This window comes from Carettochelys insculpta, chromosome 23 (assembly GCF_033958435.1).
Source record: "Carettochelys insculpta isolate YL-2023 chromosome 23, ASM3395843v1, whole genome shotgun sequence".
Taxonomy (NCBI): Eukaryota; Metazoa; Chordata; order Testudines; family Carettochelyidae; genus Carettochelys; species Carettochelys insculpta.
In genome coordinates, this window is record NC_134159.1 from 79573 (window position 1) to 1219973 (window position 1140401).

Here is a 1140401-nt window from a genome sequence, read left to right on the forward strand (position 1 = left end):
GAACATAAGTGCACTTTGTGACTGGCAGAGATGGAAAAAGTAGCCCAAAAGTACACACACATCTTTATTGTATTCAAGTACCCAGAAGGAAAAGCAGCTACACTTTTACTCATGTAACTTTCTGGGTACCTTTTCCACCTCTGGTAACTGTTGTGGTGTGCTTTATAGTGGAGGACCCCTAGTAGCCCGAATAAAAAGTTCCAAAGGGTCTGGCATCAGAGGGCGGCAAGGAGCACCCTTTGCAGGGCTTACTCGAGGGAAAAATGAGAGGTGGACTAATCCCATTCTGCTTGTAGATGTCACCTAAAGAAACAGATAACTTTAGAGAAGAAACAAGCAGGAAAGCCAAGGCTGGAATCTAATTTCACTTTATTGTTGCGAACTTCATATTTACCACTTATCAATATTTCTACATTAGCTGTTTTAGAGCTTAACTGGTTTTTTTGGTTTTTTTTTGTTTTTTTTTAAGAAAAGAGCAAAGAAGTGAAAACTCAGGTTCTTAATCTTTTAAAAAACATTTCAAAGTTGGAATTAACAAGATATTTTGGTGTTAGGTAACGGAGGTGGTGCAGAATCACTCAAATCACAACAATCCTGCTAACTGAAAAACAAACAAACAGATTGACCATTCTGAGAACCCTTTGATGTGAGATGCATCAGAACATTTTGCTTTCATTCTGAGACTGGACTTACTTTCAAGGAGAACTTGCTGGTTTGAAGCACACAAACAGCACATCTCCTTAGCAAAACCACTACAACAGCCACGCAGAGGGAAGCACCTTCAGAATTCAGTGCGAGCAATGTCTGTATTTTGCTTCCCCATAGAAGCATTAGGAATCTTGTGTTAGTTACCATGCAGGAAATCTAAGGAAAAAAACTACTGCAGTTTTGCCTCTTCACTTCAGCATTACATTTTCCTGCTATCTAGAGATATAAAAATCTTCTTTGAACCAATTTTAAAAGCAAAAAACCCCAAAATGAACACTAAAATGTACAGATAATACATTCTAGAAAAGCACTAAAATTATTGCAAAAACTAAACATGACTTGTTCTGGGGGAAGGGAAGGCACAGGTTATCTAGATATAACTCAGGTTGGTTTGACTTAATGAGAAGCATTTAAGCATCAGAACTAAAATACAAATGTATGCTGAGAATTCATGAAACAAGGATTGTGGGTTTGACGATGGGACTTCCCGACACATTGGAAAAAGTTTACTTTTTTGCCCGGAGAGACTTCCTCATGGTGGATTTGCCCTTGGCAGGGGATTTCACTTCCTTCCTCCTACTTGCTGCTGGTTTCTTGGAAGAGCTGCTGCCAGAAGACCTCTTGATAGCTGGGGCAGCTGGCTTGGCTTTCTTGGCAGGGGTTTTCACTTTGGGAGGGGGCTTTGCTTTCCCCCGGCGGACTGCAGGGGCCTTTCTTGGCTTAAGTTTGGACTCTCTCAGTTTCCCTGTGGGAGGCCTGCTACGGGATTTTGAGGGAGGTCTCTTCTGCATCCTGTCAAGAAAGGACAAGAGAATTTTAGTACCCAGGCACTGTAGCTGATCTAGAGACTAATGGTAATTGATACAAAACAGGGAAGATTTCAGCCTCCTTCCTCTTTAACATGGAGGACCTAAAATGCAATGATCCATCTCAATTTAAGTAGCCAGATCCCAAGAGCAAAAAAATCTTTTATGCAAAATCAGCGTGTAAGACTCAACTGCCTCCATGGTGATCTAAGTTTGTATTTTTGCCCGCATATAGTCATATGAATGCTGCTACATATGCAGGAGACTAAATCATGCATACCACAATTCCAAGAGCTGGATTTGTTACTGTTACAGCCAATCACTGAAAATATATATTTATTTAGAAAAAGAACAGTTTTGTCTTTCAGAACAGTAAAAAAACAGTCAAGACAGTAAAATAAAAAGCACCTGTATTTATCAAGTTTGTCATTAAACATTCCCAGCTTTTCAAAAGGGAGACCACCACCTCTCAAAGTACAGAAGAAATGGAGAAACTAAATGGAAAATGAAACTTATTATTACAAATGACAGAGTAAGAAAAGGTCCCTTTTACTGCTCAGCTTTTGTGAAATGGAGGAAATTACTATCACTGGATTCTTGACAGGTGCACACAGATCACCTGTTCAGCACCTGCCATGGAAGTCCTGCTCCAAACAGTACCAAAAGCCTCCAGTCACCAAAAATCACCTATCCCACAAGCCACCCTGCAAATGCCTGCATCATCCCCTGCCATTCTAAGTCCTGGACCCACCCCTCAAGCAGTAATGGCTATCTGTGGATAATTATCTACAGCCAGAGGCTGAACATTATAGATTTTGACTTCTGTCCCACAAAGGTGAAATGCTAGCACAGCAAGGCACGGCACCACTAGAGTCTTCTATAGTAAAATCAGATCCACGGGTGCATCTGGACAGCTGAGCATTTCTCTCTGGCCCACCCAGCTGATTAGCAGAGCATGCATATTTACAACCAGCAACACTGTCTGTCGCCTCCAGTCCAGCTCTTCTGCCCAAGGCCTTTGCCCCTTTCGGTGGGGTACAGAGCTGGCCTGCGAGCAGCACCAAAATTTGTGGAGTGGCTCCTCTGTGGAAAATTATTGCACACTGCTGTTCTACAGTACATACTAAGTACTAAAGGCAACCAACCATTCTCAGCACTAGCTTTAGTCTAAAAGAATTACACCACAACCATGACGAAGGGCAACAAGTTGCTGAAACTCTGGTTAATGATGAACTCAGTTCCTTCATGGACAATCCCACGGTCAAGTTGCTCCTGCGCTATGACAATCTGCTGGAGCCTGTGGCTGCAGAGCCATGATTCCCATGCAGACTGTAACAGAATTACTATTTACTTAAACCCTTGTACTTCGAGTGGAGCATAGGTCATCTACAAGTCTCCTCCACTTCATTCTGTCTTGGGACAAAACTTCCAGATGATTCCTGGAGTACCCCAGTAATCCTTCAATCTCAGTAGGTCTTCTCCACGTTGCCTGAGGTCTCCCTCTTTTGTGTTTTCCTTGGTGGTTCCATGATGGACTATGCTGGATGATGGGTTTCTGAGTGTGTGGCCTAGCCATCCCCACTTTCCCTTCTTCATTTCAATGTCAAGTGGTTCTTGTCCTGCTCTATTCCACAACTCCTCATTTGTGAGGAATTGCCATTTGATGTGAAGGATGTGCCTCAAGCATCTGTTTGAATATCTGTAGCTAGAATGCTACATCTCACATCCATACAAGAGCACACGCTTCACGTTGGTACTGAACATCAGCAGTTTCTTATTCACAGATATTATCTGTGAATGCCATATGGCATGGAGATTCTTGAATGTAGCTGTTTTCCCTGTCCTGGCACTGATATCCTTATGTGTTCCTCCGTCTGTCCACACAATACTCCCCAGGCAGGTGAACTGCTCCACATCTTCCAGGTCATCCCCTCCCAGTGTGATGGCTGTGTTGTTGGACTGGTTGATCCTCATTGTCTTGGTCTTTCCCTTGTTAATGCTCAGTCCAGTCATTGTGGCAGTTTTGTCTAGTGTGGTGACCTTTTCTTCCATGCTTTCCTGTCTGTGAAAGGAGGGCAACATCAGAAAAATCAATGTTCTCTAGTTATTTGAAAAGCGTCCACCGAATGCCTCGTTGATGGCCATCTGCTGTCCTGTTCATAATCCAGTCCATTGTGATCAAGAACAGGAAAGGTGGTAATGGGCACCCTTGTCGCACTCCTGAGGATTTTGTCAAGCCACCATGTGAACAACTTGGCATGCTGAGGATTCTTACATTGGACAGATCAAGTTAATGATTTTGGATGGCATGCTACGGTGTTGCAGCAGTTTCCACAAAGTGTGTCTATTAACATTGTCAAAAGCTTTTTCAAAGTCAATGATGGCTATGTACAGTGGGAATTCCACTCGAACAGCTGCTTCACTGTTCTATTATCACTCGGAGGAGTTCCTATTTGGTCAGTGCAAGCTCTCACTTCGGAAGCTGGCCTGTTCTTCCCTGATCTCTGTCAATTTCTATCTTCATTTTTCTCCAAGAGAATTCAATTGAACATTTTTCCTGGAATAGACAGCAACCTGATGCCTCTCCAGTTCTTGCATTCCTTCAGGTTGCCTTTCTTTGGGAGCTTGATAAAGTAGCCATGTTGCCAGTCTCACGGCAGTTTTTCAGTTTTCCAGATAGATTATACATCGTGTTGACTGACGTCTCACTACCTGCCTTGATTGCTTCTGCGGGGATGTTGACTGGACCAGGTGCTTTTCAGATGGGCAATGGCTTTTCTGGTTTCTTCTTTTGTAGGTCTGTTGCTCTTAATTTGCAGGAGGTAACTCTGGAGGGTTCCATGTGGGCAGGCCGGTTCAGTGGCTCTTCAAAGTGTTCCTTCCATCTACTGAGCTTCTCACTTGGGTTTGTTAGCGCTCCTTACCCTGTACTGGCTGATCCACTGAACATAGTGACTCAGCTGGCTTCAGTGTGATGTTATAGAGCTCTTTCAAGGTTTCTCCACCCTACAGCTTGTTTGGCTTGCTGTGCAACGTTTTCCATGAAGTTCTTCTTCTCCCATTTTACAGATTTTTTTAAATTCTTTGGTGGCAGCTCGTTCCTCCATGCTGCACCAGCGGTACCTGGAAGGAGGGGTGCGGCAAGCTGAGGGTTTTGGGGACCAGGCTGGGTGTTGGGAGCAGGGGGAGCTGCGGAGTGTGGATAGAGGCGCCTGACTGCATGACTGTGGGTGCCCTGCCACACAGCGGGAGCCGCTTTGCAGCACGTGGCCACCATGCCACACAGCCAGAGCTGCTTCCCAGCGTGCGGCTGCCACACCACGTGGCAGGAGCCGCTTTTCCATGTGCGGCTGGGCATACCAGTGGTTCTTCCAGGCTGCACCAGCGGTAAGTCCTTAATTTACCTGGGGTAGCGTTAGGGGACCAGGCTCAGCCAGGAGGCACAGGGGAGTTGGTGGAGGGAGCAGGCCAGGAGGCTATGGGAAAGGTGGTGTTGGGAGTGGGTCAGGCGGCATGGGGAGCTCAGGGACAGGAAAGCAGGCAGTGGTAGGGAAGATCAAGCCAGCTCGATCCTCCTTACCATTTGCCATGTGTTATTTCTTCCTGCTCACATGGTCCTCAGAGCCCCTCTCGGGGCACCAGCAGCAGCGTCAGCAGCCCATGGGTGGGAAGCGCAGACCCCCAAGCGTGACAGCAGGTGAACGGACTGAACGGCTTCTGCCCCATCATTCTACATGAGATGAGGGTCTGAGATACTTGGGTCCCTGGATTATTTTGATTAATCCAAATGGCGTATGCACCATGATTTGGTCACCGGTGTCCAAGGGAGCCTGACTCCTTACATCACCCCACAGAAGACAACCCTGTCAGAAAATTGCCCACTGCCTTGTGGGTAGGTTTGGGAGATCCAAGGCTATAAGAGTAAACCCAGACGGAGACCCTGAGACAGTTATCAGGGAGGATTCGTCAAATCTGCTTTCTAGCATCTCCTTGCAGTCACCTCAGTTCCAAGCATACTGACTTCTGTCTTCACTTTGGATTTAACTAGAGTGACCAAGATGCAGATAGTGCTGCTTAGGCAATGCAATTGTTCCAAACGCTAGCCCAGGCAGTGCCGCGTGTAACGGTGCCAAATGGAGAAGACACTCCATTCTTGCTCATAGCATGGAAACAATAAGGGAAGTGGCAATTACAGGTTATAAACCCTCCTCAACTGGCAAAGAGGATGAAGCCATGGGTCACTTTTGTCAGTGGGAGGAGTCACCACACTCCAGTAGTCAGATACCACCTGCCTCAAGCCAGGCAGCCCCTGGTCAATAAGGTGCTGACCCACCACATCTGCCTTCCTCACTGGGTGTATGGGAATAGACCAAAAATCAAGAAGTAGATCCAAATCATGTACCCCCCCAAAATACAAAAACAATAAATCAACTTGCCTCTGGCTCGGTGGCTGGAATGCGTGGACCAAGTTTCCAAGACTTGAATCTGCCCATGACCTTATGAACACTGACTCAATACGTAAAACAGCAGTCATAGATCAATAGCTACACAATGGAATGTCAACATCACTGCTCTCCAGGAAACCAGGCTGGCAGATGCTGGGTCAATGAAAGAAACCAACTACACTTTCTTCTGGAAGGGCTTGAATTTCAGAGGAACACCACCCTCTATGGAGTTGGATTTGCCGTTTGGAACAATCAATACTGACTTGATAGCTGAATCAGAACGTATTTTATTCTTGAAGCTCGGCACCAAGTCAGAATATGTGCACCCACAAAGGACCAATTTTATTATAAATCTTCAGAAATTTATCAGTTCCCTTCCAACTGACAAACAACTTTACATTCTTGGTGACTTTAATGCAAGAGTTGGACATGATCATCAGTCCTGGCCCCATCTGCTGCAGTCATCACGATATTGGATAAATGAAAGAAAATGGTCAAAGGCTTCTCAAATTCAGCTCTCAGAATCAGCTCTGCATCACTAACACTTTAACTTGAAAGAATGTCACAAGGATTCACGGAGCCACCACAGATCATCACTGGCATCAACTTGACCTTGTACTGGTATCCAGGAAACATCTCAATGCCATCAAAATTACATGCACATAGCACAGCGCTGATTGTGACACCGATCAGTCCTCTATCATCGGCAGAGTGAAAATTGTCCCAAATAAACTCTGCGACAAAGGAACGCACTAAGCCACAAATCAGTACCCTCAGTAGCAGAGATGCACTGAAATGCTCCGTCTTCGCAGATGATCTCACTCGCAAAATGGAACACAAACCTGACCAACAAACTGTTGATGAAATGTGGTCCATGCTGAGAGATGCAATATACAGATGTGCCAAACCTGCTTTTGGAACACACAAATTCTCTAACGAAGACTGGATCAATGAAAATGTTGACTTTTTTGGCCTCTTCTTGAGGAAAAGCACAAGGCAAATCTGAATAACAAAGAACCCATTTCAAAGCACACGAGATCAACTTCACCATGCAAGACCTGTTCTTCAGAGGGAATCCAGGTAGCGTGTGAAAAAGTATTGGGCCGACCTATATTTTAATATTCAAAAGACATCTGATTTGGGCGACCTGAAAACCACGTATGATGGACTGAAGAAAGCATTCGGACCAAATGTTACCCAAGTTGTCCCACTGAAGCATTTAAAAGGTGATCACAGACAAAAAGCTGCAGATGTCCAGATGGGTGGAACACTACTCAAGTCTTTATTCCCATGAGCATATAATATGACCTGAACTTCACAACCTCATCCCACCTCTTCCAGAAGTGTCAGAACTAGATGCAGAGCCTACCGAGGAGGAACTTTCTCAAGCTCTTCATGATCTCTCCAATGGAAAAGCAACAGAAAACAACAAAATTCCACCTGAAGTCCTGAAGGCAAACAAGGCTGTGCTCTTCCCCTTCCTCTATGATTTACTCCTAAAATGTTGGAGAGCAGGTGAAGTTACACATCTCTCTATAAAAACAAAGGTGACAAGGGTGACAGCAACAACTACAGATGCATCTCATTGCTCAGCTTCGCAGTCAAAGCATTTGCCCATGTCATGCTCAAACGCCTGCAAAACCTCACAGATTGAGTCTATCCAGAAACACGATCTGGCTTCAGGGCTGGCAGGTCAACAATGGACATGACTTTCTCACTTTGATAACTACAAGAAAAATGCAGAGAACAAGGAAAACGATCCAGGGTAAAATTGCTTAAATCCAGGCCACTTACAGGCTAGGCTGTGATTTCCTTCTGTCTAAGGCAAATTAAAGCAGCCACAAAAGTATCTTTGCCAGCCCCACTTGCCAGCCAGAAGCCAGACAAGCAAACCCATAGATTTCCCAGCTCTTTCCAAACACCCAGTCCATCAGCCCCGCACCCAGGTGAGAGGTTCTTAAAACCTATTTTACCAACACCACACAGATTCCCAAAAGGAGACAGCCACAGTCCCAGGTCAATATATATTTGGAACCTACCCAAAACAGTATGCTGTACCAATCCTTTAGAATCTAAAATCTAAAGGTTTATTAACAAAGAAACAAACAAAGAAAAGGGTAAGAGAAAAAATGCTAAACTGATACATTTTGTACATCAATTACATCAATCAAATGCAGGCCAGCAATGTTATATGCTGATTCATGAAAGTCTCTGAAAATGCACCCCAGAAGGGGTAGGATTCCAGGTTACACAGTCTTAGTTACTGGAGCACTGGATCCTTTCATTCTGGAACTCTGAATTCTGGAACCAAGATGGTCACTGCCAGGGCCATCTTACAGTTTAAGTGGAGGGGAAAAAGCCCTTTTTTCTTTCCATAGCCCCTTGATGGTCAGGGTCACCTGACCCAGGTAGGCTGCTGTGGCACTCTGCCATTGGATACACTCCAGGCGACAGTCCCAAATTCCTGAGATGTGTATTGGACCTCTGGGAATCTGTTCCTTTGTTTAGCCCATCACCCAGGCTGAGAAGGAGAGCATGCCTCCCACTGTGTACTCCTGGCTCTAAAACATTTCTAATGCAGCTATAGAGCTGTACCTGTAACTTCACATACAAACATGGCACAGACATCTAACAAACAGATTCAGTGCATTACCAGCTTTCATTAGACACCTCACTTTGCACAAAAATTGGTGCCACTATGTACAACATTGAAAGAAACGGCTTCCATATTCAATTTAAAAATTCATTAATGTCACAGAGAGATGTAGCTGTCAGTAGCAGACCAGGAGGGATGGCAATGTGAACTTGCAAGCCCATCTATTTTCAGCTCTATACCTTTTCTTTGGAGGTGGTTCTTCCTCCTCAGATTCCTCCTCCTCCTCAGATTCCTCTTCTGCCTCCTCAGACTCCTCATCCTCAGATTCTTCAGACTCCTCCTCATGCTGCTTCTCTGGGAACAGCACACCTGGGCTGTAAGAGTAATTTTATTAGCTCACTTCAAAAGCGAAGAAGTTCAGTGCTGAATGACTGCAAGGGAGTTACTGATTGACCCTGCGTTGCCATGGTTAGTTGTTCATTTTGCTTTAGTAAAACCTTGATAGTTTGAGCTTCCACACACTGTGGACTTACAAAAGAAGCTGGCTTCCAGATGTGCTAACAAATATTATAGAAATCAAGGATGTGCTGCAACAGAAGTACTTAAGATTTTCAGAAAGCCTTTAACAAGGTCTCTCACCAAATGGATTGCTAACTGGTTGAAAGATAGGAAATGAAGGATAGGAATAAATGGTTATTTTTCAGAATGGAAAGAAGTAAACAGTGGTGTCCCTCAGGCATTTGTACTGGGACCAGCCCTATTCAACATATTCAGAAATGATCTGCAAAAAAGGGGTAGATGGTAAACTGGCAAAATTTGCAGATAATACAAAACCACTCAAGCTAGTGAAGTCTCAAGCAGACTGTGAACACCTTAAAAGATCTCCCAAAACCAACTGACAGCGTAACAAAATGGCTCATGAAAGTCAATGTTGATACATGCAAAGTAATGCACATTGGAAAACATAATCCCTGCTATACATATAAAAGAGCTCTTGGATTAATTGTGGATAGATTTTTGAAAACATCCACTCAATGGGCAGTGGCAGTCAAAAAAGCGAGCAGTGTTGGCAACAATTACAAAAGGGATAGAAAAAACAAATAAATCAATCCTTGGTACACAAACATCTTGAATACTAAGTGGAGATGTGGTCACCCCATCTCAAAAGATATTAGAACTGGAAAAGGTTCAGAACAGAGCAACAAAAATTACTAGGGGTATGGAGCACCTTTGGCGTACAAGAGATCAGTAAGACTGGGGGTCTTTTCAGCTTGAAAAAGAAACAGGTAAAGGAGGATATGAGAGGCCTATGAAACCATGTCAGGCATGGAAAAAACAGAATAACTAATACCGCCTTATCTTTCTGATAACAGAAGTACTAAGATATCAGCAAACGAAATGAACAGACAGCAGGTTTTGAACAAACAAAAGGAAGTATATTTTCCCCACTCAATGTAGAGTCAAACAGTGGAACTCCTACTTAGAGGACGTTGTGAGGGCGAAGATTGTGGCTGTGTTCAAAAAAGAACTAGATAAATTCATGGACGATAGGTCTCACAATGGCTATGGCACAGATGATATCCCCACTCTATGATGGCTAGAAACTGGAAACGGGTGATGGGATGAAATCAGCTGATGATCTATTCATTCCCTCTGGGTCACTTAGCATTTGCCACCATCAGAAGAGATGATGCCAGACTAGAGGAACCTTTGATCTGACCCAGTATGGCTCTTACGTTTTTGAGAGGCCAAGTTTGAGCAAGTCAGACTGGCTGCAAATTAATTGTGCCACAGCCCCAGCGCTCCCTCAGCAGCCCTGCCTCAAGCTCTCTTTTAAATTACTCCACCCCATTGCAGACATAGCAGGGGTTTGACAGTTTAAGTCCAGGTTCTCACTAATCCTAGGTAGCTGTGCTGATGCCATCATAGCCTTGAATATTAATGGAATGATTCATCCCTGTGTACACAGCCTTTGGGAGGGTCACTGCCACAATACTCCTGAGAAGAGGCTGTCAAAAATTTTACCACCTTTGTGTTCCACTAAAGGCTGCAAAAGGAAGAAATTAAATATAGTGAGAGTTGGGACTTGTCCTCTCCCCTCCTTAAAGGGAAGAGGATAGCTCTAATCATTCCACTCCCCTCCTCCCCCATTTGTTATTACAGATAGTGGTATATAGCTGGACCCAAGGTATTTTTCCTTGTAATCGTTCCAGTGTTAAGAAGCAAGTAAATTCTATGAGGCCATGCAGATTTGCTTCATCTAGGAAGTACTTTAATATGATGAGCTCTAAAGAATGCCTAAGAATACTGGGCCCAATATTTTCCCTAAAGCCATGGTAATGTTTATTCACAGATTTGTGATAATCAGGATCTACAATGATATCGGTTATACAATGGTGAACTCGAGGTTGTTAAACCTTATAAAAAAATCTTGCAAGGTAATTAAATCAGTCCTCTGAACATCAACATGCTAAACAACACGACTAGGCTAAGATTTGTGAAATGTTCTACATGACCATCTGTCAACAAAGGGCTCTCTACCTGGGGTAATAAGGGAAGCAGAGTTGGAAGGTGCCACTGAAACCTTTCCCAGAGATCTGCTCCATCCAGCCGTTCTTCTCACATTTCTGCAGGGTTCTTTTCAGCAGATGCACTGCAGGAAACAAAGTAAGATGTATCAGTACCTTTAACCAGACACTAGCCTCGACATCATCTGTTTCATAAAAGTCCCATTCCCCTTTCTAATGCAGTCTGCTAGATGGGTCCTACAAAAAAAAAAGAGATGCTTTAGAAGAGGCTTAACTACATGTGTATTATATGTGGAATATACAGGACAATCCTAATAATCTTTAATATTTAGATTCTTCAAATGCTGTGCCTGCAGAGTTAACACGTGTTACTTTAAATCTTACCAAAATGAGATTAAATTCTCCAGGCTTCTTGGTGGAAATATGACCGGAGCTCACTTATAAATATTTTGATAGAAAAATCCATTTTGCGTGCTTTGACCTTTTAGCTCTGTTCTGATCTAATCTTCTTTGAAATATGTTTGCTTGAGTTTGAATACTTCATTTCCCATCCTTCCCTCTTTTCTCTTCCTCAGCTTATTAGCTATCACCTGGCACTCTCTCAGCTTCACCTTGTTACACTGAATTTCCTCGTACCTTGTGCGCCTTGAGGGAGCCCACTGCACATATAAAGCGAACTTGCCTGTCTGGCAGATGGAAGACATGCATAGCTGGTACAACAGTTTGTTACACAAGTTTTCAGTTTCAAATTAGGATGGAACATTTACATAAGTTAATTTCCCTCTGAACTATTGAGGAAGGAGGGAAGAACCTATTATCCACTGTGATATCTGGTGGCAATGTGATCATATAGACCACTGTTCTAGATTTCAACTAATCTTGTACAAAGTTGCCAAGTGAGGTGTCTATGAAGAGCTTATGATTTGCTGCTTATAGAATCATAGAATCCTATGGCTGGAAGAAACCTTAGGTCATCTAGTCCAGCCACACCCCTAAAACAGGATCAACCCTTACTAAATTATCCCAGTTAGGACTTTGCCAAGCTGGGATTTCAAAACCTCTAGGGATGGAGATTCCACCTTAGTAGTGGACATCCTTCGATCCCAAGGGATTATGGGTTTGTGCCCCAGATGGACTGATTCGAGCAGCGTCTTCTGTGGCTGTGCAATCCAATCCCGGAGTGGTGGTCCTTTCCGCACTGTGAACAGCAGTAGGCAGACGTCGCTGTGGTATCACAGGCACGGATCTTCCTGAGGGCTCTCATGTCTTCCGCTTCCTTCACCAAAGTAGTTTCATACATAAGAGCTTCCTTCACTCCCTGTTTCCAGACATGCCTGTCTGAGGTGAGCAAATGCCAGGTGTTCACACTGATAGAGAGCGCACCGAGATCACGCTTGCACGTGTCCTTGTAGCTCAATTTAGGTCGCCCTTTCAGCCTTTTTCCAGACGCCAGTTCGCCAAAGAGGCGGCCCTTTGGTATTCAGCCTTCCGTCATGCGTGAGACATGGCCCAGCCAGAGCAAACGCCTCTTTTTGAGAAGGGCGAACATGGAGGTGGAGCCTGCCCTCTCAAGCGCTGCGCTACTGGGGACCTTGTCCTGCCATGAGATACCAAGTATGCACCTAAGGCAGCACATGTGGAATGTGTTGAGCCGCTGCTCTTGTTTTGAGCGCAGAGTCCATGTTTCACTGGCAGACAGCAATGTGCTCAAAACAGGCTGTGTAGACCTGCACCTTGGTGTGTACAGGGAGCTTATCGTTAGCCCATACTCTCTTCGTCAGCCTGGAGAACGTTGTGGAGGCTTTTCCAATGCGCTTGTTGATCTCGCTATCAAGTGACAAGTTGTCCGAGATTGTCGCGCCTAGGTACACGAACTCATGGACGACTTCCAGTTCGTAGTCTAGCACATTGATAGATGGCTCGTTACCCACGTTTTGGCCCATCACCTGGGTCTTCCTTAAGCTGATTGTGAGGCCAAATTCCATACACACACCCGCAAAGCGAGTTATGAGTGACTGCAGATCCTGCTGAGTGAGAGCAGCAATAGCTGCATCGTCAGCAAAAAGAAACTCCCTTAGACTCTTCGTAAGCACCCTGGTCTTCGCTCTAAGCCTTGACAGTTTGAAGAGGTTGCCGTCCGTTATTGTGTGGAGAGAGGTGCCCTCTGTAGCAGTTCCGAAGGCATATTTGAGCCAAACTGCAAAGAATATGCCGAACAGTGCTGGAGCCAGCACACACCCCACTTCACTCTGCTGAGAATCTCAAAGGGTTCGGATGTGGATCCGTCGTATATGACGGTCCCCTTCATGGAAGGCCCTAATAATGCTGAGCAGAGCTGGGGGACAGCCGATCTTAGCCAGAATCACGAACAGACCTTTTCTGCTGACGAGGTCAAATGCCTTGGTCAAGTCGACGAAGGCAATATGCAGAGGTTTGTTCTGCTCCCTGCACTTTTCTTGTAGTTGCCTAACAGAGAAAACCATGTCTATGGTGGACCGTTCAACTCTGAACCCACACTGAGACCCAGGGTAGACTCTCTCCGCAAGAGCATTGAGCCTCGTCAGAACACATGCAAATAGCTTCCCCACGGTACTGAGAAGGGAAATGCCGCGATAGTAGTTACAATCGCTTTTGTCACCCTTGCTCTTGTAGACAGTAATAATGTTAGCATCCCTCATATCTTGCGGTACACTGCCTTCTCTCCAGCATTGGCAAAGCATTCCATGCAGCTCTGAAACTAGGGTACCATTGGCGCATTTGAGGATTTCTGAGGGAATACCATCTTTCCCTGGGGCTTTTCCAGAAGACAGTGCTTTTAGCGCGTCCTTGAGTTCCTCCAAGATGGGCTCAGCGTCAACTTCAGTCATAGTGGGCAGAGGCTCGATGGCATTCAGGGCTCTCTGTAACTAGTCTCTCTGGCATACAACTGTGAGTAGTGTTCCACCCAGCGTTCCATCTGCTAGGTTCTGTCCTTCAAGACCTTGCCTGTGGCCAACTTAAGTGGGGCAGTCTCTCTTTGTGATGGACCGATGGCCTGCTTGATCCCATCGTACATTCCTCGCATGGTTACCAGTGTCCAGGGCCTGCTCAAATCTTGGAGCAGAGTTGGAGCCAGTAATCGTTGGCACACCGCCGAGCAACCTGCTGCACTTGACTCCGAGCAGACCGGAGCGCCTGCAGGTTCACCTCACTGGGAGAGGACCCGTATGCAGCCAGTGCCTGTCTCTTCTTCTCAATCGGGGCGTCAGCACTTCAGTGTGGGCTTCAAACCAATCAGCAGACTTGACTGTCTTCTTCCCAAAGGTAGATATTGCAGTATTATAGTGTCCCGTAGTTGTTCCCATCTCTTGCTGATATCAGTGTCGTCTGGGCGGGGCAAGGCCTCTTCAAGTGCTTGGACAAACTCGCATACTTTTGAAGGGTCACGAGTCTTGCCAGTGTCAATGCGCGTCCTCCCTTCCTTTTTGGAGCGAAAGAATCTTCGCAGCTGGATGTGCACCTTACTACACACAAGCAAATGGTCAGTGTCACAGTCTGCGCTGTGGTAGCTGTGTGTGTCACCCTGACATTACCTAAATGGCTGCATTTGGTGAGGACGAGGTCAAGCTGGTGCCAATGTTTCGATCTTGGGTGTCACCACGAAACTTTGTGCTGGGGTTTGATGTTGAAGGTATTGGTTATGCAGAGGTCATGTTGGGAGCAGAGTTCAAGGAAGCGCTGTCTGTTTTCACTCATCTTCCCTGTTCCAAAAACTGTCCCAGACAGAATGGCCAGCTGTGGTGGTCGCTGCCAACTCTGGCGTTGAAGTCGCCAAGGATGAATAGCGGCTCATGAGAAGGTACCTCATTGATGGCAATGCTAAGTTCATCATAGAACTTGTCCTTAGCTTCCTGGGCAGAAGTTAACGTAGGTGCATAGACGCTGAAGATGTTGACCATGCCCACTGGTGTTTGAAGCTGGATTTTCAGCACTCTCTCAGTTCCCACATTTGGTGGTATGACTGAGCCAACTAGGCTGTTTCTGATTGCAAAGGAGATTCCACCACTTCTCTATAAAAACACTCCAGTGCTTCACCACTCTCCTGGTGAAATCCTTTTTCTTAACGTCCTACCTACACCTCTCTGTAATTTCAGACCATTACTCTGTTCTGCCATCCATCACTACTGAGAACAGCCTCGCTCCATCCTCTTCTTCGGGCAATTTGATAGCCGCCTTCAACTTCCTAACTCTTCTCTTCTGCAAACTAAATAATAAGCCCAAATCCCTCAGCCTCTCCTCACAGATCATGTACCCCTAATCATTTTTGTTCCCCTCCACTGGACCTGGTCCAATGCATCCACATGCTTTCTATACTGGGGGGGGGGGGGGGGGAACCAGAATTGGAAGCAATACTCCAGATGTGGCCTCACCAGTGCTGAATACAGGGCAATAACTTCTCAAGATCTGCTGGGAATGCTTCTCCTAATGCACCCCAGTATGCCATTAGCCTTCTTGACTAAAAGGGCACATTCTTGACTCACATCCACTGTAGTCCCCATGTCCTTTTCTGCTGCACTGCTACTTAGCCAGTCCATCCACCATCTGTAACAATGCTTGGGAATCTCTCATCCCAAGTGTAGGACTCTGTACTTGTCTTTGTTGAACCTCATCAGATTTCTTGTGGCCCAATCCTTCAATTTATCTAGGTCACTCTGGACCCTGCCCTTACCCTCCAATCTATCTACCCTTCCTCCTAGCTTAGTGTAATCTGCAAATTTGCGGAGGGTGCAAGCCATACCCTCATCCAGGTCAGTAATAAGATGATTTAATAATATCGACCCTAGAACTGATCCTTGGAGCACTCTACTTGAAACTGACCACCAACCAGACAGAGCCATCGATCACTTCCATTTGGGCCCAGCCAGCTTTCTGTCCATCTTACAGCCCACGTATGCAATCCGTACTTCCTTAACTTATGGGCAAGAATGTTGCGGGAGACTGTATCAAAAGCTTTGCTTAAAATTAAGGTATATCACACATCCACTGACTTCCCCATGTCCACAGAGCCGGTTACCTCATTGAAGCTAATCAGATTGATCAGGCATGACTTGCCCTTGGAGACTCCAAGTTGACTATTCTTGATCACTTTTCCCTCTTCCAAGTGCTTCCAAATGGATTCCTTGAGGATCTCCTCCATGAATTTTCCAGGGACTGAGGTATAGTTCCCTGGATTGTCCTCCTTTCCTTTTTTTTAAAAAGATGGACACTACATTTGCCTTTTTCCAATCATCTGGAACCTCTCCTCTTCTCAAGCTTTCAAAGATAATAGCCAAAGATTCTGCAATGACACCTACCAATTCACTCAGTACCCTTGAACGCATTAAATCTGGACCCAGGGATGTGTGCGTGTCTAGATTTTCTAATTAGCTCCTCACCTGTTCTTTACCCACTGAGGGCTCCCCACCTCCTTCTCATACTGTATTGCCTAGTGCTGTAGCCTGGGAGCTGACCCCGTCCATAAAGACCACAAAAAAAAAAAGCACTGAGTGCTTCAGCCTTTCCCATACCACCTGTCACCTGGTTCTCTCCCTCATCCAGGAACAGCCCCACACCACCGATCACCCTCTTATTCTTAACACGCCTCTTGAAACCCTTCTTGTTGCCTTTCACTTTCCTTGCTAGCTGCATTTCAAATGTGCTTAGGCCTTCCTGATTACTCCCCAGCCTTCTCCAGCCACATATTTATACTCTTTAGTCATCATCCAGGTTTCCATGTCTTACATGCATCCCTTTTGAGTTTAAGCTCATCAAGGATCTCTCATAAGCGAAGATGGTTGCCTACCATATTTACTCTTCTTAGTGTGCATTGGGGTGGTTTGTTCCTATGCCTTCAAAAAGACTTATTTTAAATACTGCCAGTTCTTCTGATCTCCTTTCCCCTTCATATTAGCTTCCAAGGGGATCCTGCCCACCAGTTCTCTCAGGGAATCAAAGTCTGCTCTTCTGAAATAAAGGGTCTGTATTTTACTGCTCACCTTTCTTCCTAGTGTCAGAATCCTGAAATCTATCATTTCATGATCACTGCACCCCAGGTTGCCACCAACTTCTCTTTTGCCCACTAGTTCTTCCCTGTTTGCGAGCAGGAGGTCAAGCTGCATACGGCCTCTTGTCTGTTTGTTCAGCACTTATACCAGATGGTTATCCCCAACATTCTCCAAAAACTTCCTGGATTGTTTGTGCTGTATTGGTCGCCCAGCAAATGTCTAGGTGATTAAAGTCTTCCCAAGAGAACCAGGGCCTGTGATTTGGAAGCTTCTCAGTTGTCTGAAGAAATCCTTGTGTACCTCATCTACTTGATCTGGTGGTCTACAGACACCAACCACATCATCACTTCTGTTGCTTCTGCCTCTAATCTTAACCCAAAGACTCTCAACTGGCTTTTCTCCCTCCATATACTGGAGCTCTGAACAATCATACTGCTCTCTCGCATACATCACAAATTCCTCCTCCAGTTACACGAGTCATGCCACAAAGTCTCTGTTATTCCAATCACCTCATACTTCTTTGACTGGGCCAGGGCCTCTAATTCTTCCTGTTTGTTTCCCAGGCTTCTTGCATTTGTGTACAAACATCTTAGATAATTAGCTGGTAGGCCTATTTTCTCCTTTTGAGCCAGAGGTCCTCTTTATTGTTCCTTTCTCCTTTCCCACTCTCCTCAGGGCTTGTGTCACCATCACCCTGACAAACCTAGTTTAAAGCTCTCCTCACTAGGTTTGCAAGCCTGCCCACAAACACACACTTTCCTTCATTGGGTGGATCCCATCACTTCCTCCCAATCCTTGTTCCTGAAACAGACTCTCGTGGTTGAAGAAACCAAAGCCCTCTCTCCAGCACCACCTGTGCAACCATGCGTTTACTTCCATGATTTGATGATCTCTAACTGGACCCCTTCCTTCAACAAGGAAGATGGATGAGAACACAACTTGCACTCCAAATTCCTTGATCTTCCAGAGTTACATAATATGCAGTGGACTGCTCAAGGTTGTCCCTTGCTGTGTCATTAGATCCTAGCTGAAGTAGGAAGGGGTAATCCACAGGTTTAATGATTTTTGGAAGTCTCTGTCACATCCTAGATTCTAGCACCTGGTAAGCAGCAAACTTCACTAGACTCCAGGTCTGGACAGCAAATGGATGGCTCCATACCTCTCAGGAGGAAGTCCCCGACCACCACCACCCATCTTCTTCTCTTGGGGGTGGTGGTTGTAGAACTCCCATTCCTACGACTAGGCATCCAATGCCTTCCGCTCAGAGGGGTCTTCTTCGGATCCCTTCCCTGAGAGGTCTCTGCCACAGCATTTTCCACCATATCACCCATGCAGAGATCCTGAAAGCGGTTGCTTACCTCCACCAGAATTGGAGATATCTGAATGGTCTTTCTTCTTCTGGAGAATACATACTGCCATTTTTCTTCCTTGTTCTGTACTGCTCTCACTGGTTGCTCAGCCTGCTGTGCCTGCAGGAATAAATGCTGCCTTCTGTCAAGGAAGTCTTTACCTTCTCTGATGGACCAGAGGGTTGATATTGGTGCCTCAAGTCCTCTAATCTCTATTTCCAAGATGGTGACCAGCTTGCACTTGGTACATACAAATCCCCTCCATCTTCTGCGAGGAAGACAAACATAGCACATGCTGTGCAGGTTACAACAGCTGACTTGTAAGTAGACTTCTCACTATCCATTTTTCTCTTCCTTCAGAGAATTCCCTCAGATGATATTAGTGCTGCCTTGAAGGGCAGAAAAGAAACATAAAACTTAAGACCAAATAATATGGTGCTCCCCACAAGTCAAACTCCCAGGCAAACTCCCCCGTTTGCAGCTCCCAGATGGTCACTAGCCTCAGGATCGTGAATCCTCTCTCCTTCGTTCCCTTCTACGCCCAATGGATCACAGTGGGAGGGGCTCTCACACACACACACACACCCCTCAATCAGTAACTGAAATTCAGAAATTCGAATTCACATAGTCAGCCGAGCAAACAAATTCAAATTCAAACAGCCTAGGAAACAAAACATATTAAGTTACTCTCACCTGGTTCAGTGGGGTTTCACTTTCTCTCCAAGCCAAACTCCCTGTTAGCAGCCCCCTAGTTGCAGCTCCCAGTTGGTCACTAGCCTCTGGCTTGTGAAGCCTTCTCTCCTTTGTTCCCTCCTACGCCCTATGATTCGTGTGCATGCACAATATTTGTCTTTGAAGTTACTAGCTTTGGCTGTGTACTTTATTTCAAATGGTTGATGCTGAGAAGCACTAACAGGAGGCTTGGCCAATGTATTGTGAAGAGAGTATTCAAGTTGAATGGATGCACTTGATGGACAATGGACCTTGAGAGGTGCCCATCCACATTTGATGAGCTTCCTAGGAACGTTCTGGCTAGCATGGGGGCAATGGCTTCTACCGGTAAAGAACTAAGTCATGCAAGGATGTGTGACTTGCCTGTGTAACTAATCTCCATCTTGTTGCTGCAATCTTCCACAAGAATAATGGGCTCCTTTCAACAGGGCAGAAGATATAAAAGGCCCTGGAAAGCCCTCCATTTTGTCTTCAATCCTGAGGATCTTTACTACAAACTGAAGCTCTAAACTGTAGGTTCCCAAACTGTGTGCGCGCACGAGGAAAGAGCCTGCACTGGCATTACCTCCTGCAAAAACGTAGTTAGCGCCAGCTTCCTGTGGCGACTGTGTGTGTGGTGACGACCACAGCTGCACATCAGAGCTGGCGTCTCAAGAAGGCCACGCACTGCTTCTCCTCCTCTCCCAACAGCTGGCATGTCACCTGCTGCCTTGGGGGGGGGGGCGCAGGCAGGAGAGTAGGAGTCCCAGGTCTGCACCAGTTCCAACTGCTGATGCAGCAGACCCACATGAGTACACATTTCCCATCCCTCCCATGAATAAAGACAATGCAGAAACGTTTGTGGACATGAAAAATAAAGCCTGTTCAATAAACCCCATATCAGGGCAAACTGCCCATCTGGCCACAGCATCATAACACCTCCACATCCCCACACACACACCTCAATCCTGAGCCTATCATACATCGGAACCCTGTCATGAGACACTCTCACATCTCCAGTCTTTGCCACAACACTACTGCACAATCCACACACTGCAAATCGGTGCCCTGAGCCCATCATACTCCCAAACCACCCTGCCCTCAGCCCCTCATACATGCCAACCTGAACTACTGCAGGAAAATTATTTGTATAGATTAATATTTTATATTATATATGGCCACAATTAATAAAAGTACAATGAAGACTACATTAAGTATGGCTTCAGTGTCATGGAATAAAATGAGATCAATCATCCTCAATACATAGTACACCACACAGTTCTCAGCAACGATGCCTGAGAGACCTAGTCATCTTGAGCAACACTTGAACTACTGTGCTTTAACAGACAAGCCAACAGAGATTTTGCTGCTAAAACTTCAAAATTTGAAATGCATGAAGTTAGACACTACTGGTGCTTTTCATCAAGCATCGGCAAAAGTAGTAGAAGCATCTTATGAACTGTCATTGCTCATCGCTAAAGCCAAGAAAGTGCACACAACTGGAGAAATTCTTGTGAAGCCTCGCTCATTGAAAGATGCTGATATTATGCTTGGGGTCAAAAGCAAGAAAAAACTATAAAAACTTTTGCTTTCCAACAATTCCGTGAAATGCTGCATCAATGACCTGGTGAAAGATCTTAAACTTCAAGTTGTGGAAGCAGTGTTAGAGGCTTCTCTTTTTTCGCAATTCAGTGCAACGATACCACTGATGTACCACAACGCTGTCAGAACAGCAAAGAGTCTTGTGGCACCTTATAGACTAACATATTCTGGAGCAAAAGCTTTCGTGGGCAAAGACCCGCTTCATCAGATGCGTGAGTGGGGGTGGTGCTTTCAGAGGGGTATTTAAAAGGTGGGTTCCCAGTAAAGGGAGAGGGCCAGAGCTGACAAGGTCTATCCAGCAAGGTGGAAATGGCCCAGTATCAACAGTACTCATCAAGAGAGGAAAGAACAAGTCAGATCAGACAGGGGGATGTGAGCCATTGTCAGCGCCTAATGGGGAGCTATCAACACCCAGAGCACAGAAACTGTCTTTGTAAGCTGCGAGCAACCCCCGACTCTGTTTAATCCATGGTTAATGGAGTCAAATTTGGAAATAAATTGCAGCTCAGAGATTTTTTTTCCACTACAAATCACAAACCAGTGACTAGAGCTGGAACCAGCCCCTGTAACAGTCCTCGCTGCCAACTCTGCTCTCATATCTACACCAGTGACATCAATCACAGGACTTATCAACTATGCCATCAGGGGCTCCTTTACCTGCACATCTACTAATATAATATACACCATGCACCAGCAATGCCCCACTGCAATTTACATTGGCCAGACTGGACAGTCTCTCCATAAAAGAATAAATGGACATAAATCAGACATCGGGAATGGTAATGTACAGAAGCCTGTGGGAGAACATTTCAATCTCCCTGGACACTCAGTGGCACATTTAAGGGTGGCAGTTCTGAAACAAAAAATTTCAGAAATCAAATGGAAAGAGAAATCTGAGCTGCAATTTATTTGCAAATTTGTTTCCATTAACCATGGATTAAACAGATTGGGAGTGGCTTGCAACTTACAAAGACAGTTTCTCTGCTCTGGGTGTTGACAGCTCCCCATCAGACACTGACAATGGCTCACATCCCCATCTGAGCTGACTTGTTTTTAACTCTTCTGATAAGTACTGTTGATACTGGGCCATTTCCACCTTGCTGGATAGACCTTGTCAGCTCCAACCCTACCCCTTTACTGGGAACCCACTCTTTAAATACTCCTCTGAAACACCCCCGCCTCCACTCATGCATCTGATGAAGCGGGTCTTTGCCCATGAAAGCTTATGCTCCAAAATATCTGTTAGTCTATAAGGTGCCACAAGACTTTGTTGTTCTCAAAGCTACAGACTAACACAGCTATCTCTCTGATACTTGTCACAATGCTGTCAGTGTCTTGTCTATGTTTGACTAATTAACAATGGAACTGTGAAACTGTTGTTTAAGGAACTGATGACCACATCAAAGGCTTCTGATGTTATGAAAACAATTTCTGACTTTTTTTTGAAGAAAATAAACCTTCATGGGGAAAACTGGTTGGTGTATGCACTGATAGTGCTCCACTGATGCTTGGTTTGTGCTCTAGATCTGACATTGTTGGCCAAATTCAACGAGTCACATAGGTTATCTTGGAAGGGTTTTAGCAGCCAATGCTTTTCTGTGTATGATTGCAGTGAATTATGGTTTACGGCTGGATTTTTTTCTTTCAAAGTTGTAAAATTTGTGAAAAGTGCATTGACTTTTTGCTGCTCTTTGTGCAGATTTGGGAGAGGATCATAAAATTCTTGTTTCACACAGAAGGTATGATGGCTTTCCAAAAGGAAACACGCTTTCAAGATCACTCAAACTTAACAGAAAAAAGAACAGTTATATCGTGTTTACAGACCAAATGTTTCAGTTTCCACTGGCATACCTCTGGGACTTTTCTGAATCTTTGAACAAGCTCAATTTGAAGCTGCAAGGAAACTGCTGCAAACATGAAAGCATTTACAGAAAAAAATCCAGCTTTAGAAATGTTGAACACAAGCTCAAAAACTTAAATTTTCATGTTTTCCGACATTTTCATCACTCACTCAAAATGAAGGTTTCCAAGAACTCTGTAAAGAGGATGTGAAGAAAAAAGTTGTGTTTCATCTGGACTGCCTTGCTGACAAATCCATCCACTGTTTTCCAAACAGCTTTTCTGGTAATCCCATTCATACATTAGTATGCAATCCATTCAACGCTGATGTCGATTCATTGTCAGAAGTATTACAAGAACAAGCACTCGGAAAAAAAATGATTCAAGTGCAAAAGAATTCCAAAAACCTCAAGATTGGAGGAATTTTGGATAAAGTATTTCCCAATGTACTCAAAAGTTGGAGAAGCAGCAGTATGTATTATTCTTCTGTTTTCATTAATGCACCTCTGTGAAAAAAGCTTTAGTCACATTAAAAATAAAAAAGAAACTGACCACATCTTGAAAACTATTTGTGTTGTGCACTATCATCTTTCAAACCTAGGATTTCCCAACTTGCAAAGAAAATGCAGAATCATCCTTCACATTAAATTCATTTTGTTTCTGCTATTTCTGATGTTAAATTACATTTTTATTAAATTTTTGGTCCAAGAAAAAGTATGTGCTTATTTTTAAATAAAAATTTTCATATTTATTTTAAATTATGAATTGAACTTTATTAAAAGGGGGTGTTGGATGATGGTAAAAAAAAGAGATGGGGGATGTGAGGGTTTCTCAAACATCAAAAGTGAGCATGATGCCAAGAAGTTTAGGAACCACTTCTCCAAACAAAGGCCTGAATGAAGTACATCCCCTGTATGGATGGGTCAAAGACTTCAATTAAGACAGCATTTATTCCACTACTGACACAAGCCTTATTGAGGCCTAACTGTATTGGTACGATACCCTTCCAGCAACACGGAGTGGTGGAGCACTCCAGAAAGCACGTGAACAGGTTCAGTGGCATGAGTAGAACACGAGGTTACAGTCCCAAGGGGGCATCTCTGACCAAACCAGTCATGAAAATTTAGTCTCATTCTGAATTCTAGCTCTACGCAAACAGCACTTAGTTTCCTAGTCTAGATGGCAGAGTGATGACACTGATCCCTTCCCTCAGATAACTCTTCCAAACCATTCTCCACTGTAGTACCTGTGCAGACAGGCAGAAAACTGTTTCTTACCTCTATCTGCATTGGGGGGGTATATATGAGGTTTCTTATTTCAAAAGGTCTCACACTGAATTTTCTTCCCCACTTTGAACCCTTGCCCTGATTCTTCAGCATGCCTGCAGTACCAAATGCTGACTTCATTCCAAAAAGTAGTTTCTCTCATGCAACACAGGATAGTGACTTAGGCTGCTTGTTTCTTTAACCTTTTCTTCCAATATGGAGGCCAGCTTGCTTTTCCTACAAAATCACTTCTGTCCTCTGGGAAAAAGAAACATGGCACATCCTTTGCAGGTCACATCTGATCACTCACTATCCATACTGTCTGTCTTATCAGAGCCTCTTCAGATGTTGAATTTAACACTCACAAAAACCTGAAAGGCAAAAAATTCTTTGGAAACTCCCCCCAGGCGAACTCTGTCATTAGTTTTCTGCTCACTTTTTCACAATTGACTGATCTCATTCTTGTCTTATTGCCAATGACTTAGTGCCCATGCTCATTGGTTCTGTGGGCTTTTCAATGGTAGTCACCAATGTTCCCCTCTAATCCTCTCCATCCATGTGAGCATTTTTCCCATCCATGTGTGGGAAAAAAATTTGTGCGCACCACCAGGGGAAAAAAAACAAACAAACAAACCTACTGGGGTTGGGGGGAACACTCTGCTAATCTCTCCTGAGTGGCTGCAAAGCTGCACAACTTACAGGAAACACTGCTGGTCACTGAGGACTTCCATGAGCTATGGGTACTGATCCAAAAAAATATTCTCTATACCATTGGAACTCAGACTGTGCGGCAGAGCATTTGCAGCTATCTTGGGAGTCACTGTGAATACTTCCTGATCTCTAGTTTGATGATTTCAGAGAGTGGTCAGGGACTTGTTTTTCTCTATACTACAGAAAAGTCTCTATACTTCTAATGTTGAGGGCTCCAGGGAAGGCTCATGACTGCCACGTAACTTGAGGTGCAGGTCCAGAGAGAGTAGGAGAGCCAACTTCATGAAGATTATCTTCTGAGCCCACTGTCCTTATGCAACTGGGGCCTGAGTTGCTAGAAGAAACTGAGTATTTGTTGAATATGGCCTTCCCCAAGGCAGCAAAAGCAGTGGAAGTGCTTTGTCTGCAACAGGGATTACCTCTTTACAAGAGAAGCACTTTTTAATGCCTCGTAAACAACGCAAACTCTATTGGGGTGGGGGGATTCACAGTGAAGAAAAGCAGGAAAAAAAATAGAGCAGCGTCTCCTGCCCCCATCAGAACAGATAAAAATGATTGAAATACTAGAACCAGGAGGCTAGCTAATTAGAGATACACAGATCAAAAGCAATGGTCCTAACAAACTGCAAAGAGTTCCATCTCTACCTGAGGTGCTTGAGAAGGCAATCAGATGGGTTATCCCATGCATGCTGACTAGCCTCACAGCATAGTACAAGTGAAGACAAGGCCCGAACAAGGCCAATGAACACTGCCACTGAAATTCTGTGATCTACAGTGGAGCACCCAGAGGACACGACTGAGAAAGAACATGACCATCATGATTTCTGAACAACACACAGTAGCATTGGTGAACTCACTTTTGCCCTATCACTAGGCCCCCCCTTATGGACCAGAGGGCCCTGAACCAAAGATTTAGTTATGCTGATGCAGTATGTCAAACTGGTAAATGGGGAGAAAAAGATTGGCTATGCTGTTTCTAGCCCTATCTTCTGTAAGCATTGTAGGGAGGCACCAGAGATAGAAAAGATACCCCAAAACTCACTTGACTCAAAGTGCAGCTGCTTTCACTTCTAGGTACTTGAGTACAATAAAAACGTGACGTGCACTTTTATGTAAGTAGTTTTCCAGAGGGACACCAGTGACTTGCACTTCAGTACACCTACAAATCTGTACTTTTACTCAAGTAACTTCCTGGGAACTTTTAGAAAGCACCAAGTATCACAAAACTTTTGAAACATAGAACCAAAAAGTGGTAACATACTAATTTGTCTAGAGACTTGCTCTTGGGTCTGATACTAGGGGAACACTATAGGGAATTGATATTTGCCTCACGACTACCAGCACTCTGCAGCAGTGCTCAAATCAACATTACACACTGTAGTTCCTCTGCTAGAAAGGTGGGGGTGGAAAAAAATGTACCCAAGTCCCTAAGGCAGTGGCAGGCAACCTGTGTGCTGCATGCAGTCCACTAGGATACCACCTGAGGCCCACATGCTTCTGTCCCCCTGCCTTTACACATCTTTTATGCTCTGGAGCACAGGAACCTCGCAGTTCCTACTCTTTTGCCTCCCTCCCAGCACATTCGGAGTGTCACGAATCCTCCAATTTGCATCTATCCTGGCTCCTTCCCCTCCATTCCCAAAGCTCAAATATCACGAACTGCTGACTATGCCCCATTCCAATACAAGTAACACAATCCCTGCCTCAAGCATTGTTTGTTCCACCTGCATGGAAGAAGGAATGGAAGATGAGAGAACATAGTGTCTAGCAAATGTATTCCCACAAGACCACATGGCCTCCATGCAAATGCCCTTAAGGGGCATTTTCTTGAGAAAGGTGGTGGTAGAGGACACAGCCTAGGTGGAGTGGGTGGTGGAAGTTCCCAGTAGCTCCCTATGATGAATCACAAAGAGGTTACTCACTTGTGTAGTAATGATGGTTCTTCGAGATGTGTCCCCGTGCGTGCTTCACATTACGTGTCAAACTCACTCCGACACCGCATATCAGAGACTTCCAGCTATATCTTGTCAGGTCACGCATACGCTGATGCGCGTCAGCCCTTCACGTGCTTTCAGTCATGTGCGCAATCTGGTCCACGCCATTTCCTCAACCAACCGCCCCAGATGCTCCTGAAATACACAAAGCAGAGCTCCGAAGTGGGGAGGAACAGGTGGGTAGTGGAGCACCCATGGGGCCACAGCTTGAAGAATCATCGTTACTTACACAAGTGAGTAACCTCTCACTTCTTCGAATGGTTCCCGTGGGTGCTCCACATTAGGTGACTACCCACTAGTGACCCCAAAAATAGAGGTGGGTACCGGATTTATGTGCAGCTTGCCCTTGAAAGGACTGCTGTCGATAGACGCATAGCCTCATCCAACACCCAGTGAATCGCATGGCGTCTGGCAAAGGTGTTGTAGGATGACCACGTCGCCGCTCTGCAGATGTCCTCTAATGTGACTCCTTTAAAGAAAGCTGTCGAGGTTGCCATTGCTCTAGTGGAGTGAGCCCTGGCGGAATTAGCAGAGGGGTCTTACAGAGCTCGTAGCACATTTTTATGCAGGATACGATGTTATTTGAAATTCTTTGTGATGAAAGGCTTTCCCCTTTGATCTGGGTGCAAGAGACACCAGGAGCCTATATATGTCTTCTGGACGGGTTTAGTTCTGTCTACATAAAAGGCTAGCACCCTCCTCACATCGAGTGCATGCAGCCGTACTTCCCTACTCGAGGCATGCAGTCTCGGATAGAATGATGGCAGAACTATTGGCTCATTAATGTGGAACTCTGAGGAGATCTTTGGAAGGAACACCGGGTGTAATTGCAAAACCACTGCTTCCTTCAAGAAAGTTGTATAGGGCAGCATTGCCATTATCGCTGCCAGCTTGCTCACCCTGCGGGCTGATGTAATTGCAAGAATGCAAGTTGCTTTTATGGTAAGTAGTCAGAGGGATACAGTGGCCAATGGTTCAAAGGGTGATCTAGACAGTGTGTCAAGGACCAAGTCTAAGCTCCATGAAGGTAATGATGGTTTCCATGGGGGGCATAGGTTTGTGAGTCCCTTTAGAAGCTGTGTGGTAATGGGATGGGCAAATACAGTTGACCCATCCTCCGTATGTCAGAATGCTGCTATAGCTGCAAGGTGGAACTTTAATGATAAGGTGAGACTGCCTTGTTTCAGGTCTAGTAAGTACTCTAGGATTGTGGGAATGGAGACCTCCAAGGGAGTTAATTGCTTGGAGAGACGCCAAGATGTAAAACATTTCCACTTGTATGCATAAAGCCTTTCTGGTAGACTCCCATCAACTGCATTCCAGGACCTCTTTTACTCCTTCTGAGCATGTTCGCTCTCAGGCACTGAGCCATGGATTAGCCATGCTTTGAGGTGGAGCATTTGAGGATGAGGGTGTGTTATGGACTCCTGATTCTGTGAGAGAAGGTCTGGTATCATCGGGAGGGGGAGTGGTGGGCAGCATGACATGCATAGCAACAGAGGAAACCAGTGCTGTCGATCCCACGTTGGGTCTACAAGTACTAGGCGTGCCTTCTCCCTCCTTGCTTTTTCCAGGACCCTGTGAATGAGCCCTGTGGGAGGGAATGCATACAGCAAGGGGCCCTTCCATGAGAGCATGACAGTGTCCCCCAGTGAGCCTTGTCCAATGCCCGTTCTGGAGCAGTATTGAGGGCATTTCCTGTTGGTGTAGGTGGCAAACAAATCAATCTGGGGAAACCCCCATCTGTCAAATATGCTGTAGAGTAGATTGGAGCGGATCTGCCACTCGTGCATGAGAACAAAATGCCTGCTCAGCTGATCCGCCCTCACCTTGTGGACACCAGATAGGTACAAGTCTTTTGGGTTATGTTGTTTGCAATGCACCGATTGCATAGTCAGACAGCCTCTGCACATAATGCACAGGATCTAGCTCCGCCTTGGCGATTGATATACAACATTGTGGAGGTGTTGTTGGTATTGACTCCGACTACCTTGTCCCACAGGTATTTGCGGAAGTGCCTGCACGCATTGAACACCGCCAAGTTCCAGTACATTTATGTGCACTGCCATCTCTGTGGGGGAACAATGCCCCTGCATTAGTTTGTTGCCCATGCGTACCCCACCCCCTTCCTACGTGGGACACATCTGTTGAGAGAAAAATCGGTGATCTGCGGTTGTTAGAAGGGCACCCCTGATAGCAAGTTCTTGAGGTCTGCCCACCATGCCAGACACTTTTGCACCTCCATCGCGGGCAATACCTTTTTGTGAATGGCATGAATCGTTGGCCTGTACACGGTTGCCAACCAGTGCTGAAGGCCTTGAATATGTAGTCTGGCATTCTGCACCACGAACGTGGTGGCAGCCATGTGTCCCAGTAGCTGTAAGCAAGTTAGGTCTGGCACTGTGGGGCTGCACATCAGCACCCGCACCAAGGATCTGATGGCGCAAAAACGTGCATTGGGCAGATATACCGTTGACGTAATAGAGTCTAGGCATGCCCCTATGAATTCCATCTTTTGCATGGGTTCCGTCATCGATTTTTGAAAGTTGATGACTAGGCCCAGTGAGAGGAAGGTCTTTGTAGTGATCTCTATCATGTACAGGACATCTGCCTATGAGACACCCTTCAGAAGGCAGTCGACCAGATACGGAAAAATGAATACGTCCTGCCAATGCAGGTAAGCTGACACTACCACAAGCATCTTGGTAAAGACCCTGAGCGCTGAAGAGTCTCCGAAGGGAAGGACTATCGGAAGTGTTCCATGCCCACTTTGAAGCGAAGAAAGCACCTGTGTGCCGGATGGATCGTTATGTGGAAATACGCATCTTGTAGGTCAAGGGCTGCAAACCAATCCCTATCGTCCAGTGCCATGGCTATGGAGGCAACTGTAGTAATCTTGAAGAGCTGTTTGCGCAGATAGCCATCGAGAGCCCGTAGGTCCAGGATTGGCCTCCAGCCTGTTTTCTTCTCTGTGAGAAAATATCAGGAGTTGAAACCTTTCCCTTGGAATTCATTTGGGACTCTCTCCACGGCCCCTATAGATATGAGGTGGTCTACCTCCTGCTTGAACATGGTCTCGTGCGAGGGGTCCCTGGGGAGGGACTGGGTAGGGGGTCTTAGTGGGGGCATGGATCGTTATGGGATGGTATATCCCTTAGTGACAATTTCCAATACCCACTTGTCCGCCGTGATGCTTTCCCATTGCCAACAGAATGGTCCGAGTCACTGGTGGAACATGTGCTGTGAGTGGCAATGAGGGATTTTCATGGTGTGGCAGTCCTCGACATAACCGTCAAACTTGCTGTCTTGGAGTTTGCACCGTCAATGTATGTCCTTGTTGGGGACGACACCTAGATGGCCTCTGCTGTTGCTGGCACCCTTGATTGTAACCCTGCTGGTATTGCGAGAGCTGGGGTCGGTAGGTGTAATGCCTTTGTTGTGGGTAGAATCTCTTCCTGCTATAGGGAGGACTGCACATCCCCAGCGTTCTGAGCATGGTTTGAGTCCTTGATAGAATGCAGGACTGAGTCAGTGGAGCCAGCAAATAGCTCTTCCTTGTTGAATGGAAGATGTACAATTTTCGTTTGCAGGTCCTTGGGAATGCCAGATGTTCGGAGCCACAACTCTCTATGCATCACCACTGCTGTGGAGCATGCTGCTGTGTCTGACATCTAGGGCAATCTAGACACCTGCGCGTGAGGCTGCATAGCCTTCCTGGACTATTGTCTTCAAGACCAGTTTATCATCATCTGGGAGGAAGTCCATGAGAGAGGCAAGTCTGGTATAATTGTCAAAGTTATGGTTTGAAAGGTGGGCGGTGCAGTTGGCCATGAGCAGCAGTAGGGTGGTGGAGTATACCTTCCTTCCGAATAAGTCGGATTTCTTTGCATCCTTGTGGGACCCCGCAGATTTGTATTGTGGCATCTTTTATCTGTGCTGAGAAGATTCCACTACCAGGGAGTTTGGCTGGGGGGTGGTTGAACAGAAACTCCATACTCCTGGATGGTACAAAATATTTGTCTGCCCGCTTAGTAGGTGGAATGGAGGCTGGGGTCTGCCATATATTTGTGGCAGCTTCCATAATGGCTTCATCTAGTGGGATGGCTATTTTGGATGATGCGGGGGGTCTCAGGTTCTTGAGGAATTTATGGTGTTTCTCTTGCACCTCTGTGATCTGTACGTCTTGAGTGTGTGCCACCCTCTTAAAGAGCTCTTAGAATTGCTTGAGATCATCTGGGGAAGATATATCCCCAGGAACAACCGCCTCGTCGGGGAGGACAAGGAGGCATTGCTGCGATAAACCTCCTCCTGCTCCTCGGACATCTCCTATGTCCGCTCCCTTGAGAATTCTAGGAGAAGGTCTAACGACTCTGGACTCATCCCTATTGGAGAGGCATGTGCTCTTTTTGAAGGGAGTGCGGAGAGGTGGCCACGCAACAAAGGTTGAGGCGGTGATCTGTCTCTCGACCTTGAGCCCCAGTGCTGATGATGTTCACTAAGATATGAGTGACTGTAGTAGCAGGGGCAGTGTCCTGGTGATGGAGAGCTAGACCGTGATTGGCGTCTGTATGTATAACGCCGAGAGGAGTGTGATCTCCTTGATGATGTAGAGATCGGTGGGGATGCTTTACAGAAGCACTCGTGGTTCTGTTAAGGCAACCGGTGAAGGATGTCTGAGCCAGGGAGACAGCGGCTGTAGAAATGGAGATAAGGTCTCAGGAAGGCTGGTGGTGTTGCTGGCCATTCCGGGATACCCATCTCAGGAGGAGAGCTGGGCAAAAGTGGCATCCTGAGAATGTCTGATAGACTATGATTCCAGGTCTTAGATCTTGCCTTGCCAAGTCCGTGTGGCTGTGCGGTTGGTGCCGCTGCCTCCAGTGCCTGGGACCTCCGTGCAGGCATTGGTGCTGTCGGTTCCGCAACCGCGGCTCTCTGCAGCACTGTCAAGCCCCGTGCCGGGGTCTCCAGTTCCAGTGCTCTCAGTGCCGAAGCCTCTGGTGCCTGCAGGGTTCTCAGTGACGACTGTTTACTGGTCGGAGCCCTAGGCACTGTTTTATATTGTGCGGCCTTCTCGCTGCTTTGGACAGCCAGCGCTTCACGACCCTGTGCCTCACTCATCCTGCTCACAGATATCACTGGCAAGGATCAAGTAGGAGATACCTTCCTTTTCTTATGCGTGGAGGTGGTCAAAGAGGTTGCCTTCCTCTTATGTGGCCCTGAAGGCCCTTCCCTTTGGGGCATCTCTGACAGCTCAGGCTGGAGGGCCTTGTCAAACAAGATAATTTTTAGCCTCATCTCCCTGCCCTCTCTCACTCTGGCTGTTAGTTTAGAGCAATGAGGACATTTTTCAGGGACATGGACCTCTCCCAAGCAGCGAATGCATTTGCTATGTCCATCGGAGGCAGGCATAGCTTCGTGGCACGATTCACATTTCTTAAACCCCGGCAAAGACATATCTTCTCAAAGTACTTAAGTACTTCTAATGTTAAACAAGGCACTTAACAGCTATTAATAGCTACTCAAAACAGATAAAGGTTCACAGTCTCAGATAGCGGACCTCCAGAGGTGGCTGCCCCTTCCTCTCCTCTTTTCTTTTCTCTTCAGCTATATACACGAGAACTTTAACAGTCTTATAGAACGAGAAAAACTAATAACTATATTATAAAACGAGTTTATCTGACTTAGATTGGAGCCAAAGTGGATTCCGTCTGCAGCCGTTGGCAGTTGAGAGGAACTGGCATGGACCAGATCGTGCACGTGACTGGAAGCACGCGAAGGGCCGATGCACATCAGTGCATGTGTGACCCAACAAGATACAGCTGGAAATCTCCCATCTGCGGCCCTAGGACAAGCCTGACACAATGTGGAGCCCCCACGGGGACCACTCAAAGAACAACAGGTGTGAATACAGGCAGAGATTCACTTTGAGAGTCATTGAGAGGAAACAGGCAAGCCCTTAGGTGCACTGTGCAAAAGACAGGAAGATCCTTGGAGATTTGTGCCAAGGATTCGTATGGCCAACACCTGGTGAATGTCCAGGGTATGCCACGCTGATTGTGTAGGGCTGGAGCATGGCTTTGGGAAATACAGTGGTAGATGGATAGGTTCATTGATGTGGAATGCAGAATGAACCTTAGGAAGAAACCTGGGGTGAGGTCAAAAGTTGACTCTATCCTTGGTAAAGACAACATAGGGAGGTTTGGTCATAAGTGTGGCAAGCTCCCCGATCCTCCTAGCCGATGTGATGGCCTTTAGGAATTTTTATAGACAGGTGAAACCAGGAACGCTGTTGCCAAGGGTTCAAAAGGTGGTTTCATAAGGCAACTAAGTACGTGGTTAAAATCCCCAACGGGAACCAGAGAACAAAGCTGATGGGAAGGTGTTTTGGAGACCCGCCAAAAAACATTTAGTAATGGTATGGGCAAGGAATGAGAATATTTCCTTTGCTTGGTGGAACACCGCCAGCACTGTGGTGTGCAGTGGAACAGTGCTATGGCTTAAGTCTGACTCACACAGGTGCAGTAAATAGTCCAGCAGGACAGGAATGGGTGCAGTATGAGGAGATATGGAATGATTAATATCCATCCAGTGAGCAAACTAGTGCCATCTGTAGAGGCAGGACTTGTGTGTCAACTCCCTTCTACTGTTCACAACAGTTTACTTTAAACATCTTCTCCGCCCACCCCTCAGTGCTCCCTCAGAGCATACGGTTTCTGCATTTTGAAGCCATGAAAGAGACACACGAAGGTGTAACTTGAGGGGTTGGGATGGAGACTGTGGGCAAAATCCTGAAACTGAAGGTTGTGACGGGGAGGAAAAGGATAAGGAGCCACTACTGACATCCAAAAGTAGTAAGGGTACCGAGTCTGTCTGGGCCACATAGGAACTAAGAGAATGAATTGGGCCCAGTTTTGCCTGACCTTGATCAGCAGTTTATGAATCGATGGAATGTATAAAGGAGGGGTGCGTCCCATTTGAGACAAAAGCGTCCCTGCGGGAGTGAGTGTCTCCCAAGTCCCACTCTGCAATGGTACTGATGGCACTTCCTGTTGAGCGGGGTTCAGAACAGATCTATGTAAACCTGGCCCCAGAGGTGAAATACATGGTTGAAGACAGCTGCATCCATTTCCCGTTTGCGATGGTTGCTGAGTGAGTGACTGAGGGCATCCACTGTCACATTCAATACGCCAGGGAGATGTGGCATCGAGGGTGACCAGGTGCCAAATACACCATGCCCACAGCTTTATGGCTTTTGTGTCTAGGAATGGGGACCAGACGCCCCCTTGGGGGATGTAATACATGCACGTGGTGTTGTCAGTAAGGATGCTGACTGACCTGTGCACCAGGAACAGTTGAAAGTACTTGCATACCTAATAAACTGCCCAGAGCTCCAAAAAGTTGATGGGGAGCATCTGTTTGTTAAACGACGATTTGCCCTGCATCATGTGGGGACCCTGATGGGCCACACAGCACAGAGGAAAAAGGGTCCATAGTAAGGGTAATGGATGGTGGCGGCTGGTGAAAGAGCATGTTGGCAAGAACGTTGCCCAGGCATGTCCACCACTGAGGCAAGGTAAGGGCACATGGCGGAACAGCTAGTCTTAGAAAGAGGGCTCCTGGCCGGGATATAGTAGGAGGCCAGCCATGACTGGAGGCAGTGCTTACGGAGTGAAGCCAGACTGATGACATGGGTGGCAGCAGCTATGTGTCCTAGCAGTGTGCAGCAAGTGTGCACCGTGATCAGGGGTGACATGTATGCCACCTGAATTAAAGTCACACAAGGTCCAAAACCGCTGAACAGGCAGTGTGGCTTTGGTGGTGATGGTGTTTATGTGCACTCCCATGAACTCCAGAGACTGTGTGAAGCATGAACTTCTCGCAGTTTATGTGCAAGCTGAGACTGAGTAAGAGTTCCACAGTGACATGCACCACATGTTGGGCATCAGTGAATGACAGGCCTTTCAGAAGTCAGTAATCTAGGCAGGGGAAAATAACGACCCGCCTCCTTTGCCGCAAAATGTGCAGCCACGATTGCCAAAGTCTTGGAAAACACCTTGGAAGGAGCCAGTACTGGTAACAGTAGGCTTCTGGCATGAATGGGAGAAACCATCTGTGTGCCAGATGGATGGTGATATGAGAACAAGCATCTTGTAGGTCAAAAGCTGAGAGCCAGCCATCTTGTCCAAGACCAGAAGAATGATAGCAAGAGTCACTACCCCGAAGCGTTGATAGAGGATGTATTTGTTGAGCCTCTTTAGGCCCAGGATTGGTCTCCATCCTGTGTTTTTCTTCTGAGTGAAAAAGATGGAGTAAAATGCCCTTCCCCAAAACTCCATAGAGACTGGTTCGATGGCCCCCAAGAGGGGGGTGTGTGGGTAGGTGAAAGGGATGGAATGCCCCTGGGTCACCAGTTCCAGGACCCACTTATCTGTGGTAGTGGCCTGCCAACAACGGAGAAAGGGGCGGAGGCACTAATGAAAAAGTGTTGGTTTGTGAACTGTGTATTGGCCAGAACAAAAAATGATCTTCCAAACTCTCAACCACACTATCAAAATTGTTCTGTGGGTGCAGCATAGAAGATCATTGGTGATGGTGTCTACCAGATCGTCATCGCTGTGGTCTGTGTTTCTGGCATGGTTCCAAGTGCGGCTGCTGCTGTTGATGAAAGTACTCTTGTGGTTGGCGGTAGGAAGAAAAGTGTGCCTGCTTAATTGGAGTGTTATACATGCCAAGCATATGTAGTGTGGTTCAGGAATCCTTCATGGAGTCAGGGATGTCATCCGTTCTTTCAACGAAGATGTTGCCTGTCGAAGGAGAAGGTCCTCTATGGGAACCACAGAAGATTGAAGCCAAGACACTCCATGACTACAGCAGATGCCGTAACCCGGGCAGCCATGTCTGCGATGTCCATTGCAGACTGTACCACCACGCTGGCAATAGTATGACCTCTCAAAATGATGCTGACAAGGGCCTGGCATTGGTGTTCTTGGAGCTTGGAAGAGTAATTCTGATGGTCGTAATCAGCCTACCTGGCTGTATAATTGGCCAGCCGCAGCAGCAGCGTGCAGCAAGTATACCTTATGACCCATTATGTCCCATTTCTTACTGGCTTTGTCCTGGAGGGTAGAGCAGAAAGATCTGGTTTTGTTGTGGATCGCATCTATTACCAGCGAGTTAGGGTGCAGGTGTGTGAATAAAAACCCCGCATCCTTAGAAGACAAAGTACTTTTTGTCCATCCTATTTGTGGGAGAAATGAAAGCTTGTGTGCCATATGACACTGGCAGGGTCCAAGATGGCTTCATCCATTGTGAATGCCACTCTGGATGAGAAGGGGATTGCCATGTATAAAGGAGCTGGTATTGTTTGACAGGCAACTCCTGCAAATCCTTATCCCGGGCCACCCTCCAAAAAGGGTCCTGAGAGGCCCTGGCATCATTCATGGGAGAGGGATATACTGAAAGCACCACATCATCAGGTGAGGACAAGGAAGGGTGTAGTGGGGGAGTCCTGTCCCCCTTCCAAAAGAGAGTCCTTGGTGCCTGAACACTGAGACGGACAGTATGGTGCCAAGGTTGATGGCTGTGGTGACAGAGGACAGTCTCCCAACACCCTGGACAATGATGACTAGGTGCAAGAAGGGAGAGACCGCAGTTGCCAAGAGGACCGCTCTGGTGGCAGAGGTGGGAACAGTGGAATGCACTGGGCTCAAATGCTGGGAGAAGACTCTTGGACAATCAGAGCCACCTATTTCTGAGGTGAGGGGGGTCTAGTGTCCAATACATGTGATCACTGAGACAGGCATGGAGAGGTAGGTGGTACTGGGGTTGGTGGGAGTAGGAGGGAACAGTGCTGAGGGCCGGGTAGCATTGGACCCAGCTCTGAAGTCATCTTCCCCAGTGAGTCAGTCTGTCTCTCTCCTTCTGGGCCCAGTGCAGTGCCAGTGTGGAAGGATTCAAGGGGACATCAATGCAGTGCCACTTAGGTGCTCCGATTGACTCTAGGTAGGAGTGCGGCAGTGTCAAAGTCTGCGGTTGGTGCAGGCAGTACGGTGACCTGAAATGGAGCCGTGGGTGGGGCCGTAGTGAGAGAAGACCGTCCGTGCCCTGAAGTTGGGGCCATCAGGGCTGGAGAACCCCAGTGTCTGCAGCTTGGCTCTAAAAGCACCCTTGCTGGTGGTACTGATGAGGACAGTGCCAGTGAGGCTGCTGAATATTTCTTCATTGGCTTGGCATGGCCTGAGACAACAATGCTTGAGGCCAGGAGAGCACAGAGGGTGGATGTGGGGGGAGGGGTGGTACTAGCTGAGGCAGAGAGACTCTTAGAATCCATACCCTTTAGGTTTTGTCACCGAATCTTTAGCTGGCAGTTGCCTGGGGGCCACTGGCTGGAGAGAGACTTTTCACAGAAATAGGTTTCAAGTCTATTGCTTCGATCCTTCCAAGCCTGCACAGTTAAGCTGAAGCAGTGTGTACGAGACCGAGTCTGGTGACTGTCACCTAAGCACTCGATACAGAATGCATAGACATAAGAGACCGGTGCAGCTTCCCTGCAAGTCTCGTACTGCTTAAGCCCAGGGACACATGCTGAAAGCACACGTGAAAAAGTGCAACATTGGCATCACCACTTGGGAGAACCTTGCCAAAGACCATCCCTAGTGGAGAATGGTAATCTGTGAGGGGGTGGTGCAACGTAAGAGGTCCCAGTGCAGTGCAGATGAGGCGAGGTGGAGAAGAGGAGCACCAAAAACTGCCCTGCACCCCTCCAACAGTTACTAATCCCTACCCCTTCTATGATAAGACCTGGGGCTCCAGAATTGGGCTGATCAGCCATCAACAGACTCACAAATAGGAGGGTGACATGAAGATGTCCTACTTGTTATCAAGTGACTGCCAAGAAAAGCCCAGGGAGCCCAGCAGTGGTGATGCAGCAACAAAAAATTTTAAACGAACTATATATTTTTTTTTTTGGTAGAACAAACGGAACTGGAAGTAGTAACTTGGAGAAAGGGAAACTACAGAAAACCATTAACTAACTATCAAACACTTGTGCTCAGTAAAGAAGGAACTGAGGAGCCCACATCACGTGTGTGCCCGATAGCATAAGGCAGCACTACTGCGCACGTGCAGGAAGCCAGTTTTAGAAGAATCTCCAAGCACCGGCGCAAGGATGCACTGCCACCAAGAGTGGAGTACCCATAGGGACGCCACTCGAAGAAGTGGGGTTAGCACAAAAAAACCCAAACTTGTCATGGCTGTGTACGGGTGCTTGATAGGATAAAACTATGCAGCACCTCTGGGTAGGAAGTAAATTAGGAACAGTATTTTTCTTTTTGGGCCACAGTTTCCTAGAATTTTTCCAGAAGCAACAAAAGGTCAATTCAATTGGTTTAAGACATTAAAAATATAATATCTAGATTGCTTTAGTAGACTATTCTTCCCTAAAAAATGGGCTTCAGAGCAGGACACAAAAAACATTACGGTTCAGAGATGGAGCAGGGTGCTGCTATAAACCTTGATTAGGACTGAATGGAAATGATACATTAAAATCCTGGGAATCTCTGTCGTGTGCTTCTTTCACAAAAGGATAGCACAGTGCAGCTACCTGTACCCTAGTAGTTCAAACAATATTTTTTTAACAATGTATAGAATTCTGTGGCTTCCAGAACTCCCCATCTCACTCTATGAAACCAACTACTGTGTAGATTTGGAGTCATACCCTGGAAGTTGGAATTGGTCCCCGGGTGGTTCTCCAGGACATACTTCTTCAGAGCTGTGGTGGAGCAAGTCTTCGGTTCATTCATGGCAGCAATAGCAGACAGGATGGCATCTTCCATCAGACTCCCACCAAGTAGGGGCTTCTCACCTGACTTCTTCAGCTATTTTCCAAGGAGGAAGAGAAAAGCGATCAAGACAAAATTCTCCCAAACCAGCTCAGGACAAGCTTCCTCTGCACCAGATGAGTCGGGGCTCCTGCATTAGCACAGATGTGTTACATTAAAATGCTGCACAGGGAAGATATCCCTCCCACCCTTACGACCACCACCAGTCTTTTAGTCAATTAGCCTGAAATGCTGTTTATTGGCATCATTGTCCCATGGCCATGACACAGAATAGATATATTTTAATGTACTTTGTCCTGTCCTCAATGCAGGGGACTAAATTAGATGTCCTCTCGAGGTCCCTTCCGGTCTTATGATTTATGTTGACCTGAAGAAACTGACTCCACAAATTCAAAGGCTATGAACTTCCTCCATTCCACAGACAAGATAGCCATTGTCATTGCCATGGGTGGGACAGACACACGCTCCTCTCCATCCTCAATAAAGCATGTATGGTTACACTGACCATGTTAACAAAAAAACAAAAAGCAAAAAAACTTACCCCACCATCCTGCCCCATCACTCTAGTGAGTCAGAGCTGAAGCAGCATGTGGAGCGCTACCGACAATAAAACAGGCTATAAATCTCAGCGATATTAGCTAGGTGTTCCACTTCAGAAATGCAGGCCAACCTAAGAATCCTAATATTCACATACAGCTAGTCTCAGATTGAGTATTACCTGATATGTTCGCAGACAGAAGGTTGAAACACAAAAAGATCAGAGGAAGAAAGACTCGGAGTACATTTGGTATAGAAAACCATAGAAGTGAAGAAAGACTAACTCTGGCCTCTGACCTGGAATGTTCCGGAAGCGCCTTTGCCTGTTATCTGCTCTAACTGTCCTCTTTCTACTGCCCTCTGCAGTGCATTCTTCAACAGCTGAGGTCTGAAAAGATGGACAATACAGCTTTAAGGTGGAGGTGGCATGAAATTATCAAGTAACACGAGAAAAGGAGCAAGATCAATTCAGGTTTCAGTTTAAAAATTTGACTCAATTATAAATCAAGTTTCCAGACAGAACAAGGTGGCTGACCATCAGCCAATAGACTGATGGGAGATTTGAACACAAGGCTCTTTACATTCTCCAGCTGGTATAATTGACGTAGGTGAACTAGCTGGGAGCCTGTTGGCTCTTTAAAGCCTAAAAAAGGAGTAAGATGCCAAGAGAAAACTGGAAGTATTCCTAAACCCAAAAACTTGTAACCGTTACTTGAAATGTATTGCTCATGTCCATTCCAAAAGGCATGCACACACTATGTGCGCAACTGTCAGAAGATTTTTCCCTTAGCAGAACTAATTAGGGTGGCAGTGATGCCTCCTGGAGTGGTTCCTTCATATGTAGGACACTGCTACCTCTTCAGATACTTCTTGCTAAAATGTTCCAATTGAGGCAAGATAAGCAGGATTTGGAATGAACATGACCAACAAATCTCTAACAATAGTTACGAGAACAAAAAAGCAGTCAAGTAGAACTTCAAAAGACCAATAAAATAATTTATTAGGTGAGCTTTTGTGGGACAGACAGACTTTTTCAGACCATAGCTATACCCAAACAGACTCAATATTTAAGGCACAGAGAACCAAAAACAGTAATCATGGAGGACAAATCAGAAAAAAAAATGACCAAGGTGTGAAGGACAGAACACATGTGGGTGGGGGAGGGGCACCATATGTGGAAAAATGTAGACAAGTAAAATCATAAATGAATCAACATGTTCCATAGAATCTCTATGGATACTAATTCCATGCTGTAAAATGAATATAGCAGTAGGGATAACATCAGCCACCTGACTAGGACAATGACAGTGACTATGAAATGCGAAGGGAGGTTAGAGAGGCTAAGAAAATAATTAGGGATTTCAATTATCCCGATATTGGCTGAGTACAGACCAACTCAGGATGAGATACACAGATAAAATTTCTTGATACCTTAAACAACTGTTTATTGGAGTAGCTGGTACAGGAACACACAAAGGGAGAGGCAATTCTCAATTTAGTTCTGAGTGGAGTGCAGGATCTGGTCCAAGAGACAACTGTGACAGGACTGCTAGGAAACAGTGACCATAATGTCAAAACATTTAACATTCCTGTGGTGGGAAGAACACCTCAGGAGTCCAACACTGCGGCATTTAATTTCAGAAACTATGCAAAAAAGAAGTTAGTTAAACAGAAACTAAAAAGGCACAGTGACTAAAAGTAAAATCCCTGCAAGCTGCATGGAAACTTTTAAAGGACACCATAATAGAGGCCCAACTTAAATGTATACTCCAAATTAAGAAATACAGTAAGCAACTCAAAAAAGAGGCACTGTGGCTTAATAACCACATAAGAGAAGCAGCAAGAGATAAACAAGCATCTTTTAAAAGTGGAAGTTAAAACCTAGTGAGAAAAATAGAAAGGAGCATGAACACTTCCAAAATTGTGTGTAAAAATGTAATAATAAAAGCCAAAAAACGGAGTTTGAAGAACATCTAGCCAAAAACTCAAAAAAGTTACATGTTTTTAGGTACCTCAGAAACAGGAAACCACCTAAACAATCAGAAGTGGCTCTCGATGATAGAGATACAAAAGGAGCACTCAAAAATGATAAAAGTCAGTAAAGAGAAACTAAATGAATTGTTTGCCTCAGTCTTCATGGCTGAGGATGTTAGAGAAATTCTTAAACCTGAGCCATCCTTTGTAAGTGACAAATCTGAGGAACTGTCCAAGACTGAGGTGTCATTAGAAGAGGTTTTTAAACTAAATGATAAACTTAACATGAACTGAAATGTGAAACTGTCAAACTATTAACTGTGGTTTGTAACCTATCCTTTAAATCAGCTTCTATACCCGACAAATAGAAGATAGCTAATATAATGACAATATTTTAAAAGGGCTCTAGAGGCGATCCCGGTAATTACAAACCAGTAAGTCTAACCGGGCAAATTAGTTGAAATAGTAAAGAATAAAATTGCCAGACACATAGAACATAATTGGTTGGGCAAAAGTCAACACGGTTTCTGTAAAGGGAAATCATGTCTTACTAATCTATTAGCATTCTCTAAAGGGGTCAACAAACATGTGTACAAGGAGGATCCAGTACATATAGTGCAGTTAGATTTCCAGAAAGCCTTTGACAAGGTCCCTCCCCAAAGACTCTTTTGTGAAGTTGTCATGGGATAAGGAGGGGATCTGTTCATGGATTGAGAACCTAGTTGAAAGACAGGAAACAAAAGGGTAGGAGTAAAGGGTAAATTTTCAGAAGAGAGAGGGGTACCCCAAGGGTCAGTCCTAGGACTAATCCTATTCAACTTATTCATAAACGATCTGGAGAAAGGGGTAAACTGTGAGGTGGCAAAATTTGCACACAATACTAAACAGCTCAAGATAGTTAAGACCAAAGCAGACTGTGAAGAACTTCAAAAAGATCTCACAAAGCTAAGTGATTAGGCAACAAAATGGCAAATGAAATTTAATGTGGATAAATGTAAAGTAATGCACATTGGGGAAAAAACCCAACTATACTAGTAACAGATGTACAGTTTTCCAACTATACATACAATATGATGGGGGCTAATTTAGCTACAACTAATCAGGAAAGATCTCGCAGTCGTCATGGATAGTTCTCTGAAAACATCGACAGTCTTCAGCAGCAGTCAAAAAAGTACATAGGATGTCAGGAATCATTAAAAAGGAGAGAATAAGATGGAGAACATCTTATTGCTCTTATATAAGACCATGGTATGTCATCTTCTTGACTCCTGCATACAGATGTGGTCCCCTCATCTCAAAAGAGATATTGGCATTAGAAAAGGTTCAGAAAAGGGCAACAAAAAACGATTAGGTGTTTGGAACTGGTCCCATATAAAGAGAGATTAAACAGACTAGGACTTTTCAGCTTAGAAAAGAGAAGACAAAAGGTGGATATGATATAGGTATATAAAACCATTAATGATGTGGAGAAAGTGAATAATGAAAAATGATTTACTCTCTCACAATATAAGATCTATGGGACTCCAAATTAAATTAATGGGCAGCAGGTTTAAAACAAATAAAAGGAAGTTTTTTCACACAGTGCACAGTCAACCTACGGAACTCCTGGTAAGAAGAACCTGTGAAGACAAGGACCATAACAACGTTTAAAAAAGAGAGCTTGATAAATTCATGGAGGTTTGGTCTATTAACGGCTATTAGCCGGGACAGGCAAGGAATGGTGTTCCTAGCCTCTATCTGCCAGAAGCTGGAGATGGATGGCAGGAGAGAGATTTCTTGATCATTACCTATTTGGTTCACTCCCCCTGGGGCAACTGGCATTGGCCACTCTCAGCAGACAAGATACTGGGCTGGATGGACCTTTGGTCTGACTCAGTATGGCCATTCTTATATTCTTAAGAGACGAGGCGGTCTTGCATTTTCTCCACCACTGCAACCAAGAGTTGCGTTGACTTAAGGAATGGTAGAATGCAAGCGTGTACCTGATGTCCAGGGAGTGGAGTGCCCTCTCCCTATCACTGACATTTTGGGAAGAAAACCAGCAAAATGAACTCCTGGTTTGTACGGAAATGTGAGACCACCTTAGGCAAAAATGCTGGAAAAAGGTGCAGTTGTATCCTACCCTGATTAAAAAAAAAAAGTATATGGTAGCACAGAACCTGCATCTTCACATCAAGAGAGATCTGGGGGCAGGCCCTGGCTGACACTGTAGCTCTTGAGCAGAAGGGGACTGGGCTGGGAGTGTGAAGAGACTCTGTGCAGCATGAAGTAACTCCATTTGATGCCTGTGGACACAGCGGTATGGACAATGGAGCCCATAATGTTCTGAAAGGTCTTTATCGGCGTAAAGCCTCTCTGGAAAGGCCATTCTGGAAGATGCCCACCTCCTCCCTTGGCGTCTGCATGGTGGAAGGCAGGGGCTGGGATGCCGCAGACCTGGTTCCTGCAGACTACTTGAGCCTGGTGGTTGCCCCACAGCACCAAAAAGGGTCATTGGATGGTCACCTGCCACCACGACATCCAGGATGGCATTTGTTCATGGGACATGACAAGCAGCATACTGCTGGGAGCAGTGCCAGGAACAGAAACAGTACCAACAGCATTTAGAAGCTGACAACTTTTTGCCCAAGTCCGATGGATAGTTGAAACCAGAGGGCACTCATGACCAGTACTACAGCAATGGGGATTAGTGCTACATCATAATGGGCTTGTTCTAGGGCTAAACTACTGGCACCACTAAACAGTACCACAAAGGTTGCCATCGACTGCATTGCCAGAGATTAGGATGCTAAGATTCGCTCTTATAGCAGCACCAGTGTCTGCATCAGCATCCTTGCCTGCTGCGCTAGGGACGGGGAATTAAAGGTGACTAGATCCCCATTAGCCTCGAAGATATCAGATGTGGAAGAGAGTGCTAATTTTTCTTCCAGCTCTTCTCGTCCAGATGAGTACACCAGCACCAGACTCAAGGAGCCCCATGGTGGGGCTGGAGTCAAATGATGCTGTGATTTGATGTCCTGGCTTTGGCTGTGCTGACTTCAGGTGCACCCCACTAGAGCCCCTTCATGGAAATTTGGCAGGGGACTCCATTAGTTTCCTTTTTCTTGTGTGGCATCAGGGAATGGAAAAAAGTTACTCACCTTCATGCAAAAATGATGGTTCTTTGAGCTGTGTCCCATGGCTTGCCCTGGCACCGCAGATCTTCATAGCTGTTCACAGCTGGAACACGCAAGCATGTGTGTGATGTTTCACACCCTTTCTATCACGTGCATGTCTGGACTCAGCCAGTTCCTCAAAACAGCTTCAAATCTGAAGCAGAGAAACACCTAGAAGAATCCGAAACAGGGAGGAAGGGTGGGTAACGGAGCACCCACGGGGACACATCTCGAAGAATCATTGTTGCTGCACAAAGGTGAGTAACTTCTTTTTCTTCTTCAAGGGTCTCCATGGGTGCTCCACCTTAGGAGGCGAAATAGCAGTACTTCCCATCCAAACAAACAAAAAGGCTGGTACTGAATTCAAGTCTTGTCCAGGACAGATAGCACTGCTGTGGACAAAGAGAATATCCTCAGTTATCTGTATGTAGACAGTGTAGTGCCTGACAAACGTGTCGTAGGATGCTCAAGTCGCCACCCTGCAGATGTCGCAAAGGGGTCCTCCTCTGAAGAACACTGTTGATGCCGGCATTGCTGTGGTCAAGTGTGCCCTTGGTTGGCACAGTGAGGACATGCCCCACAGGGAGTAGCAAGTTGTGATGCAGGATGTGATAAGGTTAGATAGTCTCTGCAATGATATTGCCTCACCTTTAGAGCGACAGATTATAGACACCATCAACCTCTTGGTCCTCCAAAAGGTTTTGGTTCTGGCAATGTAGCAGGCTAAAGCCCTTTTAACATCCAATGAGTGCAGTGGCACCTCACATGCTGAGGCACATGGTTTAGGATAAAATGCAGATGGTACTACTGGCCCATTAATGTGGAATTCTGAGGCAGCCCTGGGGGTGAATCGGGGATGTAATCTGAGTATCACTCTATCCTTGCTGAAAATCGTACATGGCGGGATCACACAAAGGCAGAGAGCTTGCTCACCCTTTGGGTGGATGTAAATCAGCAGGAAAAAACACAGTCTAACATTAACAATCATAGCAGGGCTGTGGCCATAGGCTCGAATGGGACTCTCGCCAGTATCTCTAGAACAAAATCCAAACTCCAAGAGTGTGCAACAGGCCACCTCTGGGGGCACAGATTACCTAGCCCTTTAAGGAAACATGCTGTAATTGGGTGAGCAAAGACTGATGTGCCATCAACCACGTGCCTGAACGCTGATATGCCAGCCAGGTGCACTTTCAAAGATACCAATGTTAGACCTTGTTGTTTTAGGTCCGGAATAGAATGGATCTGTGCCTCACTTGAAGACAGTTGCCTGAAGGAGCACCAGATCATGAATTTTTTCCACTTGGAAAGGTAAGTCTTGCATGTATTTTGTCATCTGCTCTGCACGAGGACCTTTTACTTGATCCGAGCAGAGGTCCTTGGCACAGGTGAACCAGCAACGAGCCAGGCTGTGAGGCGAAAAGTGAGAGGCTGCGGGTGCATACACCACCCCCTGATTCTGAGTAAACAAATCTATGGGAAAAGGCAGGAGTTGCTGCATGTGCCACAACATCCTGCGCAGGACAGGGAACCAGTGCTGGCATGCCCATGCAGGTGCTATCAGTATGAGCTTGGCTCTCTCCCTGTTGACTTTCTCTAATGCTCTGGGAATTAGCATAGTTGGGGGAAATGGGTAGAGCAGCAGACCCCTCCAATTGATTAAGAATGCGCTGCCCAGGGAGTTCGACCCCAGACCCACTCTAGAGCAGTATTGTTTGCTTTGGGGATTCACACTGGTAGCAAACAAGTCTATGACCGGGAAACCTCATCACTAGAGCATAGGGAGAAGACTGTCATGGCGGATCTCCCATTCGTGGTCTGGCATGATGCATCTGCTCAAGGCATCCGCTTCTGTATTGCTGATGTCTGTTAAGTATGAAGCTACCAGCGTTATGTCATTGCGAACGCACCAGTTCCAAAGGCAGATCGCCTCTGCGTGGAGAGACTGGAAGCATGTTCCTCCTTGGTGATTGATGTAGTACATTGTAGCCATATTGTCTAAGTATTTTGACAGGCATGCCACAAATGCATGGCAGAAAGTGTCTGCAAGTGTTGCACACTGCTCTGAGCTCCAACAGGTTTACATGGACAGATGCCTCTGTAGCGGACCACCAGCCCTGTACCAACTGGCCATGGAGTGTGAGCTCTCCTTCCCAGCAGGGAAGCATCTGTCATTATCGGTGTAGTCGACGAAATGGGACACCTGAGAGTAGGTTGTCTGGCATCGTCCACCACCACAAAGATTAGAGGACATTGTTTGGCACTGTGAACCACTTGTGAAGATTTTAATTTATGGGTCTGTATACGGTTGAAATCCAATGCTGGATGCACTGACACCACAGGCATGCATTTTGAACATAAGTAGTGGCAGCCACATGTCCCATAAATTGCAAGCAAGTTATGATCTGCACACCTTCGGGCTCGTGGAGACACGTGGACAATGTTTTGAATAGCACAACAACATTGGAGTGGAAGGTATGCTTGAGCTGTGCCAGAGTCTAGTCTCGCACTGATAAATTGTGTTTTGTGTAGGCTCCAGAGTCAATTTCTGGTTGTTTATGTTGAGGCCCAATGAGAAAAAGGTGGGTTTTGTAACCTGTATCATAGTGGCAACATCCGTCTGAGATGTCCTTTTGATAAGACAATTGTCTAGATACAGGAAGATAACATCTATCAATCGAAGGTGCGTCGCAACCACTGTGAACCTCCTGGAGAATACCCTGGAAGCCGTGGGCAAGGCCAAAAGGTAGGACCCAGTATTGCAAATGTTCCTCACCCATCACAAACTATAGAAATCATCTGCGAGCGGGATGGATGGCTATATGAAAGTAGGCATCTTGTAGGTCAAGAGCCGCAAACCAATCCCCATGATTTAGTGCAGGAATTGTGGACATCAACGTCACCATCTTGAAACACTCTGTTTTTGGAGGTGACAGTTTAAATTTCAAAGATCCAATATGGGCCTCCACACCCCCCATCCCCTGACTTCTTTTGTGTGAGGAAGTATTTGGACTAGAAACCTCTCCCTCTGAATTCATCTGGTACTGGTTCCACCACCCCTATGGCAAGGAGGTGATTCCCTCTTGTTGAAACGTAATCTCATGAGGGGGGTCCCTGAAGAGGGATGACGGAACCTGAAGATACTAGTTCCAACACCCCTCTGTCCATTGTTACTCAGGACTACTGATCGAGGTATGGTCACGGGCAGTGAAGGAGGAAGGAGAAGCAGATGCGATTATCACCTTGATGGGAATGCAGCTCTTGATGACATTGTCAAACTTGCAGTCCGGCATGTTGTTGCTGTTGGCCATGAAGCTGGTTGTTCCTGCACTTCAATGGTCTCTTGAGGTGGCCTGGATTGATTGCATTGCCTTTGAAACAGTTGGGTGTATCTTTTGATACGTGTCTAACCATCTGTGTCTAAATGGCAGGGTATACAAACCCAGAGTTTTCAGGGTAGTATGGGAGTCTTTGCTTGAGTATAGCACCATATCCATAGATTCAGCAAAAAGCTTTTGCTGGTCAAAGGGCAAGTCCTCCACTTTGCTTTGAAACTGTTTGCGGACGCCCACTGTCTGGAGCCAAGATAACCTTGTCATAACTATAGCCATGGCTATAGATCAAGCTGCTGTATCAGCCATGTCATGGGCAATTTGGATGCTGGTCCTCGAAGTGGCATAGCCTTCCAGGATGATGGCTTTTTTTTAGCAATGGCTTCTTTGCATCTGATAAGCACTCCATCAAGGAGGTTTACTTGGAGTAGTTATTAAAATTGTGGTTGGACAAATGCACAGCATAGCTGGCCATCAGTAGCAGTAGCATGGAGGAATAAATCTTCCAACCAAAAGGGTCAAGGCGCTTCGAGTTCTTGTCAGTGGACTTATACTGCAGTGCTTTGGCTCTCTGCTGAGACGACTCCACCACTGAGTTTGGCTAGGGGTGGGTGAACAAGTACTCCACACGCAAAGAAGGGACAAAATATTTCTTTTCTGCCCTTTTAGTGGTAGCAGGAATGGAGGCTGGCATCTGCCAGATGATGTCAGCTGCTTCCACAATAGCATCACTCAAAAGGGATGGCAATCTTTGAGGAAACTAAGGGTCTCAAGTTCTTTAAACAGCCCTTATTTCCTTTCTTGGATTTCTGCCAGTTTAACACATTGTGTACTGGCCACTCTGCAGAACAGGTCCTGGAAATCCCTAAGAAGTTTCAGGGGACATGTATCGCCAGGGATGACAGTCTCATCTAGTGACAATGGACAGACATCAGTTGGAGAAAAGAGGGCTCAGGAGGTGCCTCAGTGCAGAAAAGCAAGCCTCTTCTTCCCCTGACTGAGGGGGAGGAGATGATGGGTGAGGCTCTGATGGTGGAGGAGCTACTGGAGACAGGCTGAGACACCAGAATGCCACAGAGTATCTTTCTGGTGATTCTTGTTGCTCATGCATGTCCCGTTCTTGATAATGTCTTAGTCTCGGGATCCATCACAGCAAGGATGGTGATGCTACGTTGCAGGCAACTAGCATCTGTAGAGTGAATGGCACCTATAACCGTGCTTGTGTGAGGAATAAGATTGTGAATGCCTGGATGGAGGTGGCGAGATGGAGGAGCAGCTACACAGGCACCGCTGTGATTTGATCTTGTACAAAGGAGACCACAGCTTTAAAAATGGTGAAGGCGACCCTGATTTTGGTAAAATGATGGGACACAGGAACAGTGATGGAATCGAATACAGTCCTGTAGATAGCTGTGAAGTAATGGCAGTGAGAACGAGCGATGTGCTGAAGCCTCAGGAACGTGCCGCCTGTGCTTTCATTTAGCCTTAGCTTTGGTATGCTTGGAGTCTTTGTCTGCTGATTTATTTGGTTCCATAGTAGACTGCAGGACAGACAGTGCCGGTACAGTCAGTGCCTATGATTCACGGCCAGGTGCTGCCACAGATGGTGTCGCAGAAGTCGGTGGTGGCACTGGTGCCGCATGAGCTGGTGCTGGAGTCAACGATGCCACTGGACATAGGGTGCCGTTGGTGCCAAACACCATGGTACAGACTGTCGGTGCTGCCTTCGAATGGTCCGGAACTGATCTACCACCCAGTTCCGTTTTGTACCCTGGTGCCGTTGGCTGAATCATTTTCTTGGTCTTGGCCTTTTTAGACGTGCCAGAGACTGCTTCAGCAGCACACTCAGCCTCACTCGTCATTCCTCTGTGTAAACTAGGCAACAATTGAGTCGGGGAGACTCTTGGATGCTTATGCACAGAAGCTTCAAATGAAAGCCAGCACAAGTGCAGAGTGCTATCTTGGGAAGGCTCAGCGCTTTTGAGAACAAAGCTGGAGGGCCTGATCGAACAGGACCATGCGCAGCCATATTTCCCTGTCCCTTCGAGCCCCTGCGATAAGTTTTGAACAACACGGGCACTTTTGTGGAATGTGCCCTTGTACCAAACACTGAATACATTTAGAATGGCCGTCCAAGGCAGGCATTGCCTCACAATAAGTGTTTCATTTCTTAAAAACAGCTGTGCTGGGCATGGTTATAACAGTTTCTCTAACTTATAAATTAAGCTCACTTAAATAAGAATAAAGAGTCCGTTTGGCTCCACAGGAGCTGCCAACAAGACTTAACTGTTAGTGGCTGTTAACTTAGACAACTTTAAACTGGAATACGTCAACTTTAAACTTCAACTCTAACTTTAACTATTAACTATAAGAGTCTCTATTTCAGGTAAACAAACCAGGAGGGAAGGGGAAGAAAAAAGAACGGTCAAGGCCGAGGAGAAGGCAGAAGCTCCCTCTGCAGATGCTGGTGGTTGAGAGAACTGGCCGAGTCCGGACCATGCTTGTGATGAAGGTAGTCCGTCGTGTCTGACAATGACGTCTTGAGCTTGCAGAGGCTCATTGGTTGTGGACGTACATGTGGCCGAGAAGTCCACGCTTTGAACGGCATGGGCATTCACAGTGGGGGCAAGGGAGTTGTCCTGGCTCTCTTGGTGTGACTGCTGCTGCTGCTGCCGCCTTCCTCTCACAAGCATCAATGAGGCGTATGCATCACTGCTCTTCAAAGTTGTCATACGCCAGCCTGTTCGGTCTTTTGTATACTGCTCTAGCTGATCTGCTTTTAAACCAGCATGAGCAATGCTTGCCTTCAGGCAGTCTCTCTCTCTCTTGTGAGGCCTACCTTGATTCCTTTTGCCCAGGGAGAGTTCACCATAGAGGAGCTGCTTAGGGATTCTTGACTCTTCCATTCATATGATGTGCCCTGTCCAGCGAAGCCGGGCTTTCAGAATCACGGCTTCAATGCGCTTAGTTCCTGCTCTGTCCAGGACTTCCAGGTTTGTAACTCTGTCTTGACATCGAATGTGCAGTATTGACCTCAGGCTGCGTGTGTGGAAGCACTCCAGCAGTTTTATATATTTTCTGTACAAGGTCCAGATTTCATAGCCATACAGGACACTGGTCAGGACTACACCCTTGTACACTTTCAGTTTAGTGGACTGTTGAATCAGCACAATATCCAACACTTGCGCTCTCATAAGTCCTAGTGCCCAGCTGGCCTGGCAGATTCTGGCATTGATTTCTTTGTCAAGGGAACCATCACTGGCTATCACACTGCCAAGATACTTGAACTCCTCTACTGTTTTTAACTCTGTTCCTTCCATAAAGATTGAAGCAGGGAGAACAGCAGATTCTGGAGCAGGTCAAAACAGTACCTCAGTCTTTCCTAGGCTGATGGTCAAACCAAAGGGAGCTCCCAGCTAACAGGGGGCAGCAGCTAACAGGGAAGGGAGTTTGCCTCTGGGCAAAGCGTCCTAGAGGAGCTTGGGTGAGTGTAGGATTTGGGGGGCTGTGTGGTGAGCTGGTGGGTTATGTCTGTCTGCAGCTTGATCAGCTGCCTGGGTGCCTGAGCTTGTGCTGTGCAGAGAAGAGCAGTTTGCAAGGTGTGAATTGGGGGAGTTCCCTGCCCGGTGAGCCTTCAAGGGCTGATTAGACTGGAAGCAAGGCTTTCAGCCGGGCCTGACCAGCTAGCAGCTCTCTCTATAAGAAGGGAGCTCCCAGCGAACAAGGTGAACAGCGAACAGGGGGCAGCAGCTAACAGGGAAGGGAGTTTGCCGAGGGAGGAGCCCCGTGTTGTCCTTTTCAGGTATGGTGTTCCACCTGTGCCCTGCAAGGAAGCACTACCAGGAAAAGGAGTGTCTGAAGAGAAGAGCTTGAGGAGCGATGGGGAAAGGTGGACCAGGGGGCACTGAGAGCAGCTGGGGGGAGAGGGGCCAGTGCAGTGAGGAGGGCAGACATGGGAGCAGATGGGGGTAGTGGGTTGGGGAGGGTCCTATGGTGATGGTAGCTGGGGGAAGGGGCGGCGAAAGGTGGGGAGGAGGGTCCTGGGGATATGAGGTCATTGCTCTGCAGGGAGCTATGGTGACTCGTGGTGACAGAGAGGTATGAAGTAGGGGGATCCTTAACCACATTCTCCACACCCCACTGCCTTATGGGTTATCCTGGGAAGGAGAAAAGGCTAAGGGAGTAAACCCGACAGAAAATCTGGAGTGGAGTCCGAAGACGGTTCAATGTCAACTTCTGGCACTGTCCCGGCAACTCCTGCAGCTGAGCTGGTACCAGACGTGGAGGTTACCCTCTCCTTTGGACTATATCAGTAAAGCCGAGAGGGGGACACTGGTGTCCGCGCAGCCCAGTGTCTCCATAAGTGCCCAGGCTTGCGCCCAGAGAGGTACTCCGGTATCGCTGAACAGCGTTGCATCAACATGGGAGGCAACAGATACCGGTTATAAGCTCTTGCTCGACTGGCATACAGAATGAGCGCCAGGGGTTGCCTTCGATGGTGGGAAAGATCCTCGCATCTCACTGGACAGTCACCGCCCGCCTCAAGCTGGGCAGCCCCCAGCCAATACGGTACTGTCCCGCCACAGTTCACCTGCCTCGCTGGGCGCGTGAGGCTTAAGGTTCCTGAACCTGACAAGCGACTGAAATTTTGGACACCAGGCAAACCAATAAGAAAAACCAACAAGAAATGAGAAACAACAATTTAAGCTTGCTTGCTGGAACATGCGGACCATGCTGACCGGCTTGACTGAAGATCTTCAGGACATCAGTGACACCCGAAAGACCGCTGTCATCAATGAGGAACTGAAGAGGCTCCGAGCTGATATCGCTGCACTGCGAGAGACACGACTAGCAGATTCGGGATCTCTAAAGGAAAAGGACTACGCCTTTTTCTGGCAGGGTAAAGCCCAAGAAGAACCCAGAGAGCATGGTGTTGGCTTTGCTGTCAAACACCCTTCTACAAATGGTGGATTTAGTCATGGGCGGATCAGAAAGACTTCTTCGGATCATGCTTCAAACTTGCGCCGGTCCTGTCCACCTGATCAGCACTTATGCTCCAACCCTGTATGCCACACCAGAAGTAAAAGACAAGTTCTATGACGTGCTTAGTGCTGCTGTAACGCAAATACCTGCTCGTGAACAACTGTACATCTTGGGTGACTTCAATGCAAGAGTTGGAGCTGATTGGGCTTCATGGCCTTCCTGCTTAGGACACTTCGGTGTGGGAAAAATGAATGACAATGGACAGCATCTCCTTGAACTGTGCATGTACCACAATCTCTGCATCACAAACACGTTCTTCTGAACGAAGCCCCAGCACAGAGTGTCATGGAGACACCCACGCTCGAAGCACTGGCATCAACTAGACGTGGTCATCACTAGGCGTAATAACCTCAAAAATGTCCTTTTGACATGCAGCTATCATAGTGCTGACTGTGATACAGATCACTCGCTAGTTTGCTCCAAGCTAAAGCTGAGACCGAAGAAGCTGTACCATTCTAAACCTGCTGGAAGGTCCCGCACTGACGCCAGAAAGGCAGCAAACTCGGAGAAAGCTGAAAAGTTCAGAGACCCTCCAAGAAAATCTGTGCAGCGGCCCTGGGGGCGCCGATGCGACATCCAAATGGCAACATCTGAGGGATACAGTTTACAACACGGCCTTGTCAGTGTTTGGAAGAAGAGCTAGAAACACGAACGATGGTTCGAAGCTAACTCCGATGAGATGATTCCAGTCATTCAAAAGAAGCACGCTGCACTCCTGGAGTACAAACGCTCACCAACCCAGAGAACCCAGCAAGCGCTTAGAGAGGCCAGAAGAACAGTACAGCAGACAGCCAGGCGCTGTGCCAACCACCACTGGCTCCAGCTATGCAGCAACATCCAGACCTGTACCGACTTTGGTAATCTCAGAAGAGTGTACGAGGGTATGAGGAAGGCATTAGGACCCACCCAGAACAAGATGGCACCTCTGAAATCCAAACCTGGTGAAGTCATCGCTGACAAAGCCAAATAGATGGAGCGCTGGGTTGAGCACTACTCCGAGCTGTACTCACGCGATAACGTTGCGGTTGACGCAGCCCTCGATGCCATCGAGCTCCTACCAGTAATGGACGAACTGGATCAAGAACCAACTGTGGATGAACTGAAGAGAGCCATCGACAGCAGGAAAGGCCCCTAGTCAGGATGGTATACCACCAGAGGTAATCAAATGTGCTGCCGACACACTCCTGGAACCCCTACATGAGCTACTGTGCCTGTGCTGGAACGAGGGTTAGGTTCCACAGGATATGTGCGACGCTAACATTGTAATGTTGTATAAGAACAAAGGAGACAGAAGCAACTGCAACAACTACCATGGAATCTCCCTCCTAAGCGTCACTGGTAAACTGTTCACTCGCATCATCCTTGGCAGACTCCAGAAGATTGCTGAGAGGGTGTACCCCGAATCGCAGTGTGGATTCCACGCAGAGAGGTCTACCGTCGACATGGTCTTCTCTCTAAGGCAGCTGCAGGAGGAGTGCAGGGAGCAGACGAAGTCACTCTACATAGCCTTCATCAACCTGACCAAGGCCTTTGACTTGGTCAGGAGGGAAGGTCTGTTCAAACTGCTCCACAAGATAGGCTGTCCTCCACGGTTACTCAAGATGATCCAGTCTTTCCACGAAGACATGAGAGAAACCATCCAATATGACGGCGCATTATCGGATGCTTTCAGAATCAGGAGAGGCGTCAAACAAGGATGCGTGCTTGCTCCGACATTGTTCGGGATCTTCTTCGCTCTCCTCCTGAAGCATGCCTTTGGATCTTCAACAGAGGGCATCTTGCTGCACACAAGATCTGATGGGAAACTGTTTAACCTTGCAAGGCTGAAAGCTAAGTCTAAGGTGCGAGAAGTCCTCATCAGAGACATGCTGTTCGCAGACAATGCTGCTGTAGTGTCTCACACAGAAGACCAGCTTCAAAAACTGCTGGATCACTTCTCCAAAGCGTGCAAGGACTTTGGGCTTACCATCAGCCTAAAGAAGACCAACATACTCGGTCAGGATGTTGCTGAATCCCCATCAATCAGCATTGACAACTATACGTTAGAGGTCATCCACGAGTCCGTTTACCTCAGGTCCACCATCACTGACACCCTGTCGTTGGACACTGAGCTAAATAGGAGGATCGGAAAAGCGGCCACAACTTTGTCCAGACTCAGCAACAGTGTGGAACAACAAGCTGTACACTCACACCAAAATGCAAGTCTACAGAGCCTGCATCCTCAGCACCCTCCTTTATGGCAGCGAGACTTGGACCCTGTATGCTCGCCAGGAAAAGAGGCTGAACGTCTTCCACTTGCGCTGCCTCAGGCACATCCTTGGAATATCATGGAAGGACAGAGTGACCAACACCGCCGTCCTCGAGCAAGCTGGAATCCCAACCATGCACACCCTCCTCACGCAGCGTCGGCTCCGCTGGCTTGGCCACGTCCACAGGATGAATGATGGAAGGATTCCAAAAGACATCCTGTGCGGTGAGCTAGCCTCTGGCAAAAGACCTCCCGGACGCCCCCAGTTGCGCTACAAAGATGTCTGCAAGAGAGACCTCAGAGAGGTAGACATCAAGCTGGACAACTGGGAAGAACTAGCAGACAACTGCAGCAGATGGAGGCAGGGGTTACACAAGGGCCTTCAGAAGGGCGAGATGAAGATCAGACAGCTAGCAGAGGAGAAGCGAGTGCACAGAAAGCACACTAAGGACTTGCCAGACACCCACTACATCTGCAAGAGATGCAGCAAGGACTGTCACTCTCGTGTGGGTCTTCATAGTCATAACAGACGCTGTAAATGAAGTCCTCAATTGAAACTTTAAAGGGTGTGATCCATAGTCTATGCAGACTGAAGGATGCCTACTACTACTACTGGTCTAACCAAAGAAATGAGTGGCATCAGCAAACTTGCTGATGATCAGCTGGAGATCAGATTCCTTGTGTGCCATAAGTGCACAGTCATTAGCAAAAAGAGCTTCAAGGATGAGCATCTCAAGCGTCTTGGTTTTAGCATTCAGACAACAAAGGTTGAAAAGTGACCCATCAAGTCTGTATTTTATGTAGACTCTATGGTCCAGGTCCTTAGCTGTGTGGCTGCAGATGCATGTGAAAAAGAGGGTGAACACCACTGGGGCCAACACGCACACTTGCTTCACACCATTGGATATCTCAAATGGATCTGAGGACTCGTCATTTGAAAGAACAAAGCCAGTCATGTCATCGTGAAACAGGTGTATGAGGTTAACAAATCTTCTCCGGCAGCCAAGTTTTGACAGGATAATCCACAGGGCCTCTCTGACAGTGTCAAACGCATTGGTAAGGTCTATAAAGACAGCATACAGATCCAAGTTCAGCTCTATGCACTTTTTCTGGACCTGACAAACAGCAAAAATCACGTCAATGATGCTGTGGCCTGGGCGAAAACCACACTGTCTCTGGTAGGTTCTCCTCCGAGATGCTGGTGATCAGACGGTTGAGGATGACTCCAGCCAAGATCTTCCCAGCAGTACAAAGAAGGGAGATGCCCCGATAATTTCCACAGTCAGCTTTGTTGCCCTTGTTCTTGAAGAGCGAGATGATTGTTGCATCCTTAAAGTCACTGGGCATGGCTTCTTCCCAGATGCTGATCAAGATGTTGTAAAAGTCTTCAAGTGACACTGGTCCTGCCGCTTTGAAAATTTCAGCACGGATACCGTCCATCCCAGGGGCTTTGCCAGAGGTGGTCTGGCTGATTGCCTTTTTGACCTCATCCATTGTAGGGGGCAGGTCAAGAGACTGTCTATTGTGGGTTTGAGGGATCTAGTCTAGGGCCACAGGGTCGACAATGGAGGGTCCGTTGTGAAGGTTACTGAAGTGCTCTCTCCACCTATTGCTGATGCTGTTCTTCTCTCTCAGAAGAGTCATGCCATCTGCAGACAGGACAGGCTTTGAAGGTCCATATACAGCTTTGATAGCACTGAAGAACACCTTGAAGTCCAATACTATGCTGACACCAAGAACTCCATCAGCTTTACTCTCCCACCACTTATCTTGCATTTTGTGAAGTGCTGTTTGCGCCTGGCTCTGAAGGTGTTTAAAACAATCACACTTGGAGATTGAGGACTGATCGTTTTGCCATAGCAGATTGTTTTTTCCACTCAGATCTTCCTGATGGCCTCAATATTTTCATTAAGCCAGTCTTGGTGAACTCTTTTTCAGTCCCAGTGTTGACTTGGCTGACTGTCACCAGGGTTTTGAACTGGTCCCACTTTTGTGTTGGGTCTCCAGTCAGAGGTCCCTGGGACACCAGCACTACGTCAAGGCAGGCTGCGAATTCCTCATGATAACCAGTATGTTGCAGCTTCGCGATGTTGAAGGAGGATCTGACAACCTTGAGCTTTTCGCAGTTCAGTGGTGTGATGTGCAGCATAAGGACTCATCTGACGAGTCTGATCAGTCCAGCACTCAACTCCCTGCATGACCCTGGTGATCTTAACATCTCTAATGTCCCACCTGCGACTGATGACAGAGTCAATCAGGTTCCACTGTTTTGATCTCAGGTGCATCCGTGTGGTCTTGTATTTATCAGCTTGCCTGAGGAGAGTGCTGGTAATCGTCAGTTTGTTTTCTGCACACAAGCTCAGCAGGAGGCGGCCATTGGCATTCATGTTACCAACACCATGATGCCCCAGCACCCCTTTCTGGGTCCTACAGTCCTTGCTGATCCTGGAGTTGAAGTCACCCAACAGGAGAAGCTTGTCACTAGGAGTAGTTGCTTTCACAAGATGGTCAAGGTCCTCATAGAAACTTTCCTTTGTTTTGTCGCTGCTAGTCAGAGTGGGGGCATAAATGCTGATGACTAACGTTGCGAGAGGTGTTGAGGGGGAAGCAGAGCTTGATCAGATGCTCACTGATGCAAGTTGGAATGTCAGGAAGCTGGTGCAGAAGTAATGTCTTGATAGCAAGTCCCACTCCGTGGACTCTGTCTTTATTTTCTGGCCTGCCTTTCCTCCTTTTGGTTCGCAGATGGATCCTTCCTCTGCCAGTCTGGTCTTGCTCAGGGCGGCTATGTCAATGTTATAACATGCCAGTTCTCTTTGCTACGAGGGCCGTTCTTCTCTCAGGCTTCATAGGGTTAGGGTGCAAAGATCGGAGCTTGCGCATGCGCGGTGTCTCCAATCTGCGGTGCCAGGGAAAGCCTGACATTTAAGGTGGAGCACCCATAGGGCACCCGAAGAACAGCACTACATGCCTGAATCCACCCCGTGTGGCAGGGAGTGGTGCTGGTGCCCCCTTGCAGCACTCTTTCCTCTCTGCTATGGGGTCCTGCACTGAGTCCAGTGCACTGGTCACCAATGCTGCCAGTGACTCCAGCAGCAATTAGGGGGCAAAGTGCTGCCTCCATTACTAGCAGATGCTTTAGGCAATGGTTGCATTTGTTGTACTAGGTGTGAAACTCTTGTAAATAGTAAGTGAGAGAGACGTGCTAGTCTATATACTATCAAAACAAACAAGCACTTGTCAGACAGACCAGAAACTACAAGATCTTTATCAAATATTCATAAACCTGACTTACCCACCAGGAGAAACAAACAAATTGACAGGGCCAGACGAATACCCAGAGACCAGCTACTCCCAGATAGGCCCAAAAAAGACAAGAACAGAACACCATTGGTCATCACCTACAGCCCCCAACTCAGACCACTGCAATGAATTATTAAAAACCTACGACCTATACTTAATCAGGATGGCACGCTCCAGAAGGCCCTAGGTGACAGGCCTGTTCTCTCCTACAGACAACCTCCCAACCTTATGAGGATCCTCATCAAAAGCCATAATCTATACCCCAGGAATACCAGTCCTGGAACCTTTCCCTGCAACAAAGCCCGCTGACAGCTTTGTCCACATATCTTTTCTGGAAATACCATCACTGGACCTAACCAGGTTATTCACAGAATCACAGGCACATTCTCATGTTCCTCAACTATCATATATGCCATCAATGCCCAGATGCTTTGTACATTGGACAGATTTCAAATTCCCTTAGACAGAGTTAATGGGCACAAAACAGACATAAAAACACTCCAGATCCACAAACCGGTTAGTCAACATTTTAATGGAGTGGGCCATTCTGTTAATGACTGAAGAGTGTGTGTGTTACTGAAGAAAAATTTTCACACCACTCGTGAAAGGGAGACAGCCGAGCTGTCTTTTATATTCGAATTCAGCACATTAACACGTGGTTTGAACCAGGATGGGAATTTTGAGTCGCTATAGGAGCTTGTTTGCATACTTGGCTTAATTTAATTCTTGATCTCCCCCTCCTTCTACCCATCTACTCTCTAATTTGCTCACCTTGATCATTTTTTTTCTGATTTGTCCTCCTTGATTACTGTTTTTGGTTCTCTGTGCCTTAAATATCGAGTCTGTTCTGGATATGGTCTGAAGAAGTGGGTCTGTCCCACGAAAGCTCATCTAATAAATTATTTTTTAGTCTTTAAAGTACTACTTGAGTGCTTTTTTGTCTTGTAAATAAGGCACTTCTCAGTTTGACTACCAGACACTTGAGGCATGAAGAGTGCTGATCCTCTTTGAGCACAAGCTTCCCATAGCTCTCATAGGACTTAAACCCCTGAGACTTCAACATGTCCTGGTCAAGGGAACTGAAAGCAGTGGAAGACCAGGGGAAGAACACTCCCACCTCCCAAAATCTAACTGAATCTAAACAGAACATAAAATATGTACAGCTATGGCAACTATGAATAGCACGCACAGCACTTTCAGAGCAATTGCAAATAGAAGCTCCCATGGCAATCACCAGCAGCAAGAAGGAACTGAGGGATCAATGGATCGGCAATGTCCTATATACAGTAAAGTACTGGGGGGGAGCAGAGTTAGTCTGTATCTTCAACAACAACAAGAAGTCCTGTGACACCTTATCAACTAACATATTTTGGAGAATACAGTACAGTAAATTGTTTTATATTGGAAGCACTGGGACTGGGAAGTTGCCGGATATTCAAATATTCTGGATAATAGAGGGGTATATCTAGCAATGCATAACACTAAAGAAAAACAAGAGTAGATATTAAGAAAAAAAATGTATGCAGAATACTTTATCAATAGTAGCATGGTGCACTGTAAACTTATCCTGTATTTTGCCCACTCATGCATCTGATGAAGTGGGTCTTTGCCCACGAAAGCTTATGCTCCAAAACATCTGTAAGTCTAAGATGCCACAGGATGACTTCTTGTTTTTGAAGATACAGACTAACTCTGCTACCTCTCCAATACTGTATTTGCATTTACTTCCACTGTACTTAAGGAAAACATAACTAAAATTTATTTATTGTTAAAATGCCAGTTATTTGAGAGTTGTGGATAATAAAATGCCAGAGACGAAAGTTTACTGTACTGCAACATGAAGGTGCCACTGCAAGGGGCTCCACAAGCAACCAGACAGGTGTTGCTAAAAGTTGTGCACGTGGTGTGTGTACACACCTATTGGAATGTACAAGAGCAATCACTCAAAGAAGGACTGAAGTGATTCCATTTATATTACTGCTGAACATGTAATATAAACAATGCTGCCTCATGGATCAGAAATTTCGAATGTGGCACACAAAATAAAAATTCACAGTAAAAACCATTTAATTTTTGGCTTGTAGGAGGGTATTACAAACAGAGCTAAAAATGCCATCTGTCTGCAGCTTACTAAAGTAACAATCTCCTTAATGAAAAAGAAGGCAAGCCAATGGAAATGGTATTTAAAGATACTAGTTATGAATTTGTAACAGCAACGAAGGGTCCTGTGGCACCTTACAGACTAACAGAAAAGTTCTGAGCATGAGCCTTCGTGAGCACAGACTCACTTCATCTGATGATCACGAAAGAAAAGTTTTGAGCATGAGCTTTCGTGATCATCAGATGAAGTGAGTCTGTGCTCACGAAGGCTCATGCTCAGAACTTTTCTGTTAGTCTGTAAGGTGCCACAGGACCCTTCGTTGCTGTTACAGATCCAGACTAACACGGCTACCCCTCCGATACTTGAGTTATGAATTTGTACCACCTGCACCTACCTTACGTCCACTTTGAGTTTGGGGTAATATTGTGACACGTATTTTTTAATCAGGCTGTATGAAGCTTCCTTAGGTTCACAAAGCCGAGTAAAGGCCAATGGAAGGATGTCTTCTAGTTTGACTTGATGTTCTGGAGTACATGTAGAGATACTTCTCTGAAATATATTTTGAAAAATATATCTAAAGTTAAAAAACAGGGACTAGGGCACCACGTATTCTCAAATTGCTACATGCAACTGGACTTCTGCAAGAAAGGTAGTTTTTATGGGTATTTGCTATTGGTGTGCATGTGGCACCCCAGACTGGAAATTCTTCAACAGCTACATTCATTGATCCACACTTACACTCTGTGCCTCCTCACTCCTCCATTCATGCCTTCCAACTGATTGCATATGGGGTAGCACAATTCATCTGCATCTCTTGTTCCTGATACGTTGTGAATCCTGTGAAGTGGGTTAAGAATACCAACAGGGTCCACACCTCTCAAATAACTCCTGTTACTGGCAAGCAGTTAAGCTTCCTTTCTTCAAGTGCTGATCCCCTGCAGGGATTCACAGAGGTTGACTAGCAAGTGGTGCTAATTGAGGAAGATGATTCAAGGAAGGATGCTGTGCCACAGAGCGGAAGACCACTGAGCCATTCCAAGCATCCCCAGCTGACCTGGGGCAAGCATGTATGGTGCAGATGTGCACAGAAATCCAAGGAGCTGCTCTGAATATCTCTAAGGATTCCATGTTCGGAAGCTACTGATTCTGACTGGGTTCTCTGCAAGTGGGCCTTGAGAGTTTGAGATGAAGAGGCTTTCATAAAATCTTAAAGAGTGAGGCATGAGAAAAATCTACTTAAAATGTCTTTAGGAAGGGAGCTTTTGCCTTATTTTTTCCCCCACAATATTAACAGTCTTGGAGACTTCAAAAGGGAGTTACATGAAGGTAGAAGGCTAGACCTCTGTGCCTGTCAAGAGAGGAGAGCCCCCCGCTCTCTCATGCTGTGCGGTGTCTATGGGCAAAATGCCAGAAGGTAAACAGTGAAGTTTATGATGAAACTCAGAAGGTATTTTAGGTATTAATTTTGGATGTAGTTGCAAAAACAAAACCCACAAACCTTACTAACTTTTCATAATTGTTGTTCTTTGAGATCTGTTGCTCATATCCATTCCATTATAGGCATGTGCTTGCCACATGCACTAGTACCAGAAGTTTTTCCCCTCAGGGATATCTGTAAAAGATGAGCTCTGGAGACATCTGGAGTGATGTGTGTATGCAGGGGCATCAGAGGTTCTGCTGACCCTGCTCCCTTCAGTTCCTTTTGCTGCAAATCCAACACAGGGGAAGGAGGGTAGGTCATACTTCGGACATGACCGTCACATCTCAAAGAACAGTTACAAAAAGCTACCTCCATCCCACCCCCACAGGTTTGCTCAAGTTTATTTCACCATGTACGACTTTGTGGACATGTCAATCGCAACACAGCTCCATCAAAAGTAATGTCATCTAGAGCATGCAGGGTGATGGCACAACGTTTTATGAATGTGTATACTGAAAAGTATGTTGCACATCTCCTGGATAGACATATGCATGAGGAAAGGCAGCTGATGCCTGGGCCCTTGTGGAATGAGCCATCACCATGGCTGGAGGTAAACCTTTTCTCATCTTGTAGCACATATGGATGAAGATGGTGATCTAGGCTGAAATCCCCTAAGAAAAACCACTGGGAGGCCCTTCATCCTGTCAGCCACCACAATGAAGAGTTAAGTAGATATACAGCTTGGTGTGCTCCAGGAAGAAAGCCAGAGCACAGCCGACATCTTGTTTGGCAAACAAGTTTCCTCACTGGAGGTGTGAGGCTTTGACCAGACAACTAGGAGAAGGATATCCTGATTGACAAAGAACGGAGACACTATGTTTGGCAGGAAGCTGGGATGGCGTAACAGTTGGACCTGGTCTTTCTAGAACACAGTGTACAGGCACTTTGAGATGAGGGCTTTAATCTCAGAGATACCTCAGCAAGCTAATAGCTACGAGAAATGCAACCTCCATGACAGGCATGAAAAGGAGACGCTAACTATCGTATAAAGCCTCTGCTCAGTCCAGTACAATGCAGATGTAAGTTCTGTATCTTTTAGTCATTGCTGGTTTTAAGCCCTGTAACTTTCTGCAAGCTTTGTAATAGGATAGTAGCTTTGTTTTGTAGATGCAGTTTTGTTCTATACGGCTGTGTTTTGTTGTAGCTGCTGGGTCTATATTGACTATTACAAGTTGGTAAGAAGTATCACAGAGGTAGCCGTGATAGTTTGTATCTTCAAGAACAACAAGAAGTCCTGTGGCACCTTACAGACTAACATATTTTGGAGCATAAGCTTTCGTGGGCAAAGACCCGCTTTATAGATACCATAAGCCTAAGAAATTCTGACTTTTCCTTTGTAGGGAATATTTCTCTCTCTGACGTGAGCTTTCCTATGTGAGAGTGAGGAAAGCATGAATGTGGTTGTGTGCGCAATGAACTCAGTCCCTAAAGGCAGCCTGTCTAGACAACCGCCTACCAGCAGAACCTTGATGGCCAGAGTATTATAACAGGAGCTGAGTCCTACAAAAAAATCCATCCAAGAGAGAGAAGGAGGCTCTATCAAAAGGAGGTCAAAGTTTCATCTGCTGTTAGCTGATGACTCATGGTCATACTGAGTCCTGGGGCAATGAGAAAGGACAATTGCCACTGGACTGAAATATATAAAAGATGTGTTCTAAACTATGGGAAGTCCCACCCCATCCCCTTTCTCTCCTTCTTGACATCACATCTCTGCAGGAGATGGTCTTGGATGGCCAGGGAGGGCAGGGGGTTGGAGACAGAAGGCAGCCATGGGCCCTGCCCTGTCTCTTGAGGATGGATGGTACTGACCGCTCTTAATTACAACATTGACAAGAAAGAGCAAGCTGACAAAAGAGTCGTACCATCAGCTTGCAGCCCTGTATTTATGACTACAGCCAGACTCGCTGAGTCCACTATGCCTTGGCTTCTTTCCTTGTCCTGCTGCAATTCTTCATCTGCATGATTTTGTCTGTGCAAGAGTGAGTGCATGTGGGTGTGTGCTCGAAAGCCAGTTTCCCCCTTTTCCTTTAATCCAATAGTGGCATTTAATAAAATACATTAGCGTAATCCTGCGATAGTCTCTAGGGTAAATTAGGGTAACAGTAGCCAGAGGTTTGACGGGTGAGCTAGTGAGTCCGGACAGGACAAAGGCCGAGATCCCATATGGAAACCATGTCCTAAAAAAATGAGGAGAAAGCGTCAAGGCTTTTCAGGAACCTGAAAGACATCTCATACGAGAACAATGATCTACACTGAACATGAGGGTGGAAGACTGGTATGGCCACTAAGTAGATCTTGATCAATGAAACAATTAAGGCCTTGGTGCTTTAAGTGAAGCAGGTAATCTAAGATGGATTGTAAAGATGACTGGATCTGAGAGATATTCTGCTGCAGTGCTGAGCAGAAGTAATTCACTTTGTCAGGTATATCATCCTGGTAGAGGGCTCTCTCCTTTCCAAGAGGACCTGCCACAACTGACTAAAGCAGGTTGCCCCTCAGGATTCAGCCACTCATGTGGTAGAGGAAGGCAGGTTCCTGAGAAAGTAGATCTAGGGCAGTTGGGAAGGGACCGTGAGGCTACAATGACTAGGTTGCAACCATGAATATGCAGAACCATTTGTGCCACTGCCAGTCCATGGTGATAACGATTTGTGTCTTGTACCATGACAACTCCCAAAACAAGGTCAGATGCATCTGAAATCAGGGACACTATAAACCACAGATTCACAAACAGCACACTCTCTAGTATCAGAGTTGGGATGGATCACAAATGCGGAGATGATTACCCAAGGAAGGGCTGTGAAGTTCGTTTAGGTGATTCTGGTCAGGGAGTAGGCTAGTGCCAACTGCCCCAGGAACTGGAATCTCCAATGTTGGATAACGTCAGTGTATGACACCATGTGCTCCCATAGCCTGAGACAATTTTGGGCTATGGTGACTGGGCGGGCAGTGCCCTGGATGATCAAATTTGACAGTGCCCTAAACCTGCCTTCTGGCAGGAACACTATGGCTCTGAAACAATCAAGGATCACTCCACTGAACTGTCACGTGCACAGTACCAATGCTAGTTTTTGTTCATTTAGCAACAGGCCCAGTGCTTGACAGGTGGCTTACAGCACTGAGAGACTGGAGTGGCCCTTGATAAGCCAGTCACGAAGATACAGATAGATCTGGATATCCTGTGAGTGCAGGTAGCTGGCGACTTGAATCACAGAATACTAGAAGTGGAAGGCACCCTGAAACGTCATCGAGTCCTGTCCTCTGAACTCACGGTAGGACCAAGCACCATCTAAATTATCCCTCACAGTTGTTTATATAATCTGCTCTTAAATCTCTCAAATGATGGAGATTCCACAATGTTTCTAGACAATCTATTTCAGTACTTAACCACCCACACACAAAGTTTTTCCTAATGTCCAACCAAAACCTTCTTTGCTGCAATTTAAGCACATTACTTCCTGTCCTACACTCAAGAAGTTAAGGAGAAAAATTTCTCCCACCTTCTTGTAAGAGCCTTTTAGGTACTTAGAAACCGAGAGGGGACAGAACAGCTTTTTTTTTCCCCCAAATTAAACCTAATTCTTTCAATCATGCCTTAATGGTCACACCTGTAATTTTTTTTTTTTTTTGCTCTTCTCCAATTTCTCCACATCTTTGACATGTGGTGCCCAGAACTTCACACGATACTCCAGCTAAGGCCTAATCAGCACAAAATAGAGCATAAGAATCACTTGTGGCTTGCCTACAACACTCCTGGCTTGGTGCTTAAACAACCCCCATGAATTAAAGCAAAGCACAGGAATTTTCCCTGGGTCAGATTCTTGGTTACAGGAGAGAACAAAAGGAACAAATAACCAGCTCAGATGTTGTTTCTGAACACCCAAACAATGAAAACAATCAACCTTACTCAACTATCTAAACGTTTCCCCTACTCTCACTTTCTGATGAGCCCAGGGAATCTGTTCTGGAAGACCTCATTCCTTCCCTCTGTCCCTGGAGAAATCCCCTTCTGCTTTCTGTTTCCAGTTTCTAAGAAAAGAGATGACGACTTGCTGTGATTTAGTTTCAGGTTTGAATTTTTCCTCTACCTCCTATTAGCTATTTGCCACTTCCCCACAACCCCTTCTCTCAGAGGCAGGTTAGTTTAACTCTTTCCTAGCTCTCCAGGTAAGTTTAGGCTTTCATTTGCAGCTCCCATTCATAACACTTCCCACCCCTACAGCTGCCCTAATGATAGCTGTTGTTACACACATGCGTGCCTGACAATAGCCAGTGTATGATTCCTCCTGGATGGCACCGCACGTTCCACTCCCAAGCCACTGGCTATACTGGGACACATGAAGCTGTTATAGAATAGGACATTCTAACATCCTACTCCATGAAGGCAAGGCCACAATCCTCCCTGTGGACCCCTCTGGCAGAGGGCAGACCGATCAATATGGCAAGCACACACCTACAACGGAACAGATATGAGCAACCACTCAAAACCAGAAGTTACATCATGAAATTATTTAGAAGATGGTTTAAAAAACAAACAAAAAGGAAGTACTTCTTCCCTCCCCCGTGCCCATGTACAGCCAGCCTATGGAACTCCCTGCCAGTGGACATTCTGAAAGCCAAAACTAACTGGGCTAAAAAAAAATTGAAAAAGCAGGACCACCTATGACTATTGGATATCCCAAAACCTCTGATGGCCAGAAGCTGGGACTGTATGGTAGGAAATGGATTCCTTGATAAATGCCCTGTTCTATCCATTCCTTCTGAATCCTCCAGCACTGGTCACTTTTGGAAGATAGGAAACTGGGCTAAACCCACTATGGACATTCTTTTGTTCTTAGCATGCTGCACCATTTGAACCAAAGGTACCACAAGAGCCTAGTCTGACCTATAAGGAACAGGAGTAGATGGGGAGTACATGACTGCACTGGAGCTTCCAAATTATAGTTGCTGCAAGCTACTGGCAGATGTTGGCCGGACAAAGTCAGGATGTCTTAGAGCAGGACTGAATCTGAGAATGACTGACGGTTCCAGATCTGTGTAGACAGCTAGGTCCTAGAGGAGCCCATACTGAGATATCATGGGCTTGGCCTATAATGTCCATGTCATCTTAGAAGTGGAGGATTTGTGCAATGTCAGTACCATTAGTGCAGAAGGAAACTAATCCCTTTTGTTTCTATATAGTGCATAAGTCGTTACTGCCCTTCAGTGCAAGGTTTCAGTATCCTGGAAGCTCCCAGTACCACTAAGGTAATCTCCCTATTGCTTCAGGTACACCTGTTCCGGGACATAAGAGTCTTGCAGAAAGAAGAGGCAAGGGAGATCCATTTTTAGAGAATTCATGGGGAGATCTATTCCTCTCATGTGGTTGTTGGCATTTGACTTCATCATGCTTCTGCTTCAGTCATTATGCCTTCGAGGACTTCCATTTGTTGGGATGAGAAACAGGAGGGATCCTACCTGGAGATTCTGAATATGTAGTTGGGGAATAAGAGAGAACCCAGGGTTTGAGCAGAGCCCGAATTAATGAGATTGCCTAGTATACAATAAGTGGGGCAAATGGCACCCTTTGAAGGGCCTGGAACTCTGGGCATAAGAGTGACCCAAAATGGTGGGGGAGCTGGAGAAACCTCCCAAAATCCCCACCTAACTTATTTTAGAACTAAAATTTTAGCCCCCTGTTTAAAACTTTGAACAATTTACAATATTTATAAGTTTGATTTGATGAAGAAGAGCACTGAAGAGCAGCACTGGATGGAGGAGATCCAGACCATGAATTGTATAAAAAGAACTGGAGAGGCTGTTGATGTCCTCAGCTGGGAGCACTAATAGATCCATAGCGCAGCTGTGGACCAGTGAACAATAGTATTGAAGAATTTTCAGTATTGGGTTCATACAGAACACGTGCACCGACCGTAAATACCTATAAGGATCAACACTTGAAGAACCTGGCTACATATTTCATAAAAAAGACACAGTAAGGCAGCTTTTCGAACTTAAAGGGGCAGTGTCTCTACCAGCCTCAAATTCTGAGACCGTGGAACACCAAATGATATTTTTTATGCAGAATACCTATGAAAATTGTCTTTAAAAACCTGTTGTCAGACAAAAACAAGCCAACCAACCAGCCCACAACATATACAACAAAACCAAAATGAAGTACTTTAATCAGATATCATAGAAAAAGTAGTAACGCTGCATTTGCTTTTAACAGAAAATATATACCATAAGTGTTACTACTGGCTACGCTCATGGCACACCTGTATGGTGTTGATAGAACACCAGCATTCCATGGAACATAGTTTAAAGAAACACTGCTTTACATGACATCTAGCCAATTTGACTGGAATTTTCGAAGTAGCCTAACAGAGTTGGGCACTTCCAATCCCACCTTTAAACAATGGAGTTAATATACCTTACCTGAATGACTGACCACCTACAGTTTTAGTTATATCTTCCTTTTTAAAATATCTCTTCTCCCATTCCCTATTGTTGTGTGAAAGTTTGTGAATCTGTCTTTACACAGCTATCAAAGTCACAAAGCAAAACTGAAAAGGCAATGTTCCCCCAAGAATTTTGCATCAGTTCTATTAATCTGTAAAGACAGCAGTGTGATTTTTAAGTCAATGTTCCTTTTACTCTAGCTATCATATCCGTTTTCCTATCAATTCCACAGTAGGAGAAGGTGGATGATTAGAAAGGGGCACTCTTTCAGGGACACAAAAATATCCTTGTGAAGAATCAGGAAAGAAAATAATTAAACATTTATAACAATTTAGTGGGGGCTTGATACAACACAGTAGACTAGTGAAGAGTTATTCAAGCTTTCATCTGGGTTGGGGAATCCCCAGCCCACAGTTTGCCTAAATCCAGCCCCTGAGGCTCAGGGCTCCCTCTCCAGGATCTGGCCTACTGAAAGGTGAGGGGGTGTAGAACCCCGAGCTTCATGGGCCAAAGTCTGGCAAGGTGGGGACAGATCTGGCCCACGGGCTCTGGCCAGGGAGGCATGGCTGGGCAGGAAGTGGCTCCAGGCTGCCTGTGCTACAACCACTCCCCTCTCCATCAGCTGGGAAGCAGGGGCATGGAGGGGCTTTTCCTCCAGCCGCTCAGATTGGCTGCAGTTCCAGTCCAATCAGAGCAAGGGAGGCTGGTGCCTGGGGGCATTTGTTAGGCAAAGGGCACAGAACCACCTGCATTCCTGGGGTGCTGCAAAGGTAAGCACCATCTCCGCTCCCTAAATTGCCTAGACCCCACAACTCTAGACAGCTCCTGCACCCCCTCCCGCCCACATCTCCATCCTCATCTCCCTCCTAAACAGGCTACCTCACTCCTGCCCTGCTCCTGCACCCTCCCTCTGACACCCCACCCCAGCCTCCTCCTGCACCCCACTCCTGCCCAGACCCCCCACCCCAAATCCTGCACCTTCTATCCTGCCTAGATCCTCTGCAGGAACACTGGTCCTGGCCCTCCCGCCCAAAGCCCACACTCAGAACTGTCCTGCTCCCTTTCCCCACCACACTCCTGCATCCCCCACCACGTATTCCTTCCCAGTCAGACCGCCCCACCAAGCCCACTCATGTACCACACTCCATCACAGATTGCCCATCCCTGCACCCTCCTTCCTTCTTAGATCCCACATCTGAAGCCTGATTCTAAGCAGCTCCCTCCCATGCTAACCCCCTCATTTATGGCCCTATCCAAAGGTCTAGGGGACCCCCAAAATGTACAAAAAAGGATCCCCACACCTCCCCCACATGAGGAAACCAAATAGGGATGAAGAACACTCATTTGCTTCATCTCTTTGCAAGGGCATAAAGCATCACATTAGCCTGGATCAGCTGCAGTAGTGATTAATGCAGCAACATATTACCCACTCCATTTTTTAAATAAACACTCAACAGTAGGTTTCCTTCAAACTTAAGTACCGATACATATCGCCTTCATTATCCTTTTGAGGCCTGTTGGTAGCCAGGAAGTAAAATCCAATATGCTCAGTACTAAGTGAAATACTCCCTTTAAAACCTCAAGACACAGAGTATCAAACAATACTTGATAGGAACCACATTCTGAAATCTCTTCTGACCTTTCAATAGCCACCCACGCTCATCCTGAGAAGCAGGCTTCACACAAACCAGGCCTCAGGAAACCTAAGTTGCACCAGACTGCCATCACAACAAATGAAAAGCCTGCAGACAAACACTGTTCAAAACATCTTCCAAGACCCATAGGTACTACCTGTGCCTACCACAACACTAGGTACCTCATCCAGCACATATGAAGCCCCTACAAGAACTAGGTGAAGTGAGACATTTGGTACATTCTTGAATGAACTTGCAGAAAAAGCCACTATCTGTGGGCAGGCATTGTTTTAGCATCTTTGACTTTTCAGTTCTCATCCTTGAAGGAAACCTTCAAAACACCTTCAAAAGAAGAACCTGGAGACATACATTCATAAATCTCTTAATGTCTAGCAATCATGGATTCAAAACACTGGTTACTTGGCTTCATAACAAGGTATAGCAGCTCCCCACCCCACCCCCGGTCCTACCTCCAGTTCAGAAGTTACTCAGACACTTGGACTTAGTCACCAGTGCAGTTTATGTACACAGTGCAAAACCACCACTTCTCACAGTACATCAGTGGGGGGGATCCAGCCTTAGGGGCTTCTCTTTTTTGCATTCAGCAGGAGACAACTTCCTTCTCCTTCCATGCTTTGATTCAAACCTACCCCCGCCCTTTGGCTTTCCTTCCTCTGAGCCTGTACATAGCCCCAGGCTAATCATGGTTAACATCCCCTCTCTCTGCCAAACAGGCTCAGGTTCCAGTAGACCAGCATTTCCCAATTTTATTTGGCCATGGATTTTTTTTTTTTTTTTTTTTACACTCATGAGTTTTGCAGAACCATGCCCAGGCTCCCTCTCTCAAACCCATCCCCATGCTTTACCTGCCTCAGCCTCCAAATCCACCCCTTATCTCCAAGCTTTAACCCCCCAATCCCACAAACCTACCTCTCTCCATCCCCAGGATTAATCCCCTTCAGACCCAAACTGGCCCCCAGGACTAACCCCTCTATGGCACTGGCTGGGGGCCTACACTGGGCAGCCACATTTGTCCAGCATAAGGAAGGCTGACGTGGAGGTGTGCTGATGGGAGCGAGCCAAGCAACGCTCACTGAAGGGGTGTGGCCACTGGGGTAGCAGGGCAACTGAGGGGCTCTCTGAGGCTCCGTGCCCTGTCACTGCTGAAATAATGGAACTAAATTCAGTTGGTTTAATAGCCAGATCCCTCCCATCCCTCTACTGGCCATTAAGCCAATTAAATTTAATTCTACTGTTTCAGTGGCAGCAGGGAGCTGCAGAAGAGCCAGCTTCTGTAACAGAGTTTTCTTGCAGAACCCTTATTTTCACTTTGGGGAACCCTGGGGTTCTGTAGCGCTCCATCTGGAACACAATACTAGAGACAAGTTCAATTCACCTTACTAATTGAAACTAGAGTGACAGAGGGCTGGCTCAGTCATTCCAAGTCAACACTGTCAGAGACTTATTACAATCATGTGTAACCTACTAACCCCCTTTTCCTAGGGCTGCAGAGGTACTGTTTCCAAATTCATTTACAACTGTTCCCTGCAACATAGTAACCCTTTACCATTGTTAACACTTTGTATTTTGTTGACACACCAACAGACTTTTTCAGGAGCTGAAGAAGAGTTCCACGAAGCCTAAAAGCTTACCCCTTACACCACAAATGCTGGTCCAGTAAGACATATTGTGCCGCCTATCTTGTCTCATTAAGAACTAGACAGACCAACTACATGATTTCTTACCACTAACTTTTTCCTATAATAAAATGTTTTACTAGTTATATTTGGGAAAAAAGAGGGGAAGAAGTAAGTTGTCTGTTTTTGGGACACTGCATTTTGTATAAGGTTTTCAGCTACATTTTGCTGGGCACCTCAGAGGCCTTTGAAACAATACTTATTAAAAGTGATACATCTTACCCTTCTGTCTCTGGATTTCACAACAGCTTTCCCTGAATTAGAGACCACCACAAAACTCCCCGAGGCTCCCTTTCCTTTCACCTGTTAAAGGATAAATTTCCATTTTAGTGCCCAGTAAGCAATAAAATAACTTTCAATAACGGCCAGATGAGAAAGACAGCAGTATACTGTGCCAAAAATTTAGACTATTGTCTACATTGCAGACTTTACAGTAGCATAGGACAGTTCTCCCGCCAACAAAATAAAACCACTCCCAATGAGGAGCAGGAGCTTTGCTGACAGGAGAATGTCTCCCAGTTACACTGGTGCTTTTGCTTGTTAAAACTTTGGTTAGTCAGAAGAGTGATTTTTTGACATCCCTGACTGACAAATAACTTTTACCAACAAAAGTGCAGTGTAGACAGTCTTAGCTTGGAAGACATCCTGGCAGTAGACTGTGCCTTAGCCACAGAACACAGCACACTGAGACTCAGAGACAATGTTCGTTTAAAATGACAGGGACTGACCTACTTGTAAAGTTAAGGAGATAGCTGGCAACAAAAGGCAATACCACCACCACCATAATCTGTTTGCCTCTAGCAGATGATCCTGTAATGTTGGAAATCTGATGCTGCCAGAATAAAACATACTTTTAAATGAGAGATGAGCATGCAAAGGTGAGGTAGCTAAACTTACTGGGAAGACACAAGCTGTTGAATTGCCATAAGCCACAGTTTAACATCAAAATAAAAACTGTACCTTGTACAGAGATTTACAAAGCATGCGTTTCTTATGCTGACATCCTATCAATGATCAAAGTTGAGACAAAGATATTGTACGCTTCATGAGAGAGATCATCATCTACTAAATGACATGACCACTGAGCATCTCATTACTGGGTTAATACAGTGTTTTCACCTACATTTCCAACCCTGCTCAAAGGGACTCTTACCTGTCTGATGACTCCCCTCTCCAGCTCCCTTTTCAGTGCTTGCTTTAGAAGATAGCCTCTCCGCTCAAGCTCCAGAGAAGGGTACTTATGAATAATATATTTACGTATAGCAACCACTGATGCACCACTCTTTTGAAAGCACGCCTGAAACAGACATTTAACAAATCACACACAACAGAACTGCATGTATGATAGCACAGTGGCCCTAGGTGTCAGGGCTTGCCATGGCACCACAATGGTTTCAGATGCCCAGAATAGCAGTAACAATCTCACATCCTTCTACACTTCAGATAGACTAAACAGTAGACAACAGGTCATTAGCATGGTAAACGGGTGGCCAGCCAACCTGACCTGACCTGGCCTGGCCTGTGCTGGGAAACAGCAACTGCTGTTGTCACAGAACTATTCACTCCTTACAGAAAAGCACCAACTGCACAACTATTAACACGTTCCATCCTTGTCAGGCTAGGATAATAATGGGTTACTGAAATAGTCAAATTTCCACTAATAATTTTTCATCACAAATTTTGAGAATGGAACTAGCAGGATAAAACAGGAACTAAAATTACAAGTTCATATTTTCAAGTTGCTTCTTTTAGAGACTCATGTTTAGGATGCCAAGTGTTACTTTAAATCTGCTTGTTAAGTATAAGATCTCTTGTGAGGATAACAATAATATAATTCTGCTGGGTTTATAGCCCAGTTATCATCCTAAACAGACTACTTAAAAAAACCCCAAGCCTATTTTAAAATGAACTGGTCATTCCAAGGGTTTAAAATTGATTAAACTGGGCATAAAGTCATTTTGCCCATCTAGCTAGATTTACGAAGACTGTCTAAACAGACAGTCATGCAATACTGAATTATTACAACCCATACAGAGCAGTGTTATGAGCGTTAGAATCTACGCCATTACCAGAGGTGGAAAAAGTACCCAAAAAGTACACCACACATGCACCCCTTTACTGTACTGACGTATCCAGAAGTGAAAGCAGCTCACTTTTACCCAAAAAGTTACCAGAGTACTTCTTCTACCTCTGGCCAGTACTTTATTCTTCTAAATTACAGCCAGCAATCAAAGGTTTAGGGCAACCTACATTGTAGTGCATTTTTTTTCCTCTTCCTCCAATGTATTAAGATAGGAAATTGTTACACACCATTGTTAACTATTGTACTTTGAGATGCGTAACTCATATCTACATCAGTTGGATTGATCGCTTTCCCAGATAATTGGACCAACAACTAGCAGCCACGTGTGCTATGTTCACAAACGAGAACTGTAAGCACACCCCAACCAGGGTTGACTATATTTATTAGAATAAGGTTCCGACGAAACCACATTAGCACATGACCAGTTTTGTGCTTACTGGAACTCAGACACGGGTACGCTGTTATCTATGGCATAATTCGAACCGAGGATGCCTTCGTCATAGTCAAGGATGATACCATATCTCCACTTGGGGCATGCTTACAGTTCACTCATTTGTGAGCATAGCAATCAATCCAATTGATCTATATATAATCCTTTCCCACAACCGATGCTGTGAACCTGTGGGGACATGGTATCATCCTTGACTATGACGAAGGCATCCTGGGTTTGAATCACGCTACAGGCAACAGTTTACGCACATGTGATGGAGTTCCAAAAAGAATGAAAGCAGTCACGTGTTAACAGTTTCATCAGAACCTTATTCTAACTCATATCTATTTGAGTTAGGTGTGAGCACTTGTGCTCAGCAGTTGGAAAGTTTTCCTAGTTGGGTCAGCTGAGAAGACCCCTAGAGTAGTGCCTATGTGAAGCCTATATATGACCTAGCTGACCTTGCACCTCTCAGTTCCTTCTTACCACCCACTTAGACAATGGGGCAATTCAAACAGATATGAGCAATGTATCTTGAAGAACAACACAGTTACACTGGTGAGTAACCATTTTTGATTCAAGTGCTTGCTCATATCTACTCAACTTTGGTGATTCCCAAGTTAACTCACAAGGATGGGTCACACTTAAATGTGTGGCTGACTCCAGGACAGCAGCCCCAAAGGCTGTGTCTCATCTAGATTTCTGCATAATAGGACCACGTAGCAGCATAACATATTTCCTGGAGAAGACCTGAGCTCGTGTAGGAATGTGCCAACACAGGCAGCAGGGAAAACTTTCAGGAGGTCATAACAAGTCCATATACAGGACGTGATCCAGGAAGAGATGTGCTGCAACAAAACCAGAAGTCCATTTATGCACTCAGCAATAGCCATAAAGAACCATGTGGTCTTATGGAAGGGCTTGCTCCAGTATAGAAGGCGAGTGCCCATCTCACATTGAGTGAGTGCAGCTGCTGCTCCCGCTGGGAGCTACGAGGTTTAGGATAGAAAACAGGCAGGAAAATGTCCTAACAGGGAAGCCAGAGACCACTTTTGGCACGAAAGCCAGGTGAGGGAGGAGTCAGACTGTGTCCTTTTTGAAAGCCACGTACAAAAGCTTGGACCTGAGGGCCTGGAGCTCAAAAGACTGACACCAGGAAGGCCACTTTCCACGAGAGGTAGAGAAGGAAACACATGGCCAAAAGTTTGAAGGAGGGGCCCATAAACGCCCAGAGCACCAGGTTAAGATTTCAGGCCAGTCCTTGAGAAAGCGCTCCACCATGGGGCACGCAAAAAACAAATTGCTCACCTTCTCCCAGATGCAAAGCTGAGATGCCCTCCATTTGGACCTTGAGAGAAGCAGCAGCAGCAAGACCTTGCTGCTTCAGGGAAACAAGGTAGTCCAGCACCTGTGGGACAGAGGCAGACGCAGATCTGAGGTTGTGTTGATGACACCACCAGAAGGGTGTCCACTTCGCCAAGTATGAGTACAAGTTGGTGGTTTGCAACTGCTTAGAAAGACCTGCGGCTCTTGCTCCGAGCATGCCTGCTCAACAGGGTTAAACCATGAAGCTGCCAAGCTATGAGGTAAAGGGTGGTGGAGTCAACCATGATTCTGCATGATGAGGCCCAGAAACAGGGGAAATCATATAGCAGAACCACCAAGTGCTCCATCAGCATGGAGTACCAGTACTAATGAGCCCAAGCTGGGGTCTATCAGGATAACATCTGTCTGATCCCTGCAAACCTAGAGGAGCACCTTATGCACAACCACAAATGGGGAGGGGGAAGAAACAAAAAGCAGCCCAGAGTTCCACAGTATGAGGAACACATCTGCTAAGGAGCTGAGGCCTAGGAAGGAGCAGAACTGAGGACACCTGCAGTTGGTCCAGGATGCAAAGAGGTCCAGTCAGGGAAAGCCCCATTTTCATAAGACCGAGTGGAAGATATCCACGTAATCATTGACTGAGGGAATCTTCCCAATGGTTCTGGACCCCTGCGAGATAGTCCACTCTAGCCACTTGAGGTCGCCCACAGGAGCAGAGCCTCTGAACAGAGCATGGATCAGTGATGAGTGATGCAGAACATGTCCAAGGTGTTGTCTGCCAGAATCTCTACACAATAGCTGCAGAGATGAGGTAGGAAGGTCAGACAAGCAAGGTGAATGGCCTGAAGCTTATGCGCATTGATGCGGAGAGAACTCCTGCACTGACCATGTTACTTAAGTAGTAAGAAGCCCTAGATGGGCCCCCAGCCCAAAGCGAATGCGTTTGTTATCAGGGACACAGTAGGTTGTGGTGGGAATACTGAGGCTTCCACCACCTGAAGGCCAAGCACCCACCAGGCTGAAAAGGTCTGGACTGGGGCCGAGACTTAAACAGCTTTCGCTGCATAGCTAGTGTTTACATGACCAAGGACCTCATGGTGCTCTTGGAGTCCTTGAGATTATGGAGGTGGGAGCTGGTTTGTTCCAGAAACAGCCCCACGCTGTCATCGGAGGGAGGGATGGAGGCCAAAGTTTGCCATATGGTGGATGTGGAGGACAGGACAGTTTTGTTAAATGAAAGGGCCACAAGTGATGGTCCCTCTAAGGTGTGGATGTCTACTGTGGGGTCATCCAGCTAAGCAACCTCTTCATTACTAAGGTTGAGGCTGGTAGTTGCCTGACAAAGGTGGTCCTGGAGTGCTCGAAGTCCATGGATGGACAATTCAAAAGAGGAAGCTGCCACTGCGGAACAGAGATGGAGGAATGGAAGGATGAGGGTCCAAAGTGGGATAGTTGACCACAGCCTCAGGGGCCAAAGAGACAGACTGAGGCTGAAACTAAAGAAGAGGCATGGTGCCCTATGGCTGGTGGTATGCTCCACACATCCAGAATTGCCACTGAGAAGTGCCCAACTTCCTGTGCAAGCAGAAGTCCACCAGGATGGAGTTGTCAGACACAAATGAGGCCCCCCAAAAGGAGGCAGGCAAGGCCAAGTGAAAAGGCCATGGCAGGGCCAACCTGGCTGGAAATATTGGTATAGAGTTGTCGGGATCAAGCTGAGAGCATGAGAGCCAACAAGACTGACACCAAGATGAGAAGCCATGCTGAGAGCTAAACCAGTGTTGACAGCCAGAATGGTGCCAAGGTGAAACAAGAGCTGGACTGGTGATGTGACAGTGACTGGTGCCAAGACAAAGCATGGCATCAAAGGCTGGGCTAGCGCCAAGATGGGAATTGATACAAAGATGAAGTGTGGTGCTGAGAGCTTGGCTGGAACCAAGACAGGGACTTGCATTGAGATGAATACCTGTGCTGGGAACAGGAACAGCAACTGGACTGGAAGTGTCAATGAGGTAGACTCCAACACACTGGAGAAAATGGATGCCAAGAACCCAATTTGTGGGCAACTGCTGCTGAAATGCGAGTGGTGCTGGGCTCGTCCGAGCCTGTCGCTGGACAGTTCTGAGGCAAATGGATTCCAGAGCCCAAAGTGGAATAATGTTGAGAAGGACACTGGGCCTGAAGAGAGAGAGTGCCGAGCATCGCTGTGCTGGGCACAGTGTGTCGAAGAGTCAGAATCTGAGCTGTCTACCATGGAGACCCTTGAACAGAGCAGCTGTGCATAGAGTGGGACAGTACAATGTCACAAGTGGGACTGGTGCCATGAGTCAGACTGACAGTGTTGTGACCACCCATGTTGGAACTTGGATCCATGCCAGGACTTCAAGCGGCCACGCACTTGTGCCTGAACTGGCACAGCCATGGGAGTAGGTTTGTCCCTGGAGATGCATCAAAGCACAGAGGCCTCAGCGTGTGCCAGTGATTGCATCGTTTTGATACAGTTCCTGTACTACCTAGTATCTATTAGGAGTAGATGAAGGACCAACCAGTTCGGCGAGTCCAAGAGAACCAGGCTTGGTGTGCGAGATGCTGAGGCATCAGGGTCATGGGGTCTAGGGACATCATGTGAGGCCTACGTCAAAGGCGTTGGGGTTGACTGAGCCGATGCTGATGACTTAGGCATCTTGGAGGTGTACGCTAGAGTGAAAGCCATGCCATGTCCTTTTTCAGCACCAGGCCTGGAGTAGGAGGATGATGCGCTGCACACTGTAGAACTGGATGTGGAGCCTTGCTACAGAGGCTGAAGTACTGCTGAGAAGCCGCAAGCCATGTTCCTTATGAGTCAGGGTCTTAAAACCCCTGCAGATATAGCACTTACCTTTCTGATGAGCTTTCCTTTGAGAGAGCAGATAAAGGAAAAGGAAAACCCTTCCCTACCTGCTGATTCTCCAACACTAACTAGAAAAAACAATGGTTATGCTAAAGAACTATTAACAATTTACACGAAAAAAAGAGCTAGGAAGCCCTGGCATAGCAACAAGTCCTCAGCCACAGTTCCAACAGCCCCCACTAGTGAGAAGCAAGAAGGAGTTGAGGGACAGGGTAGGTCAGCTGGGTCATACCCAGGGCTCCCCACGGGCACCACTCCAGGGGGCTCCACAGCCAACCTGAAGGGTAGCAGGTAGGGTAAAACTGTCCACCAATTGTGCATACAGCCTATGCATACCAAACTCTAAAAGATATGAGCAGGAACTCAAAGAACTACTGAGCCAGGGCATTATCACCATGCCTCTTCAACAATAAATCTGACCAAGTTAGTTTACTGAAAATTGAGCTTGTGGATTTATGGGACAGCTCAAAGTCTATCACCACTACCTGTGAAGAGTTGGAACAAAGAACCCACCCCTCCCTTCCCGCAACACCTGACCACAAGGAATTTGTCACAAAAGTCCAAGAGTACACAATGTATTGAAACTAATACCATGACTACACTATAAAACAATATTTTCTTTTAAAAGTGCAGTATTATTCATAGGGGGCTGACCTCAACACAAAGGCACAGCATTACAGAGAGCTTTCTTGACTGCATACTATGATTTTTCCCCCTCTACCAGCATCCCAGGAATATGGGTATAATAATTCTCTTGCCTCATCTAGGTATTTACAACACAGTCCTTGTAATATAGTAACAGAGAGGGAGCTGTGCTCGTCTATATACTATCAAAACAAAAAACCAGTCAAGTAGCACTTTAAAGATTAACAAAATAATTTATTAGGTGAGCTTTCGCAGGACAGACCCACTTTTTCAGACCATAGCCATAACTTGGACTCACTGAGCTGGTTGGTCCTTCATCTACTCCCAGTAGATACTAGGAGGTGCAGGAACTGTATCAAAATGACACAGATATGGCTATGGTCTGAAGAAGTGGGTCTGTCCCACAAAAGCTCACCTAGTAAATTATTTGGTTAGTCTTTAAAGTGCTACTTGACTGCTTTTTTGTTTTCCTTGCAACATGTGAGCACCTACTTCTCCACGCCTTAATACAAGCTAGATACCATTTTGCTTATCCACACTCAGAATTAAGTCCCAAGACAAGAAATTGGGGTGTAACTGTGAATCCTCAGATTCACAGCATATTTTATATCTGATATACAAACAAAAGGGAACAAAGACGTCCACTTGCCTTGATGGCCTCAGTTAAGATAGCATCCATCTTTGGGCGTGAAGAGGCAGCCATCTGTGTTTGCTTCTGTGCTCTAGCTAGTTGGCTAGCAGAAAGGGTTGCCCATGAGGGAATGGTCTTTTTCACTTTCTTCTCCTTGTCTTTAGGCTGACCCTTCTCACTTCGGGAGGGAGGGGGGGGAAAAACCCACAGTGACAGTAAGACAAGAGATATTGCAACAATACGGCTTATGGAGAAAAGAGGAAAAACTGAAAAAATAATATTGCAAGAGATTGTCTTGAAAAGGAAAGTACAGGACTTTTTACTAAATTCATATACTTTGAAACAGCCTGTAGCAGTTCAGTACCAGTGACACTGTGCCTCATTCTCCATAATTATAAGATTCTGGCATAATTATGATACATTTAATGCAAGACAGCTGAGTAAGCTGTCATCAAAAAGATTAGTTTGCTGCATATGATTATCCTCTGCATGCATGCATCATTTTTGTAGCTGAGATTACAAAAAACTATGTTTATCCATACTTCACACCTAGTTACATGTAGCTAACACACTAGACAAGACTCTTTCAGTCTAGGGCATGGTTTCCCAAACTGAGGGGCATGATGATAAAGAAGAGAGGAGGGGAATGTGACGGTTTCCCCAAAAATCAAAAGGGTGGCATGATGCCAGAGTTTGGAAACCTCTGGTCTAGGGAATGTCTACACTACACAGCTTTTAGTGACAAGGCCATATTAACAGCCTTATTGGTAAACGTAAGCTTACATGAATCCTGTTTGTTGGCACAATACTTCCACCCCCCAATGAAAGGGTTTTGCTTTGTCCACAAAGAAGCATTCACACTTTCACTTTGTTGTTTGGCGGGGGGGGGGGGGGGGGGGGTGTGTGTGGGTGTGGGTGTTAAGCACACAAAGATAACCCTAGACAGCAGGTGGGGAAGGGCCCATTAAATGGGCCATTAGGAAAAACAGGTGTGAGGAAAAGTGCTTCTACCCCACTTGGTGAGGCTGCCTGAAAATGCTACAGGTAGTCTACAACTAATAGCTGCTATGACTCTATAAGGACAATGTGACCAGACCACATCTCTGACCTCCATCAAGGGATGCCAGTACTTTTTCTACAAACCCCATCTAGGAACCAAGTTTTGAAATAAAGGGTTCCCACCACACACTAAAGCTAAATAAGGGAAAAATTGACATTATCTGTTATTCTTCAGTCCCAACACAAGACTCCAGGAACCAGCAAATAAAAACGGAGCTGAGGGAAGTGTCTGACCCAGGCTAATGAGATTTTTTTTTTTTTGTCAGCATACGAAAAATCTGAAAACTCCAAGCAGTAAAGCTAATGCAGCTTGTGCTTGAAGAATCTGCAACCTGCTTGTAACATTTCTCAAAGTGCGTATCTGATAATTCATACTAAATAAGCTGGATATAGAAATCTTAGTTTGCATTTTTTCTTTATTTACTAGGTAGTTTCCTTTGATTTGTCTGCCATCACTTAAAACTATATTTTGTGATTAATATACTTGGTTCTGTTTTAATCTAAACCAATCAACTTTGAGTGGAGGACCTGGGAAAAATGTCTATTTGGTTATCACAAATGCGCACTTATTCCCTTCACACTGAGGGTGACCCAGACTGTTACAACTCCTACTGGCTGTGTTTGAACCAGGTAGTACAGTCCTCATATGTGGTCTGAAGCTGGTGGTGAGAGAGTGTGGGGGCAGGTGAGAAACTGCAGCTGGGTGTGTCCCTATCTGTGCAAATGCTTGTGAAAGTAAAGGCTGGAAGGCTTTGCAGCTAGTCACAGCAGTAGTGTAAAACAGAGCCCCAGGTGACTGGTAAGATAGCTCTGTAGTACCTTGATTCCAGGGGCACCCCAGGGGGAGTCAGTCACACAAAGTATAAATCCAAAAGACCTCCAGTGATTAATTCATTTATTGCATAACTAACATACGTGTTCAAGACCAACAAGGGTAGAATGAACTGGAGATCTGGCTGAAGGGACAGGATACACACAGTATATCACACAACTCTCCTTTGGAGAGCATGGAGTTCCAAAACAGAATGGAGACCCCACATCTAGGTCACATCTACCCTACAAACTTTTTTGGCCAGAGCTATGCCAGTCAGGGTTGTGATATGTGACCAACACAGCTGTACCATCAGAAGTACATAGTTGTATTGGCAAACTTGTATTTCTGCTAGTGACGCTTGGTTAGCTTTTGGGAATGGAAGGCAAGAGAAGAGACATGATAGTTCACTAAGTATGTGAGCAAAATTAAAAGTTTTATTATAATAAACTGTGTCCACACAGAAAATTTTGTCACTACAGTACTATGCCTACACTGTTGTGGAGCTCCTAGTATAAACCTAGCCCCCCTTAGTCGGAAAATAATGCGGAAAGCACTGCATGCCAGATAGCATACTAACATGCCATATGAACAATTAAACTTAAAGACTCTACCTTATAAGGGAAGAAACAAAACAAAACAAAAAACTGCCGCCATAAAAGCTTACAGGAATATGACCTTATAGTATATCTAAACACATTAGCTTATCAGGCTAACAAAACTGATTTTGAACTGCAACAAGGATTGATTGCAGTTCATTGGAAAGTGGCACAACAGGAAGAGTAATTTTCAAACAAAAACAGTAGCAGGTGGACGGGGTTAGGGAGAAGCAGTATCATTCTGAAGCAATGTCAAGCTTTTCCTCTTTGGAAACAGCATCAAGTGCAACAAAAACATCAACGCTATTCCTAGGATATGAAGTAACAAAACAAGGTGCTAACAGCTAACACTGCAGCCCACTACACAGAATCCCTGTGGCTTGATCAGGAAACACTGGTTGCCCAAATATTACTCCTACTTGCACCTGTGGTATTTGCCCATAGTCCACCTAGCTTTGGCATCTTCTCAAGAAAGAGTGCCTTTTGGGAACACAAGCAAGCATTCTGGATCCTGAGAGCACACACATCTGTGTCTACACAACAGCCTAACCTTAAAATGCACTACACAAGTTGTGTAACTTTTTTTCGAGACATTTTGAAATAGCACACCCATTATCTCACAAACTGCTTTGAGATAATGGGTGTGGTTTTTTAGACAGAGGCAGCTATTTCAGGATACCATCCCAAAATAGTGCCTGCCGTATAGATATAGCTACAAGTTCCCAACCGCTACAGTACCTACCTTTTCCATAACTAGCAGTAGATTATCTGGGTACAGACAGGAGTTTGTGCGTATACACATCCCATAAATAGGAATATGTTGAACTGCCTCAAAGAATTGTTCAGTTGTGGTCAGCTGTCAAGCAACATAAGTATATCCCTCTTCCTGCACTAATGGAAACCCAAAAAGATGAAGAGTATGTTCAATATACACAGACTAGTAAACTGATTTGCAGAAAACACGTTTTTCAGAAAAACAAATGGTTTGCAGGGGCACCAAAAATTCACGCAAATAATTTCCCATGGAGAAAAGTTATCTGCTACCGAATAAAGCCCCAGAATTTGTTCCACTCCACAATAAAACTCAATTGTGTATAAATTTTCTTCAAAATCAGCAGCTGCATTTTGGCTTCCATCCTTACTTTCCAAAATATTTAGTTGTCATCTTTTTCTCACTAACATCTTTTAGAAGAATTATGACAATTTTCCTTCACTTCCCCTACAATCCCACCCCAATTCCAGACATGCAAAGGAGTCTTACTCCTTTTTGGTTTCTTCAGAAGACTTTGCTTCCTCCTTCTCCTCATTCTCTGGTTCTTTTGGCTGCTCTGTCTCACTGGATGTAGCAGGTGGAGTTTCATTCTCTTGTTCCTCTCCAGTAGATGCAGATTCTTCAGAGCTGACTTCTGGGTCTAATGGGAGATTTGGAAACACAAAATCTGTACCCAAAACAAAATCCTATGCTTTAAAAAGGCACAGGGAGATCTTATAAACACCTCCAAAAAGAAGCAGTTTCCCGAGATAATCCCTTTCTGAAAGCCTCAAATCATCTGTTTAAACTTTAAATAATTTGTACAGGCTGAACCTCTCTTATCCAGTACTCTCATCTGGAAATATCTGTAGTCCGGCATGATTTTAGTTAGCCAGATACACTGGAGCAACCCTAAATAAATAGGTATATTTTAATAGAACCTTTGCATTACCCTATATCTTTTAATAGGGACTTTGTATCACTTTGTATCTAACTCCATATTGCACCTAATACTCCATTTTGAGGTATATGCTCTTCTGTATTAGCCTGTAAACCTTGTGCTGTCTGTGTGTGAGAATGGGAAGCCGTTTCTACACAGGCCACTTTCTTCAAAAGTGGCATGGTAATACATGGCCCAAAATATGCTAATGAGGCATGGATGCAAATTCCCCGGGCCTCATTAGCATACGGTCACATCATCTGGAGTCCAGAAGACCCTTCTTCCAGACTCCACAATGCAGTGTAGAAGCACGGCCCCCGGGAGCTTCCAGAAAGAAGTCCTTCTTCCAGAGGCCCCCTCTTCCTGAAAATTTTTGGGACGAAGGGGCCTCCGGAAGGACTTCCTTCTGGAAGACTCCCCGGGGGCCACGCTTCTAAACAGCATTTTGGAGTCCAGAAAAACGGTCTTCCAGACTCCAAATGACGTGATCATATGCTAATGAGGCATGGGGAATGTGGCCTGTGTAGAAACGGCCGGAGTGTGTGAGATCCACCTGGAAGTGTGAATGTGGATGCTTAGAGTTACCCTCTGGAGCTTGCCTGTCTGGATAACAGACTTGGAGGCTGAAGAACAATGAGAACTGGACTCTAGTCCCATCTGTAGGGGATGAGTCACACAGAAACCTGGGGCCCTGGGAAAGGATCAATGCCATCTGCCATTAACTGGGTGACACATCGTGCCTGGGGTAGTGGGACAGAACCAGAACTGTGAACTAAAAGCTATAAAAAAAGATGTGTGCACCACTAAAGAATTGGGTTCCTCTTCTTGTCTTGTCAATATTGGAGCACTGATCCAGATCAACAGAACCTGGCTGCGCACACACCTCTAATCCATGTGGCCAATGGATTAGAGCGAGCAAACTTTGGTAACTATAAGCATAAGATGGATGGGGGGGGGGTGTCTAAGTAAACTATGTATATTATATATGCATATAATATAATGGTACTGTATTCTCAAATGCAGTGTTCTTGCTTTATCCTTCTAAAAAGATCCTGTGTGCTTCTTATAAGCATAACAATAAACGTACCATGGATGTGGCCACATTTCCCATGGTCCCATAAACTGTTTACGGCCACATTTCAGTGTTCTGCTACCTAGTGCTGATTTACTCCAACATGTCTTCCAAGAGCCCAGTAAGCAGTGGAAGTGTTGGTAATGCTGCTAAACACTGACCACCTGTAGTTTGGCACCAGTCAGGTCCCAAGGGTGCCAGATTAGAAAGGTTCAACCTGCATTAATTTTAAATATCTTAAGTGACTGCTAATCACAATATGCATGCCAGCATAAACTTCAAAACAGACATTAAAAAACAAAAAAAACCTCAAAACTGAATTAACTCATTTTCTCATGTGTACATTTCCATTCCCGTTACATTCCCTTCAGTCTCCTCTTCCTAAACCACAGAAATTACGAATCGCTGTGGTCGCTCAAGTGACCTGCCACAGAAGAAACCATTAGCATTTCTGTACCGTGCTAACACCAGATAAAGTTAGGGCGGATAAAAAAATATTTTTATTTAAATCAATTTGATTGAAAAAAGTTGCAATTAACTCTCTTCATAACCCCAGTAAACTTGTACTTAGGCTGCTTCTACACTCACCCTGTCCTGTCGCAGGGGGCATGATGAGGCAATTCAAAGCACGCTAACGAGGTGCTAACATGCGTATTCAGAACTAGGTAGGATTAAGTGAATGTCGTAGGAGGAGCATTTATTTCGAAGCTGCCCACATCTACACTGTCAGTCTGCAATTTGAAGTCAAAGCTTTGAAATTCGCATGGCCACCATTATGCTAATGAGGCACTGAATATGCATGTTAGCACCTCATTAGCCTGCTTCGACTTGCCTCATTACCACGTCCCCCCAGTGAGAGAGGGCAACTGCAGAAGCAGCCTTAGTCTCAAAAATGAATTAATGGCTCGTCTACTTAGCCTAACTGCCCGTTCTTTTTTCTTGCAAGTTCTGCGCTGTAACATGGGTAACGACAGACACTGGCTAGATAGGATTGCTGTTCTGTGCTTACATGATGGAGGAGCTGGGCCAAGCAAGGCAAAGGAGATAGTTAAAGACACAGAAACAATATACAGGAAAGGAGAGAAGCAGAGTAGAAAGGAATACTGGAGTGAACTGCAAAGAAAAGTGAAGATGTTATTTGGCACATACACAGCTCCCTATATTTCCCCAAAAGTTTTCCCACAGAAAAACCTATCATGATTTATTGGCACATGAGAGGCCCTATCTGGAAATATTTTTGAAGAGATTCCTTCCCTGGTAAGAAAACAAATCATGTGAAAGCTGTGCAAGAGGGTCATGCAGCGCTTTGTTGCAAGAATGAAACATCAAAAGAAAAACTGCTCATTTGGAGTAAGTAGCTAAAGATGTAAATATGTTTGAAGGACAGTGTGGATCAGGTGTAACAAATAATTCACTTTGCAATGCATCATTCTTCAACCCTCTCTATGCCTTTTAGTATAAAGATGATTTAATGAATAACCCCTAAGCTATTTTCTACGGTGAATGTTGCTACAAAAAGTTTAGCTTAGCTAATCCTGCAACTCAGGAGACAGCTGCAAATCCAAGTGTGAAGCATTTGAGATTTAATTTAATAAACTAAGTGCTATTGTGTGTGTGTGAGAGATATACTGCTGCTACATCTGCAACCTGACAGTTATCTAAAAATTTAGACAAAGTATGCCTTGCTAGAGGCTGTAAAATGCTGTACTGAATTGTAAATGAACATGTTATAGGGTAGGTCTACACAGCACCCTTATTTGAAAAACTATTCCAGAACATCTATTCCAAAATAGATTTTGAACAACACTGCCACACAAAAATGCATTTCAAAATAAGCGCTCAACTATTTCAAAATACACGCTGTTCCTTGTGAAATGAGTTTTACCAATTTTGTAATAAGCCAATGGCTATTTCGAATTTCAAAATACCATTTGTGTCTTGTAGACACGTGACAGTTATTTTGAAATAATTGTGTGGTGTACACTTTGTTTAAGAAATGTGGAGAAGTATCAGTGGAAAACTTCGGTTTAAAATAAAAAGTTTGCTTTGATTTAAATCAATCTACCATGGATGAAATAGGAAGGTTTTAGCCTCAATTTAGGTAATCCTTAGCATTCTTTTACACCTTTTAATACTGAAGACAGGACCTTGTCAATTAAAAATGTGACATTTTAAATATATAAAAAGAAAACTTTTGGAAAAACTGAAGAAATATAAATGTCTCTATGAGTTTTTTGTTTTCCAGAATACTTTTGAACACAGATAATTTTTAAAATATCAGCATTCATCTACTCTGTACTAAATACTGAAGCGCTTAAAAAAGTTCACATGACCTAACATGTTCAGTCACGCATGGTTCCAGATCAGGCCTTAGACTTCACAGAAGTGTTGGCAACTGGCCTTCTCCAACACACTTTTTCCACCCCTATGTGAGAAATCAACATTCCAAGAAAATGAACCCAAATGGCCTTTTAGGTTAGACAGTTCAAATAAAACTCCAAATTACACTTCCAGGTAAAAATTCATTATTTTAACTGTCCATTTGTTTGTTACCTGTTTAGTTGAAAAAGTATCTCTCTAGTTACTCTATGCACTGTGGAAAGCCACCTTCCATCTAACTTTAAGAAACATGCTTAAGGAGTCAGATTAACTTCCTGCAGCTCACTTTTTTTTTTAATTGTACATTTAAAATAGATTCTAAAGCTGCAGTAATAATTATGCTCCAATTTCCTTTTTCCTATAAGAAAGAGGATAAAAGGAATCAGTGGGAATAACTGAATATGACAGCTAAGAATCGTATTTCCAAGAAATTCAGCATAGGTGATAAAAGGTTGAACTGCATAGCCAATCAACACAACAGGGAGAAAAAGGCAGAGAAACACAGTTAAGTCATTCAGCACACTGTTCATCAGTTCCCGCTCTCAATCTCAAATTAACATCCTTCCAGCAAATCAAAGCCACCTTCATCCTGAACTACCAACAGGCAATCATAGCGGACCATAAGGAGTCCTGCTGCTCCTTAAAGGCTAACGTTTATGTGGGCTTAAGCTTTTGTGGTTTGGAACCCACTTCATTAGATGCATGAAGTGGAAGAAGGTTCCGCTTCATGCATCTGAAGAAGTGGGTTCCAAACCACAAAAGCTTAAGGTGCCACAGGAATAACTGTTTTTGCTGAAACAGACTAACACAGTTACACCTCTCTAACAAACAATGCTCACCGTCTACATGTTAATGCAATGCAGCAAAGCCACAACTGTGTTTGTGTTTCTCTCCCTCTCTCTATCTATATCTATGAATAAAAAAATAAAAACTAGGGGGAGGGATATCTTAGTGGTTTGAGCATTGTCTGCTAAACCCAGCATTGAAAGTTCAATCCTGAGGGGGCCATTTAGGGATCTGGGGCAAATAGGGGAAGAAAAAAAACGGGGGGGGGGGGAGGAGAGAAGGTGGTTGGTCCTGCCAAGAGGGGAGGGGACTGGACTCAACAACCTCTCAAGGTCCCTTCCAGCTCTGAGATGCGTATTCTCCATATTATATATTTAAAAAAGACCTTAATGATAAGGCAAGCATATTTTGTACTGATGCCTTTAAGAGATATGATTTCAGATTGCTAATAATGGCTGCAAGATAATTTTTTCTAAACTACCAAGGGGGAAGGGAGGGGAAAGAAACATGCATTTGTGAATGGGAGTTCTCTTAATGACTGTTCTGAAATTAGAATTAATGCCTTTGTAGGTGTTACACAACTAAAGGCTGTGTTGGTGTACACACTGGTACCTCAGTACACAATTATTTCATTTTACCTGGCTTCACCTCCTCACCTTCAGCAGGTTTGCTTTTGGGAGGAGTTTCTCGAGCAGAAGAATTCACAGCACGACGGATCGGCATGGTGTTGTCGTCAACCTTCTTTAAAGAAAAGAATTAAAAAATAAAGGCGAGCAAGTATGAGAAAAAGCCTGAAATGGGCCTAAAGCAGAGTATTAGAAGCCACAGGAACAAGTGTATGGATAAATTTTCCAGTCAGATCTGATTAAATCAGCTTCTTAAACTCTCAATTAAAGCACAAAAGGAGACAAAAATAGTTTCACATATTTGGAATAAAAAAAAGTGAGACTTTTCATTTCAATTCAGAGTTAAAGAAAACATCTGAGGATTCTGGCAAACTGGATATATCAGGAAAGTCAGGGGAGGAAAGGACGCATGCTTAGATGGTTTTAATTAGATTCACAGTCAAGTTTCCTACAAGCAAGAGTAAAAAGTAATCCTCAACAGGGCTGGAGGTCAAGGACTGATCCAAGGACAAACTTAGAGAATGGGTCAGCCCCTACCTCACTTAAGTTCGCTGTGTTGATCAGCTGAACTCTCGTTAACAGTGGAAGAGCTTTATAATGCACAGGTTCAGCTTCAAACAGATCAGTCACCATCTAAGTTAATTTCTAGCCCCAACTACAGGTAACACTGTGGAGCCCTGGGTTGTAAAGACTCCAAAAAAGATACGTTACTATTTATAACAAAATTTCACATTCACTAAACAGATGCCACAACATTGACACACAAACTACCATACACAGCTTGAACCTTCTAGGACAGGGGTCTACACCCAAAATAGCAAGAGCAGCCATTTTTTTCAAATTTGGTTACAAGATAAAGAGCTGCCATGCATGTGAATACAAGGAAGTCCTTAATAAGCAACATCAAACCATACTTTTTGTAACTCCTATTTTAAGAAATGAGGACGTGAAAAATACTGCACCCAAGGATACGCTCTTAAGCGGGAAGGTGCAATGCTTGCATCTACCCTCCATGCTGAGAAGGAACTAAGCAACAAGTTCCCCGGAGGTGGCACTAAAAGTCACACCTGCTCTCCCAGCCAGAGCTGAAGCACCAGCTCTGCCTGGTGCCCCAGGAACTGAAACTGCTGCTGGTTCGAAGCAGCCCAAGTTCCTGCACTCCAGAGAGCAGCCATGTGTGGACATAGCAGCTTGTCTGTGCAAGACCTAGTGCCAGCTCCCTAACTGCCCATCAGGCGGCAGCAGCATTCCCTGCCTCCTGCCTGCCTTGTACGCTACCAGTAGAATGGGGAGCCTGCCTGAGGTAAGTTCTGCAACTGGGCCTTGCCTAGGGGGTGCTTGTCACCCTTGGCAGAGGCAAGCAGGCAGGCAGAGGGGATAATTCCCCTCCACCCCTCAACACCCGTTCCACCTTCCCCTCCCATCTCAGCCCCCGGATCTGCTGACCTGCAGCAGGTGGAGAGAGGATGTAGAACTGCCCCCTCCCGTCGAGCCCCCGGCCCACCGCAGGGCCAGGCCACTCCAGCCCAGGGCCCAAATGGAGTTCTTCCTGCCACCATGCTGGCCATTACACCAACTGAATTTAGTTCTATCATCATTATTTCAGTAGTGGTAGGGCAGCGAACCACAGTCAGCTGTGGCAGCATCTGGAGCCACAGGTTGCCGACCTCTGGGTTAGGATGACAGCATGACGGATAGAGATATTCTAATCCGGTATTTCTCAGCCACGGGTATGTGTACTGTTGTGGGTACACTGAGCTCTTCTGAAGTTACATCAACTTATCTAGATATCTGCCTAGGTTTACAACAGGCTACTTAACACACTAGTAAAACAGAGGTAGCTGTGTTAGTCTGTATTCTAACAAAACAAAACAGCAGTCATGTAACACTTTAAAGGCTAACAAAATTATTTATTTGCTGTTGAGCTTTCACGGGACAGACCCCCTTCTCTGTCCCACAACAGCTCATCACCTGATAAAATAGTTAGTTTTTGAAATGCCACATGACTGATGTTTTACTAGTAAAATCAGTAAAATGATTTATTTGTACTGCTTTATATGCCTTACACTGAAGTTTTAAGTACAATATCTCTATTCCAATTCATTTACTTGATGAGAAGATGGCAGAAAGCAAGTTTTCAGTAGTTTTCTGTAATACTTTTGCAAGTAATTTTTAAGTGAGGTGCAACTTGGTGGTATGCAAAACAAATCTGACTCCTGCAAAGGGTACAGTAATCTGGAAAGGTTGATGTTACCTGTTTCAAGACTTTAGATTACCTTAGGACCGTGTCTCTCAACCAGTGGCACGCAAGAGAAATCTGTGGGTACTTTTCTTAAAAGGGGTACTATTTTTTTCTTTTTTTAAATAAAGTTGAGAAACGCTGTTATCAAAAAGCATGAGGCATATAACAAAGTCACAGCAAAAGCAGCATTTCCATCAAAATTCAAGCAGGTATTAACCCAACTGTTTATTTGTACTTAGAATCTTTAATCAAAAAGTATTTTATAGATCACAGACAGAAGCCTTCATACAATTCTGAAATGCAACTCTGCTGCACAGAAGATTAGGATTAGAAAAGAACAAGTATACTGTTTTCAAATAAAAGTGTAGATGTATTTAGTTACTCTACCTCAGGGATTCCCAACCTATGGGTCAGGACCCAAACATGGGTTACCACTAAATTTTCTAATATGGCTCTTTAAGGATCCATTTGCACCTCCCTCTGCTGCTGCCCTCACTCCTCTGGCTCTCAGTCCCTGCCCTATCGTGCTGAAATGGAACTCAATTTAACTGGGTCTAATGGCCAGCAGGAGGGATCCAGCTGTTAAACCAATTAAACAGTCCCATTTCAGTGTGGCAGGGCAGGGAACTGCCTGCGCAACAGGTAGGAGGAGGGAGTAGGAGGGCTGGAGGGAGCCATGTGGAAGAGGTGGCAGTGGCCCAGAGATGGAGGAGCAGCAGCAGCATGAGGAGCTCAGGTGAGGTAGGTGGGGTGGGGGGAAAGCGAGAGGCTGAAAGGTGTATAAGTCTGGGGTGTGGAGGAGGTGCATTTTTCCCCCATGGAGAACTTCCCCACCCCACCATTTTGAATTGCTTTGGGTCATAAAGTCCTCCTGAACTGTCAAGTGGGCTCCTGTTTTGAAAAGGGTGGGAACCGCTGCCCTAACTGAATTTGGCCAAGCTATATAAACATTTTTCACTAAGTTATCAGGGGATCTTTTAATGGTCAGGATTGTCTAGAAAAGCTGCACTGATAACGATGGGAACATCTTCTGTGTATTTCTAACTGCAAGAATAATTTGAGATTACTAATACAGCAATGTTGGTTGGACAAGAAATAGATCATCATTCAAAATAACTGTAAGGTAATGTTCGTTAATCTGTTCACTACCAGCAAAGCCTCAGATCCCTTTTAGACATACCAGTATTATTGAATACCACAGATATTTAAAAGAGTGAGTTTCTAAAAACTGCTTTGGAATTATGTATTTCACACAGAAAGCCCTTAATGAATACCACCTATCTATAAGAAATGAAACATGGCTCAGACCAGTGGCCTGTGCAGTTTAATATCCTCTCTCAGAGCAGTCAGGCTGCATTCACATTGCTTTTAATAATTTGATTTTAGTTCATAATTTATTAATGATGGGTTTTATCAATTTGATTTTGAACATCCTCACCTTTGCTCATGCTCCTCACATAATAGACTTACTGCTGCCACGCAAGTTGCCAAAAATTGAATGTTGCCCCACAAAGTGGCTATGGGTCTCTGATGACATCTTCCCGCATTTCGTTTCCCTCATTCCCCTGCTTTGTCAACCAAAAGTCCCTTTTTCCAGGCAGCAGCTGGCTTGCTTGTATAAGAGATGTGCTTTTTATAAATCAAGGAAAGGGGAGGGTTAGTAAAGTGCCTAGGAAATGTTAGAAAGAAGATTTTGGGTTTCCCAACCAGGATGCAAAAGCATTGGACCTTTGGAGGCGTGGATCTGGATTTAGACCTCTGGGCAAAGAAGATCCTCAGATCAATAATTTTGTCTCAAAAGACTTAAGAGTCTGTCCAGGATCCCTCGTGGACTGGGCAAAAAGCACAGACCTTCCTAGACCTGTGGGGCGCAGAGGATCTACTCCAAGACCCCATGGTGAAGCACCATAACGCCCAAGCCTACGGCAGATGGCCACCACCCTGGCAGAACAAAGCCATCCCCCCACTGCACCATGAAGGAAGTCCACACAAAGGTGAAGGAGCTCCATCAGGACTACATCCGGGCCCAGTATGCTTCCCGACACTCTGGGGCACAACCCAACTCCTGCTCCTATTACCAGTGGGCCCAGGCTTGGATCTATGTTTAGATCTGGCAAAGACGACCCTCAGAACAAGAATTTCTTTAGGTAGACACAGGCCCCACTCTGAAAATACAGTGGATCATTGAATCAGTTATGGCTGCTTTGGTTGCTCGCCAACACTCTGGGGCAGGACCACCTGGCCCGTTGTCCAGGCTTGGATATAGATTTAGACCTGGCAAAGCAGACTCTCAAAACAAGAATTTTCATCCTTGCAATCACAGCAAACCCTGGAAATGCATGTCTATGTAGCAGACATGAGCAGAACACTGAAAACACAATTTATGGCTAGGTTGGTTGATGGAAGCCTTACTTGGAGAACTGTGGTAGTTGTAAAGCTACTAGATTGCTGCAAATTGTGTCCGCTGAAGGAGTCTTCCCACCCAATAGCTAAAAGACCCCTGACTACAGCCAGCCCCCAAAATTGTGACTGCTGAGGAAGACTTCGCCTAGGCAGATAAGACCCCTGAATAGCAGCCAGCCCCCCCTCAATATCCAAGCCACCAAGGGAGACTTCCCGCAGCCAGCTACAGGACCCTCACCACGTGCAAGCTGCCTGGAACCTTGTGCAGCACCCCCTTTAATTGGTTCAGGGTCAAGCCACATGATGCAGCTGGGCACAGGAAAGTTCCAGACTGCATAGCACCTCCAGGGAGAGGGAAGGGAGGGGATTTGCAGAGCAGGACAAAAATGTAACTAGCTGAAAAGAAGTTTCTCATCCCTGTCATGCAAAGGCAACCCTCACCCACAGCCAAGCTGCCACATGGCACAGGGAGGGGCGGGGGGCAGCGGCTTATGCCAGGCAGCACAGAAAAGGAAAAAAAAAAGAGACAGCAGAGGCAGACACAGAACCACAGACCCCCCACAGCCATGCTAATAGCAAAGAAAGGAGATTTTTCAGCCCCCACGACCATACAGCCACAAGCTTCCAGGTGCTAAATTGAACTAGTATTCCTTTTGCTAATTCCTCCACACCTGAGAGCAGTGAAGATGGAAGAGGCCAGAGCTAACAACTGTGGGACATTATGGGGCACATACAGGGCAGCTCTGGAGGTTAATAAATTCGATTTAAAGACATTGCGCTTCCCCACTAGCTTTCATTCAGAATTTTAGATTCAAACTGAACATTACGCCCATCAGGTTACTACGATATCAATAGTATGTCGATTTTAGTGCACCATAAATTCAGCTAATGGAATTTACAGTGAAGACAGGCTAAAATTGTGCTACATGGCTAAAAACTGATGTTATCTTATAGTGTAGACACAGCCTTAGTTCCAGATGGTTCAGTGAAACATGCAACCCATAGTGAAGTTGTGGAAAAGTTTACCTATGGAGAAGTTCCTGACTAACTTATGTCAATTAGTTATCTGTTTATGTTGAGTGCACCAGGCATCCTCTGTGTTTTATAATATATAAACATGTATTTTAGGTCTATGGATAACATTCTCAACTATAACACTTTCAGAATTCTAAGTTACATAGATTATTTATGCATTGTATGAAAGATTCTCTTATATACTGAAAATCAAAATGCTTAAGATGTCTTTGCCATCTGCTCGTTTATAAAATGTAAAAAATTTACTTCTCTATTCCATTTATTTTAGGTATTATGTCCTTTTATTCCATTCCTTTAACATAATACATTTCCAAATCTTTTCTTTCCATATCTCAGCTCTTCCATTACTAAAACATTTCCACCTCTGCTAGAAGACAAAGGAGGGAATGAAGGTATGAAGAGACTGTTTTTACACAAACCCACATAGTGAGAAGCTCACACAAAAACTAACAGTACATTGAAAATGTAGCAAACATTATCTGATTAGTCCTTAACATCCTCTGTCTTATTGAGCAAGCATGTCAAATGTGCAGCCTATGGGTCACATGCAGCCAGATTGAATTTTTTTGCTGCCTGCAACTACATGTTGATAAAGTATGTAAGTGTGGCACACACAACTGCCCTAGAAATGCGGCAGGGGAGAGAGAAGTGAGTGGCTGGGGGCAGTTGCAGCTCCTCCTCCTCCCTCGCTCCCATTGGTGCAAGCAGCAGTGGGCTGAGTCACTGCCCAAGAGTTGCAGGCAGCCAGCCCTAGAGCCAGGTACTTTTCTGAAAAGCAGCAGCATCAGCCCCAGTCCAGGGCAGGAGTAGCACAGGGACCTGACCCTCTTCAGCCCCAGCACCTACAACCTCTTGGCACTGCTCATCGGCACCATCAGCATTCTAGCCTTGTGCCACAACCTGTTGGTGCTGTACACTCATTTCTAGTGCCTGTACACACCTATCCACCTCTTCTTGCTCAGCATAAGCCTCAGCCACCTCCTGGTATCACGCTGTGGCAGGACCCTCACCTTTCATCTTCTGCCTCCACCACTGCTGGGCCTGGGGCATGCCCGGCTATCTTTTTACTCCTGCCAAGGAGATGGGGTCAGGGCACAGGGGCCTGCCCCTCTCTCCATCAGGGACCCCAAGTCCAGCCAAGGGGCTCAAGGGCAGGTCCTGGGATGGCTGTGGCAAGGTTCCCAAGTCGGGGGGGTGGCGGGGCGCACCTGCCCAGTGTCCACAGTCTCCTGGCTGGACACACTCATCGCCTCCAAGGAGGTGGTTTGGGCCCCTTGTGAAAAGGTACCTGCCTCCGATCTCCATGAGTCTCACGCACGCACGTGGCTCTGGCGGAACAATTTCACATTGGCCCACATCAGCTCCATGGTGCAGGCGGGGAGGCTGCAGTCTGCCAGGGTTCCTGCGAGGCAGGCATAGCCCAGGGTGTTGCAGCACTCTGCAGTGGGGTCCAGCAGGACTGGCTCATTCCCCCTCAGAGTGACAGCAGGTCCTGGAGCACAGGGTTGGACCATGAAGGGGGCCTGCTTCCTGGTGCCCCTCTCCAGCATCCTGCGAAGGGTCAGGGGGTGTCTTGGGCAGTCTGGGACTTTTTTGTGTGTCCTGGAGTGGCTGCCAGCCTGCAGACATGCCTCCAGCTACCTGCACAGGGTTTTTGCAACTCCCTGTGTCTTTAAAAGTGGCCAGAGGCACAGATCAGAGAGATGCGACTATAGTGGGGAGGGTGCTTCCCGGCTCCAGCTGACCAGCACCTTGGAGGACCCCTCTGTTGACAAAAAGGGGCCCCAGAGCATTTACATGGCTATTTTCTTGACAGAACACTGTTTAGAGAGGCATTATACCTGAATGAGGAGCAGTATAATGCTGCTGGCAGATGTGCCAGGTTTTATCAGAAAACTGCTTACAAAGCACATTTTGAATGTAGATGCTCCACATCTTTTTCCAAAAGCCCAGTTTTGCCGGAAAAAGCCTTTTGTGTAGACATAGCTATACTGTTTATGTATATAATACAGAACAAGTTTCCTCGGAACCTCACCCACTTTAGATCAATTATTGTGGGGAAATTGGATTCTTTTCATGTTATTTTACTTAAAACGCTATTTTCAGGAACATAGCTATAATGTTAAGTGAGGAATTACTATAATGGAATTACGATGTCACTAAATTGCGAAACCTTTAACTTGACACTTGAAAGGAGATTTAAAATTTCTAATATTATGCAACAGAAAGATATTTACAAGTGATAAATGACTGTTTAAATTCATATTAACAGGTAGAGTTTTTTAATATTAAAAACATGGCTTGTCAGCACACACACACCACCCCCCTCACTTTTTTACGTCAAGAAACATTTCGGCTGTGGCCACACTAGTCCCACCTTTTGGAGGGTCTATGGTAATTTGGCACTTTGGAATATGCTAATGAGACACTTCCAGGAATATGTAGCACCTCATTAGCATAATGGCAGCCAAGCTTGCATCCAAACTGCTGGTTTCAAAATGCATGCCATCCCTGCAGCCGGGGGCCTTTTGAAAGGCTCCTGGCTGCACGGGTGGTGTGATTTGAAACCAGCAGTTTCGAAGCACATGCAGCTGCCATTATGCTAATGAGGCACTGCATATTCCTGACAGCACCTCATTAGCATATTCCAAAGTGCCACATTAGCATGGCCATAGCCTTATAGTCTCTCTAAAGGTTATAAAAGAACATCTCAGGTCACCTGTAAATAGACAAAGACATGAGTAAGAAACCCAACCATCATAGTTTTAATCTCACAGGAAAACATGGAGAGAAAAAAAAAAACTGAAAAGACTGAACCAACTCCTTTTGTATATATCATGAAAAAAATTCTAATTGTGCATTCTCCTGAGTTGGCCTCAGATTATGCACCTTAAGAATAATTACAGAACACTGTAAAAGCCAGAGCATATGCTTCCAGTGTACTCTCACTGGGCTCTCCCCATGGAAAGAAAACTTTTTTCCTACCACATGGTATATAGGGAGAGGGGTTAAGCCTGGGGTGGGTTAGGGCTGCATAGAGGCAAGGAGTGGAGTTGAGCCAGAGCCATGAATGGGGCAGGCAGTTGAAACAGGGTGGGGGGTGTTGACCTCGACTTGTGTGGGTGGTGAGGTGGGCCAGGGCAGGGGGTTTGAGCTAGAGCTGCATGTGAGGGGTAGTGAGGCAGAGTGGGGTGTGAGCCAGAGCTGGGCAGTTGAACTGGGGCCTGGGGGAAATGAGATTTTGAGTTGGGTTTAACTTGCATTAATGCGAGTTAAGTGCAACTTGAACTAGCCCATTTTGAGGGTTTACGGCAGTGCACTTGCAGCACCTGTGCAACACTACACTAGTCCTACACAACTACATATCCATGACTTACTGGGATCTGCCATTTAACCCATTAATAGCCGTGGATATCTTGTAGCAGCCATCCTTCTGAAGGAAAGGAACTGGAGGGATCTCCCTTTGCAGTTCATTAGTGAGTGTAGGTAAGTTGCACAGGTGCTGCAAATGCAATACAGTAAACCCTTGAAATGGGCAGGTTCAAGTTGTGCTTCACTCACATTAATGCGAGTTAAATGCAACTCAAAGTCTTGCTCTCCCTGACCCTGGTTCAACCCCCACTCTGCCTCTCTACCCCTCACATGCAGCTCCAGCTCAAAACCCCCACCCATGGCCCAGCTCACCCACCCACATATGACTCCAGCTCAACCCCCTCTACCCTCGTTCAACTGCCTGCCTGCCCCCCACCCCATGCACAGCTCTGGCTCAACTCCACTCCCTGCCCCCATGCAGCCCTAACCCACTCCAGGCTTAACCCCTCTACCCCTTTCCATGGTTTCAGCCCACTGCCAATCTTAACACTCCCCAACTACCCCCACAGACCCAAGACTTACCTTTCAAAAGGATCTCCAGGTGCTCCTGCTACTCTCCCAGCTGCAGAACATCAGTTGTATCAGGGAAAAAGCCCCTCCCCACCACAGCCTTAAGCAAAATTCAGGTTACACAAGGATGCATAGGAACACAACCCTTGTGTAAGTTGAGGCACCACTGTACTCATTCCCAAAGCCAGTCACAGCTCTCTATACACAGAGCATTTATGCAACTTGGGGAGCAAGAGGTTAAATTTAAGATTTTAGTGAATAATGGTATAACTATGGCACTGTCCAACTGCTAATAAAGCATCAACAGTTAAAAGTCTTTTTCCAAACAATAAAGGCTTACTAAAGTTTCGCTTTTTTTTTTTTTGGTTAGAGGGGGGAAAAATGAAGAAAAAACATTTTTACTAGAAATATACACTACATGCCCTTAGAGTTACAAATTGGGTACTTTAAGAAGTCTACTATGAGTGACAACTTAGAGGCTTGTTAACCTGAAATAATTTTAGCAGCGAAATTAGATGAATAAATACACAGATAAATACACAAACTTGCATGTAAATTGCAGATACAGGTGAGCTGCATTCAAAGAGCAAAGGTAACAACCATCCACTAGCATCAAATATCTAAATAGCTCCTCCCTTGTCAGGAAGCAGGTCTCCACAATTTATAGGTAGCTGCTTCACTGGTGACAAGTAACACAAAGGCTATGTCTACACTAGACACAGAAGTAGACTGCAGATATTTTAATTACACAATTTTAGCTTTGCCAACTGCATATCTACACTCGGCTAATGTCTGTCTTAACAGGGGAAAGTCCATAAGAGAGTTTCTCCCTTTGACCTTCATTACTCCATGCCTCTAGTTAAGAGCACAGCAGTTGACTTAAACCTGTGTGATCTTGATTTCTCACACACATGAAATCAAATCGTGGAAGATCAACCTGGAGTGGGTTAATCTTCTATGGTAGTGTAGATCAGTCCACAGAAAACTTGTCCTGCGTAGAGTTAACTGTGAGATAGCTTGGTACAGCTGTGGAGAAGGTCAAGAACACTGATTCTCAGCTGATGCAAACTAGCTTTGCTCTGCTGATTTAAATGGCTCAATGCCAATTTGCACCAGCTGAGAAAAAGTGTTCACTCTCTCCTCTCTCTTCTACAAGAACATACACAAGTTTTCAACCACAAACAGTCCAGATAGAGTGGACAGGCAATTAATCCAGAATGCTTCCACTTTGGAACAGTCCAATTTTTTTCTGGGTGTATTATTTACTGCCTCTACTATATTTTATGTAAGAAGAGAGAAGATAAAAGCTTAGATATTGAAACCTCTAAGAAGCATTTTTCAATGAGATGGAGAACACACAGGAATAGTCTTTGCATTCTAGGACTTGAGCTCACTGTTTCAAACAATCTCTGAAAACACTTCTAACAGGGTGGAAGGCTTTTCTTTTGGAAACAATGCACAGATGCTCGTACAGATTTGGGTGACTACTCAACAAATCATCTGAATAGTGGCAATTGAGACAGCTACCATCTAATTTTAAAATTCCCAGGAAAAGACAGTGGCAAAAATTACTTCTCAAGTCCTCAGAAGTCCTATTTAGAATATGACGGAGACCAATATTTTTGGCAATTGTGTTGCTGCAAGCAATTATACTTTCAGAGAGTCCATAATGATCTACAGGATGTTAAAGAATGAGTGCGGTAATGTGATAATCAAGTAACTACCAGAATGTACATAGGTTACTTAGTTAATCGCCCCCCAACACATTTAACCCCATTTGTCCCCACAGTGGGGATCCAGCTCCTTCCCCCTCCCCAACAAGCTGACCCCAGGGGCAAGCAGGGATAGAGGCTGAGCCAGCCACTCTCTATTTACCTGCCCCACACCCCACAAGGCTGCAGATAAGCAGGTGCATATTGGTTAGTCAGGTAACCAGATACTGTATTATATTTACCAAAATTAGCTGGGGATACATCAGCAATATTGGATATCATCAGCCTCAGAGAAAGTGAATGATGTAATGCTCTTGGACCAAACTCTACTGGTGAAAGAGACAAGCTTTCAAGCTTAGAGAGCATTCTTCTACAGGTGTGGGAAAGATATTCAGAGCAGCATTCTGCTTAAGGGTTTCCCAGATCTGAAAAAAAATGTTTTCTGTCCCCAGAAAACTCACCACTTAGAAGTTATATTATTAATCTTTAAAGTGCTACAGGACTGTTTTTGTTTTGTGAAGATACAGACTAACACAACTAACTCTCCGAGACAGTCAACACCTTTGCAATTGCAGGACAGAAAAAGGCTAGTAGATTAGGAGCTATAAATCAAATAAGTAGTCCTCGAGCACCTTACAGACTAACCAATATATTGGAGCATCAGCTTTCATGGGCAAAGAGCTACTTTGTCTTTGCCACGAAAGTTAATGCTCCAATACATCAGTTAGTCTATAAAGTACCACGGGACTTTGTTGTTTTTGCAGCTAGACTAACACAGCTACCCCTCCGATACATACCACCAGTCTCTTGTGAGCACATGAGCGCAGTGTCGAGCATCAACAGCACTACAGCCAAGCAGGTAATACTGTAACACTTCCTATTGAAAGGCGCAGGCTTTTATGCCTCCCACGACATTAAACGCGACCAAGGGGGCAGCCGGGGCACAAAGCCAGTGTTGGTGGCGTTCAGATGAAACTCCGCTCCGAACTTCGCGTCACTTCACGCCGCTGCTTCTGTGCTCCGCTCTGGATGCGACGACCAGGGTGAGACCGGTGACTCTCGGTCAGGAAGTTTACCCACGGGGCGCGTCATGCCCAGAGTACAAAGCTGCTTTTTCCAGCCCGGCCCAGCCTGGGGACCAGGTGAAGTCACTGCGCACAGCCCGAGCAGCGGACACCAGCGGCCCTCCGCGCCGACCGCGTCCAGGCCGCACCACGGCTCTGCCCGCCACTGAACAGCGCGTTACTCGGTGCGGCCTCTGACGACCCGGCAGAGCCCGGGACGGAGCAGAGCCCGGGACGGAGCAGAGCCCGCCCGCGCCTTTCCGCCCACACCGCTCGGCCGCAGGCTGCGGAGGGCCTGTCACCCCGGGACGGCAGCACGCTACTACCCGCCACTGGCGGGACAGGCCCCGACGCGGCTCAGCGCTCGGCCCGCGTCCTCAGCCGGGACAGAGCATGAAGGTGCCCCCGGCCGGGCCGGGCCGCCCGCCCCGAACATAGAGCCAACGGCGCGCAGAGCCGCTACCCGCCCCCCCGCTGCACAGAGCCTGTGAGAGGCCGTCCGGCCCCTCCCGCAGCGGCCCCGCTCGAGCCGCGGCCCCGCAGGGAAGGCGGAAGCTACTCACCGGTGAGCTCCCCACAAACAAAGCAGCCCCTCTAATGGCGGCCGCGACGGAACCGAGACAGGCAGGGTAAGGGGGTGGGCGCAACCGCGCTCCAACCAATCGCAAGCTCTCAGCGTCTTTCGAACGCCAGCCGGGGCCTTCCGTCCCGAGAGCGCCGAGGTGACGGCCAATGAGCGCAGGCGCACGGAAGGCCGGCGGGATTCAACCAATCAGTGCGCGCTGTGCTTCTCCCTCTACTTCCAGCAAACAAAACCGGAGCGGGCGCGCGCAGTAGGGGCGGGAGCGCGCAGCTCAGGGCGTGGTTGTGGGCGTGGCATCCCCCGTACTTACCGGGAGCCGCCCATCTCCTCCTCCCCCACCTCCCCCGCCATGGGCCCAGCGCCCTCCGGGGTCTGGTGTCTCCCTTCCCGTCTCCTTCCCTCTGTCCCCGCCCCGCCCCGCCCGGCGCGGAGCGGCTGCGTTTCTGCACACGAGCCCCGCACCAATCTACTGCGTGGTCTGCCCAGTCTCTGCGGGGTCTGCCTCGCCTGCTCCCACGCTCGACTGTGCCAAATATCAGGGTCTTGCTTTTGTTCGTCGGTCATTGCTTCAAATGAAATTTATTTATTTATTTATTACATTTATTTATTTAGGTGCATTGTTTTAAATTAAGTTTAACAAAACAATGCAGCCCGAATAGCTGTAACTTGCATTGTATAACCTTCCGTGGGTACTCTTCTGGCTGTATCTCCCTATATAATTCCTCATTGGTGGTCTTCTGCATCCACCCTATTCTCAGGATCTTTCTATAACAACAACTCTTGAACGCCAATATCCTTCTCTTTGAATCTTTTGTTATCTCCCATGTCTCACATCTGTACAACATGCTACTGAATACACACATTTTCAAGATGCTCTATTTCATTCCTAAGCTAATAAATTTGCTTTTCCAGACCTGATCCACTGCCTTCAAACTTGCTCTTGCTTTCACTGTTCAAGTTGCTATTTCCTCCTCACAGTCTAGATCGTACATTATGCTGCTTCATATGTGAACATATACATGAAGGTCCCTACATTCTATACTTCAATCCCTTCTACGCTGATCTTCCTTCCTAGTTCCTTTTCTCCAAATACCATTGTCTTTGTTTTATTGATGCTCATAAGCAGTCCGCACCACTTCCCTTCCTTGTTTAGCATCTGCACTGTTCTTGCTAGTGTCTCTTCATCTTCCTCAATGATAGCTAGCAGCAGCAGCAGCAGCAGCAGCGCCCAGTGGTGTCTGATGCCTCTCTCACTATTTCCTTCCATCTTTCCCTATCCAGTGTATAGTGGCTTAGTTTCTGTAGACTAGTTCTGCACCAATCTACCGCATCATCTACCCATTCTCTGTGGGGTCTGCCTCGCCTATTCGAACCATCCATTATGCCGAATACTAGGGTCTTGGTTTTTCATTTGTTGTTCATTCTGCAAATATGTCCAAATAGTTGTAGCTTCCACTTTATAACCTTCTGCAGCAGGCTCTCTTTCGGCTATATCTTCCTATGTAATTCCTCATTGGTGACCTTCTGCATCCACACCATTCTCAGAATCGTTCTATAACAACTCCTCTCGAATGCCAATATTCTTCTTTTTCAATCTTTCGTTATCACCCATGTCTCACATCCGTACAACATGCTACTGAATACACACGTTTTCAAGATGCCCAGCTTTGTTCTTAAGCTAATTGCTTTGCTTGTCCAGATTTTATCCATCGCCTTCAAATTCACTCTTGCTTTCACTATTCTAGTCGCTATTTACTTCTTACAGTCTAGACCATACGTTATGTTGCTCCCCAGATATGTGAACTTCTCTACATTTTCTAGTTCAATACCATCAACACTGATCTTCCTTCCTATTTCCTTATCTCCAAATACCATTGTTTTTGTTTTATCGATGTTCATAATCAGTCAGTACTGCTTCCCTTCTTCGTTTAACACCGCACCATTTTCACTAGCTTCTCCTCATCTTCCTCAATGATAACTATATCATCCGCGAACCTCAAGTTGTTAATTCTTTTCCCGTGCACAGATAAGCCTTCTACCTCTTCCCTGATCTTGTCCATTGCTCTGTCTATGTGGTGTGATGAAAATACTCAACGATATTGGATCTCCTTGTCTCATACCTCTACTTCTTTTAAACCAACTGCCCAACTTCCCTCATGTTCTCACCACTACCTCGGCATTATCACTGATATCTTTCAACAATCGTATCAGTCTGCTATCCATTCCATATGACTCCAACACCGCCCAAGTCACTTTCTGATCTATACTGTCAAATGCCTTTTGAAAATTGACGAAGCAAGTGTACACATTTTTGTTCTTTCGTCGAGCTTTCTCCGCTATCAGTCTTAGTGCCAATATCTGCTGTATGGTACTTCTATCTTTTCTGAACTCTGCTTGCTCATCTGCTATATGTTCTTCTATCTGCGATCTTAATCTCTCAGTCAGTATCATCATCAGCACCTTACCTAGATGACTCATTAGGGCAATCGCTGTGTATTTCTTGCACTCCAATGTACTTCCTTTCTTGGGTATTGTCACTAGCACAGATCTTGTCCGTTCCTTAGGTGCCTTCCCTTCTTTCCATGCTATATTACATAGTCGGTGTATTTCCTGAATCATGCTTTCTCCACCATATTTGATCATCTCTCCCGTGATCTTATCATTTCCAGGGCTCTTGTTGTTCTTTAGTCATTTCACTGCTTTTTCTACTTCCTCCTTCGAAATATCGGTCTCACTCTCGATGCTCAAGGGAGATACCTCTCTCAATTCTTCAATCAGTCTCTCTGAGACACTCAGCTCCAACTGTGCTTTGTATAGATCAGTGCACTATCTCATCCATCGCTGCACAATCTTCTCCCTATTCATGAGCACTTCTTGGTTCTCGTCTTTGATCACCATCTGCTTTGGTTGCCATTTTCTATTAATATTCCTAATTGTCTTATGCACCTCCCTGGTCTTACATTCGCCATAATACCTCTTGATAGCTTCACATTGCTCCTCTAACCATTTTTCCTTATCCTGTCTGGCTGCTTTTCTTACCTCATTGCATTTCATCCTATATTGCTGTTCTGCCATCTCAGAAACATCTCTTCTGATCTTCAGCGCTCTTTTCTCTTGAGCCAACTTCAGTGTCTTCTGGGTAATCCACTTCTTATTGATCTTTTCTTCTTCTGGAACATTCTGCTCAATTGCCTCATCTATAGTGATGACTATCCCTGTGACTCTCTTATCTAGCTCTTTCTCTGTGGCGATATTCTTAATCTTCTCTTCGAGTGCTGTTCTGTATGCATTCCCTGTTTCTTCCTCACATAGCCTCTCCATATCTCTTCTTTTCTTACACTGTGTCTTACATTGTCTTTTGAGTTTGATCTTGATGTTTGAGATCACTAGAATGTGGTCTGAGTCTATATCCACTCCTTGGAAAGTTCGGCACTGCTGTACTGATGTTATCTATCTTCTTCTTATCAAAATCATATCTATCATGTTCTTGGACTTCCCGTCATTCGATCGCCACATCCACTTCCTACAGTCCTTTTGTTGGAATTTCATGTTGCAGATCACCATCTCATGCTCTGTAGCAAACTCTAACAGTTTCTCACCTCAAAACAAAAAGCAGTCAAGTAGCACTTTAAAGACTAGCAAAAGAGTTTATTAGGTGAGCTTTCGTGCGACAGACCCACTTCTTCAGGCCAGAGCCAGACCAGAACAGACTCAATATTTAAGGCACAGAGAACCAAAAACAGTAAGCAAGGAGGACAAATCAGAAAAAGATGATCAAGGTGAGCAAATCAGAGAGTGGAGGGGTCGGGGGGAAGGTCAAGACAAAATGGTTAGAGGAGCAGTGTAAAGATATAGAGCTGTATTATGGCGAGTGTGAGACCTGGGAGGTGTATAAAATGGTTAGGAATATTAATAGAAAGTGGCAGCCGAAGCAGAGGGTGATCAAAGATGAGAACGACAGGGTGCTCATGAACAAGGAGAAGGTTGTGCAGTGATGGCAGAGGTATTGCACCAATCTGTACAAAGCACAGTTGGACCTGAGTGTCTCCGAGAGATTGATTGAAGAACTGAAAGACATATCACCTCTGAGCATTGACGGTAAGACCAATATTTTGATGAAGGAAGTAGAAGATCACAGGAGAGATGATCAAATATGGCAGAGAAAGATTCAGGAAATACACTGACTATGTAATATAGCATGGAAAGAACGGAAGGCACCTAAGGAATGAACATGATCTGTGCTAGTGAAAATACATAAGAACGTAAACATGTTGGAGTGCAAGAACTATACAATGATTGCCCTAACAAGTCATCTAGGCAAGATGCTAACAATACTGTGTGGCAGACTGCTGCCTGGGGCTATAGAATCCTGCAAGAAGGCAGGTATACTGACTCCTATTTGGAACCAGGGAGTGGGCAGGTGCAGTCCACCCACTCCTAAAAGGCCCCTCTCAGAATGAGGGGGGACCCACTAAAAAAGCCATGGACCCAACCAGATATGGGGGACAAGTAAAGAAAAAAAACAAGGATGGGAGTGGGGGTCAAAGGTTTAAAACAAGGGAACTGGAGGGGAACACCGAGCAGAGAACCCTGGACAGCGCCCACTCCTCCTCGAAGGCGTCAAGGGAGCCAGTGGACGCCGCCCAGAGGAACTCTACCCGGATTCGTGAGTGGAGGGCAGAGTGGAAATAGGCCCCACAGTCACAGGCCTCCCCTCCAGCCAGCCTCCTCTCCCTGGTGTTATAGATGGCTACTTTAGCCATAGTCAGGAGGAGGCTGATGAGGAGATCCTGCGATTTGGTGGGGCCATGGATGGGGTATGCCAGGATCAGAAGTTGCGGGGAGAAGTGCGGCCAGAAACACAGAAGGAGGTTCTGGAGGAGCCGGAAGAGGGGCTTCAACCTGACGCACTCGACCTAGATGTACACCAGGGTCTCCCTCACACTGCAAAAAGAACACGTGTCCGGGAAGGGGGTGAACTGCACCAGGTACACGCCTGTGCTCACCGCCCCATGGAGGATCCTCCAACCGATGTCCCCGGCGGGCCACAGGACCAAGGTGGAATAAAGGCTGGCCCAACGGGGCTCCCCGCCCTCCCATGGCGGTAGGAGGTCCCGCCACTTGTGATCTGGCCGGGACTCAGGGGTGGGGAAATGCAGTGTGTGAAGCACGACCGTGTATAGATGACGTCCAGGTGCGGTTTGGAAGGGGACCAGCTGCAAAGCATGCAGCCTGCTGGGATGATGAGGGGGAAGTGGGTGGGCGGGCTCACAAAGCTGGGAGGCCCACAGAGAGCTCCGGAGGGCCAGGAGTGAGAGAGGGGCAGGGCGCACCCTCTCACAGGACCCGGCTGAGGTAGACATGAGCAGCAGGCGGCAAGGTGGCCTTCACCTCCTCGAGCACGTGCCGGGGAGAGCATAGGGTGGAGAACCCCATGCGCTCGGCAAGCACCGGGGCCTCCATCCAGTCTGCCCAGTCACAGTCCAGGAGGTCTCCGACCCTGGTGATTCCACCAAGGACCAACCTCCGGCACACCGCAGGAGACTCTGCCGCCTGCGAGGAAGGCTTCCCCCACCGTGGCCCCTAAAGACCTGGAGACTGAGAGCAGCCACCAGGTGCGGAAGAGGTCCTGGTAGAAGGCCATCAGCTCCGAGAGGTCTTGCGGATGACCTCTCAAGTACAAATAAAGGTGCTGCTGGTCATATCGGAGACCTCAGAAGCGACAGAGGAAAGCGTGCACTAGCGAGCTCCATGCCAGACTATCTGCACTGTTGCTGTTGAGGAGTCCCTGCAGGACCCGGAAGAAGACATGGACCTGAGTGCGTAGGCAGGTCAGGCCCTGCCCTCCCTCCTCTAGGGGGAGATGGAGAACCCCTGCAGGGACCCAGTGCAGTCCTGGCCAGAACAACTCCAGAACTAGCTTCTGGAGGTTGGCCACGAATGCAGGGGGTGAGGCCACTGTGTTGAGACGGTGCCAGAGCATGGACAGGACCAATCTGTTTAGCACCAGTGCCATCCCGTACAGGGAGAGACACTGGAGCAGTCCCATCCACCTCCGCAACCACTCAGCCACACTGCCTTCTAAGCCCTGCCAGTTTGCCGGTGGGGGGTGGGGGTGGTGGATGCGTGGCAGATAGAAAGACATCGAGATAGGGCAGCAGACCTGCACTCCACCCAATGGCCTGAAACGCAGGTGGGAGGGGGCCTGCCTGCCATCCAGCTGCAACCACCGGGCCAGAGCTCTTGACCCAGTTGACCTGGGCAGAGGAGGCTGCCAAGTAGACAGCTTGGCAAGCCTCCAGCTGCGCTAGGTTGGCTGGGTCCTGGACCACAAGAAGTACGTTGTTGGTGTATGCCGACAGGACCGGCCAGAGCTCTGGCTCATGAAGCACCAACCCCATCAACCTTCTATGAAGGAGATGGAGGAAGGTCTCGATGGCCAGAGTATAGCGCTGGCCTGACAGCGGGCAGCCTTGATGCACTCCTCGTCCGAAGTTGACCGGAGCAGTCAGGGTCCAGTTGAACTTGACCAAACACTCTGAGGCAGCGTACAGCACCCGGAGAAACCTGACAAAGTGGGGCCCAAAGCCAAAGGCCTGCAGAGTGCCCAGGAGATACCCATGGTCCACCCTGTCGAACGCCTTCTCCTGATCCAAGGACAGAAGAGTGAAGGATAGACCATCCCTACACCCAAGCTCCAAGAGATCCTGGACCAAATAGAGGTCATCAAAGATGGTGCAGCCCGGGATGGTGTAGGTCTGGTCGGGGTGGACCACGTCCTTCAGCACGGACCCCAAGCGAAGGGAGATGGCTTTGGTGACAATCTTGTAGTCCGTGCTGAGGAGTGAGATGGGACACCAGTTCCTGAGGTCGTGGAGGTGCCCCTTTTTGGGCAGCAAGGTGAGCACAGCTCGCCTGCAGGATAAAGGGAGGACCCCGCATTATAAGGACTCAGCCCAGACGCTGACCAGGTCTGGGCCAAGGACGTTCCAAAACATGCGGTAGAACTCCACGGTCAGCCCATCCATGCCTGGGGATTTGTTGGTGGGCATGAGACAGAGGGATTCCGAGAGCTCAGCTAGAGTAAGAGGGAGCTCCAGCCGGTCCCGGTCACCCACACTAACCAAAGGGAGTTAGTCCCAGAGCACTCTGCAGGCATCAGCATCGGTTGGATCTGGGGAGAAAAGGGTGGCGTAGATGGCACAGGCTTTCTCACGCATCTGCACCGGATCTGTAAGAGGGGTGCCATCCTCTGCAAGCAGGCAGAGGATTTGTTTCTTGGCAACCCTCTTTTTCTCCAGGGCATAGAAGAAGTGGGAGCCACGATCCATATCCCGAAGGAGCTGGATACGCAACTTCACAAAGGCCCTTTGCGCCTGAAAGTCATCGAGGGCCTGGAGTTTGTCCCACTTCTCCCGGTACATGCTGCACAGGGATGGATCCACAGGACTGGCGCCTAGATGCCTCTCCAGCTCAAGAACCTCCCACTCCAGCTGCCCTATCAAGACATCCCACTGCCAGCTGGCCCCCCGGGTATAGTCGCTGCAGAAGAGCCTCACGCGCACCTTTCCTAGGTCCCACCACTGCTGTGCTGAGGGAAAGGCGCGCCATTGCCCATGCCAGGCCAGCCAGAACTCCCAGAAGGACACCACAAAGTCCACGTCGCCCAGCAGGCTGTTGTTAAAGTGCCAGTAGGCCAACGCCCACTTCCCCGGTGAAAGGGTAAGCCTTCACGACCACCAAATTGTGGTCTGAGAAGGGGACCGGCTGCACGCTGGAGGAGTGGGCCCGTGAAAGATAGTGACGAGAAATATAGATGCAGTCCAACCAGGAGTGTACGGATTTTTCACCCACCACCCAGACGTAGGTGAAGACGGTGTCCTCATCCTGGTGGTGGCTGTGCCAGACGTCCACCAGGAAGTTATGGTTGATAAGCTCCCTGAGGACATCCGCAGTGGCCTGGCTCTGCTCTGTCCCTGTATGGTCCCGCTCCTCGAGGGTACGATTGAAATCCCCGCCAAGGACCAGGCATTCGCGAGAATTGATGGAGTCCAGGAAGGCCACCGCTTGCCAGAAGGAGGATGTTCTCTCCGGGACGGATGTCGGGGCGTAGACATTGATGAGATGGAGGGGGAGCCCCTTCACCCAGACCTGGAGATACAGCAGGTGGCCCAGCACGACCTCGATGCTCTCCAGCACCTCAGGCTGCAGGTCTGGGGAGAACAGGGTCACTACCCCGGCCCAATGGGCTGAGAGATGACTGAAGTTGACCCTGTCTCCCTACTCCAGCCATCAGCATATGTCTCCTGAAGGAAGGTGACTGAGTACGCCCCCGCTCGGAGAAAGGAGAGCACCCGGCACCTGCAGAGTCCTGACCCACAGCCCCTGGTGTTCAAAGTGGCAAAGAGGATCGGCAGCATGTGAAAAGCTGAGGAGGATCCTCACTGGAGGGAGCACTGACGGTCCCCATGGGGCCGCACAGCAAGCCGTGGCCGACGCCAAAGGTGATGAAGGCGTCATGGAAACTGTGGGCCCGTTGGTACGCCATGGCATCCCTCCTCCTGGTTCCCTTGCCCTCTTTTAGGAGGGCCCTCATGGTCTTCAGGATGAGATGGAAGTTCCCCAGTGCTGGAGGGCAAGGGGTTCGTTGTTCTTGGAGCCATGGGTGTCCTCCGAGAACTGGCACATCTCATCCTCCAGTGCGTGGGGCTTCGCGGCCTCAGGGTTCTGAGCACCCATCGACCGCATGTTCTTGTGGGACCTGCGGCCAACAGGGAAAGTCGGGTTGGGGCTGGAGCTTCGCCACAGGAAGAGGCAGGGCAGCAGAGGGACAGCAGCCCTGGAAGTGCTGAGAGAGGGCCAAAAAAGGGGGCGTCCTGAGGAATGGCAGCCTCAGGAGTGGTTAAGAAGAGGCGGGGGTCAGGGAGGGGAGTGGGAAGAAAAGGGATGGGAGCAGGGGTAATGAAGGTATTGGGGAAGGGAGAGGGTTGGGAGGAGGAGGGGGAGAGGGTGGAGGAGGAGGAGGATCAGGAGGGGGAAGGGGTGCAGGTTCCAGGGCAGGACATTCACCAGAGGAGGGAATGGGGGCAGGGACGGAGCAAGGGATGGGAGTGGAAGGGGGGGCCAAGGTGGGGTGGGAGCATGGACAAAGGGGGTGTCAGGAGGGGGGGCTTTTTCAGAAGGTGGAAGGGGAGGGTGGATTAAAAGGTGAGGTATCAGCATGGTTGGTTGCTGGCTCTGATGGGACAAGGAGGTGGACACCAAAATTGTCGACATCAAGGGAAATGGGGGACAGGGAGAGGTCGACCCCACCTGGCGCGTCTGGGGGCTCATTGGCCACAGCCAGTAGACCAGTCCTGTCCGGGCTGACAGTCGCAACCCGTGGCTTCCGGCGGCAGAAAGGGGTGACAGTTGACGGGTCGGTGATGGTTGAGGGGGAAGGGGATGAGGAGAGCGACTGGCCTACAGGCTTTCAGTAGGCCGTCCACATCCGAGGCGGCCAGGGTGAGACCTAAGGCCTCAACCTCCTGTGAGAGAAGGGCGAGGCCGAAGCCGGCCTCCATCGGGCGCTCCCCGATGGAGGCCTGGGCAGTGGCTGGAGTAGAGTCAGAAGAGGGCGCGGGCTTGGGGTCGACCACTTTCGCCTCACTGGGCTTGGTCTCCAGGGCAGGAGGAACAACATCCCCTGCTGCCACCATGGCGGCCTCGACTGCCCCCGGCTGATGGTCAGTAGCCAGGAGTTCAGCAGGGAGATCAGGGCTGACGGCCCTCTTGAGAGCTTTGTGCGGCACATCCACCCTGTCCTCCGACAGAGTGGAGGGCCGAGCATGCGCACGCCTCTTTCTTTGCATCCTCCTCACTAGCACCCAGTCCTCTGAAGAGGCGGGCTGGGCAGTGGAGGAGGAAGGGCCAGGAGACGAGCGCAGCGAGGAGAGCGGGAAGGAGAAAGAGGGCGGGACAGCGAGGGAAGGGAGCAACCCGCACTGGGGTGGGCCCTGTCCTAGTCCTGCCGCTGTCCTTGCCTCTCTCTCCTCTGCAGGCCCAGCTTGAATGCCCACTCGGGCGCTGGCACCTGCTTCTTCTTGCTCCCGCTCCTGCGCTTGGGCGTCCTTTGATGCCCGAGCGGCGGTGGCGTGTTCCAGAGCGAGAGGTGAGGCAGTCCGATGGCCCACCACTGTTGGGGCGTCGCCGGTCGTACGGCCGGCACCACCCCTAGGTTAGCAGGGGTTCCGGGCTCCTCTTCATGCCAGGCCAGGAGGCAATCCCTCTGGATGTGCCCTGCCGCCCGGCACATGAAGCACCAGGCCTCCCCCAAGGTGTAATACAGCTGGTACTGGGCCCCTTGGTGAGGCACCAGTATAGTCCTCCCCTGGGCGACCCCACCCTGTGTCGCCGCCGGTGGCAGCTTGAGCTGCGCCTGCCGACAGAATGAGAGTATGTGACATAGGGTGGGGACTCAGGACTGACAAAGGCCATCCCAGGGAGGTGAGGAAAGGCAGCAGGGAGGAGTTGGAGAGGAAGGGAGGGACAGAAGAAAAGACCACTTCTCCACCGCTTCCTGGGTGGCAGCCTCCGACTCCAGGAAGAAGACAATCTTCCCAAATGTTCAGGAGGCCGCCACCATGGCCGCGGGCCCCACCACCTGTACCCACGCCTTCACGTGGGGCAAGGCAGACACCATGAGGCAACAGACACCGTGCCTCCTGGTGAGAGTGGGGAAGGGGCCGCTGCCGTTGGGGATGGTATTCCCTGCGGAGACAGAAGGAGCAGGGTGTGAGGCAGCCGCCGCCTGGGTGTACGACCTGGGGGCTTGGGGGGATCAGGACCCCCAGGATCGGTGGAGGGAACAGTGGGGCGGGAAGGAGGGGGAGCTGCAGCAGGTGCATCAGCAGCTGCGGTGGAGGTCCTGACCATGGGAGATTTGGCCTTCTGGGTGGGGCTCTTGCCCTTTTTGGTCCCCTGGTCCTTCCTGCCCTTTTGGGGGGGTGGATTCAGGGCGGGGTCGCTGGAGCAGGATGCCACGGCGGGGGCAGCAGGAGCTCCGGAGCCCACGCCCACGCCCTCGACTGCCGCAGGAGCAGAATTCCCGGCAGCCTCGGATGGGTGGGCCACCGTTACACAGGTGGGAGGGGTAACAGTGAAGGGAGGAGGGTGGGGGGCATCACCATATGACCCCCCCCCAGTTGACACAGAGGCCACAGTGAAGCATGCAAGGGCAAGGGAATTAATGGAGGATGGGGTCCTTTAAGAAAAGGTGGGGGAGGGGAGGGAGGAGAGGAGAGGAGAGGGGAGGACGTGGCTACCCCTACCCCACCAGCCAGGCTGAGGACCTGGTCAGGCGGGGGTGGGGCGGGAGGAGAGGGGGGAAAGGCAGGGGGAAGGGAATGCAAGAGAGGCCACAACTCCCAGCACAAGGTGGTAAATGGCTCCTGCTACTGCACTGGGATGTGGGGGGGATTCAGTGTGCATATGTGTGGGGAGGTGAGTGAGAGGAAAGGGGAGGGGGCTCAGGTGCCTAACAAAACACAAAAGGGGGGTTGCAGACACAAAAGGAGTGGAAAGAACGGGGTGGCAGAGCCAACCAGAAGGAGGGGGAAGACGGGACATAAAGGGAAGGGTGTGAACACAGGTACCTGAGGGGTGGGCCCACAGCAGATGCTGCAGAGCCTCATGAAGCAGGGGGAGGAGGAAGGGGCAGAGGGTGATGGGGGGGGCCCCGGTGGAAAGGGCCCCAGTGGCAGCTGGGTGTCAGGGGAGGGCAGTAATGGAGGCGGTAGTGGCAGGGTGGGGCCCCTAACATACCCCATAACATACATACCCTAACACCCCACCCCAACTATGCAGCCACCCCTCTGGAGCTCTGGTGGAGAGGGGCTCCACCCAAACCCACTCGCCCCACAAACAAACCACTCCACAGCAAGCTGTGGAGGGAAGCCCAGCCGCCACCTAAGACAGCCCCTCACCTCCTTCGAAGCAGTGAGGATGCAGCAGGCACCAGATCGAAAAGTGGGCCCAAGTAAGGGGCAAGCAGCCTCTCCCCTAGAGGGGAGGGTCCCTCTCCTGCCAAGAGGCGGGGCAGCAGGAGTTCCCCCACACACCACCCACCCAGCAGTTTCAGAACTAGCTGGAAGGGGTGGAGTGGGGGGGCGGGGAAGGAAGCAGCCTACCCAGGACATGGAAGGGGAAGAAGCTGGCCCAAAAAGAGGCCACAAGCAGCCCCGAGGGAGGCCAAAAGCAGCAGCCAAGGCTATCCACCTCCCAGTACCCCACCTCTCAATCACAGGGATCCAAATGGGCTCTCTGTGGCAGCTCCCGCAGGCTGTGGGAACAGGCTGCAGGAAACCCCTAGAAGGCAGGTATACTGGCATGTCCTAATGGGAGACCATAGAGTGGGCGGGCACAGCCCACCCACAACTAAAAGTCCCCGCTCAAAAAGAAGGGGGACCACTAAAAAAACATGGTCCGAAATGAATTCGGGGGACAACTAAAAAGAAAAACAGGGACTGGAGTGGGGGTCAAAGGTTCAAAACAAGAGAGCTGGAGGGGGACACTGAGCAGAGAACTCCGGACAGTGCCAACCGCTCCCTAAAGGCTTCAAGGGAGTCAGTGGACGTCGCCCAGAGGAACTCTACCCAGATTCGTGAGTGGAGGGCAGAGTGGAAATAGGCCCAACAGTCGCAGGTCTCCCCATCAGCCAGCCTCCTCGCCCTGGTGTTATAGATGGCTACTTTAGCTATCTCCAGGAGGAGGCTGACAAGGAGATCCCACGACTTGGTGGGGCCAAGGGTGGGGTGTGCCAGGATCAAGAGGTGTGGGGAGAAGTGCAGCCAGGACCTCAGCATGAGGTTCTGGAGGAGCCGGAAGAGGGGTTGCAACCTGACACACTCGACACAGATGTGCGCCAGGGTCTCCCTTACACTGCAGAAGGAGCCAGTGTCTGGGGCGGGGTGAACCGCGCCAGGTACACACCCATGCTCACCGCCCCATGGAGGAGCCTCCATCCAATGTCCCCGGCAGATGTAGGACCAAGGTGGAATAGAGGCTGGCACACCAGGGCTCCCCACCCTCTGATGGTGGCAGAAGGCCCCACCACTTGTGATTGGGCCGAGACGTGAGGGTGGGGAAATGGAGCTTGTGAAGCACGAGTGTGTACAGATAATGCCTAGGCACTAGGTACAGCTAATGCCTAGGTTCAGAAAGGGACTGGCTGCAAGGCTGGAATGGTGAAGGCGGGGGCAGGGAAACTCACGGGGCCCGTGGCCCACAGAGAGATTCAGAGGGCCAGGAGAAGGGGGGGGTTGGGGTTCATCCTCTCACAGGATCTGGCCGAGGTAAACATGAGCGGCGGGTGGCAAGGCGGCCTTTACCTCCCTGAGTACGCATCAGGGAGTGTGTAGGGTGGAGATTCCCATGCGCCGGGCGAGCACCGTGGCCTCCTCCCAGTCTGCCCGGTCGTAGTCCAGGAGGTCTCTGACCCTGGTGATTCTGCCCAGGACCAACCTCCAGCGCACTGTGGGGGACCCCGCTGCTGCACACGAAGATAAGGGTTGTGTAGCAGGGGCTCTGGGAGGAGGTCTTCCCCCACGGTGGCCCCCAAGGTCCTGGAGGCTGAGAGCAGCCGCCGGGGCAGAGGAGGTCCTGGTAGAAGGCCAACAGCTCCAAGAAGTCTCACGGATGACCTCTCAAAGATAAATAAAGGAGCTGCCGGATGTATTGGAGCCCTCGGAAGCGACAGAGGAAAGCGTGCGCCAGCAAGCTCCACGCTGGACCATCTGCACTGTTGTTCTTAAGAACATAAGAACATAAAAATGGCCATACTGGGTCAGACCAAAGGTCCATCCAGCCCAGCATCCCATCTGCCGACGGTGGCCAATGCCAGGTGCGCCAGAGAAGGAGAACAGAAGACAATGATCAAGTGATTTATCTCCTGCCATCCATCTCCTGCCCTTGTACTGAAGGCCAGGGCACCATACTTTATCCCTGGCTAATAGCCATTTATGGACCTAACCTGCAAAAATTTATCAAGCTCTTTTTTAAACCCTAATAGAGTCCTGGCCTTCACAGCCTCCTCGGGCAAGGAGTTCCACAGGTTGACTGTGCGCTGTGTGAAGAAAAATTTCCTTTTATTAGTTTTGAACCTACTACCCATCAATTTCATTTGGTGTCCCCTAGTTCTTGTATTATGGGAAAAGGTAAATAATTTTTCTATATTCACTTTCTCCACACCATTCATGATTTTATATACCTCTATCGTATCGCCCCTCAATCACCTCTTTTCCAAACTGAAAAGTCCCAGTCTCTCTAGCCTCTCCCCATATGGGACCCGTTCCAAACCCCTAATCATCTTAGTCGCCCTTTTCTGAACCTTTTCTAATGCCAATATATCTTTTTTGAGGTGAGGAGACCACATCTGCAGTCAGTACTCAAGATGTGGGCGTACCATAGTTTTACATAGGGGAAGTATGATATCTTTTGTCTTATTATCGATCCCTTTTTTAATAATTCCTAACATCCTATTTGCCTTACTAACTGCCGCTGCACACTGCGTGGATGTCTTCAGAGAACTATCCACTATAACTCCAAGATCCCTTTCCTGATCTGTCGTAGCTAAATTTGACCCCATCATGTAGTACGTGTAATTTGGGTTATTTTTTCCAACATGCATTACCTTACACTTACCCACATTAAATTTCATTTGCCATTTTGCTGCCCAATCACTCAGTTTGCTGAGATCTTTTTGTAGTTCTTCACAATCTGTTTTGGTTTTGACTGTCCTGAACAACTTGGTGTCATCTGCAAACTTTGCCACCTCACTGCTTACCTCATTTTCTAGATCATTGATGAACAAGTTGAACAGGATCGGTCCCAGGACTGACCCCTGGGGAACACCACTAGTTACCCTCCTCCATTGTGAAAATTTACCATTTATTCCCAACCTTTGTTTTCTGTCTTTTAACCAGTTCCCGATCCATGAAAGGATCTTTCCTCCTATCCCATGACCACCTAATTTACATAAAAGCCTTTGGTGTGGGACCGTGTCAAAGGCTTTCTGGAAATCTAGGTATATTATGTCCACTGGGTGCCCCTTGTCCACATGTTTATTAACCCCTTCAAAGAATTCTAATAGATTAGTTAGACACGACTTCCCTCTGCAGAAACCATGCTGACTTTTGCCCAACAATTCGTGCTCTTCTACGTGCCTTGCAATTTTATTCTTTACTAGTGTTTCTACTAATTTGCCTGGTACTGATGTTAAACTTATCGGTCTATAATTTCTAGGGTCTCCTCTAGAGCCTTTTTTAAATATTGGTGTTATATTGGCCGTCTTCCAGTCATTTGGTACCAAAGTGGATTTAAAGGATAGGTTACAAACCACTGTTAATAACTCCGCAATTTCACATTTGAGTTCTTTCAGAACCCTTGGGTGAATGCCGTCTGGTCCTGGAGACTTGTTACTATTCAGCTTATCAATTAACTCCAGAACCTCCTCTAATGTCACTTCAATTTGAGTGAGTTCCTCAGATTTGTCACCTAAAAAGGCTGGCTCAGATTTAGGAACCTCTGTAACATCCTCAGCCGTGAAGACTGAAGCAAAGAAATCATTTAATCGCTCCGCAATGGCACTGTCTTCGTTGATCGCTCCCTTTATATCTTTATTGTCCAAGGGCCCCACTGCTTTTTTAGTGGGCTTCCTGCTTCTAATGTATTTAAAAAACATTTTACTATCGTTTTTTGAATTTTTGGCTAGCTGTTCCTCAAAATCTTTTTTGGCTTTTCTTACTACATTATGGCTACGTCTATACGTGAAGCCAACATAGAAATAGCTTATTTCGATGTAGCAACATCGAAATAGGCTATTTCGATGAATAACGTCTACCCGTCCTCCAGGGCTGGCAACGTCGATGTTCATCTTCGACGTTGCGTGGCACCACATCGAAATAGGCGCTGCGAGGGTACGTCTACACGCCAAAGTAGCACACATCGAAATAAGGGTGCCAGGCACAGCTGCAGACAGGGTCACAGGGCGGACTCAACAGCAAGCCGCTCCCTTAAAGGGCCCCTCCCAGACACAGTTGCACTAAACAACACAAGATACACAGAGCCGACTACTGGTTGCAGACCCTGTGCCTGCAGCATGGATCCCCAGCTGCCGCAGCAGCAGCCAGAAGCCCTGGGCTAAGGGCTGCTGCCCACGGTGACCATAGAGCTCCACACGGGCTGGAGAGACAGCGTCTCTCAACCCCCCAGCTGATGGCTGCCATGGAGGACCCCACAATTTCGACGTTGCGGGACGCGGATCGTCTACACGGGCCCTACTTCAACGTTGAACGTCGAAGTAGGGCGCTATTCCGATCCCCTCATGGGGTTAGCGACTTCGACGTCTCGCCGCCTAACGTCGAAGTTAACTTCGAAATAGCACCCGACGCGTGTAGCCGCGACGGGCGCTATTTCGAAGTTAGTGCCCCTACTTCGAAGTAGCGTGCACGTGTAGACACAGCTTATATGTGCTATTATGTGCCAACAATGCCCTTCCACTAAGCACATTGGACAGACTGGGCAAAACCTTCACCAAAGAATAAATGGACACAGAGCAGGCTTGAAACTCAATACACACAGGCTGGTCAGTGAACACTTCAGTGGAGTGGACCATTCTGTTTGCTTCTCTGTCCTGCATCACAGAGAATTTCACAACAGATTAGAGCGTGAGACTTCTGAATTAGAGTACATAGTCAAATTTGACCCACTAACATATGGTACAAACAGAGACATCAACTACCTCATGCATTACAAAGACTGCTTCCCTTTCTTTGAATCTTGTAATTATCTCAAACAGGACCATTAACATCCCCTCACCTCTCACTCCCTTCTTTCTATCCTATTTGAGCTGACAGTTTTTAATTGCAATTTTTTTCTTTTTGGTCCTCTGTACTTACAAGTGTCAGTTTGTAGTAGAAATGAAATTGAGCTGAAGAAGTGGGTCTGTCCCACGAAAGCTCATCAATGAGAGAATCATTTTGTTAGTCTTTAAAGCGCTACATTTCTGCTGGTTTGTTTTCTTTTGAAAGAAGAATGCAAGTGTACACACAGTCTTTATGTGAATTGTATCTTAATTTTGACTTTCACTTTCCAGATGCCATGCCCGGTGGTGGAGCGCAGACCAGGAAGAGAAAGAGGTGAAAGCAGGATGTCATCCTGCAGCACACGGCATGGAATGAAGCAGAACACATTAAGCTGACAAAGGACAGTGCTCACTAGTGTCGTGGTCAGCTCAGTGGCATCAGAGTCAAGCTGAGTTTCAGCAGCGAATACTTGACTGCCGCTAGCGGCTCAAGCAATAAAGCAAAGTGAGGCTGCAGCAAAGCTTGTATTGACAGTTGTGGTGCAAAATGAGGTCCTGTGCTCTCTGCCGCAGCTGCAGAGGGATTCCCAACACAGCGCTGCTGCCTGTTGTCCCCTGAAAAGAGGTTGCTCACCCCTCCCCATCATCATCGTCCCCAAATGTGGAGAGGTAGGACAAAGAGAGCCTTCCTCTCCAGCCCCAAAGACCATTGCAAAAACTATCTAAGCACACTTGAGAAGGCTTCTTTCCCCCGCCACTGAAATGTCTCCTGCCCTGAAAATAAAATAATTCATGTGAGCTTGGGGAGATTTTTGCGGCATACAGGAGTGTTGAGGAACACAAATTATGGTGGGGGGGGGGTTGTGGGAGGGCTGAAGGCACAGCCGCCCACCAATACACCCAGGACTTCAGTAGACTCGCAAAACAGGGAACCAGGGCAGGTTGGGGGAGGGCTGAAGGCACAGCTGCCTGCCACATGCATTTATATACTGCAGATTAACCCCCTCCCACCAAGTAAAAGCATTTATTCATTAAGATACAGTATGAGTTATTGGAATTATGTCAGAGAAATATGTCAGTATCATGTGTGTTACAGCTCATTCATGAACCTATGTTTTAAAGCGTCTCTTTTTGCTGCTGCCGCTCCATGGTTGCTGGTGGATGGTTCTGTATGCAGCTGTGAGTAAACCCTGTAAATGGCCTCTGTTTCGAAATTCCAGCTTGATGGGAAAGTCTCCCAGCTGGTTTTACCTATGTTATGCAAAATAACACAGACTTTAATGGGGGTGGCGGGCATTAGTTTCAGGATGGTCCACACTCGTCAATAAGCATCTGAACCACACTTTTAAAAGGCCAAAGGAGCATTCAACCACCATTCTGCACCTGAGTCTCTGAATGAAGTTTTCCTTGCTGGGGTTCAGGGCCTCTGTATAGGGATTCATAAGGCAAGGGAGCAGAGGGTAAACAAGGTTGAAAAACATAACAATAAGCATCTCCATGTCACCAATCACGATTTTCCAAAAAAGGGACAAAAGTCCCATCCAGGAGCTTTCTGTACAGGCCAGAATTCTGGAAGATGTGGGTGTCATGGACCATTCCTACCATCCAAAGGTGATGTCAAGTAAAACAACCTTTTGATCTACCAACCCCTAAAACTCCATGAAGACACAAAAGCAGTCAAGTAGCACTTTAAAGACCAACAAAATAATTTATTAGGTGAGCTTTCATGGGACAGACCCACTTCTTCAGACCATAGCCATACCAGAACAGACTCGATCTCTAAGGCAAAGAGAATCAAAAACAGTAATCAAGGCAGACAAATCAAGAAAAAATTATCAAGTGAGCAAATTAGAGGGGTAGAAGCTGGGGGGGGAGGTGTCAAGAATTAGGCTGCCTCCCTTTCAAGAGTGGTACGAAAAAAATTTTTCAGTAACACACAAACTCTTAAGTCTGCTAATTATGGGGTCTTAAGTCTGCTAATTATGACATAAGAAGAAAAATTGAAAGGGAGACAGCTGAGCTGTCTTTTATAGTCAAATTTGGCACATTAATACGTGGTTTGAACGGGTATGGGAATTTTCTGAGTCACTATAGGAGCTTATTTCCATACTTGGCTTAAGCTAATTCTTGACCTTTCCTCCCTCCTTTCTACCCCTCTACTCTCTGATTTGCTCACCTTGATCATTTTTTTCTAATTTGTCCTCCTTGATTACTGTTTTTGGTTCTCTGTGCCTTAAATATTGAGTCTGTTCTGGTCTGGCTCTGGTCTGAAGAAGTGGGTCTGTCCCACGAAAGCTCACCTAATAAATTATTTTGTAAGTCTTTTAAGTGCTACTTGACTGCTTTTTTGTTTTGATAGTGTATAGACTAGCACAGCTCCGTCTCTGTTACTGTTCAACACCATGAAGATGCACATGCCGTCTATTGCCTCACCGCACTTAGGAAACCTTCCATGGGCAGCAAAGCCATCCACTATTGCCTGCACATCTCCTAAGATCATGGTTTTCATGAGGAGCTGCCAATAGATTGCATGGGCCACCTGCATCACCATGGACCCAACTATCTATCTGCCCTCCCTGAAGTGATTTGCCCCTGACTGGCAACTGTCGGTGGCTGCAAACTTCCACAGTGTGATTGCCACTCTCTTCTGAACCACTAAAGCTGGCCTCAGTCTCCTGTTGCTGTGCTTCAGTGCAGGGCCAGCACATTACAAAGGCTGCCTCTATGCTTACCAAAAACTTCGAAATGGCCATGCTCATGGCCAGATCAAAGAATACTACTGCTTGAGGGATCTGCCTCATTAGTATGTCTGTCCGTGGCACTTCAAAATTGCTGCGTTTCTCTCTCACACGGCTCATCCAGATGGAGGTCCTTTTTGAAAGGACCCCCACCAACATCGAAATCCCCTTAGTCCTATGACAGGGATAGGATGTAAGCATTGGCATGGTCTTTACCTGCTTGATGATGCACATTGAATGTGTATAGCTGCAGTGCCAAATACTAGCGCATAATCCTGGCATTGTTGTCCTTCAGCCGGTACAGCCACTGTAGCAGGATATGGTTGGTCACCAGAGTGAAGGGAACCCAAAAGATAGTATCTCAGGGCATCACAGGCCCATTTTACTGTGAAAGCCTCTTTTTTCCATCACAGCATAGTGCCGCTTCTGTGGAAGAGCTTTCGGGTGATGTAGACCACTGGGTGCTCTTCTCCCTCTACCTCCTGGGATAGAACGGCCCCCAGGCCCATCCCAAATACATCCTTTTGAAGGATGAACTGATGGGCAAAGTCAGGGCTATAGAGCACCGGTTCCCAGGCAGACAAAATTTTAAGGCCTGGAATGTCTTCTTCGCGGCCAGAGTCCATACCACCTTTTGAGTCTGATTTTTGATTAACAGCACCAATAGAGGGGTGGCAATTGAAGCAAATTGGGGAATAAAGCACCAGTAATAGCCCACGAGTCCCAGGAACTCTGCCGTTTGGTTGTGGGCAGAGGGCAGGTGGCCAGGGCCTGCATTTGTCTACAAGGGACTTTACCTGTCTCCCTCCAATGGCGTAGGCAGTTATGTCTTTTCTTGCTACCCAGTGTGGTTTCTTCAGGTTCATTGTTAAGCCAGCAGCCCTCAGAGACCTGAGGACTGCGGCAACCCGGTTCAGGTGTTCCTCCAAGTGGCGGCTGTACACCGTGATGTCGTCGAGGTAAGTGGCTCCCATAGTCACAGTGGGGCTGCAAGAGATGGTCCATAACTCGCTGGAAGGTTGCTGGGGCACTATGGAGGCGGAAGGGCAGCCGGGTAACTTGGTATAGTCCTGGGGGTGTGGCGGGGGTGTTGGCAGATTTAAGGGTGACAGTTCTGAAAGAAGGAAATTTCAAAAATCAATTGGAGAGAGAAATCTCTGAGTTGCCATGCATTTGCAAATTTGACTCCAAAGACGGGTCTTACAAAACCACCTTCTCTGTCCTGGGTTTTAATATCTCCCCGTTAGACACTGACGAAGGCTCACATCCCCCTATGTGATCTGACTTGTTTTTTCTTCTTTTTTTCTATTGATACTGGGTCATTTCCACCGTGCTGAATAAACTTTGTCAGATCTGGCCCTCCCTTTTACTAGGAACCTACTCTTAAAATATCCGTCTGAACCCTCCCACCCCCATGTATCTGATGAAGCGGGTCTTTGCCCATGAAAGTTTATGCTCCAAAATATTTGCTAGTATATAAGGTGCCACAAGACTTCTTGTTGTTCTCGAAGCTACAGACTAACACGGCGACCTCTCTGATTCTCTTCACCATGCAAGGCACTACGTTTAGCCGCAATGAGTGGAAATCCATCAACCTCATGAAAAAACTTGCACAGATACAGACAGACATCATCTTCCTCTCCAAATGCAAATAGAATGACATTGTACCAAAAGGACTGAAGGTGAAAAACCCACTGAAATCATTATACTAAACAGATTACAGTGAGAGATTGTGCCACACACTCGCTAAGAAACTGGGAAAATCACCTAATCAGCATCCTGTACAATAAGGCATCCTTCAGTCTGCGCAGACTATGGATTGCGCCCTTTGTAACTTCATTTAAGATCGTCATTTGCAGCGTTGACTGTGACTGTGGAGGCCTACACGAGAGTGACAGTCCTTGCTACATCTGCTGCATATGTAGTGGGTGTCTGGCAGGTCCTTGCTGTCCTTTCTACAGGCTCGCTTCTCCTCTGCCAGCTGCCTGATCTGCATCTTGCCCTTCTGAAGGCCCTTTTGTAGTTCTTGCTTCCAGCTACTGCGGTTGTCCGCCAGCTTTTCCCAACTATCTGCGTCGATGTCTACCTCCTTGAGGTCCCTCTTACAGACGTCTTTGTACCGCAAGTGGGGGCATCCGGGAGGTCTTTTGCCAGAGGCTAGCTCGCCGTACAGGATGTCTTTTGGGATCCTTCCATCATTCATCTTGTGGACGTGGCCAAGCCAGTGGAGCCGCCACTGCCTGAGGAGGGTGTGCATGGTTGGGATTCCAGCTTGCTCAAGGACAGTGTTGTTGGGCACTCTGTCCTTTCATGGTATCCCAAGAATGAGCCTGAGGCAGTGCAAGTGGAAGACATTCAGCCTCTTTTCCTGGCGGGCGTACAAGGTCCAAGACTTGCTGCCGAAGAGGAGGTTGCTAAGGATGCAGGCTCTGTAGACTTGCATTTTGGTGTGAGTGTAGAGCTTGTTGTTGTTCCACACTCTCTTGCTACGTCTGAACAGAGTTGTGACTGCTTTTCCAAGCCTCCTGTTTAGCTCAGTCTCCAGTGACAGGGTGTCAGTGATGGTGGACCCGAGGTAAGTAAACTTGTGGACAACCTCTAGCGTGTAATTGTCAATGCTGATTGATGGAAGTTCAGCAACATCCTGACCAAGTACATTTGTCTTCTCTAGGCTGATGGTAAGCCCGAAGTCCTGGCATGCTTTGGAGAACTGATCCAGCAGTTTTTGAAGTTGGCCTTCTGTGTGTGTCACTACAGCAGTGTCGTCTGCAAACAGCATGTCTCTAATGAGCACTTCCCGCACCTTAGACTTAGCCTTCAGCCTTGCAAGATTAAAAGTTTCCCATCAGCTCTTGGCTACGTCTACACGTGTACGCTACATCAAAATAGCTAAGCAGGAAGGCAGGGGGCGGGGACCTTTAAGGGGCCACTGCACACGGCGACCATCGAGCTCAGGGGCTGCAGAGAGCGTCTCTCAACCCCTCAGCTGATGGCCGCCATGGCAGACCCCGCTATTTCGATGTTGCGGGACGCGCATTGGCTACACGTGCCCTACTTCGACGTTCAATGTCAAAGTAGGGCGCTATTCTCATCTCCTCATGGGAATAGCGACTTCGACGTCTCGCCGCCTTACGTCGATGTCAACTTCGAAATAGCGCCCACCACGAGTAGTCGTGGCTGGCGCTATTTCGAAGTTGGCACGGCTACTTCGAAGTAGCCGGCACGTGTAGACGCGGCTCTTGTGTGCAAAAAGATGCCCTCTGTTAAGGATCCAAAGGCGTGCTTCAGGAGGAGTGCAAAGAAGATCCCGAACAATGTTGGAGTGAGGACGCATCCTTGTTTGACGCCACTGCTGATGCTGAAGGCATCCGATGATGTGCCGTCATATTGGATGGTTCCTCTCGTGTCTTCGTGGAAAGACTGGATCATCTTGAGTAGCCATGGTGGACAGACTATCTTGTGGAGCAATTTAAACAGTCCATCCCTAGGGTTTTAGGGTTTAAAAAAGAGCTCGATAAATTTTTGCAGGTTAGGTCCATAAATGGCTATTAGCCACGGGTAAAGTATGGTGCCCTAGCCTTCAGTACAAGGGCAGGAGATGGATGGCAGGAGATAAATCACTTGATCATTGTCTTCTGTTCTCCTTCTCTGGGGCACCTGGCATTGGCCACTGTCGGCAGATGGGATACTGGGCTGGATGGACCTTTGGTCTGACCCAGTATGGCCATTCTTATGTTCTTATGTTCTACTGACCAAGTTGAAAGCCTTGGTCAGGTCGATGAAGGCGACATAGAGTGGCTTCCTCTGCTCCCTGCATTTCTCCTGCAGCTGCCTCAGGGAGAAGATCATGTCAATGGTAGATCTCTCGGCACGGAATCCGCACTGGGATTCAGGATACACCCTCTCAGCGAGGTTCTGGAGTCTGCAGAGGATGACACGAGTGAACAATTTACCAATGATACTTAGGAGGGAGATTCCACGGTAATTGTTGCAGTTGCTTCTGTCTCCTTTGTTCTTATACAATGTTATAATGTTAGCGTCCTGCATATCCTGTGGAACCTCACCCTCTCTCCAGCACAGGCACAGCAGCTCATGTAAGGGTTCCAGGAGTGTGTCCAAGGCACACTTGATTACCTCTGGTGGTATACCATCCTGGCCTGGGGCCTTTCCTACTGCAGTGCTGTCAATAGCGTTCTTCAATTCGACCACAGTTGGCTCCTGGTCCAGCTCGTCCATGACTGACAGGAGCTTGACATATTGAAGGCTGTATCAACCACAGTGTTCTTGCATGAGTACAGCTCGGAGTAGTGCTCGACCCATCGCTCCATCTCTTTGGCTTTGTCAGTGATGACTTCACCAGATTTGGATTTCAGAGGTGCCGTCTTGTTCAGGATGGGTCCCATTGCTTTCTTTATGCCCTCGTACATTCCCCTGAGATTACCAGAGTCAGCACAGTTCTGGATACTGCTGCAATAAACAGGGCAACATGAAACGAGAGCTCTCAAATCTGGAGACCCCCATAAATGAACAGTCTTCCACGCAAACCTTCACATGGCTGGACTTTACTAGAAAAAGTCAGGAGATTTACAACACACATTTCTCTTTTCTATAGTGGAAAAAGGACTGTTAACTATCTAAATCCAACTTTCTAAATGGGGCTACAATAGTGGTACGTCTAACTCAGCCAGTAATATTGTCAATCTAGCCAACTACACACTCAGCCCGGCAGAAGAGTCTGCCCTTTCTTGAGGACTCTCTTTCTGCCCCACCCCCCCCACAATCTTGATACAGTTTTGTGGTGAGCTGGAAGCCTTTTTTCACCATCTACAACTCAAGGAATACTTTCAACATGACACTGACCCACAGGTACCCTCCCACCTATACAGCACAAGGAAAAAGAATTCCTCATGGTCGAAATGATAAACTGGACCTATATATAGAATGCTTCCTCCGGCGTGCATATGGAGAAATTGTGGAAAAGTGGCATTGCTTACCCCATAAACTCAGCCGGGCAGAACGCAATGCCAACAACAGAATCAGAAACAATTCTGACATTTTCAGCTAAGAAGCCGACAAGGGAAGCTATGTTGTTATCATGAAAAGGACAGATACCAAAAGGAGGCTGCCAAGCAACTCTCCAATACCACATTCTACAGGCTTTCTGTCCTAGCAGCCCACTGACGAATACACAAAGAAAGTACAGCATCTGCTTAAGACTGTCCCTAGAAAAACACAGGAATAGATTTATGCAAACACACCCCTTGAACTCAAACCAGGTTTATTCTACCAGCTCCCCAAGATCCATAAACCTGGAAATACCGGACACCCCATCATCTCATGCATTGGCAACCTCACCACAGCATTATCTGGATATGTGGACTCTCTACTTAGACCCTATGCTACAATCACCCCCAGCTTTCTTCGAGATACCACCAACTTTTTTGGGAAACTACAATCCATTGGTGACCTTCCTGAAAACAACCTCCTGATCACCTTTGATGTGGAGGCCCTTTACACCAATATCCCACAAAAAAATAGACTCCAAGCTGTTAAGAACATTATCCCTGATGAGACTGAGGCACAAATGGCGGCAGAGCTTTGTGACTTTGTCTTCACTCACAACTATTTCAGATTTGGGGACAAATTATACCCTCAAATCACTAGCACTGCTATTGGCATCCAGATGGCCCCACAGTATGCCAACATTTTTATGGCTGACCTGGAACAACGCTTTCTCAGTTCTCTTCCCCTAGCTCCCCCTCTCTACCTGTGCTACATTGATGACATTTTCGTCAGCTGGACCCATGGGAAGGATGCTCTTGAAGAGTTCCACCGTGATTTCAACAGTTTCCACCCCACCGTCAACCTTAGCCGGGATCAGTCCACGCAAGAGATTCACTTCCTGGACACTAGTGTGCGGGCTCATAAATACCACCCAATACCAAAAACGCACGGACCACTATGCTCATCTACACACCTCCAGCTTCCATCCAGGGCATACTACATGATCTATTGTTTACAGCCAGGCACTAAGGTACAACCGTATTTGCTCTGGTCCATCAGACAGAGACAAACATCTACAAGACCTTTACCAAGCATTCCTCAAACTACAATACCCACCTAAGGAAGTTAGGCAACAGATTGATGGAGCTAGATGGGTACTGAGAAGCAACCTGCTACAAGGCATTCCTCGTAAGCACAACAAGAAAACACCACTGACCATCACATACAGCCCACACCTAGGGCTTCTCCAAAGCATCATCAGTGATCTGCAACCCATCCTTAACAATGGTCTTTCACTCTCACAGACCTTGGGAGGCAGGCCTGTCCTTGCCTACAGACAGCCTGCCAACCTCGAACAAATCCTCACCAGCCCCTACAAATCACAAATCAGTGACTCTAGGCCTGGAACCAGCCCCTGCAACAGTCCTCGCTGCTGACTCTGCTCTCATATCTACACCAGTGACATCATCACAGGATCTAACATCAACTATACCATCGGGGCTCCTTTACTTGCACATCTACTAATATAATATATATGCCATCATGTGCCAGCAATGGCCCACTGCAATTTACATTGCCCAAACTGGACAGTCTCTCCATAAAAGAATAAATGGACATAAAATCAGACATCAGGAGCGGTAATGTACAGAAGCCGGTGGGTGATCACGTCCATCTCCCTGGACACTCAGTGGCAGATTTAAGGGTGACAGTTCTGAAACAAAGAAATTTCAAAAATTAAATGGAGAGAGAAATCTCTGAGCTGCAATTTATTTGCAAATTTGTCTCCATTAACCATCTGATGAAGCGGGTCTCTGCCCGCGCAAGCTTTTGCTCAAAAATGTCTGTTAGTCTATAAGGTGCCACAAGTCTTCTTGTTCTCAGTGTGGTCTTAGTAATAACTTTGCTCTTACAGAAGGTTGTCAGTGGTGGATAGTTAGTCAGAGCTGTTATCTCGCTTACTCTTCAAGCTGATATTACTACTAATAAAAGCAGTATTTTCATTGTGAACATGAGCAGAGACCATGTGACCACTCAGTCAACTGGTGGTGCCATGCGTGTGTGAAGGACCAGTTCCACGTCCCAAACTAGGGCTATAGCTCTGCGAGGACACCTTTTCAGAACCTGTTTAGAACTGGATGAGTGAACACCAAGAAGCCGTCTACAGATAGATGGAAGGCTGAGAGCATTGAAAGATGAATCCCTAGTGAGGACAGTGATAGAAGAGCCTCTTTTAGGTAAAGGATGTAGTCCAGGACCATGTGCAGTGGTACTTTTGAGAGGTTTATGCCCCTTTCAGACTACCAAGATGAGAAACGCTTCCACTTGGAAAGACAGTGTTTTTGCATTATGTTTTCTCTGCACTGTGAAAGCACATTCCTCACTTATTGGCAGCAGTTATTTGCATGTTCTGGGATACAGAGAGAAACTAGCCTGTCGGATGGAGCGTGTGAGCCCTGGGATGAATCATGGAGAGATTCTGGGAGAGCAGATCCAGACCGCTGGAAAGCAGGTAAGGAGGATGATGAGCTAGGTTACAGCGGAAAGGAAGCCCAGTCTGCCTGGGCCACACTGGAGCAATGAGGATGCTTTGTGCTCTGTCACTCAGGATTTTCCTGTGATCAGAGAAATAGGTGGAAAGGCATACAGGAGGTGAGCACTCCAGAAGAAGAGAAAGGCATCCCCTAGAGATCTGTGCCCCTTGCCTGATGTCAGGTAGTACTGGCTGCATTTTGAATTCTCCTGTGTTGCAAAGAGGTCTCTAGCTGACTGGTCCCATATCTAGACGTGGTGGAGCTCCCACTTGTGGTCCAAAGCCAAGTGATGACAGCACATCTGTGAGTGTGTTGCTCATGCTTGGCAGGTATGATGGTGTGAGAATGATGGATACACACATGCCAAAGCTTTATTGTCTCTGCACACAAGGACTGTGATTGGGTACCTCCCTGCTGGTTGATATAGAACATTGTTGTGGTTTTGTTTGTGAATATCCGGACCGTCTTGTTTTGGCTGAGAGGCATTGAAATCAGTGTGAAACTTGAGGAGGTTGGTGTGTAAGCTTTGCTTGTCTAGGCCATCAGCCTTGGCTGTGATGTTTTTGGCAATGTGCTACCCAGACCAGAAGCGAAGCTTATGTTGTAACAAATTACAGGTTGGTTAGCTGCAGTGAAATGCGACCCCCGACCGCCCCCGCAAACCCCACGAGAGTGTTCTTTTCTTGGATCCACCAGCATAAGGATTTGGTTACTGTCCAAACAAAAAGCAGTCAAGTAGCACTTTAAAGACACGCAAAATAGTTTATTAGGTGAGCTTTCGTGGGACAGACCCACTTCTTCAGACCATAGCCAGACCAGAACAGACTCAATATTTAAGGCACAGAGACCCAAAAACAGCAACTGTCCAAGGTACTGATACTTGTCTGTGAACCTGGCATCTGCTGGGAGTGTACAGCAACCAATACTGCAGGCAGCAAAAATTTAGTCAAGCGTTGGCAACAGCGTGAGTGGTGGCAGTGAAGGGGCCAAGGAGGCACACACACTTCAGAATGGGAAGTGTGGCGCTGATGCACCCCTCTGATATCAAACCCTTTATAGCTTCACAGAGCTAAGGAAGGAAATGAGCTTGAGTGGTTGTGGATTTGAGCTCCTATGAATTCAAGGCATTTAGTGGGTTACAAGATCAGCTTAGTAGTGTTTGTTAGCAAGGTGAATAGTGACATGAAAATAAGTGTTTTGGAGGCTGAGGGCTGCGGACCAGTCCCCCTCATCCAGTGCAGGAGTTATGGCAGACAGTGTGGCCATCTCACATCGCTGTTTGTGAATGTATTTGTTCATCTGCCATTGGTCTAGGCTGGGACACGGTTCCTCTTCTTCTTTTCTGTTAGAAAGTAGGTCAGGAAACCCCCTACCTTAGTGCTGTGGAATTTCTTCTATGGCTCTGATTTGCAAGAGATACAGGACTTCGAGCCATAGTAAGTTCTCACGAGAGGGGTCCCTAAACAGGGACAGGTAAGAGGGAGGGATGGAGAATAGAGGGCTAGTGTAGCCCTGGGCAATGATATCTGTCTATGGTTATCGAAGTCCACTGATGATAAATGGGACATCGGCAGTAGTGAAATATATGACAGTCCTGCACTAGAGAGTGTGGGAGGTTCAACAAGTCCTCAACCAAAACTTTAATCCTGCTGTTTGGAGGTCAGTGGAAATGCAGAACAGTTATTTGAAGTGTTGCATTTCTGATTTCCGTGTTTGTTAACATTGTACTGATAAGAGCTACATCTACACTGGGATGCTACATCAAAATAGCTTATTTCGATGTAGAGAAATCAAAATAAGCTATTTTGATGAATAGCGTCTACACATCCTCCAGGGCTGGTGCCGTCGACGTTCAACGTTGACGTTGGGCAGCACCACACTGAAATAGTCGCTGCAGGGGAGTGTCTACACACCAAAGCAGCCCACATCGAAATAAGGGTGCCAGGAACAACTGCAGACAGGGTCACAGGGCGGACTAGCACTTCCTGGGCAACAGCAAGTCGCTCCCTTAAAGGGCCCCTCCCAGACACACTCAGCCTGCACAGCACGTGGTGTGCAGAGCCACAAGCCCACACACCCCGTGGAAGCACCATGGACCCCCAGCAGCAGCAGCAGCCAGAAGCCCTGGGCTAAGGGCTGCTGCACACGGCAACCACAGAGCCCTGCAGGGGCTGGGCAGAGCGTCTCTCAACCCCACAGCTGATGGCCGCCATGGAGGACCCCACTATTTTGATGTTGTGGGACGCGGATCGTCTACACGTGCCCTACTTCGACATTCAGCATCGAAGTAGGGCACCATTCCCATCTCCTGTTGGGGATAGCGACTTTGATGTCTCGCCGCCTTATGTCGATTTCAACTTCGAAATAGCGCTCGGCGCGTGTAGACGCGGTGGGCGCTATTTCGAAGTTGGCACAGCTACTTCGAAGTAGCCGGCTTGTGTAGACACGGCTAAGGTGTGTTAAAATGCCTCATAAGTGATTAGTCCTTCTATCTTTGGGCTGGGGTGTATCTTCTCTTTTGGAAAGCGGCAGAGTACAACCCCCAAGTTATTGGTACAGTGTAAGGTTTCATCTGTATTGTCCATAAATAATTTCATTTTATTGAATGGTAAGTCTTCACCCTTTGCTTGGAGCTCTTTTGGAACACTTGCTGCCTAACGCCATGACGATCTCTACATGGCAATTGCTGTGGCCATGGCGCTAGTGGCTGTATCAACCAAATCTAATGCCATTCTAAACAATAGCTTTCAGGATGTGGTTGCTTTTTCTAAGGCAAATGAAGCATTAATTCAGAGGGCTTGCACTAACAGTCAAAATCGTGATTGGCTAAGAACGCTGTGTAGTCGGCTATATGCAGTTGGAGGGTAGAAGGTGAATAAACCTTAATGAATAACTCTAGGCACTTATGTTCTTTATCAGCAAAGGTGTTTTTTTATATTGAAGACTTTGCTCTATGATTAGCAGTACATATTATTAAAGACTAAGTCTGCGAATTTTGAAATAAAATGTCCACGCCCTTTGCTGGAACAAAGTATTCGCTCTCCGCCCTTTTGTTGGTGGATGTAACTGTGGCAGGTTTTTTCCCAGACTTTCTCTGCTGCCTCCAGTATAGCCTCGTCCCATGATAGGGCTACATTTGCAGTTGTAGGGGTTTGTAGATTCTTTAAAAGCTTTGTTGTTTTTGTGGTATTTCTGCTTATCTTGACTGATTCTCACTCTCCTAAACAGCTCTTGGAACTGTATCATGTCAGCATGAAAAGAGAAGTTACTCACCTGTGTAGTAACGATGGTTCTTCGAGATGTGTCCCCGTGGGTGCTCCACAGTAGGTGTCGGGCTCGCCCTGGCACCGCAAATCAGAAATTTTCAGCAGTCTCGGTCGGGTCGCGTGTGCGCCGATACACGCCGGTGCTTCGTGTGCCTTCGGTCACATGCGCAATCCGGCCCCCTCCAGTTCCTTGACCAACCACCCCGGATGCTTCTGAAAAACAGGAAAACAGAGCTCTGAAGAGGGGAGGACGGGTGGGGGGGTAGTGGAGCACCCAGGGGGACGTATCTTGAAGAACCATCATTACTACACAGGTAAGTAACTTCTCTTTCTTCTTCGAGTGGTCCCCGTGGGTGCTCCACAGTAGGTGACTACCCAGCAGTGACCCCAATTAAGGAGGTGGGTGTCCGCTTATGTGCAGCTTGCCCTTCATAGGACTGCTGTTGATAGGCGTGTATCCTCATAGAACACCTGGTGCATGGCATAATGCTTGGCAAAGGTGTCGTAAGATGACCAAGTCGCCGCTCTGCAGATGTCTTTTAACGCGATGCCTTTGAAGAAGGCCATCGAAGTTGCCATCGCTCTGGTGGAGTGAGCCCTGGGAGGAACTAGCAGAGAGGTCTTACTCAACTCATAACACAGTCTTATGCAGGATACAATGTGATTTGAAATTGTGAAGATAGGCCTTCCCCTTTTGACCCGGGTGCGAGAGACACCAGGAGTCTGTCTGTTTTCCGGAAGGGCTTAGTTCAGTCTATGTAAAAGGCCAACGCCCTTCTTACGTCTAGCAGGTGCAGCCGCGCCTCTTTGCTAGAGTTGTGCGGCTTAGGATAAAATGAGGGTAATACTATTGGTTCGTTAATGTGGAACTCTGAGGAAACCTTTGGAAGGAAAGCCGGGTGTAATCGTAAGCTCACCGCTTCTTTTGAGAATACTGTGCAGGGTGGCGTTGCCATTATTGCTGCGAGTTCGCTCACCCTGTGGGCTGATGTGATGGCGAGAAGGAAGGTTGTTTTCAGGGTAAGTAGCCAGAAGGGTACTGTGGCCAATGGCTCAAAGGGTGGTGCCGACAGCGTGTGGTGGACCAAGTCCAAACTCCATGATGGCGATAGTGGTTTCCGAGGGGGGTACAGGTTTACCAGCCCCTTTAGGAATCGTGTGACCATAGGATGGGCAAATATGGTTGGCCCTTCCTCTTTATGTTGAAACACTGATATAGCTGCAAGATGGACCTTTAGAGAGGATAGGGAGAGGCCGTATTGTGTTAGCTCCAGCAGGTATTCTAGAATTGCAGCTATAGGGACGCCCTGACGAGCCAACTGCTTGGAAGAGCACCAGGAGATGAATTGTTTCCACTTTTGCACGTAAGTCCTTCGACTGGACTCCAAGACGTGTTTCACTCCCTCCGAACATGTGCTGTCTAAGGCACTGAGCCATGGATTAGCCACACCTGTAGGCGGAGTCTTTGAGGGTGTGGGTGCACTATGGACCCCTAAGCCTGCGTGAGAAGGTCCAGCACTACTGGTTGGGGGGCGGGGTGGGTGGCATGACATGCGCAGAAGTAGAGGAAACCATTGCTGTCAGTCCCAGGTTGGGACTATCAGTATTATGCATGCTCTCTCTCTTTTGGCTTTCTCTAGAACGTTGTGAATGAGTGACGTGGGAGGGAACGCATAAAGTAGAGGGCCCTTCCATGGCACCATGAAGGCGTTCCCCCCCCAAGGATCCCTGTCCTATGCCCGCTCTGGAGCAGTACTGAGGGCATTGTTTGTTGTTGTAAGTGGCAAACAGATCGATTTGGGGACCCCCCCCGCTTTGTGAAAAACTTGTTGGAGCAGATCGGCATGGATCTGCCACTTGTGTATGAGCGCAAATCGCCTGCTTAGCTGGTCCACCTTCATGTTGTGGACACCAGGTAGGCATGAGGCTTTCAGCGTTATATTGTTGACAATGCACCAGTTCCACAACCGGAATGCCTCCGTGCATAGCGCACGGGATCTGGCCCCTCCTTGCCGGTTGATATAAAACATGGTGGTGGTGTTGTCGGTATTTATCCCAACTACTTTGCCGTGCAGGTAGCTCTGAAAGCGTCTGCATGCGTTGAACACTGCTCTGAGTTCTAGTATGTTTATGTACAATGTCTTTTCCACAGGGGACCACAGCCCCTGAGTTACTTTGTTGCCGATGTGCGCTCCCCATCCTATGTGGAATGCGTCTGTCATAAGAAAAATAGCGATTTGTGGTTGGTGGAAGGGCACCCCTACTAGTAAGTTCTTGGGATCTGCCCACCATGCCAGTGACCTGCGCACCTCTGCTGTGGGCGATACTGCCCTGTGGATGGTATGGACTATTGGTTTGTAAACGCTTGCCAGCCAATGCTGCAGGCCCCGCATATGCATCCTGGCATTCTGTACCACGAATGTGGTGGTTGCCATGTGCCCCAACAGTTGTAGACATGTTAGGATTGGCACTGTGGGGCTGTATGTCATCACTTGTACCCGGGATCTGATGGTGCGGAAATAGGCCTTGGGCAGGTATACTCTTGATGTAGTAGAGTCTATGCGTGCCCCTATGAACTCTATATTCTGTGTAGGCTCGGTCTTTGATTTCAAGAGGTTGATAACTAGGCCCAACGAGGCGAATGTGTTTGTAGTGACATGTATCATGCATAGGACCTCTGCCTTTGAGGCCCCTTTCAGTAGGCAGTTGTCCAGGTATGGAAAAATGAACACACCCTGTCTGTGTAGGTAAGCTGATACTACCGCCAGTGTTTTGGTGAACACTCTGGGTGCTGAAGAGAGACCAAATGGAAGAACTCTGTCTTGGAAGTGCTCCCTGCCTACTGTGAAGCAGAGGAAACGTCTGTGCGCCAGGTGAATAGTTATATGAAAATATGTGTCCTGCAAGTCGAGGGCTGCAAACCAGTCTCCATCGTCCAATGCCGTAAGTATGGAGGCAATTGTAATCATCCTGAAACGCTGTTTGCGCAGATGCCGGTTGAGGGCCCATAGGTCCAGGATTGGCCTCCAGCCTCCTGTCTTCTTCTCTGTTAGGAAGTACCGTGAGTAGAACCCTTTCCCTTGGAATTGTTCCAGGACTCTCTCCACCACCCCTATGAACATGAGATGGTCTACCTCCTGTTTTAACCTTGTCTCGTGGGAGGGGTCCTTGAAGAAGGGCTGGGTGGGCGGATTCGGTGGAGGTAGTGATTGGAAGGGGATCGTGTATCCCGTGGCTATAATCTCCAGTACCCATTTGTCTGTGGCGATGTTTTGCCATTGGGAGTAGAACGGTTTGAGCCGATGATGGAACATGTGCTGAGCCTGGCATTGAGGGATGGTGTTGATATTGCAGTCCTCTACATACCCGTCAAACTTGCTGTCTCAAGGTTTGCCCTGAGGGTGTGTGACCCTGCTGGGGGCGTCGTCTGGGGGCCCTATACTGTTGCTGCTGGTGGTGGCGTCCCTGGTCATAGCCCCGTTGATATTGTGTACACTGAGGTTGATAAGTGTAGTGCCTTTGCTGGGGGTAAAACTTCTTCCTCCTGTACAGAGGGGTATATATGCCCAGGGTACTAAGTGTGGTTTTCAAGTCCTTGCTGGAGCATAGGACTGAGTCAGTTGAATCTGCAAATACCTTCTGTTTATCAAATGGAAGGTCTGCAATTTTTGTTTGCAGATCTCTGGGAATGCCGGACGTCTGGAGCCACGATTCCCTACGCATTACCACTGCTGTGGCTGTGGCACATGCTGCCGTGTATGCCATGTCCAGGGCAATCTGGACTCCTGTTTGTGAGGCCGTGTAGCCCTCTTGGACCATCGCTTTCAGCACCGGTTTCTTATCCTCTGGAAGGAAATCCATGAGGGAAGTAAGTCTGGAATAATTGTCGAAGTTGTGGTTCGACAGCGGTGCTGCACAGTTTGCCATTCTAAATAGTAAGGTAGAGGAGGAATAAACCTTCCTACCGAACGTGTCTAATTTCCTCGCGTCTTTTTCTGACCCTCCTGATTTATATTGGGGTGTCTTGGATCTCTGCTGTGATGATTCCACTACCAGGGAATTTGGTTGGGGGCAGCTAAACAGGAATTCCATGTCCTTGTCTGGAACAAACTATTTCTTATCCGCCCTCTTATTTGTGGGAGGGGTAGTGGCTGGAGTCTGCCATATGTTGGTGGCTGATTCCATAATCGCTTCATCTAGTGGGATAGTGATCTTAGATGAAGCCTGGGGGGGTCTTAAATTTTTCAGGAGTTTATGATGTTTCTCCTGCACCTCCGCTATGTGAATGTCCTGTGTTTGTGCTACTCTCTTGAATAGTTCTTGGAATTGCCTAAGGTTGTCCAGGGGGGAAATATCCCCGGGGACAACCCCCTCATCTGGGAAGGACGAAGAGGCGTTGCTAGGATATACCTCCCCTAATTCCTCTGATTCCTGGATTTGTCCAAATGCTTGCCCTTTTGAGGATTCAGAGGGGAGGTCCAGGGCCTATGGACCAACGTCCGCCTGGGGAGGCTGTGTTCTTCTCACGGAGTGAGACTGTGTGAAAGGGTGTTGGCGAGGTGTGGGTGGGGATCTACCCTGGGACCTGGACCCCCTGTGCTGGTGTTCAGTATGGTAGGGACGGCCATAACAGCAGGGGCAAGGGCCCGGTGATGGGGATCTGGACCACGATCAGAAAACATACAGATGGGGGCTAGATGAGCGTGACCTCCGTGATGACGCTGAGAGTGGTGGAGATGCTCTGTGAAGGTATTCGTAGGGGTCCCTGCTGGAGATTGGTGAAGGTTGTCTGAGCCAGGGGGATGGTGGTTGAAGGAACAGGGATGGAGGCCTGAAGGAGGCCATTGGAGTTGCTGCCTGATGTATTTCTGGGGGGCGGGGGGGGTGGGCTAGGTGATAATGGCAACGCAGTGGCCTCCAGGGATGGGCTGTGGTGCCGGGTTTTAGCTTTTACTTTTCCCTGTTCCTGCGAAGCAGGCGCTGCCCCCTCCCATGCCGGGGACCTCGGTGCCATTGTGGGTGCTGCGCACGGTGCCCCTGTGCACAGCGCCGCACGGGTAGTTTCCTCCAGCACTGTTGGGTCCCGTGCCAGGTACCCCTGCTCTAGTGCCATCAGTGCCGCAGGGCTCGGTGCCGTGGGAGTCAGTGCTGCCGATTCCAGCGCCTGAGGCGCCCCCGGTGCTATCTGCTTAATGGTCGGAGGCCCCGGCGCAGCTGTGTGCGCTACAGCTATCCTGCTTTGAGCAGCCCGTGGGTTAGAGTCCTGTGCTCCGCTCGGCCTGCTCGCAGGTGTTACCGGCAAGGATCGAGCTGGAGAAAGCTTCCTTTTCTTTTGTACAGAGGAGGTTAGGGAAGCCTCCTTCCTCTTGTGCAACCCTGACGGCTCCTCTTTGTGGGGCTTCTCCAATGGTTCAGGTTGGAGGGCCTCATCAAATAAAATCACTTTCAGCCTTATCTCCCTGTCTTTTCTTGCTCTGGCCATGAGCTTGGAGCAGTGAGGGCACTTTTGTGGAACGTGGGTCTCCCCGAGGCAACGAATGCACTTGCTATGCCCATCTGAGGCAGGCATGGCCTCGCGGCATGACGCACATTTCTTAAACCCCGGCGAGGACATCTCGGCCCAGGCGTTTAGTCTTTGAATGTTAATGGGGCACTTAACAGCTAATCAGTCCTGGAAAAAAAGAAAACATTCACGGCTTTTAGGATAGCAGACCGCTTAAGGCGGCCGCCTCTGTTCTTCTCTCTCCCCTCTCTTTTTTTTTTTTTTAAACTATATCTACATTTAACAGAACAACTTTAACAATGCTAACTAAACTATCAAACTAATAACTATTAACAAAATTAAAGCATAGCTTTTATCTTTCTCAGGCATTGGAGCTGGAGTGGAATCCATCTGCAGCCGTTGGCGGCTGAGAAGGAACTGGCAGGGACCAGATCGCGCACATTACCGAAGGCGCGCGAAGGACCGGTGTGCATTGGCACATGCGCGACCCGACGGAGACTGCTAAAAATTTCCTATCTGCGGCACCGGGGCGAGCCCGACACCTACTGTGGAGCACCACGGGGACCACTCGAAGAAGAAGGACTGGTGACTGGGCAAGAGAGAGCTTCTATGTTGGAGGTTGCCGACTCAGTTGCAAGTCCAGGGGAAGTCGTGAGTCAGTATAATGTGGCAGGTGCAATTCCACTTATTTACCATAGTGTGGAGGAACTGACAAAATAGGAGCAGGCCAGTGCTAACCCACAGCAGAATGTGTTTGTGACTGACATCTTGTATGGCAGTTGTAGGATGATTGATGAGATCAGGACCTGGAATAGCAAGGTTCATGAGGCTGCTAATGATGGTTATGGTCATAATGGTAATGTACTGTCTGGGTGATATGAAGCGATGAGAAGGCGTTTCTACAGTTGACAGCATGAGGCGGTTCTGGCAATTGACTACTGTTCTGGGTGACCTGCCTGTGTAGCCTGTAGAATAATAGGAAGAAGGAGACAAAATATGTCATGAGTTACAGTGTAGATAGGTACAAGCAGTGTCCCGGTGGTTGTAGGGTAGACTGGGTGTGTGTTGGGGTGCGGGGGGTATAATGACCCTGTGGCCATCTGCTTAAGGACCTAGGGTTATGGTTCCCCAAGGAAATTGATTTTGCCCAGGTGCGCAGTGTTGCTAGGAAAGTTTGGCTGTCATCTTCTGGTGCCCAGGAAGACTGCCACGCCCACATGGTCCCCGGCACTGGTAAGGGCTGTATCTCTTCAGGTGCCAGCTGCATGCTTGGCACCATTGTCTCTGTATCCTAGGTGAAAGCACTAATGGCCACACTGCTGTTTTTTGCTTGTGCTGGTGCCAAGGGCACTGTAGCCGCTTTAAGTGATGACAGCTTTTGAACTTGAAATGGGCTTGGGCCATTGGGTAGCCCCATGTGCCCAGTTTATCTGTGGTGCTTAGCCTGCGCAGGGAGTCTACTGGGGTGGGGGGGAGGTTTAGATTGAGCCTGTGACGCAGCGAAGACATGGGAGCATTGCTTACAGAAGGGATGCTGCTGCCTGGCATTGAAAGTGGCTCGGGCAGTAGCTGGAGCATTTTGTGAAATAAGAACATTTTCAGCCTCAGATCTCTGGCTTTCCTTTCTCTGGCAGTGATAGACATGCAGAGAGAGCATTTTGAGAGGAGATTTGAATTGGACCTGGGCCTTCAAGCACTTTTTACAGCCAGCAGTGAGAGAGAGGATTAAATTCGAGGAATGGTTTGTGTCTGCTGTGAGGTCTCTGGTTCTTCTTTCTTCCCTCACTATTTTTTTTGAAAGCGGCAGAAATGTAGCATTTTAACAAAATGATTTAACAGTGATGAGCTTTCGTGGGACAGACCCAATTCTTCAGACCAATTTCATTTCCAATACAGTGTGACATTTATAGCTCTAGAGGACCAAAATATATTGCAATAAAAACTGAAAAAATCAAATAGGATTGAAGGTGGGGGGGTGTTAATCGCCCTGTCTGAGATAATTACAAGCATCAAAAGAAGGGAGGCAGGCCTTGTAATGTGTGAGGTAGTTGAAGTCTCTGTTCATACCATGTGTTAATGTGTCAAATTTGAATATGTCCTCTAACTCACAAATCACTCACTCTAATTTGTTCTTAAAGTCTCTATGTTCCAGGACACAGATTCTCAGGTCTTTAACAGACTGGTCCATTCCATTGAAGTGTTCACTGACCAGCTTATGTGCACTGAGTTTCTTGATGTCTGCTCTGTGTTTATTCTTTGGCAAAGGTTTTGCCCAATTTGTCCAATGTCCATAGTATCAGGGCATTGTTGGCACATAGATATAGATATAGATATAGATATAGATATAAGGTTGCTGGAAGTGCACAAAAATGTGCGTTTGATCTTGTAACTAACATGGTTTCCTCCAGTGATGGTATCCCCAGAATAAATATGTGGACAAAGTTGCCAGTGGGGTTTTTTGCAAAGAAAAGTTCCAGGATTCATTTTACTGTGGTACAGTATTGGTGAGATGCTTTCTCAGGTTAGGAGGTTCTCTTTCGGAAAGGCCAGGCCTGTCACCTAGAGCCTTCTGCAGGGTAGCATCCTGATCCAGAATAGGTTGTAGATTTTTAGTATGCATTGCAGAGGTTCGAGTTGTGGGCTATAAACTCAAATGAACATGTTACAAAGTAGAACTGTTTAGAGAATGAATAATTAACACTATATATATTAGACCCAACACCTAAGTCCTATAGTCTAGCTATAGGTCTGAGGCAGGAGGAGTGCGCCATACACCGACTGCAGCCAAGGTTGGCAATAAAGGAACTGCGGAAAGAGCAGGGCTGACGCACTATCCCTAGTGGTGCATCCTGGGTTAGTGCATGCACAGCCCCACTCAATACTGCTCAGCAAAAGTCTGTGCTGGGTGCGCTCAATGCCTACTGTGGAGAGCCCATGGGCACAGCATACAAAGAACTGCTCCTTACTGGGATCCAGGCTGTCTGTATATGGCTTCATGAGTCATGGCATCATGGGGTTGACTGGGTTGTTCCCCCCCCCCCGCACTCCTGGAGAAGAAACTTCCATATTGGTGCTTTCTTAAGAGCCCTTCGCTCTTAAAGAGGAATGCAGCTTGTGCTCCACCAATGCCTGCAACACCATGGAGCAGTAACCCTTTTGGTTTATGTACCCTTTGGCAAGGTGATCTGCTGCCAGGATAGAGCTATGTATGCTGTTTAGTGCCCTATCACATCTAGGGAACTCCATTGCAGCAAATCCATCCAGTATCTCCCGCACTTTTCTCAGAGTCACTATTCTTCCTAGTAGAACGGTATTGATTCCCCTGCTGAGTTGGATCATTGCCGCCCCCTACGGTAGGTTTACCTTCTCCAAATTGATTCCCCACTAAACCATAGCAGTTTGGTGTTGCAAGCTTCCACAGAGCTATTACTACCTAGTTCTCCGCTGTCAGAGCAGGTTTCATTATGGTGTTTCTGTGTTTCAGGGTATGGGACAGTAATTCACAAACTTCCATGAAAGTGGCCTATGCCTATAAAAGTTTTGCAGCCAACGGTCACCCTCCCTACCTGCATAACTATGTGGGCCAGAATGGGCCTTCTACTGCATTCGGGGGGATCCACTACTGCCCACATGTGCCAGTTGATACATTCACCTTTCTAATTTCGGCCCGAATTTTGTGTTGTTTATTTTCCTCCTTTGGATTTTGATCTATTTTTCACTTTTATACAAAGAGAAGTTACTCACCGTAGTAACGGTGGTTCTTCGAGATGTGTCCCCGTGGGTGCTCCACCATGGGTGCTCCACCATAGGTGACGGCTTGGCCGGCGCCGCAGATCGGATCTTCCAAGCAGTCTCTGCCGGACCGCGCATGCGCTGGCACGCGCCGGCACGCGCCGCTCCCTGGCGCGCTCCTGGCCATGTGCGCGATCCGGTCCCCGCCAGTTCCTCGACCAACCGCCTCGGTTGCCCCTGCAAAACACTAACAGAGATCCGAAGCGGGGAGGATGGGCGGGAAGTGGAGCACCCACGGGGACACATCTCGAAGAACCACCGTTACTACGGTGAGTAACTTCTCTTTCTTCTTCGAGTGTCCCCGTGGGTGCTCCACCATAGGTGACTACCCAGCAGTAACCCAGATAGGTGGTGGGTAATCGGATTATGTGCAGCTGGTCCCCGAGAGGACCGCTGCAGAGAGACGGGTATCCTCTTGGAATACCCTGTGAAGGGCGTAATGTTTGGCGAACGTGTCGTAGGATGACCAGGTCGCCGCTCTGCAAATGTCTTTCAATGCAACGCCCTTGAAAAAGGCTGTTGATGCTGCCACCGCCCTGGTGGAATGAGCCCTGGGAGTGGCCGACAAAGGAGTCTTTCTGAGCTCGTAGCACATTTTTATGCAGGATACAATGTGCTTTGAGATTCTCTGCGATGAGAGACCTTCTCCTTTAGATTTGGGAGCGAGGGAGACCAGGAGTCTATCCGTTTTTCGGAAGGACTTGGTCCTGTCTACGTAGAAGGCTAGTGCCCTCCTCACATCCAGGAGGTGTAGGCGCGCCTCTTCGCTGGAGTTATGAGGCTTTGGATAGAACGAGGGTAGAACAATAGGTTCATTGATGTGAAACTCGGAAGAAACTTTGGGAACAAAGGCTGGATGCAGCCGTATGGTTACCGCCTCCTTGGAAAAGACAGTACAGGGTGGCGTTGCCATGACTGCCGCAAGCTCGCTCACCCGACGGGCTGACGTAATTGCAAGAAGAAAGGTCATCTTTACTGTAAGGAGGCGAAGGGGAACCGTGGCCAAGGGCTCGAACGGTGGTCCCATGAGTGTGGTAAGCACCAGGTCCAAGCTCCACGAAGGTGGAATCGGTTTCCGAGGGGGGTATAGGTTTACCAACCCTTTGAGGAACCTGGTAACCATAGGGTGGGCGAACACCGTGTGCCCTCCCTCCTCATGTCTGAACGCCGAGATGGCGGCCAGGTGGACCTTTAACGAGGATAGCGAGAGTCCTGCTCTCTTGAGGTCCAGTAAATACTCTAGAATTGTAGGTATAGGCACCGAAAGGGGGGCCAGCTGCTTGGTAGAACACCAAGCCATGAAGCGAGTCCATTTTTGTTTGTAGGTTTTCCTAGTGGAAGTCCTCCTGCTACTTTCTAGGACTTGCTGTACTTCCACTGTGCATGTGCTCTCTAGGGAGCTGAGCCATGGATTAGCCACGCTTGCAGTCGCAGGCTTTGGGGGTGCGGATGCACTATGGACCCCTGGGCTTGCGTGAGCAGGTCCGGCGCCACCGGAAGAGGCATCGGTGGGCGGTCCGACAGGCGCAGGAGTAGGGGGAACCATGGTTGGCGATCCCATGTTGGGACTATCAGGATCATCCGAGCCTTGTCTCTCCTGGCTTTTTGCAGAACCTTGTGGATCAGCACTGCGGGGGGAAACGCGTAAAGCAGGGGGCCTCCCCACGGGATCGCGAACGCGTCCCCCAGGGACCCCCGGCCCAGCCCTGCTCTGGAGGAGAATCGTGGGCACTGTTTGTTGTGCTGAGTGGCAAACAGATCTATTTGGGGAAACCCCCATGCGTGGAAAATAGGCCGTAGTAGATCGGGACGGATCTGCCACTCGTGGGTGAGCGCAAAACGTCTGCTCAACTGGTCTGCCTTCACGTTGTGCGTGCCCGGCAAGTAGGAGGCTCTCAGGATTATATCGTGGGCGATGCACCAGTTCCATAGGCGGATTGCTTCCGCGCATAAGGTACGGGATCGAGCTCCTCCTTGCCTGTTTATGTAAAACATGGTGGAGGTATTGTCTGTACTGATCCCGACGACTTTGCCTTGTATACGGTCTCGAAAGTGTTTGCAGGCGTTGAACACTGCTCTGAGCTCTAAAACATTGATGTGCAGAGACTGTTCCGTGGGTGACCACAGTCCTTGAGCCACCTCTTCGCCCATGTGCGCTCCCCACCCTATGAGGGAGGCATCCGTAGTGAGGAAAACCGATATTTGCGGCTGATGGAAGGGTACCCCTGTTAGCAAGTTCCCGGGGTTTACCCACCATTGCAGGGATTCGCGCACCCCAGGTGGGGGCGACACCACCCTGTGAACGGTGTGTACTGCCGGCTTGTATACACTTGCCAGCCAATGTTGCATGCCGCGCATGTGCAACCTGGCGTTCTGTACCACAAACGTAGCCGCTGCCATGTGGCCCAGCAGCTGCAAGCACGTCAAGACCGGCACCGTAGGGCTGAAGGTGATGACCTGCACGAGGGAACCGATGGCTCGAAAGCGAGCCTCTGGAAGGTATACTCTCGCCGAGACTGAGTTTATGCGAGCCCCTATGAACTCTATGTCCTGTGAGGGGTCTATCTTTGATTTTGCCATATTGATAACCAGGCCAAGTGCGGAGAACGTGTTTGCTGTGACGCGTATCATGCGGAGAACCTCCCTTTTCGAGGTCCCTTTGAGCAGGCAGTCGTCCAGATACGGGAAAATAAACACCCCCTGTCTGTGCAGGTAGGCTGACACCACTGCCAAGGTCTTGGTGAAGACTCTGGGGGCCGAGGAAAGGCCAAACGGTAGGACCTTGTATTGGAAGTGTTCGTTGCCCACCATGAACCGGAGAAAACGTCGGTGAGCCGGATGAATGGTTATGTGGAAGTACGCGTCTTGTAGATCGAGGGCTGCGAACCAGTCTCCATCGTCCAGTGCTGTAAGGATGGAGGCAATAGTGATCATCCGAAAACGTTGCTTGCGCAGATACCTGTTGAGGCCACGAAGGTCTAAGATGGGCCTCCAGCCTCCTGTCTTTTTCTCCGTCAGGAAATACCGAGAGTAGAACCCTCTCCCTTGCAGTTGCTCCGGCACCTTTTCCACCGCCCCTATGAACTCTAGGTGGGCCACCTCCTGCCTGAGCCTGGCTACATGGGAGGCCTCCTGGGGGTGGGGCTTGGGCGGGGGTCGCGGTGGCGGGAGCGACTGGAAGGGGATGGCGTACCCCGTGGCTATGATCTCCAGCACCCATTTGTCTGTGGTGATCCTTTGCCACTGGTCGTAGAATGGTCGGAGGCGATGGTGAAAAAGTCGTTTCGGATGATCTTGTGCAATGGTGGTGATGCGCAGCCCTGGATTTGTATGTCAAACTTGTGGCCTTTGGCCCCGCCCCGAGGACGTACGGCCCTGTTGTGAGCGTCGCCTGGGGGTTCTGTACTGCTGGTGCTGCTGATGCCGCCCTTGCTCGTAACCCCTGTGATACTGGGGGCGCTGTTGCTGGTATTGGTACCGCCTTTGCTGTGGGTAGTACCTTTTCTTTGAGTATGGAGGGGTGTAAATCCCCAGGGTCCTGAGTGTGGCTCTTGAGTCTTTACTGGAATGAAGGACCGAGTCAGTTGATTCAGCAAACAGCTTCTGCAAGTCGAAGGGAAGGTCGATTATCTTCGCCTGCAGATCTCTCGGTATGCCCGAGGTCTGGAGCCAGGACTCCCGTCGCATCACCACTGCAGTTGCTGTGGAACGTGCTGCCGTGTCCGCAACGTCCAAAGCAATCTGAACTTCCATCCTCGCAGCCGCGTAGCCCTCTTGCACTATGGCCTTGAGGACCGGCTTTTTGTCCTCTGGAAGCGAGTCCATGAGGGAAGTTAACCTGGCATAGTTGTCGAAATTATGGTTCGCCAAGTGCGCTGCATAATTTGCCATTCGCAAGGTTAAAGTGGAGGAGGAGTAGACCTTTCTGCCGAACAGCTCTAGCTTCTTGGCATCTTTGTCCATTCCCCCTGTTTTAAATTGAGATGTTTTTAATCTTTGCTGCGAGGACTCCACCACCAAGGAGTTTGGCTGGGGGTGGCTAAACAAGAACTCCATGCCCTTCGCCGGCACGAAGTATTTCTTATCCGCTCTCTTTTGGACAGGCGGAATAGTTGCAGGGGTCTGCCATATGGTAGTGGCGGACTCCAAGATCGCTTCATCAAGCGGGATTGCTACTCTGGAGGAGGCCGGGGAGCTCAAATTTTTAAGGAGCTTATGATGTTTCTCTTGCACTTGTGCTGTCTGGATGCCTTGCGTGAAAGCTACCCTCTTAAACAGCTCCTGAAACTGTTTGAGATCGTCCTTGGGATGGACGTCCCCTAAGGCCGTGGCCTCATCCGGGGAGGAAAACGAGGAACCGCTGGGGTACATTTCTTTGGACCCTTCCGGTTCTTGATGGTGATGGTGCGCCCTCTCGCTGGAGGTTTGCGAGGGAAAATTTCGTGGGTCCACGGCCAGTCCCCCCTGGGATGCTTGAGTCTCCGTCCCCGATCGCGATTGCCCTCGGGGGTACGAGGTAATATGTGGGGATCTCTCCCTGGTAGATTGCCGATGGTGTCCATGCCCCGCGTGGTAGGGACGACCATGGCAGTATAGGCACTGTTCCTGGGAAGGTGACCTTGACCATTCCCTTTGCACGTACCCTGTGTGTCTGGGAGAGGGGGATTGTCGAGACACTGGAGAGAGCGATTTTGCATAATAGTCCAGCGATTCAAATCCCAGGAAGGGCGAGGGTGGTGCCAGCCATGGGGAGGCTGATTGCAGGAAAGGAGAAGGGGGCTCCGGGTAGGCTAGGGGGGGCCCCTGCCTTCTGGTTGGAGTCTGCAACATGAGCGGAGGGCTGTGAGAGAAGAGCTCCACAGCCCTGTCTGGAGAGGGGCTGCAATGCCTCCTCTTGTGTGCAGCCTTCCCCCTCCCTTGAGGAGGTAACTCCGCCCCCTGATGGGCGGGGGATCCCGGCCCCGTCGGCACCGTGCTAGGCACGCTCGAGGGCGGTGCCACACGTGCGGAGTCCTTGTGCGCCTGCAGGCTACGTGCCTGCGCGCTCTGCACCGCCGGTTCCCCGGGGATCGGTGCCGCTGCCTGCGGTGCCGCTGGTACCGGCGCTTGCTTAGCCGCCGCCCTGCCTGCGGTGCGGGGCGGCTGGCTGATCATCGGAGGCTGAGCCGCTTCCACGTGGCTCTCCGTGCCGCCGCCGATCAGCTGTTGCTGCGGCTGGGGGCTGCTCGCTCCTCCCGTCCCGCTCACTGTTGCTGCCGGCAGGGATCGGGTTGGAGAAACTTTCCTCCGTTTTTGCGCTGATGGAGTGAGGGAGGCAGCTTTCCTTCTAAGGGCCCCGGAGGGTCCCTCCTGCTGCGGCCGCTCCGGCACGTCTGGCTGGAGGGCCTTGTCAAGAAGCAGCAGTTTAATTCTCATCTCCCTGTCTCTCCGTGCTCTGGTCGTTAACTTTGCACAGAAGGCGCATTTTTGTGCCACATGGGACTCCCCCAGGCACCTTATGCATAGACTGTGCCCATCGGACACTGGCATCGCCTCTCGGCAGGACTCACATTTTTTAAAGCCTGAGGAGGACATTGTTGGTGAGTCTTTGAGTTTGTTTGTGGGTACTTAGCACTTCTTTGTGCTGTTTCCCCGTCCGATGGCCTGCCTCCGCAGGAGGGCTGATGGCCCTAGCTCCCGGCCTCCGGCGCTGGTTACTGGGACTGGCTTGAGCTGTCCCTCCGTAGCTTGTTTGTTGTTTGTTTTTTTTTTTTTTTTTTTTTTTACAAAATAACAACCGGTTACTTATGGTAGCCTAAGAACTGAAAAACTTTAAAGAGAAAAACAAATAAAGTCGTTGAATACGCTATGTGGCTTTAGCCTAGTCGGATTCCGTCTGCAGCCGACGGCGGTTGAGAGGAACTGGCGGGGACCGGATCGCGCACATGGCCAGGAGCGCGCCAGGGAGCGGCGCGTGCCGGCGCATGCGCGGTCCGGCAGAGACTGCTTGGAAGATCCGATCTGCGGCGCCGGCCAAGCCGTCACCTATGGTGGAGCACCCATGGTGGAGCACCCACGGGGACACTCGAAGAAGAATTCCTTTTTACTTTTTAGATCTCCTGGTTAAGCCCAGTAGGTCTCTTGCCACTCTTCTTTCCTGTGCATGGTTTGCATTTGCACCCTTAATATCCCTTTGAAAACGTGCCGTCTTCCACTCTTTTTTCCTCATAATCTTGCTTCCATGGAACCTTAGCTACCAGTTCTGAGTTCACTGACATTTGCCTTCCTGAAGTCCATTGTATTTATTGCTCTTCTCCCTCCTACCACTCCTTAGACTCGTCAACCGTCATTTCATGATCACCTCCACCCAAGCTCTCTGTCACTTTCAAATGCTTAAGCAGTTCTTCCCCATTTTTTTAAATCAAACCTAAAACAGCTTCTCTCCTGGTAGCTTTCTCCATCTTCCAAAATAAAACACTGTATCTAATGCATTCCAAGAACTTGTTAGACTAATCTGTGCTCTACTGTGTTCGTCTTCCAACAGATGTCTGAATAGTTGAAGTCCCCCTTCACCACGAAGTTCTGTGCTTTGAATGACTGTTAGTTGCTTAAAAAAGCTGTATCCACCACTTCTTCCTAGTTGGTGGTCTTTATTAGACCCCTGCCATGACATCACCCCCTACGCTTTACCTTTTGACTTTATCCAGAGACTTTCAATAAGTTTGTCTCCTATGTCCAGCTCAACCGCTGTCCATGTATACACATTTTTAATGTGTAAGGCAACACATCCTCCCTTTTTCCCCGACCAAACTGTACCGTTCTATATCAATATTCTCTTCATTTGCATTATCTCTGCGATAGCAATGTCACACTTTATTTCCCATAATTATTATGTATGTATATAGACAACTTAGATACTGATTTGATTTTACACCCCACTCCCACATTGCCTTGGCCCTCCCTTATCTCTGCTGTTACAGCCCATGCTCCTGCCAATTTCTGACCTATCTCCCAGGTCTCCATGGTTTTTACTCCCCTGTGGTATTTGGCCATCTGCCATTGCTGAACCTAGTTTAAAGCCCTCCTCACTACATTAGCAAATCTGCATCCAAATACTTTCTTACCCTTCCTAGATAGGTGAATCGCATCTCTGCCCAGCAGTCCTTCTTGGAACAGCACCTCATGGCCAAAGAAGCCAAAGCCCTCCTGGCGGCCCATGTCTAGCGCCAGTCACCTCCAGGATGCACCTATCTCTGAAGAGAACTCCTCAAGAGCAAGGGTGCCTCAGAGCACTTATTTCAGCTACAGAATGCATTGGTGCAGCTGCGCCACTGTGTGCAGCCACAGTCTGAGGCTCAGACATCTTGAGTTCTATGCCAGTCTTTAGAGTCAAAGGTGCGCTCTGCGTGGCCACAGACTCACATTCCATTGCGCTCTTCTGGTCCTTCTCTCAGGCCTTGTTCTCACCTAGACAGTCCCAGTCTCATCTGCTGGCCCCATTTACCCCTCTGAACCCCACACCAAACCCCGTTGTTGCAGTGGTGTCTCCTCTGCATGCGTCAAGCACCTTTTTCCTCCATGTTGGCTGGGCACTGAAACAAGAGGGCAGAGCACCCTTGCTCTGAACTCCAATGCCCAATGCTACAGCAGCTTACAGCAGCTGGGAGCAACAATTGCCGGAAAAGTCCTCATCAGCCCCTCTAGTGTTGAATTGCAGCGCACGCGCGCGCGCGCACACACACACGAATTTAACCCTCAAGTTGTAACATGCTTTTACTTCAATTGTTTGGAGGCTGATAACTTGGCCAAATTTAGGCCATTTTTATAGGAACAGCAACCTGTTATGCCCCTGCCAAATTTCCAGCCTTTGTTTCAAAGCATGGGGGTATTGGAGCTTCTTAATTGTACAAAGTATTTTAACTTGGGCAAAACATCATTTCCTAAACTCACTTTAATAAACGGTTTAACTATTTCTGATGAAAATTTCTAAAATAAGTCAGCCTGTGGCAGATCCCTGACAGAGAAAAGTTCAATCTGGTTAACTGAAAAAAAGTGTCCAATTGTGGGAAAATGGGAAATGCAGAGGGCAACTGTATGCATAAGGGGCACTGCCACTCTGCCCGTCAGAGTACCTCTGAGTCGGCTACTTTTTAGGTACTGCAGGACTTGTGCACAAAGCTGTAGTCTTCCAGAACCAGGAGTAGCTGTATATTAATAGCTATGATAGTGCTTTACACTGAGCAATAACTTACCGTCATATTTACTGGAATGTGGAATAAAGAAGGGATGTACTTCTGATTTGGTTATAGATAAGGCCCAAGCAAATTCACAGCTCATGGTGGTCAATTGAACAGTGATGATTTAAAATAGGAAATTTAATGATTTCAGCAATTTAAATCTGAAATTTCATGGTTTTGTGTGTGTGAGAGAGAGCGAGCAAGAGAGGTCATTGTATGGGCAATTGTGGTACCCTTACTTCTGTGCTGCTGCTCGCAACACTCTCTTCAGCACAGGACCCCCAGCGCTGAAAGCAGATGCTACCAGCAGCAGCACAAGGATGTTATTGTATGGCATTTCCGTCCTCTGTGCTGCTGCCTGTGGAGCTGGGCCCTCAGTAAACATCCCACTCTCCAGTTACCCAGCTGTTAAAGCAGCAAATAAGTATGGTACCACACTGCCACCCCTCACTCTTAACAACCTTGTGACACCCCTGCAACTTGTCTTTTGAGAGAGAACTCCTCAGGTTGAGAAATGCTGGGCTCCCCCATGAACTCCATTTAGTACAGGGTAAATGCACACTGATTTCATGATCTATGACTCATTTTTGATAGCTGTGAAGTTGTTAGGCCCCCTACTTTTAAGACAGCTTAAAAATGCTCAGCTCTCATGCAAGGAACTTTAGGCCTCCCTCCTACACAGGACAGGCGTAATCTTGGCTGCAAAACACCACCCAGCTGTCTCATGCAGAATTAGGTGCAGCCAACACCCACCCCCCGCCCCGGCTCACCAAAACACAAATTTTAGCATTGCTATTCTTCGAGGATTCCAAAGCGTTTCACAAACTGGTGGTTAAACCCTCATGGATACACATTAGCTCACAGAAAAGCATAGTAGCGCATGTAACGGGGGGGGGGGGGGGCGCAGAACCCCGGGTCCCCTGTCTGGATTTGGCCTCTGAGGCTCCCCAGTATCAAGCCTACTGCAGGGCAGGGCATGTGGAGCCTCAAGAGCTGCAATAAAGCAAGCTGATACCAGATCCAGCCCACAGCGTCTGCCCTGGCGGGGGGCAGGAAGCAGTTCCAGGCTCTGCACACGCCTGCCCCTTCCCCAGTGGAGAGAATGACAGCAGCATAGCACTACCTGGACAGCACCCCCCACTGGCCACTCTGATTGGCTGGAATTCTAGCCAATGAGAGCAGCTGGGGGAGGGGGTGCCTGGGAGTGGTGGGGGAGCTGTGCCACGTAAGCACACTCTCATTGCCCAGACCCTGCATGTCCAGTCCATTCCTGCAGCCTCCCTCCTAGCCAGACCTCCCCAGCCCTCTCCTGCACGCCCCTCTCCCGAGACCTTCTACCCTCAGAGTGCTCCTGCACCCACCCTGCTGCCCAGACCCCACGCCACAAGCCTACTTCCTGGCAGCTCCTGCCCACGCTGAACCCCTCATTTTGCCCCCACCCTCAAAGCTTACCCCCCCCCCACCCTCAGGGCCTGGGGCTGGTGTATGAGGGGAACATGGCTATCAAATGACTATTCTGTGAGTCAGCAGCCCCTCCAACCCAAAAACAGTTCTCCATCCCTGATGTAACCAAATAGCATGCAGAGTGCATCACTGGTAATGGGAGGAGGCAATTTTATCAATGACGCCGGAGGAAAATGTTCTTATGACAAGAGACATGGGGTCTTTAATGTGCACACAGGGCAGAAACTACAGTCCTAAGATCATATCCACAATGCTCCCAATACAGTGCATAGAACTTACTTTATTTACCTCTGAAAAGATAACGTACGCTTTCCAGCATATGAAGCTGTGCTTCCAGGAATTCAGATACACCCACAAAGATGCTTGGACCTCAATGACATCCCCTTCACGTATGTATAATAGTGCCAAGAGGGCAAGTTGCCTATTCCCCAAAAACATTTAACTTGAAAGTATCAAATCTCGACAGGGGATGTGGGGAGTTATTTCTTCTTTCCCGTTTACTCTCATCCCCATTTACTTTGCTTATGTTCCCACTCACTGATGAATGTTTTTACATTTACTTCATTCAAATGATTCAAATGTCCCACACAAAATAACCTGTCAGTAACAGATTCTATTTCAGCAGAAGCACCTGCTTGTTCACATGTGCTAGAATTTCTAGCCCTTAGGTCAAAAAACTAGCCTTGTAAACCCAGGTTTGTGAGGTCAATTCTTGAGGGGACCTTTCAAGATTCTGGGGCAGGTTAGATTTAAAAAAAACAAAACCAAAACCAGTCAGGGATGGTAATATGTCCTGCGGGGAGTGCAGAGGATGGGACTCGATGACCTGTCAAGGTCCCTTCTAGTTCTACGAGTTATTTACATCTCCATGTATGCATGAATACATTGCTTTAAAGGCACTTTGCAGCTTGGATTGGATTTCAGAAACTCATGCTATTTCATTTAAGCAGGCTGCTAGGATGGTCATCTTTCTAGCACAACTTGCAAGGCACAAATTTAGTGTATAGTAAAAAGTCTCCTTAGAATTATGGCAGACATGCAGATGCATAATCTATCTCATGCCTAGTATGTGTCTACACTACAGGTACTATACTGACATAGTTATGGAGATATAATGGAAAGAGTTTTTTGATCATTGTACAAACACATCTCCAGACAGCACCATGTTCTTTTGTCAATGCACCTGCATATAAAAAGTGAGATAGACTGGCACACCCAACTGATGTAGCTATATCTAAACACACAAACTTGATTGGTTTTATTAAAACCAGTGAAAACCCCTTTGTACATATTCTTATTTTGGCTTAAGAGTGTCTTATTCCCAATGAACACTGCCTATAAAACATTTTGCATTGGACCATCACATTGATACAACTCTGCCCAGAAAAGCCCTGACTTTTTCACCAATTTGTAGAAACAGCTCTTTGGCCAGGATGGCTAAAAGGGTGTAGGGGAGAGGGGTGCATAAGATGTGAAGAATCAGGAGCTGTGTGGGTACATATAAGTGGATACATTAAGGATTTTTGTTATAACACCACACCAAGAAAAAAAAAAGACTTTTATTGTTACTAAAAATGGTCTAATCTTTTAGGGCATAAATTATGCAACTTTGATTTCATAGTGTAGTCCAAATGTTAATAGAGCGCCTGACCTCCTGGACACTTCTCCTTTTGTCCACAACTAGACACTTTCTCCTCTTCCACTAGCACTCAATTATCATTCCTGTGCATGTGCAGGAAGTATTTATATTTAAAAGAAGAGGAAAATATTTAATGAACTTGTAGACTTGAAAAGTGGTTTAGCAGCAGTAGAGAAAGAGATAGCACCATGCGAGTGGCCAGAACTCCACAAACCAGCAAGTACTCCATAGGTTGCTCATGGTCCATGGACCACAGTTCCCAAATTATCATTTTAGGGCTCCACAAGCTTTGCAGATTGTATTATGGTGGATGCATCTTCATATTGAGAGCCAGCAGGTCATCTTTGGTTGTTTGAGAGAGATACTTTGGTCAGAAGCCACCTAATTTTGTGGAGTGAACTTTGCATGGTATCAGCCCTGTGAAAAAGGTCATGTTTGAGTTATCTTTGGGCACAGAGGTAGTATGCACTCCAATTTGTGCCAGAGAAGCCAGTGACCAGGCTGTACTCAGACTTCATACACAAGTAGGGATTGGGCAGAGCACTGTGTCACTTGCAACATTTGTATCAATTCTTTTGGTTAAAGCTGCATTTTTTTTTTTAATTTACTGTTGGGTGTTTTGGGTTCCGTAAGTATAACAAGAAAACTGACAGATGCAAACATTGAGGTGGTGGCTGGGTGACAATGATTGTAAAAGCCATTGAAAAGAGAGGTTGGTTATCTGGTTCCAAGGTTGCAACCTGTCGATAGCGCTACCACCATAACGATGCGGTGTTCTGACGTCATGACACACTATAGTCAAATAAATCCAAAACTAAGCAGAAGTCAGTTTTTTATTGCCCAATAGCTCATCTCCCAGCCTAGCAGAGAAGTATTTGAAACAGGATGAATCTAGTTTGTATAATGACACAGCTAGCTGCTCAAACAGGTCTTTCCAGCAGCAATGTCACATTTCTCCTCTTTTCTGGTGCAGACATACATACATACACACACGCTATGGGTGCGTCTACACTAGAAACTAACTTCAAAGTTAACTTCAAAATTAGGGGCTATTTCGAAGTAGCCTGCAGAGTGTCTACACACATTTTCCCTTACTTTGAAATTAACTTTGAAGTAAGGGAGTCCAACTTCTAAGTCCTTCCTCCATTCCCAGAAGTGCCCTACTCCAAAGTCTAACTTCCAAGTAGGGTGTATGTAGCTGCTCAACTTTGAAGTCTGTTACATCCCAGTTGTACTTTGATGTAAGCAACTTGGAAGTTATTTTTATAGAGTAGATATGGCCTATATGAATATAAATGTGGATCCACAATCTGCACACTAAAAAGGAAGACAGCACCACACAGAGATGGTGGTGCATTCAGCATCTGCCTAAAGAGAAATCTCTATTTTCTTTTCAACTTGCAATGTTTGCCTTTATTTTTCTTCTTTATATTTTCAAAATGAAAATAGTATCAAGTCATTTTCTTTCTTTTTTAAATATTTTTCTATGTATTTACAAGCCTTTAATTCATGTTAAAGGTTTTGAAAGTATCAATAGTACTTTTTCCCCCAGGGTAGCACTTCCTTTTGATTGAATTTTTCTTGGAGCACAGTGGACCAGGGCATTTTTCCCAAATGCATTTTCTTTCTGTTCCATGGTAATGTATGTTTTGATTACTATTTTCTTTTTCATCTCTGAAGTAAGCTGAGAGGCAGGCAGAAAAATCTGATGACAATTTGATAAAAAAAAATTTCTCTCTCATGTAACTTACCCCAAAACCCTTAAAAAATTATTTACCATGCTCTGAAACAAAACTGAGGTGCAGATGAAGGGGAGGGAAATTTATTTTCTCTGCCTTTTTCTATTATACAATTTGTTTACAGAAACTGCAAATTTAAAAATTACACTGGCATTTGCAGTCCTTAAAATAATAAATTATTTTCACTTTTTTTTTGCTAAACAGATCTGTTTTTAAAGTATGAGTCCTTGTTTAAAAAGAAAAGGAAAATGATTAAAACAGAAAATATTTTCTATAAATAATACATGTATTTTGGTGTAGTGCTCCCACCCTCAGGTTTGAAGTTAACTCTTCTTTTTCCCAAGCACCTTTTTCCTCCATGATCACTTTTATGTTTATCTATTTTTTTCTTCTCCCACTTGTGCATATGCGGGGGAAGGAGGGAATTATGCGCGAGAATTGGCCTTGCTGCACTGTGATTGGCAAAGACGTGAAACTTTTTAAAAAAATACTTAAATTGTTTCTTTTTTTGTTTTCTGTATTCTAAGTTTTAATTATCCTCTGATTCCTCTTCAGCCTCCCGTAGCCAAGTGAAAAATGCTGTGACTGATTTCAGTGCTACTCCCTTCCCATTTTGCTCTGCTGGGTCCTTGCTGCTTTCCCATTTGTAGAAGGCATCTTCTGATATTACCTCCTCATCATACAGGCAATCAAAAAACATCCGCAACAGATCTGCAAGAAGGAAAACATGTTTAGTAGTGTACAGAAGTTGGAAGACAAGGAAATACAGAAATATTTAGTGATGCCTGTTTAAAATCTGAATAAAAGTAAACTTTGTTACAGTGAAAAGTGGAGTAGGGGGAACTGCTGTTAATAGTGGTTGCATGCCAATTATGTAGACAATGAAGGTTAAAATATACACATGCTAAAGTCACTGAGTCACTATAGGGGCTTGTCTGCATACTTGGCTCAATCTAATTCTTGACCTTCCCCCCCACCCCTCCACCCTCTGATTTGCTCACCTTGATTATCTTTTTCTGATTTGTCCTCTTTGCTTACTGTTTTTGGTTCTCTGTGCCTTAAATATTGAGTCTGTTCTGGTCTGGCTATGGTCTGAAGAAGTGGGTCTGTCCCACGAAAGCTCACCTAATAAACTATTTTGCTAGTCTTTAAAGTGCTACTTGACTGCTTTTTGTTATGCTAAAGTCAAGTTTCCTCTAATGCCGAAGAACATGCTGTCATATGCTCAATGGAGGGCCAGAATGGCAGCAGCGTGTCCATGGTATACCAGTGAATGGCCATGGAACAGAATCTACAATGGCCATTTTGAGCTACTCAGTTTCACTGATCTATAAATTATTACAGCATCTATGTTACCAATATGGCAATTTTCAACATTATTCTGGGAAAACCTTGCAGAATTAAGTTTACAAACTCTTGGAGTCCATTGCATTAAATGGAAAGGAAAGGTATGATTGTGGGCTAGAATTGTATGTAATCTCTCCTGGGAGGAAAAGTGACGTAAACCCGCCACACACAAATGGGCTTTCGGGATCAAAAATGTCAAGTGACATGGTTGAGGGAATTCCCCAAACTATTTATGCAACAAGTCAGCCTTTTGAAGTTACGCCTTGAGCAGATCATTGCCTGCTGTTCCCGGAATCTCAAGATCAAAGGCCCAAGCTGTGTAACAGAGAGATTGGCCTGTTCGTAGGTGTTCTAGTTCTGAGCTAAGGCTCTTTGTTATGAGCTCGTGACCAAAGAAAAACCACATGGTGGGGTCTGAAGGAATGACTTCCACCAGAGTCCTGGTTGGAGCTGAGGTGTGTTTGAGTCTTATCATGCTTAATTTCAGGCTTATTATCATGCACGTAGGTTCTTTTATTGCTTTTAATAAGTTTCATTCTTTAGTCTTAAGACTTGCTTAAAAATGGCTGAGTGGTAACTTACTTTGCTGGGCTGTTTAGGCAGCCTGGTTTCCTAGGGACATCACAGTGTAGACAGGTAACTTTACAGCCTGGAAAAATCTCAAGAGGGAGAAATCTGGGGGAACCTCTATATTTCCTGGAAGATCCGTATGCTGGTGGTTAATCTTCCAGGATTCGATTTAGTATACCTAATGGGATCTTAATAAATCAAACAATCAGGGGACTGCCATCAACCCAGACACTGCTTATAGGAGCGAAGAGTAAGCATAATGACGGGAGAGTTTCTCCCATCCACCTCCCACTGTGGGGATGGTGGCAAAAATTGATTTAAGAAACATCAACTTCAGCTACACAATTTTTGTAGCTAGAGTTGCGTGTCTTAAATCCAATTTTTTCTCCAAGTGTAGACCTGGCCTTAGTGTCTACCATAGAGATGTGATGGTTGAAGACTCAAAAGCCTAGAGCAGATGCCCTCAAAAACTCATAGTAGGCTTTTGTACATGCAGTTGCCCTGAAATTTAAGTAGAATGATTTCTACTCAGTGCAGAAGAGGGTTTTTTTTTTCCTTTTTTCTCTCTCTACATTGTGGGCATTTTTTCTTGGCTGTTTAAGGTAGTAGCCAGTGAATGAGCTGTGAAGAAGTGTGGGGAATCACAGAACACTAGAACTGGAAAGGACCTCAAGAGGTCATCGAGTCCAGTCCCCTGCCCTCATGGCAGGACCAAGCACCCTCCAGACCATCCAACAGATGTACATCTAATTTGCTCTTAAGTATCTCCTGTGCTGGAGATACCACAACCTCCCTAGACAATTTATTCCAGAGCTTAATGACCCTGACAGTAGGAAGTTTTTCCTAATGTCCAACGTAAACCTCCCTTCCTGTAATTTAAGCCCATTGCTCCATGTCCTATCCCCAGAGGCCAAGGACAACAATTTTTCTCCTTCCTCCTTGTAAGTGGGGGAGTCGGGGGTGGGGAGCGGGACAGACAGCCATGGTGGCATGGATTCTCTGCAACTTCCCCCACTTAGGAGAGCTGGGGAGAAACTGCACCTGGTTCCAGGCTGCTGCTTGGTTCCCAGCTCTTCTCCACTTGTGGGACCTGGGAAACTGACGAGCACATGGCTGCTGCCTAGTTCCCACTCCCCAGCACTCTGGGAGCCAGGAAACTAACCAAACCTCGCACTGCCGCTGCACCTCATGGGCTGGTCAGTTTTCCGGCTCCTGCAAGCCCAGGGAAATGCAACCGCCACGTAACTTGGGGGTCTATTGTGTACCACATCCACTGCTTCTCTCTTACCCACAAGACTTGTTATCCTATCAAAGCAAACTATCAGATTGGTCTGGCATGATCTGTTCTTCACAAATCCATGCTGGCTGTTACTTACCACCTTATTTTCTTCTAGATGTTTGCAGGTGAGTTCCTTAATTACTTGCACCATTATCTTTCCCAGCACAGAAGTTAAACTTACTGGTCTGTAATTTCCTAGGTTGATCTTATGTCCCTTTGTAAGAGTAGTAGTCTAAAGCTATGAACTGTATAATTCAGTTATATAATAGTAGTTTGTCCTCAGCCCCCTGGCACCCAACTAACTAGTCTGTTCCACCATCAGGAAGAGCACAATATACCAGACTATCTCAGACTCAACTCTAATCCTCTACCTGGGTCTTTCCCTTCTATGCCATATAGTCATTTTTGAAATCCCAAACATGTAAAAAGCACCCCCCCCACCACTTACTAGGAGGCTGATCAAGTTTTACTATAGATGCTTGTAGTGCATAAAGTGCTTGTAGTTCCTTCTCTGTATCTGAGTCTAGGTACTTGAGTAAGATCGGCACTCTCTGCTTGATAACAGCAGTGTCCACACGGAAACTAGAAGAATCCACTGGAGGGAAAAAGAATCAGGGTTACTTTTGGTGGATCTGAGCCAGGGGCAGGTATTTCATCTTATTGATTTAATAAAAAAGAAGAAAAGTCAAGGTCAGGTTAGTTAGAAATGGAAAGAGGACTAAAACAGAAGGTACACAAAAAGCAGTCACTCCCCTCAGTGCAATAACTATCATGCTTCAAGATGTGTGTCCCCGTGAGCTCCACTGTAGGTGCTGGGCTTGTCCTGGCGCTGCAGATTGTAGACTCTTCCAGCTGCATCTAGCCAGTCTGCATGGGCACTGCCGCTGCACCTCTGTTTGCACTCTTCAGATCACGTGTGCAGACTGGCTCAAGCCCGTTCCTTACAACCGCCCCAGAATCTGAAAACCAGGCAGACAAGGCAGACTCTGAAGCAGGGAGGTGGGTGGGTAGTGGAGCACCTGGGGGACATACATCGCAAAGAACGGTAGTTACTCCACAGAGGTGAGTAACTTAGCTTTCTTCTTTGAGTGATGTCCCCAGGGTTGCTCAACTGTAGGTGACTGAGAAGCAGTTCCCAACCGATGAGGAGGAGGGTGAAGGAGTCACCATGTAATTGACGTGGAGAGGACTGCTGAGGCCAGTGAAGTGTCTGCTGCCCATCGGTTCTGGATCACATAATGCCTCATGAAAGTGTCATGGGATGATCATGCAGCCGCTCTGCAGATGTCTCCGAGGGGAACTCCCTGCAGGAAGGTCTTAGAAGCTGTCACTGCTCTCGTGGAATGAGCTCATGGCTGAGTCGGAAGAGGCACTCCAATGGAAGTGTAATACTGGACGACGCACACTGTGATGATACATATTAGGTGTTGGGATGAGAGGGATTCACCCTTGGAGCATTCTGCTAGGGAAATTAGCAGTGGGTCTATTTTCTGTAAAGATTTGTTTCGGTCTATGTGAAAGGCAAGTGCTCTGCGCACGTCCAAAGAATGCAGCGCCGTTGCCTGCGGCAATGCATGTGGCTTGGGGTAAAACACAGGTAGGACTATTTGTGTGTTAACATAGAAGGCTGAACAAACTTTTGGAATGAAACCTGGATGACGTCTGAGGGTTACTATGTCCTTAGTAAAAATAGTGTATGGAGGTCCTGCCATCTCGCTAACTCTACGTGTGGATGTAATAGCAAAGAGGAATGCCATCTTCATGGTAAGAAACCTGAGGGAAATAGTAGCCAGTGGTTCAAAAGGCGGCTTCATTAATGCCCAGAGCACTAAATCCAGACTCCAAGGAGGAGTTGGTTTACATAGGGGATACATATTTGTGAGCCCCTTAAGAAATCTTTTGGTGATCAGGTAGGTGAATACCTAGAACCCTTTGACGTGTCCTCTAAATGCCATAATGGCTGCCAGACGCACTCGCAGGGAGGTTAACGCCAGTCACGAATCTTTTAGATGCACTATATAGTCTAGAGAACACCAGGAAGTCTTGTGGCACCTTATAGACACACACATATTTTGGAGCATAAGCTTTCGTGGGCAAAGACCCACTTCATCAGATGCATGAGTGGGGGTGGTGGTTTCAGAGGGGTATTTAAAGAGTGGGGTCCCAGTAAGAGGGAGGGCCAGAACGGACAAGGTCTATTCAGCAAGATGGAAATCGCCCAGTATCAACAGTCCTTATCAAAGGAGGAAAAAACAAGTTAGATCAGATGGGGATGTGAGCCATTGTCAACGTCTAATGGGGAGATATTAACACCCAGAGCAGAGAAACTGTCTTTGTAAGATGCGAGCCACTCCCAGTCTCTGTTTAATCCATGGTTAATGGAGTCAAATTTGCAAATAAATTGCAGCTCAGAGATTTCTCTCTCCATTTGATTTTTGAAATTTTTTTGTTTCAGAACTGTCACCCTTAAATCTGCCACTGAGTGTCCAGGGAGATTGAAATGTTCTCCCACAGGCTTCCGTACATTACCGTTCCTGATGTCTGCTTTGTGTCCATTTATTCTTTTATGGAGAGACTGTCCAGTTTGGCCAATGTAAACTGCAGTGGGGCATTGCTGGCATACGATGGCATATATTATATTAGTAGATGTGCAGGTAAAGCAGCCCCTGATGGCATAGTTGATGTTAGGTCCTGTGATGATGTTACTGGTGTAGATACGAGAGCAGAGTTGGCAGCGAGGACTGTTGCAGGGGCTGGTTCCAGGTACCTTTTACTGAGACCCCACTCTTTAAATACCCCTCTGAAACCACCACCCCCACTCATGCATCTGATGGAGCAGGTCTTTGCCCATGAAAGCTCATGCTCCAAAATATCTGTTAGTCTATAAGGTGCCACAAGACTTTTTGTTGTTCTCAAAGCTACAGACTAACACGGCTCCCTCTCTGACACTTGTCACCATGCAAAGCACTACATCTAGCCGCAATGAGTGGAAATCCATCAACCTCATGAAAAAACTTGTGCAGATACAGACAGACATCATCTTCCTCTCCAAATGCAAACAGAATGACATAGTACCAAAAGGACTGAAGGTGAAAAACCCACTGAAATCAACATAGGACACAGATTACAGTGAGAGATTGTGCCACACACTCCCTAAGAAACTGAGGAACCACCTGATCAGCATCTTGTACAACAAACAGGGCAACATCAAGAGAGAGCTCTCAAATCTGGAGACCCTCATAAATGAACAACCTTCCATGCACATGCAACCTCCACATGGCTGGACTTTACTAGAACCAGACAGAAAATTTACAACACACATTTCTCTTTTCTACAGAAGAAAAAGGACTGTAAACTATCTAAACTACTTTCCACATGGGGCTACAATAGTGGTACCCCTAACTCACCCAGCAATACTGTCAATCTATTCAACTACACACTCAGCCTGGCAGAAGAATCTGCCCTCTCTCGAGGGCTCTCTCTAGCTACGTCTACATGTGAAGCCTACATCGAAGTACCTTATTTCGATGTAGCGACATCGAAATAGGCTATTTCGATGAATAATGTCTACACGTCCTCCAGGGCTGGCAACGTTGACGTTCAGCTTCGACATTGGGCAGCACCACATCGAAATAGGCGCTGCGAGGGAACGTCTACACGCCAAAGTAGCACACATCGAAATAAGGGTGCCGGGAACAGCTGCAGACAGGGTCACAGGGCGGACTCAACAGCAAGCTGCTCCCTTAAAGGGCCCCTCCCAGACACAGTTGCACTAAACAACACAAGATCCACAGAGCCGACAACTGGTTGCAGACCCTGTGCCTGCAGCATGGATCCCCAGCTGCAGCAGCAGCAGCCAGAAGCCCTGGGCTAAGGGCTGCTGCACACGGTGACCATAGAGCCCCGCAGGGGCTGGAGAGAGAGCGTCTCTCAACCCCTCAGCTGATGGCCGCCATGGCGGACCCCGCTATTTCAATGTTGCAGGATGTGGATCGTCTACATGTGCCCTACTTCGACGTTCAACTTCGAAGTAGGACGCTATTCCCATCCCCTCATGGGGTTAGCGACTTCAACGTCTCGCCGCCTAACGTCGATTTCAACTTTGAAATAGCGCCCAACACGTGTAGCCGTGACGGGCGCTATTTCGAAGTTGGCGCCGCTACTTCAAAGTAGCGTGCATGTGTAGACGCGGCCTTTCTGCCCCACCACTCCTACAAACTTGATACAGTTCTGTGGTGATCTGGAAGCCTTCTTTCGCCGTCTACGACTCAAGGAATACTTCCAAGATGACACAGAACAGTGCACTGACCCACAGGTACCCTCTCACCTACAGCACAAGAAAAATAATTCCTCATGAACTCCCCGATGGTCCAAGTGACAAACTGGACCTATACATAGAATGCTTTCGCCAGCGTGCACAGGCAGAAATTGTGGAAAAGTGGCATTGCTGACCCCATAACCTCAGCTGTGCAGAATGCAACCCCAGCTACAGCCTCAGAAACAACTCTGACATTGCCATCCAAGAGGCTGACAAGGAGGCGCTGTTGTCATCATGAATAGGACAGACTACCAAAAGGAGGCTGCCAGGCAACTCTCCAATACCACATTCTACAGGCTTCTGTCCGAGGATCCCACTGAGGAATGCACAAAAAAACTACAGCATCTGCTCAAGACCGTCACTGAGTTATGGGCCAGAGTACTGCTTTGCTGATGTGGCGTTGTCTCTAGCTTACTAACTAATAGTGTAATGGGAAGTAAATGTGCAAACTGAAGATCACACTGTCACTCTGGAGATGTCCTAGATGGGAACCTGAGCCAGGAATGCTCTAGATGAAGCTTGTGCTCTTGTGGAGTGCACAGTTAATGGAGGAGCAGGAACCATGGCCACATCATAGCAAGTTCTGATGCAAGCCATAATCTAAGAGGAAGACTTTGGGAGGAGACAGGAAGGCCTTTCACCTGTCAGTAATGGCAATGAACAGCTTGAAAAGTGGCACTAAAAACACGTGAGAGAACTCTCGTAGGAAAGGCAGAAATGGATAGTGACAAGTCAGCTGTTGTGAACTACACAGCATGTGCTATGTTTGTTTTTCTCCCAGAAGATAAAAGTGATTTTGTCTATACCAAGTGCAAGCTGGTTGCCATTTTGGAAGAAAAGATTAGAGGACCTGAGGCGCTATTATCAACCTTGTGGTCCATCAGAGAAAGTGAAGACTTCCTCGACAGAAGGCAGCATTTATTCCAGCAGAGGCACATCAGGCTGAGCAACCTGTGTGGGCACTATGAAACAAGGAAGAAAACTGGAAGTCTGTAACCTCCAGGACAAGAAAGCCAATTTAGGTATCTCCAACTCGAGTGGAGATAAGCAACCACTTTCAAGCTCTCTGCACCAGTACTATGGTGGAGAGTGCTGGGGCAGAGACCTCTCAGGGAAGGAATAAAACCACCCCACTGACTGGAATGCATTGGATGCATGGTCCTAGGGATGGGGGTTCTACAACCACCATACCTAAGAGAAGAAGATGGGAGGTGGGGGTCAGGGACTCCCTCCTTAGAGGGATGGAGTCATCCATCTGCCATCCAGACCTGGAATCTTTGGAAGTTTGCTGCTTACCAGTTGCTTGAATCCAGGATGTAACAGAGAGTCTTCCAAAAACCATCAAACCTGTGGATTATTACCTCTTCCTACTTTTCCATGTAGGAATCAATGACACAGCAAAGAACAACTCTGAGCAGATCACCACAGATTATGTAACTCTGGGAAGACAGATCAAGGAATATGGAGTACAAGTGGTGTTCTTGTCCATCCTCTCTGTTGAAGGAAGGGGCCTAGGTAGGGATTGTCAAATCATGGAAGCAAATGCATGGTTGTGCAGGTGGTGTCATAGAGAAGGCTTTGGTTTCTTCATCCATAGTATTCTGTTTTGGGAACAAGGATTTCTAGGACAAGATGGGATCCACGTAACAAAAAGAGGGAAGAACATTTTTGCGGGCAGGCTTGCAAACCTAGTCAGGAGGGCTTTAAACTAGGTTTGTCGGAGGGAATGGTGACGCTAGCCCTGAGGTAAGTGGGGAAGGAGGAGGTTGCAACAAAGGAGGAGCCCTGATTCAAAAGGAGAAAGTAGGCCAAACAACTAATTATCTAAGGTGTTTGTATACAAATGCAAGAAGCCTGGGAAACAGGAAGAATTAGAAGCCCTGGAACAGCCAAAGGTATATGAGGTGACTGGAACAACGGAGACTTGGTGGGGTGACTTGCATAACTGGAGCACTATCACAGAAGGATATAAACTGTTCAGGAAGGACAGACAGGGGAGTAAAGGAAGAAGAGTGGCACTGTATATATAACAGAACAGTATGATTGCACAGAGCTCTAGTATTTGGAGGGAGAAAAGCCAGCTGAGAGTCTTTGAGTTAAGCTTAGAGGCAGAAGCAAAAGAGGTGATGTTGTGGTTGGTGTTTGCTATAGACCACCAGATCAGGTAGATGAGGTGGACAAGCACTCCTTTAGACAACTAAGAGGAGCTTCCAAATCACAGGCCCTGATTCTCATGGGAGACTTTAATCACCCTGACATTTGTTGGGAGACCAATAGAGCAGCACACAGACAATCCAGGAAGTTTTTGGAGAATGTTGGTAATAACTTCTTGGTACAAGTGCAGAAGGAACAGACCAGGGGCCATGCACAGCTTGACCTGCTGCTCACATACAGAGAAGAGCTAGTAGGAAAAATAGAAACTAGGCATCTTGGTGGTTGAGGGCTGCAAACCAGTTGTCACTGTCTAACGCAGGAATTATAGAAGTGAGGGTGACCATCCTGAACCGCTGTTTTTGAAGGTAATGATTTGAAGGTCTAGTATTGGTCTCCATCCACTGGCTTTCTTCGGGGTAAGGAAGTATCAAAAATAAAACCCCTTTCCTCTGAACTTGTCTGGTACCCATTCCACAGCTCCGATGGAGAGTAGGTGATCAACTTTTGTCTTCAATACAAGCTTGTGAGAGGGGTCCCTGAAGAGTGACAGGGCAGGTGGGGTGGTTGGTGGGATGAAGGTCATGGGTATTACGTATCCTAATGAGATTATCTCCAAAACCCATCTGTCCGATGTGATCACAGACCATTGGTTGTAATATGGTCTTAGATGGTAGTGGAAGATGGGTGACAGGAGTCGGTGTTGCGAGACAATGGTGGCGACAAGGCAGTCTTCGACCAAGGAGTCAAACCTGATGCCTGGCTGACTGTGCAGGCTGATTGCATATATGGGGTTGCTGCCTACAGTGAGTCTGGCTGAAACCCTGTTGTTGATATGGCAGTGTATAGAAGGGGTAGTCATATTTTCTTTGGTATGGATTATATCTCGTGTGATGGTAAGGAGAGGTCTACATGCCCAATGTTTGAAGAGTAGTACAGGAGTCCTTGCTGGAGTGTAGGACATCATCCACAGTCACAGCAAAAAGCTTTTCCTTGTGAAGGGGTAAATCTTCAACCTTGCTTTGCAGCTCTTTTGGAACCCCCGATGTCTGCAACCAGGAGGCCCATCTCATGATGACTGTCATTGCTGTTACACATGCTGCAGTATCAGTGACATCCAAAGCTATTTGGACAGTGGTCCTGGAGGCAGTGTAGCCTTCTTGCATGATGGCTTTGAGGATGGGCGTTTTAGAGTCCAGCAGGTAGTCCATAAATGCTGTTAACTTAGTAAAATTGTCAAAATTATTTGACAAGTGTGCCGCATAATTCACCACCCTGAGCAGAAGGGTGGAAGATGACTAAATCTTTCTTCCAAACGAGTCCAGTCTTGTTCAGTCTTTGTCATTAACAGTTGTTTTGTATTGGGGTGCTTTGGATCTGTGTTGCACTGCCTCGACAACCAGGGAATTGGGCTGGGGGTAAGTAAAAAGGAACTCCATTCCCTTTGAGGGGACAAAGTATTTCTTGTCTTCCCTGTTATTGGTAGCCAGGACTAAAGCTGGTGTCTGCCATATCTCATCTGCAGCCTCAGTAATTGCTTTGTCTAAGGGAATGGTGATCTTGGAAGAGTGGGCAGGTCTGAGGTTCTTAAGAAGGGTGTTGTTTTTCTCGCATCGCTGTGACTTGAATGTCCTGGCTAGCTGCCACTCTTTTAAACAGCTCCTGGAACTGTTTGAGATCATCCGGGGGAGAAACATCTCCTGAGATCATGGCTTCATAAGGTGAGGAGGCAGATAAATCCACAGAGGAGGCCTCCGGTGGGATGTCTTCAGGCTCCAACACATGACCCTCCTCTGGTTCAGAGTGATGTGTCTGAGGAGACGATGGCTGGGGTTCTGAGACAGGTGCTGGGGGAACAGGTGAGTGTCTTGGAGATCAGTAAGCACCTGGGGACAGTTCACAAGATCTGCTGGGACTATACCAGTATGAATGATGATGGGAACTATGGGAGTAACAATGTGCATAATAGAAGTGGTGCCTGTCCAGAGAGGAGCAGCTAGAAAGTAAACCGTGCCTGCAACTATGGCGATGTGGGAAACACACTGGGGCATAGGGCGTTTCAGTGGTAGGTGGAGGAAAGATGGAAACATAATGAAAGTGGCAGAAAATGCATATGGGCTGGTCCAGGAAGGGAGAAGGTGGTCTTAAAAATGGCATTGGAGCAGGAATGATCTCTGGTAGGTGGCAATGTTGGAGACCAAGGCTACGGAGATGATGGCAATGGCTCTGGAGAAAGTAGTGGTGCAGAGTCCTGGATAGGACTCTGGTGCCGAACAGATTTTGATGTTGCCTTCCTTAGTGCCAGGGGAGAAACGGTTGCTATTCGTGCTGAAGTGTACGGTGTAGATACGTTAGTTGGTGCCAGGAAATCACCTGTTGGTGCCAATGAGCTTGGTGCCATGGGTTTGGCTGTCAGCGCTGAGGATTTTGTTGTCAGTGCTGCAGTTGCAGTCTTGGGTGTCAGCACTGAGGGTTTTTTGGCTGGTGCTGCCAGTGCCTGGGTGACCATCAGTTCTGACCAAGATTTCAACGTTGGTACCGGGCTCGATGATTTTTTAGTTTTGGGCTGTTTAACCAACAATGAGGCAGTGCCAGTGGTGTCGTTGTCATCAGTATTACTCATCCTGCTCTTAGGTTGCTGCTATGCTACCATGGTCCTGTAGGAGGGGCCATGGTAATGAGGCAACTCAAAGCATGCTAATGAGGCACTGACATGCATATTCAGCACCTCATAAATAAACCGTAAATAAACAGCTGCGTAAATAAACTTCAGTTTTCAGGTTGACAGTGAAGATGGGGGCAGCTTCGAACTAAGCGTCCCACTTTGACATTCCCTTACTCTGTTCTAGTTCTGCACATGCCAGTGCCTCATTAGCTTGCTTTGAATGGCCTCATTACCATGGCTCCTCTGATGAGACCATGGTAGCGGAGGAGCGGTCTTAGAAAAAGAAGGCAAGGATCAAGTAGGTGAAGCTCTAATTTTTTTCTGCGGTGCTGAGGAGCTGAAGATTCCTCTTGAATACAATCATCTGGAGCCGCATCTCTTTGTCTCTGCAGGTCTAGAAGTCAGTTTGGAACAGTGAGAACATTTCTAGTGGATATGCCCCTCAGCCAAACACCAAACACACATGGAATGGCCATCTGAGGCCAGCTTAGCCTTGTGGCAGGAGTCACATTTTTTTAAACCAGGTAATCCCGACATGGTCTTTTTTTTTTTTAAACAGCAACTCTAAGAGCTACTAACAACTAAGTAACTAATGACAACTAACTAATGAACAACTGGAAGAAAAGGTATTTTAACAGGTGGTCTGAGGAGGTAACATTCACTCTATCTGCAGTTGTGAGACGTTGAGAGGAACCGGTTTGAGCCAGACTGCGCATGTGATCAAAAGACTGCAAATGGAGTGAGATGCTGGCCACGCATGAGCTGTCTGGCTGACTACTGCTGAGCAAATCTCTGATTTGCGGTGTCTGGGCAAGCCTGATACCCACAGTGGAGGAACCACAGGGACCACTCAAAGAAGAACTTGAACAATGTCATCAATGCTGCCTCAGGAGAATGCTAAATATCTCTTGGGAGGACAGGCACACGAACACTAGTGTCCTCGAAGAGCCAAACATGACCAGCATTGAAGCCATTATCATTCATCAACAACTTTGTTGGACTGGTCATGTGGTTCTGATGTCTGATTAGTGCCTCCCACAACAGATTCTGTTTCCAAGTTGGAGGAAGGACAGAGAAGTGCTGGGGGGCCAGCAGAAGCGATATAAGGACACGCTGAAAGCACACATGAAAAAGTGCAGCATTGGTGTCAACACTTGGGAGAACTTTGCCCAAGACTGTCCCCCATGGAGAATAGTAATCTGTGAAGGGGCAGTGCAGTTTGAGAGGTGCTACTGCAGTGCAGACGAGGAGAGGCAGAGAAGAATAAAAGAGTGTCTAAAACTGTCCCACACCCCTTGAACAGTTACCAACACCTGCCCGTTCTGTGATAAGATCTGCGGCTCCAGAATCAGGCTGGTCAGCCACCCACAGGCTATGTCTACACGTGCCCCAAACTTCGAAATGGCCATGCAAATGGCCATTTCGAAGTTTACTAATGAAGCGCTGAAATGCATATTCAGCGCTTCATTAGCATGCGGGCGGCAGCAGCGCTTCGAAATTGACGTGCCTTGCCGCCGCACGTCGCGTCCAGACGGGGCTCCTTTTCGAAAGGGCCCCGCCTATTTCGAAGTCCCCTTATTCCCATGAGCTCATGGGAATAAGGGGACTTCGAAATAGGCGGGGCCCTTTCGAAAAGGAGCCCCGTCTGGACGCGCCGCGCGGCGGCAAGGCACGTCAATTTCGAAGCGCTGCTGCCGCCCGCATGCTAATGAAGCGCTGAATATGCATTTCAGCGCTTCATTAGTAAACTTCGAAATGGCCATTTGCATGGCCATTTCGAAGTTTGGGGCACATGTAGACACGGCCACAGACTCACAAATAGGAGAGTGACATGAAGGCATCCTACCTGTTATTGATTGATTGCCAAGAAAAAGAGGAGGGATGCAAAAGCCAACTATCATTCTGTGTCAAGAGGTTAAGAGCAGTTTGGAAGGGCTCAAAGGTGTATAGCGCTATGCTCATGAGTGTGGTCATGCTAGAGTGATCATGATTACTCAAGCCTTCTCTCGTCTTATCTGATCTAATACCTGACTGATGGAAGACTGTGCCAGCCGTGTTCATATGGCACAACCAGTCGTGTCAGAATAGAAGTCCCTGCTGAGACAATCTGGATGTTGTGACAGATGACAAAATCCCAGAGAAGGAATGCTTCCTGGCATAGGGTCAACGAACATACCTTCTCCCTGAGTGCTGATGTAGAACAAGGAAGCTGTGTCATCCATGAGGACTCTCATCATTTTGACCAACACATATGGCAGGAAGACCTTCCAGACCAGATGAACCACTCTGACTTCTTTAACATTTATGTGCAGCTGCACCTCCACTGGCAGCCATATTTCTGGGTCTACAGACTGCTGAGGTGCACTCTCCTAGCCAAGATCTGAGGTGTCCAAACTTAGCTCAAAAGAGGGAGTCGGGGCATCAAACAGGACTCTCTCCAGAATGTTGTCTGGTCAAGCACTGGGGACACCTCTCCTATGAGGTTTGCTAAGGCTCAGAATCTATCCTGGGGCTGGACCTTGCACAGGTCAAGTCAAGCATCACGCCAATCAGTTCTATCTTCTGGTAGGTAAGGTCCCATGGGAAGCAAAGCTGAGGGGAAAAACAGCTGAGGAGAGTTGGCAGTTTTTCAAAGGGACATTATTAAGGGCCCAAAAGCAAGCTATCCCGCTGTGTAGGAAAGATAGAAAATATGGAAAAAGACCACCGTGGCTTAACCAGGAGATCTTGCACAATCTCAAAATAAAAAAGGAATTGTACAAAAAATGGAAACAAGGAAAAATTACAAAGGGTGAATATAGGCAAACAACACAAGAATGCAGGAGAAAGATTAGAAAGGCTAAGACACAAAATGAGCTCAAACTAGCTACAGGCATAAAGGGAAACAAGAAGGCTTTTTATAAATATATTAGAAACAAGAGGAAGACCAGGGACAGGGTAGGGCCATTGCTCAGTGAGGAGGGAGAAACAGTAACAGGGAACTTGGAAATGGCAGAGATGCTGATCACTTTACTGGAGCAGGCACGGGCCTGCAAGGGGACTGGTATTATTCTCCCTGTACTGGTCCTGCCTATGATGAGGATGGCTCGCTAAGCGGAGACCCCTGCCTTTGGAAGGGCCTGAGCAAAAGGGGGGCCTCTGTGAGGCTCTGAGGCAGCACAAATCCGCCAGGAAGCACAGGGACCCACAGAGGCTGACAAGGGACTTTGTCACAATATATTAGAAAAAAGAGGAAGACCAGGGACAGGGTAGGCCCATCGCTCAGTGAGGAGGGAGAAACAGTAACAGGGAACTTGGAAATGGCAGAGATGCTCAATGACTTCTTTGTTTCGGTCTTCACTGAGAAGTCTGATGAAGGAATGCCCAACAGAGTGAATGCTAAGTGGGAAAGGGGTAGGGTTAGAAGTTGAAATAAAAAAAGAACAAGTTAAAAATCAGTTAGGAAAATTAGATGTCTGCAAGTCACCAGGGCCTGATGAAATGCATCCTAGAATACTCAAGGAGCTGATAGAGGAAGTATCTGAGCCTTTAGCTATCATCTTTGGAAAATTACGGGAGACAGGTGAGATTCCAGAAGACTGGGAAAGGGCAAATCTAGTGCCCATCTTTAAAAAGGGGAATAAGAATAATGCGGGAAACTACAGGCCAGTCAGCTTAACTTCAGTGCCAGGAAAGATAATGGAGCAGGTAATTAAATAAATCATCTGCAAGCACTTGGAAGGTGGTAAGGTGATAGGAATCACCCAGCATGGGTTTGTAAAGAATAAATCTTGTCAAACTAATCTGATCGCTTTCTTTGATAGGATAATGAGCCTTGTGGATAGGGGAGAAGAGGTAGATGTGGTCTACCTAGACTTTAGTAAAGCATCTGATATGGTCTCTCATGATATTCTTATAAAAAAACTAGGCAAATACAATTTAGATGAGGCTTCGATAAGGTGGGTGCATAACTGGCTGGATAACCGTACCCAGAGAGTAGTTCTTAATGGTCCTCAATCCTGCTGGAAAAGTATAAAAAGTGGGGTTCCGCAGGGGTCTGTGTTAGGATCGGTTCTGTTCAATGTCTTCATCAATGATTTAGATATTGGCATAGAAGTACGCTTATTAAGTTTGCAGATGATACCAAGTTGGGAGGGGTTGTGACCACTTTGGAGGATAGGGTCATAATTCAAAATGATCTGGATAAATTGGAGAAATGGTCTGAGGTAAACAGGATGAAGTTTAATAACGACAAATGCAAAGTGCTCCACTTAGGAAGGAACAATCAGTTTCACACATACAGAATGGGGAGAGACGGTCTAGGAATGACTACAGCAGAAAGGGATCTAGGGGTTATAGTGGACCACAAGTGAGTCAACAGTGTGATGCTGTTGCAAAAAAAGCAAACATGATTCTGGGATGCATTAACAGGTGTGTTGTAAACAAGACACGAGAAGTCATTCTTCCACTCTACTCTGCGCTGGTTAGGCCTCAGCTGGAGTATTGTGTCCAGTTCTGGGCACCGCACTTCAAAAAAGATGTGGAGAAACTAGAGAGGGTCCAGAAAAGAGCGACAAGAATGATTAAAGGTCTAGAGAATGTGACCTATGAAAAAAGGTTGAAAGAATTGGGCTTGTTTAGTTTGGAAAAGAGAAGATTGAGGGGAGACATGATAGTGGTTTTCAGGTATCTAAAAGGGAGTCAAAAGGAGAAAGGAGAAAACTTGTTCTTCTTGGCCTCTGAGGATAGAACAAGAGGCAACGAGCTTAATCTGCAGCAAGGGAGGTTTAGGTTGGACATTAGGAAAAAGTTCCTAACTGTCAGGGTGGTCAAACAGTGGAATAAATTGCCAAGGGAGGTTGTGGAATCTGCATTGCTGGAGATATTTAAGAACAGGTTAGATAGACATCTATCAGGGATGGTTTAGATAGTACTTGGTCCTGCCATTGGGGCAGGGGGCTGGACTTGATGGCTTCTCAAGGTCCCTTCTAGTCCTAGGGTTCTATGATTGGTACTAAGGTGAATTTTTTGTCATTGACTAGTAGCCTTTAGGACCAGCAGGTTTTCAGGATTGCTACGCTGTCTAAGACACGGAGCTGCCCTTTACCAACCAGACATCGCGGTAAGGATAAATCTGTCTAGCCTGGTGCGTGACGTAGGCTGCCACTACCACCCATACACTTGGTGAATATCCTTGACGCTGTGACCAGGCCAAAGTGGAGGATTGTAAACTGGTAGTGGGTGGATCCCACCATAAAGCAAAAGAAATGTCCGTCACCCGGGAAGACTGCCATGTGGAAGTATGTGTCCTTCAGGTCAAAGATGGCATATCAGTGTCCTCGTGTGACAGCTCACAGCCTGCACCATGCAAGAGCCTCATAGAAGGCAGATACATTGGGAACTGGGTCAATGCCTTCTTGTTCCCCACCTAGGCTGGCAGAGAGTGCAGCCCAGAAGCCAGGGCCAGCAGCTGGGGCTCTTTAAGGATCAGCTTGCAGCAAAGGGCCAATCAGACACCTGCTGCCAGTGAAGGTCTTCTGGCTCACCGTAAAAGGCTTCCCCCAAGGCAGAAGGGGGAAGGAGTGGAGAAGTGCGTGAGAAAGAGAGGCCAGGGGTTTGAGATTCAGATGAGAAAAATGGCTCAGCCAGGTACAGGAGGAGGGTACTAGAGGGAAGTGGTGGGAGAAGTGGCACAGGGAAAGGCCGCTGTGTTAGGGCAGAGTTAAAGGCCAATCAGCTGCTTCTCACCTAGGGTTCCAGGGCCAGAGCCCAGAATAATGGGGGAGGCCTAGGCTCCCACCACCTTTCCCTTGGAGAGCCACCCTCATGGAAGGACAGGGTATCCGAGCCTGCTGAAGTGGGCTTGCTTTCCCCCCACTTGGGCCTTGCCTGTGATGAGAATGGCTCAGTAAGTGGAAACCCTTGTCTCTGGAAAGACCCAAGGCAGCAAAAGGGCCACTGTGAGCCTCTGAGGCATACTAAAATCCACCAAAAAGTGCAGAACCCCTAGGGGGCTGACAAGGGACTTTTCTCACCCAGATCCAGAACAAAAATCATTGAAGCTAGGGAGACAATGCAAAACTTGAGCTTCTACAGGTTTATGTCAAGGCCTCTCAGGTCCAAGATGGGAAGCAGAACTCTACTGAGCCTTTGGGATTAGGAAATATCTGGAACAGAAACCCCTGTTCTGATACTGGGGCAGAACTTCTATTGTCCCCAACAGAAAGAGCTCCTGAATGCCTGTATGAGAAGGTTCTCAAGAGAAAGGTCCCTGAAGAGGGATGGGTCTCGGGTATAAATGAATCAGAGAGTATAACCCTGGAAGATAATGCTCAGGACCCATCATCCAAAGTTATGGAAGTCCAGCCTGAGTGGAGCACTCACTGGTACACCCATCTTGAAGAACCATCACTACTGCACAAGGTGAGTAACAACTTCTCTTTGAGTAGAGTCCCTGTAGGTGCTGCACTCTTGGCACCTATAAAGCAGTAATTGCTCTATGGAGGTGGGTTTGGAGCCAGCAGCTGAAGGGATTTCTAACAAAGGAAGGTTTCAGCCTGTTGGCCCTGTCCTGACGAGCCTGTGCAGTGAGGCTGGAGCAATGGGCGCACTTTTGGGTTTGGTGTGCTTCCCCTAAGCACCTAATGCAGGACGAATGTCCGTTGGAGGCAGGCTCAGTGTCCCTGCAGGAGTTGCAACCATTGAATCCGGGGGAACTTGGCATGGCAAGGTGTGACACAGCTAACCAGTAACAAGAAGGTTTTTTTGTTTGTTTTGTTTTTGGAATGTAGGGTTAGAACTTAGAGAACTATGGGGGAAAACTCCTGACTCTAACTGAAACTTTCTATTCTATCTGTACCAGAGGCAAGAGAAGAGGAGCTCCATCTGCTGCCAAGGACGACAGAGAAGGAACCGAGTGGTCTGCATGTTGCACGTGCCAATAGCACAAGGAGGCATGTGCAGCATGGGAAACTACAGCTAAGGAAGAATATCCGATCAATAGCACGAGGACACACCAACATCCAGAGTGGAGCACACACCTGGACACAGCTCAAAGAAGAAAGATGGTTGCCAACATGTGAGAGAATGGATCCATCTGGATATCTGGTATGTTGACCTCAGGGAAGGCTATCCTTAGGATTTATGGGGCCTTTCACAGTGCTTCCTTGTCCAAAAGTACAATTATCAGTTTTAGAAACTCTGGACCACATTTTTAGCAAGGTCTCTATCCAGCCTTCTTGTATGCACAAACACTTGAACAATCAAACATCTATTCAAAAAGAGAGGTAGATTTTTATTTTTTGAGATTTTGAGATAATTACAAAGGACATTTTTCTTTCAAATCACAGAGGAATAGAACACATCATCACAAATAAAAAATCAAAATTTATCAAACCCTGATAAAAGTCCACAAAAATGTACATCACTTATCAGATTTTAGCTAACATATACTCAAAAGACTGTTAGTCTGAATTTAAAAACTTACATTGAGATTACAGCAAACAAAAACAAGACATGATTTATATTCATACAGAAAATATGTATCAAGTAACCCCAAAATATTAATGATAAAATCCTGCAGCAAACAGTAGGTGGCATAAAAAAGTTACACTCAGAAAAGTAAAGAACTCTCCCTTGATGTTGTCATTTCTGAAATCCATGCAACAGTGAGATAAAATTCAATTACACCCATGTGAAGAGTGAATCCTTGAAAGAATGATTTTTAAAGGGTTGAAACCTCAGAGGCAGTTCAATAGACTCCTATAAAATAGCAGGTGTTTTGTTACCTCATTCTTGTAATTCCTATTATTTTATAAGAAAATAACGGTAGTATTTATTTCACATACATTTACTTTTCTCTAGTATCAAATTTTGAAAGTGAAATGCTGCACTATCCAAGTTCCATGGATACTGGGGAACTCTGCAAAGATTTTAAGTCCAATTTTGTATTTAGTGTACCAGAAAAAGAACAGAATCTGTTCAAAATGCCCCCACCCTGTACTTTCTCAATTAATTATCTATCTACAGATTAAAATTGGGGATTAAGTTCTGCTCTCTAACATGTCTAATACGCACCCACAATTAAAAGTAGCAACAGGTGTTCCATGAATGCTTCCTTCGTCGTCTTAGATGCCAGCAGTAAAATTACAGAAACTGAAGGGGACATATCAAATGCTTTCATTGTCTATCAATACTTCGTTATGGATACATGGCTCCAGCCCATTTGTGGGAATCAGTGATGATACAGCACCCATATGTGCAATACAACACGAGTGGAAACATGAGCCATCAGTCAGAACAGCAACTAATGGATTTTCATCTATATTGGAAAATCAACAATCGTGCACAATTCAACAGAAGTGAAAGTCCCTGTTCAAGAGGGACCTGGGTGCTCTAAGTAAAGAGTTGAGGGACAATGATAGACCTATGTATGGGGAGGGGCAACTGGCACACTGCTCTGGCACTATAACTAGGTCTTGACAGTGGCACCAATATTTCACTTTCTTCAGCACTAAAACTTTACAATTTGGGAGAAAAAATATCTTGATGCACGTCTTTATCAGAGACTAGCCGGCCTCAACAGAAAAATAAATTACTTTCATATTTGTACAGAATTATCTTTAAATTTACTCACCTATAATGGCTGCTTTACAAACTGCCGTCATTAAAGCTCTAAGGAATGTAGGTGAACTCATTTGACTTTCATCTAGATTAGCCTGAAATCAAGAATATATAGCTCTGTTAAAAGCACTCTAATGTACAAAAGAAACTTGCCAAAATGCACTGCTAAATGTAGTACTATGAGTTGCAGCAGCAGAAATCCAGTTCAGACTTTCTGTAAAAATTCATCTTCCCCATTAAACTTCTCAAAAATAGCTCAGCTGTATTAAGGTCTGCCAATATATGCTACAATCAACGCTACATCTAACTACACATCTGTATTGCTCATTGAGATAGAGACACATTCTAAAACAATACTAGTGATTTATACAGCATTTTACATTTCCAAAGTTAGGTACTATTTTAAATTAATCATTCTTCACAATACCCCTTCTGTGAGAGTCGTTCTTTGAGTTCTGTTGCTCATGTCCATTCAGTGTAGATGTGCTTGCCCCAACCATCACTACGTGAAACGTTCCTGCTCTGTGGTATCTGTGGGATCAACTCTGGTTCACCATAGAGTTGCACCCTCATAGCATCAGATACAGGGCCCTGTCACTCCCACAGTTTCTCCCTGTTTGCTGTCTATCTCCTGTGGGGGGAGGTGGAGGTAGAGTGAGGGTGGGCATTTGGAATGGACACAAGCAACACATCTCAAAGAACAAAACAAAAAGGCAGCCCAGTACCACTTTAAAGCTGATGGTCTGAGGAAGTGGGTCTGTCCCACAAAAGCTCACCACCTAATAATTATTTTGTTAGTCTTTAAAGTGGTACTGGACTGCCTTTTCGTTTTGACAGTATATAGACTAGCACGGCTGTCTCTCTGTTACATCTCAAAGAACAGTTACAGTAGTTTAGTATTTTTTAATTCTTCTCATGCTCGCTCACAGTCTTTCCAGTTTTTTCTTTTTCAAATCCTTGATCGTGTCCTTTCCAATATAGGTGACTGAAGCAGGTGTGGAGTGAGAGTTGGCAAGCAGATTATACCACCGCTCTGCCAGATGCATTAGTGTCTCTCGTCTACTGCATGATGGCAAAGTGTGATGCAAAACTGTGGCTTGAAGACCATGTTGCCTTCTACAGATGTCCTGGTTTGAGAATTGAGGAAGGAAAACATCTGAAGATGCTTGCGCCCTTGTGGAGCATGCGGTCAGGGCCGGAGCAAGGATCTTTGCTAACTCATAACAAATATAGATATAGTAAGTGATCCATGACGAAATTCTCTGGGCTGGGACTGGAAGACCTTTCATCCTGGCTGCCATCACAACAGAGATGTGTAATTTTCCAAACGATACAGTCCTTTTTATGTAGCAAGCAAGTGCATGTCTGACATGTAATGAGTGAAATCTTTGGTCCTGGCTATTGGCATGTGTTTTTGGGTGGAAAACAGGATGGAATATCCAGGTTAATATGGAATTGTAAAACCATTTTCAGAAGAAATGTTAGGTGAGGGTGTAGCTGGACCTTGCCCTTGAATACTTGCATGTCTGAAAATTGTGGGGACTGGGGTACTTACAATTTTTTTTTTTGAAAAAGGGGTACTTCATTAAAAAAAGGTTGAGAAACACTGGAGCAGAACTCAGTTTAATTGATTTAATGGTTGGCAGGAGGTCTCTGGCCATTAAAGCAATTAAATCAAGTCCTATTCTTTCAATGCGGCAGGGAGCTGCCCCTGCTGCAATGTTCGGGGAGTGGTTTGGGGCAGTGGGAATTTTAAGGCTGTGGGGAGTTTGGGGCTACAGGGGGCAGTTTGAGGCTGTGAGAGGTTTAAGCCTGGGGAGGTGGGGGGAGTGGTTTGGGGCTATTTTATGTTCAGCCCCTGGATTATGTAAAAAATTGTCATGTGTCCCCCCATGGAAAAAAGGTTCATCACCCCTATTGTAGGCCATGAGATGAAGGGACATGAGGTTTTGATAATCTAGATGGCCTGGGAGATCCTGATCTGGAAATGGAAGCAAGCTAATTGGTTTTCCCATTGAGATGTCCAGAAGGCTGGTAAATCATTGTTTATGTGGTTAGGCCAGTGTTATTAGGATGAGAAACTCCTGTTATAATTTGTTGCAAATAAATCTACCTGGGGGTCTCCCCACCACTGCAGAATGTCCTTCATGATGTTTGGGTGAATGGACCACTTGTGCCTGAAGAAGGATCAGATAAGACAATCCTCTAAAATGTTCTGTGCCCCTGGAATATAGGCTTCAAAGGTAGACTTAGTGGGGTTAAATAGAATTCCCATACGCAAAGGACTTCCTTGCATAAGTGGGAGGAGCCACTTGTTTGTTTATATAGAACATCACTGTTGTGTTATCTGTAAATGCTGAAATGGATTTACATGCAAGGTGGGGCTTGAGTATTTGGCAGGCAAGGTGTACCACTCTGAGTTTCCTTGTGTTGTTATGTAGCAAGAGCTCTACCTTGGACCACCAGGCTTGGGTTGAGTACCCCAAGTCAGCACAGCTGTCTGTGACTAGAGAAATTGACACATGCAGTCTCAAGAATGGGACACCAACAAATACGGCCTTCAGGTCCAACCACCAATGGAGAATGGTGATTAACAAAGGGGTAATTTTAACAACCATGTCCAAGCAATTCCACTACTCCTGGTACATACCCCTAGCCAATTCTGGTGAGGTTTCAGTCATAATCTCATACGCTACACCTCTTAAATGCACGAGGCTATGTGCCCCATGACATTTAGGCAGCTTCTTGCTGTGATGGTGGGATGTTTTCTGAGGCTATTACCATTCCTAGGGCTTGTAGCTTGGTTGAGTCGAGAACCACTACTATAAATTTCATTCTTTGAATGGAGAAGACTGTCAATTTCTGAATGTTTATCAATAGGCCTTTCTTCTTGAAGGTTGACAGCATTAACCATAAACTTGCCTCCACCTGGGTTTTGCTTCAATCTTTGATCAGCCAGTCATTGTTAAAACGAGAAGTCCTGTGGCACCTTCCAGATTAACAAATATTTTGGAGCATAAGCTTTTGTGGGCAAAGACCCACACTGTCAGATGCAAGGCAGTGGAGATTCCAGAGATCTAAGTATACAGGCTCATGAAGAGGGAGTCCCAGTGATTGTTGTGAGACGTACTTCATGAATATATGAAGCACTGATTACAGGCTGAATGGAGCACAACAAAGTGGTAGTGTACCAATTTCACAATGAATTGAAAGAAAATTTGTGTGCGTCCCTGAAAGACTCAAATGTGAAAATAAGTGTCCTTTAAGTCAAGAGCAGTCCACCAGTCCACCTGCTGCATCCCGAAAAATGATAATGGGAGACCAGGCAGACCTTCAGATTCTTCATAAATCTACTGACTTTTCACAGGACCAAAATGGATCTGAGACTATCAATGACTTTGAGGATTAGGAACTAGCAGGAGTAGAACTCTGCCCCTCAGCTCCAGAGGAACCGCCTCTACTGCTTCCACCTCCAGGAGCATTCATAATTCTTGGGCTAGAAGTTGCTTGTTAGAAGGGTCCCTGAAGAGGGATGGGGAGTGAGAAGGAATGGAACAACAGAGCTGAAGGGCGTATTTCAATGTTATTGTGTGTAACACCACTGAGTCGAAGACAATGTGAGTCCTGACCTAATAGCAGTTGGATAACTGGTCCATAAAAATTGGGAAAGATGGATCTAGACAGTGTCCTGGTATGCCATCTTAAGCGTGACCTCAAAAGGCCTGCTTAGACATTGATGATTGTCTGGTGGGGCCAGGCATAAGGACAGATGAGGATTGGAGGAAGCCCTCCTCTTATAGCTTCTGTGCCACTTCTTACTATAGTCCTGCCTCAACTGAGATTGGTAGAAATGTGGCAAGAGTTGGGGCTTAAAATGCTTCTCAGGCTGAGCCAGTATGTATTGCCAAAGGGATTTTAGGATGGCCCTAGAATCCTTCAGCCTATGTCATTTATAGTCTTCTCAGAAAAAGTATGACAAATCCCCAAAAGGGGAAGTCCTGCACCATTTGCTGCACCTACCAGGGAGGTGCCTGAGAATTGCAGCCATGAGCTCTTCCTCATAACCACAGCCAAAGCCACTGTTCATGCTAAAGTGTCCACTGCGTGGTCCAAAGCCAAATGAAGTGATGCTTCTGACACTGCTCTCTCTGCCTTGACCAACACTGAGAATTTAGCTCTGAATTCCTGTGGCAATGGCTTACTGTTTTTAGATATGGAATCCCAAGAATTAAAGTAATAAAAACTAAGGAACATCTGTTGGTGGCAATCTAGAGATGGAGACTGCCCATGGAGTAGACCTTCCTGCTCAAAAAATCTAACTTTTGGGATCCTTTGCCTTTGGCCCTTGCTAAAACTCTTTCTCCCATTTGTTTACTGCTGCAACCACTAGTGAACTCAGAGAAGGCTGGATATTTAAGAATTCAAATCCCTTTGCTGCAGGTTGCAGAGACACTGGAGTCTGGCACAGAGCTTTTATAGGGTTCAACATGGTACTGTTAAGGGGCAAAGCCACTTGTGTTGGTCTAGATGGTGCCAGGATAGGGCATGGGAAGACTCCGAAATATCCTGTTTGGATCGCCAAGTTCTGAGTTACTCTCTCAACAAGCTTCTGGTGTGCTTCACAGAAGCCTGGGGTGGAGTTGGAGACTACAGATGTTCCTGTGTAGTAGACTTGTCATTGTGCCTCTCCCTCTGGGTCAGAGGGAATCTGCATCATCTGACTAAGTCACTGGGTTCCCCACTTTCTATCTGGGGAATCAGCAAATTCATGGTCAGGTCCCAAATATTCTAGTGCATGACACAGATAGAATCATAGAACACTAGAACTGGAAGGGACCTTGAGAGGTCATCGAATCCAGTTCCCTGCCCTCTTGCAGGACCAGGTACCATCTAGATGTCTATCTAAGTTGCTCTTAAATATATCCAGTGATGGACATTCCATAACCTCCCTAGAAAATTTATTCCAGTGTTTAACCACCCTGACAGGAAGTTTTTCCTCATGTCCAACCTAAACCTACCTTGCTGCAGTTCAAGCCCATTGCTTCTTGTTGTGACCTAAGAGGCTAAGAGGAACAATTTTTCTCCCTCCTCCTTGTAACACTCTTTTAGGTACTTGTAAACTGTTATTATGTCCCCACTGTCTTCTCTTTTCTAAACTAAACAAGCCCAATTCTTTCAGTCATTCCTCATAGCTCATGTTCTCTAGACCTTTAATCATTCTTGTTGCTCTTCTCTGAACCTTCTCCAATTTCTCCACATTTCTCTTGAAATGTGGTGCCCAAAACTGTACACAATACTCCACATGAGGCCTCATCAGCACAGACCAAAGCGGAAGAATGACTTCTCGTGTCTTGCTCCCCACACTCCTCTTAACGCATCCCAGAATCATGTTTGCTTTTTTTGCAACAGCATCACACTGTTGACTCATATTTAGCTTGTGATCCACTATGACCACTAGATACCTTTCTGCAGTACTCCTTCTTAGACAGTCGCCTCCCATTCTGTATGTGCGAAACTGAGTATTAGTTCTGAAGTGAAGCACTTTGCATTTGTCCTTATCAAACTTCCTATTTACCTCAAACCATTTCACGTGTTTGTCCAGATTGTTTTGAATTACGGCCCTATCCTCCAAGGCTGGTGCCACCTCTCCCAGCGTGGTATCATCTGCAAATTTACTAAGCATACTCACTACGCCAATATCTAAATCACTGAGGAAGAAAGATCACAAAACTGAGGAAGAAAGATAAAGAAATATGGAGTACAAGTGGTATTCTCGTCCATCCTTCCTGTTGAAGGAAGGGGCCCAGGTAGGGATTGTCAAATCATGGAAGTAAATGTGTGGCTGTGCAGGTAGTGACAGACAGAGGGCTTTGGCTTCTTCGACCTTGGGATTCTGTTTTGGGAACAAGGATTGCTAGGACAAGATGGGATCCACCTAACGAAGAGAGGAAGAGCATCCTTGCAGGCAGGCTTGCAAACCTAGTGAGGAGGGATTTAAACTAGGTTCGCTGGGGGATGGTGACACAAGCCCTAAGGTAAGTGGGGAAGGAGGTTACAACAAAAAAGGAGCCTTGATTCAAAATGAGAAAGTGGGCCAAGCACCACCTCTCTAGGTAATGCATTCCAGTGCTTCACCACTCCCTGCTGAAATAGTTTTTCCTAATATCCAACCTCAACCTCTCCCACTGGAACCTGAGACCAATGTCTGCCATCTGCCACTACCGAGAACAGCCTCTCTCCAACCTCTTTAGAACCCCCTTCAGGAAGTTGAAGGCTGCTATCAAATCGCACCTCACTCTTCTCTTCTGCAAACTAAACAAGCCTAGATCCCTCAGCCTCTCATAGGTCATGTGCTCCAGCCCCATAATCATTTTCATGTTTTATAGTCAACCTGAGTGGACTGATATCTCCTCCCAAGACTTATGTAGTTGTACGTTTTTTTGTAGGTACTTCTGTAACTTTTGTTTTTTTAGATAGGTTAGTTAACTCAGCATACTCTCTGGAGTGCAACAAGGGTGCCTTCCAGAAGATTGCCTTTCGAAAGTGAGCATCTACACACAAAAGACGGATCAAGGTCACAAACTGCTCTTTCAAAAGATTAGTCCAGCCTTTTGAGAGTGTCCACACAGCCCAGGGCACTCTTTCAAAAGGATGGGCCAAGAAACACCGTGGATGGGGTCCCACGCCTGACCCAACCTCCCGCTCACTTACCAGCCCCCATGTCCCAGCAACTCCACCTGCAGCCCCGACCTTGGTGCCCTGCTCCTGCCTGACCTCCCCACAGCCTCACAGCTGGAACATGAGGCTAGTGGTCAGTGCTTGCCAAGGCGAGCTTGCCTCCCCTTCGTGGCCCCTGCTGAGACTGAGCCTGTTGGACCCCTCCCATGCCCCTACCTCCCTGTGGTCCTGTCCACCTCCCAGCCCTAATGGTGACCCCAGACCCAGGGTGGTAGAGACTCTCATGTCCATCGTGGCTCCCGGCCCACCACCCCTGTGGAGATGTAAGTCCCCCTCCACCCCCTACCCCAGGACCCCCCTCCAAGTTACACTGCCCCCACCCTATTCCCCCTTGTAAATAGTTTATTATTCAGTTTAAACAGTTTGAAATAGTTTTATTTTGCTTTAGTAAATTGTTTACTTTTTACCACCCCATGTCCATTGTGTATGGTATGGGAGCAGTGTGTGTGTGTGCATGCGCGGGAGGGGGTCATGGTGGGGGAATGGTGAAGGGGTGTGTGGGGGGGCGCATAGTGGGGTAGCGGTGTGGGGAAGTGCAGTAGGGGGTCATGGTGGGGGAGCAGTGGGGGATGGGTGTGTGGAAGGGTTGTGGTGGAGGATGCCTGGGGAAGGGTCAGCGAGGTCCCCAATCGAACGCCTCCTGGACACCCTCCCTAACTTGCACCCTGTCCCATAGTGCCTGCTGGCAGGGGGCAGCAGCTGGTCTCAGCAGCCCATCCCTATACAAATGGCTTGTGCTTGCTCTGCATGGTATTGTGGAAAGCGCAGCATAACCCCACCACAGTGGACACACTGGGGAGGCCCATTTCCTGCTGCATAAGAAGGAAGTGAAACCGCCCCTTCAGGTGCCTGAAGGCCCAATCCACTGTGTTCCAGGTCTGATTCAGGCAGGCATTAAAAAGGTCCTGGCTTGGGTCTGTGTGTCCTGTATAGGGCCGCATGAGCCACGAGTGCAGGGGATAGGTGGCACCCACAATGCAGGGGAGCATGATCGTGTCCCCTACTGGGAGCTCCTGAGGCGCCATGTAGGTCCCCCCTTGCACGCTGCTTCCAAGCCAGGACTTCCTAAATACCTGGGCATCATGGGCCCGTCCCGTCCAGACCATACAGACAGCCGTGGACCACCCTTTGGCATCTACGAGGGCCTGGAGCACCACTGCTGTTGAGGTAAGTGCCCAGGCTGTGGTCCAGGGCCTGGATGGCCATGTGGGTCCCATCCAACGTGCCAAAGAAACTGGGCAAGCCCAGCTCTGAGATCTCCAATGCAGATGACCTGGTAAAGAAGGAGGGTGTTTATTACTATGACAACCTGCATGGAGTGGAGGGTGAACAAGCCCGTGAGTGTGTGGCTGGGTGCTCCATGCCCCGTCTCTGTCCCCCATAACCCCTCCAGGGCCCCCCACCCCTGTTCCCCGAGGGCCCCATTGTCCAGGAACTCTTTCCCTCCTCCCCGTGCTGGGTGTGTGACCTGAGAGTGGCTTACCTCCAGAAGGATGGCCCTGATGGTGGCCTTGCCCACCCCAAACTGGTGGCTGATTGACCAGTGGCCAGCTTCCAGATTATGATGGTGACCCACTTCTCCAGGGGGCAGGCTGGCTGCATCCGGGTGTCCTGATGATGGAGGGCTGGGGCAAGCCAGTGACATAGCTCCAGAAACATCCACTTTGTCATGTGGAAGTTCCAGACCCAGCAGTCAGTGTCCTAGTCCTCTAGCACAAAGGTGGTCCCACCACTCAGTACTGGTGGGATAGCCCCACAGCTGCCGGATCACCCCGGGAAGGGGTGCGGACGTTGCCACATGCAGGCAGCCTCCAGGATGGTGCCTATGTGGCTGGCCCTCCAGAGCTACTGGAGGATAGTGATAAGCAAAATGGCCAGCAGGCTGACCACAGCCTTAAGGAACTCCCCACTGGGGAGCTGCTGGGGAATCCACAGGGGGTTTCTCAGCGGCTCCGCTATATGCTCAAGGTCTGCAGTGCTGTGTGTCGCAAAGCAGCCCTCAGCATGTACAGGGCAAGGGTGGTGGGAGGGTGGCCTTTAAAGGAGCGGCTGGCTGTAGCCCCTGGCAGGGCTTGTCAGCTGAGGGACCCTGTCTGTGGCATTTCCTGACCCATTCTTTCGAAAGAGTGCCCTGGCCTATATAGACTCTCTTTCAAAAGGCTGGACTGATCTTTCGAAAGAGCAGCTAATGACCTTGATCTGCCTTTTGTGAGTAGCCATACACTTTCAAAAGGCCATCTTTTGGAAGGTAGTTTTCAAAAGGTCACCTTTCGGAATTGCACTGTAGTGTAGAGGTAGCCTGACTGTTTGGCAGGTTTCCTGCTTCTGATTTGTTGTTGTTGATTTGTGTGTCCTAAGCTAGCTGCTCTTCAAGTTCTTTCTTCAGCTGGTTTCTCATACTTTTTACACTTAACTGCCTTTCTGGTTTCCTCACTGCGATCTTACTTCCAATTTGTAAAGGACGATATTTTTCCTCTAGCCACCTGTCTTACTTGACTATTTAGTCATGGTAGAATATTTTTTAGGCGAGGGAGGTAATACCTCAAGTCTGAACCTCTGTTTTGGTGTCTTTTAAACACACTTCTTACAATTTGTAGGCATTGCACTTTGTGACTGTTCCCTTTAATTTTTCTTTAACTAGTTTCCTAATTTTTGTGTAGTTACCCTCTGATGTTAAAAACTGCTGGGGTGCTTTTCTGTGGCACATGTCTCCCTGGAAAGATGGTAAATCTGTATTATGATTATGATTGCTTTTACCAAGCTATTCAGCTATCTTTACCTATATTCCGCTTCACTTTGGACTAAATCAAGAATTGCCTCGCTCCTTCTTGAAAGTGGGGAGGTGCTGCCTTATATACTAAAAATGTACACGCTTGGACTGAGGTGGAGATGGACGTAGGAGATGGATGTGTTGAGAATCTCTGGGTTAGACTAAGAGGGGTAAAAAAACAAGAGTGATGTCCTGCTAGGAGTCTACTACAGGCTGCCTACCCAGGTGGAAGAGGTGGATGAGGGTTTTTTTTAAACAACTAACAAAGTCATGCAGGGCCCCGGATTTGGTGGTGATGGGGGACTTCAACAACTCAGATATATGTTGGGAAACTAATACAGGAGGGCAGAGACTATCCAGTAAGTTCTTGGATTGTATTGGAGACAATTTTTTATTCCAAAAGGTTGAAAAAGCTACCGGGTGAAACTGTTCTAGATTTGATTTTAACTAATAGGGAGGAATTGGTAGAGAACTTGAAAGTGGAAGGCAGCTTGGGTGAAAGCGATCATGAAAATATTGGGTTCACAATTCTGAGGAAGGGTAGAAGGGAAAACAGCAAAACAGAGATAATGGATTTCAGGAGGTCAGATTTTGGTAAACTGAGAGAGCTGGTAGGTAGGGTCCCATGGGAAGCAAAACTGAGGGGAAAAACAACTGAGGAGAGTTGGCAGTTTTTCAAAGGAACATTATTAAGTGCCCAAAAGCAAGCTATCCCACTGTGTAGGAAAGATAGAAAATATGGAAAAAGACCACCTTGGCTTAACCAGGAGATCTTGCATGATCTCAAAATAAAAAAGGAATCATATAAAAAATAGAAACAAGGACAAATTACAAAGGATGAATACAGGCAAACAACACAAGAATGCAGGAGTCAGATTAGAAGGCCTAAGGCACAAAATGAGCTCAAACTAGCTACAGGCATAAAGGGAAACAAGAAGGCTTTTTATAAATTATGTGGCAGACCGCTGCCTGGTAGCTGCAGGAGCCTTCTATAAGGAACGTATGCCAGCTCCTATTGGAGGTCCAGGAGTGGCAGAAGAGGGGGAAGGGGAGGGCCTGGAGGGGGGAAGGTTGCATGTTTTAGGATGGGACATTGATTGGAGAGGGGAGCAGGGGTGGGGGTGGAGGGGGGGACCAGGGTGGGAGTAGGGGCTGGGATGGGAGCAGAGGGGATCTTGGGAGGGGAACTTCCACGGGCGGTGGAAGAGGAGTTGGGGTTAGGGGCAAGGTGCCCACGCGCTCGGCGGCAGGCACCGACGGGGTGGCGGGAATGGTGGTCGGGTCTTCGGGTCCGAGAGGGGAGGGAGGGCATAATGGGAACACCAGTTCTCCTGGGGCGTCCGGGGGCTGGCTGACCCCCGCCGGAAGGGCATCCCCTATGGGCGGGGGGAGGGGCTGCATCCCACGACGTCCCGGAGCAGGGAAGGGTGGCAGTTAAAGTGGGGCTAGTGGATGGGGAGAGGGGGAGTGAGGGAGGTGGGGAGTAGACGGACAGCCTGCAGGCCTCCAATAGGAAGCTGTCCACGACCAGGGCTGCCAGGGTGAGACCCAGGGCCTCAAACTCCTGCGAGAGGAGGGCGAGGCTGAGGCTTACCTCCTCCGGACGCTCCGCAGGGGCAAGTTGGGCAGCAGCCGGAGGGGTGTCGGAGGAGGGCGAGGGAGCGACGGAGGCAGTCTCTGTTTTTTGAGGCTCCGGCTCCGGGGCAGAAGGGGTGGTGTCCTTTGTGGCCGCCGTGGTGACCCCGGCCACCCCCGGCAGGTGGTCAGTGGCCAGGGGTTTGGCGGATGGACTGGGGCTGGCGGCTTTTTTTGGTGCCTTGCGGGGCACGCGTACCCCGTCCTCCGACAGGGTGGGTTGCCAGTTGCGCACACTCCTTTTTTTCTTTTTCTCGCTACTAGCACCCAGTCCTCCGAGGAGGGGGGCTGGGCAGCAGAGGAGGAAGGGCCAAGGGGCTGAGGCAGCAAGGAGGGAGGGAGGAAAGGAGGGGCCGGGACAGCAGGGGGAAGGGACGGCCCGCCCTGGGGTGGGCCCTGCCCAGGTCCTGCCGCCAACCCTGCCTCCCTCTCCTCCGCAGACCCAGCTCTTGTGGCTGCTCGGGCGCCGGCACCCAGTTCTTCTTACCCGGCACCACCAGTTCGGGTGCCCTCCGACGCCCAAGCAGCGATGGATCCATCCAGGATGAGAGGAGGAGGGGCGGTCCCAGGGCCTGTCACGGTCGGAGCGCCGCCGGTCTCATGGCTGGCGCCCCCCGGGTCGGAGGAGGTCCCGGGCTCCTCTTTGCGCCGGGCCAGGGGGCAATCCCTCTGGACGTGCCCCGCTGCCCGGCGCACGAAGCACCGGGCCTCCCCCAGGGTGTAAAAGACCCAGTACTGGGCCCCTTGGTAGGGCACCAGTATAGCCCCCTCCTGGGCCACCCCGCCGTGTGCTGCTGCTGGCGACAGTTGTACTCGAGCTTGCCAGCGGAAGGAAAGCACATGCCTGAGGGTGGGGTCCTTGCAGCCTAGGGGGAGGGGGCTCAGGACCGACAGAGGCTGGCCCAGGGTGGCAAGGAAAGGCAGAAGGGCGGCGTTGGGAAGGAAGGGCGGGACGGAGGAGAACACCATCCGCAAGCCCAGATCTTCCAGCAGCTCCAGGGGCACGTGCACGCCCCCAACCGCCAGGCCCCTCTCCACCGCCTCCTGGGCGGCGGCCTCCGAAGCCAGGAAGAAGACGATCTTCCCGAACATCCGGGAGGCCGCCACCACGGCCGCGGGCCCCACCACTCATGCCAACGCCCGCACGTAGGTTTCCATGTGGGGTGAGGCAGCCACCAGGAGGCAGCGGACTCCGTGCCTCCTGGTGAGCGTGGGGAAGGGGCCACAACCGTTGGGGGTGGTAGTCCTAACGGAGGCAGAAGGAGCAGGGTCCAAGGCGGCGGCAGCCGCCGCCTGGGTGTACAACCTGGGGACCGAAGAATCGGAGCCCCCAGGCGCGGTGGTGGGAACAGGGGGGCAGGGAGAAGGGGGAGCTGCGCCAGATGTTGCAGCAGCTGGGGCAAGAGCCCCAGCCACGGGAGGTTTGGCATTCTGGGCGGGGCTCTTGCCTTTCTTTTTCCCCTGGCCCTTGCAACCCTTTTGGGGGGTCGGGTTCAGGGCGGGGTCACTGGAGGACGCCGCGACGGGGGTGGTAGGAGCCCTGGAGCCTACGCCCGCGCCCTCGGCCGACGAGACGGCAGGGACCCCGGCAGCCCTGGACGAGGACACTGCCATTTCAGAGGTGGAAGGGGTGCCAGTGGAGGGAAGAGGGAGGGGGGCATCGCCAGATGGCCCCCTGGTGGTTGTAGAGGCCATGGTGAGGGGTGCAAGGGCGAGGGAATTTATTGGGGTGGGGCACTTTAAGAAAGAGCGGGGGAGGGGAGGAGGAGAGGAGAAGGGAGGGAGGAAGTGGCTGCCTACCCCTCCCCCACCGGCCAAGCTGAGGACCTGGTCAGGTGGGGGTGGGGCAGGAGGAGAGGGGGATGGAAGGGAGGTGCAAGGGGGCCACAACTCCCAGCACAGGGTGGTAAGCGGCTCCTGCTACTGCACTGGGATGTGTGTTGGGGGGGATTCAATATTTGTAAGTGTGGGGAGGTGAGGGAGTGGAAGGGGAGGGGATCAGGCACCTAACAGAAGAAGGGGGGGGAGCGTGGGCACAAGGAAGCGGGGGCAAGGTGGAAGGGTGGCAAAGCCAACCAAAAGCTGGGGGGCTGGGGGAAGAGTGTGCCCATGGGTGCCTGAGGGTGGGCCACACAACAGCTGCTGCTGCAGGGCCCCACAAGAGCAGGGCAGGGGAGGAGAAAGGGGCAGATGGTTTGGGTGGGGCCCAGATGGGGAAGGCTCTGGCAGCAGCTGGGTGTGTGGGTAGGAGAGGTGGGGAAGGAGGCAGTGGCTGCGGGGGGGGGGGCAGGGACCACACCCTTACACCCCACCCCCAACTATGCAGCCACCCCTGTGGAGCCCGGTGGAGAGGGGCCCCACCCAAACTCACCCCTCTCCCAAGCCACTCCCCAGCAAGCTGTGGAGGGAAGCCCAGCCACCGCCCAAGAAAGCCCCTGACCTCCTCTGAAGCAGTGGTGATGCAGCAGCCAGCAGGTGTAGAAAGGTGGGCCCAAAGTGGGGGCCAGCAGTCTCCTCCCTAAAGGGTGGAAAGGAGGGGGAGGCCCCCCTGCCAAGGGGCAGGGGGCAAGAGTCCTCCCCTCACTCCACCCACCCAGCAGCTCAGGAGGGAACTGCCTGGAAAGGGTGGAGGAGTGGGGGTAGAAAGACGCAGCTGGCCCAAGAAGGGGAATGCGGGTGCTTGAAACAGCCAAGGGCTGTCTGCCCCACTGCACCGTACCTCCCTACGGTGGGGGGTTTCCCCAAGGGGGGGGCACAGTAGCAGCCTTGCAGGAGGCCTACCAAGAGATGCTGGCTCCTATTGGAGGTCCATGGAGTGGGCGGGCACAGCCCGCCCACGACTAAAAGGCCCCTCTTAAAGGGAGAGGGAGCCCATTAAAAGACATGGCCCCAAAAAAGTACGGGGGACAACTAAGGAGAAAACAGGGACGGGAGTGGAGCTCAAAGGTTTAGAATGAGGGAATCAGAAGGGGACACCGAGCAGAGAACCCCGGACAGCGCCCACTGCCCCTCGAAGTTGTCGAGAGAGCCAGTGGACACCGCCCAAAGGAACTCTGCCCGGATTCGTGAGTGGAGAGCGCAGCGGAAATAGGCCCCACAGTCACAGGCTTCCCCCCCCGCCAGCCTCCTCTCCCGGGTGTTTTAAATGGCCACCTTGGCTGTGGCCAGGAGGAGGCTGACGAGGAGGTCCCGCGACTTAGTGGGGCCACGGATAGGGTGTGTCAAGATAAGAAGGTGCGGGGAAAAGTGCAGCCAGAATTTCAATAGAAGATTCTGGAGGAGCCAGAAGAGGGGCTGCAGCCTGGCACACTTAACGTAAATGTGTGCCAGGGTCTCCCTCATGCTGCAAGAGAAGCAGGTGTCGGGGAGGGGGGTGAACCGTGCCAGGTACACGCCCGTGCTCACCGCCCCATGGAGGATTCTCCAGCCAATGTCCCCGGCGGGCCACGGGACCAAGGTATAATAAATGCTGGCCCACTGGGGCTCCCCACCCTCTGAAGGTGATAGAAGGTCCCGCCACTTGTGGTCTGACCATCATCTGATGAAGTGAGTCTGTGCGGAGCGAAAGCTCATGCTCAAAACTTTTCTGTTAGTCTATAAGGTGCCACAGGACCCTTCATTGCTGTTACAGATCCAGACTAACACGGCTACCCCTCCGATACAGGAAAGATAATGGAGCAGGTAATTAAAGAAATCATCTGCAAGCACTTGGAAGGTGGTAAGGTGATAGGGAAGAGCCAGCATGGATTTTTAAAGAACAAATCATGTCAAACCAATCTGATCGCTTTCTTTGATAGGATAACGAGCCTTGTGGATAGGGGAGAAGCAGTAGATGGGGTATACCTAGACATTAGTAAAGCATTTGATATGGTCTCGCATGATATTCTTATAAAAAAACTAGGCAAATACAATTTAGATGAGGCTACCATAAGGTGGGTGCATAACTAGCTGGATAACCATACTCAGAGAGTAGTTCTTAATGGTTCCCAATCCTGCTGGAAAAGTATAACAAGTGGGGTTCCGCAGGAGTCTGTGTTAGGACTGGTTCTGTTCAATGTCTTCATCAATGATTTAGATATTGGCATAGAAAGTACACTTATTACGTTTGCAGATGATACCAAGCTGGGAGGGGTTGCAACTGCTTTGGGGGATAGGGTCAAGATTCAAAATGATCTGGATATATTGAAGAAATGGTCTGAGGTAAACAGGATGAAGTTTAATAAGGACAGATGCAAAGTGCTCCTCTTGGGAAGGAACAATCAGTTTCACACATACAGAATGGGGAGAGACTGTCTAGGAACGACTACAGCAGAAAGGGATCTAGGGGTTATAGTGGACCACAAGCTAAATATGAGTCAACAGTGTGATCTGTTGCAAAAAAAGCAAACATGATTCTGGGATGCATTAACAGGTGTGTTGCGAACAAGACACGAGAAGTCATTCTTCCGCTCTACTCTGCGCTGGTTAGGCCTCACCTGGAGTATTGTGTCCAGTTCTGGGCACCGCACTTCAAGAAAGATGTGGAGAAATTAGAGAGGGTCCAGAAAAGAGCGACAAGAATGATTAAAGGTCTAGAGAATGTGACCTATGAAGAAAGGCTGAAAGAATTGGGCTTGTTTAGTCTGGAAAAGAGAAGATTGAGGGGAGACATGATAGTGGATTTCAGGTATCTAAAAGGGTGTCATAAGGAGGAGGGAGAAAACTTGTTCTTCTTGGCCTCTGACGATAGAACAAGAGGCAATGGACTTAAACTGCAGCAAGGGAGGTTTAGGTTGGAAAAAGTTCCTAACTGTCAGGGTGGTCAAACAGTGGAATAAATTGCCAAGGGAGGTTGTGGAATCTGCATCGCTGGAGATATTTAAGAACAGGTTAGATAGATGTTTATCAGGGATGGTTTAGACAGTACTTGGTCCTGCCATTGGGGAAGGGGGCTGGACTTGATGGCCTCTCGAGGTCCTTTCCAGTCCTAGTGTTCTCTGCTTCTCTGCTTCTGCATTCCAGCACAAGCTGCTGCAAGAAGTTATTTATGGTGTCTAGAAAATTTATTTCCATATTCCTTCCCAAGGTGACATATACCTAGTCAATATGATGATAGCTGAACACCCGCCCCCCATTAGTATTGTGCTTTATGCCTTTGTAGCCTCTCTAATCTTCTTGAGCATTTTACCATCACCATCCATTTCAAGTGATTGTAGTACATTCCTACTGGCATGCTCTTACTATCCAAACTTATGTATCTGATGAAGCGGGTCTTTGCCCACAAAAGCTGATGCTCCAAAATATCTGTTAGTCTATAAGGTGCCACAGGACTTCTTGTTGTTTTATCCAAACTTAACAATTCTATAGAACAGACTGATTCATTTAAGATTTTTACTATTGTTGACTCTCTTTTTTTCACATATTGTGCCACTTCCCACCAACACAAACTTCTGTGTCATTTCTCTATATTTTTACCCTGGTATTACTATGACTCACTGATTCCACCAAGTTTCCGTGATGCATATTATATCAATAGGATAAATCTGGATTTAGTATCATTTCAGACACAGAGGTTGAAATCTTGTTTAAAGGATATGCTCAGATAGAAAAGAGACTGTGGGTGAGTGGAGACTTTTATACACTTGATTTGAAAATGCTGGAACAGAGTGGGTGGGACCCACAAACACATCCCCAGTTGGTAAATGTTTCAAAAGAGTTCCATTCTTTCATGAGATACCAAACCATCTCCTAATGGGGCACAGATAACGTCAGGAAGGACCAACCAATTTCACTCAATACTTGGGAAAGAGACTGTTTCACAAAATTATACATTTAAACAGGCCATTGTCAAATAATTAACCTTCAAAATAAAGATGCATATAAATTTAAGAGAATTTTACAGAAGTTAACATTTTCTTCCTGCAAATATATATTGCTCTCCTGTGCTTAGAATAGAGATAAAATTGAAATGGCCATTTTCTACTGTAAGTGTACTGAATCTAACTGTTCCAAAACCTCTGGTGGGAAAGAACTTAAGATGTCCAGGCATAGGATGGATGCTTTTTGGGAGTTTAAAAATAATTTGATCTGAAGAATGCACAGTGATCAACAGAATAAATTTTGTGTCCCTTGTCCAGAGATGAACTGGTGGTGGTTACGAACACTTCTGCTTGGTTCCATGAAGTCTGGAAGTTGTGCAGCAGCAGAAGTGCTATTGTGTAACAGTGACTAAATCTTATGACTAGCACTTTGCTATATACCTGAAGAGCCAATATCAGACTGGGGTGGGCAGTGCAGGGACGTAAAACAAAGAGGTGGCAGGAGATACAGGCGATAGTTTATAAAGATGGTTAATGCACTGTACATAGACACGGTGAAAACAGACTTTATACCTCTACCCAATCGAAGATTTGTTCATCATTCGCCTTATCCTCAATAATGAGTTTTTCCAGCTGTTTGTTCAGCTCATCAGCAGAAAGTTCCTCCTCTGAAAGTGCATCTGAGGGACTGGAACAATCAGATACTGTGAAGTCCAACTTCTGAAACATGAAAAGTTATGGGGAATGATTAACTACGCTTTTCTACACTGAATCATAGGAAGGCAAAAGAACAAGCATCACTTTATTATTCTCTTTTATCATTATAAGACATGTAGATATGTCCCCCCTTTCATTTCAAAGAATCATGGGACAATTTACAAATAAGACACTGACCTACAAACTATTCTGAGGGATCACTTCAACAAGCAAGGAAATGCAGGCAACTTTGAAGAAAAAAGTGGCACAGCGTAACTCTACACGACACCTTCACCCATGAAGTTGCCTAAAACTACAGCAAGTCAGAATGCAATTACAAGTTGAATGTCTCTGGTCCAGGACTATATGGTCCAGCAACATCCATGGCCTGACAGAACAAGTTCTGCTGGATCAGAGACCTGGTGGCTGGCAGTGGGGGGCCAGCTGGGAGCAGAGCTGCATGGGTGGCCAGAAGACCTGCTGGGAGCATGGCCAGGGCTGTGAGCAGAGCCAATCTGGTGTCTGGGGAGCTGGTGACCTTACCTGGGGCCCAGAGGGGAGCTGGTCCAGCAACAAGAGAGCTGGGAGCAGAGATGGTTTAGCGGCCAGGAGCCTGTCTGGGAGTTTGGGAGCAAAGCCAGTCTCACATCTGGGGGGCCAGCAGCCAGGAGTGGAATTGTGCTGTGAGGCTAGTGGGAGGGTGGTGAGAACTGGCTTGCCCTGGCTTGGCAAACTCCCTCATTTGGAACTGGCTGGGTCCCGAGTGTGCCAGACCAAGGAAGTCCAATGTGTACCAGATTTGAAATTTGGTCAGGAAGCTAAGACTACTAAATTATTCTTGCAAAATGAGACATAAGATCTATAATAATCACTAGCTCTCAGTCCCTGGTTTTATATTGCAATTCCCATAGCACAGTACTCACTGTTCAGAACTGATTCAAAGGAAAAGTGACATTATTTAATCACAGAATCACAAGGCTGGAGGGCACCTCAGCAGGTCATCTAGTCCAGCCCCCTACTTCAAGAAGGATCAACCCCCACTAAGTCATCCCAGCCAGGACCTTGTCAAGCCAGGACTTAAAAACCTCAAGGGATGAAGAATCCACCAAGTCTCTAGGCAACGCATTCCAATGCTTCACCACCCTCCTGGGGAAGTAGTTTTCCCTATTATCTAACCTACACTTCTCCGTCTTCAACTTCAGACCATTACTCCTTTTTCTGCCATCTGACATCACTGAGAACAGTTTCTCACCCTCCTTTCTAGATCTCCCTTTCAAGAAGTTGAAGGCTGCCATTAAATCACCATATGTCTTCTCTTCCACAAACTAAACAAGCCCAAATCCCTCAGCCTATGCTCATAGGTCTTGTGCTCCAGCCCCTTAATCATTTTTGTTGCCCTCCACTGAACCTGCTCCAGCAAATCCACATCCTGGGGGCCCAAAACTAGACATAATATTCCAGATGTGGCCTCACCAGTGCTGAATAGAGAGGAACCACCACTTCTCTAGATCTGCTCAAAATGCTCCTCCTAATGCACCCCAGTATGCCGTTAGCCTTCTTGGCTACAAGGGCATGCTGTTTACTCATATCCAGCCTTTCATCAACCATAATCCCTAAGGTCCCTTTCTGTTGTACTGCTGCTGAGCCAGCTGGTCCCCAGCCTATAACAATGCTTGGGATTCTTCTGCCCCAGGTACAGGACTCTACATTTCTTCTTGTTGAATCACATCAGATTTCTTTGGGCCCAGTCCCACAATTTATCCAGGTCACTCTGGATTCTCCCTCCAGCGTATCTACCTCTCTCCCTAGTTTTGTGTCATCTGCAAACTTGCTGAGGGTGCAATCCAGTCCCTCATCCAGGTCATTAATAAAGATGTTGAACAACACTGGCCCCAGAACCGAGCCTTGCGGCACTCCACTGGAAACTGACTACCATCCAGATATCGAGCCACTGACCACTACCCGTTGAGCCCAACTGTCAAGCCAGCTTTCTATCCATCTTATAGTCCAAGGATCCAATCCATATTTCCTTAACTTATGGACAAGAATGTTGTGGGAGACTGTACCAAAAGCTTTGCTGAAGTCAAGATATATCACATCCATTGACAGAGCCTGTTAACTCGTCATAGAAGTTAATCAGATTGATCAGGCAGGACTTGCCCCTGGTGAATCCATGTTGGCTACCTTTGATCACTTTCCCCTCTTCCAAGTGCTCCAAAATGGATGCCTTGAGGATGCCCTCCATTATCTTCCTAGGGATTGCAGTAAGACTGACCAGTCTATAGTTCCCTGGATTGTCCTTCTTTCCTTTTTTAAAGATGGGCACTACGTTTGCCTTCTTCCAGTCATCCGGTATCTCCCCTGATCTCCAAGAGTCTTCAAGGATAATGGCCAAAGGTTCAGCAATGACATCTGTTAATTCCCTCAATACCCTCGGGTGCATTAAAGCCAGACCCATGGATTTGTGTACATCTCGTTTTTCTAGATAGCTCAGAACTTGTTCCTTCCCCGCAGATGGTTGCCCTCCACCTTCCCATACTGCACTGTCTAGGACTGCCATGTGGAAGTTGACTTTGTCTGTGAAGACTGAGGCAAAAAAAGCATTGAGTACTTCAGCTTTTCCTGCATCATCTGTCATTAGGTTACCTCTGTCATCCAGTAACTGCCCCACACCTTCTCCGATGACTCATTTATTGTTAACGTGCCTGTAGAAACCCTTCTTGTTACTCTTCGCATCCCTTGCCAGCTGCAGTTCCAATTGTGCTTTTGCTTTCTTGATTACTCCCTGGCATTCTCCAGCTGTATGTTTATACTCCTCCTTAGTCAACTGTCCATATTTCCATTTCTTGTATGCATCCTTTCTGAGTTTAAGCTGACTAAGGATTTCCCTGTTAAGTCAAGCTGGTTGTCTACCATGTTTGCACTTCTTACTATGCAGTGGGATGATTTGTTCCTGTGCCTTCAGTAAGACTTCTTTAAAATACTGCCAGTTCTCTTGAACTCTTTTCCCCTTCATCTTCGTTTCCCAAGGGATCCTGCTCATCAGTTCCCTCAGGGAGTTGAAGTCTGCTCTTTTGAAATCAAGTGCCTGTATGTTACTGCTCACCTGTCTTCCTTTTGCCCGGATCCTGAAATCTACGATCGCATGGTTGCTGCAGCCCAGGTTTCCAACAACTTCTGTTTCTCCTACTAGTTCTTTCCTGATTGTGAGCAGCAGGTAAAGTTGTGCACGTCCCCTGGTCGGTTCCTTCAGCGCTTGTCCCAGGAAGTTATCCCCTACATTCTGCAAAAAACTTCCTGGACTGTCTGTGCGCTGCTGTATTGGTCTCCCAACAAATGTCCGGATGATTAAAGTCTCCCATGAGAACCAGGGCCTGTGATTTGGAAGCTTCACTTAGCTGTCTGAAGAAAGCCCCATCTCTCTCATCTCCCTAATCTGGTGGTCTATAGCAGACACCAACTACAACATCACCTCTCAAGTATCAGAGAGGGAGCCATGTTAGTCTGTAGCTTCGAGAACAACAAAAAGTCTTGTGGCACCTTATAGACTAACAGAAATTTTGGAGCATCAGCTTTCATGGGCAAAGACCCACTTCATCAGATACATGAGAGTCTTTGCCCACAAAAACCTATGCTCCAAAATTTCTGTTAGTCTATAAGGTGCCACAAGACTTTTTGTTTAACATCACCTCTGTTACTTCTGCCTCTAAGCTTAACCCAAAGCCACTCAACTGGATTTTCTCGCTGCTTATACTGGAGCTCTGAGCTATCATACTGCTCCCTCACATAGAGTGCAACTCCTCCTTTTCTCCCGTTTGTTCTTCCTAAACAGTTTATAATCTTCCATCACTCACATTGCTTTCAAGCATTTCTTTGGTATCTTTCACCAAATGTGCTGACTAAATCCAGGCCTTTTTACCAGGAGGGGGGTGTTTTAAGGGGGCAGTTGCCCCAGGTTATGGAAATTCAAAGTGGCCTGGGACTCCTGGCCCTTTAAATCCCTGTTGCCATGCCGCACACTCCACATGGCTCCAGAGGTGCTGAAACAATTTGTATACTGCGGGTGCTGAGAGCCACTAAGCCACCCTGTAACTCCTGCATATAATGGAAACTGTTTAAATAAAGCCAGAAGTGCAGCAGAATCTCTCATACCCTTAGTTCCAGCACCTCCACATGCCTCCGAGGGCTGGGAGGAAGGAACACTCAGAGCGGCGAGCTGAGCAATGAAGAGGGCTGGATACCCCAGTTCTGCCCCTTCTGCCGAAGCCTCGCACCTTCTGGGGGTATGCAGCCGGCCTTTTTCCAAACCTTGCCCAGAGAACTTCGAAAGCTGACAGAACCTAATCTCAATGACTGGAGTACCTCATCTTCATGTTCCATTTTGACAGTATTTAGGAACTGAACTGAAATGAACAACTAGGACTCAAAGCAAAAATGAAAAAAAATGAATAAAATACACACCAATGGGCCAAATATATCTTACAGAATACATCCGGGCTGGTCTCCAGCCAAAACTTGCTTTCAACTCACCTGTTCAATGAGAAAGGTATGTACATCCTCCCCTTCAGGTAAGTAGTCCTTCCAACTGAGGCCAGCCTCCCTCCATAAGGCTTCTACTTTCTTATGGCTCTAAAAAACAAAGCAATTTGTTCATTCTTTAAATCTGAAGAGAAAAGCACACAAGCTTAAACAGGGGGGAAAGGTGCTGCTGCATGAAGAGAAAACCACAATCATTTAGCCATCGAAAATATGCCTAGTCATAACGCAAACACTTCTGGAAAGGGTATTATATATCACTTCTCCAGCACATGCTCTCTTTTACAGATAAATGTTTTATCTTGTAAGATGCTCAGATGTCACAATGATGTGTAATAAATATGGCTGGCTTGATGTGATATATGGGATTTGTAACAACATGATCAAAGATCTTCTACAATACAGAACTGGGTCTCAAAAGACCTGGGTATTACTTCTAGCTCTGCCACTGACTTGCTGTGTCATAGCAAAAATTACTGCTCTTTCTGTCCATCTAAATGAATAAAGTTAGAGCATATTAATGTTAGAAAAATCATGTTTACATGGATATCTTCTCTACAGAGATCAGTCCTCCAAGTCGTGTGTGACATCAAGGTCATAGATTAAATCCTACAATTCACTGTAAATCTATGGAAAATTATATTTACAACATATATAGTACAACCTTCTGCATTTAACAGTCCAATAGACTTCATATCCAACTATTCAGAATTTCCCAGAACAGAAATATATATTGTAAACAATACTGTAGGTAATGATTATAATAAGCTCTTCTTTAGTGCCTTCCACCCAAGACTCTCACAATACTTTGCAAATATCAATTACCTAGAAGTTTACAAGGCATTGCCCAGGTCCTTAACTCAAATTATTTTTTCCCTTTTGAAAAATAAAATGAAAATGCACATGCTTCATTTAAATCATTGGTCTGGGGTGGAGCTGAGGATGAGGAATTCAGTATGCGGGCTGGCCCGGAGAGAGAGAACTACACCAGTCCTCTCATCACAGCAGCTTGGGGTCAGGTGACAAGCTCTTCTTCATGGCTGCTGCAGCTCCAATGGGCACAGAAGGGGAAGGGATGTATGTCCCCTGGATGGGACAGGTCCAGATTCATCTGCTCCCTGTGCTCCCCAGCCAGAGTAAGGAATGTAGCAAACAACACTTTCCCATGGCACCCCGAGGAAGAGGGCTAGCCAGCAGTATTCTTATATGAATCACGGGGTGAGCTTCAGGCCCCCTCCCCATCTTCCCTAAAGGGTGCCAGCGTGGTGAGAGGCTTGGACCTGGGGCAGCCCTGGAGCGGGATGTAGGAAACATGCCCCCTGCCAGCCCCTTTCACCTAGCCAGTGACTTTCTCCAGCCAGCCCCTTTCACCTAGTTGGTGATTCTGTCTCTCTTCTTTACTTGAGCAGGGGCTCATATTCCTGTTCCTCCACCAATGTAATATATGCCATCATACACAGAATCACAGGCCTGGAAGGGACCTCAAGAGCTCATCAACTCCAGTCCCCTGCTTCAAGCAGGATCAACCCCAACAAAGTCATCCCAACCACGACTATGTCAAGACAGGACTTAAAAACCTCTAGGGATGGAGATTCCACCACCTCTCTAGGCAACACATTCCAGTGCTTCACCACCCTCCTGGTGAAGTAGTTTTTCCTGATATCCAACCTACTCCTCTCCTTCTGTAACTTCAGACTTTGTTCTACCATCTGTCACCACTGAGAACAGTTTTTCTCCATCCTCTTTAGAGCTCCCCTTCACGAAGTTGAAGGCTGCTATCAAATCATCCTTCAGTCTTCTCTTCTGCAAACTAAATAAGCCCAAATCCCTCAGCCTCTCCTCACAGATCATGTGCTCCAGCCCTTTAACCATTTTTGTTGCCCTTCATCGAACCTGCTCCAGCACATACACATCCTTTCTATACTGGGGGGCCCAAAACTGGACATACATATACCTATCTCATAGAGCTGGAAGGGACCTTAAGAGGTCATTGAGTCCAGTCCCCTGAGCTCACAGCAGGACCTATTACCATCCCTGACAGATTTTTTTTTAATCTACTTGCCCCAGACCCCTAAATAGCCCCCTCAAGGGCTGAGCTCACAACCCTGAGTTTAGCAGGCCAATGCTCTAACCAGAGAGCAACCTCTACCACGTGCCAGCAATGCCTCTCTGCTATGTAGACTGGACAAACTGGACAATCAGTTCACCAAAGAATTACTAATCCTGGAATTTTACCCTCCAACAAAACCTGTTGCCAACTCTGTACACATACTTACTCTGGAGACACCATCACTGGACCTAAGCATGTCAGTTATACGATCAGGGGCCCACATCTCTGTACCTCTACCAATGTAATATATGCCATCATTTGCCAGCAATGCCCCTCCACCATGTATATTGGACAGACCGGACAATCACTTTGCCAAAGAATTAATGAACACAAATCAGACATTAGGAATTTGAAACCACATAAACTGGTCACTGAGCATTTCAATGGAGCAGGCCATAGCATTCAAGACCTGAAAACCTGCATTCTGAAAGAGACTTTAACTTCACACTACAAAGGGAGACATATGAATTGGAGGTCATTCTCAAGTTTAATATGTCACACCTAGGTCTCAACAAAGATATAAATTACCTTATACATTACCAGGACAGTTTCCCCATCTTTGATATTGGTAGTGATCTCAGGCAAACCACTTACATTTATAGATACTTGTTGTAAGTAATTTTCTTCCCTCTCTTCCCCTCCTTCGCTCCCCACTTCTGTCCTCTGTAGCTGATTTGTGAGTTTTCATTTAATTTTTCCTATCTTTCTGTTAAATTCTCATCATTCAGTTTACTTTTATCAGAATTTTCCACATCTGAAGAAGCTCATCCCCCTAGTCTATGACCAATCCCAACTAAATTATCCCAGCCAGGGCCTTCTCAAGCCAGGACTTAAAAATCTCCAGGGATGGAGCTTCCACCACCTTTCTAAGTAACTCAATTCTTGTTCGTCACCACACCCTTAGTGAAACAGTTTTTCCTAATATTCAACCTAGACCTCCCCCAATGCAACTTGACACCATTTCTCCTCATTTTGTCATCTATCACCATTGAGAACAGCCTCTCTCCACCCTCTTTGGACCCTTGCCCTGCTTTCAGGTAGTTGACGGCTGCTTTCAAATCCCCACCACTCTTCTCTTCTGTAGACTAAATAAACCCAAATCCCTCAGCCTCTCCTCATAAGTCATATGCTTCAATTTCCTAATAATTTTTGTTGTCCTCCGCCAGACTCTCTCCAGTGCTCTCACATCGTTTCTGTAATGGCGAGCCCAGAATTGGATGCACTACTCCAGATGTGGCCTCACCCGTGCCGAATAAAGGGGAATAATCACTTCCACAGATCTGCCGGCAGTGCTCCTACTAATGCACCCTGATATGCCATTAGCCTTCTTGACTACAAGTGCACACTGTTTACCCATATCCAGCTTCTTATCCACTGTAATTCCCAGGTCCTTTTCTGACACACTGTTGCTTAGCCAGTTGGCCCTGAGCCTGTAAGAGTGCTTTGGATTTTTTTGCCCCAAGTGCAGGACTCTGTACTTGTCCTTGTTGAACCTCATCAAATTTCCTTTGGCTCAATCCTCCAATTTTTTCTAGGTCACTCTGGACCCTATCCGTACCCTCCCTTCGCTTAGTGTCATCCACAAACTTGCTGAGGGTGTAATCCATCCCCTCCACCAAGATAATTCACAAAGATGTTGAACAAAACCAGCCCCAGAACTGGCCCTGGGGGCATTCCACTTGGTACCAACAATCAAGCCGTTGATCACTACCCGCTGAGCTCCATGATCTTGCCATCTTTCTGTCCACCTTACAGTCCATTTATCCAATCCATATTACTTTAACTGGCTGGCAAGAATACTGTGGGAGACCATAACAAAAGCTTTGCTAAAGTGAAGGTACATCACATCTACCACCTTCCCAATATCCCTGGAGCCAGGTATCTTGTCAGAGAAGGCAGACAGGTGGATCAGGCATGACTAGCCCGTGATGAATCCACATTGACTATTCCTGATCACTTTCCTCTCTTCCCAGTGCTTCAAAATTAATTCCTTGAGGATCCCCTCCGTGATTTTTCCAGAGACTGAGGTATGGCTGACAGGTCTGTAGTTCCCTGGATTCTCCTTCTTCCCTTTTAAAAGATGGGTAACACATTTGCCTTTTTCCAATCATCCCAGATTGTGATGAGTTTTCAAAGATAAATGGTCAGCTTTCAAATATTATGATTTTACAAGAAGTAAAATCCAGACGTATCTCATTTTCCTGGGAAAAACATCCTCTTAGCATAACTTAAGGCAAGTTAAGAGTAAGTTGTATACCAAATTTGATAGTCCTAGTTCTTACTGTTTAGGAGGACTACTTGAACAGACAGATGGGACAGACGAACAAACTGTCTCAAATATATAGTCGATTAAGCCTCACAACACATTTGGTATGGTATTATCCTCATTTTACTGCTGGATTTTTTAGGATGTCTAAAATATAGACTTCAAGATGAACGTGGCCCGATTAACACAGGCAGATTACAGAAGTGAGTGGGAGCTTCTTGTCCTCAGTATCTTTGAGACTCAAGCCTCAGTTTTAGGTAACTAAATATGGAGTTAGATACCTGACTTTAAAAACTCAGCTTTGAAAATTTTGGCACACATGACTTATCTAAGATCGTGACAGAAATGTGGCAAAGCAAGAAATAGAACCCAGATCTTCTGACTAGGCTTGTGCTTTAACCAAGAGATCATGGCTCTTTCTCCTGTTCTTCTCTCATATGATATAGAGAAAATGACAATCCACAGTCCATACGAGCAGCAAACTACCAATTTTAAAAATATGAAATACTAGGTTCTAACTACATTAAGGATATGTAGCATGGAAAAGCTTCTGGAACAAATGACCTCATTTGAAAGCATGCTTTGAAAAGGTAGTGAGAGATTTCATGGGGTTGAGCTTCTAAGACTATACAAAATGAGTAATTTGTCCTGACCATAGAAATAAAGTTTTAAATAAATGATAAGCTTATATACTGAAACTACCAAGGTGTGTGGACAGCCAACTGAGAAAATGCATAAAAGAGCTTTAGAAGTTACATGTTGAATATGTTGAATATGTATCACTCCTTGTAAAGACAGGTGAAAAGACAGTTACTTGTTCGTAAGTGGTCCTTCTTGCCTGAAACTCTGACAGTGTGGAAGGAGGGTGGGAGGTGGACTAGACAGGAACAACACATCTAGAAGAACCCCAGTTCTGAACAGGTTACTTTCTTTTCTTCTGCCAGTTGTTGCTCATATCCATTCCATAACAGGTGACTACAAGCAGTATTCTTGGCAAACGGGAGGAGCTGAAGGCTATATCAACTTTAGCACAGCTCTACTGAACCTACCACTGTCTCTGGACTGCCAGGTGATGGCAGAATGGGACATAAAAATGTGGACTGAAGACTGTATTGTGGCCTTGCAGGTTTCATGGATTGGCACATGTTCCACAAAGACAACACTGAGGCTTGGGCTCTAACTGACTGAGCTTGAACAATGTACAGTGGGCGTGCAGGGGACGCTCCTGAGCTTGCAACAGGTCTGGATAGATGATGGGATCACTTGGAAAGCGGCTGAGCAGACATTGCCAGGCCCTTCCTTCTTTCTGTGATGGCCATAAAGAACAGCATCGATTTGTGCAAAGCCTTAGTGATGTTCACCTGCTTTTCTGCTATCCTACAAGGCTTAAGGCAGAAGACGGGAAGGAGTATGTCGTGATTAACATGAAAGGCAGAGAGGACTTTTGATAAAAAGGCTGGGTGTGGCTGCATATGTTTTTGTACAACACTATGTATGGGGATTCCGAGGTCACAGTTCGGATTCCTGAAACTCATCTTGTTGAAGTTGCTGCTATCAGGAATGCCACCTTCCTGGACAGATGGGACTTGGAGCCGAAACCAAGGAACTCAAAGGGAGGTCCAGTGAGCTGGGATAGGACTAGGTCAGGCATATCTAATAGTTGGTCTGCAGGCCAGAATCCAGCCCGCAGAGCATTTTTATCTGCAGGGCCAGATTCCATGGGGATGGCTGCTGCAGCGCTCTAGTGGCTGGGGTGCAGAGCTGCCACCGGCACCAGGGACAGAGCCCAGTCTGGGGCGTGGGGCCAGTGATGGCGCCCCAGCAGCCAGAGCAAGGAGCCACCACTGGCCCTGGGGAGCAGAACTCTGCCTGGGGTGAGGAGCTGGCAGCAGACCACTGGTGGCCAGAGCACAGAGCTGGTAGCAGGGAGTTTTGAGGCTGCAAGCAGGGTAAGCCTGGGGGTGGGCAGGGGACAGTTTGGGGCAATGGGGGCGGTATAAGGCTGGGGCAGCTGGGGCTGAGGAGGGTTTAAGGCTGGGGGATGGAGGCAGTTTGGGGCTTTGGGGTGTTGTATGCTGGGGGCGGTTTGGGGCTGTGGGCGGTGGTCTAAGGCTGGAGGTGGCATAGGGCTGTGGGGTGGTTTGGAGCTATTTTGTGTTTGGTCCCCTGGAACATGTAAAAAATTGCCATGTGGCCCTGGATGAAAAAAGGCTGGACATCCCTGGAGAAGGTTGAGGTACTGTTGTAGGATGGTGTTCTGAAACTGGGGATAGAGCCTCTCAAGGCCATGCAGGAATCTCATAGTCATGTCATGGCAGAAGACCATCTGCCATGTATTGGCATGTGAAAAGTGGAGATGGCAGCAAGGTAATCTTGGTTCCTAAGTTGCAATAAGTAGTCGAGGATGGCCTGAACTGGGGCAAGGCCTGTCAAGATATCGTGCTCTGATGCCCAAAAGAACCACCTTGTCCATTCCACATGATATGTTAGGTATGTAGACTGCCTCCTGCTGCCAAGAAGGACCTGCTGGACCTCCTCCAAGTAGGTATGCTCTTCCTCATTTAACAATGGAGCATCCATCCTGAAAGTTGGAGGGATGCAAGATTGGGATGCATAAGCCAACATTTATTCTTTAACAGTAGGACCAGGCAATTTGGGAAGAGCTTAGATGGGTAGAGCACCATGCTCATGAGCATGCTGAACCAATTCTAGTGGGTCCATACCACAGTGAACAGAATCACTTGAGTCTTGTATTGTTTGATCCAATACAAGATCTGACTGCTGAGAAGAATAAGCGGGAATGAGTACAGCAGGTTTTAGGACCATGGCAGGAGAAAGGATTCAATGGAAGCTCCTTCCCAGCCCCCTTCAGCCCCTGCAAGCAAAACTTCTGGTATTTTTTTTTTGTTTTGCTCAGTGATGAATAGTACTTCTAGGAGATAGCAGGCCTCCACACAGATGTCATGAATGATGCAGCTGTCCTAGAGGTGTAGCATAGAGCCAAACAGCACGCTTCTACCTGCCTGCTGATGAAGATGATGAAGGTTGTGTTATCCATGAGGACCCTTGCCACTCTGCCTGACATATGCAGCAGGAAGAACTTGTGGATCAAACAAACCACCTTGAATTATTTAACATTTATGTGGCACCACACCTCCTCTGGGGTGTGCATTTTCTGGGGCCAGATTGCCAAGCTGAGCTCCCTAGCCAAGATCTGATGTGTCCAACCTTAGCTCAAAAGAGGAAGTGGGGGCACTGAATACAACTGCCTCCAGAAGGTTGTCTGGAAGCGTCCACCACTGCAGGATATTAAGTAGTTGCAGGGGAATCATGACCACTTTGTCCAATTGGTGCCAAGACTGGGAGTAAGCCAAGGACAGCCACTGCTGGAGCTGTGTATGTACATGCTGTGATGTGGGCTGGCAGATGGAAGCAGACTCTGGCCATAGTCCGGGGAAATTTGGACACCCCTCCTCTGCGGTTCATCAGGGCCTGGAATCTGTCTAGGGGCAGGAAAGCCCTTACACAAGTCAAGTCAAGCACTGGCCCGATGAATTCTATCTTCTGAACTAGTACTAACATGGACTATTTTCTTATTCACTAAGGGTGCATCTACACTAGGAACTAATGTTGAAGTTAATTTCAAAGTTATGAATGACATTGAAGTAGTCAGCAGAAAGTCTACACACATTTTCCCTCACTTCAAAGTCAACTTTGAAGTAGAGAGCCCAACTTTGAAGTCCTTACTCCATTCTGGGAATGGAGTAGTGCCCTACTTTGAAGTTTAAATTCAAAGTAGGGTGTGTGTAGACGCTCAGCTTCAAAGTTGACTGCTCCATGAACCCCATGATCTTAAGCATAATGTGGTAGTCCTGAAATCCATGTTACGTTGAATCTGTCTGTTCAGCAAAAAAGCATGTCAATCGAACAAGAGGTCCTGGAGAGACTGCTGCACTTTGAAGAACAGACAGGAGAAGAGAAAACAGGATGCCAGGTGCATAGTAATGGCAGATACCATCGTGCAAGTAGCCAAGCCTGCTGCATCAGAAGCAACTTGCAAGGCTGCTGTGGATAGCACTATTCCCACTTCAAGGAGGCCTTGAACTCCTTTCTAGAACCCTCTGGGAATGTTTCTTCAAACCTAGTCATTGCCTGCCACAGGTTGAAGTTGTAGCAGCCAAAGAGGGCTTGGTGATTAGCCACCAGCAACTGTAAACTGACAGAGGAATAAACCCTTTGACCAAAAGAGTCCAGCCCTCTTGGAGTTTTCGTCCTTGGGTGCTGTTCCCAGTTTCCATTGCCTCTCCTTTTGGTTGACCACCTCTGCCATCAGGGAGTTTGGAACAGGGTGGGAGTAGAGGTAGTTGTGGTCTTTGGCCAGGACAAAATACTTCCTCCCAGCCCTTTTGAAGATGGGCAGGAGGGAGGACGGGTTCTGCCACAAAGCTGTGGTGGTCTTTTGGACCCTGTCATGTGCGGGCAAGATCATCCAGGCTGGTGCCGGGGAGCTCAACACATCAAAGACCATGTGCATGGGCTCCATGAGGGCCTTTGCCTGGAGCCCTGGGGGCTTGCAGCAGCATCTCATGCAACAGCTGAAGTCGATGCTGGTGCTGCCAAAACTGTCTCCTCTTCTTAAGTGGCGAACTGTTGGCTTGCCAGGGTGCATTAGCTCAGTGCTGGGTCTTTCTTAGGAGCCTGCACTGGGCAAGAAAGTGGAGCCAACTTGTGGTTGAAGGCCACTCTATGATCCCTGAAATCAGGTGTTCTGGCTGGGTGTGTTGAGTGAACCCTCCACAGGTTCCAAGAAAACCAGGGCATCAGCCATTGCCCTTGTGGGCATCCCTGATGAGGCAGCATCTCAGAAGGAGGCAGTTCCACTGGTGCTGGAACTTGGCCCAGAAGCAGGGACTTCTACTTGAGGTCAGACTTCCAGGCATCTCCCTTGGTATCCTAGAACCTGCAACCTCCACATGTCTGGTGTATGGCAAGAGGTGCAGGCTCAAGAGGATGGCTTGAGAGCGGCCACTGGGAATGCAATGCCCACACTGGGCCCAACATGAGCTTGCCCTTGGACTGTAACACTGCCTATGCTGCTGCAGCCAGCACCAACAACGTTGGGATATCCTGGTACTGCCTGAAAGGCCCCATGGTGCAGGTGACTCCTCCATGTACTGGAAACCTTCATTGCTACTTGGTGTCACCAGAGTGGGACAGGAAAGGCTTGGCCAGTCTACCTGAGCTGGTCCCTGCATCCCTGAGGGGCCAACATGCTGCCTACCATGAGCAGAAAATGGAAAAGAGGAACAGAGCCACCGTAACAGAGGCACCAATGGAGTGCCCCACAGTGAGTTCACAGTGTTGAAGGCTGCATCCAACCTGATCTCCAGTTCCGAGGAAGCAGAGACTCTACAAGAAGCATCTTGAGGCAAATGTCTTTTTTTTTTTTGACTCCAAAGCTTGAATGACTTGCAAATGTGGCACTTGTCACTAATGTGCTCTTCATCCAAGCACCACAGGCTGCTGTTACATGGTCATTAACCAGCATAGGAGCTTGCACTCTAAACATGGCTTAAAACCTGGAGACCATGTCAACTAACTAGGCTAACGCCAACCACTAACACTAATGAGAAGATGACCTACACGAAGATAACTGCCTTCGCAGTAAGAAATAAAGCAATCCAGATAACAGTAGTTCTGGCAGCAAGAGGGAACTGAGGGTGACAAGAGCAGCACCCCTTACACTACACCATGGAGGCACCACTTCAAGAGTCACTCGGGCTGCTCTGCTACTGGCAGTACTGAGGGGAAAACTTCAGGCAGTGGTGTACGTGAAGAACACACAAACCTACTGTGGAATGGACTTGAGCAAACACGAAGAATCTCAAGAGACTGCAGGTTTAATTTGGATAAACACCCAGAAGTCTGAATGGCCATCTGAAGCTTATTCAAACTCCCAGAACCTCTCAGGTCCAGAAGCATATGCTCGTCTCTGAGATTGCCAGCAGTTCTTGTTTCTGATCAACCCAGAAACACCTTGAGCATGATTCCCTTTTGGCACGCCAGCTTCTGGATGAAGCCAGGTGCAGAGGTACCGCAAAAGGGAAAAGTGATAAGAAAATTATAACCCAACTTTTTGGAACTTTATGAGGCTTGGTTTGAAATTTGCAGGGAGGAAAGGTAAGCTTCTTATATTATTTGCACAGGTCCACCTATCTCTAAATGCTGGGAATATTGTTTTTATGAATGATCATTTACTCTCTGCACCCAAAGCAATTTATAAGTCATGCATACTTACCATTTGTTTGCATAGGAGGTGCAGTATTTCAGAAAGCAAGACCCCAGCTCTTCCCACAGGAAGTAAAGGTTTGCTAAATTCTCTGGAATAGAACAGAACGGAACTTTTATCATAATCTTTTATTGTCTCAGCAAATTACACTGTTGTGAAAAGCGGATCTTGATTCAGAGCAAGAGGGAAGTGGAGATCAAGCTGATACAAAACACTACACAGATTTAACTTCTGCTTTGCATATGGGACCTCATCTTGCTCCCACTGAAGTTAGTATTAAAGCTCTGATCAACTTCACTAATGCAGAACTGGGCCCATACTAGTGCAAAACTTAGGAAGATTGGTCTTAAACACCAGCCACAGCAGAAACAGTTAAAACACCTCTAATACCATAAATTTATATGGGGCAAATCTACTCACTTTTGGGATGAGGATTTGGCCTACAGGATGTTATAGATTGGGTCTAGATTTTAAAGGTATCCATATCTTTGATTTCAATGGAAGTTAGATGCCTAAGAACCTTTAAAAACCTATCTGTAAGCTCTCTGGAGCAGAGAATTGTCACTTTTAGAGATTAGTACAGTGCTACAATAACAGGGCCCAAACCTGGTTGGCCAACTGCAATAGACATGTAATTAAAAGTGATAATGATAAAAATACAGTATTGGACTAATTTTGGAAAATGGTTTCCATTTTTGCAAATGTAGTTTTGTGCTCCTGGTTAATAGCTATCAGATACATATCTACATGGTACTTAATTCTAGGTAAGATTATCATAGAAAAAATTGTTTTCTTCAGAAAACGAACACAGACTGCACATCCCCTGGCAGATCAGGGTCTGAATGTTTCCCTAAGTGATTCTGGGCCTACAACTTTACCTTGTTTTAAATTAGCTAGAAAAAAAACCTGGGGCTGAAAAGGATTGGTAGATAATATTAAAACAAAAAGTAAAAAACAGACTACACTACAGCAAGCTCCCATGCCACCAGTGCTTCTATGTCAATGTAGATTTGATTTCTGTAACATCGCTCACCAGGTCTCTCACAGATTTTACAGGCTACTTTCCTCAGATCCCACTGAGGAATACACTAAGCAACTACACCATCTGCTCAGGACACTCCCTACACAAGCACAAGAACAGATTTATACCAACACACCTCTAGAGCCCCATCTGGGGCTATTCTACCTACTACCCAAGATCCACAAACCTGGAAATCCCGGACGTCCCATCATCTCGGGCATTGGCACTCTCATTGAAGGACTGTCTGGTTATGTGGACTCTCTCCTCAGACCCTATGCCACCAGCACTCCCAGCTATCTCCGAGACACCACTGACTTCCTGAGAAAACTGAAATACATTGATGACCTACCAGAAAACACTATCCTAGCCACCATGGATGTAGAGGCTCTCTGTACCAACATCCCACACAAAGATGGAATAAATGGTGTCCAGAACAGTATCCCTGATGATGCTACAGCACATCTGATGGCTGAGCTCTGTAACTTTATCCTCACACACAACTATTTCAGATTTGGCAATGATATATACCTTCAAATCAGCAGCACAGCTATGGGTACCCACACGGCCCCTCAATATGCCAATATTTTCATGGCTGACCTGGAACAGCGCTTCCTTAGCTCTCGTCCACTAACACCCCATCTCTGCTTATGCTACATTGATGACATCTTCATCATCTGGACCCATGGGAAGGAGACTCTGGCGGAATTCCACCGGGACTTCAACAACTTTCACCCCAACATCAACCTCAGCCTGGAACAGTCCACACAGGAGATCCACTTCCTGGATACCACGGTGCTAATACATGATGGCCACATCAATAGCACCCTGTACCGTAAACCCACTGACCGCTACGCCTACCTTCATGTCTCCAGCTTCCATCCCAGACACACCACACGATCCATTGTCTACAGCCAAGCACTAAGATATAACCGCATTTGCTCCAACCCCTCCGACAGAGACAAACACCTACAGGATCTCTACCAAGCATTCTTGAAACTGCAATACCCACCTGAGGAAGTGAAAAAACAGATCAACAGAGCCAGACGTGTGCCACGAAGCCTCTTACTACAGGACAAGCCCAAGAGAGAAACCAGCAGAACACCACTAGCCATCACCTACAGTCCTCACCTAAAACCTCTACAGCGCATCATCAGGGATTTACAACCCATCCTGGACAATGACGCCTCCCCACTTTCACAGGCCTTGGGAGGCAGACCAGTCCTTGCTCACAGACAACCTGCCAACCTGAAGCAAATCCTAACCAGCAACTATACACAGCACCACAGTCACTCTAACTCAGGGACCCATCCATGCAACAAACCTCGTTGCCAGCTCTGACCACATATCTACACCAGCAACACCATTACAGGACCTAACCAGATCAGCCACACCATCGTGGGTTCATTCAGCTGCACATCTACCAATATAATTTATGCCATCATGTGCCAGCAATGCCCCTCTGCTATATACATTGGACAAACTGGACAGTCTCTACGTAAAAGAATAAACGCACACAAATCAGATATCAGAAATGGCAATATACAAAAACCCATAGGAGAGCACTTCAATCTCCCAGGCCACACAGTAGTAGACTTAAAAGTAGATATCCTACAGCAAAAAAATTTCAGGACCAGACTCCAAAGAGAAATTGCTGAGCTACAATTCATCTGCAAATTCGACGCCCTCAGCTCAGGCTTAAACAAAGACTGTGAATGGCTGGCTAAATACAAAAGCAGCTTCCCCTCCCTTGGTGTTCACACCTCTAGATCAACTGCTGGTAGTAAGCCTCACCCTTCCTGACTGAGCTACCCTTGTTATCCCCAGCCTTGCTCTGGCTTATTCATACCTGGTCCTGCAGATTTCCATGACCAGAATCTGATGAATTGAGTCTGTGCTCACGAGAGCGCATACTCAAAAATTTTCTGTTAGTCTATAAGGTGCCACAGGACCCTTCGTTGCTGTTACAGGTCTCTCACTGACTCTCATATTATGCCTGTCCAGACAACTGACAGAAGCAATGTTGCCTGGATGTTCCAACATAATCATGATAGTTTAGGCATGACAGTCACTGAACAAATAAAGCACTGCTTACGTTATAAGTTCTCTCAAAGAGATTCCTCCTCCTTTCAACATGGGGGCCACCAATTCAGCTAGATACAACCAAATATGTGGTATATCAATGGCCATATCATCTGCTAGCTCCAAGGTGTCTGAAAACCTTTGAAAGAAAGGAGAAACTCCAAATATTAAATCCAATTCCAAACAATGATTTTTTTCTGCCAAATACATCCACCCTGTAGTAAATACTTTTGATTCATATTTAAAAAGCCCAGTGGCACGTCATCCAATCTTCTCCATATTGTTTTGCTGTATATTTACCTCTTGGAAATGCTGAAGCACAGAAGTATTTGCAAAAGGATATTCCCTCCACATAACTGGAGTGTCACAGAAGGTGGTAGTCAAAACACACAGGAAAACAATTTTTAAAACTCCCATTACCCATTAATGAGGAGCTCATTAAGAGTGATGAAATCTATAAGAATAAAAAGTGTTTTCTTCTTTAAATACAAAACCTCTACCAGAATCTTACATGTGGGAGGACATAGAAAATATAAGATTTTCAATGTAACAATGTTTAAGTCCGGTGTGATCCATTAAGTGTCTATAACATAACACAAGAAATTAGACATAAACTGGAAAGTAGCCCCCCTGTCGCTTTCGGGATTAGGAAATAATGGGAATAAAATCCCTGATCCCGGAGTTCCTGGGGAACTTCCTCTATAGCCCCCTTTTGTAGGAGGGCCCCTACCTCCTGCCTGAGAACTGTCTTGTGAGAGGGGTCCCTGAAGAGGGACAGGGAAGTGGGGTGGGAAGGGGGTAAGAAGAAAATTGGATAGCACATCCCTTTTCTACCATACGGAGGACCCACTGGTCCGACGTTATGCTGCACCTTGCATGCTAGAATGGGGGTAGGCAGGATGACAATAAATACTGAGCTGGAACTGTGGGGGTGGCCGGTGTGTTGCTCCCGACTGCCCCATCAAAACTGGTGTTTAGACCCCAGTGGGGGTTTCTGGTGGCTCTGGTCCTGTGTGTGGAGACCCTGATGTCTCTTATTATGGTAACCCCTTCTCCTGTTCCCATCCCATACTTGTTGTGGGAACTGTCTGAACTGGGGCCTCAGGGTAAAATGTCTTCTCTGGATCACTGATGTATATAGACCCAGTGAGCATAGCGTGGTCCGTGAGTCCTTCATACTATGAAACCTCTTGTCAGTTTTTTTCCAAAAATAGGGAGGGACCCTCAAAAGGGACGTCCTGAATGGACTGTGCACCTCCTGTGAGAGTCGTGAGACCTGAAGCCATGCCCCCACTTCTCATTGCTATACCCGAGGCCATGACCCTGGTGACTGCATCAGCTGCATCTAGGGCAGCCTGTAGTGCTGCTCTGTATATCAATCTCTGCTCCTCCACCAGGGCCCTGAATTCTGACTTGGTGTCTGGCAAGAGCAGTTCAGCGAAGTGGTCCATGGAGCTGGTCATATTGTCACATACCTGCTAACCATGGCTTGCTGGTTAGCAATTCTCAGATGGAGGCCACCTGAAAAATAAACTTTCCTAGCATACAGGTCTAATCTTTTGGCCTGTTTGTTTTTCGGGGAGGGCCCCTGGACCCCCTGCCTCTCCCTGTTGTTCACAGCATCCATGACAAGGGAGTCAGGGGGAGTCAGGGTGAACAGATGTTCATTTTCCTGGGTTGGGACAAAATACCGGCACTCATTTTTCCTAGCCATGGGCAAGGCTGAGGCCAGGGTCTGCTACACTGTCTTCGCTTTAAAGGCAATTGTCTTTATAATGGGCAGTGCCACCCTGGATGGTCTAGATGTTGAAAGGATATTTGTAACAGGGTCTATTTTGTCCCTGACCTCTTCCGCCTGCACCTCCAGACTCTGGGCCACCCTCCTCAACAGCTGCTGGTATGCTCCTCTATCCTCCAGTATTGGGAGTGCAGAGGATCCAGTTAGTGTCACATCTGGGGAGGACGAGGACGAGGGCATGGCCCTCCAAGCCCACCAGTGTGGGGGGGGGTGTGTGTTCTGGCACTTGCATTTGAGTCTGCGGCACCGTGGTTTGCGTGCCGTGCTCGGTGCCTGGAGTGAAGGGCCCCCTAGTGGTCTCTGGTACGGTGCCATGAAGACAGGGCCACTCTGCACCTGGGACAGCACCAGTTCTGTCAGTGCCGGAGCCCACTGCACCACAGTCCCCGGTGCCTGCAGGGGCGGTGACCATGCTTGGGTCACCTCTGACTGCACTGGTGTCGATGCCAACAATTCCACTTGCTCTCTCGGGAGGGCCCCCAAAGCAGCAGTTGGTGCCGATCATGGCACCTGAAGAGTGCCAGGAGCCCTGAACAGCAGTCCTGCATCCTGCCCCTGTGCCTCGTGGATCGCCCACGGGGTCCAGAAGGGCCATTGTGGGGCACCTTGTGGGGGGCCTTTGCCATGCCCCCTCTAAGGGGCATCAGGAGCGGTGTCAATGCCCACTGCATCGAGATGACCTCATACTCCCACTCCGAGCTAAGCTGGAGTAAAACAAGTCTGACTCTGACACGGACCCTGATACTGGTGACCATGGTGGTGCTGAGGGTCCCATAGCTCCCGCTGGTTCTTGCGTGCTCTGCACCGTCTGTGTGGCACCGAGGGAGGTGACTGTTTGCTGGGGTCTCACCGGCATCAGGAACCGTACTGGGGTCCCTAGAGCCTGACCAGGTGCCTGGAACTGGGGTGATGAAGGCTCCTGGTGCAGCATCTGTAGCGGCATCGTAATTTGCAGGAGGCCTTGCGCGGTGCTAAAGGCCTCTGGTGTCGAGGGCAGCCTGGGCGAGCGCGGGCTCCCGCCTTGTGCTGGAGTCGATGCCCGCACTTCATGACCCCAGTTGTGGTGCAACTTGGCAGACTCCCCCGAAGCTTGCCTTCACCTCCTTCTTTCTTGGGATCGACCCTGGTCCCGTCTTTTTGCGAGGCACCTAGGACTGGCTCTTATGGTGCCGGAAGGCACTAGGCGCCGAGTCCTGCTCTCAATGCCGGGAACTTTCTGACGGCACTGACGGTGCTGGAGCACTCTGCACCACGGCGCTCTGAGTTCCTGCCTGGGAAATGTCTGGGTGCAAGGCTGATTCCATTAGTAGAACCTTCAGCCCTTGAGCTCTATCATTTAAAGTCCTAGGCTTGAAGGCCTTGCAAATAGAGCAGTGCTCCCGGAGGTGCGCCTCACCGAGGCAACTGAAACACACCTTATGCGGGTCACTCTTGGGCATTCGTTTGCCACATTTTGAACAGTTTTTAAACCCTGGGGAGCCAGGCATCCCCTGGTGCCGAGGCACTGAGGGTGGTTAAAGACCCACCTTGGCTTACTAGGTGCTAAGAAGAGCTATTTACCTATGAAAGATAACTATCTAAACTATTTACAACTAATTAAAACAATAAAGGCTACCAGCGAACACTCAACAATGAGGGAACTCCAGCAACCCACAGCGTGGCAAGAAGGAACTGAGTGGGGGTGCGGGGTGGACGGTGCAGATATGGGCGGCCATACGGGCACCACTCCAGGGGGCACTGCACTGACCTAGGCTACTGGCTAGGTCAAAAAGCTTCCGACAACTGGGCATGCTCTCGGCGCATACCCAAATTGGAATGCACATGAGCAATCACTCAAAGAAGAACCGTAATTTACAGTGTCACAGGTGTTTGGATCCCATGATATTAGAGAGCCAGGATAGGTGAGGTAATATTTTTACTTGACCAACATCTGTTGGTGAAAGAGACAAGCTTTTAAGATGTACAGAGTTCTTCTTCTGGTCCAAAGACCAAACTCAGTGGCTAGGTCTACACTAGGGGAAAACTTAGAAATGGCCATGCTAATGGCCAAATCAGAGAATACTAATGAGGCGCTGAAATGAATATTTGAAAGTGCCGTGTTTTGCTCAAGTGCAGCTTATCTACATGGCGGTCCTTTTCTAAAGGACTCTGCAAATGTCAAAATCCTCTTATTCCTATCAGCGTAGACGTAGCCAGTGTGAATAATCTTCAATCTGTAAATTGCTGCATTTACACACACAATTTAAACACTTGAGTATGTATTTCCTTCCCCAGTTCACATGGAACAACAGGTTTTAATTATGTATTATAAAGCCTATTATATTAGCTTTGTGTTTTGGTGACACCAATTGTTTCCAAAGTGAATGTTCATCTTGTCCAACAACAGGCCGAATGGAAAAGTGCAGTTTCCACACATTGTACTTGTGAGACCAAATGTTTCTACTTTATCTGGCATCCACTAGTCATAGACGCAAAAAGATCTTTCAAGTCAATTGATAAACCCAGGTTATGCGAAGCTTTTGCATGCGGTATTAGATTTTTTTCCATGTCAAAACTGAACGTCAGTGATGGGCTTGCTGATGCTATCATCACTTAACTGTGTGATATGGCAACCTTGTTAACAAAAGCACCATGAATTGGCTACAAATACTGAAATTTAATACATGAAAACATAATTACTTTTGTTATAATTAGAGCATACTTTCTTAGTTATTCCTGGTTTAATCGTTACATTACGAGCCCTGGGGTGGACTGGCTACCTTAGGGGACTATTATTGAGACACATGGTTCATTTTACTTTCATGTAACAGGTTCAGATCTAGTTTAAGTCAATGTGGTCTGGATGTCATTACCATCTGACAATCTGACCACCTGTTCAATGACCAATGAGATAATCTACCTTCAACTCCTCAAGGACAGAAACATAACTGAATCTGGCTCCATACTACCCTTTTTGTAAGTTGGTCCCTATAAATCAGTGCTGAGTCACTCACAGTACGTACTGCATGAATGAAGCCTGTTTTGTCATTGCAAGAACTACCTCCATTCTGTGGCTAGATGGAAGACTTTAGTTTAAAAAGCTGCAAATATGGCACCTTTCACGAGCATTAATTTTATTTTAATATTGATTTAACACACTCCTTACCCCAACTGGCAAATATAAATCCTCTTTCACAAAGGATACTTGTAAGCTACTACGGCTCTCACAGGAAGCTGGGAAGGAGGTACCCCTCAACACAAGGAGTATGTTTTTTTCAAATTAAAACAAAAAGAAGCTAGAAATCAAATTGAAGTCTTTGTGTGGCAGAATACCAACCCCTTAAAGAAGTCTTCTTTGCTTAGCTTTTCCGATTGCACCAACTGATACAGTAACTGGCCCATGTGATCCCTGGTGATCTGACTCCTTTCAAGAGTAGACTCTACTCCTACATGCACAAAAATGGGCAGCAGACTTTGTGCATTCAACTCTTCCACGCATTGCATTGCTTCCTGTTCAAACAACACAAAAGATCATTTATTTGAATTCTGGGAAATTTTAAGATATGCGAGGCAGGAGAAAGTTCTTCACTAAAAGAAAGTGCATGACACAGTTCTTCTGGCTGTAGACATTCTATTGACACACTTTTGTCATGCAGGGAAATAAAAGGTGAAGGTGAATAATTAACGTTGCCTCAAGACATCCCTGAGGATGAGAACGCTGTATAAGTTAAAAAAAACATAAAGCATTAAATTTTTACACAGATCAAAATGACCACAGTTAAAGTTAACAGAATTTATAAATACTCATGCTTTTGGCAATATGCTGATAATTGACAGGTGCTATGGGCATAGTACTCCATTACTGTCCCACAGAAAGTTTCTCACTTCTTCCTCTAAAACACTGTTCCAGGTCAAAAAAAAACAAAACAAAAAACCCCAACAACAACAACAAAAAACCAAGCAGTCCAGTGGGACCTTAGAGGCTAGCAAATTTATCACATCATGAGCTTTCTACTTCTTCAGATGAAAAATGGAGAGGAAAAGCAGAATCCATGGTTATTCTGCCTGGTACAGAAGGAGGCAGTGGAGTGGGGAAGAGGGAAGCAGAGGGAAGGTGGAGGTTGAGGCAGTTTTGAGGTCACCTGTCACTTTTAAATCCTTTTTTGAATATTCAGGGAGACTGAAGTGTTCCCCTACCAATTTAATCTCTTTAACACTTTAATCAGGTTTTCAATCATGTTTAAATACCTTAATCTCCCTGGATATTCAACAACGACTTTAAAAGTAGCCATTCTTCTACAAATGAATTTTACTACAAGTTTATAATTTCTCCAGCTTTGATTCCAGGAATGAGAAACGTTCTACTTAACTTGCTTGTCCTGCAGGTACCCTTTTTGTAAGTTGTCCCTAGAAATTAATGTTGAGTCACTCGCAGTGCATACAGCATGAGTGAAACCTGTTTTGTCATTGCAAGAACTGCCTCCCTTTTGTGGGGAGATGGTCCTGCTTGTAACAGGTAACCCACCCCTCCCTCCCCACCCCCACTATATAAACCCTGGATTCTATTTTTCCTTTCATTTTTTCATATGAAGAAGTGGATTTTATCCATGAAAACTCATTACCTAAAACATTTGTTCATCTCCAAGGTGCCACAGGACTGCTTGTTATTTGTGAAGCTGCACACTTACATGGCTACCCCTCTGAGGCTATGCTCCAGGTCATTGAAAGGTTATGGAGTAGATGGAATTCTGGTCCGAACTCATGTCACAACTTCTATGTTATAAAAAGATGCCACTTAATGAAACAAAAATTATATAGAACTATACATATGGCTCAAAATAAAGATGACCAATTTCAAGGAGGCACACTTTAACAACTCAGGGAGCTGGTAGATAAGGTTCCATGGGAAACAAGACTAAGAGGAAAAACAATTGAAGACAATTGGCAGTTTTTCAAAGAAATGGATTCATTTGGGATTTTGATCCCTCCTAGGGGATAACTTCCCAGGTACTGTGCCCTAGACCTGCACCTGTCCAGAGCTGTGCTTAATCAGTGCCTGTGTTACTCTGCAGAGGGGTCAGAATTCCAACTTTGTGCCTTGCCTGCGAGACCAAAGGATCTGGCTCAGCAGGACAGGATGGTGGGAAGCACCAGAGTGCAAGAATGTAAGTGTCAGTGGCCTGATCAGCACACCAAGGAACATCCCAAGGGGTCCTCTGTGACTGCACCCTGTCACAGACACGATAACAGCTTTCAAATATTTAAAAAGGCTCTTACAAGAAGGGAGATAAATTATTCTCCTTAATTCCTGATGACAGAATAAGAAGCAATGGGATTAAATTGTAGCAAGGGAGGTTTAGGTTGGACATCAGATAATATTTTCTAACTGTCAGGGTAGTGAAGCACTGGGATAAATTGGCAAGGGAAGCTGCGGAACCTCCATTATGGGAGATTTTTAAGAGCAGATTAGAGAAACAGCTGTCAGGAATGGTCTAGATCACAGGTTGGCAACCGATGGCTCCGAGCACTGCCACCACTGGCTCCGCGTGTGGCTCTGGAGGCTGATGCTGCTTAAAAAGAATGTTTTTGTTTGTTTGTTTAAATGGCAGCAGCCTCTGGAGCCACTGAGCAGTCAGCTGCAGCAGTGTGGAAGACGACAGGGCAGGAAGCCCTGGAAGAGGAAGTCAGCAGGACAGGTAGCCATTCCACGTTGGGGGAAATCAGCCTGCAGGAGAGCTGGGGGAAGGGGCGGCCAAGCCTGCCCTGTGGGAGCTGTGTGCAGAAGGAGGCGGCAGCGGGAGGGGAGAGCAGCAGAGGAAAAGTGGAGGCTGAGGCAGGTAAATCCTGGGGCTAAAGGCCTTAAACCTTAGGTGGGTGGCAGAATTTGGGCTGAAGGGGTTAAACCTGGGGTTGGGATGGTGATTTGGGGCTGAGAGGGGTTAAACTGGCAGTGGGGGGTGGTTTGTGTGATGGGGAATAAAGCTTGGGAATAAGGGGGCAGATTTGGGTGTTGATCCTGGTAAAGCCTGGACATGGGGGTAACAAATTTCTAACTGATACGAATAATTGTGTGTGTGCTGTTCTTAACATAAGGGTGACAAAAATTCAGTTTGACGTTATTTATTAAGGACTGTCTCATAGTCACACGCATTGTGGCTCTGGAAGTATTGATTTTATAAGTGAATTTGAAAAAATGGGTCTTCTCACTATTTTGGTTACACACCCCTGCTCCAGAGAGTATGTGGTCCTGCTATGAGTGCAGGGGACTAAATTTGATAATATCTCCAGATTCCTTACATTTCTAGTGTTCTGTGATTGATATTAGGGAAATGAAAGATACCCACATTTTACAAAACACACAAATACAACACTATGAAGAATGGTCAGAGAGAAATACAGTAATACCATACTTCTAATAACTGCACTATCAGCAGCCAAGAACATCTTCAACTGAATGTTTAAGTCACACACAGTAGACCTCAGTGGTCCCTTTATGACTCAAAACATTTAAATGCCTTTCATCTGGGATCATATTCTCTGTAGTCAGAAAGCCCCGGATGACTGTCTGGACTTTCTAGGTGGCTATTTTCCACAGGCCATAGGGTCTAAGGCACTCCTATGTTTCATATTGAAGCCTTAGTTTTAAATCAGGTGTATGCTATCGCCTGACAGAAAGCTGGCATTCTCAGGCAAAAAATCTTCAACAACAGAATGTGATGAGATGAGCTGGAATTTATATGCAAATTTGATACCAGGAACCAAGTACTGAATAGACACCTGGAATGGTACTCATAGTACAACTCCCATTCAAGTTTTTCCCACTTCTCATCTCTGTTAGAGAGGAATCATCACCACTCTAATTTATTTAGCACTGATGTCCCAGTGTCTGTATCCTTTCCATTTCATAGAAATCTAGAGCTGGAAGGGAACCTCAGGAAGTCATCGAGTCCAACCCCCTGCTTCAAGAAGAATCATCCCCAACTAAGCCATCCCAGCCAGGACCTTGTCTAGCCAGGACTTAAAAACCTCTAGGAATTGAGATTCCATCCCACTCTAGGCAACGCATTCCAGTGCTTCACCACTCTCCTGGTGAAGTAGTGTTTCCTAATATCCAACCTACTCCTCTCCTTCTGAAACTTTCATTTCTCCTTGTTCTGCTGTCTATCACTCCTGAGAAGTTTCTCTCCATGCTCTTTAGAACACCCCTTCAAGAAGTTGAAGGCTGCTATTAAATAACCCCTCAGTCTTCTCTTCTGCAAACTAAACAAGCCCAAATCCCTCAGCCTCTCCTCTTAGGTCATGTGCTCCAGCCCCTTAATCGTTTTTGTTGCCCTCCACTGAACCTGCTCCAGCACATCCCCATCCTTTCTATACTAGGGGGCCCAAAACCGGACACAATGTTCCAGATGTGGCCTCATCAGAGCCAAACAGAGGTGAACAACACCTTCTCTAGATCTCCTCCAAATGCTCCTCCTGATGCACCCCAATATGCTGTTAGCCTTCTTGGCTACTAGGACACACAGGCCGTGTCTGCACGTACCCCAAACTTCGAAATGGCCACGCAAATGGCCATTTTGAACTTTACTAATGAAGCGCTGAAATGCATATTCTGCGCTTCATTAGCATGCGGGCTGCCGCGGCACTTCGAAATTGACGCGCCTTGCCACCGCGCGGTGTGTCCAGACGGGGCTCCTTTTCAAAAGGACCCCACCTACTTCGAAGTCCCTCCATGAGTTCATGGGAATAAGGGGACTTCGAAGTAGGCGGGGTCCTTTCGAAAAGGAGCCCTGTCTGGACGCGCCGCGCAGCGGCAAGGCGCGTCAATTTCGAAGTGCCGCAGCAGCCCACATGCTAATGAAGCGCTGAATATGCATTTCAGCGCTTCATTAGTAAACTTCAAAATGGCCATTTGCATGGCCATTTCGAAGTTTGGGGCACGTGTAGACATAGCCACAGTTGACTCAAATCCAGCCTGTCATCCACTATAATCCCTAGGTCCCTTTCCACTGTACTGCTGCTTAGCCAATTGGTCCCCAGACTATGACAATGTTTGGGCTTCTTCCATCTCAAGTGCAGGACTCTACACTTCTCCTTGTTGAACCGCATCAGATTTCTTTTGGCCCAATCCTCCAGTTTATCCAGGTCCCTCTGGATCCTAGCTCTACACTCCAACTTCTCTATGTCTCCCCCTAGCTTGGTGTCATCTGCAAACTTGCTGAGGGTGCAGTCCAATCCCTCATCCAGGTCATTTTTGAAGGTGTCGAATAACACCAGTGCCAGAAACGAGCCTTGGGGCACTCCACTTGAAACCAAATGACATTAAGATATTGAGACGTTGACCACTACCCATTGGGCCTGACCGTTGAGCCAACTTTCTATTCCTCTTGTAGTCCATGTGTCCAATCCATAGTTCCTTAATTTATGGACAAAAATGTTGTGGGAGACTGTTATCAAAAGCTTCGCTGAGGTCAAGGTATATCACATCCACTGACATGCCCTTGTCCACAAAGCCTGTTACCTCATTATAGAAGCTAATCAATTGGTCAGGCATGACCTGCCTTTGGTGAATCCATGTTGACTACTTTTGATCACTTTCCCCCCTTCCAAGTGCTCCAGAATGGATTCCTTGATGATCCCATCCATTTTTCCCAGGGACTGAGGTAAGGCTGACCGATCTATACCTACCTGGATTGTCCTTCTTTTGGCCACAGCATTTGTTTTCTTCCAATTGTCCAGAATCGATCCTGATTTCCAAAAGTCTTCAAAGATAATGGCCAAAGGCTCAGCAATGATGTCTGGCGATTCCCTCAGTACTCTTGGGTGCATTAAATCTAGACCCATGGATTTGCGTACATCTAGTTTTTCTAAGTAGCTCTTAACTCGCTCCTTCTCCACCGAGGGCTTCCCTCCACCTTCCCATACTGTATTGTGCAGCACCATGGTACGGGATCTGTCCTTGCCTGTGAAGACTGAGGCAAAAAAACATTGAGTACTTCTTCAGCTTTTCCCACACCATCTGTCACTAGGTTACCTCTTCCATTCAGTAAAGGCTCCACACCTTCCCTGACAACTCTCTTATTCTTAACATGCCTGTAGAAACCCGTCTTGTTACCCTTCACATCCCTTGCCAGCTGGAGTTCCAACTGTGCTTTCGCTTTCCTGATTACTGCCTGGCAATCTTGAGCCATATATTTATACTCTGCCTTAGTTAACTGTCCACTTCTTCAGTTCTTATATGCATTCTTTTTTAATTTTAATCTGACCAAAGATGTCCCTGTTAAACCAGCTGGTTGCCTACCATATTTGCGTTTCTTACTAGGCAGGGGGATGGTTTGTTCCTGTGCCTCCAGTATGACTTCTTTAAAATACCGCCAGTTCTCTTCAACTCGTTTCCCCTTCATCTTTGTTTCCCAAGGGATCCTGCCCATCAGTTCTCTCAGGGAGCTGAAGTCCAATTTTTTGAAATCAGGTGCCTGTACTTACTGCTCACCTTTCTTGCTTTTCTCAGGATCCTGAAATCTACCATCTTGCGATTGCTGCAGCCCAGGATGCCACCCACTACTATTTCTCCTACTAGCACTTCCCTGTTTGTGAGCAGCAGATCAAGTTGTGCACGGCCCCGATCAGTTCCATCAGCACTTGAAGTTATCCCCTACATTCTCCAAAAACTTCCTGCATTGTCTGTGTGCTGCTGTATTGTTCACCCAACAAATGTTTGGATAATTGAAGTCTCCCATGAGAACTGAGGCCTGTGATTTGGAAGCTTTTCTTAGCTTTCTGAAGAAATCCTCATCTACCTCATTTCCCTGATCTGGCGGTCTATAGCAGATACCAACCACAACATCACCTCTGTTGCTCCTGCTTCTAAGCTTAACCCAAAGACACTCAACTAGCTTTTCTCCCTCTTTATACTGGAGCTCTGAGCAATCATACTGCTTCCTCACATAGAACACAACTCCTCCTCCTTTTCTCCCGTCTGTCCTTCCTGAACAGTTTATACCTTTCCATGACTGTGCTCCAGTTATGTGAATTATCCCACTAAGTTTCCATTATTTCAAACACCTCATAATTCTCTGACTGTGCCAGGGCCTCTAATTCTTCCTGTTTTTTTCCCAGGCTTCTTGCCTTTGTGTAAAAGCAACTTAAAGAAGTGGCTGATTGTCCCCCTTTCTCCTCTTCACCCAGGAATCCTACTTTGTTGTTCCCTACTTCTTCCTCACTTACCTCAGGGCTTGTGTCACCATCCCCTGATGGATCTAGTTTAAAGCCCTCCTCACTAGGTTTGCAAGCCTGCCCATGAAAATGCTCTTTTCTCTCTTTGTTAGATGCATTCCATCTCCGGCTAGCAATCCTTGTTCACGAAACAGAATCCCAGGGTCGAAGAAACTAAATCCTTCTCAGTGACATCACCTATGCAATCACACACTTACCTCAGTGATTCAACGATCCCTACCTGGACCCCTTCCTTCCACAGGAAGGATGGTTGAGAACACCACTTGTGCTCCATATTCCTTGAGCTTTCTTCCCAGGGTTACACAATCCACAGTGATCTTGTCAAGGTCACTCTTGGCTGTATCATTAATTCCTACATGGAGAAGTAGGCAGGGATAATCGTCTGCAGGTTTGATGCTTTTGGGAAGAGAGACTGTAATATACTGGATTCTAGCTCCCACTAAGGAGCAAATCTGCTGGGATTCTAGATCTGGACGGCAGATGGATGACTCCATCCCTCTTAGGAGGGAGTCCCCGACCACCACCACCCGTCTTCTTCTTTTAGGGGTGGTGGTCATAGAACTCCCATCCCTAGGACTGCATATCCCATGCCTTTCCATCCGTGGGGTCTCCTGATCCATTCCCTGTTAGGTATCTGCCTCAGCTATCTCCAATGTATCACCTGTGCAGAGAGGCTGAAAGTGGTTGCTCAACTCCACTGGAATTGGAGAGACATGAATTGGTTTTCTTCTCCTGGAGGTAACACGCTTCCAGTTCTCTTCCTTGTTTTGAACAGCCGGCTGTTCCTGCATTACGAAACGATGTTTTCTATCCAGAAAGTCTTAACCTTCTCTGATGGACCTGAGGGTTGATATTTGCACCTCAAGTCCTGTAGCCTTCTCTTCCAAAATGGCAACCAGCTTGCACCTGGAACATACAAAATTCTTTCTATTGTCCAGGAGGAAGACAAACATGGCACGTACCATGCAGGACACAACAGCAGAGCTCTCAGTAGACATGTCACCATCCATTTTTCTCCTTTCTTCAGAGAGTTTCTGTTTTAGTTTTTTTTCTCCTCAGAAACTGACAAAGTGAGTTATATCTCACCAAAGCTTATGCCCTAATACCCTAATAGATTTGTTAGTCTTTAAAGTGCAATGTACAGTGAAGAATAACTGACACTGTCAGCTACCCAGCATCTGCCCCACTGTGGGCCACATGGCTGGGGACAGTAGAGCAGAGGTGGCTACTGGCTGCCTGGGTGGGGCTGGCTACTGTAGGGCCAGCCACTGGCTGCTGCAGGGTCAGCTGCATTTGTTTAATGACACAATTTTGTTTGACACAAAACTAGGGGGAGAGGTAGATTTGTTGGAGGGTAGAGAGAGAATCCAGAGGGACCTGGATAAATTGGAGGACTGGGCCAAAAGAAATCTGATGCGGTTCAATAAGGAAAAGTGTAGAGTCCTGCACGTGGGACGGAAGAATCCCAAGCATTGTTACAGGCCGGGGACCGACTGGCTCAGCAGGAGTATGATGGTAAGGGACCCTAGGGGTTATGGTGGATGAAAGGCTGGATATGAGTAAACAGTGTGCCCTTGTAGCCAAGAAGGCTAACACCATACTAGGGTGCATTAGGAGGAGCATTTCAAGCAGATCTAGAGAAGTAGTTATTCCTCTTTATTCGGCACTGGTGAGGCCACATCTGGAATATTGTGTCCAGTTTTGTGCCCCCCAGTATAAAAAGGATGTGGATTTGCTGGAGCAGTTAAGTGAAGGGCAACAAAAATGATTAAGGGACTGGAGCACAAGACCTATGAGGATAGGCTGAGGTATTTGGGCTTGTTTAGTTTACAGAAGAGAAGACTTAGAGGTGATTTAATAGCTGCCTTCAACTTCCTGAAGGGGAGCTCTAAAAAGGAGGGTGAGAAACTGTTCTCAGTGGTGTCAGATGTCAGAACAAGGAGTAATGGTCTGAAGTTACAGAGGGAGAGGTGTAGGTTAGATATTAGGAAAAACTACTTCACCAGGCGGGTGGTGAAGCATTGGAATGCATTGCCTAGAGAGGTGGTGGATTCTCCATCCCTCGAGGTTTTTAAGTCCTGGCTGGACAAGGTCCTGGCTGGGATGACTTAGTGGAGGTTGATCATGCTTGAAGCAGGGGGCTGGACTAGAGGACCTCCTGAGGTCCCTTCCAGCCCTGTGATTCTGTGATTCTGCTGGGGTTGGCTACCCCACTGATGCTGGCTGCCAAAGGGCTACCATAGCCTGCTTGACTATTTGGAAAATTTGATTATCCAGCAACCCCTGTTCCTCAGGGTTGGTGAACAGTTAAGCTTTTACTGTACTCATTGTTTTTTGACCCCTCCAGGGTAATCATGTCACTAAGGGTTTTTTAGGATTCACTGCTGACTTCATGGCCACATTTCTAGCTGTTATTGAGACAAAGCTAAATGATAGCTTTAATCTGATTGCAAAGGAAGTACCATGGTTAAACACCTGAAGAGCCAGGCTTTTTCTACTGAAATGTACCATATCAGAACTCTGCTAAGATTGTAGGCACACAACAATGGTTGGAGTGCATACTACATTTCAAGAATGCTAGAGCTAAAAATCATAAAACAAAACCCATAATAGTCAACCTAAAATGTCTAACCCTTAAAAAATGCAGTTATGATTGCAATTCTCAAGCACCCAAGCTACATTTAACTCAGTCTCTGTAGAAATAACATCAGGAAAATCAGAAAGCACACTTCTATATCCACCCAAACAGTTTCATTGTATCATTGACCACAGAAACTAAATTACATGTACCTTAAGCAAGCAATCCTTATATGACATATACAAGATTATCAAATATTCCCTGGTGGCAATATTAAATCAAATATTATAAACTCTAAAAATCAGACTTTAATAAGCCAAATATTTGTCCTCAGAGCTAGCTCTTGGACAAGATGAGTCTCGTACAGTAGAATTTACTTCTCATGCTTGTTTTCCACACAAAGTTTTAGAATAATTTTGGAATTGTGTTTAATGACTCTATTTGAAGAATGTCAGTTTAGGATCCCCTCATCCTAGTCACTTGAAACTTTGTGGAAATATCAGAGAGGTAGCCGAGTTAGTCTGTATCTTCAAAACTAACAAGAAGTCCTGTGGCACCTTATAGACTAACAGATATTGTGGACATAAGCTGTCCTGGGCAAAGACCAGTTTCATCAGATGCATGAATCAGGAGGGGGTGGTTCAGAGGAAGATTTAAAGAGAGAGTCTCAGTCAAGGAGAGGGCCAGAGTTGACAAGGGCTATTCATTCAGGGTGGATGTGGCCCATTATCAGCAGTTAATGTGGAGTTGTGAACATCAAGAGAGAAGAAATCAAGTCAGTTCAGTCAGGGGGGATGCAGCCCATTGTCTGTAGCTAAGGTGGAGATGTGAACATCAAGAGTGGAGAAACTGCTTTTGGGTTTCCGCTATAGGGTGGTATTTATGTGACCCTCAGTGTCCATGGACCACTTACCTACATGCCTCCAGCTTACATCCACGGCACACTACATGATCCATTGTATACAGGCAGGCACTAAGGTACAATTGCATGTACTCCAATCCCTCAGACAGAGACAAACGTCTACAAGACCTTTACCAAGCTTTCCTGAAACTACAATACCCACCTAAGGAAGTGAAGAAACAGACTGACAGAGCCAGGTGTGTACCCAGTAGCCACCTGCTACAAGACAGGCCCAACAAGGAAAATAACAGAACACCACCGGCCATCACATACAGCCCCCAGCTAAAACCTCTATACTGCATCATCAGTGATCTGCAACCCATCCTAGACAACGATTCTTCACTCTCACAGACCTTGGGAGGCAGGCCAGTCCTCGCCTACAGACAGCCTGCCAACCTTAAACAAATTCTCACCAGCAACTATAGACCACAACACACTAACTCTAAACCTGGAACCAACCCCTGCAACAAACCTTGCTGCCAACTCTGTTCACATATCTATACCAGCGATATCATCACAGGACCTAACATCAACACACCATCAGGGGCTCTTTCACCTGCACATCTACTAATATGATGTATGCCATCATGTGCCAGCAATGCCCCACTGCAATTTGCATTGGCCAAACTGGACAGTCTCTATGTAAAAGAATAAATGGACATAAATCAGACATCAGGTACATTAACATACAAAAACCTGTAGGAGAATACTTTAATCTGCCTGGACACTGTAACAGATAAAAAGTAGCAGTCCTACAACCAAAAAAAATAAAAAAAAAAAAAAACCTGCAAAAAGAAATTTCAGAGCTGCAATTCATTTGCAAATTTGACACCATCAACCAAGGACTGAACAGAGACTGGGAGTGGCTGGCCCGTCACAAAAGCAGTTTCTCCGCTCTTGACATTCACACCTCCACATCAGCTACTGATAATGGGCCACATCCACCCTGACTGAATAGACGTTGTCAACTCTGGCCCTCCTTTTGACTAAGACTCCCTCTTTAAATCCTCCTCTGAACCCCCACCCCCATGCATCTGACGAAGCAGGTCTTTGCCTGCAAAAACTTATGCTCCAAAATATCTGTTAGTTTATAAGGTGCCACAGGACTTCGTGCTGTTTTTGTAGAAATATTTCACCTTGGACTACAGATCTAGCCTATCAATTTTGAGAACAACATACTTGTGACTTTTAAAGGAGATGCCAAAGTCAAGTTTACAATGAAAACTTAGTTTAACTATGGAGTGCTAATCTTTGCTTAACAATTCTTAACATTTACTAAAAGTACTCTGGAGTACTTTGTTCAATATGTACTATTTCATCTGCTTTAGGATCAGAACAATTGGTTCTTTATAGGCAAATTAATTTTTTTCTTTAGTTTCTCTAGCTTTTGGAATGCTGTAATGACATACTATTATAACAAGTGCTGCTCAGTGGTCATGACAGATGTATCTAAAACCTTCTACTTCCAATACCCAAAAGGAATTATATAAATTTTCTTTTTGTCTTTAACAATGGAAGAAGCAGAACAAAGAGCTGCGCTAATGTTGTGCACTGATCCCTTCTATCCAATTTTCAATAAACCCCTGTTTATGTTAAACATTTAAGAACAGAGTATTTAAAAGAAACTGTCCCTGGAAGGGAAAAAAATGCTCAAGGTCCCAGTGTTCCACAGCTTTCTGGAAGACGAGGTTTCATTCCATTTACCTTATAATCGTTAATGTGCAAGAACTCATCAATGATGGATTTGCACTTTCTCTCCATTTCCTCTTCTGACAGTGAAAATCTGTCTTGTACTGGAGCTGATGGAGTTTCTGGCTTGGCTGGTAATAAGTAGAGAAAACAGACACTGGATAAAGAAGTAATATTCCATGCCTCAAAAAAATTATTTAAAAATTACCCTCAGCTCCCTCAGCCATTCCTGTTGGCAGAACAGAACTTGTGAGAGGCCCTCTTTGCTGTGATGATTGCAAGAAGGTTGATTTTGGAAGCATGATAGTGTGGGGTAAAATAAAGAGTTTAGATTCTGTTTTCTGTCAGTTTCTCATGAGTAAATCTGATCATCAGATCATCATTATTTAGCTTGACATTCAACTGGTGAACCATCTATGTGTGAAAAGCACCATTCTCAATTAGCATAATACTTGACAATAACACAGCATTTTACACCTTCAAAGCACTTTAAAACATTAAATAATTATTTTTTTTAGCTGTGGCAGCAGTTCTCACTGAATACCACAAATTCTCAGGGCACTGCCTGTGAATGCCAGAAACCAAAGACAATCTCCCTAATTCCAAAACCCACAGTAGAAAGTGAACTCCCAGTCAATCCTCTGGGTATGAACTTGCCTCTACTCAAATGCACTTTAGAAAAAAGCCTCAATATACGCAGGGGCTCACACTGTGCTGTGCAAGTTATGACTGTTGGCTTTATCCCCATGGAAACTTTTCTTAAATTTCCCTAGTATTGTGTTACTAATGGTTCAGCATCAACAAAGGGAGCAGCAGTGGTCCTCAAGCACAGACAAGGTGTCAACTGCCACCAAAGTTTCAATTATTGCAGCAATATTCCCTGTGATTTTTCCATCTGTGGACAGAATAAATTTTGTTATGTGCACCAAGGCATTCTGTATGTGCACCACCAATAGAAACACACGCTGCCAGTTGTGGGGCCTCTGCTAATCAGCTGGGAAGCACCTAAATCTCTTCTGGGTAGCCATCCTAGTGCCCAGCTTACAGGGAACATTCTGGCATAATGACTTGCTCTGAGCAAGGTTAGGTGGCACAGTGAAAAAAATTGCACCTCATCTACACTAGATTTCCCACCACTGAGAAATATTAAAACAGCGTAGACAGCCTAAAGAGACAACCAATACTGGGGCTTCAATGCCATAACTATAACATGACTAACAAAGGGTTCAGTAATGCTGGATGCTGAAAGTATACACAGCCGCTTGAAGTCAGGGGGACATGATAGTGCTAAGCTCCTCTCAAAAAGCAGACGCTCATAAGGTAGATAAAGTCTGAGAGTGAAAGGCATTCTACTGAAAATGCTGAACCTCAGAATTTTGTCCTGGGACTATTAACCGAAGCACCGTTGCTAGTCTCTGTGGTTGAGGAGGTATAAACGAAGTGGTGACTGGGCAACCAGAACCAAGCTTCATTTTTATTCCCAAGGGGTCCACCATATGGGCACCTCCCAAAAATTAACACAATCACAAATCTAACATCGCCACACCCTGGTGCTAGAAGTACCCAACAATCAATTAAAAGTCTAGGAAACAGATGACACTTACACTGTGCTCAAGCCTTACCAGGCTATAGGCTCCAGATGCATGAGGTCAGTACTTGGAATGGAGGGCTATATCAGGAATCAACAGCAAAAGCAACAGGATATGGGTGGAAAAGGTGATTACACAGATAATTTGGTCCCAATTACTTTTGCTGACATATAAAATTGTTTCATAAAACTTTTCACAACAGCTGTGTTTTGACATGTGTTGCTCATGTCCATTTCATGTTAGGGGTGCCTGTATGACGTGCACCACCGTTGGACATTTTCACTCAGTGAGGTCCACTAGGCTGGTGCTAGCTTATGTATTTGCTTGTGAGAAAGGTCCCTGACAAGGGATGGGGAAGGCAGAGAAGTACTCTGGACCCAACTGTCCAATGACCATCCTGAAGGGTAACAGATGGCACAAAACCAAAACTAGAGAGGTGAATATGAAATGGTGACTGGTACAGCACCTTCAGGCATACCTTCAAGAGGCTTTCTTGGGCCTGTCAGAGTATCTTCGAGATCCTGACTGAAGTAGACAGGAATAGTTGGTGACATTTATAACCTCTCACATTTCTTTTGTAGGGCTCCTGTCTTGCAAGGAGCCCACAAGAACTGGGTCCTTAAGTGGTTCCTAGAAGCTGAGAAATGCAGGCTTAAGGAGAGGATGCTGACCCTGAAGTCTTTCAGGCTGTGCTGTCTTGTGTCTGTCTGCACTAAGAACAGGGAGACGTAATAGAAGAGGTGGTCCTGGATGGCCAGTTGGACATTGTGAGGAAAAGCAACGAGGGGTCCTGTGGCACCTTATAGACTAACAGAAATGTATGAGCATAAGCTTTCATGGGTAAAGACCCACTTCGTCAAATGCAGGTAGTGGAAATTTGCAGAGGCAGGTATAAATACATATATATTATACCTGCCTCTTCAAATTTCCACTACCTGTATCTGACTTAGTGGGTCTTTGCCCACGAAAGCTTATGCTCATACATTTCTGTTAAGTCTATAAGGTGCCACAGGACCCCTCGTTGCTTTTGCAGATCCAGACTAACACGGCTACCCCTCTGATTGTAAGGAAAGCGAAGGATCGGAGCTGAGAACAATAACTCACAGTGACAGCAGAGGCCATAGTCCTGGCTGCCAAGCTGGTAGTGTCCAGAGGTCACTAGCTACATTCTTATCTTCCTCCAACCAAGAGGGTGGTGAACTCATGCTTTTACTCTTGGGACACAGAGATTTTGATTTTAGTCTGGGATATCCACAGACTAAAATTGTATCTCCCCACCAAAGCTTGCTGGTTGGAAAGACATAGTTGAAGTCTACCTGCCTAGAAAACCTTTCTTCCAAAAAGGTCTAGTCTCTTATCAGCTTTTTCTTTTGCAGTAGCATTCAACTGACCTGCCTGTCCTGATTGTTTGCCGTAGATATCATCACGGACCCTGGAGAGAATGGGGACAACTACATGTATTTCAGCTCTCATGCTGGCACATAATACTCTTTTGCGTTCTGAGATTGGGGGCACAGAAGGAGTTTGCCACAGGGCCAGGTTTGCAGAAAGTTCTGAAATCACCCTGTGGAAGAAGGCTACTGGGCTCCATGAAGGCCTTATGCAGAGAGGAGAAGGAGGAGGCTTGCATCAGAGGAGGGTCTCTTTCCTCTTCCTCAGCTATATCCACTGGAGACATTTCATGGACGTTGCAACTGGAGTTGTGGCCTGGTGCCGAGAAAGAGGAGCAGTAGACAGTGTCTCAGAGACCATCAAGTAGGAGTGAGGGAGAACCTAGTAATGGAAATCTCCTAACGTTCTAGCAGGGCCACTTCATTGGCCAGTGATGCATTAGCCAGGTGCTGGCCAGGGGATGGCAATGCTTGGCACGACTGGTAGAGTTTTGCTGGTACATAAGGATATCCTTAGGATTCTGAAGAGAAATCTTCTTTTGGCAGCCAAGGTGGAGTGCTATCTCTTTATGCCTCCACGGATTAGTGATGCTGAGGAGATCGGGATGCTGGGATCAGGGAAGGCCCAGTGCTGTAAAGGTGCCCCACACTCCTTGTTCTGGAGCTGACAGGTGGCCCACTGGGTTGGCAGGACTGGCAGAAAAAGCAGGTCCCTAGCCATCTGGAAACAATGACACCATCAGACTGCTGGCATGAAGGTGGCTTCCTGGTGTCAGCAGTTCCCTGTACAGGACTCAATGCCTCAGATAGAATAGATGGTGCCAACATGGGCCCAGAGGCAGAAGAGTGTCCTGGTATCAGTCTCACTTTTGTTGCCTCCCCCTCGATTATCTTTTTTCTGCACCAGGGAGTGCCCTGTCAGTACGCTGCTTCTTGTACTTCTTCCTTGGCACCAGAAGATTAGCGTATGGTGCCAAGAAGAGCTCAGCGCCAAGGCAGCACTTTGCACCATCAACCAAATTTGGAGTGCAGAATCAGAGCAGCCTAATTCTCAGACTGGTCTGACAAAAACTTTCGTAAGGACAGTCTTCAGCCTGGTGTCTCTACCGTTTTATGGTGCTTCTGAATTTTCAACAGATCTGGAACTTGTCCCTCATGTTTTCCTCAAGCCCTTCTAGCAGCTGGATTGTGGGTCATTTATAAACACAACTTTATCAAAGGAGGCAAAAGGCTTGAAGCCTGGGGACCTGTTTCAACAACTCCCTACACTATCAACACTTGTACAGACTATATTCACAAAGGAATGAAACTATGATAACTATGAGCCAACAAGTCCAAGAAACTTTGGGAAGGAGCCTTGCTGCAACAAGAAGGGTTGTTCCAACCAATGTCATGGGCAGTAAGAAGGAACTCAGAAACCCTTGGGACAGTTGTGCCCCTTATACTGGCATGTAAACATGTGGCTCCAGATGGTGCTAGAGTCAGCCCAATGGACATCACCAAGGGAAAAATCTCCAGCAATGGTGCAGGTACATACCTAACACAGAATGGACATGAGCAAGCATTAGAAGAAGAAACTATTTTTACTTACATAAAACCAAATGGCTGTTGCTGAGCATATAAGACATTAAGAAGAGAAAAATGTAAATCAGCTGAGTTACAAACTTTTGGAAAAGGGGGTTCACCTACAAAAGCTCTACTGTGAGTCACTGTGACACAGAGAGACCTTTCAATTCCCCGTTAAACATTTCTGCTCATTCCACAGGATTCCACTGTATTACTGAATACTAAGAGTGCTCACCCAGCACTCATAGAGGAGTCTCTCACCATTTTCCTTTGCTTTGTTCCTGTCTGTCTCTGTGCTGGTTCTCTCCATATCCATGCCACCTGTTAGCTGTTTCACTGTCTCTAGCATTTCTCGCCGCTGTTCCTCCTGTGCCTGATTGTCCAGTAGCAGCTCTTTACTGCTGCTACCCCGCAGGAAGGTGTTTGGACGTGTGACTGAAGATGGGAGCAGTTTGTCATTCTTCTCCCTGCCGGTGCTCCCACGACTACAAAGTGGAAAACATTCACATATACTCTTAACTGCTAAAAATTAACATTGGTCACATTTCATAACATTACAAAAGGTGCTGTGTAGCTGGTTCTTAAACAGTCTAATGGTAGAGGGAAAAAGTGAAAGAAATTTAATATTTAATTAGAGTTGTTTTTAATGCAGTTCAACTGTACCCACTGTAGTCAACCTACAGCCTGGGAATCACCTGATCTTTAAAACTGTAGTGTGGCCTTCAGATGCTTGATCCAAGTGATGAATGCATGCATATGTGCACATAGGGAAAGAAGGGGAATGTACCTGAAATAAAATACCCTAAGTATACACCTCACCTCTATAAGCTCAAAATGCAGTTAACTTTACCTTTAAGAAATAGCACCATTTCACCATGAAACTGTCTGACTGGTAGATTTTTTGCCTATACATATGTTAAAGTATAATTTCAAAAAGCAAAATGGTAACCCTGGGATTGCTCATGGATCAATCCTAGGAATTATATTGACATTTCAATTATTTTTTTCTGGAAAAAGGCAAAATGATACTGATGTGAAAAAATTCCAAATGAGACAAAATTATTTAGGACAGTCAAGATTAGAGGAGACAACGGGTAATTGTAGAGGGACTTAGGTGAATGGATAGCCTGGTGCCAGTTAATAAAGAGCTCATGATAACTTAATAAACGATTAATACAGGCACATTATAGATATGAATAGTATGTTTTATAGCTAGTTATAAGCATAATGGTAGAAAATGTAATACAAAAGCAACCTACAGACCTACTGTACCATACAAGCTTCTGCAAAAAGCTAAATATTTGTAAAAATCTATCTTAATTTATTAACTCAAACTATTTATAAATGCACCCTAAAATTAAGTGTGACCTTTAACAAATGATACAAACAGATGGGTTCTAAATTAATTTTAACCACTCAGGGAAGCAGAACTGGGCATCTGTGTGCTACGGGACTAAAATTAGTTAAAATATTAGGATGTACAAATATTGGAATGACAGATATTACTGGCTGATTGAACCTTACCTAGTTAGGGCCCTGCGAGACTCTAACTCTGATGTTACAGAAGAAGACATGGATGACACTGGGGGCTGCAGTGCAGAGAATCTGTTCAAACTAGTGGCACTTGGTCGTAAGGACTCTGCAAGAGATTGCAAAAGAAGATGTAGGAAACAGCGACAACATTGGATTATCAAGGACACAGTGCCACAAAATCATTTACACAATCTTCCATTTTTCCAGAGTGATAGCATGGAAACTAGAGGAAAATGGCTGGGTTGAGTCCATTTTATTTTTGCTTATTATTATGGCATCCGGGGCTCTTTCATATCTTTCTAACCTTCTGACTTCTAACGCATGCTTGATTCTCCTTCTCGGCTGGACTATCACAATTCTTTTATTTACTGCACATGTTGGTGTGCATGGATCTATTGAGATCCCCAGCACGCATCCTTCATTCCACCCTATTAGCATGCCTAGGTGGAAACTCTGGAAAAATCAGAGAACTGCTAAGAGTTTTGGAGGTTACTCTTGGCTGGAGTTCAGAGGCAGACCAAAAGGCTATCCCACAAGAATACTTTAAAAAAAAAAAAAAGTGAGATTGAAGGTGTTACTTTTAGAGGGGAGAGAAATTAAGATGATGATGCTGAACAGAAACCAGAACAGGGCATCCGTAAGAAACCTGGTTCTACACTTTATCCTTTCCATTCTGTGTTTACTGCTTTGCAGTTGCATGGACAGAAGACTGCAGGACAAGGAAATTTAATTACATTATAATAACAGGTGTTCTCTGAGATGTGTAGTACCTTTGGGTAAAAACAACAGGAAGTCCTGTGGCACCTTATATACTAATGGATTTATTAGAGCATAAGCTTTTGTGGGCAAAGACCCACTTCAGCAGATACATGAAGTGGAAGTTCCAGAGGTTAACAGTTAACTTTGGCCTTCCTTTTAATTAGTACTCCCCTCTTTTCATGTGCCTGTATATTTATACTTGCCTCTGGAACTTCCACTCCATTAATCTGATGAAGTAGGTCTTTGCCCATGAAAGATTATGCTCCAATAAATCAGTTAGTTTTTCAGGTGCCTGTTGTTTTTGTGGATACCGGCTAACACGGCTACCCCTCTGATACTTGTCTCTTTGGGTAGTTACTATGGGTATGCATGTGTTCCATGCATCTGAGATAGGAAATTCTTTAATAGTAATGTCCATTGATCTGCAACTGAACACTATGCCTCCTCATGGTGTGAACCAAAGGCTTAAGTGGAGACACAAATTACAAATCCTTTCAGTTCCTACTCTATCACAAATTGTGTAAAGAGCCAAAGCATACAGAAGGAAGGATGGATCACAAATACCTAAGGAGATCAGACACATCAAAGAAATCCAGCGCTGGGACCTATGGTTATTCACTGTGAGTGATTCTAAACTGTGCATCCTAAGGAGGAGGTGGGTTTTACCTATAAAAGCTTATGACGTAGTAAATTTGTCACTAAGGTGCCACAGGACAGCTTGTTATTTAGGGGGAAGGTGCAAGAAGATACTTGCATCACAGTCTCAAGGAATGTTGAATCAAAGGATGCAATATCTGCAAGGCCTGAGTCAGAGCATAGTGCCTAGTCAATGTATGGATCAAACTCCAAGTACCAGCATGGCAGATTTCAGAAAGCAGGATACCTGGTAGTGATGCTACTGAGGTAGCATTTGCCCCAGTTGAGTAGCTCCAAGGAGTTCTGCACACTCGTAGCAAAGGAGGATTCAGCCAAAGATCGGCCTCAGGAGTCTTTTAGAACTATCGCATTGCCCTTCATTCTCTTGGTGAAGGAAACTAACAGCTGGGGAGGTCTTCAAAATGGCTACATCCAATCCAGCCAGAAAGCCAGAGCCCTTCAAACACGTAGAACTTATTATCTCCCATAGTTTCCAATGTTGTGATGTTTGAGGTAAAATATAGGTTAATTAATGTTTAATTTGGATAGAAGTTTGTCAAGATTTTAAGAACAAACTCAGGGTGTAGTGAGAAATATGCCTTGTCTTTATCAAAGACATTTTAAGTCATGTCTGCCATGAGGGCATCAAGCTCATCTATATTCTGAGCAGAAGTAATCACCATTAAAAAGGCCACTTTCATCAATAAATGATGGAAGGAACTAGAAGCCAAAAGCTCACAGGGAGGTAATTTAAATGATACTAATACTAAATTTAGATCCGAAGAAGGTATAGATTGATATACAGGAAGTAAAGTTTTAATACTCTGAACTAATCAGACTTGTCATGGAGTGAACAAGCAATGAGAAGATCTCTACAGAAAAAAGAAGTGCACTGATATCCACCAGATGCACTCTCAGTGCACTGCTTGGAAGTCAGGGTGGCTTTAGAGAGAGGAGGTAGTCAAGGATACAAGGAAGTTCTGATTTCCCTGGTGAAAGATGGTATTTCTGGCATCACAGGGGAAAATGCTCCCACTTAGCAGTGTAACACTTACATGTAGAAGATTTTCTACTATTACACAAAATACATTGCAGACTCTTTTGAGCACATTCTTTCTGGTCTGTTTTCCTACCAGGCTGTGAGATGGATTGGTTGGTGATGTCCTACTATGAAAGAGCAGTGTAGGAAACAATTGAAGGTGAATACGTCTGTAGGTGGTCATTTGTAGGGCCCTTGCATTTGCAGGATCACTGCAATAAACCTAAACAGATGGGGCCATAATGTACCATGGTGCTATTAAAATTACCATAAATCTGTATTTTCTGGAGAACACAAGGTCTGAATGGAATGGGAGGGAAGGCATAATTTAATAGTTCTAGCTATGGTAATAGGAAGGCGACCTGTCTAGGGTCCAAAACGGCTGTTGCCAAGGAATAATCTTGGCATTTCTTGTTTCCTTGTGTGTCAAAAAGGACATAGGATAGATAACCCACTGTTCTGAATTTTGTCAGACCAATGGAAAAATGGAGCTCCCACTAAGGGTTATATCTGAATGTCTGCTAAGCCTATGTGCCAGGGAATCTGCGACTCCTGGAAGATATACGGTGGAGAAAGTGATGCTGTGCTGAGTGCATCAGCTTCACAGCTCTACCACTTCTCTAGGTAAGGGTGTAGACCTTGTTCCACCTTGATTGTTTCTATAATAAACAGTAATAAATGCTGTCTGACCTCATCTGTATTCAAGTAAAATGGATGATTGGTAGATAGGGCCTGCACGCCTCACAAACAAACGTAGCCATAGTAGGTGCATACGAAGTGTGGATTCTTGACCAACCAGATATAGTCCAAGTCAGGAGACATGCAACACAAATGTGGGAGGAAAGTGAGTGAAAGGGATCTCTGCACATGTTGTTTCTCTTTTGCCCACCAGGTGAGATGTTTGAACTGAAACTAGAAGGGAGAATGTCTTTTCAAAGGCACCCTTATTTAAATCATAGGCTGATTTTAACCAAGTCTTTAAACTTTGCAGATGCCATAGGGTGAATGGGATCACATAATGCACATCACCAGTTCCCCTCAAAGACAGAAACCTGTCAAGTAAACAGTATATGCTGGCCATGACTATTGCATTAAGTGACTCCAGCTCAAACTCACAGTGAAGTGAGGCGTACAGTATCCATGTCCAGGGTACAAAGTCTCACTTGAATGTAAAGGTAAGGAATGTAGCTGCTCTCATCTTCATAGATTTATCAGCAGACATCTTGGCTCTCTTGTGCTTCATGATGAGGTCCATGAGTTATTGGTCATGCCAGAACTCTCAAGAATCCTTGGTGGGAGGGAGGAAAACATCTCCATTAACCAGCAAAAGTAGATGTCATGAGGTTCACTGACCAGGAAGATGTGGGGGCAAGTGAGGCAAGGTTTGAAACCAGAGTTAGAGAGAGATGGGGTGGGGAACAAAGCTCCTCAAAAACTATACTAATTAAACTAGACAGACTGTGAGCAGTCTGGGATGAACAGAAGGGGTGATGAGTCAATTTCACTACTCACTTCCATGGTTCAAAGCCTGAGGAGATGTATTGCACAAGCAAGGAGCAAAAGACTGGTCTGGGAGAATGGAGCTCATGTGCACCTACAGAGAATACCCATAAGCATCAGTAACTCAACTTTTATCAAAATTATTTCAGTTTGGATTAACATGGAAGAGGAGTTACTTACCTATAACTGGAAAATCTTCAAGATGTGGTGCTTATCTGTATTCCATTGCAGGTAACATGCATGCACCATGTGCCTGGAGCTACAGAATTTGCATGCACCCTTTCTCTGCCTCATAGCTTTGTCTGAGACAATAAAAAGTGGGGCAGACTGACCGTGCCCTTAGTTCCTTCTGCACTGCAAATCAAACAGATCCAGAGAGGAAGGCGGGTGAGACTGGAACACATACAGGGACCACACATCTTAAAAAACATCCAGTTACAGGTAAGTAATCTCCTCTTCTTTGAGTGATGGTCCTTATTTTATTCCACTGAGGGTAATTAACAAGGGCACTAATCCACGGCACAATGAGCTGCAAAAATATGTACTGAGAGGCACACAGCCTTTCCAGGTATGTCACAAAGGCTACATCTACACGTGCATGCTACATCGAAATAGCTTATTTCGATGTAGTGACATCCGTCTACACGTCCTCCAGGGCTGGCAACGTCGACGTTCAACTTCGACGCTGGGTAGCACCACATCGAAATAGGCGCTGTGAGGGAACGTCTACACGCCAAAGTAGCACACATCGAAATAAGGGTGCCAGGAACAGCTGCAGACAGGGTCACAGGGCGGACTCAACAGCAAGCCGCTCCCTTAAAGGGCCCCTCCCAGACACACTTGCACTAAACAACACAAGATCCACAGAGCCGACAACTGGTTGCAGACCCTGTGCATGCAGCATGGATCCCCAGCTGCAGCAGCAGCAGCCAGAAGCCCTGGGCTAAGGGCTGCTGCACACGGTGACCACAGAGCCCCGCAGGGGCTGGAGAGAGAGCGTCTCTCAACCCCTCAGCTGATGGCCACCATGGCGGACCCCGCTATTTCGATGTTGCGGGACGCGGATTGTCTACACGTGCCCTACTTCAACGTTCAACTTCGAAGTAGGGCGCTATTCCCATCCCCTCATGGGGTTAGCGACTTCGACGTCTCGCCGCCTAACGTCGATTTCAACTTCGAAATAGCGCCCAACACGTGTAGCTGTGACGGGCGCTATTTCGAAGTTGGCACCGCTACTTCGAAGTAGCTTGCACGTGTAGACACGGCCAAAGTGATATAGTGTGAAGTGCAATTGTAGTTTATATTGCACTGTTGTAGAATGGGCTCACACCCCAAAGGATAGTGACAGTCTCAATAACTGATAGAAAATAATTCACCCTGAAATCCATTTAAAAATCCTCGGCATAGAAATCACCTGCTTCTTAATCCTTCCAGCCAAACAGTGTAGGGGACTTCCTGAATAGTCAAGGCTCTGTAAACATCAAGTGTTGAGGAGGGAGGCTTCAGGTAGAGACATACAGGTTTGCTGAGGTGCAAGAAAGACAGGACCTTTGGCATGAACTTGGGATGCATGTACAGACACACTCAGCTTGCCTACCCTTTTCAGGGAAGTAACAGTTACCAGGAGCGTGACTTTCATGGATATCAGAGACAGGGAACATGATGCCAAACTTCTGAAGGGTGAATTTGTTGATGTTGAGAGGACAATGCTGAGGTCCGATGGAAGAGAGGGCAATAAGGTGAAGAGATGAATAGGTCCAAAGTAGGCCTTTCCAAAACCTACTCTTCAGTGGATGTGCAAATACCAAATGGCCATCCACAGGGAGGTGGGAATGGAAAGCACTAATTGTTACTATGTGTCCTTTGATGGAACTAAAACTGAGCCCTAACACCTTTAGGGCTAGAATGCAGTTCAAAAGAATGGGCCAGGAAGTGAAACTTTTCCAATAAGCCCAACAGGAATGCCTTGTGGACTCTTTCCTGCTACTCAAAAGGATGTCTTATACTGCTGAGAACAGTCCCATCTAATGAAAAGGTGAATCTTATAATTGACCACAGAGGTGAAGAGTCTGGACTGGGATGCCTGATCTCACCTCTTCGTTGTGTGTACAGTGCCAGGAACATTGGCAGTAGAAGTGGGGGAATACATGAATATGTGGAGAAACGGGAAATCAGAACTTGCAAGGCCAAAATGGCGATCAAAATAAATGGGGGCCTGATGTTGTGGAGGACATACGGCATGAGCAGTATGGGGTAAAGGTGTAATAGCTCTGGTCTGACCTGCAAATGACAAGGCCGCCACCTTTGGAATGAGTGCCAAGGCCCCCTTTGGAGCAGTACTTGATGCATTTGCCGTTGACATGGGAAGCAGAGATGACCCTAGATGAAGACCGCCACTGGGAGAAAATGCCACTGACTATGACATCATACAATACTTTTGGCTGATCATCCATTTCCTGCTCAGAAAGTCTGCAATCATGTTCTGAGCTGCCCAAACACAGACAGCTGACGACAGGATATTGTGGGCAATGCACCAGTTCCTCAGACAAACTGCTTTTGCATAAAGCACACACCGCTTTGTTTGTTGATGTAATAAATGGTGGTGTAGTCTAACATGACAAGAACATGATGGGAGTGAATGGAGAAATGAAACTCATGGCACACCCTCCGTGCCACCAGAAGCTCCAGAAAACTGTTATGTATTCTGGATTCCCAAGCAGCCCAAGCCCCCATCAGTTGAGTGATGTGTTTATGACAATCACAGTCCTTGTGAAGGAATGGTGTTGTGCTGCAAATCAGACATGTGTCTGTCCAGAAGTGGAGGGAGAGGAGTACATCAGGGGAGCCTGTAACTGGAAGGTCCATGGTAAGCAGGAAGGGAGAAGAGACCTTCTGGAACCACAGGTGCAGGCAACAAAGTTGAAGATGAGTGAAGACTAACATACATGCAAACGACCATATGGCCAAGTAGGGAAAGGCAATTCTCGACTACAACTGAAGTACTAAGGACCATCTTAGCAAACAACTCTCATAGAGTCTGGAAGGTAGACAGGCTTGTGTTGAGAATGCATTGATGTGGACGACTATAAAGTCTAGTGACTGTGAGATCCAAAGTTGACTTTTTGACATTATGCTCACCTCCAGGGAGGAGTCTAATCAGAATTGAGGCTTGAGTCCTCCTTTTGGAACACGCTGGTAGCAGCCAATCATTGAGGTATGGGAATATAAGGATCCTCTGATGTCAGAGGTGGACCACGGCTACAGAAGAAATGTTGATGAAGACTCATGGAGCAGCGGTGAATCCGATCTGCAATATACTATGTTGATGACCTAATGTAAATCTTCTCAATCACCTTCTGTGGGTTGGACGGATGTCTAAATGAAAATGTGTCCCACATCTGAAGAATCTTAAAGCATGTGCCTTTTTCCAGTGATGGTATTATTGTTGCTAATATGACCATACCAAATCTGGGCTTTCGAAAGAACCAACTGAGACAACACAGGTCCAAGAATGGTCACCATCCACCCTTCTTCTTGCATACAAGGAAATATGTGAAATAGAACGCTTAACCTTGGTAAGTTGTTGGAATGGGTTCTACTGCTTTCCTTTGAAGAATATAATCCACGTGTAAGGCAAGGACATTGTCATCAGAGTTGTCCCTCCGTTGGAGTTGAGGCATGAGTGAAATAGAATCATGAAGGTGATCATACAACCATGTTGAATAAAACCTAGGATCCACTCATCTGTTGTTATTGCACTCCAAGATGGTAAAAAAGCATGCCAGATATCCCCCTAAGGGGGTGGGCAAGGTGTGTTGTATAAAACCTCTGCTTAGTCCATTACAAATACTGGCCAAATAGCAAGAGGTGGAAAGTAACTAAGTACAAATAAAAACAAAAAAGCAGTCCAGTAGCACTTTAAAGACTAACAAAATAATTTATTAGGTGATGAACTTTTGTGGGACAGACTCACTTCTTCAGACCATAGCCATAACCAGAACAGACTCAATATTTAAGGCACAGAGAACCAAAAACAGTAATCAAGGTTGATAAATCAGAAAAATATTATCCAGGTGAGCAATAAGAGAGAGGAGGGGCAGAAGGCAGTGGAGGGTGTGGGGGGAGAAGAGTCAAGAATTAGATAAAGCAAATTATGTAAAAGAGCCTCTAGAATGAGTTAGAAAATTCCCATCCTGGTTCAAACCACATGTTAATATATTCAGGATACTACAACTACAACAACAGCTCAACTATCAATATTATTAACCTTTCCAGCTACCAAATCAGCCCAGCAGAAGTCTCTCTCTTATCCTGGGGTCTTTCCTTCTGCCTGCCCCACTTGATCCACAAACTTAATACGATTCTGTGGTGACCTTGAAGCCTTCTTTCGCCACCTCCGTCTGAAGGAATTCTTCCAACACACCTATGAACAACAGTCTGACTCTCTCGACGTCCCCACCAACACCAAAAGAAGAAGAACTCTATGTGGACTCCCCCGACAGTCGTAGTGAAAGTCTGGATTTCTACGTACAATGCTTCTGCAACCATGCTCAGACTGACATTATACACAAACAATACCAAATGAGACACAATCTCAACTATGCTGAATGCTATGCTGTCCAGAATCTCAAAAATAACCCAGACATTATAATCAAACCAGCTGACAAACGGGGTGCTGTTGTCATCATGAATAAGTCAGACTATGAACAGGAGGCAGCCAGACAACTCTCCAACACCACATTTTACAGACCTCTCTCCTCTGATCCCACTTTGGAATTCCAAAAGAAATTACAACAACTACTTAAGCAACTCCCTGCTGCTACTCGGAACCTTATTCATTCAGATACACCATCTGAGCCCCAACTTGGATTACTCTATTTACTTTCCAAAATCCACAAACCTGGTAACCCCAGACGCCCCATCATTTCGGGTATTGGCACCTTTACCACCGGACTATCTAGTTATGTGGACTCCCTCCTCAAACCCTATCCCACCAACACTCTCAGCTATCTCCGAAGTACCACTGACTTCCTGAGGAAATTACAAAACATCAGAAAAATTCCTGACAACACCATCCTTGCCACAATGGATGTGGAGGCTCTGTACATTAATTTTCCACACAAAGATGGATTACAAGCGATCAGGAATACCATCCCTGATGTCATTGCAGCCAATCTGGTTTCTGACCTCTGTAACTTTGTTCTCACCCACAATTATTTCCAATCTGGGGACAAGATATACCTCCAGATTAGTGGAACTCCTATGGGCATCTGTATGGCCCCACAATATGCTAATATATTTATGGCTGACCTGGAACAACGATCCCTCACCTCTCGTCCCCTACTACCCCTCCTCTACTTACAATACATTGATGACATCTTTATGATATGGACCCATGGTATAGAGACTCTAGAAGAATTCCACTGAGACTTTAACAATTTGCACCCCACCATCAACTTATGGCTCTACTACTCCATGCGAGAGATACATTTCCTGGACACTACAGTACAAATCAAGGATGGCCTGACTGGCACTACACTCTACTGGAAACCCACTGATCACTATACTTACCTACATGCTTCTAGCTTCCATCCTGCACACACAACTAGATCCATTGTTTACAGTCAAGCCCTTAGGTACAATAGCATTTGCTCTGATCCTACTGACAGAGACCAAAAACTACAAGATTGTTACCAAATATTCATAAACTTGAATTACCCACCAGAAGAAATAAAAAAAAACAAATCAACAGGACCAGAGGAATACCCAAAGACCAGCTACTCCAAGATAGGCCCAAAAAGCCAAGAACAGAACACCACTGGTCATTACCTAAAGCCCCCAACTCAAACCACTGCAACGCCATTACTAAAGATCTACAACCTATCCTTAATCAGGATGCCACACTCCAGAAGGCCCGAGGTGACAGGCCTGTTCTCTCCTACAGACAACCTCCCAACCTTATGAGGAGTCTCACCAACAACCACAGTCTATACCACAGGAACACCAGTCCTGGAACTTTTCCTTGTGACAAGGCCCATTGCCAACTTTGTCCACACACCTATTCTGGAGATACCATCACTGGACCTAACCAGGTTATTTACAGAATCACGGGCACATTCTCATGTCCCTCAACTACCATCATATATGTCATCATGTGCCAACATGCTTCGTATATTGGAAATACTTCAAACTCTCTTAGACAAAGAATTAATGGGCATAAAACAGACATAAAAACACTCCTGATTCACAAACCTGTCAGCCAGCACTTTAATGGAGTGGGCCATTCTGTTAATGAGCTGAAAGACTGTGTTTTACTGAAGAGGAATTTTCACAAGAGTTTGGAAGGAGAGGCTGCTGAACTCTCTTTTATATTCAAATTCGACACAATAACACGTGTTTTGAACTGGAATGGGAACTTTCTAGCTCATTATAGGGGCTCTTTTACATACTTTGCTTTATCTAATTCTTGCCCCCCTCTTCTGCCCCTCTGCTCTCTGATTTGCTCACCTGGATAATATTTTTTCTGATTTGTCAACCTTGATTACTATTTTTGGTTCTCTGGGCCTTAAATATTGAGTCTGTTGTGGTATGGCTATGATCTGAAGAAGTGGGTCTGTCCCATGAAAGCTCATCACCTAATAAATTATTTTGTTAGTATTTAAAGTGCTACTGGACTGCTTTTTTGTTTTGATAGTACATAGACTAGCATGGCTATCTCTCTGTTACTATTCATAAGTACAAATACTTCATTATGCTACCCAAGTACATTTTTCATGATTTGCATTTTACTCAAGTAATTTATTTTCCATGAAACTTGCATTTTTACTCAAGTATTTTGTACTCACCCTTTCTAACAGTGCTTAGTTACTCACTACTTTCATCACCCCACTAACAGCTGTGCAAGCCAGTATTCCAATTTGCTACTGTATGTGCAATTATCCAGTGACAATTTTTTTTAAATAACCAACAAGCACAATGATCCTGACAAAGAAAAACCCTTTAACAGCCTTTTAATAGCTGCATTAACACCTTTTCATTCAAAACCAATATCTATGCAGGAACTACCAGCCCTAGACCTGAGTGACCAGGGCTGTTGCCCAGGGCTATGTGCTGGGGGGTGTACATGAACACTCACATGTGACTTTGCCTGCGGCCAGCCAGATAGGTAGGAGGGGAAATCCAGCATCTCAGCCAAGGGCAGGCAGGACAGAAGCATTTACTCTGTTTCAGGTAATTCCTTTGGTCTGGAGGGAGCAGCAGCAAGGTGGGTGCCAGGGCAGGGACTCCCTAGGACATAGGGCCCCCGCAGAAGTCCTGTGGTGAGAAGGTGGGGCAAGCTGTGCTACAAGAGGCTGGGAGTCAAGGTAAGCAACTGAATTGGGGTGGGGATTGAAGAAGTGTGTGTGTGTTCTCTCTGTTCTGGCTGGCTGGGGTTTGGAGCAGGGAGGGGAGTATTAGTGTGTGTGTAGCTTCCCTGTGTACTGGCTGGCTGGGATTTTGAGCAGTCCTGCTACCTGGGTGTGTTTTAGTGTGGAGGAGGTCTGGGTCCACCTCCACCCCCTTTTCCTCCTAAGTGTCCCATAGGGGAACTGAGAAGAAAGGCTGGGCTACAAGTTGGGGAGTGGGGTATGACACTTGAGTTGTTAAGGTGGGAATCTATAAATTGTGCCCATAACCTAGCAGCAGCTGGTCCTGTCTTCCTGCTTCCCTAGCTGGCTTAGAAGTTTTACTCACTTTTTGCGGGGGTGAGGGTGGAGAGGGGCTTCTGCTTCCTCATAATGAGGCAGGAGGGTGGGCACAGAGGAGATAACTTACTGTAATCAGCTCTCCCAGGGGTCCCCTAGGGAAATGAGTCACAGTGGGTGATGTCTGGCTGAAACACATTAACTTTCATTCCATTCTTGATGATCTAGCCACACCCTCAGGTTTTGCTTATGCTCTCACTACAAATTGTACTTATCAGTATGCTGAAATCTCTTAGGTCAGGGGGCCTTGTTAAAGCCCTCTGACCTGAGAAATATTTGAGCACATTGCTGTTCTCGCAATAAGAAATAAGAATAAGGAACTTTTCTTTGTTCCTGTCTTAACCTGCAAATGTTCTTCATGCTCTGGAAGTCACTCGGGTTCCTAGTGAGAGAATCTGAAGATAAGGTTTAATGGTTGTCACCTGCAGTTTCAATGAGGCATTTAAACTCAGAGGAACCCAGGAGGAACATGACTCTACTCCATCTCCCCATTCCTTCTGCAATGTTTCACCCTTGCTACTTTGGATTATAAAAAGGCTTTGCCGAATGCATGTTTTTATTTTTTATAACTTTGTGTAATATTTTTAAGCTTTCTGCCTTTTATAATTTCTGTAATTTGATTCATGTATTTAATTTGGTCATGGTTTAACTTTGTAAATGAAGGCTATGACTACACTTAAATTCCAGAGTTGTAATAAAAACAAAGTCCTGGACAGAGCAGAAACCATGAGCATCAAAGCCATGATTCTGAAAGCCCAGCTTCAGTGGACAGGGCACGTCAAACAAATGGAGGAGTCAAGAAGCCCTAAGCAACTCCCCTACGGTGAACTCTCCCAGGGCAAAAGGAGTCAAGGTGGGCCTCGCAAGAGGTATATAGACTGTGTGAAGGCCAACATTGCTCATGCTGGTTTAAAACCAGATCAGCTAGAGCAGCAAGCAAAAGACCGAACAGGCTATCGTGCTCTCGTATGACGCGCGTATGACAACCCTGAAGAGCGGCGACTTGTATGTCTCACTGATGCTCGTGAGAGGAGGAAAGCAACAGCAGCAGCTGCACCAACAGAGCCAGGACAATTCCCCTGCCCACACTGTGAACGTCCATGCCCTTCAAAGCTTGGACTCCTCAGCCACATGCGAGTCCACAACTGATGAGCCTGCGCAAGCTCAAGACGTCATCATCGGACATGACGGACCACCTTCATACACTATGTGTGTATATAGTACACACACACACACACACGTATATATGTATATAAAGTAAACCCTCGATTTAACAGACTGATAGGGAGAAAGGGATGTTGGTTAATGCTGAAAGTCCATTAAATCTGAATGGTTATACTGCATGATGATGCACCGACCTTCCCAGCCTCTCCACACTCATGTCCTCTGCTCACCACCTTCCCTTCACCCCTCCTGCCCCATTCTTCCCCTCACACTTCCATCTCCCTCTCCTTATTACCAGGAGAGGAACAGAGTGCCAGCCTGGCTCCTTCAGCCCTCAGTGCTTCAGCTCCTCCAGCTCCTGGCTTCAAGCTGCCCACCCGAAGGTAGAGCATGACTGACCCCAGCTTGCCAGCAGGCAGAACACTCCAATACCACGGCGGGTGCTCAGCACCGTTGCAGGCGGTGGTGGCCAGGCGCCGACATGCTCCACGCACACAAAGCTGGGGGAAGAGAACTCCTGCGCCACACTGCAGCCACCCCCGCCAGCTCCTCTGGCCTCGGTGGCCCCAGCTGCTGTGGTGGCCCTTCCAGACTCAGCAGCTCCAAATGCTCCGACAGCTCCTCCAGCCCCAGTGGTGGCTCTAGTGAGTCTCCGGCACTTATTTGGGGGAGGGTGAAAGAGGCTATTTCCAAAGTCCATTATAGTGGGGTCTGTTACATCAAGGATACACTGTACATATGCACACTCTGTGTGTGTGTGTGTGTGTGTGTGTAAACAGATAATGCCATTTTGTTACCGAAGAAAAAGAAAGATGTCAGTATTCAGCCAGGTGCCCACCCCCTCCCCACCAGCCAATCTCATGGTACTGATTTTATATATCTATAAATATATATAATCACACACAGAGGAAACCCTCAAAATATGCGATTTTGAATTGCACTTAACCCCACGTGGCTCTGGCTCAGCCCCACATCCCCCCCAGTTCAAACCCCCCATGCACAGCTCCAGTTCAACCTGCCCTGGTTCAAACCCCTCTGCAGCCCAGTTCATCACCTGGGCATGGCTCTGGCTCACCACCCCTACGTGCGGCCCTAGTTCAACCCCCCCATCTTCTCAGTTCAACTGCGCCCCCCACGTGCACGACTCTGGCTCAATTCCATCCCCCCACCTCACTGCAGCCCTAACCTACCCCAAGCTTAACCTCCCTGTTCTGCTCCAAAGGCCCCAGCCCACCACCAGGCTTAACCCTCCCCAGCTGCCTCCCCCACTCCAGGACTTACCTTGCAAAAGGAGCTCCAGGTGCTCCTGTTGCTTCCCCAGCTGCAGAACGTGTGTTCCACAGGGAAAAAAAGCCACCCCCAACTTATGTGAAATTCGAGTTACACGAGGGTGTGTGGGAACACAAGCCTTGCATAAATTGAGGCACTAGTGTATATATGTGAAAAAGAATGGAACCCTACGATAACTTGGGTGGTTAACCATAGATTTCCATGTGATGGCTCCTTTTTACTTCTGCACACTTCAATACAATTAAGATGCCAAGTAAGTTTCCAGAAGTACTTTTACCCAAGTAGGTTTCCAGAAGGATACGTTGACTTTTACTTAATTACATTTTTTCAAAGCAGCCGTACATTTACTCAAGTAACTTTCTGGGGTACTTTTTCCACCACTGCTAAATAGTTAAACTCTCAGAGCGATCACAGAACAGTCGCTTGAGCGGAATTCCCCCCATTCATAACCTTCATAGACTTTGAAAAACCATCTGACAGTGTTGATAGAGACACCTTGTGGAAACCGCTGAAAGACTGTGGCATTCCATCCAAAATCATTAACCTGAGCCATGCAACATATGAAACTTCAACTTGCCAAGTTGTTCACAAAGGTGTCTTGACAAAATCCTTCAACATACTCTCAGGCGTGTGACAAGGGTGCCATTGTCACCTTTCCTGTTTTTGATCACAACAGACTGGATAATGAACAGGATAACAGATGGCCATCAACAAGGCATTCAGTGGACACTTTTCAAAGAGCTAGTGGACATTGATTTTGCTGATGATGTTGCCCTCCTTTCATACGGACATGAAAGCATGCAAGAAAAGGTCACAACACTAGACAAAATTGTCTCAATGACTGGACTGAACATTAACAGGGGACAGACCAAGACAATGAGGATCATCCAATCCAACACCACCACCATCACACTGGGAGGGGATGACCTGGAAGATGTTGAGCAGTTCACCTACTTGGGGAGTATTATATGAAGACACAGAAGAACACATAAGGATATTAATGCCAAGGACAGGGAAAGCAACGGCTGCATTCAAGACTCTCCATCCCATATGGAGTTCAAAAATAATATCTGTGAAGATAAAACTGCAGATCATCAACACAAATGTGAAGAGTGTACTCTTGTATGGATGCAAGATCTGGTGTACTAAAGAGTCCCCAAATCACAAACTACAGACATTCATAAATAAGTGCCAGAGGTACATCCTTCACATCAAATGGCAAGACTTTGTCACAAATGAGGAGCTCTGGAACAGAGCAGGACAAGAACCACTTGATGTTCAAATTAAGAGAAGGAAGTGGGATGGCTAAGCCACACTCTCAGAAAACCATCATCAACCACAGTCTGTCAAGCTCTCAAATGGATCCTGAAAGGAACACAGAAAAGAGGAAGACCTCGGACAATGTGGAGGTGGTCTACTGAGACTGAAGTGCAACAACTGGGGTACTCCTGGAGTCACCTAGATGTTTTGTCCCAAGACAGAGTGAAATGGAGGAGATTTGTACATAATCTATGCTCCGCTCGGAGTACAAGGGTTTAAGCAGTAACAAAGAGGAAGCCGTGCTAGTCTATACAGTATCAAAACAAAAAGCAGTCAAGTAGCACTTTAAAGACTAGCAAAATGGTTTATAAAGGTGAGCTTTCATGGGACAGATCCACTTCTTCAGGCCAGAGCCAGCCCAGAACAGACTCAATATTTAAGGCACAGAGAACCAAAAACAGTAAGCAAGGAGGACAAATCAGAAAAAGACAATCAAGGTGAGCAAATCAGAGAGTGGAGGGGTGGGGGGGGAAGGTCAAGAAGGTCAAGGTCAAGAACCTTCCCCCCCACCCCTCCACTCTCTGATTTGCTCACCTTGATTGTCTTTTTCTGATTTGTCCTCCTTGCTTACTGTTTTTGGTTCTCTGTGCCTTAAATATTGAGTCTGTTCTGGTCTGGCTATGGTCTGAAGAAGTGGGTCTGTCCCACGAAAGCTCACCTAATAAACCATTTTGCTAGTCTTTAAAGTGCTACTTGACTGCTTTTTGTTTTGAAGGGTTTAAGTAGTAAGTAATAATAGTCCAGTACAATGCAGATATAAGTTCTGTCACTTTCAGTCATCATTGGTTTCAAATCCTGTAACTTTCTGCAAGTTTTGTTTTGTAGCAGCTGCTAGGTCTACATTAAGTATTGTAAAGTAGTAAGAAATTGTCCAGTGATACTGTATGTCTAAGTAATCCTGGTCGTTCCTTTGTAAAAGAAATTTCTTTCTCTGAAATGAGCTTTCCTTTGTGTGAGTGAGGAAAGCATGAACTGTTGTGTGTGTGCAATGGAATGAGCCCCCAAAGCCAGCCTGCCTGGACAACCAGCTCCCAGCAGCATCTTAATGGCCAGAGAATAAAAGCTTAACCCTGCAAGGAAGAGAAAGAAGCCCCATTAAGAGAAGCTCAAAGTCCCACCTGCTGTTAGCCAATGACTCATGGCCATGAAGTCCTGGGCCAATGGTGATGAATCACTGTCATACAGCATCTGTGGCAGTGGGACAGGAAAAGAACTATTGGACTGAAACATATGAGAAGATGAGTGCAAAGCTATAGGTGTTCTTCTTGCCATCACCACTCTGTAGGAGTTAGTGTCAGCTGGCTGGGAAAGCTCAGGGTGTCTTGCCCTCTACCCAGGACGGATGGTATTGACTGCTTCTGAGTACTACAAAAGAAAGCAAGCTGACAAGTGGGTCATACAATCAGCTTGCCACCGTGGATTCATGGCTGCAAATACACTTGAACTGCTATTCCTTGACTTCCTCTGCTATACTTATGCAACTCTTCACTTGTGTGAGTTTGCCTGTGTAAGCATATGAGTGTGTATGTGCAACTGATGCAGGAGGGTATAAGTTTGTGTGGGTGTGTGGTTGAAAGCTACTTCATTTTTTTTTCCAATAGTGGCATACAATAAAACACAAATGAGTGTATTCCTGAAGTTGTTTTTAGTGTGAATTAAGGTAACAAGGTGTACAGTGGGAGGTAGGGTATTCACAGCTCTTTAGATGCACTCAAATACCACGTTTGAGAAGACTGAGCATGAGTTGATGAAGGCTGTGATGAGGCACTTGGAGGATGGGGGTGCTGGATCTTCTTTTGCTTGTGAGGAGGCTTATGGGGTGCAGAAGGAGGAATTTAAGAGTTCTAAATTATTTGTTAGCAGTTGAACTTGCACTTGGGTGCTGGTGTGTAAACACCCAACAATTGCAGAATGGCTCTGAAATCCTTAAGGGAGTAGAAGGAATCATTGCTCTTCTGACTGAAGAGATGACACCATCAAAGAAGAGGTTTTCTATGGTATTCTGTATTTTCCATGGGAAATCAGATGAATGTAACTTCAATTCCCTCCTCATAACAATTCCCAGAGCCATTATGTGTGAAGAGGTGTCCACCCATGTCCCCGATATCCTGGAGTATGGCTCTCACAACCAGTTTATCCTCTTGTGTAGCTTGGAAGCAGGCAAAACCCTGAAGCTTGTCTACAAAAGCTGCCAACATGCTCTAACTCATATTTAGCAAACAGTGCCAGGTAATTGGAAATGCAGAATTGAAGGATGGCTGAAGAGAAAGCTTTGCAACCTAGAGAGTTCAGATGCTTAGCATCTGTGTAGGGAGCTGGGGGCGGGGGAGGTGGTGTGTGGAAGTGGGGTGTTGTCTGGCCTGCTCCATCTATCACTGCATCTAAAATGAGGGAATTGGGGAAGGACAGTGAAAGAACAGAAACTCACACCCATTCTCTGATACAGAGTAACTCTTCTCCCCACTTGGATGGAGATGCACAAAAGGCAAGAGCGTGCTAGACAATCTAAGCATACTAAAGAATGGCATAACTGACTGACAGAGCCACGCTGGTCAGTATTGAGGTATGCAAGATGTCAAGAAGCTTTGATTTCTAATCCCATCAATGGAATGTGGCGGGCCGCCTCAGTTACCCTTCACAAAAGATTCTGAAACTGGTGGTAACCATCTGGAGGTGAGAATGACACAAAAGACTCATCGTCAACAGATGCCCCTGTAAAGGACTTACTCTTATTATGCTGATCTAAGCAGCTCATCCTCCTCCAAATACTTACTTGAAGATGCCCAAAGATGAGAGAGAACAATTCCCTTACTGAATGAAAAGGTTCCAAAGGTAGATACTTAGGTCAGGACATCCAGTAGAGCCAAAGAGACAGCTCCAGCTGATGGTGCTAAGGGCCCCAAGGTGCAGGGTGCCCATGGTTCCATTCTTGGGGAAATGGAGTGTATTGCCACTGAGTTGGAGGAGCCTGCATGTATCTACTAAGGTAGTGGAGGGGCAATTCCTGCACTCCATACAAATCCTCTGATGCAGAGACTTCAGATCCTGGTTTTGAATGATGCTAACATTGCAACCATATCCTGGAGGCAAGCCCAGAACAGGAGAATGTACTTTTAAGGGGTGCCAACTTGGATGCTCAACATCATTTAATGGATGGCAAAAAAAGGTCGCCTACCTTTCACAACTGTTTTTCTTTGATGTATTACTTATATACATTCTCAGTTATGTATGTGCGGCCATGCTGCAAAGTCCGAACCCACACAACATATAGAGTTCATAGGGGCACACATAAACTCTATCACAGCAAGGGTGTACCTACCCGACGCCCACTTCCGCGCAATCAGTTCGCTGGTGCAAGTCATTACATACAGCCCCACGGTGCCGATCTTACCGTGCCTACAGCTGCTGGGCCATATGGCGGCAGCGACGTTTGTGGTACAGAACGCCAGGTTGCACATGTCAAGCCCAAAGCATTGGCTGGCGAGCGTTTACAAACCAGCATCCCACACTGTCCACAGGGTGGTGTCGCCCACAACAGAGGTGCGCAGATCCCTGGTGTGGTGGGAAAACCCCGAGAATCTGCTAGTGAGGGTGCCTTTTCACCAACCACAAATTTCTATTTTTCTTACTACCGACGCCTCCCACATGGGATGGGGAGCGCACATCTGTAGAGCGGCGACCTGGTCATCCTATGACACCTTTGCCAAGCATTATGCCCTGCCTTGGGTATTCTGAGAGGATACCCATCTGTCGACAGCAGTCCGCTCGGGGGCAAGCTGCACATAAACCAATTACCCACCTCCTTACTTGGGTTACTGCTGGGTAGTCACCTATTGTGGAGCACCCACAGGGACCACTCGAAGAAGAAAGAGAAGTTACTCACCTGTAGTAACGATGGTTCTTCGAGATGCGTCCCCGTGGGTGCTCCACCACCCGCCCATCCTCCCTGCTTCGGATCTCTGTCTAGTGTTTTTCAGGAGCATCCGAGGCGGTTGGTCAAGGAACTGGCGGGGACCGGATCGTGCACGCAGCCGGGTGTGCACAGGGGGGCGGCGCGCGCCGGCGCATGCGTGATCCAGGAGAAACTGCTGGAAGATTTCCGATCTGCGGCGCTGGGCAAGCCCGACACCTATTGTGGAGCACCCACGGGGACCACTCGAAGAAGAACAAAGTGGCACCTTCAAAAGGAAGGATCTGCATGGCCTGTTGCATCTCTTGGGACAGTTTCAAAGATTCCAGCAAGGATCTCCAACATAGTCTGGAGTGTTTTCTCTTGCTCCAGGGTAGCTACAAACCCCTACTGGAGTTTGTAAGGCAAGGAATTCTTAAATTTTCCCAAGTGTTCCTGATGTTGAAGTGGTACCTTCCTAACAATGCTTGCTGATTAGAGATCCACAAAGGCAGAAGATAGTATTTGCTAAAGGACTTTCACACTGTGAGCACTCCTTCGTGCATGGGAAGTGTCACTCTTGATGGCACAGTGTAGACACATTCTACACCAACAGATAGTTTGAGGGTTAATAGAATCTGATAGAATCATAGGAAACGAGGGTTCAAAGAGCCCTCCGGAGGTCATCTAGTCCAACCCCCTTTTCAAAGCAGGGTCAATCCCAACTAAAATATTCCAGTCAGGGCTTTCTTCAGGCAGGTCCTCTGCTTCTACACCCCCCATGTGTACTTTGCCCTTAGGACAAGGGGCCTTTCACAGCTTTGTCTCCTGTAATCAGGATGGCACTAGAGGGCCATTAAGTGTTCTGTCAATTGAAAGGCCTTCAGCTTCTATGGCTATAGAGGCTGTGCCTTTCAGTCCCAGTGCAGACAGGTGGCTCAGCACGCATGACATGTCCATCACAACTTTCCCAGACTTCTTCTGGGATGGAAATTGGGCATGCTCGGGCTGTTTGCCACTAGTGTGGGTATTGATGACTGGCATGCATTTGTGGCAAACTATGCACAGCTTGAAAACAGAAGACTGGGACATGCACTGCCCCAGAGGTAAATCCTTGAGGGAACCCTTAGGTGAACTAAATTAATGTGCTAACTACTTAAAATACTATAGCAATTATGTACACAGAAAAAACAACAAAACACTATAAACACTTTGCAAGATGCAAAGAGGCAATCCAGTGACCCTCACAGGAAGTCAAAAGGAATTGAGAGGGGGCAGGCCTGGTGGCACCTAATATATCAATGCATGAGAGTATGGTTTCAAGGAATACCAGACCAGGCCCTACAGATTCAGATGAGGCAAAAATTTCCACCAGCTGTGCATGTAGGTGCTTGCATACCTAGCAGAGAATCAAGGAAGTGGCGGATCCAGCAGTCTGTGTGACTTCTTGTGCTTGAGCACCTTGGAATGAGCTTGGCAGAAAACTTACACAATATTATGTGCATGCTTCCATGCATCGTGAGCAAGCACTGGTATGGAGTACAAAACACTGGAACTGGTCATATGGACTTGCATCTCCATTGTAGGAGGAGCACTCCTGGATTTCTCAGGTGGACCTACTGAGGTGTACAGCCTAGGTTTTACTATGGCCACAAGGTGTCCTCTGTGAGGTAGTCATTTTGCGTACAACTTGTGAAGACAAGGCAAACATAGCATCAGGATGAAATGTGGATTTCTCTCAAGTAGCAAATGCAACATTGGTGCTCCTTCCTGTCGAAGAACAAGCATGGGCAGGATGAGCAGATCTTGAACCCTAGCATCTTAAGCATAAATTTGTAGCCAGGCGTTCACGTAGATGCAGTGGTGGTAGGCTGTGTGTGTGGTAAATGTGGCACCCCAAAGTCCTTAAAATCTTAAAAAAACACTAAAACTAAAAAATTTAACTATGTACAATACTAATTTTTGAAAGGGTATTTCGGCCCATTAATACGTGGTTTGAACCAGGATGGAAATTTTCTGAGTCACTATAGGGGCTCGTTTGCATATTTGGCTTAATCTAAGTCTTGAACCCACCCCCACCCCTGTACTCTCTAATTTGCTCACCTTGATCATTTTTATCTGATTTGTCCTCCTTGCTTACTGTTTTTGGTTCTCTGTGCCTTAAATATTGAGTCTGTTCTGGGCTGGCTCTGGTCTGAAGAAGTGGGTCTGTCCCATGAAAGGTCACCTAATAAATTATTTGGTTAGTCTTTAAAGTGCTGCTTGACGGCTTTTTTGATTTGATGATTTTTGAAAGTGTATCATAGAGATGAGGAGAGTAGACGCTCAGACCCAGACCATGCAGCAGTAAGAAGAAATTGAGGGGACAGTGTGCTTACCCTTTATCACCTTGAATTAAACCATGAGGCAGAACAAGGGCACATCTGTGGGCCAATGGACACTACTACTTTCAAATTCTCCGGCTCCAGATGCATGGGTATAGACCTCAATGGACTATAACAGGGACAATCACTCATAAAAGAAACCGGAAATCCTGTTTAACATTTGTACTGAATCTGTATAATTTTAAGAATGTCCTCTCCTAGGTGCTGGCAGAATTAAGTACAAAGGTATTCTCTTTTAGGCTTATCCACGCTACTTTTTTTTTCCCTCTAGCATTTATGTTTTACCTGAACTGTTATTCAGATACTGCAATTTCTATTAAATGTGCAAAAAAGTTTACCACAGAGTTAAGATTTCCCAGTGGTACCTTGCTCTTTCAAGAATGTGGAGAGTGTCAAAAATTAAACCTCCGAAAACCGGGAACTACAAAGATAAAGTTCACACTACCCCACAGACTAACCTGGAGCTGTTAATCATCACTGAAAATAGCTCATTAACGCTTGTGGCTTATGTAGGAGCTTATGCAGGAATAGTGCAAGGACAGCATGAGTCAGTAGGGATGTTTCTCGAACAAGAGGCAGACCTGAGTATGCATGTTTAAGGGGAATTTTTCGGGGCCAATACTAAAGCATCTTATTCCACCCTCTTTTCCTGTCTACTTGTAATTGTGGAGGTGTATTATTATGACAGGTAATAAGGCTTTGAGGACTACCTGCACCTGTTGGAGGTCAGAAGGTACAGAGGAGTGTACCTACATAGTCCTTATCCTGAATATGGGTGGATAGGATGGGTTTCTACAGATGATTAGAAGGAAAGGAGGCTCAGGGACATGTGAAGTGGCCCAAAAAGATATTCTCAGGTTATGCATCTGTGCCATACTCCAAACCCTTTCTCAACTCCCCACCCATCTTAGCGCTCTATGCCTATGCCATGCACTGTACATATTAATTCCAAGCTCCCCATCCAGTCTCAAAAATTAAGGGGATCATTTTGAAGAAGGAGAGACATAAGCCAGGTGTATACTAGGCCAAAAAGTCAATTTACGAAACACAATGATAATTGTGTAGCTGGAATTGACCTATCGCAGATCAATTTTTTTGGCCCTTTACACAGTAGGAGGTTGAGGGAAGAAACTCTCTCATCAACCTTCTTTATTCCTTGTGATAATGAGCAGTACCAGGGCCAACTATAGAAACCTCATGGTTCAATTTAGTGTGTCACCACTAGGCATGCCAAATCGAACCCCGGAGCACCCTAAATGAGTCACTCTTCCAGTAAGTATAAACGTACCCTTAGGGAGACAGATCTGGTGAAGTTTGGGTGCAGAGATCAAGCCCCACTCTATATTTTCTACTGCACAGCTCTGATCTTCCTTTTTCCTCCTCAGATTTTTCTGCACTGTTCCAAATTTCCCTATATTCCTTGAGGCATCAGGGTAAGAGTAAGTTTGATATTCCCATTCTAACCACTGCAGGCAGCCTGAGGACAGAGCAGAGCTCTGAGTTCCTTTCACTCTTCAGGGAACAGTGCAAGGAAGAGCAGCCTGGTGAAAAAGCCACAGAGATGAATTGCGAGAGATGGGTGGAAAGCTGAGATGGCTCTAATTCACTTTCCCTAACTACATCACAAGCAGGGAATGTGCCTAACTTTCCTTCCTTAAGGTTCTGCTCTGTTTGTACTTTTGATCCCGCTTGTCATGGAATACTTTTTTAGAAACCCAATTCTTTGTTCTAGGCCTAGTCATCAAACTTGGTCTTCAAAAACACAGCATCTGAAAATCTCTTACACTAAAAAGTCCTTGTCTAGGAGTATGTTGGTCCCTTGATAGCTGTGCCACAGCATAGCCCCAAGGGGGAAAACCCTCCCAAGCTGTCACTCTCTGCACTGCTCTAACATTCCCCACATTTCCCTTTAGTGCTCTGACCTTTCATATTCCTTAGCTTTGTATTAAAAATTGGAAGAATCTGAAAACACAATCAACAATTCATTTTAAGCGAGTATGTAATTTGATCCAGGATATGCTTGCACTGAAATGTAAGCCCAGGACTTTAATTCAAGCACAAGCCTGACCCACTTTTTGTTCACACAAAAACTGTGCTAACCCAGGATCCCAGGGATGGAGGGTCCAAGTCTGAGTCCAACCAGGACCAGGTCTGCAATATTTTTTAGTTCTGGCTTGACAAAGTCCTGTCTGGGATGATTTAGTTCAGGTTGGTCTTGCTTTGGGCAGGGCACTGGACTCAAGGACATCCTAAGCTCTTTTCCAGCCCTAGGATTCTGTGATTCTATTGATTTGCAGTGTAGACACACTCCCAGTGGACTCATGCTCTGGGAATAGGTCAAAATTATCCCACAATCCCTTAGGACAACTTTGTCCTCTGGACAGAGTTTGGTGGACAAATTTTTTCACACTAGACCATTAACAAAATGCCAGAATGTCCACATTTTGGGAGGGTGGTGGGAAGTTTGAAATACAGGTTATTGGACTGGCACCCACAACATACAGTGTCGATGCTGGAGTCCCATGTTGAGATCCAGGATCCAGCAATTCCTATCCTGGCTTTATATAGAAATGTAGGTGCTAAAGTCATAAGTTTACAAATCCACAGTCTGTTAAGTTGAGTTCTACTAACCCTGCAGACTACATTCCTGTGGTTTTGACTCCTCAACTTGCTGTTATTTGAGCTCACTCAGTCACTCTACTTAGGAAACAGCTGACGAGCATTATCACATCTTCCTAACTGCTTATTAGTCTTTCATCTTTCCCCAGTTTAATTAGTGGTAGTTACCATGATAACACCTATAAAGTAAAATCAAAGCCCTCTTCTCTATAGAGCAATTTTAAACCAGAAATTTTGATCTCAGAGCAAACTTTCCATAAGGAGCACCTGTACAATACAAGTAACACACACAACACACATTCTCTGAAATTGCCAGGGTGCACACTCACTGCATATTACTGTAGCTTAGGTTTAATGATGCCAGCATGTCACTTTGAGCCATCTTGCTTTTGTGACAACAGATTATCTGCAAATGGTCTATCTACAACAGAGTCCTAGTCTTGCTGCATGCACTCATTTCACTTTCCTTGGTGTGTCAGTTTAACTTGGGCTAACCTGGAGTTCTAAACTTTACTCTTAATATTTTTTTTCCAATGTTGCCTACCTAAAGCGACACTGACTGTCATACACAATCACAGATAAATTCCGAGCAGGTGATAATGGTTTGGAGAGGATCAGAACCATAGTCTAAGCTGCAGCTTTGTGATAAAAGCATGAGAAATACCAGGCAATCATTTGAACCATTTTTTGGTGTGAAGTGGCTATATTTCAGGAACCCTTTGTACAATTACTCCAACTCTGAACCATTAAACCCCTGTAAGACACAACAGATTTCAAATTCAAATCTGTGTGTTGATTTTAGAAAACTTAAAATACTTGTTTTTATACAGTATAGAATGCTCACTCTTACATATATATCAAACCACCAATCTGCTATAATTTACTATAATTTTACTCCAGATTGCTTGTGCTATGGACTCTTCAGGATGTTTTAAATTTGTATTAGAGAGATTTATTTTGGGAACTGGTGCATATAGTCAGTGTAGAAGAAAACAATCACTAATAATAAAGACGTCTCTAAACAGTAACTGACTTGAAAAAACTGTTAGTTTATTAAGGGTTTTGAATTTGCTGAAGACTTTAATTTGCTCTTTTGCTCCCTTAAAAAGAAAAAAACCACAAGACTTTTTCTTCAAGTCTTGAAAACAATTCAAATTAAAGTCTTTAAACAGACAAGGAAGAGACTTATGTTCCAGGTATCATGTTAGGAACCACATTGCCCATGCTGACATATTTTGCTCTTCTTATGTATTAGGACTATCCTCTCATGAAAAAGAAGTTAAGTGTGAAAACCAGCCTTCAAATAGCTCACGCTCTTACTACGTATTACTACTGCATTACTGTTGTATCACATTTTGCTGTAAAATTTGATCATCCACTACATACATTTTACAGCAATAGACATTATCTATGCTTAAATTCTGAATTCATTACTTTTAGATGGCCATAGCATATGTATCTTTTACTTGACATTAAGCATTTTTTCAAAATTACTACAGTGATGGATCAACAAAGAGCTACACTACAAGAATAAACATCCAGGACAGCATATAAACAGAGCTAAAACTTACCAATCTCACTGGCCTTTGCTCCACCACTGCTGCCCTTCCCCCAGCTGCCCAACTGGGCTTTGGGCACAAGCTGAATCTTCTCATCTATTGTGGACTGCAACACACATCAACACAGATGATCAAGTTCTCACAAACAGGAAAATTATGCTCCTTACCTGTAAATGGATCTTTTTAGTTAAGCCCACTTACTAATTCTGGTACAGCTCGTAAGACTGTTGTTAACAGAGAGACACACTTCTGGTACATTTTTAGAGACCAATCTCAACCTCCAGAAGGTAGAGGGGGGGTCTAAGCACACCCCAAAAGCAACTCCCTATTCCACAAAGAGTAGGTGTAAAACATCTGTGAACTTTGTATCAATAAGATAAAAAACCCACAACAGTACTTTTAAGAAGAGACTGGTGCACTAAGATTGTGAAAGAAGACCAGCTTGTGTTTCATTAATAAATGGTTTTCACTTGCTACAGTAAACTCTTTCATATCTGGCAGCCCTGAGACCAAGAGGTTGCTGGATATTCAAATATTCTGGATAACAGAGAGGTACATCCAGCAGTGCATAACACTGAAGAAAAACAAAATTATATATTAAGAAACAAACAAAAGTGTATGCAGCGTACTTTACAACAATAGTAGTATTGTACACCGTAAACTTATACACTGTTTGCTGTATTTATTTGTATTTACTTTCATTATACTGTACTTACAGAAAATATAACTAAAATTTACTTATGGTTAAAACACCAATTATTTGAGAGTTCTGGGTGATGGATGCCAGATATGAAACAGTTTACTCGAAATAGTATGCCAGTCCTGGCACCGATGAGAATTTGCAACAGCAAGGATAAGAAAAGAGAAAGGCATGGAAAGAAAAGGCTTACAGGACCTGGAAGGTAAAAGCAGTGTCTTACAAGAACAGTTTTATATTGATCAGAAAACAAACATATTGGCTCCTGTTGCCACCTTGCAGATCTCCTTGGAACAGTCTCTGTTTCCTTCAGACTATGAAACTGCCATGGAGATAGTTGCACTAACCACAGCAGGAGAACTTCTCTCATCTGAGTTGTAAGCTTGAATATAAGCAGAGTAAGTCCACCTCACTGCACAGGGCTTTGGAGGCCTGTTCTATGATCGCCACAAAGAACAAATGCCACTTAAAAACAAACAAACAAACAACTGAAATTAAAGTCTCTACACAAACAAGATTTCATTTTTTCATGGTCCTAATTAATAGGCCTCTGAATATACAGGCAATAAGGTGGCACTGACTAGGGCAAAATAAAATAAAGAAATCATGTTAATAATGTGAAGGACCAAGTACTCTTTCTTTGGATAGAAATCCCAAAGATGTGTGCAGGACCATTTGGTCTAGAAAAAACTCTAGCAATGCACAGGGCTCTAGGAAAGGACACTACACTTACCCTGTGCTCAGATCATTTTGACAAGAAATCCCACTTTGGTGGTAAGAATAACAAACACAGTTATACAGAAACAACAAGGAGTCCTGTAGCACCTTATAGACTAACAGATATTTTGGATCATTAGCTTTCGTGAGCAAAGACCTGCTTCGTCAGATGCATGGGGTGGGGGTTCCAGAGGAGGATTTAAAGAGGGGGGTTCTCAGTAAAGGGGAGGGCCAGAGCTGACAAGGTCTGTTCAGTCAGGGTGGAAATGGTCCATTATTGGCAGTTAATGTGGAGTAGTGAACATCAAGAAAGGAGAAAACAAGTCAGTTCATCTGGGGGATGTGGCCCATTGTCAGATGCCAATGTGAAGGTGTGAACATCAAGAGCAGAGAAACTGCTTTTGTAATGGACCAACCCCTCCAGTCTCCTTGGTTGATGGAGTCAAATTTGGAAATGAATTGCAGCTCAGAAATTTCTCTTTCCATTTTATTATTGAATTTTTTTTATTGTAGGACTGCTACTTTTAAATCTGTTACTGAGTGTCCAGGGAGATGGAAGTGTTCTCCTACAGGTTTTTGTATGTTACTGTTTCTGATGTTTGATTTCTGACCATTTATTCTTTTATGTAGAGAAGACCACCCCACTGGCTGGAAGGCATGTGATGCATAGTCCTGGGGATGGCAGTTCTACGACCATCACCACCAAGAGAAGAAGACGAGTTGTGGTAGTCAGGGGTTTCCTCCTAAGAGGGATGGAGTCATCCATATGCCACCCAGACCTGGAATCATGCGAAGATGGCTGCTTACCAGGAGTTAGAATCCAGGATATGACAGAGAGACTTGCAAAAATCATCAAACCTGTGGATTATTATCCCTTCCTACCTCTCCATGAAGGAACCAATGACACAGCAAAGAATGACCTTGAGCAGATCACTGCAGATTATGTAACTCTGGGAAGGAAGATCGAAGAATATGGAGCACAAGTGGTGTTTTCATCCATTGCCCCTGTTGAAGAAAGGGGTCCAGGTAGAAATCATCAGATCATGGAAGTAAATGTGTGGTTGCATGGATGGTGTTAGAGAGAGGGATTTGTTTTTTTTGACCATTGGCTTCTGTTTTGAGAACAAGGATTAGTAGGAAGTGATGGGGTCCACCTAACAAAGACAGAAAAGAGCATCTTTGTGGGCAGGCTTGCAAACCATTAAAAGTAGGTTCATCAGGGGATGGTGACACAAGCCCTGAGGTAAGTGGGGAAAGAAGAAGGTACAACAAGGTGGACTCCTCATTTGAAAGGAGAAAATAGGCCTATCAGCTTATTATCTAAGGTGTTTGTACACAAATGCAAGAAGACTGGGAAACAAACAGGAGGAATTAGAGGCTTTCTGATTGGAATAAGAGAGACTTGGTGGGATGACTAACGTAACTGGAGCACTGTCATGGAAGGGTATGAAACTGTTCAGGAAGGACAGGAAGGGAAGGAAAGAAAGAGGAAGAGTTGTGATTTATGTGACAGACCAATCTGATTTCTCAGAGCTTCAGTATATGGAGGTAGAAAAGACAGTTCAGTGACTTCGAGTGAATCTCAGAAGAGGAAGCAACAGAGTTGATGTTGTGTTTGGTGTCTGTTATAGGCCACCAGATCAGGTAGATGAGATAGACGAGGATTTCTTCAGATAACTAAGAGAAGCTTCCAAATCACAGGCCCTGGTTCTCTTGGGAGACTTTAACCACCCAGACATTTGTTGGGAGACCAATACAGCAGCACACAGATAATCCAGAAAGTTTATGGAGAACGTTGGGGATAACTTTCCAGTCCAAGTGCTGAAGGAACTGACCAGGGGCCATACACAGCTTGACCTGCTCCTCACAAACAGGGAAGAAACAGTAGGAGAAACGGAAGTGGGTGGCAACGTGGGCTGCGGCAACCTGGGAGGCAGCGACCATGTGATGGTATATTTCAGGATTCTGAGAAAAGGAAGAAAGGTGAGCAGTAAAATACAGACTTCGACTCCCTGAGAGAAGTGATGGGCAGGATCCCCAGGGAAGCTCATAGTAAGGGGAAAGTAGTTCAAGAGAACTGGCAGTATTTTAAAGAGGTCTTCCTGAAGCCACAGGAACAAACCATCCTGATGCACAGGAAGATAAGCAAATATGGTAGGCCACCAGCTTGGCTTACAAGGGAAATCCTTGGCAAACAAACTGAAAAAGGATCCATGTAAGAAGTGAAAAATTGGACAGATGACTAAGGAGGAGTATAAATATATGGCTGGAGAATGATGGGGGGGAGACGGGGGGAATTCAGGAAAGTGAAAGCACAATTGGAACTGCAGCTAGTAAGGAATCTGAAGGGCAACAAGAAGGGTTTCAACAGGCATGTTAACAATAAGAGGGTTACCTGGGAGAGTGTGGGGCTGTTACTGGACGAAGGAGGTAACCTGGTGACAGATGATGTGGGAAAGGCTGAAGTACTCAATACTTTTTGTGCCTTGGACTTCACAGACAGGGTCAGCTCCACGACTACGGCACTAAGCAATGCAGTATAGAAAGGAGATGGGCAGCCCTTGGTGGGAAAAGAATGGGTAAAGAGCTATTTAGAAAAGTTAGACGCACACAAATCCAAAGGTCCAGATTTGTTTCATCCAAGGGTACTGAGGTAATTGGTGGATGTCATTACAGGGCCTTTGGCTGTCATCTTTGAAAACACATGAAGATCAGCAGAGGTCCAGGCTGACTGGAAAAAGGTAAATGTAGCGCCCATCTTTAAAAAAGGAAAGAAGGACAATCCAGGGAACTATAGACAGGTCAGCCTTACCTCAGTCCCCAGAAAAATCATGGAGGGGATCCTCAAGGAATCCATTTTTGAGCACTTGGAAGAGGGGAAAGTGCTCAAGAGTACTCAACATGGGTTCACCAAGGGCAAGTTGTGCCTGACCAATCTGATTTGCTTCTATGATGAGGTCACTGGCTTTGTGGACATTGGGAAGTCAATGGATGTGATACACCTTGACTTTAGCGAAGCTTTTGATACAGTCTCTCACAACATTGTTACCCATCAGTTAAGGAAGTATGGATTGGATACATGGACTGTAAGATGGATAGAAAAATGGCTTGATGGAGCCCAATGGCTAGTGGTCAATGGCTCAGTGTCTGGTTGGTGATCCGTATCAAATGGAGTGCCCCAAGGATCGGTTCTAGGGCCAGTGCTTCTCAATATATTTATTTATGACCTTGATGAAGGGATGGATTGCATCCTCAGCAAATTTGGAAGATGATACTAAACTAGGGGGACAGGGAGGTACATTGGAGGGTAGGGACAGGTTCCAGAGTGACCTAAATAAATTGGAGGATTGGACAAAGAGGAAATTTGATAGAGTTCAACAAGAAGAAGTGCAGAGTCCTGTGCTTGGGATCGAAGAATCCCAAGCACTGTTACAGGCTGGGGACTGACTGGCTAAGTAGTAGTGCAGCAGAAAAGGACCTGGGGATTACAGTGGACAAGAGGCTGGATATGGGTCAAATGTGTGTCCTTGTAGCAAAGAAGGTTAACAGCGTATTGGGGTGCATTAGGAGAAGCATTTCCATCAGATCTAGAGAAGTTATTTATTCCCCTCTACTCGGCACTTGTGAGGCCACATCTGGAGTATTGTGTCCAGTTCCGGGACCCATAGTATAGAAAGGATGTGGATGCATTGGAGAAGGTTCAGTGGAGGACAACAAACATGATTAGGGGGCTGGAGTACATGACTATAAGGAGAGCTGAGAGATTTGCACTACTTAGTTTGCAGAAGAGAAGACTGAGGAGTGATTTGATAGCAGCCTTCAACTTCCTGAAAAGGGGCTCTAAAGAGGATGGAGAGAAACTGTTCTCAATGGTGACAGACGACAGAACAAGGAGTAATGGTCTGAAGTTAAAGGGAGAGGTGCAGCTTGGATGTTAGGAAAAAGAATTTCACTAGGGCTACGTCTACACGTGCACCCAACTTCGAAATAGCTTATTTCGATGTTGCGACATCGAAATAGGCTATTTCGATGAATAACGTCTACACGTCCTCCAGGGCTGGCAACGTCGATGTTCAACTTCGACGTTGCTCAGCCCAACATCGAAATAGGCACAGCGAGGGAACGTCTACACGCCAAAGTAGCACACATCGAAATAAGGGAGCCAGGCACAGCTGCAGACAGGGTCACGGGGAGGACTCAACAGCAAGTCGCTCCCTTAAAGGGCCCCTCCCAGACACACTTTCATTAAACAGTGCAAGATACACAGAGCCAACAACTAGTTGCAGACCCTGTATATGCAGCACGGACCCCCAGCTGCAGCAGCAGCAGCCAGAAGCCCTGGGCTAAGGGCTGCTGCCCACGGTGACCACAGAGCCCCGCAAGGGCTGGAGAGAGAGTATCTCTCAACCCCCCAGCTGATGGCCGCCATGGAGGACCCCGCTATTTCGATGTTGCGGGACGCGGATCGTCTACACGTCCCTACTTCGATGTTGAACGTCGAAGTAGGGCGCTATTCCCATCCGCTCATGGGGTTAGCGACTTCGACGTCTCGCCGCCTAACGTCGATTTCAACTTCGAAATAGCGCCCAACACGTGTAGACGTGACGGGCGCTATTTCGAAGTTACTGCCGCTACTTCGAAGTAGCGTGCACGTGTAGACGCAGCTTAGGTGGGTGGTGAAGCACTGGAATGTGTTACTGACAGAGGTGGTGGAATCTCCATCTCTAGGGGTTTTTAAGGCCTGGCTTGACAAGTCATGACTGGCATGATTTAGTTGGGGTTGATCCTGCTTTAGGCAGGGGGCTGGACTAGATGACCTCCTGAGGTCCCTTCCAGCCCTAAAATTCTGTGAGTGTCTGACTCATGTTTAGAGTAATGATAATGATGGTCTGAGTAATAATGTGATGAATGGGCTGCACTTGGGGACAAATGTTGGCGCTTCTGGCAAAATATCTATTAGCTGTAGAAGAGCACTGTGATGTGAGGGCTTTTGGAAACTGATTAACTGTTTTGGGTGAGTGGTCTCTGTAATCTGCAGAGTAATGCGGGTCACGATAATATCTCGGTGCCTTGTAATAATGAAGACAGCCATTCACAGTATCCCTGTGGTGGTAGGGTGGTCTTGGGGCTGGATGTTGCATAGTGCCCCCATGGTGATCTAGTTAAAGAACGAGGGTTACGGTTCTGAGGGAACTCTGTTCCTTTTAGCCCTGCCTTTCCGCAGTGCCGCTGGTGGGAGCTGGTGCTGCACTGTGGTTTTATGTTGCTCCCCCGATGCTGGGAGAGACAGCAGCACCACATGTTCCTCCAGCACCGGCTGTGTTTCAGCCTGTGTCAGTTACACACTCAGCACAGCAGCCACTGTTTGGTCTGCCAGCATCCGTGATGGACGCATAGCCATTTCAGGCATTGCCAGTGCCACAGGGACTGAAGCTGCTTTTACTGAGGTGCTGTTTTTAAGCTTAGAGGCAGAGACAGGCTTGGGTGTTGAATGCCTGAACTGCCCCTCCCACGTTCACTCTGGAAAGGGAACATAATGGGGAAGGCTGACCTTCTTCCTAAGTCCCCTGTGAGGAGGAGACAGTGTCCCTGATAGAAGGGACGTCGTCCAGTTTAGAAAGTGGGTCTGTCAGTGGCTCAAGAGCTTTATCAATAAGGAGCATTTTCAGCTGAAGCTCCCTATCCTTTCTAGCCCACATCGTTAAGCTCTTACAACAACAAATGCACTCCGAATGCTCAGCTGAATCAGGCAGCAGATCACAGCAGTTACAACATTTTTTAAAACCCAGCTTTACTGACATGTCTACTTTCTTCTACTTTACTTCTCTTTCTTCTTCTTCTTCTTCTTTTTTTTTTTTTTTTTTTTTTTTACAGGTCACGTCAGTGAACTATGTACAGTGAAGATTGAAACTAATGAGAAGAAGGAAGTGCCTTCTTTCTCGTTTTCTTTTGTTTGTTTTTTGTATGTAACTCAACTAATTATGTTATAAAGAACTACGAATATAGGAACAAGGATAACTATAAGCTGTGTATTCTCTGTCTACAAGTCTGTGGAAGGGAGAAAGACGAGCTCCTTCTGTAGCCAAAGGCAGCTATGAAGGAACTGAGGAGAGAGCAGGGCTGCATGTACAATCCCTAGTGGCACAAACGGCATACACTGGGACCACACATGCACAGTCCCACTCACTGCAGCTAGGAAAGTCTCTGTGCTGTCGTGCTACCATGGAGCATCCATGGGGAAAGCGCTCAAAGAACTCTTGGCATTTCAATCTTCCCTGCCCAGTCAGCTCTTTAAACACTGCCAACTAAGAGAGGATAAAGGGGAACACCTGACATATTAAGAGGAAAAGGGTGTTCCTCTAGTTCCCTCTGACCCTTTTTCCTGTGTATGTGTGAGAGGGGAGTCCCAAAAACTGAATAAGAATCACAAAAATATAGAAGGTTCATCACGAAGGGCCTCTCACTGATTTCCAGGGCCTCTCACTGGAACATTCAGAAGTGTACAGGAAATGGTGGTCAGAAAAAATGTCTGGACAAGACACAGAAAAATACAAGAGTCAATTTTAAGGAAGTTGTAGAATAGAAGGAGCCTGCTATCAAGCCTGGGGACTCTGTGTACTGTGAGTATGGTGGGGCAGCTCTGCTTTCAGAGGTGAGACTGGGGCAGGCAAGACCTGGGCCATGGGGCAGATCCACTGTGCCAAGCCTTTTAATCTAGCACACAGCCTGCCCCAGCTGTGGAGAGCTTTGGGTGCTTCCCATCACCACCAAAATCTCTCAGCTCCCATTCAGCTGTTTCAAGCAATGCCCTACTCAGCAAAATCTCTCTGCTGTGGCCAATAGGATTCATAGAATCATAGGGCTGGAAGGGACCTCAAGAGGTCATCTAGTCCAGCCCCCTGCCTAAAGCAGGTTCAACCCCAACTAAATCATCCCAGCCAGGACCTTGTCAAGCCAGGCCTTAGATGGAGATGAGATTCCACCACCTCCGTCAGTAACACATTCCAGTGCTTCATCACCCACCTGGTGAAATTCTTTTTCCTAACATCCAAGCTGCACCTCTCCCTTTAACTTCAGACCATTACTCCTTGTTCTGCCGTCTGTCACCATTGAGAACAGTTTCTCTCCATCCTCTTTAGAGCCCCATTTCAGGAAGTTGAAGGCTGCTATTAAATCACCTCTAAGTCTTCTCTTCTGTAAACTAAACAAGCCTAAATCCCTCAGCCTATCCCCATAGGTCTTGTGCTCCAGACCCTCAATCTTTTTTGTTGCCCTCCACTGAACCTGCTTCAGTACATCCGCATCCTTTTTATACTGGGGGGGCCAAAACTGGACACAATATTCCAGATGTGGCCTCACCAGTGCCGAATAGAGGGGAACAACTACTTCTCTCGATCTGATTGAAATGCTCCTTCTAATGCACCCTAGTATGGTGTCAGCCTTCTTGGCTACAAAGGCACACTGTTCACTCATATCCAGAAAATCCATGAAATTGTGCTGCACAGAAGCCTAACTGAGAGTGCTGCTTGCCAGTAGCTTCTTGGGTAAGTGCCTCCTGGCCAGAGCCTGCCTCTGGCACTGCACCCTAACTACCTCCCAGACCCTGCACCAAGTCCTACAACCTTCATCCAAGTCAGAATTCTCTCCTGCATCCATACCCCCTCCTAGACCCTGCACCCCAATACCCTGCCACAGATCACAACCCAAACTCCCCCTTAGACCCCACACACCCTATCCTGCACCCTAGTCCTATAACCCAAGCTCCTTTCTGCCCCCAACTTCAACCCCAGATTCTGCACTCCCTCCATAGCATAGAAAAGTGTGGCCTTGGAGTGCCCCCCAATCAAAAATTATTGCCCACCCTTGAGCTAGACACTGAATGTCAAGAATCTTCTTGAGAACTGTCTCCATGAAACCTACATACAGGCTTTCCAAGTCATGCGAGAGCCCTTGTGGAACAGCGGCTTGATGTACTATATTTCCGGTGAAAGACAGTACCTAATTCACATTCTCTTTTCAAAAATATTTTTATTCAAAAAAGGATAATTATGAATCTTAAAAAAGTGTGCTTATGTTGTCTTTCCTTAATTAAAATCATTTTTGAGTATTCAGAACCAATGACATTTGCGCAATGTTTTATTACTTTCAGCTTAGACCTGCCTCTCCAAAGATTTTATGAATTAAGACATCCTAAAAAATTGGAGTAAGACAAGGTTATGCACTGGCACTTCCTTGTACCTATGAACACCAAACCATCTCCTGCATATACTTAAATAAAAACTTCCCAAACTAATATCGTAGTAGCTCTGGCATCCTTAAGTGACTCTGCCCATTGATACTTACCTTGGTGATTTTAAGGAATTTGGTGGGGTCAAGCACACGACTGTTCTTTGCCCCCTGAACTGTGTTCCATCCACCTTCATCTACCCTTTGGACACCTACAAAAACAAAGTCAACCAAAACCACCTTAAAATTGTTGCTCATGATCCAAACATATTGAAGGGCAATTTATACAGACTTCAGACCTAAAACTTGCACAACTCTGCAGTGTAACTGTTAAGTGTGAATTTTGGAGCTGTAGTCTAGCTTATATATTACAAGGGCATGGAATAGTCAAAGACTACTGTATCAACTTTATAAGTAGTATGCATGCATATCTTTCTGAGCTATGGTTTGTATTCTAGCTCAACAGGGAAGCTACAGAGGATTCCTGAAGGAACTAAAATCACTGGGGGATAATTAATGAAAATTCCTAGGCAGGCAGCAGACTGGAAAGGGATCATCCCTCAGCGGGGAATGGCATATGCTAGTTTGATCTGAATATGGGTGGTTACCAAACAAAGAACTAAGCACTGTATGAAGAGTTTACCCTGACATGCGAGCGAGACACTCACACTCCTAGAATGAGCATAATGCTATGACCAAGAGGGATAGACCTGTGAGAAAGATTTGAAGAACTTTGTTCCTATCCAGATTTCCATGTGGAAGATGAGTGACTGCCTGGTAAACTAACACCTGCATGTAGGCTGTTCACTGTTATCTTTGTAATGCTTTTGTCCTGAGTAATACTTCCTTGATGAAGGCTGTCTGGTCACTAGTTAAGCTTGTCACCTCCCTGAAAGAAAGCAGAGCCACAGCTGCTGTACTAAACTCAAATCAACTGAAAATAATGGCAAACTGCATGAAGGATTGCAGCGCAAATTCTTGGTGTAGAGGGGGAATCACAGACCTCTGCCATTAACAAGTTGAAAGAAGAACTCCTAAGCGGAATGACCTTAAGGAAGCCACCTGAAAGGGGTCAGACGTGCGCTTACCTTAGGAATTGCGGCGCATGTAGATTATTATTTACTGTATTATAAATAGGGCCGAAAAAGAAAAAGACACAATTTTGAGGGCCCAAATTTTTTGTTATTTACCCTAACTACAGCACTGTTTTTTCAACCTGTGTTTTAGGTGTTCCAAGGTAGTCATTTACATGCATTGTGCAAAATAAAGAGCATCATAAAGAGGCAGGAAAGACAGTTACTTGTTATGCAACTGGTATTCTTTGAGATTAGTTGCTCATGTTAGGTGTGTGTGCTCGCCACATGCACTAGCGAGGGAGACTTTCCCTTAGTAGTGTTTGTAGAGGAGCAGCTCTGGCAACTCTTGGAGTGGTGCCCTCATGACACCGTATAAGGGGTGCCATGTGCTCACCCCACCTTTTCATTGAAACTCCAATAGTGGGGAAGGGGGGTGGGCTGTGGAATGGACATGCACAACACAACTCAAAGAACACCATGTATGGAACAAGTAACAGTCTTTTTTTCTTCATGTGCTTATTCATGTTCATGTCAAGTTAGGTGACTCCCAAGCAGTATCTACAGAGGCAGGCAGGAGTTCAGGGATGTCTTGCCTGTAGCACAGGGCTGCCAAAGCTAAAGTCCCCCCAGCCTGCTGCCTGAGGGCATAGTGAGTCATGAATGTATTCACAGAAGACCAAGTAATGGCTTTAAAGATGTCCTGGATGGGGACATGAGCAAGGAATGCACCTGGTGATGCCTTCAGCCCTGTTGAGTGTGCCTTTACAACCAGCTGCGGTGGGATATGTGCCAGTTTGTAACATGTCTTGATATAGGAGATAATTCAAGTGGAGATCCTCGGTGTGGAGACTGCAAGGCCCTTCATCTTGTCTGCAGTCACTATAAAGAAATGGGTTGACTTCCTAAAGAGCCTGGTAGCTCCAGGCAAAAAGCCATCCAAAAATACAGCCTCCCCTCCTCACTGCTGGCATGTGGCTTAGGGTAGAACACCGGGAGGAAAATATCCTGGTTCATATGAAAGGCTGATACAGCACCTTTGGTGGAAAAAAAAAAAAAAAAAAAAAGCCAAGTGGGATTGGAGCTGGACCTTGTCCAGAAAAAAATGCTATATACAGAAAAGTCAGTGCTTTAAACTCTGACACCTGTCTAACCACTACCACTGCCACTGCCACAAAGAAGTCAAACTTCCACCACAAATGAGTCAGAGAGCAGGTAACCCAGGATAGTCTGTAAGGATGAATCTGTTGGTGAGATGCTTTGCTCAGCTGTACCGAGTGAAAACCTTGTCCACTTTGCTAGGTAAACTGTCCCGGTAGATGGTTTCCCTGTGTCTAACAGCACTCTCTCGTCTTCTCTAGAGAATGCGTGCGTGCTCGTCTTCGTTCAGCCACGCGTTAGCTATGCGATGAGGTAAAGCGATGGGAGGCTGGGGTGCAGGAGATGACCATGGTCCAGCAATAGGAGGTCTGGGTGATTGGGTAGTATCCACTACAGGGTTACTGTGATGTCCAGGAGTGTACTTAGCCAATGCTGGTACAACCATGCCAGGGTGATTAAGGTGATAAAGGCCTTGTCCCTCTTGATCTTTTCTAGGACTCCGCTGACTACAGGAATAGGTGGAAACATGTACATTAAGTCTCCTGACCAAGACAGGAGAAAAGCATCTGCGAGAGCTCCACCTCCAGGACTTCGCAGGAAGCAAAAATTGATAATATTTTGCTTTACGGTAAAAAGGTCCACTTGTGAAGTGCCCCAGCTCCAGAAGAACATCTGGAACACCTAGAAGTGGAGGGATGACTCAGATGAGATAAGAAGGAACTGCTGAAGCAATCCACCAATGTATTCCTGACACCAGTGAAGTGAAACAACCTGTGGCTCTAATACCGTTGATAGGTGAAGTGTCTCCTGGCAGAGGGCTGAAGAACACACTCCTACTTGCCTGTTGATATAGAACATGGAGGCCATGTTGTCCATCAATACTTGGAATACATGGCCCTACACCTGCGGGCACAATATTGTACAGGCCATGTAAACTACCTGGAGCTCCTTAACATTTATGTATGTCAACTCCTCTGGGTACCATGTACCTTGTGTTTACATCTCTCCGAGGCGTGTCCCCCATCTGAGGTCAAAAGCATCTGATATGAGTGATAATGCAGGAGAGGGGTGTCACACTGTACCCCTTGGATCCTGGGTCAGTCTTCTACTGCAGTGCCTTGAGCACAGCTGGTGGAATAGTGACCATTCTGTCCACAACAAGAAGAAATCCTGTGGCACCTTATATACTAACAGATATTTTGGAGCACGAGCTTTCATGGGCAAAGACCCACTTCATCAGATCCTCATGCACACTCATGCATCTGATGAAGTGGGTCTTTGCCCACAAATGATTATACTCCAAAATATCTGTTAGTTAATAAGGTGCCACGAAACTTCTTGTTGTTCTCAAAGGGACAGACTAACACAGCTACCTCTCTGATCATAGAATCACAGAATACTAGGACTGGAAGGGACCTCGAGGGGCCATCGAGTCCAGCCCCCTGCCCTCATGACAGGACCAAGTACTGTCTAAACCATCCCTGATAGACATTTATCTAACCTGTTCTTAAATATCTCCAGCGATGGAGATTTCACAACCTCCCTAGGCAATTTATTCCATTGTTTGACCAACCTGACAGTTAGGAACTTTTTCCTAATGTCCAACCTAAACCTCCCTTGCTGCATTTTAAGTCCATTGCCTCTTGTTCTATCCTCAGAGGCCAAGAAGAACAAGTTTTCTCCCTCCTCATGACACCCTTTTACATACCTGAAAACCGCTATCATGTCCCCCCTCAGTCTTCTCTTTTTCAAACTAAACAAGCCCAATTCTTTCAGCCTTTCTTCATTGGTCACGTGCTCTAGGCCTTTAATCATTTTTGTCGCTCTTTTCTGGACTCTCTCTAATTTCTCCACATCTTTCTTGAACTGCACTGTCAGGACTGGACACAATACTCCAGCTAAGGCCTAACCAGCGCAGAGTAGAGAAGAAGAATGACTTCTCGTGTCTTGTTCACAACACATCTGTTAATGCATCCCAGAATCATGTTTGTTTTTTTTTGCAACAGCATTACACTGTTGACTCATATTTAGTTTGTGGTCCCCTATAACTCCTAGATCCCTTTCTGCTGTAGTCATTCCTAGACAGTCTCCTCCCATTCTGTGTGTGTGAAACTGACTGTTCTTTCCCAAGTGGAGCACTTTGCATTTTTCCTTATTAAACTTCATCCTGCTTGCCTCGGCCCATTTCTCCAGTTTATCTAGATCCTTTTGAATTGTGACCCTATCCTCCAAAGCAGTTGCAACCCCTCCCAGTTTGGTATCATCTGCAAACATAATAAGCTACTTCCTATGCAAATATCTAAATTGTTGATGAAGATATTGAACTTCTAGAACTGGTCCTAACACAGACCCCTGCGGAACCCCACTTCTTATACTTTTCCAGCAGGATTGAGAACCATTAAGCACTACTCTCTGAGTATGTTTATCCAGCCAGTTATGCACCCACCTTATAGTAGCCTCATCTAAGTTGTATTTGCCTAGTTTTTTTACAAGAATATCATGCAAGACTGTATCAAATGCTTTACTAAAGTCTAGGTATACCACATCCACCTCTTCTCCCCTACCCACAAGGCTCGTTTTCCTATCAAAGAAAGCTATCAGATTGGTTTGACGTGATTTGTTCTTTAGAAATCCATGCTGGCTGTTCCCTATCACCTTACCATCTTCCAAGTGCTTGCAGATGATTTCTTTAATTACCTGCTTCATTATCTTTCCTGGCACAGAAGTTAAGCTGACTGGCTTGTAGTTTCCCGGGTTATTCTTATTCCCCTCCCCTATCAGCTCCTTGAGTATTCTAGGATGCATTTCATCAGGCTCTGGTGACGTGCAGACATCTAATTTTTCTAAGTGATTTTTAATTTGTTCCTTTTTTATTTCAAGTTCTAACCCTACGCCTTTCCCACTAGCATTCACTATGTTCGTTATTCCTTCATCAGACTTCTCCTTGAAGAGTGAAACAAAGACGTCATTAAGCATCTCTGCCATTTCCAAGTTCTCTGTTACTGTTTCTCCCTCCTCACTGAGCAATAGCTCTACCCCGTCCCTGGTCTTCCTCTTGTTTCTAATGTATTTATAAAAAGCCTTCTTGTTTCCCTTTATGCCTGTAGCTAGTTTGAGCTCATTTTGTGCCTTAGCCTTTCTAATCTTGCTCCTGCATTCTTGTGTAAATAACTGGAAGGGACCTCAGGAGGTCATCTAGTCCAGTCCCCTGCTGTCTTGGCAGGACCAAGCACCATTCCTAACATCTATTTGCCCCAATCCCAAAATGGCCTCCTCAAGGATTGAGCTTGCAACCCTGGGTTTAACAGGCCAATGCTCAAACCACTGAGCTATCCCTCCCTACGTAATAATTGGAGATACACATCTCCTAGAACTGGAAGGGACCTGGGGAGGTTATTGAGTCCCATCCCCTGCCCTCTTGGGAGGAGCAAACACCATCCCTGAAATCTAGTTGCCCCAATCCCTAAATGGCCTCTTCAGGGATTGAGCTCACAACCCCAGGTTTAGCAGGCCAGTGCTCAAACCACTGAGCTATCCCCCCTCTGATACTTGTCACTTTATCCAGGTCATCTCTGGATGGGATATAGACTGTTGCTAGGCTCTGCTGGAACAGATGAATTTCGAGCCTTGCATGGCAGAATACATGTGCACACTGCCACGTCACCCAGTAATATAAGACTTTAGCTGTCACGAGGGGGAATACCGAGACTCCATCAATGAGGTCTTTCACTGACTGGAACCTGCCTAGTGGCAAAAAAACCATCACCTTGGCAGAACTAAGGATCACACCGGTAAAATCTACCCTTTGGAGGGGGACTAATGTTGATTTTTCTTTATTTATCAACAGACCTAACTGCTTGCACATTGTCTCAACTGCATCCATGACCAGAGACCTAGAATGGCTCCTCACCAGCCAGTCATTCAAGTATGAGTAGATACGGATGTCCTGAGACCTCAGGTAAGTAGCCAGCACTGACATGCAGTTTGTATAAACTTGTGGTGCTGTAGCTAGGTTGAACAGTAATATCGCAAACTAGAAATGCACTCCAACCACTATGGAACAGAGATAGCAAACGTGCCTTTGCTATGTGGAAGTATGCAAGTCAAGTGCAGCATACCAGTCTCCTCAACGAAGGGACGGAATGATGTAGGTTAAGAAAACCAAATGGAATTTCAACTTCTTGAGGTATTTGTTGAGATCTCATAGGCCCAGGAGAGGTCTGAGCCCACCCTTGGCCTTTGGAATTAGAAAGCAATGAGATTAGAATTCCTTGCCCATGAGGGTGAGGGGGACGTCTTTCACCACCTCTGCCTGCAACAGGTTCTGTACATCTTGTTGCAGTAGAATATTGTGAGATGTGTCCCTGAAGGTGGATGGTGAGAGAAGATGGGATACCAGGGAAGAAATAAAATGGAAGATACAGCCTTGAGATGCAGTACTGAGGACCCAGTGGTACGAGGTAATGGACATCCAGGCAAGGAGAAAAGGGAAACTCAACTGGAAAAGAGAAGGAGGTAGGACCCAGGATATTGCTCGGGATGTTGTCCTCAGCCACACCCTAGAAATGCTCACTTGGAACTATGCTCAGGGTTGAAAAAGCCTGCCTGTGTTGAAGTTGAGAGTTGCTGACCTTGACAACACTTGTCACTTTTCCCTTCCCCTGGAAGTGTTCTTGCATGGGCTGATTACACCTCTGCAATGAAAGCTGTGGCTTGAAATCTCTTTCCTCTTACAACCCCAGGGCCTTAAGTTTGGTACAAGAGTCCAAAAGCCGATTCAGTTTCCCATCTGTTTTGCAAATAGGCTGTCAAAATGGAGGCCCAGCAGACAATTCTGAACCTCTGCCAACATCCCCAAAGATTCACAGAATCATAAACTACTAGGGCTGGAAGGGATCTTAGGATGTCATCAAGTCCAGTCCCCTGCCTGAAGCAGGATAAACCCGAACTAAATAATTCCAGCTAGAACTTTGTCAAGCCGGGACTTAAAACCCAGCTTAGGAGTGACAGCTCAGCAGTTAGAGCATGGGGCTTGTAAACCCAGGGTTGAGAATTCATACCTAGATGCAGCCTTTCAAGGGGCCTGGGGCAGGTAAGATTTTGTTGAGGTTGATCCTCCTCTGGGTGGGGAGCTGGACTAGATGACCTCCTGAGGTCCCTTCCAGCCCTAGAATTCTATGACTCTCTAGGGATGGAGATTCCACCACCTCTCTAGATAAAGCATTCCAGTGCTTCACCACTCTCCTGGTGAAACAGATTTTCCTAATATCCAACCTACACCTCTACCTCTGTAACTTCAGGCTCCTTGTTCTGCCATCCATCACTACTGAGAAGAGACTCTCTCCATCCTCGTTAGAGCCCCACTTCAGGAAGCTGAAGGCTTCTATCAAATCACCCCTCACTCTTCTCTACTGCAAACTAAATAAGCCCAAGTCAGTCAGTCTCTCCTCATAGGTCAGGCGCTCCAGCCCCCTAATCATTTTCATTGCCCTCCGCTGGACCTGCTTTAATGTATCCACATCACTTCTATGCTAGGGGGCCCAGAAATGGATGCAATACTCCAGATGAGGCCTCACCAGTGCCAAACAGAGGCGAATAATAACTTCTCAAGATATGCTGGAAATGCTTCTCCTAATGCACCCCAATATGCCACTAACCTTCTTTGTTACAAGGACACACTGTTGACTCATATCCAGCCTCTCATCCACCATAAACCTCAGGTCCTTTTCTGCTGCACTACTACTTAGCCAGTCGGCACCCAGCCTGTAACAATGCTTGCGATTCTTCCATCCCAAGTGCAGGACTCTGCACTTCTCCTTGTTGAACCACAACAGATTTCTTTTGGTCCAATCATCCAATTTATCTAGGCAACTCTGGACCCTAGCTCTACTCTCCAATGTATCTACCTGACCCCGTAGCTTAGTGTAACCTGCAGATTTGCTGAGGAAGCAATCCATCCCCTTGTCCAGGTCATTAATAAAGATGTTGAATAACACTGGCCCTGGAACCAGTCATTGGGGCACTCCATTTGAAACCAACCACCTGCAAGACAGGGAGCCACTGATCACTACCCATTGGGCCCAACTGTCTAGTCAGCTTTCTTTCCATCTTACAGTGCCTGTATCCAATCCATACTTCCTTAAGTGATTGGCAAGAGTGATATGGGAGACTGTATCAAAAGCTTTGCTAAAGTCAAGGTATACCACATCCATTGACTTCCGCATGTCCACAGACCCTGTTGCCTCAACACAGAAGCTAATCAGATTGGTCAGCCATGATTTGCCCCTGGTGAATCCATGTTGACTACTCTTAAGCACTCTCCCCTCTTCCAAGTGCTCTAAAATGGATTCCTTGAGAATTTTCTCCATGATTTTTCTGGGGACTGAGGTAAGGCTGACCTGTCTATAGTTCCCTTGATTGTCCTTCTTTCCTTTTTAAAGATGGGCACTACATTTCCCTTCTTCCAGTCAGCCTGGATCTCTGCTGATCTTCACGCATTTTCAAAGATAACAGCCAAAGGCTCTGCTATGACATCTGCCAATTCCCTCAGTACCCTTTGATGCATCAAATCTGGACCCATAGATTTGCGTGAGTATAGCTTTTCTAAACAGCTCTTAACCCGTTGTTTCACCACCAAGGGCTGCCCACCTCCTTCCAATACTGCATTGATTAGTGCCGTAGCTGGGGAGCTAACCTTGTCCAGGAAGACTGAGGCAAAATAAGCATTGACTACTTCATTCTTTCCCATATCATCTCTCACCAGGTTACCTCCCTCATCCAGTAATGGCCCCACACCCTCCCAGGTAACCCTCTTATTGTTAACATGCTTGTAGAAACCCTTTTTGTTGACCTTCAGATTCCTTGCTAGCTGCAATTCCAGATGCGCTTTCACTTTCCTGATTATCCTCCTCCCTCTACATTCTCCAGCCATAGATTTATACTCCTCCTTAGTCATCTGTTCAAGATTGGAGTCATGCAGCCCTGCTCATCATGATTGCAAAGGCCACAGACCATGTTGCCAAATCAGCAACATCTGAAGCCACCTGCAAGGCTGTCTAGCCACTCTCTAGCCCTCTTCCTGGAGGACTTGAAACTCTTTCCTTGGACCCTCTGGGAGAGAGTCAACAAATCTGGCCTTGGACTGACAAATACTAATATCATAGCAATCTACTACAACTGTAAGCTATAGGTTCACTGAAGAATAAAATTTCCTCCCCAAAGGATCTACACTCTTGGCCTCCCTATTTTTGGAAGTGGCACCAGGTTGACCCTGTCTCTCTCACTCAGTCACCACTGAAATTTACCAATGATTTTAGTAGGCAGCTTGTGTATATAAGTATTCAAATTCTTTCGCAGGCACGTAATACTTATATTCAGTCTGCTTTGAAACTGGGACCAGCAAACGTTGTTTTTTAGAGTTGTTGGCTACTCCTACATGAATTGGGAGTGTAATCCTATAATAAAGATGAAAAAGACCACAGACTCCTTCAGTTCCTCCATTTCCAGGCCCAGATTAGAGGCCACTGTCTTTAGAAGCTCTTGGAGAACCTTAGCATCATCTTGCAGGACCACCGATGGGGCCCACACAATTGCCTCATCAGAAGATGATGATGATGATTATGGTATCACAGGTGCCTCTTCTGGGCTTATTCAGCTTGGTTGTCCTCCCCTACTTGCTGGATCTGAGGGGTTCCCAGCACGTGGCTTCCATCTCCTGAGGATGGGAGACTGCAGGCAGACTGTGAGAAGTTGCCACAGTTACCCAGAGACCTACTGGCAGTGTTCACTGTAAGCTGAGCACTTGTGCAGCCACCCCGGAGAGATTCAAATGCTGCCCAGCTGATTAACAGAGCACCCACACCTGACAGCATGTCTTTCTACTGGTGGTGCTCATCCACCTTTGCATCCATACACATAACAAAATATATTCTGTACATGAATGAAAGAAATAGAGGGGATGCCATGGAGTTTAGCTCTGGCCACTGGCTCTGGGGCCACAGGAAAACCTGTGGTGCCACTGGAGTAACCAGCACCATCAAGGGAGGACCTTAGCCCACCAATAAGGGCTCTTGGTCCAACTCTAGGGCACAGGATGGGGAATGAGCTCTGGTGACAGCAACTGCACCAAGACAAACCAATTGTCTTGTTTCCAGCGGTAGTTACCCCAATGTTCCGAGTATACATCAGCTGGTGATAACCTTCCGTGTTGACATCCCGGTGGCCGGTAACTGCATTCAGAAGATTTGCAGTAATATCTTGGGAGAGCAATGATAATTATTTTAAGATTGGTCCCATTCCTGCTCCTTGGTTTGGCACCAACATTGGAAGATAGAGCAATGGCTGTGGGGCGGTGACCCGCATCTGTAGGATGGGGACTACCACCATGAGTCCCAGTGAAGAGTCTTCGCTGACTGATGCTGACTGAATGAGGTTCCAGGGTCGCACAGTTCCTCCTGAGGGCAATGCCACCTAGCTCATGACCAGTGCTTTGATCCTATGGTGTGGTGCCCAAAGTCTGAAGACCAGTGGGCTCTAGCCAGGCAGCAGCATTCCATGAGGTGGTGTGCACAGATGCAGATGTGGACTGACAAGGTGGTCCCAAGATATGTGCTGCTCTAAGGGCTTCCTGGGTTGATGTCATCTGCAGTTACCAGATTCTGGTACTGCTACCTAGCATGGCATGCATGACTCTGGGAGGGTGTTCCCACTCAAACAAGGCTGGGGCCTGACTCTCATTTGGAGATAATAAGCCTGCCTTGTGGATCTAGGCTCACCTCCTGCCCTCTCCTTGCCCTTATGAGCAGGAGAACATCATCTCCTCATCTTCCTTCTGGGTTCTAAGGGTGCTGAGGGGGTGGATTTCCACCACACAGAAAGTGGTATTGGTCATGGTGCTGTGCATGAAGTTTGAACCTGGACACTCTGGAGTCGGTGTCAGCACCACCACCGTAAAGAGTGCCTTTAATCTAATGTCCCAATCCTTTTTTTGTTTGCAGCTTGAAAGTTTTACAGATGCAACAACTGTGTATCTTCCAGACAGCAAAAACAGCTAGCATGGGGGTCTCTAACCTGGACAGGTTTCTTACACTAGTCACAGTCCTAAAACCCCAGGGCATGCCTCATCACTAGGCTGAGTCCCATTAGGGACAGAAAAACTATAATCACTAATAACTAAGGGAACTGTAACTAGAAGATAACATATACAACACTATTGCTAGGTAGAAACAGAAACTGCAGTTCTGAAGCAACAAACACTGAAGATAAGAAGGAACTGAAGGCAGAGCAAGTGTGTGGCACTCCTTACATTGCACCTTGAGGTCACCATTCCAGGGGCCAACAGATTCACTCCTCTACAGTTACTGCTAAAGAAAAAACTTCTGGCATTGGAGCATGTAATGGCAGACACACCTAATCTGGAACAGACATGGGCAAGTACACAAGGAAGAAGAAATGGCTTCTTGTTACCTGAAACAGCTTGATGTCATAGAATCATAGAATTCTAGGGCTGGAAGGGACCTCACTGCATAGATTCACTACACGCATTTAAACCTGAATAAGGATCACCTCAAGAGGTTCAGGTGTAGTTTCTTTCCGAACATTATTATAAATTGTAGCAGCATTAAAAATAGAAGCTAATATGAAATTTGCCAGCCTCCTTTTTTATTTATTGTTTCTCTTGTGTAATCTTTAATATCCCACAGAAGATTTTTCTCCACTGGGTCTGTCTAGCATTCTTCTCTCACATTTGCTGCTTGCTAGATGTTTACTTTCTTGTTTAGCACATTTCTGTAGTTACTAGTTCTTAATGGTTCCGCATACATGTTTTAACACATTTTTTTATCTAGTGGCTCTCCACATTTGTATTCTCATTAGCCGTTTTATACTGAAACACTTTTAAAGGTACTTTTTGTTTTATTTTATTCTGGATCCATGGCTTGGACTGATAAGACCTGGTGATATATTGTATCAGCACATCTCTAGTGGCCCCATCAGTTCAGAACAATTAAAAAAATTACATTTAGAAAAAAAATGTCTAGCCATTACAGTTAGGGAGAAAAAAAAATCTGACTGTACTGGTTATGCAGTGTCTTAATGAAGCTACCGAGACTGGCCAAACCAATGAGACAACTCAATGCTAGGCTAACCAAATGTGATGCTACTGAAATCAAAAGGATCCAGACCTGCTTTTAGAATGGCTGACTTTGGTACAGTAGTTCAGAAAGGTATGAACAGACTCTATTCATCTCAATAGGTATTTAAATTTGATACCTAATAAAAATGTAAGGTCAGGCTAATCATAACATTTCACACAATGAACTGCACCTTGCTATGGGAATACTGCAATTTTCTGAAATCGGAGTCTGCATGAAATAAGATTTTATTCCATGTAAGACAGACAGAATGTGACTCTTGAAACTGTAATTATATTTCTCTGAGATCCCTATGAGACCTTAGAAAAGTGTAATGTTTCACATCAAGATAACATTTAAGCATAAACCACCTATATGGTGTACTTACCATTTTACATATAAGGAAATTGAGACATTTGAGAGCTTAATGGATTTGCCCAAAACACTACACAAGAATTCAAAGCAGAGCAGGCAACAGAACCAGACTTCCATGAGACCATCTTTGTCAACAACGTTAGCTATTGCATCAGTGATCATTTTAAACAGACATACCACCTTCTCGAGGCAGATGGGACAAGCATGATACTGCAGACGGATACTGAAGAAAATATCCTCAAATTTTATTACTCTTTCCATCTCACATATCTGACACAGCAAATCCTCAACAGATTTCTGTCTTTCTAAAATGATTCTGAACTGCAGGCAATGAGTGCCCACAGTGAAATGGGAGATAATTTATGTGGTTCTTTACCTGGTCTTCTCTTCTCTTTGGTCATGAGTTGCTGGACCTTTCTCTGCTCCTCTTGCTCTTCAATTTTTGCTTCCTTATGAATCTGCTCAATAGTCTTGGGGCCTTGCTCTGCTCTCCGGGATACCCAGTTGCACTGTATAAGGCAGTAGACCGGAACCTAAAATGAGTTCTATGGTACTTACAGATAAATCTAGTAACTGATATCACGGAGTTAGTGAGAGTATGACAGTAAAAATGGCATATACAGTTTAATAGAAATGAGAAGTCCTGTGGCACCTGTATAGACTAACAGATTTTTTGGAGCATAAGCTTTTGTGGGCAAACACCCACTTCTGACGAAGCGGACTTCTTGTTATTTTGCGACTACAGACTAACATGCCTATCCTTCTGATACTGTTTAACAGCTAGATTCTCAGTAATCTTCTCACCCTCAGCATACGTTTACACTGATTAGGTACCCAATACTAACCTATGCCAACTGATTTGTTTCATGGGCTTAGGCTGAAGCCCAACCTGGGGGACCCTCTCACTTTGCAGACATGGGTTTTTATTTGCAATGCAGACATATCCTTAAGGTTATTTCTACATTTACAGCAGCTGCAGAATACAAGCACAGCATATGTAGTTATGCTGTAGCAAAAGATTCCAGAAGCTTGCCACTGTCAGAGCCTTTCACTGCAAGGAGCAAAAGGTCAGTGGAGAATGACCTGAGACTTTCTCCCCTGCTTCAGCTGTTCACTTTGCAGGAAGGGTTTCGGAACAGGGATGCAGCAGTACACTGCACTGTTAAAAATAACAATTTAGATTTGGGAGGCACTTCTTGGGAATACAGCTAGTCTGTGTAGGGTATATATCCTGGAGTTTTAGTCACATAGGGCACTGTACTCTATTCTCCACATCTAAGCTATGTTTCACTATCTACAGTGCTCTTTATATCTGTGCTAGCTGGTCATCCAGTGTCTATACCTTTTATGGCAGTGTTAGAGTATAGCCACCTTTAGAGTAGAAGGACCAGCCATGAAAAGGATGCTGTGGAGCTGGGTTACCTAACCTATAAACCATTTCTAGACTTAGATTTACGATACTAGAATGTTTTTGTAATGGAAGAATGAATCACTGAATTTGGTTTCTGTAACAAGGATCTAGCTTCGTAAAAGGACAAGACTGACAAAATATGCAAGGCTGCTTTAACCAGTTGTGCTATAAAACATTTCAGATCATTATCCTTTCTATTCTAGGCAGAATAAATAAATACCAACTTAACAGGAAAGGGATGTATTGGAGGGAAAGTTGCTGTCACTCTAAATTAATCACATAACCCCGGTATTTGCCAGAGTCTCTCTTTCCCCTATGGAAAGGCAGTAAGAACAAAGAATGGCCACACTGGGTCAGAGCAAAGGTCCATCTAGCCCAGTACCCTGTCTTCCAACAGAGGCCAATGCCTCAGGCCCCAGAGGGAGTAAACACAGCAGGTAATCATGAAAGCAAACCCTTTCCTGGCACCCATTTCCAACCTCTAACTAACATCCTATCTATCATCAGCTATTGCTGGACCATTGCTGGACCTAACCTCTATGAATTTATCTAGTTATTTTTGAACACTGTTCAAGTCTTGGTTTTCACAAAATCCTCTGGCAAAGTGTTCCTTTTTTAGTTTTAAACCTGCTGCCCATTAATTTCATTTGGGCTACGTCTACACTGCATTCCGCTTCTGGAAGTGGACTGCAAGTAAGTGAGATTGAAAATGCAAATGAAGCATGGATTTACATATCTCATGCATCATTTGCATATTCTCAAACAATTATGCTTCTGGAAGAGGCCTTTCCCGAAGCAAAAACAGCTGTGTAGATAGGGTTTCTTTGAAAATAAACTCCATTTTCAAAAGAACCCATCTTCCTATTTTGTTCCTGGAAGAAGGGTTCTTTCGAAAACAGGGTTTGTTTTCAAAAGAATCCCATCTACATGGCTGTTTTTGCTTCTGAAAAAGCCTCTTCCAGAAGTGCGATTGTGCAAGAATATGTAAATGATGTGCAAGGCATGTAAATCCATGCTTCGTTTGCAATCTCATTCATTTGCCTTCTACTTCTGAAAGTGGAATGCAGTGCAGAAACAGCCTTAGTGACCCCTAGTTCTTTTGTTATGGGAACAAGTACATAACTTTTCCTTATTTACTTTCTCCGCACCTGTCATTGATTTTATAGACCTCTATCACATTTCCCCCTTAGTCTCCTCTTTTCTTAGTTGAAAAGTCCCAGTCGTTTTAATCTTTCTTCATATGGCACACATCACAAACCCCTAATCATTTCTGTTGCCCTTTTCTGAACCTTTTCTAATGCTAATATATATTTTTTTGATATGAGGTGACCACATCCATATGCAATAGTCAAGATGTTGGCATTCCACCGATTTATATAAAGGCAATAAGACGTTCTCTGTCTTATTCTCTATCCCTTTTTTTAATGATTCCTAGCATTCTGTTTGCTTTTTTGACTGCTGCAGCACACTGAGTGTATGTTTTCAGGGAACTATCCATAATGACTCTAAGCTCTCTATCTTGAATGGTTATAGCTAAATTAGTTCCCGTCATTTTATATGTACAGATGGGATTATTTTTTCAATGTGATTTACTTTGCATTTATCAACATTAAAAGTCATTTGCCATTTTGTTGACCAATCATTTAGTTTTGTGAGATCTTTTTGAAGGTCTTCACAGTCTGCTTTGGTCTTAACTATCTTGAGCAGTTTAGCATCATCAGGAAATTTTGCCATCTCACTGTTTCCCTTTTTTTCCAGATCATTTATAAATAGGTTGAATAGAATTGGTCCCTGTCCAGACCCTTGGAGGACTCCACTAGTTACCTGCCTCAATTCTGAAACTTACCATTTATTCCCACTCTTTGTTTCCTGTCTTTCAACCAATTTTCAATCTATAAGAGGACCTTCCCCTCTTATCCCATGACAACTTATTTTACTTAAGAGACTTTGGTGAGGGACCTTATCAAAGGCTTTCTGGAAATCTAAGTACACTAAATCCACCAGATACCCCTTGTCCATATGCTTACTGACTAACTTAAAGAACTCCGCTAGATTAGTAAGGCATGAATTCCCTTTACAGAAACCATTTTGACTTTTCCCCAACAAGTTATGTTCATCTACATGTCTGACAATTTTATTTTTTTAAATATAGTTTCAACTAATTTGCCTCATATTGACAATAAACTTACTGGTCTGTAATTGACAGGACACCTCAGCTGTGTCTACATGTGCACGCTACTTAGAAGTAGCGGCACTAACTTCGAAATAGCGCCCGTCACGGCTACACGCGTCGGGCGCTATTTCGAAGTTAACTTCAACGTTAGGCAGTGAGACGTCGAAGTCGCTAACCTCATGAGGGGATCGGAATAGCGCCCTACTTCGACGTTCAACATCGAAGTAGGGACCGTGTAGACGATCCGCGTCCCGCAACGTCGAAATTGTGGGGTCCTCCATGGCAGCCATCAGCTGGGGGGTTGAGAGACGCTGTCTCTCCAGCCCGTGCGGGGCTCTATGGTCACCGTGTGCAGCAGCCCTTAGCCCAGGGCTTCTGGCTGCTGCAGCGGGGGATTCATGCTGCATGCACAGGGTCTGCAACTCGTTGTCGGCTCTGTGTATCTTGTGCTGTTTAGTGCAAGTGTGTCTGGGAGGGGCTCTTTAAGGGAGCGACTTGCTGTTGAGTCCGCCCTGTGACCCTGTCTGCAGCTGTGCCTGGCACCCTTATTTCGATGTGTGCTACTGTGGCGTGTAGACGTTCCCTCGCTGCGCCTATTTCGATGTGGTGCTGTGCAACGTCGATGTTGAACATCGACGTTGCCAGCCCTGGAGGACGTGTAGACGTTATTCATCGAAATAGCCTATTTCGATGTCGCCACATCGAAATAGGCTACTTCGATGTAGGCTTCACGTGTAGACGTAGCCCTCTAGAGCACTTTTTAAATACTGGTGTCACATTAGCTATCTTCCAGTCAATAGATACAGAAGCTGATTTAAAGAATAAATTATGAACAATGGTTAGTGCCACAGTTTCACATTTGAGTTCTTTCTGAACTCTCTGAGTGAACGCCAGCTGGTCTCGGTTACTATTAAGTTTATCAATGTGTTCCAAAACCTCCTATAATGATACCTTAATCTTGGACAATTCCTCAGATGTGTCACCTAATAGAGTGGCTCAAGTTTGGGAATCTCCCTAACATCCTCAACCATGAAGACTGAAGCAAAGAATTCATTTACTTTCACCAGAATGCCTTTATCTTCGTTGAGCACTCCCTCAGCATCTCAATCATCCAGTGGCCCCATTGGTTGTTTAGCAGACTCCCTGCTTCTGGTGTACTTAAAAGACATTTTGCTATTACTTTGTGAATGTTTTGCTAGCTGTTCTTCAAACTTCTTTTTGGTTTTTCTTTTTATGTTTTTACACTTAACTTTTCCTTGCTGGGATTTAATGTCCGCTTTTTAAATGATGCCTTTTTATCTTTCACTGCTTCATTTACTTGATTGTTAAGCCCCTGTGGCACTCTTTTGGAACTCATAGGTTATGTCTACAGAACAGCTATCTTTCAAAAGACGGTCTTCTGTAAGATCTCTTCCGAAAAAACTTCTTTTGAAAGAGCACATCCACACACAAAAAAGCAGATCAAATGACTGATCCACTCTTTCGATACAGAGCTGCCATACAGCCACTGCTCTTTTGACAGAATGGGACAGGGATCAAAAAATTCAGCACCATGAGGACTGCTCTTTCAAAAAAGGGCCCCTGGGGTGTCTACACGTTTTTTTCTGAAAGAGGGCTGCTGAAAAAAGTGCTGTGTTCTTCCAATTTCAGACCAAAAGGGTGTATTTTATGTGTAGACACTGAAAATTCTTTCGAAAAAGGGCCTGCTTTTCCAAAAGAACTTGCTAGTATAGACCCAGCCTTACTGTGTTTTTAATACGGAATATACATACAAGTTTGTCCTCTATTAAGGTATCTTTGAAAAGTTTCCATGCAGCTTACAGGGATTTTACTTTTGGCAATGTACCTTTTAATGTCTGTTAAACTAACCTCCTTATTTTTGTGTAGTTCCCCTTTCTGAAATTTAATGCCACAGTGCTTTGCTGCTGAGTGCTTTACACACCACAGGGATGTTAAATTTTATTACATTATGATCACTATTTCCAAGTGGTCCAATTATATTTACCTCTTAGACCAGATCCTGTTCTCCACTTTCTGTTATGCCTATTATATCAATATCCTCCTTTAATATGGGACACTAGCTCACGGATCTTATTATTTAGACTTCTAGCGCCAGTGTATGAGCACATTAAACAAATGAAAACAAATGATCCAAAAGAGCTTTCATAAGCTACATCCGTGCAGACGACTATGATTTGACAGTTAATGCTAGACTCGATATATGCTAACACGAGAAAAGTTACTTTGCCCTGAAATAAGATGGGCTGGAGTTACCCTTGATAAGCTGGAGATACCCTTGATACCAAGCCCCAAAAGAATCTAGTATGGGAGGAATGGGAACTCTTTCGAAAAAGAAAGGACCTTTATGCACAAGAAAAAAAAATTGTGATTGATGCTGTCACTAGACCTCATACTGTACAGATTCATCTACTACAAAATACAAAATGAACCAACAAACTAAGAGATTCAAATACACCTTAGCCGCGTCTACACGTGCCAGCTACTTCGAAATAGCTGCGCCAACTTCAAAATAGCACCTGCCACGACTACACGTGACGGGCGCTATTTCGAAGTTGATATTGACGTAAGGTGGCGAGATGTCGAAGTCGCTATCCCCATCAGGAGATGGGAACAGCACCCTACTTCGACGTTGAACGTCGAAGTAGGGCACGTGTAGCTGATGCGCGTCCTGCAACATCGAAATAGCGGGGTCCGCCATGGCGGCCATCAGCTGAGGGGTTGAGAGACGCTCTCTGCAGCCCCTGAGCTCGATGGTCACCATGTGCAGCGGCCCCTTAAAGGTCCCCGCCCCCTGCCTTCCTGTGCAGGAAGCTGAGAGAGTGTGCAGGCGGCAGCACAGCCATGCGGCCGGCCTGCACGTCTCACACCAGCCCAGAGACACCCCCCCCGCTGCGATGGCAGACAGCCAGCCCCCCACGTGACCCCAGGGCACCCCCCTCAAGGGGAGCCAGGGCTCCCAGCCCAGCAGCCAGGCGGGGAAGCAGCAGCGGGGCCCCTCCTGGATGGAGGCCGAGCTTCGGGACCTGCTGGGGCTCTGGAGCGAGAAGGAGGTGCTCCAGGTAATGGGGAGCAAGAGGCGGAATGCAAATGCGTTCGCTCGGCTGGCCGAGGGCCTGGCCACCCGAGGTCACCCTGCCTGCACTCCTGACCACGTCAGGAGTAAGGTTGAGGAGCTGCGGCAGGGTTACGCCCGGGCCCGGGATGCAGCTAGCTGATCTGGGGCCGCCCCCATCACTTGCCCCTTTTACAGGGAGCTCAGGGAAATCCTGGGCCCCCGGTGCACCTCCTCCCCTCCGGCCACTCTTGACACCTCGGCCGAGGAGCCCCAGCAGGCCCCGGAGGCAGAGTCCGCCCCGGAGGCAAGCCCCGCACTCCAGGGCCCCCCCCCCAGGAGCCCACCCCTGGGACACCAGAGGAGGAGGAGGAGGGGGGATCCTCCTCCAGCGATGGGCGGCTCCGGATCGCCATCCCGTCCCAGAGCTCCAGCAGGGTGTCCACCCACCGGGTGTCCCCCGACCGTGGGAGCGGACTGTCAGGTATGTACCCGCCCCGGTGCACACCCCCGGGGTTGAGGGGCGGGGGCAACAGACATGACCAGGGCCCTCCACATGCCCAGATGACCATGGCCCCAAGGACAGCAATGGCATGTCCCTCAGAAGAGGGCATCAGCCCCTGCCCCCACAGCATGACAGTGCCATGCCCCATCCCTGGGGATGGGGGGATCAGAACCTAGGGTCCCCCGGTGAGAGGGGTGGGACACCCATCATCAGCAGCAGCATCTCCTGGGGACGGGGATGGGGAACCTGCAGCACAGGGGTGGGGGGACAAGGGCCACGGCTCGGAGCCCACACTAACGGCTGTCTCCACTCTTCTTCCCCCCCGTGTTCCGCAGCTGCACCATCGGAGGGACCGGAGAGCGCCAGCAAGGTGTCAGTGGTCCCGGAGAGCCCACCAGAACCATCACTCCAGGCCAGCCCCTCGGCGGAGCACCGACCAGCCCCAGGGCAGGGACGACAGCGGACCCAGCACCATCCGAGGATGGCAACGGACTCCCAGCTTCTGGCTATCCTCCGGCGGCAGTTGGAGGTCTCCGAGCAGCGCCTGCAGGTGGAGGAGCCACGCCTCCATGTGCAGGAGCGGGCGCTGGCATGGCGCCAGGAGGCACGGGGGGCCTTTATGCGCACATTTGAGCGCATAGCCGACTACCTGGCCCCTCATGCCGCGCCAGCCGCCGCTCTGCCCACCCTGCCTGCTCCACCCGCCGTCGCACCGCCGTCCACCACCGAGGGGCCTTCCGCCAAGGGGGACGTGGGGCCTGCTGACACCCGCCAGCCATATCTGCCGGTCCGCCTGGCCTCCAGCCAGCCCCGGCCAGGGCTGAGGCCAAGGCACGGGTCGCGGCCGCCCACCCCCAGGGCTGGACACTAGGGGGTGCGGGGCCCAGGACGTGCCCCCCCCCTTTGTACATATCCCCTTTTACTTGTGTTGTATATAGTTTGTATTAGACCCCTGTTATTTTATGATACCTGCCCCCCCATGTAAATAGTTCTCTCCTTCCTTGTGTTCCACTGTTTTTTGGTTATCATATAATATATAATATTTATATTTGTTGTAATAATATAATAACACGAATTCACCGTTTTGTGGTTTCACGAACAACAGGTCTATTTTTATTTGAAAGAAAAGTTTGGAGGGAGTGTGCTCTTGGGTGCTCTGTGGTGTGGGCGTAGGGGCAGGGAGTGTTGTGGAGGATGGGGGGGTGCAGTGGGGGGCCTGCCAGTGTTCACCCTGCGGCCTCGTCGAAATGGGCCTGCAGGGCCTCCCAGACCCGGATCCCATCGGGGTCCACATGGCGACTGGGGGCAATGGGTGGCTGCATGTCAGCCCTGCCAGCCTCCACAGCCCAGCCCTGGAAGAAGACCTCCCCCTTGCTCTCCACCAGGTTGTGGAGTGCGCTGCACGTGCCCACAATCTGGGGGATGTTGGTGGGGCCCGCATCAAGGCGGGTGAGGAGACACCTCCAGCGCCCTTTGAGGAGGCCAAATGTGCACTCAACCACCTGGCGCGCATGGTTCAGGCGCATGTTGAAGTGCTCCTGGCTGGCTGACAGATGGCCCATGTAAGGGTGCATGAGCCAGGGCTGGAGGGGGTACGCCGCGTCTGCGACGACACAGAGGAGCATCGTGGGCTGCGTCTACACGTGCACGCTACTTCGAAGTAGCGGCAGTAACTTCGAAATAGCGCCCGTCGCGGCTACACGTGTTGGGCGCTATTTCGAAGTTGAAATCGACGTTAGGCGGCGAGACGTCGAAGTCGCTAACCCCATGAGCGGATGGGAATAGCGCCCTACTTCGACGTTCAACATCGAAGTAGGGACGTGTAGACGATCCGCGTCCCGCAACATTGAAATAGCGGGGTCCTCCATGGCGGCCATCAGCTGGGGGGTTGAGAGATACTCTCTCTCCAGCCCTTGCGGGGCTCTGTGGTCACTGTGGGCAGCAGCCCTTAGCCCAGGGCTTCTGGCTGCTGCTGCTGCAGCTGGGGGTCCGTGCTGCATATACAGGGTCTGCAACTAGTTGTTGGCTCTGTGTATCTTGCACTGTTTAATGAAAGTGTGTCTGGGAGGGGCCCTTTAAGGGAGCGGCTTGCTGTTGAGTCCGCCCCGTGACCCTGTCTGCAGCTGTGCCTGGCTCCCTTATTTCGATGTGTGCTACTTTGGCGTGTAGACATTCCCTCGCTGTGCCTATTTCGATGTTGGGCTGAGCAACGTCGAAGTTGAACATCGACGTTGCCAGCCCTGGAGGACGTGTAGACGTTATTCATCGAAATAAGCTATTTCGAAGTTGGGTGCACGTGTAGACGTAGCCGTGGTGTCCCCCACAGGGATCTCCCGCTGGGGGATGTAGGTCCCCGCCTCCAGCCGGCGGCACAGGCCCAAAATCCGGAATACCCGGGCGTCGGGGGTGCTGCCAGGCCACCCAACATATATGGCCAGGAAGCGGCCCCGGCTGTCCACCAAGGCCTGGAGGACCACTGAATGGTAGCGCTTCCTGTTTAAGAAGCGTCCTCCACTGTGCTCCGGGGCATGGATGGGGATATGGGTCCCATCCAGAGCCCCGAAGCAATTGGGGAAGCCCAGGGTGGCAAACCCCGTGATGACAGCATCCGGGTCCGCAAGCCGCATGAGCCTGTGGAGGAGCAGGGCGTTGATGGCACGGACGACCTGCAGGGGAAGGACATGGGAGAGCACCAGTGAGAGGTGTGCAGGGTGTGTCTGGCCCTCCCCTGCCAGGGCTCCCCTCCCCTCCCAGGGCTGCCTCCTCCTCCCCGTGGGTCCTCTTACCTCCATGAGGACAGCCCCGACGGTGGCCTTGCCGACGCCAAACTGCTGGTCCATAGATCGGTAGCTGTCTGGAGTGGCCAGCTTCCAGACAGCGATGCTGACCCGTTTCTCCATGCTGAGGGCACGTCGCATGGCGGTGTCCTGGTGCCTCAGTGCGGGGGTGAGCCACTGGCAGAGCTCCAGAAATGTCTGCTGGCTCATATGAAAGTTCTGGAGCCAGCTGTCATCCCACTCGCCGAGCACCAGCCGCTCCCACCAGTCTGTGCTCGTGGGGTAGCTCCACAGCCAGCAGCGTGTGCCGCCGGGGGGTTGGGGGGGCTGCAGGGTCTGGGGTTGCTTCCTCCTCCCCTGGGGGCAGCTCCTCTTCTGTGGCTAGAATGGGATCAGCTGCCTCCTGCATGGCATCGAGCAGGGTGAGCACTGCTCCTACAGCGGTGGCTGGGTGGACCTCTGGCTGCTGCTGCTGCTGCTGGGGGTCCATAACTGCATCGCCGAGGTGTGCGTGCCTATGGCTCTGCAGACCGCGTGCTGTGCAGGCTGAGTGTATCTGGGAGGGGCCCTTTAAGGGAACGGCTAGCTGTTGCCCCGGGAGTGCTAGTCTGCGCTGTGACCCTGTCTGCAGCTGTTCCTGGCACCCTTATTACGATGTGGGCCGCTTTGGCATGTAGACGTTCCCTCGCAGCGCCTACTTCGATGTGGTGCTGCCTAACGTCGACGTTGAATGTCGACGGCACCAGCCCTGGAGGACGTGTAGACGTTATTCACCAAAATAGCCTATTTCCATGTAGCATACACGTGTAGACATAGCCCTTAAGTTTTTCTTTTCATTTGGCTCCAACCTTTTAAAAATTTTCAGTGCAGATTACCTCAATTATACTCTTTCATGGAATTAACACCCAGATTATGAACTAAACTTTATCCTGACTACGTTTTAGTTGGGTTCTAAATTGGTCTCCCTCTGTGTTGTATCTGCAGTTTAGGTAGGACTGACTTTCAGACAAGCTTGGACCAAGTCACTGACAAGACTGGCTCTAAAGGTAATTTGTGTCCACTGTTGCTGGGTATCCCTGTGTCTTGACAGGGCCCGATGCCTCCCCCTTCTTACTGGAGGGATTAAGGCTGCACCTGCCTCTGGGCTGGCTGACCAGTCCTTTCTCCATTTGCCAGGGCCAGAGTTTCAGTCTCACTGGCAGGAGAGGAGCCCAGACACACTCTCATTGAGCTACTCCCTCTCCCCGTTTTTATCAGGGGAGCCCAGGCACTCTTCTGTTGAGCTACTCCCTGTCTCCTCTTTTACCAGGACTTTTCCTTTACTTTCATCACGATTTTCCAGATCTGAAGAAGTGTGTCTGGCCCACGAAAACTCATCATTCAATAAATTTTGTTACTCTTTAAAGTGCTACTGTGCTGCTGCTTTGTTTTGTGAAGATACAGAATAACCTGGCTACCTCTCTATGACCTTTCCCCCCACTGTCTTTCGTAAACACTTCATCTGGGCCTACATGGGCACCCTCTGGCGACAGAAGCAGCCTTTTGTTGAAAACACTCGCAGATCGTCTGTGCAAGATTTTGTCAGCAATACCCAGCACTTCGGCCAGAAGCGTTATGCCTCTCTCCAATCAGGCACAAAAACTGTGTCAACAGTATTCTGTCGCCAGAATGGCTGCGTAGACGCGTGGGGCCCATTCTGTCGACAGAGTAAGGAGGCACCCTTCCCCCAGAAGCACAACTCTATCATCCTTGCCTCTGGCCGCGTTTAAGGGGGCTGGCAGCCCTAGGGAGGAAGCTGGAGCCATGGCTACTGGCCTGCTGCATGTGGCTGCAGGCACACCCTCCTAGCCACTCCCTGCCAGAGACAAAAATGTTCCAGGCAGCTGGAGACCATCCTGGGCCCTCCCACAGGTCGGGGAAGGATCCCAGGCCTCCAGAAGGGGTGGAAGGAGGCGGGCCCCATCCTAGTCTGGCCTGGAAATTAAAGACCTATTGGCCCTCTGGGCCAAAGGGGAGGTGGTGTTGGACCCCACTGCAAAGCGCAGAAACACCCTGGGACATGTATGGATGATGGAGCCCTGGCAGAGTGTGGCCACTCCACCCATACACTTAAGCAGGTGCAGGAGAAGGTGAAAGAGCTCTGTCAGGGCTACATACGGGCCCGGGACACAAGATGGTGGTTAGGGGCAGGGCCTGCCAGCAACAAATATTACAAGGAGCTGTGCCACCTCCTCGGGGGGCAAGGATGGGGCCCCCAGCACCGCCCCCATGGACACCAGGGAGTAGTCACTCCCATTGGAGTGTGCCTCCCAGGAGTCCACCAGCTCCCTGGAGCCAGCCCAGGAGTCCCTGGTGGACCCAGAGTCGCGCCAGGGCACACTGGTTATCGCCCTGGACTCAACCACCCCCTGGGCCTCCAGTTCCACTCAGGCATTCCTGGACCTGATCACAGGACTGTCTGGTGAGCATCCCATCCGTTGCATCCCCCTAGGCTTGGGGGTGGTGGACAGGCGGGACATGCCACAGGGCCAACCACGATGACTCGGGCAGGCAGGAGCCTTGAGGGCTTGTCATGTGTGTCCATGCCCATGGCAGTGAGTACCACCTGTACACAGCAGGCTGCCACTGGCCTGCTGCCAGCCCCACAGGGTGCACTCTGACATCCCTGGTCACCAGGGGAGCAGGCCACCCCTGACAAAGCCAGGGGCAGGACAGCTAGCCGGCTGAGCGCCCAACCCCAAGCCTGCAACCCCTGGGTCCCCTGCCACCAATGCTGGGATCCCCATGTGCCACTGGGTGGGGGGAGGTGGTCAGGCCATTTCCCACCAACATCACAGCCTAGCTGCATGGCAGGGCCCACCGTGCAGCATCACAGATGTGCAAACCCAGGATAGCTATGTTCAACAGCAAAGGGGGGCTGTGTCTCCTGGGGGGGGCAGGGAGCGGGCCCACGGGATGTTCTGTGAGCAGGACTCGCCCTTTTTCCATCTCTCCCCACAGCTGCACCACCTGAGGGCGGGGCCAGCCCCGCTACACACCCAGGCAGCCCTGGGGAGGAGGCCGATGTGGTGAAACCCTGAGCAGTGTCCCTGAGGGCTACGCAGCCCACCACCACCAGCGTGTGCCCATGTCCGGAGGGACACGTTGCTGGCCAGACGATGACACCCTGCAGGCCTACACAGCTGCCCTCCGGCGCCAGAACAAGCTACTGGAGAAGCAGGTAAGCCGGGAGGATGAGCGGCACTGAGTGCAGGCATCTGAGCAGTGGCTGGCCCGCGTGGACTGACTGCTGGACATTGTGGAGGCCTGGGTAGCCCAGACTGCTCCACCTGCTGAGCCTGCCGCTCCCATCCCCCTTGCAGTCAGTGCCTCCCCGCCCCTGCTCCGTCAGACCGCATGCCCCATGAAATGCTCCACGCCCTGTGATGGGCAATGGATATGGTTGGAATTCATCTCCCCCAGGGCCCCCCTGCCCCGTGCCATCCCTCCTAGCCCCACCCCCATCTGCCAAGCTGGAGGTTGTGGTGCCTCCCATCCCCCCAGCCCCCTACCTTCCAGTGGTCCTGGCCCCAGCACAGCCCCGTGGGGGAGGCCACTGTGGGTCACAGCCCTCAACTCCTGCCCGCGACTGATCCCACTGCCCAGATCAGGATCCCCACTCCCCGCATCTGTAAGTGGAAATGCCCGTTATATATACATGTTGATGTTTGTTTATTTTCCACCCCACCCACATGTGCCTGCCAGTTGCTGACTGCCCCTGATGATTCATAGTCGCCCCCTTTCTCTGGCACCCAGGCCCTGCAGGAACTCCTCCTCCTTTGTCTCCACCAAGTCGTGGAGCACACAAAAGGCAACCACAACTGCGGGGACAGTCTCCTTCTCCACATCTAGCTGCATGAGGAGGCATCAGAGCCTCCCTTTCAAGCGGCTGAAGGACAGCTCCACAGGGTCCCTCGCCTGGCTGAGGCGGCCGTTGAAGATCTTGCTGTGGTTCAGGTGGCCCGTGTAGGGCCTCATGAGCCAAGGGAGGAGTGGGTAGGCTGCATCCCCCACGCTGCATAGAGGTATCTGTGTGTCCTGCCACAGCCAACTCTCAGTGGGGGACATGGGTGCCCACCTCCATCCTCTGGAACAGGCTTGAATTCCAGAGGATGTGGGCATCATGCATGCAGCCCGACAACCCGACATAGAGGACCTGGCCTTGGTGGTCCACTGGGGCCTGCATGACCACCAAGTGGTACCTCTTCCAATTTACAAAATGTCCGGCGCTCTGTTCTGGGGCCCAGATGGGAATATGGGTCCCATCCAGCAGCCCAAAACAACTGGGGAAGTCCAGGTTGTTGAAGCCAGCCACCAGGTGTCCATGTCTGTGATGCAGAGGAGCCACCGAAGCAGGACCTGGCTGATGGCACGCATCATCTGCGGGGAGAGGGGATTGGACATGGCTGAGAGTCACTGTGGGATGGTACCCCAGGTCCCAGTGAGCACCACAGCCCCCTGCCCCCCTCTGTACTGCTCCTGCTCCCCATTTCTACTCCCATTCTCGCCGTCCCGACCACCCCGACCCCCACGCAGCCCAAGGTGGCCTTACCTGCAGCAGTATGGCTCTGATGGTGGACTTTCCAACCCCAAACAGGTGGCCCACACAGTGGTGGCTATCTGTTGGCAGCTTTCCGAGGGTGAGGGCAGGCCACATGTTTGTGTCCTGTCTATGCAGAGCAGGGGCGAGCTGGTTGTACAGCTTGAGGAAGGTGGGTTTCTGCATTTGAAAGTTGAGGACCCACTGTTGGTTGCCCCACTGCCCCATCACTACACAGTCCCACCAATCAGAGCTGGTGGGATACTGCCAGACCTGTTGGGACAGGCAATGTGGCCGTCATCCACGGGCTACTCCTCAGTGTCGTCTTCTTTCCAGAGGTGACGGAACACTCCAATGAGGACTAGGGGCAGAGGCAGCAGCAGCTGGCCCTCGCTCCAGGGGGAGCTGGGGAGCTGCCCCGACATGCTGCTAGTGTGGCAGGAACAGGCTGTCTCAGTGGAGACTGGAATCCCTGCAGGGACTTGGCTGTGCCTGTAGGGCTCTGCAACGCTTGCCACACACAGGGACTGTGGCCCAGTGGGTGGGGAAGAACTGGCAGCATTTAATAGCACGCAGCACCTGGGCTCCTGAAAAGGCTTGCTCTCCATACAAGCCGCACTTCCAGGATTAAGGTGCTCATTCTGTTGACAGACACGTGCCGTGTGGATGCTCTCTGCAGACAGATGTTTTGCTGGCATTATTCTGCCAATAGCAACATCTGCCGACAGAAGCTGTCTGTGTAGACACAGCTGTCTTGCTCTCCTTATATGTCTTCTCTCTTCTTAGCTCAATCTTCTCCATCTTCTTACCTTGTCCACCTCCTCTCTCACTCTCTCCCCTGACTGGGGCGGCTTCTTAAAAGTTCTGCCAGCATGCTGACCATAAGATCAGCTGGCCTTCACTGATTAATTGCCGCCCCTCCCTGTTACCTCCACTTGGGAGCATAACTAGCTGTTTCTCTTCTTTCCCTCATCCACGCTGCATCCTCAGCTTTCACCTTTCCAACTGAGGTCCACTAGCCTGATCCTGTTGTTAATAAGTACACGCTCACTATGATGCCCTTCCATATCACAAACCCTTGGGTATAACAAAACAGGTGCCTGGACCCCAACTACAGTATGTATTCTACTGTAAAAAAAACCAACAAAAACTAAAACAAATTTTATCCAGCGTCATATTTTGAACCCCAGGACAGAAACTAAGGAGTGGGCCCTTATAACACCTCCCCCTGCCTGAAACAGGGGCTGAAACAGAAGTCGCACTATTTGGTTCTGAAGCTTTAAGTCCTAACCTCATAGCCAGGGCCCCAGCTGCAGCTGAGCATGGCTGACAGCCCAGAAACCCAGATCCAGCCATGTGTTGTGATGGCCCAAAGACCCAGTCCCTATTGTGCAGGTCTGACATCTTGACGCTCCAGTCACTTAGGACTAACAGCCCAAGTCCCAGACCTGCTGCTCTTTTGCTTTGATTGTCCTTTTACTGTAACAACAATATGAACAAAAGACTTGGATCCTGACATCTCTGTTACAATAAGGGTGTATTGTAATCAACTAGTAACCATGGTAGCCAAGAGAACAAGAAGTCCTGTGGCACCTTATAGACTAACAGATATTTTGGAAACAAAAAAGCAGTCAAGTAGCACTTTAAAGACTAACAAAGTAATTTATTAGGTGAGCTTTCAAGGGACAGACCCACTTCTTCAGACCATAGCCATAGCAGAACAGACCACCACCATCAGATGCATCTGATGAAGCGATTCTCTGCCCACGAAAGTTTATGCTCCAAAATATCTGTAAGTCTCTGAAGACATCCACGCAGTGTGCAGCGGCAGTTAGTAAAGCAAATAGGATGTTAGGAATTATTAAAAAAGGGATAGAGAATAAGACAAAAGATATCATACTTCCCCTATATAAAACTATGGTACGCCCACATCTTGAGTACTGCGTGCAGATGTGGTCTCCTCACCTCAAAAAAGATATATTGGCATTAGAAAAGGCTCAGAAAAGGGTGACTAAGATGATTAGGGGTTTGGAACGGGTCCCATATGGGGAGAGGCTAGAGAGCCTGGGACTTTTCAGTCTGGAAAAGAGGCAATTGAGGGGTGATATGATAGAGGTATATAAAATCATGAATGGTGTGGAGAAAGTGAACATAGAAAAATTATTTACCTTTTCCCATAATACAAGAACTAGGGGACACCAAATGAAATTGATGGGTAGTAGGTTCAAAACTAATAAAAGGAAATTTTTCTTCACACAGCGCACAGTCAACCTGTGGAACTCCTTGACGGAGGAGGCTGTGAAGGCCAGGACTATTAGGGTTTAAAAAAGAGCTCGATGAATTTTTGCAGGTTAGGTCCATAAATGGCTATTAGCCAGGGGTAAAGTATGGTGCCCTAGCCTTCAGTACAAGGGCAGGAGATGGATGGCAGGAGATAAATCACTTGATCATTGTCTTCTGTTCTCCTTCTCTGGGGCACCTGGCATTGGCCACTGTCAGCAGACGGGATACTGGGCTGGATGGACCTTTGGTCTGACCCAGTATGGCCATTCTTATGTTCTTATGTTAAGTCTAAAAGGTGCCACAGAACTTCTTGTTGTTCTCAAAGATACAGACTAACATGGCTACCTCTCTGATACTTGTCACCATGGTGGCTGACAATATTATCATTCTCTGTAGCAGAATAGGATAATATATGTAACTTCCTATGATAAACCGAATACACTTTTTTTCCTTGATGCACAAAGGGCTTCTGAACACACTTCTGTAACTAGAACAAGTAGGTGTGTGTTACAGCACCCCAAGTCTGTTGTTGGTATGGGTATGTGCTCACATCATCTAGGCACTGCGTCTCCTGTTCTAGTACTTTGAGGCAGCTATCCAGATTGCATTGGTACAAACATGGTTAACCAGAGCACTAAGAACAGACATGCAACAAGTGATTCAAGTTTATGTTGATAAAAACTTACTCTGGACAAAGCTTTGCAGCGTTTGTTGTAATTGGGTCAGATGAGTGTCTCGAGATCTCATTACTAAAATCTAGCTGTATTTGTAGTGTAGACAAGATCTAAGTGTCTTAAACATGTAGAACAATCTATCCGACAAACAATCTGTTTGCTCTCAATCAAAGGAGATGGGGGTGGTGCTTCTTGTCTTTCAGATTACCAGATTTCTGGGATAAGCCAAAAGGATAAAGATTTTCCTTTTAGCATTCCTGCTACTATAATTTGAGGGATATTCCATTCCAACAGTACAATCACTGTGCTTTTTCAGTGGGTACATACCAGTCTTAGGTCTATTACATCCTGAAGCATGAATCGAATCCTGGAAGATGTTTTTCTCTCTTTCACAATTTTCTCCATTTGATTAAAATACTGATCCATACGAGGCTATAAAAAAAATCCAACACAAATGTCATCAGCAACTCTCAGAAGAACACTGGAATGGGAAATGAGTTTTGTCCCATTGCGCCTACTGATCATTGCTGTCATACAGTATATGATTGGTTCAGGGACTTTGAAAGCCCAATCTTGCTAAAACCAAATACATTGAGCTTGAGGCTTTTCTTCTCACCAAACAGAATTTTAAGTGCTTTATATAAATAAGGACAGGATGCCCCTTCTCCAGTGAACTCCTGGGGGGTGGAAATGGGTGTGTGTGTACCAGACTCAGGAACTGAATGAAGCATCTGGAACTTTTAAGTCCTCTAACAATCATGTGCAGAGTGCTAGTATGTACAATCAGGTAGTAGGGGAGGGGAGATGATGCACAATCACAGGCTACCTGGACTGTGGCCAAATCACCTGAGTCAAGCTCTCATTCTGATTGTCTGAACCCAGGTGGGTGGACTCCAGAAACCAATCAAAAACCAAGAGGCTACAAGCCCATGTAAAAGTCCAGAATGCCAAAAAAAAACCTTCACTAACAAGCAAACAAGGGACAATTCAGCCTGAACAAGCTCAATTGTGGGCTATTTTGGCTGAACTGGCATCAGTGATTCCAAGACTTACTGGTAGCCCATACACCTCAGTAGGTAGCCCACACTCCAGTAGCCTCACTGCTACTGATACCCAAGCCAGTAAGATTAAAGCTAGATCATGTATGTCTACATGTGCTGCAGTCACACCTCTGACTGCAGCACAGTCACATCCTTAGGCTTAGTGGCATACACATACCAGTGGCGCACGACTGAGGACTTGGGTGATGCAGCTAGTGTGTGAGATGGGGATGAGCCGAGGGAAAGTCTAGTTACTTACCTTATAGTGACTGAATTTATTCAAGATGTTGTAGTCCAGGGGTCAGCAACCCCCAGCATGGGTGCCAAGAGTGGCATGTGAGAGGAATTTCTTTGGTACGCAAGCTCAGCCCCTCCTTCTCCCCCATGCAACTGAGAGTTTGCTCAAAGCCAAGTTGCCTGTAGGTTAACAAAAGACCAACTAATGCTCCCAACCACAACCTAAATGGTAAAGCTCTGCATTTTAATATATTAAAGAAATTGTTGTAAATAGGACTATGGGTGACTTTAAAAAGTATCATCAGCACTGGGATGGTACATGGACATCAAAAAGTCAAATTTTGGCATTCCACCTCAGAAAGGTTGCTGACCCCTGTTCAAGTCAATGTGGATTCCATATGCATGAGACCAGATTTCTTTTAATAGCTGTGTCTCTCAGGTCACACATATATTCCATGCTTCCTTGTGCTCTCAAATGGAAGAGAATGGCCCTTCCACAGTCCCTTTGCAATTCAAGCCCTCAAAGTACCTGAGCACTCTAAAAGTGGGATAAAGAATGAGTTGTCCATGGGGTTGCCTCGCCAATCTGAGAGTTATCTTTTTCTATAGTTTGCTGAAGACATGCCCTGTATGCTGGATGAGTATGTTTTGATATTTGGAAGAAGCGTATCAGCTACCTGATAAGAGGTGGGAAGGAAGTCTGAAAGGTTTGGTCTAGCTCATGTAATAAAAGCAAGTCCCAAGAAACATCCAGAGAATTAGTCCAGCCTAACTGTATCATCCCAGCCAGGACTTTGTCAAGCCAGGACTTAAAAACCTCCAGGGATGGAGATTCCACCACCTCGCTAAGTAGAGCATTCCAGTGCTTCAGCACCCTCCTGGGGAAACAGTTTTTCCTAATATCCAGCCTACCTCTCTTCATCTGTAACTTCAGACCATTGCTCCGTGTTTTGCCATCCAAAACACTGTTGCCATCCAACAGTCTCTCCCCATTCTCTTGAGAGTGCCCCTTCAGGAAGATGAAGGGTTCTATTAAATTGCCCCTCACTCTTCTCTTCTGCAAACTAAATAAGCCCAAGTTCCACGCCTCTCCTCATAAGTCATGCGCTCCAGCCCCCATAAATCATTTTCGCTGCCCTCCGCTGGACCCGCCACAATGCATCCACATCCTTTCTGTACTGGGGGGCACAGAAATGGATGCAACTGTCCAGATGAGGCCTCCTAATGCAGGCTGATGTGGCTACAAGGGTACACTGTTGACTCATATCCAGCCTCTCATCCACTGTAATCCCCAGGTCCTTTTCTGCTGCACTGCTACTTAGCCAGTTGGTCCCCAGCCTGTAACACTGCTTGGGAGTCTTCTGTCCCAAGTGCAGGACTTTGCACTTCTCCTTTTGAACCGCATCAGATTTCTTTTGGCCAAATCCTCCAATTTATCTAGGTCACTCTGGACCCTATCCCTATCTTCCAATGTATCTACTTCTCCCCCTAGCTTCGTGTCATCTGCAAATTTGCTGAGGGTGTAACCCATCCCCTTACCTAGGCCATTAATAAAGATGCTAAACAATACTGGCCCTAAACCCAATCCTTGCGGCACTCCACTTGAAACTGACCATAATACATAATCCATAATCCATAATACAAGAACTAGGGGACACCAAATGAAATTGATGGGTAGTAGGTTCAAAACTAATAAAAGGAAATTTTTCTTCACACAGCGCACAGTCAACCTGTGGAACTCCTTGCCCGAGGAGGCTGTGAAGGCCAGGACTCTATTAGGGTTTAAAAAAGAGCTTGATAAATTTTTGCAGGTCAGGTCCATAAATGGCTATTAGCCAGGGATAAAGTATGGTGCCCTAGCCTTCATAACAAGGGCAGGAGATGGATGGCAGGAGATAAATCACTTGTCTTCTGTTCTCCTTCTCTGGGGCACCTGGCATTGGCCACCGTCGGCAGATGGGATGCTGGGCTTGATGGACCTTTGGTCTGACCCAGTATGGCCATTCTTATGTTCTTATGTTCTTATGACCACCAACCAGACATGTTGTGGGAGGATTTATCAAAAGCTTTGCTAAACTCAAGGTATATTACATCCCCATGTCCACAGAGCCAGTTACATCAGCTTAGAAGCTAATCAGATTGGTCAAGCACGACTTGCCCTTGGTCAATCCATGTTGACTACTCTTGAACTCTTTCCTCTCTTCCAAGTGCTTCAAAAAGTATCCCTTGCGGACCCTTTCCATGACTTTTCTGGGGACTGAGGTACGGCTGACTGGTGTATAGTTCCCTGGATTGTCTTTCTTTCCTTTTCTAAAGAGGGGTACTATATTTGCCTTTTTCCAAACATCTGGGACCTCTCCCGATCTCCATGAGTTTTCAAAGATAATAGCCCAAGGCTCTCCAGTGACATCTGCCAATTCCCTCAGTACCCCTGGATGCATTAAATCCAGATCCATGGAGTTTTGTGGGTCTAGCTTTTCTAAACAGCTGTTAACCTTTTCTTCCCCACCAAGGGCTGCCCTCCGCCTTCCCATATTGCATTGTAGAAGATGACAGTTAAAACTGCCTAAGCCATTTGGGGGCTACGATGATGATCACAGCTTTGTACTGCCTGGTCTTAGATATCATCCTGGGCATTTGTGGAAAGAATGCAGGAGTCCTCAGGACCACCCAACTACAAAAATGTAGAGAAAGAATCCATGATTCACACTTTCCTTGCAACAGAAATTCCTGCATGTGGCATTCTCTGCAATGCCAAATAGGTCTATGGCAATGTTCTCTCTCATCTTTGCCCAACCATGTGTGGACTTTTTCCATTTATGTGCAGAATAAATTTTGTTATGTGCACCAAGGCATGTGAAAAACAAACAGAGCCATCGGCTCTCTGATAATCAGCTGGACAGAATCTGAATCTCCCCTGAGCAGCTGCACAGGTGCAAGGCTCACAGGGAACACTGGTCTATGGTGGCTGAAATAGTGGTTCCAGAATGGATTTCCACACTGACCACTTCTGACTGCTGACCATGATTTTGCTCAAGAAAGTCTGGCATGTTGCTCTCTAGAGCCCCGTCCAGGGCTATTCTACATACTACCCAAGATCCACAAACCTGGAAATCCTGGATGCCACATCATCTCAGGCATTGGCACTCTCATTGAAGGACTGTCTGGTTATGTGGACTCTGTCCTCAGACTCCATGCCTCCAGCACTCCCAGCTATCTCCGAGATACCACTGACTTCCTGAGAAAACTAAAATACATTGATGACCTACCAGAAAACACTATTCTAGCCACCATGGATGTAGAGGCTCTCTGTACCAACATCCCACACAAAGATGGAATAAATGCTGTCCGGAACAGTATCCCTGATGATGCTACAGCACATCTGATGGCTGAGCTCTGTAACCTCACACACAACTATTTCAGATTTGGCGACGACATATACCTTCAAATCAGCGGCACAGCTATGGGTACCCACATGGCCCCTCAATATGCCAATATTTTCATGGCTGACCTGGAACAGCGCTTCCTTAGTTCTCGTCCACTAACACCCCGTCTCTACTTACGCTACATTGATGATATCTTCATCATCTGGACCCATGGGAAGGAGACTCTGGAGGAATTCCACCGGGACTTCAACAACATTCACCCCAACATCAACCTCAGCCTGGAACAGTCCACACAGGAGATTCACTTCCTGGACACCACGGTGCTTATACACAATGGCCACATCAATACCACCCTGTACCACAGACCTATTGACTGCTATGCCTACCTTCATGCCTCCAGCTTCCATCCCAGACACACCACACGATCCATTGTCTACAGCCAAGCACTAAGACATAAACGCATTTGCTCCAACCCCTCCGACAGAGACAAACACCTACAGGATCTCTACCAAGCATTCTTGAAACTGCAATACCCACCTGAGGAAGTGAAAAAACAGATCAACAGAGCCAGACGTGTGCCAGGAAGCCTCTTACTACAGGACAAGCCCAAGAGAGAAACCAACAGAACACCACTAGCCATCACCTACAGTCCTCACCTAAAACCTCTACAGCGCATCATCAGGGATTTACAACCCATCCTGGACAATGATCCCCCGCCACTTCCACAGACCTTGGGAGGCAGACCAGTCCTTGCCTGCAGACAACCTGCCAACCTGAAGCAAATCCTAACCAGCAACTATACACCACACCACAGTCACTCTAACTCAGGGACCCATCCATGCAACAAACCTCGTTGCCAGCTCTGACCACATATCTACACCAGCAACACCATTACAGGACCTAACCAGATCAGCCACACCATCGTGGGTTCATTCAGCCGCACATCTACCAATATAATTTATGCCATCATGTGCCAGCAATGCCCCTCTGCTATATACATCGGACAAACTGGACAGTCTCGACATAAAAGAATAAATGCACACAAATCAGATATCAGAAATGGCAATATACAAAAACCCGTAGGAGAGCACTTCAATCTCCCAGGCCACACAGTAGCAGACTTAAAAGTAGCTATCCTGCAGCAAAGAAATTTCAGGACCAGACTCCAAAGAGAAATTGCTGAGCTACAATTCATCTGCAAATTCGATGCCCTCAGCTCTGGCTTAAACAAAGACTGCGAATGGCTGGCTAAATACAGAAGCAGCTTTCCCTCCCTTGGTGTTCACACCTCCAGATCAACTGCTGGTAGTAAGCCTCACCCTTGCTGACTGAGCTAACCTTGTTATCCCCACCCTTGCTCTGGCTTATTTATACCTGGCCCTGCAGATTTCCAAGACCAGCATCTGATGAAGTGAGTCTGTGCTCACGAAAGCTCATGCTCAAAACTTTTCTGTTAGTCTATAAGATGCCACAGGACCCTACGTTGCTGTTACAGATCCAGACTAACACGGCTACCCCTCCAATACTTGGCATGTTGTTGGTGACTCTGGTAAATGTAGAGCAGTAGGAGTTATTCCACGATGATGGCACCGTTTCCAGAATTCAAGCATCTCGAGGCACTGAGTGCTTCCTTACTTGTTTATGTACTGAAAAGCCAACGTATTGTCCTCTGTACCTGGCACTGTGGAGACCAGGTAGAAAAACCACACAAACATGACTCTCAGTTCCTATGAATTCAGTGAAGTTTTAGATCATCCTCTAAAGATCATCCTCTTTGAACCATGAATTTTCACATGGCTCAAACTGGCACCATAGCCTATCCCATTAAAGTTTAACAACTTAATTTATTAGGTGATGAGCTTTCATGGGACAGACCCACTTCTTCAGATCTGGAAATTCTGATGAAAGTAAACTGGCACAATGAGAATTTGAAATTAAAGATAAAAAGAAAAAAATGAAATGAAAACTAAACAATCAGCTACACAACACGGGGGGGCGGGGGCGATGGTTGTGGAAGAGGAGGAAGAAAATTACTGCAAGATTCTGTTAAGATCAGTGACTTTCCTGAGATCACTGTGAATATCAAAGATGGGGTAACTGTCCTTGTAACGTGTAAGGAAATTGCTATCTCTACTGAGACCTAAGCGTAAAATGTCAAATTTGAGAATCAACTCCAGTTCAGGTGTTTGCCCTTGCAATCTGGTGTTCAAGTGTTTGTTTCAGGATAGGTCTTTGATGCTATAGCCTGTTCCACTGAAATGCCCACTGAAAGGTTTATGTGGATTCAGATTTCTAACGTCTGATTTGTGTCAATTCATTCTTACGCAAAGTGACTGTCCAGTCTGTTCAATATACATAGCAGAGGGGCACTGCTGGCACATGATGTCATATATAACATAAGTAGAGGTACAGGACTGTGAACCCCTGATCGTTTAACTGATGTGGTTAAGTCCAGTGATGATGTCTCCAGAGTAAATATGTGGACAGAGTTGGCAACGGAATTTGCTGCAGGGAAAAGCTCCAGAATTAGTACCTCTTTGGTATGACGTGGGGTTGCTAGTGAGAAATGGTGAAGGAAGCTTGGGTGAGGCTGCAGGATAACTATCTTTTGTACAGACAGCATAAGGAAGGCCTGCCATTAGGGAAGCCAGCTCCCCAATGTGCCTGACCAATGTGATCACTGCAAGAAACAAGACCTTCATAGACAGGTGAAACCACCACCACTTATAAAGGTAAGATTTGCGTGTCGATTCCTGTCTGCTGTTGATGAGAATTCTCCTTATTTTCTCAGAGCAAGCGGTTTCAGCATTGTGGAGCCATGAAGGAGCTGAAGGGATGGAGGTGAAGCTTGAGGAAATTGGGATGCCAAGTGTGTCCAAAGTCCCGAGACAGAAGGTTATGGTGAAGAGGAAATGGATAAGGAGCTGCTACTGACATCTGAAAGAGGTAAGGGCACCGAGTCTGCCTGGACCAAGCTGAGGCTACTAGAATAATGAGGGCTTGGTCTTGCTTGATCTTGCATAGCACCCTGTGGAGAAGCGGAATGGGAGGAAACGTGAACAGAAGGGGGAAGAAGGCACCCCCAAGGTAGTCCCCCATGAGCCCTGCTCTGGACCAGTACCAGTGACATCTTCTGTTGTCTCTGGTGGTGAACAGATCTACAGGAGGATAGCCCCACAGCTGAAACTCCCAACTGAGGGCCACCATATCAATTTCCCATTTGTGATGGTGTGCGAATGTACAGCTGAGGGTGTCGGCCATGACGTTGAGTACTCTGGGGAGATACGTAGCTACAGGACTGATCTAGTGTCAGATGCACCATGCCCACAGCCTTATGGTCTCTGTGCTGAGAGACAGCGAATGGACTCCCCCTTGGCAGCTGATGTAATACATGCTGTGGTGTTGTCAGTAAGAATACTGACTGATTTGCCAGCTAGGAACCGCTGGAAATGTTTGCAGGAGTAGCGGACCACCTGAAATTCCAACAGATAAGTGTGAAGCATCTGTTGGATGAACCACCACCTGCCCTGTACAGTGTGATGACCAAGGTGTGCTCCCCAACCAAGCAGAGAGGCATCTGTGGTAAGAATACCCAATAGTGGTGACTGATGAAATGGCACACCAGTGAGAACATCGCTTGGATACATCCACCTTTGAAGAGAAGTGAGAACTCACGGTTTAATCTAGCTGATGTAATAAAGCAAGTCCCCAGAAACATCCAGAGAATTAGTCCAGCCTAACTAAATCATCCCAGTCAGGACTTTGTCAAGCCAGGATTTAAAAACCTCTAGGGAGCAAGATTTCACCACTTCTCTTGGTAAAGCATTCCAGCACTTCGCCACTCTCCTGGTGAAACAGTTTTTTCCTAATATCCAACCGACACCTCTCCCTCTGTAATCATTGCTCCTTGTTCTGCCATCTATCACTACTGAGAACAGACTCTCTCTAATCTCTTTAGAGCCCCCCTTCAGGAAGCTGAAAGCTTATTTAATTTGCAGAAGAGAAGACTGAGGGGTGATTTGATAGCAGTCTTCAACTTTCTGAAAGGGGGCTCTAAAGAGGATGGAGAGAGACTGTTCTCAATGGTGACAGATGGCAGAACAAGGAGCCACGGTCTGAAGTTACAGAGGGAGAGGTGTAGGTGATAAGAGAGTGGGGAGGGGTATCCACCCTAGACTTGCACAAATTGCTCAGTTGCAGGAAGCATGAGAAGTGCTGTTTTCTGGCAGGGGTGGTGGCAGGTGCAGACCCTGGAGTGGTCCGCTTTGCCTTTGCCGGTGGTGGGCTAGTCAGTACTGGGCTTGTCAGTACCGGGCTTGCCAGTACCGAGGGCATCATCACCAGTGCCATCAATGATGAAGAGGTCAACACCACCTGTTTACATTTTGACATTGAATGTGCCCTTTTTGACGGTGTCGGGGAGCCTGGAATGGTGGTTCTTTCTGGCATGGCCCATACAGATGGTGCCGGAAACCATGAATGAGCAGGAGAGGGACCTGGATCAGCAACGGGAGATCCTTGGAGGCCAGAAGATGCTTGGAGTCCACACCCTTGGCTCCAGATTTAGTCACTGACTAATCCGGGGCCAGCAGGTGTAAAGACCTTTTGTATAAGAAAGTCTTGAGCCCGTTACCTCAATCTTTGAGCGCTCTTGCCAACAGACTCAAGCAGTGCCTGGAGGACTGTGTTTGGTGGCCTTCTCCGATGCACTTAATGAAAGACGCGTGGTTGTCCGAGGCGGGCATGGCATCCTTGCAGGCGGCACACCACTTTAATCCCAGGGAGCTCAGTATGGCAGTGATGCAGCAGTAACTCAACTAACTACAAACTTTTAATTTTTTTTTAAATGTAACTTTGTAGAACAGAGTAAAAGCACTTGGGGTGGGGTAACGGCTAACAAAACTAACAAGCTAACTAACTAAATTTTGATCTCTTGCAGAGAGTAGCAAGGCTCTGTCTGTGGTCAAGGACGGTAGAGAAGGAACTGAGGAGCTCACATCGTGATTGCGCCAGAGAGCATGAAGAGGCTCTTCTGTGCATGCATGGGAAACAACAGTTATGGAAACAAAAAGAAATCCTGTGGAATCTTACAGACTAACAGCTAGGGAAGAATCTCCGAGTGCTGGTGTGATGATGCACCGACACCCAGAGTGAAGCACTCATGAGGATTCTACTCAAAGAGGAACCCTATTTTTAAGTTACCAAAGCATGTGAATTATTTATGCTAATATAGAGTATGAAGATGCAAAAGCAAAAGAATAGGAGATTTTCTCAATTGGTGTTTAAAGGTTATGTCACCTCATATTAGATTACCCCGCCTGGAGCTGTTTCATTCTTTTTCTGAAATGCTGTAAAAGTAAAAGTGCTGGTGCACTACTCAGTTCTGCTCCACTTCCCCTCCTCCCCCATGCCATGTTTCTTACACATGTCCTTAGGAATGGTTTACACTTTGAAGTGGCTTAACAATGTCGCCGGCTGGTGATGGGTAGATGGGGTCAAAGAAAGTTTCATACACCATGCTTCCCATGTATGTAAATCTTTAAATTAGAAGGCATTGTTAATACCATCTTGTTTTTGAGGGTGTACCAGTGGGGATCCTATTCGAGGTCTTCATGCACGTTAAATCTAGTATTTCTGAATAGCAGCATCTGCCATGGTTACACATGCACCTTGCGTCTCATGCTCCAATACGAAGGCTTAAAAGGCAGGGCAGTTGTCTCTTACTGCCCGGGCAATAAACTGTACTTTAACCAGCACCTGACTTGAACTAAAGCTAAATTTCTTAAAAAGCTTTTCCAGTATACTGAGACTCCACAGAACTACATTTATTTATTTATTTTAAATTTTATCATTCTAATGTGTTCTACAGCTTGTCATAACTAAAGCTGCTCTCAAATCCCTCTCCCTAACCTCCCTTGCAAATCTCTGTCTTGCTCAGTCTGCTTCCTTTTTTGTAAGAATCCGCAGATCAAGGGATGTGAGTCTGAACTGCTAGCTTCTGTGGCGGTGTATAAAAGGGGAATAAGATCAAGAACTGCCAAGCTCAGAGACCCCACTAACAGTTCAACCTGCATCTTCAAGCAATATCAAAAAGCTCCACAAGAAAAAGTATCACTTAAGTCCAACCCAGCACCAAAGCTTTCAGAGGCACCAATGCCACAGTCCACACATCAGACATTGAAGCAGGGCCCTCTGACCACTTGGCCAAGAGTTCAAAAAGGAAGGCTGATGTCCTCACATGAAGAGGGACATCAGAGAATCTCAGGAAATAAACCAGCCAAGTCATCAATCACATCAAAGATGAATGGAAAGGGGCGAAGTCACTGCAGCAGGCTCTACTGGTACCAGGTCTGATACTGGAAAAGTGGTATCAATTCTGGCATATGACAATGCAAACTCACGGTGTAACAGAGTCATACTAAATAGCAAGATATGGACCAGCACTAAAACTCTTCTGATTGCCAGGCCGCCACCTCAGACAGTGCTGCCTGTACAAAAAATATATTTTTCATCGTCACATCATCGGGCCCCAGGATGCACCTTTTCACTAGGGCTGAGCAGAGATGCACTCAGATTTATGAGACATACCGTTGAGAGCCAAGGGAATTTATACAGACCTTAAACGTCAATGTACCAGGATTGGCGCTGTTCTAGCTAGTAACCTATCAGCCCTCCATACAAACATGGAATGCCCTGTAGTCTTATCGGAGCCACTGGAGGCCACCTTCCCAAGCCCCTAAGCTAGTGGAGTAAAACCAATAGTGAGATCTCAGGTGCCAGAATACAAAGAACAACAGGATTTTGAGTCCAAACAACTTCTCACTGCCTGAAGACCTCTTATTATTCTGGTATGAGGCAATAGCTTCAGCATCAGTATCAGCACCAATTTCAAGACCTTTCAAGAACTCTTGGTGGATACGGTAGACATCCTGGAGATTGAGACTTTGGTCATCCCCAAGAAAACTCAAAAATTGTTAGATATTTTGTTAGCCACTTGTCCCTATAGAATTGCCTGCATTATAAATGAAGTTCTTCTTTGAGTGATGGTACCTATTTGTGTTCCACTGTGGATTATTTGCATGTCATGCATCCAGAGTCAGAGCTTTTGAAGTAGCAGTATCTGTTGGTGCACATATGAGACCCTGTATCACCTCCCAGTTTCGACTAAGGTGATAAAGGGTGAGGCAGACTGACTGAGCTCTCACATCACATGGTACAAGTTCAAGTTTATGCTGTTCTCACATCCCTTGTTTTGCACTTTCCCATTTTCATCTCAACTTATATGTACACTTGACCTGCCTTTTTCCCTAAGCCACATGCCTGTGTGAAGGAGCAACACACCTTCACTCCCTTGATGTATGGAAGGTTTTCCCCTTATACCTAAAAAGAACTAAGATTTTCTATAAGTCGCCTAGATTAGCATCTCTCAAATTGGGATCTGCAGAACTCCAGGGGGTCCTCTGGCCCCTCTGATCAACTCTTTCCTCTCCCTCCTTCAACTCCTTCCTCCTCCCTTCTAGTGCCTCCTGTATGCTGGGGAACAACTGTTCAGAGTCATGCAGGAGGCAGCAGGAGAGTTGGTGAGGAGTGTGGACAGAGCACACTTGGGGGAAGGGGGCAGAAAGAGACAGGGAAGAGATGGGTCAGGAATAGAGCAGAGTTGGGAACAGATGGTATGAGGCCTTGCGGGAAGGGTCCAAGTTAGGGAGGTGGGGCCTGGGACTGAGTGGGGCAGGGCTTGGGGGGGTTCACAAAAAATTAAATAAAAAGTGGGGTCCTTGGGTTGCTAAAGCTTGGGAACTGCTGTCATAGACTGTTTTTCACTATAGTGAAGAGGATTCACTTGCTGCAAGGCCAGGTAATTGCCATTCAGATGATTTCTAAGTGGGTCTTAGGGGCATTACAGTCAATGGTCAGGTCTGTCTCCACCTTTTAGTGTTCAAGCCCCCTCTACAAGAATGAAAGCATCAACTATGCAGTATGGGAAGGTGGAGGGCAGCCATCCGTGGGTAAGGAATAAGTTATGAGCTATCTAGAAAACCTAGATGTACTCAAATCCATGGGTCTGGATTTAATGCACCCAAGAGTTCTGAGGGAATTGGCAGACATCATTGCCAAGCCTTTGGCCATTATCTCTGAAGACTCTTGTAGACCGGGGAGATCCCAGATGACTGGAAAAAGGCAAATGTAGTGCCCAGTTTTAAAAAAGGAAAGAACGACTATCAAGGGAACAAACCGGTCAGCCTCACCTCAATCCCTGGAAAAATAATGGAGGGCATCCTCAAGGAATCCATTTTGGGGCACTTGGAAGAGGGGAAAGTGCTTGAGAGTAATCAACATGGATTCACCAAAGGCAAGTCATGACTGATGAATCTGATTAGCTTCTATGACGAGGTAACAGGCTCTGTGGACATGGGGAAGTCAGTGGATGTGATATACCTTGACTTCAGAAAAGCTTTTGATACATTCTCCCACAACATTCTTGTCCACAAGTTAAGGAAATATGGATTGGATCTTTGGACTATAAGATGGACAGAAAGCTGGCTTGACGGTCAGGCCCAACAGGTAGTGGTCAATGGCTCAATATCTGGATGGCGGTCTGTTTCAAGCAGAGTACCACAAGGCTCAGTTCTGGGGCTGGTATTATTCAACATCTTTATTAACCTGGATGAGGGACTGGACTGCACCCTCAGCAAGTTTGCAGAGGACACAAAGCTAGTGGGAGAAGTAGATATGTTGGAGGGTAGAGCTAGGATCCAGAGGGACCTGGATAAATTGGAGGACTGGGCTAAAAGAAATATGATGCAGTTCAACGAGGAGACGTGTAGTCCTGCATTTGGGACGGAAGAATCCCAAGCATTGTTATAGGCTGGGGACTGACTGGCTAAGCACAAGTACAGCAGAAAGGTACCAAGGGGTTATGGTGGATGAAAGGCTGGATATGAGTAAACAGTGTGCCTCTGTACCGAAGAAGGCTAAAGGCATATTCAGGTGCATTAGGAGGAGCATTTTGAGCAGCTCTAGAAAAGTTATTATTCCCCTGTAGTCGGCACTGGTGAGGCCACATCTGGAGTATTGCATCCAGTTCTGGGTGGATGTGGATGTGCTTGAGCAGGTTCAGTGGAGGGCAACAAAAATGATTAAGGGGCTGGAGCACATGACCTATGAGGAGAGGCTGAGGGATTTGGGCTTGTTTAGTTTACAAAAGAGAAGACTGAGGGGTGATTTAATAGCAGCCTTCAACTTCCTGAAGGGGAGCTCTAAAGAGGATGGTGAGAAACTGTTCTCAGTGGTGTCAGATAGCAGAAGAAGGAGCGATGGTCTGAAGTTAGAGAGGGAGAGGTGTAGGTTGGATACTGGGAAACCACTATTTCACCAGGAGGGTGGTGAAGCACGGAAATGCATTCTCTGGAGAGGTGGTGGATTCTCCGTCCCTAGAGGTTTTTAAGTCCTGGCTTGATAAGGTCCTGCCTGGGATGACATAGCTGGGGTTGATCTTGCTTGAAGCAGGGGGCTGGGTTAGATGACCTCCTGTGATTCTCACTAGGGCTTCATTACATGGTGTGCTGATCATTGACATCCATGAGCCAATCATGTGGAGTCTGGAGCACATCTTTTTCTCCTATTATGCCTTATGGCAAGACTCTGTAACAGTTACCTTGTTCAGTATGACTGTCCTCATTTCATGGTTCCTCCATCTTGTCACACCTTCCTCCTAACTATGTACTGTTTATTAATCACCCTCAGTGGAATACATTAGGGACGATAACTTGAAGAACAGGATGTTCCTTAGCTATAATCGGAGGTTCACTGAGATATCTGTATTCCAGTCCCTCCTTGTTTCCCCTTTGCTATGAATCTGTTCAACTGATTCTGGAAAAGGAACTAAGGGCAGTCTGTCCACTCTGTTCTATATTGTGTTGGTTGAAACCATGAGACCAACAGGCAGTACTACTTTCAAAAGCTCCTGCTCTGGACACATTGCACCCATGTGTACACCCCATCTCTGGAATTCCAAAAGGGACCATGCAGCCTGAAGAACCTCAGCATCTAATTTAACAGAATGAGAGAAATTAGCATCCAGCCCCCATTTTATCATTCCTCTTCAGACCCTTTTTATTACTCAGGTCCTGCTTTACCTTTGCTTTTTCGAAGTCCAAATCCTTGCCAATGGTGGTGAGCAGACGGCAAAGGCACTCCAGAGACTCTTCATCGTGGTTCTTAAGCAGCTTTACCACACAGTCATGCATGATGGCCTCTGTCAGCATTTTCAGTTTGAAGAGTTCACCAATGAATTTGATGTTTCCAATAGATCTCCGTCGAGCCTTGTCCTTGGCCTCTTCTAACTCGTCATGGAGCCGTGTTTTCTCCTCTGCCTGTAAAACAGAAAAGAGAACTTTAGGAAGCATGCAAAAGGAAACCACATGCTATCACAGGCTTCTGAAAGGCTAGAGTTGCTATTGTTCACATCCCCACTCTCTTATTGCTAAATACTACGAAACATATAATTATAAGGGCTTCAGTTAATGCAAATAATTCCAGGCTAGCCAAAAGGAACAACAGGCAAGTTTTGCGAGGTAGTTTAGAGGGAAAGTTTGAAGGGGGATAAATACACTTAACATTCCTTAAACTAAACTAAAAGCAAAATCACCTGACTTAAAAAAATCAATAAAAGGAATTAGCGTTAGAAGTAAAAAGAGAATGAAGGCAGAAGCACAGTAACAGAGTGGGGGCTATCCTCTTAACTGCAGCCAACGGCTCTACCTAAACCAAAATGGAAACAGACTGCCATCTCTTAACACTAAAAAGGTTGTGGAGCAGTTTTCAAACTAAGGGCACAGGGAAAGCTGACAGATGCAAAGGATCACAGGGATCAGAGACACTCTATGGTCAGTAAACAGGAGAGGATGTAAGAAGATGAAATATATGTAAGATCTGATGAGAAACGGTCCCATTCAATCACCTCATGTAATAGCAGATGACTTAGCGGATGACTAAATAGTGACAAGAACAACAAGAAGTCTTGTGGCACCTTATAGACTAACAGATATTTTGGAGCATAAGCTGATGATGCAACCAATGCATCTGATGAAGCGGGTCTTTGCCCACGAAAGCTTATGCTTCAAAATATCTGTTAGTCTATAAGGTGCCACAAGACTTCTTGTTGTTCTAGAAGCTACAGACTAACATGGCTACCTCTCTGATAAACAGTGACAAGTTAATGAAGTGCTTATATACAAACAACAGAAGTCTAAATAATAAAATGGGTGAACTAGAGTGCCTCATATTAAAGGAGGATATTGATAAACTAGGCATCACAGAAATGTGATGGAACAAGGATAATCAATGGGACACAATAATACCAGGCTACAAGATAGACTGGAATGACAGAACAGGTGGTGCTGGTGGAAGAATGGCACTATATGTGAGAGAAGGTGTAGAATCAAATGACATAAAAATCTTAAATAAACCAAACCAATCCATAGAATCTCTATGGAGTGTAACTCAATGATGTAATAGTAAGAATACAGCATAGGGAAATATTTCCAGCCACGTGACCAGGATGATGATAGTTGCTGTGAAATGCTATTGGAGGTAAGAGAGGCTACTGTGGAAAGTTCAGGACAGAGGACCTCTTCAGAGTGGGAAGAAGGCAGCTCAAAGAGGGGAAACGACCTGCTAACCAGGAGCAGAAGGCAGCAGGCTAATCAGTTGCAGCAGGGAGAGAGATGGTTCAGTCAGATTGGGGCCAACTGACTCCACAGCTGGCTTAATGAAGGCCTTTTAAAACCTCCACAGTTGGAAGGCAAGGGACAGGGAAGGAGAGCAGAAGAGGAAGTTGGATGAGAAACAGAGAACAAGAAGAGCAAAACACTGAGAGGGAGCCAGACTAGCCTCAGCTCAGGAACAGTAGGGGAGGAAGTCTTTGCAAACCCCAGCCCCTGGGGCAAAGGCTGGAGAGACTGAACCCAGCCATGCCCTGGGTAAGAGGGGACCTTGACACACATGGTGCAAGGCGTGGGATCATGCTGTGAGGTCTCACAGCAACCCTAAGACCAGTTAACTGGACCCCTCTTAAAGGTACAGTACCTATGGAGGACATGGTAAAGGCACTGCTCCAGGCCACAGAAGCCCAGCAAGAGGCTACCTGGGTCCAGCAGGAGATGAACCAGCTGCTGATGAGCCAGGTCACTCAGGACCGAGCCACCCTTCAGGAGGTGGTGGATCAGGTGCAGGCCTTGGCTCTCCAGATGCCGAATGAAGACAGACCCGGACAGTTGCACCAGTACTTACTTACAGAAGATGTCCAGGGACGATGATGTGGAGGCCTATCTTTTGGCCTTTGAAAGAACTGTGTTGGAAGGCTGACCCCAGGCCCAGTGGCCATAATTTCAGCCCCTTTCCTGAGTGGGGAGGCCCAGAAGGCATATTTTGACATAGCAGAAAACGTGGCTTCCAACTACTCCCAGTTAAAGGCAGAGATTCCGGCACAGACATGGTCACAGCAGCAGTGGGAGCCTAACAATTCCATGAGTGGAAGTATTGGCAGAGCAGAACCCCTCCAAACCCATTTATTTGATCTGATCCACCTGGCCTGGAAATGGTTGTGGCCTCAGGTCCACAGATCAGAGAAGGTCATCATTATCCTTGACAAATACCGACCTACAGGAGTGGGATGGGCAGAATGACCCCTCTATGTTCAAAGACTTAGTGGCCCTTGTAAAGAGATGGTTGATGGCCAAGGAAATTTCTCAACTCCCCAGGAACGTGGTATGTAGAAACAAGAAGCCCACCCTCACTCGCAGTGTCCATGCTCCTGAAGCCCGAGATCAAGCATGGAGAGAGAGAGAGGAAGGAGGCAAGAAAGCAACTCAAAGGTAGGAGGGAACTTGGGGGTCCTGGTAGAGAAGGCCAGGGGGCAAAGCCCAACAGCCCAAAGAAAAGGGCAGGGTATCACACACAGGGTATATATGTTATGCATGTGGGGAAATAGAGAACATAGTTGCACAGTGCCCTAATCAAGAAGAGCCCATGCAATGTGATGTGGGGCACTTATGAGATCCCTGTGTCCTGATCCACCTTGCAGGCATTGCAATGGCCCCTCATCAGTATACCCAACCAGTGAAAATGGGGTCGAAACAACCACATTAGTAGATTCGGGGAGTGCAGTTATGTTGGTCTTGGCGAAGCTAGTGGGGCAGGATCAACTGACTTGAGATCTTGTGTGCATGGGGATGTTAATTATTACCCCACCATCCTGGTAAAGACAGAGGTGCAAGGAAGTGTCACAAACTTATCTGCAGGGGTAGTCCCCAGGCTTCCCTATCCAGTGGTCATAGGATGAGACTTCCAGGAGTTCAATGACCTGCTACAGTGGGACTGGACAGAAGCAGGATACCTTGCTCCTGATCTTATGTGAATTCTCCCAGGACCTGTCCTCTGTGCCAGGGAAGCCCCATAAGACTAGGTGGGAGAGAAGGGTGGCTATGAGGTTGGGAAGCAAAATCTTGGCCCAAAATCTGAAGCAGGCATTTGGGGGCGGGGAACCTGCCTGACAACTAGAGGGGAAACCCAGAAACGGGTCCCAGCTCATCGGGGAGGAAACTGAAGTAAGCCACAGATACCCCACCCAAACTTGGCCTTGTTGGGCTCTCCCGTTAGACCTTTACCCAGGATCAAGCCAATGAACCATCTTTCAAAATGTCCATTAGGATGTGGTCAAGGTTAATGAGGTCTCTCTGGAGGGAAGGATCGAGGGTACTGGGCCTTATTATATAATTAAAGGGGATCTGTTATAGAGTAGCCTGTATACAGGACCAAGAGGTGGAACAACTTTTGGTACCTCGAACCGGAGCGTGGTGCTGGAGTTAGCTCACAATCACTTGTTTAGAGGGCAACTTGGCGGTAGAAAAGGCCCTGGACCACATCCTACGGAGGTTCTTTTGGCTAGGGATCTATATGGAAGTCTGGAAGTACTGTGCCTCCTGTCCTGAATGCCAGTTACAGGGGCCCCAGCTGCACCCGAGGGCCCCACTGGTACCTGTCCCAATCATTGAAGTCCCCCTCAAGAGTACTGCCATGGACATAATTGGGCCACCAGAGAAATCCACATGGAACCATCAGCGCATACAATTTGTGGTGCACTGTGCCACCTGGCACCCAGAGGCTGTGCCCCTTTGTAATACCCTGTCCAAAACAATAGCAAGTGAGCTAATCCAGATTTTCTCTAGAGTAGGAATACCCAAAGAAATCCTAACAGACCAGGAGACACTTTCATGTCCAAGCTCATGAAGGACTCATGTGCCCTGTTCTGCATATGTGCCCTGAGGACATCAATCAATCACCCACAAACTAACAGCCTCATTGAGTGATTTAACAGGACTCTGAAAAACAAGATAAGAAAGGTGGTGAGCCATGAGGGCAAGATTGGGATACCCTGCTGCCATAAGGGAAGTTCCTCAAGCTTCTACTGGGTTCTCTCCATTTAAGCTTTTGCATGGACATAACCCCGGGGCATTCTGGACATTGCCAAAGAGATGTGAGAGGAACAGCCTAACCCAGGGAAGAACACCATTGTTCATGTGCTCCAGATGAGGGATGGGATAGCCAGAGTCACCCCATTGCTCCCTGGCCTGTCACCCAATTGTCCAAGAACATTTAGGGTGCATCTGCACGAGCTGGCTACTTTGAAGTACCCGGCACAACATCGAAATAGCACGCGTTGCGTCTACACGCGCCGTGTGCTATTTCAACATTGAAATCGACGTTACGTGGCGAGATGTCCAAATCTCTATTCCTATCTGAAGATGGGAATAGCACCCTACTTTGATGTCCAATGTCAAAGTAGGGCGTGTGTAGACGATCCACGGCCCGCTACTTTGAAATAGTGGGGTCCTCCATGGAGGCAATCAGCTGAGGGGTTGAGACGCTCTGTCCAGCCCCTGCAGGGCTCCATGTTCCCCGCGTGCAGCAGCCCTTAAAGCACCATGGACCCGCATTTCCTGTGGCAGAGAGCTGAGAGCATGCAGGCAGCAGCACACGCACGTGCTAGCCCTGCATGCCCTCCAGAGGCCCCAAACCACCACCCACGGCATCCAGCCACACCCCAGAGTGTCCCCAGGGCAACCCCCTGAGGGGACCAAGGCACCCCCAGCAGCCAAACGGGGGGCCAAAAAGAGGCAGGGCCCCTCCTGGTCAGAGGCCGAGCTCTGAGACCTGCTGGGGCTCTGGGGTGAAGAGGAGGAGCTCCACGATATGGGGAGCAAGTGGCGGAAAGCAGAAGTGTTCGCCCGACTGGCCGAGGGCCTGGCCACCCGGGGTCACCCTGCCCACACTCCAGATCACATCCGGAATAAGGTGAAGGAGTTGTGGCAGGGGTACGCCTGGGCCCGGGACTCGGCCAGCCGGTCTGGGGCCACCCCCGCTGCTTGCCGCTATTATAGGGAGCTCAGGACCATCCTGGGCCCCCAGAACACCTCCTCCCCCCCAGCCACCCTTGAAACCACGGCCAACGAGCCCCAGCAGGTCTTGGAGACGGAGTCCGGCCCGGAAACCAGACTCCACACCCCAGGGTCCGCCCGAGGAGCGCCACCTCGGGACGGTGGAGGAGGGTTCCAGCAGCGAGGAGGAAGGGCTCCTCATAGACCTCCTCTCCCAGAGCACCAGCCAGGCGTCCGCCCACCGGGGTTCCCCCGACCGTGGCAATGGATGGTCAGGTACGTACCCCACAGGGCACACACCCCCGAATTATGGGGCGGGGCACCAGACATGACCAGGAGCCTCACACACCCCCAGCGGACCCCGACCTGCAACTGCCCCGCCACAGCATGGTCCCAGGACAGTGGCATGGACATTAGTGCCCGTCAGCACCCACACCCATGGACAGCACTGAGCCCTAACCCTGGGGGCAGGGGGACCATGCAATGGGGACACCCAGAAGGGACATCACACCCACTGATGGGGGTGGAGACCCAGCACTCAAAAGGGAGTGGGGGGAATGGGCCATGGGACTATACGAACAGCCTTCCCCTCTCCTTCTCTGCAGCTGCACCATCCGAGGCCCCAGGCAGCCAGGCACCCTCTGTGGTCCCCAAGAGCCCGCCAGAGGTCAGCCACCGCCGGCACCAGGGGACACCCCTAAAGCCAGTGGGACAGTCACGACACCCCGCCGGACCCAGGGGATAGCCCTTGTGAACTCCAGCTACTGGTGGCTCTCCGGTGGCAGACAGAGGTGACCAAGGAGAGACTCCAGTTCCATCGGGACGGATCCACCCAGTACTGGGCGGTGTGGCAGGAATTCATGGGGGTGTTCCAGGACATAGCCGGGTTGATCCAGGAGGCTGTTGCCCGGCTCCCGCCACCCAACTGCCCCCCATGCTGCCCTCCCCGCCGCTCCACCCAATGCCCCCCCCCGCTGCTCCACCTGCCGCGCTGCCTGCCTCGCCGCCTGGTGCCCCACCTGCCGCACCGCCTGCTCACTGCCTGCCAGCCCCCCAGGACCAGAGCCCATTGGGGCTGAAGACCGGCCGGTGGAGGCATCCCAGCTGTACCTGATGGTCCTCCCGGCCCCTAGCTGGACTGCAGACAAGGGGGGGGGCTGCGACCCGTATCCGCTGGGGGTCGCGACCCTCCACACCTACCCCAGACTTATGGGCCGATGGCTGAGCCATCTGCTGGGCCCCCATTTGTATATAGTTGTCTCCCTTGTGTACAGCTGTTCCCCTTGTATATAGATGTCCTCCTCTGAATACTGGTTGAAGTTTTGGTTGTGCACATAACACAGTCACCAGTTTTCAATAATTCACAGTTTTATTTTTCAAAGAACCTGAGACGTGTGCTTGTTGGGGGGATGGTGTGCAGGCAGTGTGGGCAGTGTGTGAGGGGGCCCTCCAGGGAAGGCCAGGGAGATGCTCAGGGGTCTCCTTGATCAAAATGGGCCCACAGGGCCTCGCGGACCCATACCCCCTCATGGTGGGCCTGGCAACTGGGTGCGGCGGCCAGCTGGGGGAAACCCATGCCAGCATCAACTGCTCACCCCTAGACAAAGGCCTCCCCCTTGCTCTCGACAATGTTGAGAGCCTGGAGAGGCCAACGTCCAGGTGGGCAAGGAGGCACCACCAGTGGCCCTTCAGGCAGCTGAAGGTCCTCTCCACCTGGCGGGCATTGAACCGCTCCTGGCCGGTGTTGAGGTGGCTGGCGTACAGGCAAACGAGCCAGGGCTGGAGGGGGTAGGCCTCATCCACCACGAGGCAGAGGGGCATGGTGGTGTCCCCCAGAGGGAGATCCCTCTGGGGGATGTAGGTCCCTGCCTCCAGCCAGAGACACAGGCCTGAGTTCCGGAAGACATGGGCGTCATGTGTGCAGCCAGGTCGAGCCACGTAGACATCCTGGAAGCAGCCCCGGCTGTCCACCATGGCCTGCAGGACCATGGAGTGGCAGCCCCTGCGGTTGATGTATCTTCCCCCACTCTGGTCCGGGGCGCAAATGGGGATGTGGGTCCTGTCCAGGGCCCCGAAGCAGTTCAGGAACCCAATGGTGGCAAATCCGGCAACGGCTGCGTCTAGATCCCTGAGTCGGATGACCCTCTGGAGCAGCATGGCATTGAGCGCACGGACCACCTGTGGGGAGGGAACACAAGCGCCTATAAGGGTGTGCAGGGTGCCCCAGGCCCCCCTCCCGGGCACCTCCCCAGGTACCCCCTCGCCCAGCCCCACACCCAGGCCCCTCCCTCCCCAACCCCACACCCAGGCCCCCAGCTCCAGCTCCCCACCCTCCCCAGTTGTGCGTGCCCAGGCCTCCTTACCTCCATGATGATGGCCCCGAACGTGGCTTTTCCCACTCCAAACTGGTCTCCCATGGAGCAGTGGCTGTCTGGAGTGGCCAACTTCCAGACGGCTATTGCAACCCACCTCTCGATGAGGAGGCCGCACCGCATCCGTGTGTCCTGGTGCCTCAGTGCAGGGGTGAGCCACTGGCAAAGCTCCAGGAAGGTTTGCCAGAGCATGCGGAAGTTCCGCAGCCACTGGTTGTCATCCCACTCCCCCATGACCAGCTGCTGCCACCACTCAGAGCTGGTGGGGTAGCTCCAGAGGCAGTGGAGCACCCAGCGGAGGAGGAAGAGGGGGAGCCCGGTGGTCAGGGGAGTCCCCATCTACTCCCTGGGAGGGCTCCTCTGCCAGGAGCTGCTGGGTGGCCTTTCGTGCAGCACCTAGCAGGGCACTTGCTCCCTGGGTGACTATGTGGAGGGCTTCCAGCTGCTGCTGCTCCTGGGAGTCCATAACTGTTGTGCATCGGTCTGTGAGAGTGTTGCTAGCACTCTGCAGACCTCGTGCTGTGCAGACCAAGTGTGTCTGGGAGAGGCCCTTTAAAGGAGTGGCTTGCTGTTGCCCCAGATGGGCTAGTCCAGCCTGTGACACCGTCCGCATGCTTTCCTGACCCCTTATTTCGACGGAGAGCGCTTCTGTGTGTAGACGCTCTGCATTTCCTTCCGGGGCAGCTCCTTTCGATGTTCCCCATCGCTACGACGTTGAACGTCGACAGCACCAGCCCTGGAGGATGTGTAGACGATATGCGTCAAAGTAGCATATTTCGATGTTCTTACTTCGATGTAGTGTGCTAGTGTAGACGTAGCCTTAGAGAAGGTGCAAGAGGCCTAAAAGGCCTATTACAACCATCAAGCGACGCTTTGGAAGTTCCAGGTGGGAGACTGGGTGACAGTATTGGTACCAATGGCTCCTAGCCAGGTGGCAAGAGCCGTATGATGTCATAGAGGCCATTGGTGAGGTAGACTACAAAGTTTGCCAACCTGACGGGAAGCCGGAGAAAATATATCACATCAACTTACTGAAATCTTGGTGACACATAGCAGTGCAACTGGCTGCTCTGGGAGCACCACCCCAAGAAGGGAACCCACACAGACAGGTGAGAATATCCCCAGAGTTGATCCCAGATGAACAGGCAGAAGCAGCTGATATGACTGAGAAAAATCATAACATGTTTAACACAGAGCCCAGAAGAACAACTGAGGTTTACCATGGCATCATCACAGATCCATGCGTGAAGGTGAATGTTAAACCCTTTCAGATACCCACGGCAAAGTGAGGGGAGATCCAAGGCAAGGTTAAGATGACGCTGGAACTCAGAGTCACTGGGGAGTCATGCAGTCATACAGCCTGTGGCTCACGCCCATTGTGTTGGTTTTGTCATGACTTTGTTGAATGAGGTATCCAAGTTTGATGCCTACCTCATGCCACAAGTAAACGAGTTAATCATCCGACTGAGAAAGATTGGTTTTTTGTCCAACCTTGAGTTGACCAAGAGCTACTGGCACATCAATCTGGCTTTTGTGGATCTGAAAGCTGCCCTCTGCAGTGACCCAGCCCTCATAGCTCCTGATTTTAAAAAGGAGTTTATCCTGTGCACCAATCTCTTGGAAGCAGGGTTGGGGCAGTGTTGTTGCAAATGGTTGGGGAGGAACAACACCTGGTTCTGTACCTCAGCAGGAAGCTCCTGCCAAGGGAACAAGGATACGTCATTGTACAAAGGGAATGCCTTGCGGTGAAATGGGTCATGGAAAGCCTCCACTATTACCTCATCAGGCAGAAGTTCACCCTCAGAAGCAGGAAGCTTGCTAACAGTGGGGACAGTGGACGATTGAGATGCTAAAGGAGCACTCAAGGACTACGGGTCACCAAATGAAATTAATAGGTAACAGGTTTAAAACAAACAAAAGGAAGTACTTCACACAACACACAGTCAACCTGTGGAACTCCTTGCCAGAAAATGTTGTTAAGGCGCAGATCATAACAGAATTTTTTAAAAAAAGAGCTAGATAAATTCTTGACAGGATGGGCCAAGATGTTGTTTCTAGCCTTTGTTCGTCAGAAGCTGGGAATGGGCAACAGGGGATGGATCATTTGAGGATTGTCTGTTCTGGTTATTATCTCTGGGCACCAGGCATTTGCCACTGTCATCAGAGAGAATACTGGACTAGACGAACCTTTTGACTGACCCTGTATGGCCATTCTAAAGCTCAAGTATTTTTTTAATTAAACTGAGCCACAGCAATACAGGAAGCCAGAATTTTCCAAGACATTCACAGCAATTCTTCAAGATGAAACTTTCAAGGATTGCTGGTATTTTTAAAAGAAACTCACAGTAGTGGCAGCTTCAAGCTCTTTTTGCTTCTTCTCAAAAACATCATCATCAGCTTTGTCTTTTTCAAATTCCTTCTGGCAACGATTCAGTAGCAACTTGCGGAAATTTACTGTGCTCCCAGGTTTGTCGGCCATAGGCACTTTCAGCTGTATCCAATGGAAGAAAAAGGCAGGGAAAAAGCACAGTTACACATTGCATACAAAAGTGTTTGATTTCCATGTTTTATAAAAAATAACAGCAGAGTTTGCAAGTCTATTTCAATTAACCATATTGCTAACGTTTTAATTGGGGTGGGATAGCTCAGTGGTTACAGCATTGGCCTTGTAAACCCAGGGTTTGCGTTCAGTCCTTGAGGGGGGTTTCAAGGGTCTGGGGCAGGTTAGATTTAAAAAAAATGTATGTCAGCAATAGGTTCTGTTGTAAAGGCAGGGGACTGGACCTGACGATCTCTCAAGGTCCCTTCCAGTTCTATGAGATATGTATATCTCCATGTTTCATTAGACAATCATACTTTTATGAGTTTCACAATTCAAATATAAAATTTTTCTCCATGCTAAAACTTGTCTGACAACATCTTACCCTGCAAAGAATCCTGGCTAAGGATTCATGATTTTAAAAAATATGAACGTTTTAGAATACGGGGCTTGTTCATGTGTTTCAAGACTCCAAAGCTATGTGACATCAGTATATATTACTGTTAATAAAAACTCACAGAGCACTCTATATGTATTGCCCGTGTAAGAGTACACACAACATAGCTCTTCTCTTAGTAGTCACTCAATAACAAGTAGGACGTCTTCATGTCTCCCTTTTATTTGTGAACGTGTTGATGGCTGAAAGCCTGATTCTGCAGCCACAGGTCTTATCAGACAGGGCAGGTGCTGGTAGCTGTTGGAGGGGCCTGGGGCAGTTTTTGCAACTCTTTTTCTCCTTTTCTGCCTCTCCCTGTCTGTGCTGTGGCAAGACCTCTCAAATTGCACTACTGTCCTTACAGACTACCACTCTCCACTGGGGTCGGGCCCTAGGCAAAGTTCTCCCAAGTGTTGACACTGATGCTACACTTTTTCATGTGTGGCTTCAGCATGTCCTCAAATCATTTCCTCTGGCCCCCATAGCTAAGGGGACAGACAGTTACACTGGATGTCAGGGATGTCTATGAGATGCCAGTGTTTCAATAGAGGATGTTCCCATGGAGGTCTTAAATTTGTTTTTCTGGTGGAAGAGGGTGTTTCTCATGACAAGCTCATGTTCTGCACATTTCATAAGGAGGAGCTCTCCACTGGAGTTGCTGTTGCTGACTCCTTCTTTTCCCAATGGTAGTCTGCCAGAGGTCCGCATCTCTGCTGACCCTGGCATTGAAATCCTTTAAGAGAATAATCTTCTTGTCTTTGGGAAAGTCTTTCAAGACTGGGTCCAATTGGGTGTAGAACTTCTTGATGTCATCTTTGGCATCTAGAGCTGCTGCATAAGCATTCAAGACAGTTGCCTGGTAGTTTTTGGGCAAGCTTCAAGCAGAGAGTCACAAGATTGCTCACTGATGCAAACAGGGACTTCAGACAGGGTCTTTGTGAGTTTGTTCTTGATAGCAAATTCTGAATGTGTTTTTCTTCCTTTGGGTTCCTTTCCAGAAAAAGGTGTACCCTCTGCCTTCTTCTCTAAGCTGTCCTTCTTCTGGTCTACACTTTTCTGCCAGGGCAGCTGTATCAATGTTCAATCTTCACAGCTCCTGGGCAATAACTGCCATGCATTTCAGGTCACCCATTGTCTGGGTTATCCATTAGAATCTGAACATCTGAACATTCCATGTTCCAAAGCTTACTGTTTGATTTCAACCGCACAGAAGTGAACTCACTGGATGCAGTTATCCAGTCAGGGAGTTGAGGTGGACTATGTTTAGGGCACCTTTTCTAGTCCCCTCCCCATGAGGGGTGAGCAGAGTGGATCCGAAATTAGGCTTCTCTGTCATGGATGCAGCTGCCAGACAGTTCTTCTACCTCAGTTCTCGTAACAGAATGATTGATATGGACATGTACCACCTGCTGGTCCATGACAAAAAGCTTCCAGATATCACAATATCGCTCCCATCAGGATTCATCAGTCGCAGTAGGGCTTAAGCTTAGGAAAGTAATACATACAGGAAGACAGCTGTGCATGACTTATTTTAATGTGGGGGGACTTTTGCACTGCAACCACCACACAATCCTTCATGGAAAGAAGACCCAGGTCCAATGGCATGGAATGACTGGGAGTCTCCTATCCACTGCAGCCTTCATCTGCTTTCACAGCTGTTGTACCACTACCTTTGCTATCCTCCACCTGTTCTGCCACTGAGGCTCACAATGTAGCTAAATCTTATCAGATTTTCAGGGTTCGTTTCAGAAATATGCCATGCTGGGTCAGTGATCCACCAATGACAAAAACAGTGGTCAACACATGTAAAAGCCAAGGGTCCTTCCCTACATTTTACAGGTAAATGTTTCTTACCTTAAGTTTGGTGATTGGCCCTCCCCTACCTCACCTGAAACTTTCTGATGCTTGAAATGGCTTTTCTGGAGGCAGGTTTCCTTGTCTCTGAGTGACAAGACAAGCTGTTTCGGGTAGAATTATTTTTTTCCACCACTACCTCTCCTTTTCTTTTTTCCTTCCTCTTCTCTACTTCTCTCCTTCTTTTTTCCACCCTCTTTCTCCATTCTTCCTCTCTGCATTTTTAACTGCCTTTTGTGTTCGATGCTGTAACAGGTCTAATGATTGACACCAGTAATGCCTAATATAAGGCAAATGTCACTTCTGCTATGAGTTAGACAGCCATCAATCCTCTACTGTATTGTTTGTCATGATGCATCCATCCCTAGAATAAAAATCACTCAAGCTCTCTGTGGAATTGAAATTACATGGCCACAGCACAATCTTAAATGAACTCATGGGTTTGATTATGTCAGTTCCAAGAAAGGCATTACATTCCAGATTAGTAATAGTTCTTAAACCAGCCTTTTCATTTCAAGATGGCATTTGCACCATTGTTAATGAATTATACAGAGCTGTTACGAAGTAGCACACTGAGGCCCTGTTTATCTGTTTTGATTAGAGTCACTGCAGTAAAGAATCAGGATACCTACCTTCTGAGATTAAAATGTACCTCAATACAGATCAACACAATACACTCTTTTATCAAATCAATAACCAGCTTTAAAAAGTTTACATACATATGCTTTTATACCACGCATCATAAGCACTGCAAAAAGCCACTATGGGTGTAATTGAGAATACAGTTGGGAATATAAAACCATCAGTGAAAATGAGGCTCAAGACAGAAAAACTGCCAGCACCCAAGGGCAGTTGATGGTGGTGAAAGTTAGGAATTGCCTCAGATTTCTATTCACAAACTGAACACATTTACTCTGGACATCACTGACAATTTGAATTTGAAAGCTACTTCAAGGGCTGAACTACAATTCAATCACCAGATTTTCAAAGGTGCTCAGCACCCAGTAGCTCCAAATATAGGCATCAGTTTAGCATTATTGCTAATCAATTTCATTCTGGGTTTTCTGTGTGTATGTGCTGCCACTATATATAGATGAACACAAATTTTGCAATGTAAGGTTTTCCAAGATTCACTAAGAAGTTCACTAGCAAATATTAAAGGGTATAATTCTGCCCTAGATGTGTTTACATAATTTCCTTTTTAGTCCTGGGGAATAATGTTCAGCAAGGGGAGAACTTACCCACTTCATCCCCTCTTACCGTTACGAGACATCTACACATATTTGCATAAGCCACAGAAAAACTGGGCTCATCGATGGCTTTCTCAAAAACCAGGTCAATGACTCCTTTCAGTCTCTCTTCTGTATCTACAGTCAGGTCTGTTACTTGCTTCATTAGCTGATTGAACATCTGTGGTGTTAATTTGTTTAAGATACTTCGGACCTTGCGGAACAGCTCCTAAACAGGTCAGTAAAAACAGTAAGTGCAGCGCACAAGCACAGAAAGATTACAGGAGGTTATCTGAATAATGAACATTTTAAACGTGTATAGAGAAGCTTTTAAAAGCCCAGAACTCATAAACAATACATACAGCAAAACCCTCAGACAAGTTTTTAAACACAGTTTTTATCTAGTTCAGGTCAAGAAAGTATTAATTACTACTCACATAAGAGAAGTTTCTTATTATTGGAATTGCAATCTGCAGTACTTTGAAACTGAGTGATTTTTATCGTATTAACAGATTTTGACTATAACCCCATTCCAGCAAAGGCATGCTCTACTGTACAGTTTAAAACAAAATACTTGAAAGTCAGTTCTGCCTCCATTTACCCAAAAAATGGATGCTGTGGGTCTCTCTTGGAACAGCTGGAAAATGCAGGAAAATGCACCTCTCTGTTTTCTAAGATTAAAAGCTTTTCAGTTCACCTGTAATACTAACTCATCTATGGATTAACAGCAATAGAAGAACAGGGTACCTATTTTAATCAAAAGTAGCACAGGCACTTAGGAACCTAAATCTTACCAACTTTTAGTGATACAGGCTCCAAAATGCCTATGCCACTTTTGAAAAAAGGACTTGTGCAGTTAATTTTTTTTTGTATCGGATAACTTTTGAAGCACTTTAAAGACTGACAAAATAATTTATTAGGTGATGAGCTTTCATGGGACAGACCCACTTCTTCAGATCATAGCCATACTAGAACAAACGCAAAATATATAAAGCACAGAGGTCCAAAAATTGTTATCAAGGTTGACAAATCAGAAACATTGCTATTAAGGTTGGCAAATCAGAAGAGCAGGGGGTGGCAGGAGGTGGGTGTGGAGTGGGGAAGTTAAGAGTTAGATAAAACAAAGTACGTAAAAGAGTCTTTTACATATATTGAGTCTGTTCTGGTATGGCTATGATCTGAAGAAGTGGGTCTGTCCCATGAAAGCTCATCACCTAATAACTATTTTGTTAGTCTTTAAAGTGTTATTTGCCTTTTTTCTTGTTTTGATAGAATACAGACTAAGATGTCTCTCTCTCTGTCACTATTGTACCTAGAGTTAAACTTAATTAAAAGCTTTATTTTTCATCAACAAAAGTAACAAGTTTTTACTATATTTACTCTAAAACAGATTATTTTATATTCATTTAGTCAACAAGCTTGCATTTGGCAACTGGAACAAAGCTCCACTGTAATACGAAAATATTCCAGTTAATCTTCCTCTGTCCCAGATCAAAACCTGTACAAACAAATATTGCACTTTCAGTGGTTACCACATGAAAGACATGAGAGAGAGAAACCTACAGAGACTATCTGACATACGGTTGTGCTGGCACAGGCAGGACTTTGAAAGATGAAAATCTACAGAAGAATCTTCGTAGTGCTGAGGATCAGTACAGAAATAACCTTCTACATGAAGACGAAAAGAGAAGTTACTCACTTGTAGTAACGATGGTTCTTCGAGATGTGTCCCCGTGGGTGCTCCACAGTAGGTGTCGGGCTTGCCCGGCGCCGCAGATCGGAATTCTTCTAGCAGTTTCCACTGGATCATGCATGCGCCGATGCGAGCCGCTCTCTTGTGCGCCCTCGGTCATGTGCGCAATCCAGTCCCCGCCAGTTCCTTGACCAACCGCCCCAGATGCTCCTGAAAAACACCGGACAGAGATCCAAAGAGGGGAGGATGGGCGGGTAGTGGAGCACCCACGGGGACACATCTCAAAGAACCATCGTTACTACAAGCGAGTAACTTCTCTTTCTTCTTCGAGTGGTCCCCATGGGTGCTCCACAGTAGGTGACTACCCAGCAGTAACCCCAAGTAAGGAGGTGGGTACTCGATTCATGTGCAGCTTGCCCCTGAGAGGACTGCTGTTGACAGACGGGTATCCTCATCGAACACCCGATGCAGGGCATAATGCTTGGCGAAGGTGTCGTAGGATGACCAAGTCGCCGCTCTGCAAATGTCTTTCAGCGCAATTCCCTTGAAGAAGGCCGTTGATGCCGCCACTGCTCTAGTGGAGTGAACCCTGGGCGGGGCTGGCAAGGGGGTCTTTCAAAGCTCGTAGCACAGTTTTATACAGGACACAATGTGCTTTGAAATTCTCTGGGAAGAGAGGCCTTCCCCTTTCGACCTGGGAGCGAGAGACACCAGAAGCCTGTCCGTTTTATGGAAGGGCTTAGTTCTGTCTATGTAAAAGGCCAACGCCCTCCTCGCATCTAGGAGATGCAGGCATGCCTCCTTGCTGGAGCTGTGAGGCTTCGGGTAAAACGAGGGTAATAATACTATTGGTTCGTTAATGTGGAACTCCGAGGAAACTTTCGGAACAAAGGCTGGGTGTAACCGTAAGATCACCGCCTCCTTTGAGAATACTGTGCAGGGTGGTGTTGCCATCACTGCTGCAAGCTCGCTCACCCTGCGGGCTGATGCAATCGCAAGAAGGAAGGTCGTTTTCATGGTAAGTAGTCGGAGGGGTACCGTGGCTAATGGTTCGAAGGGTGGTCCCGATAGCGTGTGGAGTACCAAGTCCAAACTCCATGACGGTGGTAGCGGTTTTCGAGGAGGGTACAGGTTTACCAGCCCCTTCAAGAACCTTGTGACGATAGGATGGACGAATACGGTGGGCCCTTCCTCTTTGTGCCGAAAAGCCGATATAGCTGCAAGGTGGACCTTTAGTGAGGATAGAGAGAGCCCGTCTCGTTTGAGGTCCAATAGGTATTCTAGAATTACAGTTATAGGAACGTCAAGAGGAGCTAACTGTTTGGCAGAGCACCACATGGTAAAGCGTGTCCATTTCTGATCGTAAGTCCTCCTGGTGGAGGTCCTTTGGCTACACTCTAAGACTTGTCTTACCCTCTCCGTACACCTGCTCTCTAAGGCGCAGAGCCATGGATTAACCATGCTTGTAGGCGGAGTCCCTGAGGGTGCGGGTGCACTATGGACCCCAGAGCCTGCGTGAGTAAGTCCGGCGCTACCGGTAGGGGGAGTGGTGGACGATCCGACACGCGCAGAAGCAGGGGAAACCATTGTTGTCGGTCCCAAGTTGGAACTATGAGTATCATGCGATCTCTCTCCCTTCTGGCTTTCTGCAGAACCTTGTGGATAAGTGTTGTGGGGGGAAACGCGTAGGGTAGAGGGCCCTTCCATGAGATCATGAAGGCGTCCCTCAGGGACCCCCGCCCTATTCCTGCTCTGGAGCAGTACTGAGGGCACTTCTTGTTGCGCTGGGTGGCAAACAAATCGACTTGGGGAAACCCCCAGGTGCGAAATATGCGTCGTAGCAGGTCGGAGCGGATCTGCCATTCGTGCGTGAGTGCAAAGCGCCTGCTCAGTTGATCTGCCTTCACGTTGTGGGCGCCTGGCAAGTACGAGGCTTTCAACGTTATGTTGTTGGCAATGCACCAATTCCACAATCGGACTGCTTCTGCGCATAGCGCACGGGACCGTGCCCCTCCTTGTCGATTGATGTAGAACATGGTGGAGGTATTGTCGGTATTGATCCCGACTACTTTGCTGTGCAGGTATTTCCGAAAATGTCTGCACGCATTGAACGCTGCTCTGAGCTCCAGTACATTTCCTTTTTCTTGTATGGAGGAGTGTATACACCCAAGGTCTTAACTGTGGCCCTCGAATCTTTGCTAGAGTGGAGGACCGAGTCGGTTCATTCTGCAAACAGCTTTTGCTTGTCAAAGGGAAGATCCACGATCTTTGCCTGTAGATCTCTGGGGATACCAGAGGTCTGGAGCCAGGATTCCCTACGCATTACCACTGCTGCAGCTGTTGAGCGTGCCACTGTGTCCGCCACGTCCAAGGTAATCTGAACTCCCGTTCGCGAGGCCGCGTAGCCCTCCTGGATGATCGCCTTTAACACTGGCTTCTTGTCCTCCGGGAGGGAATCCATGAGAGAAGTGAGTCTAGAGTAACTGTCAAAGTTATGGTTTGATAAATGTGCCGCGTAGTTTGCCATTCTCAATAATAAGGTAGAGGAGGAGTAGACCTTCCTGCCGAACAGCTCTAATTTCTTAGCATCTTTATCTGTCCCCCCTGATTTGTACTGAGGCGTCTTCGACCTCTGCTGGGACGATTCGACCACCAAAGAACTGGGCTGTGGGTGGCTAAACAGGAATTCCATGCCCTTGGCTGGGACGAAGTATTTCTTATCTGCCCTTTTATTCCTGGGTGGAATAGAGGCCGGAGTCTGCCATATGTTAGTGGCTGACTCCATAATGGTTTCATCCAGTGGGATAGCGATTTTAGATGAAGCCAGGGGTCTCAAATTTTTCAGGAGTTTATGATGCTTCTCCTGTACCTCTGCTATTTGAATATCCTGCATGTATGCTACTCTTTTGAACAGCTCTTGGAATTGTTTAAGGTCATCTGGAGGGGAGACATCCCCAGGGACAACTGCCTCATCTGGGGAGGATGAGGAGGAACCGCTGGGATAAACCTCCCCCAAGTCCTCTGGTTCCCGAGTTCGCTGGTATGCTTGCTCCCTCATGGGCTGTGAAGGAAAGTCTCGGGACTCTGGACCTAACTCTCCCTGGGACAGCTGCGTTCCTCTCCCAGAGCGAGAGTGGAAGCGGGAGTACTGGCGAGGAGTGGGAGGGGATCTGCCCCTGGATCTAGACCTCCGACGTCAGTGTTCAGTATGATGAGGACGGCCATAACAACATGGACGAGAGCCCGGTGATGGAGACCTGGACCACGATCGGAGAGCGTACCCATGATGTCTAGGAGAGCGGGATCTCCATGACGACATTGATAATGGTGAAGCTGGTTTGTGATAGTACTCACAGGGATCCATGCCCAAAAAGGGTGAAGGAAGCCTGAGCCAAGGCGAAGGTGGTTGGAGGAACGGAGAGGGAGGTCCGAAATAAGCCGGTGGAGTTGCCGCCTGGCGCCGCGGTGTGTGTATCTCGGGGGTAGCTTCCTCCGGCGCCGCTGGGCCCTGTGCTGGGTGCCCCTGCGCCGTTGGCGCCGTGATAGCCGGTGCCGCGTGAGGTGGAGCCGCCGATACTGGCGCTTGCCACGCTGGCGCTCTCCGTGCCGACTGCTGCAAAGTCGGAGGCCTGGCCTCTGCCACGTGCGCAACCGCGCTGCCGCTTTCATCAGCCTGTGGCTGAGGGCTCTGCGTTCCGCTCGTCCTGCTCACTGGAACCGCTGGCAAGGATCGAGCCGGGGAGAGTTTCTTTTTCTTTTGCACAGAGGGGGTCAAAGGCACTGCCTTCCTTTTATGTGACCCAGGGGGCCCCTCTGTGTGAGGCTTCTCTGGCGGCTCAGGCTGGAGGGCCTTATCAAATAAGATCATTTTTGGCCTCATCTCTCTGTCGTTCCTGGCCCTGGCTGTAAGCTTAGCGCAGTGCGAACACTTCTGGGTAACAAGGGACTCCCCCAGGCAACGAATGCACTCACTATGCCCATCAGAGGCCAGCATACCCTCGCGGCATGACTCCCACTTCTTAAACCCCAAGGAAGCCATCGCGGTGAGTCTTTACTGTTAATAGGGTACTTAGATGCTAATCAGTGCGTTCTACAACCCAAATAACATTCACAGCCTTCAGGGTAGCGGACGGCTTAACAGCCTTCTTTGTCCGCCCCTCTCTCCTCCGTTCTTCTTCTCTCTACTATTTTGTATCCCTTTTTTTTTTTTGCTTCTTCTTTTCTTTTTTTGTATAATAGTAAAAACAACGAACTAACAAGTAAAACAACTATCTTATCTGTCTCAGGCTTTAGAGCTGGAGCAGATTCCGTCTGAAGCCGTTGGCGGTTGAGAAGGAACTGGCGGCAACCGGATCGCGCACATGACCGAGGGCGCGCAAGGGAGAGGCGCGCATCGGTGCATGCGCAATGCGGTGGAAACTGCTAGAAGAATTCCGATCTGCGGCGCCGGGCGAGCCCGACACCTACTGTGGAGCACCCACGGGGACCACTTGAAGAAGAAAGGAAGTTCTATGCTGCACTGCAAGTTGGAGTTTGTTTTTGAAGTAAAAGTAAAAGTAAAATAACTGAAAAATATCTTTTATGAGAGGTAGTAGGTTGTCTGGTATTCCCCGTCTTCGCTCTCTTTACATATCACGTGCCCAATGTTAACGGTGAATAAAAGACAGTCGTGTCCTTTGACATATATTGCTTATGTTCATTCCATAATAGGTGTGCTCCGGTGCCTGATGCTTTTCCCCCAGCAGTACATGTAGGGGAGCACCTTTAGCGACTCCTGTAGTGGTGCCTCTTTGGCATAGAATAAGGATTGGTGTATACTCCCCAGCACCCTCAGTTCCTTCTTGCCAGAAACTCCAACAGCGAGGAAGGAGGGTGGGATGTGGAATGGACATGAACAATAAAACATCATGAAGAACATCAGTTATGAAATAGAGAATAGTCTTTTCTTTGAGTGCTTGCTCATTTCCATTAAACAATAGGTGATTACAAATAGTAGTGAGTCCGAGGTTAGTAAGAGTCAGGAACGAGAAGGCTGTAGGATTGCAGTGCTACACCCAGTGTTAGCCTTTGTCTGGGAGAAGATGGTATAATGCACTGTGAAGCTGTGAACTGCTGAAAATATAGCTACCTGACACATGTCCTGAAGAGTGACATGAGCCAGAAATATCGCTGCTGAAGCCTGCGCCTAGTTGAGTGTGCCTGTACAACTGGAGGTGGTGGGCGGGGATGGGGCAGACACAACGTCAGCCAGTTCATAGCAAGAACACAAAGTGATCCAGTTTGAAATTCATTGGGTAGAGACCAGCTGACCCCTCAGGCACTCAGCTGTGGAGATGAAAAACTGGGTGGATTTCTGGAATGATCCAGTCCTATCCAGGTAAAAAAGACGCCAGGGCCTGCTGAGTGTCTAATGAATGTTGGAACCTCTTCTAATTAGAGGAGTGGGGTTACAACAGAGAACCATCAGGAAAATGTCCTGGTGCAAATGGAAGACTGAAACCACCTTTGGTGGCAAAGCTGAATACAGGGCTGAACTTTGCCCTTATGGAAGATTGTATATGGTGGCTCTAGGGTCAAGACTCAAAGCTCAGAAATTCATCTTGCTGACATTATTGTTTCAAGGAAGGCTACCTTCCAAGACAAATGCAAATAGAAGCATGTGTCCAGAGGTTCAGATGGGGGGCTGATGAGCCTAGATAGGACCAGGTTCAAACTCCATGGCAGAACAGGAGGGGTCTGCCCTGGGGAAGATGACTTTTCAGACCTTTGAGGAACTTGCTCATCATTTAATGAGAGAAAATTGTTTGGCCCTGCACCAGAGGAAGGAAGGTGGAAATGGCTGCCAAGTACATCTCACAAGAGGAGTGCACTAACTCCTGGCCCTTCAAAGGAAGCAGGTAATCAAGGATCAATTGGACTGGGGCCTTTGTTGGGAAGAAGCCATGCTCCACTGCCCATCACACAAATCTTGCCCATTCAGATGTGTAGCTTTGCTCAGTCATGGATTTCCTGCTTCCAAGGATAAAGCACCCCCTGAGTATGCCTGTTGTTCTGGGTTCAGCCATCCAGCATTCACATCATGAGATGCAGGCATGTGAGGTTGGGATGAAGGAAAAGACCATGGTCCTGGGACAGGAGGTCCAGGTGAAGTGGCAGCAGTCACAGGTGGAGCACAGCAAGATTCAACTGCTTTCCAAACTAATGTTGATGGTTATCTGAAGCTATCATGAAGAGAGAGGCCCTGTCCTCCTTGGTTTTCTGTAGGACTCTGTCAATGAGTGGAAATGGGGCATATAGCAGATACCCCACCCAGGACAAAGGGAAGGCTTGTTGGAGGAAGCCCATGTCCGGGTCCCATTTGGACTAGAAGAAAGGGCAGTGTCAGGTCTCACTGGTAGTGAACAGTTTCATCCAAACAGTATCCCACATTCAGAAGACCAATTGTACAACCTCCACCTGCAGTGTCCACTTGTGGTGAAAAGAGAGGTTTCTGTTCTAGCTGTCTGCCATCATAGTGAAAGCATCACACCGCTTGGCACCATGACCCATTTGTGAATATTGTGGCTTGTGGGCCTGTAAACAGTCACTATCAAATGTTGGATACAACGAAAGCGTAGGCATGTGTGTTGAACCACATATGTGGTAGCCACCAGGTAACCCAAAAGTTGCAAGCAAGTCATGATCTGTACCTTTGGACTGGCTGATACTTTGTGGATGATGTCCTAGATGGTGCGATAAGGTTGGAGCGGAAGATACACCCAAGCTGTAATAGAGTCCAATCTTGCACCAATAAACTCTATACTTTGACTGGGCTCCATCATTGACTTCTGATCATTTATGATGAGTCCCAGAGAGAGAAAGCTCTGGTGATCTGTATTATGGTGGTAACATTTGCTCAAGACGCTCCTTTGAGAAGACAATCATCCAGGTATGGAAAAATGATAACACTGAGACGCCGAAGGTGCACTGCGAGGGTTTTTGAGAATACCCTGTGAGCTGTGGTAAGGCCGAAGGGCAACACCCAGTATTGGAAGTGTTCTTCGCCCACAACAAAGAAGAAGAATTATCTGAAGGTGGGATGGATGGTTATGTGGAAGCAAGCATCTTGGAGACTGAAAGCCGCAAACCAATCACTGCAATCTAGCACAGGAATTATGGAGGCCCATCTGACCATCTTGAAATGCTGCTTCCGCAGGTAATGATTCAGATTTCAAGGGTCCAGTACTGGTCTCCACACCCCCCACCCCGACTTCTTCTGGGTGAGGAGGTATTGGGAGTAGAATCATCTCCCTCTGAACTCATACAGTACTGCTTCCACAGCCCCTATGGCTACGAAGTGATCTACCTCTTGTCACAGAACAATCTTGTGAGAGGGGTCCCTCAAGAGGAACGGGGTGGGAGGGTTGGTGGGTGGAACAGTGCGGAGAAGGATGGTACAGGCTGATGAAACTATTTACAGCACACATTTGTTGGTTGTTATTTATGACCACTGATTGTAATAGGGTCTTAAGTTGAGGTGAAATAGGCTCACCAGGGGAGAGGAGAGGATGGCACTGGTGGTACTGTGGCTCTTGAGCAAACCGTCAAATTTGCTGTCTTGATTGTTGTGGTGGTTGGTTGCGAGGCTGATTACTTCTGTGCTTCGATGCCCTCTGGGTGGGTCTCGGTTGATCAAATGGAATTGTGACCTCTGAAATGGGTGGTTATACCTCCTCTGGTATGGCCCAAACTGCATGTGTTTAAACGGTGGAGTGTACTTGCTGAGTTCTTACAGTGGTACAGGAGTCCTTGCTAGAGTGCAAGACCACATCAGGAGACTCAGCAAATAACTTTCCTTTATCAAACGGAAGGTCCTCCACTTTGGAGCCAAGATGCTCGTCTCATGACTATTGCAGTGGCCGTAGACTGAACTGCCATGTTGGTCACATCGAGGGTGATTTGTACGCTGGTCCTGGACGCAGCATAGCCCTCTTCCATGACAGATCTTCAGTATGGGCTTCTTCACATCTGGCACATAGTCCATCAGTGTTGTGATTTTGAAACCAGCAGTGCCCGGCATGATTGCATAACGACTTAACTAGAATAGTCACTACTTAACTGATAAACTTTGTTTTTTCATAAACAGTAGAAGGGTAACTATAAACAATGAAGAAGTCCATTGGCTCCAACGACAGGAATAAGAATTACGAACTTTAACTTCGAGAACAACAAGAAGTCTTGTGGCACCTTACAGACAAACAGATATTTTGGAGCATAAGCCTTCGTGGGCAAAGACCCGCTTCATCAGATGCATGAGTGGGGGGTGGTTTCAGAGGGGTATTTAAAGAGTGGGGTGCCAGTAAGAGGGTGGGCCACAGCTGGCAAGGTCTATTCAGCAAGGTGGAAATGGCCCAGTATCAACAATACTTATTCAAAGGAGGAAAAAACAAGTCAGATCAGACAGGGAGATGTGAGCCTTTGTCAGCATCTAATGGGGAGATAACACCCAGAGCAGAGAAGCTGTCTTTGTAAGCTGCGAGCCACTCCCAATTTCTGTTTAATCCATGGTTAACGGAGTCAAATTTGCAAATAAATTGCAGCTCAGAGATTTCTCTCTCCATTTAATTTTTGAAATTTTTTTGTTTCAGAACTGTCACCCTTAAATCTGCCACTGAGTGTCCAGGGAGATTGAAATGTTCTCCCATGGGCTTCTGTACATTACCGTTCCTGATGTCTGATTTATGTCCATTTATTCTTTTACGGAGAGACTGTCCACTTTGGCCAATGTAAATTGCAGTGGGGCATTGCTGGCACATGATGGTATATATTATATTAGCAGATGTGCAGGTAAAGGAGCCCCTGATGGTAGAGTTCATGTTAGGTCCTGTGATGTCGTCACTGGTGTAGATATGAGAGCAGAATTGGCAGCAAGTACTGTTGCAGGGGCTGGTTCCAGGTCTAGAGTCATTGGTTTTTGATTTGTAGTGGCTCGTGAGGATTTGTTTAAGGTTGGCAAGTTGTCTGTAGGTGAGGAGAGGCCTGTCTCCCAAGGTCTGTGAGAGTGAAAGATCATTGTTCAGGACGGGTTGCAGATCACTGATGATGTGCTGGAGAGGCCTGAGGTGGGGGCTGTTTGTGATGGTCAGTGGTGGTCTCTTATTTTCCTTGCGAGGCCTGTCTTCTAGCAAGTGGCTTCTCGGTACCCATCTGGCTCTATCAATCTGTTTCCTCACTTCCTTAGGTGGATATTGTAGTTTGAGGAAAGCTTGGTAAAGGTCTTGTAGATGTCTGTCTTTGCGTGATGGATCAGAGCAAATATGGTTGTACCTTAGTGCCTGGCTATAAACAACGAATTGTGTAGTATGCCCTAGATGGAAGCTGGAGGCATGTAGATCAGCACAGAGGTCTGTGGGCTTTCAGTATAGGCTGGTATTTATGTGACCGTCACTCATCTGCACAGTAGTGTCCAGATAAGTGAATTTCTTGTGTGGACTGTTCCAGGCTAAGGTTGACGGTGGGGTGGAAACTGTTGAAATCATGGTGGAACTCTTCAAGAGCCTCCTTCCCATGGGTCCAGATGATGAAGATGTCATCAATGTAGCACAGGTAGATGTAGCCAGACAGAATCCCCCTGCTCTACTCCATCTTGCCTGCCCCTCTTAGGTGCCTCAGACCATCACAAAGTACAGGGAAACAGCACAGTCTTAGAATGTTTTGAGAGCACAAAGTACAAGGCTTAAGAACGTTTTGAGATGCCTCACAAACACAGATGTGCTATGTTAGCATGACCCTGGACTGGGAAAAATACAGATAAGAGTGCTAATAGTCCAGCCGATGACCACAGGGCCTCAAGCTGTGCTAGATTGGTACTGATAATTGATGCGCCTACATTTTTCATCCCAGAAGAGGAATTTCCTGCCCATGTGAAAACAACACCCTGTCTTAACAAATTTAGTTATCTCTATCTTACAAGTGTACATTAACTTACAACTGCCTTGTAAGAACTGGAGTCACAAAGATGAGCCAGCACAATTGGTACCTTAAGATAAGGAAGAACCTACGTGCCCCAAGGGGTATAAAGAGGGGCCCGGCAGCCCACTCTAACTGAGCTCCAATTACCTACACCTGCCAGTCGGGTAAGGTCTTTGCCTCCCGAGGACCCAGGGGATGCCCTCCTCATTTGATCTTCCTGAGGGATTCAGTGGACGACATAGTGGTGAGAATTATACCTGCAATGTTTTTTGTGCACACTTAATAGTAAGAGCTCTTTAGTCTGAGGCATCTGGTCCTCAAATGGGTAACTTTCTCTAATTGACATGTTATTTGTATCATCCGACTATAGAAGCTAAGCAAATAGAGCAATAACCACATAATCATTAAGATTTTTCTTTCTGCTTTAATAAATAGTAACCATGTTTAAGCTTCAGCCTGACTCCTTTCAGTTGCTGTGATTCAGCCGAACACAAACAAAAGAACCATAGCCACTTGGCTATACCAGCCTGGTCAGTGGTAAAGTGCAGTAAGAGCTGAGTGTTAAGTCGTGTCGCCTCCATGGGACAGACTCCTGGGGGTGCCCGTCAGCCTCCCTGGCTACCCACTGTGAAGGGACAGTCTGTCCTAGCAGTCAAAGACTCAGGTGAATCTCGGGGGCGTCCGTCAGCCATCTCAGCTGCCTGCTGCGAAGGGATGGGCCGTCCTAGCAGCTAAAGCCGCGGATGTAAAATAGGCTCACAGACCACTCATTACCTGGCCATCGGCTAACAGTAGAGGAGGGGCGCTAGAGGACAAGAACTGAGAAAGCGTTGTTCCAGGTCAGCCATAAAAATGGCTTTAACTTTAACTTAGTGACAGAGTGAGAGCTGTGTTAGTCTGCATTCTATCCAAACAAAAAAGCAGTCAAGTAGCACTTTATAGATTAACAAAATAATTTATTAGGTGATCTGATCTTCTTCTGATGATCTGAAGAAGTGGGTCTGTCCCACAAAAGCTCATCACCTCACAAATTATTTTGTTAGTCTTTAAAGTGCTACTTGACTGCTTTTTTGTTTTGACAGAACTTTAACTTAAGTAAGAAACTGTACCTTTAACTTCAGCTTTAACTTTCTTCCCTTTTTCTCCCTTTATTAGAATAAAAATGAACCCAAAGAACAAGTCCAAGGAGAGAAGCAACAGCCAAGGCTGAAGCAGAGCTGTTCCAATGCTCTGTCACTGGTGGCAAGAAGGAACAGAGTGGGGGGAGCATCCAGCATCCTTTATACCATGCCAGAAAGGCACTACTTTAGGAGCTGCTAGGGGTTATCCCATATAGGAACTGCTAGAGGAAAAGCTTCCAGCACCAGTGTACATGGTGAGCACCCACCCCTACTGTGGAATGAAAAAGAAAAAGCACTCAAAGAAGAGTAAAAACCAAAACAAATAAAGTAATATCAGAACTGTGACTCAAATTGGAGCTCTGTGCTGCTATGGTCACTGCCCAGTACAACAACAAGGAGAAGAGTATCAGAACATCGAGAAGAAACAAGAATCTTTCCAACAAGCCAGTGTGTAAGATGATCCCAGAAATTCATTGGCATCCACAAAGAGTGTTGAGATTGTTCTTACCTGGGTTTTTATATTTTCAGGGTCCTCAGCCTGACTGTCTCTTTTCAGGCTTGGTTTCCAGGCATTTTCTGCTTTCTTCAGGTGGACATCTTCTTTCACACATACAGTGATGATCTTCCTGGGCTCCCTCCTCTGGTTTGGCTGTGATCTTCTTGGTCCAACATTCAACACCTAGGACAAAAAAATCCCTTTATTATGTCCCCCTTTAATATTCACTGTTCACAACACATGCTCCTCTAGTCAAATACTAACTGTGCAATACACAAGGACACTTTTCCCTTTGGTAGCCATCCTCACAACTTGAATAAGATGACTGCTACTTTTCAGATAGAACCTCTTCAGTCCCACTGAACTGCTTAAGCTCTAAGGTCAAAGTAAAAGCATGTTTTAGAACAAAGCAGCATCTTGCTGTCTATTTCAAACACATGAGTTCAGGCTAGAAAGTTGAGTTTTTGTCACCTATTATAAGACAGGTAGCCATGTTAGTCTGTATCCGCAAAAACAACGAGGAGTCCTGGGGCACCTTATACACTAAGAGATATTTCTGAGCACAAGCTTTCATGGACAAATACCTGCTTTGCCAGATGCAGATGTGAAGCAGGTATTTGCCCATGAAAGCTATAAGGTGTCACAGACCTTCTTGTTGTTTTAGTCTATTATTGATGTTTTAACAGAATTTTGTCTTAAAACAACAAAGTTATTTTTGAGCATCACATAGAAAGGAGGGTGACTTCCCCTAAGACTAAGTTATTCAAAACTGATGTGATTCAAATGTTCCTGCCAGTTTACCACATATAAAACTACTTGTGAAGAATGCTGATGGTATATCAGTGAAAGAGCATTTGTATTGGTAAAAAGATACTTTACTAAAGTTATCTTTCAACTCTTGTTTAAAGACTAAATGTAGCAAATGAAGCACTAAATTTCATACCTCTGAGTGCACTTGACAACAATTCCTGATTACTCAATATCAAGTTACATGTTTTATCAACAGTCTACAACTTGTTAACAAAACGTATTTGGTATCTTTTCTGCATTGTACATAACTTTTACATAAAATATTCACTATTTCAAAAGCCATTTTTCTTTGACAAAATGATTAATCTACATTTTGAAGCAAAATCATTTGAGTTATTCCAATGGCTAAACTGATGACATGAAAAGATAAGTTTGTGGGCAGATGCCCTGTACATCAAGTTTCAGTCTAAAACACATTTTTGGCAAGTTTAGTAATCCCTTAGCATACGCACTTATAATGGGAATGTTAAATACTTCACTTAGACAACATAAATGTTTGCTGCTGATAAAAGAACATCACAGTATACTAATGGCTCCTACTTGAATTTAACTTGGATGTCCTTTAAGCAGTAATGACAATGGAATAAATTGTTGACACAGGGTAATGACCTCATGCACTTATAATCTTCACATGCCATGACAAAACACTGAAAACAGCATGTGGTGCATCACAACCTACTACCCTTTAACAAATGCAGATATGCATGCAAATCTAATTTCAGGACACAAATAAACAAGTCCGAAAGTCTCATACCGTGTCCCATTTGAGCATATGATAAATGCCACACAATTGTACAAGTAAGTTCGTCACACAGATATGATTAGTAGTTGCATATTATAGTTGTGGCTGCCAATATACTATCTGGAAATTTACACATCCCTTGAATATACCTTGTTGAAATCGATGTAATCATAGAATCATAGAATTCTGGGGCTGGAAGTGACCGCAGGAGGCCATCTAGTCCAGCCCCCTGCCTAAAGAAGCATCAACCCCAACTAAGTCATCCCAGCCAGGACTATGTCAAGCTGGGACTTAAAAACATCTAGGAATGGAGAGCCCATCACCCCTCTCGGTAACGCACTCCAGTGTTTCACCACCCTCCAGTGGAAATAGGTTTTCCTAATATCCAACCTACACCTCTCCTTCTATAACTTAAAACCATTGCTCCTTGTTCTGCTGTCTGCCACCACTGAGAACAGCCTCTCTCCATCCTCCTCAGAGTACCCTTTCAGGAAACTGAAGGCTGCTATCAAATACCCCTCACTCTTCTCTTCTGCAAACTAAATAAGCCCAAATCTCTCAGCTTCTCCTCACAGGTCACGTGCTCCAGCCCCTTAATCATTTTCCTTGCGCTCCGCTGAATCCACTCCAATGGGTCCACATCCTTTCCATACTGGGGGCCACAGAACTGGACAAGATATTCCAGATGTGGACTCACCAGTGCCGAGTAGAGGGGAATAATAACTACTCTAGATCTGATGGAAATGCTTCTCCTAATGCACCCCAACATAACGTTAGCCTTCTAGGCACATTGTTGACTCATATCCAGCCTCTCCTCCACTGTAATCCCCAGGTTCTTTTCTGCAGAACTGCCAGTTAGCCAGTCAGTCCTCAGCCTGTAACAGTGCTTGGGATTCTTCCTTCCAAAGTACAGGAATCTGCACTTCTTATTGCTGAAACTCATCAAATTTCTTTTGGACCAATCCTCTAATTTGTCTAGGTCACTCTGGACCCTATCCCTACACGTCAGTGTATCTATCTGACCCCCTATCTTAGTGTCATCTGCAAATCTGCTGAGGGTGCAATCCATCCCCTCATCCAGGTCATTAAATAAAGATGTTGCACAGTACTAGCCCGAGAACCGAGCCTTGGGGCACTCCATTTGAAACCGACCACCCACCAGACAGGGAGCCATTGACCACTACCCATTGGTCCCAACTGTCTAGTCTGCTTTCCTTCCATCTTACAGCGCATGTATCCAATCCATACTTCCTTACCTGATGGGCAAGAATGATGTGGGAGACTGTATCAAAAGCTTTGCTAAAGTCAAAGTATACCACATCCATTGACTTCCCCACGTCCACAAAACCTTATCACAGAAGCTAACGAGATTGGTCAGGCTCTACTTGCCCTTGGTGAATCCATGTTGACTACTCTTGAGTACATGATCTAGAGAAAGGGGTAAGCAGTGAGGTTGCAAAGTTTGCAGATGATACCAAGCTGTTCAGGATAGTCAAAACCAAAGTAGATTGTGAAGAACTTCAAAAAGATCTCAGGAAACTGAGTGATTGGGCAGCAAAATGGCAAATGAAATTTAATGTGGGTAAGTGCAAGGTAATGCACATTGGGAAAAATAACCCCAATTATACATACAATGTGATGGGGGCAAATTTAGATACAACAGATCAGGAAAGGGATCCTGGAATTATAATGGATAGTTCTCTGAAAACATCCACACAGTGTGCAGCAGTAGTCAGTAAAGCAAATAGGATGTTGGGAATAATTAAAAAAGGGACAGAGAATAAGACGAAGAATATCATGCTTCCCCTATATAAAACTATGGTACGCCCACATCTTGAGTACTGCGTGCAGATGTGGTCTCCTCACCTCAAAAAAGATATACTGGCATTAGAAAAAGTTCAGAAAAGGGCAACTAAAATGATTAAGGGTTTGGAAAGGGTCCCATATGAGGAGAGGCTAGAGAGACTGGGACTTTTCAGTCTAGAAGAGAGGAGATTGAGGGGCGATATGATAGAGGTATATAAAATCATGAATGGTGTAGAGAAAGTGAATATTGAAAAGTTATTTACTTGTTCCCATAATATAAGAACTAGAGGACACCAAATGAAATTAATGGGTAGTAGGTTCAAAACTAATAAAAGGAAATTTTTCTTCACACAGCGCACAGTCAACCTGTGGAACTCCTTGCCAGAGCAGGCTGTGAAGGCCAGTACTCTAACAGAGTTTGAAACAGAGCTTGATAAATTTTGGAGGTTAGGTCCATAAATGGCTATTAGCCAAGGGTAAAGTATGGTGCCCCTAGCCTTTAGTCAAAGGCTGGAGACAGATGGCAGGAGACAAATCGCTTGATCATTGTCTTCGGTTCACCTCCTCAGGGGCACCTGGCACTGGCCACTGTTGGCAGACAGGATACTGGGCTGGATGGACCTTTGGCCTGACCCAGTATGGCCGTTCTTATGTAAAATGTATTCCTTCAGGATCCCCTCCATGATTTTTCCAGGGACTGAGGTAAGGGTGACTGGTCTATAGTTCCCTGGATTGTCTTTCTTTCCTTTTTTAAAGATGGGCACTACATTTGCCTTCTCCCTGCCATTCAGAACTTCTCCTGATCTCCATGAGTTTTCAATAATAGACAAAGGCCCTGCAATGACATCTGCCAATTCCCTCAGTACCCCTGGATGCATTACATTGGGACCCAGCAATTTGTGTGTGTCTAGCTTTTCTAAAGAGCTGTTAACCCTTTCTTTCCCCACTGAGGGCTGCCCACCCCCTTTCCATGCTACACTTCCCAGTGCTGTAGTCGGGGATCTGACCTTGTCTGTGAAGACTGAGGCAAAAAAAGCATTGAGTACTTCAGCCTTTTCCACATCATTTGTCACCAGGTTACCTCCCTCATCCAGTAATGGCCCCACACCCTCCCCGATAAGCCTCTTATTGTTAACATGCCTGTAGAACCCCATTTTGTTGCCCTTCACATTGCTTGCTAGCTGCAGATCCAATTTTGCTTTCGCTCCCAGCATTCTCCAGCCATATATTTATACTCCTCCTTAGTCGTCTGTTCAAGTTTCCATTTCTTATATGCATCTTTTTTGAGTTTAAGCTTGTAAAGGATTTGCCTTGGAAGCACACTGGTGGCCTACCACATTTGTTTTTCTTTCTGCACATTGAGATGTTTTGTTCCCGTGCCTTCAATAAGACTTCGTTAAAATACTGCCAGTTCTCCAGAATTCTTTCCCCTTCATATTAGCTTCCCAGGGAATCCTGCCCTTCAGTTCTCTCAGGGAGTCAAAGTCTGCCCTTCTGAAATCAAGGGTTTATATTTTACTGCTCAACTTTCTTCCTTTTTTCAGGATCCTGAAATCTACCATCTCATGATCACTGCAGTCCATGTTGCCACCCACTTCTATTTCTCCTACTAGTTCTTCCCTTTTTTGTGAGGAGCAGGTCAATTTGTGCATGGCCCCTGGTCGGTTCCTTTAGCACTTGTACCAGGAAGTTATCCCCAACATTCTCCAAAAATGTCCTGGATTGTCTGTGTACTGCTGTATTGCTCTCCCAACAAATGTCTGGGTGGTTAAAGTGTCCCATGAGAACCAGGGCCTGTGATTTAGAAGCTTCTCTTAGTTATCTGAAGAAATCCTAGTCTACCTCTTCTACCTGATCTGGTGGCCTACAGCAGACACCAAACACAACATCGCCTCTGTTGCTTCCACTTCTGAGATTAACCCAAAGACACCCAACTGTCTTTTCTACCTCCATATACTGGAGCTCTGAGCAATCATATTGCTCTCTCACACAAATTGTAACTCCTCCTCCTTTTCTCCCCTGCCTGTCCTTCCTGACCAGTTTTATATCCTTCCATGACAGTGATCCAGTTATGTGAGTTATCCCACCAAGTCTCCGTTATTCCAATCACCTCATACTTCTTTGCCTGTGCCAAGGCCTCTAATTCCTCCTGTTTGTTTCCCAGTCTTCTTGCATTTGTGTACAAACACCTTAGATAATAAGCTGATTGGCCTACTTTCCCCTTTTCAACAAGGGGTTGTTCTTGTTGTACCTTCTTTCTTCCCCACTTACCTCAGGGCTCGTGTCACCATCCCCCAATGAACCTACTTTTAATGGTTTGCAACCCTGCTCGCAAAGATGCTCTTCTCTGTTAGGTGGATCCCATCACTTCCTAGTAATCCTTACTCTCAAAGCAGAATCCAATGGTTGAAGAAACCAAATCCTTCTCTCTAACACCACCCATGCAACCATGTTTACTTCCATGATCTGATGATTTCTCCCTGGACCCCTTTCTTCAACAGGGAGGATGGATGAGAACACCATTTGTGCTCCAAATTCCTTGATCTTTCCTCCCAGAGTTACATAATCCGCAGTGATCCGCTCAAGTTCATTCTTTGCTGTTTCACTAGTTCCTACATGGAGAAGTAGGAAAGGGTAACAATCCACAGATTTGATGATTTTTGAAAGTCTCTCTGTCACACCCTGGATTCTAACTCCTGGTAAGCAGCAACCTTCCCAAGATTCCAGGTCTCGACGGCAGATGGATGATGCCATCCCGCTTGGGGGGAGTCCCCGACCACCACCACCTGTCTTCTTCTCTAAGGTGTGATGGTCATAGAACTACCATCCCTAGGACTATGCATCTCATGCCTTCCAGCCAGTGGGGTCTTCTTCTGATCCCTTTTCTGAGAGGTCTCTGCCACAGCATTCTCCACCATATCACCCATGCAGCGAGCTTGAAAGCGGTTGCTTACCTCTACAAGAACTGGAGATAACTGAATTGACTTTCTTCTCCTGGAGGTTACATACCTCCAGTTTTCTTCTTCAGTTTGTGCTGCCCTCATCGGTAGCTCACCCTACTGTGCCTGCTGTACTAAATGATGCCTTCTATCGAGGAAGTCTTCACCTTCTCTGACGGACCAGAGGGTTGATATTTGCGGCTAAAGTCCTCCACCCTTTTCTTACAAGACAGCAACCAGCTTGCACTTGGCCCATAGGAAATCTCTTCTATCTTCGGGGAGGAAGACAAACTTAGCACATGCTGTGCTGGTCACAACAGCTGACTTGTAAGTAGACTTGTCACTATCCATTTTTCACTTTCTTCAGAGAATTCCCTCAGAAGATATTAGAGCCGCCTTGAAGGACAGAGGAGAAACAAAACTATAAAAAAAGAAACCAAATAATAACAACATGGGACTTCCCCCCAAGTGAATTCCCTTGTTCGGAGCCCCCTGTTTGCAGCTCCAGCTGGTCACACTCCTGCTGGTCGCTAGCCTCTGGTTTGTGAAGTCTTCTCTCCTTTGGTCCCTCCAACCCCTGGTGAGTCACAAAGGGGGTGGCTCGCTCGCTCGCTCTCTCTCTCTCTCTCACACACACACACACACAGAGTAACTGGAATTCAAATTCAATCTGACACTTCAGGTCCATGATTGCCAAAAACCGTCTCCTAATTTTCATTCAAAACATATTTAGCCTGATTTGATGCTGATATGATATAGCAAAACCCCACAGTCTACTCAATTTATAACCAGTATTAAGTACAGTAGACCCGCACCTTATGTGGAGTGATGAGCTGGTCAGTTTCCTGGCTCCCACAGTGAGGCGGGGAGCTAGCTTCCAGCTCCCCTCCCCTCCAGGGGTAGGACCTGGGAAACTGACCAGCACATTGCTGGTCAGTTTCCTGGGTCCCACTAGCAGAGGGGAGCCTGGAGCCAGGCTGCCAGCTGGTTCCCAGCTCCCCATCACTCCCGGGGATGAGGAAACTGCTCCTGTGAGGGGCGGCAGCCAAGAGTCATGCTGCTGCCCCTGACAGGAGCAGTTTTCCCACTCCTGCCAGGGATGGCAGCCTGACTCTCGGCTGCTGCCACTGACAGGAGTGGCTGCCACCTGTGACAGCAGTGGGAAACTGCTGCTGTCAGGGGCAGCAGTTGCGTTAACTCATGATGCCCTAGGCTTATCTCAGGGTTTACTGTATCTATTCCAGGCTCTAAGTGTCTTTGCAAATGTACAATAATGTAACACAGAAACGTTCCTTCATAAAACCAAAAAACAGTCAAACACACCTAAAATCAAGTGCAAACACAATGTGCTTCATCCATAAATACCAGCTCTTATCATGCCTAGTCCTTCACCAAAGGCTAAGATTTTATCTATAGTACCAAGTTATGTTGGTATAATTTCATTGTTCAGGAGTGAAGAAAAATCCACATCCTTGAGGAATGTAGTTATATCTCTTTAACCACTGGAGCAGACAGCACTATTGCCTCTCAGGGAGGTGGAGTACCTTCCCCATCAGCACAGGTAATGTCTTCACTCAGCACTACAGCCGCTCTTATGAAGCACTACGATGTGTTGAAAAGCCTTAAGTAAAGAAAAGAGTTTGCAGGATTCTGAAAATAAACGAGTTTGGGCATCTTCCTAAACTGAGTGCCCTTCATGGAAATCAGCATGCCAGCAATACCCTCTTTTTTACATCAAGGTGGTCTTGCTTGAGGGACATTTATTAAGTACAGCTATGCAGTTGTGCAACATTGCTCAGGGTGGTTTAAAACCAGATCAGCTAGAGCAGCATGCAAAAGACCGAACAGGCTGGTGTGCTCTCCTACGACATGCTATGACAACTTTGAACAGCAGCAATGCGTACGCCTCATAGATGCTCGTGAGAGGAAGAAAGCAACAGCAGCAGCCGCATCAACAGAGCCAGGACAATTCCCTTGCCCCCACTGTGAACACCCGTGCCGTTCAAAGCTTGGACTCCTCAGCCACATGCCAGTCCACAACCGATAAGCCTGCGCAAGCTCAAGACGTCATCATCAGACACGACAGACTACCTACTATGCAGTTGATGAGATATATCAAATAGGCAAGTCCAAAACATTTAGGGCTTACAGACACATACTAAAATATACAAATATGTCAAGCCAAGGCATTTGCTTTTAAAACAAGGTGACATTAATCTAGGAGTGCAGATTTATTTTTATTAAATTAAATGGCTGAGGTGTCATTATTTCACCTCATGGGCACGGACGCCAGAGAGGCAGATGCTAATTAGCCCAGTGCAGTCCTTTTGAAACCTTTTTGATTTTCAGGACAGATCTTCAATAGATCAAAGCACATAATCCAGAAAGTAGCTACTTTTAAAAAATTATATTGAATAAACTGATTTCAAATTGGCTGAATGTGCGTTTGGCTTTTAAAAATATGTATTAGTGAATACTAGTCTGTCTGAAATTATTTAAACTAAAATAGTACAAGCTTTCTGTGGCAGGGATTGAATTTTTGGTTTGTGTTTGTGCTACCTAATGCAATGGGGCTTGGCTACCACAATATATACAATGGATGATTTAACTGGTGTTGGCCTGACATTGAGCAGGGGACTGGACTAGATGACCTGATGAAGTGTCTTCCTAATTTTCTTTGATTTTTCTATGATGTACTATTAACAGCAAAAAAACTCTATAGCACCTTCAATAATGATGCTATTACTTTGCTAAAAGCTTCTCTTTATCCTCATCTGGGTACATTCCTCTCTTTGTACACACGTAGGCCTTATTTGTTTCTACACTTTCCAGTTTTCATCTGTACCAGAAAGATATCTCTTGGTTTTATTTTGAGTCATTCTGAATTATCCCATGTTGTTTAGTCTGAAATTTGCTATTTCCACATTAATACACAGAAAGTCAAGAAAAATAAGCAGAGAGAAATAAAATTGTCCTTTGTTGAGAGATCGTTAATTCTGAGCTACTTGGTATCATTCTGAAAGCAGGGATTACGTGGTGAGTTTCAATGGCATATGGGCATAGCCTGGGTAAAAGTGAAATGATGAGACTGGGCATATAGTGCCAATCCAGATGTTGGTGCATTTTATTAGATTTTATCTTATTTATTATTACATTTTATTTTTCTATGCTAAAATCTCTCTTACCCTATAATACATATTAATATATGACCACAGAGTTGTTAAATACTGTTCCCTTTAAACTCACCCTAAAAATGCATAGTTAAGAAACTACTGTTTGAAAGCATAAATGTAAGATGTATGTTATGCGCTGAATGCTCCAAATGAACACAGTAAGCAGGACTTACCTCATCTCCCCCTCGGCAGAGGTCTGCAAAGTGCAGAGCCCTCATGGATCTCGCTTAGGTCAACATCCCAGCATGCCCTCTACTGAGGTCCCACCCACCACTGAAGAGACTGCCTAGAGGGGTACAATGCAAGTCTTGTTTGCTTTTTGTATACAGTATTGCATCTTTTTGTAAAGTTATCTTTTAATTTTATTCTCTATAAATAATACAATTATGAAAAAGAAAACTTTACAGAAAGGTGGAAAAATTGAGGGTGGGGGGAATAAAGAGGGATTTGTCTTACCCCTATTGGCAGGTTCCTCAATGGTGGCTGAGATGAGACCAACAGAGGGCATGCTGGAGTGCCACACCGAGCCAGAGAAGGCAACCCAGGGTTGTTCTGCACTTTGCAAGCCTGCCAAAAAAAAGTAAGAGCAATGTTTAAATTATTAAGATACTGAGTGTCTCCTTTCCTGTTTATTTGAGACATTCAGCACATAAAAAGGGTCACTGCTTACTGTAACTGGTGGTTCTTTGAGATGTGTGGTCCCTATTTTGATTCCACTGTGGGTTATACATATGCACCATGAGTTCACAATCGGAGAATCTGAAAGCAGCACCTGTTGGTCTGCCCATAAACCTTGGCTCATGATGTATTCCTGTCAGAGACAATAAAGGGCACGGTGGACCAACCACATCTCCAGTTTCTTCTCTACCACAAATTTGACAAGTCTGCAGCAGAGGAGCAAAAGGGTGGCACTGGAATAAAGACAGGAACCACACATTTCAAAACACTTCCAGTAAGATGTAAGTAACCTCCTCCTCTTCTTCTTCAAGCGATGGTCCCTATTGTACGGCACTGAGGGTAATTAACAAGTAGTACCTAACATCAAGACCAGTGTGAGGATGAGGATGATATGCTAATGTGGCGAACTCTTGGGCTGAATGAGGCATCCAATGGTGAGTCCTCTACAGAACTCCTTGTGACTGTTCTATGTGTACTTATGAGCAGCACATTCTGAAGGGAGGCAGTGGTCCAAAGTTGAGCTCTTATGGCCTGTGATGGGGAGGTCAGCCTGACAGTGGATACCAGAGTTTATTGTAATCCAAAATCCTTTCTCTGGGTGTAGCTGACCTATCCCAAGTCTCTCTGGTACTGCAACAATCAATCAATGTAAGGGACTTCCTGATTGCTTTAGTTCTTTTCAGCTAGAAGCTCAGAGCTTTCTAGACATCAAGGGAATAGTGCTGACATTCTTCTGCAGACACGTGGTTTGGGGAAGAAAATAGGTAATTGAATAGACTGATTAATGTGTAACTGGGAGACCACCTTTGTTAAAAGAAATACTGTACGTATAGGGAGACTATCATTGTGAAGAACTGTGAAAGGTGAATCTGCCATCATAGCTCTACATGGGCTGTCACTTCTTCTGGAAGTGACAGCAAGAAGGAAGGTGACCTTCATAGAAAGAACAGCTATGGAAAATTACGCAAATGGCTCAAAGGGAGGCTTTGTTACAATGAAAAGAATTAGATTCAGGTCCTGCTGCGTTGTGATCACTTCAATGGGGGGAAGAGTCTGATGAATCCCTTCCAAAACCCAGAGGTTGGCATACACGTAAAGACAGAGTAACTGTTCACTGGAGAGTGGAATGCATTAATCACTGCTGGATGGGCACTCAAAGAGCTGAAGCTGATAACTTTAGCCACAGAACATTGTCTCTATATATATGAGCCTTGAGTTTGCAGATGAAATGACTGATGTGCCAAAGATCAAGGACTTGTCTCCACCCACCTATCTTTTCGAGCATCAAAAAGTAAGTTGAGTAGAATCCCATTCCCTGAATAATGAGTTCACCTCTGAGAATACTGTTGTGAGAGTGGTCCCCAAAGGGAGATGGGGAGAAGACCTCTGGAGGACGTAGTATGACAAACTCTGTTTTATAAACACAGTGGATGAGGTCAATACCCATCTGGTCTGTTAGCACATTCCAAGCATAAGAAAAATTATCCCCAAAAGGAGTAGGAAGGTCAAGAGGCTGTGGGCTTAGTCGTCAGAGTGTCCTGGGCTCATATGAAAAAACATTCTTTGGCTGGAGGCTGAGTCTGGGACTTTGAAACCCCACGGAAATGCCCTGGAATATAAGACCTCCATGTCTTTTAATGTTTTGTTGGGAGCTCATTAGGTCTCTGTTTCCAGAACTGCAGAGATTACAGTGTTAGGTAGATGATTCAGGATGGAATTTTTGTTCCAGGGCACGAGTGTACACCTCCAATGAGAGAAGAGTAGCCCTAGTGTCCATTAGTGTATTTAGTGACTCATCTGCCTTCTGGTTAAAAAGATGGGATTTTTCAAAAGGGAGGTTCTCAATGGTATTCCAGATATCTCTAAGAAAACAAGAAGAACGGAGTCAAGAGGCTGTGTATCTGTAGACTATGGCCTTGGAGGAGAGATCCGCTGCACCTACTGCATGTTGGAGGAACATTCTAGCTGTGATTTTCCCTTCATTAACAAGTGCCTGATAAAGAGGACAATCTTCCTGTGAAATGCTATCAGAAATTCCTTGAAGGTCCTGTAATTTAGAAAGTCATATTTGATTAATAATTCCTAATAATCTGTGATCCTGAATTGCAGGTTAGAAGATGAGCTAACTTTATGTCCTGGAACACTCAGAAGCTTCCCTTCCTAATCAACAGACATCTATCACTGGCGGTCTTGTTTGGCTCTTTCTGCAGCAGCCTGAGCTTCTAAGGTATTTGGAGTTGGATGGGAGAAAATAAATTCAGAAGGAAAGAGGTGTGCCATTCTGGTCTGCAAGGCTCCAGTCTAGCCTAATTGGTAATGCTACTCTTGCCAGTCCCCCAGGTGTTAAAGACACTCAGAAGCTTGTTCTAGAAGTCTTGAACTCTTATAAAACAATCTGGAGTTCTGTAACAACTCCCCACAAGAACTCCTGAAACTGTGTGAAGTCATCTGGTGGAGAAGTGGATGACGTAGCCATCATTTCATCTGGTGAGGAGAAAGGAAATCTTACAGTTTTGGGGGAACTGCTACAACCAGAATAAAAAGTTCTTCATCTATCATTGGATCCATAAGCCAGCTGGAATGATTACTCAAGGGGAAGTCAGGTGAAGGCATTCACAGATCCCGTGGGTTCCAAGGCAGGGTATTGTGCTCACGATCTCCAATATTGCAAAGAGGCTGAAAACAACAGAGAATGTGTGAGTCCCATTACCAGTGGCTCTGTGGTGGCTGAGGTGATAGTTGTTGCCAGATGTGGTGGTTTCCATGATGATGCATAAGGGTGGTAAGATAATGGTGGTTCTTCCAGTTCTGGTTCATCTGAAAAGGAGAGAGCATAATCTGTCTCTAATGGTGGTACTGTCAGAATCAGTAGAAGAGCGTAGAGCATTGCTGCAGAGGGTGAAGGTCGCCATTTGGAGATGCTGATTCTAGATCAGGCAAGGAAAAGATATCATGAGATGCAACCATGGCTCTGGCTTTGGCTCTCCCTGATGTGAGAATCACTCTATCTTTCTGAGGCATTGGTATTGGTGCTGGGATGATTCACAAATGGGATGCCAGAGATGGTACCACTTTAGTCCATGCACATGAGAGGTTCTTGCAGGCAAGAGAGACAGCACTGGTGATCCTAGCTGATCAAAAAAGATTGTGAAAAGCAAGAACAGAGTCTGAAGCCTGGAATCTCAGACATAGTGGATATAGAACAGGTTAAGAACTATTTACAGAAGCTGAACATACATAAACCCATGGGGCCACATCAAATGCATCTGAGGGTGCTGTGGGCATGGGCTGATATGATTGCAAAACCAATGGACATTATCATCAAAAGCTCATGGAAATCAGGGAAGGTCCTGGGCAACTGAGGAGAGGCTCAGAGATTTGGGCTTATTTAGTTTGCAGAAGAGAAGAGTGAGGGGGGATTTAATAGCAGCCTTCAACTTCCTGAAAGGAGTCTCTAAAGAGGATGGAGAGAGGCTGTTCTCAATGGTGACAGATGGCAGAACAAGGAGCAATGGTCTGAAGTTACAGAGGGAGAGATGTAGGTTGGATATTAGGAAAAACTATTTCCCCAGGAGGGTGGTGAACGCTGGAATGCGTTACTGAGAGAGGCGGTTGAATCTCCATCCCTAGAGGTTTTTAAGTCCTGGCTTGACATAGTCATGGCTGGGATGATTTAGTTGGGCTTTACTCTGCTTTAGGAAGGGGGCTAGGTGACCTCCTGAGGTCCCTTCCAGCCCTCAAATTCTACGATTCTATTAACTGGAAAAAGGCAAATGTACTGCCCATCTTTAATAAAGAGAAGAAGGAAAATCTACAAAAATACAGATGGGTCAGCCTTGGTTGTACCAGCGTCAGCCCCCATATGCACCCTTCTATCCCCAAGCTTTACCCCCCTTCACACCAGTCACCCTTCATCCCCAGCATTAATCCCTATCAGCCGCAGAAGAGCCCCCCCCACCATTCCCAGGATTAATCCCTAATAGCCCCAAACCCACCTATCCATCCCCAAGATTTACCTGCCTGAGATGACAGCCTCTTCCACTGCTACCCCCTGACACCTGGATGTTTATTTTAAGGACTGTTTGATGGGGAATGACTGATTTCAGCTGAGAGAAGCTGAAAGCTCAGGGTAGGGGGCAGACATCCTACAGCGCCCCGAGGTGGAAGAGAGTCACTGAGAGGTGCACACTCTGAGATCGACACAACCACAGACAGCCAAGCAGGCCAGCCCCACTTATCCTGGTTTGCGCCTGGTGGCAGGTTCCAGCAGCACTTCACATTTGACAGCGGCTACTGTGTGACTGGGAGGCAGAGCCCTCTTGCTCTCCCTCCGCCAGCTCCCCAGCCTCCTCCTGCTCTTCCCCAGTGCTGCTCTGGCAGGGTGGGTCAGGCTCAGCTGCACCTCTCCCCAGCTCTCCTTCACCTTGTGCAGCATGTGGGCAGCTGCCGGCTTCCTCCTCTGGGGCTACCTGCTGTCACTGACACCACTTGTGGCTCAGAGGCTGCCACTGCTTAAACAAAAAAAAATAATGCCCAATTTAACAGTGGGCTTTGTTTAAGTGGTGTCAGCCTCCAGTGCCACAAGTGGTGTCAGAACGCAGGTTGCCGACCCCTGGGAAAGGGATAAGGAATAGTTGACATGGATTCACCAAGGGCAAGTCATGCCTGACCAACCTGATTGCCTTCTATAACAAGGTAAATGGTTCTGTGGATCTGGGGAAGGCAGTGATTTTTGCAAAGTATTTGATGAGGTCTCCCACAGTATCCTTGCCAGCAAGTTAAAGTATAAATGGACTATAAGGTGGACAAAAACAAAGCTAGATTGTCAGGTTCAGCAAGTAGTGATCAATGGCTCCATGTCTGGTTTACGGTCAGTATCAAGCAAAGTACTCCAAAAGTCATTTCTGGGAGCAGTTTTGTTCAACTTTGTTATTAATGACCTGGACGAGGGCATGGATTGCACCTTCAACAGATCTATGGAGGGCACTAAATTAGGGGGTGAGGTTGATATGCTGGAGAGTGAAACAGGGCTTGGGGATACTTATACAAATTGGAGGATTAGGCCAAAAGATATCAGATGAGGTTCAATGAGGACAAGTTTAGAATGGAGGTATCCAAAACACCACTACAGTCTGGCTAAACAGTAGCTCCACAGAAAAGGACCTGGGGATTACAGTGGATGAGAACCTGGATATGAGTGAAGAGTGTGCCCTTTTGGGCAAGAAGGCTAACAGCATACTGGGGTGCATTCATAGTAGCATTGCCAGCAGATCTAGGGAAGTGAGTATTCCACTTAGTTTGGCACTGGTGAGGCCAAATCCGGATTATTGTGTCCAATTCTAGGCTTCCATTACAAGGAGGATATGGATGCACTAGAAAGAGTTCAGAGAAGGGTGAGAAAAATTAGTGGGCAGGAGCACACGGTTTATGACAAAAGGGCTAAGGGATTTGGGCTAATTTAGTCTACAGAAGAGAAGAATGAGGGCGATTTGATAGCAGCCTACCTGTAGGAGAGTTCCAAAGGGAATCAGAGAGGCTATTCTCAGTGATGACAGATGATAAAAAGAGGAGCAATGGTCTCGAGTTGCGCTGGGGAGGTCTGTGTTGGACATTAGAAAAACTATTTCACTAGGAGACTGGTGAAGCTCTGGAATGGGTCACCTAGGGAGGTGGTAGAATCTCCTTTCACCAGAGGTCTTTAAGTCCAGACTTGACAAAGCCCTGGCTGGGATGATTTAGTTGGGATTGGTCCTGCTGAAAGGTTGATGATCTCCTGAAGTCTCTTCCATCCCTATGATTCTATGATAGCCTGATACCAATATGTGAGGGAGAAAATCACAAAGCCTTTCTAAAAACATGGGCTAAATGTATTAGCTATTATAAATAAGAGAAAACAAAATTTGCAAAACCATTACAACCTCATTAAAGCTATTTACACCTTTCTTTTCAGAAGTGCACCAGAGAGCTAGAATTTGGAAGTTCTGATCCAGACCGCGATCACTGACAAGGAACTGAAGACATGGACAGTTTGCTCTGTCCTTCATGCCTTTAACAAAAATGCAACATATCCAGGGTGTATGTGTGGACCAACAGACACTACTTTCAACTTCTGCAACTCTGGATGTTTGGTACATAGGCATAATTCCTTGGTGGACTACATTAGGGACCATTATTCAAAGAACAACTAATGCTGTATGGTATTGGCATGCAAACTGACATACTGGAGTTGCTGAATAAAAAAAGATGTTGCCATCTTAAACTGCAACAGAGCTTCAAGGCTGAGAACCATCATTTTTGAACTAAAAGCAACATTTAAGTTTTTAAAGTCAGGTGCATACACACTAAGTTCACAGTACTACCTTTCAAAATGGGTACACGGTATCTATTCAAAGCCCCAGACAAATCTGCTCTTTTGAATGCTAATATTTTGAGAGATTTCTAACTAGAAACTATTAGTTTTAAAGGATGAATTCTCTTCACCTCCCCTGTTTCTCCTTCCTCTAGAAACCATTATTTCCCTTTTCAGTGGCTTGCTGCTCCTCTCCTATTCTGCTCTGAACAGCCACAGATCAGTGAGAAACAGAAATGAAATCCACTCCTTGTTGCACAGCTGAAGCAAATTGAATTGAATACAGCATCAGCTGGTGACATGGCAGAGAGGAGCTAAACTGAATATTTTCATCCAGTGATAACGGCCTGTCTTCACGCTATAGGTGGCTTGGCCCTATTAGTGATGCAGCACTCTTCAGCCAGTAATGACCCAGGAACAGGGAATCTGACAGGAAAGGAAGAAGTAAGAATTGAGGGAGAAGATTTTGAAATTCAGGAAAAGGAGGAGGAATGGCAAAGGTAGTAAAATGGAGGAGGAGGAAAGAAATTGTAATATAAAAGGGGGTGAACACAAAAGGAAGGAAAGAGAAAACTGTGAATAAAACAAAGTGGGAACTGGAAGGAGTGAAAATAAACAGAACAAAGGGAAAGCAAGAAGACGAGCTCTTCAGTTAGTATATTTTACTAGAGGACTTACTCAGCGATGCTTGGATCTTTGCAGGGCTTAAGGGTGGGGGCAGAGGGTACAAGAGTCAGAGCAAAGAGCTGGGAGATGTGGGGGTGTGGCTCAGGACAGCAGGGCTGGATTAACATTTTGTGGACTTGGTGTGAAAAGTATTTGTGGGCTCCCACGTAGTCATTACTGACACTTTCTGAATGTAGGTCTAGTGTGACTGTGATAAAGTATACCCAGTACTATGTCTCAGAAGCATTTTTCACTTTGATCACATGCCTCTACAAGATTGTATGTACTGCTATACATGGCTTACTCCGCCTCCAGTTTCTCCTGATTGAGCTATGTGAGTTTACCACTGTTCACAATGGGCAGAAATTTCAGTGATCAAGGGAAACTCCCAACAAATTTATCTCCTTCCTCATCCAGACATTCTATAGCCATGTTTCCAGGACCACGTTATTTCAACAGGCACTGTATGTGGTCCTGCTCTCAGTTCAATAAAATTCCACAGTTAGCTACCTAATAAATTCTGACAAATCCTTCCTCCATCACTCCACCCTGCCATTTAAGCAAGCCACTTGCAAACACCATTCCTTCAAAGTGAGTACTTAGTCCTGACTTACATTAAACTTGAGCATGCCTGTTCAATTCTGGCAGGCACATGCTAGATTTCCCTTCTGAGTATCAGATAAATTTTGAAAGGAAAAGCACATTTCTGCTTTCATGTTGTGGAAATAGAGTCAAATCCTTCTACGTGCCTAGGATTGTATGTAAAGCTACCCAGGCCCTCTAATAGAGTCTTCTCTTCCTCATCATATTACCCTCTCCTGCTGGGGTCCCAAATATGTCCTTTGCCAGGCTTCAGACAGGTGCGATGTCCACCCCATTCCTTCTTTGGGGACAGTGAACCAAGGCTATTAGCATTTCTAAACCAATCTGGAGGTGGCTTCTGAATCGGAGATTTGGGCCAAAGCCGCCTACTGCCTTGTGCAGAACATGTTCTCCATTCACAGTGCTACCCTCTTCCAGCAGCTGGCTCTCCATTCACAGCAAGTGCTGTGCAAGGTTCTCACATCTTCCCTCTCCTCCCACTCCCTTTTCTGTTGACAGCAGCCAACGAAAAGCTGGGAAATATAGGCAGGAAGCTGACCATCCTACCACATCCTGCAGGCTCCCACTGCATAGCACAGTGGGAAGGAGAGGAGAGATATAGGATCCTTCTGCACTTGGGCCCAGTGCCATGGAACAATTGGCCCAATGGTAAATGCAGGGCAAGACATGGAGTGTGCAGGAGTAAGGGCAGGGGATGGGGGCACAGGGGTTAGGGGATGGACTGAGAGGTGTGTGGCGGAGGGGGCTCAAGACAGGATGTTGAGGCACAGGAATCAGGGCAGAAAACTGGCAGGCATGGGGAGCTCATGGCAAGGGGCTGGGAAGCATGGGAGGGCTCCAGCAGCCACACACAGTGGCGGGGAAGGGGCACTGGCTACCTGGTGGTGACTCCTTGGGAGTGGTGGGGACAATGCTGGTTGCCTGGAGGATGCTCCCCATGGTAGACAGGGGCTGCACAGCCTGCCTAGGGCGGGAAGACACTGACTGTTCTAGGGCATGGAGTAGGGGAGGGGAGTGGATAGGGGCATGAAGGCCCAGCAATAGCATGGGAGCCTTACCTACGGATGGTTGCCAGCAACATTCTAAGCCTCTCCCCAGCAGGTCACAGTCTTACAGGTGCAGCCCCCCAGTAGTCGTTTTGCAATATAACTGTGCCTGCTAGCAGACCTCTCCCATAAGCTTCTTCTGCCCTACAGATATCTTCCAGAAGATGCCTTTTGAAAGACGGAGTCGACGCACAAAAGGTGTATCAATCTTTCAAGCCGCTCTTTAAAAAGACCAGGCTCTTTCGAAAGGGAGCGTCCACACGGCCCCAGCCGCTCTTTCAAAAGAGCAGAGCAGAAACCGGCACAGACAGGGATGCACAGCTGACAAGTCCTTCTGGGGGCTGCAGCCAACCACTTGCTTAAAGGGCCCCTCCCAACACCCTCTGCCCACACGTGCAGAATGCTGCCCTGCCACAGACAGCAGACCAGACTCGGTGCAGGGACCTGATCTCCACTCTAGTGTGACATAGATCCCAAGCAGCTTCACATGGATCCCCAGTGCTCTGGTCCACCTGCTAGCCACGGTGGTCTTTGCCTCCCTCCACCTCCTCCTGAAAGCGACCCTTCTCACCACAGTCATGCAGGCCCCTTCCACAGGGCAGCATCTACTTCCCATCCCCCAGAAGATCCAGCACCTGTGGAGCTATCCCACAGGCTCTAAGTGGTGGGACCAGCTCATGATGGGTGACTAGAACAATGACTACCGGCTCCAGAACTTCCACATGACTAAGTGGATGTTTCTGGAGCTGTACCTACATCCCCCCGCAGGAGCTCCCAGTCGGGGATGTCACTACACCCCTCTAAATGGTGGCCGATGCTGCCTACCCTCTGCACCCATGGCTCAAGCAGCCCTACACTGGACATATGGACCCAAGCCAGGACCTTTTTAACACCTGCCTCGACCAGGCCCACAACCCCGGGGAGTGCACATTCACGCATCTGTAGGGTTGCCTTAGGTGCCTCCTGATGTTCCTGGAGGTTGGCCTTTACAATGTGCCTGCTGTGGTGGGGGCACGCTGCAGTCTCCACAATATCGTGGACAGTAAGCACAAGTTTCTCGTGCAGGAATGGTCTGCCGGGGTTGGGCCTGGCAATGAGGAGCCAGCCCTTGCCCCATGTTGCCGGGCACACTAGGATGGGGTGTGTGTCAGGGAGGCCCTCCAGGAGGCTTTCACTCAGGGGCCCCGCTGACCCTCCCTCACGCACTGCCTGCCACAGCCCTCCTTCCCACACACTCACCTCTCATTGTTCCCTGCCATGATCCCCCTCATGCACACACACCTCTCACTACTCCTCCACCATTCACAATGGACACGGGTGGTAAAACAATAAACCATTTACTGCAAAGAAGTAAAACTCTTTCAACGTGACAAACTCAACAATAAACTATGTGCAGTAGAGACTGGGGGTCATCTACACACAACAGGGGTCCTGGGGCAGGGGTGGGGGCAATTCAACTTGGAGGGCAGTTCAGGGGTGGGGTTGGGGGTCCTTAGTCTTCCAAAGGAGTGGGGGGGTTGTGAACCACAGGAGCCCCTACTGCCCCGGGTCCAGGGTCCCTGTCAAGGCTGGGATGGGGTCAGGACCAAGGAGAGTCAGGGGCATATGACAGGTCCTACAATCCTAGGCTTGGTGGAGGGCATGTGGGGGAAGGAAGGTGGGCTTGGCGGAGGTCAGGGAGGAGGAGGGTTGGGGGGCTGGCTTGCTGAGGACTGCATCAGCCACTAGCAGCTCAGCAAACTCTAGGTGGGTGACTGGGGAGAGGTCAGACGGGAGCAGGGCTGCAAAGGCAAGAGCAGTAGGGGGAGCTATAGAGGAGGACAGCAGGAGGCTGGGGCGGCTGCTCAGTGGCAGCCTGGGTGAGGGCCCAGAGGGCAAAGGCGACCTCGCCTCAGGCCTCCCTCCACCTCACTATGTCTGCCTCCTCAAGCTCCAGCCAGTGCTGGAGGGCCCAGATGGCCTTGGTGTATGAGGTCACCTCCTCCTGCCTGCGGCACTGTGGCCTCTGGGTGTGGGCCTGCTCAGGCTGTTGAGGTGGGGAGTGCCCTGGCCCCCTCGGGTGCAGGCTGCTGTGGGGTTTCCATGGCTCAGGATGGGGCTCACCCAGCACTCCGATGGCAGAGCTGTGGAGACAGAAGGGGAGAGAGAGGTGACACATCAGTCCCATGACCTGGGCCTGAAGTCTCTCTCCCCTGGGGTCCCCACATGGATGGGGCATGCTCCAGGAGTGGTCTGCCCCCCAACCCCCCACGCCCTCCCCAGGCACGCGGCTTGAAGTGCTGTCCATGGGAGCAAGTGCTGCTTGCCACATGCGGCCCTCTCTTTGAGCCAGGGGACACGGTCATCCAGGGTGCATCCAGATGATCTTGTGGCCGTGTGGCTGGCCTCCTGCCAGCTGTGGCAGGAGCAGGCAACACTTTCTCTCCCCCGCCACACACATACCCTGGGGTGACCGAAGAGCTGGTTATGTACCAGAGGGTGCCCAGCTCAAGGATCCCAATGTCACCACTATCACAAGGGAGCCCTCTTCGGACGAAAAGGGCTCTGGCTCCTGGGTCTCACCAAGGGTCCCAGCTGTTCCTCCTGCTCCTGCTCCTGCTCCGGCTCTGCCTCAGACCCAGCTGTGTCCATCACCATCCTGGGGTTGGGTGCATCCTTTGGCCCCAGGAGGAGGTGCAGGTAGGCGTAGTAGGGGCAGCCACTAAGTGCTGCCCTTGAGCAGCTGGCCATGTCCTGGGCCCAGCAGTATGCCTGCCACAAATCTTTCCCTTTCAAGCATTCCTGGTCAGTGGTGTGGGTGGGGAGTGCCAACGGACGCTCAGGCTGGTAGAGAGCCAACCAACAGTGACACAGTCTGCAGCAGGACCTCCTCATCCAGAGTCCTAAGAGGTCCTTTATCTTGGCCACTGTCCATAAAGGGGCCCTCTTCTTTGGGCTCTGGCTGGGCTCCTAAGAGCCCTCCACTGGCTTAGAGGGAAGCCCTGGGGCGTTCAGGAATACTGGCCGCTGACCATGTCAACAGTATGGTGGCTGTTGCAGGTGGAACATCGCTGAGAGGCCATGCTACAGGAGGTTCATGCCCTCCTCGATGCTTGCAGGCTCTCAGCTTCCTGCCATGGTGTTCCTGGGTTTGTGCAGCTTTACCGCAGCCGGATGCAGAGACCATAGAGCCCCGCTCATGCTGACAGGGCGTCTCTGTGATCCAGCTGGCAAGTTTTCAAAAGAGCAGCCCACAGAGCATCTATACACATTCTCTTTTGAAACAGTCTTTCGAAAGAGGGCACTCTTCCTGACACAGGAATGGAAGGCGGGCTGCATTTTTGTGTGTAGTCACTCTGCAGGCTCTTTCGAAAAAGCCCCTTCTTTCAAAATACTTTTCAAAAGAACAGGCTAGTGTAGACATAACCTTTGCATTTTATGAGCAACTCTCACATGCCAGGTACATGCCATTTTCCTAGCACAACCAAATCCTGAGTTCGTCTTAAGTTACGGTAAGAGGAAGCTGCAAAGCACATTTGGTCACCAGTTCTTACCATTTAGGAGGCCTTCTTGAACTAAAGGACTCTCGGATGGATGGATGGACTCACAGACAAACATTCTCAAATACAAAACAGATTTGCATTCAATATAAATGGATTTCTGTGAGAACACACAGAGGTATAGAACTCATGCAACTATATGGAAAATATGTATTTAAATTAGCTGTGTCCTCCAAACTCCTCACATACTGCAAGGTGGCATTTGGTACCACAAATGCTGTGCCCCACTGGTGTAAGGATGATTTTGCAGCCAATCTCTTTTGAGTAAGAAGGGAGGAGGTGGGGGCCAGGGCAGAAATTCCAAACCCATTTACCACAATTCCTATTAAGTTAGAAGAACTCATGATAATTTTATTTGCTTCTATATTAGTTCTCAGGAAAAAAATAACTTCTCTGCTTCAAGCAGACTGAATAGAAACCAAAATATCTATGATTCCTTAAAGGCACACTCTTTCCCTGAAGCTAGATACCATGGTTACCAAGGACAGTTTTTAATTTAGCAAATATGGAGATAATTCATACTTACAGTTACACCTCTTGCCCCAGAAGACTGCCTCCCAAAATCAGCAAAGGCTGGTGTGAAGTCTGGTCCTCGAGGCAATATCCGAGCATCAAGAGTTCTCACGGGCAATTTTGACTGATTAATCTGCATGGTGAAACAATACCAAGAACAGAGGAAAGGTCTGTTAAACTTTTGTAGCGTGATTATCACAAGCAAATGCAATCTCTATACAATCCTCTGGTAGTGTTTCAATTGGATTTAATGTTTTCTACTAATATCCATAGTTACATTTCAAAATTGCATTTAATTTCTGCCATGCCTTACACCAATGGGTGTTATACAAATATACAAGAAAGGACAATGAGAACTTCAGCAAATTTGTCGGGGTTAACATGTCTTATAGAGGATATAAAAAGGGATAAACAGGGATGCATTGTGTGAAATAAATTTGAGGGCCAACCTGGTTAACAATCACAAATCTGTCACCTGATCTGAAACAAATATTCTTCATTTTAATACAGCAAATAACTGACCACACACAGAAACCTCACAAGATGACGACCAGGTGAAGTCACAGAAAAGTTTAAGGGCAGTTGGATAAAACCTTTCCTATGGTCACAGTTGTGCTTTACAACTTTGCCAATCCTGGAAGTTTAAAGTGGAAATGTTCATCCAATATGAAAACACAAATCTTCTGATTCATACTTGAACCTTAGGGGCCCAAATCTGTTTGGTTAAGTATGTGAAAATCTGCAGGAGTCAACAGATGTATATGGCTGTAAATGAGGTGATACCTTCCAGGACAATATTTTTTTAAAATAATGTAATTTTCCTTCAAGGGATGTAAAAAAGATAGTGAAAAGATTCATTGTGTAATGAAATTTGGATGACTCCAGTCACATTTTTATATGCTAGTGTCAACCAATCAATATAATCCCATAGCGAAGAACATTTTTAAAAATCAAGTCTGCACCAACAATCAGCACATATTCATTAATTTTTCACAACAAAAGCTATGTTTTTATAATTTGTATAACCAAATACCATGCCTGATGACAAAACATGTCAAATAGCTCACCAAATACTCTAGTTTGCATTTCAATTCACAGCCACAAGTATTCATTCCTTATGCTGACTGCATCTGCAACAGGGCAAAGAACCTGGATGTGCTCTTAGCATTGGGATGTTCAGATTCTTGACATTTAAAAGGCTAAATGCCCTCCTTCTCATCCAACCACCTTTCAGTCAAATTATTCCTAGTGTCTTCACCACTTTATTACTAAATTTGCACACACCTGTTTTACTGGTTCTCCTCTCACCTTGTCGAGGACCACATCACTAATGGGAGGCAGCCCTTCTGGTTTCTGTATACAGGCAGGCATGAACTGGAAGTCTAGCAGAAACTCCCTACAATACTGCTTTTTCCCTTCAGAATCCATGGGCTTCCACTGTTCTGTAATGATACAAGTTGGTTGAGGTTCATAGAAAACGCAATGAACTTCGCTCCTGGAGACTACATTTAGGGTAAACTTGGAGGAAGGTATCTGTTGTTAAAAATTTGGATTTTTAAAACCTTCATTTAAAAATAAACAAGCTAAACTGTCAGAGCATAAGGAATGGGGAGCATAAAGCCAAGTCACATAGATGGAGTCCCATAAAGTACTAATGTCATCAACTTTCACTCATGACTAGGCCCCAAACATAATGAAAAAATAAGACTGTGCTCTTAAGAAGGGGTTCCTCACCCTCTGAAGTAACTGCAGTTCTTTGAGATGGGTGTGCCTGTGGGTGCTTCACCTTAGGTATTTTGGCACCCCTGTGCACCCTACCACATGATTTTTAGCAGTGCTCTGTGGGGCTGTCTGCACATGCGCAGAGAGCCTTATTGAGAGTATATGTGACCCCCATTTCCCTCAGTTCCGTCTCTGCTCCGACAGGCACACAGAGGATGCCCTGAAGCAGAGGAGAGGAAAAGGGTGGGTGGTGGTGCACCCAAAGGGACACACATTTTGAAGAACTGTCATTACTGCAGAGGGTGAATAACTCCTTCTTCTTCTTCGAGGCTGTCCCTGTGGGTGCGCCACCTAAGGGCCATGTCTACACTAGCCCAAAACTTTGAAATGGCTACGCAAATGACCATTTTGAAGGTTACTAATGAAGTGCTGAAATACACCAACTTCGAAATCCCCTTATTCCTATCAGCAGGCTACGTCTACACTAGCCCAAAACTTCGAAATGGCCATGCCAATGACCGTTTCAAAGATTACTAATGAAGTGCTGAAAAACATATTCAGCAGATAGGAATAAGGGAATTTTGAAGTTGGTGGGATCCTTTTGAAAAGGACCCCCGTCTGGACGAGCTGCGCAGCAGCGAGCCGCAGCAATTTCAAACTGCCGCGGCTGCTCACGTGCTATGAGGCGCTAAATATGTATTTCGGCACTTCATTAGTAATCTTCTAAACAACCATTTCGAAGTTTTGGGCTAGTGTAGACGTAGCCTACGTGACTATGAAGCAGTGTGTCTGCTAGAGGCATGTGTTTCTAGCAGCATAGAGTCTTTATGAGCAGCCGTGACGATGGAGTGACCAAATAAAGTTCCCCTAGAAGGGAAAGAGTTAAGCACATAAGGCGACGTGAACATATGGGTAAACGACCATGTAGCTGATTTGCAAATGTTTAATAGAGGAATTCCCCAGACATATGCAGTTGATGTGACTGTGGTTCTGGTCAAGTGTGCACAGAACTAGGCAGGGGGCTCCCCATCAAATTGCAAGTACAAGAGTCTTATGTACTCTACTATCCACTTAGAAAGCTCCTGGGAGGAGACAGGAAGTCCCAGAGATGCTGTACAGTAGAAATGAACAAAATGTCGGACGTGCAGATTTTCGAAGTTCTGTCTACATAAAAGGTAAAGGCTGTGTGGAGACCCAGAGCATGTTGCCATGGGTTCGACGGGTTTCTTGGTCAGAGCCCTAAGAATGAGACTGAGGTCCCAGGTAGGCACTGGTGGTTTGATGGAAGGAAACCATTTCTCAGACCTTTTAGGAACCTCCACATGAAAGGGTAAGAAAACACAGAGACATTCTCTACAGGCTATCAAGGTGGACACTGAGGGAGCTAAGGGAGAGGCCAGAGTCGTTAAGCTCCATGATATATTGCAGGATAGCAGGCAGCGCTGGAGATCCCTTGTCAAGTTGGTTTCTTTGAGACCAGGTGGAGGTGTGAGGTGTCAGGTTTGAAACAAGTTGGGTTGTATTGTGGGTGATGCACCAAGTCCAAAGATATACTGCTCTTCCTTTCCTAGGGGGTAAGATCTGGCCCCTAATGCCTGTTGATGTAGAACATCGTGGCATAATTGTCTGTATTGATCTGCACAGCGGACTTGGAAATGGAACCGCAAAAGTGCTGGCATACACAGAATACTGAGCATACAGCTCGAGGATATTGACATGCAGGGTGGTCTCCATGGGGGACCATTTAGCCTGTGTGGTAAGGACACCCCAGCCTATTTGAGACGCATGTGTGGTGATCGTGAGGGATGGAACTGATTTGTGGAAAGGGACCCCAGCATCCACATTTTGTGGGTCCAACCCCTCTGGAGCGATTTCTTGATGCAGAGTGGCACAGAAATCAGCTTGAGGAGGCTGTGTTTCATCAACCTGCAGACTGAGGCAAACCCATGTTGCAGTGGCCTCATATATAGTCTGGCATGAGGGACCACAATGCTGTCATGTGGTCTAGAAGTTGGACGCAAACTCTGGCAGGTAACTGGGGAGCTGTGCAATGTAGTTGGAGAAGCTCCTGTGTAGTAAGAAATCTGCGATGGGGCAGGGATGCAGTGGTGCAATCCAGTTGTGCCCCTATGAACTACAGCACCTGGGTTGGTTAGAGTTGGAATTTTGAAAGGATTATCTGCAGACCTAAGGATCGAAAGAGATCCTTGGTGGTATTGATTACTATTGTTTTGCAGGGAGTCCTTTCTTATCAGGCAGTCATCCCTATATGGGAAGATATATATTCTCTGCTTGTGCAGATGAGCCGCCACTACTGCAAGTACTTTGGAGAATATCCTCGGTGCCATTGAGAGGCTGAAGGGAAGCACCATTTACTGGAAGTATTGTCCACCCACCATAAATCTGAGGTATTTCCTGTGTGCCGGCTGGATGGGCACATGAAAATACACGTCAAGAGTCAGTTGTGGTACTGCAGCTGTGAACCCTTCACCTTGTCATGTGCAGGTGCACGTGATGAGGGAGTCAAGCATTGGGCTTGGGGAGATCCATTATTTTTGCCAGTGGCAGGGCACAGTGTTTGTGCCAATGATGCCAAGGGTTTACGTTTCTGAGCCACATTGGGCTTAGGCTTGCCCAGCTGTTTGGGCACTGAAGCCAGGTCCTGTGACCTTTGGGGTGCATTAGGTGACAGCCACCCCGCCATACTCTTATCTGGAGCCCTCATAGGGAATAGAACCAGCTTGAAGTTGTAGTATCGCTCTCTTGGGTGAGGGGTATTCCCTGTTTGCATGTGCATTTGCACTCTTAGGTTGTTTAGAGATTGCAGAGATCACAGCTGGAACAGCAGCAGCTGCCTTATCTAACATCACCACATGTATGATATAAGTGGGATACATTAAAAAAAAACAGACATTAAGCAGTAAAACACTGGAAGCAAAATAGCTGCTTTACTATGTAAGTATGATTCTTATTTTATTTCTGTTTTTGCACAGCGACCTGAATACCCACCATGCGAGGGTGGCTCTGCAGTCTTTCAGGGAGTGCAAGGAAGTGTCTATAGGGAGGTCTTCCATCCTTGTCTGAATCTCCTTTGGAAAGCCAGAAACATGGAGACTCATAACCACTGCCCTGCTAGGGAATGTGCACCAGTGTCAGCGGACTGGAGAGGAGCCTATAGGGCTGTCCTCACTATGAATGAGCCTTCATTTGTATTGGCTGTAAATTGCTCTCTTTTATGACCTGGACTAAATTCAACACAGGCAGACATTTGTTCAAATATGTTGTGCATATATTTCACCAGCAATGCTGCACAATTTGATGTATGTAGCTGGAGGGAAGCAGAGAAGGCCTTTCTACGCATGCTATCAAGTCACTTCCACTCATTATCAGGAGTAGTGGATTTAGTTAAAATCTGTTTAGCCCTCTGGTTGTCAGCAACAATGAGGGAATTTGATGTCTGCGTACAAAGGAACTCTGCACCCTGCGAGGCGACCTGTTTCCTACCTGCCTTCTTGCCCACTGGCAAGTGGTGGCAGGTGTTTGCCACAAATGCTTAGCCAGATCCCTGATGGCATAGCATGGACTATGCTGCTGAGTTTATGTTGGGTATTGAGCTGTGACATTAGTGAAATCTCTAGCATGTCAGCTACCCTTGTAAAAAGATCTTGAAATAATCTGGAGTCATCACCTGTAGAGGGAGACACTGTCATTAACGTATCCTCAGAGGAGGAGAGCTGCAGTTAAGCGCGTGATGAATCATAGGAGTCATTATCGCTAAGGAACTGGTCTGACTCAGTCTGACCTTCAGACCCACCCAAAGATGGGTGTGAAGTGTGCTTTGAAAAGGGCTGAGCAGCATGTTGATGTTGTTGCTACTGCTGTGTTCTGAGAGGTGCCCAGGGATCCCAGTAGTGCAAGGCAAGAGGCATGGGTACAACAGGTGGTAGCTACTGGCCAGAGAGCCACTGAGGCATCACTGATTGTGGCTGATGCATCCCTTTGCTAAGAGAGGGACGCCTAGGCAAGATAAAGTTCAATAGAGACATCACTTCCTCTTCACTGTATAAGGAGGGTGAGGGTGCTGTCGTGTTTGACAAATACAGCTTGAATGGTAACAGAATAGCTGTGTTACTCTGTAGTTTATCAAAATAAAAAAGCACTCATGTAGCACATTAGACTAACAAAATAACTTATCAGGTGATGAGCTTTTGTGGGACAGACCCACTTCTTCAGATCTATAGCCATACCAGAGAAGACTCAATATATAAAGCACAGAGGTCCAAAAATTATCATCAAGGTTGACAAATCAGAAAAATTGTTACCAAGGTTGGGAAATCAGATAGAAAAATAGAAAGATGGGGGCGTGAGGTGGGGAAGATAAGTGTTATGTCAAACATCAAAGTATGAGAAACAGTCCTTATAATAGGTCAGGTAATTGCTCTCCTTGTTCAAACCAAGTGTTAATGTATCAAATTTGATATGAAGATTAGCTCCAAACATTCTCTCCGTAAACGGCTGTTAAAGTCTCTTTTCTCCTGAACACAAACTCTCAGGTCTTTAACAGAAAGGCCAACTCCATTAAGGTGGTTGTTGACAGGCTTGTGTATTTGGAGGTTTCTGATGTCTGCTCTATGTCCATTCATTATTTGGTGAAGAGTGTTTGCAGTTTGCCCAATATACATAGTGTGTGGGCATTGCTGGCACATGGTGGCATATATGATGTTAGTTTAGGAACATGAGAATGTGCCCAATTCTGTAATTAATGTGGTTAGGTCCAGTGATGGTATCTCCAGAATAGACAGGTGGACGAAGTTGGCAATGGGGCTTGTTGCAAGGAAAAGTTTGAGGATTAGTATTATTGTGGTATAGCCTGTGGTTGGTAGACATCTTGTAGTTTTCAGTCTCTGTCAGTAGGATGAGAGCAGATGTGATTGCATCTCAGAGTTTGACTGTAAACAATGGATCACATGGTGTTTTCAGGATGGAAGCTAGAAGCATGTGGGCAACTGTAGCAGTCACTGGGTTTCTAGTAGAGTGCTATTGATATGGCCATCAGTGATTTGTACTGTAGTGTCCAGGAAATGTATGTCTCGTGGAGTGGGTCAAGGCTGAAGCTGATGGTTGGGTGCAGATTTTTAAAGTCTCTGTGGAATTCTTCTAGAGTCTCTTTACCATGGGTCCAAATGATAAAGATGTCATCAATGTATCATAAATAAAGGAGGGGTAATAGGGGACAAGAGCTGAGGAATTGTTGTTCCAAGTCAGCCATAAATATATTAGCATATTGTTGGGCCATCCTGGTTCCCATAGCAGTGCCACTAATCTGGAGGTATAAATTGTGCCCAAATTGGAAATAATTGTGGGTGATAAAGTTATACAGGTCAGACACCAGATTAGCTACAGTAACGTCAGGGATGGTATTCCTGATCACTTCTAGTCCATCTTCATATGGAATATTAGCATAGAGAGCCTCTACATCCACGGTCGCAAGGATGGTTAGATACAGCCTGGCCAGTGATGGAGAGGCATCAATATCAAAAAATGAACTGGAAGGTACTGCAGTTTCCCTTAACTGGTCCTGGGAGGTAAAAGGGTATGGGTGAGGCACAGGCGACAGGCAGCACTGCGGCTGCAGACTCTTACCTCGTCACGCAGCAGAGTAGGCACACATGCTGATGGTCTATGCGTGGGGCTCTGTTCGACTGCTATTTTTGCCAGTGGCAGAGTGCGGTGTCTGTGCCAGCGATACCAAGGTTTTAGATTTTTGAGCCACATTGGGCTTAGGCTTGCCCACTTGTTTGAGTCTTGCGATCCTAGGAGATGGCAACCCCAGCAAGCTCTTGTCTGGAGCCCAACAGGGGAACAGAGCTGGCTTGGTATCATGGTATCACCCTCTCTTGGGTGAGGGGGATTCCCTGTTAGTATCTGCATTCACTGACTTACGTGGTTTAGAGGATGCAGAGGTCAGAGCTGGAGTAGCAGCAGCTGCTTTATATGACATCACTGTATGAATGTAAATAGGATGCAGAGAAAACACAGAAGCACTAAAGCACTGAGGCAAAATAACTGCTATGCTGTGTAAACACTGAGACACAATAGGGTTCACTCAAGAACATCCCATGTGCTCGGCAACCCCCGTTCTTCTTCAGGCAAATAAAAGATTCTAGACTGGTAAAGACAGGCTGGCGAGAGCAGTAAAGTATATGCAGCTGCAATAAGCCTGAAGCAAACGGGTGGGGATTGAAGGGACCAGTCTGAGGAGGTGTCCTCAGGTAAAAGAAAGAAAATGAAAAATGAAATGAAAAAAAAACCTGATGCGTAGCACTGCCCAGCATTGGAATAGCAGGCAGTGGTGTAGCAGCCCTGAGGTCTGCTGTTGCAGGCTTGGGCTTCTCAAAATGCTCAGGCATCCTGGCCTGATCCTTAGACCCTCAGGGAGGTGGTGAACGCTGCCCTGGTAACCATTTGTCTGGCGTCCCAGTGGGGCAGTGGAGCTGGCTTAGAATTCAGGGATTGCCTTGTTAGCTGCTGAATGTGCTCTCCTCTGTTTGGAAGAGACAGAGCAGTCAGCTGAGGCAGGGGGCACTGCCTGGCCCTACATCGCCACTAGCAATAGTGGTAGCGGGGATGTGGAGTGACCAGGATCTGACACTGGTCTGATTTGTCCTCCTTGCTTACTGTTTTTGGTTCTCTGTGTCTTAAATATTGAGTCTGTTCTGGGCTGGCTATGGTCTGAAGAAGTGGGTCTGTCCCACGAAAGCTCACCTAATAAACTATTTTGCTAGTCTTTAAAGTGCTTCTTGACTGCTTTTTGTTTTGATGGTCTGAGGGAGCACTTGAGGGACAACTGTTTGATGAAAAAACCCTTAGGTTCTCCTGGCCACAACTGTCAGTTGCCAAGGGACAGTAAACTGTGCTGCACTTGCCAGGGAGGATGCTTGTCTGAGGTGTAATTGGCAGTCTTGAAGAAAAACAGCATTTGAGAGAAAAACTGCCGTACTGTGAAAACGCTGAGACAAAATAGGGCTCACTGAAGAATACCCCTTGTCCTCAGCGACCCCCAGCTTCAGGTGAATAAAAAGGCTCTAGCCTGACAAAACAGGCAGGCAAGAAATGTAAAGTATGTGCAGCAGGAGCTGCTGTAAGCCTGAGGTAAAACAGAAAGAGTGGGGGAGGGATTGAGGGGACCAATGAAGTAAAAAGAAAGAAAAAATGGCAAATGCCCCCCCACCCCCGATTTAAAGTGACAGCAGAGGAGCTTCTGCTTTTCTACTTTTCTCTTCTTGTGAAGAGCAGGAACAGTTTTTTCTTTAATTCCTTTGTTGTAGTAATAGACAAGCTATTTTAAAACTAAAACTGAGAAAAAGGTAGGAGGGTAAAGCTAAGGTAAGCCCTGAGGTGAGGAAATGTAGAGTGCACCACGGTTCCAACAAGTGCCGGAGACAGTACACAATGAACTGAGAGGAATGGGGCTCACGCATGCTCAGTAAACTCTCTTTCTCAATAAGGCTCTCTGAGAATGTGCAGACAGCCCACTGAGCACAGATAAAAATCATCTGGCCAGGTGTGCAGGGGCGCCCAACATCTAAGATGGAGCACTCACAAGGACAGACTTGAAGTAGTAAAAGATTCAGGAATGGAAGAACAAAATTAGAGTGTTTTGAAAATAGGGAAACAAAATGGGTTGACTTCCAGGTATTGTATGCTTGAGGTAGAACATTACTCAAAAGCAATGTGAACATTTTAGGTTTTCGTTTGACAATCTCAATTTTTAAGGTAAGAAATAGAAGAACTAAGGACAAGGACAACTGCAGATGAACAGTCAGGCATACAGGTTATTAAGTTTTTTTTATCCATTTATTTAAGGCTTTTTCAAAAGGAAGCAGCTGACTGTGGTAGGGAAAGAGAATAATTTACTTGTCTGAAAACACAGTGTAAACCATCAGTCTACACAAAATTAGCGTCTCAGTATCTGGAGCCATGATTTTCTCTGTTGACTTCAGTGTTTGAAATTAGAAAAGGGAAAAAATGGTTATTTATGTCTCAAAACTGGCTCTTTGAAATGCATTGCTCATATGTCCATTCCACATAGATGCATGCATGCTGTGTGTAAAGTTTCTGCAAGTATGTTCCCCTAGCGGTACCTGTTGGGTCAGTTCAGATGTCTCCTGGAATCTCACCTTCTTAGTGCCACATATAGGGCCCTACCAACCTGCCTCCTCTTCAGTTCTTTCTAGTTCATATGAGTCTTGGAATGGACATGAGTAACATGTCTCAAAGAACAAGTTATAAGAGGTAGATAACCATTTTTAATTCTTTGCATGCTTGCACATGTAGATTCCAAGTAGTGACTTCCAAGAAGTATAAGAAAAGCAGGGATGGAACTTACTGATTCAACAACTAAAGCAGCACTTTATCAAATACTGCATCATCCCTGGCAGGCTAAGTAATGGCATAGTGAGAAATAAAGATGTGAACTGATGAACCATGTCATGGCCCTCCAGATTCCCTGAGTCAGGACCTGTTCCACGAATACCACCAAGGCAGACTCTGCCATTGTGGAATGCACTGTTAATGCGGAGGCCACCTTCTAATCATAACATGACCAGATACAGGAAGTGATCCATGATGAAATTCTTTGCCAAGACACTGGGGGGCCCTTCATCCTGTCCACTACTGAGACAAACAGCTAGTTAATATTTTGAAATTGCTTGGTCTACTCAATATAAAAGACCAATGCCCACTCAATAGCTAGGAAATGGAGTTTTTTCCCCTAAATTGTTAGTGTGTGGCTTGGGGAAAATTCTGCAGAAAAATGTCCTAATAAGCATGAAAGAGAGACAGCATATGGAAGAAAGGGTGGATGAGGACGGAGCTCTATTTTGTCCTTGCACAGGATAGCAGAAGAAAGTTGGGATATTAGAGCCGTAAGTTCAGACAGACATCTAGTTGAGGTTATTGCTACCAGAAACACCAACTTTCATGACATGCATAGTAGCGAGTATGTTGCTATGGGTTTGGCAGGAGGCTCATCTGCCTTGAAGAACTAGAATGTACTTGTAGTTACAACTGTCAAGTCCTTTAATAAAACGATTGGCCATTTGGTTAGTGAAGACTGGCTGACAACTCCTGGGTGAAACACTGAAATGGCATCCAGAATGACCTTTACTGACAATACCAACAGTCCTTGCTGCTGTAACTGGACCATATGGTCCAAGACAAAGGGTACTGATGACTGCATTAGAGAAGTATGAGTCCCCAAAAACAAATTGAGAATCTTTTCCTTTTGAACACGCAGGTGGCCTTAGTGGATGTTTCCTACTGCCAAAAAGCACCTTCCTAATGGGCTCAGAGCATGTCAACTTTCATGGATTTAACCATGAAGCTTCATGCTGTGAGGGAAGAGATCTGAGATTAGGATGTCAGAGACAGCTGAGACCTTGGGTGATCAAGTCTGGAACTAAAGACAGGATAACTGGAGCGTCAACCAGTAGCACCAGGAGTGTGTTATACCACTGCTGACAGGGCTAGACTGGCACTATCAATATCATAAGGGTCCTTTGTTTCTAACCTTGAGCCGAACCTTGTAGATGAGTGGAAAAGGTGGATATGTGTAGAACAGGTGGCCTTTCCAAGGAAGGAGGAAAGCATCCACAGACAAGCCCAGGATGTGATTCAGAAAGGAAAAGAACTGGTAACAACTATTTTAACCATTATCAGATTAACATTATACAGCTTATAGCAATATGACAAAGCGCTGTGTGCATCAGCCAAAGCCATGGCAAAGCCTTTGTCACTCGAAGGCAGAAGGCATTTAAGCACCTGGGAATGACACAACTTTTACTCAATTGCCAGTAAAAAAAAAAAAAAAAAAAAAAGTCATGCAGCACTTTAAACACTAACAAAATAATTTATTAGGTTGTTGGGCAGAACCACAAACATCACCTAATACAGTACTTTGTTTAAAGTCTTTAAAGTGCTACATGACAGCTTTTTTTGTTTTGTTGTGATACAGACTAACATGGCTATGTCTCTTATTATTCAATTGCCAGTGTAGACAAAGCCAAAGAGTCCACTCAGGGATCATTCAAAGTGTCAGTCTGAAGATGTGGCAGGACGGCATGAGCCTATATGTGGTGTCATGAAGACACGACTTCAGGAGTGCTTGAACAAACTCAACAAGTACCACTACAGGAAAAACCTTCCAGTGACCTGGCACACCTACTTGGAATCAACATGAGCAAGCACTTGAAGAACATCTACTTGTTCAACAACCAGGTTGATTAATCACACCCAAAAATTAGGAAATATACAGGTTGCACCTCCTTACATCATCACTCCCTGGTCCAGCAACATCCCTCATCTGGCAGGACCAGGGATGTTCCTCGACTAGAGAGATGGGACAGGAGGGCAAGCAAGTGGCAGCCCCATGGGGGGCAGCGAGACCTGGGCCGGAGGTGACATTCCCAGGCAGCCCCGCAGGGGACTGAGGGCAGAGCACCAGCATCTCCTGGCAGCTACAGGCAGGGGTGGGACCAGAGTGCTGGCGTCCCCCGGCAACCCTATGCAGGACTGGGGCTGGAGTGCCAGTGTCTCCCGAAAGCCCCACAGTACTGAAGTGCTAGATGGGGGGCTAAGAAGCCAGCTGCAGTGTCTAGTTACGGCTGGAAGGCCCAGGAGACGTGGCTAGAGGGCCAGTGGGGAGTGGCCAGCAACTGGGGGATATTAACTTCCCTTGTGTGGGACCACTGAGGCTGCAAGGGTGCTGGACCAGAGAGGTGCAACCTGTATTTTTATCTGAAGCACATCAGATTCTTTTCTGTGTGTTTTAATGATACTGAACTGCACTGCTGTTAACTACCTATGTCATCAGTCTATTTTATTAAACTTTTCTTCTGCTGTTTTTCTACTATTTCCTTATTTAATTCCTTTGAGCCTGGAGTTCTGATTATCATTTATGACATTATCCATTCTTGTGTGAACAACAAAGGATTATAGCACCTACACACTTCACAGTGTTTTTCAGCCAGAGATCTCAGTGTTTTTATCTTTACGTCCATAGCTTGAAGAGGGGCAGATAATTAGGACTGGACAGAATATTAACATTCATTATATTCTTTTTTTTTAATTCAGCATAGATTTGCAATGGATCATCTTCTCCAACTGGGACCAGTTTAGAAACAGGAGGTTTTGAACATTTGGATAGAAATGAGATGCCAGTATGTTAGATAAGGTCATATGTAACTTTTCTGGCATTGAAATCTATGAAACTGTACAAATGGGTAATTTTTTAAAAGAACTATACCACTTGGTTTGATATTCAGTAGTTAAATCTGACAGTGTAATCTCTTAAACCCACTTTAAATAAAATTCAGTCGGTTTATATTAAAGCAAAGCCATGTATATTATTGAAAAGATACAATGGTTCAGTTTTGTTTCAGTACTGGCCTTGTAAACCCAGGGTTGTGACTTCAAGCCAGTAAGAGGCCTTTTAGGGGTCTGGAGCAAATAGATTAAAAAAAAATCTGTCATGGATGATACTTGGTCCTGCTGTGAGTGCTGGGAACTGGATCTGATGACCTTTCAAAGTCCCTTCCAGTTCTATGAGATAGGTATAAGTATTATTGTTCTGGTGCCTCCTTTAATCAGATTCTAAAATTAAGAGGACTTCTCAGCTCAATTTCAAAAGTCAGGTGCATGGCAGCTCCCTCACACAGCCACACAGCCATAACCACGCAGCCACACAGCAGGCATATTGTAAATTAAAGCAGCCAGGAATTTTATTTTCTCACATTTTCCCTCTACAGTATTTACTTCTCTGTCATCATCATAAATGAAAAAAATGACACTTTCTATATTGTGTCTTCCTAGAAGGGCTCTATAAGACTGTACATCAGCAAAATCCCAATATTGTAAAATACAACATCTCCCAGTGTGACCATATTGCTTTCAGTCCATAAGTATCCTCCTTTTCTTTGGGTCCATGTAGCATTCCTTATATGTTCTGAAGGAAGGGGGGAAGACAGAAAATAATATATTCAGGTAGGATGGAAGACCAGATTTACCTGGTTTATACTGGTACACTAGTCCGTCACCAGAGCTCTCAATGGAACCTGAACTAGCATCTGCTCCTTCACTTTCCGAAATGCACTCAGCACCATTGTGTACAGGCTCTGCTTCTTGCTCTCCATTTTCTTCCTCAATTTTTGCTTTTTTAAATTCAGAAGTATCTCTTTCCAGGTGGAACCCATGGCTCATATTATCCTGTTCTGATTCAGGTACTTTATCCCCTGAAAGTTCCTCTTCTGTTTTAGGCTGAAGCACAAGCAAAAGAGAGATTCTGATTAAAAACACTTTCCAAAATGCTCAAAAGTAACTGCATACTATTTACTACAACATATTTACTCAACGCTGTGATGTTAATGTATCTTAATCTATGACAAGCACAGCTATGATGAAACAGATAATTTACTCAAAATGCAATATCTCATTTGCTGAGATAACTGCCAATTAAAAATATAACTGGAATGGCTTAATGTTACCTACGAAGTCCATATTGCAGTTGAGTAAGAATGAAACAGTTAAGCTCTGTAATATGATGGTCAGGAGTAACAAACAGCAAACGAAACCCGGACAATCTCTGACTTCCTCATCTGATCGAGAGCAGCAGCTCCTTTTAAAGTAGGGAAGAACCCTGCACATAGGGGTAATTACTTTAAATAAAAAACGCCTGTTGTAAATTGGAGCAGTTTCCAGTAAATGAAGCTAACATAACTCATAAGTTCAATTTCATCTGACTATTATTTCTCAGTATTTTGCATATTATACTGGGCTATTAATTTGGAATGCTCCAAGATATCAGCCTTTTTCAGATTACATACAGTTCAGTCCTATCACAGAATCACAGGGCTGGAAAGGACCTCAGAAGGTCAGCCAGTCCAGCCCCCTGCTTCAAGCAAGATCAACCCCCACTAAGTCATCCCAGCCAGGACGCTGTCAAGCTGGGACTTAAAAACCTCAAGGGATGGAGAATCCACCACCTCTCTGGGCAACGCATTCCAATGCTTCACCACCCGCCTGGTGAAGTAGTTTTTCCTAATATCTAACCTACACCTTTCCCTCTTCAACTTCAGACTATTACTCCTTGTTCTACCTTCTCAGATCACTGAGAACAGTTTCCCACCCTCCTTTTTAGAGCTCCCCTTCAGGAAGTTGAAGGCTGCTATTAAATCATCTCTAAGTCTTATCTTCTGTAAACTAAACAAACCCAAATCCCTCAGCCTATCCTTATACGTTTTGTGCTCCAGACCCTTAATCATTTTTGTCGCCCTTCGCTGAACCTGCTCCAGCAAATCCACATCCTTTTTATACCGGGGGGCCCAAAACTGGACACAATATTCCAGATGTGGCTTCACCAGTGCTGAATAAATACTTTATTCCTGGAAATCCAATTTCAAACTACATTCCCCAATTAAAAGAATGGTTCAATTAATTTATGATACTTAAAAGAGGAATTTGTCATTTCGCTATCTAAAACAAAATATTCAAAAATGCTGTCTCTACTGTTCTAGGTACAGAATTTATAAACTTACTGAATTTTTCTTCAACTAAATTAGGCTTCCGTGAAAATGACAAATGGTTTTTGAGACTGAGTTCTCAGCTGAGTGATGAAAAAAGACAGCAACTGCTAGTTTTCCTAGTATTATCACCTGCCAGTTTCCTTCACACTCTAGCTTGGAAAGGAGTGTGATGGTGACTTTAATTTCCATGGTCCATTATATAATTAGCTTGTCTGTTGAATATACCAACTTGGGGGCAAACTGTGATGGGAAGATATTTAATGTGAAAGTGTGATGTAAGCTCCTGACCAAGAATTGGATAGACACCTACTTAGACTGTGTGACATCTAAGATGAAGATCCTAGAACATACACCTCTCAATTTCTGTTTCTAGGAGCAGAGAATCATGATTAATTCTGCAGATATTGGCACAATACTTCTACAGAAGAAGGATGACAGAGATGCAGTAAAATGATTTGAACAATGAGAGAAAGTTGTGGAATGAATGGCCTGCCAACATGCAGCACATTCTCAGAAAAGACAATGAACAATGCTACAAGTTACCCAGTTTGGGTAAGGCAGGCAATTTTTTCTAGTTGTACTGACAGAGGACAGTTTTAATCAACCCTATTACAGACCCTATTAGTAACTCCCCCTTTTTCACAATGTCTTCTAATTCTAGTTTTACCCAGTTAATTTAAAATATATTTTGGAAGTTATCCTACAGGAATGTAAACTTAAGGAATATCACTAGGCTTTTGGAAGTTATCCTACAGGAATGTAAACTTAAGGAATATCACTAGGCTTTTAAGTAGCTTTCTTAAAAAGTCATGTCGGGCTACCACTCATGATAGACACCAGACTTTTGTGCACAGAACAGTTAAAATCAAATACGTACAAACATGCCTTACGAACAGAAGTTTTAATTTAACTTTCAAATTACCTTTGCATTCTTCATAGTGTAACAGATTGAGAACACAACCACACAACATGTTTAAAATTATTCAGCATGCTTAAAAATTATTTGACAAATTATATCAAGTTATGAATACAATACTTCTGTGAGGGAAAAGGGTTAGTACAGAATAGCTATGCTAACACTAAAACAGACCCGTTCCCCATGACTTTTATTCCCTGGAAAAAACAGGTGCTGCGAATGCTGCAGTTGCAGCTCTTGTCACTTTGTCACTCTGTAGAGTCCATCACCCAAGCTGAGAAGTTTGACTGAAAGGGTAGGAATGAAAATGCAGATATTTGAGGTTGAGTGCGCAGCTGGGACAAATGGGAAGAAAATAAGATACCACTGACTGAAAACTGAGGTTTTTCTACCTTCAATATCTAAGCATGAACTACTCCCTATACTACCCTCAACTTAGTATCACAACATATAACATTGACTGACAGCACAGACCTGATAGCACAAAGAGAAGCAGATAATTAAGTCCAGAAACTAGTTTAATCACCAAACATGTATCGATAAAGCCCAGTAAGACAAACTGTTATGACATGAATGCACTTGTATTAGTTTTTTGTTTAAGTCTCTGTAAAATCAGTACAACACTCTGACTTTCAACAGTTTCTGCACTTAAACATGTGAAGAAGACTCCCTAATAAGGCTTTTTAGTGGTAATAGTTGCATAACTCTCTTTACTTGCCATACATTAGGGAAGGAAACCCATTAAAATTCCTAGTGCTCTAACCCTAATGACTGCCAGTGCCCTTTAAAAAGTTAAATTCTGCCCTTCAAGATGTACTTCAATAATCCCTTTGAATTCAGTGAGAGATGTACAACTTCATCCAATGTTTATCATCTGTCCCTTAATGCAGATGGTGGCCCATATCAGACTATCAGAAAGTAGTATCTTACACCAGTGAAAACTTGAGAGAACAGGTACAGAGAAGTCTTTGATTTACTGAAAATTTTCCCTGTACATGTAGCTACTATTGATATGTAGGTTTGCATAAAACATCAACGCTTTTACATCTCAGCTTGTCCTCCTGCTTGATTCTGCCCTAAGGACATAGTTCTTTGTTCATGACATCACAAATACAGCATTGTGAAGGAGAAAGGCATGTTATGATGCTCAATACCAATATCTGGGATGAATTATTGAGCAGCTCTCATGGGTTCCAAAGGGAGATCTATCCAATCTTTCACTTGAATTGTGTTAGTTATGTGTGACACTGAGTGAGATGAGGATATAAATTAGACAAAATGAAGGCAAATTTAGGTATTCAAAGGAGCTGAAGAGTACTATGTATTTAAAGTAAATTGGAATGTATCTGACAGTTTTTCCCCACTATCAAGTCTATTTACACCTTCTAAGCTAAATGAATAGTAGCATGCTGCCCAAGCTAGTCAGTCTTACAAGACGATTACGCTACCTTGAAAGTAAAATATAGGAAGATTTACCCTGACCCTTACCTCTGTTTCTGTTTCTGTCTCTAACACCTCCTCAGCAGCTTGTATCCCATCTTTTGGCTTCTTCTGTATCTTTGGTTCAGTTACAGTTGTTTGGGCTGCAATATAAGTTTGTATCCATTACTTATCAACAGCAAATCTTGCTTAGAATGGTCAGGTCCTGAGCACTGGCTTTCACTCTCCCTTGAGCTTTGCTTTTAACCACCCAGGAAAAACAAAAACAGCCAAACCATTCCACAGAGCTAAGACCTAAATGATCAGTTTTTACCAAAAAAAACAGTGACACCTAAGTGGTCAGAGCCACGTTAGGATAAGACAGAATTTTTACAAACCATCTTTCCATGCTCCAACACAACGGTTCCCACACTTTCTAGCATCATGCCCCACTCTTCATTTTTGAGAAATTTCCCCACCCCCTCCCGCCTTTTCTTTACCATCATCCTACCACCCCTTTAACACAAAATTCAATTCATAATTTAAAATAAACACAAAAACTTGATATAAAATATTATTTAAAATTAAAAATAAGCACACATAGTTTTTCTTGGCCCCGTGCAGGTTCCTGGTGCAGCCCCAGCTGGTCAGCTACCTGAGCCCCATGCCAACTGCCAGAGCTGACCACGACAGCTACCTGCCTGAGACCTGCGCTGCCAGAGCTGCCCACCCGAGCCCTGTGCCACCAGGGCCAGTCAGCCACCTGCCTGAGACAGTCGCCTGCCTACCCGCCGGATGTCTGAGCCCGGCACTGCTGGGACCAGCTGCCTGCCCACCAGCCACCTGCCCCAGCCACTGGCCAAATGCCCGAGCTGCCCACCTAAGCCCCATGTTTCCAGGGCCAGCTGCCTGCCTGCCTGCCATCCCAAGCAGCCCAAGCCCCATGTTGCTGGGGCCAGTGACCAAGGCCCCACATTGCTGGAGGCAGCCACCTGCCTGCCAGCCCAAACCACCTGACCCCCACGCTGCCAGGGCCAGCCACCAGTCCAAGCTGCCTGAACCCTGCGATGCCAGGCCAGCTCCCCAACCACTGCAATTCCTACAAGCCAGCTGGCTGCCCAAGCCCCACAAGCCCAGTGAGCCGCCTGCCCAAGACCCTCCCATCCCACAAAACCAGGAACTACCAGCCCCTTGCTCTTACCCTGTTCCCATCCCCCTCACCTGAGCCAGGTACCTCCAGCCTCCCAGCGAATGCTATCCTCCTCCTCTCCCCACACTCACTCATCTTTGCAGGGGTTAAATAGCTCCACATGGGTCTTCGCCGGCTGCCTGCTTTTTATAGCAGCTGTGCCAGATCACTCATGTAAAACGGCAGGGGCTGAGAGCTGGAAGCAAAGGCCGGCTCTTTCTTCAGGTGGGTGAATGATGGAGGGGGCTGGGTTGCCTGGCCCTCCTGCTCCCCCCAGAATTTCTTCACACACCTCAGTTTGGGAAACCTTGCTCTAAAAAGTACTTTAATGAGCAAGGAGTTAACAACTGGTAATACAATGGCAATGAGGAAAATACACAGCAATACTTCACACAATATAATTGTCTGAAAGAGTACTACTCTTGACCGGAATACTGGGTAATGCCTGATAATTTTCCCCCAACCATGTCCTAAGATTTTTAATTACTACATCACCAGCAACTAGAAACAAGGCAACATGTTTTAATATCTCATATCCAAATTGCATAGCTTATTTCACGTAGATTTCAAAACTGGATAGTAGCCTTCAACTTCCTGAAAGGGAGCTCTAAAGAGCGTGGAGAGAGGCTGTTCTTAATAGTGTGGGATGGCAGAAGAAAGAGCAATGGTCTCAAGTTATAGAGGGAGAGGTGCAGGTTGGATATTAGGAAAAACTATTTCACCAGGAAGGTGGTGAAGCATTGGAATGTTTTCCCTAGAGAGTTGGTGGAATCTCCATCCCGAGAGGTTTTTATGTCTCAGCTTGACAAGCCCTGGTTGGGATGATTTGGTTAGGGCTGATCCTGCTTTAGGCAAGGGGCTGGACAAAATGACCTCCTAAGGTCCCTTCCACCCCTAGGATTCTATGCTATGGAATATTAACACTCAAGAGAAAAAGATGGACAAAAATATATTCATACAAAATCTCTGTGATTGTGACTATCAGCTCTACCAGATTTGGCAACATATATCTATACGTAACCTCAAGCATGCAAAAAAACTCAGTGGGAAACAAAAGTTTTTTTTAAAAGCATAGATCCATTTCCCCCCCGCCCTTCAATTACAAACCCCACTGCAATATCAGAAAGATGATGGGAAACAGATTAACTGTAGAATTTGTGTATTTCAGAAAACACATATTGGCTATGTCTACACTAGCCAAAAACTTCGAAATTGCCATGCAAATGGCCATTTCAAAGTTTACTAATGAAGCGCTGAAATACATATTCAGCGCCTCATTAGCATGCGGGCGGCCGCAGACTTCGAAATTGACACGGCTCGCCACCGCATGGCTCGTCCGGACAGGGCTCCCTTTTGAAAGCACCCCGGCTACTTCAAAGTCCCCTTATTCCCATCTGCTCATGGCAATTTCGAAGTTTTTGGCTAGCGTAGACACGGCCATTACATTTGTAATTGCTCTGGAATAGCTTACTGTTAAAACACTGCTCCATGAAACAGTAATTAAATGTCTGACAGTGCACAAAGAAATAAAAAATTATTTCAAGATTGGAATTCAAGTGTGATGAATCAATCTTACAAACAACATTTTCATTTTAAATATATTGTAGCAGGGTCAGCCCAGAGAGCTCTAGTAGACTGGGAGCTGGCACCCCGAGAGCTGGCAGCCCAAAGTGAAAAAAGTATCAGAGGGGCATCTGATGAAGTGGGTCTATCTGTTAGTCTATAAGGTGTCACAGGACTTCTTGCTGTTTTCAAAGGGAGACCTGCTAAATACAAGCACAGGGCTGCAGAGCAATTACAAGCAGCTGGGAGGGGGCTGGCTCAGGCAGACTGGGGCTGGCTGACTCCACTGCTGGTTTGATGAACGCATTTAAAAACCCTCCAAGGTTGGAAGGTTGAGGAGAGAGTTGGTGGATAGGGAGAGAGGTGTAGGAGAGGCAGAGAAAAAGCAGAGCAAAAAAGCAAAAGCCTGTGAGGGAGTCAGACCAACTCCAGATCAGAAACACCAGGGGAGGGAATAATAGGGTAATAGTAAGGGGCATAATGAGGCCCCAACTTAACGAAGTGGAAGCAATACAAAATTGGCCCAAGCAACCAAGAAGAAGCAGGTCAGGGCATTTCTAGGACTGGCTGAATACTACCACTGACTCATTCCCCAATTCACTTCCAGGTCATATCCCTTGACTGACTGACCCGTGGCCCCAATATCATAAAATGCACCACTGCAGAGGAAGAAGCTTTTGTGGATCTGAAAGCTGCCCTCTGCAGTGACCCAGTCCTCATAGCTCCTGATTTTAAAAGGTAGTTTATCCTGAGCACCTCATGCCTTGCAAGTGGGGTTAGGGGCAGTGATGTCACAAATGGTTGGGGAAGAACAACACCTGGTTCTATACGTCACTAGAAAGCTCCTGCCAAGGGAACAAGGATACGTCATCATAGAAAGGGAATGCCTTGCAGTGAAATGGACCATGGAAAGCCTCCACTATTACTTGATCAGACGGAAGTTCACCCTTGTCACCGATCATGCACCCCTACAAGGGATGCATCAAAACAAAAACAAGAATGAGAGGGAAACCAAGTGGTTCCTGTCCCCGCATTTTCCATTTCCTGGTGCAACACAGATCAGGAGTCCAGCATGCAAATGTGGGTGGCCTGTCAGTAATGTACTGTTTCCTGACCTAAGTAGCCCAATCGCCTGGTGTTGAACAGCTGGCAGAACAGGGGAGTTGAGGGGATGTGTGGCAGGCTCAGGCCAGAGGGCTCTGGCACAGGGCGAGACTGGCAGTCCAAAAGGGAAAAAGACCAGCTGAATACAAGCAGAGGGCAGCAGGGCAATTACAAGCAGCTGGGAGGGAGCTGGCTCAGGCCAATTGGGGCCAGCTGATTCCACTGCCAGCTTGAAGAAGGCCTTTAAAAACCCTCCACAATTGGAAGGTTGGGGAGAGAGTGGCTCGACGGGACAAAAGGTGTAGGAGAGACAGAGAGCAAGTAAAGCAAAAGAGCAGATATCTGAGAAGGAGTCAGACCAACTGCAGCTCAGAAACAACAGGTGAGAGTCCCAAGAGGAGTGGATGGCATTCTCCTACTCTCTGGATCGTCACCTGGTTGTGGTGAGTTAGCTTGCGTGTTCCAATGAACCCAAGAGCAATGCCATAGGGAGTCTCATAATCTCAGCAGGGTCACCCATGGCAGCAAGATCAAAAGGGAAGGTCCAGACAAAGAACGATCCTAAAAGTGCTCAATCCTACAAAGGCCGATGAAGGCTGCAGCAGACATGAGACTCCCAGTTGTCATGGATCCCATACCAGTGGACCTGAGCTATCCATCAAGAACCATGTGGTGGCTGCAGTGAAACAATTCCCCCCAGTTAAAAGAAGTCACGCACAGATGTCTTCCACCGTGTATGACTCTCCTGAGCTCAAGCCATATGGCAGCTGACGAACGGTGACAGGAGCAGGATAGTGAAATCTGGAAGCTTTTAGTCACGAACCAGCACATGGGCGGTGAATGTACGCATCAGTTGTTCTGTTTCGAGGACTGAGCTGACAGAATGGTCCGGCTGCTGCATCTGCAAATGAGCACCTCTGTTTAGGATCCTCTCAGCTCACTCCACATGGGGAGAGGGCTAAAAAAGTTCACCTCTACCCCCCCCCGACCGGATAACCACATCCAGTGGGTTCACCTCCATGTGGTTGAAATGAAACAGTAAACTTTGCAACATGAACTATTCAGACTCTAATGGGCAACTTACACAGTGAATGACCCGAAAGACTCATGGCAATTATCGACCACAAGCTGCAACAATTCAACATCAATATAGCTGCCCTGGCAGAAACATGTAGATCAGAAGAAGGACAGCTAAGAGAAGGAGGCGAGGGTACACATCTTCCTGGAAAGGAAACCCAAAGGAAGAAAAACAAATTCATGGAATAGGATTTGCCATCAAAAGTGAACTGACCAAGATTCTATCTGAAGTCCCTGTCAGCATCAACGAGCGTCTCACGACTCTCCACTTCGACCATGCCAAAAACTAACGGGCAACTGTCATCGGTGCTTATGCACCAACTCTAGATGCCAAAGATGATTTGAAGGAGAAGTTCTACACTCAGCTGAACACAGTACTGAAAAACATACCCAAGAAAACAAGATTATTGTCTTACGGGATTTCAATGCGGTCTGAAGAGAAGTGGATCTCTGGCAGACTACCATTGGGAAAGGAGTCAGAAACAGCAACTCCAGGTGAGTGCGCCTCCATATAAAGTGCACGGAACAGGAGTTTGTCATTATGGATATCCTATTCTGCCAGAAAAACAAATTTAAGACCTCATGGCAATATCCTCAATCAAAGTACTGGCACCTTATAGACTATGTCATCATCCGGGCTCAGGACTGGCATGATGTCCTCATCACATATGCAATAACTAGTGCTGATGACTGCTGGAATGATCACTGCCTTATTAGATCAACAATGGCAAATAGAATTGCCACCAAATGGAGAAGTCAGAGGAAACAGATCCAACAAAAGAACAACGTACAAGGCTTGAAAGATCCCATCAGACAAAGTCTCTTCCAGATAGCACTCCAAAGGAAGCTGCCAACAGCACACCCTGAAGATGTAATAGATGGAATCCTCGCTGAAGTCTTCAAAGAAGGTGGTCCAGAGCTCCAGAATCAACTCCACCTCCTGATTCTCAACATCTGGGATAGGCAGCAGATGCTACAAGATTTCAGAGACACACTGATCACCAGTCTTTTCAAGAAGGGAGACAAATCAGACTGTGAAAACTATTGTGGCATCTGTCTCCTGGCAACAGCAGAGAAAATCTTAGCTCGAATTCTTGCAAACTGACTCCCGCTGCACTCAGAAGCAATTCTCCCAAAATCCCAATGCGGCTTCTGAGAATTCTGAGGAACAGTGGACAATATCTACACAGCACAGCAACTGAAAGAAAAATTTTGTGAACAAAACCTAGCCTTATATTTGAGTTTCATTGACCTGACCAAAGCATTCTACTGAGTCCATTGTAGTGCTCTCTGTACCATACTCTCAGATTTATTGAACCAAAAAATTCATTAGCATCTTAAGGCTGCTTCTCGATAACATGACTGTCACAGTATTAAGAAACAATGGATCCCAAACAATGGATCCCAAATGTGATCAAAACAGGAGTCAAGAAAGGCTGTGTCATTGTCCCATCACTGTTCTGCATCTTCATCACTATGATCCTTTTCCTCATTGATAGCAAGTTTCCAGATGGAGTGAAGATTGTCTATAGAATGAATGGGAAACTTTTCAACCTCAGGCAACTGAAGGCTAAAGCCAAGATCTCCACGATCTTCATCATGGAGCTCCAGTACTCAAATGAAAATATGCTTGCTGTTCTTTTCCCACAGCCCTTCAGCCCATCTGATGTGTCTTCGCTGAAGTGTAAGAGAACCTCGTCCTCATACTGAACATCAAGAAGACCAAGGTGCTCCAGCAACCTTCAATGATAGGACAATCTCATGCACCTTCTACTGAAGTCAACAGAGAACTGCTGGAAAACGTGGAACACTTCCCATACCTTGGAAGTCATCTTTCCACTAAAGTTGACTTTGACGCAGAAATCCAGCATTGTCTGAGCTGTGCAAGCTCTGCTTTCACTCACCAGAGACAAAGGTTCTTAGAAAACCAGGACATCTATCCCAAGATAAAGCTCCTTGTATGCCGTGCAGTGGTATATAACATACAAGCGTCACTTGAAGGCAACTGAACAATATCATCAACTCTGCCACAGGAGAATCCTAAATCTCTCTTGGGAGGACAGGCACATGAACACTAGTGTCCCGGAAGAGCTGAACATGACCAGCATTGAAGCCATTATCATTCATCGACAACTTTGTTCGACTGGTTACGTGGTTCAGATGTCTGACCAGCATCTCCCAAAACAGGTTCTGTTTTCCGAATTGGAGGAAGATCAGGGAGCACTGGGGGCCACCAGAAGTGATATAAGGAGACGCTGAAGGCACACATGAAAAATCACAGCATCTGTGTCGACACTAGGGAGAACCTTGCCCAAGACCATCCCCAGTGGAGACCAATAAACCGCGAAGGGGCGGTGCAAGTTGAGAGGTCCCACCACAGTGCAGACAAGGAGAGGTTGAAAAGCAGAAAACTGTGCCACGCTCCTCCAACAGGTACCAACACCTGTCTCTTCTGTGACAAGATCTGCAGCTCCAGAATGAGGCTGACCAGCCATCGACAGACACATAAATAGAAGGGTGACACGAAGACGTCCTACTCATTATTAAGTGACCACCAAAGAAGAGGATGGGCTCCCTTCAACACAGACACTTTGTTAAGCCCCAGCAAGAAAGGGGTGGGAGACTGATCAAGCAATAGCCTGAGTAAGAGGGGCCCTTCCCACAATATGAATTGAAAGAGGACAAATGATGGCGTGGTGTTTGATCAAAGTTTTATTGTAATGAAGATGGTGGTAACATCACCAATGAATTACGCATGTCATCTCAAAAAAGCATCAATAAAACCTTTACAACCACTCTACCATGTGTTCCATATTTGCTGAATGGTTTATAGAGAAACAATTTAAAAGTATTTCAGAGCCTTCCAATGAGACACGCTGTTACCATATTTCATCTCACCTATAAAATCAGATCCCACTGCAATGCAAAGGGAACTGAGCACCAAAATCCTTTAAGACCTTTTGACAATTTAGCCAGCTGGTCACACTGATGAGGAAGAAGAAAATGGCAACAAACAACTTAAAAACCACTACAACATTACCTGAATTCATTTTATGTATATATTATACCTTTACAATTTTAAGGTCTGATATCTTGCGACTTGTCTTGGCTAGTATATCTGTAAGGGTCCCAAGGAAAAGCTGGGGATTTCATCTTGCCAGGAAGTTCTCAAAGCTAATGGAAGAGGAGAGACCTAAAATTTCTCACTGGTATAGCAATGACTCCTTCACCTCTTAGAGAAGTGAAATTTTGGACAGCAGAGGGAGAACGGAAGAACGGTCATATTTAATTGGATTGGCCTGGTATTCTATCTTCCAAGAGTGGCCAATGCTAAGTGCATCACAGATAATCATACAACAATCTATGCCATGTCCCCCATTCCCAGGTTGTCAACCATATGCCAGGGACACTTTAGAGCACAGCTCTATTTCCCTACTCATCCTGGCTAACAGCCATGGTGGACCTATCCTCCAGGAACTTGTCTCTTTTTTGAATCCTTTTATAGTTTTGGCCTTCACAACAACTTCTTGCAAATAGTTTCACAGGCTGAGGGTTGGTCTACACTACAGTGCCATGTTGTCTGTACCATAACGTAGCTGGAGTCAGTGTACCTCAGTCTGAGTACCACGGTTCCTCCAGCAGGAGTTAACAGGAGAAACTTTCCCATGAATGTCCCTTACACTTCTAGTACCAGTGAAGCACTGGAGTTGAAAAGGGAGTGATCAGTGGTTGATTTAGTGGATCTTCAATGGACCACTAAATTGATACAGTGGGGATTGATCATCACAGTGGTGATGTTTGTGCACTGCGCAATATATATATATATGTTTGTTTTAATCCTGATGCCCCTGTATTCCTGTCAGTGACCAACAGTATTTGTGTTATACTTTCTCCATATTAACCCTAGATAGAGCTCTTGAGCCTTTAGTGGTGGGGGTGGCCAGAATGGTTTCTGTGCAAACCGCAGCATATGAATGCCCAGCGAGTTCCGTGTAGCCCGAGTGTCCTTTAACCCATGCAGCCTCTCATTCGTTTACTCCAAAAGACACCATTCTCATTGAATGGCAGGTCCTAAATCAGGTCTGTACCACCTGAGACATGCCAGAAATGTGAAGTACCGAGCCACGCTTCATGAGTGCTACTGATGAAACTATTCGAGCAATGGAGTTCTCTGCATCCCATGCCATCTGGAGAGAACTAGCAGCCATAGTGTCCCCTTCCATCAGGGTCCTGAATTCGTGGGCCAGACTCTGAGGCAGGTATTCCTTGAACGTATGGAGGGAGTCCCATAAATTAAAATCATACCTGCCCATGAGGGCCTGAAGGTCTGTCCAAGGAATTGCAGGCTGGCTGCTGAGTAAGTTCTCCCCAAAAGGAGGAAGAATCCTATGGCCTCTTTATTTTTGGGAGTTGAACTAGTTTGTCCTTTTTCTTAGATGCAGAGACAACAAGTGAATGTAGAGGAGGGTGGCTATAAAGATAGACGAAGTATTTGGTTGTGACAAAGTACTTCTTTTTGGCCCTTTTGAAGGTGGGAGGGATGGCTGATAGTTTGCCAAAGGCCATTGGCAATTTCCAGGACCCCATCATGAACTGGTAGTACAACACATGCCAGGGTCAAATCTGAGAGGACCCTGAACAAGGTGTCCACCTGCTCGGCCATCTCCTTCATCTCTAGGCACAAGTTCTTGGCCACCCATCAAGGGACAGCCTAGTGTTCCATAAAACTGTCTGGAGGATTGGCATCTAGCGTTCCACAACCACCTGGTCATGAATCAAAGAACAGAATCATATAGTTCTAGGGCTGGAAGGGACCTGAGTAGGTCATCTAGTTCAGCCCTGTGCCTAAAGTAGGATCAACCCCAACTAAATCATCCCAGCCATGACTACGTCAAGCTGGGACTTGAAAACCTCTAGGGATGGACATTCCACCACCTCTCTTGGTAACGCATTACAGTGCTTCACCACCCTCCCGGTGAAATAATTTTCCCTAATATCCAACCTACACTCCCCGCTCTGTAACTTCAAACCATTGCTCCTTGTTCTGTCATCTGCCATCACTGACATCATCATGGGAGGAGAATGATGTCTGTACTGCCACGAGAGGCTTGGGAGTGCCATCCTGTGTTGGGGGAGAAGCCCGCAAGCTGCCACCAGTGCTATACTGGTATCAACATCAGTGTACGGAGTCTGGAACCACCAGTGCTGCCATCTGTTGCTTTGAGAAAGTCACATATGAATGGGGGCTCTGTTGTCACTGTGCTGGCCACTAGCTGAGTTGCCAAGGTGGCACCATAGATACTGATGGGGACTCAGGTGCCATGTTGCACTGATAAAAGTCCTGGAGAGGGGATGAACTGCCCTTCCATGCCAGATGAATCTCAATGGGCGACCATGGCTGGGCTGTGGAGCCCTGTATCTGCCTACTGACCCTCACCACCAGAGACTGGTGTTTGGAGTGGGATGGTCACTGGTGGTACTGACAGGACTGGGTCTAGGGGGGCCAGAATTGCAACAAGTATGCTTGCATTGGGCAAGCTACTGACAGTAATTACAAGGGTTTAAAACACATACATACACAAACTTTTCAGTAAGCATTGTAGATTAAAGGAAATAACACAATTAGGTAACTTAGCAACATTTGGTCTTGTTACTTATTAAAGTTATGCATAACATTATATCCAACGTTATATGCTTTAGAATAGCTAGATGCAAATAATTCACTGATTCATAAATGTTAAGAGTTTATGTTTTCAGAAATAATGACCTTCCACATAAAATGAAACAAATGCAGCAAATAAAAAAGTGTCTGAATTAATCCATTTCAAGCTAGAACAACGAAGTTCAAATAGAAAAGTTTAAACCACATGCTGTTAACAATTCTGGGACAAAAATGCAGGTTTCAGAAGTAATTAAAGATGTTTTGCATCTAATTTCTGGGTTCCAAATCATTCATAAGCAACTTTCAACCTTCCTGAGGTAATACATGTATTTTTTTAAAAAAATCCAAGATTATGGTATAACAATAAAGTCTACTGAGGAGGAGAGAACATCTGGTTATGAGATACAGTACACTGAACTGAATATTCAGTGCCTCATTAGCATGCCGCCGGTCGCAGCACTTCAAAAGCACCGCTTTCTATCACGTGCGGCTACATGGGGATCCTTTTCGAAAGGACCCCGCACATTTCAAAATCCCCTTATTCCTCTCAGCTGCGAAGAATAAGGGGATTTTGAAATGTGCGGGGTCCTTTCGAAGAGCACCCCCGTGTAGCCGCAGTGAGCTGAGCCATGCACGTTCAAAAGCGGCGCTTTCGAAACGCCACAGTCGGGAGCAAGCTAATGCTAATGAGGTGCTGAATATTCAATTCAGCACCTCATCAGTATTCTTAAATTTGGCCATTAGCATGCCATTTCAAAATTTTGGCCAAGTGTGGCCACAGCCTTAAAGCATTCTGTCAACAGATTCTTGACAGAACTCTGCATTTACCTCAACAGTACTATTCTTCAAAAATCTGAGACATAACAATCTCTCAATAGACTACTGTCAACAGAAGTGTGCTGTAGACACTTCTGTCGACAGAGAGGGCTTCTGGTTGCTGGGCAGCCCTCTTTACAGAGCTGCCATTCTGCTTTCTGGCACCAGAGGACAGTGCAGTCCAGCAGCTGTCAACAGAGCAAGTTGTGCATAAATGCAATCTGTTGACAGAGGTTCCGTCAAGATTTCCCTGTCAACAGTAACTTCTGTTGACAGATGCTTCTAGTATAGACATAGCCAAAGATGGTTTTAGTGCAAGCTGACAAATCAAAAGGAGGTTGCCAGTTGGTTAGAGAAGAGGACACACATAAAGTATAGTTTTGTCCTCTGCCCCCATTGAAACAAAATAAAACAAGCTGATATGAAGTGAAAAAATCCTAGAATATAATACATTCTAAGGCCACATCTAATAATCTATCCCATATAGAAAGATCAGAGTTACACATTATTGGAAACAATAGCGATAACCTCCTTAGTTTTCCTGTCTGCGTTTATTAATTCAGAATTAGCATTATCTGATTAAACCAATGGTGATTTGATACCTGCTAGATCCATGGGTTGGGGACACAGGGGAGGTGAAGGAACAACACTGATTAAAAATTTTACCCACAAAACACCGCTTTCCCTCTGTCCTCAAGTTTAATGCATGCTGGACTGTAATGTCAAGCACTTACCTGGTACAGGGCTCATCCTGAAGTTTAAATTCAGAGACTCTACATTCATGTCTGGTTGCCCATCTGCTTCCACCTCTTGCTTCTTTTGAGTATCTTTTACATCTGCAGGAAGAGTAATTCTGCTCTCCTCTCCATCCAAATCTTCTTGAAGAGCAGGTGGGGAACTAGGTGGAAGAAGACAAGATGGAGGAGGAGGAAAGGAAGAAGTAGTGGTAACAGCAGCAACAGGAATAGAAGGAGTTGGGGGAGGGGAGGGAGAGCTGAAAAGAGCAATGGAAGATGGCACACTTTCCACTTCTAAAGGAGGGCCTTCTGAAATCTCCAATTCAGCAGTCAATGGTGCAACTTCCTGCTGAACTATTTTTGCTATACCATCTGTTGCAGTTACTTTTTCACTAACTCCATTCATTTCATTAATTGTATTAGTACTAGCAATCACTGGAATATCACTGGATGCTACATTACTAGGCTCTTTGCACATATCTGCATCAGCCTCTTCTGTTGGTGAAGGGTCTGAGTCTTCTGTGCAGGGTGTGGCACTGGATATAGGCATTGTTTCCTCTTTTGGGGAAGTTAGTTCACATCTGTCCTCTGAATCAGCTGCAAATGTAGATTTACTAGAAACGGCAAAAACTGCAGCTGTAGTAACAACTGCATCAGGAGCAAATGAGACTGGTGATGCTGCAAGAGGAAGCTCTGGTGGTGATTCCACTGAGACAGCTTCAGATGTCTGACCAGCTTGATCTTTTTTCTCTCCACCAGGCTCTGGTCTGAGGACTGGGGAACAAGATTTTACTACTGTCTCTGATTTTGGCTTCTCTCCTAGGGAAGAATAAAGGACAACATTACAAGGACAAATTAGTTTACTAACTTAGCTTTAAAAACTCATGCTTAAGATCCTTTTCATTGTCCCACCCTGTCTTTCCTCCAGTATACCAAGAGCTCATTGGAAGAACTGCAGAAGAAGCAGCAGCAAACCTTTAATTGTGAAGTGAGAACCAAGACTCTTGGGGAACTTTAACATTTAATGGGCCATTGACGTTTTAAGAACAAAAATCTTTTCAAGAAATCATACTTTTCTTGAGCAAAGCATACTCAGAAACCTTAACCATGGAAGACATGTTTTTGTTCATTTTGGAAACCATACAGAGATTGTTTTGCCCAAAACAGGACTATTCTTCCCAACAATAACAATGGCTACAAAACAAAAATAAATGTATGTATAAATTTTAGAGATGACAGAATAGGTTAGTGGGCTGAGTGTAACATTGAGACGCAGGAAAAACAATGTGAAATTCATTCTAAAAATTAATTTCTCTGTGGCCTTAAGCAAGTCACAACTGCTCCCTGATAGCCTTCTCTTTCGATAGAATGGGAATACCACAATTTGCTTAACTCAATAGAGGGCTGTGATGATTTTAGTAATTTTTGATTGCTTCAAGGATACAAAAGACCATGCTGTAAGTGAAAAGTGGGATATTGTAGTTTGTCTTATTGTCAAATGAAGTTGCTAAATTCCTAAATTGCTCAGACCTTCAGGATCTCAGAAAAGACTTACTACTCTACCTTTATAATTTCTTTTGAATTCCCAGCAGTGAAAATTACAATTAATCACATATAAAACTGAAAATGAATGGAGATTTAAGTATAGCTTCCACTAAAAAGATGTTCTGTTTCATTCTGAGGTATGCAGAAGAAAGAGATCAGGCCAAGTTGGAAAAAATAAGGTGAATTGCCTTATCATAATATTTTTTTCAACTGTGTGGTCCCTATGTGTGTTCACTGTGGTTGCACATGCCCCCTATCTATCTGAGACCAGAAGACTTTTCAGTGGCAATTAGTCCACACCTATGACCCACACTTCCTTGAGCTCTGAACCAAGGACGTAAATGGTACTCTCTAGTTCCTGTTCAATAGTAAATAAAGGGAGGATTCAAGCAAAGGGGACAGAGGGCATGCCATGAATACTCACAGGGATCACACACCTCAATATCCACTCAAAGTAACCTTTCCTCTTGTTTTTGAGAGAGAGCCCCTAAAGGTGCTTGCTGTGGGTGACTCCCATACAGTACTCATTGAGGAGGATGGTGTAAGAGTATGTTACACCACAAACAGAAGGATCACTGAACCAAAGGAGGAATCCAGAGATGAAGCCTGAACAAAGAAATAATAGCTAGTAAGAGTGTGCATCAAACTCCAAGTTACTGCTCTGCACATTTCTAAGAAGAAAGTTCCTTGCAGAAAAGTCACCAAGGCAGCCCAAGCAACCCTAGTACTTGTGAGGACAGGACTCTATGAGCTCACACCAAAGGAGGGTGTAGCCTAACATCTAAAGATCCTTTACAAGAAAAAGGTTTTCTTTTCATTTGGTCAGTAATAAAAGCAAAAAGTCCCTAACTACCTCTCCTGGGGCACAGCCAGCCAGCTCTCCCTCTACATTTTACCAAGACTCATAACTGACAGTCCTGAAGAGGAGCTGGAGACAAGAAGCTGGCTTGGCTAAACAAGGATGGAGTCACTGCTTTGTCAGTTACTGCTCCCCATACATGGTGTACAGGAGCAGCTGCTCACTCATTGCCTCACCAAGCTCCTCACAGCAGAGGAGATATCACGCCACTCAACGAGGAGGGACAGGTTTATTTTGCTGCCAGCATGTGGAGGACAGCCAGGTCTCAGGCATGATACTAGGTCACAGAGGGATTAGAGTGGCCATCAGCATGCCTGACATTTGTCTGAGGAGCATGCAGGAACGTCTAGGATTCTAGACATAGCCTAAGAACCTCCAGTCCTTCTTCGACTGTTGGTCCTTTTGTATGGCAGTAAGGGTGATTCATAAGCAGTAACTAGTTAGGTGGAGGCACCGACGAAGACAGCAGAACCATGGAACAGAACAGCTGTGCAGAATAGGGTGTCCATCACAGTTTTGAACCAAGGTATAATGGCAAGGAAAGAAATGAACCAAATGGCCACCCCGATGGCCACCCTAAATATGTCCACAACCACCATGTCATGAAATGCACTTATAGCTACCAAAGAGAGGACTGCAAAAGGGATTTTGAGAGGGAGAAAAGATGATCCCCTCTTGAATGAACAAGATGCGAGTACTAACCTTAAGGTGAGTGAGTTTGCTTGATTGTTAGTCTGGGGACTGTTTAAGCCTTCATCTCCCTGATCTTTTCTGATCATCTTTACTTAGCCTCAGTCAGCCTTGTGATGACCTTTTTGATTGACAAGGAGATAGGGCTGACTTAGGAGAGAAGGCTAGAAACCTAGAGCATGGGGAAGTTAGTAACCAGGGCACTGCAAATGGGAGTCTCAGTGCAGACATTATAGTTAGGAAGGCCCACATCACCTGTGTCAACACTGCTGCTGTCTCCCTCACCTGAACCTGTATCCAGACAAACAATCTGACCATGGCTACCTTTATCCAGACCTGGTGTCATTTTGCAGAGATTATGGGCTCTGCTTCCCACTCACAAAAAAACAGGCTGGGGGACTATCTAGTGTGCAAACTGCCTGCTGGTCTGAAGAAACTGATCTGAAGTGGGTCTGTCCCACGAAAGCTCATCACCTAATAAATTATTTTGTTAGTCTTTAAAGTGCTTCTGGACTGCTTTTTTGCCTGCTGGTGGTATAGCTCAGGAAATAGGTGGAAGAGAAACAGGAAGAGATGGTCCGGCTAAGGAGAACCCATGTCCATGGGGGAATTCATGTGGAGATATCCAAGACTGAGGAAGCTCTCCAGCTCCAGAGGACAGCTGGCACACCACTGTAGAAGGAGAAGATGGCTCTCTCACAGGGAGGACCCTGGCAGCCAGTTACTTTTAGCAGCATACAGTGCTCCACCCCTACTCCCAACCCCACTCACCATGGTGATCAAAAACCAAAATGAAAGATAAGGAATCACTCACTAAGGCAGCCGAGGAGAAGCCAGGAACTCCCAATACTGGGAGGTCTGAAGCCACCACTGTCAGGAGGAAATGCAGGATACTGCTGGTTGAAGACTCTCCAACGAGGGTGGTGACAGAGACACCCATCTGTCACTCTGACATGGAATCCTGAAAGGTACGCTGCCTGCCACAGACTTGTATGAGACATTACAGAGCAAATGTAGATTACTATTTGATCTCTGACTACTACCACATGCTACTTATCCATGTGGGTGCTAATGATACTGCAAGATATGATCAGAAGTGACACCAGGGCTCTGAGTGTAATGGTGAAGAAGTCGGGAGAGCAAGAGGTGTTCTCTTTGATCCTTCTGATTAAAAAAAGGGCCCTAAGCACAGGAAGATGCCCCATGGAGGTGAATGCCTGGCTGCAAAGATGGTGTTAGCAGAAGGGCTTGGGTTTCCTTGACTACATGATGCTGTTCCAGGAAGGACTGCTAAGCAGAGACTGGGTCCACCTATTAAGAAAGGGGAAGAGTGTATGGATATATGCTGGCTAACCTAGTGAGGATGGCTTTCAACTAGATTAGACAGGGGCAGATGACCAAAGCCCACAGGCAAGAGAAAAACATGGACACCTGGGAGATGGTTCAGAAACTGGGGGAAGATTAGGCTGCAATAGCAGGTGTGACACAGTAAGGCTGGCAAGGGGTGAGTACAAGAGGGAAAAGCAGGGCTGGCAAATAAGCAGAGTGGGAGCAGCTGGGGAGGAAGCCAACCTGGATCAATTGGGGCCAAATGACCCCACTTAAGACTGCCTTTAAAAATCCCTTTGTCCAGTGGGAGAGGGAGGTGATATAGGAGAGTATAAGAGGTGAGGGGAGAAAAACAAGTGGGTGTTTCTAGAAGCAGCAGAGCAGAGCAGAGCAGAGGAGAGGAAGGGAGGAGTACTCAGCAGCAAGGGGCTAAGGCCCCTGCCCAGGCAGCCCTGAGATTCAGCGTGAGGCCAAAACGGATGGATCACATGCGGGGAGCTGATCCAGGAGGGGGAGTGTGCTGCTGCTGCTACCTGGAGAAGATGTGGGGTGTACATCTGGGGAAATGGCCCAGGGAGAAGAATTGCAGTGTCCACAGCAAGGGGAGCCCTTCGCCACCAGTAGCAGCCACACATGGTCCCTGGGCCAGAACCCTGAATGAGTGGGTGAGGCCTGGGTTCACCCCAGACCACCCCCCACCCCATCTCAAGAAGGGCAACGGCGGCCTGGACGTGGAAATAGTGGACTGGACAGAGGCCCAGAGCCCAAGAACGAGGCTAGCCTTACCACACATAGTGCTAGGGGTGGGATTTAGTGTGCTGCCATGAGACCCTGCAGCAGACCCACCTAAAGCAGCTCAAAAGAAAAGAGAAGTGGAGGACGTAGTGAAGGCCCTCATACAAGCCACCACAGTGCAGCAGGAGACCACCCGGCCATACACAGCTACCTAGCAGGAGGCCCTGCAGCTACAGGAAGACACTAATCAGCTGCTCAAGACCCAGGCAGCCCAGGACTGAGCCACCCTCGGAGGGGTCGTAAGTCAGCTGAAAGCCCTGACTGCCCAGGTGCACAGCCTAGATGGGACTCGAACCCTGCAGGCTAGCAACTACCTCCAGAAAATGATGGGAGAACATGACATAGAAGCATACCTCTTGGCCTTTGAGAGGACAGCCATACGGGAACGCTGGCCCCGACACCAGTGGGCCAGCATCCTGGTCCCATTCCTCTGTGGAGAGGCCCAGAAGGCCTACTCTGACCTACCCAAGGAGGTGGCTGCAGATTACGCCAAGCTGAAGGCAGAGATTGTGGCTCAGACCGGAGTGACAACGGCCATCAGAGCTCAGAGGTTCTGTGAATACAGGTACCGGGAGGGGAAAACACCAAGGGCCCAGTTGTTTGATTTAATCCACCTGGCCCAAAGACGGCTACAGCCTGAGACACATGGCCAAGAGAAGATCCTGGAGACAATTGTGTTACACCAGTACATGAGGGGGCTACCACCAGACCTGCGGGGATGGGTCAGTCAGAATGACCCATCGTCATATGATGAAATAGTGGCTCTCGTGGAGAGACAGTTAAGAATACGAGGTCTCTCCTGGCCCCTTGTGGAGGAAGCCAGCCAGGGCAAGCTAGCCACTCTTGCTCCCTGGACCCTGACATTAGAGCCCCTAGGTAGGAATCAGGGGAGGAGAAAGCAGAGGGAAGGGCAACTGGATGTCCCCAGGGGACTTGGAGGGCCAGAGAAAGAGGATCAGGTGGTGAGACCCAGCAGCCCCCAGAACAGACGGATGCAACATGTGGGATATAAGTGCTATGCATGTGGGGAATTGGAGCAAACAGCAGCCCACTGTCCAAATAAGGAGGAACCCATACAGTATAACCTTGGTGATCCGAGGGGTTCCTGCAACCTGACAGATGTGGTAGGTATAGCGACTGCCCTCCACCAGTATACCCGGCCTGTTAAAATGAATGATGTGGAGACTACACACTTGAGGAGTGTCCTCACATTAGCCTCAGGGCAGCTGGTGGCGCAAGACCAGCTTAGCCAAGCCAAGCGCACAGGAATACCCTGTGTGCATGGGGATGTGTGTTATTACCCAGTCATCCCCGTGCATATAGAGCTCCAAGGGAATATCGCAAGACTGACAGCAGGGGTTGTACCAAGACTCCCCTACCCAGTAGTTATCAGACAGGACTTCCCTGGCTTTGGCAATATGCTGCCCGTGAAGGAAGGGACTGTAAAGGGGCCACCCCGGACCTTCTATGAGTTCTCCCAAGACCTCTTTGCTGCACCAGGAAGTCCTGAAAGTTGAGGCGTCAGAGGAAGAAGGGTGAGCAGTAACATACATAGTAGTAGTAGGCATCCTTCAGTCTGCATACATTATGGATCGCGCCCTTTAAAGTTTCCATTGAGGACTTCATTTACAGCGTCTCTTGTGGCTATGAAGACCCACACGAGAGTGACAGTCCTTGCTGCATCTCTTGCAGACGTAGTAGGTGTCTGGCAAGTCCTTAGTGTGCTTTCTGTGCGCTCGCTTCTCCTCTGCTAGCTGTCTGATCCTCATCTCGCCCTTGTGAAGGCCCTTGTGTAACCCCTGCCTCCATCTGCTGCGGTCGTCTGCTAGTTCTTCCCAGTTGTCCAGCTCGATGTCTACCTCTCTGAGGTCTCTCTTGCAGACATCTTTGTAGCGCAACTGGGGGCGTCCGGGAGGTCTTTTGCCAGAGGCTAGCTCACCATACAGGATGTCTTTTGGAATCCTTCCATCTTTCATCCAGTGGACGTGGCCAAGCCAGCGGAGTCGACGCTACCTGAGGAGGGTGTGCATGGTTGGGATTCCAGCTTGTTCGAGGACGGCGGTGTTGGTCACTCTGTCCTTCCATGATATTCCAAGGATGCACCTGAGGCAGCGCAAGTGGAAGACGTTCAGCCTCTTTTCCTGGCGGGCATACAAGGTCCAAGTCTCACTGCCATAAAGGAGGGTGCTGAGGATGCAGGCTCTGTAGACTTGCATTTTGGTGTGAGTGTACAGCTTGTTGTTATTCCACACTCTCTTGCTGAGTCTGGACAGAGTTGTGGCTCCTTTTCCAATCCTCCTATTTAGCTCAGTGTCCAATGACAGGGTGTCAGTGATGGTGGACCCGAGGTAAACAAACTCGTGGATAACCTCTAACGTATAGTTGTCAATGCTGATTGATGGGGATTCAGCAACATCCTGACCGAGTACGTTTGTCTTCTTTAGGCTGATGGTAAGCCCAAAGTCCTTGCACACTTTGGAGAACCGATCCAGCAGTTTTTCAAGCTGGTCTTCTCTGTGAGACAGTACAGCAGCATCGCCTGCGAACAGCATGTCTCTGATGAGGACTTCTCGCACCTTAGACTTAGCTTTCAGCCTTGCAAGGTTAAACAGTTTCCCATCAGATCTTGTGTGCAGCAAGATGCCCTCTGTTGAAGATCCAAAGGCATGCTTCAGGAGGAGTGTGAAGAAGATCTTGAACAATGTCGGAGCAAGCACGCATCCTTGTTTGACGCCGCTCCTGATTCTGAAAGCCTCCGATAATGCGCCGTCATATTGGAAGGGAGCTCCCAGCGAACAAGGTGAGCAGCGAACGGGGGGCAGCAGCTAACAGGGAAGGGAGTTTGCCTCTGGGCAGTGTCCTAGAGGAGCTTGGGTGAGTGTGGGATTTGGGGGGCTGTGTGGTGAGCTGGTGGGTGAATGTCTGTCTGTCTGCAGCTTGATCAGCTGCCTGGGTGCCTGAGCTTGTGCTGTGCAGAGAAGAGCAGATTGCAAGGTGTAAACTGGGGGAGTTCCCTGCCAGGTGAGCCTTCAAGGGCTGATTACACTGGAGGCAAGGCTTTGAGCCAGGCCTGACCAGCTAGCAGCTCCCTCTATAAGAACGGAGCTCCCAGCGAACAGGGGGCAGCAGCTAACAGGGAAGGGAGTTTGCCTCTGGGCAAAGTGCAGTAACATACAGACCCTGGATTTCAAAAGAGCAGACTTCGACTCCCTGAGGAAACTGATGAGCAGGATCCCTTGGGAAACGAAGATGAAGAGGAAAAGAGTTCAAGAGAACTGACAGTATTTTAAAGAAGTCTTACTGAAGGCACAGGAACAAACCACCCCACTGCATAGTAAGAAATGAAAACATGCTAGGCAACCAGCTTGGCTTAACAAGGAGAACCTTAGTCAGCTTACACTGAAAAAGGATGCATACAAGAAATGGAAACATGGACAGTTGACTAAGGAGGAGTATAAACATAAGGCTGGAGAATGCCGGGGAGTAATCAGGAAGGCAAAAGCACAATTGGAAGTGCAGCTGGCAAGGGATGTGAAGAGTAACGAGAAGAGTTTCTACAGGCATGTTAACAATAAGTGGGTTATCAGAGAAGGTGTGGGGCCATTACTGGCTGAGAGAGGTAACCTAGTGACAGATGATGTAAGCAAAGTTGAAGAACTCAATGCTTTTTTTGACTCAGTCTTCAAGGACAAAGTCAACTCCCACACTATGCTGCTAGACAATGCAGTATGGGAAGGTGGAGGGCAGCCATATGTGGGGAAGGAATAAGTTCTGAGCTATCTAGAAAAACCAGATGTACACAAATCCATGGGTCTGGATTTAATGCACCAAAGAGTACTGAGGTAACTAGCAGATGTCCTTGCAGAGCCTTTGGCCATTATCTTTGAAGACTCTTGGAAATTCGGAGAGATCCCAGATGACTGGAAAACGGTAAACGTAGTGCCCATCTTTAAAAAAGGAAAGAAGAACAATCCAGGGAACTATAGACTGGTCAGCCTTACCTCAATCCCTGGGAAAATAATGGAGGGGATTCTCAAGGAATCCATTTTAGAGCACTTGCAAGAGGAGAAAGTGATCAAAAGTAGCCAACATGGATTCACCAACAGCAAGTCTTGTCTGACCAATCTGATTAGCTTCTATGACAAGGTAACAAGCTCTGTACACATGGGGAAGTCAGTGCATGTGATATACCTTGACTTCAGCAAGGCTTCTGATACGGTCTCCCACAACATTCTTGTCCATAAGTTAAGGAAATATGGATGGGATCCTTGGACTATAAGATAGATAGAAAGCTGGCTTGTTGGTCAGGCCCAACGGGTAGTGGTCAATGGCTCAATATCTGGATGGCGGTCTGTTTCAAGCGGAGTGCCACATGGCTCAGTTCTAGGGCCAGTGTTATTCAACATCTTTATTAATGACCTGGATGAGGGACTGGAGTGCACCCTCAGCAAGTTTGCGGATGACACAAAACTAGGGGGAGAGGTAGAAACATTGGAGGGTAGAGAGAGAATCCAGAGGGACCTGGATAAATTGGAGGATTGGAACAAAACAAATCTCATGTGGCTCAACAAGGAGAAGTGTAGAGTCCTGCACCTGGGGCGGAAGAATCTCAACCATTGTTACAGGCTGGGGACTGACTGGCTCAGCAGCAGTACAATGGAAAGTGACCTAGGGGTTATGGTGGGTGAAAGGCTGGATACGAGTAAACAGTGTGCCCTTGTAGCCAAGAAGGCTAACGGCATACTAGGGTGCATTAGGAGGAGCATTTCAAGGAGATCTTGAGAAGTAGTTATTCCTCTTTATTCGGCACTGGTGAGGCCACATCTGGAATTTTGTGTCCAGTTTTGGGACACCCAGTATAAAAAGGATGTGGATTTGCTGGAGCAGGTTCAGCGAAGGGCAACAAAAATGATTAAGGGTCTGGAGCACAAGACCTATGAGGATAGGCTGAGGGATTTGGGCTTGTTTAGTTTACAGAAGAGAAGACTTAAAGGTGATTTAATAGCAGCCTTCAACTTCCTGAAGGGGAGCTCTAAAAAGGAGGGGGAGAAACTGTTCTCAGTGGTGTCAGATGGCACAAGAAGGAGTAATGGTCAGAAGTTGAAGAGGGAAAGGTGTAGGTTAGATATTAGGAAAAACTACTTCACCAGGCAGGCGGTGAAGCATTGGAATGCGTTGCCTAGAGAGGTGGTGGATTCTCCACCCCCTGAGGTTTTTAAGTCCCGGCTGGACAAGGTCCTGGCTGGGATGACTTAGTGCGGGTTGATCCTGCTTGAAGCAGGGGGCTGGAATAGATGACCTCCTGAGGTCCCTTCGAGCCCTGTGATTTTTTGCTATAGCTTTTGTGCTATAGCATATAGCTTGATTTCAGCAAAGTTTTTGATACAGTCTCCCATAACATTCTTGCCCATAAGTTAAGGAAATACAGATTGGATCCTTGGACTATAAGATGGATAGAAATCTGGCTTGATGGTCAAGCCCAACGAGTAGTTGTCAATGGCTCAATATCTGGATGGCAGTTGATTTCAAGTGGGGTGCTGCAAGGCTCATTTCTAAGGCAGGTGTTGTTCAACTTCTTTATTAATGACCTGCATGAGGGACTGGAGTGCACCCTCAGCAACTTTGCGGATGACACAAAACTAGGGGGCGAGGTAGATACGTTGGAGGGTAGAGAGAGAATCCAGAGGGACCTGGATAAACTGGAGGACTGGGCCAAAGCAAATCTAATGCAGTTCAAGATGGAGAAGTGTAGAGTCTGCACCTGAGACGGAAGAATCCCAAGCATTGTTATAGGCTGGTGACCAACTGGCTAAGCAGCAGTACAGCGGAAAGAGACCTTGGGGTTATGGTGGATGAAAGGCTGGATATAAGTAAACAGTGTGCTCTTGTAGCCAAGAAGGCTAATGGCATACTAGGGTGCATTAGGAGGAGCATTTCAAGCAGATCTAGGGAAGTGGTCGTTCTCCTTTATTCAGCACTGGTGAGGCCACATCTGGAATACTGTGTCCAGTTTTGGGCCACCCAGTATAAAAAGGATGTGGATGTGCTGGAGCAGGTTCAGAGGAGGGCAGCAAAAATGATTAAGGGGCTGGCGCACATCACCTATGAGGAGAGGCTGAGGGATTTGGGTTTGTTTAGTTTACAGAAGAGAAGACATAGGGGTGAGTTAATAGCAGCCTTCAACTTCCTGAAGGGGAGCTCTAAAGAGGATGGGGAGAAAGTGTTGTCAGCGGTGACAGCAGAATAAGGAGCAATGGTCTGAAGTTACAGAGGGAGAGGTGCAAGTTGGATATTAGAAAAAACTACTTCTCCAGGAGGGTGGTGAAGCACTGGAATGCACTGCCTAGAGAGGGAGTGGATTCTCCATCCCTCAAGATTTTTAAATCCCAGCTTGACAAGGTCCTGGCTGAGATGAGTTAGTGGGGGTTTATCCGGCTTGAAGCAGGGAGCTGGACTAGATGACCTCCTGAGGTCCCTTCCAGCCCTAGGATTCTATGATTCTGTGAGAGGAGGACAGCCAAACGACTGGGAACCCAAATCCTGTCCCAGAACGTGGAACCAGCCCTGGTGGGGGAAGAGTCGGAACCCACAAGGAGAGGCACAACGCGGGGGATACAATAGCCCGATGTCGGGCCCAGTACTTCGGGGACCCCTGGGTCAGAAGAGGAAGGAGCTCCCACTGAGCTTGAGAACACAGGGTCCTCCCTCCCAAACTTTGCACAGGAACAGGCCAAAGAATCTGTATACTGAAATATCCACCTGGAGGTAGTGGAGGTGAATGGGGTACCCGTGGAGGGAAGAACCAAAGTATATTATATTATACTATATAATCAGGAGGTACCTACTATACCGTGTAGGGAAAGTACTGGACCGGCTGTTAGAGCAACTCCTGGTGCCCCAAATACATCGGAGGGCAGTGATGGACTTAGCCCATAGCCATCTGTTTAGGGGTCAACTCGGGGTTCAGAAGACCTTAAACCGGATCTTGCAGAGATTCTTTTGGCCTGGGATATATGGAGAAGTCCAGCGTTACTGTGCCTCCTGCGCTGAGTGCCAGCTGCATGGGCCACAGCCACATCTGAGAGCCCCGCTGGTGCCCCTACCCATTATTGAGGTCCCCTTTGAGTGGACTACAATGGATTTAGTTGGCCCAAAGGAGAGGTCAGTCCAAGGACACCAGTACATATTGGTAGCCCTGGACAACGCCACCCAGTACCTAGAGGTTGTACCCCTGTATAATGCCCACTCAAAGACTATCATGAGGGGGCTAGTACAGATCTTCACCAGAGTAGGAATCCCCCGAGTGATATTAACAGACAAGAATACATCCTTTACCTCCAAGCTGATGAAAGATTTGTGTGCACTGCTCCACATCCAGGCCCTGAGGACATCAGTATACCATTCACAGACAGATGGCCTCATCGCACGGTTCAATAAAACCCTCAAAAGCATGATCTGCAAGGTAGTGAGCCGGTATGGGAGAGACTGGGATGCCCTACTCCCATACCTAATGTTTGCCATCTGGAAGGTTCCTCAAGCCTCCACAGGGTTTTCTCCATTCGAGCTATTGTATGGGTGGAACCCCCAAGGTATCCTGGATCTTGCCAAAGAGACCTGGGAGGAACAGCCGAACCATGGGCGCAATATCATTGAGCATGTGCTCCAGATGAAGTATCGGACAGCCAAGGTTATGCCCATCATCCAGGAGCACCTGGAACAGGCCCAAGAAACCCAGCAGGCATACTATAATCAACAGGCGGCCATCCAGAATTTCAAGGTGGGAGACTGGGTGATGGTATTGGTCCCGACAGCTGAGAGCAAGCTCCCTGCCCAGTGATAGGGCTCCTATGAGGTAGCTGAGGCCATAGGCGAAGCAAACTACAGGGTACGACAACCAGATCATCAGAAGACTGAGCAGGTCTACCATATTAACTTACTAAAACCTTGGCAGGACTGGGAAGGGCAGCCAGCACCCCTGAGCATGTTGGAGCCAAAGGAGGACCAGGAAAGACAGGTGGGAATCTCCCCAGAGCTAAACACCAACCAAGAGGGGAAAGTCCTCGACACTGGGAAATGACATGCAGATGTGTTTCCAGCAAACCCTGGATGAGCCACAGAGGTAGAACACCATATTGTCACCGATCCAGGGGTAAGGGTACATGTGATGCCTTACAGACTCCCAGAAGCAAAACGGGAGGAGGTCCAAAGGGAGGTGCAGAGGATGCTGGAACTGGGCATTACTGAGGAGTCTCAAAGCCAGTGGTCCAGCCCGATCGTCTTGGTGTCTAAGCCAGATGACAGCCTCTGGTTTTGTAACGATTTCCGAAAGCTAAACCAAGTGTCCAAATTTCACGCACACCCCATGCCACATATTGATGAACTGACAGATCAACTGGAAAGGCCCGCTTCCTGTTCACCTTCAACCTTATCACGGGATACTGGAAGATTCTCTTGGCCAGAGAAGTCAGGGAAAAGACAGCATTTTCTACCCTGGAAGGCTTATACCAGTACACCATCCTTCCATTTGGGTTACATGAAGCCCCCGCAACAGCTAATGGATAAGTTATTACGACCACGCTGTGTCTATGCTACAGCTTATCTTGATGACGTCGTTATCCATAGCCCAGACCAGGACAACCACCTGAAGAAGGTAGAGGCAGTGTTAAACCAAACACAACACACACCCAGACAGCCTCTTACTTAAGAGTCCTGTATTTGCTTCTCCTTTACCTGGAACACTCCCTTTCTTACTTCCTGTTCACTTGACACTGCTTTATAGAGCCCTGAACTGCCTCAAAGTCCCTCCCCTTACTGAGGCTCAGCCAATCAGCAGAGGCTTCTAGATAACAAGCTTATTTAGAAGCCAACAGTTTCCAATTGCCAGTCTCAGTCCACCCTCCGGGGGAGTGGGGGGGAACAACCACACACCACAGAGCAGAAGAACACCACAGCCAGAAAGCCCCAAACACAACACACACCCAGACAGCCTCTTACTTAAGAGTCCTGTATTTGCTTCTCCTTTACCTGGAACATTCCCTCTCTCACTCCCTGTTTGCAAGCTTGCAAGCTTGCCAGTATATAGACTAGAACGGCTTCCTCTGTCTTACTAATCAGAATCTCAGTTATCTGTATATAAATGCGAGAAGAATGGGGAATAAGTTAAGGAAGTATGGATTTGATACATGGACTATAAGATGGATAGAAAGCTGGCTTGATGTTCAGGCCCAATGGATAGCAGTCAATGGTTCAATATCTTTATTAATGACCTGGATGAGGGACTGGATTGAACCCTCAGCAAGTTTGCTGAAGACACCAAGCTAGGGAAAGAGGTAGATGTGTTGGAGGGTAGAGATAGGGTCCAGAGTGACCTGGATGAATTGGAGGATTGGGCCAAAAGAAATTTGACACAGTTCAACGAGAAGTGTGGAGTCCTGCACTTGGGACAGAAGAATCCCGAGCATTGTTAGAGGCTGGGAACCAACTGGCTAAGCAGCAGTACATCGGAAAGGGACATAGTGATTATGGTGGATGAAAGGCTGGATATGAGCCAACAGTGTGTCCTAGTAGCCCAGAAGGCTAACAGCATATTCAGCACTGATGAAGCCACATCTGGAGTACTGCATCCAGTTTTAGGTCCCCAAGTATAGAAAGAATGTGGATGTGCTGGAGCAGGTTCAGCAGAGGGCAACAAAAATGATGGGGCTGATGCACATGACTTATGAGGAGGGGCTGACAGATCTGGGCTTATTTAGTTCACAGAAGACTGAAGGGTGATTTAACAGCAGCCTTCAATTTCCTGAAAGGGCACTCTAAGGAGGATGGAGAGAGACTTCTCAGTGGTGACAAACGTCAGAACAAGGAGCAATGTCTGAAGTTACAGAAAGAGAGGAGTAGGCTGGCTATCAGGAAAAACTACTTCACCAGGAAAGTGGTGAAGCACTGGAATACGTTGCCTAGAGAGGTGGTGGAATCTCCATCCCTTTCAAGTTTTGTAAGTCCCAGCTTGACAAAGACCTGCCTAGGATGACTTAGTTGGGGTTGATCGTGCTTGCAGCAGGGGGTTGGACTTCCTGAGGTTCCTTTCAGCCCTAGCATTTTATGATTCTATGAAGAACTTGAAATGCTAGTAAATAAACATAATTATCTCACTGAGGCCTAATTAGCGCAGAGTAGAGCAGAAGAATAACTTCTCGTGTCTTGCTCCAAACACACCTGTTAATGCATCCCTGTTTCATCTTTCCTTTTTTGTGCAACAACGTCACACTGCTGATTCTTATTAACGTATGGTCTACTATGACCCCTAGATCCTTTTCTTCAATACTCCCTCCTAGACAGTCACTTCCCACTTTGATGAAGTAATACATCTGACAAAGTGGGTCTTTGCCCACAAAAGCTTATGCTCCAAAAAAACCTGTTAGTCTACCCCCGACTTACACGTAGGTTGCATTCCTGGGCAACCACACGTAAGGCAAATTTCACACAAGTTGGGAGTGGGTGGAGGAGGGGCTATGCCACCTTCTGTCCCCCCGTCCTGGCTGCACTTGGCTCCCTGGTTCCATGAGTGGCAAGGAGCCAGGAACCAGGGGGCAGCCTGGTTCCTGTCTCCCCTCTAATTGCGGGACCCAGGAAACTGACCAGAGCTGCTGTGCTGGTCAGTTTCAAGTGTCAGGATGCTGAGAGCCAGGCTGCCGCCTGTTCCCATCGCCTGCAAGCGGAGGGGAGCTGGGAGCCAAGGCTACTGCCTGGTTCCTGGTCCCCTCCACTCACAATTTCAACTTGCGTTACTGCAAGAAACACGTAAGTCGAAATTGTGTAAGTTGGGGGTCTACTGTATACAGTGCCACAGAACTTCTTATCATTTTTACTTCTCATTCTGTTTGCGTGAAACTGACTGTTTCTTCGTAAGTGGAGTACTTTGCATTTGTCCTTATTAAATTCATCCTGTTTTCCTCAGACCATTTCTTCAGTTTGTTCAAATCATTTTCAATTATGAACCTATACCCCAAAGCAGCTGCAACCCCTCCCAGCTTGGCACCATTTGCAAACTTAATAAATGTACTCTCTTTGTCAACATCTAAACCATTGATGAAGAAATTTAATAGAACTGGTCCCAAAACAGACGCCTGCAGACCCACACACTTATGCATGTCCAGCATGATTGTGAACCACTAATAACTATCCTCTGAGAATGGTTATACAGCCAGTTGTGCACTCACTTTCTTGAAGCCCCCTATTTAAGTTGTATTTACCTAATATATTGATCAGAAGATTGTGTGAGACTATCAAATGCCTTAGTAAAGGCGAGGTATACCACATCCACCACTTCTCCCTTATCCACCAGACTTGTTATTCTATTAAAAAAAAAAAAAGCTATCAGATCGATTTGACATGATTTGTTCTTTACAAATCCATGCTGGCTATTTCCTATTACCTGATTTTCTTCCAAATGATTGAAGATTAGTTCCTTAATTACTTGTTTCATTATCTTTCCTGGCACAGAAGTTAAACTGACTTGTCTGTAGTTTCTTGGGTTGTTCTTACTTCCCTTTTTATAAATGGGCACTATATTTGCCCTTTTCAGTCTTCTGGAATTTCTCTCAACTTCCATGACTTGTCAAAGATAATAACTAAAGATTCAGATGGCTCCTCTACCAGCTCCTTGAGTATTTTGGCATGCACTTCCATCAGGCCCTGGTGACTTGCAAACGTCTAAGTTATTTTTAACTTGTTCTTTTTATTTTATCTTCTAAACCTACCACCTTTCTCACTACCATTCACTGTGTTAGGCATCCTGTTATCATCAGACTACTTGGCGAAGACTGAAACAAAGAAATTATTAAGCACCTCTGCCATTTCCAAGTTTCCTGATATTGGCTACGTCTACACGTGCCCCAAACTTCGAAATGGCCATGCAAATGGCCATTTCGAAGTTTACTAATGAAGCGCTGAAATGCATATTCAGCGCTTCATTAGCATGCGGGCGGCAGCCGCGCTTCGAAATTGACGCTCCTTGCCGCCACACGGCGCGTCCAGACGGGGCTCCTTTTCAAAAGGACGCCTCCTACTTCGAAGTCCCCTTATTCCAATGAGCTCATGGGAATAAGGGGACTTCGAAGTAGGCGGCATCCTTTCGAAAAGGAGCCCCGTCTGGACGCGCCACGCGGCGGCAAGAAGCGTCAATTTTGAAGCGCGGCTGCCGCCCGCAAGCTAATGAAGCACTGAATATGCATTTCAGCGCTTCATTAGTAAACTTCGAAATGGCTATTTGCATGGCCATTTCGAAGTTTGGTGCACGTGTAGACACAGCCATTGTGTTTCCCACCTCATTGAGCAGTGCGCCTACCCTGTCTTTGGTCTTCCTCTTGCTCCTAATATATTTATAGAAAGACTGTGTGTTATCCTTTATGACACCAGCTAGTTTGAGCTTGACTTCTGCCTTGCCTTTCTTACCTGTATTGTTTGCTTATATTCATCCTTTGTAATTTTTCCTAGTTTCCACTTTTTATGAGACTCCTTTTTGATCTGGAGATCATGCAAGATCTTCTGGCTAACCAAGGTGGTCTCTTGCCATACTTTCTATCTTTCCTACGTAGGGCAATAGCTTGCTTTGGGGACCTTACTAAGGTCCCTTTGAATAACTGTCAACTCTCTTCAGTTCTTTTTCCTCTTAGTCTTGCTTCCCAAGGGACCAGCTCTCTGAGTTTACCAAATCTGCCTTCCTGAAATTCATTATCTCTATTTTGCTATTCCTCATTCCGTCATGTTCCAGAGTCCTCTCCTGTGAGGAGCTCGGTTCTGCTGGTTCCTCTGTCCAAACAAGGATCTGCTCCATTATACCTGCCTATGACTGGAAATCAAGAGTGTGACATTTCCTTGGGTCTTGGGGTCTTGCTTGTGTCAGAACCACTCAGCTCTGAAAGCATCAGAGCAGGAGTAAGGGTGGCATAGTATGATAATGTCATCCTTCTGCACCTCTGCTGGAAATTTCAGAGCTGGGTGCCCAAACATTTCCTTCTCTCTAGATGCCAGCTCTGCAAGCAGCATAGAAATAAAGATGGCAATGACCATGAGCCACCTAAAATAACCTTGTAACCCCCTGCAACTCCCTCTTAGAAGCATATGGTTGGAAGAGACCTCAGTATGTTATTGAGTCCAATCCCCTGCTGAAAGCAGGACTAATCCCCACAAAATCATTCCAGTAATACAAGAAATGCAAACGGTCTCCTTCTTGGATCAGGACATCCAATTTGAGAAACTCTGGTCTCCCCTGTGAAATCTGGCCTTTTGTTTGCTTTTACATATACTACACAGATTTCACAGTGTGAAACCAGATTTGACAGTCCCTGATACATTTTTCGTGACCATGAATTTGGTAGGGCCCTGTGGGACTGGTGATAATAGGGACACAGCAGCAACTGAACAGATGGTCAGAACATTTCAAGGAGCTTCTCAACAGACCAGCCCCAGAAAATCAACCACACATCCAAGCAACAGAAATCAACCTTCTGTGGCAAACCGACTAGAGAGGGGATGAGAAAGACCATCTTGAAAGTGAAAACCAGTAAAGCTGCGGGCCCAGATTACATTCCTGCAGAGCCATCAAAGTGGACACTGATGCCACAGTAGAGATACTGTATCCCCTGTTTGAGAAGATCTGGGAAGAAGAGGATATACCAACAGATTGGAAAGAAGGCTGCGTCACCAAGATACCAAAGAAGGGCACCTTAAGCAGCTGTGAGATCTATCAAGGAATCACACTTCTGTCAGCATCAGGAAAGATCTTCAACAGCATTATTCTGGAAAGAATGAAAGAAGAGTGGACCCAGAGCTGAGAGACCAGCAAGCCAGTTTTCAACAGACTCGATCATGCATTGACCAGATTGCTCCAGTGTGATTACAATCTATAAAATGGAATTCGTCACTTAAGTAAACTTCACTGGCTTGAGAAAGCTTTAGACAGCATATACAGGGAAATGCTCCAGCAGCTGCTCCAGCATTACAGCATACCAACCAAGTTGGTCAGCCTTATTAAAAACTCTTATGAAGGAATGCCCTTCAAAGCTTACCATGAGGGACAGTTCATAAGCAGCGTTGAAGTGAAGATCGGAGTCTGACAAGGCTGCTTGTTGTAACCATTCGTCTTTCTCCTGGTGATAGACCGGGTCATGAAGATAACAACAGCAGGGAAAAGAAACAGGATCCAGTGCACATTTGGACCCCGCTGGATGACCTGGACTTTGCCAGTTATCTGGACTTCTGTTCCAGAGACACCAAAAGATGCAAGAGAAAATGTCAGATCTTGTCAACATCTCAGCTACAGTTGGCTTGAATATCCACAAGAGAAAAAACTAAGATCTTGAAAATCAACATCAGTAGCACACAGCCAGTCATACCTGGTGGCAGGGCCCTGTAAGAAGTTGAGGTCTTCACATACCTGGACAGTATCATCTATACAGAGCGGGGCACTGATGCTGATGTGAGAGTGAGGACTGTGAAAGCAAGAACAGCTCTTCTTCTCATGAAAAATGTCTGGAATTCTAAGCAGATCAGAACTCAGACTAGGATCAGGTTATTCAACTCCAATGTCCAATCAGTCCTACTGCATGGAGCAGAAACTTGGAGAACAACAAAAAGAACTCTCAAAAAATCCAGATGTTTACCAATAACTGTCTGTGAAATCCTCTGGATCCACTGGCCATACCCCATCAACAACCAAGACCTTTTGCAACTGACTCACCAACTTCCTGTCAAAAAAGAAATCAGGAAGAGAAGATGGTGATGGATCAGACACACCCTTAGAAAATCAACCACCAACATTACAAGGCAAGCCTTAAGTTGGACCCCATAAAGAAACAGGAAAAGAGGGCTCCCAAGAAACACCTGACACAGAGACCTGAAGGAAGACACTGAAAAGATGGGATGCACCTGGTCAGAACTGGAAAAGATCACCCAGGACAGTGGATGCTTGTCGATGGAACATGCTCTATGATGTAGGAGTAGTAACAGAGAGGGAGCCGTGCTAGTCTATACCCTATCAAAACAAAAAGCAGTGAAGTAGCACTTTAAAGACAAGCAAAATAGTTTATTAGGTGAGCTTTCATGGGACAGACCCACTTCTTCAGACCATAGCTATACCAGAACAGCTAAATTCTCGTATGGCTGTGGTCTGAAGAAGTGGGTCTGTCCTACGAAAGCTCACCTAATAAACTATTTTGCTAGTCTTTAAAGTGCTACTTGACTGCTTTTTGTTTTGATGATGTAGGAGTAGAAGAGGCTTGCTTCTACTATTATTACTACTGCTTCTAACAGAGATTGGCAAAACTGAAAAGGGTGGAAACTCTGAGGATGGACTGGAGATGGAGAATACCTGAAATTCAGGCAGAGGAAATCACAGGAAAGAGCAGATGAAAGTACTCTGAAGACTTAAGCCGAGCAGAGGCCTGCTAGCACCTCCATCTCAAAGACATTACAAAGGGGAAATAAGTCACCAGATGTCCCACCAAGGAAAGGAGGGAGGTGGGCTGCTGGGGCAAGGGGGTTGTGGTGATGTGTGAAGGATGTGCTAGATGAATGCGATATCCTTGTGCTCAGCTATCCATCAGTCTGTACTTCAGAATGTTTATTTGAACCCACACAACATTGCTATTTTCCTATTATTTGGTCTGATATAAAAATTTCCAGTACAGTGCTGATGCTGATTTTGCACATACTGATACAATACATGTTGCACCTCCCTGGATTGGCACCCTCAGGACTTCAGTGGTCCCAAATGAGAGATTTTGTTGAACAAGGGTAGTTTAATGCCCCCTCAGCCCCCAGTCCCTGGCTGACTCCATTGGCCCTCTGGCCACAGCTCTCAGACCCTGCACGGCTATAAGGGGACACAGGATGCCAGTGCCCCAGCCAACCAGGGATGCCCAAGCTCCACTCCTGGCCCAGGTCCCCAACAAATGACACCTCCAGGCCCATACCCTGCCACAGGGCTGCTGTGAGGCCGGCTCACCACGCCTTCCTGCCCCAGCTCTCTGGTCCAGGAGCATCCCGGGTGCCACTGGACCAAAGATATTGCTGGACTAGAGAGTGCCATTTTTAGGAGGTACAACCTGCGTATAGAAGCCATGTTTTGCTTTTTTTCACCCTAATATTAATCCATTTCCCTGAAACCAACTAAATATTTTTAAAAAATGAACATAGAGATTTTGAAAATAATCTTAAGGGATGTGGTGATTAAAAGAACACTCTAAATAACTCTCTGAAGCTACAGAATCTCTCCAACCTTCAGAAATTTGGCAGCACTGATTTCATTTCCAACTGTAGCTTTGTTATAAAAGCTGCAGCCACAACCCTGTGTACTCTGTGACCAACAATCTAAATTCTGCAGCAATATCCTGCCTGCATTCTGCAGCATTCCTATGCAGTAGCCTGAAGATTCCAGGGCAGCTACTGAGGAAGTAAAAAAAAAAATTGAGGTTCTTGAGAATTAATTAAAATAAAAATAAATTTATCAAGCAGTACATTATTCCTACTGATAGTAATTTAATATAACATTTATTTTCCATGTTCTGCACAATATTGTACTGGACTTCATTACTGTATGACCAATGTTGTCAAAGGGAAGATTTGTGCAACTGGATAGTTGAGTTTACAGACCTTGGAGGTTCTAAGGAGCTGTGGGAGACAACCTGCATGCATCTGATGAAGCAGGTCTTTGTTCACAAAAGCTTATGCTCCAAAATATATCTGTTAGTCTATAAGATGCCACAGGACTTCTTGTTGTTTTTGAAGATACAGACTAACATGTCTACCTCTCTGAAACTTGTGGAACAAGAACAGTAGCAGTATGTGAACATGTTCACCAGTAAGATTGTTAACATTGTTAATAATTATGTTATTGAGATTAATAGAGAAATTCATGCCTTTCCAAGCTATTGTTGCAGGCTGCCTCCTACATTTAAAAAGTAGGTTGACACAGTCACTCAAGGTCACACCTGTGCAACACAGCTATACCAACCCACTCCCTGATGAAGACATGGTTAGGATAAACAGCAGCATTGTTTACTCACAAGTGAATTCTGCACTAAAAATTAAATAATTTGAAACAAACTACTGAAAATTCTAAGCATGGTATTTTAAAATTCTGCATATTTTGTCAAAATAACATAATATAACCATATCAGTTTGTATTATTTTGGTAATTAATTTCAAAATTCCTTCAGCATACTGTTGGGAGTGCGAAAAAGGGGCCTATTGTCACCTTTTCTGTTCTTGATCATAATGGACTGAATTATGAACAGGTAACAGATGGCCATCAACAAGGCATTCAGTGGACACTTTTCAAACAGCTAGAGGACATTGATTTTGCTGATGATGTCTCCCTCCTTTCACACCATCAAGAAAGCATGGAAGAAAAGGTCACAACACTAGACAAAACCGCCTCAGTGGCTGGACCGATCATTAACAAGGCAAAGAGCAAGGCAGTGAGGATCAACCAGTCCAACAATTCCACCATCACACTGGGAGGGGATGACCTGAAAGATTTGGAGCAGTTCACCTACTTGGGGAGTATTATGAGCACAGATGGAGAAATAGATAAGGATATCAATGCCAGGATAGGGAAAGCAACAGCTGCATACAAGCCTCTCCATCCCATATGGAGATAAATAATATCTGTGAAGATAAAACTGCGGATCTTCAACACAAATGTGAATAGTGTGCTCTTGTGCTCCAGGCATACTAAAAAGTCTTCGAATCACAAGCTACAGACATTCATGAACAGACACCTGAGGTGCATCTTTCACATCATGTGGCAAGACTTAATCACACCTGAGGATCTTTGGAACAGAGCAAGACAAGAACCAATTGAAATCCAAGTAAAGAGACGAAAGTGGGGATGGCTAGCCCACACTATCCAGAATAGTCCAGGATCAAGCTATCACATGGAACCCACAAGGAAAATGCAAAAGACAATATGGAGAAGGTCTACTGAGACTGAACGACAACAACTGGGGTACTCCTGGAGTCAGCTAGAAGTTCTGTCCCAAGACAGAGTGAAGTGGAGGAGACTTGTAGATGACCTATGCTCCATGCAGAGTACAAGGGTTAAGTAGTAGTAAATGTCAAAATACCTGTCAAAGAAGATTCAGGAAATGTTTTCTAACAGACAGATGCCTTACTAGGCATATTAATGCAGAACTCTTAACTCATTTAATCTATAATACAGAAATATATTTCCTCAGAAGCAGTGCAAAGGCATGGGGAGACCAGGGGTAATGGAGGAACTGAGTGAGAGAGAAGTGATTGCTGAGAAGGAGCCTAGGGGTGAACTTGGAGGGCTGCTGCATACAGGTAGGATTGTTAGGCACCTTACCCTATGCAGGCCTAAGCTGACCCCTAGACTCTCCCATTTAGTGAAGCACATCTACCCTGTCCCCACATGTCCCTGCCCCCCCATGTGTTTTTGCTCCCCCATCCTCACATATAGAGCTGCACAAATTCGCAGACACTCACTTCATATTTGTGAATATCCACATGATGCAGCTATCTGAGGGCCATTTTTGCATACAGCAGAGAAGATCCAGATACAACTGCACACTATGGAGGCACCTAACCCATGGTACTCAACTGAGGTAAGCTGGGGCAGAGCACAACAAAGTCAGGGCTGGCAACCAGCAGCTAGTGACTGGGGCTCCGCGGCAGGTCAGAGTCTAGGCTATTCTGCACAGACTCACTACTCAACTTCCCACCCAGCAAGTCAGACTCCTTGGGCAGCACCATCACCCTGACTATGATGGCTTAGGCCAGCAGTGCTGTTCACACTCCCAGCAAGTTGGCTCCTGGGCAGCAGAATCCATGCCCAGCTGCAGTTATTGGAGTGGGTGGGGCCCCACTGTGATGCAACTCTTGCTGCTGCTGCTGGGTGCTCTCATTCACAAGGTCCCAGAAGCAGCATGAAACGTGATGCAGCTTACCACCAGCCCTAAACCCCTGCTGCTTCTCCTTGAGGCACCACCCCTGTGCAGCCCTTTACCCCCAGCAACCACCCTGATGCTGCCTCTCTCACCGAAGACCCACATGTCCACTTGCTCGTTTCTGTTCCCTTCCCCTCCCTCCCCCAAGATGGCTTGCTGCTGCAGGTGAGGATGAGAACAGAGGTAAATGATAGCTAGTAGCTAGCATCACAGATTGCTCTTGTCAGAGGCAGATGCATATTTTTGCATCTGTGCAGGGCTCTACCCAAACCTCCAGCTCCACTAAGACACCCACTCTCCATCCCCATGTGTCCCTGTATCCCCTCCACATATGGTCCTGCACCCATGTACCTGTTCCTATATCTCCTCAGCCAGCATCCTACCCTCATCCTCCATTTTTCTCTGGACCCCCTCGAACCAGCTGCATGTGTCTTTGAGCCCCCTCGTTCAGACACCCTACTTTCCTCTTGTGGCCATGAGCCCCCTCTCCATCCCTATGAGTCCCTGCACCACCTCAGCCAGTCTCTTTCTCTTATGCGCATGTGTACCTGCACCCCATCCCCATTTCTGTGCCCTCACACAGCCATTCCCCTTTCCCCTCGTAGCCCTGCACACTCCACTTCTAATGCACCCTAATATGCAATTAGCCTTCTTGACTAAAAGGGCACACTCTCCCCAGGTCCTTTTCTGCTGCACTGCTACTTAGTCAGTGGGTCCCCAGCCTGTAACAGTACTTGGGATTCTTCCGTCCCAAGTGAAGGACTTTGAATTTGTCCTTGTTGAACCACATCAGATTTCTTTTGGCCCAGTCCTCTAATCCTCACTCTGGATCCCATCCCTATCCTCCAATGTATCTACATCTCCCCCTAGCTTAGTGTCATCCACATATTTGCTGAGGGTGCAATCCATCCCCTCATCCAGGTCATTAATAAAGATGTTGAACAATATCAGCCCTAGAACTGATCCTTGAACTCCACATGAACCCAACCACCAACCAGACACAAAGCCATTGATCACTACCCATTGAGCGCGCCCGTATAGCCAGCTTTCTGTCCATCTTACAGTTCATGTATCCAATCCATACTTCCTTAACTTATGGGCAAGAATGTTGTGGGAGACTGTATGAAAAACTTTGTTAAAGTCTGCAAAAAAAAAAAAAAAAAGATATGTGTGGCATATGAATTATGTGCACATGCAGTGGCTCAGACTTCCTCAAGAAAGAGAAGTTACTCACCGTAGTAACGGTGGTTCTTCGAGATGTGTCCCCGTGGGTGCTCCACAATAGGTGACGGCTTGGCCGGCGCTGCAGATCGGATCTTTCAAGCAGTTTCTGCCGGACCGCGCATGCGCCGGCACGCGCCGCTCCCTGGCGCGCTCCTGGCCATGTGCGCGATCCGGTCCCCGCCAGTTCCTCGACCAACCGCCTCGGGTGCCCCTGCAAAACACTAACAGAGATCCGAAGCGGGGAGGATGGGCGGGAAGTGGAGCACCCACGGGGACACATCTCGAAGAACCACCGTTACTACGGTGAGTAACTTCTCTTTCTTCTTCGAGTGTCCCCGTGGGTGCTCCACAATAGGTGACTACCCAGCAGTAACCCAAGATAGGTGGTGGGTAATCGGATTAAGTGCAGCTGGTCCCCGAGAGGACCGCTGCGGAGAGACGGGTATCCTCTTGGAATACCCTGTGAAGGGCGTAATGCTTGGCGAAGGTGTCGTAGGATGACCAGGTCGCCGCTCTGCAAATGTCTTTCAATGCAACGCCCTTGAAAAAGGCTGTTGATGCTGCCACCGCCCTGGTGGAATGAGCCCTGGGAGTGGCCGACAAAGGAGTCTTTTTGAGCTCGTAGCACATTTTTATGCAGGATACAATGTGCTTTGAAATTCTCTGCGATGAGAGACCTTCTCCTTTTGATTTGGGAGCGAGGGAGACTAGGAGTCTATCCGTTTTCCGGAAGGACTTGGTCCTGTCTACGTAGAAGGCTAGCGCCCTCCTCATGTCCAGGAGGTGTAGGCGCGCCTCTTCGCTGGAGGTATGAGGCTTTGGATAAAACGAGGGTAGAACAATAGGTTCATTGATGTGAAACTCGGAAGAAACTTTGGGAACAAAGGCTGGATGCAGCCGTATGGTTACCGCCTCCTTGGAAAAGACAGTGCAGGGTGGCGTTGCCATGACTGCCGCAAGCTCGCTCACCCGACGAGCCGACGTAATTGCAAGAAGAAAGGTCGTCTTTATTGTAAGGAGGGGAAGGGGAACCGTGGCCAAGGGCTCAAACGGTGGTCCCATGAGTGTGGTAAGCACCAGGTCCAAGCTCCACGAGGGTGGAATCGGTTTCCGAGGGGGGTAGAGGTTTACCAACCCTTTGAGGAACCTGGTAACCATAGGGTGGGCGAACACCGTGTGCCCCCCATCCTCATGTCTGAACGCCGAGATGGCGGCAAGGTGGACCTTTAACGAGGATAGCGAGAGTCCTGCTCTCTTGAGGTCCAGTAAATACTCTAGAATTGTGGGTATAGGCACCGAAAGGGGGGCCAGCTGCTTGGTAGAACACCAAGCCATGAAGCGAGTCCATTTTTGTTTGTAGGTTTTCCTAGTGGAAGTCCTCCTGCTACTTTCTAGGACTTGCTGTACTTCCACTGTGCATGTGCTCTCTAGGGAGCTGAGCCACGGATTAGCCACGCTTGCAGTCGCAGGCTTTGGGGGTGCGGATGCACTATGGACCCCTGGGCTTGCGTGAGCAGATCCGGCGCCACCGGAAGAGGCATCGGTGGGCGGTCCGACATGCGCAGGAGTAGGGGGAACCATTGTTGGCGATCCCACGTTGGGACTATCAGGATCATCCGAGCCTTTTCTCTCCTGGCTTTTTGCAGAACCTTGTGGATCAGCACTGTGGGGGGAAACGCGTAAAGCAGGGGGCCCCCCCACGGGATCGCGAACGCGTCCCCCAGGGATCCCCGGCCCAGCCCTGCTCTGGAGGAGAATCGTGGGCACTGTTTGTTGTGCTGAGTGGCAAACAGATCTATTTGGGGAAACCCCCAAGCGTAGAAAATCGGCCGTAGTAGATCGGGACGGATCTGCCACTCGTGGGTGAGCGCAAAACGCCTGCTCAACTGGTCTGCCTTCACGTTGTGCGCGCCCGGCAAGTATGAGGCTCTCAGGATTATATCGTGGGCGATGCAAGAGTTCCATAGGCGGATTGCTTCCGCGCATAAGGTACGGGATTGAGCTCCTCCTTGCCTGTTTATGTAAAACATGGTGGAGGTATTGTCCGTACTGATCCCGACGACTTTGCCTCGTATACGGTCTCGAAAGTGTTTGCAGGCGTTGAACACTGCTCTGAGCTCTAGAACATTGATATGTAGAGACTGTTCCGTGGGTGACCACAGTCCTTGAGCCACCTCTTCGCCCATGTGCGCTCCCCACCCTATGAGGGAGGCATCCGTAGTGAGGAAAACCGATATTTGCGGCTGATGGAAGGGTACCCCTGTTAGCAAGTTGCCGGGGTTTACCCACCATTGCAGGGATTCGCGCACCCCAGGTGGGGGCGACACCACCCTGTGAACGGTGTGTACTGCCGGCTTGTATACACTTGCCAGCCAGTGTTGCATGCTGCGCATGTGCAACCTGGCGTTCTGTACCACAAACGTCGCCGCTGCCATGTGGCCCAGCAGCTGCAAGCACGTCAAGACCAGCACTGTAGGGCTGAAGGTGATGACCTGCACGAGGGAACCGATGGCTCGAAAGCGAGCCTCTGGTAGGTATACTCTCGCCGAGACCGAGTTTATGCGAGCCCCTATGAACTCTATGTCCTGTGAGGGGTCTATCTTTGATTTTGCCAGATTGATAACCAGGCCAAGTGAGGAGAACGTGTTTGCTGTGACGCGTATCATGCGGAGGACCTCCCTTTTCGAGGTCCCTTTGAGCAGGCAGTCGTCCAGATACGGGAAGATAAACACCCCCTGTCTGTGCAGGTAGGCTGACACCACTGCCAAGGTCTTGGTGAAGACTCTGGGGGCCGAGGAAAGGCCAAACGGTAGGACCTTGTATTGGAAGTGTTCGTTGCCCACCATGAACCGGAGAAAACGCCGGTGAGCCGGATGGATGGTTATGTGGAAGTACGCGTCTTGTAGATCGAGGGCTGCGAACCAGTCTCCATCGTCCAGTGCTGTAAGGATGGAGGCAATCGTGATCATCCGAAAACGTTGCTTGCGTAGATACCTGTTGAGGCCACGAAGGTCTAAGATGGGCCTCCAGCCTCCTGTCTTTTTCTCCGTCAGGAAATACCGAGAGTAGAACCCTTTCCCTTGCAGTTGCTCCGGCACCTTCTCCACCGCCCCTAAGAACTCGAGGTGGGCCACCTCCTGCCTGAGCCTGGCTACATGGGAGGCCTCCTGAGGGTGGGGCTTGGGCGGGGGTCGCGGCGGCGGGAGCGACTGGAAGGGGATGGCGTACCCCGTGGCTATGATCTCCAGCACCCATTTGTCTGTGGTGATCCTTTGCCACTGGTCGTAGAATGGTCGGAGGCGATGGTGAAAAAGCCGTTTCGGATGATCTTGTGCAATGGTGGTGATGGCGCAGCCCTGGATCTGTATGTCAAACTTGTGGCCTTTGGCCCCGCCCCGAGGACGGACGGCCCTGTTGTGAGCGTCGCCTGGGGGTTCTGTACTGCTGGTGCTGCTGATGCCGCCCTTGCTCGTAACCCCTGTGATACTGGGGGCGCTGTTGCTGGTACTGGTACCGCCTTTGCTGTGGGTAGTACCTTTTCTTTGAGTATGGAGGGGTGTAAATCCCCAGGGTCCTGAGTGTGGCTCTTGAATCTTTACTGGAATGAAGGACCGAGTCAGTTGATTCAGCAAACAGCTTCTGCAAGTCGAAGGGAAGGTCGACCATCTTCGCTTGCAGATCTCTCGGTATACCCGAGGTCTGGAGCCAGGACTCCCGTCGCATCACCACTGCAGTTGCTGTGGAACGTGCTGCCGTGTCCGCAACGTCCAAAGCAATCTGAACTTCCATCCTCGCAGCCGCGTAGCCCTCTTGCACTATGGCCTTGAGGACCGGCTTTTTGTCCTCTGGAAGCGAGTCCATGAAGGAAGTTAATCTGGCATAGTTGTCAAAATTATGGTTCGCCAAGTGCGCTGCATAATTTGCCATGCGCAACGTTAAGGTGGAGGAGGAGTAGACCTTTCTGCCGAACAGCTCTAGCTTCTTGGCATCTCTGTCCGTTCCCCCTGTTTTAAATTGAGATGTTTTTAGTCTTTGTTGCGAGGACTCCACCACCAAGGAGTTTGGCTGGGGGTGGCTAAACAAGAACTCCATGCCCTTCGCCGGCACGAAGTATTTCTTATCCGCTCTCTTTTGAACAGGCGGAATAGTTGCAGGGGTCTGCCATATGGTAGTGGCGGACTCCAAGATCGCTTCATCAAGCGGGATTGCTACTCTGGAGGAGGCCGGGGAGCTCAAATTTTTAAGGAGCTTATGATGTTTCTCTTGCACTTGTGCTGTCTGGATGCCTTGCGTGAAAGCTACCCTCTTAAACAGCTCCTGAAACTGTTTGAGATCGTCCTTAGGATGGACGTCCCCTAAGGCCGTGGCCTCATCCGGGGAGGAAAACGAGGAACCGCTGGGGTACATTTCTTTGGACCCTTCCGGTTCTTGATGGTGATGGTGCGCCCTCTCGCTGGAGGTATGCGAGGGAAAATCTCGTGGGTCTACGGCCAGTCCCCCCTGGGACGTTTGAGTCTCTGTCCCCGATCGCGATTGCCCTCGGGGGTACGAGGTAGTATGTGGGGATCTTTCCCTGGTAGATTGCCGATGGTGTCCATGCCCCGCGTGGTAGGGACGACCATGGCAGTATAGGCACTGTTCCTGGGAAGGTGACCTTGACCATTCCCTTTGCACGTACCCTCTGTGTCTGGGAGAGGGGGATCGTCGAGACACTGGAGAGAGCGATTTTGCATAATAGTCCAGCGTTTCAAATCCCAGGAAGGGTGAGGGTGGTGCCAGCCATGGGGAGGCTGATTGCAGGAAAGGAGAAGGGGGCTCCGGGTAGGCTAGGGGGGACCCCTGCCTTCTGGTTGGAGTCTGCAACATGAGCGGAGGGCTGTGAGAAAAGAGCTCCACAGCCCTGTCTGGAGAGGGGCTGCAGTGCCTCCTCTTGTGTGCAGCCTTTCCCCTCCCTAAGGGAGGTAACTCCGCCCCCTGATGGGCGGGGGATCCCGGCCCCGTCGGCACCGTGCTAGGCACGCTCGAAGGCAGTGCCGCACGTGCGGAGTGCTTCTGTGCCTGCAGGCTACGTGCCTACGCGCTCTGCACCGCCGGTTCCCCGGGGGTCGGTGCCGCTGCCTGCGGTGCAGCCGGTACCGGCGCTTGCTTAGCCGCCGCCCTGCCTGCGGTGCGGGGCGGCTGGCTGATCATCGGAGGCTGAGCCGCTTCCACGTGGCTCTCCGTGCCGCCGCCGATCAGCTGTTGCTGCGGCTGGGGGCTGCTTGCTCCTCCCGTCCCGCTCACCGTTGCTGCCGGCAGGGATCGGGTTGGAGAAACTCTCCTCCGCTTTTGCGCTGATGGAGTGAGGGAGGCAGCTTTTCTTCTAAGGGCCCCGGAGGGTCCCTCCTGCTGCGGCCGCTCCGGCACGTCTGGCTGGAGGGCCTTGTCAAGAAGCAGCAGCTTAATCCTCATCTCCCTGTCTCTCCGTGCTCTTGTTGTTAATTTTGCACAGAAGGCGCATTTTTGTGCCACATGGGACTCCCCCAGGCACCTTATGCAGAGACTGTGCCCATCGGACACTGGCATCGCCTCTCGGCAGGACTCACATTTTTTAAAGCCTGAGGAGGACATTGTTGGTGAGTCTTTGAGTTTGTTTATGGGTACTTAGCACCCTCTTTGTGCTGTTTCCCCGTCCAATGGCCTGCCTCAGCAGGAGGGCTGATGGCCCTAGCTCCCGGCCTCCGGCGCTTGTTACTGGGACTGGCTTGAGCTGTCCCTCCGTAGCTTGTTTGTTGTTTGTTTGTTTGTTTGTTTTTTTCACAAAATAACAACCGGCTACTTATGGCAGCCTAAATAACTGAAAACTTTAAAGAGAAAACAATTAAAGTCGTTGAATACGCTATGTGGCTTTAGCCTAGTCGGATTCCGTCTGCAGCCGACGGCGGTTAAGAGGAACTGGCGGGGACCGGATCGCGCACATGGCCAGGAGCGCGCCAGGGAGCGGCGCGCGCCGGCGCATGCGCAGTCCGGCAGAAACTGCTTGGAAGATCCGATCTGCGGCGCCGGCCAAGCTGTCACCTATTGTGGAGCACCCACGGGGACACTCGAAGAAGAACTAATAATTCTATTAATCTAACCATTGCTGCTTGGGGAGGTAAAGAATGGAACAGAATAACATCTTCTGTAGATGTGCTACATAGTGAGGACAAACTCGAAGTTCATGTTTGTGAAGAAAATCTTCTAATCAGAAAACCTACTTATAAAAATAATAAAGGCTTGGAATGCTGAACTCCACTGGTTCCTGGCCAGCAACTGACCTGTTCACATCCTTCAAACCCATCTAACTGAACCTGCTGGGCTCTGATTGGCTGCTTCCCTATATACTCTGTTTAAACAAACAGGGCAGAAAGGAATGGAAGATGGAGAACCTCTCCAGGCAAAGAGGCTTGGGAGAGATCCTGTTCACACAGGACAGGACAGAGAAATATTGCAGATAAGGAGGCCTGAGAGAGACCCTGCTTCATCCTCATTGGTCCTGCTTTCAAAAGGAGGTTGGACTAGATGACCTTCTGAGGTGTCTTTCAGTCCTATGAGTCTATGATTTGAGCAGGCAACAGGGAACCCAAGAAGATAATGGGACCAAGTGGGAAGCAGCCCAAGGAAGGCAGCAGCAACTATTAAGAGAAGGAACACGTGGCTGCTTTTTATAGTGACTAAGTTGGGAAACAATATTAGATGACCATGGGCATACCCCCTCCCACCACAATCCCATCCCATCAGCAGCCTAGGCCTTGAAAAGGGGGTAAAGCTTGTTGAGTGGCCCAAGTGAAGGTCAGAACTTAAAGGAGCAACAGGGAATTGCTAAAGCCAAAGAGTCTCCAGGAGGAAAATCCTGGTGGAAATGAACAGACCTAAAGCAAGCTCAAAATGCACTGAGAACTGAGCTTAGAAACAGGGCTGAAGATACCAAGGCACAGTTATATTCCTTGTCGAACCTTTGGTACCCCGGAAAGGGTTCATGCATTTTAAACTCTGTACAACTTTGCTGGAGGGCTGAGTCACTGAAGACCCAAAAAGATCAGGGAAACAGCCAAGAGTGGGTTCCATGATCAGAGGAAGAGTGCAGATTATCAGCTTCAATTGACAGGTGTCACTCACCAGAGTAACTGTGACACAATATTTCTGATTCCTAATTAGGCTATTAAACACATGGGCAAATTCTCTATTGCTTTAAGGCATAAAGCGATACTTGAATCTGAAAAGCAGTAGTTTATACCAACTGTAAAGACATGTGAATTAATGCAGAAGTTGCAAAAGCTCCAGAGGCTCCGGTCTATATGGTATGTATGTACAATGGAAGTGACTTAGAAATCTGCCCCTCACAAATATATAATTGAATAACTGAACTGGTTTTAACACAGACATTTTGTTATTTTAACACAAGTCTGTGTATGGTCAATCTTATTTTTGAATAAAAGTGATTTAAATTGGGCATCTTTCAAATAATAGGAATTCTGCATTAAAGACAAATTAGTTGCTTTGATACAAATTTACATGTAGACCAGCCCTTGGATTTACTGAGAACCAGTTTAGATATGAAACCATAAGATTCTACGATCATTTTTCTCATCCAGTTTCATCACATGATGCTTTACCCTTTGATTTTTAATGGATATTTTCTCTCTCTCTCTCTCACCTACTCATTTGCTGTAGTTTAATAAATTAGCTCTTTATTTCAGCAGAGAGGAATAAATAAATAAATGCTTAGTTCTTATGTAGCACTCTTCATTAGTATATTGCAAAACAACGGATTTTCTTTTTCTGTATATTCTGTTATAAATGTGGTCTAATCTGCCCTAATGTTGGTCTTTCTTTACTGAGGTCCTATATACATAGAACAGAACAGGTACTATGGGTGCCACATCCTCTTCAGTGAGACTTCTACCATGGGAGGAGGTCATGACACCAACACCACAGACAGCACTACTTGAGCCAGGGCTTGGCCTGCTGTCAGCAACTGCTCACCAGTGCCAGAGTCAGATGGTGATCAGTCACTGGCTGGCCTTAGTGGTCAATCGATCAAGACCAGAACTTCAGTAGAAGGCATTTCATGTCACCCTCCTATTTGTGATGGCTGATCAGCCTGATTCTGGAGCTGCAGAACTCATCACAGAAGAGGCAGGTATTGGTAGCTGTTGGAGGGGCGCAGGGCACTTTCCGACATTCTTTTCTTCTCCATCTCTCCTCATCTGCCCTGAGGCGGGACCTCTCAAACTGCGCCACCCCCTCACAGATTACTTTTCTTTACTGGGGACAGTCTTGGGCAAGGTTCTCCCAGGCGTCGACACAGATACTGCACTTTTTCATGTGTGCCTTAGGCATGTCCTTATATTACTTCTGCTGGCCCCCAATGCTCCTCTGTCCTTTCTCCAATTCGGAAAACAGAATATGTTTCGGAAGGCGCGGATCAGACATCCAAACCATGTAACCAGTCCACTGAAGTTGTTGATGAATGATAATGGCTTCAATGGCTGTCATGTTCGATTCTCCCAGGATGTTAGTGTTCATGCACATTTCCTCCCAAGAAATATTTAGGATTCTCCTGAGGCAGGGTTGATGATACTGTTCAAGTGCCTTCAGATGATGCTTGTCTGTTGTCCAGGTTTCACATGCATACAGTAGCGTTGGAACAACCACAGCACGGTATACAAGAAGCTTTGTCTTGGGACCCACGTCCTGGTTCTCTAAGACTGTCTCAGAAGGGTGAAAGCAGAGCTTGCACAGCTCACACAATGCTGGATTTCCACATCAATATCAACTTTAGTGGAAAGATGACTTCCACAGTACGGGAAGTGCTCCATTTCCCAGCAGTTCTCCACTGACTTCAATAGAAGGTGCATGAGATTGTCCTATCAGTGAAGGTTGCTGGAGCACCTTGGTCTTCTTGATGTTTACTGTAAAACTGAGATTCTCATATGCTTCAGTGAAGGCAGTTAAGATGGTCTGAAGGGTTGTAGGAGAAAGAGCAGCAACCATATTGTCATCCACATACTGGAGATCCATAATCAAGGTCATGGAGGTCTTGGTTTTAGCCTTCAGTCGCCTGAGGTTGAAAAACTTCCCATTCATTCTATAGACAATCTTCACACCATCTGAAAGCTTGCCATCAATGAGGAAAAGGGTCATGGAAACACAGCCTTGCTTGACTCCTGTTTTGACCTCAAAAGGGTCACTTTGGGAATCTGTTGTTGCTCAGTACCATGGCAGTTATGTCATCGTGAAAGAGCCTTAAGATGTTAATTATTTTTTTGGGCAGCTGATCTTTGAGAGGATGGTCTTCAGGGCACTACAATTGACTGAGTAGAATGCTTTGGTCAGCCTGATGAAACTCACATGTAAGGTTTCGTTTTGCTCACAACATTTTTCTTGAAGTTGCCATGTGGTGAAAATCTTGCTGCTGTTCTTCAGAATGGTTGGAAACCACAAAGGGATTTTTTCTGAGTGTAGCAGGAGTCAGTTTGCAAGAATTCAAGCTAAGATTTTCCCTGCCATTTCCAGGAGACAGATGCATCTACACTGCTTTTCTTCTTTTGAAAGAAGCTCTTTCGAAAGAAGAATATGCATATGAGGCACTAGATACGTAAATGTGCACCTCTTTGCATTTTGATTTCCCTCATTTGCGTGCCTTTTTCAGAGAGGAATGCAAGTGTAGATGCAGCCTCACTGTCTGGGTTGTCCATTAGAGTCCAAATATTCCATGTGCCAAAGTATACTGTTTGATTTCTGTTTCGACCACATGGAGGTGAACCCACTGGATGTGGTTATCCAGTTGGGGGTTGAGTTAGACTATGTTTGGGGCACCTTTAGTAGCCCCTTCCCCATGTGGGGTGAGCACAACAGATCCTAAGCAGGGGTGCTCAGTTGTAGATGCAGCACCTAGACAATGCTACCATCTCAGTCCTGGAAACGAAATGACTGATACATACATACACTGCCTATGTGCTGGCTCATGACTAAAAGCTTCCAGATTGGCAACGGGAGCAGGACTGTGCATTCTCCAGTGACTGTAGGGCTTAAATTTAGGGAAGTAGTACACAGAGGAAGATGCCTGTTCGTGACTTCATTTAACATGGCGGAACTGTTTCACTGCAGCTACCACATGGCTCTTAATCGATAGAAAACTCAGGTCCAATGGCATGGAATCCCTGACAACTGGAAGCCTCCTGTCTGCTGCAGCCTTCACAGCCATCACAGAATTACCTTTGTTATTGTCTGCCTGGTCTGCCATTAAGGACTTTTAGGATCATTCTTTGTCTGAACTCTCCCTCTTGACCTTGCTGCCATGGGTTACCCTGCTGGGAGTATGAGACTCCCTGCTGCATCACTCTTAGGTTCACTGGAATACACAAGCCCACTCACCATGACAAAGTGGTGATCTGGAGAGCAATCAAGAAGATGCAGAATGGTGACCATTTATTGAGTGGCACCAGCCACAATGCATTGTGACACCATGTAGATCACGAGTACCTGAAATGGGAAACTGGTAACTGATGCTCCTAGTCAGAATGGCAATGGTAGACCAGTAATCTACATGTCATGCTACACAACTAGTATAAAAATGCAGGGGAGGACTGGGAACTATAGCATACCAGCTGTCTAGGGGTTTCCACCAAGCACAGGGAAGATGACCATTGTCTACAGGACAGCAAATAACATCTGTATTCACAGGACAGCAAATAACATCTGCCTTGCATGACTGGCATGGAGGCGAGGAACAGATGAGTTGCCAGTGCTGATGATCTTGTGGGGAGCATGTATCTCCACAGATATGCACCAGGTGACCTCTGAAAAGTGTTCAGAATCTGAGTTGTGATGGCAGGGTCTCAGGTATTCTCTTTCACTGTGGAACCACCAGAGTCATTGTGGACGGCACCAATAGTGACAGGATTTCCTGCAATGCCTCCAGGGGCTCAGGTGTCAATGGGACTTTAACTGTTGAGGTCTCAGGCTACTTACTATCTGATGTAGCAGGCATCGCTGGGGTGGGATAGACCACCCAGCCCGATGGGGATGAGCTGCCCACCACAAGTCTTGTCTCTCTTCTGGCCCTTTTTCCCTTATGGGAGATGGGGAATTTGCCCTCAAGTTTCTTAGGCTTCTTGGATGGAGCAGTAGGGGACAGGAAATTCACTAGCTGGAAAATGGTACACTCATGCTGTGGTGCTTGGGGCCAAGTCAAATCTCTCCTCCAGTGCCACAACTAGCGCTGACTCCATTGGGAGTCCCCAGAGAGGGATGTCGCTATTCCTCTTTGTCTGAGGTCTGAATGATTTAGAAACAGGACACTTGCCACTTATATGCATTCACCTAGACATTTCAAACAACTGCTATGCAGACAACTGATGGGCATTAGATGCTTATACCAATGACATGGTTTCAAGCCAAGGGATGGGGGCACTCCCCATCCATAAGCAAAGTCCTGTCTGGAACCAACTGAAAAGTCTAACGAGCAGTCACTCTACTAAGGATTTTTGGTTTTTGTTTGTCTTTTTTTTTTTTTTTTTACAGAAAAAGTCTGTCAAAAACTGATGATGCAGCAGAATATTCCACCACCATCATTGGTGACAAGAAGAAACTGAAAGTGGGGAGAATGGCTGGTGTCCATCATACAGCGCCAGAGCCACTCCCTTATGGAAACTGGCTAAGAGAAAAAACTTCTGATGTCAATGCATGTCATGAGCACACAAATCAAATGTGGATTGGGCATAAGCAATCAGGAAAAGAAAAATTACCACAAACTTTCGTGTATTATTGTAGAAAAAAAACGATCAATGCATAATGGAAGCAATACTTTCCAAACCTCCTACAACATTAATGGTGTCATCTCTGACTCAATCCGTCACTTAGCCCACTAAGGATCCCCAACACTTCTTGATGTAAAGAAAGCCATCAAACAGATAAAAACTAATAAGGCATATGGACCAGACAGAACCTCTTCAGAAATCTTCAAAGAAGGAAAAAATTTACTGGCACTCCAGCGTCATGCCCTAACACTCAAGATCTGGCATTTAGGAGAAAACCTAATTGACTTTACTATTACTACTACTACTACTACTCCCTTGTAATCCACATGGAACATAAGTCATCTAGAAGTCTCCTCCACTTTACTCTGTCTTGGGACAAAACATCTAGCTGGCTCCAGGAGTACCCCTAGTTGTTGTCCTTCAATCTCAGTAGACCTGCTCCACGTTGCCTGAGGTCTTCCACTTTTGCATTTTCCCTGCAGGTTCCACATGAGAGCTTGACAGACTATGCTGGATGATGCTTTTCTGAGAGTACGGCCTAGACATTCCTACATTCTTCTCTTGATTTCAATGTCAGTTAGTTCTTGTCCTGCACTGTTCCAAAGATCCTCATTTGTGATGAAGTCTTGCCATTAAAAATGTACACACTTGGACTGAGGTGGAGATGGACACAGGAAATGGATGTGTTGAGAGCCTCTGGATTAAGCTAAAAGGGGTAAAAAACACAGGTGATGTCCTGCTAGGAGTCTGCTACTGGCCACCTACCCAGATGGAAGAGGTGGATGAGGTTTTTTTTTAAAACAACTAACAAAATAATCCAGGGCCCGGGATTTGTTGGTGATGGGGGACTTCAACTGTCCAGATATATGCTGGGAAACTAACACAGCGACACACAGACCATCCAATAAATTCTTGGACTTAATTGGAAACAACTTTTTGTTTCAGAGGGTTGAAAAACCTACCGGGGGGAAGCTGTCCTAGATTTGATTTTAACAAATAGGGAGGAACTGATTGAGAATCTGAAAGTGGAAGGCAGCTTCGGTGAAAGTGATTATGAAATCATAGAGTTCACAATTTTAAGGAAGGGTAGAAGGGAGAACAGCAAAACAGAGACAATGGATTTCAGGAAGGTGGATTTTGGTAAAGTCAGAGAGCTGGTAGGTAGGGTCCCATGGGAAGCAAGGTTGAGGGGAAAAACAATGGAGGAGAGTTGGCTGTTTTCAAAGGGACATTACTAAGGGCCCAAAAGCAAGCTATTCCTCTGCGTAGGAAAGATAGAAAATATGGCAAAAGACTGCCTTAACTTAACCAGGAGATCAATGTGAGATCTCAAAATAAAAAAGGAATCATATAAAAAATGGAAACCAGGACAAATTACTAAGGATGGATGCAGGCAAACAACACAGGAATGCAGGGGCAAGATTAGAAAGGCAAATGCGTAAAATGAGCTCAAATTAGCTATAGACATAAAGGGAAACAAGAAGGCTTTTTATAAATACATTAAAGGCAAGAGGAAGATCAAGGATAGGGTAGGCCCATTGCTCAGTGAGGAGAGAGGAACAGTAACGGGAAGCTTGGAAATGGCAGAGATGCTTAATGACTTCTTTGTTTCAGTCTTCACTGAGACGTCTGAGGAAGAAATGTTTCACATAGTGAATGCTAGTGGGAAAGGGGTAGGTTTAGAAGATAAAATAAAAAAAGAAAAAGTTAAAAATTACTTAGGAAAGTTAGATGTCTGCAAGTCACCAGGGCCTGATGAAATGCATCCTAGAATACTCAAGGAGCTGATGGAGGAGGTATCTGAGCCATTAGCTATCATCTCTGGAAAATCATGGGAGACAGGAGAGGTTCCAGAAGACTGGAAAAAGGCAAATATAGTGTCCATCTATAAAAAGGGGAATAAGAACAACGTAGGAAACTACAGACTGGTCAGTTTAACTTCTGCGGCAGGAAAGATAATGGAACAAGTAATTAAGGAAGTCATCTGCAAACACTTGAAAGATGGTAAGCTGATAGGGAACAGCCAGAATGAATTTGTAAAGAACAAATCGGGTCAAACCAATCTGACAGCTTTCTTTGATAGGATAATGAGCCTTGCAGATAGGGGAGAAGCGGTGGATGTGGTATATCTAGATTTTAGTAAGGCATTTGATACGGTCTTGCATGATATTCTTATCAATAAACTAGGCAAACACAGCTTAGATGGGGCTACTATAAGGTGGGTGCAAAACTGGCTGGATAACCGTACTCAGAGAGCAGTTATTAATGGTTCTCAATCCTGCTGGAAAGTATAACAAGTGGGGTTCCGCAGGGGTCTGTATTGGGACCGGCTCTATTCAATATCTTCATCAACGATTTAGATATTGGCATAGACAGTACACTTATTAAGTTTGTAGAAGATACCAAGCTAGGAGGGGTTGCAACTGTTCTGGAGGATAGGGTCAAAATGCAAAATTATCTGGACAAATTGGAGAAACAGTCTGAAGTAAACAGGATGAAGTTTAATAAAGACAAATGCAAAGTGTTCTACTTATGAAGGAACAATCAGTTTCACACATACAGAATGGGAAGCAATTGTCTAGGAAGGAGTATGGCAGAAAGGGATCTAGGGGCTATAGTGACCACAAGTTAAATATGAGTCAACAGTGTGATGCTATTGCAAAAAAAGCAAACATGATTCTGGGATGTATTAACAGGTGTGTTGTGAACAAGACACAAGAAGTCATTCTTCCACTCTACTCTGCGCTGGTTATGCCCCAGTTGGAGTATTGTGTTCAGTTCTGGGCACCGCATTCCAAAAAAGATGTGGAGAAATTGGAAAGGGTCCAGAAAAGAGCAACAAGAATGATCTAAGGTCTAGAGAACATGACTTATGAAGAAAGGCTGAAAGAATTGGGCTTGTTCAGTTTGGAAAAAAGAAGATTAAGCATGGACATGATAGCGGTTTCCAGGTATCTAAAAGGGCGTCATAAGGAGGAGGGAGAAAGCTTGTTCTTCTTGGCCTCTGACGATAGAACAAGAAGCAATGGGCTTAAACTGCAGCAAGAGAGGTTTAGGTTAGACATTAAGAAAAAGTTCCTAACAGTCAGGGTGGTCAAACACTGGAATAAATTGCCAAGGAGGTTATGGAATCGCCATCTCTGGATATATTTAAGAACAGGTTAGATAAATGTCTATCAGGGATGGTCTAGACAGTACTTGGTCCTGCCATGAGGGCACGTGGTTAGACACGATGACCTCTCAAGGTCCCTTCCAGTCCTAGTATTCTATGATTCTATGATAAAGAGCTTCACAGGTGGACTCTGAACAACCAAGATCCTATTCACTCAATCAACAAAGAGACTTTGCAGAATGCAAAGCAGTTCTGTTACTTTGCTTGACATCTTCTGCCGAGAGCAGACACTGAAAAGGCAGGCTCAGCAACATCCTAGGTACACCTATGCAGCTTTCAGATACTAGAGAAAACATCTTTGAAGACTGTGATTTCAAGAACCAAACCAAGCATCTCATGTAGCAAGCTGTTACTAATGCTGCTCTCCTGTACACTGCTAAATCCTGAGTCACATCTAATAGACAAAGCAAGGCTCTTGAAGAATACCATCAGTGGTGCCTACACAATATCTTCCAAATCAAGTGGGATGATTGACACACCGATGTAGTGTTTGTCCCAAACCACAAGCTATAGTAGTAAACCTATTATCATCCACCACTTATTCCACTGGGCTACTGATGTTCTTTGAATGCCAACTGACTTCTGAAGCAGGTCATGTCCTCACAACTAAGCCAAAGTCAGCAAACTGAGGGAAGGCAAAAAAGGCACTTAAAAGACACCCTCAAAGCCAGCATGAAGTGGAACATACACAAACTCATGCAAAACCCAAGCCATTGACCAACTAAAATGGGAAATGACTAAAAAGAATCTACCCGTTTATCACAAACTCTGAGGATCCTGGATTGGTCTTAATAATTACTTGAAAATCCACCAGCAATAACAAGCTCCCAATTCATGGGACAACATCATTCTCAAACTTTGAAGGATCACCAGTCATTATTTTCACATAAAGTCTGGGACTATGGCTGTCAGCATGATAAAGGATTAGGGTGCTTTCATAGAGAGATAAGTGGATCCAGATCAGAAGCCGGAGCCATGTTTGGGATCAGGAGTAAGGTGCACAAATAACTGTATATTGAACTTACCCACAACTTTAAGAAAGACAGGATATGGAATTTTTAGATAAAAGAACTGTAATACTCTTCACTTATATTTACAAAATACACTTAGATGTAGAAAAAATAAACATTTAAAATGTGCCTGCCAATTACAAGATTTTCAGGGACATTTTACTGCCCCTTCTATCAGCCAGTGGCCATGCTGTTACCTGGACATATGACATCTCTAAAGCCAACTTCTTTTTCCTCCCTGGTTACAACTCTAACTCTTTGAGGGCTAGATTTTCTTCCTCTAGCAAGCACTCTTCAAAATCTTCTTGGGCACAAAGGTTATGGGAATTGCACAAAGAAAAGCATAGTGCTTCTAAATTTTCAACTACATACAACTGTAGGCAGAATCCTAAAAATGATACTACAATGTATGAATGTGGAGAACTGGAATGCCCATTAATATATTGCCAACATGTTACAAACGCAAGTTTTATGGGTGTCTAAACAGACATAACATTTCATGGGTGGAATAAACTTTGCATGCAGTGTCTCAAGTTCAAGGATAACTTCTTTTTGAACACTTTTATTTTAAAACTCCTTTTTTTTATCTGTAAGAATGAAATTTAATATTTTAACCTGCAAAATTTAAAAATAGTTCTAAATATAAGTTGAATTTTTTTTAGCCATTTACTGCACAATTTGCACAATAGCAGTATCAATTTTCTAATTAACATTGTCTACAGATGTACTGAAAGTGCTGTCAGAATATGACAAACAGCTCTAAAGGAACCATTATAATGTGCTGGGTAAGTGGTATTTCTGTAGCTAAATATATATTTCAACAACATTCTTGAGACGTTCCCTTGTCCATGTGATCTTTTTATTTGCAATAATTTGGCTGACCTTAAATAAGGAATCATAGAACAAGAGCAAAGGAGAGTCACACTACCAACATTTCTGAAACAATGTTTTGGAAAAATGAATTTTAGTGACACAGTTTTTAACCAATTCTACTTTACCAAATTTCAATGAATCTGTAAAAGATTTTGTAAAAGGTTCAAAAAATATTATATTTCTGCAGCTGGCCATCCTGAGTGCTTACAAGCTTATGAAAAGTCTGATTAATGAGAGGAGAAATGACTAAGAACACCAGGGAGAGAATAACCATTAACAAACCTTGCTTCAGGTCGCTAGTTGCAGTGACAGGGTTGCTGGCAACAAGATGAGTGTTCTCCACAGTCCCATAAACCACAGGGATGTGCTCTGGGACCTGGCTGGATAGCTGCTGGGATTTGAAGTACAAAAAAGGGTGATAATGAGCATGCGAACGTAAAAACTAGCAACATGGATCATAAGCAAGCAAGATGGGGAGACAAGAGTAGGGTTGGATATAAAAGAAAAGCAAAAGGCAGGGAAAAATATACACAGACCAGTTGAATAAATTCAAAAAGTACATAGGAAGGGGATGAAAGAAAAAGGCAGCAGGAGAAGGTGTGGGGGAAGGAGACGGTTACTATTAACAACAGCAAGAAAAGACAGCACAGTCATCAAAACATTTCATATACCTATGTCTTCCAGGAACAGCAGAAATGCTCCTGGTGATACTTTTCAAAAACTGGGGTACACTGAGCCAATCCATCAAAAAAAAAGTTGTATAAAAAGAACTGTCTAACACTATTTCCAAATAATAAGCAATTTCAAATATTTTTAATATTTTTGATCAAACCTTTAGAAAACAGCAAGACTGGAATTTGCAAAGACAAGTATGACTATCAAAAGGTAAAGCCTTGACAGATTTAAGAACTACCCATCCTGATGCACTATGAACTTGTTAGCACAATAAAGCTCCACAGAAACACTACTATTTGTAATCAAATATTTTTTAAAGATCTAGACTGTATATTCATGTATGCACATGTATGAGAGCTATCTTCTACCAAGAGACTTATACCTTATACCTGTTGGTTGATAATGAAATGAAAACAAAAATTATTTTTCTTCACTCACAGAAGTGAACAGGAATAATTGGTCCATACTCAGTTTACAGCAGGCCTGATAGACTACATATTTAAAAATAAGAGTGCAAGGCCAGAGGGAACATATATCTTCACCATCACCAATCTGACAGGACAAATAATCTCTATGACAAAATACTCAAATCAGACTCTCTTCTGGATTTGGGTGGTGTTAGCAGGGATTCCATAAACCCACAAAATCCATCATCTCCCCATAGAAATCTAATATAAACTTTTTTTATGAAACTATGAATGACAACACAAAACCCACCCAAATTTTTCAGAGAAAATCTTTCTGCAGGTTACTTTGTTGATAGTTGGAAAAGTGTTCCCATCAGTAAATACTCCCCAAGACACAAAACATTAACCGCACAGGAAGAAACAGCCCACGTTTACTTTGCAATTTATGTTAATAATATCTGATCCAGCAGCTTCATAGTGTGAAGTTCCCATCAACACATCTACCTTCAGTGACTTCTCAGATGTGATATACACAAAAAAGCTAGAGGGATTTAAGCATCCAACTTCCACTTAAATATACAGTGGACTCTTTCATATCCAGCCACCCTGAGACTGGGAGGTTGCCAAATCTTCAAATATTTTGGATAACAGAGAAGCATTTATTTGTATTTACTTTCACTATATTGTACTTATGGAAAATGTAAATAAAATTTACTTAAGGTGATTTGAGAGTTCCAGATGATAGAATGCCAGATACAAAAGAGTTTACTATATTTAATCCTATGACCTCAGTACCCCACCCAAAAGTTAATGTGTTAAAACGAAGTCTGGGATGGACAGAAGGACAGCCTCACCTACAAATTAATGTCTTTAGATGGATCGTGGGATGAGAGAAGCATGACAGCCGGCTTATACTCTTATTTCACATTAACTAAAATTACACTAACATATTAATACCTGTTTCTATATGTGCATATGCAGAGCGACCTCAAGAGTGTTTCTAACACAAACCATAGAGTTTATTACCTTTTGTTCACCCCAAAGTCAGGGTATTTTTCAGCAAATTTAACTTTATTAAAAACCCTACGTTAAAGGCCGTTTCCTAGCACTGTTCCAAATCTGTGTGACCCAGAATACCAATTTTACACATCTCCCACACAATGAAATTAAGAGCTTTGTGCAGTGTGACAAGGTAAGGCTGGGAGGGGGTGAGAACAAGAGGGAAAAGCAGGGCTGGCAAACAAGCAGAGTGTGAGAAGCTGGGGAGGAAGCCACCCTGGGCCAATTGGGGCCAGCTGGTCCCACTGAAGCCTGCTTTTAAAAGAACCTTTTGCCCAGTAGGACGGGGGAGAGGAGGATGGCAGAAGAGATGACAGAGGAGAGGATAGAGAGTGGGAGGAGAGAAGCAAAACGACTTCGTCTAGAAGCACCAGAGGAGGAGAGGACTGCTCAGCCACAAGGGGCAAAGGCCCCTGCCTAGGAAGCCCCAAGATTCGGTGTAAGGCCAAGCAGATGGACCGCACAGGAGGAGCCAATCCAGGAGGGAGAACATGCTGCTGCTGCTGCCGCTGCCACTACCACTACCAGAAGGAGGTACGGGGGGGGGAGGAATCGTCTGGGGAAATGGCCCAGGGAAGAGCTGCAGTGTTCATAACGAGGGAAGCCCACTCCCACCACTAGCAGCCACAGACGGTCCCTGGGCCAGAACCCGGAATGCGTGGGTGAGGCCGGGGTTCCCCCCCACCAACCACCATCTCCCCTGTGGCGAGCCCTGCCACAGAAGGAAGGTGCTAAAAGAAGAGGAAAAGGAAAATTGCATACAGGCCTCATTTAACACTGCTTCCAAGCTCACTGAAGTCAAGGGAGCCTTTCTAATGAATTCACTGAACTAGGCTCTTAAATTTAAGGCTTCCTGCTCCCATAGAACTTTGTCAATTGTCAAAGTCTCCTGCAACCTTCTAATAAACGTAACTGGAGAAGTACTTCGTTTAATGCAGACAGCTCACATTTCCTGACAGAAAGAGGATTCAGCATAATATGGGGAGAAGCAGCAGCAGCACAGCTAACTGCTGTTAAGATTCCAATAGTTGCTTCAGTGAACACAATCCCCTCTGCTTGCCTATCTGAGAAACAAACCACGTGGGTGGGTAGAACCCTTAGTCTTAGCAGCCAGGGAGTGGGGGCAATAGTGGGGACAGCCAGTGTAAGTTGCAGCAAGAGAGGGAACAGGAGGAAGGAACAGTTGCTGACAGGCTGCCAACTCCTAAGCAGGGAAACTGAAAGATTTCCCTCCTTGGAGAGAGAGAAATTAGTTGAACATATGGGTGGGCAATAAATTGGCCAGCCAAGGAGAACTCAAGTAAGTAGCAAAAGGTAATCAGCTTTCCTTCCCTGCACTGATGTTAGCAGGAGAGTAGGGAGGCATCCCCTCCCTATACTTCAGAGCTGTCCATTACATACGAGGAAGAGAACAGCGGAAGAAAGAGAAGTAATTTTCAACTGTACAAAGCACACAACTCCAAGTGGACTAGAAATACAAGTTAGGGCTACTGGGATTTTTTGGTCTACCACAATGGTTCCCAAAGTTTTCAGCATTATGCCCCCTTTTTTGATTTTTGAGACACCTTCACACACCCTCAGCTCTTCTTTATCAACAACCAAACCACTTTTAACAAAAAATTCAATTCAGAATTTAAAATTTAAAATAAACACACAAACTTGGTATAAAATTTTATTTAAAATTAAAAATAAGCAAAAATAGTTTTTCTTGGCCCAAAAATTTAATAAAAATGTAATTTAACATCAGAAATAGCAGAAACAAAACAAATGTAATGTGAAGGATAATACTGCATTTTCTTCGAAAGTTAGGAAATCCTAGGTTTGAAAGATGAAAGTGTGCAACGCAAATCGTTCTCAACATCCAGTCAATTTCTGTTTCATTTTTAATGTGACTAAACTTGAAAGGCTTTTTTTCCACAGAGGTACGTTGAAACGGAAGGATAATACATAGCACTTCTCCTGCTTTTGAGTATGCTGGGAAATATTTTAATCCAAAATTCCACCAAGCTTGAGTTTTCAAACTTATCTTTCACAGTTGAATCACGTTTTATTTTGATTGCTTATTCTTGCAATACTTCTAGCAATGAATCGATATCTGTGTCAAATGGATTGCATACTAATTTATAAATGGGGTTGCCAGAAAAGTTGTCTGGAAAATAGCAGATGAATTTGTCAGCAAGGAAGTCCAGATCAAACATGGTTTGTTCTTCAGATCCTCTTTACAAAGTTCTCGGAAACCTTCATTTTCAGCAAGTGATGAAAATGTTGCAAAAGACGAAAAGTTAGGTATTCAAGCTTGTGTTCGATGTTTCCAAAGTTGGATTTTTTTCTGTATATGTTTTGATGGCATCATGGTACACTGTAATGTTTGCAGCACTGTTTCCTTGCAGCTTCAAACTGAAGTTGTTCTAAGCTTCAAAAAAATCCACGAGGTATGCCAGTGAAAGTTGAAATGTTTGGTCCATAAATGCATGATCTAAACTCTTCTTTCTTCTGTTGCTTGAGGAAAATTTCCACTTCGTCTTTAAGTTCAAATAATCTCAAAAGCATGTTCCCTTTGGAAAGCCATTGTACTTCTGTGTGAAACAAAGGAGTTTTATGACCCACTCCCAAATCCGTGCAAAGAGCAGCAAAAGGTCTCGTATTTAAAGCGCTGCTCTTCACAAAACTGATAACTTTGATGGCCATATGAAAGGGTTTTAGCAGCCCACACTTGTCTGTGTATGGAGCAGTGAACTGTGGTTACGGCTGGATTATTTTCTTTCATCAATGTCAAAAATCTAGAGTGAGAGCCAAACGTCACTGGACGATTATCTCTACATACACCAACCAGTTTTCATCATGCAAGTCTACGTTCTTCAAAAAAAATTGGAAATCGTTTGTATAACATCAGCAGCCTTTGACGTGGTCATCAATTCCTTAGAAAAAAGCACTTCTTTCACAGTTCCATTATTAATTAATCGAATGTAGACAAGCATTGTGCTACATCAGTGGTATCATTGTCGCTCTGAATTGTGAAAAAAGGAGAAGTCAACAGTGCCTCCATAACTTGAAGTTTAGTATCTTTCGCCAGGTCATCGACGAGATGTTTCATGGAATTGTTGGAAAGTGAAATTTTTTTCTTGCTTTCGACACAAAGCATAATATCGGCTACTTTCAACAAGTAAGGCTTCACAAGAGTTTCTCTGGTCTTGCGCACTTCCTTGGCTTTAGGGATGAGTAATGACAGTTCATAAGATCCTTCTACCACTTTGATCGATGCTTGAGGAAAAGCTCCAATACTGACCAGCTTCTTTTGTTTCAATTTAGCAGCAAAAAACTCTTTTGGTTTGTCTGTTAAAGTGTTGTGGTTCTTCGTCAAGTGACACTCAAGACAACTAGGTCTCAAGGTGTCACTGCTGAGGACTGTGCAGCATACTACACAATAAGGATGATCGATCCCACTTTTTTCCATGACAGTGAAGTCACACTTAACGTAGCCTTCATCGTACTTCCTTTTCCTAATCATGGCCATAATATATTAATTCAAAAATCTACAAAAATAATTTTCCTAAATAGAATAAACTTAACGGACATAAATCACTTTGGTAAGTTATCGCAAAAGTTTATTTACTATGGTTATTACATACGGATGTCTGCTGCCATATATGTACTCCACCACCAGAAACTGTCAAGGAGTGGCTACCTACTCCCACGATAGAACAGTCCCAAAAACTCCCATGAGTATCATTGCCTTCTACTTCATTCTTCAGCCTCCCCACTGATCAAACACGTACCCCTACACATCAAAAGAGAAAAAAAATCACATTTTGTGGTAACAAATTTGAAAATAAAAAAAATTTTACAGCATTGGTCTCCAATCTTTTTACACCCAAGATCACTTTTACAATGTCAGGATGAGCCCCAAGGCCCCACCCCTTTCCTTAGGCCCTGCACTCTCCGTTCCCCTTCTCCCCATCATTTGCTGTCCCCGGCCATTACTCACTCTCATTGGGTTGAGACAGGAGGTACAGGCTCTGGGGTGGGAATGAGCAATTTGGGTGTGGGAATGGGTGGCTTAACAGGGAAATCCTTAGTCAGCTTAAACTCAAAAAGGATGCATAAAAGAAATGGAAATGTGGACAGATGACTAAGGAGGAGTATAAACATACAGCTGGAGAATGCTGGGGAGTAATCAGGAACGTGAAAGCACAATTGGAACTGCAGCTGGCAAGGGATGTGAAGAGTAACAAGAAAGGTTTCTACAGGCATTTTAACAATAAATGGGTTATCAGAGAAGGTGTGGGGCCATTTGGATGAGGGAGGTAACCTAGTGACAGATGATGTAGGAAAAGCTGAAGTACTCAACACTTTTTTTGCCTCAGTCTTCACGGACAAAGTCAATTTCCACATAGCGGTCCTAGACAATGCAGTATGGGAAGGTGGAGGGCAGCCATCTGTGGGAAAGGAACAAGTTCTGAGCTATTTAGAAAAACTATATGTACACAAATCCATGGGTCTGGATTTAATGCACCTGAGGGTACTGAGGGAATAGGCAGAGGTCATTGCTGAACCTTTGGCCATTACCTTGGAAGACTCTTGGAGATTGGGAGAGATACTGGATGACTGGAAAAAGGCAAATATAGTGCCCATCTTTAAAAAAGGAAAGAACAATAATCCAGGGAATTATAGACCGGTCAGGCTTACCTCAATCCCTGGGAAAATAATGGAGGAGATCCTCAAGGAATCCATTTTGGAGCACTTGGTAGAGGGAAAAGTGATCAAAAGTTGCCAACATGGATTCACCAGAGTCAATTTGATTAGCCTAACCAATTTGATTAGCTTCTATGACGAGGTAACAGGCTCTGTGCACGTGGGGAAGTCAGTGGATGTGATATACCTTGACTTCAGCAAAGTGTCCAATACAGTCTCCCACAATATTCTTGTCCATAAGTTACGGAAATACGTACTGGATCCTTGGACTGTAAAATGGATAGAAAGTTGGCTTGACAGCTGGGCCCAACGGGTAGTGGTCAATGGCTCAACATCTGGATGGAAGGCAGTTTGAAGCAGAGTGCCACAAGGCTCGGTTCTGGGGCCGGTGTTGTTCAACATCTTTATTAATGACCTGGATGAGGGACTGGAGTGCACCCTCAGCAAGCTTGTGGATGACACAAAACTAGGGGGGAGAGGCAGATATGCTGGAGGGTGGAGAGAGAATCCAGAGTGAGCTAGATAAATTGGAGGAATGAGCCAAAAGAAACCTGATGCGGTTCAACAAAGAGAAGTGTAGAGTCCTGCACCTGGGGCAGAAGAATCCCAAGCATTGTTATAGGCTGGGAACCAACTGGCTAAGCAGCAGTACGATGGAAAGGGACAGAGCGGTTATGGTGGATGAAAGGCTGGATATGAGTAAACAGTGTGCCCTTGAAGCCAAAAAGACAAACAGCATACTAGGGTGCATTAGGAGGAGCATTTCATGTAGATCTAGACAAGTAGTTATTCCCCTCTATTCAGCACTGGTGAGGTCACATCTGGAATATTGTGTCCAGTTTTGGGCCACCCAGTATAAAAAGGATGTGGATTTGCTGGAGCAGGTTCAGCAGAGGGCAACAAAAATTATTAAGGGGCTGGAGCACAAGACCTATGAGGAGAGGCTGAGGAATTTGGGCTTGTTTAGTGTTCAGAAGAGAAGACTTAAGGGTGACTTAATAGCAGCCTTCAGCTTCCTGAAGGGGAGCTCTAAAGAAGAGGGTTAGAAGCTGTTCTAAGTGGTGTCAGATGGCAGAACAAGGAGTAATGATCTGAAGTTAAAGAGAGAGGGGTGTAGGTTAGATATTAGGAAAAACTGGTTCACCAGGGGGGCGGTGAAGCACTGGAGTGTATTACCTGGAGAGGTGGTGGATTCTCCATCCCTTGAGGTTTTTAAGTCCCAGCTTGACTGGGTCCTGGCTGGGATGACTTAGGCGGGGTTTATCCTGCTTGAAGCAGGGGGCTGGACTAGATGTCCTCCTGAGGTCCCTTCCAGCCCTATGATTCCTGAGATGCCAGCTCTGACATGCACCTGCAGGACTTCCCCCTGTGCTGCAGGAAGCCAGCACTACCTCCACTTTTGCAGGAGGTAGTGCTTTGTTTCGAGAAAAAAAGATGGTGGAACTCAAGGTCCAACCCCCCCGCACCAGAATTCAAGCTCCAATCCCCTACCCCTAGGCTTAACCCCCCCACCCGCAGCCCCAATTTACAACCCCGCTCACCCCCATGTGGCTTTACCCCCCCACAGCCCCAAATCACCCCAAGGCTTCACCCCCTGGCACCCCAGCCCCCCTCCCAGCTCTAAATCAATGCCCTCTCCCAAAACCAAACACCATCAGCCCCCCTCTAACTCCAACACCCGAGGCCCTGCTCTAACCCCAAAGCCAGGCACCGCCAGCTCCCCTGCTCTTACCCCGTCCCCTCCCCCAAGCCAGGCATGCCCAGGTCCCCATCTAACCCCATCCTCCTCCCCTCCCTCCACCCAACTGCAAAGCAACACTGACTCACCTTTGCAGGAGAGAGCTCTACGCGAGTCTTTGCCTGCCACCTGCTTTTTATAGCAGCTGCACTAGGTTGCCCACATAAAACAGTAGTGGCTACTCACAGCGACCTGGCATGCTGAAGTAAGGAGGATGCAATTAACTGGCCTGCCGTTAAAACAATTCAGTTGAGTCCCTTGCTTCAGCACACCACGATGCCGAGAGCCAGAAGCAAGGGAGCAGCAGGAACCCCAAGCCACATACCAGCTCCTTAATGAGATGCATTCAAGGCTCAGAGCAGTTCAAAAATGGTGGTGCAGATACCGGTGCCCTAGAAAAAACCCTGGTAGGAGGTAACAACAGTACAGGTTCTTTTTTGGGGTGGGGTGAATGATGGGGCTAGGGGGCGTGGGAACCCATGGTCTAACCAATCACTTGCGACTGGGCTTCAGAGCTGAATGTAGCAAGCCCTGGACATCAAAGCAACGCAATGTTTACTCACTGGTAGTGGGTTATTTACGAGGTTGAGGTAGGGAGAAACAAGAGAGAAGAGCTGTATGGCTGATTTTTTATTGGTGAAATGAAAAGAGGAGAGCTGCGAGAATGGTCAGGTTTGAGTATTTATACTTTTCCCCTTGGTTAACAAAGAAGTGTAATTTTAAGCCTGAAAACACATACACTCAGGAATCAGGAAGTCCTTCTGTAAAGGCTCCAAAACGAAAGTTAGCTCAATCACAATGGAAGTATATTCTCAATCACGTATCTCACAGCACACAATAATTCAATATAAATGTGCTATTTGAACATTTCCCTGCTTTATATTTGCTTAAGTGTGATATTAAAAATTAAGATTTTCTTGCACGGAATATAATCACAGAACCTTAGAAGAAATCACAATGGTCATCTAGCCTAACCCTTCCCAACATACAGGATCTTTTGTGTCTAAAACAATAGAATTATAAAAGATTAGGGTTGGAAGAGACAGCAGGCAGTCACTTAGTCCAACCCCCTTCTACAAGTAGGGCCGACCCCAATTAAATCATTCCAGTCCAGGGCTTTGTCAAGTCAAAACGTCTCAGGATGGAGATTCCACCTCCACCCTAGGTAACCCATTCCAGCACCTCTCCACTCTCACAGTGAAATAATTTTTTCCTAATATCCAAACTAGACCTCCCACATTCTGTGGATCTGCCACCACTAAGAATAGCCCAGCCCCATCCTGTCTGGAGCCCCTCTTTAGGTAGTTGAAGGCTGCTATCAAATACCCCCTCATACCTCTCTTCTGCAGACTAAATAAGCCCAGTTATCTCCGTCTTGCCTCATAAGTCATGCACCCCAGCCCTCTAATACTTTTCATTGCACTTTGTTGGACCCCACATCCTTTCCGTAGTGGGGAGGGGGCAAAACTGGATACAATCTGGGACCGATCCTGTTCAACTTGTTCATCAATGATCTAGAAAATGAGGTAAGCAGTGAGGTGGCAAAGTTTGCAGATGACACCAAGTTGTTCAGGACAGTCAAAACCAAAAGGGATTGTGAAGAACTACCAAAAGATCTCAGCAAACTGAGTGACTGGGCAGCAAAATGGCAAATGAAATTTAATGTGGGTAAGTGTAAGGTAATGCACATTGGAAAAAATAACCCAAATTACACGTACAACATGATGGGGTCAAATTTAGCTACGACAGCTCAGGAAAGGGATCTTGGAGTTATAGTGGATAGTTCTCTGAAGACATCCACGCAGTGTGCAGCGGCAGTTAGTAAAGCAAATAGGATGTTAGGAATTATTAAAAAAGGGATAGATAATAAGACAAAAGATATCATACTTCCCCTATATAAAACTATGGTACGCCCGCATCTTGAGTACTGCATGCAGATGTGGTCTCCTCACCTCAAAAAAGATATATTGGCATTAGAAAAGGTTCAGAAAAGGGCGACTAAGATGGTTAGGGGTTTGGAACGGGTCCCATGTGGGGAGAGGCTAGAGAGACTGGGACTTTTCAGTCTGGAAAAGAGGCAATTGAGGGGTGATATGATAGAGGTATATAAAATCATGAATGGTGTGGAGAAAGGGAATAGAGAAAAATTATTTACCTTTTCCCATAATACAAGAACTAGGGGACACCAAATGAAATTGATGGGTAGTAGGTTCAAAACTAATACAAGGAAATTTTTCTTCACACAGCGCACAGTCAACCTGTGGAACTCCTTGACGGAGGAGGCTGTGAAGGCCGGGACTCTATTAGGGTTTAAAAAAGAGCTCGATAAATTTTTGCAGGTTAGGTCCATAAATGGCTTTTAGCCAGGGGTAAAGTATGGTGCCCTAGCCTTCAGTACAGGGGCAGGAGATGGATGGCAGGAGATAAATCACTTGATCATTGTCTTCTGTTGTCCTTCTCTGGGGCATCTGGCATTGGCCACTGTCGGCAGATGGGATACTGGGCTGGATGGACCTTTGGTCTGACCCAGTATGGCCATTCTTATGTTCTTATGTTCAATACTCCAGATATGGTCTCACCAGTGCCAAAAAGAAGGGGATGATCACTTTCCTCAATCTGCTGGCAATACGCCTACTAATGCAGCCCACTATGCCCTTAGGCTCCTTGGAAATAAGGGCACACTGTTGACTCACAGACAGCTTCTCTTTTACTTTAATCACCAGGTCATCTTCTGCAGAACTGCTGCTTAGCCATTCGGTCCCCAGTCTGCAGCAGTGCATGGGATTTTTCCATCCTAAGTGCACTTTACTTTGTTGAACCTCATCAGATTTCTTTTGGCTGAATCCTCCAATATGTCTAGTCACTCTGGATCCTATCCCTGCCCTCTAGCATATCTACCTCTCCTCCCACTTTTGTGTTATCTGCAAACTTGCTGAGGGTGCAATCCATCCCATCTTTCAGATCATTAATGAAGACATGCAACAAAAGTGGCCTGAGGACTAATGCTTAGGGCTCTCTGCCTGATACTGGCTGCCAATGAGACAGAGAAATCAATCACTATCCATTGAGCCTGACAAGACAGCCAACTTTCCATCCATCTTATAGTCCATTCAACCAAACCGTGCTTCTTTAGGTTCTTGGCAAGTATACTGTGGAAGACAACACCAAAAACCTTGCAAAAGCCATGGTATATCATGTCCTCTGTTTTCCACATATCTGCAGAGCCAGTTATCTCATCACAGAAGGCAATCAGGTTGGTCAGGTTGCCCTTTGCCTTGGGTAATTCATGTTATCTGTTTCTGATCACCTTTCTCTCCAAGGCCGTGTCTACATGTGCCCCAAACTTCGAAATGGCCACACAAATGGCCATTTCGAAGTTTACTAATGAAGCGCTGAAATGCATATTCAGCGCTTCATTAGCATGCGGGCGGCAGCGGCGCTTCGAAATTGACGCGGCTTGACGCCGCACGTCTCGTTGCCGCACGTCTCATCCAGACGGGGCTCCTTTTCAAAAGGACCCCGTCTACTTCGAAGTCCCCTTATTCCCATGAGCTCATGGGAATAAGGGGACTTCGAAGCAGGCAGGGTCCTTTCGAAAAGGAGCCCCATCTAGATGAGACGTGCGACGGCAAGCCACGTCAATTTCGAAGCGCCGCTGCCGCCCGCATGCTAATGAAGTGCTGAATATGCATTTCAGCGCTTCATTAGTAAACTTTGAAATGGCCATTTGCGTGGCCATTTCAAAGTTTGGGGCACGTGTAGACGTAGCCCAAGTGCTTCAAAATGAATCCCATCACAGCATCCTAAAATTGCAGGGGATTTTTGCAACATCATACCATTGCTGAATCATGGTGAGGTTGAGCTCCGCTACAACTTCCAGATCCTTCTTACAAGTACTGCTGCTAAGCCATTTATTCCCCTCCCTCCCTCATTTCTAACGTGTGCATTTGGTTTTTCCTTCCTAAAAGTAATATCTTACATTTGTCCTTACTGAATTTTAATTTTGCTATTTCTAACTCAATTCTCCAATTCAGCTATGAATCTTGGTGCTATCCTTCAGTGTTGGTACTCATCCATCCTTGCATTGTTCATGTGCAACTTTATCAGTATGCTCCCAATTCCTACACCCAGCTCATCAACAAAGATGTTAAACCCAACAAAATCTAGAACAGATCCCTGTGGAACCTCCCTGCAATCTCACATCATTACAAAACTACTCATTTTTGGGGTTGTTTAACTAATTATGTATCCACTTAACGGCAGTTCTGCCAAGTCCATATTTGTCCAGCTTACTTATCAGAACATCACATAGGAGTGTGTTAAAATACCTTGCTGAAGTCCAGATATACTATGTCCACTGCATTACCTTTATCCACTGAACCCCTGACACTGTCACAGAAGGAAATCAAGCTGCTTTGGCATGACTTGTTCTTGGTCAACCCAGGAACAATACAGTTTATGTCTTCACTTTCCAGGTATCAAAATCAGGTTCATTGGTGTGTAGACTCCTAAGTCTTCTCTTTTCAAAGACATGCACTATGTTAGCATTTCATGATCACCCCCCGCATTCATGAATTTGCTATTATTTTTGCCAGTTGCACCAAGATTTCTTCAGCTAATTCTTTCACTAACCTCAGGTGAATACCATCAGGCCCCATATTTTTATGTTTGAGCTAGAACAATACTTCCCTCTGCTCTCGTCCCCACTTGCTCCTCCTCTTCTTTCCCTACATTGATGATATCTTCATCATATGGACGCATGAGAAAGGAGGTCCTTGAAGAACTCCACCAGGATTCCAACAACTGCCACGCAAACATCAACTTCAGACTTGATCAGTCCACACAAGAGAGACACAATCTGGACAGTATGGCGCAAATAACGGCCTCATAAACATCACCCTATACTAGAAACATACTGACCATTATACTTATCTATACATGTCCAGCTTTAATCCAGAACACATCACATGATTCATTGTTTACAGCCACGCCCTAAGATACAACTGCATTTGCACCAATTCCTCAGATACAGACAAACACCTACAGGATCTCTATCAAGCACTCTTAAAATTACAACACCCATCTCAGGAAGCGATGAAACAGATTAACAGAGCCAAGGAGGTACGAAGAAGTCACCTACTACTGGAAAGACCCAACACATAAAACACCAGAATGCCACTCGTCTTTATCAACAGCCACCAGCTAAAATCACTCCAACACATCACCAAGGATCTAACAATGTATCCTAGATGACAACCCCTCACTCTCACAAATTGTGAGAGGCAAATCAATCCATAGAATCACAGAATACTAGAACTGGAAGAAACTTCAAGAGGTCACTAAATCCAGTTCCCTGCCCTCTTGGCAGGACCAAGCACCATCTATACAGCCCTCTTAGATATTTATCTAACTTGTTCTTCAACATCTCTAATGATGCAAATTCTACAACCACTCTAGGCAATTTATTTCAGTAATCAACCACCATAACAGTTAAGAAAATTTTCCAAAGCTATGTCTACACTAGCAGCCCCTCTTGAAAGGGGCCACCTCATTATACATAATATGCAGCACCTCATTAGCATAATGATGGCCACAGCACTTTGACAGTGCTGCTTTCGATTGCGTGTGGCTCGTCTACATGAGGTCCTCTTCAAAAGGACCATGCACACATTGAAATCCCCTTATTCCTATTTGGTTACAGGAATAAGGGGATTTTGACATATTCAGGGTCCTTTCAAAAAGGACCCCGTGTAGACGAGCTACAAGCGATCAAAAACAGCACTTTCAAAGTGCTGCAGCTGCCATCATGCTAATTAAGTGCTGCATATTCATGGCAGCACCTCATTAGCATATCCCAATGTGTCTCACTAGCATCCCCTTTTTGAAAGGGGGATGCTAGTGTAGACACGGTCCCAATGTCCAATCTAAATCTTCCTTGCTGTTTTTTAACCTCATTGATTCTTGTCCTATTTTCAAAGGCTACAGAGAATAATTTTTTCCCCTCCTCCTTGTAACACCCTTTTTTAAGCACTTAAAAGCTGCTATCATGTCCCCTTCAGTCTTTTCTTTTCCAAACTAAACTAACACAATTCCTTTAATCTTCTCTCACAGGTCATATTTTCTAGACCTTTAATCATTTTATTTGCTTTCCTCTGGACTCTTTCCAATTTTTCCACATCCTTCCTAAAATGTGCAGCCCAGAACTGGACACATTACTCAAGTTGAGGCCTAATCAGTGCAGAGTACAGTGGAAGAATTACCTCTAATGCCTCAATCACAACACTCCTGTAAATGCATCCCAGAATCATGTTTGGGTTTTTTGCAACAGCATCTCACTGTTGACTCATATTTAGCTTGTAGTCCACTATGACCCCTGCAGTACTCCTTCCTCGGGAGTCACTTCCCATTTTGTATGTGTGAAACTGATTGTTCCCCCTAAAGTGAAGTACTTTGCATTCATCCTTATTGAATTTCATCCATACTTACAGACAGGCCCCTAACCTGAAACAAATTCTCACCACCACACAACAGAAACGCAAACCCAAGAAACAATCTCAGCAGCAAAACCCACTATAATTCTGTCCACACATCTACCCTAGTGACACCATCATGGCTACATCTACACTAGGGAAAACTTCGAAATGGTCTTGCTAATGGCGAAATCAGAGAATATTAATGAGGTGCAGAAATGAATATTCAGTGCCTCATTAGCAAGCAGCCAGCCGTGGCACTTCAAAAGTGCCATGTTTCACTCGTGCATGGCTCGTCTACACAGGAGTCCTTTTCAAAAGGACCCTACAAACATCAAAATCCCCTTATTTCTATCAGCCATTTCGAAGTTTTCCCTAGTATAGACGTAGTCTATAAGACGTAACCACATCCAAGCATACTACCAGAGACTCACTCACTTCCATATCTACTAACATGATATACGCCATCATGCGTCAGCCATGTGTCTCTGCTGAGTTCAGTGTGAAAAGCAGATGGTCTCTATGTAGAAGAATAAACAGACATAAATCCAACATCTAAAATGGTAACATTCAAAAACTAGTAAGAGACCACTTCTACTTGTCTGGACACCTAGTAATGGACCTGAAAGTTGCCCTACTTGAGCAAAAAAATTCAAAACCAGACTGCAGCATGAAACCATAGAGTTGAATTCCTAGGCAAACTTGACATTATCAAACTGGGTCTGAATACAGACTGGGAATAGCTAGCCCACTATAAAAAGTAATTTTTCACCCTCTTGGTATCCTCACCATCTTATCAACTATTGGGAATGGTCCACATCCACCCTGACTGAATTGGCCTTGTTAACATTGGTCCTCCGCATAGCACTCTCCCATCTTTGTATATATTTATCGAACTGAAGATGCAAAGTGCATCTGAAAAATTGACTCCAGCCCATAAAATCTTATGCACAAATAAAACTGTTAGTCTTTTAGATGTCACAGGACTCCTCATTCTTTTTGCAAAAACAAACAAGGCTACCCCATGAAGCTGTAGTTGAACTTTCTTTTAGAAAAAAAGCATTTAGTATAACAATACTTGAAACATCTCCTGAGCATACCATGCAAAAGCTGGCTAGAAAGTCTAGAACAGCAACTCTGTTCTGAATATGGGCAACACACTTGTCAAATACTACCAAAAACTGACTAACGATATCTCTAAAATGGTCTATTTATGAATGGACTATTCAGATATTCGAGATGATGATGCAGCTAGTGTGTAGTGAAAATACAGTAAGTGGCTATAGCTAACAGCAAAGTTGAGCCAATATTAATAATAAAAAGCTAACATCACCAGAGCTCACCATCTTATTACCTGAGGAGGAGTAGGTGTAGATGTGGGTCTCAGAGTGGGAGGTGTAGGGTTCCTGCTGCCTCCTCCAGACATTATCTCTTCTGTTATATCTTTGCCACCCTGGTTTGGATCCCGGATTCGGATCTATTGCATTAAACAGAGAAATACTTCAAATGGGTATTCCCAATAGACATCATGCTAGGGAATACAGAGAAGGAAAGAATTCACAAGCCACTTATTACCCATTAAAACAGCATATACACTATCAGCCTCTGGCATACAAATTAGATTTATAATTGCAAAATGAAAGAGATGTGATGAAATACTTCAACCAGCAACGTGTTTGTGTTGTCAGCAGGAAAGCAGTCCTGCCAAAAATACACCATTCACCATGGCACTTATGTGACAAAAGCTTTCGTCTTTTGGGGTTTTTTTTTTTTTGCACCTTTGACAAAAGTTTTCTTGCTCAATTGCTAATATAGACACAGTCTGAGACTGAAATATGACTCAGGTGCTTCACATAAGAACAGTCATACTGAGTCAGAGCAAAGGTCCCTCTAGTCCATTATCCTGTCTGCCTTAGAGAGATGGAACAGAACAGAGAATCACAGAATCACAGAATTCTAGGCCTGGAAGGGACCTTAGCAGGTCATCTAGTCTAGTCCCCTGCCTAAAGCAGGATCAACCCCAACTAAATCATCCCAGCCATGACTATATCAAGCCGGGACTTAAAAACCTCTAGGGACTTAGATTCTAGGGATTAAAAAACCTTAAAAACCTCTAGGGATTCCACCTTCTTTCTTGGTAACGCATTCCAGTGCTTCACCACCCCCCTGGGGAAATAGTTTTTCCTAATATCCAAACTGCAACTCTCCCTCTGTAACTTCAGGCCATCTGTTCTGCTCCTTGTTCTGCCATCTGTTACCACTGAATCGCAGAATCACAGGGCTAGAAGGGACCTCAGGCAACACATTCCAATGCTTCACCACTCTCCTGAGCTGCATTTACACGTGCAAAAAACTGCAAAATAAATGGCCCTTTTTCAAAAAAGCAGGAGGAACGTCCACACATGTAAACCAGCCTTTTGAAAGAAAATCGGAAGAAGGGGGCGCAGACTTCAAAATCTGAACCCTGATCCCATATCAGGCAGATCACTCCCTCTCAAAGTAATAAATCAAAAGAGCACACAGTGGATGCTCCACAGTCCACTCTTTCGAAATACAGGTCCGCCATGGTGCCGATCAGCTGGAGCATGGGGCTGCTCCAGCTTGCAGCAGTGGGGCTCTGTGGTCCCTGCATTCGGCTGCCTTAAAGCCACACGCACGCAGGAAACCCGTGGCAGGAAGCTGAGAGCATGCTAGGAGCAGCCTCTACATGCACTCCAGCCAGACACTCCAGCACCCTCATGGCCAGCAGACAGCCCCCCCGTGAGCCCCAAAGCCCCCCCTCAGAGCCACTGCAAGGGCTCCCAGGGAGAGAAAAAAAAAGGGCTCCCTCCTGGACAGAGGGGGAGCTGCAGGACCTCCTCGGCCTCTGGCAGGACAAGGAGGTACTGCACCACATGGGCGTGAAGCAGCGCAATGCCACAGCCTTCGGCCGCCCGGCAATGGGCCTCCACACAAGGGGCCACCTGGAGCGTACCGCGGAGCAGGTACGCTCCAAAGTGAAAGAGCTGCGCCAGGGATATGCCCAGGCCAGGGACCAGGCTGGACGCTCTGGGGCAGGACCAGCGATGTGCCTCTTCTACAGAGAGCTACGGAGCATCCTGGGGCCCCAGGAGAGTTCACCCCCCATGGCTTTCCTGGACACCTCCAGGGAGGAGCTGCAGCCGGAGGATGAGGAGGAGGAGGAGGACGAGGAGCAGCAGCCCAGATCAGGGACCCAGAAAGGCAAGGGGACCACGGACTGGTCAAGTGAGGAGGGGGAGCTGACCATAGTGATCCCCTCCCGCTCCACCATTCAGGCGACCGAGTGCCAGACATCTCCGAACGTCACCGACGGACCCTCAGGTACGTCCAGGGAGGGGTGCACACCTAATCCACAGGGTGGGGGCGACACAACGGCTAGGTGCCCGCACACAGAACCAGTGGTCCCAGGCTGCACACAGGCCAGCCCCCACATGGGATGCGGCACCCCGCGTTGCCACACCTGCGACGCCCAGCACCCACCCCCAGTGGACAGCACTGTATGCCGCACAGGGGTGACGGCTGGTCAGTGCCGGACGGCACCTGAGGCCCGCACACCACAGGCCGGGAAGGGCCACCTGTGGGAGAGACCCCTTGAATAACACCCAGGCTGGGAGGCCCGGTCCCAGGGGCCAGGCGGTCAGAGCTCCCTGGAGGGGTCAGTGTCCCTTGGGGAGGGGCGGGACAGGGGCCCGATTGGGTGGGCTCAGGTGGGTAGGCCACAGCTGGGTCACCTCCGTCCGGGGCATACTACTGACATGCTCTCCTCCTCTCCACACAGTCGCACCATCCGTGGGCCAGGAGAGCCCCATGCCATCTCTCGCCTCAGAGAGCCTGCCCACAGCCATCGGAGGTGTCCAGACTCCACCCCAGGCAGCGCGCCCTCAGGGCCGTGGCTGGAGGGCCCCCTGCTGGGCCAAGGAAGACCCAGCCACGCAGCGCCAGGCCGAGGTGGCTGAGGAGCACCTCCAGCTCGCCCAGGCCAACATGGAGTGGTGGAGAGTGGCCTGGGATAGACTGGTGGACACCCTTGAGGGCATTGGCCACGCTGTGCGGGAGCACACGGCCACTGTGGCCCACCTCCTGGCCCCCCTGATGTCTCCCTCTGCTGGCCCTGCCCCCTCCACCCCCACCGAGCCTGCCCCCTCTGTCCCCACCAGGCCCACCTGCCGGCAATGTATGCTGGTGCTACTGGCACCCTCCCCCCAAACCGGGGACCCCACAACCGGGGGGACAGGGGCTCTGGGTGCCGACGGGGTTCGCAGCCCACCACCCCTGGCCCAGAATGAGACCTCGCCCCCCTCCAAGTTAGGTTCCCCCTTCCAAGTTAGGTTTCCCCCATACATATTATTTACGAACACCCAGCTATATAAACATTTCTTTATTATTCACCACTCCATGCTGTGCTCCTCGGTGGCTGGTGGGTGTGCAGGTGCAGTGCTGGTGGGGGAGGCAGGGATGGTGGGTGATGGATGTGCATGGGATGTGGGCGTGCAGGCAGGTCACAGGTGGCCATCAGCAAAGGCCTGCCTGAGGGCCGCCCAAACGCGGTGGCCATCCCGGTGGGCTTGGCAGATGAGGGCGGCGCCCAGCTGCTCATAGACAGCGCCAGCCGGAGGACCACCTCCGGGAACATAGGCGTCCCCCTTTCCCTCCACAATGTTGTGGAGGACGCAACAGGCGCCCACCACCTGGGGTATATTGGGGACCCCGACCTCCAGCCGTGTGAGAAGGCACCTCCACCACCCCTTTAGGCGCCCAAAGGCCCACTCCACCACATTGTGGGCATGGATGAGGCGCTCATTAAACGCCTCCCAGGTGGGGTTGAGATGTCCCGTGTAGGGCCTCATGAGCCACGGCTGCAGGGGGTATGCCGCATCTACCACCATGCAGAGGAGCATGGTGACGTCCTCCACCATGGGGATCTCCCTCTGGGGGACAAAGGTGCCGGCCCGTATGCGGCAGCAGAGGCCAGAGTTCCGGAAGACCTGGGCATCATGGGTGCGGCCAGCCCAGCCCACGTAGAGGTCGGTGAACTGGCCCCTCATGTCCACCAAGGCCTGCAGCACCACCGAATGGTTGCCCTTCCTGTTCACGTACTGGCCGGAGCTGTGTGGCGGGGCGCGGATGGGGATATGTGGATTGGTGGACTTGGATAAATGGACTTGAAGGTGGATTGGATAAATGGATGGTAAGATGGATAGAAAGCTGGCTAGAAGGTCGGGCCCAGAGGGTAGTGATCAACAGCTCGATGTCGGGATAGTGGTCGGTTTCTAGTGGAGTGCCCCAAGGTTCAGTTCTGGGTCCTGTTCTGTTCAACATATTTATCAATGATCTGGATGAGGGATTGGATTGCACCCTCAGCAAGTTTGCAGATGACACTAAGCTAGGGGGAGAGATAGATAAGCTGGAGGGTAGGGATAGGGTCCAGACTGACTTAGACAAATTGGAAGACTGGGCTGCAAGAAATCTGATGAGGTTCAATAAGCACAAGTGCAGAATGCTGCACTTGGGCCAGAAGGATCTCAAGCATTGTTACAGGCTGGGGTCCAACTGGCTCATAGTAGTTTTGCAGAAAAGGACCTGGGAGTTTTAGTGGATGAGAAGCTGGACATGAGTCAACAGTCTGCCATTGCAGCCAAGAAAGCTAATGGCATATTAGGTTGCATCAAGAGGAGCGCTGCCAGTAGATCCAGAGAAGTGATTATTCCTCTTTATTTGGCTTTGGTGAGGCCGCATCTGGAATAGTGTGTCCAGTTCTGGGCCCCCAATTATAGGAAGGATGTGGATACACTGAAGAGGGTCCAGCAGAGGGCGACTAAAATAATTTGGGGGCTGGAGCATATGACCTATGAAGAAAGACTGAGGGAGTTGGGACTGTTTAGTCTGCAGAAGAGAAGACTGAGGAGGGACTTCATAACAGCCTTCAACTTACTGAAGGGAGGCTGCAAAGAGGCTGGAGAGAGGCTGTTCACAGTGGTCATGGATGGCAAAACACGGAACAATGGTCTCAAGTTGCGGTTGAAAAGGTCCAGGTTGAACATTAGGAAAAACTTTTTCACTAGGAGGATGCTGAAGCATTGGAATGGTCTATCAAGGAAAGTAGTGGAGTCTCCATCCTTGGAGGTATTTAAGTCTTGGCTCAACAAAGCCCTGGAGGGGCTGATCTGATGGGTTTGATCCTGCTTAGAGCAGGGGGCTGGAATTGATGGCTTTTTTAGGTCTCTTCCAGTTCTGTTGTTCTATGATTCTATGAAGGAGGCAATCCCCTCAAACCTTCAGCAATAGATAAGATGTGGCTTTGAGACTTTCGAAACAACCATGTCCAATACATATAGAAGGATATGGTCCTGTTGTCATCTAGTGTGTGCACAGTTTGCCTTCCGTATGAGAAGCAGGAGGCTTAGGGTAAAAGGTAGGAAGGATTATAGATCTGTTGATGTGGAATTGAGAGCATACTTTTGGTAGAAAAGAGGGATGGGGTTGCAGGACTACTTTGTGTTTGTGCAAAATCGTGTATGGTGGAGAGCCAGTTAAAGCAGTGATCTTGCTCACTCTTAGAGTTAATGTTATAGCCACTAAAACAGGGTTTTCATTGTTAACATAGCTAGTGAACATGTGGACATTGACATGAATGCTGGACCCATCAAGGTATGAAGGACAAGTTCCAAATCCCAAGCTGAAGATATAGGTTTGCATGGAGGCATAATATTTTGTAGGCTTTTCCAGAATCTCTTTACAACTGGATGGGTGAATACTGAGAAGCTGTCTACTGTTGGATGGAAAGCTATAATCGCCAAAAGATGAATTTGTAGTGAAAACAGTGATAGGTATCTTTTAGGTAAAGAATGTACTCAAGGATCCTGTGCAGTGGATCTTTTGTGGGTTGAACACCCTTTTTGGAGCACCAGGAGAAAAGCAGTTCCACTTGGAGAGGTAATTTTTACACGTTATTTCTTGTCTGCTTTGTAATAGCACACCTCTCATCTGCTGAGAGTAGTGTGCATCTTCTGGGAGCCAAACAGAAACCAGGGCACCAGATGTAGGGTATGCAGTCTGGGGTGATGCATGGCACCCCCATGTTGAAAGACTTGGGCCAGACAGCTGGGAAGCAGGTAAGGAGTATGAAGAGACAGATGAGAAAGTAAGGGAAACCAGATTTGCCTGTGCCATGCTGGAGCAATGAAGATGATTTGTGCTCCCTCTGTCTGGGTTTTCCTGAGGACTCTGGTGATCAGAGGAATGGGTGAGAAAGCATACTGGAGGTGAATATTCCAAGAGAGGAGAAAGACATCCCCAGCGATTTGTGGCCCATGCCTGCTCTCAAACAATACTGGCTGCATTTGGAGTTCTCTGGTGTTAGAAGAAATCTACAGCTGGCTGACCCCAGAGCTCAATATGGTTTTGGGTCACTTCATGGTGGAGCTCCCTTTCGTGGTCTAGGGAGAAATGATGACTGAAGGAGCCTGCAAGTGTATTGTTCATGCCCAGCAGGTATGATGCCATGAGGACAGTGTTGTGCCCAATACACTAGTTCCGCAGTTTTATGCCCTCTGTACAAAGTGATTCTGACTGGGCCCCTCCCTAACGATTGATATAAAACATTGTTGTGGTTCTGTCCATGAGGATATGGACAGTCTTGTTTTGAATGTGCAGCAGAAAGTGCTTGCAAGCATTGAAGGCAGCAAGTAGCTCAAGAAGGCTGATACAGCGTCTGGTGAAATGGACCCCGACTAGAGTGCTTCATTCTTGGTTCCACCAGCATAAGGTCTTGATTACCTTTCAAGATACCAACACCCATCTGTGTATGTGATGTCTGGCGGGGTATATACTGACATCAACCAATGCTGAAGGGAGTGAAAATGAAACCGAGCATTGGAGACACTAAGTAGTAGCCACCATGAGGCCAAGGAGGTGAACGCATGTAAGAATACGAACCGTAGGACTTATAAGTTGTGATATAAGGCTCTTTATGGCCTGGTAGCATTGCGTAGGGAGATAAGCACAAGTGATTGTGGAGTCAAATCGAGCACCTATGAAGTCAATATATGTGGTAGGTTCCAGGGTTGATTTGGCAATGTTGATGAGGAAACCTGGGGATTGTACGAGCTGTCTTGTGGATTGTACCATGGCTCTTGTGGAGTCTTTTGAAGGGCCTCAAAGGAGACAATCATTGAGATACAGGAACATAATAATACTTCCCATCGAAGGTACACAGTCACTGGTGCAAGGACTTTGGTAAATAACCTGGAGGTGTTAAAAGGCCGAAGGAAAGACTCTGTATTGATTGTGTTATGCTCCAAGGGTGAAGCACAAGAAGTGCCTGTGAGCAGGGTGAATGGTGACATGGAAATAAGCATCTTGAAGGTCAAGGGCTGTGAACCAGTCACCATCATCCACTGCCGGGATTACAGAAGATAGTGTGATCATCTTCAAGTGTTGTTTGCTAATGTATTTGTTCAACCTGCTGTAGATCCAGGATGGGGTTTCCAACCCTGTTTTCTTTTCTATTTGGATGTTTTTAGAATAAAATCCTTTCCCCTGATGTTGTTTCAGAATTTCTTCTATGGTTCCAATTTGTAGAAGGTGCTGTACTTTGAGCCATAGTAAGTTCTCATAGGAAGGGTACCTGAAGAGGGATTGGTAAGGGTGGAATGTTGGAGTGATATAGAGTAGAGGGATAGTACATCCCTGAGCAATGATGTCTAAAACCCATATGTCCAATGGTTATTAGCATCCGCTAGTGGTAAAAGGGATGGAGGCAGTGGTGGAGAGCTGTGCACTGGAGAATCTGGGAGGTCCGCCAAGCCCCCAACTTCAAAGCTGCTGTTTCGAGGCAACTGGTGGCGCTGAGCGTTTACTTGGGGCTTTGTGTCTTTGATTTTGTGGTCTATTAGCACTGTATCAGAACAATCTATAGGGTGCTCTTGTGAGTGATCCTTGTACCTGTGATATGGGGCGTGCCTCCTTTTACGAAACAGAGGCATGTATATTCCCAAAGTGCGCAAAATGGATTGTATATTTTTGTTGAAATGTCGAGCTTTGCGACCGGGTGCTGGCAAACAGGGTGCGTGCTAACAGGAGGGAGTTTGGAGAGGCTCTCCTGGAGGAGGAGAAGGAAGGAGCAAACTAAAGCACCTTGGGGTAAGTGGCTGCTTATATTTGGAGGTTTTGGGCTTGTGTGTTTGTTTGGAGTTTGGAGTTTGTTTGTTTGGAGTGCTGAGCTGAGTGTTTGTTTGTTTGTTTGAAAGGCCGTGTGCTCAGGCAGGCAGGCAGTTGGAAGCTGATTAGGTTTGAATTGAAACACCGTGTGCTGATTGGCTGAGCTGTAGGCAGAGGGAGGAGCTATCAGGGAGGCTGAGCACTTAAACCCTGCTAGTAAGCGACCAGGGAGCTTTGCGACCGGGTGCTGGCAAACAGGGTGCGTGCTAACAGGAGGGAGTTTGGAGAGGGGGGAGTTTAGAGGGAGCCAGTGACTTACTTCTGTTGCCCTTAAACTAAATCCTTTATAACAACCTCTATCTGAAACATTTAATTAACCCTCATATATAACTAGAGTAGGAAATGGAGGCAGAAGCCCAGCAGCAGAGTGGGGGCTATCCTGTTTATTGTGTCGAGTGCAGTATGTATGACTACCTACCCTGTGGGCGGGTGGCGTATGTGTGCGCTCGATGCAAGGAGCTCCTGGCCCTCAGAGACCGAGTGCGTGCTTTGGAGGCCAGGGTGGCTGAACTGGAGGAGCTAAGGAAGGCAGAGGTGTTTGTGGATGAGACTTTCCGGGACATAGTAGGGCTGTCCCACCTCCAATCTGACAGTCCTGAGGCTGTTACGGAGGATGAAAGGCTCAGGGAAGGAGAGCAGTCAAGGGGAGCAGAGGGAAACCATCCCGTAGTTGGGACCCTCCTTCCAGAGGGTAATGTTGTATCCTCTCGTGCCGAGGATACTTCTCCGGGGGAGGGAGCGCCAGCTGTTAGGAAGAAGCAGGTTTTAGTAGTGGGGGATTCGATCATTAGAAATATAGATAGTTGGGTTTGTGATGACCGGGAGAACCGTATGGTGACTTGCCTGCCTGGTGCGAAGGTTGCGGATCTCTCGAGGCATCTAGACAGACTTATGGGCAGTGCTGGGGAGGAGCCGGTCGTCGTGGTACATGTTGGTACCAATGACATAGGGAAGGGTAGAAGAGATGTTCTGGAGGCCAAATTTAGGTTACTAGGAAAGAGACTGAAATCCAGAACATCTTTGGTGGCATTCTCTGAAATGCTTCCAGTTCCACGCGCAGGGCCAGATAGACAGGCAGAACTTCAGAGTCTCAATGCGTGGACGAGACGATGGTGTAGGGAAGAGGGGTTTAGATTTATTAGGAACTGGGGACACTTTTGGGGTAGGGGGAGCCTATACAGGAAGGATGGGCTCCACCTAAATCAAGGTGGATCCAGACTACTGGCATTAAACATTAAAAAGGACATAGAGCAGTTTTTAAACTAAGAGGTGGGGGAAAGCCGATTGATGCGGGGGAGCACCTGGATCAGACGGAGACTTCTCTTACACGAGGCTCCATAGACAGGGATTCCCTAGAAGTTAGTCAGATAGGGAACGTGGGAAATAATATATGGGCAAGATCAGATGTGAAACAATCGTGCATAAAAAAATCCACCACGTCTGTGAAAGGCGGACATATAAATAGTGGTAGTTTTCTAACATGCTTTTACACTAATGCTAGGAGTCTGTCTAATAAGATGGGTGAACTGGAGTACCTCATATCAAAGGAGGAAGTTGACATAATAGGCATCTCAGAAACATGGTGGAATGAGGACAATCAGTGGGACACTATCATACCGGGATATAAATTATATCGGAAAGACAGAACAGGTCGTGCGGGTGGCGGAGTGGTACTATATGTGAAGGATAATATAGAATCAAATGAAGTAAAAATCCTAAAGGAATCAAAATGTTCCATAGAATCATTATGGATAACAATTCATTCCTCTAATATGAATATGGCATTAGGAATATATTACCGACCACCTAACCAGGACAGTGATAGTGATGCTGAAATGTTAAGGGAGATTAGAGAGGCTATCAAAATAAAAAACACAGTAATAATAGGAGATTTCAATTATCCCCATATTGATTGGGTGCATGTCACCTCAGGACGGGATTCAGAGATTAAATTTCTTGATGCCTTAAATGACTGCTTCTTGGAGCAGCTAGTACAGGAACCCACAAGGGGAGAGTCGATTCTCGATCTAGTCTTGACTGGAACGCAGGATCTGGTCCAAGAGGTAACTGTTACTGGACCGCTTGGAAATAGTGACCACAATATAATAACTTTTAATATTCCTGTGTTGGGAAGAACACCGCAGCGGTCAAACACTCTGGCATTTAATTTCAAAAAGGGGAATTACACTAAAATGAGGAAGCTAGTTAAACAGAAACTAAAAGGTAGAGTAATTAAACTAAAATCCCTGGAAGCTGCATGGAAACTGTTTAAAGACACCATACTAGAGGCCCAACTTAAATGTATACCCCAAATAAAAAAACACAGTAAGAGACCTAACAAAGAACCACCATGGCTAAACAGCCATGTTAAAAAGGCAGTGAGAGAGAAAAGGGCAGCTTTTAAAAAGTGGAAGTCAAATCCTAGTGAGGAAAATAGAAAGGAACAGAAACACTCCCAAATTAACTGTCATAATGTAGTAAGAAAAGCCAAAAAAGAGTTTGAGGAACAGCTAGCCAAAAATTCAAAAAACAATAGTAAAATGTTTTTTAAATACATTAGAAGCAGGAAGCCTGCTAAAAAAGCAGTGGGGCCCTTGGATGATAAAGATATAAAAGGAGCGATCAAGGAAGACAGTGCCATTGCGGAGCGATTAAATGATTTCTTTGCTTCAGTCTTCACGGCTGAAGATGTTACAGAGGTTCCTAAATCTGAGCCAGCCTTTTTAGGCGACAAATCTGAGGAACTCACTCAGATTGAAGTGACATTAGAGGAGGTTTTGGAATTAATTGATAAGCTGAATAGTAACAAGTCTCCAGGACCAGATGGCATTCACCCAAGGGTTCTGAAAGAACTCAAATGTGAAATTGCGGAGTTATTAACAGTGGTTTGTAACCTATCCTTTAAATCCACTTTGGTACCAAATGACTGGAAGACGGCCAATATAACACCAATATTTAAAAAAGGCTCTAGAGGAGATCCTGGCAATTATAGACCGATAAGTTTAACATCAGTACCAGGTAAATTAGTAGAAACACTAGTAAAGAGTAAAATTGCAAGGCACATAGAAGAGCACGAATTGTTGGGCAAAAGTCAGCATGGTTTCTGCAGAGGGAAGTCGTGTCTGTCTAATCTATTAGAATTCTTTGAAGGGGTTAATAAACATGCGGACAAGGGGCACCCAGTGGACATAATATACCTAGATTTCCAGAAAGCCTTTGACACGGTCCCACACCAAAGGCTTTTATGTAAATTAGGTGGTCATGGGATAGGAGGAAAGGTCCTTTCATGGATCGGGAATTGGTTAAAAGACAGAAAACAAAGGGTTGGAATAAATGGTAAATTTTCACAATGGAGGGGGGTAACTAGTGGTGTTCCCCAGGGCTCAGTCCTGGGACCGATCCTGTTCAACTTGTTCATCAATGATCTAGAAAATGAGGTAAGCAGTGAGGTGGCAAAGTTTGCAGATGACACCAAGTTGTTCAGGACAGTCAAAAGCAAAAGGGATTGTGAAGAACTACAAAAAGATCTCAGCAAACTGAGTGATTGGGCAGCAAAATGGCAAATGAAATTTAATGTGGGTAAGTGTAAGGTAATGCATGTTGGAAAAAATAACCCAAATTACACGTACTACATGATGGGGTCAAATTTAGCTACGACAGATCAGGAAAGGGATCTTGGAGTTATAGTGGATAGTTCTCTGAAGACATCCACGCAGTGTGCAGCGGCAGTTAGTAAGGCAAATAGGATGTTAGGAATTATTAAAAAAGGGATCGATAATAAGACAAAAGATATCATACTTCCCCTATATAAAACTATGGTACGCCCACATCTCGAGTACTGCGTGCAGATGTGGTCTCCTCACCTCAAAAAAGATATATTGGCATTAGAAAAGGTTCAGAAAAGGGCGACTAAGATGATTAGGGGCTTGGAAAGGGTCCCATATGGGGAGAGGCTAGAGAGACTGGGACTTTTCAGTTTGGAAAAGAGGCGATTGAGGGGCGATATGATAGAGGTATATAAAATCATGAATGGTGTGGAGAAAGTGAATATAGAAAAATTATTTACCTTTTCCCATAATACAAGAACTAGGGGACACCAAATGAAATTGATGGGTAGTAGGTTCAAAACTAATAAAAGGAAATTTTTCTTCACACAGCGCACAGTCAACCTGTGGAACTCCTTGCCCGAGGAGGCTGTGAAGGCCAGGACTCTATTAGGGTTTAAAAAAGAGCTTGATAAATTTTTGCAGGTCAGGTCCATAAATGGCTATTAGCCAGGGATAAAGTATGGTGCCCTAGCCTTCATAACAAGGGCAGGAGATGGATGGCAGGAGATAAATCACTTGTCTTCTGTTCTCCTTCTCTGGGGCACCTGGCATTGGCCACCGTCGGCAGATGGGATGCTGGGCTTGATGGACCTTTGGTCTGACCCAGTATGGCCATTCTTATGTTCTTATGTATGATCTCACCTGTATTTGTCGCAAACAGCTTGATCTTGTTAAATGGTAAGTCTTCAACTTTAGCCTGGAGCTCTTTTGGGACATCTGCTGCCCACAGCCATGAGTATCTTCTCCTAACAATGGCTCTGGCTATGGCCTATGGCTGCCCTATCAACTGAGTCTCGTGCCATCTGCAGCGCTGTTTTTGATGCAACGTAGGCTTCCTGAGCTATAAATTTGGGAATAGATGTCTTTTCTTCAGGAAGATGAGGAATTAATTGAGAAACCTTTGAGTAACTGTCAAAGTTATGATTAACAAAAGTGCTGAGTACTTAGCTATGTGCAACTGAAGTGTAGAAGATGAATACACCTTTCTACCAAACAGCTCCAGGCATTCATGTTCCTTATCAGAGAAGGTATTCTTGTGTTGCGATGGCTTTGCTCTCTCATTGGCAGCATCTACCACTAGAGAATTGGGTTGTGGGTTTAAAAATAGAAAATCCATGCCTTTTACTAGGACAAAATATTTTCTATCAGACTGTTTTTTGCATGGGGGTTTTGCCAGACTTCATCTGCTGCCTCCACTGTAGCTTCGTCAAATGGTAGAGCCACCCTTGCCATGGCAGGTGGTTGTAAACTTTTCAGAAGCTTATGTTGCTTCTCTGGTATTTCTGTTAAGGTGATCTCCTGGCTGACTGCCACACTTTTAAGTTGCTCTTGGAATTGTTTCAGGTCATCAAGAGAAGAATAGTGCATGGGTGAGACTGCTTCTCTGTGAGGCAGCACAGATTGAGCTGTTTTTGAGTCTGGAGGCATATGTGACTCGAAATCATCTGGCAGATGGGTATCATACATTTTTATGCCTTTCCAATGTGTGAGGAGACAGACAAGATAGGAGGTGGCTGGGGCTGGGGCACAGCAGAGGGTGCTTTTGAATGATCCCTAATGGGACTCCTATAATGAAAGGGTGATCAATGTGATCGAGGTCTAGAGTGATAAGGCTCATGTGGCTAATGATGATGATGATGCGTGGATGAGTGTTGTGACGAAAAAGCACTTCTACTGCCATAATATCTATTAGCCCAAGAAGAGTGTGGTGATCTAAGGGCTTCTGGAAATTGACTAACCACTCTGGATGAGTGATCTCTCTATGCTGCACAATACTGGGAGCAAGCTCACTGGTAATACCTCAGTGCCCTGTAACAAGAGCGATAACCACTCACATTATCCCAATGGTAGTAAGACAGAATGGGGGAGGGTGAGTGGTGCACCTCTGTAACAGCCACCTCATTAACGAGCGCAGACTGTGGTTCCCTGAAGGAACTCCATTACTCTTTGCACTATAGTGTTCATTCTCGCTAAGCAGAGGATGCTGTTCATATGAACAGGCATGGATTGGAATCCTGTACTTAGATCTCTTGGAAGCTTTCGTGGAAGTACTCTGAAATCCCGTCCAAAAGGTTTCTGGGATGACCTGCTTTTGTTGTCCACCAAGGTGGGACACTTTCCCACACTGCTCTATTATTAAATATGCTGGTATCATTTCAGCACACAGCACTGCAGTATATGGGACAAAGAGTTACCTTTTTAACTATTGTCCTTTAAGATGTATTGCTCATGTCCATTCCAATTAGGTGGTGTGCATGCACCATATGCACAGCTGTCAGAAAGCTCAAACAGCAAGTGGTGCCAAGATAATAGAGCATATATAACACATCCAACCTGCCCCCCACACTCAGTTCCTTCTTCCTGGAACTACTCCAACAGAAAGGTAGGTGGGTCTTGCAATGGACATGAGCTGCACATCTCAAAGAAAAAGCAGTTCCTTTTATAACTGTTGTTCTTCAACATGATCCTCTGTACACATTTTCTTGTCTCACTGTGCTATTTTGCAGCAATCTAGATGGGACAAAGTCTTCAGCGCCACTGTCCCTGAGTCAACTACGCATTGACTCCAACCCCTCCTCAGGAATTGTGAGGCACCTAATTCAAATAGATATGAACAAGCACTCAAAGAAGAAAAACGGTTACTCTGTTATAACTGTAGTTCTTCTAGATGTATCGCTAATATCTATACGAAGCCAGCCTGCCTTCCATACTGTCTGAGTGCCTGCCAAGAAGAAACTGGAGGGGAGTCAGGTTGGCAGGGTCATATATAGGCTCCATCGCTGAGCTACTCGAGAGGATTCCACAGATGACCCGACTGGTTGTTACTAAGGGAAAATCTTTCCAACAGCCATGCACGGGCACCTAACTCGAAAAGATATGAGAAAGCATTTGAAGAACAACAATTAGAAAAAAGTGAAAAACTGTTTTTTTTTTCTTCTTCGAGTGCTTGGTCATGTCGATACCAATTAGATGACTCACAAGCAGCTATCAGGTGAAGGGTTCGGAGTTCATCTATCAGCTGTCTGTAATATCACCCAGCCAAAGGCAGCATCATCTCTTGCCTGCAGATGAACTGCATAGTGAGTTGTGAAAGTATTTACCAAGGAGCAGGTAGCTGCCCTCCAGTTTTCCTGGATAGCAACACAAGCCAGGAACACCACAGAAGAACCCTGTGCTTCAGTGGAGTGGGCACATACTGGGGCCACCAGAATTTTGACGGTCATAACAAGTACCTATACAAGTAGCAGTCAAAGAGGAAATTTTTTAGAAAGAACAGGCAGACCTTTCATCCTACCACTACGAACAGCTTCATACATTTGCTAAAAGGCGTCATTCATTCTAGGTAAAAATCTGGGGCCCCGAGAATATATAGAGCAGGGGTAGGCAATCAAAATGGCAAGAAAAAAACATTTTTTCCAATTTGGAAAAAAAAAATCAATCAGTAGCAATGCATCTGAATACAAGATGACTCTTGTAAAGAAAACATACTTTTTGTAATCCCTATTTTAAGAACAGAGGATGTTAAATTATTTGTAATGTGATACATGTTTACTGCAAAATGTTCACAAACTTTTTACATATTCTATTTCCTCACACTTTACATGTGTGTTTATATCACTGTCTTCCTGACTTTCACTCCTGAACCTTCTCTCTCTGGAGTTATCCAGTGTTTCAAGATCATAAACAGTTCGCCATTTAGAGATGAGCTGTTCATTTTTGGCCTCTCAGACATTCACTCTTTATGGAAAATAATCAATGGTGGGGTTTTTTGTTTTTGTTTTTGTTTTTTAACTTTGCAATTATAGATTGGGAGCCACAAACAAGTCCTTATAGAGCTGCAGGTTGCAGAACCCTGGTATAAGGTGTGCAAGGACTGATCCCCCTTGAGATGCATGAGGTTTGGGGCATAATGCTGGGAAGCAGGTGAAACTGGGAAACCACCTTGTTTTAATGAAGGGCAGCACCACCTTAGAAGGCACCTCCAAGATCAGGATTTCTACCACAGGATCAAACTCCTCCACTACTTCCTCTGCCTGCAAGACCAGGCCACTAGCCATCCTCCACAGGAGTTCCTTTACTGATGGCCTCTATTATCCTTAGGGGGCAGGGAGATGGAGGGGCCTGCAAGCACCTTATTTGGGGACAAGAATGAAGAGTGAATCCTCATGCCTAAGCTGTCCATATCAACAGATTTTGCTACTTGCACCGGTGCCAATCCATGAAACTCAGAACCACATATGGTGTGAGGAAGAGAACAAATGGACATAAATCAGACATCAGGAACGGCAATATACACAAGCCTGTAGGACAACATTTCAATCTCCCTGGACACTCAGATTTAAAAGTAGCAGTCCTACAACAAAAAAATTTCAAAAATGAAACGGAGAGAGAAATCTCTAAGCTGCAATTCATTTGCAAATTTGACTCCATCAGCCAGGATTAAACAGAGACTGGGAGTGGCTGTCCCCTTCCAAAAACAACTTCTCTGTGCCGGAAGTTCACACCTCTACATTAGAATCTGACAATGGTCCTCATCCCTTCTGACAGCTCTGACTTGTTTTTTCTCCTCTCTTGATCTATACTACTGATAATGGGCCATTTCCACCCTGACTGAATAGACCTTGTCAGCTCTGGCCCTCCCTTTTACTGGGACCCCACTCTTTAAATACACCTCTGAACCACCCCCCTCCCACTCATGGCTGGATGTTAGTTCTGTTAAGTCTCTGGCAACCTCGTATATCTCGGGGGTAGATGGCATATTTATATCCCCATCTGACTATCCTCCACAGAAGAATCCAGCAGCACTAGACCAGACAATCCCAGCTGAGGGACTGGAGTCGACAGAGCCACTTCCTCCTTGACTGAAGGTGGGTGTCCTGGCATGGGATGCACCCCTTTCAACTGGGCAGCCTTGGTAGTCAGTGATTTGCTCCACTCAGAGCACTTGCAGATCTTCCACAGCACTGGAGAGCAGAATTGGTACCATGCCACTGATGCTGCTGTCTTTGGTGACATTGAGAGGCAGTGCTTGGTCTTCGCAAGGGGCCTTTTCCTAGGTGAATACAGAGCCACACAGCAACAGAGGCACACTGTGCATCGAGGCCTGCTTCAGCTCTGGAACAGGCTGCACTGGTTGAAGGTTCAGAAAGGACTCTAAGAGGATTTGTTTCAGTCTGTAGTCTCTAGCCCTATGAGTTCTCAGGTGGAAAGCTTTACAAATTTTACACTTATGTGTAAGGTATGCCTCCCACAGACACTTTAAACAGGAGTCATGGAGGGCTCACTGTAGGCGTAAACTTCTGGGAGGAGATATAGGGCAGCTTAAACCCCTGGGTCCAAGGCATGCAACACCAGAGGAAGGTATAAGGACCAGAGGGCACCCATTCCAATTTCTTTGACTGTTACATTTGTATTTGTAAACAAGGTTTCCTTGTTTCTCCCTACACAGTGTTACCAATTTTTTGTCCCAGGTTATCTCACATTTCTTTGTTGTCTCTCTGTGTTTCTGTGATTAATAAACCTTAATGGAGTGAACAGAAAAACCTCTTTATTCATTCAACAAACAGTGGCTGGTAGCAGTGGAGCCTGGAAGGGAGAAAATTAAATGGAGGGGACAATTTGGAAAAGAACAATACAGGTAAGTGTCATAGTATGGAACAGTGTTAAAACTCATTTTCAAAGCCTCACGAAGATCATCGAGCTCCTCGATGTGCTCTTCTTATTATCCTGGTATCTAGCTGTTCAATATTGATATTATAGGGCACCCGGCAGGCTGCAACAAAGAGCACAGTACTTTCACTGAGGTTTAATCTAGTAAACAAACAAAACCAGCAACCTTCTAAACATCCAAAAGCACATTCCACCACCATTCTGCATTTCCCCAACCTATGGTTTTATTTTACTTATTTTTTTATCTATGGTTCATCCAGTACTTACTACTCTCCAAGCTGCAGATGTATGGCTTAATGAGCCATGGGAGCAAGGATAGGCTGGGACTCCCAAGATCATGACTGGCAATTCAACATCTACTAAACCTTATCCCCTGTATTCCGAGTGGGGGATAGGTCACCTACAAGTCTCCTTTACTTCACTGTGTCTTGGGACAAAATGCCTAGCTGGATCCAGGAGCACCCCAGTTGTTGTCCTTCAGTCTCAGGAGACCTTCTCCACATTGCCTGAGGTCTTTCTCTTTTGCATTCTCCCTGTAGGTTCCATGAGAGAGCTTGACAGACTATGCTGGATGACGGTTTTCTGAGAGCGTGGCCTAAACATCACCACTTTCTTCTCTTGAATTCAATGTCGATTGCTTCTTGTCTTGCTGTGTTCCAAAGCTCCTCAATTGTGACCAAGTCTTGCCATTTGATGTGAAGGATAACCTTGGGAATCTGTTTATGAATGTCTGTAACTTGTGATTTGAAGACTTGTTAAGTACACCCAGTCTGGCATACATAAAACAGCACACTCTTCATATTTGAGTTGAAGATCCACAGTTTTGTCCGTACAGACATTATTTATGTACTCCATGTAGGATGGAGAGTCTTGAATGCAGCTGTTGCTTTTCCTACTCTGGCACTGATAGCCTTATCTGTTGCTCCATCTCTACATATAACACCCCCAAGTAGGTGAACGGCTCCACATCTTCTAGGTCATTGTCTCCCAAACTTTCTGGCACCATGCCCCCACTTTTTGATATCTGAAACACCCTCACACCCCCACACCTCTTCCTTACCATCATCCAACTCCCCCTCTTAACAAAACATGTAATTCATAGTTTAAAATAAATGCAAAAACTTGATATAAATATGTTATTTGAAATTAAAAATAAGTACAAATAGTTTTTTCTTGGCCCTTTGCGGCGCCTGGTGAAGCCCCAGATGGCCAGCTGCCTGAGCCCTGTGCCAGCCAATAGAGCCGCCTGTGCCTGAGCCCTGTGCTGCCAGAGACACCCGCACTGCTGGGGCCAGCCACCTACACACCAGCCTGAGCTGACCAAGCTCTGCAATGCCTGTGCCAGCCAGCCAAGCCCCATAAGCCCTGCAAGCTGGCTGCCTAAGCCCTGTGAGCCCCCCTTTCCAAGCCCCCTGATCCCACAAGACAGGCACCTCCAGTCCCCCACTCACTCCATCCCCCTCCCACAAGCCACGCACCCCCAGCCGCTCTCTAACGCCATCCTTCTCCTCTTTCCCTTCCCCTCCCCTCCCCAATCTACACACACTCTCGTTGCAGAAGGCAGCTAGCTCCATGGGGGTCTTTGCCGGCTGCCTGCTTTTTATGGCATCTGTGCCAGGTTGACCATGTAAAATGGTCGGGGCTGAGAGCCAGAAGCAAAGGCTGGCTTTTTCTTTGGGTGGAGGGAATGACAGGGGAGAGGGGGCTAGGTCACCTCACGCCCCCCCCTGGAATTTCTTCACACACCCCAGTATGGGAAACCATGTTCTAGGTCATCCTCTCCACTGTGATGGTGTTGTAGTTGGACTGGTTGATCCTCACTATCTTGGTCTTTCCCTTCTTAATACTCAGTCCAGTCATTGTGGCAGTTCTGTCTAGCGTTGCAAACTTTTCCTCCATGCTTTCATGTCTGTGTGAAAGGAGGGTGACATAATCAGCTAAATCAATGTCCTCCAGCTGTTTCAAAAGTGTCCAATAAATGCCTCATTGATGGCCATCTGTTGTCCTGTTCACAATCCAGTCCACTGTGATCTAGAAGAGGAAAGTGAGAATGGGCAACCTTGTCACACCCTTGAGAGTATGCTGAAGGATTCTGTCAAGACACTGTTGTGAAAAACTGGGCATGTCGAGGGTCCATATGTTGAACGAATCAAGTTAATAATTTTTGATTGGATGCCACAATGTTGCAGCAGTTTCCACAAAGTGTCTCCATCAGTGCTGTCGAAGGCTTTTTCTATGACAGTTATGTACGGGGGTTAGTTCCACTCCACTCCAACTGTTCCATGATCACTCTGAGAGTTCCTATTTGGTCAGTACATGATCTCTTGCTTCAGAAGCTGGCCTGATCTTCCCTCAGCTGTCAATCAATTTCTGTCTTCATTCTTTCCAACGGAAGCTTATTGAATACTTTTCCTGGAATAGACAGTAAAGCAATGCCCCTCCAGTTCTTGCATTCCTTCAGATTGCCTTTCTTTGGAAGTTTGATAAGGTAACTATCTCCAGTCTTGTGGGATCTCTTCAGTGTCTCAAATTTTTTCCAAATAAAATATACATTATGTTGACTGATATCTCACTACCTACACCTTGATTGCTTTTGTGGGGATGTTGTGTGGACAAGGTACTTTTCAGATGGGCAATGGCTTTTCTGATTCCTTCTTTTGTAGGTCTGCCACAGTTAATTTGCGGAGGTATATTTACAGGTATATTTATATTTATATTTATATTTACAGGTAACTCAGGAGGTTCCACATGCACAGGCCAGTTCACTAGTTCTTCAAAGTGATCCTTCCACCTATTGAGCTACTCACTTTGATTCGTTAGCTCACGCCCATACTTATCCTGTACTTGCTGATCGACTGTATGCTGTGACCCAGCTAGTTTCCATGTGATGTTATAGAGCTCTTTCAAGTTTTTGTTCTGCACCTTGATCAGCTTTTTGTGCAAGGTTTTCCACAAAGTTCTTCTTGTGTAATTTTACAGCCTTTTAAATCCTTTGTCAGCTTCTGAATATAGTCTCTGAGCTTCCACCTTGGCTGCTCTTGTTTTCCTCTTATTGACTGCTGCTCTTCTGTCCTTTCCTCCCTTTGCTTTTCTCACAGTTTCTCCTGTGATCCATCCTTTGTGACACCTTGTCCTCCTCATCCTTCCCTATATTTTATCACAAGTTTCTTTCCAGGTGCTCCTAAATTTGTTCCATAGTAGCATCTTTTGGGATGAGGTTTACCAGAAATGCATATCTGTTGGACAGCTCCACTTGGAAACCGGCTCTTGTCTCTATATTCTTAAGCTGCTCTGTGTTGAATCTCACTCCTGGCTTGATTCCTTTTGTGGTGTACTATTGAGCTTGAACTTGAGTTTTATCATGACCAAATGGTAGTCTGAACCTCTTCTAGTGCAGACATCCTGTATCAATCTTCTGAAAGAACTGCTGATACAGATGTGATCAATCTGGTTTTCTCACTAGTGGTCTGGTAAAACCCACATGACCTTGTGAATCCTTTAGTGTGGAAAAACACTACCACCTATCACAAATCCATGGAAGGAACAAAAGCCACTGAAGCACTCTTCATTTTCATTCACGTTGTCCAGGCCTTCTCTTCCCGTGATCTGCTCTCTGCCTGTATTTATGCTTCCAATTTTCACACTGAGGTCGCCCATCAACTTATCCTTCTTTGCTTTCTGCTTCACCACGCTTTGTAGTTTCTCCTAGAAATCTGTTTAACATTCTTCAGCTGCTTCGTTGGTTGGTGCATAACACTGCACAATAAGTACCATTCACACTTTGGTATAGAATCTCTTCGTGATGATGTGTAATGATACTGCTGTCCACTCCATTAAAGCACCAGATGCCTCTCTTGATAACATTGAGCCCACACCTTCTGTGGGTTGGTGCACCCCCTTCTTTGTGTCCTGAGTAGATGAGGGTTTCACCACTCACCAGGTGACGCTGTCCAAATTATGTCCATTTTGTCTCACACTGGCCCAAAACTGCAAGCTTGTACTGTTTCATCTCCACTGTAATCTGTGCTCTCTTCCCCACTTGATAGATGGTCCAAACATTCCACGTACCAAACTAGGTGGATGTCCTAGGTTAGGGAAGACTCATCTGTGGGGAAGCTTCCTTTCGGCTTTCCCTACAACAACTCATACTCAATCCGAGTGGATTGGCAACTCCTCCAAAGACTTGTTGTAGGTTTGTTTGTAGATGTTTCTGTAACTTTTGTTTTTTTTATGGAAAAGGTTTAATTTTTCCCTTATCTGGTAGCTATCAGAGTGGTGCCAATATAGCACCCAATGTAGGCATCATTCCCCGCACCCCCTGCTCAGTTCCTTCTTGACAGCTACTCGAACAGTGGGGAAAGAAGGGAGGGTTTTAGAATGCACATGAGCAAAATATCTCAAAGAACACCAGTTATGGAAGTAAATAACTGTCCCAACCTCCAAAGAGTCTTCAAAGATAATGGCCAAAGGCTCAGCAATGATCTCTGACAATTCCCTCAGTACCCTTTAAATTCAGAGCCATGGATTGATGTACACCTAGTATTTCTAGGTAGCTCTTGACATGTTCCTTCCACACCAACAGCTGCCCTCCACCTTCCCATACCGCATTGTCTAGCATTGTAGTGTAGGAGTTGTCCTCCTCTGTGAAGACTGGGGCAAAAAATGCATTGAGTACTTCAGCTTTTCTTAGATCATCTGTCACTAGGTCACCTCTTTCATTCAGTAACAGCCCCACACCTTCCCTGATAACCCTCTTATTGTTAACATGCCTGTAGAAACCCTTCTTCATACCCTTCACATCCCTTGCCAGCTGTAGTTTCAATTGCGCCTTTGCTATCCTGATTACTGCACAGCATTTTCCAGCCATATATTTTTACTCCTTCGTAGTCAGCTGTCCAATTTTCCACTTCTTATATGCATTCTTTTTGAGTAAAGCTGATCAAGGACTTCCACGTTAAGCCAGGCTGGTTGCCTACCGTATCTGCATTTCTTACTATGCAGTGGGATGGTTTGTTCCTGTGCCTTCAGCAAGACTTCTTTAAAATACCGCCAGTTCTCTTGAACTCTTTTCCTCTTCATCTTCACTTCCCAAGGGATCCTGCCAATCCGTTCTCTCATAGACTTGAAGTCTGCTCAATTGCAATCAAGGCTCTGTATATTACTGCTCACCTCTCTTCCTTTTGTCAAGATCATGAAATCTACCCTCTTATGGTTGCTGCAGCCCAGGGTCCCATTCATTTCTATTTCTCCTACTAGTTCTTCCCTGTTTGTAAGCAGCATGTCAAGTTGTGCACGGACCCTGATCAGTTCCTTCAGCACTTGTACCAAGAAGTTATCTCCAACATTCTCCAGAAACTTCCTGGATTGTCTGTGTGCTGCTGTATTGGTTTCCCAACAAATGTCCAAATGATTAAGTCTCCCATTAGAACCAGGGCCTGTGATTTGGAAGCTTCTCTTACTTAACTGAAGAAGTACTCATCTCCCTGATCTGGTGGTCTATAGCAGACAGCAACTACAAAATCACCTCTATTGTTTCCACTTCTAAGCTTAACCCAAAGACAATCAACTGGTTTTTCGCGCTCCTCATACTGGAGTTCTGAGCTACCATACTGGTCCCTCACATAGCGCACAACTCCTCCTCTTCTCCCGTCTGTCCTTCATAACTAGTTTATAACCTTCCGTTACCGTGCTCCAGTTATGCGAATCATCCCACCAAGTCTCTGTTATTCCAATCACCTCATACTTTGACGGTGCCATGGCATCTAATTCTTCCTGTTTTTTTCTCAGGCTTCTTTCATTTCTGTACAAGCACCTTAGAGAAGTGACTGACTGGCCCACTTTCTCCTCTTCACCCATGAAACCTACTTTATTGTTCCCTACTCCTTCCCCACTTACCTCAGGGATGTGTCACTGTCCCTGGACGAACTTAGTTTAAAGCCCTCCTTACTAGGTTTGCAAACCTGCTCACAAAAATGCTCTTTCCCCTTTTTGTTAGGTGGATCCCATCTCTTCCCAGCAATCCTTGCTCACGAAAAAGAATCCCAGGGTCAAAGAAACCAAATCCTTCTCTGCAACACCACCTACGCAACCACAAATTTACCTCTGCGATTTGACAATCCCTATCCAGACCCCTTCCTTCCAAAGGGAGGATGGACAAGAACACCACTCATGCTCCATATTCCTTGATCTTTCTTCCTAGGGTTACGTAACCCGCTGTAATCTCGTCAAGATCATTCTTGGCTGTATCATTATTTCCTACGTGGAGAATTAGGAAGGAGTAACGGTCTACAGGTTTCATGATTTTTGGCAGAAACTCCATAACATCCTGGATTCTAGCTCCCGGTAAGAAGCAAACTTGCTCGGAATCTACATCTGGAAGGCAAATGGATGACTCTGTTCCTCTTAGGAGGGAGTATTCAACCACCACAACACATCATCTTCTCTTAGGGGTGGTGGTCATAGAATCGCATCCCATGTCTTAGAAACCGTGGGGTCCCCTTCTGATCCATTCCCTGTGATGAATCAGCCCCAGCTATCTCCACCTTACCATGATTTCAAGCGACCAGGAATACCAAATGTAGTGCCCATCTTTAAAAAAAGGAAAGGACAACAATCCAGGGAACTATAGATCGGTCAGCCTTACTGTAATCCCCGGAAAATAATGGAGGGGATCCTCGAGGAATACATTCTGGTGTGCTTGGAAGAAGGGAAAGTTATCAAGAGTAGTCAACATGGATTCACCAAGGGCAAGTCCTGCCTGACCAATCTGATTAACCTCTGTGATGAGGTAACAGGCTCTGTAGACATGGTGAAGTCAGTGGATGTGATATGCCTTGACTTCAGCAAAGTTTTTGATAGTCTCCCACAACATTCTTGCCCATAAGTTGAGGAAGTATGGATTGGATCCATGGACTATAAGATGAATAGAAAGCTGGCTTGACGGCCGGGTCCAATGTGCAGTGGTCAATGGCTCAATATCTGGATGGCAGCTGGTTTCAAGCTGAGTGCCACAAGGCTCGGTTCTGGGGCCGATGTTGTTCAACATCTTTATTAATGATCTGGATGAGGGACTGTATTGCACCCTCAGCAAGTTTGTTGATGACACCAAGCTAGGGGAAGAGGAAGATATGTTGGAGGGTAGAGCTAAGATCCACAGTGACTGGATAAATTGGAGGATTGGGCCAAAAAAAATCTGATGTGGTTCAACAAGGAGAAGTGTAGAGTCCTGCACTTGGGACAGAGGAATCCCAAGCATTGTTAGAGGCTGGGGATCAACTGGCTAAGCAGCAGTATAGCAGAAAGTAACCTCGGGGTTCTGGTGGATGAAAGGTTGGACATGAGTAAAGAGAGTGCCCTTGTAGCCAAGAAGGCTAAAGGCATATTAGGGTGCATTAGAAGCAGCACTGGGAGCAGAGCTAGAGAAGTGGTTGTTCCCCTCTCCTTGGTACTGGTGAGGCCACATCAGGAATACTGTGTCCAGTTTTGGGCCTCCCAGTATAAAAAGGATGTGGATGTTCTGGAGTAGGTTCAGTGGAGGGCAACGAAAATGAATGAGGGGCTGGAGCACATGACTTATGAGGAGAGGCTGAGAAATTTGAGCTTATTCAGTTTACAGAAGACTGAAGGGCGATTTAATAGCAGCCTTCAACTTCCTGAAAGTGGGCTCTAAAGAGGTTGAAGAAAAACTGTTCTCAGTGGTGACAGATGGCAGAACAAGGAGTAATGGTCTGAAGTTAACAGAAGGATTATAATAGGTTGGATATTAGGAAAAACTACTTCACCAGGAAGGCAGTGAAGCAATGGAATGTGCTGCTTAGAGAGCTGGTGGATTCTCCATCCCTCAAGGTTTTTAAGTCCTGGCTTTACAGGATCCTGGCTGAGATGACTTAGTTGGGGTCGATCCTGCTTGAAGCAACAGGCTGGACTAGATGACCTCCTGTGGTCCCTTCCAGCCCTATGATTCTGTGATTCTATGACCCTGGCATGCCCCAGCATAGAGGCCTCAAAGAGGGAGAGCAGTCCCTTTCATAGAATCACAGAATCATAGAATAGTAACAGAGAGTAAGGCGTGATAGTCTATACACTATCAAAACAAAAAGCAGTCAAGTAGCACTTTAAAGACTAGCAAAATAGTTTATTAGGTGAGCTTTCGTGGGACAGACCCACTGTTCTGGTCTGGCTATGGTCTGAAGAAGTGGGTCTGTCCCACGAAAGCTCACCTAATAAACTATTTTGCTAGTCTTTAAAGTGCTACTTGACTGCTTTTTGTTTTGATAGAATCATAGACTATTTACTTGGGGCCCCATGAACTACTCAACTAAGAAGAATTACAACCATTTAATTACTTAACTAACAGAACTATTTAAACTATTTAAAACTATTAACAAGTAATTAGAACTAACTACAGATAAGGACTAATCTACAAGATACTGACAACTGCTCACATGAGCAAAGGGGAGTTCCAGGAAGGGACACTGCTGCAAGAAGAAACTAAGCGGGGGAGCAGATCAGGAAGTGCCAATATTAGACACTATATCAGTGCCACTGCAGGGGTGGCTGCACCAACCTGACAGCTACCAGCTAGAAGATAAATCTTCCAGGAAATCGTTATGCACAAGCGCACACACCTACATCAGCATGCACATGAGCAATCACTTGAAGAAGCATCCAGGCTTACAAAAAAAGTGCAAAAAGTCTTAATTTGTTTGTTATTGATGTCAAGGAAGGAGGAAGAGTGATAAACGCATCACGGGAGGCTAAAGCCATGTTCCCATAATCACCCTTGCCAATGTTTTGGTCTCATAAACCAATGCAAGGCCAACTCAAAATTCCACACAGCTATCTGCACTATGGGATAGTTATCCACTATGTAGTGCTCTGTGCATCAATACAAGCCTACCAGTGAGGAGGCACTCCACCAACATAAAGAGTGTAGTGTGGACATGCATGATCAACTTGTTGAAATTGGAGGCTGATACCTATCTATCTCATAGAACTGGAAGGAACCTTCAGAGTTCATTGAATCCAGTCCCCTGCCCTCACAGCAGGACCCATCACCAACCCCATCCCTTCCAGATTTATTTTTAAATCAATTTGCCACAGAGTCCTAAATGGCCCCCTCAAGGATTGAACTCACAACACTAGGTTTAGCAGGCCAATGCTCAAACCAAACTGTCCCTCCCCCCGATGTTGACTTGTATTAAGGTGCCTTAACTTTGCAGTGTAGCCAGCTGACTTTGGTTTGCAGGGCTCAGGATGTAGGCTAAAAACAGTGTAGACCTTCTGACTCTGGCTAAAACATGGGCTTTGAGACCCACTGCCAATGAAGGGGTCTCAGACCCTGGGCTCTCTCCAAGCCACAATGTCTGTGCTATGATTTTACATTCTCTCTGTCCAAGTCAGCTGATCTGTGTCACTTATAGCCATGCCACAGGTCTTTTGTTGCAGCAGGGACATAATTTCAGCGACTGCCTAAAGCCATCTCTGGGTTGTCAACCAGAGTCTTCAACGATGCTCTTCTGGCACAATGGAACTCTTTCCAACGTATCAAAACAAAAAAGCAGTCATGTAGCACTTTACAAACTAAGAGAATAATTTATTAGGTGATGAGCTTTCGTGGGACAGACCCACTTCCTCAGATCATAGCCCTACCAGAAGAGATTCAATATATAAAGCACAAAGGTCCAAAAATTGTTATCAAGGTTGACAAATCAGAAAAATTGTTATAATGGGTCAGTTAATTGCTGTCCCTGTTCAAACCACATGTTAATGTGTCAAATTTGAATATGAATATTCATTCTGATCATTCTCTCTGTAAATTGTTGTTAAAGTCTCTTTTCTGCAGGACACAAACTCTCCAGTCTTTAACAGAATGGTCCACTCCATTAAAGTGCTAGCTGAAAGTGCTGTTAAAGACCTGAGAGAAACTTTAACAACCATCTAAAACTTCTCACTTTCTGTCACAGTAGAACCTGAGAGTTGCGAACACCATGGCAATGGACTTTGCTCTTAAATGAAATGTTTGTAACTGTGAACAAAATGCTATGTTTGTTATTTCAAGTTTACAAAGGATTACAGATTTAATACAGCTATCAAACTTTACTATACAGAAGAAAATTCTGCTTTTAACTATCTTAATGCAAATGAAACAAGCACAAAAATTCTTCCCATCTTGTCTATACATTTGTATCTTTTCCTTTTTTTAACAGTTTACGTTTAACACAGTACAGTGATGTACAGTATTTACTTCTGTGTGTGTCTGCGGCTGATTGATTGTTTATTTCTGGTTTCAATGAGGTGTGTGCTTGACCAGTCAGTTCATGACTCTGAGGTTCTACTGTACATTGAATATAATTTTATTAGCATACAAAAACTGTAATTTTCTTATCAAGTGTAAGTCTTTACATTTGAGTTGATTTTTATGGCTGTCAGACACCAAAGAACAGTCTGAGGGCTTGGGACTGCACTCAGGCCTTACTAAGTTCACACCCTGGTTCAGGTTAGGGCAACAAACACAAAACAGTTCACAAAGGTCAGCCTCCTTGTAAGGCAGAGGGCCAACAAACCCAAGTGCGTACATAGAATGGCAAGAGGGGGAGACTGCCACCTGAAGGATAGGGATAGCCCAAGCCACTATGCCTCGGCCCAGAACTCTAATAGTTGCAGAGCAGTCTGTCACTGAAGTCAGCAGGGATCCAAACCATAACATGCTGACCCAGCTATTCCTGGGCCACTTCCAGACTCACCCTTCAGCTCAAACCTCACAGGGACACAGGCTAGGTTCCACTGTGCATTGCTAAAGTGGGGTCTCCAACACAGCTTGCACCTCCTCTTCAATGAGGCCTGGCAGTGTAGGCCAGTCATGGGGCTATACTGATCTCCTAACCTGGGAGCTGAGGTTTGACATTTGCATTCTCTGGTGGCTGGGCTTCAACTGAGCTTTGGGCTGGGGCTTTTGTACATACAGTGTCCAGTCAGGTAAGGGGGCAGGGCTAGATTCTGCCCCTCAGGGAACAGTTCTTCTCCCTCTTGGTCAATGAGTGGCCACCCCTGCTCACTACCATGGCACAAGTACTGATTTATCTTTGTCATTTTTTGGACTGCTGGTGAATGAAGCTGATGATGAAGAGCTGCTGAATAACTAGGAAAAAGGACTTACTACCACACGTCGACTTCCTTTCTTGCCAGGGGATGACAGACCTCTGCCCTGCTCCCACCCCTACTCCACTCACATCCCCCAAGCACAGCCCTGGCTCTGCCTGCACTCTACCACCTTCTCTGAGTGCGCCCTGTCCCCACTCCTCCCCAGCCCTCCCGGAGGAGGTGATCAGTAGGGAAACCAGCAGGAGAGAGGCATGGGGAAGAGGGAGACAGAGGGGGAGCTTGGTGACAATAGGTGCTCAGAGCCCACTAATTTTTCCCTTGCAATGCTCCAGCCTCAAAGCACCCACAGGGTCAGTGCCTAAACTTATTACCGCATTAGTGTGTACATGATAAAAGTACCACCCAGTTATATGCTCTGTTTTTCCATTTCAATAGACAAAGTTTCATTCAACATCAAAGTTGATTTTAAGAAATACAAATAAACAGGCATCGTGTATTCTGAGACATATGAAAATCATTCCTATCTTGATAACAACTCATGGCAATATTTTCCTTTAAGACAATTCTGTCTCCATTACTTCAATACATTCAATCATGTATTCCCTACTTTTGCTTTCAATCATAGGCATGTTAAGCTAGATAAATTCAAACTATGTCTGGTAATCACTAAGCATTAATTTCTCAGTTTCAGTATTAAAAAATAGTTTTCATGTTTACTATAGTTAGAATAAGAAACCAGCATCCAGTACATACAACATGGTGAAGACTGGAAAATAAGATGTCATTGGATGCTCTACTCATCATCAGATGTTCTGCATTAACAAGGAGCCTAAAGGGAGCCCGGAAAGACACACAGGTTGTCAAGGAAGAAACAATCTGAGTTTAACTTTGCATTTTATATCAGTGTGTCCCCTTCAATGTCTCAGCCTCACTATATCAGACACAGATGCATAAAGAAAGTACCAGAACTGGAGGCTCTTACCGTTTTTTTCTCCCTTTTTGCTGGGGGGGGCTGCTGCTGCTGTGCAGGCACAATGATGGGTGTTGACTGATACACTGGCTGACTTGGGTAGAATGGTGTTCCTAGGAAATCACAGAAAGAAAGAAATGTATATTCAGTTCATTTGTAAAGTGAAGAGCACTAAGTGAAAGAAAGTCTTCAGATCTTCCCTCTAATTCCTTTGAGAAACCTCATTTGCTAAGTAGCTAATGTGCAAATTCACCCGTGTCTATCAAATCAGAATGCAACATTACAAGACAAGTGATAGAGAGTCACTATTCCAATTGTTTTTTGTTAATGGGGAAATGGCCATATGTATCAACTTTCTAGAGGTATGGAAGACGCAACTGAAATCAGCCAACCCTAATGGAAAGGAAAATATGCTCTTCCTCCCATTTTATTGAGATGCAAGGACCATTTCAACAGTTGGGGAAAAAAATCTACATAGAATTAATTAAACTAAATTGGTATCTTATTCAGCACAGAAAAAGCCATAATCAAACTATATCTTAGATATTACAATTGCCACTGCAACCTAATTTGAAACTGAGCTGGGTTCTGTTCTTACGCTGCAAAACATAAGCAAGCTTACAACTGTAAAATACATATTGCATTGTTGATTAAACTGTCAACACCAGTATGCAACAATCTTTAGAAATCTTTTCCTTACTAGAAACAAGATGGCTCATATGGCTGAGCAGTCAGTTTTAGAGAATCCTGGAATCTAGACAAAGGTAAATGAAGGTGACATAGCAAAGCTGGCTGATATTTGCATATTGGAATTCAGGTGAACTCGTAAGAAAATCCTGCTCACTTCTAATTGAGGACATAATCTAAGCCATGGGCCACATCCAACCCATCAGCCCTTTTAATCCAGCCCTTGAGCAGTGGCAGTGCCTGCAGACGAAGGAGAGGACAGGAGGAAGGACAGAAGTGCACAGCGCTGCCTGATCGCACCGCCAGCTGGAAGGGAGGCATGATACCGCTTCCAGGGGCTGTTTGAAGAGGTAGGTGCAGCTCAGGGCCTACCCTGCAAACCTCTTACTCCCAGCCCAGAGCACCCTCCTGCACCTTTGATACCTCAATTTTTTGCCCATTCACAAGGCCCACACTCCCAGCTAGAGTCCTCACCCCCCCCCCCACACACACATACTCTCTGACCCCCTCTCCCAGCCCAAAGGCCCTCTCCCATCCTCCAAACCACTCGCTCCCTTTCAGAAGTCCCCTACTGTACCCGAAATCCCTCATCCCTGGCCCATCCCAGAGTATGCACCCCAAGAAACAATCCTCATCTCTCCACACACTTCCAAACCCCAATTTCATGCTTATTCATGGCCCTCCATACAATTTCCATTCCCTGATGTGACCCTTAGACCAAAAAGGAGCTAGGTTGTGCGCTCTGCACTGACTTCAAATGTAATCTGGTTTATTATATAATAAGGTAAAGGCTTTGATGAAAATAAAATTAATATATGGCATTTTCCTTGACAAAATTCCTTATTGCATCTCTGCATGCTATATCAAAAGCAGAGTAAAGGAGCCTTTTCCTCACAAAAATGAGGGTTGAAAGCCAATCAGACACAATAACCCTCAATCTAATGTGATCGGATTTGACTTACAAGGGCTGTTTTTCCCAGAGTGGAAAACTAGATGGCAAGGAGCCGAAGAAGGCTGCATGCTCAGAACAGAACCGTATACAACAGCTTCCAACCTGCCAACACAGTAGGCTGGCGGCTACACAAAAGGAAGCATGTTCAAACACGTGAAAGCCAAGGCTATCGCACAGAATTCTGACCAACAATTGTGGAGGTCTGAATTCATTTACTGAAGACAAGTGACAGTGTTTCTGAAGTTACCGAACATGTGACCATTTATAAAGCCATCATCGTCACAGTAACTGATTGCCTGACAAACAATTATGCCTCCCTGAGAAGAAGGGCAGTGCTCTGATACTCATTTTACAAGGGGGAAAAGAGGCACTGAGACTACATCTACATGGGAGAGTTACTCTGAAATAACACACGTTAAGTCCATTAGCAGAAGCCCAATGTTGATCTCCCCACACCAAATTGGTTTCCAATTTATTCGTAGCTGTCCAGTGTGGCGAGTTTCCAGAGGGCAATGACAACACGCATCTGCAGGGGGCTGGAGGCCCTCATGTGTGTCTCCTGTAGCCACAAGGATGAGAGAACCACTCACAGAGCTCCAGGAAGGTGGTTTTTGTCATCCTGAAGTTCTGGAGCCATTGCTGGTCTCCCCAGAACTCCAGGATAATGCAGTACCACTAGTCTGAACTGGTGTCCAGACACCAGATGCCAAGGGCACGGTCTGCAGCAAGCGAGCTCCAGCTGCTGGCTCTGCTCCCCCAGCTACCTGAGGAGGGTCCATCAGACAGGGTAAGGTTCCAACAGTTGTGTGTCAGCCTGCACCAAGTGCTACATAAATTGCAGAAAGAGCAGCAGGGGCTGAAGACGGACTGGGGGTAGCTCCAGCTCCATGGCAGGGAGTGCAGTGGTGCCTTAGGTCAGGGCAACCAGAGCACTCGTGAATGCTTTGCTGTTCCTCACAGAGGTAGGCAAGCAAGCAGGGAGACCTGTGAAATGGCTGCCCAGGGTCCCTTTGAGCAGAAGCCTCAGGCAGCCCCAGGCAACCGCCACAGTAAACAACTGCTGACTCGGTGCCCTGACTGAAACTACTTTCAGGTGGCCTTACATTCAAAACAGCATCCAGTCCCTACGGATGCTCTATTTTGAAATAGCTAGTCACTATTTCAATGCGCCTTTTTGTGACTAGACGTGCTACTTCCAAAAAGCTTATTTTGAAATAAGTCTGTCATGCAGACATAGTCTAAGTGATCTATCAGAGGGTGCACAGGAAGTCTTGTCAGATCTCCTGAGTCTGGTGCCACACCCATCACCACCACCACCCCCTGTGGTGATTGCTGCACAATACCAGAGTACGAGTATTTTTTATTTTTACTTGATTTAGGGTTGTATATAATTACTTCATTCCATTTCTCCTGCTAAACTGTAAAATCAGCAAGTACCCTGTGTTGCTTCCATTTGATTATGTGAATTCCTAGATGCTTCAGGTTTCTGACCAGTAATGCCATCTGAGTGGAAGAGTTTGGCTAAGATGAAGAGATAGGTGCACTACACACATTAACAGCGTACAGTTTCTTGATTACCTAGCTATCTAGAGACCAGATATTCACAGACCACATTATGGAATTTAATAGGAATCCTCTTTTAAAAAGGAAATTTGAAAAAAAAAAACAAATCCTGAAAAGCAAGAGCAATCTTTGGAAATAAATAAGTTGCCAACTGGGAAAACGTAAGGGTCCTTCTCTGGATTCTGTAGTAAATTAGCCTTCTTCAGTCCCTTTATTTTCCTCCCTTTTATTTCATGAGACCTGACCAGTACCGGATGAGATAATTTACCAGGTGATGGAAGGTCAATATTTTCTAACACATTACCAAGACTTCCACTGCTTACTGGGCTCTTATAAGACATTTAGGGGTAAATTACAGATAAATAATAGCAGAGAATACTGAGAGCCAGGACTGGTGGCCGTAAACAAACTTTATGGGACCACAAGAAACTTGGCCACACCGAGACTAAGTGGTTGTCTGGTTAACTAAAATCATGCTGGATTATGGAATCTGCTGGATAAGAGAATTACGGATTAGAGAGGTTAACCAGTACTTGTTTTATCTGCACTTACTTCCATTTCCCCATTTCAACTGTCTTCCAACATCTTCCTAGAATGCACTGACAAAGTAAACAATAAATCACAAAGGTGAATTGGTTATCTGGGACTTATCACATATTTAGACGATGTCTGGTTAGCAATTACACGCAGTACAAAGTTCTCAGGTTTAAGATAAAGAACATCAACCTTACTATCTAGACCAGCAGCAGTTACTTGTGTCACACAGGCTGTGTCTACACTAGCCAAAAACTTAGATATGGCCATGCAAATGGCCATTTCGAAGTTTACTAATGAAGCGCTGAAATACATATTCAGCACCTCATTAGCACGCGGGCGGCCGCGGCACTTCAAAATTGACACGGCTCGCCGCCATCTGGCTCGTCCAGACGGGGCTCCTTTTTGAAAGGACCCTGGCTATTTCGAAGTCCCCTTATTCCCATCTGCTCATAGGAATAAGGGGACTTCGAAGTAGGTGGGGTCCTTTTGAAAAGGAGCCCCATCTGGATGAGTCGCACGGCGGCGAGCCACGTCAATTTCGAAGTGCCGCAGCTGCCCGCATGCTAATGAGGCGCTGAATATGTATTTCAGCACTTCATTAGTAAACTTCGAAATGGCCATTTGCATGGGCATTTCGAAGTTTTTGGCTAGTGTAGACATAGCCACAGCAAGATAAAAAGATAACAGTACAGTGAGCAGTTTGTACCTGGGACCGGATGGCCTAGTGGCTAGGCCCCCTAGCCAGAGCCTGTTGGGTGGGTCTTCAGCCCCACCCAAGAGTCTATGGGTTAAGTTTGGGGCGTGGCCCCAAGAACCTAGTTCGCCCTTTGGCAGGAGAGGGGCTCCCTGGGAGAGGAGGGGTTCCCCACTCCCCTCAGTACCTGGAGGAGGGTCCTGAGCTGCACCCTCCTGTGGCTGACCAGGTAGCAGCTCTGGCTTGGGGCCTGCTGCCTCAGAGCCAGCTCCTGCCTCTTGGCTGGCCAGCCAAAACTAGGCTGGCTTCCTTCCTTTTATACCCCTCCAGGCCTGACACTGGCTGCAAGTGAACCGGGGTGGGACTGATTGGCCTTGATTAACCTCTGCCTTGCCTGGCCTCCCGCTCATACTCCTACAAGTACAGTTGCGTAAGAACAGCTGTATATCTTGTCCCCTTAAGACAAAGAGGGCTTTCATATAAATTCGATGCTATCTGATTCTTACTTATAATCACCAATTAAACACTTTCACATTCAGCTTCTTTGTCTCCAAACACTCTGATCATTGCCTGGCACCATGCTTACTCTTTCAGTGAAAAGCTAAATAGTACTCATGCCTACGTACGAATCCAGGAAATGGTATCAGGAGACAGATGCACGATACAGTAAAAATCTCAATTCAGCTATAGTGCTGGCATTCTCCTTGGCTAGACCTCGTCTGCCTGGAAGGAATTAAGCTACACTAATCATGTTATAGAAAGCTCCACTGCAGATTCTCTGCCATGGCTCAGCAAACTAAAGCTTGGCAGACCAGGCAGTCTCAGAATAGACTGGGATTAAAAGATTGCAGCCCACTTGTTAAAAAACCACAGCAGAACACATAAGGAACTATAACCATCTTCTCAAACTACAAAAAAAACAAAAAAGAGGAAAATGCTGTCAAAGTAGGGAGAGATTCAAAAACCAAACAAGAGCGCAGGCAGAAAAAAAATTAAAGCTACACCATGTATTTTCCAAGTAAGTGTATCAGAATTAGAGTCATATCCACATTTATCAAAACAAAAAAGCAGTCAAGCAGCACTTTAAAGACTAACAAAATAATTTATTAGGTGAGCTTTCGTGGGACAGACCCACTTCTTCAGACCATAGCCAGACCAGAAGAGACTCAATATTTAAAGCACAGAGAACCAAAAACAGTAATCAAGGAGGACAAATCGGAAAAAAATTATCAAGGTGAGCAAATCAGAGAAAGGAGGGGTACAAGGGGGTGGGGGGGAAGGTCAAGAATTAGATTAAGCCAAGTATGCAAACGAGCCCCTATAGTGACTCAGAAAATTCCCATCTGCCACCACTGAGGGATATGATTGCAACACAGAGTGGGAAGTCCATGGCATGGCCAAGTTAGCGGACAGTGATATGTCACCTGGAGCTGGTGCATAATACTTCTGTGGTGCCAGATAGTGAGGCATGGACCACTCTTGGGAAGATGCGCTTGAATGGGAACGGCACCAAGAAGTCAAACTATGAGACCAGTGTCGCAAGTCAGACAAGTGCCATAAGTCAGAACTGTGGCACTCATGGAAGCAGTACTGGGATTCTGTGTGGTGTGGGGCCCATTATGGATGATAGACAGACAGAGGGGCCCATTATGGAGGACAGTTGTCCTGGAAGGGGCAGTGGCCTGTCTCAGGCAGCAGGGAACTTCATTGCCTTCATCTCGATGAGGCCTCTTGCAACGTCAAAAGGAAACCAGCACAGAAAGGAGGTCAACATCCACGCCTTAAGTCTCAGTGAGTACAAGAGAATGAAGCTCAACTTCCCCACAGGAATAAGGCACCACATTGCCTTGTGGCTGAAACAAAGAGCAAGCACTTTAAGAAAAACTTATTTTTATTACAATTTATTTCATTTGAAGTGATTCAGCATTCCTTAAAACCACACATATAATTCCATCACGGTTTTAAGCAATTTTAATAATTTGTATACAGTAAACCCTCGAGATACATTGCATGACTACTGGTCCTCTCTGGGGCTGCAGCCTGACTCCTGACACCCCTGACAGGAGTGGTTCCCTGCTCCTGTAAGGGGCGGCAGCTGCTCCTGTCAGTATCAGCAACAAGAGTCAGGCTGCCATCCCTGACAGAAGCAACTTCCCTGTCCCCAGAGTGGCAGGGAGCTGGGAACCATGCAGCAGCCCGGTTTCTGGCTCCCATCCACTTGCAGAGCCAGGAAACCGAGCAGGACAGCAGCCCTGGTCAGTTTCCTGGCTCCAAGAGGTGGAGGGGAGCCAGGAGCCAGGCTGACCCTGGTTCCAGGCTCTCCTCCACTGGCTGGAGCCAGAAAACTGACCAAGCCTGCTGCCCTGCTCAGTTTCCTGGCTCTGCAAGGGGAGGGGAGCTGGGAGCCAGGCTGCTGCTTGGTTCTCAGCTCCCCAACACTTGTGGGACCCAGGAAATTGACCAGCTCATGTGCTGGTTGGTTTCCCAACTCCGGCAAGTGGCAGGCAGATGGGAACCAGGCTGCCCCCTGTTCCCAGCTCCCCACCATTCTGGGGGCCAGGAAACTGAACAGCTGTGGTGGGTTGGGAATGTTCTTGAGAATTTTTCAAAATATTCCCATTAATCACCACAATTTTTTTAAAGAGTCTGATGAAATCTGGTGAAAGTTAATACTAAAACCAAAATAAAATAAAAATCCACAATTTCAGGTCCCTTCAAATATAGCTTAAATGTACCAAATAGCAAATAAAACAAAACTTGACAAACACCACAACCCAACATAGCTTCTCCAACTCTACTTTAAAATACCCAGAAATTATATTTCTTGTCCTACACAATATTACTAACCAGAGCATCAACTCTGCAATAAGATCTATTTAATTAGACCCCCGCACCTACATGAAATGCCCTAATGGCTTCCATTGGCCCACCTAGCTCCTATTGCTGCATACAGTAAACCTCAGCACAGCATTGATGTTATTACAGGCTACCTAATCCTACAATTCACCCAAATACAACAAGGAAGAAATTGGAAAAATGGACTCATGTTAGTAAACGGATACCACTTTTTAAAAGAAATATTGCCAGCACAGATTAACAATAATCACAACTAATGCCTAGTTAATATTTGAAATTATATGGTTAAAATTTTTTTTTCAGCAAAAAAAAAAAAAATTTAACCATATAATTTCAAATATTAACTAGGCATTAGTTGTGATTATTGTTAATCTGTGCTGGCAAAAGCTAAGTCTAAGGTGAGAGAAGTCCTCATCAGAGACATGCTGTTCGCAGACGATGCTGCTGTAGTGTCTCACACAGAAGACCAGCTTCAAAAACTGCTGGATCCGTTCTCCAAAGTGTGCAAGGACTTTGGGCTTACCATCAGCCTAAAGAACACAAACATACTCGATCAGGATGTTGCTGAATCACCATCAATCAGCACTGACAACTATACGTTAGAGGTTGTCCACGAGTTCGTTTACCTAGGGTCCACCAACACTGACACGCTGTCGTTGGACACTGAGCTAAATAGGAGGATTGGAAAAGCGGCCACAACTCTGTCCAGACTCAGCAAGAGAGTGTGGAATAACAACAAGCTGTACACTCACACCAAAATGCAAGTCTACAGAGCCTGCGTCCTCAGCACCCTCCTTTATGGCAGCGAGACTTGGACCCTGTATGCCCGCCAGGAAAAGAGGCTGAACGTCTTCCACTTGCGCTGCCTCAGGTGCATCCTTGGAATATCATGGAAGGACAGAGTGACCAACACTGCCGTCCTCGAGCAAGCTGGAATCCCAACCATGCACACTCTCCTCAGGCAGCGTCGACTCCGCTGGCTCGGCCACATCCACAGGATGAACGATGGAAGGATTCCAAAAGACATCCTGTATGGTGAGCTAGCCTCTGGCAAAAGACCTCCTGGATGCCCCCAGTTGCATTACAAAGATGTCTGCAAGAGAGACCTCAGAGAGGTAGACATCGAGCTGGACAACTGGGAAGATCTAGCAGACGACCGCACCAGATGGAGGCAGGGGTTACACAAGGGCCTTCAGAAGGGCGAGTTGAAGATCAGACAGCTAGCAGAGGAGAAGCGAGCGCACAGAAAGCACAATAAGGACTTGCCAGACACCCACTACATTTGCAAGAGATGCAGCAAGGACTGTCACTCTCGTGTGGGTCTTTATAGTCACAACAGACACTGTAAATGAAGTCCTCAATTGAAACTTTAAAGGGCGTGATCCATAGTCTATGCAGACTGAAGGATGCCTACCACTACTACTATGGTTAAAATAAAGGACAAATTCTACCCCTATGCAGGAAGAATTTCTGGAGGTTGGGAGGAAAGAAAATTCCTGAAAAGCATCTTGCAGAGCTTTCACCAAGTAACCCCTAAAGAAGAGAAATTAGGATAGCATTTACTTCCTTTCTGGAATGTATTTCACTGTCATTTTAAAAAGCTCATTAAAACATACTGGCTTAGGTTCCACAAAAATATCCTGCTAACAAAATGTGAATTAATTTAATATGGTGGCTCCTTCATGCCACATCTTTGCTTGTGTAAAACACAGTAACAGTCAACATTTAATCTGTTATTACAACTCTGTCATATTTGGACCATTTCCCACAAAACTCCACTACCATCCTAAGTCACAGCCACAATAAACGCATATTCTCCTTCCATGAAACAAACCTCTTGCAGGCCAAATAATTTGTTACAAGTAAGTTATGAATAATTTTAGCCTTTGTTCTTAGTTAATCATTCACAAAACATGCTTATTTTTGACAAATATACATTTTTACATAATTTCACTCTTTGGGCTGTTTACAAACTATTTTGACTATTAGTTCTTCATGGCATGTGGCTGGCCATCCAAATCACATGATTCTCTTCTGCCCCCCCTTTCCTGCCACAGAGGAGGAAAATGAATAGAAAATGTTAGCTGGATGGCTATGGATATATTCAGTGCACAACCTAACGGAGCTTAGACCTTAAGATGTAATAACACTAAATAATGATAGACAAAGAGAAGTTACTCACCTGTAGTAACGATGGTTCTTCGAGATGTGTCCCCGTGGGTGCTCCACAATAGGGGTCGGGCTCGCCCGGCGCTGCAGATCGGAAATCTTCCAGCAGTTTCTCCTGGATCGCGCATGCACCGGCACGCGCCGCCCCCCTGCGTGCCCCCGGCCGCGTGCACGATCTGGTCCCCGCCAGTTCCTTGACCAGCCGCCTCAGATGCTCCTCAAAAACACCAGACAGAGATCCGAAGCGGGGAGGATGGTGGAGCACCCACGGGGACACATCTCGAAGAACCATCGTTACTACAGGTGAGTAACTTCTCTTTCTTCTTCAAGTGGTCCCCATCGGTGCTCCACAATAGGTGACTACCCAGCAGTAACCCAAGTAAGGAGATGGGTAATCGGTTTATGTGCAGCTTGCCCCCGAGAGGACTGCTGTCGACAGACAGGTATCCTCTCAGAATACCCAAGGCAGGGCATAATGCTCGGCGAAGGTGTCATAGGATGACCAGGTCGCCGCTCTACAGATGTCTGTTAACGCGATGCCCTTGAATACGGCTGTTGACGCCGCCACCGCCCAGGTGGAGTGAGCCCTGGGCGGGGCCAGCAAAGGAGTCTTTCGAAGTTCGAAGCACATTGTTATACAGGGCACAATGTGCTTTGAGATTCTCCGGGAAGAGAGACCTTCTCCTTTTGACCCAGGAGCGAGAGAGACTAGAAGCCTGTCTGTTTTCCAGAAGGACTTAGTTCTGTCTGTGTAGAAGGCCAACGCCCTCCTCACGTCCAGGAGATGCAGGCGTGCCTCCTTGCCGGAGCTGTGAGGCTTCGGGTAAAACGAGGGTAAAACTATTGGCTCGTTAAGACTGGACTCCAGAGAGACTTTTTTTTGGAACAAAGGCTGGGTGCAGCCTTAAGGTTACCGCCTCCTTTGAGAATACTGTGCAGTGCGGCGTTGCCATCACTGCCGCGAGCTCACTCACCCTGCTGGCTGACATAGTTGCAAGGAGGAAGGTTGTTTTTATCGTAAGGAGACGTATGGGAACTGTGGCTAATGGTTCAAAAGGTGGACCCAATAGCGTGCTGAGCACCAAGCCCAAATTCCACGATGGTGGAAGCGGTTTCCGAGGGGGGTACAGGTTTACCAGCCCCTTCAAGAACCTGGTAACGATAGGATGGGCGAATACCATGGGCCCTTCCTCTGTATGCCGAAAAGGCTGATATAGTGGCGAGGTGGACCTTTAGTGAGGATAGAGAAAGCCCACCTCTCTTGAGGTCCAATAAGTATTCTAATATTACAAGTACAGGAACGTCAAGGGGAGCTAACTGCTTGGCGGAACACCAGGCTGTGAAATGAGTCCGTTTGTGCTTGTAAGTCCTCCTGGTGGAGGTCCTTCGGCTACATTCCAGGACTTGTTGTGCTCCCTCCGTACACGTGCTCTTTAAGGAGCTGAGCCATGGATTAGCCATGCTTGTAGGGAAACCATTGCTGCCGATCCCAAGCAGGAATATGAGTATCGTGCGAGCTCTCTCCCTTCTGGCTTTGTGCAAGACCTTGCGGATAAGCACTGCGGGGGAAACACGTAAAGTAGGGAGCCCTTCCATGAAAAACTGAATGCGTCCCCCAGGGACCCCCGCCCCACTCCTGCTCTGGAGCAGTGCTGGGGACACTTTTTTTTTTTTTTTTTTTTTTGTACTGGGTGGCAAACAGATCGATCTGAGGAAACCCCCATGTATGAAAAATGCGCTGTAGCAGATTGGAGCGGATCTGCCATTCGTGCATGATTGCGAAGCGCCTGCTCAGCTGGTCTGCATTCACGTTGTGCGCGCCCGGCAAGTACGAGGCTTTCAACGTTATGTTGTTGGCGATGCACCGATTCCACAATCGGAGTGCTTCCGCACATAGGGCACAGGATCGTGCTTCTCCTTATCGATTGATGTAGACCATAGTGGAGGTATTGTTGGTATTGAATCCCAACTACTTTGCCATGCAGGTAATCTCGAAAATGTTTCCAGGCGTTGAACACTGCTCTGAGCTCCAGTATGGATATGTGCAGTGTCTGTTCCGCAGGGGACCATAGCCCTTGCGTTACCTTGTCGCCGATGTGCGCTCCCCATCCCATGTGGGAGGCGTCAGAAGTAAGAAAAATAGAAATTTGTGGTTGGTGAAAAGGCACCCTCACTAGCAGATTCTCGGGGTTTTCCCACCACGCCAGAGATCTGCGCACCTCTGTTGTGGGCGACACCACCCTGTGGACAGTGTGGTATGCCGGTTTGTAAACACTCGCCAGCCAATGCTACGGGCTTGACATGTGCAACCTGGCATTCTGTACCACAAACGTTGCTGCCGCCATATGGCCCAGCAGCTGTAGGCACGGTAAGATCGGCACCGTGGGGCTGTATGTAATGACTTGCACCAGCGAACTGATTGCACGGAAGTGGGCGTCGGGTAGGGTGATAGAGTTTATGCTGTGATAGAGTTTATGCGTGCCCCTATGAACTCTATATGTTGTGTGGGTTCGGACTTTGACTTTGCGAGGTTGATGACTAGGCCCAGCGAACAAACGTGTCCGCTGTGACGCGTATCATGCGTGAGACCTCTGCCTTCAAGGTCCCTTTTAGCAGGCAGTCGCCCAGATATGGGAAAAATAAACACCCCCTGTCTGTGCAGGTAGGCTGACACCACTGCCAGGGTTTTGGTAAGATTCTGGGGGCTGAGGAGAGGCCAAACGGAAGAACCCTGTGATGGAAGCGCTCCTGGCCAACCGTGAAGCGGAGGAAGTGTCTGTGTGCCGGGTGGATTGTTATATGAAAGTAAGCATCTCGTAAGTCGAGTGCTGCAACCCAGTCTCCATCGTCCAGTGCCATGAGTATCAAGGCAACTGTGTTCATCCGAAACCATTGCTTGCTCAAGTAACTGTTGAGGCCCCCGAAGATCTAAGATGGGCCTCCGGTGTCCCGTTTTCTTCCCCAATAGGAAGTAGCGTGAATAAAAACCTTCCCCTGGAATTATTCCGGCACTCTTTCCACCGCACTTGTGAACATAAGATGGGTCACCTTCTGCTTGAGCCTCGCCTCGTGGCAGCGCCCCGAGGTGAGGCCTGGTGGGAGGCTTCGTCGGTGGAAGCGACTGGGAGGGGATCGCGCAACCGTGGCTATGATCTCCAGCACCCATATGTCTGTGGTGATCTTTTGCCATTGGGAGTGGAACAGTCTGAGGCGATGATGGAACACGAGATGAGAGTGGCATTGAGCGAGGGTATTGATAGTGCAGCCCCCGACATACCCATCAAACTTGTTGCCTTTGAGGCGTGACCCAAGGGCGTACGGCTTTATTGAGAACGTTGCCTAGGGGTTCTGTACTGTTGCCGCTATTGATAGCGCCCGTGGCCGTAGCCCTGTTGATACTGAGCACGCTGTGGCTGTAAGCGTAGCGTCTTTGCTGAGGATAAAATTTTTCCCTCCTGTATGGGGGAGTATAAATGCCCGAGCTTCTAAGTGTAGCTCTTGAGTCCTTACTGGAGTGAGGGACCGAGTCGGTTGAGTCTGCAAAACAGCTTTTGTGTATCAAAGGGAAGGTCCACGATCTTCGCCTGAAGGTCCCTCGAGATACCCGATGTCTAGGGCCAGGATTCTCTATGCATGACCACTGCTGTAGCCGTTGAGCGTGCCACCGTGTCCGCCACGTCCAGGGCAATCTGGACTCCTGTCTGCGATGCTGCGTAGCCCTCTTGAACAATCGCCTTTAACACCGGCTTTTTGTCTTCCGGGAGTGAATCCATGAGGGGAATAAGCCCGGAGTAATTATCAAAATTATGGTTTGCTAGGTGTGCCCATAATTTGCCATTATCAATAGCAGGATAGGAGAGGAATATACCTTCCTGCCAAACAGCTCTAGCTTCTTAGCATCTTTGTCTGATCCCCCGATTTGTACTGAGAAGGCTTTGACCTCTGCTGGGACGACCCGACCACCAAAGAATTTGGTTGTGGGTGACTGAAGAGGAACTTCATGCCCTCTGCAGGGACGAAGTATTTCTTATCCGCTCTCCCATTCGTAGGCGGAACAGAGGCCGGAGTCTGCCATATAGTAATGGCTGACTCCAGAATGGCTTCGTCCAGCGGAATAGCAATTTTGGATGAAGCCGGGGGTCTCAGATTTTTCAGGAGTTTGTGATGTTTCTCCTGCACCTCTGCCGTTTAAATGTCATGCGTGAAAGCCACCCTTTAAAACAGCTCCTGAAACTGTTTAAGGTCATCCCGGGGAGAGACATCCCCGGGGGCCATGGCCTTGTCTGGGGAGGATGAGGAGGAACCCCTAAGGTAAGCCTCCCTTGAACCCTCGGGTTCCCGCAGGCGATGACACACTTGCTCGCTGGAGGATTGTAAAGGAAAGTCCCGGGGTTCTAAATTTAACTCCCCTTGAGACAACTGTGTTTCCATCCCCGATCGGGAGCGCCCACGGGGGTATTGAGCGGCCGGGGGTGGGGACCTGCCCCTGGGTGCAGGCCTGTGGTTTGTCTGTGTCCAGCCTGATAGGGACGACCATGGCAGCATGGCAAGGGTCTGGAGATGGAGACCTGGACCACTCACGGGGTGTGTACCCCCGATGTCTGGGAGAGCGAGACCTCCGCGGTGACACCGACAGAGGTGAAACTGGCTTGTGACAGTACTCCAGGGGGATCCAATCCCAGAAAATGGTGAAGGTGGCCCAAGCCGTGGTGACATCGGTTGGAGGAACAGAGAAGGCGTTTGTTTTTTTTTTCTTTCTTTTTCCTGATGGGCCGGTGGAGACACAGGCCTTCGGTGCGGCGTGTGTATCACAGGGGGAGGGCTTGGTGCTAACAGCACCGCAGCCCTGTCCAGAAATGGACTGCGGTGCCGGGTTTTTGATATTGCCTTGCCCCTCCGCTGCGGGGCCGGCACCGCCCCCCTCCCCTGCCGGGAATCTCGGCCCCGCTATTAGCACCGCGCTCAGCACCGTCAGCTGCGGTGCTGCGTGGGTATCCCCCTCCGGTGCCTGCAGGCTCCGTGCCTGGCACCCCTGCACCGCTGGTGCCGCGGGGGTCTGTGCCGCCTGTGACGGTGCCGCCGCCTGAGTATGCGGCTGGTAGCTGTGTGCTCCGCTCATCCTGCTCGCTGCAGATGCACGGCAAGGATCGAGCCAGGGAGGGAAGACGGCCGGTAGCTGTGCGCTCTGCTCGTCCTGCTCGCTGCAGATGCATGGCAAGGATCGAGCCAGGGAGAGTTCCCTCCGTTTCTGCACTGGGGTGGGGTCAGAGCACAGTGAGAATGTGGCCGGGTAGCCTGCAATTCCCGCAGGCGTCGGATGCCTTCGCTATGCCCCACGGAGGCCGGAATAGCTTCACAGCACGACTCACGCTGTGTAAAACCTGAAGAGGCCATTGTGGTGAGTCCTTTATTGTTAAGAGGGTACTTAGCACTTAATCCGTGCATTTCCTCCTCAAAGAATGATCACCGGCCTGCGGCAGCGGGAGGCCTAACGGCCTTTCATGTCCGCTCTGTTCTTCTCTGCTCCTCTCTTTTTCCTTTTTTTTTTTGTTTAATAATCGAAAAACAACAAATTACACATGGAAAAAAACCACAAAGTAATCTGACTCTGGCCTTAGCCTGAGTGGATTCCGTCTGCAGCCGATGGCAGTTGAGAAGGAACTGGCGGGGACCGGATTGTGCATGCAGCCGGGGGCGCGCAGGGGGGCGGCGCGCGCCGGTGCATGCGCGATCCAGGAGAAACTGCTGGAAGATTTCCAATCTGCGGCGCCAGGCAAGCCCGACACCTATTGTGGAGCACCCATGGGGACCACTCGAAGAAGAACTAAGAGTTCTACAGCAACTTACAGACTAACAGACATATTAAGGCATAAGCTTTCATGAGTAAAACCCACTTCATCATATGAACTGGAGTAGAACTACAAAGGCAGGTATATACGTAAGAATATTACTGCAAAAAAGGCGAAAACCATGTATAATAATTCTACGGTTCTAAGTTGTTCTCCATCGTAAATTAAGGTGATCAGTAAGGGTGACAGTGGCCATTCAATGTAGTTGATGGGGAGATGTGAATGTCCTTTGAGAAGAAGTTACCTCTTTAGAGTGTTAACCAGTTTACATCTTTATTGAGGCCTAGTTGTAGTTTTGATTTTGCAGATTAGTTCAAATTCAGCTGTTTCTCTCTGTAATTGAGTTTAAGATTTTTGTAGAAGGATGACTACTAACTCCATTTTTAGATGATGACGACTAGACAATAACAAATAACCAATAATCTTGTTCACACATGAATACTCTTCTTTGCACATGAATAAGAACATATGAACAACAGTTATTCTGCAAATATTCATGCAAACAAAAAGCTGTTTTGTGTATGATCACAGCGTGAGCAATCAGAAGCACAATATGCACAAATATAGCAACTGCTTCAAATTCAAATTGGCTGGACTAGATGAGAAGGGCTGGACTAGATGACCTTCTGAGCTCTCTTCCAGCCCTAGAATTCTATAATTCTATGAATTATTTTGGCTTTACAGTATTAAAAATCCAGAACCAACCCCACCTCCAAAAAAACCATCACACAACACCCTCCTTTTCAAAACTTTGCACAGTCCTCCACCCTGCTTACCATAGGCACTGGGGAATTCTCCAGGACCCGGACCAGGATAAAATGGGCCTGGCCCTGGTGGCTGAACAGGATACTGCTGCGGAGGACCAACATAAGGAGGGCCACTATGACGATACTGAGAGAGAAAAATTACATGGAATTAACAAATAAATTATCATATGATATGACATTATATACAGAAGCTGTAATTAACCTGCATTAAAAACATCGTAAAAATAAGATTACAAAACCCTCTTAAAATTTAGATTCAGAATGTTACCTGCTCAAAAAAATGGCATAAGAAAGAAATGCATTCTGTGTCATTTGAGGTAAAAATATGAAGGCAATTAGTGCTGAGACAGACCATAATCAGCTTTATTTCTTTTCCCTCTTTCTGTAATGCAGGCCAAACAAAGCCCAATGTTTAATAGTATTAGCACAGGTCCTAAATCAATTTAAGAGACATTACAGTGCTCAATGTTTTTGAGAAATTTAATTTTTCCTCATCTCTATCAGATGAAGACTAATCATGGTAGAATTTTTTCATCTCAGAAATAAAAAGGATATAGTTTAAGATCATCCCCTTTCCACCCTCAGCCTCATTAGATAAACATACATTTAATGACGAAAAAGAGAGGGCTCATGCTGCTAATTGTATTAAGCTTATCCTTTGCCTTTCCTGCAGTCCCAAAAGACCATCTTTTTTTAAACCAGGAACAATAACTGTAGCTCATACAGAATCACATGTGCTTATATATACCTGTGGTATACAGTACTGGGGTCCCTGGGGTATTGGATACGGCATTGGCAGATGGTTAACCATCATGATGTGTTGGTTTGTTTGATACACGGCAGTCGGCGTTTGTGTACCAGGACGGAGAGAAGAACTGCTGTTCTGGATGGCAGCTCTAGAAGGCTGTAGTTGAGGCCTCTGAAAAAACTAAAGGAGGGAAGCAAAACACAAACAAAAAAAATTCAAAAGTTATTTCTTCCAGAAAAGAATTTGTAATATCAAATAACAGTAGAGAAAACCAGTGCTTTTCTTCTGCTGGTACTGAGTACCGGAACCTTGGCAGCCCCCACCATGGGACTGGCTGTGGGGAGGGGACAGGGAGCCATCTGAGTACCAGCACCTCTTTTTTACAAAAAAGGCACTGGAGAAAACCATGTAATGTAAACACACACACTCTTTCACAGGGTTGCCACACATTCAGAAAATTACAGGACAGTTTCCATTCATTTTTTTAATAGTGGCCCATTACACAATCCCCAGTTTTACAAGTCACAAAATGAGAAAGACAGACTAAGAACAAACAATCAAGCTTTACATCAAAATATTACCATTAATGTGTATCTACTGAGCTATACGCACTAACTTTCTGGCTAATGGTGAGAGAAAAAGATTCTAGGCAAAATTTACTTTACAGGGTGCAGAAGACTGAAAAAATACCACCTTTATAAATGATTTGATAAGATAGTCAAAGATCAAGAAAACTTCACTGAAAAAATATCAGAACATCTAACATTCAGACTTTTAAGGGGGGAGTTTCATCCTCCCATACTTACCCTCTTTACCCTACTGAAAGATTGGAGGGGCTATCTGTCCTGCATTCCTTTTCAAAATGGTGGCATCCCTTTCTGAATTGCACCAAACTTTTCCAGTACACTTGCATAAAGTAACTTATCACACAAATGTAACCGCCAGAGACGTCCCCAGGGAACAAAGCAACCTAGCAATAGGAAGCTCAGGTCTCAACTCTCTTTAAGACAAGCAACAGTGTCAAGGATGTGAAAGCCTTCAGAGCACTAGAAATTCTCACTCCTACTACAGTTTTCATAATCTTAAAAGTAAGCACATAAGTTATGTATCATACATTAATACATAAAATAACTTAACAATGAAATATGTGATAAATAAACACTTATGCCATGCAGAACCAGAAATTAAAATTACCTGGATAGGTCTGAATCCTCCCTTCAATTACGAAGCAAGAAAGCAACAGGAAACAGAAAGAAATCCAATGGAACAACTTACAGGGATAGTATAAAACATTAACCTAAAGTAAAAGTTCCAATAATCTTTCTATCCTGTTTTTCTAGATAACCATGCAGGAAAGATACTGAGCTGTTATCAAGAAATCTTTAACTGTCAGAATCTGAAGCATATTCAAGACAGAAGAATAATATATAGGTTATTTTTTTACAACAATCAGAATACTGAAGGACTTTATGTGCAGCTTGTTCTTAACTTTAACCATTTTTTCTCTTTCTCCTTAGTTATACTGGTAATCCAGAAATAGCACTATGCACAAAATAGAAATGTACCGGTGCTCAAAAATCCTAGATTTGCTCTGCAACTCTCTACCAAGGCTAGAAGAAAAGATATGTGCTCAAACTGCTGACAAGAAAGTAAAATAGTATCACTCTACAGTGACCACTAGTGATTAATGAGGTACATTAAAGCAAGGAGTCAGACCAAAGCAAGCTATGTCCTGAATATTGAGAAGAAGAGAGGCAGATTCAGGAATGGAAGTCTGGACTAGCATTAGAAAGGATGGGCCAAAATATATGTTTCACTATTATTCCCACTGGAAAAGAGATCAAGGCAGAAGGATCCTATAATGCAGCTGTACATGGAAACAGTGGCGGAGATAATAAAATAGTAGCTTTGATCATTCTTAAAGAACATGAGACATCATGGTAGCCACTGTATTGAATGATTTCTCTCCACACGTCAACACCTATTCACTTGCTCTGAAGGCAAAATAAAATGAATATGAAGATGAAAGCAAAAATGTTATTACTAAGCCAGTTAACCTGGATGAAGAACTGTACCATTAGTCACATTCTACAAAGTGCCTGGAATCAGAAGAAAGTTCAATTGTTGTGGCAAAAAATGAAACTCTCAATCTTCTGGAATAGTCAAAAGTAGGTGGTTATTGAGTCATGGAGGATCAACTGACCACTATCTGATAAAAGAGATGTGGGAAGTTCAGCTGACACTGACTATGATTTCTAGGATTTTCAATATCCAGAGGCACCAGAAAAGGACAGTGAAAACAATTCAGATTTTATATTCTTACTGGCCTAGCAAAGAACAGCAAGAACAGTCTTGTATGTAAGATTCAAGGACGAAGGTTGTTTCTCTACAGTTCTTCCTCTGTTGTCAATCTTCAACTACCTCTTGGCTGGCTTGCTTAGATGCTTATTTCTAGCAAGAGAAAATCATGCCTCTCTGTTTCTATGTGGATTCAAGGTGGGAATAGAATGGATGGAAACTCAACTTTGATTAAACAACAATTGTCTCTCATGCTGAATAGCAACAGTTTCTCTCTTTCCCCAATTAGTTAACAGCTAGCCAGGCTCGTATTTACAGCCAATATCACCGGTTCACAGATGTCGTAGAAAAAAAAATCAAGATTATTTTCAAATTCAAAAATGAAAGACTATTCTTTCACCATTGGAAGTGACGGATGTGAAACTTGCCTTTCTACTCCAACAAGATCATTCCATTCTTGGGAGCAAACAAATATATTCAGCACAGGACACCAAAATAGTGAAGAAATGTATGGAAATGGAAATTACTGGTTTGTGAATTGCTTTTTACCAACAATTGCTGTGTCTAAAAGACCATCTGAAGCCAAATGTGAAGTCACAGGAATGTAATTCTAAAACAATTCTGCTTCTTGAGAAACAAACAGGCTCCTTTTTCTGTTGTCGCATGTGGAATGAGGAGTATTTACGATCAAAACTCATGCCTTGTAAATAACACAGAAAAGCTTGAACTACCAACCCTTGCAGGTCTGAACCAAAATGAACCCCACAGCGAGGAGATCATCAGGGGTAAAGAAGCAAAACTGCCTATGGAACAGCAGTGCCTTTTTTGTGACCCCCCCCCCCAAAAAAAAAAGAGGACTTGGTACACAGTTGGCTCCAGCCCCTACCCCCAGCCAACTGTATGTCTGGGATTGCAGAGTTCCATTACTCTGTGCCCGCAAGTCCCGGCGCAAAACGGCACCATGCATCCACAGAAGTTGCTGGCAGGCAATTATGATTCTTGGGAGTAAAATGAGAGCAAAAAGCTCAATGATTTCATTACTGACACTAGGAAATTAATCAGTTTCATTTGTGCCAATTAATGTGAGAGGAGAATTACACACATTGTTTATATCAGTGATTTTCAACCAATCTACCATTGTGTGACACACATAATATTACTTGTATGTCCCTCAGGATGTCATAAATACAACAGCTTCGGGGGAGGCAGAAGGGGGGACAGAGAAGGCAAATTTGAGCAAGAGGATTTGCAAACTGGACCACCACATCTTAATGCCATACTAACATGCGAGACAGTGCTACTGGACCTCCCTAAAGGAACTGAGTTTCTAAGAGCAAGGACAGCATTATTTTAAGATACAGTAAACCCTTCCAAATGGGGAAAAAAATCCTCTGTGCACAATCTAGAGAAAAGCAGAATTCCCCCAGAACGTAAGAGTAAATCTAACTGGAACACGGATTCTAGCATTCATGGGCTGCAGCAGTTATGAGATGGTAGATTTCAGGATTCTGACAAAAAGAAGAAAGCTGAGCTGTAAACTACACACTCTTGATTTCAGAAGAGCAGACTTTGATTCCCTGAGAAAACTGATGGGCAGGATCCCTTGGGAAGCTAATACAAACAGGAAAGGAGTTCAGGGGATCTGGCGGTAGTTTAATGAAGTCTTACTGAAGACACAAGAGCAAACCATACCAATGAGCAGTAAGAAAAGTACATATAGTAGGCAACCAGCTTGGCTTATAAGGGGAACCCTTGAATAGTAACAGAGAAGCACCCGTGTTAGTCTGTATTCTAACAAAACAAAATGGCAATTCTGTGGCATTTTAAACACTAACAAAATGATTTATTAGATGATGAGTTTTTGTGGGACAGACCCACTTTTTCAGATATGAAGTGGGTCTGTCCCACGAAAGCTCATTATCTAATAAATCATTTTGCTAGTGTTTAAAGCGCTAACAGGACTGCTGTTTTGTTTTGAAAGGAAATCCTTGGTGATCTTAAAATCACAAAGGATTCGTATACCCAAGGGTCCAAATTTAATGCATCCAAAGGTACTGAGGGATTTGGCAGATGTCATTGCAGAGCCTTTAGCTATTATCTTTGAAAACTCATGGAGATTGGGAGAGATCCCCAATGACTGGAAAAAGGTAAACATAGTGCCCATCTTTAAAAAAAGGAAAGGAGGAAAATCCAGGGAACTACAGACTAATCAGCCACACCTGAGCCCCCAGAAAAATCATGGAGGGATCCTCAAGGAATTCGTTTTGAAGCACTTGGAAGAGGGGAATGTGATCAAGAATAGCCAGCATGGATTGACCAAGGGCAAGTCATGCTTGACCAATCTGATTAGCTTCTCTGATGAGATAACTGGCTCTGTGGACATGGGGAAGTCAATGGATGTGATATACTTTGACTTTAGCAAAGCTTTTGATACAGTCTCCCATAGCATTCTTGCCCGTACATTAAGAAAGTATGGATTGGATACATGAACTGTAAGATCGATAAAAAGCTGGCTTGATGGTCAGGCCCAAAGGGTTCTATGTCTAGTTGGTGGTCAGTTTCAAGGGGGGTGCCCCAAAGATCAGTTTTAGATCCGGTATTGTTCAACATCTTTATGAATGAGTTGGATGAAGGGATGGATTGTACCCTCAGCAAAGCATGTGGATGCACTGGAGGAGGTTCTGCGGAGGGCAACAAAAATGATTAGGGAACTGGAGCTCATGACCTATGAGGAGAGGCTGAGGGACTTTGGTTTACTTAGTTTGCAGAAGAGAAGAGTGAGGGGTGATGTGATAGCAGCCTTCAACTTCCTGAAGGTGGGGGGTGGGGCCTCTCAAGAGGATGGAGAGAGGCTGTTCTCAGTAGAGACGAATGACAGAACAAGGAGCAATGGTCTCCAGGTACAGATGGAGAGGTTTAGGTTGGATATTAGGAAGAAATATTTCACTAGCAGAGTGGTGAAGCACTGGAATGCTTTACCTAGAGAGTTGGTGAAAGCTGCAACCCTAGAGGATTTTAACTCCTGGCTTGACAAATTCCTGGCTGGGATGATTCAGTGAGGGTTGACCCTGCTTCAGGCAGAGAGCTGAACTAGATGACCACCTAAGGTCCTTTGCAGACCCAGGATTCTATGATTCAAAACAAGCCCTAATTGGCAATACATTTTATACCTTATTCTCTCCTCTTCCCCTCCAAAGTTAACCTGACATTATCTAAAACAACTCCTAAAAGGTTGGAATTTTTGCAATTCTGCTTCAATAACAATTTAATGTCAAAAATTTCTATGCAAATACATGTGGCTGACATAATGCTTGACAAGAGCAAAGAAATTCAGAAATAAGGTGGAAGTTGTTCACACTTCACAACTCTGTAAGAAAGTATTACCTTGGAGCACATGCATTTCACTGTCAGGATCAACTTTTAGTATATGAAGGTTGACAGTGAGGTTGTTGTTAGAAATCCTGAAAATCCTTCTTACAAATCCCTCCCTCTCTTTCAGACCAGGGGTTTGTCTTCACAAACAGCATTGCAATAGTGTAGTTGCACCACTGAAGCACTTTAATGAAGACACTGTTATAACCCTTGCAGAGCGTCTCCCATAAGGGTAATTAATCCACCTCTCCTAGACACAGTACATCAACAAAAGATATTCTCTCATTGATGTAGCACTGTTTATAGCAGAGGTAGATTTATATAATTATACTACACAGTCCTGTGGATTTGTCATGCTCCAGAACAATGTAATTATACCAATATAAATTTGTAGTGTAAACCTGAACTAAATAGTGCAACACCTAACAAAGCTCCCACCACTGTGAAATACATAACACAATGGATCTTAGAGTGGCTGTCCTTCCCTACGCTGAATACGGGACACCTAATAAAATTACTCATATTCAAGCATGTTCAATGGCAATCAGACAGAATTAAGCAGTACAAATGTTCAAATTAACATCAAGTTGACTGAGCCCTTGTTAAAAAGAAATACTGTGTAGCTGGAGTTTCTTATTTACCTTCTTTAAGGTTCAAACTGGGAGAGATCTTACCCACACACTCTCTTGCTCTCTTCCCACCCCCATGCACCTCTCTCACATGGTGATAGGGTTGATTGACTGACTTGATCCAAGCTTCCCTACGCAGTGCTCTCCATCCTCCATGCCTGGCTGACTCCCAGGGTGGACCTGCCTCCCCAGTACTTGGTGCTGCATCTTTTCAAGGCAACACATGTTGGTGACACAGGCACCCCACTCCCAACCCCCACCACTGCCCAGACTTCTGTGGGAAATGTGGCAAGCAGGCAGCCTTTTGGCACTGTGTGCATGGGAAGCAATGTGAGCTGCTTCCAGCTGCAGGGGCTGAGGGTGCAGGGTAGGGATGACCTAACCCATATTTTTCCAGAGATCATCTTCCCCTCATCTCTCCCCCAGCTCGCCAGTCCTCTATGACTAGAAGCAGCGTGTCCCTTCCTGCCTGCACAATGTGCAAAGGCAGCTAAAACATCTAAATTGTTGCTTGCCACCAGTATAACCTGGCCATCTCCTGTCCCCTTGCTGCAGAGTGGGCACGAGGGAGTTAAGTTCTAAGGATGCAATGAGCAGTAGGAAGTGAGAAGCATGGCTGCAGGGGCATCAACAAACCCATTAAAGAGGTGGCCGAACACAGGAACGGAGGACAAAACAGACCTGCACTCCCAGGGGCAGGACATAGAGTGGGGAGGAGGAGGGGAGAGGAAGAGCATGTGAAGAGGATGTTAAGTGCCCCTACCTGGGAACCACTAGGGTCAGGGCACAAATAGACTGGAAACAGGTTCCTCCTCGCCACTTCAGAGCTTAGCTAAGGGGCAGAAAAGCTTTCCATGCCAGCACCATGTAGGGCTTTGGTTCATGCAGGGCTTGGCGCCTCCTGACCAGTGCTCTGGGCAAGAAAGTCTTGAGCTCTCCCTGGGTGTCAGCCCAGCCAGAAGCCGTGGGGGAGGGAAAGAGCCTGCCAGCCAGGGCACTGGTGTGCTGAATGATCTGACCAAGGCATGGTTCTCTGCATATGAGGGGTGTGGGAGTTGCAGGAGGGCTGGGGTGGTGAATGGGCACAGCAAGGAGAGGACAGTGAGAGAGGAAGCTCATAAACTGCCAATAGGTGGGCAGCAGAGGTGACATGTAACCAGCCAGCGCTGACTGGAAATGGGACATGGGGAGTGGGGAAAGCCTGCTGGCCAAGAGGTGACTCATAAGAAGGACTGCATTGATGGACCAGCGGGGGAGCAGCCAGCCCCACATGCTGCAGCTTTGCCAGACCACACTCACCCACAACATTAGAATTGGGAACACCCCCACTCGCTGCCAAGTGAGTGAGCAGCTGCCAAGCAAGGATCAGGCCAGCAGTAGGACCTACCAGTATTGATGGGAAAGAAAAGAAAATACAGGGCAATTTGGCCGTTTTTAGAAAACAGTACAGACACCTGCATGGGGACTTAAATAGAGGACTGTCCATTTAAAAATGGAACATCTGGTCAGCCCATGTATCTTGCAAAAAGCTACAAAACCGCTATGTTTAACACAATGTGGGGAACCAACAACCCCTGAATGGATTCGATTTGCTGCTTCCTTTCCTTCAGCCTACAGCAGGTTTCCATGCAGCAGACTGGAAAACCCGAGCCTGTCACTGCAGCACTTACGTGCAGGGCCAATCAACAGAGCCCTGCGCAGATACAAATGTTAGTTAAAGACGGAAACATACCGTTTAGATGTTGTCTAGTCTATCCCTAATCAATGCAGGATTATTCCCTACAGATTATTTCTAGTCCAACATAGTTTTCGGTAGATTTTTTACATTATGCTCTTTAGCACACTGACCTAGCTGAAAGCTCCCATGTCTACGTGTTGGCGTGCTGCAGTGCACAGGTGAAAATCCACTTGACCTAAAACTTCAAGAATGTCTGAAAGAAGAGGGGAAGAGATTGCTTTGCCATCTGCAAAAATACATGCTTCTAAATGAAACTTCATTTTCACTGAAAATCTGTCAAGAACACCCCATATGAATGAATAATAAGAGAAGCTTCTGTAGCATGAATACTAAAAACAAGCTGCTTTTATCGTAAGCATAATACACAATACCCGTTTGTCTACATATTTCCAATTAAAGACTGGTAATTTTTTTAGCTGCATTAACAGACACGGCCCTGCAAAAGGCTGAAAAAACTACCAATGGAAACACAAGGACGAAGTAACACATTGAGCCTGACATACCTGCTTTGTTATTAATTTTTACACTTTTGATGTAGAAGAGAAAAGAGTTGACTAGCAGGATAACTTTCTTCTGATCCTAAAAGAGAGAGAGGGAGTGTCCACGTAGGAAAGATGAAAACACTTCAGAAGAATGTTATTTTCTTAGTGGGTGAAATAAGTGCTCCTAGGACGAGGTACAACTCAGAGTGTTCATTTTGAAAATTAAAGCTCAGGCTTGGGTCTTGGCTGAGATAATTGCACCTTTGCCATTTCACCAAAATCAGCTGGAAAAGAGGAAGTTATTCACCTTCTGCAGTTAATGATGGTTCTTGAAGATGTGTGTCCTCGTCGGTGCTCCACTCTGGGTGTTGGTGCATCCTCATGCTGGTGCTCGGAAACTCCTCTATAGCCACGGTTTCCCATGCTGTTCATGTGCAGTAGTGCCTCCTTACACTATCTGGCATGCATGCAGCATGAACCCCTCCATTCCTTCTCTACCCAAGCAAACAGAGCAAGACACTCCAAAGCAAGAGAAGGAGGGAGGGAAGTTGAGCACCCAAGGGAACACACATCACAAAGAACCATCATTACTGCACAAGGTGAGTAAATTCCTCTTCTTCTTCAAGTAGTGTCCCGATGGGTGCTCCACTATGGGTGACTATAAAGCAGTAGTCACAGAATGGAGGTGGGTTTGGAGACCAGTAACAATTACAGTTGACAAAACTGTTTTTCCCACTTGAATGGAGAAAGCAACAGAGCATAGTGCTGTGCTAACATATTACTGGAAGACCACATCACCATCTTCTGTATGTCCACAAGGGGTATGTCGAGAAAGGTGGTAGAGGAGGACACAGACCAGGCAGAATGGGCAGTGACAGTACCTGGAAGCTCCCTTCAGTGAAGCGCATGGCAAGTGTAAATACAGGTGGAGATCCATTTGGACAGCCATTAAGACGAAATGGGCAGACCCTGGGACCACACCGCAAAGGAAAGGAAGAGCCTAGGAGACTTGCACCAAGGCTTTGTGAGGTCAATATAGAAGGCCAATGCTCACCACACGTCCAGAGTGTGCCACATCACACATGCAGGTTCGGAGTGTGGCTTTGGGAAGAACAAAGGTAAGCTGATAGGTTTGTTGATGTGAAATGGAGAGGGAACCTTAGGAAGAAACTTAGGATGAGGGCAAAGAGTGACCCTGTCCTTGGTAAACCCAGTATAACAAGGTTTGGCCATGAGAGCGGAAAGCTCCCCAACCCTCCTGGCCAAGGTGATGGCAACTAAAAATGAAACCTTCATAGATAGGTGAAGCCAGGAACATGTCACAAGGGGTTCAAAGGGTGGTTTCATGAAGCAATGGAGTTCATGATTATGCTCCCACATAGGGACCGGACAATATACTGAAAGGAGTGTGTTTTCCAGACCTGTCAGAAAACATTTGGTGATGGGATAGGCAAGAAAGGACGTCTCATCCTCCACTTGGTAGACTACCACCAATGCCGCAGCATGCACCCAGACAGTACTGACTGGCTCGCACAGGTGCTGCAGGTAGTCAAAGAGAATGGGAAGGGTTGCAGTGTGAGGAGGAATAGGATGCTTAGTGCCCAACCACTGAGAGAACTGCTCCCTCTTGTAGACGTAGGACTTGCCTGTGGACTCCCGTCTGCTGTTACAGAGCAACCTCTTCAACCCTTAAGAGCATGCAATTCTGGCATTCTGGAACCATGAAGGAGCCACATGTGGAGGCAAAGCTTGAACGGATCAGGTGAAGGATGTAGCTGAAGTCCTGAGACAGAAGGTTACAGCAAGGGGGAAAGTTTGACTTGAAAAAATGAGGTGTGCATTTCATACAAATTAAAATGAGGTTCTTAAAAATCTCAACTTGACCAGATACGACACAATTTAAAAACCTTTAAAGATATATTGAGAAAAAACACACCTTTAAAAACCATGTTTGTCATTCCCAAAAGTAGACTTCTTAGGTAAAAATAATAAAAATCCCATGATGCAGAAATAATGCAGATAGTCTAGTTATCTGGACAGCATGAGATTTTTATTATGTTTAAGCAAAGGGGAAAAGGATTCAAAGTCGCTACTGACATCAGATACAGGTAAGAATACCAAGTTTGTCTTGGTCATGCCAGGGCTATGAGAATAAGGCGAGCCCGATCAAGTCTGACCTTGACCAGAAGCTTGTGAAGCAAGGGAAGGGGAGGAAATGCATAAAGAAGGGGAACATCCTACTTGGTGGAGAAGGTGTCCCTCAGGGATTCTCTCCCCAGACTCGCTCTGGTGACACTTACTGTTAACTCTGGTCATAAACAGGTCTGTGCATGACTGGACCCAGATCTGGAACATGTGACTGAGGGCCATCACATTGATTTCACACTCATGGTGATTGCTGAATGGCCAACTGAGGGTATCTGTGGCCACATTCAATACTCTGGGGAGATATGTGGCCACTGGAGTAATGTGATGCTGAAGGCACAAATCCATAGTTTTATGGCCTCTGAGCTCAGGGACAGAGGCCAAACCACACCCTTACGATTGACATAATACATGCAGTTGGTGTTGTCTGTGGGGATATTGACTGACCTGTGCACAAGATGCCGTTGGAAATACCTGCAAGCGTAGCAGATCACTCTGAATTCCAGGAGGTTTATGCGGAACACTTGCTCAGTGAAGGTCCATGTGTCCTGGATTGTGCAAGAACCCAAATGGGCCCCCCATCCCATAAGCAAGGCATGCACAGGAAGAGTTATAGATGATGGTGGCTGGAGGAATGGCACCCCGGTGAGAACAATGTCTGGACATGTCCACCACTGGAGGGGGGGCAAGAATATGTGGTGGTAAAGCCACAGTCTTGGACAACGGGTCCCTGGCCAGGGCACAACCTGTGGCCAGCCATGACTGAAGACATTGCATGGGAAGTCTGGCCAGTCTGACCATGTATGTGACAGGGACCATGTGCCCCAGCAGCTTGAGGCAGACATGCACCATGACGGCGGGGAACAGTTGCATGACCAGAATGAGATAGCACAGGGCCAGACACTAAAGTACAACGGCATTTGCTCCAATACTTCAGAGAGAGACAAACGTCTACAAGACCTTTACCAAGCTTTCCTCAAACTACAATACCCACCTAAGGAAGTGAAGAAACAGACTGACAGAGCCAGATGTGTACCCAGAAGCCACCTGCTACAAGACAGGCCCAACAAGAGAAAACAAGAGAACACCACTGGCCATCACATACAGCCCCCAGCTAAAGCCTCTCCAGCACATTGTCAGTGATCTACAACCCATCACGGACAACAATCCATCACAGACCATGACAGGCAGGCCTGTCCTCACCTGCAGACAGCCTGCCAACCTTAAATTCTCACCAGCAACTATAGACCACACCACACTAACTCTAAACCTGGAACCAATGCCTGCAACAAACCTTGCTGCCAACTCTGCTCACATACGTACATGAGTGAGATCATCACAGGACCTAACCACAACAATCATACCATCAGGGGCTCTTTCACCTGCACATCTACTAATATAATACATGCCATCACGTGCCAAAAATGCCCCACTGCAATTTACATTGGCCAAACTGGACAGCCTTTACATAAAAGAACAAATGAACATAAATCAGACATCAGTAACGGTAACATACAAAAACCTGTGGGAGAACACTTCAGTCTCCCTGGACACTCAGTAACAGATTTAAAAGTAGGAGTCCTACAACAAAAATACTTCAAAAATAAACTCCAAAGAAGAGCTGCAATTCATTTGCAAATTTGACACCATCAACCAAGGATTGAACAGAGACTGGGAGTGGCTGGCCCATTACAAAAGCATTTTCTCTGCTCTGGATGTTCACACCTCCATATTAGCTACTAATAATGGGCCACGTCCTCCCTGACTGAACTAACTTGATTTTTCCTCTCTTGATGTTCACAACTCCACATTAACTGTAAATAATGAGCCACATCCTCCATAACTGAACAGACCTTGTCACCTCAGGCCCTCTCCTGAACAGAGACTCCCTCTTTAAACCCTCCTCTGAAACACCCCCACTAATGCATCTGACAAAGCAGGTCTTTACTCACGAAAGCTTATGCTACAAAATATCTGTCAGTCTATAAGGTGCTGCAGGACTTCTTGTTGTTTTTGAAGATACAGACTAACTCAGCTACCCCTCAGATAAAGGGCCTGGAATCACTGGAAGGGCACAGTGGCCCTGACGGTGATAGTGTTTATGTGAGCCCGGATGAACTATAGGGGCTTGAAGTATGGACTTCTCACAGTTTATTTGCAAGCCAAGACTTAATAGGAGGTCTGTGGTGACTCCAACTCTGCCATGAAGCCTACAGGGGTTTCATTCCAGTCCCAAACATGGATAAAGGAGGTGGGTTGGTCAGATGAGCAGCGATGCCCTGATTGCAAAGTAACAATAAAAATGAAATCTAATGCCTGTACAACTAACTGATAAAAGAGGCTGGCTCAGACACCGCCCAGATAAACGAAGTCCATGATACCAATTCAGTGATCGGAGTTGAATCGATAAGTTGGCTACTGACAGAAAACTAAACTAACACATATACTATCTATCAGAATGTGGAAGGTCCAAACATTGTGGGCAACTGAAAAGTTAGAGCTGCTTCAAAAGGAGATAGAGAGATACAATGTGATATACCTGGACTGGCAGAGATGTGTTAGACAGCATCGAGAAAGGCACTGTTGTGGATTCATTTGATCAGGGAGCAAAACAAAGCATTAGGCAGGAGTCAGATTCCTTCTTAGCAAAAGAGCTAGAAGAGCATAGATAGGATGCAAACTGGTGAGTGTGAGACTGTTGGTAGCAAGATTCAAAGTGAAACCATTCAACATCTTGGTCGTTCAGGTGTACGCACCCACATCAAGACAGCACAAAGGAAGAGACTGAGCTATTCTATAAAGACTTGACAAAGATGCTGGAAGAAATACTGAAGAGAAATGTGCTGATCATGAGGAGATTGGAACAGACAACAAAGGTTTGGGAGAGAGTCACAGGAAGGTTTGGATACAGAGAAAGGAATAAACAAGGCAAAAAACTATTAAAGTTTGCTATGGAGCACAAGATGGTGATCTGCAACATGACATTCCAATAAAAGGACTGCAGGAAGCGGACATGGCGATCGAATAATGGAAAATCTAAGAACATGACAGATATGATCTTGATAAGAAGATGGGTAACATCAGTACAGCAGTGCCAAACTTTCCAAAAAGCGGATATGGACTTGGAACACAGTGTAGTGATCGCAAACATCAAGCTGAGACTCAAGAGAAAGTATAAAACACAGTTCGAGAAACCAAGAGACATGACGAGCCTAGGAGAGGAAGAAATAGGGAATGCATACGGAGCAGAAAAGAGAAGAAAAGATCAGGAATACAGGCACAGAGAAAAACCTATATAAGAGAGTCAAAGGGATAGCCACAATAATAGAAGAGCTAATTGAGCAAACTGTTCTGGAAGAAGAGATGATCAGTAAGTGGATTACCCAGGAGACACTAAAGTTGGTTCAACAGAAGAGAGCAATGAATATCAGAAGGGATGTTTCCAAGGGGGCAGAACAGCAATACACAGTGAAATGCAACTAGGTAAGGAAAACAGCCAAAATGGATAAGGTGAAATTGTTAGAGGAACAGCATGGAGATACAGAGAAGTATTTCACTGAGTGTAAGACCAGGGAGGCGTATAAGATTATTAGGAATGTTAATAGGAAATGGCAGCCGAAGCAGATGGTGACCAAAGGCTAGAACAATGAGGTGCTCATGAACAAGAAGAACGTTGTACAGTGATGGACAAGATTATTGCACTGATCCATACAAAACGCAATTGGGCCTGAGTGTCTCAGAGAGACTGACAGAAGAACTGATGAAACAGGTCTTTGCCCATGAAAAGAGAAGTTACTCACCGTAGTAACGGTGGTTCTTCGAGATGTGTCCCCGTGGGTGCTCCACAATAAGTGTCGGGCTCGCCCGGTGCCGCAGATCGGAATTCTTCCAGCAGTTTCTCCTGGATCGCGCATGCACCGGCGCGCGCCGCTCCCTTGCGCGTCCCCGACCACGTGCACAATCCAGTCCCCGTCAATTCCTTGACCAACCACCTCAGATGCTCCTCAAAAACACTAAACAGAGATCCGAAGCGGGGAGGATGGGCGGGTGGTGGAGCACCCATGGGGACACATCTCGAAGAACCATCGTTACTACGGTGAGTAACTTCTCTTTCTTCTACGAGTGTCCCCATGGGTGCTCCACAATAGGTGACTACCCAGCAGTAACCCAAGTAAGGAGGTGGGTAATCGGTTTATGTGCAGCTTGCCCCCGAAAGGACTGCTGTCAACAGACGGGTGTCCTCTTGGTATACCCGATGTAGTGCATAATGTTTGGCGAAGGTGTCATAGGATGACCAGGTCACCGCTCTACAGATGTCCTTTAACGCAACGCCCTTGAAGAAGGCTGTTGACGCCGCCACCGCCCTGGTGGAGTGAGCCCTAGGCGGGGCCAGCAAAGGAGTCTTTTGAAGTTCGTAGCACATTTTTATTCAGGACACAATGTGCTTTGAGATTCTCTGTGAAGAGAGACCCTCTCCTTTTGACCTGGGAGCGAGAGAGACTAGAAGTCTGTCCGTTTTCCAGAAGGACTTAGTTCTGTCTACGTAGAAGGCCAATGCCCTCCTCACATCCAGGAGATGTAGGCGTACCTCCTTGTTGGAGCTCTGAGGCTTCGGGCAAAACGAGGGTAAAACTATTGGTTCGTTAAGGTGGAACTCTGAAGAAACTTTCGGAACAAAGGCTGGGTGCAGCCGTAAAGTTACCACCTCCTTTGAGAATACTGTGCAGGGCGGCGTTGCCATAACTGCTGCGAGCTCACTCACCCTGCGGGCTGACGTGATTGCAAGGAGGAAGGTTGTTTTTATCGTAAGGAGACATAGGGGAACTGTGGCTAAGGGTTCAAACGGTGGGCCCGTTAGCGTGCTGAGCACCAGGTCCAAGTTCCACGATGGTGGAAGCGGTTTCCAAGGGGGGTACAGGTTTACCAGCCCCTTCAGGAACCTGGTAACAATAGGATGGGCAAATACCGTGGGCCCCTCTTCTGCATGCCGAAAAGCAGATATAGCGGCGAGGTGGACTTTTAGCGAGGATAGGGAAAGCCCGCCCCTCTTGAGGCCCAATAAGTATTCTAGTATTACAGGTATAGAAACGTCAAGGGGAGCTAACTGCTTGGCAGAACACCTGGCAGTGAATCGAGTCCATTTCTGCTTGTAGGTCTTCCTGGTGGAGGTCCTTCGGCTACTTTCCAGGACTTGTTGTACTTCCTCCGTACATGTGCTTTCTAGGGAGCTGAGCCATGCTTGTAGGAGCAGACCTTGAGGGTGTGGGTGCACTATGGACCCCTGGGCCTGCGTGAGTAGGTCCGGCGCCACCGGAAGGGGGAGCAGTGCGCGGTCCGACATGCGCAGAAGCAGGGGAACCATCGCTGTCAATCCCACGTTGGGACTACTAGAATCATGCAGGCTCTCTCCCTTCTGGCTTTCTGCAAGACCTTGTGGATGAGCACTATGGGGGGAAACGCGTAAAGTAGGGGGCCCTTCCATGAAATCGCGAATGCGTCCCCCAGGGACCCCCGCCCCAATCCTGCCCTGGAGCAGTACTGGGGGCACTTCTTGTTGTGCTCAGTGGCAAACAGGTCGATCTGGGGAAACCCCCATGTGTGAAAGATCAGTCGTAGCAGATCGGAGCGGATCTGCCATTCGTGTGTGAGTGCGAAGGGCCTGCTCAGCTGGTCTGCTTTCACGTTGTGAGCGCCCGGCAAATACGAGGCTTTCAATATTATATTGTTGGCGATGCACCAGTTCCACAGCCGGACTGCTTCCGCACATAGGGCACGGGATCAGGCTCCCCCTTGTCAATCTATATAAAACATAGTGAAGGTATTGTCTGTCTTTGATCCCGACTACTTTGCCCTGTATGTGGTCTCGAAAATGTTTGCAGGCGTTGAACACTGCTCTGAGCTCCAGTATATTTATGTGCATTGACTGTTCCGCAGGGGACCATAGTCCTTGCGTCACCTTGTTGCCGATGTGTGCTCCCCTTCCTATGTGGGAAGTGTTGGTAGTAAGAAAAATAGAGATTTGTGGTTGGTGAAAGGGTACCCCTGTTAGCAGGTTCTTGGGGTTTACGCACCACAGCAGGGATCTGCACACCTCTGTCGTGGGTGATACCACTCTGCGGACAGTGTGGGATGCCAGTTTGTAGACGCTTGCCAGCCAATGTTGTAGGCTGCGCATGTGCAATCTGGCATTTTGCACCACAAATGTCGCCGCCGCCATGTGGCCCAGCAGCTGCAAGCACGTTAAGACCGGCACCGTGGGGCTGTATGTAATGACTTGCACCAGCAAACTGATGGCGCGAAAGCGGGCATCGGGTAGATACACCCTTGCTGTAATAGAGTTTATACGTGCCCCTATAAACTCTATGTCTTGTGTGGGGTTGGTCTTTGACTTTGCGAGGTTGATGACTAGGCCCAGCGAAGAAAACGTGTCTGCTGTTACGCGTACCATGTGTAGGACCTCTGCCTTCGAAGCCCCTTTCAATAGGCAGTCATCCAGGTATGGGAATATAAATACCCCCTGTCTGTGCAGGTAGGCTGACACCACTGCCAGGGTTTTGGTAAAGACTCTGGGGACAGAGGAGAGGCCAAACGGGAGAACCTTGTACTGGAAATGCTCCTTGCCAACCATAAAACGGAGGAAGCGCCTGTGTGCCGGGTGGATCGTTATATGAAAGTAAGCATCTTGTAAGTCGAGGGCTGCAAACCCATCTCCATCGTCCAGTGCCATGAGTATGGAGGCGACTGTGATCATCCGAAAACGTTGTTTGCGCAAGTACCGGTTGAGGCCCCGAAGATCTAAGATGGGCCTCCAGCCTCCTGTTTTCTTCTCTGTGAGGAAGTAGCGTGAATAAAACCCTTTCCCCTGGAATTGCTCCAGCACTCGTTCCACTGCCCCTATGAACATAAGATGGTCCACCTCCTGTTTGAGTCTCGCCTCGTGGGAAGCGTCCCTGAGGTGGGGCCTGGGAGGAGGTTTCGGCGGTGGGAGCAACTGGAAGGGGATCGCGTAACCCGTGGCTATGATCTCCAGTACCCATTTGTCTGTGGTGATCTTTTGCCATTGGGAGTGAAACGGTCGGAGGCGATGATGGAACATGAGCTGGGAATGGCATTGCGCGATGGTAGTGATAGTCCAGCCCTCGACATGCCCGTCAAACTTGTTGCCTTTGGGCCTGCCCCGAGGATGCACGGCTTTGTTGAGGACGTCGCCTGGGAGTTCTGTACTGTTGCTGCTGTTGATGTCGTCCTTGGTCGTAGCCCCGTTGGTACTAAGCACGCTGTGGTTGGTACGGGTATCATCTTTGCTGAGGGTAATACTTTTTCTTCCTATATGGAGGGGTATAAACACCCAGAGTTCTAAGTGTAGCTCTGGAGTCCTTACTGGAGTGGAGGACCGAATCGGTTGAGTCTGCAAACAACTTCTGCGTGTCAAAGGGAAGATCCACAATCTTCGCCTGCAGATCCCTCGGGATACCCAATATCTGGAGCCAGGATTCTCTACGCATGACCACTGCTGTAGCCGTTGAGCGTGCCGCCGTGTCCGCCACGTCCAGGGCGATCCGGACTCCCGTCCTCGAAGCTGCGTAGCCCTCTTGCACAATTGCCTTTAGCACCGGCTTTTTATCTTCTGGAAGCAAATCCATGAGAGAAGTAAGCCTGGAGTAATTATCAAAATTATGGTTCGCTAGATGTGCTGCATAATTTGCCATTCTCAATAGCAGGGTGGAGGAGGAATATGCCCTCCTGCCAAACAGCTCTAGCTTCTTGGCATCTTTGTCTGAACCCCCCGATTTGTACTGAGAAGTCTTTGATCTCTGCTGAGACGATTCTACCACCAATGACTTTGGTTGGGGGTGACTAAAAAGGAACTCCATGCCCTTCGCCGGGACGAAGTACTTCTTATCCGCTCTCTTGTTCATAGGCGGAGCAGAGGCCGGGGTCTGCCATATGGTAGTGGCGGACTCCATAATAGCTTCGTCGAGAGGGATAGCGATTTTGGATGAAGCCGGGGGTCTCAAATTTTTCAGGAGTTTGTGACGTTTCTCCTGCACTTCTGCCGTTTGGATGCCTTGCGTGAAAGCCACCCTTTTAAACAGCTCCTGAAACTGTTTGAGGTTGTCTGGGGGAGCAACGTCCCCAGGGGCCGTGGCCTCATCAGGGGAGGACGAGGAGGAACCACCTGGGTAAACCTCCCTCGAACTCTCAGGTTCCTGTGGCCGATGGTACACCCGCTCGCTGGAGGATTGCGAAGGAAAGTCTCGGGGTTCTAAAATTAACTCTCCTTGAGATAGCTGTGTTTCCGTCCCCGGCCGGGAGTGTCCACGGGGTTATTGGACAGCCGGGGGGGACCTGCCCCTAGGTGTAGGCCTGGGGTGTCTGTGTCCAGCATGATAAGAACGACCATGGCAGCACAGGCACGGGTCCGGGGATGGAGACCTGGACCACTCTCGGGGCGCGTACCCCCGATGTCTGGGTGAGCGAGATCTCCGCGACGATACAGATAACGGTGAAGCTGGTTTGTGATAGTACTCCAAGGGATCCAATCCCAGAAAAGGCGAAGGTGGCCCCAGCCATGGTGACGTAGGTTGGAGGAATGGAGAAGGAGGCTCTGGATAGGCCAGTGGAGACCCAGATCTTCTGGGTGGTATGTGCAGCATAAGGGAAGGGCTTGTTGATAGCAGCACTGCAGCCCTGTCCAGAGAAGGGCTGTGGTGCTGGGTTTTTGCTCTTGCCTTTCCCCTCCCCTGCGGGGCTGGCACCAGCCCCTCCCGTGCCGGGGATCTCGGCTCCACTGTCGGAGCCGAGCTCGGCCCGCTCAGCTGCGGTGCCGCGCGGATAAGGTCCTCCGGTGCCTGCAGGCTCCGTGCCTGTTGGCCCTGCACCGCTGGCGCCGCAGGGGTTGGTGCCGCCTGTGGCGGTGCCGCCGGTTCCGGCGCTTGCCTGGCCGCCGCTCTAGGTGCTGCGCGTGCCAGCTGTTTGGTAATCGGAGGCTCAGCCTCTGCCACGTGTGCTGCTGCGCTGCCGCTTGTTTGAGTATGCGGCTGGGGGCTATGTGCTCCGCCCGTCCCGCTCACTGAGACCACCGGCAGGGATCGGGCCGGAGAGAGCTTCCTCCGTTTCTGCATCGAGGGGGTGAAGGAAGCTGCCTTCCTTTTGTGGAGCCCAAAGGGCCCTTCTGGTTGAGGCCTCTCCGGCAAGTCGGGCTGGAGAGCCTTATCGAACAGGAGCATTTTCAGCCGCATTTCTCTGTCTTTCCTGGCCCTGGCTGTGAGCTTAGCACAGTGGGAACACTTCTGGGTAATGTGTGATTCCCCCACGCACCGAATGCATTCGCTATGCCCATCGGAGGCCGGCATAGCTTCGCGGCAGGACTCACGCTTTTTAAAGCCTGAAGAGGACAACGCGGTGAGTCTTTTTGTCGTTAATAGGGCACTTAGCACTTAATTCGTGCTTGTTTACCCGTCGCGGACACCAGCCTGCAGCTGCGGGAGGCCTACTGGCCTTCACATCCACGCATCTTCTCCGCTCCTCTCTCTCTTTTTATTATATATTTTTATTTATTTATTTTTTTTTACTCTCTTGCTTTCTCTCTCTCTCTTTTTTTTTTTTTTTAGAAAGAAAAAAACAACAATTTACACGTAAAACTCTAGCTAATCTGACTCTGGCCGTAGCCTGAGCGGATTCCGTCTGCAGCCGATGGCGGCTGAGAAGGAAATGGCGGGGACCAGATCGCACGCGTGGCTGGGGACGCGCAAGGGAGCAGCGCGCGCTGGCGCATGCACAATCCAGGAGAAACTGCTGGAAGAATTCCGATCTGCGGCGCCAGGCGAGCCCAACACCTATTGTGGAGCACCCACGGGGACACTCGTAGAAGAAGCTTATGTTCCAAAATATCTGTTAGTCTACTTCTTGTTGTTCTCAAATATACAGACTAACACAGCTACATCTCTGATACCTGACAGAAGAACTGACAGAGATATCACAGCCAAACATCAAGAGCAAGACCCATATTTTGAAAGGGAAGTAGACAGAGCAGTAAAACAACTAAAGAACAACATGAGCCCTGGAAATGATATGCGCCTGGGAGAGATGAGCAAATACAGTGGAGAAAGAATGATTCAGGAAATACACCAACTATGCAATATAGCGTGGAAAGAAGGGACGGCACCTAAGGAATGGACTAGAACTGTGCTGATGACAATACTCAAGAAAGGAAGTGCATTATGGTGCAAGAACTATAGAACTATTGCCCTAATGAGTCATGTGGGCAAGGTGCTGATGATGATATTGATGGAGAGACTGAGATTGCAGATCTAGAGGATGAGCAAGCAGGTTTCAGGAAAGACAGAAGTATCATACAGCTGATACTGGCACTAAGATTGACAGCGGAGAAAGCTCGAAGAAAGAACATCTACAATTGCTTTGTCAATTTTCAGAAGGCATTTGGCAGTATACATCAGAAAGCAACTTGGGTGCGCTGGAGTCATATGGAATGCCCAACAAACTGATACAGCTGTTGAAGGATACCAATGACAACGTGGAAACAGCAGTGAGAACATGCGGAGACTTGGAAGTGGGTTTAGAACAAGCAGAGGTACAAGACGAGGAGATCCAGTATCACCAAGTATCATAATCATCCAGCATCATGCATCTAGTGAGATCAAGGAAGAGCAGAAAGGATATCAGTGCACAGGATGAGAATTAACAACCTGAGGTTCATGGAGGTTATAGTTTTCATCAAGGAAGATAAAGAGAAGTTAGTGAGAATGGTGCAGGTGCCAAATGAGGAAGGAAAGTGGTAAGGACTGATTAAGAACATCAGTAAAACAGAGACAATGGTACCTGGAGATAAGGAAATAGGAAGGAAGATCAGTGTAGATGGGATCAAACTAAAGAAGTTCACGTATTTGGGGAGCAACATGACGTGATCTAGACTGTAAGAAGGAAACAGTGACTAGAATAGCAAAAGCAAGAGCAAGTTTGAAGGCAATAGATAAAATCTGGAAAAGCAAAAGCAATTAGCTTAGGAATAAAGCTGAGAGTCTTGAAAATGTGTGTATTCAGCAGCATGTTGTACCGTGTGAGGCATGGGTGATAATGAAAGACTTGAAGAGAAGGATATTGGTGTTTGAGAGGAGTTGTTATAGAAAGATCCTGAGAACAGGATGGATGCAGAAGGTCACCAACTAAGAATTATATAGGAAGATACAGCCAAAAGAGGAAGACAGGAATTATATAGGAAGATACAGCCAAAAGAGAACCTCCTGCAGATGGTGGGAAACCATGGCTATAGAAGAATCTCCAAGTGCCAGCACGAGGACACACTGACACCCAGAGTGACGCACCCACAGGGATACTAACTTGAAGAATGTGAATTACTTTCATCTGAATTTAGATATCTGGATGCCAGAGACAGTGATTCTGCAGAGAAGGTGCCCTGGCTCTGCAATTTACTTCCCTCATTAGCCAGCAAAAGCCCAAGGGCTGACCTAGAGAGCATCTGCCTGAAGGTCTCTGTTACTGAAGATTATGGTACGTAGTTTATCCATGGTATTGCAGTATTAGCAGTCGTCCTCGCATTCTGTACTTTATCTTTTACTACCCAGAGACTGCGTGATGGGTGCTTTTATATATTAAAAGAAATAATGAAAACACATAAACGGGTTCTACTATACCACGGCACTAGTTTAAATACTAACATTATGGTTGTACCAGCCATGTTCCTTCACAGACTCTTTATCCTTTCAAATATCCACAATGAAAAACAGCCAACAACTGCTCCCACAGCAGAACCAGCCACAACTGTTTGATTCTCCAACTTCAGGGAACTTTGCTCCATTTGTATGGAGATAACATTCCCATATCACATCTATCTTCAAGGATGAGGTGGAAGGACAGAACATTCCCTATGGCTCTGCACATGGAGGTGAGGAGTCAAAAATATCTCCCACCATCACCTGTTCACTTCCTAGTCACAAAGGACATTTCCCACGCGTATAAATATGCCCTACTCCAGAAAACAGATTTGCTGATAAGGGAGAGAAGAACTGCTTACCTTTTTCATCTAATATGGATCGTTTACTTGAAAAATATCTGTGCTTCCAGAGGTTATGAAACCATGACAGCTTCAATGTTGTTTTTATATTAATAAGTTTTAAATAATTGTAACTGACATGTTCATAATACATTTTAAATAATTTTTTAAAGTTGCCAGTCAGCTTCAAGAACATAAGTCATGCTCATCTGAGCATATTAATGGTATAATAATTACAGGAAATAGCACTAAAGTAAAGAAAGTTACCTATTTCTGTAACTGTTGTTCTTTGAGATGTGTTGCTCATGTCCGTTCCAATGTAGGTGTGCACGCACATGCATACCCAGTTGCCAGACGTCTTCTTCCCCCAGCCAGCAGCCATCAGGGTGGTGCAGCACCCCACGGAGTGGTGCTGTTATGGCTGCCAATATATACACCACCCAACCCTCTCCCAGGTCATTTCCTGTCTTGCCGGCTACTCCAACAGTGGGGAGGGTGAATGGGCTTTGGAACAGATATGAGCAACACATCTTGAAGAATACCAGTTATGGAACTAGGTAACTGTTTCTTCTTCTTCGAGTGATTGCTCATGTGCATTCCAATGTAGGCAAATACAAGCTGAAATTAGGAGGTGGGGTCAAAGCCCCAAAATGACTGCAGTACAGCTCCGCCTACTACTGCATCCTCTCCAGCATGCTGCGTAATCAAGTAATGAGCCACAAATGTGAATATGGAGGATAAAGTGGCCACCCTACAAATCTCCTGAATGAGGACATTGGCCAGGAATTCTGCTGAAGATGACTGCACCCTCACAGAATGATTCCTGATCAAGGGAGGGTCCCGTAGACAAAAGAATGTCCATCATGGGGTCTGCCTCATCTTTAACCTCTTCAGCTTGGACACCCAAATTCTGAGCCACCCTACACATGAGGTGCTGAAGTAGCCAACCAACCTCCAACACCTTCAAAGCAGAGGAACCTGCTGCTGCTTCATTACAGGGAGAAAAATGAACAGGTGCCAGCCACTCTCACCCAACTACTGGGTCAATGGTCATTGAGGAATTCATATCCACCGCCAGAGGTGTAAAAAATAATTGATTTGTCAGAGCTGTAGAACCCACGGGGGTGGGGGGGATGCTGAAGCCAACGTGTGTGGGAGAGGTGCTGAGGCCACCGAGTTTATGGGCACTGGCAGGGCTCATTCATATGGCATCAAAGCTGAGGACATCGGCACCAATGCACATGACACTGGTGCTGTCAAGGTCAGCACCATGGGCAGGGCGGCACTGGCACTGGCCTGTCACCTGGAGTTGATTGGTCTGACGGTGCCTCCCACAGCAGCACCCCAAGGGCAACCGAAGGTGCTTGCCAAGGTATCATAGGAACTTCCAATGCTGCCAAGAGGGGTCCCAGACTGCAATCTGAGTAATTGGCACTGAGATTCATTATATGCCCAGGGGGTACAAAATGGCCATTGTGGAGATGCCTGCCAATTGTGATGGCTCCAACCATGCCTCGAATATATGCTCTGACAGGATGAGGAATGGTCACTGCTGCTCCTGTCCAATTCTGAAAAATAAGAATCGATCTCTGAACCTGACACCTCTGATGCCAAGGACCAGGGAGGTGCACGACCTGCAGGAGCCTGTCTTGGCGCCAACTGTGCTGGCACCTGCATCAGTACTGAACCACCAAATATGCCACCAATGTCAAACACAGTGCCATCATAGCTAGCTTACCCTGTGACAGAGGACAGCTCCGTACGCATACTGGCAGTGCCAAAGTCTTGGGAGGTGAGGAAGGCACTGTGATCTTCAGGAGACTTTATGGAATGCCACATGGAATGCCTTAGGCGTTAAAGGCAGCTCAGGTGAATGAGAAGTGGGTCCTCGAGTCGTCATCAACACCCAGCTCTCCAAGTCCTGCCCCTGTGACAGTTTACCATTGGCATCTCAGGCTCATCCCTTCTCCTGGGTGCTATAGTAGACCAGCTCCTATCATGCCTCTTCCACTTATGCCGGACCGGGGACAGAGATCTATGCCGCCTGGAAGGGCATGATGCTGGCCCCTCACCCCACTGTTGAGCACCTCTGTCCATTATCAGTGCCAACTTCACAGTTGGTGACAGCGCACTCCACACAAGAGACATCATGCTCGGACCTGCCAATGGCGAATGCTCTGGTTGAAGCACAGCTTCCACTGGGAAGACTGTCAGGTGTTGTGTCCTATCTTTTAGAATCCTCAGCTTAAAAGTCTTGCAAATCACACAGCAATGTCATTGATGACTCTTGCCCAGGCACTTCAGACAGACTGAGTGGGGATCGCTCTTCGGCATGCATCTGCCACAGTCTCCACAATCTTAAAGCCTGGAGACCTGGGCATGCCCTAGCACCTGGACCACGAGAGTGGGGAACCAGCCAGCCCACCGTGGGCCCAACAACTATATAGCAAAAACTGGTAACACACTGAGTACTTTATTAATGACTATGACTGTTAACTATCTACAGATAAGGCCAGCAGCAAGAAAAAATTTGCTCCCATGAACACAGGGAGTTCGGACAACCATCACCATGGCAAGAAGGAACTGAGTGGAGAGAGGGTCAGGCAGTATATATACTGGTAACCATAACAGCGCCACTTTGGGGGTGCAACACCAACCCAATGGCTACCAGCTAGGGGAAAAAGACTTCCGGCAACTGGGCATTTGCGTGCATGCACACCGACATTGGAATGCACATGAGCAATCACTCGAAGAATACTCTGTAATATATGAGATCATTCAAAGTGATATGGAATCAATTCACAAGAGATGTGACTTATCCATGTGATAACATGCATATTATGCAGAAAATGTAAATTTAGGATAAAAATCTACTCTTCCTGAAACTGTAAGAACACCAGAACTCTGCTTTTGTTTTTTTGTTCCCTCCCCCCACCTCCACCCCCAATATCCTAGGAAAACTTAGTGCACAATATAGTGTACTTCAGTACTGGTAAATGTTTAGAATAAAAAAATTCTCATTCTGGGTTCGCTATGAAACATCTACATAATATTTTAACTAACCCAAGAGGTTTAAAAGTGTACAAAACACTAATTTTTTTCAGTTCATACAAGAACAAAGTACTATACATTAGCTTCAAGATTCCTAATACAAGGTGTGACAAGTCCCTTGCTAGCCCTCCTTGGGGTCTTGCACTTCCTGGCAAATTCTAATGTGCCTCAGAGACTCATGGTAGCCCTTTCACTGCCTTGGGTTGTTCCTAAGACAACGGTGTCTGCTTACCAAGCCTCTCTCATCACAGGCAAGTCCCGAGTGGGGGCAGGGAGCAAGGCTCCTGTACTTCCGGTAGGGTAGCTCTCCAGGGGAAGGGTGGGGGGAACTCTGGCCCTCCCACTACTCTGGGCTCCAGACCAGGGATGCTAAATGAGAGGTAACTGATGGGGCTTTAACCCCTGTCACAAACACAGAGACCTTTTCCCTGAGCCACTGCTCTTCACCACTTCTCTCTAGCAGCTTCCCCCCAGTACCTGGCTGCATCACCATGCTCTTCTGAACCTCTGGTCTCTCTTCCTTGTCCACAGTTCAGATCCTTCCCTACATCTGCCGGGGGGGGGGGGGGCTTTTATAGGGAACCAGGGGCCTTAATTCATAGAATCATAGGGCTGGAAGGGACCTCAAGAGGTCATCTAGTCCAGCCCCCTGCTTCAGCAGGATCAACCTCCACTAAGTCAACCCAGCCAGGACCTTGTCAAGCCAGGACATACAAAACCTCGAGGGATGGAGAACACATCACCTCTCTAGGCAATGTATTCCAATGCTTCACCACCCTCCTGGTAAAGTAGTTTATCCTAATATCCAACCTACTCCTCCTCTTTAACTTCAGACCATTACGCCTTGTTCTGCCATCTCACAACACTGAGAACAGTTTCTCAACCTCCTCTTTAGAGCTCCCCTTCAGATAGCTGAAGGCTGCTATTAAATCACCCCTCAGACTTCTCTTCTGTAAACTAAACAAACCCAAATCACTCAGCCTATCCTCATAGGTCCTATGCTCCAGCCCTTTAATCATTTTTGCTGCCTTCCCTTGAACCAGCTCAAGCACATCCACATCCTTTTCACACTGGGGGCCCAAAACTGGACACAATATTCCAGACGTGGCCTCACCAGTGCTGAATAAAGGAGAACGACCACTTCTCTAAATCTGCTTGACACAATACTCTCCATGTGGCCTCACCAGTGCCGAATAAAGGGGAATCTTTGGTGGCATTCTCTGAAATGCTTCCAGTTCCACGCGCAGGGCCAGATAGACACGCAGAACTTCAGAGTCTCAATGCGTGGATGAGACGATGGTGTAGGGAAGAGGGGTTTAGATTTATTAGGAACTGGGGACACTTTTGGGGTAGGGGGAGCCTATACAGGAAGGATGGGCTCCACCTAAATCAAGGTGGATCCAGACTGCTGGCATTAAACATTAAAAAGGACATAGAGCAGTTTTTAAACTAAGAGGTGGGGGAAAGCCGATTGGTGCGGGGGAGCACCTGGATCGGACGGAGACTTCTCTTACACAAGGCTCCATAGACAGGGATTCCCTAGAAGTTAGTCAGATAGGGAACGTGGGAAATAATATATGGGCAAGATCAGATGTGAAACAATCGTGCATAAAAAAATCCACCACGTCTGTGAAAGGCGGACATATAAATAGTGGTAGTTTTCTAACATGCTTTTACACTAATGCTAGGAGTCTGTCTAATAAGATGGGTGAACTGGAGTACCTCATATCAAAGGAGGAAGTTGACATAATAGGCATCTCAGAAACATGGTGGAATGAGGACAATCAGTGGGACACTATCATACCGGGATATAAATTATATCGGAAAGACAGAACAGGTCGTGCGGGTGGCGGAGTGGTACTATATGTGAAGGATAATATAGAATCAAATGAAGTAAAAATCCTAAAGGAATCAAAATGTTCCATAGAATCATTATGGATAACAATTCATTCCTCTAATATGAATATGGCATTAGGAATATATTACCGACCACCTAACCAGGACAGTGATAGTGATGCTGAAATGTTAAGGGAGATTAGAGAGGCTATCAAAATAAAAAACACAGTAATAATAGGAGATTTCAATTATCCCCATATTGATTGGGTGCATGTCACCTCAGGACGGGATTCAGAGATTAAATTTCTTGATGCCTTAAATGACTGCTTCTTGGAGCAGCTAGTACAGGAACCCACAAGGGGAGAGTCGATTCTCGATCTAGTCTTGACTGGAACGCAGGATCTGGTCCAAGAGGTAACTGTTACTGGACCGCTTGGAAATAGTGACCACAATATAATAACTTTTAATATTCCTGTGTTGGGAAGAACACCGCAGCGGTCAAACACTCTGGCATTTAATTTCAAAAAGGGGAATTACACTAAAATGAGGAAGCTAGTTAAACAGAAACTAAAAGGTAGAGTAATTAAACTAAAATCCCTGGAAGCTGCATGGAAACTGTTTAAAGACACCATACTAGAGGCCCAACTTAAATGTATACCCCAAATAAAAAAACACAGTAAGAGACCTAACAAAGAACCACCATGGCTAAACAGCCATGTTAAAAAGGCAGTGAGAGAGAAAAGGGCAGCTTTTAAAAAGTGGAAGTCAAATCCTAGTGAGGAAAATAGAAAGGAACAGAAACACTCCCAAATTAACTGTCATAATGTAGTAAGAAAAGCCAAAAAAGAGTTTGAGGAACAGCTAGCCAAAAATTCAAAAAACAATAGTAAAATGTTTTTTAAATACATTAGAAGCAGGAAGCCTGCTAAAAAAGCAGTGGGGCCCTTGGATGATAAAGATATAAAAGGAGCGATCAAGGAAGACAGTGCCATTGCGGAGCGATTAAATGATTTCTTTGCTTCAGTCTTCACGGCTGAAGATGTTACAGAGGTTCCTAAATCTGAGCCAGCCTTTTTAGGCGACAAATCTGAGGAACTCACTCAGATTGAAGTGACATTAGAGGAGGTTTTGGAATTAATTGATAAGCTGAATAGTAACAAGTCTCCAGGACCAGATGGCATTCACCCAAGGGTTCTGAAAGAACTCAAATGTGAAATTGCGGAGTTATTAACAGTGGTTTGTAACCTATCCTTTAAATCCACTTTGGTACCAAATGACTGGAAGACGGCCAATATAACACCAATATTTAAAAAAGGCTCTAGAGGAGATCCTGGCAATTATAGACCGATAAGTTTAACATCAGTACCAGGTAAATTAGTAGAAACACTAGTAAAGAGTAAAATTGCAAGGCACATAGAAGAGCACGAATTGTTGGGCAAAAGTCAGCATGGTTTCTGCAGAGGGAAGTCGTGTCTGTCTAATCTATTAGAATTCTTTGAAGGGGTTAATAAACATGCGGACAAGGGGCACCCAGTGGACATAATATACCTAGATTTCCAGAAAGCCTTTGACACGGTCCCACACCAAAGGCTTTTATGTAAATTAGGTGGTCATGGGATAGGAGGAAAGGTCCTTTCATGGATCGGGAATTGGTTAAAAGACAGAAAACAAAGGGTTGGAATAAATGGTAAATTTTCACAATGGAGGGGGGTAACTAGTGGTGTTCCCCAGGGCTCAGTCCTGGGACCGATCCTGTTCAACTTGTTCATCAATGATCTAGAAAATGAGGTAAGCAGTGAGGTGGCAAAGTTTGCAGATGACACCAAGTTGTTCAGGACAGTCAAAAGCAAAAGGGATTGTGAAGAACTACAAAAAGATCTCAGCAAACTGAGTGATTGGGCAGCAAAATGGCAAATGAAATTTAATGTGGGTAAGTGTAAGGTAATGCATGTTGGAAAAAATAACCCAAATTACACGTACTACATGATGGGGTCAAATTTAGCTACGACAGATCAGGAAAGGGATCTTGGAGTTATAGTGGATAGTTCTCTGAAGACATCCACGCAGTGTGCAGCGGCAGTTAGTAAGGCAAATAGGATGTTAGGAATTATTAAAAAAGGGATCGATAATAAGACAAAAGATATCATACTTCCCCTATATAAAACTATGGTACGCCCACATCTCGAGTACTGCGTGCAGATGTGGTCTCCTCACCTCAAAAAAGATATATTGGCATTAGAAAAGGTTCAGAAAAGGGCGACTAAGATGATTAGGGGCTTGGAAAGGGTCCCATATGGGGAGAGGCTAGAGAGACTGGGACTTTTCAGTTTGGAAAAGAGGCGATTGAGGGGCGATATGATAGAGGTATATAAAATCATGAATGGTGTGGAGAAAGTGAATATAGAAAAATTATTTACCTTTTCCCATAATACAAGAACTAGGGGACACCAAATGAAATTGATGGGTAGTAGGTTCAAAACTAATAAAAGGAAATTTTTCTTCACACAGCGCACAGTTAACCTGTGGAACTCCTTGCCCGAGGAGGCTGTGAAGGCCAGGACTCTATTAGGGTTTAAAAAAGAGCTTGATAAATTTTTGCAGGTCAGGTCCATAAATGGCTATTAGCCAGGGATAAAGTATGGTGCCCTAGCCTTCATAACAAGGGCAGGAGATGGATGGCAGGAGATAAATCACTTGTCTTCTGTTCTCCTTCTCTGGGGCACCTGGCATTGGCCACCGTCGGCAGATGGGATGCTGGGCTTGATGGACCTTTGGTCTGACCCAGTATGGCCATTCTTATGTTCTTATGTTCTAATGACCACTTCCCTAGATCTGTTTCAAATGCTCCTCCTAATGCACCCTAGTATGCCATTAGCCTTCTTGGCTACAAGGGCATACTGTTTATTCATACCCAGCCCTCCCAGGTCCCTTTCCACTATACTGCTGCTTAGCCAATCAGTCCCCAGCCTATAACAGTGCTTGGGATTCTTCCATCTCAAGTGCAGGACTCTACAACTTCTCCTTGCTGAACTGTCTCACATTTGTTTTGTTCCAATGCTCCAATTTATCCAGGTTACTCTGGATTGTCTCTCTACCCTCCAACTTATGTACCTCTCCTGCTAGCTTGGTGTTATCCACAAACTTGCTGAGGGTGCAGTCCAGTCCCTCACCCAGGTCATTAATAAAGATGTTGAACAACACTAGCCCCAGAACCAAGCCTTGGGGCACTTCACTTGAAGCTAACCACCATCCAGATTTTCAGCCATTGAATACTACCCGTTGGGCCTGACCGTCAGGCCTGACCTTCAAGCCAGCTTTCTCTCCATCTTATAGTCCATGTATCTAATCCAGGCTTCCTTAACTTATGGGCAAGAATGTTGTGAGAGACTGTATCAAAAGCATTTTTCAAGTCAATGCACATCACATCCACTGACTTCCCCATGTCCACAGAGCCTGTTACCTCATCATAGAAGCTAATCAGATTGGTCAGGCAGGACTTGCCCTTAGTGAATCCATGCTGACTACTCCTGATCACCTTCTGCTCTTCCACATGCTCCAAAATGGATTCCTTGAGGACCCCCTCCATTATTTTCCCAGGGATTGAGGTAAGGCTGACTAGTCTATAGTTCCCAGGATTGTCCCTGTTTCCTTTTTTAAACATGGGCACTACGTTTGCCTTTTTCCAGTCATCCAGGATCTCTCCCAATCTCCAAGAGTCTTCAAAGATAATGGCCAAAGGCTCGGCAATGACATCTGCCAAGTCCCTCATTACCCTTGGGGGAAGGTCAAGAATTACACTGAATTAGAAGAATTAGATCTAATTCTTGACCTTCCCCCCACCCCTCCACTCTCTGATTTGCTCACCTTGATCATCTTTTTCTCATTTGTCCTCCTTGCTTACTGTTTTTGGTTCTCTGTGCCTTAAATATTGAGCCTGTACTGGTCTGGCTATGGTCTGAAGAAGTGGGTGTGTCCCACGAAAGCTCACCTAATAAACCATTTTGCTAGTCTTTAAAGTGCTACTTGACTGCTTTTTGTTTTGATAGTGTATCGACTAGCACGGCTTCCTCTCTGTTATTCTTTGACAAAGAATGAATGGACACAAAACAGACATGAAAAAGCTCAACTCACAAGCCTGTCAGCCAGCATTTTTAATGGAGTGGGCCATTCCGTTAATGATCTGAAAGTCTGTGTTTCACTGAAAGGAACTTTAAGAATCACCTGCAAAGAGAGAGTGCTGAGCTCTCTTTCATATTCAAATTCGACACATTAACACATGGTTTGAACCAGGATGCCAATTATCTGGGTCATTATATGGACTCTTTCACATACTTTGTTTTTATCTGACTTTTGACTTCCCCCCCTCCTACCACCCCTCTGCTCTTGTAATTTGCCCACCTTGATTACAATTCTTCTGATTTGTCAACCTTGACAACTATTTTTGGTTCTAAGTATCAGAGAGGGAGCCGTGTTAGTCTAGAGCTTTGAGAACAAGAAGAAGTCTTGTGGCACCTTATAGACTAGCAGATATTTTGGAGCATAAGCTTTCGTGGGCAAAGACCCACTTCATCAGATGCATGAGTCAGGGGGGGTTTCAGAGGGGTATTTAAAGAGTGGGATCCCAGTAAGAGGGAGGGCCAGAGCTGACAAGGTCTATTCAGCAAGGTGGAAATGGCCCAGTATCAACAGTACTTATCATAAGAGGAAAAAACAAGTCAGACAGGGCGATGTGAGCCTTTGTCAGAGTCTAACGGGGAGACATTAGCACCCAGAGCAGAGAAGCTGTCTTTGTAAACTGCGAGTCACTCTCAGTCTCTGTTTAATCCATGGTTAATGGAGTCAAATTTGAAAATAAATTGCAGCTCAGAGATTTCTCTCTCCATCTGATTTTTGAAATTTTCTTGTTTCAGAACTGACATCCTTAAATCTGCCACTGAGTGTCCAGGGAGACTGAAGTGTTCCCCCCCAGGCTTCTGTACATTACCGTTCCTGATGTCTGATTTATGTCCATTTATTCTTTTACAGAGAAACTGTACAGTAAATTGCAATGGGCCATTGCGGGCACATGATGGCATATATTATATTAGTAGATGTGCACGTAAAGGAGCCCCTGATGGTATAGCTGGTGTTAGGTCTTGTGATGATGTCACTGGTGTAGATATGAGACCAGAGTTGGCAGAGAGGACTGCTGCAGGGGATGGTTCCAGGCCCAGAGTCACTGGTTTGTGATTTGTAGTGGCTGGTGAGTTCACCCTCACAGACCTTGGGATGCAGGCCTGTCCTCGCCTATAGACAGCCTGCCAACCTTAAACAAATCCTCACCAGCCACTACAAATCACAAACCAGTCCTCGCTGCCAACTCTGCATCTCTACCACCTGCTATCATCTTCAGGAAACAAGACAGCTCACTCTTTATATTAGATAGCATTGCACAAGGCTTGTCTTCACTTGAAAACCTACAGCAGCATAGCTGCACTGCTATAGCACTTCAATGCAGACATCTCACAACTGCGAGAGGAGGAGTTCTCGCATTAGCAATTTTAATTCAGCTCCCTGAGAGGTGGTTGCTGTGGGAGCACAAGCACCTGGTGGCCAGGCCTCACTCGCAAGGCAGAATGACCATACACTCCATCTTGGAACGCTATCATACAACGGCAGGAAGGTCTGAAGTCAGGCCAGGAGAAAGAAATCAGAAAGTTGACAAGTAGTTGGAGAGTCCCCAAAGAGAACATCCTGACAAGCAGATAGTAAGTCCCCAAAGAGAACAGCTGGGGCAAGTAGCTGGAAGCCCCCCAAAGAGAACATCTTGGTTGTGCAACATCAGAGGGACCCGGGGGGAGGTTCGGAAAATGACCAAGGACAGAGGAAATCTTGTAACATGTTCTGACAGGCCGGGAGGATACAAAGTCCAAATTAGGTAACAAACGCTTTAATTGGCCAGGTATTGAACCCCCAAGTAAGAAACAGTATAAAAGGTGATTTAGCAGGGACAAGGGTGTAGGCTCCTGGACACGAGGCGGAGGCCAGCAACTTCCAGTCCAGACAGCAGACCCCGGCCGGATCACCCGGACGTCACCCCCACGAAAGGTCCCAACCAAGCCGTATCTCTGACTTGAAGGGCCGCTGTAACGTAGGTGTTGGTGCGATGTGGGAGCACTGGATGTTATTGGTGAGTCACATGTAATTATATACATCTATATGTGACCTAGTGTCTAGCCTATGCCAAATAAATATATAAGACAAGTGTTAAGTAATTGTAATTACGAATAAATGAATCAATCACTATTGGTAAATACCACTAGCTGGACTAGCTGGGGCTGTATAGAGAATTATTGGGACTTAGAACAGCCACAGGGCATTGTGGTGTTCACAATCAGAGTGTTATTGTTCCTGGTACTCATAATACTGTGGAAACCTAGGGTTTAAAGTAGATACACTGGATCACATATTGCTGCTACACTATATAAGGCTCAGAGGGGTAGCCGTGTTAGTCTGGATCTGTGACAGCAACGAAGGGTCCTGTGGCACCTTATAGACTAACAGAAAAGTTTTGAGCGTGAGCTTTCATGAGCACAGACTCACTTCATCAGATGCTGCAGCATCTGATGAAGTGAGTCTGTGCTCACGAAAGCTCATGCTCAAAACTTTTCTGTTAGTCTATAAGGTGCCACAGGACCCTTTGTTGCTACTATATAAGTCTGTTATAGCGGTGGGGTGGTCGGTCCCGGGCCACCCGACTCCCCCCGCTGTATCAAACCCCACACGCACCCCCGGGACCCAGAGTAGGTCAGCACATCATCAGTTGCTAGGCCCATGGACGAATTCTTCCCCCAACCTAGTGCTGTCTACAATGGCAGGTTAAGATGGCTTATCTACATCACTCATTTTACATGATTGCCTTGGCTGGATCAATTTAACTTTTCTGCATAAACCTGGCCTCTGACTAACAAGCATGAATTAAATTAGACGAAAGTAATGCCTTCTCATGGAACAAAACCCTGATTGATTAAGCACCTGATTTTGCTCAACTGAAGTCCATGGAACTTGTTTTCATGAACTTCTTCAGAAATTTTTTCATAAACTTAAGTGGCAGCAACATTAGAGTCTATAAGCACGTGTAGTGGGACAAAAAAGTAGTCGAATCCATTAAGATCTTCTCCTTCTTAAAAATAATTGGTTTTCATAAGGATGAACTAAAACACAGTGCAACTGAAAGATAAAGAGATTTACCAGTTTGAGTAGGCCATGATACACCCTTTGTTGGTTTAGTCGAATAACTATAACAAATCACTTCTAATATGTCAACTAATTTCGCAGTGTTCCCCATTACTTTTATATCCACTATTCAAATTTTAAAGGCTTCCCCACCCAAAAAATTAGTTACTACCTTTGAATTAAAACTCAAAGATTTGAAAGATCAGCAGACTAGAAGAATGAGCTACTGATCTTTGCTTTCTCACAAAGCAAGTTACATATATGAAGAATATACAAAAGAGGTCATACACTATTTCATATGGAGACACACATCTCATAGAACTGGAAGGTCACCTAGCCCAGTCCCCTGCCCTACTGGCACGACCAAGCACCATCCCTGACATCGATTTGCCCCAATCCCCAAATGGCCTCCTCAGGGATTAAGTTCACAACCCTGGGTTTAGCAGACCAATTACTTGCTCATTACAGTTAAATAGTATTATACAAAGTCCAGTTTCGCCAGTTGGAATAGCACAGACTCCTAGAAATTTAACTTTGCTACATACAGTAACAAACATTACAGCAAACAAATAATTCTTCAAACAGAGCATTCCTCAGAGTTCTATAAATTGGCAACTCATGTGTATTGATCAAAGCCATTAGAATTTAAAGACTGAGATTTTCAAAGGAATGTGGATGACAAATTTCCACCAAAATCTGTGTGTACTTCCCTTTGAAACCACCTGAAGTTTCAAGCAAGTTTCAGAGATTTCACCAAATGCAAGAAAACCTGAAAGAACCTAGCAAGAGTCTAATTTTTTAAGCTAAGCAAATCTTTTAAGTGTGATTATTAATAACAGGTACAATAAAATTAATCAAAAGCCAAAGCATCACTGGGTATTAAGGCTGCTTGTTGGCTAAGGTTATAACAGTTACTATTGTTGGAAAAGAATCTGGCTCACAAAGCAAGCCTGCAATTTTAAAGTTAGTAGGTGGGTAACCTCCAACCTCCCCTTTCTCCCAACAGATTAGTTTTGGGTGACAATGAAGGGGCAAGAGTACTGTACCTGGTGATGGGCAGGTCGAGGCCCCGCTGCAAACTGAGAGAAGGCGGAAGAAACAAACACAAAAGGAAAGGCACAAAGAGTCAGAAAGACAACAACAAAAATAAAATGTCACACTATATGCAAAATAAACCCACAAGAAAAACTACAAAAAGTCATAACTTTGCTGCAGGACAGTGACAGACAGATACTACAATATAACTAGTTACCACCACTCCAGTACTGCCAGAACTGGCAGAGAGACAACCAAAGATGCTAGCCATCTTAAAGGCATTCTGCAGCAAAAATATAAACATTTTTAATACAGTTCAGAGAAAAGGGTTAAATATTAAGTGTTTGAAATAAGACAATATCCTTAAAGAGATCTGAGTGACTCAATTTTTTGGAGCATAGAGAATGGACATCTCTGCTTACACAGCAACCAATAGCCAGGTAAGCACTTCTACGCTATGTCCACATAACAGGCAATATTTTGGGGTATGGGGATATCCCATATTAGCTGCCTGCATCAAGAAACATGCCCGTTGTCTTGAAACAGTCTTGGAAATAATGGGAGCAGTATTCCAGCATCCCTGTGTACCTCATAGCAGGAAGTGTACAGGGATGCCTCAAAATAGCGTTTTATTTCAGCATGTGGCGCCGTTTAGAAAGCACCATGTGTCAAAACAGCCTATTTCAAAATCTACTTGAAATAAGCAACACAATTTACATAGCAGTTATGGCACCATGTAGCCATAGCTCTAGTGCCCTGCAAACTAAACAGAATGCATGAAAATCTCTTTAAGGCAAACAACACTAATTAACAATAATTTGCACATACATGGTACATATCCTCTTCAAAGTATTTTACCAATTCTAGCCATATAATTCTGCCCAACTATGTGGTAGTCAAGTATTTCTTATCCCAATTTTACAAATGTAGAAACTGAAGCAAATTTGCCCTGGAAAACAGTGTGCCAATAGCACAGCCTGGACAGAACTCAGGAGTCCCTGTTTCCTAGTACTGTACTCATATAGTTAGATGACTTTCCACCCTCTCACATTACAATGGCAGAAAGGATTCAGTACTTAACATACTCAAACATTTAAAACAGAATCTGGTAATTAGCTGAGAATTAAAATATACATAAAATGAATGCAGTGAATGGAAAATTAAATAAAAAATAAAGGAAATCTCTAATCAGAAATCAAGTTAGGCACTTAAGCCCTTACTTCTCAGTGTGTTAATTGCACTGCAGTCTTTTCTCAAATAGCTCTGCTAATCTATTGATAGCTCAAATAATTTAACACAGTATATTAAATGAGATCTCACATTGAGTTTTTATGCGGAGCAGCAAAACATTATTCACTAAAACTTTGCTAGCAGTCCCTACCAGTAATTTAAGGCAGGTAGGAAAGCAAGAAAAAACAGTACAGCTCCGTTAATTTATTATACTAGGGTGGAGACTGGTTTAATGCATATTACCAATGCAAGAAGCATGGGAAACAAACAGGAGGAACTAGAGGAAGTGGCACAGTCCAAGAAGTATGAAGTGATTGGAAAAAAGGAGATTTGGTGGGATGACTCGCACAACTCGAGCACGGTCATGGAAGGGTATAAATTGTTTAGGAAGGACAGATAGGGAAGAAAAGGAGGAGGAGTTGCGCTCTATGTGAGGGAGCATTTTGATTCCTCAGAACTCCAGTATAAGGAGGGAGAAAAGCCAGTTGAGTGTCTTTGGGTTAAGCTTAGAGGCAGAAGCAATAGAGGTGATTTTAGTTGGTGTCTGCTATTGACCTCCAGATCAGGGAGATGAGGTAGATGAGGATTTCTTCAGACAGCTAAGAGAAACTTCCAAATCACAGGCCCTGGTACTCATGGAAGACTTTAATTACCCAGACATTTCTTGGGAGACCAATACAGCAGCACACAGACAATCCAGGAAGTTTTAGGAGAATGTTGAGGTTAACTTCCTGGTCCAAGGGTTGATGGAACTGACCAGGAGCCATGCACAACTTGACCTGCTGCTCACAAACAGGGAAGAACTAGTAGGAGAAATAGAAGTGGGTGGCAACCTGGGCTGCAGTGATCACAAGATGGTAGGTTTCAGGATGCTTACAAAAGGAAGAAAGGTGAGCAGTAATATATAGATCCTTGATTTCAAAAGAGCAGATTTCAGCTCCCTGAGGATACTGATGGGCAGAATCCCCTGGGAAATGAAGATGAAGGGGAAAGGTGTTTAGGAGAACTGGCAACAATTTTAAAGAAGTCTTGCTGAAGGCACAGGAACAAATCATCCCACTGCATAGTAAGAAATGCAAATATGGTAGGCAACCAGCTTGGCTTAACAGGGAAATCCTTGATCAGCTTAAACTCAAAAAGAATGCATATAGGAAGTGGAAACTTGGACAAATGGCTAAGGAGGAGTATAAATATATGGCTGGAAAATGCCGGGCAGTAATCAGGACAGCAAAGGCACAATTGGAACTGCAGCTGGCAAGGGATGTGAAGGGTAACAAGGAGGGTTTCTACAGGCATGTTAACAATAAGAGGGTTATCAGGGAGGGTGTGGGGCCATTACTCGATGAGAGAGGTAAACTAGTGACAGATGATGTAAGAAAAGCTGAAGTACTCAATGTTTTTTTCGCCTCAGTCTTCACGGGCAAGGACAACTCTCGTACTATGGTGCTAGATAGTGCAGTGTGGGAAGGTGGAGGGCAACCTTTGGTGGGGAAGGAATAAGTTAAGAGCTACTTAGAAAAACTACATGTACACAAATCCATGGGTCTGGATTTAATGCACCCAAGGGTAATGAGGGAATTGGCAGATGTCATTGCCGAGCCTTTGCCCATTATCTTTGAAGACTCTTGGAGATAAGCAGAGATCCTGGATGTCTGGAAAAAGGCAAATGTAGTGCCCATGTTTAAAAAAGGAAAGAAGGACAATCCCGAGAACTATAGATTGGTCAGCCTTACCTCAGTACCTGGGAAAATAATGGAAGGGATTCTCAAGGAACCCATTTTGGAGCACCTGGAAGAGCAGAAAGTGATCAAAAGTAGTCAACACAGATTCACCAAGGGCAGGTGCTGCCTGACCATCTGATTATCTTTTACGATGAGGTAACAGGCTCTGTGGACATGGGGAAGTCAGTGGATGTGATATACTTTGACTTCAAAAAAGCTTTTGATACAGTCTCTCACAATATTCTTGCCCATAAGTTAAGGAAGCCTGGATTAGATACATGGACTATAAGATGGAGAGAAAGCTGGCTTGAAGGTCAGACCCAACAGGTAGTGGTCTATGTCTGAATATCTGGATGGTGGTTAGCTTCAACTGAAGTGCCCTAAGGCTCGACTGTGGAGCCAGTGTTGTTCAACATCTTTATTAATGACCTGGATGAGGAACTAGACTGCACCTTCAGCAAGTTTGCAGATGACACCGAGCTAGCATGAGAGGTAGGTAAGTTGGAGGGTAGAGAGAGAATTCAGAGGGACCTGGATAAATGGGAGGATTGGAACAAAAGAAATCTCATGTGGTTCAACAATGAGAAGTGTAGAGTCCTGCACTCAGGACAAGAGAATCCCAAGCATTGTTATAGGCTGGAGACCAACTGACTAAGCAGCAGTACAGCAGAAAGGGACATAGGGATTATAGTGGATGAAAGGCTGGATCTGAGCAAACAGTGTGCCCTTGTAACCAAGAAGGCAAATGGCATATTTGGGTGCATTAGGAGGAGCATTGCAACCTAGAGAGGTCATTGTTCCCCTCTATTTGACACTTGTGATGCCACATCTGGAGTACTGCATCCACTTTTGGGCCCCCCAGTACAGAAAGAATGTAGATGTGCTGGAACTGGTTTAGCGGAGGGCAACAAAAATGATTAAGGGGCTGGAGCATATGCCCTATGAGGAGAGGCTGAGAGATCTGGGCTTATTGAGCTTGCAGAGGAGAAGACTGAGAGGTGATTTAATAGCAGCCTTCAACTTCCTGAAGGGGGACTCTAAAACTGTTCTCAGTGGTGTCAGATAGCAGAACAAGTGGTAATGGTCTGAAGTTACAGAAGGAGAGGAGTAGGATGGATATGAGGAAAAACTACTTCACCAGGAGGGTGGTGAAGCACTGGAATGCGTTACCTAGGGAGGTGGTGGACTCTCCATCCCTAGAGGTTTTTAAGACCTAGCTTGACATAGTCATGGCTGGGAAGACTTAGCTGGGGTTGATCCTGCTTGGGGCAGGGGGCTGGACTCGATGACCTCTTGAGGTCCCTTGTAGCTCTGTGATTCTATGATTCAATTGTACTTCTCATGGGCTACCACACATTTAAAGCTGGAATTTAATAACGAACAGTAAGCTCAGAAAAGTACACCCATCAGTAAGTTCATACATTTTGATACACAAACTACAGGAATAGTTAAACGATTCTAAGTGGGTAACAAAGGGTAGTTTCAAGCTACTGAGATTTTATTTCATTGAAATGGAAAAAAATAAACCAATTAATGAATAAAAATAAGCAAATGTGGTGAGGCTCGTTTACAGCTCTGTTTCACTGCTTATTAATGTTTCCAACACCAGCAAATATAACACAAGCAAAACAAGCATTAAGCACTAATAGAATTGATTGTCCTTTTCCTGCTGAAACATTTTTTTAAAATTGCCTATATTCTTCCAAGTAATAGTCTATAAACACTATGGTTTATTCTGTACTGTTTATATGTTCCTCCTACCTTCATCTCATCATTGCAGTTGGATGCAGAATAAACAAAATCTCAGGAAGAAGTAAATCACCTAGTCTATTTCCACCATGAGAGTGGATAAAGTATAATCTATAGAACCAATTCAAAAAACATATACTATTATTTCTTTTCTGCTCTAAACAATCCCCATGTGATATTTCCTCTAAACTTCAGATTTTAAACACAAGAAAATCTCAATTCACTACACTAAAAATTAATGTTTCAACTTTAATAGTTTTGTTAATTTGTCATGTGACATACTAAACAGACACCTGGTACACACAGCTTCTAATCCCACTTTGAAACCTTTAGATCCGTGGTGGCCAACCAGCTCTGTGGTGGTTCTAGAATGGCTACTGCGATAGCAAACTAGCCACATTATTCTGAAAATATATTTATTGTTCAAACCAACTAGCCACATTCAACCAGGTTTAGGTATATAGGAGGATGGCAGCTACATTGATACTATTGTGACAGTACATGGAGACTAATCAGATGACGAGCAGATTACAACTGAACTCAGATTTTTCACAGGATGACTCCCTAAAAGCAGAGTATAGGTTTTGTTTCTTCTGTCTCACATCTGAGAAAACAGGACAGGAATTCTCTTTACAAGGACAGGGATCACATAGTGATTTCCCAATGGACTACAGGATCTATTATCCACCAATGAAAGAAGAAAAAGAAATTTGCTTCAAAAGCTCTACAAAGCCAGAAGTAGGGTAAAAAAAACTACGTTGATTAACCTGAGACCAGAGGTATCTGTCTTATCACTGTTCCATTGAAAATGCTAACTTTGAATTGATAATGAAAAAAAGAGTTGGAAAGTTGTATCTTAAAAACACTTAAGCCGAAATGTATTCCATAAATAAAATATAATACATGTTAAGACTAAAATAAAATAAAACGTCCAAGTTAGTAGAAAACTACCCTAATCTATTTTGCACTGGTCACCACTGGCTACGGATTTTTATCATTCTTGTTTACAATATTCTTTACTCCTATCAGTAGCTGTAAGCAACAGAACAAACTGTAGTCACTGCTGGCTCAGATTAAAAATAGAAACTTTGTTCTTACTTTAGATAGTGAAGGCAGTAGACAATAAAGGCAAACAGCTTTCTGTGAAACCTGGATTTCTGACACTTACACCCTTATCGGTATCATTCACAAAGGCTTTTATACACAGCTAGCAACTTCTACATATATTGATGTAGATTTGGCATGCTGCATGAACATAAACATTTCTTGTTGCTTATTACAACAGCTACTACACATTCCCTTCTACCAGACGATGTTTTGCAGCAGTTTCTCTACATTAGACAGATTGCTTTAAAATAATGGTTAGGGTTAGAATTTACCAGGGGAAATGGATGTAAAGTGTTAATTACACTTGGGCAGAACAGTATTTAAAACCTTTTTCCCCCAACTGGAACTGAACTTTGAAATTCTTGGTATCGAACACAAATGACAATTCAATTACTAAATGAGAAAATATATGAAGTTATTTGAATTGCAAAGGCAGCTCTCCACACAGAACAGAAAAGCCTAGATTGTGCAATTGCCAATGTCCTTTTAATGCAAAAATAGAATGGAATAAGCTTTGGCTGCTCTAGAATGTGGCGTTAGGGTCACTTCAGCAGTGCAACAGCTTACCTATCTTCACCAGCCAGGTCAACTGTATAATGGGTTGGACTTCACTAGAGAATACTAGGATGGCAAAGGGGTTCTCATGCCATCTGTCTCATCCCCTTTCTGCCCTCCCCATCTCTACAAAAAGAAAAGAAGGTAAAACTAAAATAAATTAAACCCAAAATAAACACAAGAGCAATTCAGTACCAGCTAGTCTTGCATTTGTTTGGGGATAAGTAATAATGAAATATTATGTGTGTGTTTATTTTAGTAATAGGGATGGTGATGGTTACTAGCAGAGCGGATGGCAAAAGCTACAAACAGACTAGTTTAAAACAAAATAATTCATGACCACAGAGAAATGGCTGACAACTGCAGACAAACTCTTATTTCGTCTAATTATGTAGCAAAATCCCTACAAATTTGTGAATTTTCAACCAATTTCCTGAAAGTATCATTCCTTTAAGTGCATAACCAAATTCTTCCTGCTTAAATCCTAAATGATCAGAACCTCTCAAATCATTCTTTACCATTTAACCTGGCAGAAACTGCCATGGTATCTCTTGTTTCCAGCAAAGAAGTAAGCAGTGCATTTCTGTAGATCAATCAACAAAAAGATGTGGTTTAAAAATAACAAAAACAAAAACTTTAACAGTGCCATTGGCACAATTGCCTGCAAGAAGGAGTACAGTTTGTTATATTGCTTACAATGCAGTATTTTATCCAGCCTCTTCCAGCCAAGGACCTGTAAACCGGACTCTGTTCCAAAACCTTCCTCCTCTTCCAGTTGTCTGTGCAATGTATTGGCACTGTTCTGCTGGGCTGTCAAAAAAACTGGTTTAGAGATGCCGCTCTTCAGTTAGGTTATGCTCCACTTCTAACCATGTACATTTCCTATTGGTTGTCAAGAATTAGAGATAAAGATGATGATCATACTTACAGAGAAAATATTTACTGCTGATTAGAAGAGAGGACTACATAAAATGAACTGTGGTCTCTGCTGAGTTACAAATGTGCAACTGTCCACATCACAAGAACACTACCAAACCTGGCATTAATTGGCTCTCTCAGCATAAAGGTCAAGGATGCAACAGACCACAGTGATTAACCCTTCTCTGAACTCATGTGAGATGAAAGCTTCAGAAGTGGGTTATGGCACATTGGTGGGGCTGAGGGGATGAGGAGAGAAGGGGTGTATGCCATTTTATTCCTGATAAACACAAGACTGCTGTATTGAAGACTTTCAGTTGCCAACCTTCAAGCAGCATACCCCTCTAAAAACAGAGGAGGGCTGAAGAGGGTGAGGCAACTTTAGCAGTACCCATCCCAAAGTGTTACGACGCAGGAGATGTGGATCTGCGAGAGACAATGGACTGCTTCTCCCCAGGCTAGCTGAGGCTTTAAGTACATCAGAGGTGATCTACTCAGCCCCCAAAAGTAGAGATAAGAAGTGATGTTGCAGGAAGGCCTCTTAGCATAAGAAATAATTGTACTACAAGTACAGATTTCCCAACATGAGGCTGGTTTCAGGGAGTGAGAAACCTAAAATAGCAGAATATTAAAAAATTAATAAAAGGAGAATGATAGAGTCCAAAGTTTGACAAAAAGCCCTTACTAGAAAAACTGCATGTACATATACAAAGTGATATATTAAACAGTTATAACTGATCCAGTGGCAATAACAGTTAAAACTGATCCAGTGGCAATAATTCAGAAGTTATGTTCTCTGAGCCACCAGAGACTGAAAGTACTATTTTGGACATTTACTTTTACTTAATGAACTTTGTAACACTTTATCATATGTTTCCTGTAAAGAAAAAAAATGAACAAAGACACCAATAATGAATCTAAGTTCAAAAAAGAGGAGGGTGCTGTGTAAATATACACTAAAAATAAATCTTGCCTGTGGAAAGTTGGTGAAAAACCCTACATTGATTGGTTTTCATATAGGCTAACTAGAAAGAAACTTCTCACAAGTTGAAAGGTTTTTAAAAGGCAAAAATGATTTGCTATTTGGAAATTCCTTCCAGAATTAAATAAACTACTGTCCAGAGAAATGCTGGGTCACACACAGAGAAGCACAAATGATAGAGAAAGAACAGAAGCTAGAGCAAACAAGTGCTCCCTTACCGGAGAGCGTGTTTGAGGTTGTGAGTTCATTGTTTGAGGAGTCTGGGGGTAGACCAATGTGGCCGCAGCTGCATTCTGCCCTGAAGGATAAGGGTTCTATACAAGAACAGAGAAACAAATATTAATATACCAATAATTTATTCAGACGGAAGTAAATAAAGGCACCAAAACACATTTTCAGGTGAACTGGTTATTACTGTTGAGATAGGTAGATTAAAAAAGACAAAATAAAATCCTTTTCTGACTACATGAAATGCCAATGAATTTATATTGGCCAAGTACAGTTGTAAATATGTAACACTAGAAATTGCAGAACATTCTACTTAAAAACGTCAATGGAAGTGCTCTATCATATAATTTACTCTCCATCCATCATTCCTTAACAGACACAGGCATTCCTTAACAGACCTGTCAAAAAAGTAATCTGCCTTAATAATTTTAGCTATTTAACGATGACACTGCCCAACTGCAACATTGCCATCAGTAGATAATTATCAGCCACCAGTTTTTTCTTTATTCTCAGCTTTAAATTTCTTAACAAAATGTGATGCAAATTTGTTAATTAAAAAAAACGTGGCATGTGGTCATTCTAGCGCTAAGGAAAACATTGAATTAAGACCACAAATTACGGAACTCTCCTTGAATCACAGAAGCTCTTAGAGCAGTGTTTCAAAAAAGACAGTTACCTATATTGTAAAGTGTTCTTCAAGATGTGTTGCTCATGTCCATTATAAATTGGGTATGCATTGGTGCATGCCCGGTTGCCAGAGAACTTTTTGCCCTAGCTGGTAGCCATCGGGTTGGAGCACCACCCAACCTGACCCCCCGCTCAGTTCCTTCTTGCCAGATAATCTGACAGAGGAGAAGAAGGGTGGGTTTTGGAATGGACATAAGCAACACATCTCAACGAACACCAGTTCTGGAACAGGTAACTCTTTTCTTCTTTGAGCGATTCCTCATTTTCATTCCAAAGTGGGTGAATACAAGCCAATGCCTAGGAGGTGGAGTCGGCGCTCCAGAAGGGAAGGAATGTAGGACATCCTGCCCAGTTCAGTGTCTTCCCAAACTTGCTGCATGAGTGTATAATGGGCCATAAATGTATCAACTGAGGACAAGGTGGCTGCTTTGCAGATATCCTGGATAGGAACTTGGGCCAAGAACGATGCAGAAGATGCTTGCGCTCTGGTGAAGTGAGTCCTGATCGGGAGATGGGGAACCCCTGCCAACCTGTAACATTCTTTAATGCAGGTCACTATCCAGGAGAAAATCCACTATGAGGAGACTGGAAGGCACTTCATTCTCTCTGCTACCACTATGAATAGCTGCTGTCACTTTTTGAATGGTTTGATCCTGGCCATATAGAAGGCTAGAGCCCTTCAAAAGTCTAAGGCATGTAAACACTGCTCCCTAGCAGAAGTATGAAGTTTCAGGTAAAAAACCAGTAAAGAAATATCCTGGTTTACATGGAAAGAAGAGACCACCTTCAGTAAGAATGCTGGATGAGGTCTCAGTCTAACCTTGTCTCTGTGGAAGACCATATATAGTAGGTCTACCATCAGGTTCCTCAACTTGGATACCCTCCTGGACAAAGTGATGGTCAACAAGAATGCTGTTTTGCAACTTAGAAACAGCAGGGAACAGGAAGCAAAGAGTTTGAAAGGGGCCCCCATGAGTTTTGAATACACCAGATTAAGGTCCCACACAGACACACGGGCCCACATAAACCTTTCATCCACGTCAGAGAAAACGCAGGCTATCCCAAGGCAAGGGTGAAAGGCCAAAATGGCTGCTAAATGAACCTTGACAGAGGATAAAGACAGCCCCTCTCAACTTGAATGTCATAAGTAGTCCAAGATCAAGGGTATCGAGGCCTGCAAGAGGGACAGCCACTTCTGAGATACCTAAATGGAAATCCTTTTCCACTTGGCCACGTAGGCCGTACTTCTGGAAGGTTTCCTGCTATTTAATAGCACCTACCTCACTGGATTGAAGCATGGGATGCTATTCCAGGAAGGACTGCTAGGCAGAGATGGCATTCATCTTTCGAGGAGCAGGAAGACCCTATTTGGACACAGACTGGCTAACATAGTGAGGAGGGCTTTAAACTAGGTTTGATGGGGACGGGGAGCAAAACCCACGGGTAAGTAGAGAAGATGGAGACTTGGGAGATGGGTCGGAAATGGGAGGGAGCACGGGCTTTAATGGCAGAGAAAAAGGAGGGTCAGGACAAAACTGGGAGGCAAGATCAAATCAATATCTTAGCTGCCTATATACAAATGCAAGAAGTATGGGTAATAAGCAAGAAGAATTGGACGTGCTAATAAATAAATACAACTATAACATCGTTGGCATCACGGAAACTTGGTGGGATAATACACAAGTGGAATGTTGGCATAGCAGGGTACAGCTTGCTCAGGAAGGACAGACGGGGAAAAGGGAGGAGGTGTCGCCTTGTATATTAAAAATGTACACACTTGGACTGAGGTGGAGATGGACATAGGAAATGGATGTGTTGAGAGCCTCTGGATTAAGCTAAAAGGGGTACAAAACAAGGCTGATGTCCTGCTAGGAGTCTACTACAGGCCACCTACCCAGAGACCTTACCTGCCATCAGAGGCAGGCACAGCTTCGCTGTATGATTTGCATTTTTCAAACCCCAGCGGAGACATTTTTCAGAAGTACTTAACGACTTGGAACTTTAACAAAGTATTTAACAGCTACTAATAGCTACTAAACAGATAAGGTTCACAACCTCTGGAGACGGCGGGCTGCCAGAGGCAGCTACCTCTTCCTTCTCTTCTCCCCCTCTTTTTTCTTTTTTAAACTATATACAGAAGAACTTTAACATTTTATAAGAGAACGAGAAAAAACTAATGATTATATTAAAAACCTATTTATCTGTCGTAGGCATTGGAGCCAAAGCGAATTCCGTCTGCAGCCATTGGCAGTTGAGGGGAACTGGAGTGGACCGGATCACACACGTGACTGAAAACGCACCAAGGACCGGCGCACATCAGTGCATGCACAACCCGATGAGATACAGCTTGGAAATCTCCAATCTGCAGCGCCGGGGCAAGCCCAGCACCTAATGTGGAGCACCCACGGGGACCACTCAAAGAACAACAACAAAATAGAGACAACAGATTTCAGGAAGGCAGATTGTGGTAAACTCGGAGAGCTAATAGGTAGGGTCCCATGGGAAGCAAGCATGAGGGGAAAAACAATGGAGGAGAGTTAGCAGTTTTTCAAAGAGACATTATTAAGGGCCCAAAAGCAAGCTATTCCGCTGTGCAGGAAAGATAGAAAATATGGCAAAGACCACCTTGGCTTAACCAAGAGATCTTGCGTGATCTCAAAATAAAAAAGGAACCGTATAAAAATGGAAACTAGGACAAACTACAATGGATGAATATAGTCAAACAACACGGGAATGAAGGGGCAAGATTAGAAAGGCAAAGGCACAAAATGAGCTCAAATTAGCTATGGGCATAAAGGGAAACAAGAAGACTTTTTATAAATACATTTAAAGTAAGAGGAAGACCAAGGACAGGGTAGGCCCACTGCTCAGTGAGGAGGGAGAAACAGTAATGCGAAACTTGGAAATGGCAGACATACTCAAGGACTTCTTTGTTTTCGTCTTCACTGAGAAATGTAAAGAAGGAATGCCCAACAGAGTGAATGCTAGTGGGAAAGGGGTAGGTTTAGAAGATAAAATAAAAAAAGAACAAGTAAAAAAATCACTTTAAAAAGTTAGATGTCTGCAAGTCACCAGAAGCCTGATTAAATGCATTCTAGAATACTCAAGGAGCTGATGGAGGAGGTATCTGAGCCATTAGCTATCATCTTTGGAAAATCATGTGAGACAGGAGAGATTCCAAAAGACTGGAAAAAGGCAAATATAGTGCCCATCTATAAAGAGAGGAATAAGAACAATGCAGCAAACTCCAGACCAGCCAGTTTAACTTCTCTGGCAGGAAGGATAATGGAGCAAGTAATTAAAGAAATCATCTGAAAACACTTGAATTGTGGTAAGCTGATAGAGAACAGCCAGCATGGATTTGTAAAGAACAAATCATGTCAAACCAATCTGATAGCTTTCTTTGAAAGGATAACAAGCCTTGTTGATAAGGGAGAAGTGGTGGATGTGGTATACCTAGATTTTAGTAAGGCATTTGATACGGTCTTGCATGATATTCTTATCAATAAACTAGGCAAACACAGCTTAGATGGGGCTCCTATAAGGTGGGTGCAAAACTGGCTGGATAACTGTACTCAGAGAGTAGTTATTAACGGTTCTCAACCCTGCTGGAAAGGTATAACAAGTGGTGTTCCGCAGGGGTCTGTTTTGAGACTGTTTCTCTTCAATATCTCCATCAAGGATTTAGATATTGGCATAGACAGTACACTTGTTAAGCTTGCAGATGATACCAAGCTCAGAGGGGCTGCAATTGCTTTGGAAGACAGAGTCAAAATTCAAAATGATATGGACAAATTGGAGAAACGGTCTCAAGAAAACAGGATGAAGTTTAATAAAGACAAGTGCAAAGTGCTCCACTTAGGAAGAACAATCACTTTCACACATGCAGAATGGGAAGCGACTGTCTAGGAAGGAGTATGGCAGAAAGGGATCTGGGGGTTATAGTGGACCACAGGTTAAATACAAGTCAACAGTGTGATGCTGTTGCAAAAAAGCAAACATGATTCTGGGATGCATTAACAAGACTGAGAAGTCATTCTTCCACTCTACTCTACGCTGGTTAGGCCTCAGTTGGAGTATTGTGTCCAATTCTGGGAGCTGCATTTCAAGAACGATGTGGAGAAATTGGAAAGGGTCCAGAAAAGAGCAAACAAGAATGATCAAAGGTCTAGAGAACATGACCTATAAAGAAAGGCTGAAAGAACTGGGCTTGTTTAGTTTGGAAAGAGAAGATTCAGGGGGGGCATGATAGCGGTTGTCAGGTATCTAAAAGGGTGTCATAAGGAGGAGGAAGAAAACTTGTTGTTCTTGGCCTCTGAGGATTGAACAAGCAGCAATGGGCTTAAACTGCAAGAAAGGAGGTTTAGGTTGGACACCAGGAAAAAGTTCCTGACTGTCAGGGTGGTCAAACACTGGAATAAATTGCCTAGGGAGGTTGTGGACTCACCATCTCTGGGGAGATTTAAGAACAGGTTAGATAGATGTCTGTCAGGGATGGTCTAGACAGTACTTGGTCCTGCCATGAGGGCAGGGGGCTGGACTCGATGACCTCTCAAGGTCCCTTCCAGTCCTAGCATTCTATGATTCTATGATATTGGGTTAGACGGATCTCTGGTCTGACCCAATACGGCCATTCTTATATTCTTATGTTTAAAATAGTTAAGGACAGATGCTATTTGGAGAGGCATTTCTCAGTCCTTTTCCTCTTGTTACTTGCCATTCCACATCCCAGAATCCTTTGCACTAAAACCCTCAGATCTTCAAAAAAGACAGTTACCTGTTCTGTAACTGGCATTCTTCGAGGTGTATTGTCAAGTCCATTCCAAGTTGGGTATGCACTGGTGCATGCCTAGTTGCTAGAAGCTTTTTGCCCTAGCCAGTTCCATAGGGTCGGTGTAGCGCCCCCTAGAGTGGCACCTGTATGGCAACCCATATATGCACCAACCAACCCACCCCCACACTCAGTTCCTTCTTGCCGGCTACTCCGACAGTAGGGAAGGCGGGAGGGTTTTGGAATGGACATGACCAAAACATCTCCAAGAACACCAGTTACACAACAGTAACTATCTTTTCCTCTTCGAGTGATTGTTCACATGCATTCCAAGTTGGGTGAATACAAGCCATTGCCTAGAAGGCGGGGTCGGAGCCCTGAAAGAAATGTAGGACAGCCCTGCCCACCGCAGCATCTTCCTGTGCGTGCTGTGTCAACGTGTAATGCACTGAAAATGCGTAAATTGAGTACCAAGTGGCCACCATGCAGCTGTCCTGGATAGAAACTCTGGCCAAGTACGCTGTAGAGACTGCCTGCACCCTGATAGCGTGATCTCTGCTCCTGGGGGGACCCCCATCAGTTTGCAGCACTCCCTAATACAGGCCCCTATCCAGGAGGAGATCCACTGGGAGGAGACCAGGAACCTCTTCATACTGTCTGCCACCTCAACAAACAGCTGTTGAGACTTTCTGAAGGGTCTGGTCCTGTCCATATAGGCCAGCGCCCTCCAAACATCTGAAATACGTAAACTCTGCTCCCTAGAGGAGGCGTGAGGTTTTGGATAAAACACCGATAGGGCAATGTCCTTGTTGACTTGCAAGGGGGAGACCACCTTCAGCAGGAACGCCGGATGGGGTCTCAACCTGACCTTATCCTTGTGGAACACCGTATTTAGCGGGCCCATCTTCAGAGCCCTCAGTTCTGACACTCTCCTGGCCGACGTAATGGCCACCAAGAATGCGGTTTTGTAACTGAGGAATAGGAAGGAGCCGGTGGCGAGGGGTTCGAAAGGGACCACAATAAGCTTTGACAATACAAGATTGAGGTCCCACACCAGCAGAGGGGGTCGGACCTGAGGTTTGACCCTTTCCATTCCTTTCATTAACCTTTTTACCACAGGGTCTGAGAAGACTGACAACATCCCCAGCCCAGGGTGACAGGCTGAGATGGCTGCCAAATGCACTTTCATGGAGGATAGTAACAACCCTTCATGGCTCAAGGACAACAAGTAGTCCAGAATATGTGGTATCAGAGTCTGTCCCAGGGATAACCCCCTTTGAGTTGCCCAGACAGAAAACCTTTTCCATTTAGCTACATATGTTTCCCTTGTGGAGGGCTTCCTGCTGTTTAACAACACTTCTCTCACAGGTTCCGAGCATGAGAGCTCCACTGCCCTCCGGCATGGAGCTTCCACATTGTGAGATGTAGCGCTTGGAGATTGGGGTGCTGCAGTCTCCCCTTCTCCTGTGTCAGCAGGTCCGGGCATAACAGAAGCGCCACTGGGTTGCAGACAGACATCTCTAAGAAGGTCAAGTACCAGTGTTGTCAAGCCCACGCTGCGGCCACCAGGATGACTGGTGCTTGGTCTGACTAAATTTTGAGTAGTACTGGAGGGAAGGCGTACAGCAGAGGGCCCAACTAGTGAAAGCTGAAGGCATCTGCCCAGGAGCCTGGGCTTCGGTTCTGGTAAGAACAGAACATCTGGAACTTCGTGTTGAGATGGGTGGCAAAGAGGTCTACCTGGGTATGTCCCCAGTTCTGGAAAATTAAATGCAGCAGTTCCCGACATAATGACCACTCATCGTCCATGAAGGACCTGCTGAGACAGTCCACTAGGGAGTTGTGAGCTCCCGGCAGGTAGAACGTTTTCAGGAGAATCTGGTGCTGGATGAAGAAGTCCCAGAGCATGAGGGCTTCATGACACAGGGGAGAGGGGCATGCGCCTCCTTGTGTGTTTATATAATACATCGCTGTGGTATTGTCTGTGCTGACTACGACACACTGCTACTTTAAGTCGCTCTGAAATACTTCGCATGCCAGCCAAACAGCTCTGAGCCCCCGAAAATTTATGTGGAGCCTAGCATTAGCCTTGCTCCACAGGGCCTGAGTCTGGCATTCCCCCAAATGCACTTCCGAGCCCATGTCCAAGGCGTCTTGACTAGGGAGAGGGAGGGTTGAGGAGGGTTGAAGGGCACTCCCACGCAGACCAACCAAGCGTCCAGCCACCAGTGTAGTGTCAATAGCACTCGTGGAGGGACTATCACTAATGTGTCTATATTGTCCCTAACAGGCCGCTACACTGAAGGGACGCATTCATAACCTGGCATGCTGGACTATGAATGTTCATGCCACCATGTGGCCCAGCAACCTCAGGCAGCCTCTGGCCATTGTGCTGGGGAACTTGATCTGTCTGTGGATTCAAGATGCCACAGCTTGAAACCCGCTCTGAGGCAGGAAGGCCCTGGCTTGCCCCGCATCCACTAGGGGGCCTACAAATTCCATGACTTGAGTAGGGGTCAGCACTGACTTTGCCTCTTTTACTATGAGGCCAAGAATGTCATGTGTCTGTCACATCAGCTGCACATGCTGCACCACCTGGCACTGCGAGCAACCACAGATTAACCAGTAGTCCAGGTAGGGAAAGAGGTGCACCCCCTGTCTGTACAGGGAGACTGCCACCACTGCCATGCATTTGGTGAAGACCCTCAGGGCCGAGGAGAGGCCGAATGGAAGGACTGTGAACTGATAATGGTCCTTCCCCACCACAAACCAGAGGAACCTCCTGTGGGACAGATAAATTGCTATGTGGAAATATGCATCTTGTAAGTCAAGAGTGACAAACCAGTCCCCTACTTCCAGCATCGGGATAATTAGTCCCAGGGATATCATATGAAACCTTATCTTTTTAACTAATTTGTTTAGATTTCGCAGGTCCAAAATGTGCCTTAGCCCCCCTTCTGCTTTCGGGATTAGGAAATAATGGGAATAAAACCCTGTGCTCGAAATTGTTGGGGAACCTCCTCTATAGTCCCCCACTGCAGGAGGGACTGTACCTCCTGCCTGAAGAGCATCGCGTGAGAGGGGTCCATGAAGAGGGGTATGAAGAAAATTAGACAGTGTATCCCCTTTCTACTGTGCGGAGGACCCACCGGTCTTACATCATGGTGCACCAGGCATGGTAGAAGGTGATAGGTGGGATGAAAATGGAAGCTGAGCTGGAACCGAGGTTGTGGCAGTGTGTCACTCCTGACCACCCCATCAAAATTGCTGTTTAGACCCCGGTAGGGGTTTTGGGTGGTGTTGGCCCTGGGTCTGCTGGCCCTAACATCTCCTATTGGAGCGGCCCCGTATCCTGCTGGCATCCCAGTGCTGCTGCAAGAACTGTCTAAAATGGGGCCTCAGGGTAAAGTGTCATCTCTGAGTTGCAGGGATGTGCAGGCCCAGCGAATGTAGGGTGGCCCTTGAGTTCTTCAGACTATGAAATTTTTTATCTGTTTTCTTGGACCTCATAGGGGAGCCCTGAGACCTGTAGCCATACACCCCTTTGCACGGCTATACCAGAGGCCATGACCCTGAAGGCTGCAACTGCTGCATCAAGTGCAGCCTGCAGTGCTGCTCTAGATATAAGCTGCTCATCCACCACAGCATTAAAATCAGTCTTGCTCACAGGTGGGACCAGTTCCGAGAAGTAAGATAAGGAGCTGGCTGTGTTATAAGCATATCTGCTAACCAGAGCCTGCTGGCTAACGATCCTTAACTGCAGGACACCGGTTGAATAAACCTTCCTGCCATAGAAATCTAGGCATTTGGCCTCTCTGTTCTTAGGGGAAGGGCCTTGAAATCCCTGTCTCTCCCGGTCGTTAGCCTCATCCACAACCAGAGAGTCAGGGGGAGGGTGATTAAAAAGATGTTTGTTGCCCTGGGCAGGAGCAAAGTACCAGCACTTGTTCTGTCTGCCCGTGGGTAGGGCTGAGGCCAGGGTCGGCCACACTGTCTTTGCCGTGTTGGCAACTGTCTTAATAATGGGCAGTGCCATCCTAGTGGGCTCAGATGCTGACAGGATGTCTGTAACCAGGTCCATTTCATCCCTGACCTCCTCTGCCCACACACCCAGGCCCTGGGCCACCCTTCTCAGTACCTCCTGGTATGCCCTTCCATCCTCTATTACTGGAGATGCTGAGGACCCTGCCAAGGCCTCATGTAGGGAGGACAAGCATGACAGCCCAGTGTCTTCCAAGACCACCAGCATGGGGGGGCTCAAGTTCCCCTGCTTGAGTCCCTGGCATCATGGTCTGCGGTGCCGTGCTCTGCACCTGGGGTGCAGCACCCCATAACTATGTGGGCTGCGGTGCCATCATTCTAGAATAGCTCAGCACCTGGGACAGCACTGGGCCTGTCGGTGCCGACACCAACAGCACTATAGTACCGGGTGCCTGCAGGGACAGTGCGCAAATTTGGGCCGGTGCCGACTGTGCCAGAGTCAGTGCCAACATTGGTGCCGAAGTCACTGAGGCCACCTCCTACGCTGTCAGCTCTTGAGACTGTTCTCAAGGAGGCACTTTCAATGCAGCTGACGGTGCTGACCTTGGCACCTGGGGAGTGGTGGGCACCCTAGTAGAGAGTCCCACAGCCTGCCACTGTGTCTCATGGACTTCTCACGGGGTCCAAAAGGGCCACTGGGGGTGCTCCGGGGGCACATCAGCCAATCCCCTGCTGCAGGGAGATGAGACCATTGCCCATATCCACTACGCTGAGACGACCTCATACTCCCGCTCCAAGCCAAGTTGGAGTAAAAAGAGTCTAAGTGCGACACCAACTCCGATGTCAAAAACAGGGCAGTGCAGCAGGACCCATGATACACGCCAACTCCTGTGTGCCCTGCATCACGTGATATGGGGTGCTGAAGGAGGTAACTGTGTGCAGGGGCTGAATCGGTGTCAGGAACCGTGCTGGTGCCCCTGCTGATTGTTCTGGTGCCTGAGCCTGTGGTGCATGCTCCTGCGGTGACAAGGACTCCCAGTGCAACATCAGTCCTGGCACCATTATCTGTAAGAAGCCCTGCGCCGCACTGAAAGCCTCCAGCACTGAGGGCAGTCTCAGAGAGCGCAGGCTCCCGCATTGCACCCGGTCAACACCCGCACCTCATGACCCCAGTCATGGTGCGCTCTGGCGGACTCCTTAGAGGATTGTCCATGCTTAGCCCTCCCATGGGACCAGCCCTGGTCTCACGTCTTTTTCTTGCGAGGCACTAGGGACTAACTCCTACGGCGCCATGAAGTGCTAGGCACCAAGTCCTGGTCCCAGGGTCAGGAGCTTTCTAACAGCACCAACAGTGCCAGAGAGCTCTGCACCGACGACGCACCACTCTGAGCTGCCGCCAGGGAAACGTCCGGTCATAAGGCTGCCTCCATCAGTAAAAATGTCAAGCGTTGCGACCTGTCCTTCAAAGTTCTAGGCTTGAAGGCCTTGCATACGGTGCACTGTAGTGAGCCGCTGTGGCCCTCTGCAGACTCAGAGGAAGCTGCTCAGAGGCCCTGGTGGGCGGGCCCTGAGCCGGAACACCGGTGCCCCGCCCCTCAGCAGGCGGGGCCTAAAGCCAGAAGGGCCAGGGCGGAGCTCGGAGCCCATTAACTGCTGGGCCGCCATACTGGGAGGGAGCTCCTGCTCGGGCTCCTGGGCGCCAGGGGCAGAGAGCCCGCCGCTGCCCAGCCTGTTGGCGACAGCTTCCCTCCAGCTGCCCAGACCAGCCTGTGCAGCTACAGATACTGATGCTCCAGGGGACCTACCCGGACTTCCCGGATCTACCAGGGCCCTCACGCCGGTGGAGAACCCCCTCCCTGGAGGGCCTGCCAGGCCCAAACAGACGGCCTGGGCCTAGCCACCCAGAGGCCCCAGAAGCGGCTGACCCCACAGTTCCACCAGACCCCTGCAGTGCAGAAGCCCCCGATTGCCTTGGACCCACCGTGCTGCCGCCACCAGACTACCCCAATGACGGGGAGATGTTGGACTGGCCGGAGCCCCTGAGGGCGGACGCCTTGGAGGGGACCTACCTGCCGGGACCCGCCGACCAGACTGACTGGGACCCTACCTAGATGGAGGTGGAGGCAGGAAGTGGCCCAGGGATGCGTCACCGGAACCCATGGCAGAGCGTTGAGGCCTGAGTCCCCACCGCCACGGGCAGGTGTAAGCGATCCACAGGGCCCCGGGCCGGGTCGCAGTGGAGTAGGAGGGCCTGTGACCCCCTATCTCCTCCCTGGCGGGGTCAACCCTCACCGGGCTAAGCCAACCCCGCGTAGAGGAGAGCCAAACACTGTAACTGCTGCCCCACCCTGAAATGAGAGCTGGGCTTCTCCCCAAACCCTGTAACTGCTGCCCCGCCCTGAACTGAGGGCTGGACTTTTCTCCAAACCCTGTAACTGCTGCCCCACCCTGAACTGAGAGCTGGGCTTCTCCCCAGACACTGTAACTGCTGCCCCACCCTGAACTGAGGGTTCGACTTCTCCCCAAACACTGTAACTGCTGCCCTGCCCTGAACTGAGGGGTCGACTTCTCCCCAAACACTGTAACTGCTGCCCCGCCCTGAACTGAGGGCTGGGTTTTTCCCCAAACACTGCAGCCTTACCTGTTGCTCTGCCCTGCCGCAAGGGCCAGGGCCCTCTGAACTACTTGCGGCTGCCTGCTGCCTGGCCTTGAGGGAAGGGTGAGCCTTTGGGGATGCCCCGCCTGGGCCAGAGGCAGCCTCCCCACCTGGGGCCGACTGCCAGCCGGTTCCTTAAAGGAGCCAAAGCCCAGGGACTGTTAGGACTGCGGGCAGCTGTGATAGCCCGTGCCACCCAGCAAGGGGCGCTATTGTAGCACGGGCCTCTACATGCACTGTTCTCGGAGGTGTGCCTCACCAAGGCAGCTCAAACAAGTCTTATGTGGATCACTTTTGGGCATTCATTCGCCACATTTTGAACAGGTTTTAAAACCTGAAGAGCTGGGCATCCCCTGGTGCTGAAGCGCCAAGAGGGATTAGGATTTCACTTCAGCTCACTAAACGTTAAGCAGAACTATTTACAACTAAAAGGCAACTATCTAAACTATTTACAGCTATTTACACTATCAACTAATTTACAAGTAAAGGCTACCAGCCAAATACACAAGAAGTAAGAGAGCTTCAGCAACAGACAGCTTAGTGAGAAGGAACTGAGCAGGGCTAAGTGGGGTGGTGCACATATGAGCTGCCATACAGGCACCACTCCAGGGGGTACCGCCCCGACCCTATAGCTACTGGCTAGGGCAAAAAGCTTTCGGCAACTGGGCATGCGCCAACGCACACCCAACTTGGAATGCACATGAGCAATCACTCGAAGAACAACTACTCTTGGCTCCTGGTTGGGGTTGAAAGCTTTTATCCCACCTCCCTCCAGGCTGCTGAAATGAGAGTGAGAGATTTAAAGAGTAAGAATGAGTGAAAGAGAGAGATAGTGAACGTAAAAACTCTACTCATGCTCCTCCTCCTCCTCCTGGAAAGGGAATGGATGGTATTTTCCACCCTCATTTTCCACCCTCTGCTCTTCTTTTTGAATAATTAAAGACAGCAGCAACAGCTTGGAGTTTTCATTCTCCAGCTCCCAGTTTTGTTGTTCAGGTGACGCACAATTTCCTCCTCTAACCCCCTCTTCCCAGTAACCACTGAAAGCGGCTGATTCCCCCATCTGGTCAAAGGCAGTTCAAGAAAACTTCCACTGTCTCACCGCTTCAACCTTCTCCCATCATTGCAAAAAGGTAAATATCAAAGACAGAAAGGCCCTATCAGATCGGTCTTCCTTCTTCTGCCGACATGAGAATCGGAAGATGTTGGTATTCCTAACACAGTGATCTTGTTCCCCTGCTGTTGGGCTCCAGATTTTATTTCAGTTTCTGCTGCCTCCTTTCCAACAAGCTAGGAAAGGCCGAAAGAGCTTTGTGTCTTTTATTCCCTTTCCAGAGCATCCTGGACAATGCCAGTGTGTGTTATTGCTAGACTCCTTCTCTATAAGTATGTAAAAAAGGAAAGTAGGTCGGAGAGGATTGGTTTCACTCCCACTGTTTCTTCATTACTGGGAGTCTTTTAGTGCAAAAAAATGCAAAACAGAAGCTGTAGGCATTGTTCCAGATCACACCGTCGTTAGATTTCGATAGCAAAATATGCTATGAATTCAAATGTATTCCAATAGTTAAAAGCATTCAAGAAACTGAAGTGTAATGTCAAGGCTATGGAACTCCTACCTGTGAAAGTCCAGGGGATGACGCATGTCCTGGTGGCGTTGCAGCAAGATTTGGGTGTCCCTTGTTTATTTCATGTGCAGAGTAAGGAGATGGAGCAGAAGTTCCTGGCTGTCTTGCTACCTGTGCTACCTGTTAAGAATGAAATGATTGGTAAATCACACTCTTAGCAATTTTGGTTTTTATATCATTCTATTCCTTGTGAGTACGGAACTGTCAGATATGAAGGAGGCCAGAAACAACAGCATTTTTCAAATGCAGCTGAATTCAAATATTACAGAAAATCCTCAAGACACGCTCCTGTCAGGGGCAGCAGTCTGACTCATGCAACCCCTGACAGGAGTGGTTTTCTGTTCCCGTCAGTGGCAGCAGCTGCTCCTGTCAGGAGAGGCAGCCACGAGTCAGGCTGCCACCCCTGACAGGAGCAGTCTCCTGGTCCTCAGAGTGGCGGGGAGCTGGGAACCAGGCGGCCATTTCCAAAGCCAAAAAACTGAGCAGGACAGCAGAACTGGTCAGTTTCCTGTCTTCAAGGACTGGAGGGGAGCCAGTAACCAGGCTGCCCCTAGTTCCCTGGCTCCCCTCCACTGGCTGGAGTCAGGAAACTGACCAGTTTTGGTGGGCTGGTCAGTTTCCCGGCTCCTGCAAGGTGCGGGGAGCCAGGAACCAGGCTGCCTGGTTCCCATCTCCCCTCAACTTGAGCGAAAATTTGCATTACGTGGGGTTGCAGGAAGGAAACCCCTGCATAACTTGAGGGTCTACTGTATTTCACTTCTTATGTAAAAATTGGTGGTCATGAAGGCGTGGCAACTTATTTTATAAGCTTGACTGGATGATAGGGGGAGGCTTTCAGTGCAATATCCCTGATATTTCAGTCATGTGACATTATGAAATTGTCAACGACTATAAATTATACCAAACCATTTTTGATTCCAAAAACTGCTCACTGAGATTTACAAAGTGAGCTTGCTACCAGTCAGAATAAGTGATCTACAATGGCAACAAGAAAGCACTTCCCCTCAACAGGAAGTAAAGACTGCATGGAAAATCTCACATTGTTGACTGCCATCAATAAAGAAGAACAAATCAAGGCAGTTCTTTAGAAAAATTGGCTCCTTCCCCAGTCTCTCAAAAAGTCACACACACTCAGATTTAAACAGAATTATGTTTATGGTTCATATACTTGTCTCTCTTCTACCATATTTATAATGGGATGTAAAGTGTTTAAAATGCACTTTCTGGGTCAGGGAAAAAAGAGAAAGAAAATCAATGACGAACCACTCCTGCAAGAGATATCCTCTAGCAATTCAATGCAATGAAATCTTTCCTAATTTTTTTTCACACTAAAAAGCCATCAGTGGAACACTCTTGTCTTAATGAACAGTATTCAGACCAAGTCCTTTCTTTGTTTAAAAACAGACTGTTAAATCTTAAGAATTTCAAAATAATACACAAAATTATTAGAAAGTTATACAGTAGGGTTGTACCATTCATGAGGGTTCAGTGTTGAGAACCCTCGCAAATGCCCAGTTTCGCAAATAACTGGATGCACCCACTAGGGCACCTTGCAGCAGCTCCAGAAGCACCACGCAAGCAGCTACAGCACCTCGTGCCACACGTGAGGAGTGGCAGCGCTGCATGAGCAGCTACTGCACCTCAAATGTGGCAACAGCACCTCGCACTGTGTGGCTGCACAAGCAGCTAAACTATCCCACACCACACGGGTAGCTATAGCGCCTTGCACTGCACAGGCAGCTACAGCAACACAGCATGGGCGGCTACAGTGCCTTACGCCGCATGGCCGTAACAGCTGCACCGCGTGGGCAGCTAAAAGCTGCGTCTACACGTGCACGCTACTTCGAAGTAGCGGCACCAACTTCGAAATAGCGCCCGTCGCGTCTACACGCGTCGGGTGCTATTGCGAAGTTAACTTCGACGTTAGGCGGCGAGACGTCGAAGTCGCTAACCTCATGAGGAGATAGGAATAGCGCCCTACTTTGACGTTCAACGTCGAAGTAGGGACCGTGTAGACGATCCGCGTCCTGCAACGTCAAAATTGCTGGGTCCTCCATGGCGTCCATCAGCTGGGGGGTTGAGAGATGCTCTCTCTCCAGCCCCTGCGGGGCTCTATGGTCACCGTGGGCAGCAGCCCTTAGCCCAGGGCTTCTGGCTGCTTCTGCGGCAGCTGGGGATCTATGCTGCAGGCACAGGGTCTGCAACCAGTTCTCAGCTCTGTGTATCTTGTGTTATTTAGTGCAACTGTGTCTGGGAGGGGCCCTTTAAGGGAGCGGCTGGCTGTTGAGTCCGCCCTGTGACCCTGTCTGCAGCTGTGCCTGGCATCCCTATTTCGATGTGTGCTACTTTGACGTGTAGACGTTCCCTCGCTGCGCCTATTTCGATTTTGGGCTGAGCAACGTCGAAGTTGAACATCGACGTTGCCGGCCCTGGAGGACGTGTAGACGTTATTCATCGAAATAGACTATTTCGATGTCGAAACATCGAAATAAGCTATTTCGATGTTGGCTGCACGTGTAGACGTAGCCAAAATGTTTCATGCCATGTGGGCGGCTACGCTGCCTCGCACTGCACGGCGGCAACAGCAGCACCGCGTGGGCAGCTCCAGTGCCTCACGCCACACTTTAGCAATAGATTTCCTCCTTTGAGTGTTTGCTCTTGTTAATTCCACTGCAGGCAACAGGCAAGCACAATCCACAGAGAAAGACTTGGAGTTCACCATCCTACTGGCTGAAGTACTACTCTGCTGGAGCCAATATCACCTTGAGCCTGCTGGGTCAGTGCATAGTGTAAAACTAATGTGTGGGTGAATGACCAGGGTATTCCTGGATAAGCACCTGCAATAGGAAAGCCACCACTGACACTCGTGCCCTAGTCAAGTGACCTGTCACAACCACTGGTGGGAGCACCTTTGCCACATCACAGCACTAGCAGATGCAGGCCCCCTGTTCCCTGAACTGGCTAGCCACTTGGCAACACTTCATCCAGTCCGTGACAGCACCAGACAATTGGGCAGACGTGCAGAACAGGTTCATTCTCTATGCAGAAGATGAGTGTCCTACCTGGTATCCAAGATATGCAGCCTGCATCCCTAATCCAATGCATTAGGCTTTGGGCAAAGGACCAGAAGATATATGTTCTGGACCATATAAAACTATGACATGATCTTGGGCAGAAAAGCTCAGTACACACAAAGCTGGATTTTGCTCCTACAGAAGATCATTTGGAGGGCTCTAATGTGAGTGCCCTTACCTCAGACCCGTCTCTATGGGTCAAAACTACAGCAACCAAAAAGGAAACCTTCCAAGAGAGAAGCAGAAGGGAGCAGGCAGCCAGAGCCTTTAAAGAGGTCCCTGTGAGGCAGGACAGCATGCATTTCAAGCCCTGCAGAGGGGCTATGAGGGTAAAGTGGCTAAAGGCACTCAAGATCTTTCAGAACTGCATTGTCCTGAGAAGAGTGGAGACTGCTGTGAAATGCAGACTGGGAAGCTACCTTCACAGAGCACAGTGACAAGTCCTGGAGCTTTAGGTGTAGCAAACAGTACAGGACATCTTGCAGGAGGGTCTCTTCCGCCCAGAGGTAGCGATCCAATGTCCAGCACTTAGGCCGCTTCAATACTGCTATGCAGATTGCCCTGTTGGAAGGCTTCCTAATGCACAACAGGACCTGCTGGACACTGGCAGAACACTGACCATTCTTCCCCACTCAGTCGTACAGAAACCAAACTGTCAGCACCATCAGGTTTTAATACAGCAGATTCTCATGGTTCTGAGATAGCAAGCAGATCCAGCTGATAAGGCAGCAGCAGCAGGATGGCTGCCAAAAGACTCAGGAGCATGCCAAACCAGTTTTGTAAAGGCCAAGCTATGGGGATATGAGGATGACTGTAACTTTGTCTTGATTTAGTTTCAGTGGTACCCTGTAAATTAGCAGCACTGGAACAAAGGCGTACATGATCACTCCAAAGTATGGAATCAGGAATACATCTGACAGGGAACCCTTGTCCCTGTCCAAAAGAGAACAGAATATATGGCACTTCCTGTTTTGCCAGGATGCAAACAGGTACACCCAGGAGGTTCCACAACCGTGGAAAACCAGGCTAACCACATGTGCATGGAATGTCCATTTGTGGTGATACAAATGAATGGCATGCAGCATGCAAAAGTCCCACAGGCAGAGCACCACTCAAAAGAGGTGTGAAGATCTGGCACCATCCTGCCTATTGATGTACGATATCATGACATCATTACCCATCAGGACATGCACTGCCTTGCCCTCCAGGTTGGTCAAGAAAGCCTGGCACACCAGACAAGACACTCTGAGCTCCCTGAAATAGATAAGAAGGGCTAGGTCATGCTGCAGCCAGTAGCCCTTGAGCATTAAGCTCACCAAGATAGACCCATCAGCCCAGATCCAATGCATCCAAGGCCCATGTGTGAGGGCAGCAAGGTCATGAAAGAGACTCTCTTCAGCTCCTACCTAGGATCCTGCCATGAGCCTAGAGACAAGATGACAGGGCTTGGTCCAGGGGATGCCTGCTGTGAATGTAGACTGAGGCCAGTCATGCTTGCAAGAAAGTCAGATGAACGTGAACATGGCTTAGCATGTAAGTGCACAAAGCCAAGTGGCCCATCAGCCACACACGTGTAGGCTGTGATGAGTGGCTGGCTCTGTACAGAGCCAATCCAGTCCAATACGGCTTAAAAATGTGCTTCTGGCAGTCCCTGGCCTACACGGAGTCAAAAACCACTCTGATGAACTCAGAGACAGGTGTTATCCTGGATTTTGTTCTACATGTATTAGGAAATCCAAATTGCTGAAGATGGAGTATACCAAATTGAGACTCCTCTGCACCTACTCCAGCCTAGCCTTGATAAGCCAGTTGTCAAGATCTGGGAATATGTGGACCTTTTGATGTCTCAGGAAAGCCATCACCACCCCTAAGCATTTTGTGAACCCTCTAGGAGCCAAAGACAGGAGTAAGGGCAGCACAGTAAACTGGAAGTGGCATTGTGTAACTATAAAACAGGGAAAAAGACAGTTACCTCTGTAACTGTTGTTCTTCAAGATGTGTTGTTTATGTCCATTTCAACATAGGTGCGTGAGCACATGCCCGGCTGCTGGAAAATTTTTCCCCTAGCCAGTAGCCATTGGGTTGGAGCAGTGCCCTTCTGGCGCCCAATATAGGCGCCATGGACCCACTCCCTGCTCAGTTCCTTATCGCCAGCTTCTCCAACAGTGGGGAAGGCAGGAGGGTTTTGGAACAGTCATGAAAAACACATCTCAAAGAACAACAGTTACTGTCGTTTCTTCTTCAAGTTATTGTTCACGTGCATTCCAATGTAGATGAATGCAAGCTGATGTCAGGAGGTTGGGGTTGGAGTTTTGAAACGACTGAAGCACTGCCCTACCCACTGCAGCGTCCTCTCATGTACATTGTGAATTTCATAGTGGGCTGAGAACCTAACTATGGAAGACCAGGTGGCTGTCCTACTTGAATAGGGACATGGGCCAAGAAAGCTGCTGAGGATGCCTGTGGTCTTGTGGAATGAATCCTGATAGGAGGAGGGGGAACACCAGCTAACTTGTAGCACTCCTTAATACAAGCCACTATCCAATGTGAAATCCTTTGGGACAAAACCGGGAGGCCCTTAATCCTGTCTGCCGCAGCTACAAAGAGCTGCCGCCACTTTCTAACTTTTACCTTTTCAGGTAAAAGGCTAAAGCCCTACAAACATCCAAAGTGTGTAAGCTCTGCTCCCCAGCAGTAGCATGTGGTTTCAGATAAAAAACAGGTAGCGACATATTCTGATTAATATGGAAAGAGGAGACCACCTTCAGTAAAAATGTGAGAGGGGATCTCAATCTAACCTAATCCTGGTGGAAGACTGTATAGAGTGGATCCACCGTGAGGGCCCATGACTCAGAAACCCTTCTGACATAAGTGATGGCCACCAGAAAGCTGTTTTGTAAGATATAAACAACAGAGAGCAAAAGGTTCAAAGGGGAGCCCATAACCTCGGCGAGAACCAAACTGAGGTCCCACCAAGGTAAGGGTTCCCATTCGGGCAGTTTAACACTCTCCAAACATTTCATCAACCTCCTGACCACAGGGTGTGAGAAAAGTGACAAAGAACCCAGACCAGCATGGAAAGCAGAGATAGCTGCTAGATGCACCTTGATGGAAGCCAAGGACAGTTCAGATTGACTAAGGTGCCACAAAAAATACAAAACTGAGGGTAAGATGGCCTGCAAGGGAAGCAACCCCCTACGGAATGCTCCATTTGCAAACCTCTTCCACTTTGCCAGTAAGCGGCCCTTGTGGAGGGCTTTCTGCTATTTAGGAAAACCTCCTTCACCAGGTCCAAGCATTACAGTTCCATATTCAGCCACAAAGTTTCCATGCTGTGAGGTGAAGGGACTGGAGGCTGGCGTGCTGAAGCTGACCATCCTCCTGCATCAGCAGGTGTGGGCACAAAGGGAACATTATCTGATTGCACTCAGAGAGCTCCAACAGGTGAGTATACCCACGCTGGAAGTATAAGAATCATGAGACCTGGTCCGAATGGATTTTGAGAAGGCCCCTATGGATGAGGGGAACCGGAGGGAATACATACACCAGGGGACCCTTCCAGAACATATTCAACACACACACTAGGGACCCCAAACTTCAATACAGGATGTGTCAATAGTCTCCAAAGCATCATTGGCTTGCCTCTGGATGGTTGGCACATGCCTTGGTGACGGGTTCCTCCTAAGTGGGGAGAATGGCACCATTGCCTGGAGCATGTTCTGTGCCACTCGAAAGGCCCTTGCGAACAGCAACTGCATCAGGGAGTGAGAACGTGTACCTGACTTCTAGATGGGAGTCGACATACCGCATTCCGGGAGCTGTGCCTTGATGCACACTCTCAGGTGCCCCTTGTCGAGTCTCCCTGCACTTAAAAGCAGCCGGAGATCTGTCCCTCTCCTGCCTCTTCTTCTTGTGAGGCACCAGGCACTGGTACTTATACCTCCAAGGAGGCTGGACTACCAGGCCTTGCCTATAGTGCCAAGGCTCGTTGTCTTCTGTCGGCAACATGGATGAGTTCAGTGCAAGAGTGCTGCACACCAAAGAATTACATACAGAGATATACATATCTCTCAGAACTGGAAGGGATCTTGAAAGGTCATTGAGTCCAGCCCCCTGCCCTCTCAGCAGGACCAAGCATCATCTCTGAGAGATTTTTTTTAAATTTATTTGTTCCAGACAACAAAATGGCCTCCTTAAGGACTGAACTCACAACCGTAGGTTTAAATAGCCAATGCTCAAACCTCTCAGCTATCCCTACTCAGCACCACAGACAGCAATTTTCCAGGTTGGAAAGCCGCCTCCATTAACAGGACCTTCAGTCACTGAGCCTTGTCTTTGATGGTTCTCAGTTTAAAAGTGTTACAAATAGAGCAGCGAGCCCACTTACTGCTCTCAAGGGCCGTGTCTACACTAGCCCCAAACTTCGAAATTGACAAGCAAATGGCCATTTCGAAGTTTACTAATGAAGCGCTGAAATGCATATTCAGCGCCTCATTAGCATGCGGGCGGCCGCGGCACTTCGAAATTGACGCGCCTCGCGGCTCGTCCCGACGGGGCTCCTTTTCGAAAGGACCCCGCCTACTTTGAAGTCCCCTTATTCCCATGACTTCAAAGTAGGCGGGGTCCTTTCGAAAAGGAGCCCCGTCGGGACGAGCCGCGCGGCGGCGAGGCGCGTCAATTTCGAAGTGCCGCGGCCGCCCGCATGCTAATGAGGCGCTGAATATGCATTTCAGCGCTTCATTAGTAAACTTCGAAATGGCCATTTGCTTGGCAATTTCAAAGTTTGGGGCTAGTGTAAACATAGCCAAGAAGACACTTTAAAAATGAAGAGTTTGGATCACTCTTTGGCACGCGTTTTCCACAATTGACACTAACCATAAAGCCTGGTGACCTCAGCATGCCCTGGTGCCAGGTCCTTGAGGAAAGGGAAAAAACCACCCTTTCTGGAGCCCAACACTTTAACTATCAACCATAAGGAACTAATTAACACTTAAAAGAACTATTTACAATGAACTACCTACACAACCACTAGTTCACTACAAGTCTTCTTCTTCGAACAAGTGCAGGAAGTTCCGGCAGTTGCCACAAGCGGCAAGAAGGAATTAAGCAAGGGGGCAGATCGGCAGTACCTATATTGGGGGGCCACAAAGGAGCCATTCCAGGAGGCGCTGCTCCAAACCAATGGCTACCAGCTGGGGGAAAAATTTTCATTAACCAAGCATGCACTTGCATATGCACCTACCTTGGAATGCACATGAACAATCACTTGAAGATGAACGTCTGTGCTCCAGAAAGATTGAGACCACTGTGTTCTGTAACTCCCATGGGAAACTGTATAAATGCAACCAGGCTTCCATCCTCATGACACTCCTTGTGGCCACCATGTGGAAAGATGCGTCTAGCAAATCTACTCAAGCCAGAAGGATCACCCCAGTTTGCCGCCTTCTAAGATAGCCTGGAAGTGATCATAATCCTGCTAAGAAACCTTCCTCACAAAGTCTGTCATAATTCAAAAAGGCATATTGCCAGTTAAGCCATGCAATTAAGGGTGCGAAACTGAAGGGTATCTGGTGAAAAGACTTCACAACCAAGGAGGTCCAATCTCTTACCCTCCTTTTCTGTTGGAAGTGGAATGGGGACGTTGTTGCCTGGCCTATTCAGTAGTGGCCTGAATAATCAGCAATAAATAGAACGTCTAATTACATAAAAGAGGAAAAGTACTCTTTTCTTCTGTAGAAAGAAAACGTGTCACAAGAGATGAGACAACAGAAGAGGCTCCAACTCAAGCCATATGGTGATGAGAAGGAGCTCACGATGTGGTTGGTACACCTTATCCCCTTATCATCTTGGCTGAAACCATGAACCAGAGCAAGGACACATGTATGGCCCAAAGACTACTACTAACTGCAAAAGTTTTGACTCTGGATGCATGTCCCATGCATCCTACCCTCAGATAAATACAATAGAAACCATCAATTTAAGAACATTATATTTTATTGAATTAGTCTGTCAAGTCAGACTGAGGTTTCCTAAAAAGGTTATATGCATCACAAAAGCAACTGTATCAGTCCCAGTCAATTAGTTTTAATGAAACAAGAAACCATTAGATATCTCACATTCAGATAAGGAATCTGACCTTTTCTCTGTGAGAGTGTATCTGAAAGAGTTAGGATAAGATGAACCTCTGGTATCAGATCTAGAATATGCAAGCTTGTATGATAACGAGGTCTTTTAAATAACATATAAATGCTCTCTCCCGCCCCGCAATGATTCTGGGAATCAAAAATAATCACAGAAAATGCATACATTTCTTGAGCTAGCCAAGGTAGACTGAAAACAAAATTCCCCCGACTCCCATTCCACAAAAAACTCACCATTATAACTGCTGTTCTTCGAGATGTATTCCTCATATCTATTTGAGTTAGGTGTGGGCACATGCGTGTGCACAGCTGTCAGAAAGTTTTCCCTAGCAACTACTAGCAAGGTCAGCTGGGGGACCCCCTGGAGTGGCGTCTATGCACAGCCTATTTATGACCCAGCTGACCTGGCACCCCTCAGGTTCCTTCTTACCATGAATTCCGACAGTGGGGCAGGAGGATGAGTTTAGAATAGACATGAACAACACGTCTTGAAGAATAACAGTTACAGTGGTGACTAACCCATTATTCGAGTTAGGTGATTCCCAATCTAAAGCCAGGAGGTGAGGCTGAAGTCAACGTGTGGCTGACTTCAGAACAGCAGCCCTAAAGGCTATGTCTTGTCTAGATTGCTGCACAATTGCATAATGAAACATATACACAGAGGACCAACAACATGACAGATCTCCTGGGTAGGCACATGTGCCAGAAAGACAGATGAGGATGCCTGCGCTTGTGTAAAGTGCATTGTCACAGGCAGCATGGAGACTTCTGCAAGACTTCCGTCCATATACAGGACGTGATCCAGGAGGAGATGCACTGTGACAACACCAGGAGTCTCTCATGTGCTCAGCAATGGCCACAAAGAGCTGCATGGTCTTTCGGAAGGGTTTGGTCCAGTCAACATAGAAGGTAAGCACCTGTCTCACATTGAGGGAGTGCAGCAGTTGCTCCCATTGGGAGCTATGAGGTTTAAGGACAGAACACAGGGAGGCAAATGCCCTAACTAATATGGAACCTAGAGATCACTTCTTGCAGGAATGCCAAGTTAGGGTAAAGTTGGACCTTGTCCTTATGGAACTCCATGTACAGGGGGTTCAGGTGTGAGGGCCCAAAGTTCAGATATCCTTCCGGCAGAGGTGATAACCAGCAGGAAGACCACTTTCTAAGAGAGGTAGAGGAGAGACCATGTTGCCAGCAGTTCGAAGGGAGGACCCATAAGCACCCAGAAGACCAGGTTAAGGTCCCAAACTGGGACAGACCAGCAAACCAGCGTGTGAAAGCAGTCCATGCCCTTAAGAAAGCACCCCACCACTAGGTACACAAACATGGAATGTCCACCTTCCCCAGGATGAAGGCCAAGATGGCTGCCAAGTCAGGTGACCATATTTTCTTATGTGAAATACGGGACAGCTGCTAAATTGCTTTGAGTTAAGGAAGTTCAGCAGCACTCCATGAGACCCATGCAGTACAAACATTCAAAATAACTTTAAGTTGACAGAGCACCCATTTAAAAGATACACAGAATTCTTAAAACAAAAGAGGTAAAAATTAAAAATATATACCTACAATTGAATGGTTCTTGCTCTATAAAAGTGCCTGCCTTGTCCTTATCTTGCTCTCCTTCAGAGTGTGGGCTGATAGTATGAGAGAGAGGTGCAGGGAGCTGGGATTATGGAGTGAGCTGCTGGAAATCAGAGCTAGGTGTGTGTGCAGGAGTCTAGGAGTCAGGACAGGAGGCTGGAAGTGAGAAGCAACCCTGGGGTTGGGTTCTGGAACAACATAAGCCATATGAAATTTTTGCAGCTGTATAGAAAGAAAATGAAATCTACTAGCCAGTGTGCCACACCTCCTACCCCCAATTAATTTCATTGGAGTCAGTGTATTTACAAGAGATAAACCCTTAGCTTTCAAAGCAAAACATTATTCCATACCTGATACCTTTCAATACCTAAGTTATTCAATATAGCACACCATACCTTCCAATATCCACACACACTATGCCAAACCCATTGCCAAACCTTCGAACCCTCCATTAGTGACTGAACCTCCGTGAGGAGGAGCTGCTTGTGAGAAGGATCCCTGAAAAAGGATGGGCAGGAGCTGGGGAAGGGCAGAATGGAGTGGAGCAGGATGGCATATCCCGTTGAAATAGTCCTGAGAACCCAGCAGTCTGACATAATGATGGCCAACCAGGCCTGGAGGAATTGACAACGTCTGTTTAGAAAGGGCAAGGCAGGATTGAGTGCGCAGGGACTCCAGACTCGAGCACACCATCAAAAGGAGTACTTTGATGAGGATTTTGACTGACTGCAACCAGCCCCAGACTGTTGAAGGGGAGGCTGGCAACAAGAGTAACAGCCCATGCACTGACAGATGCCCGAGCACCCATGAGGTTGGAAGCGCCTGGACTGATGCTTATACTGCTGAGGCTGTGGCTTAAAGGGCTTCCACTGTGTAGCAGGTATATGCATGTCTAAGGAGTACATGATACTGTGAGGGTCCTCGAGGCTATGGAGGTGGGTGTCTGTTGAGGGAACAACCCCTGGCAGTTGAAAGGGAGGTCCTGGGTTGTTTCTTGGACCTCTGGAGGGAGCCATGGCCCCAGCCAGACCACCCAGCGCATGGCTATGCCCAAGGCCACAGAGAAAGCTGCACAGTTGCCCACACTGACAGCTGCCTGCAGGCAAATGCGAGACACAACCACCTTGCCCTGCTGCATATGGGCTGAGCACATCTCCCTCAGGTTCTCAGGGAAAGCCTTTTTAAACATGAGAGACACAGCTTAGGAGTCCTAATTGTAGCAGCTGAGGATGAACAGCTGGTAAGCTTCCTGAACCATAAGGCCCCCATATGAACAGACCTTTCATCCAAAGAGGTCTAGCCATCTGGCATCATTGGACTCTGGAGCTGGAGCCTGCTGGCCTAAGCACTGCTTTTTGTTTATGGCATCCACCACCAAGAAGCAGGGAGGCAGATGCATACACATACTTATGGCCTTTTACTTGCACAAAGTATTTATGTTCTACCCCATGAGCAGTGGGAGAAATAGATGCCACTGTCTACCAAATAGTAGAGGTATCTGTCATGATAGTCTTGAAGAACCACATCGGATGGACCTACCAAGGTCAGAATGTCACAGGTGGAGTAAACTAACCTAGCAACTTCCTCCACTGGAAGATCAAGGCTGGTGGCCGCATGGCGGAGCAGCTCCTGGAGTGCCCTAAAATCAGTGGGCAGAGGCCACTGCATCTGCTACAGCCTCATCAGTGTGGACCTAGGGGATACCCAGGGGTGACACCGGTGCAGGGTTCACTATGAGAGGAGGAGGAAGAGACATCACCTCAGGCAGAGTAGAGTGGTGAGAGCCCTGAGGCGGACAGGTAGCAGCAGCCTCAGGAGCTTTTAACGTACATGATGTATGTGAGTGAGCAAAGGGCACAGCACCCCCAGGATGGTACCAAACTGGGGGCCACTGCACAGCAGCAGAGTCCTGTTCCAAGCCTTGAGTGTCCAACACCAGAGACCCACAGAATGAGACAGGAGAAGGAAGGCCAAGGAAGAGCCATTCCCGGAGGAGCCACTAAAGGAGTGCAGCCAATGTCTGCCTTGGTGCACTTGGTCTTGTGGGACCGATGAGACAAGTGAAAACAGTGAGGATAGCAAGAATGGTGGTGGGACAAGGGGGGCAAAGAACCTGACCAGCGCCGAGAAGAACAATGACGAGCAGACTGGTGCCACCACAAGACAGGAAAAGGAAAAGTCTGCCAGTGCTGGAACAGGAAACAAGGCCAGGAACGAGATCAGTGCCAAGAGGTATCACAGCATGGAGAATGGGACAAACGCCAAGAGGCAGAAACAGGGCGACCATGGCTACGTCTACACGTGAAGCCAACATCGAAATAGGCTATTTCGATGAATAACGTCTACACGTCCTCCAGGGCTGGCAACGTCGATGTTCAACTTCGATGTTGCGCAGCACCACATCGAAATAGGCGCTGCGAGGGTACGTCTACACGCCAAAGTAGCACACATCGAAATAAGGGTGCCAGGCACAGCTGCAGACAGGGTCACAGGGCGGACTCAACAGCAAGCCGCTCCCTTAAAGGGCCCCTCCCAGACACACTTGCACTAAACAACACAAGATCCACAGAGCTGACAACTGGTTGCAGACCCTGTGCCTGCAGCATGGATCCCCAGCTGCAGCAGCAGCAGCCAGAAGCCCTGGGCTAAGGGCTGCTGCCCACGGTGACCATAGAGCCCCGCACGGGCTGGAGAGAGAGCATCTCTCAACCCCACAGCTGATGGCCGCCATGGAGGACCCGGCAATTTCGACGTTGCGGGACGCGGATCGTCTACACGGTCCCTACTTCGACGTTGAACGTCGAAGTAGGGCGCTATTCCTATCTCCTCATGAGGTTAGCGACTTCGACGTCTCGCCGCCTAACGTCGAAGTTAACTTCGAAATAGCGCCTGACGCATGTAGCCGCGACGGGCGCTATTTCGAAGTTAGTGCCGCTACTTCGAAGTAGCGTGCACGTGTAGACACAGCTCATATCTCCCCGTCCCAAATACGGGACAAGGAGGTATGAGGGAGAGAGGGCAGCTCCTCCCAGCTCCTTCAAGCCCTGGGGAGCCAGGAAGGAGGTGGCAGCTGCCGGCACCCCCTGGGAAAGCAGCAACTGCAGGCCCTCCCCCGGAGCCCCGTGGAAGCCGCAGCTGCCAGCACTGCCTGGGAAGCAACAGTCCCTGGAGCTCCCTAAGCCCTGGGGAAGCAGCAGCTGCCCATGCTCCCCCTGCCTCCCCAAGGCTCATGGAAGTGACTCCCACCAGAAGCAGGGGAGGGCCCAAATATGGGACAATGAGTCCCTTTTAAAAAAATAAGTCAGGACACCTTTTTGGCATCGCAAACACAGGACCGTCCCGCCCACTATGAGACAGATGGTCACCCTCAGTAGAAAGGACGCTGACAGTGAAACCGATGTTGGAACCTGAACCAGTGCCAAGATGGAGACCTGAGTTGAAAGTGAGATTTGTGCAGGGAACAGGAACACTAAGGAGTTGAGGTCGTTGGCAACACAGAAAATGGATGTCGAGAGTCCAACCCACAAGGGTCCTGATGAGAGAAACCAGATTGGTGTGGGGAATGGGATCAAGTGCTCGAATGAAAACACGGTCAAGGTGAAGCCTTTACCAGATAGGTTCTGGAACCTGAAGACGAGCATAGAGAAAACAGCATTGGGACTGGTGAGGCACGGTGCCGAGTGCCAGAGTGGGAGGCCAAAGATCCAAAATTGGATGCAGCTGCAGCGGAGGCCCTGAACAAAGAACAAGCTGGCATTGAGCAAGACAGAGAAGGAGGCTGCAAAGATGTCTGGCACCATGAGTCAGAATTGCAATGCCTTGGATGGCTGTGCCAGGACTCAGGTTGGGCCTAAGGGTTCAGGCAAGGGCACCTGGATAGGTGCAGGCAGAAGTGAAGGTTTACCCCAGAAACTTGCCGAGGGGCAGGGGCCTCAGTGCATGTCGGGGAGATCACCATTTCTGTGAGTCCCCGGGTTGACCAGTACATACGTTGTTAGGCATCAACAAAGGGTCAATCGGCACCAATCACCTCTGGGCGAGTCCAAGAGTACAGAGCTTGGTGCACGGGCATCAAGATCTCAGGCACTGGGACCATCCAGTACCTTCTGCACCAAGGATGCCACAGTCAACGGAGCTGATGCCGATGACCTGGGCATGCTGGAGGCATGCATCGGAGACTGGGAATGGTACACTGGCAGTTTCAGGCAAGTGGAACCCTTTCTGGGTGCCGAGCCCAGAGCCAAAGATGGTGGGCTGTGCACTGAGGACACAGGTGCGGAGCCCTGCCACAGTGGTTCAAGTGCCAACTGCATCAAGAGTTGCTGGAGCCAAAACTCATGTTCTTTACAAGCCTGGGGCTTGAAATCCCTACAGATATGGCACTTAGCTGCTTGACGAGCTTCATCCAAACAACAAAGGCAGGAATCATGAGGGTCACTTGGCACAGGCTTTAAGCAGCTGGAGCACTGTTTAAAGCCCTGAGATTTTTTCATTCCCTTAGGCCCCAGAGGGGAAAGAGCAGAAGGGGAGAGTCCTTCCCTACCGGACAAACAATGAAGACTTACTGAACCAAAAACAATGGTAATGCTAAACACAGCTAATTAAAATTATTTGCACAGAAAGAACTACGGAGCTGTGGCACAGCAACAGTTACTTCTCTACAACCATGGAACAGCCACCACAAGTGGCAAGAAGAGAATGAGAGGTGCTGGTTTGGCTGGGTCATATATAGGCTTAGCATAGGCACCACTCCAGTGGGCTCCCCAGCTGACCTGGCTGGTAGTTGCTAGGGAATATTTTCTCACAGCTGTGCACAAGCACACACCTCACTTGAATAGGTATGAGCAAGTACTTGAAGACTCTTTGCTCTTAACCATAATTTCAACCAATTTCCCTGGTACTGATGTTGCCTTCCTGGCCTGTAATGGGCCTTCTACCTGCAGAGAACACAGTCATTTTGGAAGATGACCTGACTCTTTGTCTCCTCAGACGAAAGATCCTGTGGCATGCCTGTCTCCAAACAGAAGCTGTCCAAATGGATCTCGGTCTGTATAAGATTCGCCTACAATAAGTTTAATGAAGAACCTCCAGTGAGGATTTGTGCCCATCCACATGTGCAATGGTGGCCTCTACAGCCTTACTCCAAGGCATGTCCACTGATGACTTTTGCAGAGCAGTCAGCTGGGAGTCTGCTCATACTTTCACTCAGCAATATGTCATACAACCTGTGCTGATTCAGAGACTGCATTTGGTCGATCTGTTTTGTTATCAGCTGATGTACACCTTCCAAAGGGCCCATCTCCAAGCAATGACACTGCTTTGTAGTCACCTAAAGGTAGAGCATCCATGGGAACACTCGAACAAGGAGGAGGGGTTACTCAACCTGTGTAGTAAACTGGAGTTCTTCAAGATATTTTCCCTGTGAGTGCTCCATCATGCACCCTCCTGCCCTCTGCTTCAGCTTTCTGCTTTGGCTTCCGGATCAGAGAAGAAGTGAGGAACTGGCTGCCCATGTATATGCAGTAAGTGCCACCAGAGTCTCGTGCCTGTGCCCTGCGAGCACAGGCAGCTGGGAGGGACAGTGCTACACACACATCTTTGGCCCATGGACACAGCGGTGCTGATGCACCTAAAGGTGGAGCACCCAGGGAAACAACATCTTGAAGAACTCCAGTTACTGCACAGGGTGAGTAACCTGTCCTTCTGTCTTGAATAGGGATTAATTTACGATTCAATATTTAATGACAATGCAGAGCTGTAAATTGGAGCTCTATAGTACTGGAAGGGGATATTTCCAAATTTCCCTGGTTCTAATCTGAAACTATCCCAAGATACTGGCATTTAAATCTATTAAATCACCCGGCACCTTAGAGAGTAAAAAAATTATTAGGTGATGAACTTTTATGGGTAAAACCCACTTCATCAGATGAGTTGGATATGGCTGCCAGGTGATTTGTTTCCTGGAGGCAGAGTAAACAAGTGAGTATATGTGGGATGCCCACATGCATGGGATCACATGGTTGAGAGAGGCACCAGGCTATGAAGCATTGCCATTTTTGTAAGTAGGTCTTTCTCGACACAGATCACCTACTGTTCTCGAGGATTGTTTGGACCTGAAGCAGACAATGTAGCTCTGCATCACTCAGACAACCAGAAACCATGCATGGGGGCGAAGACAGTCAGTGGCTGGGTGGCAAATGGACCCGTTCTGCTGAGTTAGGGGCAAGGATACAGGAGGAAGGCAACATGGGGGACGCCTGTACAGCTGTAGAAGTTCTGAGAACAAGGTCTATTTGAGCCATCTGGGTGCTAATAGTTTGACTGAGACCCTGTCCCACTTCATCTTGACCATAATCCTCTGAATGAGAGGGATCGGAGGGAATGCATACACTAAAGGTACATTCCAAATGATGTGGGGGCAGCTGTAGAAAACATCCATGGTTGGGAACCCCTATTTGTGGAAGACGTAGCAGATGGTGGATCTGTTGATTTCAAGAGGAAAAACTGTAGCTGAGGTCATCTGTAAGTATATTGTTCCTGCCTGGTATATAGGCCACCACCAGGTAGATACGTCGAGAGATAATCCACTCCCACAGTTGCACTGCTTCACCACAGAGTTGTCTCAAGCATACTCCACCCTGTTTGTTGATGTAGTACATTGTTGCTATATTGTTCATCATTATGTGGACTGTGCTGTTGGAGATCTGCATGAAAAAGTACACATAGGTATACAAAACTGCTCTCAGTTCTAAGAGCTTGATGTGTTTGAGCCGTTTGTCCACTGACCATGTGACCTGGACTATTTCATCCCCAACCTCGTATGGAAGCATGCATCATAATCATGAAAGTTGGAGAGGGTCTCTGGAATGGAATCCCTGTGCATACATTTTGAGGCTGTGCCCACCAACTGAGGGAGTCCCTCACTGTAGCTGGGACATTCAGTGTTTTGTTCAATGGATAAACATGGGCCTGAACACTGCTCTAAACCAGGCCTGCACTGGTCTCATCCAGAGGTGTGCACGGAACACGACTGAGATCGCTGCTGCTATGTGGCCAAGGAGACACAGACATTGTCTGGCAGTTACACTGGGACTGACCTGTAGTGTGGTGACACCACAAGCTGTCACCACCAACCCCCAAATTCAGGAGAGAGGCTCTAGCTCTGTTCTGGGTGTGCGCATTGGCAAACTCCACAGCCCACAGGATAGGGATAGACTCAGGCTCCCTGTCACAGGCAGCTGCACGTAGATGGTCAAGAACAATGTCTAGAAACTCCTCCAAAGCAATTAAGTCCAGCAGTTTTTCAAAACTCCCATTTGCCTTGGCCCCACTAACCTATTTCTTAAACCCTATCAGCTTGTGAGCACATTCCACATAGGTACAATCACCCAACATTCTAAACCTCCTAAATCTAACACTGTAGGACTCGGGAGTGACCCTGAATCGATTCAGTACAGCATCTGTAAACCATGCATAGTCTAAAGTGTCCTGTTCCCCAAGCTCATTAAATACCTGCTGGGCTCTTCCAATCAGTCTGGTCAACAGGACTGGCATTAGCTGATCATCTGGGACTTGGCTCACCATGCAAAGGCTTTCAAACGCAGACAGGAACTCCTCTATATCATCATTATCCTGGTAAATGGGCACATCTTTTCCTTTCCCAACTTTGGCTGTCTCAAGGGGGTGGGACTCCTGGGGGATGGCCTCCGCCACACCTCTATTTTCATTTGCATCTCCATTTTCTCCATTGACCAGACATGAGCCCCTCATTCCAATCGGGCCTCTCGCTCCTTCAGTTTGATGCTTTCCTGCTGTTCCCTTAAATGTTGGCTAATTTCTGCTAATAGTCCAGATTCTTTACTCCGTCCAATCTGATTTCATCTGTACAGCTTCCAGCCTCAGGTGAGGGCTGTGCTGCCATCTGCTGGTCCCATTCCACAAGCGCATCTCTCAGCTCCTGGTTGGTAGCTTTCTTTTTAACCACAATCTCCCTTCCACTGTACAAATCCTTCAGGGCTTTATTACTTAGGGTCAGATACTTTTGCTGACTCATTGCAACTGCACTTTAACCAAAACCTCTCAAAACCCAAAATTCAAATTTAGAACAGAGTGGGATCCTGATCCCAAGCTTAACTGAGCAGGTTCTGTGGATCCAAACTCCACTACGCCACTCTAATAGGACGGGGTTTCTGGGCAAAGCTAGAGAAATCAATCCAGGATAACTACACTAAAAATTCAGGCCACTTACAGCCCTAGGCTGGGATTTCCTTCTTACTGAGGCAAACTCAGCCACCCACACCACACCTCTGCCAGCCCCAGTGGCCAGCCAGAAGCCACACAGGTGAATCCACAGACTTCTCAGCTGCTATACTAGCCCAGACCAACAACCCCCAAATTCAGGAGAGAGGCTCTTTAGCCTGTTTCATCCAACACCACACAGATTCCTCCAGACCCCAAAGGGCCCAGCCCCAGATCCCAGTCAATATATACTTGGATCTTACCCAAAACGACATGTTCACCAAATGTAAAGATTTATTAACAAGCAAAAAGAAAGAACAGGGTTGGAGAGAAGAATTGTTAAAGCAATACTCTATATACATCAATTGCAGCTATTGATGCAAGCCAACAATGTTATTTGCCAATTCTTGGAAGTCTTTGTAAGCATCCTTTTGAGAACCTTAGCACTGAAACATTTCTCAGACGGCCGCAGAGCTAAAACCTATATTGTTCCATAAAAGCATGACACAGACTTATATGCCACGTACATAAATTCAGCACATCATTAGCTTTAATCAGATACTTCATATGACCTCCCCCCGGCACAATATTTGGCACCAAAGGCACAATTGACACATAAAATGGTTTCCCTATCCGTATAAAATCGTGTCATGTCACGCAAGATCTCAGATTGCCTGCCATCTATGTAGAGGCAGGGGGCCATGGCTGTCTGGCAATCCAAAAGTGCCCCTGTGTGTACAAGTCAGTGTCAGGGTGCACTTTGGCAGGTTTATATATAGACCCAGATTGGAGAACAGGGTTCTGGTCAAAGCTGTTGCCCATTTGTTTTGGGCTAAGGAGTGGCCCCTTAAAAGACCATCATCTAGGTAGTGTAAAAATAGTTACTTCCTTTGTTCTCAGATATGCGGTGACTACTGCTAGGACCTTTGAGAAGATCCTTGCTGCTGTTCAGAGGCTGAAGGACAGCACCCAGTACTGGAAGCGTCCTTTTGCTATCATGAATCTGAATGAGTGAATGGTGACATGAAAATAAGCACCCTGGAGGTCAAGTGTGGACAGCCAATCCCTGTTCTGTAGCGCAAGGATGACTGTGGCTACATTACCATCTTGAATCTTTGACAAAGAATGTACCAGTTTACATGTCTGAGATCTGGCATGGGTCTCCTATGCCCTGTTTTCTTCTGCATGAGGAAATAGCATGAGTAGAAGCCGTTTCTCCTGTGTTCAGTGGGTATCTCTTCTGTGGCCCCCAGCAGTAGAATACATTGTGCCTCTTGCATGAGCGCAGTCCCATGAGCGGGGGTCCTTGAAAATGGATGGGAGTTGGGGTTTGGAGAAGAATGGGATGACGTAACTGGTGTGTGCAATCTCTAAGAATCACTTGTCAGTGGTGACGGCTTCCTATGCAGGTTAGAAAGCTGCCAGCCCTAAGCCAAAGATGGCGTGTGTACTTGGCCCATGGCCTACCTGCTATGGGGGCCAGCCAACTCTCGACCAAATCTTCAAAATGACTGATGGCCCAAAGCCTGCTGGGTCAGAGACTGGTCTGTGGTTTGTCTCATCCTCATTTTTTTTCTGACATCTGTTATCATATTGTCTGTTGCTGAATGGAGATGGTTTGTACTTGTAGCTAAATTATCCATTTAGTTTATGTTTTGTAGCAACCATTTGGATGCCTTGGGTATGTAAGGTGACCTGTGAATCTTTGAGTGAGTGAAGCATCTTGTTCAGCAGAGTCGAGACATTTTTTGGACATCCCTAGGAAAACCAGGCAGTTGTAGCCAGAATATTCATCGCATTACCACTGCTGATGCAAGGGACCTGGCTAGGTATCTGTTCCTTCCAGAGTTGATTGTAAAGCTGCCCTTGAAATTAGCACGCCATCTCCCATGAGGGCTTTGTATTGACCTCTTTTGTTATCTGGAATTGTTTCAACAAAGGTGTGAAGTTGGTCAAAGATATGGTGTGTATATTTTGCAAACAGTGCCACATAATTGGCAATATGAAAATGTAGGCTGGTCGATGAGTACGCCTTTTTCCATATTGCATCCAGCCTTTTTCACTCATTGTATCCTGAAGTGAATCTGGTATTCTGCTGTCTACCCCTCTTATTAAAGGTCTCTAATATCAATGAGTTAGAAGGTGGATGGGAGAAGAGGAACTCAGCACCGTTTGAAGCCACACAGTACTTTTGATCTAGCCTCTTTGATGTGGGTAGAATAGAGGCCAGAGTGCTTAGAGAAGTCTGGCTAGGTGTAGAAGGGCTTTGTTAATTGGCATTGCCACTTTGTTTTCAGTGGACAAATGTAAGATATTAGTCAGCTTCTGATGTGTATCCCTGGGGATCGAGAAGGATAAATCAAGCCTGTCCAGGACCCTCCTGAAGAGGTCTTGAAAAGTCCTCGAGTCATCACCCAAGAGAGTAGTGGGTGGCTGCATCGTTGAGGATGTGGAGGACAATGAGGAAGAGCACTGTGATGGGAGCGAGAAATTTGATCAGTCTCCTCCCCTAGTGTAAGTCTGATAGTCCTCAACCGCTGAAATCTCCAACCCATCCAGTGACTGAATACTTTGGGGGTTGGGGGTCTGCTCATAGATAGAGGTTGAGGTAATGGCTGGGGAATAAGCTGGTGTCAAAAAGCCACCCACAGATCCCAATAAGGCCAGCTGGGTGGCACTGGTAGAAGCACCCACTGCTGTTGCCACTTAAAACTGTACTGGCTTGGATGAAAACTTCCCTGCTGTTTTCTGAGGAGAAATTTCACTGTCTGCATCAGAGGACCCTGGTGAATCTGAACCTTCAGTAAGTGAACGTGAAAGCCTGGAGCCATGTATAGAGCCTTCACTAAGCAGCAGTGTGCCCAGCACCAAGGTGAAAGAGAGCTCCCGTGTGGTGCTGTACTGCAGCATAAATGGCAAAGGGGGCATCAGTACCAGGGTACTTCCAGTAATAAGAGGCCAGAATCAGCTGTAGCCACACTAAGGGCTTTTGCGCGTTTTGCTGGTGCCAGCTTATCAGCACTAGCAGCTGCCAGCACTGGGGTACTGTTGCTTTTTCTTTGCTGGCTTGCTCTTCCATACTGGGACAGTGGCTGCATCGAAGTGCTGCACCATCTTGTGTGAGAATGGGTGAGCCCTCTCCTTCTGTCGCCTTTTTGGGGAAACACTTGACACTGCCCCCTTAACTGGAGGGGATACAGAACCTGAGCAGGTATGAGCCCTCTTATTAGCTGCAGGGGATCTCCCTTTATCTATAGGGATTGTCACAGTCAAAGCTCTGTCAGGGATTCTCAACTCCCTGTAGGCTATGCCTGGAGGGGAGGGGGAGTCATTGCAGTCCATTAGTATGAGAGCCTGCTCCAATGTGCCAGATATGGAACTGTTGTTGCCTTGCTCTCCAGGATCATTTTGTCAGTTTCCTACAGCATGAGCCGCTTTCTGTGTTGTGGTGCTGACTCAGACACTGCATGCAGAGAGAGTAGCTGTCAGAGACTGACATGGAGAGGCCACAAGCAGAGCACTTTTTTAAACATAGACAGCTGCGCATGATTGAAACTGACTAGACCGGCTGTGCTATGGAGCAGAGCCACTGAAAGTGGCTAGAGCGACTTGGGAGAAGCCACGTACGCAGCTTTCCCTCATTGTCTGCTTGTCCCGTTGTATTTGGTTGTTCTTTAAGATAGTTGTTTTGACTATGATTTCTTTCCTCTTTTTTTTTTTCTCCAGGTGACTGAGGGAGGGACTGTCCTTGTGACTGAAGCTGGTGGCAACTGGAGACGCACTGAGGGACTGGCTGCCCGCGTATGCACAGTAAGTGCCACAGGCGTCTCGCGCCTGTGCCCAGTGCACGTGGGCAGCCGAGAGGGTGGGGACACCGCTACACACAAGTCTCCGACTGGTGGGCACAGCAGCACTGACACACCTAAAGGTGGAGCACACACAGAGACACTCGAAGAAGAATACATCCTTTCATAGGCCTCATAAAGATATAATTTTGGGTAGAAAATTTCCAATTTTTACAGGATATTTTGGGATTTCTATAGGAAACATGTAAGCTTTTACATATTTTATACAATATGGTTTATTTAAACACCCCAAAATCTTGAAATCCTGAGTATAAGCATGGAATATGCCGTCCACTGAGCAATTCCTGTGTTTAATTAGTTGTGCCATTGCTTTGTGTGGAATTTAGAACATGGATTATGCTTGCTTGGCAGTAACTCGAACACAACTATGATATCTTCATGTCTCCCTTCTACTTGTGAGTCCGTTGACTGCTGATCAACCCGACTCTGAACTTGCACATATTATCACAGAAGAGGCAGTTGCTGGTAGTTGCTGGAGGGGCACAAGGCAGTTTTTGACTTTCTGTTGTTCTTCTGCACCTCTCCTCGTGTGCACCGCAGCAGGAACTCTCAAATGGCGCCGTCCCTTCGCAGATTACCATTCTCCACTGAGGACAGTCTTGGGCAAGATTCTCCCAGGTGTTGACACCAATGCTGCACTTTTTCATGTTTCTCTTCAGCACGTCCTTATATCGCTTCTGCTGGTCCCCCAACGCTGCTCTGTACTTCATCCAATTCGGAAAACAGAATCTGTTTTGGGAGGTGTGGAGCAGATGTCCAAACCACATGACCAGTCCAACGAAGGTGCTGATGAACAATACTGGCTTCAATGCTTGTCATATTCAACTCTTCCAGGATGCTAGTGTTCATGTGCCTATCTTCCCAAGAGATACTTAGAATTCTCTTGAAGCAGAGCTATGATATTGTTCAAGTGCCTTCAAATGAGGCTCGTATTAGCTACGTCTACACGTGACGCCTACATCGAAGTAGCTTATTTCGATGTAGCGACATCGAAATAGGCTATTTCGATGAATAACGTCTACACGTCCTCCAGGGCTGGCAACGTCGACGTTCAACATCGATGTTGCGCAGCACCACATCGAAATAGGCGCTGCGAGGGAACATCTACACGCCAAAGTAGCACACATCGAAATAAGGGTGCCAGGCACAGCTGCAGACAGGGTCACAGGGTGGACTCAACAGCAAGCCGCACCCTTAAAGGGCCCCTCCCAGACACACTTGCACTAAACAACACAAGATCCACAGAGCCGACAACTGGTTGCAGACCCTGTGCATGCAGCATGGATCCCCAGCTGCTGCAGCAGCAGCCAGAAGCCCTGGGCTAAGGGCTGCTGCCCACGGTGACCATAGAGCCCCGTGGGGGCTGGAGAGAGAGCGTCTCTCAACCCCTCAGCTGATGGCCACCATGGCGGACCCCGCTATTTCGATGTTGCGGGACGCGGATCGTCTACACATGCCCTACTTCGACGTTCAACTTCGAAGTAGGGCGCTATTCCCATCCCCTCATGGGGTTAGCGGCTTCGACGTCTCACCGCCAAACGTCGATGTTAACATCGAAATAGTGCCCAACACGTGTAGCCGTGACGAGCGCTATTTCTAAGTTAGTGCCGCTACTTCGAAGTAGCGTGCACATGTAGACACGGCTATTTTGTCCAGGTTTCACATGCATACAGTAACGTGGAAACAAACACTGCATGGTGTACAAGGAGCCTCGTCTTGTGACAGATGTCCTGGTTCTCAAAGACCCTTTGACTCAGACTTATTCCACACCTGCAGGCTGTGCTGTCAGCAGCTTCCTTTGGAGCACTATCTGGAAGTCAATTCCTCTGGTGGAGTCTTTCAAGCCTTGTACACTGATCTTTTGTCAGATCTGTTTCCTCTGACTTCTCTGTTTGGTGAAAATCAGACCTGCACTGCAGAGCCTATACAGTCCTAAAGGAAGCCTCTTTTAAGATATTCATGTATCCAAATTATCCCTTTCTCAATGGAAGGGAGAGAGAGAGAAAGGAAGCAGACTGGTAACTCCAAATTTGACTAAAATGAAACTCAACCTTAATTATTTCAGATCTTAATTATATCATGATATCTGACTAGTGCTACAATTCCCAAAATTATGGGACCTACTTCATCTTGAAAATAGAATTGATGAAGCTCACATAGAAGTAACGAACCTTAAATTTACTATGCGCTATGAGGCAGAATAAGAATCATAGACTACTAGAATTGGAAGGAGCCTCAAGAAGTAATCAAATTCTATATATCATGGAAGAACCAAGCACCACAGACCATCCCTGACACGTTTGTCTACTTTTCTCTTAAAAATCTCCAATGATGAAGATTCCACATCCCTAGGCCATTTATTCCAGGGCTCACCACCTGACAGTTAGGAAGCAACTTAAACCTCTATTGCTGCAATTTAAGTCCACTGCTTCTTGTCCTATCATCAGAGGTTAAGGAGAGACAACAGCTGTCAAGTGTCTAAAAGGTTATTACAGAAAACAGAAAAAATATTCTCCTTAGCCTCAGATGATGCTCCAAGAAGCAATGAAAATAAATTGCAGCAAGGGAGCTACGGGTAGCACATTAAGAAAAACATCCCAACTACCACGGTGATTGACCACTGGTACAAGCTGCCCAGCCAGGTTGTGGAATCTCCATCACCGAAGATTTTAACAGGAAGTTAAGCAAACACTGCTCAGACATAATCTAGATGTTGCTTGGTTCTGTCATGAGTGCAGGGGACTACACATGATGACCTCTTCAGATAGAGAGAAGTTACTCACTTGCAGTAACGATGGTTCTTCAAGATGTGTCCCCGTGGGTGCTCCACAGTAGGTGTCGGGCTCGCCCTGGCGCCGCAGATAGGAATTCTTCTAGCAGTCTCCACTGGATCGCGCATGCACCGATGCGCGCCGCTCCCCTGCGCGCCCTCGGTCATGTGCGCAATCCAGTCCCTGCCAGTTCCTTGACCAAACGCCCCGATGCTCCTGAAAAACACAGGACAGAGATCCGAAGCGGGGAGGATGGGCAGGTAGTGAAGCACCCACGGGGACACATCTCGAAGAACCATCGTTACTACAAGTGAGTAACTTCTCTTTCTTCATCGAGTGGTCCCCATGGGTGCTCCACAGTAGGTGACTACCCAGCAGTAACCCCAAGTAAGGAGGTGGGTACTCGATTCATGTGCAGCTTGCCCTTGAGAGGACTGCTGTCGACAGACGGGAATCCTCATCGAACACCCGATGCAGGGCATAATGCTTGGCGAAGGTGTCGTAGGATGACCAAGTCGCCGCTCTGCAAATGTCTTTTAACGCGATTCCCTTGAAGAAGGCCGTTGATGCCGCCACCGCTCTGGTGGAGTGAACCCTGGGCGGGGCTAGCAAAGGGGTCTTTCGAAGCTCGTAGCACAGTTTTATACAGGACACAATCTGATTTGAAATTCTCTGGGAAGAGAGGCCTTCCCCTTTCGACCTGGGAGCGAGAGACACCAGAACCTGTCCGTTTTATGGAAGGGCTTAGTTCTGTCCATGTAAAAAGCCAATGCCCTCCTCACATCTAGGAGGTGCAGGCGTGCCTCCTTGCTGGAGTTGTGAGGCTTCGGGTAAAACGAGGGTAATACTACCGGTTCGTTAATGTGGAACTCCGAGGAAACTTTCGGAACGAAGGCTGGGTGTAACCGTAAGATCACCGCCTCCTTTGAGAATACTGTGCAGGGAGGCGTTGCCATCACTGCTGCGAGCATGCTCGTCCTGCAGGCTGACATAATCGCAAGAAGGAAGGTCGTTTTCATGGTAAGTAGTCGGAGGGGTACCGTGGCTAATGGTTCGAAGAGTGGTCCCGACAGCGTGTGGAGTACCAAGTCCAAACTCCACGACGGTGGTAGCAGTTTTCGAGGAGGGTACAGGTTTACCAGCCCCTTCAAGAACCTTGCGACGATACGATGTGCGAATACGGTGGGCCCTTCTTCTTTGTGCCGAAAAGCTGATATAGCTGCGAGGTGGACTTTTAGAGAGGACAGAGAGAGCCCGTCTCGTTTGAGGTCCAGCAGGTATTCTAGAATTACAGTTATAGGGACGTCCAGTGGAGCTAACTGTTTGGCAGAGCACCACGCGGTAAAGTGTGTCCATTTCTGTTGGTAAGTCCTCCTGGTGGAGGTCCTTCGGCTACACTGTAAGACTTGTCTTACTCTCTCCGTACACGTGCTCTCTAAGGCGGAGAGCCATGGATTAACCATGCTTGTAGGCAGAGTCCCTGAGGGTGCGGGTGCACTATGGACCCCTGAGCCTGCGTGAGTAAGCCCGGCGCTACCGGTAGGGGGAGCGGTGGATGATCCGACATGCGCAGAAGCAGGGGAAACCATTGTTGTCGGTCCCAAGTTGGAACTATGAGTATCATGCGACCTCCCTCCCTTCTGGCTTTCTGCAGAACCTTGTGGATAAGTGTTGTGGGGGGAAACGCGTAGAGTAGAGGGCCCTTCCATGAGATCATGAAGGCGTCCCCCAGGGATCCCCCGCCCTATTCCTGCTCTGGAGCAGTACTGAGGGCATTTCTTCTTGCACTGGGTGGCAAACAAATCGATTTGGGGAAACCCCCAGGTGCGAAATATGCGTCGTAGCAGGTCGGAGCGGATCTGCCATTCATGCGTGAGTGTAAAGCGGCTGCTCAGTTGATCTGCCTTCACGTTGTGGGCGCCCGGCAAGTATGAGGCTTTTAACGTTATGTTGTTGGCAATGCACGAATTCCACAAATCGGACTGCTTCTGCACATAGCGCAAGGGACCATGCCCCTCCTTGTCAATTGATGTAGAACATGGTGGAGGTACTGTCGGTATTGATCCCGACTACTTTGCCTTGCAGGTATTTCCGAAAATGTCTGCACGCATTGAACACCGCTCTGAGCTCCAGTACATTTATGTGCAGTGTCTGTTCCGCAGGGGACCATAGCCCTTGCGTCACCTTGCTGCCAATGTGCGCTCCCCATCCTATGTGGGAGGTGTCGGTTGTAAGAAAAATGGAAATTTGCGATTGGTGGAAGGGCACTCCCACTAGCAGGTTCTTGGGATCTACCCACCACGCGAGCGACTTCCGTACCTCCGTCATGGGCAATACTACCATGTGGACGGTATGGGCTGCCAGTCTGTAAAAGCTCACCAGCCAATGCTTCAGGCTTCGCATGTGTAACCTGGCATTCTGTACCACAAACGTGGCGGACGCCATGTGCCCCAACAGTTGCAGGCATGTTAGGATCGGCACTGCCGGGCTGTACATTATGGCTACGTCTACACGTGAAGCCAACATCGAAATAACTTATTTCGATGTAGCAACATCGAAATAGGCTATTTCGATGAATAACGTCTACCCGTCCTCCAGGGCTGGCAACGTCGATGTTCAACTTCGACGTTGCGTGGCACCACATCGAAATAGGCGCTGCGAGGGTACGTCTACACGCCAAAGTAGCACACATCGAAATAAGGGTGCCAGGCACAGCTGCAGACAGGGTCACAGGGCGGACTCAACAGCAAGCCGCTCCCTTAAAGGGCCCCTCCCAGACACACTTGCACTAAACAACACAAGATCCACAGAGCCGACAACTGGTTGCAGACCCTGTGCATGCAGCATGGATCCCCAGCTGCCGCAGCAGCAGCCAGAAGCCCTGGGCTAAGGGCTGCTGCCCACGGTGACCATAGAGCCCCGCAGGGGCTGGAGAGAGAGCGTCTCTCAACCCCTCAGCTGATGGCCGCCATGGCGGACCCCGCTATTTCGAAGTTGCGGGACGCGCAACGACTACACGGTCCCTACTTCGACGTTGAACGTCGAAGTACGGCGCTATTCCTATCCCCTCATGGGGTTAGCGACTTCGACGTCTCGCCGCCTAACGTAGAAGTTAACTTCGAAATAGCACCCGGCACGTGTAGCCGTGACGGGCGCTATTTCGAAGTTAGTGCCGCTACTTGGAAGTAGCGTGCACGCGTAGACACGGCTTATGACTTGCACCAAGGATCTGATGCTGCGGAAGCAGGCTTCGGGCAGGTATACTCTTGATGCGACAGAGTTTGTGTGTGACCCTATGAACTCTATATGTTGCGTGGGTTCGGTCTTTGACTTTGCAAGGTTGATAACTAGGCCCAGAGAAGTAAACGTGTTCGCGGTAACGCGTATCATGCGTAGGACCTCTGCCTTTGAGGCCCCTTTCAGTAGGCAGTCGTCCAGGTATGGAAAAATAAACACGCCCTGCCTGTGCAGGTAAGCTGATACCACTGCCAGGGTTTTGGTAAAGACTCTGGGTGCTGAGGATAGGCCGAATGGAAGAACCCTCTATCGGAAATGCTCCCCGCCGACCGTGAAGCAGAGGAAGCGTCTGTATGCCGGGTGGATTGTTATATGAAAGTAAGCGTCTTGTAAGTCGAGGGCTGCAAACCAGTCTCCATCGTCCAGTGCCGTAAGTATGTATGCAACCGTGATCATCCGGAAGCGCTGCTCGCGCAAGTATCTGCTGAGGCCCCGTAGGTCCAAAATCGGTCTCCAGCCTCCTGTTTTCTTCTCTGTTAGGAAGTACCGTGAGTAAAAACCTTTCCCTTGGAATTGTTCCGGTACTCTTTCCACCGCCCCTATGAACATGAGGTGATCTACCTCCTGCTTCAGCCTTGCCTCGTGAGAAGGGTCCCTGAGAAGAGGCTGGGTGGGAGGTTTCATCGGTCGTAGTGACTGGAAAGGGATCATGTAACCCGTGGCTATAATTTCCAGCACACATTTGTCTGTTGTGATATTTTGCCATTGGGAGTGGAACGGTTTGAGGCGATGATGGAACATGAGATGAGAGTGGCACTGAGCGATGGTGTTGATAGTGCAGTCCTCGACATACCCATCAAACTTGCTGCCTCTTGGCTTGCCCTGAGGTTGTGCGACTTTGTTGAGAACGTCGCCTGGGGGCCCTGTACTGTTGCTGTTGTTGATGGCGCCCTTGGTCATAGCCTCGCTGATATTGTGCGCGCTGTGGTTGGTAAGCATAGCGCCTTTGCTGAGGATAGAATTTCTTTTTCTTGTATGGAGGAGTGTAGATACCCAAGGTCTTAAGTAGCAACGAAGGGTCCTGTGGCACCTTACAGACTAACAGAAAAGTTTTCAGCATGAGCTTTCGTGAGCAGAGACTCACTTCATCAGATGCTGGTCTTGGAAATCTGCAGGGCTAGGTATAAATAAGCCAGAGCAAGGCTGGGGATAACAAGGTTAGCTCAGTCAGCAAGGGTGAGGCTTACTACCAGCAGTTGATCTGGAGGTGTGCTATCGGACATAGGGATGGCGGGGTGCTATCGGACATTTGTGCCCCACTCGAGCTCCATTGCAGCCCTCCTCACAGACCTGTGTAAAAAGGGGAAGCCAGACAAGGTGGTCTGGGCCGAGCAGTGCCAAGAGCTCTCTGTGCACTGAAGGAGGCCCTGGCCAGGGTCCCAGTGCTGGCAAATCCAGACTTTGACAAGCCCTTTATTGTGTTCGCTGATGCCTCAGAAACCGGACTGGGCGCTGTGCTAATACAGGTGAATGACAAGGTGGAGAGACACCTCGCTGCACACCTGAGCAAGAAACTGCTGCCCCGGGAGCAGAACTACGCAGCCATGGAGAAGGAATGTCTGGCCATGGTGTGGGCTCTGGGGAAGCTGCAGATTTACCTGTTTTGGTGGCGCTTCACCGTGTACACTGATCACTCACCCCTGACCTGACTGCATCACATGAAAGGGGCCAACACCAAGCTCCTGCGTTGGAGCCTGCTCCTGCAGAACTATGCCATGGAGGTGGTCCATGTCAAGGGAAACAACAATATCAATGGCTAAGTGACCCCACTCAGTTCAGTCTGGAAGGGGGAAGAGATGTGCTGGAGTGGGAGGTGGATGTGTTAGAGTCAAGCTGGATGTGTGCATGATAGGTAGAGCAGTTCACAGCAGCTAAGAATGACCCCCTGGGGCTGTAACCTAAGCTGGCAGGTAACGCCTCTGATCTGAACAAAGAGCAGGGAGGAGCCGAGCTGGGTTTTGAATCAGAGGTAGCAGTTGGAAGCTGGGAAGAGAGTGGGAAGGCAGCTAGTTTGAGCTGAGGGGTAGCTAGACCCCAGATGAGGCACTACTCAGGCTCCTCTCCCCAAGATAGACAGGAATGACTGTTTCTGCCTACTGTACTGACACCTCTGTACAGAGCTGTGCCTCTGTTGACTACTAAGTTTCCCATTTTACCTCCTAAGTGAGAGTCACTCCTGCCTGCGGATGGGGTGCAGTGCTTGGGGACCCCTGAACCCCATTACATCTGCATCTGGAGAAAAACCCTTCATCTTCCAGTCACCTTAATAAGCAGAAGCACATTTACTAAGACATTTCCACTACGTATACCGTCTTGAAGAAGGACGACGATCAGGGACACACCTCAATTTAGGTAAAACACAGAAGGCCATCATGTGGTATTCTTGGTAAAAGGCAGAAAGTGTGCACAGGAATTCCTTTCGGCACTTAGCTCCAAAGAGTGATATGGGCTACGTCTACACTAGCCCCAAACTTCGAAATGGCCACGCAAATGGCCATTTTGAAGTTTACTAATGAAGCGCTGAAATGCATATTCAGCGCTTCATTAGCATGCGGGCGGCCACGGCACTTTGAAATTGACGCGCCTCGCCGCTGCGCGGCTCGTCCTGACAGGGCTCCTTTTCGAAAGGACCCTGCCTACTTCGAAGTCCCCTTATTCCCAGAGTTGACAAGGTCTATTCAGACATCCCCCGTCTGATCTGACTTGTTTTTTCCTCTTTTGATAAGTATTGTTGATACTGGGCCATTTCCACCTTGCTGAATAGACCTTGTCAGCTTTGGCCTTCCCTTTTACCGGCACCCCACTCTTTAAATACCCATCTGAAACCACCCCCCCACTCATGCATCTGATGAAGTGGGTCTTTCCCACGAAAGCTTATGCTTCAAAATATCTGTTAGTCTATAAGGTACCACAAGACTCCTTGTTGTTCTCGAAGCTACAGACTAATAGAGCTACCCCTCTGATACTTGTAGGATATCCTGTCGTTCTAGAGCTGGAGTAGAGGATCCTACACCAGGACTATCCTGAACATCTGTGCCTTCCCATATCATTTAATGCCCTGGGATCTAGACTGGGACTCCAACCTCGCTTCGCTTTGAGGATCAGGAAATAATGGGAAAGAACCCCCTTGTGCTCCTGAGTTGCACCAGGACCAGTTCAATGACTTAACAGATAATGTATTTTCTGATCATATAGGTTCTCGAGAGAAGAGTACCTGATGGCAGACAGGGAGGGAGGGCTGGAATGGTGAAGAGATGTAAATTCAATTGTGTAATTCTTTGAAACACTCCCTAGACCCAGAAATGTGAATCAGGGCCAGGTGACTTATGAATGGGGTGACAGGTGTGTAGATGGCAGCTGACGTTGCAACATACTATTCAACATATTATTCAGGTCCTTGACCACCTCATGAAAAGTGCTTAGAAAATGTGGCACGCTGCTTCTAATTTTGAGCACTGGTCCTTTATGGCTCATAACTGTGGACAGATAGCGGGTACTGAATAGCTGAGAAGTGTATCTTAGCTGCCCTGAAACATAGATTCTTATGGAGTGTAACATGGTCTACAAATCCAGGACTGGAGAGAAAGATCTGTCTTTTCTGCTGTGAATTTGACATTCAAACTGGAAGACATCTGCAACTCTCTGAGCACATCAGAAAGCTGTAGTCAAGAAGCCTGCCTCTGCACCACTGTCACGAAGACCAAGCAAGCTACTGTATCAGCTACACATAGTGCTACCTCAACCACCAATCCGGTTATTATCTGATCTTTAAGAATGGCCTGAAATTGCTACTTTTGTGTCTCCAGTAAATATTCCAGAGAAGCTCTGAGCTTCTCATAACTAGTAAAGTCATTTTGGCCATACATGTTTGGCAATTCACAATTCAAAAAAGCTATGTCACTGATAAATACTTCATCTTGCTAAACCCAATTATATGGGGTTGAGAGGGCATTATGCTGCTTGCTTCATGCATTAGCCACATCCAAAATGATGGACATGGGTTGCTGATATTGAAACAGGAAGTCTGACACTTTGAGGGATGCAGGGTTTGGGGTGTTTGGTTTTGGGGTGTGATTTTCTACAACTTGTTTAGTTGCTGTAGACAAATTTGGTAGGATCTAGAATTGCCTCATTAGTTGGGAAGGCAATTCAACATGAGATGTGCAGAATATCTCCCAACTCGTGACATGTAACTGCCACTTCCTGTGGGGGAAGATGCAGCTCATCTACTACACTACTGACAAGATCCTGAAAGTTCTCAAAATCATCACCTCATGATGAGAGGGGAGGGCCTCATCTGGTAGTGATAAAGAGAAGTTTGTTAAAGGGATAGCTTCCCCTTCAAGCCCTTCTTCCTGTTCTAAAAAGTATCACCAAGTATGATCATCACGCATCTAGTGAGAGCACTGGACAAGATCAAGGAAGAGGCATAAGGGATATCAGTGCACGGGATGAGAATTAACAACTTGAGGTTCATGGAGGTTATAGTTTTCATCAAGGAAGATGAAGAGAAGCTAGTGAGAATGGTGTAGATGCCAAACGAGGAAGGGAAGTGGTAAGGACTGATTAAGAACATCAGTAAAACAGAGACAATGGTATCTGGAGATAAGGAAATAGGAAGGAAGATCAGTGTAGATGGGATCAATCTAGAGAAGTTCACATATTTGGGGAGCAACATGACATATGTTCTAGACTGTAAGAAGGAAATAGTGACTAAAATAGCAAAAGCAAGAGCAAGTTTGAAGGCAATAGATGAAATCTGGAAAAGCAAAGCTATTAACTGAGGAATGAAGATGAGAGTCTTGAAAATGTGCGTATTCAGCAGCATGTTGTACCATGTGAGGCATGGGTGATAATGAAAGACTTGAAGAGAAGGATATTGGTGTTTGAGAAGAGTTGTTATAGAAAGATCCTGAGAACAGGATGGATGCAGAAGGTCACCATCTAAGAATGATATAGGAAGATACAGCCAAAAGAGAACCTACTGCAGAAGGTTATACAGCAGAAACTACAGCTATTCAGGTATATCTGCAGAATGAACAAGGATGGAAAAGCCAAGACCCTAGTATCTGGCATAATAGATGGCTCAGATAGGAGAGGCAGACATCACAGAGAATGGGTGGATGATACAGTAGATTGGTGCAGATCTAGTCTACAGAAACTAAGCCATGCCACATTGGATAGGGAAAAATGGAAGGAAATTGGTCATTAATGATGATGATGATGAGGTAACCCGCACCAAACAGAGGCCCTCAGTTTGCATTTCCTGATGCTGCAAGGAATGAAATGGGGAACCCTCTCTGACTGGCCAATCACTCCAAGATTGCTTTACCTCTCAGCAGCACAGGGGAATCCTCTCTGGCTGGCCAATCACTCAGAGACCTTTTTACCAGCATTTTAAAGGAGCAGTCTACTCACTCTGAAGCTAAAGGCTCTGAGACAATCCTTCAGCAGAGGGGACCCCTGCGACTGAAGTGCCCTCTGCATAAGAAGGAGTTTTAACTTCAGCTCCCAGTTCCTGGAAGACTGCCATTTTAGCTGTGGCAGGTGAAGCACTTTTTAGAGGCTGAACCAAGCATTAGATACTATGTGCAGGTCTACACTAGACCTAAAAGTCGATCCTAGATATGCAATTCCAGCTATAACAATTGCATAGCTGGAATCAACTTATCTAGGATCACCTTATCTGGCCATCCCCATTACGGGAGGTCGATAGGAGAAACTCTACCATCAACCTCCCTTACTCCTTGCAATAATGAGGAGTACAGGGGTCAACTGCAAAGCCCTGATAGTTCAATTTCACACGCCCCCTCTAGCACATGAAATTGAACCCTGGAAGACTGACCCTGACCTGGCTGATCTCCTGGTAAAGTGTGGCTGTTCCCAACGGAAGTGTCCGGTTGTTACAGGAGCTACTTGCAGGACGGCACCTCTTAGAGCACAGTAGCGCTAGTAAAGAAGAATGCAGGAGCACAGTGTTGTTCTCCTTCTTTTCCTTATATGAACAAAAAGAAGTAGTAGTCTCCTCAATAGTGGTGGGAGAGGGAGAAGGAGAAAGGATATCCCCAGATAGGAAAAGAAACTAAAGTCTTTTTTGTTTTCTTTACTTTCTTTAATTGAAATGGAAGTGGCAAGCTTTCCCCAGTGCAGTGCTAAATAGCCCAAGGCAGACTACTGGAGAAGGAGAGCACGTGCACCAGCTCAATGGACATTGCTACCAAAACATCTATGATCACAGATACAGTGGATTGCACGTATGTCTACAGTAGAGCACCTACAGGGACACTATTCGAAGAAGAAATGAGCATATAAGATCACCATGGTTTTCTTCCTTTTTTTTCCAAATTATTTTAAAAGAGTTTTAAAGTATTTCTGGCAATTAAAATAAGTTTGGAAACCCCTGAAAAACTGAAGCATCTATTGTTCTTAGCACTTTGTTATTTTTTCCTCAACCAAGCTGCATACTAACTTTCACTGTAGCGCAGCTCATAAGAAATAATGGGGTTCCAGCTCTTACTATACAAAAAATAAAAGTTATGAGTTGAAAATGTGTATCATGTGTATAAAAACATGGCTAGATCTCCATCTGAATTCCCTTGATAATTAGAATCTGAAACATTTAAGGTAGTCTGCTAAAAATATCTGACAAATATTAAGGCTCTTGTAGGAGGATTCCTTTCCCTTAATGGTTTTACAAGACCTAAGTTACATGAAGAACAACTCTCAGTCATATACTGTTATGAAATAGGAACACCAATATTTTAGTAGAATTGTGCAGTAACTCATATGTTCCATCAAGTTAATCTTTGAGAAGGGGAGCAGGTGGATTGGGCACATAGCCAATAATATTTTTACTTAGTGATGCACACCGAGCTAGATAAACTATTCATGAACAGCTCATTTTGAAATAAAGCTGCTAGAAACAAAATATATTTTGAAAACAGCACTTAACTATTTTGAAATACAGCATATACACACACAGACCATATTTTGAAGTACAGCCTTTGCACACACCATGGCTTATTTTGAAACAGACTGTATTCCCTGTCTTAACAGCACCTACCTCAAAACGGCTATTTTGAAACAGGTGTTATTCCTTGTGCAATGAGGTTTACCAATTTTGAAATAAGCCAACTATTTCAAAATAGCAGTTGTATTGTGTAGCTGCTAGAAGAGTATTTCGAAATAACTGTGCTGTGTAGACTTACCCACAGAGTGCATCTATACATTCTATGAGTAGAATTGCAGGTTTAAGAACTTATAGAGCCCAACAAGCCTTGCTCTATTGTTACAAGGATATGTCCTGATTTTACTGCTCTCCAAGAAAATTATATTTTGTACACTATGCTGAAGAACAGCAATTACAGGGAGTAACGAAGATGATTTTTGCTATCACTAAAAGTTCTTAACAATTTCTGCTTGCTTACAGGAACAAGGAAAATGTGTCTCACTTAAAAAAAAATAAAAGCACATACAAATTGAAGGTTTAGGATGGGTCAGCAACCCCCAGCATGCATGCTATGAGCGGCAAGCCCGCCACTTTTCAGCAGCATGTGGTGGGAGCTAAACCCCACCCCACCTCCCCCCACACAGTGGGGGAGCAAAAAGGGATGGGAGAGCCCCTCTAGCCAGCTTCTTGCGAATACTGGGACTGCCAGCAGGGGGCTCCATTCTGTCCAGCTTTGTGGGGCTCCATGCCCCAGCGGGGTCTCCCCTGGCCAAGGCTCCTGTGGCTGTTGGACTGCTTGTGGGGCTGCTGGCAGTGTTCTGTGACCCACCCTGCTCCCCCTTGTAGGGCTCTCCCAGCCCGGCTGGGGTCCTTGCATCTGTGGGGCTGCTGGCAAGGGTCTGTGCCACAGCTGGGCTCCCCACTGTTTTTCTGCTGTGGGGCTCCTGACTGAAGCTGGGTTCTGCACAGTGGGGCTCCCTCACCCCAGCTGGGGTGCCTTTAATGGGGCTCCCTGACCTGGCTTGCTGCCTTGGGACTCCCCAGAGCATGCTGCCAGTGGGGCTCCCTGCCACCAGTAGAGTTCTTCTGCGTGCCGCACAGCTGGAGCTCTCTGGTCCAGGTGCCCTCTGGCCCAGAAACATTCATTGTCTGGCCAGACAGGGGATGTTGCCAGACAAGAGAGTTTCAAGCTGTACTTTAACAGTGCTGACTCAGTCCAGTTGACAAACTGTAAGAAAGTAAAACAAGGGGTAGAGGCAAAGAGGAAACCGGGTGGGGTGGGGGATAGCTCAGCAACCACAACTGGCTTCTGAGTCTGTGCCGCTGCCCACTCCTGCCCTACACACCCCTCCACCCTTTCCTCCCACTCAGAGCCTAAGGGGCGAGTAAGTCCATCTCTCCCCCGCACGCACAGGTAGGGTCACGGATGTCTTGTGTCCCCACACCTCACCCACAGAGAGATGCAAGGAAGCCTAGGGGAGATTTAAAGACAAAACAGTAAAGCTCTGCATCTTTACTTAGTAATGAAATTGTTGTAAGTAGGACTATAAAAAGTATCACTGGCACTCAGACCACACACAGAGGTCAAAAGGTCACATTTCAGCACTCCACCTCAGAAAGGTTGCAGACCCCTGGTTAAGGACTTTGCACACCTCCCATTACATACTTACAGTGCTATACACAGCTGAGACTGTTGGAGTGAAGATCCGATCCTCAAGGGGCTGCTGCAGAGGACCTCTGGAAATTCTATATTACACCAAGTTAAGGAAAACAACTGAAAAAAAGGATTATGTTACATAATCACAAGGGCAGAACATAAACAGAAAGCCTTATATTTGTTAAAACACCTAACCACATCTCTGCTCTAAGCAGATATACAAACATCTCCAAAGACACTCACATTCACCCAAGCAGATACAATCCTTCAGGTTTCATAAATTTAATCAAGAATTGATTTCTGGATAAATATGACAAGAGACACTGAAAGAATATCAAATTACACCAGAAAACATTAGACCAGGGTACACAAAATATGGCCCAATGGGAACTTTAGGTAGGCTCCTCATCTTCTGCGCCCCACATACTGCTTAGAGCAGCAGGCTACGGGCCATGTGTTCACTGAACACCACGGCCCGCAGGGGCTGGAGCCAAAGCCATCCAATGTAAGCTGCTTAGGCTGTGCTTGGAGCACAGGCAGCATGTGAAGGGCCACCACCACCACAAGTGCAGCGTGCACAGATAACACATGGCCACCCCACAACTGAATAGGTAAGCACCTCCTGATCAGAATCTGCATCTAGCACCCCAGCCCCTCACTCTGCTCCCCTTTCTACTACCCTTACCCCATGTAACCCAAACTCTCAGGATCCCCCCTCCTTAACCCATACCTCTTCCCTGTATGTCCCCACACCTCTGCCCCAGGTCATAACGCCCCCCCCAACGCTGCACTCCCTTCCTGAACCCCTCCTCCACATCAGAATCCTCTCTCTCTCCTGCAACTATATCCCTTTCCAGACCCTGCACCCGAATCCCCTAACCCAGATCACAACACCCTCCTGCCTTAAGTCACAACCGAATCCCATGCAAAACCTAACCCCACAACCCTCTCCTGGATCCCAATCCCTGCTCCAAGTACCCTCTGCAATCAACATCCACCCGAGACGCCAAACCTCTTTCATTAATACCATGGAAGAGTACAGCTCTTTACCACTTACCAAATTCTTGGAGTGGGCCCCCATCAAAGATTATTGCCCACATCTGGTCTAGATCTCAGTACCATCGTGCCTCCCCCAACTCCCTGCCCCACATGCAGGCACACAGACACTCTGCTTTTTAAAGCAGACAATAAGAACCTATATTCACTGAGACAAACTCTTCTAATCAGCAGTGAATGCTCCAACAAACGCCTGGCTTGCTTTGCTAACTGTGCCAAAATTGTAACTGTTTCCTTTGGTTTTGGGGTATTTTTAAACAATTAAATCCTTCCATTCCCACCTACCAAAATCAATTCTAAGTGGACTAGCCTGCATAATCAAAATTTTAATATGTCGGCACTGTTATTTAAAGGAGTATTGAAATCATCTTCCTCTTTTCAGTAACTCTACATTGTAAAGATACTATAGCAAACCATGAGTGTATGGGGTGTCCAGGGAAGGGCAGCATCTCTGGTGTAGGGATTTGTCGTGGCTCTTCGGGGCAGTTCGTGCACCTTTGGTCCCCACCTGGCACCTAGCTCTCACCTGCGGCTCCAAGAAGCTGTACCCTGCAGTGCCCACACCCTGATAAACCACTCCAACAGGCAGGCTAAACCAGGTGAGGGTAGCCGGCAGGTCTGAAACCTGCAGTGAGATAGGGAATTGCCTATCCCAGCATGCAGTCAGCCCCGGCAGACTGGGCGGATGAGATCAGCAGTAAGATCCAACGACCAGGAAGGCAGTTCTGCAACGTTCCGTGGAGAGCGAAGGGCATGACAAGGCACCACAGACGGCATGGCGATCCACTGCAGCCTAGGAAGTCCCAGCCGTGATGACTTTTCGTACCACTGGAACCAGGCTTCTGAGGTCAAGAGAGCGGAACTGCCCCTGTGCAATGGCTTTTCCACTTTAAACATTTTCCCGCACAGGTTCTTTGCACAATCTCATCACTTCTGTCAACCTCAAAGTCCAACAGCGATGGCGGAGGGGCGAAGCAACAGGTGGAGGTGATCACTGGGAGTCATAGCTCCAAACCTGCATGTAGGCGGCCTGTGGACTTTGGTCTCTCGACTCTGATCCCAGGATGACAGAGAAGTTCAGCAGCATCCCAGGTGACTGAGCAGGCCTTTTTAGGAACAGCACTGCTCACCTTCAAAATGAGGGAGGGGACTAGAAAAGATGTCCCAAAAATTGCTTGTCCCAACCAAAATGGCCAGCATGCCACAACTGGCAGTTTTACCCTCACAGCAGTCAAAAAACAGTGAAAAGAAAGATGATATTTGCAGCATGGAACGTTCGCACCCTCTTGGACAGGGAGAATGCTATGAGGCCTGAGAGAAGAATGGCCCTTGTAGCAAGAGAACTGGCAGTTATAACATTGACACAGCCACCCTGAGCGAAACCAGGCTGGCAGAGGAAGGATCCATCTGCGAACCAAAAGGAGATTACACCTTCTTCTGGAAAGGCAGGCCAGAAAATGAAGACAGAATCCACAGAGTGGGACTTGCCATCAAGACATCACTTCTGCATCAGCTTCCTGACGTTCCAACTTGCATCAGTGAATGTCTGATCAAGATCCACTTCCCGCTCAACACCTCTCGCCACATTACAGTCATCAGCGTTTACACCCCCACACTGACTAGCAGCAACGAAGCAAAAGAAAGTTTCTATCAGGGCCCTGACCATCTTGTGAAAGCAACTCCTCCTAGTGACAAGCTTCTCCTGTTGGGTGACTTCAACACCAGGGTCAGCAAGGACTGTAGGACCCGGAAAGGGGTGCTGGGGCATCATGGTGTTGGTAACATGAATGCCAATGGCCACCTTCTGCTGAGCTTGTGTGCAGAAAACAAACTGATGATTACCAACACTCTCTTCAGGCAAGACGATAAATACAAGAGTACACGGATGCGCCTGAGATCAAAACAGTGGAACCTGACTGACTATGTGATCAGTCAGAGGTGGGACATTAGAGATGTTAAGATCACCAGGACCATGAGGGGAGCTGAGTGCTGGACTGATCACAGACTCGTCAGATCAGTCCTTATGCTGCACATCACACCACTGAACTGCAAGAAGCTCAAGGCTGTCAGACCGTCCTTCAACATCGCAAAGCTGCAACATACTGGTCATCATGAGAAATTCGCAGCCTGCCTTGACGAAATGCTGATGTCCTATGGACCTCTGACTGGAGACCCAACACAAAAGTGGGACCAGTTCAAAACCCTGGTGACTGAGTCAGCCAAGTCAACACCAGGACTGAAAAAGAGTTCACCAACAGTGGTTTGAAGAAAATGACAAAGTCATCATGAAGATCTTAGAGGAAAAACAAACACATTTCTGCTATGACAAAACGATCAGTCCTCAGTCTCCAAACATGATCATTTCAAACACCTTCAGAGCCAGACACAAACAGCACTTCGCAAAATGCAAGATGAGTGGTGGGAGAGTAAAGCTGATGAAGTCCAATACTATGCTGAAACCAAGAACTCCAAGATGTTCTTCAGTGCTATCAAAGCTATATATGGACCTTCAAAGCCAAGTACTACATCTGTCCTGCCTGCAGATGGCATTTCCCTTCTGAGAGAGAACAGCACCAACAATAGGTGGGGAAAGCACTTCAGCAACCTTCTCAACAGACCCTCTATTGCTGACTCTGTGGCCCAAGACCAGATCCCTCAGAAACCCACGATAGACAGTCTTGACCTGCCTCCTACAATGGCTGAGGTCAAAAAGGCAATCAGCCAGACTAGCTCTGACAAAGCCCCTGGGATGGACGGTATCCGTTCTGAAATTTTCAAAGTGGCAGGACCAGCGTCACTTGAAGCCTTTCACAGCATCTTAATCAGCATCTGGGAAGAAGAAGACATGCCCAGAGACTTTAAGGATGCCACAATCATCTCGCTCTTCAAGAACAAGGGCAACAAAGCTGACTGTGGAAATTACCGGGGCAACTCTTCTCTGTACTGTTGGGAATATCTTGGCTCGAGTCATCCTTAACCAGCATCTCAGAGGAGAACCTCCCAGAGGCACAGTGTGGTTTTCGCCCAGGCTACAGCACCATTGACATGATCTTTACTGTTCATCTAGTCCAGGAAAAGCGCATAGAGCAGAACTTGGATCTGTATGCTGTCTTTACAGACCTGACCAAGGCGTTTGACTCTGTCAACAGAGAAGCCCTGTGGATTATCCTGTCAAAACTTGGCTGCCTGAGAAGATTCGTTAACCTCATACGCCTGCTCCACAATGACGTGACTGGCTTTGTTCTTTCAAACGGCAACTCCTCAGACCCATCTGAGATATCCAATGGTGTGAAGCAAGGGTGCGTGCTGGCCCCAGTGTCATTCAACCTCTTTTTCACGTGTGTCCTCAGCCACACAGTTAGGGACCTGGACCATGGAGTCTACATAAAATATAGACTTGATGGGTCACTTTTCGACCTTCATCGTCTGAATGCTAAAACCAAGATGCTTGAGAGGCTCATCCTTGAAGCTCTTTTCGCTGATGACGATGCACTTATGGCACACAAGGACTCAGATCTCCAGCTCATCGTTAACAAGTCTGCTGATGCCACTCGCCTCTTTGGTTTGACCATCAGCCTAGGAAACACCGAGGTGCTGTTTCAACCTGCTCCAGGATTTGCTGCTCTCCCCGCTTCAATCTTTATGGAAGGAACAGAGTTAAAAACAGTAGAGGAGTTCAAGTACGTTGGCAGTGTGACAGCCAATGATGGCTCCCTTGACAAAGAAATCAGTGCCAGAATCTGCCAGGCCAGCCAAGCACTAGGACGTCTGAGAGCGCGAGTGTTGAATCAGCACAATATCCGACAGTCTGCTAAACTGAAAGTGTACAAGGCTGTAGTCTTGACCAGTCTCCTGTATGTCTGTGAAACCTGGACCTTGTACAGAAAACATATAAAACTGCTGGAGCGCTTCCAAACACGCAGCCTGAGGTCAATACTGCACATTCGATGGCAGAACAGAGTTACGAACCTGGAAGTCCTGGACAGAATAGGAACCACGAGCATCAAAGCCATGATTCTGAAAGCCCAACTTCGCTGGACAGGGCACATTATATGAATGGAGGAATCAAGAATCCCTAAGCAACTCCTCTACGGTGAACTCTCCCAGGGCAAAAGGAATCAAGTTAGGCCTCACAAGAGGTATAAAGACTGTGTGAAAGCCAACATTGTTCATGCTGGTTTAAAACCGGATCAGCTAGAGCACCATGCAAAAGACCGACCAGGCTGGCCTGCTCTCTTACAACACATGTATGACAACTCTGAAGAGCAGCGACACGTACACCTCATTGATGCTCATGAGAGAAAGAAAGCAACAGCAGCAGCTGCACCAACAGAGCCAGGACAATTCCCTTGCCCCCACTGTGAATGCCCATGCCCTTCAAAGCTTGGACTCCTCAGCCACATGCTAGTCCACAACCAATGAGCCTGTGCAAGCTCAAGACCTCGTCGTCAGACACAGTGGGCTACCTACATAGCAAACCACGAAAACAGACATCCTAAAGATTATGTAGCTTGAAGCAATTACACTTATTTGGAAATGACATTTGTGCAAGGATAAAAAATATATTTAAAAATAACATTCCTTTATTTTTAACAATTCTTTCAGGTCTTAATTTTGAAAAGCAAGCTTAATTCTACACACAAGAACAGTCTCATTACCTTCAATGCCTTGCAGGATCAGCACCTAAATCAATACCAGACATTTTTAAAATCATATTTACATTTCAAATGATTGATTCTATTTTGATCCAAGTTAGTTTCAGATGTAGTTTCTTATGCCAGAGATTCTCAAACTGAGGGGCATCGAATGTTTTCTGGTAAAGTAAGGGGGAATGGGAAGCTGTAAGAGGAAAAAAATACCTTATTGCACACATTTTACCCACAGTAATAAATAAATAGCAAAGCTGATTCATCCAGACATAGCTGGGCCTCAGATGACACTATGCACTTGTTTCTAATAGGTGCTGTGCATTGTGGTGGATTTCTGTTGAACTTTCATAGCATTACACAAAGTTAAGAACATAAGAACATAAGAACATAAGAATGGCCATACTGGGTCAGACCAAAGGTCCATCAAGCCCAGCATCCCATCTGCCGACGGTGGCCAATGCCAGGTGCCCCAGAGAAGGAGAACAGAAGACAAGTGATTTATCTCCTGCCATCCATCTCCTGCCCTTGTTATGAAGGCTAGGGCACCATACTTTATCCCTGGCTAATAGCCATTTATGGACCTGACCTGCAAAAATTTATCAAGCTCTTTTTTAAACCCTAATAGAGTCCTGGCCTTCACAGCCTCCTCGGGCAAGGAGTTCCACAGGTTGACTGTGCGCTGTGTGAAGAAAAATTTCCTTTTATTAGTTTTGAACCTACTACCCATCAATTTCATTTGGTGTCCCCTAGTTCTTGTATTATGGGAAAAGGTAAATAATTTTTCTATATTCACTTTCTCCACACCATTCATGATTTTATATACCTCTATCATATCGCCCCTCAATCGCCTCTTTTCCAAACTGAAAAGTCCCAGTCTCTCTAGCCTCTCCCCATATGGGACCCTTTCCAAGCCCCTAATCATCTTAGTCGCCCTTTTCTGAACCTTTTCTAATGCCAATATATCTTTTTTGAGGTGAGGAGACCACATCTGCACGCAGTACTCGAGATGTGGGCGTACCATAGTTTTATATAGGGGAAGTATGATATCTTTTGTCTTATTATCGATCCCTTTTTTAATAATTCCTAACATCCTATTTGCCTTACTGACTGCCGCTGCACACTGCGTGGATGTCTTCAGAGAACTATCCACTATAACTCCAAGATCCCTTTCCTGATCTGTCGTAGCTAAATTTGACCCCATCATGTAGTACGTGTAATTTGGGTTATTTTTTCCAACATGCATTACCTTACACTTACCCACATTAAATTTCATTTGCCATTTTGCTGCCCAATCACTCAGTTTGCTGAGATCTCCTTGTAGTTCTTCACAATCCCTTTTGCTTTTGACTGTCCTGAACAACTTGGTGTCATCTGCAAACTTTGCCACCTCACTGCTTACCTCATTTTCTAGATCATTGATGAACAAGTTGAACAGGATCGGTCCCAGGACTGAGCCCTGGGGAACACCACTAGTTACCCCCCTCCATTGTGAAAATTTACCATTTATTCCAACCCTTTGTTTTCTGTCTTTTAACCAATTTCCGATCCATGAAAGGACCTTTCCTCCTATCCCATGACCACCTAATTTACATAAAAGCCTTTGGTGTGGGACCGTGTCAAAGGCTTTCTGGAAATCTAGGTATATTATGTCCACTGGGTGCCCCTTGTCCGCATGTTTATTAACCCCTTCAAAGAATTATTAACCCCTTCAAAGAATTTTGTTGTTGCCATCTGCACATTGACCTATGATGGAGTGAGCATATGTAATTGTAAGCATCAACCACAATCAGTTTTGCTTTTGTGCTTATGAAAATGAATAGTTGATTCTGTCTGAATCAATTCCTTGCTGTTTGTAATATTTAGTGAAAGCTGCAAGCTGGGTTTTTTTAAATCAGTACAATAGACACCCTGACTTACACGGGGGTTGCATTCTTGAGCAACCCCACTGAAGTCAAATTTCGCGCAACTCAGGGGATCCAGGAAACTGACCAGCGCAACACCACTGGTCAGTTTCCAGTTCCCTGTGAGGGGTGAGCAGCGGAGAGCCTGGCTCTGGACTGCCTGCTACTCACAAGACAGGGGAAACTGACCAACGCTGATGCACTGGTCAGTTCCCCGCTCCTTTCAGGCTTGGCAGCCTGACTCACTCCCCCTGACAGGAGCAGTTGCCCCACTCCTGCCCGGGGCAACAGCTACTCCTGTCAGTGGTGGCAGCCAAGAGTCAGGTTCTCACTGACAGTACTGGGAAAACTGACCAGGACAACAGCCCTGGTCAGTTTCCTGACTCCAGCAAGTGGATGTAGATACATCTCTGTTTTAACTATCTTCTCACTGGAGTTTTTAAATATTGTCAAGTCATTTTATGAATATTGTATTAAGACCTGTTATATAGAAATTTAGTTATATTTTGTAGAACAGTTCCTAGAAGTAGGTAAGGTAAAGACAAAACTCTCTGTACCCTTTCTTTTTGGACTGCTTAATTGTTGAGTGCATGAGGTGTGAATGGAAAGGTGTGGGAGACTAGCACCTCCAGGTATGGAAAAGGTAGATCCAAGACCAGCGAGAAGAAAAGTGGAACCTGTGAAGTGGGCCCACTGAAAGAAGACTGGACACATGGATGCCTTGGGAGTCACCAGCAAGTGCCTGCCTTTGGAAGTACCACCCAGAAGAAGGTGCTAAATGCATATTCTTAAGACTGCTCTCCCAGATGATGCATATGCATGAGATGGCTAACTTGTGGCAACCTGCCTGAGAGAGAGGACTATATAAATGAAGGCATCTTGCACAGGGACCCCGGGTTTTGTCTTGTCATCACTGGAGCACCGATCCAGATCGGCAGAAGCCCAGCTCCACCCCTCCCCCATCTAACTCACCTGGCCAGTGCTGTTATGGGGAGCAACTATTGGTAACAGCAACAAGACAGGAGTGTGCTTGTGTGTGTGTGTGTCTGAGAGAGAGAATGGGAATGGGATATATCATACGCATATGATAAGTGTTGATTGCTATATGTGTATTACCAATAAATGCCGCATTTTGCCTTTTCCCCTGAAAAGATCCCATGCAGTACTTTCCAGTACAACATGGAGGCAAGCCAGGCCCCAGGCTTCCCACCTCTCCTCCAGTTGCTGAAGCCAAGAAGCTGACCAGGGCTGCTGCCCTGGTCAGTTTTCCCACTACTGTCAGTGGAGGCAGCTGAGAGCCTGACTCTCAGTTCCCCCCACTAACAGGAGCAGCTGCTGCCCCTCCCCGCACTCTTGTCAAAGGTGGCGAGATCCTGACAAGATCTCTGCTCCTGTCAGGGGCGGCACCTTGGCTGATGCCACTGACATGAGAGGTTTCCCTGCTGCCATCCCTGACAGGAGACAGGAAACTGACCAGCACAGGAGTGCTGGTCATTTTCCCTGCCCCTCTCAGTGGCAGGGAAACGTTTTTCATCTGTTTTTTTTTTTAAACCAGTACTACAAAAGTGACACACACTTAGAGCAAGGGCATGTGAAGTGAAGTGTGTGCTGACTGCACACAACCCTAAGCCTAACCATAAATTTGCTACATATAAGTCAGGAAAAATGTCTCCATGTAGTTTTCCCTTTCCTTACATTGCTCATGCCAAGAAGAGAATTACAGATAGATTAAGAGGGGAGATACCCAAAAGCTGTAAATTAGGTCTGTATAGTATTCATTGCCTTTTGTGGCTCATTACTTCAAGAAATACAAAAAACTGTTTAAAGGATACTTCTGACAAATATACAGAGGGTTTATTTTTTTCAAAATACCTATAGATCTCAATAAGAATATTACTGTTTTAACAGAACTACAATCTTATGGTTGTACAGTGAGAATTAGAGTGATTCTTGTTTATTGTTTTGTCAGAAAATAAAACTGAATGATTTACCAACCTGTTGAGTAACTATTGCTTTAACAGAGTATTTGAAACAGGTGAAACACTACTTTCCCATAATCCAACTGTAGATAAATAATAAAGTCAGAAGTTCCTTAAAAAATTTCCCTCTCCACAGAATCTAGATTTTCTGTTTTAAAGCACAAGAAACACATGTCAAGATTTTGTATGTTTTAAAAATTGTTATCTAAAATTGAAAATATACAATTTATTATAGTATCACATAAAGGAAATTACTGTGGATTTCTCTGTAACGCTAAACTCTCTCACAAACAGACTACAGAAAACCACCTATGGTATTTTTTATTCCCAAAATGGGTAAGTTTTTCTCCACAATGGTTCACATCACCTAAGCTTATTTTCATCCCCAGAAACTGTTTTTAACCTACTATTGATCGCTGGCCACTTTTTTCATTTAGAGCTTGGCATAACAAGAACATTCTTTTCAAAAAACTAAATAAAAAAAAATTCACGACCACTCAAAGGGCAATTCAAGGACAAAGGGGCAATAAAACATGTCTTCAATATACTCCAGCATAAGGATTTAGATTTTCTTGCAGAAATATAGCAAGTGTCCCACCAGCTTTCTTTAAGGTTATGTAAACTCTATGCATGATCCCATTTGCACTGTATTAAATTATTTTTAAAAAAGGTTTAAAAATCAGCAAAATTACAGAGAACACAAAACTACATAATGCTGATTAACAAAAACAAATGGAATGTTAACATTTTTAGCTTTTTGGTTTCAAGAATTAAAATATTACATAAAGATGTAAAATGGTATATTTTATTTATATAGCTATGGATATACAGAGTAAAGCAGCATGCACCACTTGTAGTTTCTCCTGTGTTTAACATACACAGTAAAAATACTAAACACTAAAACACTAACTACAGATGTTTTTGTTCAGCAAGGTTTGGAACCTGAATCACTGACACTCAAGACACTTTTAGAAAATAATGCTAAAACAAGAACTCAAACTTAATTTGTTTATATAATACTAAAGAAGAGAAACTTGAAGTACTTAAAGCTATTCAATACATAGATTACTGAAACTCCATGAAGATCTACCCCTCAAAGCCAGGCTCTTTGTTAACTGCATTCATTCTTACCAGGCTCCAGACTTCAGCCTCTACTAAGCACCTCCACAAAACGGATTCATTTGATTAACTAATAAGGAATTTGTTTCTTAAATCCTGAATGTAAACCATAGTCTTCCTCCTTTGGTTTGATGTTAACGTAAGGCTGTATTCACACCACCCTGCTACTTGTTCCTAAAGCTTGCTGTGTATTTTACCCTCACAAGAAAAGCTTCTGCACCACTGCAGAGCATGTAAATATTCTTACAGTGACAGCTACAATGGGAGTCCTCAAACAATACTAGTAATACCTATCTGCTGATATACGCTGCTTTAAGAGTTCGATTGGCTAGTTAATGGTTCTTCCAAACTCTATTTAGACAAAAAGCTTTATTTCTGTTCAAAACTGTAGAGGGCATGAAGATGTCGCTCCTCACTGGCTGTATGGGAACTGGGGCAGAAAACCAGAAGGAAGATGGCCTGATTAACATGGAAAGCCAACACCACTTTCAGAAGAAGGCAACAAATGAAGGACATGGACAAAGCAGTACCTTACCCTTAAAGAAGACCATGTTTGGATGCCCAGAGGTCAAGGCACAGAGCTCCAAGACCCATCTGGCCCACATAATACCCACCAGAAAAGCAACCTTTGCCAAGAGAAGTGGGAAGGAAAAAACAAGAAGTCAGTGCCTCAAAGGGAGGCCCCGTCAGTCTGGACAGAACCAGAGTGAGGGCCCAATGGGGGGACTGGGACCAAGGCCTGCAGACAGAGCTTCTTCAGACCCTTATGGAATCTGGCTGTGACCTCATGGGAGAAGATGGAGCAGGCCCCACAACAGGGGATGAAAGAAAGAAGTGGCCACTAGGTGCACTCAAACAGAGGCTAATCCTAAACTGGGGTGTCCAACATGTGGCCCATAGGACAAAATCTGGCCCACAGAGCCTTTTCATCCAGCCTGCAGAGCTGGCAGCGGTGCCACTTCGAAAGCCAGCTGGGTCGCTCTGAGCCACACATGGCTCCTCAAGAAGCAATTTGCAGCTCCTCCTCCAGCTCCCTGCCCTGCTGCACTGAAAGAGTAAAACTCAGTTTAATTGGTTTAATGACCAGTAGGAGGGATGCAGCCATTAAACCAATTAAAGTGAGTCCCATTTTTCAGCATGGCAGTGCAGAGAGCCACTGCAGGTGAGGGAGGGAGCAGGAGGGCTGTGGGGAGGCGTGCTGAGGAGCTCCTGTGTAAGCTAAATTAAGCCTGAGTTTGTGGCTGCAAGGGGTTAAGCCTGGGGATAGGGTGGGTTTGGGGTTATTTTGTGTTCGGCCCCCAGAATACGTAAAAAATTGCCATGTGCCCCCCAATGAAAAAAAGGTTGGACACCTCTGTCCTAAGCCTTTGTGCTTGAGGTACAATAAATACTCCAAAATGAAAGGAAGCAGGGTTTCAAGTGAGCCTAAGCCTTTTCAGGAGGCCAGATGAAAACCACCAAGTAGAAAGTCCTCTGCTTTAAAGAAGCACCACTGGACTTCTAAAGAATATGCTTGCTCATCAGGTTCAGCCATGAAGTTGCCACACCATTCAGATGGAGCAGCAGAAGGTCTGGATGAAGCAATCGCCCTTGGTCCTGGGACAGAGGGTGCACGCACAGAGGGAGAGGCTGGAACGTCTGGACCACAAAGCTCATTCAGGTGCCAAACAAGAGTTGACATGGCCATGACAGTGCAATTAAGGATTAGCCACACCCTCTCCTGTTTGACACTTTGTAGGACCTTGCTCATGAAGGGAAATGGGGCAGTGCATAGAAGAGATCTCACACCCACAGAAGAAGAAAGGCATACATTAGAGCAGTGGTTTTTGAACTGGTGTGCCATGACACACTGGTGTGCCGTTAAAACTGTTCAAGTGTGCCATGACACTTCATCAATTTCCTCTCCCTGAGGCTCTTTACAGAGCTGCTGGGGCTCAAACAGCATGGCTGCCAGCTCCCTGTTGTGGCAAAGTGGGAGAAAGAGTCAGAGACTGTTGGAGCTGGGAGGTGGCTGGAGCTGGAATGTGTCCTAACTCAAACAGGCAGGCAGGGAGGGGCAACTTTATGAGCAATCAATTCAGTGGAAAAAAGTGAGTGTATTGCAGAATTGTTTATCTTGTTGTAGTGTGCCATGTTACTGGAAACCACTGTGTTAGGGAGCCGTGCCTCCTCCCCAACTGGAGCAGAACTGCCAACGTTTCATATTCTGCCGAATGGCAAACAGGCCCACTAGGAGAATTCCCCAAACTTGGAAAAGTGAGAGGAGAACTCTCTCCTGAAGAGAGCTGCAATAGCATTGCTAGTTCCCAGGAGGTACCGGGCCTCCATGGAGATGTCATGACTGGTTCAGAAGTCCCAGAGATGGATCACTTCCTGGCACAGGGACACAGAGCATGCTCTTCCCAGTCTACTCATGTAGAACATAGTGCTCATGCTGTCCGCGAAGACTCAGTCCACCTTGCCTGACAGATGGGTCAGGAAAACCTCACACATGTTGCTAACTGCCTTGAGTTCCCACACATTTATGTGCAGTGTCGTATACTCTCTCATCGATTCATCCTGGGTCTGGAGAGTCCCAAGGTGAGCCCCCAGCCTCACCTGGAAGCACTGGACACCAGATCCATTGATAGGGATCATTCTGAGAAGGGGTCCCCACATGGCATTTTCTGGTAGATCCACCACTGTAGTGAGCGGATCACTCAGGAAGTTTTGGTAACCATCTCATCCAGCGAGTGTTTGGTTAGTGAGTACATGAAGGCCTGCCATAAGAAAAGGGGGTGCATCTTGAGCCTGGCAAATCTAGGTGCATGCTGCCATGTGGCCCAAGAGGCATAGGCACATCCTGGCAGTGGTCATTGGCGCTGAGGACACCTCTCCCATCAATGCTGCCAGAGAGTCGAATCTCTTCTGAGGGACAATCTGTCCACCTGTAAGTATAGCACTGCTCCGATTAACTGAATGCTCTGGAACAGGACTAATACTGCCTTTTTTGCTATTTATTAGAAGACCCAGAAGATGCAAATATGAAGCAGGAGATCTAGTAGTAGTAGTACCCTTCAGTCTACATAGACTATGGATCGTGCCCATCGTAGTTCCATTTGGGATCATCATTTGCAGCTTCGACTGTGACTGTGAAGGCCCACACGAGAGTGACAGTCCTTGCTGCATGTTGCATGTGGAATGGATGTCTGGCAGGTCCTTACTGTGCTTTCTGTGGGCTCACTTCTCCTCTGCTAGCTGTCTGATCCTCATCTCACCCTTCTGAAGGCCCTTGTGTACTTCCTGCCTCCATCTGCTGCGATTGTCTGCCAGCTCCTCCCAGCTGTCCGGCTCGATGTCTACCTCCCTGAGGTCTCTCTTGCAAACATCTTTGTAGCACAACTGGGGGCGTCCGGGAGGTCTTTTGCCAGAGGCTGGCTCGCCGTACAGGATGTCTTTTGGGATCCTTCCATCATTCATCCTGTGGATGTGGCCCAGAGGAGCCACTGCTGCCTGAGGAGGGTGTGCATGGTTGGGACTCCAGCTTGCTCAAGGACGGCGGTGTTGGACACTCTGTCCTTCCATAATATTCCAAGGATGCGCCTGAGGCAGCGCAAGTTGAATACGTTCAGCCTCTTTTCTTGGCGGGCGTACAAGGTCCAAGACTCGCTGCCGTAAAGGAGGGTGCTGAGGATGCAGGCTCTGCAGACTTGCATTTTGGTGTGGGTGTACAACTTGATGTTATTTCACACTCTCTCACTGAGTCTGGACAAAGTTGTGGCTGCTCTTCCGATCCTCTTATTTAGCTCAGACTCCAATGACAGGGTGTCAGTGATGGTTGACCCGAGGTAAACGAACTCGTGGACAACCTCTAACGTATAGTTGTCAATGCTGATTGATGGAGGTTCAGCAACATCCTGGCACGTACATTTGTCTTCTTTAGACTGATGGAAAGCCCAAAGTCCTTGAACGCTTTGAAGTGAGCCTGTGCTCACGAAAGTTCATGCTCAAAACTTTTCTGTTAGTCTATAAGGTGCCACAGGACCCTTCGCTGGATGCTTTGGAGAACCAATCCAGCAATTTCTGAAGCTGGTCTTCTGTGTGTGACACTACAGCAGCATCATCTGCAAACAGCGTATCTCTGATGAGGACTTCCTTCACCTTAGATCTAGCTTTCAGCCTTGCAAGATTAAATAGTTTCCCATCAGATCTTGTGTTCAAAAAGATGCCCTCTGTTGAAGATCCAAAGGCGTGCTTCAGGAGGAGTGCGAAGAAGGTCCCAAACAATGTCGGAGCAAGGACACATACTTGTTTGACGCCGCTCCTGATGCTGAAAACATCCGATAATGTGCCGTTATATGGGATGGTTCCTCTCATGTCTTCGTGGAAAGACTGGATCATCTTGAGTAACCGTGGTGGACAGCCTATCTTGTGGAGCAGTTTGAACAGTCCATCCCTGCTGACCAAGTCGAAGGCCTTGGTCAGGTCGATGAAGGCAATATAGAGCGGCTTCCTCTGCTCCCTGCATTTCTCCTGCAGCTGCTTCAGAGAGAAGACCATGTCGACGGTAGATCTCTGCGCGGAATCCACACTGTGATTCGGGATACACCCTCTCAGCAATCTTCTGGAGTCTGCAGAGGATGACGCGAGCGAACAGTTTACCAGTGATGCTTAGGAGGGAGATTCCACAGTAATTGTTGTAGTCGCTTCTGTCTCCTTTGTTCTTATACAAGGTTACGATGTTAGCATCACGCATATCCTGTGGAACCTCTCCCTCTCTCCAGCACAAGCACAGTAGCTCATGTAGGGGTTTCAGAAGAGTGTCTGTGACACACCTGATTACCTCTGGTGGTATACCATCCTGGCCCGGGGCCTTTCCTACTGCAATGCTGTCGATGGCTTTCTTCAGTTCATCCACAGTTGGTTCCTGGTCCAGTTCGTCCATTACTGGTAGGAGGTCGACGGCATCGAGGGCTGTATCAACCACAATGTTCTCGCGTGACTATAGCTTGGAGTAGTGCTCGACCCAGTGCTCCATCTGTTTGGCTTTGTCAGTGATGACTTCACCAGATTTGGACTTCAGAGGTGCCATCTTGTTCTGGGTGGGTCCTAATGCCTTCTTGATGCCCTCGTTCATTCCCCTGAGATTACCAAAGTCAGCACTGGTCTGGATGCTGCTGCATAGCTCGAGCCAGTAGGTGTTGGCACAGCGCCTGGCCGTCTGCTGTACTGTTTTTCTGGCTGCTCTGAGTGCTTGCAGGGTACTCTGGCTCGGCGAGCGTTTGTACTCCAGGAGTGCAACACGCTTCTTTTCGATGGCTGGAATCATCTCATCGGAGTTAGCTTCGAACTAGTCGTTTGTGTTTCTAGCTCTTCTTCCAAACACCGACAAGGCCCTGTTGTAAATTGTATCCTTCAGATGCTGCCATCTGGATGTCACATCGGCACCCCCAGGGCTGCTGTGCAGATTCTGCTCGAGGGTCTCTCTGAACTTTTTGGCTCTCTCTGAGTTTGCTGTCTTTCTGGCATCAATGCAGGCCCTTCCAGTTGGTTTAGAGTGGTACAGCTTCTTGGGAATCACCTTGAGTTTGGAGCAAACTAGCGAGTGATCTGTATCACAGTTGGCACTATGATAGCTGCATGTCAGAAGGGCGTTTTTGAGGTTATCACGTCTAGCGATGACCACATCTAGTTGATGCCAGTGTTTCGAGCGTGGGTGTCTCCATGACAATCTGTGCTGTGGCTTGGTTTGGAAAAATATGTTTGTGATGCACAGATTGTGGTGATCTACATCCTGCTGCACCTTGCATCTGGAATGAGCCTTGATGATCCAGTCATGGAAATAGGGATACCGTTGCACACAGAGACATCTCAGGTAGGCCACCATCAGCAACATACATTTGTCAGAGAGGTAGTCGTGTTACTCTAGATCTTCAAAAACAACAAAAAGTCCTGTGGCACTTTATAGACTAACATATATTTTGTGGCATAAGCTTTTGTGGGCAAAGAGCCACTTCATCAGAACTGACAAAGTGAGTCTTTGCCCATGAAAGCTTATGCTACAAAATATCTGTTAGTCTATAACACATACATTTGGTAAATAGCCTTGGGACCATGGCTAACCCAAAGGGCAGACCCGCAAACAGGTAGTGATTCACACCTACCATAAATCACAGGTATCTCCTCTGGCCCTCAAAGATAGCGAAATGAAAGTTTGTGTCTGAGGTCAAGGACAACATACCTATCCCCTGGATCCAGGCGGGGAATAAGAGAAGCCAGCGACACCATAAAATACTTGAGGTGTACCAGTATCCGTTTAGGCCTTGCAAATACAGGATAGGACAAAGTTCCCCTTTGGATTTTGGGATTAGAAAGTAATGGAAATAGAAACCCCTGTTCTTCTAGTGGAGTGGTACCTTCTCTATCACTCTGACATGCAGCAACTACTGCACCTCTTTCTCGAAGACCTGCTTGTGAGAGGGGTCTCTGAAGAGGGACGGCGAGGGAGGGTGGAAAGGTGGGGTAGAAGCCATGTTCCACAACAGCCAGGACACAGCACTACGTAGTAATGGACTAGAAGTAATGGACCCACCAGACTGGAAAAAAGGCACAAAGGAGAAATGAAAACTAACAGGTAATCTCCAGACCAATAGGTGTGTCAGCCTGAGGCACACCCTCAAAATGGGTGCTTGCTGGACTGTTTCAGCCCCATGGAGATAGTCTAAGCCAACAGCTTTGAACAGTGGTTCCCAAATGGTGCTCTGCAGAACCCCAGGGTTCCATGAAGTGAAAATAAGAGTCCCACAAGAAAATTCCTCTGCAGCTCCCTGTCTTGCTGCCACTGAAACGGCAGTACTAAATTTAACTGATTACGCAGCTGGCAGGAGGGATCTGGATGCAAACCAACTGAACTTGAACCATTATTTCAGTAGTGGCAGGGCAAGGAACCACAGAAAGTGCCCTCACTCACCCCACCGCCCAAGCGGCTACATCCTTCTGGTGGGTGCTGCTTGCCTCACCCACATCAGCAGAATATCCCCATGCCAGCCTTCCTTCTGCTGGTCACAAGTGGACACCTGGCATAGGCCGCCCAGCCAGTGCCACATACAGATTAGTCCTGGGGGATGATTTGGAGATGAGGTGAGTTAATTCTAGGGATGGGGGGGAGGTTTGCAGGATGGGAAGTAAAGCTTAGGGATATGGGGTGGACTTGGGGGCTGAGCACTGAGGCAGGTAAAGCCTGGAGATGGGGGACATGTTTGGGGGCCAGGGTGTGGTAGACCCTGAGAACAGCATTCTGCAAAATTCTTTCAAGTTTAAAAGGGTTCTGTGGCCAAATAAAACTGGGAAACACTGGCTTTGAAGGCCTTAGGTTTCCCTTGAGGCTGCCTGTCTTGGTGATAAGAGCCTTTAAGTTGAGAGAGCTAGGACTTCCACATAAATAAATCACAAAGTTGTAACTGACTGGTATTTAGATAGTTTATGAGGCACAAGAGAACAAACTCAGTTCATTTAATTATTTTAGCTATACAGAAATTACGAGTAAAACATTTTGGCATTAAAGTCACCAACCTTAACCTTGAATACATGAGTACACTGACTAGACTGATAACATTTTAGTGTCATTTTTCAGAGGAGATTTTAAGATGATTATTTCAAAATCTGTGCTTCATAAAACATATGCTGTTTATTATTGCATCCTGGCGAAATTATTTACATATTTTCCAATAAGGATGGTCATTTCATACCCTATTCATATACAGTAAACTCTTTCATATCTCAAGTATCGGAGGGGTAGCCGTGTTAGTCTGGATCTGCAACAGCAATGAAGGTTCCTGTGGCACCTTATAGGCTAACAGGAAAGCTCTGAGCATGAGCTTTTGTGAGCACAGACTCACTTCATCAGACCAAAGTGAGTCTGTGCTCACAAAAGCTCATGCTCAAAACTTTTCTGTTAGTCTATAAGGTGCCACAGGATCCTTCATTGCCCTTTCATATCTGGCAGCCCTGGAACCAGGAGGTTGCCAGATATTCTAATATTCTGAATAACAGGGAGGTATGCCTAGCAATGCATAACGCTAAAGAAAAACAAGATTAGATATTAAGAAGCAAACAAAAATGTATGCAGAGTACTTTATTTACAAACAGTAGCATTGTGCACTGTAAACTTACACTATATCTTCTATATTTATTTGTATTTACTTTCACTATCCTGTACTTATGGAAAATGAAAGTAAAATTTACTTATGGTTAAAATGCCACTTATTTGAGAATTCCAGATAATAGAAAGCCACTTAAGAAGGAGTTTACTGTATACGTATATGATCCAGGGAGAGGACCAGGATGGTATTTTGGATACACTGCACACAAAGCATACACCAGGGATCGGCAACCCCCAGCATGCATGCCACTCTTGGCATGCAAGCTGATTTTAGGTAACACACAGGGGGCCACTCAGCCCCACCCCCCTCCTCCCAAGCAAAGTCCTGGAGCTGGGAACACACACACAACTTGTGGGACACCTGCTGGGGCCAGAGCCCCCACCAGTCCTTCTGCAACATGGGATGGGGACAGAGCCACCACTGCAACACACAGCTGGGGCCAGAGCCCCACCCACAGAGGCCCCACCAAGGCACAGGGCTGGGGCCAGAGCCCCTGCAGAGTGCTCCTGCCATGGGGCTACAACTGGAGCACCAGCTGTAGAGATCCCACTGCAGCACTGGGCTGAGCCCAGAGCCCCCCATGCAGTACAGGATTGGAGCCAGAGACCGTCACTGAGCCCCCTCTGCAGCGCATTCTGCCTCAGAAATATTGCTGACCCCTGGCATAGACTATTGAAGAAGTAGTACACGCAGCTTCGTTCTGTTCTAAAAATAACTGATTCCTAAAGTGATAGAAAATCTTAACTCAACTACTTGTCTTACTTGACTTGACTTAACTGCTACTGGACTGCTTTTTTGTTTTGATAGTATATAGACTAGCATCGCTTTCTCTCTGTTACTACTTAGAGTTCAAAACAAAAAGCAGTCAAGTAGCACTTTAAAGACTAGCAGAAAGGTTTATTAGGTGAGCTTTAATGGGACAGACCCACTTCTTCAGACCATAGCCAGACCAGAACAGACTCAATATTTAAGGCACAGAGAACCAAAAACAGTAAGCAAGGAGGACAAATCCTTGATTAGTACTGTAGTGTCCAGGAAATGTATCTCTTGCATGTTGTAATCGAGGCATAAGTTGATGGTGGGGTGTAGATTGTTAAAGTCTCTGTGGAATTCCTCTAGAGCCTCTGTACCATGGGTCCAAATCATAAAGATGTCATCAATGTATCTTAAGTACAGGAGTGGTAATAGGGGACGAGAGCTAAGGAATCGTTGTTCCAGGTCAGCCATAAATATATTAGCATATTGTGCGGCCATGCGGGTGCCCATAGCAGTTCTACTAATCTGGGGGTATAAACTGTCCCCCAGATTGGAAATAATTGTGTGTGAGAACAAAGTTACAGAGGTCAGACACCAGATTGGCTGTGGTGGCATCAGGGATGGTATTCCTGATTGCTTGTAATACGTCTTTATGTGGAATATTAGTATACAGAGCCTCTACATCCATTATGGCAAGGATGGCGTTATCAGGAACTTTTCCGATGTTTTGTAATTTCCTCAGGAAGTTGGTGGTATCTTGGATATAGCTGGGAGCGTTGGTGGCATAGGGTTTGAGGAGGGAGTCCACGTAACTGAATAGTCCGGTGGTAAGGGTGCCAATACCTGAAATGATAGGGCGTCCAGGGTTTCCAGGTTTGTGGATTTTGGGAAGCAAATAGAATAGTCCAGGCTGCAGCTCAGATGGTGTGTCTGAGTTAATGAGGTCCCGAGTAGCAGCAGGGAGTTCCTTCAGTAGTTGTAACTTACTTTGGAATTCCAAAGTGGGATCAGCGTAGAGACACTAAAACACTCCAGATCCACAAACCAGTTAGTCAACATTTTAATGGAATGGGGCATTCTGTCAATGACCTAAAGTATGTGTGTTACTGAAAAGGAATTATCGCACCATTTTGGAAAGAGAAACATCTAAGCTGGCTTTTATATTCAAATTCGGCACATTAACACATGGTTTAAATCGTGATGGGAACTTTCTGAGTCACTATAGGGGCTTGTCTGCATATTTGGCTCAGTCTAATTCTTGACCTTCCCCACCACCCCTCCACTCTCTGATTTGCTCACCTTGATTATCTTTTTCTGATTTGTCCTCCTTGCTTACTGTTTTTGGTTCTCTGTGCCTTAAATATTGAGTCTGTTCTGGTCTGGCTCTGGCCTGAAGAAGTGGATCTGTCCCACGAAAGCTCACCTAATAAACCATTTTGATAGTCTTTAAAGTGCTACTTGACTGCTTTTTGTTTTGATAGTGTATAGACTAGCACAGCTTCCTCTTTGCTGCTTAAGAGTTGTTTAACTTTAATTTCTCATGTATTTCTTAACCAGCTTGCCTCAAGCCATTACTTCAACAATCTGCCAATGCCTTTTTCCAAAGCTGAGAATATCCTGCTTTAGTTTTCATGCAGCAAAAAGCACCATAATATTGAAATTATTACACAAAGGTCCTTCTTTACTCCAACGCTTGATAAGGCATTACACTCTTTTATGTTTCTTCCATGTAAACTTATAATAAAATCCAATTATAATTAAGTTTTAAAATATAAAGCCATTCAATAGCTAGACATGAAACAAACCTGGAAAGCATGAATTTTGAACAACTGGTTTCTAAATATTTGGCAATATTAGGAAACATTTTCTGAAATAATGAATTTTCATTCAGTTTCATAATCATAAAGGGTGGAGAAGCAAGCAAAAGAAAAGTGCTTTAGAGGTTTTTTTGTTTGTTTGTTTTTGCCACTAGTTCTTCCACCCCAGTCTCTGATTGCTAAGCAGCTGGTAAATATTTAAAGGCTGTATATAAATGCACTGTGAGTACTGTGCAATTTAACGGACTTGTTCACAGAATGCTGTGCTGGCTACATGTCAGGTACCACAAAAACTCATGGGACACCTGCTCTGCAAGTGAACCTGCATCTTTAAAACTGGTATAGTGAGTAAAAGAAAAGAAAATAACATGTAAAATATACTATTTATAAACCTTTATAAGCAACTTCTAATGATAAGATCTTTGTAGCCATCTCTTTAGAATAATATAAATACAGAAGGCACACCAAAATAGGGAAGAGGTTGGAGGAAGAAGCAACAAACTAATGAATCTCTGGTAAAAAGGGGGTGTTCCAAATGTACGTTTGAAGATAAAGCTGCCCATCTGCAATGTTCTGAGATTGTATAAAGATATGACCACACAAACCACTTACACACGTAGTGGTGATTTCATACCCTTAACATATGGGTATAAAGATCAAGAGAGAAGATCCACACCCCAGGAGGAAGAAGATGGATGTAATAAAAGCTTTAAAGTCAAACACAGTTATCAAAAGCCATATTTCAGACTTAGATTTGTGCTGTGGGCAAAAATTAAAAAGTTTCCTAATGGACAAACTCCACCATGAAGCCTCTATGGGTTACATGCCAGTCACAAGATTGCATAAAGAAGGATGGTTAGACAGCTGAGTGGAGATGTGCTGATCGTAAAACAATAAAAATGAAACCTGATGCCAGTTCGACTAACCAATAAAAGACGCCAGCTCAGACACTGCCCAGATAAACAAGTTCCATGATACCAATTGAGTGATCGGGGTTGGGTCAATAAGTTGGCTACAGAAAGAAAATTAAAACTACTGCATACACTATCAATAGGAATGTGGAAACCTGAACACTGTGGGTGACTGGAAAGTTAGAGCTGCTTCGAAAGGAGACAGAGAGATAGCAATGCAATATATTTGTACTGCCAGAGATGTGTTAGACAGCATCAAGATGTGTGGCTGTGAAATCATTTGGTCAGGGAACAAAACGAAGCATGAGGCAAGAGTCAGATTCCCTCTTCGCAAAAGAGCTAGAGGAGCACTGTTAGGACACAAACCAAAAGGTGAGAGAATGATGGTAGTGAGATTCAAAGAGAAACCATTCAACATCTTGATTGTTCAGGTGTATGCACCCATGCCAGACAGCAAGAAGGAAGAGGATGACCATTTCTATAAAGACTTGACAAGGACACTGGAGGAGATACCAAAGAGAAATGTGTCAATCATCAGAGAAGATTGGAACCTGAAGGTGGGAAAAGATAACGAGAGAGTAATGGGAAGGTTTGGATACAGAGAAAGTAACGGATGAGGTGAGAAACTAGTAGAGTTTGCTACGGAGCACCAGATGATGATCTCAAAACATGAGAGTCCAACAAAAGGACCGTAGGAATTGAACATGACGAATGAATGACGGGAATTCCAAGAACATGATATGATCTGGATAAGATGAAGATGGGTAACATCAGTACAGCACTGCCGAACTTTCCACAGAGCAGATATATACTTGGACCACAGTCTAGTGATCACGAACATCAAGATGAAACTTAACAGAAGACTCAGTTTAAGAAAAGAAGAGACTAGGTGAGGCCAGGTGAAGAAGAAATAGTGAACGCGTAGACAGCACTAATCAAAGAGAGTATCAGGAATGCAGACACAGAGAAAGACCTATATAAGAGAGTCAAAGGGATAGCCACGGCAATAGAAGAGGCAATTGAGCAGATGGTTCTGGAAGAAGAGAATACTAATAAGAAGGAGATTACACAGGAGACACTGAAGTTGGTCCAACAGAAGAGAGTGATGAAGATCGGCAGTGATATTTCTGAGAGGGCAGAACAGAAATGTATTGTGAAATGCAACGAGGTCAGGAAAGCTGACAATGCATAAGTCAAAGTGGTTAGAAGAGCAGTGTGAAGATAAAGAGAGGTATAACAGTGAGTGTAAGACCAGGGAGGTGTATAAGATGATTAAAATTATTAACAGAAAGTGGCAGCCGAAGCAGATGGCAATCAAAGATGGGAATAATGAGGTGCTCATGAAGAAGAAGAAGGCGGCTGTGTAGTTATGGATGAGATATTCTGACAATCTATACAAAGCACAGTTGAACCTGAGTGTCTGAGAGAGACTGATCAAGGACTGAAAGAAACATTACTGCCGAGAATTGAGAGCACAACTGATATTTTGAAGGAGGAAGTAGAAAGAACAGCAAAACAACTAAAGAACAATAATAGCCCTGTCAATGTAAGATCATGGGAGAGATGATAGGAAAGAAGGGAAGGCACCTAAGGAAAGGACAAGATCCATTCTAGTGAACAACACACAAGAAAGGAAGCGCATCGGAGTGAAAAAAAAACTACAGAACAATTGCCCTAATGGGTCATCTAAGCAAGGTGCTGATGATGATTCTGACAGGGAGACTGAGATTGCAGATAGAAGAACATCTAGTGAATGAACAAGCAGAATTCAGGAAAGACAGAAGAACTATACAGCAGATATTGACACTCAGATTGAAAGTGGAGAAAGCTCGATGAAAGAACAAGAACATCTACAATTGCTTCCTCAATTTTCAGAAGGCATTTGATAGTATAGATCAGAAAGTGACTTGGGCGGTGTTGGAGTCATACGGAGTGGATAGCAGATTGGTACAATTTTTGAAGGATATCAACGACAATGTGGAGGCAGCAGTGAAAACATGCAGAGACATGGGAAGTAGGTTTAGAACAAGTAGAAATACGAAACAAGGAGATCCGATATTGCCAAGTATCTTCACCATGTATCTAGAGAGAGCGATGGACAAGATCAAGGAAGAGGCAGAAGCAATATCAGTATACAGGATGAGAATTAACAACTTGAGCTTCACAGAAGATATAGTTTTCATTGAGGAAGATGAAGAGAAGCTAGCGGAAACCGTAGAGATGCTAAAACGAGAAAGGGAAGTGGTGGGAATGATTATGAACATCGATAAAACGAAGACAATAGTATCTTGAGATAAGGAAATAAGAAAGATCAGCATAGATGGGACCAGACTAGAGAACGTAGAGAAATTCACCTATCTAGGGAACAACATGACATATGTTCTATACTGGGAGAAGGAAATAGCAACTAGTTATACTGAAAGCAAGAGCGAATTTGAAGGCGATGGGTAAGATCTGGAAAAGCAAAGTGATCAGCTTAGGAACAAAGCTGAGCATCTCGAACACGTGTGTATTCAGCAGCATGTTGTACAGATGGGAGACATGGGAGATGATAAAGTTTTGAACAGAAGGATATTGGTGTTCAAGAGGAGTTGTTATAGAAAGATCCTGAGAATAGGATGGATGCAGAAGGTCACCAATGAGGAATTATATCAGAAGATACAGCTGGAAGAGAACCTACTACAGGAAGTTATACAACAGAATTTACATCTATTCAGGCATATCTGCAGCATGAACAACAAGCAAAAAGTTAAGACTTATGGTATTCAGCATAACAGATGTTTTGAATGAGAGAGGCAGACCCCACAGAGAATGGATAGATGATGTAGTAGATTAGTGCAGAGCTAGTCTACAGAAACTAAGCCACTCCACGCTAGGCAGGAAAAGATGGAAGGAAATAGTGAGTGAGGCACTGGAACCCAACGGGCACTGAACCCAAGGTTGTTGATGATGATGACTGACAAAAAATAAAGATACTAAAGTTACTTGTATTTGTGCAAAATTACCTGGTGACCCTTAAGTGAATGGCCACACTCAGGCAAGTTAGGGTGCATTGCATGGGCACTTGAACAACGCGGTGAGGTATGTGGGGTGGTCCAGAGACCCTTTTAAATTGTTATAGGGAAATATGCCTCAGCACAAACAGGCTAAACCACTAACCCCACACCACGAACTGAGGAACCAAGTGAATTGGGCAAGTCTAAATCAGTCAGCAACAGAATTTACAGAATTGCTTGCAGACTGCACTATCTGTAGCCTTCCCCCCACCCCTGTCTAAAAGCGACAAACAGGAAAAACCTATACAGGAAAGATCCATGGCCTCTGACCTAGCAGCCCAGAGGGCCAGATGCATACCTTAAAAGGAAAAAAATAAGCATGAGATGTATGGTTGTGTAAAATGGGGAGGGGGGCTGAGAGGGGCCGCAGGTGAAGAGAAGCAGAAGCAACCAGGATGTGATGCGTCAGGCCTCGGGTGGAGCCAGCAAACGGCAGAACCATAAAGGGGGGCAACAACGTAAGGAGGGAGAGGAACTCCCGAATCCTGAAGAGAACAGACGCTATCTGAGACAAGGACTGATCACCCTTTGCTGCTCCTCCCGCCTGCTCACGAGTTAAACAGAGTAGTGCGTGAATACCTATTGGTACCACAAAGAAATGTGTAACAGCATAGCTTAGATAGCTAGATGCAGTGTTTGTTGTTTTGTTCCTGTACCTGCTCAGCTGCGTAAGTAAAAGTTAGCATTCGCATTTTTATCTATGGTTTTCCTTTTAGATACCTGCCATAGCTATGTGTAATACTGTGTGTATGTCTTTAGTTTCATGAACCTGTAAGGGTCACATGTAAGGCTGAGGCAAAGACGCCCCAGAACCCCTGAAACAGCTTTGACCCAATGACCGGGAAGTTCTCAAAGCAACCTGCCTCAGGTGGGAAGCATGGTCCGCCGAACCTCCGTGTTCTACAGGACAGTTTGTTTGTTTGTATCTGTACGTCACACTCTCCTGTTAATCCTTAAGTCCTATCCCCTAAACTTCGAAACTCTCACTTCCTGGGGAAAGATAACAGCTCTTAGAAATCAGGATAAATAACAGCCAATGAATTCCCCAACCCCTGGGCTGTTTTAGATAACTAATGGGAATTAGAAAAGCCTCAGGGGGTGTTTCTCTTTCTTTTGGGTGTAATCCTATTCCTGCTGTTAGTAGTGTGGTGTAAGCCACGGCTATAATTACACCAGTTTCGTAATAGCAAAATCAATCCCAGTGGTGCAGGTCATCACTGAGACGCAGCTCTCCTTTTTTTTTTCCCAGTTCAACACTTCACCCACCTCTCACCTCCACCCTTATTTAGAACTTAGAGCACAGCATATTTGCTCCTCAGTATTACTGTCAGCAAGTGTCTTGGTGAACACAGAAGATTAATCTGCATCCAATATAAATCTCCAGGGTTAGCAAAACTGGAGTTAGGAGACTGGGGGTTTCTAAACCTAAGCTTGAGTATCTACATTCATTAGGAACCCCAGGTCAGGAATTGCTGAACCCTGGATCCCAATTTAGCATTCCAGGGTCTACATTGCAGGCCCCATCCAACCACTCCAATCCCAGACTACCTACCACCCTCCTAAAATGTGACTGCTCTAACTTTTTGTTCATTTTGCAGTGTGGGAAAACTTGACAATTCAGAGGACAAGGAAAAATGACTTTTGGTGGACTTGTGCCATCCCCTCTCATAGGTGAGGGAGGGCAGGGGGGTGGGGACGCAGAGGCTGCTCAGGAGTGAGTCAAAGTATCAGAAGCTGCAGGGAGAGGGGGCAATCACACTGCACCCCACTTAAAATGTCATACACCCCAACTCTGTATGTCCTAAACCCCGGTCTACAAAATAAGTTCAATAAGTTTCAAGATGCTATTTGAAGGCAACATACTTAAACAAGTGCAACAAAGAATGTAGATTTGCTAATGTCAATTTGTATATGTCTTATATTGGTTTAATTTGCATCAGGAAGTTTATAGGCCATCAAAGCAAGTTTTGAACTGCAAAAGCATTCATATAGGATTTGCATCACTTTAACTACATTGGTTTTTAAACCAATTTAAGTGATACCAATTCAACTTGTGTTTTGAAAAGCCTTAAAACCAGTATTGTATCTAAAAGTAGTTATAAAAATCTAGATCAAAGTTCTTCAAGCTGTGAGGAATTAGTAGGGGGATTCTGAAAAGTGTCTGATTCAGGAGCTCAACACGGCTTAAATTGTAGCCATACTGGTGCCAGGATATTAGACAAACAAGGGGGAAAAATAGTATCTTCTATTGCATCAGATTATTTGATGGAAGAGACAAGTTTTCAAGTCACACACAACTTCTCCCTCCAACAGAGCTACAACCACTAGCTGGGGCGGCAGTTTAATTAGGCAGACAACAGAGCTCTTCGATCAGCATATAGCAGTTACATGGAAGCATCGCCTGGCAACACAGCTTTTGCAGCTTGCAGAAGTTGGAGCAGGGCCATAACAAAGGTAAGGCAAATGAGGCACTCGCCTCAGGCACCACAGCTGATGGGGCACAATTAAGACACCCAGGGGTGTCATTTTTAAAAGCCAGCTGGGCAGCTCCATCCAAGTGGCATCTGGCTCTTTAAGATCCATTTGTGGCTCAGGACGCTACTGCCTCGCTGCTGAATCCTCCTCCGCTCCTGCCTTGCCTTGCCGTGCTAAGTAATGACACTCAGTTTTACCGGTTTAACAGCCAACTGTTAAACCACTTACATTTAGTTCCATTACTCAGCATGGCAAGGTGAGGGTAGGGGGGAGCTATGGAGTGGCAGCAGCGAAGGAGAAGTAGCAGTGGGGGAGCAGCACTCAGCACTGGCACCAGACCTCAGCTGTATGTGAACTAGGGAGGGCTGGGAGGAGCAGTTGGCTAGGGCTGCGTGTGAGGTAGGGTAGGCTGGGTAGAGGTGGTTTGGCTAGGGCTGAGTGGGGAATTTAAGTCGGGGGCTGGGGGGGGTCAATTTGTTTGAGGCCAGAAGGGGGAGTGGGGGCTGGGGGCCAGGAGCTGGCAGGGGCCATGGCTGGGGCTTTGGGCTGTGCACCAGGGGTTCGGGGCTAGAGGGACAGGGCTGGGTTATTCTCTCCTGCTCCCCCCGCCAGTCCTGTGCCTTCTGCAGTTTGGGCTTCGGGTCGGGTGGGGGAGCAGTTTAAGCCAGGTGCAGGGGAGAGGTTTGGGGCTTTTCAGCATTATTGGCCACTTGAAGGCAATATGTTCCCTATTATATTTCTGGTGTTAAACACTAAGCTATATTTGATATGTGCTGTTCTTTCTACATTTATTTTTCTGCGGTGAAATGTCCCATTTTGGTAAGAAAGTGAAGGCAATAAGACAAGAGACTTCAATTTGCATGTTGGGACTACTAATGAAAGGCAGATACTTATTAATTCAAACTCTTAAAAAGGACTCTGTCATTTCATGCTGAAGGGGAAATGGTTAATTATTTTTCAGAGGGTTAAAAACAGGCTTGTGTTGGGAAAAAAAATATTACATGGTTGCCACTTCATAGGTAAAAGTGTTGCTCTTCCATCCCACACACAAGGTGAAAACTACTTGCATATAATGGATATCTTGTTTGAATTATTTAGTAGGCCATGCAATGAAAAGTACTGCTTACAGAAGCAGCAGCAGCCCAGGCATTAATGGCATTCTTAATTGGTCTCTCCCCCACTGCCAATTGCTCCTACAGCCAGATCATTTAACATGATTCTTAGAGACAAGTACATTAAAAAAGAGAAAATTCACTGCCAGTGATGTACACTGTGTAACACATTTCATTCATAAGGGGTTGCTTGTTCTTAAGATATCTGTGTTCAGAACCTCCCTCCAGCACCACCTCTGAAGAAAATTTGAGTTTAGATAAGTCTAAAGTTAACATGATAAGGAGACTTGATATGTAGAATTTCCAGAAAGCAGTGGCATAAATTATTTAAGTATACGCACACAAAATATATTAGGGACAGGAAAGATGCAGCATGTATGAAAATGGACGTTTGCTTCAATCTCCCATTCTTAATTCGATATAAACTTGCCGTTTTCTTGACTCTATGGTTCTTTCAGTTGGCATTTTGTTGGCAAGTGACCCAAAGTGAATCAGATAAGTGAGTTTAGGTAGAACAACCTACCCCTTGGCTAGTGACTTTGGGTTTCACTTGATCCCTTTCAGAGTCAACTGCTATAGGGAGGCTGAGCAGTGAAATCCAGAGGAGCATCTTCGGTATGCTTTTCTTCCCAGTTCACCATTTATGAAGACTCTGCAGATCCCAGCCCTGCTCCTTATGACTTATGTCTGCTTGTATGATAAATATAGTCCTTATTGTTTTAAACTAAATGGAGAACACGCAGGCACGATGAGTTTTTAAACTTTAAATCTGTGATAATTTACATCAGACCATTAACCGTACTTTTGAGAATACAGTGCTGTCTTAACGTAGCCAAATTACTGTGATGGCTGGGTCTCTGTATGCGTGGCTCATCCACAAACAGCCCCTAAAAGGTGTTGCTTCTCCCAGAAGAGAGGGCTACTGGACCAAGGAAGTAACTACAAAGAAGGTCAGGAGAGTGGGTGCTGCTTGCATGGGTGAGAGGACAAAAGTTTCAGAGAGCAGCAGCATCAAGAAGCAGCTATCTCTTTCTTCTTACAGTAGTAGTAACAGCAGAAAATGTGGTCTTGTGCCTGTAACATTCCAGGTACTCTGCCTGCTGGTGCTAACCAAAAGAAGGAAACCATGAGGTCTCATAATAGTATCATAACAACTACTGTGACTCCCTCTGAACTTATTTACACTATCTTTCATGTCACCCAAATTATTTAAAGATTTATTGTTGTTTTAAACTAGAATCTGCTCTAATCAAAACTGTACACTAGTTACTAAGTGATGATGACTCTAGATGACTGTCTGCTCTAACACTTCTTCTATTAGTAGGGCACTACCAACTTTACGGTTCTTTTGATCAATTTCGTGGTCATAGGATTTAAAAAATTATAAATGCCATGATTTCCGCTATCTTAGATCTCAAACTTCACAGTGTTGAAATTGTAGAGATTGTAACCAAAAAGGACTTTGGGGGAGCAGTGTCACATGGTTATTGTACGGTCTGGTTGCAGTCAGTGTCCCCACCCCCCCCCACAACTTTTCACACCCCAAGTAGAATGAATTTTCTTTATATGCACCTCCATTGTGGAGCTGATGGGTGACACGACACTTTCATATTGGTGCACGTAACAAAATTAATGTGGCGGGAGTGAGGCAGCTTAGGGTTGTGGCAGACAGAGTGCAAGGCTCTGGCTACAGGAAACTTAGGCTGCCTCTGAACTACAAGATAAATTCAAATATAAGGCAGTTAGCTCAATATTAACACGACTGTCTTCACTTTAAATACCATTGGCTCAATGTTGTGAGCACTAATACTGAGATTAAAATATCGCCGTTACCTGACAGGTGTAGCGTCAAACTCACATCCAAAAGTTCGATTAAAGGCCAAGTGTGGAAATACCATGTCTTAAAATCAAATTTATTAGCCTCCAGAGGTGTCCCATATGTACCCCACAATGCCCCTCAGTGCTCCACTCTGGCCCCTGCTCTCCAGATGCACCACAATTAGGTAACAGGAAGACCATGAATTTCAAAGCGAGAGCAGCAAGCCTGTGGCTGTGGGTTCATGTTTTGTATGTGAGCCTGAGAAATATGTCTTTGCTATTAGCGCTGTGAGTGCATCTACCCATTACAAATATCCCCTGCAGGGAGTTCGTGGTTCTGTCTCCACACTTTTTTTCTGCGCTGCCAGGCACCAGCTGCTGCCCCACTGCATCATGTGGCAATATGACTGTTGTGCGGGTTGTGCTTGCATAAGACTCCAAGGAACTTCTTCTCAGTCATTTCCATTTGTACGCGAACACTCCTTCCTCCCCCCACAGGCATCACGCAGTCAGCGTCTTTCTTGCACTCAGCCGCATCCCATGGGTAGCCCCTAGTCCAACAAAAGGATATGCCTGCAGTTCAGTGCTGACTGTGCTGCCAGGCAGAACCATGTCCCAACTTAAGGGTGTTTAGGGCTCCAAGGCCAGCAACGATATTCAGAGGCTTGCAGCCACCGGGGGAAGTCTCCCCCGGCAGCTAAAGATAATCGGGGGCTTGTGGCCACTGGCGGGAAGTCTCCCACAGCAGCTAAGATAGTCGGGGGGGGGGACTGCTTCAACTGCCCCCCCATGCCCTTAGGATGGGGCCACTGGGCTTGCAGCCACTGGGGGAAGTCTCCCCACTAGCTAAAGATACTTGGGGACTTGCTGCTGCTGTGGGGAAGTTTCCCCTGGCGGCTAAGATAGCTGGGGGGACCACTTCAACTAGCCTCCCACTGAACACCCCCATGCCCCTAGCAAGTGACCAGTGATGCTTGTAGGAGTCAGTGGAAAGACCCCCTTGCAACTCAGAAAACTGGGGGCTTACTGCCGCCCGGGGGCAGTCTCAACTTTCCAACTGGTTCTGCAGCCACAGACCACGGCACACACCCCCACATCCCACCAAAAATATTTTCAGGGGCTTGCTGTCCATTGTAGACACCTGCTAGTTTGACATTTTGGTTATAAAATCTTCTCACTAATATCTCCTGTCTGTCCTCATGCTTTGACCCCCGCAGAAACATGGGGGAGGGAGGACCAATTGAGATTCCTGTTTCCGTTATAAGTTCAATGTATATTTCACTGCCATCACCCGTGCTGGCAATATCTGTGTAGTGAAGGGGAAAGTCAAAAATCTTTTTTCCTACAGTGTTCTATTCTCTTTCTTCTAACTTTGAGAATACAGTCTGGGTCCCCGTCTTATTTTCAGCACTCAGATGCAATGATGGGGGGGACGACACTCAGTGGATGACCGGATGAGAACACTGCCTTGCACAGAAGCCTTGTAGTACACCAGAAAGCCAAAGACTCTCCCCTCAGCAACTCTCTCTTTTGAAAATATTTCCTATCTTCTCTTTTTTCAAGCTTTTGGGGGTCCCAGTGATACATTCAGGGATCAGATGCAATGATGGGCGGGCACTCAGTGAATGGCCAGTTGAGAACACAGCACTTTTTGGCTACGTCTACACGTGCACCCAACTTCGAAATAGTTTATTTCGATGTTGCAACATCGAAATAGGCTATTTCGATGAATAACGGCTACACGTCCTCCAGGGCTGGCAACGTCGATGTTCAACTTCGACGTTGCTCAGCCCAACATCGAAATAGGCACAGCGAGGGAACGTCTACACGCCAAAGTAGCACACATCGAAATAAGGGAGCCAGGCACAGCTGCAGACAGGGTCACGGGGCGGACTCAACAGCAAGTCGCTCCCTTAAAGGGCCCCTCCCAGACACACTTTCATTAAACAGTGCAAGATACACAGAGCCAACAACTAGTTGCAGACCCTGTATATGCAGCACGGACCCCCCAGCTGCAGCAGCAGCAGCCAGAAGCCCTGGGCTAAGGGCTGCTGCCCACGGTGACCACAGAGCCCCGCAAGGGCTGGAGAGAGAGTATCTCTCAACCCCCCAGCTGATGGCCGCCATGGAGGACCCCGCTATTTCGATGTTGCGGGACGCGGATCGTCTACACGTCCCTACTTCGATGTTGAACGTCGAAGTAGGGCGCTATTCCCATCCGCTCATGGGGTTAGCGACTTCGACGTCTCGCCGCCTAACGTCGATTTCAACTTCGAAATAGCGCCCAACACGTGTAGACGTGACGGGCGCTATTTCGAAGTTACTGCCGCTACTTCGAAGTAGCGTGCACGTGTAGACGCAGCCATAGTGCACCAAAGGGTATTTCACTGCCATCACCCCTGTTTGCAATGTCTGTGTAGTGAAGAGAAAAGTCACAAATATTTTTTCGTAGACTTTTGTATCCTCCTAACTTTGAGAATACAGTCCGGGTCCCTATATCATTTTAAGGGATCCGATACAATCATGGTAAGGGGGACACTCACTGGATGGCCAGTTGAGAATTCAGCTACAGATGAAAGACATTTCTGTAAGCTTTTTTGTCATCTCTGTGGATAACCTACTTTTCCTTCCTTCCAACAGGACAAAAGCATGCTTACTACAGGAGAGGAATAAGGAAAATGCAATGTGGGAAGATGATCTCCCAGATCAATGAGTATACACAGAATGCTACTGTGATGAGGGAACTCTGAGATAGGCTCCCACAATGCACTATTGCAACAGTCGATGTCTGACAACCATGACAGCAGCAAGTCTACTTTGTGAGGAGCATGCGGGGAGGTGAGGATTGTCAAATTCGAACTTATAAATTCCAGAATTACAAAATCTAAATAAATAAATTCAAATTTATCTTGTAGTGCAGACACAGCTTAGGTTGTAGTACAGCAACCCTTCCACACTGCTCCTGGTGGCAATGCTGCCTTCAGAGCTGAGCAGCTGGAGAGTGGGAAGGTAAGTGCTGGCCCCAAGTCCAGCTCTGAAGGCAGAACCAACGCTAGCAGCAATACAACCTAACGGAGGGCTTGGTACGATAGTGTACTGTCACCTTTACTTCTGCACTGCTACTGAAAGGGCTCTGCCTTCAGAGCTGGGTGCTCAGCTAACATCTATCATCCTCTGAAAGCCCAGCTCTGTAATCACAGCAGAGGTAAAGGTGGCAATAATGTGACAAACACGCACCCTGCAACATAAGGGGTGCAATTTTATATTCTTGCATCAGGCACAAAATTAGCTAGTTACAACACTAGGTTGGAGAAAAGACAGTTACCTGTTCCATAACTGGTGTTCTTCGAGATGTGTTGCTCATGTCCATTCCAATCTGGGTGTGCGCCGAGCGCATGCCCAGTTGCCAGAAGCTTTTTGCCCTAGCTGGTAGCCCTAGGGTTGGTGCAGCACCCCCTGGAGTGGCGCCCATATATGCACCACCTGACCCACCCCCGCTCAGTTCCTTCTTGCCGGCTACTCCGACAGAGGGGAAGGCGGGAGGGTTTTGGAATGGACATGAGCAACACATCTCGAAGAACACCAGTTACGGAACAGGTTACTGTCTTTTCTTCTGTGAGTGATTGCTCACGTGCATTCCAATTTGGGCGAATGCAACCCAATGCCTAGGAGGCGGGGTCGGAGCCCCAAAAGGAATGCAGGACAGCCCTGCCCACTGCATCATCTTCCTGTGCGTGCTGCATAACGCGCTGCAAAAATATGAATGGAGGACCAAGTGGCCACTCTGCAGATGTCCTGGATAGTGACTTTGGCCAAGAACAGCGCAGAGGACACCTGTGCCCTTGTGGAGTGCCCCTGATCGGCAGAGTAACCAGTTTGTAACACTCACTGATACAAGCTACTATCCAGGAGGAGATCCGCTGAGAGGAAACTGGATGCCCCCTCATCCTGTCTGACACTGCAACAAACAGCTGCTGTGACTTCCAGAAGGGTTTGGTCCTGTCCACATAGAAGGCCAGTGCCCTCCGGACATCCAAGGTGTATAGATTCTGCTCCTTAGGGGAGGCATGGGGCTTTGGGTAAAACACCGGTAAGGTAAGGTTAAGATGGAAAGGAGAGACCACCTTAGGCAGAAACGCCAGGTGGGGTCTTAGTCTAACCTTGTCTTTGTGGAACACCATATAAATTGGGTCCACCATCAGGGCCCTGAGCTCTGACACCCTTCTGGCTGAGGTAATGGCCACCAGGAATGCAACCTTGTAGGTAAGGAACGACAAAGAACAAGAGGTGAGAGGTTCAAAAGGGGAAGCCACCAGCTTAGACAAAACCAAATTAAGGTCCCATATTGGCAGGGGGACCCGAACCTGTGGTTTGACTCTTTCCATTCCCTTCATGAACCTTTTTACCACCAGGTCTGAGAAGACCGAGAACCTTCTCGCCCCTGGGTTAAACGTCGAAATGGCTGCCAGGTGCACCTTTAGGGAGGATACTGACAGCCACATCTGGCTTAGAGCCAGCAAGTAATCTAGAAGACATGGTATTGGAGCCTCTCCCAGGGACATCCACTTTTGGGTGAAACAAATGGTAAATCTGTTGCCTTTGGCTACATATGCTAGCCTTGTAGAGGGTTTCCTGCTTTTCAGCAACACTTCCCTGACTGGTTTGGAGCAAGCCATCTCCGCCGGTCTCAGCCATGGAGCCTCCATGCTGTGAGATGCAGTGCTTGGACACCGGGGTGCCGCAGTCTCCCCTCTTCCTGTGTCAGCAGGTCCGGGCACAGTGGAAGCATCTCCAGGGCGTGAGTGGACATCTCCAAGAGGGCTGAGTACCAATGTTGCCGAGCCCTGGCTGGGATCACCAGGATTTCCGATGCTCGGTCTGACCGAATTTTCAACAGCATTCAGTGGATAAGCGGTATCTGTGGAAAGGCGTACAGCAACGGGCCTGACCAACGAATGCTGAAGGCACCTGCCCAAGAGCCTGTACTTCAGTTCTGGTAAGAGCAGAACGTCCTGCACTTCACGTTGAGATGCGTGTCAAAGAGGTCTACCTGGGGACGTCCCCACTTCTGGAAAACTGAATTCAGTGTTGGTGTGTGTAATGACCACTCGTGGTCCATGAAGGACCTGCTGAGGTGGTCCGCCAGAGAGTTGAGAGTCCCAAGCAGATAGAACACCTTCAGGAGAATCTGGTGCTGGATGCAGAAATCCCAAAGCACGAGGGCCTCTAGACACAGGGGCGATGAGCATGCACCCCCTTATTTGTTTATATAGTACATTGCTGTAGTGTTGTGTGTGCTGACTGCAACACAGTGCCCCCTCAGCTCATTCTGAAACACTTCACACATCAGTCAAACTGATCTGAGCTCTCGCACGTTTATGTGGAGATGAGTGTCCGTCTTGCCCACAGGGCCTACATCTGGTGGTCCCCCAAGTGTGCTCCCCAGCCCAGGTCTCAGGCATCTGTGACTAGGGAGCGGGAGGGCTGAGGGGGATTGAAGGTACTCCCATGCAGACTGACATGGCTTCTAGCCACCAATGAAGCACTGTCAACACTTTTGGGGGTACTGTGACTAACTTGTCTACGTTGTCCCTGGCAGGTCTGTATACTGAGGTGAGCCACATCTGAAGGGGGCGCATGCGTAACCTGGCATGCTGGACTATGAACATGCACGCCGCCATGTGCCCTAACAATCTGAGGCATCCCTTGGCCTTTGTGGTTGGGAACCTTATTAGGACTTGGATGCAAGATGCCATCGCTTGAACCTTGCTGTGTGGCAGAAACGCTCTGGCTTGCTCTGCATCTAGATGTGCACCCACGAACTCCATGACGTGAGTCAGGGCTAGCACAGACTTTGCCTCGTTTACTAGTAGGCCTAACATGTCGAACGTTGCTTTTATTAGCTGTACATGTTTCGACACCTGTCCTTGTGACTGACCCCTGATCAGCGAGTCGTCTAGGTAAGGGAACAGACACACTCCCTGCCTGCGTAGGAAGGCTGCCACTACTGACGTACATTTGGTAAAGACTCTCGGGTCTGAGGAGAGTCCAAACAGAAGGACTGTGAATTGATAATGGTCCTTCCCTATCACAAATCTGAGGAACCCCCTGTGAGGAGGATAAATTGATATATGGAAATATGCATCCTGTAAGTTGAGAGCAGCAAACCAGTTCCCTCATTCCAGCATTGGGATAATTATGCCCAGAGATATCATACGAAACTTTTATCTTTTCTACAAATTTGTTCAGGTTTCGTAGGTCCAAGATTGGCCTCTGCCCCCTTTCACCTTTGGAATTAGGAAATAGCAGGAATAAAATTCCTGTCCCCAGAATGCTTGGGGAACTTCCTCTATAGCCCCCTTTTGGAGAAGTGTTCCTACCTCCTGTCTGAGAACTATCTCGTGAGAGGGGTCCCTGAAGAGGGACAGGGAAGAGGGTTGTGAAAGGGGGTAAGAAGAAAACTGGATAGCATATCCCTTTTCTACTGTGTGGAGGACTCACTGGTCCAAAGTTATGCTGCACCATGCATTGCGCAATGAGAAGGAACTGAGCGGGGGACAGGTCGGGCAATGCATATATGGGTGGCCATATGGGCACCACCCCAGGGGGCGCTGCACCAATCCTAAGGCTACCGTCTAGGGCAAAAAGCTTCCGGCAACTGGACCTGTGCTTGGCGCACACCCAAATTGGCATGCACAAGAGCAATCACTCGAAGAAGCAGTTAAGCCAACAAGACCGCTCTCCTCAACCACCATCTTAGAACAGCTAAATTAGAGAGCTAACAGTACTGAAGCTACGAGCAAATTTTTTACATCAGGGCCCACTTTTTGTCCCTGCAATTAGCATTCTCTCCGACACCTGTGTAATGAAATCCAAAACGACCAAAACTTTGGTTACGTTCCTATGCAAAACACCTCCATTCAGCAAGTTAGAAAATAAGTATGTAGAATACAAAAATTTTATTAATTAGTATTTAAAGGGTCAGATAATAGGCAGGTGTTAACAATCATTCCATTAAAGGCAGGAGCAGAGCTGTCCCAGAGCCAGTAACATTGCCATCGTGGTTCTTACCAGAGTGATGGTTGTTAGTCTTGACAGCCTGCCCAGAACCCTGTATTAGTAAATGGATTACACTTTCTTTGTGTAATTTCATGTGGGGTTCTGTATTCTTCACATCTGTACTGCTGGGTGGGGCTGCTGAACAGCTGCCATAACCTCCAAGGTGGCTGCATTTCAGTGGCAGGAGATAAAGATATATTGGCATTAGAAAAGGTTCAGAAAAGGGCGACTAAGATGATTAGGGGCTTGGAAAGGGTCCCATATGGGGAGAGGCTAGAGAGACTGGGACTTTTCAGTTTGGAAAAGAGGCGATTGAGGGGCGATATGATATAGAGGTATATAAAATCATGAATGGTGTGGAGAAAGTGAATATAGAAAAATTATTTACCTTTTCCCATAATACAAGAACTAGGGGACACCAAATGAAATTGATGGGTAGTAGGTTCAAAACTAATACAAGGAAATTTTTCTTCACACAGCGCACAGTCAACCTGTGGAACTCCTTGCCCGAGGAGGCTGTGAAGGCCAGGACTCTATTAGGGTTTAAAAAAGAGCTTGATAAATTTTTGCAGGTTAGGTCCATAAATGGCTATTAGCCAGGGATAAAGTATGGTGCCCTAGCCTTCAGTACAAGGGCAGGAGATGGATGGCAGGAGATAAATCACTTGATCATTGTCTTCTGTTCTCCTTCTCTGGGGCACCTGGCATTGGCCACCGTCGGCAGATGGGATGCTGGGCTCGATGGACCTTTGGTCTGACCCAGTATGGCCGTTCTTATGTTCTTATAAGATTCCCATAAAACAAAGGGATGAGAAGAGTTTTGCATTCAAATTCAATTTGTGTGTGATTCCACTCAGAAGTGAAATATTGATTTTTTTTTATTTATTAATAATGATAGAACAAATATGGGTTACAAAACTTACTAATCACATGACAGAGTAAAAGAAGATGTTCTACATTTATATCTTAAAACATATTTATCAACGTATTTATGATCCCAGCTGTAGGATCCCTGGTCAGGGGGTGTAGAGAGGACAGGGGTCCTAGGCAGCCCTGCGGCTGGGGCGCAGAGGCCCACTGGCAACTCCAGCTGTGGGAGCCCTGGCCAGTGGGGAATTTCCACAATAAGTCCATTTATGCAAAAGAAGGTGGTGGCTCCTCTGGGCTGCACCAGCAGTAAGTCCTTTAACCTACCTGAGGGGGAGAAGTGGGCCGGGGTGGGGGTGGGGGTTCAGGGACCAGGCCAGGGTGGGTGTTGGGAGCAGGCTGGGCCAGGGGATGCATGGGAAGCTGAAGGTGGTGGGGGGTTGGGAGTGGGCCATGCTGGGGGTATGGGGGGACTGCAGGCCCAGCAACAGGGAGCAGGCGGTGGTGGGGAGGATTGAGCCGGACTGTGCTGCAGGGTCAGGCCAGAGATGGAGCCAGGTCAGGCTGCTGCGATTGGGGAGCAGTTGCAGGGCTATCGGCCAGGGCGGGAGGGGGAGTGGTTCAGCCATCAGTCGAGCCGAGGAGAGTGAGGGGGTAGGGCTGAGCCCAAGGCACTGCAGAGAGTGGGCCAGGGCGGAGTGGGCAGGGGCAATCCGGATGGGGAGCCTTGCTGGGGGGGCCTGGGTGACCTGGCCTTGCCCTCCTGAAGCCCTAGCATGCAACCAGCTGGCTCCCACCAGGGGAGGGGCTGGGCTGGGCTGGGCCAGCCCGGCCCCGTGCACCACTGGAGGCCCGGTGGCAGGGCCCATGCCAAGGCCTATCGCACAGACAGCTGGAGGCTTTTTGCTGCTGGGGAGAGGGGATCAGAGTAGCTGACACCAAGAGAGACTCAGTTTTTCCCTGGGGCAGGGGACAGCTGCTGGGACTGGGCTTCCCAGGGCCTTCCCACGTAAGTTGGAGAGCAAAAGGCCGGGACTGACACCGGGGCTCACCCCCTACCTGTCAGATGGAGGGGCAGGAGAGATGATGAGGTGCCCCACATGGGAGCACTGGACACTTGTTCTCCCGTGGTATTCCTGGTCAGCAGCCTGTCCCTAGGCTCTGATTTCAGACTCTGGGTGCTTGTCAGCTTAGGTCAGAGAGGTCTCATGTTACTCTGGTGCTTGCCAGGTCCCAGGCCCTGAAGGCACTCTGGGGACTCACAGTGATCACTGGAGACATCTGGGGTGACCCTGCATGGCAGGTGGCCCTGGACTCACTCCTGCATGATTTTTGCCTTAATAGAGATCGTAGCTTTCCTCTTCCTAGAAAAGAACTACAGCTCTCTCTCTCCTCAGGCTCTGGAGGCTGCAGTTTGTGATAGGCATCCAGCTGTTGCCTTTAGAAACACCAAACATGTGAAAGGAACGAATCTCTGTCCCAGAGAGCACCCTGCCTATTTTTCCACTTGCCCGTATTGTCTGGTGGGCACAGATGATTGGAGCTGCATGCTGCCCAGCACATCTCCAGGTGGTGGTGAGGAGGGGGCTTCTCCTGAGAGGTTTGCTGCAAATTAAGTGCACTTTATCATGCAAATATACAGCCACAGAGGCAACTTTACCAGGATGTGAAGGGGCACTGGTTGGTATCCATTGTCCCAACTAAAAAATCACAAGTGGACGATGACAATGTTGTGGCATGGTGTATGTAGCCCACCATCAAATAAGGCTACTGCCCCCTCATTTTGCATGAGGGGTGTGTGTGTGTGGCATACTTGGGTACCTGGATTATTTTGGATAATCCAAATTGTATGAACTATGATTTGGTCACTGGCATCCAACGGAGCATGACTCCTTATGTCACCCCAGGGAAGACAACCCTGTCAGAAAATTCCCCACTGCCTTGTGGGTAGGTTTGGGAGATCCAAAGGCTATAAGAGTAAACCCAGACTGAAAATCCAGAGTCGAGACCCTAAGACGATTGGCAGAGAGGATTCGTCAAACCTGCTTTCTAGCATCTCCTTGCAGTCACCTCAGTTCCAAGCACACTGACTTCTGTCTTTCCTTTGGATTCAACTGGGGCAACCGAGAGGGGGATAGTGCCGCATGGGCAATGCACTTGCTCCAAACATTAGCCCAGGCAATGCAACTTGTAAGAGGGTACCAAATGGAGAGGGCACTCCATCCTTGCCCACAGCATGGAAACAACACAGGAAGTGGCAGTTACAGGTTATAAGTCCTCCTCAACTGGCAAAGAGGAGGAGGCCATGGGTCACTTTCATCGGTGGGAGGAGTCATTCCACTCCACTGGTCAGCTACCACCTGCCCCAAGCCAGGCAGCCCTCAATCAATAAGGGGCTGACCCACCACATCTGCCTTCCTCATTGGGTATATGGGGATAGACCAAAAATCAAAAAGTAGATCCAAATGACATACCTGCCATAAAACAAAATCATAAATCAACTTGCCTCCAGCTCAGTAGCTGGAATATGAGGACCATGTGTCCGGGACTTGAATCTGCCCATGACCTTATGAACACTGACTCAATAGGCAAAACAGCAGTCAAAGATCAACAGCTACACAAACTGAACATCAGCTTCGCTGCTCTCCGAGAAACCAGGCTGGCAGATGCTGGGTCAGTGAAAGAACCAACTACACTTTCTTCTGGAAGGGCTTGAGTTCAGAGGAATACCCTGGAGTTGGATTTGCTGTTCAGAACAACCTGCTGAAATCTATCAACATGCCCACAGCTGAATCGGAACGCATTATATCCTTGCCACTCTGCACCATGTCAGGATACATCAACATCATCAGTGCTTATGCACTCGTGTTGGCATCATGCACCAAAGACAAGGACAACTTTTATTATAATCTTCAGAAAGTTATCGACTCCTTTCCAACTGGCAAACAACTGTACATCCTTGGCAACTTCGATGCAAAAGTGGGACACAACCATCAGTCCTGGCCCACCTGCCTTGGTCATCATGGTATTGGGAAAAATGAACAAAAATTATCAAAGGCTTCTTGAATTTAGCTCTCAGAACCAGCTCTCCATCGCTAACACTTTCTTTAACTTGAAAGAGTGTCACAAGCTTTCATGGTGCCACCCCAGATCCAGTCACTGTCATCAAACTGATCTTGTACTGGTATGCAGGAAACATCTCAACGCCGTCAAATTTACACGCACATAGCACAGCTCAGACTGCGACACTGATCACTCCTTGATTATCAGCAGAGTGAAAATCATCCCAAAGAAACTTTATATGACAAAGGAATGCAGTAAGCAAAAGATCAATACTCTCAATACCAGCTAAGATTCATGGATACATGCAAAAACACCATAAAAAAAATCAACATTGATCCAAAATCCTGAGAAGCTACATCATTAGATCGAAATACCTGGAGATGATTGCTATGACAGGTCACATCATCCTTCAACAGTATATGTGCAAGCCATGCTAAAGAACTTCGTACTAGAAGGAAAAGCTCTCAGACTCAAGAATTCGGAAACAGATTGACATTCAGTTATTGCAATTGACCGTGCAAATCCAATATTGGACGGATAAGCCATAAGAGAAGCTGCAGACTCAAACACTGCCCAGAGATCCTCATTATCACTGCTAACAACCATCTCTTGAGACAAAAAGAGGCCATATAAATTAATCAGTATATAAATGTGAATACGCATACATAAAAACAGTAACATTTCAGCACTTCAATGACATGGCTAAGCCTGAGACTCAGCAGCCAACTGTGCAATTTCATGTCCCCCGCGGGGGCCTACCCCTCACTTTGCAAGCACCTGCTCCAAAGTGACCAGGCCCTAAGAATATACTGTATATCCATAGGATTTTAACAACATTTCACATGATTAAGAGGGCAGGGATGGGAGGGAGGTTTTGAAGAGTGTGTATACTAGTTTCCCGGAACTCAATTTGGTATCGGAAGTCTCACGACAAACAAAATTACAAAACAAGCAGCAACAGAAAATAATGAGTAAAAGCCATTTAAAGTGGGAAAAGTCCCTTTGGGGCAAGAACTGTGGGACTGTCTACACTTGCCAATTACTTTTTCTGGTAAAAAGAAACCTCAAAAAGAAAACTACCTTCCTGAGAGTTGTACGCTCTTCCTGGTGATAGTTTTGGGGTCAAATGCAAGTAAAGCCAAATTCTTGCTGTATATGGAGATTTTAGCCTATGCAGGAAATCCCACAGTGCCTAGCTAGCTCCTGTGCTGTTCTGATACCACATGATCAAGTGTCTAGCCCTTGCTCTGTAAATCCCCAGAAAGTCTGAAACTCCCCTTCCTATTTTCTTGGTAACCGTTGACATCTTGCCACATAACAGTGCCTGCTCCCCAGCATGCAGAGCTACTGGAGTTGGTCAGTGTTTGGAGTGGGCGGGGAGGAGGGCTAAGCAACAATGCAGAATGCCCCACAATCATATCCCGCTTTCCCATCATCAAATTGGAGAGAGCTGCATTGTGGGATAGCTGCCCTCAGAGAACTGTTCACAGGGATGGAAGCATTGCAAATGTAAATACACTCTGACATCTGTGGAAGTAAGTTAATACACAAACCAGTGCTCTTCTTTTACCAGTTCACAATTACCAGTGAAACTGACAACACAAGAACTCTGTCTTCACACAGCCTAATTTGTTGCACTTTCTAAAGGCTAATTACAACTTTCTTTCTGAGTTCTCATTGATTCTGTCAGACCTGATAAAACAATGAAACAGACAAGTGAGGAGCGAACCAAATATTAGCTAATTTACCTGCCAGTGAAAAGTTCAAAATGCCTTAACAATGCAGATTTATTTTAAAACTGCACACACCAGCTGTGTTCATCACAATTACATCATAGCTATCATAAAACAAACTTGGACAGATTACTTCAAAAAGTCTAACAACACATTCAAAACAGCACTTCCACCCCCACCAGTGAAATCCAAAAAACCTTTCTTGAATATACACCACTATCCAAATGACTATGAAAATAATTTAAATAAAATGTGTGGTAAGTAAACACTAGACAGCTATCTGTTGAGGAAAGAAACAAAACCATGAGTAGGTATCTAATAAAATAGACATATAGCACCTTTTAGATAGATTTTCAAAATCTGTGATTTGAGATGAAAGAGCTTTGACACATAATAGAATTTTGATCAGAGATTTCCTACACAAATCACAAAATACTAAGACTGGAAGAGTTCTCAAGAGGCCATCAAGTCCAGTCACCGGCATTCCTGCGAGGACCAAGAACCATAGACTCTGCAATAATCTGACCTAGGTCAATTTACTGAGGTGGTACAGACCTACCCTAAGACTGTCTAGCATCTTAAATCCATTTTTACTGAAAGGTGACTTGCAAAGGAAAGGTATTAAGCTTTTGAGTCTTTTTATGATGTATAAAAGTCTTTTGTTATTAAATGTTTTTGTACTAGAAACTTAGTTCCTCTCAAACCAGGATGACTCATTTCATTTTTAACTGAAGAACTAGTGAAATCAGGATAATGAGTGGAAGCTATACAATTAAGAAGGGAAAGGATATTCAGTCAAACTTTTAGTTATCTGTTTGGGCTTGTTTTTTGTTACTGTTAAATTTTAAGTTCAGCGGTTGACTGATATTTTAGAGAAATGGAGTTTTGTTAAGGTTTGAATACTACCATCTCCATCAGTGAGGATATGGGTGCTTAGAGACAGCCAGAAGGCCTTCCATCAAAAACCATGAAGACTAAATGAAGAAGCAGAGTAACTTCTTTAAAATCTTCTTAGACAACTTTGTTCATTATAAAACTTAGGAAGCAAAAATGAGCAGCTCTTATACCTTTATGCAGCTGGGCAAGGGATTTTTAGTATGCAGAGAGGATGTAAAATCCACATAAATTAATTGGTTAATTAAGTGATTAACTGGCTGTGCTGGAGCACATCCATACACGGTGGGCCTAGCTGAACTTGAGCAGCATCCCGCCCATGGTGGGTGGGGGCCTGCCCCAGCCCATAATGGTTGGCTGATACTGGTAAGCCATATCAGTTAGGATGAGGCTTACTGGGTCTTCATTAACACCCCTAGGATGCAACAGATAGATTAGGCAGGCTTAATGCACATGTTTTTGTAGTGTTGTGCCAAGTTTTGTCAAGTTTTACTGAAGAGAATTATTCGTGCTTACTTTTACGGAGGACTTCATGAATCCTAATTTAGGTTCTTGATTTCCTCAGTAAAGCACTGAACACATATTTATTTTGATTTTATCATCCAATTGTATGGAAAGTCCTAAGCTCAAAAATATGGGAAAGGAACTTCATATGTAATTTCAGTACTGTGAAGACTGTAAGAAAAAACTATAATATGAATGTATCATTTCCTTGGCCCATTTTACGTTTGGGGCATTGTGTCTAGCATTTTTCTTTTATTTATTGATCAATCTCTTTATAAAGATACTAGCTTGCTTGTATTTTAGAGCACGACTGTGAACTGTAATGCTGTAATGCTTGGTGCACCTATCAGCTGAATATCTTAAACATTTACTTTAATACTAAAAGTAATCTAAAACAATTTTGAGCATCTTTAAAGCCATCTTTTTGATAAACATTTATTACAATAAATATTAGATTTCTAATGGGCTCTAAGCTGTTTGTTGGTATGCATATTCTGAACAGTACATTTCAAATGTGTACTATGAAGCTCTGACGTTTTCTGGTGTTTCAGTAACTTGACCTACACTTTCTTTGGTTGATACAGTGCAAAAACATTAAATAAATGAATGTTGCGTAGTAATTAAATTTCATATTTATGTAATCCTCCGGTTCTTTATGCTTGTGTACTATTTTGTTTGAAGTGATTTCACTAGAGACTTTTGTTAAAGGTTTACTACACCGAATCAATCACAATAGTAGCTTGGTGTAGTACAGAAATTAACAGGAACAATTGTTACCAGCATTTGGCACAAAGTGTAGTAACTCCTGCCTCCTCTTAATGGATAAACATCCTTTGACTCCATGCTCAAGTTAAGATGAGTAGATAAATACAAATGCTAGTTAATGCCTTCCTTTAAACTTTTCGGTTAAATTCATACACTCTCCAACTATACAAGCCAAATCAATTTCATAGCTGGGTGATGTCCGGACGCCCTATCATTTTGGGTATTGGTACCCTTGACAATGGACTATCCAGTTATGGGGACTCCCTCCTGAAACCCTATGCCACAAACACTCCAAGCTATCTCTGAGATACCACTGACTTCCTGAGGGAATTACAAAACATTGGAAAAGTTCCTGCCAACACCATCCTTGCCACCATGGATGTAGAAGTTCTGTACACTAATATTCCACATGAAGATGGATTACAAGCGATCAGGAATACCATCCCTGATGTCACCACAGCCAATCTGGTGTCTGACCTCTGTAACTTTGTTCTCGCCCACAATTATTTCCATTTTGGGGACAATTTACACCTCCAGATTAGTGGAACAGCTATGGGCACCCACAGCGCCCCACAATATGCTAATATATTTATGGCTGACCTGGAATAACGATTCCTCAGCTCTCATCCCCTCTTACCTCTCCTCTACTTATGATACATCAATGACAGCTTTATGATATGGACCCATGGAAAAGGGACTCTAGAAGAATTCCACAGAGACTTTAACAACCTACACCCCACCATCCACTTATGCCTCAACTACTCCACGCGACAGATACACTTCCTGGACACTACGGTACAAATCAAGGATGGCCTGATCAATACCATACTCGACCACAAACTCACTGATCACTATACTTACCTTCATGCTTCTAGCTTCCATCCTGCACACACAACTAGATCCATTGTTTACAGTCAAGCCCTTAGGTACAATCACATTTGCTCTGATCCTACTGACAGAGACTGAAAACTACAAGATCTCTACCAAACACTCATAAACCTGAATTACTCACCAGGAGAAATAAAAAAAAAAACTGACAGGGCCAGAGGAATACCCAGAGACCACCTACTCCAAGATAGGTCCAAAAAAAGCCAAGAATAGAACACCACTGGTCATTACCTACAGCCCCCAACTCAAACCACTGCAACACATTATTAAAGACCTACAACCTATCCTTAATCAGGATGCCACACTCCAGAAGGCTCTAGGTGACAGGCCTGTTCTCTCCTACAGACAACCTCCCAACCTTATGAGGAGTCTCACCAACAACCACAGTCTATACCACAGGAACACCAGTCCTGGAACTTTTCCTTGTAACAAGGCCCGTTGCCAACTTTGACCACATACCTATTCTAGAGATACCATCACTGGACCTAACCAGAACAACAAGAAGTCTTGTGGCACCTTACAGACTAACAGATATTTTGGAGCATAAGCTTTCGTGGGCAAAGACCCGCTTCATCAGATGCATGAGTTGGTGGTTGGTGTCAGAGGGGTATTTCAAGAGTGAGGTCCCAGTAAGAGGGAGGGCCAGAGCTGACAAGGTCGATTCAGCAAGGTGAAAATGGCCCAGTATCAACAGTACTTATCAAAAGAGTCAAAAACAAGTCAGATCAGACAGGGGGACGCTTTGTTTTTTGGACAGACTTCAAGCTCTCTTAGACAAAGAACAAATGGGCATAAAACAGACAAAAACATGCCTGATTCTCAAACCTGTCAGCCAGCACTTTAATGGAGTGAGACATTCTGTTAATGACCCGAAAGTCTGTGTTCTACTGAAAAGGAACTTTCACAGTCATTTGGTAAGAGAGGCTGCTGAACTCTTTTATATTCAAACTCGACACATTAACACGTGGTTTGAACCAGGACGGCAATTTTCTAGCTTACTATAGGGGCTCTTTTACACACTTTGCTTTATCTAATTCTTGACTTCCCCCCCTTCTGCCCCTCTGCTCTCTGATTTGCTTATCTTGATGATAATTTTTCTGATTTGTCAACCGTGATTACTATTTTTGGTTCTCTGTGCCTTAAATATTGAGTCTCTTCTGGTATGGCTACTATCTGAAGAAGTGGGCCTGTCCCACAAAAGCTCATCACCTAATAAATTATTTTGCTAGTCTTCAAAGTGCTACTGGACTGCTTTTCTATCATGAATGCCCTGTTGCCTGTCCTCCTGTACTTCAGTTCTGTAGATAGTAAGCATAAGATTTTTACTAAAATGCAACTGCCTTAATGAGTCTTATTGGAAGAGGTGGTATGAGAGATAGCTTGCTCTTATGGACTTCAAAATTTTATAAATGTTAAGCAAAACCTTGAATTGCATCTTCCCAGTTTCCTTTTACCAAAGCTGAATCTAACATTTATGTCTGCCTGGCTCAAACAGGAGGTGTGCAACTGCATTCTGGAGTAATTAAGGCCGAGGTCTGTGGTTTTTTGAGCATTCTAGGAAGAATGCATTATTACAGTAGTCCAGGCAGGAGTTGGTAACACCATGGATAACCAGTAAAGTCAGCTTCAGAAAGATTGCAATCTCTAGGCTTGCTGAAGATGGTAAAAAGGACTTGAAAGTTTTTTTGCTGTCCAACATCAGTGAAGTTTAATGACTGCAAGGAAACCAAAGGTACAGAGAAACTGCATAATAAAATGTTCCAAGTGTATGTATTTTGACAGAAGCTGAAGCTGTAAAATTGAGTATTGACATACAACATGTACTTCAGCCCAAAAGTCTGTTCTCTGGGACCTCAAATCTGCTAAATCAGAGGAGAGGACTCCAGGAAGTCCTCTGGGCTAAGGGTCAGCAATCCAAAACAGCAAAAAGAGCACTTTTTTCCAAATGTGGTAAAACTCAATAATTCAAGAGCTGTAAAAAGGTCGCAGAGTAGTTTTTAAACTAAGAAATGGGGGAAAGCCTATTGGTGTAGAGTAGCATGTGGATCGGACAGATACTTCTCTTGGAGGAGAGTCCACTGATAGAAATTTCCTAGACTTTACTCAGGAGGCAAGGATGGAGTATAGGAAAAGTATAGGCTGGATCAGAAGAGAAACAATCACATGAAAAAGAATCAAGAAAGGGCAGACAAACAGTGACAGGCTTTTAAAGTACTTGTATAAAAATGCTAGTGCCTCATATTAGAGGAGGATATCAATATAATAGGCATCCCAGAAGCCTGGTGGAATGAGGACAATCAGTGGGGGACAATCATACCAGGGTATAAAATATATCGGAAGGACAGAATAGGTCATGCAGTTGGGGGAGCGGCACTGTATGTGTAAGAAAATATAGAATCAAATGAAGTAAAAATCTTAAATGAATCAAAAGGTTCCACAGAATCTCTATGGATAAATCTCCTGCTCTAATAAGAATATAGCGGTAGGGATATACTATCGACCACCTGACCAGGAGAGTGATAGTGACTATTAAAGGCTAAGAGAGATAAGGGAGGCAATCAAAATAAAAAACTCAATAACAAAAGGGGATTTCAATTATCTCCATATCGACTGGGTACAGGTCACATCAGGATGAGATGCGGAGATAAAAATTTATTGATACCTTAAATGATTGCTTCTTGCAGCAGCTAGCACAGGAACCCACAAGGGGAGAGGCAATTCTTAACTTAGTTCTGAGTGGAGAGCAGGATCTGGCCCAAGAGGTAACTGTAACAGGACTGCTTGGAAACAGTGAACATAATATAATAACATTTAACATTCCTATGCTGGGAAGAACATCTCAGCAGTCCAACACTGTGGCATTTAATTTCAGAAAGGGGAACTATGCAAAAATGAGACAGTTAAATGGAAATTAAAGGCACAGTGACTAAAGTGAAATCCCTGTAAGCTGCACAGAAACTTTTCAAAGACACTGTAAGAGAGGACCAACTTCAACGTATACCCCAAATTAAAAAATATAGTAAATTACCCAATAAAGTTCCACCATGGCTTTGCAGCCATTCAAAAGAAGTGAGATAAAAAGGCACCTTTTAAAAAGTGGAAGTCAAATCCTAATGAGGAAAATAGAAAGGAGCACAAATGCTGCCAAATTAAATGTAAAAATGCAATAAGAAAAAGCCAGTAAGAAGTCTGACGAACAGCTAGCCAAAAACTCAAAAAGCAATAACAAAATCTTTAAGTACATCAGAAGCAGAAAGCCTGTTAAACAACCAGTGGGGTCCCTAGATGTTCCAGATACAAAAGGAGCACTCAAATATGAGAAAGTCATTGTGGAGAAACTCAATGAATTCTTTGCTTTGGTCTTCATGACTGAGGATGTTAGGGAGATTCCCAAACCTCAGCCATCCTTTGCAGAGGTGACAAATCTGAAGAATTGTCCAAGGTGTCATCAGAAGAGGTTTTCTAACAGACTGATAAACTTAACAGTAACAAGTCACCAGGACTAGATGGCATTCACTCGAGAGTTCTGAAAGAACTCAGATGTGAAACTGCGGAATTATTAACTGTGGTTTGTAACCTACCCTTTAAATCATCTTCCGTACCCAATGACTGGAAGATAGCTAATGTAACGCCAATATTTAAAAAGGGCTCTACAGGCAATCCCGGAAATTACAGACAAGTAAGTCTAACGTCCGTACTGGGGAAATTAGCCAAAACTATAGTAAAGAATAAAACTGTCAGACACATAGAAGAACATAATTTGTTGGGCGAAAGTCAACATTGTTTCTGTAAAGGGAAATTGTGTCTTATTAGAGTTCTTTGAAGGGGTCAACAAATGTGGATAAGGGAGATGGAGTAGATATAGTTCATAATGCAATACATGTTTAATGCAGGACATTCACAAACTTTTTACCTATTCTATTTCCTCACACTTTACATGTGTGTGTTTGTACCACTGTCTTCCTGACTTTCACTCCCCTGTCCACTTTAATTTCACCAATTTCACTTCACATTTAATTTCAGTTATCTTTCTTACATTGTGTGTTGCCCTTCACAACAGGAATGCTGCAAGCTTCCTTCTCCTTTTCAAATCAAGACGTTATTAGCAACATGATCAAAACACAGCTACAGTATCATATCCCCCAATGCACTGCACATATTAAAATAGGAGTTATCCAATGTTTAAAGGTCACATATTTGCCATTTAGATATAAGTTGTTCATATTTGGGCTTTTAGACATTCACCGTTTATTGAAAATAATCATGTTTTGTTTTACTGGGCAATTATAGGGCCAGGAGCCACGAAGAAGTCCTTAAAAAGCTGCATGTGGTTCCGAAGCTGCAGGTTGCAGACCTCTATTCTGGGCTGTCTTTGAAATAACAGCTGAAGCTGCTTTAAAGTGATTCCATCTAGTCATATGGCAATTAAATACTAGCCTCTGGAATACATTTATGATGCTACCAACAACCGCAGTTAATTGTTATGCTTGTGCTTTTCTTTTTGCTAGCAAAAGATACAAGTAAGAATTCAGAGTCTGCAAGACTTACAGTTCAGGATCTAGAAGGAGCTTTTGGTTTATATTTTTAGATATGAGTAATAGTTGTTTCCAGTAGTACCCTGCATGGGAGGTTAAGTTTGGACATTGGAAAAGTCTTCCTAAATGTCAGGGCGGTTAATCACTTGAATAAATTGCCAAGAGCAGTGGTGTCCAGAACAAATATTATGGATCGCTGCCCCCCACCCTGCCAAGCACCCCTCTAGGCACCGCCCCCCCGCCCCCCCCCAGTTCACTCCTAGAGCTGTCCTGGGGCTGGAGCCCACACTGTGCCACAGCCCCCTCCCCCCAGGCGAATGGGGAATGTACTGGACAATGCATGTCTAGGGAGCTTGTGGAATCTCAATCATTGCACGTATTCAAGAGCAAGTTAGACAAACATTTGTCAGGGATGATCTAGACTGGGTTGTGCAAAGTGGGAGGTGAGCCCCCCAGGGGAAAGTGAAATTTCATAAAGGGGAGCACAGCACAATTGGCTGCTGGGTCTGAGGCTCATCTATCTCATTAAAAATGTTGAAATCTGTTTCTGTTTTTATGTATGTGCAGTCACATTTACATACCGATTAATCGAGTTTTTACATAGTTGTCTTCTATGTGCCAAAAGTCTCTCCCCCACCATATAAACATAACCAAAATTTCCATCAGTTTGGATTACACTAGACAGGTTGGGGGAGCCCTGCCAATTGCAGGAATGAAAAGTGGAGCCTGACGTATAAAGTTTGCTCTCCAGTACATCCTAGTACTCTACCACTGGGGCAAGCAATCTTCAGTCATTTTGGCAGGTCTTCGTTAGACCTGCTAAAAACCAACCATTGATTTTAGAGTTTCAATCCCAGCTGCAGTATAGATATGGTCCTAGAATTAATTTAAATACCAGGGGCTGTTGGGTGCCAAATGAGAGAATTTGCTGGACCACAAGAAGTCAATATTACCAACACTTCCACTGCTTACTGGGCTCTTAAAAGACATTCAGGGTTAAATTACAGCAAAATAACAGCACAGAACACTGAGAGCCAGGACTGGTGGCAGTAAACAAACTTTATGGGACCACAGGAAACTTGGCCACATACATAAATGGTAGTCCAGCTAACTAAAATCATGCCGGATTATGGATGTTGCCAGACGAGAGAGTTCTGGATTAGAGAGGTTCAACCTGTATAACCTACTGTATGTAGGCTGAACGTGAAATCAAAGCAAAAGCTATTACTGCACCTGGTGGAATTCTGCACACAATATTTTAAATTCCACAAAATTCAGCCTATTTTGTGTCTCAAAATAACGATATAGCCACATCAGTTATTGCAAACTACCTGTCAGTATGTCTATCTGTAACAATACAAATAAAGATTCAGGAACAGTTTCTGATAAATAAATTAATATTAACACAGACCCATAAGTAATAATTAATTTAAACTACAACATAAAAATGTGTTTCCTGAACCCCTCAGAAGCAGTGCAAGTGCTTGGGGGAATCAGGGATATTGGAGGAACTCAAGGAAAGTGAAGTAATTGCTAGGAAGGAGCCTGGGCATGCATTTAGAGGGCTTTGGAGATGGGTGCAAAAAGTCTGGAACAGGTTTTTTTGAGGGACAGGCAGGAAACGAGAGAGAGCTTCCACTATGCAGAGCCTGGCTGACTCCTAGCCTCTTCCATTCAGTCAGGCACATCTGCCCTGCCCCATGTGTTCCTCCATCTGCACTCAAACACCCACTCCCCTCATCTCTATGTGGGCTTCCATCACCTCCCTATCCCCATGCCTCCCTATGTTCTTATTCAGCCAGCCCTTCCCCCTGTAGCTCTGCACCCACTCTACCTCAACCCATGTGGCCCTATGCCTTCACTCCCATTCAAACCCTACCCTAGTCTTTCCTCCCCTACTCTCATGCACCCTTTCCTTACGGATGTTAAAGGTTAACCGTATGAGGCTCACCAGTTACAGTTAATTGGTATAGGCTAGACCAGCCTTCCTTCCCTCTCCACCCCCACAACAGGCAGAGGGTTGCTCTAGCCCTGCAGGGATGCAGCAGAAAGGGGCACTCCAAGCACACTGGAATAGCCCCATCCAAGATGGCCCTGGGGAGGTGGGGGAGAGGCACACCAGAACCAGGGCCGCTTCAGCCATGCTGGAACACCCCCACCCCATAGCACTCCTGGACCAGGCCACTGTAGAGGAGAGTTGCTCCAGATGTACCGAAGCACCCCCTACCCAGGCAGTGATACAATTAGGGACACTCCAGCCAGGTCAGAGTAGCCCATGTCCACAGCAGAGGGGGCCACTTCAGCCCAGCTGTGCTGAAGCGGCTTACCCAGACACCCCCCTCAACCCATTTAATCGGTCAACCAGTTAAACCTAGCATTGAAGCTTTTCTTCCTAGATAACAAGAGTGGCTGATGTATTCTATTGCCACAGCACCTTCTGGTGGGTAAAAGACAGAACTGCAGCAACATTCCAGCAGAAGCTTTTTTTCTGCACAAAAAACTAATACTAATGGTACTGACCATTAATCATGTACATACAACAGTGCAGAATTCCTCAAGGAGTAGCTATTATAACTTATGCACTATACAGCAGCCTACCTCCTCAAATGCTGCCATGTGTCTATCACCCGTGGTTTTACTCCCGTTGCTTGTTTCCAAGAAACCTCAATTGACAGTTTAATGCTTTGGTCATGATCTTCAAAGTCAGCAACAGGTACACAACATCAAGGACTGTAACTTCCCATCAACTGCATTCTGTGCAACAATGCTGCTCACAAAGGTAGTAAGTACCAAAGATAAAGTGTTCTCTAATTCAGAAGGCTGGCTGTGGAACCTGCTCCCAGAGGTCAAAACTAATTCAAAGCTTGATCTGGCCAAATTTAAGTTATGTGCTAAATCAAGAGTGCACAAAGTGGGGGGCGGGTGGCCTGACATTTCATAAGGGGGCCACAGTGCAATCAGCTGCTGGCGCTCAAGCTCATCAATCTCATTACAAATGTTGAAATATTATACTGTTATGTATTTACGTGTACTCCCATGTATATGCTATGGCAGACCACAGCCGACAGGCTGGAACAGGCTGATTAAAGGGAGGTATTGTGGGGACTGGACTCATGCCTTCTTGTTTCCCAACCAGGTTCTCAGAGTGCTGCCCAGCAGCCAGTTAAAGCAGTTGTGGCTCATTAAGGCCCAGCCTGTAGGGGAAGGTCTGCATAAAAAGGCTTCCACCACAAGAAGAAGGGGAAGGAGTTGAGAGATACATGTGGAGGAAAGGAGAGCCTGACGACCACCGAGCCTGAGCACCAGACTACCAGAAAGGTATAGGGTATATAGTTCCAGAGGAAAGCGATGAGTGAAGCTGTCCAGAGAAAGGTTGCTGCACTGGGGCAGGGGCAAATGCCCCTCCAGCTGCCTCTCTTCTCGGGTCCCTGGGATGGAGCCCAGAGGAGCGAGTGGGAAGGCCTGGGCTCCCACCACCCATCCCTTGGAGGGCTGTCCTGCTGGACAGATGAGAGCAGCCCAAGGACTGCTGAAGAGGGTTTGCTTGCCCCTCATGTAGAACTTGTATGTGACGAGACTGGCTCAGTGAGAAGGGGCCCTTGTCTGTGGGAATCCCCAAGGCAACAAAGGGGCTGCTGTGAGTCTCTGAGGCATGCAAGAAACTACTGGGAAGCACAGAGACCCCAAGAGGACTGATAGGGAACCTGTCACAATGCCAATAAATAAAGTTTTTATATGCAACATACTTATTTTCTTACAAATGCGGAAAAGGAGGGTTTTTTCATATGTATATAACCAAAATTTCCATTGGCTTGGATTGGACAGGTTGCGGAGAAGAGGTGCCTAATTGTAGGAACAAAAAGTGAGGCCTGACATAAAAAGTTTGCTCACCCCTGCTCTAAAGCACTACTCTGGGAGACATCCTTCTCACTGTCACAGGAATTCTTAAAACAATTTATATTATGTAAGTATGTCTTAACTCTAACAGAGGTTGTATAAGCAAGAAAGGCTGAAAACTCCAGGAACTCAACCAGTGACCCTGCCATACAGATCTAATTTACCAGGAAAAATGAAAAAACCACATGCACACGTAACAGCTGCAATGACAGCCCTATAACAAAATGCTCCTCACCAGCCTCCTCTCATCTATGCTCACATGCCTGGAGCCTCTTATCACAGAAACAGAATTTTCAAAAGATAATAAATAATCCCACTCACTAATCAAGCTGCAGCATTCCTCCCTCCTGGCCACAGCACAGCACTGCTGCAGCCAGTGCAAAGGCATCCCTTTTTGCTGCCCACAGCAGGGAGTTGCCTAGGTAAGATGAAGCCCCAACCCCTTTCCTCACCTTCAGCAGCCTCCCTCTAGCTCTAAGCATCTCCCTGCATCCAAAACCCCTCATCCTCATCCAAAACACAGAGCCCTTGCACCTCAACCCTCTGTCTCAGCACCCCTTAGAGTCCCAGCTTCACCCTACAGCGTGCAACCCCAGCTGGAGATCTCACAACTCCTGCAACTCAGCCTTGTGCCCCCCTCCCACATTCAGAACTTCTTGGCCCCACTCACACCACATGAGTTTTGTTATGTGCACCCATATGAAAGTGATGTGTCGTGCACAATACCTACAACAGTGCACAAAAGAAAATTATTCCATCAAGGGTGAAATAAATTAGCAGGAACATGGGTGTGTTCACCTAGTAAAATACAACATGCGAAAGATACTCAGAACACATTACAGATGAGTGTACATGAGTCAGTATGAAATTAAACACATACTTTAATACATATTAGAAGTTCTATTAAGCTACTACAAGATCCATGGTGATTTTGCAGTCTGATGCACACCTTGAAGTAAGGAGTCTTAGAGCTGGCATACATTGTAAAGTTACATTGGAACAATCCACACCTCTGAGAGACAGTAGCTATACCAGCCAAACCTCTGGTGTAGACAGCACTAGGTTCCTCAGTTAGCCGAGTTACCACAATTCTCAAGGAGATGAGTTAACTATAGCAACAAGAGAGCTCCACCCATCACTTCAGAGAAAGTTTATACTGAAATACTTCAATGTGGGCATTCACTATAGTGTGGGGAGGGAGCTGTCCCATTGCTTTAGTTCATCTACCTCTCTGAGAAGCAGTGGTGAAGTCAGGGGTGAACAATAATTTTTGATGAAGGACATGCCAAGAATTTGGTAAGTGGTCAAGGGACACACTCTTCCATTACATTAATGGAGTAAGTGCAGGTCTGGAAGTTGGGTACAGAATGAATGAAGCTGGAAGTAAGGGCTTGGGGTACAGGACGGGGTGTGTGGTCCGGGATAACTTTGTGTGAAAGGAAATTCTGACCTGGGGCAGGGGAGTATGGTGCAAGGACCAGAAGGGGGTTGTAATCTAGGGCAGGAAACTGGGGTGTAAGGTTTAGGAATGAATATTGCTGCAGGAGAGAGTTCTGACCTGGAGGAGTGGTGCACAGTCTGAGAAGAGGTTGTGACCTGGGAACACAGGTACAGAGGTTTGGGTTGTGACCTGGGTGCAGCATGTGTGAGGGGATAAGGTTGCAGGGATGCAGAAGGTTTTGGTTGTGGCTTGAGGCACAAAGCATGTGGTCCCTGCAGCTGGCCACAGTGAGTGGAGTACAGGGAAGTGGAAGGCAGGAATCTGATCAAGTCTCCCACTGAGTCACAGGACAGTGGGGGGGCGGGGCGCGCAGAATTCACAGTTTGGCAAACCAGATCCAGCCCACAGGCATATTTTGCCCACCCCTGAGCTAGGTCAATGGAAGAACCTAACACCACCTATGCCAGAATTAGGCTGGTTTCAGTTATAGCTCTCAGATGTGATTTTTATATATGGAGATAGACATCTAATAGAGCTGGAAGGAACCTTGGGATGTCATCATATTCAGTCCCCTACCCTCTTGGCAGGACCACACACCATCCCTGACAGATTTTTTTTTAATCTATTTACCCCAGACCCCTAAATGGCCTCCTCAAGGCCTGAGCTCACCATCCTAGGCTTAGCAGGCCAGTATTCAAACCACTGAGCTATCCCTCCCCACATATGCTAATGTAACTGGTCAACACAAGACCAACCCTTAGTACAGAAAAATAAAGTTCAGCTAGTAACAAAGAGGTACCACGAAAGCTCACCTAATAAACCATTCTCAAATTCATCTAGAATTTCTTATTGGTAAATTAAGAATTAAATTAAAAATTAAATTAAAAAGCATAATGCCAGTGCAGAAGCAGCCAGTCATAAGAAACCTATGTTAGTTTATGCATACGACATATATCACTCTGCAATTACATACATATTTTTCAAAATATTAGTGAGTTTTCAATATTTCACTTATATGTTTTGTCCAACTGATAATTCTCAAGCAGAGCATTCTTCCTCTAAAAATACAGGTTTGACTTAAGATGCATGCTACCACTAGATACAAAATAATTTAGCTGATTTTCTTATAAGACACCAATTAACCATTTAAATCATTGCACACCATAAAGTTTTTCAGAGTTCATCATTGTCTGCAGTAGTCATAACTTCCTAATCAACATGGATTAACAGAATGGAATTCCATTAGAAACATTCTTTAGACCTGTCACTATTCAGTTTTACCCCATTTTTTAAAAATTCATCTTTTCCAATTCCCCCCCTTCTCTTGATCCTTCAGATCATATCTCACTTTTCATTCTTTTCTACAAATACACACTGAGCGGATGGGTACCAGCTCTCCTCCTATATACTGTGTCTATTAAAGTGCACAGATAATTATTCTTAATTAACACAGATGAAATATTTTGAAGACACAGAGACGCAAAACTAACCTTAGAAACCTAATTTCAGCTCTGCAAAAGTAATTCTGATCCTCAACACCACTACCAATGCATAGACACAGACTGTTTGCATCAACAAATAAATCCCTTTATGTGTTAGATAGCAAACAAGGACCTTGCAGTATGCACCTCACTCCATGATGCTAAGACTATATCTGCTGTCTGGAGAATTCTCTCTTGATAACATAACATCACTTAGGGAAAAAACAGCACAAACTATAAAAATAAATTTTGATGACCCTCTGCATTTCAGTAAGTTTCTAAAGAATTATAAATATAAAAAAAAATCCCTCCAAAATATAGTCACATCACAATTTATGCCAGGTAACAGCCTTTGTTTACATACACTTTCAGATTTCAGAGAAAAATACGGGGAACATCTAAATACATTTAAAGAAAAATTGGTGAGAATGAAACATCTGCATATATTGCAAAGACAGTTAACTTTAAAACCTCAAATATTTTATTAACTAAAAATCTTCATAACAGAATCAAGTGACAAATAAAATCCAATGATATCATTGGTCCTCTACTAGATGTACACCTGATACGCTCACCTTATTTACCCCACACTTCTTTCTTCCACATTTCTTGTTCTTAGAGCCTAGTCACATTCAGGTGAAGTGGCAGGGTGCAGCAGCACTACAGGCTCTTTTATGACCCAAATCAACCTCTGTTGCTGTCAACCCTTTAGGCTCCCTTCTAGGATTAATTATTCTCCTGCCTCTGACACAAATAATACCTTTGGTCAAATAACACCACAGAACTTGGGAAATGGAATGGCCAGTATATGCCAATCTTGCAATCCACACTAAACTAGCATTCACTGAAGTCTGAAAAGTAACAGAGAGTAAGCCGTGCTAGTCTATACACTATCAAAACAAAAAGCAGTCAAGCAGCACTTTAAAGACTAGCAAAATAGTTTATTAGGTGAGCTTTCGTGGGACAGACCCACTTCTTCAGACCAAATAAGTGGGTCTGTCCCACGAAAGCTCACCCAATAAACTATTTTGCTAGTCTTTAAAGTGCTACTTGACTGCTTTTTGTTTTGAAGTCTGAAAAGTTTTTGAAACCCTCAAAGATGCTTTTAAATAATTAAAAAGAAAGTATTTTTGAAAGTCTAGCACCTTCATGCACACATGCTAGCAGAAGCCATTTACCTATCAAGACACAAAAAATATTGCAAAACAAGTGGAAAGTTCAACAAAAAAACTGTTCAGACAAACCAGCACCGTGTTGGATAGACTAGCTGAGCACTTGCTTAGTGTGTAAGAGCCAGACAGTCACCACCACATTTGGCACATCACTCAAAACTAAGCAAGCTCCCCTGAGCAAGTTTACTTATCACTGCCATGCTTACTTAGGAAAAAAACGTTTAAGTCATTCTCACTATTCAGTAAGTACTTTTTAAAGTTATATCATATTACAAGCTAGCCAAAAATACTAGGAAAAAGAAAGGTAGAGTTCATCCTTCAGTTACCACTCTTAAGACTTCATTTTGACCCAAACAGATATGTATAATCAGTCACCTGACATAAAAAAATATTTGTGGTTAGCAGCAAGACTGACTCTGGAAGCTCAAGAAAACAACAGGCCCTACAGATTATGAAAGGCCTTGATTTTGCTACCTCAAAATGAAAGTAAGAGCAGTAAACCCGTGATGCACTGTATATGTTCTTTGTATACACATCACAAACAGTATTGCCTCTTTATAAAAATATTTTGACCTTCCTTATTTAAAAAAATAAAGTACTAAGAAACCAAAACTAACACTTCTAGCTGACAACAACACAGTTACTTTAGTGCATGAAACATTCTCAGGTAAACATAGAGACATTTATCGTTTCACTTCCACTGATTTTCTATGGTGATCTTTCTTCATGATCTCCCAGAAGTTACTGAAAATTCAGCTTTTACAAGATGCTGTCCAGCACTAGAAACAGAAAATACATATATACAACTTTCCTGCTGATCCAGTATTTACCAAGACTTCAGACCCAGAATAAAAACATTCACACTGGCCTCTCTTTCAAGCACTAACGTTTCTGATAGGGTTCTTATTGAGAATACTCTCTTCCCAGCAGAAGCTGCTTTACAGAGAAGGGTGCCTGCTGTAACATTTCCATAGCAGATTTACTTCAACTATAAATAATCATAATTTTAAAAATCCACAATTTGCATTAAACAAGAACCTGGCCTTTTTTTCTCCTTTGGGGGGGGGAGCGGGGGAGGAACTAAGACACACACTTACCTCAATATGACCTGATATACTTCACCACACAATTGATATTTTTTCATTTGCACTACTTCTGCTTTGAGGGCAAAGGCTGAAGTCATCCTGTACCTCACCACAAAAAGGGATGAAGCTTCATTAGCTCTCTCCTTGTAGAGATGTGTATAGCTCACCCCGTGTTCTCTATTTCAAGTAGAGGGGAACATACCCACTCCTCACAATACCACTATCAACAGATGTAATTCCCCAGTTCTCTGTATATAGAAAATACAGTCCCCCACCACCATCATTACAACAGTAGGGGATAAAAGGCCAAATCCCTGTCAGAAAAATAAGTGGATGCAACTCCATCTGCACAAGTAAGGGTGAACCCCCACCCACCCAATAGATAAATACAAAGCCCATTGCTCCCCCTTCTCTCCAGGAGAAAGGGACTCAGCCCGCATACCATATACACTGTGGGATGCACCCCACTATTGAAGAAAGCCCCACTAACTTGTGCAGCTTTTGGCCTGCAGTTCCCATTGCCTGCGAATGGGGACCCCGGCCCACCATACCCTGCCATATCGGGGGGCGGGGGGGAGCAGGCCCCTGCACCCTCCTGTCTGTGGGGATTCAGCTCCCCCTGCACACCCCTCTCCTAAGGAGAAGTGGCCGATGTAAAGGATACTGTGGAGGCGGCTGTGTCTGTAAGGCCCTGATGTTGGGGTGAGGCGGTGGCTGCGGCGCCCCCGCTGCTGCTGCTGCAGCCGCCGCCGGGTGAGGGGGAGCCGGGGGGAGAGGCGGCCCCGGTGCCGCTGCCGCTCCCGTGCCGGGGCCAGTCCCCGCCGCCGCTGGAGCCGCTGGGCCGGGCTTCAGAGCCGCCTTCTGCGGTAAACTCATCGTAAAGCGCAGCCACCACCCCCGTGCGGGGAGCGGGGCCCGGGCCGGTGGGGAGCCGGGCCGGGGCAGCGGGGAACGGGCCAGGGGACGGCGCGGGGGTAGGGGCAGCCCGGCGGGCCAGCACCACCGGCCGGTCTCCGTGACAACGCGCCTCCGGGAGGGCTGGCACGGGGAGAGAGGCCGCTCAGGCCGCGATGCTCATGGGCCGCTGGCGGCGGGGAGTCTCGGTCCCCCTCCCCGGGGGAAGCGGCGCCCTTTGCGGCGGCGGCTGTAGGGCGATGCCGGCCGATTTTCCTCACTCAAGTAGCGGAGCATCAAACATGGCGCTGCGGCCGCCTCCAGCAGGACGGACGCTCGGTCACCTTCGGACCACTCCGGAGCCGCTCGGCCTCAGGGTTCTCGGCACACTTCGGCTCCTTCCGGAGATTCTCCGCTTCGCCGCTCTCGGGAAACGTCGGTTTGCTCCGGAGAGCTGCGGCGGGGGCTCTTCGGGCAATTTCGGAAAGATTCGAAGCTGAGCTTCGGGCGCCTGCCGAAGAGCTCCGGCCTCTCCCCAGATCCCCGCGAGGGGAGGCTCCGCTTGCGGCCGAGAGGGGCTCGGGTGGCTTCGGGAACTCTCGGCTGTTCGGAAAGAGTCGAGAAGCCCCCCCCCCCGCCGTAGACCTGGGCTCTTGGGAACACGGAGAAACCGCTGTCGTCACGTGCACCTGCCCTGCTGCGTAACTGGGGTCCCCGGGCGGCAGAGTGTCTCTTACCGCTCGCAGCCGGGCCCCAGCCAGCCCCGCTCTAGTCCTGCTGATGGGCATCTGCTCCCCAAACCGCTCTGGTAGGTCTGTCACCTCTAATTCTGCAAAGCCAGCCCCGCCCTACCGCCTCACCCGTGCCCTCGCCTCCATTGTGAGTCCGTTTGTGGCCACACCTGCAGCTCACACCCCCAACCCCCAGCCTCTTTCCCCCTTCCCCTGCCCCAGACTGGTGAAAGCGAGTGAGGGTAAGGGAGAACGTGGAGGGATGGAACAAGCAGGGCAGGGCCTCAGAGAATGGGCATGACTGGGGTGGGAGTGCCAGGGGTAAGAGCTCTGACTGAGGTGCAAGTTCAGGAGTAGGCTGGGATGAGAGGTTTGCAGTACTGGAAGGTGCCCCAGGCTGCGGGTGTGGAGAGCAGGAGGGAGAGCAGGGCTGAGGCAGACGGTAGGGTGGGAGAGATGGATGTTGGAGGGGACTCCTAGCTAAGGTAGACGGTTAGGACACATAGCTCCGAGGAAACAGCCACCAGCCATGCAGTGCATAAGGCTGCATGCACATTTCTCCTGCCCACAGGCATTACCCACTCATCTCTCATTGGTCACAGTTCAACCATAGAGTCATAGGGCTGGAAGGGACCTGAGGAAGTCATCAAATTCAGACCCCTGCTTCCAGCAGAATCAACCCCAACTAAGTCATCCCAGGCAGGACTTTGTCAAGCTGGGACTTAAAAATCTCTTGGGATGGAGATTCCACCACCTCTCTAGGCAACACATTCCAGTGCTTCACCATGCTCCTGGTGAAGTAGTTTTCCCTAATAGCCAACCTACTTCTCTCTTTCTGTAACACAGACCATTGCTCCTTGTTCTTCAGTCTGTCACCACTGACAACAGTGTCTGTCCATCCTCTTTAGAGCTCCCCTTCAGAACATTGAAGGCTGCAATTAAAATCACCCCTCAATCATCTCTTCTGCAAACTAAATAAGCCCAAATCCCTCAGCCTCTCTTCGTAGGTCATGTGCTCCACCCCTTTGCTCATTTTTGTTGCCCTCTGCTAAACCTGGTCCAGCACATCCTTTCTAGACTGGGGGGACCAAAACTGGACACAATACTCCACATGTGCCCTCACCAGTGCCGAATAAAGGGGAACTATAATTTCTCTAGATCTGCTCAAAGTGCTCCTCCTAATGCATCCCAATATGACATTAGCTTCCTGGCTACAAGGGCACACTGTTTACTCATATCCAGCCTTTCATCCACCATAATTGCTAGGTCCCTTTTTGCTGTACTGCTGCTTAGCCAGTTGGTCCCCAGACTACAACAATGCTTGAGATTCTTCCATCCCAAGAGCAGGACTGTACACGTCTCCTTGTTGAACTGCATCAGATTTCTTTTGGCCCAATCCTCTAATTTATCCATGTCTCTCTGGATCCTCTCTCTACCATCCAACATATCTAGCTCTCCCCTTAGCTTGGTGTCATAAGAACATAAGAATGGCCATACTGGGTCAGACCAAAGGTCCATCCAGCCCAGTATCCCGTCTGCTGACAGTGGCCAATGCCAGGTGCCCCAGAGAAGGAGAACAGAAGACAATGATCAAGTGATTTATCTCCTGCCATCCATCTCCTGCCCTTGTACTGAAGGCTAGGGCACCATACTTTACCCCTGGCTAATAGCCATTTATGGACCTAACCTGCAAAAATTTATCAAGCTCTTTTTTAAACCCTAATAAGCCGTGTCTACACGTGCACGCTACTTCGAAGTAGTGGCACGAACTTCGAAATAGCGCCCGTCACGGCTACACGTGTTGGGCGCTATTTCGATGTTAACATCGACGTTAAGTGGCAAGACGTCGAAGCCGCTAACCCCATGAGGGGATAGGAATAGCGCCCTACTTCGACGTTCAACGTCGAAGTAGGGACCGTGTAGTCGTTGCACGTCCCGCAACATCGAAATTGCGGGGTCCACCATGGCGGCCGTCAGCTGAGGGGTTGAGAGACGCTCTCTCTCCAGCCCCTGCAGGGCTCTATGGTCACCGTGTGCAGCAGCCCTTAGCCCAGGGCTTCTGGCTGCTGCTGTTGCAGCTGGAGATCCATGCTGCGTGCACAGGGTCTGCAACCAGTTGTCGGCTCTGTGGATCTTGTGTTGTTTAGTGCAAGTGTGTCTGGGAGGGGCCCTTTAAGGGAGCGGCTTGCTGTTGAGTCCGCCCTGTGACCCTGTCTGCAGCTGTGCCTGGCACCCTTATTTTGATGTGTGCTACTGTGGCGTGTAGACGTTCCCTTGCAGCGCCTATTTCGATGTGGTGCTGCGCAACATCGATGTTGAACGTCGACGTTGCCAGCCCTAGAGGACGTGTAGACGTTATTCATCGAAATAGCCTATTTCGGTGTAGCGTTCAGGTGTAGACGTAGCCATAGAGTCCTGGCCTTCACAGCCTCCCCCGGTAAGGAGTTCCACAGGTTGACTGTGCGCTGTGTGAAGAAAAATTTCCTTTTATTAGTTTTGAACCTACTACCCAATCAATTTCATTTGGTGTCCCCTAGTTCTTGTATTATGGGAAAAGGTAAATAATTTTTCTATATTCACTTTCTCCACACCATTCATGATTTTATATACCTCTATCATATCGCCCCTCAATCGCCTCTTTTCCAGGCTGAAAAGTCCCAGTCTCTCTAGCCTCTCCCCATATGGGACCCGTTCCAAACCCCTAACCATCTTAGTCGCCCTTTTCTGAACCTTTTCTAATGCCAATATATCTTTTTTGAGGTGAGGAGACCACATCTGCATGCAGTACTCAAGATGTGGGCGTACCATAGTTTTATATAGGGGAAGTATGATATCTTTTGTCTTATTATCTATCCCTTTTTTAATAATTCCTAACATCCTATTTGCTTTACTAACTGCCGCTGCACACTGCGTGGATGTCTTCAGAGAACTATCCACTATAACTCCAAGATCCCTTTCCTGATCTGTCGTAGCTAAATTTGACCCCATCATGTAGTACATGTAATTTGGGTTATTTTTTCCAATGTGCATTACCTTACACTTACCCACATTAAACTTCATTTGCCATTTTGCTGCCCAATCGCTCAGTTTGCTGAGATCTTTTTGTAGTTCTTCACAATCCCTTTTGGTTTTGACTGTCCTGAACAACTTGGTGTCATCTGCAAACTTTGCCACCTCACTGCTTACCTCATTTTCTAGATCATTGATGAACAAGTTGAACAGGATCGGTCCCAGGACTGACCCCTGGGGAACACCACTAGTTACCCTCCTCCATTGTGAAAATTTACCATTTATTCCAACCCTTTATTTTCTGTCTTTTAACCAATTCCCGATCCATGAAAGGATCTTTCCTCCTATCCCATGGCCGCCTAATTTACATAAAAGGCTTTGGTGTGGGACGGTGTCAAAGGCTTTCTGGAAATCTAGGTATATTATGTCCACTGGGTGCCCCTTGTCCGCATGTTTATTAACCCCTTCAAAGAATTCTAATAGATTAGTTAGACATGACTTCCCTCTGCAGAAACCATGCTGACTTTTGCCCAACGATTCATGCTCTTCTACGTGCCTTGCAATTTTATTCTTTACTATTGTTTCTACTAATTTGCCTGGTACTGATGTTAGACTTATTGGTCTATAATTGCTAGGGTCTCCTCTGGAGCCTTTTTTAAATATTGGCGTTATATTGGCCGTCTTCCAGTCATTGGGTACCGAAGCGGATTTAAAGGATAGGTTACAAACCACTGTTAATAACTCCGCAATTTCACATTTGAGTTCTTTCAGAACCCTTGGGTGAATACCGTCTGGTCCTGGAGACTTGTTACTATTCAGCTTATCAATTAACTCCAAAACCTCCTCTAATGTCACTTCAATCTGGGAGAGTTCCTCAGATTTGTCACCTGAAAAGGCTGGCTCAGATTTAGGAACCTCTGTAACATCCTCAGCCGTGAAGACTGAAGCAAAGAAATCATTTAATCGCTCCGCAATAGCACTGTCTTCCTTGATCGCTCCTTTTATATCTTTATCGTCCAAGGGCCCCACTGCTTTTTTAGCGGGCTTCCTGCTTCTAATATATTTGAAAAACATTTTACTATCATTTTTTGAATTTTTGACTAGCTGTTCCTCAAAATCTTTTTTGGCTTTTCTTACTACATTATGACACTTAATTTGGGAGTGTTTATGTTCCTTTCTATTTTCCTCACTAGGATTTGACTTCCACTTTTTAAAAGCTGCCCTTTTCTCTCTCACTGCCTTTTTAACATGGCGGTTCTTTGTTAGGTCTCTCACTGTGTTTTTTTATTTGGGGTATACATTTAAGTTGGGCCTCTAGTATGGTGTCTTTAAACAGTTTCCATGCAGCTTCCAGGGATTTTAGTTTAGTTACTCTACCTTTTAGTTTCTGTTTAACTAGCTTCCTCATTTTAGTGTAATTCCCCTTTTTGAAATTAAATGCCAGAGTGTTTGACCGCTGCGGTGTTCTTCCCAACACAGGAATATTAAAAGTTATTATATTGTGGTCACTATTTCCAAGCGGTCCAGTAACAGTTACCTCTTGGACCAGATCCTGCGTTCCAGTCAGGACTAGATCGAGAATTGACTCTCCCCTTGTGGGTTCCTGTACTAGCTGCTCCAAGAAGCAGTCATTTAAGGCATCAAGAAATTTAATCTCTGAATCCCGTTCTTAGGTGACATGTACCCAATCAATATGGGGATAATTGAAATCTCCTATTATTACTGTGTTTTTTATTGTGATAGCCTCTTTAATCTCCCTTAACATTTCAGCATCACTATCACTGTCCTGGTTAGATGGTCGGTAATATATTCCTAATGCCATATTCATGTTAGAGGAATGAATTGTTATCCATAATGATTCTATGGAACATTTTGATTCCTTTAGGATTTTTGTTTCATTTGATTCTATATTATCCTTCACATATAGTACCACTCCGCCACCCGCACGACCTGTTCTGTCTTTCCGATATAATTTATATCCCGGTATGATAGTGTCCCACTGATTGTCCTCATTCCACCATGTTTCTGTGATGCCTATTATGTCAACTTCCTCCTTTGATATGAGGCACTCCAGTTCACCCATCTTATTAGACAGACTCCTGTCATCTGCAAACATGCTGAGGGTGCAATCCAGTCCCTCATCCAGGTCATTAATAAAGATGTTGAACAACACTGGCCCCAGAACCAAGCCTTGGGGCACTCCACTTGAAACTGACTGCCATCCAGATATGGAGCCATTGACCGCTACCAGTTGGGCCAGACCATCAAGCCAGTTTTCTATCTATCTTACAGTCCATATATCCAATCCATACTTCCTTAACTTATGGGCAAGAATGCTGTGTGAGACTGTATCAAAAGCTTTGCTGAAGTCAAGGTCTATCACGTCCACTGACATCCCCATGTCCACAGAGCCTGTTACCTCATTATAGAAGCTAATCAGATTGGTCAGGCATGACCTGCCCTTGGTGAATCCATGTTGACTACTCGATCACTTTTCCCTCTTCCAAGTGCTTCGAAATAGATTCCTTGAGGATCCCCTCCATTATTTTCCGAAGGACTGAGGTAAGGCTGACCAGTCTACACTTCCCTGGATTGTCTTCTTTCCTTTTTTAAAGATGAGCACTACATTTGCTTTTTTCCAATCATGCAGGATCTATCCTGATCTCCAAGCATCTTCAAAAATAATGGCCAAAGGCTCTGTAATGATGTCTACCAATTCCCTCAGTACTCTTGGGTGCATTAAATTCAGATCCATGGATTTGTGTACATCTAGTTTTTGTAAGTAGCGCTTAACTCGTTCCTTCCTCACTGAAGTCTGCACTCCACTTTCCCATACTGCATTGTCTAGCACCATAGCGTGGAAGCTGTCCTTGTCCTTGAAGACTGAGGCAAAAAAAGCATTGAGTACTTCAGCTTTTCTTATATCACCTCTCACTAGGTTACCTCTCTGATCCAGTAAAGGCCCCACACCTTACCTGATAACCCTCTGATTTTTAACATGCCTGTAGAAACCTTCTTGTTACCCTTCACATCTCTTGTCAGCTGCAGTTCCATTTGTGCTTTCACTTTCCTGATTACTAACACATTTTCCAGCCATATATTTACACTGCTCCTTAGTCAACTGTCCATGTATACATTTATTATACGCACCCTTTTTGAGTTAAAGCTGACCAAGGATTTCCCTGTTAAGCCAAGCTGGCTGCCCACCATATTTGCTTTTCTTACTAAGAAGTGGGATGGTTTGTTTCTGTGCCTTCGTAGAATCATAGAACGCTAAGACTGGAAGGGACTTTGAGAGGTCATCGAGTCCAGGCCCCTGCCCTCATGGCAGGACCAAGTACTGTCTAGACCATCCCTGATAGACATTTATCGAACCTGTTCTTAAATATCTGCAAAGATGGAGATTCCACAACCTGCCTACGCAATTTATTCCAGTGTTTGACCACCCTGACAGTTATGACCTTTTTCCTAATGTCCAACCTAAACCTCTCTTGCTACAGTTTAAGCCCATTGTTTCTTGTTCTATCCTCAGAGGCCAAGAAGAACAAGTTTTCTTCCTCCTACTTATGACACCCTTTTAGATACTTGAAAACCGCTATCATGTCCCCCCTTAATCTTCTCTTTCAAAACTAAACAAGCCCAATTCTTTCAGCCTTTCTTCATAGGTCATGTTCTCTAGACCTTTGATCGTTCTTGTTGCTCTTTTCCGGACCTTTTCCAATTTCTCCACATATTTCTTGAAATGTGGCACCCAGAACTGGACACCATACTCCAACTGAGGCAAAACCAGTGCAGAGTAGAGCAGAAGAAAGACTTCTCATGTCTTGTTCACAACACACCTGTTAATGCATCCCAGAATCATGTTTGCTTTTTTTGCAACAGCATCACATTGTTGACTCATATTTAACTTGTGGTCCACTATAACCCCTAGGTCCCTTTCTGCCATACTCCTTCCTAGACAGTCACTTCCCATTCTGTATGTGTGAAAGTGATTGTTCCTTCCTAAGTGAAGCACTTTGCATTCATCTTTATTAAACTTCATCCTGTTTATTCAGACCATTTCTCCAATTTATCCAGATCATTTTGAATTGTGACCCTATCCTCCAAAGAAGTTGCAGTCCCTCCTAGGTTGGTATCATCTGTAAACTTAATAAGCGTACTGTCTATGCCAATATCTAAATCGTTGATGAAGATATTAAACAGAACTGGTCCCAATACAGACCCCTGCGGAACCCCACTTGTCTAGTTTATTGATAAGAATATCATGCAAGACCATATCAAATGCCTCACTAAAATCTAGGTATACCACATCCACTGCTTCTTCCTTATCCACAAGGCTTGTTATCCTATCAAAGAAAGCTATCAGATTGGTTTGACATGATTTGCCCTTTGCAAATCCATGCTGGCTGTTCCCTGTCAGTTTACCACCTTCCATAAGACTTCTTTAAAATATTGCCAGTTCTCCTGAACTCTTCCCCTTTATCTCCATTTCCCAGGGGATCCTGCCCATTTGTTCTCTCACAGAGTTGAAGTCTGCTCTTTGGAAATCATGGGTCTGTATTTTACTGCTCATCTTTCGTCTTTTTGTCAGGATCCTGAAATCAACCATCTCATGGTCGCTGCAGCCCAGGTTTCACTTCTATTTCTCCTAATAGTTCTTCCCTGTTTGTGAACAGCATGTCAAGTTGTGCACAACCCTGGTCAGCTTCATCAGCATTTGTACCAAGAAGTTATCCCCAACATTCTCCAAAAATTTCCTGGATCATCTGTGTGCTGCTGTATTGGTCTCCCAGCAAATGTCTGGATAATTAAAGTCTCCCAAGAGAGCCAGAGCCTGTGATTTGGAAGCTTCTCTTAGCTATCTTAAGAAATCCTCATATACCTCATCTCCCTGATCTGGCAGTCCACAGCAGACACCAACTACAACATCACCTCTGTTGCTTCTGCCTCTAAGCTTAACCCAAAGACACTCAACTTGTTTTTCTCATTCCTTATACTAGAACTCTGAGCTATCATACTGCTCCCTCACATAAAGAGAGCAACTCCTACTCCTTTTCTCCCCTGCCTGTCCTTCCTAAACAGTTTATACCCTTTCATGACCATGCTCCAGTTATGTGAATCATCCCACCAAATCCCCATTATTCCAACCATCTCATATTCCTTTGACTGTGGCAGGCCCTCTAATTCTTCCTGTTGTTTTCCAGGCTTATTGCATTTGTGTACAAGCACTTTAGAGAAGTGGCTGATTGTCCACTTTCTCCTCTTCACTCAGGAATCCTACTTTGTTGTTCCCTACTTCTTCCCCACTTACCTCAGGGCTTGTGTCACCGTCCCCTGACAAACCCAGTTTAAAGCCCTCCTCACTAGGAGCTGCAGGTACAAGGGCAGTGTGCAGAGCCTCTCTTGTAATCTGACCTGGCAGCCACTTCTGGAAGCCACACAGTGCCCTGGCTGGAGACAGTCCTGGACCCTTGACCAGACTTCTAATGATTCATTCAGCACTGCTGTCCAGAGCAACTGGAGTACATTTTTGACTCTGTTTTCCAGTCAAAAACGACAGCTCTCACCTGCTCCTGTACAAGGCCAGAGCTGCCTCCAACACCCCGAACCCCTCATTTCTGGTCCCAGCCCAGAAAAACACTCAGCCAGAGTTCTCACTCCTGCACACCAAACCCCCTGCCCCAGCCCTGTGAGAGTGGAGGACAGTGAGCAAGGGAGGGAAGACAGAGCGAGCGGAAGCAGGACCTTAGAGGGGTGGGATTACCCAGCATCTTCCTAAAATCCCAAATTTGGGCCCCTTTTTCACCCCTACACCTGTGCTCCAACCAGCCCCCGTTCTCGCACTACATCTGGGACACAACCAGATCCCAATCCACTCCACAGCTTGACCCCTTTTTGCCAGTCTGGCACCCACGCAACCAGTACCCCATTGACCCCACACTTGAGCTTCCTCTTGACTTGCTTGACTTTAACCCTTGTACTCCAGGTGGCGTGTAGGTCATCTACAAGCCTCCTCCACTTCACTCTGTCTCAGGACAAAACTGCTAGCTAACTCCAGGAGTACCCCAGTTGCTGTCCTTCAGTCTCAAGAGATCTTCTACACATTGTCCAAAGTACTCCTCCATTGCATTTTCCTTGCAGGGTCCATTGGAGAGCTTGATGGACTATGCTGGATTATGGTTTTCTGAGACTGTGGCCTGGCCATCCCTACTTTCTTCTCTTGATCTGAACGTCAAGATGTTCTTGTCCTGCTCTCTTCCAAATCTCCTCATTTGTGATGTCTTGCCATTTGATGCGAAGGATGTACCTCAGACATCTGTTTATGAACGTCTGTAGCCTATGATTTGAAGACTTTTAGTACACTAGAGCTACGTCTACACGGGGGCGCTACATCGAAATAGCTTCTTTCGATGTAGAGAAATCGAAATAAGCTACTTCGATGAATAGCGTCTACACGTCCTCCAGGGCTGGTGCCGTCGACGTTTAACGTCGACGTTGGGCAGCACTATATAGAAGTAGGCGCTGCAGGGGAGCGTCTACACACCACAGCGGCCCACATAGAAATAAGGGTGCCAGGAACAGCTGCAGACAGGGTCACGGGGCGGACTAGCACTTCCGGGGCAACAGCTAGCCGCTCCCTTAAAGGGCCCCTCCCAGACACACACAGCCTGCATAGCACGCGGTCTGCAGAGCCACAAGCACGCACACCCCGTGGAAGCAGCATGGACCCCCAGCAGCAGCAGACAGAGGTCCACACACCCGCCCCTGCAGGAGCAGTGCTCGCCCTGCTTAGTTACATGCAGGAGGCAGCTGACCATCTTTTGTTTGTGGAAGAGGAGCTGCCCCCAGGGGATGAGGAAGCAGCCCTAGACCTTGCTGCCCTCCGACTGCCCCCACCGCCGCACACGCCGCCGGCTGTGGAGCTACCCCACGAGCACGGACTGGTGGGAGCGGCTGGTGCTCGGCGAGTGGGACAACGAGCGCTGGCTTCAGAATTTCCGGATGAGCCGGCAGACATTCCTGGAGCTCTGCCAGTGGCTCACCCCTGCCTTACGGCACCAGGACACCTCCATGCGACGTGCCCTCACCATCGAGAAAAGGGTCGGCATCGCTGTCTGGAACCTGGCCACTCCAGACAGCTACCGATCCATAGGGCAGCAGTTTGGCGTGGGCAAGGCCGCCATCGGGGCTGTCCTCATGGAGGTAAGAGGACCCCAGAGTGGGAGCCCGGGGGGCGGTGAGAGCCCTCGGGGGAGCCCGGGGGGGAGCCCGGGCGTGGAGGGGTAGACACACCCTGCACACCCCTCACTGGTGCTCTCTCATGTCCTTCCCCTGCAGGTCGTCCGCGCAATCAATGCCCTGCTCCTCCACAGGCTCGTGCGGCTTGGGGACCCAGATGCTGCCATCGCGGGGTTTGCCAGCCTGGGCTTCCCAGATTGCTCTGGGGCTCTGGATGGGACCCATATCCCCATCCATGCCCCGGAGCACAGCGGAGGACGCTTCCTCAATAGGAAGGGATACCATTCGGTGGTCCTCTAGGCCTTGGTGGACAGCCGGGGCCGCTTCCTAGACATTTATGTTGGCTGGCCTGGCAGTACCCACGACGCCTGGGTATTCAGAAATTCGGGCCTGTGCTGCCGGCTGGAGGTGGGGACCTACATCCCCCAGCGGGAGATCCCTGTGGGGGACACCACGATGCCCCTCTGCGTTGTCGCAGATGCGGCATACCCCCTCCGGCCCTTGCTCATGCACCCTTACACAGGCCGTCTCACAGCTAGCCAGGAGCGCTTCAACACACGCTTGAACCACGCGCGCCAGGTGGTCGAGCGCACTTTCACCCACCTCAAAGGGTGCTGGAGGTCTCTCCTCACCCGCCTGGATGCAGGCCCCACCAACATCCCCCAGGTTGTGGGTGCATGCAGCGCACTCCACAATCTGGTGGAGAGCAAGGGAGAGGCCTTCTTCCAGGCCTGGGCTGTGGAGGCTGGCAGGGCCGACGTCTAGCCACCTGCTGCCCCCAGTCGCCAGGTCGACCCTGAGGGGATCCGGGTCCGGGAAGCCCTGCGGGCCCATTTTGACCAGGCTGCGGGGTGAACGCTGGCAGGGCCAGCTGCAGGCGAGCCACCCACTGCAGCTCCCCCATCCTCCACAACACTCCCTGCCCCCATGCCCACACCACAGAGCACCCGAGAGCACACACCCCTCCACTTTTCTTTGAAATAAATGGAAATGTTGTTTCAAACCAAACAGTGCAACTTCTTATTAATAACATAGAAAAAAAGGGGGGAACTATTTACATGGGGGGGCAGCTAGCAAAACAGGGGTCCAACAAAAACTATATACAAACGGGATATGTACAAAGGGGGGGGGGGCCATGTCCTCGGCCCCGCACCCTAATGTCCAGCGCCTGGTGTTGGAGGGCGTGACCCTCGCCTCGGGCGGAGGCCGGGAGAACCGGCAAATACGGCCAGACGGTGTCCCCAAGCCCCAGGTCCCCCTCGGTGGCAGGCCCCAGGGTGGCTGACGGTGGAGGGATGGTGGTCGGAGCTGTGGGCGGCGTGGCATGGGGGGCCAGGTGTTCCGCTATGCACTCGAAGGTCCACATGAAGGCCCCCCAGGCCTCCTGGCGCCAGGCCAGCGCTCGCTCTTGGAGCTCCAGCCGCCACTCCTCCACCCGCAGGCGCCGCTCCAACACCTCCAGCTGATGCTGGAGGGTCGCGAGCAGCTGGGGGTCCGTGGCCGTCCTCGGGTGGCTCCGCCATTGGCCTCGTCCTGGGGCTGGTCGGTGCTCCGCCGAGGGCCTGGCTTGCTGGGATGGCCCCAGTGGGCTCTCCAGGACGACGGACACCTCGCCGGTGCTCTCCGGGCCCACCGATGGTGCAGCTGCGGAACACGGGGAGGAAGAAGAGTGGGGACAGCCGTTAGTGTGGGCCCTGACCAGTGGCCCTTGTCCCCCCACTCCTCTGCTGCTGGTTCCCCATCCCTGTCCCCGGGAGATGCTCATGATGATGATGGGTGTCCCCCCGGCTCCCCACAGGGGCCCTAGGTTCCGCTCCCCCCCATCCCCAGGGATGGGGCATGGCGCTGTCCTGCTGTGGGGCAGGGGCTGATGCACTCTTCTGAGGGACATGCCACTGCTGTCCTTGGGGCCATGGTCATCTGGGCATGTGGAGGGCCCTGGTCATGTATCTTGTCCCCACCCCTTAACCCCGGGGGTGTGCACCAGGGGGGTACATACCTGACGGTCCGCTCCCACAGTCGGGGGACACCCACTGGGTGGACGCCCTGCTGGAGCTCTGGGATGGGATGGCGATCCAGAGCCCCCCATCGCTGGAGGATTCCCCCTCCTCCTCCTCCGGCATCCCAGGGGTGGGCTCCTGGGGGGGCCCCTGGGGTGCAGGGCTTGCCTCCGGGGCGGACTCCGTCTCCGGGGCCTGCTGGGGCTCGTTGGCCGATGTGTCAAGAGTGGCCGGCGGGGAGGAGATGTACCGGGGGCCCAGGATGGCCCTGAGCTCCCTGTAAAAGGGGCAAGTGGCTGGGGCGGCCCCAGATCGGCTGGCCACATCCCGGGCCCGGGCGTAACCCTGCCGCAGCTCCTTAACCTTACTCCTGACGTGGTCAGGAGTGCGGGCAGGGTGACCCCAGGCAGCCAGGCCCTCGGCCAACCGAGTGAACGGATCTGCGTTCCGCCTCATGCTCCCCATTACCTGGAGCACCTCCTCCTCGCCCCAGAGCCCCAGCAGGTCCCGGATCTCGGACTCCGTCCAGGAGGGGCCCCGCTGCCTCTTCCCCAGCTGGCTGCCAGCCTGGGAGCCCTGGCTCCCCTTGGGGGGGGTGCCCTGGGGGCACTTGGGGGGCTGGCTGGGTGCCATCGCTGCAGGGTGTTGGGCTGTGGCTGCTGCGGGTGTGCAGGCTGGCTGCGTGGCAGTGCTGCCGCCTGCATGTGCTCTCAGCTTCTTGCACAGGAACGCAGGGGGCGGGGAGCTTTAAGGGGCTGCTGCACGCAGCGACTATAGAGCTCAGGGGCTGGAGAGAGCGTCTCTCAACCCCTCAGCTGATGGCCACCATGGTGGACCCTGCTATTTCGATGTTGCGGGACGCAGATCGTCTATACGTGCCCTACTTCGATGTTCAACGTCAAAGTAGGGCGCTATTCCCATCTCCTGTTGGGGACAGCGACTTCGACGTCTCGCCGCCTTACATCAATTTCAACTTCGAAATAGTGCTTGCCACGTGTAGACGTGGTGGGCGCTATTTCAAAGTTGGCACGGCTACTTGGAAGTAGCTGGCACGTGTGGATGCGGCTTAGGTCTTGCATCCATACTAGAACGCCTCTAGTTTAGGTTTATTACTTCTAGCCATGCATGCACATGTGTTGGGACATTCAGGCTGTGTCTACACTTGCATTCCTCTTTCGAAAGAGGTATGCAAATGAGGCAAATTGAAAATGCAAATGAGGCTTAAATTTGCATATTTGGCACCTCATTTGCACATTCTAATTTCAAAAGAGTTTCTTTTGAAAAAAGAAAGCCAGTGTAGACGCTGCTCTTTTGAAAGTAAACCCATCTTCGAAAGAATCCTTCTTCCCATTAAATAAATACACTGGCTTTCTTCTTTCGAAAGAAACACTTTCAAAATTAGAGTATGCAAAGGTGCCAGGTATGCAAATTTATACCTCATTTGCATTTTCAATTTGCCTCATTTTCATACCTCTTTCAAAAGAGGAATGCAAGTGCGATGCACCCTCAGTATGGCTACGTCTACACTAGCACACTATGTCGAAGTAGCCTATCTCGAAGTAAGAAAATTGAAATAGGCTACTTCGACACGTATTGTCTACACGTCCCCCAGGGCTGGTGCCACCGATGTTCAGCGTCAAAGTAGCGCCAGGGAACGTCGAAAGGAGCTGCCCTGGAAGGAAATGTGGAGTGTCCGCATACACAAGCGCGCCCTATCGAAATAAGGGGTCAGGAAAGCCCGCAGACTGGGTCACAGGCTGGCCTAGCCCTTCCAGGGCAACAGCAAACCACTCCTTTAAAGGTCCCCTCCCAGACACACCCGGCCTGCACAGCACGAGGTCTGCAGAGTACTCTTCACACTGTCGCAGACCAAATCACAGCAGCTATGGACCCCCCAGCAGCAGCAGCAGCAGCAGCAGGTAGTCATCCAGGGGGCACCCTGGATAGGTGCTGCCCAGGAGGCCGTCCAGTGGTTCCTGCCTGAGGAGCCCTCCCCGGAGGCAGACAGGGATGCCCCTGACCACTGGGCACCCCCCCCCACCCCCGGCCAGGTGCTCCCCCGCCTCTGGAGCTACCCCACCAGCTCCGAGTGGTGAGAGCAGCTGGTCATGCGGGAGTGGGACGACAACCAGTGGCTGTGGAACTTCTGCATGCACCGGCAGACCTTCCTGGAGCTCTGCCAGTGGCTCATCCCCGCACTGAGCCACCAGGAAACCAGGATGCAGCACCCCCCCCACCCCCGCCCGTCGGGAGGAGGGTGGCAATAGCCATCTGGAAGCTGGCCACTCCAGACAGCTACCGCTCCATGGGACATCAGTTTGGAGTGGGAAAGGTGATGGTTGGGGCCATCAGTATGGATGTAAGGAGGCCTGGGCATGCACCCACTGGGGGGCGTGTGTGGCACTGGGGAGGGAGGGGCACCAGGGAGGGAGGGGCTGGGTGGGAGGTACCCGGGGAGGAGCCCCGGAGCGGGGCCTGGGGGAGGACCCTGCGGCACCCTGCACACCCTCATGGGCATCTGTGTTCCCTCCCCACAGGTGATCCGTGCACTCAATGCCATGCTGCTCCAGAGGGTCGTCCGACTCAGGGACCTGGATGAAGCCATCACTGGATTCGCCTCCATGGGGTTCCTGAACTGCTTCAGGGCCCTGGATGGGACCCACACCCCCATCCGCACCCCAGACCACAGCAGAGGAAGATACATCAGCCTCAGGGGCTACCACTCCTTGGTCCTGCAGGCCATGGTGGACAGTCGGGGCCACTTCCAGGACGTGTACGTGGGCTGGCCCGGCTGCACACGATGCCCATGTTTTTAGGAACTTGGGTCTGTGCCGTGGGCTGGAGGCGAGGACCTACATCCCCCAGAGGGATCTCCCTATGGGGGACACCACCGTGCCCCTCTGCCTCATGGAAGACGCGGCCTACTCCCTCTAGCCCTGACTCATGCACCTGTACACCAGCCACCTCAATGCCAGCCAGGAGTCATTCAACGCCCACCTGAACCACGCCCGCCAGGTGGTGGAGAGGACCTTCAGCTGTCTGAAAAGCTGCTGGCAGTGCCTCCTTGCCCACCTGGACATTGGCCTCCAGAACATGCCCCAGGTTGTGGGCACATGCTGCACGCTCCACAACATTGTGGAGAGCAAGGGGGAGGCCTTCGTCCAGGGGTAGGCAGTCAATGCCGGCACGGGCTTCCCCCATCCGGCAACCGCACCCAGCCGCCAGGTCCACTGCGCGGAGGTATGGGTCCGCGAGGCCCTGCAGGCCCACTTGGATCAGGGAGACCCCTGAGCACCTCCGTGGCTTTCTCCGGAGGTCCCCACACACACACAGCCCACACACCGCCGCCAACACCCGCACGCCACCCCTCCAACAAGTACATGTCTCCAGTTTTTTGGAAAATAAAACCCCCTTTTTTTTTTAAAACTCCTAACTTTGTTTTGTGCACAACAGAAACTGCAACCAATATACAAAGGGGGACAACTATATACATGGGGAACAACTAGTGCAAATGGGGGCCCAGTGGATGGCTTGGCTGTCGGCCCATCAGTCCGCGGTGGGGGTAGAGGGGCGCGACCCCCAGCAGGTATGGCTCACAACACGCCCCCCCACCCATGTCCTTGGTCCCCAGCGTGGCCGGCTGGGGGCTGGGAGGACCGGCAAGTACGGCTGAGATGCCTTCACTGGCTGACCTTCAGCCCCAGTAGGCTCTGGTCCTGGGGGGCTGGCAGGTGGGGCAGCAGGGGAGGCATAGGGTGGAGCGGCAGGGAGGGCAGCCCAGGGGGAGCAGAGGCGGGGCGGGAGCCAGGTGACGGCCTCCCAGATCGACCCGGCTATGTCCCGGAACACCCCCATGAAATCCTCCCACGCCGCCCACCACTGGGTGGACTCCTCCCTGTCAAAGCAGAGTCTCTCTGCCGCCGGAGAGCTGCCAGGAGCTGGGGGGTCCACAGGGGCCATCCCCCGGGTCTGGCGGTGGCGGGATCGTCCCGCTGGCCTTGGGGGGTGTCTCCGGGCACTGGTGGTGGCTGACCTCCAATGGGCTATTGGGGACGAAGGAGGGTGCCTGGCTGCCTGGGACATCGGATGGTGCAGCTGCAGAGAGGGAGAGAGGGAGGGGAAGTCTGTTAGTACTGTGCCCTGGCCCATGGCCCGTTCCCCCCGCCCCCCACCTTGGATGCTGGGTCTCCGGCCACGTTGGTGGGTGTGATGGCCCTGTTGGCTGTCCCCATTGCATGGTCCCTCCGCCCCTGGGGTTAGGGCACAATGCTGTCCATGGGTGCGGGTGCTGACGGGCACTGATGGCCGTGCCGCCATCCTGGGACTGTGGTGTGGCTGGGTGGTTGTGGGTTGGGGTCCGCTTGGGGGGGTGTGAGGCTCCCTGTCATGGCTGGTGACCGCGCCCCCATGGGTGTGTGCCCTGTGGGGTACGTACCTGACCGTCCATTGCCACGGTCAGGGGGAGCCTGGTGGGCAGACACCTGGCTGGTGCGCCAGGAGGGGAGGTCTATGAGGAGCCCCTCCTCCTCACTGCTTGAGCCCTCCTCCACCGTCCTGGGGCCGGGGGCGGGGGGAGCTCCTCGGGCAGGCCCCAGGGTGCGGGGCTGGCCTCCGGGCTGGCCTCTGTCTCCGAGGCCTGCTGGGGCTCGTCAGCCATGGTGTCAAGGGTGGCTGGGGGCAGGGGGGGAGGGAGTATGTCCCAGGGGCCCAGGATGGCCCTGAGCTCCCTTGTAATAGGGGCAAGCAGAGGGGGCGGCCCCAGACCAGCTGGCTGAGTCCCGGGCCTGGGTGTACCCTGCCACAACTCCTTCACCTTACTCCGGACGTGATCCGGAGTGCGGGCAGGGTGACCCTGAGCAGCCAGGCCCTCGGCCAGTCGGGCAAACACTTCTGCATGCTGCTGCTTGCTCCCCATCACGTGGAGCACGTCCTCTTCACCCCAGAGCCCCACCAGGTCTCGGAGCTCAGCCTCTGACCAGGAGGGGCCCTGCCGCCTTTTGGCCCCCACGCTTGGGTGCTGGGGGTGCCTGGGTCCCCTCAGGAGGGGAACCCGGGTGCGGGGGGGCACGCTGGGGGCTGACTCGATGCCATGGGTGGTGGGTAGATGGGTCGGGGTCTGTAGAGGGCATGCAGAGCTAGCACATCCATGTGCTGCTGCCTGCATGCTCTCAGGTTCCTGCCACAGGAAAGCCGGGTCTGTGGTGCTTTAAAGGCTGCTGCACATGGGTCCTACCTACCATTAATATCAGTGGAAGTTTAGCACCTAAATACTATAAAAAGTTGGGCCTTTGTACCTATTTCCTGTCTGTAATACGGGGATAATAGTACTTCTGTTCCTGATGGGGTAAAGTGCAACTAAATACATTAAAGATTGGCACGGAGTTAACTATAACTTTGATGAGAGCCATAAATACTCAATGAATATTCAATTCTGCACCTCATTCGTATTCTTCAATTTGGCCATTAGCATGGCCATTTCGAAGTTTTGGCCAAGTGTGGCCACAGCCTTGGAGGCACACGCTCCCCTCCTGAGCTTCATCTTCTCCCTCACAATGTCACTCAATGGCTGTGTCTACACGTACCAAAAACTTCGAAATGGCCATGCTAATAGCCAGATCAAAAAATACTAATGCGGCACTAAAATGCATATTCAGCACCTCATTAGCATGCCGCCGGCCGCGGCACTTCAAAAGTGCCACATTTTGCTCCCGCACGGCTCGTTTAGACGGGTCCTTTCTGAAAGGACCCCCAACAAGATTGTTATCCCCTTATTCCTATGAGCACATGAGCATGGGGGCTGGGGGCGGGGGGACAAGAGGTGGGAGAAACAGCTCCTATGAGCTGCAGGAAAGCGCTCCCTGCTGGCGCGGCCCTCTCCCGTTACTCCTCTTGGCCAAATCATGGCCAACTGAGGCTGGGAGGGGATGCTCCAGGGAGGTAGTGCTTCCCCGCTATGTGCTAAGCCATACACAGCAGCATATGCCCCACCCCCAGCTGTATCAGGTGGGTGCCCCAATCCCCTGCTCCCCAGACTCTGCCTGCACAGCCCCAGTCTGCTCCTGCACCCCATCCCATCCAGCGCTTGATCTCCACTCTGCTTCTGCAGCCTCTTCCAGACATCACCCCCCGCTGCAGCCTACCTGTCTTGCCAGACCCTGCCACTTCTTCTGCACCCTCCTTATTGTCCAGACCCCACACTCCCACTCCCCTTGCACCCTATGTCTCACCCAAACCGTCATACTCAACCCATTACTGAATCATCCTCTCTCCTGCCCAGACCCCCACGTTCTCATCACATTCCTACACCTTATCTCGTACCCAGACCCCACACCCCAAGCTCACCTCTGCACCCTACCTCCTGCCTGGACCCCACTTCCCCTCCCCAGCAGCCCCCTCCCATGCACTGTGAATCCCTCATTTTGGGCTCCGATCAAGAGCCTAGGGCACCCTTGTAAAAATCTACTAGCCCCTATCTCCCTAGGCTCTGGGGTACAGCTTGAGTATAGTGAAGTAAATGTCCTTTTTAATGGGGGGGGCCTCATCTGTGGGGGTGTTTTGTCTCCTTAGCAAACAGGAGCTGCTATTGAGTTCTCCTAGGCTGCTTTTATACTGCACCCTAAACTCAAAATTGCATATCCAATTTCAAGTTAATTTTGAAATAGGTTATTTCAGGATTTGGCATTGTTGAACTACCACACTTTTTCAAGGCATCCTTTACTCCCCCTGCGATGTGATGGAGAGGGATGCTGACATATTGCACCCATTATTTAGAAAAACATTTCAAAATAACAGCACATTTCACAGACATGGAATAACTATTTTGGGATACCTCAGTATCCCGAAATAGCTCTATAGTGTAGCCATAGCCCTGGTGAAGGTGGAATAATTACAGAACCCTTGAGGTAAGTGGCTGCCTGCAGTGTGCATGCTGGGGGTTACTTGCTGGTTACTTTCAAGCTACTGGCTACATCTACACATCAGCATTATTTCAAAATAAGCCTTTCCAGAATAACTGTTACAACAATAGCTTATTTCAAAATAATAAGCTACACACAAAAATGGGTTTCAAAATAGCACCCAGTTATTTTGAAATAAGCACTATGTGTCCAGACATGATGTTTCAAGATAGTGTCAGTGGACGCCCTTATGTCTCCTTTTGAAATAGCACTTTTCTGTATCTTAGCAGGGCCTATTTCAAAATACTTGTTTCAAAATAGACATTATTCCTCCTGCTATGAGGTTTATGAAATTCAAAATAATGTGCCAGCTATTCTGAGTATATTTCAAAATAGCATGTGTGTAGTGTAGATGCTTGCAAAGTGATCTCGAAAGGTGGCTGTTAACCTTGAAATAGCTTTGCTGTGTGGCCATAGCCACTGTGTGCTGAGCTTGTGTTTGTCTGTTTGGAGATCCATGTGCTGAGCTCTTTGTTTGAAGGACCTGTGCTGAGGCCATCAGCTGGAAGCTGTGAACTTCTTAATGAGGATTTGAAATCTAAAACTCCTGTTTGCTGGTCAAGCTTTTAACCAGTAGGCAGGGCTATCAGGAAGGCCAGGGCTATATAAAGTCTGCTAGTAAGTCACCAGTGAGGTTAACTAACTGGGAGTTTTGTGTGGGAGTTTGGAGGGGGCTAGACACAATTGGCATTCTTTAAAATGACTTTTCAACTTAACCCAAAACTACCTGATTTAAAATAAAACCACTATCAAGAATCTAACTGAAGGAGGAAATGCAGGCAGAAACCCAGCAGAAGAGTAGAGGTTATCCAATTCAGTATATATGATTACCTGCCCTATGGATGGGTAGAGTATATGTGAATTTGATGCAAGTTGCTCCTGGCCCTCAGAGACCATGTACAGGCTTTGGAGGCCAGGGTGGCAGAATTGGAGGAGCTAAGAGAGGCAAAGTAGTACACAGATGAGGCTTTCTGGGACACTGTAGAACTTTCCCACCTCCATTTAAACAGCCCCTCTGTTGCCGAGGAGGGTGAAAGTCTCAGGAAAGTAAAACATTTCACTGGAGCAGAGGGATCCCATAGCTGGACCCTCTTTCCAGATGATGGGTGTGGTGTCCCCTTGCACTGATGATACCTTTCCGAGGGAGGTAACTCCAGTCTTTAGGAAAAGGGAGGTGTTAGTAATGGGGGATTCGATCATTAGAAACGTAGACAGCTGGGTTTGGAATGATCAGGAGAACCGTATGGTGACTTGCCTGCCTGGTGCAAAGGCTGCAAATCTCTTGAAACATCTAGGCTACGTCTACACTAGCCCCAAACTTCGAAATGGCCACGCAAATGGCCATTTCAAAGTTTACTAATGAAGCGCTGAAATGCATATTCAGCGCCTCATTAGCAAGCGGGCGGCTGCGGCGCTTCAAAATTGACGTGCCTCACCGCCGCGCGTCTCGTCCCGACGGGGCTCCTTTTCGAAAGGACCCCACCTACTTTGAAGTCCCCTTATTCCCATCAGCTCATGGGAATAAGGGGACTTTGAAGTAGGTGGGGTCCTTTCGAAAAGGAGCCCCGTCAGGACGAGATGCGCGGCGGCAAGCTGCGTCAATTTCGAAGCGCGGCTGCCGCCCGCATGCCAATGAAGCGCTGAATATGCATTTCAGCGCTTCATTAGTAAACTTCGAAATGGCCATTTGCGTGGCCATTTCGAAGTTTGGGGCTAGTGTAGACACGGCCCTAGACACTTATGTGTAGTACTCGGGAGGAGCTGGTGGTCATGGTACAAGTAGGTACCAATGACACAGAGAAGGGTAGGAGAGAGGTTCGGGAGGCCACATTTAGCCTGCTAGGAAAGAGATTGAAATCCAGGATCTCTATGGTAGCATTTTCTGAAATGCTTCCAGTTCCACGTGCTGGGCCATGTAGGCAAGCAGATCTTCAGAGGCTCAATGTGTGGCTGAGACGATGGTGTAAAGAAGGGGGTTAGATTATTAGAAGGTGGGGAAACTTTTGGGCGAGGGAGAGCCTGTACAAGAAGGGTGGGCTCCACCTAAACCAAGCTGAAACCAGACTGCTCCCACTCAACACAAAGAAGGTCATAGTGCAGTTTTTAAACTAAGGGCTGGAGGACAGCTGATGGATGCAGAGGGGCACATGGTTTGGACACAGACATCTCCTAGGAGAGAGTTCATTAACAGGGATTCTCTATTCTGTTAAAGACCTGAGAATATAAATCCTACAACAAAGACTTTAACAGCAGATTACAAAGGGAGATGTATGAACTGGAGTTCATGCTCAAATTCGATACATTGACACAATCTCAATACAGATAACAATTATTTCATGCATTACAAGGACTGTTTCCCTTCCTTTGGTATTCGTCATGATCTCAGGAAAAACACTTAGTATCTCTCCCCCTCACACACCCCTTCATTTCCATGTATCTGATTTGTCAGTTATTCCATTTTTTTGTACCTCCGTGTTATATAACTGTCATTCTGAACTGGGAATGCTATTCGTGTGAAGAAGTGGGTCTATCCCATGAAAGCTCATCACCTAATAAATTACTCTGGTAATCTTTAAAGTGCTACAGGACTCCTGGTTTGTTTTGTTAGAATACAGACTAACAACTACTTCTCTGTTATTAGGGATTCTCTATGTTCTAGTAAGGAGGACAGGATCAAAGACAATAAAATACAGGTAAGATCAGATGAGAAACAATCAAATGAAAAAAGAGTCTAACATCAGGAAATGACAGTCTGATAAATGGTATCAAATTTTTAAAGTGCTTATACACAAGCACTAGAAGGCTAAATAATAAGATGGGTGAACTAGAGTGCCTCATATTAAAGGAGGATATTGATATAATTGGTAACACAGGAACTTGGTGGAATGAGGACAAAAGGGACATAGTCATACCAAGGTACAAAATACATCAGAAGAAAAGAACAGGTCATGCTGTTGGAGGAGTGTCATTATTCATGAAAGAAAATGTAGCATCAAATTAACCAAATTGTTCCATAGATTCTCTATGGATAGTAAATCTTTGCTCTAATAATAAGAATATAGCAGTAGGGCTATATAACTGACCACCTGACCAGCACAGTCATAGAGTCTATAAAATGCTAAGGGCGATTAGAGAGGCTATCAAAATTAAAAACTCAGTAATAATGAGGGATTTCAACTATTGACTGAGTACACCACCTCAGGACAGGATGCAGAGACAAAGTTTCTTGATACTTTAAATGACTGATTCTTGGACCAGCTGGTTCTGGAACCCACAAGGGGAGAGGCAATTCTTGATTTAGTTCTAAGTGCAGTGCAGGATCTGGTCCATGAGGTAAATATAACAGGATCACTCGGAAATAGCGACAACAATATCATAAAATGTAACATCTCAGCAGCCCAATACAGTGGCATTTAATTTCAGAAAGGCAAGAACAACAGAGGTGATGTTGGAGTTGGTGTCTGCTCTAGACTGCCAGATCAGGGAGATGAGGTGCATGAGGACCTCCTCAGACAATGAAGAGAAGCTTCCAAATCACAGGCCCTGGTTCTCATGGGAGACTTTAATCATCCATCTTGAATGGTTACAAGTATCAGCGGCGTAGCTGTGTTAGTCTGTATCTTCAAAAACAAGAAGTCCTGTGGCACCTTATAGACTAACAGACATTTTGGAGCATAAGCTTTTGTGGGCAAAAGCAGGTCTGACAAAGTGAGTCTTTGCCCATGAAAGCTTATGCTCCAAAATATCTTTTGGTCTATAAGGTGCCACAGGACTTCTTGTTTTTAAGCATCCGATCATCTTTCGGGAGACCTATAGAGCAGCACACAGACATTCCAGAATTGGAATTGGAGAATGTTAGAGAGAGCTTCTTGGTACAAGTGCTGAAGGAACTGACCAGGGGCTGTGTACCACTTGACCTGTTGCTCACAAACAGGGAAGAACTAGTAGGAGGAAATATAAGTGGGCGACAACCTGGGCGGGGTTGATTTCAGGATCCTGACAAGGAAGAAAGGTGAGCAGTAATATCCAGAGCCTTGACTTAAAAATAGCAGACTTCAACTCCCTGAGAGAACTGATGGGCAGGGTCACTTGGGAAATGAAGATGAAGGGGAAAAGAGTTCAAGAGAACTGGCAGTAGTTTAAAGAAGTCTTTCTGAAAGCACAGGAACAAACCATCGCTCTGCATAGTAATGCTAAGCAGCCAGCTTGGCTTAACAGGGAAATCCTTAGTCATCTTAAACTCAAAAAGAATGCAAATAAGAAATGGAAATGTAGACAGTTAACTAAGGAGGAGTATAAATATATGGCTGGAGAATGCTGGAATAACCAGGAAAATGAAAGCGCAGTTGGAACTGCAGCTGACAATGGAGGTGAAGGGTAAGAAGAAGGGTTTCTACAGGCATGTTAACAATAGGAGGGTTATCAGGGAAGGTGTGGGGCCCTTACTGGATGAAAGAGGTAACCTAGTGACAGATGATGTAGGAAAACCTGAAGTACTCAATGCTTTTTTTGCATTGGTCTTCACAGACAAGGACAGCTCCTACACTATGGTGCTAGACAACATGGTATGGGAAGGTGGAGAGCAGCCCTCAATGGGGCAGGAAAGAGCTGAGCTACCTAGAAAAACTAGCTGTACACAAATCCATGGGTACTGGATTTAATGCACCCAAGGGTACTGAGGGAATTGACAGATGTCATTGCTGAGCCTTTGGCCATTATCTTTGAAGACTCTTGGAGATTGGGAGAGATCCCAGATGACTGGAAAAAGGCAAACATAGTGCCCATCTTTAAAAAAGGAAAGGAGGACAATCCAGGGAACTATAGACCGGCCAGCCTTACCTCAATCCCTGGGAAAATAATGGAGGACATCCTCAAGGAATCCATTTTGGAGCACTTGGAAGAGGGAAAAGTGATCAAGAGTAGTCAACATGGATTCACCAAGTGCAAGTAGTGCCTGACCAATTTGATCAACTTCTATGACGAGGTAACAGGCTCTGTGGACATGGGAAAATCAGTGGATGTGATAGACCTTGACTTCAGCAAAGTTTTTGATAAGGTCTCCCACAACATTCTTGCCTATAAGTTGAGGAAGTATGGATTGGGCCCACGGACTATAAGCTGGCTAGAAAGCTGGCTTGATGGTTGGGCGCAACATGTAGTGGTCTATGGCTCAATATCAGGATGACAGTCAGTTTCAAGTGGAGTGCCCCAAGGTTTGGTTCTGGGGCTGGTGTTGTTCAATATCTTCATTAATAACCTGGATGAGGGATTGGAGTTCACCCTCAGCAAATTTGCAGACGACACTAAGCTAGGAGGAGAAATAGATATGTTGGAGGGTAGAACTAGGATCCAGAGTGACCTGGATAAATTGGAGGATTGGGCCAAAAGAAATCTGATGCGGTTCAACAAGGAGAAGTGCAGAGTCCTGCACTTGGGATGGAAGAATCCCAAGCATTGTCATAGGCTTGGGACTGAGTGGCTAAGCAGAAGTACAGCGGAAAGGGACCTAGGGGTTCTGGTGGCTGAGAGGCTGGATATGAGTAAACGGTGTGCGCTTGCAGCCAAAAAGGCTAACAGCATATTAGGGTGCATGAGGAGAAGCAATTTGAGCAGATCTAGAGAGGCTGTTGTTCCTCTCTATTCAACACTGGTGAGGCCACATGTGGAGTACTGCATCCAGTTTTGGGCCCCCCCTCCAGTATAGAAAGGATGTGGATTTGCTGGAGCAGGTTCAGCAGAGGGCAACAAAAATGATTAAGGGGCTGGAGCACAAGACCTATGAGGAGAGGCTGTGGGATTTGGGCTTGTTTAGTTTACAGAAGAGAAGACTGAGGGGTGATTTAATAGCAGCCTTCAACTTCCTGAAGGGGAGCTCTAAAGAGTATGGAGAGAAACTGTCCTCAGTGATGACAGATGGCAGAACAAGGAGTAATGGTCTGAAGTTACAGAGGGAGAGGTGTAGGTTGGATATTAGGAAAAACTACTTCCCCAGGAGGGAGGTGAAGCACTGGAATGCGTTGCCTAGAGAGGTGGTGGATTCTCCATCCCTGGACGTTTTTAAGTCCTGGCTTGAAAGGGTCCTGACTGAGATGACTGAATTAGGATTGATCCTGCTTGAGGCTTGGGGCTGGACGGGATGACCTTCTGAGGTCCCTTCCAGCCCTTTGATTCTATGACTTAAGTAAAAATTAGGAAGTTAGTTAAAGAGAAATTAAAATGTACAGTGCCAAAAGTAAAATCCCTCCAAGGTGCATGGAAACTTTTCAAATACGCCATAGTAGAGGCCCAGCTTAAATGTATATACTCATCCCTCGCTATACGAGCACAACTGGTTCCCAAATTTCTGCTTGTAGGTGAAAACTCATAAGAGAGACACTAAATTCCCATTAAGGTAAGTGCTTGTAGCTTGACATAAACCAGATGAGTTTAGGTACTTTTCCAATGTCTTTGAACAGTTTGGCACCAGAAATAGGATGTAGTTTATGTATGTAGAGCAGGGATTCCCAACCTATGGGTCGGGACCCAAACATGGGTCCTGTTAGATTTGTTAAAGGTTGTCAGCTGGGCAGTTCCCAGTTGCATGTGGCTGTTAAAGAAACCATTTGCAGTTTCTTGACACTGCTGCCTCAGGCAGATATCTGTCAGTAGAGATAGCTGCAATCTTCAGCGCCTATCTCTATCACTAGGGCTAGCAATTACCTTAGACCTAGGTGCTGAAACCTTAACACTTAGCTGCTGGGAACATGAGGGCTGGGGGAGCCATCCAGCCTAGCAGCCCTGGTAAAGAGGCTGCGGGAGGAGGCGTGTCTAAGGCTAGGGCCATTTAGGGATGTAGGGGAAGTCTGAGACTCAGGGAAGTTTGTGGCTGCTGGGGGGTGTAAGCCTGGGGACAGTGTGGGGCTGCAAGGGGAGTCTAAGGCTGAGGGCACTTTGTGGCTGCTGAGGGGCTCTAAGGCTGGGGGTGGTTTGGGGCTGCTGGGAGGGGTCTAAGACAGGGGGTGATCTGGGGCTGCTGTGGGGGGCTAAGGCTGGGGGCAGTTTGGGACCTTAGAGGGGATTAAAACCTGGCTGAGGGTGAGTTACGTGGGGCGGGCAGGTGGGACTAATACAATAAGCCCTCAAATTAACCAGGGAATGTTCCTGCAAGCCCTGAATAACTCAGATTTTCCTGCAAGGGGAGGGGAGCCAGGAACCACGAGGGCTGGTCAGGTTCCTGGCTCCCAGAGTGGCAGGAGCTGGGAACCAGGGGCAGGCTGGTTCCAGTCTCCCCATGGCTTGCAGGACCTGAAAACTGATCAGCTCATGGCTGGTCAGTTTCATGTTCCCCCTATGTCAGGGGAGGGAACCAAGCTGAGAGCCTTCTCCCGCTCTTCCCCCAGATGCAGAGCTGTCCCACAGTTGCATGTCTGAGGGAAGGGAGGGAGAAGGCTCCAGCCATGGGGCTGTGGGTCTCCCCGCCCCCCAGACAGAGCAGAGCCAGCCGTGGGGCTGCAGGTCTTGCCATCCCCCAGCCAGGGACCCCACGGCTGGAGCGGAGCCAGCCGCAGAGTTGTGGGTTTCCCCACCCTCCGGATCAGGGACCCTGCAGCTGGCTCATAGAAGCGGGGGAAGTTCACTCATTTAGTAAACAAAGGTGGGTATGTAAATCCCTCATTTTAGCAAGTACTTGTAAGTAAAGTACTCATTAAGTGAGGGATGTGTGTACCTCAATTGAAAAAAAACAGAATAAGAGTACCAAAAACGTGCCACTGTGGCTTAATAACCAGGTAAAAGACGCAGTGAGAGATAAAAAGGCATTGTTTAAAATGTTTAAATTAAATCCCAGTAAGGAAAACATTATGCCTGGTGCTATACTCACCTCAAGTGCCAGCAGCTTGATGCAAACAAGCAGTCTCGAAAATTCAAAATGGCCACTCATTTGCATATTCAGAGCAGAAAACAAGCAATGAAGATGTGGTTCTGGTGGCAAAAACCCTCTTCATCTTCTGCCCTTTATTCCTGATTTTTCCAGGCATGGGGACTGGCGACAGAGAGGTTTTTTGCCACCAGAACCACATCTTCATAGCTTGTTTTCTGCTGTAAAGATGCAAATTAGCTGCTGGAGTATGCAAATGCTGGTCATTTTGAATTTTCAAGACTGCTTGTTTGTATCTAGCTGCTGGCACTGGGGTGAGTGTAGCACTAGTCAATAAGAAAAGCCAAAAAAGAGTTTGAAGAACAGACAGCCAAATACTCAAAAAATAATACCAAGATGTTTTTTAAGTGTATCAGAAGCAGGAAGCCTGCTAAACCAGTGGCCCACTGGATGATCAAGATTCTGAGGGATTACTCAAAGATAAGGCCATTGCAGGGATACCAAATATATTCTGTGCTTGGTTCCCAAACCTGTGCCATTATTTTTAGGTGACAGTACTAAGCAAATCAGTTGAAATTATAGGAAAGAATAGAATTATCAAACACATAGTTGAACACAATTTCTGGGGAAAAGTCAACATGGTTTCTGTAAAGGGAAATCAAGCCTTAGTAGAGGCCTTTGAGGTGGTCAGTGAGCATGTGGACAAGGGGAATCCAGTGGATATTGTGTACTTAGCTTCCAGAAGCCTTTGACAAAGTCCATTACCAAAGGCTCTTAAGAAAAGTAACTTGTCATGAGACATGAGGGAAGCTCCTCTCACAGACTGACAACTGGTTGAAAGATAGAAAAATAAAGGATAGGAATAAATGCTCAGTTTTCAGAACGGAAAGTGGTATCTAGTGGTGTCCCTCAAAGATCCATAGTGAGACCAGTCTTATTCAACCAATTTATAAATGATCTGGAGAAGGGAGTAAATGGTGAGGTGGCAAAATTTGCTGATGATACTCAACTGCTCAAGATAGTTTAGAAGAAAGCAGACTGTGAAGAGCTTCAAAAACATCTCACACGTGACTAAGTGACTGGGCAACAAAATGGCAAATTAAATGTAATGTTGATAAATATAAAGTAATGCACATTGCAAAAACAATCCCAAATTTATATAAAAATGATGAGGACTAATTTAGTTGTAACTACTCAAGAGACAGATCTCTAAAAACATCCGCTCAATGTGCAGCAGGAGTCAAAAAAGCAAACAATGTTAGGAATCATTAAAAAAAGGGATAGATAGGGGAATGGGACTGAGTTCCAGAATGGAAATGAAGCCAAGGCTTGTACAGAGCTGTCCAAGGATGAGGCTGAGGCGAGGAGGGGCATAAGGGCTGGTGAAGCACAGTGCCGAGCATTGGGGCGACAGGCAGAGAGTGACAAGGAGCCGGACTCGGCTGCATCCATGATGGAGACCCTGGAGTGTGAACAGGCTGGCATTGAGTGGGCTGGAAATGGACGCCACAAGCGCAATTGGTGCTGCAAGTCAGACCAGTGGCAACAGATGGTCTTGCTGGGACTCAGAACAGGCCCAGAACTGTGGGTGGTGAGGCGAGGGTGCCTCACGAGGCACAGTCAGAAGCGTAGGCTTACCCCTGGAGACTCACTGAGGTGTAGAACCCCAAAGTATGGTGCAGGGAGCTCAAAACTTCTGAGTGTCCCTGTACTGCCCAATACGTATTGTGGCAGGGTGAGAAGGAGAGGAAAGACAGGAGTAAAAACTGGGCAGAGATGGAGTTAACAATCAGAGGGTGAGCAGCTGAGGAGTAGGCGGCTCTAAATCAATTATGACCAGCTGATCCCACTCAGGGCTACTTTTATAAGCCCTTCTCCACGCAGGGCAGGAGAAGGGTGGTTAAGAAGAGTTTGGAAGGCAAATGAGGAGCGGGAAGGAGACTTGAAGGAACACCAGAGGCCACAAAAGAGGAGAAGAGCCTCAGCAACCCAGGGGCTGGGCTGCCCGAGTCCAGGGGACCTGAAGCTCAGCCAGAGACTGTTTAGCTCCTCTGGCTGACCAGTTCACCACAAAGGAGGGGACTTATTGCCATGGCTACCGCTACTGGGAGAAGGTACCAGGGGGAGTCATCTGGGGAAGTGGCCCAGAGAGAAGTACTTCAGGGGCAAGGGTGAAGGAAGTCAGCCCTCGCTGGTAGCAGCCATCCAGGGTCCCTGGGATGGAACTTGGAATGAGTGGGTGGGGACCAGGTTCTGCCCAGACCAAACCCCCCACCCCAGCGGGGGTCATGAGGTTCATATGGGGGGGCCAGTGGACAGAATGCAGGACCTGGGGCCCAGGAACAAGACTAACCCTGCCACACATGATGTCAGGAGTGGGATGCATGCTGCTGTGAGACCCTGCAACAGACCCACCTAGAACAGAACAAACAACTAAACAAAACAACCCACCCTCAGTACAGTGAGACAGACCCGATGGAGGACATAGCGAAGCCCCTCGTACAAGCTACTGTGGCCCAGCAAGAAGCTACCTGGACTTATGCAGCTACACAGCAGGAGGTCCTGCAGCTGCAGCAAGAAACTAACCAGCTGCTAATAAACCAGGCTGCCCAGGACCGAGCGACGCCAGAAGCTGAAAACCCTGACTGTCCGAGTGCACAGCTTAGACAGGACCAGATCCCGGTGGGCTAGTAACTTCCTCCAGAAAATGATAGGAGAAGATGATGTGGAGGCTTACTACTTAGCCTTCGAGAAGACAGCCACAAGGGAAGGTTGGCCCCGAGACTCGTGGGACAACATCCTGGCACCGTTCCTGTGTGGCGCGGCTCAGGCAGCCTACCTCAACATGCCTGAGGAGGCAGCCGTCGAATATACCCAGTTGAAAACAGAAATCCTGGCCAGATCTGGGGTGACCACTGCTGTTAGAGCCCAGTGGTTTCAGGAGTGGAGGTACTGAGAGGGGAAAACACTGAGGTCCCAGCTGTTCAACCTAATCCACCTGGCTCAAAGGTGGCTACAACCCGAGACCTATGTGCCAGAGAAGATTGTAGAGATCATCGTACTGAACAGATATATGCGGGGATTACCACCTGATCTGCAAGGATGGGTTAGCCGGAACGACCCTTCCTCCTACGATGAGATGGTGGCTCTTGTAGAGGGACAGCTATCTACCAGGAGCCTTTAAAGACCCTCCCATGGGGAAAACGCTCAGCCGGTTCAATGAACCACTCTTGCCCCAAGGCCTGGCCCTCCAAACCCTTGGACAGGACAGGGGGGGTGCGAGGAAGGAGATGGGAGAGCAGTCAGAGGCCACAAAGGGACTGGGGGTTGCTGGAAAGGAGTCAGGAGACGAGGCCAGGTAGCCCAAAGGTGGCTGCTGCATACAGGATATCGTTATTACGTATGTGGAGAGATAGGACACATAGCAGCCCAGTGTCTACACACCAAGAAGCCCATGCAGTGTGGCGTTGGGGTTGGGGTTGGGACCTGTGGCCTGATACACATGGCGGGTGTAGTATAACCCCCCACCCGTATACTCAGATAGTTAAGATGAATGGGGGTGGAGACCACGGCCCTGGTGGACTTGGGAAGTGCAGTCACCCTAGTCTCAGTGCAACTAATGGGGCAGGACCAGCTGTCCCAGACCAAGGGCACTGGGGTATCCTGTGTACATGGGGAAGTGAACTATTACCCAGTCATCCCTGTACAGACAGAGGTCCAGAGGAATATGGCAAGGGTGGCAGCGGGTGTGGTCACATGGCTCCCCAACTCAGTAGTGTTTGGGTGGGACTTTCCTGGATTTGGTAACTTATGGCCCAAAGGGTAGCGGGGGAATAGAGGAAGCACCCCCAGTCTTCCGGGAGTTCACCCAGGACCTGTTCTCTGCACCCGGGAAGCCCCACAGGTCCCAGCGTGAGAGAAGGACTGCCAAGCACCTGGTCACCCGGATCCTGACACAGTATCAGGTGTCAACGAAGGATCAACCAGCACTGGATCACCTCTGGGCAAGTCCAGGAGGATAGCACTTGGTGTGCATGATGCAGGGGCATTAGGATCTTAGGCCCAGAAATGTCTGGTACCTTCTGTGCTGATGAACCTGGTGTGGACAGTGCCAGTGCTGACAACTTGGAAGCACGCAACAGAGTGGGAGAGGTGCCATACCTAAGGTTTTGGGCAAGTGGAGAGTGGCACATAAGGCTCCGGAGAGTTGCACATGTGGTGGGACAAGAATGTGGTGGCAGCAGCAGAGTTGACTCCTCCAGCCCCAGTGTGGCTTCAGCCCCAGGGCGGCTTCAGTGAGTAATCTGGGGTGGGGTGGGGACAGAGCCTGGCTGAGGGGGGCAGGGTGGGCCCTGTGGCAATCCATTAAATTTTTTTTGGACACCACTGATACATAAGCACCACTCAAGGGGGCTCCCCAGCCAACCTGCCTGGTAATTGCTTGGACAAGCTTTCCGACAGCTGAGTGTACCTAACTTGAACAGATATAAGTAAGCATTTGAAGAATAAGTGTTTTGGAAGAGAACTAAATTTGAATAAGACACCTAGGAGTTTTACTTGAAATAAAGTAAAAAAATCTAAATAGTGCTGAATGGGCAGCATGTGTTCAACAGGTCTAAAAGCCCTGGCCGTATTGGAGCAGGCAGGACCTGCCCCATGAAAAGCAGTTTCCCTTCGCCTTAGCTGAGGTCCAACATGAGTTCTGGCTACCATTGACTTTGGGGCAGTAACCCCCCATCACATTCATCAGTTAAACAGAGACCAAATTTCTTGTGCAGTAATTCTCCTTTTTTGTGAGCCAATACCTGGAGAAATATCTAGCAGGGAAAAACTGGGAGATGTTTGTTAGATTCTTTAACTCAGGGTTTTCTGAACCCAGAGCAATGGTAACTTAACTGTTTCACTCCACGCAGTGTCAGGAATCAATCAATGGGAACATACTGCTTCCAGCAGATGAAAAATGGATACAAGCAAGCATGCTGTTAGCTGAAAACTATTTGATTTAAGCACACTCAGATCTATGCAATGGGTTTAGAACATCCCAAATCATTACCTAGAATTTGAGATAATACTGAATTATTCACAGCAAAGCCAATTGCTTCCCTGAGAGAGTACTGTGTCAGGAAAAAGTCTCTCAGGATCTCTTCAGAGAACTGCTCCAAAGTATATTGTATTATCTCATCTCTCTGTAATTAACTTTTACAAAATGTATAACCCCTACAACTCATAACACCCAATCAGGTCATCACCTCTTTTCACTTTGGTAAACTACTTAACAACAAACCTAACACTCTTAGTCACAATAAGCTTTTCTATCAAAGACACCCATATGCAACATTCTCTATCCATTTACTTTCTTTACAGGTATGTCTTCACTACACAGAAGATCGACCTGACAAGGTTGATCTTCCAAGGTTCGTCTTCACATGCCTAGTTGGTAATGTGTGAAATCAAACTATCACGGTCAACAGTTGACTGCTGTATTCCTCAATCTCAGGAGTAAGAGAGGTCCTATGGGAGAGTTTTTTCCATCAACAGCCCTCAGTGTGGACAGCCAGGTAAATCAACTGTAGATAGTCGATTCCAGCTCTGCAACTGCTGTAGCTGGAATTGCATATCTGCAACTGACTTTAAGATATACTGTAGTCCTGGCCTTTGTCTGTCTGACTCTGTCCTCCCCTTCTCTCATTCTGATAAAGCAGAAACTGCAAGTTTCTGTGTTGATCTTGCCTCCATAAGTCCTCCTTGTTCAGATTAACCCTTAACTATATGGTGTTCTATTTATTTATGGGGGTGAAAGCACACAATATTGTGTGCTATCAGCTTAATCAATATCTGGGGCACTTACATCCCTCAAATCTAAGGCAACAGCCAAAACCTGTGGCACGTTTTATAACTGCACAGATAGCTTTGAAATTTTGTAGCAAAAATACAATGTCTGAGCCCCAGCGCACCCTGGTCCCTTAGAAGAGGTTTGCTGTTCAGGTGTAAAGCCAGGACCTTTGGGGAAGGGGGAGGGGGAAAAGGAGTGAGAATATTTCACATTGAGGAGGAACGGAAGTGGAAACTTCTCAGGCAACAAGAAGTCCTGTTGCACCTTATACACTAACAGATATTTTGGAGCATAAGCTTTCATGGAGAGACATACTTTGTCATGCAAATCTTCAAGCAGAAGCAGCCGCAGCAACTTTGCAGCTGCACAGAGGCTTGGAATGTTCCAAGCCCTCAAAAAGTGCATGACAAATATGTCACTTGACAATTAACTCCTAGTATGAAGTCTACAACCTTACCTGTTTTCTCTTCTCTCTCGTCCCTTTGCTTTTTGTCGTCTCAATAGCTGCCCTTCTAATGTAAACCCATCTGCATATTACGCATGGGATCCCACTGATGTCCCATTCAGCACTCACCATACCATAAGTGCTTAGATCTGACTCCCTTTGTCTGGCCAGGTGAGGCTTGGGGTATTCAAAGCAGCTATAAAGGAGACAGACAAAGCCTCAAACCTAATAACAAGTATTTTATTTCAATTACAATAAGTGCCACAATGAAGATGGAAAAACAGTTACAAAAATCCCTCCTTTGACATATTAATACTTTAAAAAAAGTCTCAAAGTCCTTCCCTTTGTCTAAAATGTGACGGTGCCCCATGGTGGAGGAAAGCCACCCATCACCATCAGTGATTTCCTGTTAAAATTTGTGGGAGAACATTGAAAAGCCCTTAGTCTACGTAGGCTCATTCCAAGAGATCAGGGGAACAGGCCTGGAAGCACAGACTGAAAGGACTGGGTTCTTCACTCCAATGGAGGTTGTGCTCTGAAGCTCACAGTCCTGACTTCCCTGTCACTTTCAGCTCTTTCACTTGATGGCACATCTTGAAGGGACCACCGTGTAACCAACCCCAGAACGGTTTAACTGTGAGACTAGGCTTCTCACAGTTATATGGTTACACGATAGGCAAAATGAACGCACACATTCTGAGGCTGGCACTGGGTGAGATGCTAGGACTCTGCCTAAGAAAACCTGCTGTGTGAAAGGCCTCAAACCACCTAGTGATTTGCCACCCTATGGGCTCACCTAGGGAAGTTTGCTAAGGAAGATCCTCCCTGCTATTCATTGCAGCCTATGAAGAGAGGGGCAGACATGGAAAGAAATCCCCCTAGAAATGCTGAATAGCCACACGCAATTCTGGAGACAAAGCTCTTTCATCACTGATCTAGCTGAAGTATCCGAACACTCAGGCTCACATGCAGAGAGCAGACACTGTTGTGGCATTTTGTGGCTAGGAGATGGTTTGACAGGGTGTTTTAAAAGGGGCTGAAAGGGTGGACCTGTAATGAGGCCATAGCTTTTAGAGAAAAGACAGAAACACAGCAAGTTATATCAGTCACATCACAGAACTGTAAGGCACCTCGAGAGGACCTCGAGTCCAGTCCTCTGCCCTCACAGCAGGACCTATCACCATTCCCTGACAGAATTTTTTTTAAATCTAACCTGCCCCAGACCCTTGAAAGGCCCCTGGTGGACTGAACTCACAGCAATGGGTTTACAAGACCAATGCTCCACTCCACCGAGCTTTTTCTGCTCCCTCTACTCTAAGCTCATCTGAAATCTAGACAAATGCACTACCTAGGAGCAGATGAGGCTTTCCAAACCTAAGCCTACTCTCTCTTGGTCACTCATGGTCTGACTTTCAGTACTGTAAAGCACCAGTCCCTCACACTGAACTCAACGGGTATAGGGAGTTCTTGATACCTCTATCAGGCCACAGGCTTCTAGGCTCATTTCTGCAGTTGAAAGATGTGTCCCACTTTCTCCAGTAGGACCATCAGCTCTGCACATTCAGAATGACTCTTGCAGACCCCGCCAGGGCTCCATTTAGAAGGAGTGAGTTGGGTACCAGCTTCTCCCTCTCTCAGACAGCCTTACGATGTGCTTAATTCTTCCCAGCTGGCAGGACATTGTAGTTCTCTTGCAGCAATGACCATGATGGGCCTGCCCAGTACCTGCAACAATAAGTAAGCCAATCTATGGCCAAGCCTTCTTGGCACCAGAATTAACTGAGGACTCCAGCTCCACGGGGCTCACACCAATTGCTACTTTCCAACGCCTTGCTTACAAGAAAGGGGCATTTCAACTGTGAAGAGTCCAAGGAAGCTGCAGTGAATGGGACTGTGTGGAAAAGGAGCAAGATGAAGTCAGAGAAACTTGAACAAACTGCTTTCCCTGGAGTCCATGGCACCAAGATCTCCCCCATCACCTCCCTGCCTTCCACAGGTCTTGGTCCTTTAATGCTTTTTGGGGTCCCTTTTCAGCATCCCAGATTGGGATTTGTGCAGACATGTGAGCCCACAAACTTGGGCTGACCTTCATACTGGAGCAAACCTGCATGTGTCCAGGCTGTTGTGCCTTGACCTGTCACTCCACTGCTCAAGGCCAGAGCGGGGAGATTGCTGTTACAGGTGGGACAGAACATTTGTACAGCATGGAAGGGCTCTAGGCTGGGCCCATCACTGGGCCCTACCCAGGGTGGTGCATAGCCAACATCCACCTTCTTTCTGGGGTCCTGATTCTCACTTCTCCCCCCCTCTGGATTGCCACTATGCACAGAAGCAGTTGGGGGTAGGGTGGGGAGGGAAAGGGTACAATGATAGAGGAATGCCCAAGGAACAATCACATTCTGCATAATCTCCACCAGCCCAGGGACCATGACGTCCTGTGGTTACACTTATCCTCTTATGGAGCTACGCACAGAGGATGCTAGCAGTACTGCCGTATTTAACTGGCTATCTGCCTACGCAGGAAAGGGGCCTTAGCCTTCACAGGTTCATGAGCTGTCTGATCAAAACTGTTTCCCAGCCAGCCAGATGAACAACATAACCCAAGGCAATTTACAGCTGTGACTGACCCAAGCTCTACTATGCAAGGGAGATTTCAGCAATTCTAAAGATGACATGAAGAGGGTTGGTCTATGGTTGGGCTGGTCTAAAGCAGTGAGACGACGAGAAAAATCATAGGCTGTGTCTACACTACCACCCTCCTTTGAAGAGAGGATGGTAAGTAAGGTGTTGGGAGTTTACTAATGAAGTGCTGCACTGCATACACAGTGCTTCATTAAGCAAATTCCACCCCCCACCCCCGCGGCAACTTCGAAGTTAGACGTGGCTAGACAAGAGCTGGTACTAGGAAGTTTAAACCTTCGAAGTTGCTGGGGGGGGGCGGGATTCGCTTAATGAAGTGCTGCGTATGCAGCACAGCACTTCATTAGTAAACTCCCAACAGCCTACTTACCATCCTTCCTTCGAAGGAAGGTGGTAGTGTAGACAAGCCCAAAATGTACGTGGCACAAATTGTCTTGGAAAGGTCTGTGTACTTGCTGGATTTAATAACCTAGTATAGCCAGCTGCCTTCCTCTCCCGTCATATTCAGAAGTTAATAATGGCCCAAGAAGATTAAAAGTGAAAATGCAGCTTTCAGTAGACCAAGTACAGCTGTCTGGAGACAGGTTAGTTTGTAATTCTGGTCACAGTGGTCTACCTTAGATTGCTGTAGGGGAAAGGAGAAGAGAGAGGAAGACCTTATTGACTCAAGACAGATGGAAGGTTTATAGAATAAACAAATCTCTCTTTGATTTCCTGTTCTGAGAGATTTTCTGTAATGGATCTTGTACATCAGCAGAGCTTAATATAGCTTCCAAGACTTGCCAGTGTGTGCCTGAAATAAAGCTCTAGAGATGTGTTTGCGGTCTCTCCCCAAGCATAAATGCATGCCCCTTTCTCACGGCATCTACCCTCATACTTTTTGATACCATCTCCCACAATGTTCTTGCCTGTAAATTAAGGAAGTATGGATTGGATAGTGGACTGAAAGCTGGTTAGACGGTCAGGCCCAATGGCTCAATGTCTGGTTGGCGGTCAGTTTCAAGAGGAGTGCCCCAAGGATTGGTTCTAGGGCCAGTGTTGTTCAACACCTTTATGAATGACCTGGTTGGATTGCACACTCAGCAAATTTGTGGGATGACGCTAAGCTAGGGGAAAAGGCAGATGTGTTGGAGAATGGGCATAGGGTCCAGAGTCATCTAAATAAATTGGAGAACTGGGCCAAAATGAGGTTCAAGAAGGACAAGTGCAGAGTCCTACGCTTGGGATGGAAGAATCCCAAGTATTGTTACAGGCTGGGGACCGACTGGCTAAGGAGCAGTGCAGCAGAAAAGGACCTGAGGATTAAAGTGGATGAGAGGGGGGATACAAGTCAACAGCGTGCCCTGGTAGCCAAGAAGGCTAATGGCATATTGGGGTGCATTAAGAGGAGCATTTCCAGCAGACCTAGAGAAGTTATTATTCCTCTCTATTCGGCACTGGTCAGGGCCACATCTGGAGTATTGTGTCCAGTTCTGGGCCCCCCAGCATAGAAAGGATGTGGACGCATTGGAGCAGGTCCAGCGAAGGGCAACAAAAATGATTAGGGAGCTGAAGCACATGACCTACGAGGGGAGGCTGAGGGATTTGGGCTTATTTAGTTTGCAGAAGAGAGGAGTGAAGGGTGATTTGATAGCAGCCTTCAACATCCTGAAGGGGATGGCAGAATATGGAGCAATCGTCTCAAGTTACAGACGGGGAGATGTAGGCTGGATACTAGGAAAAACTATTTCGTTCGGGGTGAAGCACTGGAACATGTTACCTAGAGAGGTGGTGGAATCTTCATCCTTAGAGGTTTTTAAGTCCCGGCTTTAGAATGTCCTGAATGGAATCATTTAGTTAGGGTTGATCCTGTTTAGGTAGGGGGCTGGACTTCATGGCCTCTTGCCCTAGTATTCTATGTTCTATGACAGTCTTTTACTCCTGCTCACTTCAAGCTAGCCACAGACAGCTATTCCCCCTCTGGCTCTGAACACCGGGCTTGTGTCCATGATGGACTGGGACGGTCTTCAGTACTCAACAGGAACCTGGTCTCCATGACTGAAAAGCTAAATTTGTTTCCCCACTGACACACTTTAGACTCCCATATTTCAGTGGGATGCTCTCTATTGCAATTCTCTCATCTAGTTGCACTACTTTAAAAAAAATAAGTAATAAATATACTAATATTTTTGCTTTAAAAAAGGCTTTTAAATGCATTTCCCTGAACTTTTCCAGTGTACTTCACAACTTTAAAAAAATATTTTCCCAACAATACATCTTAAAATATTTTAGATATTTATATATGCATGTGTCTCCTTAGAGAAATTAGCATATGTCCGGCGTAGTTAGATACACAGTCAAACCAATTATCACTTTCATCTGTGGGTCTCCCTTTATCAATTAGGAAAAAATCTTCAAGCCTGTGACAGAACAGGGGCTCAACTGTGTATATGTAAATATGGCCCAGAGCACTCGGACACATGCATATATACACACTGCTTATACAAAGTGTAAAAAAAAGTCATTTCACAAGTGAATGAGATTAAGAAAGGCTTTCACAGTGGATTGAATCTCAGATGATACCATGTGCTTAGAGCTCAGGGATCTGCTCCTGCTGAGAGTTCTGACAGTTTGTTGAAAGAAGAAACTGCCTTTTGAGCAGAGAACCTGGGAAATTCAATTCTTGATGAAAGAAAAATAAGCCAGAAGTTGGTTTCCACTGTTTTCTGGTCCTTTTCCCTTTACCAAACTTCACACTTCTTCTGGGGATTCATAGGGGAGCCAGGAGGACAGTGGAAGTGCTCAGAGAACTCTCTGGAATTGGATATGGTACCGATGACTCGGAAACGTGATGGGCTGTGGGGGTCGGTGATGAGTCCTTCGTGGGAGCTCTCAGGGGTACGAACTGAACACCAGACCTGCAAATGCAAGGCAAGGAGTTAGCTGAAAGGTTTCATGATAGGTGAAGCGTCTCTGTCCCAGTTATCATGGCACATGGAAATCAAAGATCTTCTTAAATAGAAGGAATTTAACAAAAACTATGAATACAAACAAGTTTCCATGCAGCTTAAGTCCAAGCTTGGTCTTCCTTGTATACCCGCAATCACCATACATTAAGCAAACATCTGAAGGATGAACATCATATTTCAAGTAGCCTTATCAAGTTGCCAGCAAATGGGAATCATCCAGGAACTTCTGCAACCTGAAGCTGTTCTGTCTGGAGGAGAGTATGTCTTACTTTGCTGCAAAATGAGCATTAAACTTGTCATACTACATCAGATAGCAGGCTGGTCAAATTGGTTATCTTGCCTCTTACCTGGTACTTCACAGGAAGGCAAGCTTTCCTCATTGGCTGTAATGCATCTCTCTTCACAGGGCATCAAGTCTCCTATTTGCTGCTCTGCACTGCCTCTTGAGGGGTCAGGAATCAGGGTCTGGGCAATCTAATGACTGTAGCCAACCTGTAGTACACTACCTAATTGGCTATGCCACCCGATTGGCTGAAAAAGTTAGAAGACTGGCTCTTAAGTCCAACAGCAGCAATAGTTCAGTGGGTGCTCAAAGTACTAGCCTCTGGCTGAGATACCTCCTGTTCATGCCTTGCTCCAGACCTGCTCTTTCCTTTCCAGTGTGCAGGTAAACCAGTTGCAACACTCAGCTTTGTTTCCTGACTCCTGCTCTGATGCTAGGCTCTGGCCTCTGCGTCATGATTCCTATTGTGACCGCTAGGCCTGACTGTCCACATCCAGTCACTGCGGTGGGGACTCAGTTAAGGAAAAGGAATGCCCTAGAGCTTCAAAAGTGGCACTGCCACTCCAACAAAGCAGAGTCTGCATTCCCACTAATCCAGCAGCTGGAGCCAGTGCTATCCCCCTACTCACACAGTCCACCTGGGGACAGAAGAAAGGGTCGGGGGTGGCAGAGACTCACCTGGGCAAAACCCACAAAGAAGAGCTGGTTGTTAGAAAGGCCAAGTGTCGGCAAAGCCTCCTCATTCCCATTCTTCTTCACCCAATTTTGATAAGCCTGCAGGAAGGAGAGAACAGAGACTATCCTGCATCCGCAGAGGAACATAGTTGATGGAAGTAGAGGACCAGAGACACTTCTGCAGCCCCTGTGGGTATCTGAAATGCCGATTCAGCTAGCTACAGGAGCATTAATTCTTACAGATCTACACTGGTCCAGTCTCTAAGCATGTGCTAGCAGCAAGGAAAGTGTCAGCACTGCAAGAGTCTTCCCTTGTACCCATTTTCCATTCAGTTACAGAAAGCCAGAGAAAAATCTGAGGCAGCTCTCAGAGCTGCAAAGGGAAGAGAAAGCACAAACAAAACCCACCACTAGAGCTGAGCAGATAACTGACTTCTGGTTCATGGGCCGTAATGAAAAAAGCTAAAACAGTTGCTTTGGGTTGAATCACATTTCATTAAACCCCAAATTACTTTCTCCCCAATTTTTTGTCATTAGGTTTTTTTTTTTTTTAAAACCTATCTCAATTTCAACGTGAAACATCATTTTGAAAACAGGAGCCAAACCACTTTGTTTAGAAAACATTGAAACAAACTGAACTGACTCATTTATTTTCAGCTGAAACTATTTGCCAAATTTGACCCAAATTTGCAAATAATTTTGTAGGATCCCAAACTGTATTTTTTTTTTTTTTTTTTGCACACAAACAATTCAAAAAGCTTTTCTGATTCTCTCTGAGACACCCAGGGTTATGTATGGCCTACAGGACACAAACTGGAATGGGGGATTCATTGAGAAAGTGGGACCAGCCAGAATCGCCAAGGAGCAGCTGTATCCACACAAGGCAGACTCCTCACCTCCTACCATATTTGCTACATTTGCCATTGCCAATGGGAAGATCGGGAGAGGAGATAAAGCCTCTTCCAGTTAAAATGGTCAGGTTTCTCCCTCTCGTAAGTGTCTTTCAGAAGCCTTCTCCTACCCATCCACCCTTTATAGGCTGTAGATTATCAGGTCCATGATCTCCTGGTCCAAGGGTAGCAGATCCCAAATCTAAGAATCACCTGAATACTTACACATGGTCATGGCCTACCCCGTCTGTCAGAGAGAACACTGCACAGAAGACGAGCTCAGAATGTTACATTTCCTTTGAGCAATTCACTTTGCCATCACTGCATAACAAGGAATCTTTCTCCAGCTGCTGTAACAGGGCAAAGACTAAGACTATGCAAAGCATGGCTGCAATTAGATAGATCACACAGAGACCTGTGCCTATGGCAGACTCCTACCCGATACGCAGCTTTGAGACCCCCATTGTCAGCAATGTTCTCTCCCAGGGTGTGTTTGCCATTCACCGCCTCGCCATTCACAGTGTAGTTACTGTACTGTTCCACCATGCACTCAGTCTGCTGCTTGAAGGCCTCCACGGAGGAGTTCTTCCACCACGGGCGCAGATTTCCATCTTTATCATACTCACGCCCTGCAGAGGAGCATACCAAGCGAAACACTGGAATAGAAGCTACTTCATCAGAGATCGCCTTTGCAGAACCAAGCCTGTGTGTGTGGTGGGGGGATTGCTTGAGATGTCGAGTACACAGTCTGCGGGCTTGGAGATGTGGTAAGTGTACTAGCAATAGCCCAGCCATTTCAGAGAAGAGGAGTGAGTTCTGAGAGCCCCTGAACTTGTCAATCTTAACTTTATTGCATCATTGCACATCCCACCAGAAGAGATTGCATAAACAGCTGTAAGGGCAACAGATTATCACAAAGTGCTTTTTGTCATAAGCAAGCTAGCCCCTTGTGACAAAGTGCAGAGTGCAAACACGTCAGCCTGCATTTTGATCCCTCAAATAGTAATTAGTTACGCAGTGTGGAAGCCATCTTGTATAGAAGCCATTTCACATTTCTTACTTCTGCACGTACACAAAAGCTTGAACTTTTCCTCACCTGTTTGGGAATGGCAGGGAGGATGAGCTCTATGGAACGCAGTAATGAACTGTCTGGATTTGGGGCTCCTACTCCCTGACACCTATTCCTCCTTGCTGATAACTCTTTTCTCTCTGAAAATGATTTATAGTAACAAAGAGGACGCCGTGCTAGTCTATACACTATCAAAACAAAAAGCAGTCTTTAAAGTGCTACTTGACTGCTTTTTGTTTTGAAAATGATTTATGTTTCTCTAACTCATTGCCTCTGGCTCTGGGCTTGTTTGTGTGAGGGTATAAAATACTAGAGTTAGCTGCATCAAGCAGCTATGCTGGACCTGGTTTTACTAGTGTCCATTTTGGCTCATCCGTTGCCTATTGAATTCAATAAAGCTGAATGTTAGCCACCTAAACACAGAGAAGTCTTGTGCTTCAACACCAGTAAGAAGCTGATGGGAATAATTACTCAATCGGGTTGCCTGGCTAAGCCAATTACTCCATCAGCCCTGGACAGATAAGAAGCACCACAGGAAGAAAGTGCAGGAGGAAGGAAGGCAAGAGGGAGAAAGAGGGATAGTTGAACCTTGTTGAACAGGGAGTCCTTGGTGAGCTTTAGGTCCTGGTGCGAGGGCTAAAAGACAGTTGAATATTGGAAGCAGGCTGCTGAACAAGGACTGTTGTGAAATTGGTGCAGGGAACACAAAATAAAAAGGTACGGTGAAGGCACAGTCAAAGGAGTCAGTGTAGTTTCTGTGGGAAGAAGGCAGGAGGGGGCCACACCCCATCACATCTCAACTGTACAATGTTAAGGCCCTCGCCACTGATGAGCCATGTTTAGGTTTCCTCATTCTGCTAGAAAAGGAGCAAAGAAAAAATCCTCTCGATTTCTTTCACCTAGTTAATTTTTCCACTTCAGAACCTGGGCAGAGTCTCAGATGTCAAACACATTTAGACACTCTGGGCCAGATTTGTGCCAGGTGTAGCTCCATGTAGATCATTGGAGATTCATGAGATGGCTCTGGCTCAAGATGCGCTTTCATACAGAAGGGCACCACAGTTCAGTTTTGACTCCTGGCACCAGAAGTCTTTCAATGAAGAGGAAAACACAGCTCTCTCAGGAAAAGGAAGAGGGACAGAAAGCAAGAGGAAGCAAGGTGTTCCAGGCAGCCCACCTTGGTCATCAAAGGCATGAGTCAGCTCGTGGCCCACAACGACGCCAATGCCACCAAAATTCAGTGCCCTGTGTGAGAAGGACAAACATATTAGGGTTCCTGCTTCACTAAGGCCACTGCTGACTCATTTCTGCTCATAGGTCCTGTGACCCTACCCACCGGCGCTCCAGGGTAGGGGAACCGGGTTAGGAGGAGCTTTCACTTGGACTCTTTTGAGCTGCTCCACCTGAGTCCAATTTTTTGCTGTTCTTGCCTTCACTTCTCCCTAAGGAGAAAAAATGTTCTAAGAGGAGACAGGCCCCATGCATTTTTAGTGTCACTGTGTCACTTTGAATACACACAACTCAAATATATATTGTGTAAAATGGGTCAAGTAACCTAACAATAAGGAATGTTAAGGAAGTATGGATTGGATACATGGACTGTAAGATGGATAGAGAGTTGGGTTGACGGTCAGGCCCAACAGGTAGTGGTCAATGGCTCAGTATTTGGATAGCAGTTGATTTCAAGCGGAGTGCCCCAGAGCTCAGTTCTGGGGCTGGTGTTCAACATCTTTATTAATGACCTGGATGAGGGACTGGATTGCACCCTCAGCAAGTTTGTGGATGACACCAAGCTAGGGGGAGCAGCAGATATGTTGGAGGGTAGAGACAGGAACCAGCATGACCTGGATAAATTGGAGGATTGGGCCAAAAAAAAAAAAAAAAAAAATCTGATATGGTTCAACAAGGAGAAGTGTGGAGTCCTGCACTTGGGATGGAAGAATCCCAAACATTGTTATAGACTGGGGACCGAGTGGCTAAGCTGCAGTACAGCGGAAAGGGACCTAGGGATTATAGTGGATGAAAGGCTGGTTATGAGTGAACAGTGTGCCCTTGTAGCCAAGAAAGCCAATGGCATATTGGGGTGCATTAGGAGAAACAATCTGAGCAGATCTAGAGAGGCTGTTGTTCCCCTCTGTTCAACACTGGTGAGGCCACATGTGGAGTACTGCATCCAGTTTTGGGCCCCCCAGTATAAAAAGGATGTGGATTTGCTTGAGCAGGTTTAGCGGAGGGCAACAGAAATTATTAAGGGGCTGGAGCACAAGACCTATGAGGAGAGGCTGAAGGATTTGGGCTTATTTAGTTTCAGAAAAGAAGACTGAGGGATGATTTAATAGCAGCCTTCAACTTCCCAAAGGGGGACTCTAAAAGGGATGGAGAGAAACTGTTCTCAGTGGTGACAGATGGCAGTACCAGGGTAATGGTCTGAAGTTACAGAAGGAGAGGAGTAGATTGAATATTAGGAAAAACTACTTCACCAGGAGGGTGGTGAAGCACTGCTAGTCTGTCCTACAGCTCCATGAACCTGGCCAGAGAGATACCTTACTTATTAATGGGCTCTCCCACAGGCTGGAACAACATGGGAAGAGCTCAGAAATGATTACAAATCCTTCATTTTCTCCTTAGGCAAGTGGCCTGCAAGAGGGGGAACATTATGCTGACTTGGGGAAAAACTCCAGACCCTATACTGAAGGAGCACATCTGCGCCACTGTCCCCAGCAAAGCAGGGACATCGACAGGAGTCTGGCAGAGCCAATGCAATCCCCCTAAGCTGCACGTTCCTCCCTGTGCTGTTTTCTAGTCCTCACCTCTGGACAGGACCCTCCTCATCTACTGACTCCTGTTGAATAGGACACAGAGGGGTGTGTGAGACACGCACTGTCCTCCAATTGGGCTGCTGTCATACAGGCACCACAGCCCATCCCAGGAGAGCAGCGGGTAATGGGGAAAGACCACTGGGACACAGCAGCAGATAACCAAAAGGACATTCATACTTAGGGGAGGAGCGGGTGTAGAAAGGAGCCTGTAGGATCCCAGCTGGGAACACAATCTCATTCTTAGTCGGGGAGTAGTAGGCATTCACCGTTGGAGGGGTCATACTCCACCTGTAGGAGACAAGGGGATTGTCATTACAGCCAGGATGGAAGGTACATAACCCCCGAACTGGCAGCCTGGCACAAGACTCTGGTATTTCCTGGCCTTCACCACCACCCTTGAAGGTTTCTAGGACACCCCACTACTACAGGAACGTATCTGTAGATCAGGGCCATGGGCAAGGACTGCAGGATTCACTGCCACAGGTCAGGAACAGGCCAGTGACAAACAGAAAGCCAGAGTAACACAAGAAAATGTCATATTGCTACTGTCCAGAAGAGGGAACCAGAGCAGTCAAGTATTTTGACAGGATGGGGTACAGATGTCAGCTAGCCATATAGAGGGACCAATCAAATTCACCATCAAGGACGATGTGTCAGAGACCAGGAAGTCTGGTTGTGTGTGTGCGCATTTACCCAGAACTATACAGATCTCATGGGTGAGGGTTTCCCACATTGATGGTTCTGGTCCAAAAGGGAGTGGCAGGGAGATCACAACGTTCTTTTAGGGAGGCTGTGGAACTGGTGCCCTTATATCAGCGCTGCTTTCAGAGCTGGGCAGCTGGAGAATAGTAGCTGTTAACTGAGGACCCAGCTCTGCAGGCGGCAGCACAGAAGAAACGGTGGCAGTACCATGCCACAGCATCCTTTTGCTCTGCTGCTTGTGGCAGCACTGCCTTCAGAGCTGGGTACCTGGCCAAAAGCTACCACTGTCTGGTGGCTGCCCAGTACTGAAGGCAGTGCAGAAGTAACAGTGACCATACTGTCATCATCATTATCATCACCGTTTTCCTTTACGCCTACTGGCGTGTGGGCCAGCAACAAAGGTGCTCCACTTCTGTCTGTTGCTGGCCAACATCTCAAGAGTGCCCCAAGTGTGATTCATGTTCTCCATTTCTATTTCCACAGTCCAGCGCCATGTTCTCTTAGGTCATCCTCAACTCTACTTCCCTCCAGGAATCCAGTGCACACCAGTCTTTGTGATGGAGCTTTGATCTTTCCTGAGCACATGCCCAATCCGTCACCAGCATCTTTTCATAAAGATGGGGGCCATTTATATCATCTTGCTTGCACTGTGCAAGCAGGTCCTAATCTGAAATTATTCTCGACCAAAAAATACAGAGGATCCTCTGAAGACTCCTGGTGTGAAAGGTCAACAGCTCATCAAAGTCATACTCTGTCATCCACCAGCATTCTGATCTGTATGATAATGTTGATAAGACACAACTATGATGAAACTTCAGTCTGGTGTGATGACTTCTGTACAGCATTCAGACTCATGAAGACATTTCTGGCTTTACTGAGTGTGCTCTGAATATTGCTTCTGACACCTCCATCTTGTCTGATGATATCACCCAAGTATGTAAAGCTCTCTGTAGCATGTAGGTTGTGGCCACTGATCTTGACTGATGCTGGTGCCTCAATGCTCTGTCTTCTTCTGGCTAACTCATAGTCCAACCTGTTTTCCAAAGGCACAGAGTCGATTTGTCTTCTCTTGCATATGAGGATGCGTATGGGAGAGCATCGTGAGGTCATCATCAAAATCAAGGTCCTATAGTGTGGAGATGAACCATCTGATGCCTCTTTGCTCATCTTCTATTGTATGCTGCATAACCCAGTCTATGACTAAGTTATAAAGCATCAGAGATGTGACGCATCCCTGCCTTACTCCAGTCTTAACTTTGAAGTGCAGATTGTTATAAAAACTCTTGATGAGCTAAAACAAAACAGCAGTCATATAGCACTTTGAAGACTGACAAAATAATTTATTAGGTGATGAGCTTTTGTAGGACAGACCCACTTCTTCAGATCATAGCCCTACCAGAACAGACTCAATATATAAAGCACAGAGGTCCAAAAATTGTTATCAAGTTGGAAAATCAAATAGAAGAGCAGAGGGATGGCATGGGGGTGTGGGGTGGGGAAGTTAAGAGTTAGATAAAACATCAAACTATGTAAGAATTCTTATAATGGGTCAGGTAATTACTATCCTGTTCAAACCATGTGGTAATGTATTAAATTTGAATATGAATGTTCGTTCTGAGCACTCCCTCTGTAGATGGTTGTTAAAGTCCCTTTTCAGTAGAACACAGACCTTCAGATTTTTAACAGAATGGCCCACTCCACTGGCTGACAGCTTTGTGTATTTGGAGTTTTTTGAAGTCTGTTCTACGTCCATTCATTCATTGTTGAAGAGTGATGCAGTCTCTCCTATATACATGGCGTGTGGGCATTGTTGGCACATGGTGGCATATATGTTAGTTAAGGAACGCAGAACGTGCCCCTGATTCTGTAATTAACGTGGTTAGGTCCAGTGATGGTATCTCCAGAATAGATGTGTGGACAAAGTTGGCAGTGGGGCTTGTTGCAAGGAAAAGTTCCAGGATTAGTATTATTGCCGTATAGACTGTGGTTGCAAGTGAGAATCCTCATAAGGTTGGGAGGTTGTCTATAGGAACGAACAGGCCTGTCACCTTGAGCCTTCTGGAGTGTGGCATCACGATTTAGGATAGGTCGTAGGTCTTTAATGATGTGTTGCAGTCTCACTATTCTTGATGAGCTGTACTACTTGTGGTATTCCATATGCTCTCAAAATACACCAAAGACTATCCCTGTGACTCCTGTTGAAGGCTTTTTTAAAATCAAAAAAGTTGAAGAACAGCAGCTCCTGCCATTCAATGCCTTGTTCAATGATGTTATGCAGTACAAAAATTTGACCTACACACCCCCTCCTTTTGCAAAAGCCAGCTTGTTCTTTCCTCAATGATTTGTCAACAGTGTCTGAGATCTGCTTAGCGAGGATCTTGCTTGGCACTGAGAGGAGAGTAATGCTGCGCCAGTTGTTACGGTCATCAAGTGCTCCTTTCTTGGGTATCTTAACAATAATTCCATTCATCCGTTCTTCTGGCACCTGCTTCCCTTGTCATATTGCTGTAAAGAGTGGTTGGAGAATAGCGGCTACAAGTTCTGGGTCTGCCTTGAACAATTCAGCATTGAAGTAGTTGTGTCCTGGAGCTTTGCCATTCTTTAAGGATCTTATTGCCATGCTAATTTCTTCCATAATTGGTGGATCAGTATTTATGTCAAGGTCTGTTTCTGCTTCTAGAATATTGGCTTCTTCTGGTGGTGGCCCGTTTAGAACTTCCTGAACGTATTCTGTCCAGTGAGCCTCTTGTTTCCTCTCTGTTGTAAGTAGATTTCCTTGTTTGTCCATGACAAGGACACTTGTACTGGCATGATATTTGCAAACAAGCTTGGTGATTTTAAAAATCTTTCCTTGCTTTCTCTGAATAGCTGTTCCTTCAGCTTGTGCTGCTAGTTCTTCTGTGTAAGCTCCCGTCAGCTTTCACCAGTTTCTTGACATGACGGTCTGCATCTTTGTATTGCTGTTAGTGTCTATCTCTCAGTCTTCCTGATGTGGCATCTGTAAGCTTCTTCTTTAAGGTCCATTTATTATCGATTGTCTTCCATGTGTCTGGCATGATTCATACTTTTTTCTTCTGTTTTTGTTTGAAACCTAGACAGTCCTCACTGCTCTTTACGTATATTGTAATTTGTTCCCATTTCTTAGTTATTCCTTCTGTGCTGTATGTTTCTTCTTCAAGATCTTGTAAGGCTTGAAACCTGTTTTTCACCTTAAGGACAAAAGCAGTCTTAACTTAGGGGTCTTGTAGCTTCTCTGCATCAAAGCGTTTCTACATGGGTATCTTGCAACCAGTGCTTCTTAGCTTAAGCTTTATGAGCACTGTCGCAAGGTAGTGATCACTGCCGACATCAGCCCCTCTTTCACCTTGACATCTATAAATGAGCATCTCCATGTTCCATTGATCATCAAGGGGTCGATCTGATTACTATACCCACCATTTGGTGAGCGCCATGTCAGCTTGTGAATTTTGCAGTGAGGAAAGAGTGTATCTCCGATGACAAGATTGTGTCAAGTACAGAGGTCCACTAGCCTCTCTCCATTCTTATTAATTGTACTGCACCCATGTTTCGCCATGGTTCTATTGTTGTGCATATTATCACTCCCAACTTCAGTGTTCAAGCCCCCCACGACTATTATAAGATCATGATGTAATTGCTGTTCTCATTTCAGCTTGAAGGTATTCATAGAATCTCTTTCTTTCTTTTCTTCTTCACGTTCATTAGTTGGGGCTTAGCACTGGATTGATGTAATGTTTACATGCCTACCTTTCATTCTGGCTCTCATCAGTCTACTGTTGATTGATTTCCATTCCAGCAAGCATTTCTCTTCCTATCTTCAGTATGATAGGTACTTCCTCATGGTGTTGGTCATCATCCTGTCCACAAAAAAGGACTGTTTCACCAGTACTAGTTTTCATTCTTCCTGATCCAATCCATCTGCTGTCACTGATACCAAGGACATGCAGCTTGTAGCATCTCATTTCAGTTGTGATCTGCACTAGCTTTTCTATTTCATACATGGTACATACTTTCTAGAACCCAATTCTGGTCTTGGTCTCGGCACTCAGGACTTCCATCTTCATGTCAGTAGCTTAATTTCTCCTTTCACCGCTGGCAGTCACACAAGTGACTATGGAAGGCCATCACACATAGTTGAGAAGGAATTCTTTGCTGCAGTTTCAGTAACAAAGGGCTTTTTCTAGGTCAGGGTTGTTAGCCCTGAGACAAACCTCCAGTCCTGGGGGACTGGTGTGCATGCTTAGTCTGGCTGCTCCCCACTTGACCTTTCCAGCTTAGTCGAACCTACCAGGAGCAGTATGCTCCCGACACCATAACTCCTGCACCATAAGAGCATGAACGCTACCCTGCCCCAACGAAGAGCATGCACAAGGGGAGAGACCATACTATGAACCCTTTAAAATAATCTTTTGACCTCCCCACAACTCCCTTTTGGATCAGAACCCCTAATTTGAGAAACTCTCGTCTCCCCTGTGATATCTGTGTTGCACAGGGTAAAAGTACACAAAAGACAGACCACTTTCACAGTCCGGGATGCATTTGCCGGAGTTTGGTAAGCCCTTAGTTCTGGTTGGCTGAGGAAATGGGATTTTAACTATCTCAGGGGTAGGCAATAATTTCTGTAGGGGATCACTCCATGAAAGTTGGTAAGTCATCAGGAGCCAGAGCTGGGTCCCTGAAAGGGGAGTGGCCACAGGCAGAAAGGGTGGGTTTGGAGGTAAGAGATCGAGAGTGTGTGTGGCATACACTGTATGTGTGACTGTGTATGTGTGCATAATTCAGACTGAAGCAGCTGTATTGTGTGTCCCCATCTCCCTGAACTTTGCTCTTCAGAGATGGAGTAAAGGGAAAGGGGTACAGGCACAGCTTGATTTCAGCACTCCCCTCTCTCCTCTCCCCTCCCCCCCACATAGCTAGTAGGAGGGCCCTGGGAACAGCTCAGCTGCAGGATGGAGCAATGTGAAGGGAGGGCAGCTGAACATATACTGCCAGCATGCTCTGCTAATCAGCTAAGCAGACCAGATAAAAATGACGGGCAGGCTGGATCTGGCCTGAGGGACACATTTTGCCCACCCCTGAACTATATTATGAGGCCTGAGATTTCAGCATTAGGGGAATATGTAAAGACCATGAAAAAGCGAAGAGAGAGCCCAGATAAGTTCCCACAGTCCTAGTGAGTGTAAATCAGACCACAGCATTACACTACATTTTTGTGGTTTGGAGAAGAGAGGTATTCTAGAGCAGGAGCTGGCAACCTTTGGCTTGTGGGTCATTAGGGTAATCCACTGACAGGCAACAAGATATTTTGTTTACTTTGGCCATCTGCAGGCACAGTCCCCCACAGTTCCTCCTGACCATGGTTCATTGCTCCCACCAATGGGACCTGCAGAAAGCAGTAGCCAACTCACTGTATAACCGAGAGCAGAGAGTGCATTCCCGCCTCTCAGAGGAGACTCCCCGAACTCCCAGCAGGGCAAAGGCAGGGCAGAGAAGACTTACTGGTCCCGGTTTGGAGGCTTCCGGAGTTGGTCAGCAGCCACTCGGGCAGAGAAGTTATAAAATTGCATGACGTTCTCGAAGTAGACATTGGAGACAGCTTCATACTGCAAAACCCAAACCCATCAGTCCTAGAGAGAGAGCCACCAGTGTGACCCAAGACCAGTATCCCCGTCTGCAGCCCTACAGCATCCTGCTGGGGGCTCAGACAATACCCTTCACTGAAATATCTGAGTGCAGCCCAGAGTGGGATATGCATCTTGCATACCAGCCTAGCTGTTCTTCTGTCTCTAGGCACCTAACATACAGTGTCCCTCTGGGCTCAGTCTCACACCGTTCCCATTAAAGCTGATGTTTGGCCATGAGACAGAATGAAGAAACACTGCGGACTCCAGAGCTGTTCACAGACGGAGAACACCCAGCTCCACCTTCTTCCTAGCAAGCCCTGACAAGAGTTCACTCGTTGCCTGTGAGGGCCATCTAGTCAGCGTGTCACAGGTGGCTCAGACCTAAGCGACGGTGCTGATCACCTCCTGAAGGGGCAGGAACCGTGATTTCCAGGGTGAGCGTTAATGGGTGAGGTGGGGAGTGGATGTGTGGCAGCTTTTTAAGAATATTACACACTTGCCAAAAGGTGGATAACAAACATTTTCACCAGGGACTGAGGAGCAAGCCCGCCTTGCACTCATTCGCATGGGCAGCTCCTGTCCCCATGGGCTGGGCCCAGCACCTCGCTCCAGGCACTATGATGTGGCTCATGGCATAGCAGCCCTAGCACCAGCCCTCATACCAGGTTGCAGAGCCAGGAGTAGGGAGCTGGGCCAGCCCCATGGGACAGGAGCAGTGGGGCTGGCTCACTCTTTAGATGCATGTCACTCACAACCTCCCTCCACAGTCGGCTGGGATTAGAGTTGTGGTGCTGGGGCAGAGCATGGACAAGGAGGAGAAAGTGGCAGCATTTGCAGTGGTGGTGGAGTGAACCCATTGAATAGGAAGGCTCCATCTGCCCCTAGACCGACTGTTGAGAAGATGAACTGGGTGTGTACACATCTGTTCAATGTACTGAAGATTGCAAAATGCATGTTGGGTAGTTCAGGGAGAGCTGAAGGCTTAGTCTGATGCAGCTGAGAAAGCCCCACAGGATGCAGACTATGCAGCTCAGGTTGATCCGAGAAGCAACAGTCAATTAACTTCTTTATTGATCACCAAGAGACTCTTCTGAGGAGTGAGGATGGTTTTAAAAAACTAAAAGGCAATAGGTATAACAGATGGCATTGGTCTGTCCAGTGCAGCCTGCCAATGACACATCAGCCCTCGGGCTGCAAATTCCGTGCGGTCTGCCAGTATACCCTGGGCTGACTGCAAGCTCCTAAGCTGACTGCAAACTCCTAGTCTTTGTATAGCCCACAACAAACAAAGACGCAGATGCACTCTAAAGAGATGTTCCCATATAACCCTGGACTATACTGCTGACAGAGAGGGGCTGAGTCTCATGGCCTCTAGAACAGGAGCTGAGCTGCTCCAAGTCAAAAAAGGAGTTCCCCAATTAACCAGGTGAGAAGCCCTCTTGACAGAGCACGGGAGGTGGAGAAGAATTTCTCCTTTTAGAAGAGACTTTGGCCATATTCAGTTTCTGAGCAACAGATCAATTGGCTTAGGAAACACTTTGAATCATGGAGGTTTAATTTTGCATCTGGTCTATTTGTGAGCGAGAACGTATCAGAATTTCTCCAGGGGTGGCAGTTTTACCAGTGGATTCTTATGTGGGCAGGGAAGCGCGAGAGAGGAGCAGTAGGGGGAACACAGACAGGAGGATGTCTGGCCTGTCAACTCACATCATGAAACACCTTGTCCAGCTCCTTGGGATCCATGATGAACTTGGGGTAGCCAATCATGTCATAGATTGCATCTGCCTGTGTTGAAGTTGAAAAGAGAGAGGAGCAATTAGAAGGGTCACACAAGTCTGTTCCTCTGCTCTCTGCATATCCTGCAGGCTTGTGCAAGGAAACTAGAGAAACAGTCTGTTTGGCCACATGGCTTTAATTCCAAGGGCTGTCAAGATGGTAATCCACAATTCTTTACATTCCATTCAGATCTGGTGTCACCTCTCACAACGCACTTTTATTGCATCAGAAATGCAGGCTCCTGGACCCATGATCACAGGGAGCGGGTTCTGTAGGGATGGAAGGGACCCATCGCATTTTCTACTTTCTTGCATGAAAAATTGCGTGTTCCCCCTCATTTAGGCTAGATCTAGCTCGAAATTGCATAACTTATTTTAAGGCATCTTATTTCAAACCTGGCGCAGGTTACACTGGACTGGAGTTCAAAATTAGTGCTTATTTTGAGGTTTCTAGTAAACCTCATATAACAAGGGTTACAGGGAACAAAACATCACGCTTGACATAGCCCTGCTATTTCGAGCGCAGTGTTTGGCCGAATGGTTTGTATCCTGAAATAGGAACAATAGCATGACCTCAGCTTTAGTCTTCTCCAAGTGTTACCTGTGGGCATGCAGCCTTGTTAGGCAGAGAGCTCTACACACCTTTCTCGGGTCTCGGATCTCGGGTTACTGGGATTTGCAAGGGAAAAGGCAAGAAAGAATCCTCAAAGACCAAGCTCTCCCGTTGAAGAGCTGACCCATAAGGAAGCTGCCAACATTGCAAACTCACAGAATACCTACAACAAGGACCTAGTTTGTTAGTCTCTGATGAGTTTTGGATGTGACGATGCTTAGATGATCCTGATCTTGGATCACTCTCTGTCCCAAAATTTGCAAACAAACAACCAAAGACTGGTAACAAATACTGAAAAAAAGTTAATGTGGAAGTTCCCCAGCTCTGAGGAGGCAAAAGGAAAAGGACAGGATCTGCCTGAAACCAGATGGGACCTTATGATGGCAATGGTAGGACAGTGCAAAGAGCTCCCATGAGGCAGGGGGTGAGGGGCAGACCGGGCCTTGCTGAGACACCACTTGCCTTCTCCTTGGCAGATCTCCTCGTCTCTTCATCCATCCACTGCAGTGTGGCCAGGCTTTCCTCAAAGGCTGTTTTAATCTCTGTAATCATTTCCTCAGCCTACACAAAATAAGAGGTCTTTTGTCTGTGGGAAGCCCAAACATTTACCCTGCAGCATGTAACAACAATCGGTCATGTCTATTTGGGACAATGTCCTCCATTTGCTGCACTGGATACTCTGGGGATGAGACGGATGGTCCCTTTCCAAAGAGAAGAGCTGCCAGTTTTCCCAAGAAGTCGCATGAAGCCATGGGTAGGATACAGGAGAAGCCGGAGGATATAGGTCAGGAGTGGGCAATAATTTTTCATGGGAGCCATTCTAAGAATTTGGTAAGTGTTCAAGGACCACACTCTTCTATGTTAATGAAGGATGCACGGAGTCTAGAATGGAGGTTGGATGCAGAAGGTCAGCCAGGGACGGGGGTGTAGGATTTGGGAGGGAGTTAGGATGAAGCAGCATGTTCTGACCTGGGACTGAGGACTTGGGTGCAGAAGAGCGTGCAGGGTTTGAGCAGTAATATGGCAATAGGAGAGGATTCTGGCCTGGAGGAAGAGTGTAGGAAGGGGAGCAGGATCTGGGCAGGGGTTGTGCCATGTGGCATGGGTGCAGGAGGGGATGCAGGGGTTAGGCTGTGACCTAGGACAGGAGAGGAATATTACATGGGTCAAGACACTGGGGTGCAGGATCTGAGGGGCGGTATGGGTGCAGCAGTGGCAGTGCCGAGGCTTTGGACTGTGACCTGAGACAGGGATGCAGGAAGGGGGCAGAGGGTTGTGGGGAGAGGGAGGCTGTGGAGTGGCAGGTGCAGGTTCTGGCCAGGAGGTGCTTCTATTCGCTGGCTCCTGGACAGCAGCTCAGCATGCCTGCTGGGACCATGTGTTCTCTGCGTGCCACTCAGGTGAGAAAGATGGGACTCCACGGGCTGCCTGCACTGCAAGTGTGACCCAGCCATCTCTTACTGGCAGGTTTCCAGCCCATGGGAGCTGCCAGATTGTGCCAGGAGTGAGGGCAGCATGCAAAACCCCCAGCCTAGGCACAAAGCATGGAGAGAGTATTTGGCCCCTGCAGATTGTTGCTTTGAGTGGCATGGGGAGCATGACAGGCAGGGCATCTGCCCCAGGCTGTCCAGGACAGTTGTAGGCCATACCCAGTGGTCTGGCAGGCCAAATCTGGTCCATATTTTGCCCAAGCCTGATCTAGGGTCTACTCTGGCTCTCCTGGTAACTCAGTTTGTGACCTTGGGCCAATCATATCTCACCGTACCTCAGTTTTCTCACCTAGAAAATGGTCAAAGTTTCCAGTGAAGTGCTACAGAAATTCTTGAGGTTCTTTCCCATTATACAATGGATTTGGTGGTGGCAAGGGTGAGGCAGCAGTTAATTACTGGAGCTACATTCAGGACACACCTGCCACCCCTTCCCTCCACTTCCAGGCAGCTTCTCCAGAGGCATTTCTGGGGTCCACACTTTGCTGCTGTTTGATACTTTAAACACCATGTGTGGGGAGTTTCAATGTCACATGCATGACCCGAGAAAGGAAATCAACCCAGCTCTAGTTCCCACCCCACTGGCCTGTGAGCCAGCCCAGGGCCTCCTGGGTATGGGGGAGACGTACTATTTTCTTGCTGTCCTCTGCGAAAGTGGCTTTAACAAACATGGCTCCCAGTGCAAAGCCCAGGTTGTTGTCGGTGTCACTGACACAGAACTTCCAGCGTGGCAGGCAGGTCTGTGTGGGAGGAGAGTCAATGATTAAACCTATCAGTCCTGCATCTGGCCAGACACAGCTCTGTGCAGAGCGGCTTTGGCCTGGGGCAGGGAGCAGTAGGTTAAACAGAAGGAGGTGCTTTCAGCTAGCGAAGAGAAGCTGGCAGCACTGCTTAGTCAAGCCCTGGGAGGAGCCACATAAGAGTGGGAGGTGGCGGTGTTCCCACTCTACCGTTAGCCAGGACGGCTCCTGAAAGACACTCCCATTACTCCCACACAAGAAGGCCCCTTGCAGGGCACTGGGATGATCATGTCTATGCCACACTGCCCAGTTCCTTCCCTCAACCCCCTCCCGGAAATGCCAGCCCCTCCCCACCACCTGAAGCCCAGAAGCTCCCTCTCTTGCTACTTCCTTCCCCCAGTGAAGGCCCATTTCCTGTGCTGATTCAGAGGCTGTCCTTATCTCAGCCAGATAAGAGCAGTTGCCCAGTGATCCTGTATGGAACTGCAGCTCAGAGAGGTTGGGCCAGGTTGAAAGATAACTCTTTCCTCCTCCAGGCACCTGGGTCTGATCCCATGCCAGGGAGGAGGCTGGGGCTCCAGGGACTGCAAGAGGGCTGGGAACGCATGTCACAGGCTGGTGGGATGAGGGAGCAACACTGCTGTGCTCTTAGTGGCAGTCAGCAGCAGTCCCACTGCACAAAGAGCTCTGTGCAGTGGGTGGGGATGCTGCTCTCTTGGGTCAGCTGGATCCATGTGTGAAATGGTTCGGATGGCCTCAGGTGGTCCTTAGCGAGAGAAGGGGGCTGTAAGCAAAGGCAAAGCAAGTAACTGCCTGGGGCCAGGCGCTCAGTCCACTCTCTGCAACTCTTGAGCCAACACTCTCCATGGCCAGCAGCAAGGAACTGCCCTGTGCTAGGCACTCCCGAGGGGGAGCAGAATGTCTGCCCTTTCTTCCAGGCCAACAGCTTGTGGCCCTGCCAAATCAGAAGGGCACCCCATGTAAACAGAAAGTTCATGTCGTCTCGCACATATCAGTGAAGCTGTGTGGAGCACCTGCATTATCTGAGAATTGGGCACCCTTTGGAGTGACCCTCAAGGTCAGAGGTGGGCAATAAATTTTGATGGGAGGCACTCCAAATTTTTGGTAAGTGGCAAGGACCGCACTTTGCTTTGGAGGAGTGCAGGATCTGGCATGAAGGTTGGGTACAGAGGAGAGCTTGGGACAGGAGACTGGGGTGCAGGATAGGGCTTGGGTTTCTGAGAGTTTGGGTGAAGGAGAGGTTTGTGACCTGGAGCAGGGTACTGGGGGGCAGGAGAGGATACTGGTCTGGGAGGAAGCTGGGGTGTGGGAAGGGGTGGGGTGTCAGAGGCAGGCTGTCCAGGAGGTGCCTCTTTAAGCAGCTCCAGGCCAGCAGCACACTCAGGCTGACTTCCTGTCCCACCAGCAGCCCTAGCTAACTGACGGCTCCATGTCTCTCTGTACTGGCAGAGTGCTGTCCCTAGCAAAATCTCTCAGCTTCCATTGGCCAGTTTTTGACCCACTGGAGCAGAGAGATTTTGCTGGGGGGTGGGGGCAGGGACAGGCAGAATGAAATGGGAAGCTCTCCCCACCTGCAGCCGTAGGGATGGTTCTCAGGCTGGATTAAAAATGTTGGTGGACCAGGCCTGAACTACAGGCTGCAGCTTGCCCACCCCTGCACTAGGCTGAAGGAAAGCAGCCAGGAAGATCTTAAGCGAGGAGGCACAGAGATCTGATGTGGGATGCAGGAGCAGGAGAGTATCTTTGGCAGTGACAAGTTCCAGAGCATAGCTGAGTTAGTCTGTGTCTTCAAAAACAACAAGAAGTCCTGTGGCACCTTATAAATTTCCAAAGTGAGTCTTTGCCTACGATAGCTGATGCTCCAAAATATCTGTTAGTCCATAAGGTGCCACACGACTTCTTGTTTTGGTCAAGACATGAATTTTTACACGTACTTCCTCCCTCATGTCCCCCCATGCACCACAGAGATTCACCTTCTTGGATCCATACATTACTTCCATAAACTTCTCCTCTGCATCCTGGAAGCGCTGGTCCAGGAAGGAGCTGGTTTTCCTCACCAGGTTCCAGATCATGTAGCTATTCAGGAGGCTGCAATGGAGGACAGAAGGAAATAAAAAAAATAGATTTTCTACAAAACATGGACATTCACAACGATTCTCTAGAGTTGAATCCCCCTACCCATCATTCTGGTTCTGTGGGAGTCAGCCATTAGGTACCTGAGACAGGGTGCTGGGACTCGGCAACTGAACCACAGCACTCTGGTTGATGTTTCATCAGTCTTGCCCATTGGGAAGGCCTGATTAAGAAGGGAAGGCTCCCATTTATCACCTCAGACAGGGCAGGGAAGGTAATGAGCTAACTTGCTGATTAACAAGATGACTGGATAAAGAATGCAGGAGAAAAGTGCAAGGATTGGGGAGAAGAAGAAGAAATAGGGGTCAGCAGGACTGGAAGAAGACACCAAACACCCCTTCAACCCCCCTTGGAGTAGGGGTGAGAAAGTTGAGCTATGGTGTGTAAAGATGAGGGGATGTTGTTGTGTATGGATGGAGTGGTTAAAACACTCAATATTTAAGGCACAGAGAACCAAAACTAGTAATCAAGGTTGACAAATCAGAAAAATATTATCAAGGTGAGCGAATCAGAGTAGAGTGGCCGGCGGGAAGGGGGTGTCAAGAATTAGATTAAGCCAAGTATGCCAAAAAGCCCCTATAATGACCTAAAAATTCCCATCCCTGTTCAAACCACGTGTTAATGTGTCGAATTTGAAAATAAAAGAGTTCAGCAGCCTCTCTTTCCAAAGTGTTGTGAAAATTCCTCTTCAGTAAGACGCAAGCTTTCAGGTCATTAACAGAATGGCCCACTCCATTAAAGCAGTGACTGACCCGTTTGTGGATCAGAAGTGTTTTTATGTCTGTTATATGCCCATTAATTCTTTGTCTAAGAGAGTTTGAAGTCTGTCCAATATACAAAGCATCTGGGCATTGTTGGCACATGATGGCATATATGATGTTAGTTGAGGAACATGAGAATGTGCCCGTGATTCTGTGAATAACCTGGTTAGGTCCAGTGATGGTATCTCCAGAAGAGATATGTGGACAAAGTTGGCAACGGGCTTTGTTGCAAGGAAAAGTTCCAGGAGTGGTGTTCCTGTGGTACAGACTGTGGTTGTAGGTGAGAATCCTCATAAGGTTGGGAGGTTGTCTGTAGGAGAGAACAGGCCTGTCACCTCGGGCCTTCTGGAGTGTGGCATCCTGATTAAGGATAGGTTGTAGGTCTTTAATAATGTGTTGCAGTGGTTTGAGTTGGGGGCTGTAGTTAATGACCAGTGGTGTTCTATTCTTGGTTGTTTTGGGCCTACCTTGGAGCAGCTGGTCTCTGGGTATTCCTCTGGCCCTGTTGATTTATTTTTTTTATTTCTCCTGGTGGGTAATTCAGGTTTATGCATATTTGGTAAAGATCTTATAGTTTTCGGTCTCTGTCAGTAGGATCAGAGCAAATGTGATTGTACCTAAGGGCTTGACTGTAAACAATGGATCTAGTTGCGTGTGCAGGATGGAAGCTAGAAGCGTGTAGGTAAGTATAGTGATCAGTGGGTTTCCGGTAGAGTGTGGTACCAATCAGGCCATCCTTGATTTGTACTGTAGTGTCCAGGAAATGCATCTCTTGTGTAGAGTAACGGAGGCATAAGTTGATGGTGGGGTGCAGATTGTTAAAGTCTCTGTGGAATTCTTCTAGAGTCTCTGTACCATGGGTCTACACTGCAGGAATACCAGTCCTGGAACTTTTCCTTGCAACAAAGCCTGTTGCCAACTTTGTCCACATATCTATTCTGGAGATACCATCACTGGACCTAACCAGGTTATTCACAGAATCACGGGCACATTCTCATGTTCCTCAACTAACATCATATATGCCATCATGTGCCAACAATGCCCAGATGCTTTGTATATTGGGCAGACTTCAAACTCTCTTAGACAAAGAATTAATGGGCATAAAACAGACATAAAAACACCCCTGATCCACAAACGGGTCAGTCACTGCTTTAATGGAGTGGGCCATTCTGTTAATGACCTGAAAGCTTGCATCTTACTGAAGAGGAATTTTCACACTTTGGAAAGAGAGGCTGCTGAACTCTCTTTTATTTTCAAATTTGACACATTAACACATGGTTTAAACCGGGATGGGAATTCTTTCGGTCATTATAGGGGCTCTTTGGCATACTTGGCTTAATCTAATTCTTGACCACCCCCCCACCTTCTGCCCCTCTACTTTCTGATTTACTCACCTTGATAATATTTTTCTGATTTGTCAACCCTGATTACTATTTTTGGTTCTCTGTGCTTTAAATATTGAGTCTGTTCTGGTATGGCTATGATCTGACAAAGTGGGTCTGTCCCACGAAAGCTCATCACCCAATAAATTATTTTGTTAGTCTTTAAAGTGCTACTGGACTGCTTTTTTGTTTTGATAGTATATAGACTAGCCCGGCTCCCTCTCTGTTACAATCCAAACAAGTTAGATGTTGCCCCTCTACCATGGATAATTCAATGAAAGTAACTCTAACCATGACACTCTCATCCTGACCTTATCATTAGGAGGAGTCAGTGTGTTCCTTTATTTGTACTACACTTGTTATGAGGTGCTCTGGTGCCACACTTCTGGAATGCGTTTGCATGAGTGTCCTGAACGCAGGGCTTCTCAGCAGGGTGTGTTTCTGCAATCCTAGCCCAGTTCTTGACAGACTCTATGAACTTGCAGGAGGCAGATCCTGACGTCTGCTCACAGCCTGACTAACAACCTGGAAATCAGCAAAGCTTGCCCACTGCTTCAGCTAAGGCCTTATACCAGGCCTCTGATAAAGGGGCTTACACCTTAAGTATCTCTTTCTACTACAGTGCTGTCTGTATGAAGCAAAGAGGGCAAGATTACTGGGAGCCGTGGCACAGTAGCTGGTGCCCTAAGGTAGGGATTCTACACTGATACATAGTTCCCCGAAGCCAGTGGGGTGCAAAGGGTATATGCTAGTGAAGAAGAAAGGAACCTACACATGCCAGTCGTGGTACAGGCCATCAGGCAGAACTGGGGACCTGAGCTTGGCAGTCTACACAGCAGCACTCTCTGCATATGCAAGCCTCTGTTACAGGAACTGGCTTTTGTTGTCTCCCTCTCCCAAACTTGGCCTCCTGATGCAAACAGCACTCAGCTGCATTGGTGGCCCTGTGAACAGCTGCACTGGACTCCTGCATTCCAACCTGCTGCCCACCTCTGACTGCCTAAGACCTGGTCCACACTGCAGTTTGGTCGACACAGCTCTGTGTGTGTGGTTGCTGTTAGTAGTCTACACTTAAACACAGCAGAGTAGTTGTGTCACTGCAGCAAGTGTGGATAACCCCAGCATCCCTGCAAGGGCATGGTATGAGAGTTAAGTGATAGTGTAGACTCAGCCTCATGTCAGCAAACTTTGTTGCTCTGGGATGTGAATATTTCACCCCCTGGTGTAAACACTGCTCCTGGACTCCTGAGTTCCAAGGCTATCTAGTGTACAGTGCTATGTGAGCAGGAGAACTTCTACAACCAAAACAGCTACTGCCACTCTCTGGGGATGGGTCAATGATGTCGACATGTTGGCATAGAGCAGCTACATGGAAGACTTTAGAGCAGTGCAGCTGCAGGGGTACAGCTGTAAGTTCTCTAGTGTGGACAGAGCATGAGGCTATGGGAGAGCTTCATCTGATGATGTGGGTTTTTATGCTGACATGAGCGCGCTCCCCTATCGGCATGTGCTGCAGGGGTGTATCTACAAAAATCCCAGCATGGCACCTTGCTTCATAAGCTCCCTTTGATGATTGAGAGGTGTGAGAGGTGGCAAGGTTATTCCTGTGTCTTGCAGGGCATAACAGCACACTACCCCGAGTATTTCTTGGCACATGGACTGGGTTCTGCAGAGTTTCTAACAGCCATTGCCAGTCCCAGGTAAGAGCTCTCACCATCTGTCTGTGGCTTGGATGAGGCTAGAGACTTGCTCCAAGTACTCTTTGGCATAGACCACCACTGGCTCAGACTCATTGAGTTCCACCGGGTAAAACACAGCAGTGAGAAAAGGCATCCAATCGATAGCTGGAGCCAGGTTCTGGAAGAAAGGCAGAGGTAAAAAATTGCAATGAGACAGGGCACAGGAGGCAGGGCTCTATTAACTGGACTGACTAAGTACCAGTCTGCAGGGCAGCTGAGATCCTCAGCTGCATGTGCCCTTTACACTTTCATTCCAAACGCCTGGCTTAAAGCACATTTTATCCCACTCTTTAAATACCCCTCTGAAACCACCGCCCTCACTCACGCATCTGACGAAGAGGGTCTTTGCCCACGAAACCTAACGCTCCAAAATATCTGTTAGTCTGTAAGGTGCCACAGGACTTCTTGTTGTTCTCAAAGCTACAGACTAACACGGCTCCCTCTCTGACACTTGTTTTACATTCAGGTTCCCTGATGTCTGTTTGAAGCCAGGTTCATGAGGGAGGAAATTGCTACCGTAGCAAGTCAAGAGAAGATGGATCTTATTTTGAGAGTTCAGTGTCTTGCAGTCAGGACCTGTGATGGATGGGAGGCACCTATTCCCTTTCTAGACATTCCAGTATTCAGTTAACTAAACTGCCTGTAAAGAGTTAAGCCCAAGCAGCCAGGCGAGCCAATGGGAAGACAGAGGGGTATTTTTGAATTGAATTGTTTCCTGCTAGGGAAGTCCTTTGTGTGGCCAGAGAAGAGATACAGAGATGGCTTAAGTCTGAAACCGGGCTTGGAAGATTTCAGTCATATCCAGGCCTCGAGAGCAATCTTGGAATAACAAATATGTGGGTAAAAAGGAGAGGGTTTTTCTGATATGATCAAGATGTTTTTTAATTTTGGGTTTGGTATGAGATTTCTCAAGGTTTCACCCCACTGTACACAAACTTTTAAACTGAATCCCAGGAAAGTAATTCTCTGTGTCTAACTCTACCTTTGTAGTTGCTCCGTAATACCTAGCAGCCAAGTCTACTTGACAAGATTGTTAACAAAAATCACCCTTTTAAAGCAATGAGTTGATTACCGTGGGCTAGAGGAGGTTTTGTGTGCGTGCGTTCACGGGCCTAAGACTGACAGGTCAGCTGCCAGAGACTGGAGTTTGTTTCTAAGCTCTCTCCTAAGGAAGGGTTTAGAGCTTGGGGTTTCCTGCAGGGAGACATCCCAAGTGAGTCATCCTGAGTTCTCAAGAGGGTTTTCCTCACTTGGGTGGGGACAGCTATCTCCCAGGGTCAGGGAATCTATGACTATGGGAAGCTTTTAAGCAGCAGCCTATAGGGATGAGGTAATTTCAAGACCTCTTGCATTTGGCATGCCAGAGTGGGAACAGCCTTCACAGTGTCAGATGGACTAGGCTGCTCCAGGTTCTTTAGCTAGGTTTATAGGACTCTTCTAAGAGGAACCTGAAGGTGTAGGCCATTTCAGTAAGGAATGGACCCTAACACACTGCCGTGCCATGAAGGATAGAGGTTTTATAACCGATTGCTGTTGCTCTATGCTACTGATTCCTTAAATTAGCCCTGTATGTCAGGCTCAGCCAGCTGTCTGCCCTTTCTATGAAGAGATGCACGCAGGGCCAGAACAAGGGTGGTGGTGGTGTGGAGTTTGAGCAGGGGCTGCTGGCTGCAGCTGCCTTTGTCCCTGCAGCAGCAGCGGCTGGCAGCATAATGAGCGGCAAATGGCTCTCAAAGAGCCACTTGCAGCTCAGATGGAGCTGCCCAGCCGGCTAACTGTGCCTCCTTGAGGTGACCCTGGCCTGGCTACAAATCTTTGGGCACTTGCAGTGCTCCCCGACCCCAGCCTGGGAAGTCATCGGCTGGGTTTGGGAGGTACTAGGGGGCTGCCGAGTGAGTGGGGCATGGGGGCGTAGCTGGGTTTGTAGGAGTGCTGGGGGTGGGGCTTGGGGAGAAGCTGGGTTTGGGGGTGTCAGGTGATGCTGTGTGAGTGGGGTTTGGGGGAGAAGGTGGGTTTTTGGGGGTGCCAGGAGCTGCAGGGTGAGTGGGGTGTGGGAGAGAAGCTGGGTTTGGGGGTATTGGAGGGCTGCCGCGTGAGCGGGGCTTGGGGGAGGAGCGGGGCTTGGGGGTATTGGAGGGCTGCCGCATGAGCAGGGCTTGGGGGAGAAGCTGGGTTTGGGGGTGTCAGGGGATGCTGTGTGAGTGGGGCTTGGGGGAGAAAGTGGGTTTGTGGGGGTGCCAGGAGCTGCAGGGTGAGTGGGGTGTGGGAGAGAAGCTGGGTTTGGGGGTATTGGAGGGCTGCTGCGTGAGCAGGGCTTGGGAGAGAAGCTGGGTTTGGGGGTATTGGAGGGCTGCTGCGTGAGCAGGGCTTGGGAGAGAAGCTGGGTTTGGGGGTGTCGGGGCCTGTTGGATTAGGGGACTCCAAGGAGAAGCTGGGTTTGGGGCTGGGGTGGACATAGAGGGGAGAGTCAGTCTGCCCCCTGCCACTCCCTCCTCTTTACCTCCGCTCCCTATTGCCCTGGCTACTCCTCCGCACCCTGTTCAATGGAAGGTACAGCCTGCTTGGCCAGCCCGCCCAGCTGCCTGGATGCTGGCCTGTGCAGCAGGCCTGAGGGGGAAGCAGACACCAGTATCACCTGAGCTGTCTCCTGCTGGGTGTGGCTGACACCTCTTCCCGTGACTCACTTTGCCTCTCTGCCTCCTTATCTGTACGCCAGATCAGTTGAGACTTCTGCCCTTGAAGCAACCACACCGGCACAGTGGGGTTCAAATAACTGTTTACTTACTATCAGTTACTATTATTACTTGGAAATCTATCAACCTCACAAGGAAGCTTGCACAAACTCAGACAGACATCATCTTTCTCTCCAAATGCAAACGAATGGACATCATACCAAATGGACTAAAGGTGAAAAATCCTTTGCAATCTACATACTGCACAGACTACAGTGAGAGATTATGCTATACACTCTCGAAGAAACTGAGGAACTACCTAATCAGCATCCTGTACAACAAACAGGAGAACATCAAAAAAGAGCTCTCAAATCTGGAGTCTTTCATAAAAAACCAACCTTCAGCACAAACTTTCACACCGCTGAACTTTACTAAAATAAGACAGGAGATTTACATTAGACACTTCACTACTCTAGAGGAAAAAGGACTGCAAGCTGTCTAAACTCCTGCCTGCCACACAGAGCCACAGCAGTGGTACCACTAACTCAGCCAGCAATACCGTCAATCTGTCCAGCTGCACGCTCAGCTCAGCAGAAGAGTCTGCTCTTTCTCGGGGACTCTCTTTTTGCCCCACCACCCGCACAAACATAATACAGTTCTGCAGTGATCTGGAAGCCTACTTTCGCCATCTCAGGCTCAAAGAATACTTTCAACACAACACTGACCAGCACACCGTTACACAGACACCCTCCCAGCAGCACAAGAAGAATAACTCCACGTGGACTCTTCCTGAGGGTAAAAATAACAGTCTGGACCTATATATAGAATGCTTCTGCCGACGCACACAGGCAGAGATTGTGGAGAAACAGCATCGTTTGCCTCACAACCTCAGTCGTGTGGAACACAATGCCATCCACAGCCTCAGAAACAACTCTGACATAATCAAAGAGGCAGATAAAGGAGGAGCTACTGTCATCATGAACAGGTCTGACTACCAGAAGGAGGCTTCCAGACAACTCTCCAATACCAGATTTTACAGGCTACTTTCCTCAGATCCCACCGAGAAATACACTAAGAAACTACACCATCTGCCCAGGACACTCCCTACACAAGCACAAGAACAGATTTATACCAACACACCTCTAGAGCCCCGTAGGCTATTCTACCTACTACCCAAGATCCACAAACCTGGAAATCCTGGATGCCCCATCATCTCGGGCATTGGCACTCTTACTGAAGGACTGTCTGGTTATGTGGACTCTCTCCTCAGACCCTATGCCACCAGCACTCCCAGCTATCTCCGAGACTCCACTGACTTCCTGAGAAAACTGCAATACATTGATGTACCAGAAAACACTATCCTAGCTACCATGGATGTAGAGGCTCTCTATACCAACATCCCACACAAAGATGGAATAAATGCTGTCCAGAACAGTATCCCTGATGATGCTACAGCACATCTGATGGCTGAGCTCTGTAACTTTATCCTCGCACACAACTATTTCAGATTTGGCAACAATATATACCTTCAAATCAGCGGCACAGCTATGGGTACCTGCATGGCCCCTCAATATGCCAATATTTTCATGGCTGACCTGGAACAGCGCTTTCTTAGCTCTCGTCCACTAACACCCCGTCTCTACTTACGCTACATTGATGACATCTTCATCATCTGGACCCATGGGAAGGAGACTCTGGAGGAATTCCATTGGGACTTCAACGACTTTCACCCCAACATCAACCTCAGCCTGGAACAGTCCACACAGGAGATCCACTTCCTGGACACCACGGTGCTAATACACGATGGCCATGTCAATACCACCCTGTACCGTAAACCCACTGACCGCTATGCCTACCTTCATGCCTCCAGCTTCTATCCCAGACACACCATGCGGTCCATTGTCTACAGCCAAACACTAAGATATAACCGCATTTGCTCCAACCCCTCCGACAGAGACAAACACCTACAGGATCTCTACCAAGCATTCTTGAAACTGCAATACCCACCTGAGGAAGTGAAAAAACAGATCAACAGAGCCAGACGTGTGCCACGAAGCCTCTTACTACAGGACAAGCTCAAGAGAGAAACCAACAGAACGCCACTAGCCATCACCTACAGTCCTCAGCTAAAACCTCTACAGCGCATCATCAGGGATTTACAACCCATCCTGGACAATGATCCCCCACTTTCACAGGACTTGGGAGGCAGACCAGTCCTTGCCCCCAGACAACCTGCCAACCTGAAGCAAATCCTAACCAGCAACTATACACAGCACCACAGTCACTCTAACTCAGGGACCCATCCATGCAACAAACCTCGTTGCCAGCTCTGACCACATATCTACACCAGCAACACCATTACAGGACCTAACCAGATCAGCCACACCATCGTGGGTTCATTCAGCTGCACATCTACCAATATAATTTATGCCATCATGTGCCAGCAATGCCCCTCTGCTATATACATTGGACAAACTGGACAGTCTCTTAGTAAAACAATAAACGCACACAAATCAGATATCAGAAATGGCAATATACAAAAACCCATAGGAGAGCACTTCAATCTCCCGGGCCACACAGTAGCAGACTTAAAAGTAGCTATCCTACAGCAAAGAAATTTCAGGACCGGACTCCAAGGAGAAATTTCTGAGCTACAATTCATCTGCAAATTCGACACCCTCAGCTCTGGCTTAAACAAAGACTGTGAATGGCTGGCTAAATACAGAAGCAGCTTTCCCTCCCTTGGTGTTCACACCTCCAGATCAACTGCTGGTAGTAAGCCTCACCCTTCCTGACTGAGCTAACCTTGTTATGCCCAGCCTTGCTCTGGCTTATTTATACCTGGCTGTGCAGATTTCCATGACCAGCATCTGATGAAGTGAGTCTGTGCTCAAGAAAGCTCATGCTCAAAACTTTTCTGTTAGTCTATAAGGTGCCACAGGACCCTTCGTTGCTGTTACAGATCCAGACTAACACGGCTGCCCCTCCGATACTTGTTTACTTACTGTGCCTAGTCACGTACACACCCCACTGCTCTGGCTGGCTGTTGAACAGAGAACACACTGAGCACACTGGTGTGCTGATGTACCATTGACAGAGATACAACCCAATTTTTACATCTCAGGGTCTAACGCTTATTCCCTGGGTTGGTGCCAGTGGTTTGCAAAGAGCTGCAGAGAGAGAAAGCCCCATGTTGGCATACCTGCTCTCTGCCTCTCTCCACATACAAGATAGCACAATGGCCTTGTAACCCCAGGGCTGTGAATTCAACCCTTGAGGGCCCTTTCAAGGTTCTTGTGCAGGTTAGATTAAAAAAAAAAAATGGTACGGGGATGGTGATAGGTCCTGCTGTGAGCGCAGGGGACAGGACTTGATGACCTTTCAAGGTCCCTTGCAGTGCTATGAGATACGTACATCTCCTTGATAGGGTTTTCTTTAGGCGTGAGTGAGGCTGTGGCAACATCTGGACAGCTGAGCTACCAGCACATCCTCTGCTAAATAAGGAGATACTGATGAAAGTCGAGTTTGACGTTCTTGAGTAAGGACTGTCTTGTGTTCCCATGCACTGCAGCTCTTGAAGTATTGATTTTGTAACTGAATTTGAGAAAAATGGCTCTTCTCGCTACTTGGGTTGCAGACCCTGCTCTAGGCTCCGGGTAGGTAATGCCCCCTCACTGGAGCCAACACACAGACAACCTTCTTACCCTCCTCCCCAAGGAGGCCACATGGGAACAGAGCTCAATTCCTTCCTTGCCAGAATCCCTCAGAGAAATTGCCTGTCCCAGTACGACTCTCAGCAGGGTCATTCTGACAGGTCGTGTGTCCAGTTTCTGTCTCCCCACCTGGATAACGCACTTTCTCTGAAACTCTGGTCCGTGCCAGCCAGCCCACTTGGAGCTTAGTGTGCCTCCCGCCCAACCCATTTCTCCTGGGCAGGCCAGGTGCTCTCCTCAACTGCGTCTGCCTGGGCATGTTCTGCACCTACTCTTTAACCTCCAGACAGATTTCACACAGTTGGAGTTTTCAGGTCCAGGACTGGCGTGAGGCCCTTGTAACTACAATAAATAAACCTGGTTTTGTTATTATTTGTTATTTATCATTTATTTATTATCTTCCCTTTTTCTACTAAATAACTACTATGAACTTATAAATTTGAGGGGGCGCAATTTTATATTCTTGCCTCAGGTGCAAAATTAGCTAGTTACAGCCCTGGGTGCAAGCTATTATCCCTCAAGAGTGAGGAAAACATGCCACCCACAATCTAACGGGTTAGCTGGAATTTGCACTCATGTTCTCTTGACAATTCCTACTGCTAGAGGAGGAAGGGGACAGAATTATTTCTTCTCTTGACCCGTCCAGAGGAACAGAAAAAGATGTAGCAATCCAGAATGGTGCAAATGGGAGTGTTCAAGGCGGCAAATGGAATAAACATATTCCCGCTCCTCTAGGGACAATAACAATTGTAATGCTGCCCTAAGCTGTACTGTTAGCAGGGACTGAACCTGGGACTGCTTCAGCGCAGCTCAAGTCTCTACAACCTAAATTAAAAGAACATCTCTTTTAGCTCCACAGGAGATGCAAACACCTGGAGGGGCTGGGCCCAGAGGCAAACTGCATACAGCAGGTTCCAGCGCTTTCAAACTGCCAGTCCATAGCACCTGTCTGTTGATCTCAAAGTACTTTCTAATGAGATATAAGTGTCATTATCTCCCCTGTACAGACAGTGAAGCTGTGGCACAAAGGTCACACAGCACATCACTGACCATAGAACTCAGGTCTCCTGTGTTCAAGTTCTCGGTCTCCCATCATCTCTCAGCAGCATGTGGCTGCAGACGGAATCCCACTCAGCACCCCCACTTTTATGTACCCAGCCAGGGCTGGATTAACTCTCCCCTGGGCCCAGATAATGAGATTTTGTGGGGCCCTGGATATAAGTGTTTTCCTTAATTTAAAACAAAATATTCACAATTCTGCCATTGAGGATATTGACAGTGTACTCAGCTGCTTTTTAATTAACAAAGCCATTCTGTGGTTACATTTCAATCTTAAAACATATAGAATATAATTGTTCTGCTAAGCCTACACCTTATCTTAGAACAGCTGTTGTATTGGTTTCTTTCTGTGAGGGAGTTTGGCTGCAGGAGGGGTCTGCTAGCTGGGATGCTGCCAGGACAGCACACGGAGTGGCTCTTGCCAGGAGCCACATAGACATGCCAGCACTTGGCTGCTCCTAAGAGCAGCATAAGGCTAAGGCATGCAGGCAGCCTTTGAATCATGAACAACTGCCAGAGGCTCCAGGATCAACAGTCAATGGTGAGGGACAGGTTGGTGACCAGTGATTTATTATAACTATGGATTTAATTTTGCATGGTCCCCCCTTGCCCTGAGATCCTGGGCTGCAGCCCCTAAACAGCATCCGCCTGATTCTGGTCCTGTACCCAGCTGTTTGGAACAAAGCTTGAAACCAAATTTCCTGCGCCTATATATGTCTACTCCCCAGCAGCCATAGGCAGAGACAACATCTGCCAGTGGGGATACTGAGCTCTGAGGATGCAAAACACTAGATAGGAGCGAGATAAGATTATCTTTCCACATGGAGGAGACAGGTAGGAAACCTGTAGTTTCATTGTCAAAGAGTTGCCCACCTAGCCTGGGGCACTTGCTGTGCTAATATACAATGTCATATCAGGCTTTCAAGTGAAGGACTGAGGGACCCAGCACATATGAGCTACCAAGAAGTTAGTTACAAGTATGCTATGGGGATCCTCCATATGGTCCTTGAGCAGGATTCACTTTTCCCAGGTGATCCTTGTTACATGGGTGTGCAATACCATGCACACCTCTTAATTAATCCAGTGCAGATGGTTGGGCTACCAGCAGAAACAGCACGGCCCAGGAGCCTATGAGTAAACAGTGTGCGATACTGTCAACACGTAACCCAGCCACCTGTAGCAGTTCAGAGGAAGAATATGTACACAGAACAAGAGAAGCAAAGGAGGAGTCATTCAGCAGCCTGGGACAGCCAGTGTGCAGGACGTTCCAGCTGTGGCTTGGACCCCACCCTCCGCATGCTCCAGTACTTGGGGCTGCCTTGGGCAAATCTCCTTGTTCTACTCTATCTTGGGAGCCTGACAGTTTGAAGACTTCAAATGCAGGGATGATCTGAATGGAGTGCTGGTCAGGATGGCAGCTGCAGCAATTTGTACAGGCTACAGGCACTGTCCAGTAGGCAGTCAGATCAGAGGCATTTCCCAAAGAGAGAATTCCACAAGGCCAAGCTTAGGCCTAGAGGAGCAGGGGCCCATATAAGTAGGCTCTCCAGAGTCACAGGGTTTTTGGTATATCTAGCCAGGTCATCAGTGTGAAATCATAGAATTGCAGGGCTGGACGGGACCTCAGGAGGTCAACTAGTCAGCCCCCTGCTTCAAGCAGGTCAACCCCAACTGAGTCATCCCAGCCAGGACTTTGTCAAGCGGGGTCTTAACAACCTCTAGGGATGGAGAACCCACCACCTCTCTAGGCCACACATTCCAGTGCTTCACCTCCTTCCTGGGGAAGTAGTTTTTCCTAATATCCAACCTACACCTCTCCCTTTGTAACTTCAGACCATTGCTCCTTGTTCTGCCATCTGTCACCACTGAGAACAGCCTCTCTCCATCCTCTTTAGAGCTCCCCTTCAGTAAGTTGAAGGCTACTATTAAATCATCCCTCAGTCTTCTCTTCTGTACACTAAACAAGCCCAAATCCCTCAGCCTCTCCTCCTAGGTCTTGTGCTCCAGCCCCTTAACCATTTTTGTTGCCCTCTGCTGAACCCGCTCTAGCACATCCACATCCTTTTTACACTGGGGAGCCCAAAACTGGACACAATATTCCAGATGTGGCCTCACCAGTGCGGAATAGAAGGGAACAATCACTTCTCTAGACCTGTTCGAAATGCTCCTCCTAATGCACCCTAGTGTGCCATTAGCCTTCTTGGCTACAAGGGCACACTGTATACTCATATCCAGACTTTCACCCACCATAGCCCCTAGGTCCCTTTCTGCTGTACTGCTGCTTAGCCAGTCGGTCCCCAGCCTATAACAATACTTGGGATTCTTCTGCCTTAAGTGCAGGACTCTACACTTGTCCTTGTTGAACTGCATTAGATTTCTTTTGGCCCAGTCCTCCAATTTATTCAGGTCACTCTGGATCCTAGCTCTACCCTCCAACGTATCTACCTCTCCCCCTAGCTTTGTGTCGTCTGCAAAGATGAGAAGCAAAGATGGAGAAGCTTTGAGAGGAAACTCGTGCTGTTCATCAAGCAAAGCAGAGATCAGTTAAGTTAGATCTTGATGGGGCTGCAGGGGTCGGTAGCAGCCAAGTGGTGAGCGATAGCTCACAACACCCTGGCCCAGCATTTCAAACAGAGGTGCCATGGTTAGATTCTCAAGTTCAAACTGAGTGTCCACCACAAATTGCTTGGTTCCCAGAAGGGCTCTGTGCTTTTTTTATGAATCAAGAAGGGCTTTTTGACTATGACAGCCTTGGACATCTGCTGGTTCAGTGAGATGTTTGCTGAGTGCAGGATCACTGAAAAGTCTCAAATACCAGAGCATCACTAAGCAAGGGAAGGCAGGTCTAGCAGTCATAGTTGCGTCTGCATATAGACAAGTTCACATGAACCACAAACTGGGTTCTGAACCGTCACAGAACAGAAGCTGTTTGCTGGGCTGCAGCAAAGAACATAGAATAACACGCACCATGTGACCCAGAAGCCACAGAGACACATGGGTATTGGCAAAGTGTTATTCACTACCACTTTGCCATTCCCCTTCTGAGCTAGGACCAGCCTCTGACTCCCAGCCCAGGGGAGTGCATGCTGCTGCGGCTGCGGCCCTTACCTTAAGCTCTCCAGCTGTGACTTTGTGATAGATCACTTCCTCATCCCTGCGCTTCTCCTGAGGGATGGTGATGTTGGCTAGCGCTGTCTCAAAGTCCAGGATCTGCTGCATCTGCTGCCGGGTGGCCTCATGGTCTCCCCCTCCCAGGAGCATACCCAACTGCACCATGTAATTCAGGTACCCAGTAAGTACCTAGGCACCAAGAAGAAGATAAGGTGATTGGCCCTACTGGTAGTCACTGCCCCAGCGGGGAATGAGAAATGAGGGTGTGAGCAATTCCCACCAGTGACAAGGTGGCCTAGTGGCTAGGCCCCCTTGCCAGGGCCTGGGGTGTGGGTCTTCAGCCCCACCTGCGAGTCTGTTGCCTAAGTTTGGGGCGTGGCCTCGAAAATCTAGTTTCCCCTGTGGTGGGAGAGGGTTCCCTGGCAAGGGCTTCCCCCACTTTGTACCTGGGAGAGGGTCCTGAGGGTCTGCCCTCCGGCGGCCAACTGGGTGGCAGTTCTGCCTCGGGCCCTGCTGCCTCAGAGCCAGCTCCTGACCCTTGGCTGGCCAGCCTACAATTGGGCTGGCTTCGCTCCCTTTACACCCCTACAGGCCTGACATCGGCTGCAGGTGAACCAGGATGGGGCTGATTGGGCCAACAGGACCTGTTTAACCCCTGCCTTGCCTGGCCTTGCTCTCACCCTCTTACACATCCCCCCGCCAAGATCCCCATAGGGGTCTGCCCCTCCCCCAACTGTGTTCCTTCTCCCCTGGAGAAAAAGTCTGCATTTGCACGATCTTTTCCTGCACGATGCTGGATCTGGGAGGAGAAGGGTTGGAGGGAGAGGCACCACTTCATGATTCTGGGGTTTGTCTCTTTCATCGCCTGTAGCCAGCACAGGGGGGCATGCTCAGTGACAAGGGTAAAGTGTCTGCCAGGAGATAGCATCAGAGTGAGTCTATGGCCCATTTGACTGCTAGGGTCTCTTTCTCTATTACTGAGTAGGCCTTCTCCCTTGGGAAGAGCTTACAGCTGATATAAAGAATTGGGCGCTCCTCACCTCCCACAATCTGGGAGAACACAGCTCCTACCCCAATGTCCGAGGCATCAGTCTGTAGCAGGAACTCCCACGAGAAGTCGGGGCTGTACAGGACCGGTTCTCAGCAGAGCTGGGCCTTGAGGGCTTAGAAAGCCTCCTTGCAAGCTGGAGTCCATGGGATGCAGTTGGGAACCTCCTTCCTGAGGAGGTCGGTAAGAGGGGCCGTGACGGAGGAGAAGCCTGGGATGAAGGGGCGGTAATACCCTGCTAACCCCAGGAACTGGCGCACCTGTTCTTCGAGGATGGAGGGTGTACTGCTGGAGGGCTTGGACCTTTCCCACTAGGGGGAGTACCATGCCCTTCCACAAGGTGTACCTTAAGTAGGCGGTCTCGTCCCTTCTGAGGCGGCCTTTTGCCAGGTTTGCTGTCAGGCCCGCTTCCTGGAGGGACTGCAATACGGCAGTCACGTTGCAGGTGGGTTTGCCAATCGCGGCCATAGATCACTATATCATCCAAATACGCTGCGGTGTATTGGCTATGGGGACGTAGAATCTGGTCCGTTAGGCGCTGGAACATTGCCGGAGCACCATGCAGCCTGAAGGGCATGGTCCGGAATTGGAAGAGTCCAAAGGGAGTGGAGAAAGCCATCTTCTCCTTGGACTCTGGCGTGAGGGGGATTTGCCAACAGCCCTTTGTTAAGTTGAGGGCAGTGATGTATTCTGCTTCCCTAAGCCGATCGAGCAGCTCGACTACCTGGGGCATTGGGTAGGCATCGAATTTGGACACAGCATTCAACTTCTGGGAGTCGATGTAAAACCAGGTGCTCCCATCTGGCTTGGGGACTAGGACTATTGGGCTTCTCCATTCGCCAAATGACTCCTCGATTACCCCCAGTACTAGCATTGACTGCAGTTCTTGCTTCACCACCTCTCTCAGCTTCTGAGGGAGGGGCCGGGGCATGTCCCAGACCTTAACCCCAGGTTTGGTCTGAATATGGTGGACAGCCAGGTGAGTTCTGCTGGGAAGACTGAGGAGAAGTTGGCAACTAGCTCCTGGACCTGAAGCCTCTGTTCCGGGGTAAGGTTGGGCCCAGTCTGGACCTCCTCTGGGTTTGCCACCTCTGCTGCCTGGGGCCCCAGTTCTGGATCTGGTGGGTGGGGGTAATTAGTAACCCTTCCTTGGCCTTCCAGGGTTTTAAGAGATTTAGATGGTAGCTCTGTTGCCTCTTCCGCTTACCTGGCCGGTCCACCTCATAGTTCCCTGGGCCCACTTGCCGAACCATCTCATAAGGCCCTGCTAGTGGGCGAGGAGTTTGGAGTCTGTACTTGGCAGTAGCAGTAGCACTCGATCCCCCGGATGAAACTCTCAGAGTCTGGCTTGTTGGTTATAAGTTGCCTCCTGGGCCCACTGTGCTTGGAGGAGGTTCTCTTGGGCAAATGTACCCAAATTCTCATGCCTCTCTTGTAAGGTGAGCACGTATCGCACCACGTTGCTGCTTTGGGGGGGGCCTGTTCCTCCCACATCTCCCTCACTAGGTCTAGAATCCCCCGTGGCTGCCTCCCATACAGGAGTTCAAACGGTGAAAAGGCTGTGGAGGCCTGGGGCATCTCCTGAACTGCAAACATGAGGGCAGGGAGGAGTTGGTCCCAGTGATGTGCATCCGTCAGCACAGACTTGTGGAGCATGGCCCTCAAAGTCCAACTGAAGCGCTCTACTAGTCTGTCAGTTTGTGCGGGGGGAGGGGGAGACGGACGTCCGGAGGGTCTTGACTTTTAGCAGCCAGCAGAGTTGTTGCACCGTTTGGGACATAAAGTTTGTCCCTTGATCCGTCAGGCTCTCCCGAGGGACCCTGACCTGGGCAAAGATGTGCATAAGCTCTGTCGCCACCCGCTTGGCACTCAGTGAGCATAGTGGCACGGCTTCTGGGTACCAGGTTGCATAAACAATGACAACAAGGATGAACCAGTATCCAGCGGCACTGTTCTTCAGGAGGCCAACTATATCAATGCCAATCCACTCGAGGGGTATACTCACGAGCGGGAGGGGAACTAATGGGGCCTTCTCCACAGACCGGGGAGCTGTGAGCTGGCACTCTGGGCAGGACGCACAGAAGTCTGCAACCGCTCTGTGGATCCTGAGTCAAAAGAAATGGGCCAGGATCCCAGCCAGGGTCTTGTCTCTTCCCAGGTGTCCTGCCATGGGGATGGCATGGGCAAGCCGCATGACCTCTCTCCGGTATGGTGGGGGAACCAGGAGCTGATGGTGCACTTCTCCCATCTGTGAGTCCTTATGTACGCGGTAGAGACTGTCTCCCTAAATTTCAAAATGGGGCAAACTGTCCCACTGGATGGGCTCTGGTGGCCTCCCCATTCACTACTGCCACCTGATCATATGCTCGGCTCAGTGTCTCATCCGCCCGCTGCTCCCACACAAAGTCTGAGGGCCGTGTGAGGACTGTAGATTCAGGCAGCGGGGGCGGCTCCCTCTCCAGCTGATGGGGACCTGGACCCACCTGGGCAGGCGCTGGCCCCTGGGAATTCCTTTCTCCTGGGTCCGCCACTTCCCCTGCTCCAGCATGAACTGTGGCCCTCCCTTTTACTGCGATCAATGGCCAGGGCTGCCGCTACCTAGCTGAAGGCTTCCTGAGTCCTGCTAGTAATTCTCAGAAATATCCCCAGTCCCTACCCAGTATCACTAGATAGGCCAGGGCTGGGGCCAGGCCAACCATCACTTGTGCTTCACGCTTTCCCACCTGAAGGGTTACCCAGGTGCAGGGATAGGCCTTCACATCCCCATGGATACACTGCAGCCTGACGGTGCATTGAGGGTACCCTAAGTCCAGCACAAGCGTTTGCTGAACCAGGGTCTGGGCACACCCTGAATCAATCAGACCAACTGCCTCTGTCCCACTGATGTACATGGGAATGATCAGCTTGGTGGGGCCTTGGGGGTGCACCCATGTTTGTGGGGTCCAGAGCTTCCCAAAGTTGCACTCCATGTATGGGCAGTCTCGGGACCAGTGCCCACTGCCCCCACGTGTGAAGCAGGAGTCCTGTTCTGGGGTGGCCTTTGGGGGGTCTCCTTGAGGGGCCCGGGGTGGGCATGGGCGTGGAACCAAACCTCCAGGCTGGGGTGTGAGTGGGGTTGCTGTTACCTTGTCCGAGAGGCGGCTGGGTTCCCTATGGTGGAGCTGGTGGGTTGGTCCAGGGCCCAGAGATTGAAACCCAGGGTTAGCCCAGTAACTACAAGTCTTTTGGGGCCCAGGAAGGAGCGGCAGGCTCCATGGCCCACCCTGGCCTTGTGACTCCTGGTCCCCCGCAGTCACTTGTGCTGGGGTGCCTCTGGCTGACTTGGGGCCTAAAGAGGGAGTCATCCCTGGGGACTTGGCCACTAGATAATTCTCCATCAACTGGATGGCTGCCATCATATTTCCCGGACAGTTCATCACCCACTCCCTTCCCCCAGAGGGCAGAATCTGGGTGAACTGTTCAAGCAGGATCTGCTCAGCTACCTGCACCCCAAACTTTGTTTTGGGCTTCAACCACCTCCAGCAGGCATCCTGCAGCTTCTGGGCAATGTGGTGGGGTCGGGCTCCCGGGTCCCATACGTCCCCCCAGAAGCGCTGGTGGAAAGTCTCCTCCGAGATATCCGAGGCATCCAGGATTGCTGCCTTGACCTGGGCATAGTCCTGAGCAGCTACAGCGTCCAGTGCCCAATAGGCCGTCTGAGCGACCCCCGTCAAGTAAGGTGCCACGATGGCCGCCCACTGCCCTCGGGCGCACTGGGCTATGGTGGCCACTCTCTCAAATGTCTCCAGGAATGCCTCTTGATCACCCTCCGGGCCCATCTTTGTGAGTTTGATTGGTGCCGGCGCAGGCGCTGACAGCTCATCTGGGGCTCAGGGTTGTAGCAGGGAAGTCACCTGCTGCATCAGATGTTGCTGGTGGGCTGCTAATTCCCCAATTAGCTGCTGCTGCTGCTGGGCCATCTGTTGGAGCTGCTGCTACTGCTGCTGGCTGGCCTGTTGCTCCACCATCCTCTTCAGCAGGGGCTCCATTGCTTCAGTGGTTTGCCCTTGCTGGGTCTATGGTTGGCACAGTAGGATGGCTGGGGCCTGGGGTGTGGGTCTTCAGCCCCACCTGCGAGTCTGTTGCCTAAGTTTGGGGTGTGGCCTCAAAAACCTAGTTTCCCCTGTGGTGGGAGAGGTTTCCCTGGCAGGGGCTTCCCCCCGCTTTGTACCTGGGAGAGGGTCCTGAGGGTCTGCCCTCCGGCGGCCAACCAGTTGGCAGCTGTGCCTCGGGCCCTGCTGCCTCAGAGCCAGCTCCTGCCCCTTGGCTGGTCAGTCTTCATTTGGGCTGGCTTCGCTCCCTTTACACCCCTCCAGGCCTGACACTGGCTGCAGGTGAACCGAGGTGGGGCTGATTGGGCCAACAGGCCCTGTTTAACCTTGGCTTTGCTCTCACCCTCTTACAGAGGGAAAGGCCTAAATTCACTCCGCAGGATTCAGCCTGAAACCTGTCACCTGTGACAGCTCTGTTGGGACAGAGATAATAGGTCATCTGGGTACTCAGCAATGGAGAGACTCTCTGCCTTGCCTGTGGTTAATCTATTATCCACAAGAGGCTGGAAATAAACCCTCCCTGTGTGACCCATCGACTCTTCCAGCTCACAGGGCAACGTTTGGCCTCCTGCACAGTACAGTCAATAGAATGCTGTCCGCTTTCCTTCCTCCACATCTGCCCACTCTCCTGTCCTGTCTGCAGGAGGCAGGTGATCGTGGCAGGGGATTAGCTCTCTCCAGGTCCTCAGTCAACAGATGCCATCCCCAGGAACCTCAGCACATCAAGTCAGAGATGCTCAGAGAGGACAATCTGGTCTGTGTCCATAAAGTTAACACCTCCCAGACATCTGCTGCATAGGCCCTGGCAGCTGTAGTCACAAGGAAGCACCACTCACCCCAGGGTACTTTTCCTCGGCCAAAATCACTTCCAAGCATCTGCCAGCCTGTTCTCCTCTCCCTTTTCATTTACCATCCAGCAGCTCACAGAGAGAGCACGGAGGTGGAGCAGCAGCTACAGCTCAAGAAGTTCTGTGGCAGAGCAATGAGGTTGCCAGCCTGAGGTGCAGTGAGCAACTAGAATTCCATCTCCTTTAAAATGCCAATGTCAGCTCACGCCCTCTACCCATGGGGAAGGATGGTGGTTCCTGTGCTGAGAATGAAGGTGAATAATATGCACAAAAGCTTTCTGGTGCTCAAATGTGTGGATCCTGCAGGGAACAGGGGTTGCATAGCCCTTATTTGCTATCCTGAGTCCATGCTGCAAGGAAGCCTATGAGAGGAGACAGGCGCTTACCTTCTCGTTCTCTGTTTTGTTCAGGTAGTAATCTCTGGAAGGTAAGCCGAGTCCTGACTGGTCTACCTGAAGAGCAAACGGAGCAGGAGTGACCATGGTGCACAGAAGAGAGAAAGATAGGAGAGTGGCAATGGTACAAGCAAAGCCCCTGTAGCTAAGTGACTCCGCTCTCACTAGAGGGGGTATGCTGCACAGTTATCCCAGTGAAACAAGACCATGCCAAGTGAGGAAAGGACCCAACTGTCTTTCAGATGAACAATGTCAGTACCTTCACCCAGGAACAAGGCTGTGCTGCTCACCTGGATGACGTTGCTGTTGGAGTTCTTGGAGTCAGCGCTCACATAGACAGAGAAGAAGGGCGAGGTGCGGTAGTGCGCTGTGACCTCCTGAAGTGTCCTGTTGAAATTATCTTTGTCCCAGGGGCCTGTGATATTCCAGCCACCAAGCTGGGAAAAGAGACCCCCAGGCAGATGGGTGAAAATAGGCCCTAGAGATGCAGCAGTGGGATCTTATATCCTGCAAAGGAGATGGCTCAAGGGACTGGTTGCACCACCCAGAGCAGAGCAAAGGAGACGAACTCATGACACCATGGCTCAAACATGGACTGCCAGTGGGATTTTTAGAATGGCCAGAATGGTACTTTCTGCTTTGAGGAGTCTGTAGCCTGACTCCTCTCCTACTCCTGCCCTGCTGTGCAAAGCTGCAAGTCTTCCCACATGAACAAAGGGCCAGTCTGCACTTCTGCTGAGAACAGACATGCTGAGCCTGTGCTTAAAGTGCTCTGGTCATAGACGGGCAAAACCAATTCTGAACAGGCAGCCGATTGCTGAGGGGTGCAGAAACTTCTGGGGACCCCTTCTCTGGTTAACTGCTATCCTTCTTGTCCGCCTCCGGAGCGACACAGAGCTCATGGAGGCAGAGCACAGTGGGCTGGGGCTAGGTCACTCTGCTTCCTGCCACCATACTGAAGTGGAAGGATCCAGCTGGGAGATGACGGTGGAGCAGAGCAGGCTGTTGGGTTGCTCTGCTTCGCGCCACCATGGCAAATACAGGGGGCCCACCCCTGCTGCTGCCCCAGCGTGGGCTCTCCAGGAGCCCTCAGGTCACTTCTCTTGGGGGAGGCATGCAATAGGGGCAGGAGGTGGGAAGAGGAGCAGGGGTGGGAAGAGGTGGGGCAGAGCTTGGGGGGTATGAGGTGGAAATGGGGCAGCGAGAGTGTGGACCAAAGGAAGAGGTGGGTCTGAGGCAGAGATTGGAACAGGAGGTGGTTGCCGCAGGTCCTGCGCCCTCCCCCGGCTGGGTCGGCCCTGACTGGCTCTTATACAGATTTCAGCTTCACAGCTGGCTTCTAGAGGCGCTGAAAACAAGACTGGAAAAACTACCACACCGTGAATATTGGACCCCTTGCACAAGGGTTAGAGCTTGCACCCATGACCTATAGGATGTGCCAGTAGCAGAAAAACCAGGCGACCAGGCAGTGAGGCACAGCCGTTTCTAATAGGTGTGCTTCTCGAGTGGAAGACACTCACTCCCCTCCTCTGCCAACTCTGTAGATTGATGGCACCCACAAACCACACAGTACAGCACCCCCTTGGGTTAGCCAGAAAGAGTTCATGTCCTAGGCGGACATATGTCCTGCTTGAGAGTCTCTTGAAGAGCAAGGAGGAATGACTCACTGAAGCCCTGAACACTGAAAGTATCGGGGTGAGATTTTCAAAGGCACATATGGCAGCTAGGCATCTAACTCCCATGGTCAGTCACCTCAATGCCATACATGGCTTTGGAAATCATTCTCCCACTTTGCACTCCTGAACATCCAGAAGACAGGACAATGCAGACACCTTGAACTAAGGATACACCAGGTTAGCCCTTTAGGAGGTGACCTCCCTGAAGGTGGAATGGCCCACGCAGGGCAGCTGGACAGTCATGGTAAATGCCCACAATATCAAGGTAAGACAGTCATTCCCACTCCAGGTCATTTAGCTTGCACTGTGCAATTCTTAGAGATGCACACTGGCCATATGGGGGCTTACGTCTACAATGGGACTAAATGTGGAGGTCCTGGCAGAGGGAGTGTCCAGGAGCCACTATGGGAACCTGCAGCTGTGCCAGTCCCAGCTATCAGTGCTGTAGAAGCTGGTGTACAAAGGGTGGAACCCACAGGCTCTTCAATACCTGTAACAGAGGATTACCTTCTCAATCAGCTCCATCAATGGCTTGGCCTTCAGCTCTTCGATCTTGGTCTCGTTCATGCAGGACTGGTAATAGCGCCGAGCCTTGTGCTCAGCCTCACTTGACATGTTTGCTGTGGTGTTTTCTGCAAGAGAAGCCAAGAATGGGGCTATGGAGACTCCATCTGAGCCAGTTCCATGGTTCCATATCACCCAAGCACCACGGTTAAGAGGGACAGCTTGTGCTGCGTAAGAATAGCAGTGCCTACACACCAATGAAGGAGATGCTGGTGCTCAAGCAATTATTCTACATTCATAAGTGATGCGGCAAGCCCACGGGTGCCGCAGAGGAGGAGTACTGCACATATTAAGCACAGAACAGGGAACCCTCTCCTAGGGTTGCCAGGTGTCTGGTTTTTGACTGGAACGACTGGTTAAAAAGGGATGCTGGCAGCTCTGAACAGCATCTCTGACAGGACCATTAAAAGTCCACTTGGTGACGCAGGCAAGCTCCCTACTTGGCTCTGCACAGCTCTCAGGAAGCTGCTGGTATCTCCTTCCAGCTCCTAAGCAGAGCAAAGAACATGCACGCTGCCCCAGCCCCAAGAACCAGCTCAGCAGCTCCCACTGACTAGGAATGGTGTCCGATGGGAGCTGAGGAGGCAGCACGGGCATGCACAGGCAGAACCATATGGTTGAGCCTCAGCCTAGGAGCCAAAGAGAGATGCTGGCAGCTTCCCAGGAGTTGCCTGAGACTCTAATCCCCAACCCTCTGCCTCAGCTCTGGGCCTTCTCCTGCACCCCTAACCCTGGCCCAACAAAAATGTTAACCCAGGGACCAATCCCTGCAACAAAACATGTTGCACCTCTGCAGGTACCTATCCTAAGGACCTATCCTCATCAGCCATACCACTGAAGGCTTGTTCACCTGCACTTCCACTAATGTGATCGAGGCCATCATGTGCCAGCAATGTCCCTCTGTTATGTACATGAGACAAACAGGACTGTCTCTATGCAAAGGAATAAATGGACACTAATCAGACATCAAAAGTGGTAACAGACAAAAACCAATAGCAGAGCATTTGAACTTCCCTGGACACCTAGTTGCAGACTTGAAAGTTGTTATTCTTAAGCAACAAAACTTTCTAAAACAAACAGACTGCAGCCTGAAACTGCTGAGCTGGAATTCATATGCAAATCTGACACCAGCAGAATAGGTTTGAATAGAGACTGGGAATGGCTCTCCCCCTACAATAAGTAATTCCACCCCCCACCCACCTTCTCATCCCCGTTGAAAACAGATCACATCCACTCTGATTGAACTGGCCTCATGATGAGCACTGTTGTAACACTCCCATCCCTGTATGTATGTTTTTAGCCCTGCCATCTGATCCTTTTACTTCATGCATCTGACAAAGTGATCTGGCAACTCTCCAAAGTTATGCCCTCAATGGCTACATCTACACTATCCCAAAACATCAAAATAGCCATGCAAATGGCCATTTCGAAGTTTACTAATGAAGCGCTGAAATACACATTCAGAGCCTCATTAGAACGCCGGCGGCCGCGGCACTTCGAAATTGCTGCGGCTCGTCACTGAGCGGCTCATCCAGACAGGGCTCCTTTTCGAAAGGACCCTGGCAACTTCGAAATCCCTTTATTCCCATCTGCTGATAGTCACAGATTTTATAGAAAAACTGGCTAAGGATTTACTTACCTCTTTACAGAACACAAGAACTTGAGTCACACAAGGGGTGAATAGGCAGCAGATTCAAAACAAACAAGAGCAAGTATTTCTTCATAGCCCACCTGTGGAACTCTGCCTGGGGATGTTGTGAAGGCCAAAACTATAACAGGCTCCAATAAGAACCAGATACATTCATGGAGGACAGGTCCATCAATGGCTACTAGACAGGGTGGGCAGGGATCCAACACCATGTTCTGCCTGTCTCCCACCTATGTTTGCCAGAGGCTGGGAATGGGTGATCACTCAAAAGCCTAATGCTGGGCATTCTTGGAAGGCAGGACACTATGCTAGATGTACCATTAGTCTGACCCAGCATGGCCATTCTGATGCTCTTATACAGAATTCAGATGTAATGTAATCAGTTCAAGCCCCCACGTCACCACTCCCCTCACAGAACACAGAATCATAGAATCCTGGGGCTGGAAGGCACCTCCGAGGGTCATCTAGTCCAGCCCTCTGCCTAAAGTAGGATCGACCCCAACTAAATCATCCCAGCCAGGGCTTTGTAAAGCTCGGACTTCAAAACCTCTAGGGATGGAGATTCCACCACCTCTCTAGGCAACACATTCCAGTGCTTCACCACCCTCCTGGTGAAATAGTTTTTTCTAATATCCAACCTACACCTCCTCCTCTGTAACTTAAGACAATTGCTCCTTGTTCTGCCTTCCATCACTACTCAAAACAGCCTCTCTCCATCCACTTTAGAGCCCTCTTTCTGGAAGTTGAAGGCTGCTATCAAATCCCTCCTCACTCTTCTCGTCTGCAAACTAAATAAGACCAAATCTCTCAGCCTCTCCTCATAGGTCATGTGCTCCAGCCCCCTCATCATTTTAGTTGCCCTCCGCTGAACCTGCTTCAATGCATCCACATCTTTCTGTATTGGGGGCGCAGAACTGGGTGCAATACTCCAGATGTGGCCTCAGGAGTGTCAAATAGAGGGGAATAACAACTTCTGTAGATCTGCTGGCAATGCTTCTCCTGATGTACCCCAATATGCAGTTAGCCTTCTTGGCTACAAGAGCACACTGTTGACTCATATCCGGCCTCTCAGCTGCTGTAATTCCCAGGTCCTTTTCTGCTGCACTACTACTTAACTAGTCAGTCCCCAGCCTGTAACAGTGTTTGAGATTCTTCTGTCCCAAGTGCAGGACTCTGTCCTTGTTGAACCTCAAAAGATTTCTTTTGGCCCAATCCTCCAATTTATCTAGGTCACTCTGCACCCTATCCCCACAGTCCAACGTATCTACCTGTTCTCTAGCTTAGTGTCATCTGCAAATTTGCTGAGGGTGTCATCCATCCCCTCATCCAGGTCATTGATAAGGACGTTGAACAATTTTGGCTGTAGAACTGATCCTTGACGCACTCCACTTGAAACCGACCACCAACCACCCACAGAGCCATTGATCACTACACATTGTGCCTGACCGTCTAGCTCCCCATCTATCCATCTTACAGTCCATGCATCCAATCCATACTTCCTAAACTTATGGGCAAGAATATTGTGGAGTCCTGATGGGGTCTTGATACAGTAGATTCTGTAGACTAGCTTTGCAGAAAACTAAGCCCCTCCACACTGGACAGGGAAAGATGGAAGGAAATACCGAGGGAGGTATCAGACACCAACAGACGCTGAGCCCATGGTTGTTGATGATGATGATGATGGGGTCACCCTCTCCAAAGAATTAGTACCAAAGTAAGAACATACATTAAAATTTTTAAACCTAACCAGTGTCTCTTAAATGACTTGCCACACTCTGTCAGAACGTGTTAATATTAGAGCTGAGTGGGTCTAATATTTGATTTTTCTTCTTTTATATAGGAATAAGATGCAAGGCTCCTGTCAGCTAATTGCTAAGTACCTATCCCTAAATCAGAGTTTTTATGTGCCAAAGTAGTCCCTGGAATCACAGTTAAAATTCCTCCACACCCCACCAAAATCTGAAACGATGCCCCTCTTCATCTGCTGCTGCTGGAGGCTATAGGGGCATTCACAGCTCAGCAATTCCCACCTGTTAGCACAGGGTGCTAATTTGTACCTGTGACTTGCCTGGTTCCAGCTACCATCACTGCTGGAAGAGTGAAACAGGGAAACAAAAGTCCTTTCCCAGACATCCTTGAAGATTTTGCAGATGGAATGGCTCCCTCTGCTGAACTGACCAGAGGGCTGAGGCAGGAGGGCAAGCTAATCTGGCCTCCTAGCAGCTCCGCAGGGGACAGCAGGGCTGGGCCCAGAGGTGGCATCCCTGGCAATCCTGGGGACGGGGGGCAAGGGACAGGGAGCTGGCAGCCCCCAGCAGCCCTGTGGAGCTGGGGTACTAGAATACCCCAGCTGCTCTGCATGGAGCTAGGACTGGGGAGCCAGTGTCCTGTGGCTGCCCCATGTGGGGATGGGGAGATGGTTTTGTGTGGGGCCAGAGGTGGAGTCCCTGGCAGTCCTGGAGGGGGCAAAGGATGGGGAGCTGGCAGCCCCAACAGCCCCACAGAGCTAGGGTGCTGGAGTCCCCCCTCTGCCCCACATGGAGCCGGAGAGGAGAGTCTGCTGCTGCTGTGAGCTGTGTCAGGACAGCAGGGGAAGCCAGGGACCAGCCAAATTCCTTATTCAGGACCACTGAGGTCCCAAGGGTGCTGGCCCAGGGAGGTGGAACCTGTACTTGCATTGTGCTCCGGGTGTTAGGTTTCAGTCAGATCTCATTTACTGTATGTGCATAACAAGATCCATAGGTCTGCAAGCAGCTCCTTGAAAGACAGATAATAAACTCTTTCTCAGGCCAGCAAGAGATACTTGGGCAGGCCTTAAAACTGAAGCCATAAAAGAGTAGTTCTGCTCTGAGCGGCCATCCAGTAGTCAAAGGGGCAGGTACACATATGGTCTCCCTCCGATTTAGTGATCACAGTTTGAGAAACTTTATAGGCAATTGGAATCCATAAGGGAACATCCTTTAAGTATCCCAACCTCCCTTAAAATTATAGGGACGAGAACTAGAACACGCTCTATAGGGAACAATTTTGTACCGGTATTTCTGGACTGGATAGATGGCCTGGCCCAACAGATATTTCATGTTTCTTAACTTCTACAATCTATTAAGGCTCCCTCCCCTAAAACTGCAACACCCTAAATCCTATATTGGGGTGGGAGGGCCAGAGGAAAGACCTACTGAATGCAGCACTGCAGCATGCAAAGCAGTGACACTGTCCACGATGACATCTACATTCTTTCCAAACAACAGAATGTGAACTCCTACTGCTGTGTTGTGGCAAAAAGCAGTACTAGAGAATCCCTGCATGTATCAAAATGCAGCAAGTCAGACCTGGGAGCAAATTTTACCCCTCTATATAGTGTTGGTGAGAAGGAATGCTGCCGCCACTTCTGGGGTCCATATTTTAAAAAGAACATTGAAAAATTGCAAAAGGCAACAGAACAGAAGCATATAAATGATTAGAAAGATGGACACAATGCCTTATGGTGTGAGATGGAAGAAGAGCCAGCTGTTTACATTTTCAAAAAGGAGTGCCTTAATATGAACAAGTATCGGAGGGGTAGCCGCGTTAGTCTGGATCTGTAACAGCAACGAAGGGTCCTGTGGCACCTTATAGACTAACAGAAAAGTTTTGAGCATGAGCTTTCATGAGCACAGACTCACTTCATCAGATGTTGGTCTCGGAAATCTGCACAGCCAGGTATAAATAAGCCAGAGCAAGGCTGGGCATAACAAGGTTAGCTCAGTCAGGAAGGGTGAGGCTTACTGCCAGCAGTCAATCTGGAGGTGTGAACACCAAGGGAGGGAAAGCTGCTTTTGTATTTAGCCAGCCATTCAGAGTCTTTGTTTAAGCCTGAGCTGAGGGCGTCGAATTTGCAGATGAATTGTAGCTCAGCAATTTCTCTTTGGAGTCTGGTCCTGAAATTTCTTTGCTGTAGGATAGCTACTTTTAAGTCTGCTACTGTGTGGCCCGGGAGATTGAAGTGCTCTCCTACAGGTTTTTGTATATTGCCATTTCTGATATCTGATTTGTGTGCATTTATTCTTTTATGTAGAGACTGTCCAGTTTGTCCGATGTATATAGCAGGGGGGCATTGCTGGCACATGATGGCATAAATTATATTGGTAGATGTGCAGCTGAATGAACCCACGATGGTGTGGCTGATCTGGTTAGGTCCTGCAATGGTGTTGCTGGTGCAGATATGTGGGCAGAGCTGGCAACCAGGTTTGTTGCATGGATGGGCCCTGAGTTAAAGTGACTGTGGTGCTGTGTATAGTTGCTGGTTAGGATTTGTTTCAAGTTGGCAGGTTGTCTGTGGGCAAGGACTGGTTTGCCTCCCAAGGCCTGTGAAAGTGGGGGATCATTGTCCAGGATGGGTTGTAAATCCCTGATGATGCGCTGTAGAGGTTTTAGCTGAGGACTGTAGGTGATGGCTAGTGGTGTTCTGTTGGTTTCTCTCTTGGGCTTGTCCTGTAGTAAGAGGCTTCGTGGCACACGTCTGGCTCTGTTGATTTGTTTTTTCACTTCCTCAGGTGGGTATTGCAGTTTCAAGAATGCTTGGTAGAGATCCTGTAGGTGTTTGTCTCTGTCGGAGGGGCTGGAGCAAATGCACCGTGGTGTTCAGGAAGTGGATCTCCTGTGTGGACTGTTCCAGGCTGAGGTTGATGTCGGGGTGAAAGTTGTTGAAGTCCCAGTGGAATTCCTCCAGAGTCTCCTTCCCATGGGTCCAGATGATGATGATGTCATCAATGTAGCGTAAGTAGAGACGGGGTGTTAGTGGATGAGAGCTAAGGAAGCACCGTTCCAGGTCAGCCATGAAAATATTGGCATAGGGCTCATCTCCAAATTCGACGCCCTCAGCTGAGGCTTAAACAAAGACTGTGAATGGCTGGCTAAATACAAAAGCAGCTTCCCCTCCCTTGGTGTTCACCCCTCCAGATCAACTGCTGGTAGTAAGCCTCACCCTTGCTGACTGAGCTAACCTTGTTATCCCCAGCCTTGCTCTGGCTTATTTATATCTGGCCCTGCAGATTTCCAAGACCAGCATCTGATGAAGTGAGTCTGTGCTCACGAAAGCTCATGCTCAGAACTTTTCTGTTAGTCTATAAGGTGCCACAGGACACTTCGTTGCTGATATGAACAGGTTCACAAGACGCAAACACCACTACTAATGGGCCTTTAATCTAGCACAGGCAGAACAAAGGACTGTAAATTAAATCCAGATATATTTAAGTTCTAAATAAAGCACACACGTTTAACAAGAAGAGCAAGTAGCCATTGGAACCAACTCCCAAAGAGAGTGGTGGATTTTTCAGCTTAAATTTCCAAATCAAGCCTGGATCCATTCTGGAAGCTGCTTTAGCTAAAACCAATTTTTGGCCTCATTACAGGGGTAAGAGAGTGGAATACTTTGGCCAGAGTGATGCAGGAAGTCAGACAAGCTGACCTAATGGTCCCTTATGGCCTGAATTCTACAGAAATAACCTTATTGGTCATAGCCGAGGCAGCCCACAAGAAAGGCTGATGTAACAGAGTTAGTGTAGCTTCAAATCCCTTTAGAAATTGCCTCACACCCATCCTTCCGTTAGTAGGACAGGCAGGCAGCTAAGAGGACTGTTGGGGTGGGGACGAAAATGTATCAAAAAGGATAAGGACAATGGAGAATATAAATGATTTAAATGCTCCCCCTTAAGGAAAAGAGAAGATTTCATGTGTTCTAATCAAGTGAACCATTCGGTTTACGAACTCATCTAGAAAATCAAGATACAAGGAAGGTTGCAGATCAATAAAAATAATAATAATAATAATAAACAGACTCCTCCTCAACCCTTTAAGGCTATGTTTGCTTGCAATATATAATTCAAACACTAGATGGCTGTGTGTGATGCACAGTGCTCCAGACAGGGTGCCAAAGGCCCAAGTAAACAAAAAAGATAAAGCTGGAACCCAGGCTGGGTATGTAAAAAAACCCTGTGACTGACACTTAGTGCAGTAAACTCTCAATTTTACAGACCCTGATTTAGCTGACTTTGGACACAATGGAAGTCCATTGGGTCTGTAAAATCGTCCCCTCCTGGTGCAAAAAAAATTAAAAATCTTACCACGAGTGCAGCCTGGAGGAGCCGCCAAGCATACACAGCAGGGCCAGCAGTGGCTCCTCCAGGCCGTGCAGCCGTCCCTCCAGCTGCGTGTGGTGAGGGAAAGCAGCTCTAGCCGTATGGGGCAAGGCAGCTCCAGACACGTGGCAGGGCACCTGTAGCCATGCGTGGCACGGCAGCTCTGGCCATGCAGAAAAGCAGTTCCAGCCGTGCGGCAGGTGCCTCCAGTGACTTGGCAGGGGCGGGCAGCTCCTGCACTGACGGCGGCTCCAGTGAGTGGCAGGGGGTTTTTTGGAGGGAGGAGGCTGGGGCTGAGGGCAGTAAACCCTCACATGTAACGGACGTTCTGGAACAGCAGACAACCTTCTTCCCCAGTAGCTCACTATATCGAGGGTTTACTGTGCTTTTAATTAGGTCCCTCCCGCATGCCCATTTTCACAGTCTGGTGTACAGTGGAAAACACGATCCATTTTCTTCACAAAGAGATTCTAGAAAAAGTGTTTTCTTTCTCAGATGTCATTTGGTACATTTGGGTTGAGGAATGTGGCTGGAAGGGGTGAGCAGGGAGGGAGCAGGGAGAGCAGAGAAGAGAGAGGCAGTGGGAGGAGAGGCCTGGGCAAAGTGGTGGTGGAGCTTGAGTGGAGCAGGATGGAGCAGACATGGGGCCAAATGCTGGGGAGCTGGGCTCCCCAAGCAGCAGCTTCACCCACTGCCCACCCACTGCTAGCTCCGAACCATGTAACTCCGCTTCCCACCTCTGCCAGTGTGCGTGTGGCGGGCAATTTCTCCTGCTAGCACTAGGCTCCCTGCCAGTCCCTGAGCCCCACAGGAGCCTCCAAAGCACAGGGCCCTGGGGCAGTCGGCCAAACTGCCTGTTTCTGCTCCCCAGCTGCTGTCCATTTGTCCCTCTCCATACAGTACTGGGAGGACGCAAGCCTTTGTGTGCTCTTTTCCTCGCGTGCCACCTCTGCCCCAGCTGAGAACCTCCGAGTTAAAGAGCACGAACCGCAGTGAGTGTATGCAAGAAACACCTGTTCCTGGTGCAGGCTGGAAGTCAGAAGAGCTTCAGCTGTTGACCTCTGGTGTCAGCAAAGCTGACATCTGTTCCAAAGTGCAGCCCTTCTCTACTCCTGGCCGGATGCAGCTTTGTGAGCTGACGGCTGAGCTCGGAGTAAGGCTGCTAAGGAAAAATAGGAACCAGACAAGACAGCACTACCTGCAGCTGGGTGCTGATTGCTCCCTGGGCCTTTATCCTCAAGCCCTGCTGATCTTGCATACTCTCCCCACATGAAAGGAGACGTGGAGAAATTGCATCTGTACAGCTGCAGTGGGTGGGGGGAGAGGCAATGTGCAGACTTAAAGCAAACAAATGGGGACTTTTTGGTGCCATTGAATTTAAGGACCAGCCTGGTTCTGAGGATTAGCTGCAGGACAGTGAGGAAGTTTTGGCTTCACTGGAGAAGTGTGGCATGAGGCTGTGTTCTTGTAGGCTCTGACCCACAGCAAACTGTAAGGGTACATTTTGCATTTGATTTCAGGGTCACAGTTTACATTTCACATCCAAAATGGACTAAAAGGGGACATGGCCTCAAGCAGAGCATTTCTGTACAGGATTCTATCAAAACAAACCAGCAGTCATGTAGCACTCTGAAGACTAACAAAATAATTTATTAGGCGATGAGCTTTCATGGGACAGACCCACTTCTTCAGATCTATAGCCCTATCAGAACAGACTCGATATATAAAGCACAAAGGTCCAAAAATCGTTATCAAGGTTGTCAAATCAGATAGAAGAGCAGAAAGATGGGGTGAGGGGTGGGGAAGCTAAGCATTAGGGCAAACATCAAAATATGTAAAAGAGTCCTTATAACAGGTCAGTATTTGCTGTCCCTGTTCAAACCAAGTATTAAATGTATCAAATTTGAATATGAATGTTAGTTCCAAATGTTCTCTCTGTAGACGGTTGTTGAAGTCTCTTTTCTCCAGAACGCAAACTCTCAGGTCTTTAACAGAATGGCCCACTCCATTAAACTTACTGGCTGACAAGTTTGTGTATTTGGAGATTTTTGATGTTTGCTCTGTGTCCATTCATTCTTTGGCAGAGCGTTTACAGTTTGCCCAATATACCTAGCATGTGGGCATTGCTGGCACATGGTGGCATATATGATGTTAGCTGAGGAATGGAGAATGTGCCCAATTCTGTAATTAATGTGGTTAGGTCCAGTGATGGTATCTCCAGAATAGATAGGTGGACAAAGTTGGCAGTGGGGCTTGTTGCAAGGAAAAGTTCCAGGATTAGTATTATTGTGGTATAGCCTATGATTGCTAGTGAGAATCCTCATAAGGTTGGGAGGTTGTCTGTAGGAGAGAACAGGCCTGTCACCTAGGGCCTTCTGGAGTGTGGCATGCTGATTTAAGATAGGTTGTACGTCTATAATGATGCGTTGCAGTACTTTGAGTTGGGTGCTGAGGGCCCTGAAGCCTTTGCTACTTTCTCAGCTACCCCAGCAAGACTGAGGCTGTGACACCATGCAGTAAAGTTGCCTGCCCACAGCTGAATGTAGGACATGAAGTGGGAAAGACCTCTTACCCCACCCACATACCCACAGGAAAATGGATTTGTAGCTGGTCAGCTGTGACAAACCCACCAGATGCTAGACTGGTGTGCATGAAAGAGCACAAGCTAGGCCTGGCATCCAGAGAGGAGATCTACAACGCTCAACAAGAGGAGCTCAGGCTAGTAGAGAGTAGGCTTCTGACTGGGCCTCCAAATTGTAGCTCTGCTTTGGGCAAGAGCTCTTCCCTGGCCAGACACCAAGAGGCTTCCTTAGCCAGGAGCATCTGGAAGCAAGGACAGACAATCCTGGCCCCTTAAAACAAATTGGCAGTTTCCTCATTTGGCTGCCACCATGATTAACGGAACAAAGAGGCTCTCAGTGCAGCCTGGGGAAAGGGGCCTCAAATCTGCACTGCAAACTTTCCTCGGCCCTGACAAAGCGAGGAGCACAAAAGGCCAAAACTGCTGGAGACATAAAGAAAAAGCAAACACAAGACAGATCCAATTTCCAGCTGATCCTGCAGATGCCACAACCGAGCTGTGGGATCACAGACTGCCCTGGCTGCAGCTGGCACAGGAGAGAGGCAAACCCCTTGGGCAGCTTCAGGTGCACAGCATATGACAAACACTCCCTTCAGGTGTGGGCAGGGAAGTGCCCACATTTCAAAGTTTAAATCACAGAACTGTAGTGTTGCTTAGGGGAGCCTAATGTTTTATGGAATTCCCCAGTACCCCTGGTCATCAATGCTCCCATCGGGAGCTGGACGATGCTCCCCTGCAGCTCAACCCCCATGCTGTAACAGAGTTTCTTCCACCAGCACATGATTCTCAGTCCCCCAGAGACACTCTCTCTCTCTCTCTCTCTTTGGACAACCTGTCTCACACACTGGGGCCATAACAGACAGAATCTTTCTAATCAATGGGAGCAACTCTGGGGTTGCACCACACACTCAGACCTGCAGCCTGCAAAGACACTGATGCTGGATCCCCCTAATTTAAGAGAGTGGGGGCTGGCAGTTGAACTTTTCATAGTGAGGGGATCTCGGCTCTGAAACATGTTGGGTATTTGGGTCTTCAAGGCATGCTGCTTGCACCTCTGTCTCCAGCAATGGCGGGACATGGGACATGTAACAAGCTTCTGCGCAGAGGGCTTAGGGATAGATGGAGGTGAGTGTGGGGGAGGGAGCTGTGTATTTTCTAAACAATTCAGCGGGGAAGGCTGCTGGTTAATTTTAGTTTTGTCACACGTTGGGACACCTACTTCTTTGGATAGGGGGCTACTTTTATTACTGTTGTGGGTATGATTTTGTCACAGTAAAATTCAGTAAATTCACAGACCAGCCATGGTAAAAATGCACCAAATCGGGGCCTGATCACAGCAACCCAAACAGACCTCCAGGCCGGATGGCCCACTGAGGTGGGTAGGGTTGGATGTGGTGCTGCCTCCCTGAGCCCCACTGTCTGGGGCTGAGGCTGAAGAAGTCACAGACATCATGGAATCTGTAACCTCCACGCCCAAATCCAGCAGCAAGAGGGGGAAAAAAAGCCTTTGCCCTCTTGTCAATGGCACTGAGCACTGCAATGACTCCCCCGAACCCCCCATCTCATCCTGTGCCCTTCTGCTATTGGAAGTGAAAGATCCCGGAGCCATGGAATGCCAAGCAGAGTTTCCTTCTGGCAAAGCTTGCTCTGGGAAGTGATGCCTCAGGGCTGGTCTCGTCCAGCCGCAGAACAGGTACATGCAGGAGGACCCCACAGAGCAGGGTAAAGAGATTGCTTGGCAGCGCTTGCTTCTCAGCCAAGCCTGTACATGGCAGAGTGCTGCTCAGATGGCACAGTTCTCTGAGGAAATGTAACTGTCACCTATCTCAGAAGAAGCAGGATCTTTACTGGGACAGCCTGGCCAGATGAGGAGTCAGCATGCCAGAGTCATAAGCAAGGATCATCTCCCCAGTCCCAGGACTCCTTTCCCACTACAGAATGGTCACCTTGCCTCACAAGTGCTACGCAAGACGACACTCACCTAGAAGGTGCTTCATGACTGACTGGTTGTGCTCCCAGAGGTTGTTGAAGGTGCCCCAGCGTGAGTGGCCATCAGGCACAGGGTTTGCCTTCATCCACCCGCCGCAGGCATACCTAAAGAAATCGTCGCAGGGGTTCACTGTCCGGTCCAGAGAGCTCAGGATGGAGCTGGTCACGGAGATGCATGTTTCTGTCAGGCACACCTTGGGTGACCCTAGAAGGGAAAGGCAGAACATCAGACCCCAGGCCATTGTGGAGGCATCTGAACAGTTTGGCCTGGTGCCTTGGGTTGAAGGTAGAGTGCACTGGGAAGGGCCTGGCAGGCAGGCAAGGCCTGTGACAAACCCAACGGAACAAGACACTTCTTGTTTCTGGCACATGTACAATTGGACCTTCTGGCTACATCTCTTGGGCTGTGTCTACATGAGCTCCCAACTTGGAAGGGAGCACGGCAAGTAGGGTGTCGAGAGGTTACTAATGAAGTGCTGAGGTGCATATGCAGCACTTTGTTAAGCTAATTCTCCCCCGCGGCAACTTCAAAGCGGCAAACTTCCATTTTGAGGAGTAAAAGGACTTCGAAGTAGCCTGGGCACAAGCACCCGCAGGTTAGCCATGGCGACGTGCAAGGCGGCACTTCGAAGCTTCCCTTCCAAGTCGGGGGCTCGTGAAGACGCAGCTTTGGTAAATTATTCTCATTCCTTAGTTAGGGAATCAGGTGCCTTTAAAAACGGGGGTTGGGAGCAGGGAAGGGGCTCTCAAGATATCCTACAGCAGCCCACTGCAGGGGCAAGCAATGCTGGAGGAGAGGGCTTAAGGTTTGTCCTGTTTTACCACAGTTCCCCTTCTCACCCATGCCAGCAACAATCGGGCTGACTAGCACCAGTGAGGGCTGCTCTTTGAATTCACATGGGGACGGCATGGCACACACTCTTTACACACCTTGAACAAGGTCTACATGGCAGCCTTGGGTTATATCCCTCTGTTTCCCCTCCCCCATCTCCACAGGAGTGCAGTGCTTGTCCAAGAATTGCTTGATGCCACACGAATGGAATCTTCTTTCCAGCCACATTTCCTTCCTCAGCCTCTCTCAGCCCTGTCCCAGAAAGATCCTTGCAGCAGGGGAAAGCCATTGAGTCAAGGCCTTGGCGGGTGGGTTTTGTTATCAGAGCTGCTTTGCAAGGAGCTCAGCTGTAACCCTGGGCTCACATCAGTGCTCTGCACAGTTCCCCTGCAGCTCCCATGCCTAGGGCCCAGGCAAAGTAAGGACTTACTGTCTCGGTACTGGAACCCCAGAGCTAAGAAACATGCCAAGAGGCTGAGTGCCAAAACCACAACCAGGACCAGGAGACGCTTCTCAACGTGGGTGCGCTCTGTCCAGCAACTCCTGCTGCTCCCAGAGCCACGGAAATTTACCTAGGGAGGGAAAAGGAAGAATCAGTCCAACTACTCGCTCCCCACAGGGACATCCTTTCCACTATGACGCTATCCACTGAACGGGGGTCTAGGAAGGAAAACGTCTTCCATTCATGTTTTCCTATTTCTATAGGCTAGTGTATCAAGTGACACTGTTCAGACTCCCCCTGACCCCTGTCCGCAGATGTGCCAATCACAGGAGGTATCTGAGGTAATTTATTTAAAAATTATTTGAAAACTTGTCACTAACTCCTCAGACAACAGGAGCTGTTAGCTCTACTGCATGCAGACACTACCACACAGAGATTGCTCTGAGATTGCTTGGTACAAGTACTGAAAGACCCGACCAGAGGTCGTGCACAGCTCGACCTGCTGCTTACAAACAGGGAGGAACTAATAGGGAAGGTAGAAGTGGGGGACAACCTGGGAAGCAGTGATCATGAGATGGTAGACTTGGGTCCTACCAAAGGAAGGAAAGACAGCAGTAAATTACACGCCTTGGACTTCACAAAAGTAGACTTTGACTCCTTCAGGAACCTGATGGGCAGAATCCCCTGGGATGCTACCATGAAGGGAAAAGGAGTCCAGGAAAACTGGTGGTATTTAAGGAAGCCCTACTGAAGGCACAGAAAGAAACCGTCCCAATGCGCAGCAAGAGAAGTAAATATGGTAGGAGACCAGACTGGCTTAATGGGGAAATCCTTGGAAAAAAGGGAGGTTACAGAAAGTGGAAAATGGGACAGATGTCTAGGGAGGGGTATAAATGTATAGCTCAAGAATGTAGGGCAGTTATCAGGAAGGCGAAAACGCAACTGGAATTGCGACTCATGAGGAATGTGAAGGATAACAAGAAAAGTTTCTACAGGCATGTTAGCAAGAAGAAGGTGATCAGAGGGGGCGTGGGGCCACTACTGGATGAGGGAGGTAACCCAGTGACAGATGATATAGGGAAAGCTGAAGTACTTCATGCTTTCTTTGCCTCTGTCTTCACGGACAAGGACAGCTCCCAGACTAATGTGATAAGTGATGCATTGTGGGATGAAGGTGGACAGCCTTTGGTGGGGAAAGAACAGGTTAGGAGCTATGTAAAAAAGCTAAATGTACATAAATGCATGGGCCTGGACCCAATTCATCCTAGGATTCTGAGGGAGTTGGTGTATGCTGTTGATGAGCCCTTGGCTGTTATCTTTGAAAAGTTGTGGAGATTGGGAAAGATGCCAGACAATTGAAAAAAGGCAAATGTAGTGCCCATCTTTAAAAAAGGGAAGAAGGATGATCCAGGGAACTATAGGCCGGTCAGTCTTCAATCAGTCCCTGGAAAAATCATGTAGGGGCTCCTCAACGAAGTCATTTTGAGGCACTTGGAGGAGGAAAGAGTGATCAGGAATAGTCAGCATGGATTCATGAAGGGCAAGTCATGCCTGACCAATTTGATTAGTTTCTACGATGAGCTAACTGGCTCTGTGGATGGGGGAAAATCAATGGATGTGATTTATCTTGATTTTAGCAAAGCTTTTGATACGGTCTCCCACAATATTCTTGTCAGCAAGTTAAAGGAATGTGGATTGGATAAATGGACAGTGAGATGGATAGAAAGCTGGCTAGAAGGTCGGGCCCAGCAGGTAGTGATCAACGGCTCAATGTCGGGACGGCGGTTGGTTTTTAGTGGAGTGCCCCAAGGTTTGGTTCTGGGTCCTGTTCTGTTCAACATATTTATCAATGATCTGGATGAGGGGTTGGATTGCACCCTCAGCAAGTTTGCGCATGACACTAAGCTAGGGGGAGAGGTAGATATGCTGGAGGGTAGGGACAGGGTCCAGACTGACTTAGACAAATTGGAAGACTGGGCTGCAAGAAATCTGATGAGGTTCAATAAGGACAGGTGCAGAGTCCTGCACTTGGGCCGGAAGAATCTCAAGCAATGTTACAGGCTGGGGTCCGACTGGCTCAGTAGTAGTTCTGCAGAACAGGACCTGGGAGTTGTAGTGGACGAGAAGCTGGACATGAGGCAACAGTCTGCCATTGTAGCCAAGGAGGCTAATGGCATATTAGGTTGCATCAAGAGGAGCGTTGCCAGTAGATCCAAAGAAGTGATTGTTCCTCTTTGTTCGGCTTTGGTGAGGCCGCATCTGGAGTACTGTGTGCAGTTCTGGGCCCCCATTTAAAGGAAGGATGTGGACACACTGGAGAGGGTCCAGCGGAGGGTGACCAAAATAACTAGGGGGCTGGAGCGTATGACCTATGAAGAAAGATTGAGGGAATTCAGACTGTTTAGTCTGCAGAAGAGAAGACTGAGGAGGGACTTGATAACAGCCTTCAACTTACTGAAGTGAGGCTGCAAAGAGGCTGGAGAGAGGCTGTTCACAGTGGTCACGGATGGCAGAACACGGAACAATGGTCTCAACTTGCGGTTGGAAAGGTCCAGGTTGAACATTAGGAACAACTTTTTCACTGGGAGGGTGGTGAAGCATTGGAATGGTCTCCCCAGGGAAGTAGTGGAGTCTCCATCCCTGGAGGTGTTTAAGTCTCGCCTTGACAAAGCCCTGGCTGATCTGATCTGATGGGTTTCGTCCTGTCCAGGGCAGGGGGCTGGACTTGATGGCTTTTTTAGGTCTCTTCCAGCTCCATTATTCTATGATACGTCACTTGCAGGTCCGCAAAGCTCCAGATCCTTTGGGGAGGGCTGACAGAAGGAGCCCGTGCACAGTTTGTGACTGGAAACAACTCAGCACTGACCAGAAACCCTCACAGGAAGGGAGGCACAATGAGAGGAAACACAACCAGAACACTGGAAATTGGTTGGAAATTGGAATATTTCAGCCTGTCTAGAGCAGGGGTGTGCAGGGGGGGGGCCTTCTCATGTGTGGGGAGGGGGGTGAAACTTCATAAGGGGAGGTGTAGCGTGACCAGCTGCTGGATCTCAGGGTCATCCATCTCATCACCAATGGTGAACTAAGTTACTGTGTGTGTGTGTGTGTGTGTGTGTGTGTGTGTGTGTGTGTGTGTGTGTGTGTGTGTGTGTGTGTGTGTGTGTGTGTGTGTTCACATTTATATACCAATTAATAATGGTTTTACATTTTACGTACTTAGTTTCTTTCATGTGCCAAAGGTTTTTTTATTAATTATTCTTATTCTTATTATATATATCAATTAACATACCTGAAATTTCCATCAGCTTGGATTACATCAGACAGGTTGCGGGGGGGTGGGTGGAGGGGACTTAAAAAGTTTGCTCACCCCTGTTCTAGAGCTACCATCACCTGCCCCCAGTCAGACACGTGCTGGGGCAGTTTTTACCAGCCAGCTGAGCGAGGAGGAGCTCAGCTGGCTTTCAGACTCAGCTTCTTTGTCTAGCAGGCTCTCCAAGCCAGAGGCGAGTGCACTTTTTGTTACCTCCCTGCTATTCCCTAAGCACTTCCCATTGACTGGAAGGGCCACTGTGTTCAGTGCAGTACACATACAATTCCTGCAGTGGAGGGCTTATAATCCTGAGGATCATGTGTTAACTCTGGCATCGTGGACTAATTCCAAATGGGAAATTGCCCACATGAGACTATTCGTTGATAAGAAACTTTTAATGAATCAAGCCTCTTGCCCTTTTGCAGGTAATTTGCAAGTAGACCAATTTTTACACATCTTTTTTCAACTGACACTTTACAGGAACATATTGGAGTTCAGCCTGTGTGGATAGGAAAATATTTGCTGCTGTTTATCTCTGTGGCATGAAGCCCGATGAGGTTGTTTCTGTTCCCTGTGTAACAAACTAATGGAAATGATGTGGGAAGAAATCTAAGAGGGTGGCACTTAGAGCTTTTGTTCTGTCCCTGTACAGCACCTAGCACAACGAAATCCTGGGCCACGACTGGGGCTCCTTGAGGCTACAATCATATAAGCAAGAAATGACTATAACCTCTAGTGCAAACATACTGTAGGATATATATAAGACTTCAGCATTCTTTCTTGCTAATGACCAATCTTGCCAAGAAGGACTGCATATGCAGTTAACATTACACATCCAGATTTCTGTCTGGCTTCTATGGAGCAGGTGGCAGTTTGCGCCAGATGGGGATTTGGCCTAGTGTTTTTATGTAAAAAAGTTCACACCTTTTAGCTGTATTTGCTAGTAGCTTTTTGACTGCTTAAACTTCCCCCTGGGAGTTTTTGTTGGATACAGAATAATTTGCTTCCTATTCTTAGTAATACTATGCAAAGTTTGATGACTGCTGCATTCTGCTCCCGAGGTTGAGGCACTGGGATGAAGATACTTCCACGCTACATGGATGTTAAAATGGCAAGGGAATCTTGCCATGGATTTGAGCTGGAGCAGGACTGGGTTTTACAGGAATGAAGTGGAGTGTCTTCAAAGTGTGTGTGTTCAGCAGCATGTTGTACAGATGTGAGACATGGGTGGTAACAAAAGATTTGAAAAGAAGAATATTGGTGTTCAAAATGAGTTACAGAAAGATTCTGAGAATGGGGTGGATGCAGAAGGCCACCAATGAGGAATTATATAGGAAGATATAGCCGAAAGGGAACCTGCTGCAGAGGGTCATAAAACGGAAGATACGACTATTTGCACATATTTGCAGAATGAACGACAAATGAAAAATCAAGACCCTGGTATTCGGCATAATGGATGGCTCGAACAGGAGAGGCAGACCCCACAGAGAATGGATAGATGATGTGGTAGATTGGTGCGGAGCTAGTCTACAGAAACTAAGCCACTCTGCACTGGATTGGGAAAGATGGGAGGAAATAGTGAGAGAGGCATCAGACACCAAGGGGCGCTGGGCCCACGGTTATTGATGATGATGAAAATACTTTGGGATGCAAAGTGCTACTTTAAAGCAGGATCGCAAGACTAGATGAGAGGAATCCCGAAGGGTGATCTGCAGCACAGCCACAGCTGGCCTGGTGCAGCTGACCCTTCCTTCTCACAAGCTATGGTCAGAACTGGTCTCCTAGCATCACAGCATCCTTGTACCTGCTTCAGTATCAGTTCGTGACTAACAGAGCCCTGCACACTGAATCACCACGGCATCTGAACCTTGCAGGACTCAGAAATGCTCCATGAGCTCCTAGCATCCCCAAGGGCTTTGTACGCATCGCACACAGCTTAGCAAACTGGGGTCGGGTGGACGTAGTGGAGTTTGACAAGACCCCATTGGGCCTGGTCTGGGGAATGCAGGACAGGCATGAGAGGCGTTGCTTGCCAGCTCTAGACCTAGATGTGTAGTTGCCTCATCGGTTTACTTCAAGGGACCAAAAGGTCAGCAAGGGCAGCATCCCAGTGCAAGCTAAAAGGGAGACTCTATTGGCTTCACTGAGACAAACACGGTACTTGTTACTTCTCAGGCGATGTCTGCGCGAGGGAAAGTAAGCGGATTGCAGATGCGCAGTTCTAGCTATGACAGTTGTGTAGCTAGAATCGACATATCTGCAATCAACTTACCTGGCCGTCCTCACTGAAGAAGTCTGACAGGAGCCCATCCAGCTCCCTTATTCCTCACAATACACAAGGAGTACGACTGCTAACCCGATGGGTCAGTTTTGCGCCTCCCCACCAGTTGCATGAAGTTGCACCCCTGGGCAGGTCGATCTTCCAGGGAAGCGTAGACATAGCCTCAGGAAGCACCCTTCATGCCTTGATCATGTCATTGGCATGAACGCCTTGTTTTCAGAACAAAGAGCTTTTATATTCAAATTCGGCACATTAACACATGGTTTAAATCGTGATGGGAACTTTCTGAGTCACTATCGCGGCTCGTCTGCATACTTGGCTCAATCCAATTCTTGACCTTCCCCCCCACCCCTCCACTCTCTGATTTGCTCACCTTGATTATCTTTTTCTGATTTGTCCTCCTTGCTTACTGTTTTTGGGTCTCTGTGCCTTAAATATTGAGTCTGTTCTGGTCTGGCTATGGTCTGAAGAAGGGGGTCTGTCCCACGAAAGCTCATCACCGATAAATTATTCTGTTAGTCTTTAAAGTGCTACTTGACTGCTTTTTGTTTTGATAGTGTATAAACTACCATGGCTTCCTCTCTGTTATTGTTTTCAGAACTTTTCAGGCCCAAAGGGAACAACACATTCAAGGAGTTTGACTTCCTGCAGAGCCCAGGCTGCAGATTTCACTCAAGTATTGGAGGGGTAGCCGTGTTAGTCTGGATCTGTAACAGCAACGAAGGGTCCTGTGGCACCTTATAGACTAACAGAAAAGTTTTGAGCATGAGCTTTTGTGAGCACAGACTCACTTCATCAGATGCTGGTTTCCAAGACCAGCATCTGATGAAGTGAGTCTGTGCTCATGAAAGTTCATGCTCAAAAGACTTCACTCAGTGATTCCTGTACTGCAGGCTGATCTGTGGCTAGGCTAGAGTATTTCTGTAATAACAACATCCAACTCTGAGTCAAAGGCTCTGAGTGAGGGAGGCTTTACTGCTTCCCTTGGCAAGCTACATGCATGGTTAATTACCTTCACTGTTATACGGTTTCATCTGATTTCAGTCTGAACTTTGAAAAGAATTAAATGGACATATATCAGATATCAGGACTGGTATATACAAAAACCTGCAGGCGAACATTTCAATCTCCCTGGACACTCAGTAGCATATTTAAAGTATCCATCCTGCAACAGAAACACTTCAAAAACAGACTGCAAAGAGAAACTGCAGAGCTGCAATTCTTTTGCAAATCTGACACCATCAATCAAGGACTGAACAGAGACTGAGAGTGCCTGGCCAACTACAAAAGCAGTTTCTCCTTCCTAGGTGTTCACACCTCCACATCAACTGCTGGAAGTGGGCCATATCCTCCCTGACTGAATTGACCTCATCAGTCCTGGCCTTCCACTTGATTGGGACTCTCTTCTCTTCATGAGCCTGTGTATTTAGAGCGGCCTCTGGAACTTTCATTACACGCATCTGACCAAGTGGGTCTTTGCCCACCAAAGCTTATGCTTCAAAATCTCTGTTAGTCTGTAAGATGCCACAGAACTTCTTGTTGTTTACTCTGAACTTTGCTGGCTTCTACTTTCAGCTGCTGGATGTTGTTATGTCTTTGTCTGGGCCATCAGACAGCTTGCCAGCATCAGAAGTCACCTGTAAACAGTGAACGGGGGGATAAGACAGGGCTTACTGCGGGGGATAATTCAACCCTTTGATTGGCCAGGTGTGGAGTCACTGCGGGTAGGTGGAACAGCAAGGAATAAGCAGGATCAAAGCACACACTCTGCTGTTCTTGTCATGTATGGAGCAGGCTCTGCTCAGCACCTGCCTGCAACCCCACTGGGTTACACCAAGTGCCTGTCAGGGCAAAGCTCTGGCCCAAGGAGGTGGGCATGTATGCATGTGGGCAGACCAATGAGGGTTTCTAGGAGTACTTGAGCCACTACCTTGCCCTCCTTGCAGCCTTTCCTTCGAGTGCCTGCAGGGCAACACTATTTGTTACACCACCGTCGCTGGTGGAGTCACACCAGGGCTGGAGTGAGCCCCCAAATACTTGCACTGAAGTCTCTATCTCTAAGGCTCCTAACTGCTGACAGACACTGCCCTGGGCCAATGGGGAAGGGACTGGAGGCAATGGCCTTAAATAGAGAAATCAAGAGAATATCTTCCAGAGGAAATCCCACAAGCAAAAACTGCCTGTTCAATTGCCTCAGTCAGATATTGCCCAGGCTCAGATGCCGTGAGTCCTGGCTGTCTCCAGTCTCAGCTGTATCAGGTGCAGGTTTATCTGACACACCTGGCCAGGTCTCTGCATAGCAGAAGGCTTGGCTCCACCCTCAGCCAAGTGTAAACAGGAAGGCACTTTGCAGCCCCGGGGGGAGCAGGCCAGGTGCACACACAAGAAGAAGCCTAGAGAGGGAGATGCACCTACTCCTGAGGGTGGGGTGAAGGGTCACACAGCAGAGGGGAGCAGAGGAAGGCACAGAGGGCCCATTCTGACTCTCTGCATCATACCTTCCTATCAGCAATGTGCAAACACCCTAGACATAACTCTTGCTCACCGTATGGTGGCAAGACAATCAGTGGGGAGAGAGGGAGCTGTGTCTGGAATGACCTTACACTCACATTGCTTGGAAAGCGGGGAAGCGTAGTGTCATGGACTGGATTTCTTACCTGGATTCCATTAGGGTAAACTTCTCCCTCCCCAATCGAGTCCACCAGATCTTCTTCGTCCAGCGTCGCTCGCTTGTAGGTGGACATCTGAAACACCAAATGGAGAACGGATTCCCTTAGCATCTCCATTGCAAAGAGCATTTAAAGGCACGTGGGGCTGCTGGAGTGAGGCTGGGCAGCCAGCACTTTGTGACCAGGGCAGCTCAGACTTTAGCTCATCCCCATCTCCGGTGATCTGGGCTCCGATTAAGAAGCTCGTGATTCTGGAACCGTCTGTCCAAGCGTTACTGGGTAAGTCTCTGAACAAGGTTAATAAGGGCAACCTGCCCGTTCATCCTGGATCAGCTCAGCAGACTCTTCCCAGAAAGTCCAAGTGGAGTGGCACGTGAGGCAGCAAGACAGGCTTTGGCTGGGACATTTTCCTAGACAATTTTAAGTCCATCTCTGTGCTGAATCCCAGGGGCTGAGATATAAAGTTACTGGACAATCAATCTGAAGAAACTCAAAAAAAAGGCACTAGAAAGCCCATCCACAGCCCAAACTGTCCACCCCCTTGCCTCCTACGCAGCCCTCCCCTCAGCTGTATGTAAACTCTCTCTTTCAAGGCAAAGAAAAAGGCTTGTACGGAGCTGCCTAGCTCCGCCTGAGGACATCAGACATGCACGTTTCAAAACACAGGATCAGGGAGCGGGTCAGGAAACAGGAAGTAAAATAAAGCCTGCCTGCCTGCCTTTGTAAAGCTGCATTCCACAGAAGGAGCCAAGGGACTGTTCAGAGACCAGCCTCCTCGTCTTGTTACTGACTCCATCCCACCCTGACTCCATCTTGTACCTGCCCAGTCCTGCCTGTTTATCTAAGACACCAGGGCTGCCCTCCAGAGAGAAGAGAGGGACAGGCAGATGGGATAACCAGAGAAGCAGATGATTCTCGCAGCCATCATCATACAAATGATACAATAACTAATGATTTAATTTACACGTTGGACCTTTCCACGTAGTCACACATGCTGAGTGTGCCATGCCAATCTGGACCTGTGCCTAGTGTGACCAGATATCCTAGCTGGGTGGGTTGTCCCATCTCTCAAGACAACCATGAGTCTGAGATTCACTGGATCCACTGAACAAGCCAGGAGGGCTGCCACTTCTGCCCAACTTCTCCAACTCTACCACCACCTCTTATTTTCCCAGCTAGGTTTGCAACTGTTGCCCACCAAATCTAGCAGCTAGTCAAGCAGAATGCAGCCCGCCAGCCAAGATACCTTCGCCTCTGCCCCAAGCCTTCCTAAACACCATTAAGTATTCCCAGGTTCCAGCTTTAGGGGTTAAATCCTGATGCCCTACTCTAGGCGCTCTTATTCCTACAAGAGGCCACGTAAAACTCTGTGGACTCCTGAGTATATGAACGGTGGGAGGAGCTAACGAGTGCCTTGTGCCTTCTTTGAATTCCTCCTGCTTGTCCTATCTGCAGGTCGGCACAAACCCCAGCACATGTGAGAGCCAACATGAGGTTGCTCCAACCTTAGCTCTGCCCCCCAGGCCTCCCTATGAACCCCAAGAATCAGACAACCTCTGTAGCCTGTTCAGTCTGCCCAGGCTTCTTTTCATCCTGCCCCAAAGGTGCCCCCTTATGCTAGAGCCTGAGACATGGGCAAATCTACGGCAGGGGAATAGTCCCTTTGGCAGATGCTTCCACCCTTTTATTTCACCAGAGCCATGTAAAGACACCTTAGCAGGATAGCCAAGGTGCTAGGAAAGCACCCAGCTCCCTCCAGAGGACACCTTGGCTACGTGCTGAAACCCTGCAATGAGAAAAGCAAAACAGAGACAATGAATTTCAGGAAAGCAAATGTTGGTAAACTCAGGGAGCTGGTAAGTAAGGTCCCATGGGAAGCAAGACTTAATAAAAACAACTGAAGAGAGTTGGCAGTTTTTCAAAGGGACATTACTAAGGGCCCAGCAGCAAGCTATACCACTGCATAGGAAAGATAGAAATGATGGTAAAAGACAGCCTTGACTTAGCCAGGAGATCTTGCATGATCTCAAAATCAAAAATGAGTCACGTAAAAAGTGGAAATTAGGATAAGTTAATAAGACAAATATAAGCAAACAATACATGTGTGCAGGGACAAAATTAGAAAGGTCAAGGCACAAAACAAGCTCAAACTAGCTAGAAACATAAAGGGTAACAAGAAATCAATCTACACATATATTAGAAGCAAGAGGAAGACCAAGGACAGGGTAGGCCCACTACTCAGAGAGGAGGGAGAAACAATATCAGGAAACTTGGAAATGGCAAAGGTGCTTAATGACTTCTTTGCTTCCATCTTCACCAAGAAGCCTGATGCAGAAATGCCTAACACAATGTATGCTAGTGGGAAGGGTGTAGGTTTTTTAGAGGATAAAATAAAAAAAGAACAAGTTAAAAATTAATTAGAAAAATTAGATGTCTGCAAATCACCAGCATCCTAGAACACTTCAGGAGCTGCTAGAGGAGGTTTCTGAGAATTTAACTGTCAACTTTGAAAAGTCCTGGAAGTCAGGAGAGATTCCAGAAGACTGAAAAAGGGCAAACCTAGTGCTCATCTATAAAAAGGGAAAGAACAACAAATCAGGAAACTACGAGAAAGCCGTACTAGTCTATATACAGTCTTCCCCTGCTTTACGAGGGTAATTCGTTCCTGAAAAACTAGGCAGGCACAGGGGGCCCCTAGTTGGCAAGGGGCGATGCCTCGCTCATGTGGGGCTGCGTGGCAGAGAGGCCCCACCGGCAGCAGCCGAGGAGGCAGCGGTGGGCGAGCCAGGCGCTAAATGAGAGGGAGCGCCGCAGATGGCGAGCAGTGCCCAAGGCACAGCTGCGCAGGGTGGGCAGCGGCAGCCCCCGAGATGCCCGGGGGTGAGCGGCAGCAGCGGGGCCGGGATGGGCTGGGTGCCCAGCATCCACATCTCGCAGAGCGGCGTGATCCACTGCCAGGACTCAGACGAGTCTACCTCCCCGCACCAGACTGCCGCCCGCTCACAGGGCACCACCGCCCCCCTGCATGGCCTCTTCATCAAGACCAATGCAGCCGACTCCATCCCCTTGGTGCTTGCCTACCAGAGCTGCAAGCCTCCAAATCAGTCCCTGTAAATGGGAAGAAATGCCTTGTAAACTGAAGTAGGGTATTAAATGAAACTCCTCAAAGTCAAATTCTCGTAACTCGAATGGGCACATCTCGGGGAATGACTGTACTATCAAAACAAAAAAGCAGTCCAGTAGCACCTTTGAAGACAAACAAAATAATTTATTAGGTGATGAGCTTTCATGGGACAGACCCACTTCTTCAGATCATCTGAACAATGATCAGATCATTCTTCAGATGATCTGAAGAAGTGGGTCTGTCCCACGAAAGCTCATCACCTAATAAATTATTTTGTTAGTATTTAAAGCGCTACTGGACTGCTTTTTTGCCAGGAAACTACAGATTAGTTAGTTTAACTTCTGTGCCAGGAGAGACAATGCAGCAAATAATTAAGGAAGTAATCTGCAAACATCTGGAACAAAATGAGGCGATAGGTAACAGCTAGCATAGATTTGTAGAGAACAAATCATGCCAGACCAATCTGACAGCTTTCTTTGACAGCATAACAGGGCTTGTGGATAAGGGAGAAGTGGTGGATGTGGTATACCTAGATTTCAGTATGGCATTTTACACAGTCTTGCATGATCTTCTTATCAATAAACTAAGTAACTACAACTTAGATGGGGCCACTATAAGGTGGGTGCATAACTGGCTGGATAACTGTTCAGAGAGAGCAGTTATCAATGTTCACAGTCATGATGGAAGAGCCTAACAAGTGAGGCTCTGCAGGGATCGGTTTTGGGACCAGTTCTACTCAATATCTTCATCAATGATTCAGACAATATGCTTACTAATGTTGCAGATGATACTAAGCTGGGAAGGGTTGGAACTGCTTTGAAGGATAGGGTCAGAATTCAAAATGATTTGGACTAACTGGAGAAATGGTCTGAGGTAAACAGGATGAAGTTTAATAAGCATAAACGCAACATACTCCACTTAGGAAGGAGCAATCAGTTTCAAACACATAGCATGGGAAGCGACCATCTAGGAAAGAATACTGTAGAAAGGGATTTAGGGGTCATAGTGGACCACAAGCTAAATATGAGTCAACAATGTGATGCTGTTGCAAAAAAAGCAAACATGATTTTGGGATGCTGTCATAGGATGGGGGTTTCTGGGCTTAGCTAGGGAAAGCAATCCAGGGTACCTTCGCTTAAAATTCAGGCCACTTACAGCCCCAGGCTGGAACTGTCTTTTTACTAAGGCAAATCCAACCAGCCACCACAGCACCACTGTCAGCCCCACTGGCCAGCTAGAAGCCACACAAACAAACCCAAAAACTTCCCAGCTGCTAAACAGCCCAGACCAATAACCCGCAACTGAAGGTGAGAGGCTCTTAAACCTGTTTCACCAAACACCACGCAGATTCTTCTGGACCTCAAAGGGCCCAGCCCCAGACCCCGGTCAATATATACTTGGGTCTTATCCAAACAATTACGCAAAAGCCAGATCCTTAGATCTAATATCTAATTGTTTATTAATAAAAAAAGAAAGAATGGGGTTAGAGAGAAGAATTGTTAAAGCACAACTTTACATACATCAGCCATAACTACTGGTGCAGCCAGTGATATTATTTGCTGATTCTTGAAAGTGTCAAAGTTCATTTCAGGTCACACAGATTCAGTCACTGGAGCATTGTAGATCTGGCCCACTGGGGTCCACATGCTGGGACACAGACCCTCCGAGGCCACAAGACCAAATATCCAAGATGGACACTGCTAAATCCACATCATCCCTTTGAGGGATGGGCCCCTAGTCCAGACAGGCTCAACTCATGAGGACTGAATAACAAAGTACGTGCCAGGGCCCATCTTATAAATTTTCTTATGCGGAGGGAAAGTTCCATTCTTCTCCATAGGTCTTGGCTTACCACCTGACCAGGTGGGTCACTGTGCCGAGTTTCCATTCATCGCAGTCCCAGTAGGAAAACCCCACCATCACAAAATGGGTGTTGGCCATCTTGGCCATTGCTCAGTCTATTGTCCTGTCTTGGGTGGAGCCCCACCTCCCTTTGTGAACCTCAGCACTGAAACATTTCTCATACAGCTGCAGAGCTAAAAATCTATAACTTTATAAACGTACATGATACAGACACACAAGTAGCATACATAAACTCTGGGCATCATCAGTTTCATTTGACACCCCACATGGCACCCCTAGCACAATATTTGGGGCCAAAAGCAACACTGGGCTTTAAAATGGTTTCTATATCCAGTGTAAAAGTCCAGCCACATGACAGATGCATTAACAGGAGTGTTGTGAGCAAAGTACGAGAGGTCATTCTTCTGCTCTACGCTGCGCTGGTTAGACCTCAACTGGAGTATTGTGTCCAGCTCTGGGCACCACATTTCAAGAAAGATGTGGAGAAACTGTAGATGGTCCAGAGGAGAGCAACAAGAGTGATTAAAGATCTAGAGAACATGAGCTATGAGGGAAGACTAAAAGAACTGGGCTTGTTTAGTTTAGAAAAGAGAAGACTTAGCGGGGACATGATAGCAGTTTTCAAGTACCTCCAAAGAGTGCTAGAAGGAGGAGGGAGAAAACTTGTTCTCCTTGGCCTCTGAGGATAGGACATGGAGCAACGGGCTTAAATCGGAGCAAGGGCGGTTTACATTAGACATTAAGAAAAAATTCCTAACTGTCAGAGTGGTTAAACACTGGAATAAGTTACCTAGGGAGGTTGTGGCATCTCCACCACTGGAAATTTTTAAGACCAGGTTAGACTGACACTTATTGGGGTGGTCTAGATGGTGCTTGGTCCTGCTGAGGGGGCAGGGAGATGGACTCGATGGTCTCTCAAGGTCCCTTCCAGTTCTAGTGTTCTATGATGCCAGCTCAGCCCAGAGGATCCCTTGGCCACGTGCTGAAACCCTGCAATGATGCCAGGTCAGTCCAGAATAGGTGGAAATTCAGCTTGTTTCAGACTGAGTCGGCTCCTGTTTGCCTGTTGGTTAAAGGGGTTTTGAGGGTTTTCTTTTTTTTGGTCATTCTGGACTTTCACATGGGCTTGTAGCTTCTTGGTTGTTGATTGGCTCCTGGAGTCCACCCCTCCGGGTTCCAGCCAATCAGACTGAGTTGGCTGAGGTGATCTGGCGCAGTTCAGCTAGCACGTGATTGTGCAGACCCCCCCCGCCCTGCTGCCTGTCTGTGCGTATTAGCAACCTGTACATGACCACAGAGACTTAAAAACTTCCCATTCTTTCGTTCAGCTCCCAAGTCTGGTACAGGTTGAACCTCTCTAATACAGTACCCTCGGGACCTGAATGCTGGTGAATGAGAGAATTTGCCAAACCATGGGGTGTCAATATTGTCTAGCACATTACCATCAATTCCACCACTTACTGGGCTCTTAGAAGACATGTGGGTAAACTAAAGCTAAATAGCACAGAACACAGCCAGAACTGGTGGCTGTAAACAAATGTAACCCCAGAATCACCGTGACCACTGAAAAGGGAGAGCGAAGTCTTTGCTCTACAGCATTGGCTCTACCACATGAGCTAAAGGCCAGCTGGCTCTCAGCCAAGGCTGTAGAGCAGATGTCACAAACTTCATGGGACCACAGGAAATTTGGCCACACCCCAATAAGTGGTTGTCCAGTTAACTGAAATCATGCTGGATTATGGAGGTCACCAGACAAGGGAGTTCTGGATTACAGAGGTTCAACCTGTACTCTAGGCACCTCGCCCCTCTGGACAAGGCCGCACAGTGGAAGGGGGCACTGTCAGGGTGGATAAAAATTGGTATTTTTAATTAAAAATTGGATTTTCTTAATTTAAATAAGATTATTTAAAATATTAAAATTTCTCATATTTTACAAGTTACAATTAAATCTCATAACAGACATGCTACACATACGCTTACAGTCTCATAAAAATGAATTAATGGCTCTAGTCTGTCCAGCTTAACTACTAGCTCTTGCTTTTTGTAAGTTCTGAGCTTTCAATTTCTGTTTTTCAGCAGACTAAAAAGAAACATGCACAAAGACAGACCCAGGCTGCATGGGACTGTGCTTGTGTGTTTGTGGACCTTGGCCAAGCACAGTGAAGGAGTTAGCTGAGACACTGTCCCAAATATACTCAGAGGAGTGGCTGTCCTAACTCAACACCTTCACACGTAACAAGAAATCCTGCGACACCTTACAGACTAACAAAGTTGTTGGGTCATGAGCTTTCATTGGTAAGATCCATTTCTTCAAATGAAAATGGAGTTGAAAAATAAAATCCAGGGTTCATATAGTTGGGTGGACGGGAAAGGAAAAAGGGGGTTACCTGTCACCAATAGGGTAAGTTGATGAAGCAAATTAAGTAGGATGAGTCCCATTCCTGCAAATATCAAAAGTGGGGAAATTGCCCTCGTAGTGCATAAAATAGTTGAGATCTCTTAAGTTTTAAAAATGCTTGGTAACCATCTTGTAGGTTTCGGTCTCTCTCAGAGGGATGCTAGCTGACGGGAGATAAGGAAATGTTGTTGTACGTAAGCCATTTGGTATATTGTACGGTCATGCGGGTGCCCATATCAGTGCCAGTGACTTGATGGTATATATTGTCGCCAAATTGGAAATAGTTGTGGGAGAGGACCCAGACAAGTAGCTTAGCCACCAGACGTGCAAATGGCATCACTGGGGATGATGTTCCTAAGATACAAACACACCTGCTCCAAACCCACCAAAAGAGACAAAAGAAGACTGGACACTGGGATAGATGGAACCTTTGGTCTGACCCACTATGGCCATTCCTGTGCTCTAATGTTCTAAGACAGAATGACAATATACAGGAAAGAATGGAGGCAGCGTAGAAAGGAACAGTGGAGTGGACTGGAAAGAAGACAGGAAGACACTATTCAGCACACACAGCTGCCTACACTCCCCTACACTTTGCCACAGAATAACCTGTAATTGGTAAAAAAGGAAAACATGTCAAGTGTAAACAGTGCAAGATGATGATGCAGGGCCTAGCTGCCAGGATGAAACACTAAAAGAAAAACTGCTTGTTGGGAGAAAATATTATACATAAAGGTGTGGATATGGCCGAGTGGGTCAACTGGTTAGTAACTTAAATAATTCACTTTGTAATGCTTCATTCTTCAAGACTCTCTCTATGCTGTTTAGTATATGAGTGATTTGACAAGACAATTCCCAAGTTGTTTGCGGAGTTAGATGTTGCTAGAAAAAATGGTTTAGTTTAGCTAATCCTTATGGCTTGTTTAAGTGTCATAGAATCCTAGAATCCTGGGGCTGGAAGGGACCTCTGGAGGTCATCTAGTTGAGCCCCCTGCCTAAAGCAGGATCAACCCCAACTAAATCATCCCAGCTGTGACTATGACAAGCCAGGACTTAAAAACCTCTCTCAGTAATGTGTTTCAGTGCTTCACCACCCTTCTGATGAAACAGTTTTTTCTAACATCCAGTCTACTCCTCTCCCTCTGTAACTTCAGATCATTGCTTCTTGTTCTGCTGTCTGTCACCACTGAGAACAGCCTCTCTCCCCATCCTGTTTAGAACCCCCTTTCTGAAAGCTGAAGGCTGCTATCAAATTGCCCCTCACTCTTCTTCTCTGCAAACTAAATAAGCCCAAATTGCTGAGCTTTCCTCATAGGTCATGGGTTCCAGCCCCTTAATCATTTTCGCTGACCTCTGCTGAACCAGCTCAAATGCATCCACGTCCTTTCTATACTGGGGGTCCCAGAACTGGATGCAATACTCCAGATGTGGCCCCGACCAGTAAACAGTAGAGAAGAATAAATAACTTCTCTCGATCTGCTGGAAATGCTTCTCCTAATGCACCCCAATATGTCATTAGCCTTTTTGGCTACAAGGGCACACTGCCTCTCATTCACTATAATCCCCAGGTCCTCTTCTGATGCACTGCTACTTAGCCAGTCAGTCCCCATCCTGTTGCAGGGAGGGATAGCTCAGTGGTTTGAGCATTGGCCTGCTAAATCCAGAGTTGTGAGCTCTGGGGCAAACAGATTTTTTTTTTTTTTTTTTTTTAAAAAAGGGATGGTACTTGGTCCTGCCAACAGGGCAGGGAACTGGACTCAATGACCTTCTAAGGTCCCTTCCAGTTCTATGAGATGTGTATCTCCATATATTATTACATTAACAGTGCTTGGGATTCTTTCCTCCTAAGTGCAGGACTCTGCACTTGTCCTTCTTGAACCACATCAAATTTCTTTTGGCCCAATCCTCCAATTTGTCTAGGTCATTCTGGACCCCATCCCTACTCTCCAGTGTATCTACAAGAACCCCTAGCTTAGTGTCACCTGCAAATTTGCCGAGGGTGCAATCCATCCCCTCATCCAGGTCATTAATAAAAATGTTGAACAACACTGGCCCCCGAACCGAGCCCTGCTGCTTCCAGGCCCCCCCCCACCAACCGCTCTGATTTGCCACAATTCCAGCCAATCAGAGCAGTGGGGAAAAGCCTCTCCAGCCAGTGCTGCTTTATGGCTGCTCCAGCCAGGTGATGATGGAATCTAGAGCCAGGGCAGTGGTGATGGAATCTACAGCCACTTCCTATCCCCCTCCAGGTAGAACCTGTGGGCTGGATCCAGCCCTGGCTTGCCTGACTCCAGCCCACAAGGCCCAGGGGCACCTCAAGCCCACCTTGCAGGAGGCTAGATGTTGGGAAGGGGAGTCCCAAGCCTCAGGGGCAGGATCCCGTGCCCAAGATAGAGCTCTTACCTGCAACGCAGACCTGAGTGCAATATGTGATGAATTTGGAAGCTGGGAGCCGCACATCCTTCGGGGCAGGAAGTTTTGTTTATAAACAGGAAGCAGGGTGATTAAGATAAAGGACTTGTCAGTAAACTAAGGATCATTAAAGATATTGTTGGATACCCTAGTCAAAAGATTGGGAAAAGGGTGAGGATGGAGAGAAATAAGTAATGGTGTCCCCCAGACAGCGTACTGGGACAAGCGCTGTGCATCATGTTCATAAATAATCTGGGAAAAAAGGTAAATGGAGACCTGTGATACAAAGTTCATTCAAACTAGTTAAGAGCAAAGCAGACTGCAAAGAGTTACAAAGGGATCTGACAAAACTGGGCAACACAATGGCAGATCAACTATTCAGTGCTGATAAACGTAAGACTGACGCACACAGCAAAATATAATCCCCACTATACATACAAAAAGATGGAGTCCATATTAGGCAACCTCACCGACAGCGAGATCTTGGAGGGATTGAGAGTCGTTCTCTGAAAACATGTGCTCAAGGTGCAGTAGCAGTCAAAAAAGGGAACAGAATATTGGGACTCTTTAAGACAGGGCTAAATACTAAGACAGAAAATATTTTATTTCCTCTCTACAAATCCCTGGGACATCCACATATTCAATACTACGGCAGAATTGATCATCCCATCTCTAAAAAGATAGACTGGGTTTGGAAAGGTCCAGGGAAGCGCAAGAGGAATTATTAGGAGAACTGAACACAGGAGCAAGCCCTGGCAAACTGCACCCTGGCCCACGTCGCTGCCTGTTGCCCACCCCTGCACTAACACTCACTCCCTGCACAGAGCCGAGACAACCCAGGGGTTCTCTTTGCAGAGTTAGCAACAAAGCAAGAATGTAACAGTGTCCCTTAAGTAACCCGCCACAAGATGTCAGAACATGTTATTATTGGAGCTGAGTGGGTCTAATATTTGTCTTCCTTTTATATAGGAAGGACATCCAGGGCTCCTGTCCACCAACCACTAAATTATCTGCCAGAAAATTCGAGTTCTTACGTAGCTCCTTAAATCAAGGTTATAGGTGCCCCCCAACCAACTCTGAAATGGCACCCAGTGGGGAGAGGGAAGGAAAGCCCCTCCAAGCTCTGGGGACACCGTGGGGCAGAGAGCTTCATGTGTGTATCTCTGGCTGCAGCAGTGTGCAAAACTGTGCATGAGGACTTCAGACTTTCCAGTTCCAAGCTAGACTAGTTCCTTCCCACCTGTGTGCTGCAGCTGAATGGATGTGGGACATCCTGTGGGATGGGTGATATAGGGCAGCACACAGGGTTAAGACATGAGGTGGCACATGGAACTGAGGGTGAAGGGAGGTACTCAGAGCCAGGAGTCAGGCATAGGGTAGGAGAGACTGGGGGGGGGGGGGGGGGGCGGGCAGTGGGCCTAGGAGTTACACGCCTGTGGATCCAGTCACATAAATGGTTTGGGTTTTTCATAGATTTGCTTGTTTTCAGCCTCATTTTGAAACAGGGTTTGCTTGCATTTGTTACAGTTTGAAAGTCAGCATGAAAGCCGGCAACCCTGCCCCCAGCCCTGTCCTGCACCTCCCCAAGCTGCACTGCTGTACGTGTCTAACCGTCCTCTTCCCCACTAAGCAGATACTCAGGCTGAAGCTGCTCAGAGCCCAGGGCAGGGATAGAGAAGAGGAGAGAATGCAGTTTGCTCCATGGGGCCGCAGTCTCCACTGCCCATCCCTCGGTGTCCCTTGAGCCTGGACCAATGGAAGTTGAAATGCTACTTTCCAATTCATTACGGCAATCAAACCCACTGACTTTGCCTCCTCTCTGTCCTCAACCCGTGGCTCTGACAATACAGGCCTGTGTTAGCTATAGACTTCCAAACCACCACACCGGTCCACTTCCCTTGCACAGCAGCAGGGCCAAACACCCAAGCCCCAAGGCTCTCCCAGTCTGCACAGCCCTGTTCACCCCTGAGTGAATGCTCCTGACCGTGCACATTTCCCCAGTACAGGGAGGAATTGCAGCCAGGTGCACAAACAGTGCAGCTGAGATACAGACCTTTCCCTAACACCCAGGGGTTAACCAGGAAACTCTAGTATGACAAGGGGTTTGGAGACTCTTTTTCCCTTACACAGATCCCACAAACAATCCCCTTCTCTTGTAAACAGAACATTCAAATACAAGCCCTGCCACAGGCAATCTTGCTCCTGCTTTCTAAGAAGCAGCCGCTGCCACTTAGTCTCTCAAAATATCCTGCAGGATACTGCACCTGGATTTTATTGCCTCAGGCAGGGACTGGTGCGCTCCCTACTGCATTCTGCTTTCAAACAGTGGTAAACAGAGGCCTCAGTAAGGCCGTGTACATTTATGAATTGGCTAATACTGATCCAAAGTAATATATTCCTACATTTCATCTGTGTTAGTTGCAATTGTGAAGTTAATTGAATCCACCTCTCTGCAACAATTTGAATGCTAAAACCAAGGGCAAGGAGGGAAATGTTCAGAGGCAAAAGGAAAGCACAGATGGAAATGAAGCTGGTGAGATTACAAGTTTCTGATTTATGACACAAGAATGTTTCCAGGCCAAACCCAGCAAACAGTTCTGGGGGGCCAACCCTCAGGGACCTCCAGGGAAGTCAAGAGGGGTCAACCCTTGGCAGAGCTTGCAGAATTGAGGCCCTAGAGGGAAAATCCTCAACTAGCTGCTTTGCACTGTAGAGTTGAATCAGGTGTCAGCTGCATGCTCCTAACACTTAAACACATCTTCCAATGCTGTTTTAGCGTTCACCTACTGCCTCTGAAACACAGAGCCGATAACTCAGCACCAACAACATGTGCCAGCCAGCGTTCCCGCTAAGCTCTTCTACTGAGGCACGGATTGTTCCCATGCGTGTGAAGAATAAGTTTTGTGTGCAGAGGCATGTGTAAATGTGCACCACCAGTACAAACACAAAGCCCACTGTGGGCCCTCTGCTAATCAGCTGGGTGGAATCTGAATTCTTCCCAAGAGGGGTACACCTGCACAGCTCACGGGGAACACTGGCGCCAGCCTTCCCTGCTGGGGGCAGCACCACCCTAACACATCCATACAAAGGAATAGCCTCACTGGGGAAAGAGCATCCAGTGAGCTTAGACCTCCAAGTGCCGCCTACACAAGCCACTCAGCGCACATCTGCACTCGAAAGGCTAGAGCAGCAGCGCTGCAGGGCCACAGTGGAGAGACACAAACTGGCTTAACTACATTACACAGAATGGGACATTTAGCACAGCACTGAACAATGCGGCTAAGCTGACCTAACCAGCCCCCTGACTCTGGACAGATATGTCACTAGATTGAACAGCACATAGAAGGGCCAAAAGGAGGCAGTAGCCAGTCAGGGACACCCATGTCAGACAGAAAGGCTTGCCTGCTTCTTCAAAGGGGCAGAGCTGGGCAGGAGAGGAGGGGCCTGGGGCCTACAGTTAAACCAAATTTTTATTTGGTGGTGGCTGCCATTTTTGAGTTGAATTTCAATTGCTACTAGACTAGAAGAGATTCTCCACTTGGGACACCTGGCTCCTGGTCAGACGTCACACAGTGCTTCTCTGCTAGGCTACCTTTCATTCAGTTTTACAGATGGGAAACAGGTGCAGAGGCTGAGCAACTCTCCCCAAGCACAGACTGAGTGCCTTGGCCCACTCCGCCTCAACTCAGGGTAGGTTTTGAAACCAACTTTCCTGGGGCGGTTTGAGGTCATAGAGCAATGTCAAAGGCAGGATGAGGACTTCAGACTCCCAGCCCTTTGTGCTAAAGACGCCAAATGGCTGTCTCTGTGCTTTGTAGCTTAAAGCTCCATTTCAACATCGGGTCTTTGGGTACACATAAAGAAGCCCCTGCAATTAGAATGATACAACTTTAAATTATGGACAACAGAGGAAGGCTGTTCTTGGGGTTACTGAATGGGACTCCAAGTATTCACCACAAGCTCTCTGCATGATCCTGGGCAAGTTGCTTAAGTCTCTCTGGGTCTCAGTTCCTCATCCATTAAATGCTAATAATGAAACTTGCTATCCCAACCTCAGCCTGCACCACCGATTCAGCTTGTAAGTGCTGCAGGCAGGGACTGTCTTTATTCTGTGTCTGCACCTAGTACAACGGGGACCAAGTTTGTGAGTAGGGTGCCTAGACAGTGCCAAAATATGCGCGTACTTTCAGTGCTTAGCAAAAGAGGCCTCTTCTCCGCAGGCACTTCTGCAATACTGCTTCCAAATCATGATCTTGCAGGTAGCTAAAATTCCTGGCATTCACTCGAGAGAGATATTTGCACGTTGGCACAAAGTGATGGCTACTGAAAGGAAGGTCCTGTGTTGATACCACAAGCTAGCGAGCCTGCAGCTGAGGAGATAGAACCCTGGATGCCGTACAGATATATTGCCAACAGCCACTGCCTATAGGTAGTAGCCATCTACTGTAGCAAAATGGAGCTGAGTCAATTATAGGTTGGACCACACTAAATTCACAGACATGAAAAACAGGTCGTGGACCAGGAAATCTGGTCTTCTCCTATGGCATCTGGTCTCATGTCTACTACTTGATATGAGGGGTAGGAGGTGCCAAGAGGTTATTTTAGAGGAGGAGTCACAGTATTACCACCCTGGCTTCTGCACTGCCTTCAGCGGTGGGCAGTCAGCAGGTGCCAGCACTGTGAAATTTCAGATTTAAATAGTTGAAATCATGAAATCTGCAATATTTAAACTCCTACGACTGTGAAATTGACCAAAATGGACTGTGAATTCGGTAGAGTCCTAGTTGTAGGATGGGGTGGGAGAGATCAGAGATGCGTATATGGAGAATGACTCAGGATTTACACCTTTCTAGGGAAACTGTCCAGAAGAACTATAACCACAAACCACAGGTGGACCATCCAGTCTGGAAAAAAGGAATTTTTATAAAGTTAAAAGGAGTAATGAAGCCAGAATAAAATCTTTAATATTCCAGATTAGGGTGGACGCCAGGGACCACACCAATGCAGCTATAGTGCTACAATCATCCCACTAAGAATACAAGAACGGCCACAATAGGTCAGACCAAAGGTCCATCTAACCCAGTACCTGTCTTCTGAGAGTGGCCTGTGCCAGGTGTCTCAGAGGAAATGCACAGAGCTCGTAATGATCAAGTGATCCCTCCCGTCACCCATTCCCAAATTCTGACAAATAGAGGCTAGGGCAGGGGTGGCCAACCTTTTTCAATCAGGGGCCACATAGCATTTTTTACATGTTCCGCGGGCTAAACACAAAACAGCCCCAAACCCAGGCTTATCCCCTTCCAGCCCCAAACGACACCCTCACCCCAGGCTTATCCCCTTCCAGCCCCAAACTGCACCCTCACCCCAGGCTTAACCCCTCCAAGCCCCAAACCACCCCTCCTCCAAACCCAGGATTCACTTACTTACCCAGGAACTTCCCGTGCTGCCCACCACACTGAAAGAGTAGTGCTCAATTTAATTGGTTTAATGTCTGGATCCCTCCTGGTAGCTGTTAAACCATTTAAACTGAGTCCTGTGCTTTCACTGCAGCAGGCACGGCAGGCGGCAGTGGTGGAAGCCACAAATGACTCCTTAAAGAGCCACATGCAGCTCAGAGCTGCCCAGCCGCCTTTTAAAAATGGTGCTGCTGCCGGCTCAGTGGGCCAAATAAAAAGGCTCAGTGAGCCAGATTCTGGCACTTGGGCCATGCACTGAACACCCCTAAGTGAGGGACACTATTACCAGCCCTCCTGGGTAACGGCCATTGATGGACTTGCGATGTTCCCAAGAAGAGCCCTTGGGATGTTCTCTGCTGTACAGAATATGCCACTGACACCCACCTTCTTGCTCTCTGGTCTCCCTCAGCCAAAGCACAGAGTTGGAGTTACCACCCCCTTGCAGAGCAATGAAGACACTGATTAAGCACAGCTCTGGGAAGGTGCTGTTTTATACCACTGGTTCCCAACCTTTTCAGTAACACACCACACTTCAATGAGACAAACAATTCCACAGCACACACCCTTTTTTCAGCTGAATTGGATTGCTCATTAATGTCATTGTAAGGGAGCCAGAGGAAGGCCTGGCAGTGCAGGGACTAAACAGAGCTTGTTTGCCCAATTATCCCCACCCCATTTCACCTACAGCCAGTGTCAGGCTTGGAGGCAGGATAAAAGGAGAGAAGAGAGACCAGTGCAGGACTCACCAGCAAAGAGGCAGATGCTGGCTCTGACATCTACAGGGCCTGAGACAGAGCTGTCCTGGGTCAGCCGCCATAGGATGAAGCCTCCAAACCCTCCCCCAGGTGCAAAGGGGGAGAATCCTGGGGAAACCCTCCTCCCCACTAAGGAGGGGAAAACTAGACTCTCAGGGCCATGCCCCAAATGGAAGCTATGGCCGCTAGTGAGTGGACTGAAGTCCTACACCTTGGGCCCCTAGGTACTGCAGGGACCTAGCCACTAGGCCACCCTGCTCCTAGTGGGACCCACCTACAGTCCCATGTACTATGGTTTTGGTCTTACTAGGAGAGGTTTACAAACATAGTGCAAACAACAAGCTAAACAAAGGATCAAATGCATTAATGTTTCCAATCCCCCACAGAATACACTGTCTTAGACAGTGAGTACAGGCACATTTTCAAAATCTGCTCAACTATTTCCACATATTCATAGCCCTAAATCTGTTCCACATGCAGCATTCAGTTCAGGTGTCTGAAGTTCACCTGTTCACATTATGAATTTCATGTATGTAGCAATATTTGACAAGTATAATTTTTATTAAATAATTGAAATGATGAAGAATTGAAATTCAATGGATCACAGCAAAATGCAAAGCAAATAGCAACTTACTGGGTTAGTGGGAAACCTGGGCCTGCCGGTGTGCAAAAGGGAGGTATGTGAACGTGTCCCACCCTGGGGCATTGAGTAATCAAATAACTGCTGAAAAAAATAACTGCTGAAAACATCCGCGGTTACTCAGTTTCTCGAGTGGGGAGAGCAGGTGGCTCCAGAGAGTAGGCTCCTCTCCCTGCCATCAGGCTCCCTCCTTCCACAGCATGGGGGTGGGGCAGGCTCCCCTCCAGCCCGTTTGGGACAGGAAGCAGCATTTCAGCTCCTTCCCAGTAGGTTGGCATTTCCCCACATAGCTGCTCTGCAAAGAGCCTTTGCCGAGGAGGTGGGGAGGCCTCACCAACCCCACACAAGCTGCCATGCTGTTTGAGTCCCAGTTGGCCTGAGGTTGTCAATTTCCTTCGCAAGAGCCACCATGAGGGGAAATTGACAAAATTTCACAGCACACCACTATGTCATAGCACACTAGTTGAAAACCACCGCTCTAGGGCATGCTGTGAGCAAGATGCAAGAAATCATTCTTCCACTCTACTCCGTGCCAGTTAGGACTCGGCTGGAGCACTGTGTCCAGTTCTGGGTACCACATTTTAAGAAAGATGTGGAGAAATCAGAGACGGTCTAGAGAAGCTCAACTGCAGTGATTAAAGGTTTAGAAAATATGACCTATGAGAGAAGATTAAAAGAATTGGGTTTGCTTAGTTTGGTAAAGAGATGACAGAGAGGGGGACAGGAGAGCGGCTTTCAAGTACCTAAAAGGGTGTTAAAAGGAGAAGGGAGAAAAATTATTCTCCTTAGACTCCGATAAATAGGACAAGAAGCAATGGGGTTAAATTGAAACAAGGGAGGTTTAGGCTGGACATTAGGACTTAATTCCTGTCAGGGTGGTTACGTACTGTAATAAATTACCTGGGGTGGTTGTAGAACCCCCGTCATTGGAGGTGTTTAAGAGGAGGTTGTATAAATACCTCATGTGGATACTCTACAATTTTGCTTTGTCCTGCGGTGAGGGCAGGCGATTGGACTTGATGACCTGTTGAAATCCTTTCCAGTTCTAGTGTTCTAGGATTCTATGAGTCTATACAGGCTTTATCTCCATTAAGGGAGCAGGTGTGGCTGCTCCTTGACCTAGAAGGAGAAGAATCCCTCCATGCACCTTGGTGGACAGAATTGAACACCGCTCCTTTACTGACTGGAAGGCAAGGGACGGGACTATCCATATAAAACCCCCAGCCCAGAGCTCAGTAGGAGCCCAGGCACCAGAGAAGCCAGACACAGGCTCTCAGCTCCCAAGCTGGGAGGAGGATCCCTCACTCCAGGAGGGTGAGGACTGAACCAGATTACTGGGACCCCTGCCAGATGACTCCAAGGAGGGACTACCCATTGTGGCCAAGGCCCCACACCCCTCTAGACCTAGAGGAGTCCAGCTGGTGCTTGACCAGGAGACCAAGGACTGGCTCAGACCACCAGGACCCCTGCCGGAAGGCCCGGAGGAGGGACTACTTGTCAGACCCAGAGAAGCCCAACCTGCACTTGACCAGCTATGAAGAGGGGGAGATTTGGCAGTGGCCCAGGTTTAACAGAGGTCAGTGTGTTTTGGTGTAGATCCCCACTGACCCTAGCAGCACACTGCTGCCACTACCAGGGCCCTGGGCCAGGGTGCAGCGGAGCGGGCAGGCCTGCCCTCCCCCCAGCCCCACGGGTGGCAGTCTCTCTCCTCTCACTGGTCCAGGCACCGGCCTGGGTTGCCTAGTACTCTGCTCATGACGGCTGGGGCCTACCGCCTTTGTATTGATTGTGACGGTTTGTTGCCCCACCTGACACCAGGGCTTGGGTTTAGTAACTTGATATTATCTATTGTTTGTTGCCTCCCCCGTACCTTTGACTCTGGGAGTGGACTCACTTTGGTGCCTGCCCAGGAACCAGGCATAGGCCCACTGAGGCCGGAACCCCAGGAGTGGATCATGTAGGTATCTGGTGTGGCCACTCCCTGCGGCAAGTAACCTACAGTTCAAAAGGGCTGAGCATCTACCGCACCTGCTGGCTTTCATCAAAGATGCTGCTGCCCAGCCCCTTTGAAAAGCTGGGCAGAGGAGAGCTTCCCTTAGGCCCTTGAACATGAGGCATCCCCAGTCAGAGGCCACTTGTGGTCCCCAGGAGTGCAGTATTGCATCGCTTATTGAGGATCTAGTCCCTAACCAGCACATCACACTCCAGCTTGGCACTTTGCAACTGAAGTTCGGTTAGGTCCACTGGCACTGGGGCCAAACTGGGAGAGATTGTGTTGACTCCATGCTCCAGGGGGTGAGACTCCACTGAGCATCTGCTCAGAAAAGGACAATTAGAGAAAAATCAAAGGTGGGAAGAGCTCTCTCAACAATTTGCCCTCTCCTCTCCCCCACTTTTCCAGCCACCACTTTGACCTACACCCACTGTGCTCTGCAGCTCTTGGATATAGCTCATAAAAAAGCCAAAATGACCATCCTCTCCCCGCAAGCCCTTTCCAGCTGTGCTGCAGCTCAAGCACAGGGCCTGCTCTTCTCTCTTCCAAGCAAATTAACCCCTTCTTCCTGCACTGGAGAGAGAGTGCCAGTGGAAATTGCTCCTATTCTACTGCATCTCTGTAGCTCAGCTGTAGGTAGCTGACCTCCAGCTGGGCTTATCTATTCCTTCCAGTTTCCTTCCTTTGTTTTCTCTGCCTTTGTGGCTGGCACCACATGCAGACCATAGCAGCAAACCCTGCAGTGCATTATCTGTGCATTCTCAAGGCACAAACACACACAACCCTGAGGACTTTTGCAAAGCCGGTTTCCCTTGGAGAGGCAGAAAGGCACTTGCTTTCCGTTACGGAGGGAGCCCCGACACTGCAGTCTGCATGTCTGTGGAGCGAGGCAATTCAATTCTGCTCTGATATTTATCAGCGGTGCCTGTCACACGTGCACCAGAACACTGAATAGGACAGTTGTAGCAAAACAGCTCCCGGAAGCCCTTCTGTCCCACTCATAAAGAAATCAACCAGATAAAATCTGCCTCCTGCACACACAGCCAGCAATGGTGTGGTCTGTTGGACAGGGCACAGCTTGAGGCCTCAGAAACTTGGCTCCTAAACTCAGCTCTGTCTAAGAACCTACACCCTGGACAAGTCACTTTTTGACTTGGTTTCTCACTTGCCTGGTTTATTTAACCTGAATCTCTCTGAAGGATGGGGCTATCTTTTACTCCCCAGCACAACAGGCACTACTGTTAGACTGTCATTGCCCTGAACATCACCAAACTCCAGTTCTGGGGATTCTGGTCCACATGGACAGCAAAAGGAGCCTGTACAAATCCAGGGACGTTTCCTAGAGCCATCCAAAATGACGACAGGATATCCATGGAACACGGAAAAAGAACAAGCCTAGTTTGACTTTGGAAGGGCAATAAGAGATGGGAGAGCCACCACCTCAGCAGAAAAGGCTCATTGTTTCCATAAACCCTAGCGGCCTTCTCCTCCAGACTGGACATGCTGCCAGGGTGCCCTCTCATGCAGGCCAAGTTCTTGAAATTGATCAAAATTGCTGGATTTCACTTGATGCCTCTTGAGGATGAGATCTCACATACAAAGAGCAACTTCCCACTGTGACAAGCCTGGAGAATCAGCGCTCCACCGACCAATCAGAACTTCCTTCCATTTTTACTGGGACCATGGCTTGGCTGGGGTTGTTTTCTCCACAAGTGGGTGAGTGGTCCGAAGGATAGTACCACATTGCTCCTCACTTAAACAGCCCTGTGATGTGTAGGACCCACATAGCTTTACTCTAGATAAGCTGCTCCTTTGGGAAGGATCGTGCTGGGAACGCAGCGTGACTATTTTCTAATATTGTCTGTGCAGATTATAGAAAGATACATTATAAGCATGTCACCAACCCCTGGCAAAGCCTCACCATGTTGTATCACTTTGGTCTGAGTCATATTTTGGTTTCATCCCAAAGAAGGCAGCCCCCAGACAATGGCTTTGCTTACACAGACAGACTCGGACTCAGCGTCTGGTTACTCCCCCAGCGAGGCAACACAATGGCAGGAACCTCTGGTTTGAAATGCCCGAGAAGCACAGCCCGAAGCCCACACATTCCAGAGACTTAGAGGCTCTTGGACAGTTTCCGGCAGACCTGCTGTGTGGCCCAGGACAAACAGCAGGGAAGCAAATGAAATGAAACTAAGTTGCGTGCTCCCTGCTCCAGCTTCCCTTCTGCATGTCCAGTACATCACTGCCCTTCCGAGTCTGCAGGGAGCCTGAAATAATAGAGCCAAGAGAGAAGGGGAAACTTCTCCCAGTGTCTAAATGTGCTGAAGAGGACTAATTATGATGTGGATCAGCACATTTAACTTCTTCACCTCTGACTGTTGGGCCAGAGGGCTTGGCCAGTTTCTGAAGGCCATTGCCCATCTGAGCTAAAAGATGGAACGCAGCATCTTCTCTCCGTTTCCGACACCCAGGGAGGCTGATCTTGGGCAAGTGACCTCCTCTACCCTATGACGTTAGTCTGGTCACTTCAGACTGTAAGCAGCTGGGTCAAGGGCTGTCTCTGCAGCAGCCAGCAGACTGGGATCTGTTCAGGTCCCCTGGGTGCTACTGAAGTAAAAGGGAGGGAGCCCTCTTCCACAGGCACTGACGTCTCACTTAGAACGAGGCTGCCCATGTCCTTGGTGGCACATCGCAGGTAGTGCAGTAAGAACCCGGAAAGATGTTGCTCTTGTTGAGTGTCCCTGAGGAAACCCTTTACAGGGCACAACAGGTTTGATCCGTCCTATGAAAGTCAGGGACTGAGATATTTTACTGGCCTCTTACCAACTGCCACAGCTTCAGAGAGCTCCTAACAGCACTGTCCCTGCCTCAGGTCCTGTACGATCAGTTCTACAGTCCTTCTCATCACCTCCCTAGTGGTGCAGGTAACAAAATTCATGGGGTGGGGCTGAGGAATGGTGGGTAAGGGGAGAGCTCAGCTGGGTGGTTCAGGCTCTGGGGTGGGGCCAGGGATGGAGAGTTTGGGGTGCAGGCTGCCCTGGGACTGGGGGGGGGAGGGAGATTCCCCCCACCCCAAGCGCTGTCCCTGCAGTACCACCTGGGCAGGTCTGGGGGGCAGGAAGAGGCACCTCTCCCTCAGCTGCAGCAAGTCCATGCCAGACCAGGGGCCACAGGAGGGCCACCTCTCCTCAGGCCACAGTAAGCCCAGAGCAGTGCTAGGTTGGAACCTCAGAAGGGACACCTATCCCCCAGCCACAGTAAGTCTGTGCTGCACCAGGTCTGGGCTTGGAGAAGAGCAGCCCTGATTTCCCATGTGGCTCCTGCGTTGCTGCACAGCATCCCGCTTAGAGACAGTGGCAGGCAACCTGCAGCCCGTTGAGGTTGTGTGCGCGGCCCGTGAGATGTTTTGTTCACTGTTGCCCATACATGGTTGCCAGATTCTGATGCTTTTCGCCTACAGAGGTTTTTTCCCCACCAGTATTGCAAAAGTGAGATGCACTTAATGCAAAAGCCCATGAAGCAAGATGCTTGCAGACTGCACCCATCAGTGGCTACGAAAGCTGTGCAGTCCTGCTACCAGCCCAAGCACTGCTACGGTTCCATCGGCAGACTCCAGGGACACAAGTGCAGTGAGCAAAACTACCCTAGCCTGGGAGGCTGCGCTGGTTGTAACAAGCTTGCGACCTACTGAGATGGAGGACCATGCACGTGACCCACTCGCTAGTCCATGATGCCCCTCACTGGCATAGAGGGAACAGAGGTGCATGCAGGTCTCTGACTAACCCCTTTATGATCTTAAATGCTATAATTCCAGGATCCCCAAACACACTCACTAATTATCTGGTCCCCACCTGGTAGAGCCTGCTGTGTACACGGCAACTCCTCTTGCCTGCCTCACCTCTGACGGCATCCCTCAGTTCACCCCGTCCCACACAAACCTGCCGTCCTCCTGCCTAGGCTGCATGCTATTGCCAGGAGAAGCTGAGGCGGGGCAGCCAGGCTTACCCTACAGAATCTCCACAGACACGCAAGCTCCTCCTGTGAACCTCCATGCAAACGCCACTGTCTACACATGGCAAGCTCAGAGTACGAGTCAGTCCACTTGCCTTCAGCGCTCACAGGCTGCGGGAGGATGCCGCCTCTCAGCTCTCCAGACAACAGCTCAGACAGGGCTCGTGCTTCTTTGTGCCACGACCCCTGGGCAGGGGGCCAAGAGTAAAGCTTGAGGGAGCCGAAACAGAAACCCGTCACCACAGCTGAACCCCTCCAGGCTTCATCCTTGGAACCAGAGTTCCCTGTTTGGGTGGCTGTCCAAGAGAGATTCCAATGCTGCCAGCTGACGAGGTAGCACTCACGGGGCATGCTGCTCGCATGCCAAGTTTCTAGGGGTAGCGCGCATCTACACAAGCCTCAGTGTACACAACATTTATTCGGCACATGGATGGAAAAAAAAAAAAAAAAAAATAGAGGGAGCGGTGCCTGGGACCCAGCCAGTCTAACACCAGCAGCAATGACCCCATTAAAATGGGGCTGTGACCCACTTCGGGGTCCCACGCCACAGTTCAAGAATTGGAAAGCTCCTCTCTGGCCTGGATCTGCAGCAGCACAAGTCCCCCCAGAATGGCTGGCACAACTCCCGTGCATCACACTGCACACAGCAACTCCCTGCAACTGCAGAACGTTAGAAATACCAAAGCCTGAGCAAGGAACTAGAGAAACTAGAGTTTGGCTGGACAGGCAGCTGAGTGCCTGGGGCCATCCAACACAGTGCATACAAGAGATCAGAGAAAATGGTGAATCAGCCCCTCTGGGACCTACATCGCTGCTGCTCCATGACTTCCACACAGATTTTCATGGATGAGGTGGTTCCAACCTGCTGTCCTGTTGGCATGTGGGACCTGTAAGTCACTGCCTCAACCAGCCTGCTACTGGGCACTCTGCCAGCTTCTCTCACTCACGGGCTCTGCAGTGGACAGTCAGGGCTGCTAGCTGTCTACTCACACACCTGTAAACACCCCTGCCCTGCCCCATCTCGCCTTCGAGGCCCCCTCCCCGACTCCCTCCGCCCTCCCCACTCACTCCCAGTGGGAGAGGACAGGGATCTGGAGTCAGAGAAGAGCTATGGGCTGAGCAGGGGGATGGATGCAGGCTCTGGGAGGGGCTCAGGGCAGGGATGGGGGTAAGCAGGAGAGCGCAGGGTCAGAGTTTGGGTGCAGCAGGGGGCTGGGTCAGTTCAGGAGTGGGGTCTCTCACAGCAGCACTGAATCCAGGTCAGCAGCAGAGTAGGACTAAGACAGGCTCCTTGCCTGCTCTGGCCCCGGGGCTCTCTCAAAAATGGGCAACACATCCCTGCAACCCTGGGGGCTCCACATGCTGCCCCCAGCTGCAGGTGTCACCCCCACAGCATCCATTAGCTGCAGTTCCCAGATAGTGTGAGCTGCAGAGTCATCATTTGGGAGAGGGACAGTGCAGAGACCTACCCCAACTCCTCCTATGGACCACAGGGAGGGATGGACCAGCCACTTCTGGGAGCAGTGTGGGGCCAGGGCAGGCTGGGAGCCTGCCTTTGCTCTCCCGCACCACTGAACTGTTAGCGTCCATTTCCCCAGTTTGGCGGCAGGAGTCTCCAGGACAGCAAACTGAGTTCCAGGAGCCTCCTGGTAAACCCCGGACAACTGCCACTCCTGGAAAGGGAAGTGCCAGGGTTCCCAGCCAGTTGTGAGAGATTCCGGAACCACCCCATGACTGACCAAGTGTGCACAGCAAGGTCTGCGTTTCTCTTCAGGAGGCACATTGCACACGCAGCAGTGCACCTAACATTCACTGCACATGACGAAATACACCTGGCTATGGATGGAAGAGATCAGAGGGAACACTGGGGAGCAGGTATTTTTCATCCATTAATTCAAACTATTCAGGTCACTGGCTCTTGTAAGGGACAGAAGGAATTACGCTGGCCAGAGAGTCATGCAGTGAACAGTGCCAGGGCAGCAGGAAAACTGCTGTCACCGCACTAGGCATACCTGTACAAGTGACCTTTCATAACCAGTCTACACAAGTGTCAATGCAACGAAGGGTCCTGTGGCACCTTACAGACTAACAGAAAAGTTTTGAGCATGAGCTTTCGTGAGCACAGACTCACTTCATCAGATGCACAAGTGTCAATGGCAATTCTTGGCCCTGGATTCTGCTTTGTTACATATTATGACTCCTCTATGTCCTGTATCTTTTGGCTCCTTTTCAATTACTGGAGCCAGATTTTCAGTTGCACAACTGGTAAGTGGGAAAGTACTTCCAGATAACGAAAGACATCAGAGACCTGTTTTTAATTAGCCAGAGGCATGCATGGTATTTGCATATGAATTTCTCCCCACAAGCCCTGCAGGATGACTTCATATACAAATGACAAACTGTGGGCCCATGTGCAATGCACAACCAGAAAGGTGGTGTGTTCAATTGCAGCAAGCATGCAGGCACCATTTCCTCCAAACCTTAGGGCACTTCCTGTAAAAATTTGCCTCGCAGGGACGTGAATTTAAACAAATGAGGTAATTGCATTCCTGAGCCTCTAGCTCAGGAACAACCTGAAAAAATCAGCTGACAGCAACTGATTTGTCTCAGAATCTAAAGGTATCATTTATTTAGTTTGACTGGAAGTAGGAAAGTGAAGAAACAAACACACCTGGAAACACCTGACAACGGTGCCCTTGCATGCCTCAGATGGAAGAGAGAAGCTCCATCACAAGCAGACCAAGTTCCTTCTGTTAGGATATCAAGGTTGTCTCATGGGCAGCCCAAAGAGAACTGCAGCTTCCCATCCCCCATACACCTCCAGGAGCATGGAGGATGAGCCACTCCCGTGGGAGTTCAGATGAAACCCACCAGGGTTTCCAGGCCAAGTTGTAGAACCCTTGCTCTTGGCATACACTTGGTAGGTGGACCAGCGTGGACTAGCAGAAGGACATTGGGTGTTATACCTCAGCCATGTCTACACTAGCCCCCTTCTTCAAAAGGGGGCAAGGAAATGACATGGAGCAGGGAATATCAATAAGGTGCTGCCACTCATATGCTAATGAGGTGCTGCATAACGGCAGTCACACAGATTTCGAAGTTAGCAGCTTCAAAGTGCTGACAGGCAGTCTAGATGGGGTGCTGTGAAATACCCACCCAACTTCAAAATTCCTTTACTCCCAATTCATTTTGGGAGTAAGGGAATTTCAAAGCTGGCTGCTTATTTCGCAGAGCCCATGTCTAGACGGCCTGTCAGCACTTCAAAGTTAGCAGCTTCAAAATTCATGCGGCTGCAATTATGCTAATGAGGCACTGCTTATGCATGGCAGCACCTTATTGATATTCCCTGGTCATTCTGTTCCGATATCAAGGTTGCCCCGGTGTCATTTCCACGCCTCCTTCAAAGAAGGGGGCTTGTGTAGACATGGCACTCCAGGGAGAAAATAATACATCAAAAATGCAACAAGTAGAAGATACCACAAAACATTCCACACCATTCCATTCACTACTACATTAACAAGCTTTGCCTACAAAAATAAATTAACCTTTTTTCCCCCTCAAATTGGAGATGCCAAACCACATCAGCCTCAACAAGAGTTCTACGTAAGACCACGATTTTGTCATGGAGGTTGCAGAACTCACGGAACCCAGGACTCCCAGAGACCTCCATGACTGCCAAGAGCTGCAGGGAATCCCTCCTTGCCTCCAGAACTCCAACCAGCCACAGGCAGAGGGGGAAGCCCTGGACTTCCTGGCTACCATCCAAGGCTTGGGAGAGGGGAGGGAAAGAACCCACAGCTCCTGGCCACCTCCCAAGGCTGGGGATCCAGATCCTGGAGCTGTGAGCCTCCATGGGTGGTGGGACCCCCAGAACTTCAAGCAGGGGTCATGCAGCTGCCCAGCTGTCACAAGAGGCGTGGAAGCTCTGTAACTCCCCTTTTTGTCACACATTTTCAGTCTAAGTCCCAAGCCCACAACTATTTCTTTCCTGCCAGGGACTTGTCCATAACTTTTCCTAGGAGGTCACTGCAATTACACAGTACTGCTCTTTTACTCTTGGCTTTTTAATCAATAGGTCTCAAAGCTCTTTTAAAAAGCTCTCACATTATCCCACAGTACAGATTGGGAAACAAACAGAGAGACTGCCACACTTGTTCAACACAAAGCAGGCAAGTGGAATTGAAATGGAGGCTTCTCAAATGCTGGGCTGGTGCACTACTCATTAGACAATACTGCCCTCCCAGTGCTCTGCTTCTTTAAGTGCCAAAAACGCAAGACAATCACTCCTTGCTAACAGTTGTAGCAGCCAGTCTCTTATGTGTCTCACAGCCAAGCCACTACAAGGCAACACAGGAGACCATTAATGACTACAGGTTTGTCTGCAACTCAACTGCTTAACTTCAAAAATATTTTAAAAAGGACTTAATTTTCTCTTCCTGTTGATCTTCTGCATTCAAATAAAATGACCCACATGTGTAGAGTTCTTAAAAAAAGAAAATCAACTGCAGGATCCTAACTGATAGTGAATCCTGCCAATCAGTAGCTTTTTGCAGTTATCAAGGGCTATTTTAACAGCTGATGCATATGCAAAACTACCCTAGGTAAAGCCATCAGATAGTTTCCTGATCAGTTACTAACCAGAAGGCATCACAGATTCCAGGGATCATTGAAAGGCTGCACGCTAGGCCATACAAGGCACACATCCAGTAGTTCCATCAGTGGCCGAAACAGCCGATGGCCTAAGCTGCGGAAACTACATCATGGGCCATGGACAGAGCAGGGAAGTCAAACTGGACAAGCAACTTCCGAAGGGCGCACTGGGTGAACTGCCCAGCAGGATGCTAGCCAGCAAGGCTACCACCAGCTCTGGGTAACAGGCACACAGCAGCCCAGGCTCCAGCGTGGTTCCCAGACAGGCCCTTCCACCCACCAATCAGGAGAACTCACCTGACTGGTGGAGGGCGTTCTCCCTTTCCCTTCCCATTCTGCGCTCCAGCTGGGACTAGGGGCAAGCCAAACAGCTTGGATACTGTGGGTGGGGGGCACTGGCCACAAGACCCCTCTCCCCACCTGGGGAAGTGACAGGACAGGCTCCACCCTCACCCCACCTCTCCCCTGAGCAATGGGGCCTGGGGGACTAGCAGGGCAAGGAGCCAGCAATGGGGGACTGTGCCCCCTGGAATCACCAGCAGGGGAAGCAGAGCATGGCAGCCACAGCTCACTCTGCTCCCCTCTCTGCTGCTGTCCCCTCCCCTGAACGATGTGGCTGTGGGAGAAAAACATGCTGGGGCCACACTGCTCCACTTCCACCACCACTGCCAGTGAGTGCAGGGAGCAGACCCCCCCACTACTAGTGTTGGCCCCACTATGCCCCCCCAGGCACTCAGCAACTCAGGCCCCACTGGCTGCTGGCTGGCCCCTTGCCCCTCCTGCCCATGGCACAGGGGAGTGTGTGTCCTGGGGGAACACGCACACACACCCAATTGGCCCTGGGCTTAACTCTGCTCAGTGAAGTCACTGAGTGCCTTTACATATTGGAAGGAGGGTTAGGCAGTAGTGATCACTTTTGACAGTCCTGCCCTCCCTGGAACACATTTATTTGCTGAGATAAACTCTTCAAGTCCAAATACCAAATGTTTTTGCATCCTTAGGCTCAGAGTGCAAGCTCAGGAGGGCCCCGATGCTCAGTGCATGGGCAAGAGCCTTCCAAAACCAGCCCAAGTGGATATATGAATTGCCACCACTTTGTGTGTGATCTTCTTCCCTGACTCAGCATTGAAACTAAGCAGGGCCAGCACGCCAGCAAAGGTGGTGTTGCTGCAGAGGCGTTCTGCTGTAGGAACTGGTCTGAGATGCCTGTCAGAATGTGCCTTTTAAGAAGCCTGAGAGCCACCATTTTGCTGAAACAAAAACAAAAGGCCCCCGTTGTAGCAAAGCACAGCTACATGAACAGAGTTTTCAGTCTGCACAGGCTTTCAGAGAATCATCTGGCTTCTGATTTTAATTCATGCTCCCCAGCATTTTGGTCAAACCAACCCCAAAACTCCAAGGAACCAATTATTTTGAAGAGGAGCTTAAGGAAAGTCCCAGATGAAGGTGAGAGGGAAAGATCTCCCTGTGAGTGTGTCTGCACTTTGAACAGGAGATGTAATTTCAACTCAAGTACACAAGTTCAGCTTTGATCGAGGCACTAAAAACAGAAGTGCAGCTGCAGTGTTACAGGCAGCAGCTTAGGCTAGTATAACTGCATGAAAGACGTTGCCTCAGGCTTTTACCCTCTCCCTCAGTGTGGTGATCTGACTCAGGGACTAAGTTTAGAAGCATTGGAAAGGTAGCCATGTTCATCTGTATCTTCAAACACAACAAGAAGTCCTGTGGCACTTATGTGGACTCTTAGTTTAAAAGAAACCTTCGCGGTCCTCAAAGTTCAGGCCTGCTGACAGAAAGGATGGATGCGGCGTCCCCTACAGTTGCACCCAGGGGAACTTCAACTTCTTTCTAGTCTCTTACTGTCTATGGTTCTGTGAATCACTTTTCCCCAATACATATTTACCAACTGCAGAGACCCTAACTTAACTCATTCCCATGAAAATCAGCCCGGCTGCCTTTGCCGCCCAGCTGGGCCTGGCACAAGCCCCAGACCTTCTTCAGAACTTGTTTCGGGGTTGCCCCCCAGCCCATTCCCCCATGAGATTACAAGGGAGTTTCTGCTGATCTGCCTGCGGTTCTGGAACTGTGTTACTACCTGAAGGCTCGGGGTCTGCAATCTGCCATGCAAGGTCACAGCACTGAAGAATTCCCTCTCCCTTCCTTCCCCAAACCAGGGCTAACTGTTCAAAACACTGGGACTGTTTCCAAAAGGTGCCTGAACATAAGAACGGCCATATTGGGTCAGACCAAAGGTCCATCTAGCCCAGTATCCTGTCTGCCGACAGTAGCCAATGCCAGGTGCCCCAGAGGAGGTGAACCGAAGACAATGATCAAGCGATTTGTCTCCTGCCATCCATCTCCCGCCTTCGACAAAAGGCTAGGGGCACCATACCTTACCCCTTGCTAATAGCCATCTATGGACCTAACCTCCAAATATTTATCGAGCTCTTTTTTTAAAATCTGTTAGAGTCCTGGCCTTCACAGCATCCTCTGGTAAGGGGTTCCACAGGTTGACTGTGTGCAGTGTGAACAAAAAATTTTTTTTATTAGTTTTGAACCTGCTACCCATTAATTTAATTTGGTGTCCTCTAGTTCTTATATTATGGGAACAAGTAAATAACTTTTCTGCATTCACTTTCTCCACACCATTCATGATTTTATATACCTCTATCATATCGCCCCTCAGTCTCCTCTTTTCTAGACTGAAAAGTCCCAGTCTCTCTAGCCTCTCCTCATATGGGACCCTTTCCAAACCCTTAATCATTTTAGTTGCCCTTTTCTAACGCCAATATATCTTTTTTGAGGTGAGAAGACCACATCTGCACGCAGTACTCAAGATGTGGGCGTACCATAGTTTTATATAGGGGAAGTAAGATATTTTTTGTCTTATTATCTATCCCTTTTTTAATTATTCCTAGCATCCTATTTGCTTTACTGACTGCTGCTGCACACTGCATGGATGTTTTCAGAGAACGATGCACTATAATTCCAAGATCCCTTTCCTGATCTGTTGTAGCTAAATTTGCCCCCATCACCCTGTATGTATACTTGGGGTGATTTTTCTCAATGTGCATTACCTTACACTTACCCACATTAAATTTCATTTGCCATTTTGCTGCCCAATCACTCAGTTTGCGGAGATCTTTTTGAAGTTCTTCACAGTCTGCTTTGGTTTTGACTATCCTGAACAGTTTGGTGTCATCTGCAAACTTTGCCACCTCACTGCTTACCCCTCTCTCTCGATCATTGACGAATAAGTTGAGCAATATTGGTCCCAGGACTGACCCTTGGGGAGCGTCACTAGTTACCCCCTTCCATTGTGAAAATTTACCATTTATTCCTACCCTTTGTTTCCTGTCTTTTAACCAGTTCCCAATCCATGAAAGGATCTTTCCTCCTATCCCATGACCACCTAATTTACATAAGAGCCTTTGGTGAGGGACTGTGTCAAAGGCTTTCTGGAAATCTAAGTATACTGTGTCTACTGGATCCCCCCCATCTGCATGCTTGTTAACCCTTTCAAAGAACTCTAATACATTAGTAACACACAACTTCCCTTTACAGAAACCATGTTGACTTTTGCTCAACAAATCATGTTCCTCTGTGTGTCTGACACTTTTACTCTTTACTATTGTTTATACTAATTTGCCTGGCACTGACATTAGACTTACCGGTCTATAACTACTAGGGTCTCCTTTAGATCCCTTTTTAAATATTGGTGTTATATTAGCTGTCTTCCAATCATTGGGTACCGAAGCCAATTTAAAGGATAGGTTACAAACCACTGTTAATAGTGCCACAATTTCACATTTGAGTTCTTTCAGAACCCTTGGGTGAATACCATCCAGTCCTGGAGACTTGTGACTGTTTAGCTTATCAATTAGTTCCAAAACCTTCTCTAATGACACTTCAATCTGGGACAGTTCCTCAGATTTGTCGCCTGAGCCTGCAAATGCTGTAACTCAGATCCCAGTGGGGAACTAGTCCAGCTGCTATTTATGCATTTGTAGCACAGTAGCACCTATGGGTCCTCCCAGATGAGATCAGGGTCCTGTTGTGCAGGATCCTGTACACACTCACCGTATGGCCGATAACTGTCTCAGACTATCATCTAAAAACAGACAAAAATGGGAGGACTGCTATCGCCATTTTACACACAGGAAACTCAGGCCCAGAAAAATTAGTGGGTAAATTGATCTCCACTCCACGCCCACGCCAGGACCAGCCCATGAGCAGCCACAGAATTCTGTACACTAGACATGTCAAACTCCAAGCCTACTGAGGGCTGTGCAAATGAAAACTGGTAGCTTTCAGGGCTGCCAAAGAAGATATACTTCTCTCTGAAAAGCCCAATTATTATTATAGATTATGTTTTAGGTATATTATAATTTTTTCAAGTCTGGTTTGAATATAATCCAGTAAGTATTAAAAATTCTCCATTTAAAATTAATATTAATTGTATTGCTTTATACTTTCATTAATAGTTCATACATCTGGATGAAGCAGCTTGTGTCTGGCTTCTTGCTTTTGCTTGGTTGACATGTTGTTTGAGTGCCTCCTGTCCTTCGATCATTCCCCCTGTCCGATCTGTGATCATTCCGTCCGGTTAGCGGGAGGTCACCCCAATACCACCTCGCACATTTCCACTACAGCTTCCTTCAGTGAGCTCCAGATTCCCTCCACAGTTTGTTCTGCTCCTTCCTCACTTTGGAGCGCCTCGAAGCGGTTGCTCAAGGTAATCTGGAAGCTTCTTTCGTTTCTTGTATCCTCAGCTTCCCTGCATCGAATCAGATTCCTGTGCTGGGCCATTGTTTTCTTGCCACAAGTTTCAGACAAAGCTGGTGCCCGGGGTGCTGCCAGTGCCTTTCTTGCAGATGTTGGACAGGGGCTGCTTGATCCCAAGTCTGATCTCCAGTCTGCCCCCGCCAGTTGTCCTGTGCCCAGCTCGGTTCTTTTCCCCTCTCTGCCTCGCCTTGGTCCTGTGCTCCCTGCAGTCAGCTCCTGCCCCCCAGATGCCCCTGACTACCTCTGCTCACCATCTTTTCCCTTCCAAGCCTGGCACCTGCCACCCCACCCCCTCTCTTCCCAGCTTGGCTATCCCCGGCAACTCTGTTCCCAGTCCTGCTCCCCCATTCACCCCCTCTACTCACACGGATGCAGAAAGTTGCACTCCTCCATACAAAGCTGCATTGATCATTGATGGTTCCTCCCCATAGCTGCCCGCCTACTTATCCTCCAGCCACCAAGGGTCCCTCTTATCTTGGCACCGTCTGGTGGGGTGCACAGAGCGTAGGAGGCTAGGCCCGGCCCATGGAGCTGCTCTGCAAGCAGACTCTCAACAATGGTCCCTCTAATCTTTGTGCAGAATAAGTTTTAATGTGTGCACTGACACCTGTGTGATGTGCATCACCATGAGAAACACAAGCCTAAGTGTGCAACTCTCTGCCCAGACTTTTTGTTAAGCTAAAGCAAATCAAGCTCCTGGAGTCTCCTTAGTAAAGTAGCTATCACAGTCACTGCTTCCATGGTCATTCATAGACTGCAACCTATGCTCAGGGGACACTTGTGCAGCATTCATCTTCACATCTTGAGTTCTCTCTTTACCTCCCTCCATCACCCACTCAAATCCCCTTTTAGCTGCACCCGATGTTCTCTTCCATCAGCTAGCACCTAAAAGCATTTTCAGGTCCCCTCTCTAAAACACAACCAGCATCTTTAGCATCTCTTCCAGTCATTGGCTCACAATCTCTGCAGCTGCCAACTCACACACACTCCTCCCCCCACCTCCCCCCGCAAGCTCTCTTTGCCAACGCCCAGTTCAATTTCCTTGCCATCTGCTCCACTTGCTGGCTCTAGGTCCCTGCACACCCAAAGCTCCACTCCTACATCTACCTGACTGGGAAATGACACCTCAGTGCCAAGGCAGGCCCAGGTCGGCACTGATTGCTTTGAGGCGCTGCCATTAAAACTCCACCAAAGTTAAGAACATAAGAACATAAGAACATAAGAATGGCCATACTGGGTCAGACCAAAGGTCCATCAAGCCCAGCATCCCATCTGCCGACGGTGGCCAATGCCAGGCGCCCCAGAGAAGGAGAACAGAAGACAAGTGATTTATCTCCTGCCATCCATCTCCTGCCCTTGTTATGAAGGCTAGGGCACCATACTTTATCCCTGGCTAATAGCCATTTATGGACCTGACCTGCAAAAATTTATCAAGCTCTTTTTTAAACCCTAATAGAGTCCTGGCCTTCACAGCCGCCTCGGGCAAGGAGTTCCACAGGTTGACTGTGCGCTGTGTGAAGAAAAATTTCCTTTTATTAGTTTTGAACCCACTACCCATCAATTTCATTTGGTGTCCCCTAGTTCTTGTATTATGGGAAAAGGTAAATAATTTTTCTATATTCACTTTCTCCACACCATTCATGATTTTATATACCTCTATCATATCGCCCCTCAATCGCCTCTTTTCCAAACTGAAAAGTCCCAGTCTCTCTAGCCTCTCCCCATATGGGACCCTTTCCAAGCCCCTAATCATCTTAGTCGCCCTTTTCTGAACCTTTTCTAATGCCAATATATCTTTTTTGAGGTGAGGAGACCACATCTGCACGCAGTACTCGAGATGTGGGCGTACCATAGTTTTATATAGGGGAAGTATGATATCTTTTGTCTTATTATCGATCCCTTTTTTAATAATTCCTAACATCCTATTTGCCTTACTAACTGCCGCTGCACACTGCGTGGATGTCTTCAGAGAACTATCCACTATAACTCCAAGATCCCTTTCCTGATCTGTCGTAGCTAAATTTGACCCCATCACGTAGTACGTGTAATTTGGGTTATTTTTTCCAACATGCATTACCTTACACTTACCCACATTAAATTTCATTTGCCATTTTGAAGTTGGCACGTTACTTGGTTTTTACTCCAGACCCATCAGCCGCTGCCTTGCAGCTGACAGCTCCCTCCCACGGGCAGATTTCACCCACGTCTTTGGCAAACAGGAGTCAAGGCTGAGGGGCCGCACACAGCGAGTTCCAGGCTCTGCTCCAAATAGCTTTGCACAGCCCTTAGCCAGGTTCAGCTGATTGCCACGCTGAGCTAGGAAACAACTGTTGCCCGCAATGGGTCACCCTGGTTACTGTGCCCCAGGAGCTAAAGTAATTGACACCAAACAGCATCAGGTCCCATTAGTGGCTGCTTCACTGTGGCACTGCACAGGCAAGAGCAACGAGCAGCCGGCCAGAGCCCCCCTCACCAGCAGGGACGAAAGGAGCCAAAAGAGACCTCTGCCCAGTCCACTGAAGTTCTGAGCACCAAGCCTGGCCCCTCCCACTTCATGCTCTCTCTCCAGCTGAGCTTCACTCCACACCTGCCCCCAGCCCTTCCCTTTTCTTCCCATTGATCGCAGCTCCTCCTACCTAAGCATCCCACCTCCCCTCCTCAGTCAAATCAGCCTGGCATTGGCCTCATTCCACTGGTTCCTCAGAACAAGCGAGCGCCTCACCTTGTACGCACCTGGGCTGTTTAGACGGGCTGCCCGTCCCAGCACCATGGCCTTGGGCTTGCTGCCAGCATGTGGACAAGATTTTGCACTTGGCAGGCCGGAGTGCTGGAAATAACAGGGCAAGACATGGACAGGACAGCAAGAAGCAGCAGCGGGACCAATCCTGAAAGGTGCTAAGCAGCTGCAGCTACAATGGAAGACTGGGGTGGGCAGGACTGCAGGCAATCACCACCCACCACTCAGGATCAGGCCCAGAGAGCCCATGGGAAAGCAAGCATCGATGGCAGTGCTGCTCAAGCCACAGCCCAGAGCAGCAGTCTTTCGAAACATCTACGTAACAGGGCTCTAACTCTCACTTCAGCTTCCCTTTGAGCTGCTGGGAAGTCTTCCCACACCGCTGGGCTCTCCGTCAACCTTAGGCACCAAAAGGGGCAGAGCGGAGGACTGCAGGGCGAGGTCAGGCCAAAGAATGTGGCGTTGGGAGCCGTGCTCCCAGGCTTAGCAGACTCTGAAGAACTCAGAGGCTGCATGACAAAGCTCACCACAAAAGAGCCCTCTGATCAAGCTGCAGAGCGACCAAGGGCAGAACATGCGCACAGCGCACCCTCCAGAAGGAAGTCCTTCTCAGGAGGCTAAAGAAAGGAACTGTGCCCCTGGCTGGAAGGTGCGATTTCATCTCAAAGATGATACCCTGGGTCTCACACATCTGCTGTGAACATGGGGGCTTGAATCCTCTTCCGTCTGAGGTAGCCTGGGCCCCTTCCCTCCTGTCCGCTGCTGAGCAATAACAAGAGTAAGGTAAGGAGATGTTTTTAGCTTCTGTTAATGTAATTCAGCAGCTGGAAACAAGGAAGGAACCAGTTCTCCACAGACCACCAAGTATCCCACAAACCACAGCTTGAGAGCTGCTGGGACAGACAGACCCATTACCTCCTATAACAATACAACCGATATGGTTTCTCCAGCCATTTTGAGAGGCCTATAGCTTGTCTACAGCCAGACTAAAGAGCAGCAGCCAGTAACTGTGAAGCTACAAGTCACACACACTCATTCTACATTTCAGTATAATAGAAGCGTATGAGGCTGTTATGAAGACGACGACCACATCCTTGTGCCACCCACTGTTAAACAGATCTCAAGATGGGTAAAGAAAACTTAATTAACAGCATTTCATCTGGCAGGCAACAACTTATCAATAGCTGAGGTGGAACAACCACTCTCTGATGATTGTTTTCACTTCTCTACTGTTTTCTGTATATTCTCTGTCTGGTTTGTAATTGCCCCATCTGCTGCATAAATAATTTTGTTAGCTGTAAATCAGTTAAGGTGGCAGGTTATGATTGGCTAGGTAATTCTGTTACCATGGGTTATAACTGGTTAGTAAAATTGTACAAAATAGTTGGTCAAGGTATAGCTAAGCAGGACTCAAGTTTCACTAAAACTGGAGTCCAGGAAGGAGAGAGGAACAGAACATCAAGCAGGAGGGAAGAAGGAACACCTTAAGGAGGACTCACCCCCAACACCCTGAGGTGCAGCAACCAGCATCCAGAGAGTGACTTTGTCTGTCCCAACAGGGGAAGGCTGCCGGCCTTATCAGGACTGGTGAGCATGACCCTGTGTGCTTAGCATGTGTTCTGCTTTCTTGGTAATTGTAAATAACTAGAGAATAAGAATATTACGGTGTGAGGCTTTTTCAGTGGCACAGATCCTGCAGCCCCACAGAGAATTATACCTGAGCCCTAGGAATGGGGTAGGGGTGGGAGTTTAAATTAACAGGGTCACACCTTGAGTCCTGCGGATTGGGTAAAGGTGTGTGTGTCCCCAAGTGTGGAAAGAATGAGATATTTCTGTGGGTAACACTCCCTCTCTTAAGAGGGACACTTTCCTGTTAATTACGCCCAAAGAGGACCTGCCCTGCAGTTTCTGCTGGATACAGAACCCCCTTCTTTCCTCCCCAGACTGTGGGCTATTCACAGTCACGCTGGCCCCCAGGGGTAGCATTGCCAACTTTCTAATAGCAAAGCCAAACATGCTAGCCCCACCCCTTCTCCCAAGAACACGTCCCCTGCCCCGCCCCTTCCAAGACCCCAGCCGTCCACTCACTAAACTTCCCCTTTCTTGGTGGCTTGCTGTCCCCCCACTCGGATGGAGCAGGGTGCAGAAGGACTGAGGGCTCCAGCTGAGGTGTGGGTTCTGGGCTGGGTTCCCAAATGAAGAGTTTGGGCTGGGGCTGGGGCTTGGACTTGTCTCAGGTGGTTTCTGCTCAACCGTGCAGCAGGGCGAAGGAAGGTTTCCTGCCCATCCTGGCTCCCTGCTGTACCCCAGAGGTGGACAGCAGCTTCAGCTTCCAGGTGGAGGGGTCAGGATGCTTCACATGCTGCTCTTACCTTCAGAGACCAATCCAGCAGCTCTCATTAGCTTCAGTTTCTAGACAATGGGACTGTTGAGCCAGATGCAAAAAAAGGGAGAGACTAGTCTGCCTCAGTCCCACAGCAGTGCCAACCAGACTTTTAACAGCCCAGCTGGCGGTGCAGATTGGAGCTGCAGGGGTCCCTTTTCGACCAAGTGTTCAATTGGAAACCAGATGCCTGGCAATCCTACCTAGAGGAGGCTCTTTTCAGCAGCAAGTGAATAGCTTGTTAGTCTCTTTCCTTCCAGGAAAGACACTGTTTGTACAGAGCAGCAATTCTTGGGTATACAGTTGTCCATGTGTGCTTGGTTTCCTCAGGACATGTAGCACTACAGAAATGCAAGATTGCTTCCTTCCATTGCCATCACTCTCAAGTTACAAAACTATTCCTCTCCAGTAGTGGAGAGCCCTAGCAGAAAGCCAGTTGGCCAAATTTATCCCAGATATAACTCCACTGATGTCAGTGGAGTAAATCCAAGGAGAAGCCACTTTTATAGACACCAAGACCTGGTTTCCACTAGCAACTTATGTCTTTACACGCATTTGCCTTGGAGGTTTTGATGAGCAATGCAGGTTTACCAATCTAACCTCCGGAGTGGACAGTACTATGTCAAACAAGATGGCTTCTCCCATTGACATAATAACCACCTCTACGAGAAATGGAATACTGCCACTGGTTTAAGTGCATCCCATCTCTCACAGATTTGGGCTTTAATGTCCACTTAGCTAGAGAGCCTGCCTGCCACAGCTCAGCAACAGAGGCCATCTTGGCCCTGTTGTCTTTATAACAAGGGACCCTACCATCCTTTAGTTCTGCTCAGAGGACTCTTCCACAAAAGAGCATGTTAAAACTAAGCAGTCATTTTTCTGATTAGTATTGGAGGGGTACCGTGTTAGTGTGGATCTGTAACAGCAACGAAGAGTCCTGTGGCACCTTATAAACTAACAGAAAAGTTTGGAGCATGAGCTTTCATGAGCACAGACTCACTTCATCAGATGCTGGTCTTCGAAATCTGCAGGGCCAGGCATAAATAAGCCACAGCAAGGGTGGGGATAACAAGGTTAGCTCAGTCAGCAAGGGTGAGGCTTACTACAGCAGTTGATCTGGAGATGTGAACACCAAGGGAGGGGAAGCTGCTTTTGTATTTAGCCAGCCATTCACAGTTTCTGTTTAAGCCTGATCTGAGGGCGTCGAATTTGCAGATGAACTGTAGCTCAGCAATTTCTCTTTGGAGTCTGGTCCTGAAATTTTTTTTGCTGTAGGATATCTACTTTTAAGTCTGCTACTGTGTGGCCTGGGAGACGGGCATTGCTGGCACATGATGGCATAAATTATATTGGTAGATGTGCAGCTGAATGAACCCACGATGGTGTGGCTGATCTGGTTAGGTCTTGTACTGGTGTTGCTGGTGTAGATATGTGGGCAGAACTGGCAACAAGGTTTGTTGCATGGATGGGTCCCTGAGTTAGAGTGACTGTGGTGTGGTTGCTGGTTAGGATTTGCTTCAGGTTGGCAGGTTGTCTGTGGGCAAGGACTGGTCTGCCTCCCAAGGCCTGTGAAAGTGGGGCAGGGGGGAATCATTGTCCAGGATGGGTTGTAAATCCCTGATGATGTGCTGTAGAGGTTTTAGCTGAGGACTGTAGATGATGGCTAATGGTGTTCTGGTGGTTTCTCTCTTGGGCTTATCCTGTAGTAAGAGGCTTTGTGGCACATGTCTGGCTCTGTTGATCTGTTTTTTCACTTCCTCAGGTGGGTACTGCAGTTTCAAGAATGCTTGGTAGAGATCCTGTAGGTGTTTGTCTCTGTTGGAGGGGTTGGAGCAAATGCAGTTATATCTTAGTGCTTGGCTGTAGACGATGCATCATGTGGTGTGTCTGGGATGGAAGCTAAAGGCATGAAGGTAGGCGTAGTGGTCAGTAGGTTTACGGTACAGGGTGGTATTGATGTGGCCATTGTGTATTAGGACCGTGGTGTCCAGGAAGTGGATCTCCTGTGTGGACTGTTCCAGGCTGAGGTTGATGTTGGAGTGAAAGTTGTTGAAGTCCCGGTGGAATTCCTCCAGAGTCTCCTTCCCATAGGTCCAGATGATGAAGATATCATCAATGTAGCGTAAGTAGAGACGGGGTGTTAGAGGACAAGAGCTAAGAAAGCGCTGTTCCAGGTCAGCCATGAAAATATTGGCATTTGAGGGGCCATGCAGGTACCCATAGCTGTGCCACTGATTTGAAGGTATATATTGTTGCCAGATCTGAAATAGTTGTGTGTGAGGATAAAGTTACAGAGCTCAGCCATCAGATGTGCTATAGCATCATCAGGGATACTGTTCTGGACAGCATTTATTCCATCTTTGTGTGGGATGTTGGTATAGAGAGCCTCTACATCCATGGTGGCTAGGATAGTGTTTTCTGGTACATCAATGTATTGCAGTTTTCTCAGGAAGTCAGTGGAGTCTCGGAGATAGCTGGGAGTGCTGGTGACATAGGGTCTGAGGAGAGAGTCCACATAACCAGACAGTCCTTCAGTAAGAGTGCCAATGCCCGAGATAATGGGGCGTCCAGGATTTCCAGGTTTGTGGATCTTGGGTAGTAGGTAGAATAGCCCCAGACCGGGCTCTCGAGGTGTGTTGGTATAAATCTGTTCTTGTGCTTGTGTAGGGAGTGTCCTGAGCAGATGGTGTAGTTTCTTAGTGTATTCCTCGGTGGGGTCTGAGGAAAGTAGCCTGTAAAATCTGGTATTGGAGAGTTGTCTGGAAGCCTCCTTCTGGTAGTCAGACCTGTTCACGATGACAGTAGCTCCTCCTTTATCTGCCTCTTTGATTATAATGTCAGGGTTGTTTCTGAGGCTGTGGATGGCATTGTGTTCCACACGACTGAGGTTGTGAGGCAAATGATGCTGTCTCTCCACAATTTTTGCCTGTGTGCGTCGGCAGAAGCATTCTATATATAGGTCCAGACTGTTATTTCTACCCTCAGGAGGAGTCCACGTGGAGTTATTCTTGTGCTGCTGGGAGGGTGTCTGTGTAATGGTGTGCTGGTCAGTGTTGTGTTGAAAAAAAAAATTTTTCTGATTGTTTCCACTGCTGTTGCAGACACATGCAGATACGCTCAGGTGCTCTCAAAGTGGTGCTTCCCCTTTTCCTATGCTAGAATCACACTTCTGCTTTTCTTGTGCTGGGCTGTTTGCCTCCCTGCGGTGTCTCAAAAGGTCACCACTGCACAGTGTCACTGGAGCAGCAAGAAGGGAGAAGCCACAGCTGGTGCAAAGAGCACATGGCTTCTGCACTTAATGAATAGGGTGAAAAAAAATGTTGGGGTGCCCTTGAGGTTGAAAGATATCTCCCTACACCATTGGCGCAGCTAGTCCTACTCTCTTTTCTGCAGGGTCCAGACCTTCTCCAGATCCCAGACAGCCCATTTTGCCTACTTGTATGGCTCCAAGGAATTCTGGTAGCTCTCTCTAGCATCTGCATTTGTTACACACTCACCACTGCAGCATCAGAGCACCAGCATGATCTTCTACATCCCAAACACAGGTATGGAGGAATGTCTCATTTCATGAAAGCACTCCACTGAACAGATTACAGTGATTAGGTCCCTCAAATGCCACCTAAAAAAAGGGACCCACACATCCAACCGGAAGACGATGCCCTAGAGATGCCTTCCCTGACGGAAGACTGATCGACAAGCTCTTACAGATTCAGTATTCACTAGGGGCCCACAGAAGCCAGTAGTAAAACATCCATTGACTTCACTGAGAGCAGGATTTGGCCCTAACCCTCTGTGCTAAAATCTGACCAGGCCAAGTGGCTGCCTGTTGGAGGATCCCTCCCAAAGCAACCCTTGGTCCATTCCGTAGCCCCTGCCGGTGAAAGGTACCTTAGCATCTGTAGTGAGCCACTGTGGCCTCCCGCTGACTCAGAGGCAGAGGAGGCTGCGCAGAGGCCCTGGTGGGTGGGCCCAGAGCCAGAAGGGCCAAGGGCAGAGCTCAGGACCCATGAAAGCCTGGGCCTCCAGGCAGGGAGGGAGCGCCTTCGTGGGCTTCCAGACGCCAGGGGCAGAGAACCCGCTGCCGCCCGGCCGGTCGGGAGGAGCAAGCCCCGAGCAGCCCAGACCAGCCTGGACAGCTATGGATCCGGATGCCCCAGGGGACCTACCCGGACTTCCCAGATCTGCCAGGACCCTCACGCTGGTGGCACCCCCTCCTCGGAGGAAACCTCAGGCCCAGCCAGCCAGACGGGGGCTAGCAACCATGAGGCCCCAGGAGCAGCCTTCCTCAGAGTTCCAGCGGACCCCTGCAGCCCCCAGGCCCAGGATCACCTCAAACCCACCATGCTACCGCCGCCAGACTACCCCAACGATGTGGAGATGACCGACTGACCGGAGCCCCCAAAGATAGACGATTTGGAGGGGGCCAACGCCACGGGACCCCCTGACCAGATGGACTGGGACCTTCCCCCGACGGAGGTAGAGGTAGGAAGTGGCCTGGGGAACGCTGCACCAGAACCCATGGCGGTGTGTTGTGGCCTGGATCCCCACCACCGTGGTCACGTGTAAGCAACCCACAGGGCCCCGGGCCGGGTCGCAGTGGTATGGGAGGGCCTGCGACCCCCTACCCCCTCCCTGACAGGGTAAGCCCTTGCTGGGCTTGTTCCTCAACCCTTGTGAGCTGCTGCCTCGCCCTGAACTGAGGGCTGGGCTGGTGCTACAAACCTTGGGCTGCTGCCCCACCCTGAACTAAGGGCTGGGCTTCCCTGGACCACCGGTGCAGCTGTGGTCCCGTCTGGAGCTACGGGCACTGCCATAGCCCAGGCGCCTACAGCATCCGATTCCAGAGTGGCGATGTGGGCAGGAGGCCCACTGACCTGCAGGTGCTTCATTTCCCATCTTTCCCACAGTCCAGGAGCAAGCCAGTTTATTTCAGTGGTGCCTAGGGACTAACCAAGCTTGGGCCCCGTGGTCCTAGGCACAAGTCTGGAAGAGCTCATGATCTCCAGAGATAGAGCAGGTGAAGGCCGGGGAAAGAGTTGGATGTACAAGTAACAATAAAGCCCAGTACATGCCATGCAATGACAATGTGTGACCAGGAGATTTCCCAGATGTGGACTCAGCCCCATCCCTCCACCAGCCAGTTGATAATCCTACCATACAACTGCACCACGGAGTCTGGTGACTTTCATTTGCTGAGACATCACACTGTCACCCCCCCGGATGAAACACTTTTCACCTCATGGGAGCTACTTCAGTGCTAGCCCAACGCCTCTCTGAACTAGGCACTCATCCTCAGGGAATCTTTTTAAAATGGTTAAAAACCAAGAACAATTCTGAGGAGGAAACGGAGGACTCATCTCTTACCAATTCTGCCTGGAGGGTGACGACATTAGCCTGGGGGCAGATTCTTTTAGATGGGAAAGGGTCCCAGAAGCCTCTTCAGAAGAGCCCTCAGTTGTATCCCAGGAGTGGGGAGCAGCAGCAGACCTCAGAGGGTTGTACATGCAGCCGGGGCTGAAGCTGGTGTTAACAGAGCTCAGCCCACCGGCTCCCAAGGTGCAGCTGCATGAGAAGTTCCCTTTCTCTGAATCACTTCCTCTGCTGATAGTGCCTGATACGCTCAGAGCAGGGAGAGGATGTTGGGGGTTGGTAACTTGTTTGTAACTCTTCTTCCCTTCCTGTGCACACTGCACAGGAACTGCGTTTGTAGGGATCCCATACAGAGCTCAGAGCCCTCAGCACCAGGCAGGATCTCACCCTCCAATGGGCACAAATAATCATGCGGTTAAGTGGACCCAGGGGCTAGAGCGGGAACCTTTTTTTTTTGGGTCAGGGGCCACAGACCCATGGGGAGGGGGAGAAAATCAGGGGTTATACACAAGTGAGAAACAGCCCTTCAAAGATCTGACCCCAACGCAAGGAGAAAAACCCCTCAGATATGACCTACAATTCAGAAGCAGGAAAAAACCCCACTCCCCTCCAACTCCACCCCCACGGGCAGGTGGGGGAGGGGAGCCAAGGCTCAGGGCTTACCCCCAGGGTAGGACTAACTCTTCTGGGGGTACAGGGTTAGTAGATTTTTGGGTCCCCACACCCCCGGCTCTCGTTCAGTGTGTGGCAGGGGTCTGCTGGAGAGCAGATTGAGGGTGGGGTCTGGGGGGGAGGGTGCCTATCTAGCACAGCTTCAGGAGGGAAGGGGGAGTGTGCACACAGGTGGCTTGCAGGCGCTGCCCCTCGATGATAAACACAAAGTAGTAGCATTTTGGTAAACTTCATCCCAACCAGACCTACAGAATGATGGGATCTGAATTAGCTGTTACCACCTCAAAATACTGTGGCATCATCATGAACAGCTCCCTGAAAACATCCACTCAAAATAAGGGCAGGCACCATCAGAAAAGTGAACAATGTTGGGAACCGTTAGAAAATGGAGACACAAAATATAATGCCACTGTTAAACCCATGATATGCCCACAGCTTGAATCCTGCTGTTTCTAATCACCCTGTCTCAAACAATGATACATTAAAATGGAAAAGGAACAGAGGACAACATGCATCTGATGAAGTGGGTCTTTGCCCACAAAAGCTTATGCTCCCATACATTTGTTTTGTCTACAAGGTGCCACAGGACTTCTCGTTTTTACATGGCGATGCTGATGCTTTCAGGAGGGCTTTTCTTTCAGCACTTGCCAAAAAAAAAAAGCACACATTAACCCTGTTTCAATTTACCTGTCTCCAATGAGGAGCTATTTCAAACGGAGTTAATTATTTTATGCTAATAATACCTATCTAGTGGATTAACAAGTGCTTAACAAACCAGGCTGCAGTCTCTTCTGGTGGTGTGCTAATTAAAACACCAGCCAATTATTACATAGATCTGAGGTCTGACATATCAATCCACACCAACTAGTCACTAGCAGTGCTGAATTCTAGTCAATCCAAATGAGGTCTTAAACACTTCTAGTTACCAAGATTTTTCAAAGGAGACTGACAAATCTTGTCATGCAGGAAGTCAGATGAGTGGATCATAGCGGTCCTTTCTACCATGGAACTATGGAGTTTTGGGTCCCCATGTTTAACCTCAGACCATGAGAAGTTGATCCCTTTAAGTTACTTTAAGTTGATTTCAATAGGAGCTTGTAGCCTAAATACTTCTGGAGCCCTGTGCTTTGACCTGTGCTTCCAGAAACAACAGAACTTTTGCTCAAGTCCCAGTAAGAATCACCAGCCTGGATCTCCTCTCTGAAATTTCCTGGAGAGCCATTGCTTGGCTCAAAGCAGAGGGAAATCCTGACCTCATGCTTTTTACACATTATATTTATCCTGCCACTTCCTCCTCCTGACTCAAGCACTGCAATCTGGGCATGTCTTTGGCTGCCTGCTGCACCCACTGCATGCATTCCATGTGTGGAACGTATCTGAGGTGGGTTCAAAACACTCCCTTGAACAGGTGGTGAGCAAAAGCATTCTGTTCTTTAAAAGGGTAAGACGTGCAGTTGGTTCATTCAACAAACCCAGGTTTAGTTGGGCTGGTCCTGCTGTGAGCAGGGGGTTGGATGTGATGAGCTCCCGGGGTCTCCTCCAACTCCAATCTTTAGGACAGGCGTGTCCAACCTCCGGCCCTGGACAGCTAGTAATGCGGCCCCACAAGATCGTAAACTTTTAACATTATTATGTGATTTATATACATTAACTATATTATATATTTTATATGCAGCCCAAGATAATTCCTCTTCACTCAATGTGGCCCAGGCAAGCCAAAAGGTTGGACACCCATGCTTCAGGATTTCTGACACAGAGCATTTGGTGTGTTGTCAGCCTAGACTGGGGATTCAGCCATGATTTCAAGGCCAGAGCCTGCTCTCAGTTACACAGTAGAAAACCTGGAGGGATTCTGACAAGGCCTATGAAGTTATTCTGAATTCATCACCATACAGGATACGGTGAAGGACGATATATTAAGTTAAAGCACTGGAATCCCGTTGAACTTCAGACCCCTGCAAATCACTTAACACCTTTGGGCCTCAGCTCTGCCATCTCTAAACAGGATCACAATATCCTTTTCTCCCATCCTTTGTCTTGTCTATTTATAGTTTGTGAGCACAGGGGCTGTCGCTCACTCTCCCCTTCCCTGCCACACAATGGAGCCCCGATATTTAGTGAGGACCTCTGAGTGCTGCTGAGACATAAGTAAGATTCTGCCCTTGGTGTGCCAGAAACTAGTGCAGAACAAGGGTAGGAGACTGCTTCTGATATCTGCTCTCAACCTGTACTGGCTGCCGCTGCTGTTACATGTGGATAAAAGCCCCGATTTCCTTTAGACCAGGATATTAATAAGAGGAAAAGCAGCCCTCTGACTTTGCATTCCTTGATCTTGAACCATGCAGCTGTACATCAAATTCCAAAGAGTTACTCTACTTCCCTCTGAGGCTCCTACAGGCAAACTCTATATGGGACTCTATGGACAAACTCTATGGGAGTGTTTGTGCATGCATATAACCACACTTCCCTCCCCACAACCTCCACTTCCCTGCCCCCCTAGCCATTCATCTCTCTTTTCAAATCCAACAAGAACTGTTCCTTGTCCCTTTTGCTTACCTGTACAAGGATGCTGTATTTCAACAGAAAACACTGCACTGAACTCCTCTCTCCTTTAGTGAGCTCTTCCTGGCCAAGCAAAGAACTGGTAAGTAATCCAGGACAGGGAGAGGGATGAAGGAAAGTGAGTTGTGAAGCCTGACGAAACAGGCTTGTGGCACCCCAGCTGCAGCAGGGTGCTCGGATCACTGAACTATGTGACTACGTTGCCTCCTAGTGGCTGCAGCCTCATCCCCTATACCTTAATATTACCAGCACTCAAGTGCTAGAGGTTTGTGCTCTGGAGGAAAAAAAAAAGGCATCTGAGTTCTCTGTGTGCTGCAGCTGCACACGGCCCAGTTAGCTAGTGATCAGTGTCTATTGTTTGAAGCCACTGATTTATTTTAAAAATGGCTATGGAACCAAGTGAAGAGGGTATGAATGAGGTCACAGGCCAAGAATAAATATTTGTGCTGGACAAACATTCTGTGGAAGGGACTATGTAACCAGAGAAAGCTCAGCCCCTCTCCTGTGAGATTATAACAAATGTTGTTGTGACGTTAAATAAAGGTCCACTGTTCCATCAGAGTTAGTCCCTTGATTTCATTGGTGCTGCTCTGCAGTGAAGTGAAAGCAGATTCGACCCCAGCATCCAAGATTCCTTCTCTGTTTAGCACTGGGACTGGAGGGAGAATCTGTTTATAATAAAAAGTCAACTGTAACAATATTTTAGCAGCGAAGGAGTCCAGGATGTTTTGCTAAACAGAGTCTGATAATCTCCATGGCTCCCCATTTATGCAGGTCACGAGACAGAAGCCAAGCTTATGAAACAATGCGCAAATGTCATTTATCAGGAGTTTACTAATGTTCAGAACAGACCGTCCCACCCTGGATCTGCTGGGAAAACATGAACAATTTATCAACGGGAAGCACAGGCCTGAGAGAGCTAGGAAGCCCCAGCCAATGCCACCCCTACCTGCTCTAACCACTAGGCTCTCATCTCACTCCAGGTGAGGAAATAGAACCTGGGATTCATGGCTCCCAGCTTGCTCTCTAACCACTAGGCCACACTCCCACCCTCCTCCCAAGGCTGGGATAGAACCCAGGAATCTTGGCTCTCAGACCCCCCCTCCACTCTAATCACTAGAGCAGTGCTCAGCAACCTCTCTCAGCTGGTGGAACACTTCAGCGCTCCTTACTTTCACAGCACACCCAATATATACAACCCAACCCCCTCCCCCAGAACCAGGCACCCCAGTTATCCACTTAGCTCAATCCCCCATGCCTCCAGCAGAACCAGGCACCTCCAGCTCCTATCTTGAGTGCTCTAACTTGATGCCTGTGACTCACCAGAGCTACCGCCGCCACCGCCGCCAACACATGCACTACTCCCACCAGGAGGCAGGGCACACGCGCAGAGCGGTGGATGGCACTCCCAGGGCATGGCTCTGAGGCACACCAAGCACCGCTTCGGGCACACTGTTGCAGAACATTCAGTTACAGCACAGTCAAGCAAAAGTACAAACAGGCTCTCAGTGCTGTTAGCCACTTCCCTTGGGGAGCTGGGCTGCCTACACTGCTGGAAGAGCTGCCCCAGCACTGGTGCCGTGACCACACAACCACATTAAAGCACTGCTGCGGCTACACTTTTACCTCAGCAGTGTTGAAAAAGCTTCAAATGGTTCAGTTTCCTTAGCAAAGAGGAGGAACAAAATTTGCTTCCTCTTGTACCCACTATGTTCCAGCTGAGCTACTGGCAGAAACTTGGCTCTTAAAAAGACCACCATCTTCTCAACAACGTGGAAGAGGGAGAGTGGTCCACTGGCAACAGAGGAGTCAGGACTCCTGGAACCATTCTTGGCCCTGTCACTGAGCTGTTGCATGAATGTCAGCAAGTCACTTAACTCAGTTTACTCATTTGAGCTTTGGGAAGATGCCTAGTGAGTTTGAAGAGCACCGACAGTCACTGATGAATTAGGATAAATAGGGGATTATTATTCTGTAATAACAACGTAAAGCAAATACCACCTGGATTTCTTTAGTGCCCCAAACTATTCTTTGGGTACAGATTTGTGTCTTTAGCATTCTGCTTGACACAGGCTCTTGTGACCTTATCTTAACCTCTTCTTCTTACTCTTTAAGAACTATGCCAATCTTCCCTCCTAAAGGGCCCAGAGCAGTACATCTGTTCAGGGAGGCTGTGACTCCTTCTCTAGTCTCTGCCTTTCATAAACACAAGCACTTTCAAACATTAAGCTAATGGGATCCACCCCAATGTAGTGATTTCCAGCCATCCTCGGAGGAGGAAGCCCTTCCGCAGGGGGCACATTGTGCCCCACCACAACCCCAGATGGGTTATTTGTTCAGGCAAAACAGCTGCTGAAGGAATCACAGTTTTGGCTGTCAGAATCCCCATTGCCTAATGTTAAAGGTTTGTAGCTTAGAAGAGCTATCGAGGCATGTGTCAACAAAATGCATCACCAGACTCCTCCTTATCCCTTTAGGGCTCACTGCAGCCTGTGCTGTTTTCACTTTGTACACCCCTCTGGCTCAGCCAGATCATTTGGCCTAGTAGTTTCTATGCTTCTGTACTAGAGGCACAGAGATGTTTCAGTGGTGAGGGCCACGCAACCCCCTTACTTCAGGGAGAACCCTACACACACAAACCTGCTCTGAAAGGCTAAAGTCAGAGATCCTGCCACAATCCTGGTCTAGGCCAAACTCCCATCAGCTTCAGGCAGAGGTTTGCTTAAGTAAACAACGTAGCACCTGTAAGACACACTGAACCTGGGGGGGAATCTCGATCTAAAATCATGAGCCTCTGCTAACTACCACTGCATCAGACTTATCACCTCTCCCATGGGACCCAGCCACCCAGAGCAGAATACCATTGCACAAGAGTGAAGGAAAGTCTTGTGGCTGTTCAGACTGCATGCTGCAAGCCTCCTGGCAAAAGTGAAATTCACATAAGAAAATTGTTCCCAGAAGGGCAGGGAAATAATTTTGCTCTCACAAGCTTTCAGTGCACCACACCCATTTCCTTCTAGGCTGTCTCTTGTTAATTCCTCCCCAAGGGCATTAAGTTGGGCCCAAGTATCAGAGAGGCAGCTGAGTTAGTCTGACTTCTTGTTGTTTTTTTACGTTGGGTCCTGCTCCTTCAGGAACTCTATTTGTATTCCTTGGCATGCAGACAGAGAGGGGAGAGATAAAGCCATGGAATGCTCTTGCTGGAAGGCTGCAACAGTCAAGAACCCAAAGACAGTGAGAGAAAACAAGCTGCTCCCTAAGGCACAAGTCTTCCCACCTTTTCCCAAACAACTGTGGCTGGGTTCCCAGACATTTCTCCACAGAAGCCTGTGAACAGGACCAGAAAGCTCCTCCTTCCTTAAAGTGACAACTTCCCATTCCTATGCAGACCATAAGTTACCCTCATCCTGCAGCTAGTTAGATGGTGCCAGGTCTGCTCCCATTGGTGGCCACCACCTCAGCCTCTTCCTTCCAAGCAGGCTGTCACTCTTCAGTTCCGCTCCCTGCTGCTGTTCACCAGTTGGCTGCTTCTACACGTGCCCTGCCGTGGGAAGTGCCATAGGAATGAGGCAATTCCGAGCAGGCTTATGAGGCGCTAACCTGCATATTCAGCACCTCATTAGCATAATAACAGCCCGCGAATTTCCAAGTGGGGACTTGGCATTGCAGACTGACGATGGAGATGGGGCAGCTCCCCACTTGGACACTCCCCTAATCCCCCGGGCCTGGCGCGGAGGAGGGGAACGTTAAGTGGGGCAGCTGCCCCCTTTGTACTGACAATCTGCAATTCTAAATCTGCAGGCCCAGATTCGCGGGCTATTATTATGCTAATGAGGCGCCGAATATGCAGGTTAGAGCCTCGTTCCCACGCCCGCTTCCGAGGGGAGGGCGCGTGTAGAAGCAGCGTGTGAGTCAGCACCATCTGCCGAGGGCGGGCTGCTGCTGAACGCTGCCGGGGGCAGCCCGCCCGGCAGCCGCGTCCCGCTCCTTAGCGCCGGTCTCCTCCTCTCCGGGCAGCCCGACCCGCTGCGCCGGCTCCGGGCTCGGCGGCTTGACGAGTCCAAAGTCCCGCTGGGGCTGCAGCGGCCGCGGCAGAGCGCCCCCGAGCCCAGCGCGCTCTCTGGCGGCCGCGCCCCGGACACTCGCGCAGGGCGCCGCGTGGCCCCGGCTCCGTCTCACCTGGACCGCGCCGCGTCGGACCCCACCTGCACCCAGGTCTGCGCGGCACGTGGGACCGCGGCCGGGCTCGGCCCCCGCAGCCCTCGGGCGAGCGGCGCCCAGCGGCCGGCGCAGCCCCCCGCCGCGCCACTCACCATGGCTGCGCCGGCCGCCGCTCCCCCGGACCGGACCGGACCGCTCGGCTCGGCGCGGCGCGGCGCGCTGCCCCTCGCAGGCGGCCGGGCTCTGGCCTATGGCTCGGCGGCCGGAGGACGTACCTGAGCCGGGGGAGCCAATCAGGCAGCGGCAGGGCCGGACTTCCTCGCTTGGCCTCGCCCGTTGCTGGGCGGGCGGGGCCGCCAGCTGCAGACGCTGCCGAGCAGCCCTGCGCAGCCTGGCCCTGGGGGGACCTGCCCCCGCGCTCCCCGCAGCCCTGTTTGTGGCGGGAACGCTGCGAGACACGGGGGTGCGTCTGCCCCCGCGTCCCAGCCACTGCCTGGGCCCCTGGCTTTGCCCCGGGCTCATTGTACAGCTGGGGGGGGCTGCCCCTGCCCAGGGTCTCTGCCCAGGTGCAGCTTTAGTTTGCAAATCTGGACAAATGGCATAAAACACCTTGTCCGCTGACCCTGGGCTGCAGCCCGTAGGGACCAGGACTCCCTGGGGCCTCCCTTGGTGCACCGCCCCCAGGCGCTTTCTCCCTGAACCTGACATGGCCGAGGAGCTGGGGCGCAGGGGCACTGCCCAGGGCATTCTGCACTGTGGCCTTCCCCGCCCCCCACCAGCTGCTTCCAATTGCCAGATTGGGATTGCCCTGGACCCTCCTTCCTTAGGCAGAAAACAGCTGCTCTGCCTCACTCGGGTGCAGTTCCTGACCAGGCCTGACCGGCTCCCATTTCTCACCTGCACACAACAGGGGCTGGCAGAGCTGTGCATTTCCCACACACTTCCCATGGCTCTCGGTGGCAAGCCAGAATCCTAGGCATTGTGTCTTCAAGCCTGGCAAGCTCTTCTGCCTTTGACCTTGTGTCTCGCTTGCCCCCAGGGCTGGCCTGTCCCATGCTGAGTGGGCAAAGGCCTTTTTGTGTCAATGACAAGAGCAGTGCTTAGCCCTTGTACAAGTCTGCTTGGCCAGAGATTCCCCAGGGTCTGATTCAGCAAGCAATAGATCTCTCCTGCTTTACTGACCTCTGCTGTGTATGAATGGGGGTTGTTACTGGTCCCCTTTTTCAGATCAAGACACGGTCAGTGAGAGCTGCCACCCCATTTGCACTAGGTTATGGCAACCTAGCGCAGTGTGTTTTAGCTGAACTGATTCAGATGATGTAATGCTTTTTTTTTTTTTTAAGCTCATCTCTGTGCCATACAGCCATTGTTATGTGGGGGTGGGACTTTTTCTTAGGTCACAGCAGGTGAATCAAGAGTTGACCCTGGTGTGAAAGCAAAACGAGGGCTACATCTACCGCCTGCGTGTCTGAGGACCTTGCTGTCTTTAATGCATTCACCCTTGTCGCACCCAGGGCTGGCCTTAGGGAAATGGCATTCTGGGCAAATGTGTGTTCTGCCCCTTTCTTCGAGTTTGCAAACAGCAGCGTAGGGACTGGCCCAGCTGCAGAGGAAGCCCTGACTCCCTCAGCCGAACAGCCCCTGATTGCCCAGCCAAGAGAGAGTGGATGTGCAGCCACTACACATCCCTGTAGGAAAGGGGGAAGCAAGGGCTGGCCACTGGCCCTGCAGGGACATGCCCTACCACCTGCTGCTCCTCACCTGGCTGGCAGCTATGGGCATCACCTGCTCTCCACCTGACTGGACAGCAACTGCAGCCCTGAGCTCACCTACACTCAGCCCCACTCTGCGGGCCAGTTCAGCCAGCTTGCAGCACTCAGTGCACTGAGCAGTTGCCTACATCACCCACTAAGACTGCCCTGACACATCCCTCTGAGAGAGGGCAGGGTGATTGTCCCTGATAGAGAACCGAGGCACATGGTGTGGAGGGGTGTGTGTCTAGTGGATTGACACTGCAGCAATTGAGACACTTGGTGTGGGGGGGTCAATTTAGCAGGTGAAAACCCATTAAATAACTGCCAAGCAGGCTCCTGTTGACCCCAGTACTCCACTGCAATGAGAAGTGTAAAGTAAGTGTAATGGGGCCAGGCTCACTGCTGGGGCATCTCCTGGTGGTCACCAGGGAATTAGCTCTTCCAGCACTGGCGCACTGTCTTCCAGCTAGCATCTCTCCCACTGTCACCTGTCTTATTCTCTGCCACATATGTCAGCACCCATGTCCCTCCCAGGACACAGTGCCCTCCCTCAGTCCACTGCCCCATACTATGGGGTCCCCTCTCCTCCTGAGGAACACCAACCCCTGTACTCATCTTGCTTCAGTGACTCACTGCCAGTCACTCGTTATCTAGCCTCTTACCTCGGGGCAAACTGCAACCTGCAGTCTGAAATGGCCATTCATCACTGGGAAGGGTTGTGGACCCACTGCCTTCTCCTGTCCTGGCTGCTTCTCTGCAGTCCCAGTACCCTCAGTTCCAGCCAGAGCTCCCCCAGCTCTGCCTGCTTTTCCTCCATGCTGTGTTAGGAAGCCCTGTGGTCCCTCCTGCTCCACAGCAAGGGCCAGTATCTTCTCTCTCCTCCTTTCACAGTACACTCTATTTGTAAAGCCCCAGTTGGACCCTAACTGGCAGCGAATTGCCACAAGACGATTTCAGTAGGTGATCAAGGGCCACACTTTTCTATGGAGCTGGTGTGCGGTCTGGAGTCTGCCTTGATCTGTCCACACGGCTCAGGAACCAGCCAATGGGCGTTTAGAAACTATGCTGAAATGCTGTGCCCCAGCACAACCTCTCAGTTCCTGTTGGGTGGTTTCATACCTCCCTCAGCCTCCAGGAGGTGGGGGAGGCATAGAACTGGCCAATGGAAACTGAGAGATTTTGCTGGGAGATGCACCTGAAGCTTTCCCCACTCTGCAGCCTGTGGGCTGGGCTAAAAGGCTTGAATGGCCACTTCAGCCCATGAGGTCCACCTTTGATTTAACCCTTTCTCCTCCTGTAGCAAGGGGACTACCCTGCTACAACAGGTCACCCAACGAGTGTCTTCCATCCACCCAACGCGGTGTAGGCACTGCAATAAGTTGACCAAAGGTATGTTGTTCCCAGTGCATGACTTTACCCGATACTATGCGCCCACACTATGTGCTTTGCCTAAGCTGTGGCAGAGCAAGGACTGGTACCCAGAACTTCTGTGTCCCAGGTGAATGGTCTTACCACTGTTGGGGCACTGTCCTTATATCTTTGCCCTATATTCCCTTCTGGCTGTGCTTTGTCCTTTAAATCTCTCCGCTCTCTGGAGAGACACAGCCATTTTGTTTACTGAAGTGATGCACTCCCTGTGATTGTGCTTGAAAATTGCACTCTGTCCTGTTTTCCTTTGGTTTCCCTTAACTTACAAGAAAAGCCATTTAGACTGGCAGTGTCTGTTTATTCACTATGCGTGGAGAAAAGAAGCTTCTATGTTTGATAGTAGCACTTTGAAGACGAACAAAATAATTCTTTGGTGATGAGCTTTTGTGGGACAGACCCACTTCTTCAGCCCAGAGCCAGATCAGAACTGACTCAATATTTAAGGCACAGAGAACCAAAAATAGTAATCAAGGTTGACAAATCAGAAAAAAAAATGATCAAGATGAGCAAATCAGAGAGTAGAGGGGTGCGGTGGGGAGAGTCAAGAATTAGATTAAGCCAAGTATGCAAAGTATGGCTTAATCTAATTCTTGACTCCCCCACTTCTGCGCCTCTACTCTCTGATTTGCTCACCTTGATAATTTTTTTTCTGATTTGTCCTCCTTGCTTACTGTTTTTGGTTCTCTGTGCCTTCAGTATTAAGTCAGTTCTGGTCTGGCTATGGGCTGAAGAAGTGGGTCTGTCCCACGAAAGCTCATCACCTAATAAATTATTTTGTTAATCTTTAAAGTGCTACTGGACTGCTTTTTTGTTTTGATAGTATATAGACTAGCACAGCTCCGTCTCTGTTACTATTGTATATTTGATACACATCTTATTACCCAGCGCTTAACAAACCATAAAGGCTCTATTTGCTAGCTCCAGAACATGAAGTGATGGGTGTCCAACTACTCCAGTCATTCATTTCTCCCAACATGCCTGAAAAAACAAACAGTTTACAAACTTTACATACTTGGGGAGGTCGGGGGGGGAGTTGCAAGCTGGCAATTAACACTGAACTAGGCACTTGGCAAGTGTCTCATTTATTGTTGCTGGATGTCCCATAAATGCGAGCAATACTCTCAGGGTTTAAATCAATGCATGTAAGTGAGTAAAGAATTTAATGGCTTAATTTGCTCATTAGCATAAATGTTACTACGTACAACATGGATATGATTTTTATGAGGTTTCAGTGGTTAGGAGAGAAACTACTGATTTATGCTTCTGGGCAGTGGCGAAGCATGCGCGTGGAGGAGTAAGGGTCACATGCCCCCAAACGCAGTGGCAGGGAGGGACAAGGGGCCAACAGCTAGTGGGATGAGCTGTCCTGTCCACCTGCCCAGCCTGCTCCACTCTCCCAGCCATATTACTCCTGTTCCCCTGCTGGAGAGTGTGGGGGCAATCCCACCCTTTTGCCAGACTCCTCCTGTGGGGGCCGTGTTGCTCAGGGAAGGGGGCTTGAGGAAAGAGGTGGGGGTGGGAGCAGGGAGGGGAAGAGGGGAGGGGTGGAGCGAGGTGGGAAGAGGCATGGGGAGGAGTCATATGGGGGGGTGGTTATGTTTCTTTGTGTCCCTCCAAAGCCATACCTGAGTTTTGGGGTGGTTCATGGCGAGGGTAGGTGAGGGGCTACAGAGTGACGAGGAGTCAGCTTGCCTCTAGCTCCATCTGCATGCTCCCAGGTAGGCCATTCACCAGAAGGCAATGACCAGCTGCTGGTGTCAGAGGGCCAAGGCCTGGTGCAGAGCAGTGACTCACTGTTATACTGCGCTCTGCACTGGTGCTGATCGAGGCTCGGCTTGGTCTTGTCAGGGCGTGACTCCATTTCACACGCTGGTGGGGAGCTTGCCTTGTGCGCCTAGGCCTCTCCTCCGCCTGCAGCACTGGCACCTGTAGGTGCAAACTCTGTGGGTGCCCTGGGACTTAAGCACCTACGGAAAAAGTAGCGAGTGCTCAGCACCCATCAGTCCGTGCCGTCTTGGGATGCTGCAGATCAGCTGGTGGTGGGGCTGCGGTTTGGCGGCTGGGGGAGGCGCTTGGGTGATGGCAGAGAGCAGCGAGTGCCAGGAGGGCGGAGATGTCAAGGGGAGTGGGCAGAAAGAGGAGGAGTGTGGGTGGGCCTGGAGGACAGGGGTAGAGTGGGGTCAGAGCCTCAAACTGGAGTGGGGGTAGAGCACCGCAAGGGAAGATGCTGGAAGTGCGTGAGGTCCTGCAGGGCTGAGCTGTGCCACCGGCTGCGCGGGGAAGGGAGGAGGGGCCTTGGCACAGGGCTGACACCTAGCAGCACTGTGGCTGTTGAAGTCATTGTGGGCATGGCTGGACCAGGGGAGAACTGACTCATGCAATACCTCCCAGGATGGTGTGTGGTGAGGAAACTCCGCTTAACTCTTCTCCACACGAACCCCTTGTGCTGCCACGGCTCAGTAGCCAAGATGCCGCTTCCCCTTGACAGATGTGCTGCATGTGTACATATGGGAGGGGGCGATCTGCATCTCTGGACCCCAGTACTCCTCGCTGCCCCCTTGCTGCACAAGGGGATGGTCCAGAGGTGCCCTTTGATTGGCTTGAGGAGCCCTGAGGGTTTCATTTTCTGATGTGCACTGTTGAACTGTGACTCACTCCTATGTGGGGCTAAGGGTAGTTGCACTCAGCTCATGCCTGTGGCTTTGGGGCCTGGCCATGTAACCACCACATGGGACCATTTACATGTGAATGGTTCCAAAAAATTCCTGTTTGACCAGACAAGGGTGTCAGAGGGGGAGGGGGGGAATGTTGGGGCAGGAGGAGGGCAGGAGAAAAGTCAGATAAACAAACCCTTAAAGATAAGGAGCCAGAGGAAGGTTTTGCTCCTGTTTGGAGCGCTGCAAAATTCACTAAGGCCCTGTCTACACTGGCAAGTTCCAGTGCAGTAAATCAGCTCCCAGCTTTGTGACTCCAAGGTGTCAGGCACTCAGCACATGACCTCCGCAGTTTTTTAGGCTCTGATGGTCCCATCCTGAGCATTTAAACAACAGCACAATCCTCAACACATAGGAGCTTGAAGTCCTTTGGGTTCTTCTGTGTCTGCTTCAGAGCAGGGGTGGGCTAGCTTTTTGGTACTGAAATTTTATGAAATGCCACGAGTGCTCATAAAGTTGGAGTTGGGGTGTGGGAGGCTGGTGTCGGCTCTGGCGGGGGGTGTGGCCTCTGGGGTGAGGCTGGGGATGAGGAATTTGGGGTAGAGGAGGATGCTCTGGGCTGGGATCAAGTGCGTTGGAATGAGAGAGGGGGATCAGGACTCAAGCAGGGGACTGGGATGAAGGTGGGGCTCAGGGCTGCAGGCTCTGGGCAGGACTTACCTCATGCAGCTCCTGGAAGCAGTGACTTGGACTCCTCTGTCTCTGATGTGGAGCTGCTGCTAGGTGGCTCTGTACACAACTCTGTCTGCAGGCACCATCCCAGCACCGCCCATTCAATGCAATTCTCAGCCCATGGAAGTGGTGGGGCTGGTACTTAAGGTGTGGGCAGCACACTGAGCCCCCAGGTTGCTCCTGTGCGGGGGTCTGCAACCGAAATAGTGAGAAGAGCCATTTTTTCAAATGTGGTTACAAAATCAGTACTTCAGGAGCTGCAATGCACGTGAATCCGAGACCGTCCTTAACAGTCAAACTGTACTTTTTGTTACCCATTTTAAAAACAGTGCACACACTGTGATTTGTACCAGTTAGAAAGTTGTTACCCCTATCTCCAGGCTTTACCCACCTCAACACCCAAATACGCCTGCTATCCCTAAGCCAGCAAACCTGCCCCTTCCAGCCCCAGGCTTAACCCCTTCAGCCCCAAACAACTCCCCACTTCCTCCCCATACCCAGGATTCCTCTGCCTCAGATGCTCTGTGCACTGCCCACCTCCCCCGGCTGCTGAGGTACGAGGACATGGCCCAGAGCTGGTGCCCACTCTACACCCCTCACAGCACGTGTAGATGGTACAGTCCGAGCAGTGGTGGCGCTAGTGCTGGCTGCTGTGAATGGATGCTTCTGAGCTGGTGGCGGCGGTGGTAGCAGGGAAAGTGGGGAGTAAATGGCTGGCGGAAGAGCAGCCGCCTCTTCTCCCCCTTTGGCTGTGGCTCTCCACAGCGGGTACAGCGGCATTGCCCACTCTCCCTGGCTGCTGCCGCTGAGCAGAGTGTCCAGAGCGGGCTGCAGCAGCCAGGCAGTGGCAGCTGGGCAGGCAGAAGCAGGACAGCATCCAGAGGAGGATGAGGCCCTCCTGGGCCGGGAGCAGAGAAAGCACCATGACCGGGGTGAGCTAGCTGCTTACTTCCCCTGTCTCCCTGGCACAGTCGAGGGGTGTCTGCCTGCAGCTCCCAGTGGCGGCTGCTGGGCACCACCCTGCTGTGGGAGCCATGTTCCTGCTCTGCTCCTCCATAACACCTCCTGCTTCTCATCATGGCTCCAGCCACGGAGCCCTGCTGGCTTCCTTGTCTGGGGCTCCCTGCTGCTGCTGCCTCCACTTGCTCCACTAGCTCCGGAGGCTGCCACCACTTTAACAAAAAGACTAAATTCTGTTTTAACTGCGGACATTGTTTAAGCGGTGGCAGCCTCCAGAGCTGCAAGTGGCTCCTTAGAGAGCTGCATGCAGCTCTGGAGCCGCAGGGTGCCGACCCCTGCTCCTGTGCATGGGAGCTGAGGGACATGCTGCTGCTGGGAGCGGTGCAGAGCCATGGCATGCGCAGAGCAAGGTAAATCCCAGACCCTGCTCCCCAGCAGGAGCTCAGAGGTGGAATAAAATGGATGGTGGGTTGGCTGTGGCCCATGGATCATAGCTTGGCCATGCCTGGTGTAGAGTGTCACACGATGCCTGGAGCATCTCGGTGCTATGGTAACAAGTAAATTGTAATCATGAATCTGGTGGGGATATGAAAGGTTTATGAGGACTCCGCTACCCAGGAGCCAGGCAGGGCTCTGCTGCAGGTGCACACCCTTTGCAGATTGCATGCCTGGCACTTGCATTTTGTTGGGTGGGGCCCTGCTGATCTGATCATCCAACTTAGCTCCTTCATGCTGACTGCATTAGCGTGCTGCCGTCAGGGCTGGCTGGAGTAAGGTTCTGAGGGGCCCAAGGCTAAAGAGGGCCGGGGCTAAGTATGAATTACATGTTGCAAAAAATTATGTCATCTTTAGCTGCATGTCTATTAACACATGAATGTAAAATTAACAAGTTTATTCCGCTCTCACTGCACTCAGTTCTTCAAACATTCCCCCCTGGTTTTAGCTGTGGCAAAGCCATGCCCGATGGAGGCTACATTGTCCTTCTCAAAGGCCTCCTTCCTCTTGGGTGGCAGGGTGCTCATCTGTGGGGATGAACACTGCAGCATTCCCCTTCCTGCTCACCTTTCAACCTTGGGCATCTTGCTGCAGCTCTCCATGTAGCCACAGTACAAGGCCAAGTCCTGCTGCAGGTGCTCCCCTGGGCACTGGGCTCTACACCATGCACCTGACTCTCTCTGGCTGCAGTCCAGGAGGCAGCTGGCGAACAGCATGTAAACAAAAACCACTCAGGTGTGAAATCCACTGAAGTAGAGAGGAAATAACTGGGAAAATTACATTGAGTGACGTATTCGAGGCTGACTCCCAATGAGGCACTGCCTGAGGATGATGAATTACTGTTTTCACATTGAACTTGGATATTGTTTCTAGGATGAGACCCAGTCTGTGAAGTTAATCTCCAGCCATTCACTACATCAGACCCCTCTGCCACCAAGCTCTTCCACAGTTAGAATCACTGTTAGAATTGTGGAACTGGCAGGGAACTCAGGAGGTCATCTTCTCCTGTCCCCTGCACCTCTCGATTCTAGACAGCTCTGCCATGAGAGGAGGTTTAAGCCATTCTGTGTGCAGTGTAGCAGCTTCCATTTGTCTCTCTCTCTCTGTGTGTGTGTGTGTGTGTGTGTGTGTGTTGTAATACTCCTGTAAGAAAAAGGTAACAGCTGGAAGTGACATAGACCTTTAGGTGGTCACCCACGTCATAACAGTTGCACTTGGGAAAGGAAAGAATCTAGTTCGAGTTAGGGCAGAAAAGTAAGGCCTAATGTTAGGGTCATTTCGCTCTAATTGTTTGCAGTGAAACTCAGAAGAACTTAACTCTGAGGTGCTTTGATGATGGATTGAACTGTGAGAGACCCAAGAAATAGACAGAACCCGTCTCAGCCTATTCAGCCAAAAAGCGATGTTAAAATCATCAAGGGAGAGCCTGTGGAAGGAGAAATCTAGAACATTGGGACTGAGTTTCCTCCAGTCCTTATTCAATCCCTTCAAAGTACAGAGCTGTGTTGGCCTGTGGAACTAGGCTGAGCACAAGAGAAGAACTCTGTTACCTGTGCATCCCAGTAGAGACAAATACATCAAGGAAACCAACTGGCTTGCTTTGGTTTTTCATACAGTTCTGGTCAGGATTGGACACGGCACATCACTTACTGGAAGGAAGTCCCTTGGTGTAGAGGGCAGTAAAAGTTAGAGTGCTGGGGTCCACAGGGGGGTGCTTTGTTTTTCCTGGTGTGCGGGAATTTGATCCTTTTCCTGGGAGGGGTAGGGGGATGGGAGAACTGATAGGCAGGATCCCTTGGGAAACAGATATGAAGAGGAAAGTAGTTCAGGAGAACTGGCAGTATTTTAAAGATGTCTTATTGAAGGCACAATGGAAGGAACAAACAATCCCGATGCACAGTAAGAAAAGCAAACATGGCAGGCACCCAGCTTGACTTACCAGGGAAATCCTCGGTGAGCTCACATTCAAAAAGCATGTGTATAAGAAGGGAACAGATGGCTAAGGGGGGTATTAATATATGGGTGGAGAATGCTGCGCAGTAATCAGGAAAGCGAACGCACAATTGGACCTGCAGAGAACAAGGAATGTGAAGGGTAACAAGAAGGTTTCTACAGGCCTGTTCCCAATAGGAAGGTGGTGCCATTACTGGATGAGGGAGGTAACCTAGTGAAAGATGATGCAGGAAAAGCTGAAGTACTCAATGCTTATTTTCCCTCAGTCTTCACAGACAAAATCAGTTTCCAATCTACAGTACTAGATGATGCAGTATGGGAAATAGGTGGGCTGTCCTTGGTGGGGAAAGAACAGGTTAAGAGCTACTTAGAAAAACGACTGGTACACAGATCCATGTGTCTGGATTTAGTGCGTCCAACGGTACTGAGGGAATTGGCAGACATCATTTCAGAGCCTTTGGCCATTATCTTTGAAAACTTGTGGCGATCAGGAGAGATCCCAGATGACTGGAAAAAGGCAAATGTAGTGCCCATATTTAAAAAAGGAAAGAAAGATAATCCAGGGAACTATAAACCAGTCAGCCTCACCTCAGTCCCTGGAAAAATCATGGAGGGGATCCTCAAGGAATCCATTTTGAGGCACTTGGAAGAGAGAAAGAGCTTAAGAGTAGTCAACATGGATTCACAAAGGGCAGGTCATGCCTGACTAATCTGATTAGCTTTTGTGACGAGGTAACTGGCTTTGTAGACGTGCAGAAGTCAATGGATGTCATATACCCTGACTTTAGCAAAGCTTGTGATATAGTCTCTTACAACATTTTTACCCATCAGTTAAGGAAGTGTGGTTTGGATACATGGACTGTAAGATGGACAGAAAGCTGTAGTGGTCAATGGCTCAATGTCTGGTTGGCCGTTGGTTTCAAGTGGAGTGCCCCAAGGATCATTTCTAGGGCCAGTGCTGTTAAACATCTTTGTTAATAACCTGGATGAGGGGATGGATTGCACCCTCAACAAATCTGCAGATAACACTAAGCGTAGAGATAGGGTCCAGAGTGACCTAGACAAATTGGAGGATTGGGCCAAAAGAAATTTGATGAAGTTCAACATGGAGAAGTGCAGAGTTTTGCACTTGGAACGGAAGAGTCCCAAGCACTGTTACAGGCTAGGGACTGACTGGCTAAGTAGCAGTGCAGCAGAAAAGGACCTGGGGATTACAGTGAATGAGAAGCTGGATATGAGTCAACAGTGTGCCCTTGTAGCCAAGAAGGCTAATGGCATATAAGGGTGCAGTAGGAAAAGCAGATCTAGCGAAGTTATTATTCCCCTCTACTCAGCACTGGTGAGATCACATCTGGTGTATTATGTCCAGTTCTGGGCCCCCCAGTATAGAAAGGATGTGGATGCACTAGAGCAGGTTCAGCGATGGGCAACAAAAATGGTTAAGAGGCTGGAGCACATGACCTAAGAGGAGAGGTTGAGCGATTTGGGCTTATTTAGTTTGCAGAAGAGAAAATTGAGGAGCAATTTGATAGGAGCCTTCAGCTTCCTGAAAGGGGCCTCTAAAGAGGACGAAGAGAAGCTGTGCTCAGTGGTGGCAGACGGCAGAACGAGGAGCAATGGTCTGAAGTTACAGAGGGAGAGGTGTAGGCTGGATATTAGGAAATACTATTTCCCCAGGAGGGTGGTGAAGCACTGGAATGTGTTGCCTAGAGAGGTGGTGGAATCTCCATCCCTAGAGGTTTTTAAGTCCTGGCTTTACAAAGTCCTGGCTGGGATGATTTAGTTGGGTTGATCCTGCTTTGGGCAGGGGCTGGACCTGATGATCTCCTGAGGTCCCTTCCAGCCCTAGGGTTCTATGATTCTATGGGACACTAGTTCTGGCTGAGCTGGCTGGGGCGCGTGGAGGTTCTGCGCAAGCTTCCCACCCTAGGCTCTGGTACTGCTTTACCTCTCCCAGGCACTCAGCAATTGCCCAGACCTGGACTCAGCGTGCGTGAAAGATGATGGGGACTAGGCCCCATGAGGAAGCGTCCTCCCTGACACCTGAGCAGAGCTCCTGAGAAATCGAGGGTGGGAGGAGCTCAGATTACGCCCACAGCTGGCAGACGTTCCTGTAATAACCAGATTCTTAGTGTCTGCTCACCACTGCTGACTGAACACCTGGCAGTGTGTTTTGGGAGTGTGGGGGTACAGTGACTGGCAGGGCCGTCCTGAGGAGGCAGGTCCCAGGGAAACCGCCAGTGCCCCACGCAACCTCCCCCTTGCAGCCAAAGGCCCTGCCCCTTCCCTGCTCTGCCCACACCCGCCCTCTCCCCACCGAGCCTGGCTGGGGGTTACCTGGGGCAGCAGATGGCAGCAACAACAGGGGCCTGCCCCCCGCCCGGGCCCCACACTCACCACGTGGAGCAAGTAGCAGCTCTCTCTGCTGCACCCTCCCACCCCACTGAGGCCTGCTTCTCCCTAGGCAGCTGGGAGCAGAGCGCAGGGAAGTGGGGCTCAGCTGGGCGGGAGGCCATGGCAGAGTGGAGCAGGCTGCTGCTCATTCCCCTTGGTAGTGGGGCAAGCAAGGAGATGCAACCGCTTCTTGCCACCACCCGCCTGCCTGCCCCACTCGTGCCCTGCCATCGGTAATCCTGCTCCTCCCAGGCGTAGCACAGCTGGGGCAGTTGCTGCAGAGCTCCCGAAAGCGTGAGGTCTGGGGCAACCGCTCCACCTCGTCCGACAGACTCTGTGGCTCTGCTGACCGGAGGGGACAGAAACCCCAGGCTGCTGCCCACAGCCGAGCTCTTTCGAAGGCGCAGGGGCTGCTCTGCCTTTCCTGCTGGCAGGAGCACTCCAGGCTCCAACAGGGCTGCACGAGCAAACTTGCTCCCCTCCCTCCTGGGCCCCAGCTCTGCCCCCTGCCTGAGCAGTGGGCCCTAAAACTAGAGCCTTATTAGCCCAATCCAGCTCTGCCTGCCACAGGGCCAGCCAGACCCCATCTAGATCCCTCCACAGCCCCTAAACCAGTGGCCTTAATGCAGCACTCACAGGTGTTGCAATGGGGTAGGGGGGAGCATATGACTATTGCAGAGGTAAGTCCCTGCACCATGAGTTGGGCTGGGGAGGGACCGGGAAGTCATGACTGTAGCAGTCGTAGCAGCTCCCAAGAGCCATAGCCTGTCTGTGGCTTCCCGCCAACCCCCTTTCCTCTCCAGAGCCCAGGAATTCCCAGGAGCTCTGCACTGCAGCCCAGCTGTGGGCCACGGGCAGTACCATCCGGTGGGTAAGGCTATAGGCTGGTCAGTCCATTCCACCCCTGTGACTCATGTACAGCTGCTGTTGGTCCCCGCGCACTCTGGGGCTATGCCTACATGGCGATCGCTATTTCAGTTACAAATGTACCCCGGAACAGCAGCGCCGTGGCCTTTCCCTGCACTCAAACAGCACTGCCATTTCAAGTGCAGTATTCTAGTTCCGGTCCCCTTGTCGTACGAACTTTCGGAATAGGGGCTTATCCTGAACTTCCGTGCCCTTTGGAATCAGGAATTTTGAAATCATTTATGCAGTTTCGCAAGCTGGTTTGTTTCCTTATGCGATCAGAAGTCAGACTACCTGGATCAGTGACGTCATTCTGGGTCCTGGGGCTTGAGGGTGGCAGCCCCCCTTTCAGAGCTGCCGCAAGTGCTTAAAACTGGAGGAAACACTTAAGGTCCCAGATCAGGCAAACACATGGCCCCTGCCCCCCACCTTCATATGTATGGGCTTAGGAATCCCCCAGGTGCCTGAGCTCACTTCCTTGGTATTGCCGGTACATGCATGGAGGAGGTTTGCTGGAAAACAATCTAAGGCACATTTCTATCCCCAGGGCTGGGCTGCTGCCTCCCCTTGCCAGTCCAGCAGGACTGAGCTGGCCTCCAGAGCAAACTGCTGCGGGCGTGGAAATTATCTCGCTGATCACTCAGACACCACAATGAGAGGCACACAGAGAAACCATTAAACAAATACAGCTCAGCTGACTTGCATGGTCGAGGGGCACTGTGCTTTGGGATCATGTTTAACCTTGCCACACTGATGTTTTCACAGCTGCGCATTTACTGGCAGGTCCCTTCCAACAGCTATGGGAACTTTCTCCAGGAGCCCTACCTCCCGCCATAGTCTATGGGCAACCAGCAGGCTCTCACTCTATGATACTAGAAGGATGGGTTAGCCAGGAAAGCAGCATGTACAGAATCATGACACCTGGTTTCTCTTACCAGCACACTCTGAGCACATTCAAACCCTGCTTTGTGCTTTATTTTCCCTGACTGCAAAATAAGGGGAAATAATATGGACATCTAGGAGGTCGTGGGGGTTCACTAATGCCCACTTCTCAGGTGGCTGGTGCGTGACTGTATCTTTACAGTAGCAGTTCTCAAACTTCAGCAATCTGAGAACCCCCATTTTGATTTCAAATTTTTGGAGACCCCCAAGTTTCCCCATTGAGCCACAGGCCCTAACTGCTCCAACCCTTCCCCCGTGGTAATATCTCACTCTTTCCTGCCCTGCTTCTCTTCTCAGCCTCTTTTTGCCGCCTCCTCTAAGCACACCCAGTCCCCACTACTATCCCTGCTCCCAGCTCCTTCTGCATGCTGTGGAACAGCTGTTCCCTGGAGTGTACAGGGTATTGGGAGGGCTGGGGGACCCCCTGAAGCAGTGGTCTGCACCCTGCAGCTCTGGAGCTGTATGGGGCTCTTTAAGGACTTCCTTCTTACTCTTGACACTATGGCCGCGTCTACACGAGCCGGCTACTTTGAAGTAGCCGCGCCAACTTCGAAATAGCGCCCGCCACGTCTACACGTGGCGAGCACTATTTTGAAGTTGAAATCAACGTAAGGCAGCGAGACGTCGAAGTCGCTATCCTCATGAGGAGATGGGAATAGCGCCCTACTTCGACGCTGAACACCGAAGTAGGGCACGTGTAGACGATCCGCGTCCTGCAACATCGAAATAGCGGGGTCCGCCATGGCGGCCATCAGCTGAGGGGTTGAGAGACGCTCTCTACAGCCCCTGAGCTCTATGGTCACCGCTTGCAGCAGCCCCTTAAAGCTCCCTGCCCCCTGCGTTCCTATGCAGGAAGCTGAGAGCGCATGCAGGCGGCAGCACTGCCACGCGCTCAGCCTGCACACCTGCAGCAGCCACAGCCCAACACCCCGCTGCGATGGCCGCCCGCCAGCCCCCCAAGCGCCCCCAGGGCACCCCCCCAAGGGGACCCAGGGCTCCCAGCCAGCCAGCCAGCCAGCCAGGGAAGAGACTGCGGGGCCCCTCCTGGACGGAGGCCGAGCTCCGGGACCTGCTGGGGCTCTGGAGCGAGGAGGAGGTGCTCCGGGTAATGGGGAGCAAGAGGCGGAACACGGATGCGTTCGCTCGGCTGGCTGAGGGCCTGGCCACCCAGGGTCACCCTGCCCGCACTCCTGACCACGTCAGGAGTAAGGTTGAGGAGCTGTGGCAGGGTTACGCCCGGGCCCGGGATGCGGCTGGCCGATCTGGGGCCAGCCCCGTCACTTGCCCCTTTTACAGGGAGCTCAGGGCCATCCTGGGCCCCCGGCGCACCTCCTCCCCCCCCCCAGCCACTGTTGACACCTCGGCCGACGAGCCCCAGCAGGCCCCGGAGACGGAGTCCGCCCCGGAGGCAAGCCCTGCACCCCAGGGGCCCCCCCAGGAGCCCACCCCGGGATGCCGGAGGAGGAGGAGGGGGAATCCTCCAGCAATGGGGGGCTCTGGATCGCCATCCCGTCCTGGAGCTCCAGCAGGGCGTCCGCCCAGTGGGTGTCCCCCGACCGTGGGAGCGGACCGTCAGGTATGTACCCCCGCCAGTGCACACCCCCGGGGTTAAGGGGTGGGGACAACAGACATGACCAGGGCCCTCCACATGCCCAGATGACCATGGCCCCAAGGACAGCAGTGGCATGTCCCTCAAGGGAGCGCATCAGCCCCTGCCCCCCAGCAGGACAGCGCCATGCCCCATCCCTGAGGATGGGGGGAGCGGAACCTAGGGTCCCCTGTGGGGAGGGGGTGGGACACCCATCATCATCATCAGCATCTCCCGGGGACGGGGATGGGGAACCAGCAGCAGAGGGGTGGGGGGACAAGAGCCACGGTTCGGGGCCCACACTAACGGCTGTCTCCACTCTTCTTCCCCCCGTGTTCCGCAGCTGCACCATCGGAGGGCCCGGAGAGCCCTGGCGAGGTATCCGTCATCCCGGAGAGCCCACCGGGGCCATCCCAGCAGGCCAGCCCCTCGGCGGCGCAGCGACCAGCCCCAGGATGGGGCCGATGGTGGAGCCACCAGAGGACAGCCACGGACCCCCAGCTGCTCGCGACCCTCCGGCATCAGCTGGAGGTGTTGGAGCGGCGCCTGCGGGTGGAGGAGTGGCGGCTAGAGCTCTAAGAGCGAGTGCTGGCCTGGCGCCAGGAGGCCTGGGGGGCCTTCATGCGGACCTTCGAGCGCATAGCGGAACACCTGGCCCCCCATGCCGCGCCGCCCGCAGCTCCGACCGCTGCTCCGACCGCCATCCCTCCACCGTCAGCCACCCTGGGGCCTGCCACCTAGGGGGACCTGGGGCCTGCGGACACCGGCTGGCCGTATTTGCCGGTTCACCTGGCCCCCGCCCAGCCTCGCCCAGGGCTCCGGCTGAGGCAAGGGTCGCGCCCTCCAACCCCGGGCGCTGGATATTAGGGTGCGGGGCCGAGGACGTGGCCCCCACCTCCTTTGTACATATCCCCCATTTGTAAATAGTTTGTGTTGGACCCCTGTTCTATTATGCTACCTGCCCCCCCATGTAAATAGTTCCCCCCTTTTTTTATATATATATATATATATATATATATATATATATATATAAATTATGGATAAGAGAATGCACTGTTTGGTTTCAAACAACATGTCCATTTATTTGCAAGAAAAGCTGGGGGGGGGTGCTCTTGGGTGCTCTGTGGTGTGGGCGTGGGGGCATGGAGTGTTGTGGAGGATGTGGGGGGTGCAGTTGGTGGCCTGTCAGCGTTCACCCCGCAGCCTTGTCGAAATGGGCCTGCAGGGCCTCCCGGACCTGGATCCCCTCGCGGTCCACCTGGCGACTGGGGGCAGCGGGTGACTGGATGTCGGCCCTGCCAGCCTCCACAGCCCAGCCCTGAAAGAAGGCCTCCCCCTTGCTCTCGACCAGGTTGTGGAGTGCGCTGCACGTGCCCACAACCTGGGGGATGTTGGTGGGGCCTGCATCCAGGTGGGTGAGGAGACACCTCCAGCGCCCTTTGAGGCGGCCAAAAGTGTGCTCGACCACCTGGCGTGCATGGTTCAACCGCGTGTTGAAGCGCTCCTGGCTGGCTGTGAGACGGCCTGTGTAAGGGTGCATGAGCCAGGGCCAGAGGGGATTCGCCGCGTCTGCGATGACACAGAGGGGCATGGTGGTGTCCCCCACAGGGATCTCCTGCTGGGGGATGTAGGTCCCCGCCTCCAGCTGGCAGCACAGGCCCAAATTTCTGAATACCCGGGTGTCGTGGGTGCTGCCAGGCCAGCCCACATAAATGTCCAGGAAGCGGCCCCGGCTGCCCACCAAGGCCTGGAGGACCACCAAATGGTAGCCCTTCCTGTTGAGGAAGCATCCTCCGCTGTGCTCCGGAACATGGATGGGGATATGGGTCCCATCCAGAGCCCCAAAGCAATTTGGGAAGCCCAGGCTGGCGAAACCCGCGATGGCGGCATCCGGGTCCCCAAGCCTCACAAGTCTGTGGAGGAGCAGGGCGTTGATGGCACGGACAGCCTGCAGGGGAAGGACATGAGAGAGCACCAGTGAGGGGTGTGCAGGTTGTGTCTGGCCCTCAACCCCAGGACTCCCCGCCCAGGGCTCCCCCAGGTCTCCCCCATCCCAGGCTCCCCTCCCGCCAGGGCTCCCCCCTCCTGGGCTCCCCTCCCGGGCTCCCCCAGGGCTCCCCCATCCCAGGCTCCCCTCCCCGCAGGGCTCCCCCGACCCGGGCTCCCCCCCAGGTTCCCCCCTCCCGGGTTCCCCTCCAGGGCTCCCCCCGCCATAGGTCCTCTTACCTCCATGAGGACAGCCCTGACGGTGGCCTTGCCCACGCCAAACTGCTGCCCTACGGATCAGTAGCTGTCTGGAGTGGCCAGCTTCCAGACAGCGATGCCGACCCATTTCTCGATGGTGAGGGCACGTCGCATGGAGGTGTCCTGGTGCCGTAAGGCAGGGGTGAGCCACTGGCAGAGCTCCAGGAATGTCTGCCGGCTCATGCGGAAATTCTGGAGCCAGCGCTTGTTGTCTCACTCGCCGAGCACCAGCCACTCCCACCAGTCCGTGCTCGTGGGGTAGCTCCACAGCCGGCGGCGTGTGCGGCGGTGGGGGCGGTCGGAGGGCAGCAAGGTCTAGGGCTGCTTCCTCATCCCCTGGGGGCAGCTCCTCTTCCACGAATAAAAGGTGGTCAGCTGCCTCCTGCATAGCATTGAGCAGGGCGAGCACTGCTCCTGCAGGGGCGGGTGTGTGGACCTCTGGCTGCTGCTGCTGCTGCTGCTGCTGCTGCTGGGGGTCCATGCTGCTTCCACGGGGTGTGCGTGCCTGTGGCTCTGCAGACCGCGTGCTGTGCAGGCTGTGTGTGTCTGGGAGGGGCCCTTTAAGGGAGCGGCTAGCTGTTGCCCCGGAAGTGCTAGTCCGCCCTGTGACCCTGTCTGCAGCTGTTCCTGGCACCCTTATTTCGATGTGGGCCACTTTGGCGTGTAGATGCTCCCCTGCAGCGCCTACTTCGATGTAGTGCTGCTCAACGTCGACGCTGAACGTCGACGGCACCAGCCCTGGAGGATGTGTAGACGCTATTCATTGAAATAGCTTATTTTGATTTCTCGCTAAGCTATTTCGATGTAGCGCCTCCGTGTAGACGTAGCTTATAATTGCAAAGTAAGACAAACCCTACGGATTATTTTTGATAAATGGGGAACATTTAAACTCCCAAAAATGAACAACTTGTATAAATAGCAAACAATATGTGATCACAAAACATTGGCTAACTTCCCCTGGTGTCCTCCAGAGAGAGAAGGTTTGGTAGTGAAATCAGGAAAAGCAAGGTACACTCCTACATAAAGTGTGAGGAAATAGAGTACATAAAAAGTTTGGGAATGTCCTGCAGTAAACATGTATCACGTTACAAATCCTTGTGTGTGTGTGGGTGTGCGCGCGCGCTGTACTTAAAACGGGTTACACAAAGTACGGTTTGACATTATTTATTAAGGATGGTCTTGTATTCACACGCATTGCAGCTCTTAAATTATTGAGTTTTTACCACATTAGAAAAAAAATGGCCCTTCTTGCTATTTTGGTTGCCCACTGGTGCCGGGGAGCATCCTTGCAGACCCCAGTCGAGAAACACTGTTTTGCATCTTCCAGTCAGAGCTGGTCTAGGATAATGTGTATATTTACATGCGAAATGCTTTGCTTTGGTTGGAGGCCCTGAGAACTTTCCTTACAGACCTCTCTCTGTGGGTGCCTGAAGAGTGTTGATGCAAAACACAGAGGCCAGTTGCATTGTGGGTAAAGTGTCACTTCTGGAGGGTTGTGCTGGATTGCCAGCTCTGCTTTTGATGCCTGTTACAGCCTGCGGAATGTTGCATAGATGGCAGATTGGGTCCTGAGTCCTTGGAAAACCTGTCTCAGTGTCAGCTGCTGACTGAGGAGCACTTCTGCAGATCTGAGGCTGGTCACAGTGCCTATGCATGGGAATGGAAGGGTTAAACATTGGCCCGCAGATCTTGAAAATCTTTGCCCCATAATCTCTTGAGCCTCAGCTCAGTGGGGCTCCTGTAGCATCCCCCTTCAGGCTTCTCGGCTGCTCAGCCTTCCTGCTCATAAGCACAGGAGTTGTCTCTGTCTGCGCAGCACCTAGCACAACGGAGCCCTGACTTTCCTTGGAGTTTCTGCAAGACAATCCGTGCCAATGTTTGGGGGGAGGGATAACTCAGTGGTTTGAGCGTTGGCCTGCTAACCCCAGGGTTGAGAGCTCAGCCCTTGACGGGGCCTTTTTGGGATCTAAGGCAAATAGAACTAAAAAAAACCTCTTATGGATGGTGATAGGTGCTGCTGTGAGGGCAGGGGAGTGGAATCAGTAACCTCTGAAAGCCCCTCCCAGCCCTAGGAGATATATATATCTCCATTGTAGGGAATGTGGCAGAAGGAACGCAATGCTGCTGAAGGCTGGGAAAAATGTGTCTCCGAGGCCGTGTCTACACGAGCCCCAAACTTGGAAATGGCCACTTCGAAGTTTACTAATGAAGCGCTGAAATGCATATTCAGCGCTTCATTAGCATGCGGGCGGCCGCGGCGCTTCAAAATTGACGAGCCTTGCCGCCGCGCGGCGCGTCCAGACGGGGCTCCTTTTCGAAGGGACCCCGCCTACTTCGAAGTCCCCTTATTCCCATCAGCTCATGGGAATAAGGGGACTTCGAAGAAGGTGGCGTCCTTTCGAAAAGGAGCCCCGTCTGGACGCGCCGCGCGGCGGCAAGGCTCGTCAATTTCGAAGCGCCGCTGCTGCCCGCATGCTAATGAAGCGCTGAATATGCATTTCAGCGCTTCATTAGTAAACTTCGAAATGGCCATTTGCATGGCCATTTCGAAGTTTGGGGCACGTGTAGACACAGCCCATATGAAAGATACCAGGAGCTGAAATCACAGAGTGGCAGCTGAGGCCAGGCAGAGCTGAAATCACAAGGTTCTGTCTTAGGGTGATCCCAAGCAGTGGGGTTGAGAGTGATGATGGTGACTGGTAGGCTATGGCTGGTGGCAGCAAGGGGAGGCTGCAGACAAGTGGACAGCTAGTACTGCCCTGGTGATGTATCTGCGGGCTCTGGGTTTGGGACTGCACCGCAGAAGGTACATCCTGTAACTGTGTGTGGGGTAAAGGGCCAAGAGCCCCAGCAAGAGACTGGGTTCTACTGCATATGGGGATGGGATGTGGGTGAAGGGGGTTTGTCTCTTCTTTGCTTAGATACACTGCGTCTGTCACTGTAACCTGGGGGTAGGTTATGGTCATTAAACAAGCCATTTCTATCTCAGACTCTGTGCTTGCGAGGGCGGGGGAGAACCGCCTTACAGGCACCCGGCACGGGGGTGAAATTGTCCCAGGCCACTGGGTGGGGGCTCGAGCCGGTTGGTTGTATCCTTGACAGGAAAACCCCACAAGAGTTGAACCCGGCCCTTCTGGCAGGCATCTGGCATTAATAGAAGGGTTACACCATATAGAAATATGTTTATCACAGAATGATAACAATGCTGTAGATGTTGAGGTTAGTGAGGCAGGACCTCTCTTCCTTGTGTTTGTGCAGCACCTGGCACCGTGCCATCTTGCCCCCCTGCTTTGGGTCCCCAGGCGCTCCTGCAATCAGGAGGACCATTTGACCTTTGTGGGCCCAGTCCTTCCAGCATGGTGCAAAAAGCCTCCATCTCTGTTGCTGGTAGGCTTCCAGCACAGAGCATGAGGGAGTAAGTGAGAGCTGCGCTTCCCAATACAGCAGGGCACTTGGAGGTGAGCAAACAGGAGTGAAAAGAGAAAACTGCGGTTAAGGGCTGGGCTGTGCTAGGAGCCTGGTTTTACCTCACTGGCCACCTGAACCCTGCAGCTGCGGAAAAGCAGGAGCCCCTTGTTACTGGCCCTGAGCCAGGGCCCTGCGTTGTCAGTGTGTCCAGTCCAGCTCCCGCCACGACTGTCAGCAGCAGACACAGATGCACCCACCTGCCATGCAGATTGAAGTATGCTCACAGCATGTTGGGCTCCAGTCCATGCACAATCGCTGGTGTGATCAGTGAGCTTCAGGGAGGATCCTCAGCCCACAGCCCTTGGGAAGGCTCTGACCAGGTAGTTCATGGGCCAAGTGAGTGTGCACAGTCCCAGAGTGTGGTGACCAGCGTTCCTGTAAGATGAGTGCCTGGGAGGCCACCCAGGAGAGATGCAGGTGCTGCCCAGCTGATTTGCAGGGGCCCACAGCCACCCGCAGCCAGCAGCATGTTTCTATTGGTGCTGCACATCCACACATGCCTGGGTGTGCATAACAAAAAATTTATTCCGACCACAAATGGGAGAAATGAAAGGGCACCCTGGTGGTGACCTCAGGCTGACCTTTCACAGCTTTGGAGCCACCTCTGCTCCAGCCGACTCCATACACTGACTTCCCCAAGCCACTGCCACTTCCTTAGCAGCTGCGAAGGCAAGACCCTGTTGCCAGCCGTGAGGTTCTGAATGGACGCCAGGGGCTGGAATCACCAGCTGAGGTTGACACCTACTGGCAATCAAACCATACTTCCACTCCGCTCCAGTGGTGGGACAGGAGACGTCCAGATACAGGGGTAACCATCTTCCTGTGGCCTGAACTCACAGCACCCTGGGAGCTGGGCCAGCAGCTTGACCCCTGCAGCCTGACCTCAGCTCACTGTGGCCTAGCAGGTTTGACCTGCTGTCCGGGCCCCCTACCGCAGCCCAGGGCTGATGCAGTGTCAGCCAGCCCCAGACGTGGATGAGGAAGGTAGTGCCGAACCTCTTTCCCCGGAACGTATTAGGGCAAGTAAGAAACAAAGAGCCCCCGCAGGGCTGGATTACCTTCTTGTGGGCCTGGCTCCACACGTTTGTGGGCCTCTTGGGGCAATGGCATATTGCACAAGGAGGTGGTCCTTGGAGTGGGGTGCAGGCTGGGGGCAATGGGACATGGTGGGGCAGCCCCCTGGACCTGGAGTGAGGGCACCGTGTACAAAGTGGCACTTGCCAGGCACACATGGGCCCACCCCACCCTGTGCTGCCAGTGTATCCTTCCCTGTGGAGGTGGGTCCATCCTGTGTCAAGCCTGCCCACCCAGCACCTCTGGTTACCATGGGACCGCCACGCTCATCACTCATCATCCCCACAACTTCACAGTGCCCTGGACATCCTCCCACCCAGAGACCCCTGCTTTCAGCCGCACCACAACTGCTCTGTACCCCACACAGATCCTCCACTGCCCAGCACCTCAGCATGCAGCGCTCTCCCCCACCCCTCTAAGCTGCAGCCTTCCCCACAGACTCCCCACAACTGCAGCAGCTCACACAGACCCCTCCACTGCCTAACATCCCAAACACAGGGCTGGGGCTGGGGCTTGGCCAGCTTGGCGTTGTTAGCTATTTTTACCCCACCCACCTCACGGCTTCCTGCACCCAGGTCATTTTCCCCAATGTGCTGGAAGGAGTCAGAAGGAGTCAGGAGGTGCTGCTGGGGTGTAGCAGGGTGTAGCAGGGGAACAGGCCTGTCAGTGTGTTATGAGCCGCCTGTCCCCTCCCAGCTCCCCACTCGCCCAAGCCAGATGTGAGCAACATCATGCCTGCAAAAATCAGCTGGTGGGTGGAGGAGCCAAGCAGGGCTAGGAGGGAAGGAGGCACGGCCGTGGGTCAGGGCAGGATGGGTTTGTGCCACTCACCTGGCCTCGCTTTCTCTCTGCACAGGTTGTGGGGGACTTGTTCTAGTTGGCAGTCGAGGTGCTGTGCCTGGGGGCTGTCGTGGAGAAATCCTTCCTGCCCACAAGTTTTGTCCAGGGGCTGTGCCCCTTAGACACACTGGGGTGAGTGGGCACCAGTTCGTAACCCTGCACAGGGCTCCATAAGTCCTAAGAACAGCCATGATGGGCGCCTGGGAAGATGCCATGATCACTGCCTGCTGAGCCAGCATGTGCGGGCTGCGGTTTCCCAGGCAGCAGGAAAAGGGATTTACATTTTGTGGGGCTTTTAGCTGGTCACCCGGCTGCTGGGCAGCCAGTTCAAACTGCTGACCAGAGCAGCTGCTTGGGAATTGTGAACCACTTCCTGGAGGCCAGAATTAACAACAAAACTCCTCCAGGTGTCTACAATGTGTGTGTTTCAACAGCACAGGGAGGGAAAAGAGAAAAGTCGCTGGTGGAGCTGGAAGCTTTTTGTTGTCAACAAACACGGCCTTTTTCCCAATGACAGGCACACTGCCGGGTGAACGCTCACACACTTTTGTCAACAAACAGCACTTTTCCTCCATAAAACTTGCCAGTTTAGATAAGCCCTAAATAAGCTGTTACCACTCATGAAAGAGATGTGGGAGTCTTTGTCGATGGTTCTCTGAAAACATCCACTCAGTGTGCAGCAGCCATCAAAAAAGCAAACGGGATATTAAGAACCATTAGGAAAGGACAGATAAGATAGACACTATCATAAAGCTGCTATGTAAACCCATGGTGCGCTCACCTCGTGAATCCTGGGTGTGGTTTGGCCACCCCATTTCCCCAGATACACTGGAATTGGAAAAGTACAGAGCAGGGCTCCGGAAACGATTAGGGGGATGAGACAGGAGGGGAGAAGAAAATGACTGGGATTTTCCTGTTTGGATAAGAGAGAGGCCTATAAGAGCACGACTGGGGTGAAGAAAGTGAAGAAGGAAATGTTTGCCAGAAGCTGGTACGGGACGACAAGGGATGGATTATTTGGTGATTTTTACCTGTTCTGGTCATTCCCTCTGAAGCTCCTGGTATTGGTCGTTACCAGAAGACAGGGTACTGGGCTAGATGGACCCCCGGGAAAGGGGGGTCACGGCGTGGCAATGGTAAGCACCACTGCCCTGCTCCCTATGGGTCTCTCTAGGGAGCCCTGCTGTAAATACCTCTGACCCAGTATGGCTGCTCTTGTGTTCTATTAATTATATTAATTAAAATGTTTAGTACAGAGACTCCCCAAGTTAACGAGCAATACTCCCTCTAATGTCTTCCACCCCTAGGGAGACTTTTTCCATTCGTGGTGGGAATAGCTGTTTTTGTGCACTGAGGCATGTGTGGCTGGAAGCCGAGCCCAGCTGCAGGCGCTCTGCTAATGGACCGGGCAGCTGTGCACTCTCTCCTGAGTGGCTGCACAAGTGCCCAGTGTACGGGTGCACTGACCACGGCCTCTCAAGATAGCTATGAAATGAGATAACGACTTCCGCAACAAATGTATTTTAAAAATCTTGGCCTGCTAGCAAGGGGTGGGGCCTCTGCTTCCCCCAGCACCACGGAGTGCAGCCAGAGCCACAGTCCCTGCTAGGCCCCTGCTGTGCTGCTCTGGGGAAGGGAGGCTTAGAGGAAGAGGTGAGGAGTGGGCAAAGCAGGTGCAGGGGCATAGCACGGGCACTTGGAGGAAGGGGTGGAGCCAGTGGGGCAGGAAGAGGAGGGGCCTGGAACAGGGGTGGGGTTGTCCCAGGCCCTGCACGCCCCAAGGGACAGGCTTTCGCTGGGCTTGGCATGGGGAGGAGAAGCATGAGGCTGTCGCACGGCCAATGCCCCCCTTGTGTCCCTCCCCACCAGTTGCCACCGTCAGCTGCCACCCATCCACAGCCACCAGCACAGGGCTCTTGACCCAGCAAACCCAGCAGAGCAGGGGAGTCACCAGGTGAGTCTGGCTGCAGGTTGCCTCACGCCCTGGGAAAGGGGTCACGGCGTGGCAATGGTGAGCACCGCTGCCCTGCTCCCTATGGGTCTCTCGGGAGAGCCCTGCTGTAAATACCTCTTCTGGCCAGCAGAGGGCAGCAGCTGCCCAGCCAAGACCAGGTAAGGCTTCAGCGCAGGTGCGGTGAGGTGCACCCTGCTGGAGGCAGCCAGACAGGTGTCCGCAGGGCCCAGCCCTCCTGGCCAGGCTGTGTCTAGATCGCCGAGAGCAGCCCGCAAAAGATGCACAGGTTGCGCAGTGTATTTGCGTATCTCCTGCCGACAGCTCTGCCGGGAAAGGCTCTCCCGACTTCAGCCTGCCCACATGGGCCAAGTGTTGGGAAAACTCCCTCTGCCGACTCGTCCCTCCCCCCTCGTGGAACGAGGTCTCCCGCCAGAAGCCTGCAGTTCAGACATAGCCTGTGTGTGCAGTTCTGCATCTCACAGAGTCTCTCCTTCCTCCCATGCTGCTGGGGACCCCCTGCTGGGCCCTGCAAGACTGTTTGCAACATTTCTGAGCTTTCAGAGTCACACGTGGCCAGGACACAACAGAACCAGATCAGGCCTGACCGCACACGGGAAATCTCCCAATTCACCAATTGCCTCAACTTGATCTACCCTCCCGGCAGCGCCACCCTCTGCCCTCCCTGAAAGCCATCCCCCTTGCACTGCTTCCAATAACACCCTCTTCTCTAGCACAGCTTTCATAAGTGCTTCACAAAGGAGATTGAGATCACTACCCCTATTTTACAGGGAAGGTGAGGCACAGATTGGGGAAGTGACTTCGCCAAGGTCAGCTAGTAGGCCAGTGGCAGAGCTGGAAGTAGCCCAGGGTGCCCCAATACAAATTCATCTCTATAACTGCTAGACACTCTGCCACCAGCAACTGCTGAGCTAAGTCTCAGCACTGCAGAGTCTATGCTCACAGTGGGATTGGCCCTTAGCAATGCAATGGGGTTTATAAAGGCCCTGCAAGGACTGAAGAGATTAAAGAGCAACTCTGGGGCCAGAAGACCCCACCCAGCCACACCTGCACAGCATGTTCCAGATGGAGGGGGAGCTTAAAAAGAAATAAGACAGCTGACGTGGAGCCTGACAAGGCAGAGAGATGGAGCTGTTCTGGGAGCTCCTGAGATGGGGTGCTGCAGGAGCCTCTCTTGGAGAAGAGGTTCTGGGCCCAGACAGGCTGAAGGAGCAGGGCGATGGCATGAGTGCCCACTACTGCAGAGAATGGGCTAAGGCAGGCTGGTGGGAGCATGTACAGCCCCCACAGCCAATGACTGAAGGGCTCCTGTGGGTAGCCATCAGAAGGCAGCTTGCTGGAGCATATAAGCAGCTGCTCCAGCAGAGCTGGGTCACTTAGGCTACATCTACACGTGAAGCCTACATCGAAGTAGCTTATTTCGATGTAGCAACATCGAAATAGGCTATTTCGATAAATAACATCTACACGTCCTCCAGGGCTGGCAACGTCGATGTTCAACTTCTACGTTGCGCAGCACCACATCGAAATAGGCGCTGCGAGGGAACGTCTACACGCCAAAGTAGCACACATCGAAATAAGGGTGCCAGGAACAGCTGCAGACAGAGTCACAGGGTGGACTCAACAGCAAGCCGCTCCCTTAAAGGGCCCCTCCCAGACACAGCTGCACTAAACAACACAAGATACACAGAGCTGACAACTGGTTGCAGACCCTGTGCCTGCAGCATGGATCCCCAGCTGCCGCAGCAGCAGCCAGAAGCCCTGGGCTAAGGGCTGCTGCACACGGTGACCATAGAGCCCCGCAGGGGCTGGAGAGAGAGCGTCTCTCAACCCCTCAGCTGATGGCCGCCATGGTGGACCCCGCTATTTCGAAGTTGCGGGACGCGCAATGACTACACGGTCCCTACTTCGACGTTGAATGTTGAAGTAGGGCGCTATCCCCATCTCCTGATGAGGATAGCGACTTCGACGTCTCACCGCCTAACGTCGAAGTTAACTTCGAAATAGCGCCCGACCCGTGTAGCCGTGACGGGCGCTATTTCGAAGTTAGTGCCGCTACTTCGAAGTAGCGTGCACGTGTAGACACGGCTTTAGTGTCTAGCCAGGAAAGGGGCATGACCAGCTCCCACAGAGAAAGCACCTCATCAGGGACACTGCTGGGCAAGCTCAGGGGCATTGGGGAGAGGCTCTGGCCTGATGCCTGCTAGATTGCTGGCTCTGAAATAGAAGCCCTGATGGTGCAAAGGGGCCTCAGCAGAGGTGGCCCAGGGAGTAAGGCAGCTGAGGAAGGCAGAACCAGGCTGCTGTCAGAGGGTCCAGGGCCAGAACTCAGAGTACTGGGGAGGCCTGAGTCCCTCCCCTGCCCACTGGTACCACGTCTGGCTGCACCAGGGTGGCCCTAATAAACTGTAGTCTGCCCCTGATGTGAGGGGTTAGACCAGTGGTGTCCAATCCTTTTTCATCAGGGGCCAGTCAGCAATTTTTTACATGTGCCAGGGGCTGAACACAAAATAGCTCCAAACCTGCTCCCTGCACCCCCAGGCTTAACCCCTCGCAGCCCCAAACCACCACCCCCAGAGCCCCCTCCCCCGAGCCCCCAGGCTTAACCCCTGCCACAGCCCTAAGCTGCTCCCAGGCTTGACCCCAGCCCCCTTCAGCAGCCAGGCACCCTACAGCCCACCTGAGCCCCAAGCTGAGCTGCACCACGCTGCCTGAGCCCTGCGCTGCCTGAGCCCTGAGCTGCCCCAGCTCTGAGAGCCACACAGCTGCCTTCTAAAAAGGGCAACGCCGCCAGCTCTGCAGACGGGATTAAAAGGCTCCGTGGGCCACGTATTGGACACCCCTGGGTTAGACTAAGGCTGTAGTGGGCCACAGTGGTGGGTGTCCAGGGATGGAACAAGACTGCTGAGCCCCTGCCGCTCTGGTAGGGGAAGGGACAGAGGGCAGTGTCCTGACGAGGATGCCGCGATCCGAAGAACAATGGGGGCCCAGAGCTGGTCATGTGAAGAAAGGGGCAGCGGACAACGCACCAGCCAGAAAGTGGCGCCTGGCTGAGGAAAACGACCTAATTGCTGGCTCAAGCAGCAGGAGGCACCGTGGTTGTGAGTTGACCCCGTTGCAAGCAGTCAGTGCCTTTCTCTGTTAATTTCTTGTTCCAGAAGGCCCTGGGTGACAGGCCTGTTCTCTCCTACAGACAACCTCCCAACCTCATGAGGATCCTTACTAACAGCCACAGTCTATACCCCAGGAACACCAGTCCTGGAACCTTTCCCTGCAACAAAGCCCACCGCCAGCTTTGTCCACATATCTTCTCTGGAAATACCATCACTGGACCTAACCAGGTTACTCACAGAATCACTGGCACTTTCTCATGCTCCTCTACTAACATCATATATGCCATCACGTGCCAACAATGCCCAGATGCTTTGTATATTGGACAGACTTCTAACTCCCTTAGACAAAGGGTCAACGGGCACAAAACAGACATCAAAACTCTCCAGATCCACAAACCAGTTAGTCAACATTTTAGTGGAATGGGGCATTCTGTCAATGACCTCAAGGTATGTGTGTTACTGAAGAGACATTATCGCACTGTTTTAGAGAAAGAAGTGGACGAACTGACATTTATATTCAAATTCGGAACATTAACACATGGTTTAAATCGTGATGGGAACTTTCTGAGTCACTATAGGGGCTTGTCTGCATACTTGGCTCAGTCTAATTCTTGATCTTCCCCCCCACCCCTCCACTCTCTGATTTGCTCACCTTGATTATCTTTTTCTGATTTGTCCTCCTTGCTTACTGTTTTTGGTTCTCTGTGTCTTAAATATTGAGTCAGTTCTGGTCTGGCTATGGTCTGAAGAAGTGGGTCTGTCCCACAAAAGCTCACCTAATAAATTATTTTGCTAGTCTTTAAAGTGCTACTTGACTGCTTTTTGTTTTGATAGTGTATAGACTAGCACGGCTTCCTCTCTGTTACTATTGTTCCAGAGCGCAAGACTTGGAGAGCTGTGTGGGTGGGAGGAAGTGCCCCAGGGGGAGCAGCCTTGAGAGGTGCCTGACAGGCAGCCTTTCAGAAACCCTGGGGCCCTATGCTGGAGCCTGGAGGAGTGGGAGGTAGGGCCTGGACTTCCCTCCCAACCTCTTCCACGCTTGGCTGCATTCCCTACCATGGCCAGCCATCACAAGGCACTAGAGTTGTTGTTTTCTAAGTTGTTCACGCTTTGAGGTGTCTTTTGTTGTAATCCCCACAACTTTAAAAATCATTGTCTGTTAGAACAAATCAAAAGCTTTCACACTAAAAGGGTGTGGCTCTTTTTTGCTGCATAGGGGCCCAGCTCGGGACCCACATTGTTGTTTGGATCGCAGCCCCTTGCTCAGGACATGGCCCTCCAGCAGCGACCGCTCTAGTTTTTTGTGAAAAATGTTGAATGTTACAGAAGCTTTTTACTTTTTTTTCCAAAATGTTTTTCACATTAACTGAGCCTTTTAATCAAAAGTCTGTTGTGGTCTGGCTATGATCTGAAGAAGTGGGTCTGTCCCATGAAAGCTCATTACCTAATAAATTCTTTTGTTAGTCTTTAAAGTGCTACTGGACTGCTTTTTTGGTTTGATAGTATATAGACTAGCACAGCTCCCTCTCTGTTACTTTTCATCAAAATATGTATCAGAATTGTTTTCCAAATTGGTACTGCCATTCTTCATTCACTGAAAAAACAGGAAATTTACTAAACCCATTTCTGGTTCCATGCCTGAGAGGCTGTTGAGGCTGCATGTGCATGGAAGCCCTGGCTACAGTAATTGGTAAGATCAAATTTTTTTTACACTGGAGAATGGGGGATTTGAGCAAATGAAACCATTTATCTGCTTCCCCAGTGTTTGATTTTCCTCCAAGAGAACTAACACCTGCCAAAACATCCCCTCCCAGCAGCTTTTGGCCAAATGCTTTTGTCTTCATGTTTGGTTGGGGGAGGGGTTTCAAAAGCGTTTTGGAAATTTGGAAAAGAAAATTGTGGCAAAACGAATTCTTGACTGCTGAGCCCTGAGTGTAGGTGTGTTGGGACGACTCCTGTGCCAGCTCACTGCCTGAGGCCATGTCTGACCAAGGGGAGGGAGGAGAGAGGTGTGACCCTGACTGTCAGAACAACGCTTGCAAAATCCCCCGGTACAGAAGCAGTAATACTAGTGAAAGAGCATTCTTCCAGCCCAGCCCTGGGGCAGGGGACAGGGAGGTAAGCTGCATCTGCCCTAGGGCTTGCTCTACAGGTAAGCGTGTTAACCAGCAGAGCTATGCGAGTGTGGTTTTTTTGTTTCTTTTGTGGACAGCGTTACGTTGGTATGACCGTGCCCACAGGAGAGGGTCTAGCTACACTAGCTTGGAAATAACCAGCCCCCTCCACAACATAGTGAGAAAGGCCCGCAGGCTCCTGGCAGGCAGCACACCCCAGCACCACAGCCAGCATTGCCTTGGCAGCAGGGGTGGCGGGTGAACCTAGAGCTGGGGTAGGCAAGCCCCTCCCCTTCTGCCCAAGGTCCCATCCCCCATAGGAGCCAATCCTCTCCATCACAGGGACAGGCCTCCAGCAACCCCCGCTCCCACCACTACAGGGGCAGGTTTGCATCCCTGTGTGAGCCTCCCTGGTTCTGGAGCAGAGGGAGGGCAGGCTGCACACAGCCCCAGCATCCCTGGCCCTGGAGCATGGGGAGGGCGAGCGTCTTGAGACCCCCTGCTCTGGGGCACAGGCAGGGAGCACTGCCCTGGCGTCCCCAGCCTCAGTGCAGCTGAAGCCCAGGAGCTGTGCTGAAGTTGAGGGTGGAGTTTGGTGGGGCCACGTCTGGCAGGCTGGGAAAGCAATGGTTTCCTCTGCCTCTCATACCCCCCACCCAGGCTTGGCAGAGCTACCGCCAACACCTCATGTGTCTGGGAAAGCCAGAGGTTGCGGAGAGTGCCACGTATGGCAAAGGCGACTGTCAGCTCCTCTTGTGACCTCTGACTGGCCCAGACCTACTGTGTAAACGGGAGGGAGTACAGAGAAATGATTTGTGCAGCATGGCAGCTCCTGGCCTGTTCCTGCTTCTTTGTTCCTTGTCTCTGCCCTGGTCCTGCCCTTGAGTTCCTGGGTGTGATTCCCGCTAAACCCTGTAATCTAGTTTCTGGCTACTGAGCCTGGCTTGGCCCTTGACTCTGGGCCCCAGGACAGCTACCGATTGGCTTAACTTCTCAGGTTCTACTGCCTATGCATCTGCACTCTGGAGCTGATCGGCAGAGGGTCTTGACTGTTGTCACAGCCCACCCTGTCCCCGTGGCCAGCAGCCAGCAGGGATACATAATGCCCAGCTGGAGCCTGCAGTGCCCTGTCCAAGTGATTCCCTGGAGACTGCTGGAAAACCTGGGGGTTCCTTACTCAGTCCTGTTTATTGTTTCTACTTCACCCCAGGATGTGCCCCACAGATCAGGCCCAGGGGGGACTGGTAACTCCTTCTTTGTCCAATAAGGCATGGGATGAGGCCTCCTGCTTACGGAGGGCTGCCTGGCACTAGTCAATGGGAACAGCTTCCTCCAAGTTTTTCCCAGGGGCTGCCTCCCATGCAGTGAGCTTGGACAGGTCTGGGTCAGCCCCTCCGCATGCCAGGCACGTCTGCTAGCTTGTGGCTGACACTGACTGAAAAGGTGCATGCAGTGTGGCACTGGGAGGAGGGCAGAGAGGAGATGGCCTGGGTCAGGGTTCGGCAACCTGTGGCTCCAGAGCCGTGTGTGGCTCTTTAAGGAGCCACTTGTGGCTCTGAGAGCTGTTGCCACTTAAGCAAAAATAGTAAATTCAGTTGCCTGCTGTTAAACCAATGGAATTTTGTTTTGTTTGTTTTAGTGGCGGCAGGTCAGGGAGCCCCAGAAATAAAAGTGGAGCAGGCAGGGAGCTGCCCCAGGTGGGGGGTGTCTGAATGGGGGGGAGGGGCAGCTGAACCTGCTCCTGCCAGAGCCATGCAGCTGCACAGAGAAGGAGGAGGCAGCAGTGGAAGGGAGCCATGGAGAGGCCGCCGCGGCGCTGCGTGCACCGAGGCGAGTTAATTCTGGTGGCGGTGGGGTGAGTTTGTGGCTCAGAAGGGTTAAGCCTGGGGATGGGGGGAGGATGGGGCTTAGAGAGATTAAATGTGGGGTTGGGGGGCAGGTTTACAGGGTGGGGGTTAAGCTTGGGGATTGGGGGCAGATTTGGGGGCTGAGGCGGGTATAGCCTGGAGATGAGGGTAACAACTTTCTAACTGGTACAAATCAGTGTGAGCGCACTGTTCTCAAAGCAAGGGGACGTTGTTTGCTGAGGACGGTCTTGCATCCCCTTGCTCGGCGGCTCTGGAAGTACTGACTTGGTAATGGGATTTGAAAAAATGGCTCTTCCTGTGGCTGCGGCTGCAGACCCCTGGCTCCCTGCCTGGCCGGGCTGCCCCCAGGTTAGATGTGCTGCATAGCCAGACTTTTAGCAGCAGATCTCCCAGTTTCAGTTCAGGAGCTTCCAGCTCATGTTCCTCCTGCTCTGCTACTCCCAAACGGGGAGGAACTGCTGGGGGAAGTGGCGACCTTGGCAGCGGTGACCATGAGATGGTCGAGGGCAGGGTCCCAACAAAAGGAAGAAAGAGCAGCAGAATCTGGCCCCTGGACTTCAGAGGAGCAGACTGACTCCCTCAGGGCACTGAGAGGCAGGGTCCCTGGAAGGCTAATGTGTGTGGGGTGGGGGAAGGAGTCCAAGAGAGCTGGTTGTACCTTAAAGATACCTTCTGCAGGGTGCAGGATCAAGCCACCCCCACGTGGAGAAGGAACAGCAACTAGGGCAGCTGGCCGGCTTGGCTTAACAGAACAAATCTTTTGTTATCTTAAACTGTGGTTCCCCAAACTGGGGGGCGTGCCCCTGGGGGAAGTGAAGAACTTCCCGAGGAGGCATGAGGCAACCCCTGCCCCCACCCCCCCATCATTTCCCTCACCCAAAGAAAGAGCCGGCCTTTGCTTCTGGCTCCCAGCCCCTGCCATTTTACATGGGTGACCCGGCACAGCCGCTGTAAAATGCAGGCAGCCGGCGAAGACCCACGTGGAGCTGGCTGCCTCCTGCAAAGGTGAGTGAGTGTGTGTTGGGGGGGGACGAGGAGGATGGGGTTAGATGGGGGTCTGGGGTGTCTGGCTCGGGGGAGGGGGATGGGGTGAGAGTGGGAGGCTGATTGTGCCTGGCTTTTGGGGCGGGGAGGGGCTCGGGCGGCCGGCTTGCAGGGCTTGTGAGGCTTAGGTGGATGCCCCTGGCATCGTGGGGCTCAGGCAGCCTGGGCAGGCAGGCGGGCGGGCGGCTGGCCCTGAAAGCACGGGGCTTGGGTGGGTGGGTGGCTGTGGCATTAGGCTGCTCCAGCAGCACAGGCTGAGGCAGGCGGGCAGCTGGTGCGGGGCTGGGGCATCTGTCTAGTTGGGGCTGTACCAGGCACCCACAAGGGGCCAAGAAACTATTTGTACTGATTTTTAATTTTAAATATTTTAGATCAAGTTTTTGTGTTTATTGTAAATTACAAATTGATTTTTTGCTTAAAAGGGGGTGGATGATGGTAAAGAAGAAGCAGGGGGTGTGAGGGTTTCTCAAAAATCAAAAGCGGGGGGCATGATGCTGAAAAGTTTGGGAACCGCTGCTCTTGAGGATGAAGTAAGGGCCTGGCCCATTGACTTTGCCTTCCACTGGTACCCCATTGACCTCGGGCACCTCCTTTCCGGCAGTTTCATAGCAGGGGTCCTCAGCTTCGTCTTGTCCAAAAGTCAGTCTCCATGGGCTGGTAAAAGGATCCTTTTGGCTCTTGCTCACCTTGCCTCAGTGACCACTCATCCAGCCCAGGGGGCATCAATCAAAATAGCAAGAACCACCATTTTTTCCAATTCAGTAAAAAACCTCAATAATTCAAGAGTCACAATGCATGTGAATACAAAACGGTCCTTGCTAAAGAACAAACTATATTCCTTTCTGTAACCCCTGTTTTAAGTACAGCGCACATGCACACACAATGATTTGTAACGTGATACATGTTTACTGCAGGACATTCCCAAACTTTTTACGTACTCTCTTTCCTTACACTTGACGTGTGTTTCCACCACTGTCTTCCTGACTCTCACTGCTGAACCCCGTCTCTCTGGCGGATGCAAGGGGAAGTAACCCAACACGTTGAGCTCATGGATCGCTTGCTATGTAGCTACGAGTTCATTTTTGGGCTTTTTGACATTCCCCATTTATCAAATAGTCAGTTTTTAGCTTTGCGATTGTAGCGTCAGGAGCCACAGAGACACCTTAAAGAGCGTGTGCGGCTCCGGAGCTGCAGGTTGCAACCGCCCAGTCTAGCTTCTTACCTCAGGAGCAAACTGCAGTCTGCTATCCTTACAGTGGGTGCTCTCCCACTGCTCGCAGTGTCTAGGGGCGCCTCCATGCTCCACCCCAGTGGGGGCACTCCCTTTGCACCCACAGTCTGGGTCCTGGCCCCAGCAGCCAGATCAGTCCCCTCCAATGAACACCCATTGTCTACTTCACCACATCCACCCTGTCTCACGGTGCCTTCCTCTCAGCAGCACAGTTCAGCCAGTCCTTTGGAGTCCCCTTGTGTCTGCAGTGGAACATGACTGTCTGCAGCCTGCAGTTGCGGAGTGTGTACAGGTCACAGTTCACCCATTCCTTTTCCAGTTCTCCTTGTATCAGGGTGGACTACAACTGCCCCCATTGCCCACCACACGTAACCAGGCAGGACTCAACACCCAGGCTGAGAGGTCTGGACTGATCACTGGTTAAAAGACAGGAAAAAAGGGTAAGAATAAATGGTAAGTTTTCACAATGGAAAGAGGTAACTATGGTTTCCCCAAAAGGTCAGTACTGGAACCAGTCCCATTCAACCTATTTAAAAATGATCTGGAGAAGGGGGTAAACACTGAGGTGGCAAAATTTGCTGATGATAGCGTACAGTTCCAGATAGTTAACAAAGCAGACGAAGAGCTTCAAAGAGAATTCACAAAACTGATTGGGCTACAAAACGACAAATTAAATTTGATATTGATAAATGTAAAGTAATGTGCATTGGAAAAATAATCCCAACTATACACAAACAAAGATGGGGACTAATTTAGCTATAACTACTCAAAAGAGATCTTGGAGTCATTGTGGATAGTTCTCGGAAAACTTCCACTCAGTGTGCTGCAGCAGTCAAAAAAGGGGAAACAGAATGTTAGGAATCATTAAAAAAGGGCTAGAGAATAAGACACACTATCTTATTGGCTCTGTATTAATCCATGGTACACCCACAGCTTGAATATTGCTTACAGATGTGGCACCTCATCTCAGAAAAGCTATATTGGCATTGGAAAAGAGCCAAAAAAGGGCAACAAAAATGATGAGGGGTTTCAACCAGGTGCCATATGAAAAAAGATTAAATGTTGGGACTTTGCATCTTAGAAAGGAGGAGGCTGAGGGGGGCTATGAGCGAGGTCTATAAAATCAAGACCGGTGTGGAGAGAGTGAATAAGGAAGAGTTATTTACTTGTTCCCATAACACAAGAACTAGGGGGTCACCAAATGACATTAGCGGGCAGCAGGTTTAAAACTAACAAAAGGAAGTTTTTCTTCATGCAGTGCACAGTAGACCTGTGGAACTCCTTGCCAGAGGATGTTGTGATGACCAGGAATTTAACAGGGTTAGAAAAAGAACTAGATAACCTCCATGAATTTAGTTCCATGCATAGCTATTAGCCAGGATGGGTAGGAATGGTGTCCCCAGTCCCTGTTTGTCAGAGGCTGGATATGGATGACAGAAGAGGGATCACTCAGTGACTGCCTGTTCCGTTCACTACCTCTGGGGCACCTGGCATTGGCCACTGTCTGAAGACAGGAGACTGGGCTGGATGGACCCTTGGTCTGACTCACTGTGCCCATTCTTATGGGATCTCCTGCTGGTCACTCAGGTATTAGCTCTTCCAGCCTCCGGAGCACCCTCTTATGGTTGGCATCTGCCATCTGTTACCTGCCTTTTCTCCCGCTTATATCAGTACACCCATCCATCCCTGAACACAGAGCCCTTCCCTCAGTGAGCTGCCCATGGCAGTGTCCCACACTCTGAGGTCCTCTTCTGCCAGGGAACCCCAATCCCCTGTACCCACCTAGCCTCAGTGACCCACTGCAAGTCATCATCTAGCCCCTTACCTCAGGGCTGAACTGCAGTCTGAAATGGCAAGGGGGTTGGACTTGCTGACTTCTGCCCTGGCAGGCCCAGAACCCTCAGGCCTTGTCTCAAGCCCTGTGGCCTGGAAGTTTACCTGGCCAAAGCTCCCCAGCTCTGTGTTAAGGCACTTCTAGCATCCCGTCAGCTCGGTCCCTCCCACTCACAGCAAGAATCTTTCTCCCCCCTTTGTCCCAGGAGCCCTCAATTAATACAGCCCAGGCTAGGCCCTAAATTAGCTCTAGCACTAATTGGCAGCTAATTGCTCCAGCTGTGGCCCTTTTGGCCTCAGCCCTCTTCCGGGGCTGAGTTTAACACTTTTCATGCCAGAGTGTGGCAAGCGCCCCTCTACAGCATCCCAGAATAATGTTTTCTTCCCAATAGTATCAAACTATTGACTCATATTTAACTTGTCATCCACCATGACCCCTTGATCCCTTTCTGCAGGACTCCTCCTAGGCAGTCATTTTCCATTTTGTGCATATGCAGCTGCTTGTTTCTTCCCAAGTGGAGTACTTTGCATTTGTCATTATTGAATGTCATCCTAATAACCTCAGCCCATTTCTTCAATTTGTCTGCACCATTTTGAGTTATAATCCTATCCTCCAAAGCACTTGCAATGCCTCCCAGCTTGGTGTTATCCAGTAGTAGTAGGCATCCTTCGATCCCGAGGGATCATGGGTTTGCGCCCCAGTTGGATTGATTCGAGCAGCGTCTTCTGTGGCTGTGCAATCCAATCCGGGAGTGGTGGTCCTTTCTGCACTGTGAGCAGCAGTAGGCAGATGTCGCTCTGTTATCACTGGCACGGATCTTCCTGAGGGCTCTCCTGTCTTCCGCTTCCTTCACCAAGCTAGTTTCATACATAGCAAGAGCTTCCTTCACTCCCTGTTTCCAGACATGCCTGTCTGAGGCGAGTGAATGCCAGGTGTTCACACTGATAGAGAGAGCGCTGAGGTCACGCTTGCATGTGCCCTTGTAGCGCAATTTAGGTCGCCCTTTCGGCCTCTTTCCAGACACCAGTTCGCCGAAGAGGAGGTCCTTCGGTATTCGGCCATCCGTCATGCGTGAGACATGGCCCAGCCAGAGCAAACGCCTCTGTTTGAGAAGGGTGAACGTGGGGACAGTGCGTGCCCTCTCAAGTGCTGCGCTATTGAGGACCTTGTCCTGCCATGAGATACCGAGTATGCGCTTCAGGCAGCTCATGTGGAATGTGTTGAGCCGCTGCTCTGGTTTTGAGTGCAAAGTCCATGTTTCACTGGCAGACAGCAGTGTGCTCAAAACACAGGCTGTGTAGCCCTGCACCTTGGTGTGTACAGTGAGCTTATTGTTAGCCCATACTCTCTTTGTCAGCCTGGTGAACATTGTGGCGGCTTTTCCAATGCGCTTATTGATCTCGCTATCAAGTGACAAGTTGTCTGAGATCATCGAGCCCACGTACACGAACTCATAGGTGGTGTTATCCACAAACTTTATAATCACACTCTCTCTGCCATTGTCTAAATCCCTGATGAAGATATTCAACAGAACCAGTCCCAAAGTGATCCCCGTGGAATCCTTTTTTGCAGAACTCCTTTTTGATTTTTAGACGATTTGGGATCTCCTGGGTAAGCCAGGGTGGTCTCTCGCTGTATCTCCCATCTTTCCTATGCAGTGGAATAGCTTGCTCCTGCACTCTTAAAAATTGCCAACTGTCTTCAATTGCTTTTCCTCCTAGACTTGCTTCCCATGGGAACTTACCTACCAAATCCATGAGTTTGCTAAAGTCTGACTTCTGGAAATCCAGTGTCTTAATTTTGCTATTCTCCCTCCTATCCTTCTTTAGAATCGTGAACGCTATTATTTCATGATCACTTTCACCCAAGCTACCTTTCAGTTTCAAATTTTCAATCAGTTCCTGGCAGTATTGTAAGGAAGCCCTATTGAAGGCACAGAAAGAAACCGTCCCAATGCGCAGCAAGAGAAGTAAATATAGTAGGAGACCAGACTGGCTTAATGGGGGAATCCTTGGAAAACTTAGGCACAAAAAGGGAACTTACAGAAAGTGGAAACTGGGACAGATGTCTAGGGAGGGGTATAAACATATAGCTCAAGAATGTAGGGCAGTTATCAGGAAGGCGAAAACGCAACTGGAATTGTGACTCGCAAGGAATGTGAAGGATAACAAGAAAAGTTTCTACAGGCATGTTAACAAGAAGAAGGTGATCAGAGAGGGCGTGGGGCCACTACTGGATGAGGGAGGTAACCCAGTGACAGATGATGTAGGGAAAGCTGAAGTACTTAACGCTTTCTTTGCCTGTGTCTTCACGGACAAGGACAGCTCCCGAACTAATGCGATAAGTGATGCATTGTGGGATGAAGGTGGACAGCCTTTGGTGGGGAAAGAACAGGTTAGGAGCTATCTAAAAAAGCTAAACGTACATAAATCCATGGGCCCGGACCTAATTCATCCCAGGGTTCTGAGGGAGTTGGCGTATGCTGTTGACGAGCCCTTGGCTGTTATCTTTGAAAAGTCGTGGAGATCGGGAGAGATCCCAGACAATTGAAAAAAGGCAAATGTAGTGCCCATCTTCAAAAAAGGGAAGAAGGATGATCCAGGGAACTATAGGCCGGTCAGTCTTACATCAGTCCTTGGAAAAATCATGGAGGGACTCCTCAAGGAAGTCATTTTGAGGCACTTGGAGGAGGAAAGAGTGATCAGGAATAGTCAGCATGGATTCATGAAGGGCAAGTCATGCCTGACCAATTTGCTTAGTTTCTACGATGAGCTAATTGGCTCTGTGGATGGGGGAAAATCAATGGATGTGATTTATGTGGACTTTAGCAAAGCTTTTGATACAGTCTCCCACAATATTCTTGTCGGCAAGTTAAAGGAATGTGGATTGGATAAATGGATGGTAAGATGGATAGAAAGCTGGCTAGAAGGTCGGGCCCAGCAGGTAGCGATCAACGGCTCGATGTCAGGATGGTAGTCAGTTTCTAGTGGAGTGCCCCAAGGTTTGGTTCTGGGTCCTGTTCTGTTCAACATATTTATCAATGATCTGGATGAGGGGTTGGATTGCACCCTCAGCAAGTTTGCGGATGACACTAAGCTAGGGGGAGAGGTAGATATAGTGGAGGGTAGGGACAGGGTCCAGACTGACTTAGACAAATTGGAAGACTGGGCTGCAAGAAATCTGATGAGGTTCAATAAGTACAAGTGCGGAGTGCTGCACTTGGGCCGGAAGAATCTCAAGCATTGTTACAGACTGGGGTCCGACTGGCTCAGTAGTAGTTCTGCAGAAAAGGACCTGCGAGTTGTAGTGGACGAGAAGCTGGACATGAGTCAACACTGTGCCGTTGTAGCCAAGGAGGCTAATGGCATATTAGGTTGCATCAAGAGGAGCGTTGCCAGTAGATCCAGAGAAGTGATTGTTCCTCTTTATTCGGCTTTGGTGAGGCCGCATCTGGAGTACGGTGTCCAGTTCTGGGCCCCCAATTACAGGAAGGATGTGGATACACTGGAGAGGATCCAGAGGAGGGTGACCAAAATAATTAGGGGGCTGGAGCATGTGACCTATGAAGAAAGGTTGAGGGAATTGGGACTGTTTAGTCTGCAGAAGAGAAGACTGAGGGGAGACTTGATAACAGCCTTCAGCTTACTGAAGGGAGGCTGCAAAGAGGCTGGAGAGAGGCTGTTCACAGTGGTCACGGATGGCAGAACACGGAACAATGGTCTCAAGTTGCGGTTGGGAAGGTCCAGGTTGAACATTAGGAAAAACTTTTTCACTAGGAGGGTGGTGGAGCATTGGAATGGTCTACCCAGGGAAGTAGTGGAGTCTCCATCCCTGGAGGTGTTTAAGTATCGCCTCGACAAAGCCCTGGCTGGGCTGATCTGATGGGTTTGATCCTGCTTAGAGCAGGGGGCTGGACTCGATGGCTTTTTTAGGTCTCTTCCAGCTCTATTGTTCTATGATTCTATGTTTCCTCCTGTTTGTTAAAATCAAATCTACAACAGCCTCCCCTGACTAGCTTTCTTCACATCTGCAATAAAAAATTTCTTCAATGCATTCCAGGAACTTGTTGGATAATCTGTGCCCTGCTGTGTTACTTGGAGGAACAAAGTCTGGACATCACGTAGAATCAAACAGGAGGGTTTATTATTACACAGAGTGCTGGCAGAGTGCCACCGTGCCTGTCAGGCTAGGCTCAGTGAAGTGCTATCAAGCAATAAGTTACAAGTGATTCAATCAATAAGTTCTTGGACTGCATTGGAGACAACTTTTTATTTCAGAAGGTTGAAAAAGCTACCGGGGGGGAAGCTGTCCTAGATTTGATTTTAACAAATAGGGAGGAACTGATTGAGAATCTGAAAGTGGAAGGCAGCTTGGGTGAAAGTGATCACAAAATCATAGAGTTCACAATTTTAAGAAAGGGTAGAAGGGAAAACAGCAAAATAGAGACAATGGATTTCAGGAAGGCAGATTTTGGTAAACTCAGAGAGGTGGTAGGTAAGGTCCCATGGGAAGCAAGACTGAGGGGAAAAACAACTGAGGAGAGTTGGCAGTTTTTCAAAAGGACATTATTCAGGGCCCAAAAGCAAGCTATTCTGCTGCACGAGAAAGATAGAAAATATGGCAAATACCACCTTGGCTTAACCAGATCTTGCATGTTCTCAAAATAAAGGAATAATATAAAAAAATGGAAACTAGGGCAAAGGACGAATATAGATAAACAACACAGGAATGCAGGGGCAAGATTAAAAAGGCAAAAGCACAAGATGAGCTCAAACTAGCTGCAGGCATAAAGAGAAACAAGGAGACTTTTTATAAATACATTAGGAGCAAGAAGAAGACCAAGGACAGGGTAGGGCCATTGCTCAGTGAGGAGGGAGAAAAAGTAACAGGAAACTTGGAAATGGCAGAGATGCTTCATAACTTCTTTGTTTCGGTCTTTACCAAGAAATCTGAAGAAGGAATGCCCAACATAGTGAGTGCTAGTGGGAAAGGGTAGATTTAGAAGATAAAAAAAAAAAAAAAGTTAAAAATCACTTGGGAAAGTTAAATTTCTGCATGTCACCAGGGCCTGATGAAATGCATCCTAGAATACTCAAGGAGCTGATAGAGGAGGTATCTGAGCTATCACCTTTGGAAAATCATGGGAGACAGGAGAGATTCCAGAAGACTGGAAAAAGGCAAATATAGTGCCCATCTATACAAAGGGGAATAAGAACAATGCAGGAAACTATAGACCAGTCAGTTTAACTTCTGTGCCAGGAAAGGTAATGGAACAAGTAATTAAGGAAATCATCTACAAGCACCTGGAAGGTGGTAAGCTGATAGGGAACAGCCAGCAAGAATTTGTAAAGGACAGATCATGTCAAACCAATCTGATAGCTTTCTTTGATAGAATAATGAGCCTGGTGGATAAGGGAGAAGCGGTGGATGTGGTATACCTAGATTTTAGTAAGACATTTGATATGGTCTCACATGATATTCTTATCAATAAACTAGGCAAATACAACTTAGATGGGGCTACTATCAGGTGGGTGCAAAACTGGCTGGATAACCGTACTCAGAGAGTTGTTATTAATGGCTCTCAATCCTTCTGGAAAGGTATAACAAGTGGTGTTCCATGGGGTTCTGTTCTGGCACCAGTTCTCTTCAATATCTTCATCAATGATTTAGATATTGGCATAGAAAGTACGCTTATTAAATTTGCAGATGATACCAGGATAGGAGGAGTTGCAACTGCTTTGGAGGATAGGGTCAAAATTCAAAATCATCCAGACAAATTGGAGAAACAGTCTGAGGTAAACAGGATGAAGTTTAATAAAAACAAATGCAAAGTGTTTCACTTAGGAGGGAACAATCAGTTTCACACATACAGAATGGGAAGTGACTGTCTAGGAAGGAGTATGGCAGAAAGGGACCTAGGGGTTATAGTGGACCACAAGTTAAATATGAGTCAACAATGTGATGCTGTTGCAAAAAAAGCAAACATGATTCTGGGATGCATTAACAGGTGTGTTGTGAACAAGACATGAGAAGTCTTTCTTCTGCTCTACTCTGCACTGGTTTTGCCTCAGTTGGAGTATTGTGTCCAGTTCTGGGTGCCACGTTTCAAGAAATATGTGGAGAAATTGGAAAAGGTCCAGAAAAGAGCAACAAGTATGATCAAAGGTCTAGAGAACATGACCCAGGAAGAAAGGCTGAAAGAATTGGGCTTGTTTAGTTTGAAAAAGAGAAGATTGAGGGGGGACATGATAGCGGTTTTCAGATATCTAAAAGGGTGTCATAAGGAGGAGGGAGAAAACTTGTTCTTCTTGGCCTCTGAGGAGAGAACAAGAAGCAGTGGGCTTAAACTGCAGCAAGGGAGGTTTAGGCTGGACATTAGGAAAGAGGTTGTAACTGTCAGGGTGGTCAAACACTGGAATAAATTGCCAAGGGAGGTTGTGGAATCTCCATCTCTGGGGAGATTTAAGAACAGGTTAGATAAATGTCTATCAGGGATGGTCTAGACAGTACTTGGTCCTGCCATTGGGGTAGGGGGCTGGACTCGATGCCCTCTCGAGGTCCCTTCCATTCCTAGCATTCTATGATTCTATGGGATATCAACGGGCAATGAGAAACAACAGAGTGAGAGGTCCCAAGACCCTGGATAGGTGCTGGCAGCAAGACATGATGAGCACAATAAGCAAATAATCTAAAAGGTTATGCAATGACTCCGCCTGTAATTTACATGCAACATTGTAGACAATACACAGGTATTTTTCCTTTAGTCATTTGTTTAAACAGCATATACATTGATTCTAGTACTGCTTGTATATCCATGGGAGTAACAATGCCTTTGTTCAATTGGGTATGATGCACAGGTCCATATCTGAAGGAGTTAAAATAAAACAATAAGAGTACATAACAAACATCACTTATTTGTAATACATTGTTCTGGTGTCTCGGGCTCCGGGTTAGTGAACTAAGGAAATGTCTTGTAGAGAATACTGAATGGGAGGAGAGTATCTCATTCCTGCCAGCTCATGCTTGTCTTACAGCCTTTGGACTTGGCCTTGGCCTTCGAGCACAGTTCCTGTGGTTATTATCTCTTTTTCTGGACTAGGTGTGGCCTTGCTTGTAAGTTCTTTCTCACACTAGCTGTATTTGTGAACCATGATACATGTTATGAGTTAGTTAGGTCTTATATCAGACTATGAATTTTGGGCATAAAAGTGCGAGATCTTAACAGAAACCATAACATGCATCAGGAACTGGGGATTTTCACCCTAAAGGTCTCTCCTCTTGACCTTAGGATTCTCAAACCCACCAGGTGACGTATAACAACTTTAGTGTTTTCTATTTGCTTTGGAAGCATCAGTACAGGACTAGTAATAACAGAAATGTCAGGATAGACACTCCCCGCATAATTTGGCAAAACGCTACCCAGAGCCATCCCCATGGTATTTCGTTACCTGAGAAGGCGCAACCATAATCATTGTTTTGACCTCTACTGCCTGGATGAGTGCCTCAGAGTATTTGATTTTGTCCTGATCCATGGTTTCCCCTAGCTGAATGTACCTGAGACGGCTGATCTTGATACACCTTTGGGCCTTGGCCACCAGCTCCTCGATCTTCACCTGCAGGGCCAATAGACCCTCCTCTAGGTACTTCCATCCACTGTGCCCCTCAGGATCCCATGATAGGTTGCCCATTATTTCCAGAGTATGGTGGAGTTAGGGTTGCCCTACGGGGGACCATTGTGCACACGGATGGATGTGTGGAGGGGCAGGGCTTTCCATTTATTTTGATGGAGTGGTTAGCCTGGGCAGTCGCACACCAATAGCTACTGTTCATTTGGACCAACTCTGTATGCATCAGTGTTTCAGTGATGGCCACTTCAAACCTAGATAGATTTGTCAAGACATTATGGCTACGTCTACACTGCAGCCAACATCGAAATAGCTTATTTCGATGTTGCGACATCGAAATAGTCTATTTCGATGAATAACGTCTACACGTCCTCCAGGGCCAGCAACGTCGATGTTCAACTTCGACGTTGCTCAGCCCAACATCGAAATAGGCGCAGCGAGGGAATGTCTACACGTCAAAGTAGCACACATCGAAATAGGGATGCCAGGCACAGCTGCAGACAGGGTCACAGGGAGGACTCAACAGCAAGCCGCTCCCTTAAAAGGCCCCTCCCAGACACAGTTGCACTAAACAACACAAGATACACAGAGCTGACAACTGGTTGCAGACCCTGTGCCTGCAGCATAGATCCCCAGCTGCAGCAGAAGCAGCCAGAAGCCCTGGGCTAAGGGCTGCTGCCCACGGTGACCATAGAGCCCCGCAGGGGCTGGAGAGAGAGCATCTCTCAACCCCCCAGCTGATGGCCGCCATGGAGGACCCAGCAATTTCGACGTTGCGGGACGCGGATCGTCTACACGGTCCCTACTTCGACGTTGAATGTCGAAGTAGGGCGCTATTCCTATCTCCTCATGAGGTTAGCGACTTCGACGTCTCGCCGCCTAACGTCGAAGTTGGTGCCGCTACTTCGAAGTAGCGTGCACGTGTAGACGCAGCTTATATGGACATGGACACAGAATCTCCTTATCAGAATGGGTGCAACATTCCCTGGGGTACAAAGTTCCCTGGGCACCTTCAGAATATGTGATACCCACTATTTTGGTAATATGGCCCTTCCTCTGGACTGGCAGGGAGCTTATGGTCCTAGCTCATCATGAGGGATGCCCAAAGGTACTAGGAAGTTGGAGGTTATGCTATGTCCTATCCAAACTGGCCTTTGGACTCTCATTGATTCCCTGTGCCCCCATTCCCATGGGGGAGTACTGGGAAGCTGGGGACTTATTACTTCCAAAGGGGCCAGATAAACTTGGCCATCCAGGAGACTGGTTACAATACCCCGGGTGGTGATGGCTAAAGTTTGTCCTACTCTCCAATTTCTTTCCAGTACCCCTGCCTTAGTGCCACTCAGTAATAAATCAATTAATTTGTGGTCTAAGTAATCAGCGGTGCCTAATGAGGTGGATACTGAACTTGACAGATCCTTCAGGCTACTTAGGATCAGGTGATTAGCATGGCCCGTGTCCAATCCTCCACGGGCATTGGACATTACTGCATTTGCCAGTCTGGATTCAATACCGTTTCTTTCCTCAGCCTAACGTGCTATAATGAAGATGTTGCTGACAGAGTTCCCAGTGCCAAACCAACCTGCGATGGCATCTGTTAAGCCCCGTTTTTGCTGAATTAGGTGTTTGCCAATTTGGTGAGTTCACCTGGTAATAGCGGAACACTGTCTACTTACACCCTCAACTTATGCAATACACACCATGACTTTATGGGTGTGGAATACCACTGAAGTGAGGACCAGTAAGACTGGTCCTATCATCACTAATAGTGGCTCTGGAACAGGGGTTTGCTCAGGATGTGACACACAACTGGGGAGTTCCACCCTGTTTTTTATCACTTGGTTAATTGTTTCCAGCTGAGGATATTTCAGGTTTGGCCATTGTTAAACAAATAAGTTCCGTGCCTCTGTGGTCACCTCTGTCTGGGCGTTAAGTGGTAGACCCCAGCGAGAATCAGCAGGCTGGACTTCTATAGGCACCGTGCTGGTATAGTTGGCACATGACCCGGTGCTGGTATCTGGCTTTTTCTCCACAACGTCCCACATAAATTCCAGCACTGCGGATTGCATGTTTCTTACCACGCCTGCTTTATCTTAGACTTCGACTGTGCATCTGGGCACATTGGGCAATGAGTGCTTTCCAGAGATTCCGGTCTGATGCCACTGCTTCCGCTTCTTCCCACGTTATGCCAATGTTCTCAAAACCTTCTTTAACCGTGCTTCGCCGCGTTTTCAGTGGTCTTCCCCTCTTTCCCTTCCCTTCAGCTGGTGTCCATCGCTTTGCTACCTTTGGGTGAAGATTATCTGAAAGACGCAAGATGTGTCCAGCAAGACGCAATCTACGGTCTGCCACAACATCCTGCAGATCCTTCATAGAATCTCTTCATTAGTAATGTGATCGATGTAGGTGACACCAAGGATCTTACGCAGACATCGTTGGTGGAACACATTCAGCTTATATGAGATTCTTATATGAGAGTGTGATATTCTATATCACAATATGGAAAATAATTATGTTTCAATGAGGGATATCCCAAGGCTTTGTATCCTCCATTACTGTTAGGACGCAGCTGCTTCCTCATATAAGTGATTTGAGTGCTGCTTATAGTAATTGTGGTCACTGTTCCCCTGAAAGGGCCACAGCAGGCTTCAGGAATATCCTTCCCTGTGAGTGGAGAGCCAGTGAAAGGCCAAAGCTCCTCCCAGATGCTCCCATCATGTCCTGTAACATCTGGCGCTTGCCACCAAGCAAGTAGCTGGGCATTCAGCTGTTACGGAAACGGTGACATTACTAGTTTCTCTGTTTATGTGGGTATCAGTATATGACTTTATGTGGATCCTTTTATGATCTACTGGCCTGTGTCCCAGCCGCAGGTTGACCCTTACCTTTGGCCAAACCCTTGTAATGCTCGTGTATGTGTTCTACAAAAGCTAAGTGTTGTGTTAGCATAACAGCTAAAATGAAGTGACCCTGGTGGAGGAGGGTTGATAACCCAGTTCCAGTCCTCCTTTTCACATGGCACGTTTCACTTTCTCTGTCATGCCCCTCAGGGATAGCAGCAGTTTTGGCAGGAACAACTTCACAATCTTTTGTTGATCCTCCCTGAGCACCGGGTAGACTGGGGAGACATTGTTCGTATTTGCAGTTGCTGATTTAAACATTTTCAACTGATTTTGGTGCCTCCAAAAGGTCCTCAATTTCCCCCAAGTTTTGCACAGGTGTTTGTAGTTAGCAGGCCTCTCGTGGGACCTTGCCACTGTGCTTTTACAATCCCTTTAACTTCTGGATAAATGTGGCACATTACCAGATCCCCAAATGGAAATGCTGATTTACCCAGGCTGTTGTTACTGTCTAGTTGCGTTTGATTTTCCTTTGCTTGGCTGTGTAAACTCTTTAGTTCCTTGTCCAGTGCTTTAATATAATCCTGTAGTCTGTCTGTGAGTCGTCCTGATCTGTCAGCAGGTAGGATTGCATCCCTGGGCATCCTCATTGTCCTCCCTGGCATTACTTCAAAGGGTGTTAACTGAGTGAGTCTGTGTGGGCTGCCTCGGATTCAGAGAACAGCAGGGAGCATGCGTGCCCTTCCGTCTCCCGTGTCCAGCCCTGCCCGTGTTAGAGCTGCTTTCATTGTCCTGTTCATTCTTCCTACCATTCCTGAGCCTTCAGGGTGGTGTGGTATGAGAAACCGCTGGTTTATTCCTGGTTCTTTACATGCCTTCTTCATCACACGCCCAGGAAAGTGGGTGCCTTGATCTGAGTCGATTGACAAGAGCAGGCTCCATCTGGGTATTATCTCTTCTGCTAGGATACCAGCTACTGTGGTAGCAGTGCAGATTTTAGCAGGGAAGGCTTCTACCCATCTGGTAAGTGTGTCAATATATTACCACCAAGATGTACTTGTATCCCCGGCTTGGTGGCAGGGGCCCAGTAAAATCAATTTGCAAATTCTGCCACGGACCCTCTGGTCATGGCTGGTGGTTCAGAGGTATTTTCTTCCCTTTTCCCACATTCACTTGTGCACATATTATACACCCTTAAAGGAACCGTGCAGCATCCGTTGTCATGGATGGCCACCATCAGTACTCGAGAGCGGCTTTCATTTGTCTCCATCCTAGGTGAGCTGGGGAGTGGATGGTGTGGAGCATGCAGGGACTATCAGCTCTTTACCCCAGGTGCATACCAAAGATGATTTTAACATGTGCAATCTTGCTTCTCTAATCTGTTTTCTTCCTCTGGACTCAGCAGCTGTGTCTACACGTGCACGCTACTTCGAAGTAGCGGCACTAACTTCGAAATAGCGCCCGTCGCGGCTACACGCGTCGGGCGCTATTTTGAAGTTAACTTCAACGTTAGGCGGCGAGACGTCGAAGTCGCTAATCTCATGAGGGGATCGGAATAGCGCCCTACTTCGACGTTCAACATCGAAGTAGGGACCGTGTAGACGATCCACGTCCCGCAATGTCGAAATTGCCGGGTCCTCCATGGCGGCCATCAGCTGGGAGGTTGACAGACGCTCTCTCTCCAGCCCCTGTGGGGCTCTATGGTCACCGTGGGCAGCAGCCCTTAGCCCAGGGCTTCTGGCTGCTGCTGCGGCAGCTGGGGATCCATGCTGCAGGCACAGGGTCTGCAACCAGTTGTCGGCTCTGTGGATCTTGTGTTGTTTAGTGCAACTGTGTCTGGAAGGGGCCCTTTAAGGGAGCGGCTTGCTGTTGAGTCCGCCCTGTGACCCTGTCTGCAGCTGTGCCTGGCACCCTTATTTCGATGTGTGCTACTTTGGCGTGTAGACGTACCCTCGCAGCGCCTATTTCGATGTGGTGCCGCGCAACGTCGAAGTTGAACATCGACGTTGCCAGCCCTGGAGGACGTGTAGACGTTATTCATCGAAATAGCCTATTTCGATGTTGGCTTCACGTGTAGACGTAGCCAGCTGCATATAGCTTCTTTAGTCACCTCCTCCTCTGCTGCTGTGGCTGCACTAATCCCAAGTGTCAGGTGTCGGAGGGGTAGCCGTGTTAGTCTGATGAAGTGAGTCTGTGCTCACGAAAGCTCATGCTCAAAACTTTTCTGTTAGTCTATAAGGTGCCACAGGACCCTTCGTTGCTGGTGCTAATCCCAAGTGGCGTCACTTGTGCAGCTTCCTTAGCTCGCTTATCTGCCCAATAGTTCCCCTTCTGTTCCTCACTTGTAATTCTGTGATGTGCCTTTATTTTAACCACAGCCAGTTCTGAGGGTAACTCGAAAGCTTCTGCTGGCTTCTTTACTGTGTCTAGTTTATTAATGGGCTTGCCAGCAGTTGTTACAAATCCTCTGCTTGACCTCACATCCATGTAGTCATGCACTACCCCAAATGCATATCTGCTGTCTGTGTAAACTAATTCTTTTGCCTGCTCCTGCTCGGAGAGCTTCTGTGAGAGCAGGTAACTCTGCCTCATGGGCTGATCTTTTGCTTTTCAGCCGACCTGATGGTACCACTGTCCCGTCTCTGATTACCGCTGCCCAGCTGATGGCTGGCACCCCATTTTCATGTTTCCTTGATCCATCAACATACATGATGACCATGTCTGGTTTTTCTAAAGGCTCTTCCTTAACTCTTCCCATCATTTCCTCTTCCCTATCCATCAGACATTTGTGTACTTCATCTATGTTTAAGTATCATAGAATCACAGAATCACAGAGCTATAAGGGACCTCAGGAGGTCATTGAGTCCAGCCCCCTGCCCCAAGTAGGATCAGCCCCAACTAAGTCATCCCAGCCATGTCTATGTCAAGCCGGGACTTAAAAACTTCCAGGGATGGAACTTCCCTCCCTAGGTAACGCATTCCACTGCTACACCACCCTCCTGGTGAAACAGATTTTCCTAATATCCAGCCTACTCCTCTCCTTCTGTAACTTCAGACCATTGCTCCTTTTTCTGCCATCTGACACCACTGAGAACAGTTTCTCTCCATCCCTTTATAAGCCGCCCTTCAAAAACTTAAAGGCTGCTATTAAATCATCCCTCAGTCTTCTCTTCTGCAAACTAAGTAAGCACAAATCCCTCAGCCTCTCCTCATAGGTCATGTGCTCCAGCCTCTTAATCATTTTTGTGGCCCTCTGCTGAACCTGCTCAAGAACATCCACATCCTTTTTATACTGAGGGGCTCAAAACTGGACAAAATATTCCAGATGTGGCCTCACCAGTGGCAAACAGAAGGGAACAACAGCGTCTCTAAATCTCCTCACAATGCTCCTCTTAATGCACCCCAATATGCCATTGGCCTTCTTGGCTACAAGGGCACACTGTTTACTCGTATCCAGCCTTTCATCCACTACAGTCCCTTGGTCACTTTCCACTGTTCTGCTGCTTAACCAGTCAGTTCCCAGCCTATAACAATGGTTGGGATTCTTCTGTCCCAGATGCAGGACTCTACACTTCTCCTTCTTGAACTGCGTCAGATTTCTTTAGGCCCAATCCTCCAATTTATCCAGGTCACTCTGGATCCTAGTTCTACCTTCCAACATATCTACCTCTACCCCTAGCTTGGTGTCATCTGCAAACTTGCCGAGGGTGCAATCCAGTCCCTCATCCAGGTCATTAATAAAGATGTTGAATAACACCAGCCCCAGAACTGAGCCTTTGGGCACTCCGCTTGAAACCAACTGCCATCCAGATATTGAGCCATTGAACACTACCCGTTGGGCCCACCCGTCAAGCCAGCTTTCCATCCATCTTATAGTCCAAGGATCCAATCCATACTTCCTTAACTTATGGGCAAGAATGTTGTGGGAGACCATATTGAAAGCTTTACTGAAGTGAAGGTATATCACATCCACTGACTTCCCCATGTCCACAGAGCCTATTACTTCATCATAGAAGCTAATCAGATTGGTCAGGCAGGACTTGCCCTTGTTGAATCCATGTTGGCTACTTTTGATCACTTTCCCCTCTTCCAAGTGTTCCAGAATGGATTCCTTGAGGATCCCCTCCATTATTTTCCCAGGGATTGAGGTAAGGCTGACCAGTCTATAGTTCCCTGGATTGTCCTTCTTTCATTTTTTAAAGATGGGCACGACGTTTGGAGTTCCAATTGTGCTTTCGCTTCCCTGATTACTGCCCTGCATTCTCCAGCTGTATGTTTATACTCTTCCTTAGTCAACTGTCCCCGTTAACCCAAGCTGGTTGCCTACCATGTTTCCATTTCTTACTATGCATGGGGATGGTTTACTCCTGTGCCTTCAGTAAGACTTCTTTAAAATACTGGCACTTCTCGGCTACGTCTACACGTGCCCCAAACTTCGAAATGGCCATGCAAATGGCCATTTCGAAGTTTACTAATGAAGTGCAGAAATGCATATTCAGCGCTTCATTAGCATGTGGGCGGCAGCGGCGCTTCGAAATTGACGCATCTTGCCGCTGTGCGGCGTGTCCCGACGGGGCTCCTTTTCGAAAGGACGCCGCCTACTTCGAAGTCCCCTTATTCCCATCAGCTCATGGGAATAAGGGGACTTCAAAGTAGGCAGGGTCCTTTCGAAAAGGAGCCCCGTCGGGACGAGCCGCGCGGCGGCAAGGAGCGTCAATTTCGAAGCGCCGCTGCCGCCCGCATGCTAATGAAGCGCTGAATATGCATTTCCGCTCTTCATTAATAAACTTCGAAATGGCCATTTGCATGGCCATTTCGAAGTTTGGGGCACGTGTAGACACGGCCCTCTTGAACTCTTTTCCCTTTCCATCTTCGTTTCCCAGGGGATCCTGTTCATCAGTTCTCTCAGGGAATCAAAGTCTGCTCTTTGGAAATCAAGGGTCTGTATGTTACTTCTCACCTTTCTTCCTTTTGTGTGGATTCTGAAACCTATGCTTTCATGGTCGCTGCAGCCCAGGTTTCCACCCACTTCTATTTCTCCTACTAGTTCTTCCCTGTTTGTCAGCAGCAGGTCAAGTTGCGCATGGCCCCTGGTTGGTTCCTTAAGCACTTGTACCAGGAAGTTATCCCCAACATTCTCCAAAAACTTCTTGGATTGTCTGTGTGCTGCTGTGTTGTTCTCCAAACAAATGTCTGGATGATTAAACTCTCCTGTTAGAACCAGGGCCTGTGATTTGGAAGCTTCACTTACCTGTCTGAAGAAATCCTCATCTACCTCATCTCCCTGATCTGGCGGTCTATAGCAGACACGAACTACAGCATCACCTCTATTGCTTCTGCCAAAGCTTGACCCAAAGACACTCAACTGGCTTTTCTCTCTTCTACACTGGAGCTCTGAGCTATCATACTGCTCCCTCACACAGAGTGCAACTCCTCCTCCTTTTCTCCCCTGTCTGTCCTTCCTGAACAGTTTATACCCTTCCATGACCGTGCTCCAGTTACGCAAATCATCCCATCAAGTCTCCATTATTCCACCTCATACTTCTTAGAGGCTATGTCTTCACCAGCACACTATGTCGAAGTAGCCCATTTCGAAGTGAGAACACCGACATAGGCTACTTCGACGCGTATCGTCTACACGTCCTCCAGGGTTGGTGCCGTTGATGTTCAACGTAAAAGTAGTGACAGAGAATGTCAAAAGGAGCCGCCCCGGAAGGAAATGCGGAGCGTCCACACACACAAGTGCTCCCTGTTGAAATAAGGGGTCAGCAAAGCCCCAAGCCGCGCCCTTAAAGGGCCCCTTCCAGACACACTTGGCCTGCACAGCATGAGATCCACAGAGCCGACAACTGGTTGCAGACCCTGTGCACACAGCATGGACCCCAGCTGCAGCAGCAGCAGCCAGAAGCCCTGGGCTATGGGCTGCTGCATGCAGTGACCATAGAGCCCCGCAGGAGCTGGACAGAGCATCTCTCAACCCCTCAGCTGATGGCCACTATGAAGGACCCCACTATTTTGAAGTAGCGGGACGCGGATTATCTACACACACCCTACTACAATGTTGAACGTCGAAGGAAGGCGCTATTCCCACCTTCAGATGAGAATAGCAATTTCGACGTCTTGCCGCCTAACATCCATTTCAACGTCAAAATAGCACACGGCACGTGTAGATGCGACATGTGCTATTTCGATGTTGTGCCAGCTACTTCAAAGTAGCTGGCTAGTGTAGACGCACCCTGACTGTGCCAGGGCCTCTAATTCTTCCTGTTTGGTCCCAGGCTTCTTGCATTTGTATAGAGAATGTCTTGTAGAGAATAGTGAAAGGGAGGAGGCTGTCTCATCCCTGGCAGCTCAGGCTTGTCTTACAGCCTCTGGACTTGGCCTTAACCACAGGAACTGTGCTCTGTTCTCTCTTTTTCTGGACTAGGGGAAGCTGTGGCCTTCCTTGTAAGTTCCTTCTTACACTAGCTGTATTTGTGAACCATGAGTTAGGTAGGTTGAGACTATGAAATTTGGGCATAAAAGTGAGAGGTCTTAACAGAAACCATAACATGTATCAGGAGCTTGGGATTTTTACCCTACATTACTTTCCCAGCAGATGTCTGGTTATTTGAAGTTCCTCATCACCACCACATCGTGTGCTGTGGATATTATTAAATGTTAAAAAAAAACCTTATCCATCTCTCATTCTTGGTTTAGGTGGTCTGTTGTAGGACCCCCTACAATGACATTACTTACCATCACTATCCTCTTCTTAACCTTTTCCAGAGACTCTCAAAATTTTTGTCTCCTATGTCCATCTCAACCTCTGTGTCTTGTACACATTTTGAATATATAAGGCAACACCTCCTCCCTGTTTTCTCTGCCTATCTTCCTGAGCAAGCTGTCCCCTTTTGAACCAATATTCCGGTCATGCATATTATCTCGCCAAGTCTCTATGATACCAATGATGTCATAGTTGTGTTTATTTACTAGCTTTACGAGTTCTTCCTGCTTTTCTCCCATATTTCTTGTATTAGTATACAGACAACTAAAATGATGAGGGGGCTGGAGCACATGACCTATGAGGAGGGGCTGAGGGATTTGGGCTTATTTAGTTTGCAGAAGAGAAGAGAGAAGGGGGATTTAATAGCAGCCTTCAACTTTCTGAAAGAGAACTCTACAGAGGATGGAGAGAGGCTGTTCTCAGTGGTGTCAGATGGCAGAACAAGGAGCAATGGTCTGAAGTTACAGAGGGAGAGGTGTAGGTTGGATATTAGAAAAAACTACTTCACCAGGAGGGTGGTGAAGCACTGGAATGTGTTACCTAGGGAGGGTGGAATCTCTGTCCCTAGAGGTTTTTAAGTTGTGGCTTGGCATAGTCACGCCTGGGATAACTTAGTTGGGGCTGATCCTGCTTGAGGTGGAGGCTGGACTCAATGACTTCTTGAGGTCCCTTCCAGCTCTGTGATTCTATGAAGATACTAATTTGATTTCATCCCCCCGTTCTGTCTTGTCCCTCCTTTATCCCTGATATTACAGCCCATGCTCCTTCCAATTTCTGGTCTGTTTCCCAGTTTGCCATAGTTTTGACTTACCTGGAGTCCTCCTCACTCGGTTAGCCAGTCTGTATCCAAATACTCTGTCTTCCCCTTCCTCGATAACTGGACACCATCACTGCTTCACAGTCTTTCTGAAAACGGCATCCTTTGGTCAAAGAAGCCAAAGCCCTCTTGAGCTGTGTCTACACGTGCACGCTACTTCGAAGTAGCGGCACTAACTTCGAAATAGTGCCCGTCGCGGCTACACACGTCAGGCGCTATTTTGAAGTTAACTTCGACGTTAGGCGGCGAGACGTCGAAGTCGCTAACCTCATGAGGGGATCGGAATAGCGCCCTACTTCGACGTTCAACGTCGAAGTAGGGACCGTGTAGACGATCCGCGTCCCGCAACGTCGAAATTGCCTGGTCCTCCATGGCGGCCATCAGCTGGGGGGTTGAGAGATGCTCTCTCTCCAGCCCCTGCGGGGCTCTATGGTCACCGTGGGCAGCAGCCCTTAGCCCAGGGCTTCTGGCTGCTGCTGCGGCAGCTGGGGATCCATGCTGCAGGCACAGGGTCTGCAACCAGTTGTCGGCTCTGTGTATCTTGTGTTGTTTAGTGCAACTGTGTCTGGGAGGGGCCCTTTAAGGGAGCGGCTTGCTGTTGAGTCCGCCCTGTGACTCTGTCTGCAGCTGTGCCTGGCACCCTTATTTCGATGTGTGCTACTTTGGCGTGTAGACGTACCCTCGCAGCGCCTATTTCGATGTGGTGCTGCGCAACGTCGAAGTTGAACATCGACGTTGCCAGCCCTGGAGGACGTGTAGACGTTATTCATCGAAATAGCCTATTTCGATGCTGCTACATCGAAATAAGCTATTTCGATGTTGGCTTCACGTGTAGACGTAGCCTTGGTGACACCATCTTTGCAGCCAGGCGTGCACCTCCAGGATGCATCTCTCTTTGAGCCTCTACCTTTGATTGGAAGTATCAAAGAGAACACCTAGGCTCCAAACTTCTTCACCCAGACCTCCAGAGCCCTCTCATCATTTTTATTCTTCTCAGAGCCATACCTCACACTACCATTAGTGCCCATAGGGATGAGTAGCATGGGGTAGTAGTCAGAGGTGGATGATCCTCAATAATCCCTCCGTAACATTTTTAACATGACCTCTTGCTGACAGCATGCCTACCAGAATGCCATGGCATATATGTCCTCTCCACAGTTAGGGAAATCCATTTCTGCTAAGCCATCCACAATTTCATGTGTGTTGCCCAGAGTCACAGTCTGCTGCAGCAGGATGTGATTAATGGCCTTGCACGCTTGCATTAGTGCAGCCCCAACTGCATTGACTTCCTGACTCCAAACTGATTCACAATCAGTAGTGGGTGAGTGGCCTCAGCTAATTAGTGGTCGCCTGGAAAAATGGGCACCCCGGCACCCCAATCCACTCTGCCCACCTACCAGGGAGTCCTGCTAGGGAGTGGTGTTAGGGTGCAGGGTCTTCTCTCACTCCATGGCAGGCAGGAGTGCTGGGGGGAGTGCAGGTAGAAGTGGTATGGGAGTTCCCACTTGCTCTGGCTCATGGCCCCATAAACTCCTAATTCATCTCTGATCATGGCCAACCAGTAGAAAACTGGAGTCACCAGCTTCCACACTGATCACCGCACACTTCTGCATGAGAGGGCAGCTCTCATTTAAGTGCCTGTGACGGACCATCCCATGCTTTATGGAAAGTGGGTTATGAATATATACCTGAATATCTAGGACGCTTTGGACAAAAACCTCTCAGGTAACCCATCATTTTCAGTGGTATAATCCGCTGGATCCGTAAATCCTATTTTTGTGCATGTATCGTTTTTGTGTTTGAGGGTATGTGTATTGTCCACATCAGTGGCTTTCAACCAGTGTGGCATGCAGAGGCATTGTGAGGGTGGGGGGGAATTGATCACCGCACACCAGCTGGAGTTTAAGCACCAGGGTGTGGTTTGTGAATCCCCCCCTCCCCCCCGTGGCTTTTTGCAGAGCTGCCGTGAGGGGAAATGCCAACCCTGAGAGACCTCATTTGCACTGGGAGGCAGCTGAAAGGCTCTGCTAGTGACACCATCTTCACAGCCAGGCAAAGGTGGCTGTTGGAGCTGGGACGTGGCCTAAATGCAGCATAATGGTTCCAACAGGCTGGCAGGGAGGGGAGCCTGCTTTCAGCAGTTACTCAGTTACTCAATAGGCCTAGAATGGTGTTGAGCAGATCTTGAAAACGTGTTCATGTGCGCTGTCTAAGACAGTGTATCCTGTGATAGATGGGAAGCATTAATGCATTTGGTCCTTGTTTAGATTGTTGCATTCACTACTATGTTGCAAACCTCTCTAGTAAGACCAGAGTAAACGTAAGTAAATGTGACATGTAGGGGCTGTCGATTCAGCTGAAAAAAGTGGGTGTGCCGTGGAATTGTTTGTCTCATTGAAGTGTGCCGTGTTATTGAAAAGGTTGGGAGCCAGTGGTCCACATGTTTGTTCTGTGAAGACTTCAGCAGGAGGTGCGGCTGCCCTCTTGTGAGAGTATGGCTCATCGGGGATAACATACTAGACTGACAAAAAGGTCTTCATTGGGTGCCAGTCCACATCTGAAGAATTTTGCTGTCTGTGTTCAGAGCAGCAAATATGCAATGGCTGATTGCCTACCAAGGGACAGGGACAGGTGATTCACTCAGGTGACAGTCTCCATCTTGGCATGTACCTTCACGCAAAGAGAACAATGACATTCCCTCCACCGGGGAAAGGTTTGAACAGGCCCATGAGGGCTCCTCCATCTTTGTCTTCACCCTGCCTTGGAAATTGCCTGACACACCCTAAGAGCTGTGCGGTATACTGGAGATCCAGGTCAGGATAAGAACATTTCTGACCTGAATCTTTCCCCTACTATAAGAACAGCTGTTTAGGGTAAGAACTCGCATGTAACCAGAGTCTTAGTGGACTAGACATAGCTATGCATTTTATTTTAATTTGATAATTCACTTTGATTTGCTTCTTTTTCTTATAACCTCTTGAATCTTACTGTTTTGCTTAATAAAAACTCTTTTGTTTAAACCCAGCATAAATTGTTATTACATGGGGAGGGCTACCACTATGCATATCTTCCTTTCATTGATAAATGGAGGTTATGTAATGAGCCCTCCCTGCGCAAATGATTAGCACAGAAAGAGACAGATTTCTTTGAGGTTTTGATCCCTTTTTGGGATCGATTTCCTGGGTGCTGTGCCCTACACCTGCATCCTCCCAGACCTGTGGTTAATCGGTGTCTGCATTGCTCTGCAAGGGGGCCGTAATCATAACTCTCTGCCTTGGCTAGGGGAGTCCAGAGGATCTGGTTCAGGAAGACAGGGTGGTGGGGAGCTCCAGAGAGCAAGAAGGCAGGTGGCAGTGCCCTGATCAGCACGCTGGGGAACATCCCAAGGGATCTTCTGTGACCGCACCTGGTCACAGTGTCCTTGTGCAGCAGTGCTGGGGCACTGCACACAGTTCCAGGAAGACAGCTTTGCACATCTAAGAGTTCTGCAGCCACTGCTTGTCATCCCAGGCCTGCATAACAATGCAACCCCAGCGCTCAGTGCTAATTTCTTACCCCAGAAGTCTTCCATGTTCAGCTGTCTCTTCAACGATTAAAGGAATCTGTTGTTGCTGCTACCCAGATTGGACAATGCATCATACAACTGTGACTGCTGTGACCTTTGTAACTTCAAGAATAACTTCACTGCCACTTGCAATGTGTAGTGACAGCTTGCAGAGCTCCAGAGAGTAGTGCTGAATCCATTCTTGCAGACAGAGATGCCACCTATCACCCACACCTGGCTGCAGGCCACCCACTGTGCCAGGACCAGGTCATAGGGCTCCTTCAGAGTGGGAGCAAGGCAGCCCGGACAGGCAGAAGGACCTGCTAAATACAAGCAGGGCAGTTACAAGCAGCTGGGTGGGAGTTAACTCAGCCAAAATGGTGCCAGCTGACACGACTACTGGCTTGATAAGAGGCCTTTAAAAACCCTCCACAGTGGGAAGGAGGGGAGAGAAAGAGCTGGAGGAGAGGTGTAGGAAGGACAGAGCTAGAGAGCCTAAACTGAGAACAAGGCAGAGCAGCTTTGGGGCCAGGGACAGCAGAGGAGGGAGCCCCAGGAGCAGTGGTCAGGCTCCCTGTCCTGGAGACCTATTGCAAGCCCCAGCCCCTGGCCAAAAAGGCGCGAGCAACTGAAAGACTGAAGAGACTAAGCTGATTGGTGGTTGGGTGCTTGCCACACATGGTGTCAGGGATAGGACTGGGTGCTGTGAGGCTTCACAGCATCCCTAAAACCGGTTAACTGGACCCCTCTTAAAGGAGAAGTACCCATGGGAGAGGTGATAAAGGCACTGTCGCAGGCCACGGCAGCCCAGCAGGAGAGAACAAGCTGCAGATGAGTCAGGCCGCTGCGAGAGTTTGTGGCTCAGGTGAAGACCCTGGCTCTCCAGACGCCAAATCAAGACAAGACCTGGTCGGTACGTGCCAACTGCTACCTACAGAAGATGACTGGGAATGATGATGTGGAGTCCTACCTGGTGGCCTTTGAAAGAACTGTTATGCTTGAGGCCTGGTCCTAGGCCCAGTGAGACAGTATTTTAGCCCCATTCCTGAGTGGGGAGACCCAGAAGGCATATTTTGACATAATGGAAGAAGCAGCTTCCAACTACCCCCAGCTGAAGGCAGAAAATCCCAGTGTGGGCAGGTGTCACGGTGGTGGTGAACCCAAAGGTTCCACGAACGGAAATACTGGGAGGACAAAACCCCCTGAACCCAGTTGTTTGATCTGATCCACCTGGCCTGGAAATGGTTGCAGCTGGAGGTCCACAGCGGGGAGAAGGCCATCAAAGTTGTCATAGAATGACCCTTCTATGTTTGAGCTGTTGGCCCTCACGGAGAGACACTTGATGGCCAGGGAACTTTTTCACCCTCTGGGCAGAGGGTGCGGTGGAACAAAGAGCCCAGCCTCATTCCCAGGGCCCATGTTCCTGAAGCCCCTGAATGGGCATGGACAGAGAAGAAGGAGGCAGGGGAACAGCTTGAGGGTGTGAGGAGGCATGGGGGTGGGGAGAGAGAGGACCAGGGGCCCAGACCCAACTGCACAAAGGAAAGGGGGATGCCCCATACAGGGTGTGGATGTTACACCTGTGGGGAACTGGGGCACACAGCAGCACAGTGCCCCAATCAGGGAAAGCCCATGCAATGTGGTGTGGGTACCTGTGCACGGATTCACCTTGCCGGCATTGCAGCAGTCTCCCATCCGTGCACCCGCTCAGTGAAGATGAATGGGGTAGAAATGACTGCGTTAGTAGACTCAGGGAGTGCAGTTACTTTGGTATTGGGGGTGTTAGTGGGACAGGACCAGATGACCCAGGCCAAGCGCACAGGGATTTCTTGTGTTCACCTGGATGTTATTACCCTGTCATCCCAGTAAAGATAGAGGTACAAGGTAGTGGCACAAACATAACAGCAGGGATGGTCCCCAGGCTCACCTATCCAGTGGTCATAGGACGGAACTTCCCTGGGTTCAATAACCTGCTACAGCGGGATGGGGCCAAAGGGGTAGCTCGGTCCCAATCTTCTGTGAATTTTCCCAGGACTTACTTTCTGTGCCAGGGAGGGTCCATAAAACAAGGCTTGAGAGAAGGGCCACTAAGAGGTTGGGAACAAGGATATTGGGCCACAATCTGAAGCAGGTGGTTGCAGGGAGCAAACCTGCCTGCCTACGAGGAGAGAAACCATGGAAGAAGGTGAGCCAGAGGCAGGTCTCAGCTGTTCAGGGGAGGGAGCCAAGGTTGCTCCCTCATCCCTGAACATGTGGACCTCTCCCAGGAAACATTCATGCAGGATCAAGCCAATGACCCAGTGTTTCAAAATGTCCGTAAGAAGGTGGTTGAGGTTAAGGGGGTCCCTGTGGCAGGAAGGAGCAAAGGTACTGGCCCTTACTAAGTAATTAAGGGGGACTTGTTGTATAGAGTAGCTTGGATACAGAACCAAGAGGTAGAACGGATTTTGGTACCTCATAAGCACCGGAAGGCTGTACTGGAGTTGGCCCACAGCCAAGTGTTTGCGGGGGGTATCTCAGAGTAGACAAGACCCTGGATCACATCTTGTGGAGGTTATTTTGGCCAGGGCTCTATGTGGAAGTCTAGAAATATTGTACTTCCCATCCTGAATGCCAGGTACATGAGTTCTGATCACACTTGAAGGCCCCGTTGATGCTCCTCCCAATCATTGAAGTCCCCTTTGAGAGGACTGCCCTGGACATAGTTGGGCCACTAGAGAAATCTGCGTGGGGTCACCAGAGCATCCTAGTTGTTGTAGACTATGCCACCCAGTACCCAGAGGCTGTGCCCCTGTCCAAAACAATAGTGAAGGAGCTGATCCAGATTTTCTTGAGGGTGGGGATACCCAATTAAATTCTAACTGATCAGGGGACCCTCTTCATGTCCAAGTTCACGAAGGACTTATGTACCCTGCTTCGGGTATGTGCCCTGAGAACATCAGTCTATCACCCCCAGACCGATGGCCTCGTCGAGCAGTTTAACAGAACCCTGAAAAATATGTTAAGGAAAGTTGTGAGCTGGGATGGCAAAGACTGGAACATGCTGCTGCCATTTCTCATGTTTGCCGTAAGGGAAGTCCCTCAAGCATCTACCGGGTTCTTCCTGTTTGAGCTCTTGTACAGGCATAACCCCCAGGGAATTCTGGACCTTGCCAAAGAGGCCTGGGAAGATCATCCCAACCTGAGGAGGAACATCACTGACTATGTGCTCCACATGAGGGACCGAATCACCAGAGTCACTGCAATAATGCAGGAACATTTAGAGAGGGTGCAGAAAGGCCAACAAGCCTACTACAACCATCAAGTGACACCCCAGAAATTCCAGGTGGGAGACCAGGGGAGGGTGTTGGTACCAATGGGTGAGAGTAAACTCCTTGCCAGGTGGCAGGGGTCATATGAGATGACAGAAGGTTGTTGGCAGGGTGGACTACAAGGTTTGCCAGCCTGACCAGTGGAAGTCAGAGCAGATATATCATGTTAACCTGCTAAAACCTTGGTGGGACACAGAAGTGTAGCTGGCTCTTCTGGGAGCACCAGCCCAAGAGGGGAACACCCAGAAACAGGTGGGGATGTTCCCTGAACTGACCCCGGATCAACACACAGAAGTAGCTGACATGGTAGAGAGGAATCATGATGTGTTTTTGGCTAAACCTGGGAGAATAACTGAGGTCCCATGACACCATCATTTATCCAGGAGTTCAGGTGAACATCAAGCCCTATTGGATATCCCAGGCAAAGTGCGGAGAGCTCTGAACTGAGGTTAAGAAAATGTTGGAACTTAGAGTCATTGAAGACTCACACCACCAGTGGTCTAGTCCTATTGTGTTGGTGCTCAAACCTGACGGAAGCCTACGATTTTGCAACAACTTCTGAAGGTTGAATGAGGTGTCCAGATTTGATGCCTACCCCATGCCATGGGTAGATGAACTGATTGACTAGCTGGGAAAGGCCTGATTCCTGTCCATCCTTGATTTAACCAAGGGCTACTGGCAGAACCCTCTGACCCCAGGAGTCAAAGAGAAGACGGCCTTCTTGACACTAGAGGGGCTCCTCCAGTACACTGTCTTTCCCATCGGCCTGCATGGGGTGCCTACAACATTCCAAACGCTTACGGACAAGCTGTTATGGCCACATGCCAAGTATACAGCAGCCCACTTAGATGATGTTGTTGTCCACAGTCCAGATTGGGACACACACCTTGAGAAGGTGGCAGTTGTGGTGGAGACCCTGAGGAAAACTGGCCTTACGGCGAATCCCACCAAATGTGCGAATGGGCTAGCTGAAGCTAAGTACCTCAGGTATGTTGTAGGAAGGGGCGTGATAAGGCCTTAACTTAATAAAGTAGACACTATGCAAAATTGGCCCCGCCCAACCAGAAAGAAGCAGGTCAGAGCCTTTCTAGAACTGGTTGGGTATTACCGCCGGTTCATTCACTACTTTGCTTCCAGGGTGTACCCATCAATTGACCTGACAAGAGCCTGTGACTAAAATGGACCCTGCCAGCCAACGAAGCTTTTACAGACCTGAAAACTGCTGTCTGCAGTGACCCTGTCCTCATAGCCCCTGATTTTAGAAAGGAATTTATCCTACAAACCAATGCCTTGGAAGTTGGGTGTGGGGCAGTGTTGTCGCAAACAGCTGGTGCAGACGAACACCCAGTCCTGTACCTCAGCAGGAAGCTCCTGCTGCAGGAACAAAGCTCTGCTATAATGGAGAGAGAATGCCTTGCTGTGAAATGGGCTGTGGAGGGCCTACGCTATTACCTCCTGGGGTGGAAGTTCCCCCTGGTCACTGATTGTGCACCCCTACAATGGATGCACTGCAACAAAGACAAAAACGTGAGGTTCCTATTCGTGCAGCCCTTCTATTTCCAGGTGCAGTATAGATCAGGAAGACAAAACAGGAATGCAGACGGCTTGTCAACGGTACACTGCTGCCTGACCCAAGTAGCCCAACTCCAGGGTGTTGAGACGGGGGGGCGGGGGGGATAACGATGTGTGCCAGGACCAGGTCAGAGGTCTCCTTTGGTGGGAGAGCAAGGCAGCCCAAACAGACAGAAGGACCTGCTAAGCAGGGCAATTACAAGCAGCTGGGTGGGAGCTGACTCAGCCAAATTGGGGCCAGCTGAAACCACTACTGGCTTGATAAGAGGCCTTTAAAAACCCTCCACAGTGGGAAGGAGGAGAGAGAAAGAGAGAGCTGGAGGAGAGGTGTAGGAAGGACAGAGTTAGAGAGCCAAAACTGAGAACAAGACAGAACAGCTTTGGGGCCAGGGACAGCAGAGGAGGGAGCCCCAGGAGCAGTGGTCAGGCTCCCTGTCCTGGAGACCTATTGCAAGCCCCAGCCCCTGGGCGAAAAGGGGTGAGAGACCAAAGAAACTAAGCTGAACCGTGATTGGGGTAAGAGGGTTCCTTGCCACACCACACAGATCCTGGCCCCTAGGCCAGGATCACGAGGCTCGGTTGCATACCCTGGCCCTGGGAGAGGGTCAGGTGTGCCCATCAGCACCTGCCCTCATGGACAGCCTCACAGGAGCTTGGAGGAGACAGGGTGAGGGGTGGACCATCACCGGCATTTGCTCCACCCATGCTGAGACCCCCTCTGGTCCTGGGATGCCCCAGGGCCACCAGCTCAATGGACAGAGGGTGCGGGTGGCTGGGCACTGGGTATAGGGGGACATGTCCCTGTATTGCCAGGTGGCACGACTCATGGGTCGGCTCTCTCTTCCCTTCTTTCTCCACAGCTCCTGTGTCCGAGGGCCAGGCCGCCCCACTGACATCCTGGGGACCCCGCAGCAGCTGGCAAGGGTGACAGGGCACTGGCGCTGAGACCAGTGGGCTAAACCAGGAGGAGACATTGTCAACCCTGGGAGGAGGAGGGCCCCGCCGTACAGGCAACAGCATGGGGGGAGCAGAATCACCTCCTGTAGTGGTGGACGGCCATGGAGGGGGCAGCCTGGGAGCACATTACAGGGATGCTCGACTCCCTCACCTTGGCCATCATCACCCGCCTGGACCTGGCGCTTGCTGCAGCGCCAGGCCCCCCCGGTGCTTCCATCCTTGCTGCCTTGCTCCCAGCAGACCTCTCCCCAGCCTCCTGGTTGGAACTGGGGCACTGATTACGACCAGTGCGGCCACCTCTGCAGCAGCCCCTGTCCCCCATCCCCACCTGCACACCCCGCCGAGGGCACAGCACCCCCACTTCACCCCCTACCTCCCCACGGTCCTGTACCCATCCCAGCCCTGCACCATCAGAGGGGCGAGGGCTTCTGCATCCCTAGTCCCTTCATTGTATAACATTCAAACCACAGCCCTCGCTGCCCCTGTATGGTTAAGTTAAGAAGCACGCACGCATATGTCAACAGTTCAGTAAGGTGTTCATTTCCCAAAACCCCAGTGCCCCTTTGGAGTTGTTGGGGAGTGGTGAGGGGTGGGTTTACAGGAGGGGGAGATAGTTGGGGGGTGGAGGATGTTCAATGGGATCCCCATGTAAAAACCTCCCAGAGGACCTCCCTCACACGCACCCTGTCCTGGTGGTACGGGGCAGCAGCCGGCTGCTCCAAGTGTGGCATGGCCTCAGCCGCCCACTCCTGCACGAACACCTCGTGTTTGCTCTCCACAATACAGTGGAGAGCATAGCAGCCCGTGATGACCACGGGCACGCTGGGGAGGCCAACCTCCAGCCACATCAACAGACACCTGACATGCCCCTTCAGGTGGACAAATGCCTGCTCGACCCTGCTGCAGGCCTTGTCGAGGCAGGCATTAAACAGGTCCTGGATGGGGTCTATGTGGCCCATCTATGGGCACATAAGCCAGGCCTGCAGGGGGTAGGCTGCATGAGCCACAACTCAGGGGGACATTGTCATGTCACCAACTGGGAGCTCCCATGGCCGCAGGTAGGTGCCCTCCTGCATGTGCTGACCAAACCAGGAGTTCTGGAATATGCAGGCATCCTGGGCCCTGCCTGACCAGCCCATGCAAATAGCCATAAATCGCCCACTGGTGTCAATGAGGGCCTGGTGCACCACAAAGTGGTACCCTTGTGATTTATGTATCCTCCAGTGCTGGTGTGCGGGGCCTGGATGGCTATATGGGTCCCATCGAGCATCCCAAAGCAGCGTGGGAACCCCAGGTCAGCAAAACCCATGATGGCAGCATTGAGGCCCCCCCCCGACACAGCTGACCTAGTGCGGGATGATGGTGTTTATGGCCCACACAACCCCGTATGGGCTGGCGGGCAAATGCGGCGCTGAGCACGTGGCAGGGTGCTCTGGGACACCCCATCTCCTCCCAGGGGCCCCTCCCCCGTCCGGTCTCAGGGCCTCCTCCTCTGTCCTCTCCCCCTTCCCTGTGGCGGGTGCATGACCCAGGCTGGGTGGCTTCAAGGAGGATGACCCCGATGGTGGCCTTGCCTACTCCTAATTGGTGCCCCATGGAGCAGTTGCTGTCGGGGATTGCCAACTTCTGTATGGCGATGGCCACCCTCTTTTGCAGGGGAAGTGCAGGCTGCCTCCTTGTGTCTTGGTGCTTCAGGGTGGGTTTGAGCCAGTGGCAGAGCTCCATGAACATGGCCTTGGTCATTCAAAAATTCTGGGGCCATCGTTCATTGTCCCACTCCCTCAGGATGAGCCGGCCCCACTACTGCTGCTGATGGGATACCGCCATGGGCGCTGTCGGGCCCGGGAGCGTGCACCTTGCAGCACGGGGGGCGCCTCAGGAAAATGGAGAGGCAGCTAGCTGTTTGGAGCCACTGCTGGACAGCCAGGAGAACAGCGAACAGGCTGTCCACAGCCTGGAGCAGTTCCCCAGTGGGGAGCTGCTGGTGATCCATGGTGAGTGTTTGGGTGTTGGCTGAGCTCTGCTCTGTGGATGTGCTGCAGACAGCCTGGCAGCCCTCAGCATATGCACAGGGAGGGTGTTGGGGAGGCTCCCTTTAAGGGAGCAGCTGGCCACGAAAATACCAGGGTCCTAGAAGGGCTTGTCAGCCATGTGACCCCCATCTGTGCCATTTCCTGCTCTGCTCTTTTGAAAGAGAGACCAGGGCTGTGGGGTCGCTCACTTTCGAAAGAACAAAGGAGTCTTTTGAAAGAGTGGAGCAACGGCTCGATCTGCTTTGTGCATGTAGCCTGTATATATCGAAACGGGACCTTTTGAGTAGCAAGTTTCAAAAGTTTGATTTCAAAATTTGGCTGTAGTGTGGCCACAGCCTATGTCTACATCTAGGCACAAGGAATGTGCTCTACACTTTCCCAATGAGGCATTTCATCCTAGGAAGTAGTGACTGAAACAAATTTCAGGATGTGTGGCATAATCAGCTGAACATGAGTTCCCAGTGTGATGCTGTGGCCAAAAGAGCTCACGAATGCCTACGCAAGGGCCTCTGGGATAGAGGTTAAAGAGGTTATTTTATCTCTGTATTGTCCCAGCTCTGAAGGCAGAGATGCCACAAGCAGCAGCACAGAATTAAGGATGCCATGGCATGGTATTGCCGCCCTTACTTAAGAACATAAGAGGGGTGGTCGTGTTAGTCTGTAGCTTCAGAAAAAACAAGCAGTGCTGTAGAACTGGACGAAGGGGTCTAACCCGTGAAAGCTCATTGTATAATAAATAGATTTGTTAGTCTTTAAGGTGCTACAGGACTGCCTTTTTTTTTTGCCATCCCACTATTTACCCCTTTAAGAATATGAGAATGGTCAAAGGTCCATCTAGTCCAGTATCCTCTCTTCCAACAGTGACCAATGCCAGATGCCCCAGAGGAATGAACAGAACAGGGAATCATCAACTGATCCACAACCTGTTGTCCATTCTCAGCTTCTGACAAACAGAGGCTTGGGGCACCATTCCTATGCATCCTGGCTAATAGCCCTTTATGGTCCTATCCTCCATGAATTTATCTAGCTCCTTCTTGACTTCTGTTAAAAGTCCTGGTATTCACAACACCCACAGGGTGACTGTGCATTATATGAAGAACTTCCTTTTGTTGGTTTTAAATCTGCTACCTATTAATTTTATTTGGTGACTCCTAGTCCTTGTGCTATAGCATGGAGCAATAACTCTTTTTTGTTCACTTTCTCCACACCAGTCATGATTTTATAGACCTCTATCATAACCTCACTTGATCTCCCCTTTCCTAAGATGAAAATTCAGTCTTTTTAATCTTCTCCTCCTATGCCAGCCATTCCAAACTCTAATAATTTTTGTCACTCTTCTGAACTTTTTCCAATGACAAGATACCGTTTTTTGAGATGATGTGACCACAGCTATACACAGTATTCAAGATGAGCGCATACCATAGATTTATATGTAACCCTTCTGCCGGTAGCAGTCGGCAGCAGCCAGGGCCGTGTTCAATATCTAGGGGGTTCCTTTTCATCCATCTCACACAGACCCCACCCAGTGAAATTCACTCACCTCCGGGCGCCTCGGAGAGGCAATGCTTCCCCACGCGCAAGCACAGAGTCTGAGTGTAGAAAAGAAACTTTGAATGAAAGAGGCAGAGATGTCACAGGGCATTAGCTTGGGAAAATCCCACACCCAGAGCTCATAACCAACCCTCAAGTAACCGTCCCAGCTCAAATGGATTGAGCAGTGTCCTTGGCCTCTCAGACTCCCCAGTCAGACACTGTAAGGGTCCCATTCACATACCCAAACTTTCTGTATACCCTCCTTCAGATGCCCCACTCACAGCTCTGTCCAGGCTGTGCAGCCCCTAACACATCACCCTGATGACTTCCCTCACTGAGCCTGAGGCAATGCCACCTTTGTGCTGGTCCTGTGGTCTGCTTGCTCCTGCCAGCAGCCCTGCTGGCCACCTGCTGCTTCTACCGGCTGCCCACTGGTCACTCCTGCTAGGTGCCCTGCTTGGCTGGCTGCCACTTCTCCTACCAGCCACTCACTGGTTGCTCCTAACAGCCGCCTACTGCTTCTACCGGCTGCCCACCAGTCGCTCCTGCCAGCCACCCATCTGCCACTTTGTGGGTTTGACTTGAGGCAAAACCCTGTGATTTCAGCTCTCAATGTCAGTATCCACCAGGGTGGGTTCTCAAACAAAAAGAATACAGACTCCAGCATCCAGCTTTTAGTTCTATCTTTGAACAGTATTGGGAAGGACTAGTCAAACCAGGCATGTGGCTAAGGCTAAGGCTGAACCACAGCCAGTTGGTTTAACCAGTAACCCCTTCCCCCAGCTGTCTCACAATGCTCAGGTGAACCTGCCCTGTAGGCCAACATTGGTGAAACTCCACAATTCTTACACTGGGTGATGGCATAAATTATGTCTTTACCACAACATGTTGTTTACCATTGACAAAAACCTCATTGCTTCACCTGCTACCAATCAGACTGTTTGCAAGGCATTACCTATGCGCACCTTTGCATTTTCATGCAAATGATCTGTAAAGGACACATTCCTCAAATCCTTCAGCAGTATTGAGCTCCTGCTGGCACATTCCTTACAGCTACAGAGGCCATAAGATATGCTCTGTCTTATTCTCTGTCCCTTTTAAAATGATTCCTAACATTCCATTTGTTTTTGATCGCTGCTGCACATTGAGTGAACGATTTTATTGAACTATCCACAGTGACTCCAAGATCTCACTTTTTAGTGGTAATAGCTAATTTAGTCCTTGACATTCTATATGGATATTTAGGATTATGTTTTCCAATATGCATTACTTGGCCTTTATCAACATTAAAATTCAGCTGCCATTTTGTTACCCAGTCACCTAGTTTTATAGATCCTTTTTAAAGGTCTTCATTGTTTGCTTTGGACATGACTATATTTAGCAGTTTAGTATCATCTGCAAATTTTGCCACCTCACTATTTACTCCTTTCCCCAGATCGTTTATGAATATGTTAAGCAGGGTTAGTTCCAGTACAGACCCCAAGAGGACACCACTAATTATCCTTCTCCATTCTGAAAACTGATTGTTTATTCCTATATTTTGTTTCCTGTCTTCTAACCAGTTAACAGTCCATGAGAGGACCTTGCCTCTTATCCCAGGACAACTTAATTTACTTAAGAACCTTGAGTGAGAAACCTGGCCACAGGCATCCTGGAAATCTATGTCCCCTTTGTCCTCATGCTTATTGACCACCTCAAAGAACTCTAGTAGATTAGTAAGGTAGGATTTCCCTTTACTGAAACCACATTGACTTTCCCCCTTCAAATTATGTTTGTCCACATGTCTGACAAACTTACTCTTCACTATAGCCGCGTTGACACATCCCGGCTACTTCGAAGTAGCCACGCCAACGTCGAAATAGCGCCCGCCCCGTCTACACGGGGCGAGCGCTATTTCGAAGTTGACATCGACGTAAGGCGGCGAGACGTTGAAGTCGCTATCCCCATCAGGGGATGGGAATAGTGCCCTACTTCGACGTTGAATGTCGAAGTAGGGCACGTGTAGACGATCCGCGTCCCGCAACATCAAAAGAGCGGGGTCCGCCATGGCAGCCATCAGCTGAGGGGTTGAGAGACGCTCTCTCCAGCCCCTGAGCTCTATGGTCGCTGTGTGCAGCAGCCCCTTAAACCTCCCCGCCCCCTGCCTTCCTGTGCAGGAAGCTGAGAGCGCATGCAGTCAGCAGCATTGCCACGCGGCTAGCCTGCACATGCCTCTGCAGCCCCAAGCCACCCGCCCCCGCTGCGATGGCCGACCACCAGCCCCCCAAGCGCCCCCAGGGGACCCCCCCCCAAGGGGAGCCAGGGCTCCCAGCCCAGCAGCCAGGCAGGGAACTGGCAGCGGGGCCCCTCCTGGACGGAGGCCGAGCTTCGGGACCTGCTGGGGCTCTGGAGCGAGGAGGAGGTGCTCCAGGTAATGGGGAGCAAGAGGCGGAACACGGATGCGTTCGCTCGGCTGGCCGAGGGCCTGGCCACCCGGGGTCACCCTGCCCGCACTCCTGACCACGTCAGGAGTAAGGTTGAGGAGCTGCGGCAGGGTTACGCCCGGGCCCGGGATGCGGCCAGCCGATCTGGGGCCGCTCCTGTCACTTGCCCCTTTTACAGGGAGCTCAGGGCCATCCTGGGCCCCCGGCACACCTCCTCCCCGCTGGCCACTCTTGATACCTCGGCCGAGGAGCCCCAGCAGGCCCTGGAGGCGGAGTCCGTCCCGGAGGCAAGCCCTGCACCCCAGGGGACCCCCCAGGAGCCCACCCCTGGGACACCAGAGGCGGAGGAGGGGGAATCCTCCAGCAACGGGGGGGCTCTGGATCGCCATCCCGTCCCGGAGCTCCAGCAGGGCGTCCGCCCAGTGGGTGTCCCCTGACCGTGGGAGAGGACCATCAGGTATGTACCCCCCCCCGGTGCATACCCCCGGGGTTAAGGGGTGGGGACAACAGACATGACCAGGGCCCTCCACATGCCCAGATGACCATGGCCCCAAGGACAGCAGTGGCATGTCCCTCAGAAGAGTGCATCAGCCCCTGCCCCCCAGCAGGACAGTGCCATGCCCCATCCCTGGGGATGGGGGGAGCAGAACCTTTAGGGTGCCCCGTGGGGAGGGGGTGGGACACCCATCATCATCATCAGCATCTCCTGGGGACGGGGATGGGGAACCAGCAGCAGAGGGGTGGGGGGACAAGGGCCACGGCTCGGGGCCCACACTAACGGCTGGCCCCACTCTTCTTCCTCCCCATGTTCCACAGCTGCACCATCGGAGGGCCTGGAGAGCGCCGGCAAGGTGTTTGTGGTCCCGGAATGCCCACCGGGGCCATCGCTGCAGGCCAGCCCCTTGGCGGAGCACTGACCAGCCCCAGGGCGGGGCCGACGGCGGAGCCAGCACCACCAGAGGACGGCAACGGACCCCCCAGCTGCTTGCGACCCTCCAGCGTCAGCTGGAGGTGTTGGAGCGGTGCCTGCAAGTGAACGAGCGGCGGCTGGAACTGCAAGAGCGGGTGCTGGCCTGGCGCCAGGAGGCATGGGGGGCCTTTATGCGCACTTTCAAGCACATAGCGGACTACCTGGCCCCCCATGCCGCGCCGCCCGCTGCTCTGCCCACCCTGCCCGCCGCTCCACCCACTGCTCCAACTGCTGTCCCACCACCGTCCGCCACCCTGGGGCCTTCCACCGAGGGGGACCTGGGGCCTGCTGACACCCGCCGGCCATACCTGCCGGTTTGCCCAGCCCCCCAGCCAGCCCCGGCCAGGGCTGAGGCCGAGGCGAGGGTCGCGCCCGCCAACCCCGGGTGCCAGACAGTACAGGGGTGTGGGGCCCAGGACGTGGCCCCCCCTCCTCCTTTGTGCATATCCCCCATCATGCCTATTTGTTGTATATAGTTTGTGTTACACCCCTGCTCTGTTTTATATGGTACCTGCCCCCCCATGTAAATAGTTCCCCCCTTTTGTTTTGCTCTCTCTCTCTATATATATTTATTTGTACCATTACTAATAAGAAAAATCACCGGTTTTGGTTTCAAAAACAATAGGTCTATTTTTATTTGCAAGAAAATGGGGGGGGGCTGCTCTTGGGTGCTCTGTGGTGGGGGCAGGGAGTCTTGTGGAGGATGGGTGGGGTGCAGTGGGGGGCCTGCCAGTGTTCACCCCACGGCCTGGTCAAAATGGGCCCGCAGGGCCTCCTGGACCCGGATTCCCTCGGGGTCCACCTGGCGACTGGGGGTAGCGGGTGGCTGCATGTCAGCCCTGCCAGCCTCCACAGCCCAGCTCTGGAAGAAGGCCTCCCCCTTGCTCTCGACCAGGCTGTGGAGTGCGCTGCACGCGCCCACAACCTGGGGGATGTTGGTGGGGCCTGCATCAAGGCGGGTGAGGAGACACCTCCAGCGCCCTTTGAGGTGGCCAAAAGTGCGCTCAACCACCTCGCACATATGGTTGAAGCGCGTGTTGAAGCGCTCCTGGCTGGCTGACAGATGGCCTGTGTAAGGGTGCATGAGCCAGGGCCGGAGGGGGTACGCCGTGTCTGCGATGACGCAGAGGGGCATGGTGGTGTCCCCCACAGGGATCTCCTGCTGGGGGATGTAGGTCCCCGCCTCCAGCCGGCGGCACAGGTCCGAATTCCGGAATACCCGGGCGTTGTGGATGCTGCCACACCAGCCCACATAAATGTCCAGGAAGTGGCCCTGGCTGTCCACCAAGGCCTGGAGGACCACCGAATGGTAGCCCTTCCTGTTCAGGAAGTGTCCTTCGCTGTGCTCCGGAGCACGGATGGGGATATGGGTCCCATCCAGAGCCCCGAAGCAATTTGGGAAGCCCAGGCTGGCAAACCCCGTGATGGTGGCATCCGGGTCCCCAAGCCGCACGAGCCTGTGGAGGAGCAGGGCGTTGATGGCGTGGACGACCTGCACGGGAAGGACATGGGAGAGCACCAGTGAGGGGTGTGCAGGGTGTGTCTGGACCTCCCCCCCAGGGCTCCCTCCACCCCAGGGCTCCCCCCCTCCCCCCGTGGGTCCTCTTACCTCCATGAGGACAGCCCTGATGGTGGCCTTGCCCACACCAAACTGCTGCCCCACGGATCAGTAGCTGTCTGGAGTGGCCAGCTTCCAGACAGCGATGCCGACCCGTTTCTCGATGCTGAGGGCACGGCGCATGAAGGTGTCCTGGTGCCTCAGTGCGGGGGTGAGCCACTGGCAGAGCTCCAGGAGTGTCTGCCGGCTCATGCGGAAATTCTGGAGCCAGCGGTCGTCGTCCCACTCGCCGAGCACCAGCCGCTCCCACCAGTCCGTGCTCGTGGGGTAGCTCCACAGCCGGCGGTGTGTGCGGCGGGGGGAGGACAGTAAGGTCTGGGGCTGCTTCCTCCTCCCCTGGGGGCAGCTCCTCTTCTGTGAATAAAAGATGGTCAGCTGCCTCCTGCATAGCATTGAGCAGGGCGAGCACTGCTCCTGCAGGGGCGGGTGTGTGGACCTCTCTCTTCTGCTGCTGCTGCTGCTGCTGCTGCTGCTGCTGCTGGGGGGCCATACTGCTTCGACGGGTGTGCGTGCCTGTGGCTCTGCAGACCGCGTGCTGTGCAGGCTGAGTGTGTCTGGGAGGGGCCCTTTAAGGGAGCAGCTAGCTGTTGCCCCGGAGGTACTAGTCCGCCCTGTGACCCTGTCTGCAGCTGTTCCTGGCACCCTTATTTCGATGTGGGCCGCTGTGGTGTGTAGACGCTCCCCTGCAGCGCCTACTTCGATGTGGTGCTGCCCAACGTCGACGCCCTGGAGGACGTGTAGATGCTATTCATCGAAATAGCTTATTTTGATGTCGCTACATTGAAATAAGCTATTTCAATGTAGCATACACGTGTAGACGTAGCTTATAGCTGCAACTAATTAGACTTACTGATGTGTGATTACCAGGATCACCTCTGGAGCCCTTTTTAAATATTTCTGTCACATTGGCAATCTTCCAGTCGTTAGGTACAGAAGCTGATTTAAAGGATAAATTACAAACCATGGTTAATAGTTCTGCAATTTCACATTTGAGTTCTCTCAGAACTCTTGGGTGAATGCCATCTGATCTGGTGACTTATTGCTTTTAGTTTTCAGTTTGTTCCAAAACTTCATAGAATCATAGAATGCTCGGGCTGGAAGGGACCTTGAGAGGGCATCGAGTCCAGCCCCCTGCCCTCATGGCAGGACCAAGTACTGTCTAGACCACCCCGATAGACATTTATCTAACCTGTTCTTAAATATTTCCAGCGATGGAGATTCCGCAACCTCCCTTGGCAATTTATTCCAGTGTTTGACCACCCTGATAGTTAGGAACTTTTTCCTAATGTCCAACCTAAACCTCCCTTGCTGCAGTTTAAGCCCATTGCCTCTTGTTCTATCCTCAGAAGCCAAGAAGAACAAGTTTTCTCCCTCCTACCTATGACACCCTTCTAGATACCTGAAAACTGCTATCATGTGCCCCCTGAATCTTTTTTCCAAACTAAACAAGCCCAATTCTTTCAGCCTTTCTTCATCGGTCACATTCTCTAGACCTTTAATCATTCTTGTTGCTCTTTTCTGGACCCTTTCCAATTGTTCCACATCTTTCTTGAAATGCAGCGACCAGAACTGGACACAATACTCCAGCTGAGGCCTAACCAGCCCAGAGTAGAGCGGCAGAATGACTTTTCATGTCTTGTTCACAACACACCCGTTAATGCATCCCAGAATCACGTTTGCTTTTTTTGCAACAGCATCACACTGTTGACTCATATTTAACCTGTAGTCCACTATAACCCCAAGATCCCTTTCTGCCATACCCCTTCCTAGGCAGTCGCTTCCCATTCTGTATGTGTGAAACTGATTGTTCCTTCCTAAGTGGAGCACTTTGTGTTTGTCTTTATTAAACTTCATTCTGTTTACCTCACACCATTTCTCCAATTTGTCCAGATCATTTTGAATTTTGACCCTATCCTCCAAACCAGTTGCAGCCCCTCCTAGCCTGGTGTCATCTGCAAATTTAATAAGTGTACTGTCTAGGCCAGTAGAACCATTAATAACTACTCTCTGAGTACGGTTATCCAACCAGTTTTGCACCCACCTTATTATAGCCCCATCTAAGTTGTATTTGCCTAGTTTATTGATAAGAATATCATGCAAGACTGTATCAAATGCCTTACTAAAGTCTAGGTATACCACATCCACCACTTCTCCCTTATCCAGAAGGCTCGTTATCTTATCAAAGAAAGCTATCAGATTGGGTTGACATGATTTGTTCATTGCAAATCCATGCTGGCTGTTTCCTATCAGCTTACCACCTTCCAAGTGTTTGCAAATGATTTCCTTAATGACTTGCTCCATTATCTTTCCTGGCACAGAAGTTAAACTGGCTGGTCTGTAGTTTCCTGAATTGTTCTTATTCCCCTTTTTATAGATGGACACTATATTTGCCTTTTTTCAGTCTTCTGGAATCTCTCCTGTCTCCCATGATTTTCCAAGGATGATAGCTAATGGCTCAGATACCTCTTCCATCCACGCCTTGAGTATCCTAGGATGCATTTTATCAGGCCCTGGTCACTTGCAGTCATCTAACTTTCCTAAATGATTTTTAAATTGCTCTTTTTTTATTTTATCTTCTAAACCTACCCCTTTCCCACTAGCATTCACTATGTTAAGCATTCCTTCTTCAGACTTCTCAGTGAAGACCAAAACAAAAAAGTCATTCAGCATCTCTGCCATTTCCAAGTTCCCTGGTACTGTTTCTCCCTCCTCACTGAGCAATGGCCCTACCCTGTCCTTGGTCTTCCTCTTGCTTTTAATGTATTTATAAAAAGTCGTCTTGTTTCCCGTTATGCCCGTAGCTAATCTGAGCTCATTTGGTGTCTTTGCCTTTCTAATCTTGCCCCCTGCATTCCTGTGTTGTTTGCCTGTATTCATCCTTCGTAATTTGTCCTAGTTTCCATTTTTTGTTTGATTCCTTTTTTATTTTGAGATAACGTGAGATCTCCTGCTTAAGCCAAGGCAGTCTTTTGCCATATTTTCTACCCTTCCTATGCAGCAGAATAGCTTGCTTTTGGGCCCTTAATAATGTCCCTTTGAAAAGCTGCCAACTCTCCTCTGTTGTTTTTCCCCTCAGCCTTCCTTCCCAGAGGACCCTACCTACCAGCTCTCTGAGTTTACCAAAATCCGCCTTCCTGAAATCCATTGTCTCTATTTTGTTTTTCTCCCTTCTACCCTTCCTTAAAATTGTGATCTCTATGATTTCATGATCACTTTCACCCAAGCTGCCTTCCACTTTCAGATTCTCAATCAATTCCTCCCTACTTGTTAAAATCAAATCTAGGACAGCTTACCCCCGGTAGCTTTTTCAACCTTCTGAAACAAAAAGTTGTCTCCAATGCAGTCCAAGAACTTATGGGATAGTCTGTGCCCTGCTGTGCCAGTATCCCAACATATGTCTGGATAGTTGAAGTCCCCCATCGCCACCAAATCCCAGGCCCTGAATGATTTTGTTAGTTATTTAAAAAAGCTTCATCCACCTCTTCCACCTGGGTAGGTGGCCTGTAGTAGACTCCTAGCAGGACATCACCCTTGTTTTTTACCCCTTTCAGCCTAACCCAGAGACTCTTAACACATCTGTTTCCTATGTCCATCTCCACCTCAGTCCAAGTGTGTATATTTTTAATATAAAAGGCAACACCTCCTCCTATTTTCCCGTCTATCCTTCCTGAGCAAGCTGTAACCTTCCATACCAACATTGCAATCATGTGTATTATCCAGCCAAGTTTCTGTGATGCCAATGATGTCATAGTTGTATTTATTTATTAGCACCTCCAGTTCTTCCTGCTTATTACCCATAGGCATCTAATATATTGATTTGATCTTGCCTTCCAGTTTTGCCCTGACCCTCCTTTTTCTCTGTTATTATAGCCTGTGCTCCCTCCCATTTCCGACCCATCTCCCAGGTCTCCATCTTCTTTACTTACTTGTGGGCTTTGCTGCCCTGTCCTCATCGAGCCTAGTTTAAAGCCCTCCTCACTAGGTTAGCCAGTCTGTGTCTAAATAGGGTCTTGCCTCTCCTTGAAAGGTGAATGCCATCTCTGCCTAGCAGTCCTTCCTGGATTAGCATCCCATGGTCAAGGAAGCCAAAGCCCTCCTGGGGACACCATTTACACAGCCAGGCATTCACCTCTAGGATGCACCTGTCTCTGCCTGGGCCCCTACCTTTGACAGGAAGGACTGAAGAGAATACCACCTGTGCCCCAGACTCCTTCACCCGCACTCCCAGAGCCCTGTAGTCACTCTTGATCCGCTCAGTGTCACACCTTGCAGTACCGTTAGTGCCCACATGGATGAGTAGCATGGGGTAGTAGTCAGAGGGCCAGATAATCCTCGACAACACCTCCGTAATGTCTTGGATACGGGCCCCTGGCAGGCAGCACACCTCCCGAGATGAAATGTCAGGGTGACATATTGGTGCCTCTGTCCCCCTCAGAACAGAATTGCCGACCACCACCACCCTACGTTTCCTCCTCGCAGTGGTGACAGCTGACCTCCCAGCCTTGGGGGTACGAGCCTTCTCTGCTGTACGTGGTGATTCCTTGTCTCCTGTATCAATGGTTTCCTAGTACCATGGTGGGAGGGTTCGGAGCAGGGGTGGAGCACTGCCTGCTGCCAGCAGTAACCAGCTGCCAGCATCCACCCTGAGCCATCTCCTCCTCCACCAGTGGTGGGTCAGCAGTCCTGTGTACTGGGACAGCTACCTCAGCTGTCTCCACATGAACACTGTCCAGGAATTGTTCATGGACTCGGATACTCCTCTACCTAGCCACCTCCTCCTGTAGCTCTCCCACCTGCTGCGTGAGAGATTCCACCAGCAGACCCTTTTCACATTGGGTGTTCCCCCCAGCCTGGATATCAGTAAGTGGGAAATGCACACCACAGTCCTTGCAAAACCACCCCAGGATCTGGGCAGAGGCATCCATGGTCAGGCAGTCTGTCTGGCTACAGGCACAGGCGGAGGAGACAGAAGCAGTGCTGGCACAGGTGTTGCAGGTCTTCCTGACCATCGTCGGCCTCCCTGTTAAACTCCCTCTTAAACTCCCCTGTCTGCTTCGCTCCCCTGGTGGCTCTGCCTCCGGCTTATGAAAGCCTGCTGGCTTAGGTCAGGCCTTACCCCTCCTTAATCACACAGGGGAAGGCTGATCCTGAGGTTAATCAAAGGCAATCAAGGGAACAAAGGGCAGGAACTCAGTCCCATCTGCCACAGAAATGGAAACCAAAATCACCCACCTGAAATCAAAATCACAATTCGAAATTCAAGCAGGGAAGCACACTCCCTCACCCCAGAAGCTACATTCAAGCAGGGAGGCACATTCACTCACCCCAGAAGCTACATTCAAGCAGGGAAGCCCACTCCCTCACCCCAGAAGCTAGTAGTCTCATCTGGTAGCTTCTGCAGCGGGGGATCTCGTGCTCTCCCTTTTAAACTCTTCTGTCCGCAGACCCCGTCCGCTTCGCTCCCCTGGTCGCTCTGCCTCTAGTGACATCTCAGTCTGGGACAATTCCTCACAATTTTCCCATCTCAGGGATGTTAAATTTAAATATATCATGGTCGCTGTTTTCAAGTGGTCCAGCTACAGTCACCTGTTGGGCTAGATCCTGTACTCTGCTTAGGACCAAATCAAGAATTGCGGGATCTCAGTCAGCACTGGCTAGCCACCCAGCTGTAAAGGAAGAACAGGAGTAAGGGTGGCTATACCACAGCCCCCCTAACATAACCTTGTGACCTACCTGCAGCCCCTTTTGTGTCAGGAACCCAATTTGAGAAATACTTGCCTTCCTTTTGAAATCTGTTCAGTACAAGTTAAAAGTACACACAAGACCAGATTTCATGATGGCAAAGGAGATGTCACAGTCTGTGGTGCATTTATCATGGCTGTGAAAGTGCTAGGACGGCCTTACTCATACTGAAGTTCTGCAAGGCCCATAAACTACAAATCTCCAGAGCTTCCTGAGCTTAGATCCAAGTGCACAGGGGCAATGACTTAGCCTTTAGTCAGGCCTCAAACCCTTCAGTTACAGGCAGGAGAATGCTCAGGGCAAGTTTCACACACTGAACTGATTACACTGCTGCCTAAGAAAACAAACCCAGAGCAAAGAACAAGGAACATCACTTGTAATGACATTGTCCACCTACCTTCTGCAGCTCAGCTGGTGGGAGCTGCAATTCTCTGCTGGCTAGATAATAAACCATTTTAATTATTTGTCTTGCAGTAGCATGTAGGATCCCTAATCATGCACCAGGACCCACTTGTTTTAGGTGCTGGAAGACACACAACCAAAAGATGTCATGCTTTAAATCTGAAGCACCTCACAAGGAAGGGTCATTATCATCAGCCCCATGTTAAAGATGGGGAAACTGAGGCACAGCACAGGGAAAGGATTCACCTAAGATCACTCAAAGAATCAGGCTCCAGATTCTCTCACCTTTGTTCAATCCTCTGAGCCACACTAATTTATAGTACGTTTAATCTGTCTTCCCCAAACAGCAGGTGGTTCCTTATTGGCTCAAAGGGTCTTCTTCAAGCTACAGAACCATTTAAATACCTTTTGCCTGGAACCTCCTTCAGCATGGGCTACAAACTTGCCTGTATGAGCAAGCTGAAGGTGAAAGAAGTGGCACAAAGCTGCTAGCCTGCCAAAGAAAATACCCACTCCTGACCTTTTGTACGTGCAAAACACACACAATCTCAACATGCCCTGAGCACCTGTGAGGCTGCCATTCCACTCCTCCTTCAGGGACTTACATGCCAACGAGCCTTGTACAGTGAACGTATTTCAGAGGACCACCAGACTAGCCATGCCCTCCTGTCATGGGGGGAGCTTGCCTCCTTTTGGCATTGAATGCTTGTTCACATCCCATAAGGAGAGGGAAGTAGGGGTTTTATGTTGCCTTCCTTCCCAGTGCCTCTCATGAGGGGGAGGGGGACGGAAGTGAGGCCCCTTAGAACAACTGCACTCAACCCTCATCCAGTGCTACTACTTCGGTGGATTACGATGTGTCACTAGGACACACTGGCTGCTAAGGAAGTGACATCTTGGAGCTGCTGAAGTGCTGTTTCCGTGCCTGGATAGCTCTTGCTTTTTACTTTTAACTTAACAACTTTTCTGGACAGAGATCAAATCTGATGGACTTTATCATGCTGTTGACTCCACACAGCTTGGGGAGCCATGTCTCAGAGTACTTTCCCCTGTTCAAGGTCCAAGTCCTGGTTCACCAATGCAACCAGTCCTTGCTGCACAACTAGCCCTTAAAGAAGTGAGGCTGGACTGACTTCTGGATAAACTGCAATGAAGAACTGGAGCTCACTTTAGTACCTAGCTTTTGCTCTGACAGGAGGTTTAGAAATCGATCTTTGGGCATTTCTAACACTTAAGGCTGTGGCCACACTTGGCCAAAACTTCAAAAAGGCCATGCTCATGGCCAAATTGGAGGATACTAATGAGGCGCTGAAATGAATATTCAGTGCCTTATTAGCAAGTGCCACATTTCAATCACATGCAGCTTGGCTACACAGGGCCCTCTTTGAAAGGACCCTGCAGACTTCGAAATCCCCTTATTCTTATCAGTTGAGCCGCACGTGATCGAAACATGGCGCTTGCAAAGTGCCATGGCCAGCAACATGCTAATGAGGCACTGAATATTCATTACAGCGCCTCTGTAGTATCCTTCAATTTCACTATTAGCATGGCCATTTTGAAGTTTTGGCCAAGTGTGGCCACAGCCTAAGTGTCTGGGCACCCAACAGATTCATCAATCAGTGGCTTTTGTCTGAAGTGCTCTGTTTTCTTCAGGGATCTTGTCACTGTGATAGGGAAGTTGTCTGGGAATAGTGCTCTGGGATTGGCCTCCAGGGATTGGGGTCTGACCTCTGCCACTGAAGTCCTGGGTGACTTTGAGCAAGTCACTTCTCTTGGTGCCTCTTCTCTGGCTGATCTGAGGGCTCTGGGAATGCTGCCTCTATATACATGGACAAAATGATCTGGTAGGTTCAAAGTCGACTTTGGCAACTGTCTGTGCCACAGCAGCTGGCTCCTACCACCTGGCTTTTGGCAGGTGCTCCTCGTGGACAGCATGTCACTCCCTGTTTGTGCACCATACTACCAGTGTTCAACAGCGGTAACGACACAGGGCATCCGAGCCGGGCTGCCCGCTCCCTTGGCCTGAGCCTGGGGCACAGCAGCCCCCACCACACCTCACAGGCTGCAGCAGTGACAGGGTAGTGAGGTGCAGCTGGGGCGGTGTGTGCGGTGGGGAGGGGAGGGGAGCACCCAACGGCAGACATAAGGGGCCCCTGGGCAGATGCACTAAGGAGCGGGAGGGATCCAGGAAAGAGCAGATGGCAGCAGACCAGAGCCTGTGTTGCCCCATCTGGTCCCAGCTGCTCATGCCCCTGGGCTGGAGGCCTGCGTCCCCGCAGCCCTCCCCGCGCTGGGGGTCCTGCTGTCCCGCCCAGGGGTGCAGGTGGGCAAAGAGCACAGGGCCACGTGCAGCCGCGGCCCTCTGCCCCCTTGGCGCCTGCCCCGCCCGGCCCAGCAGGGGGCAGCGTTGCGCGCTGTGCCCTTTGATGTGCGCCCGATCGGGTCGGGGAGGAGCTTCAGTACCGCCCCCCCCCCGCCTTTAAGTAGCCGCCCGGCCGGGACACCCGGGTCCAGAGCGCGCCCCGGCAGTCGGAGCGTCCCGCAGGTAGGAGCGCGGAGCCGAGCCGCGCAGCCGGGTTCGCGGGGGCTCCTCTGGCGGGGATGGAACTCGGACCCCCACAGCCTCTGCCCCCCGCCCGGCCCGGCGCCCCCCGCCCCATCCCCGATTCGGTGCACCCCGCCCCCCCCCCAGGCCCAGAGCCCCCCGCCCCCCCACGGCCCGGGACAGCTCCCAGCCGCGCGAGTCGCTGCGGCTCGGCCCGGGGCCGGCTCGGCTGGAGCTCCAGGCTGCCCGGGGACGCCCTTTCCAGCCTGGCCGCGGCGCCGGTCGCAGGGCTCCGGGACCGGCGGAGCCCGCGCGTGCAGAGTTGGCACCTGGCTTCCTCGCTCTGCTCCGGGCGGGCCTGGCTGCAGCCGCGGGAGCGTCTTTCCCGCAGGGCTCGCTGGCGCCAGCGGGTTGCAAGGAGCCCGGCTCCGGGGGCTCGATCCAGCAGGCTGGGCAGGGGCCCCCGCAGTCCCGGCTGGTGCCTCTCCCGAGAGGGCCTTGATGCCCAGCCCCTGCGGCGCGGGGGGGCGAGTCACAGGGCCGGGCCGGTCGGCGGCTAACGGGGAAGGTTCAAGTTTGGCGGGAGGCGGGGGGAGCTGGGGCCGGGGCGGGGAGAGCGCCAGGGCGCTGGGCCCGGTGGGGTGTGGGCTGCGCCAGCGAGGCGGGACCCGAGCCCTGCTGGGGGGCGCGCTGCCATTGCCCCATCTTGGCCCGTGCCCCACAGCGTGGTCCCGGGTCCCGGGCGCCGGCGGGGTGATGCCACGTGACGCGTCCCCTCCCGCACGCCGCAGATGATTCTGGTCCCCACGCAGGGCCATGCGGACCCCGCGCCTGGGCTCAGGGTGCCAAGGGGCTGCCTCTCCCCTCCCAGCTCAGCGCGCCCCAGTGACACTGGGGCTCCCGCAGCAGCCAGGCCTGCTCCCAGCAGACCTCGTGCCGGCGGGCTTGGGGCAGGGGCTTGGGGCTGCTCAGCACCAGGCCGCCTGGAGCAGAGTGGGAACAAGTTTCTCCAGGGTCACGTGGGCTGAAAGCGTCGGAAAAGAGCAGATGCCGCCCGGCAGCCGTGCTGAGCTCTGGGCAACAGGCCTGGCCCCCTCTGGGAAAGCTGGGATCATCCTCAGGGACAGCCCTGGGCTCAGCACCCACTGGGCCCCACACCTCCCTCACTATGTCCTTCCCTCTGTCCCCATCCAGTGTGGAGCAGCTGAGTTTCTGTAGACTAGCTCCGCACCAATCTACTACATGGTCTGCCCAGTCTCTGCGGGGTCTGCCTCTCCTGCTCCCACCCTCCGTTGTGCTGAGTGCCGGGGCCTTGACTTTCCGTGCGTTGTTCATTCTGCAGACATGCCCCAATAGCTGTAACTTTTGTTGTGCAACCTTCTGCAGCAGGTTGTCTTGCAGCTGTATCTTCCGATAGAATTTCTCCTTGGTGACCGTCTCCGTCCATCCTATTCTCAGGATCTTTCTGTAACAACTCTTCTCAAAGGCCAATATCCTCCTCTTCAAATCTTTCGTTGTCTCCCATGTCTCACATCTGTACAACATGCTGCTGAATACACGTTTTCAATACACTCTGCTTCGCTCCTAAGCTAACTGCTCTGCTTTTCCAGATCTTATCCATCGCCTTCAAACTCGCTCTTGCTTTCGCTGTTCTAGTCGCTATTTCCTTCTCACAGTCTAGATCATGTCTTCTCCAGTTCAATCCCATCTACACAGATCGTCCTTCCTCTTTCCATATCTCCAAATACCATTGACTTCATTTTGTCAATGTTCATAATCAGTCTGCACTGTTTCCTTCCTCGTTTGGCACCTGCACCGTTCTCACTAGCTGCTCTTCGTCTTCCTCAATGATAGCTGCATCATCAGTGAGCCTCGAGTTATTAATTCTTATCCCGTGCTCAGGTATCCTTTCCACGTCTTCCTTGATCTTGTCCATCGCTCTCTCTAGGTGCGTGATGAAGATACTCGGTGATATCAGATCTCCTTCGCTGTGTCTACACGTGCACGCTACTTCGAAGTAGCGGCGCCAACTTCGAAATAGCGCCCATCACGGCTACACGTGTTGGGCTCTATTTCGAAGTTGAAATCGACGTTAGGTGGCAAGACGTCGAAGTCGCTAACCCCATGAGGGGATGGGAATAGCGCCCTACTTCGAAGTTGAACGTCAAAGTAGGGCATGTGTAGACGATCTGCGTCCCGCACCATCGAAATAGCGGGGTCCGCCATGGCGGCCATCAGCTGAGGGGTTGAGAGATGCTCTCTCTCCAGCCCCTGCGGGGCTCTATGGTCGTTGTGTGCAGCAGCCCTTAGCCCAGGGCTTCTGGCTGCTGCTGCGGCAGCTGGGGATCCATGCTGCATGCACAGGGTCTGCAACCAGTTGTCGGCTCTGTGGATCTTGTGTTGTTTAGTGCAACTGTGTCTGGGAGGGGCCCTTTAAGGGAGTGGCTTGCTGTTGAGTCTGCCCTGTGACCCTGTCTGCAGCTGTTCCTGGCACCCTTATTTCGATGTGTGCTACTTTGGCGTGTAGACGTTCCCTCGCAGCGCCTATTTCGATGTGGTGCTGCCCAACGTCGAAGTTGAACGTCGACATTGCCAGCCCTGGAGGACATGTAGACGTTATTCATCGAAATAGACTATTTCGATGTCGCTACGTCGAAATAAGCTATTTTGATGTAGTGTGCACGTGTAGACGTAGCCCTTGTCTCCTACCTCTACTCATTCTAGCCAACTTCACAACTCTCTGCATGTTCTCACCTGCCATACCCTAACCTCCCCAGCTCCCCCAGCCCTCCCACGAAACTTGAACCTTTCCAGTTGGCCTCCACATTGTCACTGATATCCTTCAACAACCGTACCAGTCTGCTATCCTCTCTGTACGACTCCAACGCTGCCCAAGTCATTTTCTGATCTATACTGTCAACTGCCTTCTGAAAATAGATGAAGCAATTGTAGATGTTCTCGTTCTTTTGCTGAGTGTTCTCTGCTATCAGTCTTAGTGCCAGTATCTGCTGTGTGGTACTTCTCTCTGGGATAAGGGATGCTAATGGGGACCTTGTGCACATTGAGGGAACTTGCCCCCCATGTGCCAGATTCTAACTCTGCTTGTGCCAGTGCAACTCTATTTTTGACAGTAGCATTATCCCTGACTTGCACCAGGTGGTGAGATGAAAGTCAGGCCCAGGTGCTGTAGATGGAGCATGTTCGCTGCATTGCAGGTTCCCAGCGAGGCAGCATGCAGCGTGTTCTCTTGAACCGTGGTAGGGTCTGATTGTGCCACACCCTGAGACACAGGGAGAGAAGGTGTCTGCACTGAATAGCTTCCAGTACTGGTTAATGTAGGTAGTGTTCTCACAGCAACCAGGGCAGGGCAGGCCCTGGGCTTTCTGTTCCTCTTTATCTGGAAAGGTGCTTCTGCTGTCAGGCTGTACCTGATTCTGATCTTGCCCTGCTGGGCATGGACTTCCGTGGACTGACACTTGGCGCAAGGGATGCTAGTCAGAGGAACCAGCCCAGCTCCATTACCAGCTTGCTCATCTGCTGAGGGCTGTGCGCCATGCTTCCTCTCACTAGTTCTTCTGCTTGGGGAGGGCTGAGTTACTTCTCCGGGCTGATGCTGTGGGGGGGTGTGAAGGACGGCTCTCTGCACTGGTCTCCAGGAGGCTGCATTGAATCTGCATGAGACATCAGATGCTGCAGCGACACAGGCTTTTTAAAAAAAAATCAATTAATCGAATCACATTACATTGTAAGAGCAGAGAGGGGAGGAGCTTATTTCTGAAAATGCCCAGGCCTGACCTGACCCCTGAGGGTTTGTTTCTGCCAGTGTCAGAACCACCTGGGGCTAGGAAGCGGCCACAACTCTCAGCACCTGGTCAGAGTGGGTCTGGGGGATCTCTGCCCTTGTTAGCAGGTGTGCATCTGTGCCCAGACTGTCAGATGGGGGGTGCAACTACTGCTGCAGGGTCAGTCTGCATGAGTGGCTTCTTTCCCGTCCTGGGTCCCCATCTGGCCCAGCTATGCCAGGGCATCTCCACACCAACTGGCTTCCCACACACTTCCCTGGTTCTGCCAGTGCTCTCAGTTCCTGACGTGCAGCCCCTCCAGCTCCCGTCCCAGCCCCCTGCTGATGCCCCAGCTTTGCTGAATCACTTTAGTCCTCTGTGAAAACTGTCCAAGTGGAGCTGGTTTTAAGTATAGTACCCAGAGGTACTGAGACCTCATGCTAGGGTGAGTGAAGTCTCTGCTCTACAGCCTTGGCTGAGAGCCAGCTGGCCTTTAGCTCATGTGGCTTTAGCCCCTATGATTGTAGGTTCAATCCCTGTTGCAGGTGAGCCGGGTCTGTCGGCGTTACGTAAGCATAACGTTTCTCTTGGAAACCAGCCAGGAGGGGGAAAGTCTTCCTTGCTTCCTGAGGATGGGGCTCTTCCACAGTCTGCCATTTAGGACTCCTGGGTCTTTGAGAGATGGGGATGTCCCTGGGCTGACACCTGTGATGGGACTTCCCCATCCAGGACAAAGAGCAGGTACTGCAGCAACATGAAGATCCTTGTCCTGGGGGCTGCAGGTGCTTTTCTCCAGAACTTTCATCAGCTGCACTGGGCTCCATGTACATCTGCCCATGAGGCTGATGCCAGGGGGCGGGGGTGGAGGGAGAGTTCTGTGCGGCAGCAGATGGTGCAAAGGACACCCTGATCTGGGAGTCAGTCTGCTTCCTGAATTCCTGTTTGGCTCCCTCTGGAAATGGAAGTATTCAGCTGCTTCCTAAGTTACTGGAGTGTGGCTGCATGCTAGCAAGCCGTTCTGATGCCCTGACCCAGCAGAGCCCTTTCAGTGCTGGGTGAGGTGATCTACCTTTGGCCAGCCATCTCATCTCACTGCAAGCAGTGTTTGCACTACTCTAGGCCTGTGTGTGGAACGGCTTTTCTGTGCGCCAGCAGATGCATCCCTTCCATACCGGTGCACATAACAAATTCACTGCACATGGACAATGTGTGCTGAGGCTGGGGCCCAAGGGGCTCAGTGCAGTAGGTTGGGGCAGTGGTGTGGGACCTAGGAGCGAGCTAGGTTGCTGGAGGGGGCTTTCAGCTGGGGTGGAGTGTAGGATACTTATCTGGGGCAACTCCTGTTGGGAGTGGGGAGAAGATACAGGGGGATGTGTGCTGCCCATGCTTGCCTGCAGCACTGCTCCCTGCAGCTCCGATTGGCAATGATCGCCTGGCCAACGGGAGCTGTGGAGACAGAGCTTCCTGGTATGGCAGATGGCTTCATGCATTGCTGCCTCTCCCCTTTCCTGCCATGCCACGAATGGCCGGCCCAGAATACAAGGGCTTTAGAGGCTGCAGCCCCTCGTGCCTCCTCAGTGTGGCTCTGCTGCTGGGGTCAGAGGAGCTTGCCTCTCCCCCATCTGCTGCAGGCTGGAGGAGAGGTGTGCTCCTCTGGCCCCAACAGCAGGGAGCTGCCGCAGTGGCCCTGAGCCCCTGCACAGGGGTTATTAGGGAGCTGCACAGCTCAGCGTGGGGGTGGGCAATGTGTGGCCCACAAGGCCTTTGGTCTCCTATTGACCAGGCCCAGGGCTGACAGATTCTGCTGGCTTCCCGCTGGAGAGGTTTTTCCCTACCGGTGTTACTACAGCGACACAGTCAAGCAAAGGCATGTGAAGTGAGGTGCATTTTGATTGCACACAACATTGCTTAGAAGAGCCAGGCCAATCAGAGCCCTGCTACGGTTCAGTCAGTTCACCCAGCAAGTTCTGGGTACCCGGCTGCAGGGAGGAAACCTCTGCTCTCCCGGGAGACTGTCTTGGGTGTGACAGTCTTGTGGTTCCCGAGATGATGGAAGGGTTCTCATGCAGCCCACTCATTAGCTTGGGTGGCCCCTCACTGGCTTAGAGAGAACCTTAGCTGTGACCTGTCCCCCCTGTGGGAACCTCTGAGAATCACTAGCATAAACGTGCAAAGAGAAGCAACAATCCAGATACCTCATTATGGAGCAAAGGAACCACAGCTTCATGCTGAAGAATGGCTCGTTTCTGTCCTTGCTACATCCCTCAAAGGGCTGGAGTATTTGCGAGAATCCTTCATAATATGGCATTTCTCTCGCAATCAGCAGAAACCCTGCTAGGAAGGTGCCAGCATCCTGCTGTGGATGGCATCCATAAACACCCCCGGCATGATGCCCTCACGCCTTTGGGACAGATCCGCTTCAGGAAGAGGTGTGTTCATGAGCAATGTTGTTTGCCAAACTGGCAGCACATTTGGGTGCATGTGCTGCTTTCAACAGACAAACACAGGATCTTTCCAGGCACTAAAGCCTGCATCACGTCAGTTGCGCAAAAGGAAATGAATGTAACCACCTCTGCTAGAAGTGTATTCAGTTTCCTGGTGGAGTTGTGCTGTCGTAGTGCTTGTGGCTGAGATGCTGAAGCTCACAGAAGAGACTTGTCCTGTTGGCTGAACTCGTGCATCTGTGAAAGGCCATGGCTAGGGTGGCAGGAGATGCTCTCCTGGCATAGCACTGTCTAAACCGGCGGCAGGTCGGTGTAATGTGGTTGGATTATTCACATCCCTGTGCTATGTAAATTACACCAAAGTAACCTGATGCCAGGGAAACCCTTTTGTATAGCCAAGGTCTGAATCAGAGGGGCGGGGGCATGGAGCAGGGCACCATAGTCTGAGCCCTTGGGTTGATAGGGCCAGTTCCCTCCCCTTGTCCTCTTCCCCCAACTCTTGGGGGCGGCAACCCCTTGTGAGGAGGCAAGGAAGGAAGGAAGGAAGGCCCCCTGCTGCTGAGGAGAACAGGACAGGCTCAGAACAAGCTGCTGTGTCCAGTGCTTGGTAATGAGCAGTTTTATTCCCCGCCAAAACCCAGGGGCAGCCCTACAAGTTCCTGAGCACAGCTGCTGGCATTTCTCAGCTCTAGAGCTCTCTGGTGACAGTGTCTCTTCGCCACCTCTTTTCGAGCCTTAGCAAATGGTGAGAGTGCAGTGCAAGGAGAGACTGAGCCGCGCTCACGCAGTTGGCTAGCGGGGTGGTGATGTCCCTGGCGCAGGGCAGGGGGAGGGAGAGGGCTTTGTAGCTCAGCAGCCAGGCAAGAGGGGGGATGTGTGGCGAGTGCCCCACTTGCTCAGATCTGTTGCCCTCCAGAAGAGAGGTTTGCTTCTGTGACCTCACCCTCTGTGTGCTGGGGGGTCACTCTGTGGCAGGGGGTCAGGGAAACGCTGGTCTCGTTTCAGTCCATGCACCTCAGGTCTAATCCCCACTGCCGGGGCAGGGGCACTGGAGCCAGAGTCTCCCAGGCCAGGATGGAGTCGTTGGGGGGGGGGTGCTTGTGTGTGCCCCTTCTGGGCAGCCTGTGCTGCAGCAGGGAGGCGCTCAGCTACTTTGCCTGCCCTGGCTGCTGTGCCCCAGGAAGGAGCCCCTGCGCGGCCCTGTGCAGGTTATGGGCTGGTCGAGAGAGGCAGTGGCTGGGAGACAGCACCATGAAGCTCTGATAGAACAAAATAGGCCTCTGTGGCTGGAGGGAATGGGCTGATGGAAGGTTTTTGCAGGTGGAACTGCACTCACACAGCCAGTGGTTTCTGATGGATTTCCTATTGCTTTAGCATTAGCGAGCAGCCTCTGGGGCAATCTCCACCAAGCTGTTATACCAGGTCAGCGCAATGTTAGGAAATGCTCAGACCTCTCCACCTCGAAAGCTCCGAGCAGCATCCGGCCCAGCTTGGCTGCATGCAGCTGTGAATAGGAAGGAGGAAGTGGTGTGCCCTTTGGCTAGTCTGGCGTCCTGTCCCCAAAGGACTGGGGAATGCCTCTTGCAGAGCTGGCCCGAGCACTGGAGTTTCTAAGTAACTCTCCATCCCGAGCTTTGGGGAAAGTGGTGGGTGTGCATTTGTGTGGGATGGGAGGGGAGCTGCTCGGACTGTTGTGATGGCAGAGGGAGGAGCAGAGCTGAGTTGCGGAGCAGCCCTGCTTTGGGTGCACACCCTTGGGCTGTAGACATGAGCAGTGGCTGTGTCCATGACCAGACAGCCTGCATGGAGCCCAGGGCTTTCTGTGCCCCAGCTCTTCACCTTTCGATCCTCTCCCCCAGCAGAGCACTGAGTTCCCTAGATGGGAAGTGGAAGTGAGGGGTTTGCCCAAGAAAGGACTCTGGTAATGTACCCTGCAATAGGGGAGCAAGTTGCCATGGCCTGTGCTGGACCCACCACAGCCCCCAAAGAGGGGAAACACAAATCCCCCTCTGTGTGCCCATGCAGGGCTCTGGGCCATACAGGATGAACCTCCCCACCTAAGCAAGTGACATGGAGCTTGCTGGAACAGTGGGGAACGGAAGGGATAGAAGCTAAGCAGGTTAGTGCTGTTACAATTATAACCCTTCTGCCAGAAGGAGTCGGCAGCAATCAGGGCTGGGTGCAATATCTAGGGGTTTCTTTTCATCCATCTCACACAGAACCGGCTCGAGCCCCCACCCAGTAGCCTGGGAAATTCACACACCCGCAGGCACCTCGGAGAGGAAATGCTTCCCCACTCGCCAGCACCGAGTCTGAGTGTAGGAAAGAAACTTTTAGTGAAAGAAGCAGAAAAGGCAGTTGGCATAAGCTTGGGAAATCCCACACCCAGAGTTCATAACCAACCCTCAAGTAACTCTGCCAGCGCAAGTGGATTGAGCAGTGTCCTTGGCTTCTCCAGCTCCCCAGTCCAATGCTGTCAACAGCCAATCCACACACCCAAACTTCCTCCGTACCCCCATTCAAAAGCCCCACTTACAAGTCGGTCCAGTCCGTGCAGGCCCTGACACATCACCCTGATGCACTCCCTCACTGAACGTGGGGCAGTGCCCCCTTTATGCTGCTCTAGCGGTCTGCTTGCTCTCTGCCAGCTGCCCACTGCCCGTCAGCCGGTCACACCTGCCGGCCATCCACTGCTGCTGCTCCTCCTACTGGCTGGCCACCAGTTGTGCTGTCTGTCTGCTACTGCTCCTCCTACTGGTCTGCTGCCAGTTGCACTATCAGTCTATCCACTGCTGTCTTGTGCATTTTGCTGTAAACAAAACTCTGATTCCAGCTCATAGTGGTACTCAGCTCTGGGTCTAACCACAGCATCTACCAAGATGGATTCTCACAGAATAGTTATAGACCCGCTTGAGGTCTACCTGTGAATAGGGGAGAGGAACCTAATCAAACCAGTCTTACAGCTGTATAGACAAAACCCAGCCAACCACCTGACTTAATCATCATCTCTTTCCTCTCACCCAATGCTTTGAGGGGGGGAGCCCTCTGTAATCCATATCTTACCAGTAGGGGTGACTGCCCTGTACCCCACAAAACTTCAAGCATTGTTGAGACTCCACGATTCTTACACTGGGTGATAGCATAAATTGTGACTTTACAACAACGTGTTGTTTACAATAGACAAAACCTCTTTGCTTTGCCTGCTCCCATGAGGCTTTGTTTACAAGGCATTACATATGCACACCTTTGTATTTTCATGCAAATGATCTCTGCAGGACACATTCCCCAACTCCTTCAGCACTATTGAGCTCCTGCTGGCTCATTCCTTACATCTTCCCCCCAGTCCAGAATTTGACATCCCAGCAAATCCCACTTCTGCTTACACCATCCATGTGAGTTCCCTTCTAAGGGTCTGAGAAAACCCACTATGGCTTCCACAAGTCTGTGCACCAGGTGTATTATGTCCTCCCCAACCACTCCAGGTGCCTCCTCAGTTAGTCTATTTACCAGCTTTATAACTGTATCTCACCTATTGAGTGTGGGAATAACAGGGGCTGTGGGAGCCTCTTCTGAGGACAGGAGCAAGGGGGGCCCTCCCGAGGATTTCCTTTGAACTGGCATAGGCCCTTGTATCTCTTGCTCATGCAGAGGGATGTCCCAGCCATGAGTGACACCTTCTACTTGCATATCATCTCCGTCTGCTAATTGAGGTGTAGCTACACATGCTTGGTTCTCCTCCAGACTGTCTGTAAAAGGGACAAATTCTTCACCCGAGTCTAGTCTTGTTGTGGGAGGAGGGTTTCCAGCCACAGGCCTAAACACCTCTGCCCTGGGATTTAGCGCTGAAGAAGTTGAACTTTCCCCATGCTCACTTGATAGGATTCGGCAGGCTCTGGTTCCCATTCTGAGATACTCCATGGGAGCCTCATCCTCTTCAGATTCGCTCTCAAAGGTGCTGGGTAAAGGTAGATTAGCCCCACAGTGCCCACTGCCTGTGTGGGTAGTGAATGTGGCCTTGAACTTTCTTCTTGTCCTGGTCCCATGTCATAATCCCCCTCAGAAGGGGCACCAACCAATTCTTCCATGGGCAGTAGGAGATTTCTATGTACTGTTTTCATTGGTCCTGACCCACTCTCAGATTTAATCCCATAGACTGGCAGGTCCCTAAGTCTTTCCACCACCAGGTGGGGTGTTGCCTTCCATCTATCAGCAATCTTGTGTTTGCCAGCAACCCCTAGATTCCGCAGAAGAACTCTGTCCCCAGGCTGGAGCTCCTGCAGGCGCACTCTTGCATCATAACGGTGTTTGTTATGGTCTGCGTTCTTGCGGACAGCTGCTGTAGCCAAACGGTAGGCATCCTACAGCTTTTCCCTTAGTCGGGAAACATACTGCAGATGCGTCTCATAGCTGTTCCCATCCTCTGACATCCAAAGCATAGGTCTATGGGTAGTGTGGGCTCTTGTCCAAACATCAGCAAATATGGGGTGGTTCTGGTAGCATCGTTCTGCGTGGTATTGTAGGCATGCACCAAAAATACAACATGTTGGCCGTGTCTACACGTGCCCCAAACTTCGAAATGGCCATGCAAATGGCCATTTCGAAGTTTACTAATGAAGCGCTGAAATGCATATTCAGCGCTTCATTAGCATGCGGGCGGCAGCGGCGCTTCGAAATTGACACGCCTTGCCGCCGCGCGGCGCATCCAGACGGGGCTCCTTTTCAAAAGGGCCCCGCCTACTTCGAAGTCCCCTTATTCCCATGAGCTCATTTGCATGGCCATTTCGAAGTTTGGGGCACGTGGTCTACGTCTACACGTGAAGCCTACATCGAAATAGCTTATTTCGATGAGTAACGTCTACACGTCCTCCAGGGCTGGCAACGTCGATGTTCAACTTCGACACCACATCGAAATAGGTGCTGCGAGGGAACGTCTACACGCCAAAGTAGCACACATCGAAATAAGGGTGCCAGGCACAGCTGCAGACAGGGTCACAGGGCGGACTCAACAGCAAGCTGCTCCCTTAAAGGGCCCCTCCCAGACACAGTTGCACTAAACAACACAAGATCCACAGAGCCGACAACTGGTTGCAGACCCTGTGCCTGCAGCATGGATCCCCAGCTGCCGCAGCAGCAGCCAGAAGCCCTGGGCTAAGGGCTGCTGCCCACGGTGACCATAGAGCCCCGCAGGGGCTGGAGAGAGAGCGTCTCTCAACCCCTCAGCTGATGGCTGCCATGGCGGACCCCGCTATTTCGAAGTTGCGGGACGCGCAACAACTACACGGTCCCTACTTCGACGTTCAACGTCGAAGTAGGGCGCTATTCCTATCCCCTCATGGGGTTAGCGACTTCGACGTCTCGCCGCCTAACGTCGAAGTTAACTTCGAAATAGCGCCCGACACGTGTAGCCGTGACGGGTGCTATTTCGAAGTTAGTTCCACTACTTCGAAGTAGCGTGCACGTGTAGACACGGCTGTGTAGACGTAGCCGTTGACTCCAGGATGCCTTCTGCTCAGGACGCAATGTCCCCATCATATCCAATAGAGTTTGGTTAAATCATTCTGGCTGAGGGTCACCTTGTGGGTGGTAAGGGGTTGTCCTGGACTTTTTTATTCCTGCTACCTTCAGCACCTCCTTCAGGAGACAACTCTCAAAGTCTTGCCCCTGGACAAAGTGTATCCAAGTTGGGAGTCCAAACACTGAAAAGTACTTTTCCCACAATACTCGTGCTATGGTGGTGGCTTTCTGGTCATGCATGGGGTAGACCTGAACCTACTGGGTATAGTGGTCAGTCACTGCTAAGATGGTTCCAATATTCTCCCTAGCCAAGTCCAGAGACAAGAAATCAATGCCTAGCAGCTCCAAAGGGTTGGGCTGGGTATTGTGTTGTGTTCTGCCCTGCCCTCACACAATGCTTTGAGGGGGGAGCCCTTGCAATCTATATCTTACTCAGTAGTGATGGCTGCCCTGTAACCACCCCCCACCCCCACCAACAAAACTTCAAGCATTGTTGAGACTCCACAATTCTTGCACTGGGTGATAGCCTAAATTGTGACTTTACAACAACGTGTTGTTTACAATAGACAAAACCTCCTCACTTTGCTGCTTTGCCTGCTCCCATCAGGCTTTGTTTACAAGGTATTCCATATGCACACCTTTCATGCAAATGACCTCTGCAGAACACATTCCTCAGCTCCTTCAGCAGCACTGAGCTCCTGCTGGCACATTCCTTACACAATGGTCTGTTTGCAAAGGCCTGAAGTGGCGGAGGTGCATAGGCAACGCCATGGCAGGAGCATGGTGCCACCTGCACGGGGGCTTGCAGCTGTTGGACAGTTTCAGCTCTGGGTCTAACCTCTTGCTTGTGAGCAAGTATCAGGGGCTGATGGAGGAGATGTCTCCCTGGCCTACCCTTGCCCTGGGCACCTGTGTTGAAGCTGCCACCAGAGCAGCCTCGGTTCTGGTCTCCTCCTGTAAGGCAGTAACACCGGCCGGTGACAGCTGGGGGTAGAATGTGACCCAGAGAGTTACTGCAAGGGCCTCAAGCAGCTGTTGGCTTCCGGCGAAGGCCCTAAAGCCAGGGTGGGCACAGAATATAGAGACCCATCTGCCTCCATTGCGGCGCAAGGGAAAACGCTGCCTGAGGGCTGCACTCTGCTCATTACACTCCGGCCGGACCTGGCTGGGCCAGGGAGGGATTGTGAGAACCTGGCTTGGCTCTTTGGCTTAGTCTCTCTTAGGCCGTGGCTGTCATAGGCCAGGGGAGGCATTGCCATCCCAGGCTGCCTTAGGTGGCCCTGCATGTGCTGCGCCCCCTCCAGTCTGTTGCTACTATTCTAGAAGCTGGGGCAGGCAGGCTGGGCACCAGCGCTGGGGCATGTGGCTTGGCTGTCGGGGTGGGAGGTAGGGAAGCACCTAATACCAAGAATCTTGGCCTCACCTCCCAGGGAATAGGTGAGGGCCAGCCCTGGGCATGTTCTGGGGCATGACTGGGGCACTGCCCTGGGGAGCAGTGGCCACAGGAAGGGGGGCTGAGCTCCAGTGAGTGTGGGGGGGATGGGGCTGTGGGAGCTCGTCTCCCCAAGCTGTGGGTTCACACACCCCTCATGCTGTTACTCCTTCCTGTGCCGCCAGTATCCTTTGTGGGACTTTGCCAAAGAAGTTCTCCTATGGGTACAAAATCCTGTGTGTAGCCCTGGGGGGCCAACAACTGCAGGTCCCTGGGCAAGAGCGTGGGGGCTCCCTGGCTCCATGCCCCTGCAAGGAGCAGAGAGCAGAACTGGGCCACCCACCGGCCCTCAGAACCTACTGGAGTGCCCAGCACAGTGCTCCGGTGGCTATTCAAAGGGGCCCTGGGCTGTGGCAGTAGAGCCAGCAGCCATCAGGAGCCCTGGGCCTCTTTGGCTGAGCCCTGGGGCAATTGCCCCCTTATCTCCCTCTTGTTGGGCCTGGTGTAGAGCAGGCCTTGGCTGGGTAAAATTTCACACCTCAGCAGGGGAGGAAAAAAATCTGCCCTTAATATAGGAAGGTGGGATTGGCAAGCAGTGGACATTAATTGACAGGAGGTTCGGGGGCAGCAGGTCTCTTCATCTGCCTCCCACACTCCCACCAGATTGTTACTGCCTGCAGAAAGAAATCTTTGTATTGAGCTCGTGGGCTCGGAGGGAGTTTCAAGCTTTACTTGTTCACCACAAAACCCACGTGCTTGAGGAAGCCCAGATTCTCACAGCTGCTGCTTGGCGGCCTGTGGGCTCCAGATACCAAGGGTCTTGAGCTCACCTCCCAGGGAGGCAATTCCAGAACCTCTGAATTTTCACAGCATTCTCTGGCTAGTGCCACGCAGGACGTCCGGCTGGGCCGGGCCGGGCAGGGCTTTAACAAAGTCCCTGGGATTTAACCCACCATCTTTAACCCTATTCAAACAAGTGTGGGTTCAAAGGCACGTGCCTGATGGGTTTGTATATGGCTGATAAGGGGGTTTGGACAAAACCATGGGTAGACCTAGGGAGTAGATACACCTATAAGGGGCCCCTGAAGACTTCCAGCTTCCAAGGGGGGGCGAGTCCTTTGTTTGTTTGTTTATGCTCTTGTACCTATACCTGTGCTAACTCTCCTCCAGCTGGTGTGAGTGTGAAGAGCAGTGCAGCTGCAGCTGCAGCAGGCGTAGAGCTGTACTCGGCATGGTTAACCCCTGCCCTTGCTGTCACACCCAGGTGAGAGCAGGTGCACCGCCGTTCATTCTCAGGCGAGGGTGAGTGCATGCGGTCCTGACAGCCGCCCCTGTGATCTTAGGGGACAGGTAGCCTGTGACTCTAGGAGTTGGAGTCTTAGGAAAATGCCCCAAACTGCAATGGTTGGCAGCACTGGTAACACTGGAAGCCACCTGAAATCAGGCCAATTGGAAGCCAAAAGGCGTTGTGCTTTCTCTGTTCGGAGCCCTGGGACCACTTCTCAAGTTAGGTGCTGAAGCCTCCTGGCGCCCTCTGGCAGACCTGGCCGCACACGTGCTGGTGCTGAGTGCTGAGTGCTCTCCCTCAAGACATTGGGACCCACAGCTTCCTTCCAGCTGTATTGTCAACACTGGTTTAACACAGTGGAGCTAATCTGGCCGAGTGTCTCCGGCAGGGTGGCCGACTAGATGGCCTGGCTGGCTTTGAATCCAGCTGCATGAAGCATCTGGGGCAAGAGCTGACTTGAGGGTGTGGGCTGCAAGGTGCAGGGATTGCACAGGCCTCCACCCTCTCCAGCTTCTCCCGTAAGATGATCTTATCTGCCCAACTCCCCAGGAGGTGACACTCAGCCTCACAATCCAATTTGAGCTCAAGCCTCAGTTATCCTCCTTGCCAAGAGCCTGACCCACATCCACACCCTCCCAAAATGCCTGAGGGAGATGCACAGCTTGGTGCCGGCTCTGTTCAGCAGCTGATCTTCCTTCTTAAGGGAAGACGCAGGGCTCCGTACGTGGCCGGCTGTGAGGAGCCATGTGGAGAGATGCTGTCCATTTGCATCCGCAGGGAGAAGAGCTCCTTGTTCTCTGGGACAGGGAAGGGCCCAGCAGAGCTCCTGCTGCCACACAGACACTCCCACAGAGAATCCCTTGTGATTCCCAGAGCTTGATGCAAATGCAGAAGCCTGGGGTGTGGGCGACTAGCCCAGAGAAGAGAGTTTCTGCTTCCGCTCCATCGGAGCTATCATTTAATTCCCAGTTTCTGTGGATATGCGTGTGAATGTTCTCGTCCAAGTGTGTCGGGTGTTGCACTTCCTTTTAGCTGCCTGGGGATTCCTCTGACCTTTTATGCAAATGTTCCCCTTTGTGCATACAACCTCAGGTCAGGTTCGTTAGGGAATGCGGAGTACACCCAGTCTCTCTGCATGTCTGTTGCAAGCTTCCACAGGAAGCTTGTTGGGCCACTCCTTCCTGCAAGGCCGTTTGCATTTCCTCCAGATGACACCTCAACACACTTGGGAATTAAATGCATGACCACATCATGCATCAGATAGGATCACTTCAGACCATCACGCCAGCCTGTCCAAAGGGGTCCTAGGGATGGAGCCATTTACTAAGGTGGAACCTTCCAGATTTCCAAGTGTACCAAAATCCCTGCACTTAATTTACAAACCTAAAAGATACCCTGGCCCTGGCCTCCCCTGCCTGCTTCTCCTGCCTCCTGAAGGCTGAGATTAAAAGTTGGAGTGTGCCAAGATGGAGCAGGTTCCTGCAGTGCATTGCTGAGCTGGTAATTCTTCCTCCCAGGCTCCCTAGAACTGACTGGCCTGTGTACCCCCAGTCCCCAGCATCCGCACAATGGCACAGCTCACTGCTGGGTGAAAACTGGGCATGCCCAGAAGTCTTAGTGCCCTGCATAAATGTGATGGGGAGGTTGACAAACACACGTCAGTCCCAGCGCTGACTGGCACAGAGTTGCATTAAAATAAGTTGATTAAACAAAACGTTCCCAGGAGTACAGGGTACCAAGAATAAGGAGGAAAGAGAGGATTAAACGAGTGATTGGAAACCTCAGCAAGACAGTCTCTGCCTAAGCAGGAGACTGGTTATTGAAGGGCCCTTTGCAATCTCCCAAGCTGGTTGACCTTTCAGCAAGACCTTCCTGTTGACTTCCTGTCCCCCTGCTGCTTCCTATGTAAATTAGATGTTGGTCACACCTTGCTTAATTTCATTTTGGAGGTGAGTAGATTGGCTCCTTCCTGCCTGGAGGGAAGGTCACTGTTCCTCCCTGTGTTTGGTCACCAGCAGTGAAGTATACTGGTGAGTGTCTATAGATCCTCATATAGTGCTAATGCAAACCTTACACAATGATCTTATTCACCATTACTTCATCGGCTGTCATAAAAGCCCTTATTTAGCTCACTTCTATAGTACAGTAATTTTGGATTGAGTCAACTGATTGTATTGCAGAGTGTGTGTGGTTTGGACACCCTGTACTTGTAGCCCAGCAAGTGGCTGCAGCGTAGTTGCTAATGAAGTTCATTTTCTCTTTCCGGGAAGAGGGGCCGCGTGGTTTGGGGAGGACTTCATGCTCGCTCCATCTTGGCTGGTGTTGAGTCTCTGCCTTCGTTTGTTTGTTCTGTAAATTCACCATCATGGTCGCTACTGGCGCTACTGGTGTGGTCAGACAGGCGAATAGACCTTTCTTTGTCGACGTCTGCTGGGGCTTGTGCTCTGCTTGCCAAACACCTTTTCAGAACTTGCTTGTGACCCTCTGCACGTTCCGCATACATCACACAATGATACTGGGGACTCTTGTGTCATCGGTTCCTATATGAAACTACACAACCCCTTTGCGATGCTGGTTATGACACCAGTATGCTTGGTGTGGTGAGAGCTTTAGCCTTGCTGAGCCACTGAGGTAGACTTACGAAAGCGGCAGGAGACCTCTGTTATGACATATGACTGGAAACTTGGAGCTTTCCTCAGTTTTACGGCCAGTTCAGTAGGGCAGACAAAACCGGCAGCTGACCCAGGCTTGCAAGCAGTTAGCCCCTGTGCCACATCCTCAAAGGCTGCAAACCTTGGAGCAGTGAGAGAACGCACAAGGAGCCATGCACAGCTGGCTCCTGTCACAAGTGTGCCCCAGGACAGGCGCCCTTCTCTGCCAGTGGGCACTGACAAGGCAGAAGGAGCGAGGATCCCTGTAGCGACTGTTCCCATCCTGTGGGGGTCGAGTGGGGAGGAGAGCGTGTGGGAAGGTAAAGCTGCTGTGGGCAGCCTGTGTTGTCTGTGGGCTGCAGGACGTGGCTGGGATGCGGAGGTAGGTGGAAAGCTGCATGTCAGTGGTGGCATCGTGGAGGGGCTGTATGACTACATGCCCCATTGAAAAGCCATCTGCGGCTGTGCTGCAGCAGCAGGGAAAGTCTCCTGGCAGCAGGGGGCGGCTGAGCTTGCCCTGCTCCAGCGCCAGGGTGCTGCACTGCTGACAGCAGCAGTGTAGATGTGCAAGGTTCTGCCTGGGCACAGAGAGAGCCGTGGAGTTCAGATACACCTCTCCATCTGCAGTGCCATCTAGATACATGCTGGAGGCGTGCAGGGTGCATGCTGCATGCAGGCCAGTGGAGATGACCCGAGCATGCTCTTGAGCAAATGGATGGACTTTTGAGTAGGGCTCAGCAAATCCCTGAGTATTTAGTTTATAGCCGCTGGCATCCACCAGTGTTCCCTGTAAGCTGAGAGCACAGGCAGGAGAGAGTCGGGTGCTGCCCAGCCGATTAGCAGTGGGAGTTTGTTTTCTGTGTATCCATGGACAGAACTGGACCCTGAATATGAATTTGAACTGCAGACAGGCCTGGCCTGTCTCCCTGTGTGACATGAGAGTGTCACCCAGTGATGCTGCCTTGAGCAAGAGCGCCTCTTCCTGAAAAGACACGGTCTTGTGTATGAACATCAGGTGCTGCAGCATCCAGCGGTTCTTGGGTACCACAGCTCAGAGGGGAGCTTCAGCAAAGCCAACGAGGAGCCCTGGGGCACCTTACAGACTAACGGGGTTATTTGGCATGAGCTTTGCTGCAGAACACCCCCTTCATCAGGTGCACGTCCCTTGCTGGGTCAGTTCCAGCCTGTGAAAGCTTATGCTCAAGTAAATGTGTTAGTCTTTGAGGTGCCCCAGGGCTCCCCGTTGGCTTTGCTGAAGCTCCCCTCTGTGCACCTGGTTGTTTTGCCCTTAGATAAGTTACTCGATGATTTGTTTTCCGCACTCGATCACACCCACCTTTATTTCTAGTCTGCATTTGTCTAGCTCCACCTTCCAGCCACTGGCTCTCGCTCTGCCTCTGGGCGCTGCCTTACTTCCCTCTGGCTGCAATCTCCTCTCTGGTTATGCAGGTGCAGCCTGTGACCAAGTCACCTCTTCCCTTGCCCTGCAGTCAGAGGGGGAGAGGCTCAGGAAGGCTGCCCAGGCCATAGCTCTTTGCTGAGCCCTTTCCAATTTGTCAATGGCCTTTCTGATGTGCTGACAGCAGCACTGGGCTAGTCCCCAGTGAGGGTATCTGCTGCTGCACATGGAGGCCCTATCGCCTCCCTGCTGCCTCTTGTTCCTACCAGAGTCCACTCGCACCCCCACTTCACAGCTCAGTTTCGGGGTCTGAGTGACGTTGGCACAGCAGGTTCAGGGGCACAGGACTGGAGGAGCAGGCAACGCTGCAAGTAAATAGGGGCACACTTCTGCAGAACGGGGTGAATGAAGTTTGCGGAACACCGCCCTGTGCTGTACCTGCCTCTGCTTGGGGGCCAGAGAATGTTATTGCTTATCCACATGTTACAGTTCCAAATTTGGTTCCAAGACCCAGGGGCTGGATTCAGACTGGGATGGAGTGTTGTGTCAGCCTAGGGCCCTGGATTGCCAAGTGAGGATTCTGGATTAAAAGTGGGGCACACAGCGCCTGCTGGACACTGAAATTGTGCACAGAATCTCGGCCCAGCACCAGACTCGTGCCTAGACTTGCCTGACTGCTGGAGCAGGATTTATAGCCAGACCTGGAGAAGGCATCAGCTCTGCCTGCAAGCCCTGGGAATCTTCATGGACCCCCCATCTCCCTCCAGAAATCCCACTGTGCCCTGCACTAAGACCAATGCTTCTCAGCCGCATGGAGACCAGTAGAGTTCCCTACCTGCACAGTTCAGCACCAAAAAGGTCCCATTGAGAACAGGCTTGTAACCCTGGGTTCCAGTCTCTGCCCTTGGGGCCCCACACCGCCCTAGGGCAGCAGTAAAGCCTCTTTCAGCAGTGCCAAGCATAGTGTGGCTGTTGGGTGCAGAGATCAGGGGCAGTTTCTGTGCTGGTTTCTGCCCCTGCCCAGGTTTGTCAAAACTTAACTTAACACTGAGCAAACCTTCCTTTTGCCATCTGAATTATGGTTAATGCCCGTCTGCTGAAGCACAGAGGTCTTTGATTGGAAAGCTCCCTATCTCCCGCCACGCTGCAGAACCCGCACCAGCTGCTTGAGGTTTCCCTGTGGTGTGTCGGGTCCCTGCTGGTGGAGCTGGCCCACAGGGTAATGCTGGGGATGCTGCTTAGTGTAGTGCCCCCTCCCCACCCCGCTGTGGCCTGCTGGAGTTGGTGGAGGAGGTCTGGTTGCCTGTCAAACCCTCTGTGCTAGCCAGGGAGCTCCGAAGGCACCGCTGTGGCTGGTACCCAGCAGGCTGATCTGAGGGACTTGGATCTCCCTCCCCAGAGGAGATGGGCCTCATGGCTCCATTCCCTCCCCACACCATGCAGCTGCAGCTCAGTGAGATGAGGCTAGTTCTTTGGCGCTGTGCCCTCCCTCGCTAGCCTAGGGCGCTGCTGGGACAATCTCCAGATGACCTTGTGCAAGTCACTTCAGCCTCTGGCTGCCTTGGCGTTTCCCCTCCCACTCTTTGATCCATTTAGGTGAGAACCTTTTGGGGCAGGGTCTCTTACTAGGGCCTTGTCTTCACTAGGAAAAAGGCAGACAGCCATTAGCAGGCGTTTACCTCCTCCTGCTACCAAATGGGAAAACAAAACTGCCTGGTCCTTTCTAGGATTTTGTATTAGCTACCTTTCTTCCCTGTGGATGCATCCCCAGTGTCTGCCCTGCCTCTTGCACCATGCACTGTGATCCCTCCTGGAGCCACCAGGCCTCAGTGCAGGACCAATGGGGAAGCCCAGTAAAAGGCGGTGCAGTCTAAGGCAGGTCCCATTGCACTGGGAGACCATTCAGGAGATGGTGCAAGACAGCAATATTACCTGAGCAATCAAATTGATCCTGGGACCTTGCCTCCAGAGGAAACATTGTCCTGAGCTCAGCTGGTTGAGCAGCAGAACCATTTAGCCCAGCTGGGAAAATCCTAGAAGATTAGGGTTGGAAGAGACCTCAGGAAGTCATCTAGCTCAACCTCCTGCTCTAAGCAGGACCAACCCCAACTAAATCATCCCAACCAGGGCTTTGCCATGCCTGGCCTTAAAAACTTGTAGGGAAGGAGATTCCACCACCTCCCTAGGTAATACATTCCAGTGCTTCACCATCCTCTTAGCGAAATCCATTTTTCCTAAAATTGAACATTGATCTCCCCCCACTGCTATTTGAGACCGTTGCTCCTTGTTCTGCATCTGTCACTGCTGGGAACAGCCTGGCTCCATCCTCTCTGGAGCCCCCTTCAGATAGCTGAAGGCTGCTATCAAATCTCCCCTCACTCTTCTCTTCTATAGATTAAAGAAGCCCAGTTCCCTCAGCCTCTCCTCATAAGTCTTGTACTCCAGCCACCTGATCATTTTTGTTGCCCTCCTCTGGACTATCTAATTTGTCCACATTCTTTCTGCAGTGGGGGGGGTCCAGAACTGATCACAATATTCCAGATGTGGTCTCAGCAGTGCTGAATACAAGGGACTAGTCGCTTTCCTAGATCTGCTGGCAATGCTCCTACCAATGCACCCCAATATGCCATTAGCCTTCTTGGTTACAAGTGCGCACTGTTGACTTGTATCCAGTTACTCATTTGCTCTAATCCCAAGGCCCTTTCATATAGAACTGCCGCTGTGCCAGTCGGTCCCCAGCCTGTAACAGTGTTTTCTTCTGTCCCAGGGGCAGGACTCTGCACTTGTCCTTGTTGACCCACATCAGATTTCTTTTGGCCCAATTCCCCAATTTATCCAGGTCACCCTGGATCCTAGCTCTACCCTCCAATGTATCTACCTCTCCCCTAGCTTGGTGCCATCTGTGCTTTTGCTGAGGATTCAGTCTGTCCTGTGAAAATGAACAAAACCAGCCCTAGGTCCAACCTCTGGGGCACGCTGCTTGATACCAGCTGTCAGACACTGAGCCGTTGATCACTGCTCTTTGAGGCTGACGCTGTAGCCAGCTTTCTGTGTACCTTTACACAGGCATTTGTCCAAGCCATGCCTCTTTAACTTAATGGCAAGGTACTGTGGGAGACTGTGTCAAAAGCTTTGCTAAAGTCAAGGTCTAGGACCTCAGGGTGTCCCAGCCCACAGCCACGTCGCTGTGCCCCCAAAAGCTGTTTTGTGTGGGAGAAGCAGAAAAAGGGGGCAAGGAATTGGGCTAGGGTAGGTGGCCTTTCTCTCTGCCTCATGCAGCACTGTGAATGCTCTGTGTTCCATTCCCCAGAGTCCGCTACGTAGGCACCGACCCTCTGTGGAGTGAGCACATCTCTAGTGTCGTGCTGAGTGGCTGCCCGTCATGAAGCCTCTTCTCCTTGTCCTGCTGGCTGAAGTCTGTCTCGCGTCCCTTGTCCCAGGTAGGTGGCTCCATGTGTGGCAGCTTTGTGGCGTGTGGTTGGACGAGTGTGCACGTGGAGAACGGACGTAGTTCTGCTCCCCTCTGCTGAACTCCAAACCCCCTCGGGGTGCACCCAGTGGGGTTAGGTTTGGGGTTTGCCCTAGTGCTCAGGTGAATGGCTCAGTTCCTGCAGCATCAACTGCCCGTTTGCTCACCCTGAGCCAGCGTTGTAGCCTTACAGGCGGGAGGAAGGCCTCCCATAGCGAGAAGGGCCAGGCCCAGCTCATAAGGCAGTTTGTGCAATGCCCTGCACAAGCCTGTCCATGCGAGTGTGAAAGAGATCATTGTTTTCATCCACGTTAGCCACCCCTAGGATTACAGGGCACCCCGTGTTTAACAGAAACTCCGGCCTCTCTCTTAACGCACGTTAGCCAGCTGCTCTTCACCTGGCTGCATGCGCAGGTCTGACGTCAGCCCCTCCACATCTGTCTGCAGCATGTCCATGCTTTACACCCTCCACCCCCATAATGGAGACTCCTGGGGGCAGGGCACAGCCAGCGCACCTCAGACAGAGGTAACTCAGGCGCTGTGAGACTGCGGGATTGGTCTACACTGTGAAGAGATCTTTGCCGCAGCAAGACTCAGAGCCCAGGCGTATCACCTCAGGCCCATGCTATGGGTAGCAGTGCAAACATTCCACCTGGTTCCAAGGCCTCCCCCTCCCTTGGCTTCGTCCAGCCCAAATGAGAATGCCCACCAGAGCTGATGCTAGTCCTTGGGGCACCCCGCCCCACCCCATCGTAAGCCAGGCACATTCTTATCATAAAAGTGAAGGGCGGGGCCCTTGAGCTGCTTGGAGCCCTGAACAGTTACGTAGGGCGCTTCTGCCTAGCGCTGCCTGCACTGCTGTTTTCAGTGCCTGGCATCAGACCAGCCGGCAGACTCAGGCTCTGAGACGTGCAGCCCTGCATCTTTCTTGCTGTGTAGCTTCACCCAAAGCAACAAAAAAAATGATACACATCTCCTAGCACTGGAAGGGACCTTGGGAGGTCATCTAGTCCAGTCCCCTGCCCTCTTGGCAGGACCAAGCACCATCCTTGACATCTATTTGCCCTAATCTCTAAATGGCATCCTCAAGGACTGAGCTCACAACCTCAGGTTTAGCAGACCAATGCGCAAACCACTGAGCTACCCATACAGGAAGTGTGGATAGAGAAGGGACTTGAACTTGAGCCATCTAGAGCCCACCAGTGTGCCTGAACTGCCAGAGGAGTGCTCCTTGAGCTGGGAGCATCCTCATCTGGAGCGCAAAGGAGGTTGAGCAGCACCTAGTGTGCAGCAGGACAGAAAAGAATAAAACCTTTGTCACCTGGATTTCATCCAGGCTGTAGCCAAGTCTACCAGCCCTGAAAGCTGCTCTGCCTGGGGCAGCCCAAGAGAAGGTAGAGGGGCCCCTGAAGAAGGGAGAAGAAAGGAGGACTTTTGAAGAATGCGACTTGGAAAGGGTTCTTCTGTAATTGCATCTGAATCTACTTCCCAAGGCAGTTTTGCCTGCTGATTAAGGCTGGAGGATCAGAGCACTGGCTCAAGAGAGCCCCTTCCAGTAGCATGTGTGAGAATTCAGGCCCCAGTGCTTAGGTGTTCAGGGTCCATTCATGGCTCTGGGATTGGATCCTGGTTTGGGAGAGAGCCCTTAACTCAAGGGCAGCAGTAAATTGGCAGAGACGCGCCGTCCTCTGCTTTTACAAGATTTGAGCCATGACTCAGACCAGAGAAATAAAACCAGCTCTCACAGTTTCGGGGCAGGACTGCTTGAAGCATTCTTGTAGCGCAGCTGCTGGAAGTCCTGGAACAAAACTGTGAAGCATTTGGTTACTATTAGTCCTTCAAGCAGGGTCGGGGGTTGACCACAGCACCTTAGCATGGTGTATGGGTGTGCTCAGATGTTCGGTGTGTGTGTGTGTGTGTGTTTCCTCTCTGTGCTGCACCACGCATGTGCAAACAGCTGGCCTGGCAGACCTCCCGTGGGAACCGCCCAATGACCACAAGCCCTGCTGAGGGGTAAAGGTGCCCGGTCATGCTTATTGCCACGAAGCATCACACTAGTGTCCTGCAGACTCTACCAGGCCACTAATGCTCTCATGCTGGTAACAATGAACCAGCTCAGTAAATGCTGGGGCGTTCCGTTCCTGCCCAAGGCCAAACAAAAATACATCCTCTGCAATGCAGCTTTATACAACCCAGTTAGTCCTGCCCCTTGGCCGCAGTTATTACTCCTGCCGGACTTGGCTGGCTGTCATCCCTCACTTGGGACAGGCTGGGTCAACGGAAGCACTTGTATTGCATGCAGTCATCCCGACCCGCTGCTCTTGGAGCTATCAGTGCGTTCGCATTACCACTGACACGTGTTCTTGGGCCATCTGTGATAGCTGAATGTTCTGGTCCCACTCAGGGTTGGAGTGTGTTTGTGTGAGAGCCCTGTGACTGGCGCTGCCTAGGAATGTGGTTTTCTGTAATGTCAGCCTTCTTGCCCCATACAAGGTCTCTAACACAAGGGTTCATATCTCAGGCTCTCCCTGCTACAGGGCAGCATTGCTTGGCCTGGTGTGCTAAGGGGTCACACCACCAAAGATGCTGCCCTCTGCCCAGGTTCCAGTTGCTTCTGACCCCCAGGGGGCCCACATCAATGAACCAAAAGCAGGGGCAGCCCTGGCTCTGGGCATTCAATGTCCAGACTCAAATGTCAGCAAGGAGCACTGGGGGCTTTTAATGGGAAGCCAGTGAAGAAGCCAGATCCAAGTACTCCGTGAGCTTTGCTATGTGAGACCGGGAGTGAAATCCAGTGGCTCAAGCCCCTCTCTGGCTAGGACCATCCACCAACCACAGAGGGCTGGGAGACACCAGCAGACTGACTCTTCATTCACTGTCCATCAACTGCACTCACATCACTCCCAGCTGGTAACAAGAAAGATCTAACTTCTGGCTTCCCCTCCTGAGATGACTTTGGGGAGTGGAGGGAAGGGAAGAACTGGAGGGCTTTGCAGGAAGGCAGGGAGAGAGTAGACCCCTGCAGGGACAGCGAGAGCTGTTTTTATGTAGCCAGAGGTGGATTTTTAATCAGAGCTTGTGGCTCTACAGTTCAGGTCCTAAGTCCATCTGGGTTTAGAAGATAAAAAGTTACAGGCAAAACAGGAAAATCCTGGTGGAGACAGCATTGCACAAATAGAATCGGTAATGTCCTCTTACACTGGTGGTTCTCAACCTGTGGTTCATGCTATGTCTAAGGGGGCCACGTAAGCCTTACACCAAAACCTGACTGAACAGAAGTCAGCTGTCGACTGTTTATTTTCTACCTTCCTTCACCTCCAGCTGAACATTTTTTAGGGGTTTGCAAATGAGACAAGTTTGAGCCCCACTCCTTGAGCCCCCTATATGTGTGTCTACAAAGCTGCCAGCAACCAGTTTGCTTTATGCAGCCTTTGAATTCAGGTTTGAAAAGGGGTTTGGATGATTCTAGCCCCAGCCAGAAAAATCAGACAATGCCCAGTTGAAAGCCATTGTGTGAGTGCTTTACAAGCTGCTAGAAACCTACCGGAGCAGTGGGACGTGAGTGGCTAGCTGGGTTGTACTGCAGATGCCGAACATTCCCAAGCTTATGTGATGTGATGAGACTGGTGTAAAGTTTGAGATTACAGAAAGAGGCGTGGGTCCACCTTTGCCTTTCAGGGCAACTTGCTACATGTTCAGAATGTTCTGGGCAACTGGGAGGGCCAGGCTGTTTCTGGCTCTGCCTGACTTGCTGTGTGACCCTGGGGCAGATCACTTGGTGCAAACTTTTCAGAAGTGCCCTCGGGCTCTTGGTCTGTTGTTTTTAATCCTAGAGGTTCAAGGTGTCCTGGCTCAGGGTGACTGCTGCCCAGTTCCCTCTCTGATCCCAGCATGGCTGCCCAGCTGCTGGCTTCTGGCTCCCTTGACTGTCAGCTTTTGGGCAGTGGGACTCTCCTGTTGTAACAGTGCCATCTCCCCAAAGGAAGAGGCACATTAGGTGGGCTGAACTCGGCCAGTCCAGGCAGATTTTCAAACCAGCGGTGATGCATGAGTGGACCTAACTCTCCAATGTAGACCTGCCCTTCTCTCTTCCGGCTGCGGTGCACTCACCCTGCTGTGGCTCTTCTTTCAGAGGAGGAGAAGAATCCCCAGTACTGGAGGAATAAGGCCCAGCAGACTCTGCAAAATGCCCTGAAGCTGCAGAAGCTCAACACCAACATAGCCAAAAACATCATCCTGTTTCTTGGTGATGGTGAGTGCTTCCCTGTCCCGCCAAGCTGCGCCTGCTGGTCTGGAGTGGCCTGTGCCTTGGGGAGCATTTGGCAAGCTTGGCTTGGGAGCAGCCCAGGTCTGGGAAGCGGAGGGCAGTGGTAGTGATCTTGCCCTCAAGCGCTGAGATTTCCTGTAATTTCCCTGGTTGGAGAGTTCCTAAATCCTAGTGGATTCTGGCCAGGTCCTTGGCTGGGGAGCTCTCAGTGAGGGGCTTGCACTGGTCTCTGGCCCAGATCCTTAACGGGCATGAGGAGCATAAGCACCTGAGAGGGTCTGAGTCCCTCTGTCTGCCATACCGGCTATGGCTAACATCGGCTCCCTTCCCTGGGGCATGTGGCGGTGAGGTGAAGGGGGAGCAGTAGTGTGTCCTCTCCCAGGCTGGTGCAAGGAGGATAGAGATGGCTACTCCCTCCTCTTTGCTTTACGCAGATGGGGGTCGCTCTGGCCTAGGCAAGGACCCCTTAGCTGGGTCAGACACAGAGGCCCTCTCCGTGCTGCCCCTACAGTTGCAGAGTGCTGAGGAGCTGTGGAGCGCAGCATGGTGGTAACTGAGGTCACCCAGAGCCATCCTGTCCATAGGGCAGGTCAGGGCGCCCGCTCCAGGCCCAAGGCTTTAGGACGGTCCCACAGCAGCCACCTCAACCCTCCTATGGCTGGGAGGATCCCCCATGGTAGCCGTGGAGCCCTGGCAGCAGGCAGCAGAGGAGAGCAGGCTCACGCTGCTGTGGGGAGTGTGGGGTAGTTCTCTGGGCTTGCACTGGGAGGGGCAGGAGTTTGGAGCAAGGGGTGGAGTAGGTGCAGGGCTTGGGAAAGGGTGGAGGTGGGGCCTGTGGCAGGTGGGTTGCCCTGGGCACTGCAACCCCTATGGAGATCAATGCCCCCCACTGCCGGGAGTCATCAAAGTAAGCTCCCATTGCCTGGCCTGACACCCCTGCTCCCCTGCCAGCTTTGGAAAGCCGACTGTTCCCGAGGGGCCCTTTCCCCCAAGTTCAGTGCCCTGGGTTAAGTTCTGTACCCGCTGGTGCTGGGAACCTCCAGGCTCTCCAAACCAACCTTATTACCACCAGCAGCAGGGCTGGGGTGCCAGGGTTCTCTAACCTTTCAGGTAGCTGCCGTGTGGTTTGACAGCCTGGAGACGTTCCAGCAGCAGCAGCAGCAGCAGCGGCAGCAGCAGCAGCAGCAGCAGGCCATGTCCCAGGCCCCGCTGGGGCAGTTGTTCCCCATTAGACTTCTGCCTGGTAACGCTCGAGTGAGGCTGTTATAAGCTCTGGTTCCTGGGACTCTCTGGATTAGGTCTCTCGCCCTCCACCGGTGTCCCCCGTATACCGAACACGTGGGTGGCTGCCCAGAAGAGGTTGAGGTGCTCCCAGCTGATCAGCTGAGTGCCAACAGCCACCTGTAGTGGGCAGCAGGTGTTTCTGTTGGCGGTTCACCTCCGCGCATGCCTCAGTGCCCATCACAAAATGCGTCCTGCCCACGGACAGAGGGAGCCCTGCTCCAGCCCTCACGCTCCCCTCCCCCTGTCTGCTGCAGGCAGCTGCTCCACGAGTGGGTCTGGTTATTGAGCAGCAGTTTTTCACCACTTCACCCAGCCTCAAATGAGAGGGTTGGCAGCAAAGCAAAGAGACTTGGAGCAGGGGCAGAGGCTCAACCAAGCCACCTTCTGCAGCCAGCAGTCTTTGTGCAGCTGGTGATGGGCATAGAGAGAGAACGGGGGAGGGTGAAAGCAACACAATGAGATGTTCCTCTGAATAAACCCTTAGAAGGTTCTCTGGTCACTGTTGCTGACCTTGCACCATGAGTAGCATCAGGTGATGTATCCATCCTGAGCCCCGCTCGGACCCTGGCTACTGGGGCAGAGCTTCTAAACTATGGGCCATTTGTGCTGCGCACACAGGAGTTGTTTCTACCGCACGTTACTGATTTGCCCACCCCTCAGTGTATCATTCCTAACAAGCAGGTTTTAAAGTTCTTCACGGTTCTCTGCCCTCGTTCCCCAGGTTGCGTCTGCTTTTTCACGGGCTTAAGTTCATGTGCGGGATCATTTGATGTCAAAACTTTGTGTCCTAGAGTCTTTCACGAACATTGCACAAATGCCAGTAATTGCAGTGCCATTGATGGTGTGGTTGGAAAATACGTGTATTCTGCCAAAAATGAAAAAGCAAAATACTGTATTTTAACAGAAAACCTGATTTTTCTGGTTTTCAGATGAAATGTATGTAGGCAGAAACGATCTATTTGCAAGAAGACTTTTTTAAAAAGAGACCGTTTTTCATTCAGACACTTTTACGGTTTGAACGATCCCACAAAGTGTAAATAGCATAAAAACCAAGTAAACAAAAATCCAAATGTCAAGTCAGCTCCAGCATTGCACAGTCTAGGGTAGAGTTTTCACAAGCACCAAAGTCCTATTTTGAGCAGTGAGCTGGGCTCTTCAGAGCCCACATTTCTGGTGAGTTTCTATGAGATTTAAGCTCTTTTGCTAAATAGACACTTTTGAAAATGTTACCCTAATCACGGTCCCAGGCTAGGTCCCAGGCCCTTTCTGGCTCCACCTCTTGGAGCATCAGGAAAGTAAATGGTCTTCCATGATGCAACTACCAGCTTTAGAGCTTGTGGTGGTAACAGAAATACTGCTATAGAAATGTCAAGGGGGTGCCAAGAGAAGGAAGGTGAGGGCAGCAAGGGAGTTGATAGTACAAGAGCCCCCACTGCAGATGGGCCACAGGAACACAAGCAGGGCAATAGAAAAGGCCTTGTGCCGTACTCAGTTTGCATCCAGCAGCTGAAGGGCTAATGGCTTCTTGAGCATGATTATAATCCGAGTCACTGCTATTTACTTTTGGGGTCAGGGGAGCGGAGCTGAGCCTAAACCCCCCAAGGAAGCCTAGTCTGTGTCTGCTCTGGAGGCGGTTGCGTGGGGTGGCTGCTGGCGTGTGGGCTGGACAGGCTGTTCACCCTGCAGTGCCTCGCAGTAGCTGTTGAGGAAGTCAGACTCTGTGCTTTGCGAGTCTTCAGAGTCAAACACAGGTCACGTGCGCCGTGTGGTTCATTGTCTGCTGCAGGCATGGGAGTCTCCACAGTCACAGCCGCACGTATCCTTAAGGGGCAGCTGCAGAACATGAAGGGGGAAGAATTCCTGCTGGAAATGGACAAGTTTCCTTACGTGGCCCTGTCCAAGGTGAGCCCAGCTGGCGTGCCTCCCTGGCTGCCCAGGGGGTCTGGTTTGGGGGCAGAGGCACTGAAGGTGGGCTGGGGTGAGGCAGTATGTGGGGCTGCGAAACTGCGGGAATCGTCCTGCTCTGGATTTCCCAGCTGGGGCCAGCCTGCAGTGTTCCGCCGTGTCTGTATTGGGCGCACTGTGATGCTGCTCAGCCTGGCTGGGGGCCAGGGTAGAGGAAAGACTTTTTAAAGGAATGTGAGGGCTTCTGTGCTCAGCCTAGCAATGCCTAACAGATTTAGGAGCCTAAATCCCAAAGGGTGCCTAGGTCATTTAGGCCTTGCTGTGCTGAACACAGCAGTGCCTAAAGGCCTTTAAAAAGCTCGGTCTGTGCCCATGTAGGGCCGTGTCCGGCACCGCTGCTGGGGTAGAGGTGGGAGTGTGGGGCAAGGCCTGTGCTTTGTCCCTGGCTCTTCCACCTTCAGCGTGTTGTGTTGTACCCAGCGTGTGGGGGACGGTTTCCTTCCGGCACCTGCCCCCACTACTCCTCTCTGCTTGCCTGGGGTCAGAGCCCCTCCTCTCTGGGCCTCAGCTGTGTCACTCGAGTCACTCAGCTTGCTTCAGCCTGGGTGCAGAAAGGGTCTGGAGAAAGCATCCACCACGGCCATGGAGTTGTCTCTTCCCCCTGAGAGCTGGCTGCTTGGGGTCACCTGCAGGGCATCTGCCTCCAGCCCTCCCCTCGCTCTCAGGGGCTCGGGACTCCTGCACTCATCAGCTCCTCGTGGGCCATGGCAGCAGGAGAAGTGGGAGCTTGGCATCTTTCTGACCCTGGGGACAAGGCTGCCCCTTTGCTGACACCCTGGTGGAATTCATTTGGCTGATACCAGAGCATCTCTCTGGCAGGTCTCCGTAAATCAAAGCAGCAATAATTAGCCCCCTGGCAGTGGCAGAGATCTGTACCTGCTGAGTGCCACGCGCAGGCCCAAGCAGCTCCCCTCAGCCAGGAAGGCAGCTGTTGGAGACAGCCAGTTTCCATTTGTTTGGCCTCATTCAAGTGACTGCAACTGCCTGGGGCTTAGTGCCAGGATGTACACAGGTGTCCTGGCTGCACAGAGCCTGGCAACGATTTCTGGCAGGGACTGCAGAGTTGCTGGGCCAACTCACATGCCTCTTGGAAGTTTGACACTTGAAAGGGCTCTGGTGCAAGAGCAGTTTCTAATGACTAGATCGTGGGAAAGCCACCTCCCGAAAACTCCCCTTCATCTGCACTCTGATCACAAGAGCGACTTTTAAACTTGAGTCTGAGGCTGCCAGGAGGGTGCATGTGGCTGCACAGGGGGCCAGCAGAGCTGGGGTTGCCTTTGGATTTGCACATGCCCACGTATCTCTGAGGATTTCAAAGCCACATCCGGGACGAGGGTGTCTAGTTTGTGTTAAGTATGGGCCTGAGTGGGTTCTTTGGCATCCAGATCTGTGGGGTGGGTTTAAACGCAAAGGGTGTATTTCCTTCACTGACCAAACCAAGAGAGCTGCTCTACCCATTGTCTGCGCCTGTGGAGAGAGGGCGGCAGCGGCAGCGGCCACACAGTGCGCAGAACAAAGCAAATCTCTTGTAAACGCCCCACGTTCAGTTCCAACTGTCTGTGAGTGACAAGGGCCTCCTGGCACCCTCGGCCCCGGCCCCGACTCTCTAGGGAGCTCAGCCCTCGCAGGCACAGGCGAACTACCGCAGGGCCAGGGCGTGCAGAGTGGTAGCTCCTAGGGCAGGACACTGCTGTGCTGAGCTGCTCTGGCAAACACACTTAATGCCACCACACTCCTCTCAAGCTGCAGCTCCCCAGGAATGAGTCTTTGGGCCCTGCACCACCATCTGCCAGGCTGTGCTCCTCACTGGCCTGTCTGCCGGCCTGTGGCTGCTGCCTGTCTCCTCTGAATTGAAGTCCTGATCGCTCCATGGGTGTCAATACTGCCCCTCACCTAGGGATGGTAAAGCCTGTTGAACTGGTTAAGCAGTTACCCGATGAAACAGGTGTGTGGGGCAGGGGGTGAGGAGCAGCCCCCGCCGCAGCAGCCCCTTGTGTGCCATGGGCTGGGGGTGCTCCAGCCAGGGCTGGAGCAGTCCCAGTCCAGGGCAGGTGAGCTGCTCCCGCTGCCCCTCCCTCCTGGGGCCACCACGGACCAGGACTTCTCTGGCGGGGCTGAGTGCCCCTGCTCATGGAGGCCAGCAGGTCTGGACCAACGTCCTGCCTGCGGCAGCCGGGGGTGGCTCTGTTTAGGATGACAAGTATCAGAGAGGGAGCCATGTTAGTCTGTAGCTTCGAGAACAGCAAGAAGTCTTGTGGCACCTTATAGACTAACAGATATTTGGGAGCATGAGCTTTCGTGGGCAAAGACCCACTTCATCAGATGCATGAGTTGGGGGGGGGGTTTCAGAGGGGTATTTAAAGAGTGGGGTCCCAGTAAGAGGGAGGGCCAGAGCTGACAAGGTCTGTTCAGACATCCCCCTTTCTGATCTGACTTGTTTTTTCCTCTTTTGATAAGTACTGTTGATACTGGGCCATTTCCACCTTGCTGAATAGACCTTGTCAGCTCTGGCCCCGCCTCTTACTGGGACCTCACACTTTAAATACCCCTCTGAAACCACCCCCACATTCATGCATCTGATGAAGCGGGTCTTTGCCCATGAAAGCTTATGCTCCAAAATATCTGTTTAGGATGAGGCTTACAACTTCACTGGTTACACTTGAGCACCCCTAATCTCACCCCAGAAGAGCTCAGGGGGAGGCCAGCCAGCTGCTAGACACAGGGTAGAGTGAGGGGTGAGGGTCCCACCTTGGAGGAAAACTTGCAAAAATAAAGGGCTATTTTAATTGAAATAAATGTGTTGACTTGTCCCCACCCGCCGCGTTAAAGATACACATGGAGCTGCAAGGCAGGGTCTGCGCTGGGTGATGAGCCCAGGGCTATGCAGGGGAATGGGGCCTGGGCAGCCAGGCAATGGCACAAGCGATAGGGCCCTGCCATGCCAGCTCCCTCTTCTGGGTGCAGGGCATGGGGCAGTCATGGCAGCGTGATCTGTTGTGGCTTGCTAGCAGGAAAAGGGCTGAGCACATGGACATCTGCCAGAGTTGCCCCTGCACATTTAAGAGGCTGCCAACTGGGGCAAGGTCCTGGCATCCTGACCCCACCAAGGACGGCACTGACTCAGCAGGGCTGGACAGGGCCCACCGTGAGGATGGGGTCTGGCTAGCCAGGGCTGGCGTCTGAACCAGCTGTTAGTGCTCTGCAGGGGGACAGGGGAGAATCCCAAGGAGGAGGGTGGTAGAGCCGCCAGGTCTGGGTGGGAACGGCAGCTTCTCAGGAATGGGACAGCACCTGGCCCAAGTATCACTGTCCCTGGACCCAACCCCCTGTAGCCCTGCAGAGGTTCAGAGTAGTGAAAGTTGCACCAATTTGTACACAGCCAGGGCACTTTCCAGGCTGAAAGGGCAGCGAGGAAGCACTGAAGAGCGCTCCGCAAAGCAACCCACCCCCGTACCCTGCTCCACCTCCGTCTTTTATCCATGCCAAGGGCAGGAGAGTCCGAGCCTTCTCACATGCCAGCCGTGTGGGGTCTCACTCTGCTTCCCCTCACGCTGTCTGAGTGTCTCACCCCCGCAACCTCACCACAGCCTCTGGCTTCAAGCCTGCAACAGGGCTACCCAAAGGCAGCCTGGCCTTTGCCTGGAGACTGGAATCCACTTGCCAGTCATAGGACACACCAGCCTCCGCCTTGCTCCTAACAGCCCAGCTCCTTCTGCCAGAGGCCCCCGGCAGACCAGTCCCCAGGCCTGGGGCTTTGCTTCCTGTCTCCTCTAGAGAGGAAAAGCAAGTCATGTTTGCTCTTCACCTCTGCAGACCTACAACACCAATGCCCAGGTGCCGGACAGCGCGGGCACCGCCACCGCTTACCTCTGTGGGGTGAAGGCCAATGAGGGGACAGTGGGGGTGAGCGCCGCCGTGACCCGCGCCCAGTGCAATACCACCATGGGCAATGAAGTCACGTCAATTCTCAAGTGGGCCAAGGGAGCAGGTGAGCAAGTGGGCAGGACTGTGAGGTGTCCTGCATGGTACTGAGTGGCTCTCTGGGGGTGGGAGTGGAGAGTGGGCAGGACAGGGGCATGGCCAGTGGGAGATGATTGACTTCCTGGGCTCCTTGTTCCTGACGTTGCCGTCCTGTAGAGCAGAACTCCTCGGACGGGCTTCTCACCCCATGGCAGAAAAGCCTGACTTGCCGATGGCGTCTGGACAAGGCGATGGGAGGTTTCATGGGTATGTCCCCTTCCACAGAGAGGTCGGAAAGCCATCGCTGGGACCCTTCCCACTGAAGCCCCCATCTCCTGTCTGATCTGGGCATGTCCGAGAAAGCCCTAGTGGGGGTCTAGCTAGAAACCCTGTCCCTCCAGCAGGTGGTGAGCTGGGGCGACTAAGAGCCAGAGTGCCCTGCATGACTGCAGCCCAGAATGCTTTGTCCTTCTCCCAAGGCGGGTGTCAATACAGCATGGCGGTGCTCCGAGACGGGGATTGGGCCCTTGGTATCTCCAGCCCCTTCCTCATTCCACATTTAACCCCTTCTCTCCCACTGCAGGCAAGTCTGTGGGCATCGTCACCACCACACGGATAAACCACGCCACTCCCAGCGCTGCCTATGCCCACACTGCTAACAGGGACTGGTACTCGGATAACGAGATGCCCCAGGAGGCCATCCAGCAGGGCTGCAAAGACATTGCCCAGCAGCTTGTTGACAACATCCCAGACATTGAGGTACAGTGGGGAGAAGAGCCCAGCGCTGCACTCCAGGGGTGGGGGAGGAATGTCGGGGGGCTGGGGAGCTGGGCCGAGGTGGAGAGGGGCCAAATCAGTGGGAGCTGGCGTTGATTAGACCGTGAAGTTGTAACTTGTGACAAAATGTGTTCTGCATCTCCAGCTGGTGGCTGGCCCACGAAGCAGGAAGCCACCTGCTGCTGCTGCCAGTTAGTGGAGGTCCTCCTTCAGCACAAGAGGTGGCAGTATGGTCTGCAGCCCTGGTGGCTGCGGGTTCAGGCCCTGCTGAATTCTTGTGGGGGGCTGTCTAAAAACCCTGTGCCTGGACCACTTTCAAATTAGAGTGGACAAAACTCAATGACTGGGGAGTGGTCAGGTAACCTCTCAGGCGCTTTGCCTCTGGTTGAGCCCCTACCTGCCCTCAGCTCTGCCAGGGTTTGGAGGTAGAGCTGGGGAGGCCTCAGCCAGCCTGGGGGGCAGGAACCCAGCCACCTCTCCTGCTAGTGCTCAGGAAGACATCCGGAGGGAGCCCTGCCCTGCTGTAGCTGGTGGCCCCTGGGCAGTCCCCCGCACCTGTCCAGCAGAGGGAAGGATCAGGCCGAAGGCTTTATGAAGGTTAGCAGGGTTGACAGTCAGTTTGGATCAATGCCCAGAAACGTGGCTACTTTGGGGTGGCTCAAGCTGGCCGAGGACCAGGGTTCGCCACGCGAGGCTGCCAGGTGCACCTGGGAGGCAGCAGACTTTGGCTGTGCTTGCTGCTTTGCCATTGCCTGGCTGGACAACAGACCATTCCGCACTGTTTCAGGTTTCCCACCAATGGCCCTCCTCTGCCAGGGGAAGTGCTCGGAGATCTATGCATGGACAGTGCTGTATGTGTTACTGTACTGAGAGCGTTCAGCCCCTGCAGTCCCGGCTCCATCTGCAGAGGGAAGGCTGTGCAAAAACAGCAACAAATGCACTTGTTGACTGTCAGTGGCTGGACTGAGGCAGAGCTTTAGGTTGGCTTTTACCCAAACCAGCCGGTCTCACCCTAATGGCACCTAAGAGTTTATCTACACAGCGGTGCAATGCAGCTTGGGGAAAGGGGTGAACACGTTGGGCATGCTCAAACAGCTCCATTCAGACCCTCTTTCGAACAGCTGCCACCCAGGCAGCCTGGGAGACCAGGTGGCTTGCAGTGGCTTTTGCAAAGCAGGTGGAAGGAGAGGCTCCGAGCTGCAGAAGAGACTTCCCCAACATGGGTAGGCCTTGCCCCATGCCCTTCCTCAGCGAGGGACTAGTCACATATTGTGGGAGCCCCAGAACAACAGAGGGTCCCTGGAGCTCCAAGTTGAGATTTTCCTCTTTCTGTGTTTCGAGGCAGGTGGGTGGGATTGTGACAGTGTCACTAGGGACGCCTGGGTGTGGAAATTGGGAGTGACATGGGAAAACCATCACCTAGTCCTCCCCTCCATGCGTGAGCTCAGCGCGGCTTAGCCAGATGCTCAGGGTCTGCCCTTGGCCAGGCCCCAGTGTGCCACAGGGGCCTGGGGAGCAGCAGGGGAGCGAAGGGGTGCCTGACTAGGCCTTACACGTTGGTCCAAAGACACAGATGATTAAAGGCTGTCAGATCTATGGCTGTTAGCCAGGTGGGTGGGGACAGTGTCCCTGGCCTCTGTTTGTCAGTGGCTGGAAATGGACAACAGGAGAGGGATCCCTTGATGATCACCTGTTCTGCCCACTCCCTCTGGGGCACTGGCCATTGTCAGCAGGGGAGACACTGGGATGGATGACCCTTTGGTCTGACCCAGTGTGGCCCTTTTTGTTAGTTCTTATGACCTTCAGGAGTCATAGGATCTCTCTGTTCCCTCACACACTGTCACAGGGGCCAGAATTTGGCCCTGAACGTTAGACCTGTTCATGAAGAAATAGGCATCAGTGGACAGCCACCTGGGAGAGCGATGTGCTTCCACTGCGAGAGAAATGGTCCCACAGGGCCTACGAGGTGTAGAGGTAGCACCAGTTCTCGCCACTGCTCGCTTACTTTCAACGCATCCTCCAGCCCCTGGGCCTTGGTGGGAGGCGTCCTCTCTTAGCAATGGCCTGGCTGGCTGAGCAAGTGAGGCTTGTGCTACTGTCGTACGCTGGACCAAGGAGGCACCACCTTTCTGCTCTGTTTGTACAGCCCATAGCACAGTGGGGTCCTGGTCCATTGCTGGGCTATAGCCCAAAGAATAACCCAGGTGCTTGCAGGAGCATGGCTTGGAGTACTGTGCCCAGTGCCAGGAGGGGCTTAGCTGGCTGTCCTGGTGTGAGCAGAGCTTTGAGAATTTCCTTGTGACACAGGAACCGTTCAGATGCGCTCCTGATAGCCAGCGAGCTCCTCTGCTACCGGCAGTGGGTGAATCTCCATGCTGGCTGCACTGGCTGGTTCTTGGAATCCTTTTGGTTGCTTTTCTGAGCCTACTGGCAACCTCTGAACCCAAGGTGTGTCTTGCTCTTTGGGTGGAGTGTGGGGCTGTGCTACTCCAGAGACTGTCCTCCAGGTTACCTTCTACTGTAGAGCAAGAGAACAGAAAATCTAAAACAAACCACACTAGTCTCCATGAGGGGACACAGGGCCAAGTCAGGCTGGGCCAGCCTGTGCTGAATGAGCAGCACCCTGCCAGATTCTCCATTGCTCTCAGCTGAGAGGGGAATCTCCTCTCCTCCTTCTTCCACCCCACTCTCAGTGGGAGCTCAGCAACTTTGAAAATCTGGCACTTCATTTGGTACTTAGCTGGGAATTGGGCTGTGCTGGCCCGAAGCGGCTGGCAGTCTTTCCAGGTAGCGGAGGCCTCAGGCTTAACGTAGACCCAGAAAATGGAAGTGTAAGAGTTAAATCCACACACAGCGGAGACTTGAGCAGGGCCGGAGGCTGAGGCTGTGTCTGATTGAATCTGAAGTGGTGGGCTTCGTGCTCCTGAGCATCAGAGAGCTCTGCTGCTTGGACGGAAACACGTCTGACGCAGGGAACAAGCCCTCCAGAACGCACACTTGAACTTCCAGTGCCGTGGCCCTGGTGGGTTCTGTTTCCTGCTGCCAGCACTAGCCTGCAGCAGAGATGGGGGCTGAGCCCAGCAGCACTGGCAAACCTTGGCAGCTTGGCTCCCTCCCAGATGTTGTGGTCTGGGGTCGAAGTCGCTTTCTTCTTTGGAAGAAGCTGTTTGCCTGACCAAGGCTGTAATTCAGGGCTGCCAGGAGCGGGAGAAGACTGGGAAAGAAATAGGAGTAAGAAGAAGTTGGCTTCCAGGCTGAACTATGGACTGTGGCTGTTCCTGGAAGTCAAGGGCCGGGCTCTGGGGCCTATTGATTCTCTGATCCCACAGGATTCCTTTCGCCGCCACAGGGCTCTGGGCGCTCCATGTGCTTTCTGCTAAGGAGGCCACAAAGTCTTAAGGGCCAGCACAGGGCCTGGGAAGAAGGGGCGTGAAAATTACAAGGGAGGCCTCAAGCTGGCTGGGGCAGCAGGTACCTGCCCTGGGGACAGTCTCATTAGTCCAGCGCTTGCAAAACAAACACAAACAACTGATCCTTTCTGCTTCTCAGCCCTGCTTGCCCCAGTGTGTGGAGTCCAGCAGGAGTGTTCCCTGGTACCAGGCCTGCAAATCAATATCCCTCTTTGCTTCAAAATAACCCCAGAGCAAACAGTCGAGCCTGCGGGTGGTTTGGTTGAGGCAGGCTTGTTATTTTAGCTCCAGCCTGGGTGGGAAAGGATCACATGGGGGCCAACAGGCTTCCCCTCAATGTTTTTACTGTTGGTTTTGCAGCTCTATAGGTCACCTTCTGGGAGGGGAAATCTGTGCTTAGACTGAAAATACCAAAGAGCAAAAAAAACCCTTCAAAGCGAGTGGCCAGAGCTCTGGCTCAGGTGCAGCATTGGGCCCACAGCCGGAGGGGCCAGCCAGTCAGTCAGGCCTGTTTGGATCTTGGGCTCTGCTCTGGGCCCATCTCCAGAACCAGTGCAAGGGCCTGATTCTGCTCTTACACCAGCGTGATTCCCTTGACTTAGTGGAAGTGTGTCTGAAACTCGCCAGTGGCGAGAGGAGACTCGGACCTCTGTCTGTCTGTGTGGGTGCTGTTGGCAGCTGTTGACTGCAGGGGAGGAGGCGGTGCCACGAGTCTGTTTGCTGCCCTGGGGTGTGGCTGCAGCTGTGGGGACCTGTAATGGCAGCGTGGCTGCAATGGCACAGGTGGTAGCTGTGTGAGATGTGCCAGGTCCTGGTTGGTCTGTATGTGGGAAGCTGCCCCATGCTGCCCTCCAACCTCGTGTGACTTCACTGTTCCTTGAGCCTGGAGGTAGTTGGCACCACACAGCCACTGCTGGGGTCTGGCTCCCCCAGGGCGCCTGCCTGACTTTGTCCCGGTTCCAGAGGCCCCTCTCCCCTCTGTTCTGCTTGCAGGACTTGCTCAGAGCTATGGGGAGAGTTTGCTGAAGCAGCTGCCTGGCAGTGGGGTGGAGGGAGCCCTGGGCGGACAGGGGAGGCTGTGGTAATTTGAGTCAGGCCCTAAGGGCTGTCCGGGTTGGTCTGGGGGCCTGCTGTGCCCCAGAACAGGTCTCTCTCTCCCTGGGTTGCACCTCTGAGAGGAACAGGCCGGGCTCCCAGCACTGGAGCTGACAAGGCAAGTTGTTTTGAATGTGTGTGCTGGCGCAGGTGAAAGGTACAGCTGCTGTGTGTGCAGTAGGATGTGAACATGTCAGCTGGCATGTTTATGCTTACACCTAGTGTAGACAGCTCTCTGAAGTCTAGTCCTAGGCCTGCCTCCATTTCCCTGCACTTGGAGTTTTAGCCAAGCATGACAAGGTAGAATGGGTCCATGTGTACACTGCACTTCACCTCTCCCTTCCAGCCAAAGCTCCAAGCTCTTCAGCCAGGAGTGAACGAGGCCCCTCCCAGGGCGTCTTAGCTCCACTCTGGGGAGAGGATGGCGTGAGATTTGCCAGCCCTTGTAGGAGAGACCTGTCTGAATCCCTGTTTAGTTTAATGGGAAAGCTGTCGAATTCCTGAGACTGGGGGTATCTGGGCTTCAAACCTGAGGTTTGGAGGCAGGGTTTGAAAAGCTCACCACTGCTCAGTTCCCTGAGGCTCAAGAGGGCTTTCAGATGCCCAGTCTGTGATGGGAATGCCGGGGCTATTAAAAACCAGAAGCATGGCAGGGCAAAGGCAGGCTCCAGGCCTACCCTGACTCTGTGGCTACTGGAAGCAACCAGCATGGCCCTCTCATCCCTGGGCACATTGTCTCTGCTCTAAGAACCGGCTCGCTGAATCCCATTGCCTGGGAACCACAGACCATGGGAACTGCACAGGCAGCACCTGCTGACTGGGGCAGTAAACAGCTATCATGTGACACTGCCTCAGAGGATCTGAGGGACTTGGGGGCCACTTCCAGGAGCTGCCTGAGGTCAGTGCTGCCCAGATCCTGCACCCCAAACCCTCTCCCCATGCACCCCACCACCCTCATACCCAGCCCAGAGTCTGCAGCCCAGCAGAAGCTCTCGTCTCCTTCCCCAGCCCACCGAAAGGGATGGGCCTCTAAGAAGTGTGGGGGCAGAGGTGGGGGCTCTGCAGTCAGGAACATGGCAACCCTGAGGCTCAGGCAGAGTCAGCCCTTCCCCAGGCTTGCTGGCAAGGAAGCTGGCCGCAGAGCAGCCAGTGGGGACGCTAATGAGCAGCTGCTGGCAGCGTTGTACCGGTGCTCCCAGCTAACACAGAGCTGTGGGGAATGACCTCGCTCCGCCTGCCTGGAGCCAGGAAGCTACTCTAAGCCCTGGCTGGGATGAGTTAGTTGGGGTTGGTGCTGCTTGGGGCAAGGGCTGGACTCAGTGACCTCCTGAGGTCCCCCCAGCCCTGGGATTCTGTTTGCTGTTCAGGCTCCAGGTCGCAGAGCAGCCTGTGCACGCTCAGTTCAGAACCACGTCCACCCTTTCTCCTCTGAGCAGGTGGGGGTTGTGAGCCGGGGCTGCTCTGCTTCACAAATGTGCCCTAAGTGACTTGCCCAAGGCCTGGGGCAGAATGAGGCCTGAACCCAGCTGGACTGGTTCCAGGGTCCTGCTCCTACCCCTGGAGTGAGCTTTTCTCCCCACCTCTCCTGCTGGAGCTCAGTGTGGCTTTCAGCTGTGTCCTGGGGGGGGCGAGGGGGGCTCATCTTTTCCCCACAACAACTCCCGCTCCTCAGGAGGATATGGAGCCGTGTGCCAAGTCAGCGAATTGTTTCCCACCTCCCCCAGGGCCGTTCCTCTTTCATTTTAAAATAGCAACGTAAAAAGTCCATACCCAGCACCAAAGAGAAGTACAAACAGCTGTGGTCCCTTTCCCACGTGCTCCTGCGCCACGTCCTGAGCCCCTTTCACAGAGGAGCCTGTGTCCCTGGGGCACCCTGGGGCAGGCAACGCCTGTTTGTGCAACACTGTGGCCTGCAGTGGTTAGGCCATGCAGCACAGACCTCCCAGCACTGTGGTGCCAGCACCAGAGGCGTCAGCTGTTTGTGTGTGGGCACCGAGAGGAATGCCCTGCAGGGAGGGGTATTTCTCGAGGGGGTGTCCGTTGTCCTCTCCTCCCTTGGGGTGGGGATGAGACCAGCCTGCGGCAGTGCTGCTCCTGACCAGAGCTGCTAAGGAACAGCAATAGGGCTTTGCAACCTGCCTCTGTTTTTGTTTTTTTGATGGAGTGAGGGGTGGATGTGTGTGAGTGACAGGCCGAGCAGCTCACACCGGCTGGGGATGACCCCGGCTGTCTGTCACCTGAGCTGGCAGGTAACACCTCTGTCCCTGAACAGAGGAGGGCGTCCAGCTGGTTTGAATCAGAAGAGGCGGCAGTTGGAAGCTCGGGGGGGGGAGAGCTGGGATGAGTGTCTGCCTGTTGTACTGACACCTCTGCACTGTGCTGTGTCTCTGTTGACTAATATACTTCCTGTGTTACCTGCTGAGTGAGAGTCACTCCTGCCTGTGGATGGGGGGCAGTGCGTGGGGACCCTCGAACCCCATCACAGTTGGTCTAGTGGTGTTCCAGGTACTCCTGCCACTTGTCCTGCCAAGGAAATTTTGCAGGGAGTCCAGGAATAGCTTCTAGCAAAGCCAAAGCCTAGCTGTGACCCACAGAATTATAGACTCAGAGAATCCCGGGGCTGGAAGGGACCTCAGGAGGTCATCTAGTCCAGGCCCCTGCTTCAAGAAGGATCAACCCCCCCTGAGTCATCCCAGCCAGGACCTTGTCAAGCTGGGACTTAAAAATCTCGAGGGATGGAGAATCCACCACCTCTCTAGGTAACACATTCCAGTGCTTCACCACCTGCCTGGGGAAGTAGCTTTTCCTAATATCCAACCTACATCTCTCCCTCTGTAACTTCAGACCATTACTCCTTGTTCTGACACCACTGAGAACAGTTTCTCTTCATCTTCTTTAGAGCTCCCCTTCAGGAAGTTGAAGGCTGCTATTGAATCGCCCCTCAGTCTTCTTTTTTGTAAACTAAATAACCTCAAATCCCTCAGCCTCTCCTCATAAGTCATACGCTCCAGCCCCTTAATCATTTTTCGGAGGGGTAGCCGTGTTAGTCTGGATCTGTAACAGCAACAAAGGGTCCTGTGGCACCTTATAGACTAACAGAAAAGTTTTGAGCATGAGCTTTCGTGAGCATAGACTCACTTCATCTGATGAAGTGAGTCTGTGCTCATGAAAGCTCATGCTCAAAACTTTTCTGTTAATCATTTTTGTTGCCCTCCGCTGAACCTGCTCGAGCACATCCACATGCTTTTTCTACTGGGGAGGCCCAAAACTGGACACAATATTCCAGATGTGGCCTCACCGTGTTGAATAGAGGGGAACAACAACCTCTCTAGATTGGCTCAAAATGCTCCTCCTAATGCACCCTAATATGCCGTTAGCCTTCTTGGCTACAAGGGTTTACTCATATCCAGCCTTTCATCCACTTTTACCTCTAGGTCCCTTTCCACTGTACTGCTGCTTAGCCGGTTGGTCCCTAGCCTATAACAATGCTTGGGATTCTTCCGTCCCAAGTGCAGGACTCTACACTTCTTGTTGAACTCATCAGATTTCTTTTGGCCCAATCCTGCAATTTATCCAGGTCACTCTGGATCTTATCTCTACCCTCCAACATATCTCCCTATCCTCCTAGCTTAGTGTCATCCACAAATTTGCTGAGGGTGTAATCCAGTCCCTCATCCAGGTCATTAATAAAGATGTTGAACAACACCAGCCCCAGAACTGAGCCTTGTGGCACTCAGCTTGAAACTGACTGCCATCCAGATATTGAGCCATTGACCACTACCCATTGGGCCCGACTGTCAAGCCAGCTTTCTATCCATCTCATAGTCCATGGATCCAATCCATATTTCCTTAACTTATGGACAAGAATGTTGTGGGAGACTATCAAAAGCTTTGCTGAAGTCAAGGTATATCACATCCACTGACTTCCCCATGTCCACAGAGCCAGTTACCTCATCACAGAAGCGACCTAGATTGGTCAGGCAGGACTTGCCCTTGGTGAATCCATGTTGACTGTGTTTGATCACTTTCCCCTCTTCCAAGTGCTCCAAAATTGATTTCTTGAGGATCACCTCCATTATTTTCCCAGAGACTGAGCTAAGGCTGTGACAGTCTATAGTTCTGTGGACAGTTCTTCTTTCCTTTTTTAAAGATGGGCACTACGTTTGCCTTTTTCTAGTCAGCCGGGATCGTTCCCAATCTCCGAGAGTCTTCGAAGATAATGGCCAAAGGCTCAGGAATGATGTCTGCCAGTTCCCTCCGTACTCTTGGGTGCATTAAATTCAGACCCATGGATTTGTGTACATCTAGTTTTTCTAAGTAGCTCTTAACTTGTTCCTTCCCCACCGAGGGCTGCCCTCCACCTTCCCACACTGTACTGTCTAGCACCATAATGTGAGAGCTGTCCTTGGCTGTGAAGACTAAGGCAAAAAAAGCATTGAGTACTTCAGCTTTTCTTACATCACCTGTCACTAGGTTACCTCTCTCATCCAGTAATGGCCCCACACCTTCCCTGATAACCCTCTTATTGTTAACATGCCTGTAGAAACCCTTCTTGTAACCCTTCGCATCCCTTGCCAGCTGCAGTTCCAGTTGTGCCTTTGTTGTCCTGATAATTGCTTTGCGTTCTCCAGCTGTATGTTTATACTGCTCCTTAGTCATAGGTCCAAGTTTCCACTTTTTACACGCATTCTTTTTTAGTTTAAGCTGCCCACAGCTGGCTGGTGCCTTGCACAGGAATGTACTGTGGTCTCTGTAAGTGACTCTCTACCCAGTGAACAGCAACTGGTGGCCATGGTGAGCTGTGTGCCCTGGCCAGGCTGCTGGGTTTATTAGCTAGTGCTGCTCTCTCCACAGCCAGCGTGTCAGGAACCCTTGGAGTGCAAAGGCCATTTGGAGCGGTCAGTCCAAAGTCTTGCATAATCAGAAAGCTAAAGTCTAGGGTTGCTGTTCAACCTTCCCCATGAGTCAGGCGAACACTGGGGCCTGCTTTCCTGTGCAGAGCTGGGACCAGCATGACACAGGAGATGGGTTCACTGATAATCTAGTCCCCTCATGATTATTTCAGCAAAAGTGAGGGGGAGACCAGCCGCTGCCAGCCCTTTGCCAGAAAATCTGCAGATGGTCGTTTGGTGCATTTCCCTGTGCGGCTGGCCAGTGCCCATTGGGAAAGCTGTGCCAGTTCCTGTTACTAGCTCAACAGTTGCTCCATGAGGATTGAGTCCCAAGGGCTGCAAAAGTTACTTAACAGCAGACGGCATTTTAGCAGCCGCCTTACTGCAGGTGACCCTGTGAGTTGGGGCGGGGGCAGTCCAAGGTGCTCTGAGTCACGTACGACAGCACGGGGCAGATTCTCAGCCACTGTAAACTGATTGCAGTGCAATGCTGTGGTCGAGCCTCAGCCCTTCCATCCAGGGAAGTGGGCCAGTATCATCAGCACATTTCATAGACCAGGGTGGGGGGGCAGGGCAGGGCAGCAGAAGCGCAGGTTGTTGAAGTGACTTCTTCCAAGTCATGCAGCAGGAATTCCATGCTAAGCATGCTTGGTCTCCTGAGTCCTCCTTTAGACTGTGCTGCGCACAGCGAGCCCGCAAACATCTCTGTCTGCAGACTGCCTGGGAGCAGAGCCTGAGACAGGAACCTGCGAACACTAGTGTTTGTTAGCCCGTGTATTACTACCCTCCATCTCGCAGCGCTAAGCTGTGGCTGCACAGACTGGGTTCTCTTTTGTGCCCTGCTCTAGGTGATCATGGGAGGTGGCCGGAAATACATGTTCCCAAAGAACACCAGTGACGTGGAATACCAGAACGAAGACAAGTATAGAGGCACACGCCTGGATGGCAAGAACCTCATTGATGTCTGGAGAGAGAAGAAGCCTAAAAACAAGGTGAAGGAGGGAGGGAGGGAGATGTCTGGGGAGGGGGTCCAGGCCAGAGGGGCAGCAGACTTAAAGAGTCTTTACTCCAAGATCTCTGGTTCAAGCTGCCTTTAGACAGGGAAATAATCCTGCTGATAGCAGTCCCCAGGTTCAAAGCCCTGGACTGCCAGTAACTAACCTCCACAGTCCCTGCCAGGAATGAGGCATGTTTGCAATTTTGTCTGGCACCTTCACTCCATGTGAGGAGCTCGGTGTGTGCTAAACATCAACAGAAGCAGATGGGAAACTTGACGGATGGGTGATGAGTCTCACCAAGGATCATACAGTGGGTCAGGAATGGAGACAGGATTACTGCTTGGGAGCCCCTGACCAGTTTTTACGGGGGTACTTGAGAATGAGAGATGCTCCAAACTGTTATCTGGACACCCAAGGAACTAATGAAAGAAAACAAGGTCCATGAGTTTCAGCATAACAGGACATCAGAGTACGCAGAATTATACCTGTGTCAGTCTGAGACTCTTAGAGGCCAGGTAGGAGAGGTAATATCTTCTATTGGACCAACTTCTCTGTTAACAGAGAAGCCTCCGGTAAGATTAAAGACAAAGGAACCTTATCAGAAGTGGAAAAATGGACAGATGCCTAGGGAGAAGTATAAAAACCTAGCTTGAGCATGCTGGAGTTAATCCTGAAGGCCAATGCGCAGCTGGAGTTGCAGCTAGCAAGGGCAGTGAAGGATACCAAGAATTGCTTCTACAGGTATGTGGGCAGCCAGTATCAAGCAGAATATTACAGGCATCAGTCCTGGGATCAGTTTTGTTTAACATTTTCTTTAATGATCTGGATGATAGGTTGGTCTGCACACTTAGCAAGTTTGCAGATGACACTAAACTTGGGGGGAAGAGGTAGATGTGCTGGGGAGTAGAGAGAGGGTCCAGACTGACCTAGCAAATTGGAGGATTGGGCCAAAAGAAATCAGAGATTCAACAAGGCCAAGTGCAGAGTTCTACACTTAGAACAGAAGAATCCCAAGCACTGTCACAGTTTGAGAAGTGACTGGCTAAGCAGCAGTTGTACAGAAAAGGACCTGGGGATATAGTGGATGAAAGGCTGGACATGAGTGTGTCCTTGTTGCCAAGAAGGCTAAGTCTATTGGGTGGCATTGGTAGGAGCATTGTCAGCAGGATGAGGGACGTGATTATTCCCCTCTGTTGAGGGCACATCTGGAGTATTGCATCCAGTTTTTGGGTCCCCATTAAAGAAAGGGTGTGGACAAATTGCTCGCCACTGGACTCCCTCCAGTGACAATAATTAGGTGGCTGGAGCACATGGTTTTTGAGGAGAGGCTGAGGGAACTGGGCTTCAGAAGAGAATGAGGGAGGATTTGATAGCAGCCTTCAACTACCTGAAGGTGAGTTCCAAAGAGGACGGCTAGCCAAAGATCGAGGCAGTCCTCTGCGGTGTCAGAGGACAGAACAAGGAGCAATGGATTCAAATAAGAATGTGTTGGGTGGGAGGGATCTAGGCTGGATATCAGCAAAAGCTTTCACTCAGAGGCTGTGAAGCACTGGACCACATTACTGAGGGAGGTGGTGGGATCTCCATCCCTGGAGGTTTTTAAGTCCTGGCTTGTCATAGTCACAGCTGGGATGATTTAGTTGGGGTTGATCTCTTCCAATCCTAATATGATCCTGTCGCGTGGAGAGATACTAAACTGGGTGAGGATGGGGGCTTGTGGTCCAGCTGCAATGGCCAGCACCTGAAAAGGAGGATTGTCCCTGGACATGTGCCTAACCCCTCTGTGATGCCAATTGAAGAGAACCATCTCTTCCCTTGGCATGGTGGGAGTAGGCCTAAAGTGTCTTGTGACTGGAGAAGGTGGAGCTGGCCTGAATCTTGGTGTGACCTAGTCTAGAGCCTTGTCTCCGAGCTTGGGCAGCATTCTCTCCTTTTCCACCACAGCTCCATGCTGGCTGTAGCCAGGAGAAGCCCTGAAATGTGCCTTATGCCAGAGGCTGAGCTCAGGATATTTCTTGTGTGACCCAAGCCAAGAAATCTCATAACAAAGCCTCTCTAGGCCCAGGCACCTGAACGGGATGGAATTGTCCCTCCTTGAAGGTTCTCTCACCACTTAGTGTAGGCTGCTGAGGTCGGGGTGGAGAGGAAGGAGACAAAAGGGTTTGTTTGCTAATGGCAGCTCCTGTAGACTACCTGGTCAGCACAGCGAGAAGGGTCCCCCTCTTGCATCTGATTTCAGGATCTGGACCAGAAATCAATCTCTTTCCAGTACTGGCAGACCTATCAACCCTCCTTAGCCTGAGCTCCAACCCTCTGGTTCCAGGTCAGAAGCTAACTACAGGGGGGCCAGTTTTCTAGTTCTGTGGAGTCCACAGACTCATGCTACTCAACTACTGGGGGTCTTGTACCTTTATCTTCTGCTGCTTTGGGCCAACACCTGGTGAGAATGGCTAGAGAGAATTTAGTACTGTAGGATCCAAACCTGAGTCCCCATCTTGGTCCTTGAATCGGAACCCTCTGTTTTCCAAGCCTCATACCAGGGCTGCAAAGCTTTGCTCTGAGCTAAAACTTTCTGAGTGGATGTTCAAAGGCTCAGCTTTGGCCTGCCTCTTATTTGGTTGGAGTTGAGAGGAATTTTATCACTGAGGTCAGTGGGAGCAGAGTTAGGCCAGTGCTAAGTCCTGCCCTGTATGATTAATTTGTTGTCTACATGAGTTCTGGGAATACACAATCCCATCAATATTGTGGAAAAACTAACACCTTCGCCCCAAAATGTCCCTCCCCACTATTGCGGTGTTTGACTGTTGCATTCCACCCCACAGCTGTTCTGTAGTGATATATCTATTTGGTAGCAATTAGAGGCCAACCGCGTGACTACCTAATGGGGTGGGCACTATACAACCCTAGCAAATGATCCTTCAGCCGTAAAGCACTTACAATAGCTGTAGTTTGTGACACACGTGGGGACCCAAGTCACTCTATGAATATAAGAACCTTATGAATACAGACATTCATTGTGCAACAGAATACATCTGCTAAGGCACAAGATAAATCTATTTCAAAGAGGGCAAAGTTGTGGGCTTTTTATGCCTATGAAATTATCTGGGCAGAGATGGATGCCCATACCTGGGATTGTACAGCTGATGTGCTCTGTGTGTGCAGTACTATAGCTGAGCAATGCCTGTGGCTTCTGGCTTCTAAGGGTTCTAACGATTAAAGGGGCTGGAGCACAAGACCTATGAGGAAAGGCTGAGGGATTTGGGCTTGTTTAGTTTACAGAAGAGAAGACTGAGGGGTGATTTAATAGCAGCCTTCAACTTCCTGAAGGGGAGCTCTGAAGAGGAGGGTGAGAAACTGTTCTCAGTGTTGTCAGAACAAGGAGCAATGGTTTGAAGTTACAGAGGGGGAGGTGTAGGTTGGATATTAGGAAAAGCTACTTCCCCAGGAGGGAGGTGAAGCGCTGGAATGCGTTGCCTAGAGATGTGGTGGATTCTCCATCCGTAGAGGTTTTTAAGTCCTGGCTTGACCAGGTCCTGGCTGGGATGACTTAGTTGGGGTTGATCCTGCTTGAACCAGGGGCCTGGACTAGATGACCTCCTGAGGTCCCTTCCAACCCTAGGATTCTATGAAGGAGCCACTGTGATCATCTATCTTGTCCTTGCACAGCACAGGCCAGAAAAACACTGACTAGTTTGCAGTGGAACAGATCCTGGTGCAGAATGTCCAGTCTTGATGTTAAAACTGGTACTGCCCCACAGTGTGGGAGACGTTGTTTCCATGGTGACTTCTCCTCCCTGTCACACCTCTGCATGAGTCTAACTCCCTCGCTAAGGAAGTGTAACCGCTGCTGTCCCATTGCTTCCCTAGAATGCCCAGTATGTCTGGAATCGCAGTCAGCTGCTGTCCCTTAACCTGAAGGAAGTGGACTTCCTCCTTGGTGAGTATCTCACAGCAAGGGCTGAAGGCAGAAATGCTGAGGGACAATCGGTAGCTTGAGGCCCAATGTACAAAGGTGTTTGGGCTCCTGAGAGGCAGCCAAGTGCCCAGTGGGATTTGTGAACACCCCTCAGTGCATTTCGTGCCAGTGAACACTACTGGGAGTTAGGCACCTTGCTACTCGCATTTCCCAAAAGTGCCTCAGATTGGGCGGGAAGGTTCCAAGACCACCAGCCCCTCCCATGTTGCTGAAAGGGCAGGGTCTTGGGCACATGCTTGGAGTGCACTGGAGGACAGGCAGGAGTGAACCTGACAAGGGATTGCAGCCAGAAGTTTGTATGATTGCCAGAGAAACACCTCCAGGAGCCCCTCCGCACCCCTGAGGGTCCCAGTGTGAGAAGGGCCTTGGGGACAGGTGCAGGGGAACCCAGCAGGGACTGGGACAAGTGCTCGGCCCTTCTAGGCTCCGGGGAAGGGGATGCACTCAGTCCCTGGGCATGTGAACCCCACTTCTTGCCTGTAGCTGAGGAAAAAGCCTGCCGTGCTCTCTCTAGCCTTGGCTTGCAGCTGAGCTCCTCCTGGCAGACTGGAGTTGACAGCTGCACAGCCCGCACCCTGTGCCAGCCTTGGCTTCTGGATCACCTGACACCTGCACGGCAGCGTCCAAGGAGACAGGTCAGAGAGGCAGCATGTTCCTGCAGGGCCGGGTGGTGAGAGCGATGGGCCACGGGCAGCTGGAGAGAAGTGGACAGGAGGAAGCTGATCTATCTGGACTTGCCTGTTGTCTGGTATCTGTGCCACAAAACATGTCCTGTTTTCTTTGCCTGTCAGATCCATACAGCTGTGCCAGCAGCCATGGGGCTGAGCCAGCCTTTGTCTCATGCAGCTGAGTCCCACCGGCTGCTGCATGTAGCAGGATCTTAGTACATCTGAGCCAGTTGCTAGGATCTGAGGCAGAGGCAGTTGGCAGTAGCTGCAGCACCTTGGGAAGTATGAGCCAGGAGGACAAGTGCATGGTGGGAGCACAAGTCTGGAGCCCCAGGGAAACCGTGCACTTGTAAAATACTGCACAGGCTCAGGGAATGGGGGTGTGTCTCTGCTATCACAGGTCCCTTTGGCCTCGAAGCACAGAGCTGGGCCTGTTTGGAGTGGCGTTGGGGTGTGCGCTGCTGATAAAGCAGCGTGTGGCTACACACTCTCACTGTGTTATGTCTGCAGCAGGCTGCTGACCCATTCTGAGGAAAAGCTACTCAGAGCCCAGAGCCGCTTCTCAGTTAGATCCCCCATCCCACCACATAGCCCACCTGCCGCTGCGTACTGCCGTGCACACCTCATCTCATCCATCCAGAGTGGCACTGCCTAGTGAGCAGCGCAATGGGCAGGGCGCCTGGGTACTCTGCCAGAGTGCATCCTGCTCCCTGGGGTGCAGAGATGCAGGAGGGTAACAGAGCTCCCAGGGGGTCATTATTACTGGGAAAGCTCATGACGGTGCTGCTCCAGCCTTGCTTTCTCAATTGGAATTGGCAGCAGGTGTATCTAAGGCCCTCAGGAAGATCGAAACATGGTGCATAGCTGACATGTCCTCTCTGTCGTACTTAAAAGAATTATGCTGGGAGCCTTTTGCAGCAGGATGAGGCAAAAGCGCCACATTTATTGCTAACAAATATCTCAATCAGCACCATCATATGCATATGATCTATTACACTGGTGCACTCTTGCCTACATGCACACGCTCCGTCTTGTTGCTATTACCAACTAGTTGCGCCCCTTAATTTCACTGGCCAGGCAAGCTAGATGGAGGGAGGGAAAGAGCTGGATTGATGATCTGATGTTGACAAAACAAGACCCCGAGTTTCCTGCAAGATGCTTTGCATTTTATAGTAGCTTCCCTCTCCTGCAAATCTGTCTGTCATCTCATGCAAATCCCTGCACTCCAGCTGTGTCTGTCATCTGTGGCACCTTCTTCTGGGGGTTGTCCTCAATGCTGCTACATTCATCTTCCAGGAGGGGATGGAATTTGCTTCCAGAGAAGGTGCTGCCTTCTAACTCCCAAGCCTGTCAATAGGTCTGACCTTTTCTCAGTCAGCCTCTTGCCAGGTCATAGGGCTTATCCCCCTCCTAAGTGGAAGATCAACACAGTCAGGCTCCATCTTCCAGTTTGATTTTGCGCATCTGGTGAAGACACTGCAAAATCACCCTGTGGGGTTGGCCATCGCTCCCTGTACTCCACAGCATCGCTATCGCGTGCCGTAAGGGAGCTTGATGCAAGAGTAGAGGGGTTAGGTCTTCACTAGGGAAATAAGTCGATTCCATTGCGTTGATTCTAGCTATGCAAATGACACAGCTAGAATTGCGTCTCTGAAATAAACTTGTTTCCCTAGTTGAAGACATAACCTCCGTGTGCCGGGGTCTGGCTCGTGTCTCCTCTCCAACTGTTGCTGCTGCTCAGAGCTGCTTGCCTTCCACCCTTTATCCATTCACAGCTGATTCATTCAACAGGGTAATCAAGCCACAGGGGAGAGATCTATTCTTCTCAGGGCACACAGACATTCCTGAGGATTATAACATTATAAAAACAAAGTTTCTTTGTTATGAAAAAGGCTTAATACAAAGTTATATGAAAAGACTTTATACAGGGATTGATTGACATCTCCCTTCACAGGCCTCTTCGAGCCAATGGATATGCCGTACGAGCTAGACAGGAATGCCCAGACAGACCCTTCCCTGACAGAGATGGTTCAGGTGGCCATCAAAATTCTCCAGAGAAACCCTCGAGGATTCTTCCTGCTGGTGGAAGGTAAGAGTCAGGGCCTCCAGCCTGGGGACACAGCCACCACTCCTGGTGCCCAAGGGGTTGAGCTGCTCCTCCCAGCTTTGCAGGGTGGAACATCCTGCAGTTTGTTACTGGGGGGTCTGTTTCTATCTTCTAACTTGAACACACTTCTCAAAGAAGGGTGATGAATGGGTTCTGGGGTCAAGCAGGCGTGGGCAAAGCTCACCCTGCTGCACAGGAGAACTGAAGGAAGCTCCTTTGTGAAGACAGGCTAGTATGCATGCACTGGGTTGCAGAGCCCATGGGAGACCCTGGACATGGGTTAAACAATTATTGCAACAGGAATTGGAAAAGGAATCTGGGGAATAAAGGTCTTAGAAAACTGCAAATCCAGGTATTCATAGAATCATAGAATCACAGAATCATAGAGTGCTAGGACTGGAAGGGACCTTGAGAGGGCATTGAGTCCAGCCCCCTGGCCTCCTGGCAGGGCCAAGTACTGTCTAGACCATCCCTGACAGACATTTATCTAACCTGTTCTTAAATATCTCCAGGGTGTTCGACCATCCTGACAGTTAGAAACTTTTTCCTAATGTCCAACCTAAACCTCCCTTGCTGCAGTTTAAGCCCATTGCTTCTTATTCTATCCTCAGAGGCCAAGAAGAACAAGTTTTCTCCCTCCTACTTATGACACCCTTTTAGGTACCTGAAAACCGCTATAATGTTCCCTCTCAATCTTTTTTTTTTCCAAACTAAACAAGCCCAATTCTGTCAGCCTTTCTTCATAGGTCATGTTCTCTAGACCTTTGATCATTCTTGTTGCTCTTTTCTGGACCTTTTCCAATTTCTCCACATCTTTCTTGAAATGTGGTGCCCAGAACTGGACACAATACTCCAACTGCAATGAAGGGTCCTGTGGCACCTTATAGACTAACAGAAAAGTTTTGAGCATGAGCTTTCGTGAGCACAGACTCACTTCAGAAGTGAGTCTGTGCTCACGAAAGCTCATGCTCAAAACTTTTCTGTTAGTCTATAAGGTGCCACAGGACCCTTCGTTGCTGTTACAGATCCAGACTAACGTGGCTACCCCTCCGATACAATACTGCAACTGAGGCCTAACCAGCGCAGAGCAGAGCGGAAGAATGACTTCTCCTGTCTTGTTCACAACACACCTGTTAATACACCCCAGAATCATGTTTGCTTTTTTTGCAACAGCATCACACTATTGACTCATATTTAACTTGTGGTCCACTATAACCCCTAGATCGCTTTCTGCCTTACTCCTTCCTAGACAATAGCTTCCCATTCTGTATGGCCATGTCTACACTAGCCCAATACTTTGAAATGGTCATGCAAATGGCCATTTTGAAGTTTACTAATGAAGCGCTGAAATGCATATTCCGCACCTCATTAGAATGCCGGGAGCCTTGGCAATTCGAAATTGCCATGGCTCACCGCCGCACGGCTCATCCAGATGGGGCTCCTTTTTGAAAGGACCCCAGCAACTTTGAAGTCTCCTTATTCCTAGCAACAGATAGGAATAAGGGGATTTTGAAGTTGTTGGGGTCCTTTAGAAAAGGAGCCCTGTCCAGGCGAGGCACATGGCTGTGAGCCGCAACAATTTCAAAGTGCCACGCCTGCCAGCACTCTAGTGAGGCGCTGAATATGTATTTCAGTGCTCCATTAGTAAACTTCAAAATGGCCATTTCGAAGTTTTGGGCTAGTGTAGACATAGCCCATGTGTGAAACTGATTGTTCCTTCCTAAGTGGAGCACTTTGCATTTGTCTTTATTAAACTTCATCCTGTTTACCACAGACCATTTCTCTAATTTGTCCAGATCATTTTGAATTTTGACCCTACCATGCAAAGCAGGTGCAACCTCTCCTAGCTTGGTATCATCTGCAAACTTACAAAGTGTACTTTCTTTGCCAATGTCTACATTGTTGATGAAGATATTGAATAGAACCGGTCCCAATACAGACCCCTGCGGAACCCCACTTGTTATACCGTTCCAGCACGATTGAGAACCGTTAATAACTACTCTGAGTACAGTTATCCAGCCAGTTTTGCACGCACCTTATAGTAGCCCCATCTAAGCTGTATTTGCCAAGTTTATTGATAAGAATATCATGTGAGACCATATCAAATGCCTTACTAAAATCTAGGTATACCACATCTACCACTTCTCCCTTATCAACAAGGCTTGTTATCCTATCAAAGAAAGCTATCAGATTAGTTTGACATGATTTGTTCTTTGCAAATCCATGCTGGCTGTTCCCTATCAGCTTACCACCTTCCAAGTGTTTGCGGATGATTTCCTTAATGACTTGCTCCATTATCTTTCCTGGCACAGAAGTTAAACTGATTGGTCTGTAGTTTCCTGCATTGTTCTTATTCGTCTTTTTATAGATGGGCACTACATTTGCCTTTTTCCAGTCTTCTACAATCTCTCCTGTCTCTCATGATTTTCCAAAGATAATAGCTAATGGCTATCATCCACTTCTTGAGTATTCTGGGATGCATTTCATCTGGCCCTGGTGACTTGCAGACATCTAACTTTCCTAAGTGATTTTTAACTTGTTCTTTTTTTATTTTATCTCCTAAACCTACCCCTTTCCTACTAGCATTCACTCTGTTGGGCATTCCTTCTTCAGACTTCTCAGTGAAGACTGAAACAAACAAGTCATTGAGCACCTCTGCCATTTCCAAGTTTCACGTTAGTGTTTCTCCCTCCTCACTGAGCAATGGGCCTACCCTGTCCTTGGTCTTCCTCTTGCTTTTGATGTATTTATAAAAAGTCTTTTTGTTTCCCTTTGTGCCCGTAGCTAATTTGAGCTCATTTTGTGCCTTTGCCTTTCTAATCTTGCCCCTGCATTCCTGTGTTGTTTGTCTATATTCATCCTTCATAATTTGTCCTAGTTTCCATTTTTTTATATGATTCCTTTTTTATTTTGAGAGCACACAAGATCTCCTGGTTAAGTCAAGGCAGCCTTTTGCCAAATTTTCTATCCTTCCTATGCAGAGGAAGAGCTTGCTTTTGGGCCCTTAATAATGTCCCTTTGAAAAACTGCCAACTCTCCTCTGTTGTTCAGAAAGGTATTGTTTTGTGCCACACCCTGTTTGCCTAACTCAAAGCCTGCTTTTGGCAAAGGGAATAGGACTCCTACAGACAAGAACAACAAGCACCCCTGTGTTACCTTCAAAACTATCATTTAGTAGGTTATGAGTTTTTATAGGTAAGACACTCAGGACCTAATCCATTTGTTAGTCTGTATGTTGCCACAGGACTTCTTGTTGTTTTTGAAGTTAGACTAACGTGGCCCCTGAGACTCCCTGCACACAAGTGGGATTATGTGGCAGAATAAATGGCCACCCTGGGGTACTGCCATTCATCACAAACCCAGAGAGTTGGGGTGGGGTGGAATGAAAATTTTAAGGGAAATTTACACAATATTAGTGGTTGGGGGACTTCTTTCTTGAGAGCAGGGGAAGATCCCAGGGTTTCTGTCCTTCAGCACTGCTCTTGCAGCCTGGCTGTGCTTTGCTCTTTCCATTTATCTATGCATGGGCAATGAAGGGTGGAGAAAAAAAATACAAAACTGTTCCACAACTGTTAATTCATTTCACTTCCGATGTTCCAGTGCGATAATATTTGGGTTTCAGACACTGCCCAGGAATGGTGGGCTAAGCACTATTTTCAGTCAGATGTAGCCTTTTAAATGTAGTCTGTGATTTTGCAACTTCAGTTAAAAAATAAGTTTTCTAGGTGCTGGAATGAGGGATGCTGGGAGCACAGCTCCTCCTGGCTTGAAGTGGTGTCCATCATCGTGCTGGTGCTGCATGATCTCTCGATGATTCTTGGCCATGATATTTTGGAGATATTTCTAATTCACCATGAAAGACATTTTCAGATTGTCTTACAACTCAACCTTTCTCACTCACTTAACCCCTGTAGCTTAGCACCAGCTAGTTTAAGATCCCCACTGAAGTTTTTCAATGAGAAAACAGCATTTGAGACCGCATGTATGTTAGTTAATTTCTTCCCCCTCCTTCATTGATTAATGATGTCTCAAAAGTAGTGGAGGTACCAAACTTTAAAAAATCTTTGTAAAAGTCACTATATAGAGTATAAGGATGGCCGTTAGCAGCACGGCTCTATGGTCAGTGTTGGGTTACAAATTGTTCAGACTGGGTTGGTTTGCACTGACAGGTTTGTAGAAAAAGTTGTGATAAATGCAAGGAATTAGGCTGGATGGATTTGAGAGAGTAAACATCCACTTAAATGACTTTCATGTCTAGCATTACTTAATAGAAGATGAGTTGGTAGATACTGATACAGGTACACTCCTGATCGGGGGATGTCCTCTTTTTTGAAAGCTCATGTGTGCTAATCCTAGCTACCAGGTAACCTGACCCAGAACCCATTGTAGGCGAAGGCAGACTCGTAGACAAGTGGGACTAAATTGCAGAATAAGTGGCCACGCTGGCGTTACTGCTGTTCCCCCAGAAATGAGAGAGCTGGAAAGAACTGGATGGTGTAATTTAAATACTATTTGTGGTAGTGGCAGCACATGCTTGTTTCTGGGCAGCAGGGAAAGAGCTCAGGTGGCTGTTCTGCAGCATATCTCTTTGAGCCCGAAGCCCCCAAAGCCAGGCTTACTCCATAGGCCACTGCTGGGGAGGGACATACGGGGGGCACAGCACTGGCCATCTGACTTTTTCCCACACCACCCTTAGGCCAGGCGAGGGCCCTCCCTAGGAGGGGTGGGACCCAGGGCAACCCCCTCTCTGCTCCAGACCTCAACATGCCCCCACTCCACCTCTTCCCTGAGCAGTATGGGCCAGGGTCCTCGTGGAGGTCAGGTGACATCCCCGCACCCTCCATTCACTGGATTGAGCAGGAAGTGGTGACCCAGCCGCGCCGCTCTGCTTCTGACCACCTGTGAGTGCCGGGGGTACCAACCCTTCCTGCAAGGACCCTTGTAGCCAGTTCAGGGTCTGTGGGCGGCCATCCAGCCCCACTGCCACAAATATCCAACAACCCCCAAGGCACTTGTTCGGGGCAGGTGGGGGGGTCCCACCTTGCCTCAGGTGGGTGAGAGGCAACAGTTCAAAAGCCCCCTGCCTTGCTTCAGGCAAGTGCTGGGGGAAATTAGCTCTTGTTAGTGCCTAGCCTGAGGTCCAGGCAAGAGCAGGCGCACAGTCTTAGAAAGCCCCTGGCCCTACCTCAGGGCGGGGTGGCAAACAGCCAAAAGGAGCCCACACCCTGGTGCAAGGCAGGGTGGGAAACAACCACAGTCTCCCCACAACCCTGGCTCAGGGCGGGGTGGCAAAACCCACAGTCTCAGGCAGCCCCCAACCCTGGCTCAGGGCAGGGCGGCACACAAACACGGGAGCCCAAGCCCAGATGCAAGGCGGGGCAGGCCCAGGCCCAGCTCAGGGCAGACCACATCCCCAGTTCGCGGTACCCCCCAGGCTCAGACTCTGTGCTTGTGCTGGCCAGCGAGGGGGGAGATGGCCACCTGGCAAGTGGGTGGCAGGGGGACGTGGGCCCACCCGTTCCTCTGTGTCCCAGCCCAGGGGTCCTGGTTGCAGCAGTACCTCCTTCTGCATGTGTCAGTGGGGAATCCACACCACAACACGCTGCCCAAGGACTTTTAACAGTCCTCTCACCCCCCATGCCACTCCCGGTCTCCACCTGGCACACCCCCAAAGTCCGCCCGACGTCTCGGTGCTCACGGGGGTTTCAGGTCCAGCTGGGGTATACGTGGCCCAAGTCCAGGCCCACGCGGCCGATTGATTCTGCTGCCTCAGGCTGGCTCGCGGTGCAGGCTGCGGCTGGTACTCCAGTCGGTCCTTTGGGTCCAGCTGGTCATCTTCAGGCTGCAGGTTCTGCTGGGTTCCCCAGGCTGGGAGCCCAGAGCCAGCCTCTGGCTCCACTGGAGGCTCAGCCCAGACTGAGTCCTCAGCCTCCCAGGCAGGGAGCCCAGAGCTACCCTCTGGAGGCTCCGTCCAAACTGAGTCCTCAGCCCAGGCTTTTGTAGCCCTGGCCCTGCCTCCTGACTTCCAGTCAGGCGACTGGCAGGGGCCGGGCTTCACACAAAATGGCTCCCGGAAAGGGTCCTCCCCTTCCTGGTAGTGGGTGTGGCCATCCCGCCCCACTACATCCCTCCTCTGAGCAACGCGGCTGGAAGTGGGGGTGGGCACAGTGGGCTGGGCTCAGGTCACTGCGCTTTCCGCCTGTGCCGCTGAGTGCAGGCGGGGGCCCAAACCCTGCTGCCAGACCAGGATCCCACTAGTTCCCCGGGCTGCCCTAGGCCCCAGAGCATGGAATGGCCCTGCCTGCTGGCCAATATTCCCTCTCCTCTTTTCCATTCGTGTGCAGAATAAATGTTAATGTGCCCTGTGGTATGTGTGGACATGCACCACCTGTAGAACAAAACCCGGCTGGGGGCGCTCTGCTAATTGGCTGGCGGCGTTGGAATCTCCTGAGTGGCTGCACAAGCGCCCCGCTTACGGGGGCACTGCTGCTAGCCCCACGCCTCTCCCTCCCATGGCTTTGGGGGCACATTCCCCTTTCCCCCGCGCAGCTCTGGTTCTACTGGTGTGATGAGGGCCTTGCTCCAGCTTCTGCAGCACCTTCCATCTGACTGTGAATGGCAGAACATGGTGAAATCTGCAGGAAGCATCTTCTGAACTAAGCCAGAGGTTCCTTCCCCCACTGTTCCCTCCAAGCCTATTTGCTAGAGGAAAATACATGTGAAAAACGTGGTGCAGAAGCTCCCAGCCAGCTCTTGTCTCTCCCCAGTACTTCTCTGCATCTCTCTGGCTGAGCAAAGAATGGCCCGTGGCAGGGGTGTGTGTGTGTGAGCGGGCGGAGGCACAAGGAGCGTGAGTTGTGCTCACTCCTGGCTGGGGAGGGGAGGAGGAGGAGGAGCAAGCAGTGTTTCTTCCAGCTAGTTGTATGGAAGGTGGCAGGAAAGAGAGGTTCAGCCCTCTCGAAATGGCACCCTTGGCTCTTGCCTGCAGGCACCGCCCCTCCTGCTCCCATTGGCCAGTTCCCAGCCAATTGCTGAGTGGAGCCAGTTCTTGAGGTGAAAACCATTGCCATAGACCATTGGCGTATCCAAAATGGCAGGAAGCAAGAGCTCTGGCAGGATGGACCAATGGTGTGATATGTTATGGGTGAGTCTGAAGTTTCTAGGCAGGCCAGTTGCTCCCTTCTTGCGTTTCCCTTCACAGGGGGCAGGATTGACCATGGTCACCATGAGGGGAAAGCCAAGCAGGCGCTGTACGAGGCAGTGGAAATGGACAGAGCTATCGGCCAGGCTGACAACATGACCTCCCTGGAGGACACACTGACAGTGGTTACTGCTGACCACTCCCATGTCTTCACCTTCGGCGGATACACACCACGTGGCAATCCCATATTCGGTAAGAGTTTAACCCATTTGTTTCCCTCACAAGCCGAAGACCCACCAGCCTCCAAGTGGTGACAGGTGGCTGTTTTCTTCTGGAGAACCACTGAGCCTCACTGCCAGGCAGGATGTCCCTTGAAACATCAGTGACTGAAGTGTGTCCAGGGTCAGTGCCAGGGCAAAACTTTCGGCAGCTTCCCTACACTGTAAGGTCATGACAGTCCTCTGGGCAGACTTGTGTAACTCTGGTCTGACAACTCTCCCCATGGGTCCTGCATTGTGCCTGAGCTTGAGGCTGATCCAGAAGGCATCTTTACATCAAAATTATGAGCCTTTCTAAAAAGACCCCAAGTGATAGGAAATTTTATCCCGCCTAGTCCTTATGAAGTGATTAGAAATCCTTCCCCAACATCCAGCCCTTGGATCTCTGAGGCTACAGAATCACAGAACACCAGACCTGGAAGGGACCTCGAGAGGTCAGCAGGTCCAGTCCCCTGCTATCATGGCAAGACCAGGCACCGTCTATATCATCCCTGTGAGATATTTATCCAACCTGTTCTTACATGTCTCCAACGATGGAGATTCTACAGCCACCCCAGGCAATTTATTCCAGTACTAAACCACCCTGGCAGGAAATTTTTCCTAATGTCCAGTCTACACCTTCCTTGTTGCAATTTAAGCTCCTTGTCCTATTTTCAGAGGCTAAGGAGAATAATTTTTCTCCCTCCTCCTTGTAACACCCTTTTAGGCGCTTAAAAGCTGCTATCATGTCCTCTCTCCACCTTCTCTTTTCCAAACTGAACAAACCCCATTCTTTTAATCTTCTCTTATGGCTCATATTCGTTAGGCCTTTAATCCTTTTAGTTGCTCCTCTCTAGACCCTTTCTCTGATCTTGACAGGAACCAAATCCCTGACCTGAACTCCCCCAGACTTGTTGGGTTTGAAGCCTGAATTTCAGTTATACTGGAGCTCATCTGCACTGGAGTCCAGACTCACCACCCACTCTGAGATGAAATGCAGCAGCTGTTTGGCTACCTCAGCAACATGCCCTATTTCTCCTTTCTCTTGGAGACTGGGGGAGAAGTGGCAAATGAGTGATCACTTTTCTGATTAAAATCACTAACTTCCTTGGCTTGCCAGCAATGAGTGCCCAGGCGGGGTCTGCCAGAAGCGTTGTGGGTAGGGCCCCAGCATCGTGAGGTGTGCTGGACTGAGAGGCTTTCAGGGGGGCAAGATTCTTTTATTAAGAAAATAAGAGGTCATCCTCCATGCCAGAAGGGTTCCTGTTGCCCATATAATGCATTCACGCTCTAATGCCTGCCAAAGGGGCCATCTGATCACTGATGACCCAGCTAGATGGGATCTCTACTCCACATGGCAAATCCTCCAGCAGCATGGGCTTGACAAAGCTGTGGGACCACATCTTGGGTTTGTCCGGTGCAGTCCCCCATCCAAATGCCAGCCAGCCCTGACCCTGCTTAGCTAAGGGGTTTGATGAGCTTCTTGTGGGGTGGAATGGTTGCTTGGGCCAGGAGCAAGCTGGACTATAAGCACTTCACAGCCTGGAAGTCCTGGCCAGCGTTCTTTGCCTGTAGCCCCCGTAGTTCTCATGTTGTTGATAAGTGTGGTATTGCGTGCCTTGTAAGGGGCCGGGGAAAGGCTGTGCGCTGCTCAAACCATTGCTCTATCTAAATATGCCTACCATTAGTGCACAGGAAATTTCTATTGTACGTTTGTCAGCAAAATATTCTGTGGGTTTGGGAGGCACCCAGAGGCAATGCCAAGAGAGGTAACCACGAGCCATGCCTGGACTTGCATTCTCCAAGCATGTGGGACTGGGGTATAAAAGAATGGCAAGCGACCCCACCCACGCTGCATGCAAACCACTGAACTTCCAGCAGAGGAGACTGGCCCAGGTTCAAGAGTAAATCTGCACAGGAGGCACTGCAATATCCAGGGGAGTGAGAAACTGCTTGATCTAGATACCGCCCAGTCTCAAAGGACAGAGTATGGCCTGCGTGCCTGTTTTCTTTGGGTAACCAGCACTGGCTCTTTGTCTGCCACCTGTAATCGCTTAGCCTGTCTCCTGCAGTCAGTAGATTAGTTTTACTCTTTATCTTTGACAGGCTGTTTTGCCTGGAGTGTCTGGTAATTTACTCGGGGATCAAAGGCTGGTGAACTGGTGAATCAAATACTTTGCATTGGTGAGAACATAAGAACAGCCCCACGGGGTTAGCCCAAAGGTCCATCCAGCCCAGTGGCCAATGCCAGGTGCCCCAGAGGGAGCGAACAGCAAAATGAAATCATCAAGTGATCCTGTGTTCGAAGCCGGGGTGATACAGACCGTCTAGGATGGCTCCCGTTCCCCCCAGCTAATCGCTATTGCTGGGCCTGTCCTCATTTGCCCATCTCAGCTTTAACAGTGCTACATGGCATATTCCTGAGGTACAGCGCAGAGAGCTGGAGGGGTTTGTCTGGTGCTGCTCTGTGTGACCCATAAGCGGCTCTGGGAGCATTTGTGCAATTTGGCTGAGGGTGGGGCTCTCCGTGTGGTTGTGTTGAGTGATGGTAGCACCTGGAGGAGTTTGCTGATTGTCTCACAGAGCATTGTGACGCTTAGGCTAGATCGGTCCAGGAGATACAGTGGTCCCACAGCCCACCCAGGGATCCTGTTGAATTACTCATCCTTGGAGGCTGGCTGCAGTGACAGTTTCTCTTGCTTTACTCCCCTTCTTCCTCTCCTCACTTAGGAACCTGCGCTTAGTCAGAGTTCTTGTCCAAAAGGGGAGGGCGGAGGGCAGATAAAGTAGGAAACCCTGGAGATGTGCTTCCCAAACAGAGGGCAAGCAAGGGGCAGGCTTGGAGTCCTGGAGTCAGGTATGACATCTGCAGAGGAGCAACGGCCATCATCCCTCCGCTAACCGCACTCCTCTCTGCACAGGTCTAGCACCGATGCACAGTGATGTGGATAAATTGCCCTTCACCTCCATCCTGTACGGAAATGGCCCCGGGTACAAAATCGTAGCTGGAGAGCGGGAGAATGTGTCATCTGTGGATTACGGTGAGCTCTGAGGGGGTGGTGAGATGTGGTTGGGGGGCATGTGGCAGGTACCAGCTGATGCCATTGGGTTCATGTACAATTCGTTGCTTGTCCCAGTCTAATTCCCAGTGAGCCAGAGCCCATGCTGTAAGCCCACGGCCCTAACAGTGTCCCCAGGTGGGTGCTTTGGTAGAGAAGCCAAAATCTGAGAGGGCCATGGAGACTGAACTCCCTGCAGCATGGAACCTGGAGACGGTGAGTATCCATCTCCATCCTGGTGATTCCCTGACCCTTACAGCTGTTTGTCGTCTCTCTCTACAGCTCATGCCAACTACCAGGCCCAGTCTGCTGTGCCCCTGCGCCAGGAGACCCATGGGGGTGAGGACGTGGCGACCTTTGCTAAGGGCCCCATGGCCCATCTCCTGCATGGAGTACATGAGCAGAACTATATCCCACACGTCATGGCCTATGCTGCCTGCATTGGCCAGAACACAGACCACTGCCGTTCTGGGGCCCACCACAGCACAATGGGACCTCTGCCCTTCCTCTCTACGTTCACCTCCCTCCTCCTCCTCCAATTCTTCTTTTAAGGTCTCTCCCGCAGTCAGTCCAATTTCTCTGTTCACAGACCAGGGCTCTCCAGCTGTCTCAAACAGAGATCTTGACCCCATTAAAAAACAGATCTTGAAACCTGTCTCACTGTGTGATACAGGATCTTCAGGTTTTAACCACATTGGACATCATACTAAAGTTTCCTGTGTCTCTGGCCTGTGACTTCACCTGGCCCCCAAACTGGGACAGCTGGCCTATGGCTGTGAACCATGTTCAAGATCGGTAGGGGTGCTCAGGCATCGTTGATGCTACTTGGACGTCCTTAGCACAGATGCTCGGGATTCCAATTTGGCTTCAAGGTCGGAAATGTAGGGTTGTTTTTTCAGGAGTGGATCCATGAACCCAAAAGCAGAGTCACAAAGCTTCAGCCTAGGGCCAGCTTCCTTGGAACCAGATGTTTCATATAAAAATCCATTGTCTTTTGTTTTAAGCTCCTTTAGCCCCACTCAAGCCGTTCTTTTTAAATAATCAGATAAACAAAAGTCACATATTAGTAAATGTTCTGTTCTCCCATGGCTGCTGATTACTCTAGGGAAGTAGAAGCTTCCTTTCCCGTAATCTGTGTCCATGCTTGTTTGGTCCAGAACCAAAATCAAGGTCTAAACTTTGAGAGGCAATGGCTTTTGGATTCTGAATCCAGATGTGGAATGTGGCTCTGATTCCTCTCTGCTTGGTGTTTTCCCAGGGCCATCAGGGAACTGGTCACTTCAATCAACAGGAAATGGGCCCCTGAGTCCAGATCCATAAAGGTATGGCTCCTAAATCCCTCTGGTTTCAATGGAAATTAAGAGCCTAAATACCTTTGTGGTTCTGGGTCTCAGTCCCCTTTGAAAATCCAGTCCTCTGACAGCACAGGCCCTGCGCCATGGCAGCACTGCATCGGCAGGGCCAAAGGAATCGCTCCTACCCTTAGAACTGTAGGACTGGAAAGGGCCTCAAGAGCTCATCTCGTACCGTCCCCAGCCCTGCATTATCAATGCTACTTTAGGTTAGAAGCCAGAGTGATACAATCTATGGAGCCCTCTTTGATCCCTCTGGACGCCTCTTAATACCATGCGGAGTAAGTGCTCCCAGCTTAGGCTGGGCTTGCCAGGCCTGTCCCCAACCTTGTGCCATGATTCAGATGTGTCTGGGCTCTCCCTCACACCTGGCCTGTGGGACACTAAAGGTCTCTGGAGACAGTTTCCTGGTCACTTTTCAGCGATGCTGTGATGTGACAATGTGGGCCAAATGGGTCTGTCTCCCCTATACTGCCAAGTTTTATTGCCAAAAATGGCCTTTTGGCAGCAAACCAGTGAGAGCGTTTCCACCTCAGTGGGACTCTTGTAACGAGAAACCCCCACATATCTTTTGTTGACAGAGCCAGCATAAACAGCTGCTCTTTGTTTTGTCAACAGAACTGGCTTCCACCAGTATCCCACAATGCCTGCCCTGATGGCTCTGCTCAGTGTTTGATCTTCACTGCCCTGCAGGCACGCAGCCCTCCCCTTCAGAGCTCTGGGAAGTGTCTGACAGATGAGTGAGCTGCTCAGTGTGGGGAAAAAACTGATTGGACTGCTCAGACCAGGCAGGCGGCTGCTGCAGGGGAAGGGTGGCAGATTTCTGCTTTGATATTCCTCAGCATGGAGAGCTCACAGAGCTACTCATGATGCTGCTCCCAGCAGCTGAGGCAGCCATGGGAGAACTTGGAGGGAATCCCAAGATGCACAAGGATTAGGTCTGCCTCCCCACAACTTTGCACTTTGGGATACATGTTTCCAGCGCATTGCTCACCCTGTCAGTGATGGTGCCCCCAATGTGAACTCAATCCCTTGACAGGGAGGAAGTGCGACCACCTTCTGGCGAGGTTTGTTTTGGTGACTTTTGGGAGTTGACATAAGTTTTATCAAGAACACTTGGTAGTGTGGCCAGACCCCAAGGATAGGAACCCAGGATGTCAGCTCCAGGGTCTGAGTAAAAGCATTTGTGTGAGACTTCCTGAAGTCTGTTGGTGTGGTATTGTCCACAGCCCATCAGCTATTGCTACCACACTGCAGTCCTGGCCTGAGCCCTGTAATGGAGAACAAAGTTGGTTAAGCTTTCTTGGACTGTAGGGAAAGGTTGTCTGCAGTGTTTTGGCCATGCTGGTCCCAGGTTGTTAGAAACACAATCTGGCTTTTACGGGACAGGCTTCTGATGACAAACTTCTGGTCTGCATAGAGCTCTTAATCACCTCACTCTCCCACTTCGCCTCTTGTATAACCAGGCTGTCGGAGTTTCAGGCCGGGTGGTATTTGAACCAAACTGGCTTCCCTGTCTTGGATTGTATCACAATGTGATGATGCAGCAGCCTGAGGACTCAGGCGGTCTTGCTTGTGACCTGTAGGAGACCAGAGTGGCAGGGCCCCTGCTGCCAGACGGGAGGAGTGGGAGGGGCTCCATACATTGTCAAAACCACTTCAGTGCCTGGTGCAACTAACCATTGTTTCTCCCGGCGAGTTGATGTAGCATGTGGAGAATGATTTGCCATGGCACATGGTGATTAGTTTGAGTGTGCTCCAGCATGTCCTTAGGAAACCTGAGCTCTTTATCAGAATTGCATTCAGATGTTCAATTTGTCACTAGTTTTTTTAAATAAAACCTTTTTTAAAAAACAAACTACTTCACATCATGGTGGGTTGTTTAAAGAAACTTGAAATCTTGGGGTCAGTGGGGCACTGGAAGGACAGCTTCTTCGGGTTTCATTCATGAGAAAAACACTGACCCAAACACAGCCTGGTGGAAGGCATAGTCAATCCACTTCATAAGTCACAGCCCACGGCCTCCCTGGCTGTATTTCCTCAGAAACTGTTGCCATAGGTGACAGTAAATCAACTGTCGATATATAAATACACATCTGCGAAAGCATCTGGATTGGATTTGCACTGGGGCCTCATTTCAGTTTTTAGTCTGGAAATCTTATTGTTATTAAAGCTGCATGTGTGGTTTTGTCCTTCAGTGTGCGTCAGCATCTAAGCCTAAAGCTCTCATTTATAGCAATAGCTGGGTGCAGAACGGAGGGTTGGGGAAAAGACCTGACTGGCTCGTTGGTTGGGCTGTCCATCACCCAGAGAGATGGGGTGATTCTCTGTCTCCCCCCCAGTGAGTCCTGGAAAGGAAAGTGATAGGTGTGTGTGTGTGTTCGCTCTGTGTGCCCCCTCAGCTCTCTGCAGATCGCCTGTGAAGCTGACCTTGAGCCAACCACCCACTGACCACAAAATCAAAGAAGGGACAGAGGCACTTGCCCATCAGATGAAGCACAGTGATAGAATCCTATAGACTACGTGTGCCCCCAACAACGGACTCAGATCGGCCAGTGGCAGGACTTTCCGCTGCCCCCTACAGTGGACAAAGACAAGCCCCTTGGAGATACATCTGTGTACAGATAAGTCACACGTCACTCCTGACGTGTCTGAGTGCCACCCATTTCCTTATTTGATTTGATCAGAATACCACTCTCTGTCATGATGTCATCCCAAACTTACCCTGAGAATGAGTCAGTCCGTCCTTGTTCTCTATGGGCGTGTGCTGGTATCAAGAGTATTTTTGTAGTACCCTGGAGTGTGTTTGCAGGACCTGTCTAGTACCTCCCAGGTGTGTGTGTGTTTCTGCAGTATCAGCCCTGTTCTTGCCAGGTTCTGTGAGCAGGGCCTGCCTCTTGCTCAAAGCTCAGCTTTGCCTTTTATTAACAAAGTCTTGACTACTTTCGCATAGGCCACAGAGCTTCCAGTCAGCTGTTCTGTTGAGAGAGGGCAGGGCAGTGTGGCTGCTCTCTGTCGACAGAGCAGATTGCTCTTTCGATCTGCTTTTATGTGTAGATGCAATCTGTTGACAGAGGTACTGCCGAGGTTCCTCTGTTGACAGTGACTGCCCATGTAGATGTAGCCACAGATTGGAAGTGGAGATAAGCTTTCTTACTTTTTCAATTCCCAGTTTCTTAACTTTGAACTGAACTAGTTGACTAATCTGAAATTAAGAAAATATTTTTTTACTGTAGCAGCAGAAGAGGCTACTGCTGTGAAAAGCTGGTTTATCTTGTCAAAAACCCCTGGTTCCAAGTGTTTAGCCAGTGACATTTTCATTTCTGTGGTTTATCTTTCTTTAAAACTTGGCAGCAAATATGAACTAATTAACATTGCTTTCTGTATTAAATAGTTTTAATAAATTACAGTAAGTCTGTGGGCCTCTGGTAGCTGTGTTGGTACTAGACTGTGAGGGGCAAGCTGTATGAGGAAAGGTCTTTGACTGCACCAACTTCTTTTGATGAAAAGCACCATCTTTTGAGCTGCACAGAGCAGGGCACTTCGAATGCCTTTCCAAGGTGTGGAGAAGAACTCCGTGTAGCTCGAAAGCTCGTCTCACCACAACTAAGAGCTGTCACGCGCCTTGTCTTAGGGCTTTCTCCAGATTGTCTATGTCAAGCTGGCGTGTAACCCCCAGTCGGCCAAGGCAGCACCTTGTTAAGAGCAACACACAATGGTCGTATCACTGTCTGGTCAGTCACAAAACTGGGTTTCAAAGTCTCTCTGATTTGCAGAGCCCTCCAGGACCTTCTTATTGCCCTCATGTCTGACTGCGCATAATTAGCAGCCAGGCCATCTACCTTGGCCCCACCCATTAATCCCTCCCTTATTTTCACAAATATTATGGAGCACACAGCAGGGTGCCACAACAATGGGAATGCTTCTTTCACTGAGATCTAACCTAATTAATCAACTGTGGGACCTTCCCTTTAAGTGTTCAAAATCACATTCTGCCACCATTTAACATTTGCTGGAGCTGAGCTGTTCCTTACTGCTGTCCAAGCTGTGTAAGGCTTCCTGAACCATGGGAGTCAGGGGTAGGCTGGGTCTGGTAATTTTCCGGGCTGGGAAGAAAGTTCTAGCTTGTAGCTTTCTGAAGAGACCAGAGTTCCTAAAGTTTCATGCATTGTGCACCTTTCTCAACTGGTCCATGTTGCTGTTTCTGGTGATCTACCGGTACCTGCAACGCCATCAGACAGTACCACTTGCATTTTATGTACACTTTGGAAAGGTGGGCAGCTGCCATAATAGGGATATGCATGCTGTCTGTTGCCCCAGCACAGTTAGGGAACCCTATTGTTGCTAAGCCATCTACTATGCCCTTCACATTTCCCAGAGTCCCTGTCCTTCATAGCTACTTGGATCACAGCAACCTCTTGCCATTTGTTTCTCAGCTGTCAGAGCAGGACTCATCCTGGTATTGCTGCACTTCAGGGTGGGTGAAAGGAATTTGCAAAGCTCCATGAAGTGGCCTTACGCATGTGAAAATTTTCTAGCCGCTGCTGATCATCCTACAGCCATCTAACTATGCAGTTCCATCAGTCTGTGCTGGTCTCACAGGGCCAGAATCAGCATTCCATTGTGCGAACAGGATGGACTGCTGCCAGCATCTGCCAGTTGCTCCACTCCGTGGTTTCAGACATGTCTGTGTTCATGACCGCCTCACCTTCTTCTTTGCTTTAGTGGCTTCTAGATAGGCTCTGGACTTACTGCAGCGTAATAAGTAGGGTGTTTCCGATGCTTGCACAGCAGTCTGAAGCTGAGTGGGGTCTGTGCTTTCCCTGCAATGGTGTCTGCATGGAGAACCAGAGGAAAAAGGGAGCGAAAACAATGTTCACTGATGTTTTCAAGCTGGAGGGGGCAAAGATAAGTGCTCCACGGAAGGGCAATGACACGACCCAGAAGCACCCACTGCACTTTTCTTGTCCCATTGGGCAGTGAGCCCAACCCAAAATGCAAAAGGGGCTGGCAGGCCAGGTGCCTGCAGTGCCTCATTGTCAAAGGACCTCCCCCTTACTGGGGACACTGTCGCACTCATGCACCCAGTAGTGATGTGCAGCTTCAACTTTACCGCAGTGGATGCTAAACCTGACCTTGACTAAATCTTGTAATGGCAACAGGGCCTCAGAGACGTGCCCTAATCTCAAACTGTCCCATGAAACCCTTCTGCACCTGTTCTGTTTCCTTCAGAAAAGTTGCATTTGAAGGAATGGGAGGACTGTGGTTTGTATCTTTGGCAAATTCCTCCAAGGCTCATCAAATCCTGATGTGAGCATTGGAAGGGTTGGCTGGACTGAACCAGTGTGTGTCTGGCATCCTAGTGGGAGCAAACAATCTTTGGCCAGTGGCTGTGTATGGGCTGTTGAAAATGATTCCGCTGATCTATCCTACAAACCAGAAAGATCTTAGTGACTCTCTAGCTCCCCAAATGATGACACGGGAGTAACTGTGGCACTAGGGCCTTCAGCTAAATGTAGGAAGTGTGCAGTGCAGGGCATGTATTGTATAATGTACAGGGCACTGACTTGTTGCATGCCAGATAGGCCTGTGGACCCCTTTAACAACTGGGCAGCTAATCAGGTGCCTGATTAGGCTAAGGTGACATAGACAAACCTAGGTTTTGTATCAAAGCTGAATCGGTGCAGGTAAGGTTTACATCTGTGTGGTTCTTAAGGGTTTGCAAGTGGATTAATCTCAGTTATTTGTACCTCTGAATTGAGAACTGAGGAGATTGCAGCTGTCCTGCAGCAGGAGAGGGGTAGCTCAGGGGTTTGAGCACTGGCCTGCTAAACCCAGGATAGTGAGCTCAAGCCTTGAGGGGCCATTTAGGGATCGGGGGGGGGGTGTCTCCCTGCCAAAGTGGAGCAGGAGACAGGACTCAATGAACTCCAGAGGCCCTTTCCAGCTCTATGACATTTGTGTTTTTACATTCATGACAGCAAGTGCTGTATCAACAATGACATTAAAATATGTGGCTTGCTGTTATTCTCCCATTATGGTATTTTAATGGTCTTTTCCATTAATTCAATGAATTTATCACATATATCTTACTGGTCCCATGCTGGTCAGCCAGCAGTGGACCAAGTTGTGGCATTAGCGCCAAAGCCATCAATAATTTCCATTACTGTTTGAGCCTAACACTTCATCCTGCCTGTGGTAGCTATGCCTAGGAGCCCTGGAAAACTTTCTATCTGCCACTGCTTGAGGACTGCCTGTCTGAATTAAATGGATGTTTACATCTGAGTCAAATCCACCAAGTGATGATTTCACAAGAGTTACTGTATTGAGTCAACAAGACACTTGGATCTTCTACATCCCTTATGCTCAGAGAGCAGCTGGGATGTTTCCAACTGTGAAATCCTTCTGGAAAAGCGTGAGGTCCATGAGAAAAAAGCTTGCTGGGAAGGCAGTAAATATTTCCAGTAGCTGGAGAGTAAATAGACCAACTTTGTGGAACGTCACCATAGTCCAGATAAAAGTTAAAAAGGTCCTTTAGAAAACATTTGTCTTGTCCTGCAACCACATTTCAACACACAGCCAACCTCACTGCCAACTACAAACTGACTGCCACGTTCATCCTATTTTTCTCCACAGAAACATCTTCTCATTGAAGGATCTTGGTCAGTACAAATTGAACTTCTCTAGTCTGACACCCTTAGGACCTGACTGGTGCTGAACAAGAGAATTTGCTGGACCATGGGAGATCAATATTGTCTAGGATATTGCCCACACTTCCACAGTTTACTGTGCTCTTAGAAGTCACCTAGGGGTAAATTACAGCTAAACAACAGCAGCGAAAACGGCACTAGAACTGGTGGCTGGAAACCAACTTTACGGGATTTGCAGGAAACTTGGCCACACCCATGAGAAGTGGGTGTCCCGCGAACTCAAATCATGCCCGATTAGGGAAGTTGCTGAGTGAGAGCTGGCCTGGAGAAGTGCAGCCTGTAGTAGAGCCATTATGTTTTAGACTTTTTTCCCCACTTCTTGCACTGCTCCATTTCAATGGCCTTTCCTTCTGCTTGCAAATTTTCGATGTTACCAGCACCAGATGGGTTGTATTGTATTGTATTGTATTGCTTCCTGTCATTCCCCGCCCGCCCCCAAACCCTTCTGAATTCTCTGGCAAGGGCTTCCCAGGGAGATATACACTCGTACGCCAAGATACGCCCATTCAGGTTATGAGAATTTGACATTACAAGAAGTTTCATTTAATACTCCTACTTTAGCTTCTGAGGCATTTCTTCCCATTTATGAAAACTGATTTGGATTTCAGCCACCTCAGTGGGACGCGGCCGCCCTGCAGCGGGAGAAAGGCTGCAGCTCCAGGCAACGGCTGCCCACCCGGCGCATCTCTCTGCAGTGCCCTGCGGCGGTTTCCTGGAGCCCCCAGCCGGCCACAGCGGGCACCCACCTCCGGAGCCAGGAAAGGAGGGGACAGAGCCCATCTGCGGAGCCATCGCCACCCCGGGCACCTAGGCCCACCCCTGCCTTTACCTTGACACAGCTGTGGCTGGTCTGGGTCTCCGCCTCGGCGCCGCAGCAGTGGCTTGTCCAGGCTCCCTGCGCTCCTGGCAATTTGGGCCAGGACCGGGTGGAGGCTGGTGGCTCTGGTCGGCGAGCACCGAGGGGATGGAGTCGGCCATGTCAGTCTTGACGAAGAGGCGACGGCGCGGTACGGGGAGCTAAACTGGTCCGAGTCCTGGCAGTAGATCAGGCTGCTCTGCGAGACGTGGATGCTGGGTGCACAGCCCATCCCGGCCCTGCCGCTGCCGCTCACCCTGCAGGTGGCTAGGGGGCCGCTGCCGCCCTGGGCAGCTGTGCCTCGGGTGCCGCTCGCTGCCTGCGATGTTCCATCCCATTTAGCGCCTGGCTCACCTGCCGCTGCCACCTCAGCCGCCGCCGGTGGAGCCTCTGCACCGCGGAGCCCCGTATGAGTGAGGCATCAACCCTAACCAGCCGGGGGCCCCCTGTACCTGCCTAGCTCCCCGCGCGGCCAGCCCCCTGGCACTGCCCCCTCCCCGCTTAACCTAAGCTGTGCTCAGGCCGGGCTGCCTCCCCGTGCCGTGCTCTGCCCTGCCCGCCCCCTTGCACTGGCCCCGCTTCTGCAGCCGTGGGCAGCTACCCAGCTTTGCGCCCCCCTCCCAGGCACTCTTCAATTTCCGTTCCACTCGCAGACTGGTCTCTGCACCTGGGACAGCCCCTGAAAGCAGGTAAACAGCCATATTATAGAGTAATTACTGAAGGGAAAATGCCTTGTTAGGTTGTGTTATGATAACGAATGTTAATTGTTGAAGTAATTGTGTTCATTTTAATGGGATTTGGTGGTGTTTTAGCATAAATGGGTGTAAATTTTGGGGCTCAGGAATGCATAAAATTTTTTCATGCAGAGAGACGCAGAGAGATGCGCCGGGCGGGCAGCCGTTGCCTGGAGCCGCAGCCTTTCTCCCACTGCAGGGCAGCTGCATCCCGCTGAGGTGCGTGAAATCCAAATCAGTCCTCATAAATGCGAAGAAATGCCTCATAAACCGAAGTAGGGGCATTAAATGAAACTCCTCATAAAGTCGAAGTCTCATAACCTGAATGGGCGTCTCTCAGGGTATGACCGTATTTAGGATTTCTGTGTACTGTAAAATCAGCTAATTTCTGTGTTATGGGGACCCCCACCCCCAAAATAATCCCCTCCCCCAAACCCTAGACATTTCAGGTGCCTAAACTTCCTTTGGAGTGACAGTTCAAGTTGCCTTCCCCAGCCCCACCGCAATCTGAGATGGCACCATGGGTGAGTCGGGAGTGGTCAGAGGGCTACAGGAGAGCCCTGGGCACGATGCAGCCCCCATCCGATAGCGTGAAGCTCACCGGGAGCTGCAGGCCAAGACCAGGCATAAAGGGCAAGTGCTTCTTCGGAGCAGCTCAAACTGTGGAAGTGGAACCCGCTGAAGGCGGAGTGACCCCCTCAGGTATTTTCACCCACTGTTTCATTTCACAGCCTGCTGCCATTCAAACACAGCAGCTGCCTTCTGGGTGTCATATCTGGGGAAAATATTGAGTTCGGGGTAAGGAGCCTTCCTTGGTTCAGGGGCTACAGTCCAGGGTCACATACAAGTGAGAAACAAAAGCAAAAACCAAACCAGAGACCCTGCGCTGACGTGGCCCCCAGCTGAGACACATTCCCCTTGCGTGTGCTCCTTGCAGAGCGCAGGCTGGTGCTCCAGCCCCGCAAGGGGATGGCAGGAGGTTGGAGCTCCAGCATGGGGTCCTCAATGCTGGGGGGAAGCCCTGAGTCTTGGGGGGCAGATCTGGATGCAGCCCTCTGGGTCTTCAGCTCCCCAGCTGTGATTTAAGCTAAAATAATCCAGTCCCCTCTGCAACAGCAGTTCCCAAACTTTTTGGCGCCACACCCCTCTTTTGATCATTGAGAAATCCTCATGCCCCCCCCCACCTCTTCGTTATCCTCATCCAACCTCCTTTAACAAAAATTCAGTTTGTAATTTACCATAAACTTGATATAAAAACGTTAGTTAAAATTAAAACTAAGCACCACTAGTTTTTCTTGGCCCTTTGCGGGTGCCTGGTGCAGCCCCAGCTGGGCAGCTGTCTGAGCTCTGTGCCAGCTGCCAGAGCTGCCTGCGCCAGCTGCCCGTCCACTTGAGACCTGCGCTGCCAGAGACACCTGCCCAAACCCCACACTGCCAGGGCCAGCCACCTGCTCACCATCCAGCCACCCACCCCTGCTACAGGCCAGCCACCCAAGCCACCCACCCAGGCCCCATGCTGCCTGGGCCACCCACTCACACACCAGCCCAGGCTCCCTGAGCCCCGCTCTACCAGACCCAGCTGCCCACCCATGAGCCTGAGCTGCCCGAGCCCTGCGATTCTGGGGCCAGCCACCCAAGCCCCATGAATCCTGCAAGCTGGCTGCCTGCCCAAGCCCTGAAAGCTCCGTGAACCGCCTGCTGGAGCCCCTTCCCTCCCACAAACCAGGCACCCAGCACCCCACTCTTACCCCCGTCCTCCCCTGCATCCCACACTCACGCACCTTTGCATGTGGGTTTTCGCTGGCTGCCTGCTTTTTAGAGCAGCTGCACTGGGTCACCCACGTAAAATGGTAGGGGCTGAGAGCCAGAAGCAAAGGCCAGATCCTCCTTTGGATGCGGGGGCTGGGTTGCCTCACGCCCCCCTGGAATTCCTTCACACGCCCCTGCCCGGGGACATGCCTCCCAGTTTGGGAAACCATGATCTAAAAGGAAGGGCTTGGCCAAGGGGGACTTTAACAACTCCCTTTGCAAGGGGGATTGATGATAGTCCTGTACTCAGAGGAGCAAGGGACTGAGCAGCTTCCAAGGGAAACATTGGGGGAGGAGGGGCAGGGGAACCAAAATGCAAGTTTGTCCAGGGCACCATCTTCTAAGGCGCCACTCTGCTAATTTTGAAAATCAACTGTTTCTCAGGTGGAACAAGCGCTTGGTAATTAACTGTTGCAATGCTGACCTGCACACGTGGGAATGTGGGCAAAATAAACACATTTCTGCAATTTGACCCCTGTATTTAATGTGCTCATTCTTCGGCTTTATAAATGAAGGCTATGACTCCATTTAAATTCCGGATTTGAAATATAACTCCATAGTATGTGTGTACACACACACACACACACACACAGAGACCCATAAGTGTGTGTGTGTGTGTGTACACATATATGCACATTATGCAGGGGATATAGATATAATATAATCTGGGGTTTTTTGAAAAAGTAATGGAGGTCTATGATGACTCGTGCTTAACTATAGGGCGGCTACTTTTTACTTCTGGATACTTTAGTACTCTCAAGATGGGACAACTTTGTACTTTTACCAAAGTCGTTTTCCATCAGGATACTTTGACTTTTACTTAAGTACATTTTTTGCAAAGTAACTGTACTTTTACTCCGTTAACTTTTTTGGGTACGTTTTACACCCCGGCGGAGACAAAGACCAGCTCAGCCGCACAGAGGCCTCGTGGTGCCACGCACGGCCTTTGTTACACTCATGCCGGGCAAACAGTAAGTGGAGCACTGGCCAGTAGTGAGTGGAACGTGGTGTGTCAGAAGTGAGGCCCAGCTGGTGACCTGGTTACTAAGAGGTGCCCTGTTGTGCCCAATGCTCCCTGGGGGGTTCAGAAACAAAAGCTTTTTGGAGCCAAAGCAGCAGCATGACTCTACTCTCTGCTGGGAAACCAAGAGCTGCTCCTTTCTTGTCTGCCCCTAATAAAGATCTTGGCTGACCCAGGCTGGAGAGAGGGACCCAGGTGACCTAGCCCAGTAGATGGAGGTGGTGAACTCCTAGCCCCCACCTGAGATGTGAGACTTTGTCACGTTCTGGCCCCTTGTATGTCCTCTTCTTCCACACCTTAGTTCTCTGCCCCGTCGCTCTCCTCTGTTCTCTCGCTTGCAGGTCTGCCTGGCTCAGCCAGCTAAGGCAGGGGAGTCTGCAGGGGTGTTCTCAGCCAGTTACTGGAGAGGCAAAGTTCTGAGCAGCCCAATGCTGCTGCAAGCGTGCCAGGTCTCAGAGTGGCTGCTCCCTCAGTTCCTTCAGCAGGGAGCTAGCAAGGGAAGGTCCACAGGAGAGACAAAAGCGGCCTGCTTTGTCTCTGCTGGTCAGGACTCTCGCCTCTTGTCCTTGTGCAGTAAGAGATGGGACTGGACTGTAACCACAGCTGCAGCCCGTCTCAACCAACCTCTTGGCTTTCCTCCAAAGAGGACAGTTCCCACCATGTGAGAGCCAGTCAGACAGCAGGGCTTCTTCCTCTGGCCTCCCTTTCCTGACGAAGGGACGAGGTAATGAAAACAAAAGCCTGGCTCAGTGCTCGACACTGAAATGCTCACGCTAGTTTTCCATTTCAGCCTCTGTAATAACATGGCTAAAACCAAGCCCTGGCCTGAGGCCAGGGGAGGGCTCTGTACGGCAGACACGGACCGAGCTGAAAAGCAGCTCACACTGGGCAAGGACGGTGTCGTTGGGCCCGTTGGGGCTGGCTAGAGGTGGCAGACACCTGTCAAAGGAGCAGGCCTGGGCTGACTCATGCTCCTCCCTGGGGTGGCTGGGACTCAGTGGGAGCCTGAGATCAGCAAAGAATCCCAGTTCCTGCTCCAGCTGGGCCCTGCCCTTCCAGGATGTAGTGTCTCTTCTCCAGCACTGTGGCTCCTCTTGTCTGAATAGAGCTAGAAAGAGACAGGAGAGCTGGGCTGGGGGTGCGGATGGCAGGGGAGCTGGAGCTGGGGCTGGGGGTGCAGATGCCAGGAGAGCTGGGCTGGGGGTGCGGATGGCAGGAGAGCTGGGCTGGGGCTGGGGGTGCGGATGCCAGGAGAGCTGGGCTGGGGGTGCAGATGGCAGGGGAGCTGGAGCTGGGGCTGGGGGTGCAGATGCCAGGAGAGCTGGGCTGGGGGTGCGGATGGCAGGAGAGCTGGGCTGGGGGTGCGGATGGCAGGAGAGCTGAGGCTGGGGGTGCAGATGGCAGGGGAGCTGGGGCTGGGGGTGCGGATGGCAGGGGAGCTGGGGCTGGGGGTGCGGACGGCAGGAGAGCTGGGCTGGGGGTGTGGATGGCAGGGGAGCTGGGGCTGGGGATGGCAGGAGAGCTGAGGCTGTGGGGTGGTGCAGATGGCAGGGGAGCTGGGGCTGGGGGTGCGGATGGCAGGGGAGCTGGGTCTGGGGGTGCGGACGGCAGGAGAGCTGGGCTGGGGGTGTGGATGGCAGGGGAGCTGGGGCTGGGGATGGCAGGAGAGCTGAGGCTGTGGGGTGGTGCGGATGGCAGGGGAGCTGGGGCTGGGGGTGCAGATGGCAGGGGAGCTGGGGCTGGGGGTGCAGATGACAGGAGAGCTGGGCTGGGGGTGTGGATGGCAGGGGAGCTGGGGCTGGGGATGGCAGTAGAGCTGAGGCTGGGGGGGTGCAGATGGCAGGGGAGCTGGGGCTGGGGGTGCAGATGGCAGGGGAGCTGGGGCTGGGGCTGGGGGTGCGGATGGCAGGGGAGCTGGAGCTGGGAGCTGGAGCTGGGAGCTGGGGCTGGGAGCTGGGGCTGGGGATGGCAGGAGAGCTGAGGCTGGGGGGGTGCAGATGGCAGGGGAGCTGGGGCTGGGGGGTGCAGATGGCTGGGGCTGGAGCTGGGGGTATAGATGGCAGGGGAGCTGGGACTGGGGCTGGGGGTGCAGATGGCAGGGGGGCTGGGGGGTGCGGATGGCAGGGGAGCTGGGGCTGGGGGTGCAGATGGCAGGGGAGCTGGGACTGGGGCTGGGGGTGCAGATGGCAGGGGGGCTGGGGGGTGCGGATGGCAGGGGAGCTGGGGCTGGGGGTGCAGATGGCAGGGGGGCTGGGGGGTGCGGATGGCAGGGGAGCTGGGGCTGGGGGTGCAGATGGCAGGGGAGCTGGGGCTGGGGCTGGGGGTGCAGATAGCTGGGGCTGGGGGTGTGGATGGCAGGGGAGCTGGGGCTGGGGCTGGGGGTGCAGATAGCTGGGGCTGGGGGTGTGGATGGCAGGGGAGCTGGGACTGGGGCTGGGGGTGCAGATGGCAGGGGGGCTGGAGGGTGCGGATGGCAGGGGAGCTGGGGCTGGGGGTGCAGATGGCAGGGGGGCTGGGGGGTGCGGATGGCAGGGGAGCTGGGGCTGGGGGTGCAGATGGCAGGGGAGCTGGGGCTGGGGCTGGGGGTGCAGATAGCTGGGGCTGGGGGCGTGGATGGCAGGGGAGCTGGGGCTGGGGGTATGGATGGCAGGGGAGCAGCTGGGAACACACTCGAAGTTTGTTTGCTAGACCAACTTAGAGCGGAGCAGTGGAGAATTTCTCCCCAGCCTGCTCTCACAGGGCTGCCTACCGAGAGCTGGACTCATCCAGGCTGGAGGGGGTTCAACTGGTAAAACTCGGTGGGCTGCAAGGAGCTCGCTCCAGGCCCTCCCTTGCCCTGGACTGCATCACCAGCTGCTGGTGTGCTGGCTCCAGCCCGAATGGCTGCCAGAGGAAGGCTGACACCCGCGGGCGCCTCCTCTAATGCTTGGGCCAGCTCCAGTGCGGGGCTGTTCGGAAGCCCCTGCCTCGACCCCAGAAGGTGGAAGTCACCTGGCTCTTGCACTGGGCCCTGCAACACCCAGTGTGACCACTGGCTGCAAGGGGACAGCCAGGAGTGACTGACAGCTACCTCAGGGGCCCTGCCGGAGCACATTGACTACAGGCCCTTCCCCAAGCCAGGGGCAGCACTACCCTGTGAGCAGCTTCCAGCCCCAGCTGCCGGCTGCTCAGGAATGAGGCCTGGGGCGAGGGAGGCTGGAGTGCAGGATGGGGAGCCAGGGCTCAGGAGCACAAGGCACTACCTTCCTGTGCTTCCGGACTCCCAGGCCTCTGAGGTGAGGCGGCCCTTGCTTGTGCTGTGCTGCAAATGTGCACCAGAGCCCTGGGCCAGGTGCTCCCAGCACAGCCGCCCCTCCTGGGTGCCCTTTGGTTACTGCAGCCCCAGCCCTGTCGAAGGCACTGAGCCCCGCCAGGGCGGCACAGCACAGCGAATGTTCCCCTGAGTTTCTGACGTGGGGAGCCAGGGACCTTTCAAAGCAGGTACTGTCCCTCGTCTCTCTCAGCCGGTTTCTGCAGGCACCCGAATGGCGATAGGCAGCAGACAGTGAGAGTGCCCTGGCCATCCTCCTGGGAAGTTTAATTTGCTGAGGGCCAGTTTCCCACAGCCTTAGTGCGCAGTAGGACTGCACCAGGTCTCTCATCCAGCAGACCGGGGAGGGCCAGCGGTTAAGTCTGCTACAGCCATAAGCTGGGCAGCCCTTTTGAGGCTACAAAACCGCTGCAGCTCAGCCTGCCCAGGCCTTAGTAGGCACTGAAAACCTGAAGCAGCCCTGGTAGTTCCCTGGTTCAATCCCTGGAGAAGCAGCCAGGATGGCAAGGCCATGTGAGCACCAAGGGAGCGCTGTGTCTTTTCCTGTCTCCAGGCCAGGCCAGCTGCTCGTGTGTCAGTGGAGTGGGGGCACCACTTGGAGGTGCAGTCCAGCCGTGGCTGGAAGAGAAAAACCTCGGCAGCAGCCTTGAGCTCTGCTCCTGGCCCAGCAGCCTTTGGCAACGTGCTTGAGGTTGTCCAGCAGGGCTAGCAAGGCTCTCATGGCGCTGGGGCTGTGGCGCATCGTGCTGCCAGGGGTTACCTGAGCTCCACCATTGCAGCGGGCCTCATTCAAGACCTGCCCATGACAGCCCTTGCAGCGGGCGGTTCTGCAGCATGGGCAGGGCTGCCTGTGAGCCCCCCCAGGCTTGGTCCTGCCCTGTTCTTCCTGCTGGGGTCAGGGCCACGTCATGTGGAGTAACGTGCATGGTGCCAGGTCGCACCATGCTGTGCTGCAATGTGGTGACCTGTTGCCGGTCCCAGGAGTTAGTTCCAGGCCTGTGTGTAGCTCATGTGTTATGGGAGCAGGGCCTTTTTCCAAGTGCCCCCCCCAGCCCCCCAGGGAGGGAGGGGTAGTGCTGTGGTTGGAGCATTGTCCTGCTAAGCCCAGGGGGGGTGAGTTCAAGTCTTCTGTAGGCCATGTAGGGAGCTGGGGCAAATAAATTAAACAACCACAAAACAGTGGTGGGGATAGTGCTTGGTCCTGCCAAGAGGGCAGCAGACTGGGCTCCATGACCTCCTGAGGTTCTCTTCCCCTGCCAGGGATGTATAACACCAGCCACAGCATAGGCCTGGCCTTGAGTGTGAGGCAGCTGGCAGCTCCCTGGCAGTGTGGGGTGGCAATAGTGTGTCAGAACAAGGTCCCAGCCTAGTGTGTGGGGCAGAGGGAGGCTTCCCTTCCTGTCAGTGCTGGGTGGGGAGTCCAGAGCCAGCCTGTGGCTTTGCACTCCTGGGGAGACCTCAGCTGGCTGAGTTTCAGGACTCAGAGATGCTGGCAGAGTGCAGGACTGCACATCAGTGCCTTACTCCAGCAGCTGGCAGGATATGGAGCCTCCACATCAGTGCAAGCCAGAGATTCAGGAAGGTACGTCCCCTAACAGGAGGAGGGTGCCAGCCACCAGACCTGTGCCATTGGCTTGGTGGCCCCTGCGGGGGGATGATGTCCCTGCCACTGGTTTGCCTGAGCCTTTCATTGCTGCAAATAATTCAGCTCAGCATGTTTAGCAGCCCCCAGCCAGCCCTACCCTGCAGCTGAGCCAGGTCAGTGATCTCCCGGGGCCTTTGACACCCTGCGGCCACAGGGCCCATCAGGAGCTCAGCTGCCGTACCTCAGCCAGCCTGAGATTCAGGCCTGCCCAGAGTCCTGGCAGCGCTGTTTGGCCCCAGGATGCCGTGGTGGGTTTATAGCTGGCTCCCAAGGGCACAGGCAGTGAAATATGAATCAGCTTTCTGTCTCCCCGCAGGGACCCATGCTGGCATAGGTTGTAAGCAAGGAAACCACAGAGCTGGAGCCAAGGGCTTGCCTGGGGAATGCCAGAGACCTCTGCCAACAGGCGGGTTCAGTGACTTTATTTGCAGATCAAATCCATAAATAAATATGTGGCGATACACATCTCACAGAGCTGGAAGGGACCTCAGGAGGTCATTGAGTCCAGGCCCTGCCCTCCTTGCACGACCAAGCTCCAACCCCGACAGATGGGGTTTTAATCTATTTACCCCAGACCCTAAATGGCCCATCAAGGACTGCACTCCCAGGCCTGGGTTTAGCAGGCCAGTGCTCAAACCACCGAGCTATCCCTCCCCCTACAAGTGCCCATCTGGCACCTGTGGAGGCAGGACATGTCCCCGTCAGGTCACTGGCCTGTCTTGAACATATGCCCTTTGGCAAACAGCCTCTGTCCTCTCTCAGTCAGGCCAAGTTTCCATCTTGGAGCTGTTGGCTTGGTGGTTCTCCTCGCGTGCCAGGCTAAGCCTGGTGGTTTAATTGCATGACTTGAGGCAGCTCAGCAGGCACCAGGAGCAGAGCTTTGACCACCCTGTGAGATGAGCGACTTCCAGGCAGCAGCATTTCTCCCCAGGAAGGGTGGGACAAGCGAGAGATGCAGAGAAAGGGGGCTGCTGCTGCATCCCCTGCAGCCATTGCACAGCAGTAACCCAGCTTCACTTGGCAGGGAAGATTAAGCCCACACAGGCCCAAAGAGCACCAGGCCCTGCTGTTCAGAGTAGCAGACGATGCCCAGAGGCAGCCCTGGCCCCCCCAGCTTCCTGCTTCCACCTCAGCCTGCAGCAGGAGCGGGGCAGAGCCGGCGGTGTGACTCAGCCAAGTCCCCCCAGCAGGAGAGGGAACTTGTCAGAGAAGCAGCTGAAGGCAGATTAGGCTCCAGGTCTCCAGCATTCGAGCAGTGAATTGAGGCCCAGCGCCATGCTGGGATACAGGCAAGCCTCGAACTCAATGCGTCACAGGCCATAACCCTCCTCCTTCTGGGAGACGGTGCTCAGAGAATTGCATAGAATGATAGAATCCCAGGGCTGGAAGGGACCTCAGGGGTCATCAAGTCCAGCCCTCTGCCTAAAGCGGGCCAACCCCAACTAAATCATCCCAGCCAGGACCTTGTCAAGCCTAGTCACAAAAGCCTCTAGGGATGGAGATTCCACCACTTCTTTCGGTAACGCATTCCAGTGCTTCATCACCCTCCTGGGGAAACAGTTTTTTCCTAATATCCAACCTACACTTCACCCTCTGTAACTTCAGACCATTGCTCCTTGTTCTGCCATCTGCCACCACTGAGAACAGCCTCTCTCCATCCTCTTCAGAACTCCCCTTCAGGAAGTTGAAGGCTGCTATCAAATCCCCCTCACTCTTCTCTTCTGCAAACTAAACAGCTCCAGGTCTCTCAGCCTTTCCTCATAAGTCCTGTGCTCCAGCCCCTTAATCATTTTCATTGCCCTCCAATGTGTCCACATCCTTTCTATACTGGGGTGGGAGAGCAGAACTGGACGCAATACTCCAAATGCAGCCTCACCAGTGCCAAGAGGAATAACAACTTTTTTCAATCTGCTGGAAATGCTTCTCCTAATGCACCCCAATATGCCATTAGCCAGCCTCTCATCCACTATAGCCCCACTGCCTTGTGCGTTATCCCGGGAAGGAGCAAGGCTAAGGGAGTAAACCCTGACAGAAAATCCGGAGGGGAGTCCTAAGGCAGTTCTGTGCCAACTTCTGGCATTGACCCGGCAACTCCTGCAGCTGATCTGGTACCAGACGTAGAGGTTATCCTCTCCTTTGGACTACATCAGTAAAGCCGAGAGGGGAACACTGGCATTTGGGCAGGCCAGGGTCCCAAAAAATTGCCCAGGCTCGCTTAACAGTGTTGAACCAACATGGCAGGTAACAGATACCGGTTATAAGCTCTTGCTTGATTGGCGTAGAGAACGAGCGCCAGGGGTTGCCTTCGACGGTGGGCGAGATCATCACATCTCACTGGACAGTCACTGCCCGCCTCAAGCTGGGCAGCCCCCCAGCCAGAAGGGTACTGTCCCGCCACAGTTCACCTGCCTCACTGAATGCATGAGGCTTAAGGTTCCCAAACCTGACAAGTGACTGAAATTTGAGCACCAAGCAAACCAATAAGAAAATCAACAAGAAAAGGAAACCATCAAAGTTTTAAGGTTGCTTGCTGGAATGTGCGGACCATGCTGACCGGTTTGACTGAAGATCTTCAGGACATCAGCGACACCCGAAAGACTGCTGTCATCAATGAGGAACTGAAGAGGCTCCAAGTTGACATTGCTGCTCTGCAAGAGATGCGACTCGCAGATTCAGGATCTCTAAAGGAAAAGGACTACACCTTCTTCTGGTAGGGTAAAGCCCAAGAAGAACCCAGGGAGCACGGTGTTGGCTTCACCATTGACGGGACTCTCTGGATGGTCAGGTAAATAATATTTAAATGAGTCCCTTAATAAGGGATCAAACTCCCTGTGTGTTCGATGCTGGGACCCAGACCAAATCCCCGCTACGAAACCCAGCCAGGATAATGCCCGCCCAGGTAAGTTTCTGGACTCCGCCCTGAGCCTCCTGGAAAGGAGTAGCTAGAAGGAACAATGAGACAAGGACAAGGGTGAAAGGACAAAAAAAAACAAAACCAAAGTAACTAAGATTTTTATTAAGGAACACAACGAGGTCAGGTTGCAACAAGTAACAGTTTAAAGTACAACCTTATTTAAACTCTATTAATACCTACACTTATGTTTGACACTGTATCCATTTTGAGTCTTGCTCCTTAATCCTTGAAATTGATTTTATTATTCCGCAAGGCAAAAGCTTTGGTTACTGGAGCGAGGGAGGAAGGATAGAGGGGTTTAGGAATGAGGGTTGTTGGGAGTTTAGAAATCCCCGCTGTCTCCTTCCAAAGCCGGAGTGGGGGTGCTGAACCCCACTTCCGTGCGGGGTCGGGTTGCTAGCCTGACCCAAGGGGTTGGTACCCGAGGGCCAGTCGGGACTGTTCCTTTATTTTGTGGGGGTCCCCGGTACCCTCTAGTGGGCCCAACTAAGTGAACCTGGGAGGCGTATGCTCTTCCTCAGGTCACTGGGGGAGGATTGACAGCTAAGGGAGGCAATGCCTTGTCCTGCAGTTTATTTGAAGGAGGTAAGTAAGGGTAAAGGGAGAAAGGGTAAAAGGTAAAGGGTTAGTTAAAACTTAAGAGCAACACATTATAACAACCTACACTTACTACGAACATCAATTATTAATTAAACGTGCCGAAGTTTGGCTAATATGGTGAACCCTGCCTGGGATGTCCAGGCCAGACCTCAGGGGGTCAGGCCCCCGGGCACTTCCACCCCCTCATCAGAGGAAGGAACAACAGGGAAGCAACCCCCCGTTCCCTCGTAGAGGGTCCCGATTACCCAGGTGGGAGTGAATGTAAAATAGGCATATAGCTATATTAAGGTAATTTTTACATGTCCAGTCCGGTTAGGTAAGGTCCAGTCCAGTAAGAGTCCAGGCCGGTCGTGGTGAAGTGTTGACAAGATGGCAGGCGGCGAGAACGAAGGTGCCGCTGTGATGGCAGCCCCTGGGCTTCAGCAGGCGAGCACGCAGTACCTCACCCTAGTGGTGAGGCCAGGTCGCCGCCTGCCTGACCCACCTCAGGGCTGCTTGTTGCTCCTTGAGGCTAGAGAGCGGTGAGGTGCGATGGCGTGAAGACGCCGCTTCAGGCCGCAAGGCGGCTCAGGGCCCTGTCCGCGATGGCTGAGGTGGCTGGGTGTAATTAGCCAGGCAGTGATTTCGCTCTGTTCAGCACCGCTCAAGGGCGAGTGCTGAGTTGATTTCAGCTCTAGTTCAGCACCGCTCAAAGGCGAGTGCTGAGGTGATTTCAGCTCTACCCCTTAGGGCTGGCCTAAGGTTTCGGCGGACACCGCTCAGAAGCAGCCAACGCCTCCCTATGCAGGGTAACAGAAGCAAGTCTGTGTCCCCCAGGGCCGCAGAATGCCCGAAGGTACCTGCTTATATAGATCAAACTCATACATGATTCATAAGCTAATTTCCATACAAAGGTTCTAAGCACATGTTTTCAAACAGGTCCTCCGGGCCAGGGAAGCTTCCAGAAGCTGTTCACCTGCGCCCAATGAGGAGCCTGGATTTCAAATCCATGATTCTGAGGTGTTTGTGAATTCAGGTTCCCGGGGAAACCAACTGACACAGAGTGACTGTTACAGGGGGCTGCTAAATGGCAGCCTATGTATCTTTAGTGTCTACCTGCCCCTGCAATGATGTTAAATAGGCCAAAGGCTTGTTTCCCCTGGCCCACGGGGACAATAATGCCTGAGGGAGGAAAAATCCCTGACAGCCATCAGAAACACCCTTCTACAAATGGTGGAATTAGTCATGGGCTGATCAGAAAGACTCCTTCAGGTCATACTTCAAACTTGCGCCGGTCCTGTCCACCTGATCAGCGCTTACACTCCAACCCTGTACGCCACACCAGAAGTAAAAGACAAGTTCTATGATGTGCTTAGTGCTGCCATAGCGCAAATACCTGCTCACAAACAACTGTACATTTTGGGTGACTTCAATGCAAGAGTTGGAGCCGATGGTGACTCATGGCCTTCCTGCTTAGGCCACTTCGGTGTGGGAAAAATGAGTGAAAACGGACAGCGTCTTCTTGAACTTTGCACGTACCACAATCTGTGCATCACAAATGCATTTTTCCAAACCAATCCACAGCACAGAGTGTCATGGAGACACCCACGCTCGAAACACTGGCATCAACTAGACATGGTCATCACTAGATGTGATAACCTCAAAAATGTGCTTCTGACACGCAGCTATCACAGTGCCAACTGCAATACAGATCACTCGCTAGTTTGCTCCAAACTCAAGGTGAGACCCAAGAAGCTGTACCACTCTAAACCAACTGGAAGGCCCCACATTGATGCCAGAAAGACAGCAAACTCAGAGAGAGCGGAAAAGTTCAGAGTGACCCTTGAGGAGAATCTGCGCAGCAACGCTGGGGGTGCCGATGTGACATCCAGATGGCAGCATCTGAGGGACACAATTTACAACATGGCCTTGTCGGTGTTTGGAAGAAGAGCCAGAAACACAAATGACTGGTTCAAAGCTAACTCCAATGAGATGATTCCAGCCATCGAAAAGAAGCGCGTTGCACTTCTGGAGTACAAATGCTCGCCAAGCCAGAGTACCCTGCAAGCACTCAGAGCAGCCAGAAAAACAGTACAGCAGACGGCCAGGCGCTGTGCCAACAACTACTGGCTCGAGCTACGCAGCAGCATCCAGACCAGTGCTGACTTTGGTAATCTCAGGGGAATGTACGAGAGCATCAAGAAGGCATTAGGACCCACCCAAAACAAGATGGCACCTCTGAAATCCAAATCTGGTGAAGTCATCGCTGACAAAGCCAAGCAGATGGAGAGCTGGGTCGAGCACTACTCCGAGCTGTACTCACGCGAGAACATTGTGGTTGATACAGCCCTCAATGCCGTCAAGCTCCTACCAGTAATGGATGAACTGGACCAGGAACCAACTGTGGATGAACTGAAGAGAGCCATCGACAGCATTGCAGTAGGAAAGGCCCCGGGCCAGGATGGTACCACCAGAGGTAATGAAGTGTGCCATGGACACCCTCATGGAACCCCTACATGAGCTACTGTGCCTGTGCTGGAGAGAGGGAGAGGTTCCACAGGATATGCGCGACGCTAACATCGTAACGTTGTATAAGAACAAAGGAGACAGAAGTGACTGCAACAATTACCGTGGAATCTCCCTCCTAAGCATCACCAGCAAACTATTCGCTCGCGTCATCCTCAGCAGACTCCAGAAGATTGCTGAGAGGGTGTATCCCGAATCACAGTGCGGATTCTGCACAGAGAGATCTACTGTCGACATGGTCTTCTCTCTGAGGCAGCTGCAGGAGGAATGCAGGGAGCAGAGGAAGCCACTCTATATTGCCTTCATCAACCTGACCAAGGCCTTCGACTTGGTCAGCAGGGATGGACTGTTGAAACTGCTCCACAAGATAGGCTGTCCACCACGGTTACTCAAGATGATCCAGTCTTTCCACGAAGACATGAGAGGAACCATCCAATATGACGGCACATTATCAGATGTTTTCAGCATCAGGAGTGGCGTCAAACAAGGATTCATCCTTGCTCCGACATTGTTCGGGATCTTCTTTGCACTCCTCCTGAAGCACGCCTTTGGTTCTTCAACAGAGGACATCTTTTTTCACACAAGATCTGATGGGAAACTGTTTAATCTTGCAAGGCTGAAAGCTAAATCCAAGGTGCGGGAAGTCCTCATCAGAGATTTGCTGTTCGCAGATGACGCTGCTGTAGTGTCACACACATAAGACCAGCTTCAGAAACTGCTGGGTCGGTTCTCCAAAGCATGCAAGGACTTTGGGCTTTCCATCAGCCTAAAGAAGACAAATGTACTTGCTCAGGATGTTGCTGACCCTCCATCAATCAGCATTGACAGCTATTCGTTAGTGGTCATCCACGAATTCGTTTACCTCGTGTCAACCATCACTGACACCCTGTCATTGGAGTCTGAGCTAAATAGGAGGATCGGAAAAGCAGCCACAACTCTGTCCAGACTCAGCGAGAGTGTGGAATGACATCAAGTTGTACACACACACCAAAATGCAAGTCTACAGAGCCTGCATCCTCAGCACCCTCCTTTACAGCAGCAAGTCTTGGACCCTGTATGCCCACCAGGAAAAGAGGCTGAACGTCTTCCACTTGTGCTGCCTCAGGCTCATCCTTGGAATATCATGGAAGGACAGAGTGTCCAACACCTCCGTCCTTGAGCAAGCTGGAATCCCAACCATGCACACCCTCCTTGGCCACGTCCACAGGATGAATGATGGAAGGATCCCAAAAGACATCCTGTATGGCGAGCTAGCCTCTGGCAATAGACCTCCCGGATGCCCCCAGGTGTGCTACAAAGATGTTTGCAAGAGGGACCTCAGGGAGGTAGACATCGAGCCGGACAGCTGGGAGGAGCTGGCAGATGATCGCAGCAGATGGAGGCAGGAACTACACAAGGGCCTTCAGAAGGGTGAGATGAAGATCAGACTGCTAGCAGAGAAGAAGCGAGCCCACAGAAAGCACAGTAAGAACCTGCCAGACACCCACTACACATGCAACAGATGCAGCAAGGACAGTCACTCTTGTGTGGGCCTTCACAGTCACAGTGGAAGCTGCAAATGATGATCCCAAATGGAACTATGAAGGGCACGATCCATAGTCTACGTAGACTGAAGGATGCTACTACTAACATCCACTATAACCCTAAAGCCCTTTTTCACTGCACTGCTACTTAGTCAGTCGATCCCCAGCCTGTAGCAGTGCTTGGGATTCTTCTGTCCCAAGTGCAGGACTTTGAAATTGTCCTTGTTGAACTTCATCATATTTCTTCTGGCTCAATCCTCCAATTTGTCTTGGTCACTCTGGACCCTATCCTTACACTCCAATGTATCTACCTGACCCCACTCCCAGCTTAGTGTCATCTGCAAATTTGTCCCCTCAGCCAAGTCATTAACAAAGATGTTGACCAGTACGGGCACTCCACTAGAACTTATCCTTGGGGCACTCCACTTGAAACCGAATGCAAAGCAGACATAGAGCCATTGACTACTACCTGTTGGGCCCATCTGTCAAGCCAGTTTTCTGTCCATCTTACAGTCCATGTATCCAATCCATATTTCCTTAAATTACAGGCAAGACTGTTGTAGGAAATTGTATCAAAAGCTTTGCTGAAGTCACGGTGTATCAAATCCACTGCCTTCCCCATGTCCACAGAGCCTGTTACCTCGCGTAGAAGCTAATCAGATTGGTCAGGCATGACCTGCCCTTGGTGAATCCATGTTGCCTATCCTTGATCACTTTCCCCTCTTCCAAGGGCTAGAAAATGGATTCCTTGTGGACCCCCTGCATTATCTTCCCAGGGACTGAGGTAAGGCTGACCGGTCTATAGTTCCTGGGATTGTCCTTCTTTCCTTTTTTAAAGATGGGTGCTACCTTTTTCTTGTTCCAGTTGTCTGGGCCCTCTCCTGATCTCCACAAGTTTTCAAAGATACTGGCCAAAGGCTCAGCAATGACATCTGCCATTTCCCTCAGTGCCCTTTAAGGGAGTCTGTGGCAAAGCTAGGTTAGAAACTATCCCTCAGCGACAGCCCCATGAGTGCCAGAGCGGCCTGCCTACCCACACTCCATTTTACTGAGGCCCAGTGCAGCAAAGCGTTGTTCTGCAAACAGGCGCCAGGGCCATAGGGCTCACACAGAGGTGGAGGGCAAGACCAGAGCCCCATACTTGCACCCTCTGACCACAGAGCTCAGACGCTTGCACTGATCATGCTGTGTCCCAACTGCTACCAGGCTTGTGCAAACCAGGCCCTTTGCCTCCTGGGCCTGTGGAGCTCTGTCCTGTTTTTCTCATCCCTCTACCTTGCCATAGCTTCTTGCTCCCGTAATCTGCCTCTCCCAGGGCCCAGCTGCTCCTGCTCAGTTCCTCCCACTTCCCAGTGTCTGCTTGCAGGGGAGAAAAAGGACTTAGTGCTCAGCCCCATGTTTCATATATTCAGAAGTTCCACGGCCAGATGGGACCATGGTCATCACCTGCTCTGGCCCCTGCTCCACAACAGTCTCTAAAGCAGCGCTTTTAGAAATGCAGCCGATCTGGAGTTAAAAATTGCCAGGCTCCCCCCGACCTTCGGCAACTTGTTGCCATGGTTAATTACCCTCTTGATTAAAACTGTCCGCCAGAGCTGCAGTCTGAATTTGTCTAGTGTCAGCGTCCAGCCTTTGGCCTGGGTCAAACCTTCCTCTGCTCGCCCAGTGTGAAATATTTGTTCCCCACAGGCAGTTATCAACTGGAAGTATCAGCCTTTAACGTCTTCATTACGTGCCTGAGTCTAGTGCTACGCAACACATTTGCTAATCCATCTCGCAGCTCCTTTCTGCCCCACCTCCAACTTATCACTGTCCTTCTGGACCTGGGGGCACCAGACCGGAGCCAGGAGTCAAGCAGGGGCCATGCCAGTGCCAAGCACAGCAGTGAATCACCTTGCTGCACCTGAGGGCCCCCACTTGGGATGTATGACCTGCATTCTTGGGGCCTAGCTGAGAACAGACTGGCTGCTGGCACCCAGTTTACCAAGAAAGACAACTTGCTTTGCATCAGTTACATGGCCTCTGCCTTATTTCCCACCTACCAGGTTTTGTCCATGAGAACCTTCTGCTGATGGCTTGTGGCATGCCAGGCTCTGTCTGGGATGCATGAGGGCCTTACACCAAAGGTATCTGGGGAGAGGCTGAGCAGAGGGGTGTGGTGAGCTGCAGTGTGAACCCTAAGTGGCTGGTGGGCCAGAGGTGGGCCTCGCCTCCCATGCTGTGATTCATTTGCGAGGTACCAGCATGGCCAGACTCAGTCCTGGCCCAAGGCAGCACAGCAGCTCTGCCTCGTGCACCCGCACAGTACCATGCTCAGCCTGTCCTTGTGCCCTGGCTGCTGCGGGCTCCTGAACCTGACCACCCTTTGGCTTGGCATGCTGCAGCCGACAGTCAGCATGGCTGCCCTCTCCCCCAGGGCTGGGCAAGTATGAGGCCGTCTAGGATCAGGCCCCTCCGTCAGGCAGAGCAACGAGCAAGCGGCCTGTGCTGCTCAGGCCTCAGGCAGGGCAGACAAAAAAACTGGGAGGGAAACCCTACGGCCTGTGGGCTGCGCCCGGCTGCTGCTTCATTGCGCCTGGCCCGGGGAGAGGCTCCATCCCTGGACTGCAACCGGTGAGCCTGTCCCTGTGCCCCTGGGTGCAGGGCTGCTCAGAGAATCGCCACGCGCTGCCCCTTCCCCCAGGGCTGGCTCTGCAGCGCCTGCTGACCGGGAACTGTGGCCAAGAGGCGCTGCTGTGCCACACACCTGCAGTCGCCTCAGGAACGCACTGGCCAGGCAAAGCCCACGCCCCCTCCTGCACCCTCGGCCCTGCTCTGAGTCAGAATCTGTTCCCACGCCTGAATTCCCCCTTGGACCCTACACCAACACCCCAAACTCTGCCGCAGCCGAGAGCCCCGGCCTGCCCCCTAGCACCATCCTGCGCCCTGCCCCCCAACCTCCTTCTGCACCACCCCTGAGCCCCCTCCTGCCCCCCAGCACCATCCTGCCCCCTGCCCCCCAACCTCCTTCTGCACCCCAGCTTCTGCCCCCCCCCGAGCCCCCTCCTGCCCCCTAGCACCATCCTGCGCCCTGCCCCCCAACCTCCTTCTGCACCACCCCTGAGCCCCCTCCTGCCCCCCAGCACCATCCTGCCCCCTGCCCCCCAACCTCCTTCTGCACCCCAGCTTCTGCCCCCCCCGAGCCCCCTCCTGCCCCCTAGCACCATCCTGCGCCCTGCCCCCCAACCTCCTTCTGCACCACCCCTGAGCCCCCTCCTGCCCCCCAGCACCATCCTGCGCCCTGCCCCCCCAACCTCCTTCTGCACCCCAGCTTCTGCCCCACCCCTGAGCCCCCTCCTGCCCCCCAGCACCATCCTGCAGCCTGACCCCCAACCGTCTTCTGCCCCGCAACCTCTGCCCCAGCCCTGAGCCCCATCCAGCCCCCCAGCACCATCCTGCAGCCTGCCCCCAACCGCCTTCTGCACCCCAGCTTCTGCCCAACCCCTGACCCCCCTCCTGCACCCAAGAACCATCCTACAGCCTGTCCCCCCAACTGCCTTCTGCACCCCAGCTTCTGCCCGAGCCCAGAGCCCCCTCCTGCACCCAAACACCATCCTGAAGCCTGCCCCCAACCTCCTTCTGGACCCCAGCTTCTGTCCCAGCCCTGAGCCCCTTCCTGCCCCCAAGCACCATCCTGCAGCCTGTCACCCCCAACCGCCTTCTGCACCCCAGCTTCTGCCCGAGCCCAGAGCCACCTCCTGCACCCAAAGCAACATCCTGCAGCCTGTCCCCCAACCTCCTTCTGCACCCCAGCTTATGCCCCAGCCCTGATCCCCCTCCTGCCCCCCAGCACCATCCTACAGCCTGACCCCCAACCGCCTTCTGCACCTCAACCTCTGCCCCAGCCCTGAGCCCCCTCCTGCACCCAAGCACCATCCTGCAGCCTGACCCCCAGCCTCCTTCTGCACCCCAGCACCATCCTGCAGCCTGTCCCCCAACCTCTTTCTGCACCCCAACCTCTGCCCCAGCCCTGAGCCCCCTCCTGCCCCCCAGCACCATCCTACAGCCTGTCCCCCAACCTCCTTCTGCACCCCAACCTCTGCCCCAGCTGTGAGCCCCCTCCTGCACCCAAACACCGTCCTGCAGCCTGCCCCCCAACCTCCTTCTGCACCCCAACCTCTGCCCCAGCTGTGAGCCCCCTCCTGCCCCCAAGCAACATCCTGCAGCCTCTCCCTCAACCTCCTTCTGCACCCCAACCTCTGCCCCAGCCCTGAGCCCACTCCTGCACCCGAGCACCATCCTGCAGCCTGTCCTCCCAACCGCCTTCTGCACCCCAACCTCGGCCCAGCCCTGAGCCCCATCCTGCACCCCAGCACCATCCTGCAGCCTCTCCCCCAACCGCCTTCTGCACCCCAACCTCTGCCCCAGCCCTGAGCCCCATCCTGCACCCCAGCTCCATCCTGCAGCCTGTCCCCCAACCTCCTTCTGCACCCCAACCTCTGCCCCAGCCCTGAGCCCCCTCCTGCCCCCCGGCACCATCCTGCAGCCTGACCCCCAACCTCCTTCTGCACCCCAACCTCTGCCCCAGCCCTGACCCCCTCCTGCACCCAAACACCATCCTGCAGCCTGTCCCCCAACCTCCTTCTGCACCCCAACCTCTGCCCCAGCCCTGAGCCCCCTCCTGCACCCCAGCACCATCCTGCAGCCTGTCCCCCAACTTCCTTCTGCACCCCAACCTCTGCCCCATCCCTGAGCCCCCTCGTGCACCCCAACACTGTCCTGGATTCAGCCTCCCAACTGCCTTCTGCACGCCAGCCCCTGCCCCAGCCAAGCCCTCTCCTGCACCCAAACACTGTCCTGCAGCCTGCACTGCAAATCTTCTGCACCCAAAACTCCACCGCCCCCAGCTCCAGTGAAGAGTTTGCACCCCCGGTGGAATGCTCACCTGGCTCTCTCATTTCTCATTTCCCCAGAGCTGGTGAAAGCCCTGAGATTTGGTTTTCCCTTGGAGCTGTGTGTGGCTTTTCTGTGGGTCTATGGCCCCAACAGAGAAAAGTTCCCCATCCCCGACTTAATGAATCTAGCCAGCTGATGCTGCTGAACAGTATCCAGTGGTGGGAGGGTGACCAGCTAGCTCGTGTAAAACTTCAGGCCGGGGAGGGGTGGTCAGAGTTGCCTGCACAAGTCAAAGCCCCAAATATTGGGTCTGTCCCTGCCCAAGAACCCAGAAAAGAGCAATGAGAATGATCAAAGGTCTAGAGAATGTGACCTATGAAGAAAGGCTGAAAGAATTGGGCGCGTTTCGTTTGGAAAAGAGAAGATTGAGGGGGGACATGATAGCGGTTTTCAGATATCTAAAAGGGTGTCATAAGTAGGAGGGAGAAAACTTGTTCTTCTTGGCCTCTGAGGAGAGAACAAGAAGCAATGGGCTTAAACTGCAGCAAGGGAGGTTTAGGTTGGACAATAGGAAAGAGGTTGTAACTGTCGGGGTGGTCAAACACTGGAATAAATTGCCTAGGAAGGTTGTGGAATCTCCATGGCTGGAGACATTTAGGAACAGGTTAGATAGATGTCTATCAGGGATGGTTTAGATAGTACTTGGTCCTGCCATTGGGGCAGGGGGCCGGACTCGATGGCCTCTTAGGTCCCTTCCAGTCCTGGCATTCTATGATTCTATGATAAAACTGGCACATCTGCGTCTCTGTCTAGCATCATCCACTCCACCACCTCAGCTCCAGCCGGTCCCTCGCTCCAGCTCTCGCTAGGGCTGAGTAGTGAAGGCATCTGGGGGATGCAGCTAACTCCCCCGCCTAGTGCCGCCTGGGTGGCAGGCGCCTGCTTTTCCTGGCGTCTCGTGGGCACAAGAGACCCCAGAAGCAGCTCGGTTCTGCAATTCCAATGACGTTGTCAAGGAACAGAGTAGCATGTCCCATGCTGCGGCCAGCCAGCCCTTGGGAGACCTTCTGTGTCTGGACTGGGACCGTGCACACACTGTCCCAGGGTCACTCTCAGGCATTTCTTGGGCCCTGGACTGGACCACTGACTTTCTGCCCACATTGCTTATTGTTTACAGCTGAGGAGCGCCCAGCAGCCCCCATTGGGCCCTGGGCGAGACAAACAGGTAGTGACACCTGCCCTGACCTGGAAAGCTACAACCTAAGTAAACAAAGTGTGGGAGACAAAACAGCTGCAGGGAGTTCTCCTAGCCCAGGTCAGCCACAGAAGCCAACTCCCTTGGTTGCCAGCCAGGGTGCTAGCCCCTGGCCCACGCGCCATCTCTCAGGCTACAGCCTGCGGCATGGGACTTAGGGACCCACCTACTCTTCTGCCATTGCTTACTGAGCCACAGGAGTCAGCCTGCGTCTGGCCACGCAGAGTGGGATCCTGCTGAGCTTCTGAATCCCAGGGGGCTCTGGTGTGCCACGAAGCCTGCACAGGTGTGCTGTGGGTCCAGGTGTGCCACCAAGCCTGCATAGGTGTGCCGTGGGTCCGGGTGTGCCATCAAGCCTGCACAGGTGTGCCGTGGGTCCGGGTGTGCCATCAAGCCTGCACAGGTGTGCCGTGGGTCCGGGTGTGCCATCAAGCCTGCACAGGTGTGCTGTGGGTCCGGGTGTGCCATCAGGCCTGAATAGGTGTGCCATGAGCCCTGGTGTGCCATCAAGCCTGCACAGGTGTGCTGTGGGTCCAGGTGTGCCATCAGGCCTGCATAGGTGTGCCATGAGCCCTGGTGTGCCATCAAGCCTGCATAGGCGTGCTGTGGGCCCTGGAGTGCCATGAGGCCAGCGCAGGGGATGGTAAGCTGGTTGACTGGGCCATAAAGGAGCTAGTTAAGTAGCACTTGTGACTTGCTGCATTGATCCCCTCTGGTGCACAGAGCAGTCACACACCCACTGCTCACTCTCATGTGTGAGCCAATCCCCGAGGCAGCTCTCGGCACCACCGCTGTCCCAGAGACACCCTTTAAAGCTGGGCAAGGGACTGACTCGCAGCTGGGCTCTGAGGAGCTGGAACTTCCAGAGCGGCTGGGTTTTGAGCTGAGTCTGTGGGCACGAGCGGTTGAAGAGCCTTGCCAGCTCCCCTGTTTGCAGTGTGTGTCTTGTGCTAGTTGCGGGGTTTCTTAAAGCCCCAGCTCCTGGAGTCAGGTGACTGGGTGAGGCATTCGTCACTGTGGGGATGGGAGGAGCAGTATGCCAAGTCCTCCCCTTCCACCTGGGCTACTCTGTTCCACTCCGTCCCTGCGTGTGCGTTTACTCTGGTGCCCTTCCCCTCCCCCGTCTTGCTGAGCCACTGGGTCGCTTCCTCTTGCTGCTCCCCAAGGTGCCTGCCTCTCCGTCTTGTTGCCCCGCATGCTGCTCTCTGAACCAGGGCTCTTTCCTCCCCTCCCTCTGCAGGGATGGCAGCTCTGCCGGCTGCTTCTCCTCTTCCCACTGGCTTCCAGTGCTCTCCCCACAGGAGCTGCTGGAGGCCGGGCAGTGGTGCTGGCCCCGGGGATCTGTCAGCTCTCTAGGGTTCGTCTGCAAGCTGTAGCTGGCCTGCCACAGGCAAAGCCTGGGTAGGTTACAGAGTCCCTCTACCACCTCCTGCGGATGGCTTGAGCCCAAGGGGGAGGATCCTGGCTCACCAGGGGCCGCTCAGAAGGTTGGTCAATAACTGGATTCCAAACGAGCAGCTAATGTTTCACCGGGTTGCCAGTTTTTGTGCCACTGGGATAGATGGCTGCAGCCTTCGGTGCTGACGGCCCAGTGCTCAGGACCCCCAGCAAGGCCAGGAACAGGCCAGCTGCAGCACACGAGCAGCTGTGCTGGGAGGGGCCTCGCTGGGACGCTGGCTCCATCTCTGCTCAGTACGGGCTGCCAAGCTCTCTTCTCCATTGCCTCCCGTACCCGATGTCTGACCCAGTCCTGGCTCTGCCCCCACACACAGCTGTCCCTGCTCTGACCTATCCAAACAGGCAGCTGCGGCTGCTCTTGCGTGCATCAGTGACCCTAAGCACACTTGGGGCATTCTGCTGCACACCTCATGTCACCCACTGGAGCAGAGCCAGGGCGCTGTCCACGCCCACCGGAAATGGGTGCTGCCAGCTGCTGCGACGAGTTGCTGGAGACCTGCGGGTCTTGCTCCCGTCCGGGGGGGTGTAGCCCTGCACTGCTGGAGAGTCTGGGGGAGCCCAGAGCCCAGCTCATGATGCACTGCTGGCACAAGGGTGCAGCTGCTCACCTCCCCGCCGAGTGAGCTTTGTCTTCCTCAGCACAGGGGCTGCTGGGGCCCTGGCCTGAGACAGCTCGGGGGCAAGGGTAAATGTGCCGTAGCAGGGCTCTCCAAAGGAAGGTGTGTCCTAGGGGCCCCCAGAGCCGAGGCCTGAAGGTCGCTTTGGGGGTCAGAGCTGGTCGAAACCGGAATTCCTGCCAGGGCTGCTGAGAGGCTGAAGGATTTCGCTGTGGAATAAACAGTCCCACCCAAGCAGGTCAGTGATTTCCCCGTGAGAATGTGGACAAACTCGAGGGAGTGTGGTGAAGTGTTTCAACTTTCTAAAAATAGGATTTACCATTTGTCATCCCCGTTCCCCTCTCACTGCCTGGGGGGATCCCCCCTCACTGTCCTAAGGGAGCAGCCCCTGTTCATTGCCTGGGGGAATCCCCACGCCCTGCCCTAAGGGAGCAGCCCCCGTTTACTGCCTGGGGGGATCCCCCCTCACTGCCCTAAGGAAGCAGCCCCCGCTCACTGCCTGGGGGGATCCCCCCTCACTGCCCTAAGGGAGCAGCCCCCGCTCACTGCCTGGGGGGATCCCCCCTCACTGCCCTAAGGGAGCAGCCCCCGCTCACTGCCTGGGGGGATCCCCCCTCACTGCCCTAAGGGAGCAGCCCCCGTTCACTGCCTGGGGGGATCCCCCCTCACTGTCCTAAGGGAGCAGCCCCTGCTCACTGCCTGGGGGATCCCCCCTCACTGTCCTAAGGGAGCAGCCCCTGTTCACTGCCTGGGGGAATCCCCACGCCCTGCCCTAAGGGAGCAGCCCCCGTTCACTGCCTGGGGGATCCCCCCTCACTGCCCTAAGGGAGCAGCCCCCGCTCACTGCTGGGGGGATCCCCCGTCACTGCCCTAAGGGAGCAGCCCCTGTTCACTGCCTGGGGGAATCCCCACGCCCTGCCCTAAGGAGCAGCCCCCGCTCACTGCCCAGTCCCAGGTGGGTGTCACTCACTGTCCTGCGCACTGCCCTGGGAAGGTGGTCCCCGCAGCACTGCCGAAGGCTCGCAGCTCCCACTCAGCTGCAGCTTACAAAACCAGCCTCTCTGCCCTGGGCGTTAATATCTCCCCATCAGATGCTGACAAAGTCTCACATCCCCCTGTCTGAGCTGACCTGTTTTTCTCCTTTTTGATAAGCACTGCTGATACTGGGCCATTTCCACCTTGCTGAACAGACCTTGTCAGCTCTGGCCCCGCCTCTTACTGGGACCCCGCACTTTAAATACCCCTCTGAAACCACCCCCAACTCATGCATCTGATCTCATGCTCCAAAATATCCATTAGTCTATAAGATGCCACAGGACTTCTTGTTGTTCTCAAAGCTCCCACTCACTGCCTTGGGGGGGGTTGGGCTCCCCACTCACTGCCTTGGGGGGGGTTGGGCTCCCCACTCACTGCCTCGGGGGGGGTTGGGCTCCCCACTCGCTGCCCCGGGCGGGGTTTGTGCTCCCCACTCACTGCCCTAAGGGAGCAGCTCCTCCCATGCCCATCTGTTGCCCTGACGTGAGGGCTGGGAGGTATGCTGCTGCCAGGGGCCTGTGTCCAAGAGGTTACAGAGGGATTGTCAGGGATCATTCAGCACTCTGATGGCTACCTGCTGCTACTCATCCATGCGGGCGTGAATGATACTGACGGCTGTGACCTTGAGCAGAACAGAAGATACGACAGGGTGCAGAGGGTGTGGGCGGAGGGAGTTTGGAGCCCAGGCGGTGTCCTCATTGAGGCAGTGGCCTGGGTACAGGCAGCTGCAGATGACTGTCTGGCAGCAGAGATTGTGCTGCGAGTGCTTTGAAGGACAGGGTCAGAACTGAAAAGCCGTGTCTACACGCGCACGCTACTTCGAAGTAGCGGCACTAACTTCGAAATAGCGCCCGTCATGGCTACACGCGTCGGGCGCTATTTCGAAGTTAACTTCGACGTTAGGCGGCGAGAAGTCGAAGTCTCTAACCCCATGAGGGGATAGGAATAGCGCCCTACTTCGATGTTCAACGTCGAAGTAGGGACCATGTAGTCATTGCGCGTCCCGCAACTTCGAAATTGCGGGGTCCGCCATGGCGGCCATCAGCTGGGGGGTTGAGAGACGCTCTCTCTCCAGCCCCTGTGGGGATCTATGGTCACCGTGTGCAGCAGCCCTTAGCCCAGGGCTTCTGGCTGCTGCTGCTGCAGCTGGGGATCCATGCTGCAGGCACAGGGTCTGCAACCAGTTGTCGGCTCTGTGCATCTTGTGTTGTTTAGTGCAAGTGTGTCTGGGAGGGGCCCTTTAAGGGAGCGGCTTGCTGTTGAGTCCGCCCTGTGACCCTGTCTGCAGCTGTGCCTGGCACCCTTATTTCGATGTGTGCTACTTTGGCGTGTAGATGTTCCCTCGCAGCGCCTATTTCGATGTAGTGCTGCGCAACGTCGAAGTTGAACATCGACGTTGCCAGCCCTGGAGGACGTGTAGACGTTATTCATCGAAATAGCCTATTTCGATGTTGCTACATCGAAATAAGCTACTTCGATGTAGGCGTCACGTGTAGACATAGCCAAAATGAGCTGGACAAACTGGAGAAATGGTCTGAGGTAAACAGGATGAAGTCCATCAAGGAGAAATGCCAAGTGTTGCACTTTGGGAGGAATAACCAGTTCACACACACAGAACGGGAAGGGGCTGTCTCGGAAGGAGTACAGCAGGAGAGGATCTAAGGGCCATAGTGGACCACAAGCCAAATATGAGTCAATAGTGTGACGTGACTGCAGAAAAGGCAAACATCTTCGTGGGCTATATTAACAGAAGTGCAGCGAGCACGACACAGGAGGTCACTGCACGTGGCGCTGATTAGACCTCAGCTGGAGCACTGTGTCCAGTTCTGAGTGCCACAGTTTGGGACCGATGTGGGCAAGTTTGAGAAGGTCCAGAGAAGAGCAACAAAAATGATGAACAGTCTAGAAAACACGAGCTCTGAGGAAGGCGGAAAGAACTGGGTTTGTTCACACTGGAACAGAGAAGACTGAGCAGGGACATGATACCTAAAAGGCTGTTATAAAGAAGAGGGAGAAATTTTTTTCTCCTAAGCCTCTGAGGATAGAACATGGAGCAATGAGGTTAAATTGCAGCAAGGGAGATTTAGGTTGGACATTAGGAAAAACTTCCTACTGTCAGGGTAGTTAAGCGCCGGAATAAATTGCCTAGGGAGGATGTGGTATCTCTATCATTTGAGATTTTGAAAAGTAGGTTGGTCCATGGTGCCTGGTCCTGCTGTGAGGGAAGGGGACTGATGACCTCTTGAGGGTTCTTCCAGGTCCAGATTCATGTCTCTGACGAAGTGGCTCTTTGCCCATGAACGCAAATGCTCCAAAATAGCTGTTAGCCTGAACGGTGCCACAGGACTTCTTGTTGTTTTTGAAAATACAGACTGACTCAGCTACCCCTCTGCTACCCCCAGGTCTAACATTCTATGATCAGCTCTTCTGACGCAGTGTCACGATGGGAGCATTTTGAACAGTAACAGAGAGGAAGCCGTGCTAGTCTATACACTATCAAAACAAAAAGCAGTCAAGCAGCACTTTCTGAGTCACTCTAGGGGCTTGTCTGCATACTTGGCTCAATCTAATTCTTGACCTTCCCCCCACTCTCTGATTTGCTCACCTTGATTATCTTTTTCTGATTTGTCCTCCTTGTTTACTGGTTTTGGTTCTCTGTGTCTTAAATATTGAGCCTGTTCTTGTCTGGCTATGGTCTGAAGAAGTGGGTCTGTCCCACGAAAGCTCATCTAATAAACTATTTTGCTAGCCTTTAAAGTGCTACTTGACTGCTTTTTGTTTGGATGGGAGCATTTGTTCAGGTGCTTGTCCTCCATGACCCCACGTCACTGTTCAAAATCCCTTCCCTGCTCTGAACAGTAGTGTGTGGTATTCTCTGCATGACTGTCGTAGTTATGGCCCTGCTTCAGGAATTTTTGGCCCCGCGTAAGTGATTATGGTGGCTGATTATAATCACGTTAAGTGGAAGGATTCGATTTTCATTGGTGCATGTTGGAAAACATTGATTTCCCCACATAAGGACAAGTCCACACACAATATTTGCACGGATGATAATGACAACGTATGGAGAGACTAAGTGAGAAAATCATTGCTCCAGAACTCGGTTGAGGTTCATTTAAAGATATTGACTTTCTGTATTTTGTAAATTGGCGTTGCCTGGTTATAAAGAATTAACTTTTTGAATCTCAGTGTCGGCTGCCATTCAGTAGTAATTCTCTGGCTTCCCATTAACAGTTAGTATCTGACCAAGTCAAATCCTGCCAAGCCTGTAATCGAGCCAAGACAATCAGGATGGCTTGTTTTGGGACAAGTGCTGGTGGTGGAAGGGACAACTTTTGAGCTCTACAGAGCCCTTCCCACCTCACATCCTGGGACCAGCACAGCTACAACAGCTCTGCAAACAAAGCCTGTTAAGGCCGTCCATGGAGGTACAGCATTAGAGCAAGACCTGCCGCGACGTCCCGGCTCCGTCACTGTTCCCGTGTGCTCCTTGGCTGTTTGTTGTATAAACTCTTCAGGGCACGGACAGTCTTTTTTGTTCTGTGTTTGTGCAACACAATGGGACCTTGAGCCCTTGGCGCCAGCACAATGCACAGCATAAATAACCGCAATCAGACTGGAACAATGTCTGTACGCGAGGCCCCAGACGCCCCGTTGCTGGGCACGCCACGCCCAGTGACCGTATGCACACACTGTACATCTGAGCTGCTGACGCTAGGTCTCCAAGCCTTAGTGGCCACGTGCTTACAGGAGGTACTGCATATTCCCTCCTGTTGTCATTGCCCTTTGGGGTGAGCGGTTAGCCAAACTCAGGGCTGGCCGGGCTGGCCTGGAGACTGGGGCCTCAGTGGCCCAGGCTCTATGGGATGGCTCCTAGTCTTGAGGCCCTAAGCTTCTCTCTGACCCGAATGAGCTCCACACCTCCAGGACTGGCCTGGGGATACAGCCCACATCAGTGAGTTCAAATGAGTTCCGGCTCCAGTCAGAGCCTTCTCCCCTGCAGGGCTCAATGCAGCCGGAAACGCCGGCAGTGAGACAGTGCTGCTGGTCGAAGCAAAGGCCAGCGCCTGCTAGTTACCTGCACAGAGCTCCGAGAAGCCCTCAGGCCGTAAGAAAAGCCAGGCTGAAGGCCCATCTGCACTACCCATCTCTCCTGGCGGCAGAGCTGGGTCTGCACTGGGGTTTGGCGGGACGCTCCTGTATGTGAGATGCCATTAAGGCGTCCGACTTATTTGAAAAACGGGGACTCCTTGTCCCGTATTGTCCACTAGCAGCTGCTGGCTGGAGAGCAGGGAGCCCACAGCTTAGCCCACTTTCCCCTTCCCTGGGGCTTGGGGAAGTGGGGGGAGCACCGCAGCTGCCCCATCCCTGCAGCTCCCTCGGGGATCGGGGAAGGGGAGGGCAGCACGGTGGCTGCCCTGTCCCTGCTGCCTCCTCAGGGTTCCTGAGGGATGCTGTGGCCTGGGGCTCAGGGAGGGCAGGTGACTGCCACCTTCTTCCCAGCTCCCTGGAGCTTGGAGGAGCCAGGAGAAGCCGCCCTCCCCCATCTTTCCCAGTTCTGTACTTGAGACAGGGAGATATGGGCGCCCTCACTGGGTGGTGGTGTGTTTCACAGCCCTGATTGATATAGCTGTGCTGGCAATGCTTGGCTTATTGAACACTTCTTTCCACCCGGTGTCCATAGCCCCCGGTGTGCCATCAGGCCCGCACAGGTGTGCTGTGGCCCCGGTGTGCCATCAGACCTGCACAGGTGTGCCATGGCCCCGGTGTGCCATCAGACCTGCACAGGTGTGCCATGGCCCCGGTGTGCCATCAGGCCTGCACAGGTGTGCCGTGGCCCCGGTGTGCCATCAGGCCCGCACAGGTGTGCCGTGGCGCTGGTGTGCCATCAGACCCGCACAGGTGTGCCGTGGCCCCGGTGTGCCGTCAGGCCTAAACAGGTGTGCCGTGGCGCTGGTGTCCCATCAGGCCTGCACAGGTGTGCCGTGGCGCTGGTGTGCCATCAGGCCTGCACAGGTGTGCCGTGGCCCTGGTGTGCCATCAGGCCTGCACAGGTGTGCCAGGGATGTGTGTGAAATGCTGCATGTGAGAAGAAAAAACCTTTCCCTTGTATTCTTTTCCTGCCAGAGCTGTTCTGGATTTTGCTCTTCAGGACAACGCGCCTTTCAAATACCAGCGTCCACCCATTCCTTCCCCAAAGCTGAGCCCTGCAGCGTGGGCCTGGGCAGAAAGGGGAGAGACGCTGTCTTCTGCTTGGCTGGCTCTTTCCCCAGGGCCAGAGCAATGCCAGCTGCTTTGAGTTCAGTCTGCCTCCTTGGGCACCCGGAGCACTGCGTGAACATGCACAAGCGGTGTAACCATGGGGGGGGTTTGATTGCTGATGACGATGTCCGTGGGTGTGACTGTCACCCGTCTGGCCGGCTTAGATCCCACATCAGTGGAGTATGTGAACCGCCATCGGCACACCCAGCCCCAGTGCAAGGCCCCCGTGTGCCATCAGGCCTGCACAGGCGCACCAGGAACAGTTGTGAAAAGCTGCATGGGAGTGGGAGAAGCCACCGGCAAACCCAGCCCCAGTGCACGGCCCCCCCAAGAGCCCGTGGCCAGAGGGAGGTGGACGTACCACCTCTGCAGAGAGGCTCAGCAAGGCGGAGGACAAAGGGCTGGTGCCCGGAGGCCCTGCAGTAAGGATCTGCGGCTCCCATCCAGTACTGGCCAAGGAGGTCCGGCAGAGACAGACACACGGCGCCTGAGCAGTGGGTTCACGACAGCCTGGCCAGGCTCCGGCTGCCTGGGACAGACTGTGCTTTCACCTGCAAGTCACTGGGCTAACCCAGGGACTCCTGGGCCGGGCTCCAGCTGCTGAAAACACCCAACTGTTATTCGCTGCAAGCGCTGAGCGAGGCGTTAAGCCCTGCACCCGGCCTAGCAGCACTCACCGAGTGGGGCAGCAGCGCTGGAGCCCAGAGCTCCAGTGTGGGCCGGCCCCAGCGGTCGAAGGAGAGCCCTGGGGCCTGGTCCATTGAATGGTTTCTCCTGTTCCAAAGTGGGGGCTGTACAGCGATCCTGTGGCTCTGTGCCAATGTGCAGCGGTCAGCCCTGATCCGGGGGGGCAACAATTTTGATGGGGGCAAGCCAAGATTTTGGTAAGTGGTCAAGGGCTGCACTTTTCTACAGGGACTTGGAGGGAGGTTGGGTGCAGAAGGGACCCAGCGTCAGGGCCTGGGGTGCAGGAGGGACCCAGCGTCGGTGCCTGGGTTGCAGGCGGGAGGCCAGTGTAGGGGCCTGGGTTGCAGAAGCCCAGCATAGGGGCCTGGGGTGCAGGCAGGAGCCAGCGTAGGGGCCTGGGGGGCAGGCGGGAGCCCAGCTTCGGGGTCTGTGGTGCAGGTGGGAGTCTAGCGTAGGGGCCTGGGGTGCAGGAGAAGGTGTGGGGGGAGGAGGGAGTTTGGGCGAAGGCGGGGATTGTGACAGGAGATTGGGGTGCAGGGGCTGGAGCGGGGTTTGGGTGTGAGAGAGAACTCTGGCCTGGTGGCGGGGGAGGTGTGGGTGCAGGGGCCGGGAGGGAGTTGTGACCTGGGGGATGGGGTGCAGAGTGTTTGGGGTGGCTGAGGGCAGGCAGCGGAGGTGAGGGAGGGGGTTAAGTGGCAGTTGGTCGTGGCTGAAGGGGCCAGATTCAGGGGGCGCTGCTGGGAGGGGGCAGACGCCGGAACGGATGCTGGGGCTATTCTGAGATATGCCCGGCCAGAAACACACGTAAATGGTGCCTCCCCTCCCCAGCCCCAGCCGCCAGCCCTCGCCTGCGCCCCCCGGGCGGGACAGAGCCCTTGCGTGGCTCTGCTCTGCTCTGCTCCTGGTGACAGTGCGGCTCAGGGAGCAGTGCATTGTGGGAAGCTATCCCCCTGTGCAGCCGGCTGGGGGGTGTGATGGAGTGGGGGGAGTGCATGTGTGAGTCAGGCTGGATGTCTGAGGCAAGCAGCAGTTCCCAGTGGCTAAGGATGACCCTGGGGCTACAACTGGCAGGTAACTCCTCTGCCCTGAACAAAGAGCAGGGAGGAGCTGAGCTGGGTTTTGAATCGGGGGCGGCAGTTAGAGGCTAGGAAAAGGGAGAGCTGGAAGGCAGCCAGGCTGAGGAGGGGGAAAGCTACACCCCAGAGGGGCACCCCTCGGGGTCTTCTCCCCAGGACGGGTTGGAAGGACTGTCTCTGACTGCTGTACTGTCACTTCTGTGAGAAACTGGGCTTCTGTTGCCTAATAAACCTCCTGTTGTACCTGCTGAGTGAGTGTCACTCCTGCCAGCGGACGGGGTGCAGTGCAGGGGGACCCTGGAACCCCATCACACTGGTGTCAGAAGTGGGATGCACTGCACCCACGGATGAGCTCCCAGCAGTGGCTGACTGAGCGCAAGAGAAGGAAGGGGCCTCACAAGAGCCAGAGGGGGAACAGAGCCATTCCTGCAGCTGCTGCTGGTGAGTGGATACACCGGGAGATAGCCGGGAGATGGATTATACCCGACTCCTGAAGGCAGAGCTAGCGGGGCTGTGCAGAGAGAGGGGCCTGACCGTGGGGAAGGCGACCAAGGCTCAGCTGATTGCCCAGCTGGAAGAGAATGACCTATCTGGAGGGGCAGAGCCTGTCCCAGCAGAAAGTGGCCGGTCAGCCTCGGGAAGCGTTTTGGATTCTCCGACAGGAGCAGGGGCTCGATGCCGTCAGACAGACGCGGTGCCCACCAGGTCACACTCAGCTAGCGGTGGTCCATCGCGGGCAGAGTCCCCTGCTGCAGAGCTGCGACGGCTGGAGCTCGAGGTGAAATTAAAGGAACTGGAAGCCCGGGAACGGCAGAGGGAACATGAGCGCCAGGAACGGCAGAGGGAGCACGAGCGCCAGGAATGGCAGAGGGAACACGAGCGCCAGGAACGAGAAAGAGAGCGTGAGCACGAGCGCCAGCTACAAGAGACACAGCGGGAGGAGAGAGAGCGAGAGCGGGAGCATGAGCGAACCATGGCAGAGGCGAGACGCCAAGAGGCCCCAGCTGCGGTAAGCGGGGAGAGGGCCAGACGGCTCGGGGTGGCCAGTCACTTGGAGACGCGTGTGCTGGCCCAGTGTCAGGACACAGCGGACATGGACGAGTTCCTTACCGCCTTTGAGTGAGCCTGTGAGTTGCATGAGGTTCCCCCAGATGAGTGGCTCCGGCACCTCACCCCCTTGCTGGGCCAGAAGGCCGCAGCGGTGCTCAGCCAGCTGGTGGGGCTGCAGCCTGGGGACTACGAACGGTTCAAACAGGCCCTGCTGCATAAGTTCGGGCTGACTCCGGAGATGTACAAGAAGAAGTTCCAGGAGGCGCAGAAGAGGCCAGAGGAAACCCATGTAGATACAACCGCCCGCCTGAAGCAATACTACCAGAAGTGGGCGTTCGGAATGGGAGTCCAGTCCGTAGAGGACCTGATCGAGCTGGCGGTCCTGGAGCGATTCTACGAGATGTGCGCACCTGACCTGAGGGTGTGGCTCGTGGACCGGAAGCCAGGGGACTCACATGGTGCAGGGAAACTGGCAGATGACTTCACAAACAGCCGGGCCAGGTTTGAAAGTGAGCCCCACAAAGAGAGGGAGTCTCGGAGAGAGAGGGAGTCCCGGAGGGAGAGGGAGTCCTGGAGAAACCAAGAATCTCAGAGAGACCGATCCCTGACTGTATGACAGAGGGGACCACCTCTGGGGCAAGCCCAGGAAAGAGGGGCCAGCCACCCACCCCCAGAGAGCCAAACAGAGCCCGGACAGAGCAGCCAGCCCGAGGGACACAACAAGACCCAGGCTGTTATCGCTGTGGGCGAAAGGGGCATAGAGCAGCCCAGTGCCCCAGGCTCCCAGACAGGTTGAGCAGGCCGGGGGGTCATGGAGTCAACTGGGTGGAGTCCCAGAAGCCAGAGGGGCTGGCGGTCAAGGCAGGTGGTGCTGACAATGGGCACTCGGATTGGGCCGAGTCCGCCCCACAGACCAGCTCCTCAGGGGGACCAAATGCTCAGAGGTCAGTTTACAGAGTGGGGGCGGCACTACCTCTGCGGAGCAAGTGTCTCAAACACCTCGAGGTAGATGGGAAAAAGGTCACGGGGTTCTGGGACACAGGCGCTGACGTGACGCTGGCCTGACCCGGGGTGGTGGCACCGGGCTGCATGATACCCAATTCCCACCTGACGATACCAGGAATTGATGGGACCCCTTTCAAGGTGCCCATGGCGAGGGTGCACCTGAAATGTGGGAAGAAGGAAGGCCCCAAGGAAGTGGGCGTGCACAGCCATTTGCCGGCGGATGTACTGATGGGGGTGTGATGGGGTTCAGGGGTCCCCCTGCACTGCACCCCGCCTGCTGGCAGGAGAGACTCTCACTCAGCAGGCACAACAGCAGGTTTATTAGGCAACAGATGTCCAGTTTCTCACAGAAGCAACAGCATAGCCGCCAGAGACAGTCCTTCCAACCTGTCCTGGGGGGAAGACCCCGAGGGGTGCCCCTCTGGGGTGTAGCTTTCCCCCTCCTCAGGCTGGCTGCCTTCCAGCTCTCCCTTTTCCTCGCCTCTAACTGCCGCCCCCGATTCAAAACCCAGCTCAGCTCCTCCCTGCTCTTTGTTTAGGCAGAGGTGTTATCTGCCAGTTGTAGCCCCAGGGTCATCCTTAGCCACTGGGAGCTGCTGCTTGCCTCGGACATCCAGCCTGACTCACACATGCACCCCCCCACTCCATCACATCTCTCCCCCCTTCCAGACCGCACTGAGCGGGGTCACTTAGCCAGTGACCTGGGGAAGTTCGGGGCCCTCCCTGCGTGACAGGGCATCGGCTATGGTGTTGTTGTTCCCCTTGACGTGGACCACCTCCATGTCGTAGTCCTGCAGGAGCAGACTCCACCGCAGGAGCTTGGCGTTGGCCCCTTTCATGTGATGCAGCCAGGTCAGGGGTGAGTGATCGGTGTACATGGTGAAACGCCGTCCAAACAGGTATGGCTGCAGCTTCCCCAGCGCCCACACCATGGCCAGACATTCCTTCTCTATGGCTGCGTAGTCCTGCTCCCGGGGCAGCAGCTTCTTACTCAGGTACACGATGGGGTGTTTCTCCCCTTTGTCAGTCACCTGCATTAGCACCGCCCCCAGCCCCACGTCCGAGGCATCGGTGAACACCAGGAAGGGCTTGTTGAAGTCTGGATTTGCCAGCACTGGGGCCCTGACCAGAGCCTCCTTCAGCGCGCAGAGGGCCTCTTGGCACTGCTCGGTCCAGACCACCTTGTCAGGCTTTCCCTTTTTACACAGCTCCGTGAGGGGGGCTGCGATGGAGCTAAAGTGGGGCACAAACCTCCGGTAGTACCCCGCCATCCCAATGAAGGCCTGGACCTGCTTCTTAGTCTGGGGTGTTGGCCAATCTCTGACAGCCTCCACTTTAGCTGGCTCTGGCTTTAAGCAGCCGCTGCCCACCTTGTGGCCCAGGTAGGTCACCTCAGCCATTCCCACCTTGCACTTCCCTGCCTTGACAGTCAGACCGGCCTTCTGGAGTCGGTCCAGCACCTGCTTGAGTTGGGACACATGGTCCTCCCACGTCTGGCTGAAGATGCAAATGTCGTCCATGTAAGCCAGGGCAAAGCTCTCCATCCCTTTCAGTAGCTGGTCCACCAGACGCTGGAAGGTAGCGGGTGCCCCCTTGAGGCCAAAGGGCAGGACCAGGAACTCGTAGAGCCCCACAGGGGTGATGAAAGCCGACTTCAGCCAGGCATCTTGGTCTAATGGCACTTGCCAGTACCTCTTGGTGAGGTCTATGGTGGTGAGGTAACGGGCTCCCCCCAGCTTGTCTAAAAGGTCATCAGGCCTGGGCATGGGGTAGGCGTCCGAGACAGTGATGGCGTTAAGCTTGCGATAGTCCACACAAAACCGAACAGACCCATCTTTTTTAGGGACTAACACCACGGGAGAGGCCCAGGGGCTGGAGGAGGGTTGGATCACCCCCAGAGCCAGCATGTCTTCAACCTCCCGCTCTATGTCCTGAGCCGTCCTCCCTGTGGCTCTGAATGGCACACACTTGATAGGGGCGTGGGTGCCTGTCTCTATTCGGTGGACAGCCAGGTCAGTGCATCCGGGTCTGTCCGAGAACAGCTGTTGATGCAAATGCAGCACCTCCTTGATCTCCGTCTGCTGGGCAGGGGTCAGCTGGTCTGAGAGGGGAATAGACTCCAGCAAGGAGCCAGCTCCAGTCCTTGTGAGTAAATCCACCAAGGGATCATCCCCCTGCCCCTCCCAGTGTCTGCACACGGCCAGCACCAAGTTCTGCCTGTCCCAGTAAGGTTTCATCATGTTCACATGATAGACCCGGTGGCTGTGGGCCCGGTTCGACAGTTCCACCACATAATTCACGTCATTTAGCTGTTTGACGACCTTGAAGGGCCCATCCCAGGCCGCTTGCAGCTTGTTCCGCCGCACAGGTACAAGGACCATCACTTGATCCCCGGTGGCATAGGCTCGGGCCCTGGCGTTACGGTCATACCAGACCTTTTGCTTCCTTTGGGCCATGGAGAGGTTCTCCCTGGCCAGGCCCATGAGCTCGGTGAGTTTTTCCCGGAAGGTCAGTACATACTGTACCACTGACTCCCCTTCAGAAGGGGCCGTCCCCTCCCACTCTTCTCTGAGCAAGTCCAAGGGTCCCCGTACCCTCCTTCCATACAGCAGCTCAAACGGGGAGAACCCCGTGGATTCCTGGGGCACCTCCCTGTATGCAAACAGCAGGTGGGGTAAGTACTTGTCCCAGTCATGGGGGTATTGATTCATGAAGGTTCTCAGCATCTGCTTCAGAGTCCCATTGAACCTCTCCACCAGGCCATTGGTCTGCGGGTGGTAGGCTGTGGCCCAGGTGTGCCGGACCCCACACTTGTCCCACAAGCTTTGCAGTAGGGCCGACATGAAGTTGGACCCCTGATCTGTGAGGACCTCCTTGGGGAACCCCACTCTGCTGAAAATGGACAGCAGTGCATCCGCCACGGTGTCAGCATCGATAGAGGTCAAGGCCACTGCTTCTGGGTATCGCGTGGCAAAATCTACCACTTCCAAAATATATTTCTTCCCCGAACGCGTTGCCTTGCTGAAGGGGCCCACTATGTCTATAGCCACTTTCTGGAAAGGCTCCTCTATGATGGGCAGTGGCCTCAGGGCAGCTTTCCCCTTGTCCCGGCTCTTCCCCACCTCTGGCAGGGATCGCAGGACAGGCAATACAGACGGACAGCTGCAAAGATCCCTGGCCAGAAAAAGTTCTGTAACAACCTTCTCCTGGTGCAGTGGATCCCCTGGTGTCCTGCGAGCGGGACATCATGGGCTAGGTACAGCAACCTGCGCCGGTACTTTTGGGGGACCACCAGTTGCCTCTGGACCTTCCATGGCTCCGCTTTGCATCTGGGAGCTCATTCCCGGTACAGGAATCCCTTTTCCCACAGGAATCTCTCCCTGCAGCCCTCCCCCAGCTGTGGAGCTGGGCTGAGACTGGCCAGTTCCCTCAGCTTCTGCAAGGAGGGGTCTCTCTGCTGCTCTGCCTGGAATTCTTCCGCTGGGGCAGGGGCTACTTCCCCATCTCTGCCTGGCTCCAGCACCCCTGGCCTGTGAGATCTGGTTTTTGGGGCCCCCCTTTCTCTCAGGGTTGGCCCCTGTGGCTCCTGTGACTGGCTGGGCCTGTACCCCTGAATCTGGGGAGCGCACCCCTCGTTTTCTTTGGCTACGGGTCAGGACCAGGGCACGAGGGCGTTCACCTTGCCAGTTCTCCAGGTCACCCCCCTGTGATGGAGTGGGGGAGTGCGTGTGTGAGTCAGGCTGGGTGTCTGAGGCAAGCAGCAGCTCCCAGTGGCTAAGGATGACCCTGGGGCTACAACTGGCAGGTAACACCTCTGCCCTGAACAAAGAGGAGGGAGGAGCTGAGCTGGGTTTTGAATCGGGGGTGGCAGTTAGAGGCTAGGAAAAGGGAGAGCTGGAAGGCAGCCAGGCTGAGGAGGGGGAAAGCTACACCCCAGAGGGGCACCCCTCGGGGTCTTCTCCCCAGGACGGGTTGGAAGGACTGTCTCTGACTGCTGTACTGTCGCTTCTGTGAGAAACTGGACATCTGTTGCCTAATAAACCTCCTGTTGTACCTGCTGAGTGAGTGTCACTCCTGCCAGCGGACGGGGTGCAGTGCAGGGGGACCCTGGTACCCCATCACAGGGGGCTAGGCAGTGTCTGGGGAAGGCTTCCCCATCCCCCTCCTCCATAGTCATCCTGCACAGTTAGCCTGGCGTGTGGGGTGGGGGGTCATGCGCATGCCGTGGGATTCTCAGGGGAAGCTGCCTATGTGCCCCTGCCCTGCCCCCCCCGCACCTCACCCATGCTCCTTCCCTGCCCCACTGCGCATACCCTGCTCCCTCCACCCCACCCATGCTCCTTCCCTGCCCCACTGCGCATACCCTGCTCCCTCCACCCCACCCATGCTCCTTCCCTGCCCCACTGCGCATACCCTGCTCCCTCCACCCCACCCATGCTCCTTCCCTGCCCCACTGCGCATACCCTGCTCCCTCCACCCCACCCATGCTCCTTCCCTGCCCCACTGCGCATACCCTGCTCCCTCCACCCCACCCATGCTCCTTCCCTGCCCCACTGCGCGTACCCTGCTCCCTCCGCCCCACCCACGCTCCTTCCCTGCCCCACTGCGCATACCCTGCTCCCTCCACCCCACCCACGCTCCTTCCCTGCCCCACTGCGCATACCCTGCTCCCTCCGCCCCACCCACGCTCCTTCCCTGCCCCACTGTGCATACCCTGCTCCCTCCACCCCACCCATGCTCCTTCCCTGCCCCACTGCGCATACCCTGCTCCCTCCACCCCACCCATGCTCCTTCCCTGCCCCACTGCGCATACCCTGCTCCCTCCACCCCACCCATGCTCCTTCCCTGCCCCACTGCGCATACCCTGCTCCCTCCGCCCCACCCACGCTCCTTCCCTGCCCCACTGCGCATACCCTGCTCCCTCCACCCTACCCATGCTCCTTCCCTGCCCCACTGCGCATACCCTGCTCCCTCCGCCCCACCCACGCTCCTTCCCTGCCCCACTGCGCGTACCCTGCTCCCTCCGCCCCACCCACGCTCCTTCCCTGCCCCACTGCGCGTACCCTGCTCCCCCTGCCCCGCCCATGCTCCCTCCCCCTGCACATGCCCCCCACTTCCCGCCCCACCTGCCGAAGTGCAGGGTCGCCTCTGGTGTGTGCGGGGTGCTCCCTGCCTCCCTCAGCACAGCAGAGTCTGAGAGCAGCACGTGCCAGGGCGTCTGCACTGCTCTTAGCCTGCACCCTCCAGGGGAGGTGAGCGTCAGGCCCTGGGTGACCTGCCTGTGCACACACACCCCTCCCCCCCCATGCATCACCTCTGTGTGTGTGTGTGTTTTGGGGGGGGCCTCCACGTGCTGGCTTACCAGTTCTGGCAGCCGCAGGAAACCCCCTGGTTGAAGCGGGGGGGGGGGGGGTAACGGTGACATCAGCCCACCCACCCCAGCTCTCTGCACAGCAATTGCGCGCTCTGTCTCACACAGACACCCCTGCCTCTGTGTGCCACTGCAGGGTGCTCCACCAGGCCGGTTTGCACTTTCCCCCCACTGCAGGGCGCTCCACCAGGCCGGTTTGCGCTGTGCCCCACTGCAGGGTGCTCCACCAGGCCGGTTTGCACTGTCCCATCACTGCAGGGTGCTCCACCAGGCCGGTTTGCACTTTCCCCCCACTGCAGGGCGCTCCACCAGGCCGGTTTGCGCTGTGCCCCACTGCAGGGTGCTCCACCAGGCCGGTTTGCACTGTCCCACCACTGCATGGCGCTCCACCAGGCCGGTTTGCACTGTCCCACCACTGCAGGGCGCTCCACCAGGCCGGTTTGCGCTGTGCCACCACTGCAGGGCACTGCACCAGGCCGGTTTGCGCTGTGCCACCACTGCAGGGTGCTCCACCAGGCCGGTTTGCACTGTCCCACCACTGCAGGGCACTGCACCAGGCCAGTTTGCGCTGTCCCCCCACATCAGGGCACTGCACCAGGCCGGTTTGCGCTGTGCCACCACTGCAGGGCAGCTCAGCACACAGGCTGTCCGAAACGGACCTCCCCCAGGGGAGAGGCAGGCGCCTGCAGGGCAGCCGGGCGTGTCCAGAACAATAAGCAGAGAGGCCACCTGAGGGCTGGTGGGACATTTCCAGAGGCCGGTTACATTGCAGGAAACAATTGAGGTGCCCACGGGGGCCCTGGCACGCTGTGGCTACGGTGCAGAAAGCCCCATACGTCTCGCCAGAGCGGTCTTCCCGGCGCACACTAACTGCAGCCATAGCGTGCGCTCAGCCCCGTGCCCGAGCGGCCACCGTGGGCGTTACTGCGCTGTGAGCAGATTTCCTGTGCTGTCACCTGCCAGTGTTGACAAGGCCTCTATGACAGTGGTTCTGCTCTCCAAAGGTCAGCCACACCAGTACTGCCTCACAGCTGGCCCCACAAGCCGTCTGTCGGCCCCCGGTAGGAGCTAATTGCTAAAGACTTATTTAAGAAAGAAAGAGGAAAAAGCTGAAACTGTCCAGGAACTCCAAGTCGGCCCCTCACTGCAGTGCTCACAGATCAGGTCTGACCCAGGGCTGCTACAGACTGCTGGCGTGGTAAGGAGCTGTCAACTCCCTCTGTCCTTTGGTGGGCACGCGCCTGTCAGGGTCAGTCCATAGGTCAGAGAGCAGAGCAGGGAAGAAGTCAAATGTAGATGCCCCCCGGATCCTTTAAACCAGTAGCTCCCAGCCTTCCCAGACTACTGTGCCCCTGCAAGGAGTCTGTCTTCTGGCCTATCGCCACGTTCTCTTTTAAAAGCTACTGGCTCCTGTAACCCTTCTGCCAGAAGGAGTCGGCAGCAACCAGGGCCAGATTCAACACCTAGGAGCCCCTTTTCCTCCATCTCACACAGAACCAGCTCAAGCCCCGACCCAGTAGCCTGGGAAATTCACACTCCCCCCACCGGGAGCCTCGGAGAGGCAATGCTTCTCCACTCGCCAGCACAGAGTCTGAGTGTAGAAAAGAAACTTTTAGTGAAAGGGGCAGAAAAGTCAATTGGCATAAGCTTGGGAAATCCCACACCCAGAGTTCATAACCAACCCTCACGTAACTGTCCCAGCTCAAATGCATTGAGCAGTGTCCTTGGCCTCTCGGGCTCACCAGTCCAATACTGTAACCAGCCAATCCACACACCCAACTTTCTCCGCACCCCAGTTCAAAAGCCCCACATACAACTCAGTCCAGTCCGTGCAGGCCCCGACACTTCTCACTGATGAATTCCCTCATTGAACCTGGGGCAGTGCCCCCTTTATGCTGGTCCGGTGTTCTGCTTGCTCTCTGCCAGCTGCCCCACCTGCTGCCTGCCGGTCACGCTGTCTGCACACCACTGCTCCTACCGGCCATCCGCACCATCCACTCCCCACTGCGCCTACCGGCCATCTGCACCATCCACCCACGACTGCGCCTACCAGCCATCTCCACCATCCACCCACCGCTGCTCCTACCGGCCATCCGCACCATCCACTCCCCACTGCGCCTACCAGCCATCTCCACCATCCACCCACCGCTGCTCCTACTGGCCATCCGCACCATCCACTCCCCACTGCGCCTACCAGCCATCTGCACCATCCACCCACGACTGCGCCTACCGGCCATCTGCACCATCCACCCACGACTGCGCCTACCAGCCATCCCCACCATCCACCCACCGCTGCTCCTACCGGCCATCCCCACCATTCACCCACCACTGCTCCTACCGGCCATCCCCACCATCCACCCCCGCCACTGCGCCTACCGGCCATCTCCACCATCCACCCACCGCTGCTCCTACCGGCCATCCCCACCATTCACCCACCGCTGCTCCTACCGGCCATCCACACCATCCACCCACCGCTGCTCCTACCGGCCATCTGCACCATCCACCCACCGCTGCTCGGCCGCCACACTGGGATGGAGCTCCTGCTCGGGCTCCTGGGCACCAGCTACAGATACAGATGCCCCAGGGGACCTACCCGGACTTCCCGGATCTACCAGGGCCCTCACGCTGGTGGAGAACCCCCTCCCCGGAGGGCCTGCCAGGCCCAGACAGACGGCCTGGGCCTAGCCACCCAGAGGCCCCAGAAGCGGCTGACCCCACAGTTCCACCGGACCCCTGCAGTGCAGAAGCCCCCGATTGCTTTGGACCCACCGTGCTGCCGCCGCCAGACTACCCCAATGACGGGGAGATGTTGGACTGGCCGGAGCCCCTGAGGGCGGACGCCTTGGAGGGGACCTACCTGCCGGGACCCGCCGACCAGACTGACGGGGACCCTACCTAGATGGAGGTGGAGGCAGGAAGTGGCCCAGGGATGCTTCACCGGAACCCATGGCAGAGCGTTGAGGCCTGAGTCCCCACCGCCACGGGCAGGTGTAAGCGATCCACAGGGCCCCGGGCCGGGTCGCAGTGGAGTAGGAGGGCCTGTGACCCCCTATCTCCTCCCTGGCGGGGTCAACCCTCACCGGGCTAAGCCAACCCCGCCTAGAGGAGAGCCAAACACTGTAACTGCTGCCCCACCCTGAATGAGAGCTGGGCTTCTCCCCAAACCCTGTAGCTGCTGCCCCTCCCTGAACGGAGGGTTGGGCTTTTCCCCCCAAACCTTGCAGCCTTACCTGTCGCCCTGCCCTGTTGCAAGGGCTGGGCCATCTGCATTACTTGCAGGCTACCTGCTGCCTCGCCTGGAGGGAGAGGTGAGCCTTGAGGCCGCCACGCCCAGGCCAGAGGCAGCCTCCCCAGCTGGGCCGACTGCCAGCCGGCTCCTTAAACGGGCCAGAGCCCGGGGTCCATTAGGACTCAGGAGAAGCTGGGGTAGCCTGTGCTGCCCAGCAAGGGGCTCTGTCATAGCACGGGCATCTACAGGTGTCTGGGGGGATCCCAATCCCCACTCACTCGTTCTGGGTTCTGGCCCAGGGACCCTGTGTGGCTGCTGCCCGCAAGGGCTGACTCCCTTCACCCTGGCCCCTGCAGCTCCTCTCCCTGGGCCACTTCCCCAACAGTCCTCCCAGTACCTCCTTCGGGGGGGCACCAGCAGCAGCAAGTCCCCTTCCTCGATCGGCTCCACCCGCTGACCAGTTCTCCTCCCTCTCCAGCTGAGTCTCAGGGTCCCCCAGGCTGGGCAGCCCAGTCCCTTGTCGCTGAGGCCCCTCTTCTTCTTCTTCTCCTCCACTTCCTCCTCCTCCTCCATCTCTGCTGTTCTTCCAAATCTCCTGACTCCCTCGCGCACCCCCACCTTGCCCTGCGTGGGAAAGGGTTTCTAGAGGTCACCTAGAGTGGGATCAGCCTCCTCCTGCACTGCTCTCACTCTGCCTGTCAGCTCCAAACCTGCCCGTTTCGACTCGTGTACCCCACACCCAGCCTCACCCTGCCCCACCCTGTCTTTCCTTCTCTTCTTCTTCTGAGTGACGCTGGCCACGGGGCACCGATGGCCTCTGGGATTCCCCACGTCTCCTAATTTCCAACTGAAAAGTGGCCACTTGGTTTCAAAGAGAGGGAATGTGGGAGGAGGCCAGTGGGTGCTCTCGGGGCACACTTGGTAAGAGGGCTGGGAGGCAGATGGCTCAAACAACATCTCGCTGGGGAAAGATGTCTGAAGAACGGCTGTGTGACTGGGGGCACTGCAGTGCTGAGACATGACATCACACTACCCCAACCAGCTGCGGGGAATAGTTTCCCATAATGCAGCAGCAAAAAAACCCCAGAAAGCTATGGGGTGCAGGGGACTGTGGGGTAGATTCCCACAATGCATTGCTACGACAGTTGAACTTTGGCAATCAGTGGGGACACGCTAAGCTGATTTTGCAGGCAGGTTGGACACTCAACTTCGACTTTATAAAACCCAGTGTTACAAAGGTGCCTTTGATAAACTTGACTTTATTTCATAGTGTAGACGTAGCCTCAGCCTGAGGCGTGCGGGCACACGCGCACGCACACACACACACATACACATGCGGAACCTTCTCTAGGACACGGGAATCAAATCCCTGCCTTAGGAAAGGTGCGTTAGGAACAAACCGAAGGTGTCGTTGCTAAAGCTCATGGCCTGTGAGATGTCACAGAGCGAATAAGAAGGGTCGAGAAATGCACAGAGAGTCATGGCCCTGGGCTCCAGTTTAAAAGGTCCAGTGTACACCAAGGATGCACCAGCCAGCCTGAGAGGCGCCGAACCAAACCCCCGATAACAAGTAAGTGGCTCGTGTCTCGCTGAACGTTGCGGTTTGCCTCTGTGCGTCGCTCTCCAGAACAAACCGGCTGCCTGCCCAGTTTTGCCAAAAATGTGGCACCTTGAGGGGCCGGGCATGGAAAGAGGCTGTCCTGTCTTGGCCTGCTGGGATGCCCGGGCGCCCCTGGATTACTCACCCAGTCTGGATCAGCCTGGACAGGAGAGGCTGAGGGAGCCCTTGCTGCCTAGTGGGTGAAGCAACTGCTGGAGGGTCTCCATACTCCCCTTTGGGAGGAGCCAGGGAACTGACCCTGGGTCCCCAGGCTCCAGTGAGCCCTCAGATTATTGGGCCGAAGGGGCAAGGTGGGAGCGTTCACCTCCTCTGGCTGGATCTGGGCTGGGAGGTGTTCAGAGGGGGCCTACGATATCAGGCTCAGTGCGCAACGTAGGCAGCCCAAACCCAGGAGTTAGGCACCTAATTCTCAGGCTTGGTGTGTGAGCCCCTCTGCTGACACCACCTGCTCTCTGGCAGCTCAGTGGCTGTGGCAGATGCACACAGTTCTGCTGCCATTAGAAAAGCATTAATGCCTGTGACGAAAGGTCACCTCAGCCCACAGGCCATGGGCCAGCTCCCCCCCATTGTGCCCTTGCAGCATGTCCTCCCCGAGTGCCCTGGAGCAGCCCCCGCTCTGCCCTGTGTTCACTGGGAACTGCACTTCTGGTCCCGAATGCATGCAAGACCCCTCTGCCCCCTTTCATGGGCAGCGAGACATGGCGGGGGTTGAGGTGCAGGCAGCTGGATGCTCTGAGAGCCCAGAGCTGGGGACCAGGTGCAGGTGAGGCTACCTCCCTTCCTTTGGCCAGCAGCTGCAGGGCCCTCGCGAGCTTCTTCTGTAAAGGAGGAAGCCTCTAGACTTGGCCAACCCAAAATCCTGAGCTGACAACCTGCGGGGGCCCAGGGCTGCCCTTAAGTGCATTAACTGAGGCTGCTCACGGCTTCAAAATGGAGGTGCAGCCCACAGACAGGAAGCTGAAGCAATGCATGCTGGGACTTGGAGAGCCCCTAAGGTATTTAGGCACTCAGCTTCCATTGAGGTAAATGGGAGGTAGGCATCTAAGTCCTTTCCTTTCAAGGAGGGCACAGGGCTATGGGTTGCATTTGGGCACCACTGGCCTTAGTTTGGCTGCCCTGCCCTCAAGAAAGATCTGCGTGGAAGGAGACAGCCGCAGCCAGGGCCAGCGTCTAGGGGTTCCTTTTCCTCCATCTCACACAGAACCGGCTCGAGCCCCCACCCAGTAGCCTGGGAAATTCACACTCCCCCCACCGGGCGCCTCGGAGAGGCGATGCTTCCCCACTCGCCAGCACCGAGTCCGAGTGTAGGAAAGAAACTTTTAATGAAAGAAGCAGAGAAGTCACGTGGCCTTAGCGAGGGAAAATCCCACACCCAGAGCTCATAACCAACCCTTAAGTAACTGTCCCAGCTCAAATGGGTTGGGCAGTGTCCATTGCCCCTCAGCCTCACCAGCCCAATAATGTAAAGATCCAACCCACACCCCTAAACTTTCTCCATACCCCCTTCAAATGCCCCACTTACAACTTGGTCCAGTCCCTGCCACATCACCCTGACGACTTCCCTCACTGAGCCTGCGGCAATGCCACCTTTGTGCTGGTCCAGCGTTCCGCTTGCCCTGCCAGCTGTCCCGCCGGCCACCCACCAGTCGCTCCTGCCAGCCGGCCGCCTGCCTCTGCCCGCTGCCTGCACACGGTGCCCTGGCTGCCATTTGCCCACATCCTGTGCTTCCAGCTCTCTGTGGCTTCAGCTACCAGTGATTTCAGCTCATAGCGGTATTCGGCTCTGGGCCTCGCCACAGCAGCTCAGTACCTGCCCAGGTGGAGTCTCACAGAATAACTACAGCCCCAGCTTCAGCTCTATCTTTGAACGGCGGGGGAAGAACTAATCAAACCAGTCTTACAGCTGTATGGCTAAATGGCTCCCACCCAGCCAGTTCAAGCACCCGCCTTCCCCTCTTCAACCTCACGATGTTTAGATGGACTGAGCCCTGCGCGATCCATATCTCACGCAGCAGCGAGGACTGCCCCGTCCCCCACAACAACGTCACGCACTGCTGAGACCCCACAATTCTTACAGCGGGTGACAGCATAAATTGTAAATTGCTGCCTTTTCCCTCGAGGTTCGGGGGTGACGATGTGGGGAGGGCTGCATCTGAAGTGCCGGAATCCGAGTCTGGTTCCAGCTGGAAACAGACCCCGAAGTCCCTTTCCCAGACCAGCCAAGCGCAGACAAGTGATTTGCCTTTGACTTGAGGATTTCCCTAGGCTGCAGCTCACACCATCTTCCACTCCACACCTGTCCTTGGGCCTGTCTTGAGTGGGGCAGCAGCGTGGGTCTTTCTGGAACCAGAAGAGCTGGGCTGTGCTGGGAAGGGAGTTCTCGTGAGGCTGTCAGACTTGTGGGTACGTTCTCTGCCTGTGGTGTGCCACTGACTTCTCTGGCGCTGCGTGACAAGCACTGGCTGTGCAGTGGGCCCATGGGTGAAGCAAAAGTGCCCTGTGTGGTGCTTACTGGAGCCCAAAGTCCCTTTGCTGCCTGAAAGTCTATCGTGCCAAGCAGGGAGCCCGGGGAAAGCTGCCCCCCGCCCAGCGCTGCAGGGTAAGAGGGTGGTGGGATATGGGAGCTGAACTTGTGGCGTGGCGGGAACAGGCAGGGCATGGCAGTGCCTCAGCAGCGCTGCAGGTGGGCAGAGCTGGCCTGGGCTAACAGGGCTCAGGAGGAGGGTCAGGACTGGGTCGGCAGAGGTGAGGAAGCTGGCGCAGCATTTAGGGCACTCACCCAGCCGGGGGGGGAAAGCCCAGGGCAGTTCCGTACTCCGGCATAGACATGTTGGCTGAAGGTGGGCGACTCACAGGCTTGGTGCCCTCTCTCGGCTGGGACTGTTCTGGCTGTGCTCGCAGGTGTGAGCAGAACGACCTGGACATGCACACAGCTCAGGACGTGCATGGAGCGTGCCCCATGGCTGTGAGAAGAGCCCTGTCAGCCTGAGGTGGCCCAGGGCCCTACCAGGGAGCTGGGGGGAGAGGTCTTGTCCTCTAGGGCAGGGCTGGGCCCTAGAACATCAGCAAAGCTGGCAAGGCCTCCGGCCCCTCTGGCAGCCCTGTTGTCCTGAGTGCACCAGCTGTGCCCCACCCTGAGGGCATCAAAGCTGGCACCTGGGAGGAGCTGGGGGCGGGGAGTGCCCTGCTGAGACTCCAGCAATGACCCCTTCAGACGTGACGCTTAACAGTGGCCCCGGTGCTTGGGCTGGGGGAGCCCGAAGGCCAGAGGTGCTGGAACGAGGGGAGTGGTGGCGGGGGAGGGTGCCGAGAGCCAGTGGACCAAACTGTAACCCTGTGTTTATAGGACTCACTTTGTGCCCAGCGTGCGGCAGCCCCCCCGGTACCCAGCTCCAGCTCCCGCGCCAGAGATTGCTGTGCACGCCCGCCCAGCTCACTGCAGAGGAGCAGGGGCCAGGCTTTGGGCACCGGGGCCTGCAGCAGGCAGGCAGCAGCTTGCAGGGGTTCTTGCATGCACTGGCTGCATAAGGCCCCTCAGAGCAGCTCCATCGCAGTGGTGGGGGAGATATACACTCACTGCAGCCTGCTGCTCACTGCCCTGCCTGGCTGCAGCACCTGGCCTGGGCTCTGGCCTGGACACATCCTGGGTGAGGCCCTGCAGAGGCAGCGCAGGTAGGTGCAGCTCTGCTCGAGGGGGAGGAGCACCTGATGTGTGCTGGGCGCAGACGAGCCCCTGAGCAGCCAGCGGGTCGGACGGGCACTCGTCCCAACGGCCGGGGAGCAGGTGGACATGGGACCTGCTCCCAAGAGTGCAAACAGCCCAGCCAGTTGCACAGCACTCAGGGAGGGGGGTCAGCGCTGATACCCTTGCGTTATAGCCGGGGATACGGAGACAAGCTTAGCGGCCATGATGGTCCGAGGTCGCCTGCAGCAGTTTGCACCACCTTGTCCATTCAGCCACACTGGCCCCTCTGTGCTCAGCCTTGCGACCCCAGCTCCAGCGTAGTGCAGTGATCTGAGCACCGGCCTGCTAAACCCAGGGCTGTGAGCGCAGTCCTTGAGGGGCCATTGAGGGACCTGGGGCAAGTAGATTTTAAAAAAACAAAAGGGCTGGCGCTGGGCCCTGCCAAGAGGGCACGAGGCTGGATGGGATGAGCTCTGGAGGGCCCGTCCAGCTCTATGAGATGCATCTCCAGGCTGTTGTGCTGAAGGCCGGCTGCCCCTGAACACAGCCCTTTTGATGTTGGCCGGACGAGAGGTTCCCTCAGCACCACGGCATGTGCACAAGGCACTTGGCCATCCCAGGGTGCTCCCCAGACAGACAGGCAACCGCGCCCCCCCCCCGCACCTGCTGCAGGCTGCGCCAGGGGGGGTAATGCTGCAGGACTCGAGGCCTGGCTGAGGGGGCACCTGATTGCTTTGCACCCACCAGGCAGTGCACACTCCTGGGGGGGACCCCGGCCAAGCCCCTTCTCTCCTCAGGCAGTGGAGATGCAACTCTGGGCCTGCCATGGCCCAGGTGAGTGCAGTAAGCACAGGCGTAAGGCTGAGGTGACAAGCACCCCTTGTCCTCGCGCAGCCAGCGTGAGGCACAGGAGTGCAGCTGACTGCTCTGCTAGCGCCACTTGGGTGCCTGAGCCGCCTGCACCATATGTGGCTCACGAGCAGAGCCGGGGCCTGCCTGCGGCCCAGCCATGGCACAAGCTCCAGCACAGGGCAGGGCTGGCTGCTGGGGACTGGGCCCCCCCCATTCATTGGCTCTGTGCGCCCCAGGGTGTTCCCGTTCCCTGAAGCAGGAGGCCCTGCCAGACTCAGCATGGCCACATCCCAGTCCCTCTGCCATTGGGTCTGGCCTCCTCCAGGGGAACGGCCAGCCCGGACCCGTGCCTGGGAGGGAATTCCCTGCTGCCCACATATGCTCCCCCACAGCCACCAGGCCCAGCAGAGGTGCCCGGAGCTTACACGCAGCCTGCAGCTCCAGGGCCAACAGCTGTGAGCTGCTGCAGGGATTGGCCGAAGGAGCAGGGAGTGCACCAGTTAATGCTCCAGTCTTTGGGGCCTCGAGTTGTTCTAACAATAGGTCAGGGGATGTCGCATGCAGCAGGGGCTTCCCACAGGCCGGCCCGCGGAGGGGGACGCTGCAGGGTGCGGCTGAGCTTGGGACACCCAACGTCCCTGTCCCCACTGGCACCTCGGGTGAATCCCACCCTGGGCTGCGATCGACAAAGAATCTATTCACCTCCCCCGAACAATCCCCAGCCGCCTGCGTGGGCGAGAGGGGCCTTTCTGGAGCGGCTCCGGTCGCTCGCTTGGGGTGCCTGGAGAGGCCAGGTTACACTGGAGCAGCTGGTGGCAGAGGCTGGGATGGAGGCGCTCATCACCCATTAGAGACGACCCCGTGAGCTGGGAGCTGCCTGTTCCCAGCGCTTGCTCCGCAGGCAGTGCCCCTGCGCCACCCGCCCGTTGCTGTGCAGCCCGTCCCTGCTGGGTTGCCAGGGACCCGCTGGTTCTGTGCCCTGGCAGGGGCAGATCCCCCTCCACCCCATCCACCCCCGCCCCGGCACTTGGACGCAAGACCACGAGGTCCCTGCGCCATCTAGTGGCTCTTGGAGACACGGTAGCAGCATCACCCTGAGCCCCAGGATGGACCCAAAGCAGAGCAGTTACGTCCCAGGGGTGGGCATCCCGATCCTGCACTTTAGCTGACATGGGCCGGGGCGGAGCAGGAGAACACAGCAGTCAGGTCTGGCAGGAGGGACAGCTGACCGCGTGACCGCTGGGTTCCAGCCACTGCTCCTGAGCCCTTGGGTCCCAGCCTGGCTTGCAGCTGGGTAGCTGGCCCACAGCCCTGTGTTTGGCTGCGGCTGAGCCCAGGGCTCCTGACTTAGCTGCAGCACAGCTCCCGGGGAAGCAGACTCCAGTCCCGCTGACTTTTGGTGAACTGACAAGCCGGGACCTGCTTCACAGGTTCCTGAGCCCCACTCGTCAGGAGCTGGGGCCTGGCCCTTTTGGAAAGAAGGTTCAAGGGCCCGGGCCCTCAGACATCAGTGGAATTAGGTGCTCCTACCTTCCTGTCTCTGGGCCAAGGTACTTCAGGTCTGGCACCACAACTGGGGGGCACTTAAAAAATTACCCTTAGTCTGCCTCAGTGGCACAATCTGAGAAATGGGCCATGTGGCACAGCCCTGCCTTGGTGTGGGATTCACCCCATCAACACCACAATCCTTGCCTATAACAGCCTTGAGCTAGGCCAAGGATCGGCCCTGGTTGGGCCACGGCTAGGCCGGATGCTTTGGCCTTCAGGCCCCCTGCTCCCTAAACCCACCATGGGGGTGCTGCCGCTCAACAATCATTTCTCCAAGAGCGTCGGCTTACAACAGTGATAAATAGAACTTTATTTCATACTTACATCACAGGGACCACGAACACAATCTCTGATTTTAAAAAATTAGTTTCTGAACATTAATTTAGAATTGGATCTGGTACATTTTATGTCGCTTTAAAAAATGACTACAACATAGACATAAAATACCCTGGGTGTTCACAGCATAGCTGTGTTACACTGACAGGAGGCAGTTTAAACTTAAATACATACACGTCATGGCTTTGTACCTTCGTGCCCACAGTCTGCCTTTCTCTGTGCAACGCACGCTCCACAGTAACACAGACCTTCCTCAGCTACACACCAAGGGCCTCTGGTTTCAGGAGCTAATGAATTGCAAGGGCTGGTGGCCCCTGCGGAGGCCAGTGGGTGGCCCTGGTGAGCAGCACAGTGCAGCATGTGTGCTTTGTGATCACAGCACAAGCTGGTACTCACACGCCTGGGCAGTGCCACATAAGAGGTTAATATCACAGCTGGCAAACTCCCCCCCCGGGTATTTTTAGCAAAATGATTTTTATTTGGTCAAACTTCTCCCTGGCCCAGGTTTTGTGGGGAGGGCCTGGCTGGGACTGGGGAGTCCTGGCACCCATGTGTCACTTTGGTCAAACTGTTCCAGTCTGTCAATGAAAAAATGGCAACAGAACATTTCTGGGTTAAAATATTTTCCACCAACAAACCAGCAGTTTGAGCAGACGGGTGCTTGTGACAACGCCCCTTTGGGCTAGCGAAGCCGTTTGCCCCTCCAAACCCAAACGAAAAGAGCGCAGGGAGTGTTTTTAAAACATGAATTAGTGTTTCTGCCCAGGCAGCGCCCGCCACCTCTGCCCTGGTGACCAGCCCAGCAGGCAGCTGGCTGGGGCCAGGAGTAACCTGGGTGGCTGCGGTGGGCACGCCGGCCCTCAGCTCTTTGGGCGAATTCACTCGAAGGGGGTCAAGCACTGGCCCACTGAGGGGTTCACACACACTCTGGCTCCTCTGCGCTCGGCCTGGTGCCCTAAGCGGGACAGGGTGAAGCCCAGCCCATGTGCCCAGGGCCCCAGTGCAAAAGCGCCACCCCGGCTGCTTCCTGCCGGTCTCTGCGGGAGCCGGCGTGGGGCTGGGGCGCCCTCCGCTGGCCGCAGGGCACAGCGACAGCAATGGTTGCGGAGTGTATGGGGGTCGCTGGGGGCCGGGGCTGGGGCCCCTCCATGCTGCCAGGCTCACGCAGTGCTAGGACACAGGCTGCCACAGCGTGGGCGCTCTGCAGGGGCGCTGCTGGGAAGGCTGCAGCCCTATGTTACTGAGTGAGGGGTCTTGGCTAGAGGGGCAGAGAACCCCCCGGCTTACACCCACCAGGCCCTGGCCAGCCCCGGCTCTCAGATGAGCCAGGTGCCAGGTGGAGGAGATGGGGGTGAAGACGGGGAGAGGGAAGGGCTCCAGAGAGAAGAGCCATTCCAGGCTTGGCGCCTCCCTCCCCATGAGCCCCAGCCAAGTGCCACAGCTGCCGAGGGCCAGAGGTGGCTGTGCACAGCTGGGGACGTTTACGCCCTGCTACCAGCCAGCGCCATCTGCTGCCACCTCCCTGCCGACGGAGCGCCTTGGGGCGGCGTGGCCGTCTGGGCCGGAGCCAGGCCTCCCTGGACCCAGGTCCCACTTCCCATTCACCATGTCTCCCAATCCCTCCTTCGCCCAGGGACCATCCAGAGCTGGCTCCCGGGGCCCTGTGCACTACCCTTCTCTGGGGCTGAGGCAGGCTCCTAAGGACAGCCCTGTGGGAGGCCCTGGGGGACCCAGCTGCGCAGGGAGAGGTGGGGCAGGGGATCTAGCAGCATGCAGTGATTGTCCCGTCACAGGTGTAGGGCCTGGCGGCTGAGCGAGGTCCTTCAGGGCCTGGCAGATGCCCCAGGGTCCAAGGGCCGGGCACATCCTGTGTCGTACGCACAGTGCAAGGCAGGCTGAGCTGGGTGGGGGCGGAGCAGCTGACAAGCAGGGCCCTGGGAGCCTCTTGCAAGGTCTCGGTGGCTATGGGGAAGGCTCTGGGCGTGGACGGGTGACCATGCAGTGTGGCCTGCTCAGCTCTCAGCAGCCAGCCCCTGGAAGCTCGGTGCAGAAGGGAGGAGGGAGCTGGCCTGGCTGCTGCTTCAGCGCTGGGGAGTTGTCTTCCACCATGACGGCACATGGGGCCCTCCGTCAGCCCTCCCACTTGTGCTTCTTGGGTGGGTGCCAGGCAAAGGAGAGCAGGGGCGAGGGGGCTGGGCACGGGCGTGAGTCCCATCTCCTCTGGCTGGGGAAGAACAGACCAGGGTCACTGTGGTACGAGGTGGAAGGGACGGCAGGCTGGGCCGGGCCGGGCTGGTGCCCAAGGCCTGGGGAGACCAAGAGGAATGGGGACCCCCCAGGTGAAACCCTGCTCCGGTGCCAGCGGGCTGGCGCTCTGTGGGCTCTGCCCACGTGGAGAGGCTCAGTGTCCAAGTGTCGGCCAGGCCCCGGGGTGGCCGGGGAGTCGGAGGGGTCCGGCCTGTGAGGGGGATTCCTTTCCCTGCAGCTGTCATCTGCGCCATAGGGCTCCCTGGGGGACCCTGGAGACCCCCTGCCCAGGAGCACTGAGGGAGCAATGCCGCTAATGGACGGCACATGCTGCCTTCCAGGGGCGGGCAGCCCGGGAGCTGGACACACTCCCGCTTGCAGAGAGCAGCACAGAGCTGGCTGCTGACTTGGCACAAGGCCCAGGGCCCGGCTCTGTGCCAGCCCCCAACAGTGGCAAAGTCTTAAGGTGGGGGGTGCCTGTACTCCCAGCAGCAGAGCAGCCTCAGTGGGACAGGGAGTGATTCCCAGCACCCCCCATAATCATCCAGCCCCAGCACCCAGCAAAGCCCGGCCCAGCCCAGCCCCCGAACATCCAGCCCCAGCCCCCAGCAAAGCCTAGCCCAGCCCAGCCCCCAAACATCCAGCCCCAGCCCCCCGCAAAGCCCCCCCCAGCCCAGCCCTGAACATCCAGCCCCAGCCCCCAGCAAAGCCCCCCCCAGCCCAGCCCTGAACATCCAGCCCCAGCCCCCAGCAAAGCCCCCCCCCCAGCCCAGCCCCCGAACATCCAGCCCCAGCCCCCAGCAAAGCCCCCCCAGCCCCCCAACATCCAGCCCCAGCCCCCAGCAAAGCCCGGCCCAGCCTCCTATCAAGTGACTGGATTTTTATATTGGGTCTGGAAGCCATTTTAATGCCCAGTGTGCCTATTGGCCCCAAATATTGTGCTGGGGGGGACATGTGAAGTGTCCAATGAAAGCCGAGGATGCCCTGACTCTCTCTATGCTGCTTGTGTGTCTGTAGGTAAAGTTTAGCTCTGTGGCCGGCCGTGTTAGCAATGCTTTAGTGCTAAGCTTCACAACGGGAGGTGTGACTGCCACGCCAGCCGGGCTAATGGACTGTTAACAAAGGCTCGTCCAATCCACATTTCACACACTTGGGTCTCGTCAATGGGATGCAGCCCTCTGGTCAGGTGACCTGGACTGAGACAAAGGAACAGGCCCCTTTCAGAAATTGGAGACCGTCTCTTGGGATTCACCCATTGGCAGTTCGCCACTACAGCCCATCTGAGTCAGGTGGGGGCGGACCTGCAAGGCAACTAGGGGAAGAAGAAGGGGCTTTGTCCCTGAACAGAAAGGGTGGTGTGGACTTAGCAATCTGCATCTCAGATCTTTTGTCCTTCAGTACCTCTGCCTGTCTCCAAGGGCCCATGTCCCAGCATGTGGACCCCAGGGGCTGATCTACAATGCTCCAGTAACTGAAATGATGGAACCCGAAATGGACCTTCAGAAACTTTCAAGAATCAGCAAGTAACATCACTAGCCTGAGTCAACAGCTGCAACTGATGTATGTAAAGTATTGCTTTAACGATTCTCTCTAACCCTGTCCTCTCTTTTTTATTAGTAAATCTTTAGGTATTTAGATCTAAAGAATTGCTGAGCGTGTTGATTTGGGTCAAATCCAAATATATATTGACCAGGAACTGGGGCTGGACCCTTTGGGGCGTGGAAGAACGTGTGTGGTGTTTGGTGAAACAGGTTTAATAACCTCTCACTTGAATTTGGGGTCACCAGTCTGGGCTGGTAGAGCAGCTTTGAAGCCTGTGAGTTTGCTTGTATGACTTCTGGCTGGTTGGATTCGCCTTAGTGAGAAGTATCAGAGGGGAGCTGTGTTAGTCTGTATCTTCAAAAACAACAAGTCCTGTGGCACTTTATAGACTAACAGATATTGTAGAGCATAAGCTTTCGTGGGCAAAGACCTGCTTCGTCAGAAGCTTATGTTCCAAAATTTCTTAGGGAGAAGGAAATCCCAGCCTGAGGCTGTAAGTGGCCTGGATTTTAAGCACAGTTACCCTGGATTGATTTCTCAAGCTGTGCCCAGAAACCCCATCCTATTACAGTGGCATAGTCAGCAAGATCCTCAGAACCTGGTCAATTTAGCTGGGGATCCAGACCCCACGCTAGTCTAAATCTGAGTTTTGGGTTGTGGGAGAGTCCTGGCTAAAGTGCAGTTGCAAAGAATTCGCAATGGTTTGAGAAGGTTGAAAGAGAATACCTGGAAAGGGAATGCCAGGAAGAAAAATCTCCTTTAGCAAAGCCACAGATGGAGAACTTGATGCTTTGTTGCCAGGGTGGTGCTGGGTGGATGCAGCTGAAAAATTGGCACGAGCAATTGAATTGGAAAGAGAAGCGGCTGAGTGGAGAGAAAGAGAAGCCGATTTGAGAGAGTTGAGAAAGGAGGCCAAAATAAAAGCTAGATGAGAAAAAATAGAGCAAGCCCAATTTATGAAAAAGGTGGAAGCTGAACTTGGAGCCATGGAATTGCAGGTAAAACCACTGCAGGAGAAGCAAGAGCAGAGAAGCAAGAACAGCAGACGCTTGGAAATCCAGTGTGTAACTTCTGGTTTGGGCTCTGATTGTAACACATTGGGTGTGTGCGAATGGCTACGTCCACACGTGAAGCCTACATCGAAGTAGCCTATTTCGATGTGGCGACATCGAAATAGGCTATTTCGATGAATAACGTCTACACGTCCTCCAGGGCTGGCAACGTCGATGTTCAACATCGACGTTGCACAGCACCACATCGAAATAGGCGCTGCGAGGGAACGTCTACACGCCACAGTAGCACACATCGAAATAAGGGTGCCAGGCACAGCTGCAGACAGGGTCACAGGGCGGACTCAACAGCAAGCCGCTCCCTTAAAGGGACCCTCCCAGACACACTTGCACTAAACAGCACAAGATCCACAGAGCCGACGAGTTGCAGACCCTGTGCATGCAGCATGAATCCCCCGCTGCAGCAGCAGCAGCCAGAAGCCCTGGGCTAAAGGCTGCTGCACACGGTGACCATAGAGCCCCGCATGGGCTGGAGAGACAGCGTCTCTCAACCCCCCAGCTGATGGCTGCCATGGAGGACCCCACAATTTCGACGTGGCGGGACGCGGATCGTCTACACGGTCCCTACTTCGACGTTCAACGTCGAAGTAGGGCGCTATTCCGATCCCCTCATGAGGTTAGCGACTTCGACGTCTCGCCGCCTAACGTTGAAGTTAACTTCGAAATAGCGCCCGATGCGTGTAGCCGCGACGGGTGCTATTTCGAAGTTAGTGCTGCTACTTCGAAGTAGTGTACACGTGTAGACACAGCCAATGAGTGTCTGTGTAACTTGTCTGCATCTGTATTGCCTGTAGGAAACAGGCAGATTGGTAAAGGGGATGTGTGTACCTCTGAGAAGTTCTCTGTGACTAACCCGTATTGCAATAGCTAAGGAGACAGTCCTGCTGAATGCATGGCTGGGGAAGTTAGCAGCTTGTCTGCGCAGGAAAGCAGTGTGTCTGAGTGAGATCCCTGCATGTGAACCTGGTGTCCCAAAAGGGAACTTGGAATTAGACCAGAGACAGGAGAAGGTTTCTGTGAAGCAAGTTGAAGTTAAGGATCAGGTTCAAACCCTACCTAAGAAGAAGGGTAAGGTTGGTGTTAGGAAAGAAGTTCAGGTGAATGCGGCAAAGAGCAGAGTAAGTCTGGCCTATTGCCTGTGAATAGCCTCTCCAGGTGTATGCCAGAGAAAAGTGATTTGTTTAAAGAAGCACAGAGTGATCTGCCATTGTCTGTGCAGGAGAGCAGTTTGTCTGCTATGGGCAACGACAGGCCTGGGAAAAGCTTTTCCAGGCCTGGCCAAAAAAGGGTGCCTGTGTGTCTGTGCAGGGAAGCAGCTTGTCCATTGGGAGTGGCAAGTTGTCTGAGAAAGAATCTGTCTTACCATCCAGATACGTGTCTGAAATCAGCCATGGGGGCTGGGACAAAGGAGAGAGTGTCTGCGATGTGTGGTGAACAGCAGCAGCATGCCTAGGAAGGGAGCAGAGCCTTTGGAAAAGCCTGAATCTCAAGAAGGTGCCCCTAAGAAAGCCAGACTTTTATGTGCAAAAGGGACTTCTGGGGAAGCGAATCCTTTGTCTGAGCCTGTGGGGGCTCGAGATGGGGCCAAGATCCCAGATCTGGATCTGAGTGTGGCTGAAGCCCAGATAGGAAATGTAACAGAGAGGTAGCTGTGTTAGTCTGTACTCCAACAAACACTTCCGGATAGGAAATGGTCCTAGTTCTGTGTCTCCTAGGGAGGATGATGCTTTAACTTGGGCTGATCCAGTTAGTCTCAGCAGGGAGCCCCAGAGACCAAATGATTGTGGTGCTTGTTCTTTGCCTTATGCTGAGGTGTTGCAGGAGAGGGCTGTGTCCGGTGAGAGCTATCCTCTAGCCGGGACACAGGAAGGGCAGGAGGGCAAGGTCATTGTGCTGCCTGTTAGCAATGGGGAAGCTTGTAGCAAAGGGGACGAAAGTGATGCTAACCTATTGTCTAGTGGTACTAGCTGTGTGCCTGGAAGGGGATTGTGGGAAATCCGCCTGAGGGACCAGAGCTGGTTCTGGGTGGAGGTGAAACCCAGGAGCTGGTTGCAGCTTAAGGGAGCAGTGTCCCTGTGGGGCCAGACGAAGGTGAGTTGCTGTCTAGGAAAGTTCCTGAGGAAGAGAATTCCCCTGGACGTTTTCCTGAGCCATGTGTGGCGACTGCCGGGAACAGCAGTGAGGTCAATGAGAGCGATCGGGAAAGGTGCTTGTCTGCAGGAGCCAGTCTTCTGCCTGTGGAGAAGTTTGTCTCAGTTCCCGAAGGCCAGGACCTGCCTGAGTGTGAAACCCCTGGCTGTGCTCGGGAAGGGCCTGGAGCAGGCAGTGCGAAGGTGTCTCAGGAGGTAGGAGGTGCTCCAGGGAAAGTGGGAACTGAGGGGTGTGAAGCAGCCCTGTTATGACCAAGTGGCGGTGCGTGGCCACCTCACTGCGAGTGCCGCGCGGAGCCAGGCCGGTGCAAGGGGACAGAATGGGTCTCATGTTCAGAGAAACTGTGTGGCTCAGCATCTGGAGCAGAACAGCTGTACGGTCAAGCTCTGGGTTGAGTTCTCTAGCTGTGCACAGAAACCCCATCCTCTTACACCCCTGGTGAAGCCCTGCCCATCCCCCCCCAGCCCCAGCAAAGCCCTGCCCATCCCCCCACAGCCCCCAGCAGAGCTCTGCACAGCCCAGCTCCTGCACAGCCCCCAGCAAAGCCCTGCACAGCCCCCCACTAGCCATCCCACCCAAAGGAAAGCAGCAGAGCAGAGAGGGCACTGACCTTCTGGGGACCCCATCCACGGAGCCCGGTGTGGGGCTAGCAGCTCTGCAGGGACAGACACACAGACAGGGGCATTAACCACGACAGTGGGGTCACAGACTCAGCCCCTGGAGCCCCCACTTTGGGCCTGCCTGCCTAGAGTACACCCATCGCTGGGCACCTGCAGGCTGGCGAGGCTGACAGGAGGGGCTGTTGCTGGCCCAGGGCTTATGGCCATGGCCTCCCCAGCTGGGACGGAGCACTCGGGCCCTGGCTAATGTGGCCGAGCCCTGAGCGAGGGAGCGGGCGGTGCCCAGAGGCAATCTGGCCTGTTCGGTGCCAACGGTGTGCTTGGCTCCCTTGCACAGGGGTGGCCGCAGCCTGCGCTGCCTGGCCCAGGGGTCTGGACAAAAGCCGTCTCTGTGAGGGCCCAGTGTTGCCCGCTGGTGCTGAGCTTATGGTAGCCGCATGGATCTCCAGGAGGCCCTCGGCTGCCTTGGCCCAGGCCACCCGCACCCGGCAGGATGGCAGAGTGCCGGGAGCTGGGCCTAACGTGGCTCCTTTGCAGCCGGTGGCACCGGCCCCCTCGGGGGGCAGATACATGCAGCCCTGCTGAGCGCTTTGATGAGCTTCGCCCCAGTCCCCCTACGCCCCGTCCTGTGGCTGCTGGCCTGTGCCCCAAAGCGGGGTGCTGGGGGCCGACTGTGACACAAGTGGCAGCAGCTTGGGCTCTGGCCCTTCCCCAGCACACTCACCAGATGGGGCGCGTGCCGCTCAGACCGCTCCAGCTGGATTTTGATCTCTGGACAGGCAGGGTCTCCAGGTTTCCTGGGGTCTGGCTGGGGAGAGTGGGAGGGGCCTGGAAGGCAGAGTCACACAGGGTTGGGAGACACAAGCTCCAAGAACAGCTGGGAGAGCTAAATGCCCGACATGCGGTAGGCAGAGACGTAGCGCCCAGGCACGTAGGGACCCAGGCTTATACCTGACGGTGTGAGGGCTGATGCCCACTACCCCCCGTCAGAGAGTGGGCAGGAACAGGGAAGGAAGGACAGCTTAGAGCATTCCTTGTCTAATGGGGCCACACACAGGCCTGCAAGGAACTGGTGTAAGTTACAGCACCCTTGGGGCTGCTCTAACTTACACCTGCTTCTCAACGTCCTCTGAAGGATAGCCGTGGGTAATGCCCCTTGACCCCAGCCTGATCCAGTCCTGGCCGGGGGCAGGGAGGGTGCAGAGGCCTCATGCCAGTGTTATGGGGCAGCAGAAGCCCCGGCACAAGCAGCTTTCACTGGCCCATTTCTGCTCCCAGGGGCACAAAGGCCCATGGCTGCGCAGAAGCCACCCTCAGCTGATGGCGCATGCTTCCCGCATGCATCTCTGGCAGCCTCCTGCAGTGCAAGCAGGGCCTCAGCTCCCCCACACCCCACGGCAGCAGGACCCAAGCTTGGGGCCCGGCTGCCTCCCTGCTGGGGCACTTCTCATGCCCTCCCAGCCAGGCTGCCTTTGAAGAGTTTGAAGCCTTTTCAGTTCTGTGATCCCCCGAGGTGCTGCCCCCCAGCATGGGTAAGAGTGCCGTCTCGCGGGCAGCACACTGCACGGGGGCTCTCTTCCCTGCCCTGCCAGGGCCCTCCTGTGTGACCCTGGGGAAGGGCTGGCTGCCTCGGTTTCCCATCTATGGAGTGGGGGATACCTGTGTATGTGAGTGACTCACAGAGGGTGTGGGGCTCCTGCTGAGGTTAACCTTGACGACCAGGTAACACCTTTGTACTGCAGACAAAGGAGGAGGTGGAGCCTGAGGGGTTTGAATTGGAACTGGGAGTTGGAAGCAGTTAGTCTGGGCTGAGGGAGAGAGAGACCAAGGAGGGGGCAAGGCCCCAGCTCTGGGGGCCCCTCGGGGCCTCCTCTCCCCAGCATGGATTGGACTGGCTGTCTCTGCCCGCTGTACTGACTCCTCTGTACAATGCTGTGTCCTGTCGGCTAATAAACCCGCTGTTCTCCTGCTGAGTGAGAGTCACTCCTGCCTGCGGATGGGGTGCAGAGCCTGGGGGACCCCAGAACCCCATCACAGTGCCGTCTCGCGGGCAGCACACTGCACTGGGGCTCTCTTCCCTGCCCTGCCAGGGCCCTCCTGTGTGACCCTGGGGAAGGGCTGGCTGCCTCGGTTTCCCATCTATAAAAGCGAGGCACAGCTCCGCCTGCCAGGGCCCCATGACACAGCGATGAGACGCATTCTGCCAGAGCTAGTGACTACCGGCTGCTCCTCTGGCTGCCCCCGAGGCTGGGCTGAGGCGTGGGGCGTCCGGCCCAGCGTGAGCCGCTCTCTGACAAGGCCGGCGCAGCAGGAGACACTGAAGCCGCCGCAGTGGTACGGTGCTCAGCAGAGTGTGGACAGGGCGACGGTAAGGCAGTGAGGGGCACTTGGCTCGGCTTGCACTGTGCTGGGAGCCCTCTGGGGTGGCTCTGGGGCACAGGCTGGGCTGGTGTCCCGGGGGGCTCGGGGGCAGTGCTGAGGGCAGAGGAAAGGTGGAGTGGGGAGGATGCTGGGTGGGGCTGCGGGCAGGTACCTGGAGAGCTGCCCCCACTGGCGGCGGCGACGCTGTCACCCAGCCACGTGCTGTAAGAGAAGGAGTCTTGCTTGCGGGGCGTCCCGGAGGACTTGCTCTCCTGCACACACAGAACAAGGCGGGGGGGTGAGGCAGACACTTCCCAGGCTCTGCGCCCCCCCCACCCAGGGGACAGGCCCCGGGGCTGAGACCCCCTGGCCAGCGGGGACCTGCCCTGCACACAAAGGGCCACTCAGCCGCTAGCCCCAGTGGGCAAAGCCGGCCTGCCAAGCACCCCACTTACCGTGCCTGTGTCATCCTCCACGCCCGCCTGCTCTTCCGCCACGCTGCCGAAGCTGCTCGCGCTGGAGGAGGAGCCGGAGAAATCCTGCAGCACCTCTGGCCGCCGCGTGGCCAGCTCCCCCCTGCAGAGACACGGCAGTGACCCCCCACCCGCACCCATCCCCCCCCTGCAGAGACACGGCAGTGACCCCCCACCCGCACCCATCCCCCCCCTGCAGAGACACGGCAGTGACCCCCCACCCGCACCCATCCCCGCCAGGGACAAGGCAGTGACCCCCCACCCGCACCCATCCCCCCCCCAGGGACATGGCAGTGACCCCCCACCCGCACCCATCCCCCCCCCAGGGACACGACAGTGACCCCCCACCCGCACCCATCCCCCCCCCAGGGACATGACAGTGACCCCCCACCCGCACCCATCCCCCCCCTGCAGAGACACGGCAGTGACCCCCCACCCGCACCCATCCCCGCCAGGGACAAGGCAGTGACCCCCCACCCGCACCCATCCCCCCCCCAGGGACACGACAGTGACCCCCCACCCGCACCCATCCCCCCCCCAGGGACACGGCAGTGACCCCCACCCGCACCCATCCCCCCCAGGGACACGGCAGTGACCTCCCACCCGCACCCATCCCCCCCACCCACGGACACGGCAGTGACCCCCCACCCGCACCCATCCCCCCCCTGCAGAGACACGGCAGTGACCCCCCACCCGCACCCATCCCCCCCAGGGACACGGCAGTGACCTCCCACCCGCACCCATCCGCCCCCTGCAGAGACACGGCAGTGACCCCCCACCCGCACCCATCCCCCCCAGGGACACGGCAGTGACCCCCCACCCGCACCCATCCCCCCCCCAGGGACACGGCAGTGACCCCCCACCCGCACCCATCCCCCCCACCCACGGACACGGCAGTGACCTCCCACCCGCACCCATCCCCCCCAGGGACACGGCTGTGACCTCCCACCCGCACCCATCCCCCCCACCCACGGACACGGCAGTGACCTCCCACCCGCACCCATCCCCCCCACGGACACGGCAGTGACCCCCCACCCGCACCCATCCCCCCCGCACGGACACGGCAGTGACCCCCCACCCGCACCCATCCCCCCCAGGGACACGGCAGTGCGAGCTGGTGCCCCCACGACGTCCCTTCCCTTTGCCCCCGGCTGGAGAGGCAGGGCACACGCCCTCACCGGATGCCCTTGGACCCATTCGTGCGGCTGCCCTGCGAAGGCTCCTGCGCCCCTGGGGAGCTTCTCTGGGCGCTCTTCTCCCTCCCCACCAGGCGCAGCAGCCCCAGCGCCCCAAGTCCCCGGGCGGTTCGGGGCAGTGCCCTGCCTGGCCCAGCAGGGAGGGACTCACCGGTTCTTCGTGGTGGGCATCTCCGGCGAGCTCCGGTCGGACGAGTTCTCTGACTTGGGCTCCTGGGACACGTGGCCGCTGTCAGGCGTCTTCTGCGGGCTGGCCCTGCGAGAGGTGCCAGTGACGGGCTTGGCCAGGTGTGCCTGGGTCCCTGCCCCCGGGCCGTGGCAGGGTCCCCACCCCTTGGGGCCAAGCTGGGCTGAGACCAGGGCCAGGCTGCTCTCTCGGGGGCAGCCCATGCCCAGCCTGCCCCAGCCCTCTGTCCAGGGCCACGCCCGGCTTGGGAGAGCCGTGGCAAGGTGCCAGGGGGGTGGCTCTGTGCCCAGGGCAACCCCTCCTGTCCATCCCCTCTTGGGGCTGGGGCAGGGCCCAGCTTTCTCCTCCGGGGCAGGGGGTGAATGGAGGCAGCGCACCCCCTTGCAGGCCTGGGCAGCCCCGCTCCGCCCCTGCTCCCCCACCTTTTCTCCTGGACCTCCTGGATGTTCTCAATGCCGATGGCGCTGCTCCGCCGGGGGCTGAAGGGACCTGATTTCTTCCGCGTCGGGCTCTTCCCAGGAACAATCAGAGACTGGAGCAGGGTGGAGCCCATCAGCCAGACAGCGGGGGGCAGCCCAGGCTTCCCGTGGGGCTCTGCCCACCCAGGGTCCCGCGCCGAACGGGTGGAACTGGCCCCATGGCAAACCCGCGCCAGCTGGAGCCAAGCCAGCGATGGGCAGCCACCCCCATCCCAGGGGTGCCCCCCACACTCAGCAGGGAACCAGAGGCCCATGGGCTCCTGCTCAGGGCCATCTGCCACGAGGGAGCCCGGGTGCCATGAAGGCTGGACTCAGTGCCACCGACAGCCCACCACCTCCTTCAGCTGCAGCACCACCAGGCAGGGTGGGGTGGAGGGAGTCTGTGGTGACTCTGCCCTGGCACATGGTGCCACATGGTGCTGGCACAGGGCAGGGACTGGGGCAGGGCAGGGCTGACGGGGTCTGGGCCTGGTGCTGTGGGGGGGGTGAGTGACTATCCAAGGGAAGGGCTCCAAGCCGCTGGGGGGCACTCTGGCAGCTTGCACCCTGCCAGAGGGGCTGGAGGCAGCTCCTGCAGGCAGTCCGGCCTCTCATCCAGGGTCCCCAGCATGGGGGGAAGTGACCTTGCCTGGCCGCGGCTGCCTGTGCAGAGCCCGGCACCCTGCACCTTTCCCGTGGGGCTGGCCGAGCACGGCAGGACTGGAATGAAACACTATGAGGAAGGTACCACTGCCCCTCTTTTACAGTTGGGGAAACTGAGGCACAGCTAAGGGCGGGCTGGACAGGAGAGCAACACAGGAGTCTGGACTCCTGGGTCCCTTCCTCTAACCGCTGGATTGCACTGCCTGCCAGCTCAAGCAGGGTCATGCACAGCAGCTGCGCCCATAGCTGGTGGGCACTGAAGGATCTCCTGGGCACCAGGACGCTGGCTGGTGAGGGGCATGTGGGGGGCAGAAGCGGGGGTCAGGCCAGGGGCCGGTCTGGCTTGGCCCCGTCATGCAGATCGGAGAGCAGCAAGCAGAATGGCTGGCACAGCTGGGGACCCAGCTGTGTCACTGAATTCACATCTGCCAAGGCCCAGGGCTGGTACTGGGCTCTGGGGAGGGCTGGGCTGCAGGCACTGGTGGTCAGCCTGCCCAGCACAGCCTGGCATCAGCCTCCTGCTGGTGAAGGCCGGGCTGCACCCAGGTGAGCCCCTGCAATCTCCACCCCAAGCCTCTGAAGCCAGCCCAGCCACCTGTGGCACTGTGCTCGCCTGCCAGGGCCAGGCCTCCCAGCGCTCCAGGAGGCACCTACCCAGTGGGCGTGGGGTGGGGGCGGAGCTCTAGCAGACTGGCACCACCGGCTGCCCCTCCCAGCAGAGCGGGCGCCTTAGCAGCTGGCGCGCGCTGGAGCTGGAGTTGGTACCTGCTGGGCCAGCCGTGGCCTGGGGGGTGTAGAGGAAGCGGCGTGGGGAAAGCCGGCTCACTCTGCAGAGAGGCAGAGGGGCATTGCTCTGCCCTGGGCAGCCGAGGGGGCTGGACACCCAAGGGGTGGAAGGTAGCAGGACCGAAGGCTGACTTGCCCCCCACCTGGACCCCCAGATTTAGTTGCAGCGAGGTGAGGCTCCTGGCTCAGCCCTGCGGGCAGCCAGGCCTGACCACCCCCGAGCCCCACATGGCCCAGCTCCCCCACAGCACACACAGTGCTGGCTCCAGAGCAGGAGGGTGTGGGGACTGGGAGAGAGAGAGAGACGTTAACCTCTTCTATGGTTCCTATCCCTATGGCGCTGCCTCGGCGTCCACACCTACTTGGCACTTTTCCAGGGACAAGCAATGACTGGCAAGCGGCCAGAGGAGAGAAGCAGAGCGAGGGAGGGGAGACGGGGAGAGAAAGAGAAGAGAGTCATGCAAAAACAAATGGTTTGAGCATCATCACAAAGGGCTCGCTGAGGGTGCCCGGGAGCTGCCCCTGGCAGGACGTCTTGGGCATCGGGGGCTCTGTGCCTGGGGAGGGGCCATGCAGCAGCTGTGGGTTGATGCCGGTGGGCTGTTCTCGGGGGTGCTGGAGGGCTGGTGCAGCGGGGGCATCTGGGGAACGGGCTGGGCTGCATCGGACAGCAGAGAAGGGGCCTAGCGCAGGGCCAGCTTCGTGGATAAGAGCAAACTCCTCCTTGCACCCGGCCCTGGGCAGGTCACTCTCTCACAACTGGGGAAAGTGAGGCCCAGAGGAGGCCAGGGTTTGCCTAAGGCTACCCCCAGCATGAGTATCCCAGCCAGGGATAACACCCCAGGCTTCTGACACCCAGCCTGCCCCACAGCCCAGCCAGGCAGCCCAGCCCTGCTGTCTCCACGGGGCTTGGCTGCGTGCTGAGGCACCAGCCCTTGTGGTTCTCCAGGGCAGTAGCACCAGCAGGCCAAGTTCCCGGCCTGAGCGCAGCCCCAGCTCACTCCCGCCCAACGCTGGGGCCTGGGGCCTCCTTCAGGGCACACAAACAGGCCCCCTTTCGCCCACGTGCTCCGTGGCTGCCACATCCTGGGACTCCCTCCGGCCTCACCTGGCTCTGCCCACACTCACCCAGCAGAGCCGCTGCACGAGGGGCAGCTGGAGCTGGGTGCAGTGCAGTGCAGTGCAGGGGCATGGCCTCACGATGGAGCCCATGCCTAAGAGCAGGGGACTAGTTCTGAGGCCTGGCTGATCTCACCCACCCACAGGGCCTGACACTGGTGCTTTGCTCTGCCCTAACCTCGACCCGCTGTCTGCAGCCTCCACCCTGCCCTGCCCGGCACAGACAGGGAAACTGAGGCACAGAACAAGGCAATGACGAGCGGGGCGAGGAACCTGGCAGTTCCGACTCTGCTCCCCTGCGCTAACCACGAGACCACACTGCCGCCGGGCCAGGCTGGGCCACACAGCAGGGCAGTTAATGCTCCCGGCAAAGCCAAAGGCAAACCTTGCACTGGGGCAGGGCGGTGCTCTGGCTGGGCTGGCAGAGCCATGGGACCCACATGGGCCTATCGCTGCCCCTCAGTCCCTCCACTGGAGATGCTGCCGTAACAGCAACCGCCCCCGAGAGCAAAGGGTGGGTCCTGGTCCCCAGGGCTGGAGCGGACGGAGCTGGGGTGAGAGTGAGAGCCCCCTGGCCCACCCCCTCCAGCACACTCCCAGCCTGCGGCTTCCACTGGAATGGCAGGTCCCCCTCCGGCAAAGCGGCAGCGCCTGTGGCTGCTGGACGAGGTCAGGGCGGCCCCTCCTGTGGCCCCGCTCCCTGCTGCAGAACCTGCCCTGAGGCACCTGCCAGCCAGGCCAAAGCGCAGTGACTACGGGGTCTCTGGGCAGCTGCCTGGGAACGCCGGGAGCAGGGCCACCCCGCCCCCACCAGCTCTGCCAGGGAACCATCGCCCCAGGCCCCTGCCGGAGTGCAGAGAGACGGGCTAGAGCTCCGGCCACAGCCACCGAAGGCGGAAGGGCCAGGTGTGGCCAGATGGCCGCGGGGCCCACGCTGAGCAGGCGGGAGGCAGGCAGACACAGAGGGGACGGGGGCACTGGCCAGCGAGGGAGCAGAAGGGGCAGCCGGGCGTGGCTCGGAGCAGAAGCAGGCCCAGGGCGGTGCGGGGCTGGGTGCGCTCACCAGGCCGGCGGTTTTGCCCATTTCTGGGTTGCTGTGGCCGAAGCTGCCGCTGTGGCTGGTTGACACCACGCTCTGCTTCTTGCTGCTGAGGCCCATGGCGTCCATGGACTGGCTGCGGCTGCGGATCACGCGCTGAAAGGGAATTCACTCGCCGTCAGGGGCTGCCTGCGCGGCTCCGGACTGCGCCGCAAGGTGGAGCTGCAGTTGGCCGGAGGGGAGAGACGTGCTCTGAGCGGCAAGCAGGGGGCTGTGGGGAGCAGAGTCCGAGACAAAGCCCGTCCCCGCACGCGGGGCTCTGCCGGTGGCACAGGCTGGGCTGGGCGAGGCTGCCACGGTCTCGCCCTAGGCCACCTTGTTGGAGGGTGAGCAGCTGCCCAGTGTCAAAGGGAGGGTCCCACATTTACCCTTCCTGCCGCTCTCCCTGTTCTTTTGGAAAAGATGGGCCAATGTACCGTATTTTCCGGCCCTCCCGCTGCCACTGCTGGGGGCCCTGCTGCTGGCTGGACCCTGGCTCGCCAGCTGCCCAGTGTGTCGGGCGGGGCGGGGGTCCAGTGGGTGCTGATGCGGGTGAGGCGGCTGCAGTGGCGGGTGGGTGGGCCCAGTTGCAGCGTTCGGGCCGGCTGCTCCCCTGCTGTGCCCACTTCACTGGCTGCTGGCTGCGGCGAGGGTGAGCACGGGCAGGTTGTGTCACCTCGGCTGCCCACCCCTGGCCCTTCCATGCTCCCCGCTGTGCCCCACCCGCTGCTCCGGCTGTCGCCCTGGCAGGGTGCTCCCACGGAACCATGAGCTCATCAGATCAGCACCACCGGGCCAGCTCCTTCCCTCCCCTGGCTGCCTCTGGCTGGGCCAGCACACAGGGAGAGCTCCAGACTGGCCAGGGGAGACAGGCCCTGCAGGCGCCAAAGCCCAGCACAGGGACCTTCTCCAGCTCAGCTCAGCTCAGCTCAGCTCTGCTCTGCACTGGCAGGAGGAAAGCTACTTCCAGCCTGTCTGTGCCCCAGCCCTGCAGCAGCCCCCCACCCTCGTACCCCCCAGGGTGTGTGGGCTGCTCGGACCCCCAGCACAACCCTGCTGAGCCACCTCTGGTCTGGCCCACTGCACCTCTGAGACAGGTTCTGTGAGCCTGGAGCACAAGGGGCTTAACCCCTTCCGGCTGGGCGCTGGCAGCGGCTGGAGCTGTTTGCTGCTTTCAACGCTGAAGGCAGGGAGGGACATGCTGCTTCCGGTCCCAGGGGTGTGGGGGGGCGGGGGGCTTTCCAGTCCACAGGCCAGGTCAGCCCTAACCCCCTGGCCCCACCACCCTGTGCGGGTAGCAGTTCTCATCCCTCCCCTCCAGCGGGGAGTGACACCCACAGGCACACGCAGCGCTGGGATGGGACCCAGGAGTCCTGCCTCCATGCCCCCGCTCTAACCGCCGGAGCCACTCCCTCCCGCTCAGGCAGCCCCCAGCTGCGGGGACACTGGGGGTGATGGGCAAATGTCTGGGGGCACAGTGGGGCCCACCCAGCTGCCCCAGTCCTCAGCTGTGCTCCGGCCCCAGCCTCCGCCCCGGCTCCTATGTGTCGCCCCAGCTTCCATTCCCGAGCCCCTCTGCCAGCCCCGTCCCCCGGGAGCTGTGGCCCCACACCTGGCGCTGGGGGCAGGGTGAGCAGGGCTCGAAGGGCTAAGGGGTGGGCCCCCCTTCCCTTCAGCCCCCCTCCCCAGAGCTCTCAGCCTCGGGGGCCTCTGGCTGGGACTTGGCCTCGCCCGGCTCACCTTGAAGGACTCGAAGAAGCCCCCGCTGCCCCCGCTGCCGTTCTCCAGCTTGTCCTCGTCCCCGCCCAGCCCCATCATGGCCTGGCTGTTGACGTGCAGCTCCTCATACAGCGTTTCCAGCAGGGCCGCCCGCGTGCGCTCCTGCCACAGGGAGGGCACCGGCGTCAGCGGCAAGCAGGGCAGCCGGGGGGCAGCAGGATGGAGCAATGGGGGTCCCCAGGGGGCGCAGTGATTCTGCCCCAGGCCCTGCGCCAAGCCCAGCAAGCGTGCAGCGGGGTGCGGCCCAAGCCCCAGAGCCCACACCCAAGGGCACCATTCTGCCCCCCGGCTCCCAGAGCGCCCCCACAGGCCCTGCACCAGGGAAAGAGGCGACACCAGCTCAGAATGCAGCACCTGGCACATGGCTCCAGACCCACCTCCAGCTTGGCAAACTTCTCGGCTTTGTAGCAGGCATACTCGGCGTTGATCAGTTTGGTCAGCAGGAACTCCTGGAACTCGGGGCCCTGCGGAGCAGAAACCCCCGTCGCTTTCCACCTTTGCCCAGGCAGCGGTTCCCGAACTGGGGGGAGGACCCCAATGGTGCCACCAGGGCAGGAGCTTGGCTTGCTGGAGCCTGGGCTTCGAGTGAAGCCTGAGCCTCATCACCCCGCACCGAAGGTCGAGAGCTGCAGCCCTGGGTGCTGGGTGCAGGTTACAGGCACTGGGCGCAGGTTACAGACCCCACAGAGAGCTGCAGCCCTGGGTGCTGGGCGCAGGATACAGACCTCTGAGGGGGCTGCCAGATGCAGGTTACAGGCCAGAGGGGCAGGCAGGTGCTGGGCATTGGGTGACAGATACTTGGCAGGTTACAGGCCCCCAAGAGGTTGCAGTCCTGGGTGCTGGGTGCAGGTTACAGCTCCCTGCCTGGGGCTGCCACCCTTGGGCTTTCACTTGCCCCCCAAGCCAGGGCAGAGGGGCTCGGGCAGGCCCCGGTTCCAGTTGCCCTGCCCCCCGGGGTCTCTTTCTCTTGTCAGAAGGGGGTTCAGAGGCAATGAAGTCTGGGGCCCTGCCCTAGGGAGCAGCTTGACACACCACCCCACTCTGTCCGGGGGCTGGGCAGCGGCTAAGCGCCCCCTGGTGGTGGCTGTGACACAGTGCAGCGGGAGGCCCCGCCCACAGCATTGCCGCAGTGGGCAAGGGCAGAAGGCCGCCGGCTGCGTGGCTGGCTGCCCACGTTCCTGCTGCAAGCGCCCCAGCTCCCCGCCAGCTCACAGCCCCTGCCCTGTCCCTGGCAGCCCCCCTGCACCCTCCGCTCCCTGGGGCTGAGCAGTTCGACACCCGCCCTGGCGGCAGCCGGCCTCACTCCCTGCCGCTCACCTTTCGGAAGACGGCCGGGTCAGGCAGCGGGGGCCCAAAGAAAGGCACGTCGTCCCGGGCTGTGACAGACACCTGCAAGACACGGCGCCCTCAGCACTTCTGCCCCTGCGGCCAGCTGGGCGGGGTGGCCAGGCAGCGCCCGCCTCACACCACTTCCCGGACAATGGCCTGCGGTCCTGGCACAGCGACTCAGCCGCCCGCCAGGCCTGCCCACGGAGCAGCTTCTCCCAGCCCCGACGAGGACTCGCCAGCCGCTGCCAACTGCCCTGGCCACCGGAGCCAGGCCTTCCATGGAGTGCCCTGGGGGCAGCCGCAGCCTGCTGTGGTAGAGGGGCCTCACGCCCATGCCATGCCCTTTGTACAGAGCTCCCAGGGAGCTGCACCCAGGCACGCCCATGATCACTAGCCCCAAGGGGAAACCGAGGCACGGCTCGACAAAGGGACTGCCTCCGGATCACACAGCATCTGGGACAGAGCAGGAACAGGGCCAAGGAGCCCTGACTCCCCGTCCCTCTAATCCCGAGACCTGCCCCCATCCCTGTGCTGGGAACAGTACCCAGCAGTCTCAGCTCCCACCCCATGGCTCTCAGACGAAGAGCCGTGGGGGGTCTACCAGGCCTGGCCCTCAGCTCCCGGGCTCCCTGGGGAGCAGGGGGCGCAGCCCAGCCCCTCCCTCGCTGGCGCGCTCACCTTGTAGCGCGTGGTCTCCAAGCAGGGGCTCTCTGCCTGCACCACAATGTAGGCATGCAGGAAGTTGGAGGCGATCATGTCCGGCACGAAGGGCGTGTTCTTGTCCTGGAAGACGATGGCCACGATGTCATTCCCGATGTGCCGCTTCCTCTGCAACTGAGCACATGGGGAGGGGTCACTCCTGCAGCCCCTGGCCACTGCACGCACCGGGGAGGGGTCACTCCTGCAGCCCCTGGCCGCTGCACGCACCGGGGAGGGGTCACTCCTGCAGCCCCTGGCTGCTGCATGCACCAGGGAGGGGTCACTCCTGCAGCCCCTGGCCGCTGCACGCACCGGGGAGGGGTCACTCCTGCAGCCCCTGGCTGCTGCATGCACCAGGGAGGGGTCACTCCTGCAGCCCCTGGCTGCTGCATGCACCAGGGAGGGGTCACTCCTGCAGCCCCTGGCCGCTGCACGCACCGGGGAGGGGTCACTCCTGCAGCCCTGGCCACTGCACACACCGGGGAGGGGTCACTCCTGCAGCCCTGGCCGCTGCACGCACCGGGGAGGGGTCACTCCTGCAGCCCTGGCTGCTGCACGCACCGGGGAGGGGTCACTCCTGCAGCCCCCGGCCGCTGCACGCACCGGGGAGGGGTCACTCCTGCAGCCCCCGGCCGCTGCACGCACCGGGGAGGGGTCACTCCTGCAGCCCCTGGCCGCTGCACGCACTGGGGAGGAGTCACTCCTGCAGCCCCTGGCTGCTGCACGCACCGGGGAGGGGTCACTCCTGCAGCCCCTGGCCGCTGCACGCACTTGGGAGGGGTCACTCCTGCAGCCCCTGGCCGCTGCACGCACCGGGGAGGGGTCACTCCTGCAGCCCCTGGCCACTGCACGCACCGGGGAGGGTGTGATGGGGTTCAGGGGTCCTCCTGCACTGCACCCCGTCCGCTGGCAGGAGTGACTCTCACTCAGCAGGTACAACAGAAGGTTTATTAGACAACAGAAGCCCAGTTTCTCACAGAAGCGACAGCACAGCAGCCAGAGACAGTCCTTCCAACCTGTCCTGGGGGGAAGACCCCGAGGGGAGCCCCTCTGGGGTGTAGCTTTCCCCCTCCTCCGGCTGGCTGCCTTCCAGCTCTCCCTTTTCCTAGCCTCTAACTGCCGCCCCCGATTCAAAACCCAGCTCAGCTCCTCCCTCCTCTTTGTTCAGGCAGAGGTGTTACCTGCCAGTTGTAGCCCCAGGGTCATCCTTAGCCACTGGGAACTGCTGCTTGCCTCAGACATCCAGCCTGACTCACACATGCACTCCCCCCACTCCATTACAGAGGGGTCACTCCTGCAGCCCTGGCTGCTGCACGCACCGGGGAGGGGTCACTCCTGCAGCCCTGGCTGCTGCACGCACCGGGGAGGGGTCACTCCTGCAGCCCCTGGCCGCTGCACGCACCGGGGAGGGGTCACTCCTGCAGCCCCTGGCCGCTGCACGCACTGGGGAGGGGTCACTCCTGCAGCCCCTGGCCGCTGCACGCACTGGGGAGGGGTCACTCCTGCAGCCCCTGGCCGCTGCACGCACTGGGGAGGGGTCACTCCTGCAGCCCCTGGCCGCTGCACGCACCGCCACTGGCCACCCCTCATCTATGCCCCCTGCTGCTCCGCAGCCCAGAGGGTCCCTTCACACCAGTGGGGGCTGGGCTGGGTTGGAGCTGGTGGGGAAGTGGCCCAAGGGGGAGCTGGCTTGGGCAGAATCCCGTGGGACAGAAGTCACACGCTGGGCGCTCGAGGGGGGCGTGGGAGATCTACAGGCAGGGCTGGTGGCTGTGTGGGCTGTGCCCGGTGGAACGCACCACAAGCCGGGCGCAGCCCCTGCCTGGGGAGGTGCTGTGGCTCACCTACCTGCTGGGCGTCACCCTCGGTGTAGGGCAGCTTGGTGGACACGTGGAACATGATCTCCTTGTTGTGGAAGGTGCAGTAGACAGATTCGGTCCCTGTCTGGCCGTGGGTCACGTCCAGCCCACCCCGAAACCTGTCGCCACAGAGACACAGGCCTCAGGCACGTCCCCCACCCTGTTCTCCTGCCCCAGGAGAGCTGTTGCCCACCCAGGCTGCCCCGGATGGGCCAGCAAGTGGCACAGGCTCAGCCGAAGTGCCCAGGCCGCACAGGGGGCTGGCTGCCCTCCTGTGGCAGGACCAGGCCGGCCAGAGCTCACGCACCCCTTGAAATCCTGCAGCTGGACTTTCTGGCCCAGGAAGTCAAGGAACTCGGCGAAGGCCGGGCTCTCCTCAGTGGTGCTGAACAGCTCCTCCTCGGACGTCTGCAACGCAGCCAGCAAATCCCAGGGTTAGCACAGGGCTGGGCCTGGCCCAGCTTAGCCGGAGCCTGGGGCTGTGCCAGGCTGAGTCCTGTCTAGACAGCAGGTGGGGGAGAAGCTGAGGCTGTGAGCGGGGGGCTAAGGAGCTGCAGGCTGAGATGAAGCCTATCAGGGCAGGGGCAGGGCCTCCGCTGAAGCTGAGCTCCCTTCCGGGGTCTATGCTGAGAGCTGCAGCACCTGCGGGGAGACGGCAGCCAGCGGTCCTGGCGCCTGGGCCCAGCAGTCACCAGCCTTTGTCCGGAGCTGTCGCAGCCTCACACCAACAGTCATGTGCCCCCAGCTTCAGGGCTCTCCACATCGGACTGGTGTGGAAACTGAGGCACAGGGCCACGCCCTGCACCAGGTCACGGCAGAAGCAGCGAACCCAACTCCAGGGACTCCCCGTGCCCAGCTCTAGCCACTAGGTGCCGTCCTCCACCCCGCCCACAGCGGCGCATGGTGAGAACCCGGGCAAATGCTGCCATCGCCTAGCGGGTGGTGCCTCCAGGGCCGACTGGAGCGCGCAGCTCCCGAGGCCAAGACCTGGCTGTGCTGAGCGGAAAGCCGCTGGGTGGGCGGGGTGACGTCCCAGGGGGTTTGGGCACTCTGACTGCAGCTGCTCCGGCTCGCCAGATGCGCCCACCTGGCCTGCCTTCTGGTAAATGACGCCGAACTTGAAGTGGTTGCTGAGGACGTGCTCGTCGAAGGTGACGATGAGACGGGAGGCCTGGGGAGACAGGAGCAGCTGGTCACACCCAGGGCCTGTCTGCCAGGTGCCCCATGCGCCCTCCACCTTGTGACAGTGACCTGGTCCTGGGGGCTCACAAGCCCCTCCGGCCTCGGGGTGCTGCACAGGCTAAGAGGACTCTGGCCCTTGTCCTGCCTGCCCACCCTGTGCGAAATCCCGAGCAGCAGTGAGAAGACACCCCCCCAGAGCTGGGGGCCCCCCGGTGCCTCCTCTGCAGTGGGTCAGCAGACATGGGGCAGAGCAGGAGTGCTGGGGCAGGAGGAAGGAGGGTCTGGGAGTTGCCAGGGATGGCCGGAGGGCTGGGGAACGGCTGGTGTGCCCCCCTGCCCCCGCAGTGGCCTCCAAGTGTGTGCCATGGGAGGGGTGGACTCTCTCCAGTCCCAGGGCTTCCTCTGACACCCCCCGCCCCAGGGGACTGGCAGCTTTGTTGGAGCAGTGAGGGCCCAGGTGGGGCCGGAGTGCCCTGAGCCGAGAGCTCTGCCCAGGCTCCCAGCAGGAGGGGCCTTTCCATGCAGACCTGCTTCCTGCGCTGGGCTTTCGCTGCACCATGCCACCCTGTGGTGCTTGGGTGCTGGGGCAGGAGGCCAGCCCCGATAACCCCGCCTGGGACAGGGGCACCCCTGCTGCGGAGGAGCTCTGCCGGGCTGGGTGCACCCTGAGAAAAGCTTGAGGGGGGCGTTGGCAGTGCTGCCTCTGCCCCAGGGCAATGCTGGCAAAGGAGCCAGCCAGCCCAGCTTTGGGGTGCGCGGTGCCCAGCCTCCCCTCTGCCTGCCGCTTGCTGGGGGTGCTCCTGGCTGGGCCCGGCGTTGAGCAGGCAGGCTGGGGCGCGTGAGCATGCGGACGGGTGGGGTGGGGTGGGGTCACTTCCCTCCCCGGCTCGCTGCCCAGCCTACCTTGGGGTACAGGATGGGATAGAACCGATCCACGTTCACATCCTCGCACGCCAGCTGCCGCAGACGAGAGAGACCGTGCAGCTCAGAAACGGGCGGGCAAGCGGGGGGTGGGCAGTACAGCACCGGCCCCTGCTGCAGGGGAGCAGCCAGAGCCCAGGCGGGGTGACGTGCTCTGTGTGCTCCAGCCCCCGCCCCCCCACCCCCCCCCGCCCCCGGCTCTCAGCCGCAGCGCCCTGGGGGAAATGGGCCTTGTGGCCGCAGCGCCGGGCCTGACGGCCACCCCACTGGACCGGAGATACAGCCCAGGCTGCAGCCAGCACCGGCCCAGCCGCCAGGCACTAACCTGCCCCCAGCCTGGCACACTGCATGCCCTGAGGTGTGCAAACAGGCCCGGCCTGGCCCACGGAGGGCGCAGTGAGATCGGGGAGGGGACTGGACTGGAGGGCCCCCGGCGGTACCTGCCTTGGCCATCTGCACGACGTTGGGGAACTCGGTCAGGCAGGAGATGGGGATGATGTCGTGGTAAGTTTGGCACTTGGTCCTGCAATCAGAGGCGAGGGCGTGACAGGGCCCCTCAGCGTGGGGAGGGGCTGCTCCGGGGATGCTGAGGGCCCTGCGCTCACCTGAGCAGCAGCCGCAGGTGCTCCTGGTCACCGATAACTTCGTACTTGAGCGAGAAGACGAGGTGGCCCAGTGCCGTGTCCAGGGAGTAGTAGTTGAAGTGCTCCTGGGGGGACAGATGAGCCAGCGAGCGGCCGGAACGCAGCCTCCCGGGCAGGGGGACATCGCTCTCAGGCCTCTCTCTGTGGGGGCACAGCCCACTGCTGCCCTCAGGTAACGGCCGCCCTGCTGAGCCCACGTGACCGGGCAGGAGCTAAGTGTTCTGCCCTGGGGCCCAGTGCCGGGCGGCGGGGGGGGGCGGCTCAGTTTGCTGACGAGGGCCTTGGGCAGCCGGGCAGGTGAGGGCTGGCTGGAGGGCAAGCAGCCAGGGCGGGGGTCTAGACTCCTGCCCCAGCGTGTGGAGGAGGGGCTGGGGGCGGCCAGTGGCTGATGGGTCCCAAGTCAGCGGCTCCAGCCCTCTCCTCCTTTGGTATGCTGAGCTCTGCCCCCCCCAGGCTGCTGCAGGCCCCACCCTGGGACTCCCACAGCCTGGTCCGTCCGCACCATGTGCCCCTCCGTGGCCTGCTGCAGGCTCAGGGCTAGCACAGTCAGGGATCCCCAGACCCCAGAGAGCAGCAGCCTGCACAGGTCGGGGGTCTCCCAGGAAGGGCCAACGTACAGAAAGCAAACCCCAGCTGGGAGGGCCATCCCCGCACGCAGAACCTGGGCTGCCATGCTCAAGGCCTTGGATTTGAGCGCATCCCTGGGACCCCAGGCACGAGCCTGGGCCCAGTACAGAGGGAGCAACTGTGGGCAGCCCTGACTCATGTATGCAACTGGGGCCATGCAGTAACGTCTAGCGAGGGCGACCCTCCGTCTCGTACTGGGCGGGACGGTCCCGTATCTGGGACCCCAAGAAACCATCCCGACTCTTTTGGTGAAAGGGACCAATTGTCTTGTATGGGACCGTCCTGCCCCCCGCCTCGGGGAAGGGTGAGCAGCTGCCGCTAACCCAGGGCTTGGGAAGCACCGCGGCTGCAGCTTCCCTGGGGCTCCCGAGCAGCGCCGGCAGCTGCTGTCTCCTTCTCGGCTTCCCTATTTGGGACAGGGAGATCTGGTCGCCCTCGGCACTACTGGGGGCATAGCGCCCTTCCCGCCTGCAGAGACCAGCACCGCCCAGGACACTACGATGCAGCCATCCCACTCCAGGGCCACAGTTCCCAGAGGCTTGCGGGGGCGGGGTGAGCACAGTGCAAACAGCCAGCCCTGGCAAGGGAGCACTTACACGCTGCAGGCGGCCACAGCCGGAGCTGTACAGCGTGTAACAAGGCGCGGGCACAGACCCCTGCTGAGCGGCAGCAGCTGGAGTGCAGCAATGCAATCAGTGGCAGGGCTGTGCTCCCAGTGGTGGGGGCAGGCGCAGGGTGACTCATGCTAACCTGGCGCAGGGCCTGTTCTCCGAAGAGAGGCTGTGCCCAGGCACCACGAACTTAATCCCAGCAGCCAGGGCTGCAGCAGAGCAAACGCACGTAAGGACTCCAGCTCGCAGCAAGGCCCTTGGGCAGCCAGAGCTCACGGCTGCAGCCCTGCCCGGAAGGAGAGCCCAGGGGTCCCAGGCCGTGGCATGGGCTTCCCCAGGCTCTGCCGGTTTGACGGAGGATAACAGAGGAGTGCTGCTGCTCCAAACATGCGGCATCTTTTCCGCACCTTGCTGCACTGGCAGAGTGCGGTGGGCTGGCCTGCAGGGTTGCAGACAGGGCCATTCTCACCCACCATCAGGTGTGTGCATATGGGGCATGGGGGGGGGGGGCCTGAAACCAGCTTGAATTCCCCTTTTCTCTGACCAGCCTTGGGGCTGCTCTGACTTGTGCTCATTTCCCAGGGCCCACAAGAGAATGGCTGGAGAGCAAGAAAGGCCAACCATGCACCGGGGCAGGCAGAGGGTCCTGACTGCAGCTTCATCCTGTTCCCTGTGGCCCCACACAGGCCACCTTTTCTGGGAGCGGCTTCTGCTTCCTCCAAGGCCCCTCTCCCCCTCCAGAGCATTGTAAGAAGCCTCAGCACAAGGGACAGCCAGACTCCAACGCTGGCAGCACCTGCTCCTCCCTGAGGCCTGGGAAACGGCCTCATGCCAGCTGGTTGTGGTCTCGGAGCTGGGGAGCTGCCAGACAGGCAGGAGCGCGCTGGGCCTGGGAGGAGGGCAGGGCTCTGGGGGATGTCAGCTCAGCCTGTGGCCTGTGTGCGAAGGAGCCTGACCCCTCCCCTCGGAGAGGAGTGGGAGAAAAGGCCCTGTGTTGTCCTTGCTCACTACCCAGCCCCAAGGCTCCCCGTGTGCCAGGCAGCTCTCGGCCTGGCTGTCCCAGGGTCACAGCGCACACAGCTTAGCCCCAGTGTGGCCCTGCAAGTGAAGCACAGCTTCATTACTAGCCTGTGCCGAAGGGCAGGCGACCAGGGGGAGCCTGAATTCCACCAGGCCCTGGGCCTGGGAAAGCGCCTGGGCTGGGACTCACCAGCCAAGGGCCGGAGAAGGAGCAGGCTGTGCTAGAGGCCTGGAGCGCCATCCTGCTGGGCCGGGCGTGCAGCGTGGGGCAGCACTTACCTTGCCCAGGAAATGCTTCCGGTAGATCCTGGCTGTGTGGTTACACTCCAGCTTCACCTTGGAGGTTGGAGATGGGAGCGGCTCAGTTTCGGGGGTGCTGGGGAGCTCGTGGTTGGTGCCTTCGATCCAGTAACCCCCGAACTGCGGCAGCAGGATGAGGGGGAATGGCCCCTCGCGCCCCAGCACCTGGCAGGGGACAGGCAGGGAGGGGAGGTCAGGCGGCTGCACTGGGGCTGACTGCCAGGCTGTGGTCCTGGTCTGGAGAGCCACTGCCTGCGGAACAGGCGACTACTCCACGGCTAGCAGCTGCAGGGGCCTGAGGCCTTTGCAAAGAAAGCATCCCTGGCCGGCCCCGCGGGGCCCAGGAAGTGGCCTCGGGTGCAGCAGCAGAGTGAAGGGCAGGGAGGCTGCGTGTGCACAGAGGGGGAAGAATGGGGCTCACTGACAGGAGCCAGGCACTGAAAGCGGGGCAGCGCCACACCTCTCCTGGGGCCAGCTCCTGCATTTTGAGGGAAAGAAGGTCCCCCTGCCCTCCAACCTGGCTACACCAGCCCTGCAAGCGGGGGCTGTGTGGTGGGGGGCTGGGGCAGCCAGTTAAAGGAACCCCCTTCCTACCAGCTAATGAACAGCCCAGCCCAGCCCTCGCCGGGCGGGGACCTGAAGGGATGTGGCTCAGGAGCTGGCGGGAATGGCAGAGAACCTGGCCCTGTCCGCGTAAACGCACTTTCCTGCAGCTTGGCCAAGTGTGTCAGACACTCAGCAGAGGGAGGGTGTTTTGCTCCTTGCTCTCAGCGTAGCTTGTGACCCAGCCCCAGCAGTGTGTGTGAGGTGCAGGGAGCGCTGGGATCAGGTTACCAGGATCTGCAGTTCTGCGGGAACACAGGAGAGGGGAAGTGCCCTGAAAGGGCCCCAGTGAGCAGAGAGCAGCTGCAAAGGCAGGGCTGGACTTTCAGAATGGTGCATCCGCCTGGACCAGTCTGACCTGTTTCTTCTGCCCTTGTGGGAAGGACAGAACTAAGCAGGTGTCATTCGGGGTCTCGTTTCTCATGCTAGTTGCTTCTTCTACTTGGGAAGTGCGGGCGGTGCAATCACGTGGCAGGGATGGGCAGAAGTGCACGGTGGTGGAGTGGCTGGTGACAAAGCCAGCAGGGTGGCGGCAGAGAGGCGAGGCAAAGCGAGCAGCCAGCAGGGCCGTGGAAGTCGGCAGGTGGCTGGTGAGTGGTCGGGGTGTGAGTCAGATGCCGCCCTACGCCCGCACCCCGGATGGGAGGTGAACTCTGTGGCTGCACCTCTGAACTCTGGGCCTGCCCTGACCAAGGACAGTGGCTGTGGATGGGGCGCAGAGAAGGGCTGGACACATCAAGGGGGCATTTGGGTTGTCAGACTTAAGAACCTGAGAGGAAGAGGGCGCGGCCCAACCTCCCGCAGGTGGGACCTACACTCCTGGTTTTGTTTCTGACCCTGGCTGTGGTGTTTCCCACTTAGTGCCAAGTTACTAAACGTCTCTTTTCTCTGCTCAGCCTCGTGCTGGCGAGTAGGACAGCATTGCCTCGGAGGGGCCCAACAGTGTGCTTTGCATTTCCCAGGCTGCTGCCTGGGGCTGCAGCCAGTTCTGTGTTGGGTGGATGGGTGGTGAGGAAGCCCTAGAGACTGAACCCAGCCTGGGCTGCTGCTGGCGCCAGCTGGTGGAAGGGTTACATTAAATCTGCCAGGACCCTACTCCACCCCAGCACAGCTGAAGACTGATACCTCATGGGCTCACGAGAGGGCTTCCAAAAGGGGTGTGCACTGAATCCTCTTACCTTACAACTTGCCTTAGGGCAAGGTCGTGGGGATTAGTGCTTAGCACACTGGCCTGTGTCTCAGGAGACTTGGACTCTGCCCCTGGCCTCTGGGGGTGACCTTGGCAAGTCCCAGCCTCGTTCTGTGCCTCAGTTTCCCCATCTTTAAAAGGGAGCTGTAAGGTAGCTAGGGCTTGTTCTTGGAGCGACCTGATACTCAGCAGCATTGTAGGCCATCAGCCAACTTCCTGCCTGGGATGTCTGTGTAGGAACTGGCTGGTGTGGGAGCATTTCAACAGCAGGCACTTCCCTCTCAGGCTCTGTGGCAGCTCCACCAGCCTGCTGCTGAGGGATGGTGTCGGAGCCAGGCAGGCACATGGCTGTTCCAGATCTGGAAGCCATTTTCCTGCATGATGGAGCCTTGGCCTCGGCACACCCGGCCCTTCTACCCATGGTGCTCTGCACCCACCAAGATGGCAAGGAGCTGGGGGATCACCCAGCACCCCCCTGCTTTGTTGCCATCCCTACTGGTGCCACTGGGGTGTGGCGGGCTGGCCAAGCACTGACCTGGCAGGGCTGGGGAAGGTCAGTGAGTGCCTGGGGCACGCCGAACAGCCAGTTCCTCCCTGCGTGTCCCTCATGTCTCCCCACACTCGCTACCCTCGCCTGTTTGAGGGATTGTAAGGGTTACACTTCAGGGGTGCGGGCTGGGGCAGCCCTCGTCTGCGGTGGGCCCAGGGCGTGCTGCCATTCGGGGGTGCTCCGGTGCAGCCAAAACAGCCCTCAGCCACAGCCGCCTGGGAGCACTTCGGGCAGGGGCTCACCAGACCAGCTGGAGCAGCCCCTGTGCGCGGTGGGGGGCCGAGGGGAGGGGGCCCCAGACCAGCCGGGCTGCAGCAGCCCCCCCACCCCCGCAGCTGCACCTTCCCCTTGAATCAGTTACCTGGCTAGACTTAGCGTCTAACTGGTTAACTAACTAAATGGGATTTTGCATCCCTATGCTGTACGTCTTCTACAGGGGTCAAAGGCTGGCCACCGGCCTGCCCTGGGCTTGCTCTGCTGCGGAGCAAAGTCAGCATGCCGTGGGCAGGCCATCTGCCCAGCCTGCCCTTGTCAAACGTCTCCTCAGAACGGACGTTCCTTGGGGCAGAGCCTGGGCCTCGGGGACAGGCAGCACTCTGCACAATGGGGCCTTCCCTGGACGTGGCTCTGGTCTCCCCAGCAACAAAATTACGGCACAAGCAGAGCATGGGCGCCCCCGTTACCTCATGGACGCTGGGATACGGGATGTAATCCTCTTCAGTCTGAAAAACACCAACACACCAGAGGGTCACAGACTCACAGAATCCAAGAGCTTGGAAGGGACCTCAGGAGGTCATCTAGTCCAGCCCCCTGCCTAAAGCAGCATCAACCCCCACGAAGTCGTCCCAGCCAGGACCCTGTCAACTCGGGACTTAACAACCACTAGAGACTCACAGAACACTAGAACTGGAACGAACCTCAAGAGGTCACTGAGTCTGGTCCCCTGCCCTCATGGCACAACCAAGCACCATCTAAACCAACCCTGACAGGTGTTTGACTAACCTGCTCTGAAACATATCCAGGGATGGAAATTCCACAACCTATTTATTCCAATGTTTGACCACCCTGACAGTTAGTAACTTTTTTCCTAATATCCAACCTAAACCTCCTGTGCTGTAATTTAAGCCTGTTGCTGCTTGTTTTTCATCACAATTTTTCTCCCACCTTCTTGTAACATCCTTTTACGTACTTTGAAGCTGTTATTCTGTCCCTTCTCAGCCTTCTCTTTTCTAAACTAAACAAACCCTGCTTGTTTGCATACTTGGCTTAATCTAATTCTTGATTCCCCCCGCCCCTTCTGCCCCTCCACTCTCTGATTTGCTCACCTTGATCATTTTTTTTTCTGATTTGTCCACCTTGATTACTGTTTTTGGTTCTCTGTGCCTTACATATTAAGTCAGTTCTGGTCTGGCTATGGTCTGAAGAAGTGGGTCTGTCCCACGAAAGCTCATCACCTAATAAATTATTTTGTTAGTCTTTAAAGTGCTACTTGACTGCCTTTTTGTTTTGATAATATACAGACTGCCACGGCTTTCTCTCTGTTCCTGTTCTTTCCATCTGCCCTGGTAGGTCAGGCATGCATTTGGGACCTTTCCTTTTCTGTTTTTTCTCTTCTCTGGGCCTTCTCCAATTTCTCCACATCTTTCTTGAAATGTGGTACCCAGAAGTGGACACAGTACTCCAATGAGGCCTAATTAGTCAGCGCTGAGCAGAGTGGAAGAATTACTGCTCATGTCTGACTTACAACACTCCTGCTAGAACACCCCAGAAGGAGGTTTGCTTTCTTTGCAACTGTGTTGACTCCTATTTAGCTTGTGGTCTGCTGACAGGGCTGTCCTTAGGCGTACACAGAACACATGGGCACATAGGGTACCCAAAAATGTGGAGCACCAAATGTTGGGGTGTGTGTAGGCAGCTGCATGTGCTGGTGTGCCTCTTGCTGGCCCTGACGGCCCACTGACTCTCCTCTGGCCCAGCCCCCCTCCCCCAGCCCCCACCCCTGCGCAGCTGTTCACTCTGTGCCAGCCCCAGGGAAGCCCCAAGCTCAGCAGAAACGGTGCATGCAGGGGGGCACTGAGGGAAGGCCTGAGCCCCAGTAGAAGCCAGGAGTGCAGGGGCTGCAAGGGAAAACTAGGGAGAAGACACGTGGCTGTCCACTATAATCCCTAGATCCCTTCCCGCAGTTCTCCTTCCTAGACACTCACTTCCCGTTCTGTGTGGGTGAACCTGGTTGTCCTCCCGAAGGGCAGCACTTGGCATTTCTCCTTGTTGGACTTCATCTTGTTTACCTCAGACCATTTCTCCAGTTTGTCCAGATCCTTTTGAGTTCTGACCCTGTCCTCTAAAGCAGTTGCAGCCCCTCCCAGCTCAGTGCCATCTGCAGACTTGCTCTGTGCACTCTCTATGCCAATATCTAAATCACTGATGGATGCTGAACAGAACCGATCCCAAACAGGCCCCTGCAGAACCCCCTTGTTATGGCCTTCCAGCCTGACAGTGCTCCATTGATAGCTATCCTTTGGGAACGGTGATCCAACCAGTTATCCCCCCACATCACAGCAGCCATGTCCAGGTTGCATTTCTCTAATTTATTTATAAGAAAGTTGCATCAAAAGTTTTACTAAAGTCTAGATATACCACCTCTGCCACTTCCCCCTTATCTACCAGGCTTGTTCTCCTACCAAAGAAAGCCATCAGGTTGCTTTGGCATGACTTGTTCTTTATAAATCCATGCTGACTGTTTCTTACCATCTTATATTCCTGATGTTTACAGATGGATTCCTTAATTATTTTCTCCATTGTTTTCCTGGCACAGATGTTAAGCTGACCGGTCTGTAGTTTCCTGGGTCATCCTTATTTCCCTTTTTATACATGGGCACCAGATTTGCCCTTTCCCTGTCTTCTGGAATCTCTCCCCTTTTCATCAACTACAGAAACCCCCCTGTGTCAGAGTCAGACCTACTGCTGCCCTCCCACCAGCCCCTGGCCTCCAGCCAGGCCTTGTCTTCCCCCAAGAGCCTTCCAGATGGAGGCTCATCCCTCCAATTCCAGGACCCACATCTCCCCAGGGGGATGGAGCTCAGAGGGCAGAGCACTTTGAGATGTACACTGGTAATGGAAGCTGTAGTGTAGACAAGCCTCTGCCACTGGGGGCTGCATGGGGGCCCAGTGTTCCCATGGCAAGCACCTCAGAATGGAAAGTGGGGCAGCACAAGGGGCCTGGCAGGCACTTGGAAGCAGTGCAGAGATCCCTGGGGGGTCAGGCCAGACCCAGCAGGCACCTGCCCCCTGGGACTGTGATTCAGGAACACAGGCAGACATGTCATTGGGCAGGGGCTGTCGTATGTTCCTGAACACCATCAGAGGCTGACCATTCAGATCGGCAGTGACACAGACGAGCACCGCTGTGCATGGCACACGGCCAGGTCAATGGGCCGGTGTGTGTCCCAAGCTGCTTCCTGTCTGCACTTCCCTCTGTCAATCGACTGTCCCCTCAGCTGCCAACAGCCCAGCAGGGACAGCTCCATGGCCGCTGACCTCCCCCAGAGCTGCTGGAGAAGGGAGGGCACACCCAGCCAGGCCCCAGGCACAGCCCTGGGGGCACCCCTCCCTGACAGAGCTGCTTTCTGCTGGCTGAAGGCATCAGCCCAGAGCTCTGACGATGGGGGTTTCAGTCCTGCCTGAGGTGGCCAGAAGGATGAGTCAGACGGTCTCCTCCTTCTTGCCCTCGGCACAACAACAAACCGCACTGCAGAACAGCCGACAGTGGCCACTCGGGGCGACGGAGCAGCAGGGAGGGGCAGCGGCAGAGCTGAGTGCCGAGGGGACCTGTCAGGGCTGCCTCCCCACACTGACACACCGAGTGCAGAAAGTGGGGGCCTGCCAAACCTTAAAGATACCTCGCCTGTAACGGCTCCACTTAAAAAGCTCCCCAAGGTCACAGATTCCCTGACCCTCAGGGGTAACCACCACCTCCCCTCAAGTGAGAAAAACCCCCTTGAGCCAGGAAGACACACTTGGGATGTCTCTTTGTGGGGTGAACCCCAAGCTCTTAACCCTCCCTGAGGAGAGAGTTTGGAAACAAAGAGCTGTAAACTGAGAGCTGACCTTTCAGGCTAAGGCACGAATAGACGCAGACCCTTCTCTAGGCCACGGGAATCCGATCGCTGCCTTAAACACGGTAACTTCTTCAAAATGAGAGAAACCAGCTCAAACATTCTGGCTGCTGCCCAGAGAATTACTTCCTTGGGATTCAGCTTAGAAGTTAGTGTCCGGGGAAAGGATCACGAGCCTGAGAAAAGTCCACATGGGAGGGCTAGCTCAGGGAAGGGAGGAACAGCTCGGTGGTTTGAGCATTAGCCTGCTAAACTCAACTCAGGGGTGTGGGCTCTAATCCATGAGGAGGCCATTCAGGGACTGGGGCAAATAGACATCAGACAGGGTGCTTAGTCCTGCCAAGAGGGCAGGGGACTAGACTAGATGACCTCCCAAGGTCTCTTCCAGTTCCAGGAGATATATATGCAGAACCAATTTGTGTCTAACGTAGCATTTCCTTCCTGCGTACACCCCCTCGGCTGTTCTGAGACAAGCAGGAGATTTACTGGATCCAGGCAAGCATTTTTGGTCTCTCCCTGCTCCAGTCACAGCCCAAGACACTTTAGACTGCAATTGTTCTCAGTTTAAAAGAATTTCTCTTCCTCCCATCAGGTTACCTGACTGCCCCTGCAGTCAGCCCGCTGTAAGGGTTAACTCTTCACCAGCACTCATTCATGACAGGAGCCCACAACTAGAATAGCCGAATAGCCCCCTGGCTGTGGGTCAGCAGAGAGGGGCTGCGGCAGAGCTGAGAATGGAGGGGACCCGGGCAGTGGACTAGCTGAGGGGGTGCAGGCTGGCAGGGAGGGGCAGCGGCAATGCAGGCAAAACGAGGTGCTCTGGGGTTCACAGGAAAGTGCAGGAGCTGTGAATCCTGCCCTGCACCCTCTGAGCAGCCTCAGAACTGAGCGTTTGGGGGCACAGTGATTTCTCACCTCTAGCCAGAGCCTGTTTGGGGGCCAGGGCCCAGCTGGCACTCGATACGGGGCTCCAGAGCCACCTTCAGTCAGGCAAAGCCCAGGCCCTCCCAGAAGCGCCAATGCCCTGCCCTCACTCAGCACTTACCTTCAGCGGGGGCGGGAAGGAGCATCGCTGTTCATCCATTCGGCTGCCCTGCGAGCAACAAGGAAGAGAGCAGCAGTGAGCGGCCGTTAGCACAGGCCTTGGCAGAGCGCATTTGCTCTGCGGGTGGGGGCTAGGTGCCGGTCTGCGGCAGCTGTGGCTCATGGCTGCTCCTGCTCCGGGTGGCGCTGGGAAGGCACTCCAGGCACCTGGTGGGCTCTGCGGTGAGCGTGTGCTCACGGCTGGGGCCTGCGCAGTCCCGGATCGGTGTCTGGCTCCTGGCTCTAGGCAGGGCCATGCCAGGCCCAGAGCTGCAAAGCCCAGCGAGCTGTTCCACTCACTGGGTGTCCTGGCCTTTGCACACTGAGCCAGTCGGGCAGAGCTGCCAGGCTGGGCCCAGCTCCCCCTGAGGCCTCTGCTCAGCGACGTAGCTGCTGCCCGCAGCCTTCTCAGCAAGGCCCATCCCAGTGGAGTCAGTCACTGCCAGCATCCGAGGGAGGGCCTCCCTGTGAGGGGCTTGCAGGGCCCCCAGCTCGGCTCAGCCCGCAGCATCCTGCTCATGGCTCGTCCCCGCCAGAAAACAACTGCACGGAGACGCTGACAGCCCCAGAGCAAAGCTCTTCAGGCTCCGGACACGCTGACAGCCTTCAGCCAGGGCACCAGCTCTGCGTCTCCTCCTGCCCCCGAGCTTCCCGGGCCGCTCCCACCCGGGGCCGCTCCCAGGGGACACAAGCCTGTCCGTGGCCCTGCTGGATCTCTCACGCAGAGCGAGGAGGCTCCCCAGGTTGAGATGGACCAGAGCAGGGTCCCCTGGGAATTCCTCCCCCAATCCAGCCTCGGCCCTTTGGCTGGCTCCCCAGAACCTGTGTGCACCCCAGGGCCTCCGAGTGCATTGCCCCAGCTCCGGCTCCCTTCGGCCTGCTCAGCCCCCGGAGGCGACTCACCTGCATCTTCTCGATCATTTCAAACAACGCCGAGGTCTGCAAGAGCCAGAAAGGAGCCTGTCACCTCAAAGGGCCGGCCGGGCCCCTGCCCTGCAATCCCAGACCCTCATGGGCACCCATGGCCACAGGGCAGCCAGCAGTGTCCGGCCGAGGCAGGGCAGGCTGGGACAGGGGAAAAGCTTCCTGAGGTAGGTCTGACGCGACAGTTGTGCCAGGTCCCTGCCCCTCAGTCCTCATCTGCCCCACGTGTGTGACAGCCAGACGGGGGCAGGCAGTGACTCATGCTGGCTGTGTGGTCTGGGGGTGATGCTCCCTGCTAAACGCCGGCAGCTCTTGTCCCTGGTCCCAAATGGAACTAGAGCTGTCCCCCTTTTCAGCTGTGGGGGAGCAGCTCTGGCCTGTCCAAGGTGGGAGGTGTCTGGTCAGGTATGGGGGGCTGGACCTCCTAAGAGCCTTTACGCCCCCTGCTCTTGGGGAACCAGCAAGGGTAAGGCGGGGGCACAGCTGCTCGACAGGTGAACCCCCAACACGAAGTGAGGTTCCTGTGCAGCCCCCCAACAGACACTGAGCGATAAACGCACACGCTTGTATCAAGATGTAGGTGCGTACACAGGCTTGTGGCCAAACACACATGCACCTTACAGGCATCTGCAGGCACAGGGAGAGACGCACACAGTCCCATGACTCCATGTGTCTCCAGACACTCCCGAGCAGCTACGCCTGCCAACATGCCCTAGGACACCTGCCCCACGCAGGTACCAACATACTGTGCACGCCTCCCGCCCCCCGTGCACCCTGAGCTCTTGTTCACACCCCTTGTGTACACACACGGGCTGGACCCCGCTTGCTCCTAGGCACGCACGGTCAGCCCCTTGCCCTTCTGACGCAGACGGGCTGGGTCAGAGCCCTGGACATCACATTCAACAGCCGGGCAGGAACGGATTCCCTCACTGGTTCAGGGCTCCTCCCACCCACCCAAGCCTCCTCAGTGCCAGCTCCTCGCTGCTGCCCCAGTCTCAGCTCCATCCACCTGCCTGGCATGTGCCCACGACTGCCCTTCCATCAGCCACGCCCCCCCCCCAGCATGTGGTCAGCCTCAGGGTCTTGGGCAGCCAGCCAGGACGGCCGGGGCTGCAGAGGCCCCAGGAATCCCAATGCTGCTGCTGCCGTGTGCCCCTGAGGCTGCCGTGAGCCAGACTCACGTTCCAGCCGCCCGTGGCTGAGTCACTCCTGTGCAGCCCTGGGGTGCCAGAGAGGAAGGATCGCGGCTGAGCCATCCTGCTGGACTGGGGCTCCCTGGGGCACTGCCCACGCAAGTCCCGGCTGCTGTGTGGGGGCACCCAGTCTCCACCCCAGGAGGCGTGGAGGTGGCAGTCGCTCAGCTGGGGCTGGGATTCGCTGGCACTGAAATACATGTGTACTTTGTGGGCGTGAAGCCAGGCACAGGAGGAGCCGTGCCAAAGGGCAGGTTGTGCTGTGCCAGCCGGCCCCAGGCTGTGCCCAGGAGCCAGGGAACTGGCTGCAGATCAGGGGATGGCCACAGGTCTCTGCCATGACACACTTCCAGCAGGCAGGTGTGCGAAAGCCTCAGCTGCTCCCACCAGCCTGCGCTGGAACGGACGGCAGCTCATGCCAAGCTCTCTGCCGAGCCCCAGCCCTGCAGCCCCAGCATCGTCACCTCCTCCTCAGCACTGCTGCTCAGGACATGGCTGTCAGGCACCCAGCCCTCGGCACGGGGGAGCAGCACCCACTAGGCCAGCCAGCCAGCCTCCCTGTCCAGTCCCACTGCCCCAGAGCCATCCCCCAGGGAGTTAGGATTGTCTAGTGCCCATGCCAGCAGTCTGGGAGCTCAAGCCCCAGGGCTGACATGGGGAATTCACAACCTTTTGTGCCTCAGTGTCCCCTCCTAGAGAAAGGTCCCAGTCGCCCATTGCAAATTGCTCAGGATCCTTTTGAGCCCTCCGAGCAGCTCACGCCAAGCTCTGCCTGTGTAGAAAGGCGTGTGGCTGTGAATGAGCTTGCTGAATGTCTGGCTCATAACTCGGAAGTGAAACTGGAATTAGATCAAGCTCAGGAGTCAGGAAAAACTGTCCTCTAGAGCACATTGCAGCTCATGGTCAGGTGAAAGCCCTCATGGAAGGATAACGCTGCGGAGGGTGACGGCTGGTGGCTCGTAAAGCTTACGAGAGTGAGCTGAGCAAGGTGTGATGGGGTTCTGGGGTCCCCCAAGCTCTGCACCCCGTCCGCAGGCAGGAGAGTCTCTCACTTAGCAGGAGAACAGCGGGTTTATTAGCCGACAGGACACAGCATCGTACAGAGGAGTCAGTACAGCAGGCCGAGACAGCCAGTCCAATCCATGCTGGGGAGAGGAGGCCCCGAGGGGCCCCCAGAGCTGGGGCCTTGCCCCCTCCTTTGTCTCTCTCTCCCTCAGCCCAGACTAACTGCTTCCAACTCCCAGTTCCAATTCAAACCCCTCAGGCTCCACCTCCTCCTTCGTCTGCAGTACAAAGGTGTTACCTGGTTGTCAGGGTTACCCTCAGCAGGAGCCCCACACCCTCTGTGAGCCACACACACACACACAGGTATCCCCCACTCCATCACATCTCTCCCCCCTTCCAGACCGAACTGAGCGGGGTCACTCAGCCAGTGACCTGGGGAAGTTTGGGGCCCTCCCCTCGTGATTGGGCATCGGCTGCACCCTCAGTGCTCCCCTTGATGTCACCACCTCCATGTCATAATCCTGCTGGGGGAGGCTCCAACTCAGGAGCTTGGTATTGGCCCTTTTCATGTGATGCAGCCGGGCAAGTCCCTTTAGTTCCCTCAGGTTGGTCGGTCTCCCTGCTTCTGTCTCTGGTCCATCAGCCACGTTCTCAAGTCGGGCAGGCAGAGCCCATACAGATGCTGCAGCACCAACAGATCAAATAGTTCTTTTCTGGTCTGGGCCCTGCCCTGTCTGCCCACCAGCCCATACAGCTGCTTCAGCCAATGTTTGGAATTCAGTTACAGTCCAGTAAAGGAAGGTACAAATGCTTCCACCCTTGGCATTTAGCCAGACCACCAAAATGGTTGTGTGCCTCAGTTTCCCCTTCCATGCCACACAATAGGTTTGGAATGTTCCTCCTCATGTGAGAGGTTGCAAGATTAGTTACAGGGAACAATGGTGACATTTCAGAGTTACAGACTCCTTCAACATACAATTCATGCTTCTACATCAATGTCATCATGTCACATGGCTCTTTCCAAACCTTCAGTACATGGTACAATTCTACAGCTTTTGGTAGCAGCACCCCTTGGTTACAGCAGTCAGCGTGAGTTACAGAACAAACCCATTGCAACTGCACATTTACGTTGCTCTTTGGTAGACCACAACCTCTGTGCAACATCCTTGAGAATCTGGTATTTTGGGGATAAATGGCTGAGGCCTTTCTTAGCACCATCAAGTTCTAATCTTCTCTCTTGCCCCCTGGGGTGGAAATCTGATCTCTCTCCCTTCTAACAAGAGCTGGGCCATTGATGATCTCAGGGAGACGGCCCCCTCCCAGCCAGCCTGGAAATTTGCAAACCAAACTGCTTTCTGAGAGTTGTTTTGTGAGTCCCAGACGCAGAATCCACATGGAGGAATCCCTGTTTATCCCTTACTGGCCCACCAGGACTACAGCTCCTTTGTCCTTCCCCCTCCAACTACTGCCTCCCCATGGAATCAGAAGTGGAGTCCAGTATAAGAATATATGTGTTTCCACCATCTGGAGATGGGGAATTGCTGGCCCTCTCCTGCATCCTACAGAGACTGGCTGTGCAGCTGTTTTACTTGGTTCTCACAGGGCTGCTCACTGACTGGAAAGAAAGGCTCATTCACAATTATTAGCAGGGAGGGAGAGGAGATCTTATACCGAGGTAGACACCAGAAGGAAGGAAGCTGCTTTACCCAAAGAGAAGGCACCAAACAGCCAAAACTCCAATGGTAGTGAGCCAAAGATGTGGCGTGAGAAAACCGTACATTTGCAACGGATTCGCACTTACGGCAGCTGTGAAGTTTTGTAATGGGTGTGCTGCTGATACCAAACCTGTACAATGTATGCGAGTTCTGGGAGAAACCCTTGAATATGTTCAGAGTGATTCATAAGAATACATTTTATATTAAAAAAACTTTGTGATACTGCTATTTGACATATGTCATATGAAAAGGGAAACTGAGGCACATTACTGTATTGCTTGCATGCAAGGCTAAGGTTCCTACACTACAGAGAACATGTACTTGGCTCAATACTTGGCTCAGTCTAATTCTTGACCTTCCCCCCCACCCCTCCACTCTCTGATTTGCTCACCTTGATTATCTTTTTCTGATTTGTCCTCTTTGCTTACTGTTTTTGGTTCTCTGTGCCTTAAATATTGAGTCTGTTCTGGTCTGGCTATGGTCTGAAGAAGTGGGTCTGTCCCACAAAAGCTCACCTAGTAAACTATTTTGCTAGTCTTTAAAGTGCTACTTGACTGCTTTTTGTTTTGATAGTGTATAGACTAGCACGGCTCCCTCTCTGTTACTATTCTACAGAGAACACGGTATCTATGCTGAGTTGATGTTAATTGGATTCCAAGCATTGCTAGTGGTTGTACGGATCAATTATTTTCTTTGGCTCTTGGCAAGATCATACAGGACACACGGGGACTATGCTGCAAGAGCTGATCCAATTCACTCTTGGCTGAACCAAGTGTTACCTCGATTCTGTGATAATCCCGTTACTCCCATGCTAAGCCGCACAAAGATACCCCTGTTTTAAACAAATATGGTTTTCATACACCATCCCAGTTCTGCACTGATATTTCTAACGCTGCATTAGAATCTGTAATGACACAGAACCCAGGGATGCACTCCGGGATGTTTGTCTCATCCTTTGCTGCATCAGTTCTGTGTTGGGAATGTGGCATTACTGGACTGTAATAAGAACACACAGATCATGGTTGCAACAACCATTCGTGTTTGCAGCAAACCTTACACAAAGTGGGGCCAAGTGAGGAGGTGTCTGTAAAAAGCTGGTCGTTTGCTGGGCCTGTTTGTGCCATTCGCACATGTGTGTGACATGGAGTCTCAGCGCTGTGCTTGTATTTCAAACATTTGCTTCTGGGAAGGACCATCAGAAGGCTGAGCTGGGCCACTGTGCAAGGGCTGTCAGCCAAGTGACGAGAGCAGTGGTGTCCAAGAGAAATTTACCAGATCGCCACAGCTGCCAGCCAGGCGCCAACTTCACCCCGGCCCAGCCAGGCGCCAACCTCACCCCGGCCCAGCCAGGCGCCACCTTCACCCCGGCCCAGCCAGGCGCCGACCTCACCCCGGCCCAGCCAGGTGCCACCTTCATCCCTGCCCAGCCAGGCACCACCTTCACCTCGGCCCAGCCAGGCGCCTCCCTCACCCCGGCCCAGCCAGGCGCCGCCCTCATAACCCGGCCCAGCCAGGCGCCACCTTCACCCCAGCCCAGCCAGACGCTGACCTCACCCCGGCCCAGCCAGACGCCACCTTCACCCCGGCCCAGCCAGACGCCGACCTCATGATTACGCACTGGAGCCACCGCCATGCGAGCTGCCCAGGACTGAACCCGCACTACGTGAACCGCCCTGCGGCTGGAGCCCACCAGAGCCAGAGAAGCTGCCTCCGCCATGTTCTTGTCCCACCATGTGGTGGGGCACATGAGTGGAGTGGCTGGAAGGGTGCCCCACGAGTGCAGCTCTCTGGGGCTGCCGATCTGCATTTCACCACACTACTCTGCCCCGTGGCGAACAGAGTGGGCATTGGACACTGCGGGACCAGAGGCGTTCGGCTAACAGTGGGCGTGGGAGGTGCCCGTCCACACTGCACGACCTTTGCCGAGAACGTTCAGGCCAGCAGGGCAGCAACGGCTTCCACCAGCAAAGCCTGGAGTCCCGCCTGTCGGGCAACTCGCTCCATACTGGGACGTGCTTGTCCACAGCGAGATGGGATTCCCTCCACCTGGCTGAGGGCACGAAGGGGCCTGGAGGTTTTCTCGTCAGTCCAGCTTCGCACCTCCGGAGGAGCCTGGCTGTGACCTGAGGCAGAGGACTGAGGGCTCAGCCTAAGAGCAGATGTGCTCAGAGACTTGGCTTAAGTCAGCCGTTGAGTCCGTCTCTGCTACAAGCCTGCCCGAGAACATTGCAGGTAGTGTCTGTAACCTGGGCCCTGGAACGATTTTAACTTTTTCTGTCTTTGTCTTGCTTTCTCTCACTAAACCTTGAGGTTTTAGATCCTAAAGGGCTGGCTATGGTGTGCATCGTAGATAAGCCCTGGGAATGGGGCTGGTCCCTTGGGACTGGAGGAACCTGCGTGAATTTATCAGAGAGGGAGCCGTGTTAGTCTGTATTTTCAAGAACAACAAGAAGTCCTGTGGCACCTTATAGACTAACAGACATTTTGGAGCATGAGCTTTCATGGGGAAAGACCCACTTCATCAGATGCATGAGTTGGGGGGGTGGTTTCAGAGGGGTATTGAAAGAGTGGGGCCAGAGCTGACAAGGTCTACTCAGTCAGGGTGGAAAAGGCCCATTATCAGTAGTATGTATGAAGAGAGGAAAAAACAGGTCAGATAAGACAGGGAGGTGGAGGGGGGATATGGCCATTGTCAGTCTAATGTGGAGATATTAACACCCAGGGCAGAGACACTCCTTTTGTAAACTATCAAAACAAAAAGCAGTCAAGTAGCACTTTAAAGACTAGCAAAATGGTTTATCAGGTGAGCTTTCATGGGACAGACCCACTTCTTCAGACCATAGTCTGGCTATGGTCTGAAGAAGTGGGTCTGTCCCACGAAAGCTCACCTAATAAACCATTTTGCTAGTCTTTAAAGTGCTACTTAACTGCTTTTTCTTTTGTCAACTGGGAGCCACTCCCAGTCTCTGTTTAATCCTTGGTTAATGGAGTCAAATTTGCAAATAAATTGCAGCTCAGAGATCTCTCTCCATTTGATTTTGAAATGTCTTTTTTTTCAGGACTGCCACCCTTAAATCTGCCACTGAGTGTCCAAGGAGATTGAAGTGCTCCCCCACAGGCTTCTGCACATTACCGTTCCTAACCTGTTAGTCTATAAGGTGCCACAGGACTTCTTATTGTTCTGTGTGAATTTGGTTCTCATAACCTCTCGCCTGTGGAAGGAGGGGCCTGGTGGTGGTGGCAGTCAGGGGAACAGGAGTGTCTGAGGGAAATGCTGGTGTGGTTTCATTAGCCAGTGTGGTGGCCAGCAGCGCTCTGCATGAGGGGTTTGGTGCGATCTGTAGCAGAGGATCCCCAGTCTGGGGCTGCCAGGAGCCCCCTCGCTATGCATTTTGGCTTAAATTAATGCTCCTAGAGCCCACAAAACCTCGGAGTGTTACACCCTGATTATACCTCCTCCCACACCCTGCCCTGCGCTGCGGAGAGACACTGCGCTTTAAGCAACAGCAGAACCCAGGGAGTGCGGGACAGCCATGCTGGGACCCACAGAGAACGTGAGCTCACTGGGAAGGCTTCCTGTGCGTGGCCATTCAGCCGAGGGAGGAGCGGGTTCAGCACACTTGTCGCAGTGTGCCCCCATATGTTTATGGAAATATGGTTTTGAATATGAACATGCTTGACTGGAATATGCTTCTGTGAAATGTGGCACGCAGGCTGTCCCCTGGGGAAACCCCTGAGGATGTATCTTCCCCCTGTGTGCCTGTATCAGTCCAGTACGTGAAGCATAAACCTCGTCTAGACCTGCTAAGTGAAGGCCATTTGTGGTACTTCAGGAACTGAATGGGCCAGTGCTCATGACAACGATCTGGGAAGCGTCTTGTTCTCCGTGGAAGCCTGGACTATGGTTGGTCCTACAGGGACCGTGCCACCGGGTGCTGGAATCCTTCCTGAGTTTGGGATTTTCCCCAGGGGTGTGAGGAATCGAACAAAGACTTCCCACGCTGGGGAAATTCTATAAAAGAGAAGAGGAAGTAAACAGACGGCTTTTGAGATCTTCTCCCCACTCTCAGAGGAGTCACGAAAACGCCTGGAGACAGAAGCACTGTAACGAGAGGAAGGACGGCTCTGGCTTGCGAAGGCTTTTACTCAAACAAGCACTAGGGTGAGAAATTACGATTTGTAACAGAACCTTTCAGTGTATTATGAATTATGCTTCACTGGTGTGTTTTGTTCTGCTCAGTAACTTACTTTGGTCTGTCTGTTATCACCTGCTGTCACATGACTGGACTTGTATATTGGCCATGTGATGTGTCTATGTATCTGTTGGCCCCAAGCAGCATGCTGGGAGGCCATGTGAAGTGTCTAATGGGAGCTGAGGAGGCCCTGGGTCTGGGTCTGCCACTGATACGTCTGTATCATGATTGTAGGCAGGGTTGTGGGCTTTAGCTCTGTAGCTGTATTAGCAGTGCTTAGCAGTGCTAAGATTCACATTAGGAGGTGTGAACTCAGCCCCAGCCAGGAAAATGGGCTAAACAATGGGATGGAAACCAGATGCCCAGACGTCCCTTCCACACATTGTGCTTATGGACTGGTGTGTGCTGGCAAGCTCAGCAGCCAATGGCAGAGTGCTACAGCAGCCTGCCTGCACTAGGGGCCTGGACTCTCCAGGCCTGATGGGAAGGAGAAAGGGTTTTTCCTCCACAGGAGAAAACTGTAAAAGGCGCCTGGCAGTGTCCATCCTGAGAGAGAAAGACTGCCTTTCACTTCTCTCTTTGCTCATGTTCCTGTCCCAGCGCGATGGCTCCAGCTTGCCAGATCTCCGGTTCTCCAACAACTGACAATAGGTAACCTGGAATCTTACCCCAATGGGGGGACTCTCAGAGACTTTCAAGAATCAGCACAGAACATCGCTGGCTGCATCAGGAACTGACGTTGTATGCAAAGAATCGCTGTAGCCACTTTTCTCTCTAACCCTGTTTTTCTTTCTTTGTGAATAAATCTTTGATATGTAGATTTAAAAGGTTGGCCCAGCGTGTTGTTTTGGGTAAGATCTCAGTAACTATTGACTGGAGACTGTGGCTGGACCCTCTGGGGCCTGGAAGAATCTGCATGGAGTTGGTGAAATGGGTTTAATAACCACTCACCTTAGCTGGGGGCTGTTGGTCTGGGCTGTTGTAGCAGCTGGGAAGTCTGTGGGTTTGCTTGTGTGGCTTCTGGCTGGCCAGTGGGGCTGGCAGCGGTGCTGTGGTGGCTGGCTGGATTTGCCTTAGTAAGAAGGAAAGCCAAGCCTGGGGCTGTAAGTGGCCTGGATTTAAGCAAAGATCGTCTGGATTGATTTCCTTAGCTGTGGCCAGAAATCCCCATCCTATTACACTTGCAACAATTTAAACACTACTTTTTACATTTAATAACAGCCCTTTGGTATATTACCAATCTCTGCATAAATAATTGTTACTGGGGTTGAGGGGACAGCCACTCTGCATCTCTCTCTTGTATTGGTCAAGGGTGCGAACAATTTTTGGGCTTGGTCTGTACAAATTTGCTGCACAGAGATTTATCTGGGGTTCTGGTCCCAATGGAGCTGTGCACCTGGGTGTTGCGTCAAGGTCCTTTGACCGAGTCTTTCCAGAGCCGAGCTGCCCTCAGTGCCCATCTTGGTCTGCTGTGGGCTGTGATCCCAGCTCGGTGCCTTTTCTGGGGGATACCAGAGCTTCTAGCTCAGCAGGACCGTGTCCTGGGGCACAGTCTCAGTGGTATGATCAGCCCGTCAGGAGACATTCTCAAGGGGATCTCTGTGACCCAACCCATCACACAGACTCCGAGTGACAGAGTGAGCTGCCAGCGGCTGAGAGTGACAGAAAGAAGAACTGAAACTGCTGTGTGCAAACCAGGATGGCGACTCCCCAGCCACGTGCAACTAGCCCCCAAGCCCGAGCCAGAAGGAGCGGACTCCAGAGCCAGCGGAGCTAATGTAACTTCCTATGCAACCAGCTGGAAGATCTCGGGCTGAAAAATGCCTGTGCAGTGAGCGGAAACATTGGAGCGGCAGCCAGCCAAGAAGGAGGAAGGATGGCCAAGCCCGCAGGGCAGGAGAAGGGCAGAGACGGGCCCTGCAGCGTGAGCGCATGTTGCTCTGGGACGAGCTCCACACCCACGCGAGAGGTGAGCTTCAGAGAGTCGGGCGGGAGTGCTGGGAGGGGGCCATGACCTGCAGGGCTCTCAGATGACTCAGAGCGGAGCCTCTTTTCCTCCTTGCCTCTGTCCCCGGGAGAAGTTGTTCAGAGAAGCCGGGGGGGCCACACCAGACCACCGCCAAACTGTCCATGGGGCTGCGGGATGCTGACGTGCTCAGGAGCACTGAGGGACAAGACGGCTGTTTGGGGCAGACGGGAGTGCCAGGGCAGCGCGAGGGCACGCGCAGCTGGCGAGACCCTGCTCCTCTCCGCGCAAGGGAGCCCGCTGTGCAGACACGCAGGGGCCCCAGCAGACGGCCACGCTGGGCAGCGTGTGCTTGGAGCTTGAATTCTGGCGGGGGGAGGAGGCTGGAGCTTGAGTTCCACCATCTTTTTTTCTAGGCGAACAGCGCTGGCTCCTGCAAACACGGAGGGAGCGCTGGCTCCTGCAGCGCGGGGGGAGGTCCCGCAGGCGCACGCCAGAGCCGGCACCCCAGGAAGTGCGCGCGCTGCTTCTCTCCCCAGACAGCCGGCACAGCCGGGTCTGTTATCTGCCGTCTGCCTGAGCAGCTGTTGCTGGCGCGGACCTGGGACTCCCACTCCCCCCGCCGGAAGGCATCAGGCGGAAGGAAGCAGCCGGTGGGTAACAGACCCGGCTTTTCAGGGGACGCGCCAGCTGTTTGGGGAGGGGAAGCAGCGCACGCTTCCTGAGACCCCGGACCGGGAGCAGCAGTGGGACCCCCAGGTACCAGGCGAGATGTCCCCTCCCCTCGCCTGGACCCCCACAACTTCCCTGCCCCGCTGCCCTGATCCCCACGGTATCCTGCCCCCTGCCCATGGCCCCACCTGCCCTCTGCCTCCAGCCCAGGGGCCCACCAACACCCTGTTCCTGCCCCCTACCTCCTGGCCAGACACCTGCTTCCAGCTTGTTTCTGTACCCTATTTTCCACCTAGATTCTGCACCTCATCCCTATCCCACTCACTGGCGGCCCTGTCCTGCACACTGCAGCCCTCTTTTTTGGCCCCACCTCAGAGTGTACAGGGGCCCACAAATTCCATTCCTGCACCCTCACATCCACAAGCTTCTGGTTTGCTCAGCACCCCAACACTCCACCTGACTCCAACACTCTCCAGTCTGGAGCCCCCTTCCTGAGCCAGCAGCCCCTCCTCCACCTCTTTCTGCACCCAAATTCCCTCCCAGAGCTTGCACCATTCACCCTTCCCACACCCAGATCCCTCATTCCCACCCCAGAGCCCAGACCTCCTGTCTCAACCCAGTGAGAGTGAGTAACGGCTGGAGACAGCAAATGATGGGGAGGAGGGGAATGGAGAGCGCAGGGCCTCAGGAAAGGGGGTGAGTCTTGGGGCTTGTCCTGACATTGAAAAAGTGATCTTGGGTGTCAAAAGATTGGAGACCACTGCTGGAAAAATTTTAATTTTCAATTTTTTTTTTTTTTGCCTTTTGGGTACTGGGTCAGTTGGTGGGTAGGCCAAAGAACAATGTAGAAGGCCATGGTACTTTTTCAAACTTTCTAGCACACTCGTGGGAGTGTTTGGAACTGTTCTATCATGGGAATAGGTAGCTAGTCTTTCACGGTTACTGGTGGTGGGGTATATATAAGGCAGCACGTGTCCATATGCAATAGTAATAGTAAATAAATGTTCACGATAACTTATCAAAGTAACTTGTGTCCATTAAATTTACTCTAATCAGGAAAATTGGTTTTATAGATTTTTAAATTCATATATCATGGCCATGATTAAGAAAAGGAAGTACAATGAAGACTACATTAAGACTGGCTTCACTGTCCTGGAAAAAAATGGGATTGATCATCCTCGATGCAGAGTATGCCACGCAGTTTTCAGCAATGATGCCTTGAGACCCAGTCGTCTTGAGCAACACTTGACGAAGAACAACAGCCATCAAAACGTTACGGAAAAAATCCAGCTTTGAAAACGTCAAACACAAGCTCGGTTGCCCAGCTTTTTGTCTTTTCCAACATTCTCATCACTCGCTGAAAATGAAGGTTTCCAAGAACTTTGCAAAGAGGATGTGAAGAACAAAATTGTGGCTCCTTTGGACTGCCTTGCTAACAAATTCATCCGCTGTTTTCCAGACAACTTTTCTGGTAACCCCATTCATAAATTAGTACACAATCCATTCAACATTGATGTTGATTCATTGCCAGAAATATTGCAACAAGCACTCAGAATAAAATATGATTCAATTGTGAAAGATAATTTCGAAAACTCAAGCTTGGAGGAATTTTGGATAAAATATTTCCCTATGTACTTGAAAGCTGAAGAAGCAGTGCAATATATTATTCTTCCATTCTTGTCAGTGTGCCTCTGTGAAAAAAGCTTTTCAAGTTAAGTCACATTAAAAATGAAATAGAAATTGACAGGATGTCAAAAACGATTTGAGTTGTGCACTTTCATCTTTCAAACCACTTGTAAAGAAAATGCAGCATCATCCTTCGCATTAAATTTATTTTTTTCTGCTGTTTCTGATGTTAAATTACATTTTTATTAAATTTTTGGGCCAAGAAAAACTATTTGTGCTTATTTTTAATTTTAAAGAAAAATTTTATACCAAGTTTTTGTGTTTATTTTAAATTACAAATTGAATTTTTTGTTAAAAGGGGGGTTGGATGATGGGAAAGAAGAGAGGCAAGAAGGGGTCTGGGAAGGGATTGTTGTTTCGATGAGGTAAATGCATGGTGGTGTTGCTGAGAAGGCTTTGGTTTCTTCGACTATGTTTTGTGAACAAGGATTGCTGGGAAGAGATGGGATCCACCTAACAAAGAGAGGAAAGAGCATCTTTGCAGGCAGGCTTGTAAACCTAGTGAGGAGGGCTTTAAACTAGGTTCATTGGGGGAAGGTGACACGAGCCCTGAGGTAAGTGAGGAGGAGGAGGGAACAATCAAGTAGGTTTCAAGGGTGAAGAGAAGAAAGTGGCCGGTCAGTCACTTCTCTAAGGTGCTCATACACAAATGCAAGCAGCCTGGGAAACAAACAGGGGGAACTACAGGCCACGGCACAGTCTAAGAAGTATGAAGTGATTGGAATAATGGAGACCTGGTGGGATGACTCGCATAACCGGAGCACGGTAATGGAAGGGTGTAAACTGTTTAGGAAGGACAGACGGGAGAAGAGGAGGAGGAGTTGCGCTCTATGTGAGGGAGCAGTATGATTGCTCAGAGCTCCAGTATAAGGAGGGAGAAAATCCAGTTGAGTATCTTTGGGTTAAACTTAGAGGCAGAAGTAACAGAGGTGATGCTGTAGTTGGTGTCTGCTATAGACCGCCAGATCAGGGAGATGAGGTAGATGAGGATTTCTTCAGACAGCTAAGAGAAGCTTCCAAATCACAGACCCTGGTTCTCATGGGAGAGCTTAATTATCCGGACATTTTCTGGGAGATCAACACAGCAGCACACAGACAATCCAGGAAGTCTTTGGAGAATGCTGGGGATAACTTCCTGGTACAACTGCTGATGGAACCGACCAGGGACCATGCACAAATTGACTTGTTGCTCACAAACAGGGAAGTGTGGGAAGGTGGAGGTCAGCCTTTGGTGGGCAAGGAACAAGTGAAGAGCTACTTAGAAAAACTAGATGTACACAAATCCATGGGTCTGGATTTAATGCACCCAAGGGTACTGAGGGAATTGGCAGACGTCATTGCCGAGCCTTTGGCCATTATCTTCAAAGACTCTTGGAGATCCGGAGAGATCCCAGATGACTGGAAAAAGGCAAATGTAGTGCCCATCTTTAAAAAAGGAAAGAAGAACAATCCAGGGAACTATAGACCGGTCAGGCTTACCTCAATCCCTGGGAAAATAATAACAGAGAGGAAGCCATGCTAGTCTATACACTATCAAAACAAAAAGCAGTCAAGTAGCACTTTAAAGACTAGCAAAATAGTTTATTAGGTGAGCTTTTGTGGGACAGACCCACTTCTTCAGACCATAGCCAGACCAGAACAGACTCAATATTTAAGGCACAGAGAACCAAAAACAGTAAGCAAGGAGGACAAATCAGAAAAAGATAATCAAGGTGAGCAAATCAGAGAGTGGAGGGGTGGGGGGGAAGGTCAAGAATTAGACTGAGCCAAGTATACAGACGAGCCCCTGTAGTGACTCAGAAAGTTCCCATCACGATTTAAACCATGTGTTAATGTGCCGAATTTGAATAATTTGAATTATTCAATTGAATTTGAATTATTCAAATTCGGAACATTAACACATGGTTTAAATCGCGATGGGAACTTTCTGAGTCACTATAGGGGCTCGTCTGCATACTTGGCTCAGTCTAATTCTTGACCTTCCCCCCCACCCCTCCACTCTCTGATTTGCTCACCTTGATTATCTTTTTCTGATTTGTCCTCCTTGCTTACTGTTTTTGGTTCTCTGTGCCTTAAATATTGAGTCTGTTCTGGTCTGGCTCTGGCCTGAAGAAGTGGATCTGTCCCACAAAAGCTCATCACCTAATAAAATATTTTGCTACTCTTTAAAGTGCTACTTGACTTCTTTTTTGTTTTGCGAAAATAATGGAGGAGATCCTCAAGGAATCCATTTTGGAGCACTTGGAAGAGGGGAAAGTGATCAAAAGTAGCCAACATAGATTCACCAGGGGCAAGTCCTGCCTGACCAATCTGATTAGCTTCTATAACGAGGTAACAAGCTGTGTGGACATGGGGAAGTTAGTGAATGTGATATACCTTGACTTCAGCAAAGCTTTTGATATGGTCTCCCACAAAATTCTTATCCATAAGTTAAGGATGTATGGATTTGATCCATGGACTATAAGATGGACAGAAAGCTGGCTCAATAGTCGGGCCCAATGGCTAGTGGTCAATGGCTCAATATCTGGATGGTGGTCGGTTTCAAGCAGAGTGCCCCAAGACTCAGTTCTGGGGCTGGTGTTGTTCAACATCTTTATTAATGACCTGGATGAGGGACTGGATTGCACCCTCGGCAAATATGTGGATGACACTAAGCTAGGAGGAGAAGCAGATATGTTGGAGGGTAGAGCTAGGGTCCTAAGTGACCTGGATTAACTGGAGGATTGGGCCAAAAGAAATCTGATATGGTTCACAAGGAGAAGTGTCAAGTCCTGCACCTGGGGCGGAAGAATCCCAAGCATTGTTATAGGCTGGGGACTGACTGGTTCAGCAGCAGTACAGTGGAAAGGGACCTAGGGGTTATGGTGGATGAAAGGCTGGATATGAGTAAGCAGTGTGCCCTTGTAGCCAAGAAAGCTAATGGCATACTAGGGTGCATTAGGAGGAGCACTGTGAGCAGAGGATGGACAAGAGCATCATTTGTGCTCTGTATTCCTTGATCTTTCTTCCTAGGAAGTGGATGTGCTGGACCAGGTTCAGTGGAGGGCAATGAAAATGATTAAGGGGCTGGAGCACATGACCTATGGGGAGAGGCCGAGCCATTTGGGCTTATTTAGTTTGCAGAAGAGAAGACTGAGGGGTGATTTAATAGCAGCCTTCAACAACGAGAAGGGGCTCTCTAAAGAGGATGGAGAGAGAGTGTTCTCAGTGGTGACAGACGGCAGAACAAGGAGCAATGGTCTGCAGTTACAGAGGGAGAGGAGTACGTTGGATATTAGGAAAAACTGTTCCACCAGGCGGGTGGTGAAGCATTGGAATGTGTTGCCTAGAGAGGTGGTGGATTCTCCATCCCTTGCGGTTTTCAAGTCCCGGCTTGACAAAGTCCTGGCTTGGATTACTTAGTTGGGGTTGGTCCTGCTTTGGGCAGGGGGCTGGACTACATGACCTCCTGAGGTCCCTTCTAGCCCTGGGATTCTGTGATTCTATGACTGAACCACTGCCAACAAAATCTGAATCATGCTGCAGAGCTGAAGTGGGGCTAGAGGGCTGAGAAACAAAGCTGGTACTGATCTTCAGAACGGGGCAGCACAGCAACCGGAGCCTCTCACTGCACAGTCTAGCTGCAGTCTGGAGTCAGAGGAGAAACCTCAGGGGTGGCTGCGTTAGTCTGTATTCTAAAAGAACAGGCTGGCGACGCAGGGGCAGGGCAGAGCCAGGCAGAGCTGTGGGCTCTCACCTCTGCTCTGAGCTTACTTCCCTTCCAAAGGGCGGGGAGGGGGTGAAGGGTGTCAGCTGGGGTGGAAGGGAGAGGAGGGTCTTGAAGAAAGTGAAGCCAGTGACAGGCAGGAGGGAGCTTCAGGCAATGGGCCTGGACTCAAGTGGTGCCCTGCTGGGCGTGTGTGGGTGTGCATGCCTGCGTGGGTGGGCGTGCATGCGTGGGCGGGTGTGCCTGGGGGTGCATGCCTGCGTGGGTGGGCGTGCATGCGTGGGCGGGTGTGCCTGGGGGTGCATGCCTGCGTGGGTGGGCGTGCATGCGTGGGCGGGTGTGCCTGGGGGTGCATGCCTGCGTGCGTGGGGGTGCGTGCCGGCATGGGTGGGGGTGCGTGAGATTGCATACCTGCGTGGGTGGGGGTGCGTGAGTGTGCATGCCTGGGTGTGCGTGCCTGTGTGGGTGTGCATGCCTGCGTGGGTGGGTGGGTGTGTGTGGGTGTGCGTGCCTGCGTGGGTGGGTGTGCCTGCCTGCGTGGGTGGGTGGGCATGCGTGGGTGGGTGGGCATAGGTGTGACTGTTGAAGGCAATCCTGGAGATTTCAATAGGTTATTTTTAATGACAAAACTTGGCTGCCTGAGAAGATTCGTTAACCTCATTCGCCTGCTCCATGATGACATGACTGACTTTGTTCTTTCAAAAGTGAGTCCTCAGACCCATCTGAGATAGCCAGTGGTGTGAAGCAAGGGTGCGTGCTGGCCCCAGTGTTATTCAACCTCTTTTTCACATGCATCCTCAGCCATGCAGTTAGGGACCGGGACCATGGAGTCTACAGAAAATACAGACTTGATGGGTCACTTTTCGACCTCCATCGTCTGAATCCTAAAACCAAGATGCTTAAGAGGCTCATCCTTGAAGCTCTTTTCGCTGATGACTGTGCACTTATGGCACACAAGGAATCTGATCTCCAGCTCATCGTCAACAAGTCTGCTGATGCCACTCGCCTCTTTGGTTGGACCATCAGCCTAGGAAACACCGAGGTGCTGTTTCAACCTGCTCCAGGATCTGCTGTTCTCCCCACTTCAATCTTTATGGAAGGAACAGAGTTAAAAACAGTAGAGGAGTGCAAGTACGTTGGCAGTGTGATAGCCAATGCTGGCTCCCTTGACAAAGAAATCAGTGCCAGAATCTGCCAGGCCAGCCAAGCACTAGGACGTCTGAGAGCGCGAGTGTTGAATCAGCACAATATCCGACAGTCTGCTAAACTGAAAGTGTACAAGGGTGTAGTCCTGACCAGTCTCCTGTATGGCTGTGAAACCTGGACCTTGTACAGAAAACATATAAAACTGCTGGAGTGCTTCCACACACGCAGCCTGAGGTCAATACTGCACATTCAATGGCAGGACAGAGTTAGGAACCTGGAAATCCTGGACAGAGCAGGAACCATGAGCATCGAAGCCATGATTCTGAAAGCCCAACTTCGCTGGACAGGGCACGTCATACGAATGGAGGAGTCGAGAATCCCTAAGCAACTCCTCTACGGTGAACTCTCCAGGGCAGAAGGAATCAAGGCAGGCCTCGTAAGAGGTATAGAGACTGTGTGAAGGCCAACATTGCTCATGCTGGTTTAAAACCAGATCAGCTAGAGCACCATGCAAAAGACCAACCAGCCTGGCCTGCTCTCTTACGACACGCGTACGACAATTTTGAAGAGCAGCGACACGTACGCCTCATTGATGCTCGTGAGAGAAAGAAAGCAACAGCAGCAGCTGCACCAAGAGAGCCAGGACAATTCCCTTGCCCCCACTGTGAACGTCCAGGCCCTTCAAAGCTTGGACTCCTCAGCCACGTGCCAGTCCACAACTGATGAGCCTGCGCAAGCTCAAGACGTCGTCGTTGGACACGACAGACTCCCTACGTACATACGTTTTTAATGACATCACATCACATGGGAAACAGTCACCTCTGGGAGCAGCTCCAGCCAGCGCTGCCGCTCCGTATGAGGCCCCTGGGGCTCCTGGCTGGTTGGGGCTGTAAGAGGATGGGGTTTCTGGGCACAGCTGGAGAAACCAATCCAGGGTGCCTTTGTGTAAGGGGACTGTTGGCCCCTTACTAAAACTCAGGGGGTTGGTTGGCTGGCTGCCAGTACTGAAAGGGGAAGGGTCCCTGAGAAACCAGGGCCCTGAGACGGACAGTCCCCAGGGACAATGGGAAGAGGCCACACTCCAGGTCATCCAGACTGACAGGGTCGGACAGGCCAATGAGGGAATCAGGAGGCCAGGTCCCATCCTCCCTGTGAGCTGGTTTTGACTGGGGCTCTGGGGAGAAGAGGAGCTAAGAAGAGCAGCAAGGACTGAAGCCCTGCAGTAACAGCCAGAGACACACACAGCCCCAGGGCATAGCTGTGCTGGGGACAGCCCTGCAGTCACAGAGCCAGAGACACACACAGCCCAAGGGCACAGCTGTGCTGGGGACAGCCCTGCAGTCACAGAGCCAGAGACACACACAGCCCAAGGGCACAGCTGTGCTGAGGGGCAGCCCTTCAGTGACAGCCAGAGACACACACAGCCCAAGGGCACAGCTGTGCTGAGGGGCAGCCCTGCAGTGACAGCCAGAGACACACACAGCCCCAGGGCACAGCTGTGCTGGGGACAGCCCTTCAGTGACAGCCAGAGACACACACAGCCCAAGGGCACAGCTGTGCTGAGGGGCAGCCCTGCAGTGACAGCCAGAGACACACACAGCCCCAGGGCACAGCTGTGCTGGGGGCAGCCCTGCAGTGACAGCCAGAGACACACACAGCCCAAGGGCACAGCTGTGCTGGGGACAGCCCTGCAGTGACAGCCAGAGACACACACAGCCCCAGGGCACAGCTGTGCTGGGGGCAGCCCTGCAGTGACAGCCAGAGACACACACAGCCCAAGGGCACAGCTGTGCTGGGGGCAGCCCTGCAGTGACAGAGCCAGAGACACACACAGCCCAAGGGCACAGCTGTGCTGGGGGACAGCCCTGCAGTGACAGAGCCAGAGACACACACAGCCCCAGGGCACAGCTGTGCTGAGGGCAGCCCTTCAGTGACAGCCAGAGACACACACAGCCCCAGGGCACAGCTGTGCTGGGGACAGCCCTGCAGTGACAGAGCCAGAGACACACACAGCCCAAGGGCACAGCTGTGCTGGGGGCAGCCCTGCAGTGACAGCCAGAGACACACACAGTCCAGGGGCGCAGCTGTGCTGGGGGGCAGCCCTGCAGTGACAGCCAGAGACACACACAGTCCAGGGGCACAGCTGTGCTGGGGGGCAGCCCTGCAGTGACAGCCAGAGACACACACAGTCCAGGGGCACAGCTGTGCTGGGGACAGCCCTGCAGTCACAGAGCCAGAGACACACACAGCCCAAGGGCACAGCTGTGCTGGGGACAGCCCTGCAGTCACAGAGCCAGAGACACACACAGCCCAAGGGCACAGCTGTGCTGAGGGGCAGCCCTTCAGTGACAGCCAGAGACACACACAGCCCAAGGGCACAGCTGTGCTGAGGGGCAGCCCTGCAGTGACAGCCAGAGACACACACAGCCCCAGGGCACAGCTGTGCTGGGGACAGCCCTTCAGTGACAGCCAGAGACACACACAGCCCAAGGGCACAGCTGTGCTGAGGGGCAGCCCTGCAGTGACAGCCAGAGACACACACAGCCCCAGGGCACAGCTGTGCTGGGGGCAGCCCTGCAGTGACAGCCAGAGACACACACAGCCCAAGGGCACAGCTGTGCTGGGGACAGCCCTGCAGTGACAGCCAGAGACACACACAGCCCCAGGGCACAGCTGTGCTGGGGGCAGCCCTGCAGTGACAGCCAGAGACACACACAGCCCAAGGGCACAGCTGTGCTGGGGGCAGCCCTGCAGTGACAGAGCCAGAGACACACACAGCCCAAGGGCACAGCTGTGCTGGGGGACAGCCCTGCAGTGACAGAGCCAGAGACACACACAGCCCCAGGGCACAGCTGTGCTGAGGGCAGCCCTGCAGTGACAGAGCCAGAGACACACACAGCCCCAGGGCACAGCTGTGCTGGGGACAGCCCTTCAGTGACAGCCAGAGACACACACAGCCCCAGGGCACAGCTGTGCTGGGGACAGCCCTGCAGTGACAGAGCCAGAGACACACACAGCCCAAGGGCACAGCTGTGCTGGGGGCAGCCCTGCAGTGACAGCCAGAGACACACACAGTCCAGGGGCGCAGCTGTGCTGGGGGGCAGCCCTGCAGTGACAGCCAGAGACACACACAGTCCAGGGGCACAGCTGTGCTGGGGGGCAGCCCTGCAGTGACAGCCAGAGACACACACAGTCCAGGGGCACAGCTGTGCTGGGGGCAGCCCTGCAGTGACAGCCAGAGACACACACAGCCCAAGGGCACAGCTGTGCTGGGGGACAGCCCTGCAGTGACAGCCAGAGACACACACAGTCCAGGGGCGCAGCTGTGCTGGGGGGCAGCCCTGCAGTGACAGCCAGAGACACACACAGCCCAAGGGCACAGCTGTGCTGGGGGGCAGCCCTGCAGTGACAGAGCCAGAGACACACACAGCCCCAGGGCACAGCTGTGCTGGGGGGCAGCCCTGCAGTGACACAGCCAGAGACACACACAGCCCCAGGGCACAGCTGTGCTGGGGGCAGCCCTGCAGTGACAGCCAGAGACACACACAGCCCCAGGGCACAGCCGTGCTGGGGGACAGCCCTGCAGTGACAGCCAGAGACACACACAGCCCCAGGGCACAGCTGTGCTGGGGGGCAGCCCTGCAGTGACAGAGCCAGAGACACACACAGCCCCAGGGCACAGCTGTGCTGGGGGGCAGCCCTGCAGTGACAGAGCGAGAGACACACACAGCCCCAGGGCACAGCTGTGCTGGGGGGCAGCCCTGCAGTGACAGAGCCAGAGACACACACAGCCCCAGGGCACAGCTGTGCTGGGGGGCAGCCCTGCAGTGACAGAGCCAGAGACACACACAGCCCAAGGGCGCAGCTGTGCTGGGGGGCAGCGCTGCAGTGACAGAGCCAGAGGTCCATGCAGCCCAAGGAGCGCTGATCTTGTGCTCAGAAGCAGACCTGCGGTGACCAGAGAGCCAAAGGGGTCAGAGAAGCAGTGCAGGAAGCTGGAGGCAACATCTGCAGCTGGGTGTGGCGAGCAGCTGAGACCAGCGAAAGATCGGGAGAGGCTCTGGGCAGGGACACACCACTGCCAGGAGGCCTTGCAGGCCAGACTTGGAGAGGGAGTGTAACTGCAACTGGGAGAAGGGACCTGCCATCTCAAGCCTGAAGTCCTGTGGTTACTGCCTGAGCAAGTGTGCTCAACCTGCAGCCCCATGCCCACAGCACAGCCAGGGCCGGAGAGAGCCCGGGGCTTAGGAGGCACAGACTGTGAACTGTGCTTACACTCAGCAGACTGCTGGGTGTCACTCCCCCGCCACAGAGCAGGGCTCTCTTTTAACCACTCTCATTTTTCCTTATTGCTTTCATTTGAATCAGCTGCTGTGTAATACATTGTATTTGCTTTGAACTGCATGAGGTGATCAGGAAAGCATCCAGAGTGAAGAAGCACCTGGAGCGGGGACACCCCAGCCCCTGCCCTACGTAACTACAAGGTTGGGGTTCAGCCCCAGGAAACCTGGGCCCAGCCTTGTCGGGGTTTCAAGGACTCTGCTGCTCAGAGGAGTGGAAGGGAAGCCCTCAAGGTCAAGGAGGCCATTGGGCAAAGGGAGTGGGAGCAGGGAGTCAGATCCTTTCACTGGTCCATTTCGCCGGGGTAGTACAGAAGCCAGGAAATAGCAGAACCATTCCCCTGCTTACATCTGCTTAAAAACCAGGCTACGTACAGCCCCAGGCTGGGACTTCCTTCTCACTAGGGCAAATCCAACCAGCCACCACAGCACCTCTGCCAGCCCTTGGCCAGTCAGAAGCCGCACACGCAAACCCACAGACTTCTCAGCTGCTCTCCCAGCCCAGCCCAACAACCCCAACAGCAGGTGAGAGGCTCTAAAGCCTGTTTCACCCAACACCACACAGATTCTTCCAGACCCCAAAGGGCCCAGCCCCAGGCTCCATCAATGTGTACTTGGGGCTTACCCAAATCACCACGCTCACCAGTTCTTTAGATCTAAATATCTGAAGATGTATTAATAAAAAAGAAAGAACGGGGATAGCGAGAAGAACGGTTAAAGCAAAACTTTACATCAGCCATAACTACTGGTGCAGCCAGCTGTGTTATTTGCTGATGCTTGAAAGTCTCAAAGTTCATTTCAGGTCACACAGATTCAGTCATTGGAGCATTGTAGATCCGGCCTGCTGGGGTCCACATGCTGGACATGGGCCCTTAGAGACCAAAAGACAAAGGATCCACAATGGACAGGGCTCTCTTCTTGTTGCTGTCTCTTGTGTTAGGGACAATGCCCCTTCTTCTTCCCCTAGTCCCCTGAGCATCCACCACCTTCTGACTCAGGTGGGCGGTTCTGGCAAACTGCCAATGGACCCGTTCCTTTGTTTCAGTTCAGGTCACTTGACCCTTGGGCTGCATCCCATCGACCATCCCAAGCATCTGGGATGTGGATTCTGCTGTCTGAGCACTTGTTTACAGTCCATTCATCCTGGCTGGCGCTGAGTCCACACCTCCCATTGCGAGGCTCAGCACTAAACAGTTTCTAACACAGCCCCAAGGCTAAAATCTGTAACTACCTACCCAGTGATGCAGACACACAAGTGACACACACAGGGAACCCTCAGCTTTCATTAGCCAGCTCACACGGCCCCGGCTGCCCCCAGCACGCTATCTGGGGCCAAGAGCCACCCTGGGCGTTAAAATGCTTCCAGGCCCAACACAGAAATCCAGCCACGTGACAGGAGCCTGGAGTTAGGTTCAGAACCCTCCGCTCCTCAATTACTCTGCACCCTCAGGCCCCAAAGCCACCCCTGCACTTGCCAGCACACGTAGGGGTGCACGCCCCAGCTGTGCAATCACAACCAGTGTGCACAGCCTCAGTGCCCACAAAATACCCCACCGGGGCCATCCCTGGGACAACTGCCCACTCTGTCATAGGCCCCACCCCTGCCCCACCTCCACTCCCACCCTTCCCCTCTAGTCTCCTGAGCAACACCAGTGGGCTCCCCAAAGCGCAGGGTCCCCAGAGCACAGGACCCAGGGCAACTCCAAAGCATCTGGCCACAAACCACAATGCTTCGTCCATCAGTCACACGAGACCCACACTTACAAGGCAGGATGTGTTGTGAGCAACATCACAACAACACACCACAAGGTACAGCTCTGACTTTCACTAACGACCTGCAATACTCAACCAGGACTCAGGAGCAACCCTCCAATTCCCAGCCGTCCCCCCAGCACGCTCTCCAGGGAAGACGCCAGGCCAGCCCCCTTCCCTCCCCGCATCGCTCTGCCGACCCCAATCTGCCCCGCTGTGTTCCCTTGCCCAGAGGAGCTGGAGGTGGGCGTGTCCTGGGCAGAATCTGCAGCAGGGCACTAGAAGCTGAGCCTGCAAACACACGACCTGTCCCTCCTGCACAGGTCCAAGGCAGCACCTGCAGCAGCTGGGGGTACAAGCCCTGAGCAGAGGGCCCCAGCTGGGGCGAGCTTGGCTCAGCTGTGCCAGTGGGGGGGGCACTCCCCACCTCAGACTGGGCAGCAGACAGGCTGCCAGCATCAGCGGAGTGTGGCACAGGGTCTGTCCCCACTGCGCCAGCTGCCCAGGATGCAGAGGCCTTCCCATGTGCTACATCCCCAGCAGCAGTCCAGCCCCGGGACCCCAATGAAGGGGAGCTGAGGCACGGAGTGGGCAGGGACTGCCCGAGCTCTCACCAGGCAGAGCCTGGGCCCAGAGCCCTCCTGCATAGGCTGCTCCTCCACCCCCACGTAGTGCTCCCTGGGCAGGGCCAGCAGCTGAGGGGTCCCTGCCAAGGCCTGTCTGATCAGCAGCTGTAGCCCCAGCTTGGTCTCTGCTGCCCACGGTGTGGAGACAACACAGAGGGGCTCTTACCTTGGGGTGGGGAGGAGCGAAGCCCATCCAGGGCAGCTCTACGGTGTGTGAGACGTGCCGGCTTGCCCCATCGTGCTTCCTGAAAGAGAAGAAATCCGCCTGGTACTGCTGGCCCCCAGCCGTGACCTCACCACAGCGTTGGACCAGTGGGGCTCAGGGGAGAAGCCTGCGGGGGATTCCCAAGGGCAGGGAGCTGCCAGGGGACCCACCGGGAGCTGCTTAGCAGCTGCCTCGGGGGCAGGCTGTGCCCAGGAGCAACATGGTGCTGCAGGGGCCCATCCGGGGCTGGCTTCAGGGCACTCGATTTAACAAAGCCCCCAAGAAAAGTGCAGCAGCAGCAGCAGCAACTGCCTGCACCAGGCGCTGCTCTGGCTCTGAACGCGCAACCGAAGCAGTCAGGGGGCAGCGGCTCCAGGCCTTGCAACGTACGCCCCGGCTCCCACGCCTGAGACCTGCGGCTGGCCAGTGGCGCTCTGGTGCAGCGCCTCAGACGGCTGTGCAGAGGCAGCCAGGGAACCGTGGCTCTCCAAGGAAGGAGCAGCAGCAGCTGCCTGGCGAGTGGTTATCCAGGCCGCTGGTTCTAGCCACAAGGGGCTTGCAGTGACCCAGGCTCAGCGCTGCCGCACGTGGCCCCTTCCTGCCACGCCGAGGGACTGGCCTGGGCGCTCTGTCCAGCTGAGAACCCCACCTGCCAGGCGGCCCCAGAGGAAGCAGATTATGGCACCCAAGGGCACTGATCCCAGCGGCACCTGAGTCCGATCCAGCACGGAGTCTCTGCTCTGGACCCCGGCCTCGCACCGGGCACCCAACAGGGCAGTGCCCAGCTCTGGGGCGCATTTTGGCCGCCCCACGGCACAGGATCCTTGGGTCCCAGTTCTGGGCACGCAGGAGCCAATGTTGCCAGTGCAGGGGGCGGCAGGCCTGCCTGGCACTCAGCTCCTGCGGCTCCCTGCACCGCAGGGCAGACATTCCCAGCTGGGTTTGCCTTCCTGCCCTGGCCAAGCCCGCCAGCCTCGAGGGGCACTGCGACCGCACTCTGCACCCAGCGAAACCCTCCCAGGGGCTGTGCAGCCCCAGCACCAGACGCCTGTCCCCTGAGCACAGGGCCATGGAGCTCAGCAGGATGCGGCCCCCTGGGAGACGACACCTCCGCCCCTTGGCAGGGTCTGTCTCACAGCAGGGGCCACACTCAGAGCCCTCATTCCAACCCAGTCCCTGCATGGGAGCCCCCGTGTCGCTCTGGACTGACACGACTCACATTGCCACACCCATTACAGCAGCGCCCAGAAAGCCCAAGCTGGGCCCTGCCCTTGCATAGACCCAGCAGCCGTGCAGGGAGCGCGAGCTGGAGCGGGCAGGGGAGGGCTGTGCCCAGGCCAGCAGCAGAGCCAGAGATCGGGCAGCACTGACCATTAGATTACACTGCCTGCCCCTGGCTGCTCAGGGACTGAACGGCTCTGTCTCCAGGGCAGGGCTGACCCAGGGAGCGGCAGACCCAGCACCTCAGCAGAGGTCCTTGCATGGCGAGCAGCCGGGCTTCGGGGTCCTGCTCCGTCCTTGGCTCTGCTAAGCACCAAGAGCCCAGGGCTCAGCTTGTGTCAGGCCTGAGTGAGCCCCAGCTCCAGCCCAGACGCAGTGGGTCCTTCCTGGTGAGCGTCACTGGGCCTGGAGCTGGAGCTGGGCCTGACTCCATGGGAGACGAGGAGGGTTGGACCAGGCCAGGAGAGTCACCAAGGAACCTCAACAGGGGTCTAGGAGCCCCCCACGCTGCACAGCTGGGGAGAGGCACCTCTCACATGGCCCTGAGCTACAGCAGCAAGACAGGCCTGGGGGAGACCTCTCTCCCTGCCAAAGGCCGGAGCCAGCCTGCACTCCTCAGCCTCAGCCCCAGCCCAGGTCTATACAACCACGAATGACATGGAACGACTGTAACAGCAACGAAGGGTCCTGTGGCACCTTACAGACTAGCAGAAAAGTTTTGAGCATGAGCTTTCGTGAGACCAGCATCTGATGAAGTGAGTCTGTGCGGAGCGAAAGCTCATGCTCAAAACTTTTCTGCTAGTCTATAAGGTGCCACAGGACCCTTCGTTGCTGTTACAGAACCAGACTAACACGGCTACCCCTCTGATACATGGTATGACTGAAGAAGGAAAAGTTATTTACTCCCACAAGCAGGTCAGCTCAGAAACGTACAGGCGCAGATTTCAAACAAGCCAACTCAATGATTTCTTCACAGACAGCCTGGGGAACTCTGCGCCGGGGACGTGGAAAGGCCCATGTGACAACCGTGTTCTGAATGAGAATGAAATAAGATCAAGCAAGTCTGTCCATCAGTGCCACTAACCAGGCTGGGCCGGGAAGACGTCCCCAGCCCTGTTTGTCAGACAGCAGCTATGGGCAAGGGGAGGGATCACTGGGTGATACCCTGGCACACCTGGCACTGGGTCAACTTGCTGGGTTACCTGCCCAAAAGTTAAAGTTTTCAAGTGCCATAGTAGCACATGGGAAAAGGGACAGACAGATATTCGTATTAGTCTGTATGCTACCAAAACAAAAAAGCAGTCATGTAGCACTTTAAAGACTAACAAAATAATTTATTAGGTGATGAGCTTTCATGGGACAGACCCACTTCTTCAGCCCATAGCCTTACCAGAACAAACTCAATATATAAAGCACAGAGGTCCAAAAATTGTTATCAAGGTTGGCAAATCAGAAGAGCAGGGGCCGCCAGGAGAGGGGTGTGGGGTGGGGAAGTTAAGAGTCAGATAAAACAAAGTATGTAAAAGAGTCCTTATAATGAGCCAGGTAATTGCTGTCCTGGTTCAAACCACGTGTTAACATGTCAAATTTGAATATAAATGACAGTTCTGAGCGTTCCCTCTGTAGACAGTTGTTAAAATTCCTTTGCGGTAAAACGCAGACTTTCAGGTCGTTATCAGAATGGCCGACTCCACTAAAGTGCTGGCTGACAGGTTTGTGAGTGAGGGGTTTTTTGATGCCTGTTTTGTGTCCATTCATTCTTTGTCAAAGAGTGTTTGCAATCTGTGCAAAAAAATATGGTGTGTGCGCATTGTTGGCACATGATGGCATATATGATGTTAGTTGAGGAACAGGAGAATGTGCCTGTGATTCTGTGAATAACCTGGTTAGGTCCAGTGATGGTATCTCCAGAATGGATAAGTGGACAAAGTTGGCAACGGGGCTTGTCGCAAGGAAAAGTTCCAGGGCTGGTATTATTGTGGTATAGGTTGTCTATCAGAGAGAACAGGCCTGTCACCTAGGGCCTTCTGGAGTGTGGCATCATGATTTAGAACAGGTTGTAGGTCTTTAAAGATGCGTTGCAGTGGTTTGAGTTGGGGGCTGTAGGTAATGACCAGTGGTGTTCTGTTCTTGGCTTTTTTGGGCCTATCTCCTGGTGGGTAATTCAGATTTATGAATATTTGGTAAAGATCTTGTAGTTTTGGTCTCCATCAGTAGGATCAGAGCAAATGCAATTGTACCTAAGGGCTTGACTGTAAACAATGGATCTAGTTGTGTGTGCAGGATGGAAGCTAGAAGCGTGTAGGTAAGTATAGTGATCAGTGGGTTTCCGGTAGAGTGTGGTGCCGATCAGGCCATCCTTGACTTGTACTGTGGTGTCCAGGAAATGCAACTCCCCCGTGGAGTAGTCGAGGCATAAGTTGATGGTGGGGTGCAGATTGTTAAAGTCTCTGTGGAATAATTCTAGAATCTCTATACCATGGGTCCAAACATAAAGTTGTCGTTGATGTATCGTAAGTGGAGGAGGGGCAATGGGGACAAGAGCTGAGGAATTGTTGTTCCAGGTCAGCCATAAATGTATTAGCATATTGTGGGGCCCTGCGGGTGCCCACAGCAGTTCCACTAATCTGGAGGTATAAATTGTCCCCAAATCGGAAATAATTGTGGGGGAGAACAAAGTTACAGAGGTCAGACACCAGATGGGCTGTGTGACATCAGGGATGGTATTCCTGATCGCTTATAATCCGTCTGGGAAGCCAGCAGTGAGCTCCAGCTGGGTCAGAGGCTGCGCTGTGCTCAGCACTGGGGGCTCCCCAGGAGGCTCTGCTCCAGAGACTGGCTGAGCACAGGCCACCTTGCGGAGGGAGGAGGGGTTGGAGGGTGTCGCCAGTGGTGGGAAGAGAGGCAGGATCGGGCCGAGCTGGGGGCTGGTCTGGGTCATGGGCTAAGAGGGATATTAGCAAGGGCCCTACAAAATGGCCAGAGCACCTTCTGGGGCAGCCTCCCCCTGCTGCCATGTCAGAAGCCCCAGGGGCCAAAGCCTAGACACTCCGTGTTCCCAGCATGAGACCAGGGACCACGGCCGGGGAATGGGACTGGAGCACACTCAGAGGCCCCTGACCGACACGGTGGCCGAGCCGGAGCTGCTGGCACCTTCAAGCCCACACACTCACCCCGTTACCCAGTCATGGCTCCAAGCCCCAGGCGTGCGGGTCTCTTGTTTTACTGTCACCAAGCACAGAGGGAAACTGAGGCACCAACTGCCCACCCAGCAGAGCATGGACCTTCTAGTGCCAGTGGTGTTCTCTGGCTGGCTCAGGAGGCCTCACAGGAAGGCCCACACACGCCCCCAAGGGAGTGTTGTCTAGTGACGAGTGCCGCAAACCTCAGCTTGGAGAGTAAATTCCTACCTGTGCCTCCCCCCCGCCCCTTTGGCTGCTATCTCCTAGCGGGTCCCTGCGGGTCTGACTCCTGCCTGGACCAAGAGACGTCCCGTGGGGCATGGGTGCTGCTGGAGCTCCCCCACTGCCCATTGTCCATGCAGCCCAGTGCTCAGCCCGGGGCGGTGGGAGAGGCTGAGCCAGGCCTGCCCGGGGCAGAGCGGACTGTGCCGACAGCAGCGTTGGTTGGGCAAGGCCGCGGTGGAGCGAGGGGCGGGCGGAGTGCAGGGGACTCACGCAGCCGGGCTTCCTGGGCGCCTGCTGCCTGGAGTCTCCCAGCACTGGACTCCCTGCAGGCGGCTGCGCTCAGCACCACCTCCTGGGGCTCAGACAAGCCAGCATCTCCCCACTGGCTTTTGGCGCCCCCAAGGGAGCCTGTGTCCCCCCACGCGGCTGGGAGCAGCCAGAGAGGATGAGCTGCAGGCCAGGAGTGCTGCAGCCCCCCCAGGTAGCCGGAGCGCCCCAGAGAGCAGCGAGATCCCCCGGCTCAGCCGAAATTGGGGCCTGGCCCTGTGGTGCTCAGCTCAGGGCACCTCTGCTCCCAGCGCTGGGCTCTGGGGCTCGGCTAGCTCAGGCCTGTCCCCCGGGAGCAGCCAGGCAACGACCAACCTATCGCAGCCCTACGTGGGGGCCTCTCGAATCCCACTGGGGAGGGAGCTGAGTGCAGTTACTCACCAGTGCCAGGGCATGTGAACACCTACGGGGTCCTCTGCCCCCGCCGCTCCCCGACATGCCACACGTCACCCATGACCATGTGCCTAGACCCTAACCTCCGCCCCGGGCTCTCTGCCCGTGCAGCACCAGCACCAGCACTAGCGCAGCCTGAGCAGGGCAAGGCCCATCCAGCCCCGGGGCCCCGGCCTTTCTTGAAAGCGAGTCCTGTGCTCCCTGGCCTGGCCTGACTGCTAAGAGGCAGCTGCTTGGATGCAGGGGCTCTGATGCGGTGAGCTCAGCTGGTCCCTGGATTTAATCTGCACCTAAGTCACAACCTTGGGCCAGGCCAGCACTCTGGATAACTCACCGGAAGAGCCAAGTGTCGCAGAGTCCTTGGCAAACATCCCCTGCCTTATGGATGGTATGAAACTGCCAGCAACATGCGTACCGATGAACTGCAGTGGCAGGCATGGCCCGGCCAAGCTGGCTGGTATTTAACGAGCCTGGGGCCTTCCTTTCCTGTTGCAGTCATGACCCTTCATTAATTGCTGTCCTGCTGGGCTCCTCATTAAGAGGAGGAATGCACGTGCCACTCCAGAGAGCCCCACAAGCCACCTGAGCCAGGGGCTGCCTGTGGTCTCCCCCACCCGCAGGGACTCACGGGGATGACGATTAGCAGGACAAATGGGGAAGCCTGTGATTAACTTCACAAAGGTGAGTGCCAAGGAAAAGGAAACTGGCTGTGGGCCCAGTTCTGCTAGCGAGGGCCTGAAACCGCCCACCCAGCTTACGGCAGCCAGCAAAGCCTCAGGAGTACCTCAGCTGGTCTCTCTGCTTTGCTGGAGGATTTGCGGAGGTGCTGGGGAGCCCCCACTTCATATGGCAAATCTGTCACGAGGAAAGAGTTTCTCCCGAGAGTTTGTTGAGCATTTGACTCCAATGGAGGTTGAAAAAACAACAAGCAAATGAGATTTTCAAGGATTCTGATTGAAAATCTGTTCCCCAGGCAGCTGTCCTGTTCTATTCACAGGCTACCATGCGAATGGCACTCAGGGGGCCAGTCCTCTGGGGGCAACTGGCCCTGGGACTCCCCATGTAAACGCGAGCCTTAAAAACTGAAACCAGACGCCCAGCGCCCCTGAGGCCTCCTTTCAGCAGCCGGCCTGCGAAGCAAAGGAAGGAGGAGCACTTCCCCTTTCCTGCCAACACCTGCAGGTCACCCGATGCTGGACCGCTGGCGCACGATGGGCCTCAGTCTGCCAGGGTCTAGCACACGCCCGCTGCGCAGAGACACCTGCTGGGGAGGCAAAATCCTGGTCAGCGAAGAGCTGCGCTGGGCTGTCCCAGGTGTGGTGCTTGTGAGCTGGGGGGTGGCTCTCCGAGTGAGCAGCCACTGCAATGCCCAGGTGGTGCTGGGCGCTGAGCTCCTGGTCCAGCCACCAGTGTTCCCACGGCAGCGCCTGTCCGGCGGGTGGGCTTGGGGAATGAGTCACTGCAGCAGGGAGGGGCCAGGGAAGCTCTTGTGGGGGTAGAGAGGGACCGCGAGGCCCCCGCCAGGCGCTCGGCTCGCTGGGTTTTCTGGCTGGGGGAGTGCTGGTGCCCAGCTGCTCTCTGGCACGGAGGCAACCAGCCCAAGTGTGCTGCAAGCAGGCTGGCACAGCACCCATTCCCCTGCTTCCAGCCAGGCCAGGCTAACCAGAGCCCCAGAGCAATGGGGGCACTCGATACCCCAGCAGCCAAGGCCTTGGCCTGGAGGAGTGTAGGGGAGACCATAGAACCATGGAGTTCTAGACTCCTGGGGCTGGAAGGGACCTCAGGAGGGCATCAAAACCAGCTCCCTCCCTAGAGCAGGATCAACCCCAACTAAACCATCCCAGCCAGGGCTTTGAGGAGCCAGGACTTAAAAACCTCCAGGGGTGGAGAATCCACCACATCTCTAGGCAACACATTCCAATGCTTCACCACCCTCCTGGGGAAACAGTTTTTCCTAATATCCAAACTACACCTCTCCCTTTGTAACTTCAGACCATTGCCCCTTGTTCTGCCGTCTGTCACCACTGAGAACAGCCTCTCTCCATCCTCTTTAGAGCTCCCCTTCAGGAAGTTGAAGGCTGCTATCAAATCCACCTCACTCTTCTCTTCTGTAAACTAAATAAGCCCAAATCCCTCAGCCTCTCCTCATAGGTCACATCTTCCAGCCCCCTAATCATTTTTGTTGCCCTCCACTGCACCCGCTCCAATGCGGCACATCCTTTCCATACTGGGCAGCCCAGAACCAGACACAATATTCTAGATGTGGCCTCACCAGTGCTGAGTAGAGGGGCATAATAACTTCTCTAGATCTGCTGGAAATGCTCCTCCTAATGCACCCCAATATGCTGTTAGCCTTTTTGGCTACCAGGGTACATTGTTGACTCATATCCAGCCTCTCATCCACTGAAATCCCCAGGCCCTTTTCTACTGCACTGCTACTTAGCCAGTTGGTCCCCAGCCTGTAACACTGCTTGGGATTCTTCTATCCCAAGTCCAGGACTTCGAACTTCTCATTCTTGAATCTCATCAGATTTCTTTTGTCTAAATCTGCCAATTTGTCTAGATCACTCTGGCCCCTACCCCACCCCTGCGATGTACCTCCCTGACCCCCTAGCTTAGCATCATCTGCAAATATGCTGAGGGTGCAACCCATCCCCTCATCCAGGTTAGGTCCATAAAAGGCTGTTAGCCAGGGGGTAGGAATTGTGTCCCTGGCCTCTGTTTGTCAGAGGCTGGAGATGGATGGCAGGTGACAAGTCGTTGATTATTTTCTTTGGTCCACCCCCTCTGGGGTACCTGGCCCTGGCCATGGTGGCAGACGGGATGCTGGGCTGGATGGACCTTTGGTCTGACCCAGTCATGGCCATTTTTACATTATGTTCTTATGTAATAAAGATGTGGAACAGATGGAGTGGGGCAGGGGAGGAATTCAGGGGTAGCCCTACCCTGGCACACAGGCAGGGCTCTGGGAGTCGGCCTCGATGGCCGCAGGAGGCAGGTCCGAGCCCTGCTGCTCTGCCCACACCTGCTGTGAGCCAGAGGGGCCTGCAGCAGCCCCACAGCTCTGTCCCTCTCCCAGGCTGCTCCTCCACCCCTCTTCTCTCTCCTGATCCTGGCCCGCCTCAGGGACACCAGGCAGTTGCCACAGGGTGCTGCCCTGGCTTGGGGACACTGTCACCCCCTTGGGCCAGGCTCACAGGGGCGAGGCCGTGTAGGAGAGCTGAGCTAGTTGGTGGTGGGCAAGGGGCCAGTCCTGCATCACTGATACAGCTACCGATGACCCCTGCCTCCGTCTGCCAGAGGGGGCGTCCTGCAGAGGCCAGGTGAGCAGCCCCAGGGCAGAGAGGGGGACTCAACCTCAGAAAAAGAGCCCGGATCGAAAGGACAAAGGTTAAACTAGGTTCGTCGGGGGGAGGGGATACAAGCCCTGAGGTAAGTGGGGACGGAGGAGGGAACAATCAAGCGGGTTTCCTGGGTGAAGAGGAGAAAGTGGGCGAATCAGCCACATCTCTGAGGTGCTTGTACACAAATGCCAGAAGCCTGGGAACAAACAGGAAGAATTCGAGGCCCTGGCACAGTCAGAGAAGTGTGAGGTGGTTGGAATAACGGAGACTTGGTGGGACAATTCGCATAACTGGGGCACGTTCATGGAAGGGTATAAACTGTTCAGGAAGGACAGACGGGGAGAGAAGGAGGAGGAGCTGCGCTCTATGTGAGGGAGCAGTAGGATTGCTCAGAGCTCCAGTATAAGGAGGGAGAAAATCCAGTTGAGTATCTTTGGGTTAAGCTTAGAGGCAGAAGTAACAGAGGTGATGTTGTAGTTGGTGTCTGTTATAGGCTGCCAGATCAGGGAGATGAGACAGATGAGACTTTCTTCAGGCAGCTAAGTGAAGCTTCCAAATCACAGGCCCTGGTTCTCATGGGAGACTTTAATCATCCAGACATTTGTTGGGAGACCAACACAGCAGCGCACAGACAATCCAGGAAGTTTTTGGAGAATGTTGGGGATAACTTCCTGGTACAAGTGCTGAAGGAACCGACCATGGGCCGTGCGCAACTTGACCTGCTGCTCACAAACAGGGAAGAACTAGCAGGAGAAATAGAAGTTGGTGGAAACCTGGGCTGCAGCGACCATGAGATTGTAGATTTCAGGATCTGGACAAAAGGATGAAGGGTGAGCAGTGACATACAGACCCTTGATTTCAGGAGAGCAGACTTCGACTCCCTGAGAGAACTGACGGGCAGAATCCCTTGGGAAACGAAGACCCCAAACCTCCTCCTGATGCCACGTGCAAACACACTCGTGTACAAGCAAGTGAACACACGTGGGACCAATATTCCTCTTCTTCCCACTAGCAGCCCAGAAGTGAAAAGCCTGTGTACCATTGCCCTATGCTGATCAGAGCCTGCCCCGCCCTCCAGGCTTGCAGACCTTCCCTGCTGCTAAAAGCTCTCCTGCCCCCAGTATGTCTGCGGGGTAGAGCTGGGAGATTCCTCTGCTCTCCCCTAACTCAGAATCTCAGCCATGTCTATGCAAAGCCATCAACTGTGCAATCCTTAGCTGGGGTTGCGTGTCAGTCCCACACTGCAGCGCTGTAGAGAATTTGCAGACTCAGTGTGGCACCCAGAGAGGGCGAGCCGCCAAACTGTTACATGCTGATAAGGGGAAAGGAGCGAAACTGCCAAAAAATTAGACCTCATTTAGGGTAATTAAAGGGAAGGTGGCAGCTTCCACCCCCAGCTGCATCTTCTCAAGAAACAACAAATGCACAGAACTTTGTTGGCTGCGTCTCTGCAAACATGCACTGCCCCAGCTCCCTGGGAAGAGGCCACCTGGGGCCCGTCTGTGACCATTGTTCCCTGTGAGCTGGGCACTTGTGCGGCCGCTCCGGAGAGAGTCCAGTGCAGCCCAGGTGATAAGCAGAGTGCCCCCAGCCGGGTCTGTGGTGTTACTTGTGGGGCACATCCCCGGCCGTGGCGCACATCACAAAATTCATTCCATGCACAGATGGAAAAGACAAAGGGAATGTTGTCTGCTATGCTACCGATGATCACCCCCTAACAACGGCTGAGCTGCCCTGGCAGGGCTGTGCCTGCAGGGCTGGTCTGGCACCCGAGGCATTCCACAGGGCTCAGAGGCAGCCGCCCACCCTCATCTGTAATGGGGCCCAGCCAGAGCAGGAGGTGGACCCTCCGTCCCAGCCTCAGACTGGACCAGCGTGAGGCTAACCCTGTGCTCCTGACTCCTGCCTGGCAAGAGCCATTCACACCCGGCACAGCCAGGCCTGCCCTGCTGATCAGCTCCAAAGGGTAGGCTGCCACCAGTGGAGCAAAGGGAGAGCTCCCTGGGTGGCACCGGGAGCCAAGCTCCGAGCCCCTCTGCACATGCTCGGCGACCAGGTCACGGGAGCACAAGGTCAGGTGGTGAGTGAACCTCCTGCAAGGGAGACTAGCCTGGCAGCCCTGCCCCATAAGCAGCTGGAACCCCAAGTCACTCTCCCCACACTGCCAGAGGAACCCCAGGCCAGTCCTAGCTGGCCAATCCACCCAAGGCCCAGTCTGGGGGCTGGCCAGCGTGAGCAGCCCCAGGACCCACTGCAAGGAGAGGGCTTAGGGCCAGGCATGGGGGGTGTAGGCTCTGGGGGTGGGGGGAGTTTGGGGGTGGGAGAGGCGAGGGGCTGGGCAGGGGCTTGGAGTGCCCCAGGGGGTGCCCACTTTGGGCAGCTCCCCAGAAGCTGCGACATCTCCCTCTGAGTTCTAGGTGGCCCTGGGCATTGCTGCTGCCTCCACCCACAGATACCGCCCCCACAGCTCCCATTGTTGGAGGTTCCTGGCCAATGGGAAGGGCGGAGCCGGTGCTCAAGGCAGAGCTGGTATGCAGAGCCCCGTCGGCTGTCCCTGCACTTTCAGAGCCACAGGGCTACGTCACCACTTCCAGAAAGCTGTGAAAGTCACTTAGGGCATGTGTCCCTCACCAATGTGTTGCCTGGCAACCCTACACTACTGGGCCTATGGCACCCTGCCCCTCCCTCTGGGGGGATGCAGGACAAAAGTTTAGCTATTCGGACAGGCCAGAGCTCCTGTACGATGGGCACTTGTACTGCCGCTCAGGAGAGATTCAAATGCCGCCCAGCTGATAAGCAGAGCTCCCACAGCCTGGCTGCGCTTCAGTTGGCAGTGCGCATTCGCACGTCTTGGTGAACATAAAATTTATTCTGCATGAGAATGGAAAAAGTCTGCACATGGATGGAAAAGATTAGAGGGGCCATTGGTACAGTGGGCTTGTTTCATTGGCAGAAGAGGAGAGCGGGGTGATTTGATAACAGCCTTTAGCTTCCTGAAGGGGAGCTCTACAGAGGATGGAGAGAGGCTGTTCTCAGTGGTGACAGATGGCAGAACAAGCAGCAACGGTCTGAAGTTACAGAGGAAGCGGTGGAGGTTAGATATTAGGAAAAACTACTTCCCCAGGCAGGTGGTGAAGCACTGGAATGTGTTGCCCAGAGAGGTGGTGGATTCCCCATCCCTGGAGGTTTTTAAGTCCCAGCTTGACAAAGTCCTGGCCGGGAGGATTTAGTTGGGTTGATCCTGCTTTAGGCAGGGGGCTGGACTCAGTGACCTCCTGAGGTCCCTTCTGGCCCTAGGATTCTATGACACAGTTCCAATTTTATCAGGATATTTGGTAACCCTTCCAAGAGCCCTTTGTTCTGGAGAGAAGCTCAGCCTTGCTCTCAGCCTCTGCTTCCTGTGACTAGTAAAGGCAGACCAAGGGAACTGGGGAGTGGGTGGGATGTTTTGAAAAGTATGTTTCTGGTTGAAATGAAATTAGAATCATGTAGCCATTTCCCCAGACTTGTTCTGGCCCATGTGTGAACAGACAGAGCCCTTTTGCTGCCAGAACCGGGGGAGGGGGGGTGCTGCAGAGCAAATGCCTCTTAGGACATCTGCCACCTTGCATCTCTGTAAGACTGTCACGTGACTGGATTTTTATACTGGATATGGAGGCCGTTTTGTGTGTCCAGTGTCTCTAGTGGCCCCAAATACTGTCCGGGGGGGGCCGTGTGAGGTTTCTAACGAAAGCTGAGGATCCCCTGAATTTCCTGTACACTACTTATGTACAGGAATCTTGGGCTGAACAATGGGGGTGGAAACCGGGTGCTCAGACATCAAATTCACATCTCAGGAATTTGGGACTTGTCAATGGAATGCAGCCCCCTGGGCTGAGCAAAGGAACTGAAATGAGATGCCCAGACAGATTCCACCTGCCACATAAATGACAAACACAGCAACCAATTCTGTTAGTCTGTAAGGTGCCACAGGACCCTTCATTGCTGTTACAGCAACCAATGGCATTTTGCCACAGCGGCTCCCTTGGGTCAAGTGACATTGATCCTCAAGGACCTGGTGAGAAGAAAGGGCTTTGTCCTTGGACGCAAGAGCAAACCATGTGGCAGATCTAGCAGCATCCATCCATCTTGGGGACAGAAGTCTCTTGTCCCCGTTCCAAGGGTCCAGCTCACCACATCTACATTTCTCCAATAACTGAAACTAGGTAGCCTGAAATAGACTTTCACAGACTTTCAAGAATCAGCAAACAACACTGCTGGCTGCATCAGTAGCTATGATTGACATACGCAGAGTAATGCTTTAGCAATTTTCTCTCTAACTCAGTTCATTCTTTTTTATTAATAAACCTTTAGATATTTAGATCTGAAGGATTGGTAAGCATGTTGTTTTGCGTAAGATCCAAGTATATATTGACCGGTGGCTGTGGCTGGGCCCTTTGGGGCTTGGAAGAATCTGTGTGGATTTGGTGAAACAGGTTTAAGAGCCTATCATCTGAATTCAGGGGTTATTGGTCTGGGCTGGTAGAGCAGCTGGGAAGTCTGTGGGTTTGCTTGTGTAGCTTCTGGCTGGCTGTAGTGGCTGGTTGGATTTGCCTTAGTGAGAAGGAAATCCCAGCCTAGGGCTGTACGTGGCCCAGTTTTAAGCAAACATACCCTGGATTGATTTCCTTACCTGTGCTCAGAAACCCCATCCTATCACACTGAGGGTTCTGGCAGAGGTACCAGTTGGACAGGAAGTCATCTCCAGCCTTCTTGCCAGTGCTGTATGGTCAGGAGAATGGAAGAATCTGCAAGAGCTGTGCAGTCCCGAGAGCTTCTCTGCTCTGCCACACCCACAGCTTCCGAAACGTGGCTTCCCCAGGACGCCCTGGGACTGTCCTACCCCAAACTGAACAGTTGCTGGCAGCCCCTCCAAAAGAAGACAAGGACATCTTGAGCTGCCCTTGGAGAAGCCTGCACAGGTCTGTGACTGGCCTGATGTGGGTGGGGTGACAGGGGATGCTAACTTATATCAAATCCAGATACCCAATGCTGTCCAGCAGGACTGACAGGCACAGGGCAAGTGGAGCGAAGGTACCCATGCATACAGTTTGAATTTCTAATGACTCGCATTCCCGCGACCCTCGGGCCAGTGTTCCATTCAGTTATTTCCCCTGGCTGCAATAGCCATGTGGAACTGACAAAAATCAAAGTGAAACCGACCAGCCCAGCTGCATCCAAAACTCCCCCAGCATGAACAACCCCAAGGGAGAAACAGGCTTGCACAGTGGGTAGAGCGCTTCAGGTTCTTGTTCTGCCACAGCCCTCATGTGCCCTTGGTCAAGTCCCTTATTCTCTCAGGGTACAAAGAGTTTAATGGGCACAGAACAGACATCAAAACGCTCCTGATCCACAAACCAGTTAGTCTACATTTTAATGGAGTGGGCCATTCTGTTAATGACTTAAGAGTTTGTGTCTTATTGAAGCAGAATTTTCACACTGCTTTGGAAAGAGAGACTACTGAACTCTCTTTCATATTCAAATTCAACACATTAACACATGGTTTGAACCAGGATGTGAATTTTCTGGGACACTATAGGAGCTCTTTTGCATATTTAGCTTAATCTAATTCTTGACTGCCCCCACCACCACCCCTCTGCTCTCTGATTTGCTCACGTTGATCATTTTTTCTGATTTGTCCTCCTTGATTACTGCTTTTGGTTCTCTGTGCCTTCAGTATTGAGTCTGTTCTAGTCTGGCTCTGGTCTGAAGAAGTGGGTCTGTCCCATGAAATCTCATCACCTAATAAATTATTTTGTTAGTCTTTAAAGTGCTACTGGACTGCTTTTTTGTTTTGATAGTATACAGACTAGCCCGGCTCCCTCTCTGTTCCTAATCTCAGGATATAATGTGGCTACTAATTTTGCCTGGCTGCACAGGGTGTGGAATGATAAATCCATTAGTGACTGCGACACATGCCAGTACTTTGGCCCCAGGACCAGGACAGGCTCTCCAACAGCAATTGAGAGCAGGCTGAATGCTGCTTTCCCCTGTAACAATACAACCAATGTGGTTTCTCTAGCCATTTTGAGAGGCCTATAGCTTGTCTGCAGCCAGACTAAAGAGCAGCAGCCAGTAACTGTGAAGGTACAAGTCACACACTCACATTCTACATTTCAGTATAACAGAAGCGTATGAGGCTGTTATGAAGACGACGACCACATCCTCGTGCCACCCACTGTTAAACAGATCTCAAGGCGGGTAAAGAAAACTTAATTAACAGCATTTCGTCTGGCAGGCAACAACTTATCAATAGCTGAGGTGGAACAACCACTCTCTGATGATTGTTTTCACTTCTCTACTGTTTTCTGTATAGTTTTCTGTTTTCATCTGATGAAGTGGGTCTTTGTCCACGAAAGCTCATGCTCCAAAATATCTGTTAGTCTATAAGGTGCCACAGGACTTCTTGTTGTTTTTGAAGATACAGACTAACACAGCTACCCCTCTGATATCTGTTTTCTGTATAATCTCTGTCTGGTTTGTAATTGCTCCCGTCTGCTGTATAATTAATTTTGTTAGGTGTAAATCCGTTAAGGTGGTGGGTTATGATTGGTTAGGCAATTCTGTTACTGTAGGTTATGATTGGTTAGTAGAATTGTACCAAAATAGTTGGTCAAGATATAGCAAAGCAGGACTCAAGTTTCACTACTTAAACTGGGGTCCAGGAAGGAAAAAGAACAGAACAGAACATCAAGCAGGAGGGAAGACAGAACACCTTAAGGAGAACTCACCCCATCCCCCCCAAACCCTGAGGTGCAGCAACCAGCATCCAGAGAGTGACTTTGTCTGTCCCAACAGGGGAAGGCTGCCGGCCTTATCAGGACTGGTGAGCATGACCCTGTGTGCTTAGCATGTGTTCTGCTTTCTTGGCAATGTAAATAAGTAGAGTATAAGAATATTGCGGTGTGAGGCTTTTTCAGTGGCACAGATCCTGCAGCCCCACAGGGAATTACGCGCTGAGCCCTACGGACTGGGTAAAGGTGTGTGTGTCCCTGAGTGTGGAAGGGATGAGAAATGTGTAACAAATTTGGTGGAGAATACGGGCAGCCTAAGGTAGTTTGGACCAAATTGATCTAGCCTAACACAGCAATAGCAGAAGCAGAATATAGTGGTATTGTGACATATGGTAAAATGTTCACCTTGGAGGAACAGGAGAGAAAGGAAACCAAGCAAAGGGAAGAGGCGGGGTGGGTGTTAGCTGAAGAGCCCCCTCTCCTTGCTAACTGGGTAGCAGAATGGGACCCATGCCCATGGGGAAAAGATTCTTTCCAGGGGAGGGATGCCCTAGATTCTGCCTGTAAAGGATTTGAAGCATTCTGTAATGGCATGAAATGAAAACCAAAGAAAAAGGCCATCACAGCAGCAGCAGCCTGGGCATTGTGGAAAACTGTCACTGACCTCTCCAGCCTGGTAGTGCACCAGGAAAGGCACCTGGAGGGTTATAAATTCAAGTTGGCTGTAGTGAAGGACAATCCGGCTCAGTATAAGGCATCAGAGTGTGTCAGTGCAGCTTTGGCTCTACAGAATGCAAACAGCGCAACAAGCAAAGACAGGAGCATATGAACAACTGACACTCACAGGGGGAGCCTGAATAGGGAGCTTCTACATCGCAAATGAAGTTGCAGGATGCACAGGCAGCTGTGAGAGCAGCGTTACAGGAAAGGAAGGGTCGGGCCCAGACAGGCACTGACCACTCAGTCTGCAGACAGCAAATAGAGAAGCTGGAAGGTATGTTGGGAGCCCAGAGGGGCGCAATAGCAGCAGTAAAGGGAGGTGTGAGTGTGGGTCCTGGGGACACAGAGCCCTGGGAGGAAACTTGGAATAAAAATAGCTGGATGGATCCTGAACAGAGAGATCCTGGGTGCCCAGATCCCCCGATGCGTCTCCTGAGGGACCCTATGCCCCGAACAAAGGGAACAGCAGGATTTGAAATTAAAGGCACAAGAGCTCAATCCTGTGGCTCCAGTTCTCACCAGGTGGTACCAAGAGCAGAACCTGACCCACATGATGCACAACAACAAAGGCAATTCAGGCAAACCACTACGGAGTTTCCGATTTTACCCCAGCTCAGGTACGAGCATCTGCTCAGCGACTGGGACCCCTGGAAAAGGGCACACGTCTGGACTGGGTGGGGAAGGTGGTGTCCCGGACTGGGTGGAGGACAGCAGATTAGGAGGTTCTGGCCCAGGCCTGTACCAGTGCTTCTGACTGGGCAGTGACACGCTGCGCTGAGGGGCGCTTAGCTGGCAATGGTGTTACTGCTACTGGCTGGGGCTGGGTGAAGGAAGTAATGAAGGTTGTGATGTCAGCCAGACAGCTGGGGAAATTGTTCCATGTAACAGAACAGGGCCCTGGTGACTCCCCAGAGCTGTATGTTATTGAGAAGGAAACATTGGCCATGGCTGCTGGGGTGGTGCCAGAGGTACCAGCAACTGCCCCTGATTTCGATACATTGGCCTTTAAGACTGCCTTGCTGGATGGCTTGAATTCAAAGACGAAAGTGATTTTAGGACCCATTGACCCCGGGAGAGGATACCCAGAGTTAAAGCAGGATACTTTCCGAGCAGCAGTAGTTTTTCGGGACACACAGGGACAGGCACGAAAAGGAAATAAGGACAGAAGAATGGAGCCTGTACAGGCAGTAACTTTTGTCAACAATGGGCCCCCAGACCTTCCAGAAGACCCAGGAGATAAGGGGTCCAGTGCACAGTGGCCTGGTAGAGGGAGAAGACAGAGCAGTGCAGTGAGCAGCAGAGGAGCAAGAGGAAGGAATGAGTATTGCATGCAGAACAGAGGCCATTGCACTGAGGGTGCAAGAGATGCTTTGAGAGCAGAGGTCTGGAGGAAACTCATGGTGGCCGTGTAGGGAATCAGGAGTCATGGATCAAATCCTGTGTTCAGGAACAGGAACAAACTGCTCATGAGAACAAGGAGGGTGAAATCCTGGGAACGTCTCACCTTAGTCAGGGGAGGCTGATAGTGGATTTAGCCAATGGGCTCCTATGGGGAAGTAGTGAAGAGCCAGCAGAAACAAACACCACCTGCATTAATGCCATACACAGATGTGCTGCTATAAAGGCCCCAGAAGGAGGCAAACAGAGGAAGGGGACCCAGGGGTGGAAAAGTTTCCTGGTGTGTGGGCTAAGAATAAATTAGAATGTGGGAAAATGGATGCTCAGGTTTTAATTCGAGGGCCTGACCCCCCTCTGCAGCGTCAATACGAGTATCCCCAGGAGGCAGAGGAAGGACTAAAATCCACCATTGAGAGTTTGTTAGAACAGGTGTTTTTGTGCAACTGGCCAGCACTAATAATGCCGCAGTTTGGCCTGTACGGCGAATGACAGTGGATTTCAGAGCACTGAATGCAGTAACCCCAGCCACTGCTCCTGGAGTGGCCAAGTGCCCAGAGGTAGATGCTGCAGTAGCAGCAGGAGCACAGTGGTTCTCAGTCACAGATTTAGCAAATGCCTTCTGTGTCCTTCCCTTGCACCCCGCAGCTTGGTACAAATTGGGGTTCACTTACAGGGGACAGCAGTTCTGTTTCACAAGAGTCCCTCAGGGTTTTCACAATGCCCCCGCAATCTGTCACTCTCACGTAGTTAAGATGTGGGGAAAAATTGACCCCCTGAAGCCCAGAAGAGAGTCACTTCCTATGTTGGTGACATACTGGTGCAAGGGGAAAACGAGGAGGAAGTTGGTAGAATAAAACTGTGTTACAGATCATCCCAGACACTGGATTCAAGGTTAGCAGAGCCAAGTCACACTGGGAAAAGAGGGACGAACCCCAAATACACAACGGGTGGAACTGATTGGAAAGCTTCCTGCCTCTACTGATGTGGCATCTTTAAGAGGCTGCTGGGGACCCTGAATTTCTCGAGAGATTTTATTGAAATGTACGCTGACAAGAGTCGCCTGCTGTATCTTCTCCTAAGGAAAGGGTGGCAATGGGAGTGGGGCCTTGATCAAGCAAAGGCCTTACTGACCCTGAGACAGGATCGGGCCCAGGCCCCAGCCCTAGCGTATCCAAAGCTGGGAGAGCCATTCATCCTGCAATTGGCCAGCACTGACCCAGCACTGGGAGCAGTGCTGCTACAGAAGCAAAGCACAGGGAAAGTACAGGTTGTGGCCGATGGGTCCAGAACACTGAATTACACTGAACAGAACTTCACCCCATGAGAAGGAGAGCTTGGCCTTTGTGTGGGCCTGGCAGCATCAGGAGTATATCATTGGAGGGTCCAGAATCATCATAAAGACCACACATTCCCCACTGAAATACATCATCTCAGGAGAGGTCCGAGAAGGGCAGGTCTCTAACCTTAGGCTGGCACGACAGACTCTGGCTCTTGTAACCCGAGGGGTAACTGTAGAAAAGGAAAAGGTCCTGTCCCCTGTGCCTTACGGCCTTGTAGTGCAAGGGCAGGAACATGACTGTCCCCTGCCAGAGTACAAACAGGGGGACTGGCCAGTGAAATCAGGACCTACCTTACAGAAGGCTCAGGAGAAAAATGCCCAGGTCTGGTTTGTAAATGGATCTAGTTTTTTCAGCGCTGGGAAAGCTAAAACAGGATTTGGAGCTGTGAAGGTAAATACCAACCAGGAACTGAAGGGACTGGAGAGGCCACACTCAGCGCAAGCTGCAGAAGTGGTGGAGGTATTGAAAGTGTTACAGGAGGAGGAGCAGGAAACCACCCTGGCAATATTTACTGACTCACACTGGGTGTGCCGAGCAGTAGTGATGTGGCCACCGATCTGGGCAGCCAGGGGAATGTGCACAGGTGATGGAAAGCCTGTGGCCCATGAACAGTAGTGGGAGCAAGTGACAGCCCTGCTACAGGGCACGTAAGGAGACACGTCTAACTCATGTAAGAGCACATCAGAAACCAGGGAGTGAGGGAGGCTTTTGGAATAACAGGGCAGATGCCTCAGCCAAACAAGGAGCCCTGTTAACCCCAAGTGAGAAAGAGGAGGAGGTGATCAGTGCAGTAACCATAGCACAAAAGCAGGTGACGAGTCCAGAGACCTTGGATCTGCAAACTCTACAGGAAGCGGGTAGAGATTGAGCAATTCCCGAGGCAAGGACTAGTCAGAGGGCAATGGCCTGTACACAGAGACTCCAAAGGGGCAGTGTGGGCCACTAAGCATGGCCCAGACCTTGGGGAGCAGCGGAAGGGGTGGTTGGTGCCTAAAAAGGTCAGAACGGAACTGGTTCAATATGTTCATGAGCAAGGGCATTTTGGGGCGGACAAGACTGTGGGACGGGTCAAAGACACAGGGTGGGGCCCACCTTACGGGGTGATGTAAAGCGGTGGTGTAACAATCGTTTGCAGTGTGCTATGGTCAGTGCCGACCCACAGGCACACAAGGGTCCCATTGCTCACCACAACAAAACAGCCGTCCAGTAGCACTTTAAAGACTAAGAAAATAACTTGTGAGGTGGTGAGCTGCCGTGGGGTAGAGAAGTGGGTCTGTCCCATGGAAACTCACCACCTAACAAATTATTTTCTTAGTCTTCAAAGTGTTACTGGACTGCTGTTTTATTTGATATACATCTGGACTACTGTGTGCAGTTCTGGGCCCCCATTTATAGGAAGGATGTGGATACACTGGAGAGGGTCCAGCGGAGGGTGACCAAAATAACTAGGGGGCTGGAGCATGTGACCTATGAAGAAAGATTGAGGGAATTCAGACTGTTTAGTCTGCAGAAGAGAAGACTGAAGCGGGACTTGAAAACAGCCTTCAACTTACTGAAGTGAGGCTGCAAAGAGGCTGTTCACAGTGGTCACGGATGGCAGAACACGGAACAATGGTCTCAACTTGCGGTTGGGAAGGTCCAGGTTGAACATCAGGAAAAACTTTTTCACTAGGAGGGTGGTGAAGCATTGGAATGGTCTACCCAGGGAAGTAGTGGAGTCTCCATCCCTGGAGGTGTTTAAGTCTCGGCTCGACAAAGCCCTGGCTGGGCTGATCTCATTGGTTTGGTCCTGCTTACAGCAGGGGGCTGGACTTGATGGCTTTTTTAGGTCTCTTCCAGCTCTATTGTTCTATGATTCTATGAATATAGACTAACATGGCTATCTCTCTGTTACTATTGCTCACCGCAGACTTGAGGGTCCATGGTCCCGGATACAGATAGACTATATTGGACCCCTACCAGTGACTCCAAGAAACAAGTATTGTTTGGTAATTGTTGATCCCTTTACAAAAGGGATAGAAGCCACCCAACCAAGACTAACACAGCTTTAACTACAGCCAGGAAATTGTTCAATGTGGTGTTTAGCCGGTGGGGGCTGCCAAAGGAAATTGATTCAGACCAAGACCCACACTTAATTGGGGAAGCTATGCAGGAACTATGTAAAATGCTAGGCATTAAGCAAAGGTTCCACATAGACGTACACCCACAATCCTCGGGACATGTGGAACAAACTAACTATACTCTAAAGGATGCTCTAAGAAAAATGGTAAAAGAAAATGGGAAAGATTGGGGTAAAAAGCTGCCTATAATCCTAATGGCCTTAAGGTCAGTCCCAGCAAGTCATGGTTATATTCCTTTTGTAGCCATGACAGGAAGAAACATGCAAACACCCAGCAGTGGTGGTTAGATGTTGATATTCCAGATGGGTGGTGACCCAAAGTTTTAAATGACCAGTGGATCCTGCCTCTGTTAGAGGCATTAGCAGAAATCCCTAAGAGAATAGCAGAGCAGCTGGGTGTTAACAGAAAAAAGATGGATAAAAGGCTGGGCTGGGTAAAAAGGCCGATTGATGGGAAGTTGGAGATCAGGTGCTGTATTGGAAATTCACAGAGCAAGAGCATTCCTTGGGAATAAAATGGGAAGGCCCAATGGACAAGGCCGGCCCAACAGTATAGCAGGTAGAAATCTGGTCCAAGAGGCTAAACATGCCAAAGTTAAAATGGTTCCATTCCTCACAGCTTTAACGCTGGAGAGGGAAGTCCAAGCAGAAACCTCGGAGTGGCCCCATGCAACTGGGACGGGGAGGGAAAATGACTTTCTTTGTCTTTCAGAATTCTAAGAAAAGGCTGGTACCAGCAGGAAAACACAAGTGACCCGGGCCCATTATGAAGAAGCTGCTGTTGCGACTGTATGTATTTTATGTTACACGTTGGTTGTCTACTGGCTAACCCTACTCTCTGGTCTGTTGACATCCATGTAGTAAATGTGTGGAAAAATAAGTTCTGGGGAATGACACAATGCTGGATCAATCCAGTTGTATTCAGTCACACCAGCTGTTTGTGCTGGGAAAAGGGCTTTGGCAATTACTATAACAGAACGACATCAGGCTGTCGCCACCAGAAGCCCCATCACAGTCTAAGTTGTCCTTAATGACTGGATATTCTAACACTATGATAGGAAACTGTATAGGACCAAAAACTACCATATACAACATTGACTGCCTTAAGCTCACAGAGAAACAAGAAATCAATAAGCTTAAAGTTCCCGTGCTCTCTCCAAAATATGGGATATTAAAAGTTATGGGGTTTGCATGGCAGCCAGGAGGGGACACTGACATTAGGATGTTAATGGGGTTTAATGAGCCTCACCTGCGTCAAATCTGGGACTCAAGGCACAGCACCCTGACAAGTCCCTCAAGGAAACAATTGCAAATAACAGGAAATTGCACTAACACACCATGGCAGGTGGATATGCCGGACATAGGGGAACTGGGACCCCAGAATGGATTCAAGAAACACCAGGCAGTAATTGTGTTAAAAGACAGCCTTAAGTTCAATTACAAAATCAATGTCTGATTAATTTTCTTGAAATCCCCGCTGAAGAAGGTGAATATATATTGCAAGGCCTTTGGATAAAATTAAATTTTAAAATAATTGCCACTGAGTCTGATGTGCAAAAATCAAGATGACACCCATTAAATGGGCCACGTGGTAAAACTGGATCACAGCAAGCAAGCTATAATATCACCAATGTGAACACTAAAGCAAACTGATCTGGACCTGACCGGGTTAAATGTGTCCAAAGTCATACCTCAATGTGCCCCGTATGTACAAACATTCCAAAAGGGGTGGGCAGCATGGCTAAAACTATGGTATATTGAGAAACCCATAGGGAAAAGAACCCCGAGAGGTGCACTGGAAACTGTTTTGGGTGGAACAGCATTGGGAGTTGATGTACTGGATGCTGCTAACATAGAGGTATTAGCAAACTAAGTTATGCTACAGCTGAAATACAAGAGTTGGGAAAGCCCATCAGGGCATCCTTGGCAGACTGACAAATTGGACAGCAATTATTTTCTAGAATATTGCCAGTGTGGCAACAGCAAGAGGAAAGGGATTTGTCACTTCTAGCAGAAACTATGGGATCAATACAGGAAAATGTGTCACTAGCATTAGCCTGTACACAAGCTCAGGATATAAATCAGCAGTTGGTAATTCAAATAATCCGGGAAGGTATGCAAGGCAACTTGCCTTTGGAAATAAGGAAATTGCTGTGGGAAAATGTTACGGAAGGGGAAAGACAATTAATGGCGTGGTGGAAAATGGTAAATTTTACCCTAAACAAAGATGAAATGATTGTCCAAGCATATACGGTAACTGTGCACCCCAGCCTAAAACTTGACATCTATCAAGTTAGTTGGGGATCCAACTAACAAAAAATTTGGTTATGCATTCCACTGATCATCACGTCCAATTAGGGCCCCCCAGTATAAAAAGGATGTGGATTTGCTGGAGCAGGTTCAGTGGAGGGCAACAAAAATGATAAAGGGGCTGGAGCATGTGACCTATGAGGAAAGGCTGAGGGATTTGGGCTTGTTTAGTTTACAGAAAAGAAGACTGAGGGGTGATTTAATAGCAGCCTTCAACTTCCTGAAGGGAAGCTCTAAAGAGGGGGGTGAGAAGCTGTTCTCAGTGGTGGCAGATGGCAGAACAAGGAGTAATGGTCTGAAGTTACAGAGGGAGAGGTGTAGGTTAGATATTAGGAAAAACTACTTCCCCAGGAGGGTGGTGAAGCATTGGAATGCGTTGCCTAGAGAGGTGGTGGATTCTCCATCCCTAGAGGTTTTTAAGTCCCAGCTGGACAAGGTCCTGGCTGGGATGACTTAGTGGGGGTTGATCCTGCTTGAAGCAGGGGGCTGGACTAGATGACCTCCTGAGGTCCCTTCCAGCCCTATGATTCTGTGATTCCTGGGCATATAAAGAAAGCCAACAATGGAAAACCACTGACATGTTTCAATGCATGGCCCATGAAAATTGGGGATGTGTGTGTGAGGATAAAAATTTACAAGAAAGGGATGAATGTTTCTGTGTAAAGGACAAAGTAATCCAAAGACGTATGTTTGATATATTCACTGAACAAAAGTCAGCTGTTATATATGCAGGAAGGGGCTGTGTTTGTGTCATTGTCCAACTGTAGTAGTAGATGATAAGGAATTGTATTTTATGACTCATTTAGTTAATAGATGTTTTTGCAACATTACAAAGATTAAGAGTTGCGATTTTGAATATTATGTATCTGCATGGACTATCGACTGTATGACGTCTAAACTACAATTGTATCAGAATGTAACACCTGTAACCTTAGGCATGAATATGACTATGATAAGAAAATTGTTGATCCATCCTATGTGACAGTCACATTTACAGTATATTGCACAAACAGGAGAACAAACATATATTGAAGTGCAACATAATAATGCAGAAATCACTCGTGTATCAAAAACCATTGCAAATGCAGGACATCACTCCTGGTGGGAAACGCTATTAGGGTGGTCCCCTTCTGTAACAGGCCTGCTAAATATTATGGTTCAGCCCCTGGTGGTGATCATTGGAATCCAATTGGCATTACTAGTGAGTATAGTCGCTAGGGCTTGCTGGATGAAGAGAACTGTGCGCAGGACACAGGAAGCTGGCATGCAAGGTGAAATAAGGCCATTGTTAATAATATCCAGGAGGCAAGACCAAGCTCAGCAAGTCTGAGTACTGGACTCCTGGAAGAGTAATGACAGCGTTAGTAAAAGCATCATTGAGGAGGGGAGTGTAACAGTCTAACCACTATGGTTTCTCCAGCCATTTTGGGAGGCCTATAGCTTGTCTGCAGCCAGACTAAAGAGCAGCAGCCAGTAACTGTGAAGCTACAAGTCACACACTCACATCACATTTGCTCTGATCCAACCGACAGAGACCAAAAACTACAAGATCTTTACCAAATATTCATAAACCTGAATTACCCACCAGGAGAAACAGAAAAGCAAATCGACAGGGCCAGACGAATACCCAGAGACCAGTTACTCCAAGATAGGCCCAAAAAAGACAAGAACAGAACACCAGTGGTCATTACCTACAGCCCCCAACTCAAACCACTGCAACACATTATTAAAGACCTACAACCTCTCCTTAATTAGGATGCCACACTCCAGAAGGCCCTAGGTGACAGGCCGGTTCTCTCCTACAGACAACCTCCCAACCTCATGAGGATTCTCACCAACAGCCACAGTCTATAATGCAGGAACACCAGTCCAGGAACCCTTCCTTGCAACAAAGCCCACTGCCAGCTTTGTCCACATATCTTTTCTGGTAATACCAACACTGGACCTAACCAGGTTATTCACAGAATCACGGGCATATCCTCATGTTCTTCAACAAACATCATATATGCCATCATGTGCCAACAAAGCCCAGATGCTTTGTACATTGGACAGACTTCTAACTCCCTTAGACAAAGAGTTAATGGGCACAAAACAGACATAAAAACACTCCAGATCCACAAACCGGTTAGTCAACATTTTAATGGAGTGGGCCATTCTGTTAATGACTTAAGAATTTGCATGTTACTGCAGAAAAATTTTCGCACCACTATTGAAAGGGAAGCAGCTGAGCCGTCTTTTATGTTCAAATTCGGCACTTTAACACGTTTGAACCGGGATGGGAATTTTCTGAGTCACTATAGGGGCTCATTTGCATACTTGGCTTAATCTAATTCTTGACCTTTCCTCCACTTCTACCCCTCTGCTCTCCGATTTGCTCACCTTGATAATATTTTTCTGATTTATCCACCTTGATTACTGTTTTTGGTTCTCTGTGCCTTAAATATTGAGCCTGTTCTGGTATCGCCATGGTCCGGAGAAGTGGGTCTGTCCCACGAAAGCTCACCTAATAAATTATTTTGTTAGTCTTTAAAGTGCTACTGGACTGCTTTTTTGTTTTGATCTACATTCCAGTACAACAGTAGCACATCAGGCTGTTAAGAAGACAACCACATCCTAGTGCCACCCATTGTTAAACAGATCACAAAGTGGGTAAGAAAACTTAGTTAACAGCATTTCGCCCAGCTGGCAACGACTTATCACTAGCTGAGGTTGTAAAACCACCATTCTCTGATGACAAATATCAGAGAGGTAGCCGTGTTAGTCTGTAGCTTTGAGAACAACAAAAAGTCTTGTGGCACCTTATAGAGTAACAGATATTTTGGAGCACGAGCTTTCGTGGGCAAAGACCTGCTCCATCAGATGCATGAGTCGGGGGGGGTGGTTTCAGAGGGGTATTTAAAGAGTGGGGTCCCAGTAAGAGGCAGGACCAGAGCTGACAAGGTCTATTCAGCAAGGTGGAAATGGCCCAGTATCAACAGTACTTATCAAAAGAGGAAAAAACAAGTCAGATCAGACAGGGGGATGTGAGCCTTTGTCAGCATCTAATGGGGAGCTATCAACATGCAGAGCAGAGAAATTGTCTTTGTAAGCTGCGAGCCTCTCCCAGTCTCTGTTTAATCCATGGTTAATGGAGTCAAATTTGCAAATAAATTGCAGCTCAGAGATTTCTCTCTCCATTTGATTTCTGAAATTTTTTTGCTTCAGAACTGCCACCCTTAAATCTGCCACTGAGTGTCCAGGGAGATTGAAGTGTTCCCACACAGGCTTCTGTACATTACCGTTCCTGATGTCTGATTTATGTCCATTTATTCTTTTACGGAGAGACTGTCCAGTTTGGCCAATGTAAATTGCGGTGGGGCATTGCTGGCACATGATAACATATATTATATTAGTAGATGTGCAGGTAAAGCAGCCCCTGATGGTATAGTTGATGTTAGGTCCTGTGATGATGTCACTGGTGTAGATATGTGAGCAGAGTTGGCAGCGAGGACTGTTACAGGGGCTGGTTCCAGGCCTAGAGTCACTGGTTTGTGATTTGTTTGGGCTGCTGAGGATTTGTTTAAGGTTGGCAGGCTGTCAGTGGCACAGATCCTGCAGACCCCCAGGGAATTATACCTGAGCCCTAGGAAGAGTGGGAGTTTAAATTAATATGGTCACGCCTTGAGCCCTAGGAATTGGGTAAAGGGGTGTATGTCCCTGAGTGTGTAAGAGATGAGACATTTGTGTAGGTAACACCCCAAGCTGTGAATCAGGAGTAACTGACTGTACCTGTCCCATGGGGCAGGACAAGAAGCACCAGGCGCAGAGCCTCTCCCCGCTGTCCCTCCCTGGAGCTGTTTCTACCAGCTGTCACCCCCAAACAGGGAGCTCACTGCCTGAGGACCAGCCCCTGGGCACGTTCCCAGCCGCCCCATGTCAGCTTAGCATTCCCAGTGGCTGGGGCATCGCACAGCCCAGATTTGCCAGGGCAGAAAGGCTGTTGCCCTCCTACTGTTAGTGAAGGAAAACTGGGTCCCTGACCCCCAGAGCCCTGCTCCCCAACAGCCTCCTCTAAACAGACAGCAAAGCGGGACCTGGCCCATGAGTCTCACCCGTGGTTAAAGCCGGACTGTGATTCTAAGTAACCAGCGGCAGCTGCAGAGGGAGACATCCTCTTTCTTTGCATTTAAATCTAAGGAAGTAAATCTGCCACCACTTTAATGGTTTCCTGCTTCTGGGACAAGCAAAGCCCAGGCCATGTTCTCTGGGTTGTCTCACAGCAACCCAAGCGTGCGACTGGCTGCCCTGCAGCCAGAGCCCTCCCATCCATAGCTGGAGGTGGGGCACCTGCCCCAGACCCCACACCTGGGGGTGCAGGTGCCCGAAGCAGGGATCTCCCCCATCATTATTTTCCTGTGTTTATTTGCACCCCCAGCTTGGCTGCTCAGCCCTCATCTGCTCTTCTGGCTGCTGGTTTTCCCTGCTGGCTGCTGAAGGCCCTTAGTGCTCCACCTCTTTCGTAGTGCCGCTCCAGCAGGCAGCCCCCACAGGGCAGGCTTGGGGATGCAGAGTAGCTCTAGTGACCCAAATGTGGGGTCATTTGACAAAGGGCCACACAGTTACAGGCTGCTCCCCAAACCTGTTCCCTTCTGTTAACAGGGAGTGAGGCATGGCTGAATCATAGAATCCTACGTCTGGAAGGGACCTCGGGAGGTCATCGAGTCCAGCCCCCTGCCTAAAGCAGGACCAACATCAACTGAATCATCCCAGCCAGGACTTTGTGAAGCTCAGACAAAAAAACGCCAGGGATGGAGATTCCACCATCTCTCTGGACAACACATTCCAGTACTTCACCATCCAGCTGGAGAAATAGTTTTTCCTAATATCCAACCTACTCCTCTCCCTCTGTAACTTTTGAACATTGCTCCTTGTTCTGCCATCTGCCACCACTGAGACCAGCCTCTCTCTATCTCCTCTAGAGGCCCCCTTCAGGAAGTTGAAGGCTGCTATGAAAACTCCCCTCAGTCTTCTCTTCTGCAAGCTAAATAAGCCCAAATCCCACAGCCTCTCCTCACAGGTCATGTGTTCCAGCCTTCTTATTTCTGTTGCCTTCCGTTGGACCCTCTCCAATGCATCCACATCCTTTCTATACTGTGGGGCCCAGAACGTGATGCAATACTCCAGATGTGGCCTCACCAGTGCCGAGTAGAGGGAAATAGTAACTTCTCTAGATCTGCTGGAAATGCTCCTCCTAATGCACCCCAAGATGCCGTTAGCCTTCTTGGCCACAAGGGCACACTGTTGACTCATATCCAGCCTCTCATCCACTAGAATCCACAAGTCCGTTTCTGCTGCACTGGTACTTAGCCAGCCTGTTGCAGTGCTTGAGATTCTCCCATTCCAAGTGCAGGACTCTGCATTTCTCCTTGTTGAACCTCCTCAGATTTCTTTTGGCCCAATCCTCCAATTTGTCTAGGTCACTCTGGATCCTATCTCTACACTCCATTGTATTTATCTGACCTTCTAGCTTAGTGTCATCTGCAAATTTGCTGAGGGTACAACCCATCCCTTCTTCCAGGTCATTAATAAAGATGTTAAACAATACTGGCCCCAGAATGGATCCTTGGGGCATTTCACTTGAAACCAAATGCAAAGCAGACATTAAGCCATTGACCACCACCCACTGCACCCAACCATCTAGCCAGCTTTCTACCATCTTACAGTCCATGTGTCCAATCCATACTTCCTTAACTGATGGACAAGAATGGTGTGGGAGACTGTATCAAAAGCTTTGCTAAAGTCAAGGTATATCTCATCCATTAACTTCCCACCCCAAACCCCACTCCTGCCGCAGCTCTGCTCTTCTGATTTGTCAAACTTAACAACAACTTTTGGACTTCTGTGCTTTATATATTGAGTCTGTTCTGGTGAAGCTATTATCTGAAGAACTGGGTCCGTCCCATGAAAGCTCATCACCTAATAAATTATTTTCTTAGTCTCAAAAGTGGTACTTGACTGCTTTTTTGCTTTGATAGAATACAGACTAACACAGCTCTCTCTCTGTCACTATTAACTTCCCATGTCCTTAGAGCAGTGACCTCCTCATAGAAGCTAATCAGATTGGTCAGGCACAACTTGCCCTTGGTGGATCCATGATGACTGGTCTTAATCACTTTCCCCTCTTCCGAGTGCTCCAAAATGGATTCCTTGAGGGTCCCGTCCAAGATTTTTCCAGGGACTGAGGTGAGGCTGACTGGTCTATAGTTCCTGGGATTGTCCATCTTTCCTTTTTTAAAGGTGGGCACTACGTTTGCCTTCTTCCAGCCATCTGGACTCTCTCCCAATCTCCAAGTGTTTGCAAAGATAATGGGCAAAGACTCTGCAATATCTGCCAATTCCCTCAGTACCCTTGGATACATTATAACCGGACCCATCGATCTGTGTACCTCTAACTTTACTCAGTAGCTCTTAACCTGTTCTTTCCCCACCAATGGCTGCCCACCTCCTTCCCATACTGCATTGCCTAGTGCCATAGTTTGGGAACTGATTTTTTCCATGAAGACTGAGCGAAAAAAGCATTGGACTACTTCAGCCTTTCCCACATCACCTGTCACCAGGTTACTTCCCTCATCCAGTAACGGCTCCATACCCTCCCTGATCCATACCCTCCCTCTTATTGTTAACATGCCTGTAGAAACCCTTCTTGTTGCCCTTCACATCCATTGCCAGCTGCAGTTCCAGCTGTGCTTTCGCTTTCCTGATTACTGCCCGGCGTTCTCCAGCCGTATGTTTATACTCCTCCTTAGTCATGTGTCCAAGTTTCCACTTCTTATATAACAACAAGAAGTCCTGTGGCACCTTATAGACTAACAGATATTTTAGAGCATGAGCTTTCGTGGGCAAAGACCCACTTCATCAGATGCATGAGTGGGGGGGTGTTGTTTCAGAGGGTTATTTTGCATCTGATGAAGCGGGTCTTTGCCCACGAAAGCTTATGCTCCAAAATATGTTAGTCCATAAGGTGCCACAGGACTTCTTGTTGTTCTCGAAGCTACAGACTGACATGACTCCCTCTCTGATACACTTCTCATATGCATCTTTTCTGAGCTTGACTTTGTCAAGGATTTCCCTTGTAAGCCAAGCTGGTTGCCTTCCATGTTTGCTTTTCTTACTGCACATCAGCATGGTTTGTTCCTGTGCCTTTGATAAGACTTCTTCAAATACTGCCAGTTTTGAATGCCTTTCCCCTTCATATCTATTTCCCAAGGGATCCTGCTCATCAGTTCTCTCAGGGAATCGAAGTCTGCTCTTCTGAAATCAAGAGTGTGCATTTTATTGCTCACCTTTCTTCCTTTTGTCAGGATCCTGAAATCTACAATCTCATGGTCGCTGCAGCCCAGGTTACCACCCACTTCTATTTCTCCTGCTAGTTCTTCACAGTTTGTGAGCAGCAGGTCAAGCTGTGCACAGCCCCATGTCAGTTCCTCCAGCACTTGTACCAGGAAATTATCCCAAATGTTCTCCAAACGCTTCCTGGATTGTCTGTGTGCTGCTGTATTGGTCTCCCAACAAATGTCCCAGTGATTCAAGTCTCCCATAAGAACCAGGGCCTGTGATTTGGAAGCTTCTCTTAGTTGTCTGTAGAAGTCCCCGTCTACCTTGTCTACCTGATCTGGTGCTCTACAGCAGACACCAACCACAACATCGCCTTTGTTGCTTCCACCTCTAAACTTAACCCAAAGACTCTCAACTGGCTTTTCTCCCTCCTTATACTGGAGCTCTGAGCTGAATCACAGACCGATTTCACTGATAGGAGATGTGAACTCAACCCACCATTGGTTAACACAAGTAAGGAGAAGTCAATCACAACCCCCTTCAACAAAAGGAGTTTTGCAAGCACCGACTGTCAGGTGCTACAATTTGTAACTCAGGGGTGTTGACAATTTTACTTTGATGAGAATGTAACCTGCCTACATGGGAGGGAGGGCAGGGGACAACCCGCCACGTGACTGGTTCTTGGCAGGGACCAGTACTGGGAGTCAGAGGAGTGGAGAAATCAGAGGGAAAGGGGTGTGCAATGAGAGGAGAGGGAATTGTGGGGAGGGGGATAAGTGGGGATGGGTGGGAGAAAGATTGGGGGTGCAGGTGAGGAAGAGGCAGCCCCACCCAGCTCTTTCAGCATACCCCAGACTCCTGCTGCTCCTCCAGGGTCCAGTGCACCCCAGCTCTGCTCTCCAACACCTGCATGCCCCCAGCTAGCACACAATGGCCAGCACTACTAGGCACAGAGACAAACGGGCAAAACAAAGGTGCTGGGAGACGTCATCCCCGAGGCAACACATCCTGCCCTTCCAGCTGTTCAGTGTCTTAAATCCCTTGCCAGTGTCTTCCCAAACCCAGCAATTTGCTCACAGGACTTTGCTGACAATCCCAGAGTGGTTTCAGGGGAGCAAAGTTTTTCCAAATTAAAACCCACTTACAGCCATCATCCCCCCCAGTCTTTTCCATCTAGGTGCTTATTTTTTCTGGCCACGTGTGGAATATTTTTTCTGGGCACAAAGGCAGGTGCAAATGTGCACCACCAGCAGAAACAAGAGTTAGCTGTGGGCGCAGTTAATCAGCTGGGCGACATCTGAATCTCTGCTGAGTGGCCACACAAGCACATAGCTTACAGGGGCTGTCTCTACACGTGCCCCAAACTTTGAAATGGCCATGGAAATGAGCTCATGGGAATAAGGGGACTTCGAAGTAGGCGGCATCCTTTCGAAAAGGAGCCCCGTCTGGACGCGCCGCGCGGCTGCAAGGAGCATCAATTTTGAAGCGCGGCTGCCGCCTGCATGCTAATGAAGCGCTGAATATGCATTTCAGTGCTTCATTAGTAAACTTCGAAATGGCCATTTGCATGGCCATTTCGAAGTTTGGGGCACGTGTAGACACAGCCAGGGAGCGCTGGCCACAGCCAGCTCTGTCTTGAGAGAAGATGGGTGGTTTTGCCATGCTGTCCATTGAGAAGGAAGTAGCATCAAGCCTGGATTCCCATGGGCTGACAGCAGAGTTTGCTGCCAGGAAGTCCCAGGCAGAAGGATTTCAGAATATAAGCGGCACAACACTGATCGTGATGAGTGAGGGCTTTTTTAATTTTATGAACTTGATTATAATTATAAAAAGAGCTACAATATAACATTGTAATTATACAGGTGGACGTTATCAACAGTTAACCTGCAGGCAGCAGGTGCCCTTGAAGTTCACTGTAAGCAGCTTTCACTGATATAAAAGCAATATTGGGGGGGGCACACACAGGTGCTTGCCCTGGGCCCCACACTCCTTGGGACTGGCCTTGCCTGCAGCACCAGCTGGCTTGGACATGTGTCTCCCCTACTGAGGACGGCAGGTTCCTGTCGCATGGGGTCCCAGGGCTCCCCCGGGGGCACCGCCGCCCTTCCATGTCCATGGCAGCAGGGGAGCATCGCAAGCTGCAGCTCTGCACAGGGGCAGCCGCACCCCCCGCACACCTGTTTGGGGCTCAGACACCTGCAGAGGGGTCCCAGGGGCACAGTCCTTCCCTCCCCGCTGGCAGCACGCGAGGCTCCAGGGTGCGCTCACTAGTGCCCCCGACCCTCAGCCCCCATGCAGGAAGGGGCTGAGGGCACCCCCGGCCCGGCCCTGCCCAGCCCACGGGCACAGCGCCTGGGGCAGAGCTGGCCAGCGCCAGCACCAGCTCCCATCTCCCTTCTCCCTCCCCAGGCCTGAGAGGAGGCGCCAACAGGACCCCAGGCGCAGCTGCAGGCTGTTCCCGTTGCTATGGCTACATGGTGGCGTGAAGCCGGCTGGAGGAGGAAGAAGCTGCCAGGTCCCAGGGACCGTGCAACCGCCTGAGGCAGCGCCACGCCCCTCCGAGCCAGCCTCCGGCTGCACCAGCCTCCTGCTGCATGCGAGGAACTGCCCATGGGGACGTCTCCCAAGCCCCCCGCGCTCCCCGGCAGAGGGCTGGCAGCCCTGCGCGGCACGGGTGCACTGGCCGGGCAGCGGGAGGAGGGGTCCGGGGTCCGGCTGCACTTTGTCCCCCGGGCTACCACGGCCTGCCCCCAAGCTGACATCCATGGCTGGGGCTCAGCCCCTAGCGATTCCTGAACAAACACCTGCCCCGTGTGGCCCCAGAGCACATCGGTGCCCCAGCCCTGCTGGATGTGCCCCATTGTCCTGGCTCTGGGGTCCCTCAGCCCCCACCGGAAGGGGCACCAGAGAGCAGCGCCCAGTGCACCCCTCTCCCATCCCCAGGCCTGTCAGAATCCAAGCTCACACCTCTGGCCTAGCTGGAAAACTACAGTGCCCCTCCCCACGCCTGTGCACACCACACCATTGCCATAGTGAATGGGGAAACTGAGGCACGGGAGGGACTTTGCCCATAATAGGTCAGGGTCAGAACAGGAAATAGACCTTCAGGCTCTGCACAATTCTTCATCCCCACCGCACCGTCCAGGCATCTGAGCCTTGGCCAGCTGAGTCCCTGGGTTGATCTCTCCCCACAGACGGCGTAACTCACACCAGCCACCCACCCCAGTCAGGGCAGATGCTCTTCAGAAAGGAGCGGCCTGGTATGGTAGTTGGCGAGAGAGCCTGGGATGCAGGTCACTAGGCCCATCCTCAGTGCAAGAGCTCACTGTAGGGCCAAAGGTCCATTTACCCCAGTAGCCGGGCTTCTGCCTGTACCCACTGCCAGGTGCCCTGGGGGAACAAACAGACCAGGGAAACACCAAGTGATCCAGCCCGTGTCATCCATTCCCGGCTTCTGGCAAACAGGCTGGGACGCCATCCCTGCCTGCCTGGCCACTGCCACCAGTGGACTTACCCTCCGCAAACTTATCTAGTGCCTTTTTCAATCCTGTTGCAGTCTGGGCCTTCCCAGCACCCTTTGGAGGAGGTCCACAGCTCGGCTGGGCCTGGTGTGGGAAAATAGTTCCCCTCCTCTCATTTAAACCTGCTGCCACCTCATTCTATCTACCCATCCCTTCGTGCTTGTGTTAGGAGACAGGTCAAATACCACTTCCCTACTGACCCAGCTCCACCAGCGCCTCCTTACCAGGCTCTCTTCCACTCTGAAAAGTCGTGGTCCTATTAAACTTTCCCCACTGAAAACCATCCCACAACTCGCTTGTGGCCAGTGCCCTTTCAGAACCTTTGCTAGTCTAATGTACCTCTCTGGAGCTGCAGCTTGTATCGGGGATCAGGGTCCCCAAGCTCTGCACCCCATCGGCAGCAGGCGGAAGAGCAGGTTTATTAGGTGACAGAGCTGCAGCACAGCACAGCACAGCACAGAGACCAGACCCACGCACAGCGCAGTCCGACCCGTGTTGGGGGAACAGATCCCCCGCAAGGGAACCTCAGGCCTTGAGTTCCTGGCTCGGCCTGGCCTGCCTTTGCTCCCCTCCCCGCTCCTGCCTCCCCCCACACCACCTGCTGCCTCTCATTCAAACCAGCCGGCTCCCCCTCCCTGACATGGGGGACAGAGGTGTTACCTGCCAGCCCAGGTGACAGACAGCCGGGGTCATCCCCAGACCCTGAGAGCTGCTCAGCCTGTCGCTCACACACATCCACCCTACCAGAGCAGGCTGAGAGCGGTCACTCAGCCCATGACCCGGGGAGGTTTGGGCCCCCCGCCGGGTGAAGCATCGACTGTGACATCGACGCTCCCCTTTGCTTGGGCCTGCTGTGGCGGTATCCTGTGCAGCCGTTGTGCCCCCCTCTCTGCAGTCATACCAGCCCCTCCTCCCCCCCGGGCTCTGCCCCTGGCCAGGCCCATGCGCTCCGCGAGCCTTTCCCGGCACGCCAGGACATCCTCATCCCGACTCTCCATCCGGGGGAGCCTCCCCCCACAACTCTCTCAGCACACCCGGGGTCCCCTCCCCCTTCGGCACCACGGCTCAGTCAGGGGGAACCCAGCGGCCCTTGGGGCACCTCCTGGGTGCAAACAGCAGGTGCCACAAGTGCTCCTCCCAGTCCTGCAGGTGCCAGTGCACAAAGGCCTCCAGCATGTGCCTCAGTGTCCCCTGGAACCTTCCCACTGGCCCACCTGGCCGGGAGTGACACCCCGAGGCCCAGGGGAGCCGAATCCCAGGCTTCCCCCACAAGCACTGGAGCAGGGCAGACACGAAGTTGGTCCCCTGGTCAGCAAGGACCTTCTTGGGGAACCGCACCCTGCAGGAAATGGCCAGCAGAGTGTCCGCCACCGTGTCTGCATGGGTAGAGGACACAGCCATGGCCTCAGGGTAGCAGGTAGTGAAATCCACCACCATCAGGATGTATTTCTTCCCCGTTCAGGTCACTTTGCCAATAGACCCCATTATATCTACAGCTACCTTCTGCACAGACTTCTCTATAATGGGCAGGCACCTCATGGCAGCTTTCCCCCAGTCTCAGGCTTTCCCCCTACTCTGCCAGGAGTCACCGCCCCAGCACGGCTGCATGGCCGCAAATATTCCCGGCCAATAAAAGGTCCGAAGCAGCCTCAGCCGGGTGCACAGTGTTCTCTGGTGCCCCAACAGCGGGACGGCATTGGCCAGGCACAGCAACCTGGGGCGATACCTCTGGGGAATCACCAGCTGCTGCTGGACCTCTCCCCTCCCCGCATCCCATCATCCTACCTTCCCTGGGGGAAGCCATTCCAGCTACGAGACTGCCTCTCCCAGAGGCATCTCTCCTGACAGGCTCCTCCCAGGGGCTGAGCTACACCAGGGCCAGCCTGGTCCCTCAGCATCTGTAAGGAGGGGTCTGACTGCACCTCACCCTGGAATTCAGCTGCTGAGGACGGGACAGGGACCTGTTTCCCAGCCCTGCTGAGCTCCATTCATGTCGGGTCAGGACCCTACGCGCCCAGCACGTGCCCTCCCCCGGGGTCAGGGTCACTAACTCCTCGCTGGCTCTGGCTATGGGTAGTGACCAGAGCACTGTGGGGTCCTTCTGACCACTCCTCTAGGTCACCCACCCATCAGCACCTCTGTAGGCAAGTGCTGGAGCGCCCCCACTTCCTCGGGGCCCTCCTTAGCGCCCCATTTCAGATGCACCCAGGCTACAGGCACCTTGAAGTAGGTCCCCGCGATGCCCCTCAGGGCAAGCTGGGTGTTGGGCACCATGCGGTCTGGGCCCACTAGCTCAGCACCCACCCGCGGCAGTACTGTGGCAGGCGGCAGACCAGGTCTACGTAGGTCTCCTCCGGCCCCCTCTGCGCCTCCTGGGTCATCGTCCTGCACATCTCAGGGGTCGGCGTGAAGCTACGCAGCAGGACCTGTTTGACCTGTTCGTAGTCTCCAGCTGGCTGAGCACCCCTGCAGCCTTCTGCTCCAGCAACGGGATGCGCTGCTAAAGCCTTGGGAAGGTGGGCCTGGTGCACCCTCCAGGCTCGCTCGCAGGAGGTGAGAAACCCATCCAGGTCCCCCACGCGCTTGCACGATCCTCTCCAAGTGACTGTCAGTCCTAGGCCTGCAGGGCCCCTCTCCACTCACCACAGCCGGGCCTCTCGGCTTCTCAGCCCCGCCGTGGTCTGCTCATGCTGCCACTGTCTGTCTCTCTCCTGATGGATTTTCCCCCGGTCTTGGCATTCCTGTTTGCAGTCCTGCAACCCCCTTAGGCTCAGATCAAATTCCAGATGCTTTGACTCCACGGAGGAGGTGCTGAGCAGGGAGGAGCTGTGCGTGGCCATGTGGATTTCAGCAGACCTGGGGTTTATCCGGCTGCTCTTGAGCCTCAGCTAGGCCGGGGCCTGCAGTCTCCCCAGGGCCTGTCTGGCGCCTCCCCATGGGGTCTGGCCCCAGCTCCAGGGATGATTGTTCTCTTCCAGCTGGGCGATGAGCTGGGCTGTGGTGGGTTTGCTGCGAGGGAGCCTCTGTCCCAGCATAACCGGACAACGTCCATTTTAAGAAGCCGATAACACGCCATTGCCACTGTTCGTGGAGGGCCCTTCAATGTGCCAGCCTCCTTGTGGGTCACTTCGCCCGGGGGCTCAGCTGCAGGCCCCTCCGCCTCTGGGGACCGCACCCGCATGCCTGGACCTCACCAGCCGCCCTTCCGCCTGCACCCCAGTCACTTACCACCGGGTGATCCTTCCACTGGGTGCAGTAGGTCCCACTGCTACTGCCAGATGTGATGGGGTTCAGGGGTCCCCCCACTCTGCACCCCACGCTCTGCACTGAGCGACTGACTCATTCCCTGGGGGGGGAGAAGGTTTATGAGGCGACAGAGACGCAGCATGGTGCAGACTTGGCAGCACAGTGACCAGAAGGGTCTGTCTGACCCTTACTGGAGGGAGGAGACCCCCCCAAGGGAACACCAGGCCTGGAGCCCCTGTCCTGGGCTGGCCTGCCTCCCCGACCCTAACAGCCACCTCTAACTCAAACCCAGCTGGGCTCCTTCCCACTCTTCTCTCAGGGACAGAGGAGTTACCAGCCAGCTTAGGTTACAGGCAGCTGGGGTCATCCCCGGCTGGTGGGAGCTGCTCCGCCTGTGACACACACAGGTGTACCACGGACTTACACACGATAATAGGGCGTTTTCTGTCCTTTCCCTTTCCTAACGATTTCCCAACGTTCAGTTAGACTCGGTGGGGGGGGGCAGTAATTTCTGATGTGGCGGGAGGGGACATTCCAGACTTATGGGAGGTGGTCAAGGCCTGCACTCTTCCATGACACGAATGGAGGAGGTGCAGGACCTGGGAGGAGGCTGGGCACAGAAGGGAGCTGGGGGGGTCAGGGACTGGGGTGCAGGAGATGGAGCAGAAGGGAAGTACAGGAGCGGCTGCAGCAGTGGAGGGGGTCTGGGTGGGGGACAGAGGGTTTGGATTATCAGCAAGGGATTATATGGTGTAGGGGAACACGCGTGAACAGGGAAAATCATTTACTTGTGCCCATAATATCAGAACTAGAGGGCACCAAATGCAATTAATGGGCAGCAGGTTTAAAACAAAGAAGAGGAAGCTCTTCACACAGCACACAGCCAGCCTGTGGAACTCCTTGCCGGAGGAGGTGGTGAAGGCGAGGGCAATAACAGGGTTTAAAAGCGCTAGATCAATTGACAGAGGTTAGGTCCATGAATGGCTGTTAGCCAGGCTGGGTAAGGAATGGTGCCCCTGGCCCGTTTGTCAGAGGCTGGAGATGGATGGCAGGAGAGAGATTGCTTGATTGATACCTGTTTAGTCCCCTCCCTGTGAGACACCTGGCACTGGCCACTGTCAGCAGACAGGACACTGAGCTGGATGGACCTTTGGTCTGACACAGTGTGGCTGTTCTTATGATTGGGGTGCAGGAGGGGATGCAGGTTGTGGGAGGGAGGCTGGGCACAGAAGAGTTTGGGGTAAGGTATTGGGGTGCAGGAGGGAATGTGGGGTCTGGGAGGAAGGTTGTGGGCAGAAGGGAGTTTGGGGGTAAGGAACGGGGGTGCAGAAAGGGATACGGGGTCTGGGAGGGAGCCTAGGTGCTGGGGGTTGTGACCTGGGGCAGGGGGCTGAGGTGCAGGAGGGGATGCGGGGGGGGGGATTGGGGTGAGGGGGTCTGGTGGGGGAGACAGGGGGTTTGGATTATATGGGGTAGGGGAACAGGAGTGGGGAGAAGGAGGGCTGGGGTGCTGGAGGCAGGCTTGGACTGGGAACCACTTCCCTGGGTGACTCCTGGCGAGCAGCCCAGCAGGCTCCCTGCCCTGCCATCACAGGCCACCCAGAGCAGCTGCCGCAGGGCCCTGTGTGCCTGAGCATCGGCGCGGAGGAAGCCAGCTGCACTCAGCGCTTTGCTCTTCCAGCAGGCGGTTTCTGGCCAATGGGAGCTGCAAGATTTTGCTGGTTGCTGGGGCGTCACTCAAAGCCTCTCCCTCCTCCCTCTTGGCTTGCAGCTGTGCAGACAAATGGGCCCCCCACCGGGCTGCTCAGAACCGCCTGCAGTGGTGGGGCCGGCAGGGAGCCCAGCAGAGGTTCCCGCTGTGCATGTGGGCCTGATCCAGCCGTGTGGCAGGCCAGATCCAGCCCACACTTGCATTTTGCCCAGCTCTGGAGTGGCTGTTCAGCCTGATGCACGCAGTGGCTGTCTAGGGAGAACTCTGCAGAGACTGAGATCTCTCGTGCGTGGTAACCGCTACTTTCATGTGACCTGTCACGTGCCAGGCATTGCTGGGACGAGGGTTTCCAATGTTCGTTACTTTGCATTTATCAATATTCACTTTCTTTTGTCATTTTGTTGCCCAGACACCCAGTTCTGCGGGGCCTCATTGTAGCTCTTCGCCATCTGCTTCCCACTTAATGACCTTGAATTGTATTGTAGTTGTATCATCTGCAACTTTGGCCACCTGGCCAACGAGCCCTTCCGCGGGCTGTTCTGAATGTGCTGAAGAGCCGGCTCCCAGGGCAGGGCACTGGGGTCGGCACTAGATGCCCCCCTCTGCTCTGAAAACAGACCATTTATTCCTACCCTTCGGCTTCTGCCTTTTAAGCAGGAGAGGACAGGCCCCTTCTCCCTGACAGCTGCTTAAGAGGCTTTGGTGAGGAACCTTGTCACAGGGGGGTGGGGGGTAGCTCAGTGGCTTGAGCATTGGCCTACTAAACCCAGGGCTGTGAGCTCAATCCTTGAGGAGGCCATTTAGGGACAGGGATTGGGGCATATAGATGTCAGGGATGGTGCTTGGTCCTGCCAAGAGGGCAGGGGACTGGACTAGATGACCTCCCGAGGTCCCTTCCAGCTCTAGGAGATGTGTATCTACAGGCTTTCTGGAAATCTAAGTACACTACACCCACTGGATCCCCCTTGTCCACACACCCTCTGACCCCCGCGAAACATTCTAGTAGATTGGTGAGGCAGGATGTCCCACCACAGAAACCACCTTGACTCTTCCCCAGCAAGTTGTGTGTGTCTGTTCTTCACTCAAGTTGCAGCTAGTCTGGCTGGTACTGAGGTTGGCTTACCAGCCTGCTCTTCACTACAGTCAAGTTTAGGTTTAGGTTGGACACCAGGAAAAACTTGGGAACCCTCATGGAGAAGGACAAGGACTGCAATAAAGTCCTGGAGAGCTTCACGAGCAGATGAGACAAACATCTGCTGGGGATAGTCTAGAGGGTGCTTGGACCTACCATGAGGACCAGACCTCTCAAGGTTCCTTGCAGTTCTAGTATTCTGTGGTAGTTCCAACCAGTTTGCCTGGTACAGAGATCAGACTTACAAGCCTGTAACTATCAGGATCTCCTCTAGAGCCCTTTTTCAAAACTGGCGTCACATTAGCTATCCTCCAGTCACGTGGTACAGAGCTGATTTAAACTATCCACAGCAGTTATGCAATTTCACACATCAGTTCCTTGGGTGACCCCATCGGGTCCTGGTGACTCACTGACAGCACACAAAGCCAGGCCTTCCTCGTGTCCCTCTGCACAACTTGTCTCCCCGAGCTGGAAAATGGTGGCAGGAAACACCCACCTTCCTGCCAGGCTCCACCCCTTCACAGTGCTCAGTTCAGGAGCCCAGTGCCCTGACCCAGCTCCGCTCTTCCTTCTGGAGAGCCACAGACCCAGCTGATGCTGTGGTGGGGGCTGGAAGGGTGTGATGGAGTGTCAGGGCGCCCCCTGACCCTGCACCCCCAGCTGCAGCCAGACGTGACTTTTATTGCTTCTCAGGCCCAGCGTAGCACAGGAGCCAGGGCGGGCAGCCTTATTCCTCTCGTGGGGTAGGGCTCATGGGTCCTGAACCCTCCTCTCCTGCTCCCAGTCTGCTGTCCTCATCTGACCCAGCCGAGACCAACCCCCAATCCCCACCACTGGTCCCTTGGCCCTCTGCGGCCACAACCCTGGCTTTGTTCAGACAGCCCCACCTAGCCAAGGTATCAGGCAGCTGGGCCACTTCCTACAGGCCTGCCCTCAGGGACCATCCCCTGGTGGATGCTGCGCACACAGACACACCGAGTCTCTGTAGACCAGCCTAGGGCAGGAGGGATCTCGCACAGCACAGCACAGCACAGCACAGCACCCGGTGAAGGCAAAACCAGAGTGCATCCGGGGCCACAGGAGTGGACAGCACCGGGGGAGGATCTGCTCCTCATGCAGGTGCTTATCCAGCCTTGAGGCTGTGGCGCCCATGAGCTTCGTCAACTGCTGCCACCTCACCCCAGCGAGCGGGCCATGGCCATTGCTCCCAGGCACACACGGCAGAGAGGCTAAGAGACAGGCCCAAGGTCACACAGGAAGGCTGGGGATTTCCCAGGTCATAGCTAGGGCCGGGCACAGGGCGACCCAGCCTCCCCTTGGAGTGGGCAGCAGGCGGCCCTGCAGGTCAGGCTCTGCAGCTTCCATTTTGACACGGGAGACAGTCACCAATGGGAGAGCGAATATCTCCCGCAGGTGCCGCGGGGCTAAAGCCCCAGAGTGGTTGCCCCGTGGCTCCCCAGTGTTCAGAGACACCCATGCTCCAGCGCTGACCCAGGCCCCCTGGGGCTGATGCAATGCTGGGCTCTGGGCCCAACAAGCGGCCAGGGTGGGTCACTCAGGCCAGCCGAGTCCTGCTACGAGGGAGCCCAAGGCTGGGGACAGGCTGGGGGTGGGGAGTAAGGGGCATGGGCAGAGCTGGCATAACCCCAAGCCCCCAGCCTCGGCCTGGCATCCGCTCTACTGCAGCCAAAGGCCCAGGCCGGCTTCGGGCCCAGCCCTGCTAGTCACAGTGCAGCCAAGGGGCTGTGATCTCAGCAGGCAGGTTCCAAGCCAGGCCAGTCCCCCCTGTGCCCCACGGCACCTGGCTCTCCCCATGCCTGGCTCTGAGCCGCCCCACTGGCTGGGCCAGGCCTCCCGCTAACAGTCCTCTGCCTTTCCAAGTGGGGGCTCCAGCAGCACCCTGTGAGTTACCACACGCCCAGCGCATCCCCACTCCCGCTGGCTGCCCGGTCACAGCGAGGCCCACGAGACCCAGCGCCTACTCACCGGAGGCTTCTAGGATAGACGAAAGACTTGTCCACCCTGAAAAGCAAGATGGAGAGACCAGTCACATGGGGGCCCTCCAGCCTGCAGGGCGCCCTCCCCCAAGCCCATCGCTGGGCTGCCAGGAGCGAGCCATGTCCGGAGACCAGCGGGAACAGACTGCTCCGGGCAGGGCAGCACTCTCGCTTGCGTGGGGGGACTGGCAGCCAGGGCTGGCCATGCAGGTCAGCGCTGGCCACACCTGGGACACAGATCCTCCAGGGCCAGAGAGCCACATGGGAGAGGCTCTGGGGGCAGCGAGGCCCTGGCAGGGAGAGGCGTGACCTAGGCCAGGTCTGTTGACAGCTGGGCCAGGGGCTGGAGGGGTCAAACCGCAGGGCCGCTCAGCCAAGCTGGCAGGTCCCAGGCCCTGGCGGTGGGGCACTCAGGGCAGCATTCCCCTGGTGACCCCACAGGGGCAGGTGCTGGGACCCATCCAGGCCAACCCCACGTCCCGCCCAGAGCCCAATGAGCACTCCCAGGATTGGACCCCACCAATCGCAGCTGGGGTGTGGGGCTGGCCATCAGTGCCGCTGGTCGTCACCATTCACCCCCCGCTGGGTCCTGCTCCCAACACCCTGAGAGCAGCACCAGGGGCTGGGGCTGGGGCTGGGCAGAGTGATGCCAGCAAGAGGGGTGTGTCCTGGCTCGGTCTCGTTCAATCCAGAGAGCCTGGCACTATGGCTAGATGCACTGGGGGCACAGAGAGGCCACAGTAACAGGCCCCCATTGTGTCAGGGCTATGTGAACACCAACAAAAACCAGCCCGTCCTCAGAGCAACCTGTCTGACCAGCTCCGGTGCCAGGAGGCTTCCGACACACCCCTGCTCTGCTTTAACCGAGCTCCTGCTCGGAAACACACCACCAACGCTGCTCCCCCGAGCCGCAACCTCATCTCCAGATGGGGGGGCAGGCACGGGACCCATGCCCCAACCCCCACCACTGCCCGAAATGCAGCCACCTCTGGTGTAAGGCACAGCAGCCAGCCTGCTGCAAAACCCCGCAGGGAAGCGACGTGCTGAGCCAAAGCCCAGAGGCAAATCCATCCACTCATGCAGAATGCGGAGAGGGTTGGAATGGCCCCCAGCCAGCCTGGTCTAGGCCTTTCTTAAACAAGGAGGCGTTAACACAGCAGGTGGTGAAATCAGCACTGAGCCTCCACCGGAGCTGGAGCCATCACTGCCGCTGGCTTTACACCAGTTCCCAGCAGCTGACGAGCCAGCCCCCGGCTCGCACCTCTCCAGCCCCTGCATCTCCCTGTGCTGAGGCCATAGCTGGACAGCTTGGTCTTGGGCAGTCTCGCTCCCAGGCTCTCCGGCTGGGCTCTGGGGGCTGAACGCTGGAGGGGAAGGTCAAATTCCAGCACTGTGTTTTGTCTCCCAGCCTGCGGGAAGGGGCCCAGCTCCCCCTCCTTGGGGCAGAAGCTCCAGCCGGGTCTGTGTGAGACAAGCTGCACGGGTGCAACTAAATCACTGCCCTGGAGGGGCAAAGCCCGGCTCATCGGTGCATTGAACCTCTGAACGGCGCAGGGTTTCCCTGCGCGGCGCCGCGACCAATGCCACACCACTGACCCGACTCACACAAGGGCTGGGCGGGTGCAGGGCCTGTGAGCGCCTGACACAGAACTATCCAGGGCTGCAGAGCTACAGGCAGGCGCTGGCCGTCCTGAGCCCAGCTGGGGAGGAGCCGTTGCCATTTAACCAGCTCAGTGCGGGTAAACGGGAGGGGATGGGGACCAGCTTTCCTCTCGTGCAGGGTGCCTCAGCTCTGGCAGTGAAAAGCAACCCCCCACAGCCCAGCCCAGCTGGAGGGGGCAGAGGCATCAGCCATCCCAAGCTGGGCTCGTTCCCAGCTCTGCTGAGCTCAGCCCATGGACCCGTGTCCGTACCCCAGGCCGGCGAGTGCCGGGGACGCACGGTCAGAAAACCAGGCTGCATAACGGGGCCCAGGGGTCCCCGAGCTCTGCCCTCCACCCACAGCCAGAAGTGACTCTCGCTGCGCGGGGGGGAGAGAGTCATTAGGCGACACGGATACAGTGCGGTGCAGATTCGTCAGCGGGGGCAGATCCCCAGAGGGAACCCAACCCCACACCTGGAGCCCCGGCTCAGGCCTGGCCGGCCTTTGGGCCTCTCCAGCCTCCCCCAGCTAACTGCTGCCTGTAATTCAAACCCGGCTGGGCTCCCCCCTCTGCTCGGGGACAGAGGTGTTCCCTGCCAGCCGGGGTCATCCCCAGCCGCTGGGAGCTGCTCCGCAGGTCTTGCGAACGCACGACTCGGCGTGCACCAGGCCCATGTAATTAGCACTGGGGCACGAGGCTCTGAACCTCGCCCGCCACGCCCCCGTGCGATCCCAGCGCCCGGGGCTGAGGGCGGGAGGGGGCAGCGGTGGGGAAGGCATCATGCAGCTGTGCTCGGCAGTTGCTAGGCGACAGGGCCCGCCCACGGCTGGCACAGCCGGGTGCCCTGGAGGGGCAGGACCGTGCCCACGCCGGGAGCAGGGTGGCCTGGGAACCTGGCTCAGAGCAATAACGGGGGGGGGGGGGGGGGACGGGGCTGGAGTTCCCTGGCTGCCCCCACCCAGCCCAGCCTCGCTCCATCCCCTTCCCTGGGCACCGGGGACAAGCCCCCTCCAGCAGGGGCCCAGCCATGCAGCCGGGTACCTCGAGGAGGAGCACAGAGGTTATGAGGCCTCTGGCCCAGCCCCGGCGCTGCCGAACAGGGGGTGAACGCCAGCCCCTCGGGCCCCTGGGGACAGCTCGGCCCCACCCCAGGCCTGGAAGCTCAGACTCTGGCTGGCGCTCAGCCCCACGAGTGTAATTAACCACTGGACCATCCGGTGGGGCTCCCCAGCCCCGACCGCTCTCAAAGCTCTGCCCAGGGCGCTGGAGGCTGTGGGGTCGGCCCCACGCCAGCCTCCAGCGTCCCGGAGGGAGAGGCCAGCAGGCTCCTGCCGTCCCTCCGAGCCCACAGGCCCTCAGAGTCACCCAGAGGCTGGCGGCCCTGTGACTGGCCTCAGAGCAATTATGTCCCCTGTGGGTCAGCCCCACAGCCCCTTGCCATGGCCATGCTGGCAACGCTTCCCCAGAGAGCAGCGTGGCTGGGCCCTGGGCAGAGCGCCTGGCACCGGGAGAGGCTGGTGCCTGCGGGAGCATCGGGAAGGAGGGCGAGAGGCACAGCCGGAGGCTCAAGGCCAGACCTCAACCAGAGCCCCCCGCTCCTCCGCGGCGCAGCCCCGATCCCGCCGCTGCACCCCAGAGCCCCCCGCTCCTCCGCGGCGCAGCCCCGATCCCCCCGCTGCACCCCAGAGCCCCCCGCTCCTCCGCGGCGCAGCCCCGATCCCCCCGCTGCGCCCCAGAGCCCCCCGCTCCTCCGCGGCGCAGCCCCGATCCCCCCGCTGCGCCCCAGAGCCCCCCGCTCCTCCGCGGCGCAGCCCCGATCCCCCCGCTGCACCCCAGAGCCCCCCGCTCCTCCGCGGCGCAGCCCCGATCCCCCCGCTGCGCCCCAGAGCCCCCCGCTCCTCCGCGGCACAGCCCCGATCCCCCCGCTGCGCCCCAGAGCCCCCCGCTCCTCCGCGGCGCAGCCCCGATCCCCCCGCTGCGCCCCAGAGCCCCCCGCTCCTCTACGGCGCAGCCTCGATCCCCCCGCTGCGCCCCAGAGCCCCCCGCTCCTCCGCGGCGCAGCCCCGATCCCCCCGCTGAACCCCACAGCCCCCCGCTCCTCCGCGGCGCAGCCCCGATCCCCCCGCTGAACCCCACAGCCCCCCGCTCCTCTGCGGCGCAGCCCCGATCCCCCCGCTGCGCCCCACAGCCCCCCACTCCTCCGCGGCGCAGCCCCGATCCCCCCGCTGCACCCCAGAGCCCCCCGCTCCTCCGCAGCGCAGCCCCGATCCCCCCGCTGCACCCCAGAGCCCCCCGCTCCTCCGCAGCGCAGCCCCGATCCCCCCGCTGCACCCCAGAGCCCCCCGCTCCTCCGCAGCGCAGCCCCAATCACCCCCGCTGCACCCCAGAGCCCCCCACTCCTCCGCAGCGCAGCCCCGATCCCCCCGCTATGCCCCAGAGCCCCCCGCTCCTCCGCAGCGGAGCCCCAATCCCTCTGCTGCACCCCACAGCTCCCTGCTCCTATGCAGTGCAGCCCCGATCCCCCCGCTGCACCCGAGACCCCCGCTCCTATGCAGCGCAGCCCCGATCCCCCCCGTGTCCCAGAGCCCCTGCTCCTCCGCAGCACAGCCCCAATAGCCCCCGCTGCACCCTAGAGCCCCCCACTTCTCCAGAGCACAGCCCCGATCCCCCTGCTGTGCCCCAGAGAACCCCGCTCCTCCACAGTACAGCCCCAATCAGCCCCAGAGCCCCTCGCTCCTCCACAGCGCAGCCCTGATCCCCCCGCTGTGCCCCACAGCCCCCCGCTCCTCCGCAGCGCAGCCCTGATCCCCCCGCGGTGCCCCACAGCCCCCCGCTCCTCCGCAGCGCAGCCCTGATCCCCCCGCGGTGCCCCACAGCCCCCCGCTCCTCCGCAGCACAGCCCCGATCCTCCCGCTATGCCCCAGAGCCCCCCCGCTCCTCCACAGAGCAGCCCCCTTCCCCCCGCTGCACCCCACAGCCCCCGCTCCTCCACAGCACAGCCCCAATCCCCCCGCTGCACCCCACAGCTCCCCACTTCTCCAGAGCGCAACCCTGATCCCCCCACTGCACCCCAGAGCCCCCCACTCCTCCGCAGCACAGCCCCGATCGCCCCCACTGCACCCCACAGGCCCCCGCTCCTCCACAGCGCAGCCCCCATCCCCTCGCTGCACTGGAGCCAGGAGCCCCGGAGTCAGGGGAGTCCAGTATGGGCTGGGAGAGGCTGCAGCTCAGGACCGAGGGGCACTGGGGGAGCTGCAGGGAGTGTGTGAAGCAGGGAGATAATCAAGGCCTGGCTGGCGCTGTGGGTGCAGTGGGCTCTGCATGCCCATTGCCCCCAGTCCAGTCCTCGCCAGCAACCACCACTTCCCCCCATACTGGGGGCGTCCCCAGGCAAAGCCCAGCCCCCACATCCCTCCCCCCACACCGGGGGCATCCCCAGGCAAAGCCCAGCCCCCCCCACATCCCTCCCCACACACCGGGGGCATCCCCAGGCAAAGCCCAGGCCCACCCGTCCCTCCCCACACACCGGGGGCATCCCCAGGCAAAGCCCAGCCCCCCCACATCCCTCCCCACACACCAGGGCGTCCCCAGGCAAAGCGCAGCCCCCACATCCCTCCCCACACACCGGAGTGTCCCCAGGCAAAGTGCAGCTCCCCCACGTCCCTCCCACCACACCAGGGGCGTCCCCAGGCAAAGCCCAGCCCCCCCACGTCCCTCCCCACACACTGTGGCATCCCCAGGCAAAGCCCAGCCCCCCCATGTCCCTCTCCACACACCGGAGCATCCCCAGGCAAAGCGCAGCTCCCCCACGTCCCTCCCCACACACCGGAGCGTCCCCAGGCAAAGCCCAGCCCCCCCATGTCCCTCCCCACACACTGTGGCGTCCCCAGGCAAAGCCCAGCCCCCCCATGTCCCTCCCCACACACTGTGGTGTCCCCAGGCAAAGCGCAGCCCCCCCCACATCCCTCCCCCCACACCGGGGCATCCCCAGGCAAAGCCCCCACCAGCGCCTGCAGCATCTCCAGGTATGGCAGAAAGGTGCAGCCGCCAGGGAGCCTCTCGTGTCTGGGCGGCGGCTCCTGCCCTGGGCTGACACCCGCCTGTACCTGGGGCGGCATCTCCCCAGGCTGCAGCTGGCGCAGGTTTGCTGGGCTGTTTGTTCAGAGCCCCACCCTGAGAGGGGGCACAACCCCCAGCACTAGCACTTCCACAGCCCTGGGAGCCTGCAGCCACCCCAGACCTCAGCTCAGCCACAGCTCCAGCACTTCACCCCCCAGCTGGCAGCAGGAGCAAGTGGAGCAGTGGGTGGGGCCAGCAGTTAGATGGGGGCCTGGGCTCCCGGCTCCAGCTGTCAGACTAGGGGCTTGGTGCTCACGCTCACTTGCCGGTGTGAGCTCCCCCAGAGCACACCAGCCCCGGGCGCCCCTCGGGGAAGGCAAGTCTGTCGCACTGTCTCCAGTCTGCTGAGCGGGAACCGGGGCCAGGGAAGGTCTCCCCTGGAGCAAGTGGGAGCCAGTAGCCAGGCGGGAAGAGGACCCAGGAGTCCTGCTGCAAAGCGGAGGCTCCCTGCACCAGGGCATGGGCCTTGCCAGGAAGGAGCAGCCAGGCAGGAACCCCGGCTTCTCCCCAAGCTCTGGCCCCACCATGCACTCACTGGCCCCCAGCACGTGCTCCCTGCTGGGCTGTGGGTCAGAGCCTGCGGCTGGACCAGATTGGCTGCACGGGCCCCTCCAAGGCTGGCACTGGGCCCACATCCAGCCCTTGGCCCCTGCTGAGAGCCCCAGACCATCAGGAACCTGCAGGGCCCAAGCAAAAGTCAGCGCCCCCTGCACTGGTGTGAGCCAGGCAGGTACGGCTGGGACCGGCAGCACAGGGCAGTCGAGCTGGATGAGCAGGTCCTGCAGGGCAAGGAGTGGGGCGGGCCTGGCCCCAGCCCAACAAGCAAAACTCAGGACTCTGCAGTGGGGCTGTGGGAGGGGACCCAGCACTGGAACAGGAGGGGCTGCAGGGGGGCGGAGGGGCACCGGGGGAGCGGGGCTGGGACAGGAGAGGCTGCGAGGGGACGGAGGGGCACCGGGGGAGCGGGGCTGGGACAGGAGAGGCTGTGGGGGTCGGAGGGGCACCGGGGGAGCGGGGCTGGGACAGGAGAGGCTGTGGGGGACGGAGGGGCACCGGGGGAGCGGGGCTGGGACAGGAGAGGCTGTGGGGGGCGGAGGGGCACCGGGGGAGCGGGGCTGGGACAGGAGAGGCTGTGGGGGTCGGAGGGGCACCGGGGGAGCGGGGCTGGGACAGGCGGGGCTGCAGGGGGACGGAGGGGCACCGGGGCTGGGACAGGAGAGGCTGTGGGGGTCGGAGGGGCACCGGGGGAGCCAGGCTGGGACAGGAGAGGCTGTGGGGGTCGGAGGGGCACCGGGGGAGCGGGGCTGGGACAGGAGAGGCTGTGGGGGACAGAGGGGCACCGGGTGAGCGGGGCTGGGACAGGAGAGGCTGTGGGGGTCGGAGGGGCACCGGGGGAGCCAGGCTGGGACAGGCGGGGCTGCAGGGGGACGGAGGGGCACCGGGGGAGCGGGGCTGGGACAGGAGAGGCTGTGGGGGTCGGAGGGGCACCGGGGGAGCGGGGCTGGGACAGGAGAGGCTGTGGGGGTCGGAGGGGCACCGGGGGAGCGGGGCTGGGACAGGCGGGGCTGTGGGGGTCGGAGGGGCACCGGGGGAGCGGGGCTGGGACAGGAGAGGCTGTGGGGGACGGAGGGGCACCGGGGGAGCGGGGCTGGGGGAGACGAGGGGCCCCTGCAGTGCTGCATGACTAAGTCTCCCAACACCCGGCCGGTCTGCCTGGCTCTGTTCTCTCCGCCTTGCGGGGCCCAGGGACCCCCCCACCGCCTGGCAGGCTCCCAGGGGAGCGGCGCTGCCCAGGGGCACGTACCCTCCGTAGGCGCCGAAGGTGAAGCTCCGTTTCCGGGCAGACATGGCAGTTCCAGGCCAGCTGCTGGAGCTGGGGACGCTGGCGACAGCCTGTCCGGTCGCTGGCTCTGCAGCTGCAGCGTCCCGAGCCGGCCTGGCTAGGCTCCCTCCCCGCCCTGCCCCCAGGCCCAGCTGCCCAGCCCCAGCCAGCACAAACAGGACAGGCCCTGGCTCTGCCAACGGGGTCCAGCGTCACCAGGCAACTCCGCGTGCTGCTGAGGGCTGCTCAGGGAGCCATTAGCTCTGCAGCTCCTCTGGCACCAGGGAGCCCATTAGCGTAGGGGTGGCGCCAGCCACGTCCCCGCTGCAGCTCCTCCGGCCCAGGGAGACCCCCCCCAGCCCCACCGCCACTGGGGGGTTAGCACCCGGGAGCCTCTCCGCAAGGCTACAGCTGCTCCCCATCCCGGCGCTGCCATGGGGAAGCCACGGCAGCGCCCCAAACCGGTGCGGCTCAGCCACGGACCGGGGCAGGGGAGGGCGTGTTTTGGGGGTGCATAGAACTGGAGAACCTGGGGGCATTTACCAGAGGTACACAGGAGCGGGGCTGGGGCTCCTGTAAGGGGTGCTCAGTGTGGGGGGCTGGGGGTGCACAGAGCGGGGGTGCTGCAGGGAAGGGGGAGCTAGGTGTGCTGCACCACGTACGCACGGTGTGGAATGGGGGGTTGGGAGAGCAGCGGGGGGTGTGCACAGAACAAGAGGCCTAGGAGTGCTGCAGGGTGCACACTCAACGGGGGGATTGCGTGTGCTGTGGAGGTGTGGGTAAAACCAGGGGGATGGGCCAGCTGCAAGGGGTGCACAGTATGGGGGGTGCAGTGGAGACTGGCTGTGCTGTGGGGGTGTGCACAGATGGGGGGCTGGCTGTGCTGTAAGGGGTGTGCACAGCGCAGGGGGCTGGCTGTGCTGTGGGGTGGGGTGTATGTGCAAGGAACCGGGGACGGGGGTGCTTCAGGGAATGTGCTCAGAACAGGGTGGCTGGGTGTGCTGCGGGGGCGTATGCACTACGGGGGGGCCCCCACGGGGGCCCACGCACTACGGGGGGGGTGCTGGGGGTATTTGGATCGACTGTCAGTGGCTCGTGCCCCTGCAGCGTTGGGGCGGGAGGGGGCAGGACGCTGCGGCCCTCCTTGTGTGTCCCCAGCAGCGCCCGCAAGGCTGGCAGGGATAGGAGACCCTCAGGGCCGGGGGTGGGGGCGTATCAGGCCACATGGCTGCTAAGTACCAACCCCACAGCCCACCCAGACCCCCTTATCCAACCCTCCCTACACACACTGCGTCCCCGCACAACCCGACACAAACTATATCCCCCACCGCCTTACACACTGACACACTCAGTACCTAGGGCTGGGCAGGGGCACAGAGTGTCAGGGTGTAGGGCTGTGTGGGGGCACGGGCTGTGTGCGCATGCCAGTGTAGGGGTGTGCAGGGCGTAGGTGAGAGGGCAGGGGCACTGTGTGCGTCAGTGTGTAGAGCTGTGTGGGGGTACAGACACACCCACACAACGTATCCCGCACAACCCTACGCACTGACACACACGGCTCCCCCTGCACAACCCTACGCACTGACACACACGGCTCCCCCTGCACAACCCTACACACTGACACACACACTGCTCCCCCTGCACAGCCCTACGCACTGACACACACACTGCTCCCCCTGCACAACCCTATAGACACTGTGTGCCCTGAACAACACACCTACACACTGTACCGCTGCACAGCCCTACACAAACACACGCGCACCGTACCCCACACATAACCCTCCCTACTGACAGACTGCACCCTTGCACAACCCTACACACACAAACTGTAGCCCCTTGCACAACCCTACACACTGACACACACAGTGCCCCCACACAGACACACACACACACTGTACCCCCCACACAACCCTACACAGACACACTCACCCACACATTGTGTTCTCTGCACAACACCACACTGGCCCTGCACAGCTCATACGCATACACACACACACAGTGTTCCCTGCACACTGACACACTGTGCCCCCCACCACAACCCTACACACTGACACAGTGATGTGGGGGGGTGTGGCGGCTCACAGAGGCTGTGGGGCTCCTGCTGGGAGTAACCTGGCGACCAGGTGACACCTCTGGGCTGCAGACAAAGGGGCAGGTGGAGCCTGAGAGGTTTGAATTGGAACTGGGAGTTGGAAGCAGTGAGTCTGGGCTGGGAGAGAGAGAGACAAAGGAGGGTGCAAGGCCCCAGCTGGGGGTCCTTTTGGGGCCTCCCCTCCCCAACACAGATTGGACTGGCTGTCTCTGATTGCTGCACTGACTCCTCTGTACGACACTGTGTCCTGTTGGCTAATAAACCCGCTGTTCTCCTGCCCAGTGAGTCATTCCTGCCTGCAGACCGGGTACAGAGCTTGGGGACCCATGAACCCCATGACACTGGTGGCAGCAGTGGGATGTACAGCACCCTGGAGGTGGAGCATTTGGCACTACGTGACTGGCGTGCAGGAGGAAGAAGAGGGCCAGCAAGACCCAGGTGAGCTGACGGGCAGTGAGGGGCAGTTCCCCAAGGCTGAGGGCCTGTGGCTGATCCCAAGAGAGTGTGGGCGTGGTCCTCAAGAGTGGGGCTGGCTTGTAGTCAGCCACGCAGGCCAGGTGCAGATCGGGGTTAGTCCTGGGAGTCTGTTGGAGCCGGTCCCAGAAAGCAAAGGGGCCTGTGGCCCAACTCCGGGAATGAGTGACCCACAAGGAGCCTGGCACACTGAAGGGATTCTTCCGGGAATTGTGGGGTGCAGCGGCATCGGCCTGTGCGTCTGCAATCCCGTTCAGCATCTCCGCTGGGAAGCGGCAGCGCCTGGAACCTGACTTGAGGTTAAAGGATGGGAACAACCGGCAGCATGAACGTGCAATGGCAGAACTGAGGGCTAAGGAAACTCCTGCAGGGTGAGCCCAGATGGGGGCAGGGAACCCTGGACTGCATGGAGCTCTGAACCGAGTGGCCTGCCACAGCTCAAGGAGGGAAGGAGCGATTCCAACCCATCGCCTATGAGTGGCCAGGACAGGCCTGTGAAGAGTTTTCCAGGCCTGGGCCGAGGAAGGTGCCTGTGTGTCTGTGCAGGAAAGCAGCTTGTCCACTGGGAATGACAAGTTGTCTGTGAGAGAAGCTGCTTCACCTTCTGGGCGTGTGTCTGAGACCAGCCAGTGGGGCTGGGACAGAGGAGAAAGGGTCTCCGATTGTCTGTCCTGTTGAACAGCAGCAGCAGCCTGGGGAGAGAGCAGAGCCTGCACTTGGAAAAGGTGCCAACGAGCACACTCGTCCATTGTCTGAGGAAGACTCCCCCAGCCTGGGGTGGCTGGAGAGGGAACCACCAGGAAAGAGCATTCCAGGTGTGACTCTGAACCCAGCCATGGGGGCTGGAGCAGAGGGAATGGCTCTGGGATGGGCAGTGGCATCCCTGATAAGGACGCTGCTCCTCGGTGCGAGGAAGGTGCTTCTACTTCTGGGGAAGCTAGTTCTTTGCTCGAGCGTAGGGTGGCTCAAAATGGTGCTAAGATCCCAGAGCAGGAGCTGAGAGCAGCTGAAGCCCAGAAGGAACCGGTTGTGGCTCAAGGGAGGGCACACCCAGAGAGATCAGATTCCCACCCCACAGGGCAAGGGGGAAGATTACAACTGGCAACCTAAAATGCCAGAATCTCCAGGAGGTTCAGCCATGGTTGCGGTATGCCAAAGAGCAATGTAAATAAATGTACAATTGCAATGGCTTTGTTCTTGTTACTCTCACTGACTGCTGTAACCAAGGGGTGATGCTACCAAAGCCTGTAGAATTGTGCCATGTACTGAATGTTTGGAAAGAACCACGTAACGTATGGACATTGAAGTATAAGCATAAATTGAATGTTGAAGGCATCTATAATTCTGAAATGTCACCGTTGTTCCCTGTAACCAGCCTTGCAACCTATTGTGTGGTATGGAAGGGGAAACTGAGGCACACAACCATTTTGGTGGTCTGGCTAAATGCCAAGGGTGGAAAGCATTTGTGCCTTCATTTACTGGACTGTTACTGAATTCCAAACATTTGCTGGAGCAGCTGTATGGGCTCTGCCTGCCCGACTTGAGAATGTGGCTGATGGACCGGAGGCCGAAGCAGGGAGACCAACCAACCAGAGGGAACCAACGGGACTTGCCCGGCTGCATCCCATGAAAGGGGCCAATGCCAAGCTCTTGACATGGAGCCTCCCCCAGCAGGATTACGACATGAAGGTGGTCCACATCCAGGGGAGGACCGAGGGTACAGCCGATGCCCAATCACGAGGGGAGGGCCCCGAACTTCCCCAGGTCACTGGCAGAGTGACCCCACTCAGTTCGGTCTGGAAGGGGGAGAGATGTGATGGAGTGGGGGATACCCGTGTGTGTGTGTGGCTCACAGCAGGTGTGGGGCTCCTGCTGGGGGTAACCTGGTGACCAGGTGACACCTCTGGGCTGCAGACAAAGGAGGTGGAGCCTGAGGGGTTTGAACTGGAACTGGGAGTTGGAAGCAGTGAGTCTGGGCTGGGAGAGAGAGAGACAAAGGAGGGGGCAAGGCCCCGGCTCCGGGGACCCTCGGGGCCTGCTCTCCCCAGCATAGATTGGACTGGCTGTCTCTGCCGGCTGCACTGACCCCTCTGTACGATGCTGTGTCCTATCGGCTCATAAACCCACTGTTCTGCTGAGTGCGAGTCACTCCTGCCTGCGGGTGGGGTGCAGAGCTTGGGGACCCCTGAACTCCATTACAGCCTCACACACAGAGTGCCCCTTGCACAACTCCTCTACACACTGACACACACACTGTGCCCCACACAACTGTATATACTCACACACACTATACCCCTTGCACAACCCTGCATGTTGGACACATGCACATACTCCTTGCACAACCCTTCAGACTCACTCTGCTCCTTGCACCACCCTGCACAGGTGCGCACACACAGTGCCCCATACAACCCCACAGACACACACGGTATCCTCTGCACATCCCTGCACACCCCGTACACCTGCTGCACTAGACTGCACACACGCACACTACATGCCCTGCCTGCTGTACCCACTGTACGCCCTCCACATGAGCACGGTGCTCCCTACAGAGGGCACACAGCTGTGCTCCACACACAACACTCCCTCACATTCCACAATCCTGGACACACACACACACACACACACACACACACACACACTACAACCTCCACAACCCTGATCCACAGACACACTATGCTGCCTACACCCCCACACTATACCCCTAGCACTGTACACCCTGTACAAGCTAGAACAGGCCCAGCAGAACCTCCCCACACACTGCGCACACCACAATCTCTGCACAACCCAACACACACTGTACACCCTGCATAATCCCCCACTCTACCCTCCCCCACAGGCCAGCTACAAGCACATGCTGTGTCCCTGCATGCCCCCCACGATTGCCCTGCAGAACCCCCACCCACACTGTGCAATGCTGTGCAGCCCCCCACTACACCCCTGCACAGCCCCCCGCCTGCACAGCCCCCCCCACTACACCCCTGCACAGCCCCCCGCCTGCACAGCCCCCCCCCCACTACACCCCACCAGAACCCCTCCGCCCACACTGGGCAGCCCTGGGCAGCCCATAGCACACAACATACCCTGCACACATTCCATCTCACTCCCTATAGCCAGCCCCCTGCACAGCCCCCACTCTGCACCCTGAGAAGCCTGTCTCGGAGGACCCCTCCCCCAGCACACACCAGGCACTGCACAACCCTCCTGTGGCCGGCAGTGGGCAGAACACATTTTCTCATGTGTGCCGCAGCGCTGCTGGCTGGGGCCTCTGCTCATCAGCTGGGCGGCCACCCCAGAGCACAGCCCCCACACTGCACAGCCCCCGCACTGCACCCCTCCAGCCCAACCCCCCACTGCACGGCCCTGCACAACCCACACCCACGTGCACACACCTTGCACTGGCCTCCCAGTGGGCTCCCCACTCAGCATACACCACAGCCCATGCAACACAGCCAGTAACCAAACCCGACTCCTGCGCTGCCTGCTCTGAGCTCCTCCTCCATCCCAGTGCAGCCAGACCCCCGGGGGGTTCACCCCGCAGCCTGGCTGTGCCCATGGCCAACCTCACAGGCTGAGCAGGCCCATGAGCGCAGGGCCACCCGCAGCTTCCTGCCCATACCCCAGCTCTGGGAATCTCTCCAGCTGCCTTCCTGAATCCACCCTGGCAGCTGCTGTGAGAGGAGAAGTCACAGTGTTGCTGCAGGCTGTTAAACTGCACCCCAGAGGTGGCTGCACCTCCATGGCTGGGAATCCCCATTAACACTTGAGACACACCCCCCAGACACACAGGAGTAGCTGAGAGCCGTGCTCAGCCAGGCCCCGCCCTCCTGCCACGGGCCCAGCGTCTCAGGCTCTATCACCCAGGCTCCCACCATGCCAGGCAAGAACTCCCCTTGGTACCTCACATGTGGGGAGCCGGTGCCGCTGTGCCAGCCCCCTCGTGTTTCCCTGCACACCCTGCATCCTGCTGTGCCAGCACTGGGCCCTGGGAGGCTGGCAGGACAAGGTGCAGCTCCGGGGAGCACTGCTCAGCAGCAAGCCAGGGACAGGAACACCCCAGCTGTGGCTCTGCACCCCAGGGCCGGGGTGGGGCACGAGTGCATTCAGACCCCCCGGCTCTTCCCACCAAAGCCTCTGCAAGCAGAGCCAGGCTGCCCTGCAGCACAGTCTCAGCTGCATGACCAGCACTTGGTCCCCGCCCTTCCCTGGGGCTCAGCACCACCCAGCAAAGGCAGCCAGCAGCTGGGGCACTTAGCAGACAAGGGCCCCAGCTAAGTCACCCCGGGACTGGGGACACAGCCTGTGGCGCTGGGGAGGGCCACGAGGCTGCACGGCTGCAAACCCACCAGCATCTCTGTGGCAGCGTGGCACACCCAGGCAGGTGCACGCTTGTGCGCACACTCACACACGTGCTTGAACATTCCACCTACACGCTTGCCAGAGCGCCTGGCACTCGCTCACGTGCACATTGACAGGCAAAGGAGCACAAGCCCACAGGCAGGGCTGTTCCTTCAGCAGGGGGAGGGGCTGTCGTGTCACAGGCCCCCACCCCACGCAGCGCGCACGCGGGGGAGCTCACACCAGATCCGGGGGGGGGAGAAGCCCACAGCCCCCCCCCCTCCACTCTGCGTGGATAGGCCACCTCCCCAGTGCCCCCAGCAGGCGCCACGTCTCAGCAGCGCTGCTGGGCTGGGCCGGGCCGGGCCGGGCCAGGCCAGGCCAGAGGCAGACGGGCCCCGGCTCAGCCCAAGGCAGTGGTGCCCACCGCAGGGGCCTGCAGGGCCCGGGCCAGGGCGGCGGAGAGCGGCTGGGGACGCCCTCTGCAGCGCAGCCCGCCAGCGACAGGCGAGGCGGAGCAGCAAGGGCCCTGCCAGCACCCTGGACAGCACCGCCGGGCGCTCGGCCGCACACAGCGCAGAAGCCGCACACGTGGCGTACGGCTGGGACCTGCCCTGCGCGCAGGCGGCCGGAGCCTGCAGTGGGGGGGGGGGCCGCATGCGGGGCTGGACCTGCCTGCGAAGCTGAGCGGTGCACAACCCCCCCGGCACCCTGGAGCCCCCCCAGCCCCAGCCAGGCTCTGCCCCGCTGCCCTCGTCTCCCCCTTCCCCCTGCCCCACACCGTCCCTGCCGCCGGCGCCCCCTCCCGGGCAGCCCCTGGAGCCGGCTCTGGGCTGGGCCCGGGCCCGCGGCAGCAGGAGCAGCGTGGGCAGCCCCACAGCACAGCAGCCCCCAGGGGGGAGTGAGTCACCCGGAGCCACCCGGGGGGCAGGGGCAGCCATGCCAGGCTCGGGGCACTGCGCAACCGGGCCTGCCCCGGAGGGAGTCAGTGTCGAGTAACACTGCTGTGCCGCCAGCACTGCCGGGGCACCCCCACCCGCTGGGCCGGCGACCCCCTTGGGCCAGGGCACCCCCACCCGCTGGGCCAGTGCCCCCCCCCAGCGCCAGGGCACCCCCACGGGCCAGGACACCCCCACCCGCTGGGCCAGTGCCCCCCCCCCAGCGCCAGGGCACCCACACCCCCAGCACCAGGGCAACCCCACCCGCTGGGCCGACATCACTGGAGCCCCAGCCGGGCACTCTAGGGCATCCCGCCCCCCCATAGCTGGGCCAGCTCAGCAGAGAATTTCACATGCCTCCTTCCAGACAAGAGGCCGCCAGTGTCACCAGGCCCCTTGCCCCCACGGCCGCAAAAGGGTCGTCCGCCGTAACCCCACCCCAAAGTGAGGCGCCCTCCTGCCACAGCCCAGCACTGGCCCTACCCACTCCAGCTCCCCCTCACCCCACCCCACACTCGGACATGGAATGGCCCCTCCCAGCCCCACCACTCCCCGGTGCACTTGGAATTACTGGGGAGACAATAGCTTCCAGGAACACTACGTACAACCTGCAAACACACCCCCCAGCACCACACCCCCAACACATGACCCACTTACCGTGGAGTCAGGAGCAGGCTTCAAACCAGGAGGTGGGAAATTTCTCCTGCCCCCGGCTCGGCACCCCCCTCCGGCTCCCTGTCCCCCCCCTTCAGCTCCCCGTCCCCCGCCTCGGCACCCCACTCCAGCTCCCTGTCCCCTGGCTCCAGCTCCCCAACTCTGAGCTACCCCCCTGGCTCCCCATCTCAGCGCCCCGCCCCACACATGTTGCTTTCTGTCTTCCTCAGCACCAGGAATTGTGGGAGATTCTCACCTCAGGCCCTGACTCCTGGAGCTGGGGCTTGGAACAAAGCCCAAAACTGAGAGTCCTGCGCAAAGCCTCTGACCCAGCTCCAAGGCCCCCTGGCACCACCCGGGCATGCACGCTTCCCCCGCCCATGTGCACATCCAGCATCTCACCTGCCCCTCCCACCCTGGCCGCCAGCCACGCCAGCCTCATTCACACCCGCACCGTACCCCAGGCCTCCCAGCTGCCTGCAAGCCCAGGCCCTTCCACACCCTGCCCCAGGCGCTGGCCCCAGCCCCTCACCCCACCACACCCCTGCCTGGGCCAGGAGTCAGCAGAATTCCCCCACCTGCAGCACCAGGCCGACCCCCACCTCCCACACCCCACCCGGCCCCTGTGCCCTGGCAGCACCATGAGGCAGCTGCAGCTTTCCCTTCAGTGGCTACAGGTGGGAGCCGCTGGCCTTGGCCACCACAGACCAGCACAACCGGCTCCTCTCATCGAGCGCCTGGCCCAGCAGCCTCACAGCTCCCCCCAGGCAGAGACCAGGAGGAACTGGGGGCATCGGCCAGCACCAGGGAGATGCCCCCCCCACTACTGCTGGCGACTGACCCACACACTGCACAGAAAAGCCCAACTCCCCCAAGGTCCTGCAGTCTGCCCCGGGGTCCCTCCCGCAGGCTCCCATGCTGAGCTCTTAGGCCCCGGGTGTCTGAAAACGCAGCTAAGCCCTGAAGAGAGAGACTGCAGCATGCGGCACCAGCCCCGAGCCCCAGCACCTCCCCCAGCAGCCCAGCGCCAGCCCTCCCAGAATGGGCTGGAGAGCGGGAAGATTGTTCCTTCCTGACCTTGCCAGCAGCCAGCCCAGCCCCTGGAGCCTGAGCCTGCGCAGACAAGGTCTGACCCAGAGGTGAGTGGCAGAGCCCTGCTGCCCAGCAGCCGTGCAGCGCCTTGTACAACCGCACGCACACACCTGTGCAAATCTCTAGGTCTGCACGCCGGCCTCCCCCGCGTGCTTGTGGCCCCTCCCGTCCACAGCCAACTACCCAGGGCGGCCGCACATAGGGGCCCACCCGGCGACCTATGGCAGCAGCACTAGAGAACTGGGGGTGGGGGGATGAGCCAGCCCTGGGGGCTGCCCCAGGCAGCCAGGGCAGGGCCCCAACAGCTCTGCACACAGCCAGTTCGCACCACACAGGCACCGGCAGGGTCCCTGCTCGGACAGAGGGGCCCAGAGGGGTGAAGGCCCCCCAAGGCTGGAAGCGGGGCAAGTGCCACTGCAGCAATTGATGCAACATGAGCCAGCAAGCGAGGCCCAGGCTGAGAGCGCCCACAGGGGAGCGAGCCTGCATGCTGCGGCGGCTGCCCTGCCCTGCCCGGCACGGGGCGCCGCCCACACCCGGGGCAGAAGGGGCAGCAGCAGCTCGAGGAACAGGGCTGCGGGGGCCATGGCAGAGCACCGCCGGGGTGGGACGCACGTGCTCGTGTCACCTGGCAGGCCCGGCTCCGCACACACAGCATGGCGTGTTCCCAGCGAGCGTGGGCGGACAGCACGCGTGCTGGGCGTGGTGCGCAGGCGTGGGCTCACTGCACAAAGGAGCGTGCAGAGCGCACGAGTCCCCACGGCTGACTGAGCCAGCACATGAGACGGAGCAAGGCCGGGAAAACGTCACTGAGCAACAGCTGCAGGGCCCCCACGTGCACTCCCACAGCACAGCAATGGCACGGGGGGGGCAGCTGGCTTGGACCCACCGCACGATCAGCAGCACCTGCAACATCCTCAGCCAGCGCCCCCCCAGGCCTGACCCACAGCCCCTGCTCGGCCAGCGCCCCCCCCTCCCAGGCCTGACCCCCAGCCCCTGCTTGGCCAGCGCCCCCCCTCCCAGGCCTGACCCACAGCCCCTGCTCGGCCAGCGCCCCCCCTCCCAGACCTGACCCACAGCCCCTGCTCGGCCAGCGCCCCCCCTCCCAGGCCTGGCCCACAGCCCCGGCTCGGCCAGCGCCCCACCTCCCAGGCCTGGCCCACAGCCCCTGCTCAGCCAGCGCCCCCCCTCCCAGGCCTGGCCCACAGCCCCGGCTCGGCCAGCGCCCCCCCTCCCAGGCCTGGCCCACAGCCCCGGCTCTTCCAGTCCTGCAGCCCCAACTCTGCCAGAGCCTCCCACTCCCAACCCCATGCAACGGCCAATGCTGGCCAGGCACTGATGACCAACCCTGGCCCAAGGGTGGGACTTGGACTGACCTACCCCCAGAGCCTCACCCTCCCTTATGCTGCCCAATCCCACCCTTGCCACCAGCCCCCAGAAAGCACCTGGAGCAGCAGGTCTCAGCCAGGGGCGGGTGCCTCCCGGTGGGGAAGGGACAGCCAGGAACTGGGAAACCTTCAGCCTAGGGGTCTGTGCAGAGCAGCGCATGGCAAAGAGCCTTCCGGGCCCCAGCAGCCCCCATCCCCCAGCAGAGGTATCGTCCGGCCTGAGCCGGGAACAGAACCACCAGGCTGAGCTCTGCTGGAGCTGGGATGTGCCACGGACTGGGCTCAATCCCAATGCCCAGGGGCACGTCGCCCCCTGCCAGGGACTGAAAGCACCAGCCCACCTGGCAAAGGGCTCGAGATCCTGGGGGCAGGTTCCCCGGCTGGGAGAGAGCAGCTGTACCCTCACCCCTGGGCATCTGCCTCCCTCCTTCCCCTGCAGGCACCAGCCGCCAGCGCGGCCCAGCCATCACCAGGCCCATGGCAGAGTAAAGCGCCCACGCCAAGGTGGCAACAGGGCTGGACACCCCCACGCACAGGCACTTCCCAGAGCCCCAGCGCCCCGGCCTGCTGCCAGAGGGGGCCAGCCGCGCCCACTGCAGCCCTGCAGGACCCCAGGGAAAGGCCTGGTCCACCGGGTCAGCCATGCTCAGCCCAGGCCTGGGGCGGGGGGGCCCTGTGCTGCCCCCCAGCAGCTCAGATTTCTCCAGGCCTTGGCCTGGCTTGGCCCAGGGAGAAGGCAGCTCTGGCCGACCCCGGCCAAGCCTGTAGGGCCTGGCCACCATCCTGCCGCGGGCTGCGGGACCGGGCAGCTCGCTCGCTGGGCCCAGCGCTCCGAGGGCCACAGGCCCCGGGCCACACTGCACCCCGGCTGGAGCCCCCACCCTGCCTGCCCCCGGCCTCAGCCATGGGCCCCCTCCCCTGCGCCAGGGCCGGGCGGCCGGGCAGACACCGACAGCCGCGGCCGGCCTGGGGGCCCAGCCAGCCCCAGGGCACAAGCGGGCGCAGGAGATGCGGGGGCCGCAGCGAGGAGCCCCCGGCCCGGCCCTTCCCAGCTAGAGAGCGGGGCGGCAGCCCCAGGGGGAGGCGGCTCCCGGCAGCGGGGCAGGGTCTGGGGCCCCCCAGCCCGGGTCCCCCCGCGCCAGCCGAGAGAAGAGCCGCGCAGCGCCCCAGCCCCGGCGGGAAACTGAGGCAGCGGGGGACGCGACTTACCCGAAGCCGGGGCTGGCTGGAGCCGAGCGGGGAACCCGGGCTCCGTCCTCGCGAGCAGCCGGCGGGGGCTCCAGGAGCGCGGCCGGCGATGCCCAGCGGCGGGGGGCGGGAGGCGGGACAGGGTAGGGCCGGATCGGGGCCGAGCCAGGCCGGGCCGTGCGCTCCCCAGCGCAGCCGCTGCGGCTCTGAGCCGAGCGAAGCAGAAGCGGCGTGTGACGTGAGCGGCCCGGCCCGGCCCAGCCCTGCGCGGCGCTGCCATTGGCCGCTCGGCTCGGCGCGGGCTGCCCCTGCTGCGCCCCCCGGCCCGGCTGGTCCCCAGGGGGCGATCGCGGCCCGGGACTGGAGCCCCCGCGCTTGGGCCCTTACAGCCGCAGGGTCCGCGCCTGACCCCGAGCCGGCCGCGCCCCGTGTTCCCGGACACCTGCCGGGGCTCCGCCGCGCGGCCCAGGGCGCACGAGCCGGGAGCTGATGGGGCCCCGCCGCGGAGCGGGGACGGTGCTATTAACGGCCCCGGGTTCGGGGCGAGGAGCCCTGGAGGCTCCGGTGCGTCCCCCGGGGCTCGAGCGGGCCGGGCCGGTTCCGCTGCGGCTCTGCGGGGGGGACCGGGCGGGCGGAGGCAGCCGGGGCCGCAGAACAACCCGGCAGACGCCGCCCCCCCGGCCCAGGCTCCGGGGAAGGAGTTTCGGCCGCCGCAGGCCCGTGTGCGGCTGGCGAGGGCCGGGGGCAGAGGCGGCTTCGCACCGACCCCTGCGCCGCTGCCGCAGCCGGACGGATCGGGGCGGCCGGGGAGCCAGGCTGCCCCCCAGGAGGGGCCCAGGCTCCCGGCGCGGCCACGGCGGCAGTTCCGCCCGTCGGGGGCGAGACGCGTCCTGCGGCCCCTGCTCCCGCCTTGAGCCGAGCGCAGCCCGGGCCGGGCTTCAGCCGCGGGACCCAGCCGTGCCCGGCGCCGGGGGCGGGGGCGCAGGGCCCGAGCGAGCAGGGAGCCGTCGGAGCCGGGCTAGGGCCCCGGGGAGCCCCGCCCCCGCCGGAGCGCTGCCGCCCCCGCCCCGTGGCCAGAGCCGGCCGGGGAGGGGGCGAAGGCGGCCGGGCCCTTGGTGCTGCTGGGCCCCGCGGCGCTGCGAACCCGCCGGGGCAGCTCAAGGCTTTCTCAGAGCCCCCGCTTGGCCACTGCCCTGTTCAGCGGCCCTTCGGGGCGGGACCCGCGGAGACCGCCACCGAGCTCCGGGGCAGCGGCCGGGCCGGGGCGCTGCGCGGTGCCGGCGGACTGGGAGTTGCCAGCGACACCCGGGGAGGGGGCCGGGGGACGAGGCCGCCGCAGGTGCCGGGCCCTGGAGCAGCGGGCGGACAACGGGCCCCGCCGCCCCAGGAGCTGCCGAGAGCAGCCAGCCCCGCCCCGCCCCCGGGCTCTCCCCACGGCCCTGCAGCCGCCTCGGGCCCGGCGCGGCCGTGGGGGGCGCTAGGGCAGAGGGCGGAGCGAAGTCTGCGGCGGGGGCGCTGGGCCCTTCCGGCGCTCGGAGCTGGGCGCAGCACGAGGAGCTGCAGGGTCCCGGGGCCGCTGCCCGAACCTCCGCTCCTTCGCGGGCTCCAGCGCCGCAGCCCGGCCCGGCGGCTGCGGGGGTCCTGGGGCAGGGCCAGGCTCGTTTGCCCCCGGCGCCGTGCAGGGCAGCAGAGTGCGCGCCCGCTCCCTGGCCCCGGGGAAGGGCCAGCACAGGCCCCGCGGAATGTGGTGGGGGCCAGGCGGGAGGCGTGGGCGGTGACAGGGGAGCGCTCCCAGCCGGCTCCGCCTCGCCCCCTGGTGAGTCTGTCCTGCCCGTGACCCCGGCCCAGGTCCAGGCCAGCGCCGGCCTTACCGAAGAGGCGGCTGCCCGCCTGGGCTGGCTGCCCTCTCCCTTACAGCCCACTGGCTGCAGCCCAACGCGCTCTGGTGCGGGGAACCCAGGTGGGATTCATGGGCCCAGTTCCAACTTTCTCTTCTCGTTCTACTTGGACTTGGACGTGGACTGCCCTGACCTCAAGGCCCCCAGCCAGCAGCTTCACACAACCAGCCCTGCCCAGGGCAGGTGTTCACTGGTGGAAGGCAGGTGCCTGGCACCCTGCCCCCATGGAGCTGGTGCAGAAGCTCAAAATAAAGTACCTCAGCTCCCACTGAGAACTGCGATATTAACACTGATCCACCAGAGAAAGATGAAATCGGTGCAGCCACCACATCCCTGAAAAACAGCAAATCGCCAGGACTTAACATCTAAAACAACAGAGTTGTTTAAAGCAGACCCAGAACTTGCAGCCACCATTCTCCAACCACTCGACAGCAATTTGGGAAGGACAACAGGTACCCAAGGCCTGAACCAAAGTTGTCATCGTCAAGATTCCTAAAAAAGGAGCACTCAGCGACCGCAACAACTGGCGTGGGATCACCCTTCTGTCTGTACCCAGCAAGATCCTAGCCAAGGTCATCATCCAGCAGATCTCAGATGCTGTTGACAAGTCTCTGAGGAAGGAACAAGCCAGATTTCAGAAGGGAAGGGGATGTATAGACCAGATTTTCACCCTGAAAAACATCATAGAGCAGCACGGACTGGCAGCAACAGTTGCACATAAACTTTGTTGACTTTGCAGAGGCTTTTGAGAGCGAACACAGAGAAAGGCTTTGGCGCATTCTGAGAGCCGACAGAATCCCTCTGCCAGTGGTCCAGCTCCTTGAGAGTGTTTACAACTTCACATGCAGCATGAGATACTGTGAGCTGTCTTCTGAAGTCAAGACTGGGGTCAGACAGGGACATGTCACATCTGCATCACTCAACATGGCGATCAACTGGGTAATGAGAACAGCAGCAGATGACTGAAGGGGTATCAGAATAGACACCCCTTTTCCACACTGGAAGGCCTTGACTTTGTGGACAACCTTGCAATACTTTCCCACGCCCATCAACACAGGCAGGAAAGGACACAAGGCCTATGCACCTTTGGACACCAGATGGGACTAAGTTAGCGGGGGGAGACTCAGTGTAGATCCACCAGCACCAATCAAGATAGATACAGACTTATCCAGCCCAGACAGCTTTACGTACTTAGGCAGCATCATCCACCATGATGGGGGCACCAAGAAGACATCCAGCGCAGACTACGCAAGGCCAGAAATGTCCTCAGAAGTACAAGAAGTATGAAGAGCTACACAGTAGTGTCCACACCAAGCTTAGGCTGTACCAGAGCTGTGTCCTCCAACACTATCATATGGGTGAGAGTGCTGGTGGATGACAGTGCGACCTTGCCAAGCTCTCGTCCTTTCACACCACCAGCCTTCCCAAGATACTTCACATCTTTTAGCCAAAGACAATCTCCAGCCACAACCTGCTCCTGTGATGCCACCGGGAGGACATGATACTATCATGGTGCAAAGACTCTGGAGACGGATAGGGCTTGTGATGAGAAGGGAGGCAGATGCCATTGTAAAGATACCACTTCCCTGGACCCCTGAAGGATGACGTAAGTGTGGGAGGCCCAAGACACCATGGCGGCGTACTGCTGAGGCAGACACGAAGAGAATGAACTACAACTGGGACACACCAGAGAAAATGGCCAGAGAGCTAAGTGGATGACCCTTGTTGCTGCCCTACATGCCTGCAGGCTTAACAGGCTTTAACCAACTCCAGCTACATAATCATCATGGCTGGAATTATGCAGAGGATACTGCTGCCCTTGGAGATGTCCAGCTGGGACCACCACCCTGCAGCCCTTGTTGGCAGTTTGACGACAGCCCACAAAGGGGAATCCAGGCTCCCAAGGACTGCCCCAGATCCATAGGCAATGGAGCCCCCCAGGGCCAGCACGTACACAAAGGAGATGATGTAAGACACCAAAAGCGCTTTCCAGCAAGAGGGGAAGTGACATCATGACTCAGCCTCCCACCAACTCAGCCCTCAGAACCACTGCTGGAGGACGGGCAGATGGACCCGGGGATGCAGCGACACGCTGAAGGAGATGCCAGTCACTGATGGAAGAGCTGTGGCTGGCTTGTAGTGTCCTGCAGGGTGAGAGACGACTTATTTCAAACCCCATCTATTTTACAGAACTCAGATTGCAATTTTACTGGTACTTCTGAGGTAGCCACCGTGGGGCTGGGCGCTTACGACTAACAATCTCCCTGGCTGGAGGGTTCCATTTCACCTAAAACCGTGCCTTGTGGAGGAAGTGCTTGGGAATCCTGCACAGGTTGCAATGGCTGATGCATGTCCATTCTGCCTTGGGAGAAATGGTGGATGGGGTTTAAGCTTTCGTAGGTCAGACTTCTGACCAAGGCAGAGAGGTACAGAGCTCTGCAGTGCCAGGCTGGGGAGCAGTGCAGCAGTGGCTGGAGTCTTAGTGTTGGTTCAAGAGAGGCTAAGAGAAGCATTCATGTAACTCAGCTGGGTGTGTCCCTGCCTGTGGATGTCTGCATGAGTGCAGGGTCTGGAGTGGTTTGCAGCTTGTCAGAGCACGACTGTCTGCCAGGAAGCTCAGGGTGGTGGCACGGAGTAGCATCCAGCCCCAGGTTGTACCTGGAGGAGCCCATCATACACTGTGAATTGCAAAGAGGCCTACTGGTGACTTTCTATCACAATACGGTGTAGCAGAACAAACCCTGCCTAACAGACCACCGTGCTTGTGAATATCCAGGAGATGATGCTCTGATATTGAAAGAGAACAAGTGGATAGCAGTGTGATGTCTAGTCTGCTTCCTGAGGTGTTGGACCATACAACTCTTGGCCTGTTGGTTGGGTTTTGGTTGCAGAGTGAATAAACCTACATGGCGACGCCCTGAACTCCTATCATCCCTCTGCTCCACCCAATTTATGAATGCAGCAAAAAATGACACGTTTGATACACACTGACTGGTTGGGAACCAACATGGTCAGATTCTGCTTCCTAGGGGGCTAAGTTTGCCTGGGAGAATAAGTTCAATGAGAAACCAGAGCTGCTCTGTGTTACCTGCTCTGCGTGTCTGACGCTGCACTGCTACTTTAAAGGTAATGAAGGCTGTGAAGTCTTGCAGCACTGGATCTGGGACACTTCTGAGACTGAGCAAACTGCGGGCTACCCACCTCTATTGTGCTACGTTGAGCGGGGAGCTTCTGCTTCACTGCGGCATGTAAACAACATATGGACCGTTCTGGTGTGTCTCCTAGTCCACCCTGAAGGGCTGAAGAGACTGGCAAACAGCCGGAATGCCCCCTCAGCTCTGCACACAAGATACAATTCACTGGTGACAACTTGGAATCACCATGTGACACAGAACACTCCAGAGTCGTCTCCAACTACTGCCAACACATTTGCCAGGACAGACATTCACTGACATCCCTCTGATTAGAGCTTGTTTAACAATTATACTGTGTATGTCTAGAACATCTTCTGTCTGGCAAAAACCATTTCTGGAACCTAACCTCCCCTTTACATTAATTTTTATGGGGAAATTGGATTCCCTTAACATCATTTCACTTAGCCGTATTTTTCAAGACATAACTACAGCATTAGGCAAGGAGTTACTGTATTTTAAAAGGATTAGTTGCCTAGTGCTTGAGATGAGAGCCTTTGCTTTATAACTTCTTAAAGACACAGATGTAAATAAATTTCAGCTGAACTGAGCACAAAAGCTGAAGGAGAAACATACAATGAAAAAACCACCTGGAAACGCAAGAAAACCAAACAAGTGTTAAAACCCTTCAGCACCAGGCTACAGAGAATGGGAGGTGACCGCTGGTCATAATCTGAATCCCCGTGTTTGGTGCTGAGGATTCTTTCTGGAAAAGCATCTGGGAATGGCACCATTCCTCAAGGGGACTTTGGTAGCAGGCTGTGACTGCTAAGCCAGAGTGTTTAAATCATTTGTCACAACACAGGCAATTTCAATTCTGCAAGGTGAATTTCCTGCTGCCATGAAGTTGCCCAACCCTGCCAATATGAACCTGCGTGTGCTGGCTCTTGGGAACAGGCATCAGGACTTACTTCCCAACTTCAGCAGAGCGTCCCAGAGAGTTTGGCATGTGTCCCTGGAGCTATCAATGCAGCACATGTACTTTCAAGACAGTAAGAGGCTTTACAGGAGTGAGGACACTTGGAAGACACTTACGGGGCCTTGTTTGGGGCTGGTTCCGTTCAGAATCTTCATCAACAATTTAGACAGTGGCATAGAGAGTACACTTAGCAAATCTGCAAGCTGTGAGGGGTGGCGAGTGCTTTGGACTACAGTCGGAATTCAAAATGATCTCTACAAACTGGAGAAATGGTCTGAGGTAAATTGGATGAAGTTCAATAAGGACACATGCAAAGTACTGCCCTTACAAAGGGACAATCAGCTTCACACATGCAGAATGGGAAACACCACTGCGGAAAGGGAT

At 49.6% G+C, this 1140401-nt stretch overlaps 6 protein-coding genes across 34 annotated transcripts; 2 read left to right on the plus strand and 4 right to left on the minus strand.

Moving 5' to 3' along the window:
* Positions 1 to 352: 352 nt before the first annotated feature.
* Positions 353 to 101365, minus strand: HP1BP3 (heterochromatin protein 1 binding protein 3). 5 transcript variants are annotated; one of them, XM_074975537.1, is made up of 12 exons: positions 101289 to 101364; positions 88400 to 88502; positions 83095 to 83245; positions 79383 to 79542; positions 72513 to 72656; positions 71582 to 71662; positions 60502 to 60656; positions 39252 to 39342; positions 38294 to 38453; positions 11097 to 11208; positions 8795 to 8929; positions 353 to 1500 (listed from the first exon to the last, which is right to left on the minus strand). In XM_074975537.1, exons 2-12 carry the CDS (start codon positions 88482 to 88484, stop codon positions 1215 to 1217), a joined length of 1560 nt encoding a protein of 519 aa, XP_074831638.1. In that variant the 5' UTR covers positions 88485 to 88502; positions 101289 to 101364; the 3' UTR covers positions 353 to 1214. The 5 variants fall into 5 exon arrangements, with proteins under 5 accessions (XP_074831638.1, XP_074831640.1, XP_074831641.1 ...); XM_074975539.1 differs by having other exon boundaries at positions 88418 to 88502; positions 101289 to 101361; XM_074975540.1 differs by lacking the exon at positions 101289 to 101364 and adding an exon at positions 100459 to 100779 and having other exon boundaries at positions 88418 to 88502.
* Positions 101366 to 150863: 49498 nt separating this feature from the next.
* Positions 150864 to 656033, minus strand: EIF4G3 (eukaryotic translation initiation factor 4 gamma 3). 16 transcript variants are annotated; one of them, XM_074976010.1, is made up of 36 exons: positions 655685 to 656033; positions 594860 to 594935; positions 557265 to 557393; positions 543544 to 543639; positions 542122 to 542235; positions 535075 to 535107; positions 499229 to 499408; positions 498490 to 498604; positions 482419 to 482519; positions 452951 to 453073; positions 436838 to 436943; positions 394305 to 395126; positions 382229 to 382323; positions 378310 to 378559; positions 365807 to 365964; positions 364536 to 364655; positions 351585 to 351695; positions 341671 to 341841; positions 328429 to 328626; positions 324684 to 324830; positions 314667 to 314903; positions 300192 to 300296; positions 282766 to 282898; positions 269828 to 269922; positions 260083 to 260176; positions 234158 to 234272; positions 232895 to 233118; positions 228103 to 228218; positions 216024 to 216196; positions 210923 to 211048; positions 207819 to 207900; positions 197139 to 197237; positions 192486 to 192632; positions 174985 to 175066; positions 157685 to 157831; positions 150864 to 154751 (listed from the first exon to the last, which is right to left on the minus strand). In XM_074976010.1, exons 1-36 carry the CDS (start codon positions 655894 to 655896, stop codon positions 154570 to 154572), a joined length of 5514 nt encoding a protein of 1837 aa, XP_074832111.1. In that variant the 5' UTR covers positions 655897 to 656033; the 3' UTR covers positions 150864 to 154569. The 16 variants fall into 16 exon arrangements, 15 of the variants coding, with proteins under 15 accessions (XP_074832111.1, XP_074832112.1, XP_074832110.1 ...); XM_074976011.1 differs by having other exon boundaries at positions 365831 to 365964; positions 436838 to 436946; XM_074976009.1 differs by having other exon boundaries at positions 436838 to 436946.
* Positions 656034 to 656585: 552 nt separating this feature from the next.
* On the plus strand, positions 656586 to 672295 carry LOC142001002 (uncharacterized). 2 transcript variants are annotated; one of them, XM_074975803.1, is made up of 3 exons: positions 656709 to 656722; positions 666494 to 666857; positions 666993 to 667693. In XM_074975803.1, exons 2-3 carry the CDS (start codon positions 666657 to 666659, stop codon positions 667191 to 667193), a joined length of 402 nt encoding a protein of 133 aa, XP_074831904.1. In that variant the 5' UTR covers positions 656709 to 656722; positions 666494 to 666656; the 3' UTR covers positions 667194 to 667693. The 2 variants fall into 2 exon arrangements, 1 of the variants encoding a protein (XP_074831904.1); XR_012642366.1 differs by lacking the exons at positions 666494 to 666857; positions 666993 to 667693 and adding an exon at positions 671431 to 672295 and having other exon boundaries at positions 656586 to 656722.
* A 17911-nt stretch (positions 672296 to 690206) lies between these two features.
* On the minus strand, positions 690207 to 809563 carry ECE1 (endothelin converting enzyme 1). Of its 4 annotated transcripts, none has more exons than XM_074975917.1 (19): positions 809474 to 809563; positions 759335 to 759421; positions 751075 to 751216; positions 749805 to 750017; positions 737422 to 737546; positions 735529 to 735675; positions 735230 to 735295; positions 728854 to 729045; positions 718277 to 718419; positions 714260 to 714374; positions 712155 to 712265; positions 710497 to 710599; positions 709358 to 709431; positions 707526 to 707629; positions 701484 to 701594; positions 699665 to 699732; positions 697857 to 698047; positions 696532 to 696627; positions 690207 to 695519 (listed from the first exon to the last, which is right to left on the minus strand). In XM_074975917.1, the coding sequence occupies exons 1-19, from the start codon at positions 809474 to 809476 to the stop codon at positions 695343 to 695345; spliced, it is 2268 nt and encodes a 755-aa protein (XP_074832018.1). In that variant the 5' UTR covers positions 809477 to 809563; the 3' UTR covers positions 690207 to 695342. The 4 variants fall into 4 exon arrangements, with proteins under 4 accessions (XP_074832018.1, XP_074832021.1, XP_074832020.1 ...); XM_074975920.1 differs by lacking the exon at positions 809474 to 809563 and adding an exon at positions 809340 to 809411; XM_074975919.1 differs by lacking the exon at positions 809474 to 809563 and adding an exon at positions 805155 to 805381.
* Positions 809564 to 890597: 81034 nt separating this feature from the next.
* On the plus strand, positions 890598 to 957106 carry ALPL (alkaline phosphatase, biomineralization associated). Its single transcript, XM_074975742.1, has 12 exons — positions 890598 to 890627; positions 912448 to 912577; positions 916739 to 916858; positions 919944 to 920059; positions 923936 to 924110; positions 924666 to 924841; positions 935105 to 935248; positions 939122 to 939191; positions 941853 to 941987; positions 949207 to 949398; positions 952325 to 952444; positions 952745 to 957106. Exons 2-12 carry the CDS (start codon positions 912520 to 912522, stop codon positions 953011 to 953013), a joined length of 1575 nt encoding a protein of 524 aa, XP_074831843.1. The 5' UTR covers positions 890598 to 890627; positions 912448 to 912519; the 3' UTR covers positions 953014 to 957106.
* Positions 957107 to 1012354: 55248 nt separating this feature from the next.
* Positions 1012355 to 1134101, minus strand: RAP1GAP (RAP1 GTPase activating protein). Of its 6 annotated transcripts, none has more exons than XM_075018102.1 (26): positions 1121834 to 1121919; positions 1114257 to 1114292; positions 1071956 to 1072034; positions 1047769 to 1047804; positions 1046828 to 1046875; positions 1042351 to 1042389; positions 1039305 to 1039490; positions 1036729 to 1036832; positions 1036568 to 1036646; positions 1036106 to 1036159; positions 1035108 to 1035191; positions 1034328 to 1034428; positions 1034010 to 1034139; positions 1032141 to 1032296; positions 1031451 to 1031522; positions 1030511 to 1030597; positions 1030095 to 1030235; positions 1028340 to 1028471; positions 1026470 to 1026547; positions 1024673 to 1024782; positions 1024215 to 1024319; positions 1022850 to 1022970; positions 1022567 to 1022666; positions 1020758 to 1020861; positions 1020024 to 1020068; positions 1012355 to 1014627 (listed from the first exon to the last, which is right to left on the minus strand). In XM_075018102.1, the coding sequence occupies exons 1-25, from the start codon at positions 1121875 to 1121877 to the stop codon at positions 1020060 to 1020062; spliced, it is 2235 nt and encodes a 744-aa protein (XP_074874203.1). In that variant the 5' UTR covers positions 1121878 to 1121919; the 3' UTR covers positions 1012355 to 1014627; positions 1020024 to 1020059. The 6 variants fall into 6 exon arrangements, with proteins under 6 accessions (XP_074874203.1, XP_074874207.1, XP_074874205.1 ...); XM_075018103.1 differs by lacking the exon at positions 1012355 to 1014627 and adding an exon at positions 1015662 to 1015846; XM_075018106.1 differs by lacking the exons at positions 1071956 to 1072034; positions 1121834 to 1121919 and adding an exon at positions 1134031 to 1134101.
* Between the last annotated feature and the right edge of the window lie 6300 nt (positions 1134102 to 1140401).

What these genes read in the sequence shown, in the direction of transcription:
- HP1BP3 (XM_074975537.1), bottom strand. Translation starts at nt 88,484, where the DNA reads ATGCCGATCCGTCGTGCTGTGAATTCTTCTGCTCGAGAAACTCCTCCC. An exon ending in TCTTAACTGAGGCCATCAAG is followed by an intron (nt 72,657 to 79,382) that starts GCAAGTGGACGT and finishes TGTCTGTTTCAG; the next exon opens with GCGTGCTTTCAAAAGAGTGG. An exon ending in GCGCTTCCGGAACATTCCAG is followed by an intron (nt 38,454 to 39,251) that starts GTCAGAGGCCAG and finishes CTTGGAAAATAG; the next exon opens with CTGAAGAAGTCAGGTGAGAA.
- EIF4G3 (XM_074976009.1), bottom strand. Translation starts at nt 655,896, where the DNA reads ATGAGTTTACCGCAGAAGGCGGCTCTGAAGCCCGGCCCAGCGGCTCCA. An exon ending in GCTGGATAAAATACTGCATT is followed by an intron (nt 535,108 to 542,121) that starts GTAAGCAATATA and finishes GCCTTCTCTCAG; the next exon opens with TTTGCAGCGGGGCCTCGACC. An exon ending in TTGTAAAGCAGCCATTATAG is followed by an intron (nt 157,832 to 174,984) that starts GTGAGTAAATTT and finishes TTTTCCCTCCAG; the next exon opens with TGGATTCTTCTAGTTTCCGT.
- LOC142001002 (XM_074975803.1), top strand. Translation starts at nt 666,657, where the DNA reads ATGAGCCGGCAGACATTCCTGGAGCTCTGCCAGTGGCTCACCCCTGCC. An exon ending in TCGGGGCTGTCCTCATGGAG is followed by an intron (nt 666,858 to 666,992) that starts GTAAGAGGACCC and finishes CTTCCCCTGCAG; the next exon opens with GTCGTCCGCGCAATCAATGC.
- ECE1 (XM_074975917.1), bottom strand. An exon ending in CCAACAGCAACGTCATCCAG is followed by an intron (nt 735,296 to 735,528) that starts GTGAGCAGCACA and finishes TTTGCTCTTCAG; the next exon opens with GTAGACCAGTCAGGACTCGG. An exon ending in CAGAGGACAGCAAGAAAATA is followed by an intron (nt 710,600 to 712,154) that starts GTACGTCTCCCC and finishes TATTTTGTGTAG; the next exon opens with GCTGAGGAAATGATTACAGA.
- ALPL (XM_074975742.1), top strand. Translation starts at nt 912,520, where the DNA reads ATGAAGCCTCTTCTCCTTGTCCTGCTGGCTGAAGTCTGTCTCGCGTCC. An exon ending in TCTCGCGTCCCTTGTCCCAG is followed by an intron (nt 912,578 to 916,738) that starts GTAGGTGGCTCC and finishes CTCTTCTTTCAG; the next exon opens with AGGAGGAGAAGAATCCCCAG. An exon ending in ACGTGGCAATCCCATATTCG is followed by an intron (nt 949,399 to 952,324) that starts GTAAGAGTTTAA and finishes CTCTCTGCACAG; the next exon opens with GTCTAGCACCGATGCACAGT.
- RAP1GAP (XM_075018102.1), bottom strand. Translation starts at nt 1,121,877, where the DNA reads ATGTCTGCCCGGAAACGGAGCTTCACCTTCGGCGCCTACGGAGG. An exon ending in TCGCTCCTCCCCACCCCAAG is followed by an intron (nt 1,047,805 to 1,071,955) that starts GTAAGAGCCCCT and finishes TGGCTCTTGCAG; the next exon opens with ACCTCGGCGTTGTTTGAAAT. An exon ending in CACCTGCGGCTGCTGCTCAG is followed by an intron (nt 1,036,647 to 1,036,728) that starts GTGAGCGCAGGG and finishes CTCTGATTGCAG; the next exon opens with GACCAAGTGCCAAACTTACC.